General features: G+C 37.5%; 1 protein-coding gene, 1 non-coding gene and 2 pseudogenes across 2 annotated transcripts; 1 reads left to right on the top strand and 3 right to left on the bottom strand.

The window, feature by feature from the left end:
* Positions 1–42251: 42251 nt before the first annotated feature.
* On the bottom strand, positions 42252–511213 carry LOC114689663 (metabotropic glutamate receptor 7). Its single transcript, XM_037198953.1, has 4 exons — positions 510325–511213; positions 221752–221968; positions 50061–50202; positions 42252–44348 (listed from the first exon to the last, which is right to left on the bottom strand). Exons 1-4 carry the CDS (start codon positions 510841–510843, stop codon positions 44138–44140), a joined length of 1089 nt encoding a protein of 362 aa, XP_037054848.1. The 5' UTR covers positions 510844–511213; the 3' UTR covers positions 42252–44137.
* LOC114689687 lies at positions 412184–412376 on the bottom strand. Its single transcript, XR_003733950.1, has one exon. It is a non-coding gene; the product is annotated as a U2 spliceosomal RNA (small nuclear RNA).
* A 262677-nt stretch (positions 511214–773890) lies between the features above and the next one.
* LOC114689566 lies at positions 773891–774385 on the bottom strand (annotated as a pseudogene).
* A 223632-nt stretch (positions 774386–998017) lies between these two features.
* LOC114689565 lies at positions 998018–1017476 on the top strand (annotated as a pseudogene).
* Positions 1017477–1153433: the final 135957 nt, after the last annotated feature.

Raw genomic sequence — 1153433 nt, forward strand, 5'->3', positions numbered from 1 at the left:
GAAGAAAATTGGTTTTTGTTCGAAATTTTAGGCAGTCTGGCAATGGAACAACTATATAATATTAGTATTGGTGGAATTATGCACCTTATCACTATAATAATCCACATTTTAATATTTAAAAAGATAGTCAATTTAAGTGCCAGGATAACAGCTTTAGAAGAACTTGCTAAACCTGTAAAAATTCAGACAGAAGAAATTAACAGTGAAGTTGTTTCAAGTCGGGATCATAAGGTTGCAGAAAGAAAGCCTGTTTTCACACAGTCACCCTTAATTTATCCTGTAACAGTACAGCAGATGCCTGATCAAATGGCTACACAAAATATTTGGGCTCCAATTGAAATGTTGGATTTAAAAAGGTTTAAGGAGGCAATAGTATCTTATGGCATGCATTCCCCATATGTAAAGCAAATGTTAAACTCTTGGTCAACATATAATAGGATAGTACCACAGGACTGGCGGGACCTGGCACAAGGTGTTCTGGAACCCAGCCAGAGACTTCAATTTCTGACTTGGTTTAAGGAGGAGGCTAAAAACATAGAAAAACAATGGAGGGATAAAGGAATACAAGTTTGCCAGGATCAGCTTATGGGCGAAGGCCAATATGCTTCAGCACAAACACAATGTTTATATGATGTCCAAACCCTAATTTTATGTCGAACGGCAGCCTTGAATGCATGGGACAAAGTTGAGGAACCAGGAAAAAAATCTGAGTCATTTACAAAGGTGAAGCAAGGCCCAAAAGAGTCTTTTACAGATTTTTTACAAAGACTGGCTTCAGCAGTAAAGAGAATGGTCTCGGATTCAGAAGCTAGTAAGGCAATAATTGAATCTTTGGCCTTTGAGAATGCGAATGCAGCATGCAAAACAATAATCAGGCCATTAAGGGCAAGATCTGCACCTATGGAAGATTGGATTAGAGAAACAATTAATGTTGAAGCTGATGAGCATGATGATACATGGGTAGGAGAAGTAATTTCAAAAGGTTTGAGGAGTGTTAGATGTTTTGGATGTGGAAAGCAAGGACATTTGAAAAGGGACTGTAGACAGGTCATTCCCAGAAACAATGTTTCTTCAAGGAACAATGGCAACAGAAGGCCCCTTCCTTCTGGAGTATGCAGAAGGTGTGGTAAGGGAAAACACTGGACCAACGAATGTAGATCAACAAAGGACAGACAGGGTAATCCTTTGCCTCAGTCATCGGGAAACTCCCAGAGGGGCCTCAGGCAGGCCCCCAGTGCAAATCCAGTTCAAACCTTTCCTGCAGCCATAGAGGAAATGCCTGCTCTGGAGAGCGATTAAATAACCAAATGCCTATTGGAATAAATCATGCTGGTCAGGATGATGAAACAGAGAGAATAGAAAATTCAGGAGAAAACATAAAGAAAATTTTTTGGCAAACTTCTATTAATGAACAAAGACCAAAATTAACAATAAAAATAAATGGTGTTTTGTTGTCTGGTCTGGTAGACACAGGTGCGGACGTTACCATAATTGCACCAGAATTTTGGCATCCAACTTGGCCTCTTCAGGAGGTAAACGTTCAACTGTTAGGAATTGGGACATTATCTCAGGTGAAACAGAGTGCAAGATGGCTCGAATGTATAGGTCCAGAAGGACAGAGAGGAAAATTAAAACCATATGTGGCTAACATAACTATGAACCTGTGGGGTCGAGACTTGTTGCAACAATGGAATACTCAGATTAACATCCCTCCAATCTCAGAAACAAATCATAAATTAGCACATGTTACTGAGAGAAATATTAGAAGATATTGTTCTAATGAGTGGTCACCAGCCATCCATATTATACAAGAACAGGGCACAATAACTGATGATCTTCCAAAGACACCAACAGCTCTACCTTTAAAATGGTTAACAGACAAGCCTGTATGGGTCCAGCAATGGCCTTTAACAACAGAGAAACTCCAGGCTTTAGAAGAGCTGGTAGAAGAACAGTTAAATGCTCAGCATATTGAAGAATCAACCAGCCCTTGGAATTCTCCTGTATTTGTTATTAAAAAGAAATCTGGTAAATGGAGAATGGTAACAGACCTTAGAGCAATTAACAAAGTAATTCAGCCAATGGGCTCTCTACAATCTGGGATGCCTTTGCCTACTCTGTTACCAAAAGGATGGCCTCTCATAGTTATTGATTTAAAAGACTGTTTCTTTTCAATACCCTTACAAGAAAAAGACAAAGAAAGATTTGCTTTTACAGTGCCTACTTATAATAATTCTCAACCGGTTAAAAGATTTCAATGGAGGGTCCTCCCACAGGGAATGTTGAATAGCCCAACTCTGTGCCAATATTTTGTACAACAGCCATTGGAAGTGATACGTAAAAAATTTCCTAAATCTATAATTTATCATTATATGGATGATATTTTACTAGCTGACTCAAATATAGATACTTTAGAAATAATATTTGAAGAAGTAAAGAAAATTTTGCCTTGCTGGGGATTACAAATTGCTCCTGAAAAGATACAAAGAGGAGATTCTATTAATTATTTAGGATATAAAATAGAGCTACAAAAAATTAGACCCCAAAAGGTGCAAATTCGGAGAGATAGACTACAGACTCTTAATGACTTTCGAAGATTATTTGGAGACATTTCTCATCTACGAACTATTGTTGGGGTAAAAAATGATGAACTGACTAATTTGTTCAGAACCTTAGAAGGTGACAAGGACTTAAATAGTCCAAGAGAATTATCACCTGAAGCTGAGAAAGAATTGGCCTTGGTAGAAAAGAAAGTGCATGAAGGACACGTGGATCGTATTGATCCAAAGCTGGATTGCATTTTGGTTATTTTACCTTCTAGGCGTTCTCCTACTGGAATATTAATGCAGAGGGAAGATATTATATTGGAATGGATATTTTTACCAAATAAACCAAATAAAAAATTAAAAACTTATGTGGAAAAAATCTCTGACTTGATTTACAAAGGAAAACTGAGACTTCGTCAATTAGCAGGCATAGACCCAGCAGAAATTGTCGTACCATTAACTAAGGAGGACATTGAAAAATTATGGACAGAAAGTGAACCTTGGCAAAGAGCTTGCAGTAATTTTTTGGGAGAAATTAACAGCAAATATCCCAAAAGCAATAGAATTGATCTTATAAAAAGAGCTGAATGGATCTTGCCTCAAATTGTACGGCAAAAACCCATATCTGGAGTTCGTACATTTTATACAGATGCCAACAAAGAAGGAAAGGCTGGTTACAAATCAGAAAATTTAAGTAAAGTGGTTCAAAGTCCGTATAATTCAGTTCAAAAATCAGAATTGTATGCTATTCTGTTGGTATTAATGGATTTTTCAGAACCTCTCAACATAGTAACTGACTCTCAGTATGCTGAAAGAGTGGTATTACATATTGAGACTGCAGAATTTATCCCTGATGCTTCAGAATTAACTTCACTATTTATTCAATTACAAGATACAATCAGGAAAAGGAATCATCCTTTATATATAACTCACATTCGATCCCATACTGGTCTGCCAGGCCCTCTAGCACAAGGCAATGATGAGATTGATAAACTATTGATAGGAAATGTGCTGGAGGCCTCAGAATTTCATAAAAAACATCACGTTAATAGTAAAGGTTTAAAAAAGGATTTTTCCATAACCTGGCAACAAGCCAAAGAAATAGTAAAGAAATGTCCTACTTGTTCCTTCTACAATCAAACGCCATTACCAGCAGGATGTAACCCAAAGGGTACTCAGAGAAATGAAATCTGGCAGATGGACGTGTTTCACTTTGCAGAATTTGGAAAATTGAAATATGTACACCACACTATCGATACTTATTCAGGATTTCAATGGGCAACTGCTTTGAGTTCTGAAAAGGCTGATTCTGCAATCACTCATTTGCTAGAAGTTATGGCCATCATGGGTATACCTGCACAAATCAAAACTGACAATGCTCCATCATATGTCTCTGTTAAAATGAAACAGTTTTTTGCTTATTACAATATAAAGCATATTACAGGCATACCACATAATCCTACAGGTCAAGCAGTTATAGAAAGATCAAACAGAACTCTAAAGGATATGCTAAATAAACAGAAATGGGTAACAAAAACCCCCAGAAATAGACTACATAATGCTCTTCTAACTTTGAATTTTCTGAATGCCAATGAGAAAGGAACAACAGCTGCAGAGAGACATTGGATAATAGAAAAAACTACAGAATTAAATCAGCCTATATACTTTAAGGATGTGCTGACCTCAGAATGGAAACCAGGGTATGTATTACATTGGGGACGTGGTTTTGCTTTTGTTTCCACAGGAGAAGATAAGCTGTGGGTACCATCAAAATTGATAAAGGTTCGATTTGAACAAGAGAGACCTCTTAATTGAGGAGGTGATAGTTCATCAACCAGCATGAACATCCAATTTAAACTAACTTGTATCAATAAAACATGCCTTTTCATTTAATCAGATAATAACTTGCGAAAAAGGAACATCCCCAAAATTAGTCTTGGGGAAAGGTTTTTGTTTTTGTCTTTTAGGAAAATGAAGGTTAAGGAATCTGAAGAACACTGGACAAATAAGACAACTGAAGAAAAGTGACAAATCATCTATCCCAAGAAACAGAATGAAACGGTGTATGGGTATATATTATCTAAAAAATTTTATGTCTTCCTAAATGTTTGTTTCTGCTTTTCTCTAAAGATTTAACACTATTGGTCTTCTAACAGTCCCAGTTCAATTAAAATTTAAAGCTGACTTTGGAGTTGGAGAATGGCTCTCTCCTTCTTTAAACTCAAGCATGTTGTTAAAAGGAAAATGCAAACTCCCTGTATCATGCCAGAATAAGAGCCATCTTCTGCTATGGTACAGGACAAAAGCAAAATTAATTAAGGGACTATTCTATTACTAATCTCAACTCTTTGATTCTATTCTGATTCTTTAAACTTTTCTCAAAGTATAAATTTTATATCAAAATTTACAAGATTAATATATATATATACATTTTAAACTTGTTAAGATATGAATGGTCACATAGAGTACTAACTAATTCTAGAAAAAAGGCTAGCTGCATATATATGTTTTTGTGCTCGAGTCTCTTACCAGTTTTCTGCAGGAAATCACGGCCAGGCCTAACATCAACTGAAGTCTCCAGAAAGAAGATGGGGCCCCACAACAACAACAATTCCACGTGGACAATAATAATATCATTAAGCTGACAAACATCATCCATAGATCAGCTTTGAACTACAAGGTGCTCAGAGCAAATTTGAGATGACTAGCTGAGATGATCCAGTCTCAAAGACTACTTGAATAAGGACTTGAGATAAACCCTGAACTTTGGCATTATATACAGACTGGATAATGAAGGATATAGTTACCTCTCCTAGAATTTGACAATTAACCTAAAATTTTTCTTTCAGGATAAAGAAAACTTCGCCCATACCCAGCAGGAAGCAATTTTAAGAATACGACGCCCACATTCCCAAAGAGGTGGTGTGGGGCGGGTGGTTTTTTGGTCTTTTTAATGGGTTTTGGGTCTGGGATAATTTTCAGTATTTAGGGGGGTTGGTTACAAGTTATTGTCAAGGGTTAGGAAAAAGGCTAAGCAAAGGAGATTAGATTTAAGGTTCTTGTTTAAAAAAAAAAAAAGAAAAAGAAAAGAAAAAGACAATTACTAATTTTAAATACTTTACATTGGATTGGATTGTTTTATATTGTATACAAATTTGAAACTGATATTGTTAGAAAATGCTATATGTATATTTCTAATTGTATTTATTCCATTCATTTAACAATGTAATGCAAATTTCTGATCCTTGAATGTTATTATTATCAACTATTAGGATATAAAGAAATGAAAGCTAGTAGTTAGACATTATCATAGAACTTGTAGTCAGATTAGATATGTTTTAAAAAATTAAGCAGAGATGTTTTAGACAGGTCATCTTCAAACCCTTCAGAGATCTACAGAATATGGCATTTAAAATGTTTTAATAACTTAGAAAATTTTTCTTTTTTGAGACATGTCAGCTCCTGGCAGTACTAATCTACTTCAGAGAAAATATGGGCATTGAAGAAACTGCATAAGGAGTCAACTTTCCTTGTGGCAAAGTTAGCCACTGGACAACAAAGTATCCTCGAATCAACAGGACAAAATGGACAGACAGAACACGAAACAAGGGACTACTGATTCTTGCCAAAACAAGTGTGGTTATGGCTTTATCAAAAGGCATCTTCTGAGGCCAGGACAATACGGCCCCATCCCTGAAATGGCCTTCGCATCCGGAAAAGGTACGGTGCCCTTTTCTTCAAAGCAGCTTAACAGGCAGAGGGCCGATGGGTTCTGTTGTACAATGGAACAGCAGCTGAAAGCTCATGCCTCTCAAAAGTAGACTGGCATTTAATAGAGGGATGTGGAGAAGAAGGGGATGCTGAGATGAAGCCATATATACACAGCCAAGAAGAATGGACAGTTGAATTTAAAAACTGTCAACAATTTCCAGAATTTAAAATCCTGAATCATGACAGAACACTAGTGGAATTCAGGTGTTTCTGGTACGTGGACTGCTCTCACCCAATGTGAGGTTGAACTGTTGACCTTGTGTACATCCTACTTCCAAATGAGTCTGTCAGATACACTGAGCCTATAGGCTGAAGATGATGCCCCAACACTGCGGAGAAACCTCAGGTGACTGCCCAGGCAGCTGGCTGTTTCTGTCAACTCACAAAATTTTTTGGAAGTTGCTTGGATGCACTTCCTGTTTTTATTTTTGTTAGCTAATATTATTCCCTTCTTGGGTCTCTGAGGGAGTTGAAGATTAGTTAGTTATGGTTGAAGATTAGTTAGTTATAGTTGAAAATTAATTAGGATAGAAAGTGCATTAGATACATCTTGGATTTACCAAAATAGGATAGAAAATGGAATTATTTTCTCTGATTTGTCAAATACCTGTTTAGGTATTTATTACTTGTATATATTGTATATAGTTATTGTACTTTTGTATATAGTTTTTCTTTTGTTAGTTATAACCTTTTGCTTTTTTTCTTTTTATTAAAATAGAAAAGGGGAAATGTGGTGGTAATCTAATTGTACTGAAATATTATTTTGATTGTATGTTAATAAATAAAGTTGTCTGGGGGTCAGAGCTATTAGAGCCATAGCAAGAGTGTGGCGGTGGTGGCACACGCCTTTAATCCCACAAGATCTCTGTGTGTTCAGGGTCAGAGCTATTAGAGCCATAGCAAGAGTGTGGCGGTGGTGGCACACGCCTTTAATCCCATAAGATCTCTGTGTGTTCAGGGATACAGTCAGCATTGGAGACATATACCTTTAAGACCTAGGGGGCTGTACATTCAGACGGTGACGAGGCAGTCATGTGTTTGGGTTTACAACCAATGAGAAGGCAGAACAACATACTTTAAAAAAACTAACCGACAGGAAGTAGCTCTCTTTTCGCGAAGCTGGGACAGCAGAAGGAAGGGTGAGATTTAGCTCTGAGCTCTGACCTCTCGACTTTCTCTTTTACATTGTTTCTGTGTTTCTTATTTAATAAGACGGTTGGTTACATCAACAGTGAAGTGGCTGAAAACAGTACTAACAACAACAGCAACAAAAAATCAGTAGTCTACCTATATCCAAATGAAAAACAGGCTGAGTAAGAAATCAAGGAAACAGCACCCTTCACAATATTCTCAAATAATATCTTGGGCTAAGTAACCAAGCAAGTAAAAGACTCGTATGATAAAAAACTTCAACTGTTTGAAGAAACTATCAGAAGATGGAAAGATCAACCATGATCATGGATCAGTAGGATTAACATAGTTAAAATGGCCATCCTATGAAAAGCAGTCTACCGATTCAAGGCAGTCCTCATCAAAATTACAACACAAATCTTTGCAGATCTTGAAAGAACAATCTTCAACTTCATATGGAAAAAAAACCCAGGAAAGCTAAAAACATTCTTGTTAATAAAGGAACTTCTGACTTCAAGCTCTACTATAGAGATATAGTAATAAAAACAGCATGGTATTGGCATAAAAACACACAGGCGGATCAATGGAATCAAATCAAAGACTGTGACATAAATCCACACACCTATGAACACCTGATGTTTGACAAAGAATTCAAAATTATACAATGGAAAAAAGATAGCATCTTCAACAAATAGTGCTGGTCTAACTGGATGTCAGTATGTAGGAGAAGGTAAATAGATCCATATCCATAATCCTGCACAAAACTCAAACTGAAGTGGATCAAAGGCCTCAACATAAAATCACATACACTGAACCTGATAAAAAAGAAATTGGGGAACAGCTTTGAAAGTATTGGCACAGGAGACAACTTCCTGAACAGAATACCAATAGTGCATGCACTAAGATCAACAATTTATAAATAAGACTTCATGAAACTGAAAAGCTTCCGTAAATCAAAGGATACAACCAATAGGACAAAAGGGCAGCCTGTAGAATGGAAAAAGATGTTCAGCAACTCCCAATCTGACAGAGGGCTAATGTCCAAAATTTATAAAGAATTCAAGAAACTAGACATCAACAAAATAAATAATCCAATTTTAAAATGGGGGTAAAGATTTAAATAGAGATTTGTAAACAGAGGAATCTCAAATGGCCAAGAAACACTTAAGAAATGTTCAACATTCTTAGTCATCAGGAAATGCAAATCAAAATGACTTTGAGATTCCATCTTACACCTTTCAGAATGGCTAAGATCAAAACCACAAGTGACAGTTCCTCAGGAAATTGCTAATCTATCTACCTCAAATATATATACCCAAAGGATGCTCTATCCTATCACAAGGACACCTGCTCAACTATGTTCATAGCAGTTCTATTCATTATATTTAAAAACTGAAAACAACCTAGATGTCCCTCAACCAAAGAATAGATAAAGAAAATGTAGTATATTTACACAATAGAGTATTGCTAACTTGTTAAAAACAATGACATCCTGAAATTTGCAGGCAAATGGATGGAAGTTGAAAAGAAGCATCATGAGTGAGGTAACCCACACCCAGAATGACTATAGCTAAAAGTTTTCCTGTGTCCCACCTGGCCTGTGGTCAGGACAAATATCTCTCATCTGCCAGTTCCACAGCTGCTCAGACACAAATAAACATACACAGGCTTATATTAGTTTTAAACTATGGCTGTAGCAAGCTTCTTGTTATCTAGTTCTTATATCTTAAATTAACCCATTTCTATCAATCTATACTTTGATATGTGGCTTGTGGCTTATCGGTACTTTACATCTTGCTTCTCCTGCAGGCAGCTAGCAGTGTCTCCTTGGTTCTGTCTTTCTCCTCCTCTCTATCTGTTTGGGTTTCTACCTGCTTCTAAGCTACCTCGCCATAGGCCAATTTATCAACCAATCAGAGCAACATATTTTTCACAGCATACAGAAAGACATTCCCTCATCAAAAGACAAACATGGTATGTACTCACTTATAAATGGATATTAGCTGTGAAGTGAAAGATAGTCATGCTACAGTTATAGACATAGAGAGGCCAAGTAATAATGAAGGCTTAAGCGTGGGACACAAGGATCTTCCTGGGAAGAGGAAATAAAATAAATTTCAAGATTTTCTGAAGCAGATAGGAATGGGAACAGGAAGGATCAGTTGGTGGACATGGAGAAATATTTGGAGAAATGGCTGAAATTGGGGGCTATTTGGGGGATAAGGTGGAAACCTAGTGCAGTGGAAACTGTGGAATCTGTGAGAGTAGCCCTAGCAGTAATAGGGGGCATGGAACCTGAGCCAGCCATCTTCTGTAACCAGGCAAGGCCTCAAGTGGAGGGATTCAGACACCAACCCAATCACAAAACCTTTGACCTACAGCTTGTCCTTCTTGCAGAGTGTTCTGGAACCAGAGCCTAGCATAGTTCTTATCAGAGAGACTTTATCCAGTAACAAATGGGAGCAAATGCAGAGTCCCACAGCCAAACATTAAATGAATCTTGGGGAGTCCTGCTGAGGAGGAGAAGGAAGAACCGGAGCAACTAGAAGGTCTAGGGACACCAAGAGAGCATGGCCCAAAAAACCAATTCACCTGGAACTCATGGTAGCTCGCAGAGATCAGGGAGCCTATAGGGGTCTGACCTAGGTCCTCTGCATATATGATGTGACTGAGCAGCTTGATGTTCTTATGGGATTCCTAACAGTGTGAGCGGGGGGAAGGCTGTCTCTGACTTTTTTCTCTGCTTTTGGGACCCTTTTCCTACAATTGGGTGGCCTAATTCAGTCTTGATGTGATGGTATATGCCTAGCCTTACTATAACTTCTTATTCTGTGTTTGATAGGTTTCCCTGGGAGGCCTGTTCTTTTCTGAGAGGAAGGGGAACCTGGGGCAAAAAGGAGGTGGAGGTGGAGACCAGAGGGAGAGCAGGGAGGGAAAACTGGTCAGGATATTAATGTGAGGGAATATAATAAAATTTAATATTAATGTGAGAGAATAATAATAAAAAATTTAATATACCACATGTCTTTCAGAAATACAGTAAAATATACTTCCCAGGAGAATGTAGGCCTTAGTGTTTTGTGAAATGTACTTAGGGAAGTGGTCTATATAACCACTGAATTGCCTTCATTGTGTGTTAATAATTTGATTAATTAAATGACTACTGATTCTGACTGCTTAGGACTCAAATCCATGAACTGTGATCTAGAAATACTTGGCTAGACTTTTATAGTCACCACAGACTATGTAATCACTGTGGACTATAACCACTAAACTCTATAAACATGAAACCTCACATCTTAATGTTCTCTTCATGTTACTTTGCCAGGCTTTGTGGATTTAATTCTTTCCTCCAGTACTCTCTAAATACATGACTAAATTGCTAAAGTGGTCTTCAGCTTTTAGGTCCAGAAAAAAATTGAGTGGTAGATTGAAGAGAGGGAAGATGGACCAAAGGAGGGGAAAGAGGAGGAGAAGGAGGTGGCTGCACATAATGTGAGTCTATACTGAAGGCTGTAATTTTATATATCCACAGGTACCAGGCATGTAACTAGCAACTGTCATTTCCAAGTCTGAGCATTGGTTTATTGAAGTCATAGTGATTTTTCTTTATGTAGCTCAAAATAAATCTTATTAATTGCAATGCCCTCAATCAACCTTTCCAACTCCCGCTATTGGTAAGGACATGAACACAGTATATCAGTTTATCACAGAAACTATTAGGGTATGAAAGGTACGCAGTGCCCTGTCAGCTTAGGCATCATAGACATCACTAAGGGACTAGACTGTGAAAAGCTGGAATATCTTCACTCTATATAAAGATGGCATTCCTCATTGCAGAAAGTTTCTCAGCTCTATTGTCTCCAGCTGGAAAGACAAAAAGTATAACATCACTTTTCAACTGCATTTAAAATAATTCCAGCAACTTGGAGTTTAAGGGAAAGATTTGACTTTTAAGTACCGTCTCAATGCTTCAGAACTATATGGGAAAGAAAAATGCCCATAGTGAGCATATATCTGAGACAATAAGTGGTTCCCTAGAAGAAAAGAAAGGAAGAAATGACATGGAGTTGGGGAGGCAGGAATTATTTAGAAATGTTTTGTAATTAAGATGTTCTGCATTGCTCAGAGTGAAGGAAAACTTCAGGAAGAGAGGAATGTTACAGATCTCTGTAAATGTCTTCTGGAATGCTATTGCGGAATAGTTATTCCAGAAAATAAGTAAATATGGTTCCTTTTACTTATATTTTTCCTGTTTGTGACAGTTTGATTCATAGCTTTAATGAGGTTATAATAAAATATATATCAAATTAGAATTTAAAATTAGACAAAGAATCAAGTTATGGTATTTCTTGCCTGTAATCCAGGCAACAATAGGCTAAGGCAAGGGGATCATGGGTATGAAACTAGCCTGGGCTATAGAACAAGACCCTGGTTCAAGAAAGAGAAAAAAAAGTAAGATATCTAAAGAGAAATTTCTCAAAATATGATACTTAAAGGCCCCACACGTGCATAAGAAAAAATAAATTTTACTAGCGACCAGGGAAATGCTAATTATAACCATATTGAGATATAACATTTAAACAAAAAAGACCACTCAAAGTATTAAAAACAGCAAGTTTTGTAAAAGTGAGAAAAGAGAATATCTGAGTATGGAGGGATGGAAAATGATTGATCAATGAGCCCTACATTACAGACATGGAGCAGTACAAATACAAATTAAACACATATTAAAGATCAATATAAACTTCTGTTTGAACTGGAAATTTCACTGATGAGCGTATTTCCAAAGGGACTAAAATCAATGTGTGAATGAGGCATCTGAACTCCTATGCTTAATGTAGTGTTATTCACAATAGCCAAGAAATGGAAACAACATAAGTGTCCATATCAGGGGAAAACATTACAAAAATATAGTGTACAAACTACAAACACACACATGCCCCCACCCTCTCTCACACACACATACATACATACATACATACATACACACACACACACAGAGAGAGAGAGAGAGAGAGAGAGAGAATTTACACATTTCAAAAAAACCCAGAAAATGTCTCTCTTTTATGATAACATGAATGGAACTGAAGTGATAATGGTAATTGAACTTAGCCAGACTTGGAATACAGCAACTACAAAAGATTGAAATAAAATTTTTACTAGAGTTGAGTAAAAGAGATATTGGCAGGGTGGAGTTGGTTTGATCGCTGCAGAGAAATTTAGTTTTGAGTATAACATTTTGGTATCTTTTCTTTACAAAGTGGCATGACCAAAAAAGACATCTATGTAGTTCAAATTTTGAGAAAGGGGAGAATAAATGAATATGAAGGTTTTCAGTTAAAAGACACAATAAATGTGTAAGGAGATAGGTATGTTGTCTGATTCAAACATCTTACCAAGAATACATGTATAGAAATACACAGGGTATCCATGTTATAGACATTTGTGTTTTGATAGTTTAGCCCAAATGGATTTAATTTTAAATAGGGTTCTAAGATCGTAAATGTGATGATTTGTGATGATGCAGGGATGTGAACGAGGTGACTTCTTTTCTTTTCTTTTCTTTTTTTCCTTCAGGAATAAGATACCCAGGTAACTTCTGAAAGTACAGAGCATGTGGCTGGGGTAATGGCTGTAGCATGATCATCATGTGATTGTCTTGAGCCTACTGTGACAGCCAGTGACAACCGAAAGAAACATCATCTTTCTCTAATCATGCCACGTGAAGTAAGCCTCTTTTTCCATACAGAAGAAAGCAATACCTTGAGCTCTAGACTTACATTAAATGTTGGCTTCTTCTCTTATTAAGGGAGAGCTTTGAAAGCACTTAAGATTCAGAGATTGGCCATCCTCATGCTAAATACAAAGACGAAATTGAATCTTGCAGAGATGGTGAAAGAGGGAAAGACAGTTCTTTAGCGGTATACCCACTGGTAAATTGCTTATGATCCTGTCCATAATATTGTACCCGTGCTCCTCTGAGCAACTCTAATTATATTCCATGGGACAACAACAACAACAAAGAATAGAAGTATAAGGGACACATATTTGGAAAATGAAAGACAAAGGTGGGCAGGAAACAAGAAAGAGTACAGGGGGTGAATATGATCAAAATGCATCAGAAACAAATTTGCTGGAGTGGTTTATAGCACTTGATGCTCTTGTGGAAGATTTGAATTTGGTTCTCAGCACTCTCTTCTTATCTTACAAGCACCCATAACTCAAGTCCCAGGAAATACGAATCCCTCTTCTGACCATCAGCAGCACCAAGCATGCACATGGAACACATGTACACATGCAGATAAAACACTGATACATATAAACTAGAATAAATGTATCTGAAGTATCACATATATTCATGTATAAGGCCTGTTATTTTGTAAACTATATGCTAATAAAACAACTTCTAAAATAATAAATGAATTATTTTGAACTCAGACAGATGTTACCTGACTCAAATTTTATAACGTGGCTCTATCTTGCCTTGTACTATGATGCCTCTTAACAAAATGAGATTTCTTATGATTTAATTCACATAGTATTGTTGAAGTAACTGGGGCTCTAAGGCTTAGTTTTTTGAAATATGAGAACATTAAAGAAGAAGACAGAGCCTGGTCTCCAAAGCGAGTTCCAGGAAAGGCGCAAAGCTACACAGATAAACCCTGTCTCGAAAAACCAAAAAAGAAAAAAAAAAAGAAAGAAAAAGAAAAAAAGAAGACTGTATTCCACAACAACATCAATTCATGCTAGTTTGATGTATTTCAAATTCTATTTAAAAGAAAACAGAGAGCTAGAGGAATATAGCACATAGCTATGCATTGCTCTTGGTCACATGACCTAAATGTTATAACTAAGAAAACTCAAAAATAACCTCATTTTAATCATTTCAGGAAGTAACACAGGACATGATAACACTAGAGAAAGCAGTTTGCACACATATAGGATATAGGAAAACCTTAAAACAATACAAAGCAGCATTTGCCATTGTAATGAGAAATTTACACAAGGGTCAACATTTCTAAACAGGCCCATTCACAGAGTGAATAAATGCTGTATTTTCAACAGAACAGGTGGACCATGAAATGGCACTCTACTAAACAATGAGATGATTCAAAAGTTGGTGCCAGAGACAAAATACTTAGATTTAAGTTGTATTTCATTATTCGTGTGTGTGTATGTGTGTGTGTGTGTGTGTGTGTGTGTGTGTGTGTGTGTGTGTGTATGCATGAGAGTACAGTGCCCACAGAGGCCAGAAAGTACTGCATTCCCTATGCTGGAGATATAGGCAGTTGCGAGTCACTGGACATAGGTATTGGGGATATAGCTCAGGTCCTTCGCGTACTTGCTAAATAAAGCAGAGCTATTCTGTTTCATTCACTTAACTATTATGAGTTAAAAAAGAAACTGTCTCCTCCATGGATAACCTCAGGACTTGAGCAATAAGGAATATCAGTGCAGAAAACATGTGGAGGAGACAAATTCCAAACTCTCCCCACTGTGCTTGAGGAACGGCTCACCTTTAGGTTTTAAATTCTGCATGATAAATCCATCCTCTGGGTCAATTTATGCTGATGTAAAATAAGCTGACATGTTATAGCAACCAGAAACTCCACGTTTGCAGTGGCTGGTCCCTTAATGAATAGAGAAAGAAATTTATGTCAAGTTACAATGAAGTAACATGAAGAAGAAAATCAAAACTATAGCAAGAAAGAGAGAGCAATAAAAATGTTCTGTCCACGTAATGAAGTGACAGAAGCACGAGATGGACTATAGGAGCTTGTCCGACTCCATTCTGAACCTGGAGAATATAAAAGTCTCTGGTGGAAGACAGTTTCTTAGAAGAAAGGGCTCAAATTGTCTTGTAAATACTTGAAAGGACCAGTGAGACCATAAGCTACACATACATATGTGACGACAAGTCCATTTAATTAAAGGTATCGATGAGATACAGATAGAAATGGGACAATTTTTTTTCTGACAGTCTAAAAAAAACATATTTATCTTGCCTGAATTCCCTTTTCATTTCCACATGCTGAATGCAGAGGGCTATTATAAGACAGGGAAATTATTCTCAAATGTACTGGGGATCAGAATCAACTAGTCAGGGGTATATAGACTTCTGAACTGCTATCATCTCTCATCAGTACACCTGGGACTAAGTCCCTTGAACACATTTACCAAGTTCCCAGCTGATAATGGTGCTGTTGATCAAAGGACTGCTATCTGAGTGATAAGCAAGTTACATGGTAAAGAGTCTAGTACCCTGAATCCAGTGTAGACAAGTACAACCTTCAGATCATAAATATATACTATATGTACTGTATGTATAATTTTATAAATTATGAGGTATCTTTGTCATAGCACCTAGAATCACCCTAAATAAATGTAGAAGGGATGTTCTGGCATGTTATGAGAATTGAATGGGGATTTTATAGAAACATAAGAGTTGTTTTTAGAATAAAGAGGAAGAAATGAAAGCAATAAATAAGCATGGGTTTAAAGAATGGATTGGTCATGAGGTGGTGCTGAGGATATCAGAACTGTTGAGGTAGGCCAGAAGGAAATGGATTTATTGGATAAAGTGATGTACATAAGGATGTACTAAGATCTAGTCCTATCAATACATAACCTTCATTTATTGATTGATTGACGTGTGTGTGTGTGTGTGTGTGTGTGTGTGTGTGTGTGTGTTTTCACACCCTCCACAACATTCATGTGGAGGTCAGATGAAAACTTTTGGGAGTCAGTTCTCTTCTTCTATCATTTGGGTTTCAGGATTAAACTCAGGTCATCAGTCTCAGTAGTAAGTATCTTTACCTGATTACCATCTTGTTGACCTAAAAGCAAGTTATTAAACAGTGTCATAGAACTTAATTATGACACACAAAATTCACCACCAGGGTGACCATGTAAGAAGTTTCTTGATTCATAAGAATCTAGTATCTCCTCTATACAACAATAATACTTTCTGATATTATAAGGATTACAAATAAGCATTCATGGGAAATAAGCAGCCTGAACTTTGCTGTGACCCAACTGTAACCCTCAGCTTTAAGACCAGAATTGAGACACAGGAGAAGGAGAGGAAAGAAGTCGTGAAGGCATTGTCTAAGACACACTGTGAGACTATGTTACCTACTGTGTGTGTTGGAGATGGGACAAACAGAACTGACCACGGTATTTCTAAGCCTTCATTGATGAGGGTGCAGTAGAGACAGAACAGCTGAAGATGGGATAAATGATGAAAATCACTGCAGTTGTTTTCTTATTTCTGTTTGGTTACCTTGATTCTAAGGTAGATCTAAAGAAGCCTTAAAAAATTGGGCTACTGGAACATTTGGAAACTACAGAATTCTAATTATGGCAGTGACAATAAACTATAAAATGAATATGCTTGACATACGAGCCTTGAAAAAACATTCATGCTAGTAAAATCAAGAAAATCTGTGTGATAGATACAGTTCTTCCAAATTTAATTTTTTGTGGAATATTTTCCTAATCAAGCTGACTCCCAATCAAATTTGCAACACCTGCAAGCGTCCCAAGAGATTCCAGAAGAGTTTATTAAATATATCATTTTGAATTCACCTATGGTACACAGAATTCTCTAAGCTTCCACTTGTGCAAGAAAATAGAGTGTAATGGATATCTAGACATGGAGTCTTAAATTGTAAGGGTCTTAAGAAGCATGCTTGAAACATTTTCTAATGTATTATGATAGCTCAACAGCTACCACACTCCATTTAAATCATAGAGCACCCTTTTCTCTAAACACACTTGAAGGGACTGCAGTGATATTTTTTTGCCATTTTCTTGATTTCACTAAGTAATCTGGATTGACTGAAAACTTGGGTGCACTTAAAACACTACAAAATCCTCAAGGGCATCCTCTCCATGTGGGTGCTCTGTTGATTTTTATTAGTGTTTTTTCTCTATCATCAATCAGTCAGAGTTTCTTTTCAGAGAGTGCAGGTTCAGCAAAGAGGTCTCACCTTATCAAAACTTATGTCAAAATTGCTCAACTAGTTCCAAGGGCTATCTTGAAGGTCCAAGACCTCTTCTATGCTCAGGGTCTTTCTGGGCATCAGATCTCACCCGCATTCTAAGCTTACATCAGAATAGATACTCTATATGCATGTCATTAAGATATGAAACCACAAAGAATTGGAACAGATGTTTATAGGAAGGAAATATAGTCTGTGCTCTGAACTTACTCATAATAAAGTTGGTAGTAGATGATATTACTGCTACTTAATTATGTACAAGAATGGAGAGAAGGCTCAGGAATTAAGAGCAATGTCTGCCTTTCCAGAGGATGAGGGTTAGCTTCCCAGATCCCATGTGGTAGCTCACAACACTTCTAGGAGATCCAGTCTTTTTTTCTGGCCTCCATAGGTACCGCACATGCAGATGTCTTAAGAAGCATTGGTTGAACACTTGGGAACGTTTGAAATACTCACAGTTGCTCAAGGAGATTCTCTCTAGGAGGGTGAGTGTTCTGTGATTTCTAATAGTGTTTTTCCTCTGTAGCCAGTCTGTCAGAAGGCAGGCACAACACTAATAAATTAAATTAGTAATTAGAAATTAACACAGAGATAGGAATACTGAAGGACACATGAATCATGATCACCTACCTGCATTGGAAAAATAAATGAAAATGTGCTTCTCTCTTTTTCCCTTCACAACTGTACCTTTCTATCCAGAAATTTCAGCAAATAACTGTTTCCTTAGCATCTCCCTGGATTGTTATTGTTTTTACAAGGAAGTTATTCAGTAGAGAAATCCAAGAAGTGTCCCTGGTGCAAAAAATTGGACTTCAGAATTTCAGTCCTTAGCTTAAGATGAAGAGAAAGGAGGACGAGATAAGAGCCAGACTCTGTTGGCTACTTTCTGTGACAGATACATGCTTCTTCAGCTATCCTCTGACATCTCCTAACATTCACAAAATTCAACATTTGGGAAACCAAGCTGTGGTAAAGAACTGCTGAAGGCTCACTGGAACTGACACTGTATAGACTCCCCTATACATAGCATGTTGCCAGAATGTGATGCCTGTCCAACGCTGAAATTACCTGGCCACACAAGTGACTTTATAAGTTCACTTTATAAGCACTGTTTCCCTCAATGCTGGTCACCAGTGGCTAATTAAATGAAGTACAATGTGAGTCTTCACCATCTAGCTGACAGCTTCATAAGTGGCTCTGCTAGTGCCCAGCTATTTGCTTCTAGCTTTGAAAACTTGTTTTCAGATTGTGAAAGGGAGAGGATAGGGGTTCTTAATATATAATTTCTTCTCTGTAATAATACTGCTTACCAGGTATATTTTCTGCTTAAAAGCCACAGCTGTGCCATTACAGCAATACACCAATATTTAAAAACAATTACTTGTATGTAATCAATGTATAATACATGTCATAAGACATTTTCCTGTGAGTATGTGTGTTTGTGTGTTTTGACCATGCTTCTCACCTGTATTCTCTCTCATGGTCTTTATCTGCCTCCTTCCTTCCTGTTATTTCCCATTGTTCTCCTACTCTAGGCTGCTGCATACAACTTTCATGATGTACATACCATGGTTTTCTACATCTTTATAAAACCTAGGATCCCTAGGTGAGAGCACCCACATGATATTTTTCTTTCATAATCTGACTGAAGTTGCTTAGTCTGATAATCTCCAATTGTATCCATTATCATCAAATGGCAAAATTTCCTTCTTCCTTGCATCAGGATAGAAATTTTATTAAGCATATATAAGTAATGATTGTATAATTATGTATATATCACTATATATTTGCTTTATATATAATCACTACAGACACATACACACACACACACTTTTTTTTAACCCATCCACCAGTGGACTCATAGGATGGCCTGTAACTTAGTTATTGTGAACTGTTCTGTGATAAACATTAATATATAAGTATCTCAGTGGCAGGTGAACTTTGAGTCCTTTATTGAACACTAAGTGGTAGTATAACTGAGTCTCATGTTAAATTTTCTTATTTTTAATGTTTAAAAATAGTTTTCAGTTTTGAGGCTTTATGTGAATACATCTTCTCTCAGCTGCCTGTGTTTATTAAAGGGCTTCAAGACTGGAAAACAAAAAGACCACGTAAGCAGGATTAATCTCCACCAATATTGTCACTGGCCATATATGTTATTGTCAGATAGTCGTCATTGATTCAAGTACTCATGATACTAGACAATGTGCCTAAAATAGGCTACAATCATCACAGAATCAGAATAATATTAAGACATAGGACAAAATCCATATGGAAATTATGTCTTAATAGGTGACTCTATGATATGAGTTGCAGTTAATACGAGAATTTATTTTACTTTCAATTTAATTTTTGTCCATGAGTGTGAGTGTGAGTGTGAGTGTGTGTGTGTGTGTGTGTGTGTGTGTGTGTGTGTGTGACTTTGTATGTTTGGCACATGTGTAAAGACACTGGCAGAGGCCAGAAGTGGGCATTGACCCCTTGGAACTGGAGATATAGCCAATTGTGAGCCACTGGACATGAGTACTGGGCACTAACTGAACTCAGCTTCTCTAGAAGAGCAGCAGGTATTCTCAACATCTGTGTCATCTCTCCAGCCCCAACACATCAGTATTTCTGTAATTGAAAATTCAAAGAGCAGGGATGTAGTGTAGTGGTAGAGTGCTTCCCTGCTCACCCAAGGCCCTGGGTTCAGTGCCCAGCATCACCACAACACAAATCAAATATATCTCTCCATGCACCTGTTTTCTCCCATATAGATTTTTCATGACTCTGTTCTGTTTTCAATAATATGATTGAGTAAGCATACAACTGTTGTGGTTTAAGTACGCATGTTCCAAAGAACATATGTAAACTTTATCCTCAGGAGTATAGGGTCAGGAGGTGGTAGAACTGCTGTATCGTGGAATCAGAAAGAGGTCCTAGCTCTTTGAAACCGTGGCTTTGAAGGGAGTTGTGGCAGCCCAGGATTCCTTTCTTTGTCTCTCTGACTACTTTCTTTGAACCATGCTCTTAGCTTAACATGAGCCAAAACAATAGTGATAATTAGTTTTTAAGTTGAATATTTAGAACTAGGATCCTAGGTCAATCTTTTTGTTTAATAAGCTTGTGCCAAAGAATTTTGTTATAGTAACAGGAAGCAAATGTGATCAGATTAAGTGTATCTGTTTATACATATCATCTCACCAGTTGACAAGACTCTTTATTGATGTTAAGAGTGCTGACTTCAGGAATAGATCAAAAGAAAAGAGTTTTACCACATGGAGCATCAATATTCCAGCACAAAATTCCAGTCTGCCTGGTGAAGGGTTCAGAAGGAACAAGACACTCAATGCAAAAACTTGGATTCACTATAAAGAGCAATATAAAGAGAAAAGTAATTTAGATGACAGGTATCACTTGTTGTTTAGAGAAACATCAGTCAGAAAAACTAGCCAAACTGGTGACATCACAATGAATTCTAGAATTTTCTAGTACTTTAAAGAAGAATTACTTCTCAGGAATAGTGCTGTAGACAGTTCAGCCTTTCAACTTTGTGAAGAGCTTCTTTTCCTACCAAACACCAGTAAATAAGGAATAGTCAGTCTCTGTTGTGCATCAGTTTCATAATAGAAATATCTAATATGATTCTTATAGTCACCTATAAATAAATATTTCAATATCAACAGCAAAAGCTTTCTAGAAAAGGTTCAAACTGCTGCACCATCCGCCGCCTTACACTGTTCTGCTGCATGGCAGGCTACATGGCGTATACATTACTGTTTCCAGACACTGAAATTCAATACGCTGAGCTTTGGGGAAATCTGCATTTACACAATTCTGAACTGGGTCAATAGCCAAAATGAATCAATAATGTCAGATAATATCTTTCTGATGAGCTTTCTAAGTTCTAGCTCTTTTTAAAGAGGTTTAACAAATGTAAATTCACAGAAACCTTACAAAGTTCCCATAAATGAGGTTTACTAATCTATGTTTCAAGGAAAGAAGGTTTCATGTACCAGGGAAGTAGTCCAATGTCTTGTTCAAGCCCTCAGATATCACAGGCGGCAGCTCTGGCATTTTACAAGATGCTACATTTCAGGGTTCCATGATCTCCCCTATACTATTGCTAATTGCACAGCAGTGGTTTTCAAAAGGGAGCCAAGACCCAGAAGAGAACCTTTTAAAAACACAACCACCTTAGCCTCGAGCTCAGAAATACTTAACTGGGCATTCTGGAGGAGATATTTAAGAATACTTAGTGGATAAACTTGAAGGAGCGTCAGTGAATACACTATTAGTTCAGGGTGGGCAAGAATGAGTAGGATGGGTTTTGCTTTCAGCAAGTTCATGAAAATATATATATAGACTTGAGAGGTGGCTTACCCACTTGCTTCATTTCCCAGCACCATCATGGTGGCTTCTCTTGGGGAGAAATCAGCATCCATGATTATTATAAACTTGAGACTAATACACTAACTGTTAAACTAATCAAAGTATCGTGGAGGAGGCCAATGGTGACACTTATGAGGATGTCCTTCTAAACAGGAGTAAATGTCATGGGAACAAAACAGCAAACTTTTATTTAAAAAAGTGACATTCAGAGCGTGATTGACTTAGGACACTCAAATTAATGTGACACTACTGTTGTGCAGAAAGACTTTATCATTTTATACAAATATAAAAAACTACCTTAGTAAATTTAACATATTGCCACACATCCATCACTTAGACTGTCCTAAACGTTTCAGCGTTGCATAAAAAATGATCATGTGACCTAGCCTTGAACATTTTAAATTTGTGTTAGGAAAAGGTATTTTTAAACTTTGCAATGATGCAGATTTTGGGGTCAGATTGTTTTAGGTTAAAGTGGATCTTTATCTAACTGTGGGTTCCCTTTACTATGAACAGGCAGCTGTCACCGATGTCTTTTCATACTTTGTTGGATGTTTCACTGTGGTGACTGAACAAATATGACTTCATACTTATTCAGATATGAACAGTTCAATACCTCTGTTCTCCATACATTCAGAAAGTAGTCAACAAATTTCTTTAATTCACTCCTCCCATTTTTACTGAGATGACTGACACTCCAGTCTATGAAGACCTGGGATTATTTCCCTCAAAACAGAGAACCTGCCCCACCTTGTAAGAATGCTGTCTACCTAGAACCTTTGCTTATATACAATCATATGCTAAGAGCCAGAGGGAAGAAGAGACTAAAAAATCCCAACAGGTTCTTAAGAAGAGGAATAATGAAGATCAGGAAAACAGTATAAGATACTACATTTCAATGCTATTCCCATTTGAGTTGAATGTGCAAACCCTGTGGCCAACTGTTATACTAATCAAACAGATGAATTTTCACATAGACACAGAGGTACAGGTGTGCTTAAGAAGGGGGAAGGTGGCCAGCTGGACATGGAACCAAGGAGTTGGCACCTGCTACTGCCTAGGATTTTGTGCTTTTGTCTTTTTGACTGCTTTCCAATCTCTTACAAGTGTACATGCCAACCAAGCAGGCTGTCAAATGCCACTTTGCCAATTCATAAGGACTAAAAGGATTTCTTCAGAGAGAGTCCAAATATGTAACCCACGTCCCTGCCTAGCTCACATTTGGGATATGACTCTTATAATCCAATTTGTATTATTAGATTATTGCTCAATGCAATTCACTGTGGCTTGAGGATTTCTGGGTTTTTTTAATGTTATATTGTAAATTTAAGGTATGGAGGGTTGCCTCAAAGAGATAGAGGTTTAAAAAGATGAACTGAATAGTGCTAAGGGCAAGTAAATTTTTTTTCTGGCCTGCAATGGGGTCTCTGTATTATTACAGATAAGACAGCAATAAAATGGTGCAGGCCCAATTTTTCATCCTAAATTATTTCTAGAATAATAAAATTAAGTGTAAAGAGTGTGTTTACCAGTAAATCTCTGTTTTATAGATTTCTCCAGGAAACAGTCACCTGACTTGATTTCTAGAATCAAGACACTAAGCACAGAAATTCTGCCAGTTTCAACACTGGTAGTGATTCCGCACAGGAGGAATATTTTCTTAAACCATACATAAGAGAAAAAAATCAATGACAAAATGCTGTCCATAGCCGGGCGGTGGTGGCGCACGCCTTTAATCCCAGCACTCGGGAGGCAGAGGCAGGCGGATCTCTGTGAGTTCGAGGCCAGCCTGGTCTCCAAAGCGAGTTCCAGGAAAGGCGCAAAGCTAAACAGAGAAACCCTGTCTCGAAAAACCAAAAAAAAAAAAAAAAAAAAATGCTGTCCACGTAGCCATGAAATGACTCAGACTCCCTGGCCACCTGCCCTAGCTTCTTACTATGTGGAGATACAGTGAGATGAATGTGTCTAAAAGGAAGGAAAGTATTTCTTAAGACTTGGTAGTTGTGATTCTATTCAATTACTCTACCATCTAAAGGATAATAAGCTAAGTCATCAGTCCTTGATTTCAAAGCTTACTTGTGCTTTGTTGATACAGTAAAGATAGTTTATTGTATATCTTAAATAGGTTGTGTAAGACTACACATTGTGCCCTTCTTCCCCAAGAGACAATAAAAGAATAGAAAGTGGGAGTTTTCAACCACCCTTATTAATAAGATATATGGTCATAGTTCTAATCATTTCATTATAAACTAGATAAACTAAATATCACCAACTCCTTCCTCCACACAAAAGTGATGAGTGTATTAGACAATGAATAGGAAAGTATTAGGGGAGTTTCAAACATTGATAGAAACTAAGAGAAGCAGATAATTGTTAGGGCCCTAGGTAATCCTCAATACGATCACCAGATATTTTCAGAGTTGTCATCACTGTTATTTTACTCAGCACTATGAAGTGTGGTATCTGCTCTAGACATGTGAAATTGTCTACTGGATACTGCATCAGTTATGTTTTGTTGCTGTGATAAATTATCATGACCAAAAGCAACTTCAGGAAAAAGAAGTTTATTTGGGTTTATGGTTCCAGACTGAGAGCCCATAATGACAGAGGAGGCATGCTGGTAGATAGTTGGAGCAGTAATCTAAAAGATCTCATCTCAATTCCACTAAAGATACAGAGACAGAAAACGGGGAGTGGACTGAGACTCTAAACTCTCAAATCCCATGTCCCATAATAAATTTTCTCCAGTAATATTGCACCTTCTTAAGATTCCATAATCTTCTCAAACAGTTCAAAAATAGGGAATAAATGGTTTAAGTATATGAGCCTATGTGGTATATGTCTTGTTCAAAAAATGACAAATACACCATTAAAATATGTCTATAACCTGACTGTACTTCACCATTACCTCTACCATCACATTAGTCTGAGGCACCAGCACCTCTCAGATTGAACTCATAACAACCTTTTCAGATATAGCCAATTGAATTGCTTCAGACTAGTCTACTTGCCAGTTATGAAATACAAGGAAATCTTTAAAAAAATAACATTTTTAATTTAATTACTTGATTTTATCTAACTATTGGATTTAGAGCTGTAGAACCTTTTGAGGTCCCCACTATGTTCTTTATGTCCAAGAGAAACAGGGGCAAGTGAGAAAAATTGCACATTATATATGACCATTGTGAGATACATTGGTATGTAAAGGATAGAACACTGTAACACTATCTTATTCAAAGCTCCTAACACACTGACAACTCAAGCTTCAGAACTGATGTACTCTTGCTGTTGAACCTGTACTACTAGCTCACAGGCACTATGTCTTTGTCAACATGGAAAGAAAGAGTTGCCACTTTTAGAGTTGGGTATTTTATCCCTTAACACATTAACCTAAAGGATGATATATCATTTAGGTGCTCTGCTTCTGCTGTATTTTCTGAATATTCCTAATTTATTTGGAATCTTGAATTTCAAATCATTTGATTAGTTTCTTCCAATTTTATGCTGATCCTGCCTGTTAATATTATTCCAAGCCCCTTCCCATCACATAGTTCTTCTTATTGACCTATAAACATGCTCATTCCATTTCATAATGCTCATTCCATTTCAACTGTAGCTCAACCATGGAATACCATCCTGGTTTTGTATGCACTCATTTAAAAGTAGTTATAGAGTATCTATTACACGACAGGCCAAATTCAAAAAGCTTAGTAAAATAATAATGTACATTTAACTGTGAGATCCCTGACCATTGTGTTTTAGGAACTATACAAGTAAATATGCAAGGTCATTTTCAGAGAAGGAAAATTCTGTAAACAAAATCAGCATGATAAAATAATACATAATGACCCTTTCTAAGGGAGTAGGGGTTGACAGCTTCTGCAGATGTGCCAGAGAAATCTGTATAATCAAGCCAGAATTGATGGAAAACCATTTACAGGAACAAAACAATAGAAGATTCCAGGTAGGAGGACCATCTGGCCTCCAGGTCCACATGTGAGAATGGACACTGAGTCCTGGAGCACAGGAAGTATGCCCATCTGGCTGTTACCAGGGTCTGACGGTGAATATCAAGGTGTTGCGGATGAAGCTCAGCTTGAAACCCAAGTTCACCAGGGTACAAATATGTGCTGTCTTTCAGTTGGGGCAAGAACTCTTGACTAGAGGTTTCGATAGGAAGCTCTTTCTAACAAACTGTTCAGTCCTTGAAAGCATCCATCATCATTGATGTAGCTCCCTCTCACAAGGGTAAGATTAATATTTTCCAAATGCCAGGAATTAGGTATGAATTTGTTAAAAGACAGTGTGAAGTATTTTAATGAAAACTTTGAAGTTCAGATGTGTTACATCTCAGTGGACACTCTACTTCTCACATTCTGGGATTAGGTGGTAGGAATACAACATAGTATTTGGGATATGCAATTACCTCTCTTCATGTATGCAAAATTCTTAGAGGTCATCAAATGTTACTGTTTAGGTTGTCAATAGTACTAGCCAGTCATGTTAATCTTCATTTTTTGTAAATTCATTTATTTGTAAAAACAACTAGAGAATTAATATAATTCTCTTTAATTAAATACTCTTCAAATAAGTATATTTCAAGGGACAATAGAGTATGAAATGTTTGTACATTCATCCATATACATATTTATAGATATAGGTAAATGTTAAAAATATGTTTATATAACACTTTTAAATATCTATGTAATGACAAATAGAATATACTAGATATGCTTATATTTTATAAATATAAAAAGGCAAATGTTTTGTTTTTTCTTGATAATTTCATATAAGTATACAATAAAATGTGATATCCATCTTCCATTTCACTCTAACTTTCCCTATGGCCCATCAAAATATCTCTCTCCCAATTTTATGCATTTTTAATAGAAGGTAGGCAGAAATGCTATGAAATATTTACTTCTGGTTATTACATGGATATCACATTACTAACTCAAAGAAGCTGTGGTTGCCAGCACAATATCATGCTTATATTTAAAAAAATACTTAATGTACCCTTAAAATCACTTTATTGATAATGTAAGTATCAGCATTTCAGAAATATTCGTCTAATAATTTTGTCTGCTTTATTCAAAAAATTCTGAGTCTGTCAGCTCATCAACATGGTGCAAGGACAGCAGCTGCCATTGTTGTGGGCACACACACACACACACACACACACACACACACACACACACACACGGTTTGGGGGTACATTCAGAAAGAATAAATCTGGCAGCAGTTCTCAATGAGCTACAGAGCAGTCTTCTTTTCATAGGTTACGTAGCTTCTCCAAGGTCCAATGTAAGTGAGTGGCAAGCTGAAGCTGAATCATGGGTGAAGGGATTCTGCTTGGTGAGTGAAGGATGGAGCCCTTTCCCATCTAGAGGCCTAACTTTCAATGAGCACCTTGGGGACCTGTCTCTTTCCTGCTGGAAGTGACAGCACAGTAACAAAGTCGAGGAGAGAAATTCATCACTGGAATGTTCCTCCAGTGACTCTGTAGCCTTGGTTCAAATATTTTGATGATGTCTTTCATGGCAGAAAGCAGGCTATGATTAATACTAATGTCACAGAGTAACATCCCTAATGCAGGGCAGGTGATAAATATGAGAGAGCTTGAGCTCTGCTTTTATTTTATGTTCTTTATCAAACCTCAGGCTCACAGAGCTTTAGTTTATGTTGGGGAGGAAGAATACCCACAAAAAGACTAAGGGGCCTATAAAGCATCAATAGTGCATTACACCCATCCCAAGTATGCTCACCTGCATCTTCAACTGCAAAGTCTCTTCCTAGAAGTATAAATAATGCACATAGATGTGGTTATGTCAAGGTAGGGGGCGAGGGTTAGTCAGCCTCTTCTTTAGCTATAGAATAACACATATACTGTAAAGTAGAATGAATTACTCATGCTGAATTTTTTTCATTATGAGTATTCTAAAAATGTCAGGGCTGAAGAATCTTAGATTTTAAATAAGTGCAAAATTATTAAAGTGCAAAAATTTGTATGAGAAATCAAGAAGTCCAAAAGCCATTACAGTGGAGAAAGACTGGAACAAAGGGCAATATACCACGTGGAAGGAATGCAGAAAGAAAATCCTGTGCTTTGATGATACAGCAATTCAAATATTTAAGTATAAAAATCAACACATAGGAAAGTTAATCTGAGATAACATTCATTTTCTTCTAGTAGGCCTGTCTTAATTTCTATATCAGTGAATTATACTCAAAGTGAATCAAAAGATCCAGATTATTTTGTGTTTGCTTTTTCACCTCTGTCGATCTCTCTCTGTCTCTGTCCTCTATTGTTTTCTCTCTCTTTCTCTTTTCCCGCACCTCCATATATATGCATGCATTTATAAAAGAAATATTGCCATGGAACTAGTAATTATGGTAAAGAATGATGTGGATGCTTTTGAGAAATTATACTGGTCAGGGAGTCATGGGCAAAGTAGTTGGGAGAAGCATTTCAGGTGAAAGGAATGGTGTGAAAATGCTGAAAAATGAATATAAAAATGGAGATTTATTACTTTAGGAGAGAGGGACAGAAGGAAGGAGGGAGGAGGGAACGGATGGAAAGAAATGGAGGAGTAACAGAACAAGGGAAAGAGAGGCAGAAAAGGAGGGAGGGAAGAAGAAAGGGCTGGAAAAAGGGAGTGAGGGAAGGAGAGGGAGGGAGGGAAAGAGGGAAGCAGGAAGGAAGGAATAGAAAGAAAGGAGAAGACTGCAGGAAAAGAGAGAGGGAGAAGGAGGGATGGAAAGAGAGGCAGAGAGGGAAGAGGAGAGAGGAAGGAAGGGAGAGATGGGGGATAGGAAAAGAAGGAAGGATAGAAAGAGAGATGGAGAGGATTGGAAAGAGGGAGACAGAGACATCATGCAGAACTCTCATAACCTCTGATAAGTCCAAAAAGGATCCAAATCCTGACATATTGAAGTGACTTCCTTAGCATGTGCATAATGACAGGCATATAGAATTGAAAAGAAAATATAGTTCCTCTTTGTAGTAACCAAAATACCTGCAAAGTTTTTCAATACTAAATGTTCAAAGTCTGTTTCAAATGTTACAGGTTACCGGAGTACATGTGTTGCAGAAAGCCAGCCAGATGAGAACAGCAGCAGAGAGGGTATTTGAAAGGATATGCAGTCACACAGGGAGATCAGGACCTGTTGGGAGAACTGGACTATGTGTGCCTTGGTCTGGAGGTCTATGGCTACAGTGATAAATTTGTGCTTTGATAATGATGGGACTATAGCATTCAAATTTATTTATTGAAAATACTCATTATGTTCTATGCATTTTTCTGAACACTATACATGGGGTAAATGCATATTATTGATAGTAAACTGAAAACTGCACAGAGTAGATTATTTTTATAAGCATGAAAGGAAGTCAGTAACTTAGTATTTTCCAAGTCCTATCTTGCAAGCACAGCTGAAGCCAGTATGACTTCTGCAAAGCTTCTTGTAGAAAACCATCTTAGTGTGCACTGGAAACCATGACGTCTAGGCTAGAGAACAGTGTGCCATCTCTGAAGAGCACCAGGAATTAGCAGGACAAAACTGAAGTGCCTTCTCCCAAGCACTGAGGATGCAGCTTTGAAAGAGAGCACTTGCCTAGCATGTACATTGCCCTGGGTTTCATGCCCTGAACTGTAAGAAAGCAAAGCAAAACACTGTTGTCTATCAAGTGTTCTATGGAAGGATAAAGGAATATCCCAAGGAAGGAGTTCCATGGAGTCACAGTACCCCACAGCAAGTCGCATGTTAAGAAAAGTGGGTGACAAGTTAAGAGATATGCAATTTTTCCACTTTACATTTCTTTCTTTCTCCATCTCCCTCTCTGGAAACTATCCCCTATGACCCAATTGCCAACCTCCTACCTACTTTGTCATGTTTCTCTCAAACCACAGGTAAACCTGCATCACAGACATCAGTTCTAATCTCTCCGATTGCTCATGGTAGCTTGCTTGATATTTGACCCCACGGATAAACCCAGGGTCTTGAGCATTAAAGCAAGTTCTCTATGTCCTTTAATCACAAACAAATGTCTCAGAAATATCTTTAACTTTGAGCCTGTTAAAGGGAAACCACTACCATGCATTTCGATTATGTGGCACCATCTATGGTTTAAAAGAACATCACAGTAACTACTGCAGACATAGCTGGTAAGATATCAAAATGACATTAGCTCAACAGTGACAAAAATGTGGCTCCTATTCAGTATGGCCACTGAACTTCCAAGTAAGCTTCCTCCTATGACACTGTATGACAAGGAGGCTATTGTTCACCTCTCAAAATAGTGTTTAGGTTTTTCTCTTTGGTTTACTATTGTTCAGCTGATGCTGTCACCTTTAGTTACTGTGGATGCCACAGAATTAATTTCAAATGTTTATTTTCACTCTTCCAAGAATTGGGGAGTCTTGTTATTTTGGCGAGGTGACCCGTGTTCTCAGGAAAGTTGACTTTAGCAGTGCTGTCAATATTTCTGGAAGTCATGAATTAATGTGACAGAATGCATACTCAGGTATGGCTCTTGCTGGTGTTTCTCACTCAAGACCTTAGATGAGTGCTTCTTTATTAACAAGATACATTGGTAAACAAACTAAACACACAGCCTCCAACCCCGGAAAACTAAGAAGTGAGAGAAATAGCCCATGTATATCACAATGCTGCCTTTGAAGATTGCAGCAAAAGTAGTGCACCATCATGCACACATTTTTATTTTGCCAGCTTGGTCCTTACAAAATCAGCTTATTCATACGTATGATATGGGGCAGCTACAGATTCACCAAACTGAAGCTCAAATTCTAGCTCTTGACCCCAATGGTACATCTTCTATGGTATAGATCATAATATGCTGCTACACATGGTATTTAGCTAATTTAATCTGGCAAATAGGTTTGTCCCCTAAAACATCAGAAAGAAAACATTATAAAGTAAGTTTGTTTCTACCTATCAGGAACTACATTGTACCACTATGCATTAGCACTGCCCCTGGTGTGAGTAGGTCAGATGGCAACTTATTGTATAGTCAGGCCTCTCCTTCCACCTTTACATGGCTTCTAGGTCTCAAACTCAGGTCACCAGGCCTGTACCACACATTTCTTTGCCTGAATGAGCCATCTGATAGCCCCCTGATGACATGTTAATGAGACATACTGGCCAATTAGTGGCTAAATTCTATGGATATCTTTGCATGGCAGGGTATACCACACAGTAGGAAAGGCAGAAAGACTTAACATCCCGATAATTTATCAGTGTTCTTGAGGGTTTTATAGCCTGGAGTCTGTGGAGATGCACCACTCAGTGCAAAAGAAAAGTGGCCACTATGCCTCTCCACGCAGACTAAAGCTTAGCTACTCTGTCAGCACTCTCCTCTTTCTTCTCCTGGACCGTTTCTGGCTCAGACATTATTTACAGCCCATCTTTATACAGAGCCTACAGCTGATTGACTACAGGCTGTTCCTCCTGGTTTTGTAGTGACTGAGTCTCTGAATAGACTCCTGACCCATCCATTTCTGTAAGTACAGGCAGCATTGCTCATGGACAATCTTCAAAAGTTCTGCTCTGTTCATTCCTTTTTTTCCTATGATGTTTCCCTTCATAAGACAGGTGTGGAAACCTGTGACTTAGATTCTGCTTCTGAAGGACTCTGTAAGAAATGGAGACCCCTAAAAATGGTGCCTTTTTGACAATCAGTCACCTCACCAAGCTGTATTTCTTTTTGATTTTTTTAAAGATGAAGTTTGTAGACTAGATCTCCTCTCCCCTAAATAGACTGTAGGAAGTAACAATGAAAACAGTGTTAGGAACCAGGTAGATTCTATGATAAAATACTGGTTTCAGCAGATACCATCTTATGTAAATTTCAGCATGTAACTGAAACTAAACATTTAATTTTTTAATCTATGAACTGGATCAAAATAGTTTCTGCTTCTGATATGTACTGTACAATTCCTGTCCTGTGTCTAACAGAAGCTCACTTCTAACTTCCCCACTGGAAAACAGCAATTCTCTAATTCCTCTATTGGTAAGGAAAGAAGAAAAACATTGTACACAGTCCCTATATGAAATATTAACACAGCTGCTCCAAAGAATCCTTTTACTATTCACTATTTCTGAATGTGCTTGGGCTTTTCTTGAAGTCACGTAATAATTTGCTAGAAGTCATTCACATTAACACTGCCATATGGGGTCTGGATATAATTGAACACAGGACACCAGCACCTATACTGGTACCTGAATTAATCAGTGCAGAGCAAGAGCATCTCCAGGAATACCCCTTGTAACCCAAAGTGAGTCCCAAGCATCATGTGCTTCATGTGGCTTTTATGATTTTTCCTTGTTTGTCAGTTTTAGTTCTATAAATGTGACAGAATTTTGCAATTTAACTTTTAAAAGTTTGAATACATTATTTCTCTAAATGTCAGTGTCAACATGATAGGCTTTTGGCAAACTCGTATTTAATTTAAAAGTGTAACTGCTGGAAGCCTAGGAGTGTTAAACCTGGAAATAGATAATGGGGAATTTGGTTCTACTTTGATTTGTTGTATAAGAACTGAAAAAACAACAGAGATTATAAATAATTAAGGGATTATTTGTTTCCTAAGGGGAAAAATTATGTGATTAATTATTTGGGAGGATTGGTCACAGGATGATTTTGAAAGCTGTCAAACTTGTCAAGTAACTGAACTTTTCAGTGAATATATATTGTTAAGAGTATATAACAGACAAGAGACGATCATGTATATGGGTAGATTTATACACAGAGAACTCATCTAGGTATAAAGTTTATTAGTATTACCACTAGAAGAATTCCTATGAACATTTTTAAATTTTTGTCTATCTGAGTGCTCTCATACATGTATGTATGCATACCATGTGTCAGCCTGATGCCCATGGAGCCAGAAAAGGGTTTTGGATAACCTTGAACTGAAGTTATAGATTATTGTGAGACACCATGGGAGTGCTAGGAACTGAACCCAAGTCATCTGCAAGAACAGGAAGAGCTCTTAACTGCTGAGCCAGCATGCCAGCCCTGGGCTCCTAAAATTCTATGCCAACCATGATCTTAACTCATTCTTTCCTTGTTTGCCCTCTTTAGCTCCACCTTTATACATAATTTTGATTTCTCATTGACTTCCATGTGTTCTTACCATTTTCCTTCATGTTTGTAATAAAAGCTCACAGAGAGGCCCCTACCAAGAAGATGGAAGAAAGCACTTGTATACAATTGTCATATGGTACATGGAAAATGTGGGAGAATGTGAAGTTTACCAGTAAAACCTGCTTTTCCCCCAAAAGAGTAATACAAAAAAATAACTGAGATATTTATGTATTGATATTATCTTTTGACTTGAAATGGGATGTATCAGGAAGTATATCTGCAGATTATTCACAGGCTAACAAATTATGATTTATCAAAGGATAAATGCATTGTAGAGTATTGACCAATGGAATAAATCACTCTAATATACAAGAGTGAGGACTTGATCCCTAAATATTAGACTGAGTAAAACAAACATCATTTTTTTTTCTTTCAGAAACACACATGATTGCATTCAACATGATTCTATGGCATTCAAGAACAGCAAAAGGCAAGATATATGTGCTGTAAGATAAAGGTATGATTCCATATAGCATGGCACACAGGTAGATGCTTATGATCTCAGCATAGAAAGGGTAAGCAGGAGGTTCACATGAGTTTAAGGTCAGTCTGTGCTAAATATTTAGTGCATTCTGGGCTAGTCAGAGATACTTAGAGTAACCCTGTCTCAAGAAACAAAATAAAACAAAAAATGGTAGTGTGAAAGTTCATAAGGGAGGTAGTATTAATTTTCTTAAAGATGGTAGGATTGGTACAAGGACACAGAGTAAAGATTTCCATGTGGTGTGATACAAATATATTATCTCAATTTATGTGGCAGTTACCTTAATATGTACATATGTTAAAATTTATTGGGTATCACATTTAAGATGTGCATGCCTAATTTATTCAAGTTACAGCTCTGGTTTTGAAAAACTCAGTAGTACCCAAAGCCATCAGGATATAAAACATATGTTCTGATAACCTGAATTCCATCCTCAGGCTGTGCATGTTAGAATGATTCCCATAGGGTGTACTCTGGCCACCACACCTGATCTGTAACACATGCATGTCACACTATCACACACACACACACACACACACACACACACACACACACACGATAAATAAAATATAGTTTTAAAAAATTGAAGCATAGTGTCTTTAATCAAAGTACATATCTACATGACATTGAATCTAGTGTGGATTATGTCAGTATTTGTTTTAACCATGATAAATTAATGAATCTACCTGCTTTTATGTAAATTGTAGTAGTAGCTAAAGGCTTGCTCATAAGGGAACTGGGGTACAACAGTGCTTGCCTATTATCCCAAAATTTGGTAAAAGGAAGTTAAGACATAGAATCAAGGCAAAACAATGTTCTATATCAAATAAGAAATAGCACAGTACAGTCAGGCTTTGGAAACTCTTGAACAGTGCCTTTAGAGTTACAGAAAGGGTTGCTTTAATTTTAATATTCTAATTAACCTATAGAACAGACCTAATATCACGAACATAGTGAGCCTGAAAAACACCCATTTTTTCATTTATAAGGATTTTTTTCTCCCTTTTCCAAATGAGGAAAGATTAAGAAGCAATCAATTTGTCTTAAAGAACATTAAAGAAGCCCTTTCAACCTCCCAAAGTTTATAAATGGCTTTTCTCCCTGCCATCCATTTGGACAACTTAATGCTCCTTTAAATCCTCACATTTGCTTTACTTTTATATTTGTACTTGGCTTTAAAAAACTTTAGTAATCACATCTTTTTGTTCAGTTTCAACTCAAAAGAATAATCTTCTTTTTCCTTATTTTTAAATGCTAGGTGGGGTCTCATGTAGCTCAATCTTGCTTTGAACTCTTTGTATAGACAAGGATGACCTTGAACTCTTGAGTCTACTATCTCTGTTTCTCATGTTCTGGGAGTTCAGGTATGAGCCACCAGACCCAGTTTACTATGGTAGGAAAGCAATCTACTTACTGATCTGTAAACCCAAACCTTTTGGTTGCTTACAGGGAAGTTTGTCAGCTCTTGGATGGGCCCAGTGCTAAGAAAGTAGGGGATATATTCAGTACTCACAGTCATTGTTGGTCTTTTTTTTTTTTTTCAGGCAATGAACCAGCCAATACTCTCCTAAATGATTCTACTGTTGTTTAGCTAATTGTATATAGTCTCCAACTGTCCTCTTAACTCTCTTTACTTAGATTAGTGTAACTTCCAGACCTCATCAGAGAAGTTTCTCATTTTGATAGATGGTGGTGAAGACACTCACAACATTCAAAGCACAGAGCATAAGTGTCAGAGGAATTGTCAGCTGCAAAAGGGACAGCTATATCACACCTCTCCCCAAGGCTCAGGGACCATCACAAAGGAGAAGCAGAAAGACCATAAGAGCCAAGAGGTCAGGGAGGACCAGAGTGAAGCAGTGTCTTCTTATCAAGAGCACAGAACTCATGACAACACAGCAGCTATGTTTGCCTGCACAAATCAAGCCAGTCAACAGTTGAGAACGGAATGGGAAACAGGCCCTATGAATAAATGATGAGTGTTAGACAGTTGGCTTTGTGGGGAGGGAGTCAGTTTTCTCTAAGGGTGTGCGGCCTGATAGATCTACTATACCCCAAGGGATAGCCCCTCATTCATGATTATATGGTCAGAACCAAATGGAGTCAATGGATTATTAAAATTACTTTTTAAAAAGAGGACATAAAGTTGGGTGAGTAGGGAGATGGAGAGGATCAGTGAAGAGTTAAGGCAAAGAGTGGGGAGTGAATATGTTTAAAACACATTGTATAGAATGCACAAAGAATTAATGAAATTGCAACTTAAAATCCATTGTTTTGTCTGCTAGAGATCACATGACTGATGTCTTGAGAAGAAGAGTTTAGGATGGTTAAGGTAATATTTGTACTAGGGATGGATGACTGGGAAGCAAAGAATTTCAATATGTAGAGATGTTTTTATTTTGGATACTTCTTCATTCTACCTTCAGTTTTTGTTATTGTTGCTGTTTTCATTGAGAGTTTGCTTTATGCTGTAACTTAGTCTGGATTCAAATTAGCTGTCCTCTTGCCTCAACCTTCCCAGCACTAGAATCTGTTTCAGATTTTCAATTTCGTGGCCCTCTGCCCAATTGCTTACTTCTCAAACTTCTGTAAGTTTGTCACTTTTTCCACTAAGCCTCTATTTGAACAAAAACCAAGACCAGTATTCTCCTTTTTTCCATTTAATGTATCACCTATGTTCTTAGAACTTCACTATTCTGTGATTTCTTTTTCCTTTTCCTTTTACCTTGAGAAAAATGCTTCTGTTTATATACAGTAGACAATATTGGGGCTTTCTCTCTTTCCATATCTATATATTGTGTATATAGCATATGTATATTATATATATAAAATAAATTGTGTATATAGCATATGTATATTATATATATATATCAAATAATAAGTGAAATATATGATAATAAATGAACCCAAGTGTATAGTTCCTCTTAGGTTTTTGCAATATTTGTACACACTGATAGGACTTCAGATGTAAAATCAGTCTAATGTTACAGAGAATAGAATCACTACTTTTGTGCACACTTGGGCAATTTTCCTTGTAAAGCAGCAAATTTCCTTGACTCACATGATAGTTTGATTAATCTTCCTTGTCAGTTTGACTGATTCTATAATCAGCTAAGAGAGATGGCTCAGATGGGTCTGTAAGAACATTTCCTGGAAGGATTAACTAAGGTTGAAGACCCTCTCTCAGAGAAGGTTGCACATTTCTGCTAGAGCCCAGATAAGAGGAGGTCCAAGGGGAAAGTTCTTGATTTTGTTCTGTTCAGTCTACCTTTGTCCCTTGCTGGTGAATGCATCTATCCTGTTCAGTTTAGTTGTTCCTGGTGCTATTGACATCCTTCACTACCATCACAGTTCAGCTTCTTAGATTTTCCAAGACAAAATGAAAACTAGTGGCTCTCCAAAAATCTTCTAGGCATTCTGCATAAGATTGGGACCATTAAGGTATTCAGGTTGAGCTGCTATTGGACTCTCAGCCTCTCTAGTGTGTACACAATCACTATTGAACCAATGATTCAAAATTATCATTTAAGATGAACTAATATATCTCCTTTATGTTACATATTCATTGCCTTGATGTTCTTTCTTTAGAGAGCCCTGACTAAATATACTCATCTTTGAGGAATGGAATTAGACTAGTTTTCCTGCTAAAAGATTTTTTCATTTTTATTCTTCTCTGTCACCTGTGATCATCATGTTAGGTGTGTGACTGTATCTGCCTTGTTGCATGCTATATCTGAATATTTATGTTCCTGGCTTATAGACTTTTTGAGCCTGTAACATCAATGTTTATAGAAGACTTTAATGAAAAAAGTGGCTATGATAATGAACTTGCAGAATGTCATTGCTCTCATATTAAATGAGGTTATAGGTCAATAACCAACACATTGCTAAAATAAACAGCAGGGACATTGCAGAATAGGAGACACAAGAGTGTAAGAGCCAGAGATGGTGGATGATGACAAAGGAAACAGTATCTGCTGCATACAAAAGAGCAGCTGTACATACATGCTTACAGTGGTTGTGAGCATGCACAAGATCTCAGGGCAGACTGGACCCTAACAAGGAAGGAGAGTTAGGCACAAAGATCCACCAATAGCCAAGCAGGTATTGGCAACTGATAGCTACTGTAAGAGGGAGAGTCAGTTTTCTTCAAGTGTGCAACCCCTGGTAGGTTAACCATGCTCCAGTGGAAGTCCACACATCTAAGTGTATATGGACATCACAAGTTGATTGGACTCCGTGGGTGGATGGGGGCACATTCACAATGTTCAATTAGTCAGGAAATGAAGTGGATCTGAAAGAACTAGGGAGAAGATAGGCAAATATGGTCAAAATACATTGTATGAAATTCTTCAAATAAAGTAATAAACAAAACAAAACAAACACTGTGGACTGTGGTCCTGTCAATATTTGTGGTTGCAGATGCTTGTTATATCTTCTCAAATTGAGCAAAGGTCCAGGCAATCACACATGGATGAAGTCATTATAACTAAACAGGAGACAAGAGTCAAGACTATTTTTTTTAGATTGTTATAGCTTCAAACTTTCTGGTTTCATGAAAAGCAAAAATCCACTTAATCTTGACTAAAAACTCATGAGATCCTTTTTTTCCCCAAAGGCAGTTTTTCTACATTGTGTCCAAAGGTTGAGTGAATTTGCTTGGGTATTTATTTATTTGTTTGTAGGTTTATTGTTTGTTCCTTCACATATCTCAGATGTAAAACTCACTGAAAAAATATCACCACTTGTAGGAGCCATTAGAAGTTGATTTGAAATAAGACCTTCTGGTACTTATTTCTCAGGGTTATTATCTATGTTAGAAGCAAAATGGCAGTGATTCAGGACCCATTTTGCCTATCATAAGAGGGTGCCTAAGCCAGCCTGCTTTAGAGAAGCAGGGCAGTTTAGAGGTGAAGAGCTTAAGGCAGTGTGAACATACTTTCCTTGGACGAATTGTTGGGGTCAGAGAATTGCTGCACATCTTAGCTAACGGAGCCACATACCTGTCAGCAAAATGAAGGCATGTGTGGGCTCTTCTGAAAACATAGAGAAACTGAAAATTATAGGAATATCTTGGCTCAAGAGCTAAAGGACTACTGCCAAATAATGGTGAAATTCTCTAGATTTGTCAGGAATGCTGGGCAGGTAGCCCAGCCATAGCTGATCCTTCCATTGCTCAGATCCTGTCACCATAAATAGAAAGGAAGAAAAATGGCATCCTTAGCTAAAACACATCAATGCTTCTCTGTAAATGGAGAATAAATACAGAGGGACAAGAGGGGATCAAAGCTGATGTCACAGAGGCAGGCATGTTGGTCCAAAATAGGTTTTTATGTTCATGTATACATCATGCATGACTGGGGAGATCGTTCCATGAGGTGGGTAAATTATTGCCCATACAAGCACAAGGACCTGAGGTTAGATATCCAATACCCAAGTGAAAGTCAGAAGTGATGGAAGCATGTGCCTCTAGTCTCAGGACGTCATGGAGGAGGTAAGTTGATCCTTGGAGTTCTCTGAATAATCAGTCCAGCTGAAACGAAGAACTCCAGCTTTAGCAAGAGGTTCTTTCTCAAGAAATAAGGTAGAGAACCAATTGAAGAAGACATTCACACAAAGATGCATGCCCTGCGTGCACGCGTGTGTGTGTGCGCGCACACACACACACACACACACACACACACACACACACACACACACCAGTGTCAGTCAAAGGCTCAGATTTAGATGCTGGTGAAACACACTGAAAATTGAACTGGAATGGGAACAGAGTGGGAGAGCAATTAAAGAGATACTAGGAGAGAGGGAGACATCATGAGGATAGGGAGAAACCTAGTACTATGGAAGTTCCCAGGAATCTACAAGGATTACCCCAGTTTAGACTACTAGCAATAGTAGAGAGGATGCCTGAACTGGCTTATCCCAGTAATCAGATCAGTGAATACCCTAACTGTTATCAGAGAGCCTTCATCTAGTAGCGGATGGAAGCAGATGTAGAGATCCACAGCTAAGCACCAGACCAAGTTCCAGAAGTCCAGTTGAAGAGAGAGAAGAGGGATTCTATGAGCAAGGGACATCAAGATCATGATGAGGAAACCTACAGAGACAACCAAGCCAAGCTAATGAGAACTCATGAACTTTAGACCAACAGCTGTGGAGCCTCCATGGGACTGGACTAGGCCTTCTGTATAAGCAAGACAGTTATGTAGCTTGATTTGTTTAAGGGTCCCCTAGCAGTAGGATCAGGATTCATCACTGGTCCATGAGATGACTTTATGGAGCCCAGTACCTATGGCAGGACACCTGGCATAGCCTTGATGCAGGGGGAAGGTCTTTGAACCTGCCTCAATTGAATGTAACAGGCTCTGCTGACTCCCCACGGGAGGCCTTACCTTTTCTGAGGATGGAATGGCAGATAAGCTGGGGTTGGGGGAAAGACTGGGTGAGTCAAGAGGAGGGGAAAGAGGGGATCTGTGGTTGGTATGTAAAATGAATAAAAAAATTTCTTAATGAAAAAAAGGAAAATATGAACCTAAAAGGTAAAGATGTGGTTAATTCATTTCTTTGCAACCCAACATCTATCCCAAAGATAAAGGGGTATACTATGAATGTTTGCAAGATATCCTTGCCCAATATAATATGATATAGAGAATTTAGCAAGCATGAGACTAGTAGGAGGGACAAAACAAACACATATAATATGCTGGAGAATGGAATCATTATTTGTCTTTATGAAATGTGTTCCACTTGTCTTCTGAGTTTAGACCCTACATAACTTTACTCACATTCAGCAGTGTAGCTGAACTCATCCCCATCCCCCTTTCTTAGGAATGGCTTTTTGAATGCAGATCCTCAATTTTATTGTTCTTTCTGCTGTGAAAGTGAGGCAGTTTAGTTCTTTTTTGTGATAATATACAATGATAGTATCCCTAGATAGAAGCTGTGGCATTTTCCTCATGGCACTGTGGAAATCTTCACATTTCTTTGGAGGAAGCCATAGAGATTTTAGAAATTACCACTGTTCTATCATGTTTGAATGTCATATTTAGCAACATTTTTTCTCTATTTTATTGTATTGAGAAGTGATTTTTGCATGTATATGTGTGGTCAATGTACATGTTTATGGGCTAATGTGTGGGTACACATGCATGTGTGGAGTCCTGAAAATGATGCCAGGTACCTTTCTGGGTTGCTCTCCATTTTTATTATTGAGTCAGGATCTCTCATTGAATCTCCAGTGCCTTGTCCTGCTGCCTCCAAAGTTCTGGGATTACAGTCATGACTATGTACCTTTTATGGGGTTCTAGGAATCAAAGCTCTGGTCATCACACTTGAGTGGCAAGTGTTTTATTCATTGAGCAATCTCCCCATCCCCTATAAGGTTTTATTTGATGTTTTCCTTTTGCTTTTAAGAAATTCATAAGGCTCTTTTTGGTGTGATATAATAAATTTTTATATCCCTATATATACACAGAAATACAATTTTTTTCTTTCAAGTGCTTATAAAACCCCATTAATAATTAGCAATTTGCTAAAATATAATTCCCATATGGTTAGTAGCCATAAAATATAGTCCTCATATCTATGTGACACCTAGGGTTTAGGAAGAAAGGACTCAACTGAGGCTCTAGAATCTCTTACTTCTCCTTACCCAAGACCCAATACCCCATTCACTGTTCCACAAAGTCACCTGGGTGAGCTTTCTAGCTCACCCTGTTCACAGCTGACTCCATGCTATGATGCCATTGTCACTTTTAACATCTAGCACAATCTCCTTTCCAGACAGGACATTTTATGTTGTAATAAACAACAGCCATATTTTGTGTCAGACCGTTATGTGGTCTGTGACTCCTAATCCACAAAGGCAGATAATAACTTAAATTTTTGTTAATTTCTCACAACTACCAGGGAAAGAGCCACACATGAGAGTTCCAAAGGTACCTATCAGATACTACTAGTACCCTGTGAGGTACTGGAAATGGTGCCCATGCAAGTTTTTCTCATGTAGGAAGGGCTGAATCCCATGGTAGTAGAAGGCATGGTAGTAGAAACATGGTGACAATATATCCACAGTTAGGAAGCAAAGGAAGACAAATGCTGTTGTTCACCTTGCTTTCTCCTTTTTGATGAACTTTGGGTCCACAGCTCCAGGGTAGAATGAGCTACCCACATTTGGCATGGATCTTTCCACCCTTTATCCAAAACTATAAAAATCCCTCACAGACATACACAGAGGGGTGTGTCCATTGTGATTCCAAATCCATGCAAGCTGACAGTATCAACTATCACAGCAAGACAACTTAGACTTTATCAAGTGTGATAACAGCAAACGACAGTGCATAGTTTGTGTCTTTAATGACCTCTCCCATCTAAGCCTCCTTTCTATTGCCATCCTAAGGCATCATGACCAAGGCAACTTACAGAAAGAGTTTATTTGAGGTTTACAGTTTCAGAGGGTGAGTCCATGAGCACCATATGGGAAGCATGGCAGCAAGCAGGCAGGCAGGCATGGTGGCAGAGAAGTAGCTGAGAGCTTACATCTTGATCCATAAGTAGGAGGTAGAGAGGTAACTGGGAAAGGCCTGAGATCTTGAAACCTCAAAGCCTATCCTTAATGACAAGCTGTCTCCCATGAGGCCATACCTCCTAAACATTTCCACCATCTGGGGACCAAGTATTCAAATGAGCTCTGGAGAATCATTTTCATTCAAACAGCCCAACCCTCAAAGGTCTAGATAGTGGAGCTTTGGACCTCAGGGGTGATGTTCTTGAAAAATGATCAAAAAAAAAAAAAAGTCAATAAGTAATTCCTATCGAGAAGATTGAAGGTCACTGTAAGTATGCCCATAAAGAGAACTTCAGGGTACCAGGCATCCCTATCTTTCATTTGCATAATAGCAAGTGTTATTTACCTCATACTTCCACCATAATGTTCTCATCTCAAATCAAGAACAAAGGAAACAATCAAACCCTGACTGAAACCTCTAAGCCCATGAAATGTAATAAACCCATTCCCTTTATGTTACCACAGGTATTTCTTACAGTGAGCAGAAGCAATGAGTGTAGAAAACTTCCATGCCAAATTAATATTCAAGGAAATACCTAAGGGTCAATAGAAGTTAGTCAACCAAATAGTATGATAATGACTATACTCCAGGGGAGCGTAGAGTCTTCCTAGTGTCTTGTAAACAGGAAAATGTTGAGCAGAATATGATGAGTTCAATAAGGTGGGGGTGTAGAATTACTTCAGGAATCACTAGGCAACTGCCTCACTGTGTTTGCCCCTTTGCTCTTTAGTCCACATCTCTCACACGTCACTGTCCACCCAGTTTGCTCTCAGCCATCAGTTACTACATAACCTCCCATAAGAAGTCCTCTCAAGCACTGTGTCATACCTACAGGATAACATCTACTCAACCTGCTTTACTTGCTATTCTAGAGCACAGATCAGTTTCCATAGTCTGCTCTCATTAGCTTCTTTCTGACTGTTTCATCCAAATCTGGATGCTCAGAGAGACAGGATATGAGATTTCCCCATATTTTGTTTATTTGACTTGTAGCACAGAACAAATTCACACATTTTTAAGTGAAGAGGAGTAGAGATCATTAAAAAATTCCATCCGTTACTATTGCAGCACATCTGTAAATTCAGTGACCTGTTTTGTAAGATTGGTGATTGGCTCTGGGCATGTTTTAGGGGAATAAATTAACTCAAAGCCTCCCAAGGAAAACATAGAAGTGACCCAGGGGATTGTTATCTCCTCAAGATAACATAGAAAAAGACCAGTGACAGATAGAGGCACAACCCGATTTGTTTCAGAAAATCTATACAGACCCTGTAGTCTTCTGGAGAGAATAATTAATTATATTGGAACAGAAAGAAAAATAGAAAGAAGTGCAAATATTTGGTTCCCTTGGTAAAAGGATGGAGTTCAGTGTGATGTGCAAAGCAAACTTGAGAAAACCTTTGGAGACACAATTCACCAAAAAGGAAACAGAAAGCAGGTTATCAGCAGAGGAGTTTGTTTTTCTTCACATAGTGTTTCCATTTAGACAGAACCTTTCTTTGCACATTAAAGAAAGAATTAATTGAAACCAATATATTCAGTTAGAGTATGGGAATAGCAAGTAACATCACTTTAATGCCCGCCCTCAAAGTCTTTTTAAGAGCAAAGAAGGAAAAACAAAAAAGGGAGATGGCAGAAATGTAAGAAAGCAAGGGAATACTGAGAAAGGGAGGCAATGCTGGTATCTGCAAAGGGTCATGTCCCTGACTCACTCACAGCCTCTGGAGGGATCACAAGAGGTAACAGGAATGCTATCCTTATGCTTGTCATGCTAAGATGCACAGGGTAAATTACAAAGGGAAAATATTCTCTCTAAAAATGCAGTGTTGTTGCACAGACACTTGGATGTGTCATTGTTTCAGTTCTTAGTAATGGTGATGATCTCTTCTCAGAAAGCTCTTCGGAGTGAGAAAAGAATCTATGTTAATTGCAACATTACCATGAAATAATATAATCTCTACAAAAGAGGCTTGTCAACAAAGGGAACAGAACAGGTGTACAGCTTCATTTGCACTCCATCACTCCACTCTGGAAAACACACCCTCTAAATCCTGTACAAACATGAAACTCCCCAAAGACTTCAGTTTGGGTCACCTAACAGCACATAGCCCCCCTCCACACACTTCACTGCTGACAAAGCACATACCTTCCACAGTTGCTCTCTTAGGCTGGATGGTGATGGCTCCTTCTGCGATATCTTCATGCTGATGCAGTGGGTTGATTTTTGATCCCCAGCTGTCTGACCCCACCCAGAGAAAATGACCCACTTGGTCAGCTCTTTTGGCTGCTGCAAGGATCTGCCTATGGAAAGAAACACATGAGAGCATATAGGTTTAGAAGCTGAACACAGACATCTTCAAACTCAAGTAGAATCAAAAGAAGCTCTGCAGTCTCAGAACACAAGCAAGCAGTAGCAAAGACTATGATAAGGATTTGTATACTGCATATGTAAAGAAATTCATAAATGAATAACAAAAAAGTCAATGCCCTTTGAGGGAAACAAGGGAAAGATGTTAGAAGTCAAAGGTAAAGGAGATAATAACATGTAATAAACTGGAGACACATATTCACATGTATTAGAAATTGTGAAAGCACAACTTAGAAAAAGATTCTAAATGCCTTTCTCAAAATGGCCAAATCACACCTTGTTTTACTTCATTTTGCAACACTAGGCTTCAGATGGAGAGGTGATATGCAGTAAATTTCACTTTTAGGAAATACTATATCAATATAGGTCATAGTTCTCCAGTCATTTATTAAAATAAGCATACTTCTACTTTCAATATAAAAGTTCATTTTCTATGTTTATAGATGGATACAGTTTGCATATATCAAAGGCTACAAGAGAAAAAGTATGAAAGGGAAAAGAGATATTAGTGAGAAAGTTATCAATATTGGGATGTTGACAAGAGGTAAAATATGAGAGACATGTGCACATGCATACATATATCCACACACATATACACACTTCCATACATAAACACACATACACAAACAACTATACCCATATATACAAACCCACATACACACAGAAATTCTCATCACTCAGGACTTTCAAATTTCAGGTACCACATAAGTTCATAAGTAAATCAATAAAGATGTGTTTAAAGATAACATGTGGGACAGTGAAAACTCAGATCACATTTTCTCTCTCCTGGACAAAAAAAAATAGACTGGCAATTTTCTAATAAAATCATAGGAAATTATTCCCTAATAGTATGACCATCTGAGCAACAAAAGCAGAGGAGAAATTTTTGTGTGAAGTGAGGAAAGGAGTGAGTAGGAATAAGTATGTAACCGTGTATTAAATACTGAAAGTTGAGGCTACTTAAATGTAGTAGACATTTGCTTCAAAAACAAACATCGTATTAGAAGAAAAAATTATTCTGTATTTTTTTTTATCTACCCCTTTCAAAAAGATCTACAAATTTGACAGGAAGGAATCACGTAATACAATAGCCAATTCTATACTGGCTGAGATCCCCCATCAGTTGATAAGTCCATGTCTACAGCTGGCAAGTGCCTACCCCAAATCTCCACAGGTACAGAAGAACCCAGTGAAAAAAGAAAAAAAAAATAGCAAGGCAAAGGACACCTCCATGGAGTGGGGAACAGATGTTACAGGAAGAAGTACAAAATAACAAATTCACTTAGCTAAGGTGTGTAAAGATAACCAACAGCAAGATATGGGGAAAACTAAGAACATAAACAAGAACTTCTCTATTAAAAACGGAAAATTACAGTTACTTTTGAGAAAACAAAGAAAACAAAACTAAATGTTACACATAAGAATGTTAAAATAGAAATAAGATTACACACAGTCAAGATTTCCTGAAGAAATGTGTAGAAAAAATAATATTATTTTCAACAGTGGCTTTTAACTATTGCTAATAAGACAATTCCAGAGATCACTTCTATAGTTTATTAATTATTTACCAATCAACTGTTGGATTGAGATGAATTTATGAATTAAAAAAACTAAACTGTTGCAAAAATAGAGAAACAAAACATGTTACAAAAGTACCAACTGGAAATAACAAAATTATCCTGTAAAGTTGAGAGAAATTCAAAAAAATCCCAGAGAAATCAGATTAATTTCTTAAGAGGCAAAGGGGAACAAAATAATAACATAATAACAAAAAATCTGAGAAAATATTTTAATTCAGAATTATAATATTTAACACATAATGAATTCCAATGCAAAGAGAATTTTCACATGTGCCCAGTGAGGCATTCACATTTGGAGAGATGAGGACATCTGGCAGAGGCGGGAAAGTTAGAGGAAGCCAAGAAAACAGGTTAAGACCAGCCACATATAAATAAATGACCACTAACTCAAAGTTCAGACAGTGACTAAATTCTAATGTAAGTCACAAAGGTTAGGTAGAGTTTGTGCAATCTCCCTACTACAGGAGAAAGCTGCAGTGCATGAACAAGTTCCTTGTAAACATTAAACTGTGTTTAACTAGAGGCTGTCTGTATATATAGAGGCTACAGTTTTTATAAGAGGTAATTTTAATTATTTCTTGTAATCATTTACTTAGACATTTAATTTTTCTACAGAGTTGTGGGGGAGTAAAATTTATAGTATTCTTTTATTTTAAAGAAACTGTTACTTATTTCCCTTAGGAAATAAAATAAAAGAATAAGTAATGGGCACATGTTACTTTCATGTACAGAGTTATATTTTGAAGACTCATTTTGTTCTTCCTTGAAATTCAAATTATCAATACTCATGACTGATTCAGCATTTAGCATCCTTTCAAAACTGAGATATTAATGCCATCTTATTTCCTGTTTTCAAAGTGTCGGGAGTTAATGTTGCAGGAAATGTCAAAATTTTCCATCTCCAATGTACAGTTTTTGAAAAAAGAATCAACATTGTGGGGATTCTGTAATCTTCAGATGGTTCTACCTTGAAGATCACATTCTAGAAGAAACACATGCACCAGATTTTTATCACTGTGCTCAGAAACCAAGATGCCAACACATAAATTGCAATGCTGAATAATATTCAATATAGAAAGTAGCTCCATTACAAAAATACACATACTTTATGAGGGGATTATGTACATTTTCTACCCAAAATATAAGCCATACACTACAGGACAAGAGTATCATAATCTTATTCACAAGACTATGATTTTAAAATCTCAACACAGACATACATTACTAATGTATCAGATGTTAGTAAATATATAAAGTAGACAAGAAAAGACATAAAATGGTTGACAAGGATGTTAATATCAGGGGGGAACTGGAGCCCAAAGACCAATATAATGAAAACAATACCTCACAAGTAACTAAAACACAAAGGGGAATTAGACAGCCCAAGACTGATGCAAACAGCATTGTGCCAGGAGAGAAATAATGTATTTAATGGCCATCCAAAACATTTTCCCACAGAAGTGCATAAATGAAAGAGAATCTGAGATAGACAGAGTTCAGCAAAACAATGCCGTGAGCAAAAGACATGTGCAAGAAGTACCCAGACCAAACATTTAGCTTGACAACTGCATTTGTGGTATATGTAAGGTTTAAAATGATAAAACTTCAACCAAGACTTAACCCTGTTTTAGCCCCAAACCTGCAATCCTAGCAGTCAGAGATTGAGGCAGGAGGATCATGAGTTAGAGGCCAGCTGGGGTTATAAAGTAAAACCCTGGAGTTGGGAGGAAGGGAGGAGGGGGAGGGAGGGAGAACAAGCAAATGAACAAAAGTCTCAACCATAAAGTCCCGGGGAATAAAGCTTCTACATAACATTAAGCACTTGAGCACTAGACTCAGAATTTTATTCATTCATTCAATGGCATTGATTGAGAAACACCTATTCTGTTAGTATCAGGAGTGATAGTAAGGTTAAAAACACCATTCAAAAGTCATCTGGTGTAATGATGGCTAGAGACAATGGACAATACAGACTTATTCAACAACATTCAACCATTCAACAACACAGGATGCCATGGGCATAAGTCAAAAAATTAAAGTATTATGAAAAGAATTTTCCAGAAACACTCTGGGCAGAGGTATTTTCCTTGATATACACCAGAAACGATGGAAATATCTACAAAGGAGGGAACAGTAATGGCTTCCTGGCCAGCAGTGTATACAACATGGAATGTGTAGACCTCCCCACGAGACTGCTTTAAAAGACTTTCATTTGACCTGTGGGACAACTGAGATGCAAAGAAAATGGGAACTAGGGATAGAAACCTATTCAAGGACAGAGTAATGATTTATGTGGTGAAAAAATTCTCAAATTCCACTTTCCAGATAATGGTTTTGTGACCTCACTTGTGGTCAAGGCCTTCACAGTGGGACACTAGAAAGATCCAGGGATGTGGAGTGGGACCCATGGAGCAGGGAGAGGGAAGGAAGACTTATTGAAAAGACCTTAGAAAATCTCATGGAAGAAATTATCATGGTCTGAACCCTTCAATTTTACCCAGTAACAATAATTCACTTTCAAATTCAATAACACAGAATTTTAAGATACATGGTAAAAATTCAAAATATAACTCTTCCACACAAGGGAAGTAGAACCTAACACATTTCTAGATGATTGTATTGATGGCCTTTTTAAGGAAAGGACTGATCTTTCTGAAGCTACCTTATAAAATCTTAGAATCTAAACACTCCTATAGCATGCAAAATAATGAATCTATGATTAAATTTTAAAAGAGGATATGAAAAATTCTATGTTCACTATAGATATGATATATTAGTCTAATATATTACCTGTCACTTATTATATTATGTATTACTAGTACATATTTTCCATATCTATAGTTTAGTACACATATTTCTGTATAGGAAGTTTGCCATTGTATTATTTTTTATAACTGTGAAATTCTGTGGTGAAAAATGTAATTGTCAATCCACAAGGGAGAAGTTAAATAAACTGCAGAGTACACAGGTAAAATAAAAGTATGTGTATAGATTAAAAAGCTGTGCAGATCCACAAGCACTGATAAACAATGCCCTCTGTTATAAAACACTAAAGCATGCTAGGTCAAGAGCAGACACATGCCGTACACGTACAGGTACTTAAAAATGGACCAGGAGCATAGTACAGAATGTTTCCAGAGTGACACATCAGAGACTGACAATCCAGGAGCCCTGCTACCCACAAGGGAAAACTTGCTAGCTAGAATACAGGGTGCAAGACATTTTATTTGGGGCTTTGGACACTGTTAGAAAAAAATTTTAACCTTTCAGTTAGGTGCAAATTACTATTTATATTTAAAAAGACAAAAATAAAGATTCTAGGTTTAGGGAGGAGAGGACTGAACCTGCCTCAACTGAATCTACCAGGTTGAGCTGAATCTCCAGGGGAGACCTTGCCTTGGAGGAGGTGGGAATGGAGGGTGAATTGGGAGGGAAGGCTGTGGGGTGGGAGGAGGGAGGACAGGGGAATCCGTGGCTGATATGTAAAATTAAATTAAAAAAATAAAGATTCTAGACTGGGATATGGTGTTCAGAAATGGAAGCAGGGGGCATTTTAGAAGAGATTCAAAGGTAACTCTGCATGGTATGGCTGCAAATGCAAGTAGCTAGGCAAAAAGGGAAGTTAAAAATGACAAGTTTTCAGTGCAGGAAAGGAATAGGCAGGTATGGACTGTAGACATCCAATGGTTGGTATTCTCAGTTCAAATTCTGAGCAATGAAGGCAGAATTATAAACCTTTTGTACTAACAAACACCATTCTTGGGATAAAAGCCTGCAATATTTAGAACTATTTTTCTTAATACGACTTTTCAGAGTCCTAGTACTTTTTCTTTCTACCAATAATTCGACACATTTTGTTTTTAATAGAAATGAAACTACAGCATAGCAAGGTGCTACTGCTTTTGTGGCTGGCAAACTGTGTGGGACAGCAAGCACAAAAGACTTTACCACCTTGTAATTACAGCTCGGATCTGACTTTTTTCTGCTCTCCTTGCCAGCATCCTCATCCTTCTGCCTCCTAAAGCTGTGACATGCATAGGAATGAGGTTCACCAGTCATCCTTACTTTATATCCTCATCGTTGGCAAAAATCACGACGGCCCTGGAGTTGGGGGTGTCCAAGAGCTGTTTGATAATTCTATCAAAGTCAATGGTCCTGTCTTTGCGCTCTTGGGGGATTCTCACGGACTGGGCAATGCAGAGCCCACCTGTTTAAGAAAAGAAAGCAGAGTGTCAATAAAGTCCCAACAGAGGTATTGAAAAAAAAAAAAAAAACAGGAAAGATAGTGGGGGGACAGTTGATACTGAGTCTATAGCACTTTCTTAGGTATGCCTTTGTTTCAGGAAGGCATAAGATACCATGCTTATTCTTGAACTATTTTTGCAAACTTCACTATTTTGCAAAGCACAGCCTCACTCTTTGTAATGCATATTGAAAACTAATACTTCCCAGGAAAGCTACTGGTATTAACTTTGAGGAAGTAGGTACAGGGTGACAGACAAAGTGTGTGGATGGAGGTCTTTACAATGTATGTCATGTGTTACGTTCATGTAATAGACACTGAAGCAACTAGTTTTCATATTTATGCCTGAGAGTTTTCTGAACTTGAATTCCCAGACAGTTCTTTTCTCCACCAACACATGGCTCTCCATTTTTAAAGATCAGCTCCAAAGAAATAAAATGAGAAGCAAAGGAACCAACAATAACACTGGCTATTACAAACAAAACTGTATAGATCACATATGCCTGGCCACACCGCTGAAAACCTGTTTGAAATATTCTGTGCTATCTTCCCAGAAATGAATATATTATAGTAACTGGTGTCCCCTGCTTTGTGTTAGGGAACAGGAGGATTAAATAGATTTTTTTACTCCACGTTTCTGAGAGTCTTCATGACCTCAATCGATTTTAATGAATGTCTGAAGGAGAAATGGGGGCAGGGGCACTTTACTGAACAATTGATGAATTTTATTTTATTCCAACTGTTGCTTAATCATCATTACTAGTTTATAGCATTTTACAAGATACACTTTTGGACAGGGGAGTGAAGAGAAAAGGAGAGAATATATTTGTAGAAAAAAATAATTATGAAGACCATCCCAGGGGTAGAACACTTAAGTGGGAATGAGAAAACCACCTAGATCTTCCTGTCATGCACTGGGAAGACATTTAAAAAATGGGCTTTCTTACACTTTGAACATGGGCATGAATGAGTATAAATAGGCTTCCACTACTCTGGAATAATCCTCTTGTATATTGTAAAGATTTGTCACTTGAATTGGTTTAATAAAAAGCTGACAGGGCAGTAGCTGGACAGAAAGTTAGGCAGGAAAACCAGACTAGGAGAATTCTGGGAAGAGGAAGGGTGGAGTCAAGAGTCACCAATCAGAATCAGAGGAAGCAATATGAGAATGTCATACTGAGAAAAGGTACCATGTCATATGGCTAAACATATATAAGAATTATGGGTTAATTTAAGTGTAAGAGCTAGTTAGTAATAAGCCTGAACTACCAGCCAAGGACTTATAAGTAATATTAAGCATCTGAGTAATTATTTGGGAACTGGACAGCCGGACAGAAACTTCTGTTTACATTCCACAAACACAGAAAAGCATAATCTCTGATCCCAAATTAAGACTCCACTGAACTTTAGTCTCAGTTGGTATTAGTGTTATGCTAAACCATTTTTCCAACTTCAGCTCTCAAGAAAATACCTGTAATACTCTTCAATATACATATGCCCTACAATGCTGTAATCAGGTTAATCAATCTAGCTGAAATTTCTAGAACCATACATACAACAAGAATAGATACTTATTTCAAGTACAACTGAAAGGTTCATTAACAGAAACCCTATCTTGGCCTTAAAGAAAAAGAAAATGAAAGCTCATAGAAATAACACAAAGTATAGTCTCAGATCTTAACAAAGTGAAAATCAATAACAAAAGTCATAGGAAGATCCAGATATTTAAAAATTCAAAATAAGACTTGTCCAATTACGCCTGAGTCAAATAGAAAGTGTCCAAAAAGGTAAATACTTTGAGAGGACTTAAAACTATAGTACATTGAAATTAATGGATAATAGCTAAAATAGTAGTTAGATGGAAAACATATTTATACTAGAAAGCAAGAAAGAATTAACATAGGCAAACTCTGCTCCTAAAGAGAGAACAGGTGAGTAAACACCAAGAAAGCAGAGATATGATTAAAAATTAAAGCAAAAATCAATAGATTTGAAATAGAGAAACAACAGAGAAAAATAGAGTAAAAATGCCATTATTGAAATGGTCATTAAAAATTGATAAATCTTGAGCTAGGATGACTAAGGAGGGAAATCACAAAGACAATATGAGGGATAAAATAGAAATAGCATTTTATTATTTATTAAGCAGTTGCAATGTTATTTATTAAGCAGTGCTGTTTACCATATGAGAGAAGCCATGAGGCACAACAAAACCCACCATAAGAGTTTATTAAGGGAAGGGAATAGAAGGGGTATGCATAGGCCTATGGAATGACTGTGCAAGGAAGAGAGGAAAGGAATAAGTAGAACCTGCTTTTATAGGTTCCCCACACACACACATGCACATATGGGCTTACATAGCTATGCAACTCATCCATGTAGATTGTGTGACCATGTTGCACACACATTACGTGATCATGCAGTGCACAGATTATGTAGGGTGTAAGGCCCTGGAATGACTAAGCATCTTGCCTGGCTACTGGACAGTGTACACAAGGTCATGTAGCTGGGGGAGTAGCTAGGAATTCTAACACATTATGCATTCTGTCCATGGATGTAATGAACTTTTGTACTTTTAAACTCAGAAACATCAAGGAAATAGAAGATTTCTTTGAAATAACACAAATTATAAAAGCGGAATGAAAAAATTAATCATCTGAATAATCCCAGATCATCTACATGATTCTATATAAATTATAAACAACAATTTGATGTTTTAGCAATACCTTCATGAGAGAAAGATATAGGCTCAAATGGTTTTATTAATGAATTCCAAAAAACCTGTAGAAAGCTATGAAGCCATCTACATAAGATTCTTCAAGAGCAAGTAGGTTAAGGTTTAACTCATTATATGAGGTCAGTATCATATAATGTTGCCAGAATCAGATGTTTTAAAGGACAAGAAGAGACCCTTATATGTAAGGTAGGTTGTGGATTCATGTGGATTGTTAGGTGGCCAGAGATGTCAGTCTGAGCTATCGGCACTATTTCAGGTGTCATTAAACTTCAATTCCCACCACAGGAAGCATCATGGAGCCATGCAGTAAAGAACAATGGGGTCACATGCTATCCTAATCTTAAGAAGAAAAAGCTAGCTATAAGCCTGGCTCCATGACATGAAGAATTTGATTCCTATCAGTGATAAGAAAAAAGAGAGAGAGAGAGAGAGAGAGAGAGAGAGAGAGAGAGAGAGAGAGAGAGAGAAAGAAAGAAAGAAAGAAAGAAAGAAAGAAAGAAAGAAAGAAAGAAAGAAAGAAAGAGAGAGAGAAAAGAAAAAAGCAGTGTTCCTAGGCAAAGCAGATACAATGGTAAGGCAAAAACTCCAAATGTTATCCATCACCAGGATATTTTGATTTTGCTTCTAAAGATCTGGCCAGTATGAATGCCTAAAACCAGCTTCTACCCTTAGACAGGAGATATCACAAGGTTTCAAACAGAACACAGATACTGTTTGGTCTTTCAGTCTTGCCCCATCACCATTCATGTGGTTTCAGGTTAAGTTCTGCCATCCAACTGTTTGCTGACGTCTCAATAAGTTTGTGCTAAAGTTTGAAGGCAAATGCCAAGATTAAGTACAGAAAGTGAAGCAAGATAAACTAATAGGCTAGGTCAGATTTCTCTCTGAGGTAAACATCTGAACTTGACTTCCTTCATTAAGGGTGGGGAGGGATAGGACTCCATTCAAGTAATTGATTCACCTCATGGTCTCTACAACCAAGAATAAACTGTTGTATCAGTTCAGTTAGATTCAGAGGTATAAAACTGAATTATGAAATTGCCTTTAATTGTAGGGCTAGAATTGACCATAAATTGTTCAAGTGGTTGATCAACCTTATTAGGTCAACTGGTATGGACTATGCTGCATGAATATTCTGATTTTCCTTAAATTTGAGTGTCAGAAAAATACTTTTAAATATCACAGCATTTGATCCTCTTTGTTAGATCAATGAATTGGGTATGAGGGAAGATAATGTATGTTTGTAGATATTTGAGTCCTCAACTTGTTGAAAGAAGAGTAAAACTGGAAAGAGTCAACAGTAACCAAGTTTTTTCTTAAGGGGTCTGCAGATCCTGTATTTCAGACTGGTTTCTTGAATGTACATAGAATTATTGTGGAGTCTAGTCTAAAACAAGTTAAAAATGCCACAGTTAAAAAAATAAGAAGTATCTAAATATTTTAAAGGAAAACACTCTTGAAACCTATCTTTTAAAACATTAACAGCCCAGGAGGTGGAGATGAGGAAATGAGGAGAAAGTTGGAGGGAGGCAGGAACTGGGGAGAGGATATGACAAAAATACATTTTATTTTTTTTTTTTTTTTTTTTTTTTTTTTTTTTTGGTTTTTCGAGACAGGGTTTCTCTGCGTAGCTTTGCGCCTTTCCTGGAGCTCACTTGGTAGCCCAGGCTGGCCTCGAACTCACAGAGATCCGCCTGGCTCTGCCTCCCGAGTGCTGGGATTAAAGGCGTGCGCCACCACCGCCCGGCCAAAAATACATTTTATACATGTATGAATTTTTCAAAGAATAAAAAGAGTACTTAAAACACTAATATAACACAGCAATACAAGAATTATTATGTGGTAGCTAATAAGTGGCTATGGAATATGGAATGGTAGGTTTAGGGTGAGAGATGCATCTGTTCCTTCTGAACAATATACCATGGTAGCTAACCTTTAACCCATACAACCTTGTACCCACAGTATAGAAGGATCCCTGCCAGCAGTGACAATGAGCTTCACTGTATTATGAATGTGTAAGGAACCTGACAACATGGCAATGACCTATGACACTCTGAATAGCAGTGTTTTAATTGGAAATGCTGTGACTAAGAATTGCATTGAAAATTGTATTATGATTTGTAAATGTCCTCTTTATTGCAATGCATTTTTTCAATCTGAAGCTGCTTTCTATACTTGGCTTGGAAAATTAAGATAAACTAAATAACGGTAGTCATGTCCCTAGTTGCTAACTAGGAAATTATTTTGTTCTTCTCAGTGATTTCACTTTGCTCATGGAAAGGTCATCTATGTCAACTCCCGTGTTTATTTGATATTCACATAGCATTTTCATTCATTTATTAACTTTTACACACTTCTTACTTCTGTGTAGGATAACTGCACCAAAGCAAAAGGGTTAGGAGTCATGATCCTTGCCATGTCACATTATAGTTTGTGGCCTTAAGAAATTCATATTTTGGGGAGAGAGAGACAGGAAGGAAGAGCAAGCTGTATTCATGTTAGTGTATACACACACACATGCTAGTGTACTATAGAGCGTCTAAATGCAATCATAAATTAGAACAATATACTTAGCTAGCATCCAGTTGTTGGTTTGGAGAAACCTTTCAACAGAGTAAACAATGTGTTCCTTGAAAAATGGATAACTCTATTACTACAATCAGAAACACCCAATATTTAGCCTGGTCACCACCCTTCAGTATAAAGAAGCAAGAAGTGCATAAAAAATTAATGAATGTGTGAAAATGAAAATGCTAGGTGAGTATTAAATGGACAAGGGAGTTAACATGGATAAGCTTCCCATGAACAAAATGAAATCACTGGGAAGAACAAAATAAATGATGATACCATTGAACCATTATTCAGTGAACCAAATGCCCTCACTTTCATGTGGATATAAGTGCCAGATTGAGTAAATGACTGTACAAAAATGAATGAAACCTCTTTACAGAACAATTCCAAATAGAAAGCACAGAGGAAACACAGGAAAGACACTGCCATTAGTGGAACATTTTAATAGTGACTGTTGCCTTTGGGTCACAATGATGAGTACTGCAGTCTATGTAAGAAACTTTATGATAAATTGAACATTTATGTCCCCTAAAAGCATTTACCCCCCAAATGCATATTAACTACCTGGGTGACTATAACATATTCCTTTAACATCTTTGATAATCTTTGAGCAGGTGTGTGGTGGTAATCTAATTGTACTGAAATATTATTTTGATTGTATGTTAATAAATAAAGTTGTCTGGGGGTCAGAGCTATTAGAGCCATAGCAAGAGTGTGGCGGTGGTGGCACACGCCTTTAATCCCATAAGATCTCTGTGTGTTCAGGGTCAGAGCTATTAGAGCCATAGCAAGAGTGTGGCGGTGGTGGCACACGCCTTTAATGCCATAAGATCTCTGTGTGTTCAGGGATACAGTCAGCATTAGAGACATATACCTTTAAGACCTAGGGGGCTGTACATTCAGACAGTGACGAGGCAGTCATGTGTTTGGGTTTACAACCAATGAGAAGGCAGAACAACATACTTTAAAAGAACGAACCGACAGGAAGTAGGTCTCTTTTCGAGAAGCTGGGACAGCAGGAGGAAGGGTGAGATTTTAGCTCTGAGCTCTGACCTCTCGGCTTTCTCTTTTACATTGTTTCTGTGTTTCTTATTAAATAAGACGGTTGGTTACATCTACACAGGTGGGTATAAATTCTTCTAGGTCCTTGAATGCAGGTGCTATGGCTTGTATGTGTCTGTTCAAATTTCTTATGTTGGAACCTGATGCCCAATGCCACACCATTCAGTTCCCAGGTGATACTGATGATGCTGGTCTGGAAACTACACTGGATGAACCTGCTGCAAGCAACATGGAAGTAGATGCTGAGAAATACTCCTTTGTGTACCACCACAGGAGTTATAGCTAGCTCTGGGAGGTGGTAGTGATGTTGTATACTGATATTCCAGCCCAAAGAATCTCTGAAGATGGTGGCCTGGGGAGAAGGAAAGGGATGGATCATTATGCTTTGTTATAAAGTGCACAATGGTGCAGAGAAAGAACAATGGAGAAGGTGTCTGTGGGTAGTGGTCAACCCTATCTCAATGCTGTAATTCCTCCATGTCTGCAGGCATTATGCAGAGGCAGGGAATGAAATGGTCTGTAAAGTGTCCTGGGGCTGCTGGGGAGAAGTCATGGCTACTTTACCACCTTCTCTGCAGGAGAAAGGGAAGCATTTGGATGGAAAGCTGGCTTCCCATCACGATTCAATTACAGCTGAATGATTAAGCAAATGAGAGCAAACTCCATTTGGCTATTCGATTAGTGGAGGGGCGGTCCACACTCTCAGTTGCTGCTTATGGAGTACACAGTGGGGCAATTGATAAGTAGGGTTTCATGACTACAGAATGGAGATGATCACCCCCTTTTAACTGAGAACTGCTCACAGGTGAGCCTAATCAAATACCTTAACAGAACAGAAATATGGTCTATTTTCATGGTAATGGGGATGAGCAAGTACATAAAGCTAAAACTTGAGCAAAGAAAGAAGATTGGAACATGAAGGAAGAGAGGTGAGCATGCTGTTTTCATCTGCTCTTGGAAGGCATCCCTTTTGCCTGCTGGAAGGAAAATCACCTCATTTGCATCAGATCCATAGAAAAAGGCTTAAAAACTCTCTTAGGCTGTAGGCAGATGACTTCAACACAAGCATTCAGATGAAATGTGTTATGTCCGAGATATGCCAACCTGAGGGGGGAAATCTGTGTCCTGGGGGGGTCTACCAACAAAGAGGGGATCTGGAATGTCGCCTCCAATATACTCTTGATGTTCAGTTTCAGCTGGACTATTTTTCCATAATGATGACTCAGCACATATGATCATACTTTCACCCCCACACTGGTGTCCTACTGAATGCTATCCCCCCCCTCCTTTTTGGTTTTGCTTACAGCTAAGTCTCTCCCATGGGACTCATTTTGCCTATTGTGTATAATGTTACTACTGCACAATGCAAGCCACATTTGAAGAAATAGTTGTTCAGCAGCTGGAGCTTAGGAATCTAATTTTTAAAAATTACTTTTTTTTATTTTATATACATGCTTGCAAGCATAGTGTTTGTATGTGCATAATGTGTATGTAGGTGCCATGGAGGCAGGAAAAAGGGCATCAGATCCCTTTGATCTGGAGTTACACGTGGTTGTAAACTGTCTTTTTTGGGTTCTGGAAACTTAACATGGGTCTACTACAATAGCAATATGTGGGCTGCAGAGATGGTTCAGCCATTAAAAGTACTTTTTGATATTGCAGAGGACCTATTTTCAGTCCCCAGAACTCAACAGCAGCTCACAGTTGTCTGTAACACCACTTCTAGAGGATATGACACTCTCTTCTGGCCTTCATGGATACTACATGCACATGGTGCAGAGATATGCATATAGGAAATGCACCCATGCATGTTAAAAGCCATGAACAATAAATTTTAAAGAGCATCAAGTTCTGTTAACTGCTTAGCCAAATCTCTAGCCCCAAGAATCTAACTTTTGAAAAGTATTTCCTTTACCTAGCCAACTTTTTAACCAATAAACATTGTAATTTCTCAGTGCTATGAGATGGAATGTCCACAAACAGTAGAATTGAGCAGCATCATTATAAAAATTACAATTGAAAAGTCATGTCACTGGGGCTAGAGAGATGATTTGGTATTTAATAGCTCTGGCTGCTCTTCCTGAGGACCTGGATTCAATTCCTAGCATCTATATGGTCTACAATTGTCTTTAACTCCAGTCTCAGGCTATCTTCTGCCCTCTTCTGGTTGTCACAGGCACTGCATACATGTGGTAAACAGACACACATTCAAGAAAAATATTCGTTATTTGTAAAATGAAAATGAATAAAAGTTAAAGAGAAACAATTTAAAAATAGTCATGTCACTGACAGGACAACTCCATTCTTGCTACCTCAGCTTTGAATGGGAGGGCAATTTTCAGTGGCTTGAGGAGACAAGCTACTGAGATAATAAAGAGAATCTCACTTGGAAATCAATCTTTTCTTCATTTGGAGCTGAAAGCTGGTAGGTTTTGTCCTTCTCTGGTAGGGAGCAATCTGTAACAGCAAGAGACATAAGGAGCCAAAGCACAGACTTCTTCCAATAAACCCTGTTGCTCTCCTAACTGATTATAGATTCTCTTCCATCTAAAAGCAGAAGAGGAAACAATTTACAGTCAGCAGCTCAGTGTAGGCAGAGCCTTTCCTAGTGATGAGGCCTATTACTTAGCTATGCCAATTCAATTTAGCAAACACTGAACTGATGCAGCGAAAGATTTGTAGGTTTTTTCTTTGTTTGTTTTAACAATCCTACAAATATGTTAGTAAAAGGATTATCTGATTAACCAGGGAACTCAGATCAGGGCAAATGAAGATCATCATTGATCTGAATTGAGAGACTGGGTGATAATTTTCAAAATCAGATGTCATTCCATATGACTTTTGTTTCTTAATATATTCAATACCATCCTTCCCTCCTATTAAGCAGAGGTGTTTTGAAATTAAGTGCCTCTTTAGATTGCAGGCTAGTATTAGGATTTTCATCTTTCAATGATTCATGATAAATGACCATATATTGTCTTACCCTCATATATGGTATATCACATATGGAGAGGAAGATAATTGAATATAAGGACATGATATATCTGTTTTCTCATAATTCAAATATTCAGTTATTGGAAGTATATTCCTTAAGACTCAGGAAGTAGGTGGGGCTTATCTAACTCTGAAAGTGAAGAAAACATACAAATCCCAGAATATCATGAAACCTAGAAGGTTCACCAGGGCACTTCCTGAAGTTATATAAGCAGTAACATTTTCTAGGAAAATGATGCTCTCAGATCTACTGGTCTGCTTGAAAGTTGTGGAGGGAGCTACAGAGATGTACCTTTCCTGAACTGTCACCCAGCTAGGGTAGACTTTTCTTTCAGGGATCCATGCTCCTATAGTTAATCCCTCATTCATACTTCTGTAACTAAGTCAATAAACTCATTGGCTCACTAGCTCAACTTTGGGTGTAATCATTTATCTGGTCTGGCGTCAGTGTCACATCTGGATAAACAGATATTTCTTCCTGTTTCCTCAGCAAAGTCCTACACAGATGGGTTAAAAGTGGACACAGCATCTAGTTAGAGAAATCAAAGACTGTATAGAAGAGGTCATCTAAGGATGATAGTTTACATCGGTGGAGACTAAGAACTGGAGAGGGAAAGGCCCAAGTTCATTGTGGAAATGATTGTCTAGCTGCCATTTTCCCTGAAGTTTTGCCAAAAGGTCTATGTTTTCCATAAGAGTGGTGAGGTTTGCATCTCCAAGCAATAGCTTACCTCTGGTCACAACAAAGGTATCAGCTCAGTTTATCTTCCAGCCTCATTCTGAGTAGGAATGACTACATGTCACTTAAAGGACAAATTTGCAGGTAATACTTCAGTGGGAGGAGGGAGTTTTTTTTTTTTTTTTTTTTTTTTTTTTTTGTCTTTTGAAGTGGGAGAGTGGTGGAAAGCAAACCTGTCAGGGCCTTTCCTCCAGCCATGGCTACATTTTGATTTATGGAGTCATTACTATGTTCTTGGCATCTTGGCACCATCAAGCCATAAATGAAAGTATGAATGCCAACCCAACACCTATTAGACTGATAAGCCAGAAAAAAAGTCAAGAGAACCAAAGACTTTAATAAGTCATCACTTAGACAAAGAAACAGGGCCAGGTGCTCCCCACTTCCTGATATGGGAACGAATGGGGCACTTTGTTATGTAAACTGTCCTTAGTCGGTTTTCTGTGCTTAATAAATAAACAAAGTCAGAAGTGATCTTTGGCTTCAGTGACTTCTTTTCTGAATACAAAAGGACAGAAAATCCTTGACTGTGAAAAATTTCAAGTAGATCATAAAGAAAAAGAGACACCTGGGGAATCATGTACTACAACGAAGACCAGAAGAAGTGAAAGCAAAGTCACCTCCATGGGTTTGGGAACAAGATCGTTAGATAATAACAGAACAGACAGAGGAGGAAAAGACATGGAGGAAATAGAAACAATATTAGGAAATAAAGAATTGGCATCTGAAACATATTTTTGGGGACATCTGACTGGGTTACTGATTATTCTTAGACATGAACTCTGAATAATCTTTGAAAAACCTGTTTCCCATTCTAGATTTCAGAGAGGAAGGAAAGAATGAAACAATAACAACTGCATTGGCCAAGAATATTCTCAACCCCAGAGCACAGGGAACATTCCACACAACATGGAAAGATAGGTCTGATGGCAGTGAAGCCAAATAAAGACCAGTGGTACTAAATTTGTATAATCAGGGTTGAACTGCATAAAACTTCATATGGCAAATCTACGAGAAACTTCCAGTTGGTGTGCCAGGGAAACACACACTTCACATTCAAAGCACTATTTTTACATGTTAGTAACAAGTGAGCCCACATCTTTCAGCCAAGAAACATTGGAAAGTAAGCCCTCATCAAAGACGCTAAGGAAGTTCAGTGTCACTCTTTGGTCTGACAAGCACCTGCAGCAAAGTTTGGGATGTGGAGGTTTGAAGCAATGACAGTAGTTGGGGCAATAGACTGAGCAACCAAAGTGTCTGCAGGTCTTGTAGGGAGCTCCAGCAGAGAGGCACCTTTCCTGAGTTGTCACCCAGGCTGGGGTCAGGCAACTTCCTTTTAAGTCATTCATCTCAGAGGAAGTTATAGGGCTTTCTCCTGTGCTTTCTGATGTTGTGCTGTGAGTCACTTCTCTTGCCTCTTTGTATCCACATTTTCCCTACTGAATCATCCATTCCTTCAAAACACATTTATTAAACAACTGCTATGTTTCCATACACTGTGTTTCTGGCTATGTAGCAATCAACATGAAAGAAAGACTTCCCACTCACTTACACGGTGATATGTACTAACAGGGCAACTCTCCTTTTTAAATATTTTCTTTCAAGATAGTGATGTCCTATACAATTTCTGTGAGCTAGTTTACAACTGCAATCCCAGCACAGAACATCTCATCCTCAAGAACAGCTGGTATCCTCACAGGTCATGAGTGGGTTAATGAAGAATGTGCTCTCATTTAGGAAGCCTTGGGAAGGCAAGCTGTTCCTTTCCTTGAGCAAGAAATAAGAAATTGGCTTATTTTTCACAGCCACTGGTCTTTCCTTTGACCAGATTATTCTCACCAGTCAAAACCAATTGGCATTTGTCTCAAGGAAGCTCCTCTGCAAAGATGTCTTTGTGTCCCAGGACAATCAGAAAGGGATTAATTTCTGAAGTTCAGGCTTGGCTGGAATTTCCAAAGTACTGTTTCCTTTCAGTCAGTTCTCGTGTGTGTGTGTGTGTGTGTGTGTGTGTGTGTGTGTGTGTGTGTGTGTGTGTGTGTGTGTATGTGTGTGTGTGTGTGTGTACCATTATATTATATTTCTAATTTCACGATAGAATTTTATATTTGTGAATTTCCAGTAATGTACATGTATATTTATTCTAGTACTGTAGTATTGTTGCAGGCCCTATAGAAGAACCTATTTATGTTGCTTTTCTAGATGGCCACATTGTCAAAAAATCTGCTGAATATTTATGTTTATAGCCATAGAGTTTAGATCCATAGATTTGTGCTGCTTTTAACCTTGGTCAAAGAAGATTCTTATCACCATGAGGTTAATTAGAGACACATTACTGTTCAAAGTGCAGAGAGTGAGGGTTGTGGGTGCTCAGCTGTAGATGAGCTGTCATTCTCATATTGCCTAACCTCCCTCAAGGTTAGGGGAAAATTAATGACACCAGTATTCTGACCATTCTTCTTTGGTTCTCTATGTTCACTCTCTACTGTAACAACTCACCTTCCTCTATAACAACTTTTCATTGAGTCCAAAAGTTTTTCACAACTTTATTTGAATTTATATTGCTTGTTTTGTGGTATGGGTTTTGAAACCGGGGCTAGCAGCATACCAAACACACCTTCCACCGCTGAATTAATGCCTCAGCCCTGTCTGTATTTTTGCTCAAACACTATGATGTACATCAAGCACTGGACAGAAGTGCAGACACTCATCTTCCTTGTAGATGGGTGACTGGACCTTAGAAATGAAGCAATTTTCTTCAATCCTTCATATCCAGAGGTAGTTCTAATACAAAACCGAGAAATTTTCATCTTCTGCCCCGAGAAACTGACTTGGAAGCTCTAGTGAGATTTCCTTCATCTTCTGCACCTCTCTTTCCTCTATCACATCTTGTCTTCATTCTTGTACTCATCAATAAAATATAATGTGTGCAATACTTGCAGTTCCTGTACAGCCTTTTAGGCTACCAAACTCTTCTGAATAGAGAACTGTGGTGATATATTGTGTACCTGAATATATTGTGTACCCTAATAAATTTATCTGGGGATCAGAAGACAGAGCTAGCCACTAGATTAGACATAGAGGCATGAAAGTGGTGACACACACCCTTAATCCTATCACTTGGGAGGCAGAGATCTGTCTGGATCTCTGTGTGTTCAAGGCCACACTGGGAACAGAGCCAGGAGTGGTGGCACATGCCTTTAATCCCAGTACTAGAAATCTCATGACTTTGCTCCCAAGTATTTGGGAAGCACACGTGCCTTTAATCCCAGGAATCCTAGAAAATTTAATCCCAGGAAAGAAGGAAGATGGCAGGGCACAGAAAGGTGTATAAGACAAGATTGGCTGTGGCTTGTTCCATTTCTCTGATCTTTCAGCTTTCACCCCAATGTCTGGCTCTAGGTTTTCAATTAATAAGACTATTTAGCAATTTATGTTACAGAGAACTTTTTTTGGTAACTCTTTCATAACAACCCATTTTTCTATGGTTATTCTGAGGCAGGTATATTATGTCAACCCCTTAAATATTTTCCTATGCATGTCTTCCTAGAAGGGAAATAGAAAGTTCACAATCTTTTCAGTGGCAAATAAGAAACAATTTATACTCATAGCTTTTAGTTTGTTGTATGAGGTTGATGAAATGTCTCATCACTTGAATTAAATTCTATACAGAAATATGTAAAGTATTACACACATACAGTTATGGCAATGGTATGAGTATGTTTGTTCAAAGTAAAAATTAGAAAGACAATGTAAATAATTGTCATTGAACTAGTGATCTCTGCATGCTTTGAGATAAATTAAATTGATCCTTAAGGATTCTGTCTTTTCTGAACCCTTTGCTGCAAATCTCTTTTTTACTTATTGTTTCTGCTATGATCTATCCTTACTGCAGCAAACTATTGCTACAGTTAAGACTTAACAGACTACACATATCAAAAAGAGCCATCTTCAGAGGATTTGAACATTTATCATTGTTAAAGAAATATCACTCTTTATCAGTGTGAATGTCTCAAACCAAAGAAGTGGAAACAGATGAATTTTGCCTCCAATGGCTTTAGAAATGTATCATCTTCCCCATTGTCACAGAGCTAAGAGAGAGTGCTTCCCTTCCCCAGGAAAGCATGCATTATTTAAAGCCCCTGCCAGCTCATGCTTCTCTAAGCACAAAGGAGGCCTTTTAGCATCATACTCATCCTCTTTGGACCCAAAATCATGCATAAATGCTTCCAAAGTGTAATGGGTAATTTTAATTGTCACCTTGATGAAACGTAGAACAATCTTGAAAACAAACCTTTTGACGCATCCATGAGGGAGTTTCTAATTTGGCTAATTGAGGTAGGAAGGCTACCCTAATTGTGGGTGGTACCATTCCTCTGGCTAGGGATCAAGGATTGAGTAGATGTAGAAAGCCATCTGAGTACCAATACTCATCTCTCTCTGATTCTCAACAGCTGATGCAATGCAAACAGGGGCCATATGTTCTTACTGTCATGACCTCCCAAAACTGTAGTCAAAAAGAAACTCGCCCTTCTCTTAAGTTGCTTTTTGTTGTAGGTTTGGTCATAGCAGGGAGAAAAGCCCTGAATATACCGAGTTTCAGAAGATTCACAGAACTGTTTACAGTATAATACTGAGTTCATTGAGTATTCAAGAGTATTAGAAAAGATATTTCAGGGTCATAAACCTGGTGTAAGGGAAACTCCTAGGAATCTGCAAGGATAACCCCAGCAAAGGTTCCTAGCAATGGTGGATGCATAGCCTGAACTGGCTATCTCTTGGGGCTATCCAGGACTTCCAGTGGAGGGATTGGGGCACCTGCCCAGCCACACAACTTTGACCTACAGTCTGTTCTGCCCTGCCTATGGGATGTGTGGCACAGCCATATCTAAATGGAATTGCGGAAGTCATAAAGCCAGCACAGCTGCTTCACAAAGATGCAGCAGAGCTGAGCCACATGATGGCTGCCATGCCACCATTGGTTTTTATCTCAACCTGTTGCGTACTTGAGACACTTTTAATATTTATACAATTTCTTATGAATCATTTATGCCTTCTCTGTGGTGATATTGTATTCCCCAAAATATTTTGCACCCTTATAAACTTATTTGGGGTCAGAGAACAGAACAGCCACTAGATACAGAGGCCAGAAAATGGTGACACACACACCTTTAATCCTATCACTTGGTAGGCAGAGATCCATCTGGATCTCTGTGAATTCAAGGCCACACTGGAAACAGCCGGGAATGGTAACTCATGCCTTTAATCCCAGGAAGTGATGGCAGAAAGGTATATAAGGCATGAGGACCAGGAACTAGAGGTTGATTAAGCTTTTAGGCTTTTAGCAGCAGTTCAGCTGCAATCCATTTGGATGAGAACTCAGAGGCTTTCAGTCTGAGGAAACAGGATCAGCTGAGGAATTTGCGAGGTGAGGAAGCTGTGACTTGTTCTGCTTCTCTGATCTTCCAGCATTCACCCCAATACCTGGCTCCAGGTTTGTTTTTATTAATAAGACCTTTTAAGATTCACGTTACACTTCTCCCAGGAATGCTGGGTGATATCCTTATCTACTTGGAGGTTGTGACACATAAAGAAGCCAGAGGTCTTCTCATGAGGCTATGAGACATTCTTGAAATACTTGTCTCTGTACTTACACAGGAATAAGATATTCAAAACAAAGTAAACTTAAAAATGTCAACAAAATTTGGTGGGCTAGAAGAGTTGGCCGCAGTTCAGATTATAAGCCTCTTCCCACTGTACACTCAATTAAATGGCATACAACTCTGCCCAACATAGAGGCATATTGATGAGCAAAGTATGGAGTGGAATGATGATAAAAGAATGAGATGTCAAGACCTCCCTCTCTTAGAAACGTTAGCTCATGCTGAGCCACTATGTCATATGACCAAGAAACAACAGAATGCCAGGATTAGACATATAGACAAATTCTATAGAGATATAAATGTGAACATTTAATGTATTATGCCAGAATTTGAATAATAACTGCATCAGCTTTAGCCTGAGGATTATGCCTGGGCACTCTGACCACTAAGAGTTAATAATACACTCCATGAGACATGGCAAAATGCCCAGGGTGGCTTGAAGATTTTGTTTGGTCTACTGTCATTGAAGCAACCAAAGCTACCAGCCTGAGAACAGGCTGTCATATACCTCTAGATTCTTAAAAGTTGGGTTATGGGGTTAATGAGTAGGAATGATAACTCTGTTTATCAATGATGTCAAAACTTGAGGAAAAATGATTGGAAATAATAACTCTGTTCTGTCATAGTTTATTAACAATGACTAAAAGATGAGCAAAAGGAAAGTGAAACACATGTCCAAAACTACAAATGATATGATCTATGTTTTGGAACATCATGCATGTATCCCTGCTTACTAAATTCTGTATAAATAAAGAAAACCTCTGGCTGCTAGTGAGTCAGGCTGCAAGATTCTCCCGACCACCATGGCCTGGCTCACTTCCTTCCCCTGATGACTCCTTACATCCTCTGCTGGCACCTGTCCCACTGGGGATGACTCCTGTATGCTTCTTCTCCATCCATCTCTCCTAAAATGAAACTAAGACATATCTATCCCTTCTTAGTTTCTGATTCCTCCCTCACTGCTCTTGCATCTACACATCTTCAGACCCTGCCCGCATCCAGAGCAGGGTGGAATGGGCCTCAGAAATCGTGGGAGTGACTAAGCAATGACTGGTCCAGCCTCAAATCCATACCATGAGAGTGAGCCCACCCCTGACAATGTCTGGAGTGCCAGGACCCAGAAGCTAGATGGTCTAGAGATCTAGAATAGAACCAAACACAGTTGGAGGAAAAGAAAATAAGTCAAGGTAACGATGCCTAATGATATTCTGCTATACTCAAAGAATTGTGAGTACTCCAATTGTCATAAGAGTCTTCATCCTGCAACTGATGGAAACAGATGCATAGACCCACAGCTAAGCATTGAGCCAAGCTTGAGGAATCCTATCAAAGAAACTGAGGAAGGATTGTATGAGCCACAAAGGGTCAAGGGCATCACAAAGGAACACACAGAAACAACTAACCTGGTCACATATGAGCTCACAGAGTCTGAACTGACAGCCAGGGAGCCTGCATGGGACCCACCTCGGCTCTCTACATATGTGTGACAGTTGTGTAACTTGGTCTACTTGTGGGACTCCTAGCAGTTGGAGCTTGGACTGTCCCTAATGCTTTGGCTGGCTTTTGGGATCCTATTAGTCATACTGGATTACCTTGCCCAGTCTTAATACAAGGTGGGAAGCTTAGTCCTACCTCAATTTGATATGCCATGATTTGCTTATACCCATGGGAGGCCTGCCCCTTTCTGAACAGAAACAGAAGAGGAGTGATTGGGAGGGAGAAGAGAGGAGGTAGGTAGAGGAGAGAATGGGAGGAAAGGAGGGAGGGGAAACTGTGGTGGGTGTGTAAAATAAATAAATAAATTTAATTAATTAAACAAAGAAAAGAGTTTCAAGCAAACTTCTCCATCTCCTGATTTATCGATCTGCTCTTAGAAAGATCTCATTTGTCTCCTGGTTTTCCTTGGAGAATTTCCATGCAAGAGTCATCCAGTTTAGGGATTCAGTATTTAGGTGCTTAGGTTATATGGGAGAGCTTGAAGGATTTCCTGCAATAATGTACTAATTTGCAAAGAAGGTCTGACTTAGTACAAATAGTTATTAAAAAACAAACAAACAAACAAAAGCAGAACAACAATGGCAGAAAAAAGAAACCCACCAACAGGGATTATTCATAAACTTCAACCAGATCGACCACACCATTGCAGTACAAAAGCAAGCTGTGTCCAAGAATCAGGAAACAGAGTCAGCTTCAAAAGTCTCCCATTCAAAAAGGTGATAGCTCAGGCTGGCCATAGAGGTGCAGTTCTGGAGTCTGAACTGAAGAAATGGATTCAGAAAGTCTATGACTTCAAAGGCAGTTTGAGCATGTATGCTCTGTTACATAGCAACCTGAAAACCAGCCTTGGTTATGTAGTAAGATGGGATCTCAAAAATAAAAACAAAGAAAACAATAGAATGTGCTGTTAGTACTGAATTAAATGATTTTTTTCCCACAAAGAACTTCCAAATATACTCATTTTGGGGGGACATGTAGCAGAAATGAATGACATGTGAGTATTCTCAGGAGGAATAACTTTATCTTTAATAACTTCAATGCAAACTTTATCAACAGCTTACAGCAATCTCGAAGGGAGGAGAGACATGCATACAGATAGATCCTCAAATCCCAGGAAGGGATGTGAGTGACTTTATTGAAGCATGGACCACTGTTAAGGCAATATCTTCTCTATTACACATTTTTTTTTTCTTAAAGAATGAGACAGCAGGGTATTCTCTCCACCTCTGTCATTGAATATTCAGAGGTTCTGTAAGCCCAGTAAAGAAGTAAATGGAAAGGAGAAGACCATGGTTCATGCATAAAAATGAAGTCAATGCTTTTGAAGCCATTAGACCTTTAAATCAATTGATTCTCATAAACAGAGTGCACGGTTAGTATCAGAGAAATCAAAGGGTAAGAGAAGGAAGGTGGACAGATATCACACAACCGCTACCATGGGAAAGTTAGAAGTGAACAACTGCAGGAACCAATTGGCCAACAAAGAGAAAAACCACTACCTACTTAATTGGAATGCTAACTGCAAAACACTAAGACAAAGCAAAACAAAAAAGCACAGAACCTTGTATCAGCAAATATGGGTTTTAGTTTAAATTATACCAAGCAGGGACTTTACCAATTATGAGCATTCTGAGCTAGCTATGGAAAATTCCCTCCGAAAACAAAAGAAGGTACATTATACTTCTCAACACAAACCTTTAAATGTCCGTGTTGCTACATTTTGGCAGCACTGTAACTTACACACAGGAACTCTACCCAATCATCCACATCCACATTCATTTGCTACATTCTCCAGGTGTCCTTAGCTTCAGCTCCAAAACCTAAAGCAAAACTGAAAACACGTGGGCCTTGGTTGCCACTGTGAGAAAAATAGAAAGCAGACAATTCTGTAAATAACATGGTAAGTAGAAAGGTAGGGAGGCAAAAAGAACCAAGAACTTTGTCTTGTAGGGCCAAGGTCAGAGCTGCCTTACCCATAGGACATGGATATCACAAGCCAATCAACAGCGCATAGTTGTATTTAGAAAGTAGAGGTATATACACCTTGAGAAAGCCCTACCATGCACACCTCTAGACACTGGATTTTAAATGTAGCCCAGCTGTAATTCCACGCAGATGATACCCTACAGTGTTTGCTTTACTGCCTGTATAGTCTCAAGTTACTTACTCTCATCTTAGACAAGTGTGCTAGGTCCCATACCATCTTCACATAGGATCTTTATTTAATAAAGCAGACATCAACACTGTAGGTTAGCCAGGGAAATTTGGAGGTGGGGCTAGTAGGAGTAGACAAGCAGGAAGCAGCATCCTGTATTAGGGAATTTTAAAAGGCCATTCATTGGCTTATGATCTTAGCCACACGATGGCAATATCAACACCAAACAGTCAGAGAAAATATTGTTCTATCAAAAATCTTTTGTTCATCTATGTTAGGAGTCAAGAAGCTTAGATTTTTGTTTGTTTTCATTTAAAAAGCCAAATATTCATTGTTTAGACTTTATGGGAATACAGTCTCTTTCATAGCTATTCAACTCACTTGTAACTCTACAGTAGCCAAATGCCCTTGACAACACATAAGCAAACAGTTATTTCCAAACAGAAAATTTACTGAGATAGACAATCTGGAAAATCTATCATGCAGGATCAAGCTTACTAGCTCATAGGCCAAGTTCTAAACAATGGCTGAAATAATTGATGCATTTTAGCAAGACACATGCAAGAGCCAAATTTGTATCACTTGTACATTCTTCTGTTGTTTCATGTGCTTTCCTCATTTAATTTGAGGTGATTGTTTTTAAATATTGTACATAGTGATGGGTTTTAGGAGGATATATTCCTCTCCCCATAGCTTATTTTGTGTCTTTCTTCCTCACTCCCCCTAGAAACTTTCCTCACACAAGTGATTTAACTTCACATCATGCAATCTCTCTGTGTGATTTTATGTGTACACACCACACACACACACTTGCACAAGATTCACAAATGAGAGAAAATATTCAGCATCTGTCTTTCTATATCGCTTTAATTTAGTATAATAATCCCCAACTGCATCTATGTTTCTGCAAATGATATAATTTCATTTTTCTATACAGAGAACTAAAACTCCATAGTGTATATAAATGTCATGTTTTCTTTATCTGTTCATCTGTTCGATGGATATAAACAACATGGAATTATACTGAAGACTAAATTTAATCAGGTTCATTTATCAGAGTACATATGTGTTCAAAATAGCACAGGTTTCAGGCTCAAATCAACCATAAGTCTTGCTTCCAACACCTATGAAATTACACTTTTTTATTTGAAGCCATCCATGATAGTACAGTGTTTGTAAAGGTGAAAAATATGAGTCTGATCAAGAATTTCAAAGCAATATATTAATGTTAGTGTTTGGTTTCAGTCACCATATTGTCTAATTTTGCATAAAAGGAAAATGTAAAAGAGTGTATATGGAGTTTGATTGATAAATGTCCCCCATAGGCTCAGATATATGAGCACTGGATCCCAGTTGGTGGCCCTATTTAGGAGATTTTGGTCCCTTTAGAAGGTACAACCTTGTTGAAGAAAGTACATGACCTGTGGCAGGTTTTATGGTTTTCAGTATCTCCCCAATTCTTGTGTCTTCTCTGTGCTTCCTAAGTGTAGATAAAAATGTAAGCAGATAGCTCCTGCTCCAGCTAATGGCACACCTCTCTTGTCATGATGGAGTCCACCCCTCTGCAATCAGAAGCCAAAACAAAACCTTTCTTCTTTACATGATATTTTGTCTCAGCAACAGAAAAATTACATATATAATATAACACTCAATGTGAATTTTTTGACAAATTTGTTTCACATAGAAGTTTTTAGTTGTGGGGCTGGGCAGCAGTGGTGCACACCTTTAATCCCAGCATTCGGGTGACAGGCAAGTGGATCTCTGTGAGTTTGAGGCCAGTCTGGTCTGTAGAGCAAGATCCAGGAAAGGTACCAAAACTACACAGAAAAACTCTGTCTCAAAAACAACAACACATTTGGACACATTTGAAAAGATCATTTGCAAAGAAACAATTGCAGGGTCGCAATTTCAGGAAAAAGTTGTGAAATGGGAGTTGCACAAGTTTAGACCCAAACTCTATAGATCTTTAGGTCATTCTAATAATTTGTAATTTATTTTTAATTAAAAGATCTTTTAGGCCGGGCGGTGGTGGCGCAAGCCTTTAATCCCAGCACTCGGGAGGCAGAGCCAGGCGGATCTCTGTGAGTTCCAGGCCAGCCTGGGCTACCAAGTGAGTTCCAGGAAAGGCGCAAAGCTACGCAGAGAAACCCTGTCTCGAAACCCCACCCCCCAAAAAAAAGATCTTTTAAAAATAAAATAAACTGTTTTCTTAGATCAACTTGGAATAAGTACAGATTGGCAAAACTGGCTGACAGCTGAGCATGCATATATAGAGATAGATTATTCATTTACAAATAATTGATAAATATGTGGAAGAGGGAGTATTATGTCAAAAACTATGATTGTATTATTTATTACCACAAAAGGTAGAACCATAGCTTTAAAAGTATTATTTCAATCCAAAACCACCACACATTTTAAACAAGTGCTCTCCTCCTGCTCTTCTGTTCTATCATGCAGTATTTTAATTATATGTTCATTAATCATTTTTAGTAGGACGCTTACACTAAATAGGTTGACAATTCTCATTGGGTACAGTTGCTGTCTACTTGTTATTGCCATTCACTTGATTTGATTTCATGATTAGTGTTAAAAATCATTTAGCTGTGCTTTGAGTTAAAAGTGAGACCCTGAGTTAAATCATGAATTTTGTTTTAGAACTGAGCAGTGGACTGGGCTGCAGAAATGATTCAGCATTTAGGAGCATTTGTTGCTCTTGCAGAGGACCCAGCATCCAGATAGTGACTCATATCCATCCCAACAATCAGTAACTCAAGGAATCTGACACCTGACTACCTCAGGGACCAGACATGTATGCAACACTTATGCACACATGCAGACAAAACACTCATACAAATAAGAAAAAAAAAACAGACATCTTTTACGATTTAAAAGAAGTGAGCATAAGGAGAGTAGAAAGTGATTTAAGAGAAGCCGTTTTAATATAAGCCAGATTTCAAGGTAAAAGTTACACAACAAACTCTATCAGTTCCTCCTAAGAAACAGGATGTTAGGAGAGTGCAACCTAGGGGGGGCCTCTCAGCCAGAGGGAGAAAAGTCAGATTTTATTGCATATCCAGTGCTCTACTGAAAGGTGGTAAAATCTAGACAGCAGTAAGAAGATAAAAGGGTTGGCTGGAGAGATGCCTTAGCATCTAAGAACACTTGCTGCTCCTGCAGGTGGCTTGAGTTTGGATCCCAGCACTAATATTAGGTGGCTTGCAACTGCCAGTATCTCCAATTCCTGTGGATCTAATGTGTTCTTCTGGTCTTTGCGGCACTGCACTCGTGTACTGGTGTCCACATAAATAAAAATAAAACTATTGGATGATGTACAGTTTCTCAGACCAAACCTCTTCATGGGATGTAGATGACAGATGCTACTATATTAATTAAAATTGATTGCTCCATTTGACTGGTAGCTCAGCTCTCTGTCATAATAAATAGCTCAAGGGAGATCTTACTCATACATCTGCATGTACATATACACCACTCTACATATCCTGCACACCTCATCTTTGAAGCTCAGCACTCTAGTAGTTTGGTAATCAGCATCTCATAACTACATGTAGCTGTGATTAGGAGCATTGTGATTTCAACCTAGCTAATTAAACCTGTGGAAATCAGTGTGTTTTCTCATTTCCCCTCAACACTCATTTTTCTATCACAATGTAATTGAGTTATTAGACTTCACTGGGGACCCATTAAGGATCCCAATGATGTTTTCCCATCTATGTAAAAATAGTGACACTGCTTTTCCAATATATTTGAACTATCACTTTACAAAGGTACAGAGAGCACTTGTAATTAAAACATAATAATCTTCCAAAATGTTTTGATTAATATATTGTTCAATCAGCTTTTATGTAGCATTGGATTTCTTAGAATTTCAAAATAAAGTGTTGGGTCAGTATCTCCAATTTATTTTCTCTAAAAGAAACTGCTGAAGCATTTTACATGTGTTAATAATTCTTTGTGGAATGTTTCACTTCCAGTGAAATCCATCTGCCAAGATTTAAAGAACCTGTTAGCGATTTTACTCAGGCTGTATTTGTGTATTTTTCTGAAATGATACTCCTTCAAAAGTATTTCTGTCACATAATATCACCTCTGCAGTTTTAAAAAATCTCTTCTTGTCCAAATGACCACCTCTCATGTAGTGTGTATGTGTGTGTGTGTGTGTGTGTGTGTATGTAGATGCCACATGTGTGATGTGTGTGTGTGCGCGCGCGCGCACGCGCGCATGTGCGTGCGTGTGTGTGTGTGTGTGTGTGTGTGTGTGTGTAGGTGTCCATGGAGTCTAGAAGAGGGCTTTAGTTGCCCTGAAACTGGAGTTATAGGTGCATATAAGTCAGCCAATGCGGGTGCTGGGAACTAAACTCTGGTCCTCTACAAGAGTAGCAGTTGCTCTTAACTTCTTAGCCATCTCTTCCACCCATTTTGGGTATTTTTCAATATTTATTTATTTGTTGTTGTTGATTATTATTGAGACAATTCCTCACTAACTTAGGATAGCTTCTAACTTACTACAGAGCTCATTTTAGCCTCACATTTACAACTCTTGCACGTCATCTTCCTCAGTGCTGGAATTAGAGGTGTGTCTGGCTCTACAATTATTTTCAAGTACTAACAACAACAATAAACTAATCAAAACTTTTACTGAAGGCCTAGTATATCACAATTTTGCAACTATTTAATTACATGCATTATCTAATTAAGTTTAAATTAACACTTTAAAATATGATGTTTAAACTACTCTTGTCTTCACAGAACTGTAACCCTAAGTTAAAAGAAGATACATACCTTTCTCTTGGCCACATGAATATGAGGCTATTGGTATTGACATCCTGACCCAGGGTGTTTGAGTCTAGGATCCATATTCTCAACCATTACATACAACTGAGCACTTGGAAAATAATATTTAGAGAGATGTAAAGCTAAGTTGTATAATTAGGAACTGGTAATAGTGAGATGGGAAGAGTTTTTTAAACCAATTGAATTCTAAACCAATCAGATTTAGAATCCAAACCAATGATGTATTAATTTAAAGATAAATGGTAATGTCTTAGAGCTAAACATGGGAGATCTGTACCATGAAAAATTGGCTAAACTTCACGTGGGATAGAAAGACTGAATGTAAATTCCACTATTATATACTTCTTAGAGATGTTAAGGAAAGGATATTGTAGTTACATACATTAAGGCAATTCAATCAGTGACTCTCAGTCTTTGTGTTTCACAATGTAACATTAATAAGAGTTGAGAAGCCTTGTTGGAAAGACATTGCCATTATTGTTGTTATTATTATCGCTGTTTTGTGTTCTGAAGGTAGGGTCTCTGTTGCCCATTTTTACCTCAACCTTTAACCAATCTCCCTGTCTAAGCCTCTCAAGTACTCCATTTATAGATATGAGTCACACACTGGCTACAGTCTTAAGTGTGTACAACCAATGTTTCCTAATATTTTTAGATCTTAGAATATCTAAATACCTTCTACAGAAAGGAGAATAGAGGCTGCCAAGCAAATGGCCTTGACCTGAGGCAACTATTCTGGATGATCCTATGGGTTCATAGTCAAGGCAAGACATTGTAAATCTAGGAAAGAAAGCAGGGAAAACATGCTAGTTTACCAAGCTATGTTTGAAGATGTACAAGGCCACAAGACAAGTTACATTGTAGCCCCATCCCAGCAACACCTTGACATATTTAGGACTGTAGATTGATGTGTCTTTGTTGTTTTAATCTCCTAAGCTTACAGTGATATAACACAGACTTAAATAGGAAAATCGTACATGATCTTCATGTACCACCTACTTCCACTTAAGAAATGCTGTTCTAATTCCTTGTTTGAGCACATAGAGGTAACTCTTGAATGCTGAAAGGAAGTGGAACCAATGCTTTAACATTTTATGAAAGTGACCTGTGCTCATGGATGACTGGGTATGTTTCCAAAGTAGAAACTCTAACATAGTAGGTCTAGAATAGGACCTGGCATGTTGCTTTTAACAAGGTATCATGAAATATTATTGGTACTGATGGTTGTTTTCAGCAGAGCGAATTTTAAAGAATACATTTAAAAAAATACCCTTTTCATTGTTGGAAAAAAAAACCTTTAGTAAGGACAATCCCATAAAGTGATGAAAATATTCGGTTACAAATAAATGACTGTAAAAATAAATTTATGAGTACAATCCAATCTTCAGTGTTTGTGACACAGAAAATTTTCAAAGAGTGGCAGGGGATATGGTTCAGTTGGTAGATATCTAGGAGTCATGAAGGTCAGGGCTTGATCTCTAGCATTTTATAGACAGGTTATGGGAGTCCCTCCTGTTATCCCAGCACTGGGAAGTTTGATACAGGAGGATCAGGAGATCACTGTCATCTTCCAGCACATAGTGAGTTCAGATGAGGCTAGTCTAGCTATATGAGACTACATTTTGAAAACAAAACAAAACAAGACACACACAAGCTTATTCCCTATGGTGCAATGTCCTACTCAGCCTTGATGCAGAGGGGAGGGGCTAGGTCCAGCCTCAACTTGGTATGCTAGCCTGTGTTGACTACCCAAGAGAGGCCTAGCCTCTGTGAGGAAGGGATGGCTGTGGGATGGGAGTAGGTCGGGGAAATGAAAGAAGAGGAGGGAGGGGGAACAGGGGTTGGTATGTAAAAAGAAAGAAAAAATTAAATAAAAAATTATAAAAGAAACAAACAAACAAAAAGGGACTAAATTTTCAAAGGAAAGTACAGGGAGAAAAGCCACAATTCACTGAGGACCCCAACTTGTAGCAATGTGGGTACAAACCATCTAGTAAGACAGGAGAGACATAAAACACAAAAGAAGCTTATGAAATATTCCTCACAATGTCCCATAAAACGCTTATTTTATCACTGGTAAAAAATTCAATTTACATAGACTACAATGCTAAATTTAAATAGTAGAATCTGGAGAGTTCTGCTGTGTTCTCTTTTTCAGACACTATTTTAAAGCCAATGTTATTTCTAGCATTTCAGACTTCTTTTAAGAATGCCCAAGTTCAGAGAAACAGAAAGTCTCATCAATTATCTTACCCGTTATCTGCCTAGAAAGGGGAAAGGGTTCATGTACATTTGAGAGTATCAAAGAGAATCATCCCCTTCTACCTCAGCCAGGAGAGAGAAAGAGAGAGAGAGAGGACAGAAGGAAGAAAGAACAGGAGAAATGTATGAGAAAGGAATATAAAACAAAACATAGGTACTTTTCACTTAAAAAAAATTGGTACCTGTAAATTGCCAAATTAAAATCCATAGCAAAGTTTATATTCTCCTGACCTGAAATTCTGGCCATGGAGATAAAAAACTTTCTCACAAGTCTTCATTATCCCACAGGACAGTGTGCTCCTAGACTATTCTTAATTACTTGTCATGTAAAAAGTTTGGTGCAGGTTAGGCTATGTTTTGTATTAATGTAACACAAGCTAGTCATTCTTGATTAGTGATTCATGTGAAACTATGACATCCACTGTGTTTTGTGCCACCCCTGGGCATATGGTCCTGGTTCGTGGCAGGAATCAAGCTGATCAAACCGAGCCATGGAGAGTAAGCCTGTAACTAGTACTTCTCCATGGTCTCTGCTTCAGTTCTTGCTTACTGTTTTTTGCTTGGGAGCTCCTACCCTGGGATGGAGTGTGACCTGGAAATGTAAATCAAACAAATAATTTCTTCTTCAATTTGGTTTTGGTCAGTGATTTATGACAGCAACAGAGAAACCTACCTACAGTAGAAAGACACAAGTCACATATGACATCATTGGCATGGCATTAATTGCTGACACTGTGGGCTAGCTTCAATAGACAGACCACTTGGGCCTCAAAATCCTTTGTTCAAACATGATCCTTTGTATACAATGCCATGAAAACTACACTTCATTTTATATTTATAAACATTTATACTATAACTTTCTTAACTTGTACCACATGCCAAGTACTTCTGGGCTGTCTATCCAGGGCTTTAAATAATTCATGCTACTCATGGCTCTGGACAGATTACTAGAGGTATTGGTTTTGCAGATGTGCAATCCAGAATGCTCATACTTTCTATGTGTTTTTGTTTTGTTTTGTTTTTCTCATCATATGCCTACTTGTTATGCAGGAGAGCCAATCCATGAATGTGGACCCTGGTTCCAGGGCTTACTGCAATTCTCATATGACAAATTCTCATCACTTTTCCAAAAAGTAGAAAACTCCATTTGCAAAATGAAGAAACTCACATCCAAGGAGCACGGTACAGCAACTATCAACAGAAACCATGATGGTAGGCACTCATATTGGAATATAGCTACACTGTCTTTAGACACTAAGGACTTCACTTCTGGTACTAGAGTACTGGCTCCACATGAAACCTTTGAGTTTTTCTAATGTAAATGGGACTGAACTTAGCTCACAAGAATAGAGGCAAATATATATTAGTCATCAAAAAGGACTCGTTGAATACTATTCCTTTGTAAATCTATTAACAAAATGCTAGAAGAAATAGCTTATTTTAGGACCATGTAATATTGAAAAAATATTTATTACCTAAATTCTCTCTGATAGAATGGGGAGCACATTAAGGGATTTATAAATTTTGCTTCTTGTACATTTCAGAGGAACCATGTTCTGTTCTACTTAAACTTTCCAGAACAACTTTGATCCATCCCCTACAGCAATTTCTTAGAATTGTGTTTTGTAACTTGGCACTGACTTGACTTTGCAGTGTTGATTTTAGTGACAGTACTTACTTATATTTACTTCTGGGCAATTGCTAAGGATATTCCATGATTCTTTCATGTCTTTCCCACCTTAATCCTTGAAATAAACAAATACTTTTTTTGAGCAAAAAAAGAATATAGGTGAAGTCTATTTCTTGTAAAAAAATATTGAAAATTTAAAATGCTGAGTTTTGATAGGTTTTCCATTAAAAATCATTAATTTTTGATTAATGTGTGCTCTTTCTGAACAGAATGTGGACTAGACACAAAACCCCAGATCCCTTGTGGATACTTGCTATGTCTCTTTCTATCCAAACTACATCTTCAGTTAGTTTTTTACAGAGAATTGTATCAGTTCTTGCTTTCAGAATCAAGAAACAACTCAACATGATTACTTGCATGGTATGGTTGGATCCCATAGGAAAGACCCCAACCACACTGGACCTGTGCTTCAGAATGCCAATTCCTTTAAACTCCATTGTAAACTGTCTTGTGTTTCTTCTCTCTCTCTCTCTCTCTCTCTCTCTCTCTCTCTCTCTCTCTCTCTCTCTCTCTCTCTCTCTCTCACACACACACACACACACACACACACACACACACACACACACACGCACATATGTTCACACATGTGCTCAGCATTCTCAGACAGCCAAGAGTGCTTTAGAAAGCACTAATAGCATGAGAAAAGGCACCTGGGTCTGACAGAGCTGTATCTGTGAAAATGTAAAGGGCCATACTGGGGCTTATTTTTTATCAAAGGGTTGCTTGTTCTCTTTCATTGTTTGGCTCCTACCATCCTCTGTGTTCAGAACTTCCTCTGCTTCCTCTGCTACTCATGTCTTCTGCTTGTTTGGCCTTTCAGGTTCCTCCTCTGTGTCAGAGGCAGAGACCCTCCCAACAACAAGCTGACTGGCTCTCAGACCTTCTCCAGATGGACCAGTCAGTGTTCACTTCATATATAATCTGGTGTGCAGAGGGGAAAGGGGAGGTGCTAATCACCAACTGAGATTGTTATCTGGGCTTTTCTCTAGTTGAACTCGGTGTGAAGTTAGAGAACTATGGGATATGCAATGAAGTTAAGATTATCTCATTTCAACCCAAAGAAATTGGATCCAGGTATGTTTATACCTTATGATTTAAAATAAAGGCTGTTTGGTTAGATTTAAGGCCTTTGGGAAATAGATTTTGTTTTTCTTTGACAAATCATTACAGTATTTGGTGAGCCTCAATGCTTTCCTGATAACTCAGTTCTGAGTAAATCTGTAACACAATTTTTCATTTATACTGGAAAATTAAAGCTTTCTCCAGAGTCTACTTTATTTTCATACCAAACTGGAAATTGGTGTTCTTATGGTAGAAGAGAAACTGTAGAAATCATCTGTACTGGATCTGCTACTGCCTCTCTCTCTTGAGACTAAAGCCATAAGATTTCACTGAAATTTATAATCATCAGGCCACCAAATGGGTAAATGATGACTGTTTTCTATTAGCAGTCTTTTGTTTTTTTTCTTTTGCTCTAGTTACTCGGTTTTGTCCAATCCATTCAAGAAAGAGCTTAGAATTCCCTGCAACCCAATGGCAGTGTTGGTTTTCAGATAAAATTTCTCCCAATGTGTCTTTAGATTCGGCCTTGTACTTTATCCCAAATCATAAAAATTCATAATACATGAACCGGCTCATGTCCTTGTTTTTCTAAGTAAGGGTAATGAGAGAAACGATAATGTTATCATATGCATGATTATGTCCCAACCACTATCTAAGGATTAGTGTAAATAGACACTCAATAAACATTTGTCAGATCAACATATGAATTACGAAAAAATGTGTCCAAACTGCAGCATCTGGGATGTATGTAGTTGAGGAGAGCTATAAATATGACCCAATATAAAAATCATAAGTCAATTAAAAGAAGAAGAGATTTTGTTTTGCACTTTTTTGGCAACTTGATTGCATATTTCTGAAGCGTAAACTTTGCAGATGATAATATTATTTCCCAGAAACAAAATAAAATAAAGGAAAAGAGATGCTCTCAAAAAGCTTAGTAATAAGAATAGAACAATGATAAATGTATCACTTCTTAAAATATAGTATGCCATGCAACTAGTTATTAATTATCACTAATTATCTCATTTTTGTGGACATTTTTCTTATTGAAATTGCAGAAGTCATAAATTATTTAAAAAATTAAAATATATTTTCATTTATTTGTGCATTTACTTGTTCAAATTAGATAAGCCACAGATTTTAGGACATACATATTTTCATATTTTTATTTTATAGTTAGTTCAACAATAATAGAATTAAACTGGAGGATAAAATGAAGCTAAGACATATGACTCATGCTTAATAAATTAAAGTTCTGACTTAAGAAGTTGCTTTAATGTGCCTTTTATTAAACATATTCTTACATTTTGAATATATCTTAATTACAATTTTGTAGCAGTTTATTACAGCTCAGGAGATTCTTCTTATGGTAAGTAAACAAACCACCCACAAAGTAATTATACCATTGTTGACTTAATATAAGAATACAGTATTTAATAATAGTTTGTGTAGCATAGGACAAATAGTATCCTCAGCAATAATATAATGATTTAAATTTATTCACATCTTGGAAAAATCAGCAATTATTCTCCATTTTCCTAAACACTTCAGGGAAAAAAAGGGACTCAAGCTATAGTAAACAGCCTATAACCATGTCTCTTAGTTAGCTGTTATGAAAATTTTAACATATGCATATACGGTACTGGCCTGCTTATTTTGTATTTTGTACAACTTATTTACTGCTCCTTTTTATATTGTAACAGAATCCTATTGGAACACAGAAAACACAATTAAAACATTTAAAGTAGAGTGGAAGAGCCATTTCTTTCCATGCCCAGAAGCAGCCCAAGTCTCTGAATATCAGAATCTAGACTATTACTCTTTGGCTCGAAATGAGAATTTTGATCAAACTTAATGAATAAGAGGTAATGGTTTTGTGTGAAATCATAAGTCATAAACATAAAAGTTCAAAAAAAGTGTCACTTGGAAAATTAAAGCATGCCAACCTTATTTCAGCTCACACACTGCTTGTTTTCTTAGATAAATTCTGGGTCCATGCACTGTAAAAGTTTAGAAATCAACGTAGGGATCAAATGTTTAAAAGACACAAACTAAGGCTGAAGCTGAACTTCAGGATAATGTGTAATGAGACAGTAATTATGAGCTGCCACGTGCCTTCAAGTTCTTTCAAGCAGAAACAATTTAAACAGCAGCTATGTAAAATTGCTGGTTTAGGTGATGGGCAGCAGGCTTTCTTTGACTGGACTTATCACCAGTGTTAAAATTATTTTTAAGTGGTTCAAGTTCAAAGTAGCCAACATTTTTAAAGGTTCCTAACTGTAAATTGAGACACAATTGAATTTACACACACACACACACACACACACACACACCCTGCTACTAAGTATAATTACAATAACAATGGCTAATATAATGTTGTACTGAATCAGCATGCTTATACATGCAAATATATTGTGAAGATAATGGTGTAGAGGAACAAGAGTGACTCCTATGTAGGTTTAACCAAGACATAAAGGAAAACACAGGGGAAACAAAACAGAAGGATAAGAAACGCAAGGAGACATCACTACAGATCATAGGCACACCAAAATAAAGAAATGCCACAAACAATTCTTGGCCTAGAAAACAGATCAAGTCATTGAAGTATGCCAGGTGGCCAAAATTCTCCTAAGAAATAGAGAATTTGAACAGGTATGCTAAGGGCATCAGATAAATAATTAAATTTTCTACCATGGCACATTATTAGGTGCCTGCAATCCCTGCCTTCAAGAAGATAAGGTGGGCCACTTAATCCCAAAAGTTTCAGATTTTACTGAGCAACAAAGCAAAACCTCATTTCAAAATGATAATAAGGATTATATTTCCATCCAGTTGTCATGATGGCATCATTAAGCAAATAATAACAAACACTAGAGCTGATTAGAGGAAAAAGAACTCTTACACTCTTCTGAAGGAAATATATTAGTCCAAGCCACTATGAAATTCAGTATGAAAGTTCTTAGAAAAGATAAAAACAGAGCAATCTCATGGTCTAGCTATACTACTCCAGAATATGTACCCCAAATATTTCTAAATGAACTTAGGAGAGATACTTGCACAGTCGTGTACTTGGCTGCATCATTCGTCACAACAGTCAAATTTTAGAATCAGATTAGGTGTTCATCAACAGATGAATGAATAAATAAAATATAATACACACACACACAAAAAAAATAGAGTTTTCTTAAGTCATAAATAATGAAAATATGCTATTTGCAAAGACATGTATATAACCGAGGAGCATACTAATTGAAATGTCAGAGTCAGAATGCCAAATATCCTGTCTTCTCATCTGAGTCTCCTAGGTTTATATGTCAATAGTTGTATAGGACACAGAGGTATCTAAACAAACATTAAAGTCGATGTGAAACTGTCTAGAGAGTGAATGGGAATAACAGAAAGAGAAGGACAGAGATGTAATGGGGGGTGAAAATGGCCATAAAACTTGGATGAACCTACTTTTGTGAAACTTACAACTATATACAATGAATACACACTATGAACTCCCTGCAGCTAATCATTAGCCACACAGCACAGGGCCTGCCAAACACTGGGCCTGTGAACATTTCATCAGAAATGGAGGAGGTGATCACAAGAGCCCATCCCTCCTTGAGGGACTATTGGCAGTTAATATTTGCTGAGGAAGGAGGTGATATAGCCACTGAAAAGCAGGATATGTTCCACTCAATAACCTACTATCCAAGCTGATATAAACGTCTCCCACTAAATTCAGTGAGTCACCCCAAAATGATAAGAAAATAGAAGGGGGCTTTCTTGAACCCACTAATAAGGTTACAGTAAAATACAAGAACCACCTTAAATATTGCCTAAATTGTGGAGCATCAGTAACCCTCATCCAAGCTGGGTCTTGATGGTGGTGCCATCCTGTAGCTCCAATGCCTCAGGAGATTGCATCAGAATTTTCACAAGTTCAAGCCTTCCCTGGGCAACTTAGTGAGCTCCAGTAGCAAAATTAAAAATAAAAGTATAGTTAAATGTTGGAGCACTTGTCTCCTGTACATGAGGCTTCAGGTTCAACACTATCTACATAAAAAATAAAGCTCAGAAGCAAAGAAAAACCTGTCTCATTTCTTTCCAATAGGTCTAAGGCATGTAGTTGTCACTTTCTCATAAAATTAAATAGTCTTTTACCATAAAATCTGGTATGTGCACTCATTTTATTTACTTGAATTAATAAAAACTAATTTCTGCATAAAAAGCCTGTATGGTGGTATTTATAGTAGCTTTATATATAATTGCCTGAAACTTGCAAGCAATTGAGAGCTCTTCCAGTGAGGGAACAGAAAAATAAACCACAGTAAATCTGGAAGAGGAAACACAACACACTGAAAAGGAACCTCTCATGCATGCTATGAAATCCCAAAACTATTATATGGAAAAGCTACATACTAAAGATGTGATGTTTGGGGGATGAAAAAAAATCTACAGACACAACCAAAGTACTAGTGGTTACTGGGTTTGGGGGAAAAGAAAGGATTAAACAGGTAGGATAAAGAGGATTTTTTTGGGGCACTGAAATGATCTCTGTAGTGGTCGGTGAGTACCATTATACGTTGGTTCAAAACTATAGAATAGATAGTTCTACAAACAGTTATCTTAAACACTGGGCTCTAGATTAATATGATATGGGAATGTAGAATCATCCCTTGTAGAAAATCAGACACTCTGGCGGGGAATATTTTTAACTAGGGATTGGGTACATACATGAGGAGCAGTAGGGAGAAATTTAGGAAATTAATCAAACTGCCACTCAGTATTGTTATGAATCAAAATTTGCTGTGATAGTAAGTTATTGAAATGATTATTAATTAAATGAAAAAGATTTCTCTAACTCAGAGTTCTGGTAATTTGCAAACCATCATTTAACACAATAACTGTTGAACAGTCCCAACTTGTGCCTACTGCTCTGTACCAGCTCATAGGAAGCAGAGACCAAGCTTCACTTCCTGGGCAAAAAGAAAAAGACAAACAAACAAAAGCCACAACACAAAACAATAGTGGACTGGGTTGATACCCTAGATCCAGTCCCTTTATAGAATTGAGTGCAAATTTTTTGACCTGAATCTTACAATAGATAGTAGTCTACATGATGTATTTTAGAAGGTAATGTTAAAAAAAATCTAGGAATATAATCAGAGAGAGGAAAGGAAGCAAAAGGGTGTGCTAACTTGTCCCAGGAAACATGAACAAGCTTCTACTCACCTCAGATAGTGAACCAACTTCAGACAGTTCTAATGTAGTCTAGCTTGGTGAAACAATGAGTTTACTAGCCTTTCAAGGAACCTGGAGGATCCTCAAACAGCTGCATCATGGAAATCACTCACCATAGACTTGGCAACAATCTCTTAAAAGCTAAATAGCTGGAGCTTCCTTTTCAGTCCCTCCACCATCAGTGTGATCTATCAGCACTTGATAGTATGTAGTAGACCTGATGTGAGTTCTATATAGCTGGGAAGATCATGCAAGTAGATGGGTCTGGCTAGAATCTCAGGGAAAGGAGAGCACTCTATTACAAGGACATCAAGACTAGGAATACTTTGAGGTTGCATGTGAAAATGGATAATAGTACCTTAACTGCACAGAAATGGACTTCTTCGAGAAAAAGGGGTTCTGAATCAAGGTGCCTGGGTATGTAGGTCTTCCTTTTCCATGCGTGTGTCACAATGTTTAAGGTGGTGTACTCCTTAATTCTTTCAGATGAGAATGAGGGAGACCCCGTTAACACAGAGACATCAGTCTCAGGAGACGGTCCCTCTCAGCAGTTAACAGCTGTCAAGAGTAGAATGCTGATGTGTGAACATGATTCCCAGAGTCATTTATCTGAGAAGACCTGAAGAAAATGGGAAGCAGAAGCAGCTCTCCCAGGGGCTTTGGTTTTGTTTTCTTTTTAACAGGAAGATGGGGAGAAGAGAAGACACATTTGGGTTTATGGAGATATGAGTTATACTTGGACATTCATTCGCAAAGAACCTGGGGAAGGATGTTATTTTGAAGCAAGCTGTGATTTGTTGAATGTAGAGTGAAACCTGTTGTTTTGCCTTTCTCACCAGTACAGCACTATGCTGATGGTTCCAACCTCACTTTGAGTATAAAGGATGTGCAATGGGAAGAGAGAGCTGCATTTTCATTGCACTCTTCCTTGTGGGGGTGAGTGGGGGAGTGAATAGATCAGAAGAAAATTGGCAGGTCTCCTTTCTTCCATTCTGCCATGTGTACCCTGGGGATTGAGCTCAAGGTGTCAGCCTTGGCAGCAAACACCTGTCCTCAGTCAAACCATCTCCCTAGCCTGAGAGCATCCTTCTTAATCCAAGTTGAGGCACCACCAGCGAGATGCCAGGATGGCTAGGCACCAGCTGAATATTGGGGAATTGTTTTTATCAAAGAAAATATGAAGGTGTGGAAAAAAACTGCATTTTAACACAATGTTTAGTGAGAAAGCTCACCTAGTAATCTGAACATGTCTATCACTGACCCAGCATGCTAATGATACTCTGGTGAGCCAGCATGGACATCCTCTGTCCTCAGCAAAGTTTCAATGCACTAGACTCTGGTGAAGGGTTCTTCAGTTGCTCAAATCATCTAAAACTTAACTGGGAAAGTCATTATCTTGAAACATGCCCTGAGCTGAGTGTCCTGGTTATGAAAATCCTTGAGTACACTAAAGAAGCCTTTCTACAAAGCAATAGTTCTCAAAGTGTGGTTCCCCAGGGACAGTGGTGTAAGCATAACACAAAGATTTCCTAGAAATATCAATCATATCAACAGACATGGTTGCAATAAATCTGGAACGGCAGCCTTTAAAGGCAGAGTCAGGTGGATTTTAAGTTCCAATCTAGCCTGGGCTACATAGACAGTCTATCTTTTAACAAAAGTCAATTCTGTATCCTCATCCCACATACAGTGGCAGAAATTTTTGAGTGGGACTTGGGAATATATTCTCAGGAATCCATGTGATCCTAATGTAGGGTATAGTTTAAGAAATAATCATATAAAAGAATAGGAGATAATGAGGGATGGGCTAGGATGGAGAAGTGGAAGGTTGTTTTCATGAAACAATGAAGATTAAAACCCCAGTAGAAAAGGTAATGAGAACTTCAGACACCCAAGAGTTAGAGAAAGCAATGTAGATAAGGGCCGGAGCAAATAATCGTCCACAGTCTTCAAAATTAAGTGTAGGCAAATGGCAGCCCAGAGACCAGATTTGCTCCTCAACCTGTCTGCCTGAGCCAGCAGAAAAGTCAACTTCAATCTATGTGAGTAGAAGAAGCAGGCTCTTCATGCATTTACATCACCAGCCTGGCAGCCCAAAGGCTTCTGCTTTTGCAACCCTTGCAGAATCAGATGAGGCGTTGGCAAGAAGTACACAGCCCTTTAGAGCAGTAGCACTCAGCCAGGGCTGCGTTTTAGAATCATCTGGGAGCTGTATGGAAATAAGATGCAGGAAGTATACACAGAACAATTAAGCTAATCTCTGGTGTGTATGTGGGGGGCAGGTTCTGCTAAACTGCTCTTGGTGTTTGTAAGAGGGATTTGTTGAATGCTATTTGGTTTGAGAAATCAGAGAGAATGAGTTATGGTTTGGTAAGCATCTGATGATGGTGAAGTAGGTCACTATCCAGATTCCATGTTTAAACCTGTTCAGGGTGCAAGGTTTTTCTATTCCATTTTATATGCATTTATAAAATGAGTTACAAAGTCCAACATGGAATAGTGATTGTAAAATTTAGTTACTTGGAAAACTTCATGAGTTAGGGAACACACTTCCAGGTTTTCTGAATCTTCCCTTCATTAGCTTTGGGATATTTCAAAACTCCCTAAGTTCTGAATAAATGACAGCAAGGAAAAATGATTCTTGTCTAAAGACACATAAATCAATTTTGCCCTGTGGAAGGTTGTTGTGCCACCCTCCACAAGCCAATTTCATGTTTATAGAAAGTTAATTTATAATATCCTGAGCTATTAAATAGACTCCTTGGAGTCTCCACCTAATGTTATCTCCACAGCTCTTCATTAATAATTAAGTGATAAATTGTAATATGCTGATTTCACACCTGCTTAGTAGTTATGATTTTGATTTTGAAATATAAGTTTTAACTCAACTTTCCCTCTAAATTAATGCTAAGGATCATTGTGAGATGGAAACAGGGCACACAGAGTCTCCACTGAGGTTATGAAGAGGAGCCAGAACCATTTTCTTCTGTTTTCCAGGGTCTACACAGGTAAGCTACTGCATAAATACAGCTCTTAGGCCCTGACTTCAAAGTCATTTTCAAAGTCACTCCAGGAAAAAAAAAATAACCAGTTTTCAAGGATGACCTGTGGTTGGAACAGCTGGGTTTCATTACTGTAGCTTAGAAACTTTTCTCTCAAGGGCTGTTTTGAGATTGGAGCTTCTTAGTACACGCTTCCTTAGTTTCTGTTCCTGCCAGCCAAGGTCTAGTCAGCAGCTGCCCAAACTTCGAACACTTCTGTATGTGACTTACACATTTTCTGATAAGAAATAGCATAAAACCAATAACGTATAAGTCATAAAGAAAAAGTTCATGTTGTCTTAGAGATGCAGAAAGTCCAAGATCAAGTATCTGGTGATGGCCTTGTTCCTGGCAGAATCCCAAGGTGGTGTAAGCCATCATCATTAGTGACATCACATAGGTGACAGAAAGAATCATGTTTATGTTGTGTCCTCTCACTCTTCCATGTATATGAATTTCTAAACCGTCTTATTAATAGAAAACATGGAGCCAGACATAGGGGTGAAAAACTTAGAGAGATCAGAGGAAAAGGAACAACCACATGCTAACCTCACCTCACCAACTCCACAGCTTCCAAAAGCAAGCTACTTCCTTTCTACTCATGCCTATATGCCTTGATGTTCTACCATCTGATTTGCTCTCTCTGTCTAGCTACATCACTTTCTCTTCTTGCCTAGCTCTGTCACTTCTTTTCTGTCTGTACAGACCTCCATGGTTAACTAGTGTTGGAATATAAGGTGTGTGCCACCACGCCTGACTTTGTTCTCAGTATGGCCTTGAACTCAGAGAGATCCAGACAGATCCCTGCCTGCCAAGTGATAGGATTAAATGAATGTGCTATCATTGCCTGACTTCTATACACTGGCTGGCTTTTTCCTCTGATCTCCAGGCAAGTTTTACTTTATTGGGAGACACAGTATATTGGGGGACACAATACGCCACCACACTTCTGCTTCTTTTTGTTGTTATTGTTTATACATGTCAGGTCTATTAGTTCCATTCCTTGCCATAACAAATTAACTGACAAGAAGCAATTTAAGGGAATAAGGTTGACTGCAGCTTACAGTTTGAGGTGATATAGTCAATCCTGAAAATAGGTTAAAACTGAGGAAATATGAGCAAAGCATTGATTTCTGCTAATGCATCTATATAGAACTATAACTGTAACAAATGCATCATGATAATGTGGGATTACACTTCTAGGTACCAAATAAGCGTGTACATCATTTGTTCTGGGAAATCCATTGATCTGTTTCATCCCTAGATGGACATCACTGAGTGTACTGATGTAAACCTAGGTGGTATAAGTCAATTACTTAATGTGGCCTTTTGAGAGAATCCAGATACATAGTAAATACAAAGTGGATGAAGTTGTTACTAGTGTAACATGGCACACTGTTTTAAAGTATTTTTTGTAAGTGGAAATACACTATAAAACAAAAGAAGAAAAAGAAAATAAAGTTACCTGGAGGAGCTTAAGGCAGCTGGTCATACTGCAACCATATTCAGGAATCACAGAGCAATGAATGCAGTTCCTCAGCTAGTATTCTCCTTGCATCTAGTCTAATATCCCAGGATTAGGGTAGCTCTTCCTCCTTTAATTAAGCTATTATAAATTACAGATATGCCAAGAGGTTGTCTCTTCAGAGATTCTGGTTCCTGTCAAGTTGGCAATCAGTACTAACCATCCCATTATCCAAGCAATCTCCTGTGGAGCTATACCTTCAACCCCTTCTCCCTCTTCTTATATAACCCTTCAATTCAACATGGAGCTTCACTCTAAGGACCTCATTTAACCCTGATCACCTGTTAAAGACTGTGCCCCAACCACAAAAATCTGACTATTTCCTCCCTCATAAAACAATACTAGGGGACATTAAGCTTTATTATGAGTTTCTTTTGGGGGCAGGGTGTAACAAATAATCCACCAATTCAGAAATGTGTAATAAAAATTTGAGTCCTTGAAATCAATCATTCAGTCAATCAACCGATTGATTCTACAGGGAAGCACATTACAACTTCTGCTTTATTTTGACTTAGAAATATTTTATAAGGTTTTATTTTTATGTTTAATTATGTGTATACATTTGTATCTGTGTGTAATATATGCACTTGAGTGTAGTACCCATAGAGATCAGAGGCATCAGACCCCCCAGAGCTAGAGTTATAGGTGATTTTGAGCTGCCTGACCTGAATGCTGGGTGCTGAACACTGGTCCTCAGGAAGAATAGCAAGTACTCATAACCATTGAGTCATCTCTCCAAGCCCTTCAAAACTTACTTTTAAAAGACAGCTAATTACAAATCCCAAGTGCAAGTGTTAGCTAGGATCCAATTCTTTGAAACAACACTGTCATCAGAGAGCAGTATCAGAAAGGATCACCATTCTGTGTGAGAAATTACCAATTGTCATTACAAATGAAAACAAACGACACTTTGAGTAACAAAGGGTGTCTCCCCTCAAACCAAGTTAACAGTTCCAGTGCAGTGTATGTAAAACCAGTTAGCTGTAGTTAAATTTAGAATCAAACTTATTTTACAATACTTGGAAGGAAGCCAGCAGCCTACTTAAAAATAGGAATTGCCCAAATTTTTAAAAATATGATTTTGTGACTTATTCAATGCCCAGTTTCTGTGTGAGTTATCACTAGAATAAATCTGTTTGGGGAGGTTATATTTAATGTGTATCCCACATTATGAGCTGAAAGCTTCTGCTGAGTTGAAAATAAGATTTCATACATTTCATTCAGTTAACATAAACAGAGCAGGCACTTAGTTCTTCCTAGGTAAGGCTGTGCAGGGTGAGAAATAACAGTGTTTAAGCTTTGATAACTCACAGATATTTGCTTGCTGCATATAATTTATGGGTACAGCTCAGGTCATACACAAACAATCCTCTTTCACGTCACTTTGGCTCCATTGCAGAAAGTAATTTCCGTTAGCCTCTACCTACACTGGCAAACATACCATTCCCTGACTTGGTTTTATTTCTTACAATCAGCTCTTGTAATTTTTTTGAAGCTACTTAGGTGATTGTCCAGTTCATTGTACTTAAACAAAAGGCTTTCTTCTGCAAACTAATACTTTTCTCTTTCGAATCCTTCCATTTCTAGCCAGAAAAAGTAAGTTTTAGCCAGTGTTGGTTTTGCTTTCTCTATTGGATTGTGATTTTTCTTGAGCAATGAACTCTCATTATTTTCTTTTTTAAAATCATGCTGCATTATTGCATTTATTCTAAATTCATTTGGTCATTTGATCATGGTGAGGAATATCAAAGGTGTGCATACATTGTTGTGAGTGTGTCTTATATGTTCGTGTGCACATGTAGGTATTGGCATGGATGAGATAGACATCCATTGCCTTCCCTGAGTACTTCTCCATCTCCTGTTTTTGAAATACAATTTCTCATTGAACGTGAAGCCCAAAATTTCTGCTACACTAGGTGGCTGGCAAGGCCCCTGGATCTGCTTGTTTATACCTCTTAGCATAGGCATTATAAAGACAAGCTACCAAATCTGGCTTTTAAGTGGCGGTTAATGATAAAGTTAAGTCCTCAGGCTTATGCAACAAGCAATTTCCCCACTGTACCACCTCCCAGCCCTTTCTCTTATTTTTATCAACCATTTTACTGATGTCTTGTTGTAGAAATGCACCCAGACCCATAAGCTCTCCTGGAGTCAGGATTAACACATCACCTCAAGCCCTGTTTTGACCATTCTCCTCTTTGACCAAAGGGACATCTGATGGCTGGATCCCTTTCCTGAAACTTTGCACTTTCTGGGCATGAAGAAGGATTATATGGATAAGAATCATTATAAGGATATAATGATTTCAAAGGACTTGCTCCTTCTCAGTAGGGTCATCTCTGGAAGTTATAAAAAGGAGGGTGCTGACATAGCCCAGAGCAGAAGACAGCAAGGCCATCTGGTGTGCTTTCTACTGGACAGAAAAGGGCAGCTCTAACAAGACAAAACAAACCATAGATCATGTTTCTATGGCCTGCTTAAGCCCTGCCCACTCACCTCTCAGCCAGAGAGCACTGTGCACAGCACTGACACAGAATCTGTACCTTAGAATGTGCTGTCTCATGCCTTTATTTGCATTTTAGGTATAACTTTTAAGTTATGCATCACATTTCTTTCTTGGCATAGAATGTCTCTAGAAATATGAAACAGTATTCTTGTTTATAGCTCTCTCTAAAAGTGACAAAGTAGATCTGCTTGCCTCTAAGACAAGGCAGTAAATGTATTAATCTTTTGTTTGCTACTGACACACACTATCAGGTGTACATGCTAACAATTTCTAATGGATGGTTGATTGTGAACTATAATTATGGAAACTGAGGAAAGAGCCTGATATGCCATAAACTCTGGCTGCTTGCTTTGGATTAGTAAATTGCACTCATAGACACTTATTTCACATAAACTTGAGTCAGATCATAAGTCTAGACTGACAAGATTTCCCTTTGGATTATATCCATAGAGAGCTAGATTTATTTAGAGAAATTTAGAGAGCTTGCAGTGGCTATTGCCTCTTTTACTATGTTTACATATGCTGAATCTGAATGTGAATGTAATCTCTGAGGAAAAATTTACAACTGTCCAACTGACCAAACAGTTATGTAAATACTAGATTTTTAAATGTAGATTCTGGGATTTAAACTCAGGTCCTCTTGTTTGCATGACAAACTTTCCAGATTGGGACATCTCCCCAGCTTCATAGTCTCAAGTCTTCAGAATCTTGAGGGGTATTCACATTTGTGGGGCCCACATTCTGTGACTTTTGCAAATTAGTGGCTGTCCATAGAGGCGTTGATATGGTGCTTTGACACCTCCACCAACAGACAGCAATGTCTTTCTAACCATCAGATGATACCTGTAGCTTCTCCCTATGGTGTGACTGTCTTCAAGTCTACTACATGAAAAACTAACATTCTTCAAAAATTGCAAAATTCTTCACAGAGACCAAACAAGATTTAAAATGCCAATAATCTACTCTGTGGCCTGCAGCCTAGAGGCTCTAGCAAATAGTACATTTTGAAATCTACTTTGCAAAGAGATTTGAAATGAGTACCTAAGAGACTGTGACCACAAGCAGCTCATTTGTACTGTAATTGCTCCATCTGACTCCAGATGACCAGCAGACCTAGGCCAGTGTGTTCACTTGGAACAACCTACAGGAAACACATACTGTTCTCCACATAGAGCTTCGGTTGGGGTTGAAGCAGGGTCTTAAGGACCCAGATATCCCCATGCTCTGATTGGGTGACCACATTCTCTCTCCTTCCTTTGTGCTCCTTAGCATCTGTCTGCAGGGACACGTCCTACCTTTGCTTAATTACCACTTGCTGTTTTCTTCCAGACTCTTAGTTTTCAGAATGGTAATAATGTATTCAGCTTACAGTGTGGATTTCCTTTCATTTATTCAGAAGAGGATCATGGCTTTAGCATCTTAGCATAAAGCTCAGTTTCTTAACCTGACCAGCACGCCATGATCTCTTTACCCTAAATTTAAGTTTGTTTCTGGCCATACTTCTATGCATATGTGGGCAGCCCTTAGGAGACTCAATGGGTTATTAAATATAGACAGACATAAAGTAGGAAGGAAAGAGTTGCTGGGTGGGGATCTTGGAGGAGATGAAAGGGGAGGGTGCAAGGGTTTCTTATGATTGAAATACAGTGCATGAATGTATGCAATTCTCAAACAATAAATAAAACTATTATTTAAACAATGCTTAAGCTTCAAAGAAAAATAAATCTACCAAGGAAACATTGTAGTACAGGGGTTACATTGTAGGCTTTTGAGTTAAACTATGTCACTCACTAGGTATAAGTGACTAATTGTTATTCCTCGATACCTGGACAGATTCAACTGAAAAATAAAATGTGTGTGTGTGTATGTGTGTGTGTGTGTGTGTGTTGAGCTCTCAGAGCTCTCTGGAGTTTGAGTAATAGGTAGTTGTGAGTCATTTAGTGTCTGTACTGAGAAAAAACTCCAGTTCTTTCCAAGAGCAGCAAGTGTTCTTCACAGCTCTGTCATCATTCCATCCCCATTTGCTCACTTTAAAGGCTTGGAATAAAGATAAGATAAAGGTGCCTGGCATAATATACAATGAAGAGTATTCCATCACTCTGAACTCCTAAGTGAAAAGAAAAGAGTAGAGATAAAAATACCCCTCTGAACTTTCTTTTTTTTTTTTTTTGGTTTTTCGAGACAGGGTTTCTCTGTGTAGCTTTGCGCCTTTCCTGGAACTCACTTGGTAGCCCAGGCTGGCCTCGAACTCACAGAGATCCGCCTGCCTCTGCCTCCCAAGTGCTGGGATTAAAGGCGTGCGCCACCACCGCCCGGCCCCCTCTGAACTTTCTTAAGGTTGATAATTCAATTAGAAAAAGAGCAAAGGGTAAAACATAAAAAATTTTCAAATCTTATCCATTCAAAGTGGTAATCTCTCAAAAAGTTAATTCTTTTTACAAAAGAGTAGTAGGAATTGTACACATGTGGACAAGATTTTGAAGACTTGGTCCACACAAATATACCTCAGCAACAGGGTTCTGATGACCTGATCCATATTTACCAATACACTGCAGCAACTATTTCCATTGGTCATAAATTATAGATAAAATTTGCTTGCTATTGCTAGGTTACATGGTCAGTTTGATCTACACACATCATTGTGTGCGGTAGCTTTCAGTCTTTATACCCATTCTCAGTCTTTTTGTTTGTGGGAGACAGAAAATGGAAGCTAAGTTCAAGGTGAACCAGTGTCTGCAGACTATCATTCCTGTGAGGCTCCTGAAGTTATTTGGTGTGGATTTTGGTGGTTATTCAGAAAGATCAATTCTACTTCTGAAAATGTTACTTTGGTTTTTATTAAAATGAGTTGTGAAACTATACTTCATGGAATATCTTTATGAAAGCTGTTGGGTGATGTAATTGATTTATGCTGAAAAAAGAGTAGTAAAGAGCCTGCCATCTAGGAATTCATCTTTTTAGCAGATGTCCTTCCTGGAAAACATAATTGGCATAGAGTTTCTCACCTGACTTGTCCTTACTTGAAAGGCCCTTTCCTAGAATCCCGAAGAGGCAAGTTTTAAGGGGAACTATGGGTTTCCTTGGCTTATTCTGAAGTATAATCCTTAAATTTAGAGAAAGGACAGAGGAAATGAATTCCCACAACACACCTACATGTTCATACTTCCGAGTCTCTGCTGAAGCAGATTCTCTCCAGCTGAAGGAGCTTTCTCTTCTTCACCTCGTTACGTCCACCTTTTGAACGCCAGCTACTGACTCAAGACTTCTCAATTATCCCTAAGGGTTCTCATGCTCTGTCTTATACTCTCTGAAGCTGCTAATCAGAAATGTACCATATTGCATCTTCCTTAAAGAATGATCACTACTCCGCAATAAAATCTCCAAAAAGCACCACCACACCACACTCATCTTCACATCTGTACTTACTAGAATTTTCACTGGGAAGTAGTATGTCCTTGCATAGTGTCTTATGCACCCTTCTGAATTTTGCTTAGCGCGTATGTGCATGTGGGTAGTGTGTGTTGCTGGGGTGTATATAGTTTCACAGCTGGAACAGCTATTATATCAAACCAGTGTTGTTATGTTACCATAAAACATCCCTGAGTTACTAGCCAGAGGATACCATTGCAAAACCACATAGATATTCTGATCAATGTCCAACTTTTCCTCTACTTCAGTTATAAGATAGGCATGCTATGCTGCTTTCTTAAATGTTTCTTTCATCAAAATACAAAAGGAGGTTTTAGTCTTGCTTCTTCATTCATCACTTCATGTGTGGGGACATATTCTAGATACTGATTTCAATAAGAAAATAACATATTTGCTTCTAGCAAGGGAGACTACAAAGTCATAAATAAAGTAGACAATTTCCCAGAGTTATAAGTCTTATGAGGAAGGCGAGCTGATGGCGGAAGGAAAAGTAGACAATGCGCATGTGAGTTTCTGGGGAAAGACTATTCCAAGGAGAGAAAATAGCCAAGCAAGGACTGTGAGATATATAATTTTTTTTTTTATTGAGGAGTTGTGGTACACAAGTAGAATGCTGCTGTATCATCTTCATGAAATGAGGGGCAGGAAGATGAGAGATCCTACCGAGGTCCGAAAGCAGCATGTGCATCTAAATAGTGCCCAATTAGAGGTGTGTGTTTTCTCCATGTGTTGATGCAGCAGTTGAAGGGAGGGAGTAGCCTGGTGTGATATGCAGCTTTATGAGATGGCTGGGGCAGCTTTGTCCAAAATTAAATCACATTCTATGGATACCCCTGGACTGGAAAGACAGGAACACCCGGGGGCAGGGCAATATAGTAAAACCAGTGCCTTTTATTATCCACTTGTATGCATGGTAGAATCCAGACAATCCCCAAGGTAATAGTAGGAAATCTAACACTTCTCATGACTATTGCCTTTGAGAAAAAAAAAATTCTATTATTGCTAGCAACATCTCTGTACTGGCTTCTGTCCTTCACCTATCTAATAAGATTTGTGTGACTTACAGATCATGAATAAACAGGATTGTTCTGGGGGATTTGGAGTTTTTGCTTTCATCTGAAAAACTTAGAAGCCAATAAATAGTTTTCCTAAAACAAATTAGCAAACAGGGAACATCTCCAGGCAAGCCTTTGTCATCTGTCAGCTTTCTATCACAGTCACATGGCCTGATTAAGGCAGTGTGCTGATTCTGCACAGGAAGGATCCAGAGAGACAGTAGTCCTTCTGAGACTCAAGTGAGCATCACAAGTCAGGAGACCAGAGATGGAGTGTAAACTAAGTGTACTTGCAGAATGTGAATAGCCGGCAGTACTCTACTCAGCCCCTCAAATTCAAAAAGAGTTTTGTAAAATGTCCCTCTGAAGCCTTCATTTCACAAATAAGAAACTAAAGTTCAAATATGAGCAATTTAATATAACAACAGATGGAAGTCTCCACTCTTCCATTGAAGAATTCCAAGCTGCACAGGTCTTCAGGGGAGACCAAATCCATTACTACTTTATGAGGGGATGTTTGTAAAGGCAAGTGAGGAAATGTCAGTTGTTTTATGTATTAAGCAGGCTATTTACTCTTCCCTCAAGACTGATCTAGCCAAGGGTTTATAAAATAATTTTACAGGAGTTTACTATCTACAGTACACATCCAGCTTTGAAAGTCAAATCATTCACAGAAATGGCCAGGCAAATAATAGAGGTGGCTTTTCAAGGGCATATGCTGAGTGGCACTGTGTCCTTTAAGCATTATCTTGGGTAATACTCAAAACCACTCTGTGATCTAAGTCTTCTTTTGCAGGGTAAAAAAATACAAAAGAACATCAAAAGCAAAAATCTAGATTTACAGAAAGGTTGAGCCACTCATATAAAGTCTGAGAATAAGCTCAGGGATGATCTGGAAAGTGTGATTGATTGATGCAAAGATGGGACAACTGCAGAGCTTAACCTAGCCTAGTAACACAGTTGAACTGAATCACGACTACACTCATTCTTTTCCTGTTGGTGCTTCTACTTTTGAACTTCAGCGGTGGTGTGACTCATGGTTAGCACACTCCAAAATATTTACTACCTTCTCTACTATGGTTTGAATGTTTCCCCTCCAAAGTCCCTGTGTTTGAAATTTCATCATGGAATGAATATATTAATTGTAAGTGCAGGCCACACAACAAGAAGGTAATTGAGGTTAGATGAGGTCCTGAGGGTGGGGTCCCTAAGATGAAATTGGTGTCTTTATAGAAAGAAGAAGAGACCTGAGATATCATACTTGTTCTGCCTCTCCACAGGATGCCGCTTCAGAGGGAGATAGCAGATAGGTGCTTACCAGATACTGAGCAGATGCTGGTAACACACCTGGGAGCTTTCAAGCCTCTACAACTGAGAGCCCCATAAACTTCCAATCTTGGTTAATTTTCCAGTCTAGAGTATTCTGCTAGAGTAATAGAAAACAGGCAAAGCATGATTTTACACACACAGGTGCACACACACACACACACACACACACACACACACACACACGAAGGGGGTGGATATGGGAAAGGAGGGAGGGTGGTGATTCTAGTGCTTGAGTACTGAATCTCATTAACAAGAGTGACTGGTAGCTGTAACATATAAGCTGCCATGTTATTAAATGTAGCAGTCAAAGCTTCCCAGCTTTCTGGAAAAATAGTCAAGAAACACTCATTCTTATCAGATTTGGTATATAATTTGTGAAGTCCAGCACAAAATGAAAATGGTACCACAAATAGATTTTTATAGGTGGCAACAGAAAAGCAGATACTCAAGCATAGGGTATGTTTTAGCTGTATGTGACCTGTGAGGTTGTACAGGTCACAAATCTGTGAAGAAATTCCCACTATTAACATAGACTCTCTGTGCCATAGGGAGGAACATGTCATTGAACCTCATGCTTCCACTCATAGGCAATCTTCTAAAGTAGAGACAGGCAATGAGACCACCTAGGAGGTGTTCACAACATGTGGAGCCGCCTTCTTCACGTTCAGCAACACTAACTCTTCTTGCATCATTTGTAAGGTTTTTGTTTGTCTGTTTCAACTATGTGTCTGTGTGACTGTGAGCTACCTGGTGTGGATACTAAGAACTGAACTGAGTTTCTCTGCAAGAGCAGTAGGCATTCTTAACTGCGCCTCTCCGCCTTTTGCATCATTTTCAAGCCATGCTTATGAGACCTCAGCAGATGGATTATGTAAATGTTGACCAAGTCCAGTTTTGGAATTCTGAATCAATCAATCATTTCACAAAGGGTAATGAAATACCTCAGTTTTGATTCCATGAATATCTATTTTAGAATGAAAATGAAGCAAGATTTTTGAAAACAGTTCTTGAGAGACCTTGAACAAAAGTTCCAGTAACCTTTGCCTTTCACTCACTGATTTAGTCTGAAATTGTGTACAAAAGGCATTTCTTTATTTACTCATTTATTTATTTGTTGGAGAGATTGAAGAAGAAGCAGAGAGTAGATTTCCTGTATCCCAATTCTCTAACTAAATATCACTTCTAATAATTCAAACAAAAGGTCTTGTTCTCTGGTAAACAGAGTTGATTCATCATTTTAGTGTTGTGCTTCAAGGAACACATGTAGAATAGTAATAACTGATAATGTGCTGTCTGCAATAAGACAGACATAATATTTTAATGGCTGCAAAATGTGGAAATACATTAAATTCTGGTGAGCAGGTGATATTTGAGGAAGCCACTGTATCTATATGAGTGCTCACAGGGTTAGGTACAAAAACTGAATTCACTGAGTGGATTGAACGTGTTTAAAGTGAATCAGACAGTTGCTAGCACACTTTGAACTATTTTTTTTAAGGTCACCATCTGACCCAGACACTCAGTGGTCTAAAAGCTTTCTCTAACAAGTACACAATAAAAATGCAATGATCATAATGGCTCAATACAGAACATGAATGCAATTATCTGCTGTCTACTTTATTATAATGATAGCAGCCCCAATTCAAATGACTGGCATATGGGATTTGAGTGGCATTTAGTATCTTTCCATGTATTTTTATGTGATTTTCATTGTGTCCTCATGCTATTGCTATAAAAAGATAATGTCTCAGTGATACTGAAACTCTGAAAATAAGTAATAAGTAATTTAAGGTCAGTCATTTGAGAGAATAATTATACTGACTTGCAGCCTAGTATACTTTTTTCAACCAATAAAACACTCGTGTATTTCATGTTTGTTGCTGTTCTTTGTGTTTTTTTTCATTTGCTTTTGGTTTTTGTTTCACTGGAAGCATTGAAATCTCCTGATTTTTCACACTTTCATCTAGCTCCTTTATGTATGACAGTAGTCCTCCATGCATTCTCTCCTTGTGTACTCTAGGAAGCTAGCTTTAGTAACCTTTGCCTTTCACTCATGATTTCAATGCTAGTCACCCTGACCATCACTCCATCTTTCTTCAAACTACTTTTGTTTCTCTCACTTATAACTAAGTGCCTCACACAATGCCTTTATAAATAAACTAGAATTATTCCCAACTTTAAGAATATATATATATATATATATATATATATATATATATATATATATATATGGGCTTCAAAAACTCTTACTGGTTTGTCTTTTAAAATAAACGCATGTAAAAGTTTATACTTTTATATGAATGCCTACACATTAATATAATTTTTTATAATTAGTAATTATAAAAATGTTACAGTTTTTTTAATTGAAAAGAGATTCTTCTCACATACAATATATCCCCAAACACAGTTATTGCTCCCTTACTTCTCCTAGCTGCTCCCACCTCCCCCTCCTCCAGATCAACTCCCACTCTGTTTCCTCTTCAGAAAAGAGGAAGCCAAACAGCATAAAACAATATACAATCAGACACAGCCAAAGTCCTCGTATCAAGCCTGGACAATGCAAAGAAATAGGAGGAAAAGAGTCTCAGGAGCAGACAAAAGAGTCAGACACACACCTGCTCACACTGTTAGAAGTCTCACAAAGACAGCAAGCTAATAGCCATAACATACAGTTTTTTTTTAAAATTAATTCCTATATGCTTCCAACCTACATAGAAAAGAAAAAAAATCTGTGTTTTCCCATAATGGTCATTAGGTCATTGTGAGTTACAAAAAATTCTGTAATCCTTCAGAAATAATTTCCAAGCAGGGCAGAATCTTCTGAGATTTTTGTAGTTTCTTGGCACATGCGACATATGTTTAGCTCATTGTATTTTTTTTCATTTATGCTTTTGCTACAGCTTTCAATATTCAGCAAAATCTTGTTCTAAATATGTGATGCCACCAACATCTGTTCACTCCTTCTTTTGCAGAATATCTAACTAAACATTCAATCACATAGGGACCCATGTGATATCAAGAGATGTAACAAAGGGCACTGATAATCTCTAGTTACGTTTAAAAATTGTAGTAGCACTCTCTTACCTTCCAATTTCTCCATCTGAGAGCTCTTGTTGGTAAGTGCAATGTCCTTGACATGGTGAAGACAGAGTCATCATGAATCCATGCGGACATGCATGCATACCCACTTAGACATTAGTGGAACAGAGAGTAACTGTTCTCAGGATAATGAACTGTTTTTGGACTTACTATCACATGTGACTGTATCTATATTGTCACTAAAGATGGTTAATTCCTTATTAATTTCCATAGATTTTAAAGGAGAAAATTCAGGAAGCAACTCCATTTTAATGTGGTGATTTATCTATGTCAACATTTTTTGTTTGGTGATAAGTCTGTTCTTCAGTAAAGCTCTTTAAACTTCCACACTCAACTTCATTTTCCTGATAAGAATTAGTTTCTATGTTACAAAATCATATTCACTGTGTTTTACTGATACATTAGAGTATTGAAGAAAGTCTTTTCAAAATGTTCTCTGCTCTATTTCCTGTCACAAGTTAAGCGCCAACACATGGAATTATCCTGCCCCAAATAGTATTGTGACATCTTCCATTACTCTTTTGCCCTTAACTACATACACACAAAAAAATGAAGAAATTATGAAAGCTAAATAAAGCACAAGAAAATAGGCAAAGAGATTCATAGCTGGCTCACAGACATTTATACATATGATATGGAGTCCTTTAGGTTTTGTTTTTCAAAGACGGAACTATTTGGAAAAAGTACATCATGAGAAATGATTCCAGAAGTGATGAACTGGTTAATCATTTGAGTCAAATTACAGAATCTCTTTTACAATCTTAAGAAAGTATAGAAGCATCAATCAAAGCAATGTACACATGAGGATGTACATGAACACATGCTCATGCAGGCAGACATCCTCCCCCAAACACACACATGTACCATTTAGTTCAATTAGGCCACTTTCATAGAATTTAATAATACAAATCCAGACTTGCAAATGGCCTTCTGGTATGAAAATAGAGACATGATTGTGCTGCCACATGAAGCTCTTACTTCTTCAAGGTCTGTCATCCCAGTTCCTGTTCCTTAGAGTGTTCTACTATGGTGATATTTTATTTGTGCTGAAGTGTGGTGATATTCTATTTGTATGTTAATAAATAAAGTTTTGCCTGGAGATCAGAAGAAATAGGAAGCTGTTTTAAGTGAACACAAAAGTCAGGCAGTGGTATTGCACGCCCTTAATCTGATCACTTGGCAGGCAGGTTCTCTGTGTGTTCAAGACCATACTAAGGAACAAAGCCAAATGTGGTGACACACGCCTTTAACCCCAGTACCAACCATAGAGACCTGGAGGTCTGTACAGACAAGCAGTGACAAATAAGTGAGGTAGCTGGGCTAAGAGTCAATGAGAGGGCAGAACAGCAAGGAAATAATAGCCTGGGTAGACAGGAAGTCGAGCATTTTGGAAGCTGCAGAGCTGGTGAGGTAAGGTTGGTTGGTAGCTCTCACTATTTCCCTGATCTCTAAGGCTTTCATCCCTATATTTGACTCCATGCTTTTTATTTAATAAGACCAGCTTAGAAATTTGACTACATTTGTTGTCTAACTGAGAGGCAGGAATTCATAAAAAAGCTACTTGGCTGTGGCTTGTGGGCCCCAGCTTGGCTGGAGCATGTGGTCGGAGCTGCAAGGGGCCATAGCTGCAAGGGGCCATAGCTGCAAGGGGCCATAGCTGCAAGCAGCTGGACTGCTTGTGGGTTTACAGAACCCCTGGATCAGGCCCTGTACTGCTCAGGCCTGAACATGTGGCTGGACTTTCTTTAGCTTTTAGCTTTTTTTCCCTCCTGGTAGGTAGACTCTCTCTCTCTCTCTCTCTCTCTCTCTCTCTCTCTCTCTCTCTCTCTCTCTCTCTCTCTCTCTCTCTCCTCTTTCTCTCTCCCTCTCTCTTTCTCTCTCTGAATTCCCACTTTGGACTGCCACCACACTAGGTAGCTGCTTTGAAATTCCCTTGAACTTCTACTGTTCTATGCAGACTTAGAGAATGAATGCTAAGGAATCTGAAGAACACAGGACAAATGAGACACCCGAAGAATAACAGAAAAAATCATCTAGAAAAAAATGTCCCAAGAAAAAGAGTGAACTGGACTATTGGTATATCACATATAAAAATTTATAAGTCTTCCTAAATGTTTGTTTCTGCTCTTCCCTACAGACACTTAATATAAATGGTCTTTTTTTTTTTTGTGGTCTCAGTTCAATTAAAAATTAAAGCATTAAAGCTGGCTTGGGAGATGGAGAATGGCCCTCTCCTTCTCTAAACCCAATCATGTTGTTAAAAGGAAAACACAAAATCTCTGTATCATGTCAGAAGAAAGAGCCATCCTCTGTTATGGGACAGAACAAAACAAAAATTTAATGGACTTTTCTATTGCCACTAATCTCAATTTTTTGGTTCTATATTGATTCTTTAAACTTCTCTTAAGGTATAAATTTTATATCAAAATTTATAAGAGTTATACACACACATATATATAAATATAACTTTTGTCATGATATTAATGGTCATATAGAGTACTAATTAATTCTAGAAAAAAGGTTCATTTAGTTGCCTATAATCATTTTTGTGTTCCAGTCACTATCAGTTTTTTGCAGGGAATCATGACTAGGCCTAACAGTGAATTTGAAGTCTCCAGAAAGATGATGGGGCCCCACAACAACGATCCCACGTGGACAATAATAATACCACTAAGCTGACAAACATCACCCAAAGATCAGCTTTGGACTACAAACTGCTCAGGATAATTTCAAGATGGCTAGCTGAGATGGTCTAGCCTACCAGACTACTTGAACGAGGACTTCAGATAAGCCCTGCACTTTGACATTATGCAGAGACTGGACAACAAATAATATAGCTCTCCTGAGAACTTGACAATTAACCCCAAAATTTTCTTTTCAGGATCCCATAAAGATGCCTTTGCCCACAAACAGCAGGAAGCAATTTTAAGAACAGGATGTGCCCATTCCCAAAAGGGAATGGCAGAGTTGATGCCAGGACAGCCAGAAGTCCCTCCAGGCTCTGGTCTGAGCAGCAGGGTGCTGACTGCTTGGGGCTGAAGCTGATAGTTAAAGTATCAGTAGATGCAGGTACAACAGCTAAAGCCTGTAGACAAACAAAAGACTGGGGGTTTACCCTGGACAAAGGTCTCCATAGAAAGTGCAAGAATCATGAATTAAAGCTAATTTTGTGTTTGTTTGTTTTGTTTTGTTTGTTTTTCAAGACAGGGTTTCTCTGTGTAGTTTTGGTGCCTGTCCTGGATCTTGCTCTGTAGACAAGGCTGGCCTCAAACTTTCAGAGATTCAACTGACTCTGCCTCCCAAGTGCTGGGATTAAAGGTGTGTGTCACTGCTGCCCAGGAGCTAATATTTTTAATATGGAACCAGAACTGAAATCCACTATATTATGCTATATATTATTTGAGACAGGAGGATGACTCAGCTGGTAATGGAGCTTGAAACAAAATGTAATCAAAAATTAAAAACCTCATAGAGGTACCTTTTCCTCTTCTTTTTCATTAATTTAAGGAATAATTTACATGTTATTAACAGATTTCTAATGAGGTTAAATAAGCCATGCCACATATATAACTACTAATATAAGGCTAGAAACATGTCCATTGTGCTAAAAAGTCTTTTCTGTCATTAACTCACCCATACAAACATTGTTCAGGTTTATTAGCATTGACCACCCAAAATGCCACTGAAATAAAACTGTTTCTATCCTTTTCTTGTGGAAGCTTACTTTACTTGGGATGTATCTGAAATAAAGCCACAATATTGTTTATATTACTGTAGACCTGTATTGTTAATGGACCATGGCATCTTCTGAGAAATATGCTGTTGAGCAATGTCATAACTGTCTGAACATCACGGAGTAATCCCACAAAGTCCTAGACCATAAAATGTGCTAGTGCGCCAAGGAACATGATGTTACCATTTTTTACTTGAGGACCCTGATCCTGTGAAATACTACACAGCACATAGTGGGCTGATTGTGTTCTTAGAGAACTTCATTTACATCAAGAGTTTGAAATGACAGTCTCATCTCTTTGCCCCAAAGCATAATTCTTTTTTTTTCTTGTTCCCCAAATTCTTTTTTTAAATTTAATTTTATAATTTAATTTAATTTTACTTATCAGCCTTGGATTACCCTGTCCTCCCCCACTCCTGCCCCCCCCATGCCCACCCCAGCCAACCCCCCAACCCACACCCCTCCCAGCCTCAGCCCACCCCCCATTCCCATCTCCTCAAGGGCAAAGACTCCCCTGGGGATTCAGCTCAAGCTGGTAGATTCAGTCCAGGCAGGTCCAGTAGTCCCCTTCTCCCAGGCTGAGCAAAGTATCCCTGCATAAGCCCCAGGTTCCAAACAGCCAGCTCATGCACTAAGGACAAGTCCTGGTCCCACTGCTTGGGTGCCTCCCAAACAGTTCAAGCTAATCAACTGTCTCACTTATCCAGAGGGCCTGATCCACTTGGGGGCTCCTCAGTGTATTAGTTCATAGTTCACGTGTTTCCATTAGTTTGGCTATTTGTCCCTGTGCTTTTTCTAAGCCTGGTCTCAACAATTCTCCCTCACAGAATCCCTCCTCTTTCTTGCCAATTAGAGTCCTGGCGCTCAACCTGGGGCCTGGCCATGGATCTTTGCATCTGCTTCCCTCAGTCATTGGATGAGATTTCTAGCTTGACAGTTAGGTTGTGTGGCCATCCTATCACCAGAGTAGGTCCGTTCAGGCTTTCTCTTGACCATTGCCAGTAGTCTATTGTGGAGGTATCTTTGTGGATTTCTGGGGACCTCTCTAGCACTTTGCTTCTTCCTATTCCCATGTGGTCTTCATTTATCATGGTCTCTTATTCCTTGTTCTCCCTCTCTGTTCTTTATCCAGCTGGGATCTCCCGCTCGCCTAAGCTCTCTTTCTCTTGAACCTTGCCCTTCATTACCCCCACAAACATCCATGTTGTTCATGTAGATCTCATCCATTTCTCTGTCATTGGGCGATCCCTGTGTCTTTCTTGGCATCCTGTTTTCTAGGTAGCCTCCCTGGTGTTGTGAGTAGCAGTCTAGTCATCTTTGTTTTACATCTAGTATCCTCCTATGACTGAATACATATTGGAGAAATTATTTTGGCCACTCCACGTAGTTAAAAGGATATTTATTTAATGGCGTAACTCACAAATTAAGTAATGGATAGGTCACAGGGTCTGGGGAAGGTGTAACGCAGTCCAGCGGTGTTCTCCGGAGCTCTGCCCAGTCAAACTGCACCGGTCAGCTTCTGGGCACCGAGAGAGCGCCCAGAAAGAGCGCTGGCCCATCCAGCTCTCGGGTCCCCCGGCGCCTCCCCTCGCCCCGCCCCGTAGGCGTGACAGTTGCCAGAGTCTCAATGGGGGTTGGAACTTCCAGATCCAAGCTGGAATGGCTACCCACTACAAGTACATACCATGTTTGTCTTTCTGAGTCTGGGTTACCTCACTCAGGATGATTTTTTCTAGATCCATCCATTTGCCTGCAAACCTCATGATGTCATTGTTTTTCTCTGTACTCCATTGTGTATATGAACCACATTTTATTTATCCATTTTTCAGTTGAAGGACATCTAGGTTGTTTCCAGGTTCTGGCTATTACAAACAATGCTGCTATGAACATAGCTGAGTAAGTGTCCTTGTGGTATGATTGAGCATTCCTTGGGTATATGCTCAAGAGTGGTATAGCTGGGTCTTGGGGGAGATTGATTCCCAATTTTCTAAGAAAGTGCCATATTGATTTCCAAAGTGGCTGTACAAGCTTGCATTCCCACCAGCAGTGGAGGAGAGTTCCCCTTAGTTTTGATTCTGATCGCATATGTCAGGATACAAAGATAAAATTCTGTTTTGTAAAACAAAGACATGCAATTGTTCAGGCAATGTAACATGATTAGAGCTTTTTAACCATATTAAATTATCTTGATGCCTTTGTAGAAAATTTATTGGTGTGTATGGGTCCATTTCTGGTTTCTGTATTCTCTTGAACTTATCTGTTTTTCTATTTCTATGTCAATGTGATACTCTGGATTATTCTATCTTTAAAAGTCTTAACATCTCTCATTGTAAATCCTATAACTCTGATCTTTTTCAAGACTGGGTTAATGACTGTTCTAAGTCATGTGTGTTTTCATATAAACTTTAGAATCAGCTTTGCAACATTTAACCAACAATCCAGCTGGGAGTTTAGGAGCTGTATTAAATCTACACATCAATTTTGGTATTGTTTTTATAGCAATTTCTACCAGAAGCTTTCTTACATGCATTCATATTTCATTCAGGCCCACAAGGCTCAAATAGGCAATATCCAATGTCAGCCTAAGTCCTTAGAGGGAATTAGGTCTGTATGAACTTTTCAACAGGGTACAGTCAAGTGTTCTTGCTCAGCTGAAGTAGCACATAGATCTAATAACTATTCAGGTGTTATTTGTCATCTCTAATGACAGCTGAGGTGAAATGAGACAAGGCCCCATTGTGGACTCACTGTACTATAATAGATCTGATATAAGCCCCAGCAAGGCACTTAATTTTAATGATGAAAGTAACTGTGATGAATATGATTACATACTGATGAAGTAGTTTTGTTTTATTTTGTTTCCAGACTACACTTAACAATAGTTATCTAATTTATGGTACATACCCCATTAAAAAGTTCTGTTCTAGTTTTTCTTCTGTTGTTGTGATAAAATATCCTCACAAAAAAGAAACTTGGGGCATGAAGTGTTAGGTTACAATTGTAGGTTACAGTCTATTGCTGCAAGAAAATCAAAGCAGAAACATGAAGCGATGAGGCACATCCACAAACAAGAGCAGAGAGAAAATAAATGCATGTGTGGTTACTTGTGTTCATTATGCCCTCTACACTTATTTAGTCAAAGACCCAAACCAAGGGAATGGTGCCACCCACAATGGAAAGGTCTTCTCACATAAATTAAAGCAATCAAAACAGTCTGCCATAGTCATACTCACCCACCGGTCAACTAGATCTAGAAAATTCCTTACTAACACTCTCTTCTCAGATGATTCTAGGTTGTGTTTTGACAATTAGAGCTAACCATCACAGATTCCACATTATGAGCCCTTTGCACCCTGGAAAACAAGTGACTTGCACAATGTCTTTTGACCATTTAGCCCTAGACAGTGAGGCAGCCATTAACTCTTACCCAAGTGCTATAATACAACCTGCGAGGATTCAGACAAGACATTTTAGCAGAAAAGAGGATCTGTACCTTAATGAATTGGTTGTAGGAACCAATGACTTTTCACTTTGCTAAGAAAAAAAAAATGTTTCCAACCTGTTTTAACAAAACTATTAAAAATCTTCATGTCTTAGTTATTTTTCAGTTGCTGTGATAAGACACAATGACAAAGGCACCTTATAAAAGAAAGCATTTAATTTCAGGATTACACTTGGAGAGCATTAGAGTCTATGACCATCATGGCAGGCATCATGGCAGAAGACAGGTAACCATGGTACTGGAGCATTGGCTGAGAGCTTACATCGTGATCTACAGGCACAAGGCTAACTGGGAATGGGGTGTGATTTGGGAATGTCTAAAGCTCATAACAAGGCCACACCTCGCCAGGAGGTGGTGGTGAAAGCCTTTAATCCCAGCACTCAGGAAGCAGAGCCAGGCGGATCTCTGTGAGTTCAAGGCCAGCCTGGGCTACCAAGTGAGTTCCATGAAGGGCGCAAAGCTACACAGGGAAGCCCTGTCTCGAAAACAACAACAACAACAACAACAAAAAACCAAACCAAAACAAAACAAAACACAAGGCCACACCTCCTAATCCTTCCCAGACTTCTCATGCAATTGCCAACCAAGTATTCAAATATATGTACTTATATGGGCCATTCTCATTCAAGACAGCGCAGCCCAGGAGTAAAATGCATGAATACAACATGGGATATAGGAGAATCAGGTGTATATATAGTCCTTGAATGCCTGAATTTCTGTGAAACTTGCTAAGGGTTGGCAGAACATCCCACGTTCAACCAACCAACATGTACATCTGTGCGTAGAAACCTGGAGTAATGCCCTGGAAAGCTGCTTAGAAAACTCAAATGCCTTGATTTGCAAACTTTTTCACCCCATTTTTCATGCTGATGGAAGATTGGAGCCATTTTAGAAATTCACAGCCAGTCTCTCCTCTCTACTTCACAACTCACTAGCTCATGTAAGGTGTACAGCCTGGTGAATAGCAGGGTAGTCACCATTCAGGAGGGGGATGTCACTGACAAACTTTGAAGGAATTCATTTATTGCATAGAAAATGAAACAAAAATGCTCTTTTGTTTCTGTTGTATCTCTCCTGTCTAAGCTTAGGCCAATGTTTATGAAACTACTATTCTTTTCAGACATGGTCTCAGGTATTCCAGTCTGGCCTCAACTCATTGTATAGCTGAAGATGTTTGAAAACACCTAATGCTCCATGTTCCATTCAAATGCAGGGGTGCACCACTACTCCTGGCCCATATGGTGCTGAGGATGGAACTCAAGGCTAGTGCGTTCTAGGCAAGCCCTTAACCAGCTAAGCTTCACCTCTACCCCTGACAATGTCATGTTTTGTTATATCATACTATAAAATATTCCCAATTTAAATTTAAAGATAAGTTTGTCTATATATAATGAGAAATGGCAATGGTAAATATTAAATGTAGATGTACCAAACTCTCAAGCAGCATATGAACCCACATGAGCATTAACTATGATGAAGAGGAGCAAGAGGAACATTGATGCTGATGATTGTGATGATGTTTTTGGTGGTGTTGGTGATGATGATGATGGAAACTAATGATTCCTCTTGTAATAGTCCATGTAGACACCATTACACACAACCAATTTCATGATGAAAATCAAACAGTGTATGTCAAATGAAGTCATGTGTCATATTGTATGTCAAGAATCTCAAACTGAACTTCAAACAAGGTGTTAATTTTAAAGCAAACTTTGGACAAATGAAGCCATTTTTAATTAATTCAGTATTATACCGGTTGCTTATTGATAAGCCAGGCACTGAGTTTTAAACTTTGTGGCCTTCATGAGAGAGAGTGAAGAAAGTAATAAATAATCAGGAGAGCAACTCAAATCTTCCTTTGAAAATGATGGTGAAAAAGTGGAGGGGGTTGGTCAGCTACTTCACAAGAATACACAAGTTAGAAGCAGAAAACCAACTCCCACAAGTTGTTTTCTGACTCCCACAGGTGCACAACACACACACACACACACACACACAGAGAGAGAGAGAGAGAGAGAGAGAGAGAGAGAGAGAGAGAGAGAGAGAGAGAGAGAGAGAGATATGAGACTTAGATCACTGACAGGTATAAGATTGAGGCATGAGTGACCACCCGGATTGTCTAGATAAGCCATTATTTATCCACATCTTATTAATTATAAAATCCCTTCTTGTTTTAAATAACTCTGAACATCTTATAAACATAAAACATATTTTAGAGGGCACAAACTTTAAGTTAGTAGATTGAATTTCTCCCAACAGACTTGTTTATTTGGTGCTTTTTAAAACAAGCAGGATTTAGATTTTTAAAAAAGCAAAAAAGAAACATAAAAATTCATATATCTACATAGCTTAAGATAATGCAAGCTGTGTTCATGCAGCACTTCCCTGCCTACATGGCCATAATTAGCTAGGCAGAAAGAGCAACTGTCTGTCCCATGTAGGAAAGCCTTGCACCACTTGAGTTTTCAAGGTCACTTTGCCCGGGCGGCAGTGGCACACACCTTTAATCCCAGCACTCGGGAGGCAGAGTAAGGCTTATTTCTGTGAGTTTGAGGCCAGCCTGGGCTAAAGAGTGAGTTCCAGGAAAGGCACAAATTGATACAGAAAAACCCTGCCTCAAAAAACAACCCTCCCCCCAAAAAAAAATTCCAGGTCACTTCACTTTCAGATGGATGGGCATGGTATACTGTCCATTCTTCACATTCCTTCATCTTTCACTCAGCTTCTCCATGCCCTGGGCTGTAGGACTTCTGCCCTACACTCATGGATTTCTCCTATGTCTCAACATAACCTGGAGGTATGGAAAAGATAAGTGTTTCTTTGACTCTAGTCCCTCAGGAGCACAACTCCCACTTTTAGATGTTTATAATCTTTCTTTCCAGAGGCCTCACTGCAGGAGCACATATGTTTCAAAACCCTACTATAGAGATCTGCTAGAACAGAATGAAATGAAACCACCAGCAACACACACACACACACACACACACACACACACACACACACACACGAGAGAGAGAGAGAGAGAGAGAGAGAGAGAGAGAGAGAGAGAGAGAGAGAGAGAGAGAAGGAGAGAGAGAGAGGAGAAGGCTAAAAGGCTAAAAGGCTACTACTGCTGCACCTTATTAATGCTTGTTTGATGGGAATCCACTGGGGAGAGTGGCTATCTGCTAGTGCTGCACATTATCTCTAGTAGGATATGGAGAATTAAATGATAAAATGACACGGTGCTTTCACTCCTGCAATGCTTGTTAAAAATCCAGTGGGATGATTGCAGCTGAAAGAAATTAAAAACATGGCCAAAACTTACTGCCAAATTACTTGGTGTAGTGTAAGATACTCAGATTCCAGAAGAAGGGCAGAACTGATGTGTGCATTGACATCTCAAGAAAAGAACCATGAAGCTAAGAGTTACATGAAGCCTTAGCACTTATGCTTCTTGCCCCCTCATCAGTTTTTAGAAGACCAGTTAAACAAGCAATGTATTTTGAGATGATTCCAGAATTTTCCCAAGCTGAAAATTTCTTTCACTTCTCTGGATCCTAGCCCTGAAGATATGCTCCAGAGACACAGCTGAGGTAACTTGAGGACAGTTGGGAGAGGCATGTCAGATTTGCAGGCATGAGGAAGAAAGAAAAACTCTAGGGATGAATCTGAGGAAGGTCCAGGTTCTGCTTCAAAGCAAGAATCACATCCTAAAACACAAGGAAGCCAGGCGCTAGAGCAGGGTGCCATAGCCATTCACCAGGCACCAGCTTGTTTCATGTAAATAACCTGCCAATGAAACAACCCATTGCTATTTACCTGCAGTGGGTATGTAATCACTCATTGCAATATTCCTCATAGTGAGTATAATTCCAAAAGGGCCTTGTGGTCTGTCAAAATAGCTATAACAGATTTTCATTGTTTTCCCTGCCCAGAGTGAAAAAGATATGGAGCTCATGAAACCTTGATGTTATAATAGCTGATACAATCTGATACTATCTGTATATATCCATAACTATATGACTCAAAGACCTTTCTATAGCCATATGCTCAAACTTCTATATAATTACACCGTTATTTCTTCTTATTATCTACCAGGATTAGTCGTGATATTTAATCACTGAAAAGATCATAATTAACCGCAATGCCCATTCTATGGAACTTGCCACTGATCAAGGAGACATTTTAGCCTTCTCACAAACCTTATCTTAGAAAGCTGAAATAAGCAGATTAAATAAATTAGGCTTTCTCTCTTCAAAATGTAATGTTGTAAGTTCAATTATAAAGTTTCTCAGAATTCTAAACTAGGACACACATATATATTCTGCTCTCTATTTTAAGAATATATAATCAGTTTTTGAAGTTAAAAAAAATTCCTTTCAGAGAATAGTCCAAAACCAAATTTGGTAATAGCTTTAAATTTATTCAACACAAAGAACTATTTTAATGTGACTCTTGTGATTTTGAAAATAAAAAAAGCATCTGTATTCCAAAGGGGATCAACTAGGCCTTCCTGCTCATAGTCAGTAAGTACCCCTCCTTTGGGAGCACCTCAGGATCCTCAGGATGAAGTGCCTGGAATAGATGTGAAAGGGATATTTTAAAAGCACTGGGTCCCTCTCAGCAGAGCCTAAGGTAGAAGAGCTGTCTTTCTTGTTGGGCATGTAACTATCATCTGGTGGTCAAGGCAGCCATTGCATCATGTGAGTGGATTTGTCAAAGCAATCTCTAGAAGCACCACACTGTGCTTTGAATGTTTAGTGTCCTAAACACTGAACAGCCATTCAGTACGAACCATAAGAATGCCTCCTCCTCTGCCTCTCAGGAATGACTAGAAGACTCAACTGATGACAGACAGCTAAACTGAAGAAATATTTTCCCATTTATTATAAAATGTCTTCTCCTATTGTCTGATACCATGTGTTCCCATTTCAATAAAAGTTTTCCTCACCTAGCTTGGTCCATAAAGAAGTATTTGAGGGCAAGGAAAAGATGGACAGATGTTCTCAGTATCTCCTAATGCTTTTATCATATTCTAATTTCCATCCTTAAAAATATTAGTCCAACCGGGCAAATTTCATCTACCTCTTGATTCAGTCCAGAGACAACCATATGGATTTGATGATATATATGATCTCAGTGCAGAAATAAAAATTGTTCACATCAATTCAACCATATATGAAAGACACCCATGTTACAGACACAGGAGAGCAGTGTCACTGGAAGTACACACACAGGCCTCTCTGCCTGTTATACTCCTTCCCGTTGTTTGTCAAAATTCCTGTACCAAAGACATCTCAGATGTAGCTGCATCATAAAACTGCATTTTTTAAAGTTTTCTCACAGTCAACCACTAATTCTAGCATCCTACTTATCTGTCCTCTATTAACTTCTGTTCATTGTATGGTCCAGTAGCCCCCTATAGACAGGGTGAGTGGTTTTTATAACACAGGTATCACCGATAACAAGCCCAGCATAAAGTAAATATTGAAAAATGCTGCTAAAATAATGATCTACTGGAGGGTTAGAATTCAGGGGGAGATTCGGAGCAGACTGTCTGGATTAAATCCACCTGATTCTCCTTCCTATTTGAGGACTTTGACAATTACTTAAACATTTACTATCTTAGTATCCTCATCAGTATGTCAAAAGGAAGTTTTACCTATTTCACATGGATGTTGTAAAATTAGTTGACTCAATGCGTATAAAATTCTTTAATTGGTGCCTTCCACATAGTAAGTCAGTATATGTCAGCTGTTATCATGTTCCTTGTGGCTGTTGTCATGGTTTGCTTTTATACAAACACAAACCCACAGAACACCTCAGTTTTATTTTCCTGCAGTGCTGATGATAGAACCCATGGACGTGCATATAACAAAAAAGTGCTGTGATGATGAGATTCTTACCAGCCCAGTTACTGAGCTTTGAAGGTGACTCATAAGACAGCATTTCTATTTGCATATATATGTACACACATACACGTACATGCACACATGTACATGTATGTACATGTATGCAAACACACACACACACACACATATATATATATATGATGATTTATAAATGATTTCTGAGAGAAATATTTGATAATGAGATTGGTACACATGCCAGAGATATTGTGATTACTTTAACAAAATTATATATATACTTTAAAATGCTAAAATTGTTTGAATATGATTTGCTCCTTCTGAAGCTCAAGTTGATATTTGTCTTTGGGGTGGTGATGGGAAATTTCTGTAGAAGGATTAATGCTTTTCTTATGGACTTTGGTTGATTTCTTGGTGTAAGTCCTCATTCTGTAGGGACTGGTTATCTTCACAGAAGAGCAGGGTGGTTTTAAAGCAAAGCTATCCCATGTATCTATTCCTCTGCCAACCCACTTGCCTCTTCCAGCAGACCCTCATGATATATTGCTCCTCAGGCTTGGACTTCACAGCATATAATGCCAAAGTCTACATCAACATCTCTTCTTTATAAATGACCACTCACCAGGGTATTCTCCTAAAGCAACAGAAAACAAACTAAGATAAACACATAATTAAATACATTGTTTGATTTTGGATATTGTTTATTCAAATAATTTGTGTATGTTTATCAGATGGGTAATAATAAACCTCCACAGTTCAGGAATCTCCATTTCAAATTCCATTTCAGTAAAGGCCTACTTCAGTGTCTGGAGCTCACTATTAGAAACTTCGGAAGTGGGTATGTGGCAGATAAACTTTTTTTTGAGAGTTATACAAAATAGAATTCTTTCTTTCTACAGATGTCTCTTATCTCCATACCAACACACACACACACACACACACACACACACACACACACACACACACACACACTCTACAGTTTCAACTCTAAGCATATTGTATGGATAGCTTTTCATTGTTCCTTTGAGTAGGGAAAGGATGGGTGGGTGTGAATTCTGTTTGTCTCAGTCCAATTGAGGTGGTAAAGGCCTATGTCACTATTCTCTCCCCTCCCCCAGATTCATAAATATACTAAAAGGCTTTTAATGCAATAGCTTCTTCTCAAAATTACTCCCACATTTGCAACCCTGGTTTGCTCCATTATTTCTTCCCTGAGGCATGCTTAATGCTGTCTGCAAAAAAAGCCTTAACACATCAAATTTGAAGTCTTTCCAGATCATTGTCACTTCACAAATGCTACTCAGTGAAAACCCATTCTTATACAAATAAACTCCTTTCAAACCACTTCTTTAAGCCACTGGCCCATATCCAACTTCTAATCTGTGTCTAAGTCTCCTTTACTTCTGCATGGGTTTCATTGACTTCAGAGGAATGTTAGACATGTGCAAGGAAAGAATCAAACTTCCATTAGATGCCACTCAGTTATTAATAATAAAAAAAGAATCCTCACTCAGAGCTGAGCCCTGATGAAAGACCTGTGAAGTCTTGATCACAAGAATTCAAGGAACTTTGTATCTAATATGCACATATGCACAAACACAATTAAAAATGAAACAGTCTTAAAGAGGTAGGACCTAAAGGGAAGAAGTAGGTCACCAGTGGCCTGCCTTTGATGATAGATATTGTCCTAAGATTGCAAGTGTGCCCTCTCTCTCTCTCTTAAGCTTCCATGCTTTCTAGTACCATGTCCTTCTTATATGATGTTCCTGCCTTGACATCAGTCCTAAAAGTAACGCATCCAGCCCTGGACTGAAACACCGAGTCAAAATAATACTTTTCTCTTTGGAGTTGATTCTCTTTTGGAGGTGTGTGGAAGTGGGAAGAAAAAACCAAAACCAAAACAAAACAAACAAAAAAACCACTGAGTAACACACAACAGATGAATTTGAAACCTAGCACTCTGTGGCCTTGTTTTCTTTCTAGATCAATACCACCCAACAGTAAGCATCTCAGTGCCATTCTATCTTAGTTTTAACTCTTGCCAGCTCTTGTCTATGATATTTTGTTTATTTCTTTTCTAGAATGATATTGAATGTTACTTATTTTGCAATTAATTAAATCAATTTGAGATGTTAATTTCCTTCCTACAGAAGAATTCAAGTGGCAGATGAGAGATTACTCATCCATAACGCCTGTAAACACAGAATACTATAAACATCTGTTTACCAGAAAAAAAAAGTAATATGAGTAATTTGAACAAAGCTGAGGAATGACAGCTATTTCTCTATCTTCTCTCCCATTGTTATTTTTTTGTCTCGAGTGTGTCCTATCAAAATCCATTGATTAATTATTCTTGAGAAGAACATTTAAAGTGTCTCAACATTTTAGGCTTGAATCACTCTTAGACTTTGCAATCACCCAAGGCATTATGTTGCCCATATCCTTCACCCTCTCCCTTTTCTCTCCTCTTCTTCCCGTTTTTCTCAGTTAGATTTCACCTACTGCAGTAGGCTCCACTCACAATTTGCTTCTGATGCTACCCAATGTGTGCTGTTAAAACAGCTACTTTGGGGTATTTAAAACAAATGCAACAAAACCGAAAATAACTCTCAAGTTTTTAGTTTTGTATTTATGTTAGCATTTTATATTTGTTACTTTATCACAATAAATTAACAGCTTCCACATGGGATAGTGTTGTTATTTTTATTTTTCAGATGAAAACTTACAGGAGAGGGAGGGAATTTTATCCAACATTGTACTGAAGAAAATTAGTATAAGTTAAAATTCCAGTTCTCTATGAACTCAGCCGGTCTATCTATGGAAAATCATGGCAAGTAAACGAATAAATTCTTGATGACAGAGGAGAGTCTGTTCCAGGGAGGAATATTACTGTATGCTATAATTCTAATAATAATGGTATTGATCTCAAATTATTCGAGAACTAATATATCCCTCTTCACTTTTTCAGTGCCTGAGCCACACACTCCTTGTAATTTCACGTGACTTCTTATGCACAATGGAACTACAATGCCAAAGGTGACACAAAAGAAATAACATCCAGTATAAAGCATAATTAATATGGCATTAAAGTAAGACTTGTACCGTTAAGGAAAGTGAATATTGCCAGAAGTATTTTAATTAGCATTTGAATAATTTAAATAAATTCATCGCCAGACTTTCCAGTTGAAAGCTGTTTTCTTCTCAGCTTTGGTTATAGCAAGTCAATGGATTCAGAACATCCTTCGTAATGACCTTCAAAAGCACTTAATAGTAAGTGAAGTTTATTTATGGGACCAAATTAGAGCAATGCCCTTCTTAGGCTTTGTATAGCTTGATCTTGAAGCAAATGTTTTCAATAAAATAATAAAAATCCTCAAAATAGAATTTTATTGTCATGCAAATCCCCTAAGAGCAGACTATGGAGTACAGCACAGCATGATAACTTTCAGAATAATAAAGCAGATAAATGGGGGAAGCAATTGAACATAATGAAGAATACAGGAGAAAGCTACTTTGGTTTTACACAACTTCAAGTAGAAATTCTTATTATCTACTGTGGTGGATACACTGGATGGTTTTTATTTGGGTGAGTCCCACAAATAACTTCCTGTGAGGACAGATCTTGTGAATTACTTCTAGGCAAACAGATATAGCAAGGTCCATCAAATGTCATTTCTAGGTTTATGTTTGAATCCCGAGAATGTTACATGAGTAGACTGAAACAAGAGAGACTTCTGTTGAACCTTAAAGAATCAACAATGATGAATCCTATTTTCATATTCATTCTGTTTACTTGTGTCTTTTTATAGGAAAAATGAGTCCATTGATATTCAGGGATATTAATGACCAGTGACTATTAATTCTTGTTATTTTTTGATGGTAGTGTGTGTGTATGTTTCCCTTATTTGGGATTTATTGGTGTAGGATCAGGATCTATCACTGGTGCATGAGCTGGGTTTTGGGAGTCCGTTACCTATGTTGGGACACCTTGCTCAGACTTGATGCAGAGGGGAGGGGCTTGATCCTGCCTCAACTGGATGTACCAGGCTTTGCTGAGTACCCATGGGAGACCTTGCCCTTTGGAGGAAGGGATGGGGATTAGGCGGGGTGGATAGATAGGGTGTGGGGTAGGGACCTGGGGGAGTGGGAGGAAGAATGAGAGGGTGATCTGTGGTTGGTATGTAAAATGAATAAAAAATGTCTTAAACAAAAAAATAAAATTAAACAACTCAACAATGATGGAAATGGAAACCTGGGTACTTCTAGTGCCTAAGGTTCTTCTCATCAATAGGCAATAATAAGCCACAGCCTTATAGACACAAGAAAAGAAAATCTGCAAGCAACCTGAACATGCACAAAGCTTGAATTTTCCCCTGTCAGAATCTACATGATGAAACTACATATGCCAAAATGTGACATCCCCCAAATTACACATAGTGTAAGACACAATATGTATGACATTTAAATAAGACTTCTATAGTAAAGGAAAGTGAATATGGTATGAGATTCCCTTTTGTAAGAAGCTCAAATGTGTATCTTGGTGTGGAATTCTAAGCTATTTTAATTATTATATGATAAATACCTGTAGTTTTCATTTGTTGAATGAGTGGACACATGCTAAACAGCAATAAAATACATGCATTCAGAGTACTTGGGGAAGAGTTCAATCAATAAAGTGTTTGACCTGAATTCAAATCTCCAGCTCTCCTGTAAAAATTGGCTCAGAGGACAGAAGGCAAAGAGAGACAAATCCCAGGGAATCACTAGCCAGCTACTGTAATTGAAAGGATGAGCTCCAGGTTTGGTGAGAGACCCTGCCTCAAAAGATAAGTGGAGAGCAATTAAAAACACTGGATATTGACCTCTGGCTGCATGTTGATAAACACAGGGGAGTGTGCCTACACACACATTTGCATACATCACACACACACACACACACACACACACACACACACACACACACACACATTTTGTGATAGCTTAAAATTTAAAATTAAAAGACAAATTTATAAAAGGAAATTATATGAGATTCCCAAGTGCAGAAATAAGTTGGTCTGTGAATCTATATCTGCTTCTTTTGTCTTTTCTTGGGCTCTTTTCCATCTGTTTGTTTTTATCTGATTCCAATGTGTTAGTTTTGTTTTACCTTATTATATTATATTTTATTGTCATCCCTTTGAAGCCCCTTTGTTTTCTAGTGAGATATGGAAAGGGACTGAATGCAGATGGGAAGAGAAGTGAGAAGAAACTGGGAGAAATAGAGTGAAGGGAAAACTTTATCAGGATATATTTTATGAAAAAAAATTCATTTTCAATAAAAGGTGGAAAAGCAAATTAATTAATTAATTAACTAAAGAGGAAGCATCTTTGTTCTGAAATTTGTGTTCTTCTACATCTCAGGACCTACTATATTAATCAGAGAAGGTCCTTTTAAAGCAGAATTTGGAATGAAGGTTTCAAAAGGCATGATATAAAAATTCTAAGCTGTACACAGCAGATCTGGTTAATATCATAATAAGCCAAAGAATCAGTGACTACAAGTGGAACAGCACATGAACTTGAACCTTGAACCCAGTTTCAAATTGCAGGCCAGAGTTTGAATTTCAAATGTTTTGAATCTCCCCTGCAACCATTTGATGGGGCATTAACAAGTTGTAAATATTAAAAACAAGAAATAAATTACTTCTTGAAAATAATCTCACATCTGCTTAATGTATAAGAAAATATGCAACACCTTCTAAAAATAATCACCTTGGTCACTCAGAGATGGTCACTGATTGTCAATTAACTTAAAATATAAAACTATTACATCCAATTTTGCTTTTTGGGATAGGATCTATTTTTAACCCATCAGAATAGCAGAAAATGAATATGTTTAAAATATACAATAAACAAGCACTTTTTACACTACTTTTCTGCTTGGGGCACAGAAAAATTGGAAACTTTGAGTCTCTTAATTTATTTCTTTTATTTTTAATATTATAATATGGGCTGGAGAGATGGCTCAGTGGTTAAGAGCATTGACTGCTCTTCCAGAGGACCCACATTCAATTCTCAGCACCCATATGGCAGCTCACAACTATCTGTAATTCTAGCTCCAGGGGACTCAACAGCTATGGCAAAACATCAATGCACATAAAAAAATTAAAGAAAAAAAAGATTATGATTGTATCATTTTTCCCTGCCTCCAAACCCTCCCATTTGCCCTTCTTTGCTTGCTTTCAAATCTATGACTCCTTTTTTCATTAATTGTTGTTAAATGCATATATATATATATATATATATATATATATATATGTATAATCTATATTTAAGAATACATATGTATGTTTTTTGAAAATAATTTTTTATTGATTCTTTGGGGATTTTACCTCTTATACCCCAATCGCACTCACTTTCCAGTGCTTTCATGTCTGCACCCCCACCCTAAGACTTCTCCATCAACAAAATGAAAAATAAAAAACCAAAAAGGCAAATCTAATTTGTGTTGTTCATATACTCACTGGAGCCTGATTAAACTCCCAGTAGTCTGCCTCCTAAAAAAATAGAGCCCTTCTCCACCTGTACCCCTATAACCTGCCCAGTCTATATAATGGTCCTTGTATTTATGTTTTCAGAACTGACCATTTGGAATTTGATAACCAATTACTGTACTTTTCCTCAGAAGACACTTTCTCCCACTCTCAACATTTGTTACTTGCTAGCTGTTCTTTGTGTAGGGTTGAAGCCTTCTAGACTTTCCCCATTCACTTTGTCACATCTATTGTTGACTTTGTTCCACACATGAAATTGTATCTGGCTATATTTAATAGTATAAGAGTTCATTATATATTCTTAAATATAACCTGTTCACTCTATATAATGCTACTTGTATATATATTTTCAGTACTGACAATTGATATTGGATAACCAAAGAGTATCAACTTTTAGAACTGTTTTGCACATACAAAATTAATGAAAACACAACTGACAAACCCTTACAACTATCTTCCCATGTTATCAACATCTAACATTGCCATAGTACATTTATCAAGATAAATATATATGTTTTATCAATGAAATCCTTGCAATATTGATTGATATTACCTTTATAGAATGCCTAATATCATTTTAATGTCCAAACATTCATCAAGATGCCAATTTAGTAACTAGAGTTATATTTTCCTTAAGCTACTCTTGGCTGTAACAGTATCTTAAGCATTCCTTTCATGACTTTTGGAAATTTCAAGAATATTGGCCAGGTATTTTGCATAATGATCAATGTTGTGGTTTGAAAGAAAATGGCCCCCAAAGGGAGTAGCACTGTTAGGAGGTGTGGCCTTGTTGGAGGAAGTAAGTCACTTTAAGGTCTCTTTGCTCAAGCTTCCCTCAGAGTGACTGTCATTCTACTTCTTGTTGCCAGCAAGATCTAGGACTCTCAGCTATTTTTCCAGCACCATCTCTGCCTGCAGGCCATGCTACCTATCATTGTGATAAAGGACTGAACCTCTGAAATTGTAATTGAGCTGCCCCAATTAAATATTTTCTTTATAAGAATTGCTGTGGTCATGGTACCTCTCCACAGAAACAAACCCCCAAACTAAGACAGAAATTCATACCAGGGACTGGGGTATGTTGTGATTGCCTGGACCATGTGTTTGTTTGGAGGAATTTTGACTTTGATGCTTTGGGTTATGAAAGCAATGGAATGCTCCAAGGACTATTTAATGGGCCATACTAGCAGGAGAATGGAAGACAGAGGTGCTAAGAGTTATTTGAACTGTTGGGGCTCATTCAGGAGGTTTCAAAGGAGAAGAATTTTAGTATATTACCTACAGATTGTTCTTGTAATACTTCGTTGAATAAAGTGACTGTTGTTTGCCCTTGTTCAAAGAGTCTTACTGAGGCTAAAGTGAAGAGTTTTGGATTAATTCCCTTGGCAGAAGAAACCTCAAAACAGCCTAGTATAGACTCTGTCATGTGAATATTACTGGTAACTCTAATGAAGATTTATAATGAAAAGAAGTAAGCAAGGTAAATTACAAAATGTAAATTTTGAGCAGAAAAAGAGAACCAGGAAGTGAAATAGAGCTAAATTCTGTGTTCTAGGAGATAAATGGATTAAGAAATGGAATAAAGCAGGTGGTGACCTATGGGTAATATCCCACCCAGCTTTTCACAAGTTCTAACTTGTGAAAAGGAACTAAGAAAAGCTGAGAACTAGGTGTGGTAGGGTACACCTTCAATCCCAGTGCTGAGAAGGCAAAGGCTAGCAGATCTCTGAGTCTGACGTCAGCCTGGTCTATGGAGCAAGTTTCAGGACAGCCAAGCCTAGGCAGTGAAAAACAGAAATCTGGTGAAGATGTAATTCAAAGAGTGGGCCATGTCCCAGTCCCAGCAAAAAGCAGAACTTGGCAGCTTTGGTCCTGTGGTTTTAGTGTTAGCGTTAAGGATAGAAGAAATGGGTTGTAGAATAAAGTCACTGGGGCCAGACATGTGTCAGCAGTATCCCTAAATGGAGGCCTAGTAGAAAGGCCATCACATGAAGCTATGAAGTTGAAGCCTGGATGGAATTAGAGAGGACCCAAGATGTTAGAGATGCCAGAGTCATGGGATTCATATTTGTCTAGGAGAGCTCCTAACAGGGAGTAGAACAAGCACAGGAGAAGTAAGTGTGTTTCAGTCAACAAAGTAGAATGGTGTAGAGATGTGGAGCACATTTCCACATCAGACATGAAGATGCAGAGTTTGGAGTTTGCCCAGCTGGTTTTCCAACTTTCTTTGGTCTAGTATTTCCTAACTCTGTTCCCTTCCCTTTCTTTTGGAATGATAATGTATATCCTATACCATTATATATTAGATGTATGTAATCTGCTTTTTGATTTTGATTTCTACTGGTGATTATAGTTAATGGACTGCATGAGTCTTAAAAGAGACTTTGAACTTTGAACTTTAAAACATTGTTCAGATTGTGATAGACTCTGGAGACTTTTGAAGTTGACTGTATGCATTTTTTTTTGCAATATAATATGGATATAAGCCACTGGGGACCAGGGAATGGAATGTGATGATTTGTAAGAAAATGGCTCCCAAAGGGAGTCGCACTACCAGGAATTGTAGCCTTGTTGGGGAAAATATGTCACTATTGGTGCAGGCTTTAAAGTCTCTTTTGCTCAAGCTTCCCTCAGTGTGGTTGTCAGTCAACTTCCTGTTGCCTGCAAGATGTAGGACTCACCTGTTTTTCCAGGTCCACATCTGCCTGTATGCCATGCTCCCTGTCATAATAGATTGAACTTCTGAAACTGTAAGGGAACCACCTCCATGTAGTAAGCTTTCTTTTAAGTTGCCAGCCCACAAATAACAACATAGAGTCTTAATTATGAAAGTTTGGCCATTAACTCAGGCTGGTCCTGGGAGTTCTTATAATTTAAATTAACCCATTTATATTAATCTATGTTCTTTCATGTAGTATTACTTCATCTCTGTACTGCCCATCTTTCTTTTTTCCAAGTCTAGATGGTTGGTTACTCTTCTTCCCAGAGTTCTCTCTGATCCCCGAAGTACTTTCTAACCTCTTGCTTTCTAGCTAATCATCATTTGACTGTTTATTACACCAATCACAGAAAATACATCTTCACACAGTGTACAAATATCCCACAACATTTCCCTCTCTTTGTCTAAATAAAGAGGAAAGGTTTTAATTCTAACATACTAAAACTGTCCACAATAAAAACAGTTATCAGGAAAGAATTTCATTCATAATGTCCAGTCCATTTGTATGTGGCAAAATTGGAGAAAGTACTGTATTATCTATCATATCTTGGGAAGTCCAAATTTTTCTACCTAATTCACTTTCTATCCTTGCTTGTATTACCAACAGAAAAGTATCATTTTAGACTTCAAAACATATTCTTAAATAAACAATTTAAGCTTTTATATCTCTCAATGTTTTATACTTTACATCTTTTATGAATTTCCTTTTCCAAATTTGATAACAAGGAAAACTGTAACTATAACTATCTAGTCTTCAACTCCATTAAAGACCCAAGAAGAATATAATATACCTAACTAAAAAGGAAGTGTAAATCAAGCAGCTTTCAAAACTAAGAAATGAAGGAAATAGTTGACTGCCTGGATAGTCACCCAAGGTCCTTCTGCAATATCGGGGCATCCATCTTTGGCCTTTAGGCCTAAAATATTTGACAGACTTTTATAGGAAGCAGAAATTTTGAAGTACTGTCCTACCTTGTCTTGGCAAAGTTTGGCAGTCACTTTCTTTTGTGTCTTGCTTGTCCTATTTGGAGAGCATACTGTCATCAGCTGAAGCAAGGGCAGTTTCTTGCCTAGTGGCTAACTTTTCCACAATAAAAGTAAACTCAATATGGAAGTTCTTTGATGCCTATCATCGTTTTTTAAGTGAATTTGTGCTGCCAAGAGCAGATGTGTCTCACTGTCATGAAAAGCCTTATATATTATTGAAACATTTAAAATGCCATACTCTATAGGTCCCTGAAGTGTTTGAAGACCATCTATCTATTTAAAATATCTGTTTGATGTTGAAAATTTACCTAACATGACTATAAGTTTGATTGATATAGATGACTAACTACTAACCTGTATTTCTTAATTATCCTAAATGCCTTTCAAGGACTAGAATTTTACATTGCATTTTTAAATGATCTGCATAGGTCCTGTACCCTAAATAAAAGCAGAAACATATGTACAGTATAACAAACACTACCTTAAATTTGTATCAACATACAAAAATCCATACCACTGTAAAATATTTGAGACTAGTGGTTATTCAAAAGTAGACTCAGAAATCTACCTTTTTATCCCATCATTTATATACTATACCCCTTCTCTTCCCCTTCAGAACAGTATCCCTATATCTGATCTCCCTTATTTATCTGTTTTCCTAACCATAAACCATAACAGCTTATAACCAATCCTTTAAATGTTGACAAACATCCACAACTCACCAAATGAACAAAACCATCCACCCCAACCCATGAGAATGTGGGCATATTATTCTCTAGACTCCTTACTGTTACCTTGGGGCAATGGCATCTTTAGTGAACCCCAAGAAAACTAAGTTAAGGATTAAGTCCTGACAGAGCCAGCTCTATTATAATTTGTTCATTCTCTGCATGATGGGAAAGTATGTAGTTTATCTGAAGTCTTGGCTAGTCTGTGAGGCTGGACCATTTTAGCTGTCAGCTTTGAAGCTGTTTTGGGAGCATAAATTTAAGGAAACAGCAACAGAGGCATTCTGAGAGGCTGGATCACTTGTCTTCATTGGTGTTTGGTCCTTTTTTCTTTCAGAAAACACACAAACTTTTAAAGGTAACATATATATATATATGCATTAACTCAAGTATGGAGTCTGCTGTGTGCACAAGTCTATTAAAGATTAGTTTTTGTTCTATGTTTGATCAGGTAAAAGGCATCTGTCAACTTTATAAGTCTGTTTGGACTGTGTAGCCAAACCTCTATCCAAGCCATATGAAAGGATGAATGTAATAATAAGTCATTAGGATTCTGTAGCCAACAAGATTTATCATGTCTCATCCAGTTTTAGATTTGTTCCCATAATAGAGGGATCAGCTTATATGTAATCTGTCCTATAGGATTTCTTTTTTTTTATATCTTTTTTTATCTTGTTTATTTTTTTCTTTTATTTTACAATACTATTCAGTTCTACATAACAGCCACAGATTCCCTTGTTCTCCCAATTCCTGGCCCCTCCCCTTCCCTCCAGCCCACTCCCCATTCCCACCACCTCCAGATCTGATTTCATTGTTCAGGTCTGTAGCCAATATTTTCAGGAGGGTTCCCCAAAATAAATCTGGTATTCATTAATTTTGAAGAGAATCATAACATTTTGTTTTCTGTGGGGAAAAATGGCATAACCTCTCCTCCAATGCAATATATTTTTTCAGTTTCATTTTGAAGTTAATACATTCTTAAATTATATAGATTAGTTTAATTTAGCAGTTTACATAATCCACTATATCTTAGCAGCCATTGTTTTTTGTACACTAAAATTTAAAAATCTTAAAGTCAACAAAACACCATACAGGATTCAGATATCCTATGTGTTTCCCATCTTAATGTGGCATATTCCTTTTATATTACTTTAATCTTCCTTTAAAGACTTCACTTTATTATTTTTAAACTATCTATTTTTATGACTATATTCTCTCTCTCTCTTTCTCTCTCTCTCTCTCTTTTCAGTGCCTAGGCCCATTTAAATGTATTCTATCTGTTTCAATGATTTTTGTCCTAGACCTGACTTTTTGCATCAGCAGCCTCCTCTTTCCACATGAGCCAAATCATAAACTGCTAGACTATTATTGTGCGACTCCATTTAGAACATTAGTGCACAGTGTGGTGGCAGCTGGCTCCAACCCTCTAGGATCCACAGTAGCAGGGGCTGCACTTAAGCCTAACCATCCAATCCTTGCCCAACCATCTCACCTCTGGGAAGCTGCTGAGTCTGAGATGTAGCAGGCGTTTTTACCTAGAGCACTTGTTGCTCAAGTGTTCTGTTGTATAGCAGAATATCTTAAAAGAGTCATGCCTCTATATGTCAAGCCTACCCAAGAGACTCTGATACTGTGAGACCCAAGAGACCTGAGAGACTACAGTCACCAGGAAGCCATGCCAAGAAGTGGCATCTGAGTCCAAATTCTGAATTTTTTTTAGCTTTCTTAGGCCTTATGTGGATGTATTTGGACACCATATGTAATGAGTCTTTCTCTGTCCCAACAGCCAGCTCCCAAATAATGACACGGAGACTTTTAATTATGAAAGCTTGACCTTAGCTTAAGCTCGTCCCACTAGCTCTTATAACTCAATCCATATTTTTATCAATATATGTTCTGCCACATGGCTCATGGCTGTTACCTCTCCTTCTGAACATCCCTCTTGTTCTGTGTCTCCTCACATCTCCCGTGCACCTGGATTCCTCCTCCTCCTCCTTTCTCTCTCTGGAAATCCTGCCTATACCACCTGCCTAGCTATTGCTTGTTCAGCTTTTTATTACACCAATCACAGCAATACACCTTGACACAGTGTACAAACATCCCACAGCACCCCAATTAAATGTTTTCTTTACGAGAATTGCTGTGGTCATGGGGCCTCTTCATAGCAATAAAATCCCTAACTAATACAACCATCCACTAGGGTTTGTCTTGCAGTATTCTGGCGATTATCATAAATGTGTGTTTTTAGAAACACAACCCCTAGAGTAAATGCCATTCTCTTTAGAACATACCAAGAGTCTGAACTGTGAATGCCATTTTGTCACTGTTGACTCCAGTTCAATTATGTTACTGCTTCATTTTAGCTGTAGCCTTGATCTACACTTTGAAGGGAAGATACTGTGCATAGCACACTCACAAAAAAGCTGAGTGTCTTTTTCTACTGGGTATTGGTTAATGCAGAGAATTATAACTGGTTATAAGTAACTGTTTGTGCTTAACTGTGAATTAATCATACATACCAACTTTCTCCGACCACGATTCAGCTAGCAATGTTAAAGAAGGGGAAATAACATAGAACTTAGTGAATGGGTAAGAATATTGTAGTATGTTAATTAAGGGAAATGACCGGGCTATTGAATACATCAATTCAATTGCTATGCTTAACTGCACAAAAGTAAGCCAGTAAAAGTTATAGCATGGATTAGAGAGAGAATCCCCAAACTCCATCATTATTTCCTATAGATATTCACAACTGATGGCTTCTGAGGGAGAATCAAGTCTCTTTGGCAATATGGCATCTGGTAGTTTGCCAATACCCCCAGGGGGTGGCCCTAAACCCTTGTTCATATGGCAGCTCTAACTGGAGTCAGGGGCTATTAATAACAGAACAAAAATGTGGATGGAAAATTGAAGGTGAGACAAAGTGGGTGGGGTACTCGGGGGAGTTAGAGGGAGGGAGTTATAGATGGACAGGGCCAAAACATGTTGCATAAATATATGAAAATTTTGAAGAATAAGTAAAATATTGTCTTTTAAAGGAACCAAACTATGTATGGTATGATACCTTTTTATCTTTTTTCTTTTGTTTACTTTGAGAATATAACATTTCCTCCTTCTTTTTTCTCCTTGAAGATGATTTCATATAACACACCCTGCTCTCCTTCAATTTCATGATCTCTTTTCTCATCAATTTTTATTTCATGCATATATATATATTTGTATATACAAATATAACATTTTGAAGACAGGATATCAATGTAAATCTTTTTCGACCTTTTCTTCATGAAAACTACATCCATTCTCTCATATTACTTTACTTATTTATTGTTGTGTATTTACATTATTATAGATGCTTAGCTGACTCAGGTTGCACTCTAGTACAATTCCACTTCTTTCCTCAATGTCATTATTTCAGCTTTGGACACCCAGCACTCTTCAAGTTGATTCCTGTGTCTTTTTAAGATACTTCTGAAATTGTGAAAGGTTTTATTCTGTTTTGTTCTGTTTGTATCTAGTTTTAGCATTCCTTCTCTTTAAGCCCTGCAACATGTACCAGGCTTACTTTCACTAGGTCCTGTTCCAATCATGACAGCTGTCATTTCTCTTTAGAGCACTGGTTCCTCTGGTTAGATAATGGCACCAGAAAACATGCCTAGGATATTAGCCTATGTGTGCTTGTGGCTAACAGAGTATAAGTGCATCTAGACAATCTTAGATGACACTAGCAGAGCAAGAAAGCAAGTGTATGAGTAGTGCACATACAGCATCTATAACTATTCCTGTGTATGATCATCTGTATATTAAATCAAATAAAACAGTCCCCTTCCATAGCTTCTTTATAATCTACTCTTTCAAGAGTTCTAACAGGAGGGGAAATATTTGTTTTGTTCTGCTTTCCTATGTATCACAGGGTAGCCTCATGCTTATAATCCTTCTACCTCAGCATTCTGATTGGTGCTATCAAAGGGCTTCACCATCATAAAAAGTTGTAGAGACTTTTAGGGCTGGAGAGATGGCTCAGCCGTTAAAGGCTAGGCTCACAACCAAAAATGTAAGAGACTTTTAAAAGATACCTATTCATAATAATTTCCTAATACCTATGTATACATAAATTCATATATGAAGACAATGACTCTTCTATTCACTGAATAAATTCTTATAAGCTTGACACTAAAAAACCTTAGCAACCCTAAATACATGAAACAAAAGTTTATTTATTTGACATTGCCATCCTATTGGTTCTATATATTCTAGCTTGAAAATGTCTCCAAGTTACAGTGATTGATAAATAAATAAATGGGTAGATATATGGATCAATGATTTCTGTGGGATGTTCTCTATGCTGTGAATGTGTTGCTCCGATTGGTTAATAAATAAAGTGCTGATTGGCCTGTAGCCAGGCAGGAAGTATAGGTGGGACAAACAGAGAGGAGAATTATGGGAACAGGAAGGCTGAGTCAGGAGATGCTGCCAGCCACTGCCATGAGAAACAGATGTTAAGATACTGGTAAGCCATGAGCTACATGGAAACTTATAGATTAATAGAAATGGTTTAATTTAAGATATAAGAACTAAATAGCCATAAGCCTGCCATGGCCATACAGTTTATAGGTAATATAAGCTTCTGAGTGATTATTTTATAAGTGGGATCCAGAGAGAAGCTCTCCAGATACAATGATGACAAAAGAAATCAGAGTGAACCTGCAGAATAATATATGAATGGTACAGATATAAAAAAATCTGATAACTAATGTAGGTCATTCAGTAGCTAGTGTGAAGAAAAATAATTCTCTTCACTCTATATGTAATAATTAACCTCAGAAAGATTAAAGACTTTCAAAGGAACAAGAAAAAACAGTGTGACCTTATACAGATGCATAATGACTAAAGCAAGACATAACTCATGCCACTAATGATCAAATACAACTTAATCGATAGCATAAACACCATTAATTTCTTTTAATGGTCAAAGTAACAAGTAAAATATCCATAGACCAAAGGTAGCTATGAAAAATAAGGTTTTCCATACAAACCACTGATACAAATTCATACTATTACAAAGTTATGACAGATACAAAATTAATTTTTAAAGAAGCAGAGTAAGTGAGGACCATTTAGGAAAGAAACATTTTTCTTTCCTAAATTTTCAGATGCCTAGTAAACATGTGAAAATATGCTCAGCTTTTCCAATGTTCTGAAAATACCTTGAAATTGATATATCACTTCATCAAAGTAAACTGAAATAGTATATTTTTGCTGGAAAATTTACTTTTTGCCTAAAATTTTATCTGTTGTCTGTTCCTACTTTACAAGACATATTTGTTGCTTGTAAGTGTGTGTGTGTGTGTGTGTGTGTGTGTGTGTGTGTGTATAAAGTGAGATAAGCATGTTGTATTTTAAAACAGAATTTAATAAAATATGGGCACATACATTCATAAAATGTAAATTAAAATACATTCTCAAAGTTATATATAAACATGTAATATCACACAGAAAGATGGTATAGCTTGTATTATCAAGGATTAAGTCAGTATATTTGTTCATGGAAAATTAGAAGTATGTGATAAATATCTTTAAACATGCATATATTTTTATTACAATTGAACTTCTAGAAAGCTAAACTAAGGAGTTCATCTGGGAGTCTGGAGATTTAGCTTCAGAACTGTTACTTAGTAATAGTCATATCCGTTATTGCAAATACAAAACAGGTTGAAACTATGTTTGTTCACCAAAGTTGGGATAAAATCATCAAAAGAAACAAAAACTGTTGACTAATAAGAATATGGAAAATAAGCGTACTATTGCAAGTCATAAAGATAATGACAGAGTTATAAAATATAGGATTTGTTTATTTTAAATACATATACACATATATCTCTGTGCCTCACGTAACAGTGTTATCATCTTTCTTTGATTGATTGTTTGTTGTTTTGTTTGACACAGGGTTTCTCTGTGATAGCCCTGGCTCTACTTGAACTCAGAGATTCTCCTGCCTCTGCCTTCTGAATGCTGGGATTAAAGGTGTGCATTACCACTGCCCAACCTGTTATCTTTTAACCTATCTGTGAGTTTTGTATTTTTAACATATATAAGGTATAATTATTATTATAATTATGAAACAATATTTTATTATAAAATATTTTATCTCATGAATCTTTCTCTTGAAATTTGAAAGATTCCATAATGTATACATTTTACTTTGTAATGAGCATATGTGTGCATAGAACACAGTAAAAGGTAGAATAAGGACTATGGGCAATTCCTTTCTTTGACAATTTTATTTTATTTTATTTTATTTTATTTTATTTTTTTTGGTTTTTCGAGACAGGGTTTCTCTGTGTAGCTTTGCGCCTTTCCTGGAGCTCACTTGGTAGCCCAGGCTGGCCTCGAACTCACAGAGATCCGCCTGACTTTGCCTCCCGAGTGCTGGGATTAAAGGCGTGCGCCACCACCGCCCGGCGACAATTTTATTTTTGTAATAAAATTTTAGTGAAATAAAAGCACAGCAGGCAGGAAGTCACTGGGAAAGACAAACAACACTGTGTCCTGCCAGATGACTGGGAATTAGGTCAGACTGCACACACTCTAGTGAGAACATCACTGGCCATGAAATTATAATTTGTCTGAATAGTATCAGAAGAGTCTCCAGCGGCCATCTCTAATTCTGCGTTGTCTCATCTGTTTTCTCTCAATATAGATATCTCAATCTCACATTCCAAGTTTAGATTTTCTCCCTTTCCTAAAGAAAAGCAATTTTGTCCTTTTTCCCTTCTTCAGTCTCTCCAACAGTTAATCTGAAGAATAACTCTCATTGGTAGGCTGGCTAACTGTAGGAACGGGAACTGTTTTCTTTGGATGCAAAAACTAGCTGATGTAATTAAACAAATTACCAGAGAAAAGGTCGTGCAGAAGGTTATGCATTGGAAATCCTGCTCATCTAACATCAGTAGTGGAAGGCTGCAGTTACACAAATGTTCTAACATATTCTGATACAGCCAGATTTCACCTAGACATATCCACCACCAACAAGAGATAACACTTCTACTCACCTGTTTCTAATGACAGCAACACCAATGAAAAAGAAAAGAATTCACACAGAAAACTTCAAACTCTATAAAGGCCTTGCATGCATAGGAAATCCTGGAGATTTGAGCACTAGAAATGTTTATAATAATAGACAAGCAATAATAGACAACAACTGATTTGGGGTATTCACAGAAAAGGAAATATTAGTAACAGTGTCCTCCATGTTTAAGAATGTGATCACAAAAATGTGTGATGCAATCTCATGTCTTCTGTGATATTATCAATCCTTCACTTTATGGCAAAAAATATTAAATATCTCATTACAGTCTTAATATGTACTACTTAGCCTATTTTCTTATGTATTTTGAGAATTTCATACACAAATACTGTACTTACATTATTTCCACTGTGTTCTCTGCCTTCTACAACTCTTCTTATGTTCCTCCATTCCCTCTCAAGTTCATTATGTCTCTCTCTCTCTCTCTCTCTCTCTCTCACACACACACACACACACACACACACACACACCCGTTGTATAGCAGAAATCTTAAAAAGTTCGTATTAATAAGATCAAACCTGAGCCAGGTATTGGGGTGAATGCTGGAAGATCAGAGAAGCAGAACAAGCCATAGCCACCTCACCTTGCCAGTTTCTCAGCTGATCCTATTTTGTCAGACTAGAAACCTCTGTGTATTCATCCGGAATGAATCTCAGCTGAACTGTGCTGCTCAAAGCCTAAAAGCTTAACTAGCCCTAGTTCCTGGTCTTCTTGCCTTATATACCTTTCTGCTTTTTGCCATCACTTCCTGGAATTAAAAGCTCACTTTTTGGGATTAAAAGTGTGAGTCACCATGCCTGGCTGTTTCCAGTATGGCTTTAAACTCACAGAGATCTGGATGGATCTCTTCCTCCCAAGTGATATGATTAAAGGCATGTTTGCCACCATTTTCTGGCCTCTATATCTAGTGGCCATTTTGTTCTCTGACCCAAGATAAGTTTATTAGGGTACACAATATTTTGGGGAACACAATACCACCACACTGTTGAGATCATTTAGTACTGTTTGTATGCACATGTGTTTAGGACTGACCACTAGAATCAGGGAAAGTCTATAAAGAGATAGAAACCTGAAGAAGAAGAATTCTCAATTTATCTGCTATTGGTTTGTTGTAGCTTATCATTTAGTGATGATGCCTTTTGAGACTTCTCTCATACACATCAGAACGGCAACTGGTGTGCTCAAAGTTGTAACTTTATTGGGCAAGTGGCATAGTGGTATCTTTATAACCTGCCTCTGGTCAGATAGCATCAGTAAAAGTCTTTTCTACATGAGTAATGGAAAATTTTGTCTTTTCTATTACAGAGACCCACAGGTGATCAAAATGTGGAGAGTAAGTGAATGTGGGATGCAAACCTTAACTAGCACATTTACAGCACATCCCCTATAGTTATGGTTCAGGGAACATTGCAGAAGAGGAGACAGAAAGATTATAAAAATCAGAAGACAAGGATACCTGTTGTCAGGTAGTGTCTTCTAGACACATCAGGGCAGCTGCACCCATGAAATTTTAACAATATGGCTGCCTAAACAGACTTGAATAAAGATTTAGCTTATTTTAAGGAAATTAAAATTGTAAAATACAATAAAATATCTCTACTCCAAGGTATACACCAACAAACATGTCCATATATGTGCTTTCTACCAATTATCAGTGGAAGGTAGTTATTGGTTACGATCTATATCTATGCCCACATATGGTAATCATGTAAAAATGTCTTTTGCGTGGAAACCTCACATTTTTAAGCTTTCCTATCTACCACTAAATTCAGAAACCACAGTCATGAAACCACCTGTTCAGTCCCTCACATTCCTAGTGAAGAGACAGGCATGCCAGAAGGAGATGACTTCCAAAGGCATTTTCAAAAGTAAAAATAGGACTAGGGTTGGGAAATAAATTTGCTTCATTATGTTAAAAAGAATCTAAAAATGTCAAAGCCTTCCCATAGAGACCAAGAGAATAACATCTCCTTACTTAAATGATGAATATTTGACAATTCCTAGTCTGTGTTCTGGCATGAGCTATCTTTGCCAGCAAGACTTTTCCAAAGAGAGACATCTGGGGAGGGAATCCCCAAATGACATCAAGCATTCCCTTCATGGGAAACTTGAGTTTTGTCCAATTTTCCAAAAGCGAGACACCGTTCATAGGATGTAGCTGGAGGGCTTCTCTCCAGGTTCCACCAATGCCCGCAGTCCCACAATCCATGTATAAAATAATCTCTCAGACAGTTATATTACTTATAAACTGTATGGCCATGGCAGGCTTCTTTCTAACTGTTCTTATATCTTAAATTAACTCATTTCTATAAATCTATACCTTGCCACATGGCTGGTGGCTTACCGGCGTCTTTACATGCTGCTTGTCCGGGTGGTGGCTGCAGTCTCTCTCTCTCTCCTTCTTCATGTTTCCCCAATTCTCCTCTCTCCTTGTCCCGCCTATACTTCCTGTCTGGTCACTGGCCATCAGTGTTTTATTTATATAGAACGATATCCACAGCAATAGGAAGATAGAATGTCTGATTCTTAAAAGTTATTAGTCACTAGGAAACTGACTATTCATGAGGTCTCAGAAGTCACTTCGTGCATAGTTCCTTTTTAATACACATGAGTGACTCAGGTGAAATAGAAAGGCAATTATTTTCAATATCACTTCTGACATATGAACAAACACAGCCACAGGTAAGCTATAGGATTTTCCCCAAATCAGGAGTAAGTGCCAGAATCAAGACAAAAGCCTTAATTAGAATATGGAAATATCCACTCTTCACACTGTATTTAGCAACTTTGCAGCATCAATAATGCTATATTACTGGGACTTGTCCTAAATTTTCTAAATCAGGCTTTCAATAGTTAGTTTTCAGGAAAATTTAAAAAATGTAGCGTTATATTTTTAGCAATGTGATACTTGTATATAACCAAGTCTGTTATTCCTTTTTAAGCCATTTACCTAGTCTTGGAGGTAATTTTTTTTAATTGCCTAATAAACACATTTTGTAATACTTTGAAAATTTATTGTCATCTTAAAAGAGGTTAAACTGGGTTTGATTGTTTGTAAAGTAAGCCCTTAAGTTTTTCTGAGGCCTAATCTCATAATAATCCTAGAATGAATAAAGAAACCATAGTTCTCAACTTTACAATACTTGTAGAAAAATTTTGAGTGTATTGGTATAGCTATCCCATGTAATTGAGAAAGGGAAAAATCCAACCCAGCATAGACTCTTCCAGTGACTAATCAAAAACAAGCATTTCTTTTTTTAGACTTCATAGTGTTTCTTTTTGATCCAGCTCAGGGGGATTTATGAGATCTATGAAATCTGGCTAAGGATGAAACATTTACTCATAATTAAATGCTGAGAGGTGTAACTAGTAAAATGCAAATTCTTGTCTCCTTGTATGCAATCTGGCCATGTTTTCCTTCCATGAACAGTCAGAGGCAAGGACTGAGTGAGGCCCTGAAGACATAGAGAAACAACTTCAAAGTTCCATCCCCTAGAGACATTCAATACAGGGGAGAGAAAAGAGGAAAAATAAGAACTCTTTCCAAGAGACAAGGACTGAAAAGAAAGGATATTGTTTTATTTATTGCCAAGTCTTCTACACCAAGACTGTTACTGAATCATATACAAGAAACTCAAGCAACACGTGTGGAAGTCTGAATCTAAGCTGTGAAGAGTTTTAGTCCAATTATCAGAACATCACTTGAATTACTCTATTCTCACTTTTTGTAGGTGGATATTAGTGGCCTGAACATCCATTGTGTGCCTCAATAGTAATATACCAAGTCCAAAGAAGATGATCATTTTATTATGAAGGCCTATCCCCATGCATCCCCAGTATGTTCGGCTTTCTTCCCTCTTCCTTTGATAATTAGTTCTAATGAACTCATGAATATCCAACATTATCTAATATTAACAATGAATGAGTGTTTTAAGGGGAATGCATCTTCTCTTAGCAGTCCTTTTTTATTTAGGGGATAAAGTAATATCCAGTAATATGGAGGAGATTCTTTGCCATTCTTTACTGAAAGACATATTTTTATTAAGATTTTTTTTATTCATTTTACATATCAATCACAGATCTCCCTCTTCCCTCCTCCTGCCCCTCCAGTCTCACCCCCCAACTCACCCCCTATTCATTTTTTAATAAAGCCATTCTTATTTGAGATGATGGCTATAGAAGTAAGCTGCACAGATCGTCTTGGATACGAAGGTCTTCATTACCCTAGTTGCTGTGGGTACTGGTCCCTAATTGTCCACCAAGATCGTCTTTGCCTGTGGTCTTTGCTTCTTTCCTAGGGACAGTTCAATCACTGTGACTTGCCTATATACTTCCAAGTTGTCTAGGCAACTCTACAGGGTCAATCCAACACAGAATCTGTTGTGGGACCATTCAAGGCCTCTGATGTAAATGCATGGAAGCTCCATCCCTTGTTCTCTCCTCTGGGAATCTCTACTCCATTGTGCACATTTGCAGAGTTTTCCCCACAAGACATTCTGAGTATTAATTTCTCTCAGGGTCTGGTTCCAAGACATCCCATTTTAGCAACCGACATCAATAATTATATCTATATTTGTATAATGTCCATAATGACCATGATTGGGTTTCACTTTTTTTATTGTCTTTGCGACATTAAAGAATTGAAGTGCATAATCTCCCACAGCCTTATTACATCTGAAGTTGCAATGTGCTAATGAGATAGCTGGGTGGGGACTGTCTGAGAATCTGGAAAAGAAGAACAGCATGAATATCACCCATGCCTTAATATGAGAGGAATTTGGGCTAAAACTGTTCAAATTCAATTCTCCTATGTGGATGATTAGAACAATATCTTCTTTGATGTCTTCTTTGAAAGAATTCTAAAATGTTGTTCCCAGACAGCTGACCATAGATCTGAAGGAGTGTGGATTATGTTGTGAGGAGAGAACTAGCTAGTATTTGACTTGGTACTCCATGAGAGCTGAGAGAAAACATAGAGGAATTGAATCCGGGTGGCAAAACCTGAAAAACTTCAAAATGATTAGTTTCGAGGCAAGTTTTATAATACCAATGCAATGTTCCAGCAGCAGTCCCAGATAGTAGAGTGCCACTTACAGCCCTCTGTCCTCTAGCCACTATTCACTGGGCACAAGTGACATACCAGACACAGTTCATAGTAGTGGTTAACATTCCCAGTTACTTGGCAAGCTTACTCCTTTCTCTAATTTTAGATATGACAAAAACTGAAATCAGGGAGATTCGGTTATGACTTCAATGTCAATTTCAAGGAATGAGTAAGAATTAAATTAAAAAAATCACCCTCTACAGCCCTTATTGTTTTCACTTAGCCAGTCACTCAGAGTTATGAAGGCAAGGAAATAGAGTTGGTTATACAAAAAGCACAGGATGAGTTAACATATATTTTACACTGATTGGCTACACCGAAAAAATACTGGTATTCTTGTATCAAATTATGTATGGCTGGAGAAACCAAAGTGTCTCTTGGGGAGAGGGAATATAGGGTAGAGAGGAATTCTCTATCAAATAAATATCAGAGAAAATGCAGGCTACACTTACATACTAGAGCAATGGAAAGTCTCTGTATAGCACCTGTCAGGACATGACACCGAGTGAGTATGGGGTATTTGAAATATTACTTAACACTGAAGCAACTCTTTTTAGTATACTGCTTGACATAACACAACTACTCAGGTGGTGTTTGGCTGGTGGATGAACACATGAGTAAATAAAACCATAACTGGAAGTTTAGAATGGTTTTCTTTCAATCCTCTCAGCATTAGCAAATTAGGTTTCTTTGTCTTTTGCCAGACAATAACTTTCCCTGAATTCTTTTACTTCATCCTTTATCTCTTATCATAAGATCAGCATTCCATAGTACACTGGATGTTTTTTTTTTCAATGATCATTAAAATTTGCAATTATGTATTTTTTTGTGATCACTCTACTAATGCTCATCTCTGAAGTCCCAAAGAGGTAGGGCTGTTTCTAGTTTGGTTTTGCTTCTGCTGCCTTTCACAACTATAAAATGCCTGACTCATAACACTAAAATATTTAGTAGATGGACAGATGGATGTGTAGGAAATGAATGATTAGAGAGACTGTGAAAGTGACAGAAAGAAGAGAGAGGAAGAAAGGATGTTATAATGACATGAACAGAGTAGAGGGAGGAGGGAAGGAAGGAAGGAAGGAAGGAGAGAGGGAGAGAGGAGAAGAAAAAGAGAAAGTGAAAAATTGGGAGCATGACTATGGATACTAGCCAGAAATACCACTTTCTGCACCATTAATCAGACAAGAAACAAAAAAGTAGAAGAAAGTCCAGATTTTAGTAGCCAAGAAAGAAAGCATTGATAAAGACTCAGGAGAACAATGGAAGCAGAAAGGTGCTTGGAAAACTATGCCTCTCATAGAAGGAGTGGGTTGATTCTACATGTAACATGTGAACCTGACAGCTGCACTGGAGATTTTAGAGTTTTGTTCCTGGCTGAACCAACACTGGGGGGAGTTAGTTCGAGGGGGTCTCTAACAATTTATGGAATATTGTTTGAAATGCTGAGCAGGCTGGAGAGATGGCTCAGTGGTAAGGGCACTTGCTGTTCTTGTAGAGGATCCAAGTTCAGTACCTACCACCCATGTTATGAGGGCTTACACATTTCATATAACTACAGTTCCAAGGATGATACCTTCTTCCGTCCTCTATGTATATATGTGACATACACACATGCATATAAATAAAACCTAGAATCTTTTAAACTGCTGCTCTAGAGGGCATGACACTAGTTAACTGGAAAAGAATACACAAGCACACCCCTCACACATGCACACACACACACACACACACACACACACACACACACACACAAGCACATCCCTCACACACATAAAAATACACAGAAGCACACCCTTCACACACACAAAAGCATCTATCTCTCTCTCATACACATAACACAAATGGTCACAAAGCTAAAATGACCACAGATTATGAAATAAGAGACATGAAAGTGGGGAGGTTTTAATTATAGTAGACACCATTAGTGGTGTCAAATGGAGTAGAGAGGTCAGGAAGGACCTGGCTCTTTAGCATTCCTCATTAATAATCTGTGCTATTAAATCCAATGAGATGTCTGAAGTGAAAAATGAAGTTCTTCTTATACTTGCCTTTTATAGCTATTCCTGTTGAAATCCACAAGGAAGAATTTTTTACTTTGGAGGTCTGATTTTTTTTCTTTCTGAGAATAGAGAATGCTAATTTTGAACATGAGAATTCTTTTTTAAAGGAAGCATATAAATTTCAGTCTCCCAAATACATCCTGAGGATACTTAATTGGTAGTGCATTTGCTCTATAACTGTTAAGATCCAGAATGCAGCTTTGGTCTTAAGAGTCTTCAAGACAATTACATTCCTACTCAGGAACACTGGATATGACAATACCAAATTGATCTTCCTTGATATCTTGTTTTCATCTGGTCTGCATCAGAATGATACTCTATGCTTATTACACATACATATTCAGTGGCCTTAATTGGAAAGAATCTGATTTGAAAATATGATAACAGTTTCCACAAATTTTGCAAGTTGCTTCGGAATTCTGAATGCCTATCACTGTATAGCAGGCACCACACTATCAAAGGTCACAAAGAATTTGACTTTCTGTATTTGGAATTTTGAAGACTTGGTTAAGTCACACATAACTGATTCAAAATACAAAAAAAAAAAAAGAACTGTCTGCTGAACATCACTAAGCGAAATGGTTGAACTATGTCAGGAATAAACACTCCAATAAATACTTGCATGGTTCATTATTTATTTACAGAGTTTCCTTTCCTCTTGGTAATCAAACTGGTAAATAATATTAGCTTCCATGGCAGAGTACCACCAGGGGTAGAGCTGCCTCGTTTAATAAGGAATTTTCATAATCCTGGGAAGCACCCATAGTGTGAATTATTCATAGAGCCAGCCTTCCATCAAAGACCCCGTCAGTTTAAACGGATGAAAAGTAATATTATATGTATGCCTTGCACCACAAAACAGAACATTCATCCCTCTTAAAGCCGATTCACACACATGGACAACTGTCTCCATCACTATATTGTTTGGTTTATCCAATTACAGGCCTGGGATCTGCAAGGAGAAGGCATAGAAGGCTTACAATAGTGCCCATTGCCTTTAAGTTCAGCTTGGAGGTTGAGATATTCAGCTATTTCCTTTTATTCGACATTTTTGAACACTGCCTTCATCTGTGGAGCAATTAGGACCTTACATTAGAAGGAAACTCCTATTAAACCTCCATCTGTGTGTCTGATGGCTTTCCTGTTCTTGACTGGAGTCTTAAAACACATTCTTTCAGGAACACTAGGTCTTATACTTCCACATCCCTTTCCTTTGTAGACTTTATCACATTAAAAAATAATATTGAGGCTCTACTTTAAGAATAACAAATGTCTAAATGCTACCTTAAGCCCTACCTTAATGGTCAATGTAGCCCAAGACTTTATTAAGAAAGCAGTTAGGAAAGCCTTTGAGAGTCCATCTCTAATGGCTATGGAGTCATGGCATCTAATATATGAGAACCAAGCAATTCCTCCATTCTTTCAAAAACTCATAATACATCATCAAACTCCATTAAGGAAAAGTTCCATGTGATGTTCCTCAGCTAGGATTCTTTGACTCAGCACTCAAGGTACCACCAGTAAATTACCTTAAAGTATATGACAACAGTTTAAGGTCAATATGTGATCTGACTGTGAATGGCTTAAGGCCAGGTTTCTGGGTGTCTGGAAAAACAATGTTTTTAAGTATTTCTAAACACGTTTAAAATACTCATAATGGGGCTAGGGAAATAGCTTAGTTCATAGCATACTTGTAAGCATGAGCACCTGATTTCAATCCCAGTACCCAGGTGAAAATCCAGGACATTTGTACTCTTAGTGCAAGGGAATATAAGGCATGGGAATCTCTGAGGCTTGCTGGTAGACCAATAAGGCCTAATAAGTGAGTTCCAGCTAATGAGAGACTGAATCAAAAAAGCTAGGTAACATTTCTGAGGATAATACAAGGTTGTTCTCTGGCCTTTACACAGAAACACACACACACACACACACACACACACACACACACACACACACACACACACTTCCATTTTTCCAAAATAGTAATATCTTACTAAACTTGACTTTGCTATCTCTTCTGCTTTATTCCATTTCTACTCTTCATTCTCCTCTGCTATTTGAAATGGTAGATTTGTATCTATCCTTCCAAGTTCAAACCAATGCCCCTCTACCCTCATGCAATAAATAAATGCAAACATTACCATAGGAAACTCATACCTGCCAGATAGACTTTTCTGTACTTGCTTCTACGTAGCTCATCTCATGTACCTCCTCTGTCTTTTTTTTTTTTTTTTTTTTTTTTTTTTTTTTTTTTTTTTTTTTTTTTGATTTTTCGAGACAGGGTTTCTCTGTGTAGCTTTGCACCTTTCCTGGATCTCACTCTGTAGTCCAGGCTGGCCTCAAACTCAAAAAGATCTGCCAGGCTCTGCCTCCCAAGTGCTGGGATTAAAGGCGTGCGCCACCACCGCCCGGCCCCTCCTCTGTTTTATTCATACATTTTTGTTAAAATTTTCTTTATTTTGAGATGGCTTCTGCCTGTGGCATCTAGTCAGGTCCCAGATTCTTGGATTCAACTGATCCTCCTGCCTCAGCTTTTTAATACCTGCACATACAGATATGTACCATGGTACTTAGTCTCCTCTTTAATCTTTTAAAAATATGTTTATGACTTTATTTTTAATTTTGAATATTTGCTGATTTGTGTGCATGAATACAGTATCAATGGAAGTAAGGTTCAATTCTCTAGAGTTGTAGTTACAAGCCATTGTGAGGTACGTGATGTATGTGGGTGCTGGAAATCAAACTCATGTCCTCTACAAGAGCAGTATATGCTTGTAAACACTGAGACATCCCTCCACCTCTTCTTCTTCTTCTTCTTCTTCTTCTTCTTCTTCTTCTTCTTCTTCTTCTTCTTCTTCTTCTTCTTCTTCTTCTTCTTCTTCTTCTTCTTCTTCTTTAATATTAAGTGCTTACTCTGCTTGTCTTTGATGTGGCTACTTGGTCAATACATAGCTCCTTCTTCCTTTTACCTTCCCTATTATCTACAACTGATACAGTGCAACCTTAAGCTGGTTTTGGATTTCTGAACTGCTCCACCCATTCATAGCTTTCCATCAATGTCTGATCCTCTGGAAATGAGCATTTCTGCTCAAACAGAGCATACTGTACCCATGCTTGATCTTCCTCTGTGGTTTTCTTCTTCTCTTACCCACGGTTTATTCAAATGCAGCTTGATTTTCTAGTGTTTCCCTTACTCATCCCTGACAAGTTAACTGAACAAAGATCCTGAATGTGGAGACCATACACTCAAACATTATTTTTTCTTCTAATTCTCAAATGACTTGGTCTTGCATCTATCATACCTCCTGGAGAAACCCCATTCAGATACAGGTTGAGTATCTACCACCTCTGAAATAACTCTGTATATCTAGGTCTTATAAAAGATAGCATGGCAGTGCCTAGTGACACCACAGGTTTTATAAAAGCATCAGATGTATCCCTAATCATTTTCTGTGCTTAGAATCCATGAAAGACCTACAATAACACAATGACAGAATTTATGATGAAAGGATGGTTCATGAGTGAGCTTCCTTTTTGTCTCTTCCTTTCTGCTTATACCTTCCATCCTAGTGCTGGATACACAGAATATCCTCCCAATACATTTCTCCAATAGATGAGAAAAATGAAGCTATGAAAAGGCAAGCAGTTTGGCTGAGACCATATGATAACTGAGAAGAAAAGCAATATTATTTGGACATCTTCCCATTCAGCTTTGGGTCACATTTTCAAAGATGGAAGCATGGCTAGATGACTCCATCGCTTATAGGCCTGTTGTGTGGCAGAACACATGGTACAGAACACATGCAGGACAAAGCTGTTTGCCTCAGGGCAGCCAGGAAGCAGACACACCCATTAAGTGACAAATTCAAAGACCTGCTTCTTCCAACAATACCCCATTTCCTAATAACCCATTCAGCTGTTAACCCATCTGTGGAAGGTAGCAAGCACCCTCATGATTCCCACCACCTCTCAAAGTGCCACCAGATATGGGCCAAAACATTAGCACATATTCTATCAAACTACAATGAATACCAACCTATTCTATGCTGCCTCAATCTCATTGTTCTGAGTTCACTGTCTGTGTATTCATATCACCAGCAATTACCAAGGACTGTGCTGATGTGGCAAAGTCTGGAACTGGATGCATTTTTCCTTGTTTCAAAATTACCTCCATTCAAAAGAATAATTTGAAAGCACACATGCATGCATGAATGAACCCTCTGAAGATGCCTCAGATAGGGGCTGGGACCTTCACCCCCACCTTAGTTATTAGGAATGTTCATGGATGAATAAGCTGGTATCAAGAACACCAATGCCTTTTTGTAACTGCCTTCTTATTTCACCTTGCCATGCTTTCTTTTAAGGCAGCTGCACTAAATATAGAAGGCCCAGCAAATCTCAATGACCTACTTAATAACATATCCCCTTTGTGCTTCCAACCCTTCTTTCATAAAGACACCAGTTTGAATAACTATGTTCTTCTTTCATGGCCCTAACTCCAGATGCATAATAAAAACAGCATGGGTCATCTTCAATGCACTTTTTAGTAGATAGAGCAAAACCCATATGATTTAGAAAGACGTCAACAAATTTTAGTACTTTGGCTCTTTGTATTTCCAAACATTTATATATCTTCTGCACATCTACTCTTTCCATGAAGTCACTTATTGTGTTGCTTTGGCAAAATACCTGAAAAAGAAATTTAAGGCTGGAGCTTTTTTTTCCTCTCACAGTTTGGAGATGCAACCCATCATGATGGGACAGCCTGGTGGTATGAGTTTGATTCAGCTGGTTAGAATGTTGGCATTACCCTGCTTTCTCTACTTTATTCAGCCTAGGGGTCTGGCCCCTAGGATGATATAACCACATTTAGGGTAGGTCTTCCTTCCTCTGATCACCCAACCTAGAAATCCCTTCATAGATAACTCTGGTGTTTGTTTCTGTGCTTACTCTAAACCCTGTCAACTTCACAATGAAGATCAACTATCACATTTCTATTATAGAACTTAACTTCCTGCATACTATTTCTCAAAGTTTGAAGTGGGTGAGAGAAAAATCCTCCACTTGATCCCATCATCTTAATTTGAGAAGACATCATTGTGTGGAATTTAATTTGAGATCCCCACTCTTCTAAGTTTCACCTTATTAAATATCAACCCCATATGCATATAAAGTCTTAAGGTATCAGTGATTCAGGTTTCTGTTGCAGCTGAGACAATGACCATAGGGTAAGAGGCAGCAAATGAAAAGCAAGACTGTAAACAGAAAGGAAAGGAAGGTGGGATGAGAGAAAGGCATTGATGAATTCTTTGTGTTCCAGAACAGTGGTTGGCTATATATAAAAACCATTTGAAAAATGTGAAAAAGTACAAATACACAAACTTTTTTCTAGATCAGTTAATTCTCAAACTCTAGAAATCAATCTCAGACATCGGAACATTTTCAAATGTCCCATGTGTTTCCAACACTCAGATAAAGTAAAGAATCACTTCTGTAATATTCACAGCTGTTAGAAGTAGGCTCTCAGAAGCTCATATTTGTCTTTCATCTCAGCAAATAATAATAATAATAATAATAATAATAATAAATAATAATAATAAATCTCCCTAGGAAAAATTCCTTGCATCTTCTTAACTTTTTGGTTTCATTTACTTTCTCATGCTAGCTTTCTTGTCTTCTGTGTAAACATCTTACAGCTAATTATGAGCAAAAACCTAACATTCCCTCTTTATTGCATATATTATGTATCATGTCCCTGTTTTTAAATGAATATATTTTCCAATGTCTCTTCCACTGAAGCATCCTCAACTCGAAGCTAGATTCTGAGCAGCAAGGATCCATGAGAGCATGTGACAGATGACAGGGCTGTCTTTCCTTTTTCATTTCATCACCTTTTACTTTAAAACATTTATAATTGCACTGTCACAAAGGGTGCCCTGAGAGCACCAACACCTTGGAACTTTCTTGGCTGCTTTCTTTCCTATTGCTGTCCTCACAAAGGCTCAGCAGATATAAAGATAGCCTTTTCTGTCTTACACCCCAGGAACAGCAGGGTTATTTTTTCCTGTTTCCATTGTTGGCACTGTCATGTGTCCCAGAGAAAAAAGGAAGTTAATGTTGTGAGGCTAGGGCCTTTACATTATTAAATTTGAGAATTATTACATAGACTGAGTTTGATTTCCTAGCAAAAGTTTTTACTTTTTCTTTCTTTATTGAAAGTAGATTCTTTTCCCATACAATCTATTCTGATTGTAGCTTTGCCTCCCACCATTCTTCCAAGTTCTTCTCTATTTCCTCTCCCATCCAGATTCACTCCCTTTCTGTCTCTCATTAGAAAAGAACAGGCTTCTAAGAGATAAACACCAAATAGGCCAAAATAAAATATGATGACGTAAAAACTTTCATACCAAAGTTGGACACAGCAACCTAACAGGAGGAAAACAGTCCCAAGAGCAGCCAAAAGAATCAGAGACACACTTGTTCTCATAGTCAGGAGTCCCATGAAAATAATTAAGCTAATAGCTAATATATATATATATATATATATATATATATATATATATATATATACAGAAAGGACCTAGTATAGATCCATATAGGTTCTGTGCTTGCTGCATAAGTCTCTGTGAGCTCATATATGCCTTGCTTAGTTGATTCAGAGGGCTGTGTTCTCCTGGTGTCCTCTATCCTCCCTGACTCATATGATCTTCTGCCCCCTCTAACCTGGGATTCCTTGAGGTCTGATGGTAGGGATTAGATGGAGACTTTCAACTTAGACTCTGTGTCAGAATAATGTCTGGCTGTAGCTCTCTACATCTGTTCCCATCAGCTGCTGGAGGAAGCCTCTAACAATGACTGGAGGAAGCACTGATCTATGAGCATAGCAGAATATCATTGGGAAGTATTTATTTATTTATTTATTTATTTATTTATTTATTTATTTATTTATTCCCCTGTAGTGTTTATTTGTACACTAGGACTCTGGGCTATCTACTCTCTGGTTTTTGGTTCCCAACAGTGTTTGGTTTGGGCTCCTTCTCATGAAGTGGGCCTTAAGTCAATTCAGACATTGTTTGGTTATTCCCACAAGTTCTATGCCACCATTGCCCTAGAATATTTTACAGGCAGGATACATTGTAGGTTAAAACTCTTGTGGCTGAATTGATATCCATGTTCCTCTTTCAGCAGCCTGCAGAGTACCCTCCCACACCAAAGAGATTAGAAGGTAGAGGTGAAGGCTCCATGTAGGCATCAGCTAGACTTCTCCATGTTCAGTGCATTGTATGGATGCTTTATTAGGCAATTGGACCCTGATATTAGTTTGTGGAGACTAACCCTTTGTCTTAACATCCTGGGTTGTTACCCCATTGGCCAATAATAAAATACCCCCTAGTACCTCCACTGGAAGCCTTGCCTGGCTACAAGAATTGGCCAGTTGAGATACCATATCTTCTATTACTAGGAGTCCTCATTAGGATCATCACCTTCATTGATTACAGAAAGTTTCCACTGCTCTAGATTTCCACACCATCTCCCAAATGTCCCCCAGTTCCAACTGTCTCTCCTCACACTGTCTCCCTCCTTCCCAACTGTGGTGATATTGTGTTCCCCAATAAATTGTGCACCATAATAAACTTATCTGGGGTCAGAAAACAAAACAGCCACTAGACAGACATACAGGCCAGAAAATGGTGGCACACACAGCTTTAATCCTAGCATTCCAAAGGCAGAGATCCGTCTGGATCTCTGTGAGTTCAAAGCCACACTGGAAAGAGCCAGGCATGGTGACACATGCCTTTAATCCCAGGAAGTGATGGCAAGAAGCAGAAAGGTATATAAGGTGTGAGGACCAGGAACTAGAGCCTGGTTAAACTTTTAGGCTTTTCAGCAGCAGTTAAGCTGAGATCCATTTGAATGAGGACTCAGAGGTTTCCAGTCTGAGGAAACAGGATCAGCTGAGGAATTGGCGAGGCAAAGTTGGCTGTGACTTGTGTTGTCTCTCTGGTCTTCCAGCATTCATCCCAAGACCTGGCTTCAGGTTTGTTTTTATTAGTAAGACCTTCTAACAATTCCTGTTACACCCAACTTCCCTCACATTCTTTTCCAACCCATTCCTAGTCAACCTATAAAATCTTTTCTAATTCCCCTTCCCAGAGAGAACTGTGCATCCCTCCTAGACCCCTCCTCTACCTATCCTCTCTCTGTCTGTGGATTGTAGCTTGGTTATCATTTGCTTAACAAGTAATATGTACTTATAAGTGAATACAAATCATATTTGTCTTTCTGGGTCTGAGTTAACTGAGGATGATTTTTTTCTAGTTCCATATATTGGCCTGCAAATTTCATGATGTCAGTTTTTTTTTAAACAGCTGAGTAGCACTACATTCTATATATCTACAACATTTTCCTCCTTAATTCTTTTATTAAGGGACATCTAGGTTGTTTCCATGTTCTGGCTATTACAGATTACACTGCAATGAACATGGTTGAGCATGTGTCCTAGTGGTGGGGTGGAGCATCTTTTGGGTATATGTCCAAGAGTGGTACAGCTGGAACTTGAGTTAGGTCATTTCCCATCCCTTTGAGGAACCGCTATATTGATTTCCATAATGGCTGTATAAGTTTGCACTCACACAAGCAATGGAGGAGTGTTCCCCTTGTTCCACATCCTTAACAGGAAGTTGTTCATTGTTTTTTTTTGTTTGTTTGTTTGTTTGTTTCCCTTTGGCTCTTTTGTGAGTTCTACCACCCATCTCCCAAATAAATCACATGGAGGCTTATTCTTTTTATGAATGCTTGGCCTTAGCTTGGCTTGTTTCTAGTCAGCTTTTCTTAGCTTAAAATATGTCATCTACCTTTTGCCTCTGGGCTGTGGTGATATTATGTTCCCCAATATATTGTGCACCCTAATAAATTTGTCTCGGGTCAGAGAACAGAACAGCCACTAGACAGACATAGAGGCCAGAAAATGGTGGCACTCACACCTTTAATCCTAGCCTTCTGGAGGCAGAGATCTATCAGGATCTCTGTGAGTTCAAAGCCACACTGGAAACAGGCATGGTGACACATGCCTTTAATCCCAGGAAGTAATGGCAAAAAGCAGAAAGGTATATAAGGCATGAAAACCAGGAAATAGAGCTGGTTAAGCTTTTAGGCTTTTGTGGAGCAGTTCAGCTGAGATTTATTCTGGATGAGGACTCAGAAGCTTCAATTCTGAGGAAACAGGATCAACTGACTGAGGAATTGGCAAGGAGAGGTGTCTGTGGCTTGTTTTTATCTGATCTTCCAGCATTCACTCCAATACCTTGCTCCAGGTTTATTTTTATTAATAAGATCTTTTTTTTCACAGTTACAATATATAGTCTCTTTATAATAAGACTTTTTAAGATTCGTACTACACTGGGCTTTTACCTTTTACTATTTCAATATACCTTTTTTAAAATTCTTACTCCATGGCTTGCTGTGTAGCTGGGTGGATGGGTCCTAGAGTCCTCCTCTCCTTATTCTTTTGTTCCCCTACCTTTCTTCCCAGATTTCTCCTATTTATCCTCTTTGCCTGTGAACCCTGCCTATTCTTCCCCCTGCCTTTCTATTGGCAATTCTTTATTAGACCAATCAGGTGTTTTAGACAGGCAAAGTAACATAGCTTCATAGAGTTAAACAAATACAATGTAAAAGAGTGCAACACATCTTTGCATCATTAAAACAAATGTTCCACAGCATAAACAAAATATCATATCTTAAAATAATGTTCCACAACACCAGCATGAGCTGACACTTGTGTTGTTGACATGGCCATTCTCACCTTTGTAAGATGGAATCTCAAAATAGTTTTGGTTTGCATTTCCTTTACAGCTAAGGGTGTTGAACATTTCTTTAAGGGTTTCTTAGCCCTTGAATATTCCTCAATTGAGACTTCTCTGTTTATATCTGTACCTAATTTTTCAATTGAATTATTTGTTTTTTTGATTTCTAGTTTCTTGAGTTCTTTATATATTTTGGATATTAGTCCTCTATCAGGTGTGGAGTTGGTAAAAGTATTTTCCCATTTTGTAGGCTGCTGCTTTGTTCTACTGACAGTGCCCTTTATCTTACAGAAGCTTTTTAGTTTCACGAGGTTCCATTTATTAATATTGATCTCAATGCCTCAGTTATCAGTGTTCTGTTCAGAAAGTCATCTCCTGTGCCAATGTGTTCAAGGCTATTGCTCATGTTCTTTTACATCAGGTTCAGTATATCTGGTATTAAGTTGAGGTCTGTGATTCACTTGAACTTGAGTTTTATGCAGGGCAATAAATACAAATATATTCACATTGTACATGCAGACATCCAGGTTGTTAGGACCATTTGTTGAAGATGCTGTCTTTTTTCCAGTGTGTATTTCTAGCTTGTTTATAAAAAACAGGTGTCTATATGGGTTTGCTTTGTGTATAGGTCTTCAGTTAAATCCCATTGTTCAGCCTTTAAGTTTTTATGCCAGTACCATGTGGTTTTAGTAGTATAGCTCTGTAGTACAACTTGAAATCAGGGATGATGATATCTCCAGCAGTTCTTTTATTATTTAGGATTGTTTTAGCTTTTTACCATATTTAAGTTTCATTACCTCTTGGGTTTTCCATTCAACTTTTAATGAAGTATCTGACATATAAGAATGTGGACAGAAAAAGGGAAGGCAAACCATGATCATCTTTATTCTCTGTCACCAAGCCTGCCAATATGGGCTCTGCTAGGAGCTTCTCTCCTTCTTGAAGACTTCATCAAAGATGGAGTTGTAACCATTAAACTCATGCAAGGCCATAAAAAATAAAATACTTTCTAACACACTGAAGTACCTGAGGACATTTTCTTAAATAACTTAATGACACATAGGGTATTCTCATTACCTGTTAAATAAACATGAAAACTAAAGACTCAGTGAAGAGTGAGTCTGCCCTCAATGTCATTACAACTATAAGAGTATTGATATACACTCCTCTTCTGATATCATAATGGAAATTCACAATCTTGTATTAATTCATGTGTTGGATTTGCCTTCTGTTCTTCCAAACAATGTGTCAGCATATTTATAATGAACCAGGTATAATGCTGAACAAGCAGTACATTTCTCAATGGTAAGAAATTCTTCAAATAGATATCTCAGAGAAAAATAGAAGTTAGTCTTTTTTAATATTAGAGGACAATTTCCAAAGGAAACATGTTGTAAGTTCATTAAATTCAAATGACACAGCTTAATACCACACTCTGAGAATGGTTCTGAATGAATCAGACAACTACAGAACCAAGGATACTGTTGAAGACTGCTTCCTCTTGACTGTTGCCACTAGCATTATGTGCTACTTAGTTGACTTAACTAAGAAGTTGAAGTACACTCCCACATAAAGTTCATTCACTAGAATTATGTGCTACTTAGTTGACTTAACTAAGAAGTTGAAGTACACTCCCACATAAAGTTCTTTCCCAAGCTATGAATTCGAGACTTGAAATGTGCAAGGCAATGTGACGCTAGATCCAAGGCACAAATCATAAACCATGACACTCCAGATCTTTGTTGTCATTTGGGATTGTTACATTTAACAAGTTTCTGAAACCCAAGACTGACTCAAGCAATTCATAAGAATGTGATGTTAACTTTCTAAAGCTGTTATTGGGAACAGTGACCTTGAACTGTAAGTGATCAAAGAGAAACTAACATCATCAGTCATCTAAATGCTAATATTCATGTTTTCATCTTCAGTGTGTTTATAACAGTCACTCTTCTATACTCTGGCCTCTTCTGTACTCATTTTTAGAGATGATGCTTAAGTAAATCACCCATAAAGCAAGATGGCTATTAATTATTTACTTATCTGAGATCAAACCTTTTAGGCTTTCATTTAATTACTTATTTACAAATGAAAAACAACTCAGAAACCCACAATACATTAACCAAGAATATAAATTTCACATTTTTTCTCTTACAAAGATATTTTTAATTTTGGTGATCACAAATGCATATGTTTAAAAAGCTCCTTCTATAATGAATGCAACTCTGGCTCCAGTGTTTTTCCATTCTGTTAAAAAAGAATTCTGTGTCTGGCAATCCTATCCAATAGAGAATATACAAATTACTTCTAATATTCTGCCATGCCCTTCTTCTGGACTCTGTAGTTGTGATTCAGTTCCATTCCTCATTTCTGCTGTTTGCTGAATTGCTCCCATCCTATTCAATGAAATAGCCTTGATGCCCTGGCAAGTGTTAATATAACATGCAGATCTGATTGGACAAGCTAATCTTTACCCCCTTTGCCAAAGATGGCCTGTGGCATGCTGAGATTAGCCTACTGGTTCCATAAAATTTTTTGACTGAAGGGCTTGGTAAAACAATTGGCAGGGAATGTCATATGAACTATTATCTGACATTTAGTTCTCGCTTGAAAAGATATCTTTGCTCCTAATAAAGAGACATTGGAGAAGAGATTCACTTCTACTGTGAACTTTGATCAAGCCTAGACTTGTCACAGTTATTGTCTTCCTGTACAAGGATCAAGATGTCACATGGTAGAATAAGACCAAGTGGCACAGAGTTTGAAGTCTGGTCACCAGGCTGATCTCTCTCCATACCTGACCTTGTTTCAAAATCTGAAGCCATGTGTTTCTTAGCTCATTAGTTGAGCTTAAATTATCTTTTATTTTGTTTAAAACTTGAAGCACTTTGGAATCGTCTCTTGCTGGGTAATAATGCTATTGCACTCTGTAAAGATTTGTCACTTAAATTGGTTTAATAAAATGCTGATTGGTCAGTAGCCAGGCAGGAAGTATAGGTGGGGTGACCAGACTAGGAGAATTCTGGGAAGAAGAAGGACAGAGTCAGGAGTCACCAGCCAAATGCAGAGGAACCAAGATTTAAAAAAAAAACTGCACCAAGAAAATGTTCCCAGCCACATGGCTAAAAATAGATAAGAATTATGGGTTAATTTAAGTGTAAGAGCTAGTTAGTAGTAAGCCTGAGCTACCAGCTGATCATTTATAAATAATATTAAGCCTCCAAGTCAATTATTTGGGAAGTGGCTGCTGGGTATTTGAGAACAGGCAGGTGGGAGAGAAACTTCTGCCTATAGTCTCTTCTAGTAAATATTATCTTAGCCTCCTCTAGACATTAAAAACCATTTCCCTCTCACAAGGTTTGCTCTTAACACAGAATCATATTGCTTAATCCATCAGATCTTTCATGCTTGATTTGGATGGATGTAACATCCAGAATCTAAACTCATAGTGATATGAAGACTATGAATATATGGGGGTATGCACTTGCAATGTACCAAAGTAAAATTGTGTGTGGTATAAGATATCCAATATATTAAGAGTATTAGTAATTTGTTTTGAAGTTTACCTTCAAGCTGAGCATGGGAGTTCAGCACCATCCTCTGTAATACAGTGGGATTATGTCCCAACAAACAGAAACAAAATAGAAAAGAAAGGAAGAAAAGGAGAAGAGGAAAGACTGAACAAAGAAAGAAAAGAAGGGAAGGAGGGAGGAAAGATTTAGACACAAATTCAAATACATTGTGAAAGTTGTCAGTGTGAATCAGCTTCCAAGTTGCCAGTGGGCCTCTAAGCTGCCATGGCTCAAGTCCAGATTATGAAAATGGCAATAGTTCCAAAGCTCAACTTCCCACACAGGTGGCAAGCCAGTTTTCTGTACCTCTTCAGAAGGTTTAAGGGCTGTTCTCAAGATAGATAATTACATCTTTGATAAAGTAAAAATAAGGAATGGTATTTCTCAAAGCAGCAAAAGAAACTTCCCCTGTCAGGTGCTGTTTTAAAATATTCTGTGCTTTGGCTGTGGTGTAGGAAACTGAAGATTGGAATAACCAAAAGCTCTGTGAAATTTTCCCTAAATGCAGCATTTAGTGAGATAAGATGACAGAGGACAGGAGAAAAAAAATGTATCCTTTACGTGTACCTTAGAGAATGAGAGACACTGAAAATTACCTATATTTCAGTCAAGATGACTACGGGATTGTTTAGCTAGTCAGAAAAGACAACTGGAGAATATAGAGCACAAAGTGTCTCACATCCTCTGAGATCAGTACAAACAAAAGTCTAAAATTCTACAAGATTAAAAAGGACTGATAATAAAATTAGTAAAAGAAAGATTAAAAGCAGTTCCAGATAGGTCTTTTTTTTTTTTTATCAAATCTTACTCCAAAACATTTCCTTTAGTCCTTAAATATGTGTAACTTTATATTTGAACTCCAGCTTCAACTAAAAAGTCACAAAGTATATTTCTATTTTGTTTAAAATATTATTTATATCTATGTGTGTATGTCTGCATGAGTTTATGGGTACCATGTACATGCAGGTACCCTTGGACACTAGATGAGGGTGCAGGAGCCTCTAGAACAGGAGTTATAGGCAATTATGAGCTGTCCAATATGAATGCTGGGAACTGAGCCTGGTTTATCTGTAAGAGCAATTTGAACTCTTATCCTCCAAGACATCTCTCCAGCCCCATCAAAACACATTTAATTGTTTCTTATTTCTGAGAAACCAGATGTGCACTGGACAGAAGGCATAAAAATTCTTGCCATGATGTTAACTACCTACATGATCTTGAGGAAATACTTGAGCTCATGGCCATAATGTTCCCATGATACATTGAGGAGAATAAAGGCTGCCTTCTTAAGGGATGAATGTTCTACTATGTTACATAAAATTGCACTGGCAATATATTTACACAGTGCTTGCTGTATCCCAACAATTCAAGAAACTGAAGCGGTAGCCATTACTATAATGTCCTGTGTCTAAATCAGCAATAACATTCAACTTGGATCTCCTACAGAGAATGTGATTACACAGATTCAGAAAGATCTGGGTGACTGACCAAGGGAAAAACAATACCACCTTTCACTACAATATTTCTGGTCCCAGTTTTAGCCTATTGCTATCTTTGTACAGCATAAAATCCTTCCTCTGTTATTTGCACACTATGTGAAATTTGGGTTAAGTGGACAATAATAATTAGATGCATATAATGATAATATAATCAACTATATAACATAGTATTGTCAACTGAAACACATTCTTCTTCCCTATGTAGTTCTTATCGCATCTTTCCCTTGGACAGTATTATTGGAGAAATTATTTTGGCCACTCCACGTAGTTAAAAGGATATTTATTTAATGGCGAAACTCACAAATTAAGTAATGGGTAGGTCGCAGGGTCTGGGGAAGGTGTAATGCAGTCCAACGGTGTTCTCCGGAGCTCTACACAGTCAATCTGCACTGGTCAGCGTCCCGGCACGAGAGAGCGCCCAGAGCGAGCGCTGGCCCATCCAGCTCTCGGGTCCCCAGGCGCCTCCCCTCGCCCCGCCTCGTAGGCGTGACAGTTGCCAGAGTCTCAATGGGGGTTGGAACTTCCAGAACCAAGTTGGAATGGCTACCCACTACACAGTATTTTATAAATATTACCCTAGGCCATGAACACATGCATCACCCCAGGGCGGGATACTTAATTAAAATATAGATTACTAGGTTTCCCACTCAATTTAAAGAAAAGAATTGGTGAAGTTAAAGAGAACTTTGGAGAGCTCTGAGCTCAGTTTTTATGGACACTGGAGTATAAGGACTAGCAACCCAGGCCCATCGTTCTCATACTGATCTCCACACTCTGAAACACCATCTGTATCATCTGGGAATACAAGTTCCTAGGCCTCATCTTAGACCATAAAATTGAAATCAGTGGAAGTTCCAATTGTCTGGGCCTTGTAGGACTCTGTAATGTGTGCCCAAATTTGAGTACCAATGCCATTGCTCCAGGACGTTCCTATGCCAAATGCAGATCAAGTAACCTTCTGATAGCTTTTTTGGACACTTTTATTAAGAGGATCTGGGATGATTTTACTAATTGAATGTATAACATGAAACTCCTGTGACAAGATGATCATGCAGGATAAAGAAGCATGGCTTTCTGGGGAGGTCCCCAGAAATCCATAGATACCTCCACAATAGACTACTGGCAATGGTCAAGAGAAAGCCTGAGCTGACCTACTCTGATGATCGGATGGCCAAACACCCTGGCTGTCATGGTAGAACTCTCATCCAGTGACTGATGGAGGCACATGCAGAGATCCAAGGCCAGGCCCCAGGTGGAGCTCCAGGAGTCCAATTGGTGAGAAAGAGGAGGGATTGTATGACTGAGAGTTGTTGAAACCATGTTTGGAAAAAGCCCAGGGACGAATGGCCAAACTAGTGGAAACACATGAACTATGAACCAATAGCTGAGGAGCCCCCAACTGGATCAGGCCCTCTAGATAAGTGAGACAGTCGATTGGCTTGAACTGTTAGGGAGGCCCCCAGGCAGTGGGACCTGGACCTGTCCTTGGTGCATAAGCTGGCTGTTTGGAGCCTGGGGCCTATGGAGCCGGGGGCCTATGCAGGGATACTTTGCTCAGCCTAGGTGGAGGGAGGAGGGGACTGGAACTGCCTGGACTGAATCTACCAGGCTGAGCTGAATCTCCAGGGGAGTCCTTGCCCTGGAGGAGATGGGAATTGGGGGTTGGTTGGGGGGAGGGCAGGGAAGGGGGCAGGAGAAGGGAGGACAGGGAATCCGTGGCTGATATGTGAAATTAAATTAAATTATAAAATTAAAAAAATTTTTAAAAAGAAGCATGGCTTTAAGAGTAACTCCTGAGTACCATCTAACTTTTGAATACTGCTCTGTAGCAGGGTGTTTGAACATTCATATGTGATCATCTTGGAACCAAAAACTATGAAGAAAATGTTCTGTGCAGCATTTGGATATTTACCAATTTTCTTGGCCTGTCCTCATGAAATGCCAATAGATACTTCTCCATGTGACAATTGTAAATGTTTCCAGACATTTCCAAACTGTAAGGCAAAGTAAACCCTTCTATAAGTTGCCTTGGTCATGATATTTTACTACACCAATAGAAAAATAGGCAATGTAGATTTCACCTCTGGCCTCTCAGAGCAAGGCTGAAATTAGCCTAATCTCTGTAAGGTAAAGAGTGAAGGGGAAAATAAGTCATCTGAGACTATCAAGCATAGATATGTAATTGTGAAGACAGCAAGAGTGATTGATAAAAAATAGTACACATTAAAGGAACTTAATAGCAGATGTGGATCGAGCACACCCACAAACCATGGAAAAAGTCATTTAGAGGCAGGAACTGGAATTGTAGGAGAGATAAATTGGGGTCACTTGCCACTTAGATCAAGAGAACAGAAGCAGAGATGAGAGTCTTCAGAGGCAAGGGGCACCTCTGCCACTGGCACTGGGAAAGGAGGCAGACAGTACAATAGTATATATTATATTATAAAAATATTTATATTAATATATCTACACTTAAGAGCAGGGAACTTCAGGATATCATCTATAAAAGTAGCAGTTTTTTAGGTGATGGGAAACAATGGTGTCCACTTACTCCTGGAAAAAGTTTACAGAATTCAAGAAGCAAGTGCAGCTATGGGATGGGATAGGAGTCAAATTAAGTCATTTTGTAATTATTTACTGGACATCAAAGAACACACTGTGTCTGACATCCATAGACTAGTATGGATCTAGATAAATATTTTTCAAAGGACTCCTCATGGTTCCCTTGAATGTGTTTATTGTGATATTTATGATGACATGGTGATAAGGCAATTTCTAGTACGTCAGTACTCACCTTACCAGAACTTTCTAACTGAATGTTGCACAAAAAAGCTTGGGAACTACTGCACTATAGGAGTGTCTCTAGCTTCCTCATTTCCAGAATCATCCAGGCTCTTATGGAAATGTCTAGCCTCACTTGAGTCTATTGAGTTGATTAAGTTAGCACTATCATTTTAGAACTCCGGGAATCTAAACTCAATGAGAACTCCTGTCTATGATTCCAGCATTCAGGAAGCTGAGGTAGGAGGATCACATATTTAAGGACAAGATGAGCTTTATAGTGAAAACATAAAGATTAGTCTGGGCTAAAAAGTAGGATATTATATTTAAAAATGACACACGAAAAGCCTACAAGTTTGTGAAGATGAATACAAATTTAAAATATGGACATGGAATATAGATGTGACAGAACCTGACAAATTATGATCACATTCAAATATCAGTTTCCAAGTGACTAAAGTTTCAATTAATGTATGCATTAGATGGGGTTATTTTGAAGACCAGAACCAGGAATAAAGATATTTCTACAAAAGATAGTTTATTAATTGACAAATAGTTACTGAGGTACCATTATGTGTGAAGTGGGTTTTGACTGTTTAAGAACAGAAATAATCTCAAGACTGAGTAAGATGTAGCCTGGAATTCAGAATGGACATGATTAGAGAAGAGAGGAGAATCTGGAAAGGAGAAGGGATTTGCAAAACTACTGACCATGCCCATGAATGTTAACACATACCACCACAATCAATATAGTCCCACTGCCTAGGAAAACATCCTTGCGAATGAATTAAAGCTCAATTCATCCTCAGTGGCTTTTGTTTGGTAATGGCCAACACTGTAGAAACTCGTAGACTCTAGCCAGAGAGATGTGTCAGTGGCTAATGGCACTTATTTCTCATGTTTGACTTGCAGAGTTCAATATGAACCCCACAAATGACAAATCAAGTAAAGAAAAGAAAACCTGAAAACTTCCTGATATTTTTTCATGACTGCTTCCAAAGATAAATATATACTATGCAGCCAGTAAACGCTGTGAAGACATAAAGGGAGACTCGTGGATATGTACTATAATGGAATACAGGCTAGAGGGGACTAATCTAAATTTCTATTCTACAGAAAATGAGATCAGGTTCAAGCCAGTTTTGACTAGTGAAATCATGGTTTCAGAATAACAAGAAACCAATTTCTCCCCTTAGACAGTATTTGTAGGATGCTTCCTTGTCCCTGGCAGGAGGAATTGGCAATGGCACCTGTCCCCATGGGAATCTATCAACTGAGTGCCATGTGCTAATTGAAGTTCCATCCATACTGACTGCTGTCTGATTGGGGACCATCAGAGAAAAACCCAAACAAACAAAAATAGCCATAAATGGCTAGCAGGAAGGGCAGGTACAAAATTGTCCCTAGAGATATGTCCCACACCAGAAATCAGAACTTGCACAATCAAAGCACCTTGTTAGTTGAGTTGAATTGTCCACAGACAACAGGATAAAGTTGTTATGGAAGTGCGGGGGAAGGCACACACGGACAACTGTCTGAACTCATTTCCAAACTGGGTCAAACAAGAGACCTCACAGTCTCCCTGGCTTTAAAAATAGGAAACAAACCCAGGAAGTCGAAGCATCTAAAATCAAGCACATCTGTTTTGAAATCTGTTTCTGAATCTTTTTATTTTTGACTAAGACAATATCCTTTTGGCCTAGTACCAGAAGAAACAAGGCATGCTGAAAATAACTGCTAAATGGCTTTGAGTTTGTCAAGGAATAAGAGGCCTTACTAATACAAAATGAGTGCCAGACTAGTGCTTCATTTTGCTCACTGTTGATTCTAAAACTGGACATTCTAAACAAGATCATTGAGAAAGTGTAGAGAACCTGGCAGGAGGAGATGACTCAGCTGGCAAAGCATCTTCCTTACGAGAATGAGGATTTAAGTTTAGATCCCCATCATCCATACAAAAGACAAACACAGTGGAGCATCTATAGCTCCAGAGATGGGAGTGAAGAGAGATAGAAACAGACCTCTGGAACTTAATGGCTGGGTAGCCTATGTGACCAGTGAATTCCAGGTTCGATGAGAGACTGTCTCTCAAAGTAAGATGCAGAGTGATCTCGGAGGACACCAGTATAAACCATTTGCCTCCATATGCATGGGAAGACATGTCTAAACACACACACACACACACACACACACACACACACACACACACACACTCACATACATACACAACAAAGCCAGGTGAAATAGCTGTTACTTGTAGTCCTAATAATTGAGAAGCAGAAGCTGGAGGAATGCTGCAAGACTGAGGTCAGCTTAGGCTGCATAATGAGTTCTAAGTCAGCCTGATCTATGTAGGCTGTCTCAAGGCAAAAATAAAAAGGAGGAGGAAGAGAGGGGACGAGAATAAAGGGAAGAAGAAAGAAAGAAAGAAAGAAAATATAAAGGCAGAAGGGACACAACTAATGTAAACATATAAATATGGATGTCCAACAAGCTTATAGGAGATTAATACATCTATATTGAAAATCCGTTGTGGAATATGTTTATGTGCCTATGATACACATATGTGTTCATTCAGGTATATGTCATATGCACAAAGTGATATATTGAGACATATGTGTCTAAACAAATACACCTCCAGAAGACATTTATTATGGCTTCCATTTTGTTGCTGTGGGAAGCGATCACTGAGCCCTTCTATTGGAGTCAGGAAGCACAGTACTCTGTTCTCTGGAGCAGAAATGGCTGGTTTGGAAGTTGCTTCCTGGGAAGGGAGCACTCAGACAAGAAGTACTGCTTCCTGATGCTCTTGTTTCCAGATAAGAGCAAATGACCATCAAGTACAAACAACAAGCTGTGGAGCAATATGCAGTACATCACAGCCAAGGCTGTTTAGCAGCAGGTGGGTCACTGCTGGATGCAGCAATGATGAGCAACTACTGCTGAGTGTCCAGGCCACAGGGGAAACAAAGTATGGATATGCTTGTTCCTGCATGCAAAAGTGGAGGCCAGAGCTATATGTTGTATGCCTTTCTATCTTAACCCTATTTGTTTGTTTGTTGGGACATAGTCGGTCAAGACGGTAATTACTTGCCACAGCACACCTGTAAAGGTCAGAGAAAGACTTGCAAAAGTTAACTCTCTCCTTTCACCACGTAGATCCTAGGGATTGAACTCAGGCCATCAGGTTTGGTGGCAGGTGTGTTTACCTACTGATTCATCTCATGAGCCTAACAACCTTTTTTATTGAGACAGAATTTCTGACTGAACCTGGACCTCGCTGTTTCTGCCAAAATGATTGTCTATAAAGCCCAGAATCTGCCTATCTCCAACTCCCAGTAATGGGGTTCCAGATACATGCTCTCCCATGTACCTGACTTTCCAAACTCAGATCCTCGTTGTTACACAGTAGCACTTTACCAACTAGGCCAATTCCTAAACCCACAATTTGTCAATTCTTTACCAAGAATATTGTTAGAGTAGACTTTAAATTATACACCATCTATCATTTGCCTATTCATAAAGCTCATCAGATCTATACTTCCTGATTTACCTACTACAAAAACCCTCTACGTATGGTTCTGCTCTTCTGTACTCCATCTCCTAGTCTCACCTCACACATCATCCCTGTTCTGTACAGCCCTTCAGCTGAAATATAATACTAAGATCAAGAGAAGTCAATCCATGCCCATTTCACATTTTTCCTCTGCAAAGCCTCATTAATACTTCAACCTTCCTTTTTATTAAATTTTTATTTATTTTACATACCAACCACAGTTTTCCCTCCCTCTTGTCATCTTCCATTCCCTTCCCCACTTCCTTTCTAACCCCTCCCCCCAATCCAAGCCTCAGAAAGGGTAAGGCCTCCCATGGGAGTCAACAAAGCCAAAGCATGGCATACCAAGTTGAGGCAGGACCAAGCTCCTGCCCCCAGCATTAAGGCTGAGCCAGGCATCCTACCATAGGGAATAGGCTCCAAAAAGCCAGCTCATGCGCCGGTGACAGATCATGATCCCACTGCTAGGGGCCACAAATAGACCAAGCTACACAACTACCACACACATACAGAGAACTTAGTGCCAGTTGTGGTGGTGCCTGCTTATAGGATTTGATGAAGGAGACAGAAGCAGATACATTCAAGGCCAGCCTGGGCTAATTTAACTTTTCTAGTATCATCTTTGATCTGTGATCTAGAAGAACTCTTTAATTTTATTCTTTGTACGTATTGATATCCTTCGGTATCTAGCCTCATTAATTTCTACATATTAAGGCTCTAACAACACATGTACTATAGCCTTGCTCTCAATAAGGTTATGAATTCCAGGCATACAAACAGCCAATGCCAATGCAAAGTTCTAATGGGCATCAGAGTACAGAGATAAAACGCATATTTGAGCAAACATTAGTCATCCTTTATGCAAAATTTAGTTTTCCATTTTTGATCATGGCAGTCTAAAGTGGAACACTCCCAAGTAAATACTCCACATGCTCATATGTTATTCTGAGAAGTCTAATGAACTCCCCCATTGTCACACTCATCTCACCCAGGACATAATGACTCTTCTGCCTGTGGTTTCCACACTGTATATACCACCTGTTATGGTTGATAAGGATGGGTAAAATTGATGGAATTTAGAATCATTCGGAGGATATACTTCTGAGCACATTTGTGAGGAAGTTCCTAAAGTAGATCAACTGTAGTTAGAAGAACCATGATAAATGTAGTTAACACTAGTACTTGGGGGTGGGGCCCTACTCAGAATGTATGAGATGAAGAAAGCTGAAGAGATGACTCTGTGGGTAAAGTGATGTCTGCTCAAGCATAAGGACTGAGTTTGGATTTTCAGCATCAATTTGTCAGAGCTTCTGTAACCCCAGAATTGTGGTGGAAATGTGGGAGTGAGATAGATTCTAAGGGATCTGTATAGCCAGACAGTCTGCTAGAAATGAAGACAAACAAACAAAAAAACAGTTTCAGGTTCAGTGAGAGAATGCATTTTGAAAAATAACATAGAGTGATGAAGGGAGACACCTGACATCAACCTTTGGCCTCAACACATAGAGGCATGGATGTGCTCACTTGTGCACAGATGTGCACACACATGGATATACCACATAGACAGAGGCAAACAAACAGCAATAGAGAACTTAGCACTGTCTTTCATCCCTCTCTGCTCCCTGAGTGTGGATGCAATGTAACTGGCAGCATCAAGCTCCCGCCGCCATGACTGACTATTCCCTCAGTTTGCCAAAAATAACCCTCTCTCCTGAAGTTGCTATTTTCAGGTATTTTGTCATAACCATCAGCAAAACAACTAATTCCTTGCCATGTGCAATCAGTCACTTAGTATTGACCTCAAAGGACAAGTCTATTGACAACAGTAATTTTGCTAGAGTACATTGTTCTACTCGATGCATACTTACTGTTATTCTCTTGCTACTGAGATTTTTAAGTTAAATTTATCATAGGCTCATATGTAAGAAACACAGAAGGTGCAGGGTTTAGTACCAGACATGCTTTCAGGTACTGACTGGAGATTTTTGCAAATACCCTGTTCATAAGGAGGCTAGTCTGTATATGTATGGCATTTTTGTTTGTTGATTTTGAAGGGACATCTTGTTATTATCTAGAAAAAAGTGTTTTTGTGTGCTTCTGTGTATGAGTCTGAATGCATTAATGTGTTCTCTTCTGGACTTACTTTATAAATGCACTCACTTGATGATTATGTAAAATTTAGATCATGTCACCAATTAACCTGAGATTTGGAATTTTTAGCAAAAATCAAGATAGTAATAAAATTGTAAAGTAATACAGAAGAAAGGTTCCTGTAACAAATGGGCTAAGGATGGTGACCACAGTGTCAAATGACATCTCTGAAGCATACAGTAATCGGTATGGATGTGGAACAGACTGAAAGTTAGAGACAGAGTGATATCACCATTGGATACACAAAAAGGATTTAGTTAAACAGAAAACTTTGAGTCCCTGATGAGATGTTTATTTTTATCTATAACTATGCGTGGCCTTCCTGGTTTTAGTAAACAAACAAGATTGACACCAGGGTAATCAGTACAGGCAAATTTTTTCCTGGCACTAAACTTTGAACAGAATGCACTACCTGGATTATTACACAAGGGAAAAATGAAATATTCATGTGTGGCAATTTTTAAATCAACTCTAGAAAAAGAAAAACTTCAAAGTATGGCCTGTCCTTGAATATTTTAAAGGGAAAAAAGAAAAAAAAAATAACTGCATCTGCCAAGGGTTTAGATTTGGTGGTTTTTATCGGTACTGAGTAATATAAAAAAAATCAGAAGCAAAATACAACTTGAAATCTGGGGGACTATGCAGTCTGCTGCATGGAGTCTCTAAAATGTCCCTGGCTAGAGGAAAGCTTGAAGAGATACTACATTTTAAGATTCAGCTCAGGGTGGATGAAGAGATGTCTCAGTGTTAAAAGTACTTGCTGCTCTTCTATAGGATCCCAAGTTTGTTTCCCAGCACCCACTTCAGGTGGCTAACAACTGCCTGTAACTGCTGACCCAGGGGATCCAGTGCCCTCTTCTGCTGTCTGCAGGTACTACATTCACATGCACATACCGCCATATCAAAACACATATACACGTATTTTAAAATAATTAAAAAAAATTAAAAAAAAAATTTAGCTCAGGACTGTTGAGAGGGTTTAGAGGGCAAAGTGTTTGCTATACAAGCATGAGGACCTGAGTTCAGACTCCCAAACCCATTAAACCAGACAGGGTGAAAAGTATCTATTTATCATGTCAGGGATGCTACAAGATGGAAGGTAGGGACAGTATAATCCTAGGAATCTTACTGTCCATCTAGATAGCTTGGCATACAAAGTAGTGAAAAGTAAGAGATACTGTCTCAAACTAGGTGATAGGTGATTATGGACCCCAGAAGCTCCTGACCTCCATATGTATGCTATGTCTCTCTTTTTCTCTTCCTTCCTTCCTTCCTTCCTTCCTTCCTTCCTTCCTTCCTTCCTTCCTTCCTTCCTTCCTTCCTTCCTCTCTCTCTCTCCCTCTCTCTCTCTCCCTCTCTCTCTCTCTCTCTCTCTCACACACACACACACACACATACACACCCTATCCCCCCACAGAGACAATTTGTCATAAAATGTTAGTTAACTGAGCAATGCCCTTGCTGAAGACTTCTTTTCTAACTCACAGAAGGAGAAGCTCGTGTGCTGTAGTGAAAACTTAAAAGACCTTCACTTTTTGGTTCACAGGAAGGTATTTTTGGTTAAATGCAGAAAGGCCTAACTTCTCTAGTCAAAGATGGGTTAGAGTAGATGGAACCAACATTAGCATAATAAACACAATTTGCTCAATTTTCAGGTAAGAAATTAAGATCTTCCTCTCAATACATACACTTGGGCATGATTTGACAACTGTGAAGTGAGCAATTCCCAAATAGATGTATAAATCTCAATCCCCATTTATCTGTGCATTTACTTGTATCAAGATCTCAGACGACACACAGGGTGGAGAGTAGTCATTAAAATAGGTTTCTAAGCCCATTCAGAGTTTTTGAATTAGCTGGTGACACATGAAGACAGAGGACTGGTATCTGTCAGAGGATTTCAGAAATATATTGATGTTCTAAGATCACCATCTTGAGAATTACTTCAATAATAGAACACTAACATTTAAACCCAACTTTAAAACAGGCTCACCATCACTTATTAGCTGCTAAATAGCCTTAGAAATCTAATTAAAATGCCTAAGCAGTTTTACACTAGGGTCCACATGAAAATTAAGATCATTAGAACATAATGATTCTGTTGGCTTTGTTGTAGATTATCTTAGATTCTTCTTCAGCTTCTGTAAATAGATTATGATCATGACTTCTGTCCAGAATAAGTGATACAACCAAGGCCAGAGACCAGTGTTCTTTCTGAACTACTCTTGGCAGTGACACCAGGGAACAGCTTCGCTTCCTTCAGACCCACTCTGAAGGCTAAGAGAACTATTTCAAGAGAGGTAAAGATCATGCTGTAAGAGATGAACTTCCTTATTTTTCCTCATGTGACACTGCATAGCAATTAAGCTAGTGGTGCTTGCATGCACAGGTAACACTGTAACTAGAGTTTTACTGCCTTGCCCACAGTAAGGACAAATCTTTGTCACCTGCCAGTCCTACAACTGCTCAGACCCAACCAAGTAAACACAGAGACTTATATTGCTTACAAACTGTATGGCCATGGCAGGATTCTTGTGAACCATTCTTATAGCTTAAATTAATCTATTTCCATAAATCTATACCTTGCCATGTGGCTCATGGCTTACTGGCATCTTCACATGATGCTTGTCATGGCAGTGGCTGCAGTGACTCCTTCCGCCTTCCTGTTCTTTCTTTTCTCCTCACTGTTAGTCCCGCCTATACTTCCTGCCTAGCCACTGGCCAATCAGTGTTTTATTTATTGAACACTCAGAACAATTTGACATATAGACCATCCCACAGCAGAACACACTTCAAAACTCAGCTTCAGATGAATATTTATGCTTGCCAGGTCTTTTTTTACTTCCTGCCTCTGCTTCCTCACCTATAATATGCCAGAAATCCTACCAAGAAAAAAAAATGTTATATGAATGCACAGATGGAGGAGGGGCTTATGAGGTCTCACCACTAGTTGAGGAGCTATTGGTAGTGAATGGCAGTGGCAGGAAAGATAGCCAGTTTCTCTTGGAGTTGTGATTGCTAATAGGTTTCCCATGCTGCAATGAATGCCCATATGGTTATCACTAATAAAACTCAGTGAGATGTACCAAAAAAACAGACATAGAGTTGGAAGTAGGGCCTGTTGGCATAGTCTGAGACAAGTTGAGAGTGGGAAATAGGGGAATGCATATAAACATACTGTATTGTGTGCATGTGTGGAATAAATAAAAAATAGTTTTTATTATTATATAGCAATGTGTAACAATATTCAATATGTGACAGATACACCAAAAGTGCTCAATAAAAGTTAAATTTTCATATCTTTGTTCTTCTTTTTTATTATTATCAGTATGACTGTCTACCAGGTATATAGAAAGTCATAATACTTTGAAACCCAAGAGCAAGATGAGAAGATGAAGAAGAGAGATACAAAGACAGAATCAGGCTATCACATATGTAAAATAAGAGAAATATACAATGATGGAATACCTAAAATCAAAAGCATTTGAATATGTAAATACTTCTTTTTTTCTGTTACTTTTCATCATTTTCTTTTTATCATTTTTTTGTAATTTATAATTTAATTTAATTTTACATATCATCCATGGAATCCTTGTTCTCTGCCCCCACCCCACCCCACCCCCCACCCCCCACCCCCGGCTTCCCCCCAACCCACCCCAATTCCAATCTCCTTCAGGGCAAAGACTCCCCTGAGGATTGAGTTCAACCTGGTAGATTCAGTCCAGGCAGGTCCAGTCCCCTCCTATCAGGCTGAGCCAAATGTCCTTGTATAAGCCCCAGGTTTCAAACAGCCAACTCATACACTGAGTACAGGACCCAGTCCCACTGCCTGGATGCCTCCCAAACAGATCAAGCTAATCAACTGTCTCACTTATTCAGAGGGCCTGATCCAGTTGGGGGTTCCTCAGCTATTGGTTCATAGTTCAAGTGTTTCCCTTCGTTTAGCTATTTGTCCCTGTGCTTTATCCAACCTTGGTCTCAAAAATTCTCGCTCACACAATCCCTCCTCTTTCTCACCAACTGGACTCATGGAGTTCCACCTGGGGCCTGGCCATGGAACTCTGGATACAGTTTCCTTAGTCATCGGATGGAGTTCTAGCACAACAGTTAGGGTGTTTGGCCATCCCTTCACCAGAGTAGGTCAGTTCGGGCTGTCTCTCAACCATTGCCAGCAGTCTATTGTGGGGGTATCTTTGTGGATTTCTGGGAACCTCTCTAGCACTTTGCTTCTTCCTATTCTCATGTGGTCTTCATTTATCATAGTCTCTTATTCCTTGTTCTCCTTCTCTATTCTTGATCCAGCTGGGATCTCCCGCTCCCACGGGCTCTCTTTCCCTTGATCCTCGCCCTTCATTACTCCCACTCATTTCCATGTTGTTCATGTAGATCTCAGCCATTTCTCTGTCATTGGGTGATCCCCATGTCTTTCTTGGCGTCCTGTTTTCTAGGTAGCCTCCCTGGTGTTGTGAGCAGCAGTCTACTTATCTTTGTTTTACATCTAGTATCCTCCTATGACTGAGTACATACCATGTTTGTCTTTCTGAGTCTGGGTTACCTCACTCAGGATGATTTTATCTAGATCCATCCATTTGTCTGCAAACCTCATGATGTCATTGTTTTTCTCTGCTGAGTAGTATTCCATTGTGCATATATACCACATTTTATTTATCCATTCTTCAGTTGAAGGGCCTCTAGATTGTTTCCAGGTTCTGGATATTACAAACAATGCTGCTATGAACATAGTTGAGCATGTGTCCTTGTGGTATGATTGAGCATTCCTTAGGTATATGCCCAAGAGTGGTATAGCTGGATCTTGGGGGATATTGATTCCCAATTTTCTAAGAAAGTGCCATATTGATTTCCAAAGTAGTTGTACAAGCTTGCATTCCCACCAGCAGTGGAGAAGAGTTCCCCTAGCTCCACATCTTCTCAAGCATAAGGTGTCTTCAGTGTTTTTGATCTTATCCATTCTGACAGGTTTTAGGTGGTATCTCAGAATTCTTTTGATTTGCATTTCCCTGATAATTAGGGATGTTGAGCAATTCCTTAAATGTCTTTCAGCTATTTGTGTTTCCTTGTTGAGAATTCTCTGTTTAGTTCTATAGCCCATTTCTTAACTGGACTGTTGGGCATTTTGATGTCTAATTTCTTGAGTTATATTTAGGAAGTGATTTCCTATGCCAATGCGTTCAAGACTACATCCTACTTTCTCTTCTATCAGGTTCAGAGTGGCTGGATTTATGTTGAGGTCTTTGATCCACTTGGACTTAAGTTTTGTGCACGGTGACAGATATGGATTTGTTTGCAGCCTTCTACATGTTGATATCTAAATACTTCTTAATAGATTGGGGAGATAGCTCAGCACCCACATGGTGGATCATAACCATGTATAACCAGTTCCAGGAGATTCAGCACTCTCTTCTGACCTCCCTGGTTACTCAGAAAAGAGAAAAACTAATTCATGATTTTTTTTGAGACAGGACCTCATCATATAACCATGGATGGCCTCGAACTCACAGAGATCTGCCTACCTCTATTTCTAGAGTGCTGGGGATTAAAGACACATGATATCACACCCCGAGAAACTGATTCAATTTTAACAAATGTTACACAATTTTAATTAAAATATACTTCACAGGAAGCTCTACTACAAAACAGAAGTCCAAGCAGGGACCAACTAGCTAGTAAAGGATAAAGAGCTAACACACTGACAAGTTTTATATTTTCAGAGTAGGCACTTCCTTCTTTTCCACATAGGCTCCATTTTTTTTTTCTTATAGAGGTATGCTACATACTCCACTACACAGTCTTTACTCTCTCCTTTCCTTGCTCTTTCCCATCCAGTGCCTGCTTTTCTTTTTGATTTCCCTCCAATGTCACAAGAATAATTATTCCAAACTACACATTTGATGTTACTTCTTTTAAGTGGTATTTTCTCTTAGAACTACATTTATAAACATTTTCAAGCAGAAATTTATATTTACTGAGCCCTTACTCTTTGCCAAACCTGTGAACCATGACAAGAGTCTCCCATGTACCATCTGTTTTCCTATCTCCATTAAATATAAAGGTCTAGGTATTAAGTCACAAAAGGATGTTGTGACTTGGAGTCTTTACTGCCAACAACCATTATGTTGACATGTGTCTACAAATTCATATTAGGTATATATGGGAAGCATTTATGTGTGATGAAAGCCTAGAATGAGAGGAACCAAATATCTTGGAACAAGATTATGTGTGTTTAATGTGACTTGTATTGGTCAGCTTTAAATGCTATACCAAATACTTGAGATAAGCCAACTTAAAAAGGAGAAAGGTTTTTGGCTCACAGTTTGAAAGGGCTCAATCCATCATTGGTTGACATTATTGCTTTAGGGCCTATGGTTTGGAAGTATACCATGGCAGGAGAACAAAATGGGGCTACCATCTCACTTCATTGAATCCAGAAGATAAAAAGCAAGAACAGCGCCGGGCGGTGGTGGCACACGCCTTTAATCCCAGCACTCAGGAGGCAGAGGCAGGTGGATCTCTGTGAGTTCGAGGCCAGCCTGGTCTACCAAGTGAGTTCCAGGAAAGGTGCAAAGCTACACAAAGAAACCCTGTCTCAAAAAAACCAAAAAAAAAAAAAAAAAAGCAAGAACAGGAGGTTCTAGAGTTCCACAATGCCCTTCAAAGAATTATTAACAATGACATAATTTCTCCATCTGCAAGGATTTTCCTCCAAAAGATTCCCCATTTCTCTGTAGCCCCATGGCCTGGGATCTAAACCCTCAGTAGACTTCAAGGGAGATTTTGCATACCATAACAGCTTAGCAATTCATTTTAGTGGCCAAACTACATCAGTCATTTACCTCTGCTATTCTGTTTATACTCACCATGCTGTTACAGTGTGCATTTTATAGTCTACCAAAACCTCCTGAAACATCTAAACCACTATTTTCATCTTTCTAACATCTCCTCTTTACCATATATCTAAGATCTAATGCATATAGGGGCACAACAAAATCTACTACATCAAGTTGCCCATAGATTCATAAAATTTTCTATCTCCCCTCTGGAGTTCAGGATTTGCAGAAGTCATCATTGTATAGACATCCAAAGGGCAATATGCTTACCCTCTCCTCAATTACTGGAGAGGTTAGGGAAATGTTTTTATTCCTCAGGAGAATGGAATCATTACTACTTAAGAATTCACTAGAAGAAATTGATCACACAAAAATCACTTTGTAGGATACAGTACCATTTCAGAACTTTACATCTTGGAACACAAAGGTAAGAGCAGTGAACTGCTAGATATATTGTATTGTTAGCTGTATTTTTTCAAGTTCTGTCTTCCTTTAGAAACAGAGAACAAAAGGTAAAAATAAATAAGTGCAAAACAGAGAAAGAAAAAAAAAACAGCCTTATCCAAAAGATTTCTGTTTAAGCAGTGAAGATTTTAAAATGTCCAAAAAATACTAGAGGGAGGAAAATTTGCAAACTCTTCAAAGTAGCTAATTACAGGGCAATTGATGTTACAAAGTGCTGGGATACTGGCACATTAAAGAACAAAGGGCTTGAGGCTACCTCAAGGTTAAAATATATTACCATGCTCTTACATTTAAATCATTATATTTTGCAATATCAGGAAATTCTGAGAAAAAAATACTTTTTATTACTTACATAGCCCAATGAGTGGCAATGCCTGAAGTGTGTAAGAACAAAGACAAGACAATACAAAACAGCATCCAATGCAGGAAATGGATAGAAGAGGACAACACCACTTTAGCCTTTAGTATTCTTCAATCCTGAACTTGAAGAACAAAAGCATCCAACATTATCCCTAATTGGTATTTTTACACATTTATATGTATTAAGATAAAATGCTGCATTTTAAGTTTTGCATGATTTAATACTACTTCAATGTTTTGAAAATATAATTTTAAGAGTCAGGAAAAAAGATATTTCCTGTTTTAGGAATGGCGTAGCAGAGCTATCAAGTACAGAGTTTTGCTTGCTGGAGTGGCTAATCTTTGTTGTCAACTTGACACAACTGGGAAGATGGACCCTCACCTCAGGAATTGCCTCCATCAGCTTGGCTTGTGAAGATGTTAGTTTAGCATTTTCTTGATTACTAGTTGGTGCAGGAGGGTCTCATCCATTGTAGGTGATGCCATCCCTGTGCAGGCTGGCCTGGGCTGTGCAAAAAAGACTTAAAAGAAAACTAGAGGAAGCAAGCCAGTAAGCAGCATTTCTTCACAATATCAGCCTCAGTTCCCACCTAGAGTTCTTGTGTTGGCTTCCCTTGATGATGACCAATAACCTATAAGCTAAATTTACCTTCCCTTCTCCAAGTTAATTTTGGTTGTGCTGTGTTAACCCAATAACAGAGAATCTTTTCTTAGCCAAAGTTAATTTTTAAATAACATGAAAATCAGTAACACTACCAGATAGCCAGGGAATTACAGACCCAAAATGGTGTCCAGATATTTAAACCCCAGGGAATAATTTTTGAAGTGATAGATTCCTATAAATGGAAAGATACCATTTAAGATTGGGAAAAAATGATTTTTTTAAGAATGGGAGAGTGGTATAACTAGAAGACTTGAAATAAACTTGAAAAATAAATGTGCAAATACAGCACGATAAATGAAGGCACCATATGTCATAGAAAAGTCCAGTAGATGTGGCAAGAAGAAAATGGTTGCAGTGTAAGCTTTATGCAATGCATCTGGAAAAGAGTTGGAAATAGAATATAAGAATTTCTCTGACTACATATTAATAATCAAAAAACAGAAGTAGAAAGTGAGGTTGTAGCAGAAAGAGAAGTCACCTTAGAGATGTAACGGTCTCAGCTAATCACAGAACTCAACTGAGCAGAACACATTTCTTCTTAAAATGATCACAGGTTGCTTCTGACATTTAAAATCTTAAGTATCCCCAAGAGCTTAAAAAGTAGGCAGGAGGACTATGACTATTTGAAGATAGCCTGGGCAACAAAATGAGACCCTCCCATCTCAAAACATTTTGACTAAAGATAAAGCAAATTCATTAGAAATATGTAATGAGATGAGAGAATTGTGTAGAAAAAAGTAGCTAAAAACATAAAGCCAGAAGATAATAAAAATATGATAAAGGAGATCACTAGCAAGACGTTGAAAAGGATGAGACAATGCTTAGCTGTATACTTCTAGAAAGGACATTTAAAAAATAATGTAATATATAAAACTAATAAATGACCAGGCAGTGTCAAAATGATGTCTGAATGTCTCTGCTAAATGCAAAATTTATTTTTTTGCATTTCAGATGCAAAAGTCATTCCAAGTGCTATAATGACTTAGATTCTAAAGAGAAATAGACAGCTATCATTTTTTTTTGTAAATTATATTGTTGCTTAACAGAAGTGCTTGTTACAACTTTGGCTTAAGTTGGGGTCTGTCAGAAAATTACTTTCAACTCTGGAATCAAAACAACATGGACTTGATCTCACCTTTTCAAATTAAGCTGTAATTGAAGAAAATGCTACCTGAAGAGCAGACTGTACACAATAAAATGAACTGGATTGTAATCTCTGGGAGATATTACTACATGGTATCCACTGAGGACCATGGTAGCCTATAATCTTTTGAATCTGGTCAACTACAGGTACCCAGATGAATGAGTATGGTGTGTTCTATTGCTATGAACACCGGAGATGTTAAGTATAAGCTGCCACCCATCAGGACAACATGTATCCTGGGACATCCACATATTCTACCACTGTCCTTACAGATTCTGAAGTGGCAACTTAACATCAATTTTGCTATGGTACCAATTCAAATTAATAAAGAATGATCGCTTATATTTGGAAAGGAATCTGGTGATTACTAGACTCCAGAATGGCTTATTACTGGCAGAGTTTGAATTAAATAACTTAGGATGTTATTTATTATTTAAAAATTTCTAGACTATCAATTTTATGACTATCAGTTTTCAAAATGTGTTTCTAGCATTATCAGGCAATAATTAAAGCTGAAAAAAGTAGGGTGTGGGTTCCTAGGTTAATTAATTCCCTGTTACCAAATTTAAACAATTTATACTCTGAACTTTTAAAGACTATTAATGTTTTAATGGAAGAGAAAATGTGAGAAGGAAATTCAATCTCCAAGATCTCAGAAATGTTTATTTTTGAGTAAAATTTTATAAATCGAGCTAAATTGAATGTACTGCCTTCTTAGTAATTCTTGTCACCCCTACTCTTTAGCATTCTGCCCTCTTGAGTATGACATAGCCGGTGGCACCCACAGAGAACATTTCTTCCCCAGAAATGCGTATATTACAGTTCCCCAGTTATTAAGCTGGCTTATGCAGCAAGCAACTTATAGGGCTGGAGAAATGGCTCAGCTCATAAGAGAGCTGCCCTCACAGAGGAACAGAGTTGAGTCCCAGCACCTGCACCAGGCTGGTGCAGACTGTTTGTCACTCCAATGCCAGTGAATCTAATGTCTTCTTCTGGTCTCGGGGAGTACCTGCACCCATCTACTGCAATACAATAAACTCAGACAAATGTGCATAAAAATGATAAATAAACCAAAAATGAATGTAAGGTACAGGAAGTGTATGCAGGTTACAGCAATTCAGTCAACTCATAAATCAAACAAGTACCCATACTTTAAACTGTATACCCATAATTGTGCACAAACAATTAAGAAGTGTCAAACCTGACAAAACCTTTTGGCTTCTCTATCCCTAAACACCCCTATTCATTATAAATTTAACATTGACCCCTTTCAGAAAACATCCATTATCTCCTTATAAAATGGTGACTGGCAATCTTATAAAAATAGACAAAGGATTTATGGGCCATCTCTACAAAAAATAAACATTACACATGATTAGAATACATTATTGTGATAGCTAAAACTTCAGAACCAGGCAGTATTTGCCAAGGAAGCTCCTTGAAAATGAAGTGCTAAGTGAATGAAAAGTATTATGAAACCAAGTGGTTTATTTAATAGAAAGACACCACCCCAAGACTGGCTTCAATATGGATGGAAATGACTCTGTGAGGTACTTCTTATCATCTTCTATGCTGTGAAATTCAAGAGACAAACTTTTGGATTCCTATATCTCACCTCAAACTTGTACTGACTTCAGAGGACATGTCCATGACCTGGACTTCAGAAAAGCTGAGTGATACTCATTTTCCACATCACTGACAATTGTTCCCACAAAGTAACTAAACACCTTTCATGACATTGCTTCTCTTTTTTATATTTATTAAATTATTTCATATTTAGGCACATTTTTACATTGTTTAAAGTATTTGGACCCCTCTCTGATAAATTTGCCTACATGATAAAAATAATGAGAACATTGATTTTAATGACACTGCACAAGGGGAGTGATGCTGTGATGTCTTCTTACTGATCATGATTCTTTAAAGACATTTTGTTTTCCCAGGATTCCCACCTTTAAAAAGATTTAAACTTTTCACTATCTTCATATGTTAATTTTCTCACTATTCAATATAATTCAGATCATAAATTCCAATGATAAATTGGAAAATACTTATTTTAAATTACTCAAAAATAACTCCATTTTAAGGTGACTATTTTATCTCAAATTTATTTTGTAATTTTATATTTTTATTTATATAGGTGGGTCTCTGTAGGGGTATGAACATGTGAATGAAGTTGTCCTAGGAGTCTAGAATGATGAATTGGATCCAGTGAAGCTAGAGTTAAGGGCATTTATGATCCATCAGATGTGTTTGGAAGTAAATTTTGGTCATCTGGTAAAATGGCATCTGCTTTTACCTCTGAGGCATCTCCCTAGACCCTGTAATTTTGTTTTAAATCCACTATTCAGAAACTAAATCAATAGAAATTTATTCTGCTTCTATTGAAGGAAGACTACTACCAGGGTCAACCAACTGTATTATCAAATTATAACTGATATTAAAATGTTCAGAAACAACACATTCAAGGCTCTGGGAAAACCCAGGACATATTGACATCTTCCTACCTTCTAGTGACTTTGACTTCATTGACTTGCTTATCTAAATTGTACAAAGCAGTCGGTTCCATATGACAACAACATTCATGGTGATTATACCTTATGAACTAAAATTGCCCTAATAAACTAGGCTTTGAATGTCCTAAAGTTTGATTAGCAATGATTAAGCATGCCAAATAATACTTATATTCTGCTGATGAGAAGAAAATGAGAATATTATGTAATGACTCATACTGCAGTCCCACTTACCTTTCTGATTATGAAATACAAAGTGAGATTTGGCTCTGCCTTCTCAAAAACAACAACACAATGGATGAACACTCTATGGAAATCTGATTTTTCACAACTCTGGCCTCTTGCTTCTATCCTTATAATATATTTTGCATATGCAGAAATGACACTTTTGCTGGACAGAATTTCAGAGTGTTACTGTATCATTATGTCATTTCTTTCTTTATTGTGATTGTCCACTTACTTCACCAAATTGAAATCTGATGAAGCATCAAATTAATAGTACAAATAAAACATTAGTTACAAATTTAGTAAAAAAAAAACATGAATTGAACACTAATACTTCCTAAAATTAAAATTAGTCACTCCACATGAAGTAAGAGCTATGATAATCCATAGATGATGATGAATTATTCCAAACAATCGATATATTAAGCATTTCTTTTGCAAAGTAAAAAATAAATATGAACACAAAGATGGAATTTGTTTTTTATCTGGTTAAGAAAGGTGGTTTGTGTTGGTTAAGATGCTTCATCTGGGGAATTCTTTTCTTTAGACTGTACTATCTTGTTGTTATTTGTTTTAGCCTTTGATTTAATGTTCCTCTTATATGCCACATATAAATGTTATATCAGATATGGGGATAAATTAAATTATTCTCAGATTACAATGATTAATAAAGTTGATTTATTCCTTGAAGGCTTCTGCCAACCTTTTCTTTCTCTTGAAGATTGTTCTCCTGCACACTCAACCTTATATTTATCAGATCCTAGGAATACATTTCCCTAGCATCCTAGTGATATAAAATTCTACTTGTTTTCTGCATGTTACAAACATTAGGAGGAACTGTGAGTTGAAGTTTCCACAAAAACAATTACACCCATATTCACTACTCTGCTTAACTGATAGACTAGACCTTTATTGTGAGATAATGCTCTTGTACACTGTAAAGATTTGTCACTCTTAGTAGTTTAATAAAGTGCTGCTTGGCCAGTAACCAGGCAGGAATTGTAGGTGGGGTGACCATACTAGGAGAATTCTGAGAAGAGAAAAGGCAGAGACAGAGTTGTGACCCAGACACAGAGGAAATGGGATGAAAATGCTGGACTGAGAAAAGGTACTAAGCCACATGGCTAAACATAGACAAGAATTATGGGTTAATTTAAGCATAAGAGCTAGTTAGTTATAAACATGAGCAATAGGCTAAACAGTTTATAATTAATATAAGCCTCTCTGTGTTTATTTGGGACAGAATGGCTGTGGGACTGGGCATGACAGAAACTTCCACTTACAGTCCTTCAAGGTTACAGAGAGGTGGGATGCTGCTGATCTTGAGACTTAATAGCTATTCATTGCCCATCCTGTGGTTGACTTCACATTCCATTGACTATTATGAGATCCATTAGAGATAAATTAATGTCAAAGACTCTACAAATCCCCAAACCAAGAATATCATAAAATAGTATCTAAAATCAAGAGGTGATCTTTCTCTACATTTTTTGTAACCCATCCACTCAACATTCCCACCAATACCTTTTAGAAATGCCTTGGTTTATGACTTTGTTTTTTCATTAATTACAAAATATGTCAATTGAACTCTTTCTACATTGGAACACAGTATTTGAGGCAACCTGAACGCTTGCACCTAGGTCATGTCCACTCATATTTGGAACTCCAATAAGGTATCTCTTTGTAACTATTGAATTAAGAATTGTTTTTTATGTTGAAAGGAAGCTCTGATGACCTGTGCATACATCTGGCTCCATAGTCCATTTCTTCCTTTATTCATACATAAGAGTCATAGCAACACCCCACATATGTCACTAGACTCCTATATCTTACACTTTCCAGTGTGAACACATTGGGAATGTGGTCTACTCTCTCTACTTTTCACAATTACTTTTCTCTTTAAGTAAATTATTGAGGCAGGAAAAAATATCAAGAGGCAGGGGTGACTCAGCATAGTCAGGTTCCAGGAACTTTCCTTCTAACTCCAGTTCTGTGTGAAAAGGCTACGCAGTTCATTGTGCTAATCATACAACTTTGATAATGAGATATGTGTTGTCATGTGCTTAACAAAAGAGCAAGACCTGGTTTTGTGATCTGAATTATATTGAAATTGAGAGAGAATTGCTTGCTCTTTTGACCTATGGCATTGGGTCATACAAAATAAAAAGCTTAATGTGGAGGTAATATCTGCTAATACAGTGTAATATCAAATAAAATGTAAGTGCAATGAGACATGAAGAAAATAGGAGAACAAAGAAACTGAAGACCAGAAATGTTTCAGTTGATGCCATCTCTCCCCAGGTAAAGTATTGCATGTTTTGCCTTTAGAACAATTGTAGCTAATACATAAATGTGTTCTGTCTAGTATTTCTGATGTCATGATAGGACTTTGGCCTTGACAGAGCAGAGAGAAAAAAAAAATCTTTAAAATGTGTTGCATTTTTAAATTCATTGACAGATATGTTTAATCAAAATATTAAATCCATTAAAGAGTCATTTGCTAATGAGGAAGACAATTAATCAACAAAAAGAGCAAAAGCAAAAACAAAACTAGCAAATGAAGCTATTTCACACCTAACACAACTCAGGTACTTTGAGCAAGATGTAAGAGGAGTATTTTTCAGTGGTCCAAGAACATTACCCCTGAAATGAAAATGTCTGCTTAAAGTATTTTCCTCTTTGATGGGATTTAATCAAACTTGAGCTCTTCATTAAGTAAGAGCCAATTATAGGTAATGATAAGAAAGTGTCACTCATGAGTCCTAAGAGCATACATTAAGACAAGTGGTTTAATAAGTACCAGTATTAAAAACACATTATGTTATGATTTTCAAGATTCAAAAACAAAAACATTATTTCTTTCTTCCTTTCCACATTTCTTCTTTCCTTATTCCTCTTTTCATACTTTATTTATTTATTTATTTACTTACTGACTTACTTAAGCAAGTATGAATCAGCAAGGTACCTCACATGAGTGAAACACTGATCCTCCAATCATTAGATATGGGTCAAAAACAATTAATGCTCTGTAGTGATAATGCCAACATATAGCCTAAAGAGAAAATGTTCTCTGTTGTTAATAGAAAACCAGAAGTACCATATTTCTGCAGAAGAAAAGCGTGTTACTTGTATGTATTTGGAAGTGTTTCTGTGTCCTGCTCAATTTACCAGCCACTCAGATCCAAATAAACACACAGAGGCTTATATTATTTTCAAACTATTGCCATGGCAGGCTTCTTGCTAGCTAGCTCTTATATCTTAAATTAAACCATTTCTATAAATCTATGCCTTGCCACATGGCTTGTGGCTTACTAATACTTAATATGCTTCTCCTGGCAGTGGCTAGCATCCTCTGCTTCACTCTGCTTTCTTCTCCTCTCTCCCCAGCTCGAATGCACCACCTAACCTTATTCTGCCTCACCAATGGCCAAACAGCTTTATTTATCAACCAATCAGAGCCTCACATATTCACAGCATGCAGAATGACATCCCACAGCACCTCCCATTTTCTGTATAATCGAAAAGGAAGATCTTAACTTTAACATAGTAAAATTACATATAACAAACAGTTATCAAGGAAGAATTACAATTACGATATCTAATCTATTTGTATTTGGCAAAATTAAAGAAAATATTCTATCATCTACCCTATATTTGTGAGTCTAAAATTTCATTTCTAATTTATCTTTTATCATGACTAAGGAAAACTATAATTATAACTATCTAGTCTTCTACTATATCAAAGACCTCAGTAGGATATAATATTACCCTAGTAAATAGGAAATGCATTGTAAGCAACTTCCAAAATTCTGGAAATGACAGAGATAGCTGCCTGCCTGGACAGTTATCCAAAGTTCTTCTACAATGTTGGGGCATCCATTTTCAGCCTATCAGTGTAGTCTCTCAATTGTTTCTTTCTACATCCTGTAGAATGTCTGACAGTGTCCTCTGTGAAGCAGGAAACTGAAGGACCATTTTGCCTTGTTTTGGCAAATTCAGTGTTCATTTTCCTATGGGTCCTGTATGTCCAGTTCATATAACATATTATCAGCAGTCTGGGCAAGTGTACTTTCTTGCCCAAATGGCTATTTTTGCCAAGAAGATAAACTCCATATACAATGTCTTCAATGTCCATCTTCTGCTTTGAAGTAAATTGGTGCTGTTAGGAGCAGAGATGTCTCACTGTCCAGAAAATCTAAGCTTTTAAAAGATTTTAAATGCCATATTTTGCAGGTCTTTAAAGTGTATGAATATTACCTACTTAATTGAAATTTATCTATGTATACCTAGAAAACTTAACTAACATATCTATAAGTTTGATTATCATAGATGACTAATTATTAATCTGTATTTCTCCACTATACACTACAGTGTCAAATGAGTTGCACAAACAAAATATTTTAAACAAGAGTAGAAATATACACACAGTATAACAAAAGTAAATTTAAATTTACATCAATAAAGCAAAATTCATAGCAATGCAAAACAAGTTGTCCTTTAAAAGTAGATTCAATAATCTATCCTTTCATACCATCATATTCATATCCTCTTTTTTTCTATAGAAGGAGATTGCATTTATAATCAACTCTCTTTAAATAAAAACAAACATTTATAAACAATTTTTTGGGAATTGGGGCATAGCTTCTCATACTACTTCCTGCTGATTGAGGGTGCTGGCAATCTTATGGGGATCCTGAGAAAATTAAGAATTATTGTTAAGTCCTTAGAAGATCGGCTATAACCTTTGTTGATAGGTACCATCTGTTAAGGTTCAGGAGGTCTCGCTTGATCAGATCTGATCCATCTTAACCTGGAACAAATCCATAACTTCTGGCTTCCTGTAGAAACAAAAGCAGAGCCTCCTTTCCAAAACAACATATCCTTAGACATAAATTTTGAAGTCAAGACAAATTTAAAATATACGTATTGGTTTAACTGAGTAGCCTTTACAATCAAATGTCTCTCTGCAGTTAAAAATCCTAAAGACAATATAATCCAGACTCTCAGTGTTATTTCCATCTTTATGTGGCTTATTTTTATATTACTTTTACTTTCTCTTTAAATACTGAATTTTTAAAAAATTTCTATTTCTTTATATAACTGTCTATATTCCTTTTCCTCTCTCTTCCAAGCCTACCTACATTTTTACACACATTGTAAACTGTTTAGGGTTTATTGCATCTGAATCTGTCTTATTGTGAATCTATTGCCTTAAACTACAGTGGCTAGTACTGAAGTAGCAGCCTTGACTGAAGACTGTCCACCTCAGCTTTTCAACATGACAGAGGTAATTCACCTCCAGCTCTGGAAGCCATGTTCTCCACTGACTCTGGGGTTCCATGCCTCCATCCAGCAGCATGTAGCCCAGAAACCTTTTTTTTTTTTTTTTTTTTTTTTTGTCTGTACTAGCAAAAGCTAAATCCACCACACAGTGTTCTATGAAGCTTGGAGACGCTACTGTGTACTTCAGTGGGAATCTGCCATGCTGCTTAGCTTATGGTGGCTGGTGGCCAGCTCCATCTCACAGGCAGCTGTTGGGAGATGAGTCTCTACACTGCTATTGGCATGAGACTATGAGACAAGGAAGCCCAGTATTGTTCTGTTTCTGTACATTCAGAATCTTTAAGCTTTCTTGGGTCTATATGGCTCAATGCCCAATGGTGAGCATCAAATGTAGTTGGAAGTTTTCCTGTGGTCATGCCAATCCCCCATATTCCTGAAGTCTGCTTATAAAATAATCACTCAGAAGCTTATATTAATTATAACTGCTCAGCCATCAACTCAGGCTTATTACTGACTAGTTCTCACACTATAATTACCCCAAAATTCTTATTTATGATTAGTCACATGGCTTGGTACCTTTTCTCAGTTCTGCTTTGTCATCTTGCTTCCTCTGTGTCTGGCTGGTGACTCCTGACTCAGCTCTTCCTCTTCCCAGAATTCTCTTTGTCTTTTTATCCCACCTATACTTCCTGCCTTTCTAATGGACAATCAGCATTTTATTTATCAACCAATCAGAGCAACACACATTCACAGCATACAGAACAACATTCCATAGCACTTGCACTTTGATATATCAACTTCAAGTAATTCAAAAGTCCATGTATTTGGTGGCGGTGTATATTTTAGCAACAATAATGCTCAAGTCCACAGAAATGAAAATGAGGTTATCAATATTCTGCAGAAATACCAAAACAAAATACAGTTGAGATCAGAATTCAGGAAGTTTAGTTTACATATTCATGATCCTCCAATACAAAAATCATATACTTGAAGAATTGATTGGATTGGATCTGACTTGTGGATATTGAGAAGAGAAAGGAAACTGAGCCCAGAGAAGGATTTAGAAAATTTCTAGGTCCATGTGGGAACAAGTGTTCAAAACTATGAGGGCTTATATTCCACGAAGAGTAGCAGTTGAAAGACTAATATGGGGCCTTGATCCTGTATTTTATAGTTCTTCAATTCTTCTGAGGCAGAAAAACATAAGAAAAGCTTAGTTATCTGGAAATCTGTTTGGCTTGGGCTTTCTTGACAATGCATATTGTAATTTACAGCCTCATTTGTATCATTTGCTCATAATACCACTTCAAACAGTAAAGTAAATGACCTCTCCTTAGTAACATCTCAGTAATGTAACTAGAGTTTTCCTGCCTTGTCCATGGTCAGGACAAATCTTTGTCACCCACCAGTCCCACAGCCACTCAGACCCAACCAAGTAAACACAGAGACTTATATTGCTTATAACCTGTATGGCCATGGCAGGCTTCTTGCTAACTGTTCTTATAACTTAAATTAATCCATTTCCATAAATCTATACCTTGACATGTGGCTTGTGGCTTACCAGCATCTTTACATGGTGCTTGTAATGGCAGCAGCTGGCAGTGACTCCTTCTGCCTTCCTGTTCTTTCTTTTCTCCTCTGTTAGTCCCGCCTATACTTCCTGCCTAGCCACTGGCCAATCAGTGTTTTATTTATTGGCCAATCAGAGTAATTTGACATACAGACCATCCCAATGCATAGTAATTCCCCCTTTACTGTTTGTTTCCATCCAAACATGTTCTAGAGTATTTCTGAGAACTAGAGCTAGAAGGGCAATCCATCCTGAATTGGTTTTGAGTTTATGTGCAGTGAGTCAAACTGTGTTCTGTGAGTGAACATTAAGGAGGAAATCCCTATTCACTATCTTAAGCCTATGCACAATTGAAAAGTTGTACAAGTAAAAATCATAAGTATCCTGTAAATGATCTGTGAAATGAAGAATTATGTAAGTCAAGCTTATGAATCAAAATTGAGAACAAACCATACTATTCCCCTTATTAACTAACTTTTCTTCTTTCTGGACTCCATAAATAGAAGGTGTGGACAGTAACAATGACTGGTGCCCTTAGGTTTTCTAATTCAAGGAACCCACTGCTTTTCTTGCAGCCTCCCTCATCTGTATTATCACTTTGCTGCAGAATGAAGTTCTTTGCTACTTGGTAATCTTCAGCTTTGATCAAAATGCCAAGAACCAGGAAACATTCAAATTAGGCAGTGTCTTCTGGCAACATCCCTTCACATGAATGCTAGCTTCTCTTCTGCAAAGAGTTATAAATCATAGGAATTTAAGTAACAGAAATAACATTGACTTAGGAATTCATCATAGAAGATAGTAGAGTGGTTGAGTTAACTAACTGTGATAATTATAGTTGAGTTGATAACTTAATAAGAATGTGGTTATGGGGTGATGAAGCACAAACAAGATATAATTAACTCAAGACCCTGAACAGCAAACTAGATTTCTGAATGTAGAAGATTGCAATTAGATTCGTATGTATCACTTAGCACAAAACTCAAGTCCAAGTGGATCAAAGAACTCAACATTAAGCAAAATACACTGATACTGATAGAAGAGAAAATGGGGAATAGTCTTGAACACATTGTCACAAAAGACAAATTTTTGAACAGCACACTGATAGTGCAGACACTAAGATCAACAATTAATAAATGGAACCTTATGAAACTTAAAAGCTTCTGCAAGGCATTCAGACAAAGCAGTAACCTACAGAATGGGAAAAGATTTTTTTTTACCAACTAAACATTCAATAGAGGACTAATATCAAAAATATATAAAGAACTCAAGAGCAGAAATCAAGAACCAAATAATCGAATTAAGAATTGGATACATATATAAACAGAATTCTCAATAAAGGAAAAACTGAATGTCTAAGAATTGTCTAAAGCAAAGTTCAATGTCCTTAGCCATCAGCCAAATGCTAATCAAAAGTACTTTGAGATTTCATCTTATACCTGTGAGAACGGCTAGCATCAATAACACAATGATAGTTCATGCTGGAGAGGATATGAAATAATGGGAACACTTATCTATTGCTGGTGAATGTGCATACATATATAGCCACTATGTCAATCAGTGAGGCAGTTCTTTAGGAAGTTGGGAATTGGTCTACCTCAAAATCTAGCTATGTCATTCTTGGACATATACCCAAAGGACCCTTCACTCTACCACAAGGACACTTGTTCAACCATATTTGCTATGGTGTCATTCATAATAGCCAGAAATTGGAAAAAAAAAAAAAAACCTAGGTGTCTCTCAACAGAATGGATAAATAAATTGTGGTACATCTACAAAATGGAGTAATAATCTGTTAAAAGAAATGACATCAGGTATTTTTCAGGTAAATGGATAGAACTAGAAAAAAATAATTCTGAGTGGGCTAACCCAGACCCAGAAATATACATTTGGTGTGCATTTGTTTATATATGGATATTAGCAGTTAAGTAAATGATAACCAAGCTACAATCTGTATACCCAGATAGGTTAGATATAAAAGAAGGCTCTGTAGGTAGTGTGAGGGGCACATGGATCTTCCTGGGAAGGGGAAATAGAAAAGAATATATGGGTGGACTGGGGGTACTGTGGATGAGAATGGGATGATCAGGTGGGGGGTGGGGAAACAGGGTAGAGGGAAAGAATAAGGGGAGAGACAGCTGTAACTGAGGCTCATTTGAGGGGTAATATGGAAATCTACTATAGTGGACACCTCCTAAAATGTATGAAGGTGATCCTAATGAGGTCTCCTAATAATGGGGAGAGTCTTAACTGTTCATCTCTTATCATCTAACAAGGTTTCCAGTAGCAAGATTGTGTTATATTCAGTTGAGTTTTTGGCCAAGGGAATCATATGGAAATTCCCAAACAACCTAGGCTGCTGCTAAGGTAATGGGTTGTTCTCCATAAACTAACAACAGAGCCCCATTGCCAATGATAACACCTACACTACTCATTGGACATAAGGAAGTCAAGCTGTTGCCTACATGGAGCCTTTACTACTATATTCTCATTTCTTAGGTGTGGGAAGGTACTCTTTAGGCTACCAAAAGATAAATATAAACACCACCCCAGCCATCCAAGTTTTGACATACAGTATGTTCTACCTGAGAAATATGCGAGGGAAATAGTGGTACAAACGTTGTGGGAGAAGTTACCAAATGTCAGTTTTGACTTAAAGCCCACTTCAAAAGATGGAGGCCATACCTGACACTGCTTAGGTAACCAAGAACCAGAGACTAGATATCTGGGAGACTAAACACTATTGGTCTAAAAAAAAAAAGACAAAAAAGTAACAATAAAATGACTCCTTATGATATTCTGCCTTATTCAGAAATCATCAGAGAAACTTCCTCATGCAGCAGATGGGAACAGATACAGAAATCCACAGCCAGACATTATGCAGAGAGAGAATCTATACACAGTATCTCCATCAAATCCCTACCCTCAGAGCTCAGGGAGTCCTTTGGAAGAGTAAGTGGAAAAAGTGGAAAAGCCAGAGGGGATGGAGGACACGAGGAGAATAATACCCTTTGAATTAACTAAACAAGAAACATGAACTCACAGAGACTGAAGCAGCAAGCACAATGTTTAAAAGGGTCTGCATTGGGTTCTCTGCATATGTATCATAGCCTTTAGCTTAGTATTTTTATTAGATTCCTGAGTGTTCAAACAACTGGGTCTCTGATTCTTTTGCCTGCTCTTGGGACACTTTTCCAATGTCTATCTGAGATCTGATGGTTTTTGTTTTGTGTTATTATATTTTATTTGTTTGGATGTTACCTTTTAGAAGCCTATTTTTTTTCCAAATGAAGACAGAAAGGGAATATATACAGAGGGGGTACAGTGTGGATAGGAACTGGGAGGAGTAGGGGGAGAGAAAACTACAATCAGCATATTTTGTATGAGAAAAAAATCTATTTTTTAACTTTCTTTTTATTTATTCTATGTGTTTTTTACATCATGTATCTTGATACCATTTATTGATACCATTTTCCCCATCCCTTCACATCTGCCCTTTGCCCCTACTCCCCTTTCAAAATAAAACAAAATTTAAGAGAAACAAACAAAAACAAAACAAAACAAAAAACGTCATCATGAAAGCTGCAGTGTGGCACAGTGTATCACACAGTAAACCCCTTTGTCCATATGTCTTTACTTGCAAATGTTCATTGCAAAGCGGCATTCATTGATCTGGTTCAAGATCTCTGGTTTCTGCTACACTATTGATGCTGGGCCCTTGCTAGGACTCTTCTTGGATATCCTGTTGTTTCCCTGGGTTGTGGAGATCCTGTAGCTTTGGGTCTTCCAGTAAGGTCCCTTCATGTGCTCCAGCAGATGGTAGATGTGGTGGATGTTGGGGCAGGCCTGGGTAGCTGCAGGGTTGGTTCTCCCTCCAGTTCTCCTCTGCCCTCATCACCAGGGTGAGCTCTCCATCATTTTCCTGGCTAATTCACTTCTTGCAGCAAGGCATGCTGTGGGATAATGCTTTTGTACACTGGTTTAATAAAATGCTAATTGGCCAGTAGCCAGGCAGAAAGTATAGGCAGGATAAACAGACAAGGAGAATTCTGGGAAGAGGAAGGCTAAGTTAGGAGATGCCAGCCTACTATCCAGGGAGCAGCATGTAATGGCATACTAGTAAAGCCATGGAACACATGGCAATATATAGATTAACAGAAATAGGCTGAGCTTAAATGTAAGAGCTAGTCAGTAGTAAGCCTAAGCTAATGGCTGAGCACTTTTAATTAATAAAAGCCTCTGTGTGTTTATTTGAGACTGAGTGGCTGCAGACCAGATGGGACACAGGAAAACTTTCAGCTACAAAGGAGCAGGGGTGGGCCAAGTTCCCCCGCTTCCACACTCTCAGGGTCAGCTCCTCTACACCTACACCATTAGGGCCAGCTCTAACATGTTGCCAAGTCAAGGTACAGGGGCTACTCTCTCAAGAGCTGCAGGTGGTAAGGGGTAGGGTCAGCCCTCCCACTCCTAGTACCCCAGGGCCAGCTCCTCCACCTGTCTCAAGTGTTGGTGGTCAGGAGGTAGGGGGAGAGCATCTGTCTTCTTCAGTCTATGCTGCCATTGGTCAGATGAGTAATGGGTACAGCTTTCCCTTGCTCATAACATGAGGGCTTAGTTACCCTCAACTCCAACCACTGGGCAGCTTTGCTATGCTGTCCAGGGCAAGAGACAGGGCCAGTATCCTAAGTGCTGTAGTGGGTTAGGGTGAGGGTCAGCTCTCATCTATTGTAGGTGGCAAGGGGTGAGGGGAAAGGGGGCACCTCTCACCCTCCTACACTGCCATATGGCAGACAAATAGTGGGGACACCTCTCTCACACTTATAACTTTGGAGCTGGCTCACCCTCACCTCTGCCAACAAGGTTGGCTCTGTTGCATTACCCAGGTGAAGTTCAGGGACTGTTCTTACAAGTATTGCTGCTGGTGGGAGTCACTGACAGCTCTTGTGACCTCAGGGCCAGTTCTTACACCTGCCTCAGGCATTCATCAGTGGAGGGGAGGAGGAGGGAAACTCTCTCCTGTCCATGCCGCCACAGGATAGATAGGTGATGGAAACAGCTCTCCTTTGTTCACCACTTTGGGGCTGGCTCACTCACATGTGCACCAACAGGATTGGCTCCATTGTGTTGCCCAGGTAAGGTTCCAGACCTGCTCTCCCAAGTGTTGAAGCTGGTTGGGGTCAGAGATAGTTCTCCCACTCCTACAACCACAAGTCCAGCTCTCTCATCTGCCTCAAGTGTTAGTGGGCAGCAGGGGGCGGGCATCTTTCCCTTGCCCATGCCACCATGGGACAGATGAGAAATGGGAACAGCTCTCCAGTGCTCACAACTTCGGGGCTGGCTCACCCACATCTGCACTAACAGGGTTGGCTGTATTGTGCTGCCCTGGAAAAGTGTAGGGCCTGCTCTCCTGAGTGTTGCAGCTTGTGAGGGGCAAGAATCTATTTTTAATAAAAAAATGAAAAAACAACACTATCAACAGCAAAAGACCATTTAGATCAATAAATGACTAATCTTATTTATTATACAATAAATATTTCTATGCAATTATTAAATATTCATATAAGACACTATTTTGTACTGTTTCTGATTCATGTAAAATGTTTAATAGGATATATGTTGACAAATTTTAGAAAACAATGTGAATTGCTACTGCAGTCTTAGCATGTACATCAGGCTGCTCCCAACTCCCTGTAACTCTAACTCCAAATGATTCAATGTCTCTTTCTCACCTCCATGGATACTATGTTCACACACACAAACTTATACTCAAACACACACATACACACACAATTAGAAAAAATAGAGATGTATTTTACAGTTATTTAATATTTAACAACTCAGTAGAACAATAGTTTTATTTTGTTTGTTTGTTTTTGTAGGGTTCTAATTCAGGGCCTTGAGCAGGTAAAGATAAGTACTCTGCCATTGAACCATGTCTGCATTCAAAGAGACTATTTAATTCAGGCAGAGATATTTAGTACATTAACTGTGACTACTATAAGCTTTGTATTATAAGTAATTTAAAGGTAAGTTTGTCAAAGTATAGGATAAATTGTCATGCTTGGAGTTTCATTTTTTAATTAAAATCTACAAGCATAAATTCATCTCTTCTTAATGTTTCTGTGTGATTTACATCAATTAAATCATGCCAATATAAAAAACATAAAACAGAAATTCACATGTATACACCCAAAATGCATGTGTACATACACAGGCACACACTTAAAGAGAAGCACACACATGCATGTACACATGCATCACACAGAATAAGTCAACAAAGGAAGAATCACTGCCATTTTCTTGTTGCTGTGCTGAGGTGACTTTTGATACTATAAAGGAATAGAAGTTACATTTGAAGTAGATTTGAATTCTTTTTGCATCATTAAACAGTTTTTAATGTTTTGGCAGGCACAATGTGTAAAGCACACAATCAAGAAGAGTTGTAATAATTTCTTCCATGTGATCACCAAAGTCATACATTTTATTTTTTTGTAGACACACAACAATGATGTCGACTGAGTCTTACAATACAATGAACAACTCAAAATGTGGAACAGGTGGAAATGATCAAATTAGGATGGCCGTGGCAACCTCAATCCCTCATAAAATGTGAATATAGGATAATGGAACTTGCATAAAGGGAGAGCATGGCAGCAGCTGCTGGCTGCACTCGGAGTTGTCTCAAGATGAATACAGGAAAGTTATCATTTCCATTCAAGTCCTCAGGAGTTTCAATACATTTTCTAAAAGTAACACCGAAAACATTAATTCAGAACCAAGCACAACACATATTTTTCTTGATTTTTCTTTCTGTCTTTCCTTTTTTCCTCTCTTTCTCTGTTCCATTGCCTTCCTTGGAACTTCTTCCACATGATGACTGTTAACACTGTCCTTGAACAGTTTCTATATTCTTCATTATAAGTCTGTGTAGTAGCTGTAATCATCTTCCTTATTTCATGGAAAAATTGGCATTTTAGAGTATATTACAAAATCAGCTATCTAAACTCGTCCTTTCCTAATTGTAAACATATCCTAGAAGATGCCTCATAGCCAACAATTTTATTTCCAGGTACCTCTTAGCATCCAGGCCATACAATAGCATGTTTTTCATTTATCAATTAGAGCAGTGATTCTGAGGCTGAGTAGACCCCATCCACACTTGTTTCTAAGCTTCCCAACACTGTGGACTATGGGGCTTTAGAAAGACTAAGGACAATTTACCAAGGACTCCAATATTAGACATCAGACATAAATAAACTTCTATTTTATTGAGCCACACAATTTGAGGATTTGTTTGTTGTGAAAACTATTGCTTTACATAAAAATGAACTAAAATAAAATTTCTTAGGTCTGAAGTCAATCAGAAAACATAGATGAAAAGTACCTCAGATTCTGAAGATTCTAACTTTTGCTACATTATTATAAAATAGTGCTTACTAAATCACTGTGATTTCATTCTTATTTTTAACAATTTTCAGGATTTTTTTCCTTAAATACTTTTATCTCCTCAATTATAGCTGATTCAATAGATTTTCTAAAATTACTTTGAGATGCTCCTTTCTCTCCTATTTTGTACCCTATTTTATGATATTTTTGTTTGTGTTCTGACAAATAAAGCTTGTCTGGAGATCAGAGGACAGAACTAGCCACTAGTTAACCATAGAGGCCAGGCAGTGGTGGCACACGCCTTTAATCCTAGCACTTGGGAGGAGAAAGCAGGAAGATCAGGAGTTCCAGACCACCCTGGACTACATGAGATTGAACTAGTCTAAAAGAGAAACAGAGCTGGGTGGTGGAGGCTCACACCTTTGATCCCAGCATTTGAGATCACACACCTTTAATCCCAGCACTTGGGAGGATAATGCCTTTGATCCAAGCACATGGGAGGCTGACATCTTTAATCCCAGCATTAGGGAGGTGGAGACAGGAATGTAAGGGGGGTGGATACAGGATCTCTCCCTGCCCCATTCATTCTGAGATTTCATATTGGTAAGAAGTCTCTAGTGACTGCTATTCTGCTTCTCTATCTTTCAGTTTTCACCCTTGATATCTGACTCTGGATTTTTATTTGTTAAGACTAATTAGGGTCATTCATCAGTCCCCAGATAAATCCACAGCCTTTATCAGGTGTGAACACTGTGCCTTCTCATGACTAAACTTTGAAGGATGGATAGGAGTGAGCCTGTCAGTGAAATTCATTTTATATTATCATGAGTACCATAAAATGTGGTCAGTTGAGGTAGAGGATGACATGAGGAGAACAGGATGAAACAACATGTTGTGCTCCAGATGAAACATGACACTGATATGAATCAAGATTTTGACATCAGAAGTAGAATAAATGGTTCAGTCCAAGAATACTGCTAGACACAAAGTGAGGGAGATGGTGATCCCATGACTGTATGTGATTCCATTCTTAGAGGATGTAGTCATACACTAAAATGACATGGTGACTAAGACATTATCTAATGAAAAAAATTAAATTCCAGCATTTAAACACTGACTCTATCCCTTCCCAGTTTTGCAACCTGAGACAATATCATGAGCCTCAGTGCCCTAATATAGAAAAAAGAAAATTATCATATATATAACCTCATGAGACTGTTGTAAAGATATTAATATAATATAAAAATAATATACACATGCATGCGTATGTGCATATGTATGTTACATGTTATTTGTTACTATTATTACAGCCTAGCTCCGTGTATCTTTATCTTCTCATAGCAATTGTGTTCCTTAAGCATGATAATTTTATAGATCATAGTATCTGCATCTATGAGACATTTAGTATTTGCCTATTAATAATCTTTGATATATATCATACATAGTTATACTTTATTACTCTGTCATCCTTCAAAGAAAATATCAGTTTTATACTAGAACCCTAAACACTTACCATGCTGTTAACAAATATGCACAATGAACATGTTTTATCAGAATACAAAAACAGAAGTTTGGCTTAAAGCACTTGGAGATGGCTCAATTAATAGAGTGCTTTCTTAACATACATGAAGTCTAGGTTTTAATTCACAGTACCACATATAAACTATATATAGTAATTCCAGCACTCATGGGGGAGAGGCAGAAGGATCAGGCACTAAAGGTCATCCTGATAAGACAGCAAGTTCAAGGCTAGTCTGGACTCCATGAGACTCTGAATCAATAATAAACTCTCAAAAATGAAGTTTATAGTCATTGACACAGAGTTCAGTAATGCCATTTTGAACAAACATGTACTGTTTCACTATGCAATGTATGAAGACTGCCTGTCAACTTTCATGCAATTCATGGGGACTGTAAACACAGCAGAAATGATCATTGTTTAAAAACTTCTCATGAGAACAGACTTTGCCACCTCTCAAAAACAAGTTAAGATGATAAGGTCAGGATATAGATAAAGAGCTTTGAAAAATCATCTAGTTCAGCAATTTTCCTTTAGGAGGACTCTACCTAACCTTTAAAAGCTAAGAGAGATGAGGATCACATTGCTAACTTGTGTGCCCCCCCCCCCCGGCCCCATTTTACTCTTAGATTTGTTATTGAAAAATGAAATAGCAGGGACCTACCATTTAAAAGCCCAGGGGGCTTTACCTGAGCTCTTTCGACAAATCCATTGAGTATTTAACAACTCATTTAACAATGCATTTAACAATGCATTATTTTGGAAGTCTTATTGCTGAAAGAATCTATGGAGAAACGGAACACACTGACAATTTCAAATACCAACATGGATGTCTTTTCCTCACAAAAGTACTGCAAGACACAGAAGTGTCTGGTTTAAAAGTACTCTAAAATGGCTCATTCACACAGGGAGTCAGTGCACCAGGAATCAGCAAGCTGTTTTCATTCCATTGCTAATGCATTATTTTCCTCAGGGAAGCTGTGGAAAGAATGCTTTAAACTGTGAAGCTTGCTTGACTGCATATAACCCTGTCCCAACAGCATGTGATGCACTTGGCATTTCCTCCTTGCTGGTGTTTAGTAAGGAAGTGTTGTTCCTATTTTATAAATCAGAATTCTCATTAAGTCATGTCATGTTGTCTCACAGCCCAAAGAGCTTAGCCTACCATATAGGTTGTGTTTATCAAACACTGGTGCTTCTAAGGCGCTGACCTTGATTTCTTAGGAAGTACAGCCTTGTGGGGAAGACAAATAATTGAAAATCTACATAAATAACAGAGAAGTTATAAGTACAATATATTCTAAAGTAGAAATATATAGCTCTATGAAATCTGTTGTATATAATGAATTGTATCTCTAAATAACTATAAGCTGGAGCATAAACACCTCATACATTAGAAAGTGACCTAATTTTAAAATAGAGTCATTAAAGGTCACTATGTTAAAATTAAGACATTAGTATTGGGTTTCCAGACCAGCTACAATACAAACCCCACACCTAAAGATCAAAGAACAACCTTGGAAGTGGGGGCAAAAGATTATAAGAGACAAATGACCAGAACATCTGTAAAAGACTGAGTCTTCTATATAGGACAGGGAAGCTATACCCATCAAAACTATAATAGCCTAAACAAGACATGAACATGACCATAACAGTTGGCATGTCAATGAGAATGGGGAAAATCTCACAGGGCCCCACCTCTAAATGAAGAGTTTAAAGCATTCTTTCCATAGCTTCCCTGAGGAAAATATAGGCAATTGACTGCTGAGAGAGGGAAAAATTCAGTCTTCCCCAGGAATGAGCCCTCTAAATGGTTATCATCATACAGGGTGTCAGCTTTTATATATATATAAAAATATATATTATATATATGTGTGTGTGTGTGTTTGTGTATGTGTGCTTTATTAAGTGATACATGTGTATAAATGGAATAATTTATTTATATATTTATAAGTATTTTATATATAACAATAATAATTAAAGAAAAGAAACAAAATAGAGTGAATATACAAAAGTACAAGGAGGACTCAGAAGCAGATGATTGAAGATGATCAAAATATATCATATACATACATAAAATGCCATAGTGAAATCCACTATGCTGTACAATTAATTAATGCTAATAATTTTTAATTAAGTCATTATTTTTAATTTTTAATTAAGTCATTACGGTATAACCAATTGAGTATGATTGGAATCTTTATAAAAAGTGGGAAAAGTCTACAAAGACACAGTTGTTCCTTGACAGAATATGATACACAGGGAAGGAAGCCCTCTACAAAGCATAGAAAGAGATCTGAAGAGATTCCTCACTCAGTCTTCAGAAGGAATTGAACCTGAAATTGTAGATTTCAAACTTCCTGCCTGCAGCCTTAGGACATAATCCATTTCCCTTGTCTAAGCTCTGACTCTGCATCATTTCAGGATTGTGGTGAGGGGGCGGGGGCAACGTTTCAGGAAAGGTCTCCAAGAGAAGATTGCAAGTGAGTGGAATGAAGAACCAGGGAAAGAAGAGCAGGAAAAATGAAGTCTGTAGCAGTTATACAACAATGTCTGCAGAAGCAAAACACATGTCTGTAGATAAGATCCTTTGAAGACTATTTGGACCTTCTAGAGTTAAAGAATTAGGAGAAAATTGAAGACAAGATAGGGTTAGAACATGACACTGAGGTAGGGTCACAAGAAGCCACATCAGCATTTTGAAGGCTTTTCTCTTGGATCTCAATGTTGTCTTACATTTTCTCCCAGCCTGATAGTTCACCTTTATCCTTTACTTCCAATTATAAGTACATGATACTTACAGAACATCCTTCCAGTAGACCTGCTTTTTGTCACGCTCAGACCTTTTTGTTTTGTTTTTTTGTTTTTCGAGACAGGGTTTCTCCGTGTAGTTTTGGCGCCTGTTCTGGATCTTGCTCTGTAGACCAGGCTGGTCTTGAACACACAGAGATCCTCCTGCCTCTGCTTCCCAAGTGCTGAGATTAAAGGCGTGCCCCACCGCCACCCTGCCAGCTCAGACCTTTTTAAATTCACACTATGGACCAAGATGTTTCAAAGTCCATCTGAATCACTTCCCTGGCTTTCATCACACTTAAAGTTTCCTTCCAATGTCAAAGTCAATTTGCTTCAAAACTCAACAACTTGATAAAGAAGGTTCTGCAGCCCAGCAGTGGTGTTGCAAGCCTTTAATCCCAGCACTCAGGAGGCAGGGCCAGGCAGATCTCTGTGAGTTGGAGGCCAGCCTGGTCTACAGAATGAGATCCAGGACAGGAATCAAAACTACACAGAAAAGCCCTGTCTTGAAACAATCAAACAAACAAAAAAAGAAGGTTCTACATAAAGTCTAAGAGTCAAGGAAAACAACTTGACATTTAGGTATCAGGGCGATTTCAAGCAGTCACATCAACGTAGGCACAATTATGACAAAGTCTGCCCCATGTTTCAGTTCCCCAAAACTCTGAAAGAGTGGCATTTATTGTGTGCTTCAATCTACACAGCCACATAGTCATCAAGACATTCAAATGATAGGGCTTGATGAGTGACCCCAGGAATACATTCCATGATTTCCCCATGAACAGCAAAAGTGAACTCACAGGTGGCAGCTTTAATGCCCTCACACAGGTGTCTATAGAGTAACTCCCAAAGTGTGGTCTTCAGGATTTCTACTACCAAGGAATGAGTCTAGAACACACTCACAGGCTCTTGGTCAGAACCCCTGGACCATATGTCTAGTGATGAAACACAATCCTGTGTTTGAAAAATTCTCTAGGTGGTTCTGAAGTAGATAAAAGTTCCTATGAAAGTTTGATGTTAACGTTGGCTGTCTTCCTATCAGACTTTTATGCCTTTAGAGAAGCATTGTTTCTTTTTCATTTAGAACATCAGTGCTCAGACAGGATCAGCATAATTGCTTAATTATTGGCAAAGTAATATATTCATGTGAGTATTTTTCAGGCCTCACCATTGACTCAAGAATTTTATGTACCAAATTGATGTCATAAGTGAATAGATGTTAGGTCATCTTGCTAAGAAATACATGTGATGAAGCTAACTTAGAATTTTATATTGGATTCTTGCTACCTTTATCACTTACCAGTACTACCCCACTCCAGTTTTAAAGTGTAGACATTACTCTATAAGTCTCACTCAATGGGACAATCTACTTCATATCTTCTCCAATCACCCACCTCCATAGAATCACATGTTCTCCACCTGGTCTTGTAAAGTAAACATTCATGTGAGTCATGTGAGTAATGTACCTACACAGTAACTCTATGATTGAACCACTGAACTGATACTTGGGAGAATCACTTGGCCACATAGCTCTTTGCTACATTGAACTTGGGATGGCAAATAATAGGAGCCATTGTCCCGAGTGGATGTATAAGTAGTGTAGGCAGAAATTTCTCCAGTCCTGCCTTGCCCGGGAGTCCAGATGATCTCTCCCACCCATGGTCCCACAGCTGTTTACTCAGTTCTATATTCCTGAGTGTATTTCCTCAATTTATACTCTAATAAATTCCATGATACTCCTTAAGCAGACTCCCATGGATTTAGCTGAAGTTGTCCTTTGTACTGTACAGGAGCAAATCTACCTGGCAGTCGGCTCACACTAGGAAGCAGGAAGCAGGGAAAAGGATCTCCTGCCCACTTTCCCTTTCCTTTTAAGAGGTCACATACAACAGCAAGAAGCACCACTGATAGGAATTCTAGTCATGTCCCCATGATCGTGCATGCCCTGGTGGCACACTTAGCCATTTTCACCTAGTCATTTCTGGGTCATACATCCTATGTAGCTCATGTGCTGCGTGGTCACATAAAAATTGTGCCCAGTATGACCACGTGATCTATGAGCATGTGTGGAGTAGCCACGTGGGCCCATGTGTGCATGTATGGTGTAGTCCTTAAAAGGCAGATCCCATGTCCCTTCCCCCTCCTCTTCAACTTTCCTTTCAGCGGGCCTGAACACATATGTCTCTTTCTCTCTCTCTTTTTTTTTTAAATAAAACTCTTTTTAGTGGGTTTTGTTGTGTTTCATGACTTTTCCTCACAGTGTAAGAGCACACCCTAAAAACAACAACCACCTCCTGCAGGCTGTATAGCCCAGGGTCATGGGCAGAGCAAATACCACTACAAAGTAGCCATTTTTAATAAAGAGAAAAAAGGTGTGCAAACAAAATAGATCCTCTGCATTAGAGGAAGGAAGCCAGGGGAAACTTCTGATATTGATTAACTTTCATGCCCATGAGGTAAGGAGTCCAATAACACTGTTAACTATACAGTAAAGATGCTTGTAGGAAGGAGAGATTTGGTTGAATCAAAACTCAGGTAAAGATATTGTCCTAGTTAATAAAGACAACATGAAAGGACCTAGATGAGAAGCCAGAGAAGGTCTGTCTATGAGATTTCCTAGATTGGATCAGTTGAGGTGGGTGGATTCACTCTAAATGGGGAGGGCACCACTTATGGGCTTCCAGATTGAATAGAGGGAACACAAGCTGAGCACCAGCATTCCACTCTCTTCACTTCCAGACTACACATGCAATGTCACCAGCTGCTAGAAGACCCACTGCCATGCATTCACCACCTGCATAGACTTTACCTCTGAACTGTGGTCTGGAACAAACCTGCCTGCTGTTGTTGGATGTTTTATTGCAGCAACAGGAAAAGGAACTATTACAGATGTTGGACTAGTCAAATGGCTAATCAGAGACAATGTGTGGAATGTGGGAATGTGTCCCACACATAGTCTAAAGATGTTGAGTGCTACTTAGACATTGGCTTTATGATGAATTTATAAATCTATGCATGTATATACACATTTAGAAAATCACAGACACACACACACACACACACACACACACACACACACACACACACACAAAGGGGGACACTGTTACATTTCTCTTTTCATTCCTTACCAGCTTTGCTGCCTATGAGCAATGAATGTATAGGTATGGAAACTGAAACATGTGCCCACAGTATTGTAATCCCATCACGAAGAATTTGGCTGCTACTTAGGAAAGACCTAAATATGGAGAGTACTCCACAGCCTCACATTTGAATTCAGTCTCTTCTTCAAGTGTAACTATGTACTCACTGCATGAGATATTTAGACTATGTTTAAAGGAATATGCTTGGATAAGATGATTGCTTAACTTGGGCTGCCATTACAAAATCCTATGTGTTAAGTGGCAGAAGCAGAAAATGCTTGTTTTTCTTCATTCTAGAAACTGGAAACCCAAAACCTTGGTGCCAGCACTTTCACGATCTGCTGAGGGCTATCTTTATGTTTGGCAGATGGTTTCCTTCTGCCTTATTTTCCTATGGTAAAAAAAGAGTCCCTTCTAGTCTATTCCTAAAAGCTAATTAATTCTATCATGAAGGTTCCACCCTCATGATGCCCTCTAAACCTAATCTTTTTCCAAATGCTCAACTACTAAATGTCATCACAGAGTAGTCAGGGATTTCCACTGGATTGGAGAGAGATAGATTTCAGTTCACAGGAGTGAATAAGCTCATCCATGGAAATCACATAATAAACATCAAAACAGTAGTAAGAATTTAACTCCATATTGACAACACACTGAGCTCTATGCTAGACGTTTATAAGAAAAAATACGGCTGTAAATACAACAGTATTAAAAGGGAAATGGTATAGGCATCTATTCTATTCCATTGAGAACCTAAGGCAATAATGTCCTACTCCCAGAAAGAATATTCTGATTATCATGTAAAACAAGCACTCAACTTTATGTTTTTTAAAGATTTTACTTATCTTCATAAAATATGTATGCATATGAATGTTTTGCCTTCCTGTATGCACATGTAACACGTGATTGCCTGGTATCCCCAGAGGCCAGAAGAGAGCATTAGTTAGCCACCATGTGGGTGCTGGAAATGAACCCAAGTCCTGTACAAGAGTGCTCTTAACTATTGAGTCATCTCTCCAGCCCCAAAGATTATTCCTTTTCAAGCAAGCCAAATTCCTTTGGGATTTTGGGTGTCTACCTTATTTTACAAAACAGAATAAGTCTTAAAAGTTTCTAAAGTAGCTAGAAATATTTATAAAGGCCCACCATTAAAAGTGGTTTAATCCACAAGTACTATCTTTCCCAGTACTTGAGATTAGGAAATCCAAAATCAAGACCCCAGCGCATATATACACTCTACTCAAGAACACGCAGTTTTGCAGATAGTTCATTCTTGTCTTATATTTACTTTTTTTTTTTTTGGTGGTGGTGGGGATTAATATACAAAGTAATAGGTTTCATCACAGCATCTTTTTTTTTTCCTTTTATTTATTTTACAATATCATTCAGTTCTACATATCAGCCACGGATTCCCTTGTTTTCCCCCCTCTTGTCCCCCTTCTCCCCAGCCCATCCCCCATTCCTACCTCCTCCAGGGCAAAGCCTCCCCCAAGGACCAGCTATTACTGGTAGACTCAGTCCAGTCAGGTCCAGTCCCCTCCTCCCAGGCCGAGCCAAGCATTCCTGCATAAGCCCCAGGTTTCAAACAGCCAACTCATGCAATGAGCACAGGACCCAGTACCACTGCCTGGATACCTCCCAAACAGATCAAGCCAATCAACTGTCTCACCTATTCAGAGGGCCTGATCTAGTTGGGGGCTCCTCAGCTATTGGTTCATAGTTTATGTGTTTCCATTCATTTGGCTATTTGTCCCTGTGCTTTATCTAACCTTGGTTTCAACAATTCTCGCTCACATAAACCCTCCTTTTTCTCGCTAATTAGACTCCCTAAGTTCCACCCGGGGCCTAGCCGTGGATCTCTGCATCCAGATCCCTCAGTCATTGGATGGGGTTTCTAGCACAACTATTAGGGTGTTTGGCCATCCCATCACCAGAGTAGTTCAGTTCCAGCTGTCTCTCGACCATTGCCAGCAGTCTATTGTGGGGGTATCTTTGTGGATTTCTGTGGGCCTCTTTAGCACTTTGTTTCTTCCTTTGCTCATGTGGTTTTCATTTACCATGGTCTCCTAGTCCTTGTTCTCCCTCTCTGTTCTTGATCCAGCTGGGATCTCCTAATCCCCTAAGCTCTCTTTCCCTTGATCCTCGCCCTTCATTACTCCCACTCATGTCCAGGTTGTTCATGTAGATCTCATCCATTTCTCCATCATTGGGCGATCCCTGTGTCTTTCTTGGGGTCCTCTTTTCCAGGTAGCCTCACTGGTGATGTGAGTAGCAGTCCAGTCATCCTTGTTCCACACCTAGTATTCTTCTATGAGTGAGTACATACTATATTTGTCTTTCTGAGTCTGGGTTACCTCACTCAGGATGATTTTTTCTAGATCCATCCATTTGCCTGCAAACCCCATGATGTCATTGCTTTTCTCTACTAAGTAGTATTCCATTGTGTGTATGTGCCACAATTTATTTATCCATTCTTCATTTGAAGGGCATCTAGGTTGTTTCCAGGTTTTAGCTATTACAAACAATGCTGATATGAACATAGCTGAGCAAGTGCTCTTGTGGTATGATTGAGCATTCCTTGGGTATATGCCCAAGAGTTCATCACAGCATCTTTAATATGTCATTATACTTTGGTTTCATTCTTTCTCCAAGTCAGTTTTGATCTCTGCCTTTCTGTGACCCACACCAATGTCATCTCAACAAATTCACTGCTTTCTGTAACCTAGTATGGTGGTTTGATTGAGAATGACCTCCATAGACTCAGGTGTTAGACTGTTTGCTAACAAGTTGGTGGAATGGTTTGGGAAAGATTAGAAGCTGTGCCCTTGTTTTATGAGGTGTGTCACTGAGGGTGGACTTTGAGGTTTCAAAAGCTAGTGGCCTTTCCAGTTATCTTTCTTTGTCATGTGCTTGTGGATCAAATATAAACTTTCAGCTACTGCTCCAGCACTTTATCTGCTTGTCTGTTGCCTTATTCCCTGCCATGATGGTCACAGGCTCACCTTTGGAACTGTAAGCAAGCCCCAAATAAACTTTCTCTTGTGAAGTTGCCATGGTTGTGATGTCTCTTCACAGCAATAGGAAAGTGGATAAGGCACATAGCGACATTAATTTCTTCCAAAATGACTCTTAACCAATCACAGCCTCACTACAAATGGCATAAGCAAGGGAGTATGAAAACTAATGTGGGTCACAGGAATCGGAAAAGCTCAGCCACCTCACAACATGCTGATGATTAGAATAGCCTGTCATAGAGAGCAGAGAAATGGATCAGTTTCAAAATCAAATGTTTAGCTAGCATGGCCAAGCAAATTACTTTTATCATAAATTGTGTTCCTTGTGTAGCAATAATAAAAAGGAGTGATTGTTAGAGTTGTTTTGCTTAGAGAACCAAGGAGAAAATATTTGACTGACTTGAAACAAAGTCATTCTTAACATTCCATTATAAAGGAATGTGAGTATTGAACTACAAGTAGCCATGCTGTCTATGATATTAAAACAACATTCTATCTCTTATCCTTTCATTCAAGATATAATGAGCTTGCATCCCATTCAGCTAGGTAGAGCTTACCTCATTTTGTAATAACTGAAATGTACAAAGGTATCCTGATTTACAAGACATTTCAGTCCAACACAAATAGTTCAAATTTTATTCATTTCCTATAATCAGATAAGTGCCCGGGCAACATGGACTTTTATTATTAATAAACCAGCAAACAGAAATCCTGCGACAATATTTAATAGTGATGACTTCTGTACTGCCCAGGGACTGATTCAAGCAGAATCATTTTCTCTGATGGATGCCACTGCCATCAAGTGACATCTGTTTGTTAATAAGCAGCTGCCCTGGAATTGGCTTAGATAATGCAGGGATTTGGGTGAATATAGTCCAGAGGTTAGGAATAGCAGACTGAGAGTCCATGTTTCTGGGCTTCAGTCCCAGGTTTGTCATTGATACTTCAAGCTGCAGTGAAATGGAAGTGAGTTTATATTAGACCCAAACAACCTCCCAGTGTGGGTGAAGGTGGTGGCGAAGGGGAAAAGAGAAGTTCAACCAATTTGGCATATAACAAAAAACATCTATTGCTTACTCTTGAATTATTCACTCACCTACTAATTGTAGAGAAGAAATTCTGTGCTTTATGAAATATATCATGATCCATTATCCAAAAATGCTAACTAATAGCTTCTCCCTAAGTTTGCTGCATAATTCTTCCATCCTAAAACTATGAAAATGTTATAAGCATGAGATTAGGGCAAAAGTGTTCAGGTGTCGGTCTTACACATTACAGAAACTGGCACCACGATTAAAGCTCAGACGTGGCAGGTCTGCATAAAAGAAATTCAAGTGTTCTGGAACACTCAGTAAAGTTCTTTGAGTATGAAGACCCCAGTAATTATGAAATGACATAAATATCTTCCCTCTGCTCCAGGTTCTCTCATTATGAAATTGGCAAGGTATCTTAAAAAAATCAATGGACTTTCAATATGTCATATTTTAAAAAATTAAATGCATAACAACATTTGATCAATGACTCCAGTTTTGGTCTTTGACACTAAACACTAAAGTTATGAAGTATTTCAAAATGTTGGAGAATTTTAAACTACTTTTTAAACAAAATTTGATTTTCAAGTACTCAGAAAAACAATAATAATGAAAATTAATTGACAATAACAAATAAATAATACAATTATTCATATTAGATTATAAATTTCAAAGCCAGATGGTACAACTGAAATTTTGATTATTTAAATAGTGCTCTACAAATAATTTATTAGTAAGAAATGCCAATAAATTGGCAAATGTTTTTAAGTAAGATTTCCTAGCAATGCTTGTAAAAACCAGTATTTTCCCCCCAGTGTGATGATATCTCTGTACTGACGTCTCGAATATTGACAAGTTGTGTAGAACACAAGATTGCTAGTTGTACTGCACTGCAGCTATTTAATATATTTAATAACTCTGCTGTTACCAGAAGAACTTTTTCTTCTCTAGTTTTTCTAGAGAACACTATTATTGATAGAAACATAGAATTATTTTAAAAGTTTATTTTTTTATTTTCATTAGTTGTGTGTGTGTGTGTGTGTGTGTGTGTGTGTGTATTTCTGTGCATGTATTAGATGAGTAAAGGTACCCATAGAGACCAGAAGATGGCATTGGCTCCTCTGGAGTTGGAGTTACAGGCAGTTGTGAGCCATCCACTGTGTGTGTTAGAGTCTGAATTAGGCCCTCTGATAGAGTCGCATGTATCCTCAACCTCTGAGCTATCTCTTCTGGCCTAATACATAGAATTTTAATAGAAATAACTCATTCTGACCCAACTAAAATATATCTCAAAATAAATATCCTTTATTTATAGTACTCTAGTTAGAAAATGAGAAATAAGATAAAAAACATTTTATTACACAGTGTACTTATAGTTTAATTTTTAACCTGCTACCAGCTATTTGATTTCCAGGGAGCCAGAAGTGTGCCTTCTACAAGCAAATCCATACTTGAGGATATTCATTCTTATGCCTATCCACTCTCTACTTTCAACCTGTCCTTCCCATTATCCCTCTTCGTGCCTCAGACACATTTCTTTCTACTTTCATGTCACATGCACTCTATTGATCTACCCCCAACTGATTTATTTCACTTACCATGATTATCAGAAGTCAAAACCATTAACAATGCAAACAATGTAACTTCATCCTTTGGAGCTGAAAAATGCTCTGTTGTGTTTGTAAACCACATTTTGGTTCCTCTTTTTTATGCCGAACCTTCACAAGCTTAACAAGGACTAAAGACTTACTTGAATTAATACCTTCTACACAAATCTAGCAGGAAGTGAGTGACACTTACTAAAATGTTTGAGAACTTCCTGGTTCTTCTCAGCTATGTTACTCTTGTTAATTGTGAAATATTTCTCTATATTTATTTAGCTTTTGTTGCTTGCAAACAATAACTTTTGCCTGACTGTAATAGCAACAGTAGTAGAATGAAGAGGAGAGGAGATGGCCTAGCAAAACAGTTGGGCTTAGATTGATGAAAGTCAGACCCAGAGTGAATGATGGTATTGGACAGAAAATAAAGATGTCCTATGGGATAGAGAGCTTAGGATGTGAATTGTGACTGATCACAAGTACATATTTGAGAAGTCTTAGTATTGATTGTGCCTTCATTACTACAGGTCTCCAGAGCTGCAGAGAAGCTACTTTTGGTGTTAAGCTGATTTTGACCAGCACTGAAGTAAGGGATCGAACCATTCTGAGAGAATACTATTGACATACTTTGTAGGAGGACTTACAAGGAAGCCATGTGATGTGGTCAGTCCAAGATGAGTTGAGCACCTGATCCAAAGGTAGGCTAGTACCTTAGAAAATGTATTCCAATTTGTTTTAAAAGCATCCAAAAACATTTTGTTCAAAACATAAGGATTTCAGGTAAATTTTCTTATACAATGGAATTCTTTCTTGGAATACCTGAAGACATTCCTGCATTAAGGGATCTCCTTGAACACTACTGCTTCTTCTGCACATAATAACCCCTCCTCCTCACATCATCAAGTGACTAACACCTTCACTTCTTTCATCTCTCTCTTCAAATAGTTATATATTTTGTGCTTCTATCTTCTCCTAATATGGTCCAGAGTAGCAATCATTTGGAGGAAGAACAAAAATGAGATAGGAAAAGAATATGCAGAAAGGAATAAAAAGAATTAGTAGACCAGGGGAGGAAGGCTTTGTGGATGGTTCAGTGGATAAGAACAAATGCTGCTCTTGCAGGGGACCCAGGTTAAGTTCTCACCATCCACAACTGGTGGCTCACAACAGCCAGCTTCAGGATGTCTGACACACTCTATAAGCCTCTATGGGCACTGTACTCATGTGTACAAGAACACAAGTATACACATTGTTTAAAATTTCAAAAGAAAATAATTTTTAGTGTGGGAAATATAAATAATAGAATGGGAAGCATTATATATTACATATATTACATATCATATATATATATTAAAAATACAAACCACACTGAGGACACTAATTTTCTCATCTCTAGTAGAATCTCCCCTTAGTATACCACCTATTCACTTTACTTCCCACATCTCATTCTTTATAAACTTTTATCTTCAACCTCCTCCTATCACTAACGGGTCTTTTTCAAGGGCACTGATAACCTCAGATCATAAAACATTATGATCCATTCTCATACCTGTTAATGTTTGAGCTTCAGCTCCTAATTCCTGATTCCTAAGAACACTATATCTTTTAGCAATTCTTAGTTCATGTTTCTGTATTTGTCAATAATTCTAGACTTTGAAATGTTTTTGTTGGCTATGTGTCCCTAAGCATCTAACAGGCTGAAGTGATCACATACCATTTTCAAGAACTATATAGCACTGACATACTGACAGTTCTCAAATTCTGATCTCCATTGCAGATAGATGATACTCCTTACACTAAATTTTTGTGTCCAACTGTCAGTTCAGTTATGGCATCTGGATATATTTTAGACACGACAAGATTTACATAGTTTTAATATGCATAGAGCTTAGATTTCATCTTAGCTACATCTGGTTCCCAATTACCCTCTTAACCCTTAGGAAAGAGTAAGGTTGTCTGCTGATTTTTGGTGTTGAAAGCAATAAGAATTAGAAAGACAGTAGGGAAACTGAAACTGATATTGAACATTAAATATTTGGCCATCTCCTCATAGCAATTTCTAAATTCTAGAAAAATAAAATGAAGCTTGATCATTTTTTCCTTCCAGTCTAATTCTATTCACTTTGGGTGGGGAGAAAAAAATGAAGTCGCACATTCACACAGTGTCCCTCACAATGTCATGGAATATCTAGATAAACATGGTTTGAAGTGGTCTCTTTCCTCAGACAAGAGACAATATTCTATTGAGGTTCTATTCAGCTTCATGAAACATGTATTTTACAGCTGTAACTCCCACTACCATCTTGAATATAAACTGACCAATACTTGGGAGTCCATCTCATCTGTTCTATAAGCATATCTACTTCTTAAAGTGACTGGTGTTGGTACTTGTGGGCATATATGCACCCATCTGAAGTAGGCAGCAGAAGACAGTCTATTTTGATACATCTTTGTATAGCTTGGGTTACTGTTGTTCATAACCTTGTTGAGGAGGATAAGAGATATGATTCTGGATATTTTTATGTGTTTGGGGAGGCTGACATCATCAGTTAACAGCATTAAGGCACTGTCCAGTGCCCAAGCCTTCCTTCAGGACTACTTGTACACCTACATCAATTAAACTTTGCTTTATTTTTTATGGTTTGTATTTTGCACTTGAACACCAGGTTTAACATCAGTGTTATAAAACATAAATTTTAAGCCAAAGTACTGTACGAGTAAGTCTGTGTGCTTTGTTTGCATGGTTGGTGTGAGGTAAATACCTATCTTGTCTTCTCTTAATAAAGTCATCAGTTTATTATGTCAAAAAAAGAAAAGAAAATGAAGTTAGATTCATCCTTCTTGTCATCTCTGCTTTACTTTTTTAGACCTTAAACTGTACAAAAGCTAAAAGCAAACTGATCTTGAACCAGATCATCTTGTTGGGAAAATATATTTCACAAGAAGCTTAGTGGTTTTTTTTGTTTTATTGTTTGTTTGTTTCTTAGGTTAACATATGATCCTTAGAATCAAGGAGAAAATATTCACTTTTGATCTTCCAACTCAACAGAACCAACTTCTTCCTAATTTTATGGTTCAAAGCACTTATTAGTTGCCTTTCTATTTCAATCTTTATCTTTCTCATACTCACATGTAAAAAGAATCTATTAAAGTCTGCTTTATGCATTGAAATATAAAACAAACTTATTATGGCAAGAAGTAATTTAAGATTTATTTTAAAAACATAATCACATTAGGTCTTGCTTTAATAAGCACCAACAACAAAAAAATCACCAATACTACAATCTTAAATCTAGGGTTAGAATTATATAAATTTTCTTATCTATCATAACTTTATAGCTAAGATGACCTCAAGAACCTAGGAAATAAGTGTTTTCCTATCAGATGCCACAGTCTCTGGATCCTAATACAGCATGAGTGAATCAAAAAGACCCATAAAAGAGTGAGATTCAGGGCAGGGTTTGGGGAAAAAAATGATGTTCATTGATTACTTATGTATGAATTTATTTATTTATGTTACAAGGTGTTGGACACAAGACTTTGAGCAGGCTAAGCAAATAATGTCCCATCATTCTACATGCCCAGACATTTTTAGTCTGAAATAATGTTTCACTAACCTGCCCCAAATGGCTTTGAAGTGTGTAGCCCTGGGTAGTCTCAAACTTAATATCCTCCTGTCTCAACCTCTCACATGCTGGAATTACAGATGTGTACCACCATACCAAGCAATTTATGGATTTAAGGTGTAAATTTTTATGCCATAAACAAATGCATACTTAGTAACAAATATTTCCATTGGATCTTTTAGGTTCTGGAAAGCACTTGAACTAAAAATGACACACAGTAATTTTTGCTTACCGCTATCACTGATTTTAATATCTGACTGTACTGAAGAAGTTAATATTTTGTTATATATTTTGCCTCAGAAAATTTGGGTCATTGACAAGAACATAACACTGAGGTGGAGAGGAGGAAACATATTATAGAAACATCAGTAAGGTAAGAGGTTTTTAGGCCACAGAGCTGGGAAGGGCTTGTTACATGCAGAGGACACTGCTTGGTTAAAAGCCCAGAGGGAAGTGTCATTTGGGGCCTGGAAATCACCTTGTTTAGGGAAAATCCAGGGCAAAAGCAAGTAACTAAATAATCCAAATACTGGCAAGATATAAAGGAAAATGTTTAAATGTCCAGTGATGGACATTTAGCCTTTTCTGTGCTTGGCTACTTGATTAAAAACTGCCTGTCATAGAGTGATTACCTATATCTAAGTAGCTGTGCTTCATTTCTATATTTCCAATCTTTGTGGTGATACAAATCATGGATAAACAAGCCCTGTGTTAAACATTCACTCTCTCACAGTAAGTGTTTCTTCCAACAGAATAGTTAATGACAAGCTCTACAAAGCCAGTTGTGCTAAAACCCCTCTTCCTGTCATTTTCAACGTAATTATCCTTCACAGATTCCATCACGAGGAGACTCTCATTCCTACCCTAGCATGCAAGGCATCTCTGTAATTTGGCTTCTTCTATTAGTCTCCCTTCTCCCGGATGTCCACCAAGACTGTTCAGTAAATGTATTTGCATGCATATAAAGAACCTATAGACATGGAATACAAGTGAGGTAAATTCTGGTAAGAGAAAGCAAGAATGGAAAAAAAAATAGTGTAACATTTTTCAACCTGTTGAGGTGAGGTTAAAATGAATTAAAACCTTTCCTAATACCTAAAAATATCTTTCTTGATTCTCACATTAGACTGAGTATTAATTTGTATACTGGGAAACTGATGACAAATCATCCTCACATTTCATTCTCACACCTGAAGTCATGTGATATGGAGAGCTAATTGGAATACCTGATTGAAATCAGACTCTTCATGAATGTAGTCATTGATGTAAAGCTGGGAAAAACAAATTTTCTGTCTGTTTAGAGAGCTGTAATGTTAGTAATTGTCTATAAATATTTAAGTTGAAATGATTTCTTTTGACCTTTGCTTAAAGGGAAAGAAAGAGAGAAACAACTTCTATTATTAATGTTTTCTCATCACCTAGAACATTTTTACATCATTAACCAGTCTTTTTCTCCAGGGAGAAAGATCTATTACATTTTGTAAAACATATTCATCCTTTCCTCCCTATAATTTGTCTTTACTAATCAAGATCTAAGACTAATCTTGGATTGCTCATTAGTTCAAAAACTTCCCTTATAAAATGGTCAATCAATTGTCTCAAATTCTCTTGGCCAAGGTGCAACCACAGAATTGATAGCTAGCATCAGCGGCATGCTTTCTCAACAGAAGCTGAGTTTAGAGTACAGAATGGAAGGACTAATGGAGCTGGATGTGACTTGTCCCTCATATAGCCCTTCCTCTGTTGCTCCCTGGCTTCACTAAAACAGTCTCTAGCCAGTTCAGCAACCTTGGACATTAAGTCTTTCCCTTAATTCCTGGAGTTGACTCAGAATTCCTTTCTTTTTCACATTTTAATTGTTTTGGTAAAGAATGTGAAATATATATAGTTTGTATTATTTATAATGCTAAAACATTTTTGAGCAATTGACATAAATCATCAATGAAGACTTAATAAAAATAAAAAATAGAATAAAAGTATCATGTGGGACTGTGGAGATTGCTCAATTGGTAAAGAACTTGATGTGTAAGTATGAGGAAGTTAGTTTTAACTCATAAGACCCATGTAAAACCAAGCATAGTAGTTTTCATTCTATATGCATGGTAGCTCTACGTAGGATATAGGAGGCAAAAGAGAAGTCCTGGTAGCCTATGGTCAGCTCTGTTGGCATACACAACTGTAAACAACACAGAAAACCAGTCTCAGGTAAGATAGAAGGCAAGCACTGACACTGGATATTATCCTTTGATTTCCACACACATGCCTGCATTCACACACACACACACACACACACACACACACACACACACACACACACACACACACACAAACTCCCAGAGGAATGTTCATAGATATACATACACATACAAAAATATAATAAATAAAAAGGTTATGTGGATAGAATCAACTCAGTGATTCCACTGCCATTGTGCATGGTACCTGTCTGCCCTTCTAGGGCCTGGTAAGGTCATGGTGGAAAGGTGTGTAGTTGCTATTTTCCTGTGAACTGGCTTGTACATGTTCCACTTAGGTGGCCAGCTTCAAGGTTGATGCTGTTCCTTTGTACACAGTGAGCTGTAAAGAAGTTTTTATGTTTTCATATAATAGATATGGGAATGAGTTTTCTATTTAAAGGGAGTGGACACCAGCCAAGTAGCAAATAATAATCACCAGTCAAGAGCCTAGTCAAACCACCTCAGATGGTTCAGTAGAAACATCCTAGCTATTGATCCAGTTGCTGCCCACAGTCATTTATCTAATGTGAATGCAGTAACCTAAGGTTGAGTGAATTTGTACAGAGAAAATAAACTCAATATAAACCTTACCTTTACTATATGTGGAAATGGACGCTATTTTTTAAACAAAATGAGGAGTGCAGTTTGGAAAACACTGAAATCTAAAGAAAATTGGCAAAGATATTTATTACGGGGCCTCATTTCTTAGTTACATGCTGCCCATGGCCCTTCCATTCATGTTCATATCTTATAATACGATTTAATTCTAGTGTTTTACCACCAATAACAGCCACCCACCAGTGTCTTCATTCACCTTCTCAACAATAGATTTTTATCTAGAAATAGAAATATTTCACAGCTAAGTGTATAGCTTAGAGTTATAGTAACTGCCTAGCAAGGAAATGGGTTCAACCTCCAGGTGTGCGTGTGCGTGTGCGCGCGCGCGCGTGCGCGCGCGCACACACACATTTTGTGGATAGAATCTTTTTGTTTGTTTGTTTGTTTGTTTGTTTGAGAGAGGGTTTCTCTGTATAGCTTTGTGCCTTTCCTGGAACTCACTTTGTACACTAGGCTGGCCTGGAACTCACAGAGATTCGCCTGCCTCTGCCTACCGAGTGCTGGGATTAAAGGCGTGCACCAACAACACCCGGCTTGTGGTTAGAATCTTAACACTTAGTTCAGTGACATACACACTTTAAAAATATAGAAACAAGCCAGGCAGCGGTGGTGCATGCCTTTAATCCCAGCACTCAGGAGGCAGAGGCAGGAGGATGTCTGTGAGTTCAAGGCCAGACTGGTCTACAGAGCAAGATCCAGGACAGGCACCAAAACTACACAGAGAAACCCTGTCTTGAAAAAAGAAAAGAAGGGTGAAAAAAAGAGAAATATAGAGACAATACTAGTGGATTCCTATTCATTAAAATACAACAAGTATAAATAACATTGTTAAATAACATTGTGTACTCAGCTGTACACCAATCTTTTACCATCCAAGACTCAGGGAACTTTAAGGAAGAGAGGATGGAAAGAATAAAAGATCAGGTGGATGGGGGGGGGGGAGCTGTCATATGCAGACGACTTCTGGATAGGAAATGGTTGCTGCACAGATCAACGTAATGCAATTGTGATTGCCTGCAGATCAAGCCAGTCAAAATTTCAGCATGGTGGGAGGGTCAGTGTGGATGGGACAGTGTGAGCTTAGGACTGTGGCTCCCAGGGACCCTGGCTGTAGGAAGAGAAGGGCTTCTTTGAAGGAACTAGAAATCATGGAATTTCAGTGTAAATACAGAGACTCTCTCCTTCCTGGCTTGTACACCTCCAAAACCATCTTTCTTTCTTCAGTTTTTTTCATAAGTGGAAACAACATTGTCCTATCTTAGTCCTTACACATTTTAGATCCTTTAGGCAAGCCCTTGCATCTATCAGTATTTAAGTACTCACTTGTTACCATTCCCTGTGGTCATTAATTCATGAGATAAAAACCCCATAGCTATATAGAGAGCATTTGCTCGAACATCCCTCCTCAATGAGTGGGCAGCCATTTCTCAGTTAGCACGTGGTGAATATTGCCATATATGTGTTCTAACAATGTTACTGTAGTTTTTTCTGTTTATGTTTTTAATTTAGAAAAACTTCTGAATATAAGAAAAGTAGTAATATGGATGTGAGTGGGGCCCTTATGACTCCACCCTCATCAGGGGAGTTATTGAAGTTGACAACTGCTGAGGGAGATAAATTCACTCTTCGTTAGGGCTTGGATGTTGCTAGTTTGCTTATACTGCGTGACTGGCAACACATCCAGGTGAATATGGAAATCACTAATTAGATTCAGTGGATTACTGATAGATACAAAGAAAAAGAAAACATGAATTTGGAAGGGAGATGGGATAAAGTAGACTGGGGAGACTGGGAGAAGATGGAGAAAGGTGGTTGTGGATGGATATAACCTAGATACCTTATACAGATGTGTGAAGCCTTCAAAGAATAGACAGTTTCTTTTTTATTTTTAATTCTTTGTTTTTGTTTTTGTCTTGCCTGTTTGTTTGCTAAAGAGAGATAACACAAAGGAGTGGAGTTGGATGGGTGTGGAGATGCCCAGTGCTGAGGATTTGGAAAGAGGTGAGGAGGAGAAATCCATGATCAGAATATATTGAATGAAAATATATTTTCAATAAATTTCAATTAAAATAATTGTATTAAAATGTAAAATCATACATTGAGACCCTAGAGCAGTGGACCATTTATAAATTGACTGTGCCATCTATAACTGGCCACCATTCTAGGTGCTATCTGAACTTCTCACGGAAAAATGCTGAACACAACACTCAAGGAGAACAGACTAATGATAAAATACACTATGATCACCCCAAAGTGTGGAGAGAAGATTGTACACAAATCCCATTATCATGTATAAGCTTGAGGGAAATATCACTCAGGATTTTTATATAGAACTAGGCATTGGTATCTGCTTCTAAAAGGATATGGTCAAAAGCATCAATAATTTCTTTATGCACTAGCATTAAGACATTGTGTGTGTTCACACATATATTTATGTATATACATGTACATGTGTATATGTGTATATACATATATATATACTGTTTAGATATATGTACATATATTGATATTTAATATATTTTAAAAGTTACACAGATGCACTTAGAAGCTATTCATCAGTTTTGTCATCATAATTCTGACAACTCTTTAAAGAACATGTATCAACTGTTACAAAAATAACATGTGATACATGTGAGGTAAAAATACATATACTCACTATATGTACATGCTGCTATTTTGCAATGCTGGAATGGTATCCAGAGTTTTATCCATCCTAGGCAAATACTCAAGAACTGAACTCTACCCTATTCCTAATTTTAAAAATCTTAGTTACATCTAAAAAGACCACTGACACTAACTACAAGATAAGGGTTCTGTGATGATGATGACTTCAATATTTCCTCTTACATGTAAGTTGCTATCGTGAAATGTATACTCAAGTTTTTCAGGGTCATGGAGCAATCCTAATACCATGGAGTAAAGACTGTAATGCTATCTCAAAAAATTCTACGGAAATTGTGATTCAATTAATGCTAACTCTAAATTACTATGGTAATGGTAAAGTACTATCTAATGGTGATTGAAACTAAGTGTGAGGTATTTAATTCACTCAACTAAGATCAACAAACAATGTGAATAAACAGCAATAGAGCACAGAGGTCAAAATCTTTCACAGTAAGCCACTGTGGTGTGTCTTCAGGACAGCTACTGTCACTGTTGGTGTCTTCACTGAACTGTACTTGCTTAAGAGTGCTAATATAGCCCACACAGGGCTTCATATTATTTCCCATAAGCTCCTGAAAGATTTAACAGCAGGGCTTCATTGGCCAAATTAAAAGAAAATAGATCTCTTTGTGTAAATCTCAAAAACTCTGCATTTACATGCATTACGTTGTTCAAAATACAAAATAAATTAGAAAAGCAATGAAGCCAGTAAACAGATATGGTAAGCAATCAAACATTATTTAATGCTTCTTGGACTGAGCTGTCTAAATGATAGAACTGACCAGTCAGCAAATTCCAGTGCCCATTTTCTTGTCTCTATGTTAATGGCCACTGCATTTTCTGTGAGGTACAGTTCAGACCTCCCCCATCTCTCTTGTCTACTGCAGTCAAATAGCATCCTGGGTAGCTTCTGAAAGCAGAAACCAGAATAACAGTCTGTCATAGCCTTTTAACCATGAAGCATTGATTAGAGCACCTATGTTAAATGAAATCTGTCTTCCCTGGGGATGCTCTGCTCTCTCTTAACCCTAATGCTGGTAAGTGCCATTGTAGCTAATTCACTTTCCCAAGGAGATCCTTAAATCCAAGCCAAAGTAGAGGACACTTTGCTTGCCCTGTACTTCTCTAATGATACTAGACATTTAAGTAATTCTTACAGCTCTGAAGCTTTTAGCTGCAAAATCTGATTATCAGTACAAGTTGTTCTACATGCTTCTCTCTAGTCTATAAGGAAATCGGTATTCCAATGCATTTTTTTTTTTCAGAAATGTATCTCTTGCTAGCATCTGTTCTGTCAAGCCTTCAGAAATTCAGAACTAGGACTCTCCTACAATGAATTTATTTTGTAAATATTGAGAAAAGGGACTTGAAGATCTTAAAGATTGTATACAGCCTCATTAGATAGGGGGAAAGTGTAAACACCTTATTCTAAAATTACTGGTTTTGAAGTTACAACAAAAGTATAGTCACTTTTTCAGGAAGTTAGCACAGGGTTCTTCCTTCCCTCCTCAATTGACCAAGAAATTCTACTGCACAACAGAATTCTCCATATTTGGTTATCTGCTCGTCTATTTAGAACCAAGCCTGCTTTCTCCCCCTCTATGTTATGCTCTCCATATAAAAATCTCACATTCTTTCCTTTCTTAGTAAACATATCAGGAGGTCATCCGAGGCAAGCAGGCAGCAAAGGAGGACTTCCTCTTTACCATCAGATGTTTTCAGTCCTCCACCCCCACCCTACAGCTTTCAGGTGCTGTGAGGTGGGTGGGAATGGAGAGGGGCTTGCTGAGATATGTGTGTCCACTGTCTGTTTCTCTCATGTCACAGTAGCAGTCTGTCATTATCTATTTCTTGACCCTGTGCCAACAGTGACAGTCTGACTGCTTGGAGGAGCTCATCCTTAGCAATTAGAATGATTTATATCTAGGAATTTTCTGAACCAAAAGACATGAGTTTTTTTTAAATAAATACTGGTGTCTTCAAAATTCAGAGGAGCTGTCTGCTGGTTCTGTGAGTTACCTATGGAGTTAGAGCCAGAACCTGAAGCTTAGGCCTCAAATATCTTCTCATTTTCAGAAATGGTAAGCATGCTGCATGTAAGAGATCTGGGATTACATTCATCCAGTTCTTATCATTTTCAAACCATTGGTTTTCCTCTTACGGCATTGAGCATTTCAAACACTGCCAATAGTGTTTGGAGTTCAGTCATGCTTTCCTCTTCCTAGAATGTCCTCTACTGCTTCACTTTGGACAACATTGTCTGTCCAACTTCTACTTTAATTTTGCCGTCAGGTAAGTATCTACCTTCTCCCAGAGACCTGTGTTGAAACGTCTCTCAGTTTATATTAATTTCTTTCCTTCTTTTTTTTTTTCTTTGAAAGCCAAGAATTTTTTTTTGTCATGAAATTAATTCATAAACACTGCTTACTGCAATTAAGATTTTCAGGTATATACTGTGTGATCATAATACGCATGGTTTAGCTTCCTGTTCCAGGGCTGTCTTCTTAGGAAGTCAGTTTGTCACAAAAGAGGAATAGTCATTTTAGAAAATCAGAATTAGAAATTGTCCCACTGCATCAATATAACCTTTTGTTCATAATGATATTGCTGACATGTTAAAAACCTGTCTTGGTCCCTAAAGATTTCTCAGTGGGTAAAGTGTTGGCCATGCAACCTGGCCACCTGAATTGGGTCCCTGGAATTCATGATGAATTGACTGCTGAAAATTGTCCTCTGCCCAACACTCGCATGACCACATGTGCACACATATACAGACACACACACACACACACACACACACACACTGAGCAAAAAAAATAAAATAATAAAAATTAAAAGAAGATCCCACCTTGTACTGGGCACTATTCTGAATAAACAATATTGCAAGTCAGATACAATATGCTATGCTGTGGATATTGCTCTATATAAATAAAACACTGATGGCCAGTGACCAGGCAGGAAGTAGGTTGCCAGGCAGGAAGTAGGTGGGACAAGGAGAGAGGAGAATTCTGGGAAGCGAAAGGCTGAGGGGGGAGACACTGCAGCCACCACCAGGACAAGCAGCATGTAAAGACTCTGGTAAGCCACCAGCCACGTGGCAAGGTATAGATTTATAAAAATGGGTTAATTTAAGATAAAAGAACAGTTAGCAAGAAGCCTGCCACGGCCATACAGTTTATAAGTGATATAAGCATCTCAGTGATTATTTTATAAGTGTATTGTGGGACTGCGGGGAACCTGAAGAGAAGCCCTCCAGCAACAATGCTATCTTTGATAAACTTGTCTCTAATGAGAGAGGAAATGGGAATGAAGAAAGGCAAGCATTCTGTGACAGAGGTACATGTGGGATGTTAAGAAAACCAGAAGAGAGACAGCCCCTCATTACCTGTGTTAATGAAGGTTGTGGACAAACAAAATATGAACATGCCTAATTAAGCAGAGACATTATTTAAAAGATGTTGGACAATTTATTGAGCCACTGGGGAGGCTAGAGAACCTAAATGAGAGTGTTGGTAGACAGGGAAAGAAGCCAGGCTGCCAGAATCAGAGCCATCAGCAGGCTGGCTTGGTGCTGCTGTAGACTCTGTTAGACATAAGAAGTCCGAGGTTGAATGACTGTAGCTAACTGATGCTGGATTCCACATCTGCTAGTATAAATAGATACTGATTCTGTGGTCAGTGCTGGTGTCAATAAAATGGGATTCTCATTGGTCTTGCTAGTTGTATCCTTGAAGCTTGATTCATCTGCAGTGGTTATACCTGGTTAGCAGAGTGTAAACTACTGTGAGGCTAGGAACATTAATATCGGGTGTTGTTAGCTTTACCATCATACACAGGCAAGCTCCCTTCTGAAAACTTCTGCAAACAATCATCATTTGACATTAGCATACCTACATAGACTGGAACACCCTGTGTTGTTAAAGAAACAACTGCATACATTGTTGTCTACAATAGGATTCTTAGGCTGGGCAGATGGCTTAGCAGGTGAATGTTGCACAAGAATGTATGCCGTGCAAGTCCTAGGATCTAAGTTCAAATTCTCTGCACCCACATAAGAAAGCAAGGATGCTTGTACCTCAATACTATCATTTAGAATTAATTTGTTGTTATTGTTTCTTTTCTACAATGATGTATTTAAAAGGGCTACCAACTTTTCAATATTTACACAGATACCTACCTTGTGAGGCATTTAGTGGTCCTATACTAAATGTAGATATTAGGACAGGTATTGTGGTATAAAACTTTAATTTCAGCACCCCAGAGACAAACTATTTGAGTTTGAGACTAGCCTTTTCTACATAAGGTGTTCAAGGCCAGCCAGAGCTACATGGGAGACTCTGTCTAAACAAAACATAAAATGTAGATATTAACTATTTCAAACTTGAAGACTCACAATTATGATGTTTGTAACATTTTTACACCATAACACTTGGTTTTCAATGGAAATGTCCAGAGGGAAGAACCTGTAACAAGCCAGAGCAAAGAGATATAGGTATGAATTTGAGAGGATGTAGAAGAAAAATTGTAACTTGCTAAGTGATACCTTTGTTTCCCACCTACGGACAAGATAAAGAATTGCAATTCTTCCCTTTCTTCTTAGTGAATACTGGTTGTATGTCTTCTGCATACCAGGAATTCAGCTGGATGCCAGGAGCACAGGCTTGATTTGGCCCTGATGATCAGAAACAGGGACCATGGGTCCAAGTACTGCACCCAGGAAGGAAATGGCTAGGCAATGCTATAAATTTCCATCGTGGGCAGGGGGAAGAGAGAGAAAGCTGTGCTGGGAAAGTGATTGCTGTGCAAGCATGAAGACCTGAGTTGTACACTTAGTGTTTAAGTAAATAAATGAACGTGATGGCAGGTGCTTGTAATCCTAGCACTGGGGACTGGACACAGGAGGATCCCAGGGGAATCCCTGGCGAGGGTGCCCCTCTCATCAGAGAAAGCTTCAATTGGTAGTGTCAGAATCTGTCTTAAAAACAACCTGGATGGCTCCACAGGAATACACACACACACACACACACACACACACACACACACACACACACACTACACACTATCCACTACACAGAGACATAAATAAATGGCTAAAAATCCATAATGAGCAAATTCACATTCTCGAGGTCTAAGTCTTAAGGCTGAAAAGTAGCTAAATAAAATCACTGGCTATGCATTTATGACCCCAAAAAGAACGTAACAGAGAATATTCAGCAGGTATAGTGATAAATTCAAAGAGGATCTCTAATTTCTCTAAATAATGATACTTTTTTTTACATTTTTATTTGTATTAAGCTATACTTACATGATCACTCCCCATCTCTGTCCTCCCTTTAGTCATCCCATAATCCTCTCCCTCCAACCCTTCCTATGTGTTCCCCTCACTCCATCTCAAGTTCATTGCCTCTTTTTCATTGATTATCATGGCTACATCTATACACATGCAAATGCATAAATATATGGACAGAATCTGCTGACTCTGCTTAGTGTTGCTTATATGTAACTTAGATTTCAGGGCTGAATGAACACTTCGTACTGGATCACAATTAGGAGGCACTTCCCTGGGGAAACTAATTTTCCCTTGTTCAGCAGTCACGAGCCGCCTATAGTTCTTGCTTTATTGGTCAGGCTGCATGAAATTTCTCCCCTACATATAAAAATGTCTTTTTCTGTTGGAAATAACTAATGTATAATACCAAATGAAGCACGAGTTTCCAGTAAATACTACTAAATACCAAAAGGTTAGTCCAAACAGTTTGTTTTAGGTTTTAAAAAGTTGACAAGTATCAGCTTAACATTGTGTGATTAACAACATGTTAATTCTTGTGTGTTATATGATAATATTATAAAGAAGTTATCTTTGAATTCTCCTAGAAACTGTCTACAAGGCTGTTACTGTTTGATGTAATCAATTCTCTTCCAACCTTTGAATATAATGTACTCCAAACAATCTGGTATTGACTTGTGCTGCACACTATCATAAACGTTAACCTTGGCTTTCACCTGGGAAATAGAGTCTTTAACTGAAACTGAGGCCATTTAGGTTATCACACTGGCCTGGAATATTTTCTGTTTTTTTTAATTTGCATAATGCGAATGAATTTTATGTTGTTCCCTGCAATATTTAAGCAAAAAAACAGCGTTTGTTGACACTGCATGAGTAACCATTGCAGGGCCATTTATGCAAATGTGACTATTTTACAAGAATGTCATCATCTGAGAAAATCATGTTAAAGTTTTCTTTAAAATCTCAGCATGATGTAGTATCTATACTTACGTAAATCTCCCAAAACCAAGTCCAAGACAAAGGTTGTTAGCATTTACTTTTACAACTTAGAAGAAAAGATGCCTAATCTTCCATGTGAAAAATCCCTGTTGGTAATTGAAAAATGAATTAGTGGTTAAGAACACGGGCTTCCCTATCAAAGGACTCATGTTTGATTCCCAGCACCCATATGGCAGCTTATAATTGTCTGTAACTCTAGTCTCAGGGGATCTAATACCCTCTTCTAGCCTCCTAGGGAACCAGAACATGTGTGTTGGGCACACATACATGCTGGCAAAACCCCTAGACACATATAAATAAATATTTTAAAGAACCCTGTTTAAGTGTGGATTTTTTCCCTCCAATGAAATGATCTTCATTTGTTTTACCAGGGAATGATACCAAAGAGTTCAACCTTGCTTTGCTACTTTGAGCACTGGGGACATGCTTCCCTCCTAGAGTAGCCTCTGCCTTAGGCTTAAGGATGCCTGAAAACTTATGGTGAAAGCATTCTAAAATGAAAAAAAAAAAAAATACAAAAAAGAGTAATGTCAGGCAATTGTGGCAACAAACCTTTAATCCTAGTACTGGGGAGGCAGAGGAAGGTGGATCTCTGTGAGTTTGAGGCCAGTCTGCTCTATTCAGCAAGCTCCAGAAGGGCTCCAAAGCTACACAGAGAAACATTGTTTCAAAAAAAAAATAAGGAAGAAGAAAAAAAAAGGAAAAATAAAAATAAAATAAACAAGAAGAAAGACAATTCTCAGAACCAAACTATTTAAAAGCATGGAAGTTAATTCCTCCAGATTGAAGCCTGTACATATAAAATATATCCAATCCCGTGTGTGTGTGTGTGTGTGTGTGTGTGTGTGTGTGTGTGTGTGTGTGTGTGTGACTCTAGCTAATTTCTTTTCCTCTTCTTTATATGGTAAAAACCTATTAAGAGAAGTAACTCTACTACCAACATAATTTGCAATTATGACTAAAAGACTATCTATTTTAGTCATTTTCAAACTTTTCAAATTTAAATATTTATAGGGACTTAGAGTGGTGCACTAATAGCCAGGTGTTTCTGGGTATTAACTGCTTCTCAGTACAGCATCTCATGTATTACATCACCACAGTGAAGCAACCTTCGTAAATCTCATTCTCTCTGTGTGGAAGCTGAGGACTGAAATGGTAAATCAAGTATCAAATGTTCACAGTACAGAAGTAAGAGAGTCTGTCACTCAAATTCAGGTCTTTCTGATACCATATAAGTGGACTGCTTATTTCTATGACATAACACTTTACTTGTATACACATATGTCTTGAGTCTTTTTACAGGTCATATTCTAGTGTCAGTAGATGAAAAATAAAGTGGATATTTGATGTTCCACTAGAAAATTTTCCCAAATTCTCTAACAAGTACACATCCCAGAATTCTAAATATAATTAATATGTTCAAAGCTCAAATGTATCACATCACTGTTTCTTTGATTGGCTATCAGATAAAGCAGCCTGATTAGAAGCTGTACTAAATGACAGTGTCCAATACATGCCTGTGTCTTTAAATACTGAAATCACATTATGAGTAGGAAGCTATACCATCAGAAGTCTACAGAAACGAAGGGGGTGGAAAGATGCTTGAAAGAATAAAGCACTGGAATGCGAGGAATGTGGACATCCCAGATTCATGTAAAAACTGGGCAGGGGTGGCAGTTTCATGTAATCCCAGCACTCATAAGACAGAGAGAGATATCTTCAAGGCTACCTGCCTAACTAGACTCTCAGGGACTGCCAAGGTCTAGGTTCAGCAAGAGATCCTTCCTCTTTCCTCGATAATAAAGTACAGAATCAAGAAAGATGCCTGATGTCAATTTTGAGAACACACACACACACACACACACACACACACACACACACACAGTGAAAGAGAGAGACAGAGAGACACCCCCACATGTATGTTTACATATGAAAATACACATACATGCTTGCATACCACACACAAGTGAATGTATATACACACAAAGAAATAAAGTAACCCCATAGCAATTAAATAAACTGTTAACCTCATGTTTTCTCTAAGTCACAGTGGATAAACTTAGTCCATATCAAGTAAGCTATAAATTCTCCCTCAGTCTCTCATTTCTCTCTCCTTATTTATCAGAGAAGGAGGGTATCTATGATGCACATACTGAACTTATTGTTATTAATTACACTGGCAACATAGCACACATATCTTATAACCATTCTCTGAATACCACAACACATAGAACTAATCATAACATGTCACCCAAAACTCTCACGTCTTCCCCTATGTATGCAGCAGCAGGTGGTCTTCAAGGGGTATGTTCTCAGGCCGAAATATTATATTTGAAATGACTGTCCTGGACACAGTCTTGTTTTTTAGCTGAGCATCTCAATACCTTGCTAGCTAAATGCATAGTCTGGAACATGCTTACAATATTACCAGTCATTCCTTTTTGCATTATATAAGAAATTCTAATATCATATTTTATGCTTCTGACCAATGACACCCGGAATAGCAACCATATAATTATCTCCCTGAGATTTGTCTACAGAATATAGTCTTTTATAATGTCCTAGAATATGAATTTATCTTGATCCCAAAACAAGAAAAGCAGTTTTGTTTAACTAAATATTCAACATGATAGTGACCATATAAACACTGAGATTTTGTGGAAGAATGATGAGCATTTTCTTTGCTTTATCTAATACAAAGTTCAATGTTAAAGTTGGGAATGTTTTTTAGCAATTAAATGTTTCAAGATGGTCGCCAGGCTTTATTTCTGAGCTATTTTACATGCAATGTCTCTTGACCTTGTCTAACGTACTTATTTCTATTCAGATACTTTAGACATTTCTCTATGTCAACCTTATTTTGATCAAAGCAAGAATGGAAGAGACAGAGAAAGGAATAAAAATAGTCATTACAATGATTAGGTATCTCTTTGGGGACTCATGAAATGTACTGCTAATGAATTCTACATATCATCGCTTGACACAAGGACAGAGTTAGAATTTCCTGCCAGATCTGAAGGTTTCTAACTGAATTATGGCAGGCATTGTTCCCCTTAGGACCACAATAGTTACAGCAGTGAATGAGAGACACATGTTCTCCAGTGAGAGTCTTGGGGATGTGATTAGAGCTGTGGGATGATCAACTACAAACACCAGGCAAAGCCAACACAACAAAGGGAGGTTTGCAAACCTGCCTGAACCTAGAAATGATATTTTAGATGACCATTGTCTGTGATTAATAAGGGCCATCCAGGGATACTTACAAACAGGAGTATCTCAGTCCGAAGGCAGAAAGTAAGAAGGACCCAGATGGCCAATGATACTTAAAATTACATCAAGTGATTGTGGTGGGAGTTAAAAATATGAGATTCTCAAAGAAGCTTTCCTCTGCCCTCATGTGCAGGTTTATCAGCCACATCCTCTGAGTATATCTATAGTGAAGGGTGTTGTTCAAGTTCCTTTCATCAAGATGAATGATATCTTTCCTCATGAAATGGACCTTCTGCTCATTCACTGTCAGCCAACTACACCAGTTAGTTACCATTTCAATTGCATACAATTCTTATACACAAAATTGATTGTTTTACTTTAGCATAACTTCATAGGACCAGGCAAGGTGTGGGCAACTAGAATTCTAGCACTTAGAAGACAGAAATAGGGAGAGCAGAAGTTTATCCTTAGCTAAATAGTGAGTTCAAGAATAGCCTGGGTTTCAAGAGATCCCATTAAAAAGGGAGTATCATAAAAAGAACCACAAAGGAATTCCCAAGTTCATTATATACATAAAACATTAAGCTCATTAGCCAACCACTAAAAAAATTTAATAAATTTAAATAAATCTCTTGTAAGTGCTGCTAACTAGAATTGACTCTCTGAAAGCAATCTCAAGTTTACGCTCTGTTTGCCTAAATGCATTCTATCTCTTAGTCAGTTTTGCTTGTTTTGTCCAAGTCATTCAAAGGCATCAAATACTTTTATAAAATCAAGGTGGCCTTGTGATGGTGTTCATATAATTCTAAACAGTTCTCCTACTTAGGAGAGAGACCGAGAAGAAACTCACATCATGGATGGACACAGGCAGCCAGATTGTCTCACTGTCTATAAACAGATAGTAGTTATCCTCTACATCTCTTGGGCAGAATTTAGGCACCCACTGTAGTGTTTATTCTGTTCATATCATCTCTTGGTATTAAGGGGCTGAAATTTCACACCTTTGAAAATCTCTCCAAAAGTAACAACATGCTGTAGATAAAGACCTCAAAGATGCAGTCACAGGACTCAAGGAATGTAAGATCAAGGGAATGGGGGTGATTATGTATATTGTTCACTTAATAATATCTCAAGAAAACTTTGCAAAGCAGGGATGTTTGAAGAGTATAGTAAGTTTAACAATACAATCACTTCCTACCTGCCTCTTTGGAAATCTGTGTAAAGGACTCCACGCCTTTCTCTCCATAGCTTCCTTCAGATGCAAGGGTAGACACATAATTCCAGCCCAAGGCCTTTACAATGTCTACCATGGCCTGAGCTTGAAAGGAATCAGGTGGGACAACTCGAGAGAAGAAGTCATAGCGCCGATCATCACTAAGCTCGGGAGCCGTGGATGCATAACTAATCTGAGGTATCTGAAATGACAAGAAAACACCATGTGAGAACATACCAAGAGGGTGGGACAGACTCATGTGCACTTAGGACAAGCCACTCAAACGACAGGGCTTGAGTAGTGTACTGAATGAGTATTCTGCCCAGTTACCATTCTACATGTCCATCTAGATGCACCCAGACCCTTCTTAGAAGTAAAGGGCATTTTCTTTTGTTTTTTCTTGTTCCACTTTCTCTCTATAAGAAAAGGGAGTGAGGACACCAGGGAACACTATGGATAACAATCACAGATTGTTAAAAGCAGAGACTTTTAATTAATTAATTAATTTCAGAATTAATCCACCAAGTACTATAACAGGTACAATACCAAAAGAAGTCCAATTGCCTTGTATCTAGACACCAGCATAGACCACAGAGGCTATGGTTCTACATGGACATCATGAGGCATTAGTATGGAGTCTTGAGGAACTACAAGAACACATCGAAGTGACTTCTATGTGATAATTCATTCCCCAAAGAACATTATAATATATCTCAGTAGTACCCCCAGCCCAGGTAAAGAAGTTCCCTGGTGCAAACATTTCATTCTAGTACAGTGGTTCTCAGCTTGTGAGTTGCCACCCCTTTGGGAGTCGCATATTGCATATCCTCCATATCAGATATTTATATTATATTTTATAATAGTAGCAAAATTACAGTAAGGAAGTAACAATGAAATAATTTAATGGTTCAGGGTCACCACACCATGAGGAACTGTATTGAAGAGTTGCAGCATTAGGAAGTTTAAGAACCACTATTCTAATGGATCTCACACTTGGAAGATCATCTCCACAGTATCATACATTCTCTTAGGGTGCTGGGAGGCAGCTTGAAGTCCTGTTGTGTGCAGTTCACAAGGATTTAAGAGTCCCTTCTTTTTCTATTAGTGTAGTATCTACTCTTCTTACATGAGCTGAATCTACTTAGTTGTAAGGAGCTCTAGTGTTCTGTGGGGTGTTCTGTATGTTAAATGTGTTGCTCTGATTAGTTAATAAATAAAACACTGATTGGCCAGTAGCCAGGCAGGAAGTATAGGCAGGACAAGGAGAGAAGAGAATTCTGGGAACAGGAAGGCTGAAACAGGAATCTTGAGCCAGACACAGAGGAAGCGAGATATAAAATTACCAGTAAGCCACAATCCACGTGGCAACTTATAGATAAATAGAAATGGGTTAATTTAAGATATAAGAACTAGATAACAAGAAGCCTGCCACGGTCATACAGTATATAAGCAAATATAAGTCTCTATGTGTTTACTCAGTTGGTTCTGAGTGGCTGCAGGACTGGCAGGTAAGAGAGATTTGTCCTGACTGTGGGCCAGGCAGGACTAGAGAAAACTTTAGCTACACTAGTGCTTGTACCTAGGAGCATCAAACTGGGGAACCACAGGAGGACAAGAGGTGTCAAATTCTCCTCTTTTCTGGTGTGGAGCTAATTGGGGGATTTGGGGATTTTAATGCATTGATTCTAGGCTAAATCAAAGTTTACAAATAGAGGATCTGTAACATATATATTATATTAATTATATGTCGGACTAGTGCATAAACATACAAGCACACACACATACAAACACACACATATACACATATACAGAGTATCAAATACACTAAGGAAAGTTACAAAGCCACTATTGATGACTAACATGGCTTAGAACTTGACATTAGGGCCACTGTGTGAGTTACCTCTACACTGCACTCCATCTGTCTCTCAGTGTAACCAACTTTTTCTCTCTGATTTCTGAAAGGTTGTAACCTATAATTAGCATTACAAGTAATATGTGCAAGAATAATGAACTGACAATATTTTGTATGAAAAATCCTCTCTATTATATTTTCTCAGATATCTAAATATAATTTGATCTTTGCATAAACTGATCTGGTAATTCATCTATTTTGCCATAAATATGCCAAAGCCAAACTCACTTTGACTTTCTGCATTTTGAAATTTCTATTTGATATTGGCTATTTCTGTTTTTCAAAGTTATTTTCATCTCTTGAAACATGCTTATTACTGCTATAAAGATCAACGTCTCCCCCACCTTTAAAGTTCAACATTAGCCTCACCCAGCCTGACAGAAGTCAGATTCGTTCTGCTCCCCTACCCACTCTGCAGGTTGGCGCCTCAGCACTGGCCAGAAGGCTTTCTGCCCTAAACTGGAAGCACAAACTAATGTTAGGTCACCTCAGAGTCTCCTGTTGAAGACTTTACCTGAGTAACAAAATTACATGGCTATCAAGGGGCACTGGGAGTAAAATGGAGTATCAGCAAGAGCTGAGATCAGAGCATAATAATTTGTTAGTTCATACTTCTACTGCAATGAGTTAGTTGCATCATCAACTGTTCTCACAAGGCAGAGATGCACATTGTTCATCATGATGCCAGGACAGGACAGAGTGCCTTGGGGAATAATTATGAAAATGCAGGATAGTATATAACTATAACTAGTGTTATCAATTCTCCACATTTGACTTTTTTGGGTTTTGGAGTGTGATATGTCCTACACAGCCCAGGTATTTTTAATATTTGGTCTCCAGTTAGTGACACTGTTTGGGAAGGTTCTGGGACATTTAAGACATTGATCCCTGAGGGAGGAAGTATATCACTGGACATGGGTTTTGAAGTGTTATAGTCTGCCCCTACTTCCTGTTTGCTCCTGCCCTACTTCTTGTTCTCTCCTCACTTGACTACCTGGGTGCCTGACTGGCCTCTTGGCCTTCAAATTATGACAGATTCTACTCCCCTCCAGAACTCCAGTTCTAAATAAATCCTTACTCACCAAAGTTACTTCTTATCTAGGTACACTAACAAAGTAACAGAAAAATAAGCAGTGTGATTTCCCAAATTCTCTAGCACAGGTTACATTTCTTCTCTGTGTCCTAAAGCAAGGTAACAGTTTTACATTTATTGCATAATGACTGCTTTAGAAACCATATCTATTATATGCTGAACTCTTTATATAATATACATATCATGTTCTGTGAGTTTCATAGGCAATTCATCATCTAGTCACCATCAATTATTCTTCAGTGTCCTACATTATCATACACTAGATTATACTACAGGGTACTATATTTTTATTAGCCTATTTGATAGAAGAAGTAGGCACTGAGCTGCAGAGTTCAATCATGACCTCAGAATATAGAACTTTAAAATTAATATCCTCACTCAAGCCTGAAAATGGACTGTGCAAACAACTGAACTCTTAATTATGCTAATTTACAAAATTTTACTAAAATATTTAATAATGAGCATGAAAAGGAAGGCTAGTGGATTATTAGAGTCTAAGTGGATTTCTGCTCACAGCATTAACTATGTCATCACTGATAGTCAATTTGTGGCTCATTCTGTGACAACTGTTCAAACAATTTATTTAAGCACCTGGGTGAAGCTCACACAAACACCTTAACAGTCTGGGCTATGTATGTGTTTATAATTTGAAGGGTTTCACTACTAGGGAAAGAAAATCTTCACGGATAGTGCTTCAGGGAGAAACACAGGGGAGGGAGGAGTGGGGCTTGACAGGAGTTTCCTTACTAGAAATGAAAAGACACAAGGCAAAGCATGTCAAGACATTGCCATTAATTTTCATTTGATGAAATGTAGAAGCCTCATGATGATGCACAGATGTTGTCCCTGCCCAAATCACTTCCCACCTCTGAAAGTGAGTTAATAAAGATATACCCAGTCTGCCACTCATATTTGCATTTACATTCCTGGGAAGAAACATCAGAATTACAGAGAACCACAATGGCAAAGCATTTTCTAAACTATCCACCAATTACAGCTATGGAAATCTTGATAAAATAGATTCCTTTCCTCACTATCACCTACATTTTGTCAATGATTGCTATCTGAGGTCTATCTCTTCCAGGTTTAAGGCCCAAATTTCTATTCAGGACCATGCACACCTCCTCTTCAATATTTTACTTATGTCAACACCTGGCATATAATCCTAGAATATGGAATGAACTAAAGATCAAATGGAATTAACTTCTGAGATCAAAATGCATTGCATAGAAGTAATCCTTCTTGTAATAGAGATGAAAGAGTAGAGGAATTTCTATAATCTGTGATACACAATCCTGTGTGTTTACACAGCAATGAGGTCTTGTGCTCAGCTTCTTGCTTTCAAGCAGATTTTCTAGTTTATGTAGTCATTGCTTTGAGGATACTTCTAATATTTAATGGCAAAACCTAAAATATATCTTATTATTATCATTCTTTTCCCTGATAAAAATGAACCTATCACAGAAGAAAGATTTTGTTAATGAGGATAAAATAGGATTAGAAGCAACTGCAACCTACCTTGTAGGGAATGAAATTTGGCATGTGTTTTTGCTTTGTTTTAGAAAATGAATATTATAATATTGCTGAAAATTGCAGAGAATGACAACTACAAACACATGATATTTCAATCCCTGGCTCTCTAGTAATGTCTTGTTAAATCTTTTCAGTGCCTTTGTCTTTGAAGTGCTGTGCCAGCCTGCCTCCTGCCATGCTGCCTGCCGTGATGGTCATGTACTCATCCTCTTAAACTGTAAGCCCCTATTAAAAACACTTTCTTCTGTAAGTTGCATTCATCGTATATTTTTTGTTTTGTTTGTTTGTTTTGGTCATGACAATAGAAAAATAACTAAGACACTCTATGACTTATTTGTCAGACATGCCCTGAAATCCTCTAAACAATACAGCCTGTTGCCATTGTTTATTAATCCATATGAATTTAATGGCAAGACCCTGGTATTAAAGATACCACTCACTTTGTTCATAGGACATAGGAAAAAATAGAGTCGGTGTTGATGCAGAAGCTTCTTCTCTGCTGCCTAACTTTCAGAATACAAGAAAGTACTTGTCAGGCTTCTGAGGGGGATAAAAGTTGTCAACCATCTTACCAGGAAATGTACTGTTAGCTACAACAAGGACTGATATGGCAAAATGGGTGTAATACTGGCACAGATTTTAATAGGGATAAACATTTACTTTCTGTGAAAATCTGTGCCTTGTACATTTGGCCACAAAGCCATGATTGGTGAGCTCATAGGCCCCAGGAAGGAATCATACTTTACTAAAGAAGCATAGTATCAAAGTGCCCTCTAAATTCATATATCTCTACCCAGAGATTCTTGCAGGTCTCAGAACTTACCTCATCAGAGAAGTTTCTAAGGACAGGGGATGGTAGTTAGGGCAAAAACTCATAAATGGTCTAAGTGCAAATAATAAGTGTCCATCAAGTTCTCAGCCACAAAAGGAGCCTTCGTACAAATATTACCACCCCTCCTGCTAATGATTAGGCACCATTGTGAAAGATTTTAAGATCCAATGGTCAAGGATGACCAAATTGAAAAAGTGCATTTTTGATATGACAGGACCCCTCCGCTCATGAACTCCTAAAGCTGTGGTTGTCTGCATAAGACCTGCACAAGATCAAGTCAGTCAACATCCCAACATGATAGGGGGAGGTGCTTATGAGCCCCCAACCCTAGCTGAGGAACTATCCACAATTGAAAACTTTGGAGGGAAGGAAAATTGGTTTTCTTTAAGGGTATTGCTCCTAGTAGGTCAATCAAGCTCTAGTTATATGGTAAAATAGTCATAAGTAATGCAAAACAAATACTGGAATTGGTAAACTATAAATAAGAAAAACATAAAATTAAAGAGGAATAGAGATAAGGAAGATGAAAGGTGGGAGGAGTTAGGAGGAAGAATGCATGTTGTATATGATTTTAAAACATTATATGCACATGTGAACTTCTCAGAGAGTTAATATTATATTTCAAAATTTTCATTCATTCATTTCCATTATTTACTCCTAGTAAAGTCAAATAATTGTCTCTATGTAGGTTTTGCACATTGCTTATTAACTTTCTTTCAAAATAATTTTATTTTCATTGCATTATGTATGAGGTAAAATTGATATTCTCATCTATCTTGCTTGTATACACAAATATATTAATTTTGCTTACTTATTATATGACTTGGATCCTTGTTAAAACTATTATTAATTTTAATAGCTTTCAATTTATTTTCCTGGGATTTCCAAGTAGGCAAGTCATATTAAAATAATTTATTGCTCTCTTTTTAGTCCTTTTTTTGGATTATTAATAAATGTGTTTGACTGTGTGTGCTTATGTGCATGTAAGTGTACAGATATCCAACAAGTCCTGAAGAGGGCATCGGATTCCCTGGAGCCGAAGTTACAAGGGTAGTTGTACTACCCAGACCATATCATATAAGCCAATTTAATAAAATCCCTTTTAATAGATATTCATCTACAGAGTCTGTTCCCCTAGAAAGGCATGACTAAAATATGCATCCTCACACTTGGTACTTTTAGAAATTCAGGTTGAAGTTTTCTATAAATGTATTAAGACAACTATTCAGCTTGATATTGAGCAACTTTTCACATTCTGTTTGGTCATTTCTATGCCTTTATTGATGAATGATTTAATCGGGTCTTTGATCTTTTTTTTTTTCCAAAGTGAGTTATGTGGCTTGGTAGTATGACGTAAATTTCTTACATGCATTTGGGGGCTACACTCTACTATGGTTGGGATATGAATTATTATCCATAGCACCCTGAGTCTCATGTGCATTATCATTTGGTTACATGATTGAGCCACAGTTTTGGAATATCTAGAAATTTTTAGACATACCTTACCTAGCAGGTGTAGGGCTACAGGACTATAGATGTGGGGCTTATGGCTTGTCATCCAGACCTCTCTCTATGACCTGATATGTGCCTTAGAGCAAGGAAAAAACATAACCATAAACCAAATAAATTATTACTTTTTTATGGTTTAAGTAAGAAATGTTTCCCATAGGCTCAGGTATTTAAACATTTAGCACCACTGTTTGGAGAGGTTATGGAACATTTGGGACATGGATATTTGGTAGAAGAAATAAATTACTAGAGGCAGCTTTAAGAGTTTAGAGCCTTGCTCTCAATGTCTGTGCTAATGGTGCATACTTTTGCATTTGTACTCTGAGCTTTGGAGAAGATTTGGAGCAAGGGAAACTCTCCTCCACTGTTGGTGAGAGTGCAAACTTGTACAGCCACTTTGGAAATCAGTATGATGACTTCTTAGAAAATTAGGAATCAATCTACCTCATGACCCAAGGATATCTTTTTTGGGCATATACCCTAGGGATGCTCAGTTATACAACAAGGACACTTGCTCAACTATATTCATAGCAACATTATTTGTAATCTCCAGAACCTGGAAACAACCTACATACCCATCAATCAAAGAATGGATAAAGAAAATGTGGTACATAAACACAATGGAGTATTACTTAGCAGTAAAAAACAATGACATCATGAAATTTTCAGGCAAATGGATGGAACTAGAAAATACTATCCTGAGTGAAGTAACTCAGACTCAGAAAGACAAACATGGTATTTTCTCACTCATAAGTGGATACTATATGTAAAGCAAAGGATAATCAGGCTACAACCCCCAGCTCCAGAGAAGTTAAAAAACAAGGAGGACGCTAAGAGGGACACATGGATCACCTTGGGAAGTGGAAACAGAGATCTCCATGAGTAAACTGGGGGTGAGGGGGGAAATAGAGGGTAGGGGATGGGGGATGAGAATATGAGGGAACAATATGGTTGAGCTGGGGGAGGGATGGAGTGGGAGAGCAATGAAAGATATCTTGATAGATGGAGACATTTTGGCATAAGGAAGAAACCTGGTGCTAGGGAAATTCCCAGGAATCTACAAGGATGACACTAGCTAAGACTCCTAGCAATAGTGGTGAGGGTGCCTGAACTGGTCTACCCTGGTAATCAAATTGGTGAATACCCTAGCTGTTGTCATAGAGCTTTCATCCAGTAACTGATGGAAGCAGATGCAGAGATCCACAGCCAAGCACTAGGCTGAGCTCCAGGAGTCCAGTTGAAGAGAGTCAAGAGGGATTATATGAGCAAGGAGAGTCAAGATTATAATGGGGAAATCAACAGAGACAACTGAACCAAGCTCATAGGAACTCACAAACTTTAAACCAACAGCGGTGGAACCTGCATGGGACCAGACCAGACCTTCTGCATAAGGGAGATGTTTGTGTAGCTGAGTCTGTTTGAGGGGCCTCTCACAGTGCAGCCAGGATCTATCTCTGGTGCATGAGCTGGCTTTCTGGGTCTCATTACCAATGGTTTGACACCTTGCTCATTTTTGATGCTGGGGGAAGGGGCTTGGTCCTGCCTCAGCTGAATGTACCAGGCTTTGCTGTCCCTATGGGAGGACTTGCCCTTTTGGAGAAGGGAATGGCGGAATGAGTTGTGGGGAAGTAAGTGGAGTAAGCGGGAGGAGGAATGAGAGGGAGATCTGTGTTGGTATGTAAAATGAATTAAAAAAATTTTTAAATAAAAAATGTTTTAAAAAAAGGAGTATAGTCTTATTCCACTTCAAGTTCCTCTCTATGCTTCCTATATGTGGTTAAAATGTTATCTCTCAGCTTCTTCCTCCAGCTCCTTGCCAGCATCCCTCCACCATTACAGACTTTTCCCTGAAGCCCTAAGCTAAAATCAACATTTTCTTCCACAAATTGATTTTGTTATGGTATCTTATCACAGCAAAAGAAAAGCAACTAACAGGCTTCCTAAGTTAAATCTTTCAGGTATTTTATCATAGTCATAAGATTAACTAATGTAATTTTCTGTAGGGTGCATGGTCTCTATACACTTCCTTCCTCTTAGGTTTTCTCTGCACTTTTTTTGTTTTAGAAGCATTTCAGTTTTCAGGAACTGTATTTGCATACTTTTGCTTTTGTACTCTGAGCTTGCAGTACAACATCTAAAACAGTAACATGTCCTTACCAAGGCCAAGGTCAAAGGGCTTTTCTCTAGAATTGCTAACACACTATCTATGAAAGTAGCTTTGGGTCTTGAATCATGTCAAGGGATCAGAGTTTCCTTTGTTCCAGAATCTCACTTTAAGAGAAAAGTATAAAAAACATACTTAATTCTTCATATAAACTTCATAAAATACAGACATGTTTATTCTATCCCTTCATTGTAAACAACTGTGCATTAATTCGTGCTTTCAGACTCAAGTTCTTTACTGTGTAGAAATCCATTTTCACTTAGGGATCTGAGGCATTTTCTCAAACACCACAGATTAAAATCTATTTCTGTAAAACTTAACAATTTTAAGCACTAATTAAATCAAATTTTGTCAATTTTGTATATATCTTTATGGTTAATTCATAACTTTCCCAAAAAATGTGTTGCAGTTTTAACCTGGCTGATCTATTACTGTAGTAGTTCACCTTAAATTTCTCAGCTCTCTAGAGGTGCTCTATACTGCAGAGGCAAGGGCAAACTGCTTAAAAATTCTGTGGAGTTCTTAGATTTTCTTTTTACTAGTTTTAAAAATTAAACAACTAATATCACTTCATTGTAATATTTAAGAACTAAAACTTGAGCTAGAAGATAGCTCAGCAGAAAATCCATTTGCTCTCCAAGCAAGAGGATCCAAATCCAAATTCCTACTGTCCATGTAAAAAACAAATGAACAAAAAGGAAGAAAAACAGTGAGAGAGAGAGAGAGAGAGAGAGAGAGAGACACTCTGGGTGCTAAGATAATAATCCATATCCAACACATAGTAGAGTGCAGGCCACAAGTACACATAAGGAAATTACACCATAGTACCAACTTACACGATTCAGTTAAATAAAACAGTCAAAGACCTAATTAAATCATCCCTCAATGAAGGCATACAAATGTCCAATCAGAATGTAAAATGTTGCGCAACATCAAGCAGAATAGTTGTCCTAATACATATGGGCCTATGCACAGAAGATCACTGGGGCTACCAGTCAACCTTTAGGAAATGATAAGAAGCTCCAGTTTCAGTGACATACACTGACTCAAAGAAATCAGGGGGAACAACACAGGAGAAATCCCATGTTATTTTTCTCTTCTAAGGATGCACATACAAACACATGCAGACAGATAGATAAACACCCCCTCTCTCCTACACACACACACACACACACACACACACACACACACACACACACCACAAGTCTAAAACAAACTCCAGAAAGCACACTGGAAGGGGTAGTCAAATTCAATTATAGTAGTTAAAAATTTCAGTGTGTCAAAACTTGTAGATGTTTGAATTCCTTCTGAGTCTTTATGGAACGTTAATTCCAGATACTCAAGATAAAATAACGACACTAAAGGAAAGAGTTCCTTCTTCCTTTATCGTATTTCCTATACTCTCTTTTACCATGTTTAAGAAATTCTCTCTGTCTTTTGGTTAGTTTGGATAGGGGCTTGTCTATCTTGTTGATTTTCTCAAAGAACCAACTCTTTGTTTCATTAATTTTTTTTTGTATTGTTCTCTTAGTTTCTATTTTATTGATTTCACCCCTCACTTTGATAATTTCCTGGTGTCTACTCTTCCTGGGAGACTTTTCTTCTTCTTGTTCTAGAGCTTTCAGGTGTGCTGTTTAGTCACTAGTGTGAGATTTCGCCAACTTCTTTATGTGGGCATTTAGTGCTATGAATTTCCCTCTTAGCACTGCTTTTATAGTGTCCCATAAGTTTGGGTATGTGGTGTCTTCATTTTCGTTGATCTCTAGGAAGTCTTTAATTTCTTTCTTTATTTCTTCCTTAACCCATTGGTGATTCAGTTGAGCATTATTCAGTTTCCATGAGATTGTAGGTTTTCTGTAGTTTTTGTTGTTGTTGAAATCTAACTTTAAACCATGGTGGTCTGATAGAACACAGGAGGTTATTCCAATTGTTTTGTATCTGTTGAGATTTCTCAAACGAATGGAAACACATGAACTATGAACCAAAGGCTGAGGGGCCCCCAACTGGATCAGGCCCTCTGAATAGGTGAGACAGTTGATTGGCTTGATCTGTTTGGAAGTCATCCAGGCAGTGGTACCGGGTCCTGTGCTCATTGCATGAGTTGGCTGTTTGAAACCTGGGACTTATACAGGGACGCTTGGCTCAATCTGGGAGGATGGGACTGGACCTGCCTGGACTGAGTCTACCAGGTTGATATCAGTTCTCGGGGGAGGCTTTGCCCTGGAGCAGGTGGGAATGGGGGATGGGCTGGGGGGAAGGGGAGGGGGGCAAGAAGGGGGAGAACAAGGGAATCTGTGGCTGTTACGTAGAACTGAATGATAACGTAAAATAAAATAAAAGGAAAAAAAAAAAAGAAAACAAAACTCCTACTCTCCACTTACTGATTATCAATAAACAGATATACTAAATACAAAAAAGAAAAATTCATCCATTGCTTTCTATTTTCGTAATTGCCTGGCCACTATACATTACAAATATATATTTACAGTCTCCTTATCATAGTTATGTGTATATTAATTTTATCTTTACAGGAAACAAAGCTATAATCAAGACAAGCTGTAAGATCTTTCGAATTTTAAGTATTTGCATATATGTCTGATAATTATCCTTATTCTGTGCCACGATGGTAAACAAGATTGTATATTCATAATAGCTACTACCTGCCTTAACATTTTCTTTTTCTTAGTTCTCTTGGTCTGAATAAAATAATGTCTCCTCAAACACTTTATGTCTTCTACTATGTCAATAAAATAACTGTGTGTATATTTTCTTAATATAAACAAGGAATGTATAAATATTAATCAGTGAATCATTTGCATAAAATACATTCTTGTGATTTATTATAAGCATACATTAATGTACAGCTTCTACAGCTTTTAGTTTTTATTTGCATTGTTTGTGTGTGTGTGTTTCTGCATGAGAGTATTTGAACATAAATGCTATGGCCCATGGAGGCCAGAAACATTAGTTCCTCCAGAAGCTGGCTTCCAGGTGTTGTGAGACCCCAATATGGGTACAAAGGTAATCCCTCCAGTGGTTTATAAAATTCATTTTTCTTATGTAAATGATGCACAGATTGTGTTTTGAAAGAAGCTCAGTCTTCTGTACTGTTATATCTTCAGTTTACTTGAAGTGCTATTTCTCAGTTTGATAAAGTGGTAATAAGTTGACTTAGAAAAGATGGTGTATATTTGTTTCCACATGAGACTATGTGTCTCACATGTGCTTCAAGAATTTCTTTTTTTTTTTTTTTTTTTTTGGATTTTTGAGACAGGGTTTCTCTGTGTAGCTTTGCGCCTTTCCTGAATCTCGCTCTGTAGACCAGGCTGGCCTCGAACTCACAGAGATCCGCCTGGCTCTGCCTCCCGAGTGCTGGGATTAAAGGTGTGTGCCACCACTGCCCAGCTGTGCTTCAAGAATTTACAGGGAGTTTTGTTTCTCCCTTTGGAGCTTAGATCTACTTCTCAATTTACATGAAGCTTGAAGCTGACTCATGTCGTTTACAGTCTCATATTAATCCATACTGTGTTATAAAACACAATCTAACAGCTCTTGGAAAAATAACTGAATAGTTCTTCACACATACAGTGGAGCAAAGATCTTCTGGACCCTTAATAATTTCTTGTATACTGCAAATGTACACCCTCCCTAGACTCAGTAATTATTGCCAGAGAGAATGTACAAACCTGAGCAGGGAGATGACTCCAAGAAGAGATTATCTTAAGGACAAAGGAAGACAGATGCACATAAGAACTCACTGTTCTCACAGTGTGTGCCTATGCCAAACCAAATCTCAGCTGGGAGAGGGAAGCTGGCGTTATGTTACACCAGTAGCTGGGGAGTTATTGGCAACTATTTGGTACCGGGAGAGGAAGAGACAGTTTTCTCTAAGAGTATAGTTTCTAGTAAGTCATCCATGCTCCCTTGGAAGAACACACATCCAACCATATTTGAGCAGCACAAATTGGTCTTGACGAGTTAAAATGAATCCAAAACCAAAAACAACCTCACAAAATTGGGTCAGTAAGGAAAAGGGTAGACCTGGGAAGAATTGGGTGTATGATACAATCACATTGTATAAAATCCTCAAAGAATTAATTAAGTATAAAAGAATTCCTTAGTATACAAAATGCAATTACCTGAATAGACTTTCAAAATGCCAAAGGTAGAAACTGCTTCCCAGCTCCTCTTGACATTAATACTGCAAGTACAAAATTAGTGTAGAGCCATAGCCTTGCCTCTTTCTCAACAGACAACCCTGGTTAAGTACTTTGTGCAGCACAAACTCACACCCATGCTCCTCTGGGCCTGTTCTTCCTTTACAGCTGACTGGAAGATTAAGCTCTATCCCTAAGGAGGAATCTCCAAACCACTGAATGATCTCTCTCTCTTTGTCTCTGTCTCTGTCTCTGTCTCTCTGTCTCTGTCTCTCTCTGTGTGTCTGTCTTTCTCTCTCTGTCTCTCTCTCTTCCAACCATCTTCATACAAATAACAATAAAATAAAATTCTGCCATAACTCCAGTGATATTTTCCAAGCCCCATGTCGTCTGACACTGATAACAAAATGAAAAATTAGTTTCACATAATTAAGTTTTGAGAAGGACTTGTGCTCACGCTTCAAAATTATCACATGAAATTTATGCTGAATTGAACTTCTGTGATGATTTCTAAACAGTCTGAAAACAAACAGGCAACAAAAGCAGCAGGAAAGAGGCTCATTTCTCAGGTCATAAGGTTCAACACTTCTCAAATCCATACATTTAAAAGAAAAAGCCAAGTTATCGGTTTTGTTCATTTCATCTTTTATATTTGTTTTATTTAAAAATTGTTTTTAGATTTACTTTTTAAATGTATGAATATTTTGCCTCTGTGTGTGTGTATGTATGTGTGTGTGTGTGTGTGTGTGTGTGTGTGTGTGTGTACATGTACTATGTCTGTACCTGATGCTCACAGGGGCTATTGGATCCCTTGGAACTCAGGATATGGATTCACAGAGAGTCGTCAGCCACTATGTGGGATCTGGGAACCAAAGCTCTGTCTTCTCCAAGAAGCAGGGCATTGAATGCTGAGCCATTTCTCCAGCTCTAAAACTGACTATTTAAATAACTCACATTATACACATATTAGGGAACACTTTCAAAATACCTGTATTCATAGCTCACAAATACAAGCGATTGGAACACTTGAATGATTTTGATAATGAATAATAATAAAGTGATATAAGTAATCACGGTGTCACATATAACTACTATGTGCTCTAAATTCTTGCCCAAGTTTCATTATTTGTTCTGGAAAATAATGATTTATTGGAAGGTTAATAGATGATGGGCTTTTTGTTTTTGTTTTTATTTGTTTTGTTTTGTTTCTGCAACTGTTTTGTTTTGTGGCATCAAGCTTCACAATTCTAATTATTCAATTATGTTCATTTCAATCTGTTTATTATTCTCCCTCTTCCTTCAGTGTACTTAACCTCATGGAGGACAACGTCCTTATGTATCGTCTCTTCAACACTGGACAGTGTTCTACTGGGAGAACTGGAAAAGGACCAGTCTGTTTTGAATGAATTAGACAGAAAATAAATGGATAGGATAATGCTGAGGGCACATTATACTTTGGTATGTCCCTTATGCACATGGTTCCTGTGGCCAGGGGCTTGCAAAACACCAGGAGTTACTGCTCCCTAAAGGGCAGGCAAGTGATGGCCAGTGACAGGCACTAGGAAAAGCACTTTTTCTCTCCATTTATTCTTCATGGAGATTTTTTTTTGGGATTTCTTTCCTTCACATCAGAATATAAAACAAGAAAGCTGGCATGCTAATGGTTTAAAGAACAAAGAGATGAAGTGAGGCATTTAGCAGCCTCCTCCCTCTGGTTACCCTCAGATCTTTGCCTTCTTCATGAAGAGCTCCTGTGATGGTGCCTGCAGGCTCCCCCATCTCCACTCAGTCTCATTGGGTTTGTTTAATAAATAGGTTGGACCTATCCTAACTTTTCCTTTGCACATAGGAAACAAGGTCGTCAGATACAAACAGAAAACACGGTATTTGTGATTCTTGTTTCTCAGTTCTAACTAAATTTCTTTATTTTTTTGTTAACATTGTTACTCTAAAGTTAAAATAAAAAGGAAGGAAATCAAAGATGGGATATATTAAGATCTAGAGAAAATAACTCTCATACATAAAGTATACAAAATCAATTATTATGGGTGTGTGATATAGCTTTTTTTTCTAAGTGTGGGTAAGACTGAGCCCTTTCAAATCTGATTTTATTTCATAATTCCTATATAATCTGCAACTAGGCAAGATGATCTCAGTGCTTGGAGACATACCCCTACAGACATTAGTTTATTGTCAACATCTGTTAAGATAGCACAAAACTGTGTCCAGATGTGCTTCTGTCTACGTTAATACATGCATTTAGAAAATCAAAATGGACACCATTACTCCAGGACAAACTTAATTCTTATTATAAACAGTACAAGGTATTTATATCAAGAAAAGTACAGGGGCATTTATCCAAAATACGAGGGAGGGAGACAGTTTTGGATTTTGGTTCTTGCACATCAACCTTTATTCTCTGACAGTCTATCCTTCCCCTTAACTTAATATGGACACCGCCTTTGACAAGGTCAGTCATCTGGGGAACATTGTATTTCTGGGAATTTGAGTAAAGTCTCTTTGTTTCTGGGGACTCTGCATAGCCAGTGAAGGCAATACCAAATGTAAGAATACTTGTTCCAGAGGGCAATTTCCACAAAAGTAGTAAAAGGCAATTTTTGAAAGTATCATGTGCAATTAAGATAATGCTCCAGTGTACCTGTAGAGATATTAATGAACTCCCAGTGGGGCATTATTAAGTTCACAGTCAGCAGTAATTTTGCTCTTATTTCTTATTAAGCTTTATTGATATGGATCCCCCCTCCCAAAAGAGAAAATGGTTGAATAATCCTTTCAGGCTTATTCCTCGAAGCATCACTTCTTTCAGTTTATAATTATATCCTCCTCAGATACCATCTCTTCTCATATTAGGATAGCCAGGCAACCATTCTGAGTTTTAGCAGTATTGATGACCAAGTACTGCAAGATGACTGCAGCTTTTCACGTAGTTTGAACTCTAATTTTACATGACTTTACTCATGATGGAGATCATTGCCAGTTTTTTTGATTCCTTTTCCACACAATGTTTACTCCTTCAATTATAAATCAGTGATGACCTTCAACATATGCTTAACTTGAGGCCCAAGAAGTTTTGTTGAGGGTGCTGTACATAATGCTTATCCACAGAACATATTGAGAAATATGATAATTTTACTTCTATGATTTTTTTCTAAGTCTTTAGATGGATCATTGGAATATATATATACATATATATATATATATATACACACATATATATACATACATACATATATATATATATATGAATTTTTTCAGCAACTTTGCTGAGTTGGAGCATTAGTAAAATATTCATTCTTTGCTCACACAGCACCCATTTCCTTTCTTAGATAGCTCTCTAGCTTACACTAAGGACCACATGCCACGCACCCACCCTGCTACATACCCATTTCTAGCTATATTTAGATTTTTCAGAATTCTATTGCTGACTTGGATGATTCAGTCAGCCTACGAAACAGGAGGAACCATCTAGCCTAATCTGGACCTTGTGAACAAGAGAGGAGGGGCACTGTCTAATCATAATACCTAAACAAATGCAAATTGTGTGTTTTACTGAAATTACTGGGAAGAACTGGAACAAGCCTATGGTGACTGATGAAGAAGGTGTAGCAGAAGGATTTTGCCAGAGTAAGGGAGACAAACATAGGTGGCAGCTCAGAACTGGGGAATGGGAGACACAAGACCAGAAATAAAATACCATCCAGATGTGGGACTGGACAAATAGCTCAGCTCTTCAGATGCCTCCAACTTTTCTAGAAGACCCAAGTTAGGTTTCCATCTCCCATGTTGGGTGTCTTACAATTATGTGTAGCTCTGGCTTCAGAGGATCTAGATCTATCCTTTGTCCCCTGAAGGTACTCTACACATGTTGCATATATGCAGAGACAGACAGACCAAACACACACACACACACACACACACACACACACACACTTAAAAGCAGAGTAAAGAATTGTTTGGGCAAGGTGTGCGTGTGATAATCCTTCCTTATACAGCTGAACAATATAATATTTTGTCGTATAAGTCTGTAGATTGGCAAGTAGCTCAGATAGGATATAAGGATATACTGACACTTTTTCATATGAACTACCTGACCATTATCTGTTAAAATTCATATGCTTGCATCTTGTAATTTTTCCTTATAAAACTAAATCAGGTCTATTGCCCCCTCCAATGGCATTGGTATTTATTGATGGCTATGCTTCAGGCCAAGATGCACTGATTATTGATGGTTTTAAAGAGTCCCTTCCTACACAGGAAACCTCTGCTCAGAGAGTGAAATTAATAGCAGTAATTACTGCCTTTGAGAGACTTAAAGACAGAACTTTTAACTTGTATACTGATTCACAATTTTAAACTTGCTTTCAAAATTGCAGGAGTTAATTCAATCTAGAATTCATTTTTTTCTTTATTGGTCATATTTATACACATACGATGCTTCCAGGTCCCATTCATGAAGGGAATCATATGGCTGATCCCCTAACAAGAGTCATAGCCTACTCCATGGAGGCAGCTCAGAAGAGCCATGCTTTGTACCATTAAAATGATACAGCACTTTGTTTTCAATTTCATATTCCTCGCAAAGCTGCCAGATCCATTGTGCACAATTGTAGTGTTTGTCCAACAAATTCTCCCTATGGGAGTTAATCCATGAAGCCTACATCCTTATGATTTATGGCTAATAGATGTAACTCATGTTCTCTTCCTTGGAAAATCGGCTTTGTTCACTTATACGTGGATACCTATTCTCATGTCATAGGTGCTACGGCCAGATATGGAGAGGCATTTAAAGATACAGTACAGCAATTGTTTCACTGTTTTTCAATATTTAGGAATACCTAGAGCTCTAATCCACAGGTATTCCTTATAACCCCAAGTCAAGCTATGGTGGAAAATGCTCATCATACTTTAAAAACCCAAATAGCCAAATTACAAAGTGGAGATCTTACATACTCATTTCCCCATCATAGTTTAAATCATGCTCTGTTTTAATCATATGAATATTTATAAGGATAATACAAGTTCTTTCCTCAGATACTTCTCCACAAAACTTACATATAAGCCTCTAGGACCTCCTCACTTGTAATTGGAAAGGTCCTGATGTTTTAATAATGTCAGGAAGAGGATGTGCTTGCATGTTTCCACAGGACACTGACTCGCCTTTATGGATCCTGGATCACTTGATCACATGATATGGCCAGGCTGCTGCAGGACAGAGGCACGCCAAAGCTGACAGTCTGAGTACAGGTTATTATTTATCTCTAGATTCTTAATAATTGGGCCTTGGCTTTATGAATAAGTCCATACAAAGAAAAAGTTTCCTTTTTAAAAATCCTTGACTGTATATTCTATCATTAATAAAAATTTGTTCTATCAGAAATTCTAATCATTTAAAGAGTTATAGGTTGTCATCCTCTTGACCACGAATGGGCTGTTCAGCTGCATCCCTGCATCCTATCCTCCTGTCTACACACCAGGAAGTTCTGCTACACTCTGCTTGTTGCCTCTCAGCACAGACTGATTAAAATTGCTGCCTGCATGGACAACACATGAAAAAGCCTGTTCTTCCCACATTTCCACTATGTTCCAGCTTTCTGTACCCTCAGCTTCACCCCATATCAGCATGAAGTAACCATGAGTGAATTCTACACCCCTCATGTCACCACCCCCAGAGACTGGACTGCATTTTAATGAATGTTCTATTATTAATTGTAATTTCTGCCCATGATTCTAAATGTATATGCTATCAGACATTCTCCATATGTACTTCTGACAATTGTTCTATATGTAAATCTTGCTATGTATACATTGATACTGCCCTCTCATAGCTAAATGGCTTAATATTGCCTTGATGACAAATTCCAATTTATGTCAACTTCAACTGCAGCCTTGGTCCCATAGATGCTCGTGACTAATTCAGGTAACTCTTTATCTAACAATGCTTAATTAAGGTACAGACTAACCAAATTAATACCACTAATCAAACATTATTAGATACAATTAATATTCTAAATTAACCACCTCTTTTTGATGATTCAAAATCATAATATTTAGATACACTTGACCATATTGTGCCATACTAGCTAATGATAGATTTTTTACTGTTACTCCTCTGCTCCCTTTTTGGGACAGAGATATTTTAATTATATATAATTATACCTATTAGATGGTTATACTAATTCTCAGTCTACCATCTATATAGATTATTGATTATAAATATATTTATTGATTATAAATATATATTATTGATATAAATATTGATTAACTATCACCACTAATTAGCCATTACTTATCATTTTTCTACTCATCTCCAAACTTAATATTTATCCACATTATTTGCTGCCCTAGACAGAATTAAACATTCTTTTTTTTACTAAATGAAAAAAACTGGAACTGCTGTGAGCCATAGAAATATGAAGTAGGAATTCAGCTGACTTTGGCAAAAGCTAATCCCTGGAAGAAGCCAAGGGCCTTTCCAGAGGATAAAGTCAAGTTTTAAGGAGTGTTGGTGATACTGACTTTTGAATATTAGCCATTTCCTGCTATGAATTTCTCCTGTTCTATTGTAGCTTTTCCATTCCTAGAACAGGGTATTTGGTCATTTACTGGGCACTGTTACCCTTATACAATTGAGGTATTTGGATACTTCCCCCAACTATGACACAGGCAAAACTTCCTTTTTCTAGGCTTTTGTTTTGCCTTATTAGCATTAGACTCAGATATTTGCCTTCTATGATTATCTCCATTATCAAGTACCCAGAGCCAGGACAATCTCCTGACAAAAGCATTTTATCTGAGACATTTCTTAATTCCAAGGACAGACTGCAGAAAGATAAACATTCCAGACCACCCACTAGTCTCCTCAAATAAGGTAAATATCCATATGGAGACAACTGCCAAAGTCAGGTGGATGTTAGTTACAAGGTTTTGTTTCTTGTGCAAATTAAGCTGAAACTTCCTTTCTCTCATAGCCTTAATGGTATCTCTAGACTTCTCCTTTAATAATTAACTCAGAACAAAAGGGCTTTCAAATACCAGTGCACCAAGCTATGATGCAGGCTTCCTAGCTTTGGAGCAGACTTGCCCTGCTCTACCAGAAAGAGGTGGAGCAAGAGAATTGCAGATTGCATGATTGTATGTGTATTTAAACTGGACTTGGGGGAGAGGAGGGGAACGAGGATGGAAGGAACTTAGGTAGAACAATGAGAAGACAGGAGAGGTTGGGACAGAGAGGAGCTAAGTATGAGAACAGATCTGAAGCTTGGTGTATGTAGATTTAGTCAAGAATCCCCCAGATTAATTAATCTGCTGCTGGTAGCAACTCTTCTGAAACTCTGGCAGAAGACTATAGAGAGGCTGGACCCCAATAGTCTTTGATAGAAATTGTCCTTAGACAACCATAATACAAAGAAAGACAACCTATTCAAAGCAAGGGTTTATTTTTGTGCTCCTAATTCCATAGCTATGACTGTACTATAGATCCCATTCAGGTTTCAAGACTAAAGTCCCATGAGAAGAAATTTAGTGTAATAGGCACTGAAGGTTAAATTTTGAGACTGTCACTAGCAATGTAAGTGTCAAGTAATCAAGATTTCTCAGTCTCAGTTCCACTCTCATGTGTGTGGGACAGAGGAGCTCCCCACTGTAAAGGGCATCACCTAACCTGCATCTTCTAGATGCTAGTAGCATGTGCTGCTGTCTTATGCTGAATGGGGAAGAGAAAACATAACATTCAAAGCAATATTTGACTGAACCTCTTCTGCCCACAGCATATTTATGTTCTTCTTATGGTTGATGCTCTTCAGAAACCCCTCAGTAGGAAGCCCTGTCTTAAACAGAATACAAAGAGTCACTGAGACTGGATTAACTAGTGAAGGTTGCGAGCTTATAAACGATCCAAGAGACAGTAATTTCTCAAACTGATCTTGAGAAAGAAGGTAGATTTCCACCAGCCACAGAGCAAAGGACATGTGCTTCTCAGTGAAGAGAAAAGGTGAAAATGAATGTGTAGAATAATAAATATCTGGGATTTGTTTGAAGAAATTAGACAAACTTGTCTGTCTTGAGAGCAGAATCTATGATTCCACTTGATTAACATCTAGAGGAGAGTATGTGGCAATGCAAAATAATAAATACAATTCTCATCTAAATTCATTTGGATTCTTATGATAACTGCTCTTCCTAATAAATGAACATAATCTATCAAAACATACATTATTACACTCTTGGAAGAATAGAGAACTTAAAAGCTATGAAATTCCAAATACTTCTGGTGTCATAGCTCCCTAACCAGGACCTTCATTAGTTACAGACCTCACTCAGCAAGGATCCTATTAGAGGGAGAATCACTGATTGGTCTACCACGGTCTGCAGCAAAGGGTTCTCATTGTTTTCTTGCAGGCCTGAAGTAGGCCACCTCCTGCTGCTCCTGGCAATAGAGAATTCTCTCACTTTGATGAGAAGATCTTTGTCACCTGCAGATCACAGGTACTGGTGAATAAAATGTAGCATGTGTCCAGCTATTTTTTCTCTTTGCCTTCCTTCTTAGCTCCTGGGTGAGAAGATAAGCATAGAAAGGGAATAAAGAGAACAAGATACAAATTGTAAAACTTTTGGCAAAGCAAAGTCTGAGCCAAAGAGAAATACAATATTAGCCAACAGATTCTGATCATATTGGTATGTGTGTGTGTGTGTGTGTGTGTGTATGTGTGTGAGAGAGACAGAGACAGAGAGACAGAGATACAGATACAGAGAAGCAGAGACAGAGATAGAGAAAGACTGAGGGACAGACAGAGAGATACAGAAAAAAGAGGAAGAGATTACAAAATGGGAGGGAGAGAGAGAAAGACAGAGAGAGAAAGATAGAGACACACAGAGAGAGATAGAGACAGAGGTCGAAGAACACAAAGTTCCATTGTAAATTTTCAAGCTGGAGTAGCCCAGTAGGTTCTCTTTTTCAGAAATGTTGACTTGTTTTAGAATCTCTCACTTTCAACACTCTTTCCCCGGATCTTGCAGTCTCAACTTTTGCTATCGTATCTCCTGCCACCACATCATCTTCTAATTACTATGATTGTTACTTTTTTCACATGTAATTGCATTTCTGCTTGACTACTCACCTTAGAGAGTGAGGGAGACAGGGAATATTCTCCATGGTGGCTAGGCTGGTTGTGTTTGTAACAAGTTTGGGAAAGAGCTGCAAACCTCCTCTATGATGCTCAGGTTCTTATTAAAGGGAAGTCTTCACTGAACTTGGGTGCTTTATCCTCTTTCTGAACTTGTCTTTTAGACCTGAGGTTACAAGGGGAATGCTAAAAGATTAAGACATTCCAAATGATTAAGGATGGAATGCTCCTGCTAATGGGTTCAGATCTTTACCTTTGTAGAAATAAATGAGTCTTAAAGAGGAAAAATAATTTATCTAAACACACAATGTCATATAGTTACCAAAAACAGCTAACTCTCATTGTTTACATCATCTACACTTAACTCCTCAAACCACATACTATTCTGTCAAGCTATTAGCCCCTTCATGTATTAGTTTCCACCACTTAATGTCTCTTTCAGAATATTTAAGCAGTATTATGAACTAGTTTGGTTGAAGAAATAGAAAATCCCAAAGATCATCTGTTTATTTGCTTTCATATGATAGATAAGCTAGCAGTCCATAGATGGCATGGCAACTCTGGCTCTCAAGAACCCATGTTTTGTATTTCTGCTCTGTTACCCTGGCATATCCATTTTGCCATCAGTGTCATTCAAAGTCCCTGACTTCTGCTGGAGCAACAGCAAATATGGATATCACTGGCAATGAAACTAGAGATATTGGAAAGAAGCAAGTGTACCCCTGTAGAGCTGTTATTCCCAGATATTGTCTCATCTCCCACACAGTGTTTGACCTATGTGTCATTCCCCAGTATAGCCTCTAGTTGCAAAGAATGACTTGAAAAGTCTATCTTTTGTCATGCATTTTGTTAATCTCTCAAAATTGAAAGTATCCAATAAAGAAGTATCAGAAAGAAAAAGATAATTCAGACCTGTGCACATATGGTCAGTACTAATTGTGCTTAGTGGGTCCTAACAATACTACTAATGAAAAGAAAAGAGAACATGGATTTTAGAGTGGGACTTATTGGACAGAGGAATTTGGGGGGAGATAGAAGTGAGAAATGAGGTGAGTAGACAGGATCATACTTCATTGTATACAAGTAGAAAATTTTTAAGGAATATGTTTTAAAAGTAAAGAAAGAAAAGAAATTTAAAATAAAATACTTAAAAAGAGAAAGTAGCCATCTTTTGACACTCCAGAGGGCTAGAAGGCAGCAAAGAGACAGAAAAGAAAAATTGCAAGCTCTCATTGCTGGAAGATTTCCAGAGTTCTGCCAGGCCTGTGTGATTAGGAGCTACACACTGGCTGCAGGCAAATGCTGAGGAATCCTGATATTTAGACCCACGGGGAAAGCAGACTGATAACAGCTACCAACAAATGGCTACTAACTTCCCATGCCCACACTAGAGCTACTAGCATCCGTAGAACTACAGATTTGCCACCTAAAACCTACATGAAAGATGTGATGTTAGACCTGAAACCTATGACAATCCTACTGAGTGCTAAAAACTATGCATTTTAGAGAATCCAGAGGACCCTGAATTAGAAGTGCCTTAAAAGCCTCCTACCTGAGGACTAGATTTTATGGTACTAGAAGTTGCCATGCAAGCTTCCAAAGGAGGGAAGTAATAGCAGTCCTATCCAGCTATGATGTAGATGAACCATAACAATGACCATCATGGCATGCTAACCATGATGCATAATAACAGGAAAGTGGTATCAGACATACTTTGGCAGTAACCAACAGGTCTTTAATTAGATTTAAGACTAAATCAATAACAGGGAAAGCACATCTTGTACCAGAAACTTAGCCAATGATCCAAGGCTAGTAAGTCATGGATCTTGGAGGAGAACCTGGAACCATAATTTTTCCAAAATAGCACAATGGGCCAGGTGGTGGTGGTGGTACACACCTTTAATCCAAGCACTTGGGAGGAAGAACCAGTTGGGTCTCTGTGAGTTTGAGGCCAGCCTGGTCTACAGAGTGAGATCCAGGACAGGCACCAAAACTATAGAGAGACATCCTGTCTCAAAAAAACCAAAAAAAAAAAAAAAAAAAAAGAAGAAGAAGCACAATGCCCAATGACACTCTAAACATTTGTCCTTATACCCATAGATAAATTTAGTCCTCAGCCAAATGAATTTATTAACAAACTTAGTTTAATTGCCATGATGAAAGTATATGTGTGTGGAGGAATGAATGAGAACAGTGACATTAGAGACTAGGGTAGAAAATGAAGATATCAACAGTGGAGAAAGAAAAAGAAAAGAAGTGTAGATGGAAAGAAACAGAAAGGGCAGTCAGAAATAAGGCCATCCCAAAGAGCTTCCTGGTATATTCATGTCTCTGTTAATCATGGATAATTTAAAGTTTCATATGATGTTAATGCTACCAAAGTGGTTCTATCGTCTTCTCCCCTAGTCTAAGTGCTAGTGAAAGGGTATATTTGAAAGAACACATTGACAGACAAGATGGTATGGCAACATCTAGGCATGTCAAAAGGTTCAGCATTCTTTCAGTAACCCATCCATTCCCCAATCAAAGTGAACAAACCCCCGAGTTTCCTATGTGATCAATGATCCCTAATTTTCAATTCACCCTGTCTCGGCATTCCGTGCCTGACTTCTATTAAATACTCATAGTGGGGATTTTGTGTGGTTATGATAAAAGACAACATCTTTCGAGGATTTCAAATTTGAAAGTACCAGAACACCAGCCTATCTTGGGATAGAAATTACTGGGTTCATCATTACTCAAGTTCAGTTAAGGTTAAAGGCAGTCTCAATCACAGGGGTTCAAATGGCACATCTTCCAAGGGGCTGGTAGGTATTTTTTGACTATTCTTAGGCCAGTTTTTCTAAGTTCCCAGGATGTGCTGATCCTCTTTGCTTCACAGAAATACAAGAGAGTGATGTTTTTATTCTTCTGTTTCTTCACACCGCACAGAACAAATTATAATTAGAAAAACACCCAAGGGGAAGGTGACAATTCAGTTGTCCGTTTTTATAGATAAACCCCATTCCTACCACCACAAGTGATTCACGCTCAGAACAGATACTGAGGAGATGCTGTAGTTAGCTGGTTCACTGCCCTGAGAAGAACACAATTGCTAAGATGTCAGGGACCACAGCAGCAGAAAATGTGAGCCCTGTAAACATCATCATGGCCAACAAGTCTCTAATACAGGTATGGAGTGATATGATACATAAATAGCCATTTTGCAGAATATCCCCCCAAAGGCCAACTATAGCAGCAATGTCAGCAGATCGAATGTAGCTCAACAGGGTTCTCAGTGCTAAATGAGAATAAGTGTTCAAGAAGCAGAAAATAAGCAAATAGGCAGCTTGTGATAGGAATATTTATAAAGCCCAGCCTGGCTTGAGAGTTCAGCTCAGTGTGGATCAAGAGCATGTTATAACCTTCTTATCTTTAGTCGTTTGCAGGAAAGCTCTAAAAATCTGTTACCCAAGTAGATATTTTTAAATCTCAGATTAATTTTTCCCACCACAGGCAATCTTTATTCTATGCATGCACTACAGCAAGCATAGAAAAGAAGCAGAATGAGGGAAAAAATAATGAAAATGGTAAAGCTAAAAAAAATATTAAACTTACATTAGCATATGTGGGCTTCAGATACAAAGGGCAATGTTATCTCAGTCTGCTTGGCTTATATTGTGTATATCCTTATATAGAATATATGTTACATACATATATTTCATTACTGTTTGAAAATATTATGATTGATTTTACTCTTCTATCCATTTTCTTTCTCTTCACAAAATTTTGTTCATTTTTAGAGGGAAGAGCTCACATATAAATGGATCTATTTATCAGTAGCTGAAGCCTTCTTCATTATTAAAGAAATGTGTAGTTGTTATAATATGAGAAAATAGAAAGGGTTAGATTTTCTTGTATCTATCCCAACAAACACAAAAGTATTTTCTATTAATAAATTATTAGAGAGCCTTAATCACAGGGATTATGAGATAAACAGGTTTCAAATTTGCCTGCGAGAGTATGTATGTAGTCCATGTATGTGCATGTATGTATAGAGCTATGTATCTGAATGTGAAGGTCAAAATTAGACATTTAGTTATGTCCATACAGTTTTGTTGAAAAACTATGCCAAACATTGAAAAGGAATAAACATTTCAAAAACTTCATCAGAATTTTGAAGACATAATTTTTGTCGTAAGATACCATAACACCAAAATAAAGACTATGTACATGTGTCTTTTGAGATAGTCTTTCATTGATCCTAGAGCTCAGCAATTAGACAGACTGCTTCGTAGAGAACTCTAGGCATTCTCCTGCCTCCGCTCCTAGCACTAGGATTATGGAAGTGAGCAACAATAGGCGGTGTTTTTAATTTAGGTGCTAGGTTCTGGGGATCCGAACTCAGGTTCTCACGCACAGCAGGAGCTTTAGAGACTTGCCTGTCTTCCTAGCTCCCCAATTTTAATTCAGAGCACACTCATCCTCTATACTTTACTGTATTCCCTAAGTTTTGTGTTATCTGTATTTCTCCCTTTTTCAAAAGAGCTGGCTCTGCCTCTTTAGATCTAAGGATTCTTGGCTTCAGTTTTAATTTCCCTCTAACTGGAATGCTTCATCAACAAAACTGGTGTTAGAATTAGAGAATGTTGCTATTGGCTAATGTCTTAGCTTCTCATTTAGCACTGTTTTTTGCCTTGAACAAGCACAAAAGTAATTGTATTTATGACGGCTCCATCATAGATGGCTACTCCTACACCAGTGCACTAGCAGTGTGAGGAGAGCAGAGAGAAGAACCCAAACATGAAACTGGTTAATGGAACAGGTCAAGACATAGGTAGAAGAGGATTATAAGGAGAGTAGGCCTGGGATGCAAGGCTGGAGATATATAGCTCAGTGCTTTAGAGAGCTTTGTTCTCTGCCAGAGAAACTTAGTTCAGTTCCAAATTCCCAAAACCCACATTGGCTCTTCACAACAACAACCTACATTGTAACTCTAGTTCCAAGGCATCTGACACCCTTTTCTCTTTTCCACAGATGTACACACACAACACACACACACACAGACACACACACACCACATGTGCATGTATGCATGTAGAAAACGAGAAATAATTACATCTTAAAAAATAAAAATCCCTGGATGCAATGCATTAAGAAAGGATCAGATTATATATGTAAAGTATGACTGAGCACAAAGGGGACTGAAAACTCAAGGTTGGAGGCAGAGCAGACAATCCTTCTGCTGGAAATGATGACTAACCTAAATATCAGCAGACGACAGTCAAGACAGATGCTTCAGTGGGTCAGAGCATCAACACAAGGGAAAGTATACTGCTTTTGTAGAAGCACTGAGATTTAAGAGGTGTTGACCTCCAAGTCTAATGATAGAAGCTTCAGAGAGGCTCCAGTTGGGCTAAGTTGTGGTGACAACAAAGGAATGTCATTGAGTAGAGACAGGAAAGAATACAAAGAAAGGGAGTCTTGGTTGTATAGATAACTGGGTCACTGAGTCTCATCAGAGTGTCATAGAGATGATCTCTGACCTCTTATAGCAGTATCTACCTCAGCTCCTAAAGGAGAACACACAACAGCAACAGTCAGTCATTTGTCACCTAACATCCCAACATACCATCCTCACTAGTCTCAGCAAAGGTTCTGATGATGATGGACTGAAGTGAATTTAAAGACAGGCAGGGGGACGGAAACGAAGTAGAAAACAGAAATCATTTCTGCCTATCTATAAATTGTTTATTTCCCAAGTTCAGAGATAGTTCCACTCACAGTAGTTCTGAGGTACAGGATCTCCTACTGCATCCCAAGAGAAAATGGAGCTTTTTTAAAATTTCTAGGCAAGTAAAATTTTCCATTGCTCCCAGGCTGACCTCATGCTTACATTGAAGGTTAAACATATCCTTCTCTTCACAGAGTGTCTGCAAAGGGCTTGTTAACAGCTCCTTTGTCTGATATATCCTGGACTGAAAAGCTAATGATCACTTTCAGAAAACAATTCATATCTAGTGGCAGGTACCTGCCCTGACAGATGTTTACTAAATAATATATGCTAGGTGCAGAAAATGTTCTCTTTCTGTTTTCCACAAATTAGAATGATATTAGCACCAAAATATCTTTTGCTAATAATGACTTTCACAGTAGAATAAGAGTTAGGTAATTACTGTAAAGGTAAGCCAACCACCACATTTGATAGTGTACTTTATCATCATTTTCTGCAAAATATGCTTTCTGTTAACAATATATAATGGATAGCTTAAAATGTTTAGTGTGTGTGTTATCCGTGTTGTCAGGGCTGAAACTATATGTGGAGACTTAATGTCAATTTTGGATGGCTTCTTCAATCTCTATCAATCCTGCGTTTTAAATTTTAATTTATTTTCAGAATAAAATATAATTACATTGTTTTCGTTTCTCTTTCCTCCCTCCAACTTCTCTCGTGTCCCCACCCCTCCTACTCCCTCTGGCCTCTTTTTATTTAGTTCTTATGATTACATGTGCATGTACACGTACACACACACACACACACACACACACACACACACACACACACATTTGAATGTGCAACACATGTATTCAGGGTCAGAAAAGACCAGAAGAGGCCATCAAATACCATGATGGGTTTATTGTGGTAGTGAATTGCCACCTGAGTGCTGGGAATCAAACCTAGATCTTCTATAAGAGCAGCCAGTTAACCACTGAATGGATTAACTTAACCACTGAGTGTATACTATATATACTTAAATACATAATAATAACCTTCTGAGCATTTCCAGTGTTGTATTTGTATGACTTCAGGACTGATCACTTGATGTTGGATAACAAATTAGGGAGCTCACAAAATTTTTCAGTGAATCTGGAGTTCTGATTCAGCTAATGAAGATGGGAAGTAAGCCCTAGAAATCTGTCAATGTCCCCTAGTGTCTGGTAGCAGAAGTACACAATGGACCCATGTGTTTTTATGTGGGTTCCAAGGATAAAACTCAGATATGCATGCTTGCATAGTAAACACTTTACCAACAAAGCATTTACATAACCCATAAAAAATCTTAGTTTCTGAAACTTGAAGAGATAATCTTATCAAAGAAAATAAGGGGTGGGGAGATGGCCCAGTGGGTAAATCGATTGTTATGCAATTCTGAAGACCTGAGTTCTATTCCTACAATTGTTGTAACCATAGAATGAGAAAACCTACTCTGAAAAGTTGTGCTCTGACCTCCATACATGTACTGAGGTACATGTGCAAAATCACACACACACACACACACACAGTAATAGAAACAACAACAATAATAGTGTTATAATTTACAAGTAAAAAGTAAATAATTCACTGAATTAAAATGTTTTCTTTTGAGTTCCTAAGGATTGATTCCAGGGCTGCAGGCATGCTAGAGAAGCAATCTACCACTGAGTTGTTTCTCAAGCCCCTCACCAAAAAAGTAATAATAAGCAGAGCTTAAGAGATAGCTCAGTAGTTAAGGGCACTGGTTGCTCTGCCAGAAAACCTGGTTTTGATATCCAGCACCCAAATAGCATAATACAACCATCTATAACCCCAATTTCCAGGGCTCTGATGCCCTCTTCTGGCTTCCTGGGGGCTCTACATGCACATTGTACATACATACATGCAGGAAAAACACTCATTCACTATAAATAAAGCTAAAATATATCTTTAAATAAATAAGTTAATTAAACTGTAATTTATGATAGCCTAATGTTCACTTCAAGTATATAATAATTCATGCAGTTTGACTATATGCTGTTAATCACACATACCACTATCATGAACAAAGAGGACTTTTTTATGCACTGACTTTCCTTGAGTGTATTATTCAGTCCACCTTTCATCCCAGCCACTCTGGTATAACAGCCACCTGTCTAGGTTATTCTACATTAGAATTGCCTTTTATAGCTCAGGTAAACAAAATTTGACAATATGAACCCCTATGTCTTCCTTCACTCAGTATTACATTAGTAAGATTAATCCATGTTCTTCCTTTGCATTGTCGAGTATTATTCCATTATATGGATATATGGAAAATTGCTTACTCATTTGCCTTTTGATGGATAACTGGATCGCTTCTCCTTACTCCTTGTATGAATTGAGATAATAAGAGCAACCCCAAGTAAGCCTGTCTGTGCACAACCAAATTCATGATTAATTATCCATTTACATAATTTGAGTCATTTTATCTCTGTGAATTAAGGATTTGTTTTTAATCTGTGCTATGCAAACCCACACATTTATTATATACACTTTTTTAGTCATATAAGAGGAATATGATATGGACAAACTATAGTAAACACAAAGGAAGAACTGAAGAGATGCAGAGACATCTGAAAATTGGATGCTATACATTGCTTTTCCAGCTAAGGATGCCTGCTGCCACTTGTGAACCAGTTTCTTCCAAGCTTAGGTTTGGCCTCCAGGTATTGCTGCCATCCTTAATTTTACCTTAAGTGTCCCAATGACTGTATCAATTTTCTAGGGGCAGCAAAATGCCAGACAAAAGCAACTTGAGGAAAAAGGAGTCTCTTTCAGCTCACAGTTCTAGGGCACTGTCCATCATGGCAAGGAAGGGATGAAGGTAGCTGTTTATCTTGTATCGATAGTCAGGAAGCAGAGAGAGATGAATTGTGGTGCTCAGCTCTCTTTCTCCTTTGTATTCAGCCCTTATCCCCAAATCATTGGATGGTGCTATGCACATAAAGGACTGTTCTTCCTTTAGTTACATTTTCTGGAAACATCTTCCTGGAAGTGTGTTCCCAATCAAGTTGAAGCTGGAGAGATGGCTCAGGGATTAAGAGTACTAGTTGCTCTTATGGAGAACTTAGTTCCAATGGATCTGAAGCCCTCTTCTGGCTTCTACTGGCACTGTATGCACATGGTGCTTATAAAATCTTGTAGCTAAATACTCATACACATAAAATAAATTACATCTTTAAATCCAATCAAGTTGACCATAAGATTATCTTTCACACTGATCTTTGCATTATGGTACTTGCAAGGGTCTTCATGTCCACACATTAGTAATATACATTCAGTCATTCTTTGACAATGAGTTAATTCAGCAAGTTAGATTTTGGGTGGGAAATGAGAAGGAAGCCACAGGAAAGCTAAGCATGTTTGAGTCATAACTGTAAGGGTCTTTAGGTAACTGAATCCAGATTTGACTTTGGTAATGAAATATATTGGCTTGGTTTTGGGTGCAGAAGAAGCAATTCAGAGGGATTCCACAGATGCTTTTATATATAATTCATTAGCCATTCCATATGGCAGAAAAAAGAGCATCATAAACACAATTCTTTACAATGAATGGACAGATAAAAAGAAAAGCAGATTATAAAATTCCATCAAGGGTAAATTGTCCTATTTTCTAAAAGGGCAGCTGACACCCACAGTCAGTTAGTCACTTGTTTTAATTATAATCAGCCTTAGGAGGACACTGAGTTTTTGAACCAAGTCCTAGCAACTGCTATTAACAGTAACAGAATGATACTTTCACCTACAGTTCAACTCCTTATTTATTTACATTTACATATATGGGTAATCCTGGCAGAGTTTGAGGCACTGTGAGGGATAAAGGGCTTAATCTATGAGTTTGGAAGAGAAGGAGAAATGGGTAAAAGTCACACTAATGATATGTGTTGAGTCTTTGTCTTTTGGATAATTCAGGATGCTAATGGCGGCAGGGTGGAAAGCATATGAACTATGGCAGTGCTTGTTGATAATTTAAGATTTCCCTTTGCTTGGTCTTTTACAATTTGAACTGCTCCAGTAAATAAATACTACTTTCCAGGGATTTATATGCACAGCATTATTCTGACATGCATTATACTAGCTGCAGATATGTAGAACATTAATAATGTTGTATAGTTCTATATTGAATACTTCTGTTAAGGCAGTTATGACTTGAGACATTGGTTGCATTTTAGAAATGCAAACTAGTCTTTTGTCCAGACATGTTCAAAATCATTGCATGCTTAATGTAGAACATATATGTTTAGAACATATGAAAATATATGCAGTAGAATCTTGGTATAATCTTGTTTTAGTTGTTCAATGATTTAATTATTATGTAGATCTCCTCATGTTCACAACACTATTAATTTCCAGATAGGAAGTATTACTAAAGGCTATTCACTACTTCTGTAAGATCACTGCAGTGTTTAATTTTCTAGGAAACACTAAAATTAATATTGCTATAATTTTCAGAGAAAATGGGCATTCTATATTATTCAGTCTTCTAACTTCCTAAAATATTATACAGATTAGATTCTTCCACGACTGTAAATGGTTCAAATGTGGATTTAGAGGCTTTGTACATAAGGGATTTTAGTCCTATAGAAAGCCTCAAATTTTCCATATTTGATTTATAGACCTGTCATTTTGATTTTGGCTTTCTGATATACACATTTCAATTCTCACTGAATTAGCTTTTTATACCACTAATGGTAACCTTTTTCTCTCTGAGGCTCATTATCTCTTAGATATTCAGATCATTTTTTATTATTATTGGGATCCTTTTGCACTTGGTTATTTTATCAATTGGTCTCTTGAGAATTATTTGTGAGATTGTGGGGGGAAAAGTCATCATCATGGTAACTTGATGAAAGATTATATCTAGAAATTCTTACAATGAAAAGTCATATCAAGGACCAATGGAACCAAACTGAAGACCTTGACATTAATCCACACACCTATGAACATATGATTTTCGACAAAGAAGCCAAAACTGTACAATGAAAAAAAGAAAGCATCTTCGACAAATGGTGCTGGCATAACTGGATGTCAAGATGTAGAAGACTGCAAATAGATCCATATCTGTCACCATGCACAAAACTTAAGTCCAAGTGGATCAAAGACTTCAAGATAAATCCAGTTACTCTGAACCTGATAGAAAAGAAAGTAGGAAGTAGTCTTGAACATATTGGCACCGGAGATCACCTCCTAAATATAACACCAGTAGCACAGACACTGAGTGAAACAATTAATAAATGGGAATTTTTGAAACTGAGAAGATTTTGTAGGGCAAAGGACATGGTCAACAAGACAAAATGACAGCCTACAGAATGGGAAAAGATCTTCACCAATCCCACATCTGACAGAGGGATGATATCTAGAACATATAAAGAATGAAAGAAAATAGACTTCAAAATGCTCAACAGTCCAATTAAGAAATGTGCTCTAGAGCTAAACAGAGAATTCTCAACAGAAGAAGCTCAAATGGCTGGAAGACATTTAAGGAATTTCTCAGCATCCTTAGTCATCAGGGAAATGAAAATCAAAACGACTCTGAGATACCACCTTACACCCATCAGAATGGCTATGATCAAAAACACTGAAGACAGCTTATGTTGGAGATGATGTGGAGGAAGGGGAACACTCTTCCACTGTTGGTGGGAATGCAAACTTGTACAGCCACTCTGGAAATCAGTATGGTGATTCTTAGAAAATTGGGAATCAACCTCCCTCAAGACCCAGCTATACCACTCTTGGGCATATATCCAAGGAAGGCTCAATCATATCACAAGGACACATGCTCAACTATGTTCATAGCAGCATTATTCGTAATAGCCAGAACCTGGAAACAACCTAGATGCCCTTCAACTGAAGAATGGATAAATAAAATGTGGTACATATGCACAATGGAGTACTACTCAGTAGAGAAAAACAAGGACATCATGAGGTTTGCAGGCAAATGGATGGAACTAGGAAAAACCATCCTGAGTGAGGTAACCCAGACTCAGAAAGACAAACATGGTATGTACTCACTCAAAAGTGGATACTAGATGTAAATCAAAGGATAACCAGACTGCAACTCACAATTCCAGGGAGGCTACCTAGTAAAGAGGACCCTAAGAAAGATGCAGGGATCACCCAAAGACAGAGAAGTGGATGAGATCTACATGAGCAAAATGGGGGTGGGGGATAATGGAGGGCAAGGGTCAGGGGAAAGAAAGCTTAGGGGAGCGGGAGGTTCCAGATGGATCAGGAACAGAGTGAAAAAACAAGGAATGAGATACCATGATAAACGAGGACCCCAATGGGAATAGGAAGAAGCAGAGTGCTAGAGAGGTCCCCACAAATCCACAAAGATACCTCCAATATAGACTACTGGCAATGGTCCAGAGAGTTCCTGAGCTGACCTACTCTGGTGATTGGATGGCCGAACACCCTAACTGTCATGATAGAACTCTCATCCAATGACTGATGGAAGCAGATACAGAGATCCACGGCTGAGCCCCAGGTGGAGCTCCAGGATTCTCTTACTGATTGCAGTAAGAGAGAAGCAGATTACATGAGCAAGAGATATTGAGATCATGATTGGAAAAAGCACAGGGACAAATAGCCAAATTAGTGGAAACACATGAACTGTGAACCAATAGATGAGGAGCCCCATGGAAACTGGACCAGGCCCTCTGGATAAGTGAAACAGTTGATTAGCTTGAACTGCTTAGGGGGCCCCCAGGCATTGGAACTGGGACCTGTCCTTGGTACATGAGCTGGCTTTTTGGAACCTAGGGCCTATGCTGAGACACTTTGCTCAGCCTTGGTGTAGCCTCATCTGAATTACCAGGCTGGATTACTCCCCAGGGAAGACTTTGCCTTGGAGCGGGTGGGAATGAGGGGTGGATTGGGAGGGAAGGCTGGAGGGTGAGAGGAGGGAGGATGGCAGAATCTGTGGCAGATATGTAAAATGAAATTAATTATAAAATAAAAATATTAAAAAACAAAGAAATGTCATATTAAATCAAAGCCATATAAACATAGATTAATTATAGAATTAAATGAGCTATGGAATCTGAAGTAGCTGTCCCCTTGAAATGTGTTCCCCAATCATCTCCTAAGGCACTGACCTGATTTTTCTAGACTTTGAATATGCCTACTATGAGTTCACCTACAGAATAAGAAAACTGGGGTTGCATTGCTTGCTTAGTATTCAAGAGTACTTGCTACTCTTGCAGAAGACCAAGTTTCATTCTCAGCACCCATACAGTGCCTCACAGCCACCTATAACTCCAGGCCCAGGTGCATCTGATGCCCTCTTCTGGCATCTGAGTGTATTACATGCGTGTGTGTGTGTGTGTGTGTGTGTGTGTGTGTGTGTGTGTGTGTGTGTGTGTGTGTACAGATGCGCAAAACAGCCACAAACAAACTTTTAAAAGGCAAACGTTTAAAAGTAAGAAAATTTAGCTTTGATGAGGCACCTAACTCCCAATTTTTACCAGGACAGAGGAGAAGCTCAGAGAAACTATTAGGTTAATCCTTTAATACACAGGATTTGCTGAGGCATGATTGACAGCTACCACAAATATCCAGCCTCTGATTACCAGATTTTTGAATACATTTAAATAACCCATTCAAAAATGCTCCCTTTATATCTGGGCTATCTACTTGACAGTGTTGTCTATGGCATATGCATTAAGAACTTTCTTGTTTTACATTCAGCAATCACTACCATAGCAGGCTTTCCAAAGTAAATGGATTGCCAGTCTAATATTTATATGAAATCTCAAGATGTGGACTGCAACCACCAGGCAAAGCCATTTAAAGAAGCCTAGAAAACATACACTTCAATAAAGCATCAGCAAGATCAGCAAGTAATTTTCAAGAGATCTGATTAGAAAAGCTCAAGGGTAATAAAATCAATTGTGAATCAAACCTGCCTCATGAAAATGTGTATCTATAACGCACAAAAGCAATACTGAACAAATGTAAGGACAATGTGTATATTATGCAAAAGAAAGCATGGCCTTGGTATACCAGAATCATGGGACTGGTTCCACAATTTCTAAATTCAGATTAAATATATAAAAAGTAAAAAAAAAAAAGGGGGGGGGGATGTAGCTGCTGTAGTTTGAATGCAATAGGTAGGTCCCCACAAGCTCATTGGGAGTGGCACTGTTAGAAGGTGTGTCTTTGTTGGAGTAAGTGTGGTCTTGTTAGAGGAAGCATGTCACTTCAGGGGTGGGCTTTGAAGTCTCCTATGCTCAAAATATGACCATTGACTCAGCTCACTGTTACCTGAAGACCAAGATGTATCTCCTTTTCTACTCTCTGCTCCTTCTCCAGCACCATGTCTGTCAGCATGCTGCCAAGTCCCTATATGATGATAATGGACAAAACCTCTGAAACTGTAAGCTACCCAATTAAATGTTTTCCTTTATAAGAGTTGCTGTGGTCATGGTGTCTCTTCAGGTCATAGTGTCTTTTCACCGCAATAGAAACCCTAACTGAAACAGTAGCTGATTCTTTTAAAAAAATGATATTGCCATTGAAAAATTATTGTTAGATTTCAGATCCATGTAAAAGATAGAAAGGGAGACTAATTGTTTTTAGTCAAGCCAAGGTAAGAAACCACATATTCCACTTACATAAAGCAACTGTAACTAGGAGGATATGTTAATGAGAAGAGACTTGAGGAGAAAAAGACGTCCATGGTCTCCCGACTTTAAGATAACAAACTCATTTAGATTTTTGTTAACTATGTTTTCAGGTATGAAAAGGAAAAACTATCAGTGGAAAATTTATGAGAGGGGCTATTTTATCACCCATTAGAAAGAGGAGTCTGCTTCAAAAATCAATCCCTGTAGTTTTTCAGATATTAGAAGAATGGAATTAGTCCAAACTCCAAATTAATTACATATAATGACATTTCATGTTATATAAAAAACAAACTAATGTATCCTGTAATATTTTGTCAGGAGGAAGCTAATGAATACACCAGATTAAATTTCATTACTAATCTCTAATGGTTAAATATTATAACAGAATTCTTTATACATTTTTTTTCTGAATAATTGTGCTTAAAGAAAATAATTTCTCTTTCACTTGCTGTTTTCAATTTTGTGTGCATATAATGTATTTGTGTGGTGTGCCTTCATGTGGATACACAATCATATGTTTATGGATAGGAGCCAGAGGAAAACATTAGTTACTGTTCTTCAGTAACCACCCACCTTGTTTATTGATACAAGTTCTCCCAGTGGCCCAGAGCTCTTGAAGTTGGCCATAATGACTGGTCATGTGTGTCTGCCTCCCCAGCAATGGAATTAAAGTGCATATCACCACCTGGCTTTTTTATGTGTGCTATCACGGTCAAACTCATACCCACAGGATTGTACAGCGAGTACCCAAGTGACTATAGCATCTCCTTAGGCATCCCACCCTGATTTTTTTCTTTAAACCTTTATAATCCTTAGTGATAATGATGAGGTTTTGTCTATTAAACTCATAAATGACTTTTATAACACTCTCCACCTTAAGACATGATTCAAGATGAAATTAAAATTATTTTTTCTGTCTTTAGATAAAAAATAAATAAAACAAAAGAAGAAAAATATCTGGAGCTTTAGTTTAGTGTAGGAGAATAAGGGAAAAGATTTATATTCAGGACTTCAATACAATGGACCTGATAATTTGAGAAACTTTGCTCAACAATTTAATAACCATGCTAGCTATTAACTAAGGATGTCTTGAACAAAGACATTCCTGAAGCCCACACTAAGAATATGCTTAGCTTCACACACAGTTGGGGTGTGAAATTCTCATTAATAAACTAGAATTTTTAGCTAACTAATGTGTTTGTCTTTGTCACAGGGGTGATTGAGGAACTGACAGAGTAAGTGCCCCTGTGGGTATTCAGTGGTAAGAGCTGGACTCAATTTCAAGTCTTCCAATACCTCAGAGGATGACACGGTTAGGAGACAGCTTAACCCACCCAAAGATGGGATCACAAGTCACTTTCCAGCTGAGGCAATTGTTGAAAGGAAAGGCTGTTTCCATGAGTTCCCCACAGCATCAAAGTTATGAGTGGGTTATTACATAGTTGCAGAGAGGAGAACAGAAGGTCAAAGTATTGAGAGCTCTATGGAGCCCAAGGGTTTACGGAGGCAAGACTTCCATTGTTGTTTCCTATTTTCAGGTACTCTATGAAATCAAAGGGAAAGGGAGCTGAGGAAGTGCTCTCACCTGCACATGCACTTTGAGTATCATGATGATGGAACCTCCGTTGGCCATTCCCAACTTAGCAGCAAGCTGAGTGCTTTGGTTCTTTTCCCTGCACTGCTGCCATGTCCTTTCCCCTCAGCCCTGAGAGGTCAGGACCTAGTGCTCCCTGTTGCTCCTGAGCTAGGCAGGTTCCCCTGCCGGTGGTGATGTTAGTTGTCAGTCTCCATGTTCTCCAATTTCTTTCCAATTCCACCATGACATTCACCACAGCAGCGAACACTTGAATTGCCTGAGTCCAGACTGTGTTGATTTTTTTAATGCAGTTTGTATTAAAATCCTATTTTGTGCATTAATTAAGTGCTGATGGATAGAAAACATGATCTATTCCCATAGTAACCCAAAATTTGACAATAAGAGATAACTTAGGTTGTAACTGATTCCATTATCAAAAGCTACTGATATTGGAATATTACATTTTTGTGGTGAAGTTATTTTTCAGCAAAATAACTTCAGCCTTTTTTAAAGTAAGAAATAAAATAAAGAATCCCCTGAATAAAGAAGGCTTAGATGTTATCTCCAATGACCAAAATTTACAATGTACAATAACTGGGAGAATTATTTTTCCTTGGCATTGATCCAAGTAATTTCTTTTCTATTTATTCCCAAAGCTACTGTCTTTTTGTAATAGGGATGTAAATATCAATATTGCTTCTTTAAGAATACAATGACAGTGCACCTTAAAGATAGGGGGAGAAATAAAGATAGAAAGCAAGGGGTATGGATGAGATTTTTTTCCTCCAGAACTGCACCTGCAGGTTTTTCCATTTTCACCATCACTCACACTGAGCCTCTGTTTCCTCGTCTGCATAAGACAGGAAGTCAGGTTGTGATACATTCAGTTGTCACATACAAGTGACCCATGATAGTCTCTCAGTCACGGTTTCCACCCATGTTGGCTGTCAGATATTTTTGTCATTCCTGGTTCTCAACTGATATTAAAGCTGGTAACTCTTACAGAGAAGTAGCCAATCACCTAATTGCCCCTGTAGTCACCTAGGAAGCACCTTATGGTTTTAAAAGGGAGAAGTTAATTTTGACAATGTTCCCACATTTATGTGGAATTGTCTTGGAGTCTCTTAATCAAATGCAACAGGCATTCATTCATGGAACTTCCTGGTCATGAATGCAGGAGAGCAAACTTTACAGCAGATTTATTGTCAAAAGCCTTTCATAATACTCTCCTGGCAGGATCTAAGTACTCAGAAGATCCATCACATAATGTTTAAATAAAATTATTGCCGGGCAGCAATGGTGCATGCCTTTAATCCCAGCACTCAGTAGGCAGAGCCAGGCAGATCTCTGTGAGTTCAAGGCCAGCCTGGTCTAGATTGAAATGCAGCAGAGGCACCAAAACAACACGGAGAAACCCTGTCTCAAAAACAAAAAAAAAATAGTTTATATTTTCCTTTATATTCTTTTTTGCTGTATCTAAATGAAAAAAAATGTCAAATTATTAATTTGTGAGGGATAACCTGGTCTCAGAGGATCAAGATTCGCTTCACTCCTCAGATTCACATGCCTTTATTAAACCATGATATCTTTAAGTGTGCCTTCCATTTTCAGAATCATGAGAAAATAATCTGGAATAAAACATTTTACACTTTTATTTGTGTTCTTTCCATGAGTCACCAAAGCAGACATCAGATGACTTTGAGAAACATTGTTTCAACTATTGGTCCATTAGTGTCAGTATCAGTCTCCAGAAAAGATTAACATTTGTTTTTTTTTAATGAATTAGCCATTCCTTTAGCATACAGACATGATCATGTTCATAGATCACAGAAATGAAATAGTCTTGTAAATTCTCTAGCACTCATGTGTAAGCTCATTGTAGGAACAAGGGCAAAAGCTCTTGGTCTGAGTAGAGGAATCTGGGAGAGAAAAGAGGAGGTCTTTAGCACTAAGAATTTTTTTGATGCTCATGTAGTTTTTAGGCATCTATTATTTTACATTTTTCTCATATGACTTCAGTAAATCTGTTACTGCTAGTTATAAAACTACTGATAAAGGTGTGAAAATCATAACACACAGCAGCTAACTACATTGCACACAGAAGTCTAGTAAGAGGTGGAAGCTGACCACAAACCACCCTTTGCCTAATCTAAAATCTATATTCTAAAATATAACAGTGTGGCTGAGATCCATGCTCTATATCCTGAAAGGTGAGATACAAAACATTAGGGGGCAATGAGCTAGGTGTGTGATCTTATACAAGTGTGATGGTGTCTATGAATGTATGTCTGGAAGTTGGAGTGACAAGAACTAATCACAAAATAACAAAGATGATGAATGCAAGTCACCTCTATCCTTCACTTAACCTCAAGCACTCGCCAAATGGGGGACTTTCACCATCTGATCCACTGTCTTCAACACAGCTACTTATGTATAAACTAAGGGTGCTGGCATGCTAGTGCCAAGAAGGGACAAAATAACAGCAAATGATGACCAAGATCATGCTTGAATGGAACAGCAATGGCTGAAAGTGATCCTGAGATGCAGAATTTGGTCCAGGCCTGATTATTATTTTACCACCAGGCTCACCATTTTGTAATCACAATTGACATTAATTAGTGACATATTCCATGCTTGCCAAAATGAACGGTTTAGATATTGCCAAGAAATATAAGACCCGTATAGATTCCAACTGAGCCAGGTGACGCAGTGGGACCTTGTTAAAGACTGTTAAGTAGATCCTTTACCTTTAGTCATTCTATTAATTAGTTTGATCAGCTTATGAGCCTGGAGAAAAGGAAAAATATCTTTATGGGAGTATCCTGTATTCCCCACCTCCTTGTTCTCTAACTTCCTCTCTCTTTCTGCTTGGAATCAAACCTGGAAGTGCTCATAGGCTCAGTAGATACTCTGCCAATACTCAACCCACTCAGCCCCAGAGACTGTTTCCTAAATGTGAACATCAAGTCCTTAGTAAATGCATTTATAGGCTTTATTGCTGTGGGTTTTATAGCACAGCTTCTAATTTTAACAGGGATCACTAGATACAAACATATAAACCACAGCTAAAGGACTGGTTTCAGTAATGTATTGTGTACTTATTTATCTCCATTAACAGAGGCAGCTTTGAAGTGTGTGAAGATCGAGTATTTTTTAGACTGACTAACATCACTTTGATAATCTTATTGGTGCTTAGGATATCAAAGGGTCAACATGTAGAGTCAGCTCTACTTAAGATATCTTCTCCACATCCATACTACATAATCCAAACAGGATGCCAATGAGCTTCTGAAAATTTTCTGGAAAATTTTCTTTTCATTAAGCTGGACAATTATATTTGACATGACGTTCACAATAAAAAAAAAAAAAAGATATGTTCACTATCTATGAACCGATCTAAGAGGCAATATGCTCCTCAGGAATTGGGACATGCATTTGAACCCAATCACTTGAGATTTTGTGACATGATTTAATATACAAAACTATAATTTAATTTACAGAAATGTTAGCATTAGGGGTTAGAGCTCAGACGTTAAGTGTGCACAGTGCTCCCACAGTGAACTCAAGTCTGATTGTCTGCACTCACATTGGCCTGCAACCACCCATAGTTTCATTTCCTTGGGATCCAACACACTCATCTGCCTCTGCAGAAAATCCCACTCTTGTACAGACATCTGACACAGACACACATGTATGCACATAATCAAAAATAGCATCTCTTAAAAGAAAGCAATATCAGCCTTAATATAACACAAGCAAATAATTTACCAGTATACTCAATGTGTAATAAGTACACAGACATAGATTTATGTTTTTCTCTTTAGATGTTTTCACAGACTAACATAGGGTAGAAAGATAACCCAGAATTCCAATGGCACATTATTAGTTAAGAATATGGCCACAGCATATTTAGTTTCATTATTTCTGACACAACCTACTATACTATGCATCACTATTCCTATTAAATCAAATACAACAATAATACAATAATCTAAAAGTTTTGCAAGTATAAAGTAATCCAAATTCAAAGCCTGGGCAATCTTGTGAGTGAATGGTAAAATAGACTTCAAGTAACCTGACTATACAGGTTCATTCACTGTGAGAAATGTATCGCTTTGGCATGAGACATTGTGATAAAGGACATTGTGTATGTGGTGACAAAAATGTCTAAATCCAATCTCTCTGCCCAATATTGCTATAAAACTATGGAATATTTAAAGTCTGCAATTAGAAATAAAAACCATTGTAATGAAGCTATGATAATCTGTTATCATTTTGGCTTTGATTATTTTCATACTTATTTAAAAAATATTTCAAAGACACACTAAAAAGTAGGGGGTAAAAATTTTAAACAATATAATTCCTAAAATTTAATCAGATTTTGAATTCATCTCTTTCCTGCCATTCCCTCTCTGAAAAAATGTTGCTGTCTGTGTTTCATTATTGTCTGTAGAATGTTCATCTAAGCCCATTTTTTTTTTCAAGTTCTTACATTTGTATTTGTCTTATCTGAATGAAGTTAGTACCCTTTCTTGCCTTATAGAGTCGAAGGCCACTAGAGGTGAAGGTACTTCTATTCAAACTCAGCAAGAATTGGTGTCCCTATAGTTTATCAGATTACCAATAGCTCCACAGTCTGTAGAGGTGTCACAGCTAACAAACATAACTTTGAAATATCTTTTCTCCACTCTGAGGGACGGGACAATGCCTCTCACCTTTGGTGGCACTGCACAGCATGTGGCACCAATATGTGTCACATTAACCATACACAGAACTGAAGTGATACCATCATGGTCAAGACCAAATGCAAAAGTGCAAAGTTGCAGGGGCAAAGACAATGAGCAAGTGCTGTCAATCACAGGCTGGTTGTGGCTGTAACTTAGCATTTCATGTCAATAAAAGGTGGGGAAACAGGGATAAATTTTTAAATAGTGAAATCCAGAATCTCTACTGGAAAATTATTAATGAGGAACAAATCCTCTTCCATAAAAAATGGCAAGTTGGGTCCACTCTGTTGCTCACTCATGTGCTAACTGCATGACCCTTGCTTCTTTGCGATATGATCTTTGCCGCATGCTGTATTAACAGTGTCAATAAATCTCCCACCTTTGTGCTGCTGCCAAATTACATTTCAGTTTCATCAATTTTTAGTTCTTGCCAAAAATGCTGGGAAGCCTAGGGAATATCGTATTTACAGAAAGTTATTCTTTGACTTAACTTTAAAAAGTACCAGGATGGGATTGTTTCTTCAGGATAGAATGGGTAATGCATTCTACATCTTGGGTCAAGAGCTGGTGATATAGTTATGCTCACTTTGGAAGACATAATAGGAGCTGTATGCAAATAAATTTACAGTTAAATACTTTTCCCACATTGAAGATAATTCTGTAGCCACAATAAAGCTGTATATTACAACATATGTAGTATAATTCTATTAAAAAGACAACAAAAAGACCTTGAATCGTACAGAAGGAAAAGATAGTTGAAAATAAATGGAAGCCATCCAACAATAATTCATCCAGCCGTGCTTTGTGTCAGTCAGGGATAGAGTTAATTACTGAATCTCTGTTACTCCCAATCTGTCCATTAGAAGCAGAGCCACTCATATTAGAAGTGGGTTCTTAATCCTTTTCTGCATCTCTCTAATTATCTTTAATTTAATATTACATGTTGCTGATTTTTTCTCCCAAAAATGCTTCTCTATATGAAAGTTCCACTAGAGCTGCTTGCCTAGTCCTCAAAATATAGTACATGGTTATAAGTTTGGGCCTTCAGTCTTGACTATTTTTCAATGATGCTTATAAGCAAATATCTCAAAGTAACCAATTCAAAGGTATGTATGTCAGTCCATGGGAACATTCTGCTCCAAACTCTGTCATTGTAACTTATCCTTAGATTAATCCAACATTTGATGATGGCTATTCCAGCACCCTTCCATCAGGCACCAATCAATCAACCATCTGCCATACTCCTCAAACACCCTCACTCCAAATCTTCATTTAAAATCTGACACCCGTGGCTGATCTCAAGTTTCTCAATTCACTTAAAAGAATAGTTCCCTGGACACAACCCACTGTCTTTAACCTCTCCAGGTTTCTCTTCCTGGTCACAACCCACTGTCCTTAACCTCTCCAGGTTTCTCTCGCTCTGCTTCTCCTAGTTTAGTGTTTGCATTTCAGCAGCAACACCAGGCACCATAACAAGGAAAAAGTCTTTCCACGACTCCTGCTGTTGTACACTATTAGATGGATATCCTCACTTGTGCTGGCCAGTGCATATTTCCTGTGTAGATTTGGTTGTTAAGTGATTCTCCTCTTTTTCAGAACTACTTATCAAATATTTCTATATGCTTTATTTATTCTGACATTGCCAGATAAGTATATGGCACTTATTAGGGGAGTCTATTAATATTTTATAAATGGAAATTAACATCAAAATTCTTGTTGCTATGAGAAGGTCTCTCTAGCAGGAATTTAATTGCATTATTTAACCTAAGATTAGTAAGATAATGCTGTTAAGTACATTTTATGAGGCCTTGGCATAGTTCTTATTTACTTATATAAATCAGCATTGTATTCTACATGATAAATTCTTATAATAAATGATATATCGATATACATAATAAGTAAGATGATTAGATAACTAATTGACATTACAGTATTTTAAAACTTTTCACAGTAATAAAAAGCCATAGATTTAGGCAGTGTCTTAAATTAGTTGCCTATTAAGTGATTTTCTAGTCAATAAAATGAAGTTTTATGGCTTGAATATTTAAAATAAATAATAATATTTGGCTTCTAAAGGGGAAAAGCTTCATATCTCATGTAATATTTTGAAAATATTTCTATTTACTCTTAGAGACACACAGAAATACATCTGTAGGTAGAAATGCTTAACTTTGATTTTTGATCATGTAATTCAAGGGAAGATAAACAGATTTAATTTAGAAGTATAAGATAAAAAAATTAAAAAATAAAACATATTTTAGATGAGGTTGTGTTTCTAATAAAATTGTAGACAAGCTCTGCATTGCAGTGAGCAGAACTGGGAAAACTGATATAATTGCTTGTCATGATACTGCCTGTCTCTAAGTTGGCACCTTCTGCATGAAATTTAAAACTTCAACAAAATTAAACCTATAGATAAAAGTTTCCTTTAACTAGTGAGGGGATTGGTAGCTCACTTCCTATCATTTATATTTAGCCATACAACTTCATTAGTATATGGAATCTCAAGAGTCCAACTTGTCCATAGTGAAATGGAAGAATGAAAGGGAAGGCTGGAGAACTCCCTTTGCACCCAATGCACACAGGGGCATCTTTGGATGGTTCCTGGGCAGTAGTTTACTGACACTGATAGTCTCTTCTGCAGCTCCTCCAAAACTCAAATAAACCAGCAAACTAAGCTAGGTATAAGAACAGTTGAGAAAGAACTAAATCCTATATCAGAGACAGTGGCTCTGTAGAGTGGGGTGAGGGGGCAATGCATTTCTTAGGCTTGGCATTGAACTTGGCATAAAAAAAACATAAACAGCTTCGTGGCAAGATTATAGAAACATAAGTAAAGCAAAGAATAATTTTGCCTTCTGTTTTTTTGGAGATTTTTTTTCTCACTAATCAAATTTCAATGTGTCCCCCTCTTTGAACTCAAACTTTGTGCTGAGTTCTTATTCCAATTAGACATTCTGATTGACTCTAGTTGCACAAAACTGTACCTCAGAGAAAGGCAAAGCCAAGAAAAGCAAAGAAGAGTGGATCCCCGCGGGGCGGTGGTGGCACACGCCTTTAATCCCAGCACTTGGGAGGCAGAGGCAGAGGCAGGTGGATCTCTGTGAGTTTGAGGCCAGCCTGGGCTACCAAGTGAGTTCCAGGAAAGGTGCAAAACTACACAGAGAAACCCTGTCTCGAACAACCAAAAAAAAAAAGTGGATCCTCATTCCATCACAATGAATCCTGCTCAGATATTTTGACAGACATGTTCCAAGCTTGCTGTCTGCTCAGGCCTTTGTTTTTTACTGGTCTCTGAGAGAAATTTCTAAATGAAACAAGAAAAACTGGACATGATTCTAGAAGGAAATGCACCATGAGTTTCCAAGTGCATGGGGTCTCTGAAGAAAATATGGGTGTGAATCCTAACACAGAATCTTAACAGCTTGAAGGATCTTGTGAAACGCTGACTGAACTGAAAACAGGTATCTAAGGTGACTGCAGCTTCATTCAATGGAAATGACCTTGGCTGTGCCTTCCACATATGAGGGTTTTGTGTATGTTTTGTAAGCCTTATTATGTTGGTCATCAGGACTGAATGAGGAGGTTACTTAGCTACCAGAAGTGTCTCTCTATCAGATCCCAGAAGCCTCTACTTGGGCATCATGGAAGAAATCAAGAGCTGGTACAACAGATGAAGCCTGTGCCAATCTCTCTGGTTTTGAGGAGAGGTCACAGGAAAAAATATAGAATGAAAGCAAATAAATATTTCAAGGGGACAAGAAACAAAGCAAAAAATGTATTGGAAATGGTTGAGTCCAAAGTGCTATAAATCTTACCAGCAGCAATCGATCTTGTTAAGTCTTAGGTGTATTCACCAAAACTCAGGTTAAAAGTTAATTTCCATGATAGGGTATTGATATGTGCAGGCAAATGGGATTTTCAAGTGGCAACTGGGTAAGGTTTCTGTCTTCATGAATGCCTTAGAGGAGTCAATTTGTGGCCAGATAAATGGGTCCATGAATTAATAGGTTTTCACCATGTTACTTGTTATAAAAAGTAAATTCCTCTGACTCACTTGCTCTCTCTTACCATTCTACAAGCACATATAAGGCCCTCATCAGATATAAGTACCTGCTAGATCCATACAATACATTTCCAAATGAGGTAAACAAACTCCCTTTTCTATGTACTATTCTCTCTCAGGAATTTTGCTACAGCAACATGAATGACTCAGGATGCACCTCATCAGAGCCAATACAAAATAAGAAAGACTTACAGTTTTCTAAAAGCCTTTCTGCATATATTTCCAGAATCCAATATTGTCCACAGCCACCCAAACACATGGCTTTTTCAGTCAATCAGATTCTAACACAGTTCCCCTCCATTGTAGTTTTGACTCTGAAATATAGTCAATATAGACTCCGGGGTGTGATGAGCACTCTGAAGTAACAGTTACTAATAAAGTTTATCTGGCAAACACCATTTCTAATAAAGTTCATAGGACAAACACCATTTCTCTTTACAAAAGAGTTAGTCAATACTGCTACAGCTTGCTATCATGGATGCTAATTAAAGAGTGGCTGTCCCATACACACTCTTGTATCATTTTCCACACACACTCAAACTGCCATGCTCTCACCCCACCTTGTCACTCACCAGTATCTCATAGATACATGAATACCAGTCTTGTCTTCTTCCTCATCTTTTATTTCAGTACTCTGAAACCAGGTTTAAGAGAATATCCCCAAATCGGAATGAGCCTAGCAAATGGGCAAAATTAATTTTTTTGTCTCTTCAGTTTACATTTGTCCAGAACAGCAAAAGTGTTAGCCCCCTCTTCCCTGAGATTTATGAAATGAATGTTAATTTCCTTTTTTTAAATTTTTATACAGCATGTATTTTACAACTTTGTACTAATACATCCTCATATTACAAAGGCAATTAAGAGGAAGAATCTTCCTTTTCATATTTGAATCATTCGTACACAAACAGACTATACATTTCAAAAAACTTTCATTTAGGTAACAACAAAATGAAGACAAGTAAAACACAAAATATTTTTCCTTTTATACAAGTGGACATTGAAGTGACTTAATTTGCTTTTCTTTTTAAAGACTTCCAAAGACAAAAAGCAGCTTAAAATCTAACTAAGATGAGTAAAAGTGTTGCTTATTAAACTACTTGTCTTTAGTACCATTTCTCTTTTCTTATGTTTTGATGCAAGTTCTTCTCTGTCTCTTGCTGTTTTCATTGGTTCCAAACCACGTTAATGACCAATATTGTTAATTTCCTTTTTAACGATTAAAAATTGCTGTATTTTATTTGTGTATGTGCGTGTGTATGTGTACTTGCGGTCAGGGGACATCTTTTAAGAGTCAGTTCTCTCCTTCTACCATGTGGGTTCAGGCTTGGAAGCAAATGCCATTACTCAATGAACCATCTCACCAGCTTAAGGATAGAGTCTTGGAAATACTTCCTGAACAAAACTCCACAAACAACTTATGTTTGGGCATCTGGTCTTAAGCCACAGGCTCTTTTGGAACATTGATCACAGCATATCATATAATATTTGCTTGTGAATATTGCTGGTTTTACCTGGATTAGACTCTGCTGAGGCTACTGCCCTACTTGGAGCACAGCTTTGGAATATTACTCATGACAAAGTACAAGGTAAATATTAAGTTAATTGTCTTGAGAAGTTCTTACTAGAAGATGGATTTATAGGGCAGGCTTAACTCAGAAAAGTTGCCTAGTCATTTCTGTAACACATATAAATAAATATTCATTAAATATCTCCAACTGCATTCTTGGGGATTAAATTGGAAACATGTTGGCCTGTTTTGTCCTCTCCTGTTTGCACACTAGTGAAGAGCATCTCTGTACTCACATGTGCTCAGCAATAATTGGCTATGCAGAAGAACGCAAATGTTCTATGGTGTGCCCTTTCTCGACAGATTCAAACATGGTGATCTTGTCTCAGCCTTTGCATCACAGACTCAAGTCACTTATGTGCATTTAACTCAGTTCCTTCACAGTGGCTTGCTTTGCTCACCATGCCATCACTAGTATCCCACCTGATGTTGTTACATTCAAATACATTTGATCCTAGAATGGCTTAATTGTCTCTTCTCATTTGCTGGCTATTATCTTGGTATGTAATATCAGGTAGGTCAATTCTCTCCCCCTTCCACTTCCCTCGTTGTCACACACAAAGCATGTTCCCTATAGCCATTGTTTTAGAAGGCATATTATTTGCTTCCTTTCACTCAGATCTCTATGACAAGTTCACCTCACAAAGAGTTTGTCAGGAGTCTGCAATAGGGATGACAAATGCAGGTGGAAGCGGGTTACCAGAAGAAATGAAATGTGGTCCAAATGCCATTAGGAAAATGGACCTAATGCCAAATCAGTCCAATTGTAGCCATACTTCAGCTGGCTCTTCCATATTTGTTCCAGCTCAGCTGTGGGCCTTATTCATGTGTTGATTGCTGCCCCATTTTTCCTAGTGTATAGTCACCCCATTCATTCACAGCTTTGTTTTCTAAAAAAATTATCATTCACATTTTTGGTAGCTGCCTAACATAGTGATGTCCAAGAAGTTTGGAAACCCAGGCATTTGATGAAAAAAAGAATTGGAATATAATTAGGATCAATACAAAAGCAGAATGGTCCCATCAAATATCTAGCAAATGAAAAAAAAATGCCTCATTATAGCTGCTAGACCTACAATTTATCTTTTAAAGAAATTTTTATTTATATTTATATTAGAGATATAACATGATACATTTAACCACTTAAAATATTTCCACTCTGTAAATATTAGTTAGGCAAATGGGTAAGTAGAGATAATTAAAAATAAAAGGAAGAAAGAAATAGGAAAACACCCAAAGTCTGAGGATCAGCACAAGATAACACTCTAAATATATATATATATGTAATATAAAAGAAAGTACATAAACAAGGGAAAGCTATACAAAGAGTCACTGCTGAGGCTCGAAAATCTGGAAAGATCATACTAGAGAGATGCAATGTCTGGTCACTGGAATCACAGTCAATATTTTGGCAAGCTAAACCCATGCTGATTCTTGAGACAATTTTGCATTGGGAAAAGTTCATTGGTCTAGCAAAAACAATATCTGGAAATCTGAAAAAAGCTAAACAAGCCTTCATTTTTCACACAATCAAGAAGATAAAATTCAAAATTTGAATCACATTAGATTACAGAGCCTTAGCAAATACTTAAATACTGTATCATAGAGACTAATAAGTAATCATACTTAGACTCAAAACCAAAACTATCCCTACAACTTTAAGCTAATGAGCTAGAGTTTTGCAGTGTTTGAGAAAAATAATATTCTTTTGAAAAATAAAATAGATTTCAGAGTCCCTGAACAATGACATTTTAAATTTTGAATACAAAATTTTAAACGGAAAATAAATATGCAAATGAATATGAGTATGATTCAACATCAATAGTCAAAAGAAAGAAAATGGGTATAAACTGTCTCTCAATATCACAGTCACTAGAATTAATGAGAAAAGTTTGTGGAGCATGTAGTATGAGAAAATTAAGACTTAAAAGAAACACAGACACATGGGAAGACATGGAGAACTTCATAAGAGCAAAGGGAAGGAAATAAAAACTACGGAAACATTCAACAACAAGGAAATAGTTGTTTTATGAAATAAAAACTTATTGAACTAGATTAACAGAGCTATATAGACTCTCAAAGAATGAGTCATTGAACCTCAGGGCACATGAAAAGATTTTATTCCTACAAGGAAGAGATCAAAAAATAGAAAAGAAAATAAACAGCCGGGCGGTGGTGGCGCACGCCTTTAATCCCAGCACTCGGGAGGCAGAGCCAGGTGGATCTTTGTGAGTTCGAGGCCAGCCTGGGCTACCAAGTGAGTTCCAGGAAAGGCGCAAAGCTACACAGAGAAACCCTGTCTCGAAAAAACCAAAAAAAAAAAAAAAAAAGAAAGAAAGAAAAGAAAATAAACAAAGCTTTAGTGACGTGCATGATAGTCAAGCAAGTATGTCTCTAACTGGAATCTCTGGAGTAAAGAAAACAGAGCTGTCTTTTCCTCCCTCTCTCCCTTCCTCCTTCTCTCTCTCCCTCCCTCCCTCTCTCCCCTCTCTCTCTTGCACACACACACACAAAGACACGAAGGAACATAGATATATCATCTTCACTTCATCAAAAATCATCTATACCTACAGAATTAGAAAGCTCAGAAACATTAAGCACCACATACAAAAATTAAAGCACACTTAGAAATATCAGTATATCTATCAGAAACTTAACAAAACCTAACAAACACAGGAAATCTTAGAGAAAGCCAAAGAAAACCAGCACTTTATAAACTAATAAATATTGCATTGCAGTGCACAGACTTCTCATCAGCACAAATGGCTATCATCACATGATGGGGCCACAGTGTTCCAGTTCTTAGAGGATGAATAGTTGCCAGAGTTCTAGATCTAGGATATTAGAAATCAATACAAATATTTACAAAAAAGTATAGGCCTACTAAATTATCAGAAAAATTAAGGCCAGAATAATTGTTTGGCAACAGAGTTCCCTATTTGAAACTATAAGGTAAGTTTCATTCTGATTCAAAGAAGCATAAAGTAAAATGATAAATGAGAGAGAGAGAGAGAGAGAGAGAGAGAGAGAGAGAGAGAGAGAGAGAATGATTTATCATAATTACAGGAAAATATAACTGGATGCTGGGTAGATAAATTCAACATATGAGATTTATAATATGAACAAAAATAATTGGCAACAATATTTTATAAGATAGATCTGATTAAATTAATTTATTCTTAATAATTCTTATATTATCTAACACATTATCTCTGAATGAAATCTGAAGAATTAAGAGTACAAACGACTAGCCTTAGAAAGACAAATAAATTTATATCCAATGATAAAACAAAAAGTCTTGAAAACAATTTAGTCAAGAAACTTGAAATCAATCTAAAGAATACTTAATTGAATTATAGAAGACATAACAGAAAGGTAGTAAAAAATTAAAAGCTCTGATAGACTATATTAATAAAAATGACAGACCTCCTCATGAAAATGGAAACCTACTATAACCTCAAATGAACTAAGAACAATACAAAGACACAATTTTACCTCAACTATAAGATGTGCCTGTAAAATCTGAAGACATTAGAGAAAATGGAAACATATCCACCATGTAAACAGAACATCAACAAAATATTGAAGCAATATATTAATATATCTTTAAAGTTTCATGTTAAATTCAAATGAGATATAATGTACAACAATGAAAGAGATAAAAATTAAAAAGCCTGACAGCATCAAAAGCTGAAGCAGCTAGGAATAAGAACTCTCTAGAATTCTTTTGGGGGAATAATATGACTTTTTTTTAGTAATAGTTTAGAAGGTTTTAAAAGAGTTAAGCATAAAGTTGCCCTGAATCCCAGAAATTCTATGCCTAAGTGATTGTCAAGGGGAAAAATATGTTGGGCTTGAGGAGATGGATTATTGTGAAAGAATGTTTGCTGTACAAGTATAAGGATCTGAGTTTGAATTCCAAGTACCCAGATATAAAAACAAGGCACAAGCATGTGTATCTTATAATACATTGAAGGCAGACACAGGAAAATCCTAGGATCACACTGATCAGTTTCAGGTTTAATGAGAGACAGTGTCTCACAGGAATTAATACGCTGCAGAATGATAATAAATTACTCATCCTCCTCCTCTAGCCTCTGCACTGGGTACATAAGTGTATGCATATATGTGCATATATCACATGCACACACATACACAAACACAAGAACAAGAACAAAAAAGAGAAGGAAAGAAACAGAAAAGAAGGAAGAAGAAGAGAAAACACATTTATCAAATGACTTATAAAAGTGTGTTTGAAAGGTATTTATTTACAATAAACAAAAATTGAAAATTCCATGCATGTCCATCAGTTGAGGAGTGCATATAAACAAATTGGGGTATGTCATAAGACATAATGACACTCAGCAATGGGAAAGAACAAACTGCTAATCATGAAACTACAGAGCTGAGGCTCAAAAACATAACGTAAGCAGAAAAACCTGGACACGAAAGAATATAACCTGTTACACCTGGCGAGGGTTAATCTTAGTTACCAACTTGACATGATTTAGAATCACCATGGAAACAAATGTGTAGGCGTGTCTGTGAGGGCTTTTCTAGGTTAGGTTAATTGAAGTGTGAAGACACATTATAACTATGGGTGGCACCATTCCATGAACTAGTGTTCTGAAGTGAATAAAAAGAAGAAACGAGGCAGAGTATACACTTCATAACTCTCTGCTCCCTGAGTATAGATGCAAGGTTACCTCTACCCTGTTGCCATGACTTGCCTCACATGATGGATGGTATCCATTGGAGCTGTGTGCCAAAACAAACGCTTCTTTCTTTCATTAAGTTGCCTTTGTAAATTATTTTGTTACAGCAATTAGAAAGGTGCCTAATATCCTTTCTTTATTAAAATTTCAAGAGCAGTTGAGTTCAGTCTATTGTAATGAAAATCAGGTGATTGGCCTTGTTACAAGGGAGGATTGACAGAGAAAACAGGAAGACACTTTGTGTTGATAGAAAATTTCTGTCTATTGATAGACATACTGGCTAGATGAGAGTCAACTGCTATCAAAACTCATACAGTTGTTCGTTGAAGACCTAAGAATTTCACCCCAAGTAGATTTTTCTTTACTTAGAAAAGTCACATTTCCAAGAATTCTAGAATTTTAAATCTCATTTAATTTCAAGCCCTACACCCTTTCCCTCACTCCACACTGCACTCCTCAAAGTTAAACTTTGACATGGATTTTGTGCTATCACTTGGCATTTCTGACCGTGAAAAACTACCTAGTTTTTGTTGTCTCATTACAACATCCTCCCTTTGTAAAATTTGCCTTCTGTGGAGGAAAAAGGCAGTGGGCCCCTTGGGAAGTGCCTAAAGCTCTTTAAAGCCTGCAGGGGTGCCAATTAACACAATTTCAGGGTGTGCTGAACTCAGCTCACAGAGCTGGAGCCTTTCCAACAAAGCATGCACACTGCTTAGGAAACACATACTATTTCACCTAGCTCCTACTTCAACAGTCATCTCAAAGAAATGAGAATCATACAAAATTCCTAAAGTTCATGGAATCTGAACTCTAATTCTGGCCCCTGTGTTCCATTGGTATTTTTATCTCTATATTAAAGATTTAAGAGCTGAATATGTGCCTATCACCTTCTGTGGTTCAGGTAAAGAATATATAGATGTGTATATAAAGAATATATAGATGTTGAAAATAATAAGTTCAAGAGACTAATGGTAGACAACATAGTAGTTTGTTAGATATAATTCTACAGCAATGGATGCCGGCATAGAGAAAAGGCATTAATGGCCAGTGTGCTAATTTGGCTCAAGAAAGCAGTTTTAAAAGTCCCCTAATCTCTGTAGGTTCCTGCATTCTTCTACTATAGGCCAGTACTTGCCCCCTTCCAATATTATCCATCTTATTGTTTTAGGTACCTAAGTCTTATCAAATGAATAATTTGGGGCTTGAGACTGCTCGCTGATCATAGTCTCAGTCACTTAGCAGACTCTGATAACTTTCCAATTCTCAGAGTTCTGAGAAATCAGGGCCAGCTGCTATTCAGGGGATAGAGGGACCACCTGCCTCAGACCTCACACCTCAACTTACCTTTAACTATGATGAATTCTAAACATAACTCATACTGAAAACAGACCATAATATTTATTTCTTACACAGAGAGACATATGTAAATATCTATACAGTCATATTTACATAAATATGTACATATACAATTACAGATATCTATGGAATTAAGTATTTTAATGTCTATCAGACTAGTGCAATGTCTACCCTAGCACATCTATTGAGTTACTTAGCATGTTAGATATTTTTTCATGATAATATATCTGATACTAATAAGTTACATAAGAGGATATTTATCTTAGCTCACATTTTCAGTCCATGTGGATCTGGCATTGTTGTTTTGGCTGTGGTGAAGCAGAGCATCAAGTCAGAAGGGTATATGGACATGTCATCACTGCTTATGTTATGGTAGCCAGGAAACAGAAAAATATGAAGATGCTAAAGGCATGATCCTCTATCAAGGGCATGTGTACTCACTGACTTACCACCTTCAAATAAGCTCTCCCTTCTAAAATTTCCACTGTTTCAAGATGTACGCTATACATACCTGTTGGAGACATCATATACTCAAAGCACAACACTGAGTCACCACGATAAGGTAACATTAATGATTAAACAAGTTGAAGTAAAAATGAGATAAATGTCTTGGTGTTAAGAAAAAGAAAAGTACCTTAACCTAAAGCAATTAAAGTTTACTACAAATGTAACACTAAAGGTTCGTTGCAAGTTCTAGAATATAGAAAGATCCATGGCCACCAGGGTTCATGTGTATCAGTTACTTAAATATAGCTGTGCATGAACACTATTTCTCAATGGGAGAAATAAACCATTGCTTATCTAATATATATGCACACCAGGTCTCATCCTTTCTTGCATTGGGATATGTGTGCTATGCATAACTCAACACTCTGAGGAGCCACAACAGATTGTGACACCCCCTTGTTCCACAAACAAATGGATGCCATCATATGGTTAGTACCCATCTTAGATGTCTTTTTTTAAAAATAAATTACACCAAAAATTATTCCCTAACTGTTTTCTCTATTCAAGCTTTAATTATAGTCTTACCGGGGACAAAATTGGAACTTAAGGAAAAATACTTTCACCTTGAAGTTCTTTCAGCAATATGCCCTGGCTGTTTGGTAGCTGTATAAATATGTGTGGCATGTACTTTAAGCAATAAACCCATAGATGAGAAAAAAAATCAAAGCTGATTTTAAATTCCAGTACTGGTGGCTATCTTAGTTTCTTTTCCTGTTGCTGTGATAAAACAAGCTCACAGAAGCAACTTAAGGGAGAAAGGGTTTATTCAGTTCATGTTTAAGGTACAGTCCATCATGGTAAGGAAATCAGGGCAGCAGAGCAGGAGAAGGTAGAAGCAGCTGGTCATATTACCTTACCCTATAGTCAAGAAGCTTTCATCTGGTTGTTCCTACATTATACAGACCGGCACTCACTGTCTAGGCAAGAGTCCTGCTGATTGACAAGCTAGATATTCACACTTCATTGAATGCAATCAAAACAATCCCCATAGGCATTGCCCTCTAGAGGTTTGTCTTTCAACTGATTGTAGACTCTGTCAAGTTGATGATTAACATTAACCATCACCATGGGCATTTCTAGGAAGCAGCAGCATTCTCTGTTTCAGTAAAAAAGGGACCCTAGAAACAACTAGAGGCATTAGGAGAATATTATGTCATTTCAAGTAAACAAATCAGATTTTAAAGCTTGACCTGTTCAAATTTCCATGTTAATATGTCCAGATTTAAATATAAGCATGTTTGTTCATTTGTTTGTTTGAGATAGAGTCAGTCTCACTCAGTAGCCAAGGCAGTCCTTGAAAGTGTGGTAATCCTCCTGCATTCAGCTCCTGACTGCTAGGGTTACTGGTGACCTAGCAATTCCACCTTAATTAAGAAGAATTTAACAAGCAAGGAACCTAACAAATATCTATCTGCAAAAATCAAAATTGTTAATTCAATCACCAAGAGATCCAAAGTGCCATGGATTACAGGTTTTAACGTCTCTTTTCACCATTTATAACACACAAAGTTGAATCACAAGAAAACAATAGTTACTGGATATTAGAGAGCTCTGTAAAAACATCTGAATTCATTTTGGGTGAACTGTTTCTTTTACCGAACAGCTACCAACAACACAGACATATATATATATATATATATATATATATATATATATATATATATATATAATTTAGGTTTTATTCATACTTGTGTCCCATTACCATTTTAATATTCACCATCAGGGTAAATAGCAGCAAAGATGACACCTGACACTATCACTATACTGGCTCTTCACTACCCATCCCTTTGTTGGAATGGCTTCCAATTGGTTTCTGCAACTTCAACTTACGTTGGGCAATAGCTTAAGAGAAAATCTCCAGAGGAGGAGAGGAGAGTGGTTACCTTTGTCAAATGAGGCAAAAGAGGATGGATTTTAGTATGTGACACCTGGCCCTAGAAACTTCCAACTGGGAAGTTGTGATAACATCATGGAGGAGTTTCAGTACCGTAAGAGTATAGAGACCAAATTGACAAGAATATATGAGGAATGACTACTGTGGTCAAGTGCTAAGTTTCATACAGTGAATGACAGATTTCTTATTATAGTGACGACCTTAGTATTTTAGAATACTAAATTAACACTTTTCTATTTTAGAATGTTGCCCAAACTAGCACTCATTAGTGCCTAGTGGATGAGAATAATAATGTATCCAGGTATTCAGAGGAGAGGCAGGTCGACTCTATTCCACAGGAGAAGAAAATGCAATAGAGATTGCTTTTCAGTCCCCTGAGACTATGTCCAGGACAAGATGTAGAAGCAATGGGCCTGACAGGTACAACTCATTTCTATCTAGTGTTCCATAATTCTGTGTTGAGAGTCACTGCTTTGAAAACAGTCTATTAGTCACTTTCAGAGTATCCAGCATCTTCATACACATGCAGTGTTCTGTTTGACTGCCAGTCTAAGTGGAGAGGAGAATGAAAGGACTTTTTTTGGCTCCCTTACTATCGACACTAGAGTCCAAGTATGCACTTTCTTGAATTATGCAAATTACTCAAGAAAATTACTGAACCTAGTAGGATTATGGGAACCTCTAAACATAGAGTCAGTTCATCAGAATTGCAAGTGGCCTGGGAAGCATTAAATTATGGCTAATGCAATAAATTAGGGCATTTTGTCTGTAACTGGTAAGTGATTTTGATTGTGTCCCCCCAGATATATATGGGAGAAAAGACATATCTTTGGAGCCCAGAAGGTTAGTCATAATTTATAATGACATTCTATATTTTCACTCATATGTATTCAATTAGGATAATACAGAATACTCTACACCAAATAATTACAAGTTATTAAAATGTCTATTTCTAGCAAGGTAAAGAACATCAGCATATGTTTAAGTAATCAGAAGATAAATATATTTACCTCATCCCTCAGAGTGAGAGGCCCCTAGCATGTATAATGTCTGTGTCAATTGGCCTATTTGTACAAAATAAATATTGAAAGTAATGGAAGGAAAGGCAAGGTGGCAGGCGTTAAAGTCAGTCTGTGAGTTGCCCATCAAGACTTTCCATGGAGAGGGCTGAAAAAAATGGCATGGAAGTTAAAAGTATTTGATGGTTCCCAACACCTAAGGCAGGTGGTTCACAACTGCCTATAACTTTATCTCCATGGCCACCAACATTATCTTCTGGCCTCTGAGGGCATGTTGATTCACATGCCATACCCATAAACCACCACCACCACCCCACACACATTAAGAGACTTTATTTTAGAGACTTTTCAAAGGAAAAAGCTTTGAAAATAAAGCAGTATGTAGTAAGTTAATGAGTTTAGAGATGAAGTTAAATCACTTAATAGTCTGTGTGTGGGGGGATCTAGAGACTCATTGCTTCCCCTTCTCCAGCTGTTGGGTGATTAAAGCAATTTACCTACTTTGAGAGGTTTAGGAAAGAATGGTTAATTTCCTAAAGTAAGTTAAAAGTGAGAACTCCTCTGATTACTTTCAGCAAGTCTGTTCTGTGAATTTGTTAGATTCGGTATTCATGTAAATCCACACTACAGAACAAAACATTTCCCCATAGCTAACTTGGAGATCAAGAATACATACTTGGCAAGATGCAAACTGATGCAAGGGGAGTTAGATGTCGGTTACCAGACCTATGGTATTGAAGAGAATAAACCATCCTGATATCTGGAGGAAGTCCCAGTTAATAACACTTACTCATCAAACATTAATGAATGCCTCCTGTTTACTAAGGACTCCACTGGGCTGACAAAGTGTCGTTGATAAAATAAAAATCTTGCAATTTTTTGACCCTTACATTCTAAGACTGTGCTAAGTGACTTGAATACATTGATTCATTTTCTCCAAAATTATAATTATTGGCTATTTTTTATTATTTCCCCTTTTTAAATTAGGAAATGGAAGCTCAGAATGTTCAATTATTTTGTTCCAAATTATGTCACTTAGAGGTAGAAGAACCAAAATATAAACTCCACAGGCTATGACTATAGTTATATTATATACAAATACTATTTAATTTAGCTGCTTCTGCAATTGCATTTGGGGCTAAAGGATAGACCAGATGGAGATGTACTTAGGAGTGAGAGTTAGGAGTAGCTCACATAGCAAAAAAGAAACATGTGTTCACCCCTGTTACATTACTGCTTATCTTTCTGGTTTTGATCAATTAAAGTACAGTAGTGCATTCACTGAGTCCATTTACTGTTGTTTGCATGCATATGTATTTAGAGCTGACCACTTGACATTGGATAATCCCTTAGGAACTCACTCCTGGGAAAGACTGATTCTCTGTCTCTCAGCAGTCATTAATTACCTATATCTCTTAATTTAGTCATGGGACTAAGTGAGATTTCCCATCCACATAGGTTTGTCAAATTAAAGATCAAGTTTAAGGTACCATGTCATTTATATTTTATGGGTGCAGTTTCCCTAATATATACATATATATGAATTATCATATATATATATACATATATATTCATATATGTGAATAATACTACCTTGCAGTAGATGCACTGATGTTCTGGCTTTTACAGTCTATTTGCTTCTGCTTGTGATGTTTCCTGAGCCTTAGGTGTACTATAGATATATCAATCTGGGTTGGCACAACGTGGTTAGTTTTTTAGTCTGCATTTTTACCAGTTGTGGATTTCTGTGATAGGATATACATTCCTGCTACTTGATATTAAGTGGGTATTTTTTGGTTGGTTGTCTCTTTACTAGACTGTTAGCTATTAGAAAGCAAAAAAAAAAGTATGTTCTTTGCTGCTACATTCTTAGCATCCTACTGTTAGTAACCTATTACCTAGATATCAATTAATAAATCTTCACTCTAATTCTTTCAATACTTCCATAATACCCATTCAAAATCAGTCTGAAAATAAATAATTAAATAAATAACAAAGAATTGATAAAAAGTGAAAAAATGTTGATTTGAAACATCCAATTAGTATGTATCCAGAAAAAATATATATATGACTTCATCCTGTGAACAGACTGTCCTAATTATTATGATTGGCCTGATACTGTGCTTGCTGGTTAGATTTTACTACTCATGGTACTTTAAATGTGGTAACTCAGGTAACCATATTCTTGACATGTGTTCCACATGGGTTTCTTAAAACTTATCATGAAACTCTCTGTATTTTGGTATCTTAATCTTAAAAAAATAAAGGCAATTTTACCAAATTGTAATATTCTTTGTTTTTCAATAAATATACATGTATATGTGTGCATACATACATGCATTTGCATGCATCCATAAGAACAAATAACACAAACATCTGTATACACACACTCCCACACCACCAAACTAGTAATAAATACCTTCTCCACTGTTGCCTGTGAATATGACTTTGGAAACTCAGTTACCAAACTGATCCTCAACTGATTCTAAATAGGAAACTGGAAAGTCAATTTTTAAATTGATGCTGAATATTTAAATTATTTGACTATCTGAGGTCTCTAAGTGGAACAAAGTGACTGGCCATGTTCTGTGTATGCCTTTTAAATCAGATATAAATGAGACACTTATTTATTACACTCCTAGTGTTAGGAGACAGAACTAGAGTTCCTCTTTTCTGGTTAAGCACAGCAACAAACATTCCTGAGGATTCTTCTTCTTCTTCTTCTTCTTCTTCTTCTTCTTCTTCTTCTTCTTCTTCTTCTTCTTCTTCTTCTTCTTCTTCTTCTTCTTCTTCTTCTTCTTCTTCTTCTTCTTTCTTCTTCTTCTTCTTTCTTCTTCTTCTTCTTCTTCTTCTTCTTCTTCTTCTTCTTCTTCTTCTTCTTCTTCTTCTTCTTCTAATTAAGAGATTTTCTATTCATTTTACATACCAACCACATATTCCCCTGTTCTTCCTCCTCCCGGCCTCCAGACTCCCCCCCACAACCTATCCCCCATTCCCACCTCCTCCAAGGCAAGATCTCCCATGGAGAGTCAGCAGAGTGTGGTACATTCAGTTGAGGCAGGTCCATGCCCCTCGATCCTGCACCAAGGCTGCACAATGTGTATTACCATAGGCACTAGGCTCCAAAATGCCGGCTCATGCACTAGGGACAGGTCCCGATCCCACTCCCTGGGGGCCTCCTAAAAAGCCAAACAACTGTCTTGCTTATGCAGAGGGCCTAGTCCAGTACCATGGGAGCTCCTCAGCTATTGGTCCACAATCCATGTGTTTCCATGATTTTGGCTAGTTGTCTCTGTACTTTTTCCAATCATGGTCTTGATATGTCTTGCTCATAGAATCCCTCCTCTCTATCATTAATTGGACTCCTGGAGCTCTGCCTGGTACCAGGCCTTGGATCTTTGAATTTGCTTCCATTAGTCACTGGATGAAGGTTCTATGATGACAGTTAGGGTATTCAGCCATCTGATCACCAGAGTAGGTCAGCTCAGGCACCATCTTAACTATTGCCAGTAGCCTATGGTGGAGTCATCCTTGTGGACTCCTGGGAACCTCCCTAGAACTCTGCTTCTCCCTATTCCAATGGTGCCTTCATTTATCATGGTATCTCTTTCCTTTCTCTCCTATGTTGTTCCCCTTCCAGCTTGAACCTCCCACTCCCCTAAGCTCTCATCACCCATGTCTGGAAACAACCTAGATGCCCATCAACTGAAGAATGGATAAATAAAATGTGGTACATATACACAATGGAGTACTACTCAGCAGAGAAAAACAATGACATCATGAGGTTTGCAGGCAAATGGATGGAACTAGAAAATATCATCCTGAGCGAGGTAACCCAGACTCAGAAAGTCAATCATGGTATATACTCACTCATAAGTGGATAACCAAAGGATAACCAGACTGCAACCCACAGCTCCAGGGAGGATAGCTAGTAAGGAGGACCCTAGGAAGGATGCATGGATCGCGCAGAGATGGAGAAATGGATGAGGATTCTTGTACCTGTAGCTTCTGCCATGTCTTACAAATGTTAAGATTTGTGATGAAGAAACCATTTTTTAAGCCCTGTAGACTACTTCAGGATCCCAAGTGACTCATCATCTCATTGAAGACTCACATTCAATTATTATTAAAACTGAAAACAGCAACAACAAACAAAGCAGAAGCCCAAATTGGGAAAGCTCACTGACAACCAGCATTTGATCATTTAACATGGATTGTCTCATTAAATGTTCCAATAAATCATTTTATAGATAAGAAAACTGAGGAGCAGAAGATTAATTGCCTGACATCACTGAATTAATAAGTAATGGGTCCAAGATTAAACTAAGAAGATGTAACTAAAACTTCTGCTATGAATTTTATAGGTGGAACATTGGCTTTGCCACCCATCATATCAAATAAACCACTATGTCTATTGGGAAGTTTTGTCCTAAAGGTAACCCATGAGTCATATGTGAAGTGAATTTGTAGGCTTGTGGCTTGATTCTGATTTCATATTCCATCCAATCTCTTTATCTTTCAGCTTAAATGAAATCTACAGGATAAACACTCAACACACCCTCTACTTTACTCATAAAATATTAAGGTCAAAGTAATCAGTAAAGTGATGCCATCTGACCTACAAGAATGTTACAATGACAACAGGTGTCAGAAAAGGCTTTTCTATACTATGGTAAAACAACAACTTCATAGGAAGTTCAAAGTGTCAGAAATCATCTTCATATCATTGAAAGCTTTAAAATTATTCTGAGTTTTTAAACTTCTTCTATTCCATCCTGTCAAAAACACTCATCCCTAACATTAAATGTCTGGCTTTAATTAAGTTATTTATATAGTTTTTAAACTGAATGCATTTGTTGAAAAAGGTGGAGTGTATCAAAAACAAATTGTGAGCTTTTGGTATTCAGTGCAGCCTCTCTCTTCCTGTACATAAATGATTTAATGAGATAATAGCACTTGGAAAAGGCACACAAATTCAAAAGGCAGCAGATGCTGCCAAAAAGGTCATTTCATGATGCTTGCAGCAAAGGGGAGTGTTCAGAATGGACTAGCATAAACACATGGGAAAATTCTGAATAATGGCACTTGCAGTAACAAGTCATTTTATGTGACATGTTGAGCTAAAATCACAAATACCTTATAATGAATAGTGGAAATGCTGTCTTATGCTTCTGTTATCTTCTGTCATGATTCACATCATCTGAGAAACATGAAGAATTTTTAAATCTCAATAATAGGTCTTCATATTAACAGTTGAACACTTAAAGTTACTCTATCCTAAGTTTTTGAGGCATGCCATTGCTAGGCCTAAAAATCATTTCTTCAACTATGAACGTGTAAAATTGTTCTGCTCCTAATTCAACATTTTTATGTATATTAAATTTTACACAGTTCAAATTTCAGGGAAAGTTCTAAATTAGGAAACATCCACAATGATTACTTTGAGGCCAGCAGATCACTACCGATCTGCATGGCTTCAATGCCTTGGGGCCAGCAGACCACTACAGATACACTCATTATGTTGTTCCTTTAAAGTCAAAGCTTCAATATTTAGTCAGCATTTCTCATCTATTCCATTTCTGAGCCTTCACACAATTTTTTATGCAATTGTTTGAAAAGGCTGTGGTGTAAGATCGGATCCCCTAGTAGCTTAAGACATCATCCTAAGAACCTAAGTTCGACTTCTTTAGTATATCAAAGTCTCATTGCTAACACTGCCTTCCTTAATAGCCCACAGAGACAGAAGATCATTTTCTAATTCCCAGAGTTTCTGATCTCTTTAATTTGAGTACTTATCATTGGCTTCTCCTCTGAGTTTCTTGGAGAAAATAAAAATGGAAGAAATAAGGGTTTTCTGCCTGCAAGCTGATGAAATCATATCCTTTCTCCTTGGCCTTTGAAGAGAAAATACCAACTCTCCATGCCACACCAATGAAAATGTTTTGTATTTGTACAATATGAGAACTTACTCAATATTAAAGAATTAGGAGTTATCAGCGATGAGTGTATTGGTCAAAACCTTTACTATGGGAGAACTGGAGGCCTCTAATGGCACCGTTGCTGGGAATGCTCTTGTATTTTGAATGAATGCAGTCTTTTAGAAATATATCCATATTCATACATCCACTCCATTGCATGATTCTCCATGTTCCTCATGCATGCCCAGACTCCATTCATAGCTTCCTCGTAGGTGACTATTTCCAGAGAGTTCCACCCTCAAGTCATACTCTTCAACTCATTCTCCTCAATGGCTGCTCGCCATCCATGAAAATAGACCAAAACTACAGAAAAACACACACTTAAATCACTACTTTGAAATTCCATTCATCACATTCCTTTTGGAGAAAATCAACAGTCCCTACAATCTGGCTTTAATTCAACAGAGCAAAGCCATAAAACCTCAAGAAAAGCATCCATTTCTCAAATGCCAGCTTATATGGTACTGGTATCTTTCTAACATAAAGGCAAGGGCTTCAAAGATGTAGCTAAGACTAGCCTTTTCAAGATAGCCCATAATGATTCTCTTCTTCTTGGACATGTCACCCAATTCTTATAGCAATAATCACTACCTTCAACTTTAATAATTTTGTGCATGGCTTCCAAAAATTATGATACATATATGTACATGCATACATACATATACATATACATGGAGAGAGAGAGAGAGAGAGAGAGAGAGAGAGAGAGAGAGAGAGAGAGAGAGAGAGAGAGAGAGACTTTTTATCCAGGTGCTTCACTGATCTCAGTCAGCATTCTGTCTGAATGAACACAATGAGATGAGAGAGAATATCTCTTCACTGTGTGTCTGGAAAACAAAGGCAAAGAAACTAGTGATAGAAAACAATCCATTACAGATCCCCTGCAGCCAATCCAAGAAAACTGCATAATACTGTAAGTCTATACTTTTATACCTTCTTCATTGATTTTATGACTTGATGTTTTATTTATAATATTTATTTATCTTATTTTCTCTCTCATAGATTTTATGCTATCCATGGTACAATTGGATTTTGTGAAGAACTGCTTGCATACCAGTTGAAATAAAATCACTCTACCAAATGAAATTGGAATTTCCCCAAAGATGGGCTTCTTACCAAAAACATTATAAAGCTGAGGGGGTAAAGCAAAAGTGATGGAAAGTATATAAACAATTTCCATAGCTGGAAATTGCCTTTGGTTGTGAAAAAAATAGCCTTTGTCTCCTGAGCTAGCTAAACTGGTAACTGAAGGGGCTCGACTTTAAAAAAAAATAGCTATGTGGGAGCACTGAACCATACTTGCTTGGGATGTCACTTTTAGGAGACTAGTGAGTATAAGCCATCTATAATGTCAATTAAATAATTTTTTGCCAACCTGTGTCTTGTGCTCTACCTGTCACCATAAAAAAACAGTCTCCAGTGCCTAACATCTTGGAATCCAAAAGATGGGTGTGCTGGTGGGTGATAGAGGTGCTGTTACCTGAGCCAGGAGCTTTGTCTGTTCCTCCTGGCTCTGCTGGTGCCACTATGCAATCAGCAAGTGTATGGACTACAGTGTGGCCTTGTGTAGATTTTATGGGCACAAAGAATGAACAATAAAAATCACCCAATAGGAAATGACTGACTTTGTCAATGGGGAGATTCTAACTAAGAGTTTTCTGAGGTGACTCATTTAGGCTACTGATGGCCCCTGTGACCATTTCATATCAGAGGTAGTCATCAGTGGTAGGAGAGTTATTCTAGGCAGTACTTAATTTATTGTCAATATACTGATGTACCATCTTTTTGTATTAAATTTATTTACTCTCTCTCTCTCTCTCTCTCTCTCTCTCTCTCTCTGTGTGTGTGTGTGTGTGTGTGTGTGTGTGTGTGTGTGTGTGTGAACATTCAATCATGTACACATTCACAAGAGCATACCAGGGCACATGAGTAGAGATTAATTTGTCGAAGTTGGTTTTCTGTTTCTACCAGACTGGACCAGGTTATCAAACTGAAGTCATCAGAGTTGGCAGCAAGTGCTTTAGAATGCTGAACCATGTCACCAGCCATAATGTACCATTTCTGTCATATTATAATTCTATTTAATTGTCAAGTTCTTAAGATCCTTCCTAGAATATTTTAATATCTTTCTGCAGGTGCTATGAATTGAAGATTCTCTTAGCATCCAATTCAAGGTATACGTGAGCCAATTTCCCTTGGTAAAGAATTCCATGCGTTTTCCTAAATTTGACAAACATTTAACATCTTCCCTTTCAGCACATACCCCCATCAATGGAGCAGCAGAGACTGTGTCCTAGTAGTGGAGAAAGTGTGCTGAAACCTGGGGCATTGGCAAAGAAAATTCGTTTTAGTGCTCATCCAAAGGCTCACTGCTAAATATTCTATATTCAAGATCTCAATTTGCCTGGTAACTAGGGGCTGTTTCTCTTTAGAAAAAGTAAAGACCATAATGTTACTATTTCACTCAAGGATATAGTTATAAATAGGGGACGGTACAGACTTGTGTAGCTATAAAACTATTTTATTTATTCCACTGTTCCACTGAGTAAACAATGCTTGCTCTTACATGCATTAGGCATTGCTAAACAACAGATAATGGCCTTCCAACTCAGTGATAGTGCAAGCATTTTGCACTTACGGAATCACTTTACTATCACTATCTTCAAACATCTATGCAAGGTTTCATTTGTACTCTATAGACAAAAATTACTTTTATAAACCCAACACTACAGATCCTTATACTTCATCTAAAGGACCACTGCTCTGGGAATTTTTGGATGTGTGAGATCCCTTCCCTTTCATGTCCATAATCAGGTATTTAGAAAACAAAGTAGTTTGGGCATATGGCAGTGCTTCTAATGTTCTGTTCCATGAACAAAGTTATGAGGGAATAAAGATGAAACTCTGGCTGGCTTTCTAGTTCTTCAGTGGATTTTATCAGGTTCTAGATCTTAAAGACTTCTTCTAGTCACACATCTTCCCCTGCAAAGGCCACACCTTGTAATTTAGGAAGCTAAACAGTACCACCAACTAGGAATAAAGTTTTCAAACATATGAGCCTAATGGAGCCATCTTCATTAAAAATACCATACTTTCCAATCAGCCATTTGGGGGTTATTTTTAATTAAATTATAATTGTATATTTTTTTCTCCCCTCCCTCTGTTCTAGTTTTCCCATGCTCACCTTACCTCTCATTCCTCTCAAATTCACAGCTTCCTCTTTAACTATTTTTGTTACATATACATATAAATGAAAAAAACATATAAGTATGACCCCCTGAGCCCATTCCTAAACCTAAGAAAAACTCTCCATTTTAAAAAATTCATTTTGACCTCCTCCCTTGTCTTCTTGTGTAACCTTCATAAACTCACTCAGGACCTGTGTCTGTCTCACATCCTTAGGACTGTAGGCAGGAATCTCCATTACAACATTTAAACAAATTGAAATCAAGGACATCACCAGACATTAGGAGTAATGACTTCTCCATCTGACCTAAGCCAAGACCACTGAGTGAGCTGGAATGAGGTTGATGTCCCATCCTGAGTGCTTCAGTCTTGATGTCTCTTCCTATTCTCCTAATATTAAGGAAGGTCAAAAATGAGAAGATCCTTTTATTTCCTTCAGCTCATGGATGAATGCTAAAGTCTCTCTTTTTTTTTTTTTTTTTTTTTTTTTTTTTTTTTTTTTTTTTTTTCCGATACAGGGTTTCTCTGTGTAGTTTTGGTGCCTGTCCTGGATCAGGCTCTGTAGACTAGGCTGACCTTGAACTCACAGAGATTCGCCTGGCTCTGTCTCTCTGCCTCCTAAGTGCTGGGATTAAAGGCGTGCGCGACCACCGACCTGCTAAATGCTCTTACTTAAAGCTGGATGATTTCAGAGACTCCAGTAGGAAAGAAAGGGAATGAACAAAAAGAAATAGCAGCTAAGCTACCACCACCTCAACCTCAAATCAACAATATCTGTACTAGGCCAATATGACTAAGCACGTGAAACATTTTACTGGTAATATTTTCCTTCCTTTGCAGAGCCCCCGCTTTTGCCATCTAGAAACCCTGTATTCCGTGTATTCTTCCAAGTTAGCAAAGTTCCTGATTGCTAGTGTATCTTCAAGCTTGACTAACCTGAGATTAGATTAATAGATAGATAGATAGATATTCTCTCTCTCTGTCTCTCTCTCTGTCTCTCTCTGTCTCTGTCTCTGTGTGTGTGTGTATGTGTGTGTGTGTGTGTGTGTGTGTGTGTGTGTGTGTGTGTCTCCCTCTGCCTCTCCATCCTCTCTTCTCCCCTGAAAGCCTAGATTTGGAAAGGCAGTACTTTTAAGAGTTGATAGAATATTAAGAGGTAGAGTTACAGCCGGGTGGTGGTGGCGCACACCTTTAATCCCAGCACTGTGGAGGCAGAGCCAGGCAGATCTCTGTGAGTTCGAGGCCAGCCTGGTATCCAAAGCGAGTTTCAGGAAAGGCACAAAGCTACACAGAGAAACCCTGTCTCGAAAAACCAAAAAAAAAAAAAAAAAAAAGAGGTAGAGTCACTGGTCATTGTTGGTACAGACTTGAAAAGAACAGTGAGGACATTGAGTGCTTCCTGTTTGTTGATTTTTTTTTTCTCCCTGACTCCTGAGGAGCTTAGCTTTGATCTCCCATGCACTCATGCCATGGCACCCTGCCTAACTACAGGCCCTATGCTCTAAAACTGTGAACTGGAGTAACTCTTATACTTCTGTAAAATGATTATCCAAGGCATTTTGTTAGAGTAATGAAAACCTGCCTGTCACACTTATATACATACTCATTTGCACTGAGTAAATGTCATGTGGATGCTGTGAACCAAACCCAGGCTCTCTGCAAGAGTAATGAGTGCTCTTAACCACTGGGCCAACTGAAATCTACCCATTTGAAATAGATTCTAATGCATTTATCGTTAATGTTTCCTATTTAAAGTATGTATCAGAAAAATACATAATAAAAATATATAAGTTTACATATAAATTAATTCTATATGTAATATAAATGTATTGTTTATACATGAAACTTTCCATGTTCAATACTCAAAATATCAGTTTTTAAAGATTTATTCATATCTTCGATATCATCCTCCTCATATCTATTACAAGACTTTTTTTCTGAAGCCACTGTAGTTCAAACTGTAAGTCATGATACTGAATCAGTCTGAGTAAATTAACTCTGAAAATTCATCCTGAAGTCAAAACAAAGACTCCTCAATATTAGAGGACATCAGTTTCAGTTTTTAACCCATAAATATACAACAGTGGCTGATATAACTATTTGCTTTAGTCCCTGTGAAAATAAACTTGAAGATATGCTAAAAATGACACTTTGAACTTATAATTGTGAGTTCATAGTTTCATAACTTGATAATTCTTTGTTTCTTTTAAATAATTGCCACAAAGTATGTAGACAGAGTACAGACTAAGGTAGCTTTAGGTCATAGTGCATATACTATTGCAAACTGTTTTCTTCCTATAAATTAATTAATTAAGATAGTTCATAAATCTGCTCTCCTTGTAAGGTAATGCTTATTATTATTCTTATTGTTTTAATAAAAACCTTGCTTGTTATCTTGGTATTAGTCTATGTGTATAACAACATACAACCAAGACTACTTGTCAATGACAGACAACCATTCCACCTTCATAGTTTCATAGTACAGGTTACCAAATAGAAATTAAAAACAAAACATTAATACCATCACACTTGGGCATATTTCTGTTTAAACATGAAATCAGACTTATGCTAACGAGACCTGGACTCTCCTTTCTAACTCAAAGCTGCCTCAGGAAATCTCAGTCTTTGCCATAATTTTGCTTTTAACCACATGCTTCATTAGTTATACAATCATATATTGTTGTTCACATCTGACTCATAAACTTTTATATTTAAAGTATGATGACATTACTATTTAATCTAAATAGGCCTTATGACTTTAGACAATTAAAAAACATGTTCTGAGGATCAAGTAGTTTTCATGTCTAACTGAAGTGTCATGATTCATGTCTTAAAATGAAGTGAGTCTCTGTGACGGTCAAATTTCATTGTCAACTTAACTGGTTGAAATGCTTCACGGATTAGTAACTCAGACCTCTGGTTGCCACTATGAAGATATTAAAAAAAAAACCCAAAACAATTAGTTCCTTAGGACAGGTTAAATGCATACGTCAATCTCAGAATGGATCCATAATTCAATGGCACCGCTAGGATGGGATGAATGTTTGGAAGTGAGCCTAGTTAAGTGCAGTGGTTCATTAGGAGCATGTTTTTGTTACTTATATTTTGCCCTGGGTGCCTTCATTCTGCTTGTTGTTTCCCATACAGTAAACAGACTTATCTTCCATATACATCCTCAAGATGTACTGTAGGCTCAGGAACACACAGGCAAGTGAACATGAACCAAACCCTGACAAACCAGGAGATAAAACAAGAAACTCCTTCCTTTCAGTTATTGTTAGGTATTTGGTCTTAATAGTCCCAAAACACTCAGTTCAGCTCCTAATATGCTAGCCACTCAACTCCTTCTTAGGTTGAGGAAAGCACGTTCTTAAATGTGCAGAGTTTTGCTCAATTCTTAACACACTTAGAATAACTATACTTTCCAACTCTTCCCGTTTTGCCATGGTTGAGACTCTTAAAGAAGAATCTAGCCTTTAGCACATGAACCATATGCACCTTAGGACAGCTATGAACACAGCCCTACAAAAAATCATAAACTTTCTTAAAACATTATGGCAGTTTTCTGAGTGAATCAACTGTGCAGTTAGTTCTCTAGTATGAACCACATTTGACATTGTCAAAAAGTTGAACACTCCTGTCATATCTTCTAAACATACCAAAATCAAAGCAGAGGAACAAATTAAAAATCTAATCTTCATTAAGTACCAATTTAATATAAAACTACTTATCCCCTTTATATATAGGATGGAATACTATTAGTTGAGAAAGTAAGTGAATTTCGATACTTTAAATAGAAATATTTGTTTTATTTCAAACAAAAGAGAAAATATACACCATGGTATATGACACAGGTATCTAAATTAAATAAAATGGTGACATATCAGCAGCCAATATAATTTTGAGCCTGGGTATATCAAAATTAAATTAATTGGTGCAAATTAGGCAGACACAATTTTGACAGGGTTGATGTGAGACAAACTCTTAGTATCTTTGGTTCTTTCTCCGTTAAAATGCTATTTCTGCTGTTCTAAAGAAACCCAGGCCCTCAGTGAGCTATTAAATCAGACATGGAGTACTACCTAAGGATATGAGATGCTTGAGACATCTTTGTCTTTCCAAGTAATAAGGGGATGATTTTCATTTCTAGGCTCATTAAAATATACTTAGTCATTTAAGATATTCTATTAGGTGATCTACAGCATATGACAAGCTGGAGGAATTTGTCTTGGGAAAATGCGAGGGACTCACTTTCCTTCTTGAGCTAATTTTAAAAATGCTGCCCTGGATAGTTCCTTATTCTCTATAGATTGTCTTCTAATTTCATTTTGTGGGTACAGAAATTCAGTAGAGCAATATATCAGTGTAGATACAAGGATTTAAAGAGATGTATTACAGAGAGACATGAGGCTTCAGTATCCAATTCAACTGACCGCTCTATTTAAAACACACATAATTGCACATACCTAGAATTCAAATGATTCCTGTCCTAACTATTTCTCCTAGAAATCCCAGCATGCAGCAACTGGATTAAACTTGTTAATTGATCCACGACAAACCAATCACAGCAGAAGATGCTTCACAGCCATGCTTTGTTTGCACTTGGCTCATAAAATTATCTGCCAATGCACTTAGCTCTGACTTTAATACATAGGAATAAGATACCCACTTCTTACTACACTGACATTTTGTGAAGGTCTTGGAGTGGTCGCTGCAGAATTATGTAGAATGGTGGCATTTCCCAGAAGGCTTGTTTTAACTTGAACTTCTGTGCCTTGTCTATCACTCCAATAGCCATTCCAAAAAGCTAGAGGAAGGCCCAGGGGATGATGACATGGGTAGTCTAAGGACCACTCTCAGGGACCACTGGCCCATGTTAAGCCTCCATTACTTTTTTCCTAGGCTAGTTGTAGACTTCTTTCTGCTTGGTCCCTTTGAACCAATGTTCTCCAGAGTACAACCAAAATGATTTGCTTGATTCCCAAGTAAAATTATATCATTCCTCCTTGTAAACCACTCATTTTTGCCATCTTCCTCAGAGAGCAACCCATGTCTCTTCAATGTGTAAAGGACTAAAACATCAATTTCACCTGTTATCTATCTACTTAGAATTTTTCTCCAAATATTCTAGAAAATGCTTCATTAAAGCTATATTCAGTCTCTCCTCCATCTGTTTCAGATTACTAGAGATTTCACCTGCAGTCACTTTGACATGGTATGTTCTCTCTTTGTGATCAAGAGCTATCTTATAACACAGACTTTTATTACCTTTTATGCCTGCAAAGACCTATTTCTAATTGATAGTTTTGCTTACTTCTTGTCCAGTACCCTCGATAAAAATCTAAGTAATTGTAAGAGCCTAGATTTGGCCCAGGTTGTTCCTCACTTGATTCCAGGATGTGGAAATGTAACTCAGAGTTAATATTTATATTTTATGAGATCAATCAGCGAGGAAGTAAGTGAATACAGGCATAAAGGAGTGAACAGTTATGCTTTAGCACAAAAAATGGTGCAAGACATCTACACATAAAAAATATTCACATAATAGTAGGGCAATAGTTATGCTGTTATAGAGATTCAACACTGTAGCCCATTTTGTAAATGTACTAGGATGGCAAGAGGCAGAGAATTCACGCAACCACCTTAAATAACACAAATACAAATGGATTCTTACAAGTCTACAATGAGTACTTGGTATTTAAGACTTTCACATCTTAGGCAATGAATGAAGTAAACTTTTGGAAATATTTTATGCCAATTAAATGCAAGCTTTTGTCTAAGTATAAAGCATAGAAGGATAATTAACAGAAATTAATTCTCCATGTACAACCTGGTAGAAGAAAAAGAATATAGTGTTATATAATGCATATGTATATTATAATATGCATATAATAATCACAGTGTTATAACCACAGATGTTAATATACATTACACTACACACACACACACACACACACACACACACACACACACATTTACAAGGTGAAGCTAAGGTAGATGTTACTGTCTCAGGAGAATATAGTTTACAAGACACTATGCTCAACAAAATAATTTACTTTAAACCTGTTCTATGTGTTGTGCTAAAATTCATCTAAGAGCAAACCTTAAATAAGATCTGTTCTCATTATTCTGAAGCTCCAAATTAAAAGTCTGATTAGGAATTCTACTTTTTTGACTAATAACATGATAGGTGGTTAATGACTTCATTATGTTTAAGGACTTATTTTTATTTTTAATTATGTGTATCTGTGTGTGATTGTATGTGCACAAATGTGTAGATACCTGCGGAGGCCAAAAGAAGATATCAGATTCCTTTGAGAAGTAGTGGTAGGCAGTTGTAGTGGGAGCCAATCTTGGGTTCTCTGCAAGAGTAGTAAGCAATCTTAACTGCTGAGCCATATTTCTAGGCCCTAATTTTGTGATTTGAATATTAAAAAGACAAGTCAAGCTATGGGAAAATGTATATAAAAATATTTTGTGGAGTGAAAAATACTTGTGTCAGAAGTTCTGAATAACTCACTGAGATTTGTACCTCACAAAATCCCCACCGACCTCAAAAATACTAAAGTAATGGGGATCACATTATTTGGAGAACTTTTGTATGTGTGCATGGGGATAATTTGAAGGGATTTGTGGAATGTGTTAGAAGGGAAAAGGATAAAAACACTGTCAAACAGCTAATAAAGACAGTTTAGTGTTGTGAAACATCTCTGCACCAGTAAGCCCTACTCTTGCAAACTTCAAGTCTTTTCCTCAGTGTTTTCATACATCTCTGATTAAAGCAATTGCAGTCATTAATGGCCGACTGGCCAGTCATGGTTGGAAGATGCTTTCCAATCCATTGTTGCATTCAAGAGAAAATATAAATGATGTGAATTGTTTGAATCCCAGTATCACTTATATAGGTCTCCTCTTTTACTTCTAATTGTCATTGCTACCTCTCAAAAGGTTGAAACAAGGTATCGGCGTTTGTAAGGAATCATTCTTTCAAAGAGCGTGGTGACCTTTATCATCTGTCCTCACAGCACCTGCAGAAGAGCAGACATTATTCTCACTTAACAGCTGACAAAACAGTCACAGAAGGTGAAGTAACTCTCTCAGATGATGTTTCTTTATACTCTTGTTAGCAGTGACCTTATTCTGTGGAATTCTTTGAGGTACAAGCATTTCTTAGGAAAAAGACATGCTGAAAATCTGACTAGCTTCCTTAACAGAAGAGTATAGAGCATTGCTTTAGCACAATCAAACAAGTTATCAACAACACCATTGCTTATATTATAGATTATGCAACACATGAAAAGAATGTAGCCTTTATCTGTATTTAAACTTCTGATTGCCTGGTACCACTAGTGTGTCTTTAAAAAATCTTTAAAAACTACCTTTATTCTAATAACATTTATTAATTCTACTTATCACAGCACATCAATGGAAGTTATTATCAGATTCCAAGATGAAGATAATACTAACAGGAAGTGAGCCATATTTCTCTTCTACTTGATGACATAAAACTCATATACTAATTAATTAATTACAGTCTGGCAGTAACTTATATGCTAAATGACTTGTGATTACTCCAGGACACTATTTTCCCTAACCCTTCATAAAGACATCCTATTTACCATTAGAGTCTAGTTTTATATAATACCTTCCTAACTTCCACTCGATTCTGAGCATGGGTGGGCAAACAATAATCTAGTGCTTGCCTTACAAGCATGAGAAACTGGGTTCAATCTCCCAAGACCCATACTGAAATTAAAAGCCAGGAAGCTAGGGAGACAGTTTAATGGGTAGCATACTTACTGTGCAAGCATGAAGACCTAATTTTGAATTCCAGAATACTTATTTTAAAAAAAAGCTAGATATCATGGTAGACATCTGTGGGTAATATTGGGGCTGCAAAGAGGATTTATTGGTTAAGAGTAAGAGTGCTTGCTGCTCTTCCTGAGTAGCTCCCTTCAGCTCCCTTCATCCACACGAGGAGCCTCACAACAGCATATAACTCCAGCTTCGGAGGATCAGGTGCCCTCTTCTGGAGCATCTCCACACAAGGCACACCATACCTAAACTTGAGTACACATATGTACATATAAAATAATAAATAAATAAATCTTAAAAAAAATACAATGAAAAAGAGTTTTAGTGGCACATTCCTGAGCTGTGGAGTCAAAAATGGGCAGATCCCCGGGCTTAATGGCTAGTTGGTCTAGCATAATTCAGAAGCTCCAGGCCAATGGGGGACATTGTCACAAAATAAGGCAGGCGGGGGCTGTGAAGATGGCAAAGGGAGTAATGTGTTTGCTCTTTTAAGACCTGGATTTGGATCCCCATCACCCATGCAAATGGTAGGTAGTGTGGCAACCTGCCTGTAATCCCAGTGCTCAGTGGACAGAGCTGGGATTCTGGGGGATAGTTCACTGGCTGGACTAGCAGGACTACAAGTTCTGCTTCAAATGAGTCTTTGCTTCAATGTATAAGGGGAGATTGATCAAGGAAGACATTGTCAACCTTTGTCTTCATATGAACATGCCACACATGTGTACCAACATAGAGGAGTGCACACACACACACACACACACACACACACACACACACACAAGATTATTCCTGAAGTATAAGACCCAATTTGTTCTCTGGCCTCTAAATACGTGTGCACATACATGCACATGTACACTGTCAAAAACATATGAACTGTCACACCAAAAAAAACATCAACAGACACACATAATGTACATCATACTGATATATTTAAAAATAGAAAAAATGGGGAAGTACTTTGATTCCATATAATAAGTGCATCATTTCAGTAGAGAAATGACTGAGAGGCAATTACCTTCATTCTAATGACATTTGTCAATTCTACTTATAACAACAAATCAGTGGAAGTTATTGTCAGATTCAAAGATAAAAATAATACCAACAGGAAGTGAGCCATACTTCTCTTCTACTTGACCACATAAAACTCATGTACTAATTAATTAATTACAGTCTAGAAGTAGCTTATATGCCTTCTTTTTGTGTGAAAAAATGCTAGATGGTAGCTTCAATTGCTATTATCATCAAACGCCCCAGTGCTGTCTGTCTGTAGTATGCAAGACATCCTAACCATTCTACATGTTTGTCTGTGCTGCATTCATCCAGTATATCCTACAAAGACTAAACTGTTTAATGCTTGGTCCTTATCAAAATTTTTATGGTATTCTGCTCTTAGTTATTGTGCTATATCACATCAATCATCTCAAGTCTAAAGGCCATGCAGCATGCTGAGAAATGAATGCTTAAAATCTACTAGGTCAAAGAAATAGTTCTTTTTCACTTCACTGTGTTATATCTACCTAACTTCCTCTCAACAATTTTCTTCTTTTTAAAGATTTATTGATTTTATTTTATGTGTATGGGTATTGCTTTTCTTTTTTTATTTTTAATTAATTAATTAATTAACTAATTTTACAACCGGACCACAGTTTTCCCTCTCTCCTGTCCTTCCATCCTCTACCCCACTTTCTACTGCTGTACCACCTCAATCCACTCCTCTGTTTCTGTTTAGAACGGGGCAGGCCTCTCTTGGGTATCAACAAAGCATGGCATATCAAGTTTCTGTAGGACTAAGCACTTCCCCTTGCATTAAGACTGAGCAAGGCAATCCAGTATGAGAAATGAGATCCTAAGAGCCTGCCAAAGCATTAGAGACAGCCCCTGAACCCATAATTAGTAGTCCTGCAAGTAGACCAAGCTATACAACTGTCACAAAAATGTAGACTGCTTAGGTCAGTCCCATGCAGGATCCCTTGTTGTTGGTTCAGATGCTGAGTTCCTACTAGGCAGGTTAATTGTTTGGCCCAGCCTTTAAAGGCTAGGCTCAACAATTTTCTTGACAGAGGAGTTCACTTGCTTATGGCATATCCACGGTGTTTACTCGAGTATAGAAAAGAAGAGGTCTTTTATTGGTATTTTCGATTAGATTGTTCTGTTTAAACTGGCATTTTCAAATGCTTTAGAATGTCAATGTGTACCAAAAATGTGTACCAACAATGATGTTCCCAATAATTATTGAGTAAGTAAGCAAGCCATATTTGTATTTTCCCAAGCTAAATCGAATACTTTATATGCCTGAAGTGAATCTTTACAAAATATTAATTTAGTAATTAATTTCCTCACAATTTTACTTAAAAACCTAGAAGAGATAGCTTTCAATTAAGATTTCAAAAAGAAAAGAAAAGAAAAGGAAGAAAACAGAAATATTTGGAAGCAATGTAAGGAAAGTGCATCTTCTGCATAAGCCTGTGGTACAGAGGGTTGCTCCAAAGGTTCGTGTTTGAACCAGGATACTCTATTAATGATTCCTTTTAGGACATTCCATGAAAACTATATGGAGGCCCAATGCTTAGAAACAAATTTGGGCATGTACAAGATCATCACAAGTATAAGGTTTGCCTGGTGTGCATAGTGAGGCTTTTTTTTTCACAGAGAACTAAGAAGAGGAAGCACCTTGACCTTGTGGAGTTGAAAGAAGCCAGTGAGGAAAGGACACGGATCCATCTCCAAGGAGAATCCATGTAGACAGAACAAGGAGCTCCATCTGAATGCAGCTCTTACTGTTGCTTCTGAGATGCTCTATATTCTGCTTGGTAGGGAATCCTGGGTGTTAAATCCCAGAGCCTCTCTTTCCTTTTAGATCTGGAACCATCAATCCAAAGATTTCATGTTCACTGTGAGCTACTACAGAAAAACTCTGACTTTGTGGAGACCCTAAGACCTTCTCTGAAATTTCTTTTATGCATAAGTCTTATGACACAGAACATTTCTATTGAATTTGCCTCTTTATTTCTGGAAGTGAAGTACAAAAGTAGATGGGTAGTAATATAAAGAAGAGAAAAAGAAAAAAGAAATTTCCACCTCAGTCTTTTTCCTGGGACTTAAATGTTTCATGGAGTGGTGACAGTTTTTTTTTTTTTTTTAGCTCTAAGCTTTTATTCTTACATTAACATGTTCAGTTAGCTTTGATCAAAAACCTACCATGTACCAAGAGCATAGCAGGATATGCTCACTTGTATGTTCTTACTTGCAAACTTGGCAACCTTATTCCTAGGTAAGATATTCAGTCCACTGCAAAAGAAATGGAAGGTAACAGAATCAGGGTAGGATTTACATCAGTATGCCTTCAGCTGCCTGTGGGGGCGGGGGTGGAAGGAAAATGTTTGGAGCTTTGTTTTAAATTATTCAATCTGTCAATGGTCACTAAAGTACAACCACATACTATGAAAAATGCTATAAGCTGTAAATTGAAAGTACTCAAAATACCACTGTGTTATTAGCTCAAACAGAAGTAACTGTGCCTTTGAAAGTCTTATGGAAGTTTTGCATTGTGTGCTCAAGTTTTGAGTGTTTATCCCAAAAAAACAACAACAAACAATCCACAGACTGGCAGAAAACCCATGCTTCACATTATGATAAAAGTCCCTAAGACCAGCAAAGGTCTTTGATAGGAGTATTTAACACAGGACAACCCTTAAAGACAAAATCCCTCTCTGGGGGTTTAAGAGATAGGTGCTTCAGAACACTTAATACTCTACCAGAAGACCTGAGATCTCTCTCCAGCACCCACATGCCAGCTCACAAACATCTATTAACTCCAGTTTCAGGGGATTCAATGTCCTCTTCTGGCCTCTGAAGGCACCAGAAACACACATGGTGCACAGGCATACATACAGGCAAAACCCTCATACACATAAAAATAAATCTTTTTAAAAATCTCATTGTGATCTCTTATGGGTGCACTCACCATGCTTTACATTATAACAGCCTAAAAAGAGGTCAACTCCACACCCAGGTTCATGGAGATTTCTGAGTCAGTGTCTAGGTTTTATGGAGCAGCATTAGGGAAATCTCATTAAGTGCATCCATGTCTAAGCCTGATTTTCCTTGATTAAACTGTTAGAATCACAACAGAAACATCTTAACAGTACTATTTTGTGAACTGAGTAAGACAATGGATACAAAATGCTTAGTACACATTGAAACTTATAAGAAACACAATGGTATATGTTGGTCTTAAAATTAATAATAAAATTAAAGCATATTTATTTGTTCCATATTAACAATCATATACACATAAAATGTTATGTATCAACATTTATTGCTAATAATTTTCCAGTTGAGGTATGAATATCCAGTGTTTTTTTTTCTTTGAAAACCCTACATTTATCTTAAAATCCAATACATATTCCTTTTATTATCCTTAAAAGTATTTCTTTTCATCCTCCTCGGAGCACTTGGATATTTCTACTCTAAGATAAAATGTATCATCTGTTTCTCCAGTTTTCATCCATGAGGGTAAATAAATCATATATGGTTCATATTCACCTGAACTGGAAGTACTAAGTGTGTCCTAAATAAATTAAGTATGTTCAACACATACTTAACAAAGTAAACTCCCAACATATTCCAAACTGGACACTGTAGCCTAGATCATCTACAATTCACCATTTGGTAGTGTGGCAGAATCTGTCCACAGCAGATCTCACAGTGATGGAAGAAATAATCCAACATGTTACTCAGATATTTTTATTTGGCAAGCAGTGTTGTAGCTCTATGTTGAATTTTCTAAGATGGAAATCAAATTATTGCTGAACTCTACTTTGAAAATCAGTGATTATAAAAAATTATGGATATTTGTCTTTGAATAAAAAGAAAACTGTCCACATGCTTGTGATGTTACGGGCCTAAGCTACCTTTCTGAAACAAGGGAATTAATTAGACAGAGATACTCCCAGCTTCAAAAATCACATGGATTTTATGAGCCATTATTCTGAAACTATATTGACATTCAATAATAAACACACATTTTGACAAGATAACAGATGCAACACACACAGTTGAATTATTTTGAAATGTAAGGAGTAAGATATTCAAAGTGTTTTCTTCATATTTTGAGTGCATTTAAATATTTTGTCACTCTACAATTTAGAAGAAAAATTAGAAGAAAAACATCCACATAATATGATTGATCTGGAAATATAACTATGTTGTGAATAGATATAGGAAAATAATAAAATGTATAAAATTAAGAGAGTTTTCAGTAGCAACTGATATCGTAAGAAATGTCTCCTTTTTGCTAAGTCAAATGCCATAAAAGTGATGTCTTGAGGTCTGGAGAGGGGGTTCAGTGGTTAAGAGCACTGGCTATCCTTGTACAGGACCTAGGATCAGCTCTTGGTACCCATATGGTTGCTCACAAGCATCAGTAACTCCAGCTCCAGGCAATCAGACACTTTTTTTCCTTCTCAGGCACTTGCACTCATGTGGTACACATATTTATACACAGGCAAAACAGCCATACACATAAAATAAGAACAAACAAATTTCCTTTAATAGTTTCTTGGGATTCCTCCCAACAGTCTCTGTTTAAAATATGTCCTTTGCTCAGGTCATCTATAAAAGTGACATGCATCTTAAGGAGTGCTCAGTGTCATGATTGAAATTTTGACTGCTCTCATGACAGGATGGCTCTGGAAAACAGTGACCACCATACTACATATGTGAAACTCCTAGGGCCAAGCACAGAGAGGCTTTCTCACAGTATCTTTTCACAGATATAAAGAATTGAGAGACATTTTCACAACTTTAGTAACTTGAAGTAAGGACTTTAGATAGGATATACCCAGCAGTTAAATTAACATCCTGATGATAAAGTGCCAAACTAAGCATAATGATCATAATTTACCCAGGTTATTTAAGGACTTAAGATACTCTGAGAATTCCCCCTGTGAAAAATGTCCTTTCGTACCCTGCTCTGTTGGACAAGTAACAGAGCTTAAGAGGGTGAATTAATATACCTACACTATCATCACTTGTTTAAGATGCTGTAGGCTGTCAAATACTCATCTCAGTAGAACTGGGCGTATTACTGCTACCTGGAGTGATCTAGGACCACCAAGGAGACCAATATTAAGACATAAAGTGAATCCATCTATGAAAAGACATATTTCTTCTCTCTTTGCAGTTGCCATGGTAACTGAATTTAGCATTTTACTCAAACTATTTTTGGTAGACAGATATTTGAAATTAAGAAATACAGAATACATATTGGTCCACTGTCTAGGACTAGTGAAATGAAATCATGGATCTTGGAGGAGAACCTACAACCACTACTTTACTAAAACAGCATAATCTCTACTCTAAATATTTGTCATTATAGAAATAGAAGGGAGAAACGATGCAATTATATTATAATCTCAAAACTAAAAGAAAAAGTAAAATACAAGACAGAAAATATTACTATATTCATGGTAATGTTACTACTGTCTTGATAGATTCAAATGAGACTCATTTCCATACTATTTCAATACTAACTTGTCAATCAGCTTATCGCAGATGCCCAATTTACTAAGAGACTGATACGAAAAATACCTAATACAGTAAGTTTATAACTTTCAACATTGCGAATTTGGTGTGACTACTAGTTAGAAACTCTTTTATGTACCACACTTACTGCAAGGAACTTAGCCTTAATAAATGATTTTATATTCTGGTTCTTTAAGATACTTCTTTCTTTCTTTCTTCTTCTTCTTCTTCTTTTTTTTTTTTTTTTGGAGACAAGGTTTCTCTGTAGCTTTGTGCCTTTCCTGGAACTCCCTTTGGAGACCAGGCTAGCCTCGAACTCACAGAGATCCGCCTGCTTCTGCCTCCCAAGTGCTGGGATTCAAGGCGTGCGCCACCACTGCCTGGCCGATACTTCTTTCTATCATAAGTGTAGGTAAGAGCAGATGTTAATCTATTCTGTAGGTATCTATATGCAAATATTCTGAGAATGTTTAGCAAAAGGCCCAAGTGTTTCTTTGAGTGTTAGGATGGTGTTTCAGTCTGCTCTGTGTTTCTAAACAAAACAATGAGGCAGAACACTTCTGTAAAGGAAGACAAATATATTTGGTTGACTGTTTTAGAGGTTGAAAGCAGGCATCCCTATGTCTTTGGCTTTGGTAAGGTCATTTGGATGTCATAACATGGCAAAAGGGTCTTATAGTAGAAGAATAATCAAGAATAAGAAGTGTATATTTAGAAGAGAAATAAAAAACCAGAAGGCCCCAGGATCACTTTTTGGTTATATGTAGCTGTCATGGGAACTAGTCTACTCTGTGAGACCTAACACACTTAAGAAAATCAGCCTTAATTCTTGATAGTTACTGACTCTCCTTGAATTACCAGGATGCCTAACTTCTTGGTTTCTCTGAGATATATTGGATGAAGAATTGTCTTAGGCTACAAATTAAATCCAGACTAACCAGTGAATTGTAAGTTATAAAAGCATATGTATATATTTATTTTGTATGAAACCATGATGTGGTGACATATTCTGTGCCCTCTTTGATACAAAAATAGACTTCAAGTGTAGTGGGTAGCCATTCCAGCTTTGGTCTGGAAGTTCCAACCCCTACTGAGGCTTCAGTAACTATCATGCCTACAAGGCAGGGCCAAGAGAGGGCCCTGAAGACCCAGATCCAGATGCACCACCTTCTCTTGGTGGCCAGACCCTGGACGCTGGAGGTGGACCAAGCAGAGTTCTCCAGAGAACACCGCCAGACTGCGCTATGTCCTTCCCAGACCCTGTAACCTACCTATCCCTTCATTTGTAAGTTATGCCATTAAATAAACTTCCCTTTTAACTACATGGAGTGGCCTTAATAATCTCACCAAAATCGAGCACAGAAATTAACATACCAACCACATCAAAAAGCTACAGGAATTTTTCCTTTATAGTAATGGGAACAGTCCTGTCCCAACATAAGCAGCTCATCCCTGAGGCTAGAGGATGCTTTGATAGGAATATCAAAAGGTATTCTAACAGTGATAGATATAAGCTAATTATTTCATCCCTATTAACTCTTTCAAGCCTGTTTGATGATGGAAATATTCTACTCCAAAGTAAAATGTAGTTACAAGAAAATCTATGCACAAACAAATTCAAAGCAAACAGGACTCAGAACTGTCCTGCATCAGGCCTGCCAACCCATTCCTGTTTACATCACAAAGAGGCCCAGGTTTCTTAGAAAGTATAGAGTGACTCCTTCAGTTTCATGGGCAATGAATACTCTGTCTTACCAAGAAATCTAAAATATGAAAACTTCTGAAGTCTTGGAAAGTAAGAGAAAAGAGATCCTTTTGAGTCAAGCTAAGCCATTTGGCCATTGGTGAGCTAGCTGCTACAGGAGGATTTTTTTCTGTGTAGGTCTCTGACTCTCTCTCTATTGTATATGTATGTGTATGTGCATGTGGTATATAGGAATAAAGTTCAAGTTCTACACTTGTTCTGTTCTCCCCCATTCCACTGCTCTAACCTGTGTTTCCATGAAATTAGAAAAACAAAGAAACAGAAATGATGAGCAACTGACTTCAGGTAGAAATTCTTGTAGGGACCAATGAAGGAACAGGAACAGGGAAAGAAATCAGCTTGGCATTCAGGAAAATGGTGAGTTTTCTAAAACAACCCCTTGTCATTTGGCTGACTATTTGCATCAAACCAAAGGCAATGATCCTACATGAGAAACAATGTGTCATGTTGTCCTCTTGGTAGAGCATCTGTTGCCACTGCTACATTTCTCTCCAGCAAGTGCCATCCAATCAAATTAAATTTACCAGCAGCATATTATTTCAATGCTTAATTTTTATTTGGATCTAATGCAAACCATCCCATGAGGTGAAGGTATTAAGCATATGCAAGATGGGCTTTGATACCCTTTCAGGTAGATTATTTTCCATTTTCATCACCTACCTGGGGAAATTCTAAACAACATGGAGTATAGACCATCTTTTTGTGATAATTTTACAAAACATGTACTGACCAACTGTTCATTCTAGATCTGCTATTAGGCTTTCAGGATATGTTTGTGAAGGAGGAGTCAAAGGTTTACTCTCCTCTTCCATCTTCCATATATTTCTACAGGCAAATACTTGGCTCATCTGCCCTAGGAAAATGCTGCGGTAAACATGTACTATTTTATTCTCAGTACTGCTTCTTCTTTCTCTGTGGGAGGTGAATAATTTGATTAGTGCCAATGGAAAGCATATGTGGAAAATATTAAACTAAGTTACCAGTAAATGAAATTTCATATCTTAGAACCAGACATGCCACCTGTTGTTGGTTCCAAACCATGTGAATATCATGGATCAACAAAAGACTTAACTGAAGAGTTCACCCTCATCTGTTATCGACTGGCTATGGTGCTAATTATTCTACTATCATCCATACTGACAGACTACTAGATCACTGACCACCTCTGGCTACCGGATGTACACATATGATATAAGTATGATCAATAAGAACTTTCTATAAAACTTTCAGAAGACCCCTGGAGAAAATCAATGTATTTTCTAAAATGAACATATAGAAACTTTGAGTTTCTCATGTCTCTTCTCCATGCTTTGTTCTCAACTTGCTCTGCACAAAATGAAGTCCCCCCCTCCACCCTGTGGAGTACACCAGCTGCTAGCTTTTATAGACAGCCAGATTTGAACTATGGGAGTGTGGTGATAAAATCCAAGTGTCAAATCAATTAGATTAATAAATATCTAGGGACACATTGAGGTCTATAGTTGAGGACTTATACAGAGAGGGTTAATTAAGAGGGTAAGACCCACTCTGAATGTGAGCAGTAAACATCCTATGAGCAGGGGTCCTGGACTTTGTATAAAGAACAAAGGAGAGGGTTAAGTGAGCACCATCATTTCCTCCTCTCTATTTCCTGTTCTGCCATAATGTGAGCAAGCTCCTGTGGTCAAAGCTGTGAGTCATACCTGCTTCCATGTACTTCCCAATGATGGACTGACTGTCTTCCCATAAGTCATGAGCCAAATTCACATCTCCTCCATTAAGTTGCCTTAGCTTGTTATTTTCATCACAGGAGAGAGAAAAGCTACTGGTAAAAGGAAGCCATAGAAGACAAGAACCAAAGGAAGGAGGAAGAGGAGGAGGCCTGTGGGGGAAAAGAGGGGGAGGGGGAGGAGGAGGAGGAGGGGAGGAGGAGGGGAGAGGAGGGGGAGGAGGAAGGGGAGGAAGGGGAGGGGGAGGGGGAGGAGGAGGGGGGGAGGAAAGTGGAGAATTTATTTCCTCCTTTTCCCTTACTTGGAATGCAGAGGTTGCTTTCATTCCGACAGCTGTAACTCCAATTCACCAGTCTGCTCTTATAATGGAAAGGACTCCTTCACTGGTCCTTGTAACTAATCATTCCAATTCATTCTAGACCTTGGGACTTCTAAGAATTGCCCTTCTGTTAGCATGGACTCCTTTCCCTCTGTCCCTAGTTATTTATCAAACTGTCTGAAACTTACAAATGCTTTTGATATTAAATGCTCCACCCATAAACTCTCAATAACATGACTGCCCAAACATGAGCTGTGTAAGGGTGGCACCAATGAACCTGTCAAACTGGGTGGAGGAAGGCACACAGGGCACCAACTCTACACAAAGAACTATTGACAGCTGAGGACACTGGGAATGGCACAACAATTGGTTGTCTAGTGCCAAGTGTTCAACTCTGAAAATATGTATAGGTAGCATTATATGGATGGAACAGGTTATATTTAGGACTATATGTGTATATATATATATACATCATTTTCAAAATATTCATCATACATACATATACATATATGCATGCAGTAACAATTAGTGAAAAAAGAGGTCAGGAAGTGAAAGGAGAGTAAGGAAGGTTATATGGGATAGTTAGGAGGGGAGAATGGGAAAGAAGAAATGTAATTAATTTATAATCTTAAAATTTGTTTTACATTTTAAATAGATTCATAATCATTTTTTTTTCTGACCATGCCATTGCTTCCTACCAGGTATTTCAGGCTAATGCAGATCACAACACCATGAGAACAAGCTTTAGTCTGATAATGACCAGTTATGTGCCTTGTAGAGAAACTATACATTTAATTTAAAGCTCATTGATGAAAATAGAGCTAAACAATAAACAAAAAGATAGTCACCTAAAAACAATTTTCAGTTGTGGCTACAGCAATGCGTGAAGTCAGTGAAACCCCTGGGCCTGCTAGGTGTATGATTTAATATATTTTCATTTTCTCTAAGGTAGCTTAGATTGGGTTTTTGACATTTGAAACTGAAAAGAGAGGTCTAGCAGCTGTAATGAAATATATGCAGTGCTGAGAACTACGAATTCTGCAACATCAATACAAATAATAAGGTTTATGAGAAAAATAGGATTGAGGGCAAAACATCTAAAATCTGGACAAATGCTACTCTTTGTCTCACTCACTAGAGAAAGCAATCTTAATATTATTTTGGCTGAAGAGAAAAGATGTGTTTCCAACATAAATAAGCCACAGTGGGAAATGTTGCACAGAGCATGGCCAAGACATTGTTTATGACCAAAACTGGTTCTTAGAAAAGGTGATAGGTGATCTGCAGTGTGAGTATGTAGGAAAGTAAAAAAACAAAAACCTGCTAGCATCATCTGTGAAGGAAGTAAGTATACTTTACCTTTAACTATTACTTGATGGCATAGGACCTTAATGGGCTGAGGGAAAAAAAGCATGAATGAATGTGACTCCTACTCTATGCTGACATCATTGCCTTATTTACAAGTAATTCTCACAGAGAAAGCATGTGTTCTACCAGGGTAGACTGCACTCCTAAACCTCTGCTTAGCTGTTCTACTGGGGACACAGAAAGTGGCACATGCTACATTTATTTTAACCAGTAGTTACCTCTAAGTGTTTTAAAAAATGTGCATGTGTTTTCAAACTCTTTACAAATGCTTTGTCTGGGGTGATTAGTTGTAGACACTCCTTGCTTCAGCATCAGAGATGCAGCAACTTTATCTACCACAAATAATGTGAAATGAATACCTATTTTTTGTAATAACTACATCTTAGGACAGTAATTGTGCTGAATAGTTGGCTGGGGTATAGGCTGAATATGGTTTTATTAGAAGATAATACACACAGAACCTATTTATATGTTCAATATTATATTGTAGCTCAATACAGAAGGTACTTTGAGGTAATCCAGTACTGCAAGTTGAGAGATAGCAAGGTACCACTGGGCTTCTTGATCTTTATTTGACTTTTCTGTCACACCAGGCACAAAACTTGGTTTTTTCCCAGTGATATTTACTATCATTCATGTCCTTACAACTATAGTTTAGCCAGCAGACTTCAGACATTAGTGATATACGATCTTCTCAGTTTTAACCCTTATAGTCTTGCTTCTGGTCTTTCTCCTTCCAATAGCTGTCTGCTACTATTCAGAGTCATGCCTTACAGGTATAGGATCCTCTAACATCTTGTTTTCCTGAATGACTGTGTGAAATAGAGGTTGCCACTCTGCATGTCTAAAATGCTTTGTTCTATGTGAATTATAATTAATTTTCCACACTTTTAAGCCAGATATTTCTAGAATTATCTATTATGGGAGCTTGTGCTGCCTTAACACATATGGAAGCCTTGCCATAGACTCTGAAAAAGTACAATCTAGATGGGGGCAGGGAGCAGTTCCATTTTTCCTTGCACTGCTACCATCCTATTATTCAGCAGTCAAGTGGAATAGGGAGTGACATGGGGTATGCCTGAACAGGGAATTCCTCCTATATGCCATCTACCTTTATTTCTGTGTATGTGCTTTAGAGAAGATCCCTTTTTGTTCCTAATGACCCACCCAACATATTTCAAATAAAGAGAGGATTATAAGGTAAACAGGTTTTTATTGAATTCAGGATCAAGATCATGAGCCTTGTACAAAGAAATTAGGTCCTGTCTGTAACTGAGAAATCTAGTGTATCTTGAATGGTATCTTTTTTTTTCCTGCTTCAGCTGTTTCCTCGTATCTTCTGTCCTGTCTCTAATCAACCAGCTTCATCTGCTCACTCACTTTTCAGTCTCATGTTGCAACATGGCCTCAAATCCAACAAGAACAAGCATTATCATGGAACAGCATTTTTCGAGTTCTAGACAGGTCAGCATGAATGAATGTGGATGGGTCTAACAAGATTAAGGTAATCTATGATTTAATGGAACTTCATATACCACACCTTAATTGTGCTTAGTGCCCTAGAATTAGTGATGAGTTCTCCTTTAGATGAGTTGCTCTTGGCTTAAGACAGCTTGCTCGCATGATCCACACCCATGTATTAGAGATTATCTGCAGCAGAAGCATCTAAGAATATATCAGTACCAGGAATTAGAAACCTTCATTAAAGGTTGTTGTGTAGGGTAGTCCAACTGACTCCCAAAATGATATAGGCTAGTGCTGCTGTCTTTGGTTGCCTGTTCCAAAATGAATGTAAGTTCTTATTGCTGACAAACTGCACACTTTAGACACAGGACACAGAAAATTCAAGTTGGATCTAACCAGAAAGCCCCCTTCCTGTGACATAGGTTTCATAGTGCCAGAAAATACTATGAAAGCTGACAATAGAGAGAAGTAATCAATAGTTCTATCCAGCTTGATTCTTATTAACCATAACAATGACAATCTTAGCAAGATATCTGAAATGGTGCAATCGTGGCATTCACATCTTGGTGGTAAAATCTGTCTATTTGGATATGAGACCTACTAAATAGGAGGGGAATTATTCCTGCTACTAGAAACCTAGACAAACACCTTGGGTAGAGAGGACATGACTGTAGGAAGAGAACGTACTACTGACCTTTTATTAGACCAACATAATTTCTAAATGTATTCTAAACTTTATCCTGATACTCATAGATAAATGTATATCTCATACTTCACCAAAGAACCTCCTCTTACAACTTCTGCATCTAAAGCTCAGGGACCATCGAGAAAGAGAGAGAGAGAGAGAGATGGAGACAGAGACAGAGACAGAGAAAGGAAAGCTTGTAGGAACCAAAGTGCCAAAGGACCAGGAATTCTGTTGTGAGATGGTGCCTCCTAGAAATGAAAAAGAAGCCATATTGTTGAGGTATCATGGGTATAGCTTCATTCTCAGCAGAGTCATCTGGTGTCTCCAATGACTCTCCATAACACCCAAGTATCATCACTATTCATTTCAATTAGGAGATTTAGTGCAATGTTCTGGTAACATAGTTCCTCTTTTAGAATTATTTTACTGTGAAGAAATATAGCTAGCAAATGCTTTGTGAAATTCAATCTCTTACTCATTAGCAATATCCCAAATAACTACAATGTGGAAGTTTTATGACAACTGTCTACTTATAACATTTATGTTGTTGCTTAATTTTTGCATAGATTAATCTTTAATAGTTTATGTATGAGAAGATAATAGTCAACATTAACTCTGAAGTGCTGATTGTCACTATCAGATTAACCATTTGATATTATTTTTGGATGATATTTTGTCAAAGTCCTGGGTCCACAAATAAAATTAAAGACATTTAATAAGAGGGTCCATGTTTTGTTTCTTATGTTTCTTATCTTTGCTTAATATTGTATATACAGCTGGTGTTATATTTCTACATTTATTCTAATCTCCCATAGAATGAAACTCATCCTGTAGATTGGATTTCTGTTTCTTTCTTTATTTGCAGAAGGGTTTAACCAAGTTCAATCATCAACAACATTTTTTTTAATGGCAAGGTGTCTGCTTCACTTCCCTGAAACACATACAGGTTATTTAAACTCCATGTTCCACCTTGCTTTGAAAGTGCATCATAAAGTAAACTTTGCTAGCTAATCACTAGATGGTTGAAATTGTATATGTAGAATGTTTGATATATTCTCTCATATCAATTCTTGCTCATCTTTTAAGATACCCAGATAGTATATCACTACAGGTGTATCAGTATCTTCAGTTCACATCCCATCAAACCATCATAAACTGAAAGTGCAAGTTGCAGAATGTATATAATATCCCTTACATCACAGACTTCATTGCTGAAGAAGACAATAACTAAAGAGAATCAGTTACTCATCCTAATGGTCAAGAGACCAGCTGAAAGGAGGGAATCAGTGCTTCTTGCTATCATTGCTAGAGAGTATCTTACAGCATATTGACAACCCAATGGGGGAAAAAAATCAAAATTCAACAATAAGTGTCAGGTGTACAGGTCAGTGATATTGAGCATGGCTAATACACATGATTCTGAATTCAATCCTGAGCACATGCATACACACACACACACACACACACACACACACACAGAGGCATGAAGACACACAAATTAAACTGAAAGAGTGATATCCATTTCTACAGAATGGATATCACTTCTGCACATTTGTAAAATTAAAACTGTGTAAGTTGAATCACCATATACTGTCAGGTGTTTTGCATTATTCATTAATTTTATGTTTTAACCTTTTTTTGCTGATTATTTAAATTAAGGAAGGTGAAGGTATCAGTATTTCCTTTATATCTACTACACCTCTCAGGTCTTAATTGTGAGGTACAATGGTGTGTTGAAGAAAATCACAACTACATGCAGACTTAAAGAGGAGCTTGACCTGGAGAAACAGGCAATCCTGTTTTATTTTTTAGCATGTGAAAGCTGTGACTATATATGATTTCACGTTTTCTATAAAGACTCAATCAAATCTGAAAATTGTGCATCTTGTGACATACTAAAGTCTCAAACAATGCTGTGTACCATTTTCATTGTTATTAGTCATGGTATCATTAGTTATTAATATTAATATATAATAATATTAAAATTGTTATTAGTCATATTTATAACTATCAGTTACTCTATAATTATCTGAGAAATGGAAAAGCAATATAATAGGAATGCCTGTATATTATGCTAAACTTTCATGCAGCACCTTGCTGGTACTTATCTTCCATTCCCAAATCCTAACATGTAGGGTGTTTTTCAGGAGTTTGACCACCTGTCACTCTTAACACATTTATTAAAGAACATCATAAAATGCCTGTACTAACATGACAGCAAGTTCTAAATAAAATTAAAATGGCATTAAATTGCATGCAGTTGGGGAGAAGCTTATGGATTCAAGGGCAATGTGTCATATAAATCAGTCACCCAGTATTGCAATAGGCACTATCAAAGGGATTGAGGAATCTCCTGTGAAGTGGAAAAATTGCTTGAGACATGAACGGTGATAGATCATATAAATACTGGCATACACTTCCAAAGCATTGCCTTTATCTTTTCCTATTTTTGAAACATTCCTGGTTACTTCAAAATAAGCCTATTGTTCATTTATAGGCACAGGAACATATCTTGTAGATATGGTAAAAGAAATAAGCTTATTATTTTTATTAGATATGGTTAATCCAAAAGTGATTTAGGTCGTCCTATCAAATGGACTCCCAAACTAGAGTAGTTTATGTACCATAATTTTACTTATTTTTGTACCAGTTCATTACAGGTATTTCTGCTTCATGCATAGCTCTCCAAACAATCCCTTCTACTGTGTAGAAGGGACGCCCAAGGACACAGATTTCTACTCAATGAAGGGAGAAAGGAGGACATGGACAATTAGAAGAGAAACATCTTTGTTATCATCTTAGTCTAGCAATGGCAGCCGTCCTGCTTCTAAAAATTTAGCGAACACCAGTTAAATCATCCTACTACAGAATAATGCAGTCATACAACACCAGCAAGCTATCTCCAAAGTTTTGCTCCAAAGCAAAGGGAGCTTGAGGCATGGTAGATGTTGGGCTCTTTGTATCAAATTTGTGATAAAATGAAGGAGACACTTGGGAAGTGAGAACAAAAGCCTTGATATATAAAAACATGAAAAGACAAAAAGAAAATTCCAAAAGGAAGATACCCAAGAGGAAATATCTGCTTAGAGTTTCACCTCCTCTCCAACATTTCCTCATCATTCACAGAACATATTTGGGGGTGGGGGTCGTACTGGACTTCCCCTAGAAAATGAGCACATTTTTTTTTTCTTTCTAACAATGGTGTCTTAACTCATCCAGCTTGCAATAATACATTACCAAAGATTGGGTAGTTTATAAACAACAGAAATACATCTGCCCTAACTCTGGAAATGAGGATATCCAAGATCATATCACTGCCAGATCTGGGGCCTGGTAAAGGCAAATTTCCAGTTTCATAGAAGGCACCTTTTTGCTGAGTCCTCACAAGGTAGAAGGGTTTAACTTGGTGCTGGGAGTGTAAGTCATCAGTAAAGCACTTGCCTTATGAACAGGAGACCCAGGGTTTGACACCCAGTACCATATAAAAAAGAAAAAAAATGAAGATGAATTCTTTGGTCTATTTCAAAAGAATGTAAGTTTTGTTCCCAAGGGCACCACCCTCATGTCTACTGTATTTCCCAAAGGCTTTGCCTCCAATATCTTCATTACCTTGGAGATTAGGTTAGGATTTTAAAGCATGAATTTGGGGAGAGACCATAAGCAGGTACATCATAGTAGATAGAAAAGAAACTGTATAGAGCATATTTTAGTTACTGCTTACAATATGTAGCATCTTCTGTTGAAGATTTAGCATTTGCCATGATCAACAAAGCACACATGAGTGAGTAAAGCTTTTAGTCCTCTCAGATATCACTTCTCTAACTTCACACAGAAGAGACTGAGTGGAGTTTTTGTAGAAATTTTTCCAATTATTAAAACCTTCTGAATTATATAATGAGAAGTAAAGAGAGTGTGAGTTAGAAAAGGCAGCAGTCAACACAGGTCTCTTTAGATAAGGTTCGTTGTTATAGAAAGAAAGTTCTGTGTTTTGTAATATTTAAAAACATAAATGTATGGGTTGGAGAGATAACCCAGTGCATGAGTTAACACTTGTTACACATATATACATGAAGGCAAAACACTCATACACATTAAGTGAAAAGATATCTTTATGAAAATGTAAATTTTAGCTTGTCCTTCTTTGTGGATTCACTATGCTCTACTGAAAAACATTTTAAATGTTTATTCATTTATGCTCTATGTGCATTGGTGTGTTGCCTGTAAGTCTATGCACCATGTGTATACTTTGTGCTCATGGTGAATAAAGAAGGTGTCAGTTTCTTTGAGAATGGGGTTATATACAGTTTGAGATGACATGTGAGTGCTGGGATTGGAACAATGGGCCACTGGAAGAATAACCAGACCTATTAATCACTGAGCCAACTCTTCAGCCCCTGAAAAACTATCTTAATAGAACAATACAATAATATAAAGATAAACTCCAACTAAATAACAATTTTGTAAGCTATCAAAAATACCATGGAATCTTGAAGCATTTTGCCTTAAGATTGTCTGCCTAGCACACCAAGACTAAATACTCTCCAAATCTAGGCATCTAATGCCAATCAGTTCAAAGAAACCAATTAACTCAAAAAAGGAAACTAATGTGTCTGCTTTCAAATAATCTCAATTTTGAAATGGTTATTGTAGAAATCTACAGATAGACGGTTTAAGATTTTCAAGAGTTGGTTTATGACACTGGATAACTACTTTTCTAAACTACACCTTAACTAATAGAAGTAAAGTCAAATGTGATCAGCCATTTCACAAAGGCCCCAAATGTCCATTTTTGCACTTCTATAAAAGGTTTAGATTAACAAAAAAATAACATGGACTGTGCATACAAAGTTTAACTCACTCCAATTCAAACGAAGCCATCAAAATATCTCTGGTATATTTAATTAAGTTACAGCAAGAAAACTGACCAAAGACTTAACAAAAGTTAGAGAACTAAAAGCCTTTTAGTAGGTGCTAAGAATTTGTCAAATGGTAAAAAGCTTGTCCTGCAAGCATGAGAACCTGAGTTCAGATTTTGTTGCACTCACAGAAAAAATGAGGCATAGTAGCATGTACCTGTAATTTAGTCCTGGGAATGATCCTTGAGCTCACTTTGAAATGGGGACTCTTTCACAAATAAAACATATGCATAAATGCAGAGGTGACCAGAATACAGAGGACATGCTCACAAGTATTGTAATTAAATGGCCTTCTCGGAGAACTTCTTAAATGCTTAAGAACCTCTATTTGCATAGAAAAAACTCATCTGTTAATTGGAAATCATTCTAATCTAATGATTCCAACAAGTTTTCTAAGGATGCATCATGGCAATGTTAAACTACCCCAGCTTTCCACACCAAAGAGTCTTTACATGAACCTAATTGAATTCCTCTTCACATTTTCATTAATTCTTACCATATAAATAGAAGTCCCCTAGAAAGTCCAAATTAGACTGTTTAATTGCACTGAGAAATAATTTAGAAAATTAAATTAGGAAAAAGAAACAACATTTCTAATACCTTATATCTAGTAAGGACATGCATGAATTCTGTGGCCAAACCAAGCACTCAGTTTGGACAATAATGTAATAAAGTTGTTCAATACAAGTTACTGGTATTAGCAAATGCTGTACAGTTTTCAAAAGGAAATTACTCAATAGTTTTCAGTCTTTGTTATGTCACTATATAAAAATAAGTATAATTTTTTATAAAATATATGATAAATTTAATATTACAAATCTAATAATTATAATTATATTATTATATGTTACATAATAAAATGTATTATAAATTTTATAATTTTAAATTACATTATATATTATAAATTTATAGTATAAATTTACTATAAGAATTTAAACAATGTGGATGCATAACTGATAAACTTAACTCAATGAAACTCACACAGAAATTGTCATTGAAGACTCCGTATAGAAAGATGAGGTGGCAAGTAGATCTCAAGTTTTACACATTTATATGCAGCTAGAGGTTCTGATGTACCCTTGAGGTACAACTCAGCTGCCCTACTAGATGTGACTTAATCCAAGACTAGCACCATGAATCTATTTGTCAAAGCCCAGTGATTCTCTCAGTGAGCTATTGAAGGGAGTGCTTCTGTTCATAGGCATACCACATGTATTCTAGTTTGCTTTTAGTGTATGTGTGTGTGTGTGTGTGTGTGTGTGTGTGTGTGTGTGCAAGTGTACATTTGTGCTTGTGTGTATATGTGTATATGTGTGTGTGTTTGTGCATGTATGTGTGCTTGTGTGCATATGTGTGGGTATTTATATGTTCATGTGTGTATGTGTATATGTGTGTATGTAAGTGTGTGTGTGTATACCTCACATGTGCAGACGCCCTCAGAGACCAGAAGAAGTATGGGATCTCCTTACAGCTTGAACTAAAGGCCTCTATGAGCTGCCCAATATATGTGTTGGGAACCATTATTAGGTTCTCTACAAGAACAAGTGCTCCTAAGCACCATGCTGCATCTCCTACCCAGATAAATATTCCAGGTCTTGACTCCAGTGTCCAAGATAGGACATAGTTGGACTGGAGAGGTGATTGTTCAACGACATAGTCCTGTACTCAGAAGACTGCTCAATGAAAAAGGGATGTAATATCAGCTTCTTCTCATGTAGCATATTGGAATCTTATGACTATGTGCTGACTGACACTAAAATAAACCTGAAGAATAAATCATGAAAAACAACAGTCTTCCCCAGTTTCAGGAGGTAGGAGGTAGTCAAATCCATGAAATAAAGTCCTAAAAATATGCTAAAACATCACTCAAAGACAATGTATTTGCATTTGATCTAAACATAGGTGGATAGATGATAATGATGATGATGATGATGATGATGAAGATAGATAGATAGATAGATAGATAGATGATAGATAAATGTGAGAGATAGATATAGATATGTGATACAAGATAGATAGATAGATAGATAGATAGATAGATAGATAGATAATACAAAATATAACTTCTTTTGAAAAATATCAAAATAGCTCATCCAAAGCACAAAGAATTATTCAGAAGAAAACAATCAAAAGTGAATTAAAATGCAGAGCTCTTACCTCCTTTGTTCTAAAATTAGGATCGATATTTACAAAAACAAAAGGTCTCTTTTCCATGCTCTAAATTACCTTTACAATGCTTATTCACCAGTTCAAAGCTGAGAACGTTACAGGGATTTTTGAGCAGACTTCCCGCCAATAAATTTACCTTCACATTGTTTTCCAATCTCTGAAGTCATGGATTCCTTTTCTCCTGTTCTGTAATGTGGTGATATTTTATTTGTGCTTTAATAAATAAAGCTTGCCTGGAGATCAGAGGAAATAGCAAGCCACTTTAAGTGAACAAAGAAGTCGGGCAATGGAAGCACACACCCTTAATCCTATCACTTGGCCAGCAGGATCTCTGTGTGTTCAAGACCACACTGGAAATAGAGCCAGGTGTGGTGGCATAGTCCTTAATTCCAACACTAGTTAACCATGCAGGTCTGTAGGTCTGTATAGACAGAAAGTAACTGACAGAGCTACGTAGGAAGAGGAACTGATGTAACTGGACAGAGAGCAAATCAGACGGCAGAACAGCAAGGCATATAAAGCCTGGGTAAATAGGAAGTAACTTGCATTTGGAAACTGCAGAGTTGGTGAGGTAAGGTTGGCTGGTGGCTTTCCCTATTTCCCTGATATCTCTAAGGCTTTCACCCCTTTATTTGGTTCCATGTTTTTTTATTAATAAGTTCATTTAGAAATTTATCTACACTGTTATTTCTTTACAACTTTTTTATTATAACAAAATATTTAAATTAAGACCCCAAAATCAGCTCCTTGAGTTGCTTTTCTCCCATATGATGTTCAGCACATGGGCTGATGATAGACGGGCCTGTTAGGAATTTGTCTCAGCAACATGCTCATGCTAGCTAAGGAAATTTGTGTTTTTCTTTCCTTCAGTAATTCAACATTTATTTGTCATCATAATGGGAATAAAACAGTGTTTTGGAATATTATTTTAAGGTGTTACTTTTGTTTATGTTGCATTTGTTTAAGTCTGTGAAGCTGTGTTATTGTGCCTGTCTAAAACACCTAATGTTTAATTAAGTTCTGAATGGCAAATAGCAAGGATAGGCAGGGCTAGCAGGCAGAGAGAATATGTAGAAGGAGAAATCTGGGAGAAAAGAAAGAAGGAGCAAGAAAAGGAGGAGAAGATCAGGGGCCAGCCAACCAGCTACACAGCAAGCCATGGAGTAAGCATAAGATTTACAGAAGTAAGAGAATGGGAAAAGCCCAGAAGCAAAAGGTATACAGGTTAATTTAAAATTAAGAAAAACTGGCAAAGAACAAGCAAAGCTAATGTTAGGCATTCCTAATTAATAATAAGCCTCTGTGTGTGATTCATTTGGGAGCTGGGTGGCAGGCCCCCCAAAAGAGCAAAAACAAACAGCAACAAAAGAGATCAGATTTACAGTAAAATAATAGGAAAATTAATTCAGTGAATCTTGCTATTATACCCCCTTATGGACTGAAGGCTTTTTCACATGGTTTAGTGAAAAGGATTGTGAACATAACCTAAGAATTCAACTGAAACAAAAATTAATAGTTTATAATTCATGGAGGCCAAGATTCATGGCATTATGAGTGAGAAGAGAGACATCACTGCAAGGAAAGAAGAATGGAGGGAAAAACACACAAACAGACACACACACACACAGAGAGAGAGAGAGAGAGAGAGAGAGAGAGAGAGAGAGAGAGAGAGAAACATCAAAAGAAATTAACTTGAAGCTTTGACCTAGCCATGATCTAAAAATATGTGTGAGAAAACTAGCAACTGGTGGGAAGTGCCATAAGATATAAGAAGATGGGGGATGTTGAAAGCTCACAGCAGAACTGAGGATGCTTTGTGTCCCTGATGCACAGAGTATGGGAAAGCACCACCAGAAATGTACTGCTTCAGCAGGAAAGCCTAATCAGGCCTGGACTAATGGCTACACAAGACATGACCTAACATGCAAATGTCAATACCAGAACATAATATTACAGTTAACACAATGAATATAATAAATCTACTCACCAACAATGTAAAGTACAAACCATGCAATCACAACATGTTCAATATTCAGAACAGTAGCAAAGAGAAACAATCAAGTTATATAATCCATAATTAGGAAATAAACTTGGTAGGAGAATCATGTCTAGAAATGATGGCTCTGGACTTTACAAATATTCTCCATATATTCAAGAAGGCAGAGTGTAGGTACAGATAAAAGAAATTTTAAAATACATAAAATCAAATGGAATTTGCATATTAAAACTATAAGCAGGATAAAAAGATATGTGATAGAATAAAAAGCTGTGAGAAAATTAATGAAAATGAGTAGATAGTAATATAAACTATTCAAAACAAAGTTTACTATAGTCATGAGGTGGTGCATTTTGATTGCCAGCTCTCCTGGATTTGGAATGTCCTAGGAGGTATGCCTGTGAGCATGTCTGTATAGGTATTTCCAGATGGGTTTAATAGAAAAAGGAATCACCACCCTGAATGTGGGTAACACCATCCCGTGTGCTGGGGTAGGGGGCTCAATAAAAAGGAAAAACAGCTAAGTCAGGAAAACCAACTTGCCATCAGAATTTTTCTTGAGCTCTTTTTGACTGTTGACAAAATGTGAAACCACAAATGGCACTGAAACAATCAAATATCATCAGGAAAGAAAAATAGCAGGCATGACAGCACACACCTTCAATCTCACCCCTCAGGAGCAAGAGGCAGACAATCTCTGTGAGTTCAAGGTCATTCTTTTCTACATAGTGAGACCCTGTCTCAAAGCAAAGCAAACCAAACCAAACCAGTGAGTCCCTTTCTCAAAGATCAAGATGGACAGAATCTGAGGACTAATACTAGAGGTTGACTTCTGACCTCCACAGGAATGTGTAGACACATGTATACTCACTCACACAAAAATACACAAGAAATGCTTGTATCTGGAGCCTTCTTAAAGGGAAGAATTAACAAGGGATTACATGGTAGTATTTTAGTACTAGCATGAAGCTCAGCACTGGGTAGCATGGATAAATCTTTTTAATCAGAAATTGCTTCTAATAAGAATGATACACTTGAATTAAACATTAAGACCATCATATCATGTTAAAAGAAGAATAACCACTCATACATAAACACATTTGGTTTAAGTATCAAGTATTACTTCTCTGTTGTTTGAAAAAATTTGAAATTTGACACCTGGGATAAAATACAAGGTGAAAATCAGTATCCATAAGGTGATTTTCCCTAATATAATTTATTTTTTATGTTAAGACTCCAATTTTTGTTGCAGTGAAATTTACAAAAGAAAACACTACCTCTGTGAAGATGGATACAACTATCACCTCATAAAATGATTCATATGAATGCATTTCACAGCTAACTAAGTTAACTAAATTGGTTTTATGTTGCTTCTAAATTATTAAATAAAATTACCCATTGGTGTAGACTTTATATGTTACTCCAGCAGGTCAACCTCTCTTTTTAATTTTTCTTTTAATTTGTGATATTATAATTTAATTATAACATTTGTCTCCTCCCTTTTCTCCCTCCAAACACTTTCATAAACCCCTCTCTGGTCTCCTTCAAACTCATAACCTCTTTCATCATTATTACAATGCATATATGTATTTGTTTATATTCTCCTAAATATAACCTGTTCAGTCCATCTAATGCTACCTGTATGTATGTTTTCAGGTTGACTGTTTGGTACTGGATGCACGGTTGGCGTGTTCTTTCCTGAGGAAGACCACCTCTCTGGCTCTGAGCTTTTTTCACTTGCCTGTAGTTCTTTCTATAGGGTTAAGGATTTATGAGTTTTTCCCCATGTAGTTTGGCATATTCATTGTTATCAGAGTTGTCTTGGATTTTTAAATTTTTTTAAAAATTTTTTTGTGTATATGTGTGTTTGTCTGCATGCAGATATGTGTATCATATGCTTGTCTAGAGCCCACGGAGATAGGAAGGTATCAGATTCCATTGAATTAGAGTTATTAATGGTAGTGAGCCATATGGTTAATGGGAACCAAACCCACGTCCTCTACAAGAGTAGTCAGTGCTCTTAACTGTTGAGCCGTCTCTCTCCAGCTCTAAGGTCAGCTACTCTTACTGTTTTTATTGTCTAATAAGAACCTTCTAAAACTATTGCTCTGGTTGAAATCAGTAAGAACTACAACAAAATGTAAAAACATGGGATGCAAAAGACATTTTAAACTTTTGGCTTCATTAGATCTTCAAAAATTGAAACCGAATTGTTTTACATTCACGGGCTTTGAGGTAAGGAAAAGGAAGAAGTATCCTGGTTACCTAGGTCCTGCAGACAGTTGGGAGTTATATGACATAGGTTCAACTTTTACTAAATACGTTTTCATCAACTGTTTCCATTAAATAGAAAAAAAGTTGTCAAGACCCAATGACTGATAGGTGCTCTACCCTAGTGTCTCTTCAGACTGAAGATATGCTATCCAAGAAAGAGACAGAAAAACAAAGGGGCATGGAGACTGACATTCTTCCTCACAATAATGTGCCCAACATCCCATTAGGAATGATAATACGCTGTGAATTTGAGTGAGACATTCTATTCTTTTTTCTCTGGTCTTGTGTGACTTTGCCCATGGAGACAAGAGTGGTATCTTCTCACTCCAGATAGTGCATCAAGGACAGACCAAAGAGTTTATTTACTCCACCTATATCCAGCTTGGTGAGCCAAATAGTTTATTGTACCACTGACAAGAGGTGAGTGAGGTGTTACTTGTTGGAGCAAAGGTGGCTCAAGGCAGCTTGTGTCACTCAAATCCCTCCCTTCAACTACATGGATGCATGAAGCTGCATCCTTGGAATTCCCTAAGCAATCTGCAACCAACTCGCCAAATAGTCTCTACTCCCCCAAGAATTATTTAATGCTTTTACAAGCTTGTGGTAGGGATTTATGAATCCTGTCATTTTCTAGGCTTCTTGAACATTGGTTAGTTTCCTGAACCTTTTGAGTCTTCCTCCTCCAAAAGTGAAAATATTTCAATTTTGGAAAAAAACAAAAAACAAAAATAAAAACAAAAAACAACCAGCTGCACAACAACTGAACACAATCCACCCTCCAGACAGATCAAGCACTATTTTCACATATCTGTCAATATCAGAAGATCGTGCTAATAATGAAGGGTAAATTGAGGGTATTTTCAGAAAAGATCCTCATAAGAAACAGAAAGAGCCCTTGCTTCTGTAATTACTTAACTACAAAACCCTCTGATTCTTAAACTTGAATTAAAGTAATGTTCAATCTCTAAGCAAATGTGTGCATACAAACAGGTATATATGAAACATACCATAATAAATATTTTAATGAATTAAAATAATGAGGAAAATTCAGTTTTGGTCATTTTCTCTATGCCAGTGAATTTATACAATGTGGGAAGATTTAACTAGCTAAAAAACAAATTGAGATCTGATTTCAAGACAACTGAAACCTTCCCTCTGGTATCTAATTGGTATTGATAAAACACCAGGGGGAAAGAATTAAGCATTTATAAGGTGAATCATCTGAATGCCCTGAGAATTTGGTGATGCCTTTGGCACATACATTCCCAAGCATTTACTAAGGAACACAATGTACAGTGATGTTCATACAAAATCGTTCCTATGCAAAACAGTAGAATGGTCTGTGAAAATGAACTTTTGTGGCTCCCTCTCTATGTGTGCACAGGTGTAGTTTAACTTGCCTTGTAAGTTTTTAGCACTACTCCTTGTAGGTCACAAATATGTCTACCAGTATGGGAAATGCTAAGTGGCCTAACAGGCTCATAGTCCCCAGCTGGAAGTGCTTTTTGAGGGGATATAGAATATTAAGATGCAGGAAGTAGATGTCAGACAACGAAGGCTAAGGGTGAGTCCTTCCAGGTTATAGGTTACCTCTGGCCTTTTCTGCTCCCTAACTATCCCAGTGATGTGACTAGCCAAACCATGTTCTTCATGACAAAAGGAGAAGCCTATCCTAAAGTCATGATTTCTCTACCACTAGAGACTATAGTCTCTAAGCTGAGAGTTAGGATAAACCACTTCTCTTTTACATTTCTACTGGCAGTCATTTTGTCCCAGTGACAAAGTAAGTAACTAAAACAAGTAGTTCTTTAAAGTCTCCTCAGTTCACATAAGAAAATGACTGTAGGGCTAATAAGATGTCTAGAGGAGTAAAAGTGCTTGCTTCCAAGCCTGAGGACCTGAATTCAACTGCAGATCTCACAAGATGGAAGAAAATAACTGACCACAGCAAGATGTCCTCTGACTGCCACACATTCACTGTGGCATACCCAACACCCCCAGACACACAAATAAAAGCAATCTCTAAGTTTCCCCATCATGATCTTGATGCCCCTTTCTTCGACTGGACTTTTGGAGCTCAGCCTGGTGCTTGGCTGTGGATCTCTGCATCTGTTTTCATCAGTTACTGGATAAAGGCTCTATTATGACCGCTAGGGTATTAACCAATCTGGGCCCCTGGCAGTGAGAATAGGCTCTATCCCTGGTGCATGAACTGGCTTTTTGCAGCCCATTACCTATGGTGGGACACCTTGCACAGCCTTGATGCAAGGGCTTGGGCATGCCTCAATTGAATGTATCAGGTTTGCTGACTCCCCATGGGAGAGACCTTCCCTTTTTGGAGGAGAGGGGGGGGGGTCTGGAGGGGAAGGCTTGGAAGGAGTGGGAGGAGCGATGAGAGAAGGCTCTGTGGATAGTATGTAAAATGAATAAAAAAAATCCTTAATAAAAAAATAAAAGCAATCTTTAGTTCTAGGCAAGGCTTAGCTACATAGTAAGACCACATCTTTTTTTTTATTTTTTTTTTATTTTACAACACTGTTCAGTTCCACATAATAGTCACAGATTCCTCTGTTCTCCCCCTCTCGCCCCCCTCCCCCTCCCCCAGCCCACCCCCATTCCCACCTCCTCCAGATCAAGGTCTCCCCCGAGGACCGGGATCGACCTGATAGACTCAGTCCAGGCAGGTCCAGCCGCCCCACCCACCCAGGCCGAGCCAAGCGTCCCAGCATACGTCCCAGGATTCAAACAGCCAACTCATGAAACGAGCCCAGGACCCGGCACCACCGCACAGCTGCCTCCCAAACAGATCAAGCCAAGTGACTGTCTCACCCATTCAGAGGGCCTGATCCAGTTGGGGGCCCCTCAGCCTTTGGTTCATAGTTCATGTGCTTCCATTCATTTGGTTATTTGTCCCTGTGCTTTATCCAACCTTGGCTTCAACAATTCTCGTTCATACAAACCCTCCTCTTTCTCACTAATTAGACTCCCAGTGCTCCACCAGGGGCCCAGCCGTGGATGTCTGCATCCAGATCCCTCAGTCCTTGGATGGGGTTTATGGCACAACTATCAGGGTGTTTGGCCATCCCATCACCAGAGTAGGTCAGTTCCTGCTGTCTCTCGACCATTGCCAGCAGTCTTTTGCGGAGGTATCTTTGTGGATCTCCGTGGGCCTCCCTAGCTCTCTGCTTCCTCCCCTTCTCATGTGGTCTTCATTTACCATGGTCTCCTATTCCTTGTTCTCCCTCTCTTTTCTTGATCGAGCTAGGATCTCCCACTCTCTTTCCCTCAACCGTCGCCCTTCATTGCTCCCACTCATGACCAGGCTGTATACCACTCCTGGGCATATACCCAAGAAATGCTCAATCATACCACAAGAGCACTTGCTCAGCTATGTTCATATCAGCATTGTTTGTAATAGCCAAAACATGGAAACAACCTAGATGCCCTTCAACTGAAGAATGGATAAATAAATTGTGGCACATATACACAATGGAATACTACTCAGTAGAGAAAAACAATGACATCATGCGGTTTGCAGGCAAATGGATGGATCCAGAAAAAATCATCCTGAGTGAGGTAACCCAGACTCAGAAAGACAAATATGGTATGTACTCACTCATAGGAAGATGCTAGATGTGGAACAAGGATGACTGGACTGCTACTCACATCACCAGTGAGGCTACCTGGAAAATGGGACCCCAAAAAAGACACAGAGAAATGGATAAGACCACATCTTAAACAAACCAATGAGATAGATCAGGTAAATGATTGGATAGATGGATAGATAGATAGATAGATAGAGCAAGTTCCTTATCCCTTAATGACTGCTAGATGACTTTCCTTTCCATGCTATCAAGCTTTAACTTTGAGATTCGAGCTGGACTGCTTCAGGTGTAAATGAAATTGTCTTATAATTAGTTATATATTATATTTTGTATTAGTTATGTTCTTGATTTATCACTAAAAGTACATGTTTTCTAGGCCACAGAAAGTCAGGAAGCAGAATCCATGGAACAGTTATGAAAGAGGCCATTTCATCATATCTCTAGCAGATATCATATACAGTAGAAGAGTGTATCATCCACAAACAAGGATCTGTACAGCATCATCCCATTTTAATCACTGTTTCCATTTACTACCACACTACTAACAGAAGCAGTATTTTCAAATGTCAAATATAGCATGTATGAAAACTTTTTAAATGGCATGCACAAGAAAGTCAGGACTGCTTAGGATTATAGTCTCTATTTAGTGTAATACACTCTTCTTGTAATGAGCTAAAGTGGCATTGCACCATTTTTCTGATTTATCCATGGTCCCATCCCTCCATGATAGGACCTTAGAAACACAACCACTCTGCTTTACTTATTGCATCCTCCACTCTTCTCCATCTCCATAACTGGTGCCATTATCAAGGCCAAGAACTAATGGCTAACACAAGTTCCAGGAAAGAACCCAATACTATTATTCTACTAAATGGACATAGTATTAAATCAACTCCTAATCACTTATCATTATAACCACTGATTAATTAGTCTCTCAATACTCATCATAGAAGCTTCTATTTGTAGTAGAAGATGGTAATTAACACAAGAGACCCGTAACTGACTAATTCACAGAATGTAAGAGACCATGGAATGCTTAATCTAAATGTAGCATACATACTGCACTCTACCTCCCAACCCTCAGGGATCATTGAGGAAGTGGGTAGGGAGAGTATAAAATGCAGAAGCAGTAGATGAGAACAAGAAAAAAAAATGTCTTATGGACAAATGGACATATCAGGGCAGTTGTACAAATGAGCCCACAGTAGTTGTGACAGCATGCAAAGAGCCTCTACAGACCCAAGCCACACCAAATCCCAGCATGTCAAGGGGAGCTGGGCATGAAGCTCCACCCCCTAGTGCAGACAAGGGGAGCTGGGCATGAAGTTCAACACCTAGTGGAGAAGCTATTGGCAGTTATTAGCTGCTGATGGTGCTGGTTTGGGTGATTGTAGAACCTTTTTGCCATGTGGCCTAGCTATCAAGAATTGATGACTGGGAAAGAACTTCAAAGGTTACAACCATCTCTCATTTGGACCATGTCTTCTGTTATTTGAGCCACTAAAATATGAGAAGCTTGAAACTCTGCCATGCCTTCCTAGCTGTAGAAATTGTAAACTGGAATAAATCTTTCTTCCTTTAAGCTGCTTCTGTCAAGACTTTTTTCACAGTAGTGAGGAAAATAACCATTACTTCATGTTAGAAATTCAGAGCAATGTGCAAGAGTAAGTATAAAGCAGTAAGAGCCATCTAAAACACTCCCAAACTGAGTGAATATGGCAAGTTGCCCACAAGTCTCTATCTTTGAAAGGAATGTCATGCTTCCTTCTATTCAAGGTGGAAGACATTTTAAGTTTAATTCATTTTATCTATCATCTGTCTATCTATCTGTCTATCTATCTATCTATCTATCTATCTATCATCTATCTATCTATCTATATCTATCTATCAATCTATCTAATCTATCTATCATCTATTTATCTATGTGTGCTATTTCCTGAGATAGAGTCTCACTGTATCCCAGGGTGGCTTAGAATTCATCATGTAGTCCATGCTGACCTATAACTTATGTCAATACTACTGCTCTAACTTCCTGAGGGCTAGAATGACAGGTGTGAGCCAGTTTATGTAAATGTCACTGATTTTCACATAGGGAAATGCAGAGTATTCAGAAAGAGATGCTCTAAGAGTCTCCTTTACATGGACAATTGCCTATGAAGCATCTGATTGGCCTATATGCATTTTGGTACTGTGCCATAGAGATTTTGTGCTTCATCAAAGAAAATATCAACAGCATTTGACTTTATGAAAGTCTACTTTAAAAATTTCATGGTCATGAACAATGCCAACAATAGATCAAAAGCATGCTGCTTCTTTCCATATCAACATTCACAGTTAGTGATCACAGATTTCAGGAAACTTCATCTGTATACAAATGGGCTTCTATAATAAAAAGGAGAAAAAGACAAATGGGCCTTTGTGCCTGCTATTGACAGTCAACATTAACAGGATAAGAAGAGAATTCCACAATTGATTCCACCTCAAGAGTGTCTGTCAACAAACAGTACTTTCTAAACCAATCTTCAATTAGTGATGGGTTAAAAAAAATCATTCAATGAGTAAATATAATTGAGAACTGAATGAAGAGAAGGGAGAAAATTGAGTCCTGCAAGTACTTGTGGAGATTAAGTTTGCCTTGAGAACTCAAACATGAAAGTGCTCCATCTTGGGAAGACTTTAAAAGTTATGTTGAATTGGGAGATGAGATCAACACCCTCCCACATCTGAAAAAGAAACAGATGCACTGCAGCAAAGATCCTGAAAGGGATGATTAAAGGGATAGGTTGTAAGCCCTTTAAATTGAAAATATGATCCTAGAGAATTAGTCAGGATTGGCTAATAGAAAGTCACTGTGAACTTTCTCCTGCATTAATTTCAAAGAATCATGCTTTTGATGAATTATAGAATGGCAGAATTAGGGAAATAATTTTAAATTTGTTTTCTCATTAAAATATCTGTTCTGTCACTAGAAATATCTGTTACAGAAATATTAACATAATAAAGATCACCTTTTGTGTTCCCCCCAGAAGAGAACTTCCATTTACATTTCAATCTGTCCAGGTATATATGCATTAAAAACATGGAGAATTTCTAAATATGTTTCAGGTTTCTTATCAAGGCAGATACCTGCTTAAGATGTCTGAAAATACAAATTGAGTGGCCATACATTAGCGAATCTGTGATTGGTTAGCTGAGTAGGTGCAAAATATTGATTACTGAATCAATGCCAGTTTGAACTAAGGTCTCAGCAGAATGTTCACGGAACTATCCCAGTCAATATTTTTATCTGTGACTTGCTGATGCTATAACTTGGCAACCTGTGTTTTGTGATGGTACTGATATCAGTCATTCTGACAATATTATGACAACTTATTTTCCCAAAATGTATTGAGTACTTGGAATAATGGGCTAAAGTAAATAAGACAGCAATGAAATGTCTGAGTGATGAGACTGAACACTGAAGGCGATGGGCAGCTGAAGACATGTGACTCTACTTCCAGCTACAAGTAAGACTGAGGTGAAAAGATTACATGAGGTCACCTGGTCAGATTTTACAGAGAGAGAGAGAGAGAGAGAGAGAGAGAGAGAGAGAGAGAGAGAGAGAGAGAGAGAGAGAGAGAGAAGGGAGAGAGGAAAGAGGGAGGGAGACAGAGAGGAAGGGTGAGAGGGAAGGGATTCAATAACAGAGGATCATGATAGAAGAACATCAGTGGCCTCATCTGTGGGTGTTCAATCAAATGATATTCAGGGTAGCCAGGAGAAATAGAGGATAGAATCATGCTGTTTCTTCTGTGTGTAATCTCTGCTCTTGTCCAACATGAGCTAAGATATGGCTTCTGTTTTCATGTGAAATTATTCAAAGGTAGAAAAAAGTCATAGAGAATAGTATTTGAATTCTGCACCATAAGCAATGAAACACTATGACTTCTGAAAGTTAAGAATGAATCAACTAAGTCTCATGATTTGTCCCAACTGAAGAGTTTATAGCACTTTAACCCCTTAGATTCTGAATGTGTGGTAAAACATGATGCCAAAAACGGCTTGAACGTGTGAAAAGAATGGGAGCTGAGGACAAAGAATGACACAGATTTACATGGAAACTGTGGACAGTAGTGGGATTCTATTATTGTAAGCATTTTGTGTGCACACCCACTCTTTATGTAAGTGTGCTTTCTTCTGTGCACACTGGATAAAGCTGTTTGAAACTTTCTGATGGGCAATCACCAGACCTTGGTTTGAAGTATCCTTCTAAAGAACAGGTTCCCAGTTTTATTTAAGTTTCTATGTTTCTAGCATATTGCCCAATGAGACATACGGAATTCACAAGAAACTCCTTTTAAGTAACAATGAACTAGATTCATTCTTGGGACCCTAAACAAGAGAAATGCACAATTAGGTAAGGATTATATAGAGACAGAAATCAAGAAGCACACCCACTGTGAGAGATCACATTTTCTGTTACAAGAAATATTGAAGCTCATTAGTCACTCAAAAGTCTCTTGAGTGTGTTGGAGAAGAGTTAAGACTAGAACATTTTTAAGGTTCCTTTCAAGGCAAAAATTTTATGATTCACCAAACTTCAACTAAATGAGTTTTATAAACTGGCATGTTTGGACTGTGGCTCTGGAAGAGATCTAATCTACTAGACTAGTAAGAACAACATGGGGAAGTGGGGGAAAATTCCTCACTAATGAGAGAAACCTCAACCATCCATCAGCAGATATTTATAGAACATTTGTTGTGTGCTGGGGTTATGTGATTCACTGAAAATCATCACTTTAAAGGCCATAGAGATAAATAAGTGGATAAAGTGCTTTCTGCACAAGTGTAAAGTTCTGAGCTGATTCCCAGATCCCAGGTGAAAGCTCAGCATGGCAGCGTACATCCATAACCTCAGTGCTGATGTATGATGATGATACATGGAAGCACATGGATCCCTGCAGCTCACTCTCCAGCCAGTCTTTCCAATTAACAAGTTCTCAATTCAATGAGAGAGGCCTTGTCTCAAAACATGAAATGAGGAGTGATGGAGTAAAATACTGAACATGGACCTTTATCCTCCACCCAGGTTCACGCATTTGCATGTGTACCTACACAGTCACAGGCACACATTACATGAACACATATACACCACACACACTTAATGTTATTATTGTAAACATCTCTATGGAAACCAATATTCGCTCCCACTCATAAACATTCCAAAACATTGAATTAAATGACAAGTAATGAAGCTGTACTTTCACAGACATCACCGCTCAAAAGGACAGATTAACAGGTAAGATCGGGTTATTATTGTAAACATCTCTATGGAACCCAATATTCGCTCCCACTCATAAACATTCCAAAACATTGAATTAAATGACAAGTAACCAAGCTGTACTTTCACAGACATCACTGCTCCAAAGGACAGATTAACAGCTAAGATTGGAGCCAGCAGAGCAGACTGGACTCTCTAGGATTTGTCTGGGATTCTCAAAGGTTCTTTTCCTGCTCCTATAACAGACAATTGTGGGGAGGATATTCTCTCTGGACTGCATTTCAGCTTTGGAGTGAGTGACACTTCCTAGTTAGGAACCCTGGGCCTTCCATCTCCTCTTATCAGGGCATGTCCAACTTTACTCATGCAACCTGCAATTTCCTTGTTGTCATTGTCACAAGCAGAAGACTAGCACTCCAGATTTATTAGCAAATCCACTGCAGTAGCCCCTTGTAAGGGAATAGGCTGTCACAAATGCTTAGGATGAAAAGGCTGCTTTGTACCTCAGTGCTCTTCATTAGAGAAATGAAGACATAAATAGAATTTCTTAATCCATATAATGCCTGTCACAGAACATAAAAAGAAAAACCTTTACATTTTCATTTAACACTTAGCCAATTTCCTCCATGTCATCTGCCTTCCTATATGGTTAGCATTGTGTGCCTCACGTTACAATGTGACAGGAATAAAGAAGTCTTAGGCTTTCCTCAAGTTCTTTCTGACAACTCCCTTGTCACAGTTTTTTGTTTTTTAAAGAAACCCAGGAAGTGAAGCTGGGTTTGTGTACCCATTTTTCTTTTTTTTTTTTTTAAGTTTTTTTATTAAGAAATTTTTTTAATTCATTTTACACACCAATCAAAGATCCCCTTTTCACTCCTCCCACTCCCCCATCCTCCCCTCCCAAGCCACCCCTACTCTTCCCCAACTCCCCCACCCCTTTCCTCAACAAGAAGGCAAGGCCTTCCATGGGTAGGCACATCCAGTAGAGGCAAGTCCAAGTCCCTCCCCCTGCCTCAAGGCTGCAAGAGGTGTCCCATCATAGGTAGTGGGCTCCAAAAAGCTCCCTCATGCACCAGGGATGGATTCTGATTCTACCGCCAGGGGGGCCCCCAAGCAGATCAAGCTACACAATTGTCTCACAGAGGGCCTAGTACAGCCCCATGCAGGCTCTGCAGCCATTGATCAAACTTTCATGAGTTCCCACTAGTTTGGTTTGGTCCTCTCTGCAGGTTTCCCCATCATGATCCTGATGCACTTGCTCATGGAATCCCTCCTCTCTCTCTTTTACTGGACTCCTGGAGCTCTGCCTGGTGTTTGGCTGTCGATCTCTGCATCTGCCTCCATCAGTCACTGGAGAAAATTTCTGTGATGACAGTTAGGGTATTCACCAATCTGATCATTGGGGAAGAGAAGCCCCAAGGATGACCCCAGCTTGGACGATTAGAAATAGTGGAGAGGGTGCCTGAACTGAACTGGCTTGCCCCAGGATACCCATTTTTCAATCCCTTCAGAGGAGAGGGGTTTTAAAATTTGAGGCACTGAAACATGAGGCAGAGGTCTTTAAACTTCAGATCTATCAAGAGAGACCTGGAGAATTCAGCGATCTACAAGTCACTTGGTCACACCACTGAGCTTCCCTCACTCAGTGGATCCAGAATGCAGCCTTGGGAAATTAATCTGATGCTTCTCCTTGTGATATGATGCTTTTGAGAGCTAGGCTAGGAGCTCATGTATGTCCGTGTCCTATTGCTGAGCTGCAGCTGCAGCCCAAGCCTGAGAATTTACATTTCCAGCTCCCAGGAGAAGATGAGTATTGACCTCTGCTGACATCCATGCTGGAAACTCCACTGTCATAAAGGTTAATATGTTGGGATCAGTAATATCAACAGGGTTTTAGGGGTTGCTATGGTTTGGGTGTGATATGTCCTACAAAAGTTTAGTGATGGAGGATTTTTCCTCAGTGTGAGGTCACTGAGTTGGTTGAATCTTGAAGGGGTGGAGCACAGAAGAAAGTGCACTACAGAGATAATGAAAAGACTAATCCTATAATGTCTCTGAGGAGCAGATTTATTACCTAAGAGTTTAATCGGGTACTAGAGCACAGTGCTACAAAGCCAGGCTAGAATCCTGAAGATGTGCTCAGAGACTAAACATACTTGTTCCTCGTGCAGAGGACCCAGGTTTTGTTCCCATCCCCCACAGTAGGAGTATCAGAACCACCTGTAACACTAGTTTCTATGGGGATCTAATACCCTCTTCTGGCCTCTGTAGACATCTACATGCACATTACCCACATACATCTGATCAAGCACACACTCAGACACAGAAAACAAATAATTTAAATAATAAAACTAGGCCACAGTGAATAGTCCATCTTTTCTCTTTAAATAGCTTGTGTTTGCCCCATGCTATCCATATGGTACAATACGGTGAAAAGATCCTTACCAGGTGCCAAACAGCTCGGGCCATCTGAGTTTAGACTTTCAGCCTCTATACCAGGAACCAAGAGAAACCTCTTTTGATGTGCCATGTGCAATTTCTTTTGAATAAATTCTAAAACTTTCTAAGCCTCAGTTTTTTTAATCAGTAAAACAATTTGACATTTTTTTTATTGAGAGAATTAGAAAAGTGCTTAGAACAGAAAAACAGTAGCTGATGCACTCCTATGAAAAGTAGTTACAGTAACAGCACCATTTAGGTGATATAAGTTGCTACCCACTGGGGACATGGATAGATCCTAAGACCACAGGCATACTTTGAAAACTTCTCAACCTATAAAGCTCCTCCCCAATCATTCATGAACCTTGGCCCAGTAGCTATTTTTTTTTTCTTTCCAGTAGCAACTAAGTAATGGAGTTCTGCTTTTCCTGGCTCTCCTCTATTGGTGAAAATCTGTTGGAGATTTTTGCCAAGGGAAAGAAAGAAGGGAATGGAAAACTTGTTGACGAGTCCCAGGTAAGCAAGAATTGGGGAGTGGAGAGAAAACATCCAGATTCTTAAGAAGGCTGGTTGGTGAGGCTGTGTGTTAATGAAGACCTCTGAGCTTTCTTGCTCAGATAGCTAGAGAGTGGAAGCCAGGTAAACCAAGATCATTCCTAAGTACAATCTGAAAGTTTATGATTTTAAAAAAAATGGATATCCTCCGTTAACTTACTCAGGTCCTAGCATCCCATGAGGATAGAGCTAAGATGCTGCAGTTGCTATGGATAATCTACCATTAGTCACCAGGGAGGCTTCTATGTGTAGAGAAAACTTTTATTACTCTGCATTCCAATTTAGTGACTGAAGTGATGTTATTTATTATCATTTACTAGCAGAAGGGAAAGTGGCTACCTCTTTAATATGGAAAGCAATTAGACTTCATCTAAATTAGTGTAGCTGAACTGGAGTACTTGATGCTTAGAATGCATTTCCATGCTTATGAGGTCTTGGTTTATTATTTAATAACTAGAGACTTGGAAATCCGCTCCCTGCTCTGAGTACAATCTTCCCTTTGTGGTTTCTATGACGACTCTCCCCTTTATTTTAGAACACATTAAAATCAGATATGTGGCTGTTGCTCCAGTAACAGGTTCTACTTCAGGAAAAATTAAAAATATTTGTACCAAATGCACTTTCCCTATTCTAACAGGCATTGTACAACTTTTTGGTGTGAGTGAGTTTCTTCTCTCATCCAGCCGTGGTATGTTCAGTGTTCTTTTCATGTCCTCAAAAGATGCAGAAGGCTATTTCATGTTTCTGCAAAGAAGTACCTCAGTTCTAAGACAGAGGGGAAATATCAGGTGATGACAACTAAGCAATGTCAAGCTCCAGGCTGCAGGAACTATTTGAAACTCTTTAAGTACACGAGCCCACTGTATCTAAGAACTCTGGTATGTAGTAGCCCGACTACACGTTGATGAGGAGGAGAGCACAGAAGATTCATTTGTCCACCTACACACTTATAGTAGGTTACCCAGCTAGGTTCTAAACCAATGCAGTCTAGCATCCTGATTCTTAAGTAAAAGGAAACCCATAAGCATGTAGTCAGTCACTTGTTAAAGTAAATTCATTTACAAGAACACATGTAGCTGCAATGGGGGAGATAGCCAAATCCATGTAATGCTTGCTGCACAAGAATGAATACCATGGTTTGATCTCCAAAACACATGTGAAGAAACCAAGATGATGCCACACACCCATAACCCTAGTGCTAGAAAGGTGAAGGTAGGTAGATCTCTAGGGTTCCCTGGCCAGCCAGCTTCATCAAATCAGCCAGTCCTTGACCAATGACAGAAACTGTCTCAAGAAATAAAGCAGTGACTGAAGAATGAGTCCTGCGGCTGATAACAGGCCTCTACATGCACATACACACACATGAAAACATAAATATATCTACTAATAGTTAATATATTATACATTATTTAATATTTATGCTTAAATATTTCTAGACATTTACCTGAAGCAAATGATGAGGCTAAGTATTTGGTTGATCAACACTACAAATATTAATCCATACCTCAATTCATCTAAGATACTTGGTTACTCATTACCTCTGTTGCCATGCCAACTTGATTTGAATTATTTGGGGGGCACGGCGTGAAATGGCTTTGTGAATGGAAAATCAGAGACCGAAGGCAGACCAATCCTTAAATAAGCAGTCACTCTGTTCTGTGCTCTTCATTACGTAAATTCAGGCATGATTGTGGTCAGATCCATCTGAAACATGAAAGAGTTCATGCCTTGCCTGCATGTTATTCACATTTTGGGGCTGAGTTTGTAACTGCTATTTAGCGTAATAATAAGTGATGCCAACTTTCTTAAGTATTCAGAGGAGTAGTGATTAACATCATAAAATTGTGGAGCATTAAGAAAGAAATTGAAGACATACTATTTCCTTATTAAACTGGGAATCCTTTTCATTCATTCAGTGAAATTAAAGTATATAGATCTTGATTATAAAATGTCCACTTTATATTCAATTAGTTCTTCACTTAGTTAAAATTGAGTGGCACTCTGCTGCCTTCCCTCTCTCAGCTGATATTCATAATGACCTCAATGTCAAAGGTAGAGGTTCTATGATCATCTCCTGATGATTAGGACCCCAAGATCTCCCCCTACTTTCAAAATACCATCTAAATAATAGACAAGGCACACAAGACACATCCTCACTCCACAAAGTCATTGCATAACTCTACTCCCATAAATATGTGTAGCTATAGAAATTACATTTTTTTTTTTTTTTGAGACAGGGTTTCTCTGCGTAGCTTTGCGCCTTTCCTGGAGCTCACTTGGTAGCCCAGGGTTTTAATTGCACTATGACATAGCTCTTTTTTTTTTCTGTTGTTATTTTCCCTTCTCTTCAAGACTACTCCAAAGCACTGACCCAGATTCCACGAACAGCCTCGTCTTATCTCACCCTTTCAGAAATATTTATCACAGCATTTATAAGTCATAATGTGACAGCTGCTAAAGCACAGGTTATAAAAGAATAATTGGCATCTGGAAAGCCTAGATTTAGGTCCTAGATCTGTTCTGCCCATGCTCCCTGACCTTATACAAGTTAAACCATTTCTCTCAGCCCATTTTCTTACTTGTTAAATAATGACACACTTACCGACATTTCTTGCGAAAGACAGAATAGAATGGCTGACACACGCCATAACTTTAGCAACAAGAAATAGTGTTGATTCAGTGTGCACTATGTACTCAACACACATTGGCAAACAGGAAACAGCTCAAGATTAAGCTTCATTTTGTGTTTGTTGGGTGCCAGCTGACTGGACATGTTTTTCAAGTGGTTCTTAGACTTTTCTCCAGATCCCCCAATTCTTGGCATATGCTCATTTTATATGTCTACTGCGTCTATATTGTCACAGGGAGGAAAGTCACCACTATCCTTTGGTAATTCCACAGCTAAGAGGAAATGCATCATTTAGAGGGCCCAGACAATACCTTTGGGGTGGTTCAGCTGTGGTAATTCAAATGAAGGTCACATTCTTCAGTAGTTTAAAACTAGTCTTTTCAAAGTTGGTTAATTTTCAGAATCACCTGGGGCAGCTTGTGATAAACACAAATTTCTACTCTCCACCAGAAACTATTAAACCTCAGGAGATGGGGTCAGAAAACCTTTTATTTCCCGCCCCTTAAAATGGTTCCCAAATGATTTGGATAATGAGACCAATTTAGAAACAAATGCTCAATGATGGAATGAGATCACTGGAGGAACCTGGTGTAATTTTACCTAGAGGACAATTTTTCCCTTCGTCTACCCTTGACAAGTTCCTTTACTTTGTTGTATGACTGTGGAGTGCAAGAAAGAACAAGGCTTGGATAATCAAATCCACAATGAACACTAGCTGAAAAGTCCCAACCCTGTAAAGGGTGTGCACATGTACGTACAGATAATTTGGACAATTTCTCATTGTTATTTCAATCAATGATCTTTTATACCTATGATGTAAGGCAATTTCTAGCAAGTTGAAATCCTAGAAACATACTAAAGTCATGGATGAACACTATTTGGTTCATGCCATCACTTCATCTTCCAGAATCATTCACCCCCGACAGCCTCCACTAGCCCACTTTGCCTGCAGTTGATGGGTATCCTAGGTTTCCAGGTGTGCTGAAGTCCAGACATTGGGGAAAGTGAGATGGTTGGTCTCTTATGCATGCAGGAAGAAATTTTAAATATGCGGAAATGAAAACAAATGTAAGGGTGGCATGAGAACAACTGCAGATTTAAGAGTGACTTCAGAAATATTTCACATGAGGCTTCTCTTAGAAAGAATCTAGACATGAAGGAAAAATAAGCCCCCATATATAGGTGTTCAGTTTGAAAAGAGCTTCAGGTTTGTTTCTACATTTTCGCAAGTGCTGTTGCTTTCAAGTCGGGCCCAGAAGTGCACACCTATAGCCCTAGCTCTTCTGGAAGGCTGAATGAAGCTTGAGTATTTGAACTTTGAAGTTCAAAGAAAGCCTTTTGCCAGCAGACTAAGAGTCCCCAAACTGAGGACACACAGACAGGTTGATTTTGGTATTTAGCCATAAATAACACCAAATGTAGAATATTTGGCTTTCAAACTCTTTATGTTACATTTTAACATGTCAAAGTAATTTGCTCACATTATGACTTAAACAGCATTGAAATCATCTCAGTCCTAACTTTACTCATTTTGTTTTCCTAACAAGCTGCTCCCTGGGTGCTAACTTCCTAGTGTGCTGAATCATGAAAGGAAGTAGGATTGGAAGATGTTCTGAGATAGCTCTGGGATTGTGGAACTTGAGTATGCTAGACTTCTTCAAATTACTTTATTATTATCATACAGTTCGACAAATTGGTTCATACTAACAGCTCATGCAATAATAATTGTGAGCAAATAATTTAAAACTATAAGCACCAATTACCTTTTTTTAAAGATTTATTTATTATGTATACAGCATGTATGCCTGCAGGCCAGAAGAGGGCACCAGATTTCATTACAGATGGTTTTGAGCCACCATGTGGGTACTGGGAATTGAACTCAGGACATCTGGAAGAGCAGCCAGTGCTCTTAACCTCTGAACCATCTCTCCAGCCCCAGCACCAATTACTGTTATTTGAAAATAAAAACAGGAAATAGAGTATTTAATAATAGATTTTGTTTTAAGACAGGATATGTGGAGCCCAGGTTTGCCTGGAACTTGACATGTAGCCAATGATGACTTTACACTTCCAAACCTCCTGGTGCACCTCTATCTCTGAGTTCTGGGATTACAGGCCTGTGCTACCACAAACTGTTTTGTGGTATGCTAGAGATCAAAACCAGGACTTCATGCATGTATAAGCGAGTATTCTACCAAGTGAGCTATACTTCATCTTAAAATTTATCAGTCTATGTTCATCTCACTCTGTGTGTATGTGTGTGTGTGTAATACACATACATGTCCTGAGAGTGTGTGCATGTGAGTACACTCACATGTCCTTGCCAGATATAGGTCTGCATTAAGTGATTTCCTCAGGCACTCTCCACCTTACCTTTTAAAACACTTTTTCTCCCTGAACCTGAAGCTTATTCATTCAGCTAGGTTGGTTGGCCAGTGAGTTACTTGGATCTGCATTGGGGTTTCTGGCACACAACTTTCCTTGGGTGCTGGGAATCCAAACTCAGGTCTGCATGCAGTGAGGTAAACACTTTACAGACTGAACCATCTCCCCAGCTCTAACACTTAGTTTTTAAAAATGGAATCATTAGATGTGGAGGAAAGGGTGTCTTTTCAAAATGTGTTTGTTGCTGATTTCTCTCAAGCTTCTAAATTGGGGTTCAGGGGATGATAATCTTTAAATCTGCCCCCCCTCATATTCTGAGTAATTGGATCAAAGGAAAATTAAAAGGTCTTCAAAGGAAGCTCAGAGTCAAAGGTCCCTTTGACCTTTACTTATTTCTCCTTCTTCTAGGGTAGTAAGAGACTTTCTCCAAAATTCCATTATATACATAAGGCCTGAACCTGCAAAGTAGGAGGAAATTAAGCCTACCCCTTTCCTGAGATTTCTTTGAGTAAACACATCACAACAAAAGACAAAAGACCGTAAACACAGCTGGACAGACTTGTTGTATACCATTGTCCTCTATCTCAGTTGCACAGGGAATCAATGACATATCAGTGTTTGTCCTGAAGACAACCTTTGTCTTCCTCCACTGCATGTTTTCCCATCTGAGTATAAACTAAGACCAACCTTGTTTAGTTTGTAAACTGGTGTGTTTATGGTGGTTTGACCACAGGCTAACTGTGTATCCAGTAAACACACTGAATTCCCTTAAAATCTGTGAATACTCATGAGTGAAGTGTCTCCATTGCCCACTCTCCCCATACCACCACTGAACAGGGGAGTATAAGTCATAATAACACTTGTCTGTTGGGTAATCAGAGTCCTGGGTTTTGCCCCATGCTGGAATCTTCCTTTATTTCCGTGAATCTGCCTCCCACCCTCCTTCCTGATCTTGATCCCTTTAATGCAGCAAACCTTCAGTTGATGGAATGGGAAATTTCTTCATTCCATTAAGAGCAAAAATTAGAATCAACACTATTAAACATGTATCAGATTCTATATCCCTTAATGCCTTCAATCTACTGTATGCTTTAATCTTCACATAACCTCATGAAATATCAAAATATAGAGTCTGCTCCTCTTCTCATGTCTAGCCAGATAACTCACAGCACACACTCCAGAGCAACTCAGGGCAGTTTGGGCTGAAGGCCATATTTTCCCAAGGCTACTTAATCAGTTATGCACCGGTGGGTGAAGTATAGATTACATATTCTTCTCCAGTGAAAGGCCTACATATATTTTCTACAGCAAAGTCATCATTCAAAGTATAAGGGCATATTGTTCCACAAGCCGACTTGCTGAATTAACTCTCATTGCTGCTGACACCTATGTGAGATGTCCTTTACATATTTTAGGAAATCAGGTACTTCACATGTAATATTCATTTGCAGATCTTTCTCTGAGACACAGAAATATCGATTACCACTTCCCTAAACTTCTGAGATCAATGGTAGGTTAATGGGTAGGACACAGGTCAGAAGACAGTTAATTCTTAGTTGAGTTTCTTTGGCTAGGTCACTAAATCCTATCTCTGTTTGATTGATTTGTTTATCTTCATAATATATTTGGAAGACACATAGTTATGCTAAGCTCTGTGCTATACACTAGGGCTAAATTAGTAAACAAAATGGAGCCAGGACATAAGGTACATGAGGGACACAAAAATGAGTCACATGTAATTATATATTTTTGTTACTTATAAATTACAGCAACACCTTACTGTTAGAACATTAAAGTTTAATTAACACCCAGTATTAGCAAATGCAATGCTAATAAAGGAAAATAACTATAAAGCCAAATCTTCAGGGAAACATTATTCAAAAGCTATTTGGAGTAAAGATTGCAACAGAATTTGAGTATGATCACTGTGAGGATAGGAACATCCAAATGAAGTTAAGGGAAAAAATGCATCCTTGGTACAAAATAAGAGGTACAGATAAAGAATATTAGGTGTGAGAGAGATTGGCAAGTTGGTGAAAGGTAAAAAGCCATACAAATAGAAGTATATAAAGAAAAGAGGGGATAGCCATGCCAAGAAAAGAATTAATGTAATCACGTGTAACTACCAGATCCTGAAGTTTTCACATCTGTGAGAACAGGACAGTTGTATATTTATTTTTTTTAATCTTAAGAATAATGAGCCAGAGGTGGAAAATATATAAGTACCAGAGGTGTATTATTATACCAGAAATACAGGTAACTTCAAAGAAACAACATTTTCCAGACACAACAGGGCTGATACACATATGAACTCCTGGAGACTGTGACAGCACACCCAAAATGTGCACAGGTTCAAGTCAGACAAAAATCTCAGCACAGAGGAAGGGAAGTGGACCCAAAGTCCTATGCCTAGCTATGAAGCTATTTGCAGTTAATAACTGCTGAGAGAGGGCAAATCAGGTTCTGCCAGTGGAGGGATACTGGATATATTGACTGCATTCTATGGCAGGCCTCATGCTCAGATGTAGTTGTCCAATACAAACAAGAATCCCTGTTTTGTCTTGGTTTTGTTTTGTTTTTTGTTTGTTTGTCTTGTATTGTACTGCTTTGTCCTTTGATTGTTTTTTTAAGTGAGAGAAGAAGGATCTAGAAGGAGTTGAAGGAGGGGAAAATATATTGTTAAAATATATTGAATTCTCAAAAAAAAACCCATAAAAATATAGAAATTTAAAGAAAAACTAGTGGCCTCGAGAAATGACTAAGCAATTAAGAGCACTGGGTACTCTTGTCGAAGCTCCATATTTGATTACCAACATGGCAGATGACAACCACCTCTAATTCTAGTTCCAAAGGATCTGGCACCTTCTTCTGGACATCACAGGCACTTCATGCATATAGTATGTAAACATACTTACAGGCAAAACAAAAATACACATAAATGATTTCTCACATTTTTCTTTTATTTTTCCTTTTGTTATTTTATCATTTGCCCTTTCCCTCTCCTTTCTTCAAACTCTCCCATAGACACTTGTAGTAGGGCAGGCCCATAGTGTTGAGAAAATTGGCTCAAACCAGTTGCCAAGGCATGCACACAATGTACTTCCTTATGAGCTAACCTGGAGTCTGCCTGAGGGCCTAACTGATGGTTTGATAGGTTTATTTCCTGCCTCCTGGCAGGCCTCTGTAAGGCTGCCCTAAAACCAGTAAACTATGAAAAACTAAAAATGATAATTCAGGATAAGGACAAAAATCCATCTCCTTTCTTAGAACAGTACACTAAGGCCCCCCTTCAGTATACTAGCCTAGATTCTGAAAGCCCAAGGGGCAGGCAGCTCCTTATGACCCACTTTGTCTCACAGAGCTTCCCCAACATAAGGGTGAAACTTAAATGTTTGGAGAGAGGCCCTCTGGCCCCACAGGCAGAAGTGTTAGCCATGGCATTTAAAGTGTACCATGGGAGAGATGAAAAAGCCCCAAAAAGGAGCTGCCATTTGTGTACCAGGTATAAGTAGCCTGAGGCAATGTGTACTCCTATATGTGTGAAGGGTAAGGTAACAGTTTTTCCAATGTTTCAGTGCAGGAATGAGAAGGAGAATAGTTAGCATTAGGTTGGGGGAGGAGGCTTGAAATATTAAGGGGTGGACAGGTTTGGAAAGTAAATGTGGCATCTTCTAGTAATGCCACCTAGAGAGAAAGAACCCAGGAAGAAGGTAAAGTTTGTAAGCCCTTATAAGTTAAGAGATGGGACAGGTTATGGTGAGAGAAGAGAGTAATAGGTGACCCAAAGTTTAGCTTCTTTGATTTCCAAATAAGGAGCTCAGCAGCTGCCAAAGCCCAAATACAAGGTACCCATCATGGACTGGTAAGGTCTAGCTTCTTTGACAGATACACTACAGGTGCAAAGGAGGGTACCAGCTGATGCCCTAGGGTTCCAAGGGCAAATCCCTCCTTCTCCACTACATAGAGGGAGAAGAGACAGGTTAGGTCTCAGAGGTGAACTGCTGGGGCCTGGAGAAGAGCCTGTTGGAGCTTCTGGAAAGGTTTAGTAATGGGGTGGAAGAGGGCCTTTTGTGGGGTGTCCTGAGCTGCCTCACATAAGGGGCGAGCAAGGAGAGAAAAAGATGGAACCCAAGACAGTAGGAAGCCAGCTCTTCCTAGGAAAGACAGAATCTCCTGTTTAGAAGAAGGGACTACAAGAGACTGGATTAGATGCTTTCTATCTACAATAATAGCCTTGTGGGTTGGAGTAATGGTTAGACCCAAATAGGGACCTGGGGAGTGGACAGCTGAACTTTAGAAGGGGATACCCTGTAACCTTGGCTGGATAAGAAATTTAGGAGAGCAGAGGTGTGAGTTTGGCTAACTTGTAAGGATGGGATGCAAAGTAAAATGTCATCCACATACTGTATAATTTTAGGACCAGGAAGAGACAGAGAAAGCAGGTCAGAGGCCAGAGCCCGACTAAATAATTGTGGACTTTCCCTGAATCCTTGTAGCAGAGCAGTCCAGGCCAGCTGTGTGGACAGATGAGTGTCAGGGTCAGTCTAGGTGAAGCCAAAGATATTTTGAGACTGAGGACTGAGAGGAATAGAAAAGAAGGTATCCTTGAGGTCTAGAACGGAGAAGTGAGAGGTTCCTGAAGGGACAGTGGACAGGCGAGTATAAGGGTTAGGCACTGCAGGATGGAGAGTGACCACTGCAGAACTAAAGAGCTGGAGGTCTTGAACCAGGCGGTAGGTTCCATTAGACTTTTTAACTGCAAGAATGGGGGTGTTAAAAGTGAAGAGGTTGAGAGGAACAGCTTTTCCCTAAGAAGGTCAGACATGATAGGCTTAAGTCCTCTTAGGCTCTGGAGTGAGAAAGGGTACTGAGCTTGAGTAATATATCTGGTAGGGTCCTGTAACTAGATAGTAATAGATGGATGGTGCCTAGTGATAGAAGGGTTCTGGGTGTCCCAGACTTTTGGTTCTACCTGAGAGGCTGGGAAGGAAAAGGAACTGTTAGAGTCAGTAGGGTGGGTGGATAGGAGAAGAAGAAGAGGAGCTGCTGGTGAGTCTGGCGTGAGGTGAATATGGGGAGACAATGAAATGGACACTCCTACCTTAGCTAGAAAATCCCTTCCCATTAGAGGCACAGGGCAGGTTGGCACCACTAAGAATGTGTGTGTGTAAAGAGATGCCTCTGAAAATACAATTAAGTGTTGGGGTCTGGTAAGGTAGGTAAGGCTGTGCCCCAACCCCAACAATATGGTGACAAGAAGGAGAAGTAGGGCCCCAATACTCTCTCAGGACAGAATAGGTAGCTCCAGTGTCCAGAAGGAAGGAGATGGGTCACCCAGATATTATTATCACTACTCTGGGTTCCCTGTGTGAGATGGGAGTGGCCAGGGCGGAACCGGGGCAGCGTCAGTCATCAATGAAAGCCAAGCCTAGAAAGTCAGCAGGAGGGTGATCTTCAACTGGCATTAGGCACTAGGTGCATTAGGACAGTCAGCTGACAAGTGGCCCTTTTAGCAGCATTTTGGGCAAGGCCCTATCAGTGCCCCATGTGAGGTGGTGGTGCAGTCCTGGGCCCAATGGCCAACTTTCCTGCACTTATAACAGGGACCTGACAGCTTTCTGGGAGCTGGTCGGACAGCGTGTTCCAGCATCTGCCAGTTCCTTTTGGGGGGGTTTTCATCTCTCCCTTGGTACACCTTAAATGCTACTGCTAACACTTTTGCCTGTGGGTTCATAGGTCCTCTCTTCAAGCATTTAAATTTTGCCCTTATGTTGGGTAAGCTCTGTGAGACAAAGTGGGTCATAAGGAGATGCCTGCCCTTTGGGCTTTCAGGATCTAGACTAGTGTACTGAAGGAGGGCCTTAATGAGCCGTTCTAAGAAGTTAGATGGATTTTTGTCCTTATCTTGAATTATCATTTTTAGTTTTTCATAGTTTACTGGTTTTAGAGCAGCCTTACAGAGGCCTGCCAGGAGGCAGGCAATAAACCTATCCTTGGCTAGAGACCCGCCCTGGGTGTTATAATCCCAATTTGGTCCTGATCAGGAACTGCCTCAGCCCCTGGAGGGTGTGCAGCGTTAGTTTGATGAACCTCATCTGCATGTGTCCTACCTGCTCCCAAACCTGCCTGCACTCCTCAGGAAGTAGATTATTAGCAAGTATCATATATACATCGTGAAAGGTGAGACTACAAGATTGGGCAATATATTAAAATTGTTTAATAAAGGAAGCAGAATTGGAGGTATAAAAGAGGGCCTGTTTTACATGGCACCAATGGTAGTTTGTTAGCACACTTTTACCCTGCAAGGAAAAGTTATGAAACACAACAGAATCCACTAACAAGAGTTTTATTTAGACAAGGAAAAAGGTATAGATGTGATCAGGCCTGCAGAAGGACACATGTGAGAAGGGGGTGGGGGAATGTGGGACCTGTCTTCAGGCATGCACATAGATCACGTGGTCAGGCCACGCGATTATGTGACCACACAGCCATGGGTTATGCAAGATGTATGACCCAGAAATGACTAGATGGAAATAACTAAGTGTCCTGCCAGGCACATGCAACCATGGGGGTGTGGCTGGCATTCTTATCAGTAGCAACAGGTGATGTCAGAGTTCCTGGTCGCTGGCTGTCAGAGCTCCTGATGGTGTCCAGGTAATGAGGGATGACCACACAATGCCACCAGATTGGGATACAGCTTGGGTGCTAGGAGGAGGGTATATAAGGCCTTCTCTATTATTGAATAAATGAGTTTGCTGTTTGCCTTCAACTGACTCCCAGTGTCTGTGTTGTTAATGCCATGCCTTCTTATCTTCTCCTCCGAGGGAGTCCTTAGGATCCAGCAAAACACACACACACACACACACACACACACACACACACACACACACACATACACACAAACAAAAACACCCTCCTTGCTCCCTTTCAAATTCATGGCCTCGTTTTTTCAAACTAAATAAATGCAGGTTGATGTCTGTACAGTGTTACTTATTATGTATGTTTTCAGGACTGACCATTTAGTATTGGATATCCAGTTGGTGTACTCTTCCCTAAGGACAACTATTTTTCCCATTCTCAGGATTCCTTAGTTGCTTTTAGTTCTATGTGTAGGACTGAGGCTTTTTGGACATTGCTCGTCCACTTTGGCATATTTATTTTTGTCATTCTTGTTCAGCTCATGTTTAGACAGTCATGTTGGTGAGTGTGGGTGCAGTTTCTCAGATTTGTAGGAGATACAATCTCACAGCAAACTCCCTGATATCTGGTTCTTACAATCTTTCCACCCCATCTTCCAAAATGTTTCCTGAACCTTAGGTACAGGGGCTGTTTTGTAGATATATGTATTATGACTTGGTGCTACATATCTCATAAATTTTTATAAAAGAATGATGAAGCTATATTTATGAATATGCCTTGAACAAATTTTAATGAGAAGTATTTTCTAATTCCTTTTTTAGTAAGGACAACACAGGATTGTGTTGTTGGTCTTTTGTCCTTGTGTCAAAAACAGTCCACACACAGTCCAGAGAAGAAGGAACTTCAGTATTATACTCCCAGAGCCAGAGCTTTGGGCGCACCTGACTCTGAACAATTTGCTTCTAAATAATAGATGCTAGACAATTTTATGTCAGACATATTAATTATTCATTTGAATAATTTAAATTGATTTCAAATTATACTGTATCATTTTTTATATTAAATTTCAAAAAGATTGTAAGGAATCCATTAAATCCCAAATCATTATCATTAATTTTCATTAAGATACATGGACACACACAATGCCGGGCGGTGGTGGCGCACGCCTTTAATCCCAGCACTCGGGAGGCAGAGCCAGGCGGATCTCTGTGAGTTCGAGGCCAGCCTGGGCTACCAAGTGAGTTCCAGGAAAGGCGCAAAGCTACACAGAGAAACCCTGTCTCGAAAAACCAAAAAAAAAAAAAAAAAAAAAAAAAAAAAAAGATACATGGACACCAAATACATTCAATCTCCTAAAGCTGGTGATTTCCAGGATTCATTTGATCAGATTACTGTGAACATGAGCCAACTCCTGGATCCTGCCCTTATAAACACCAACCACTTTTAGATCAGAAGATCAACCTGTGAGTATAAATATTATTCAGTTATTACTGTACTATATGTGCTATTTTAAGTTTTTTATGGCTCTTGTTATACCTATAACACAATGAACTTCACAGGTTTCATGGTTCCTGATAGATGGCTCACTGAGTAAAGTACCTGAAATATAAGCCTGGAATCCTGACTTAGATTTCTAGGATCCATGTAAAGGTGAAACACACACACACACACACACACACACACACACCCTAAAAAATTTTATTGTCACACCAATGAGTGATATAACTTCATTTAAAAAGTACATATGCCTCTTTGTGTCTGTAAACACACACACACAGTGTGTGTGTGTGTGTGTGTGTGTGTGTGTGTGTGTGTGTATAACGTAATTTAAAAGATAATATTTGATCTTAACAAAAATCCCAATACCAGGCATAAATAATATCCTTTTCAGTTGTATGGGGAAACCCAAGAGACCTCCAAAGCAATAGAGGTTATTTCTGTTGCTGTTGGTTTCCTCCAATAATATGAAGGTGAGGCCCTATTGCTAAAGACACCACATTCTTTGGACACATGATTTGGAGGAATCAAATTGTATCTGACCTAGAAGCCTCCTCCCTGAGGATTAGCTTTCTTAGTGCTAGAAGGTGACACACAAGCTGCCAAAGGAGAAAGGTGATTAATAGTCCTACCTAGGTGCAGTACCTAATAACCACAACAATGACCAAATGACAAGATATCCCTAAGGTGCAGCGGTGGCACTTACATTTTGACTCCTGCAAAACAACAGCTGTCTAATTGGACTTAAGGACTGTTCAATAGGAGAGAGTTCGTGCCTGGCATGTGGCTTGTTAGAGCATGGGACCTCTACTACTGCCACTTTTTTAGACAAACATAATCTCTAATTGTATTCTTAACACTTATCCTTATACTCATAGGTAAGTAGCCATTGTCTCCCTACAAAGAAACTTCTCTTGCAGCAAATGGAGGCCATTAAAGAAAGTCAACAATTATTGATTTTCTACTAAATGTCTGCAAAAGGCCCAGGGCTACATATTGTTAGTGCTTTAGTTTTTAAATGTAAGATGAAGGGTGCTCTTATAACAAACTTACACACTTACTGGGAAGCAGCAGTGCAGGTTTGTATCCTAAGATGTTCCAAGCCAGGAGTCTGGCAGCAGCAAATGTCACTGAGCTGACTTAACAGTGGTCAATCAACCATATATTTTCTGCACTTTGCTTGGCTCAGGGAAGACAGCAGGAAATGGGAAAAAGGAAAGGTAGGATTTCCAATCTCCTGAATTTTATATTCTACTGAAAGTGATGAGGGGAGGAAAAGAGGTATCTAAATACCTAAAGTGAATGGCATTAAACAAACATAAAAATAAATTATAATTTATGTGATTAAAAATGGAGTGACTCTCCTTGGATGGTTCAGTAAATTTTAAGACCAAAATGATAGAAGGAACCAGCCATGTAGGGATCTATATGGAAAGCAGTCAGCTAAGAACAGCAAAGGTCTAAAGGTGGAACAACCTGAGAGTTGAAGCAAAGGGTAATGGCTGAAGTATAATTAATACCTGAAAGGGGGTCTCAGTGAACAAGGATATTGAAATAAATATGCAATTTCTCTGAATTCAGTGGAAAACCTGAGAGATGAGGAGTTTGAATAATGGAATGATAACTTCTATCATAGCTAGAAAGAGAATAGACCTTGAATCTTTTTTTTTTTTTTTTTTGGTTTTTTGAGATAGAGTTTCTCTGTGTAGCTTTGCGCCTTTCCTGGAGCTCACTTGGTAGCCCAGGCTGGCCTCGAACTCACAGCGATCCACCTGGCTCTGCCTCCCGAGTGCTGGGATTAAAGGCGTGCGCCACCAACGCCCAGCTAGACCTTGAATCTTGACCACCACAAACCCCCTTTGTCCAAGAAGCATATAGAAGAAGGAATAAATGCCAGGTACCCTAAACAAATGCATTACTCAGGAAGTTACCATGTTTTACTGAATGCCACGGCTCCAGCTGTACATACAGCAGAAAGAGCCCTTAACAGCCAAGAGTGTTACTGCTATATCCACTGGCCACATGGTGCCATGCAGATTATAGGTGGTACTAGGAGTTAATGACTTCAGCTAACACCTGCAAAGCTATTTGGCTTGTCATAGACAAAGGCTGCATGAGTCATAGTCTCCAGATCACTGGGTTGTGTCAAGTATTATGCTCTTTGTTACAAGACTGACAGCATACTGCCATAATCCATGCCTTCTCCCACCATCCCCTTCTGCTTAGGGTATAAAGTAGATGTTCAACTTTGAGAAGCTGTTATTTAATCATTTCAGGGGGTGTAGTGAGGATGATAAATATTCACAAGTAGTCATCTAGCTGCATTCTTTTAACCATGTAAGGTTATATAAATAGGTGTCATGAGCTGGGAAGGATATAAATACATCAACGCATTACACTCTTTTACTAGAGACTTCTACTACCTGTAACTAAATGACTGGCACAATAAAGTTTGCTTTTCAAAGGGAAGTACTGAAGATGCCATTCACTCATTCATGATCATTCATTCACTAAAGCCCCTCTAACTTGATCTTTAGATAATGAGGTGTATCTGGGACTATAGGAAGTCCATGTTAGACTAAAATTCAGGCAGAGTAAACTGTGCATTTAGGAAGACTACCAATAGAAAACACCAAGGGAGAGAATGAGATAAATAGATAAGCCATAGGATTCCAACAAAGTCTATTTAGGGAACCTCTGCACATGGTTCTGTGTATGACTTCTAGAGCTGGTGACCCCGTAAGTGATGGAGAATAGTCCTGGGGAATATTTGATGTTCTTTGTTGAAAATACTTTTCAAGATATGCCCTCAGCAATATGTAAACCAGGAACATCTTCAGTCATCCACTCTGACTCATTTTAAGTCCTAAAATAAAGTACCCTACATTCTTCTCATAGCAGAGATATATTGATCTCAAGTCTCTTTTCATTATTTTTGTAGGGCATACAGAATATGTACACATTCTAATTCCTGGAATGTATAAGCTTGTCACTCATTTGGCAAGAAAGAACTAAGGTCATAGGTAGAATTATGACTGTTAATGAGGTCACTTTGAGATAAGGTCATTACCCTAATTGTCCACAGGGGACCACTGTAATCATAAAGACCTCTTGAAGTGGAGAAAGGATATAAAATAGAGACAGAAAGAATGTGAGGAGTGATCCAACCATTGCTGGGTTGAACAAGGATAAGAACAGTCTCTAAATGTTGGAAATGGCAAGGTATAGTCACCTCCAGAAACTGTATAAGGATTTCATTTTGACTTAGCCCATGACATGCATTTTTACTTGTGACCTCAAGAAATGTGAAATGGCACAGTTGTAACAGCAGCCATAATTGACTAATACACTATACTCCTCCTCTTCAAATGTCTCTGCACTAGAGCATCAATTAAATACAGTTAGTTTCCCATGGCAGAGCTAGTGCTAAGGAGTGATTTCTGTAACCCCTATAAAGTCGCCTATAACCTATCATATACCCTTCCTTACCTTCTTCTAAGTGAGTCTCATGGTTATAACAACTGCTGTTTGTGGACAGTGTCATGGTTGCCATCCTCTGAATCTCTAGCCCTGATGAGGTTTTCATTAGGTGTTGTATCCCAACAGTTAATCTATTGTGCCCAGAAATATTTTATCCTTGTGGGCCCTAGTCCATCACTACCACCTATATCAGTGGTTCTCAACATGCAGGTTGCAACCCCTTTGGGGATCAAGTGACCCTTATACAGGGGTCACTTACCAGATATCCTGGATATCAGGTATATACATTATGATTAACAACAATAACAAAATTAGAGTTATGAAGTAGCAACGAAAGGATTTTATGACTGGGGATCACCACAACATGAGCAACTGAATTAAATCTATATGATCACCATCATGCCATTTGCCTTGTCAAAAAGTAACTTTTCTTTGTGATGCGAACCTAATGTTGACATGACCAGTTTGATTTGCCATGGAAACACAAACAGTAGTAGATTTGCCTGACTAGTTCAGTTTGCTTTGCTTTGTTACTTATCAGAAAACAGGCAGTGGATCTGTCCCTCCTGAGAAAGATTTAAACATTAATCCTTCCCTGACCTAGATGAGAGAAAACTCTTTTTTTTTTTTCATTACTAAAGATTCAGGCTTTGACTTAAATAAATCTGCTGTAAATAAAACAAAAAGAGGATTTGAGGAGAGACCACCCCTGCTAGAAATAAAGAGGAAGTGTGATTTTTCCACAATTGAAAAGATGCAGGATAGAAGTTATCACAGTTACTTGAAATGTCACTCCATAATGAAATGTCCGTGGTCTTCATGGTTAGCATGCCTCAGAGAATTGCCTAGAGGATATAAGATGATCCTCCATCACTACTAACTGTGGTGGAGACTTTCTATCTTCATTCAGTGACTGTTGCCCAAGAATGATGCCATCATGCCGCCACATTATAGTTGGTCACTTTTCCAAAAACATATACAAACACTCTGTTATGGATTGTATGGGTCCCCTCCAAATGATAAGTTTAGTTACCAGGCCTTCCGTCTATAAATGTGACTTTATTTAAAAATAAGGTCTTTGTTGAAGTAACTATAGTGAGGTGCAGTTTTTAGGATGGGGCCCTAGTCTAACATGACGGTCCTTACAAGAAGGAAAATGGAGAAAAATGCAAAAAAAGATCTGTGGTGACAGCTATTGATACTGTAGACATGTAGCTTTAAGTCAGAGAACACAAAGAACTTCCTGCTGTCACAAGATGTTGGGTCTCCTTCAAAAGGGATCAACATTGGGGCTTCCTTGATTTGTACTTCCAATCTCTACAACTGTAAGGGTAATGTATGCTAAGCACTTCACAGGACTTGGTGACAGCAGCCTAAGGAAACTAATATCCAGTCTTCAAAAGGAAGCTTGGCCAAGAAAGAGAAACCCAGGACACCTACACAGGGAAGGATGGGGGGGGGGGGATCATTTCAGCTGTCATGGCAATGTGGTGACCTCTATGGGCTCCAGGCACTTTTGCTTTCTTGGACCACTACTACTATCAATAATCTTAAAAATTTTGAAAGTCTTATGGCTTCATGGAAGAGTACCATGGGGTCCCAGGTTAATCTCAAGCACCTATTAAAAAGTGAAAGGTTGTAATCCACAAATGCATTCATGTCACATCCACAACTGCATAAATAAAGAGATGAATGTATTTATAGTCTGTGTTTAAGTATTTCAACCTGAATCTGATTTTAAAGGAAGTTAAAACACTGTTCTTAAACACCTAGATTCTTAAGGTACCTACCTCCTGTCACTAATCAATCACTCCAAGCACAGTAAAAGTAGGAAGGCTGGAACTCTTTGAGCTGGAATGAGTCATCAATATCATGTTGTAGTGCATATTTTAAATTTGCAATCCTTTTCTAATCTTCTTTTATATCATATCACATATGGTTGTCTATGTAGGTAATGTGTGTTATTTATTTCTACATGAAAGAGCTCCTCAGAGTATTAACATGGAACAATACCAGCATGCTGAATGAAAAGCACTGTAAAGGCTATAGGAAAAAAAAATCTATGGTATATGGCAGAAATTCAAGGAATATTTACTGTGATAGTTAATCTTGTCAATTTGATGGGATTTAGAGTCACCTAACAGCCAAGCCTCTGTGCATGCCTGCCAGGGATTATCTAGATCAGGTTAATTGAAGTGGAAGACTTGCCTTGACCACAGGTGGCATCATACCATGGCCAGGCTCCTGAACTGAATATAAAAACATAGCCAGCTGAGCCTGAGCATTTATCTCTGCATCTTGTGTATAATTGCAGTCTGACTGGCTGCTTCATGCTCTTGCTGCCCTGCCTTCTCTGCTGCAACAGACTGTGCTTTCAAGCTGCACACCAAGGAAATCTTTCTTTTCTTAAATTGTTTGCATCAGGGCATTTTATCACAGTAACTGAAAAGTGACTAAGATATTTAACAATCATGGAAGAAGATATTTAACAATCATGGAAGAGCAAACTTATAGGAAAAACTACATAATTGAAATGCACCTAGGGTTTGCTCTCAGATTTCCTACCTAGGCTTACTTAGTTGATTTATCAGAATTCATCAGCCTGTGCTACATAGTGAGAGACCCTACATCAAAGCAAAAGGAGTAGAAGAAGGGTGAGGAAGAGGAGGGGGATCAAGAAGAAAGGGAAAGGGGGGAGGAGACAAAATCTTTATTGAAAGCTTTATGATATTTTTTAAAATTGCAATTCTTAAAAATTGTTGGGTATGCTAATTATATAGGGTATTTATTAAGTATTATAAAATTCAGACTCCTGACTCTAGGAAATCATGGTGTCAGCAGGTATACTATTTCCTGGAGTAATCTACTGTTGAGTAATGAAGTTCTGTGTTATAACAACCTATTCTCTTTTGATGCACATGAATGAACATCCAAGTTGAACTTCATTTTTCAGAAATGTACTTATTTTAAATAAATTTTACATTTTACTTTATTCATTTTATTTAAAATATATAGATTTTATTTTTAGATACTTATTATATACCATCTTATAATGACCACTAGAGATGGATGATTCAATGCAGTAAATCAGTCAGTGCTGTCTGTGTTTCTGACACTTTAGCATGCCTATGAATCACTGGAGGGGGATCCTATGAAAATACTAGCTCTCATGCCCTGCAGCTGAGCTGGAACTGGGATTCCATACTGAGGCTGGTGCTTCCAGGACACAGAACACACTTTCCTCAACAACGATATACTGCATCTCATTTCAAACTGTGACACATAACACAGAAGTCTCATAGCATCCATTTCATCAAAAGTGCCTGTTGGTCTTATAAACTTTCATACTGTACCTTACCACCTCACTATACTATAATATATGAAAAGTTGTCACCAACATTTATACTGCTAAGAGACAGAAGGTAATTTGGAAGACTGTATACTGTAATTCTAAACCTATAACATTCTGAGAAAGTTAAAATATGGAGACAGTTAAAGAAGAAATGCTTGACAAGGCTTGGCAGAGAGGAAGGTGTGAGTAGGTGGGGATTTTCAGGATAATTAATCTACACTGTATGATGCTATAATATTGGGTATAGATTATATATTTGTTCATCCCATAGGGTGCATAGAGTGTATACCAACATTTAAACCTTACATGAAATGTGGACTTTTTGATAATAGTATATTAATGTGCCCCTCTTTAGTTTTTCAAGACAAGGTTTATCTAGGTAATAGCCCTGGCTGTCCTTGAACTCACTTTGTAGCCTAGGCTGGCCTCAAATTCATAGAGATCTGCCTGTCTCTGCCTCCTGAATGATGAGTTTAAAGACCTGTGCTACCACTGCCCATCAGAATCAATATCTTAAGCAGTAAATCCATTAGGACAATAGATAAGTGTGATAGTTTATATTTTATTATGTCACTATTCTGCTCAATATGTTAACTAAGAAATCAAGAAATATAAAGTTAAATCATAGCTCACAGTAATTCTCCCAGTCAGTGGTCTTCAAATATGACTGCATATTGAAATTGTCTGAGGGCTTTTAAAAGCATTTGATGACAGGACTTTACAGTAAAAGAAGTCAGAGTCTCTAGGGCTGAGTGATTATTATTCACAAGAGGTAGGAAATCGTAGGCACAACTCCTAACTACAGGTTGGATGAATGTCTATGAAAAACTCAGAGGCACTTCTACACTGTTGCTTCTGAGTATCAAATGCTGTAATATTTTCCCAGCTCTTTCACAACCAGTCAACAAGGATTCCCAAAATTGACATCTTTGTCTTGTTCATGGCTTGTTGACATTTTGTGAATCTCAGCCATAGACTTTATCTCTTCTTGGATGTAAATAAAGCTTTCTCTTTCTCTGTGGTCCAGCTTAGCTATGCATCATAATAATTACTTCCAGCCCAATGAAAAATATTCCCTCTGGGACACAGAGATGACTCTGAGGCTAAGACTACTTATTTTTTTTTTGTTGTTGTTGTTTTTGTTTTCCAAAGGACTGAAGTTCACTACCCAGCATCCAAATTGTAAGGCCTATACCCAACCTTCTGTAACTCCTTCTCTATGGGTTCTGACATTTTTTTTCTGGCCTACACAGGTACCAACATACAGGGACCATATGAACCATATTCACATTTTAATACACACACACACACACAGACACACAGACACACACACACACAGAGAGAGAGAGAGAGAGAGAGAGAGAGAGAGAGAGAGAGAGAGAGAGAGAGAGAGAGGGAGAGAGAGAAAGAGAGAGAGAGAGTATGTGTGTATTTCTTCTTTTAAAACCCGAATAGTACTTAATTTAGTTGAAAGGGGTAAGCTGAAGAAGCACCAACACTGTATATATTAGGTCAGAATTCTATTTTTATGTATATAGCTGTAATCTTGTGTTTACATGTGCAGAATTTAGAATTACTGTATGACTAGAAACATCCATTGGATAATTCATTGCAGAAGTGATTCTCAAATCTCAAAGTATTTATGAGTTATATAAGGCTCCTTCTAAAATGCATATACTCTGTAACTGGGAGATACTCAGTGGGAAAGAGTACTTCCCTTGCCCCCATGATGATACAAATTTGAATTCAGAGCAATCATGTAAAAAGTTGGACAAGCTATGAGTGCTTCCACACCCAGCACTAGAGAGTAGAAACAGTTGAATCTTTAGAGTTCACTGCTCAGCCCAGCCCAGACCAAAATGTGATCTTCAGTTCAATGAGAGCCTACCTTAAAGTAATTAGGCAAAGTGTGATAAAGGAAGACCTCAAGTCCTTTTCCAACCTCCACATGTACACATCTGGGTGCACACATGCAACTCCCCACATGGACACACTCACACATCATTAATAAATTGGAAAATAATGCAATATTCCTCCTCATCTGGTCTAGAATGTGGCCTGGGATTCTGCTTTCCCTGCAGGCTCGCAGGTGAAATTAATGCTACTGGTTCCCAAACATCAAAGACTCTAGCAAACAACAATTGCAAGGCAATGGTACACATGGAATGAAAATTGACTGAGTGGATTCTACCTTACCAGGGAGTGGCCTTGGATAAAATCATTCAGACTCCTCAGTTCTCCACTTCTCTGTCTCTAAAATAATACCAATAAGCTGCCATGGGCAGCACTTAGTATTGTTGCCATAGTAGGCACCTTATGTAAGTTACTCTATTTTTATTATTACTGACTTCATGGAGAAGTACCATCACCTAGTTTTTCCATGTGTCAGAGTATAACTGAAAGGGAAACTAGCCTACCTAAGGCCACTGTTTAGCTAGTAATATATCTAACTGGGATTTTAGTCCAGATTTTCAAATCTTCCATAACTTCCCATTCTTATGCAGCAGTATTCCATTTACTGTTACATCACTTTGGATCCACACTGTGTCTTTCGTGGAGAGAACTTTGAACTCAGTAGTAACAATTACAGTGGTTTAAAATATTACCAAAAGGTTCTTATCACCCTGTTCAAAAGTGTAATGTGGTTGCCCTCCCATGGAGTCTGGGTTGCAGTTAGCAATTGGTCTGTCATGAGTACACAAGACAGAAGAGCAATGCAGGATTCCTGAGACCAGATCATGGAAAACACTGGTCTCCCTTGAACCACACTTCCCAGAAGTGAGCTACCATCTTAAAAAGACACTCAAGTGGCCTTCTGGAGGGTCACATGTGTCACCAAGAAACGTGGTTTTCTCCCAACAGTTGCAGAGAAATGAGACTTTCTGTCAACTACCATTCACAGGAGTCATATTGGAAGGATTTTTTTTTTCTGCAGCCAAGCCAGCAAAGCAATACAGCCAAACTGTGCATATACAGTACCATCTTCTGTGTCCTCCATTGGAGTTACCCCTCACCCAGAGAAATGGATAACAAATGTTCCTTGTTTTAAGCAAGTAATTTGATATGCGAAAATAATTAATGCATCATTTACTTATCTGTGCTCTAATAGAATGAAAGCCTAGTACCTGGGAAAGCATGCATTAATCCATTTATGCATCAAATTACCTATCCACTCTCATATCCATCCAAGACCTGCTGTGAATCTATAAGCTCTCAAGTGATGCTTTTAGATGGTGGCAATACAATGATTAAACGTGGCATATACTATGCTTAAAGAACTCACTATTCAGGCAAAGAGAGAAATTAGAATTTAACAAGGAACTATTAAATGAGTGAAAACAGAACACAGTAAATAAAATGAAGCCTTAGTTATTATTAAATGCTTTAACCATATGCTAACTTTTCTGATTTAATCACAAAGAGACAAATATTGCTTATATATTTTTCCAATTTACTACAAAAAGGATAGTCCAAGATAGAGTTGAGCCAACATAGGATCGTATTATCCATAGTTTTTTTTTTAAATTCTGCAGCAAAAGAATATATTTACACAATGATATTGATTGATATCACATTAGTAAAAGATTCATCCATAAATCTTATATATACACAGGGGAATACAGAATTACAGGTGATTGTACATGTATTTTTACCCCAACTACCCATGGGGGAATAAACAAAATCAAAGTTGCCTGACCAATACAGATTAAGCCTTTTTATCTAGTTTTAACATACTGAAATTTCAAGGGAGAAACAAATATGTCAGAAAGTATCACACAAAAATTCAAATATTGGTAAATCAAACATAAAATATTGTCATTTAACAGATTAATTAAAAAATGAGATCAGTGAGATAAGAAAAGCTATCCTAATAGATTAAGGAAAAGATTCATAAGACACAAATCACCACTATGTATTGCTTTTATTTGATGCTCAATCGAAGGAAATTTATAAAAGGAATGATAAAATGTAAAAATATATATGCATGTAAAATACTCAAAATGTGAATATTGACAACACACTTTTTTTTTGAACCATAGATATTCTGAATGTATTTTAGAGCCATCAAAACCCATAGGGATGTACTAAAATTGTACATATTAATAATGTCTGTAGTCTGCTTCACGATGATGAATGCAGAGAAAAGAAAGAGACCAGAAGCACCATGAATTGACACATTTTCAATGGAGGAAGGCTAAATGGAATTCACCCTTCTAGGTCTAGGTGGAGGGCTGCATAATAGAAGATAGAGAAGCAGGAAGAAAACTTGTAGGCTATGGGATTTAAATTGAACACTGCATAGGATCTTCACATGGAAGTGAAGAAATCAAAGACATGGGGTATTTGGAGTATTTTTGTTTTGTTTCTTTTTCTTTTAGATTTATTTTTTGGTGTGTGTGTGTGTGTGTGTGTGTGTGTGTGTGTGTGTGTGTGTGTGTGTGAATATGCATGTGAGTGCAGATACCCTTGGAGATCTGGCTCCCCTCTGGAGCCGGAGTAACAGGCTGTCATGGATCTTCATAACATGGGTATGGGGAAAGAACTCAAGTTGTCTATAAGAAGAGTGTGAGCTCCTAATCACTGAGACACCTCTTCAGGCTGTGCTTCCATCACCCCCTTTCTGCTAACAGTAGATTTGATGAATAGTTATTGGCAATGCAGAACTATAATGCAGAAATGGTATGATGTAAGCCTAATACACCAGGGGACACAGCCCTGTTTACCCGGGTGGTCTCTGTAACCTCAGAGGCAAGGAGGAGGTTCCTTAACTCTGGATAGAAGTGGCCTTTTTCAGAGGGAGCTCAGAAATATTCCTTAGGCTTTAGGACCTACTTGATGGGAAAAAAGAAGGGAAAATATGGCAAAGTCTACATGCCTCCATCTCTTCAAATGCCTTCAACTACTTGACATGCCAAAGTGACCCATTTTGGGGTAATGTGTCATAAACACTGGGGATATGGAGTTTCGCTGAATAGTTTTCATTTTATGTGGTTGAAATCCTAATATATATGTCTGTACGTGCTTGTATGATCTTATGTGTACCACATGTGTGTAGTAGGTGCATGGAAAGGCCAGAGAGTGTCAGATCCCCTGGAACCAGCGTTTCAGGAGGTTGTGAGCTGCTGATATGGGTGCTAGGAACTGAACCTGGGTCCTCTGGGAGAGCAATAGGCACTCTAATCTTCTAAGCCACCACTCTAGCCCCCATCACTTATCATTTAATTAGGAGATTTGACAGAGTCTCTGTCACTAGATCAAACATCCCCATATAGAAAAATTTCTAAGTTTTCAAATTTCCAGTGAAAAAAATATAATTATAAGTGAATAATAACATATATCTTAAAAATGATCTAATCATTGAACACCACCAAACTGCAGCTGAGATTGCTTCTTTTATGTAAAACATGGTTTACTCTGTGTATATGTGTGTGCTTGTGTACAAATACAATTGAGTATATGTGTACCTGTGTCTGAGCAGTACACGTGTGTGTGTGTGTGTGTGTGTGTGTGTGTGTACGTCAGAGATCAACCTCAAATGTTCTTCCTCAGGTGTCATCCCTCAGGTACCATTCATTTTGTTTCATACCAGAGTCTCTCTCAGGCTGGCCTGGGCTTCATCCATTAGGCTGGTCTGGGTGACCAGTAAGCTCCAGAATCTGCCCGTGTCCAACTGCACAGTATTGGGATTAAAAGTGCATACATCCACACCAGGCCATTTTCTATGGGTTCTGGGTCTCTAACTCCGGCTTGCAAGAGCAGTACTTTACTTACTGATCAAACTCATCTAAAACAAGCTTGCTTCAGAGGACTGTGTTATTCAGGCTTCCTTGATAAAATTATTTCCTGAGCACTACTCAGTGCAGGTGATTTCTGTGGAAAGAACCTTTGGAAACATCTCTAGAAACTCAGCTTCTCAGGACTCTGAAGAAATGAAATGAAACCCAGGAAACAGGAACCAGAGACAAGGGGATCTGATTCAGCAGTTTAACCTCTTCCCTAGGTTAATTCACAGCTTTATTTTAGAGGAAAGCTCTCTTCAAAGAGCTTTCATTTGCAAGACAATGGATGGAATAAAAATGAGCCCTTGCACCCAAAGGGCTGATTTGCCATTTCCTAGGGCTTTTGTGGAAGCTCAGCTATGAAATGATACTTTTTCTACTGTTTCCATTGCAAATTCACTTAACATCTTATAATAACTTTTTAATCCCTCAAGACTCAAGAACAGAAATCTCCCCCATACCCTGTTATCACACAAGGCTCTTGGTATAGGTGGCTCTGGCTTTCTCTGTTACTAGGTTTGCTTTCAATTGTTGGTCAATTATAGGAATAAGTTCTTGGTACTATTAAGTAGATCCTATTTTAGATAAAGCAGATCCTGTACTGCTAAAGCCACTGGCATTGAATGATAGCTATGTAAATGAAAAATAGAAGATAATTACCCTGGCTATTCTCTGCTTTAAGCTTTGGTTTAAAAATGCATACAAAGACTAAAATCACAAGAAGAAAAAAAAAAAAAAAAAAAAAAAGGAGGGAAGAAGAAATTCACCCTTTGGTGGTCCAGTTCCATGAAAGACACAAAATGCTCACCTAAAAGTTCAGACATTTATTTAGTCAGACATAAGCACATCAACTTGATAAATGGTTTAAAAATAAAGCATGACATTAAAATATCAAATAAAAGGGCTATTTCCTTTTCTTTTTTGAGTATGTGTGCATATTCATGAATATGTGTGTGGGTGCATATTTGTGTGTGCATGCACATGTGAAGGACAGGGGAAAATCTATGGTGTCATTCTTCATGTTTGTCCTACCTATATGTCTATCTGCCTATCTATCTATCTATCTATCTATCTATCTATCTATCTATCTATCCATGTATCTATCTACCTATCTTTCTATCATCTATGTATCTATGTATCTATGTATCTATCTATCTATCTATCCATGTATCTATCTACCTATCTTTCTCTTTATCTTTCTATCATCTATGTATCTATGTATCTATCTACCTTTCTATCTGTTTATCTTTCTATCATCTATCTATCTATCTATCTATCTATCTATCTATCTATCTATCATCTATCATTTGTCTATCTATCATCTCTATCTCCATCTCTCCCATTGTAGGATCTGACACCGGCTTGGAACTTGCCAAGTAGGCTGGGCTGGCTGAGAGTAAATTACCGACCCCTGTAGTGTTCACTGTCCCAGAGGCTGGGATTACAAGTGTGCCATCATATGTGATTTTTTGCTGTTGTTTTATATTTATTTGTTTGGTTAGATTGGAGGGGTATGGGAGAGGGAGAGAGAGAAAAGAGAGAGAGACACAGAGAGACACAGAGAGAGAGACAGAGAGAATTGCTGCAGCTTGCATGTAAAGTTAGAAGACAACTAGTAGGAGTGTTCCCTCTACTTACACATGGGGTCCAGGGATAGAACTCAGGTTCTTAGAGTTGGTGGCAAGTGCCTATCCATGCTGAGACATCTCACCAGCCCCACTACCGGATATTTTATATAGGTCTAGGGAAAGAACTCAAGTATTTCCCAAGCATTATATAGATGTCACTAACTCACCAGCTTAACTACTGCCTTTTCTTTGTGCATGCTCTTATATAAAGAGACTTTCAAATGTACTCACACTTTAAATGTTATTTTTTATTATTGTCTTTATTATTGCTAATAGTAAAACATTTTTTCTTTTTCTTTCTTTTTTTAGACAAGGTTTCTCTGTGTAGTTTTGGTGCCTGTCCTGGATCTCACTCTGTAGACCAGGCTGACCTCGAACTCACAGAGATCTGCCTGTCTCTGTCTCTGGAGTATTGGGATTAAAGGCGTGTGCCACCACTACCCGGTCTGCTATTAGAAACTTATGTGTGTTTGCGTCATATACATTCTTCGTGTATATATAGGTCAGCTCAATTAATTCACAGTACAATTCCCCAGTACTTAAAAGCTTTGTCCTCATTCCTTAACATTTCTGTCAGGTAGGAGAGAAAGCACAAGGACTGGTTGATCTCAGCAGAGCACAGGTGAGATCTCAGGGTGTGAGGAATTGGGTGACTCCTCTCTCAATGACTGTGCCTATTATCATTTCCTGACTTCCAAATGTCACAGAAGAAAATGGTATATGCATGTACTTGTATGTATGGGGGGGGGGTGTTTTTGTGTATGTGCGATCACTTCCTGACAGTGACCTGATCTCAAACTATCCATGTTCGCTCAGGAAGTTCTTTGCAAAGGAAGCCGAAACTCATGTGGTGATGCCCCCATCCCTACCCCATTTTGCAAGTGTCAGATATCTCTTACCAAACTTCACTAGGGCTTCCACGAACTTTCTTCCAACTAGGCCTTCCCTTTGGGGCTGTTTTCTTTTTCCCTGCATTGTTCAACATCAGCCATGTAGCAAGAACTCTCCTCGCCAAAATGTAATCACCCTTGGTATGCTATCAACCTCTTCATCATCTCAGTCCTAGTCATGTCTGATCACCCTGGGCCATCCTTCAATGAGAGTTCTCAGGCCTGTTAAACTGGATTCTCTCCTTTCATGCATAGTGAATTTCTACAGGTTGATCTTCACCTAACACTTGGTTATTAAATTCCTACTTCTCTTTGTAATAGGAGTTGACTACATCTTTCTCTCCTACTAAAACCACAAATCCCATTGCTATGGTCCCTACAACTATTACCACAGTTATGAATGAAGTTTTTCTTACACTTCCTTAGCAAGAACCACAAAATAATATCCTCAGCAATGCAGGTCTGGGTTTGAAGGTATCACTGCTGAACTTGGGCAAAGGGCTGTGCTCAACAGAGACCAAAATATCGTGATGTTTTTAAAGTAGTTTATTGAGTATTAATATTTCCAGTGTGAGAATCTATAAAGTGATTCAAGTGCTCCAACTCATTTTGTTTAACTATAAGGATCAGATCCCTCAGATTCCCCAAATCAATCCAAAGGTCTTCTGGAGACCTTTCATTTAAGTACTCTTTCTTTAGATCATTCTACAGACCTTATCCTAAAAGTACCAATCCTTTCTAAGAACTGAAGCAGATGGCATGCATAGAAAAAGACATAAGGAACTCAACACAGACCTGAGCTCTGCTTCTGCAAGTAAGGTGACTTGGGGTAACTTGTAACAAATGTAATGTCATCATTTCTCATTTGTAGTCCCTGCACCATAGTTAATATTACTAAATAGCTCAATATTTAACATATATATTCAGTGCATACTATAAAAATGACAAAGATGTAGCTGTATAGATATTATTATTGTAAGAAGAGACTAAGCACCAGATTTAGATCTGAGGTCAGAATATGAGGAAATTGTTGTAAAAGTATATGACAGAATTAACATTCTTCCTAAAAACCAAATGTCTCCATGACAGCAAGAATGAACAGTTTTGAATTTTTCTTTACTTTAGCAGCAACTCCTCAAAGTAAAGACACAGAGTTTTGTAGAAGATGTCTTATCATTCTTTATGTCATCCAGTCTTCTCATAAATGTATGAAATAATCAATATTATCACCTGCACCTTTTTTCCAGATAAGACAATAGAGAGCAATGAGGTATTTGGGATAAACGTGCATTATTAATTTGCAAAGCAGATGGAACTTGAGTACAATCATATGGCTTTGATTCCAAGGAAGAAAGGTGAAAAATGAAGGGGGATGTGGTGAAGAATAGGAAGAAAACATTGGAAATGATAGAGGAAGCTAGAGAATAGGCTCCCTGTAGCTCTGAAGGCCACTTATAGCCCTGCAATGAAGTGAACACAACAGATCACTTCATAGAAAATTGAAGCTATGAAGTTGTAATTAAAAGGAGATATAAAATTATCATGGATTAGGTGGGGGTGTTCTTGTTCATCATTTTGCAGACCCTTTTTCTTCCACAAGATGGTATTTTAATTTGCTTTCCTTCTGTGAGTGTATTGGAGGACGGCAAATCTCTAAACAACCTAGCTTCACAGCAACTTTCTCCTGGTTGAGGAGAGCTGTCTTAATTAAATGTAAATACATTTGGCGAAGTAGTGCAGTGATGATCTAGTGTCTCCCACAATTGGATGAAGGGAGCTGTTATCAGAGTTTCCCATCAGTTATGAGTGTTTGGTCTGAATACCAAGTGATTTCTTTAAGGACTGCACCCCACACACAGGATGAAAATTGAATCTTCAACAAGAATAAGTAGGCCAGTCTCACAGAGGTATCAAAAACTTAAGAAGACAGATTCTTCTGATGTGCTGGGATATGATGTAGATGCTCAAAAGCCAATGTAATCTGTAATAACTTCTTGGTCAGAATGGTACCTTGTCAAAATGAAAGGGTCTAACCACCATAAACTTAGTCTTAGAAAATACAGTTGCAGATGACTATGTATCATCTTGCATCTCTTCATTAGATGCTAGGTCTTGTAGCTTAGAAAAAGCCTTGATTCCCCATAAGTTTAGTATGAACAGGAAGACTCATGACTGTTACAAACATGCCTGTGTTCATAGTTCTTCAGACACAGTTAGCCAAACACCAATTGGCAGCTTGTTTCTCTATAGGAAAGTTGCTCAATCTTGCACTATCATTTCAGTTTGACTTTACTTGGAAGCTGTTTGTAACTGCTATATGCCACATGTTGAGTGTTTTCTTCCTTGAGAAAGAGATTTTAGATGAATGTGAACATTCTTGGGTTCATCAGATCACTAACAACTATCAGTACTACTATCCAAATTCGTAGTAAGAGGAAAACCCGGGTCAGTTTTTTCCTGGACAGTGTAAACTCAGACAGGAAATGATAATTTCAAACTTTCTATCTTAGGCCATGAGACTAATTCTAAGCATATGTGCTAGGGTCATTAACTGGGAGGAAAAGCAAACATGAGATAGTTTTCTGTTTTGACACCTTGAACTACTTCAAGTACCAGGAGACAATTGCTTATAGTGATGCAGATATGTGCATGACTATGACTTCTCAAGGTAACAAAAATAATTCCTATGCTGGGAATGTAAGATCTGTTAAAGATGGGGTATGACTATAGAAAACTTTACAGACAAACAATATCTGTTCCTATTCAGTAGAAACTCTTCCATTTAATCTTGACAGTCACCATAGATGTTGTATGTGATCCATCATCTCCATTTGATTGATGGTGCTCAAAGAGCCAGAGGAACTTACTGAGGGACATACAACAGAGCTGAGATGACAGAGTCAAAGTCAAGAGCAAGTTAAGTGACTCAGATCCTCTTTAGCTATAGCTTCACTGATCATTTGAAACATTAAGTTTGAGATGTCAACAAAAGTATAACTGTGTGGAAAAAGTACCAATGTTTGTTACTATCCAGAAATAATTGCTAAATTAATTCACCCAAGTTGTCTCTTAGACAGTTTTGTCTGTGCTTCCTAAGATGTTCTCTATTGAAGTCACTTAATCATGTCTATGCTTCATTAACTTTTGCCTCTTCCAAAGAAAGACCATTTATTTTTAGCCTCACATATCATTCTAATCCTAACCATAGTAGGTGCTCAGAAAAATTTTGAACTGAATTCATTAGAAATACTTCAAGTTTATAAATAGAATGTTCATTTTACCATATGTTCATAGGTATATATAATATGTAAAACATATTTATATATTCTATAAATCTATATTACACACATACATATGATTATATGCAATGACATTATATTTATAGGAATTATTTTCCTATCATGAAGGTTAATGAACATATTCTGACTTCTAATATTATTTAGTATGACTTATGTTACTATTATAAAATTATACATTGAACAACAAGGCCACAGAAAGGAAGGGAGAGGACATAACAGCCAAAAATATTAAAATTTTTTTAATAAAATGGCAACTTTTCTTTCATGCTTGCTTAAAGCCAGGGGGACAAAAGAGAAACAAAATTAGATAAACAATCTTTTTGAACTAACAAAATGAAGCATATTAATGCATCAAGAGATGTTAGATGTAACTGATCCTATGAGCATTCCCACTGAGAAACACTCAGTAATTCTGATAAAATTGTTCAGAGAGACATGTTCTTTGCAAAGTTTCCTGTGCTCTAGCTGTGATTGGGAATCTCAGGCTCTCTACTGAGTTCAGTAGACATTAATGAGCTGAAGAGCTTCCTATCAAGTATCTTATCTAGGATTGGTAAAAGTGGGAATGGAAATATGGCTCAGCTGTTAAGAGCACTTGCTGCTTGCAGAGAACATGGGTTCTGCTCCTAGCACCCACATCATGTAGATTACAACTGTCTATAACTCCAGTTACAGAAGATATGAGCATCTTTTCTTCTCTACAGGCTCCTGCACACATTATCTACACACATATACACATATACTGATACACAGAGACACACACACATGCATATAAAATAAAATAAATGTTTTACAAATGAGAAAGTCATGATATTCCTGAACATTACATTCACATTAGTATGTGTATTGGATTTGGGCATGAGGATGAATGGTCTGTGTTTTGTTTATATATATATACACACATTCATACACATACACAACACACACATATTCCTTCTGAGTACAACTTCTTTTTCTCTTTTTAGGTGAATTCTGCATCTTTCAAAACTTTATCTCATTGCCTGAATGGGATTGACTATTTTCCTCATTGCATGAGTAGCTGCATGAGGCAGTTCCTCTCCACTGGCCATGTTTCCTGGCTCAGCAGCAATGAGGCTCAAGACAGAGCCCTGTGTTAGAGCCAGGAGGAGAGGAGTACCCTACCATGCTAAATGTAGTGTGAAGACAGCAAGTTAGCCTGGGGGCTGCCTACAAATAGAAAAACAAATAGAAATACCAGTGCCTGTGGATAAGCTGGCATGATTTTCAGTGTTTCTGGATTCTCTCATAGCTGAAGAAACCTTGGGCTTTTCAACTTAAATTGGAATGTTGACATGGCCTATTGCAAGACCCCTAATGTAGCAGATCAGTAATATCTGGAAATCAGTCAAAGAAACATTCACAATCACATTTCATAATACGTCAACTCAGAAAAATGAATGAAATGGTCTCCTGAATTGTACCCCAATCTGCAGACCCACCACTGAATGACATACACCACAAATGAATATAAGTTCATGCATAAAACACAGGCAGGTATTACTGAAATATTAAAACCTGGAAATATTCTTTTTTTTTTTTTTTGGTTTTTTGAGACAGGGTCTCTCTTTGTAGCTTTGCACCTTTCCTGGAACTCAATGTGTAGCCAGGTTGGCCTCGAATTCACAGAGATCTGCCTAACTCTGCCTCCCGAGTGCTGGTATTAAAGGCATGCACCACCACTGCCCAGCACAAAATCTAGAAATATCCTTACAAGAATAAAGATACCTGCATGATTTTTTTTGTGTCACACTCCAAATAAATAATATTCCTCTGCTGAGGATGAACTTTTTTTTACTATTATCTCACTAGGCAATTTTGTCAATGTGTGTCCATTATAGGGCATATTTACAGGAACCTAGATGATGTAGGTCCATGGCCATATAGACTGTGCAATCAACAGACTTAATAAATGAAGTATATGAGACTCTTGCAAGAATATCACAGCTACTGTTTTATGTTATTATTTTCTGCAAGTATGAGTACACTATAAAATAATAGTAAATTGTACAGCACAGTAAACATATAATCCAACCACCTAGTGATTTATTAATATCATTAGATATTAAGTACCCTACCATACACATTTGGATTGTTATAGCTTCATCATGTGGCATCGAAGGAGGTTTGTGTGGTCCAAGAGTAAAACCTCCTGAATAATGCATTGTGTTATGACTTTACCATGATTGTGTCACCCAGAAACAGGAACTTTTCTGTTGTATAGGCTATGCCTGAGCTACAGGTTTATGAGAGCTCAAGTGCCTATGAAGTAGTGGGAGGAAGAGGTGAAAACTAATTCCTCCTTGATCACGATAACTTCTAGATATGGGCAAACAGAGGCCTTGGGCTTCCACACAAGGTAGTCTTGAGAGGAACTATCAAGTAAGAGTAGGGTCTTCCCTAGCAGTAAAAATGATAACCAATATCCAGTGTCTGTTGCTCTATCTAGATATACTAATATGGCAGAAATGAATGTGGGCTTTCTGGTGGTGCCTACATATGGTATACTATGGAATGTCTCACAAAGTTTGTTTCCAATCTAGAGTTCCACGTATAAAGGGCCTACTCAGTGGGATATCAATCAGGGACTTGCAAAAGAATGTTTGCAACTAGGAGTCTAAAATATTAGCTTCATCATACATCGATCTGTCTGTCCATCATCTGATATAGGTTTTAGAGGCATTTCTCTGATAAGGTATTTTTGAGTAAAATTGGGGTCTCTAATCCAACAAAAGAATTCATTTTGTAAATTAGAGTTTCTTCATTATTTTGAAACACTTGATGAAGAAAAGATGGATCGGATTTTAAATCCATTCACATTTTCACAATATATTGAAAAGAAAGAGCATTAGTACTTTTAAACATAATTCAATATGAATTTTACATGGTTATAAAGTCATTTTCATTAGTTTACTGTCTGGTTGCATGAATGAAGTTTTTGCTGAAGATGATTATCCCGAATTTGAAGAGACAGTCAAGATAAGTCTTAATTAAGAATTTCATGTAACTATTTCAAGCAAAAAAAGTTATTTAAAAGTGTGTGTGTTTGTTTCCAAAAGAAAGCACAGGTTTCTCACTATGTACTAAAACATGTTAAAGTTTTACCCATATATGCCCTTAATATTTAGAGTCTATAATTCTAAACAGTTATATGTAGCATGAATCTTAAAGGGTCTTATTAATTTAAAAAACAAACAAACAAACAAAAAACATGGGAGCCAGAAATTGGGGTGAGCACTGAAAGATCAGAGAAACAAAATAAGCCACAGACAACCTTACCTCGCCAATTCCTCAGCTGATTTTGTTTCCTCAAACTGAAAGCTTCTGAGTCCTCATCCCAATGAATCTCAGCTAACTGCTGCTCAAAAGCCTAAAAGCTTAAAGGAACTCTAGTTACTGGTCTTCATGCCTTACATATCTTTCTGCTTCCTGCCATCACTTCCTGGAATTAAAGGCATGTGTCACTATGCCTGGCTGTTTCCAGTGTAGCTTTGAACTCACAAAGATTCAGATGGAGCTCTGCCCCCTGAATGCTAGGATTAAAGGTGTGTGTGTCCACTGCCTAAACCTATGTTTAATATAGTGTCTGTTCTGTTCTCTGACCCCCAGATAAGTTTATTGGGGTACATAATATATCAACCACAGTTATTATATAAAGACAAAAAATGATAACGGTATCAGTTTTACTAAATGTCATTTGTAAGTTTCCAAATAATTTCAGTTAATTTTAATGTCACATGTGTATATTACTTATTTTTCCTATGATTCCCAATATCTAAAATGGGCAAATAACTCATAATTCTTGATTTTTCACATTTACTGCAATGGTTATCTTTAACTGTCAGTGTGACACAACTTAGATCACTTTTGAAGAGTCTCAATAAAGGATTATCTCTACTGGATTGCCCCCATGGGCCTGTCTCATAAGGATTGTGTTAACTGATGTGGGAAAAGCCAGCTCAATGCAGGTGGCACCATTCCCTAGGCAAAGGGGTTCTTAAACTGTATAAAAATGGAAAAGTTCATGCTGAACAAAATCAAAGGAGTGAGCAAGCATGTATGCCTTTACTTTTCTCTGCTCTTGATGGAATTTGATAAGACTAGCTGTTTGAAGTTTCCACCTTAGCTTTGCTACAGTGATGTATGTTATGGAATATTCCTTTACATTATGTGAAAATAGGTCACTGTAATTGGTTTAATAAAACACCAGTCAATAGCTAGGCAGGATTTTGGGGACAAGGAGAATTTTGGGACATGGAGGAAGCATGACATGTAGAAGATGAGGTAACAAGCCATGAGCCACTTGGCAGCACATAGATGAATAAAAATGGGTTAACTCAATATGTAAGAGCTAGTTAGAAACAAGCCTAAGCTATCAGCTGTGCTCTTAATTAATAAGAGGTCTTGATGTCATTGATTTGGGAGCTGGCTGGTGGGACAGAGAAAGATTCCCTAAAGATGTACTGTAACCTGGGATTGTAAACTAAAACAAATCCCATTCTTCTCTATGTTGCTTTGTGTTAGGGTATTTATCAGAGCAACATTAATGAAACTAGAACATTCATATTTATTTCTTCCTATATTGAACTTGACTGGCATATATATATATATATATATATATATATATATATATATATATATATATTACCATACATATATATGACCTTACAACTATGAGATGCTGAATTAATGATAGAATGTGCTGGCTAATTTAATGTCAGCCTGACACAAGCTATATTCTTTGAGGTAGGAACCTTGACTGTGAAAATGCCTTTGCAAGATTAGGCTGTAGCAAAACCTGTAGAGTAATTTCTTAATTAGTGATTGATGAGTGAGGGCCCACTCCATTGTGTTTGATACTACCCCTGGGCTGGTAGTCCTGGTTATGATAAGAAAGCAGGCTGAGCAAGCCATGAGAAGTAAATCAGTAAGCAACACCTTTCCATGACCTCTACATCAGCTCCTGCCTCCAGGTTCTAGCCTTACTTGAGTTTCTGTCCTGACTTCCTTCAGTGAAGAACTGCAATATGGAAGTATAAACAAATAAACCCTTTCCTCCCTAAGGTTTTTTTAATCATGCCCATGGTGTTTTATCTAATCAATAATAATCCTTACTAGGACATAGACTATGAGATGTAAGAATGGATCAAAGAAAAAAGATCATGTTGCCTCTAATGAGAAACTTAAGGAAGGAGAATTATTCCTACAATCTTTGCTACTTTGCAAGATATATGATATTAAAATCTAGGAAGTGGACTCCCAGGTCCCACTAACAGTTCAGATGGCTTTAGCTAGAGCTGGCATCTTGATTCAAACTCCATCAGACATTCTGAGTGAGTTCAACTAATCTAAATATCCATGACACAGAAACTACATGCATTTTTTCATTATAGCTTTAAACTAGTGCACTTAAGGGATAAGGAGAACTTGCTACGTAGGAATAGACAGTGTCATCAATTGATTATGTCATTATTATAATACTATGGTGCCTTGGCTATTGTTACAGTATCAATAATTCTGCACACAGCTCAAATTACAAATTTTAGATTGAGCCATGTGATGGTCAGTAGTTATCATTAACTTGACTGAACCTAGAATTATCAAGGCATGCATGTGAGGGATTATCTTGATGACTTTAATTAATACACAGAGACCCATCTAGGTTTTTATTTGGGGGGATATATTCTCTGATCAGAGGATCCAGAATTATAAAAATGAGAGAGTAAGTTCCCAGTATCATGCTTTTATTACTCTCTCCTAATTGAGGAAGGAATGTGAGCTGCAAGCTCTTTGACTTCCTTACCATGATCAGCGGTACCTTGAATTGTGAACTTAAACCAACTCTTCTTTTTGGGAATTGTTTTGTGTAAGTATGGTATCACAGCAAGAGGAAAGTAAAGAAACCAAGTTGTGGGATATGTGCACACTGTATGAGAATGAATTGCTGTGATTGCTGTAATAAAAAGCTGAACAGCCAATAGCTAGGCAGGAGGGATAGATAAAACTTCTGGGCAAAGGGAGATTTTTGGGAAGAAGAAGGCAGCATGGACAGTATGGGAGATGAGGTAACTAAAAAAAAGCAGCATGGACAGTATGGAGAGATGAGGTAACTAGCCATACAACAGAATCTAGATTAAAATAAATGGATCAATTTAATTTACAAGAGCTAGTAAGACAAGCCTAAACTAAGCCAAGCTTTCATAATTAATAATAAGTCTCCAAGTCATTATTTGTGAGCTGGTAAACCAAAGAAAACTCTGAACTGCAACCAAGACAAAGCATAATAGCAAATAAGAAAAAGGTTCAGGAAATTCAGTTTTCATTATTGGTCTTAGAGTGAGTAGAAGTCTCAGGTGCCAATCATCAACACCTAAAGATTTTTGTTTGGCAAGATCTTCTTAACACCATTGCCTCAAATTTTACACCACAGTTTTGTATTGCATGTGCTTACTACAAACCATTATAATTTAGTTACTCCACTATTGGCTTTCCATCTTCCATATTCCCCAACAGCTAGTGACAAAGTTCCCAAGATATAACAGGTTTTTAATTCTATCCTTTCATTTACACATTTAAAATATTTATTTTTATTTATGGTGTGTGTGTGTGTGTGTGTGTGTGTGTGTGTGTGTGTGTGTGTGTGTATCTGTGGGAAGGTACTCCCGTAGGTCAGAAGAAGGCATTGGATCTCCTGGAGCTGGAGTTACAGGCAGTTGTGAACCACCCAATGTGTCTGTTGGCAACTTAACTCCAGTCCTCTGGAAGAGCAGCAAGTGCTCTTAACACCACCAGAGCATCTCCCCAGTCCTGAATTTAAAAAAAAAAAAAAGTACATGCATTATATATGTACATATTAGTGTATATTAGTGATTCTCCATCAGTAATACATAATTTTGAATTCATACAATCTGTTAAATGGAGCATACTATAAAAACCATGCTATAATGAGCAACACTATCTGTGAGGCAATCATTCCTAATTTAATTATCGGAGCGAATTCATGGTTAACCTAGTTCTTCGGATTAAGACTCTGAACATAATAAAGCCTGTGCACATTTCTCCAGGCACAGTTCTGGAAAGTACAGAGTGAGATTAGAACTGAGACAGACTAGTTGGATTCTGAGCTTAGGTTCTTTAAGCACTGCAGCTTTAAGGTATTAGCCTCCATTCCAAATTATTAATGGCTCAATCTACAAAGGGAATTGACTTTTTACTACTTTAGAATATTTTTAAAGTAAGACAATATATCTATAAAGTGCCTTCCAAATTGTCTGGAAATGTTTCTCACTAATTAAAATGGAATTTTGAGGCTATAAATTTCAAGTGCTTCCATCATTAATCATAAGTATATAATTAAAGATGAAAATAAATTAAATATCTCTACTACACAATTAGCTGAGGTGAGGGGACTTAATACTGATTCAGGAAGAGTCCACGAGCACATGTGTTGTTTGTAGGAGAGATGTATGCACAGATGGGACTCCCACCTGCAAGTGGTGTATAATTCATGTTTATTGCAGAGAAAAGTTTGATGCAGGGCTGTAAATATGGAAAATAAACTGTTGAAATCGCTTTGCTCTTTTTGTTCCAAAGAGTTAGCACAAACGCAAATTAATACACAAAACTTACACTGAGCACATTCTGTTCAAAACTAAATTAATTTCAAAGCCCTTAATTCAGTTTTTAAAAGTGAAACCACTCCAGTAACTCAATTTATGTGTAACTTACCCTTTTTATTTTCAACTCAATTTAAACTTAATCACATTTTATTTAAAACCTTGAAAAACAGGCGATTCTTAATAGATGGGAAGCACCTACTTGCCAGTTTACAAATTTACAAATAGGTGTATTTTCCAGTTTGTAGTAACAGATCTATAGATAAATTCACAATTTCATAGCTGTCTATAAATTCCATATAGGTGAGGTTAACGGGGATGCTGCCCCTCCTAACTATATCATGCCCATGCAGGCACAACTGTAGCCTTTGAAAAGGCTTATCCTGATTTTAAATTCACATTTTTTTCCTTCTTAACCTTTTCAGTCATGTTGCATGGCTTGAGTACTGATTTTTTAACTATGATTTTCAGAAAAAGATCATAAATCCACTAAGAGACCTCACGGTTGGTAATGTCACTGAAGCATATTCTGTTTTTCTTCATTCACGCATCCCCCCCTCTTCTCCACTGATGTAAGCAGTCTGCTCTAGTTTGATCTCTGTTGCTGTGATAAACACCATGATCAAAAGCAATTTGAGGAGGAAAGGGTTTACTTCATCTTACAAGTTAAGTCTATTATCAAGAGAAGCCCAGTTAGAGGGGCTCGCAATAGAAACCACAGAAGAAGTGCTGCTTATTGGCTTGCCTCCAGCCTCATGGTCAGCTGCCACTTTTATGAAGTTCAGTACCTCCTAGGAATGTGCTTTCTAGTGTGGACTGAGCCTTCCTACACCAAGTAATTAATTATCAAGAAAATGCCCCAAAGTCATACCCACAGACCAATCAAGTGACATTCTTCTCAGAGGCTTCCCCTTCTCAGGTTGTTATTAGGTTGACAACCACCACTGCCCACCACATCATCTGAACAATTCCTTTTGTGTCACAGGTCACTGACTGTGATGGTCAGGTTTGACTTTGCACTTGATGGAATTTAGAATGACATAGGAGGCACCCTTCTGGGGATATCTATGATGGCATTTCCATAGATATTTAACTGAGATGAGAAGGCCAAGCCTGAATATGGGTGGCATCCTTTCATGGGCTGAGCACCCATACTGTATAAAAAGGAGAAAGTGAGCAGAGGTACAACTTTCTGTCTGTAGTGTAACACATATACAATCAGTCACCACATGCTCTTACTGACATGATTTCCCCATCATGATGGACTGTTATCTTCAAAGTGTGAGCCCAACTCAACTCTGTCTTCCTTAGCTACTTCTGTCAGCTATTTTGCCACTGCAATGGTGAGTGGTGCAGAAAATTGAGAGATGTCTCTATGATAAACCAGAGCCTGTTTCATCAGCTATTGGAACTAATTTATGATGAGAATGTCAAAGAGCTTGACCTTAGGCTAGAGAAGCTCTAGAGTGCTGGTTGTAAGCAGAACTCAATCGGTTATTCTTGGTTGAATGTGGAGGAACAGACTATTAAGAGAAAGATAGACAATGGAGGCCAAGTTCATATGTTTCAAAAGAGAACACGGACTCCATTGAGCACTGGAATAGAAGCCACTTGTAAGACTGAAATAAGACTTTTGAAAGAGAACAGCAAGCACTGAGTATTAATTGTCTATTATCCTGTTTAAAGTGAACAATGGCTACAGGAGGTAGGATTTTTGCTTCAATGTTATACAGATAAGGAAATTGGGGCTCATGGTTATTAAATCACCCACATTACAAAGCAAATGTAGAAATAAAACTTCAGCTTAGCTCTGTTGGACCCTGCTCACAGAATGCTCTTATTTAAAAGTATCAAACTCTGTGCTATTACTATTACTATTGGGGTTTCATTTGTGGATTTTAAAAATGTAACTAAACACTTTTGCACAGGAGAACAATTTTAAAATTATAATGTACAAAGTTCTTGCCATTGATAGTGTGCAGAGAATCTAATAAATTCAGGTCTGGAAGTATATATTATGGTCTGAAGTTTAATTTGAAAACCTTATACCCTTAAACTATCAATGCCATAGTCACTCTTTTCAAGCATTAAGCTGGAATTTCTATTAAACAGGAGTTAAATCACTATCACCAGCTGAGAGACAGTCTCAGTGAAGGCAACTAACCAAGAAAATACAATTTTCCAAAATACTTAATACAATTAACCTTAAAAATAACTAAAAGGGGACATTGAAATCAGACAAAATAGTTTTGGAATAATGAATTAATAATCCATATAAAATTTTAACTTCCCCATACAGAATGAGGATGAAAAACAAAAGACAATTAAAACCAGGATTCTAAAATCATCAACATATCAGATGTGGATTTTTAATCACATTTGTTTATTACATTGCAGTTTGAATAACTTTTCATCGTTCAGCATTTCATCTGCATCCTGTCTGTTTGTAGGTCAGGGAATTGGATGGATAATTTTTCCTACTAGAAGACTGGTATGTGCTTGCCAATTCCCTGGCTTTTCTGAGAGCTGCTGGATTTGTGTGCCAGGGATTTTGATGCTGATGCCTAAGACCCCCTCAGTTCCCACAAGAAATGCTTGGCTCAAGTTTTCATTTGGATAAAGCAGGAAATCAGCTACATGAACGACAGAGGGAGATAAGAAAGAAAGAAAGAAAGGAAGGAAGGAAGGAAGGAAGGAAGGAAGGAAGGAAGGAAGGAAGGAAGAAAGAAAGAAAGAAAGAAAGAAAGAAAGAAAGAAAGAAAGAAAGAAAGAAAGAAAGAAAGAAAGAAAGAAAGAAAGAAAGAAAGAAAGAAGGAGAAAAAAGACAGGCTGCGGGGAAGAGAGATGCTCTGTGCTTTTGTGACAGAAAATCACAGGAATGCAATGAATTTGACTAGATGTTCCATGTTGCAGAGCAGAGCAGAAATAAGGACATTTTCTCACCATTTACACACATTGTGAGGTTTTTTTCCTAAAAGATGCAATTTTTTAGAAAATAAAGAAGTTTGGCAACCAAGTTTCAATATATCAACCAGAGAGCTATGGACTATGGTATAGAAAGCTGCCTTTGACTGATAGGCCAATCACACTTTACAAGATACTGTGAGTTCTACATTGTGCATTTATTATGTAACATTTCACAAATTGTTTCACTCTCAGCCTCTAAATAATTGTGATTCTTTAAAATTATTTAATTAGCTGGGCAGTGATGGTGCACACCATTAATCCCAGCACTCTGGAGGCAGAGGCAGGTGGATCTCTGTAAGTTTGAGGCCAGCCACGTCTATAGAGTGAGATCCAGGACAGACACCAAAACTACACAGAGAAACCCTGTCTTGAAAACAAACAAACAAACAAACAAACAAACAAACAAAAATCAACAACAAAACACTATTTAATTGAAGTAGAATATCCATGAAGATATGTAAACAAACAGACAGACAGCTGCATGTCACAGAGCTAGGAAATCTATACAGCCATGAAAGAACGCAAGGAAAAGAAATTCCCCAGTATCTCTGGTCTATATTTTGCCTCTTTTTAAATCTCTACAAGCATAGTTACATGATTAAATATAAAGTTAGTATTCAAGTCATACAGAAAATGTCAGGAAACATCGTCTCATTGTACTTGCTTAGACATCACCTCTTCTCCAGGCATCTTTTCACTGCAGCTTTTCAGAGATATCTTATGGGTTTGATTTTTGTTTGTTTGATTGTTTTTGTTGTTGTTCTTCTTTCCTGAGTGTTCAGTATGGAGGAACTTTTCTGTTAAGGTTCAAACCCAAGGCAAATGGCTGAGGTGTGTATTTAACTTATCAAAACAGACCTGACCTCCAGGTTCTCCCAGCATCTCTTAATCCCTACCTGTTACAGGATATGGCTGGCATACCTTATCTTCTACCCTGAACTCTCTAGCCCAGGGACTGGGCTGCCTTCCCCTCAGAGGCTCTTCCCTATGCAATCCAAACATTTTCGTTACCTGCTGCTTTTGTTCTACTGGCTTCCTGGCTGCTGCACCCCTTTCCCCTCTCCCAATTGTCTCTTCCCCTCCTCCTCTCCCCACATGACCCAGCTCAGTTTGGTCACCTCCACTCTGGACTGTCCCAGATGTCCCTGCCTCTACATATGCTTTCCTTTTTTATTTACAATAAACTTTATCCTCCATCATGTCTAGGAGCTGTCATTCCTTTCCTTTTTATTTTTATTTTTTCATTCAATTTCTCTATGACCCACTTTTACTCAAGTAACTGTCCCAAGTAGTTTTTGGCATGAGCATGTATATAAATTAATCCTTCCTACTTACTTTTCATTATGAAAGCAAACCAGGTATCTGTTTTAATGCAGGATGGTAGAAGTGTATAGTCTGTAGTGTATAAGAAACAACAATACTGCATTCTGAAACAAATCTAGTTTTCAGCATTGAAACACAAAGCGCACCTTAACTCAGCTATATAAACCTGCAAGAAAACTATGACAGAGTTCAGAAAAACAGGCAGCTATGTGCTGTGGGATGTTCAGTATGCTGTGAATATGTGTTGCTCTGATTGGTTGATAAATAAAATGCTGATTGACCAGTAGCCAGGCAGGAAGTATAGGTGGGATAAGCAGAGAAGGGGAATTCTGGAAAGAGGAAGGTTGAGTCAGGAGATGCCAGCCCGCTGTCCAGGGAGCAGCATGTAATGACACACAGGTAAGGCCACAAAAAATGTGGTGACATATAGATTAACAGAAATGGGCTGAGTTTAAATGTAATATCTAGTCAGTAGTAAGCCTGAGCTAATGACTGAGCAGTTTCAATTAATATAAGCCTCTGTGTGTTTACTTGGGTCTGAGAAGCTGCAGACTGGGGTGGGACACAGAAAAACATTCACCTACAGGTATGTGTTGTGGAATCATCTTTTGGTACACTCTGAATATGTGTACTTTGGATTGGCTTAATAAAAGGCTGAACGGTCGATAGCTAGGCAGGATTTTCAGGGCAGAGAGAATGCTGAAAAGAAGGGCAGATTGGGAGGAGACTTAGAGGAAGCGGCATGGATAGTAGAGAGTGAAGGCAATAAAGCCGGGAGGCAGAAAGTAAATTAATAGAAGTGACTTAATTTAAGATATAAGAGCTAGTTAGAAAAAAGTCTAAACTTTTATAATTAATAAGAAATCTCTGTGTAGTTTTTTGGGAGCTGGCTGGTGGGACAGGAAAGTCTGCCTACAGGTATGATGACTCATTCCTGTCACTTCAGGAGTTGGGAAGTTGAGACAGCATAATTTTGTGAGTGATCAGTATAGACTAAAAAGTGAGTTCCAAGCCAGCCTGAGCTATAGTATGAGATGTTTCTTCATAAAAACAAACAAAATGGGCCAGTGAGATAACCCAGTTCAGTTAGTCAAGCACTTGCCTTTTAAGCATGAATACCTGAATTTTATCTCCATGACCCTTGGAAAGGAAGTTGGACATGGTAACATGATTATAATCCCAGTACTACTAAAGTAGAGATAGGCAGATAATTGGGGTAAATTGATCAACCAGCCCAGCCTACCTGGCAAATTTCAGGCTAGGGAAAGATCTTCTCAAAAAACAAAGTGAGTGGTATCTAAGTAGCAACATCTGAGGTTTGCCATCTACTGTATGGACACACACACACACACACACACACACACACACACACACACACATACACACACACACACTTATGCATACATACGCACACACACATACGCACATTGGGGGAGGCATGCACCCATCTCCTACATTAAGCATACAAGAAAAAAAGGAAGGCAGAAGACTAGAATCAGTTGTTCAATCATTCAGCATACTTGTTGCACTTGCAGGGGACTGGGTTCAATTTCCAACACTTAGACAGTAGCTCTCAATGATCTGTAACTCCATTTCTAGGAGATCCTATGTCCTCTTCCATCCTTCTGGGGTACCAGACAAGTACATGATGCACACACACAAGCAGAACACTCATACACATAAAAATAAATATAAATAAATCTTGAAGGAGAAAAAGAGACTTTAGACAACTTCATAGAAAAGTTTTAAGCACTTATCATAATTGCTAAAAGATAGTGAGACCAATTTTATGTTTATTAATGGTCAAGAAATCCAAAAGTAAAACCCACAGAGAGTATATTAAGACACACACACACACACACACACACACAATAACAAAATAATCATCATGCCTGAGACCAATATTCCACTGGTATTCTTAAAACATGTTTTCTAAATTTTTCATCCAAAAGAAAGAATAAATTGAGAGAAACTAAGAGCTGCAGCTTTGCACTTTAATCATCAGGAAATGTGGCAATTTAATTATTCACTGGGTCACTTTTAGAAACTTGTGTCTCCCTCCTGTGGACTCTTGGTATACTGTCATTAAATTTTATTAAAGACAACTCATGCCAGGTTCCATTAACATAGAAATGATCAGAAACCTGAAAGAAAGAGACTTATTCCCTCCTCCCTGTAACAGAGTCAAGACTCCTCTACCAGGCAGGAAAGAGCTTTGTTGATCAGGCACAGCACGTCTGAGCACATTGTCTGTCCCACACTGCTCTTTCTCTGTCAGAGTCCAGGAAGAGTAATTTGCGTAATTGTCCACTCCCAATAGTCTTTCTCAGCCCTAGTTCTTTTTAGAAATGTTTTACCTTGAAAACACCTCTTTGCCTGGCCTCTAATGGACCAGTGTTTTCTCCCTTTCTTCTCTGACCCTAAAATATACCTTTCCTGCATCTTATATTGATCCTTTTATGTAATCACATTACTGAGATGTGATTTGCCAAATTGCCATTATTATTAATAATAAATCCATTATTATTTTCTATTCTTGGTAACATGATTTACTCTAAGCCCTCCTCTCCAATCACTGTGAAAGTGAGTCCTTTCCTAAGAAGCCACATCATAAAGCTTGGAAGTGTGGTCCAGTGTGGTGTCCTCTATTAGCTAGAACAAGTAATTGACATGAACTCAGCTTTTCCTCCCTCAGTTCCTCCTATTGTAGTCTTCCTTTTCCATGCTGGGTAACAATGCACACGAAAAACCTTTATTTGAAGCTGAGGAGGTATCTCAATGGGTAAAGCACTGGCTGTGGAAGTGTGAGCATATGAGTTTCAAACCCCAGAACCCATGTAAAAAGCTACATGTAATGGTATGTGTCTTTAGTCCCAGGACAACGAGAAAGGAAGTGGAGACACAGAAGCTTGCAGGCCAGTTAGTATGGTGTACTCAGTAGTAAACAAGAAACAGTTTCTCAAACAACACTAGAGGTTGCCCTCTGACCTCTACATGCATCATGTGGCAAATGCATGCCAGCTCTTACACACAAAGCACAAATTAATTAAAAATAACATTAATAACTATTGGTGAAATTATTAAGGCCACTCCATGTAGTTAAAAGAGAGGTTTATTAGTGGCATAACTTACAAATGAAGGGATAAGTAGGTTGCAGGGTCTGGGGAAGGTGTGTCGCAGCCTGGCCGTATTCTCTCGAGAACTCTCTTCAGTCTAACTCCACCATCCAGGGTCTAGGAACAGAGAGAGTGCGGTGCATCCGGATCTTGGGTCTTCCGGGCCCTTTCTTGGCTCTGCCTTGGTCACAGTTATCAAAGCCTCAATGGGGGCTGGAACTTCCAGATCAAAGCTGGAATGGCTACCCACTACAAATAACAGCCTTTTATTCTTACATTTCCTTTCACATTTCCTCGGCGGCTATGCCCCATGAGCTTTAGAACCATTATATTCTGCTTTCTTACCAGCATGTGAGCTCATGTTACTTACTGAAAACTCTCTCTTGCCTAGTTTCTTTGCAAAAGCTCCAGGCTACGCTTTCTGACAGTAGGATATCTCAACATGTTTTTGCTTCCAAGTCAATGTCATTTGAATGAACCACAATCCAAAGCTACCCATCAAGAATATACTCAGTTCTCATATCCCGTTTTGAGATCACTTCTTAGACATAAGTGGCATCATCAAGTTGATTTGAATAACTGTCTTTCATTTTTTCATTTTTGCCCCTTTCCCCAATCTCTCACGTGCCTGGGCATGCTATCCTGATATTAACATTGATATTTTGCTCCAAAGCTAATATGTGTATGTAGACTGCTCCCTTTTGTGTCAAGATAAATAGTCACTATTTATTCTCTCATCTTCAGACTCTTTGGCCCTTTCCTTCCATCGTCTGAGTCCCAGAAGGCTGTATTGAATGGCTGTAGTGTCCTCATGATGCAGTGTTTCTACCTCAGCAGAAACACTTACGTTTTGTCTGGCCAACAGTGCACCATAGGTGGTGATCAGAAGGTAGGGAGAGGGGTGGGTGGGGTATTTCTTTCTCATTCCTTGCTCTAGGCCTTTGCCACCCTGATTTTGACTTGTTTTCTCCCTAGGTATAGCTCTTGCAGCACACTCCAGTATGTTTCCATCCCTCCTTGAACAAAACTATTTCCTTCTGTTGGCTCCTTTCGGGCTAGTGGGTTAACAGCTTCCTATGGTATCTGTCCTCTGCACCTTCACAATCCCCAGTGAGTTGCCCTGAAACCATCTCCTCTCTCGGTGAGTAGTTCCTTTATTAAGGATCCTGGAACTATCTCAATTGGATTCTGTACCCTGCTGACAACCTTGCTGAAATGAAGGGGTGACATGATCTGCTTAGCACTCCCCATAGGCAATTTGTTCTTGCATTTGTGACTGTGTCCTACTGTGCATTGCATTCCAGTTTTTGTATGTGTGTACACTTTTCTATTTGGCTGTAAATAAGCTCTCATTGAATATTTATTTTTGGAGGTTCCAGAGAGTCAATATACAACTTTGATGATGCACAGGCTCAATAAATACTTGTGAGTTTCAGTGTACTAAACAGCAGTAAATCATGTCAAAGAGCACAGAATACAATAACAGAGAAAAGGAGGGATACAAAGCATAATGTTCTGGACAAAGGCTCTTTTTAGAAAGAAGCACACTCCCTAAGTAGTGACTGAGTACGTAGTCTCTCATTACCTTGTTCCTGCTTCTGCCTTGTGTGAGTAAAACTTCTGCCTCACTCCCATGTTTTCTCATTGCTATCCACCTCTGCAGTAACATTTTTAAAATAAGAACATTATGAAAGCTAAATGTTTATTAATAGTTCTAGAAAAACAAGAAAATGGGAATTAATATTTGTAACTTTAAATGCTGGTATGTCTGGAATTTCACTAGAGAGAAATAAACAAAAAATTCCTTTCATGTTTTGTTTATATGTATTTCCCAACAGCAGTCTCATAATCTGAGATTACAGGGTCTGGAGAAGAAAAATAAACAGTGGACTAGAGAGAGATGGTTTAGTGTTTAGTAATACTTGGTTTCAAAAAAAATCACAATTCAGTTCCCAGGATGCATACATATGGCAGCTCATAACTACTTGAAGCACCAGGTATAGGGGATCTCATACCCTCTTCTGGCCACTGCAGGTACCCACACATGTGTGTGCATGCGCACGCACGCACGCGCACACACACACACACACACACACACACACACACACACACACACACGTGCACCCACACAGCCATAGACATATTGTTATATACGCATGTTAATAAAAACAGAATATATTTTTTAAAATGGCAAAAAAGCAAACAAACCCAATAACAAAAAACGTTTGCTACCACCTCCCCTCCAAATGTCCATGAAGTAGTACTTTTGGATTAGATTCTTTTCTTTGGCTGCTTCTAAAGATTTTATTTTGTTTTTCACCATGGAACTCAGGAAGCAACAGAGGAGACAAGATAGCTAAAGAATCAGCACTTTACAGAGATTTGAGAAAAGAACTTTCAGACATAGAATTCTCTGTCTTCATTTTCATTGCAATTTCAAGGTAGTTGGGGAAGCAGGCTATTTCTAGCACCAAGTAAGTTAACAGGACGCTCCTACTCAGTACAAAGAAGTAAGCAGCCTCCTTAGACCCAACCCTGCAGGCCTAGAGGACAAGCTGCAATTCAGGAAGTAAATGGAGAGGCCACTAACATGCTGTGCTCTTGAAAGTAAGTGAGAAAGAGAAAGCCATGATACAGATGAAAAGAAGCATTGCTGTCCTCATTTCTGAGAATTTAACCAACATACCAGGAAGTGATACATTAGTAGGAGAAAGAGATCACTCTCCCTTCTTCACTAGATTGCATTTCACTGCATAGATCCAAAAGGAACTTCAGCACTTTCAGGGCCAGGATATACTGCTATTATGTACCAAGTGAGTAATCAGTAAAGACACTGTATCCTTTTAACCAATTACATTACTATGTTCAAGTCATACAACTCTTTTGCATACTTTAAGTTTGGATTTGCTTTCTTTTATCTATGTTTAGCCAAGGCTTCCTGGAAAGCATCACTTTTTCTTATAATACAATTTGCTTAGAGTCAGATGTCTAATGTATTTTTATTAAGGTGACTCACAAGCTTTATCATCAGGAGTAAAAATTTGGAAAAGGGAAGTGGTATATGAGACTAGAAATTAAGTCTAGGATGAGAATAGATTTTGCCCTTCCTATGATAGCTGAAAGCATAGCAGTTAAAAACATGAGTAAGGATTATCATACTGGCACTCACCCTTGTTGTACAACCTAAAAACTTATCCTACCACAATGAATGAGTTAATTCATTTCCAAGAGGTTCAGAGCCTTAAAAGATTCCAGATTCATATATATTGTTTTAAAACATCATCCAAAATATCAAACAGTAGAGAGAAAGTAAAATTTCTTTTGTAATGGTTTGTCAGCCTTCTATCCGAATACAAGAATACCTTCAGATGAAATGTCATGGTAGAATATTACTTTACATTCAGGGTATGAAAGAGACTTCTCAGCTGACTTGGAGAAACATGATATACTCTCCCTGCCTTTCTCCTTTGGAAAGCTTCACACTGTGCCTCCATTTTGAAGGATTTAAGAATTTCTACCCCCCCCCCCCAAAAAAAAATGATTGTTTATAAACCACCATTAGAGAAAAATGGTAGGCAATTAGGAGCTTAGTGTGTTTTCATATCTATGAATATCTCAAGAATCAGTTTGGTCCTTTGGGATATACTGCCTTTGAATAATTTGCTTTCATGGCCTGTGAATAGTTCTACTTTTTGTTTGTGTGGAGATAATGAAGAGCCAATGATGGGTTATGATTCAGAGACAAATATATAAAATATAGACAGTTTAGAATATACATTCCAAATGAAGATTTTAACACAGCATAAATGCTCATCTTTGGGACATTTACAAGTGAAAAAAATAATTTTAAAACCTTAATCTTTATTGATATCAAGTGAAATGGGCAAAGTGATACAAAATAACATGACATTTTGGTACAGGGGAAAAACAAATGATAAGCACGTTTTACAGCTTGTACCTGGGATATAGAAGAAAACTGCCATTCATCCCAAGTATAGTACTGATAATTAGAAAGACAACATCAACTCTGACACCCAGTACGAAGGTAAACATAGTGATTTGAAAATGACAATTCCTTAAGTGACTGAAAGGTATACCTGGTACCTGTTAATTACTAAAAGGCCATGCCATGATAAGCTGTAAAACGAGAAGGGACTCAGGTTCCCAAAAATGCAAGATAGACTCCAAGCCCCACAGCAGAGAGTGGAAACCATTGTGTGGGGTCCTATGAATATATATGATGGCTTCTACTTCTGTAGTTTTATGGCATTTCTGTGTGTACAAACACATGTCTCTGCATCCATATGTGCTTCTCATGCTTTTTCTTTGGCTATTTTTTCTTCTGCTTGTTTGTTTTGTTCCCAGCTTGTTTTTGTTTAATCTTACTTTACTATTATTATTTAGAGGTCTCTTTGTTTTCTAAAGGGAGACAAAAATAGTATGGATTTGGTTGGGATCGGGGGAGATGGGTAGAATCTCACAGGAGTTGGGGGAGGGAAAAACATCATCAGAATATATTGCCTAAAACAAGCTATTTTCAATAAAAGAACAGAAAATAAAAAAGTCACAATATGAAAGAAGTGATGTTTAACACTTTGTTCCACTCCTCCACCAGATCACAATCATGTTTCCACAGGTCAAACCTTAACCACCTCCATGATGTCTAAAATTCTCCGGACTCAATGTTCTACTCATCAAATACAAACCACTGTGACTTTTTAAATATGCTAATATAATCTCTTCCATTTCCTGTCAACCTCTCTGTTGGTATTTCATTACTCTGTGAAAATAATAGCCTCTGAGAAACTAGCAGGACCAAGTTAGGACTAGTTCTTGAGCTTCAGTTCCCCCCTCTCACTTTCTTGCCCCTCTTGAAGACCCCTAGCTCACTTTTTACTAGACTTTTGCACTTGCTCTTCTCTGTACCAGGAAACTACTTTGTTTCCTTGTGCATATTTCAACCGACATGGCTCCTCCCACAGAAACAGAAGACTTTTTGCACTACTATGCTTAGTGTTATACTGTTTCTGACACTTTGTCACCATTTCCACAGCACTAACAACTATTTTATTTACTGTTTATTTGTCATTAGAGCTCTCATGAAGGAAGTCACATTTTTCATCAGTGCTCTTGAAACACACATTGGTCACTGATATGCAGTAAATTCTCAAAAAACATCCCTGGGCAAGACAGAATAGAGACAAGAAAGTGAAAAAGGCAATTAGAAAGGGAGGAAAAAGGAAAAGAGACTAGAGTGAAAGACACTAGAAAGGAAAAGACTCAAAAGAAAATAAGAGGCAAAACAATTCCTGAGCAGTAAAACCTTGTTGTATGAAAGAATCAGGATAAATTTTGGAAAATGCACCATTATCCCCTTCATTCAACTAGCATTTAAGAGCAAGAAACAAATGACAAATGCCATGCTGGTAAATGGATTATGAAGGTGGAGAATGAAGAAATATCAATTAAAATATCCCTTTCACTGATGAGAGAATGACAGTTGAAATAAAAGTCTCTGCACTAGAGAAATGACTGAGTAGCTCAGAGAACTGGATACTCTTAAAGAGAAACTGGGTTCAGTTCTGAGCACCCAGTTGAAGAGTCTCAACCATCTTTAATTGCAGTTCCGTAGAATCTGATGCTCTTTTCCAGCCATTGTTCATGTTGCATCAAATGCTAGAATTCTCTCTGTTTCACTAGAATACCAGTAGATAGGGAACAATGGAAAGGAAAATGACCTTTTATCAAAAAATATAAAATCATACCCAGGTTCTGCCTTATACCAGCCAAGTGTTATTGTGTAAGTCAACCCATCCCTCTGAGGTTCCTCCATTTCTTCCAAAATAACATGAAATTCATGGGGGCACACCTTTTAGCAAAATGATGCTGGTAGAAATGGTATGAAAATCACACACTGAGAATGTGATGAGCAAAAAAGTGTTGGGATTTTATGCCTTTCCCATAGCAGGGCTCACATCTTTATGCTTTGTCTGAAGAAAAGGCTAAGGGATGGGATGGACTGATTTTTCCGTAATGGCTAAATATAGGTATCAATTGGGCAAATCATATCCCTCTCAAACAACACTCCAATTTGGTAACCACATCACTCAGTCCCAATGGGAAAAGGTTTTTCTTTAATCCAGGAGTACCTAGTAACAGTCTAATACCATAGCTTTCCTATGCCTCATAACCTGGCACATCTTCATATTATTGGATTATATTTATATACCTGAAAGATGGTATGCCAGTTTACTTCCACAAAATGCATGGAAACAAAAAAATTACTACAATATCCACTCAAAGTCATACCAAGCTATGTGACATACTATGACAGATACTTTTAAAGTTGTGAGGTAGAAAAACAGATTCATGGAAGGAAGTACTTTATTTCTATAACGCTGATATGGTATACTTGTTCATAATTACAATTCTATGCCTGTAGGTCTTTAGTGACCCATTGGTCTAGTAAATACCGATGCCATAGAAATCATGCAATCATACCTAAAGATTGTTACTGTAAGAGATCAGTGTTCCAGTATGTTGGGGGATACAAGTAAGCCTGAAGGATTATCAATTAAGGATACACTAATTGCTTTGATGAAGTAGTAAGCCTTGTGTGAATGGAGAGTCCCAACTGTTTTGTTCACTGTCTGTTATATAATTGATGCAAACTTACAAAACAATAAGGATAGCAAGAGTTTTCCATATTCACTGACCTCATGCATTTATCCTCCTAAATTATAAGGACCTATTGCTAACTATAAGTTGATATGCCAATATAACAATACATGTTTTTGTAAACACTGGGGAATACTTGGAGTAAATATCAGTATTTAAAGAATGACCCAAAGACCTCAATGATCAAATGAGGATAGGAAATGGAAGACATAGTTTTAAGAATAAATGGTTCAAATAATTCCTTGTAGGTATCTGAGGTGAGGTAGAGATGAAGAACCAGCCTGCTTCCTCTTGAACTTGAAAGCGATCTTGTAGTAAAAACTAGATTCATTCATGTTTATGATTAAATCTGTTTTTCAAGGATTGGTCTATGCCTTACCTATAATCTTAAATATAAATGGTTCTGTACTTCCTGTTCTAGAAAACAGAAACAATGCCTTTGTTTGAAAATGTTGTTATAATCACATTGTTATGATTAACTTGTTATGATCACCTTGCAATTGTGTCTTTGTTTCAGGAGGTTGCTATGACCAACTTATTATGCTTATACTCTGCTTCTGTAACCCAGCCTATTTGTCTGCTACATACACCATTTGGAAAAACCCTACTCCTGAACTATGAAAATTCTTGTTGTCCCCATATCCAATGCTTATCTACTGAACCTTGCCTTAAGGAGAGACAGCCACACACACACAAAACAACAACAACAAAACAAACAACAAACAACCTTGCTTGCTTGCTTTAATTTGGCCATGGTGACTTGGATAGGTAGTCTTTCTCCTTACCTTTGTGGGATTAATAAGCAGAATACTTGGCAAAATAATTCATGCTTGTTAAATGAGTTGGGCTCCTGTGAACTCTATCAAATTTATTTCTACTCAGGAGACTAAAAATTAGTAAAAAGAAAGACTATTCAAGGGCCATCAGAGGGTAAAGTTTTAGAAAGCATGTAATGCAGTCAAGTCCATAAATGGGATTTTGTTTAAGAATGAGGTTCTTTTATCAGGCTTAATTTGTATAGGAACTGCATTCATTTACTAATTGTCCACCCAGAAAACAGGAATACCTAATGTCAACTTGAAAGTTTGTAGTGGACTGGCAAAATGGAAACTTTACATCTTAATAAACCTTAAGGTCACTTGGGGGAATCTAGCTGGAACTGTTCTGGATCCTGTCTTCTTAAGGAGTAGCTTTCATAGTACTGGAAGCAACTATTTAAACTGCCAAGGGAAAGAAACAATCAATACTCCTACTCAGCTGTAATCCCTACAAAAAAATAATGGCCAGAATGGCAAGATATTTCAAAAGATGCAACAGTGGAATTTATATCCAGAGACTATACAACAGCTATCTAGTTGAACTAAAGTCAGCTTAGTGAGACTTGGTGTGTGATACTGTCAACCTAACCACTATCCCTGACAGGAGAGGTCATGGGCCCTAGATCACCTCCTGCTATCACATCACTAAACTAGTATAATTTCTAAGTGAATTCTAAATGCTTATTTTTATACCCATAGACAAGTGAAGCTCCTTTTGCCACAGAGGCATGATAATGACAGAAAGCCACAACTGGTCAACATGCAAAGAACAAGTGATTGTTGAATAGCCAGCACCAATTGTTGCATCTAGTATGCAGCCCTTGTAGCTAAGGCTCAATGATAATCTAGGTAGAAAGGGCAGAAAAATAAAGACATTTTAAGAACCAGAGGAACAGGGCAGCACATCTGCTTCAACATAGTGTCTTCTATACATGATAGGAAAGTTGCATCCAGGAAATATCAACCATGTGGTTATCTAAAGAGACTTAAAAAAATATCACTACCAATTGGCATCTCAATATGGATAGGAGTATTTTCATAATGCTTCACCCTGAAACAGAAAAGCTCTAGGCAGTTAATTGATCAACAAAAGAGTCTTGGTCTTCTCCAGAGATGAGCCCCCTAGTTGGTTAGTCAGTCCCAAAAAGATTAACCCTAAATACATAAGGCAATACTAAATGATCCCAGAAGTTTGTATTTATATGGTGTGTGTGTGTGTGTGTGTGTGTGTGTGTGTGTGTGTGTTTAATAATTAAGTAATAAGAGTCCATGAATTTGAGAAAGAGAAGAGTGGTCAGGGAAGGAATTAGAGGGATGAGGAGGTGAAAATTATGTAAATAAAGAACTCCCTTTAAATTCTCAAAAATTAGCCAGGCTGTGGTGGCACATGCCTTTAATCCCAGCACTCAGGAGGCAGAGGCAGGTGGATCTTTGTGAGTTTGAGGCCAGCCTGGTCTACAAAGTGACATCCAGAAAAGGAGCAAAGCTACACAGAGACACCCTGTCTCGAAAAACCAAAAAAAAAAAAAGAAAGAAAGAAAGAAAGAAAGAAAGAAAGAAAGAAAGAAAGAAAGAAAAAGAAATCTCAAAAATTATGTTTAATGTTAAAAAATGGTTTCAGGTAATCTTTTCTTTTTTTATTTTACATACCAACTCCAGTTCTCCCTTCCTCCTCTTCTCTTGCTCCCCACTTACTTACCCCCTTTCCACTCCTCAGAGCTGGTAATGCTTCCCTTGGGGAGGCAACGAAGTCTGGCATGCCAAGCTAAGACAGGGCCAAACCCCTCCCACCCTGCATCAAGGCTCAGCAAGGTATCTCTCTATATGGAATGGGCTCAAAAAGCCAGTTCAAGTACCTGGGATAAGTGCTGATGCCACTACCAGGGGCTGCATAAACAGATCAAGCCACACAACTGTCACCCACATTCAGAGGGCTTAGATTGGTCCCATACAGGTTCCCCAACTGTCAGTTCAGAGTCCTTGAGCTCCCAGTAGCTTGGGTCAACTGTCTCTATTGTTTTCTCCACAATGCTCTTGACCCCCCTTGCTCATATGATCCCTCATCCCTCTCTTCAACTGAACTCCAGGAGCTCAGCCCAGTGCAGTTCAGATCACTGCATCTGCTTCCAATCATTTACTGGACGGGGATAGATATTGGAAATGAAGAAGATGAACTTTCACTATTTGCAGATGATATGATAAGCAACCCCAAAAATTCCACCAGGGAACTCCTACAGCTGATAAACACCTTCACTAATGTGGCAGGATACAAGATTAACTCAAAAAAAAAAAAAATCAGTAGCCCTCCTATATACAAATGATGAACAGGATGAGAAAGAAATCAGAGAAGCATCACCCTTTACAATAGCCACAAATAACAAAATATCTTGGGGGTAACTCTAACCAAACAAATGAAAGACCAGTATGACAAGAACTTTAAGTCTTTGAGGAAAAAAAATTGAAGAAGATATTAGAAAATGGAAAGATCTCCCATGCTCTTGGATAGGTAGGATCAACATAGTAAAAAATGGCATTTTTAACAAAAGCAATCTACAGATTCAATTCAAACCCCATCAAAATCCCAACACAGTTCTTCACAGATCTTGGAAGAACAATACTCAACTTTATATGAAAAAAAAAAAAAACAGTGAGATATAAAGATAGGCTAAAGATATGATAGGATAAAAAGGTAGATTATTGAATCTACTTTTTAAGAGCAACAACTTCTTTGAAATGTTTTATATTGCTATGGATTTTAGTTTATTGATACAAATTTAAAGTTAATTTTGTTATACTGTGTGTATATTTCTACTCTTGGTTAAGGTATTATGTTTGTGTGGTTCATTTGAAATTGTAATGGATAATTAAGAAATAGGTTAATAATTAGTCATCTATGATAATCACACTTGTAGTCATGCTAGTTAAGTTTTCTAGATATACATAAATATATTTCCATTAGATAAATAATCTTCAAGCGCTTTAAAGACCTACAGAATATGGCACTTAAAATGTTTTAAGAACTTAGACTTTTGTGGACAATGAGATGTATCTGCTCCTGGCCGCACCAAATACTTCAAAGAAGATGATGCGCATGGAAGACACTCTATATGGGATTAATCTTCTTCTTGGCAAAAATAGCCATTTGGGCAAGAAACTGTTTTTGCCTGGACTGCTTGACAAAATGTATCAACTGGACATGCAGGACCCATAGAAAGGTGACCACTGAACTTTGCAAGACGAGATGGTCCTTCATGTTCCAGCTTTGCAGAAGAAACTGCCAGACATTCCACAGGACACAGGAAGAAGTGACTGAAAGACTCTAGGCCTGTGGGCTGAAGATGGATGCCCCAACATTACAGAACTTTGGGTGACTGTCCAGGCAGCCAGCTGTCTCTGTCATTCTAGATTTTTGGAAGTTGCTTACAATGCCCTTCCTGTTTACATAGATAATATTTTATCCTTCTGAGGTCTTTGATGTAGTTTAAAACTAGATAGTTATAATTTTCCTTGGTTATGATAAAAGTTACATATGAAACTTTAGACTCACAAATATAGGAGAGATAGAATATTTTCTTTAATTTTACCAAATACAAATAGACTAGATATTATAACTGTAATTCTTGCTTGATTACTGCTCTATTATATGTAATTTTACTATGTTAAAGTTAAAACCTTCCTTTTCGATAAAAAGAAAAGGGGAAGTACTGTGGATGTCTTTCTGTGTGCTGTGAATATGTGTTGCTCTGATTGGTTGATAAATAAAGCTGTATGGCCTATTGCAAGGCATCTTAGAGGCAGGCGGGAAATCTAAACAGAGAGGAAAAGAAAGGAGAGGCAAGATAGACACTGTGGGCCGCTGCCAGGAGAAGCAAGATATAAAGGTATTGGTAAGCCACAAGCCATGTGGCAAAGTACAGATTTATAGAAATGGGTTAATTTAAGATGTAAGATCTAGCTAGCAAGAGGCCTGACATAGACCACACAATTTGTAAGTAATATAAGCCTCTGTGTGTTTACTTGGATCTGAGCAGCTGTGGACCAGGCGGGTCATAGGAAAAACTTTCAGTTACAATCCAGGATAGCCAAAACAATCCTGTACAATAAAGGAACTCCCAGAGGCATCACCATCCCTGACTTCAAGATCTACAATAGAGCTATAGTAATAAAAAGAGTTTAGTTTTAGGTAATCTTATGGATAAGAATTATAACAACAGCCAGATGAGCAGTAGATGTCTAGTTTATGACATCTTAGGTATTTCTTTATGACCCTTAAAAGTTATCTTTCTAAAAACATTAAAAAAGAGTGATCCTCCTGCCTACACAGTCCCTGAAGTTTGCTTTGCACAGAGATTCTGGGAGTCATCTTTAGTGGGCTAAAGACAGATCATGCTTTATTCATCCTCAGGCTGGAAAAATCTTACCTGACTTTTCTTCTATTAAGTTTTTGTCATATTTGTCACCCATTCCATTGTTCCCTCTTCTGTAATTAATTGGCATTCTTTTATCCCAAACATTTTTTCATTTTTCTTTATTAATTTTTCTACTCTCTCTACATACCACCCACAGATCCCACCTCCTCACTCCTCCCACCCCCCAGCTCTCCCTCCCAAGCCACCCCACATCCCCACATCCTCAGTGTGCTGGGATCTGCTGACTATCCCAAACGCTCTTAAATGATCAGGGATGTGTGAGGATTTTTAATTGGCTAGTAACTATATCTAAATTTTCCAGATTTTGCAAACCTTCATTTTTCCATCCTGAGTGTAAGTATATAAATCAACAAGATGCAACATCTCAAGGGAAAACAGAAGCATTTGGTAATTATATATAATTTGAGTGTTTCCTATTCCATCTCTTTTCTTTCAGTAGCTAAGGTGAACAAGTCTATTCCTTAGCCTTTGTTGTAGAATAGAAACATGAAAATGTATGTTTATACAAAATCCTGTTTGTGTGTATTCTTATTTTTAGGATCATCTCGAACATATAAGCAATCCAATTGTCTTTAAAGTCTGAGAAAATTAAGACGAGTTGATAAACTTATAATGGAGTACTAAGCAAGAACAAATAATAAGGTGTCTTTTGTCTCCAGGGACCAAGGCTATCAAGATGGAGAACAAGTCAAAAATTGCTAATCAATTATTTGGTGGGAAGAATCTGACTATTAAATATGAAAATGATGAAGCATGTTTATGGTTAGCACTTTTGTTCCATATCCTGATTCTGGTGATATTTGTCTGGAACCAGACATGTGTTAAAAGTCATAGAGTTATACACTAAAGATAATTTTAGAAGTAAAGTTAGAAAAAAATTGCAAGTATGTCAGAGTTGGTTTTTATATTCTACATATTTCTCCCCACTGGCTTCCTTGTAGTCTCTATTCTAACAGACTAATGTACAACTTCAATGTATACTAAGCAGTAATGTCCTTTAAGACAGAAAACTGAGTTTCAGTACAATCAACTTGATAGTGGTCTTGTAGCTAGGGAATCACCTGGTAATGAGAGGACTCACTCACCTCCATAAATTGGGTAGAATGAGGCCAGGTAACTATCATGCATTCTAGATTTTCCAAAGGACATTGGGAAAATCAATATGAGCCTCTGTATATAGAACTAAAGGCATGTCAGGGTCCTCACTTCAAAATTTTGAGCAGGGAATGTAGTTGTTCTTTGAAGTTCACTATTCAACTTTAATTACTGTAGAGAAATAGCCATACCAAAGACAGCTCAGAACTGGTGAATTATATAACATACCTAAATTTAGACCATACATATAACTATATTAGAATTCTGAATCCAACATACATTTCTTTATAAGAACACAAATGAAATATATATGAATCAAACATTTATAACTTAAAATATCAAAAATATGCTACTCAGTTGTGAATTTGGTCCCACCACCCATCATGGTCTTGTTTAAACTTTATCTGCATTCTGTTCCATGGTTTACATGACTCTTATGCACTGTTTAGTGGGAATTCTATTTTTACTCTTCCATGCATTTCTTATAACTTGATTCAATTAAAAGGAAAGTAAACCTTAGTTCAGTTTCTCCAAAAGTATCCATTGAGCATAAAAATATCCCCTTTTAATGTAGCAGTTTGTAACTGTAATAGTTTTACCAGTTCATGTTGGATAGGCCATGAGGGAGGTACCAACTTACTAAATCAAAAGATGTTCTAGACATTGCTTCCTTGCTATTGTTTAGATTCATTTTCAGACTACCTAATGTGAAATCTTTTGGAATTTTTAGAAAAATCTTAAATCAAATAGTATATTATTTTGTGCTGTGGGATGGTCTGTATGTCAAATTGCTCTGATTGGTCAATAAATAAAACACTGATTGGCCAGTGGCCAGGCAGGAAGTAGGTGGGACAAGGAGAGAGGAGAATTCTGAGAAGTAGAAGGCTAAGGCAGAGAGACACTGCCAGCTGCCGCCATGACCAGTAGCATGTGAAGATGCCGGTAAGCCACCAGCCACGTGGCAAGGTATAGATTTATGGAAATGGATTAATTTAAGGTATAAGAACAGTTAACAAGAAGCCTGCCACGGCCATACAGTTTGTAAGCAATATAAGTTTCTGTGTTTACTTGGTTGGGTTTGAGCGGCTGTGGGACTGGCAGGTGACAAAGATTTGTCCTGACTGTGGGCAAGGCAGGAAAACTCTAGCTACAATTTTGAATGATTTTATTTAAATCTATTTCGTGTAGAGTTTTGCTAATCTATGGAAAACAGTTTGTCAACAATGCAGTTAAATATCTGGAAAGCATCTGATCTACCCTTACTCCTCAGATGTTCTTGGCTGGAGTGATGGTGCTAAAAGTGGAGAACTTTCCTAACAGTTCTTTACTAAAGTAAGAAGGGTTATAGTGAAAGGATATGATGGTCATATGTCTTCCCTCTGGGGCCTCCATTTCATCTTCTGTTACTATAAAGATGAATGAAGCTTTCCAGAGCATTTGGAAACCTGCCTTGCCAACTTGGAAGAATAATGCCAAGTGAATGTGTAACAGACACATGAGCTCTGGATTAATGTTTCCACTTGTTAACAAAGCCTTGTCAGTTATTTTTCAATGAGGGAAAATGTTCTAGAGGCCGTTTAATTTCCTGTAATGCTACTGTGTATTTCTGCAATGGAAACAATGTGGATAAGCTTCCCTCTCCCCACATAGAGGAACGTCGAGGAAGGGTTCTCATTTTGCAATATAATTTTGCCTAACCCAGATTCATTTGACTAAATAAGTTCTCTGTTGATAAAAATTATTCCAGAAAAGAGTGAAAATCTATGCCCAATCAGTGCCCAAAGCAATTTTGGGATCAAATAAGTAGGAAGGACTGCAGTAGTAATTCACTGTTGTCCTGCTCTATTAATTTCTTACTGTATCAGACATTAACACACACACACACACACACACACACACACACACACACACACACACACACACTCATTATCTCACAGTCCTGAAGACTAGGGACCTAAAATAATGACAGTGCTCTAAACTCTGCAAAGATTCTAAAAGATGCTTCGTGGACTTTCACCAGGAGATCCTTGGCCTTATGTAACTCTTTCTCTGCCTCAGTCTTCTCGTGAGCTTCCTTTCTCTGTGTATCTCCATCAGTGTCTGTCTTTAAAGAAGATTCATTGGATTTAGGGCCTACTCAGATAAACCATGATGATCCGTAATTAAGTCTGGAAGGACCCCTTTTATTGCTGTGAAAACTAAGTGTATTATCACATAGTGTAAATGTTAGAAAATGGACATTTCTTGGGGGTGGGACATTTAATACATCATGCTTTTTCACCTGGGGACTGTCAAAGAAATACTGATATATTTACTGAGTAAAGATAGGGATTTAATTTCCATTTAAAATTTTCTAAAAAGTGTGTTTTTTCTCCTCAGAATGATTCTAGTAGTGACCAAAATACTTTCAGATAGGACTAGTGAGACTCCTAAAACAAAACAAAACAAAACAAAACAGCATCTTGGGGACTGAAAAGATGGCTCAGCAGTTAAGAGCACTTGCTTCTCTTACAGAAGTCCCAGGTTCTATCCCCAGCATCCCCATGGTGGTTCACAACCAAATATAACTCCAATTCCAAAGGACCTAATTCCTTCTTTTGGCCTCCACAGACACTATGTGAACATGCTCTTTTACATAGATTAAAAATATACACATAAAAATCATACAAATTTAAGAATTCATTTTCTTGAGTCACCAATGTTGAACGTAAGCCTAGTACTTAATCATATTTATATATTTACTACTATTAGCACCTCTTTGACTGTCTACACTTTGACCCATTTTTGAAAAATCTGCTAAATATATATGGCATATTCCTTTGCATTTGAAGGAAGAAAGCTTAGCTTGATTGAAAGTCATACTACTGGTTGCTTGGTTGGCTTACTTGTTCATGCCATGTTTCATGAAAATGGTTGTTTCCCTCCAGTTCATGGCACCTCAATGCCAACCCTAGTTTGAGTTATTTCATTCTTTTGTGATTCTACACAGAGCAAACATGGGAGGAGGCACAGTAATGCATTGTGAAACAGATTGTTTCTTTGGTCCTGTAACTTCAGGGCCTACTTCAATCATTTATGGGAGAGAAAATCCACACAGCAGTGTAGCATCAGCCATTATACATACAAGTACACTATCCCAGTACAAGACTGAGAGTGAGGATACAGTGTAGCTAAGCTATCATTTCTGGGAAGGCCACTTCTAGTCCTCCTTGCAAGACTATGGTGCTAAAGAAGCAGGTGGTAGCAGCTGAACCTCAATTCCTTGGGCTTTCCGTTTTAGCCAGCAATTGCACCATAACTCCTTCCTGGGTGGTCAACAACTGAGAGAAGATATGCATCATCTTTCTTGAATAGAATGATGGAGCCATTCTGGGAAGTAACTATGTAGTCCAGGACCTAGAATTCTACTTATTTCATGTCATGGCCTCAGGTTCTGTCCAGTCTCTATTGACTATATTCAAAGGGTCATAAAATAGACTTTTGAAAACAAGCAATGGGGAACATATAAATTAAAATGAGCAGATCTTGATGGCCTACGACTGGAATTCTTGTTGCTATTACTATGCTTTCAAATAGTGCTAGAATTCATGTTACTTAAGGATGTGGTGGCGGGACATAAGGATTTTGTTTCAGAATACTTATAGAGTATGAAAATTAGAATGCTGATTTTAAAAAAAAAAGGAAATCATAGATGGGGAATTGATATTGAGAATGAGACTATTTCCTGTAAACCACTGTCCAATAGAAGAATCAATACTGTTAGCAATAATTTCAGAATTGGGGCATAGGCAAGTGAAAAAAAAAACCTAAAAGGTTTAGTCTTTATTTGGGGGGAACATACACATTAAATGATGAGGAAGAATAAAGAGGTTTTAATATTAATAATTTTAATTGAAAAATGGCAATGAGGACTGTCACTAGAAGACTAAAATGTATAACTTCCCACTTAGACAAGTTTTTCTGAAATCCGATTTTCAGTTGGGTGACAAAGTTCTTGTTTATTGGTGAGAAATTGAGTGAGATTTTTTAGAGTGAATTTTAATTTCCCTGAAGTAATTTATTTAAAAATTCCTCTCTTCATTACCACTTGTAGTAAAAATGGTGCTTCTTTCCATGGTCAATAAACATTGACTAACTTAAAGGTGTTCAGAGTGATGCTTCAGTTGGTATAGTGCAGAAGCTACAGCAGAGGAGCAGAACCGGTGACCAATGGAACGAAGGGGAACAAGGACAGGGAAAAAACAGACTAGACATCTCAAGGAGACACCAGACCACACACAAGAATTCTTCTGGTTTTCTATAAACATAGAAACTCAAGTTACAGACCGCCTTCCACATTTTAACATTCTCAGTAGATTTTTGAAAGCAAATGAGCACCTGATTCTGTTCTAGTTTCTAATCACATGGTCACCATGTGCCTGCTGTGATGAGGTTACTTTACCATCCCTGCTCCTGAAGAGTTCTCAAAGAATCATAATTAGAGATTGAGAGGTACTTGTGAGAGTCTCTTTTCAAACCGTGAGAGCTCAGTGTATTAGATTAACAACCGTGTAAAACCAGCCTTAACATACGTTTTAAAAGGAAAGATGTGATGGTGTGATGTTACAGGCTTATAACCCTCATTCTCTGGGACAGAAACAAGAGGATTGCTATGAGTTCTAGGCCATGTTGGTCTGTATACTAACCCCTCCTCTTGCTCTCTCTCCTTCTCTCAAATAGTAAACAAAATATGTAGAAGTAGGAAAATTAAAATAAAATGCATTATGATAAATGAATTAGTACATAAGTAAATATCAGAGAACATTATATACATATATACATATGTATACTCTTGCTGTTTGTACTATCATATACATCTCTCTATCAGTCTGCCTGTCTATTTATTTATTATCTATCTATCTATCTATCTATCTATCTATCTATCTATCTATCTATCTATCCAATTATCTATATATACATATAAAACAAATAGCATTGTTTAAAGTTTAGTTTTGGTAATAGGTATGCATACATTTGCATGTTTGTTTCATGGGTTGTGAAATGTCATAAGGAGAATCTTGGAGAAATAAAAATTGTGTTAGTTACATCCATTGCTGTGATAAAGTACCCAATAGAAACAACATAAGGGAAGTAGGCCTTATGTTCCTCATGGTATCAGATAGATTTCAGTCCATAGTGGTAGAAAGGGTATGATGGAGTTCAGGGTGAAGGGAGTGTGCTGCAGAGATTTTTCACATAGTAAACCAGAAACCATAGAGAACTAGACTCTATTCAAAGGCACACTACTATGGAACAACTTCCCCCAGTCAGACCTACCTCCTGACACCGCCATAGCCTTTCAAACAGTCCTACAAGCTTGGGACTGAGCATTTGAAAGAAGAATGTGGGAGAACATGCCAGGTGCAATCCATAAATCTTTGTCTAATTCCTACATGTTGATAGGCAGAGTTAGAGACCTTGAGTGGGGAAGTGATTCCCCTAATCTCATACTGTGAAGTTATGGGAAAAATAGAAGTGAATCTTATATTACATCCCTCTTGAAGCAATCTCTTATTACAGCCTTCTTTTGGAAAGGAACTGAAGCCAAACAGTTAATTTATCTTATAGTTTGCATCTAGAAAGTCAGTCAAAGATCCATGTGGATTGAGCCTCTGGAAGTGGAACATTTGAATAGGTGTGTTATAGTTAGGGCATCTTGAGTTCCTGAAAGTGTCCTCTCAAAGAGGATTGTGGAACACTGGTATCCTTCCCACCCATGCTTTTCAGCCACTCTGAAGTCAGCCATTTTTCCCTTTCATATGCTGTCTGTCATGATGGCTGCTTCACCACCTGCACAAAAGCAGCAGTGCCAATATAATATGAACTTTAATCTCTGGAAGCATGATATAAAATGAGCCTTCTCTATCAGCTAATTAGCCTAGGTAGTATTTATTACAGTAACAGGAAAATGACCATGCACTTTTTGATCTTCCAGGGAATAATGTGAGAGATTTTGGTAGATTTTAATCTGATAATTTATCATTGTTTCTCAAACTTCAACTTCTTTGTTTTTCACCTAGTTCTCTGCTCATGAACATTTACTGAGGGCAGAGCAAACCATGAGCTACTCCACACGTTTCCACATTGCAACCACACACCCTAAAGCCACACACCCTTTATCCCCTAATGCTATGCTCTATTTGTGCATGGTGTCCCATGCTTGTTCAATAAATCCTCTAAAAATCTGTCACCATTCCCTCCTGCACTGTGGCATCTGCCTCCACTAGATCCAACATATCCCTGTATAGATATACGGAAATATATTCCAATGTGTCACCCAAGCACAGCCTATGAAGTTTACCTCTCCCACCACCATCACAGTATTCCCTTTGTCTCTATCCTGAAGAATTTAAATGAGTCACAAAATTTGATTCATCTCTCAGATAATTCTCATCCTCATCTTACTAACAGATAGAATCTCTCTCCATCTTCTGTCCTCCATCTCTTCCCTGCCCCCTCTTGCTTTCTCGTACATGGTGCATATGTGGAGGTCAGCACACAACCTTGGATTTAAGTTCTCATATGTCTTCAATCTTTTGTTTGTGACAAACTCTCCCCTGTCCTGGGACTTTAACAAATAGGCCAGGATAGTTATCTCTGAGCTTCCAGGGATATTCCTGAGTCTCTGCCATCTAACCCTTGCTGAGATTGCAGGTCCATAGAACTGTGCACAACTTTCATACAGGTTCTAGGAATCCAACTCAGATCTTTGTCAGGTAAGACATCTTCCCAGCTGAGAAAATAGCTGCCTCAAAACCTCCCTTTTACCTAGATTCCAGGACATCACACTCTCTTTTGTTCTTTCCTCACAAGAAACTATTTCTCAGAAGACTTCTTTGTGGCCACCTCATTCTATGGGCAACTTGATGTGGAATTCCTATGATCCATCCTCACACATCTATCTATTTGAACTCCAGACACATTCCCTGGTTAACCTCAACAATCAGATGTTCCAATGATGCCATGTCTTCTTCTAAAGTAAGACTCATGGAGGGACCTCTAACACATTTTGTGATCAATTATCTTCTCGATAATATATATATATATATATATATATATATATATATATATATATATATATGTATGTATATATATATTAGAATGATGAACTGATGATTCCATTATGTTTCTTCCAATTGAGATCTTGATAATTCCCCATACCCTGCCCTCAATATCCCCACCCCCAAGCATGTTTCTGTGCAGAACATCTTCTCCAATCTCTATAACAGCTCTCCTTCCAGATGTTTAAACTGAAGAAGCCATGGAATTGTCCTTTCTTATTCTTAACTCATAATACACATCCTCTTCCTTGGAAAATACTTCTAACTTATGTGCATCATAAAATCCAATTATTTTATTTAAAACTTGAAGTATATGACCCTGTCTGAACTACCAGTGCATACCTCCTGAATCACTGTACATCTGTGTAATTGGGTTTTTTGACAGTTCTACACCCTCTGGCAATCTGTTCTTAATACACAAGACAATCATATCATCTCCAACCCTGTACACATTTCTACAATGGCTGTACAAAACACATGTCTTTAACATATCGATGAAAGCTCTACATGGTTTGTGCCTTTGTTATCCTTTCTCTTTTCACACAGCTTTTCTTCACTCTAATCACATGTAACTCTTTGCTGGTCCTTGAAATTTTAGACAATGCCCACTCAGGGCCTTTGCATCTGTTGTTCTTTCTTTCTCATTCTCTGCCCAGTAACCCTTATGGGTTGTGTATCTACCTTCCTATCCAACCCAGGTTTCACTGTATCAGTGACATCTGCCTTATTCAATGAGTGTTATTTGGCAATGATGATGATGATGATAATGATGAAGATAAGACAATAAAACTTCAGAGCATCTGTACCTTCTCCAGTGGTAACTGTGCTGGCCTGCTTTTACCTTCTTTTACTCCTTATGGTTGATATATCCTATATTCTATTTCACAGAGGAGGAAATTAAGGCTCAGATTACTTCAAGATCCTCAACTAGTAAACAAAAGTAACTCAAACTGAAACTTATTATTTGATTCTAATTCAAATCCCCAAATATTTTGTATACAGGTCATTCTGTGGCAGACACATTAATGCATCTCTGGGATTCTCCTTTGAGAATTGACTTGTGCTTCTGCTGTGAGAAGTATGGTTTGCTAAAGGCTTCACCTATTATCTGTAAAAGGGGTTCTTTCAGCTTTTAAGCTGAGATCATGCTGCTTTGGGGATCAGTGGATAAAGAAGACAAGTCATTTCTCTCTGTTACACAGTGATTTCCTTGCCCCAGACTTCTCCATTGTCCTGGCAAAGACCATCCCTTCTAAGTTACAGTACAGTCCTGCATCCTCTTTTTGCTTTTGTAGGCTTGTTCCCAGTAAGTGTTTTATATAATAATCATCATTTCAGCTTTTACTTCCCAAGAGAATCCAAACTAGTATCAAACGTCACCCAAGGACTACAAGAAATGACACCGGATGAAAGCAAGGGAAGGGAAGGACCATTTCCACACAAAATCACAGTACATTTCTTAGAAGTCCAGCAAGAGGGAATTGCTTATTTCCTTACTTCCATCTTCTACTTTCTAACAAAAGACTCTGAGTTGTGGAAAATCAGAAATCTCTCAATATGGTAAACCCCAGGGTGGCAGAGGTTGTGGATGGGCCCATGTGCTCAAAATCAAATTCAGAGAAAAATCACAGGGGTCTGCCATATAATTTGAATGCTTTCCTGCTCTGCAATACCAGGCACATTCACATTAAAAGGTAATGAACAGTATTTTGTGTTCTGACATCATTGCAGTGAGAAATACCACTAAAACAATGAACATAGCTTTCAGGAATTTTCACTGATGCTCAGCTCACTTTGTTATATGCTTATGTGAAATGATTGCAAATAGACATGTAGCTATCACATATGGCTCAATTGGTGAAGTGATTGCTGTATAAAAAAGACAACCTGAGATTGGATTCTCAGCACCCATGTAAAAAGCCAGACACAAGGGATTGTGCCTATAGTGTCAGGGCTGGGGAGGTGGTAACAAGAGAAGCCCACAGCTTGCAGGCCAACTAGTCATCCTATTCGGTAAACTCCAGGTTCAGCAAGACATTCCATTTCCAAAAATGAGGTATGAGGGATGGAGGAAAGGCTTAGCAGTGTAGACCACCTGCTGTTCTTGCAGCAGACCAGTGATGGTTGGCACTTCCCACAGTGGGTTGGGCCCTCGTACACAAATTAGCAATCAAGAAAAATGTCTCCACAGGCATGCTCACATACAAATATGATGGAGGCACTGGTCACCTCTTCTGAGGTATGTTGAGATGACAACCAAGGTTGGCTATCACACTAGTATACTAAACTCAACTGGTTAGCAACACAGACCACTAAACACACAGTGAAAAGAACATCATGGAAACACTTTGGTGGTTTAAATTGGGTATGATATTCAGAGAGCTACCATCTCCCTTTGTCATGCGGGATCTGATGGCTATACTGAGGTTTTACAGCAGATATATCTTCCTTTGTGTGACTTGCACTTTAAAATATTCACAGTAGGTGACTAGTATGAGGTAGGCAGCTCGCTCTCAAATGACCCAGGAAGAAAATTTATTTGACCTAGTCATGCAGCTATAATAACAGCTTGATCAGTCACTTACTGAAGATACAATGGCTGCTCCATAAAATGGTAAAGTGACACTGTAACCATCTTTATTTGCATAAGTGCACTATGATGTTCCTACAGTGAGAGAATGGACCAACTATGCTTCTCAGAACTTACTCCCCTCATTAAGAGGTGCAGACCATGCTTGTAACTTTTCTGCAAGGTAGCAAGTGTCTATTTCAAAGTAATGAGGAACATAATAATGATGATAGAAAAAGTGACACAGTCATTGGCATTTCATTTACTGTTGCTCGAGAATGGTAAGGTAGCCTGCTTTTAAGTATATACCCTATTAGGATCTGTTAGCAATGACTCTTATTGTTATTGTGATGGTAGTTTGTTTTAAACACAGTAATTAGCTTTGAAGATAAAATACCAAGTTTGCACACAGTGATTTCGCTGGGAGGCCTAGGGAGGTCTGGTTTGATGGGTTAACAGGCCCTAATTACACCCCAGTATCTTAGACATGAGTTCCAACCTGTAGATAAGAAGAGAAAGCCTTGGGCTTGAGTAAGGAAGCTGACTTTCTGAGCTGGTAGATGTCCTGAGCCAAAAAAGTCTAGGAGCCTGGTGGAACTAAGTGCATTTTTCTCTCTTTCTCCCTTCTTCACCCTCTCTTCAACCTTTCCTCTTCTCCTCTCTCCCCACTCAAAGTGTCTATAGATACAATCTTTTTTATTAAAAAAAAGTACCATTTGGAATAGTTCACTTTAGTTCAAGGGGCAGGAGTGGGGTTCATATGAAGGAAATGCTTATTTGTCTTCACACCTTAGGCAGGAGAAAATTGCTTCCAATCCTATACCAGAAAAGCTGCACTTGTGATTTACACATTCTCAAGGTGGCAGGAAGGAAACAAAAGGTGACAATATCACTCACACTTAATACTCTCCCTGGTAGCTCCCTTGTATTCCAGGAAAATACAAAGAGTCAATTTGATTTGAGGCTGGAAGCCCATTGGACTCCCAAGCAAACAACTGTGACTCATGATCGCCAAAGGTCTCAAACTGACTTGAGTGGAATTCCCAACTTCCACAGGATATGAGATGAAGTTAGGATGCCTTCTTTGAACATCTTAAGAACTAATCCATTTACTTCATCCTGGCACAGTCATTGTATATCTACTCCTGCATGTTAAGAACACATATCTCCCAGCTTCAGATAGTCCCAAGCTCTTTCACATATCCTAAGCAGCAAAGGAACCATAGTGAGCAGAACATGGGACTGAAAGTCATGGAGGCTTGGGTTCAAGTCAATATCCACATATTTACTAAATATATTTACTAAGTGGGGCCTTAGAAAGTGGAACTGACTTCTCTAAATCGTGTTTTCATTTTTCTAATGGAGATAATGATAACTACCTCCTATTGCTATGTGAAGAAAAAAATAGATAATGCAGCTAAATGTATCTCCCAGAACTGCAATATGTATGTATGACCTATTTTACTCAGCAAGATGTAGAAAATATTTATGACATTTAATACATACTATCCAGCCTTCCTATCCTGGGGTCAAATATCTACACATGCTAGAAACAAAAAAAAAAAAAAAAAAAGCAAATATAGGGCTATGCTAACAAATTTACCTACGGCAACACATGTGTCTGTATGTGTACACACACACACACACACACACACACATACTCACACTCACATACTCAAAAGTTATTCACATTCTACAAAGTGACATCATCCACCCTGGAGATGAAAAGGTAGGGATTCATTTGAACACTTAATTTTAAATAAATTTCAAATAAAAATTGAATGTGTCCTCAAAAGAATTAGAGGATTTGACAGTCCTGGATTGTCCTACATAACAGCACATGCTTTTTAGTGGATGTATAGAATGAGTCCCCTCTGCCAAGACCCTTGCTTTAGGATAATTTTCATAAATTCCTACAGCTAAAGGAAGAGGAACTGTCTTCAGTCAGATTCTCTAAAGCAGAAGGCAAAACAAAATTTTCCCAAGAGTCAAAGGAGTGTAAAACCCCAGCTATTTCTCTTAGGGGGTACAAAAGGAAAACAAAGTAGGTAATAATAATAAGTACAATGTGCCATAATAGAACACCCAGGCATATAGCTTATATTTAAAGAGCGACTTTGGGCAATCACACAACACACCTTCTAAATTCATAGCTGCCTTCATTCCCTTAACAGCATAGTCAAACAGCTTTGATTATTCCTCTTTCATAGTCATATACTGTATTATAGGATGAACTGTGTCCTTCAAATTGGTATCAATCACACTCCAGGGCAAACCCCATGCCAAAGAATAGTTGGTCAATACAAAGCTGAGTCCATGGCTTTTTGTGTGTGTTTGCTTTTTGCTTTGTTTTGGTATTTTTAATTTTTTAAGGTTTGATAATTTTTACTTTCACTCATTATTATTTTTGATTCTTTTTGAGAGAGTAAAAGATAAAATTGGGAGGGTGGGAAGGTGAAGAAGAACTGTGAAGAGATGGGGGAGAGGAAAGAAGATGATCAAAACATATTGTATAAAATAATTAATTTTAAAAGGTATAAAAACATGATAAAAGATACTGGAAATTCGACTTCATCCACTGTTTATCAAATAAGATCTTTTAAAAAGCATCAAAATAAAATAGAGTCTACAAAGTAAGCCAGTCACTGCGCTACATGCATTCACATACGTGCTATCATTTAAGCAATTTGAATTCTCATACTGGTTTAGTAAAGTACTGATGTTATTCCTCATCACAGGCAACATACTTAATGGTGAAATGCTCTGGACCCCTTGGGCAATGGTCACATAAATCATGAATGGCAAAAACAAAATGTACATAATCTAAAACTAAATCTCTACTCCAATACTCTATCATCTCCATATGTTGAGTCCCATCAACTTCATTTATTAATAAATACAGAAGCAAAATAATCCCTCTGATGTTGTTGATCAGTGATTGCCATGCTTTCCCATAGCTAGCTTTAAGCATATTACCTTAAACCACTCTTGTCTTTGACCCATCTTCTGTTATGGCAAAATCTAAAATTTTCCAATACATGCATGGATCTCATAATCTATGTTGAATTCATATATGGGTTATGATATTTACTTGTATGTTTGTTTATGAAACAATGTAGTCCAGCCTGGCTTCCAATTTGTGGCTGCTCATGCTCACACTCCCCAGTGTAGGAACTGCTAACTTCAGCCACAGTGCTCAGCTGCAGGTTTGGATTTTTTAACAGTGTCTTTGTAGGTGGGTAATTGGAAGAGAGGGAAATGGGATTATAAGATCTTGAAAGAATTGGAACTAATAATAAATTTTGGGAGGATTACCAGTTAGTAAAATCTGCCTTTTTTCTCTTTGAAAGAAAAGCAAATATAGAATTACAGTCCTCTTGTTACTAGCTGGAGCACCAGAAATCCCCCAGCTTAGACTCTCTCAGAGATGCTGGCCCAACCTTGCATCCACCCATCTTAGTTTTCCTATTTAAGATGATTTGATTTTGATATGCAAAAGAGAATAATCAAATGTGAGGGAAGATTATATTGTCACAACACCTTCACCTCCTGCCTACTCTAATTATCTGGTCTGATAGAGAAGGAGATTAAAACCATGCTATCAAAACACATAAAATATATTCCACAAGTACAAAAAATTTCCTGTGTCTAGCTAGAACTGGTGGAGCCACTGTAAGTTATTTATCATACCTGGGAGAGAACCTAAAAGGACCCTGAACATAGCCAGTGATGGCATTTATGTGTAATGCTTGTTAGGCATTCCTATAAAGTAACTTTGTATTCCTGAACAAAAATTTGTTCAGATCATCATGGTGAAAATACAGGGTGTGGCTTTGAGGATAATTAGAAGACTACATCTCATCATTGTGGCTATGTTTTTGAACATTAATACTGTTTATGAAGATAGAGGTAGTTTGCTTATCTCTTTCCCCCATATATAGGTAGGAGATCCATGCATGGAAGCACAGTCCACTTAACAAGTACAGAATGCTGTTTATTACTGAGAAAACACTGAAAAGAAAACAAATCTTTTTGCAGGGTGAAAATTGTTTGGGAGAAAATTAAGAGTAATCAAAGATTTTAATTTGATAAGGAATCATCTTACCTGGGATGTCAGGTGCAAATAGGAAATGAAAATGAAATTTCTCAGAATAAAATAAAAGGGAGAGAGAGAGAGAGAGAGAGAGAGAGAGAGAGAGAGAGAGAGAGAGAGAGAGAGAGAGAGAGAGAGAGTCATCATAACAAAGACAAGGACTCTTCTGAAGCATGGTGATTTTGTGCTATTGTAGAACTGGCTTTCAATATGCTTCTCTCAAATGGTAAGGACCATGGACCCTACCACCAATTAAGCAACTTGTGTAGGATATTGCCACTGCTGAGCATATTCTTTTTCAGCTTTTGACCAGTCCAATTCTCTTCATACTCATTTGATTTCAACTAAACTGACAAGCTGCCAACAAAGTCCTGCTTAAGCATGGAACAACCCCCATAAATCAGAGCCATAAATGGAAGCTCCCTTACTTTTTGCTTATATCTCTAGGCACATTTGGACTATAATGGCTTCCTCTATGACACATTAGGGTACATGTAATTACAATAGGGTCATTATTTTCTTCTGATTTTTAGCAGAGCCCATAACACAGGAGATACTCAACAAATATCAGCTGGATGTCTTGTATTACTGTAATATGGGAAAAAAATAGGGAGAGTCTGTCCATATTTTCATTCCCTATATCTTCTTATAATGGTGTACAAAATCTTACCGCCTTCAAATGCATCTCTGCCTTACAATACACTGTCCTACATTCAGTTGAAATATTATGACTTTAATAGTTAGTTGTCAGTCAATAGAGATTAGAGAAAGGGACAGTGAGCAAAGCTGGAAGGGGACTAGAGAACTGTTATCTGAGTGAAGGTGGATAGAAGGGATAAGTGCTATTGGCATCTATAGTTCAGAACAATTAATCATAAAATTTATTTAAATATAAAATAACAGAGTTTGAAAGTCCCAAGCATAAAGAAATGTGTTCAAGCAACTGGAAATACTAGCTATCTTGATTTGATTTGATTGTTACACAAAATATTCACTTATCAAATTATACGCTACACCCATAAACGTGTACAATTATTATGCATTAATGAAAGGTAAGACAAAAATATGTGCAGCTTGTAACTTTGATTTTTAGAATTGGAAGCAAAAAATAGACAATATAAGTAAAAGGAGGCTATAAGGGAATGAGGACGGTAAAATACGTGGAATATAAAAGAGAGCAAGTGACTGCTAGGAGCGGCAATGTTTAAAGAGGAATGGGGTTGATGTTTGGTGAGAAGGTGGGGTATGGGAAAGACTAAATCAAACTAAGGCTGTATGAAGAAGTCACATGGAAACCCATTATTTTGTAAGCTAATTAAAAATCATATTTGTAAAATGATTTTGAAAAGTGGTACCATGCATGAGTTAATAAAGCTGATCACAGAAGTCACAGGTTATTAAGCAAAATATCCCATTTCAAGGTGTAGAACTCCTTGAGATATCATCCAGGAAGGCTCTAATATCCTCTAAAATTCTATAGGTTATGGCCACTGACCTTGACTGTCTATCAGAACTTTATTGTAAGACCCTATTTCTGAAGATATCACACTCTTTGGTTACAGAATAGTAAATAATTATGCTGACACCGAGTTAGAAGCTTCCTCACTGCTGGCTAACCTTCAGAGCACAGGAAGTTGGTTAGTGAGCAGCTGGGGAAAAGTCAGCAATGGTCTTCTCCAACTTTGGAACTTGTGTGCTAAAATCCCAACTTGTCAAGCAAGAGGTACTTACTGGTGCAATACTTGGACAACAGTTCTGTGGCTAATTGATTTCTTGTTGGATCTGAGGTTCATGTAAGAGGAAGTCCATGCCTGGTATTATAGACCTAGCTAAAGGGCAATGACTGGGGACACAGCAAGCACTAGGGATGAACCTATTACTCATGTTTTGCTGAATGGACACATGGTCATACTGCCAAGTAAATGTGTATATTTATTCCCATATATTGCCATCCTCAGCCTTGATATAAGTTTCTTTTCATACAAATGGCAGTTAAGGCGGAGATTGTTATTTTATCAAAGTGTTAAGGACAAGTCACTGTTGGGTGCTCAGCACTAAATAGCGCACCAATAATTTCTCCTACACAGCTCAGAACAATGACAAAATGACTGTAAGATTTGATCATGAGGAGAGATCATGATATGGTCATGGCACTCATGAACTACTAGCTGCTAAAGCTTACTTCATTGAGCCTGTAGTCTGTCAACATAGAGTAGCCTAAGTCTGTCAACATAGTGTCATAGGTGAAGAGGGATTCAAGGGGCCCTGCACAATACATGTTAAAGGTTGATAGAGCAAAATATTGCATACAGAATCTGGAGCTATGGTGGGAGAATCCATGGAGGCAATTTAGAGGTATGACATGATGGGTTTTAAATATTTTAATTGGTGAGATGAAGCAGTTTAATGACATTGTGGTGTTAGAAACATTTTTAAAGCTGAAAAGGTCTTTCATGTATCATATATCTTATTATTAGCAAAACCTGACATACACAGTAGAGCCTTATAAAAAGGATCATTGTTTTCTTATCAGTACAGAGTGTTGCATTAATATTGGTTATTTAATCGCATAAATCATACCATTACTGTAAATAAGAAAGGGAAAAAATGCTACCAATCAAACTACAACCCACCTAGATGGTATGCTGCCTGACAATTTAAAAATATGTGTGCATGTATGTTAGTTCATTTCCTGTTACTGTATCTAGAGATCACAAGCAAGGTCACTTATAAAGAAGAAAAGCTTCTGAGTCCTAGTATTACAAGCAGTGACTGAGAAGCCATACCAAGTCCATTTGTTACCTTTATTGTTCCTTTGATCAAATACCTGACAAGAGCTATGTAAGGAAGGTTTGATGGTATGACACTCCTTCATGACAGGGACTATTTGGTTGCAGGGGTATAAGGTAGTTAGACAGATGGCATCTACAGTTAGGAAGCAGAAAGAGATAAATGCCTTTGTTTATCTGACTTTTCCCTACTTATTGAACCTTTAACCCATAGGATAGCAGCACCCACATTCCAGGTAGGTCTTTTTTCCCCAGTTAAACCCTCCTGGAAATGCTCTCATGAAGATATGGAGAGATACATGTTGCCAAGGTGATTCTAAACTCGATCAAGAGAACAAATCTAATCATTGCACAAATTGAAGTCTCTTGCCAGTAGGGACCCTTTTGGTGTCCCTGGGAAGCACAGAGAATCACATGGAGAGAGAAACTGAGATAGTCCTCTTGATATATAGAATGTTTCTTAAGTGCCAGCTCAGTGCTCTCTCTCTCTCTCTCTCTCTCTCTCTCTCTCTCTCTCTCTCTCTCTCTCTCTCTCTCTCTCTCTCTCTAGGCTACTGTTTCACTTAATCAAGATCACTCCCTCCAGGCACTATTTAATATCAATTAACTTCAAAAGGATTCCTATTGCAAATACATAACAACAGTCCAATTAAGGCATCACTTTTTTTTTAATACCTCACAATTCACATAAATTCAATATGAGCTTTTGTAGAGCCCTTCAAATCATAACAGTACATATGCATGCATTAGGGAATGGGTGTTATTTAGTATTGGGATTACAGCTTTTCTTCTCCAGTTGGTTAAAATCGTTAGCAAACATACACTCTTCTTGCCCTTACACAACCACACAGGAAACAGCTCCACAAACATCTGGATTCTGGCAGTTTTGTCACACAGATACTATTTTAATTGCACAGTAGGTACTTGAGATTTGTGAGTTCCAGGAACAAGCAGGATGAGCCAATGCAAGTGTTGAGGCACCTTCAACTTCTGAGATCCCTATGTTGTTCTATTTTGGCAAATAATTTACTTCTCTCCTGGCAAAATTGCAGGGGTTTGCATTTGTGCTGAAGCAGCAGCTATGCCCACTTTGCAGAACACTGGCCACCTGAAAAACAGCCGCACAGAAAAGAAGTACTCCCATAGAAGATATGGGCTCTTTTTAATCTTATTTATAAAAGCGGCAATTATGCCTGCAGAGGAAAGAAGCACACACCGATCCTTTGGCAGGTTTCCAGAGAGGAAGGCAGTACCCCCTGCATTTAACCTTGAAGTACACTTTCTCACAATCCCTTCATGATTGATAATAACTGGAGACAAGCAAACTGTTTAGACTTCAAGTGCGTGATTACAGCATTCACTCCCTTTTTACTTTTATTTTTTTTTTTTAAAGGAAGAAATACTGTCTGCTTCTTTTTCCTGTTTAGTGGTAATTCTTCCAGCTGAAACACTGAGTCATCCCCTCCTCCCTTGCTTTGGAAATGTAGGTCCTGCTGAAGTAGGGCTGGTGGTTATGAAGGAGGAGCAGGGTTAGTTCTGGAGTTCCATCTTTATTGTGTTTTTTGAGCCAGGATCTTATGATGTAGTCTAGGCTAGTCTTGAACTCCCAGCGGTTCTCTTCCTTAGCCTCCCAACTGTGGAGATTATAGATTATGTACCTTCTTGGCTGGCTTGAGTCCCACATTTGTTGCTATTTCTTGTAGGACCGTTGTGAAACTGTTGGTGATGGGACTTGTCATATTTAACCCCTTACATGTACAATAATTTTTATACAAGAAATGGAATCATGCTATCACTGTCATTTCAATATCACTTTGTCCATGTGGACTGTGGCAGGTGTTCTTACTCCACCACCCTCTGGTTTCATCTTTGCAGTTCCAGCTATTTCTCCCTTTTATTTTGTGTGAATCTGTTTCTGTCATCATTTTAGCTGACTTAACACACCATTTCAAATTGATTTCATTTTTCCATGATCACTCTTTTCTCATGTCTTAGATGAAGTATTTATAAATATGAAGTTTTAATGGTTAGATAAAAAGTTTTAAAAGGTTTTCTTTTATACATATATTGCATTTTGAAACTATTCTCCCTCCAACATCTTTACTGTAACCTTTCCCTCTTAATACTTCCTGCTGGTGCCATTTGCCCCCCAGACAGTTTACTGGAGAACATATCAGAAATTAAACTGACAAAACAGATACCACACTTGACCTTAGCCCAAAGGCTGAGAAGCAATTGATGTAATATTAATAGCTATCCTTACTCAAGGGGAGAGCCCCTTTCATATTGTTATTCATTTATTCAATGAAAATGTGTTCAGCTTCTACTATAGACAAGGGTTCTACAAGGCTATGCAGATGCAGAGAAAATTACTATGCGGGGTTTATGCTCCAAAAGTTAAATAAGAGTAGACAAATAGTTCTCTAATACAGTGAAATATACACTAAGGGAGGTTTAATTCAAATGGCATTAAGAGCATGTGTAAAGTGACAAATGCAAATTAGCCCTCAAATTTGTCAAGATATAAGACATGGAGACAGAAACTCTATGGGAGTACACTAAGGAAAGACTGGAGATTAAAACAATTGAGACACATTTTTCAAGTCGTTCTATTACAAAGGGAAAGTGAGACAGGACCCTGATTGCAAGTATTTTTAAGTTAGCTTGCTTCTTAGATGAGATGACATAGCACAGTATGTTTACAGTTAGGCTAATCTGGTAAAGACTCAAATCTTGCACATTTAGGAGAGAGGAGATTGCCTTAGCGCAGTTTTCAAAGTTGGAGGCCTGCAGTACAGATATGGTTTGTTTGGCTGCAGTTTTGCTGAGGTGGAAGTAAGAAACACAGGATAGATATTTGAGAGTTAGGGAAGGGTTGATTGATACAAAGTACAGAGTAACATCCTCCAGCAAGGTAGATACCCATGGAGATAGCAGTGCCATAGCTGACTCAGCACTGATGTGAACATTTCTCCACACAAATCCCACTGCTTAGCCTTAGGAATCCCAAAGAGTACAAATTAGCATGCAGTTTGTTTGCAAAGTAGAATAGAGAGAAATGTATACAGTACTTGAAGTTGTGAACAAGGATGTCTCAGGACAGCTGTAATTACACTGGAGAGGGAGAGCAATGAAAATGGTACAATTACTGTGATGTGGAAAAGTGGAAGATGGTTGTGAGAACAGGAGATTGGGATCTGGGATCTGGAAAACTGCATTCCTATTGGAAAACAAGTTCAAGGGTACTTTCGAAGAATGATTGACTGGAATCAGGAAGACCATAAAAGGTACTTAGAAAAGGGATGCAGACAATGGGATTCAGGCCAAATGGCCCATGTGAAATCTGAAATGATTAAAGGCCGTGTTTAGAATTGTGACAGACAGAAGTGTTGTGGATCAATCCTTTTCTGCATTATAAATATGTGTTAATCTCCTTGGTTAATAAAAAGCTGACAGGCCATGGCTGGGCATGAAGTTAAAGCCAAACTGAGAATGATTGGAAGATGGAGGGAAGAGTCAGGAGAGACACCAGCCAGCTGTCCAGGAAACAAGACATGCCAGAGGACAGGTAATTCCACAAGCCATGTGGCAATATATAGATTAATAAAAATGGGTTAATTTAGTTGTAAGAGCTAGTTAGTAACAAGCCTGAGCTATTGACCATGCATTTATAAATAATATATGCCTCTGTGTGGTAATTTGGGAAGCAGTTGCCAGGTATTAGGGAGCAGGTGGACAGGACAGGAAATGTCTGTTTAAACAGAAGGCTGCACATGAAAATATCAAAGAAATTAAAAACAATGGATAAGGTACAACAGACACCTACAGTACCCAGCATTTATAGTTTGTCAGCATTTGTCAATGGCCTTACAAAAGATGATTAGCACAAAAGGCATGGCTATCTAATCTCTGGCCTCTGATAGGCAGAGTGGGGGAGGCAGAGATTTTTCTGTCTGCTCTACCGGAGACACTGAAGAAGTTGAATTATCAGAAAAAAAAATTGATCATTATAAATGAAAAGATGAAGGAAAGCAAAAATATTATGTACTGTATATCTATAATGACAGGACACATTCTAATATGGTTTTCTGAAGAATGATGTACTGAAAAGAAATACAAAAAATCTATCAGTAATAGATTGTACAGCTTCTCTTGTCCTAAGGATGAACAATGTATTTAAAGACCTTAGAGTGATGGACATTTGGTATTCAAAAGTCGAGGAAGATTTTTGTTTTCTTTTCTGGTTCATGGTAACTTGACAAGCAGATTAGAAATGAAAGTAGGGTGGGGTGTGCAGGGGGATGCAGGGAAATTCAGATCCAGAGTCTTGGAAGGCATTGCCTATATACAAGCTTATAGTTTCCAATATGCAGAAGTGATATCATAGTGATTGAAACAATCAATATCAATACCCCAAAGTATTCAATGTACCCTAGTGTCCAGGTATGAAAAATATAAAAATGGAGGGGATATTTTAAGCAAACAAATATGAAGAGGCTTTGAGAATAGAGAAAGAGACAGAGTACATTTTGAGCCCAGAACATTCCTTAATGGAAGTTTAGGAATGATGTTTGCTCAATGTGACACTGGACAACCTGCTACTAGAAGATATGTTTAGAATTGCACCAAACTAGCACTCACAAGCATGAAGAAAAACTATTCTCCCAGCAGAGACACCACATTTTCAATTCCACATAAGGACCATGAGGGCTGATGGGGTCTGCGATCATGGGCTGATGATCTATAACATGTAGTTATAAAGATAAATGGATTCTAAATGGATCTGGTGATGGGACTATTTACGCTTCTGGCATTTACTCTTTTAAAAGTCTATGGACTCATTTGAGGGATATATGTTCTTTGTAATTAAAGATGATAACTGGGCTCCTTAATGAGCCCATAGGGTACAATACATTGTCTATGTGAGCATCATACTCTTTTCATTTGTCAGGAAGCAGCTTGCTAGACTCTTCCCATAGCCTTTCTATTTCATTGAAGACAGTAGTATAGTCCTTGAAAAGAAAAAAAATCTTTATTTATTTGACCTAATCAGGGAATGAGTATTTCTCCCTTTGTTTCTCTTCTCTGCATTTTATAGCCCTATAAATGCCAAATTTGAAGGAAAACAGCTTATGATAGGACTCTTTCAAACTGGTGTATTTCCTTACATAAGTGAAAATAAGATGCTTTAAGGTTTCCTTGCCTCCTGAGACTGGGTACCCTTGGTGCTGGAGCAGGAGCTACCAAAACAAGACCAAACCAGCTAATTTCTCCAGCAAATATGTCAATAGCTACATCATATGCTATGTGTATTAAATGAGATAAAGCCCTAGAGATAATGCCTAGAGAGTGTTTAGAATTGATTCTGGAGCAGACTACACTGTCTAAACTAGCTGTCTTTATCTTCAGCTTCACCTGGTCAGCATCGTAATGAGTGCAGCCAAATCTTTCCTCAGCTTTGTAGATGGTATGGTAGCTCAGCAGGGGAAGATATTTGCAACTAAGCTTGTCAGCATGAGTTCGATACCATGAGCCCAAGAAGTGTCAGAAAAAACTGGCTCCTCCAAATTGTCCTCTGATCTTTACATGGGCACTGTGGTGAACATTAGAACAATTTCCTTCAGCTTTAATAAAATGATGCCTTCAGAGTCACATGTGTGCAGTGGTCCTACAATATGGGCAGTCCAAGTTTTCATTCCATGTATTTAATTATGAACACCTTTTACTATTATGTGTACTTTTGCACAACTGCATTAATTTTCTTCAACCATTGGATTTTATGCCTTTGATAGTTTCTGATATAAGAAACCTGGCTCTTAGATTTATTAGAACTGTGAAGAGTATAAAATAGATTTTGAATGAAAGCCGGAGGGACTCTTTTATGAGCAAGGCCACAGAATTTGGAGTATGAAATTGGTGACATCCATATTGGTTATTGGGAAAGCTTTCATGAATTCAGTTTAACTCAGCAGCACTTTTCAAGTATATGTCAGGTGTCTGCTATATGAGGCCCAGATCACTGTCATCACCACTTTTTCCATGACCAAAAGTCTTCTTTGAAAAAAATCATGGTCTCACAATTCCAGTCCAGAGGAAATGAAAGTGTAAGAGCTACACGACTTGTATACAGATGTTCATAGCTGCTTTATTTACAATGGATAAGTTGGAAAATCAATAAATACCCATGAGTAGGTGGAAAATCTTCAGTACACAATACTATTTAGCAATAAATAAATAATAAATCAATCAAAAATAAGCAAAGTATTGATACATGGCACAGATAGACTTCAAAATCATGATGCTAAGTAATAGGGACAGATTGTCTCAATAATAATACTATTCTGGTGTTTTTGTAAATATCATTGAAATGCAAATTAACACAGTAAGTCAGTTAGAGGAAGTGTGAAGGATGGCACAGCGGCATGGGAAAACTTCAGAAGTGATAATATACTTAGTGTTTAGATTGTGATGCTAGATTTTTTGTTTGTTTGTTTTCCTCACTTTTATTTTTATTTCATACTATGGGTATACAGGTGTCTGTAAAAGGCAGAGGTTAATGCTGGCTGTCTTTATTACTTGGTCTCTATCTTATTTCTTTAAAGAATTTTGTTGTTGTTTGTATTTTCTTTTAATGTGGGGATGGAGAGATGAGTCAGTAGTTTTAGCCCTGTGTGCTCTTCTAGAAGATCTGGGTTTGATTTCTGGCACCCACATGGTGGCTCACAAGCATCTGTAACTTCAGTTTCAAGGGCTCTAACACACTTTACTAGGCAGCCAGGAAACTAGGTACACACATAGTATATATGCATACATGAATGCAAAACACAGATATATAATTAATTAAAATGTGTGTGTGTGTGTGTGTGTGTGTGTGTGTGTGTGTGTTTCTGTGTATGCACCTGTGAATGCAGAGGGTTCATGAATGCCAAAGAAAGGCTTCAGATTCTCTAGAACTGGAATATCAGGTAGGAGTGACATGGATGAGGGATACTGAATTCCAGTCCTCTGTAAGCAAATGCTCTTGACCACAAAGCCATCTCTCCAGACCAACCCCTTACCTTATTTCTTAAGTCAAGTATTTCAGAGACCATTGAGGTCTCCATTTTCGTTAGACTCACTGGCCAGAAAGCCTCAGGAATCTTCCTACCTCCGACTTTTTGTCCCAGAGACTACAGTCATGAACTGCTCCACGAGGCTTTCTTTTGGACATGATGTAGGGATCAAACTCAGGCTTTCACGTTTGCATAGCAGCACTTCACCGACTATTGTAGTTTGAATGAGAAATGTCCCTGTCAGCTCAGGGGCACTTGAACACTTGGTCCTCAGGTGGCGGCACTATTTGGGGAGGTTATGAGATCTTTGGGAAGTACATCATTGTAGGGGCTGTGGGGCTTGGTAATCTTGCCCCACTTTCTGTTCTCTCTTTCTGCTTTCATTGGGTGGATGAAATGAGATCAGCAAGCTTCCTGCCCCTGCCTCTATGCCTGCCTGTTGGCATGCCTTCCCTATCATGATGGATTTCCTATTTCTCTGGATTTCTGAGCCAAATGAAAGTTTTCATCCTTAAATTACTTTTGTCATCCACTGAGGCAGAAAGGTAACTGCAGGTTTGACATCATCCTGGACAAGATAATGAGTTCCCAGACAGTCTGGTTACAGAGTAAGACTGGATTTCAAACAAAACCATTTTTATCTCTATCTACGCATAATGTATTGCATTTAAGTTTTATTAAATGTATGCTAAAATGTCCTTCCATTAGTCCCTGACCCCACTTTCCAAACCAGTTGAGTTCATATCCCCATTTTGTGTCATAGCATTACAGTCTATGCTTTACTTTTACATAGTGAAGAAAATTGTGTTTTACAAAGTACTTCTTTGACTCTGAACTGTAAGCCCTGAAGGGACAAGGAGTACTTTTCCTCTTGGTTTTGTGTTTTCTGAAGAATTAGTATAATAAATAAATGACTTAAATATTGAGGGTTGTAGCACGAATCTTTAAAGGTCTTATTAATGAAAATAAACCTGGAGCAAGGTATTGGGGTGAACGCTGGAAGATCAGATAAGCAGAACAAGCCACAGCCACCTCACCTTGCCAATTCCTCAGCTGATGCTGTTTCCTCAGACTGGAAGCCTCTGAGTCCTCATCCAAACAGCTCTCAGCTGAACTGTTACTCAGAAGCCTAAAAGCTTAACCAGCTCTAGTTGCTTATTTTCATGCCTTATATACCTTTCTGCTTTCTGCCATCACTTCCTGGGATTAAAGGCTCACTTCCTGAAATGAAAGGCTTGAGTCACCATGCCTGGCTGTTTCCAGTGTGGCTTTAAACTCACAGAGATCTGGATGGATCTCTGCCTCCCAAGAGATAGGATTAAAGGCATGTGTGCCACCATTTCCTCACCTCTATGTCTAGTGGCTGTTCTGTTCTCTGACCCCAGATAAGTTTATTAGGGTGCACAACATTTTGGGGAACACAATATCACCACAGAGGGTCTCACTTGAGCCTGTAAGTATCTAGGAATTTGTCACTTCATTAAACCTCTTCCTATGAGGACAGAGCAGCTGGGTACTGATCAATGGTGGAGCTCTGAAATGTGACTATTTACTGTACTAAGGAATGGTAGCCAGAGATGAGAGGGTAATCAAGATGGAAAATGAGGTAGGCCTCTGGTGATGCTTTAATATGGTAGCCATGCAAAGGCAAGCATACACACCCCCACACTCATGCACGCACGCGCGCGCGCGTGCACACACACACACACACACACACACACACACACACACACACACACACACACAGAGAGAGAGAGAGAGAGAGAGAGAGAGCATATGGAGATGTTACATAATATTCTATGCCTATGTCCTGCCTTAGATACAACAAAGAACAAGAATTACATTATAATACCATTGTTGGAAGCTCAAGAGCAGAGAAAGACTTGTGCATATTAAATGTAGCCCTCAGGGAGCATTCCTTCTGCAATAAAGTGACACCACAAATCATTCTGGGCTTCCACTGCCATTGATTGAGGTGGACTCTGAGCTCATTGCCCTCTGCAAGATGGCAGGTTAGATACCTTGATTGAGAATGGATCATTCTGATTCCTGGGATAATGCCTAGATCAGAGTGATTAATTTCAACTAAATTGAAAATGCTCATGAAATAAATGCGAGAATCAATTTTTATGGAAATGTTTAGGATCATGTTTAGTGTTTATAGCAAAATGTAACCCAAGGGGCTAAGGATAGCCTTAAAAGAGAGTTCTCTAAAGACACTGAGGAGTCATGCAGTGAAAAAATAAAATTCTAATGGACAAATGAAAGATCACAGTTATCTGGCTATTTTTAGATAATCAGTGCGTTGTGAACTTGATATTGTTCCCAGAAGAATCTCAGCAAACCTTCATTGGACGTTATTTTAACTGAATTTGCATTCACTTAGAATATATGTTGATCATGAAATTTAAGGCATAATCTGTGCCTACCCTCAAGAATCAGTTTCTCTCTTCAAACTGTTTCCCTGGGCTCTGTGCTACTGGAACAAGGTATGCTAAAAGAATGTGAAAAGAGCCGGGCGGTGGTGGCACACACCTTTAATCCCAGCACTTGGGAGGCAGAGCCAGGTGGATCTCTGTGAGTTCGAGGCCAGCCTGGTCTCCAAAGCGAGTTCCAGGAAAGGCGCAAAGCTACACAGAGAAACCCTGTCTCAAAAAAACCAAAAAAAAAAAGAATGTGAAAAGAATTTTGCGATTGAGTGACAGGGATGAGCACATTTTCTTGGGTCCAGAGAAGAAAGATTTAGACAACTAGGACAGAGCAGAAGAGGTAGACTTGGACGTTGTCCTTGAAAGACATATGAGGCTGATGCGTGAAAGAGGAGAGACAAAGGTACTCACATATGTGATACAAGAAAGTGTGTAATACAAAAAAAAAAATTAAAAGAAAATCATCTTAGCTGACTCTGTCTCAAGTCTTGGAGGTATCTGAGAATGATAGATACTCACCCTTGAGACAAAACTTAATAAGAAACCATTGAAGACTATGGGAATGTGAGCAGGTAGTACTCTATCAGTTCCCAGTAATATTTACTATTGATATTATTTAGATTAAATTTCTTTTTAAAAAGATGTTTTAAATTACTTGTTCATGTGTGTGGTTACGTACATGTGGGTGCAAGTACCTGAAGAAGACAGAAGAGCACATCATATCCAGAAGAATTCCAGTTACAGGCAATTATGAGTCACCTGACTTGAGTGCTATGAACTGAATTCTAGTCCTCTGAAAGAAGAGTATATGTTTTTAAGTGCTGAGTCATTTCAGATTTGGCCTCAGAATCTTTTGTAGCACAGGACATGTTTGAGAGTTAGTCTACTCGGTGAAACCTATTTGCTGTCTTTGCCTTTAAGAATCATTTTCCCTTTTGAATGACTGGGGACATGGTGTTCTTTGTCTTTCATCTGTTTCTGAGTTGACTTTTATGTCCTTTTTAAACTTTTGAAATGGGGTCTCTTCTAGTGGGCTACTAAATTTCATAATAGAATTTGTCTTTATGAATGATCTTGAAGTTGAACTGGGGTTAGGATTACAAGACCATAAATATTAACATATCCTTTTCTTTTATTATTAAAGATATGCATGCCATACTGAAGCCTGTACCCTCATATTCAAAACTACACATTTTTGTGTATGCTTGATTCAATCAGATAATGCTATTCTGATCTTACATATTGATGCTATATACAGCACTATGATATACAATTGCTTAAGGTTTTGTTTTATTAAATTTTCCCTTAATAGTAACAATTGTAGGCAAAGTAGAAATCACATTTTAAGTCAAGGAAAGATAAAATAATCTAAGGCCACAACTACTATAAACAAAGGTTTAAGTAAAGTTCTACTAATTTTCATGCATCTTATGATAGGTTCACTACAACAAACAAAATTGCCTCCTTTGTATGAATGAAGAGACTGGGACTTAAAGATGAAAAGAAACAAAATATACACATAAATTTGAGTCATCAGGTTCCAATATTTTACCCACTATGTTATATTATAATCATATTATCAATTATAAGAACTTACTATGTGCTACTGTTTCTCCTAAGAGTTTTTTTTTTTTTTTTACATATTTTGGGGTTCCCATCACCATGTCCTTATAAAGGGATGACATTGACTTTGCTTCCACAGATGGGAAGCAAAGGCTGCTCAGCCCACACTGATGGGAAGTAATGGAACCAGGATTTGAACTCTAAGCTCAGAATCAAAGCTTTGTAGTAGTGTATTTTACTGATTCTTGTGGGATGATAGAATGGTTAAAAGTGGAGTCAGGTGATAGTTGTGGGTTAAATGAGGAAGAAACTCACTCCCTTAGGGAATCAGAGAGGTTGCATTCAGTGAAGACTTGTTAAAAGTTAGTTGTGCAATCAAAATGCAGATTTGTAGAGCCCAGTCTCAACTGATACATCTGTAACAAAACTCCTGTACCTAAGACTTCGAGATCATTATGGAGGAGGCAGAAAGACTATGAGATCCAGAAGAAAGGAGTTTGCTGTGAGATTTTTCTCCTAGATATGTCAGAAAGTCTTCACCCATGAAGCCTCATCAACATGGCTACTTAAAAGAACAATACCAAAAGTCATACTAACGGGTCTATGGGATAACTCACAAGGCTTCAACCCTAGACAGAGAACTAAGTAATTAAGAAATGCCAAGAGTTGAAGAAATAGTCTTCCCCAGGGAAGATCATACCAATTGGTTATCCAATACAAATAATCAGCCCTGAATACATATACATTATATATGCACGTGAGTATAAATGTGTGTGTGTGTGTGTGTGTGTGTGTGTGTGTGTGTGTGTGTGTGTGTGTAATGTATATTAAATACATTAAAGTAAAAGAAGCCATGAATTTGAAAGATAGCAAGGGGGATACACAGAAGGGTTTGGAAGGAGGAAAGGGAAGGGGGAAATGAAATAATTATAATCTGAAAAAAATTAATTACCACTTCCCAAAAGGAAGATTATACTCTCCAACCTTGAATCAAAAGCTACAAAAGTTTCCATGAGTAATTGCTTTGCTTTTCATATGTGCTCAGGACCATTCCTGACACTTCTGACACTTCACATATATTATCTCATTTATTCCTCATAGCCATTCTATTTGGTTAATGTTTTTGTCAATTAGGGGAACAGTATGCAATTCCCAAAGAACTCCAGAACTTCCCATTTCCCTGGTGAAAGAGGACATGAACATCTCTGCCTTATAAACATATTGAATGTTTTCTTCTTTTTCATTTTTGTATGGATGCCATCCTTTTAAGGTTATTAAGAAAACACAAGGGACTTTATTACATGGTTTTGATAAAAAAAATATAGGGTCCAAGCTGTAACAAGAAATCTATTGTGCTATGTTTGTTATACAAAACGGAGTAGGAGAAAAAGAAGAAAAAAAGAGGAGCTAGAGAGATGGCTCAGAATGACGGTATTGGGAAAAGTGAAAGGGGAAGGAGAGAGGAGGCAGATTGGGCTAAAACATATTGTATGCATGTGTGAAATTCTCAAACAACAAAAACAAGCCCTAGCTGCTCTTGCAGGGCGCTGGAGTATGATTCCTGGCATCCACATTTTGTAGCTCACAACTGCCTGTAATTGCTCCAAGAGATCTGACGACCTCTTTGGCTCTGAAGGCACTTGGACACATTTGTACACAATACATATATACATACATAATAAATAAATACATATGCACATATTCATAATTAAATGCACACATATATAATTGAAATATTTAAAAGAAGGAGAAGAGTAAAGGGGATGGGAGGATAACAGGAGGGGAGAAGAAGAAACATTCACATGGATACTCATGGTGAGAGTAGACAGAAGGAGGAAAAATGAAGCATAATAAATTCCAAAAATTCATATGAGCAATTGAGGAAAGAATTTGCATAAATCTCCTGCTAGAAAATGTCTTGCAAAACTGCTATTTTCCTGAATGTCCTGCATCTAGAGCTAGCCAATGGAAGCTGACCTGACATCATACGTTTCCTTTCCAGGTTATGATAATTAAGAAGGCTATGACTTCTGCAATTAAGATTCACAGTGACTTTCAGATTGAAGGCAAATCAACAAACAATAACAACAACACCAAATGCAAAACAAAGCAGAGAGAGAGAGAGAGAGAGAGAGAGAGAGAGAGAGAGAGAGAGAGAGAGAGAGATTGGAATTCACTCAGGGGCTTTAAAGTAATATAGCCAGGAAATGAAAGAAGCCTCCTCTCTTGAGTGACTTAAAGGCCTCAGCAAATCTGCACCATTAATTCCCATTGTTACGTGGACAGGAAAGGAACCCCTTTTCACAGTATGCCATTATGTTTGAACTGCTTTTATGCCAGAGCATATCATGCTCACAGATAACACGTGGAACTGTGGATCTCCTTTATTTCATTAAGAGCAGATGCTGCATTGCTCAGTCAATTATCCATTGTCGTCGTGATCTTGCATCATGACTCCATGAGGAAATTCCACTGGGGACAAGTGAAACTTCATTTTAACCAGGAGGATGGTGAAAACAAAACAATTAGAGAAGGATAGTCATATGGAGACATTAACTCAATTTCACATGCTCACGTATTCCCTAGTCTAGCTGTCTAGCTAAAATGGAATAAGGGGCTGGATTCACCCTCTTACTTAGGAGGGAGGGAGGGAGAGAGAGAGAGAGACGTAGAGAAAGGAGAGAGAGGACACACAGAGACAGAGAGAATGAAAAAAGCAAAAGGAAAGGGTGGAGGGAGGGAAGAAATGGGGAGGGTAGGAAGGACAGAGGAAATGGGAAATGGGAAAAGGAAAGAAAGATATATGAAGTATTTTGTACTCATTTGGTGAATGAAAGTGAGTTTTGTCTTGAGACATGGGGAACTACAGATTGTCTCAGCTTATAGCATCAATAGAAATTTGTGGCCAGGTGTAGGGAAGAAAATGAGGAAGAACCCATTTGACTCCTAGAGGTGAGAAGACGCCATCAGGAGTCAGGAAAGACTGTGGGTGCTAGAATTCATAGAATGCAATCTCAGAAAGAAGGTAGCTGTGCACTGTCAGGGTTCTAGACATCAGCCATAGGGGTCCCCAAAGAATTTAGCAACATTCTGAGATCTATTTGGGAAGAAACTTAAAAGGCAGAGGTTAACTTGTGAAAAATGTTTCAATGTAACCAAGCCAGTATACATAAGCCTGGAATAGCATGCATCCTACTGTCAGACCTCAAAATAGCTCATCATTCTTCAAATATTAGAGAAACTACTCAGAGGGGTCTTAACTCAGTGGAGGTAGATATCTAGCCTTCATTACAACTCTGGTCTTCCTAACCAATCTTCTTTTTTTTTTTTTTTTTTTTTTTTTTTGGTTTTTCGAGACAGGGTTTCTCTGTGTAGCTTTGCGCCTTTTCTGGAGCTCACTTGGTAGCCCAGGCTGGCCTCGAACTCACAGAGATCCGCCTGGCTCTGCCTCCCGAGTGCTGGGATTAAAGGCGTGCGCCACCAACGCCCGGCTCCTAACCAATCTTAAACAAGCAGAAAAGTGTAACTGTTTTTTTTTTTTTTTTTTTTTTAGGTCACTTCCCTGTGTCTCAGTAGAAATCTCAAGAGACTAAAAAAATTGGAGACAAAAATATGCATATCAAATAAGTAGAAAACAACCAGCCAGATTGTAAAAAGTTGACACTATCAGTAATCATTGATAAAAAGGGAAAGGTTAGTGATTTTACTATGAACAGGTTAATGGTGGGCTTCAAAATATACGGTATCACCAGGGGTAAGGAAGGTGATTTTATTGTAAGAGGAACAGCTCAACAAAAGAATATAATAATCCTAAATGTCCATGTGGAAAATTGCATAGTCTAATAACTGGTAGAAAAAGTAGATAAGAAAGCCAGTGAGGATATGGTAGACTTTCATAAACTACCCAACAGCTAGACTCTCATGCAATCTTCCACCCTGTAATGCAAAACACATACAAGAAACCATATTTCTTGTATGAAAGGACATCTGGAATATTTATAAAGACAGGTTACAACTAGGGCCCATAACAAGCTTCAATAGATTCCAAAGGATGCGATGAAGGTTATGAAAATTAAATATTAATAAGACAAAAATCTCTGGAAAATTTTAATATTTATAAACCAATTAGAACATTCTTAATCTGTGAGGCAAGAAATCACTTTTTTATTAAATATTACTGAAAATATAATCGGTATTTCAGAGATACCACTAACACAAAATTTAATGAGTGTATTTATACCAAAAATGTGTATATTAGAAAATAATTTAAAAAAATTCAGTGTCCTTAATACTTACACTGAAACTAAAATAAGGAGAGAAAGCTATATATGATTAGAAAATTAATAAATAAATAGAAAATAATAGAGATTTTTTTTAAAAACAAGGGAACTAAAAATCTATCAGGTCAAACATAACGTTTTGAAAGGTCAATAAAATCAATAACCTAGACACATTGATCAGAAAGGGGAGAAGATAACAGTGACGATGTCAGAAATAAGAGGTATTATAGCTGAATGTATAGATATTTCTAATATTATAAAGTACTGCAAAACTCATGGTATATGGTACCAGAGCACACATAAGAGGCAGAAACAACAGAAAAGACTGGAATCTACTAAATTAATCAGATTTATGAGGGAAAAACTTGAGTAATAAAATACCCAAATCCAGATGTGTTCCCTGGTAGACTGTACCCACTAAATAACATCCCGAGTTAGGAGGAAATAATGCTTCCTACCTCATTCTATGAGGCTAACCTTACTCTGATACTATTTTTTAATGTTTCTTTTTCCTAATTGACTAAATTTAGTCTTTGAATAAAAATTGTTTAGGAAAGCATTCTAAGAAAATAAAATGATAATCCAACATTTCTCATGAATACAGATAAAAAAGTTCTAATTAAATTTTAGGAAGTTAAATTCAAAGATGTACAAAAAGGATCCTATATCAGAACCAAGTTGATTTATCCTAAGAATGTGAGGCTGATTTACCATTCAAAAAGCAATCAATGTAATTTAACTTATTAACAGTCTAAACAAGAAAAAAATCATATAATCATCTCCACAGATACAGAATATTTTACTTAAGGAAACAATTACCTATTCCTGATAATGGAGGAAATAGAAGTGGAAGGGAACTTCCTGAATCTAACCAAAAGCAAATATGAAAACCAGATGACTCATTGACTATGAAAGACTGAGGTATTGGAGAGGAGGGTAAGCATTTAAGAGCACTTGCTGCCCTTAGAGAGGACTCAGATTTGATTCTCAGCTCCACATGACAGACCATAACCATCCCTAACTTCCATCTGAGGGCATCTTTCACCTTCTTTCAGCCTCAGAAGGCACTGCATGCATGTGGTATACATACACACATGCTTCAAACACTCATACACATAAAAGATGGAACAAGATAGTGGGAAGATGAGGCTTATCTCCTAAAATAAGGGGTAAGACAATGAAGTCCTCTATGACTATGCCTATTCAACATTCTACTATGAATTCTATATAACATTATGAAGCAAAGAGAAGAAATAAATCATCTAAATTGCAAGCAAATGTAGACCTGGCTTCATATGCACATGGATATGCTCAACTGCCCCTCCCAAAAATGTGTGTGTGTGTGTGTGTGTGTGTGTGTGTGTGTGTGCGTGTATGTGTTTGTGTATAAGAGAGAGAATTCAATAGCATCTCCAAAAATGTGTATAACACAGAAAGCCCATTTACAAAGATTAAGAAATACAAGATCAATAAACAGAATCAATATATTTCTACATTTCAGAAGCAATTAAATTTGAAAATAGATTTTCAAAGATATCATTTTCTCTAGAATTAAAAATAATTACTTGGTGGTAAAAGTGGCAAATTAGGTGCAGGATCTGTACAATAAATGCTATAAACAACACTGAAAAAATTTGAATATGCCTAAGTAGAAAGAGACAACTTTTTCAAGAGTCAAGAATCTAAGTATCATTGAGAACCCAAGTTTCCTCACACTGATCAATAGATTCAATGCAGTCCCAAAAATAGGCTTCCAGTTAATGTAGGTAAAACTGAGCAGCTGATTCTAAAACTCATGGAGATATTCAAAATACTCAGAATTGAAAAAATAACCTTCAAGAACAAGGTTAGAGGATTTATGTTAACTGACTATATACTCATTACACAAGTAAAGGAGTTGACAGAATGTGGAAGTGGCATAAAGGAAAAAGTAATGGACACAACAAGCAGAAAGTTAAACCTGATGTACGCATACACCACCTGTAAATTTTTAACTAGGGGACCAATGGATAATGAAAGGCTTTCCCAAATAGGATTCAAAAAAGGAAACTTCCATTTATACAAAATAATTGTGTGTTTGGTCTTTAACACACTGTATATATGAAAAAAACTTAGACCATGGTACATTTTGTGAAACAATTAAGGCAAGGTACAGGAGAAAATCTTGAGACCTGGGTCTAGGTAAAGTTTTCTTACACCCCGTAGCATATACATATAGGTATGTATACTCTGGTTTGTTCCTGTTGCTGTGATAAAACTCTGTGACCAAAGATGGAGAAAAGGGTTTAGTTGTCTTACATAGCTGGGCTATAATCCACCATAGAGGAAAATCATGACAGGAACTCAAGGGAGGAGCCTAAAGGCAGGGAACCATGGAATAATGCTGCTTGCTGACTTGTTCTCTTGTTAATTCTTATCTAGCCTTTGTAAAACACAGGACTACCTTCCTACAGAACGGTTCTTCTTACAGTGGGTTGGGCCCTTACTATTGCAATTAAAAATCAAGGCAATCCTTCGTAGACATGCTCACAGTCAAATCTGATCTAGGTAATTCCTCCAGTGAGGCTTCTCCTTTCACATAACTCTACACTATGACAAATTGACAATTAGGGCTACCTAGAATATTTATAGATATACATGGCAGATATATAAATAGATAGCTGTCGATATATTATAGATAGATATGGACATGAATATAGATATGTGTATGCACACTGAAAATTCTTTTTGAAAGAGTCTGGTAAAAAGATGAACTATAATCTGAAAGAAAACCACAAATCATATATCTGATGAAAGATTTGTTTTTAAAATATATGTAGTGTTCTTATAACTCAATGTAAGGAAATGAGAAAAAGTGGACAAAGATCTAAACAGAATCATAAGACATTTTAGATAACAAAATTTTTAGGTAGATAATCAAAATAATTCATCATCAGGGAAATTAAGATACAAACCATCTTCACCAATTATGCAATACACACTCAATATGTATCAATAAAACCATGAAGGACTGACAATCTAGTGGGATTGGGATGCAGAAAACATGGCATATTTGTACTATGTGATAAGCTGAGAAACACTGTGGATATCAGTCTGCCTTTTCCCTAATATATTAAGCATGCCCTTAACATATGACTGACTATCTAAAGCAAAGAGATACATCTAGACTGCTGAGGTACACAATTAGGTAGCTGGTGTGTATAATCTGGATTTAAGGTAATTGTTCCTTCAAACTTATAGAATTCCTGAGGGAGATTGAGTTACTTAGACTACTGGAGGTTTTCACTTCCAGGCTCTTCAAGGTCTTGCAAGTTGGTGACCGCAGAGAAAAGAGACTGATGGAGAGTGTTGTAAGTCACGCAGTCAATTTACCTCTGGAGAACGAAGGAGTCAAAGGCTTGTAACTCATCATTTGTAACAGGTTTAACATTGTAATAGCTAAAATAACCAATCAGAGCAATATATTCACAGCATACAGAGTGATATCTCCCATCGTTTCCCCTTTTATTTCTATTTAAAAGGAAGGTTTTAAATTCAACATAGTAAAATTACATATAACAAAACAGTTTTCAAGCAAGAATTACAGTTACAACATCTAGTCTTTTTGTATTTGGCAATAATTAAAGAAAATATTTTATCAGCTATCCTATATTTGTGAATCTAAAGTTTTATATCTACCTTTTCTCTTATCATAACCAAGGAAAACCATAATTATAACTATCTAGTCTTCAGCTACATCAAAGACTCCAGAAGGATGTAATATTACCTAAGTAAATAGGAAATGCATTGTAAGGAACTTCCAAACTTCTGGAAATGACAGGGATAGCTGCCTGCCTGGACAGTTACCAAAATTTCTTCTGCAAAATTGGGGCATCCATTCTTCAACCTACAGGCCTAGAGTCTCTCAGTTGCTTCTCCCTGTGTCTTCTAGAATGTCAATCAGTTTATTCTGCAAAGCAGGAACCTGAAAGACCATCTTGCCTTGTAAAGTTCAGTGGTCACCTTTCTATGGGTTCTGCATGTCCAATTGACACAACATTTTGTCAAGCAGTCCAAGCAAGAACAGTTTCTTGCCCAAATGGCTATTGTTGCCAAGAAGATAAACTCCATATGGAGTGTCTTCAATGCCCATCTTTCTCTCTGAAATAAATTGGTGTTGCCAAGAGCAGACATGTCTCACTGTCCAGAAAGGCTAAGTTTTTAAAACATTTTCAATGCCATATTCTGTAGGTCTTTGAAGTGTTTAAAGATTATCTACCTAATTGAATTATACCTATGTATACTTAAAAAACATGACTGTAAGTTTGACTATCATAGAAGACTAATTATTAATCCGTATTTCTTAATTATCTTTTACAATTTAAATGAGTTGCACAAATATAATGCCTTAAACGAGAGTATAAATATACATATAGTATAACAAAATCAACTCTATGGGTATTTGTGACAAATACCCATAATGCATTTTTCTGGAACTTGGGCATAGTATTCTAGGGTACTACCTGCTGATAAGGTGCTCTGGTAGTCTTATGGGGATCCTGAGAAAATTTAAGATAATGGTCAAGTCCTGGGAAGATCGCCTACAGCTCAGTCAGTAGAGCATGAGATTCTTAATTATAGGGTCATGGGTTCGAGTCCCATGTTGGGTGCCAAATGTAGTCAGAAGTTTTCCTGTGTCCTGGCTGGCCAGCAGTCGGGACAAATATCTCCCTATCACACCCCCCAAGTAAGCACAAAGAGGCTTATATTAATTATAACTGATTGGTCATTAGCTCGGGCTTATTACTGACTAGTTTTTATACTTAATTTAACCCATAGTTCTCATTTATGCTTACCTACATGACTTGGTACCTTTTCTCAGTTCTGCCTTGTCAGCTTGCTTCCTCTGTGTCTGGCTGGTGACTCAGTTCTTCCTCTTCCCAGAACTCCCCTTGTCTGCTTATCCCACCTATACTTCCTACCTGGCTACTGGCCAATCAGCATTTTATTTATCAACCAATCAGATCAACACATTCACAGCATATAGAGTGACATCAACCATCACCCTGTCAGTAAGTGGAGGAATGTGTAAATTAAAGTAAGAGTAGTGAATAACTGTCCAGGCTGGGCTATACAAAGAATGAAACTATTATTTTCTCATCAGGACTACAACAATTCTTGGTTTTCTTTGGAATATATTTCTTGTGCTCTTATTTACATATGAGTATATCTAAATCAGCTCATAATAATCAGCATAGTTAAATAATCATGGCATGAATCCAGCAAAAAAGCTGCACTTATGTGTTCTTTGTCTTTCATGGACCTCTCAGCCTGAGGATAGACATTGACAAAACTGGATTTTATTTTTCATTTTTAACATTTTTTCTTTCTGCCTGAGATCATGAATGAAAGACAAATAATAAACTTGTTTTCAGAGCTTATAAAGTAGTTAGGTGGCTGCTCATACGGGCACATACACAGGTGTGTGCACACATACATATACACACACCATAGATAAATAAATAAATATAAATACATGTAATAAAAATTAAATTAGATTTCAGTGAAGAAGCTCAATGTTGTCTTCTATGAAACTGCAAATTAGGCTAGATAATAATAGGTTGAATTGTGAACTCTATTGGCTAGGAAATAATGTTAGGGAAAAAAATCAGCCAGTGCCTGTTCATTACAGAAGCAATTTTATTTAAAAATATTCCAATGTAGAGTTTGTTGAATTCACAGACACAGAACCTATAGCAAAATGTTCCAACCAGACAGCTCCGAGACACAGTTAGGAAACTGGTGTATAAAGTGGCCCAGGAATAGTGATCCTATCACTGTTCCAGGATTCTAGAGAAGGGTAGCTTATCAGATTCCTAGAGGTCTTTACATTCAGCTATAAGCAGCTACTTCAGAGTCACACAGAAAGATGACCCAGGAAATGTAGAGAGCAATGGAGGCTCACAAACGGGCAACACAATGTGAAGCACTCACATCGGTGAGTCCACCAGAGTTCGATCAACATTCAAATACATGGACATCACCACTTACAATTGGCAGCTACAAAATTGTTGGTATGCACTTTAGCTGAAAATTCTGGAGGGAATATCCTTACATGGTCCAAGAACAGAACTAGGGTACTGCTTCATTTCGCTCACCTTATGAATAGACAGTGTGTGTTTGTAGCTAATGTCCATTCTGGATAACATAGTTCATGCCTTCTCAGAAACAAAGCACCATCATTATGCGACCTGATTTAGAAAACAGGAACCTGAATGGCAATCAAAAGAAGTCATCTCCATGTGTATGTGTGAAAAGAAGAAATATAGATTCTTTGGTGAAAAAATTAACTTGACAAATTTTGAAATGTTTATGAAAATGATTAAAAATTTCGTACTGAATATGATTATCCCAAAATTGGATGGCAACATTCTATCATGCATATTGATCAGAACCGGAGTTCTCAGGCCAAGCACAGAATCTGATGGGCAAATCTATGTTGGTAGGAAAAGGAACACATTTAGAAAGATTCAAGGTAGTATTGAAAATGTTATAGGGGAAAAGTATTTAATGTATGTAAGTGTTTTACGTGTTGCTTTTATTTCACCTGCTTATTCTAAAGATATATAAATCAGTTGTCATCAAGCTCCATTAGGTCTCCAGTTTATCCCAGGATGGCATAAATAATATCATAACCTATCCACTCTGTGAAGTAAAAACACGAAGCAATCATGACCTGTTACATGAGCAACATATTAATATTCACAGCTATATTCTGTGAATATATATTTACATATCTATACACTGTGTACCAGATGAGAAGAGGGCAGAGACTTGAAGACACCTTTAGCTTGCTGATGAGGTTAAATATTCAATTAAAGACTATCTTCTCCCTAGACCACACAAACAAAAGATAAATACCAGGGTAATGATGGGATGTGAGATGTGCAGTTTCATCTGGTGATGCAGCCCTGAGGGCATTGATCTCTGGTACTTTATGCAGTAATTGTCTGCCATGGGGCTTTGTAATGCAGGGTAGAAATTAATTTCAGACATCTCACTATTGTGAACCTTACATTTTTCATGGGGCATGCAATATCTGAAGATTGATAAGGTGAAGGATATATATTTTTCTTTTAACTGTGGCATCAAAATATTGCTCTGAGCCTAAGTAGCAGTGATAGTAACTCTGGACAAATAGCCCTTATTTACTGCAATTTTGTTATTGTTTATTCTTTTATCTTCATTCCTCTTCCTCCTTCACCTCCTTTTCCTGCTCCACTTCCTCTTCAACTTCTATGCATAAGTGCATACACACACACATGCACAATTGTTTTCCTATAAAGCCAAATTAATGCGTTACTATTTTAAAAATCAGTTATTGATTGATAGTAGAATAGATGAATCACACAGTCTTGGGAAAGTGTCGGTGTTTCTGACTGTGTTTCCTTTAAGTTTTCTTGGGTTGGGTACATATGGGTTAAGGTATTTTTTTTTTACCTGAGCTATAATTTCTTCATTTCTGTGAAAAAAAAGTTTTCATTTAATGTTTATTGATTCTCATTTGGTGCCTTGTGATTTTATCACCCCATATAGTTTGCCCCAAAATACTATTAAAATGCACAGGATCCTTGCAGTATTCAAGCTACACATCCAAAGGAAGGCTGAAGAAGGATTATACCCTGAGTTATGGTGATTTTACACTACATTGCTTACTAATGAATAAACAGCATGGACCCTAATAGAAAATCTATACTATGACCAGACATCAACAAATCTCCAAGGTTTGGAAGAGAGATAGAATTGACGTTTCCTCTTTGTGAGACAGTTTTATGATGTGCTACCTGCTTTTAATTTATATGATCTTCAGACTACCAATCAGATGCTTGTTCCTCCCTTTTCTCCTGCCCCCCCTGCCCCACCCCCACCAAACCTTTCTCTTTCTCTTTCTTTCTTTTCTGTAATGTTTTACAATGACTGAGAAAAACATTGATAGTAAAGAATTATTCAGGGTCTGGTGAGATGGCTCAGTCGATAAGGGTGATTGCTACCAAGGCTAATGATCTAAGTTTGATACATGGAATCCAACTGGTGGAAGGAGCAGATTTACTCCTAATAATTGCCTCTGAGTTACACACACACCTAGTGGCATGTGTCTTCTCTCATTCCCCACCCTTATAAAAAGAATGTAAAAAAAATTAAAGAATTACTCAGGAGCAGCTCATTTTTAAAGAGCAGATTTCCAATTAAGACATCTCGCAGGTGGGGCAGAGGGATCTTCAGTGTCTGTTGGCATGTCCTTCTCCTCACCCCCTTCCTTTCTTCCCTGACTTGTGATTGAAGTGATTTTGTCAATGGTGACAATGCCTGTCTTTCTTCATCTATCTGTTGATTTTGTCAATGGTGACAATGCCTGTCTTTCTTCATCTATCTGTCTATTTTTTAATCCCCTCCAAGCCCATCTTGGTGATTAAGCCTTTTCCTTGTCATGGGTCCTCAGTAGATATTTATCAAACCATCACATCACTCTCATTTTACTAGACTGTCGGTCTCAATAGAGATGCTAGGATTACTGGGAGACAAGAGATCAGAGAACACAGAAATGATATGGAAAAGCTACCCCATTTTCATTCCTCATTACTTTTGGATAGGCACATAGCAGGATATTGTATGTGTGAATTTCACGTATTCAAGTGGAAAGAGGTTGTTGAAAACTCTTCTAGACTACACAGCACTATAAAACATACAATAAATGCAAACAAGCCCACTTCTGAGTCTACTAAGGCAAGCTGTAATCATTACTTTGGCAATAGTCCCCTACAATTGTTTCTCCACTTAAATAAAAAGGCAAAAGAGGTTGAAGGAAGGTGGAGGAAGTGTGTTTTTAACATTACCAGAATTTTTTGGGCTCCTATACAATTGAGGTCAGCATGGTACTTAGGGTGCTATCATTGGCATCAAGTCGCTAAGTTCTTGCACTGCCTGAACACATAGGTAACTATGATCATAGTCATATTCCCTTCTCAGGGTAGTTATTTATATAAAACATGAATGTTGGGGCCAATGAGATGCCAAGCTTGATAGGTGAGTTTAGTCCTAAAGACCTACATGGTAGAAGTAGCAAACCAAACCCTGAAACTTGGCATCTGTTCTCTATACATATTTGCCATATGATGTGGCATGCAAACAAGTAGATACACACACACAAAGCAATGAAGTTATTTATTTTCATTATTAATATTATCATTATAAAAGTTACTTGCAACATCACTTTCACAAGGCACTTGATTCCTAAGCAACTGTGAAGATTAACAAACAAGAAGCACACTGACTGCACAGCAGGTACTCAATAAGTAACAGTAGCTTGTTGGTGATGCGAATGACATGACAACAGCAGCAAGGATACCTACCACATACCTGCCTGTCTTTATGATTATCCTGTGATGGACAGTGCATAATGCGTGCCCTCTCTCCTTATTCTGAGATTAACATAGCTGGTCTGGTTAAGCCCGAAGAGATCACTGAATGGGGATGTTGTTCCCAGTGCTTTCAGAAAGCATTTGCAAGTAAACTGGAAGTAACTGTTGGAAGAAGATGGGCACTTCTAGAGGCAGACTCCAAAGCATGGACAAGATAAGCTCCATGCCCATGCTGGTGACAGATAATTTTCATTAGTTGTCAATCAAAATCATGACCTAGTTAGTTCAAATGGATCTGAGAGATGGGTTTTATTTACATCAAAATCTAAGGTTGCTTATACCTGGGATGCAGTTGTGCCAGGGAAATACCACTGTGGAGTGTGGTGTGACATGAAAAAAGGCATAGCTGATAAAGGCACATATGTCATGCAAGCCTTGAGATATGGATATGTCAAGATGGAAGTAGTTGTTTTCTGACATTAACATATGCAATGTGACAAGTACCCACTCTCCAACATGTACCATGTACAGGCACGCACACACACACACACACACACACACACACACACACACACACTAATTTAAAAAAAATACTACTACTGGGAGGGTAGGTGAGGACTTCCATCTGAGTCAACAAGGGATCTTTTGTGTAAGCACAGGAAATTAGCCAAACTCAATTTGTAAGATGATTTGTCTTCTTTCACAAAGTACTCCTTTGCAAAAACAACCAAATGATTCTGAATCATTTAATCTTTACTATTCTCCATTCTTCTGATGAGGTGGATTCCCCAAAGATAAAACACAAGAAAAACATTTAATCAAAGAAGCAGCCAGAAGTGGTTTAGAATAATTGATATTTAATGGTTCCATCTTAAACTTGTCACTTTTTGTGGTGCTTGGGAGAGTTTTTACATTCTTGCTAGGAAACATACAAAGAGGATAGGAAGTGCCTGGCTCTATCTCACTTCATGCTTTTATTTTTCTGATATTTCATCAGACCTTTCAGGAATGTGCACAAAATGACCCTGAAATTATTTCAGCACTTTACAAGCTTCATTTATCTCTGACAAAAATGTTTAAATGATTGTGAGTTAATTGTAGAGAATTCACTATGGATGCAAGCAAAAGCTTATGTTCAAGGATATTCACCAATCTGAAGATAGTATATGTGTTTAATTAAAAAAAATGAGAAAGCATGTCTAAAAATAAGGAATTGAAAGGATAAAATAATCAGCTTCTAAGACTATAACTACTCTGCAGACATTAAAACAAGGTATAAGCTGAAAGAATACTGTTAAATGGGAGGTGTTCATTATTCATTAAAAACTAGAACAATAGCATGGCCCTTAGTATTAGACTAGAGGATTTACAAATTACTATTCTGGGTCAGATATACTGAGCACGGAACATATAATTATATGGATTATTAATTGCAATAGTTAATTACAGCTACAATGGAATGAACAATGATAAAGTAAAGATGACTCTAAAATATAGAGACATAGACAGAAGAAATGGTCATCACTCTTCAAGCCAGGGAGTAACCAGACATGGTTGGGAATATCTAGATCTGGTTCCAGACAACATGACTATAGTTTTATGACAGAATCATTTTCATAGTGCTACTAGAACTTTCTAGTAATATTTCTTCTTCTTCACTTCATGGGAAAACTACTCATGAGGTAGTTTCTTCCTGAAGACACTCAACCACAGAACTTCTGCATCAAGGGTGAGAGCTTGTTAGGGGTGTGATGTGCACCATTAGGTAAGAAACTGAGGAAGCCCCAACAGGTAATTAAAAGTTAACTGCTTTTCAGATTTGAGTACTGAGGAAGACCCAGGCTCCACAAGAGGATAAGTCACAACAAGCTTACCAGAAAAGAGAAATAGAACCTGTCCTTCCATTCCTACTGAAACATTTCTCTGTCACCACCTCTTGCTCAGGTTTGATATAATAGCATCGGACAAAAAAAATCTTGAAGGGCCCAGATCTGTGTTCACAGAACAGGCAAAAAGGGTGAATGAAGTTAGATCTAAGGGGCAATGCACAAAAAGGACACAAAAAGCACATGTGAAAATGCTAAGCATGGATCTTTCTGGATGAGATTCACAGATTAATTTCATATATTAATTTTTGCTTTTCATCATACTTCCACAATAGGAAGCAAAAAAAAGTAAGTTTCTTTTGTATATAAAAATAACTATCAAGTTAAGCCAGGTGGTGGTGGCACACACCTTTAATCATAGCACATGGGGGGCAGAGCCAGGCAGATCTCTGTGAGTTCCAGGTCAGCCTGGTCTACAGAGCAAGACCCAGGACAGGCACCAAAACTGGACAGAGAAACCCTGTCTCACAAAACCAAAATATATCCCAAAAAACAAAAATAACAGACTGAAAGTTGATATTGCCTACAATGCATGCTGAAACAATAAAAGAGAAATAAATAAACCTTGCTTTTATCATTAGGGAATGATGATATAAACCCTGAGGACCACTTGGCACAATACCATGCCCAAGTCTGAGAATGTCTAATAGTGACTTTTTTTCTTACCAAACTATTATAGAAAGACATGTTGGCAAAGTATAGCTTACTTTGTCATAAAGTAGGCGTGGGCTATATGAGACCCTGTATTAAAAAATTACACACACTTATACACATACACACACACACAGTAAATTTATATAATGCGTATAACATAAAGTAGAAAAGGTGTTGTGCTGCCATATTAAAGATAACCTCAGATAGTTTCTTCATATAAGGAAGATAAGGTAAGACTTCCCTGCAGATGTTACCATTAAATATGGGTTGTTTAGCAGAGTGTCCAGGCAGAGGGAAAAGTAAAAATGAAGTTTCAGATTCAAAAAGATTTCACAGAATGGAGAATGTATGCCCTATTTATTTGATAGTCTGGAAATGAACTGTATAGAGACATGAGATACGTTGGTAAAAAAGACCCCAGTTTCTTAGGAGATTATATAGAGCAATGAAGTTATGGGAGTCTGGGAAGCATAGTCTTTTTACCTTCTGTGCTGGTCTCCCCATCTCTATTTTTCTTCTTTCACCCAGGGCAGACATTGCTAGTCAATCACAATATTCTTCCCCATGAAGGCTAAACAGAGCTTCAAATTTTTCTTAGCTTTTCTGCTAGTAGGAGTGGTTCTTATTGTGGGATATTTGTAAACAGTACAAAGAAGTTTTGTTGTTGTTGGTTTAATAAAAAGCTAATATGGCCAATAGCTAGACAAGAGAGGTTAGGCAGGACTTCCTGGCAAAGAGGAACTCAGGGTTGGAATCTATTGCTGTAGGTGATGCCATAGAGACACTGAGGAAGTAAGATGCAAAGAGTGAAAGAGATGAATGTAGATTAATAGAAACTGGTTAATTCAAGTTGTGAGAGCTTTCATGATTAATAATAAGTTTCAGTATCATTGTGGTTGAAAAGAAAGTTTGACTATAATTGACATTCAATGTGGAGGTCTGGCCCATATATCCAAACATAGGGTCTGAGAAAGTGGAGAAAAGTTCTGGAAACAGAGCCACTACTGTTGGCATACAGTGAATGCAGCTCCTTTAAGAGGCCCTACTATGCAGCTGAGCACTTGAATAGTGCACCACTAGAATGGGAGACTATATAGATGCTGTGGGATGATGCTGAAACTTTCAGCGACAGATAGAAATGCCTGCAACACAGCCAATTCCCAGAGCTGGGGCAGGGAAATGGGGCTCCATGGCCAGTACCCACAACATGAAGCTAGGCTCTCATAGAAGCAAGGGGGTGGCAGAGGCAACCCCCAGCACCATGTGCTAAATGAAGCCATGAGACAGATGGTCTATTTGTTTAAGAGTTGACTCACATCATCAGAGAAATAATGCAGATGTACAAAAAGTCAGAGCTAGACCAAGAAAACCTCTGAACAGGTAGAGCATGTGTAAATGTGCTCAGGTGATGAAGAAAAGAAAATTGGTATAGGCAGTCATCAAAATAGTTTAAAAATAATAAAGTCTTTAAAGACAGAATAAAGTAATATAAAAAGGAGAAACCATGGAAGGATGGGAGATACACAGGGTATCTGGATCCTGTATGGTGCTTTGTTAACTTTGAACGTTTTAAATGCTAATGAACAAAATATGGCAGCTGCTGAGAGACACTGGATTGTGGAAAAACTACTGAATTAAAACAACCTATACATTTTAAGTATGTCTTAACTTTATAATGGAAGTCTGAAAATTTGTGGTGTTAGTAGAGAGATCATACCTTTGCTTCCACAAAAAAACTATGGACACCTTCAAAATTAATAAAGACTAGATTTGACAAGAGGAGACAACCTGAAAAACCTTGGCTGCAGACATGAAGAAAGAAACCAAGAAAAAATACAAGACAGATGATGTATATGCTGATCCCTTGACATAGGGAAAGCTCTAAGGATGAAAGAGACATTATAAATCTTGTTGGCTACAGAGTCCTTGTGACATATTATTACACATTGTCTTATGGTATTGTGGAAATTTATATTAAAGTTCAGTTATGTAGTCTAAATGGACTTATAAAGTTTACAGATGTCTTTTATCTGCTCAAACATAGAAGAGAAAATCATCTTTAGCTGACTTGTGCATACCACACATTCATACTTATGTTAATGCAGATATGTAGGGTTATCTTTAAAAGTTTGTGTGTTTTCAGAACAAAAGGATCATACACCAATGAAGACAAGTAGCTCAGGTTATACAGCCTCTCAAAATGTCTCTGTTGAAGTTTCCTTAAAAATCTGCATCTAGCACTGGGTGGCAGTGGCACACCCCTTTAATCACAGCACTCAGGAGGCAGAGCCAGGTGGATCTCTGTGAGTTCAAGGCCAGCCTGGTCTACAGAGCGAGATCCAGCACAGGCACCAAAACTACTACATGAATCAACCCTGTCTCAAAAATTCAAAAAAAAAATCTGCATCCAGAACAACTTCAAAGTGGCTAGCTGAGAATTCAGATAAGCTTCGCACTTTACCATCACACCAAGACTGGACAACAGTTAGCTCTTTCAGGACTTGATGATTATCTCAATTTTCTCAGGATCCCCTAAAGATGCCATCACCCCCAAATAAGGTAAAGTAATTTTACAAACATAACATTTGCATTCATGAGATGAATGGTTTCTAGTTGCTTGATGTGTTATGGTTGTTTGTCATCATTTGGAGGTGGTAGTGGTTGCAAATTGTTACTGGTCATGGTCAGGGATAAAACTAAGCAAAGGGCGTTAGACTGAGGGATCTTTTCCTGAAAAGCAAAAAGGGGGGATATAATAATGATAGGATAAAAGGGTAGGTTGTTGAATCTACTTTCAAACCAAAAAAGCAACTACTAGTCTCAAATATTTTACATTGGTATGGGTTTTTGTATATTGATACAAATTTACAAGTTATTTTTCTAATAACATACTGTATATCTGTTTCTACTCTTTTTTAATTATTTAAGTGTTGTATATATGCAGCTCACTGTAATGTAAAGTTCTTGTTCTTAAAAGCTATTATTATAAACTATTTAGGTTAATTAAGAAATAGAGGTTATTAGGTAGTCATCAATAACAATCAAACTTGTAATCATGTTTGGTATTTTTTCAAGGTCAAAAAGAGTTGTATTTTAGATAGATGGTCTTCAAATACTTCAGAGACCTACAGAATATGGCATTTAAGATATTTTAAAACGAAAGGCCTTTCATGACAATGAGATATGTTTGCTCATGGCAGCACCAATCTACTTCAGAGAAGACAATGGGTATCAAAGAACCTTCATATGGAGTTGCTTTCATTATGGCACAGTTACCCACTGATCAAGAAACTTCCCTTGCCTCAACTGCTGACATTATGCTGTCCAAATTGGACACAAAGGAAGTGACTGCTGAACTTTGCCAAGACAAGGTAGGAGAGTCCTTCAAAAATTCCTGCTTCACAGAAAAGTGTGTCAGATATTCTAGGCCTGTAGGCTTAAGATGGATGCCCCAACATTGCAGAGGAATACTGAGTGACTGTTCAGGCAGCCAGATGTCTCTGTCATTTCTATAGTTTTGGAAGTTGTTTGCTTTGCACTTCATGTTTATTTGGGTAATATATCCTTCTTGGGTCTCTGATACAGTTGAAGACTAGATAATTATAGTTACAGTTTTCCTTGTTACCAAATTCAGAAAAGAAACTCACAGAAGAGATATATAGTATAGAAGGATGAGAGACATAAAAGCTCAATTCATTTATCTTAACATATTTTTAAATGGTGTAAAGTCTAAAAAGATATTTTAAGATGGTGACACAAGTTATGATAAAAAGTGATTTAGTTATAAAATTTTGGATAAATCAAAATATGATAGAGAATAGAGTAATTTCTCTGAATTTGCCAAATGCTAATGGACTGGACATTGTAAATGTAATATTTACTTGATAATTGTTCATATTATATAGTTTTACTATGATAGAGTTAAAACTTTTCCTTTTTATTTAGAGAAAAAGGAGAAAATGTTTGATATTTGTACACTGTGTGAAGATGTGTTATTGTGGTTGGTTTAATAAACAGATGAATGGCTACTAGCTAGGCAGGAGAGGTGTCGTAGATAGGGATTTTATTGCTGTGAAGAGACAAAATGACCATGGCAACTCTTATAAAGGAAAAATACTTAATTGAAGTGAATTGTAACAGCTTCAGAAGTTCAGTTCATTATTGTCATGGTGGATGCATGGCAGCATGTAGGCAGATAGTAGCTGAGAGTCCTACATCTTACAGGCAAGATGAAGTCAACTGAGACACTGGGCAGTATCTTGAGCATAGGAATCTTCAAAGCCCACCCCACAGTGACACACTTCCTCCAAAAAGGCCATATTCATCCCAACAAAGCCACACCTCCTAATGGTGTCGCTCCCTAGGAGATTACTGCAGCCAATTACATTCAATCTACCTCAAGAAGTTAGGTGGGACTTCTGGGCAGAGAGAACCTCAGGGTTAGAATCTGGTATGGCAGGAGATCTCAGTAAGACACTGAGAAAGTCAGACATATGGAGTGGAAGAGAAGTAAAAAACCATGTGGTAGAATGTAGATTAATACAAACTGGTTAATTTAAGTTATAAGAACTAGTTGGGAACAAGCCTAAGCTGAAAGCCCAGTTTTCATAATCAATAAGTCTCTTTGTCATTATTTGGGGGTTTGTTGCCATAAAGAATGTCTGACTACAGATTCTGGTAGCCATTACCAATCAACCAAAAAGGTCCCTCTGGATTCTATTGCCTTTCCCCTCCTGATATAAGGATCTAATATGGCATACCAAATGAATGATGGATTTATATCTGTGAAGAGAGAGAAGAGGTAACGCAAACTGAGCTAATATTGATGAAATGGTTTATGGTATAGATAGGTGTGAAGCCTAGCTCATTAATGATGTTTGGTTGGAACTAGATATTACAACAATGTTGGGAATAAGGGTACTGATAGATGCAAAGGATGGTGTATCCCAACAATTGATGGGGTTTGTACTTGATACTAATCCTTAAAGTTAGAAAAATGACAAAGTGGCACATGTGTGGTAGCAGCTAAAACAGTAGGAAATATAGGTATAAAAAATCTCAAGTGCACACAGTGACTAGAAATTAGAACCTATATCTGACACAAGCATGCTTTAAAATGATTAGGCACTTGCTCTGACAACATCACCCTATAGTAGATAGAATGAATCCAGAAGTACAGCAAGCCAAAATTAACAAGCCCAGAATGTTTATTTTTCTCCCATTAGCACTGGACAAAATTCATTTGATACTTAGGTATAAAATGGTGGCATTTATAATTTAGTGAGAGCTAAACTCAGGAGTACTCTAATGCATTATTAAGATTGAAAAATCAAACAGTACAGAGTAAAAGAATAACAAAGCCCCAGTTCTTATAATAACATGTATTAGAAACATGTTACCTGTACTCCCCACTGAGAATCTTTCTAGATTTGAATTGATATATGAAGACCTTGCCATGGACTACAAAACAGTCCATTGAACCTTTGCTAACTCTAAATTCTTCCTATAAATTTTTGTATATGTTCCTTTCAGGTTAGTCTACACTGCATGTTTTTCTATTGGTTGGTGATAATAGCTACTGTTATGATGTCTTTTTTGTTGCCAGGTCACCACCAGGATCCTTGCACATATCAAATCTAATGTGAACAGTATCCCAGAAATGACTGACACCATTTCTCATAGATAAAGCAAATACAGCTTAGATACATTAAAGAACTTGTTCAATTCAAATAACTAAGTAAACAATGGGGTTGAGACCTTATCTTACTCTTGATTTTAGGTCATGTTCACTGCTTTTTGTTTGCCTGTATCTCTTCCCACAGAAACATGTAGATGGGAAAAACTGGAGGATCACTTCAGACATCACGTTTGTGTATGACTGCATTATAAGTTGTAGGATAAGGAGACAAGTGTAAAATATAGAACTGTTCTCATCTGGTGTTGAAAACAGATGAGATACTACTCATATATGGCTCTGAGATCCTAAATTGCTCAGACTCCCTGAGCAGCATGGGATTAGAACCTCTACTTTCTTTACATACCTTCATGCCATTGATTTTTAACAAATGTTAATTTTTCTGATAGATGCCCTCATTTTACAAACATTATGAAGTACCATCCCCTATCTGTCTATAGACAGCCAAATGTACCATGTATAAAAACATTCTATGTATGTCCTCTTTCTTAGTTTTAGCTCTTAATCATCAACAAACTACATTGTAATCCCAGGCAGGAGTAAAATTAAAAAAAAAAAAGCACTCTTTTTCCTGAAAAGAAAGGAATAGTAGAAACATTTGTAGTGGGCCATAATCTGGTGTTGAATTTTTCTAAACAGGGTACCACTGAATAAATATTCAAACTCTGCTCATATCTCTATCACTTGTTTTCTTCATCCTGTTTTACATTTTGTAACTCATAAAAGATTGATCCATTTGTTATTTAATTTTAAGTTATTTAATTTATTTTAGATGTATGGATGTTCTTCCTGCTTGTATGTACATGCACCATGTGTATGTAAAGTATACTCAGAGGTCAAAAGAGCTCATCACATTCACTGGCACTGCAGGTATGGGTATTTGTGAGCCACCTCAGTGTCCTTTGAATGATCATCCAGTTCTCTTACCCACTGAATCACCCCTCCAGCCCCAGAATGACATTTCTGATGCAGAGATAGAGACTTGTGTTCTAACAGTTCTTTCTGGCATATATTTCAGAAAAAAAAAAAACCTGAATGGAATAGCTGGTAAGATGAGAGAAGTGGTCAAGAAAGCACGGAGATCTAATGATGGGATAAATAAGAGAAATGGATGCTCTGTGCATTTTGAGAGGTGAGTATGAGTTATCACACCATCCAGAAGCACTATACTTATAAAGCTGTAATGCCCTCCCTTTTTGTGCCTCCCTAAACTACTGTCTTCACTCTGATTTTTATTGACAACTCAGCACATGCTAGCATAATACTTTGCTGGATGAACCAGATTGATGGTCTTGTGGATATCACTGTCTTCTCCCACTTTCTTCCCCAGCTTTCTGCACAGGCTGTGAGTGACACAAACAGCTCTGTCATTTGTTAAGGGAGTCCAAGTTTAAAGCATGAACTCAGTGACATCCCAATGCATTTAACCAGAAAGGGAGATGGGAAAAAGAAAATCAACCTTAAAATACCAGAATGGCATTGTATGAGCCAGTTCAAATATGGAGATGGGGGGAGAACCTGACCACAGTTAATGACAAAGACTCACAGTCCCACTGCTTATTAGCACAGCTTGCTCCATTTGAAAAGAAATTTTTTTCTGACAGTAAATAAAGCACAGGGCTACAATTAAAACCTTTCAATGCCTGCAATCCATGAAAAAGCCATTTAGTGATGAATTAGAGGGCAAGAGATTATCACACACTAAACTAAGCTTCCATTGATTCTATCGAGTTGTTTGTCTAGCAATATATGAGCTATGATAAAAAAGTTGAGAAATGATTTTCCCCATCAGAATATTATTAATTACAAGCATTCATTTTGCATGGTATGTGGCACTCCACCTTGTCAAAAAAAAAAAAAAAAAAGATTTAATGGCAACCTCCAATTATACTTAATAATAAATACTATTTATCATTTGAATAAACATTTTCACATTTTCAATATTGTCAGAGATTTTGCTTTCTTATACCCTATAATGCAAATAAGGACTACCAAATGCAACTTCACTATCTAAGCATCTTTCACTGTTTTCGTGGATTCTGAAAATAGTAAGCCTTCTTGGGGTAAAGTAAGGACTCTTGTATCTAAGTGTCAATAAACCATGACAAAGTGCATTTTCAGTACTGGGTCATGGGAGAAATACTGAGCAGTTACACTTGTGGAAATCCAAGGGCCTTTTTAGCAAGTGTTTAGTTAATTACTAAATTGGATCAAAAGTTTGGAAGAGGTAAGAATAGGAAGCAGAAAGACACAGACAGAATATGCTGGACATTTTCATACTGCTGGAAGACGTTATGCAGGCTACTGGAAGAGAACAATAAACATCAGTAATACCTAGTGTGAACCCTGTGAGCTATAACAATAATTGGTCTGGCAAGACATGTCCAATGGTGAAATAGTGGCATAAACACCATGTGAGTTACCAACCACTTTCTGTTTAGATTTATTGCTCACTCAACAAGAAAATACCTATACTTGGCACCAACATTAGGCTAATAACTAATGGCTAGACAGATCTTAGGCCATAGGAGACTACGTTAAAAGAAACAGTAATAAAGACAAAAAGAAAAAGAATATGTGAAATTAAAAAAAAAAAAAACTTACCTCAGAGTATGACACAGGGGGGTAAAAATCATACAGGATTGTGAGAAAAATTATTAAAGTTCTGAATTTAGGTTTTCTGAAAAAAAGTGTCCATGTGAAGTAAAAATTGGATGGGTAATGACAACATATTTTGAAATTTGTTCTATGTACCTAGAAAAGGTCAAAGGAGTTTATCTCCTATGGTATTAATCAGAAAACTACCAATAAAAAAACTGAAACAACTAAATTTCCTCCAAATGGGGGCTTATTTATGAAATAATCTTACATGTCAGAATATTAAAACACTTAGAAATTAGCCAAACAGAGACTATTAGACATGGAAATTGACATCTTATAATTCTGAATAAAAATGTAATATAGATAAAAGTTATATTTGAATAGTATGCTTGGATATCATTAAATAGTATATACATAGAAATTAAATATATATGTATATTCTTACATATGATACATACATAAAAAGTGCAGAAAACTTAAGAACTGAAAGCAATATCAATTTTCTTAAAAGTACATATTTTCTCTATTTTTTTATATTTATAACTTTCTTTAAGCATCTACTAGATGTTTTATGAGGAATTCTACATATTCACTTATGTTTGTTACCTGCATTTAAGGAATACAACATGAAGCTTTAAAATCCTATTTTTGAAATTTATTTTCATGTATGTATTACAGGTGGATAATGCAGGCTGTTTTTAGAGGACTGAATGACAACAATCAAGGACTAAACATTTAATATTAAAATCTCTAAGTTGGGTGGAGAGATGACTCAGCAGTCTAGAGCACTTGTAACTCTTGTAGATAACCCAACTTGGTTTCCTTAACCCTCATGGCTCTTCAAAATTGTCTATAACTCAAGCTTCAAGTTATCTAATACCCTATCCTGGCCTCTTCAGGACACATACATACATAGACACACCCTCATACACATAAATAGATAATAAAATAAAATATTGACATGTACTTTGGCCTGACAATTCCCCATCCAGTTTAGAATTAGTTTACAAGTAATCTTTAAAGTCTGGGTGAACATGCCATACAGAACTGTGTGTTGCAACACTGTCATACTAAGAAAAACATGGAACCAACATTAATCTATATCAAAAATGGACCTATACAAAGAGTCTGGAAATTCTACTGGATATAAATCAATAACAATTAAAATGATGGTGTACATGGAACATAAACCATAGTGCAATTATTATAGTATATCTGTAGGAAACAGGAAAAACGAATCAGGTACTCTGTAGAGAGGATGCTTGCCTGGTGTAGACTGATATTTATTATTCAACTTTTTGGTATTCAAGTGCTGAGTCAGGGTCATCATGTTACCCACTTTTCAAGAGAAGCTTGCAAAATTTTCTGTTTCCTTCACGCTCTTCAGTTCTTGAGGAAATGAAATATCTGTGTTCTGCCTTTTACCTATAAGCATAAATTTATGAACATTGATACAGAATTTAAATTGTAACCAGGCAATAATGTTTACCAGTTTTAATAAGTTTTTTAAATGATATTAAAGTACTATATATTTATTTAGGCATACATATACGTGTAGTTTTTCTGATATTCACATAAATGAATGTATAAGTATGCATGGATAAGAAGGGAATAAAGATAAGTGGACCTAAAAGTACAGGAAATAAATTTCTTCTAGGGAATGAATACTCTGAATGGTTTCATGTTCTTTTGATATGTTAAATTGTTCTTAATTTTTCAATAAACACTCATAGATTTTAATCATAAGGTTATGTCTAACAGAAATATGTTTTTTTTCCATGTATATCTGAGTATTTACTCGGTCATTTTTATCTTAGGTATTCTATAGCAGAGCATTAGATACCAATATGTGCACATTTTGGGAGCAAGTTTAGAACACAAAAGCAAGGGCAAAAAGAGGTTGAGAATATGACTCAAAAAATAGATTGATCACCCATGATTCAAAGGAAGAGGCACTGAAGAGAAGACATCAGAGTATGACAATGTTCTAAACAACTGACTTCGCTGTCATTATGCATGTTACTGTAGTACACCATGTCAAAATAAGTCCAATGAGTGAGATTCTGGAGAAAGACAGTTGTAAGGAAGTGTTTCCTAGTAGCCATAGTTATTCATAGATCAAGTAGAACATCTAGGTCACTAGAAGTGGTTAAAGTGAGACAGGATTAGAAATGACCTGATTTTCGGTAGTAAATTTTTACATTCAGTGAGGTGATAGAAAAATACTTCTACATCTGAAAAAAAAGATCGTGTTTCCCTTTGAGACATAACTTGGCAGTCCAACCTGCTTGACTATAGTAAAAAGCAGCTACCTAGTTTGAGAAGGGTGTTGACTTTGAGGTATGATTGCTTGCTTGCTTTATTCATTTAGCCAGTGAATGCTTGCTGAGAGACAGTGCTGAGTTTCTTGCATCTGGTAAAACATAATTCCAGTAGAAATGAATTTATGTAATGGAACTTAAATTTGGGAAAAATGAGCCAGGAAATGCCCAGGGTATTGTACGGAATATATTCTGAAAGAGGAAATAAAAATGTGATTATAAGACTATTACTTCCCCCAAAGTAACATAGATAACTTGTTTGTTTTGAGGCAAGGTCTCTCATTTAACCCAGAGGCTTTGAACTGTTGATTCTCATACCTTTACCTCATGCGTGGTAGTGTCAACAGCCTAGGTCATTTCATCAAATTATACAGAGTATATTTGCTTCTCTTTCTTTACCTCATCTTTTCTACTTGTCTTGATTAACTTCATCAAAGAAAGCTTTTCTTATTTCTAAGACAAATGAAGTGACAGACACTGGGATCCTATATACCTGTGGGTCTCTTGTTATACAATAAGAACAAAAGTCAATAAATATAAAAATAATGCTTTCCCCCAAGGCCTTATGAGGAATCGCTGAAATTTTCAGTACTTTGTGGCTCTCCCTAATTTATCTCAATGATCCTGCTGCAGAGTGACCCACACCACAGGCAATGTCTTGTACTAAGGAGCATGTTGGAGATGTAGACTTAATACATTATGAGTACCTTTAATTAGTATCTTTTGCTCTTATAAATTCTTTTCACATGTATGATTAACAACCACTTAACAACATCCAAAACAAAAATGAAAACAAGCAAATATGTATTGAACACTCCTCTTATGATACCACAGACACAGCACCTCATCATCTATAGTTCTCAGTCTTCATTCCACATTGGAATCGGGTGTAAGCCTTAAATATTCCACGATCTTGTTCCAGTTCCTCAGAAATTGGTATTGAATGGATGTAAGTTGTAAATTGAACTTTAAGATTTTTAAAAATTCCCCAGGAGATCCCAATGTTTAGCCAAAGCTAACAGCACCAAAAGCATAGATGATCTCTTTGAGAAGCATCATAAGGCTTCTCAGTTCCTCTTCATTACTGAAGCATCCATATCTTTGAGGTACCTCCATAGAATTCACATAGTACTTTTTGTAGTCAACATTTTCAAACAGACCATTTTAAAGCAAGCCTCCAAATTGATAAAAGTCAATTTAATCATTTTCCCCAATGTGGTAGCAGATGTAGGAAATTTATGTTATATTTCCATTCTAATTGCGCTGCAGTAGACTCCAGTATTCCCATGTCATGAAAGATAAACTGGGATTCAGAAAAAAAATGAAGGAAATGTATATTGCCACAAGTGGGCAAATTAACAGAAAGGAAAAATTTCTCTTGTTTTCTTAATCCAATTTAGATACTATTCTGGTATCGTTCACCTTCCAATGCCACTGAAGTTTCCTTTTGGGTAAAGAAAAACATACAAATGAAAATTATTAAGTCTGTGAGGTGAAAGCTGAGGCACTTCACACAAAATCCACAATGGGTTTGGCCACTGGCAAGGTTCAGTCAGCTGTATTTACGGTTCCATAAATGGGAAGAAACAACATGACAAAGGGACATGCTATGAATTCTGGGAGAAACACATGCAATGACATAAATAATTCATAGACAGAGCAAAGGTCACCAAGCTGGCTTTCATAACAAAGGGTCTAAAATAAGTGAGGCTGTGTTTCCCCAACCATACTGCCTCTATAGTCCAGGTGCTGGGAGGGATATAAAAAGATGTAATAAAGGTTAAATAAACGACAAAACCAACAATGAGGATGAATTCTAAAATGAGTAATCTTTGAACAATCCTCAAAAAAAAGAAAGAATGAAAGGAAGAAAACAAAAGTTTTGTTTACTGTTTGTCAAAATCCCAAGGTCATTTTCAACAGAAAAGAATTTTTTTTTTGTTAGATTAAAATCCAGATGCTTTAAGACACATAAAGGTAGAGATCAAGCATTATCAAACAACCATGGTCTCTTTTTGTGCTCTTTATCTTCACTGTCAACTTAAGTGGCGTTACAGTCACCTGTGAGGTATACCTCGGGGTATACCCATGAGGGCATTTCTGGAAATGTTCATCAGAGAAGGAAATACTCAATCCAAAAGTGTGTGATGACATCCCAAGAGCTAAATAAGTATTTATCCAAAGAGAAAATGACCCAAGTACCAGCCCTCTTTTATCTCTGCTTTCTGACTGTGAACACATTGCAACCAGTGTACTTATGCACCTGCCTCCATGCCCACCCTGCCATGATGGGCAATAGCTCTTCCAACTCAGAACCAAAGCAAACTTTTCACTTCTTAAATTGCAAGGACAAAAGTAACTAATACATTCTCTGACATTACAGGTAAGAAATAAAGTTAACAAATGATTGCACAATAGTCTAAGAAACATAATCTTGCCAGGACAAGGTTAGAGTGCAGGCTTCCTACATTCTCTTTACTTAATTATTCAACACTTTTTATCCATTTAAGCAAAACTAATACCTCGGTGTTTAGACTTAGAGCATTACAATGATAGTCAGCATATTATCCTCCAACAGTGATTATAACTGACAGTTATAATCCAAGCTTCTTTCCAGATGAATTATTGTACATTAAACTGTGTACTTCAACAATAATTTAGAATGTATTTTTCTAGGTTATTCTTTCCCTAGTCTGTTCATGAAGTTCATTATGGCATGCAAGTAAGAGTTTCTAAAATGTGTCATTTCCTGAAAGATATGTTTATATTCCCCATGTCCAACAATAGCCACTGCTTATAGAAAGAAAATAAGAGTTCATATATGTTTAAATTAATGTCTTTGATTTGTTTGTTTTATGAAAGCCAGAAACATGTTTGATTTATGATCAAATTCCACAAGCACAGAAGGTCTTAAAGAAGCATAGATTGCTCCAGTGGGATACAGTCTTTACAGAATTATCAGTTGTATCAATCAAATAAAGAATGTGGCCAGTTAGACATGTCCACTAATGTAGAAGCCTTTCTTGGAAGTCTTAAGTGTCCTTCTTAAGCAACAGAGATGTATCTTTATTTATGATTGTTTATCTCTACCCAAACTGTAGTCACTTTTTACACTTTAATGATAGAAAGCGAAAATGCAAGCCAAGGAGATACAAGCATTACTATACAGAAGTTAAAAGTATAGTTCACATGACTTGGATGAGTCAGTCTTTCCCATTGAATATCTATAAAACTTAGAGTAAAATAATAAAACATAAGAAAGAGTTTCATTCTTGTTTTCACACATTTGGGAGAAAATAGTGCATACAACTTCACTGCTGTCTGTCTTGGCTTGGTTGAGCAATGCCTCCAGTAGTTTCATTTATTTAAATACTTGTTCTCTTATAGGTGACTCTGCTTAGAGAGGTATGAAAATGTTAGGGCAGCCTTGCTGGAGGGAAGTACTTGATTAGGGCAACATTTGAGGTTTACAACCTTGCCCAACTTTCTGTCCTCTTCCTCTCTTTGCTGTGTGCATAGGAAATAATGATCAGTTTGCTTTCTGCTCATGCCTTGATTCTGTATCTTCCCCCAACATAATGGGCTCAGGAACTGTAAATTAAAATAAATCCTTTCTTCCTTACATGGCTTTTGCTCATGCTTTTTTATCATTGAAATAGTAATAAATATGCCATCCTTATTTATCCTAGAAGAACTGCTAAAGTTAATGGCCAATGTCTATAACGACATTTCGTGTAACTAATGCACTAGAGATTAGTAGATATGTTTTGTGGTCTGTTTGAGCCTCTCAGCCTGTGAGCCAGTGACTAACTCATGCGATCTCAGGCTCATTCTGAGACCTATTCATGATCTCCTAGGAAAGGGAGAGAGAAGAGAGACAGAGGTCCTTATGTAAAAATTCTAAAATGATGAAACAGGGGTCATGCTGTTATTAAAAAATGATGTCTTGGTGGTTTCTGATGTCATTCCTTATATGCAGAGCCTTAAGCAGGACACTTCAATAGGTACATCAAGATCTGATATTACATAAAGCATTGCATGTAAAGTACAGGATATGGAGTCTGATGTGCCATAAGCTGTCAAGGAATATTAGCTGGCTATGGGTTTCTACTTGAACTTTGTTGTTCCATCAATTTATATAAGGTGAGGTGTTCTCAGTCTTGGAATGGAATAGATTCACAGACAAAACATTTTTTTTTATTCTAAAGTGATGGTTGTGCTACTTCAAGTAAGGAAGAGCTGTTGGCTTGGCATTTTCTTGAGAGCCAAGTACTGATTGAAGGGCTTGGGGTGTTGAAACCAACCTGGCAGTGTATGGAAAACCATCACCCAGGCATGGCTGCATCCTGTTTCAGCAGAAGGTTTGAATGCAAATTGCTTTCTGAATCATTAGCTGTCATCTCCCCCCAGCTCTCCTCCTGCAGCTGTTCTTTCTGATTCTGCCTGCAAACTTTTCACACTGGGCATGCTCCCAAACCAAACAAGTTGCCTCTCTCCACAGCTTTTGTTCCCACTGGGGGATAAAACCAAATTACAGAGATAAGCCAGAGAATGGACACAGCTTAGGCTGCATGTGCTTAAGGGAGAGATTCTTCTAAGCCAATGTGATAGAAGCCTTTGTAATTACTTTTAAATTATCTACCTCTTTGGACTTTTCTAAAGTTTCCAGCACATATCTTTAGATCATGATCTTCATCCTAGTTCAAGTCATGATGAGAAACCGTTTGGTCTACTCAGGGAAAATTAAATGGTCCATGTTACCTTACAGAAATTATTTCTAAGATACATAGTCTTCTTATGACTAAAGCACATGAAACAAAGATCAACCAGGTCAAAACATTCAAAGGCATAAGCAGATTCCATCCCAGGGCTTGGGAACACGGAGTGTTCCTAGTGAACAAAAGCAAGGTGGACAAGGCATGAAAGTCTAAAGGAAACAGATCCAGCTAGAAGTAGCCTATAGAATTTTGAGGAAAATTGTACATTTTTATTAGTTTATAGCTTGATGAAAATGCATTTTTACTTTGGTTCTAATTACAGCTTACTTTTCTCAAAAATCCATTTGAGACAAGAAATTTCTCACATTTGTCTCATTTTTGTTTGTTTGTTTTTGCTTTTAGTAGTGATAGAATGTTTATTAATTATTTCAGAGTCAAGAGACAAAACACAGCCTGGTCTGACCTTTTAAAAGGGATCTTATTTGTGTGTGTGTGTGTGTGTGTGTGTGTGTGTGTGTGTGTGTGTGTGCATTTTTAGGGTAATCATGGAGATCAGAAGAAGAGGTCAGATACCCTAGACTGGAGTTATAGGAGATTGTGAGATATCTCACATGGGTGCTGGGAACCTACCTCAGGTCCCCTGTGAAATCAGGAAGTACTCCTAACTACCCATTTCTATGGGCCTTAGTTGACTTTAAGCTCTGTGGTACACTTCATTATTTTCTTTCATTTTTCCTAAAATAAGAGTCTCATATTGTCCATCCAGTCCTAGGACTTCTGTTGTGGCTAAAGAGGACCTTGGTCTCCTGATCCTCCTGCCTATGCCTCCTAGTGTTAAGATTATAGGCACGACCCATTATACCTGGGATGTACTCAAGTCTTTTAAAAGAAAGAAACACAAAATAAAGAAAGAAAAAATCAAACCACACAGTACATATTTACTAAATAACCAGCATTTTATTTGTGTTTACTGAGTCAGCAGAAACATATTCACTGCTGAATTTAAGAGCTCATCTGTTTAGGCATCTCAAATAAAAGAAAATTTCATGTTATAGTGTCCTGCCAGATCTCAGTATAAACTGTGTAGAATGCAATAATTCTGAATCACATGGAATTACTTTAATCTATATTATCTGCCGTAAAATTCATGATTAACACAAATATAATCAAATGTAAAGTGGATCTCATCATCTTACATAGGAAATAAAAATGTTTGTAATTTCTTCGATTTTGGTCTTTTAAATGCAGAGGGTAAAATAGTTGATTAGAGCCTCCATAGGTGGGATGACAAATATCAAAATATTATTTTCCTGTGGTTTGAAACATAAAAATACACTTCTTTTTGAGATTTCCCCATTTATGCCAATACTCCTAAAAAATAGGCATTTAGTTTCATTAACTCAAAAAGGCAAGAATTTCTCACTTATAGAATAAATGGGTGTGAGTAGGGGTCATAGAGATTAGTTATATCATTAATTATATTGTAAAGTACCTGATGATTTGGATAAGATGGTTTAACAAGCAGGCAAGATGCCTCAGTGGGGAAAGTCATTTGCAATCAAGTGTGACAACTTGAATTTGATCCCTGGAATCCAAGAGTAGAAAAAAGAGAACAGACTCCTGCAAATTGTTCTCTGACCTTCATAGACATGCGTTGATGCACTCACATCTTCTTCTGGGGTCAGTTCAAACTTTGCCTGTGTGATTTTTTTTATTTAGTTAAAAGTTCTTCCTGCCTGTTTAGTCATTTTTAGCACAATATCTGTCATGTATCTAGCACTAAAACATTATTTTCAAATAAGTAAATTTGTCATCAATAAATATGTTGGATAGTATTAAAAGTGACACTTAATAGAACAATATATAAGCTCTGAAAGATATCTTCTATAAGGTTACACAAGTGGTAAATGATTGAATTATAAATGAAATTATAAATCTCAAGTGGCAAAACATCATTATAGTCAGTTGTTTTTTATCAAAATAGAGTATGTACAGTCTAAAAATTCTCTCTTCAATCTAAAAAGGACAAAAAGTAGTCCTAGAAATTCAATGACTTCATTTTCTATTGTATCTTAAAAGTGGTAGGCAACAATGATCAGGAAAAAATGAACCAAAAACTTGTTATCTTGGCTAACCTCCCTCTGAATGTAGAGTCACTTCTGTGATGAAATCTATGTCTCATTGGCAGAATGACTTTGATCAAATAGTTTTTCTTTACCACTTCCATTTGTTGTTGTTATTGGTGGTGGTGGTGGTTGGTTCTGTTCTGACAGGTCCTCTCTATGTATCCCTGGTTGGTTGACCTTAAACACACTAAGTGGTCCAGGTTAGCCTCAAACTTTTTACTTTTGTACCTGAGTCTTCTCAACTCTGATTCCATTTATTCCCCTATAAAAATACCAGTGACAGAACTTACTGTAGCTGTCTCATTGGGATGCTTATAAAGAACTTTGGAAAGTACAAAGCTCTCTTCCAAATCCAGTAAATATCTTAAATATCATTACTCCAAGACTCCTTAAGAGGGACCATTTTCTGGTAAAAGAAACTTTAGCTTATCAATTGAGCAGCTAAGCTATACAAAATTTAAGACAAGGCATTCTTGGTGCAATAATAATTTTAAATAAATCTCAGTAATGGCTAAGTTGAGAGCAGTCAAAACACCTTTCTTGGTAATTTTGAATGGATATGAAAGCCATCTTTTAAGAAGTTATGGGAATTTAGAAACAGAGACTTCAGCCCAAGATTGCAATGTGACATTTCCCCCTGAACTTCTTTTAGCCTTGCTATCAGCTCTCTTGCAATGTAATACATTACTGAATTTTATTTCTAGGCAAGAACATTATTTACTCGCAGGAGAAATACTTTCCTGAGGAAAGACTGTCCTTTGGAACTTTCAAGGACATTTGAGAAATACTTCAACCCAAAGCACAACATTATAAGCATTTGTTTGTGTGCCTCCTTGTTCCAAAGGAACTATTTTTTAAAAATCTTTCATTTATGTTTATTACAAACATCAATCTCTCCCTTCCAAAAACTAGCAATTAACAAAAGTTCATTGATTTCCAGTTTTCCTAGGTGTCATTTTATCAAACATATTTTTAATCAGTTTCACAGTATCATTTTCCTCTCCTTCATTGTATTTTGTATCCTTATCTAACCTTTTTAAAAATGAGTTGTATCAGTTGAAATTTACTTTGAACAAAAATCTGTTGTCAGCACTAACCATTATTGAATTACCTCTATTTTTATCATGTTACTGCTAATTTAGTAGCTATGAGAAAATATATCATTTAACTAAAATGTCTGGTATTTATATGGAGACACAATGTTGAGTTTAAATATATGCATTGTGATTTAAATGTGAAATGTCCTCCAATGGTTCATGCGTTTGAACGTTGGTCCCTAAAAGGTAATGATAATTTGGAAACTTGTGGAACCTTTGGGGGGTGACACTTTGCTACAGGAAGAGAGTGGCATGGCTCCATTTTCTGTCACCTCTCTGCTTCCTTCCTTGTGGCTAGTGTGATGTGTTGACTCACACTCTTGCAGCCACCACTTTTCTGCCATGGTGGACTGCATTCCCTCAAACTATAAGTGAAAATAAAAACTCCCCCCTTAACTTGCTTTTTGCTACTTGTTTGGTTACAAAAATCAGAAAAGCAAGTAATACCCCAGGATACAATGATATTTCCACCAAACTCCATAAAGTAGGTACAAATGAAATCATTACTGACAGTTGAGAGAAAATAGCAAAGAAAGACTGGGCAACTTGTCTACCTCACAAAACTAGTGACTGGTACAAACGGGTATCCCACAATAACTAGAAGGTTCTTTCATTCTTCCTAGTAACCAGTATCAAAAAGATGTCCTCGTAGGATTTGTGGGCTATATTAAGAGTTATTTACAGTGATTGTTTTCTGGTAGTTTCACCTTGTACCATCCTATCCCATCCAAGACTAGGGACCACTCAAATATTGAAGAAAAAATTTCATGTTTTTACATTTCTATGAGGAAAGAAATAGACACATGGTAGACTAGGGATTTAAAAATTAACAAGTTAACATATACCATTTTAATTATGTTCTGTATTTGTAAGCTAAAATCTAATGCCATATTTAATAGTACTAGCAATTGCCCTTCGGAGGGGCACCATTTGTAAGGGAGCAGACACTTGGAAGATTTGATGGCTGGAAAGCATTGACTCCTCACTTTGGACCATAAGGTGGGTAAAAGCAGGAGAAAAGACTGGCATTTGCCATCTTTTGTGTCTGGTTGTTCACTTCATCCCATCAGAGGCTCTTGCTTGACTGCACAGGTATACTGACACTCAAGGAGCCTTTTAATCTGCCTCATGGCCCTTCAAGGCTGAAGACATACATATAAGTCATTTCCCCATTAGTCACTTTGACTTTCTTCTTGGGTCACTTTGGACTCCAGGAACACAAGACTGATCAATAAGCAGCTTTGTGACAAAGAATGGAAACTGCCTCTTAGCAATTGTGAAACAGTATGGCAGACCACTTCCATAATAGGAACAATTACCTACAAAAGGTGACACTCTAGAGCAGATAATCTTGAAGGAACCAGATTAGTCAGTCTGCTAGGGTAATGACAGGGGTTAGAATGTTAACATAGAATCAGATAACCTTGTAAAACTGAGACATTAATGGGAAGGACCACACTCAATTGAGTCTCTTTCATTTTGTATGCCTCTTCCCCCATATCCCAAACTCTTCCTCTATTTAAATGTAAAAATTGTGTCAGTATCCTGAAGACACATGAAGGTGGTGTCATTGGACCCTTGTTTTGTTCCTCTTCCCCAAATATTGAATAGACAAAATCTTTTTTGTCTACTACTCAACTCTTTAATTGACATTTGTAAAGTGGTTGAGTTTAGTTTATTAGTACTGCTGGAATAGGGGCTTTGGCCCCAAAATTCTTCATACACACATATATTGCAAAGTTCTTCCTAAAAAGCAAACCTATTGGCATCTTGATCTTAGACTGTACAGCTCCAAAACCATAAGAACAATAATTCCATTATTTACCAATTATGTATCCTGAGTAATTGTAATACTCTGCTAAGTGTATATAGTAATAAACTAACTTCTTTAAAGCACATAGATTAGCATATCTCTCAACCCTCTCATAAAAGCTTCTTTTTTGCAGTAGACAGAAATTTATACAGATACCCACAACTGGTCAGCTTTCAGAGAGTGACAGGTTGTATGGTACTCATCTCTAAATGTGACATCTATATCACATCTCCTGCAGCCAAGGCTCAAGAATCACCCAGAAGAGGAAACAGAAAGGCTGTAAGATCCAGAATGAATAGCTGTCTGTAGCCAAGCAGTATTTGCCAGGCATGACACCATAGTTTTACATATGACCTCACAGTGACAAGATTTACATGTATTAAACTTGTACAGAGTCAAGCCATTCAAAATCCCAGTATAAAAATGGGAAAAGGGTTCATGAAAGCCTGCTCTATTTAAAGTTATTGGCAATTGATGGCTGCAGGAGGTGGTCAGAGAGTCAGTTTTCTCTTTAGGTATTTGTCTTCTAAGAGACTGGCTACCCATGCTCCACTGGGTAGTAGCATACCTATGAACAGGTAGCACTAAATGGTCTCAATGGAAAAACAAACAAACAAACAAACAAAAAACACAGAAGTACATAAAGATGGGAGGGAAAGATGGTAAAAGAATAAGGTGGAACTAAAAGGGAAGATTTGAACATGATACATTATATGTATATATAGATTTTAAGTAAAATACTAAAAATTCCAGTCCCAGATATTTTGTTTATCAGCTATAAAAGACAAAAGTGAACTCTTTACATTGCTTATATACATGATTCCTTCTATTACTACCATTACTTGGCCAATACATTTTTCCAACTTTAGTTTAAATGACATGCAGGAAAACCTTTGTACTGAAAATTTATAGAGTCTCCCATAATGTCACATATAAATTATATCTTTCACTTTTATATGCATTTGTGTCACTGTTTATTATCCAGTCCCTTTAGTCACTGTGCATTTCAAAATATGAGTCATAATTAATTTGAAGGTAAAATATTTGTCTAAGCATATATGCAGCTATGAGTTCAATCCCCATTCTGTTCAAAAATCAAAGATTATCAAAATGCACATGAACTACATCAATTTTGCTTTTAGTTGTATCATCAATGCCTGTACATGGAGATCCTCCAGGAAGTGTTCAGTGAAGGACTTAGTAAGAAGAAATAAATGTGTCATTGAAGTAATGATTTTGGTTGATTGTAACATAAGCAGTAGTGTTGTGCCAATAATCTATTATGAATCTTCTCCCAGAACCTTTTTACATTCAGGCTAAAGCTAATGGGCTGGGTTGATATAAAAGATACATTTAGATGAGTTAATTCGCTGGCAGAACTTTGGACAGAACAAAATATTGGTGAAGTCATCTACATCTACTTGGGTAAAGGATGAAAGTGAGGCATCATGTATATTAGCTATGATAATTCATTCCTTTTCTATCATTTGCATAATACTTGAATTTTAAATTGAATACCTTTAGGTTAAACTCATCTACTCACTGATAATACCTTGATACCTGATGAAATGTCAATTGATAGAAATTTCACAGATGTTTGCAGAGAATTTATAAGTAACAATTCAGAACCACAGCACTTTGGTTCAGTTTGTGGGATAACAATGAAACAAATAAACAATCACTGTTAGAGTAGGAAACCCATGAATGTTCTTCTAAAAAATCATATTTATAAATAATGTTTTGAAAGTACTATGGGTATTAATAGAGTAGAAGCTGAAGAAAAAGTTATTCTTTAAGTTCCTAGTCATAATATGGCATATTACCAGCACACAATATACACACATGCATGAGAAAACACACACACAAAAAAAAACACACACACAAACACACACATCCATACACTCACAAGAATTTATACTAATAATTTTAAGTAAAAAATAGAATACAGCTGTATACACTGGCTTCAGTCTTGAAATATATAGAAACTGTTCTTTTCTCCTACATTCCTGTCAAACACAGCTACTACAATAAAAATAATATGGAGCAGAAAAAGGATCATAACAGTTCTGAACAGGGTAAAGGAGGATCAGAAGTTTTCTTTCTTCTCTAAGAAGTCAAATTCAAATTTATTGAGAAATTAATCACAAACAAGCACAAGAATAGGACATTGAAATATTATAAATTATAGCTATATAAACATTGTTTTAGAGATATCAAAACATTCAAATAATTACATTGTGAGAGAGTCTTTTGACATCATCTTAACACTTAGTCAAAAAAGAGGGAAACTGTGTTAACAAGAACAATAGAACTATAATTTTTAGTGATCAACAACTGTATTCAGAGCAAAGCAGAAACTTCGTTGAAGTAATGGACAAGGCTATTAATAGTTTATTGATTGAATGGCTTGGTGAATCTATTAAGGGAAGTTTTCAAAATCTTTACAAGCCAAGTAGGATTTATGTCTATAAATCATTTGAAGGGACTCTTTGGAGGAAATGTGGATACCCTGGAACACAAGAAAAGGAAAATAACTATTTCCACAGATAACAAAGGAGGTCCCCGATGAAGGGATACATAAAGGAAATGAGCGGAGAAGACAGATGGAAGTGAATATATGGACAGAAAATTACTTAGTGTCTTATCAATTAGAGATTTATCTTGCAGGCTGTTTTCCAGGAGAACAGCATGCTTAGCAGGCTACACCTGAAAAACAAACTGCCGGTCAAAGTCAGGAACTTTACAACATTGCCTATTTTTCTTCAATAGTGTTGATCAGCAGTAGGGTTAGGTGAAAGACCATGAATCCCCTGAGTACAATCCATACCTATTCTTAAGACTAAAAATATTGAAACTTCAGAGCCCTAGGGAAGTAATCTGACATTTAGAGTAGAAACTCTATGTCACAAGCCAAAGATGAATCAAAAGGTTCATCAAAGCTGAACTGAAAAATGGGGAAGCATGCAAATAGCCAGGAATCCAATGGAAATGAATATGGACTTTGTATTTAGTGAGAGTGCTTAGTGGGTAAAGCACTTGCCATCCAAAGAGGAAAGCCTGACTTCAAATCCCCAGTACCTGTGTAAACACCAGAAAAGTGTAGTGGACCACCTGTACATCAGTGTTTGAGAGGTAGAGATAGGGGAAAGCTAGGACACACTGGCTAGCTTGGAAAGACAACAGGAGACATTTGAATTCAACTGAGACCCTACCTCAGCATCCCAGGTAGAGAATGGTGGGGAAAGATACCCGACATCAACTCCTGCCTCCACATGAACACACATACATACATTTAGCTCCTCATGCCAGGATGTGATGGCTAATCTTGCTGGTCAATTTGACATACCTGGGAAGAGGGACCACATGTCTGTGGGTATGTCTGTGGGACATTTTGTTGATTGATAATTGGTGTCAGAGGGCCTAGGTAACTGTATTCAGATTTTAAGGTGGAAAATGACATGAAAAGTTTTCCCCAAGTTACTTTTGGTCATGGTGTTTACTACAACAACAGAAACCAACTAGAACACATACATGAGCATGCACAGACATACCAGGTATAGATGGAACAAAAAGAACTACATAGCTAAATAGTAGAAGGGAAACAAAAATGTATGCCTGGATTTGGGAGCTCATTTATATGGATTTTTACTTCATAGGTTTTTTGTCATCCAATTTTTCATTATCCATCACCTCATGAATAATTTATCCAAAATACCTGTCCTTTCAGAGTTGGTAAAATATCTTTCTTCCCATAAGCTGATCTCTCATCAATGAATACATGATTTAAATACACTACACAGAACAAATGAAAGACCAAAAAGCTACATAAGAAAATCTTCAACTACAGAGCTAGGACCACATGAATCCAATGCAACTCATGTTGGAAACATGCTGGATGAAATGCAAAAAGCTTTGCTAAATGAGATTTTGTAAAAGATCCACTATGTACTGCAAACCACATATCGGATAGAAATCACATACCAGAGGGAAGGTTTGTTTTGGCTCTTGATTCTGGCTACCCTTCACTGTGGGGAGGGAATGTGGGGAGGAGACAAGAAACAAACACAGTAGATGGTAGCAGAGACAGACACAACCTTCAAAAGCCCATCAGGTGGACCCCACTTTCTAAAGGCACCACATACTTCAAAACAGAACTACAAACGGGTGCACAAGTGGTAAAATGGTGAGCCTGTGAAGGATATTTCAGAACTGAGCTCAAACATTTGAGTGTTAAAGGATTGAAATGACTTACAGAAGTTGATAAAGGGATAGAATACCTTGTCATAATTATATTGTTCAGTATTAGGGAAGAACAGGGTTCTGTTGCATAATCCAGTTTTCTTAGAGTTATCGCTGATGATTACATAATTATTTCTCTCATTGTAAAAGCTGTATGAAATTATAGTTTAGCACAAATTATGTTATATATGAGAAAAATTACTGGTTTCATTTATTTGAAGATGATTGATTTAAACATACATTTATATTATTACTTAAATTTACTTAAAATTGAAATTAATCTTAGTTAGTATTGCTAATTTTAGGAACTTTTTTTCTGGGAACAAACTGTCCTTGAATAAAATATTCTGTTACTGAAGTAAGGTTTTCCTGAGTTCAGCAATTATTTTTATATTCAAGGGGCAAATTGTAATAGTTACAGCTTTCTAAGTGTGGATTTAAACTTCTCAACAGAATATTTCAAGTATAAGATAAGCTGTTCAATCTTATGTGGCATTGAACTTCTGACTGTCCCACCTGCATCTCCTAACTGCTGGGATTACAGACACCACTACCACACTCACTTTCCATGGTGCTAGGTGCTGAATCGAGGGCCTTCGTATGCTAGTCAAGGACTAAGTCCTCCGCCTGAGTGTTTTTATTGAATGTTCTGTTTGTAGAGTACACATTCACAAAAAAATGAGCTCATAGTACATAAAAAGGGTAGACTTCAGTATTCAGAATTGGTTGAGCTTGTCCATGGGACTTCCTCCAACTGCCAAGATGCCAGTAGAACAGCTGAGAAGAGCCTAATCTTCTAAAGAGACTAAAAATATGAATCTGTCAAAATGTTCTACAAATGAAGGAAAGTGTAGCCACACTAAAACCTATTTAATGAAGAAATCAACAAGGCACAGCATACTTCTTTCCACACTCTTAAAGCCTTATATTTAAAAAAATTAATTGTATTCTATCTAACATAGCTTGAATATTTTTAATATAAAAATCCTCTCTCATTTCTTCCCTCACTGAATATCACCTAATGTCCCATGGAAACATGAGTTATGTATTAACCCATGTCAATTAGTGAAAAGACACTAGACAATTAGACAGATGACAAATTAGAATGATAAAGAAGCTAATATGTTCTGTAGAACATATTTAGAAGGGAAGAATCAGGTTTAAAACTAAAATTTTATTTACTATCTCAGTTCTATCAATATGTAACATTCCTTTAATTATCTGACCACTTTGCTTACATTTCATGAATAAGAATGTAGCTGACATGAGAGAATCGACATGAAAAAGCTTTATACATATGGCTATCATATTTCTATCTTCATATCCTTTCTTTAAGCATAAAATAAACTTCCTTTTAAGAGTCAGTTTTCTCCACCTTGAAAAATTTGGTCAAAACGTAAATAGAGCCAGTAATAATTTTTTATCATAAAAATAGAAAACTTAAAAATAAACTAGTAGGAAAAAGTGAGAGTTCGAGTATAACTATTCAATGGCATAAAAAATCTTCTTCATTTGATTTTGAAAATAAATAACTTAAATAGGTTATCAGGGTATCTGTCTGCAGTGAGTACTGCATTTCTTGGGAAATACAAACACTGAGATAGAAGATGTGTCAGTGTCTGACTTCTGTGGTTTCATGACATAATAACCTTTAAATACACACACACACATATGTATATTTGTGCAAATGCAAATGAAATACATATATGCGTATGCAAATATGTCAGTCAAGCCCATAATGGACATGAGAGAAACTATAACAACAAATGCATGAACTGTGAAGGCTCTTAAAGAGAGTTGGGTGAATGAATAGAATCCCTATCAGGACTCTCTATGGGTTATCATTTTATAATGTGTAGTAACAGACCACAGGACTGTATCAATTATTCCCAAATATGTATAAACACATAAATACTCCTATACAGGAGCAGACTGAAGAATATCTGCTTGTAGACTTAGTTTTTTTTTTTTTTTTAATGTGGGTTCAATTTAGTTTTGTGAGACAAAGAGTCTCATTCTCTAGGCTTGGCTATTCTGGAACCTGTCGTGTTGCCCAGGTTGGCCTTGAACTCATGAGAATTTGCCTGCCTCAGCTTCTCAAGTGCTGGGATTACAGATGCAACCTGCTATACTTGGCTCTGGTTGTGTGATTTGACTAAGATAATTATGAGTATTATCTTAATGTTAAGTAGACTGACAAATGTGAAGAAGAAAATGTACTCAAATATGGCAATGGAAATGTTAGATTTTAAGAGGCAATTTCTGAAAGAGAACAATAAGTATAGCCCCTTTCTTTTCATGGTAAGATGATCCCATGAGGGAACTGGTGTCTACACAAATTCATTACTCACTATTTATTTAAAAGCACTAGAAATGGTAGTAGGCCAAGATGTAAAGTAATAAATTGGCTTTGCAACTTCAATGCCTGGTAGATGCAAGCACTCATTGAATGGATAAATGAATGATAAGACTATACGTCTCACCATCTTTCTCAAACTATATTGGTGGTTTCCGGTGGATGGTTTAATTCATTTCAGTAAAGTGGAATGTAATCATTAATGGTTGAGTAATCCATATGTTTCAATCTTCACTCAACCCCATCCTTCAAATATCCTGCCACAGATTAGTCAACTGCAGTGATGCCTTAGTCACACAGACATTATATTTTCCTCTTCATGGACCCAAAAAACAACCCTTTTTTTACAAGCTCCTTTACACAGAGATAAAAGCCTTATTTCTGCATGTAAGCCAAAAGGATGTAAGTATACTTTTTGAAGCCTAGCTGGGGTGACATGCATTACTGACCATATTCTGTTGGGTAACAATTTTGGAGGTCATGTGTCTAAGACAAAGCAATTCCAAGAAGAAACAGTCATGGAGTCCTTAACTACTAATTGAAAATAATCTAATAAGAATTTTCTGATCCACAGTGACTTCTGACATGGGCAATAAACACTGTTGGTTTATATTACTTGAGGTTAAAAATCATTTATTATTCCTATCACTCACCATAAGGAATTAACTGCTAAAGAGACATGGTGATAGTCATAGACTCATGATGAATCTATTCAATAATAACATGTTCTACCTTCTATTGTTTATTTGTTCAACTTGTCAGACTTGTTTGTGTGTGTGTGTGTGTGTGTGTGTGTGTGTGTGTGTGTGTGTGTGTACTTAAGGCATCATTCCTCAATAGGGCCATCCACTTGTTTTTGAGACAGGGTTACTCACTGGCCTAGAACTTGCCAAGCATGTGAGACTGGTTACCCAGGGTCCCACTGACCCAACGGTATCTGTCTCCCCAGTATTAGGATTACAATGTACACTAACACACCTGACTTTTTCACATATATTCTGAGGATCAAACTCCGGTCTTCACAATTGCTTGGAAAGCACTTTACTGACAACTGTCTCCCAGCCTCCTATCCTGTTTCTTGAGACTATAATAGCCCAAAACTACCCTTTATAACTTTCTGTGTATTTCTTTCTCCAGGACATCTGCTCAGTAAAGAAGCTGGTGTTATCCACCTTATCAGACAAATCCCTGAAAGTTCAGGCCATAGAGATAAAGTGTGTGAGTAGAAAGCTTGTGGTCTGTAAGCCTCATAACTTATATAAGTTCATTTGTAGAGTTCAAATCAAGATCTATAACTTTGGAGAAAAGTGATTGACTGAGCAAATTTACATACTTAATTACATGTACATTTTCTTTCTGGAGTCTGTATTAAGTCAATTTCTGAAAGCCACTCTTTCTGCTGTACCCATATAAATTTATATGCTGTGTATGCAGCTCAGCAACAGAATGCTTGCAATGCACAGTATAGGTTCCCTTCCAGTGCTTGCACATACACACATACACACACACACACACACACGCACGCACGCACGCACGCACGCACACACACACACACATACATTGTACCATTCCTGTAATCTTATGCTAAGTGATATAATGTCTCTCATTTTCTTGTTCAAATAGAAAATAATAGATGGTTTCAACTGTGAAGAAGGTGCTTGAGATCATGCCAACACTTAGAGGGAGGATGTCATGATATATTAGTAACTGTTGTAATGATCATGAGAAAGAAAAGTGGTTGCATGTGTACCAGGCATTTACTTCCCTGACATAGCCCTTTCCTCATTACACAGAATGAAAGCCTCAAGCGTCAGTTACATACTGAAAGATGTTGGCAATCCATCTCTACATCAAACTGGACTAACATCTCTGAGTCTTTAATGTGGACCAGTCATGAACTATTGACTAAAAAGACAAAGAAAAATAAGATCTCAGATCTGTATTGAAGAACCTCAGAGAGGAACACTAGAGTTATTCATGAAGAGTAATTAACATAGATTAACTAGAGGGTCAAATGACTGGTTTGACTTATAGTGTGCTTGAGAAACAGAAAGCAGAGATAATATTATCAATGAAGTTTTGGAGTCTGATTCTTAGCATTGTTTCTGGAGTAACTTATCCTCGAGAGGCAAGCTCAGCAGGTAGAAATGTGCATCTCATTGAATAACTTCATGAGCTTTGCCTTCTAATGTTTTCCTTAGCCTCTGAGTTCCATTGCCATTTCATGAAAAGCAGTGTGGTAAGTTTGAGGTCAAGTTCTCCTGTGTCCATAAGAAGGATGATTTAATATACTTAGTAAGCCACCTGCTGGGCTGCCACATAAGGTCAAAAGACTTGAATCATGAGAGGATTTAATGACTTGGGCAACTTTCTTTCTTGCAAATATGTGCAAGACAGATGATGAATGGTACTGAATTATAATATATAGTGTTGATCCTGAATTCTAAATGCCTAAGAACTGGGGTAGAAATGACTGGCAAAAGGCGTTTTGACTTACCCAAGCAGCAATGTATCTCTGACACCTAGGGCATCCATCTGGGAAGTCAGACCACAAGATATATCTCTAATTTCTGCAAAATACAGTTCTAGCTAGAGCTAATGGTAATATGATCTTAATAGGTGTCTCAAGTTTCTCATTAGATTGTGGCTATGAAATTTCATGGGAGACAGTCAACAGAAGAGCTCATCCATTTAGACAGCATTCTTCGTATCTAGGCAGTTTTGACACCGTCTTCACATCAAAATAAGGAACCTTGTGGCTGAGAGAAGGACAATGCATTTTATCAACCAGGCTATGAGAGTGGACAGAGAATCACATGAGAGAGGGTAAGCAGACAGATGTGCTATTCCTGGGGCTGGCATCAACTCAAAGGATTACCTTGGCTAAGCCATTTAACCTCTCTGAACCTCATTCTTCTCATTGGTGAAATGAGAGAAAGGACATTTGTGTGTCTCTGCTCCCTTGCAGGACTGTTGGAGAATTAAATGGGTGAAAGCAGTGGGCTACAGTGTGTTGAGAGTATGAAAAAGAAAAGCATGTCATCTAACTACACTGTGTTCTTCTCAATGCTCTTCACTACCAAAGGTGAAGACAACCTTGTGAAAGACCCATGTAAGTGAGTGCTCTTCTGGGAACAAAGCCTCATTTAACTTTGCTGAATTCAAAAGAGAACTGTCACCTTGGAAACTGCTCTATGAATCAGTGTTAGGGCAGAGAGGATCCAGAAGTCCCAATCACTATTCTGAGAGTATGTGTGTATGTGTGTTCATGTTTGTATATGTGCAGGTGTGCCAGTGTGCAGGCACACACTGAGGTCAGATGTCAACATTAGTGCTTCTCCTTCATCACCTTTTGTTATTGAGACAGGATCTCTCATTGGTCCACATAGTAGTAACTCACATATTAGTAGGTTCACTGGCCATTGGACCCCAGGGATCCCCTTAACTCTTCCTCCACAGAAAAAAGGATTAGTATCTACATAAAGGCAAATGGACATAAAGTTTGCCACCATAGCCTGCTTTAAAAAATATATATAGATTCTGATGAACAAATTCAGGTCCTCATGTTTTCATGGCAGCACTCGACCAATTGAGCTATCACTTCAGTTCTCTCTCTCTCTCTCTCTCTCTCTCTCTCTCTCTCTCTCTCTCTCTCTCTCTCTCTCTCTCTCTCTCTCTCTCTCTCTCTCTCTCTGTGTGTGTGTGTGTGTGTGTGTGTGTATGTGTGTGTGTGTGCTTGATATCACTATAATCAGAGAAATGCAAGGCTAAACCAAAATAGGATGGCATATTATTAGAGCTAGAAGGCTACTATCAGAAAACTTAATAAATACATAAATAAAGACATATGCTGGTAAGGAAGTAGAGGAAAAGAAGATGTTATGCATGATGTCATACCTGGTTGGTTGATGGGAATGTCAAGTATTTGGCCATTATGAAGATTCAAAATAAGAAAAATACAAAAAGAAATAAAAGAAAGACCTTGCTTCTGATCTAGGTAGATCATTTGTAGATAAAATCAAGAGGTAATAAAGTCTGCCTGTAAGAGATAATATTTTGTTTTGCTTGCCACATTAATGATAGGCAAGATATGGAGTTATCCTAGTAGCTATATTTAGGCAAATGGGGAAATCACATACCTGTAATATACAATATCTATAAGTATTATTCAACCATAAGCATGAAATACTTTTATTTTCAGCAAAATGGATGGAGGTAAGAAAAGTACACCAAGAAAGAAGCACAGGAACTGAAGTATCACATGTTATTTCTCATAGGCAAAAGTGAAAGGATAAAAAGAAATGAACCAACCCAAAAGTACAATGGATTACTTGAGCTGGCAAAGGCCCAAGTGTGGTAGTGGTAGTCGACATGTGAACTGACATGGTCAATTCATGTTCCAAAGCTTTATTCATATATGGAAAATCACAGTAAACCATATTAATCTATATAAAATACCCTATATAAACAAGGTGACTCAAAATGTTTGCCCTGGAGAGGATTAAATGTAAGGGCAAAATTGTAGTTTTCTAGATAATGTTCTAAATTTCATTTACTTTGAAGAGATCTTATTCTATTCCTGAGGACACCACACACTTGACTTATAGAACATGGAGCAATTAGTATGGTGCTGACCAGGAAGTTTTCTTAGTGCTGGCCAGCTTTCAAAGTACTGGAAGATGTTACCTGGCTACTGAGAGAGAATAGTCATGCATAATCAATCTTACCAAACTGTGAACCCCAACAGCCACAGTATCAACTGCCCTAGCAAGTTATGTCGCTGGGTACTACAGTGGCATGAATATCATGGGGGTAACCAACTGCTTTCTTGTTGTATTTGAGACCTGCTTCATAGGAAGAAACATGCCTGATAGTATAAATCTAGCCACAAACATATGTTTTGGGGAGCACAAAAACCTATAGGTGAGCCTACTACCAGTATTTTACAAAACAAACACAGTACCGAACTGCTCTATGAATACATACTTTAAAAAAAAATAGACCTTCCATTATTGAAGTCCTCAGTCCTTGTCAAAGAAGCTTCTTTTTTCAGTGGATGGAGACTAATACTAAAACTCACAAATGGTCAGAGAGCAGAGATTAATTTTCTGTGCAGTGCTCGACCATAAAAAAGACATCTACATCACATAACACTCCTGCTCCAAGTCTCTGGGAATATCCAGGAATATTGTAAGAGCCAGAAGCCAGGGAGGACCAGTACAAAGTAGTATCTCCTAGTCATAACAGTACCATTGAACTCATGAACTCCCAGAAGCTACAGTTCTCTGGACAAGAGCAAGCCAGTCAACAATCCAACAGAAAAGTGGGGCTCATGAGTCTCCACCTCAGCTGATGCTGCCCATGGAGAGGGATTCAGCTTTCCGTAGGAATGTGGTCCCTAGTCGCTTAACCATTCTCCAGTGGCTGACCCCACCCCATGCCTATAGGAGCACCACAAACTGGAGTCAGTGGATTCTACATAAAATAAAGGTCATGAAGGTGAGAGTGAAGGGGGACTAGGGAGAGTGGATCCCAGTGGGGCTAAAGCAGGGAATGAGAGATAAACATGATTAAAACACAGTGTACACATACATGATATTTTCAAATAATTGATGAAAGGATTGTATTTAAAATGACACACATGGTCTTAAGAAGTTTTGTCTAATAGAAAATGATAAAATAAGTTATCTTTCTCCTTACAAATTTCCCTAAAACCAAAATGTACTTATTCAATCTTAATCCTCTCTGTAATGTCACTCTTTATCATAGTCAAACTAAGCTGAAATAGCATTTTGGAATTATGTAAAAGTAATTACAGATCATTCAACCATTCATAATTTTCAGGTTCTTCTTATGAACAATATGAGATTGGGCCCAGTGGTTTCTTCTGATTTTCTTTCTTTTTTTACTTCTATCTACAGATCTTTGATTTGTGACCATATTGTCAGAGGACTGTTCTTGCTGCAAATTACCATTTTTATATTTGAAATCAGACTATTGCTCATTTCCTTTAATGTAACCCTTCAGTATTCTAATGTACTATGGAGGGTTTTTGGAACCAAATTTTTTATCTACAAACCTGTATTTTAATGGTGCTAGGGGTGGAACCCAAGGCCTTGCACATTCTTTATCACTAAGCTACATATCACCTTCTCATTATTATATTTAAACTGATAGCTGGATGGCATAGTAGCTTCCATACGATACACAGATGATAAGGAATTTTCCCTTTGTCCTTTGTTTTTATTTTCCTATATATTTTTTATAATTTTATAAGACACCAGAAGCTCAACAAAACATTTTTGTTTTCTGTTTTATATTTTGAAACAGAGTCTCTTGCCTAGGTTGTCCTTAAACATGAACCCCTTATCTAGGTAACAATGATGTTGAAATGCTGATTTTCCTGACTCTACCTCCTAAATACTGGGATTACAAGCATGCCCCACCATGTGAAGTTGTTATGCAGTTAAGGGGATCCAACTAGGGTTTCTTGCATGCTAATCAAGCATTCTACCAACTAAGCTACAGTCCTAGACTCCATGTTTGCCAATCTCCAGTTTCCATTTAGCTGATATCCATTCTAAAAATTGTATTAAAGAAACATCAAGGAGAATTATTACATCTATTCTCTTGTTTGTTGTAACACTTGCTAAAGAAGCAAGTACAGATCAGCTTTTAAGATAGAAACTTTAGAATTAGTGATTCAACATCCAAACATCTCCAACACTTTACACCTGCAAGCAGGGAGGCGGGAGGGAGTCAAGCTGCAGGTCAGGGTAAACTCCCTTTGCTGCAATGTCGCAGACTTTTAAATACATATTTTTAAGCTGCTTTTATGATTTTTTAGAAATAATATTCATGATGCCAAGTAAAATAATGGTCCATTTTAACACAAAAGCTCACAGAAGTTTTAACTCTCAACATTTTGTATTTCAAAGTAGGTGTGTGTGTGTGTGTGTGTGTGTGTGTGTGTGTGTGTGTGTTCCATAAACTTAATTACACAGTATACATCCTGCTGTCTTCTGGAAGTTCTTTAAATCAAGCTGAAGGTCAGTAGCAAACAGGTAGAAGCCACATGCGTGGTACTCCAAACCAGTAGATAATCTTCAGATCAGTGTAGACAACGATACATTCCTTTAAACATGATATATCGCTAGCTTCCTACTGGGAAAGTGAGAGTCTCATTATTTTGTAACCAACAGTGTAGACACGACAGTATCAAATCCCAAGTTAACAGAATGACTATCCAAGTATTTGATGTAGTGAGATATTCCTTGTAAACTTTGAATTAAAATAACTTAGGTATTCAACACCTCAAATTATTCTCTTTCCAGTAGAAATGCATGAAACTAAAATACTAACATCCTATAATAGGCTTAGATTTGGGGGGTTCAAAATTCCTCTCTAAATGGTTTAACAATGACATTGGGCTTATCCTAATTTTTCTCTCTTTCATACTCACATACAACACTTCAGCTTCCTTTTTGGATAGCTTTTATTTCAAAAAAAAAAAATGTGCAGTTTCTGAGCTAGCAAGATGACTCCATGAGTACAGGAGCTTGCCACCAAGCCTGACTACCTGAGTTTAATTGCTGAGACCCAGAAGATGAAATGAGAAAATTAACATCCTCAAGTTGTCATCAGGCCTCCACAATATATGCCTTATGAGACATGCATGCCCACACAAAAAATGCCCAAAATAAATAAAAATAAAATTAAAAGATTATAAAGTCAATGTCTTATGCTCAACTGCAAATAGGGTACCTGCATCACTCTCCCAACTCTGAGACTCTCACTGAGCACTGTTGAAGAGGAAGCAGAAAAGCTTTAAGACCCAGAGGCTGGGAAGAACAGAACCTGATGGGTTATTGTAAAACAAATGATGTGAAGTTAGGAAAGAATAGGCAGTGGGGGATGAATCTGGGAAGAGTTAGGGATTTCAATGGAGGATGAACACAATAAAAATAAGGATATAAACACCTCAATTATATCCTTACTTAATAAACATTACATCTTTAATTACCAATGTCTTTTATAAAAAAAAATTCCTGAAGTATAGAAAAGAAGGCACTGCTGTGTAGTAGACATACATTTTGAGACTGACATTAATCTGGAGGTCAAGAAAAGGTTATCTAATTGAGATGTATAAATTAGTTCAAATGGATATAGGATGTTAACTTATTTTGTAAGAGAGTCTTTGCCTTTCTATATAAAAAATTACTTATTCTTTCTAGTCTAATCTGAGGGAAATTACCATAAATTCTGCATTCGATTAATAAACATAAAGAGTTCCAAAAGTTCTTATCAAACATGGAGAAAATTAAAAACATTGCAAAAGTTATAAGGAATCTAAGAGAGTTTGACAAATCAAAGTATAAGAGACTGTACTGGGATTGCAATCCTGAGAAAAACAAATTATTTCTAGATGGAAAGACAAATGGGGCATTGAAGATGAAATCTTTGCAGAAGCAATTAAGAACAATAACACTCACCAACACAAAGTTAAAACCCCATTTATTTTTGCCCATTACCAAAGATCTCAAAAAGATTCCACCCCACACCTTACAAGTGAAAACAAAGAAAAAACAATCCCTCCATTTCTTATTTTAATCTGATTATCACTAAACTGATAGAAATAAAACTGATTTTTTACAAAAATGCACTCTATTAATGATTTTGTTTCTCAGATGGATTTGTCAAGTGCATATTGTGTGATATAATATTATATGTATGTGTATGTATGATACTCATACGTTGAGGAATGGAAGTACAACAGCCTGTGGGGCCTGGGGATTAACCTCAAATGTAATTCCCCAGGAACTGTCTACATTGTTCTTTCAAAAGAGGGTCTCTCACTGGCATGCAGGTCTCAGTTAGGCTAGGTTAGCTACTCAGTGAGCCTCAGGATCCCATGTAACTCTGTTTTTCCAGTGCTGGGATTATAAAGGCAACCCATCACACCTGCTTATTTTTAGGTGGATTGGAGGAATCAAATTCAGGTCCACATACTTGTACAGCAAGCACCTTCTCAACTTACTATCTTCATAGAGTAATCGGTACGATTTTAAAAGCAAACATGTTTGTAGATCAATTATTGGTATTTGTTATTAACTCATAGTTAATTACCTCATCCATCCTTATTTAACAGCTAACAAAAACACATGTAGATGTACGAGGCTTTATAATTATTAATTTCAGAGATCTAGGAGGGAAGCTTAAGATGGAGCATAAACTTTAGTTCATGGAATGAAAAAAAGGTGGGGGAGGGAGAAAAAAAAAGAAAAATGCTTTTAGTTCAAAAGACCAGAGATTAATCACTTTGAGTAGAGCAGGCATCATGAAGGCACAAACACAATGCTGGCGGCTGGGTTCTATGCCAGGAACACTGTGAATACTGCACGGCTTGTGTAAAAATAGCCACCACCCTGGCAATCACAGGTCTGGGTCGTGGTGTGTTAAACAATAATACCTTACCCTGATGGAACTCCTTTGAGCCAAAAAGCTTTCACCTGCATTATTCCATTAACCTCCCTGCATTGTTATGGGAAATGTGTTTATTTTTTGAAATGACATTCAAATATGTCCGTAAAAGAACACTTCAGGTCTCCCCAGTGTTCTCTTCTCTTTTGGTCAACACATTACCTTTAAAAAAAAATCAATAGCTTATTTCTTTTCTTATTTCATCACATATTAAAACTGTAGCAGGTAGAAAAAATGTCAGCATGAGTTTTTCAATGATGCTGTCTTCCTAAATTACTCTAGCCTCATCATTAACCAGAATACTTAGAGAAAAGTATTTCTCTTTTTGCTCTCAAGAATAGCAGTGAATGATATGTTTGTAATTCGTTTATAGTATTATGTTTTGTCTATGTGCATAAATTAATGTAATATAAAACTAGTCCTTACTGGTTGATTGAATTTTGAAACACCTTCCTTCATGCTTCCAACCCATTCAAATACTCAAAACCATCACTTTAGAGTGTTGTGACTATTTTCGAACACTGTTTTAAAGACAGTTATATCAGCCATTTCTTATCCTTCATCTGTTGTTCAGATGATAAACTCTCCCTTAGGGTCCACACTTTTTTTTTTTTTTATTTAAATGTTTACTCTCAGAGGAACTTACTTTCCAAAGTGCCATATCTGACTTCCTTGTATTTATTTACACATTCTCTCACCTGGTAATCACTTTATATTTTATAACTATCTTTGGATTCCTTTTTTTTTTTTTGGGGGGGGGGAGTTGAGACAGGGTTTCTCTGTGTAGCTTTGGAGCCTTTCCTGGAACTCACTCTGTAGACCAGGCTGGCCTCTAACTCACAGAGATCTGCCTGCCTCTGCCTCCTGATTAAAGACTTGAGCTACCACCACCTGGCTTAGTTTTGGATTCTCAACTAGATGTTAGTTCTGTATCCTTTATTGCTTGATTAATTTTGTCATGCATTTAGTCTGAAGTAAATTTGACATCCTAGATTTGACAGGCAAAAACTTGGGTTTTGAGAGATTACTGGCCTGAGGCCTTTAAAATAGGTTTCAGTCTCTCACAGACCCTTTCTTTCCTCTTTTGTTTTTTTAACATTTTACAATGAATTTATTTTAAATTGACAAGTTGATATGCATAGTGGGGATAAATAGCAATGCTTTAATTTTTTTGTTAAATATTTTATTTTACAATACTATTCAGTTCTACATAACAGCCACAGATTCCCTTGTTCTCCCCCTTCCTGCCCCCTCCCCTTCCCCCCAGCCCACCCCCATTCCCACCTCCTCCAGAGCAAGGCCTCTCCTGAGGACTGAGATCAACCTGATAGACTCAGTCCAGGCAGGTCCAGTCCGTCCCTCCCAGATTGAGCTAAGGCCAAGCGTCCCTGCATAAGTCCCAGGTTTCAAACAGCTAGCTCATGCAATGAGCCCAGGACCTGGTACCACTGCCTAGATGCCTCCCAAACAGATCAAGCCAATCAACTGTCTCACCTATTCAGAGGGCCTGATCCAGTTGGGGGCCCCTCAGCCTTTGGTTCATAGTTCATGTGTTTCCATTCATTTGGCTATTTGTCCCTGTGCTTTATCCAACCTTGGTTTCAACAATTCTTGCTCATATAAACCCTCCTCTTTCTCCCTAAACAGATCCTTTCTTAACTGCCTGGCTTAAGGTAAAAGTTCCTTTCTGTCTCAGACATTCTATTTGCACCCAAAGCAAACTGATTAAAATTGTAAACATCAGTCTGTAGAGATGGCTCAAGGTGCATCATGCTTGCCCCACAAGGGTGAGGACCTGAGTTCAATCTCTAGAACCAAGGTTAAACTAGTCCAAGTGGCATGTGTTTGTAATCCCAGTGTCTCCACAGAGAAATGGAAGGCAGAGGAGAATCTCTGTTGCTTCAGGGGCAAACTACCTGTCAATCACCGCAGTGAACTCCAAAGAACCTGTCTCAGATAATGTAGAAAGGGAGAAACAACACACCAGGTTTCCTACAGATTTTCACCTGTGTATGAGGTACCCATGCATCTACAGTCATGAAAATGAACACACACAGACACAGACACAGACACACACACACACACACACACGCACGCACGCACGCACGCACGCACGCACGCAAGCACGCACACACATACACAGAGACACAAACACAGAGAGATAGCACTATATATGTGTGCTAAATAAACTTGGTAATTATTTTTTATTTTATTAAGAAAATGTTTTCATTCATTTTACATACCAATCAAAGAGCCCCATCTTCCCTCCTCCCCCCCCAGCCTCCCCCTCCCAACACAACACCCACATCTGTCCACAAGAAGGCATGGCCTCCCATGGGGAAGTTCATCCAGTAGAGGCAAGTCCAAGCCCTTCCTCCTGCCTCAAGGCTGCAAGAGGTGTCCCATCATAGGTAGTGGGCTCCACAAGGCCTGCACCCGGATGGATTCTGTTCCTACCGTCAGGGGGCCCTCCAAGCAGATTAAGCTACACAACTGTCTTGCCATGCAGAGGACCTAGTACAGTCCCATGCAGGCTCCACAGCCATTGATCCAACTTTCATGAATTCCTACTAGTTTGGTTTGGTTATCTCTTCAGGGTAATTTTTTTTAACATTTTTTTTGTTACTGAAGCTCAAAATTACCTGAATTGTCTTCAGTTTTAGTCATTAGTAAGTTTATCTAAAATAGATTACCATTTTATAAAAGGGATTTATTTCATTTTTAATTGTGTGCATGGGTCTGTGCATGATGCAAGTAGAGGCTAGAGACTTTGGATCCTACAAAAGCTGGAGGAACAGGTAATTGTGAGTAACCTAACTTGAATACTGGGAACTGCAAACATAGGCTGCACACTACTACCAAGCCATCGATCCAGAGCCTTAAGTTACCATTTCTGAAGTCAGTGGTTTTGTTTTGCTGGAACCCAACCACAGTAAATACGCTTCATGAATTCATAATCAGTGCTTTTGAGCACTGTGGCTTCTAACATATTTGTCCCTTCTAAATCAAATGGTTTCCCACAGAAGTTTCACAGAAATCCTTTTCTCTTTTCTGGTACTGTTTTTGGCCTCTGGGGATTGCCAAACCGTCAAAAGATACCACACTAATCCTAATGTATCCTGGTGCAATCCCCAAATCCCCCAACCCACAACAGCCTTCTTATTAAGACTTAATTGCCAACTTGTACAATAGGGAATACCATGAATAACTGTGTGCCAAACACTGCAAGAATCCAGTATGCTATGAAGGTGACAGATTCTCTACAAACTGACTTTGTGGTATGTTCCCTTTGGTAATTCCTTCTCAACTAGGTCATCTATTTGTGCTGCTCTTAGAAGAAGATAAAGCCAAATGAAGAAAGATAGAGGAGGCAGTAGTAGCATGCAAGGCACAGGTCAATGACTTAAGAGGGGAGGCTGCAATTCTTGTCATCAGTCATCACTTTAAGTCTCATCACTGGACTTAGCTTTTATCTCTATTTGCATTACACCTCCACTGCAACCAATGTAGAAACTGCCTTTTCCAACATTTTGAAGATAGGGATAATGAGATATGGGAAGTTCAAATAATCCAACTGAAGTTAAATGACTGAGCCTAAATTTGTCAAAAAACATGGGTCTATCTATTGTTTGCTAGAATCACAGTAGCTCATCATCTATCCAATATCATGAGACACTATTACTCTATGTAGTCCTTATTTTGCTTATCTCTCTGCTCTTCAATTGAATTTTACTTGCATATCCTGGTTTTGGTAAAAAAAAAAAAAAAAAAAAAAAAAAAAAAAAAACAAAAAACAAAAAACACATTGGATGGAATGTTAAAACTGGACTTAAAGGAGGGACCCTGATGCTATTCCAATGTTAAATTTTGCCCTTTGATGGCATATCTCCAAGCAGCTCTGTGATGTGGAGTTTCAGTCTTGTTTTAAAGGCTGTCCTTGCCTTCTGGCTTGCATTCACCAATGGAGATCACCCACTGGAGATTAGGGTTGAGGAAAAATAGTGGACCAGGACTTAACTCCTTTGACTCTTTTTTAGCTGTGTCGCTTCCAGATATTTGCATTGTCTTCTCAAAGTGTGGGGTCAGAAGTGAAGGTTCCAATTTCTAAATATGATATTCTTCTCCTTTCTCTCCAAGACAACTTAGACATCTCTTCTTATTTCTCTTCATCCTACTAAAATGCATTTTAGTGTCACAGATTTCCTGCTAATACTCATCCTAGTAAATTTATTAATGTTTTCATAGACTGTTGGTTTAACAATGCATATTACACATTTATTAGAAGTGTGTCCTTAGAGTGAATCAGTGGGTTCAGAATGATGACAAGGGTAATGGCTAGCACTTATTGAATACTTGTAAAGTTTTCTCATTTGTGAGGAATGTGTTGAGTTGGTGAACGTAATAATTGTAAGGAATTAGAAGTAACTTACCCTAGGTAACCATGGTAGCTGAGTAGAGCTTAGGTGGCAAGTTTGCCTGTGTACTTCATAACCTTAGGTCCAAATCATGAGTTCCTGAATTTGATGATGAAACAAACAGAAGAACAAACAAATAAAAAACAGACACTGGCTTTCAGTGTCACCGTATATGCCTTTATAGGTGTAAGATTACAAGACCAAAAACTTTCATTTTAAAAAATGGTTTACATGTATTCAGTGGTGTGTGTGTGTGTGTGTGTGTGTGTGTGTGTGTGTGTGTGTTTATGCATACACACAAAGGTTAAAGGAAACTAGCAGACCTCAGTTCTTCTCTTCCACAACATGAGTTCCAGAGATTGAATTCAGGTTGTGAGCTTTGGCAGAAAGTGCCACAACCCACTAAGCAAGCTTGCTGGCCCAATAATTTGTTTTTCTTTCAAATTCCCTAGTAAAACTGATGCACTGGACTGGGTACCATACTTGGAGAACATCCCATTTCCTTATGCTAAAAAGATAGGTAGAGAACAATATGGCATCCTCCTGACATCCAATGTGCATAGAAAGACAATGTGGATGGTTGTGTTGGATTTCTCTAATGATGAGAAGTAAATCTTTGTTCATCATATTGCACACAGTTTAGCAGAAATATTAAGCATGCCCTAAATCCTAGATGCTTAACCCAGTACCAGGGATGCTTAAAGGATTTGGTTCTAGTATGAGTCTGGGAGATTGTGCATCTTATACTATGTTTACTGGTTAGAATTCTATGTAGTATATTTTGGAAATCATGGTGAGTGAATATTTAGTTTCACATAAAACATATTCACATAAGCGAATCTGAACAAGACCAATATAAATAACAACACCTGTTGAAATGTTAACATGGACAGGAAAAAAATTCACATGTTCTTGTCCCTAGATAATGCTACAGGTAGTTGATAACTGCTGAGAGATGAAGAATTAGTCTCTTCCCTGGATGAGCACCCATATGGATTATCTATTTCAATATGGTTAGCCTTAGACATATGCATGTACAAGCAAATCTAAGTGGATTCACCAGATTACATATACGTGTATGCATATGTATATATAAACATTGTATATACATGTAATGATAATATTAAGAGATCAGGTTTGGAAGGTGGTATTGGGAAGATTGGAGAGGATTAAGGAAGGGTGGGAGTCATATAGTTACAGTGCTCATATATGAAAATTTTATATTTAGATTTAAGAATAAAAAATTTAAAAAAATTAAAAGAATTGATCCAGTATTCTAGCAAGACAAGTCCTCACCTTAGAATCAGTGTTCATATTCAGAAGCAATAGGGATAATCCACAGCTATTTTCTCTGTGAAGATAATGCTTAAAAGACATTTGATTCCATTACACATACAAAAAGAGACAGCTAATAAACAGGTGAATTTCTTTCCAGGAAAATTTCCTTTCTTTCCCAATAAACTAAATGTACAGAGCAGGGACGAGAATGCACTCATAAAAGTGGGATCTCATTCCAGATGCTCAGCACAGCTCCAATCCACATCCTTTTGAATGGTTTCTAAACTTAGTCACTTAACAAAGTGCTGAAGAAAAAAATGGCACATTAATCTTATGCTGCTCTTTATAATTTAACTTTGGCTTGGGTATATGAAATGTACATATTATGTGCAATATTATGTGCATTAATATGAAATATGCTTGATAGCTGCATATATTATAGGCTTTGTACATTTTTAAACTATTGCTTTGGGTGACATGATGAACTACATAGGAACGCTATCTGGTGGTTCTACTGCAATGTCACCTGGGCATCACATCATATTTATTTGGGAATCAAGATGTATACTTTAATGCATACTTTTATTTCAACCACTGAAATATGTCAAGTTTCACTCAGTAGCCGTAACCATAAAGATACTAAATAAACAATTATCTGCATACAACTAAATGCCTGTACTAGAGATACAGCTGTTTTGATAGGCTTTCCCACATTGATGAACCCCATATGCTAATGCACCCATTCAAGTTGACTATAACGAATTATTTCACTTTCAAGGGACTAAAGACTGCGGTCTTTGGGCCCCAGTGAAAACTATATAGATTTATCTTTTTCTGACTGTATGGTTTTAGCCACCTGACATAACATCTCAGAGTTTCATTACACTAACCTGTAAATGAAAACAGGCACAGGCTGTACAACTGCAGTGCTCATTGTTTGCAGACTGGGAGCACATTGCCCTCCATCACACAGTTCCAGCAAGAAAATGCTGTTCTCTCAAGATCAGACCAACTGACTTCTTGAAATGTTTATTTCATTCTAAAGTCAGAACCAAACTAGAAGTCCACCCAGTAGCCAACCTCCTTCTCTGTAGTCTGCTGAGTTCTTTCATTGAAAACAATTTCATTTATAGATGTATATATGTATGCATAAGCCATAAATGTATGCATATATAGGTATATCTATACCTATACATATACATACATATATATTTATGTTGATGCCTTTGCTCCCTAACTAAACTGATTCCTTTAAATCGTATAGTTCATATACATAGTTACATCTTCCATAGAATCCAAACTAATAACATATATTAATTATAATGTTGACTAACAGAAAACTATTTATTGGTCATTGCGGAATACTATTGTCTCTCAATGTGTGCCCTCTGCAAAATGAGTCCTATGATACAGTCCATAAAGAAGAGCATTGAAATTCCAGCCAATTAGATATTTTCTGCTCCCCATATCTTCATAGAGTTTCATAATTCTATTTATAATGGCTACATCAGAAGTTTCATAGAAAGCTTAACTTTTCTTAACCTAGTATTTCACACATACACCCAAATTAGCTCCCAAAGGCAGGGACCTTTTCCATGTCTAATGTAATATTTCTATTGTCTCCTACAATAGCAGGAACAATAGCTATTCATTATATACATAAACAAGTCTGAATGTAGACCATTTTAACACATACAGAAAAACATAGTCCACAATATACCTTATTTATGTAATATTGGTTATCTATATCTATTTATCTGCATATACTGTGGTAGAAAATGTAGAGACTAATATAATGTTTTAATAAAACATAAAATACACTAAATCACTATTATAAATTTAGTGGCAAAAGTAAGTGAGCCCCATTTATTTTAGAAAACTCACTAAAAATGGAACCACTAAATATTACAACTTTAACCCCAATTGATAAGTTTAGTTCACTGTTTCCTGCTCTCCAATATTTCTAGGCTACACAGAGCAGATGATAGAAATTTGTTGTTACCACAATATAACATCACCTAGGAATTATTTTGTATTAGCTGGAAATAAGATTGGCTTTCACTATTACAGTATATTTGATGAAATAAGAATATTGCAGAATGTTTTTTCTGATGTGAATTTTATTGCATCTAAATTTACTTGTGAGATTCAGATCTAATGTCATATCTATTTCCTAGACTGTTTAATATGTGACACCACTTTAGACTTTAATCTCAGTGTGGCCATGGAAGAAAAATGTAGAGAGAAATAAGTGTGGCCAGTATCAATTCTGCTAACAAAATTTCCCTAAATTTGGGAGTTACCGAGAGGTGGAATTTATACTTACCATAATTTGTACCATAGACCTTACAGTTACTGGGTTTTTAAGGATTTTTCATTGTCAAAATATATATAATTTGAGAAATGTGGTGAAGCCCGGGCAGTAAACTGAATGACTGGCATGTACAGGGCCCTGGATTTGATACCAGCACCATATAAACCAATGGGTGTAGTGGTACATGCCTGTTATCCTAGCATTCTGGAGGTGGGAGCAGGAGGACCAGAAGATCAAGGAAATCTTCAACTGTATATTAAGTGTTTGCTGTACACCACACATTTGTGATCTAGGGTAAAGTTCTTAATTTTTTTTAAGAGTGAGGAAACTGGAATAATACTATTGCTATTTCATAGAACTTTAGAAGTGATAAATGGTTATTACAATTACGTGCCTTTCATCCAGAAAAAAAACCCATAAGTTTTACTGATTATTATCAGCAACATCATAACCAATATCACCATATAATCACCAATATCATCATAATCATCACCACCATCACTATTGAAATCACAGTAAACAAAAGAGACATGAGTACATTCCCTGAGCAATGCACAGCTTTCTCTTCAAGAATAATGTTCCATATCTGCTCTGAATGCCATCAGATAACTGAAAATAAAAATTAGTTTGCTTTCTTTCTACCTAATGTTGGCATCTTTCACTTTTGTCGATCTACATTTTGGTTTAGTACAGCCTTGTTGTACACAGAAAAAGCTGCTCTCTGAGAAGTGAGGTGAAAAAATATCAAATAGGAGAGACATTGAGTGAAGGCTTTCATGCTCCAGGAATACCTTTGGCAGAGCTCAGTTGAATTCTGAGTTGCACATGAGGGTGATCTCAGCTGTTGTGGTAGGGTAAGTGTAAGAGTTGCTTAGGATGTGGTGTGTGTGACAGAAGGTACAGGCTGAGTAGTGATATAATACAAACACAACTGACTTCAGTTTTTTTTTTCTTCTTCTTCTTCCTACTTTTAGATTTTTCAGGCATATTCTTGCTTTTTGCCCATGAATAGGAATATGTTACACCTGGCTGCTTAGTTGGGTCACTGAGTATATAAAGAATATCCTTATTTGGGAGCCAAAGGAAACTGACATGGCTATTAGGAGGAGAAAAGGAAAATTTTCAAGGTTATAGTCTAAGCGTCATTTATCTAGGCAAAGACTGAAGAACTGGAAGTCCATACTTAATATATGGTCATGTCAAAGTAAAGTGTAATGTCCCTGTTTACCCTGCTGACTCAGGAGGAAAGGGACACTATTGTTGATCCACATGCCACTACAATACTGGTGCATAGAGAACTCCTAACACTATCCACCCAATGAGGAACCCCTATTAATCATGCCACGTCATTAATGTGTTTCTACCCTAAAAACAAAGAGGAACACAGGTGAAACAGACCAATAGTGTTAACAACTATCTTAATGTTATATGTGACATCCTCAACTTTTATAATGAGAAGACTCACAAAATTTAAACTTTCCCAAGCAAGTAATTTAAACAGAAGTTAAAAAGAATAACAAAAAAGCTCAGAAGTAGGATTATAGACTTTGTATAGTTTAAAACATATGTTTGCAGTGATTTACAACAGAGTTTGTGTCTTGGAAGAGCTATTCCATTTTCTCCAAAGGAAAATAATGGGGATGATAATATCAACAGACTAACATTGTTGTGCTGATTACATGAGATAGTTCATGTAAAGCACTTGGCACACTCCAAAGAGTCCATGAAAGTGTTTATCACTATTTTTACTGTCATCGCTGAATCCTTAAAGGACTGCAAGGGTACATAAGGAAAATGATGATAAATGATAATACGGTACTGTTATATTTATTATCTCAGCTGAGCATCTGTTGCTTCAACATACATTCCACATATCAGACTATAGTACATACTGCTTTAATGAAGAAAGAACTAAGAAATATAAAGCCTAAGCTATAAATCAAAACCCTTCAGTTTTGAGGAAAGAAAGATGAGATTTCAATATATGATTATCTTACTAACCCTGAACTCTTATCCTTACTAGTATAGTGTCAAAATTAAAAAAAATATACCATACCATGACAGTAGTGTTGCATTGTTTACTTTAATCTGTTTTTTACAAAAGCAGATCATGAGTGTCCTCACTATACAAGCACACACATGCATACGAACCCACACACAAGGTTAACCATGTGTGCCGATGGATGTGCTAAGTAATTTAATTGTGCTAATAATTTAATAATGTATACCACACCATGTTGTATATTGTAAATATATGCAATCCTTAGTTATCAATGATGCTTTGTTAAAGCTTGAAAATTCCTCTCTTTCAAATATATTATTATTGACTATGTGTCAGTATATTATTATTACAAAACATTTTATGTTAGGATCATTAAATCAGCAGTATTTATTATAACTATTATTCAATTATATAATAGAATGTAGGAACTTTTTTATTTAACATTAGGACAGAATTTACAAGCTTGATTTCACCAGGGACTCCTGTTTCCCAAACACCTATAAAAAATCAAGGGTATTTATTTTTCATGAAGCACTTGAGCTCTCTACAGTAATTTCAAGTTGCATTGTTTTGTAATTTGTGTGTGTGTGTGTGTGTGTGTGTGTGTGTGTGTGTGTGTGTGTGTGTATGAGAGAGAGAGGGAGAGAGAGAGAGAGAGAGAGGGACAGAGAGAGAGAGAGAGAGAGAGAGAGAGAGAGAGAGAGAGAGAGAGAGAGAGAGAGAGAGAGAGAGATGGATTTGCTTCTATAAGAGTGGGTGGTAGAGGTTCTTCTTGTCAATATCTGCATTCCCCCATAGAAAGCTAAGGGATCAGCATAGCAGGTGGTAAAGAATCTTAGCTTCTTACCTAAACTCTCATTGAGTTTGCTATTCCCCCATCCACTTCCTCTATCATGTGAAAATAATAGATGTCCTTCATTTTCAGAGAGCATCCCTAGTGGTTTGAAAGAAAATAGCCCACAAAGGGAATGGCACTATTAGGAGGTGTGACCTTGTTGGAGGAAGTATGTCACTGTTGAGTCAGGCTTTGAGGTCTCTTTTTTTCAAGCTTCTTTCAGTTGATTTCCTGTTGCCTGTAGGATGTAGCACACTCAGCTCCAGCACCATGTCTGCCTGTATGCTGCCATGCTCCCCTTCATGATAATAATGGACCTCTGAAACTGTAAGCCATTATGTTAATAAAATATTTTCTTTGTAATACTTTCTGTGGTCTTAGTGTCTCTTCACAGCAATAGAAACACAAACTAAGATAGCATCCAATCTATTCACCTTCCTAGGTGTGATACTGATTCTTCACATTGCTTCTCTGCTATATGAACTTTTCAGAAGAAAGTCATTCATTCCATTTGCATCTCACAGTGGAAGTAATAATGAATACCTAGTGTATTGTTGGAGTCCACAAACATCCCCACACATCTTTTGACATGCCTTAAGTGTATATAATATTGATTTAATATCACTGATGACTATATTATATATTGTATAATGAATATATTGGCTCATATATTGTTAGAATTTTTCCTAGTAATCTGAGTGCCTATATGGAAGCAATGGAACAAAAATGAAAAGATGGGTCCTATAATTTGCTAAACATACAAAAAAGCTTTATTATTGTTGGATACAAGGAGCTGGCTACTTGATGAAGCACCTCAAGAGGTCAGAAGGGATAACATCTTGCTACCTGCAATATCATCTTTTTCTACCTGGAGGGATAAAACAGAATAAGTGGCCAGTGTTGTTGATAAATGGATACAATTTCAATTTTTCAAAATGTGAGTGTCAGATTCATCCATTGTGCCAAATAGATATGTCAAGTGACCTTGCCCATTTACCAATGGATGGCACACTGCAGAAACATGTTGGGGCCTTTAAAGGACTAAATGTCACTGTGTAGATATTGTCATCAATACAATGTATATTGGCATTCTGTCACACACTGACTTTGAAGGTCACAGATAAGCTAAGCATCTGTGCTGCACACAGTAGTCTCTGCTTACTTCCCAAGAAGACCACAAAGAACTTCATGAATCTATCAAGCAACTTATCCTACCTGTCAACACATGATTACATCCAGACCTGGAACAGGACTAGAGAGTTGGTAGTCCTTGCTCCTTTTGCTGCTTCAACTCGTTTCATGCTGTTAGTTTTAGTCTGTCCTTGTTAATATACACATTGAATTGTCCTTATTTGAGACAATATATGCAAGCTAAACTGTTACCTTCAGAAACAATACCATCACATACACTTGGTATGGTGTGGTGGTGGTGGTGGTAGTGTATGTGTTTGTGTATGTGTGTGCATGTGTGCATATGCACACGCTAGCAATAAGTATTAAACACAGAAGCACACTCCATCACTGATCATTGAGAAATTTCTCTAACATCAATTCGCACAGTTTGACTACCACATCTTCCTTTAACAAAAACAGTTTAAGAGAGGATAGATTCTTTGTATAACATTGTATAACATCAAAAAAGTAAGATAATTGTAGTTGTATGCTCCCCTAAAGGATATAAAATGATCATAAAATATGATAATTATTAATAATTTTCTTCATATTAATGCTTTTGAATGAACTGAAAAATATAAAAATAAATCTACAGTGTAAAATTATAATTGATAAGTTGAAAGAACACAAACAACTAGCATTAATAATTTGATACAATATAAATGTGTTAGTAGATTAAAAATTGTGGAAAGCCATTGCAAAACATGGATAAAGGTAATTAAACCATAAAAAAGAAATGTAAGCCGGGCAATGGTGGCACTTGCCTTTAATCCTAGTACTTGGGAGACAGAGGAAGGTGGATCTCTGTGAGTTCGAGGACAGCCTGGGCTATAGGAGTGAGTTCCAGGAAAGACACCAAAGGTACACAGAGAAACCCTGCCTCAAAAAAATATATGAACATAATAGGAAATATATTCAGCCTCACAAAAGAAAAAAATTGAGGCAAGGCCTCAGAATTGCAGTACAGTCAAGGAAGATGACCTTAATCCCTAACCCTCCTGCCTCCTCCTCCAAAATGCTAGGGTTACAGACTTGTAGCACCATGTTCATCGTACCCTCATATTTATTTTCCAAAGAAATGTAGTTAAGATTTAGGTGCCATGCTTTACATATCAGAGTGACATGACACCAATGAAATGAATGGAAAATGATGGTATTGGCAAGAGTGTGATTTACCATGTATGAAACTGAACACGTTAAGGCTGAGTCACCTTTTTGGAGTACATAACCAATCTACAAACCTGAAAAAGAGTAGCTCTATTACTACAAATTCATTGTAAATGAATAAAATAATGAATGCTCAACAAATGTACAAGGAAGATCTATATGCTGTGAATATGTGTTGCTCTGATTGGTTGATAAATAAAATGCTGATTGACCAGTAGCCAGGCAGGAAGTATAGGCAGGATAAATAGACAAGGAGAACTCTGGGAAGAGAAAGGCTGAGTCTGGAGACACCCGCCCTCAGGGAACAGCATGTAATGACATACTGGTAAAGCCACAGAAAACATGGTAACATATAGATTAACAAGAACGGACTGAGTTTAAGTATAAGAGCTAGTCAGTGGTAGGCCTAAGGTAAAGGCCAGGCAGTTTTAATTAACATAAGCCTCTGTGTGTTTACTTGGGTCTGAGCGGCTGTGGGACCATAGGGCCCCGGGAGCCAGGCAGAACTAGGAAAACTTTCAGCTAAATAACTTTGTCTGTGGTGGCCAAATGAAGAGGAGACTAAACTTCTGAGCAGTGGAGATAGAGAGTGGTCACCAAATAAGAGAATAATATTAAATAATAAAGTGATTATGCCAGTTTTTGCTAAGTGACATGACGGGTCACTCACACTAGATTATTAAGTGACAACAGTCACCTAATAGTTCATTACATTATTAAGTGACAACAATTACCTAATAGTTCATTAGTTTGATCTAACAATTAATGATATCATGTGTTTCTATTGTATTTGTGTATGCTAAAACTCTGAAAACATATAATGATCAATTTTTGAAAGTAGAATTTTGTGCTATTTTGACTTGTTTTCTTTATAAAAATCATCACTTTTAGACTTTCAACCAAGACTTTGTTACTTTTATAATTTTAAAAGTAATTATTTTGAACAAGAATATTTCTCTAATTCTCCAGTTATTGTGTACTGTGGCAGGGCTATTAGTGAAACTATTTCCAATTATTGAGTAACGTGGCTCCAGCTGTTGGCATAAAGGAAAATTTAGTGCTTTTCTTGTGCTATATAAAAATGGATTTTCTGTAAATTAATTATTTAAAATTGATAAATCTTGCATAGAGCAAAATAGTTAGTGCCTGAATGTGCCAGATCCTTTCCCACATGGATAGAGAGACCCTGGATAATTTCATTGAAAGATTCATCCAGTGACCATAACATAGGTGTGAGGCAAGTGAAGGAAAGGAGTAATCACTGTGACCCAAGGAAGACTAGAATAACGAGCAGTTGGATATATGGCCTTTTGATAAGATAGAAGAATTCAAGTGTAAGGTTATACTGTGTTCATTATGAACACACACACACACACACACACACACACACACACACACACAAAATCGCTCCACTTTCTGAGTCTTACATCTCTCTGTAACAGGGTTGACCCAGTGTGTACAATACATTAGAATCCCCTCCACATTATAGAGACAGTTCTAGGACCAAGTAGAACATCTTCATTTGTATGAGATCATTACCACATGATGAAATACTTGCTCACCCCCAAAAAACATGAGCAATTCATATGCCTGTAATTCTTTCTTTCCTTTCCTTTTTGAGATAAATTTAGATGCACATGATGAAGACACCAGACTCCTTAGTCACTCTGCAGACAGTTGATCAGCCAAGTTCTCATTAAATACTGGTAAACAAGCAATAAACCCCTAAAGTGTCATACCACTGACACTTAAGGGTCATCATCTTAGCATTGCTTATGTATTCCAGTGTTTAGAACTTACATTGTTTATTTGAAAAAGTGCCAAGATAACATGAATTCAGTTATCTTCCATTGACTATATGTGTGTGTGTGTGTTATGTAATGTATATACATATATATGTTATATGTATATACATATATATTAATTCTATAAACCATTTCATGGGTTATGTTGCATTTTAAGGGGATTATTATCTCTATTCTAGAGAAATTGTGGTCCACTCTTTTTTAAGTGTGACTTTTTTTTTTCACTTATTCAGGAAGAATTTCACTGTGAAAACCACTCTTTTTTATCATATATATTTTATTTATTTTACAATACTATTCAGTTCTACATAATAGCCACAGATTTCCTTGTTCTCTCCCTTCCTGACACCCTCCCCTTCCCCCCAGCCCACCCCCCATTCCCACCTCCTCCAGATCAAGGTCTCCCCCGAGGACTGGGATCGACCTGTTAGACTGCTGGCAATGGTCGAGAGACAGCCGGGACTGACCTACTCTGGTGATGGGATGGCCAAACACCCTAATAGTTGTGCCATAAATCCCATCCAAGGACTGAGGAATCTGGATGCAGACATGCACGGCTAGGCCCCTGGTGGAGCGCTGGGAGTCTAATTAGCGAGAAAGAGGAGGGTTTATATGAGCGAGAATTGTTGAAACCAAGGTTGGATAAAGCACAGGGACAAATAACCAAATGAATGGAAACACATGAACTATGAACCAAAGGCTGAGGGGCTCCCTGCTGGATCAGGCCCTCTGAATAGGTGAGACAGTCCATTGGCTTGATCTGTTTGGGAGGCATCTATAGGGAGTGGTACCAGGTCCTGGGCTCATTGCTTGAGTTAGCTGTTTGAAACCTGGGACTTATGCAGGGACGCTTGGCTCAATCTGAGAGGAGGGGACTGGACCTGCCTGGACTGAGTCTACCACTCTGTTTTTTAACTTGTCAACTTCATAAGTACTTGGGTTACAGTTCTGCTGAGTGTTGGGGTTGCAGGTGTGGGACCACAATAGATTCCTCCAGTTTGAGAAATGGGTTAAAATAGGAGATAAAACAGGGTGCTATACAACCAGAGAGATCTTCTGACAGAGCATAGAATAAGAGATGGAATCCTGAAGAATTTCTACTAATAAAGAGGTCAAACAGAAAGAGACAGGTGAAAGCACAATTGATTCAAGAAGGAATTCTAGAGGGTGAAATTTGTTAAAATGTGGAAAGGGAAAATATAATAACAATTTGTGTTTTGGGGATTTTAAATGCATTTTATTTCTGAGAGGTTCGTATTGTTTACTTGTGAACACCAAAAATCTTCTGTTAAATTCTAGAACTGTCTTAATCCTGACAGAACATCTGCAGAGAAAGGATGTCATTCCAGGATAATCAACTGCAAGTTGCTAAATTAAGATCAAACTGCCCTTAACCTTGAACATTTTTCTAAGAGATTCAGAAGAAAGAGGTTCCCTAGGGAGTGTTATAATTATATGATTGTATCCTTCCTAAGAGGCTATTTACAGATAAGGATTTTCCCACCATTCTTTACAGTTAAATATATGAATTAGAGTTCAGTGGGATTTTCTTTGGGTGACTGGGAGCAATCCAGTACGAGCTAGCTCTCTTATATAACTCGTATATTCCCTTGCTTTCAGATCCTGCTTTTAGCTGTCCCATACATTCTCAAGGACTACACAGCCAGACCCATACTATAACTAATGGGAATGAAGCTGGAAGAATGATGATCATTTGGGGCAGATAACTGACTCTTTTAACTTACAGCTTGATCTTTGTTCTATCTTTTCTTTCTGAGATAGGCATGATTATGACTGATCAGAAATTTCAAGTTGTCTTCCAGTTATGTGGATGGTACAGTGTCAGCCACACAAAGAAGGATGGAGGTAGAACAGAGGGATCCAGTCCTTTCAGGAGCTGAACTAACATAAGAGAGACTATGTCTAAATTTATCACAAAAGGAAATGATGAGAATCATTTGTATTCAGCTTCCTATTTAAGGCAAAGTCACTACAAATGGACACTGAATTACAACACTGGATCTCCCTACCAGAAACCCACATTTCTATTCTTCTTTTAACTCTTAGGTCATAAATGCTTAGACTGAATATGAGAAGAGGCCTGTTCTTCTAGAAGCCAAAATTCTCTTCATAGAACATTTTAAATACTAGTATTTTTATGTTCATTTATCGTTCTAACTTTATTTATGGGTCTGAAAATGAAATGGGGAATATTTGATCTGAGTCTATGCCGAGAATGGTTAAACATAATAAGTAAAGCAAAATGGTTAAGACTCTAAAATAAAATAGTCAAGAGACTGAATTTTAAAAGTATCTCCACAAAAGGTCAAGTGAGATCATAAATCCACTAATTAACCTGCTATAACTATCCAAAAGACATCCGTGCATTACCCTCTATGAATGCAATGCAAGTATTATTCATCAATTAAAAGTAATACTGAATATAGACTTGATAATCAGAACTACTATATTTGAATTCTTAAACTGTCACTGCCTAGTTATATGTCTTTGGCAAACTGATAATCAACTCTGGATACCCCATTGGGTAGGGACAGTAAAGACTACCTACCTAATGTATTTATAACATCACATAGGTTACTCTTGGTGACAATGTTATAATCTTAATGCATAAGTTGTAATTGTTATTGTGACTTTTATGTCATAATAGATCCTTCATTATCCTGAGGTTCTGTGTGAAAAACTTATTCATAACTCTCTTAATCTTACAGAGAAGAATTTTTCTGTCAACTGCTGGTTTTCAAAGTGTGATCACTGATTCAAAAACATCTATGAGCTGGTGAGAAATTCAAATCTAGCAAACCCACAACTCTAAAGGGTAGAGCTCAACACTCAGTTTTAACAAGAATTTTTACATGCATTGGACTCAGTCTAAAATTGGAGGGCAAGTGTAAACTGAGATAACAATCTGAGAATCTCATTAAGATAATCAACAAACATAATGTGTACATCTGTCCAATTGGAGAGGAGGTAATGGAACTTGCTGAAAAGACATGCTTGCCAAGTGATTTTATAATATATTAAAGTCTGAGAAATTCTGAGAGTAAAAATAATTGTTTTTACATATATGCATGTGTGTGTATGTTCATGTGAATGTGTACATGTGCATGCCCATGTGTGTGGAGTCCAGAGCTCTGTCTCAGATGTCTCCCTTGGCTACGCTGAGTTTTAGTTTAAGGATAGTATTTCTTAATGAATGTGGGAGTTCTCCAATTAGGCTAGCCTGGATGCATGGCCAATGAGCTCCTTGGATCTGCATGTCTCTTCTTCTCTAGTGCCAGAAGTACAGATGTGCACTACTGCCCCTGGCTTTTTCAGGGGTGTTGGGGATCTGGAGATCTGAGCACACATCCTCATGTTTCTGTGGTAAGTATTTTATCTTCCCAACCTCATTTCTGATATTCCTAATACACGATTTCCTGGTCTGTGTTCTTCCTTGTCTGAGAGGATTTGTCACTGTGATTGGAATTACCGTTACTTTTTATATTCACATCTAGAATCTCTGGGACAGAGTACAGTCCCAGACACAGAATAGCAAAATCTCACTAAACTACCTCTTCTCAAAGACTCAGCAGATCTTTAAGATGAATTACTTTAGGGAGGGAGACACTACACTCATGAAAAAGCAGCTTCAGAAGTTCAATGACATGAATATTTTTGTCATTTACCAAGTTCTGGTCATTTTAAATAATGTATACTTAATTTTAATGTCTTGTTTCTCAGTTAGTGTTTGCCATCTTCGGTCAGAAATAGAGAAACAAATACAATTAAGCATTTACTTTTCAAAATTGGCGAATGTAAATAAGTATGAAATAATTTTAAATATTAAAATTTCAAGTGAGTTTATGGGGTAAGTATATAATCTTTTCCTTCTGAGGCTATTAAAGATTAAACTGCATGAAGACACTTGGGGCAGTCAAATTGGCCTTAAATAAATGTAATTCTGTTGTAGAAATTGGAAGAAATGTTTCCTTTAAATATAACCACAAAGTTGAAAAAAATCAAGCTACAGGATTAAATCTAATTGACTACTTCCGAAATTATATATGTCTGTATGTTGTTACTCATGGTTCCATTTGCTACTACCTAGGAGAAGACAAATGAATATTTCTAGCTGGAAATAGTGCATTCATATCAACACATTTGTTTTCAATGGAAGAAATTGATCCCACCCCCCTGAGTTGTAAAAAAAAAAAAAAAGTATAATTTTCTACTCTTTCAATGATGTATCAAGTCTGTTGTATAGGGTTTCCAAGAAGCATATTTGAAAAAAAAAATCACTGCTTTTTCCAGTAAGATAGTTACTAGGGGATCCTGGACCACCAGGTCATGGACAAGTACTTAACCACAGTGCAAATGTGAAGCACTTGTGTGAACTGTGACAAACAGTAGTGGGCAATGGCAGGTAGATGCAGACTGATGATACTTGATGTCCCTTCGTACATAGGATCAATGAATTCATGAATACACCTACTTCTCACCCGCAAACCATGTTTATTTGATCAATATTCCACTGCAAAATTCGTAGGATCCAAGTGTACTAAAATACTATAGCATCTGGTGCATACGGGTGCATCTTAGTGGGATCTGTATGAGACCAGCTAGGCTCCCAGGACCAAGGGCCCCATATATGGGGTAAATCAGCCTAAGAACACTCTGACTGCTGAGGGAGAATCAGGTTGAGGAGGGCAGTTCATTACCCTGTCCCAGTGTACTACACTGTCTTTACACATTTTTTTAAATATTTAAGGAATGTATTTATTTTATATCCTGACCACTGTTTCCTTTCCCCCATCTTTTCCAATTTCCTTCCTCAACCTCCCTTCAGCTCCCCACCTGTTCAGAAAGGGCAAGCTTACCATGAGTATCAACAAAGCATGGCATATCAAGTTGCCATAGGACTAAGCACTTCCCATTGTATTAAGGCTGGTCAAGGCAATCCAGGATGAAAAATAGGGTCCCAAGACCTAGCAATAGTGGATAGGTAGCCTGAACTGGCCATCTCTTGTGATCAGATTGGTGACTATGTGAGTTGCCATCAGAGAGCCTTTGCATGTTTTCAATCAATGAAAGCACAAAGGAATGAAGTGCAACTATAAAATAGACCTTATCCGTATCTGAAGATAATAATATTCATTAGGATGGAATTCTTTTAATCTCCTACAAATTTGTAATCAGACTAAATTATTAAAAGAGTTGCAGGACATATTTAAGTATCTAATCCTCCCTTATAGAGTCATACAATTTTTAACTCAGGAAGAAGAACTTCTGATTTGTTGATCACAGAGAACTAAGTTTAAAGTCCACCTCTACCATATGTTAATGTGAGAGGCTCAGTCTCACATGAACAGATTGAGACATCACACTAGCACAGCTTTCATTATATATCAGGGAATTAAGTGACAAAACCCAGTCACAGAAGTTTGTCAAAGATCTTGTACCTAGCAAGCACTCATGGCAGCAGCAGATATTAATATGGGACAGACATGTGAAACAGCCAATGCCCAGGAGCCAATGACTCCAACCTAGATGACCTCCTTGCATCAAGTGATAATTATTTTTCTCATTGATCCTACTCTATCTATCTATCTATCTATCTATCTATCTATCTATCTATCTATCTATCTATCTATCTATCCATCCATCCATCCATCTATCTGCCTCCCCCTCTCTCTGCCTCTCTCCATTAAAAATAATGTGACAGCCTAGTATGGTAATACACATCAGGTCCAGCACTTAGAAAGCAGAGGCCGGAAAATTTCCACAAGTTCCAGGACATCCAGAGTTATATATACTGAGATTATGTATCAAAAATAAATAAATTTAGTGCTAGAGAGATGTCTCATGGTTTAACAATGCTGGCTGCTCTTCCAGAGGCCCTGATTTCAGCTCATAGCACACACATCACATGACTCACAAACTCCTGTTGCTCTGGCTCCAGGTGGTCTAAGACCTTCTGACCCCAACAGGCACTGCACTCATGTGGTGAGCACACACACACACACACACACACACACACACACACACACACACAAATAAATAATTACTAACCTAACTAATTAACTAAGTGTGTGTGTGTGTGTGTGTGTGTGTGTGTGTGTGACATTCAAGATGGTTCAGTGGGTAAAGGAACTTTCCACCAAGTCTGACAACCTGAATTTGATCTCCAGGACCAAGATGCTAAAGGAGAGAAATAACTCCTGAAAGTTGTCCTCTGACCTACACATACTGTGGCATGAGTGCCAACACATATCTATGCATATCATACATCACACATGGACATGCACACAAAATGAATAAACACACATAAAAAGTCACCATTTTTAAGTAAATAAATAAAAACAGACTGAGAAAGGTGAACAAAATTGAACAACTGTAGTTCATCGTGCTACTTTTCCAGAAAACGAATTTTCATGTCTAATATGCACCTTCTAAACCCACTCTACTTCTGCCCTGATCAAATGGTATTACTGTAAATGGATTAGTCAATGATTTAGTCAGTGAGCTAAGCTACAAATAAGTGACTGTGCACAGGATTGATAGAGAGTACTCAGGTTTATCGGTAGGCAGTGTGGTGATATTTTCTTTGTGCTCTAACAAATAAAGCTTGCCTGAAGATCAGAGAGTGGAGCTAGCCATTAGTTAATTGTAGAAGTCTGGAGTTCTGTACAGACAGGAGACAGGAAGTGATATGACTGGGCAGAGGGAGGAAAAATACAATGTAGGTGGGGACAAGAGCTCAGCCCCTTTTCAGTCTGAGGGAGTCCTGGAGGTAAGAGGTGACTTTGGCTGCTCCTTTACTTCTCTGACCTTTTAGCATTTATCCTGATATCTGACTCCAGGTTTTTATTACTAAAACCAATTAGAATTTGTGCTACAGGTAGTTCCCATACGGAAAGAAGTTCAGGGTAAAAAAAAAAAATCCCTCATCTGAAACACTTATGAATCATTTTATCTTTTCAATTAATTTTTCAGATTTTATCATGTTTGCATATACATAATGAATTGTTTGGCTGACGGGGACCCAAGTATAAGCATGGAATTCACTTATGCTTCGTGTGCACCTTCTGCATAACTTGAAGGTGATTGTACAAAGGGTTTTGAATGTGTTAACAATCTGACTGTGACTGGTCACATGAGGGCAGATAGAAATTTCCACTCGTGGCATTTTGTTAGTACTCAGAAAGTTTCAGGTTTTAGGCTGGAGAGATACTTCAGTGAGTAAAACACTGGCAGTGTCAGCATGAGGAGTTGAATTCAAATCTTCAGAACCCAAGTGAAAGCCCAACAGAGTAGTACATATCCACAGTCCCAGTGTTCCTATGTCAAGATGGGAGGTGAGCCAGGACAATCACTGCAAACTTGCTGCTCAACTGGTCTAGTATAGTTGGAAACAATAAAGAGAAGAGACCTTGCCTCAAACAAGGTAGTAGTAACCAACTCCACCCAAGTTTGACCTCATACTTACATATGTGTAACGTCCATGCAAGTCCACAGTCATACACTCATACACACACACACACACACACACACACACACACACACACACACACACACACCACATGTACATGCACAAGCATACATACATACTAAAAAGTTTCATATTTTGGAACACTTTCAGATTTCATATATTTGAATTTGGTATGCTCAACCTATATATTATCTAAAAGGACACAATGATGCCCTAAAAATTAGGAACACTGTAACAGCTCTGTGTTTTAAACCTATGAATTCATTTAGAATGCTTCCTTTCTGCAAAAGTGCTTTCTGTCAAACTTTTTTGTGTGCTCTTGATGAGCACAGTTCAACAAAACCAAATAAGTGTTTGCAGAAGCCTTGCAAGATGAAAAGTATGGAGTCAGATGCCACAGGAGATGATTGTACTTCGGATGAGTAAGACCCCACACTTGACCTCAGATAAATTAACTTTAAATAGAGTGGATGAGTCAGTGCCTGGAATGTAAAAATTCTAAAAGATCAAGGTTAAGTACCAAATGAACATGTAGAGACTTTAAAGAAGGAAGTAGAATAATGGTTATCTGGTAGAGGAAACGATGAAGAAAGTAAGTCTCTTTCATTCTTAGAAGTGTTTCCCTCTACATCCTGGTATTGAGGCAAGGATCACTCAAGGAATAGAAAGATACAGGGACTAGTATCTTCTCTAGCCCTACAGGAGTGGGTGAAAGACTGACTTCTTAACAAGGTGCAGTATAAGACTGACAGCCTTTTGAGGTCATAAAGGCAGGAGTTTGGACACTCTGGCTACATCTGTCTTACAGTGATTCACATTGCTTATCTTAATACCTCAGTGTCTTTATCTATATAAAACAATGATTTCTTCTACACAAGTGGGAGAACAAAATGATATGAAGCAGATAGATAAGCTGGTCATCTAAAACAAAGGAAGCTCTAAGGGTGGTTAGGGGAATGATGAGAGGAGGGTGAGGATGGTGAGGTTGATAGTGATGGTGATGGTGTTACTGGTGCGGTTCAAGCCCTGCCTATGAGTGGGCCATAGTTAAAGGATTTCTCAGTTCTTGCAGCTTTAGAAAGGTAGCTATCTGCCCAATGATTGTGCACAACTTTCGAATGGTAGGATTTTAGATATGTTCACCTATTTAGTGAAAATACCAGGGGTGGATATAGTCACATTAGGAATATTTACCGAGTGTTTATTGTATGCCAAACCATATGTGCCCTTAATTCTTTACAGTAACAGTATGTAACAGATCCTAATATTATTATTTTCTATTAGGTAAAGGTTCAGGCTTAGAGAGGTTTCAGCATCTAAGATTATATTGTCATTATGATGAAAACACATCCAAACTATCTAATTGGCTACTGCTCAATTACTAAGGAATAATATCAAGCATTTTGTCCTTGGCTCTATTCTCATTCTGAGGCCTGGCTACCATATCCAGTTCCTCAGGTGAAGAGGAATGATGATTGTATCCCCTTGATTTTGCTTTTCTTCTATACCCATATCCTCCTGTCAAACAAGGAACTATTTCAGAGAACAGCAATATCTGTGACAACCTGGTACTGTCAGAGTGATGCTTAAAAAAAGATATCAAGAGAAATGACGCCGGGCGGTGGTGGCACATGCCTTTAATCCCAGCCCTTGGGAGACAGAGCCAGGCAGATCTCTGTGAGTTTGAGGCCAGCCTGGTCTACAGAGTGAGATTCAGAATAGGCACCAAAACTACACAGAGAAACCCTGTCTCGAAAAACCAAAAAAAAAAAAAAAAAAAAAAAGAAAAGAAAAAAGAAAAAAAAATGGCAACCCAACCACAGTACACAGACATGGCAGGGGTGAGTTATGGAACACTGCAATAAGGCCCCAACATTCCAGAGTAAGACCAATACTATCAATGACACATTTTGTGCTATGGGCTGAACTAAGTGTCTGACATGGTTCATTATACATAAGACTTAAGTCTTATAAGAATAGAACTATTATTATTATTTAAAGATAGGAATAGTGAATCTTAGATATTTAAGTGGGTACCCAAATGATTAGCAAAAGAGGGAGTTCAGCTATGTTTAACACCTACATTCTTCTAAGACAGTGTCTTACTGTGTAGTCCATGCTATCCTTGAACTTACCATCTTGCCATCTCAGGCTCCACAGAGCTGGGGCTGTAAACATGTCTCACTGGGAACAGCCAGCACCTGTATCTTTAACTCCATGCTCTATTGCTTCTCATTGAAATAAACATCACAATTACCAGACTCCATTATTGCTTTCCAATGTCAAACAAATCCAAGGAAGTATTGGGAAAAGACAGGTGAGGGAATACGGATGATTTTAAAACAAGTTATTTGCTTTGTGACACTGTCTTCTGACACACTCCGTAACCAGTTATCAAGAAACAGCAAGCAAAATGTAGGCAGCAAGCATGTGCCCCTAGGTGTCTGGTGAAACAACATATTTGGCATTAAAACTTATCTCTTCCAGAAAACAGTGGTTCCAGTTGTTGTTTAAACTAGAAAATCTTCTCTAAATCATAAACCAAAAAGCAACATTTCATTTATGTAGATCAACTTTTCTATCTGAATCCTGCTATTCATCTATTGTCCCGTTTCAGGATTTATGCACAAAAATACATTAAATATGCAATCTCAAATGTGAAAAGGTTGAGTGAGAGGGAGCTATGATGCCTCAGTGTGTGGTTGGGTTTTTTTAAATCTTAATTCTATTATCCTAACTCCATCCAGCTTAATTATAATGAATAGAGAATTACACAATTACCCTCTGTTCTGTTCCTCAAATGCTATATTTTGATGAAATTCACTACATGCTGCTCTCCCCCTGAACACTAAAAATGGATGTGTGTTGATATGAAATGTGATATAATTACAATTAAAATATACCTTACATAATGATAGTGTTAAAATAAAATTATAGATGTGTAGAGACAACATGGCCATGCATTTTGAGTACAATGCATGCTCACAGCAAAATCTGGTAGCTGAATGAATGAATAAACATGATTTTGGTTTAGCCAAAGAGGCTATTTGGTAGCTTCCAAGTATCTAACATCTAAAGCAAGTTTAAAACCAGTGAGATAAAATTTATCCCAACTATGTTTTCAGCTTAAAAGGTGACTTTGGGGGCTGGAGAGATGGCTTATCAGTTGAGAACACTGGCTCCTATTGCAGAGTACCTGAGTTCAGTTCACAGTACCCACTTTGTAGCTTACAAACATCTGTAACTCCAGTTCCAATGAACCCAATGCCCTCATCTGACCTGGGGGTTGTACTGGACACACAGGTAGTAGACATACATACATGAAGATCAACACTCTTAAACTAAAAAGAAATCAATAAATAAAATTTTACATAGTTGAATGAGAAGCTGTGGGTATGGCTTAAGGGGAGTGTATGTGTTTATCATGCAGGAAGTCCTGGGTTCCATCGCTTACAACAAAATATAAATAAAAATTAATGTAATAATTAAAAAGTTAAGCAAAGATATAGAATTCCTGTCGGAATTGCTCTAAGTAAGTATTTATGTGGGTATTTTACAATAAGTACATTCTTTACTTTTCTTGAATGCCCGCATAACTTTCTTTTAACTTCAACATGTGTACAAAATGGCAATTTCTCAACTGAGAGTAATGAAGTATAAAATAATAATGATAAGTATTAGAGTATAAATATTTGTGAATTAAAGTGGCACCCAAATACAATCAACCTAAGCCTTATAAAATATGGTTATAATTACATTATCAGAGACTATGCTAGTGTTATGTTGATGGTCAACCTGAGAGGATCTGGATCCACAAACCTCCAGGATCACCTCTAAGAGATTACTAAGATTCAATTAGCCTTGGAGCAGGCCTGTGAGGTATTATCTTGATTAGGTGGTTGAGGTTGACACCATTTCTAAAGGCAAGTGGCACCATTTCCCAAGCCTGATCCTCAACCAACAAAAAGAAGAAAATTAGCAGGATATAAGCATTCATCTCATCTTCACTGAAATACAGCCTCACACTCTTGTCATGAGGACATGTGAACTATAAGCCACAATGAACTGCGAGCTAAAATAAGCCCTTTCTCCTTTAAGATGCATTATCGGGATACCTCATCACATCAATGTGAAAAGCAAATAATACAGGGAGAAAGACAAAAAAACAAAATGTATCTTCTAAATATTTATACTGTGATAGCATCTTTGTCATTGTTGTTGATATCCTGGGGATCATACAACATAAAAAGCAAGTGCTCTAGCACTGAGCTATATCCTCAACCCTGAAGTTGCATGTAGTATCTCTAGTTTATACAGTTGCATCTCTAATCCAAATCCTTCTTCAGAATTTCAGACTTAGATATCCAATTATTCATTGAACATCTCTACTTGGAGTTCAAGAAACCAAATATTCTATTTTCAAAGCTGATTCTGAATCCCTCGACTTGCTTTACCTAACTCACTTTTTACATCTCAATAATAATCTCACTTTTCTAGAAGCCTGAGTTTCAAATTTTGGGTTCAACATTTTCTCCTTTCTTGCCTTCATATCCAATGTTCTACTCACTAGGAAATCTTATCTCAAGATTCAAAACCAATCTTTTTGAAATCTCTCCTGGTAGCATCCTGGGTAAAACTACCAGCCCAATGTCACCTGTTTCTCCTTCCTACCTGTTCTCCTTCACTCTGCTCTTTGCTCTCATCCTCAGTACCATAGACATAGTTAGCCTATTTAAGCAGAGCACAGATCATCCCACACCTCTGTTCAAATCCCACCACTCCCTGGCTATGTTTAGAGGGAAAATCAAAATGCCTATAGTAATATCCAAGGCCTTTCATCATCTGCTCATTACAGCCTTGACCTCCTATCTTGCTTATGTTTCTTCCACTCCATTTCATCATCCAACATGTCAGTGCCATGTTTCTGCCTTAACAATTGTGACACTGGTCATTCCAGCTTCCGGGCAACAGTGTTCCTCTGAAAGATATGTGCCGGCTCAAGTCTGTCTTCCAGTCCTTGCTCAAATATCAACCTTCAATTCCATCCTGAATATTATATTTATAATTGGAACCCTCCTTTATATACCTTCCCCTTTACTATGCTCTGCATTGTTTTTTCACACTTCTGGGTTTCTAATGTGCTTTAGCATTCATCTCTACCACCTGTTTCTATGAATACCAATGGTGCACACTGAGAGAGAGAGATTTTTATAGAAAGAGAAACCTTACAGTTTTGAAATGGAATGTCCAAGTAGTTGGACATGTACACACAGAAGAGGCTTAGTAACAATTTCTAAGTAAAATTACAACTAGAGAAAGCAGAAGTAAAGCTGAAAGCATTTAACTATTGGAATGAAATTTGAACTAAAGTTGAATGATGTCCACAATTAACTCTTCCATAATCCTGAAACAACATAATTATCTGGGGAGGGTATACATGCCTGTAATTTCACTACTCTGGAGGTGAAAGCAGGAGGACATCTGAAAGTTCAAGGTCAGCCTGGTGTACATAGTAAGCTTCAAGTCATCTAGGACAGTATATTGAGATCCTATCTTCAAAATAAAACTAAATGAAATAAATGGAGAGAAAAGGAGAGAAAAAATTAAAATTTCAGATAGTTCATTATTCATTTTAATCAATTAACAAATTGTTTTATTGAATTGAATTGTTAAAATCTCAAGCTCAGTTATTAAAGTCTACATATAGATGTGTGTTTATACATATACATATATGTATGTGAGTGTATATGTATGTATATATTTAAGTATACACACACATATATATGTGTATATATAATACAATATAAATTATATTATAGAGAGACATTCTAGTAAAAAGCAGAGTGAAGAGTATAACACATTATTGTTGCTATAGCTATTCTGTAGCAAATTTAATAATCTTGATTATTTGGCAGTCGTAACACCTAATTACAAGACAACAATAATGAAATTTACTGAACACAGAGGGCATGTTTAACTTAGTACTAAACCATTTACATACCTATTCCATGTTATCTTCACAATTACTCCATCAGATAGGTATTGTTTTATAAGTATTTATCATTATGTGTATAATGTATAGACATATGTAAGTGTGCGGGTGTATGCATGTCCTGGTATTTATACAGAGGTCAGAGAACAACTTGTTGGAATTGGTTCTCCCCTTTTACCATGTGAATTCCAGGGATCTCTCAGGTCATCAGGCTTGGAGGCAAGTTCCTAGACCTGCTAAGCCATCTTGTGGGCCCAGGAATGTTTTTTTTTTCTTTTGCTCATTTGAAAGATACAGTCATTGATGATAAGAGTGATTCCTGTTTGAGCAAGTCAGTAGAAAAAAAACGTGGCACGTATACATTTAAACTTAGATCCAATTCTTGAACTTGACTGTGAGCAGTCAGTGATAGGAAGGGGTTTCTAATGAGAACCATTCCTGTGATGTCTGCCTGATCTGTTGCCTTCATAGAAGTCCAGCTTAAGACACAATAAAAATGCTTGATCTCTGTTTTAACAAACAGAAAGAGCCTCCTCTGAGCAGTATTGCTAACAGGCTGAGCCTTTCTATGTGGCTTAGCTGACACCGTCCATCAGCACTCAGAACAAGCAGCAGCAGCTGCTCCAGGAAGAAAGCATAACACCCAGAGATGGAGAATTTTGCAGATGACCAATTATAAAACTATTAAGCTGCAGCACTTTCTGAGCAAGAGGCAAAATAATCCATTAAACTGGAAATTCCTACCCTTCCCTCCACAGCCCACACAAACATTAGTTTTGCATTTATTAGGATGTACTTCCTGCGCTCCATCAACTTGACTTTCTGCAATTGTATTAATACAGTCCCCTCACTTGGCGCATATATCTAAATGATGGATTTCCTCACTTGAGGTCTTGAGAGAGTGGAGTGAATAAAATAAAGTTTAGGACACACTGTCACAATCCATAATGACAGGCACAGAATTGGACCAGGAGGAAACATCTTTTCTAATTTATTTAATAAGAGACATTTACTGTGTATTTGTGTCCACATGCCTAGCCACTGTTTGAATACTGGAGGACAGATGTCTTTCACTGGGTGACAAGAGTTTGTGTAAATTTCTAGGGGTTTGCACAATCTTGCTCTACAATTGGAATTCAGTATTTCTATAAACAGATATAGGTAAACAATTGACAAGTGGATATCTTTAAACCATCATGATTTCAAGGTAGGGAAGTATGTAATCATTTTTAAGCTTCTCTGCATTTGTATAACAATTGAACACTATGAAAAGTGATTCATGGGGGCGGGTGGGGAAAAAAAGGAAAATGATTCACTTTTTGGTGTTAACAGAAAAAAATTTAAGTCTGTCAACTTTGCCTGTCAACCAGGTAGGTGACTTTGGACTGCAGAAATCCCCTTTTTAAATGCATAGTAGTACAACAATATGGGCATGCCGTATCATTGTGGCAACCGAGATGACATTCTTAGAAGTACATGGCACAGTGACTCACATTGAGAACTCTAACAATTACTATCATCACTACTAATACTGAAAGTAAATTAGAATTCCTCACAAAATATGATACATATCCCATATCATTGTAAAGTGGCATACATTATTTTTTGATGCTATGATACAGTAATGGCTCAGGAAACATTTAATAGTAAATATAGTGGTAAAGAAGTTAACTGTCAGTCCATGGGGATCTCATACTATTAAGAATAATATAACGATACTTCTCTCAGATAAGTATTTTCTTTTAGAAGGATTTATTTCTATGTTTTTTTTTTTTAAACAGAGTAACATCTATGTTGTTATGTCAGTTTGGAAATGTTCATTAATTAATTAGCCTGACTTTACATTGTACAATTGTTGTCCTCTAAATACTGATCATGTATGCATTTTAGTTGCTGGGAACATGAGTTTGCAACTATTCTTAATTACCTATTTAAAGTCAAAGGGGACGAGGAGTGGAGTCAGGCTTGTTGCTTACTGTACAGGGACCTGGGAGTTTAATATACTTTGTACTCCATTATAGAATGAAAATGCTTCTGTGCCCTAGGGATATCAACAAAAGATTTGCTTTAATGAAAGGAACTGAGTGTGGCTCCACAGCTCCTAGAGAGGAGGCCTACGGGCTACAGTTTGCATCTAAAGTATCTGCCTTCTTTCTCAACTGCATGCAGACAGGAAAGAAGCAACTGCAAATGTGAAAAGCAAATGCAACCACCACTCACGTTATGAAGAATGAGAAAGAATATGGTGCTTTTGAACAACTCAAAAACGGGCATAAAGAAAACATCACAAACTAATTTTAGCTTGAAGAATGCCAGTCACTACAGGAAATAAACTGTCTTCCACTATAGGTATCAAAAATCGAACTCAACTCAAGGGCAATAATTGTGTTTCTTCTAATTATTTTAAAGTGTGTGTGTGTGTGTGTGTGTGTGTGTGTGTGTGTGTGTGTGTGTACATGAAGCATGTGCGTCTATGGACCACAGTGCCTTTGTGGAGGCCAGAGAACAGCTTTATGGAGGCTGTTCTATCCTTCCACTTCTACGTACATTCAAACTCAAGTCACCAAGCTTGCAGGACAAGGATTTTACTAGCTGAGCTGTTTGCCACTGTTTTAAAGGCATTTTCTAGAAATTCTGGAATTCATCTTGATTCAGATTCAATTGACTTAGGGGCTCCAGGTCAGGAAAACTCAGGCTGCCTGTCTTCTCCTCACTCTTGCTTTTTCTCTGTCTGATTGGCTATCAAGTCTCCCGGTGTTGATGCCTCATCTCCTGGGCACACCACCTCACAATTCCCTAGTCCTGAACTTCCAGGGAGAAAAGACAATATACTCATTATTTCTGACGGAAATCTCTTCGGGAGGATTCTGATATATGTAGACCCAGGTGCCCACAACTAAACTAGTCATTTACTTTACTTAACCTGAGCCATGTGACTTAACACTGGGACATAAGAAGGGTCTCATTATTTACACCTTTCTAAACAAAGAGGCTTAAAGTTATTATAAGACAAGATAGGGTAGGTCACTGGACAAAGATTTAACTGCTAGTATAATCCTGAGCGTTTCTAATGCCTATGATTTTTGGTAAATGGACCTAAGTTCAAAGTGGAAGAGCAAAAAATGATGTCCTGGGTTTTTCTAAAAGCCAGTGTGATGCAAACTAAACAAGATGATTAGACATTTCCAGGGACTAGACTCTACCTGTATATGTGTTTGTTGTATGTGCATGTGAACATGTTCATGCATGTGTGAGTATGTGTGCACACAGCACGTGTGTGTACAGACCAGAGGTAGACATTTAGTGTCTTCTTCAAACATTTCTCTACCTAATTTTTTAAGACAGGGTCTCTCACTGAACCTGGAGTTCATTATGCCTGGCTTGTGCTTGGTGGATCCAGACTCAGGACACCATGCTTGCAGTCACCACTTTACCCACTGAGCCATCTTCCCAGCCCCTAGAACCTAAAATTTAAACGTAGAATCCAGATGAAGAAAATGAGGCCTATACAAATTAACTGACATATTTAGGGTAACAGGAGTGGCATTCATAGCACTAGAATACATGGTGTAATTCACCTAATGTCTTTTTAGATCATATATATCCTGCACGTATGTTGAAAGCAAAACACTTTTGATTTTTTATACTCAAAATGTCTGTGAAATTTACCTAAATGCCACCTTTGTTTCAATTATTTTAAGAGAAAAAAATGCCCAGAGACATCCTAATTAAATGGAGTGTATATGCATAAAATATACATGAAGGTAGCTTCAAATATAGCATGTGGACGTTTTGATTTCTTCCCTCTCTGCTCTTTTAAAAATGCCCCTTTAAAAATTTCCCACTCACCATCTGTTAGGTAAATTTCCTACAACACAGTAAGTGTGGAGGCAGAGGTTGTTTCAGGGATGATCCAAATGGCAGTGATACCTATATTTATGCGATTTTAAAGAGTAGGTTAGAGTTGCTTTAAAAAAGAAGCCCTTTCCCCCACCTAGAGTAATCCAACATCACACTATGAATTGATGAGAGAGAGAGAGAGAGAGAGAGAGAGAGAGAGAGAATGAAGATAAGCATCTAAGTATAAAATAGTGTCCTAAAGAATTAATGTTACATGCAAGTTCCAGTAAATGGAAAGAAACCATTGACACACTTGCAGATGAATTTCATTTATGATACAAAGTTCATAGGCTTAGATTTGTACTATTACATTCAATAATGGTACAATTTTTCAAGCTAGCTATTTCAACAACAACAAAAAACTGCACACACACACACACACACACACACACACACACACACACTCACAGAGAGAACAGATGCCATACAATTCTGAGCTCACAGCCTAGATCATGCCAATGCACATAAAATAGTATTCCGTTAGAATCAGGATGTGAAAGTCATCGAAAAAGGATCCTTGATCACAATGATCTTCTTCCTCAACACTGTAATGTTTCTCACTTATGGCTATGAAAAACTGTTCAGGGGAAATTCATCTTTCAGCCACCACATTATGTAACCTCCCCACTTTAAGCCATCCCTATCCTGTGATTAGTTTTTAAAAATATGTTACTCCTCGTCAGTAATAATTTATGTTTAATCTTTCTGAGCATTAAGAGAGTATTATTCTGCCCAGGCTCAGAAACAAATCTCCAGAAATTCCTCCCCAATGCTTCTTTGAGGCTGAAAATGCATCGCGGGGCAGTTGCTGTGATTTAATTCTACTTGGCAGAGCCCTGGCCACAAGCTAATTTCATTAGCCTCAAATTCCTGGATTTGAAAGACCTACTAGATCTGATTCTTGTTCTCAGACATGTCATTTACTAACCTATTCAGGAAAGATACAGGAGAGAGAGAGAGAGAGAGAGAGAGAGAGAGAGAGAGAGAGAGAGAGAGAGAGAGAGAGAGAGAGAGAAGAGAAAGAGAGACTGACCTGACTTTCCAGTCCTATCACTGGCCTTGCACACCAGTAAGAAGAGAATTCCGAGGGAGGGAAAGGCAATATTTACATCTGAGTAGTCATCCCTGTTCAGGTCTGCATTTTACAGTTCTGCCCTGGCTGTGCTGGCAGTAACAGCATTTGTTGTATCTCTGAGTATCTCATTACTTCCTCCTGGCCCCCAGCACTCAGCATCCCCTCATTTAGTCTGCAAGTACCTCCTCCCCCAGGCTACAGGCTCATCTCACTATAAATTCATATCTCAAGTGATCAGTTTGGCATGGTCCCCACAGCCACCCACGAGGACCAGAGCAAAGAATAAAACTCAAATCACTGTAAAGCTCAGAATTCAGTCATTTGGAGGAGTTTATTTTATATAGGACAATTTTAATTGAACAGAACCCAATGGTTCCAGAGGAGATTCACCTCCTCGCCTTTTCCTCTTCCTCTTTTTGAAGGAGCCTACTGTTATTCTACCTTTATTCTCTTTAATCATGCTGCAGGTTGACAGAAGCTGGAAAACTAGTGGAACTTGCAGTCTAGGGGATTCTAAAACCACATTTTAAAAAAAAAGCCACTAAAAATATCTACGTGAAATACACAGACAGAGAAGCACACTGAGATATATGCTCATATCTGTGTTCGTGCATGCACGGGCATGCCACACATACACACTTACTTCAACATGAGGAATGGCTAAAGAAGGGTGCATAGTAACTGTTATGCCCAGGTTGCAGCACACGCCACAAGTTGGAGCATCCCTCTCACTGTCAGCCTCTTCTCTAAAACTGCAGGTGAGAATCGGGGCTTCTTTTGCCTCAGCTCTACAATCCAACATGAATAGCTGCAATTTGCAAATTAGAGGAAAATGACAGTGTTTTCCCTGAATGGTTTTAGTCCCAACCCACACTGTTCACACTGGCATTAGGTTCCATCCCTCCCCAGCTCAGAGAACAGGGGAGGGGGTAGAACACCAGCCATTTGTTTCTTTGGAAGTTGCCTCAGTTTTAAATGCAACTGAAGAGAAATCAGCTCCCCCTGGAGTCCCTTTGCACACTGTCCCTAGCTTCATCTGCAATGACTTTCTTAACTTAAATATTTCACTCTGTTTCAGACACATAGGCCCAGCTGGGATGATGTCCATGTTCCCATTGAGGAGAAAAGCAGGCAGAGAAATAACACTAAAATGCTAAATCCAGAATGAGCAGTCCACCCCTCAAGGCTTGGGAGGGTACACACACACACACACACACACACACACACACACACACACACACACACACACTAACACACACTAAACATCCTCAGGTATTGTCTCAGCTCATCTTTTCATCCTTTCTGTAGCTACAGCATCCCCACCCCCAAGTTGTCCAGCTTCAAGCTCAGAGATGAAGGAAACTCTTTTGAGTTTTCATGACAAAAGCCAGGGGCTGTTCCAGAATGCAAGCAACCTAGCATTAAGGTTGCCCTCAAATCACTTTAGGGGAGTGCGAGCAGCAAGAAGTCTCCATGCTGGCACACTCAGGAAGAATCAGGATGCTCCAGAGATCAGAGGGGCCTCACTAGCTTCAGGTGAGCACCTCTGCTGCTTGACTACAAACTTCCCACTCCTGTAGATCAGGCAGGTTCTGTGCTGGCCTGACCATCATCAGCAGGCCCCTCTTAAAATTCACACTCTTAGGGGAAACATGCGAGCAAGAGTCACTTTTTAGACTTGGGCAGCAAAGTCCTGAAGGGATCATCTTGCACAACTAACAGAAAAGGTTGGCTGGATTTGGCTACTACCAAACCTGGGAGCAAGCCTTGGATTAGCAAAGTCGTAGCAGAACTGACAAGAGGCAAGAACTTGGGAATAAGGGAAGGAAATAGAGGCTGAGAAGGGACCCTGAGGAGGGGTCTAAAAAGGATAACCAAATAAAGAAACAGAAAGAAAAAAAAAAAACATACACGGAGACCCGGTCGGAGAGTTCTGCAAACTCAAAACCCTCAAAGCCATCCATTTTTACTCAGAGCAGCCAAGGAGGCACGGGTTCTGAAGCTGCAGGGACCAGAGGCAGAGCACTGCAGTTGGACCCACTGCTCATCAGTCCTGGATCTGCCTTCCTCCTGTTTTGGAACCCAGGACATGAGACCTGCATGCTCCCCTGCCCCAGTACACCCCACTGTTCCTGGGCAGAGCAGACTCTATCTCCAAGCTCAGAGCCTGGGATTCGGGTGTGGGGCTGCATTAGTGAGGGAGAGGGACTGGGAGTAGAGGGAGCAGTCAGTGAAAGCGATTTTATTTCGCAGTTAGCATGAGCTCATCCCCAGCTGAGGTCTGAAGTGGCAGCAGAAAGCTAGCTGATCGCCCTGCTCCTGCCACTGGCCGGACTGCAAATGCAATTTAGGTGGTGCACAAAAATTGCCAGGAGGAAACCAACTCTGCGGGGATCACGTCAGCAGGCGGGGTCTCCCTAGTGGGGCGGGTACCCCATGCCTCTGATGGAGACCGGCTACAGGTCGGAAATTCAACCCCAAAGAGATGGGCAATTAGCATCCACATGCGGCTAAACCCCAGCCCTCAGTTGAAGAAGGGGCTTCTTGAGGTCTTCGTGAATATTTCCACGGAGTCGAGGTTTCCTAGGTGGCTTGGGCATGGGAAGCAGGGGAGTTGAGAAATGCCATTTTTCAGAGCATCTTCTCATTTTTCATATTCCGTGTGCCTAACCTGCTCCCCTAGGAGCCCAGGCACTTTTACAAGCCTGTTTCCGACCATATTTCACTCTAATGCAAACCCATTTAAATCATCGCCTTGTTTTTCCGAAGATTGCTTCTTGTAAATGGGACCATAAATCCGGGGAGTCAGGTCGGATGGAGTGGAGCATGGACAGGGAAGACATGAAAGAGGAGTAAACTAAGCAAGGAAGATACCTCCTTGGGTGGGGTGGGAGGGATTCGGCAGGATCTCCAGGGAAGAAATGCCGGAGTGCTGGCCTGACCCCTGCAACCCACGAAGTCCAAACCAGCCTTTAAGGTTAGAGCGCAGGGAGCCACAGAATGCTCCTCCCCAAAGGGAGCGCCCCCCTACCTGGAAAAGCCTCAAGATGTTGGCTACCATGATGGAGACGGAGCTCCCCGAAGCCCCAATCACTCCAACTACTTTCTCTGGCTTGACGAAAACCGGGGGCTCGCCGTTGGTGCAGCGCACGTCGGAGGTGTCCTTTTGGATGAGCGCCTGGACGAAAGTGAGCGACTGTTCGAGCGCATAAGTGTCCCTGGAACAAGTGTCCAGGATCCGCGCGCCTAACGTTACGTTGGGCAGCAGGTTGGGATCGCTGTTGATTTGGTCTAGGGCATAAAGCATAGCTTCCAGCCTGTGGATCCCGTTCTCCCTCTTGATGTCGCCGCAGGGCACTCCGCTGGGACCCTTGGCGTGCACTGGGAACAGCCCCCCAAGGGTGACGTCCCCCTCGATCCGGATCGAGTGCGGGGCGTACATCTCCTGGCCGCGCGCCGCCGCCGCCAGCACGCACAGGAGCACCTCCAGCACGCAGCAGGGGAACTTCATCAAAGTCAGGACACGGAGCAGCTTCCCCAGCTGGACCATGCCGCTCCTCCGGATGCTGCTGCGGTGGCGGCGGCGGCGCTGGAGGGAATGCTGGTGGGTTCTCCTAAGTCCGGGCTTCTCGAGGTGAGCTCCTTTGGGGGAAGCCCGGGGACTTCTGTAGGCACAGAGGGTGGAGGAGCCGGAGGAGGTGCAGCGGGAGAGGGTGGGGGGTCCCAGGGCGCCAGCTAGCCTTGGGCACCTGGCGCTGTGGCTCTGCTGGCCCGTGCGCCGAGCTTGCGCTCCCGGCTAGCGGCTCGCGCTCTCCAACAGCCAAGCACTGGGGAGAGGGCAGGGATTGCTATCGCTTTAAATGGTCGTTGGGCTCCCTCTCCTCCTCCTCCTCCTCCCACTCCCTCTCTCCCTCCCTTGCTTGCTATCCATCTCTCCCCACCCTTCCCAGCGCCCGCCCTCCCCACCGGTTTGCATCATCACGCAGGGAGGGGCTGCGTGCTGAGGTAAGGGGGGGTGGAGGAATGGGTGGGTGGCCCGGGAGCAAGGAGGTTGCCTCTCCAGGGGAGTTTCGTGGTCCCCAGGAAAGCCACAGATTTCAGGATAGCAGGATACCAAGCGAAGCTCTTGTCTCCAACTCTGGAATGGAAGCTTCTGGTCCACCAACACCCACGCCCATGTTCTAGGAACCGCAGACCTACACTTGGGATGAGATGGGGATATGGGGACTGACTGATTCGGAGCCCCAAAGTCTGAGCCTTTGACTCTCAGCTCTAGTAGAAAGAGAGGCAGTCCTGAAGTGGAGCAGCCAGTTGAAAGAGGGCGGGCGGGAGGAGGGGAGACCCCAGTCTCGATGACTGGCACTCTTGTGCTAGCTTATGCTCAGAAAAATACAGGACAGTCAGTAGCTTGATTCGTGACTTAACTATCAGTTTCTCCGGGAGAAGGCACCCTCTAGCTTAGAGGAAAGCTGAAGCCAAGGGGAAGCCTAAGGGATGGTACTGCACCCTGGATCTTCCTAAAGGCTAATGCTGGCCACCGAACTGTCCACCTTCCTCAGCAGGTCTGCAGCAGAAACTGGGATCCTGTCGGTGTGGTGTCTTTTCTTTTCTTTCTACAAGAGAAGAAACAACTAAGAACTCCAGCACTTGCCCCACTAGCGCTGAGGTGACAGGTGTAAGGCTCCCTCCTACCTATTTCCAGAGATACTTCTGGGCTGGTGACAGGATTTTTTTTTTGTTAGGGAACAGCAGGAAAGAGGTGAGGGTAGGAGGAAGAAAGGGGAGCTGCAGAAGTCTCCTTGAACATGTTTTTCACTTTCCTTGCTGGGAATTCTAGGAACAAAGCCAGAATGTTAAGGCAGGTTCCACTGCAGTGCCTCCTGGAAGGTACCCCCACTGAAACTTAGCCCTTTAAAGCAACAAGTGGCATTAGCTTTGTTACAGGGAAATTTAAAATTTCTCTGGGACCTTAACCTAACTGTTGGTGATGCCTTCTGTTGGAGTGTATAAAAGCTATACTATACACATTTGAGGGTGGAAAGAAAGCCAAAAACAAGGCCATGCTTCGTGTTGTTGGTGGGAAAACTTAGATATAAAATACAATGCTGTTATATTGCCTCCACCAACAACTACCTGTGTGTCCTTGGCATTTCAATGCCTCTGCCTGAGTTTTAGTTTTCCCATTGGGAAAATGATGAGATTGAGTTGGATGCCCTCCAACTTATCTTTTAAATCAAATACTTTGTTAAAATAGGCCACGTCCCTTTGGCTACGGTGCTCTTTTTAGGCCAACATTCTCTGTTGCTTTATGCTTAGGAAAACAGCACAAAGATCTCCAAACTCCATCGCCAACATTTACTGGCGGTGAGGACTGTATGGGTTAGGTCAGGTGCTTCTGCTGTCTATTCTTCCTCCCATAGGGACAGTCCTTCACTTTCTTTCAGGACATATTCCTCTCTATTTCAATTTTTATGGTTTTTTTGAACTGAGCCTTCTTCCTATAATCTAGGTGTGGCTTAATAGTTCATCTGCTCCTCTAGCCATAGTGTCAAGGTCAACTGAGGGAATAAAGTTCAACCAGAGTCTTGCAGAACTCATCCTGGTGGGGCAGCCAGGATGGAGACATGAGGGTGGGGGTGGGAGTGGGGGTTGTCACTGGAACTAGACACATGTCTGTGAATTAGGAAAAATTAGGCCCTCTGCTCAACAGAATTCATGTTTCCTTTCTGGAAAACTATTATGCCCTTCTGATTTTGTAAGTACAAGATATTTTACTGTCATCTTCTACAAAACTGTACTGTGATTCATATGCAAATTATATTCAATATGCATATCAGTCACCCTCAGGCTGGATGCCTTACTACACAAAATGCACACCCAACCTAACTTTATTCCATGATGGCTCCTGCTGTTTGCTGCAGGTCTGTGCCTTTGACGATGGCCCCTGTTCTACATACTGTGGAACGGGGACTTTTTTGAATCCCAGACTAAGAGATAGAGGGCAGTGATGACAACAAGTTCAAGTGTGAGGGTGACAGAGAAAGATGGAGACACACATGGATAAAATGGATATAGACAATGATGACATGAATGAGGTGAGGGGAAGAAGTAAAGGAGAGGGAGATTAGAGGACAGAGGCACACATACAGAAAGACACATAGTAACAGGCAAATAGAAAGGTATTCCATTAAAGTACATGAGTGCTCCAGATCCAGGCCCACTTGAAGGATTGTTTTTGTTGTTTTCCATTTACATGGTAGTTTCTTTCTATTGTTTGAAATTAAAAAAAAAAAAAACTGTCTGTAGTTACTCTTCTTTTGCCATGCTTTAGATCAAACCCCAGATTGAAATGGCTTGGGTAGGATTCTGTCAAGATATAATCATCTAAATTGAAAGAGAAGAAAAAGCAAATGAAACAAATGAAAGGCCTACTATGGGACACGATGACAAGGGCTGCTGAGTTTAAACACCAGTAGCTTGGGCTATCTTTGACAGAGATGGAATCCTATTTTTAATTTCACATTATGTTTTAGGAAGTTGATGCCAAACAGTACTCAGAGAGATGAATAACAAGTAATAACCAGCTTTCACCTGTGCAGGTATTCATCCATGTCTTTCTCTACCATTCTCCTCTCATAGCTCATGGTAGTTCCATGAATATCTTGTAGCCATTTGTTAAAGGTTACCTCATTTGGTGGCTAGTTTTATATCAACTTGGCAGAAGCTACAGTCACTGAAGAGGAGGGAGCCTCAATTGAGAAATTTCCTCCATAAAATTGGGCTGTAAGCAAGCCTGTAGGGCATTTTCTTAGTGATTGGTATGGAAGTGCCAAGCCTATTGTGGGCATGTCTCCCCTGGCAGGTGGTCCTGGATTCTATAAGAAAGAAGGCTGAGCATGCCATATGGAACAAGCCAGTCAGCAGCATCCCTCCATGTCCTCTGAATCAGCTCCCATCTCCAGCTTCCTTCACTGTTTTGTTAATAACTTCCTTCAGTGATGCACTATGATGTAGAAGTGTAAGCCAAAAATTGTAAGCCAAACCATTTTTCTCCAACTTGCTTCTGATCATCATGTTTCATTACAGCAATGGTAACCCTAAGATATCGCTCTTTTCTCTTTTCATTCTCTCCAAACATCTGGCAGCCAGAATTATATCCCTTGTAGTACATTGATTGTGTTTGTAAGATCCTTAAGGATATGAACTGGGGTGTTAGTTATCTCTTCATCAAGGACAATGTTTTCAATGTTGTCTGTTTCTAAGATTTGCTCATGTGTTGAGTGAATCAAAACTGATTCTCTTACTCTGCTGCTTTTACCTGGAAGCAACCAGAAACAAAAATAAACAAAGAAGAAATATGTGTGGTATCTGGAATATAATGGATAATAAATGTTCTTTGAAACACTCTTGTATAGAAAAAAAATTGGAAGACTGAAACAGCCTCACCTAACCTTGAGGCACTTGATCAACTTTCATGAAAGCTTAGATTGGTTCTTCTAGAGTTAAGACCTCATTCTCAGACCAATAACTGAGCCTACTGTCATAAACTGCCTGAAGTAGGTGAGAGACACTGAGCTCCTTTTTGTAACTAGACACTAGCATACCTGAATCACATAGAACATGAAGTCTGTTACCAGAGAAACTACAAGTGATACTAAGCCTGCAGAATCACTATGCATTTAGAACCCACATCATCACATTTGTTTTTCTATATTTAGCCACAGTGGAGAATTCAACCTTTCATATTAGGTACTCTATTTTAGCATTGAGTAGATAAACTGAAATCTACCCATAGAAATAGTTCAGGTAGAACTTGGATAACCACCATTCTAAGGGCATATTTAGCAGGAGGAGGAGAATCTAGTTTTGGCCAAAGATGATATATTATAAAGCGTGTCTGTAGGCTTGATTCTGTCTAAGCATTCATCTTTACTCATGGCCTCACAAAAACCATCTAATTGAGTTATAAGAATTCCATCCTATTTTTTGCTGTTGCTACTGCTGTTCAATTTTGTTTTCTAGATCAGCTCCATTTTAAATGTTTTTTTTTTAATTTTTATTTAATGTACTTGAGTGTTCCCTTTATGTATGTATGGGCACCTTGTGCATGTGGTTCCCACAGAGGAATGGATCAGCAGTTAAAAGCACTTCCTGCTCTTCGAGGGGATCTGTGGTAGGTTCCCAGAGCCCATATGGTGACTCACAACCATCTGTAACTTTGTTTCATGAATTCGGGTTACTTTATCTGGACTTCCTTAGAATCAGACACATGTTGAACATATATACACACATGTAAAGCACTCAGATGCACAAAATGAAAATAAATATGCTAAAATTATCTCAATATTAATAAATATTATATTAATGCATTTGTGTTAAGGTTGAATATTTTCTATGGATAAGCATTACCATGACCTTCTGCTTTTCAAATGTCCCTAGAACATATCAACTTAGTCCTCAACATATGTACATTTAACATATTACATTACTACTATCATTGTTTTTATTGACCAGGAGATAGACTGGACAGAGCATAACAGATATTGGTTCATTTCTTTTGTGCCTTTAGGTTGCTTTCTGAGTTATCTGTATGCCATGCCGCTTTTGTGCTTTCTGTCTGGCCTTAAGATGCTCCACAGGCACTCTCTCTCTCTCTCTCTCTCTCTCTCTCTCTCTCTCTCTCTCTCTCTCTCTCTCTCTCTCTCTCTCTCTCTCTCTCATGCAATGTGCTTAATTCATAGATTTTGCCTGTTGCATCTCTCAAATCTCATGGGCCAGTCTAGGTGTAGAGGCTTTAAAACCACAAACAGAATCTAATTCGGAACCAAAGGAGACCTCAATAATCTAATCGCTTTCTCCTTTGACCATAGAAGGAGAACATTTTTTACCTGCCCTTTGGTTGAGAGTGTCAGTTGAATTTAGAGAAAATCAGTTGCAAACGTGATTCTTTGGGTAATGCTAAACCTCCCCTTCCCTATAATATTTTGTTGCCCTTCAAAAAATGTATCCCTTCTATAGATGTGAAACAGATAGCAAAATGACTTGTTACTTGCCAAGCAAAAATTCTTCCCTGTGTTGGTTTCTAGACAAGCCAGCCTGCAAGAACTTATATCCCCTCCCATTCCCCAAATCTTTTCAGTGTCTCCTTAAGTTGGTAGAGAATGGGAAGTCACTTCTCTTACACTGACAACATTGAAAACCACTCCTTTGAAAACACATCTCTTTTAGTCACTTTTCTCAGTAAGGCTGATAAGTTAGGACAGGAGAGGAACTTAGATTTTGATATAATGAAACTCAAACGAGGCAGTTCTCTTAGCTATTTATATATGAAGATAGAGACCAAAGATTTCTGGGAGCTGCCATTTCTACAATATGAACAAAAAAATGTCAGAGAATTAAATGAAACCACAAAGGGAAGAAGATTAAGGTGTGGAACAAAGGGTAGAGCCCCAGCAAGGTCATGGGAGATGCTGAGTTCAGGCACGGGTCTAGCTCCATTTACCACTGAGCTTTCCATCTTCCTACTCACTTACTTCCATCTGTTTTGTTGTTAAATTTATTTGATGTAGGGCTTCCTGTATCTCAAACTTGCCTTGAGCTTGCTGTGTTGGTGGCAACGACATTGAACTCCTGATCTTCCTTCTTCTGCCTTCTAAGTGATGCAATTACAGACACACTTCACCACCTTTGGCTGTCCCATCCTTTTGAAAAGCTAGTTTGAGTTTGTTCTCTCATAATCAGGGGTGCTAATTTAGACAGTTAGAGCTTAAAGATAAGCAGATAATTAAATATATAAGAAGATACTGCTTATTAGATTTCCGTGAGAATGAATTACTGAATCTATAACTTGGTGATAATAGAGTGCAGTGGCCTTCAAGTTAGCTCTCCATATGACTACTGACCTTGAGAAAATAATGGTAAGCACCAAATGATCATTTTAGGGAAGATAAAATGAAAATATAGTAAGCACTAAGTATATATGATGAGTCTTTAAAGAGTCTTAAGATTCAGTGTATTATACTCATCTCTGCATAGCTGAAGATGGCCTTACTGACCTTCTGATTATTCTGTCTCTCATCTCCCAAGTACTGACATTACAGTCATCTGCCATACCTGGTTTCTTGCAGTGCTGGGGATAAATCCAGGGCTTTTGAATCTGGCAAATCCTCTACAAACATTTCTACAAGTTCAATGGCCTTTAGTGGACAGTAAAATGCAGCCACTTTCCTGCGATAGATTTATGCTATTTAGTATTCAATAAATATTATGAGGACATTTATAAAATGGGGGAAAATACCTAGTTAATAAAACAGATTTTGAAATTATCAACTTTGAATTAGCCCACAAATGCAATAAAACAGCAAGTTAAACAGACTACTGAAATTCCTTCAATGACTTTTGAAATTATATGGAGGAAAGTCTTTTGCAGATGCAATTAAAAAAAAACATTAATCGATTGACTCAAAGATAGATTATCCAGTGAGTTTATTGACATCACATAAGCACCTTAAAAGACAAAAGAAAAGGGCAGAGGTTGCAAGCAGGAGAGGGGATTTCACTCAAATGATACTCTTTCCTTTCAAGAGAAAGGCACCTATACAAGGACCTGAGAGTGGACCCAGACACTCTGTATCTTTTGGAAGGTGGCCAGAATGGAGGCAGGCATATCACTCTTACATTTTCAAGGAGCCAACATCTATTAACAATCTAGAGAAGGCTGGAAGGGGATTCTTTCCTGAAAGCCTTCAGATAATGGGTTGCTAGCTGATACCTTCAACCTTGTGATACTAAGAAGGGAATCTGTGGACCTGATTACACTGCACTTGATGTGCAGAACAGTGAGGTAAATTATTGTTGGCTTATGCCACTAAATCTTTGTTCTTCAAACATAGCAATAGGGAACTAATTCAAAACATATTTTAAAACCTTGAGCATTTTATGGGAAAGTGAGGTCACTCAGCTGGGTAAAGGGCTTGTCTCCAAGCATCTGGACCTGGATTCTACCTCAGGGACCCACATAGTGGAAGGAGAAATTTTACTCCTCTATCTTGTCCTCTGACTTCCACACATATGACTATATCATAAATGATGTAATTAACAATTTCCTCAACGGTTCAACAATTTTAAAGTGTGTGGTGAGATAGTTGAAAACAATTTTAAAAAACTAAATAAATGAATGCCTAAAAATGAAAAACAACAGGAAATACAGTATCCTTAATCCAAAGTATCCATATAGCACCAGGTGTACATTGTGAGGGAAATGATCTTGAAGTTTCCTAGAACACCAATCAAAACATAACAGCCCCTCCCACCATATTACTCTCTAAAACACATCTTAATACATTTTAAAGGATGAAACTTATTCTGACAGTAATGAAATTAAAGTAAAATCAACAAAAATATTACCTAGAAAGTGAACCTGTATTTAAAATGAAACTGCATAACCCTCCCCAAACCCAAGAGCCATGCAAAAGAAATACAAAGAAGAAAATATTTTATAAGACTCAAAATAAAAGTATGTTTTCTAAATTTGTCGAATGTGAGCCACCGATCTTACGGAGATACTGACAGCTAAATCCTGACACCAGAAAAAAATTTAAATTCAATCACCTAAACTGTACATTAAAACACAGAAAGATTTTAAAAAAATGAATGACACTCCAATGAAGAAAAAAAAAAAGAGTAGAGAGAAAATCGGAAATGCCAGAAGCTGGTCTGTAAAATTGACTCCTTGACTGTACAAATGAAGAACAACAGGAGACGAGTGAGTTGAGCACAGAGATTGCCAGTCTAAAGGGAGAGTCCATGTCTTGACCTTAGACATTAAAAAATAATGTGAATGATTTCATGTCCAAAAAGGAGTAACAGAAGGAAATGTACAAATTTACTGAACTTCCCACTTTACCAAAACTGACTTAGAAAGAAAAGGAAAACTCTGAAAAAGATTTATGTCTCTCACGTTTATTTTATGACCATAAGCTTTCAAAATGTTGCCTCTGGCAAGTGGTGAGAGTAGAAATTAACTGGAAAAGGGCACAAGAGATCTTATTAAAGGTACAGAAACATTCTAAAACTGATTTATGGTAATGGCTGCAAAACTTGGTAAAGTTAGTAGAAATTATTAAATTGTACACTTGAAATGGATGGTTTTCATAACTAAAATGTATCTCAATAAAGCTGTTTAAAATAAGATATATGAAATAATATGTTTTTAAAAATACTTCCCTGAGGGGAAATTCTAGATCCAGATGATATAATCAAACATTTAACAGGGAACTATCAATTTTTCACAAGCTTTTTCAACACATGAAATAGACAAGAGCAGCAATGTAAAGAAATTAATATTACATGTAATCTGATGATCTTCTATATAAATCACTTTATAATTCATGCATATACACACATTGAGAATAGGAATATATATGCCTACCAAAGAACATACATACATGAAACAGGTATATGAGAAGATGCTAAATATTGTTTACCATAGATAATTGAATTCAAACTACAATGAAATACCAATAACCTTTAGAATAATTAAAGCAAAACTGTTCAACACTACACATGTTGGCCAGGATTGCAAGAATAAGTACTTTTATACATTACTCAACAGAATGTGAAATGGCATGACCACTGTAGACATCTCTATCAATTTATTTTAAAAGTATTCATTCACCTGCCATGCAATTCGACAGATATCTATCAATAACATTCTGTCAATGTTATTCTGTAGCACAAGTAGATAGAGCTAGCCATACAATTAAGCAATCAAATACCGTTACGACAATTAGTCCATGTGCAGAAAATAAGAGACTATAGAATGCTCAGCAATAAAAAGAGGCATGTATCCTGTACCCTCTATTCCCAAATGCTCAGGAATCATCATGGAAGAGGGTGACTACAAAGAAACAATGCCTCCAAAATGCAATAAGGCAGCTGCACATATAAACTCACAGACGTAGGGCAACACACCCAAGACCTGTTCAAGCTTAAGCCAGGTCAAATCACAGTGTGGAGCAGGGAAGTGGAATAAAGTTCCACTCCCAAGCGGCTGCTGGCAATTGATACTGCTGGAACAGGAACAATCAGTTTTCTTTAAGAATAAAGCCCCTTCTAAGTCAACCATCACTCTCCAGTGGACAAGGTCATATATCCAAGAATATGTGGGAAGCACAAATCAGAGGTGATAGATGAAAAAGAAAAACAGATATAAGTCGTGAGGGTAGGGAAGGGAATATGGATCTGGGAGGAACTGGGAAGGGGTGAATAAAAAAGAAAATGAACAAATGGTTGTACTGTTAAATTTTCATTGGAAATCATGTTTCTCCTTTAACATAATGAGTGCACTCAGAGGTCAGAAGAAGGCACTGGATCTCCTTGGGATTGAGTTTACAAGCAGTTGTGAGTCACCATGTGCATTCTGGGAAATGAATTTAGGTCCTCTGTGAGAGCAGCCATTGCTCTAATGGCCCACATCTCCAGCCCTGGGGAATCTGTTTGTGTTCATTCCAGATGGAGGGGGCAACAACAAAATGAAGAAATGGTTCCACCCACACCTAGCTACAAGAGTCAATATATTCTGGGGTTACCTACAGGAGCACGGGTGACTGAAAGGTAGCTATATGACATAAAAGCCTGTCCTGGCAGGAGTGACTACTCACAAAAGCTATGTTACTGTAGTTCCTTGCACATCTTGCAGGCAGTCACATCACAGAAGCGGATACTCCCCTTAGTAACTGTTGATAAACCTGGAGAGAGGCCCCATAGTCTACTAAGTTTTGTGAGCTCCCAAGTTTTGTGAATTTCTGTGAAGTTCATGTACATCCTCTTCCTTCCTCTTCCTTCCAGGAAGGATGTTTTGGAAAAGGAGCTAACAGCAACACAAGACACTGATACAGCAAATCTAAAAAACACTAATCTACATGGAAGTACACAGGGATATAGGCAAATATTACAAATATCCTTACTGGACATCCTAGTAAATTAACATTCATGGAAAGATGATCAATCCAGGTATGGGTGTAGCTAATGGATCTAGAAAATAGGGGTTCATGATACATTTTCATGGTGATATAAATGTTATACATTTTGACTGTGGTAATTGTTGCTATGCAAAGATTCAGGTTTAGTTTATCTACTTATAAACATATCAATCTATGTACTTAAACTAAATGCATTTTTATATAATTAAATTGTACCTCAAAAAATAAAGCATAATAAAAATAGATTTAGAAAATGAAATCTTAATAAATGAGTCAATTCATTTTTTTAAGTTTTTTTTAAAGTATTTTTTTAAATTTTTGTTGATGTTTGTGTTTGAGGGTAAGTATCATCACATGCTTGTGGATGCCCACAGAGGCAGGAAGTGGATCTCCTGGTGATAGAGTTGTACATGGATGTGAGCTGCCGATGTGCTTGGTAGGCACTGAATCACCTCTTCTGCAAGAACAGCAAGTCTCAAAAGAAATCTCTCCAGCCCCTAAACTTTAAAAAAAATATATATACTCAGTCATTTATAGTATATTTTCCCTTTGATTCTTAACATTTCTTTCTGAGTCCTAACTTCTAGTCATGATTGTTATAATCACTGATAAGGTATAAAATTGTATCATGTCTCCTCAAGAACTCTTTTACTTAGATTTGTTTCTTGTAAAATACAGTGCTTTCCAATAAATTATACTGTGACTAATGTTGTAACTGACACTATTAAGAAAGTATTGATAAAAAACTGATTTATAAACCTCTCTCAACACAGAGAAAATCTCAGGAGGGTTGCATTATAACAACATGTTCCAAACTTCAGTGAATCTGAACAAAATGAGCCGATCTTGCCAGGTTAGGGCCAAGGCTCATTCAGTAAAGTACTTGTTGTGCAGGTATGTTCAGATTCCTTGTCAAAATTAAAGAAAGGTGTGTGCATCTGTAACTCCAGTACTGACATAGAATCTACACAGACAAATGTAGATATGCATATAGACATGCATATCTACCTGAATATACATTTGTATGAAGAAAAGTGGGCACGTGTGCTGTGGTATGGTCTTTCTGTATGCTGTGAATATGTGTTGCACTCATTGGTTGACAAATAAAGCCATTTTGACTGATAGCCAGATAGAACAAGGCTGGGTGGGAAAGCCAAACGGAGATACAGGGAGGAGTGGGGCATAAGCGATCCAGCCACCCAAGGAACAAGATGTCAGGCAGCCAGCAAGCAATGGGCTGCATGGTGATGCATAGGTTAATAGAAATTGGTTAATTTAAATGTAAGAACTGAGCTAGCTAGTAATAAGCCTGAGCCATTGGCCAAACATTCTGAAATTAATATTAAGCCTGTACGTGATTATTTAAAAGCAGCTGCGGGAATGGGTGGGACAGAGAAAAGCCTCCAGTTACACATGCACACACAATACACACCCCCAAAACACACATGAAAAGTGGCCCTTAAAATTTTGAATATAAAATCCCACCTGCTCAGTGCATGAGTTGGCTGTTTGAAACCTGGGGCTTATACAGGGACACTTGGCTCAGCCTGGGAGGAGGGGACTGGACCTGCCTGGACTGAATCTACCAGGTTGAACTCAATCCTCAGGGAAGTCTTTGCCCTGGAGGAGGTGGGAATTGGGGGTGGGCTTGGGAGAAGAGGGGGAGGGAGGGAAGAGAACAAGGGAATCTATACCTGATATGTAAAATTAAATTATATTATAAAATAAAATTTAAAAAATCCCACCTGATTTTATTGCTTCAGATTATCAAGATGCCTTAGCAGGTAAAGGCACTTGCTGCCAATCCTGACAACCTGAGTCTGATCCCCAGAACCCACATAGTGGAAAAAGAGAACAGACTTCTAAAAATTGTCCTCTGACCCACACAAGTGCTCCTGTGCTACATAATGGAACCTCTACCAAAAAAAAAAAAATATTACTTAATTAGTGTGGGTATCCTCTCAAAGACTCATAACCTCATTTTAACTAAGAGAAATGCAATTAAATGATATTCCATAAAATACCAGGTCTCTACTCCTCAAAATTATCCATGTCTCTAAAAACAAAGAAAGCCTAAATACAGCCCAGTAAAGACAGATCCAGATGGGAGAAAAAACTCTAAACAGATTATAATTTGTTTAAAAATATACATATGCTTGGAAGAGAAATGAGAAATGGTATAGACAGTCATAGAAAAAATAGTTTAAAAATAATAAAGTCATTAAAAATAATAAAATACTATAAAGGCAAACAGCCATGCAATGATGGAAAATACATGGTGATTCTGGATCCTGTATGTTATTGTGTTGTCTTTGAATTTTCTGATTGTTGATAAAGGAAGGACACATTGGATTATGGAAACTGCTAGATTAAACCAACCTATATATTTTAAAAATTTCTTGACTTCAAAATAGAAGTCAAAAGATATCTTACTTTGGGGAAAAGGTTATGCTTTCTTTCCACAGGAAATAAGATGCTGTGGATGCATTCCAAGTTGATATTTGACTGGGGAAGAACCCCTGAAAATCTTTGATACAGACATAAATAAATAATCCTAGAGAAACTGCACAAAAAATAACAAGTGTTTTATCTGCTCAAACATAAAACAAAAAAAAATTGTCTTTGGCTAACTTGTGTACAACAGAGTCTATACTTGTGTAAATACAGACATGCATGTTACCTTTAAAAGTTTATGTATTTTTAATTACAAGGAGACCACAAACTAATAAAAATGGATGGCCCAGGTGAGGTATCTCAAAATACCTCTGTTACAGTCTCCTCAGAATACTGCATCAAGAGCAGATTTAAGGTTGTTGGTTGAGATGGTCCAACCTCACAAACTACTCCAGTCAAGACAACAATTATTCTGATTTTCCCAAGGTTTCCCTAAAGGCACCAGTGCCCTCAAACAACAGGAAGTAATCTAAAGAATGATGCCCATATTCCCAATAGATGAGGTATGGGTGGGTTTTGGTTAGTGAATTGATTATGGAGGTTTATCATTGGTTATGGGGGTTGGTTACCAGTTGTTATGGGTCATAGTCAGAAAAAAAGCTAAACAAAAAAGTTAAATTCAAAGATCTCTTTCTAAATGCAAGAAGGGGGATATGATATAGAAATGATGAGATAAAAGAGTAGATTATTGAATCTACTTTAATCCTAAAAACAACTATTAATATAAAATATTTTATATTAGTATGAATTTTTGGTTTATTGATACAAATGTAAATTTAACTTTGTTATACTATATGCATGTTTCTACTCTTGTTTGGGTTATTGTGTTTAGGCAGCTCATTTAAAAAAGTAATGTACAATTAAAAAATGCAGGTTAGTAGTTAACCACCTATTACAATCAAGTTTGTAGTCATATTAGGTATGTTCAATGTTAAACAGAGTTATATTGTAGATAGGTAGGTGGTCTTCAAACACTTCAGAGATCTACAGAATATATTATAAGGCTTTTTATGACAATGAGACATGTCTGCTCCTGTCAGCATCAATCTACTTCAGAGAAGATGATGGACATTGAAGAAATTCCATATGGAGTTTGCTTTCTTTGCAGCAAATATTAGCCACTGGGCAAAAACTGTCCTTGTCTTGACTGCTGACAGTATCCTGTCCAAAATGGACAAGCAGGCCACAAAAGAAAGTGACTGCTGAATTTTGTCAAGACAAGGCAGGATCATCCTTCAAAATTTCTGTTTCACAGAAATGTCTGTCAGATATATTAGGCCTGTAGGCCAAAGATTGGTGTCCCAACAGTACAGTTGAACTTTGGGTGACTGTCCGGGCAGTGAGATGTCCCCGTGGCTAGGTAATATTACACACTTCTTTGGTTTTTGACAGAGTTTAATACTAAATAATTAAACTTAAAGTTTTACTTAGCTATGATAAAAGGTAATTTAGGTATAAGAACTTAGACTCACAAAGATAAGATAGATAATAAAATATTGTTTTCTAAAGTTGTCAAGTACAAATGGACTGGATATTGTAACTGTAATTCTTAATTGATAACTGTTTTGCTATATATATTTTTACTATATAAGGTTAAAAATCTTCCTTTTTAATTAGCCAAAAAGGGAGAAATGCTGTGGAATATGCTTTTATATACTGTAAATATGTTTTGCTCTCATTGTTAATAAAGAACTGTGCTGTGGGATTGTTTGTATGTCAAATTGCTCTGATTGAACTTTCCATACTGAGAAAAGGTACCAAATTGTGTGGCAGAGTGTAAATAAGAAATATGGGTTAATTTAAAAATGTAAGAATTAGCTAGTAATAAGCCTGAACTATTGGCCACATTTTAAATTAATAATAAGTCTCAGTGTGGTTATTTGGGAACTAGCTAGTGGAACAAAAAAGTCTGCCTACAAAAATCCACCTAAAAAGAACTGATATAAGTGACCAGTAAATATATGAAACATTGTGCTCAATACCAATACTTACTAGGGAAGTAAAAATAAAAACTAAAATGATGTATATCTCATCCTAATTTGAATGGTTATTATCAAAAGGGAATAAACAAACACAAACTAAAAGTAAATAGACAAAACCAAAACACAAATCCCCAGGTTAGAATAGTAGAAATGAATAAACAACAACAACAAAAACCCTTACACTGCAACTGATGGGGATATAAATATGTCTGGCCACTGTAGGGAACTGTGCAAAGCTTCTCCTCAGAGCTGAAAATAGAATTACAACATGATCCAGCTGTCTGATTCCTGGCTGTGTTTCCAAAAGAAATGAAGAGAATGTACAAAGCAAAGCCCATACATCTATGCTTATTATGGTGCTGCTCATAGTCATAGCCTTGGTGCCTATCAGCACACCAGCACATGAAAAAAATGCAGTATGCATTTTTACCAAGCAAGTATTATCTAGGTATAAAGAGTTATGGAGTAATAGAAAATGCCAAAGAAAAGGATAAACATGGAGGAAATTATATCAAGAAAAAAATATATATGTTAGGTCCAAAAAGAAAAAGTGTATTCCCTACCTTATGTTGAAACTGAAAAAGGAGTAGGCCCAAAGGCAGTACCCATGGCAATGGGGCATGAGAGTGTGAGGAGGATAGTTGGATGTGATGAATATACAGTATAGGCATGTATAAAGTTTCATACTTGTTGCTGGGTAGATGGCTCAGTGGTTGAGAGTACTTACTGCTCTTGCACAAGACCTAGGTTCAGTTCCAAACATCCATGTGACAACTCACAACTACCTGCTACTCCAGTTCTGGGTGAACCAATGCTCTTTTTGGAGCTTCACTGGCACTGCACATATATGCATACATATACATTCAGGCACACACAAATACACATAAAATGAATACACCATTAAAAATATCACACAGAATCCCATTAACATATATGTGTTTAAAATGACTCATAAATTTAAAAAAGCATATATTGTGTGTGTGCGTGTGTGTGCGTGTGCGTGTGCGTGTGCGTGTGTGTGTGTGTGTGTGTGTGGCAATATTAAGATATTCATATAATTCATTGTTTAAATCAAGACATACTTTAAATAAAAGAGAATGCCATTATGTTCAGGGACAGGCATGGAGGTATATGTCTTTAATCACAGTCCCTCGCAGGTAGAGGAAAAGGTAGAAGCTGTGACAGTGGCAGGTTGGTCTCAGCAATGAGTTCTAGGACAATAGAGTTATATAGTAAGACCAGTCTGTGATATACAGACACAAAGAAGAAAACACATTAAACTTGGTTGCTGTTTTATTCTTCCACTGTTTCAGTACAAGCTACACTATTTCAAGCTGGATTTGTTACTTATTCTCCAAACAGTATTTGTGGTCTGAGGAGAATAGTCACATTAACCCTACCATGTTAAGAGGAAGCCATAAATAATGAAGTAATGAGATTAATGTTTACTTAATGAGACACCTCGTATATAACGAATACTCCAGAAACAACAGGTAAAATTTATGCACATAGAGACTTTACTGAATTCCACTAAAACATAGTTTCTATTGTTGCTATGACAAAAATATTTGACAGAAAAAACTTAGGAGAGGAAAGGGCTATCTGGAGTTTTCATGGGATTTTAGTGATTTCTGGCATAAATCCTGGCTTCAGAAAAGCCTCAGTGTGTGGTGGCAGAAACAGGAACTCATGTTGGCAACTCGTTTGCCTAGACAGGACTGGAATGCAAAGGTTGGCAGGAGGTAGGCTAGATAATCACCATTAAGGGCCTGCCTCTGGTTATCTACTACTTCTGCTAGTCAAGGTCCATCTTCTGAAGCTTGGCATAAGAACATCATAAGGATCACTCAGGTGGACAAAGGTATTCGCTGACATGCCTGATGTCCTGAAACTACATGGTTGAAGGAGAAAACTGACTCCTGAAAGTTGTTCTCTGACTTCCACATGTGGTCTGTGACATGTGTATACACCTCCTCAACAAAATAAATATACAAATAAGCAGAATTTGGAAATTAGAAGATAGAAGTAGACCTGAGAGGAGAGTATTGATTACAGTAGAAAAGAGGATGAAAGATGGGTGGCTGGATATGTTGAGTGTATAATATAGGCATGTATAAAATATTGCACTTGGGCTGGAAAGCTTGCACAGTGGTTAAGAACACTCCCTGCTCTTGCAGAAGACTGGAGTTCAGTTCCTGCCACTCATATTAGGAGTCTCAAAACTGCATGTAATTCCTGTCCCAGATTTGATGTTATCTTCTGATCTTTGTGGATATGCACATTAACATAATTAAACTACTAATAAAGTAAATATAAAATAAAAATAAAAATTTTAGAAATAACATCACAACTTGGAGACCAAGCATATAAAACATATGTCTGTGAAAGACATTTTATAATCAGGCCATTACTTACAAGGACACAGAATTCTTTATTCTAGTGGATCCTCTTGTATTTCATCTTAACTCAATGGTGGTCATAGGAATATTTACTCTTTTATATTTAGTATTCACACTCAATTTATATCACTTAATCACTTCTATTTTCATTCAAGAAGACTTAGAAGATATAATAACAATGACAATAATAATAATAACAAAAAAACAGAAGAAAAACAGATGGTACTGATTACACAGCTTCTTTTCCTTTGAGGAGCTCACCTAACTATTTATCAAGATGTATGTTAGTAAGTTCATACTGTTCGACACCCATCAGCAGATGCTGTCCGTGTATAGGGCTTAAGTATGTCTTCTTAGATGCAAGTATTTCTTGAAATATGGACCTACAGTAGTTAATAGTGTAATTTAAGGAAGAAATTTAATTCTTGCACCTGGATTCAAGGCCTCAGATGATAGAAACCTAGAGTGATAAACTCCTTCCTTAGCAGAATAAGGAGATAAAATCTATGGTGTAAAACCAATGCAGAAACAAGTGACCAAAATGGTAGGCTGTGGGTTTAGATGTCAGGAATGTACTGCTCATAAAAGGGTGTTTTATTTTAACATTTTATTTATTCATTCATTGTAGCTGGAGAGTTTTCTCTCCAGGTCCCACCAAGCCCCAGCAGTCTGACAGCCCACTTATAAAATAAATACGCAGATACTTATATTATTTAACTGTTTGGCCTAAGGGCTCAGGCTTCTTGTTAACTGTTCTTATATCTTAAATTAACCCATTTCTATAAATCAATACCTTGCCACATGGCTCGTGGCTTACCCACATCTTCACATGCTGCTTGTCATGGTACCGGCTGGCAGTTTATCTCTGACTCAGCCTTCCACTTCCCAGAATTCTCCTCTCTCTTTGTCTTGCCTATACGTCCTGCCTGGCTACTAGCCAATCAGCATTTTATTTATGCAGTGATATCAACAGCAACTCATTCTCTTTCTGTCTCTCTATGTTTCTCTGTCTCTGTCTCTGTCTCTGTCTCTCTCTCTCTCTCTCTCTGTGTGTGTGTGTGTGTGTGTGTGTGTGTGTGCATGAATGTATATGTGTGCATGAATATTTCTTGTTGGATATATGGATGTCACAGGAGGAATCCTGGGTGTTGATTCCCTCTTTTCATCATGCAGGCCCTGAGTTTTGATCTCAGAACACCAGCTTAGGCAGTAGATGCCTTTACAAAGTGAACTGTTATAGAATATTATTTTAAGATGTGTTACATTTGTTTATGCTATGGAATATTTGTTTAATGATGCAAAGATGTGCTGAATTCTTTTATGTTGCATTTGTTCAACTCTGTGAAGCTGTGTTATTTTGCCTGTCTGAAACACCTGATTGGTCTAATAAAGAGCTGAATGGCCAATAGCAAGGCAGGAGAAAGGACAGGCAGGACTGGCAGAGAGAATAAATAGAAGAAATTTGGGAAGAAAAGAGCAAGGAGCAGGAGGAAGAACACACCAAGGGCCAGGCACCCAGTTACATAGCATGCCGCAGAGTAAGAAATAAAGAACAAATATACAGAAATGGAGAAAAGTAAAAGCCCACAGGCAAAAGAAAGACTGGATAATTAAAGTCAAGAAAAGCTGGCTAACAACAGGCCAAGCTAAGGTCAGGCATTCATAAGAAAGAATAAGTCTCCTTGTGTATTTATTGGGGAGCTGGGTGGCAGGCCCCCCAAAAGGGCAAAATGTGGTGTTATATTGTGTTCCATAATAAAATTTGCCTGAAGATCAGAGAACAGAACAAGCCAGTAGTTAAACATAGGTGCCAGGCTGGGTGGTGGTGGTGCATACCTTTGATCCCAGTACTGAGGAGGCAGAGACAGGAGGATCTCTGTGAGTTCAAGGCCAGCCTGGGCTACAGAGTGAGTTCCAGAAAAGGTGCAAAGCTACACAGAGAAACCCTGTCTTGAAAAAACAAACAAACAAACAAAAAACAACCAACCAAACAAACAAAAAAATATAGATGCCAGGCAGTGGTGGCATACACATTTAATCCTAGCACTTGGGAGGCAGAGATCCATCTGGATCTCTATGAGTTCAAAGCCACCCTGGACTATATGAGATTGAGTCAATCTAGGAGAGAAACAGCCAGGCAGTAGTGGCACACTCCTTTAATCCCAGTACTTGGGAATCACATGCCTTTAATTCCAACACTAGGAAGGAAGTAATATGGCTGGGTAGAGAAAGATATATAAGGCATGAGAGACAGGAACAAAAGCTTTTTGGCTGGAGCACTTCAGCTGAGGAAGCCTTTTGGCTGAGGACTCAAGAGGCATTAAGTTAGGGGATTCATGGAGTTGGCAAGGTGAGACATGGCAGTGGCTTGTTCCTTTGTCTCTCTGATCTTTCCACATTTACCCCAGTATCTGGCTCCAGGTTTTTTACTAAAAGACCTATTAGATTTTGTGTTATAGCAAAGAGCCAAAACAGTAAAAGAATAATACAACAACTACAGTGAAGCATCTCACCAGCCTGGTTTTGTTTGTTTTTATTAATTATACAACCAAGTTACCTGGATTATTTTTTTAACCACTGAAGAAACATGAAGTGGAAGGATAAGGATCCTTTGATCTTCTAAGTCATATTAGATGGATCATGGACTTGAGCAGGTAACATCAACTATGGATTGACACTAAATATTACCAACCTCACCCTGTGCCTATTTCCATTTCAATGGTTCTCATACTGAGTGTGAAATCTTGACCACTTCACTCCTCTCTAAATTTGATGGGATGTCTTTTAGCATTTTTTTTCCTTTCATCAGTATGGTTTTCCTCATTCTGGGTTGATGATTTCTACACATTCACTGAAAAAAAGTCACATAGTTTTTACATGGTTATGTTGAAACATGTAATTCATCACAAGGATATGCAAAAAGTAGAAGGACAAAGGCTTTGATTCTGGATGTTCTCCTTCTCCATTATCATTTCTCATTATTTCTACTCAGGTCATTTTTATCTGCCTTTCTTGTCTTTGAGAAAAGGTGTACATGATTACACATATACTTTCTGTTCATGTGTGTATCATTTATGCATTGAAGTTCTAAGGATAATACAGAGAAACAAACAGGCTTAAAGGGAAGTTGGTTCAAGGAGCTTGGAGAAGCCATGAGTGGAGGCTGAAATGATAACTCAAGTAGGTAGTACTCACTGCTCTTACGGAAACCAGAGTTTGGTTTTTGATGCCTATATTAGGCAACTCAAGATAACTTCAGCTTCAAGGGACCTAATATCACTTCTTAGCTCCATAGGCAAAGGCACTTACTTGTGAAGACCCATAGACATGAAATTTGTAGGTTTTAATAAAAGAAGTTATGAGCTACTAGGGATATAGCTCAATTAGTAGGGTGTTTGCCTGGCATGCATCAATCCCTGGTTTTGATATATACTAACATGAAAAATAGGGTGGAATTGTGTGCACATAATTCCAGAATCTGGGAAGTGAGGGCAGAAATATCAGAAGTTCAAGATCATATTCCACTACATAGAAGCTAACTCATGCAATACTAGAACATGTCTCTGAAGGAAATAAAAAAGAAAGCCATAAGAACATGTCTTTCAAGATTTTTGGCTTTTTCATCTGCTGTGACTCATCTCTCAGTACTGCTAAACAAGAAAGATACACACAATAAGAGCTACTTTGAAGCATCTTTAAAGGGAAAATTTTCAAACATAATAGAATTCTCTTTGCTAATGTTTACAGAACAATATTTTTAAAAGGAACCATAAAAATAATTGGATTGAATAAATTGAGTCATGTTTCAGGACATCATCAGCCACAGGGCTTGGTGCATTAACCATAATCATATGGGAATGGAAGAGCTATGCTCTTTTGTAAACAGCAGGTGCTTACTCAACATAAAGTAAAAAATAAAATCAAACAATAATAAGTAAGCCAATAAACACTTTCCTTTTGTTTTCAGTACAAGAATCTCATGTACAGATCTCTTAGAATTTGGGAAGTAAAGTGACATGTTCAAGACAGAAGCTACAGAGCATGTTGTAACTGACTGCCAAACAACCCATTCTCCACGGCATTTCCACCTTCTGCTGCATAATACAGGCTGAGATAAAAGTGTAAGGGCAAGGCTTACTACAAAGAGATGAAATAGGATTCCTATGATTGGGCTGCATATCTTGTGGTGTGATAATCGAAAGAAAGGCTTAATATTTATTTGAGTATAACATGTCTCTTTGATAACTTCTCTTGGTGGCCTTACAGCTACATGGCAGAAAAAGCTGGCATATCTCTCTCTTGTGTCTAGATAGAACTCCCAGTTCCTATAGTAGACCATGGTAATGTAAGGTTTATCAGTTTGTAGTAAGCCTTAGCTCTCATAACTGCAACACTTCTTATAGCTCCTGTAATTTTTCTCAGAATTTCTAAGATAAATTGTGTTGCTTAAAATGTAAGAAAAATGTTAAGATTCAAGAATCAACATATCATAGTAAAATCTCTTACTTTAGACCTAATTCTACTTCATCTGAATCTGTTGTTCACCATTAGGGTCAATATTGCCCTCCAGTGGATATTTTAAATGCTCTGGAGGAATTGTTATTCTCCAAACTGGGAAATCTTTTCTGATAACCAGTAGGTTGATGCCAGAGAGTCTTAAAATAAGTATTTCCTGTCCATAGGACTATAACAACAAAGCATATTCAACTCCCAAATGTATATAATGCTGTTAGAGATTATCTAGATTAGTAACCTAGAGAAATTAGAAAACCTCTCGCATTGCACTACCTTTACATTTCACAGTAAACTCAAACAGCTAGAGAAAGGATTGAACATTGGCACATGCAATAGAGTGTCAGTAATGATTCTAGTCCTCTTCCTGACCCTTTTATTGCCCTATTTTTTTCAAGGCCTTAGGTCCTATTATGGCATCAGAATCTGGGTTCCTAAAGGTTTGGCAGAATAGAAATATGAAATTAGAAATACAGCAGATGGAAACTGAAGAAACCTTGGTGCTGATTCCAATTACATTTTTATTATAGTGTCATGACTTAAAAAATCTTATCTAATCCCTTAGAAACTTACTTTCTATTTGTTACATATAATGTATTTACCTTACATCATTCTTTTAAAGTATTCCTTTAATCTAGCAATGATGATAAAAATGCAAAAAGAAACACAAACCAACAACTGGATGGAAGAAAATCAGGCAAGGAAGCATTCTACTGATGAATTTGTTTCCTTGCCCCAGAGTGGCACCAGAGGCAGTTCTTCTCAATTCATTTCACGAATTGCTGAATTCAGCAACCCGTGCTTTCTTTCCAGCTTTAATATTTGATGAGCAAGGCAGCCTCTACCCACCCAAGGTCCAGTTTCATAATATTTTGTTCTTTAATAAGGATAGAAGTTGTTTTTGTTTCCATATACAGTGTTCCCCCAAATGCTAACATTGAAATCTTGGTTTCTAAGGCAAGAATATTCAAACTGGACCTTTGGGGAAGCTGAATGGATCATGAGTACTTTTATTTCATCAATCACCTAACTAATTGATGAGTTTTAAATTTGGTGATATATATGGAGAAGTGCTAGAAAAAGGAGCCAGAAAGTGTGGTTCTGAAGAATTTATTGAATCCCTGGTCCCTTTTTGTCTCTTCCTCCTTCCTGGCTGTGGGAAACAAAAAGGTTTGCTTTGCCAGTGATTTTTTTTTTCTGCTATGATGCTCTGTCTCACCAAAGGCTCAGAAACAATAGCACCCAGAAAACTTGGCCTAGAGTCTCTGAAACTCTAAGCTCAAAAAAGTCTCTCTTCTTTCTTTCAAACATTGGACAGCAAGAAAACACTAAGTTCAACTTCATAAAAAAAATAAACAATGGTCTTAAATACCATCAGTATGGGAATATTTCAGAGATAATCACAGAAGGCATTCAAGATTCATTTGTATCTTACCACCTAAAACACTATGCCTATATAGCACAGGAGGCATTTTAGGTTATGACAATATCATTTCACACCTGTCCAATGATGTGAAAAAAAGTGGCTTATTTAGTGTTTCCAAAAATGATTGCTCTGATATATGGGTATCTTAGTTTTCTTCCTATGACTGTGACAAAACACTGACCAAAAGCAATTCAATGAGGTATGGATTCATCTTATACTTCCAGGTTCATCACTGAAAGAAGCAAAGGCAGGAACACGAGGCAGAAAATGAAGCAGAGTCCATGGAGGAATGTGTGGACTGCCTTGCTCCCTCTAGCTTTCTTAGCTACTGTTTGTGCCTAGGTTTCTTGATAGTTTTCTCTTAGATTACTTATCTTGCCTTTTATCCATTTATCCTACTATACTCTCATGGCTCTCTGTTTTTCATTTAAGCTTGTATAAAAGTACTCAGATTTAGGAGCTAGGGAGATGGTTCAGTGGGTAGGAGCACTTACTCTGTAACATAATTATCTCAGTTTGAATCCCTAGGACCCTGTAGAAGCCTGGCATGGCTGGGCATACTTATAACCCCACTTTCATGGGAGTTGGTGGCAGAGATAGGTGAGTCCTAGAACTTGGTTAATTTGCTAGCCTTGCTGAACAGAGAGATTCTTGTTCAGCAGGAAGTCCTGTCTCATGGCAGTAAGTTGAATAATGGGAGAGAAGGACACCTGATGTCCTCATCTCTAGATATCCATGCTTAGGTACACATGCACACTAGACATATACACACATGTACACAGATACAGACACACACATGGACAAGGACATGGTCGCACACAGATACAAACATACACATAAGAGAGCTTAGGGGAGCGGGGGATCCCAGCTGGATCAAGAACAGAGAGGGAGAACAAGGAATAAGAGACCATGATAAATGAAGACCGCTTGAGAATAGGAAGAAGCAAAGTGCTAGAGAGGTCCCCAGAAATCCACAAAGATACCTCCACAATAGACTACTGGCAATGGTCGAAAGAAAGCCCAAACTGACCTACTCTGGTGATAGGATGGCCAAACACCCTAACTGTCATGCTAGAAATCTCACACATTCATTAAAAACCACCACCACTGAACAATCAACAACCAAACACAACTCAGATTTGTCAAATTCTTTCGGTCTTCACCATCTGCTGAAGGCTCTCATGTCACATAGTTGGCTTAAACTTTCATGTTCTCTGAATTTGTCCTTTGCTCCAGGTGCCAGTCTAAAATCTAGAAGGGTAGAAAATAGGTGTTTCTTCACTGTGTTCTTCACCTTCCTGCATGCTTGGCAATAAGGACAGGATCCATTTGCTAGGAGGGAGCCCAGCTTATTTCATCCTGAAATTTCAGCGGCAGTATGTGACTTATGAGAAAGCCAGTCAAAATGGCAACTCTACACCAAACTCAGTCTCCTGTATCTCCCTGAAGACTCTAACTCAATAAATTGGTAAAAGACTCTTTGTCCAAATTTAGATATGCGGGAGGGAAGAAATGTTTTCAGAAATTATTCTTTGGATTGCGTCTCTCTCGAATTTGGTTCTGAGTGATCATGAGTTATTGATTCTGGCTCCTTGAGTGACAGCAATTGCTTTCCTTTTTGTCTAAGTGTGTGTCCTGTTGCATTGCCTTTATAAAATGTTTGCTTTCCACCACCTGCAGAATTCAGGGTGTCAGGGCACATCAGTGTAGGCCCATGTTGGGTGGAAGCCTCTAGATGTGCGGAGGGCTACATAGAAATGTGAGTTATATCCCATCATCTGAAGCTCTGTTGCTTGTTGTCCATTCTTGGCTGTTCTGCATAAGTTCTTTTGCTGTCAAGCAGTGGCTCTTTGTCACAAGGATGCTGCTTTTTTCCTTGTTTCCTTTTTGGGGATGTTTACATCTATGGCTAAGCCCTAAAAGCTTATTATTTCTAGATTTGGGTCAAAAGGAGAATATGTATGCTTGTGAAATTTTGAACTTTTATACTTACTAGGTCTTTTTGTTGTTTGCTTTTGAGACTTTTTTTGTCTTAAATTAATACCATATTGGAACCTATGGCAAGGTCATATTCAGAGACAATGGGGATGGAATTGTAGAAATTTTAGCTGGTATGAGAAAAACAAGAAGCAATCATCTTGACAAGTTACAAGTAAAGGTCAAACTGAAGACTCTTGTAAATGCTGATGTCCAGAAAGTAGCATTGACAATGTCTAGAGAACAGAAGGAAGTTTTCCGAATACCTCTTGCAAATCCTACTAGTTAGCTGAGATACGTTCTCATTATATTGACTGGGTAGGCCTCAAACTCAACATCCTTCTCTCTCAATTTCTTCAAGGCACAGATTATACCACACAAGGTAAGACCTCTTATATCTTGATGCTATAATCCATCTCCTTTATCTTAAAGCCTTCCCATGTAAAGTATATTAGAACCTTTTTTTTGAACTTCAAAAAAAATTAATACACTATAGTATACTCAAAGAAAAAAGTGAAAGAATACTAGTCTCAGATTTCCTGTAATATGCAGATATGTCATGGAGTTTCTCCTTAGACATAAACTACATCTTTTTTCCTTTGGAGATGTGAATGTTACCTTTTCTCTGAACTAAAAACTTCCAAAGAGATAGCTCTACTAATGCAAAGGGAAGACAAAGGAGGTGCTTTGGGAACACATGGTATTTTCATGGGCTCTTCTTGCTCGGAAAAATTTTTCAGGAAATTTAGTGCACATGAGCAGATTACTGTGTCATTGGCAAAATAAAATCTTTTTTTTTTTTTAAAAAAAAAAAGACTATAAATGAAGGTTGATGATCTCAGCCATTAAGAACACTTACTGTTCTTGAGGATTTGATTTGAGTTCAGTACCCAACAGTGACTGACATTCAACTGCTCACAACCTCCTGTCACTTCAGCTCGGGGGATCTCCTGCCCTCTTATGGACTATGCTGGCACTGCATACATGCACAACATAATTTTTAAATTAAATTTTACGTGTAGACTACTCACAAACACATACACATGAATAAATTTTAAAAGACTAAAATAAAAGTAGTGCTCAGAGTTGAGAAGTTAGCTTTAATTTGCCCTATGGGTCAAAATATAAGTCAAAATGAGGATTAATATATTAACTAGCAACTTTCATTTTTACATATTTATATTTAGCTCATAGCTAGGATTTAGATTTAAAGTTATATAAGATCTCTACATCTGTCTTTATGTTTGTGTGTGTTAAGTATACAGAATATTTCCTATATCTAGATGGCACAATAAAATTAATTTTTAAGTTGAATAAATTTGATCAGATAAACACATGTAACTGAAATATTCCTAAATATCTCAGAAATATAGAATACACAGCAAATAAATTTTAAATTTATGTAACGTTGGTATCTCTGTGATACGTTTACTCAATAGTATCAGTTTAATTAAATGAAAATATGCTCTGTTTATCAGTATTAAGTACCATATGAACATATATATTTTATTTTTCTTGGATTATTAGTAAAGTTTAAAGATTAAAAATAGAAAGAAGTATAGGAAATGGCTATCTTAATTGGTCCTGTAATAAATCAGCACCAACACAACTTCAAGCTTATTCATTAGGATGGACTTTTCAATTTATATTGGGACTGGAGCGATGGCACAGTTAAGAACAATGGATGCTCTTCTAAAGGACCCCGGTTTGATTCCAGCATTCACATGACAATTTACAACTATTTGTAGCTAGAATTCCATGGTATATAATGCCCTCTTCTGAACTTCATGGGCAATACATGCATACATAATAAATAAAAATCAAAGAAAAAATAAGTTGTAATGAATTAAATTAAACACTAGATGTTAATTGAATCTCTAGGTTATTTCTAAAGTGAACTATTAAAATATTAATCACTAAATTTAACTTTAGATGGTTGAGCTTCTTGCTTTTGCATAATATAGGGATGCTAAATATATGTAGGGCTGTTAACAAACGTGAGAAATTAAACTATGAGGAAGCATATGCCTATAGGAAAACATGCAATTTATATATGCACAAAATTTGCTAGTCTGCAACAGAATGCTGGTGACAGACAATTCACGCTTGTCTGGTTTCTATTTTTCTCTATAATAGATGACTAACAATTAAAAATCAAAATCACTGCATGAAATAATAGGAAATAACATGCATATAGAGTAGACAAGGATCCAAGCTCATGTGTTTTTCTTGCTGTTGTTATTTTTATGGTGTTCTTTTACTTGCTTTCTTTGTTTTGTCCTTGATGTTGATACATCCCAGGTAGGCTTCATCTGACTGTACTGCAGAAGCTACCCTTAAACTCTTGATCCTCTTGCCTCCAAATATCTCATAAAATAGGATGTAAAGGATGATTGCCTATTTGCTTGGTTGGTTGTTTCATTTATTTATTCATTTTTATTAAGATAAAAATGAAAGAAAATGACATAAGGATGGAGGGATAGAGGGAGAAGGAGAGAGGGAGAGAGGGAGAGGGAGAGGGAGAGGGAGAGGGAGAGAGAGAGAGAGAGAGAGAGAGAGAGAGAGAGAGAGAGAGAGAGAGAGAGAGAGAGAGGAAAGAGTTTGATTTTTATCCTAAAGTAAGGTGCTGGTTGTTCAAAAGTAAGAATGGGAACAAATTCTGAATGCAAAGATGAAAATGGTTTATAGAGAAATGATCATACCCCATGCTGTTAGGGGGATGAATTTAAATGGGTTAATTTTAAGGTTTGAAATGAGCTCTAAGATCAATAGTGTACCCATGCAAAACTAGATCTTAATTTTCTTTCTCCCTTAGGAGACTGAGTTTTGTTGTACCTAAAAAAATGTTTTTATTTACCTGTTAAATAATTCACCTAAGAAACTAAGATGCTGAATTTTATCTGAACTTTTTATTTTGCTCTTCATGTTGTCTTTATTAAGTTATTGATAACATAAGAAAGTTACTTTTCTTCTGAATAGTAAAAGAACTAAAAGGGTTTTGCTTTTGCAATTATGCCACTTTTGTCCTCACAATCAAAATAATTCACTATCAATGTGATTAAATGGTGACAACTGTTTAACTCTAAGTTACCATCCAGTTTTCCTAGGTATTCAAATGTCTTAATACTGTTTTTGTTTGTTTATTTGTTTTTGTTTTTGTTTTGTTTTGTTTGAGACAGGTTTTCTTTGTGTAGTATTGGTGCCTTTCCTGGATCTTGTTCTGTAGACCAGGCTGGCCTTGAACTCAGAGATCCACCTGGCTCTGTCTCCTGAGTCCTGGAATTAAAGGTGTGTTACACCACCACCGGTCATGTCTTAATACTTTTAAAAACTTTCCAAAGGCAATTTTAAACATCTTTCTGCCTGCAAATTCATATTGAGTGTGTCCAGAGGATCCACAGAAAACCTCAATAGAATTTCTTCTTTCACCTTGTAGAAGAAGAGAAGTTAAACTATTTAGATGATTTCATATGCAAGCTGCATCAATTAAGCAGTGATAATTAGCCTGCATGTGACTGGTTAAGGATATATACTAGCTACATGCATTTCAGATACTATCTTAAGTTCCTAGAAATAGTCTTCTGTCCTCATTGTCCATACAATCCATTATAAGCTTAGTAATGCTAGCAAGTGTGTTATAATACATGAATGCAAGAATTTTCATCAAATCTTCAACTAGGATCATTTCAAACCTCTGTCAGTTGGATAGTGTTTCACGACAGTTCTTTTCTACATGCATTTACAATCACCTGTGAAAGTTTCTAGCATTCCATTGGAAGAATGAATTAGGGATCTTTGGTTTAAGACATTCCTGGTCCAGTGGTAGAGAGTTAAGAATGTGTTCTGCCCCTACAGAGAACCTAAATTTAGTTCTGAGCACTCACATGGGGCAGCGCATAGCTGCCCACTAGTCCAGATCCAAGGGAGTCTGATGTTCCTTTCTGGTCTCCATGGGGCACATGCATTGATGTACACATACTTATACACATATATACACATATGCATAATGAAAAATAAAATAAATATTTAAAAATATTCCTCTCTTGTTAGGTATTTGGACAAAACAATTTGAAAATTAATACAACTTCCAGTAAAAAATAAGACAAATCAAAAACTTTGATTATTCTTCAATATTTGTTTTACAGACACAAAGAGCCCTTGAAATCTTTTGCCTCAAGGTTTTTATAGCTTACAGCTATTTGGTAAAGTATATCTTTGTAAGCAGAAATAAAACATTTACTGTTTCTCACTACCTGATCCTTCCACTTTTCAGAAACTGTTGTTTTCACAGCAATTTAATATTTTTTGGATAAATTCAGCAAGATTCTGCTCTCCTTGTAAAAGACAGAATTGGAAAGGTTGGTTATTTTAACATTTGATAATTGAGTGCACACAATCAGATATTGACAGGAACTTTTATGGAACCGAGATTAAGTTGATGTCTCCAGTAACTATGAAATGTCCTGGATTACCCTGTTAACTGATTTATACATTAGTCAAATTTATGGGTGACTAAATCATTTTCAAACGTGCCCACAAATCTTAGGATATGCTTCAGACTTTGAGGAGATAAGAATTTATCCAAACCTGTTGGTGGTACAAGAAAATCTAATTTTACATTCCTGTGTCAGCTTCACAGTCTTGAAAATCTCTTACAAGTCAAAAACAAAGTTTCTTATGAAAATATCCATTAAAACCTTTTATGAACCCACTGAGTTGACTTAGTGTTGCCTTTATGTGTATGGATGTAGGGCCATCTGCTGGATCAGGAACAGCCTATCAGGAACTACATTCTAGAACACTGGCTGCCTGCACAACCCATTTAATAAAAGAATATATGAAATAGAGAGGGAAAGTGATGAGAGACATGGATGGAACTTGAAGTGAGGGAGTAGGAGTGGATTTGATGAATGAACATTATATTTTGTGAAATTCTCAAAGAATAAAAACAGGTTCTTGTAAACAAACTAAAGAATGAGGCTATGATAAATTACTATTCTTAATATACACGTAAAAACTAGGTGACATCCATGTCAGCTGAGGGTAGACTCCTGTTACAGATGAATTATTTCTATTTTGTCAATTTTTAGTAGAAATGGGATGATTCATGGAGAAAAGGTAGGTATGTTCCTGGAGATATCTCTAACATATCCTGTGGCTTATTTGAGTTTGTTTTAAGTGTTAAAAAATTTAAAGTTCCATAAGCTATCTGTAAAAACTATATAGAAACCCATTCAGTTCTTTCTGATGACTCAAAATCTGTCAGAACCTGTGAATATTTTTGCATCATTCTTTCACTCATCTAATTTGGTACCACTGGAGGTAAAAACTAACTGTTCAAATCTTTAATGAAAATATCTTAGCAGGTCAGGTGAGTCTGTGATCTCAGGCTGAGACACTGAGATAAGAAGACTCTAAGTTCAGGACCAGCTTGGGCAACCTTATAAGAACTTAATAGATAAAATGGGAAAAAGAAAGAAAACAGAAAGGATGAAAGAAGATGATACTAAAACAAGATGTGATGAGATACAATTGTAAGCTTTAGCTGAGTACTGACACATTTGCTATGTAAAATATCTGCCACCAAGCCATCCCTAGAGCATTCAGTCTTCAAACTGGCAAGGTGCTTCCCAGTCCCCACTCTTTTCATAGCCTCATCTGAACATCCTTCAAGATCAACTTCTGCAGACCTTTCTGACTGCACCGAGGACTAAAAAGCAAAGTCAATAGCTGACTCTGACCCTTACTTTATGGCTTTTCTTGTCTCCAAGGAAGTACCCCTTTATTGCATCATTTTTCCAGCTGTATACAGTCTTACTTTTGGCAGAGGTACACTTACAGCCACCCTACCTCCCATAGTTACAAGACAAAACTCTACAAGTGGATTTACCTGTTCCTTAAACCGAGGCTGGTCCACTGGGATATAGAATCATCTTCTATTTCAACTTCTCAGCCAGGGAATCTCTTGGAAATAGTTCTAAATGGAGCGAGGGTGCCAGGATCTAGAATGTACTAATCCTAAATCTGTTGTCTTGGTATGAACTGAATATGGGACTTGGATACGTTGCAGATGTGGAAAGAATTGTGGGATACATTTCTGAAGGTCAGAAGAGCATCCTGTTACAGCTGTCCTCCCTATACCCAGGAAACTGGATCATCTTTATTTCCAAAGATGGAGGAGCCCTGAATGAATGGGACTTGTTAGGTTCCCCTCAGTTCATCATTCTTGCCTCATGTCTCTTCCTACCACATTTTTCCATGACTTTGCTTCCTCCACCAGAACTTTTGTTAGGTTTAGCTATTTCTTTAGATATTCAGAAGATTCACATTTTAAAACATGTATGAAAATATTTTAATTTTGCTTATTAATATACAATGATGATGTGCATGTGATGTGTGTGTGTGTGTGTGTGTGTGTGCAACAGCACACAAGTGGAGGTCAGAGGACAACTTTATTGAGTTTGTTCTCTCCATCTCCCTTCATTTGGTCTCTGGAGATCAAACTTGGGTCACCAGACTTCTGTAGCAAGCACCTTTATCCTCTGAGTCTTCTCAAAGGCTAATTTGTTTTTTTGATGATGGCCTCAGCTGAGATCACCAAGCAATACAAAAAAACAAACAAACAAACAAAAAAACATTTTTCCAGTCTCCTATAAAAGTACTGAAATTGTACTGTTTCAAATTTTGTCAAAACTCTCCAGAGGTAGAAGGGATTCACTCATCAAATCAATAAAATTTTCCTTTGAGCTATTAGAGTCCTACATTTTCCTCTCAGTAGGTAGTGTGAAATATATTGGCTTTTTCTTTATATTCAAAACCAAAACTTTTCAAGTGACTGCTCAGGTAGAATATTATTCTTAAAATATGTTCATTTGCTTTTTCTCTTTCTCTTTTTTTTTCATAAAACAAGTAGCCAAACATGCATTCTTATGGATATTTACTGTTATATGCTAAAGACATTTTCTAAGACTCTCTGCAGCAAAAGCAACTACTAATGATTTTGCCACATGACTTCACTGTAGGATCTTATCCTAGCCTTCTCCTTTACATTTTTTCAGGCAGTGGTTATTAATGTTTCTGAAACTTAGAGAACTGTGTCCAAGAAAGCCAGAGATATGTTTTTATTTTCTTTCACTTTTCTTTTCTGTTTTTCACTACTTTTGAGACTCTTAAATATTGGCCAGCCCTTCGTTGGTAGTAAATGCACTTTTGCAAGAAAATCCACTGCTGTTGAAAAATGACTTCAATGTTTCTCTTAATTCTTCATCCTAAATGTGTTTCTATAATATTCATATGAATTTATATAAATATGTATGTGTGTGTGTTTGTGGGGGGACAGCATATATATGTGTGGGTAGCCTTGGAGGTCAGAATAGCATTTTACCTCACCTGGAACTAGAGTTGTAGGTAGTTGTGAAGTGCCCAATGTGGGTGCTAGGGTGCCAAACTCATGACCTCTGCAAGAGCACTACATGCTTTTAACAGGTAAGTCTACCATTTTATGCTTACCAGTAAATATTGAAACACAAATCAAAGTCAGAGAAACCATAATTCTGTCCTAATACTGGTCTGGAATGATGAAATCTCAAGTAAAATAATCTACTCATTATTAGTACTGGGAAGTTAATAAGTTATGGTTAACTAAGTAAGAGGTTATGAACCTTCCACATGGCAAGAATAAAAACAACTTGAAAATTTTCTGGGCTTTATCCTGCTTTGGATCATCATGGCTTCTTAAAGACACATCTGTATATCAGAAGTTTTATGAAACACAGGTCTATTTACCATCAATATCCTTACACTGGATTGAAGAACACAGCAAAAGAAATAGGTGACTCTCAAACTCTCATAGATCAACAACCAACAGTGAAGAACCACAATTTTCCCATGCTTTCATTCTAAATTATGCAATAAAATTTTGAACCAAAGTTGGCATGAATATATATGAGGAAAGGGTTATTTTTAATAGTTGAAGCCATGTACTTTTATTTTTTTCCTCATGAAACGATGTGTAGAACTCTAGGTGAGCATTCATTATTATCTCTTTAGTCCTTGTTGTACTCAGGAAGTAGTCCTTCCCAAACTTGGAATTACTAACGAGTAGTACATCATTTGGTTTGGAACTTTTGCAGGCCTTTGACTATTCTAAACTAGAAGAAAATGAGAGAGGAACATGTAATATATGCATGATAGATAATAATCATAGAAATATGTTTAAATACAGTGCAATGTTTATTTGGTATTTCCCCCCTATGGCCTGAATCTAATCAACCTTTCAAATTAACTCAGAAACTCAATTTCTATCACAAAGCCTGCAAGTTATGTCTATTGCCTAAGAACTGCTCAGGGCTACTTGATTAGTATCCAGTATGCTTAATTTTACCCCATCACTAAGCAAGCTATATGCTCACTAAGAAGCATCTGTGCCTCTTCCCAAATCTCCTTTTTTTACAAGTATACTTTTTTATTACTTCTTTCATTATTTATACAATTTAATGGACTATGAGCCTGCAAAAAGAGCAGTTTCTATGAAAACTGTTTATTGCTTTCAAAATACTAATAAAAGCAAGTTAGGGAAAATCCTCTTGAACTGCAAAGAGGACTAAAGATTAAAAAGATGGAAAGAAAAATGTAAAAATCTATAAAGATTCTAACATTTGATTGTTTCACAATCTATGTGATTTCTCACTTCACTTAAAAAGAATATGGAATTAAAGACAAATAATAAATAGTTGTCTTACTTATTGAAAAGAGGGAATGTAGTTTTTCGAAGAGCAAATATGTGAAGCTAAACTAAAACAAAACAGAAATAAAAAGGAAACTGTAGCCATACTATAGCTGCAGAAATAGTAAAGCCATATAATATGATATAAATTCTCTCCTTAAATGGGCTATCCCCTGCATTGATCATTTAGATCAAATAAGTTGAAAAAATATTTCTATTTAATACATGGCACCAGAATTCTATTCTAAAAACATCAGTGGTATTTGGTTTTTACCCTAGATCTTTGGGCTATCTAGTCTCTGGTTCTTGGTTACTCAAGCAGTGTCATGTATGGGTTACTTCTCTTGGAGTGGATCTTAGTCAAATCAGACATTGGTAGGCTACTCCTACATGTTCTGTGCCACTATTGCCCTTGTATATTTGGCAAGAAGGACAGATTGTAGGTCAAGGGTTTTGTGACTTGGTTGGTGTCCATATTTCTCTCTCAATAGTCTGCAGAGTAATATATACAGTATCATCTTTTATCTTACTAGAGAAAGGACCACTTGGAATTATGAATACTTTATGGTTTGGTGGACATATAGAGTGTGAAGGAACTCTGACAGGGGGAAGAAAAGATGAAATAGATTCAAGTTCCCTCTAATACCTCAGAATATACATTCATCTCCTCAAAGCTCTTTAATATGAGATATAGAATAATGTTTAGCCAATCCTAGATTCTGCCATATGGGGAATATCATTTGGTTCATACTCACAGGAGTAGGACAGGTATATATTCTTGATAATATCATGAATCATATATTAAAAAATATTTTTGAAAACTTTATACATGAGTTCTGCAGCAGACATTTTCTATCAGTCATTTCAAAACTACCGACAGATAATCTTTGAACACTTAGTCTTGTAACAAAACTATCTGGACTTGTGTGTGCATTCCTTCATAGGGGAGCTTTTAAAATCACATTGTTCTGGCTATTTACCTGATGAACAGCCTGTTAGGGTATTCACCTTCCATAAAAGATTTCTAGTTGACAACAGAGCAAGCAGTATTGTATAAAAAGAGTCAACAGGAGACAGTACCAACTCCAGAGTGTGAGAGGGATCTACAGTGTAGTATGTTTCCAAGGGAAATGTTCAGGACTTAGAGGCAAGCTTATTGAGTCTGAGATGACAAAGTTAAAGGAAAGTGCAACCAAGTTATGCAAGATCCACGAAAAGGCATGAATGGTGGACATTTCTAACACCTAGAGGAGTGATGTATCAGAGAAGCCAAGTGATTAGAAAGGAAACTGCTGAATCAGTTATCCACTGATGACAACACTGAAAGTCTCAAGATTCAGTATTAAGTTATAAGGCCTAAGGCTAATGAGAGCTACTGGTATCAAAAGGCCATGGAATGGCATATGGTAATTGATAATTCAGGTGTTGACGCACCAGATGAATAATTCTCTGATGGAGATAATCTTGTTTAGTAAGGCTTACAGGACCAATGACTCTGAAGACCAGTTGCCTGTATCTGTACTTTCTCTCATGTTCTACTTCATTTCTTCGCTAAGAACTTCATTCCTTCCTTAATAACAGCTATGGTGTTTTTTCCACTGCTTGCGTTTATCTCATGTATATATTCCATCTATTGGGCACACATATCCATGGGTGGTCAGATGTAAACCTTTATTTCTAGCACTCAGGAGGCAGGGCAAGGGTATCTCTGCTGTGGATATTGTTCTATATAAATAAAACACTGATGGCCAGTGACCAAACAGGAAGTAGGTGGGACAAGGAGAGAGGAGAATTCTGGGAAGCGGAAGGCTGAGGGGAGAGACACTGCAGCCACCTCCAGGAGAAGCAGCATGTGAAGATGCCGGTAAGCCACCAGCCACGTGGCAAGGTATAGATTTATAGAAATGGGTTAATTTAAGATAAAAGAACAATTAGCAAGAAGCCTGCCATGGCCATACAGTTTATAAGTGATATAAGCGTCTGAGTGATTATTTTATAAATGAATTGTGGGACTGCAGGGCTTGGGGAACCTGGAGAGAAGCCCTCCAGCAACAAATAGCACCCAACGGCTCGAATTTCCACCTTAAACCTGAGAATATTTAATAACCAATTCTAAACAGAGCCAAAACCAGGTTCCTGCTTCTTGTCTCATACGGCAGCTAGACGCCACAAAACGCAGGTTTGAACACTGGCGGGTTCCGGGCATGTGCGTTTGACTGGCAGTATGGCAGAAATGAGGCGTCTGCCAGCGGCACATTAAGCTGTGTGGTAGATTTAGTCTTTACTAGTATTAAAAAAAAAAAAAAAAGAGGATTCTGGGCTACATGCTGCTTTGATAAAAGCTTAGACCCACTATTTCTGAGACTTAATGACTCACAGAACTGGCAGAAAATGTACAGCCGCCATGTAGGGAAGCTGAAATGGGCGGAGCCAGCAGCCACAGCGCCGTTTCAGTCTTAAAATACTACAGTTTAAAGCAATAGATTCACAATATGTAGGCTTAAAAGAGACAAAAAAAGATAAATTAAGATAAATAAGCCACGTAAAGATGGCTACCACACAGAGAATCTGGATTATGTTGTCTTTGATATTTGTAACTGAAGAAAAACATTTGATTGCAAAAGCTGTTGAGTTATGCCAAAATGTATATTTTAAAGGTACCTTGACTTCAAAATTTGGATTTAAGGATATGTTGCTTTGGAAAAGAGGTTCTGCTTTTGTTTCCACAGAAAGCCAGAGGCTGTGGATTTGTTCCAGATTAAGATACATCAGGTTTCACCAGCCAAGACCCCCTGAAAGGTCTCCGATGACACCATGGCCCAGATGATCCAACATCCAGAACGGTTTCAAGGCAACTGGTTCATACAATACAGCCTCAAGGACTACCCTATAGGCCTAAAATTTTCTTTGTATCCCCATAAGATACAGCGCCCCCCTCCAGCAGGAAGTAGTAAGAGATGCTACGCCCAAATTCCAAAATATACCAAGCTGGCTTTAGAGGTGGAATTGGCTCACTCCCCCTCTAAACCCAGACATATTAAAAAAATAAATGGTTAAGAGATTCTTGCGTCCCAAATCAGAAGAGCCCTCTGGTATGGGACAGAGAAAAACCAATATTTTTATTTAAAACAGGTTGATTATAAATGTGATCTCTTTCTAAAAAAGAAAAGGCGATATGATATAAATATATAGGAGGATATAGAGATGATAAGATAAAAGGGTAGATTAATGAATCTACTTTTAAAGAACAACTTGTTTAAAATGTTTTACATTGGTATTGATTTTAGTTTATTGATACAAACTTGAAGTTAATTTTGTTATACTGTATATATGTATTTCTATTCTTGTTTGAGGTATTATGTTTATGTAACTCATTTAAAATTGTAATGGATAATTATAAAATAGATTAATAATCAGTCATCTATGATAATCATATTTGTAGCCATGTTAGTTAAGTCTTCTAGGTATACATAGATATATTTAAGATAGATAAGTAATCTTCAAACACTTCATAGACCTAGAGAATATGGCATTTAAATAACTTAAAATTCTGTTGATGTGAGACACAATTGCTCCTGGCTGCACCAATTGATCCCAAGAGAATGTTGGGCTTCTAAGACATTTCCATTTGGAAGTTTGTCTTTTTGGCACAAAATTGCCTACTGGGCAAAGAACTGCCCTTGCCTTGATGGCTGACAGTACAAATGCAATGCTGTCCTTTCTGGACAAGCAGGACACAAGGAAAGCGACCACTGTACTCTGCCAAGACAGGGTAAGATGGTCTCTCAGAATTCCTGCTTCTGAAAATGATCTGTCAGATATTCTAGGCCTGTAGCCAATTTGAATGCACCAACAATGCTGAGAAACATTAGGTGACTGTCCAGGCTGCCAGCTGTCTTGGTCTACTTTTGCAAGATTCCCGAAAGTTGCTTGCATCCATCTACCATTTCTCAGGTACCATTATGTTCCTTCTCAGGTCTTTGATGTGGTTGAAAACTAGATAGTTGTAATTTCCTCAGTTATGATAAAAGATAAGTTAGATATAAAACCTTAAACTCACAAATATAAGATAGATAGGACATCTTCTTTAATATTGTAAGTATAATTCTTGCTCGGTAATTGTTTTGTTATATATAATTTTACCATGTTAAAGTTAAAACCTTCCTTTTTTAAAAAAAAAGAAAAAAGGGGAAGTGCTGTGGATATTGTTCTATATAAATAAAACACTGATGGCCAGTGACCAAACAGGAAGTAGGCGGGACAAGGAGAGAGGAGAATTCTGGGAAGCGGAAGGCTGAGGGGAGAGACACTGCAGCCACCTCCAGGAGAAGCAGCATGTGAAGATGCCGGTAAGCCACCAGCCACGTGGCAAGGTATAGATTTATAGAAATGGGTTAATTTAAGATAAAAGAACAATTAGCAAGAAGCCTGCCACGGCCATACAGTTTATAAGTGATATAAGCGTCTGAGTGGTTATTTTATAAGTGAATTGTGGGACTGCGTGGCTTGGGGAACCTGGAGAGAAGCCCTCCAGCAACATATCTCTGAGAGTTTTTACCCACCATGGTCTACATGATGAGTTCTAGGTCAGCCAGGGCTTCATTGTAGCAGGATTCTTAAAAGTTCTTATTAATAAAATCAAACCCGAGGCGAGTTATTGGGGTCCATGCTGGTAGATCAGAGAGACAGAACAAGCCACAGCTATCTCACCTCGCCAGATCCTCAGCTGGTCTTGTCTCCTCAGACTGGAGGCCTCTGAGTCCTCATCCAGAATGGGTCTCAGCTGAATTACTGCTCAAAAGCCTGAATGCTTAACCAGCCACATGCTTAACCAGCCAAATCTTTACCAGCCAAATGCTTCTAGTTTCTGGTCCTCAGCCTTATATATCTTTCTACTTTCTACCACCACTCCCTGGGATTAAAGGCTGGCTTTCTGGGATTAAAGGCGTGTCACCATGCTTGGCTGTTTCCAATGTGGCCTTGAACTCACAGAGATCCAGAGGGATTTCTATCTCTGGAATGCTAGGATTAAAGGTGTGAGTGCCACCATTTTCTAGCCTTTGTATCTAGTGGCTGTCTGTTCTCTGACCCCAGATAAATTTATTAAGGTACACAATATTTTGGGGAGCACAATACCACCACACCTCATGGTGAGCCCCATCCTCAATAAACAAACAACCTAAATCAACCAACACAGCTTCCTATATAATGCTATGAGGTAACTATAAGCTGTGAACACTTAATGTGAAACAAAACAAGAAACTATAAAGATATCCAGGTATTTGTTTGAAATTTTGTTTTGGAGCCAGGTGGCAGTAGCACATGCCTTTAATCCCAGCACTCAGGAGGCAGAGCCAGGTGGATCTCTTTGAGTTTGAACGCCAGTCTGGTCTAAAGAGTGAGATCTAGCCGGGCAGTGGTGGCGCATGCCTTTAATCCCAGCACTCGGGAGGCGGAGGCAGGCGGATCTCTGTGAGTTCGAGGCCAGCCTGGTCTCCAAAGCGAGTTCCAGGAAAGGTGCAAAGCTACACAGAGAAACCCTGTCTCGAAAAACCAAAAAAAAAAAAGAGTGAGATCTAGGATAGGCACCAAAACTACACAGAGAAACTCTGTTTTGAAAAATCAAAAAAATATAATAATAAGATTTTATTTTGGGTATGATTTTTTCTCCCCAAAGTATTCATTTTAATAGTGTTCTGTAGCATAAATGGGAATTACACATCAATTCTGGAAAATACAAAGGACATGAAGTTGGTCCAACAACTAAAATTTATTAAAAGGACTTCCACCCACTCTTATATTCTCGTCTACCTTTCTAGGCAATAGTCACAACTTCTTTCCTTCCCTTCCTTCTTTCCTTCCTTCCTTCCTTCCATCCTTTCTCCCTTCTTCCCTCCCTCCCTTCCTTCCTTCCTTCCTTCCTTTCTTCTTTCATAATGTTTTAAAATTTGTTTTATGTGTATGGATAGTTTACTACCATGTTTATCTGTGCACCATTTGTGTGCCTCCTACTTATGGAATCTAGAAGAGGGTGTTGGATCCTCTGAAACTGGAGTGACAGACTTGATCTGCCATGTGGGTGCTGAGAATTTAACCTGGGTTCTCTTCAAAATCAGCTAGTGCTTTTAACTTATAAGCTATGACTCTAGCCCCAGGTCACAGCTCTTTTGTTTAAGTTAATTTTATTTCATATAATATGTCTTGATCATATTCTTACCTTTCCCTCAAGTCTTCTAAGATCATCCTCCATGGCAGTGGTTTGAATGAAAATGCCCCCCATAGGTCCATAGTGAGTGGCACTCTTAGGAGGTGGGGCCTCATTGAAGGAAGTGTTAGTGTGGCTAGCTTTGAGGTTTCAGATGCTCAAGCCAGACCGAGTGTCACTCTCTCTTTCTGTTGCCTGTAGATTCAGACATAGAATTTGAAGCTACTTCTCCAGCACCATATCTGTCTGTCTACCACCATACTTTCCACCATGATGATGATGGACTAAACCTGTGAACTGTAAATCATGTTTTCCTTTATAAGAGTTGCCATGACTGTTGTGTCTCTCCACAGCAATAAAACCCCTAATTAAACTAAGACAAGTTATTATCAGAAGTGGGGTATTGCTATGATAGGCCTGTCCATATTACTTGGTGGAATATGGACTTTGGGAGTTTGGACTAGAAAAGCAATCGAACACTTTAAACAGAGCTTAAAGGGCCATATAAATAGGATCATGGAAAGCAATGGTGCTGAAGATGATTTGAACTGTGAGGGCCTAGAACAAGAGGTTTTAGAAGAGAAGAATATAAATATGTGATCAAGAGACTGGTGGTGTGATATTTGAGCAAAGAATATGGCTGCATTTTGCCCTTGTCTGAAAGGTCTGTCTGAAGCTAAATGGAAGAGTTTTGGAATAATTTCAGTGGCAGAGGTTATCTCAAAACAACCTAGTATTGACTCAGTCATATGGTCATTAATGTTCATTCTTCTGCAGCTCTATAATGAAAAGGATCAAGTTAATCAAGGAAAAATACAAAATACAGTTTGAGGAGAAATGGGGCACTAGGAAGTGGAATGGCATGAAATCCTATGTTCAAGGAGATAAACAAATTAAATTAAAGCCTGAGGTTAAATGAAATAAAGGAAGTGGTGACCTCAGGATAAGATCCCAACACAGCTAAGCTTCCAGTTTATAAAAAAAAATAAATAAAGAAAATCTTAGGGCTCAGTGTGGTGGTGCAGTACTTCAGAGCAGTGGCAGAGGGATCTCTGAGTCTGAGACCTGCATAGTCTACAGAACAAGTTCCAGGATAGCCAAACTTAGGCAGTGAAGGAAACCATCAATAACTGAAAGCTGATGAAAGTGTATTTGAACAACCCCAGCTAGCAGTAGAACTTGAAAGCTTCAGGCACATGGTTCCAGTCTTGAAGTCAAGGGTAGAAGAAAGATGTTATGGAATCTCCCTCCATGACTAAGGAAAGCCATTGAGGCCAGACATGTGCAAGGGGTGTCTCTACGTGAAGGCCTAGAGTGACCATTGCATGAAGTTCTGAAGGTGAAGCCTGGATTGCCTTGGAGGCCCCAAGATGTTTGAATAGCCAAAGTCATGGGATACTTGCTGAGGAAAGCTGCTAACAGGTAGTAGAAAAGCCCAAGATAAAGAAATGTGTTGAATTCAACAAAGTTGAAAGGAGTTGGAGATCTGAAGAGCACTTTGACATGGAGATGCAGAGTTTGGAGTTTGCCTAGCTGATTATCAGTCTTGCTTTGGTCCAGTATTTCATCACTATGTTTTCTAGTGCAATGGTAATGTATATTCTCTGCCATTGTATGTTGAAATTATATGATATGCTTTTCAATTTAGATTTTATAGGGAATTAGAGTTAAGATATTCTCCCGGGTCTCAGAAGATACATCAACCTTTAGTCTTTTAAAAAATAATTAATTAATTTTTTTTCTTCTCTATTATATTACATTCTAACCACAGCTTCTCTTTCCTCTTCTCCTCCCAGCCATCTTCCCTCCACCTCCCCTCTCATGCAGATCCCTTTCTCCCATGTTTCCCTTCAAAAAAGAACAGGCCTTCCATGGATATTAACTAAACATGGCATAACAAGTTATAGTAAGTCTAGTCACATATCTCATATCAAGGCTGGTCAGAGCAATTTAGGATGAGGAAAAGGGTGCCAAAAGCAGGCAAAAGAGTTGGAGACATCCCATGCTCTCACTATTAGGAGTCCCATAAGAACATTGGGCTACAAAACCATGAAATATATGCAGAGGACCTAGGCCTGATCCATTCTGTCTCCCTGATTGTCACTTCAGTCCCTGTGAGCCTCTATGAGCCCTGGTTAGCTGATTCAATGGGATGTGTTCTTGTGGTGTCCTTGACACCTCTGGATCCTACAATCTTTCTTTCCCATCTTCCATGGAATTCCTCAAGCTCCACCTAATGTTTGGCTGTGAGTTTCTGTATCTGCTCCTATCAGTTGCTGGATAAAGCCTTCCTGAAAATTATTATGCTAGGCTCTGGTCTACAAGTATGCCATAATATCATTAGAAATCATTCCAATGACTTTTTTTCTCTTTTGCTAGTCATGTTTAGTTCTATCCTAAGTCTCTGGGCTATCCAGCTTCTGGTTCCTGGTCATCTAGGCAGGGTCAGGAAAGGGATCCCACTCATGGCATGGATTTTAAGGACCAGATATTAGTTGTCCACTCCTACAAGTTCTGCATCACCTTTATCCCTGCCCATCTTGCATGCAGGACAAATTGATTTCTGGACTTCATTTTTAATATCAATGATAAGCTTTTATTTGTATGTAAATTTATTTACTTATTTATTTTATATCCTGGCTGGAATTCCCCCTCCCTCCTTTCCTTCCAGTCCTGCCTTCACCCCCCCTCTCTGTTCACATCACCTATCCACTCCTCCTCGGTTTCTGCTTAGAAAAGGACAGGTCTCACATAAGTATCAACAAAACATGGAATATCAAGTTGCAGTAAACCTAAGCACCTCCCCAATGTATTAAGGCTAGGTAAGGCAACCAAGTATGAGAAGTAAGGTCCAAAAAGCCAGTAAAAGATTCAGGGGCAGCCCCCGTTCCCCTGTGGAGTCCCGTAAGAGGACTAAACTACATAAATGTAACATATATGCACAGTGCCCAGGTCAGTCCCATGCAGGCTTCCTGGTTGTCCTTTCAGTGTCTGTGAGGCCCCTGTAAGCCCAGTTTAGTTATCCTGTGAGTTTCCTTATGGTGCCCTTGATCTTTCTGACTCCTACCATCTTTTCTCTCCTTCTTGTGCAGGATTCCCTGCTGTAGAGCAATCCTTTTCTATACTATGAATATTTATTACTCTCATCGGTTAATAAAAAGCTGACAGGCTGGTAGCTGGGCAGGAAGTTAGGTGGGAAAGCCAAACAGAATTATGGGAAAAAGGAGAGCAGAGTCAGGAGATGCCACCCAGCTGCCCAGGAAGCAAGACATGCTTGAGTACAGGTAAAGCCACAAGCCACATGGCAATACATAGATGAATAGAAATGGGTTGATTTAAATGTAAACGTTAGCTAGGAACAAGCCTAAGCTATTAGCCAAGCATTTATAATTCATATTCAGTCTCTGAGGCAGTAATTTGGGACCAGGGAGTCAGGACAGGAAATGTCTGTTTACAATTCCTTGAACTCCACCTAATGTTTGGTTGTGGATCTGCCTAAGTTGCTGGATGAAGCCTCTCTTATGACAGTTGAGCTAGGCACCAATCTTGTCACAGGAGATAGCCAGTTCAGATGACATATCTGCTATTGCTAGGGGTCTTATCTGGGATCAACCTTTTAGATTCCTGGAAAATTTCTTTGCACCAGGATTTTACCTGACATCGAAATGAAGCCCCTTCCCAGTAGTCTCTTTCAGGATTTTCCCCCATTCACCACCCCAACCTGATGGCTCATGTACCCATCCCCCCACTCACCCTCAGTTTACTCATGAAATCTCTTCTATTTCCCTTCACCCTTCCCAGGGAGATCTGGGTGTCCCCTCATGTACCCTTCTTGTTACCCAACCTCTCTGGGTCTATGAATTGTAGCATAATTATCTTTTGTTTCACAGTTAATATCAACTTAGGAGTGAATTTATAGTATGTTTGCCTTTTACACCCTGGTTTACCTCATTTAGGGTAATTTTTTTTTCTGGTTCCATCCATTTGTCTTCAAATTTGGGGTCATTGTTTTTCTCAGCTGAGTAATACTCCATTGTATAAATCTACCACATTTTCTTCATCTATTCTTTGGTTGAGGGATATCAAGGTTCTTTACAGATAGTGGTTGTTACAAATAAAGCTGCTATGAACATAGTTGAGCATGTATCCTTGTGGTATGATTGAGTATCCTTTGGGCATATGCCCGAGTGGTATACCTTGGTCTTGTGGTAGATTGATTTCCAGTTTTCTAAGAAACCACCACACTGACTTCCAAAGTGGCTGTATCAGTTTGTACTCCCATTAGCAGTAGAGGAGTGTTCTCCATGTTCTACATCCTCTGCAGCATGAGCTGTCCTTTATGTTTTTTATCTTAGCTGTTCTGACAGGTATAAGATGGAATCTCAGAGTCATTTTGATTTGCATTTCCTGGATGGCTAAAGAGGTTGAACATCTAGAGCTTTCAGGTGTGCTGTTAAGTCACTAGTGTGAGATTTCTCCAACTTCTTTATGTGGGCATTTAGTGCTATGAATTTCCCTCTTAGCACTGCTTTCATAGTGTCCCATAAGTTTGGATATGTGGTGTCTTCATTTTCATTGATCTCTAGGAAGTCTTTAATTTCTTTTTTTATTTCTTCCTTAACCCATTGGTGATTCAGTTGAGCATTATTCAGTTTCCATGAGATTGTAGGTTTTCTGTAGTTTTTGTTGTTGTTGAAATCTAACTTTAAACCATGGTGGTCTGATAGAACACAGGAGGTTATTCCAATTGTTTTGTATCTGTTGAGATTTGCTTTGTGGCCAAGTATGTGATTGATTTTAGAAAAAGTTCCATGGGGTGCTGAGAAGAAGGTATATTCTTTCTTGTTAGGATGGAATGTTCTGTAGATATCTATTAGGTCTATTTGGGTCATGACATCAGTTAAGTCCTTTATTTCTCTGTTAAGTTTCGATTTGGGAGATCTGTCCAGAGGTGAAAGTGGGGTGTTGAGATCTCCCACTATTAATGTGTGGGGTTTTATATGTGGTTTAAGCTCTAGTAATGTTTCTTTTACATATGTGGGTGCCCTTGTGTTTGGGGCATAAATGTTCAGAATTGAAACTTCATCTTGGTGGATCATTCCTGTGATGAGTATGTAATGCCTTTCTTGATCTCTTTTGATTGATTTTAGTTTGAAGTCTATTTTGTTGGATATCAGAATGGCTACACCCGCTTGTTTCTTAAGACCATTTGATTGGAAAGTCTTTTCCCAGCCTTTTATTCTTAGGTAGTGTCTGTCTTTGAATTTGAGATGTGTTTCTTGTATGCAGAAGAAAGATGGGTCCTGCTTTCGCATCCATTCTGTAAGCCTATGTCTTTTTATAGGTGAATTAAGTCCGTTGATATTAAGGGATATTAACGACCAGTGATTGTTCATCCCTGTTATTTTTGGTGGTAGTGTGTGTGTACTTCTCTTCTTTCGGGTTTACTGTTGTGGCTTTATCTATTGCCTGTGTTTTCGAGTGTGTATCTGACTTCCTTCGGTTGGAATTTTCCTTCTAGTGCTTTCTGTAGGGCTGGGTTTGTGGATAGGTATTGTTTAAATCTGGCTTTGTCTTCAAATGTCTTGTTCCTTCCATCTATGATGATTGAAAGTTTTGCTGGGTATATTAGTCTGGGCTGACATCCATGGTCTCTTAGTGTCTGCATTACATCTGTCCAGGTCCTTCTGGCTTTCAAAGTCTCCATTGAGAAATCGGGTGTTATTCTGATGAGTTTACCTTTATAGGTCACTTGGCCTTTTTCCTTTGCTGCTCTTAATATTCTTTCTTTATTCTGTGCATTTAGTTGTTTAATTATTATCAACCTGGTAGACTCAGTCCAGGTAGGTCCAGTCCCCTCCTCCTAGATTGAGCCAAGCATCCCTGCATAAATCCCAGGTTTCAAACAGCCAACTCATGCAATGAGCACAGGACCCAGTACCACTGCCTGGATGCCTCCCAAACAGGTCAAGCCAATTGACTGTCTTACCTATTCAGAGGGCCTAATCCAGTTGGGGGCCCCTCAGCCTTTGGTTCATAGTTCATGTGTTTCCATTCATTTGGATATTTGTCCCTGTGCTTTATCCAACCTTGGTTTCAATAATTCTCGCTCATATAAATCCTCCTCTTTCTTGCTAATTAGACTCCCGGCGTTCCACCCAGGGCCTAGCCGTGGATGTCTGCATCCAAATTCCTCAGTCCTTGGATGGGTTTCTGGCACAACTATTAGGGTGTTTGGCCATCACACCACCAGAGTAGGTCAGTCCCAGCTGTCTCTCGACCATTGCCAACAGTCTTTTGTGGGGGTATCTTTGTGGATTTCTGTGGGCCTCTTTAGCACTTTGTTTCTTCTTTTTCTCATGTGGTCTTCATTTACCATGGTCTCCTCTTCCTTGTTCTTCCTGGATGGATCTAGAAAAAATCATCCTGAGTGAGGTAACCCAGACTCAGAAAGGCAAATATGGTATGTACTTACTCATAGGAGGATACTAGATGTGGAACAAGGATGACTGGACTGCCACTCACATCATCAGTGAGGCTACCTGGAAAACATGACCCCAAGAAAGATGCGAGGATCGCCCAATGATGGAGAAATGGCGGAGATCTACATGAACAACCTGGACATGAGTGGGAGTAATGAAGGGCAAGGGTCGAGGGAAAGAGAGTGGGAGATCCCAGCTATACCCTATTTTTAACTGGATTATTTTCTTTGTTGCTATCTAGTTTCTTGAGTAGATCCACATCTATTACCTTGCATGAAACTCAAGTCCATGTGGATCAAAGACCTCAACATAAATCCAGATACACTGAACCTGATAAAAGAAAGTGGGAAATAATCCTGAATGCATTCACACAGAAGACAACTTTCTGAACAGAAGACCAAAAAATAGCACAGGTGCTAAGATTGACAATTAATAAATGGGACCTTATGAAATTGAAGTTTCTGTAAGGCAAAGGACATTGTCAATAGGAAAAAATGGCAACCTACAGAAAGAGAAAAGATCTTAACCAACACCACATCTGACAGAGGGCTTATTTCCAAAATATATAAACAGTTTTCAACTTTTAAACAGTACTGATACTCTGAAAGACTATGGGGACTTTTGAAATTGGACTAAGTGCACTATGCATTGTGATATGGCTATAGGCCCATGGGAGCCAGGGAGTAGAATTTTCTGGTTAGAATGGAAATACCCACAAATGGAACGGCACTAGTAGGGGCTGTGACCTTGTTAAAGTGGGTGTGACCTTATTGGAGGAAATGTGTCACAGGGGTTGAGGGTTGAGGTTTTCAGGAGCTATAAGTGTGCTCAGTGTCGCTCTCTTTTTCTGCTGCCTGAGGATTCTGATGTAGAACTCTAAGCTACTTCTCCATCACCTTGTCTACCTGTGTGCTGCTATGCTTTCCACCATGATGGTAATGGACTAAACTTCTGAACTGTAAGGCACTTTCAATTAAATTATTTCCTTTATAAGAGTTGCTTTTGTCATGATATCCTTGCAGCAATAAAATCCCTACTCACTTAACTACCTTCCTAACTTCATGTTTGTTCTTTCCTCCTCTCTTTGTCATAAATGATAAAACAACAAACAAACAAAAAAGAAACCAACAATACAAACAATGAATACCAAAACAAAATCAAAAGCACTCAAGAAACATGGGCTCCATTTTGTATTGGCCAACAAGAAAAAAAATGTCACAGCTGCTTAAGCTGTGATAAGTTGAACAATTTTATAAACTCTTGTAACTGAATGTGAGGTTGTAAAAAAATTGGCAACAATAGAGGGGTTTCTAACAATGCAACAATCAAAAACAAATTTAAAATCAAATACATTGTAAACTCCAGGTGTTGCTAACATGGCTTACACAAGCTATATCAAGGAACCTCTCTGCTGCTTTAATACTGAACACACATCACATGCACTCTGTACAGTACATTCTGTCATTCCACAAATGCCTATGTGCTCCATCTTCAATACCCTTCTGTTGTGGGATGTTCTGTTTGCCATGAATATGTGTTGTTCTGATTGGTTAATAAATAAAATGCTGATTGGACTGTAGCCAGGAAGGAAGTATAGGTAGGGTAAGCAGATGAGGAGAATTGGGGAAAGATGAAGACTGAATTAGGAGTCACCAGTCAGACACAGAAAAGCAAGATGTGAAGGCAAAACTGAGAAAAGGTACCAAGCCACATGGCTAAACATAAATAAGAATTATGGGTTAATTTCAGTGTAAGAGCTAGTCAGTAATAAGCTTGAGCTAATGGCCATATAGTTTGTAAATAATATAAGCCTCTGTGTGTTTACTTGGGTTTGAGCAGCTGCAGGACTGGTGGGTGAGAGAGATTTGTCCTGATTGCAGACCAGGCAGGACACAGGTACACTTTAAGCTACACCCTTTCTTACAGATGAGGCTATTTTATGCTACACATTATTTTTTATCATATATAGAGAGACCCCTCCTATCCTTATTGAAATATAACTGTTCAATTATGGAAAATCTAGGTCTTTAGTATTCTCCAGCCATTATTGCTCAGCATGGAAGTTTAAAGTCCTATGTTTGGAGGTTGTTTTATGTTAGAGTGCTTGATTTTTAAAATTGTTGCTTGAGTTGCTAACTTAAGTTTATTGAAAAAAATCATTCCATTAATTTTGGCTTGTGGTCAGGAAAGAATTTCCAAATATTTCTGAAAGGCCCTGGATGTGTTTCTGCATTTGTTCTAATGTAAGGAATTTTATAAAATATTTTTTCTTTTAAAATTATGTGTGGGTATGTGCATGTGCAAGTGTCCATGGAGGCCAGACTCATCTGTCCTGGAGCTGAATTTATGGACAGTTGTGACTCATGTAGATGCTGGCAGTAGAAACAGGATCATTTGAAAGAGCAGGTAGTGCTCTTAATCGTGGAGCTGTCTTTCCAGTCCTATTTCTGCCACTTTTCAATATTTATGTGATACATAAAATAAAAATTCTGATGACAAAATCAAAAGTTCAATCAATTTAAAAAAGTACTAATATTGCTTCATGTTCTTCAGTATCAAATATTCAGTCAAGATTTAATTCCTCATGTATAGATAAACAAGCACATCCATCCTTTTAGTATGCAAATTTGCTTTTGTCTTTAATAAAAAGTTAAAAACATGTTTATTAAATAATTTACTTAAATTATTTTAGGATTTATTATCAGTATATATTTAACCTGGATGCCTATTTTATATACCATGTCATATGACAACTTCTTGGGTTAAAGGGGTCAGAAGTGGTGCAAGTTTAAGAAGTCCAGATCTATGGGAAGAGTGTTTTGTCTTCTTAAGTACATTTTCTCCCTGGAACTAATTAAGTAATAAAGCCACTTTTTGCTGCATTTGCTAGCTCACCATGGTCTTCCAGGCAGTTCCTAAAATAGTACAGAAATACTGCATGTTGTAATGACTTTGTTCTCATTACCACTATTATATCACACAATTTCCTAGTTTTCTGGAAAGTGTGGATCCAAATTCTATGTATTCATAATTCACCAATGAGCACATGTAAAGTAGTCTGGTTCTTATGGACCTTACATTGTAGGGAGGAGGAGGAAAAGTACACCCCAAATACAAGCTAGGTTCCTGTTTTCTATGACTTACAAGAAAGTGTCATAATAAAAAAGATGGTATCAGAGAGTGAAGCTGGGAAAGCATTTTATAGTAAAGTGAACATAGAAAATAGAAGATATCTCTAAGCAAGAGATAAGTCAAGGTGTGCTTCAAAGAAGATTGCAAAGGGAAGAGAGGAGAGGAGAGAAAAATTAAGGGAGGGAATGAAGAGTAGGGAGGCAGAGACAAAGAGACACAGAGAGATAGATATAGAGAGAAGAGAGAAGCTACTGGTGGAAAATATGTGTTCTGGTGTAGGAAAGGAATTTAGATCCTGGAATTAAGCAAGGTCAGTGTGGCACCAGCTGCTGAGTGCATTCAGCAATATAAGTGATACAAAATGATTTTCGAGCATCACGACATAGCTAGGACATAATAGCTTTGACAAGAACTGGTTACATCACCAAAAAAAAAAAAAAAAAACATAAAAAGAAAAGGAAAAGTGATGTGTTACTTATAATGTTTGTAGAATCATGTGATGTCAGATATTACCTAAGCCTTTAGAATCCATACTGTCACAAACATAGCTCCATATTCCATCTGGCCCTGATCTCATCCTTACCATTAACTTTATTGTAAAGCAAAGACAACCACTAAACAACCGTGGATAGTGTATTTTTTTATGGACAATGCTATTCTTTTCTACAATATGATTAAGACATAGTGTGTCAAGATTCTTTGCATAAACAAGAAGACACAGTTACTTTAGGACCTATGTCTTGCCTAAAGACCCTTGTACCTTCTAGACACTGGTCATAGGTCCTGACCACTCTATCTTACCTCTACAGTTATAATGGCTGCTTCCATGTTTATCTTCCTTATTTGTTGTAAGTTTCAAGCCATGGTCCAATCATTGATGGACCTTAAGAGTAAACAATTTGCAAATGTCCCTGTTCTAGAACATGAATACTTATTCCCAAGAACAGTAAGAACAACCATATGGTAAGACCTGTCCTTGACATACCAATATAACTCACCTTGCATCATGCTATAACTGAGCCTTTCAATGTTCCAGATTGCAGTAGTGTGAGCCATCCTTCCCATGGCTGAATGGTGATTGTTGGGGTCAAAGGACTTTTTGATAAGGGCAATTGTTGTATATACATAAAATGACTTCCCAGATCCTGTCATTGCTTCATGTTATTGAAGCCTGTAGTCACCTCTACTGCTGGAATGCTGAGGCAGTACTCTAAATAGAACCAAGCTTATATGAATTCTTTTGTAGCATTGCTCATGTAAAGTAAGAGACTTGGAAGTGAATAGGTAATCAGTTTCAAAATGCAGTTGTCGGTGGTTGTGAATATTTCTATTAAAAAAAAGCCCCCACAAACTCATTTTAGTCATCAGGTAAGCTTGAGTGAGCTATTCTGTAATTTGTTACTGCCATACCATTTGGGGGCAGAGATCAATTTTAAATGTCCCAGAAAGAGATATTTTACAGATGGTTAAGAGTCCCAAAGTGGTGATGAGTGGCTTTCATCTCTGAGGAATATCTGGGCTCTGACAGGAGGAAGGGCTGTGATGATTGATGGGTGCTTTTGTAAAACGTGGCATCCACTGAAGTGAATTACAGACTTCCACCTGTTTTTAAGGAAAGTGACAACACTCCAAGAACTATAAAATCTTAAATGAACAGAATTTCAACCATCCACAAATGATATCTTTATTTTATTATCAGTATAAATGATTGTGAAACAGAATGTGCTTTGAAAATCCTATTTATTCATTAACTGCACTTATACTTATTAACTACTGGAGATTAGTAACCTCCCAGTGGATGACTTACTTTTTATTTTGTACTGTAAAGCTATAGAATGCTAAAATATGAGTGAAGTAGATATAACTACTGATGATAAAGACATTTTCCCCCAAGATATTGTTTATGTTTGATTAAAAATAGTTTTATTTTCTTCTGAGTCTCTCTCTCTCTCTCTCTCTCTCTCTCTTTCTCTCTCCCCCCCGTGTGTGTGTCTGTGTGTGTGTGTGTGTGTGTGTGTGTGTGTGTGTGTGTGTGGTGTGTATGCACTGTGTGTATATACTCATGGTGTCCAGGAGAGGGAATTTGATCCCTTGAATATGGAGTTAGAGTTGCAGGTGGTCATGAGCCACCCCAAAAGGATGCTTGCAACTAACTAAGTACCTTTGTAAGAGTAGTAAGTGTTCCTAACTGTCCCTCACTTTTATCCATTGCTTTATTTAAGCTATTTTTTCAATTATGAGAAACATTTCCAAAACTTTTATTAAAATTGGTCCACGTTTGTAATTCCAGTTCCAGGGGATGTGGTACCATCATACAGATAGATGTACATGGAGGTAAAATATCAATGCACATAAGAATAAATAAATCTTAAAAAAATAAATAAAAGTATTTGAAATGAATCCACACACTTGTGCTATTTTAGGTGTGTGGCAAATGGCACACTTTAGAAATTATGGTTAACCATAATCTAGAAACAAACAGCAGCAGCAGGAACTCCACTGAGTCACAAAAGGTATGTCTGTCCTTTACATGAACTGCTTCCTGAACTGCTTTGTATGTCCCACATTCTGTCTCTATGGATGGATTTTAATAATTTCTTCATGCATCTTGATGTCCCCAAATAGTAAAGATTAAGGAATCATCAGTGTCAAGTGAAGAACTTGGTAGAGAAGCTGCAACAGCCCCAGGAATTAACTTGCTCTCTGAGAGGCATTCCCAGAAGGCAATATGTACTGCAAGCCTTGGCTTGGGTTTGCGCAATTATCTTTTGGCTAGAGGTAGGACTGCAGAAATCCAGGTGTCACACTACATGACAATGAGGATAAAGTGACATGTGGTGGCCAAGGCAAGGAAAATTACATTTTTTGATCCAAAGTATTGTTGTGATTTGGGTATGAGCTAAGAAATTAGTGTGCTTCATTCCATTGGTCCAAGTAAGCCAATTTTCTGTGGGTGATTTCTCATTAGGAATGGTAAAATCAGTTATTTACCAGGAAACAACAATCATTCTAAATGATTACCTTGGAGCTTGAGCATTGGAGGAGCCAAGAGCAATGGTAACATTGGATCAAAAAATATTAATAAGAGAGTCCAAGTACCTTGAAAAAATACTTTTATTATTCTTAGTTATGTATATGTGTGTTTGTGCACAGTTTTGAACACATGAGTGCAAATGCCTGCATAAGCCAGTAGAGTTACATAGCCTTGCAGCTGTAACTGCAATTGTTACAGGTGGTTGTGAGCCACCTTGACATGCTTGCTGGGGCTCAACCTTGGTTCCTCTGGAGGAGCAGTATATGCTCTCAAATGCTGAGCCATCTCTCCACCCACTCATGCACACTTTGGTTAGGGACCTCATGGTCACAGATAACCCTCAAAATTACCCTCCCACTCTAAGCAAACTGCTAAATGATATTGTTTACATTCTATTGAGAGGCCACCGTTTTAAGCAGTTTATTTTAGGATTACTGATTGTGTTTGATTTGTGTTTTGCCTAAATATATGTATGTGTATCATGAGGATGCAGTGCCCATGGAGGCCAGAGGAGGGTAAAATATCCCAAATAACTGGAGATTCAGGTGGTTGTGGGAGCTGGGAACTGAACCTGGGTCCTCTTGAAGTGTAGTCAGTGCTCTTAGTGATGAGCCATCTTTCCAACCCCATCTAAGCAGTTTTTTGATGACCCTTCACCTGGTAAATATCTTCCCATTTAAAATAATTTATTAGTAGTCATGTGTACCACAAACTGAGCTAAATCACTCTGATTCCCAAAGGAATAAGGAATACATGCATCTTTGAATAATGCAGGAAAAGTGATTCTCATAAAGGGGAAAGCATATCACGAGGAATGGACGAAAAGGAATGTGCAAAGGAACTGCCAGTAACTGTAGTTAACAGTAATGTGCTCTTTACTTGAAATCTACTGAGTAGCTCATGAGCATCTTTACCTGTTTTATATAGTGGCCTTGTGAAGCAAAAGTTGTGCTATCCTTGTTCATTCTGATAATTGCATGGGGTAGATGCATATCAAATCATTTTACATGCCTTGTACATATATGATTTTTCAGATTTATTTTATTTTGTCTGCATATGTATATATACAGCATGTGTGTGCAGTGACCACAGATACCAAAAGAAGGTATTAGATTATGTGTACCTGGAGTTACAGATGGATTTTATTCATCATATGGGTGATGTGAACTGAGCACAGGTCTGTTGGAAGAGTAAACAGGGTCTCTAGGCCCTATGTGTGTATTTTGTTTGTGAGTTATATTCCAATAATTTAGATATATAGGTACAAGGAGAAAAAAGATGATAATATCAAGATAGTAAATAAACCAATTCTTATCTTCAGAGATTCCAAAATTAATTTTTCTTTTTATGTTGTATAAACAATTCCTAGTGAGATAACAGAAAAACAGCCCATGAGTCCAAATTGAACTGACTAGTCTAAAGAGCACACAGACAATATTTAGGCCATTGGGATTTATCATAAGGAGAAGTGAAGTCCTTTCTATTCCAGAGAACATTAGACTTTGCAGCTAGTCTGGATGTTGTTCTGATGAGCGAGCCCACATTTCAACAGCTCTGGCCAGCTCAGGTAGAAAAGAGTGGTTTGAATGATGGGTACAGAGCCAGGATTTAATTGCACAGAACTGTAGTGTTCATAACAGCATTGTAGTGCTCTTATCTCAGTCTGCACAAAAGTTGAAGTGACACTAACATGGTTATGTTGAATATATTTGCTCCTATGCAATTATTGATTACAGGTTATCAGGTAGAAAATATAAAGGCATTATAAAGGTATTTTTCATTTAAGAAGTTTGAACCACTTAATACATGAAGACTGTCTTCAAACATGCAGTAATATAACATGAAGTGATTCTACCTTGCAACCTCTTTTTGAAAACAGCAACTGAACATTTTCAGAAATACTTTGTAAATAATATTATTTACCCTCCTATTATATCTGTAATATTTTTATCTTTTATTTTACAAAAAAGAAAAAATTCCCATCTCCATTGCCCTTAGAGTTTGCAAATTCTTCTTATTCTATTAACTAATTTTATCTTCATAACACCTGCATGCTAGGCTGAACAGGTGTTAAAATGTCCTTTAAAATTTTTATTACATTAAAAATTTAATTTTTCGTTATGCAACACACACATAGAGGTCAGAAATCAGATTATAGATTCTTTTTCAACCACGTGGACTCCATAGATCACACTCAGGTTCAGGTTGGTGGAAGATGACTTTACCTCTAGTGCCATCTCACTGGCCCTAAAATGCCCCATTGACACATGAAATAAACAAAGGTAAATTTATTTGTTCATGATCTCTTCTCAAACCTACACAATTGGGAGATTTACATTCAGTTTGCAAGTCTCTGCTCTAAGACTACGTTTTCTTATGAAATCATAAAACACATAAAGGTTCTTCAACTTGCCTAAGGGAATTTACAGAGCATGAACAATGGGGGAAAATATATATTCTAAACTTAAGTATGCCCAACAGTCATTGGACTTTTTTTAAAAAATGGAATTCTGCAATACATAACTTCTGTGATTCCGATCATGATTAGGGCCAAGGAAGCTGCTTATTAAAATAATCTAATTCCTTCTGATTGTAATGGACTAGAAAGTGCATTCTGTGAAGAAGTGATCCTCATGTCAAAGTAATAATCCATTTATCAATAAAGCAAATTGATTAGACACCAAAGAATGGCACTACCTCTGGTGTTGTATACAATTTATTTCACAAGGGTGAGATAGTTTCATGTGAAATTCAAGCTATAAATATGTAACTATGCAATATAATTCCACTTAAAAAACATTTATATATTTTATAATTCTAAACATGTCATTATACATTATGTATATAACACACACAATATATAATGTTTGTATTTTTTTAAGGAAAACATTTAATTAGGGTGCCTTACAGTTTCAGAGGTTTAGTCCATTATCATCATCACAGGAAATGTAGTGGCATGCAGGCAAGCATGGTCCTGGAGAAGGAGCTAAGAGCTCTCATCTTAATCTGCAGGCAATAGGAAGTGAACTGGGACACTGGGCCTAGCTTGAGCATTGAAGAACTCAGAGCCCATTCCCACAATGTACTTCCTTCAACAAGGTCATACATACTCCAATAAGGCGACATCTCAATTTTGCCACTCCCTTTAGAGTCCATTTTCTTTCTTATTTATTTTATTAAATTTTCTATTCATTTTACATACCAACCAAGGATCCCCTCTCCTCCCTCCTCCCACCCCCCCAGCCTCCCCCTAAAACCTACCTCCCATTCCCACCTCCTCCAAGGCAAGGTCTCCCATTGGGAGTCAGCAGAGCCTGGTACATTCAGTTGAGGCAGCCCCTCCTCCCTACAACAAGGCTGGGCAAGGTGTCCCACCATAGGCACTGGGCTCTAAAAAGCCAGCTCCTGCACCAGGAATGGATCCTGATCCTACTGCTTGGGGCCCCCCTAAAGATTTCAAGCTAAACAACTGTCTCACCTATCCAGAGGACCTAAATCCCAAAGAGTGGATAAAGAAAATACGATACATATACACCATGGAATACTTACTCAGCAGTAAAAAACAATGATATCATGAATTTTGCAGGCAAATAGATGGAAACAGAAACTATCATCCTGAGTGAGGTAATCCAGACTCAGAAGGGCAAACATGGTATGTACTCACTCACTCATAAGTGGATACTACATGTAAAGCAAAGGATAACCAGACTGCAACCCACAGCTCTAGAAAGACTAGCTAGAAAGGAGGACCCTAGAAGGGACACATGGATCGCCCAGCAAAGGAGAAATAGATGATATCTACATGAGTAAACTGGGGGTGAGGGGCAATGATGGAGGGCAAGGGATGGGGGATGAGAACATAGGGGAATGGGAGTTTTGAGCTGGAACAGGGACAAAGTGGGAAAGCAAGGAAAGAGATATCATGGTAAATGAAAACATCATGGGAATAGGGAGAAACCGAGTGGTAGGAAAGTTCCCAGGAATCCTTAGACTACTGGCAATAGTTGAAAGGGTGCCTGAACTGGCCTACTCTGGTGATCAGATGGGTGAATACCCTAACTGTCATCATAGAGCCCTCATCCAGTGACTGATGGAAGCAGAGGCAGAGGTCCACAGCCAGGCACCAGGCTGAGCTTCAATAGTCCAATCAATGAGAGGAGGGATTCTATAAGCAAGGGACATTGAGATCATGATGGGAAAAATGTACAGAGATGGCCAGCCAAGCTAGTGGAAACACATGAACTGTGGACCAAGAGTTGTATAATATTTTTAATAAATACGTAAGTATATTTTGTTTCCATAATGAAAATTGAACCTAGGAATGAAAAAAAAAAACAATACTCTAAGGATTACTCCCCAAATAAAGCAAGTTTCATTACAATTATATGCATAATTCTGGCTTGAAAAATTTACTTTGTTTTAAATCTACATTTTCTCTTATCTGAATACTTGAGAAGAACTCTTAGACTGGGAACTTTTTCCATCCTGATACTTTCTTGGTTTTAATGGATGATAAGTATACTTAGATGTCTATTATTTAAAGTCACAACTGAGACCAGAAAAAAAAGTTAAAGACTCAAGAATCCCAAGAATAAAGATTTGGATGTGTATACATCCCTGATGATGATGCAACAGTTTCTGTTAAGACATAGAACATGATTCTGTAGGGAATGTTACTCCACTAAAGGGCTTTCTGGAAACATCCTAAACATACTCTATTGAGCAGTTGAGGTTCTCTGAGAGGGTCACATTGTTCACTGTAACACTTTGTAAATGACCCAGTTTAGAGAGAACTCAGAGTTGAGGCTCACTTGTCTACCTCCCTCCAGTTTAGCCTTCTTTGTTTTAGTTGCCCTCATTCTACACTCACATTTAGACCTTTCCCCTGCATCCAGAAAGTATTCAAAAGTGTGGCACCATTCACTCAACCTTTAAAGCAGTGTTCATGTTATTATTCTGGGGCTACAACTATACAAGAGAAATTAACATTCATCACAGGAGTCCAATCAATGCACAACATTTATATTGCACAGGATAGGAAAATCTACCCCATCTCATCAATTAATTATTTAAGTAATTCAGGCCAAAGATATATTCAGGTCTGACTGTTAAATAACTGAAAATGAAGAAGTTAATTCTAAAAAGAGTATAGATGATTATTTAGCCTGAAAACACTCTAGGTTCTGCCTGTATGATTTTTCCCACCAATGGTAGCTAAATAGGCAATTTGGATGAATTTAAGATTGGAATAAGAAAATACATTTTTTATTTTAATTATTGAGTGCAAAACATAGTTACCCTGCATTGTCCTATTAATTCTTCTGCTTTTACAATCCTCAGCAGAGTTGTAGGGATTGCAGTCAAATGGTCTGGAGGCAAATCCTTTGTTAGTCTTCCCATGTCATGGCTAACTCACCACACCATTATCTGAGATGCCAAGTCCTATATCAACAGGTAGAAGCCATGAATGAGCACACCAAAGTAGGAAGGAACCATTAAAATTTTGAAAACACTTTTTCTTTGTGTGTTCCTTGGTTTTCACAAGCATGAAATGAGGACTGTGAGCATTACATCTCCTTGAACACCTTGTATTACTCCTCTTCAATATGGTTATTTCCTTCTTTTATTATTTGGATATCTCTTAAGCCATGTGATTTTATTGTTATGCCAGCAATAACTATTCAATGACAAATGGGTCTTCTCCTTCTCCTCATTCTTCATCTTCTTTTTCTTTTATTTCTTTTTCTTTTTCTTTCTATCCCTCTTTCTTACATTTCTTCCTTCCTTCCTTCCTTCTTTCCTTCCTTCCTTCCTTCCTTCCTTCCTTTTTTGAGTCATGACAGTGGCCTCAAATATTCTATGCCACAAGGAGTAACCATGACTGTCTGATCCTCTGGCTACCACCTCCAATGTAGTGATTATGAGTATATTTCACCATGCCAGAGCACAGTTTTCTTGCCTTAACAGTGCATCTATCATCCACACAGATGCAAGAGAACAACCACCATAAGCATTTACTTTTGTTCCCAGTACTGTCTATAATAATCCTTGTAGATAGGTATCACAAGGCAGGAGGTATTGACTGAGAATAGCAGTTTTTTTAAGACAATGTATTTGAAAGTCATTATTGATTTTAAGTGAGTCTCTTGGAATATATCTGGCACATTTTTGTCACTCAATAAATATTTGTTGACTGAATGAATTAATTCAAGTGTGGAGCAAATTTTGACATAGAGCAGAATTTGGATTGCTAAATAAATTAAAATGGAAAAAAATAACTGTGAGAAACAGTCTCTCTTGTTTTATAAAAGGATATGTCTGGCCGGGCGGTGATGGCACATGCCTTTTATCCCAGCACTTGGGAGGCAGAGCTAGGTGGATCTCTGTGAGTTCGAGACCAGCCTTGTCTATAGTGAGAGGTCCTGGACAGGCACTAAAACTACACAGAGAAACCTTGTCTCAAAAAACAAACAAAAAAAAAAAGGGACATGTCTATTATGTTTCATAATGTACTCAAGATGAGAATCCTTATCAGAGTAGCAAAGAAATATGCATTTTAAAAAATAAATCCAGATAGTGCATATGTTTGTGCCCATGCACATATGTGTATTGTTGTTGTATCTTGGAGGAGGAGGGCGAAGGAGGGTAAAGAAAGCAGAAATAGATTTCATTAACGACAAAGATGACAGAGAAGAGGACTGTTGAGAGGTGAAGTAAGAGATGAAAATGAATGGAGAATTAGATGCTTCTATGGTGTCACTCCTGTACTATCTGACTTAGACTGTCTTAGGAAGTACTCAGGAACAACTCAGAAGAGTCTCCACTGCTCTTTACTAGAATGCAGAGCTTGCTTATCTAGGATGTCAGAACATTGGAGTCTGCCTCTCAGTAGGTGGAAAAAGAGGGTTTTGTTATATTTTGGTTTATATGTTAAGAGGGCTGTTTGTTATAGGCAATCCCACAGAAGCCAAGATAACCAGATACTTATTTTTTAATCATTTTTAATATTTATTTTTTCTTATTTTTAAATTATATGTAAAGGTATGTGCCTGTCTGTTGGTATGTGCATGTGAGATTATGTGCCCATGGAAGACAGAGAGGACATTAGTTTCCCTGGATTTGGAGTTATAGGCAGTTGTGAGCCACCTGGTGTAGGTGCTGCAAACAGAACTCAGCCTTCTACAACAGCAACAAGTGCTTTAAACTGCTAAGCTATCTCTTGAGGCCCCATCAATCATCATCATCATCATCATCATCATCATCATCATCATCACTCAATATTGAAAACCGATGCCTCCCCGCACACTAGGCAAATACTTTGCCACTGTGCTACACCACCAGCTCTTTATTGGATTATTTGAATGGTTTCTTTCATTTAGACATGAGTTATGCATGTGTGTGTATATCTGTATGAATATGTACAAGTATGTGCAGGTGCTCAAGCAGACCAGAGAGAGCATCAGATTTCCTGGAAAAAGATTTACAGGAGGTTATGAGAGGACCAACATGGGTTCTGGGAATTGTACTAGGGTCCTCTAGAAGACAGCAATTCCTCTTATATATTGAGCCATCCCTCCATCTCCATTTATATTAACTAAACTTCCTCTCTTCAGCCTTATACTATACACACAACGTCAGCACTGCATAACACTAAGCCAACACATCACCGAAGGGGGGACAATAATCAGGAAAAACAGAAGTTGCAAATCACATCTGCTGAATATCAAGGACATGCTGAGAAAAATGAACCCGGAGGAAAGGCATGAAGGGATCATTTGCTTTAGAGTCTCACTTCTGTCACAGTCTTTTATGTTCAGGTCAGCTCAGCACGTGAGCCTTTATACTTAGATTCTGAATATTTATTTATGAAAAATGGATAGTTTATGTAATTTAAAGCTATGACATATTGAAAAGATAATTGCAATACATACTGAAGAATGTTACACTTAAGCATGAATGAAGCTATCCAAAGATTAATGTTAATAAGATGATTGCAATAAATTAAAATCAAGGTCACCTGCATACTTTTGTAGATTAAACTGGTTAAGTACTCTAAATGGTTTAAATGCATCTAAAAGGGAACTTAAAACAGGTCTGTCAGAACATGACCAAGACAAGATAAATAGGTATATTACATGATCATTGAGTATTTTACCCTATTTCAAAACAGGCAGATAAGTTTCCACATATAAGCTAATTCAGCAAAATTTATCTTTTGAGTGACATAGTTAACTCTTTTATAATTTATATGCACTAAAATAACTTCAGATTAATTTGAAAAACATATTATAAATTAGCCTTTCATATAACTCAGATTTCCCTTGTGGTCCTCACGTTTAGCACAAATTAAATGGTATCTTACTATTCTTTTAATTTTTTTCATTCATCACAAATTTGAAGTATGTGTCACTGCCCGGGCTTCTTTCATAAGACTACATACTATATGAATGAATCAAATAGAATTCTTTTGAGCTCACTACGTAGCAACATAAATGAATAGGCAGCCAAAAGCCAAACAAAGAAACAAATCTAACACATGTTAGAAAATTAGTTTTGCTTTATGTATGTATATTCATGTATGAGTATGCACACACATACACAGGTGCCTGTGGAGTCCTGAAGAGGGTGTCCTATCTTTCAGCAGTTGGGATCAACAACTATGGGTGCTTGAGACCAAACCCATGTCTTCTGCAAGAATAGCAATCACTCCTAACTACTACTGTCTAATTTTTCTAACTCACAAATATTGTTGAGATACTTTCAGTGCTCTAGATAGCATTCATGGTGCTGGAAGCACTATTGTTAATGAAATATACCTCTCCTGTGTACTTTTATTACAGAGTTTGTATTTGAATATGAACATGCTCAATATACTATTGAAAGGCAATGTTGAAAATTCTGTTTTGTTAATGTAGAAATGAAACAAATTCCTATAGAAATTATCACAGAACTGCAGTCATTGCTAGAGCATACTAATGGACAGCATGTGATTATAACCAACGAGATTCTGATTGAGAATCACCTTGGACATTACCTCTATTTATGCAATTAAACAGCTGTGCATAATTAGGTCACAATTCCTCCTTTGTTCTGTCAAATGAGAAGATGGGCAAAATAGTCTGTAAATTTTTCTAATAATAATGTTAGTTTCTGAAAACATTTCTTGTGATTTAGTGGTGTTTGTTGGAAAAAAAATGACACAGTGGGGGATTGCAAAAGGTCAGCACCATGCACAGTTTTGAGTGACATGGTTAATTCAGGAGACATGGGTCTCTGGCTGAGGTAGCAATTGGGGTTGTTTATATGCCTTCTCAGTCCTGGCTCTGTTCATCCTGGCCCTCTATCTTGGAGGTGGGGTTGAATTGCACTTGTGTTATCTTGTGGCTGGACCACATCCTGGGATCCCAGATAACTTGTTCAGGGCTATATCATGCAATATGGAATCTTAATGAGTGGCTAAAGCACCATTCTGTGTCTTCCCTTCTTCTTCCAAGGTGACAGTGATATTCCAAAGGATGAGAAATTAATAACCTGTGACTCTGTGTAAAGATGATAGGAAACAGAGACTAATGTTGACAGACATTATGGTAAGGGAAAGACATCAAATCTCTGAGCTACTGATAGTTGGGGATGTTTGCTAGAACAGAAGAACCATTTCCATCCTTACGGTTAGTTAGACCGTGCTAACAAATTAATTACTTAAACTGTGTATTCTTGTCTTCACACTTCTTTCTACATAAAGCCTAAATTAAAATGATAACTCTCACCACTTTACAGGTATTAAAAAAAGAATAAAAGAATAATTAAAATGTCTGATTCTATAGGATCAAATAGATATAATCTGTGAGAAATTTAACACATGCCTCAAACTGAAAATTATATGTTCTCTATCTTTCACCCCTGAAGTAAGTTTGGTCAAAATTGGTAGATTCGATGAGCATTATTTGAACAAATTAACCAAAAAGGTATGTCATATTTGGACAGGGTGGAAGAGACATAATATGGATGTGGGATCCAACATTTCTGCTTTTATTTCCTTTTCCACTTTTTTAATGGGATTTTCATCCTGTTTAGAGATCCTTCTGGAGGCTGTCTGTACAGTCGGCATGATTACCATCTCAAAGTTGCTTCACTATGTAAAAGTTGCCAACTCTGTGTCAGGCTGACTCATGCAGAACCTGCCTGTGCACACACCACCCACCTCTCACATGTGGAGCTCTGATACCACACTGGATGCTCCCACACTGAAAACTCCAGTTTACAAATCCAACCCACAGTGTAACACTGAAGAATAATAATATTATGACTGCAACTCACATTGCTGAAACGCAGACCAACAGCACTAGGAAAACACTATCTTTAGCAATACTAACTTTTATTGCAATTTGTGTGTGTATGACACACATGTAACACAGAACACATGTGAAAACTTAAGGGCGACTTGCAGGGTAAATTCTCTCCTTCTACCTTGTCGGGTTAGCAGGAAGTAAAAAAAACTGCTGGTTACAAGGAAAATAAAAAAAAGAAACATGGAACCAGAAGAAGACAGAGGAGGTAAAAGGGGAAGCATGGAAGGAAATGGAAGAGGAGGAGAAGAGGGAGAGAGAGGAGGAGGAGCAGAATAAAGCAGAAGCAGCAGAAAGGATGTCATGAATTGCTAGTAAGTGACTTTTTCTTATCTTTCAGACCAAAGACACAATTCAAGAACCTGTAGAAAAAGAAATAATGATCCTATTCATCAGTTCTTACTAATAATTCATAAGGTCTGAGCTATTTTACTGATTTTTGTATCTTTTCCTGCCAGCTTTATTTCTGCTGGTAAATAACAATTCATTTAATTACAGAAATAAATCTGTAAGACTACCATCATGAATTGGAAAGTGATAAAAAAAAAGTTTAATAAAAACAAGTCCCAGGAATAGAGAGCTCAATTAGTTGCCATTCCTGTTCTCAACATCATTTTATTTTCGTTCTCAAAAGACCTTCTGACCCCACTTCAACATGGAAGCCTACTGGAGATAATTGCTAGTTCTTGTTAGTGGTTTCCATTCCTAGCTTCACTCTGTCATAACTAGTTAGCATCTTGTTAGTCCCAGGCTCTTTTTCTGGCTCTCTGAACCCCTGCCTACAATGTGTATTCTTTTGTCTTTCCTCTTGCCATTTTTCTCTGTCTTTTTTGCTATGATCTTCTTGTCCTAGAAAAGGTAATTTCACACATACTGAATTACTGCAATTTAGGTCAGACAGACCAGGCAGGAACCATGAAAATAAGTTCTTTATTTAGACAAAAAAAAAAAAAAAAAAAGAAAGGAAAGGAAAGAAAGAAAGAAAAGCTTCTGATCTATTTCTCCTGTTAAGCTTGTGAGAGCCTCACCTTCTCTGGTGTTATGGAGATTGAGAAAAGAGATATTTTTAAAGTGCTCTTTTAGGAAGTCCAGAGAGGTAATAAATACATTGGTATGTTTCCATAAAATGCTGCTTGGAACAAGCAAGATCACATTATGGGAAACAAGAGTCTCTGATTTGGATGCTATTGTTGAACTTTTTCTAAAGCTGGATCTCACTGAGATTTTCTTTATAGTCATAGAGAAGATTAGAGTATTACAATATACTATGCAGGTTTGGGGGAAATCTGGGGTTATATGTCACTATTTGTGAGGGTTACATTTAGCTTTATATGTCATTGTAAATATTTTCCTTGCAGGAAGATCTACATATATGTCCACATGCTACAAGAATGATTTTATTTTAGCAAATACATAATATTTCATAAGGGAAGAAACTAAGAAACCAAGAGTTCAAGCAAATGACCAAACCACAAATCCAATAAGCCAACAAGTTCTAACTTCATCAAGTCCCACCTGACCCATCCTGTACCTGGCAACAGCCCAACATGACTGAGTGAGTGCAAGAGATCATTCTCGATTATCCTCCCTGGGTAAAGTGCCAAGATAAATATAAGTCATATATAAGAGGGTGGAGTCAAACCCACCAATATATATGGTCATTTTCATTATTTTGCACTGGAAAACTTATTTGGCCTAACATTTCTTCCTTATGGTAGGTATGCAGGCTACCAACCAAAAGATGACAGAGTTTGGTAGATTTTATTCATCATTATTTTTTCTATATTATGCAGGATTACTTTTGTACTACATGACTCTCTGGAGGGTTTTGAGGTATGCAAGATACTTTGAAGAGTTGAGAATCCTCAGGAAGAGCTAGGGAGATTACTCAATAGGTAAAATGATTGCTGCATGAGAATGAAGACCTGAGTTTCTTCCTTGGGACCAAGTTAAAAATGTAAAACCTAAGTATTGTCTTCCATATTCTCAGAGCTTGGGAGAAAGAGACAGGAAGATCTCTGGACCTCACTGGCCAGCTACCCAGCCTGAAATCTCAGGCTGAAGAGAAATTCTGTCTCAAATAATCAAGGTCGACAGCTTCTGAGGAATGACACCTGAGGTTTTTCTTTGGCTCCCATACACAAATGCAGAAATGCCCAAAAAGAAACATGCATACACACACCCACACCAAAACACACAGAGAACATAAAATACACAAAATATACAGGATGGACACATGTCAAAAGAAAGTTAAAAGAACAAATAGAAATTCTATACTGGAGAGAGAAAGGATGAGAGAGAGAAAGGGAGTGAGACAGAGAGAAAGAAAGAGAAAGGGAGAGAGATGTTTGTGACTTGCCTTTAAATCATGGACCTAGATCTCAAGATTGGGGATGATTCCAGTGTTGTTCTCACTCAATGAAAACACCTAACCCTTTACCGAAAACTACTAAAGATCCTACTGTATGCGAAGCCCTGGATATGATCCCAGGGATTTAGAGACAGGTGTGTGTGACAAATTATATATGGTTTTGACACCAAAGAGTTCCTACATATACTTTATTGATGTAAGAAAAAACACGACATTATAGGTACAGGGTAGAACTACGGCAAAGATGAAGCAGGCATGGAGAACATGGGAAAGGCTTACTTAAATCCTGAGTTCAGTACCTCACTTGTGGTCACTTTTACCACCCAAGTATGTTTCTCTTGTACATGATCACCTTCACAAACCAACAGTACAATTATTGGTTGGTCTCACTGTGACAGAAGTTTGTTTTGTTCTTTCTTTTCTTTTCTTCCCTCCCTCCCTTCCCTCTCTCCTTCCTCCCTTACTCCCCCTTTCTTTCTTTCTTCTTCCTTCATTCCTTTTAATTCTTACTTATTTCTCTATTGGTTGGTGGATGTACGTGTGTGTATACTACTACAGGTTGAACATGCTGGGCAAGTGCTCTAACACACATTTCTATGACTTTCTAGCCTGGATATCAATCATTTTGAAGAGCTAACTAGAGTATTGCCATTTACATTTTCATCTGCAATAAGCATTGGCTGTATTAGGAATCACCACCCACACTCTGAATATTATCAGTTATTGAGGCCACACTCATCTACCTTTAGATGTCTCAGCCTGAAAATCCAAATGACACCAGGTAATTCACAATTTTCTTCACAATTAAAATGCATATGAAAATGCCTGAGCATAAGCCAGTTTTTGACTGAACAAGTAGCATCAACTCAAATATGATTTAGAACACACAAGATAGTTGACTACTGAGCCTTTGCATATGGGGCACATTCTATTTAAATTCTTTACAGAGAATCTGAAGCTAAATCAAGACTGTTGTCAGTATTTTCTTAAAGGCGGCAATAACATTACAATTTCCCAAATCTTAAGCCAGCAATATGCAAAGGAGGATAATTCCATCTCAGTAAGCAAATTTCCCCTCATATCCAACCATCTATATCATTTGTTTATTGTGGTCCAGTGAACTAAGAAAAAAACCAAGAATGCAGTTATCGGTCATTCCCCGTGACAGCTGCAGAAGGGATCAGGCAGAGGGTACAGTGATGACTGACTATACTAGAGTTTACTGCGGAACTCAGAACTGACAGCTTAGTACTGCACATGTGACACTTCATACAAAAAAAAAAAAGTAAAAAGGAAGACTAAAAATAAAGGAAGTCAAATCTTTAGTTTTTAACTTCATAGTCTGATAAATACAAATTATTCCAGAAGATTCTAAAAGATAATTGCTCTGGGTACAATAACCAATATGATCAATTTGAACAATATGATCAGTATGATCACTAATCATTGTGATCAGTTGTAGTTGGCTTTCTTTCTTTTCTGAAGTTATATGGTCATGTTTCCACTTACTAAGAATAAAATAGTTTCTTTGTTTGTTAAAATAAAAAAATAGGGACCTGGGTGTCCTGGCACATCCCTTTCATGGTATGTCTTCAGTACATGGGAAGCTAAGGCAGGCAGATCTCTGTTAATTCTCAGCTACCCTTCTCTATATTGAGAGTTCCATGCTACCCAGGACTATATAGGGGAAGTCTGTCTCAAAAGCAAGTTAGTAAATACATAAATACATAAAAAGAATGGCCAGTTAGATGGCTCAGCAGGTAAAATCATTTGCTATTAAGCCTGAAGTCATAAATTCTGTGTCTGGGACCCAGGTGATTGAAGGAGAAAACAGACTAGCATATTGCCCTCTGATCTTAATATGCCCCCAAATAAATAAATGTCATGAACATATTTAAAAACAACTCCAGACAATGCAAAAGAGTAGTATACAGTCTGTGACATATCATAATTGTTCAAGCTATAATTGTGTTTCTGATACATTTCATAGTAATAAAAACGCAGCTACAGTCACAGTTGGGTATGGGTTTCTAATGTTACAATGGAAAAGTGATGAAAAGAATCATTCTACTGAGATCTCTTCCTCCACCACTCACAGATGAATCAGAACTGATAGTTGGATGTTTTTACATAGGGGCATTGAATCTTTTAAACTCATAACTTAATGTTCAACATTCTTGCTGATTATTTTAATCACAGCACACACAGAAGCACTTCAGTCATCCAGTATCTCCCAGGAGGCACAGCCTCAATTGCTATCTCTAATCTTTTCAGAGCACCCTCTTTGGCTAGTGTTCATTAATTAAACATCCTTCTGCTGATGTTCCTTTTGGCTGCTGTTCCCCTAGAAGCTTCAGGATCACTTGTCATTCTATTACGTCTTTTATCCCAACTATACTAGTTCATCTGCAATTATTTCCTTCTTTCAGAACTATTTTCCTCTCTTACAATATTCTTTGATGACTTGATAAGTCTCTACAATCAAATTCCACCTCATTTGTTTAAATTACTATTCTCAAAAGCATGGCAAATCTTTCTTTGTAATCATTTCCTTAGTCCCTAGAGGAGTTTAAAACTCTGATATTCGCTGTAAGCATACAAAAGTAAATGCGCAGATTAAAGAGTAAAAGAAAAACAACCAAGCCAGGAGTCAAGCTGGATACCACAAATCAATGTTAGAAAAGGCAGAGATTAGGATAATGACATTGATTTACTTATCTGTTTTTGTACATTGAATTTATTCACTCAATGGACAAGTATTTATTTAGTATGAATATTATATCAAACAAGGCAAAAGTGACTTTTTCATGAGAACACCTGTTTGCATGTTAGGCACACCCACATAATCTATTTATGAGGTTCACTTTAACTCTGTAGAAAGAGATATCTTTGTTTCTTTTTTTATGAATCTGAGATGGGTTAAGACAATAACAGAACTGAGGCTATGTAACTCTTCAAGATAGGTCACTAAGGCCACAGTTTCTGCCTGGCTATTTCAGGACCCTCTGAGCACCTTGAGAGAAGTCTGACTCCTCTGAGGTCACAACAAAGCAAGGAAGTACAAACAAGCAGCTGAAAAGAAATGCAGTACTATGATTTTGCCTACGTTCATTACCAGGAGCCATCATCAACCTGCCACCCAGTCAGTGCATTATCTTGAGGGAGGATCCCCAGCTCTGACTCAGGCTGCCCTAGCTGTTGTTTTATTGAGTAGAGAAATGCCTGTTCACTTAAATTTATGAATAGCTTCTTTCTCCCTCCTTCCCTGCTCTCTCCTTTTACTCTTTCTCTCAATATTTATGCATTTTTGTTTTATATGTAAGGTTGCTTTGCCTAAATGTATGCCTGTGTATCACATGCCAAGTCCTTGATGCCTTTGGAATCCAGAAGAGGGCACTGGATCATCTAGAACTGATGTTACAGATGGCTGTGAGCCACTGTTTGGGCACTGGGATCAGAACTCATGTCTTGTGCAAGAGAATCAAGTGCTCTTAATGGCTGAGCTATCTTTCCAGCCCTTAGAGTAACATTTTACTCGTCAATAAGTTATTGATATAGCCCATGTCTCACATTACTCACCCCCTATAGCTAAAGATAGAAATACATTAAGGATTAATATGCAAATTACATATTGCAATGCATACAATATTTTCATATAGTTCATTATTGTTAGTAGGGATATTCTAGGAAGCCCCTTTACAAGACCTTTATATAAATCATAAAGAAAGTCTCCCCACAAAGTTTCACTAACGTCTCCTAGAAAACAAGAGATACAAGTCTTGAATCATTAGGGATATAGAAAGGCCCACAAAGTCTGGGAAGCCCACAAAAACTAGGAAGCAAGCACTAAAACTTCAAAATTTATTCTAGACATACCTTTGAACTTTAGTATTTATTTTAGTTGGGAAGTTTTCTTTACCATCTCTTGATATGGGTTTCAATAAGAATGACAGTCAAAATTGATAACAGTAATAATAATGCACCACTATATAAATTGGCAGGTTACTAATTCCTAAATACCTTATATAAGTACTTGTATATATTTTTCATTTTATCACTCAACAAAGACTGGAAGGAAGGTTCAGCAGTGAAAAGCACTTGCTGTTCTTCCACAGGATCTGAGTTCAGTCTCTAGCATCCATGTGGAAGAGCTTGTAACCCTCTGTAATTACAGCTCCAAGGGATTTGATACCATCTTCTGACCTTCAGAGTCCTACTACACATGTAACAGATACAAAGACAAACACACTCACATATACATAAATTCAAAAAGTACAGTAGTTGTAGAGATGAGTCAGTGATTAAGTATATAGTTCTCTTACAAAGAACTGCAGTATGGTTTTCTGTAGCCATGCTAGATAGCTCACAACCATCCCACTGATAACTCCAGCACCTAGGATGTGATGTTTCTGTGGACACTTGCACTCATGCCCACATATTCTCCCCTCAAATACACTTTAGTGTTTTGATTAGGTCTTGTCACCATGGACTCATGTGTTTGAATGCTTAGCCCATAGGAGTGGCACTATTAGGAGGTATGGCCTTGCTGGAGTATGCGTGGCCTTGTTATAGGGCATGTGTCACTGTGGGGGCAGGCTTTGAGGTCAAGCTCAGCCCAGATGGGATACAGGTCTTTTCTACTGCCTTCACATCCAGAAATAGAATTCTCAGCTTTTTTTCTAGCAACATAACTACCTGTACACTGCCATATTTCCTGACACGATGATAATGGACTAAACCGCTGAAACTATAAGCCAGCCCCAATTACATGTTTTCCTTTATAAGATTTGCCATGGTCATGGTGTCTCTTCACAGCAATAGAAACCTGTAGTTGAAAGTCCTAAGACAGAAGTTTGTCCCAGGGACTGGGGTATTGTACTAGTACTGACCATGCTTTTTTTTTTTTTTTTCTTTTTTTAGAAGAATGTAGACTTGGAGAGTTTGGATTAGAAAAGCAGTTGAATGCTTTATGTGGGACTTAACAGGTCATAATAGTAGGAACATAGAAGACAACGGTGCTGAGAGTTATTTGAATAGTGGGGGTCTGTCTCAAGAGATTTCAGAGGAGAACCAGAAACCCCATCCAACGACTGAGGAATCTGGATGCAGACATCCATAGCTAGGCCCCCGGGTGGAGCGCTGGGAGTCTAATTAGCGAGAAAGAGGAGGGTTTATATGAGCGAGAATTGTTGAAACCAAGGTTGGATAAAGCACAGGGACAAATAGCCAAACGAATGGAAACACATGAACTATGAACCAAAGGCTGAGGGGCCCCCAACTGGATCAGGCCCTCTGAATAGGTGAGACAGTTGATTGGCTTGATCTGTTTGGGAGGCATCTAGGCAGTGGTACCAGGTCCTGGGCTCGCTGCATGAGATAGCTGTTTGAAACCTGGGAGTTATGCAGGGACGCTTGGCTCAGTCTGGGAGGAGGGGACTGGACCTGCCTGGACTGGACTGAGTCTATCAGGTCGATCTCAGTTCTCGGGGTTGGCCTTGATCTGGAGGTGGTGGGAATCGGGGGTAGGCTGGGGGGAAGGGGAGGGGGCAGGAAGGGGGAGAACAAGGGAATCTGTGGCTGGTATGTAGAACTGAATAGTATTGTAAAATAAAAAAAAGAGAAAAAATTATGGAAAATTATTAGAAGATGAAAATACATGATGTGTAGAGATTAAAAAAAAAAAAAAAAGAATGTTAGTATGTGGCCTAGAAACTGGTCTTGCGATATTTTGTTGAAGAATGTGGCTGCTTTTTGCCCTTGTCCAAAAAGACTGCCTGAGGCTAAAGTGAAGAGTTTTGTATTAATTGCATTGGCAAAGAAAATCTCAAAATAGCCTAATATAGACTCTTTCGTGTGATTACTGGTGTTCACTATTATGAACATTTATAATGAAAAGGAGCAAACTGAGCAAGTAAAAATGAAAATGTACAGATTGAGGAGAAAGGGGGAATTGGGAAGTGTAATGCAGGTAAATCCTATGTTCAAGGAGCTAAACAGATTAAAGAAGAGCCGGATGTTAAATAGAAAAGGTTGTGGTGACCTCAGGGCATGACCCTGCATAGCTAAGCTTCCAATTTGTAAAAAGGAATTAAAGAAAAGCCTAGAATCAGGTGTGGTGTTGTACACCTTTAATTCCAGTATTCAGAAGGTAGAGAGGTTGGTGGATCTCTAACTTAAAGACCAGCCTGGTCTACAGAGAGAAATCCAGAACAACCAAGTTTAGGCAGTGAAGGAAACCACTGAAAACAGAAAGCTAGTGAAGATATAAATTAATGGAGGGGGCTATGTTTGCAGAATTTGGCAGCTTAAGCATTGTGATCCTAACTTTAGAGTCAAAAACAAAAGGAAGGGGTAATGGAATCTCCCTCCATCACTAAGGAAAATCACGGAGGCCAACCATGTGTCAGGGGCATCCCTGAATGAAGGCCTAGAGTGGCCATTGCATGAAGCTGTGAAGGTGAAGCCTGGACTGTCTTGGGTACCTCAAGATGTTAGAAATGCTAGAGTCATGGGATATGTGTCAAGGGAAGCTTCTAACAGAGAGTGGAACCAACCCAAGAGAAAAAAAAATGTGTTGCATTAAACAAAGATAAAAGGAGTTGGAGTTATGAAAAGCATTTTGACATCAGAAATGGAGATGCAATTTGGAGTTTTCTCAGATGTTTTTCAGTCTTTCTTTGATCTAGTATTTTCTCACTATCCTCCCTTTCCTCCATTTTCAAATAGTAACTGTATTCTGTGCCATTGTATGCTGGAAGTGTGTGATCTGCTTTTTTTTTAAATTTTGATTTTATAGGGAATTATAACTAAGAGGTTTCATGAAACTCAGAAGAGACTTTGAACTTTTAAACATTGTTGAGACTTTGATAAACTATGGGGGTTTTGAAGTAGGACTAAATGCATTTTGCATTGTTATGGCTTCAAGCTTATGGAGGCCAGGGAGTTGAATGTGGTGATTTGAATAGGAATGGCCCCATAGACTCTTGTGGTTGAATGCTTGGCCCATAAGGAGTGGTGTTATTAGGAGATTTTGCCTTGTTGGAGTAGGTGTGGCCTTGTGGGAGGATATGTATCACTGCAGGGGCAGTCTTTGATGACTCATATGCTCAGGCTATACTCCTTGTGGGACACAAGATATTGAAATCTCAGCTCCTTCTACAGCAACAGTTCTGCCTGTATTCTGCCATGCCTCTCTCCATGACTCTCTAAGTTAAATGATTCCTTTTATAAAAATTGGCATGGTCATGGTATCTCTTCAAAGCAATAAAAACTCTAACTAAGACATATACATACACATAATTTAAAATAAGATAAAATTTAAAAATATCTAATCAAAAGAATACTATTGAAAGATTCTATACATTAAAGCTAATATAAAACTGAAACAAACAAATGAAAAACCCAGGTGACCTCATTGCTTAAGGTCATAAGGCATGTAAATACACATAATTAGTCTGGACTCTGATGGGCTAAGGACATATTCTGAACTTATAACCACTGTTCAAAGCAGATGAAGAGATTCCTCTGTCAGCTCTGAAAATATGACCCCTTGGCTTGGACTACTTACTCAGGATTGCCGTTTCTTATCTTTGCATATAACAAGAGTTTCATTGGCCTTTACCTAGACTGGCTATTGAGAGCTGCAGGTAGCAAAAGACTGTGGGAGTATACAGCAGGTGACAAGTAGAGCTCAGAAGGTCAACCTATCAGAACCAGGGAGAAAACCATCACCCAAGACGTTATGGAATTACTGCCTTTTGAATGAATTGGCTGTTTCTTGTTATAAACTTCTTGTGCAATAACAGCTATGATATCTCTCCATTTACCATGCATTTCCATGTTACATGTACATCGAATCTCATGATTGCATGCCAATCTTATGGGCACACATAATTATGCGTAGTCTAGAAGATGGTTTCTTATTTAACTGTATAGTTTATATGAATAGAAACATACTAAAATATGCTTCATAACAAGGTCTATTGTTCCATGTGGACTGTAGATACTTGGAGGTCTTGTTCTCCAACCTTAGCCACTGACAAGGCAAAATTGGCCAAAGTGTCCTTGTAGAACGTTCACAGAACAGAATTGCATGTCCCTGGCATTGTTGGATCAAAACCCTTCAGAAGAATTATAGAGAAATAGAAGTGATAGTGCAGGAGTCTGGCTTCGGTATATCTTAGTCCTTCAAGAGATCAATAGCACCTATGTTTCCCTAAGCTTCCTCCACCAGCACCTCCCCACTCTTATTCAAAAAACAATTAACACTTTGTATTTGTTTCTACAGCAGTTTTTAATGCAAGATTTTAGGCTCAGTAGACTAATTATTTATAGGTCCTGAGATTCATGTAATTAAGAGAAAAAGGCTGTTAACTGACTAACCATGTCTGGATATTATTAATCACATAAAATAGTACACATATTCTTTGGCTTTTCCTTAAATCTCTCATTGGTTTAATTTCTTCCCTTGTAACCTTTGTAGCTATCCCTTTAAGAGATAGTCATATCTTTTTACAACCTACAGCTCTTGTCAGTCACCAATTAAGCTGACCAAGTCTTTGCCAAATGTGACTCTTATCAGAATACTTGTCCTTGAGAGTTTACTTTGTTAGTTTTTACTAACAAGTTATTAATGAATGGACACACACACAGACACACACACACACACATATACATGCTTGGGGAAACAAAGATGCAAATGAAGATGGAAAGAACTAGTTAGAATAATGAGAGAACAGCAGAAGCAATTGAGAGAAGCTAAGTATGAGAACAGGAAAGAAGCTGTGTAGATAGAATTGACTGAGAAAAATAACGTGATGGACTAAAGAACTCAGTGTGAATAGATTTATTTAATATCCTTCTTATTAATATTGTAGCCCCTTGTAGCTTCTGTTCTGGACCCTGGTAGAAATCTCCTCAGGGCAGTCACCTGTGGAGAATTTGTTAGCTGGATTTCCCTTTCTTAGAGCTGGCTGTTTCCTAGATGTCTATAGTTAACTAATTCAATTCTCTGAATGTTAGGGAAAACTCTAGTTGGGGCGGGCAATGTTTATGTTTTATACCAGTGGGGAAAATGGATGTTCTAAAGGTCTACAGAGCAAAGCATCTCTTAGCACAGTCATAGATCAGCCCTTTGATGCCATTAAGATTCTTTTAGGTTTCTTTGTTGCTCAGACATAACCTATCTATGACCTCTACATCATGATGATGATAAGGTAAGAGAAACAGAAAGCTCAATGCCAAGGTAACAAAATGAATCTGCCTGTTATATTATAGTCCCTGGAATTTGATCCATAAATGCTGTGAAGTGCTGACTCAGCTAAGAGGAGGAAGAGGATATAGCTCTTCTACCAAGAGTAATTTTGCAATTTTTTTAAATGGGAGAAAAGGGAGGGAGGTATTAAGTTCACTGCCAAGCACAATTACCCTGTGGAGCTCTCTCCTGTTTGCTCTCACAGAAGAGAGGCAGCTCTCTGTCCCAGTTTCTCTGCTCCATTTAGGTGTCATCGTCATCATGTCAAAGTCATTTTTGTGTATTTGCTCAGATATGCTCATATTTCCTCACTTTGCAATCTACTGACTACTCTCCTGTATAATTTTCCTAGACTTCCTGGGTTGTTCTATTTCACTATCTCCTCTGTGATGACCTTAGAAAAGGAATTTAGTATCAACAAGACACAGGACCTGCCCTCTTTTTCTTACTTTATATTCTTACTAGACTGTCTGTTAAGAGGAGTCATTTCACTTACTGGCTGACATGAAAAAATCAAAAATCACTCTATTCAGGGTAAAGAGTCTGCCCTTAATCTTAATTATTAGAAACTCTTACTAACTGAGAGGTTAGTATATAGCTTTGAAGCTTCCGATGTTTAAGATCTTTCCCTGTTTATAAGCCTGAAGGGTCAATATGGCATTCCCATTGAATCTTGCTTCTCATGTTGCTTTTCAAGTGCATGCTCATTTTAGTGATAATACTTTGATCGTCCTTGCAGTTCACCCGTGTCCCCAAGCCTGGAGTTACCTGTATGTTCTAATTTGTCTCTGTTTCCTAGAAATCACATCTAGTCTTGTCTCACTACACATCTTTATGGATCCCTGTTATTGTGGATATTTTGTCCTATTATGCAATACTGATAGACCTAATTAACTTTGAAGAACATGCTAAGATGACAGATTTTTCTTTTTTGTTTGTTTCTTTTATAATATTTTTAGTTTATAATTAACTTAATTTCACATATTTCCCCACCCTCCCTCCTCCCACTCCCCAGCCCTCTCCCCCCAATGCACCCCCTACTCCCATCTCCTCCAAGGCAAGGTCTCCCCTGGGGAGTCAGCCCAGCCTGGCAGACTCAGCCAAAGCAGGTCCATTCCCCTCCTCCCTACACTAAGGCTGAGCAAAGTGTCTCAGCATAGGCCCCAGGTTCCAAAAAGTCAGCCCATGCACCAAGGACAGGTCTTGGCTCCACTGCCTGGGGGCCTCCCAAACAGTTCAAGCTAATCAACTGTCTCACTTATCCAGGGCCTGGTCAAGTTACATGGGGGTTCCACCGCCATTGGTTCACAGTTCATGCACTTCCACTAGTTTGACCATTTGTCCCTGTTCTTCTTCCAGCCATGGTCTTAACAGCTCTCGCTCATACAATCCCTTCTCTCTCTTCCAATTGAACTCCCAGAGTTCTACCTGGGGCTCAGCCATGGATCTCTCCATCCACTTCCATCAGACACTGGATGAGAGTTCTATCATGACAGCCAGGGTGTTCGGCTATCCTATCACCAGAGCAGGTCAGCTCAGGCAGTCTCTCGACCTTTGCCAGTAGTCTACAGTGGAGGTTTCTTTGTGGATTTCTGGGGACCTCTCTGGCACTCTCCTTCTTCCTATTCCCCTGGGGTCTTCATTCATCATGGTATCTCCCTCTGCATTCTTCCACACTGCTCCTGATCCAGCTGGGACCTCCCTCTCCCCTAATCTCTCTTTCCCCTGACCCGTGCCCTCCATTACCCTCACCCCCACACCCAGTTTGCTCATGTAGATTTTATCATCTATTTCTCTGTTGTTGGGTGATCCCCGTGTCTGTCTTAAGGTCCTCTTTACTAGGTAGCCTACGTGGAGTTGTGTGTTTCAGTCTGGTTACATCTAGTATCCACTTATGAGTGAGTACATACCATGTTTGTCTTTCCGAGTCTGGGTTACCTCACTCAGGATGATTTTTTTCTAGTTCCATCCATTTGCCTGCAAACCTCATGATGTCATTGTTTTTCTCTGCTAAGTAGTACTCCATTGTGTATATGTACCACATTTTCTCTATCCATTCTTCAGTTGAAGGGCATCTAGGTTGTTTTCAGGTTCTGGTTAATACAAATAATGCTTCTATGAGCATAGTTGAGCATGTGCCCTTGTGGTATAATTGAACATTCTTTGGGTATATGCCCAAGAGTGGAATATCTGAGTCTTAAGGGAGGTTGATTCCCAATTTTCTAAGAAAGCAATGACAGGTTTTTCTAATGGTTAACCAATTGCTTGGTTCCCATTAAACTGCATGTGTCATCCAGTTTCCTCCAAATGAATAAGAATACTGAGTGGTTGCTTGTAACTTTCTTCCTTCCTTCCTTCCTTCCTTCCTTCCTTCCTTCCTTCCTTCCTTCCTTCCTTCCTTTCTTTCTTTCTTTCTTTCTTTCTTTCTTTCTTTCTTTCTCTATTTTTGGTTCCCTGTTTGTTCTTTGACAACAGAAGCTAATGACCACACTCGCCCTCCTCTGTTTCCATGGCTATTAACGACAGGGTCACTTTTGACTCAGAGTCCTTCTGTGAGATGCACATTAGTCAGACAGTCAGGGGAATTAAGGTACATACATCTTGGTACAGAGGTACATAGAAAATTAGAATAATGGTCACATACTCCCTTGGGTCTCTGGTTTCCCTGGTTGCTTCCCGAGTGTATCAATGTGTAAAAACATTGCTTGTTGCTATCCTTTGAAGATATGGTGCATTTTTATTGCCTTCAGACTTCTTGTAAAATCTGAGCACACATATATTCTCTCATTTATACCTGCCATGTGGATGATTTCTTTACACTTTGGTCTGTGTGAATATCTCTCATTTCCTTCTCTCATCCACCCTTCGAGCCCTCTCTCTTCCTTCTTGTTTCTTCCACTTTCACATTCACTTATGGAGTCCTGTTAAGACCAGGAATTGTTGCAAACACTGGAAACAACTCAAATGAAAGAACAGATGCCATGTCTGCTGCCTACATTTAAGAAGAGCAAAGAAGGAATATCACAGAAAAATTAGGTAGAATAACATGCAAAGAGTATGGAAACAAATAAAATGTAATTTACCAATGGGAATAAAATTATCTAATAGCAAATAGAAAAGGCAAAAGAAATAGTTGTCAGGTTTGATAAAGGTAGATTGTAAGTTGAATTTATAATGTAGAGGAAAGCAAACACTTTAATGCTTAAAGTAAGAATAATTCAGGCTTAATGCAACAAAATCAGTAAAACCAATGCAAAGAAAGCAACCTAGCATCTCACTCATGTTACTAGTAGTTAAACAAATTGAAATGAGTAGTCATGCTCCAGAGAGGACACCAATCAGCTGTTTTCCCTACTCACTGTGTCATCTTAGAATCAGCTTAACACAATAATATAAAACTAAAAATCTGTGAGAATGTAATCAGACAACTGAGGATATTTATTTGGATCTGCAATCTGTCAGTCTACCCTTCCAAAGTTCTCAGAAGAAAATATTGTAGAACCATCCTATGGATGTGTAGATGCTTTATATATCACAATGCCAAGATGCATGGATTGGAAGATGAACGTCTTCACACATGTGGGACAAGTAACAAAGAAGAGACTTTAAAGAACTGAGATGTTGCCAGCAGTTTGGTGATCAAATGTCGTTTGTAGTGAGGTGGATAAATTGAATTGCAGTCAGTGTTAAACTCTGATGTATTTATGCAGTGGATTAGAAGAGTCCAAGTCATCTTACAAAGGAATAAATGTGTGAGCATTATAAATCTAGAGTTGATTCCATCAGTTACTGGATGAGGCTCTCTGATGACAATTAGGGTAGTCACCACTCTGATTACAAGAGGTGGCTAGTTCAGTTACCCTCCCCATTATTGCTACAAGTCTTAGCTGGGTCCATCCTTGTGAATTCTTGGAGTTTCCTTGGTACCAGGTTTCTTCCTAACCCCAAAATGTCCACCATCAGGACATCTCTTATTACTCTTCCCCTCCATCACATACCCAATACACACAACCCAATCCCTCATGTTCCCATCCCACCCCTGCTGCAGTTTACCCAAGAAATTTCTTCTATTTCCTCTCCCCAGGGAAATCCTTCCTTGTTACCTATCCTCTCTGGGTCTGTGGATTATAGCCTGGTTATCCTTTACATTCACAGCTAATATCCATTTGTGAGCGAGTACATACAATGTTTGTCTTTGATTTCTTTCTAGCTCCATCTATTTGCCTGCAGCTTTCATGATGCCATTTTTTTCACAGCTGAGTAATATTCTATTGTGTAAATATACCACATTTTCTGTATCCATTCTTCAGTTGAGCGGCATTTGGTTGTTTCTACAGCCAAACATTGAGCTGAGCTCTGGGAATCCTGTTGAGGAAAGGGAGGAAGGATTGTATGAACCAGAGGTAATCAAGGTCATCCCAAGGGAACCCACAGAAACAACTAACCTGGGCTTAGAGGAGCTCACAGACTCTGTACTGACAGCTAGGGAGCCTGCATGGGACCCACCTAGGCCCTACATATGTGTGACAGTTGTATAGCATGGACCATTTGTGGGCCCCCTAACTGTTGGATCAGAGCCTGTCCCTAATGCTTGAGCTGGGTTTTGGGAACCTATTCTCCATTCTGGGGTGCCTCACCCAACCTTAGTCCTACCTCAACTTGATCTGCCATGCTTTGTTTACACCCATGGGAGGCCTTCCCCTTTCTGAACAGAAAACAGAGAAGGATTGGATGGGGGTGGGGCAGAGGAGAGGCAAGGGAGAGAACATGAAGAGAGGAAGGAGGGGAAACCAGTTCAGATGTAAAATGTATGAAAAAAATTAATAAAAATTGTAGAGTTTAGTAAAATACATATAAAATATATTTTATATTAATGTATTTAAACATAGAAAAAAGACTGGAAACAATTTTTAAAATTATTTGTTTTGTTTTATTTATGAATATGCATATATATATATATATATATATATATATATATATATATATATATGGAGTTTTAGGCACTTTTGTGCTACTTGTTATGAGTGCAGGAATCAAATTCTGGTCCTCTAACCAAAGCACCAAGTGCTTTGACTAAATATGCCATCTCTCTAGCTTCTGGAACACAGTAATTTTGGAGGTGTGCTAATGCAATAAAACCATAAGGAGAAAAGATATAAGTGTAGCTCTTAGAGGAAAGGTTGAAGAAATGTGGGAAGGAAACATGCTCTCTCTATCCCCTTCCCTTTCTCTTTCTGAAATAGATAACTAACCTAGATATCCTTTGTTACTATGGTGGATTCAGCTAAACTCATCTTGGATTTCACAATTAAAAGTTGCTAAAATTAAGTCTTAGCACAGTTGTTGACCCAGACTAAACTTTTTTTTTCTATTTTAAAAGATAGTACTAGAATTTCAGTAAAGATCTTTTTCTCGTCTATAAAATGGAAGGTTGAATGAAATGTTTCCAAGCATTATAGTGCAAAGAAAGAAAAATGCTTCTGCCTTAAGAAATATTTTAAGTGCTAAGTTGGCTAGCCTTTTCTATCCTCAGTTCTCTGTATGCAGATTACAACATCAAGATTACTTTTGGCCCATAGTAACATTTGAAAACAATAAATACAAACATTTTTTTCTCATCCAGTGTAATTTAGAACTTATGATAGTATACATTCCATAAGAACTTAAATGTCATTGTACATTTCTTTACACAACTTATATATATGTACATATATACATACATATATATGTACACACACACACACACACACACACATATATATATATATATATATATATATATATATATATATATATATCAAGAGTGGATTGGTACAGTTTCTCTTAGATCCACTTTTACCTTGAGTCAAACAAGTGTATTCTTGTTTTGTCTATGACTGAATCCTTGGGGTCTACAGTGGGTAGCACACAGCATGCAGTCAAGGGTGGTGTGGTTCTTGAAACTGAAGTCAGTCTATGCTAATAGTTTATGCATGACAGATTCATGAGTTAAGACGATGGTAGCTGCTGGGGCAAGTACGCCTAAATTCTCAGGGATTGGCAGGATCTGTGCAGTCAGCGATGATGAACTCTGACAAGACATCTGACTTCCCACACCAGTGGAGAAGCTGCTGACATTCCATTGGCAGGGAGAAGGATAAGAGGCATGTGAGAGCAGACAGGGTAAGTGTGTAGGGGAGGCCTAGGACTTGCAGGCTTTGCTTCTGCTCACATTCTACTGAAGGAAATCCAGTGACAAATATCTCATAAGTACCAACAGGATTGGAGATGAAGTCCTGTCTGATGCAAGGAACAGCTGATAAGGAATTGGACCTACAGAGAGCTTGTTCTCTATGACTTGGTAGACATTGGCCCTCCCTGTCAGGTAACTATGTGATTAATGGGCTTAATCCTACAACCCTTAGACTTCAGCTCCTTACACAAAACTGAGCAGATGAAGGAGAAGAGGTTACAACAGGTTTTTGAATTTTAAACAGATTTTCTTTGGTTCTTCTCTTAGACATCCTTTCATTTTTTTCAAAACTGGGCTTTTGCTCAGGGATAAAGTAGTAAATGTATGATGCACTATGATTTATCAGAGTTCTTTACGTTCCCACCTCTGTCTCTCTGTCTTTTATCTGTATGTCTCTATTCTCTTTCTTTCTGTTTGTATCTCTGTACCACACACATAAACACACACACACACACAAACAGAGAGAGAGAGAGAGAGAGAGAGAGAGAGAGAGAGAGAGAGAGAGAGGAAAGATGCTTATCCAGAGTTCAGAAAGAATGTTTTAAAATATTTGAGAGTCAACACCCAAAATGAAGAAAAGTTCTGCTGTTGGAGTAAATCTTTATCTTTGCCATCCTGGGTTCCTGATTTCTTAATGTCCAAATATAGCAAACTATTCCCAGGAGCCTCTCTTTTGTATCAAAATCTTAATTGTTAAAGTAAAACCAAAAAAAAAATGGTTTATCACCTTTTCAGACTATTCCCAAACTTTTCATCTCTGTTCTCTTCTTATTGAAAGTCAGCTGTGGTTACAGTACTTACCCAAGAAAGGAGGTGCTGGAAATTTTAGTTTCCTGACAGACTACCCCCAAATATTGAATGATCACCTGAAACTGGGAATCATCAAAATTCTACTTCTGTTATTTCAGATTAGAGCTCACAGTCCTTTGGCATCATCTACATATAAAACATTGTATTGGCATTGGGGGGATTTAAACATGAAACACAGGAACAGGTAATGTGGTATAGAACCAAATCACTCCACGAATGAAGATTAAACAGAATTAATTAATTTTATGCTGCAGTCTCTATAAATGAGCCAGCAAACTATGCAGTGAAATCCTAAACCACAGCCTTGAAATAAAGAGCTTAATGTAATTCAGTGCTTATCGGTTGCCTAGAAACTAACTTGGAAAGGGGTGGGGGAAGCAGGACTCGAAAACATGAAGAGTTCATAGGTTTAATAAGGAAATTATTAACTCTGAACTGCTCAGGGATGTGATATCTACACTCCACAGATCTTTCCTATCCCAAGAGTCCTTTAATATATCAGAGAGCGAGGTCAGAGGGCACATGGAGCAGGCTGCTGTAGAACGAGGAGGCAGTAGTTAAGGCTCCAGGCAATCACAAGGAGCTGGCAGCAACCTCTATAAACCTTTAAGTCAATGCAGTTCTACATCAGCTCAGTGTGTTGACAAACTGAATCTGTGAATTTGCTTTCTCCTTAATTTATTTTTGTAGAAACACACAGCTTAGGACTTGACTATTACATGAGGCACTTTCTCTATTTTTTCTGGTATCAGGGATGTTTTCAGAAATACCATCTTGGAAATTTTACAGACCTACACAAAGTGTCTTGATTACATCCACCCCCATCCCTTTTCCATTCCCCCATTACCACCCTCATCTCTCCCTTCCCAGCTCCTTTTCCTTGGGTAGATGCAAGGTAGGTTTGGGACATTTAGTTGATTTTATAATACACAAAGGAAATGAGCTGAGAAACAGGGCATGTGTCTTTATCAAAAAGCCCTTTTCAAGATGAGAGGCTGGTCTTTAAATTTTACTTCAAACCCTACCGTGTGAGAAGCCTGACTTATCTCTCCTATCAGAGCCCCTCCTTCACTCAGCTTCTTGTCTTCAGTAGAGAAACTAAGCAGGTGATGATGCTTAGGTGACAATTCACAAGCTAGTGTTTTAGCTTCGTCTCTAAAACTATTAAATAAATGATTCCTTCAATTTTAAAACTGTGCACACACAGGAGAGCTAGGGCTTCAGCATCTCAGCTTGAAATAGTTACTTAGGGAGGACATATTTTACCCTAATTATTTTTGACAGGAATTAGGTCAGATTAATTAGTTTAAAATTCAGCTGAACAACAGCGTCTTTGCTAATTACTTCAGGACACATACATAATTCATTTACAATAGCAAGGAAAAGAAAGGAAGAAACAGAAGAGGATACTAGAGGATAGCACAAGCAAGCCAGACTTGACCCTATGGATGGGTCACTCACAAAAAGAAGACTTCTTAAGAACTTAAGGATTGATGGGAACAGATATGTGGAACATCTTATTATGCCTAAGTACAGGTATCTATGTAAAAATATGTCCTTTCTTAGCTTTATTCTCTATGCATCTGTATTTAAACATTTAAAATACTTCAAAATAGTATTTGATTCTTGGGACAAAGTAAGAGAACGGTGACATGATTTTATAAAAACAATTCTCCAGCTTTGCCGACTTACCATTTTCAAGACTGTGGGTAATAAGCACAACCTCACTGATGTCTAGTAATTCGTCATTTGTTGTTATCAACAAACTGAAAATAGTTAATACCTCATTCCTGGTATGGAAGGTATTGATGTGATGTTTGTACTTGACCATATGTTACATAGGCACAGTATTTGACAAATGGAATTTAATATTTCTTAGCTATTGTCCTCTCTTTGGAATAGTAAATTAAATAAACATTTGCCACATTGCCTGTACACTTTCAAGTTTCCTTCAAAAATGCCTTTGAAAGTATATCATACCTTTGGGCTTAGATTGTATGGGGAAAGATCTTACAAATTTAGCTTCAATTTTCAATAGTTCAAAAATTTCAGTTAAAATATTTCAATGCATTAAATATCCAGTGATATTAAACAAATCACACTCTTCTCCTCAAGGGACTTGGGGAAGGAGTTGAGTGTGTGTGTTACCTTTTTGACCATTCTGCTTGAGGCCAACAAGACAGTTCAGAATCCAGATTCTACCTCAGAAGAGATCAGACGGAAGTTAATGTGTATGCATGTGTAGTAATTGTGTGATTTAATGCAGGATCATGAATGTGCTGATCTCATACAGCTCCATCCTCACATTTAGGTTTCTATATGGAGTAGGTCTTTCTTCTTAATATATTTTATTTTGTTCTATGAGAATTCCACACATACGTACAGTGTATTATATATTTTTATAATTCTCTCCATCCTCCCATACAGCTATTCCTGGATCTCCTTTACTGTCCCTCCTCCCAAATTTCTTTTTTTCACCCTTTCCCTTCTTCTCCCTCTTCTCTCCTTGTCCCCTTCTTTCTTTCTTTCTTACACTCATGGAATCCAATCAGTGCTGCCATTTTGTCCATGGATGTGAAGGAGGAGGGGTCTACTGAAACATGGGCCACCAGAAAGGTCCATGACCACAACAAAAACTTCATTTCCCTCCTGAGCAGCAATCAGCTTCCAATAGCTCCTCCCATAGGGGTGGGGTCTCATCTGTCCATGATGGAACTTTAAATGATTTGACCTTGTGCAAGTCTTATTCAGGTAGCCACAGCTCCTGTGAGTTTCTGAGGGCAGTGATCCTGTCATTTCCAGAAGATACTGCCTTTTTTTTCCCCAGCAATCCTCTGGGACCTCCTGCTCTTACAGTCTTTCCTCTCACCACACAATAGTTATCTTGATGTAAGGATGTGTAATATAGAGGGCCTATTTAAGCCAGAATACTCTTTTTGTGGAATATCTTGACACTTAAAAGCTTGCCCATGGATATTGGTTTCAGATATAAAGAGCAGATAAACTTCTCTGCACTTTGAATCCTATTAAGCAATTATAAGTCAATCCCAATCAAGGAAATGTAGGTCAACTTCTGAATGGCTTTGGCAACTTGTAATCAAATGTTTAGATAACTATAGACTGAGGATTAGAATTGTTGGCATTCCAAAGCAGTGCAGGTCCAGTCACAGTTTTCCCTTTCAGATACTTACAGGTGGAAGATTTCCTGTGTCCTGTCAGGTCCTGCAGCAGCTCGGTCCCAAGTAAACACACAGAGGCTTATATTTTTTGTTGTTGTTCTGTTTTGGTTTGTTTGTTCTATTTTGAGATTGGGTCTTCTGTAGTTGGGGATATAGCCTTGAGCTCCTAATCCCCCTTTCTCCACATCTCAGGGGCTGAATAATCAGTGCAAGCCACTACATAAAGCTTCTTTTTTTTTTTCCTTCAGTGCACATTTCTTTTTTTTATTAAGAAATTTTCTATTCATTTTACTTAGCAACCACAGATCTCCCTTTCCTCCCTCTTCCCTCCTCCCACCCCCCAGCTTCCCCTCCCCAACCCACCCCCCCATTCCCACCTACAGAGGTTTATATTAGTTAAAACTTTTGGGCCTATGACTCAGGCTCATTAATAAGTATGTCTTATAACTTAATTTAACCCATTTCTATTAATCTGTGTATCACCACATGTTTCATGGCTTTACCTGTGTCCCATAAAATGTTGCTCCTTGGATGGCAGGCTGACATCCTCCTCACTCTGCCTTTCTTCTATGACTATCTCTCTTGGATTTTTCCACCTGGCTCCATCCTTCCTACTTTTAAGACTCTGCAAGAACGGAAAGTGAGACAGATAAGGACATCAGGAAAGAAGAGGAAGCTGACTTCATAGGAAAGGCTTATTTGCTGAAAGTATTTATCAATTTTTGGTTAGAGATTCTTATGTACAGGATCATAGCATCTACAACTAGGAAAAAAATGTGACTTCTTCCTTTCTCATTTGTATCTTCTTTTATTTCTTTATCTTATCTGTTGTTGGTTGTTCATAAAAGCAGCCTTTATGAATTACAGACAATTTTAAAGTAATCCAGACACTCATATCTTGATAAATAAACATATCAAAACATATATATATGTATATATATATATGGAATATATTTCAACAATAAAAAATGGAGTACTCTCAGTTGATGCTTGCTAAAAGTAAGAACCTTATAGGTCATATCAAGGAAGAAATAATCTTCAAAACTGTACATAACATATGATTTATACAAAATGTCTATAAAAGCAAAGTTCATAGAGACAGAAACAGTGTTTATGTTTTATATAGGACTGATTATGGGAATAGGAATTAATTAACTGCATTTCTTTTAAAGGGATGTGTGTGAGGATAATGAAGATTTTATAGTATGTACATTGGTGATGTTTACACAACATTATAATTTTTGAAAATGTATTGAATTTGGTATTCATATTAAATAATCATACGACATATAAGTAATACTTCAATTAATCTCTTATATTTTTATAAGAATCTCTATATTTTTAAGATAGAATTTGGTTTAAAGCATGCTGGGTGTGAAGGAGAACTTGCACACAAGTCATTTCCTGTCTCAAAACCCTCACTCTCCATTCCACCTTCTGCCACAGCAACCTTCTTTCCTAAGCTCTCACTTCTTTTAAAAGATCGTGTCTCTGCTTCTTGTCCCTTCATCCTCATCACACATTCAACCCTCAACCCACAGCAATCTGGCTTCAGCCCACAACATTCTACTGAATTTCTTTTGCCAACTTTATTGTGACCCCATTTTGTAAAATGGAGTGGGTGGATTTCAGCCCTCATCTTTCTCTCTCAACACTTGCCCTCGGCTGGCCATTCCTCTCGTGAATATATTTTCTTCTGGAACTGTCTATAGTGTTCTATTCTTTTAATTCTCCTTCCATATCTATTAATGTGTCTTTGTATCTTCTTTCTGAGTTACTCTTCTATCTAATTCTTTATTTTTCATTTAGAGATTAATTTGTTTTTATTTTGTGTGTATGAATGTTTTCCCTGAATGCTTATCTATACATAAACATAAACCCAAACACACACACACACACACACACACACACACACACACACACACATTGTGTGTTTGTCTAGTGTCTTCAAATGCCAGAACTGGTGCTACACTCCTTGGAACTGAATAAATGAAGCATTGTGAGCTACTATGTGGGTGTTGTGCCTCATGTCCCTGTAAGAGTAGCATAAGCTATTAGCCGGTGCTACCTCTCTTGGCCTTTCAGTGTGTCTTCTGATTTGGTACTTGTTAGGCTACTGTGTGAGATTCTCTTTTCCTGTTACTTCTGAATGGGATGAGAGGGTCATCTCCATAAGGTTCACAAAAAAGTGCATCTACTTGTTAAAAATGTCGACATGGACTACATTTTTATGAGGTGTTCTGAATTTGGTACTCAAGATTCTGAATCTTACTGCTATGTTTGTAAATTCTTCTGACCCCAGAGATTTAGAGTTATTCTCCTTTTTGTCACACCTAGTTAATATCACACACTCAATATGCTCAATTATGATTTATCTGTTGTCAACTCCAAAACTGATGTTCTGATTGGTAGGGTGTGAATGGAGGGGAGAGTCTTGAAAGAGATAACTGAAAGGGGCAAAGTTTGGCATAGGTGGAAACCTAGTGCAATAATAGTTTCAAACCAGTAGCACTTACTGTTCCCAAGCTATGTTTTATCCTTTCAAGAATTCAAAGAGAGAGAAAGTGGAGAGAGACAGCAGGTATTGGGGTGGGGGGCACTTTGGGGTGATACGGATACCTAGTTTTTTGGAAACTCCCTGGAATGTGTGAGGGTGACCCTAGTGAAGACTCCTAATAATGGAGGATACAGGATCTAGACTGGACATCTTTTGTAGCCAGGCAAAGCTTCCAGTGGTGTGGCTAGATTGCATTTGGTTAAGTTGTTGGCCAAAGGGGTTTGATGGAGATCCTTAAACAACCTAGATGGATGCTAGAACAAGGGGGTGGTTTTCTGCAAACTGACAGAAGGACCCCATTGCTAAGTACAACATCCACATGGCTCACTGAACAGTGAGAGGTCAAGCTACCTACACGAAGCCTTCATCCCTGGTTCTAGTCTCTTTGGTGCATGAAGGTACTTTACAGACTATGGAAAAAGAAACCTAGACACCAATCCAGCCATAAAATCCTCAACTCCACTTTGTCCTGCCTCCAAGATATGCTGGGACAACGGTGCCTCAAAACGTGTGAGAATGGCCAGCCAATATTTGGGTTAATTTGAGCCCCATGCCAAAAGAATTACCCCATGCCCTACATTGGCTAGATGACCAGCAACCAGAGACTGGATAACTCAGAACCAAACACAACTGGCCAAAAAAAAAGTCAATAAAATAATTTTTCTAATGATATTCTTCTATACTCAAAGGTCAGTGCCTTGTCCAGTCATCATCAGAGGCTTCTTGCAGAAGGGAGTGGGTGCAGGAAACAACAGCTAGACATTATGTAGAGGGAGTCTAAATTGGGGGTCTCCATTGGTTCCCTCCCCTCAGAGATCAAGAGCCCCACAGAAGATGAGGAGGAAAGATTGTAGGAGTAAAAAGGATGGATGACACCAGGAGAACATGGCCCACTGAATCAACTAAGCGTGGCTCATAGGGGGGTCACAGAGACTGAAAAGGCAAGCACAGGGCTTGCATGGGTCTGCACTAGGTCCTCTGCATATATTTTGTGACTGTTAGCTTGGTGTTTTTGTGGGACTCCTAACAGTGGGAAAAGGTATGTTTCTGAGTCCTTTGCCTGCTCTTGGGACTGTTTTACTCCTGTTAGGGTACCTTGCCCTGCTTGATATGGAGGTTTTTTGCCTTGTCTTATTGTGTCTTGTTTTGTTCTGTTGTCTCTTGGAGGCCTGCTCTTTTCTAAAGAGGAAACAAAGAAGTGGATCTGGAGGAGAGGGGAGCTGTGGGGGGAAAGCTAGAAGAAATAGAGAGAGGGAAAACCATGGTTGGGATGTAATGTATGAGATAATCTATTTTCCATAAAAACATTTACTATTATTATAAGGCAGACATTATAGACATTTAGAAACTGAACTTCTTAATTTTTTTTGTCTTTGAATCAGAAGAGATTATGTTACATTAATCTAAAATAAATAACAAATTTACTCATGTTAAAAATTCAAACTTTAGCTATGTGGTACTTTTTTTTCTTCTGTTAAAGAAAGAATACAGTACCCACATGAACTCTAGATCTTTTGTGTATGAAGTTCACTCTATTAGAAAGGTTTTTGCCTTCTTGGTGTTCGGCAGACTCATACTAATGAAACAGGTATCTCTCTCCATATCATTTTGCTTGGAGACTCTAACCCATCAATTTTAAATCAAAGGTCCTCTAATGTACAACTGCTATGTACTTTGTTGAGCCACCTATGGGGATATTAATCTACATTATGAGTCTCAGCTTCCTTAGCTTTCCTTAGAGTCTTAATGAAGACTGGAACCAAGGCACAACCATTTGGACTGCACCAATATATACCAACTGAATTATTTAACAGGGAAATTTTAGTGTATAATGTGGAATCTGAAAAAAAAATGCCTATTATAATATTGTGCTTTAAGCTTTCATAAAATTGTGGCCAAAACTAGGAAATTGTATACTAGGTTTTTGGATGAAAATATGTATATTTGTATAATATTTATTTTTAATGGATTAAGTGGAAATATTGGGATATTTTAATGAAGAAGATAGGAAGTATTAAATTTCTCACTACTACTTCAGTATAAGCCATAATGAATAACATAAAAATTCATTTCCATATATTTGGATACAGGAAATACTGCATAAATTTTAAGCTGTTTTAACAGTACCAGAAATTGAATACCATTTTTATTTAAATAGACATGGAAAGAGCCTTGTTCAAGGTCTTTTGTTGCTGTTGATTCACCTTCCGTGAATTAGTGGCATTTAAGATGCTATAATGAAGATTTTCTTTTCTGAAAATACATTTGCTCCTTCTAAAGCCTGTGCTCCTTTTCCTTTATATGTTGACTTTGTGTATGGAGTGCCTGCCTCAATTATAATTTCAAGGTACTTCATATAATTTTACACATGAGATTTTAAAATGGAAATGTACCCCTTTGAACTTTTGTATTAAAAGTACAGAAAGCAAATTCTATGGATTGACTTTAAAATTCTTTAACTAGAATCTTGGTTTGTATATACCTAAAATCCTAATCCTTCTCTCTCTCTCTCTCTCTCTCTCTCTCTCTCTCTCTCTCTCTCTCTCTCTCTCTCTCTCTCTCTTTCTCACACACACACACACACACACACACACACACACACACACAATTAAAGAAACAAAGAGGATATGGATTTGAAAGAGACCAATAAGGGGTAATGGGTAGATCTGAAGGGAGGAAAGGGAAAGGATAAATGAGACAACTCTATTACAATCTCAAAACTAAATCATACATTGTCCATTACCTTTGCTCTTTCCTTCTTCTTCAAAGTATGCTATAGTGACAAATTCAGTTCTGGACAGCTCCCTCAGAAGCTTACCAAGGTGAGATGCAATGCTAGCTATGAACATGAAGATTATGTCACATGCAGTATTGTGGCAAACCAATGCTATACAACTTCAGAATACATTTATGTATCCACTTCAGCCTAAAAATTAATAATACAGCTCCAAAAATAAAGTTACTCCATTTTCTAGTTCTGAAAGCACATAAGAGCATCTCTGAATCTGTGTTCTCTTCTAAACATTAATTGTATTAGTCTGTATTATACCCCAAATCTAAATGTTTAGTCTATGTTTCTCTGGTTAACAATCTATTCTAAGCTCACCTTGGTGCACACATTGACTTTGAGCAGTTTTTCTTAAATATCTTAAATTGGACACATGGGTCAATCTACTTCTGAGGGAGATTGAGAGTCAGCTGAGATGTGACTGGAGTCCACTTTTGCTCCTATCTTATGATACACATTCCATCTTCTTTAAGTGGCTGTTTGATATAGGCTACTAGCTCTATAGCCTTGCTTCTGTTGCTTTTTTATTAGTCAATTAAGTCACAAAACTACTCCAGATTCAATGGCCAGCAAAAGAATTCCCAAACCTTTCATGGGGAGAAACACAATTACATTGCAAAAGAATCAAAGGTAGTGATGTGGGATGGTGGCCACACTTTTAGTTTACTACTTTCATAAAATGTTAAACTCTAGAAAAGCACAAAATATAGATTGAAATTATGGTTCCAGGGTGATGAATTTATTTATTATATCAGGCATTGATATGAAGAAGAACCTAAGATTTTCAAGTTCTTGAATTACAAAGTGAGAGCCTCATCCATGGTCCCACTTCCTGTCTACAGAAACTACAGAAACTTGTTTATTATATCGCTATGAATAGAGATGACCTCATCTCACTAGTTGGAATAATACCTATGATTACCCTCTTTGTTATGGTTGTTGTGTGGCTACAGAATATTTACCTTTGAAATTTCTTCAGAGGCTTCATTCTGCAGGTGCTTCACATTGCAGGTGTTTCATGAACACTGAGGAGAACTCACTATCATTTTTATGACTAGACTACTGCAGTCATCAATGGATGACATTGGACCAAAAAAGGAAGCAAAAATGAAATAATTCACTATATTAAATACAACATCAAAGAATTTGGTTAAGATTAAGTATTTCAGATTTATGTAGCTTGTATAAGTAAGCATGGTGTTGTTTTTAAGGAAGTGAGGACCATTGGCTCTTATATTTCACTGAGTTCTAAAAATAAACATCAAATCTTGCTTTCATATTTTCCTTTACAAGAATTTATTCTGTACAGCTGACAAAGGATCACACCATCTCTCAATCCTCATTAGAAAAACTTCTCTTTGCAGTGAATGTCAACTATTACAGAGATTCCCCAACTGGTCAACATACAGAGAATAAATTAAATTGGAAGGTACAGTCATACATGAGGCATTCCTACCACACCCTTTACTTCAAGGTTCAGGGCTCTTCACAGAAAACAGGGCAGAAATAATATAGAATATAACAGTCAGAAGTGATCAATAACATCAAGGAAACATTGTTTTTCAGACACAACAGTAAAGAGGTACATATGGACTCATCGTGATTGTGACAGCATGCAAAAGACCCATGCAAACTGAAACTAAACACAATTCCAGAATAGATGGGTGGAAGGTACACGTGAAAATCCCACCACACCACTGGCTAAGGAGGCACGGTGATAGTTGCTGGGAGAGGGAGAGTAATTTTTATGTAATTATGTGACATTTGGGTAGGTTGAACATACACCAGAGGAGACCCTATTTCCAAGACTTCTGGGACACACAAGCTGGACTCTATGGAGAAAAGAAAGAATTTCAAAACATAAATAACAAAGTTGAGTGGAAAGGGATGGGAGGGTGGGGAAAATGGGAATGAGACGCATTGGGGAAGGTCAGTGGATATGTTTGAAAAACATTATATGAAATTCTAAAAGATAAATAAAATATTGAGAAAATATTGCTGTTGAAAAAATGATCTTGTATACTCTCCATTGTATCATCAATTTTCAGTGAAAACAGAGGCAATCAATAAACACTGTAAGGTTAAGATTTGGTGAGCCAACATGAGGAGACCCATCATTACTGCCCTGGATGTTAAATAGTTATATCTCAAAACACTATGAAGCATCTCTAGTCCCTAGGGCTGTTTGAAATTTATTCTACAAGGCTTTTTCTAATGCTGTAGCTCTGAAGTGTGCTCTTTCTCTCTCTTTCTCTGTATGTTTAAATTTAAACATACAATTACATACTACTTAAGTGTACTTTAAATGAAATCATATTACACAGACATTGGACTCTAGATAGCTGAATATGTGGATTATATAAAAATACATGTTGTAACTAAATATATTACTGTACCTGTCAGTATCCTCCATAGCTTTGGTCAAACCCAATGTCTCATGATGATGAGAAAAATATAACACCAACAGAGGGTAGAATTCTACCAAATCACACTGCACACTTCTATTTACTAAGGAAACAGGAAGAAAAGGAAAATATGAAATATTAGTAGTTTCTTTGGAAGAAAGCTTAGTAAAAATTGGTATCCTCAGGGTGGGAAAGTATTGTGAATGAGAATTCACACCCAGGGCTGAGAGTTGAGATGTTTGCTCACAAAGCTATTTACTTTTCTGGAGCTTTCCATTAAACATTATAAGTAGCTTAACCCCTTACCATTTTGGTCACAAGGCTAGATTCAGCCTTAAATTTTTCATTCTTACATTTGCATTGACTAATTTTTTAACCAATCTCCATGATATTTCCTTTCAAAGAGCAGACATTGTCTCCCTCTTTTATGTTAAAGAGATATCATTGGTGCTTTTGATGTGGCTCAGTGGGTAGAAAGCCAGCTTACTATACTATACACAATGGATTTGGTCACTAGCACTGTCTAGAATGGGATCATGGATGCATTCAGAAATCCTAGGCACTCTGGAGAAAGACGTTGAAGAAAGGGAACTTAAAACCCATCATGGCCTCAGAAACCTTGAGAGGCACTTGTGCTGCAGGAGTCCTTGATCAGAAGGACACCAGGAAGCATCCTTACAATTCTTATGACCCTTTATAAGGGTTACCCAGTTTAAAGGTGGAAAGTCTATGTAAAAGCATTTTCATGATGTTCAGATGGGACTCAGAGAGCTAATGCCTATACCCTTAGGTAGCTTAAGATGGCATTGTGGCTTTTCATCTGTGGAATATGAATCATGATTGACACTGTTATTTTTTCTTTTTCTTGAAAAATTGCCTTTAATATTTACAATCTCATTTTATCCTTAATACACCTGTGATGCTGATACTTTCACACTTGGCAGCATTTTATTATGGTCGCACACATCTTCATGGAGGTGAGTGTGAACAAGCAATGAGTCTTAGGGAGACTGGTTAAAGCTGGAGGGAAAAGTCTTTGTGAATTTACAAGCAATCATTCTAAAATAGTGTCTATCACATGGTCGGTATGTCTATTACTGTTGTCTACAATGACAAAGTAGTAATCAAGTGAGGCTATGTTCCTGTCCATAGAAAGATAATATATGAATGGAAATAGAGAATGACTATTAACTAAGAAAGCACATAAGAAACAATATAATTCAGAGAGGGGAATGCTATAATGAAGGCTAGAGAAGATGGTAAGAAACTATTTTGGGAATAGTGTGGTGATATATTGTGTACCCTAATAAAATTTGCCTGAAGATCAGAGAACACAACAAGCCACTAGATCAAACATAGATGCCAGGCAGTGGTGGCACAACCCTTTAATCCTAGCACTTGGGAGGCAGAGATCCATCTGGATCTCTATGGCTTCAAAGCAATCCTGGACCACATGAAATTGACCCAGTCTAGGAGAGAAACAGAGCAAGGAAATATTGGCACACACCTTTAGCTCTAATACTTGGTAATCACATACCTTTAATCCCAGCACTGGAGAGGTTAAGAAAGGAAATGATATGGGTGGGTGGAAAAAAAGGTATATAAAACATGAGGAGACAGGAACTAAAGTCTTTCAACTGAGGAAAGCTTTTCAGACTGGGAGTCTTAGAGGTAAGAGGTGGCTTGTTCCTTTGTCTCTCTGATCTTCAGGCAAATTTTATTAGGGCACACAATACATCAGCACAGAATGAGGTTTCTTAGACATACTACAGATAAGATGATCAGGATAAGGAGCAGGTACTAACTGTCATTGTGATGTTTTTTATTTCACATTGTTCTAAAATTATCTTCCCATTAAGGAAAGAACAACTACAAAATCCTGAAATGAGAGTTTTCACGCTATGTCCTGAGGTCAGCAACACACTTGACAAACTATAGTAGGCCCAAACCAGATCATGAAGAACCTTATAAGCCACATTAAGAAAATTGCATGTATTCAAATTGCCACTATAGTGAGGCTTTGAATATGAAATTGACATGACCTAAACAGTTTTCTAAAATATTCTATATTATGTGTTTTTCATGTGAAGAAAGGACCTCATGGGGGGAAATGCCATGATGGAGCAAAAGGAGTAAGGCAAAAATGCTAAGGTTTAATAAAAGCTGATGAATTTCTTTTTTTTTTTTTTTTTTTTTTTTGGTTTTTCGAGACAGGGTTTCTCTGTGTAACTTTGCACCTTTCCTGGAACTCACTTGGTAGCCCAGGCTGGCCTCGAACTCACAGAGATCCGCCTGCCTTTCCCTCCCGAGTGCTGGGATTAAAGGCGTGCGCCACCACCGCCCGGCTTGCTGATGAATTTCTAAAGTTGGATGGTAAGAATGGGAGAAAATATTCAGATGCAATATTCAGATGAGAAATGGCTATGGGGTGAGAAAAGAAACTAGCAATGTAGGAAAATGTGTCTCAGAAGCTGAAGAGATGATTGTTCAAGGTTTCAGAGTTTGGTGCCTAGTACCCATGTGGAATGGCTCACAACCACCTGTTACTCTTGCTCCAGGAATCTGGAGCCCACTTCTGGCCTCTATTGGCATTGCACTCATGTATACCCACGAAAATCCCTTAATAAATGTACACATAATTTTATTAACTAAGTTGTTAAATAAATGATTACATTAAGGTATTGACATACACATAAAATTTAAAAACAAAACCAAAATTGCTAAAAATAAAATGCGCCACACATTGAGATACAAAGAGTTGTACTGAAAGAGAAGTTAGTACATATGATGATGAAGTCCAGCTCCTTGGTACTAAAAGTGAAGAAGCTTACCCAGGAGCAGAAAGTGACTTACTCTATCTCACACAAATACTGAATGCTGTACATACTAATTGACTATGTATCATGTAACAAATGCATGCATCTGTTCTTTCATCCAGGGAAGCACTCACTTACCGATTCAATAATACAGTTGTAACTCAACAAACATTCACTCATTTTGTTCACATACTACTAAGAATTAGAGGCCAATAGTAAGAAATATGATTATGGACATGAGGTCAGCTTTCTGAAGGAGATCACTGTCTCATAAGAACAGAAGATATGTGATGATAGCCAAAAAGTTTGGTGGTCAAGGTGATAGGTTAAATCATCACTTTGACCTTAAGACTTTCAATTAGGAGCCAGCTAATAGACAAACTCCTCAAAGAGTGCCTTAGAAGCTCTATCTATCATGCCTTCTGTGAACAATTCTCCTTAACCCCACCTGGGGGGTCTGCCCAGTCCTTTCCTATAGAAAAATGAAAATTGATGAAATATGTCATGGTTCAATAGGGAAATATAAAATGCTAATGTGCACACCCGATTTTGATGGCGGTGTGATGCTGATGCTCACTTCTTAAGAATCTGAAGTGAGTGACTAAACTCACAGTCTGAGTACCTCAATACCGGTGGTGAAGCTGTCAAGGCTAAACTAAATTTTATGCCAGGAATTATCCAAGGTGAGAGCAAGAAGGGATCCTGCTCATAATATTGTCCAGCCTCCTTGGGGTAATCAATTATACAGAAAGCTAAAGTCTACATGGTAGAAGAGAGTTCCTGCCTTTAACTTCCCACTTGCTGACTGCCCCTTCTCCTTACCGCTGTTTCTCTAACACTCTTACCACCATAAGCTTATAATTTGCATTTGATCTTGTTCTGTGTGAAAATTCAAGCAATCTGATTTCAGGGTTTATGTGTATTGAAAGCCACTTCCGGCATATTTTCTGAATATATTTTAAGGATATTTTATTACAATAGATATCATCCAATAGATTATAAAGAAGATGCATAAGCACAAGATGTTAAGACAACACTCAGAATATAATTCAGGTATTCATTTTATAACCATATAATTACATATTTTTCCTACATATAACTAGTTACTGCACAATATATCTACATAAATATATATATATATGTATACATATATATATATACACATATATATTTCAATTTAGTAAGTATTTGGACTCTTTAAGATAAATAATTGTTCATATTTTGTATGGAATTTAAAGTTATCAAGTATTCACTTGAAAGGCATTACTAGAATTTACTTCTCTAATTTCCCTTGATTGGCACTCACATGGTGACAAACTTCTTGTTACTTTAAGCATCATGGCAATCAGTATCTTATTGTAGTTACCACTTCACTGGATTATTTCTTCAAGAAAGATCTTGAGTAGCTAGTCAAAGGATGTACATTGCTAGACTAAGAGCTACAATTATTAAACTAATTTACATCACCATCAATATCAACTGCCCTAGGAAGAAATCTTACAGGGCAAAAAACTTAGAACTTATTGGAGAAATGTGACATACCCACTCTCTGAAATGAGAAGTCAGCAGAGAGATTTGGTATGGCTTAAACTAATTCTAATTGTTCACATAGGTCTAAAATTCCATTTCACTTAACATATATTTTGATAGATTATAGAAAATGCTAATTTGATTTTTCCACAAGCACTGAAAATTCATTGAGAATTAATTCTGTTATTGTAAAGTTCCAAATGATCACACTGATTTATATATTTCCACTCAATTATTCTAAAAGACAATATTATTTATTATTTCAAATAATAATTTATACATTAGAGATATGTAAGTAAATACATATCTTGTATAGATAACAAATGGAATGTTTTTTCTTTTACAAAACTCAATGAAAAATTTAACTCCATCCTGTTTAACTGCATGTCTATATTTATCAGATGCTGTGGGGTGTTCTGGATGTCCTGTGGGAGCCCATTCTTGGGTTCCTTGTGGCTTTACCCAGCAGGTCCGCATAGAGGATGATTAGGATCACAAGCCTGAGTGCAGGTGTCTGAGATGGTCTGCACTTGGCTGTGCTGGGGGATAGTCTGTATGGCAAATGTGTTGCCTTTATTGGTCAATAAATAAAACCTGATTGGCCATGGCTAGTTAGGAAGTAAAGGTGGGACTAACAAAGAGGAGAAATAAAAGAACAGGAAGGCAGAAGGAGTCACTGCCAGTCGCCACCCTGACAAGCCGCATGTGAAGATGCCGGTAAGCCACAAGCCATGTGGCAAGGTATAGATTTATAGAAATGGGTTAATTTCAGATATAAGAACACTTAGCAAGAAGCCTGCCACGGCCATACAGTTTGTAAGCAATATAAGTCTCTGTGTTTACTTAGTTGTGTCTGAGCCACTGTGGGACTGGCAGGTGAGAGAGATTTGTCCTGACTGTGGACCAGGCAGGAAAACTCGAGCTACACATGGAGAAGGAGAGTACTGAAAGGAATAACTGGAAAACAGCATTTCAGGATGAAGCCACGTGGCAAGGTATAGATTTATAGAAATGGGTTAATTTCAGATATAAGAACACTTAGCAAGAAGCCTGCCATGGCCATACAGTTTGTAATAAAAATAAGTCTCTGTGTTTACTTGGTTGGGTCTGAGCGGCTGTGGGACTGGTGGATGACAAAGATTTGTCCTGACTGTGGGCAAGGCAGGAGAACTCTAGCTACACTCAGAGATACTTACATCTGATTTAAACTGCTTGAATTTTAATATTCTTGATGAAATATTTTAATTAGGTTTGGTGTGTCAACACTAGGCAAGTGCTGTGCTTTTCAAAACTTTGTAATCTCTTCTCTCAGCTAATATCATTCCATGATGACTATGACTCAGGACTACACAGCCTACTGAAGGAAGGGCTGATAAAAGCTCATGCTAAGTCTTCTTCCTCCAAGTGAGTCAGTGTCATCCAGGCACCAGATGAGGATGTGGTTTTAATGAATGCCAATGGGAAAAATGCTTTGAAGGATACTAGTTTGATGAACTCAGAGATTAAAGTCATCAAAAGTATGTTAGTTCCATCACCACTGATATCTTCATAAAATGCAAAGCAAATCATTCTGAATACTTGTCAGAACAAGCTGCAGTTTTCAACTAAATAAAATTCTGGATATTAAGAAAAATGAATTTTGTATTTTTTCCATATAGAAAGCATCATATTGACATATACACATGTTTTAAGAAACTATGATAACAAGGAGGAATTCCATCATTTGCTAAAGTTTCTATACATTTCATAAACTAGCAGATATGAATACATCTACTATTAAAGGCACAAGTGTGCCCCCTTCTGAATAAATGAAATATTGAGGCCTCTATTTGTGCTTTAAATAATGATGTTTCCACTTGGGATCAAAATGAATAAACAAATTTTAGCAAATATCTGTTGTGAGCAACTCCTTTGTTGAAACAATTATAACTGATAATTTAAAAAAAAAGAGAGAGAGAAAGAGAAATGGTACCTGTTATGTGGTGTTTATACTGAAAACTTATTAAATCAAGCACCACAGAAGACATTCGGTATCATTTTAGACAAAGAATCAAAGGCCAGAAGCTACAAACAAAGAATGGAGAAAGTTTGAGTAACAATTGGCAAGTATTTTAGGAGCTCAAATAGAATCAAAGATACCTTGAAGAAAGGAAAGTATCAGTCCACAAAGATGGTTCAGTTGTGCTTTGATAATAGTGGCTGTATGAGCTGTCTCCATATTGACTTCACTCTCTGCTTTGCTTTCTTGGTTTTGTAGGTGATGAAATATCGGAATGATTAAATAAGCTTGGGACTACTTACTGCTTACCTTTAATCAAATGTTCTATCTTTACTAAAACTCTCTGATCCAAATAAGCTATTCTGATATTTTAATCCATGCTTGATAAATTCTGTCTTTAAAATCATTCACTGCTCCACTAGGAGAGAGGGTGCCTGAACTGGCTTACCCCAGGAATCAGATAGGTGAATACCCTGTCTTCATAGATCCATTCTTCAGTAACTGATGGAAGCAGATGCAGAGATCCACAGCCAAACACCAGGCCAAGCTCCAGGAGTTCAGTCTAAGAGAGAGAAGAGGTATTCTATGAGCAAGGGCCATCAAGATCATGATGAGGAAACCTACAGAGACAACCAAACCAAACCAGTGGGAACTCATGAAATTTAGACAACACCTGTAATTTAGACAACACCTGTGGAGGCTCCATGGGACTGGACTAGGTCCTTTGCATAAGCCAGACAGTTATGTAGCTTGATCTGCTTAAGAGGCCCCCTGGTAGGAGGATCAGGATCCATCCCTGGTGCATGAGCTGGCTTTTTGGAGCCCACTACCTATGGTGAGATACCTCACACAGCACTGAGGCAGGGGGAGGAGCTTGGACTTGCCTCTACTGAATGTACCAGTCTCTGCTGACTCCCCATGGGAGGTCTTACTTCCTTGTAAGACAAATTGGGGAATGGTCTGTAGGGGAGGGGAGGCTGGAAGGACTGGAGAGGGAAGAGGTGGATCTGTCATTGGTATGTAAAATGAATAAAACATTTCTTAATAAAAACAAAACAAAATATTCATTTCAATCCAGAGTTTGCATTTGTTCTCTTGTACATTTAGAACAAAAATCGATTTAGAATCAAAATATAGAACCGTGTTGGATTTGATTCTTTTGACCATGTACCAGTTGACTGTCTCAAAATTGCACAGAAATAAAATAACAATGAGAGCATAATGAAAAGGACATTGGTAACTGTTATGGAAATGAAAAGATAATGTGTTTAATTCATAGCATCATTAAAATCAGACAGTTGAATTACAGCTTATATCACAGTTGAATATGTCTTAGGTTATCTGAATAAGCATGAGCTGACTTAACTAAGTTCAGTCTTATTGGGTGACTTTTTGTCTTGTGTTTGATGTGGCAAAGGCAGGCACAAAATCAACTTGTCTCCTTTCAAATGCAAAGGGGCTGACTAGGCATGTGTTTGTGATAGCTCTCAGGGGACTGGTATCTAGATCACATGTATTGCTAGTTTTATCATTTTATCACACTAAAAATAAAACAGCCAACCCATGACTGTAATGAAATCTCTATATTTAGTTTTTCCAGATCATATGGAAAATCAATCAATCATCTTTTTCTTATTTTTCTAGTGTATTTTAAGAAAATACTAAACACTGCTGTTATGAATGATTTGGATAAAACAAACATAGGTCTTTCGGTATAATAACTACAGTCTACTCCATTTGATTCCTTTTCAATATAATTCTATGATTCTACAGAGCCAATTTAAAACCAAATTCATTATTTATTACTGAATTAAGTCTTTAGAATGTGTTAGAATTATCAACTATTTTCTTTGAATTGTTCTCAGTGGATAAATCTTATTGTAAAAACACATTTAAAAATTCAGATGCCTTGTGGCTTAAACTTTGTTAATGATCAATAACAGATTAAATTAATCACTGGACACATATCATGCTAAAACTGTGAAATATTTTCATTGAGTCCCTTCTTTACTTCCCAGGTCACATCACTAACTCGTTCAAGCTACTGTAAGCATTTGACACATAGGTTCTCTGTAGTCTTTCCTAGTACAAGATCCAGATCCATCATTTGCATTTTAAGTTGGCAACCTATTATTTGGCCAATGTATTCAATTTCAAAGAACACTTATTGAATCAACACATGTAAAAAGCCCTTTGATTAAATTAATGTGCATTGTGTATTCATTGCCAAAAATATGTTCTCAACTAAAACATACACTATGATCATCACTGACTATTCATAATTGTGCAATGAACCATCTTTTAGAATAAACAACCTCCATAGTTCTTATTTAGAGAAACTTTAAAACATTCAGACTAGTAATTACATTGAATAATAGCTTAATTTAAATTGCAAAAGACCTCTAGGGTGTTATTTATTTCATTTCCTCTGTGTGATAACTTTTACACAGAAAGAAGCTAAATATACTCATGAATCAATGTGGACAATATGGAATTAATATTGAAAATAAATCTATTTTACTCTACATTTCTTCAAAATGCATAAATTTAATCCCATATTCCCATCACTATTTATTCCAGCCTCCACTCCAAATGCATAAAGCCCATTTCCTTGACTCTTGAAACTGAGAATTTTTATCTACCTGAGAATGATTTAAATATGAATGATGCCTCTAATATAATTATATTTGATCAAGGTAGTAGTTTCCATTTCTGTTGATGCCTGGTGTGTTTATCACTATGGCATTTGATACTATTTCTGGTTGAATGATATACAACTTTTCTCTGGTGAATTTTGTATCTGCAAATGACTAGCTATCTTTGGGGACACTGCTTGAAAGAAAACCATGGGATGCAGATCTTACTAACCAATGGGTCCCCCTTGGCTTCAGAGTTTGGTTCAAAGATGAACCACTATTAATTTGATTGATTTCATTAAAACATTGCAAATTAAAACAACACTCAAATACCACAATGTCACTATCCATCTATGAGATAGTCAATAGTCGAATAACAATGATGGAGGAGCTACGCATATGGAGCAAGAGGAGCTCATTTATTCAGTTGAGAATGAAAAGGAGATGAGTACTTTTGAAGGCAGTCTTGCTGATCCTCATGCAGTTAGTTCATAGACACTTGCAATACTGTCCCTGTTGTTTATCCATATATTTATAATTACTTTATTCATAATCACCCAAACTTGGAAGCTTTCAAGATATCCTTTGTCTTAGTAACTTTTCTACTGCTGTAATAAAACATCATGATTAAGACAATATATAAAAAAATTTATTTTGGACTTATAGATGGGGAGGGTTAGAGTCCATGATGGTGGAGCAGAAGTAGCAGGCAGCAAGTGGGTGGAACAGCCGCTGAAAGTTCACATCTCTAACCATAAGAAGGGGCAATAGCGCACTGGGGAGAGTGCATGGTGGGAGACTTTTGAATGTTAAATCTCACTCATGAGTTACAACATCTGCTCTGACTAAATGCACTACTAACTGAAGACCAGGTACTCAAACGTATGAGCTTATAAAGGCCTAACTCATTAAGGCTACCACATCTGTCAGCAAGTGAATTAGAAGCCAAACTGGAACATCAGCACAGGAGAATATTGCTCAGTGAACAAGAGAGATGAGCTATTAGTCATGGAGAGGGCCAATGAGTATTTATTGCTATGTTGAAGAAGGAAGTCTGGAAATATTACATACAGTTTGACTTTAACTGAGTAACATTTTTGAATGATCAATATATCTTTATAGTGTCTATAGATACATCCATAAAAATATCTCTGGCTGCACATAGATTGCCATGGAGTAGGAAAGGATGAAAAGATAGAATATAGGATATTTAGGGTGGTAAAACCACATCAGAGTAATGATAGCTACATGATATCAAATATTTCTCAAACCCCATGTGGTACAACACAAAGAGTGTCCACTAGCTTAAGTCACAGGCCCTGATTTAATAAATACATATCAATTCTAGTTCATCTACATTAGAATTGTACCACATTCAACATATTAACAGGAGGAACTGGAGGGGGTGGTGGTGGGAACCCTCTATTTTCTGCTCAGTTTCTCATCTTAACCAAAAAGTACACTAAATGTGATGACTATTAATTTGAAAAATGATCAAATAAATTATAATTTTTGTGTTGCTGAATTTATTTAGGGATTAAAGTCATATTAAAGACTACTTTGGAGGTTCCATGTCTCTGTCTATATAAGTATAATGCAATTTAAACCGAGATGAATGTCAAGAATAGAGAGAGAAAAATGGGATCTTAGTCTTTTCTGGCTTCAGGAGAGCAACTTAGCTGGGACTCAGGGCTATCCAAAACTTTTCAATTACAGGCAGGTGCAGAACCTTCAGTTTAGGCTGAGCTGGGCTTTCTGATTCTTGACTCCAGAATAACATGTATCTACAGAGACTGATACAGTGATTCTACTTTAGGATAAGGTAAAATATCATACACTATTTTATGAGCAAGAAAGGGAACGGTTTCCAAATAACATGGCTAACAGAACCTCCAGAAATGTAAAGATGATAAATCAGAGCAGTGTTTTAAACTCTGGGTAACACAGAGGTCCATGACTTCAACAGAAGTCCCTTGTCAGCTAATTCAGAATTGATACAGACAACAATTTGTAAATAATGAGCAAGAAATTTCCCAAACCCAGGATAAATGGCTCTTCTCTATTACATTTACCTGGCATCTTTCTAAGTATTTTTCTGAACAGCTCAGATGTTTGGTGAAGACAAAGTCTGGACTCCACTATATTTAGAACCTGGATAGATCTTAGTGTCATGTTGCACTCTGCTCAGCCACAGGAAAAGCATCCAAAAGAATCACAAGCAGAAGTTGGGAACACGAGAACAACAAATAGAAATTGAATTTAGTGGGACTTTATTGTTACAACAGACACATTGACTGGGTCACAATGACCTGTCAACTTTTCCCAGAGAAGCAGTCAGCATATGCTGAGGTAGGAAGGAGCCTGGCATCTTGGCAGATAAGTTTTTTGTTTTTAATGTGGAAATGTAGCAGAAAGGGGGAGGTAACACGTCCATACAGTGTACATAGCAGTGACATGGTAGCAAAGATCATGTGACACTCATCCTAGTGCATTCTTTCTTGCAACAGAGTTCTGGTTTTATGAAGGTTATTTCAGGACACCTTTCTCAAATAGCTGGCTTTTTAAAGCATATTTCATTTCATGGCATATTATGGAATAAGTATATAGGTGAGTAGTGCCCATGGAGGTATTTGAAGGACCTCACTGTTATCTCACTAACACTTTTACTTCTGACGACATGTCACTAGTTATTACAAACGTTTTAATACTCCAACCACAAACGTCCCAATTGGCAAAGCCAAAGTCATCTAGATCCATTCCTAATTCCAGGGAGCTTTTCCTCTGGGTGTGAGCATGTGTATGTACATGGTACTTGGGATTGAATTAGGTCTCACACATGTAAAATAAGTTCTTTACCACTGAACTACATTCTCAGGACTTTTGATTTTACTTCGTTTTCATTTTCTTTTGAGACTAGATTGCTGTGGGATGGTCTGTATGTTAAATTACTCTGATTGGTCAATAAATAAAACATTGAAGTATAGGAAGCAGGAAGTATAGGCAGGACTATCAGAGAGGAGAAAAGAAAGAACAGGAAGGTGGAGGGAGTCACTGCCAGCCACTGCCACTACAAGCAGCATGTGAAGATGCCAATAAGCCACGAGCCATGTGGCAAGGTATAGATTTATGTAACTGGATTAATTTAAGCTATAAGAACAGTTAGCAAGAAGCCTGCCACGGCCATACAGTTTGTAAGCAATATAAGTCTCTGTGTTTACTTGGTTGGGTCTGAGCGGCTGTGGGACTGGTGGGCGACAAAGATTTGTCCTGACCGTGAGCCAGGCAGGAAAACTCTAGCTACACTGGATCTTAGGAAGTTGACCACTCTGGCTTGAACTTGTGATCCTCTAGTCAAAATCTCATGAGAAGCTGATACGACAGGCCTATCATATCAAGAATGACTTACAAGCTTGCTTGAAGTCATCATTTCTTGCCAAGCCTTACTTCTAGTCAACTTCTGACAATTTAATTTATGTGATACTTGTTTTTCAGATTCATTCCTGCCACATAGAACTCTGCCTTTCTGACATTTTTGTTTCTGTTGAAAGACTGATATATCTCTGTGATAATGTAACCATAGCAATGACACATGTAATAGTCCCTTATTGTTCTACCACACTGTACTTCTTAAAGGCTTTGAAGTATAGTAGTCCATTTTAGGAACTGTAAATCTCTAAAGATTAAAAAAAATTGACTGACTTCTCAAAGGTGTCCTGAGGATGTCTGACTCAAAAAACTGCCTTTTTAGCAGGTACAATGGACAATTCTGCCAACTGGGATTCCTGCTGCTAATGTGGTTTCCCATATTGTTGTGTGGGAAGCCATCGTGACATCAGCCCCTACACCACCATGCAAATAGCAGCTCTCACACACACCTACTCTCCACAGATTATCACGGACAGCTTCCCTCTCTCCTATTTGTATAAAAAGGGGAAGCAGATGAACTGTGTTATTTGAGGGGGTGGAGATAAAAATTTCCCAGCTATTTCTTGCACATAGAAGCCATGGAAAAGGTTTCCAGAAAGATTGGAAACAGAAATGAACACTCTTGGATTCAGTTCTTGTCTATGCTGCTCCTTAAGGCATATCTTCCCTTCCTTTTCAGAGTTCTGGCAAATGTGTCAAGGAAAAATGATTAATCCAATTTCAGAAAAAAGTGTTTCCAGTAATAAGAAACATGGAGAATGGTTTTTATGGGCATATCAAAATGGTTTTTTTTATATTAACAGCATTGAAGATGAAACTAAGTAAAGCTAGTTAAGGCTGTACTTGCTTTATAATTAGTCATATTTAAGTGTTGAAGTAGTTAGAAAACTGCATATCCTTCAAAGAATAGGTTTTGGTAGGCAGAATTGATTGGAAGCCTCTAGCAGAATACTTTCCTCAATGAAGACCTTTGTATGATTTTGAGCATGCTTATTTACCATATGCCTAACAAAAAATGTACACCACTGTTTAGTTAGTAACTTTCACCATTACTTTGGCTTTTATCATAGTTATTTGCAAGTTAAGGTCTTTCAGAGTTTCCTAAAGGAATGTCCCCTAGACAGAGTTCCCTAAAGGATGTCCCCTAAACAGGGACATCCTGAAAAGTCTAATGTTGTAATTGAATGATGCCCTCTCAAGGGAAACAGGTATCACCAGGGTAGGAGTAAATAAAACAACAGAATCATAAGCAAGCAAGTTGAATGCTTTAAAGATTATTTTTTAAAATTCTCATGCTAACAAAACTGCATTTGGACAAATAAATAGTGGTGTGTGTGTGTGTGTGTGTGTGTGTGTGTGTGTGTGTGTGTGTATGTGTGTGTGTGTTCTATAGTACCTATGTGTGGTGATATATTGTGTCCCCCAATATATTGTGCATCCTAACAGACTTATCTAGGGTCAGAGGACAGAACAGCCACTAGATAGACATAAAGGACAGAAAATGGTGGCACACACACCTTTAATCCTAGCATTCCAGAGGCAGAGAGCCATTTGGATCTCTGTGAGTTCAAGGCCACAGTGGAAACAGCCAGGCGTGGTAACAAGAGTCTTTAATCCCAGGAAGTGATATCAGAAAGCAGAAAGGTATATAAGGCATGAAAACCAGGAACTAGAGCTGAACTCTTTCAGGCTTATGAGCAGAAGTTCAGCTGAGATTCATTTCGGATGAGGACTCAGAGGCTTCCAGTCTGAAGAAACAGGATCAGCTGAGGAATTGGCAAGGTGAGGAAGCTGTGTCTTGTTCTGTTTATCTGATCTTCTGGCATTGACCCCAGTACCAGGCTCCAGGTTTGTTTTTATTACTAAGAATTTTAAGATTCATGCTACACCTATGGAATATTTTTACTATCTTAATAGTTTCGTGTTCCATTTATCCCTTCATCTGCCCAAAGCTTTGCCATGCAATGCCTTGTTTACTTCCTCAATATCATTGTTTGCTATTTCATTTAATCAAGTAAAGTATCTCTTCTGGATAAAAGGAAAAGCCAATTTACAGATTTTTAAATAGTGACTATTCTCTCTCTCTCTCTCTCTCTCTCTCTCTCTCTCTCTCTCTCTCTCTCTCTCTCTCTTTCTCTCTCTCTCTCTCTCCCCCCTCTTGTTGTTATTAGAAAGGGTCTCATTATGTCACTAAGACTAGGCTTGGACTTCTTATGTAATGCAGGCTGGCCTTGAATTCTTTAAGTAGCCTGGGCTAAGCCTGGAACTCATGTTCTTCCAAGCCTCAGCCTCTTGATTACTGGAATAACAGGTGTGTACCACCATAGTCAGTTTACATTTTTTATTTCAGAGTTTTTTCTTGTTTTAAATGTCATATTAAAAAGTTGAGTGTTGTGTGATATTTTGTTTGTGTTCTGACAAATAAAGCTTGCCTGGAGACCAGAGGGCAGAGCTAGCCACTAGTTAACCATAGAGGCCAGCCAGTGGTAACACACACCTTTAATCCCAGCATTTGGGAAGAGGAAGCAGGAAGATCAGGATTTCAAGGCCACCCTGGGATACACAAGATTAAACAATTCTGAAAGAGAAACAGAGTTGGACAGGTGGCAGTGCACACCTTAATCCCAGTACTAGGGAGGTGGAGACAGGAATATAAGAAGGATAGAGACAAGATCCCCCCCCCACTGCCCTCATTTAGTCTGAAGATTCTGAGGATTCAAAGAGACAGGATCTCGTATTTGGTCTGAGATTTCATGGAGGTAAGAAGTCTCTAGTGCCCGTTGCTCTGCTTCTCTGATCTTTCAGCTTTTACCCTGATAGCTGACTCAGGGTTTTTATTAATAAAACTAATTAGGATCATGCTTCAGTTGAGTGTATTTTGAACAATTCAAATCATTTCTTTTAAATTTGCATGGTTCCGTGTATAAAATTCTAGCTGCAGCGGGCAGTGGTGGTGCATGAATTTAATTCCAGCACTCGGGAGGGAGAGCCAAGCGGATCTCTGTGAGTTTGAGGCCAGCCTGTTCTACCGAGTGAGATCCAGGACAGGCACCAAAACTACACGGAAAACCCTGTCTCAGAAAAAAAAAGTCTAGCTGCAGCCTGATTCAGGCTGAGGTGCCTAGCACAGACATGGAATTTTTCTCTCGCATAAAGAATCTGGTCTTTTTCTAGAGCCTAGCATAATAATCCTTAGAGAGGCTTCATCAAGCAACTGATAGGAACAGAAACAGAAACCAACAGCCAAACATATGGAGTTTGTGTAATCCTGCAGAAGAGCAAGAGGAAGGGTTGTATAAACCAGAGGGGTCAAGAACAGCACAAAAACACAACCCATAGAATCAACTGCCCAGGGCTCATAGGTATTCACAGAGACGGTAGAAACAATCAGGGAGCTGGTATAGGTCTGACATAGGTCCTATGCATATATATTATGGTTGTGTAGCTCAGTGTTCTTGTGGGACTCTTAACAGTGGAAACACAGGCTGTCTCTGACGTTTGCCTGCGTTAGCAACCCCTTTCCTCCTACTGGGCTGCCTCATACAGCTTTGATATTACGGTATGTGCCAAGTATTATTGTGACTTGTTATACCATGTTAGATTGTTATACCCCTGGGAAGCCTGCTCTTTTCTAAAGGGAAATGGGGAAGAATATATATGGGTGAGAGAGGAGGTGGGAGGATGGTCTGGGAGGAGAAGAGGGAGGGGAAACTGCAGTCCAGATGTCATATATGAGAGAAAAATATTTAAAAAAGAGAATCTATTATTTTGCTATCACTGTCACCATTCCTGATTGGTGTCAATAAGCTTACTGTACATTTCATAGAGACTAGAACTAGTTGTTAGTGGAACCAGCTTTACTGATTGACCTTACATCTAAGTCACATTGAACTGCCCCTTTTTTTATCAGGCCAGTCAGGTGAGACCCACATAGCACATACTTTGTTTCATTCTTATAGATTTTAGCAGATGGCATAGAATAGGACCCCCCCTGTGTCTTAGTTAGGATTTCTATTGATATAAAGAGACACCATGGCCACAGCAACTGTTATGAAGAAAACATTTAATTGGGGTAGGTGGCTTACAGTTTCAGAGGTTCAGTCCATTATCATCATGGTGATGAGCATGGCAGCATTTAGGCAAACATAGTATTGCAGAGGTAGCTGAGAGTCCTACATCTTTCAGGCAACAGAAAGCTGATGAAGACACAGGGTAGAATCCAGAGCATAGGAAACCTCAAAGCATGCCCCCACTGTGACGCATTTTCTCCAACAAGGCCATATCCACTCCAACAAAGCCACACCTCCTGATAGTGCCATTTCCTTTGAAATCATGGGAGCCAATTACATTCAAACCACATTTCACTCCCTGCACCCCATAACCTTGTAACAATATCTTAATGCAAAATGCATTTAGTCCAACTTCAAAAGTCTCTATGGTCTATCATAGTCTCACCAATGTTTAAAAGTTCAAAGCTCAAAGTCTCTTCTGATATTCTTACAATTTCTAAACTATAATACCCTATGAAATCAAATAAAAAAAAGATCACATACATTCAACATATAATGGCACAGGATATACATTATAATTCTAAAGCATAGGGAAGAGAGCACTGTGAGGAAATACTGGAACAAAACAAGACTGAAAACCAGCTGGACAAACTCTTAACTCAGTATCTTTATGTCTGATGTCAAAGTGCTCTTTGGATCTCGAACTCCATTCAGTTTTGTTAACTGACTGAAACACATTTCCTTCTATTGGGGTGGTTCCACCTCTGTTATCAGCTCTCCATGGCAGGTATCCCACAACTTTGGCATCTCTATCACCTTGGGTTCTCCAAGGCAAACCAGGTTTCAATTTCACAGCTTCATGCAATGGCCTCTCTACTAGGCCTTCATTCAGGGACCCCCTCCCCATAGCCCCCCCAAAATGCCTGGTGTCAGCAGCTTTCTTTAGGCATAGAGGCAAACTCCATAATCCATTTCTTCTATCTTTATCTCTAAAACCAGATCCACATGGCTGAAGCTGCCAAGTTCTGCTGCTTACTGGAGCTGGAACATGGGCCCCTTGTTCAATTACATCTTCACCAGCTTTCTGTCCTTTACAGCCTAAATTAGGTCATTCTGAAACTAAAGCTCTAGCCTAGGCTTGCCTCAGCCTCTGCCTTCCCAGTACTGGGATTAAAGGTATGTTCCACAATACCCAGCTCTATGTTTTTCTTTAGTTTCTTACCTCAAGTTGAAAACATAGCTGGGTGGGATCTTCCCCTGAGATCACCACTCCCTTTATCCATTTTCTTAATCCATTTATCTCCTTGTACACAGGACTTAGCTCCATTCCTCAAAAATTGTATTTTGTAATTTATCCTGCTCAGCTTTCTACTTTTCATCATGAATCTTCATTAGAGTTACCACTAATAACCACATGACAAAGTCTACACTAGAATGTTCTAAGGTTTCTTCTGCCAGTGGAATTAATCTAAACCTCTTCACTTTAGTCACAGGCAGACTCTTAAGACAAGGGCAAAACCCAGCCATTTTCTTTACTAAAATATCACAAGACCAGTCTCTAGGCCACTAGCATTCTTCTCCTCTGAAACTTCTTAATCCCCTCAGAAGCGTGCTGCTTCAGTCACTATGAGATATAAGGCATGGAAGGTTCCACAAATCGCAGTCATCACCACTAAAATACTTTCATAAGTACAGGCACTATCTTCATGAATGCATAACTTACAGTTGAACGTTCTTGGGAACATTCTTAGTCCTTTGAGAAGCCTACTGGACTCCGTTTTGTTCTTTCTTCCCCTAACTGAAAGAAGTCTGAAAAATGTGATTAAGTGTACCTCAATTTTGCAGATTTAAGCTTTGAATTTTTCCAAGGACTGTGCTTGGGAATTTCATTGTATATACATCCAGTAATGAGAGGGAATTGCATGTCTAATGTATTAAAAGAAATTTACCCATAAGGGAGTGAATATATATATATATATATATATATATATATATATATATATATATATATATATCCCTCAGTACTGAATGGCTCAAAGGTGTGGTGATATATTTTGTACCCCAATAAAGCTAGCCTAGGGACCAGTGGACAAAGCCAGCCACTATATTAAACATAGAGGTCAGGCAGTGGTAGCACATGCCTTTAATCCTAGCATTTGGGAGGCAGAGATACATCTGGATCTCTGTGAGTTCAACGCCACACTGAGAGCAGAGCCAGGTGTGGTGGCACACTCCTTTAATCCCAGCACTTGGAAGGAAGTAAGATGGCAGGGCACAGAAAAATGTATAAGGCATGAGTAAGCACGAATTCTCTCTCTTGAGGCTGAGCATTTCATAGAGGTAAGAATATAGCTTTCACCCTAATATCTGGCTCTGTTTTTTTTTTTTTAATTAATAAGAGCATTTAGCAATTCATGTTACACAGAGGTCTCTATGAAACCTGCCAAATTACTGTGGTAATGACTATGAAGAACTTTTTACTTTGGAAAGGCTGTAAAAACACCACAAGTAATGTAAAGACGTCAACTGATGTGAGAAGAATACTCATGGAACCAAGTTGGGAGACTATTTTAAGCCCAAAATAATGTTTGCACAAAACACTAATGTACACATGTAGTCAATACAGTACAACATGTATGCCTATAAGGTATACAGATTAGATATGCAGCCATTGTAAACCAATGACTGATAACTACAAAGGAAAAGGAAAATAAATGTCAGTCTGTGTTTGCATGTGTCATGGATATCGTTTTAGGTCACAACAAGACATATTTAACTAGTGTGCAAGATTAATTTTCCCCATGCTCCCAGCACTAGGTAAACCACAGAATACCATATTCAGATGCAACAGAAACAAGGCAGGTAACACATCCACATGAAAACAAGGACAGGTGATGGATTTGTTGATTTGATTCCTATCTACTGCTGCTTTTTAATGAAACCATGGGTTATATTAAAAACTGCTTGTAGCTGAGTGTGAGGAGAAGGAAATAAAATAGTGTACAGAAAAACATCACAGTAATGGATAGTGAGTGGTTAAATACTTCTTACTTGAATATATTGTCTTAAACTAACCAGGTCATTTATTTAATTTCCTCATAGATTTTCTATCTAGAGTAAAATTACAGAGCACAGCACTGGTTGTAATTTTAGATTATGCCCTCATTCAATTATTTTCTAGACTCATGCCTCAATTTTCTAAACCTGAAGTGACTTAAAAAATAAAAGTACTGGAGGCTGGAGAGATGATTCAGTGTTTAAGAATTTGAGAGAACAGAGGGGGATCTGTATTGGTACATAAAATGGATAAAAAATTCCTTAATTAAAAAAAAGAATATGAGTTATTCTTGCAGATGACCTGAGTTAGTTCATAGAAAACATGTCAGGTGACTCACAACTGCCTGTAACTCCAGCTTCAAGGGACAGAAGCCTTCATCTGGCCTCTATGAACACCCATATGCATATGGCATGTAGACACACACACACACACACACACACAAACACACAGACACACACACACACAATACACACTCAAATAAAAATAAATCTTAAAACAATTTTGAATATGAATTCTTGGGTATACCTAAGTATTTATACACATACATATACATGTATACACACACTTAAGCACACAAACATACATATGTGTGTGTATGTTCATATTTTATGTATATGTAAATGTACAAGATTTCCTAAAACATATCAAAGATCAATTAATTTAAAATTACTTGTTCTTAATAACTTTGACTTTACAGATTTTGCGGTCTTTCACATGATAAACATTTGTAAACATTTATTAAAATTATTTACTACTTCATGTTTCAAATATGGAGAGTGAATATGTATAAACCTGCACGAGTGTGTGTGTGTGTGTACTTTCACATCTGTCTGAACTGTCCTCTCATCCATTTAAATCTTGAGCTTTACCTCCTTTTCTGAATCTATGAGATTTAAGTGGGACAATCCAAGGTTTCTCACTCTCAGCATTCTTATTGCTGTTTGAAATTGTATAATCTTTTTCTTTTGGGACTACACTGTTCATTACAGGATGGTGAGTGGAATGTCTAGTCCTTACCTAATGTATATAGAAATCTGTCATGCCAACAGTTTATCTGAGCTTTGTTTACTACCCCCTGAGAAAGTTGCTTCCTGCTGAGAACCACCAGTGTACTTCCTAATGGTGAAACCATGTGCTATCACAGAGCCAGAAGCTTAAGTCTGGACTTGGTCCCATCAATTGTTTCTCAAAACATCAGGCAAAGGATAAAAGCTTGTTAAGTAAAAGCTGAGGATGACAGCGATCACTTAATCTCTTCAAATCCTGTAATACACAAGCAATAACCAGTCCAGTACAGAGAGATCTTTTAATTGCCTTCAACGGGATTACATCTGATTATGCACTTCTGCTATGTTTAGTTTGGATGCCTGAAGCAGACATCAAGATGGGATTAGATGTCCAAGGATTAAATTCTAGTAAATGCCCTTGTAAGAGATAATAGGAAGGGATTCAAGAAAGCTGAGGAATATAGAGATACCAGATTATGAAGGTAGTTAGACTCATGGAAGGAGAAAGGGTATGTGGATGGAAGTGCTGGTACATGATGTGAAGATATCTCAGAAAACCTGTGGAGAGTTCTGAAGCCACACTCAGTCCATAACGATTCCTGTCTTGAGGGTCCTGTGGTGTTAATGTCTCCTGTGGAATGTAAGATGGGATATGTGACTTTGGCATGCACTAAGCAATAGATTATAGAACACATTATCAGGGTCTCTTTATCATGATCCTGTAGAAGAATATGGCCAGATGCATATGCACGGTGGAACAGTACTCTGTAAAGAGTGAAAAATGCTAGAGATATTATGGTCATTATTATTATTATTATTATTATTATTATTATTATTGCTATTATTACCAGTAATTATTATGGCCATCATTCTCATGCTGTTCATATGATTCATATATATTGCTAATAGTCATGAGATGTGTCTATTTAGATGTATGCAAAGAACACTCAAAGGGACATTTCCAAGTCATATACTACTGATTCACATACCCTGTCCCAACTCTTTCTAAGTCACTACCATCTCAGTGATGGGTACTGCCATGCCCGCAGTGGCTCAGACAAAAATTCCTAAAGTCATATTTGATGTTTTTCTTTTACACTCTACATCCAATAAATCAGCAAATTTGTGTCATTTGGCCACTAAATTATATCCCAAAGCCAATTACCCATTCCTTCCACCCCATGTTTGGTGGAATATGTATAACCATAACATAAACATATCTGAAAGTTTCTCTCTTTTTTTCAGTAAAACAGATTTTTGTTTGGGTTAATAGAAAAATAAGCCCTAGATGTTTCTCATTAACAACAAAATAAAAGCACACCAGCAAACAAAGTGCATAAAAACTGGTTTCCTTTAAATCTAAAGCTTAAAGGGTAATCAATTATTGAGATGAGAGAGTCTGTTAGTGTCTTTTTATAGGCAATATATTCTACCATTTTACTTCAATAAACATGAGATAATATTCTCCATGATACATTTATTTTTGATGTCCCTTTTCCAGTTAACACTAGGTCTTTGGTGTCTGTTTGTGTTAAGAATTTCTGATTTGAGATTTTGCTTTTGAAATATATGAGAGTCAATAATAGAACTGTTTCCTAATTAACACTTTCAGAATAAATCATTGGAGAGTATGGGATTTTTAATGAGCAAGAGAAGATGACATTTGGGAATCCAAATGAGGAGATGGTGAATTCTGGATGGTGTTGATAGAAAAATGTCATCTGTAGGTTAATAGACCACTGAAAATATAGAGATTAACAGTGCAGAATCCACAGGAGTAAGAATGAGATCAAACTGTAATAAAGACAGAGGGAACAAAATTACAATGAAGCAGTCAAATGGATATGTTTTTTGGCAATAACTGTGAAAGGTCTGGTAATGAAAAAAACAGAGAGTTAGTAGCTGCCAAATAAAGAGAAAATACATGAGATTAAACAGCACAAGTTATGCCATGATAACTTCTATAGCAATCTGGAAAAAGGTTGAGGAACACTTAAGCGAAGCCATATATGTTATGAGCAAAATTAAGGCTGGAAAACTTATTTTCTGGTTAATGGGTAGGTTCACATTTAAAGTGCAGTGTTACTGAATTATATAATTTGTTTTAGTGTGACTTTCCGTTGCTGTGATAAAATAGTGAACATAAACAACTTGAAGAGGAAAAGGTTCCTTTCAGTTTATAGGCTACAGTCCACAATCAAGAAAAGACACTGTAGGGCATCAATGAAGGAACTTGGGAGACCACAAAGGAACATTCCTTACTGGCTTGCTTCCAGACTTATATTCAGTTACCATTCTTATACAACTCAGACAAATCCGCCTAGGGCTTGGGCCAGAAACAATGTTCTGGTCCCTCCTCTATCAATTAGCAATGAAGAAAATGCCCAGAATATTTTACAGGCCAATCCAATGGAAGCAATTCCTTAATTGGGATTCCATCTTCCCAGGTGACTCTGGCTTATGTGATGTTGATAAAGAATAACCAGCACATAATCTAAGTTACTATTTCTAATGTCATCTCTCTTCTAGGATTCATACATTTTAGAGATGTCAGACATTTGCCTATGATAGGACTGAATCATTAAAAACATCAAATACCATACACAAAGATTTCTGCTAAAGGGTGTTTGCTCATACAGAACTTTTGAGAAAATGTTTTTGTTTGGTGTCCTCAAGGTTTGTGTGGACCAATCTGGATAACATCCATGTTTTTACATTGTGTCATTACTTTAAGTTCTCAAGTTTTGTCTCTGTGCACTTGGGATGCAGAGTGGTTCTAGTTTGCTACTTTGATCCCAATGCTACCTGCCATGAGGATCACAATTAATAACCTCTATTCCTATTTCCGAAGTGGATTCTTCTCTTTATTCATTCACCCAGAACTGGTTTTTGGAGCTGTGCAGAACCATCCCAAGACCGTTTTGAAGACATGGAATCAGACCTCATGCTTTTCAGCACAGATTTTCAAAAGTTTATTGTATTGTATTGTATTGTATTGTATTGTATTGTATTGTATTGTATTGTATTGTATAAAAGTTGTTCAAGGTATGGAGTAATGGCTTATTTAGATGATTTGCTACACAAGTTTGAGGGACTGAATTAAGATTCCAGTGCCCACATGAAAAGCTGAGCACTTCTGACTTATGCTTATAAATCCACCTGATGAGGTTGGGTAGAGAAAGAAAAGACTTGGGCTTGCTCGTTATCAGCTTAGCTCCAGGTTCAGTAAGAGGCCCTGTCTCAAAGCAGTAAGGTAGAGGTTAATAGAATAGAACACTTAGCATCCTACCCTAGCATTCAAGAGTTGAACACAAACAACACATATGTGTGTGCATATAACACATACACAGAGTTATTCATAAATTTAGTATATTCAACTTGAAATTAAAATATTTTCTCAATGTATTATCTGCAAGTTCAATGATAAAGGTGAAACATTATAACTTAATGTTCCAATATCTAAGCCATTATTATCACTTTCTCTAATACATCTCAATGAAGACGATGTTTTATGGTCATATTTCCTGAAATTCAACAACTTGATTTGTATGGAATCTGATTTTTGAATATAACTCTGTTGCTGTATGTGCTCATTTTACCTATATTTAATATATGTTTAATATAAATAAAGACTTATTTAAATCATTGTACATGGATTAAGACTTTTGAATATAGGTAAATATTAATTCCGTTTTCAAATTAGGAAACTGAGGCTCAGGGAAGTCAAGTGACTTACCCCAAATACACAGGAAGCAATGAAATTACCCGGAAATGAAGAAAACTCTCCAGTTCCATACTATGTTAGTCATTGTGCTATAGCCTCATTAAATGTCCTGATTTTATTGGTTATTAAAATCTTTATGGCTGATGCACAATGATTTATGTAGGACATATAATAAGCTAGTACATAGCCAAAAGAAAATAAAGTTGTGCTCATGCTCCCTGATAGAAACTCAATTAAACAAGGATGATGCATTTATTCAACAAAGATGCCCTGTGCAAAGAAGCTTCAAGATAAGACAGATAAATCAAATGATGCCCTTATCCTTGAGTAGACAGCCTTCCAATGAGACATAGCCAATTAAAAAAAAAAAGGCAGATAAAGGACACATGAGTCCTGAAAGAGGATATAAAGTCAAGAGATTTTCTAGTTTTAATTGTTATGTTATTTTCTTTTTTAGTGCCAGATAACTCTATAAAAGTGTAATTGATGATAAAAGTATGAAACCAAAGAAAATTTTCTTGGCTTCAGGATTACTATCCTACTAGTACAAAAGTTGACTCCAAAATAAAAAATTTGTGGTTGAAGAAGGGTTTGTTTTAATGGCTATCCATATCTAGTTGTGCAGTGTTGTATAAATGAGTTCAACACACTAAAGTGATGTTTTTAACAAGTCTATCCAAGGCTTAGCGATCACCACTAAAGAGGTAGCTGAAGGTTGAAAGAGTGACGGGCAGTGAATGACTCTAAAAAAACTGTTTTCTGGACACAGCAGGGCACGTGCACCTATAACTTCACAGTGGTTGTGAAAGTATGCACAAGACCCGCTAAGCTCAAGCCAAACAAAACAGGAGATAGGCATGAAGTCCCCTTCTTCACTGAGTGCCTACTGACATTTAATAGCTCCTGAGAGGGAGAAAGTCAGTTTTGTTTAAAGGTGTAGCTTTTGGTAGGTCAACAATTTTTGAAAGTATGGCTCAACACTCAAAAGTATATGGCTAACAAAACTGGATTCCATGGATTATAAAACAAGCAAGCTAACTAACAAACAAATATATCAAAGTAGGTGGGGAAAGAGATGGAGTGAATCACAGAGGATCTGAGAAGTGGTCCTGACTATGATCCAAATACATTATATGACCTTCTCAAATAATAAAATATGTAATATGTATTCTTAAAGTTTATGACTTATTTTCACCAGACTGTCAAGGCGGCTCATTGGATAATAGCATTTTCTGGCAAGCTGGTCAACTTCAGTTTAGTCTTCAGGTCCCACAGGGTGGAAAGAGAGAAACAACTCTTGAAAATTGTCGTCTCTATTCTATATCGATGTCATGGCATTAGCACCAGACCAGCACACATACACACAAAATAAACATAAGACAAACATTTCACAATGCATAGTGACAAAAATATTTAATGGCTAATTGTAACATGAATCTTAAAAGTTCTTATTAATAAAATCAAACCTGAAGCCAGGTATTGGGGTGAATGCTGGAAGATCAGAGAATCAGAACAAGCCATAGCCACCTCACCTCACCAATTCCTCAGCTGATCCTGTTTCCTCAGACTGGAAGCTTCTGAGTCCTCATCCAAATGGACCTCAGCTGAACTGCTGCTGAAAGCTAAAAGCTTAATCAGGCTCTAGTTCCTGGTCCTCAGGCCTTATATACCTTTCTGCTTCCTGCCATCACTTCCTAGGATTAAAGGTGTGTGTCACCATGCCTGGCTGTTTCCAGTGTGACATTGAACTCACAGAGATCTAGACAGATCTCTGCCTTCAGAATGCTAGGACTAAAGGTGTGTGTGCCACCATTTTCTGGCCTCTATATCTAGTGTCTCTTCTGTTCTCTGATCCCAGATAAGTTTATTAGGGTGCACAATATTTTGGGGAACACAATATCACCACAACTAATAAAAGTATCTTTTCTACCAAGTCTCATGGAGGACACAGGCCAACAGAGCAGGACTTGTAAAATTAACATATATTCTCCCCTAAGCTTAGTGATGCTGATGATAACAGGATGATGGGCATAAATGTATCCTCAGCCTTGTGCAAGGGAAGTCTCTTAGAGACAACTGATTTCATTTCATATTGTCACTAAGACTCTCATTAGTTTGTCCCTTTATCCATCAAATTCTTTGATATGCTATTATAACTAGAGACAAGTTACTGAAACTCTCTGAATCACAATGAACCCAATTGCACTAGAGGCCTTTTATTAGTGTTCTTATTAAATGTCTCTGAAAACACAACCCTGTCCCCTTAGCGCCTCCCAAATCTTGCAAAATCCAATTGTTTTCCTCATGGTGTTCTGTATATGTAAATCCCTGAACCTTTGAGAAGCACTTGTAGATTCACTGGTTTACTTGTGTGCTTCAATGATGGCACACCTTGTGCATGCACAGAGCTAGGGAAGCATCACTGGAATGAGGCTCTAACTGACAGGCAGCCAAGGGATAGAACCAGGGCAGAACAGCTGAACGATGAACTCAGGCAATGACTCCTGAGTTCAGTCTACAGATTGGAAGCATCTTTATATTTTCTAGTTTCATTTTTGTTGGTCTGATGAAACATCCTGACAAAAGCAACTTACCAGAGAAAGGGTTTATTTGGCTCATAACTCACGGGTTCTGTCTTCAAGGGGATTGAAGGCAAATCTGTCTTTATTTTATTTTATTTATAATTCTACAGAGCATTACCACTGACCGAGGAACTCACTGCAAACAATTGTGGCAGGAACCAATGAGTATGCTACTACCTAATTGGTTCACAGATTCTTGCTGAGCTAGATTTCCTGTACAGTTCAGGGTCACCTGCCTCAGGAACGATGCCACCCACAGCAGGCTACACACTCCTATATCAATCAACAATCAACAATTCAGGTATTAGGTTGCAGCAAGGAGACAAGTAAGTAATACATCTGTCCTGTGATGAGTCTACACCAGCATCTTTTAATGTATGTCCTGAAAATATATTTATATATGAAAAAGTCTACAAAATGCAAAAAAGTATAAATATCTCCCCTAGGAAAAAATACCCACAGTGAATATACTTTTTTGATGACTAGGTAGCATAACTGACATAAAGTCTCTTATAGCCAAATTAACCTTTTCTTAAAAATTTTACATATAAAATAACAGAAATCCTATAGTACAAGAATACAGGGAAAGTGGATTCTACCTAATTCGAGATCTACAAAGAACTGAGTAGATATGAGTTAACTGCTTCTTGTTGGGCATCCCTAGGTCTTCTTTCAAATATGAAGTGTAAATAAACCCTTACTATTTGTAGTAATATATTATTATGCTCCAGAAAGTATGAAATTATATCTTATGGTTAATTGTTTCAGAAACATAAAGTGAGCCCTTTTCCCTCAATTTGGTCTTTCTCCTGATTCTTTCTTTGCTAAATTAAATCTTCCAAACATAATTTTTTTTGGGGGGGGGTAACATTTAAAGAAAAATGTTAAGCACTTGATAATAATGACTACTAGGTCTTTTTCTGTCTTTGTGTTTCTATAAGATTTTAAAGTGAAAGCATTTCTGAAACATGAGTTTTCCCTGTTTAAACAGTACTGTAGGAGGAAGGCAAATGGATGTTACATTACTGTGATGCATACACACAGGCACAACTACCATTTGTTCCCTGACACACTGCAGCCTGCTGCTAAACAGAGTCAAAAGGAAACTGACAATTTCAATGTGAATGATTATCTTCAAAACAGTGACTGTATTTTAAAGCCATTGCAACATCAGATGTCTGGATGAAGATTCAAATGTGAATTAAGATTTGCCTTTATAGAAATAATAAATGGAAATCAGGACAAAATGTTGAATCAAACATGTTGCTTTCTAAAAGTCATTCAAACTGTTTTATTCTCATCCATTATTTCAAAGATTCTGAAATTACTTAATATCTCCATTCCCAGCTTGTCTAGAAAGACAACAAGATGATGGAAGGAGAGTCTTCAAGAATAACTCATTAGGAGATTTTAAATATTGAAGATGGATAAACTTTTAAGACTAACCCCATATCATCTTTACCTTTAAATCGTGGCAGAAGTGTCTCTGAAGAGAATGATGTAAATGACTAGACTTCACGTTTCTTTCAGACTACATAGCATGATATAAATCAGGTATTGGTTGAACTGTGATTATTGTTTATGCATCTTAGATATCAATGAAGCTGTCAAAGGAAGCAATTAGAGTCATAAGGCTCTAGGCACTGTCTTATCTACAACTCCATGCTATGGCTTGCCTTCTATAAATCTGCATATGGAAATGAGTCCCAGATGGTGGCTGTGAAGTTTCAGTTTTTCACATCTCCCTCACCAACAGCTAATCCTTTCAAACACTCATAACATGATTCCTTGTGAGTCTCTGGAAACCTAGCAAAGAAACCGAAGGTGTTCTGTATTTGAGATAGAAAATTATGATATCACTTCTTATCTTGAAACAGACCCTTTCAGAATACATCTATCTCAGCAAGAGGAGAGCTCATTGCTTCAGTGTTGACAGGAAGCTGCATTAGGGTAAAGAAAGAGAGATAACACAAATGCAAGTCTTTGAAACCTTGCCTTACTTCTCAGGTGATTTTGCCAGTGCAGAAATTGTGACTAGGAACTAAGTAAGCCTTAGTACAAAAATAAATGCTAGAAAACTGCCCCAAAGGGTATGGTCTATTATCAGAATCAAGTTCTTGATTTTGGACTAACTTGTGTATCAACTGACTAGTTTCTAATGAACCCATCCTTTTTATTGCGTTTATTTTAATAAAAATGTTCCAGGAGCAATTCACAGTATCGCTGTAAAAGCAGAAGCAGTAACTTGTCATAAAGACAACAGGGAAAGTGAAGGTAATGCAAGGAAAATGGTGCTGGAGGCTCTTCACACAGAAGGATCAGGGACTCCGGGCAGATTGCTAAAGCAGAAGTAGGGAATAGTGGTGTTTCATGCCTGTAATCTCCGCACTCAGGAGGCTGAGATGGGAGGATCACCATGAGTTAGAGACAAACCTGGGCTACATAGTATCAAGCCAAGCTGGGCTACATATGGAGAACAAATAAAACCAGAGGGAAAAAGAGGTTGTTGTGGATAAGAGAAACACTGAACACCCACAGAATAGGACCACAGTACAATGGTCCCATTTGAACAGGGATATAAAGCAAGTGTTCAGAAAACCTCATGTAGGAGAAAAGGATTTGTACAATAGTCTAATTTCCGTGATAAAAATCATCCTACCATGTGTAACTTAAAGAGGAATGTGACTGAGTGCTTTCATTAAAAACACATTTTATTTATTTATTTTATGTGCACATGCAATGGGATGTGTATTAAGGTCAGGGTAGAACTTGCAGAAGTGGTCCCAAAGATCAAACTCAAGTTGTCAGGTTTGTCAACAATCACCATCCTGGACTGAGCCAACTCACTGGTCCATGGCCAATGGCTGAATACTAAAGGGAAGAGACACAAACACTTCAAGCAGTGAGCATCTGAGAGGAAACTCCAAACACCACTGCCTTTAAGCAGTTATAATCCCTGAAAGGGAGCAAAGGGTGCTCAACACAGGGAAGCTCCTTTGTGACACATTTCCCTGAAATTTAATTTTGTTTTAGTATTAGATTCAAAATCACATTGGTTTATCACAAGTGGTACGAATCTTCCACATAATCTTTACCTTTGGAATGTCTGCTCAAGTCTTATGCTATAAGCTTGGTCCCCAATACAGTCATGTTAATGGGGAGAAAAGCTTTAGGAGGTGAGTCCTGGGACTCAGATCACTCAGCTGGAAAGGGGATTGCTATTCAAGCATGAGAACCTAAATTTAGATCTGAGTTTAATTTCTCAGAACTCATATGAAAAAGCTGAGAGGTAATCCAGGGTTGAAGATGCAGATACTGGAGGATTCCTGGGGCTTACTGGCCAGCTAATCTAACTGACAATCAGTGAGCTGCAGTTTCAACAACTTGTCCCATCTCAAAAACAAGATAGAAAGTATAAGACACTCATTGTCAACCCATATCACCTCTGCATGCACACACACATACACACACACACACACACACACCACACACACAACACACACACACACACACAGAGAGAGAGAGAGAGAGAGAGAGAGAGAGAGAGAGAGAGAGAGAGAGAGAGAGAGAGAGAGAGAGAGAGAGAAGTAATGAGGTGAATCATAGTGGGAGGTTGTTAGGCTATTGGGACATGCCTTCAGAAGGTATTCAGATCATGTTAACGGACATCTGAGTTATAAAAACAATCAAGCCAAACAATCCTCCATCTTGCAATACTCCCTGCAACACTCCTTCCTTGAGATGACATACACCATAAGTTTTCACTTAAAGCCACAGTGACTATGTCTATACTATATCAAGTCTCTCAAACTGTGAGCTGACAAACCATCCTTTTAAATAAGTAACCACCCTCTAATATTTTGTGATAGTAACAGAAAACAGGGTAATAGAGACTCACATCCCCTTCTTTTTTGACATTGTTTCATGTTTTATTATTTTGTGGTATGAACAAGTCTAGAGTTTTGCACAAGTAATGTACCACTAAGCTACATAATGAGTTCCTCTCTCTGACATTAGAGCTCATCAATATGTAAGTTTATTGTGGTGCTTTGAATGAGAAATGTTCCCTACAAGCTCAAGTACTTCAGGACTTGGTCTCCAGAAGGTGATGTTGTTTGGGGAGGTAGTGGAACCCTTAGGAGGAGGAGCTTTGCTGGATGAAGTCTATCACTGGGCTTTGAAGCTTTATAGTCATCCTACTTTTTGCTTGCTGCCTCTTCTTTTTTTTTTTTGGGGGGGGGGTTTGAGACAGGGTTTCTCTGTGTAGCTTTGCGCCTTTCCTGGGACTCACTTGGTAGCCCAGGTTGGCCTCGAACTCGCAGAGATCCGCCTGGCTCTGCCTCCCGAGTGCTGGGATTAAAGGCGTGCGCCACCACCGCCCGGCATGCTGCCTCTTCTTGTGTGTGTGACTGAAATGTGATCTCTCAATTTCCTGCCTCCCCTGTTATGGAATATGCCTTTAAACTGTGTGAAGATGTGTCACTGTGCTTGATTTAATGAAGAGCTGAATGACCATTAGCTAGGAAGAGCTTAGGCAGGACTTCTGTGGACAGAGAGGACTTGGAGAGGAAGAAAGGCAGAGTCATCAGCTGGACAGACAGGAAAACAGATATGTAGGATGTGAGGTAAAAGCTACCATCAGATACTTAACAGCACATAGATTAATAGAAATGGGTTAATTTAAGTAATAAGAGCTAGTTAGAAACAAGCCTAAGCTAAGACTGAGCTTTTGTAATTAATAAGAAGTCTCTGTGTGGTTATTTGGGAGATAGCTGGTGGGACAGAGAAAGATGCCATACTCTTTCTGTTATGGACTCTGCCTCAGGAGCAGTTAAGGAAAAAAAAAACTTTCCTCCTTTAAGATTCTATTCTTCATGGGATTTTATCATAGTAACAGAGTGGCTGATAAAGTTACAAGCCTTATCCCACTGGTCTAGTTGTAGGCAAGGCTTGCCCCCTTCTCTGATGTACTATATTTAATAAGGCTCTAGAGGTTATATAGTTGGCAGACACAGATGTGAGAGTAAGAACATTATCAAAATATGAAGTAAATAAACCAAAACACAGAACTCATTAATGTCTGCTCTGAATTCTTCCTTGAGGAGAAGAATATTGCTGCCTATTCTGTGACCTTATTAGAAATTTTCATAAAAGCTTTATAGAAGGTGAGGTTTTCAGTGGAAAAGGAAACACTGATTCTCATTTTATTCTGTTCACATATATTGTGTACCCTCTTTAGATTCCTTTGTGCCCTTCCTTAGTGCTACTTAGTGTTTTCAGACAGAAAGTAAATTTTAGGAGAGTTTTGTTTGTTTTGATGAATCCTGATGGCAGTTTCCAGGCGGAGAAGATACAGGCACCAAATGACACAGCTGAGACTAATGCAACTCATACATTAAATCAAAAGCTCATGATTTCACCCCAACAATGTGGATTCAGCAACTAAGACATTGGGAGCATCGCTGTGGAATGCAAATGTGAAGAAGCAAAGACAGGAAATTTCCTGAATCTCTGCAGAATGTCTTCTCCAACCAAAGATGGAAGTGGCCAGATTTTTAGGAGTCTCATGTCTTTTTGTTTTTGGTTTTGTTCTGATAAAGTTCCCAAGAAATGAGATGTGAACATTCAGGGTTGGCTTGGACTGAAGCTTGGTCCATTTGATTCCAGTTTATAAATATATGGAAACATTAATTTATCACAGCTTCAGCATGAAACAAGTTCCTTAGGTATAATGGAGAAAGTCAAACCATATTTTTCAGGAGACTGGTAAGGATCTGTTATGCTCAACCAGTCTGACATCTTTGCAAGTTAAAAAGCTTAGCTGTTTAGAGAAAGGACTTGCAGCTCAGAACATTTGAAGAGGGTCATGAACAATACTATTAATTGGAAGCCCAGTGCCTGCAGTGTGGCACTTGGTGTGGCGGGGAGGGGCTTGGAACTGCCTCGGATTGGATTGGTGTGTCTGTGTGCCAGCGTGACTGGCTCTGCCAACTCCCCATGGGAGACCTTGATTTGGAGGATGTGGGGGTGAGGGGTGGCTTGGGATGGAGAGCTGGGGGGTGGGAGGAGGTGGGATCTGTGGGTGGTATGTAGGATGAGTAGAAAAATTCTTAATTAAAAAATATTTTTAAAAAATGAAACATAAAAAAATTAAAACATAAAAAAATTTAAAAGAAAAGAATAAAAGGTTATACACCCTCATCCAATCATATAACACCAAGGCTTGCACCACCCTGTTTGTAGTTTTTCCCTTTAGAAACCCCTAACCCTGAGAGCTCAGAGCTGTCCTCCTTTACCTGGCTAGCTAGTGTGTTGGACACAGACCAAGCCTGGGCTTATAATAAACCCCTGTGTGTTTTGCATTGGGGAAAAAAAAGAATGCTTCTCTTTCACTTAGAACCTTTAAAATTCCATGCTGGGCAGGGATCCACATGATTTACGGCTTGCCTCCATTTTCCCAATGTACAATTAGTTGCCCAGTCTGACTTGGTAAGGTATATTCTGTTCCATTTCTAATATAACTCCTGTAAGTCAGCCCTTCCTCATTTTTTGGAACTTTTGTTGTTTTTGTTTTTTAGAGATAGAGGCTCAGGTCTCAAACTGTAGCCCAAGATGGCATTAGAACTCCCTGTATGACCTAAGAAGTTTTCACCCTTGTAGTAATTCTTCTGGTTCAGCCTCTCCTGTGCTAGGATTACAAGAATGAGTTATTATGCCTGCCTGATTTTCTTCATTTTTTTTGTCTATGTTAGTACACTATTTTTCAAGTTCTGTTTTATCTTCTGATGTTGAACAGGGTGACCAATGATCATAATCTTCTTATATTTATATGCCAACACCCACCTATCAATAAATAAAAATTGAATTAGAATGCATATAAAGTTTTCAAATCCAGAAATTTTAAGTTTTATTTTTATTTATGTGTGTTTGAAGGTATGTGCACTTGTCAATGCAGCTGCCACAGAGGTTAGAGAGAACACTGGATCCCTAAAAGCTAGAGATACAGACTACTGAGAGCTACCCTATGTTGGTTCTAGGAGCTCTATAAGGCATTGGTCCTGGTCCTCTGCAATAACAGTACCTACACTCAACCACTGAGCCATCTCACCAGTCCTCAATCCACATATATGTTTAATATAAATCCTTCACTTCTACTGTCATTCAATCTGTCTGCAGCTGATAACCTGTGCACAGGATATAGCACCCAAAGTCAGGAGCATGTACACATGGGAAGCAGGGCCTGCCCTTTGAAGTTGCTTTCTTCTTCCTTTTCCTCTGTTAACCCAGTTTACACGAATCTGACAGCTATTACCCAAATCTGTGCAAGCATGCAAATAATAACATCCTCAATATGAATCACAATATTAAATTCTGTTTTCTAATTCTGAACATCCTAAGTGTTTCTCAGTCTTTAGATACATACAGCTTTATGCACACTATTGTGGAAGATGTACTACCTTAGCAGAGGAAATCATGTATATTTCCTTCCCAGGTATACTTTCTATCTTTCTCTATCAAAACCATTTCATTTCCTTGCCATTTAGACTTCTGTGTATCTTTCTGTCATCTACTGAAATAGATAAGTCAATACCTTCTGTGGCCAATGTCTTTTCCTCTAAGTTAAAATTGATTGAATGTACTTTTTGTTTATGAATCAACACTAATTCACATCTAATGAATATAAATTAATGAATGTTTAATGAACATGAATTAATATAAGCCAAAGCATGGCTTTTAAAACAACTATTTGCATTCATTTTTAATCTAATATGAATATTGAATAAAATATTAATTGGACTTTCATTTTTCTTCTGTATTTGTCTCTTACTGGTGCACTGAAATGTTATAAACTTGACTATTTATGAAATACAAAAGAAATTTATGGTCTTTCAGTTCTGGAGTCTAGAAATGTCTCATCTATTGTTGACAGACATTTCTCTCTGAAGATGGGGAAAATCCCTGCCTTTTCTAACTGCTGACACTTCCAGTAACTCCTGCTTGTCTCTGGCTTGTGGAATTGAACACCAACCTCTCTCTTCCCTCCTCACAGACTTGTTTTCCAGCTTTCTTCATATGAGAATGCTAGTCTTTAGATTAATGTCTTGTATGGTCTAGTATTGACTAATTTAAACATTATTTAACTTAATAACTGCACAAACCTGTTTGTAAATGAGTCCACCTTCCAAAATACAGAGAGATTGGCCTTGAAGGGATTTTATTAAGGGCAAAACCTAACCCACAACATTATATTCATTGCATCCAATGTTTCCTGCCCTGATTTTTTTCATCTATACTGAAAAAGTGAACTGTGAGTTTTGTATGTGAACTCAGGATGCTTTCATAATCCTTTCAGTTTTAAATCATTTTGTTCTAGGTTTATAATTTCAGTCCAGTAATACTTAGGTTTCACTTTGTAATAGTATCTCAAACATTTTTATTTCTGAAGTATACAGGAGTCTCAGATCACCAGCACTTCCATATTCCATTATTTCTGTTACCTGCCAATTACCACAGTCTAAAAATATTAAATGGGAAATACTGTAAGTGAACAATTACCAAGGTTTAAAGTTCATGTTTCCCTTGGTATCCTGGCAAAATCTCACACTGTCCTGCTTATGCCCATATGATCCAAATATCACCTCTTTCTTTCCCTGGTGTACCCTTACTATATATGCTACCCACAGAATAATATGTACAATATTTTCAGAAAGACCACCTTAACACAGTTTTATTATGGTATATTGTTACAATTTATCTTTTCATTATCTGTCACTGTTTTCGTGTTGTGCCTAATTCATAAAATAATTTTTTCACAGGTATGCATACATAGAAAAATAACAATTCTGAAGATTTAGAACTATTATGGTTTCAGGCATTTACTTAATGTCTGGAGAGTGTTCTTTGCTAACAATCACTGACTATCCCATTTAAATGAAAATATGATTTACATTCTTTCTGGGCTCATATTTTCTGCTATTTTTGCTCTACCTGCTTTATTTTTCTATTTTCTATGCATTTCTTTGTTCAGTTGTATAAAGGTTGGATACCTTTCTACCCTTTGAAAGTATTTATTTTTTGTTTTTATCATTGAAGTTTATATATGTTGTTTGATTTAATATATGCAATCTCTTATTTAGAAGACACTAGTTAATGAGAATTTACTATATCTCCAATTCCTTATTTCCAACTTAGTTTGATAGATTTTGTGATGAACATCTGGTTTTCTAATACTCTGCATCTCAAAATATATCTAAATCTAAACTATTTGAATTACCAGACATAGTAATACTTTTAGACAGGATTGTTAAAGATGAAATAATATTCTAAGACAATTATTATTTTATACCTGTTATGAATTATATTGTTTCCCTCATTGACATTACTCTCATATTGCATGGTGAAATGAGCTCAAAGATGCATTTGTGACTTTTAAATTTTTCAAAAAGAATTAAAATGAAGTTACCCTATAACAGGGCACAATGCTCCTATAACACACCAGAGGCTAACAAATAAAAAGCCTAGTAATAGATGTGAATTTTTCTTTTTGAGTTGTTGTTCAGTAAGTTTCTACAGATCTGCAAACATTACAGACTATTGGCATTTCTCTTGGTTACTCTCCAGAGCAAGAAGTTAAGACTTTATTGCTGAACACCACATACTTGAGTCATGACATGAAGAAATCTGTTTTTTTAATTAATTAATTAATTTATTTTATGTTCATATTAGCTTTATTATTATTATTTTCTTTATTTAATGCCGAATGCTGTTTATTAAAGGAGGGAAGAGCTCTTAAATACAGGCTTACAGCACAATGGGAGAACCTTGGAGGGCAGAAGTTCACTACAGATGTTTTACAATCTTGCATATAAGCTGTTAACGCCCATTATGCAGGATGCACAGACAAGGAACTTCCCTTAAGCATTCAGGAGGGTGGAACCCAGCAGGGAATTAGCATAGGAAGGATATCAAGGTCAAGGTCAGCAAGCAAGGCAACAGTTACCCAAAACAGGGGCCAAGACCCTACAGATCCCCCTTTTACTAAAAATTGAGCTTCTGACTTAGGTTGTGTGGGATGTCAGCAGGTCACCTTACGGTCATGAAGATGCCTGCCCAGGCCAAACAGGCACTCTGTCTTAGGTTGGAGAAATCTATTACTCATCTGGATGCTTCATCCCTACAAGAAAACATTGTCACAGCAGGGCAGCTTCATAAATGAACTTGTAGCAATTTTGGAAGCATGTATAAAACCTATGCAAGCCTAACCCAGACCAAATCCTAGAATGGAGAGGGGATTTGGGTACACAAACTCTACCCTTGACATGGAGTTGTAGACAATTGTTAGCTTCTGGGAAGGGAGAAATGGTGGTCTCTAAGAGTGTAGCACCGGCTAAGTCAATTACTGTCCAGTGGAAGAGCACACATCCAAGAATATTTAGACAGAATAATTTTTTTTCTGACAATTTAAAATGTGACACAAAGTTGGGCAGCTGGGGAAGAAGGGGTAAACTGAGGGTAAGTTTGGGAAATGAGGTGAAGATGACCAAGATATGCTTACAAAATCCTCAAAAAAAAAAAAAAACTCATTTAAAAGTTTAAATAAAATTTAGGGTCAAATACTATTGGATACATCATCTCTGCTTTAGAAGCATTCAGCTGAGGGTTATCTTTTAATATTTTTATTATGGTAGTTTTGGAAGAAATGTATTTTACTAGCATTTATGTAATCAAAGATACCTGCTGGTGTCTCCTGTTTTAACAATCCATTTAGATAAACATTTTACTCACTCTATTTCCTGGAGGATTGTGCATTTAGACCTTACCTATTTTCTAATGATGTATATTATGGAGAGCTCTAATGCCTGCATGATGTTTTTCTCTTACAAGTTATTTGATTTGTTTGCTCAGATATCCAAACAACTATATTTTTATCTTTAAAACTCACACGTTTACAGTTTACAGGGAAGTGGTTCAGTTTTAATCATATTTACTTTATTTTCCTTGAGGCATGATGTAGTTTAACATTTCATTTCCTATTTCTATGATGCACTTATGAATAATACTTCAAAATACCTCTCGATTTCCATTTTATTACTCATGGTTGTTGAATATATATTGGTGTATCTCATTGTTCAGAACTCACCCATTCTTCTATAGTCCTGTTTAGAGTGGTCTAATTAATTAACTGGTCTCTATCATACATGGTCATTTACCTTCAGCTCCCCTACTAAAATTTTTCACTGTATATATTTTTTAGTTTATTATGTATGCATGTTGGGTGGATGGATGAATTCATGCCACCACATGCAGGTGGATGTCAGAGAACAACTTGCAGGAGTCTGTTATCTACTTCTATATTGTGGGTCTTGAGAATCAAACTCAGATTGTTAGCCTTGGGGGCAGCCACCTTTACCTACTGAACTATCTCACTGGTCCACTCTTGGTTTTGCCTTTGTCCTTCTTGTTCTATATTAAATTGTTTGGTCTCTGTGGTGTTATTTCTTGTTCTGAAGTCTGACAACTCGGGTTTTACCTCTCTGTTAATGCACCCTTGTTATTTATTACCTAAACTCATATTTTTACAACCAAATCTCTTTTCAATTTTGGACTGTTTCTTCAAATTATTTGAAACCACAGCAATGGGCATTGCAATGCTATGCTTCCATGCCTGACAACCTTTTTATTGTGTGTAATCTCTTTTGGCCTATCATTTTGCTTCCTCAGTCCACCCTTTCTTCCTTCTCAGACATATTAAATGGTTCCTTTTCAAATATTATTCAAACATTTGAATTAGGTTGGGGGCAGAGAGAGACAGACACACTTACACACACTGAAAAACAATGTGTATGTGAAAGAAAATGAGAATTACATCTTGAGTTTTGGAGATTTGCAGTTGCAGAGTGATTGAAAGATCTTGCCTAAAAGAAATGCTGAGGAAAATGTCTTATTTTACCTAATCCAGCTCCCTTCATCCTCTGATTCTTATAATTCTATGGTACTAACCCCCAAATACTCATTGTTTTCTATGTATATTGATTTTTTTAAGTGATATAGGACTGCTTTGATTCAAACATGTTTCCCCTAGAGTTTGTGTGAAATTTCATCCTTGAATTCCTGTTCATGGCATTTGGAACTGAGCCCTGTGAGATGTCACTATCGTTCTATGATGTGAGTAGGGTGGAGGCCCATGTAACCTTCATGGCTCATAAGAGGCAGGTACTAGAGCACTCATACTGCTTGCTACAATGTCATGTGAGTCCTCCCACCATGTGAAGGCACAGAGCAACACACAACATGTTGGCACCTTGACATAGAACTTCCCAGGCTTCAAAACTGTCAGCAATAAATATTTATTCCTTATATGTGATACAGTCCCATGTAGGCTCCATGGTTGTAGATTCATTCTTTGTGAGCTCCTAAGCCCAGGTTAGTTCATTCTGTGGGTTTTCTTGTGACGTCCTTGACCTCTCTGGCTCCTACAGTCCTTTTTTTCTTCAGCAGGATTTCCTGAACCCAGCCTATTGTGTGGCTGTGGGTCTCAGCATCTGTTTCCATCAGTTGCTGGATAAAGCCTCTCTGATGACAATTGGACTAGGCACCAATTTATGAGTATAGCAGAACATCATTATGTATTATTATATTGACATCTTTTTTTCTACATTTGTGTTTGGTTTTATCCTAGGTCTTTGGACCATTCAGTCTCTGGGTCCTAGAAATCCAGGAAATTTCAGGGGTAGATTCACTCTCCTGGCATGGGTCCAAGGCTGGAATAGTCATTAGTTTGCCACTCTTGAAATCTCTGCTCCACCCTTACCACAACAAATCCCGTAGGCAGAACAGACTGTAGGTGAAAGGTTATGTGGGTGAGTTGATATCCCAGTCCCTTCCCTAGAGTCTTGCTTGGTCATAGGAGATGGTCAGTTCAGGCTACATATCTCCTATTGCTTAGAGTTTTAGCTGGGGTCATCCTTGTAGATTCGTGGGAGTTTTCCTTGTCAAATTTCTACTTCATCCTGAAATGCTGTTTTCCAGTTATTCTTTTCAGTACTCTCCTTCTCCATGTGTAGCTAGAGTTTTCCTGACTGGCCCACAGTCAGGACAAATCTCTCTCACCTGCCAGTCCCACAGTGGCTCAGACACAACCAAGTAAACACAGAGACTTATATTGCTTACAAACTGTATGGCCGTGGCAGGCTTCTTGCTAAGTGTTCTTATATCTGAAATTAACCCATTTCTATAAATCTATACCTTGCCACGTGGCTCGTGGCTTACTGGCATCTTCACATGCGGCTTGTCAGGGTGGCGGCTGGCAGTGACTCCTTCTGCCTTCTTGTTCTTTTATTTCTCCTCTCTGTTAGTCCCGCCTCTACTTCCTGCCTAACCACGGGCCAATCAGTGTTTTATTTATTGACCAATCAGAGCAACTTGACATACAGACCATCCCACAGCAGTCAAGTGCAGACCATCTCAGACACCTTCACCTCAGGCCCATGGTCCTAATCATCCTCTATGAGGACCTGCTGGGTAAAGCCACCAGGAACCCGAGAACGGGCTCCCACAGGACATACAGAACATCCCACAGCATCCATGCTTCCCCCTTCTGATACCTTATGTTCCCATCACTCCCACCCCTACTCCACCCACAAAATATCTTCTACTTCCCCTTCCCAGGTAGATCCAAGTATCCTCTCTTGAGCTCTCCTTTTTACCTAGCATCTCTGGGTCTGTGGATTATAGCATGGTTATCCTTTACTTTACAGCTAATATCCATTTATAAATTAGTTCATACTATGTGTGTCTTTCTGCATCTCAGTTACCTCACTCAGGATGATTTTTTTTTCTAGTTCTATCCATTTGGCTACAAATTTCATGATGTTATTGATTTTAACAGCTGAGTAATGCTCCATTATGTAAATGTGTCACATTTTCTTTATCCATTCTTCACTTGAGAAATATCTAGGTTGTTTCCAGGTTCTAGCTATTACAAATAAAGCTGCTATGAACATTGTTGAGCAAGTGTCCTTGTGGTATATGCCCAAGAGTGGTATGTAGTGATATTTTGTGCTCTATCAAATAAAGCTTGATTGGAGATCAGAGTGTGGAGCTAACCACTAGGGGACAGGCAGTGGTGGTATGCACCTTTAATCCCAGCACTTGGGAGGAGAAAAGAGGAAGTGATATGGCTGGGCTGAGAGAGGAAATGGTAAGGCAGGGGTGGAGACAGGAGTTTGGTCTTAGGATTCCGCAGAGGTAAGAAGTCTTTCTAGTGGCTGGCTGCTCTGCTTCTCTGATCTTTCAGCTTTCAATCTGATATCTGACTCTGGGTTTTTATTATTGAGACTAATTAGGATTTTCGCTACAGTGGCATAGCTGGGGCTTGTGTTAGATCAATTCCCCATTTTCTGAGAAACTGTCACATTGATTTCCAAAGTGGCTGTGTAAGTTTGCACTCCCACCAGCAGTGGAGAAGTGTTCCCCTTGTTCTACATCCTTTCCAGCAGGAGCTGTCAATTGTGTATTTGATCTTAGCCATTCTGACATGTATAAGGTGATATCTCAGAGTTGTTTTAAGTTGCATTTCCCCAATGGCTAAGGATGTTGAACACTTCTTTAAGTGTTTCTAGGCCATCTGAGATTCTTCTGTTTAGATCCATACTCTCTTTTGTAATTGGATTATTTGGGGTTTTGATGTCTAGTTTCTTGAGTTCTTCATGCATTTTCGAAATAAGCCCTCTGTCAGATGTGGGTTTGGTGACAATCTTTCCATTCTGAAGGCTGCTGTTTTGTCCTAATGACAGTATCCTTTACAGAAGCTTTATAGTTTCATGAGGTCCCATTTATTAATTGTTGATCTTAGTGCCTATGCTATTGGTGTTCTATTCAGGAAGTTGTCTCCTGTGCCAATTGTTTGGGCCTATTTCCCACTTTCTTCTCTATCAGGTACCTAATTAAATGAATAAGGGGCATCAAAATCATGATGGAGAAATGTACAGAGACAACCAAACCAAACCAGTGGGAACTCATGAACTGTGAACCAATAGCTGTAGAACCTCCATGGGACTGAACTAGGCCTTTCTGCACACTCAAGACAGTTGTGTAGTTTGGTTTGCTTAAGAGACCCCCAGACAGTTGGATCAGAATCCATCCCTGGTGCATGAGCAGGCTTTTTGGAGCCCACTGCTTGTAGTGGGACACGTTATTCAGTCTTGGTGCAGGGGGAGGGGTTTGGAACTGCCTCTATTTTTGGAGGAGGTGGGAGTGTTGGGGAGACCGAGGGGGGGGAGGCTGGGGGGGAGAGAAAGGAGGGGAGAGGGATCTGTGGTTGGTATGTAAAATGAATAGAAAAATTTTAATAATAAAAAAATAAAAAAATTGATCTTCACAACTTACATAATCATTTCCAATTTAGGAATTGAAAAAGGAAAAATTAAGACTGCAAAGAACATGAAATTAATTACAAGCTAGTTTTTAAATGATAAAGTTATCAGAGAAGCTTGCTGGGACTTGAGAGATGGCTTAGTGATTAAGAGCACTTGGTGCTCTTTCAGAAAACCTTTGTGGCAGCATATAACTACCTGTAACTCTAGTAGTTCCAGGGGGCACAACTTCCTATTCTAGCCTCTGTGGGCTCGGTACACACATGTGCAGACAGGCATGCACCCACACACATACATACAAATAAAAGTAAATAAAAGCAATGTTTACAGTCTGCTAAACATACAACTCAAAATTCCTAGCTGTCGCATTATACCACATTGATTACAGCTCCAGAGGGTCTGTGAATTCTGAGGAGAGAAACAAACACTCTGGCCTGAGTTAAGAGTTTTGAGAGCAGTTAATTGGATGCTCTTCGGTACCATGCTTCAGAAACACAGCTTTAGGAAATAACTATTTAAAATTATAATTTGAAATTTGAATTTTGTTTTGAGAGAGAGTCTTGCTCTGAGCCCAGGCTAGCTTTGAGCTGATCATTCTCCTACAAGCATATATCACCACACCTGGCCAAAAGTTTTCTTTTCTTTCCACCAATCAGCATCAGAAATAAGTTTCACATATTCTTTATGTAAAAAGAGAGAAAACCTGAAGTATTTGTGAAAAGAATTCACTTTACTTCAATCAGAGAAATATAATAATTATCTTCATTTCCAATGTTTCCTCATAAATATATTTTTGCTGTGTGAGTAACTTTCAAATAATATATAAAATATTGTATCATGGTTTTTGTTAAATCTTCCATTGTAAGTGGTTTCAACATCACTACACTGTGGCTTCTAGCACTTACGTTAGTTAGTGTATGACAGCTGCAATAAAACCAGACCAAATCCAAAGTGCTTTTACAAAACAAAGATTTTGCTGAGTAATACACTAGAGAAAGAACAGGATGAAGCTCAATTCAAAGTGTAGCAGCAGACTCTTCTTTCTATCTCTTCAGAACCAATTGGCACAGCCAATGAGGAACAAGGTTTATGATCGACGTAACTAGGATCTGGGACAGGAGATAGCCCATATAATTGCAACCTCTCCCAACCATAAGATGTATTGAGAAGTCTGTGCTTAATTTTATTTTCTTATGAAAAGACAATAAAATTTACATGTTTTTCCAGAAGTGAAATTGCCAAACCAAAGTGTTTATTACTTTTAAAGGTCTGACTTATCTACTAACGTTTTCTGAAAAGTATCTGTTAATTGATTGCGCACCACTATAAATGCTGAGTGAAGGCTCCCACTATACTGCACACTTGCCATCCCTGATTTCTTTTTATGTTCTTAAAAAAGTAGCATAACATCAATACTCCAACACAAATATACATGCACACATATTATAAAAATAAATCTGTCCATTAGGAAATTCAAGTCTTTAGAAGACTATATACTGCTGTGGATACCGTTCTATATAAATAAAACACTGATGGTCAGTGACCAGACAGGAAGTATAGGCGGGACAAGGAGAGAGGAGAACTGGGGAAACAGGAAGAAGTGGGGAGACACTGCAGCCACCGCCAGGATAAGCAGCATGTAAAGACGCCGGTAAGCCACCAGCCACGTGGCAAGGTATAGATTTATTTAAGATAAAAGAACAGTTAGCAAGAAGCCTGCCACAGCAATACAATTTATAAATAATATAAGTGTCTGAGTGATTATTTTATATGTGGATTGTGGGACTGCGAGGCTTGGTGGAGCCTGGAGAGAAGCCCTCCAGCAACAATATACTTTCCATATGATTAGATAATTCCCATGCATGCTCTCTTTTAAAGTTAAGAGTAGTGATAGTTGGGGAAATGGGAGTGGTCCTATGCTAGCATGAACACAGCTTTTAGAAGGAAGGACTGAATGCCTCCTCTAAACGTCTTCACAGACTTGGAATTAATAAGCACCAAGAGTTTCCTCAGACCTGGAAAAATAAACATCTACCTGCATTTCAGCCTAAGATGGGTCTTCCCTTTCCCATGCACAAAAAACTCAGATGATCCCTCAGACAATTCCTTCTAGAACAAATTTCTCTTTCCTATTTGTATCCCACATGTCCTTAAACGTGTGTGGATATGGACAGGCTATCTTTTGTAACTATGGTTCTTATTGGTAGTGGCATTATTTTACCTAGCATAAGTAATATTTACTATATTATAGATAATTATGTTTCTAATACTTCAAGTAACATTGTAATACTTATAGATTTTAGTACATTATGACTTTATATGGTGTAATTGGTATAAAATACACAGCATGGATGAGTTAAACACAGAAAAAAAGGAAGAAAAGAATCTTATTGGTCAGGAAAAGAAAGAGAAAAGAAAAAGGACTAAGAAAGTTTCAAATAAATTTAAAAATATCGTGTGTTATGGGCTATTTGATCACACTGTGAACCCCAAAATTGGAGACTGCATTGTTTACTAGAAGAAACTGCTTCTACTTGTGGTATGGCTCAACCCTAAGCACACACTTTTAATCTAAGCATTTTTCTGCTGGAATATTGTAAACAGGATTAAATAAAATCAACCATAGGTCCCATAGGTTGAGAGGAAGAGCAAGCAGCCAGCTGACAGGAAAAAAAATGTAGCAAGCGGAGGAAGTCAGGAGGACAGAGAGACAAAGAGAGCAGCACAGGAAGTAGGAGGGAAGGATGTCCAGTGGGAGGAGTTTTTATTTGAGATGGTATAGGAGTGAGATCTCTTTCTGGGACAATGGCAGAGGAGGAAGCAGCCAGCTGCTTTTTCTGCCTCTTTGAGCTAGCAGATTTTCATCCTAGTATCTAACTTTTGAGCCTTTATTGGTAAAATAAAACAACAGAGAATTATATTTTTTTTAAAAAAAACAAGCATGTATGGAAGATGGGGAGCATCTTGGAGAAAGTAAGAAGGCAAAGTGAATATGATCAAAAAATATATTTTATGAAATTCTCAAAAAATATTTTGAAGTTTAAAAACAAAGAAGAAAATCCACTTTTTTTGTTCTCTCATGAAATTTGTTTGAACCTCTTTTGCCTAGTTTATCCACCTAATGCTTATGGTAAACAAGGCATTGAACATACTGAGTACTTAAAAATCACCATGTGAATAACTGATAAGAGAAAGATAGCAGAGGTATTTTGAGATCAGCCTCAAAATCTGTAGTCAAATTATCAACAAATAAAACTGCCCTAAAATGTCAGGAAAATGGTAAATAGGCTTTCACTCTTTAAATGTGAGCATGCCAAAACACAACCCAATATGTCAGACATGGTGGTTCATGTTTGCCATCCCAGTACTCAAGAGTATGAGGCAGGAAGGTTATTGTGAGTTTGCGGCAAGACTGAACTGCAAAACAATTTAATAAAAGTGTTATTGAACCATTTTAAGGAAATTGTTTATATAAATTATATATTCACAAATGAAAACATCTTAAGGCTGATCTCCAAAATATATAAAGAACTTAAGAACCAGAAATCAAAATAAGGAACAATTCAATATAGATAGATATAGATATAAAACTTATTTTTATAATTGAAAAATTGTTATGCTACTACTCACTATTCAGAGATTAATTTGAATCCAATGAGTTATATATGTGTTTGTTTTTTCCTTATGATATTGGTATTGTACATTCATATGTACAAAGGCACCATTAATTCAATGTTTTTGTTTGGTTTTGTTTTTTGAGACAGGGTCTGTTATACAGTTCAGGCTAGGCTTGAACTTGTGGAGATTTTGTTTCTACCTTCTGAGTGCTTGGATTACAGGTATGCACCACAATGCCTGGTTGCTAACTCACTTTTTATTTATAAAAATAAATTCTTTCTGAAAGAATTTAGTAAATACTCAGCTTTTATTTTTATCTTTTGCAATTGGGTTGAGTCAAATGTCATTTTGAAAGCTTTTTGATACAGATTCTTTGGAGCAAATGTGCTGTTTAGATGATGCCTTGGCGTGGTTCATGTGAAGAAGTACCATTGGGCGTATCAGTTTTGAGTTGATGTTTTTCTTGTAGTGAATTCTAGCAAACTGAAGCATGTTTTCAGAGATATTGCTACTTTTTCATCCTTTCTTATGACTTTGTTATTCATAACTTTATGATTGATAGATAATAAATAAAATACCTGATAATTTTCCTTCTTTAACAAAAATGGGCCATAGAGCTAAACAGAGAATTCTCAAAGGAAGAATTTCAAATGGCCAAAAGACATTTAAGGAATTGCTCTGCATCCTTAGTCATCAGGGAGATGCAAATCAAAATAACTTTGAGATACCATCTTACACCTGTTATAATGACAAAGATCAAAAGCACTGCAGACAGCTTATATTGGAGAGGATGTGGAGCAAGGGGAACACTCCTCCACTGTTAGTGGGAATGCAAACTGGTACAGTCACTTTGGAAATCAGTATGGCAGTTTCTCAGAAAACTGGGAATCAATCTACCTTGAGATTCAGCCATACCACTCTTGGGCATATACCCAAGAAATTCTCAATCAAATCACAAGGACACATGCACAACTTTGTTCATAGCAGCATTATTTGTAATAGCCAGAACCTGGAAACAACCTAGATGCCCTTCAACTGACGAATGGATTAAGAAAATGTGGTACATATACAAAATGGAGTACTACTCAGCAGAGAAAACAGTGACATCATGAAATTTGCGGGTAAGTGGATGGAACTAGAAAATATCATCCTGAATGAGGAAACCCAGACTCAGAAAGACAAACATAGTATGTATCCACTCATAAGTGGATACTAGATGTAAAGCAAAGGGTAAACAGACAACAACCCACAGCTCCAGAGAAACCAGCAAACAAGGAAGACCCAAAGAGGGACATATGGATCGCCCTGGGAAGGGGAAATAGATGATCTCCATGACTAAACTGGGAATGAGGAGTGGACAATGGAGTGTAGGGGATAGGGAGTGAGAACAGAAGGCAATGGGATGGTTGAGCTGGAACAGGGAGGGAGAGGGAATGCAATGAAAAAGATACCATGATAGAGAGAGACATCATGGGGATAGAGAGAAATCCATTGCTAGGGAAGTTGCCAGGAATCCTTAAAGATAACCCCAGTTTGGACTACTAGAAATAGTGGAGAGGGTACCTGAACTGAATTTGCTTATCCCAGTGATCAGACCAGTGAATACCCTGTCATCACAGAGCTTCTCTCCAACAACTGATGGAAGCAGATGCAGAAATCCACAGCCAAATACTAGGCAGAGCTCCAGAAGTCCAGTCAAAGAGAGAGAAGAGGGATTCTATGAGCAAGTGCATATGATGGGGAAACCTGCAGAGATGATCAAACCAAACTAGTGGGAACTCACAAAAATTGGATCAATGACTGTGGAGCCTGCATGGGACTGGATGAGGCCCTCTGCATGGCAAGACAGTTGTGTAGCTTGAACTGCTTGGGGCATGGGGGCTAGCAGTAGAATCAGAATCCATCCCTAGTGCAACAGCAGGCTTTTTGCCTCCCACTACTATGATGGACACCTAGTGCAACCTTGAGCAGGGGGAAGGGCTTAGACTTGCCTCTACTGGATGTCCCTCCCAGGAGAGGACTTGCCTTCTTGTGGAGGGGGGAGTGGGGGTTGGGTTGGGAAGGGGAGTCTGGGGGACAGGAGGAGGGAAGAGGGGGGTCTTTGATTGGTGTGTAAAATGAATGAAAAAAAAATCTTTTTTTTTTTTTTTTTTGTTTTTTCGAGACAGGGTTTCTCTGTGTAGCTTTGCGCCTTTCCTGGAACTCGCTTTGGAGACCAGGCTGGCATCAAACTCACAGAGATCCGCCTGCCTCTGCTTCCCGAGTGCTAGGATTAAAGGCATGCGCCACCATGGCCTGGCCAAAAAAAAAAAAAAAAAAAAAAAAAAAAAAAAAAAATTCTTAAAAAAATAAAACTAAAATAAAAACCTGATACTGATAGATAACTATTAAGGTGAAAGGTGAAGACAAAATAAAATGCCAGAATCAACACAGAAGCATGCTTTCAGAATAACTACACACACATACACACGTCTACTACACAGGCTTCTACTACAGGATGGCTAAATCCTCGAGTGTCTAAAAAAATGTAATAGCTCACTTACTCTCTGAAAGACATATTTCAAGATCTCCAGTGGGTGCTGCAACATTGATTCCTATGTACACTGTCTTTTCCTATACACACTACAATTAATTAAGCATGGCCAAAATGAAAATCAATAATAAAACGATATAATTTTTATAATCTGCTGAAATAGAGGTTGTTTGAACCCCATCTCTACCTTTCCCCACATCTCTTCCTGTGCTGTCCTCATCATTCCTGTGAGGATGAAAGGTAGCAAGATGCTGATTTGATAAGATGAAGTTAGGTGAATGACATAGACACCAGAATGTAGTGCTAGGCAGCAACACTACTCCAGCGTTACCTTGGCATCTCTACTGCTATAGTCAGACCATAGAGTAATAGTCTAAGTGCCAACTAAGTGACTGATGATCAAGCAGTGTGCACAGCAGTAGAACCTATGCTGAAAGATGAGGCTAGCTGTGGAAGCCGTAGATGAGAAGCTGTAGAAGGTAGATTTATGTCATAAGGGGTGGAGCAGGTCCTGAGTTTCATTCTGCTATCACAAAGCAAAAGGGGTTGGGGCATGTTCAGGCCTTGAGAGAGAGCAAAAAACAAGCTGTCGAAGACTGGACCTGCCGGGCGGTGATGGCACATGCCTTTAATCCCAGCACTCGGGAAGCAGAGCCAGGCAGATCTCCGTGAGTTCGGGGCCAGCCTGGGCTACAGAGTGAGTTCCAGGCAAAAAAAAAAAAAAAAAAAAAAAAAGACGACCATAAATCCCAGACAACATTTTAGTGAGAACAAGAAGGTCTGAAGAGTGGTGAGAGAGTGGATCTGGAAAACAGAATTAATACCTTACAGAATAAACTGACAGCATCAAGAACTGTTGGACAGAAAAAATTATTTCTAGTGTTCTATAGTATATCATGGAAGACATTATTAAGAGTAAGGCAGTATATATCTTAAAATAACAAAAGTTAAAAATGCCAGATGATAGATGCACCAATATCCTGCTTGAAGTCTAACCCAGTACACACATGAGTCAAATCATCTCATTTCCCGCATACACATAAAAATTTAGTTGAACACTCAAATTTGTTTTATTCAATAAATGTAGTAAAAAAAACCATTTATAATTTCTTTCTTGAATGCTGAATTTGGAACTGGGTAGATATTTCAGTGGGCGAAGCTCTTGCCGCATAGTCATCAGGATCTGAGACCTTTTTTTCCAGAATCTATGTAAGGGCAGACATGGTGACATGTGCCTGTCATCCCTCCATTCCTTTAGTAATATGGCAACAGTAGAGAGAGTAGATTTCTTTGGAAGCTCTCAAGCTATCCTGCTGTACACGTCAGCAAAACACTCAATCTTATGGCAAATGAGGTGGAAGATGTGGACTGAGGTCTGAGTTTGTCTTCCAACCTGTATGTGTTTACCCTGCCCCAAGTGCATGTACATGGTATACACAGACACACACACCACATGCAAAGACATGCCAAATTCTTTTTGTTGTTATTTGTTTGTTTGTTGTTTGTTTTTTGAGACAGGGTTTCTCTGGGTAGTTTTGGTGCCTGTCCTGGATCTCGCCCTATAGACCAGGCTGCCCTCGAACTCACAGAGATCTCTCTGGCTCTGCCTCCCGAGTGTGGGGATTAAAGGTGTATGCAACCACTGCCAGCGACATGCTGAATTCTCAAGTGAAGCACTTTCCTGTTTAACAAAGCACTGCTAAAGCACAGAAAAAGGCATTCTTTAGCTTTAGCTACTGACTGCATGCCTTCATGACTGACTTATCCTTTAGTCTACAGAACCATCACTTGAAAGTTCTCATTCCAGGAGCTAGAGATATGACTCAGTGGTTGAGAATGCTAACATATCTTTCAGAGATGTTCAACTGGTTCAACTTCCAAAATGTATGTGGCACTTCAGAGCCCATAATGGAGTTTCAGGGAATTCGACACCCTCTATGACCACCTCAGAGTGCCTGTATGCATGTCATCCACATATATACATACACTCAGACATACCCACGTACACATAAATTAAAACTGTTAATTTTTCCAGTCTGCAACAGATGTAAATGTTTGACAAATGGCTCTTCTTTGGGATGAAATTTGCATGGGATTGGATGTATAGATGGGAGAAGCCCAGAAATTGCACAGAATGTCAAGCATGCATCATACTGACTGGGGAACTAAGGTGTAATGTAAGGTACTTCCATGGTCTACAGACCCTTTGTTTTCTACCATCTTTTGCTGCAGTTAACCAAGAATCAAGTACATATTGTTTGAGTTATCAGCCTGCCTTTTATTAAGTGCCTAGTTCACTTTTTTATTGATAGAAAAAAGTCCTTTGTTTCAAAACCTTATTCCAAGTAAATCAAATTTGGTTTTGGGGTAGAATTTTGCCTTTTTCTTCCTTTGCATAAATAACTTTAATATTTTTCAAGATTTTTAATTATATTTTTAGTTATATGTATGTAGGTGTGTGTGTGTGTGTGTGTGTGTGTGTGTGTGTGTTTACATGTGTATGTGCATATGAGTGCAGTGCCCATGGAGGCTAAAAGAGAGGGCCAGAGCGCATGAAGCTGGAGTTACAGGCAGCTGGGAGTTGCCCAGCTTAGGTATTTGGAACCAAACTCCTGACCTCTGCGAAAGCAACATACATTCTTAACTGCTGAGCTACGTCTCCAGCCCCTGCTTGGATTTAAAAGATGACACAATATAGTTCTGATATAATTATACATTTTTATATTATTATTGTGAAACATTTATTCTTGAGTTTTGCATATCTTTTCTCACACTATTTCCTGTCCTTAAGCTCCAAATATTTAAGGACTTTAGAGCTTAATTTACAAAGTTTTTATATATTCTACTTGGCATACTCTTATTAATTATTACACATCTTATATTAATAAAAGCACAGTAAATGTAATTGTTAATAGATCTTTAGGTATATTGATGATTATTCCTTCAGTTCAAGTCCAGGAAATAGGTGTTTAAGGACAAGGAGAAAAGGCTTGTCATGCATGTAACTGTTTCTCCTTCATCCTTAAGTCCATCTATTTATTTCTAAAATAAGGTTTACCGGTTTTCAGGGATCAACACTGTGTTCATAGCAGGCAATTACTGAAATTGCTTCTGCTGGATGAAAGTTATACCTTCATTCAAAATTATTCCACAAGGATTTCATAAAAATATCTGTACTTACATTTGTCACAACTATAGATAGCACACTTCAGCAACCCCTGAGCCTTAGAAAAGCTACCACTCTGGTCTAGTGGTTCAGAGGCTGGGGAGGAAGCTTGACCTACAAAAGGCTAGGAAGAATTAATTCAAATAAATATCAAATGACTATCCCATTTGAAGAAAGTGATCCCAGATGAAATCAAAACACCCTTTTCATAGTATCTGAAGTTTATTTATTTTGTTTGAACACAAAGATTTTGCTTTTAGGACATTATGTGATGTTCTAACTCACTCTTCAAACATTCACCTGGTGCCAGATAAGCAGAATCCATATCAAACCAAAATTAGTGACAGATTTCCAATTGAGACAAGCCAAAGCTACAAAAATTATGGAGTTCATTTCAGAAAAACGAGTGACACAAAAATTAAAATGAAATAGGCTTAAAATTTGAGAACTATTGGACACAGTAAATCACAGCTATAGAAGAAAATGAAGCAGTCTCTCAGAATATTGACTTTGATAAGATGAAATATAACATGAGCCATGATGTGTAAGGTCAGGTAGTTATCCAAAGTATGTGCTCCTGATAGAAGACTAAAACTCTAAGGAAAATTGACTATTAAATGAAGTTGACCATGTACAATAGCATCCTTAAGTCTATCTATTTATTTCTAAAAAGCACATCATACTTTTTTCCCTAGAAAAATACTAAGATATTGGCTAAATTTAAAATGTAGTAAAAAATCAACACCATGATCATTGTGAAGTTTCATCAGCAGGCTGTGGTGGGAAGCTGAAGGAGATATGGTATCTAGTAGCCAGATGGCTTAGTGAGTAAAGGTTTGTTGCTAAGGCTGACAGTCTGAGTTCAGTGCCTGTGACTCGCAAGTGGAAGGAGAGAAATGACTTCTAAAAGTTGTTTTCTGACATCCACATTCATACCATGGTTTGTGTGTGCGCAAAAAAATAAATAATATGCAATAAAATATACTACACACTAAAAACCCAGACAGTCATCCTTGTAAAACACAGTGTGTGACTTACTCATATTAAATCTTAAATTTACTCCAGCAATGCCTATAAGAGAAATTTGCCAAAAAGTCTGCTGATGCTGAACCACAAGGCAGTGTGACATTTACTCCACACATCACTACTTAACAAGCAAAGAGACACCTTTTTAATGTCTTGAAATACATTTTTTTGGTACAAGGTTTGTTAGAAGGAGGAATAGCAGCCAGCCACCAGGGAAGCAAGATGACCAGGAGTTTAGGGCTATCCTTGGCTATATAGTGAATTCATAGCCACCTTGGGCTACAGGAAATCCTCTCTTGAAAAACACAGCAAACAAAATGAAACAAATTAATACAATAAAAATCTAAAGAAGGCTGAATCACTTTACATTGCCTCATAGTGAGGTTTCATCCCTGACTGTGATTCTTGTTAATTCATAGCCTGGGACAATTTCCAAATGCCTCTGTGCCTCAGATTCCCTATCTGGGCAAACTGAAATGCAGATGAATCCTGTATGAATACTAGCCAAGCTAAAATATGGGAAGTTATAAACAAATCCTATTGCAATTTTTCTTGTTGCTGCCTTTAACATCTAGTGGTAGAAATATGAGTTGATATTAACCAGAAATCTCCCATGTTTATCTGGAGTAAAAATCTGTTTTTATAAGCAAAGGAAGAAGAGGCTAGAAAAAAATGACATTTTCCTCTTAAGTATTTCATACTTGCTTTCATCTTACTCCTCTTTTGTGTTAGGCATTTGTTTGCCTGAGGAAATACACTAAAGAAAAATCAAAAGAAAGACATGGAGTTACTCACACTCAGAATATTCACCAGGAAAAAGGCCTTGAATACCAGGTCATTATCCTTATAGGAGGTGTGCTGAATTGTTCCTTTCTGCACAGCCCTGACCCACTCCATCTTATTGTGAAATGACCCTGCTGTGCAGAACAGATCAAGGGCTTCTTAGTTTCACAACCCCAGGGAGCCCCGTTCATGTAGAAACCATAAACAGTGGTTTCTCATTCACACAGAATACAGTCAGTATGATGTGCAAGGTGCTGTTTCTGTCCCCATTAAAGGTGGTGAGAATCAAGCAGAAGTAGGTACTGTGGAAGGGATGCAAAAATCACTGTGGAAGGGATGTAAAAATCAAGTAACTTAAGCTACCAATTAGAGTGGTATGAAGGAGAGAAGCCAGGGAAGAAGAGCACATCAAAGGATGATATATAAGTGTCTTAGCTAGGGAAGCACATTGATAGCACATTCAAAAAGTCCTAGAGGAAAGAGATTCTTGCCTGCACACATACTGATTAAGCTAGAGGAATATTCCTCACAGCCTGCTTCCCACTCATGTGGAAAGCAGGTACTTGAGTAGATATCAGGCAGAAGCTGAGTTTCTTGGGTTGACGCTGGTTACAATGAGACCAGGTGAATGCAGAGCAATTCATTATTTGGATAAGATGTTGACCAGAAGGACCTACCTTAGTGTTCAGTTCCAAGGGCTGCAGGCTAAATGGGAACCTCCTAGAGTTGATAATATCAGTAAGAGCCTAAGCAATGCTGAGAAAGTCAGAGTGTAATGCCTAGCTCTGGTTACACTCATATAAAGATGTTACTGTAACCCCCAAATGCCAGCAGAGCTAGGAAGCCTAGGACAGAAGGTGTGCGCAGACATGACCCTGGAGGCCACAGTAAGGGAGAGAGTGAAGAAGGAAGAGTGAGCTTCCCCCATGCTTCTACCCAGACAGAATCTGTAGTAGAACAGGTGCAATACAGTTGTCTTTGAGAGAGGGTTGAGAATTAAATTTGAATAATTAAACATTTTTACAAAGTTCTGGATTAGATATTAGTTTTTGCTTTGGGGGTTAATTTTATTATTATGCAGAAAGAGTTGCGGAATACGAATAGCTACAGACAATATATCAAATTGATTTTTTTTGTTTATATCTAAGATGATTGAGAATTCTAAGACATTCCACAATCTGCATCTGTCTGATTCCCATAGCAAACAAACCACCACACAGAACAGTTCTGTTTTAGAAACAGCCGGAAAATTTATATTTTGCCAATGAGTCTGGGACTTCATATAGCAAGAGATGTAAGAAAGAAAGAAATGAACGAGGTTATTTTTAAGAAACCTAAAGTGACAAAATGACTGAGCTCTCATCTTCCTGCACATGGTCATAGATCACAAAACTACAGAAGTTTCATGAACATTGGGCAGACATTAAGACAACCAATCAAGACGAAAAAGAAGGCCTCAGACAGAAAAGAGACAGTCAGACAGGTATTCTAAAGTTCTTATATCCATCCATCAATTTTCTATATGAAAACTATAGTTCCAAATCAGATGAGTGAGTAACAGCTACAAGATAGTATGCACTCCCTACAGTAAAGTGAGCCAAATTCTTGCCTTGCACACCTCCTCTCACATACATATATTCACCTACACTCATATATCAAGAAAAACATCATGATCAGGAGACAGAAAATACAATGTAAAATTTTACATGAAAATGCTATTATGAAGAGGACGTGTGCCACTTTAGGAATAAAGTAAAATTCAGAAATAATAGAGGAAATACAGGCCAGACAGATGGTGAGTGAGTAAATGTGCTCTTTGCTGAGGCTAACAGTCTGGGTTCAATCCCTCAGACCCACATATGGAAGAAGAGAACTGACCCCTGCAAGTTAGCCTTTGACTTCCATGTCTGTGCCTTAGCAAGGATAATCCCTATCTTATAATAAGTAAATGAGTGTAATTATAAAAATTGAAATATAAATGATAACAGAAAACTAATAAAATTGCAAAAATGTTTTGATATTAATAAAATAATCAATGTAAAGACAAAATAGATAATTCCTTAAAAATTATACATGTATGTATAAATCATATATATATATATATATATATATATATATATATATATATATAAAATCTCCAGCAATGTAAGCTTTATTTAGATTGTAAGCTTGATTAATAGTTCCTCTACACTCTTCAATAGTAACTATCTATAGCCATCAAGAATGCAGAAGCTATTCTGGACCTACATATATCAACACTGTTTTGAAATTGAAATAGAGATATTGTGGAGGGATTATTCATAAGAAACTGGGTATTCATATTTGGAGAGGATGGTGGAATTTTCTAAAAGGATTGGGTTATGTTTGGATTCAAACCTTTGCCAATAATCATTTAGTACATTTTCAAGGTTTTAGTCTATTGGAATAAAATGTCTATCCACTTCTTCAGATGTACAAAGTCATGAATCAAAATATTGACAGATCAAGAGGAAGAAGAGCACTGGACTCTTTCCGATAAAAATGAAGGCAGATCTCCTTGTCCCAAAGTGGAGAAAGGTTTGAATCAGCATGTATCTACATCAAAGGAAGGTAGCTGCAAAAACATATGGACAATATAAACAAAATTCATGAAAATCAGGACATAAAGATGCATTATATATGTACATATTTATAAATGTTGATGCATTATATATGTACATATTTAAGGATGTTGGCATATGCATGCATGTATATAAAATCTAGAATGATCTATGCCAAGTTTTGACAGTACTTATACGGGAAGGGTGAAAGTGGATTCGGGAGAATCACACTTTAATGGTAGCCTGTTCATTCTTCATATTGTGCTCTCTCTTTCTACCGAGTAATTTCAAATGCACAAGGAATTATTAATTGCTTAAAAGACATTACAAAAGGAGCCATGCTTGTACAACAAAGCAAACAGATCTGTTTGCAGGTTAGAACCTATTACGAAAATGTAGCATCTACACCAAAGGTTTAGTCTTCAGTTGGGATAGGAGTGCTTTAAGGGAGAATTTACAAGGCAGCTTTAGAAAATGTATTTCATGTGTGCATTCATTAAACCTGGGTTTCACTTTTATTACACAGCAAAATGTCATTTGAATGACGAAGATATGAAACAGCTGGACATTTGTCAAAATCTTAGTACCTATTGCTTTGGTAATAATGAACTGGTAGTCAGGCCGTCTTTAATAAGCAGGAAGGATGCTGCTTGCCTCAGTTCTATCTACTGGAAGACCAAGATTGAGCATGCATGTCTAAGCTATCAGAGACATATATAAGAAAGCAGCTGAGGAAAATGTGGGTGAGAGGAGCCAAGAGGGTAGATTTCAGGTCATTTTTGTCAGAGTTTACCTTCTCTATACCTGCAGGGAACTTGAGAACATAAGATAATTTCAGAGTTCTCCAATTCTTGGCAAGTAACCTGGGCTTTTTATTTGCTCACTGAGCCTCTGTGAAAGAAGGGGCTGGACATCTTAGGATAGTAATCCCTTCTGAACTCTATGGTTGTGGGATAAAAAGATTTCAAGTGCCTGAGGAAAGTCAGTCTTCTAAAGAGAAATAAGGTCTTGTACAATGTGGCAGCCACAGCCAACAGCAGAAAGAGGAGGGAGGCATCCAGGCACAAAAAGGTATGGTGAGATCAATGCAAGCCACAGACAACATTTGCTTCAGGCTGTGTTTGACTGGCCATGATTTACAAACTTCTCCATTTCTTCTAATATTGAGTTGCACAAATAACCTTTTCTTGTTTGGTCATAAGAGTAGACACCTTTCAAAAATCACGCATAAACAAAGCTGCAGAAGCAGCAATGTAGGCACAGCAAAGTCTCTAAGAATCTCAAGAAAAGCACCACCAGATGAACAGCTCAAAACTGAGTCAGGCCCAAGTTGAAAGTTCTTAATATTTTATAGACATTGTCTTTGGTAAGATCAGAGTAGTGATTCATCTCCTCTTTCAATTTTTCTTCAATATAAACTTCTTTTCTCAACCTTTGCTCTATTTTAGGAGACTCAGTACATGAGAATAAAACTTTTTTTCTTGTTTAGAAAAAAACAACTTTCTGTTTCATGATCTAATCCCAGTTAACTTCTAAATTATTTTAGTGCGTGCCTTGATTTTAGATTAATGACACTGCTCTGGTACAGATTTTTTTTAATCAAACACTGAAGCAAATTGAGTGTGTTAGCAAAATAGTGACAAAGGCTGGGGAGGGTGCTGGTAGAGATAAACAAATGGTCTTGAGTCTCTCCTTTTCATTTCACAAGAACCATAATAATTGACTTTAAATAACAAGCGAAGTGTCCCAGAGTCCTCTACATTTCCTCAGAAGACAACAGAACACTGGTCAAGTGATGTGTCAGCAAGAGAAGTCTCAGTTCCTATGGCAGTGAATGTCTAACTCATAAATCAGATCTCAGAGTGATGAATATGATGCTGATGTCACCTGACGAAATAAGACTAACAGTTGACAACCAAGCAGACTTGTTTTCTTAATGCTTAATGGGTGAAAAATATTATAAGATATTTGCTATTTCAGGGGAGTGCTGTGGATATTGTTCTATATAAATAAAACACTGATGGCCAGTGACCAGGCAGGAAGTAGGTTGCCAGGCAGGAAGTAGGTGGGACAAGGAGAGAGGAGAATTCTGGGAAGCGGAAGGCTGAGGGGAGAGACACTGCAGCCACCGCCAGGATAAGCAGCATGTGAAAACGCCGGTAAGCCACCAGCCACGTGGCAAGGTATAGATTTATAAAAATGGGTTAATTTAAGATAAAAGAACAGTTAGCAAGAAGCCTGCCACGGCCATACAGTTTATAAGTGATATAAGCGTCTGAGTGATTATTTTATAAGTGGATTGTGGGACTGCGGGGCTTGGGGAACCTGGAGAGAAGCCCGCCAGCAACAGGGGAGCAAATTTATCACTTGTGTGAAAAACTTTATTTCTAGAGTTGGATATGAGGTTTAGTTAAAACATATCCTTGTTATCATGTAGAGATGTGTTGGTCTCACAGTTATCCTGGGACTCACAGCCTACAGGCCCCACACTGGACATACCTGAGTCCTGTACACCCTGACATAATTGGAGGCAAACAGTTATTTCCCTCTTCTTTCTTCAGAAGCACAAAGTTTTGGGTACAGTTCTTTAGACATAAGAAATCAACATACTGATAACTTTATGGATGTGAAAATTATCAAGTCACTTGCTTATTAACTTCACAGCATGAGGGAAGTGATGAATGTCAGGAAGTAAACCAGGAACATTTAGCATTTTGGTGATTCCCAAGCATTTACTTTTGCTGACTAGAGTTTATTTAAAGCTGAGAATGAGCAAGAAGTGAATTATAGGACAAATTAGTGAACCATGCCCATGGGATGACACCAGAATAGAATAATTGATTTCATACCTCTCTGTGGTTGAAATACTTCTAATTCTATCCTCCATTGTGATGCATTGCAGACTACTAAACTTTTTAGTGACAGCAAAATTATCTTCTGAATGTACCTTAGAACTTCAAATAAATAACTTTAGACAGTTATGAATGCTCTTGATGATCAGAAAATACACACAGCCAGTCAAAATGATAGCATCTGACTGTGATCTCTAATGTATCTCTGTACATCTAGTCAATTTATTTCATTGAACATACCATGAATATGAGAATATTGTACCATTGTGACATAAAAAGTACATTTTGGATTGATGTTTTCTCTTAATGTAGAGGTTTTAAATGAACTAGCTATAATACATGCTTTTTTTGACTAGATAATTTATACTATAATCAATTTAATTCATTTTTATGTTCAAATATCCAGAACATGGCAATAGCTAGCAATCATTCTCTCCACGGAACAGATTCACCAAGAAAACAATTGGAACACCAAACAGAAAGAGTCATGGCATCCATGGATACATCATTCTTGCTGTGGCCTCAAAGATTTTTTTAATGGTTTATTCTGCTCCTACATCTCAGCTCAGGGGTGGGGTCATTTTATACTTCAGATGCACTCATTCTTTGTCTAAACTCTATAAGTGAAGTGGACAGTTAACAAATGAGCTCTCTACAGGCCAGTGGCTGGGTGGAGGGAGAGGAAGGAATGAACGAGGAGAGGGGGAGAAAAAGAAAGGGAGAGGGAGAGAGAAAAGGGGGGAGATTGACTGATTTGATCATCACTTCAAGAATTTGAACAAAGAAATACAAGGAATTCAGAATAATTAATAATAAGGAAGGATCAAAAGGGAAGTAGAAAGAAAATATCTCTTATTTTAAAAGGCAAAAAGGAAGGAAGGTAGGTCTGGAACATTTATGTGAGGGACTAGGAGCCTGGCCACATCCCTGACAGACGGGGGCATATGGACAGAGGGCACAGATAAATAGATAATGGAAAACTTCTGGTTTCTTTCTATCCTCTTGATGTGAGACAAAGGCCTGGCACGTTGGGTTTTCAATGATATCTAAGATGACCAATCCAAAACGAGGGGAGGATTACCCATCCTAGAGTTCCCAAAACACATAAAGCTCCCACTCTTCCAGAAAGAAAAGATTCTACATCCCCTCTGAGGAGCATCTTTTTCATTGTATATTGCCCCTTTCTGCCTCCCCATCCACCATGTGTGTTTGTTTCTTCGTTTTTAATAAAGATTATTACCTGTTGTTGTCTACTGTGTCTGAAATATTTTCTGCCTTTTAATTCTTTAATTGAAGGAGTAAATAAACTTAATCAGGACATTAGATGGTAACACTTTTGCCTAGATGTAAATTTACTACTAGCACGCTCAGTAGCCTAGCTGAAATATTCCTCTGCGAGCGCCTTGGGATGTTATCACCTGTAACTCAGAGCTGACAGAATTCTGCCAATCAAGCCACACTTTCTTTTGTCTTTGTTCATTAGTATAAAATAAATGTGGGTCATAAGTTTCAAAGGAAGTACTGTGCTTCAAACTCATTGGCTTCAATCCAAGTAATACTTCAATTGTGGAAACAGCCTTGGCTGGCCTCTAGATAATTCCAAGTATACAGCAGCCTCTTCAATTTGTCCTTGCAACAACTCTGTGTGTTTACATTACTCTTAGGCCCACTGGATAGATGAAGAAACTGACAGCTCTAATAACTGTTGCAAGCTCATGAAAGAAGTGCACGGTGAGAAGGTTAATTATTGAGATGCTCTTTTAATGATAGTGCTTCACTATGCTATCATTCGATTCAGCCTTCTACAGCTTCAGAGTGTTTTGGCAAATACACATGGAAAATAAATATGGGAAACTTGTATCTTTGATGAACATACAAAGAAAAGACATTTGCAGGCTATACATGAATAATGTGTCATTTGTGTAGAGGGTTTGGCATCTGTAGTGGGTGTTCTAAGCAATTACCTGTAATCGCAGCACAGGTTATAGTTGTAGCTTGGTCTTTGAAATATCTGAGAGCAACCCAATAGGACGAGAAGAATTCCAAGAACAGGCAAAAGAGTCAGAGAGACACAACTGCTCCCACTATTAGGAGTCTGCCCCAAACACCAAACTAACAGCCATAAAACATGCAGAGGACTTGGTGCAGACCCTTTCAGGCCCTCAGCTTGACTCCTCAGTCTCTGTGAGCCCATAAGAGCCCTACCTATCTAGCTTCTATGTGGAGGCTTTTGTGTTATTTTACTGTATCTTGTTTTGTCATGTTTGGTTGTTGTTTCTTACAGGCCAGCTCTTTTCTGTGGGAATTGGAGGGGAGAGGGAGTAGATCTTGGGGAGAGGGAAGATGGGGGGAACTAGGAGGAATGGAGGGAGAAGAAACTGTGGTCAGGATGTATTGCATGAGAGAACAATCTATTTTCAATTAAAGAAAAAATATCTGAAAGCTGAGGGAATTCTGGTCAGCCATCACCCAGGACTTTGAAGGAAGGCTTCTTGCCATTGAAACCAATGTTCACAGGCAAGTGCACAGCAAGTCCACCTCAGTGTCCTTGCTTGTAGGCTGTAGCTTGTTGTTCCTGGAACCTAATGTCAAGACAGGATGTGACAACATGATTTAGCTCCCCTACACAACCTAGACTGAGAGTTCTTAATTCATCTTAGAGCATTTTAAACCTGAGTCTGTGAAGTACAGTAAGAAACATGGAACCCAAGGGAATGGCACTATCTGGGACAGGGGAAAGGCACTGTCAGGGACAGGGGAAAGGCACTGTCTTCGGGGACAGCCCCATATGCACAAACTGCATTGTTTGGCTCCACCATACTACACTGCATATCTCACTGTGTCATTTATATGGTTTTATGAATTAATGCATAGATTCTCCAAGAGTTAAGATCAACATTTTCAGATGATAAGTGTTGTAAACCACACAATTGTCCAGTATTCAGAACATAAAATTAATTTACTCAGATAAACAGATATTGATGGGCCTATGTGTAATATTATGTTTACAGCTTATTAAGCAGAAGGTCAGGATTTTATTTTCCTTACATTTCACCATTCCACAGTTAATGAACACATTTTACTAGACAAGTATCAGACAGATGCCTACAACCTATGCAAAATTCTATTAAGGGATCAGAAAAAAAATGTATTGATCAATGCCAAGCCTGGATCAAATTGACCACATACAACCCATTGTTGTTACCACTCAGACTGACATGACAGTACCATAATTTGAGCTTGTGAATTTATTTATTCTTTGACCATCTAATTGGGGCTCTACACTATAGTGCATGTAACCCTAGGTACCAAAGCATAGAAGGAGACAGAGACAAATTAGTTAAAGAGATTGAAAGTCTAGAATAAAATTTCTGCTTTCCTAGGTTGCAAAAAATATGAGTATGTGCAAATACAGATGGCTTTAATAGTCATTTTAATTCATTTAAAATTAAATAAAGAAAATTAAAGTCTTTATTATTGTGAAAATTTTGTATCTAAGTACTGTAGTTACATCATTTTCATCTCTCCCTCTTCTCTCTCCAACTCCTTCCTTTCATCCTCCATTCCACCTCTCTCTCAAACTCATGACTTCTGTTTCTATAAGTAATATATATATATATATATTGTGTTATATATAATGTATGTGTCATATACATACATATGCATATATATATATATAGTTTGTGTGTATGTATAATATAACACATATATCTGTATACACACAGATATTATCTAATGAGTTTATTTGGTGTTGATCACATGTATATTTGATTGGGATTAACCACTTGGGAATGATTAACGTTTTAGGGCTCTTGATCCTAGAGAAAACTAGTTCTCTCAGTAATCATGGACTGCCTGTAGCACTCCAGCTTTTGATGGGGTTTGTGAAATTTCCTCCATCAACATTGACATGTTGACTGATGATGTCACAATGCAGGTTTCGTTTAAGTAACTATGTTATTATAATTTCCTAGGTATAGCACCATCTAGCAGCAGGCATCTTGGACCTGTGGCTCTTGACGTACTTCTTGCCCCTCTTTGTTTTATTACTTGAGCTGTACCTGTAAGAATTGTACTATAATATGGGATGAAAGTTGCACTTATCTGGACTCATCTAGCTGAATGGGTGAGCCAGTAGCAACCCTTTTAGAAGTAAGGGGTTTCTGTATTTCATGAAAGTATCTTGACCCACTATTAAAGGTATTTTTACTATAGTGTAGATATTCTAATCTTGTTATCTTTGGCATAAGTGTTCTCCCAATGAGTTAAAATATAAGGTAGTCAGATTTCTGCCACTGTCATAAAATACACAATCAACTTATAAAAGGAAAAAGAGTTCTCTTTATTGATAGTTTTGGAGGTTTTGATGCATATAACTTAGTGTATGATGAGGCAGCACACTATGGCAGGCAGCATGTGACAATGGAGAGAAAGAGGAAGAGACAAGGCCATGTGCTCCACTGACCCTTTAAAAACTTGATAATAAACCATATTTTTGATGTTCCACCTCCTTTCAAGATGTCACTCTGGAGACCAATACAGACCCCAAATATAGCATTATACCAAGGCCCATAAGGATTGGAGATGGTAGTACAAACAATTACTAGCATCTGTCACTGGTCAAGGCTCAAATGCCAATAATGTGGCACGAGTCAGAGGTGACATCACACTGATAATCTGCAATGACTATATTTAGCTTACAGAGTTCATTTGTTCATATCATGTTTGTTCCAAAATAATGTTCTAATTCTTTGTGTGAACATGAGCATTCTCCCTTAGTTTTGTTCATCATTGCAATTTTTACTCTAGGTATATGTACACTGTTCCAATCAAGTATGCCTCTCTCTTATCTCATAAATATTCAGCAATGCTTGAACACAACTTTTGCATACATTTTTTTCTTCTTGAAAAGATTGTGGTTTTTGACATTTAATTTCCTCTCCATTGTTTTTGCTCAAATTTCACCCACCCATGACATCTCAGGTTATACTAACTTTTGTCAGTCTTATATACTCTGAACTATATACTCCATTCTTGTATAAAGAATTTTGGACTTTATGTATCTAAAGCCTCTTGTATCCCCCATTGCCTAATATTTATATCTTTATTCCATAAATAACTAAAGTACAAGTTATGAAAGGCCATGAAATCAATCATATAATATTCTGTACTTTTTTGTACTTAAAATTATGCTCTGAACACTGGAAATGGGGCAAATAGGCCCTTGATGCTAGGGCACAAATTCTTTACTACCTAGAGGACACTGAAAAATTGTTCCATCATGTAATAATCATTCTTTTTGGATCAAAATTAAAAAATGTAAAAAAAATATATGCCTAGATATTTGTTGTTCTTTTTTTCTTTACTAAATTTGTTGGCACTATTACTAATTAATAGAAAATAGATCCAGAGTCTTATGAAACTACTTTAAGGGAAAGTCTCTGAGCAAAGGATTATGCTTTCTGAATAGCAATAATAAAAGTGCCCGAGGAAGAATGAGAAGAGACTTTCTCGTGCATAATTTTTGCAAGATTAAATCTATATAATTTTTGCCTGGAGATAAATATTCTTGTCTAGTTTAACTTTAGAAAGAACTCATTAGATTACACAGGTAAAGCAGTAGACAAGGAAAGGGCATAGATATTACAGCCAAGATCGACATTTCCTCTCTACAAGATCTCACTAGAATTGCTCCTCACAATTACAAAGTGACACATATGTGATACATCATTTTTGTGACTCTTTTCTGGAACTTTATGTTGAAATTCTTCCGATTGTTATATGCCAAATATCTATATCAAAATATGAGAAAATCATTGAAAGCCAAAAGAGTTCATATAAATCAGGTTTCTTTACTGTGTTTAGAAAATCTAGTGTGAAATCCACTCCTCTATGTGAATGGTTAAGTGGACACAAGATTATAGGGAAAATGTTCCATGGCAGACTTCTACAGCTTGTTTATGTTCCACAGTCAAGCTCTATATCTACTGATGAATAACTTTCCATCTGCCTCTAGTGCCCAGCAACATAGCACATTATCATTTCTGTAAGTTGTAGTTTAGGTGCTTCATATTGATGGAAGTATGCATTTGACTTTTTGTGCCTGACTTATATCACATAACATAGAGGCTAGCAAGTGCATCCATGTAATTAAATGTAGCAGGCTATCTCTACATTTCTTTAGGCCGAATTCTGTTCTGTTCTGTTCTGTTCTGTCCTGTCCTGTCCTGTCCTGTTCTGTTCTATTCTGTTCTGTTCTGTCCTGGTATGCTATGTTCTATTATATGAACTATACTTTTTAATCAATTCATCTATTAATGGACTTTTAGGTTGTTTCTCTATTTTGGTTATTGTGACTAATGTAGTGAATATGGGGAGTTAAGAAATATCTTCCAGATACTTATTTTATCTTTTTAAATGGATAAATAATTAGGATTGAAGGACATCATGGTATGATTATTAATTTGTTTAGTCACCACAGTTTGCTCTTTTCCATAGCTGCTGCACCATTTTTGCATCCCTGAGGATGATACACTGTTGTGGGATAATGCTCTTGTACACAGGTTTAATAAAATGCTGATTTGCCAGTAGCCAGGAAGGAAGTATAGGTGGGGCCAGCAGAAGAAGAGAATGCTGGAAAGAGGAAGAGCAGAGCCCAGAGTCACCAGCCAGACACAGAGGAAGCAAGATATGAAGGAAGAACTGAGAAAAGGTACCAAGCCATGTGGCTAAACATAGATAAGAATTTTGGGTTAAACTAAGTGTAAGAGCTAGTCAGTAATAAGCCTCAGCTAATAACTAAGCAGTTATAATTAATATAAGCTTCTGAGCGGTTGTTTTATAAGCAGCTGTGGGACTGCAGGTGAGAGAGATTTGTCCTGACCACAGGCCAGGCAGGACACAGAAAAACTTCCAGCTATAGTACACAGACATTAAATTTCTCCACTCTTTATTGGTACTTTTTATCTTGTATTTTTTAAGAATACCTGATTAATAAAATACATAAATGATATTTATAAACTTGGAGGAAATAATTAATATTATTTGGTGTCTTCTAGATGAAATCCTGTCATTAGAATACAGTTTTTAATGAATGAAAGTTAGTTAATTGACATAGCTATCTCAAATGCTTCTTCCAGTAATAATATTCATAGTTTCTTCTGTATTTTGGAGTCTAGAGCTATGCCTGTAAAACTTATTTGAAATTTTGGAACCAATTTGATAGAAAGGGCCTTATAGAATTATAGGTTGGCAAGTAGGCAAATACTAATTTGTAATCATAAGAGATGATCAGCAGATTCTTCTTTTAGTGACCAGGATTTGCCATCTATATTATTTTTGTTGCTATGACAAAATACTTGATGGAAACAACATTAAGGGGGTGTAATAGTCAGGGATCTTAAAGTAACAGGACTGATAAAGTAAAAATAAATAAGTTGGGTCTATTCCCACTGAAGGAATGCTTCAGAAGCTATAAGAATAACTGGCCAGTGAGAATGCAGACAAGCAGCTAAAAAGCAAAAGCTTCCTTCTTTCATGTCCTCTTAGGAGCACCAATCCCAGAAGTTGTGAGTTGTGGGCCTGACTTAGGGCAGCTATTTATTTATTTATTTATTTATTTATTTATTCATTCATTCATTCGTTTGTTTATTCTGAAATGATCCAATCAAGAAAATCTTTCCCAGGTGTTTCCAGATGTAGTCACATTGACAACCAAGATTAGTATACAAAGAAGGATTTACTCTGGCTTACAGCTTCAGGGAATGCACTCCATCATGTTGTGAACATGAAATTTGACTCGGGTCCTTGGTTGGCGGCACTTGATACTTCCTCTTATTATGTTTTGACCAATCCAGTAGTATAGACAGGACAAGAAGCAAGGCTGAGCTGTGACACTCAAAGCCTTCCCTACAGTGTTTTCTATCTTCATGCTTGGTCATACATACCAAAAAGATTTCACAACCTTCCCAAGCAGGGCTATCAGCTTCAAGCATTCAAATGCAGAATCTAGAAATAGCTATTTCACAATGGAAATCATGATGCCATCTAACATAAAATTTAAGTATCATACCACCCAGGTTTCAGTTAGTGCAATTGTAGTGGTTAGCTGCTGATACACAGTAAACTTCGTTCGCTGTTAGTAGCTAAAGTAAGCATCATTTATCAAGCATGCATTTCTGTAGAATGGCAATTCCTTTCAGTCTTCATGATGCCTACATGTATGTGTGTGAATCAGCTTATAGATAAGGTAAAGTTTGATTATGTGCCTTCATCAATTCCAACTACCATTGTTCCAACTGGTCCTCCATCACTCCAGTAAGACCTTCTGGCATTGTTTACCTGGCATTAGACTTGATCCCAAGAAAGAACACACACAGGCTTAGGTATTCTGATATTTCAGTTGAAATAGACCTATGGTCACCCAGTCAAGTGATGAGCCAAAGCACAAATCACATGTAATAGAGAACTACATCCCACTTAACAATGGGAGAAATGAAAGGCCAATATGACAGACATCATGGGTCCAGGGAAACAAATATAGCTATGTTTATATTTTATAATTGGTCTTCCACACAACATTTATTTTATTTCATGCCTAAAATTCCATTTTGATATTGTATCCTAGAATCTTTTACCTCAAGTTCCCACAGCTCTATCCAATACAACTTATGTTATAAGTTTTTGTTCATGATAATTTTCCATTGTGATCTGTCCTGTATTACATATTTTAATCTGATTCTTAAGTCTGAAAACCTAAGTAAAATTATTCTCTGGTGTTACATGTTTTCTGTTGTCCTTATTACCATTGTCTATGTCTATATATTGTCACTTCTAAAATCATATAGACAATAAATAATTGAAAATTGTACCTTGTGACTAAAGCTGAGATATAGAACATAAAGAACTTAAGGAAAAATTAATGATGCCATAATGAAAAAAAAGAACAAAATATAATGTAGTAAGAACTGCATTACTAAGTCTCTATGAGGAGCATAAATCAGGAAACAGCTGGGCTGATGTCACTGACAACCAGCATTTCCACAATGAAATGCAAGAGGGAGATGAAGGCTTGTGCTTTGAGTTCATTAGTAACTCTCAAACCAAGGGTGAGATGAGTGAATGATGCATTCTCACTTGGAAGAAATAATCAATTTAATCTCTGTGAACTTCATCCAAGCAAGGATGAAATTTAATGGAGTCTACTTCTTTTTTTGTCCAAACCCTAAAGAATAAAAGTTACCAGATATTGAGTATTAGGCATGCATATTATACAGCAGCTGTCAATTCTGATACAGAAAGGTGGAGTACAGGGAGCTGTGAGAAGCAGCTATTCTATATTTATGGATGATTTGGGAGTCTGAACAATTCTCGTCTAATTATATTTTCATCATGGACTCACTTCATCAGAAATGTGTGTCCTGAAATATGCCTGCTTAATGGATTTATAGTGGTGAACCAGAAAGCTGTTTTCAGATGGACCAGAGAACTACTGAGGCAAGCTTCAGGAATACAGGTGAATATAAGGACATTTGTTATTTGATTATAATTTATGGCCAATTTAGATATGAGGTTTTCTACATGAGAATATTTCGGTACTTTTAAAAACAGTGATGACTAGACGATTTGATGCCAAGGTCAGAACAGTGAAAGTAGAAGGTGGAGCTTTACTCACGAATCAGAGTGGTTAGAATAATATTGCCAGGCTGGAGTCAGATAAATTGAAGTCAAGAGAGAAAGGAAGGGAAATCAAGTTAAAGGAGAGACAAAGAAAAGCTGTGAAGTGTATTTCTTAGATCCACTGTGTGGAACACAGAATTTTCTTAATCCTAAAGATTTCATGAAAGTCACTAAGGGTCAGAACAGTCATCTAGCCTACCAAAACTCTTGAAATTTAGTAAAGACATATACAATGCTTTTCAAATTACAGATCATAATTATGATTCATATTACCCACAACAAATAATACTGTTATATGTACCATGATATAGTTAAATCAGGAGCAAATAAAATTTATTTGGTAGATAACAGATCATACTTCTAAAATTATTTAGATTTTTTTTTTTACTATTTGGCAAATTTGATATACTCATAGGTAGAAAGTTCTCCTAAGTTATGAATAGTTTTTCAAACAATTCTATTCATTTTTCACTTACAATAACTAGTTACAAAATGCTCAGGATTTGAATAAAAATTCATCTTTTTTCACCCCTGTTACCACAACTTTGTTTACTCAAGACTAGGACAACAGTACTCACTTTCTATTCCTATTGTATACATGCCTTAGAATTTTCAGTTCAGATCCTGTTAGTCTAACACACTTAACATTTCAAGAACTTTGGACACAATAACTCAAGTCAAACCTATTTCCAAACTCAATGAAGACAAGTATTAGCATAAATAAATAACACATAAATAAAATAATACTATTGAAAGCAAGAGCAAACTACTCACTCAGCAGGCCACAGAAATATAATATTAATACCAGCCTTGACATAATTTAAATTTTCTGCATTCAAATCTCTATATATAAATGTATTAACAGATTATAATCACTTTTCAGAATTGTAATTTACTGTACTGTTTGGTTAAGCAGTATGTGAAGCTGATAACCTTAAAAGAAAATGATTTTCTGGCCTTTTATGAAATAACAGGTGTCAGTATCTGACTGAAATATGTATAAGGAGGGAGAAAATGTCTGTGAAGGAAGGTTCTGAACAGGCTTTGATCTAAAACCTTTATTATTACCACCTATAAATTTATACGCACTTTTCTTTTCCTTTGGATAAAGCTGACTAATAAAACCTACTGCAAAGGAACACTTTGTTTCCTTGTTGACTAAGTACTGGGGTTGTGTTCGAGAAAAACCTGTTATTTTCAGTTTCATAAGATCCTGGCTAAAGTTTTTCAGTTCATGGTGAGAAAACACTGTGTTCTCTGCCTGGTGAAATGTGAGTTCTTTGATCAAACTTATGTAATTGTGAGTTCATGTCTATAAATTAAAGGAAGATGCACAAACTAGAAAACACAGTATCCTGGAGGTTGAGGCAGGAGGATCATGATGACTTCAAGGCCAGCATGTGCTATAGAGCAAGATCCTGTCTTAATACAAAACAAAAAATCCAGAAATAAATTACCTTTAAAAAATGTAATCAGTAAAAATTCTTTTATTTTGTCTAAATTTTTAGCTAATTAATTAGATAAGAAAAATACACTGTCATATTACTGAATATAACAAAATAATGATTATTTAGAGTATTGTCTCAAAAAAATTAATCATGTAGTCAAATGAAATGAGACATTTGGTTTTATATTTCAAAAAAAATGTATGATTCATATATAATAAGAAAGAATGTAGGCTTAGGCGCTGCATGTATGATTCTGTCCCAGCTAACAGTGAGATGTCTCTAGCAATTCCCCATCTCAGCAATGAGCACTGATCCAGAGCCAAAAGATTTCCTTCCCCTAGAGCCCCATTGTAAAGGCAAAGGCTTACATCTCTTGCTTGTCTATTAAATCTCACACTCCATAAAGTGTCTTCTTTAGTTTTCTGATGCATAGTAGATTAGAAGTAGGAAATGAGATGAGGAATGGTGTAAAATGCAAGATATGTAATTGCAGACATTGACAAACAGGTATAAATATGACTAATCTGTATATGAATTCACTATCCTGAAACATCAACAACAATCATTTTTGATATTCATAGATCTTATTTTAGGCTGGATATCAGCAGCTAAGTGATTTGCATGGATTAGTTTTTCTCTCATTTTCTCAACTGACTTATAAGATGTATGTGTGTGTGTATCTGTGTGTGTGTGTGTTAAAATTATTTTCCTTTTATAGATGAGAATGTCAAGGCTCAGAAATATGAAATACTTTACCCAATGTTACAGTCTTTGAAAGCTACAGAGGTAGACTAGGAACCCCAACAGTGGGTCAAGGAAGGCTTTCAGTAACATATGGATGGTTGTTTGCACTAGTGGTTATAATCTTAGTTATAATTTTCTATGCAGGGGAAGATGCACACATCCCTAGAAAATTAGTTGTATTAAAAAACAGAAATAGTCCAGAGCCAGAGAGATTCCCATCAGCAGGAAGGGCACATTATGCTCTTTTAGAGGACCAATGTTAAGTTCCCAGCACCCACATGTGGCATCTCTCAACCATGTGTGACTCTATCTCCAGAGGTTCTGAAGCCTTCTTCTGGCCCCACAGAAACTGCATGTGTGTGGTGTATATACATGTAAGCAGGCAAAATGCTTATACACAAAATAAAATAAAATAAAATAAAGTTGTCCATAAGGCTACAAGATTCAGTTATCTGGAAGTGAGTGAGTGTATGAATGTGAGTGTGTGTGTGTGTGTGTGTGTGTGTGTACTAATTTCCTAATTAGTGAAGTACAACTTTCGCTCTTCAATCTCCTCCTAATTTTTACTTCTTATTCAAATTCTGCTTATTTTGATTAACATCTAGTACATTTTTCAACAAAATGTACTTATAATGCCCAGTGGTTTCTCTTTCCCCACTAGGAGTTAAAAATTCTTCAAATTTTGTTTTTCAGGAGCATGACTACATCTCTCTCTGGATTTTTAATAAATTCTGAATTGATGCTCTGGTGTTAGCCTATAAAATGCTGAGTCAATGACTAAGGGTAATTGACACTGGGAAATTTTAAAAGAATTATACAGCTAAGACATCTCTCCTGTATCCTATATGCTAGTTCCAACTTACTGCTGGCATTTAAAGGAAAATATACAGCATTTTTTTCTTCTCTATTATACTCAAGGACTGGTTATATTAAGGCATGGCTATGCTTATTTGTTCATTCCCTCCATCACTAAATCTTTCTGAAGCAAGCCTCACCTAACTGGTAAAAACATGTATGTTGGGATACTTGATCCAAGTGACTGCCGTAGAGACACTTGAATATAAAAACATGACACATCTTGTCTGAGCTGATGACCTTCATAATGTTGAACAGGTAATTTTTAACATGCATCTGTTGCAAAATCAGAATAAACCTTCCACACAGAAACAAAACAAAATTTATGACACATAACTTGGACAAGAAAATAGGCATACATTTTTGTTCCAACTGCAACCTGTGAAACATTATACTTTTGGATATTTTTTTAAAGGCATTCAGGCTCTCATTCTCTAAATATTTCATTATCAGTGGAAATGTGTTTGTAAATAAATTACTTTTAGTAATTATCTACAGGAAAGAATACAAGTCTCTGTCTAGAAAAAGGAAATATTTAGAAGCTCTGTAAAAGTTAAATCATGTAAAGAAATTGTCTTGTCCAGTAGTCTTCAATCCATGTCAAATATGTCTGAGAATCATCTAAAATCTACTCTAAAAACATATGTCTAACCCCAATTTATATCCAAGTTCCCAAAAGCAGATGTTTTCTTTCCTGTACCTGTTTTTGTATGTATTTTCATTTTAAGACACCTGTATCCCCACTGTTCCCTATTATTAGCAAGTCATAATTTGTTACAATGGAGGACTTAACTAATAAACTAGGTAAAGTCTGTTCTTCATTTAGATTGTTTTTTCTTTTCTTCTTCTTTTTTTTTCTAGTATGCCATCCTATATGTCATGTTCTACTTAGTGGACATGTTTCTATAGACTCTCCTTGGCTAAGATGGCTTCTCCAACATCTAATTTTTTTTTTTGATGGCTTAGCAAGTTTGGAGAGCACTAGTCAGTTGCTACATAGATTACCCCTTTTATTTGGATTTGTCTGAATCTTTTCTCGTAAATAGATTGAGGTTAGAAATTCAGCATGATTACCACACAGTCAAGTATTGTTCTAGTCAGTAACTCCCTGAAACTGACTGGAACCACCAAGCTCCTCCTTTCCAAAGCATGTATAGGCAGTAAGGACTGCTGAAAGATACTGTTAGATGAGCTGAACTCTTTAGAGTGGTTGTTCTCAACATTCCTAGTGCTGCAACCCTTTAATATAGTTCTTCATGTTGTGGTGACCCCCAACCATAAGATTATTTTATTGCTACTTCATAACTGTAATTTTGCTAATGTTAGAATTCATAATATAAATATCTAATATGCAGGTTATATAATAATATGTCCCCAAAGAGCTTGTGACCAATAGGTTAAGAACTGCTGGTTTAGAAGCAGCTCAGACCATCTCAGTTGTCTGGAAGAAGCAGAGATCAGCCCAGCTGCTTGAAAGAGGGTCAAACCAACTGCAGTACCTGAAAAGGACACTCTCCAACCTGTTGAGCCATCTGCAGGCTGTGCCATGCACTCCAGGTTCCCAGAGGTTTTGTACTGTCACCCATGGTGTGATGGGCTTTGGTGATGCAGCAGTCTTGGAGTCATTTCTGCTCCTGTCAGTAACGCTCACCCATATTTCTGTCTATCTTGGTGGACTCTGGCAGTATCTGTATTGGTCTCTCATTGAGTAGATGTTTGACCACATCTCCCCAGGCATAGAATCTATCACACAACAATGTCCTTGAAGACAATTCAGAATAATTCTAATTTGAAGCCCTGTTCATTCTTCACATTTATTTAATCTTCTATTTATAATTATGCAGACTCCTGCATCTTGCCAAATACTTCTGGGTACTCTCTAACACTATGATGTTTGTTTTACTTCTTAAATAGTTGCAGCTTTGATAATTGAAGATTTTTTAGTTGGATCCTGTATCTCAATTTTATAAACCTATAATATTTTTGATTATCATTGTGTATATTCTCTATTCCGGTCTTAAACTAAAGTATAGCTACTTCTGCAAGCTGCTCTGGTTCTTTTCATTGTAGAGCAGTATTAGAAATTGCACCAGGGCACTATATATGCTATTTTGACACTACCACCTAACAGATTATCAGGTGGCTCACTCTAGCTCTCCTCTGATTGCTTATCTAAAAACTGCCTACTGCAATAAAGAAAAACACCACTCCCTTCCTTCACTTACCATCTACTTACTCCATCCCAGGATATGTACGCAGTGGATTCAGAATGGTTAACCTAATTTCCTATGGAAGAAAATTTGCCTGGTAGAGAACAGCATTCATAATACTTCCTACTGTTTTTAGCCTCCTCCTGTTCACATCAATTCCTTTGTTGATTTTATGAATACCTTTGAAATGTGGCTAAGTTTCTTGGTTGCAGACTGCATTCTATCCTAAAACACTCCTAAATTGGAGTTAGTGAAAATTTATATATGCTAATAATCATTATTTGAGCAATAAGTTTATGCTGTTTTTCTGACAAATACTTGCCATTAAAATAGAAACTGCTTCTTGTATTTGTTTTAAGAACGAGCCTGGGTAATGGTCGAGAGACAGCCAGGACTGACCTACTCTGGTGATGGGATGGCCAAACACCCTAATAGTTGTGTCATAAACCCCATCCAAGGACTGAGGAATCTGGATGCAGACATCCATGGCTAGGCCCCTGGTGGAGCGCTGGGAGTCTAATTAGTGAGAAAGAGGAGGGTTTATATGAGCGAGAATTGTTGAAACTAAGGTTGGATAGAGCACAGGGACAAATAACCAAATGAATGGAAACACATGAGCTATGAACCAAAGGCTGTGGGGCCCCCAACTGGATCAGGCCCTCTGAATAGGTGAGACAATTGATTGGCTTGATCTGTTTGGGAGGCATCTAGGCAGTGGTACCAGGTCCTGGGCTCATTGCATGAGTTAGCTGTTTGAAACCTGGGACTTATGCAAGGACGCTTGGCTCAATCTGGGAGGAGGGGACTGGACCTGCATGGACTGAGTCTATCAGGTCGATCCCAGTCCTCGGGGGAGACCTTAATCTGGAGGAGGTGGGAATAGGGGGTGTGCTGGGGGGGGAAGGGGGGCAGGAAGGGAGAGAACAAGGGAATCTGTGGCTATTATGTAGAACTGAATAGTATTGTAAAATAAAAAAAAAAATAGAATGAGCCTGGGTAATGTTTTTTAAAGGTTGCAATGAGAGTCTCATGTCACACAGGACTAGGAAGCACTAGACATTTCTATCAATGCCATGTTCTGCTTGTCTAACTTCAGGTTTCTGAGATTCAAGTGTAAGAGAGTAAGGGAAACAACTTGTGAAACTCTTTGTGAAGACTAAGCGTCTTCATACCAGGCAGCAAATATCTGCTCTAGAAATGTTGGATGAATTAAATGGACTATCAAAGGTAAAGACAATTCAGATATTTTGAGGCAGACAAGCATAGGGAACAGTTCAGTAACTTAGGACTCTATTTGGCTTGGCTTATGTATGCCTTTTTCTAATAATGTCTTTAGCAGTCTAGCTCCTTTAGCTGCACATGTTATGCAACACGCCTCTCTACTAACAATTCTTTTTGCCACACCAGACCCCCACTTTCCACTGGGATAAACTTATATACCTCTGTGAAGAACAGGATCAATTGCCATCTCCTTACTGATCACTAAACACAGTCAAACATATTCTAAATACATTCTGGTCCAAGTATAGCAGGGTCAATCCAGTCTAAACTGGTTTGGCCATCATTTAAGGCAAAAATAAGTACCCCAAAAAATGTTTAGGGTGAATTCCCTACTCACCATCTTATGCCTGTGTGTATTTGGATGTGTATATGATTAAAGCCAGATGCATTTTGGGAAGAAACTCACGCAGTGAGAAAAGGCTTACCTGATTCAATTGCAAAACAAAGAACCATTATAATAGCTATACCCATGAAACCAAACTCCTCTGTCTTGAACCTCACCAAAGGAAGCCCCAAACAATAGTCAGGGCCCTTGACTGCCTTTACTCGTGTGGCCACCTGCTCCTTTGTGTATATTTTGGTATTTTCTATTGCTTTGCTTTAAATAATATTTCCTTAGCATTGGATATGGTTTGGGGGCTAAGAGTACTTGCTGCTCTTATAGGCAATCCAGGTTCACAAGTATGTGTCCCCAGCACACATACTTGCAAGCAAAACACCCATACATATAAGAAATACAAAAGTAAATTTTCTTGCTACCTTGTAATGTGACTCTAATTCCTTGAACAAGAAACCAAGTACCTGGGAACACTGGATCTGGACATAAGGATTGGTAACAATTAGAGTAAATAGGTAGTTAACCAATGCTACCCATTAGCCTAGAAATTGCTACATATTATCCCTTATTAGCCAGACTCACAAAGAAACAGAAGAGGGAGGAGGGCAAGAAATCAGAATAAGAGAAAGAAGAGAGAAAGCAAGCAAGCTGCCTCTTTGTTCTGCTTTGTGACTTTTATGATTCCTAGCTTAGCCATGAACTAGGTTGCTTCCCCACAGAATCATTTGGGGTTGTATAACAGTCATGCTGTTGTCTGCACTGAGAGCCATGAAATGAGAACCTCTGATGGTAGTTGTAGGACAGAGGAAATAGCTTTACTAGCATATTAACCATCATCCCAACACCCCCAGCCATCAAGAGATTTCTACATTGTCACAGCAAAGTCATGCTGCTCTACCAAATACATCATGGATTAGTGGGTTAAGTAATGCAGGTCTTACTGGCTTGGTCAGCAGTGGAAAGTCAAGAATCCTGGAGCCAGCATTCCAGAGTCTATTTGGTACACCATTTCATTCTTTTCATCTCTTGATATCTATTTCTTTATATCTGTCTGTCTGTCTCTACATCAATGAAAGAGGGAAGGAGTAAAAGAGAAAAATAGAGAGACAGAGACACAGAGAGACAGATATAGAAATAGGGATAGAGAGACACATAGAGAGAAACAGAGTGACAAACAGAATGAGAGATCATGCTTTTTTGATGGGAGTGCTAATCTCCAAGTGCCATCACACTGGGGGCTGGATTTCAACAGATGCATTTTAAGAGAACACAACCATCCAGCTCACAGAAGATCTGCAATCAAGTGTGAGAATCACTAATCAGACCACCCAAACATCTCTACCCTAAACTCCCCCAGATTTCTCTGACTCAGGAGTTTGAGGAAGACTCCGGAATTATGACTAGAGAGAATGGCGTGGCTTAATGTTCTCATGAGTCACCAATGATACTGCAGCTGTGATGAGTAATTTTCTAGGCATTTCCCAACCCAATTCTCCACACTGTTTCACTTGATTAACTCCACACAGTCAAGGTGAGGGCAACTTTAAGTGCCTGTCTCCCTCAAGGCCCCCAGATAATGTCTGACTCTCTTCCTTGTCAACACTTCCTACTCCAGATGGTGGCTGCCCCTGATCCTTAAGGTATGTGTTTATGACTCATTAATTATTGTTACATAATTGCATTTGATTCTGACTATTTCAACCTCCTGGAGGGAGACATTTTTAAACGTATTTTCCTTCTTTCTTTTTTTTCCTTCCCTTCAACATCTCCAAGTAAAGGATTTTTCATTACTATTGTCATGTGACAAGGTCTTACTATTCAGCATTAGCTGGCCTTGACCTGTATGGATGAGCTGGCCTCGAATTATTAGAGATTTACCTGCCTCTGCCTTTATAGTGCTATGATTAAGGGTGAGAACAACTATGCACAATCAAGTAACATTTTAATATGAGATGGTATAAAAGGTATTTTGGAAGATGACTAAAGAGTTTCTAGAAAAGAGCTGACTTTCTCTTCAACATATGTAACATATATACCTGCTAAAGATAAGGCAACAACCTTTGAAATTATACATTGATTTAAATTGTCTACATGAATTTTATGAGAAAAATTTTCTGGGTGGGATACAAGATGATTAGATGTATTTTATTAAATGCTCTAGTTTTGTTCCACTGCAAGGAAATAAGTCATAATTTAATAAACCCATAGAAAATATATTCTTCTTCCTCCTTAGACAGTGCAGTTGAAAGCTACATGAAGCTCATTATACAATTAAGGCCCCATTAAAATCTACTTCATTATGTCTATAATCACTTACAATTTGGCTAACACATATTCAAAACTGCATTCTCTATAACTTTTCCATATATCAGCCATGTCCAACCTGCAGGCTGTGAACTGCATGTATCCCATGATAGCTATGAATGCAACCAACAGATGACAAAGTCATATTGCAACATCAGAAGTTTGGATAACCTTAATCTACATCATCTATTCCTACATTATTCTTACAATAATTATGGGGAAAATAGTACTCAGACAAATGAAAATATTTGCTTGCATCATAGTTCACTATCCTGAGACTATTGTGGTTTTAGCTCATTTTATTAGTTCTTTGAGTATAATAGTCAATGCAATTTTATCTTACTCACCCCTTCCTCCTCCTTCCAGATCTACCCCCTTCCATATTTTATATTTACCCAATTTTTGTCTCCTCCTCCTCCTTCCTAACACTATTAAGCTAAAACTGTGCTATTCATATATTACTAGGTGTGTGTCCCTTTGCTAGAGCATAGCCTCGCAGCCAAGGACTACAACCTTAAAGAAAACTGACTTATCTCCCAGCTTCTATAAGTTGCCAAAAGCTCCTCAGCTATGTATGGAACTATGTGTTCATCTGTTCCCTCCATGCTAAGAGTTTGTCTTGGGAACTTGTACAGGTTTTGCTTGCTATAAACACCCCTGTGAGTTCATATGTGCATTTCTTTGCTATGTCTGGAAAACAATTTCCTTGTAATCATTCACAACTATTGATATAACTAACCGTCTTATTAAATAAGAAACACAGAAACAATGTAAAGGAGAAAGCCGAGAGGTCAGAGCTCAGAGCTAAAATCTCACCCTTCCTCCTGCTGTCCCAGCTTCACGAAAAAGAGAGCTACTTCCTGTCTGTTCGTTTTTTTTTTTTTATAGTATGTTGTTCTGCCTTCTCATTGGTTGTAAACCCAAACACATGACTGCCTCGTCACTGTCTGAATGTACAGCCCCCTAGGTCTTAAAGGCATATGTCTCCAATGCTGGCTATATCCCTGAACACACAGATATCTATGGGATTAAAGGCGTGTGCCACCACCGCCACACTCTTGCTATGGCTCTAATAGCTCTGACTCCCGGACAACTTTATTTATTAACATACAATCAAAATAATATTTCAGTACAATTAGATTACCACCACACACAACCTCTGATTCTTACAAATCATTCCATGTCCTCTTCCACAGTGATCCCTAATCCTTTGGAGGAATGGTGAGATATAAGACCAAGACCAAGGCACATGTCTTCTCTCATTTGTGGATGTTAGCTTTAAATCTCAGACACCATTAATATTTTATAAAATCAAGGACTCTGTTGTCAGGGTGTTCTATGCACTGGCATTTCCAGCAGCTTCCCTGGCCCTTGTCTACCTCCCAACCCCCTCTCAAGTTAGAAGAACTAAAATACCTCTATTTGTAGCCATCAGCTAAAACCATTCATCTAAGCCCAGTAAACCAACTCCCAAAGTTTATGTTTGCAGAGTTCTTTCTAGTCCCTGTTTCCAAAGGAAAATAGTCCTATGGCTCAAGCAACACTATATCATGTGATTTTGCTAAAGAGCCCTCATCCTTACCATGGGATATAGATGAATTTCTAAATGGTCTTATTAAATAAAAATTGTGGAGCCAGATATAGGGATGAAAACCTGAGAAATCTGGGAAATAAGGAAAGCCACAGCTAACCTTTCCTCACCAAGTCCACAGCTTCCAAAAGAGTGAGTTACTTCCAGTCTACCCATGCCTGTGTGCCTTGCTGTTCTGCCATCTAATTTGCTCTCTCTGTCCAGCTACATCACTTTCTCTTCCTGCCTAGCTATGTCACTTCCTGTCTCTTTGTACAGACCTCCAGACCTCCATGGTTAACTAGTGTTGTAATTTAAGATGTGTGCCACCACACCTGGCTCTGTTCCCAGTGTGGCCTTGAACTCACAGAGATCCAGACAGATCCCTGTCTCCCAAGTGGTAGGATTAAAGGTGTGTGCTACCATTGCCTGACTTCTGTGTTTACCAATAATGGTTGATTTTTTCCTCTGATTTCCAGACAAGCTTTATTTATTAAAACACAAATAAAATATCACCGTAATGGATACATTATTTATTTCTGCTAAGTCTAGCTCTAACTGGGCTTGGACCATGGGAACAGAAAGAGTTGGTGTGACACTCATGTAAACTGCAATTTCCCAATGAATCCCCACTGCTGCTAAAACCAGATGGAAGACTTGTATGAACATACATCTCCAGGCATATGTTATATTGTTATTGCTGGAGACTGACAGTTGAATAACTTCTCCGTCCATGCACCATTTCCCAAACTGTCCTCTGGTCTCAGTTTCATGGCTAAATTCCTTCTACACAGTGATGATGGTTTGATTTTTCTTTGTTCCTCTGGCATTTGTTACCTTCTAAATGGCAGCCAGGTTTTGGTTTTACAAAGTTTTCTATCAATTGTGAAATTTCTCTCAGTTCTATCATCTCATGGAAGATCAGTCTTTCTAGAATTTCACTCATTGCAGTATCTATATGTATTTCTTTAATGTCTTGCCTCATGGACTTAAGAGATGGCACAGCGGGTAGAGGTGCTTGCCACCTCTTGATGACCTGAATTCAACACTCCAGACTTAGAACTAAGCAACTGACTCCTGAAAGTTTCCCTCTAGCTTCTACATATGTAGAATGTAGAATGTACATTCTAGGCACATGCCTCTCTCCTCAGTGCAAATAAATAAAAGTTATCTTAACAACCCTTAAAATATTGCACCTTTTTGTGTCCTTTGGAGTCTGATGCTCAATTCGGGCACATATTCCCATTCTTATCTTTGAACTAAGAATCCTAAGACTCATTTTATTTCAACTTCTAGGTACTTATTCCATCAGAGGGTTCTCTCTTCCCCTGCTTCTGAAGAGTCTGAATGGCAGTCCTTTACTTCCCTCACCAATAAATAGCCCATTTCACATCTGTGTGAATAGGAAGATAGAAAGAAATGGGGAGGGAGGAAGGGGGAAGGAAGGTGAAGAAGAAAGGTTGTAGATAGGCAGAGAAGTCTCTTAAACAGAAATGGGGCTGAGGAGAGGGTTCAATTGCTAAAGTGACAGTCACCCAAGCATGGAGACCTGAATGTGCTCCCCAGTATCCACATAAGAGAACAGGGTATGGTGATGCATAATTCCAATCCCAGCACTGGGGAAAGAGAGATAATGGGAATCCTGGGGCTCACTGGCCAGTTAGCCTTGTTGAATTATTGAGTTTCAGGCTAAGGAAAGACTCTGTCTCAAAAAAGAAAAAAAAAATTATGAACAGCTACTGAGCTAGATGTTTATGATTGACTCTGTTCCCCATAACTACATACATGATAGACACACACACACATGCACACACACAGGCACACACACGCACACACTGGGCTGCTATTTCCTCCCAGGCAGTTTTACTTGATGAACTAAGTTTGAGAGATGGTTCAGTGGGTCAGATTTCCTATGAGCCTGACAACCGTAGTTCAATTCCCAGAACTCAAAGGGTGTTGTGCCCTGGGCACGAGACCCCCCAAAGAGACCACCAGAGACACGAACTCACTGAAATGCAAAAGCAAGGTTTATTTCAATTTAAGCTGCAGCACGGACCTTGGTCAAGCACCCTGACACAGCAGAGGCTAGAGGAGGTGCCCGCCCCTCTGCAAGATCAGTTTTTAAAGGCAAAAACCACAAGGTTACTGTTGTGCCCAGACCCCCAGAGAGACCACCAAGGACAAGCATACCAGAATGCAAAAGCAAGGTTTAAGTCTGCTGCAAGTCATGACAGGGAACTCATCTCAAGCCATCTCAAGTGAGGCAGGGAAGAGGCACTCTTTCTTGTGGAAGTTAGTTTTTATAGGCAAAACCCATAAAATTTCTTAGAGGGGAGGAGGTTAGTATGGGTCCATCCTTGATTGGTCCAGTTTTTCCCAGGCCAGGACTTTATCTTATTTTAGCTTATCTGTTTGCCCTGTCAGGAGTTTTACAACTCATCTCTGGGGTCTGGTCATGTTATCTCCGGAGAGGGGCATCTCATCGTTAATTGGTTACCATCAGACATCCTGACTTTGTTCTTTTGAGTTCCTGGGGCTGGCGCCATCATTTCTGGGGACTTGAAACTGGCCTGGGTCTATCTATATTGAGATATCTTTGTCTAAGGCCCTTTTTTTGAGACAATAGAATGAGGGTCTTGTGCCTAGATCGCTTCCCCAAAGCTGCCACTGCAGACTTTAGGTACAGAATGCAAAAGTAAGGTGTATTCTAAGTTTACAAGCCTCCAGGGAGGCTCTTCCAAATCTCTCACTCACAGCAGGGAGGTTGCAATTAGCACTCTCCTTTCTTTGTGAGGCTAGTTCTTAAAGGCACAGACCATATAATTTATTTTAACCGGCCTCCCTTTTTTAGTCTTTTGGTTGAATATCCTGACTCTGTGTTTTCCAAAGTCCCTGTAGCAGATACAGCCACCTGAAGAAAAGGGGTCTAAGTTCTTATCTACACTTAGGAATCCTGGTTTAAGCTTCTCTTTGTCTGTAGGGGACAGAGTGTGTGTGGGGGGGGGTTACTGAGGTATCACAGTTATTTCATTCAGGGGTGCTAGTACAGGTACAATTCTGATTGGTTCAAGGTTTAGGGGCTTTTCAGAGTTTCTGTGTTATCTTACTTTGTAGTTATAACCGGTTGTTTGTCAAACTTTATAGATTACCTCTGGCATTGGGGCATTCTGTGGTTAAACAATTGTTACCAGATAGTCCTTCAAACATCCTGACTTTGTACTTTGACCATCTCTGGCATTGGGGCAGTCTATGGTTAATCATTTGCTACCAGATGGCTCCTCAAACATCCTGATTTTGTCCTGGGACTTATGTCAGAAGCTCTGAGAATTTTGAAACTCAGGTCCGTTTCAAGCTGGGGGTGAGGGGCTTGCTTGAAATGGGGGTGCTTTGGTTCTTCAGGGGAAGGGAAGAAATGACTTTTCTTTGACCTTTACTTGGACATTGCAGCACAGTGTGCAGGTATTCACACAAATACATCACACTCACGTGGAATAATCCTAAATAGAGTCAAGGAAAAATAAAATAAGCTTGTGACTGAGAAGGAAACATCTTGCTGAGATTATTTTCACACTGAATTTTCCAGAAGAAGCCACAGTTAAGTGCAAAACCTCTGAGCTGACTATGATGTGTTTGCCCCAAGGCTGAGCTGTGGCAAGGCCAGGAAATGAAAGGCAGAGCCAACTCCTTTCAGTTCTGGTCATGGTAGCTTTCCAGGAGGGTTAGCAGGATTCTGCAGCCCTGGGGCCAAATTGCCTCAGGATGAAAGAGTCCTGCTTGGCCTACAGGGGAGGTCAGCTGTTTTCAACCTCTTTGCAGAATTTCATGGAGACTGTTGATTCTTCTCACTTAATCTAAAGGCAAAAGAAGCTCTGGTAGTTGAAAAGCATTCATATTAGCTCCCCATAAGCCCCAGAGTGATATTTTACTAAATCTTTCTTGAGAAGTTTTGAAAATCCACTGTCTTACCTCTCCTGACTCAGTTCCCCTGCTTAAACCTCCTGCTAGCTCCCTGTGCTTCCCTTCTCAAACAGGGATTCTTTGTTTCTAATACCTGTTCACTCTAAAATAAAATCACAGAGAAATGAAATATATCTCACTGGGACCATCTTCACACATGGATTAGTATGTATTTTAGAGTTGTGTTTTCAAAAACTCAATTTTAAAAAATGTAGTACTTTAGGAAAAAAAAAAAAGCAAAGAAAAAGAAAGAATTCCCTAAACTGCTCAAATGATAGTTCCCCATTTTCATGCTACATATCACTACCATAAGATTAGGAAGACCTGTCTCTCCATTACCATGAGGCTCTGTATTGAGAGAAAAAGAAAGAAAGAAAGAAAGAAAGAAAGAAAGAAAGAAAGAAAGAAAGAAAGAAAGAAAGGAAGGAAGGAAGAAAAGAAGAAAGGAAGAGAAGGGACAAAGAGAGAGGGGGAAGGGGGGAAGGAAGGAAAGAAGAGATCAATCTTTTTTGTTTATTACATAATATTTTTATTGATTATTTGTGAATGTCACTTCATGTACTCAGATCACACTCACTTCCCAGTCCTTGGAGGCTTGCTGCCTGACCCTTGCACTTCCCCCGCTCCATCCCCCCCCCCCCCCCCCGCCCCGAAATGTGTGTCCATATAATTAATCCTTGGGACATGATCCAGCTCCTGGTGGCCAGCACCTTAAAGAAAACCGAGTCCTTCCCCACGAGCTTTTCAGACCTCAAAATGAGAAATGTGGAAGGATGTTGCAGCTTTGTAAGATCCCATGCCTGGAAACAAAACCTCAGACTGAGGACTGCAGGGCCAGGCTGCTGAGCCCGAAGGGATTTGTCAGCAATGCTCGTCACAGAATCTGTGCACTCTGTGCTGGAGCATCCCTGTGCTCCAGCTGACCATCTGTGGACCACAGGAACAGTCAAACTGTCAATATGACCACCAGCAGCAGAAGCATGTGTCACATTCTCAGATTAATAGGGTAAGAGCTTTGAACATTACCTTATTTTATGTCTTTTTTTTCACGTTTATTTTTCTCATTTTATAGAAGTCATTACACTGGAGCTCAAATAATTTCAATCATCTAACAATAGGTATTGTTGCATCAACATCATCCATAAAATCTATACATTTGCAGAGGATCAGGGTCACATGTTGCCTAGGGTTACTCTGAATTTACGGTTATTGCAGGTCAACCTTGGACTATCGAGCCTCCTACCTTTACTGTCCAAGTGCTAGAGTTACAGTCATACAACATTATAGTTCTCCTATTCTATCTGCTTTAAGTAATTATTTATTGAATGCCTATGTGTCAGAAACTGTTGTAGGTATTTAGGAAATAGAAGAAAACTGAGAAGTCATTGCTCTATTATGTAATTTTAAGTCTATATGAAGAGATATAGAATATATGTTTATAAAATATATACTATATGCTGCATGAGGAAAGGAGAAATAAACACTGTAGAATGACAGAGGAGCAGGGAGGAGATGGGAAGTTTGTGAGCAGATACCACCATCACAAATAAACTGTCCAGCACAGTCCTCATGAGACAAAGAGTGCGAGGAAGCTGTTCAAGCACTTTCCTAAGCAAGGAATTCTAGTTTGCTTTCTGCTGCGATAAACACTGCCAGAAACAAACTTAGATAGGAAAGGATACATTTGGCTCACAGGTATTATAATCCATCATAAATGGAAGCCAACGTAGGGACTCAAAGCCAGAACCTGGAGTCAGGAACTGAAGCAGAGACCAAGGAGAAATGCTGTTTACTGGCTTGCTTTCTTTGGCTTACTCAGCTACTTATACCACCAAGGCATACCTGCCCCAGAGTATGCCCATCGTATGATGGACCCTACCAAATTAATCAGTAATCAAGAAAATGACCCATGAACATGCTGCAGACGAATCTGATAGAGGCAATTCTTCATCCAAGGTTCCTGCTTCATGGAACCTGCTTCTAGACTGTGTCAAGTTGACAAAGGCAGGAATCCAGGTAACCTAGAGTCGTCTACTTCAGGCCTCATTTCATTGTCCTAGAATTATAGTCATACAACTGGACCATATAGTAATCTGAAACTCTACTTTCCCCAGCATCTTAGCCGAGTTTGAAAGCCAGGTCTTTCTTCTCTCCTAAACCCTAGCTGCTTCCACTGTCTTATAGGACTCACTCCACTTGTAAACCATGTACTCATTTCACTTCCATGTATATTTTCTTTCTGTAACATTTGAAAATACATGCAGCAGGCAGGAGTTGCTGCCCATGTTATTTAAGCATATCTCTAGGATTCACATTTTCTGACTTACAGTATACGTGGAATAAACACTGTTGAGTAAGTAATTCTCAGATAATAGGCTGGCCATATCAAATACTAGCCCTGTACACAGGTGAGCTCTCTGACTCAAAATACATGCCACTTCATTAATGCCCCCTTTACAAAAGCCATCCTAAAACTACATCAAGGAGTAGCCAAGAAGTGGCATGTGCAAGCCAGTAAAAGTACAATCATAATCCTGTCCGCATAAGCCACTTTATCAGGGCCATTGTCTCTTATGTTATTGTATGCATTTTTCGGTCTCCATATGTGGAACAGAAGCCTCAGTCAAGCTTTAGAAAACTAAAAGCTATCAGAATTAAGAATCAAGGAGCATGTTCTAAGAGCCAGCTCTGTGAAGAACATTGTAACACAATGCCGGAGACTCTTAACAAACACTCAAAAAATGTTCAAGATAAGAAGAATCTCACCCCCACACATCCCATCACCAAACTTATTTTTTAAAAAAAGAACATTTCTACACACATATACTCAGTTGTTTGTTTGTTTGTTTGACCCTGTCTTGAGAGTGGTTTGCTGTTGTTCTTTTTCTATTATTTGTAATTTTACTTTCTCTCTTTGCATTGCTGTTTTGCCCGCATGTATGTCTGTGTGAGGGTGTCAGATCTTGGAGTTAGAGACAGTTGTTAGTTGCCATGCAGGTGCTGGGAGTTAAACCCAGGTCCTCTGGAAGAGCAGTCAGCATTCTTAACAGCTGAGCCATCTCTGCAGCCCTTGAGAGTGTTTTTAAAGCCTCCTTTTCATATGCAATGCAATGAAGGTAGATCTAGGTGTATCAGCTGCTTCTCCCTAGGTATTCATTTCTCCCAGTTCTTTCAACACTGTGGCTTTTCCATTTGTAGGGAGGCCCTGTTGTCTGGGGAGCACTGGCTGCATTGCCAAATAAAAGAGTGGACTCTGATCTGTTAGAGCAATTTTTTTTTTAATTATTTTATTTTATTTTACAATATAGTTTAATTCTACATATCAGCCACAGATTCCCTTGTTCTCCCCCCTCCCGCCCCCCTCCTCTTCCCCCTAGCCCATCCCCCATTCCCATCTCCTCCAGGGCAAAGACTCCCCTTAGGACTGAGATCAACCTGGTAGACTCAGTCCAGGCAGGTCCAGTCCCCTCCTCCCAGGCCAAGCCAAGTGACCCTGCATAAGCCCCAGGTTTCAAACAGCCAAATCATGCACTGAGCACAGGACCCAGTCCCACTGCCTGGATGCCTCCTAAACAGATCAAGCCAATCAACTGTCTCATCTATTCAGAGGGCCTGATCCAGTTGGGGGCCCCTCAGCCATTGGTTGATAGTTCATGTGTTTCCATTCATTTGACTATTTGTCCCTGTGCTTTATCCAACCTTGGTCTCAACAATTCTCGCTCATATAAACCCTCCTCTTTCTGGACAATTGGACTCCCAGAGCTCCACCCAGGGCCTGGCCATGGATCTCTGCATCCAGTTCCCTCAGTCATTGGATGGGGTTTCTAGCAGGACAATTAGGGTGTTTGGCCATCCTATCACCATGGCTCAGTTGTTAAAGGCTAGGCTCACAACCAAAAATATTAGAGCAAATTTCTAATCACCATCTCCTTTACAGGAGACTACCAAGAACCTGAGAATGAGCAGACATTTAAAAAAAAGTAGAACAACAGACATTGATGCCATCTAAAATGGAGTTTAGAATCACTAGATCAAACAGCATCTGCTTTGGAAGATTAATTTACAGAGACCATTCACTTCAGGGAGTTTTATTTTTTTTTCCCTGATGCCTTCAAGGAGAAAAAATCCCGACAGAGATGATGCAACGGGTATGCCCTCTGAGTCCTTTCTATCCTGAAAGCTCTGGGCCTGTATTTACATCTTCTGATTGAGGATTATTCAGAATTAAAACCAAAATAAATTCAGAAGGGCTGGCAAAGACCGGGCCAGAGTTCTACAGAGAGATGCGGCTGAGGTGAGGCAACCTTGGCAGAATGCCTCTCTCAGGGCCCATTCATCTGAGGAGAACTGATTTATGTGAGGCTCATGTCTGCCATATTTTACAACTGTAATGGCCAGTAAATAAAAAGAAATTGTTTCTGTCAGCTTACCTCCTCTCTTATCATGAGTGGAAGAAGTCCAAGAGCCCAATCTTCTAAAAATTCTATAAAGGTCAAAAGGGACTGAGTTCTGCCTTCTCTGCAGAAGAAAGTGATTTTGCATTTTCAGACTAGAAATCCTTATAGACTCAGCACATAGGTTTTAATAAATTTGAAAAACTACTTCAACTGAACCTCACTGTGTAGTTTTCATTTTAAATACAAAGATACTAAAACATTTGATTGAATCACTCCCTGTAACTGGAGGGTAGTAGCAATCAGTTTTCCTATGTGCTTCGGTTTTAATGACACCACAGTATAGCCTTCACAAAGTATTATCAAAGACAACTTTTATATTAGCAAATATGTGTAGTAGAAATAGCTCTCTTTTTCGTTTTAGATGCAGACACTTTAAGTATTTATAGAATCGATCTCTCTCTGAAGTTGAGTGCTAGCTAACTGCTTGCATCCAATTTCTACTTTTTGAACAAAGTATCACTGGACTCGTTACAGAATTATTCCTTTTCACTTACAAAGATAGGCCTGAGAATTAGAAAAGAAGAAGATGAAGATGGTAAATTATATGACTGCTAAAAGCAGCGCTTACTAATAAATAATGTCCAATCCAACTGATAATTTCCATTTTATTACTTACTATGTAACCAAAGAAAATCCATTTCTCTTCTCCTAGTATAATTTCCTTGATTTCTAAAGGAGAGCTGTTAATGGTAGTCACACAAAGGGCCATTGCTGTGCAAGTACCTTTACAGGTTGGAGTGTTGACATCAGTAGTTGCAATAACTCTCTTGGCTCCCATACTGCCATTTCTATTCTATGTAAGTTTTTATGTGTTTTACTTCAGTTATATATAATAAAATTTAGAGAAAAATGTTAAATAGAGACACATGCATATACCAAGCTCTATGTTTGTCCAAACAGTAAATAACAGAAAGAGTAAAAGGGTGCCGAGTTTGAAGTGTATGTTTAAGAATAATATGGATCTAATATATGGTATAGATTGTGATTCTGGAAAAGGCAACAGAACCCAAGTATGGTCCCATGTATAAAAAAGAAAAAAGAAAGAAAGAAACAGTCATTCAAACCTTAGAAAATTACAAAGACTCTTCTGAACACCTTAGGGGGGTTGAAACACATTAAAGAAAAAAAAAAGCATAGCTCTCCCAAGTGAGAAATACATATGCATCTCAGCCCCCTCACATGGTGACTATAGAGACTAAATCCTGCAACAGCTATTTGATGGGACAAGTCATTTTCTTCAATGAAAATGAAGAAACAGATTAAGAAAATTGTTTTGATCTAAAGCTTTAGTGTTTAGTGGTTCATTATCAGGAAAGACTGAGAAAGAGAAAGTAGGAAGCAATCAGATGTGGTGGAATATTCCTAAGCCAGTGTACAGAGAAGGTTTCTTCTTAGTAAGTTACCAGGGCTGGGGATGCATTTCAGCAAGCTGATTGCTTGTTTAGGATGAAGGAGATCCTAGATCTAATATCCATAATACTAAAGAAGATGAAAAGAAAAAAGAGAAAGGAAGAACACAGAAAATGGAGAAGAGAAAGAGACTAGAATCTGATAACACTGAATTTTTGCAAGAACACACAATTTGAAGAAATCAGGAGCTCTTCAAGCAGAAGTGTCTCTTTAAGGGATGCTGAAGAATGGTAATGTTTCCTGTAAGAAGGATTATAGAAAAGGTAATGAAGGGATTTTAACATCTGCAGTCCACAAAGCTGCTCAGGAGTTTGACATATCTGTCTTAGTTGAAAAGTACTCCCCAGTTACCAAGGGCATATGAGAGTCTGGGTTAAATTTAAGAGCTATGTGGCTGGGAAAATGGCTTAAGAACATTCACTACTTGTGCAGAGGACCAGGATTCAATTCCCAGCCCCCATGTGGCAGCTCTTGGCCATCTGAAACTCCAGTTCCAGGGAATTAGATATTCCCTTCTGGCTTCTAGGGGCACCAGGACAACACTTGGTGCATATACACACAGGAAAGGCACAGCCCTTATACACATAAAAATAACATTAAAAAAAGTTTACAAAGGAGCAAATTGAAATTGAATTAAGCAGAGACATCACAAATGCCAAAACAAGTTTGGTAGTTATCAGCACAGAGTTTACAAGCAGAACTGTGAGATGAATAACCTAACCAAGCAAAGAAGCAGAAGAGAAGACTCCAGATGCCAAACACAGAAAAGCCTATCAACACATCATGAATCTGTGCAGAAGGAAGCTACAAGTAAAGAGTTGAAAAATCCAAGGAAGCCTCCAGGAGGAAGAGTAGATGGGCACTCACCTGGTACACTGTAAGAAACAGAAAGGTTGTCCATAGAAATGTCAAATCCTACCAAGCTTTAAAGAAAGTCCAGAAAAGTCAAAATGGTGATTTGAAAACAACCAAAGATTCAGCTTTTACAAAATTTCTGCTCTGCCAGCAAAGCAAGTGACAGTGATGTTCATCTACCCAGCTCCAGGTGTGTCATACAAAAGGGACAATGCTGGGTAGAAAGCGGAATGTAACATTTGTCTCTTTATCCAATATGCTTTCAATCATTGTTGTTTTCTAGCCCACTGGACAAGACACAGTGAAATATTTATTCCCGAATTAATCAATAGCGAGTGGATTTCACCTGTGATTTATTTAAATGAACACAAGTCTACCATTTTCTTTGTGGGTTTTCTCTATCCACATTGAATTAAATTCAGGCTCTATTAGAAAGCAGGTTGGCAGATGGCAAGATTCTACATAGAAAATAAGAGTATCTGTTAAAAATGGTCAGTAGGATTAAATGACACACAATAATAAAGTCAGAAATTAACAAATTTTACTCTTTAGACATGGTAGGTTTTAAGCATTGTTGAATATCTAAAAGACAAAAGGCATAGTATTTACCATTTAGGTTCACAAAGATTAGGGAGAAAATTACTGTAGCAAAAATTATAGGACTAAAGAGAAAATAGCACACTTAACATCTGTTTATTTTGTCAAGAGTATCATACAACAACAGCATTCCAAATAGATGCAGTTCTTTCCAAGACAGAACAAGACTCTTTTTTTGAGAGTATTATCTTTCCCAGCAGATCAACATTTTATGTGCCTATCATGGTCATAAAATACTGAGGAGTTGTGTCTTAATATCTTTGAGGTGGAAGAAAGTAAAATCAAGTACAAATTTCTTTCTTTCTTTCTTTCTTTCTTTCTTTCTTTCTTTCTTTCTTTTTTTTGTTTTTTGGTTTTTGTTTTGTTTTGTTTTTTGTTTGTTTTTCGAGACCGGGTTTCTCTGTGTAGCTTTGTGCCTTTCCTGGATCTCGATCTTTAGACCAGGCTGGCCTCGAACTCACAAAGATCTGCCTCCCAAGTGCTGGGATTAAAGGCGTGTGCCACCACCGCCCAGCTAGGTACAAATTTCTTATGCATCATTTACTAGGTCTAATATTAGTAGACAGTATTTCCTCAATTATAGGAACTATACTTGTAATTTTAAGTCTGTTTTAATTCAATAGACACCTATCTTGGGGATTTTGCATCTAATACTGTGGAATGTTGGGAAAGAGCATTCATTGTTTTCTACAAATAGGACCCTAAAAGAGAAAACAGACAGAAATAAACAGTGCAATCTATAAAGCTTCTCAGACTCTTTAACACTTAATTCTTTTTAAATGCTTACTACATTTAACCATTAACTTATTGTGTGTGTTTTTACATGCATGTGTGTGGAGGTCAGAGAACTACTTGCATGGTTTGATTCTCTCTTTCCTCTCTGGGTGCTCCAGGTATTGAACTCAAGTCCTCAGGTTTGGCAGCAAACACATTTACCCACTGTGTCATCTCTATGAGTCCTATTTATAAACCGTTAAGTACAGATAACTGGGACACTAACACTGAGAAAAGCATTTAAATTCAAAACTGGAGATTTCCTCTGTTGTTGATGTTTTGTATAGTAACATAAAACTTCATTGTTCATCCATTAAACTAACAGACACTTTACTAACTAAAGTTAATTTTAAATATTCCCTAATGAAATAAAAAAAATATTATTACAATTACCACAAATCATCAGGTTAAACAAAGAGTCATCTCTTTAATCCTTAAAACTGAGGCTGGAGAGATGGCTTAATGCTTAAGTGTATGTACTGTTCTTGCCAAGGACCCATGTTCAGTTCTCAGCACCCACATTAGCAATAGCCTGTAACTGCAGCTCTTTAAGTTATTTCAGCTCCAGGATATACAACATAGGCACCAGCACCCAGGAACACAACTCCCACATAGACAGACGCCCCGTACTTTAAAATAATCCTTAAAGCACAATGGTTTACTTCTTGTTTATATTAAAGGATTTTTTTAATACATTAAAATAGCCACCCAAAATTGTCAGCATTCAAAAGTGTGCCAATGAAGTATAATATAGAGGTGTTTTTTTGTTTTGTTTTGTTTTTTTGAGGGGAGAGGATACTGACTTCAATATAAAAAAAGGTGTTTTTTTCTGTGTTGAATGAGTATAGAAGACTAATAAAATCTCTGTAAGTGGGATATTCACCGAGGTGCTGATGCCTTCAAGAAATTGCAAATTACTGAGGACATGGGCTGGCAATTAGTCTATCAAGTGGAAGAAAAGAGCTATAAGTCGGATGCGGACAAACAGAGCAGTCACTTTTACCTTTGTAAGTAGCTAAGATGACACCAGAGAGAATAGAGTCTTGGTGTAATTATGAGCTAATTATTTCAATGAGTTCTGCCTTCCTACTCTCCATCACAAAAGTTCATGAGCATATAGTAAGTGGAATAAAATATACACATCAGGAAGACATTGGGCATAAGTGAATAAAATTGTAATAAGAAGTTTGGAAGTCTAGTGCTGAGGATTCAGTAAGTGTCTACTTACATGTGACTTGCTTAGATGTTAATTCTGCTGAATCCTATACACTAGTTCCCAGTAGTGAGTTGAAGTAGGAGAGCAGTACTAAGCACAACATTCAGGATCCTCCATAATGGCCTCAACAGAAAGAACAGGTCACATGAGCTTTGGTATAATTAGTATTGTGGGGATAAATGTTGGTATGTGTGCGAATTTTTTCAGTGATGAGTACTTATCATATGGAAGGCAATATACAAAAAGATCAATTCAAATGTGTATTAATGTAGCAAAGTAAGGTCCCAGATCATTATTATACTATGTGGAAAAGAATTTCATTAGGTAAGACATGTGTGATACTTAATACTGTCAACTTGATAGCATCTAGAATCACCCCAGGGACAATCTCACTCTGGGCAAGTCTGTGAGGGAGTCTCTAGATTGGATTAACTGAGTCTTACAGTTGCTTTTCTCTTACTGTGATGAAACTCCATGACCACAAATGGCTTATGCAAGAAAGAGCTTATTGTGATTCATGGCTCCAAAGGGTGAAACCATAATGGCAGAGAGGCATGACAGAAAGAATAGGAAGCTGAGATTTCACATCTTTAGCCACAAACAAGAAACAGAGAGGACAAACTGAAAGTAGGACAAGACTGTAATAACTCAAAGCCTACGCACAGTGACTTAATTCCTCCAACAAGGCTGTACCACTTCCCCAAACAACAGCATCAGCTGCAGAGCAAGTGTCCAAATACTTGAGCCTATGGGAGGCATTTTTCATTTAAATCATTAAATGATGTAGTAATTTAATTAGTTGGGAAGATATGTCACAAATGTGAGTAGCACCATCCTATGGAGTGGGGTCCTGACTGAACGCAAAGAAAAGATGAGCAAAGAATCACCATCCATCCCTCTCTAGTTCCCATCTATGGATGTAATGTGATCAGATGCATCAAGCTCCTTCCACCCTGATTCTATACTCCACTGTGTGTATATCCTCAACCTGTGAGCCAAATGAACATTTCCTTCCTGAAGTTGCTTTCCTTGGGTAATTTATTGCAACAATAAGAAATGTATCTAATTTAAGAAAACCAATAGTAAATTTTGTTATTAATCATTAAAATTCACTTGTTCCTGAATCCATAGCCTTGTTCACTATGATTGATCTTGACTTCATCCTTGACTATCGATCTGCTTTATCCAGAGGTTTATGGAGAGGAACAATAGTTTGTGAGTTCTGATAGTATGATTTCATGTTTCTGTTTACCATTAGTGCATGAGGACACAATATTAAACCACTAATCTTAGAGGAAAGGAAGAAGAGCTCTACCAACTGAAATGAGACAAATTGTGTCTAGCCCAACTGAAGCCCAGCTGATCTGTAGACACAAAAGACATAGTATATTGTTTTCAACAGCTGGTTTTAGGGGAGATTAATTACTCAAATTATTTCTACCAAGATCTAAGCAATCAAAAGAATAAGAAAAGAACCCAAAAACATAAACTGCAGTCATTTCTGTCTATGGAGGTGGTTGTAGATGGCTTTGAAGTTTACTTACTTGCTTGAGAGTGTTTAACATGGGAGTTTTATGTTTGGAAAAGAGTGTAAGAAGTCCATGTACACAGAAAAGGAGATCTTTGTCATTTGTCATTTTTAAAACAGGATAAAATCTGGAAGGAACATACATCAACACAGAGTCTGGACTAAAGATGTTGTGAAAACTTACTTGTTCAATTTTAAGAAATGGAGCTAAATGTAGCAGCTAATTGAAAATGATATGGGACACATTATTTCTTTCTCCTCTCATGACTATCAAGGGTGGTGGAGATTTTGTTCACTTTTATTTTGAAGGAACATATACTATACAATATCTCTCCAGAAGGAGAAATGAATACTTTTATTACCAATGTGTGTATCTAAAACTGTGTGAAAGAAAGCCTGACATTCATAATATATTAGTAAGATGCTACTGTATTGATACAGTATAAAAATACTGTCTAAAATATTTTGTAGAGCCCATAAAGTTGAATATGATTATTCGGTCAATTTTTCTGAATGGATCAATATATTTTAATTACCTTAAAATACACATTACCAAGAAGACTATACAAGTTTCTCTGAACAAATTCATATATAATGATGAAATAAGGCAAATATGATGAAAATTATAATAATAAACTAGGAAAAATATTAACAATTCTTGAAAAATCATTTTCAGTGAACATATATTGTATCTGGCTTAATTTTCATTAGCTTGATTTTACAGACAAAAACATCTACATAAATTTAAAATGCTTTAATTTTGGGGTGTAATTGTACCATCAATACTCTATTTTTATTTGTGTGATAAAACACCTGCCATGACAATGTTGATTAAACAAGACTCAAATATTCCTGTGTGGAGAGTAGGCATTGCAGGTAAACCAGACAATTTAGATAATTTTCTTCACCTGTTTATGCTGCTGCCAGGGTTGAAAGTTGGAGGGAATAGTGTTCTGTATGACAAGGAATAAATAAAATTGGTAGACAATTTCAAATATTTTAGCTTCACCTTTCTTCTGGTTCCTCTAGGTAGTCAGTAAATAGTTCATACAATAACATAACCACTTCACTCTCCCAAACACAACCAGCAAATGTGAAGAAGTGGGTTCCATATTATATTCTTCTGGTGCATTTATGAAGTTGCCTTCAAGTGTAATCTGCTTCACCCAGGGGCATATCACCAGAACACAGCAAGCTAGCTCTGAGCCTAAGCCATAAAAGATCTTTATGGAAGTCTTTTAGTACTAAATATACTTAGCAATTGGCTGATTTCTATTTCATGATTACACCTATGCTCTTTTGAAAATTTAAAAATTACTAAGAAAAAGCCTATTTTCTGTTCATTGTTCTTTGAGCCACAACACTTGAGGATGTTTTTCTATGGCAAAAGGACATATACATGCAGGATTTAAATGGTCTGTTGATTTAAGTGTTTTCCTGCTCCTGCTATTGCTAATTTCTAAAAACTTAATTAAAAATTAGGTGTATAGGTATTTTACCTCCATATATGTTTGTGAGGTGCAATCATGCCGTGCCTGGAAAGGCAGCTAATCCTCTGGTACTGGGGGTATAGATGGTTGAATGCCACCATGCAGGTGCTGGGGATGGAATCTGGTCCTCTTGAAAGGTAACTCTTAAACTCTTGAGACATCTCTCTTGTGGTGATATTTTATTTGTGCAACCCAATACAGTTTATCTGAAGATCAGAGGAAAAAGCCAGCCACTATATTAAACATAGAAGTCAGGCAATAGTAGCACACACCTTTAATCCTATCATTCTGGAGGCAGGGATCTGTCTGGATCTCTGTGAGTTCAAGGCCACACTGGGAACAGAGCCCGGTGTGGTAGCATATACATTAAATTCCAAAACTAGTTAACCATAAAGGCCTGGAGGTCTGTAAAAATAGACAGGAAGTGACAGAGCTGGGCAAGAAGAGGAAGTGATGTAGCTGGACAGAGAGAGCAAATGAGATAGTAGAACAGAAAGGCATATAGGTGTGGATATACAGGAAGTAGGTCTTTTTGGAAGCTGAGGGTTAGTAAGGTGAGGTTGGCTTGTGGCTTTTCTTATTTCTCTGATCACTCAGGTAACCCTGATATCTCGCTCTGGGTTTTTTATTTAATAAGACCATTTAGCGATTCGTCTACACTCTTCCTCCCTCTTTCTGTTATTAATTTCTAGTATGATTCCACTATGGTAAAATAGTAGACTCATCTCAGTATTTCCAAATTCAGTAAGGTTTATTTTATTGTCTATGATATGCTGTATATGGTTGATCGTTGCATAGGTATTTGAAAAAATACATTCCACTGTGGTTTTAGTTTCAGTTTTTACAGTGTCTGTCCTGGAGAGAAGAGAGGAATCTCAGAAACTGAAGGAAGGAAGGATATTCTAGAGTAGGGTATTGTGTCCCATTCCTCTTGTAAGTTGTAAAATAGGGGGTTTCCAGTCTACAAGGATTTTATCCTTGTCAAGAGCTTCTTAGGGAAGCTTGTCTTGTCTAAGGAAAAATAGAAAGTGTTCTTGGAAATCAATGAGTGGTAATAGTGTTTTCTTTATACTTGGGTTGCTTCCTGGTATTACTAGTAGAGAGATTCTTAAGAATTTCCAGACAAAAGAGATTCTCAAATAAGACTACCATGTACGTGTACGTGTGCGTGTGCGTGTGCGTGTGCGTGTGCGTGTGCGTGTGCGTGTGCGTGTGCGTGTGCGTGTGCGTGTGCGTGTGCGTGTGCGTGTGTGTGTGTGTGTGTGTGTGTTTTGAATAAAAATGGCTTTCATAGGTTCATGTGTTTGAGTGCTTAGTAATCAAGGAATGGCACTATTTGGGATGGATTAGGAGATATGGCTGTTTTGTTAGAGGAAATTTGACACTGGGGAGTGGGGTAGTGGGTGGGCATTGAGATTTCTAAAGCTTAATCCAGGCCCAGTGGCTCTTTCTCTCTTCCTGCTGGGTGTGGATCTGAATATTGAATTAACTACTTCTCTTGCACCATGGCTACCTCTATGCTTTCTGCCATCCTGATAATGAGCTAAACCTCTGAAACTGAAGCCCCAATTAAACACTTTCCTTAGTAAAAGAGTTTCCATGGTCAAGACATTATTACATAGCAACATAACACTAAGACAGTGCATGTGTGCATGTGTGTGTGTGTGTGTGTATGTGTGTGTGTGTGTGTGTGTGTGTGTGTGTACAGATATATGTGTGTGTGTTCATAAACAGAGACTTAAGTTGATTAATGGCCAATTCCAAGGTAGTCTATGCATCTGTTCATTTTAACTGATTCTTTCTGCTGCCTTCATGCTAAAAGCAAAACATAAAGTCCTTTGCAGACTTCAGTGACATTTTCAATAATACAAGAAAATGGTGATCAGAAGTAGATTTTCATAGCCACTAGAGAGCCTAAGATGCTAGAAGCTTCAAGAAAAACCCTACACAAACATGTGTCCTACAAACAAGCATATATGCAAGTCAAAACCTTAACATTTCATAGGATGCATCAGTCAGTGCCATGCTGATTTAAGGTCAACCAAGATGCCTTGGGCAGCTTCAATGAGACTAGTCTCCATAGGCTCATCTGTTTGAATATTTGGTGCCCAGTGGTAGAATTTTTGACAAGGCTTAGGAAGTGTGTCCTTGTTGTAGTAAGCATGTCACTAGAAGCATGTCTTGAGCTTTCAAAAGCCTAATCACTCCCAGTTAGCTGTCACTGAATCATGCCTGTGGATCACATGTAAGCCTCTGCCATTCAGCTCACCATGATGATCAAGAACTTACCGTCTGAAACCACAAGCAAGCCCCACTAAACTTTGTCTTTTTAAGTTGCCTTAATCATAGTATCTATTCACAACAATAGAAAAGGAACTAAGGCCGGTTGGTGGTAGCACACATGTTTAATCCCAGCACTGAGGAGGCAGAATTAGACAGATGTCTGTGAGTTCAAAGCCAACCTAGTCTACACAGAGAATTCCAGAACATCCATAATTACAGAGAGAAACCCTGTCTCAAAAACAATTAAACAAAAAGGATAACAAAAGAAAAAGAAAAGTAACTAAGTTGTTTCCAGGCTCTGGCTATTATGAATAATGGTGTTCTCAACATAGGTGAGCAAGTGTCCTGGTGATATGATTGAGCATTCCTTGGCTATATGCCCAAGAGTGGTATCATTGGGTCTTAAGGTAGACTGATTCCCAATTTTCTAAAAAAACTATCATACTGATTTCCAAAGTGGCTGTATAGTTTGCACTCCCACCAACAGTGGAGGAGTGTTCGCCTTTCTCCACATCCATTCCCACATAAGCTATCATCAGTGTTTTTGATCTTAGCCATTCTGACAGGTGTAAGATGCAGGAGGGAATGAAGGGAGTAGGTTGGCGGGGGAAGGCTGGGAGGGAATGGAAGGAGGGAAGAGAGGGGGACCTGTGGTTGGTATGTAAAATGAATAAAAAATTATTTAGTAAAGAAAAAATAAAAGAAAGAAACTAAAACAATTGTCATGTCCAAATCTCCAAGACTGTCACCTTATGTGACACTATTGATATTATATGTGCAGTTAAGGTAATGACTTTAAGCTGAGGTTATCCTAAGTTATTTGGATGCATCCAATGACATTACAGGGTCCTTATGAAGAGGGACACAGGTGAGCCAAAGGTAGAGGCAGAGGATGGTGAGATGATAAAGAAGCTGCCTAAAGCTAAGGATGCACAAGGCCTCTAGGATTTGGAAAGCCAAGCAAAAATATCTCACCCAGCCTCTGCAGAGACAAAGCATTCAGGCTGATACCTTGATTTGAGAACCTCTCAATTCCAGAGCTATCAACCTATAGATTATCTCTTATTTCAAGTTGCTGCATTTGTTTGATCATCACCTTCTGGCTACAGCAACAGTTAGAAACCAAATATACTTCTGAGTTAGTCTGCGTTGAATTATGCCCCACTGTAGTGTTTCATTAAATATTCCTTTCTACCCACCTTTCTGTAACTCTGTTATTCTTTTTTTCTACCTGACAAATGAAAGACAAATAACTTTGGAGTTAGTTTTAGAAATTCCTTGTGCTAAGTAAGACTCATACTCCAAAACTCCTCTGTAGGATCTAAAAGCAAAAGTTCATATAAATTAAATTTAGCCAAGTTTAACAGAGCCAAGCACGATTTGCTATTTGGGAAGCTCTTGGAATCAGAAAATATCCAGAGAATCTTCAATCTGCCATGGAGTTGGCAAATATTTATAGACAGAAAATGGAAATGACGTAGAAAGGCATTCCCATTGCTTACAACTTGATGTTTGCCTTATTGAACACAGTTTATACATTTGGCTATCTTTGTTTGACCAAAGCTCAGTTGCTGTGACTGGCTGAAATTGAGCTACTGTTGCAAAGATATACTCCTGAATTAGGCTTTCATCTAGTTTACTTCTAAACTAGGTTGTAGTTCTTTATGTCTTTATGTAAGGACTTATATACCTCTATATGATAGCCATCATAGATCAAATTTAGTTTAATTCCACAAAGAATGCTTACATGTGGAAAGGATCTGTACACTAAAAACTGAAAAAATTCTTACACAATCTGATAATGCACACACACACACACACACACACACACACACCACATATACACAAATGCAACTTTTATTTAAAATTATACTTAAAAGGACTAATTACATATTATATGATGTTTTATTAATATGAGCTGTGTACAAATTGAGCTTTTTATTTTCTATTTATTATTAGAGTTTTAGCATCCCAAATAGTAAGATTGTTGAATAAAAGATTAACATGGTAGAAATGCAATTTTCTACTTTTTTGTTGTTGTTGTTTTTAATTTGGTAATTCTTTTTTTTTTTTTAATTTATTTTATAATACAATTCAGTTCTACATATCAGCCCGGGATTCCCTTGTTCTCCGGCCTTCCGCCCCCCTCCCCTTTCCCCCAGCCCACCCCCCATTCCCACCTCCTCCAGGGCAAAGCCTCCCCCTAGGACTGAGATCAAACTGGTAGAATCAGTCCAGGCAGGTCCAGTCTCCTCCTCCCAGGCCAAGCCAAGCTACCCTGCATAAGCCCCAGGTTTCAAACAGCCAACTAACTTATGCAATGAGCAGAAGACCCAGTCCCACTGCCTGGATGCCTCCCAAACAGATCAAGCCAATTAACTGTCTCACCTATTCAGAGGGCCTGATCCAGTTGGGGGCCCCTCAGCCATTGGTTCATAGTTCATGTGTTTGCATTCGTTTGACTATTTGTCCCTGAGGTTTATCCAAACTTGGTCTCAACAATTCTCACTCATATAAACCCTCCTCTTTCTTGCTAATTGGACTCCCTAACATCCACCCGGGGCCTAGAGTTGGATCTCTGCATCCAGATCCCTCAGTCATTGGACGGGTTTTCTTGCACAACAATTAGGGTGTTTGGCCATCCCATCACCAGAGTAGGTCAGTTCGGGCTGTCTCTTGACCATTGCCAGCAGTCTATTGTGGGGGTATCTTTGTGGGTTACTGTGGGCCTCTCTAGCACTTTGCTTCTTCCTATTCTCATGCGGTCTTCATTTACCATGGTCTCCTATTCCTTGTCCTCCCTCTCTGTTCTTGATCCAGCTGGGATCTCCCACTCTCACAAGCTCTCTTTCCCTCGACCCTCGCCCTTCATTATCCCCACTCATGTCCTGGCTGTTCATGTAGATATCAGCCATTTTTCCATCATTGGGTGATCCCTGTGTCTTTCTTGGGGTCCTGTTTTCCAGGTAGCCTCCCTGGTGATGTGAGTAGCAGTCCAGTCATCCTTGTTCCACATGTAGTATCCTCCTATGAGTGAGAACACACCATGTTTGTCTTTCTGAGTCTGGGTTACCTCACTCAGGATGATTTTTTCTAGATCCATCCATTTGCCTGCAAACCTCATGATGTCCTTGTTTTTCTCTGCTGAGTAGTATTCCATTGTGTATATATACCACATTTTCTTTATCCATTCTTCAGTTGAAGGGCATCTAGGTTGTTTCCAGGTTCTGGCTATCAAAAACAATGCTGATATGAACATAGCTGAGCAAATGCTCTTGTGGTATGATTGAACATTTCTTGGGTATATGCCCAAGAGTGGTATAGCTGGATGTTGGGGGAGATTGATTCCCAATTTTCTAAGAAAGCACCATATTGTTTTCCAAAGTGGTTGTACAAGCTTGCATTCCCACCAGCAGTAGAGGAGAGTTGCCCTAGTCCACATCCTCTCCAGCATAGTGTCTTCAGTGTTTTTGATCTTAGCCATTCTGACAGGTGTAAGGTGGTATCTCAGAGTTGTTTTGATTTGCATTTCCCTGATAATTAGGGATGTTGAGTAATTCCTTAAATGTCTTTCAGCCATTTGAGTTTCCTCTGTTGAGAATTCTGTTTAGTTCTATAGCTCATTTCTTAATTGGACTGTTGGGCATTTTGATGTCTAATTTCTTGAGTTCCTTATATATTCTGGATATCAGTCCACTGTCAGATGTGGGTTTGGTGAAGACCTTTTCCCATTCTGTAGGCTGTTGCTTTGCCTTGTTGACCATATCCTTTGCTCTACTAAAGCTTCTCAGTTTCAAGAGGTCCCATTGATTGATTGTTTCTCTCAGTGTCTGTGCTACTGGTGTTATATTTAGAAAGTGATCTCCTATGCCAATGCATTCAAGACTACTTCCTACTTTCTCTTCTAGCAAGTTCTGAGTAGCTGGATTTATGTTAAGGTCCTTGATCCTCTTAGACTTAAGTTTTGTGCACAGTGATAGATATGGATCTATTTGCAGCCTTCTACATGTTGACATCCAGTTATGCCAGCACCATTTGTTGAATATGCTTTCTTTTTTCCATTGTACCCTTTTGGCTTCTTTGTCAAAAATTATATGTTCATAGGTGTGTGGGTTAATGTCAGGGTCTTCAATTCAATTCCATTGGTCCACATGTCGGTTTTTATGCCAATACCAAGCTGTTTTTATTACTGTAGCCTCTAGTAGAGCTTGAAGTCAGGGATTGTGATGCCTCCAGAGGTTGTTTTATTGTACAGGAACTCGGGGAACTCTCCTCCACTGCTGGTGGGAATGCAAGCTTGTACAACCACTTTGGAAAACAATATGGCACTTTCTTAGAAAAATGGGAATCACTCTCCCCCAAGATCCAGCTATACCACTCTTGGGCATATACCCAAGAAATGCTCAATCATACTACAAGAGCACTTGCTCATCTATGTTCATATCAGCATTGTTTGTAATATCCAAAACCTGGAAACAACCTAGATGCCCCTCAACTGAAAAATGGATAAATAAATTGTGGCACATATACACAATGGAATACTACTCAGCAGAGAAAAACAATGACATCATGAGGTTTGCAGTCAAATGGATGGATCTAGAAAAAATCATCCTGAGTGAGGTAACCTGGACTCAGAAAGACAAATATGGTATGTACTCACTCATAGGAGGATGCTAGATGTGGAACAAGGATGACTGGACTGCTACTCACATCACCAGTGAGGCTACCTGGAAATCAGGACCCCAAGAAAGACACGGAGAAATGGATGAGATCTACATCAACAGCCTGCACATGAGTGGGAGCAATGAAGAGCAAGAGTCGAGGGAAAGAGAGCGGGAGATCCTAGCTGGATCAAGAATAGAGAGGGAGAACAAGGAATAGGAGACCATGGTAAATGAAGACCACATGAGAAAAGGAAGAAACAAAGTGCTAGAGAAGCCCACAGAAATCCACAAAGATACCCCCACAATAGTCTTCTCCTTCTATTCCAATTATTCGTAGGTTTGCTCTTTTCATGGTGTCCCAAATTTCTTGGACATTTTGGTTCATGACTTTGTTGGCTTTAGTTTTTCTTTGACTGATGAATCTATTTCTTTTACCATATCTTCAATGCCAGAGATCCTCTCTTCCATCTCTTGCATTCTGTTGGTTATACTTGCATCTGAAGTTTCCATTCATTTATTCAGATTTTCTATTTCCAGCATTCCCTCTGTTTGTGTCTTCTTCATTTTTTCTATTTCCCTTTTCAGGTCTTGGACTGTTTCCTTCATTTGTTTCATTGCTTTTTCATGATTTTCTTTCAGTTCTTTATTGTTTTCTTCTACTTTATTTGTCCTTTCCTCTAGTTTTTTATAGCGTTCTTCCCATTTTTTTTGTCTTTTCCTCTATATAAGCCTCTACCTTCTTCATGATGTTATTCATAAGGCTGTTTTCTTCTGCTTCTTCCAAATTTTGATGTTCAGGTCTAGATGTTGGAGGATGGCTAGGTTCTGGTGATGCTGTATTGCTCTTCATTTTGTTGTATGTACTTCTGCCTTGATGTCTGCCCATCTCCTTGTGGTTCATTCTTGGTCTTATCAGCGCACTTGGTCCAGACAGAGCTGACAGATTCAGGAAGTCTCTCTCTCTTGTCCAGATAGGAGCTCTCTTGTCCAAATGGGAACTCAGGGGCAGGATGAGAGCTCTTATCCAGACAGGAAGTCCGGGGCAGGATGGGCACTTTTGTCCAGACAGGAAGTCCTCTTGTCCAGAAGGGAAGTCCGGGGGCAGGATGGGAGCTGGGGGCTGGTCTCTAAGTCTCAGGAAGTGGCTGGGGTCTCAGGCAGATGGGCATGGGGGCAGGGCGTGCAGATTGCAGGGTCTGCCGGGGGTCTTAGAGAAGGGCAGCCTTCCTGGTAGGGCTAAAAGGGAACCTGCTCAGTGGCTAGAACCTGGGGACAAGTTGGGCAGGTTTCCCTGGAATGGCTGGTGCCCAGGGATGGGGTCTAGGCTGATCCCAGGGACTCACCTCTGGTCCAAAAGGGAAGTCTGGGGCAGGATGGGCAATTTTCTACTTTCTATTTACTTGAATTATAAAATTTGGTTAATTTCTAGGATTGAACTTGTTAGCTAAATCTAATATTCCTGGTGCCCTGTGCTGTGGGATGTTCTATATGTCCTGTGGGAGCCCGTTCTTGGGTTCCTCATGGCTTTACCCAGCAGGTCCACATAGAGGATGATTAGGACCAAGGGCCTGAGTGCAGGTGTCTGAGATGATCTGCATTCGGCTGTGCTGGGGGATGGTCTGTATGTCAAGTTGCTCTGATTGGTCAATTAATAAAACCTGATTGGCCGTGGCTAGGCAGGAAGTATAGGCGGGACTAACAGAGAGGAGAAATAAAAGAACAGGAAGGCAGGAGTCACTGCCTGCAGCACCTGCCAGGACAAGGAAGATGTAAAGTACCGGTAAGCCACAAGCCACGTGGCAAGGTAGAGATTTGTAGAAATGGACTAATTTAAGATATAAGAACAGTTAGCAAGAAGCCTGCCACGGCCATACAGTTTCTAAACAAAATAAGTTTCTGTGTTTACTTGGTTGGGTCTGAGCGACTGTGGGACTGGCGGGTGAGAGAGATTTGTCCTGACTGTGGGCCAGGCAGGAAAACTCAAGCTGCAGCCCTATGTGTGGTGTGTGTGTGTGTGTGTGTGTGTGTGTGTGTGTGTGTGTGTGTATACAGGAGGTCAATATCAAATCACTTCCTCAATTATTTATACCTTAATTGTTGAGACAGTCTCTAACTAAACAGAGTTCAAATATTCATCTAGACCAGAGTACCCACCCTTCAAAATGTTGCAAACTGTAACACGAATCTTAGAAAACCCAGAGCCAGATATCAGGGTGAAAGCTAAAAGATAAGAGAAGCAGAACAAGCTACAGCCAACCTTACCTCTCCAACTCCTCAGCCAATCCCGTTTCCATGAATCATCAGGCTGAAAGCCTCTGAGTCCTCACCCAAAAGTGTCTCAGATGAACTGCTTTAATTCCTGCCTCCTCACGCCTTATATACCTTTCTCTGGCCTGCCATCACTTTCTGGGATTAAAGGCATGTGTGCTTCCCAGTACTGGAATTAAAGGTGTGTGCCACCACTGCTTGGCTGTGTTTCCATTGTGGCCTTGAACTCACAGTAAGGCAGATGGATTTCTGCCCACTAAGTGATAGGTTTAAGGGTGTGTGCCACCACTGTCTTGCCTCTATGTCTAATCTAGTGGCTGGCTCTGTCATCTGATCCTCAGGCAGATATATTAGGGTATAAAATATCTCACCACAGCAACCTTTTAATAGAGATCCTCATGCTGTGGTGACTACCAACCATAAAATTATTGCATTGCTACTTATATCTGTAATTTTGTTAAGTTGCGGATCATAATGTAAATAACTGTGTTTTCCAATAGTCTAATTCTCTATATTCTAGACTGAAACCCAGCAGCCTCTAGGGCTCTTTGTCTCTGAATCCCTGGTGTTGGAATTATAAGCTCACAGTTCTCTGCCCAACCTTTTATGTGGGTTCTGGGAATCCAAGTAAGGTGGTCATGCTTAAGCAGCCAGCATTTTACCAATTAATCTATACCTCTGGCCCTCTTCTGTTTTCTACTACTGAAAAACCCTCAGCTCAGAACTACTGTTTAATGCATATGGTTCTAGGGGAGTTATTTATTTTATCTGTAAACTTATTGGTGACAACTTTAACTTAGTTGTGATAATCAAGGCAGAGTATAAAGTCATATTAATGAACGTGAGATGAGTCATTTACTCCATAAATGTGTCAAAGCAGTGGCTCATAAGAATGCCAGCTAAGATAGAGAAAGTCCACAGTTTTCCATGGATGAAGAGCTTTAAAATTCCATATGGAACACATTATAAAAAATTGATATAGATCAGGACCATTATATCTGAACCTTTAGGGCATGTAGAATGTTTGCTGTGATGAAAATTTGTCTTAAAAACACAGCTGGAAACCTCATTCACAGATGGAAGATGCTAAACTAATATAGCATTCCCTGACAAATTAACATAAAGGATTGATTTTTAATGACACAAAGAAAGGAGGGTTTCAACTAAAGTATTCATCTTTATTATTTCTTTTCTTTTTTAAGATTATAATATAATTACATGATTTCTCCCTTCCATTTCCTTCCTCTGAACTCCCTGTAAACCTTCTATATATCCCTCTTTGAACTTTTTCAAATTCATAGTCTCTCTGTTCATTGATTGTTGTTACACACTCATACATATACACATGCATACATATACACATTCAAAAATATGTAAGTACATCTACTTAGTCTTTATAATGTTACCTGTATGTGGGTTTCCATGGCTGACAATTTGAATCAGATAACCAATTTTCTCTTTTCCAGGGAAAATTGTTTCTCCTGCTCTCAGCATTCCTCAGTTTCCTACAGATCTTTGTGTAAGTTTAAGACCTTTTTGTCTTTCCCTATTTTCCCCCTTTTATCACAATGATCTCTGAGCCTTAGATACAAAAGTTGTATTGTAAAAATATCCTTTGGGGGTGGGTTCCACATTCTGAAGTTTGATGTTTGTGGTTTTCTGTAATGACCTCTATCAGCTGCAAAGAGGGGTTTTCTTGATAAGGGTGAGAGCTGTACTTACCTGAGTATAAGGACAAATGTTTAGTTAGTGGTAGTTTTGGTTTAGTAAAGTAATGGTTTTAGGATCTCCAAGATCCTTGACTTCACTAGCTCTGAGTAGTTGTATATATTTCTGGTATTAGGCATGATTTCACTCTTGTTGAGTTTTTCCAGTGTAAGATTAGAGAGGTTTTGCTTATTACCAAAGTGTGCATGCCACTAATGCACTCAGAGTGTTATTGTGATATGCTAACCGTTATGGTTCATAGGCAGAATGGCTGGGTAGAGATGCTGATTGCTTCCATCTCAGGAAGCTTTCATAGGGCTTTCTGGTGCCAGGAAAGATAGTCACCAGGGAGGAGGTTTTTAGATCAATCCCAGTTCAAGGGCATCTAGGCCCTGTATTTGAAGTGCAGGGTGTCTTCAGTTTGCTTTCCACATCTAGGGAGTAAATAAGGGCTATACCAATAATGTTTTGGAAGTCTCTTGGACAACCCTAACCAAATACAAATCAAAAGAGGTATTTTCATGTATCATATTGGCATTTTTGTTAGGTTGACTTTGGCTTTTTTAGAGAATATTGTCAGCCTACATTGAACAATGTCATTTAGACAATACATGGATATTTATTTATTTATTTATTTTTATTTTTTTTATTTTACAATACTATTCAGTTCTATATAATAGCCACAGATTCCCTTGTTCTCTCCCTTCCTGCCCCCTCCCCTTACCCCCAGCATACCCCCCATTCCCACCTCCTCCAGATCAAGGTCTCCCCCGAGGCCTGGGATCAACCTGGTAGACTCAGTCCACGCAGGTCCAGTCCCCTCCTCCCAGATTGAGCCAAGCATCCCTGCATAAGTCCCAGGTTTCAAACAGCTAACTCATGCAACGAGCCCAGGACCTGGCACCACTGCCTAGATGCCTCCCAAACAGATCAAGCCAATCGACTGTCTCACCTATTCAGAGGGCCTGATCCAGATGGGGGCCTCTCAGCCTTTGGTTCATAGTTCATGTGTTTCCATTCATTTGGATATTTGTCCCTGTGCTTTATCCAACCTTGGTTTCAACAATTCTCGCTCATATAAATCCTCCTCTTTCTCACTAATTAGACTCCCAGCTCTACACCCGGGGCCTAGCCATGGATATCTGCATCCAGATTCCTCAGTCCTTGGATGGGGTTTCTGGCCCAACTAGTAGGGTGTTTGGCCATCCCATCACCAGAGTAGGTCAGTCCTGACTGTCTCTTGACCATTGCCAGCAGTCTTTTGTGGGGGTATCTTTGTGGATTTCTGTGGGCCTCTTAAGCTCTTTGTTTCTTCCTTTTCTCATGTAGTCTTCATTTACCATGGTCTCCTATTCCTTGTTCTCCCTCTCTATTCTTGATCCAGCTAGGATCTCCCGCTCTCTTTCCCTCGACTCTTGCTCTTCATTGCTCCCACTCATGTGCAGGCTGTTGATGTAGATCTCATCCATTTCTCCGTGTCTTTCTTGGGGTCCTGATTTCCAGGTAGCCTCACTGGTGATGTGAGTAGCAGTCCAGTCATCCTTGTTCCACATCTAGCATCCTCCTATGAGTGAGTACATACCATATTTGTCTTTCTGAGTCCAGGTTACCTCACTCAGGATGATTTTTTCTAGATCCATCCATTTGACTGCAAACCTCATGATGTCATTGTTTTTCTCTGCTGAGTAGTATTCCATTGTGTATATGTGCCACAATTTATTTATCCATTTTTCAGTTGAGGGGCATCTAGGTTGTTTCCAGGTTTTGGATATTACAAACAATGCTGATATGAACATAGATGAGCAAGTGCTCTTGTAGTATGATTGAGCATTTCTTGGGTATATGCCCAAGAGTGGTATAGCTGGATCTTGGGGGAGAGTGATTCCCATTTTTCTAAGAAAGTGCCATATTGATTTCCAAAGTGGTTGTACAAGCTTGCATTTCCACCAGCAGTGGAGGAGAGTTCCCCTAGTTCCACATCCTCTCCAGCGTAAAGTGTCTTCAGTGTTTTTGATCTTATCCATTCTGACAGGCATAAGGTGGTATCTCAGAGTTGTTTTTGATTTGCATTTCCCTGATGATTAGGGATGTTGAGCAATTCCTTAAATGTCTTTCAGCCATTTGAATTTCCTCTGTTGAGAATTCTCTGTTTAGTTCTAAAGCCCATTTCTCAATTGTACTGTTGGTTGTTTTGATGTCTAATTTCTTGAGTTCCTTATATATTCTGGATATCAGCCCTCTGTCAGATGTGGGGTTGGTGAAGACCTTTTCCCATTCTGTAGGCTGTTGCTTTGTCTTGTTGACCGTATCCTTTGCTCTACAAAAGCTTCTCAGTTTCAAGAGGTCCCATTGATTGATTGTTTCTTTCAGTGTCTGTGCTACTATGTCTGTGCTACTAAATACTTTGTATTTAGGAAGTGATCTCCTATGCCAATGCGTTGAAGACTCCTTCCTACTTTCTCTTCTAGCAGGTTCAGAGTAGCTGGATTTATGTTGAGGTCCTTGATCCACTTGGACTTAAGTTTTGTGCACGGTGACAGATATGGATCTATTTGCAGCCTTCTACACGTTGATATCCAGTTATGCCAGCACCTTTTGTTGAAGATGCTTTCTTTTTTCATTGTACCCTTTTGGCTTCTTTGTCAAAAATTATATGTTTATAGGTGTGTGGGTTAATGTCAGGGTCTTCAATTCGATTCCATTGGTCCACATGTCAGTTTTTATGCCAATACCAAGCTGTTTTTATTACTGTAGCTCTATAGTAGAGCTTGAAGTCAGGGTTTGTGATGCCTTCAGAGGTTGTTTTATTGTACAGGATTGTTTTGGCTATCCTGGGTTTTTTGTTTTTCCATATGAAGTTGAGTATTATTCTTTCCAGGTCTGTGAAGAATTGTGTTGGTATTTTGATGGGGATTACATTGAATCTGTAGATTGCTTTTAGTAAAATTGCCATTTTTACTATGTTAACCCTGCCTATCCATGAGCATGGGAGATCTTTCCATTTTCTGACATCTTCTTCAATTTCTTTTTTCAGGGACTTAAAGTTCTTGTCATATAGGTCCTTCACTTGCTTGGTTAGTGTTACCCCAAGGTATTTTATGTCATTTGTGGCTATTGTAAAGGGTGATGTGTCTCTAATTGCCTTCTTAGCTTCTTTGTCCATTGTATATAGGAGGGCTACTGATTTTTTTGAGTTGATCTTGTATGCTGCTATGTTGCTGAAGGTGTTTATAAACTTTATCAGTTCCTGGGTGGAATCTTTGGGGTCACTCAAGTATACTATAATGTCATCTATGAATAAGGAAAGCTTGATTTCTTCCTTTCCAATTTGTATCCCCTTAATCTCCTTATGTTGTCTTATTGCTCTGGCTAGAACTTCAAGTACTATATTGAATAAGTATGGGGAGAGTGGACAGCCTTGCCTCGTTCCTGATTTTAGTGGAATTGCTTTGAATTTCTCTCCATTTAATTTGATGTTGGCTGTTGGCTTGCTGTAAATTTCCTTTATTATGTTTAGGTATGTTCCCTGTATTCCTGATCGCTCCAAGACCTTTTTCATGAAGGGGTGTTGGATTTTGTCAAATGCCTTTTCTGCATCTAGTGAGATGACCATGTGTTTTTTTTCTTTGAGTTTGTTTATATGGTGTATTACATTGATGGACTTTCGTATGTTGAACCACCCTTGCATCCCTGGGATGAAGCCTACTTGATCATGGCGGATAATTGTTTTGATGTGTTCTTGGAGTCTGTTTGCCAGTATTTTATTAAGTATTTTTGCATCAATGTTCATGAGGGAGATCAGTCTGTAGTTCTCTTTCTTTGTTGTATCCTTGTTTGGTTTAGGAATCAGGGTAATTGTAGCCTCATAGAAGGAGTTTGATAATTTTCCTTCTGTTTCTATTATATGGAACAATTTAAAGAATGTTGGTATTAACTCTTCTTTGAAGATCTGGTAGAATTCTGTGCTGAAACCATCTGGTCCTGGGTTTTTTTGGTTGGGAGACTTTTAATGACTGTTTCTATTTCCTTAGGGGTTATTGGACTATTTAAATAGTTTATCTGGTCTTGATTTAACTTAGGTATGTGGTACCTATCCAGAAAAATGTCAGTTTCTTTTAGGTTTTCCAGTTTTGTGGAGTAGAGGTTTTTGAAATATGACCTGATAATTCTCTCGATTTCCTCAATGTCTGTTGTTATGTCCCCCTTTTCATTTCTGATTTTGTTGATTTGGATTCTCTCTCTCTGTCTTTTGGTTAGTTTGGATAAGGGCTTGTCTATCTTGTTGATTTTCTCAAAGAACCAACTCTTTGTTTCATTAATTTTTTGTATTATTCTCTTAGTTTCTAATTTATTAATTTCACCTCTCACTTTGATAATTTCCTGGCATCTATTCTTCTTGGAAAACTTTGCTTCCTCTTGTTCTAGAGCTTTCAGGTGTGCTGTTAAGTCACTAGTGTGAGATTTCTCCAACTTCTTTATGTGGGCATTTAGTGCTATGAATTTCCCTCTTAGCACGGCTTTCATAGTGTCCCATAAGTTTGGGTATGTGGTGTCTTCATTTTCATTGATCTCTAGGAAGTCTTTAATTTCTTTCTTTATTTCTTCCTTAACCCACTGGTGATTCAGTTGAGCATTATTCAGTTTCCATGAGATTGTAGGTTTTCTGTATTTTTTGTTGTTGAAATCTAGCTTTAAACCATGGTGGTCTAATAGAACACAGGAGGTTATTCCAATTGTTTTGTATCTGTTGATATTTGCTTTGTGGTCAAGTATATACATGGATATTTAAGTACCAACTTACAGGTATTCTAGTTATTCTAGGTAGATAGTCAATAGTATGATTATTTATGACTTCCCAGGTGTTCTTATTGTTATTTCTCCTTCTTCTATTTTTTTATTTTCTTCTCCCTCCCTTATTAGCACTACTGCTACTGTTTTTTCCACTCCTCACATTACATAAGTTACACCATCCTAAGAAGCTCAAATACAGGATATAAAACCATGTAGGAATAAGTTTTAACCTTGAGGAACCACAAGTAATAAATTCAACTTGGAGAAATGTCATAACTCTACACAAGGCTACATTTTTAAACAAGCAACAGACAAAAGGTAACTTCAAGATTGCTTATAACTACTTTACAGTTACACTTAAAGGATGAACTGAAATAAATATGTATTAATATAGAAAGAGTATTACAAAATCTGATTAATTTTAGTTGTTATCATTACCATATTAACTACCCTTATTATGTATTGAGCTAAAATATACATGTGCTTAGGGTTTTCTGCTACATCCTGTCCTGTGACATATAACAACAATGGTTATAAAACCAAGGTTCTTGTACATACTAAAAACATACTCTACTACTAAGCTGTACCCCAATCTTACTAATATTCTTTAGTAATTAAAACCACCTAGAATTCAATTTTCTTGTAGTAGGTAATAAGCAAAATAATAGTTAATTTTAATAATAGTTAAACCTACAATCTCATGGAAACTGAATAATGCTCAACTGAATCACCAATGGGTTAAGGAAGAAATAAAGAAAGAAATTAAAGACTTCCTAGATATTCCTGCTAATGCTCTTCCAAAATACTGAGATCAGGATGATTTTGTAATGAATCAGTACATAAGCTAATATTCTGGTGCAGTCTATACAAAGAGAGAAAGACATACCTAGGCTCTCAGTCCATTACTGCTCCAGGGCCAGAGAGTATCCACACAACACACGCTTCCTAGCTCCTTATTGGCTACCTGTCTTACCAGTTTCCTCTCAACCTGGCAGAAGTCAATGAAGCCTTGCAAAGAACAAAGGAATGGACAGAATAAGAATGTCAATGAAAAGACTGAGCATCTGGAGTCATCCTTCAGTCTGGAGAATAAAGGATAAGTCTCTCATTCCAGGACATGTCTGTATGCTGTACTCATTATTATGGAATTCCATGCAGGAGTGAACATATGAAGCAAGGGTCTTACTTCTGACAAGGAGAATGAGAAAGGGAAATTGAATTGAAGATAGCATGAGCAGTCATTTCTAGATCTTAGGTTGATATTTTCACTCATTTTTTTGTCCAGATTTGTTCATGCTTATTACTGAAATCATAGTAAGTGATAAGTGGAGGAAGCTTACACAAAACATGTCAGCACAGTGGTTATGACTGCAAAGGACAATGATTTGCATTTTTTCAAAAATAAAATTATTCCATTTACTTGAAAAGAAACAGACAAGGAAAAGATATAGGTCAGAGGAGAACTGACTTAGTCTGACAAGCAACATCATGTATAAAACAATCGTGAATAGGATCAAAATACATTTTATACATTTGTGTGTATGTGTGTGTATGAAACTGCCACACAAAACATAATGTTTTATACAATTAATGAACATTTTTGAAAGGGAAATTGTACAGGATTTGAACTTGGGGGTCCTGTTAAAATACCAATGCATCTATTGCTGGCAATAATGCACCAGGCCACTTGAGATAAATCCTCAGACTCCCAATGTTTCTATCTGTCATACATGGGGAGCTTTTAAAACATACCTCATAATTCTCAGAAGAAGATGTCTCATCAAAGGGGAAACAGCTGTCATTTCCCACATAAGGCATAACAACAATGTGCTATGAAGATATTAATAATTCACTTAGCTAAACCCCACAGATGCTTTTATGAGAAGCAATGGTTTTATCAACATCTAATACTGTTTGTAATACCCCCAACTCTTACTTGATTTGTAAATGCTGTAAGTTTTAATTAAGAGCTACCATTTCTCCCATTCATTTTCTTCATTATCCTCTCTTTCCATTTTCTAGGTAGATTTTATTAGAAATATATAAATCCTAAGCTTCTACAACTCCTGGAGTCACACTAAACCTGAATCCCTCACTACTCCTCATGCCCAAAGTGTGGGCTGTCAATGAATAATGTTGATGACTGCAAAGAGTTTCTAAGAATTATCAACTTTAGGGGTCAATCCCAGAAATACTGTACCAGATTGTGTGGGAGCCCCAGGATATTCCTTTAACAAAACTGGTTTGTGGCACACTACTCTCCAGAGACAATTTAACTGTACTGCTTGATGGTCAATCATTGTTTTCTATATACATCATTGGCCATAGGAACAGAACTTCTTAACAAAGACCACCAAAGCTGAAATGGATGCTTTCATGTTCTAGACAAGATCCTGGACTTTAAACAGAGGGTAAAACTATCTCCAAATCACATTCTTACTGAGCCAGGAGCTGAACTCAGTCTGATGCTTTGAATACTGATTCTTTCAAATTATACCTAATATTAACAGAAACACACTTTAAATATATCCATTTTCTCTTCCTGAACAATAGAAAAGTTAATCACAAGATCCTTAAGTCACTATTTGTATTTAGATTCTGTGGCTTCTGTGTGTGTGTCCCTATTTATAGGAGAAAACAGCTATCAATGCATTGTTTAAAACTAAGGTCATTTGTGTTGCTGGAGTGATGACTTGCCTGGTTCTTGACCATTTGCCTCTAGCTTCATCATTATAGAAGGGGAGATGATTACTCTTCATAGAGAACTTAAATAGTCTCAGCTGAAAATCCTTTGAAAATTACAAAGCATTACAAGTCCCTACATCAGAAACCTATACCGTTCTGTACATCCTCTGCATGTAGAACTAAAAATAAACTTAGCAGCTTCTCTGGTCTAGGCCCTGCTTCACTTAGTAGCTTAGTCCTCCAGGAAGAATCAAAATTACTTTGTAAGTTATGAACACTTGAGTTTGTGAATCTCTGTAGAAGCAATAATCAGGACAGAAAGAAATAAATTAAAGGTTATGAGTACTGGGTTTGAGCTCCAGTTTCTCCATTTGGTAGTTGTTTCTAAAGAAGCCACTATTCCAACTCTCTGGGCTTCTGATTCTTCCACTTAAATGGCTATCATACCACAAAAGCACACAATTATACCTTAGCACACACTCTTGGTATCCAGAGCTGGTGTTTTCTATTGGCTATCAGTTGTAGTGTGTGACTAGCATACCTCTTTCACAATGGTCACTGTTTTCTTACTCTCTTCTAATACCACAGTTTCTTAGTTAGTGACCTTATGGCTCAGTAAAAGGGAGTCTAGTATCTACTTCTCTAGTCAGTGTTCTGTCATCATGACAGCTGACCCTGTAGGTGAAATATATATGGATGTCTGAGCACAAAAGGCAGAGTCTCAGGCTGACCAACATAGGCACTCAAGTTCTCCCTATGCTATCTTCAGTTGTTTCTACAAGAGTCACCACCTGTAGGCTAAACTGATACACTCAAGTGACCAAGATGAATGGACTCGTGAACATGGTCCCTGATGCTCTACTAAATGTGAAGATGAAGCCATACATGAATGTGCTTCTTCCCTATAGTTTTCAATGATCTTAACTAGTTTTCTTTTTATATAAGCTTCTTTGATTTTTTCCTATTCCATGAAGTTTATTTTTGTGAATTAATGTATATATTGTGTTCATAACAAATTCTTCCTTAGCCAAGTTGTCATGTGATTTTCTTGAGATTATTTATAATTTGACCTAATAGTTCAAATTACCATTCTATTTTTAAGTTGCCTTCTTAGAATTCTGTTATAAAATGAGTAAATGTTTATAAAATGAGAAGTCCTAACCAAATCTAAAATGTTATTTTTAGAAAGCAGTGAGTCAGGAAAGAAACTGACCTTTTATATTTTATTTGACATCAAGAAACTATTGGTGTCCCTAGATCTCATTTTTCTGATGCTTAGTGAATACATACATTTAATGTCTCTTCATTTCAACTGCCCAGGACATTTGTTACTTCTTCAAGATTCTCTTCTACTAATGCAGAGACTCACAACTGCACAATATGCTGAGAGTGGGAGATTTTTGGAGCACTTAGTGCTAAAGGGGATGTCTTCATTAATTCCTTCTCTCAGTGCTCAGAGAGCTATGTGGAAGAGAAGAGAGCAATGTGGAAGAGAAGAGAGCTATGTGGAAGAGAAGAGAGCAATGTGGAAGAGAAGAGAGCTATGTGGAAGAGAAGGAAGCTATGTGGAAGAGAAGGTTGAAATGTTGTAAGAGCCAGAGTGATTCCAAGGGAATATTTTCCTCCAGGCACAATAGGACTAATGGACATATGAATTCACAAACACTATGGAAGTAGTACAAGGACTGTACAGTTTCAAGCCAGATTGAGTCTCAATGCTGAAAAGGGGAGGCCAATATAGGCCCACACCTCTAAGCAAGAAGAAGGATACTTGCAGAGGAAAAATTTTCTCCAATAGAATCCCAAAGAGTGTATTGCTCACACTTCAGAGTAGGCCTCATGTCCAGCAGTAAGTGGCCAACATAAAATTAATTAAATGTACTTTTGTAGACTTGTTGTCTTAAACTGCTTTATTGGGCATTTCTTTGTATTATTGGTCTTTTGTTTGTATTCTTTTGTTTTATTTTTGTGTTCTCTCTCTCTCTCTCTCTCTCTCTCTCTCTCTCAGTGTGTTTGTGTGTGTGTGTGTGTGTGTGTGTGTGTGTGTTTTAGGCTTTTTTGTTATTGTTTCTTTTCCTTTTCATTTATGTTTTTAAAGATAGAACAACAGGGCATGGAGATAGGTGGGTAGATGGGTAGAGAAGTGGTGAGGATCTGGGAGGAGGCAAGGGAAGGGAAAATCTTGACCGGAATATAGTGTGTTAATATTTTTTTTTTTCAAGAAAAAAGATTCACTTCTAGGGTTGGTTCTCATTTTTTGACATATAACTTGTCAAGTATGCTAAAAAAAAAAAACTCTCATTGTGTTAAGCACAAATGAGTCATAAGAATTCTTCTGCTAATTAGAAATCATTTAGAAAATCCTGTATCGAAGCTGTATTAGAATGCAGCCAAAGCGCCATTACAATTAAAATTATCACTGGAGCCCTGCAGGTGTTGTCAACTGTCCCACAGTCTTTGTGAACTGTCTTTATTTTTCTTTAAATATTTCTTAATACTAATACTAACAGCAGGACAAAACTTGGGGTCAAGTCAGATAATTTTTCTCTCATTAGTAATGATCTTTGTTTGGCTGTAAAAATCAATCACACTCATATAAATTCTAACAAGTGAATATAAAAATGTGATTTTATAGGAAAGGTAAGTTAACCTTTCATGGAATTCTAAAACATAAAAATGCAAAAGTTGACAGTTATTGAGCTTAAGACCTTGTTTGTAGGATCATTTTATGCCCTTTAGAAGGAATTCCAAAAACTACTACTGCCAATCAAACTCAGTGAAGAAAGGAAGCATAAACAAATGTGGAAAGAAATGCAGAAGGTTGTTCAGTCTGGTGGAAGTGATATTTTCATTATCCCTCCATCTAATCTACAATAAATCTGTGTTATAAAAATGATCTGCAAAAAATTGCCACAAAAGATCAATAAGGAAATCACGATCATACTTCATATATCTAGAGTCAGAAAAACCTACATTTAATTTTCCTTCCTTCTTGATATGTTGCATGAGATATTTACATAAGTGATATCTAAGTGCCATCTCTGCATTTACTCTTTCCATAAGATCAAATGTTCCATTCTCCCAATCTGTCTTTCTGCCCATGCTCCACTAGCCATATCAAAATGTGCTCACATTTCTTTCTTAAGTGCTTTCCTGATGTAGTCTTTCCCACTTAGACAAGTTTTTGCTTTGAACTCATAGCTTTCTAGAAGATATTTCAGACCAGTGTTAAACACTGTACCCTGGTTCCACTCTACTACTTCATGCTGACCTGAAAGTCCTTTAGTCCACATCCTCTTTAACATCCTACACGACCTTAAGATAGAAATGATTCTCCATCCATGTATGGTGGACAAAAGGCCACTGCATATTCACAGTATCATAAGTTGAAAAGCTATTGAATACACTAGTATTGTGCACATCACAGACTAATAATAAAGTCTACTATAGAAGGCCAGCTATTTCTGCATACCTGGATGATGGTGTTGAGTGAGAAGGAGTGATAACTTCTCCTCCTATTTGGAGAAGATATTACCAAGGAGACAAATCCCCTAAATCTTACAGAACATTTAATTTGGTTTCTAGATCTTTTTTTTATTTCTTACTGTAAACTCAGTAACTTATGAAAATGACATTTTTCTCCAATGAGACTAGTAATTTTACTTAAGTTATTATTTGTCAGTTCCACTATTATGCTCAACCAACAGGATTTATCCATACTCTATGACTGAGTCCTACCTAGGCTTGTATTTAAGAAGAGAAAGAGTGAATGCATAGTAAGAACTCAGGAGTGATTGAAGAGTGTCTAAAGACATATCTCAAAGTTCAGGCTTGTCCACTGCACTCAGAATTTTAGTTGTGATAAATCATACATAATGTAAGAGCAGGAGAGTTGAGAAAAGTTCAGCAAAAATCATTTAAACCTCCATTAAGAGAGTGTTAGAGCTCTCTCCACCATCACACCATTAAGCATCTCATTATCATTAGTTCTCTGTCAGCTTCAACAATTTTCTTTTCATCCAAATACCACTTCATTCTCTGACCCAACAAATGCAATTGGACCTCATTAGCCTCCTTAGTGTTAGCCTTGGAATAATAACAAGGTGAAGACAATCACCATCTACACATTAAGCTTGGCATTCACTTAAGTCAGTTAGTTGTGATTGCCATGGCCATAGGGTACATACTTGTAAGTCAGGCCAACCAGACCATGGTAGAGATCTAGGGTCTATGTAAATGCATAATAGTGAATAAATAAACATAGATTTCATAGATTATTAATGGGAAATAAATTAGAAGTAAGTATTCTTTGATGCAATGAGAAGACACTTATAGATGGTATGTCCTTAAACAAGTGATTCTGGGAATAAAGAAAATGGGGTACTTTTAAGAGTGGTGATAAACATTTTTAAGTGAATCGTGTTCTATGGATGACAGGAAATGGAACATGGAGGACCTAAGTTATATGTGAACATCTAACAAGCAAAGCATATTTTATTATACATCATATGTAATGTCCTAAAAATCTTATGTATGACTTTTATTTTGTTCTTTATCAAATATTCAAGTTTAATTGAGTGTTTTGAATTTTATCTAGGTGTCCTTGTCCCAGGATATGCCTGGTTTTGGAACTTGATTAGCTACATGTCCACAGTTATCTTCACAGTTATCAGGCTAAGGACATAATAATCTCACTCTTAGGATCACTCGGGAAATATAATGTATTGCTATGTTCCCAGTATTCCAACAGCTACCAGATATTTTGAGAAGGGGAAAAAGAACAAAAATCTAATTTTAAAATGGTATTTTTATTTCTCCAGTACTATAAGACATTCAGGGCTGTTTTCATCAAATAATATTCATGAAAAAACAGCTCCAGAGAATATTTTCCAAGAGGTCGTTAGTATAGAAAGGAACTATGACATTTACTACTCAAAGGAAGCAAACCATAAATGTGTGTAACTCTCTCTTTCTCAGATGAAGAACTAAAGACCCAGTATAATTAGGAGATTTGCCAAAGATCACACAGTAAATAACATTGTTTCTGGGCTACTCACTCTGCTAAGGGAAACAGATGCATCTTATCATCAATCCTGGCCCAAACCTGAGGGTAGTGGTGGTACAACTTCATAGGTAAGAAGAGTCTCAGCAAACTTAACTAGTGGTCTTTGAGGTCATAGGATAAAAAATAGTGGTAGTGAGAGTTGTCTGAGCCCAGGCCTGCCTTTGTCTTTTTCTTTCAATTCCATCTCTAAATCTCTGCCTATCTCTCTGTCTCTCCCTCTCTCAGTTGTTTCTGGTGCAGTGTGTCTGTGCATGGGCCAAAAAGAAAAAAAAAATAGAAGTTTCTTAAACTGAAAAATAATGTAAAGAGAGATGGAGAGATGTAAGCAATAAGGAATGGGCAATAAGTAACATTTCCACATAAATAGCACCAGAGGATAATACTTATGTTAGTTCTATCTTGCCTTCTTTCCTGAGATATGCCTATGCTTTTTCCAGTCATGCCTTCCACTTCATAAAACCAAGTTTTTGATAATTTGCTAAGAATTTCCACCATTTGTGTCTCTATAGACTTATTTTTTGTGTAGTTTTATGTTTGTAGGGTAACTGAACAGAAGCTTCAGAGAATTTGCACATAGAAAGTGATGTAGATACAGCCTTCTGCACTATCCATGCATGCAACAGAAAGGTCCCTTGGTTATACTTACAATGATGTGCTAGTACCAGTTCAGTTCATAGTTCACATTAGAGTCCACTACTGAGAATTCATATTCTGTGAACTTTTTACAAATGTATTATGAGAAATATTTGACAATACTTCCCATCTTCATTTAAAGTTAAATTTGGAGTTAACAATTGGAAGGTAATGGGATTTGCCACTGAAGATAGAGCATACTGACATGTTTTAAGAAATTATAAGCCATAATATAATTAGTGAAGTGTTTGAGAGGAATTAATGAAATCTTGTAAAAACAATCTGTACTAGCTAACAGTTGTAGCTTTCACCATATCTTTTAGAATTATAAACATATGAAAATTCTATTTTAGAAACAAGCAAGATATCCCAATATTGATATATTCAAATATACATAGCTGAATTTCCATGCAAGTTGAAAATGAGTCTAATTTGTTTCTGTTCTTACTGATAATGTGTGTTCTAGCAAATATTTTCATCCTATAGATTCATACATTTTTAAAATTGCAAAGGGAGAATGAACCTACTTCTATGTTTGTCACAGATAGAAAGATGAGCTTCCTCTAATAGTTTTTCCACAATAATAAAACTGTTTAACTCAGAATGTTAATTTGTAGTAAAATGACCTTTTAAAAACCTAAAATACCATGTGCCAAAAACCTTAGGCAAAGTTTAGACTGGTCTACTTACTTGAATATACTCACACGTTCAGGAATGAGTTGTTAGTGCCAGAGGCTTAGACAAAAGAGGAAGAGGAGAGGAGAGAGAGAATGTAAACTAGATAAAAAATTATTGTTAGAAAAAAGGCATATATTTTGATATATTTATTTTTTTACAACAGTGATTAGACTTATTCATAAGGTGTGTATGATCCTTATCACAATGAAATGACTTCAGGTTAAACTAATATGCTCATTACTCTGGTTTGGTCATTTACAGTTTGAAGTAAAACACAACACTTCACTCTATAAAATTGTTAACTGTCAATTATAAACAATTTAAATAAATGTATTTCCCATATTACTCTGAATATGAGAAAATGATAAATTTTTAAGAATTTGATTTTCCATTGAAACAACTTTGAGTTTTTATTAAAACAGGGAGTTTTAATTTCTCAATATCCAGTGTTTCTTTCACAAAAGCATGTAGACTAAGAACAAAGTTGTTGGAATATTGAACACAGTCAAGAAACTTTTACTGAACATGTCAAATTTTAAAGTGCATGACTACTGCTGGCTCAAGATTTTTTGGATAAACTAAACCAATTATTAAAGCACTAATAGAATTAACAGAGTTGATACTGAGTTCCATGAGTAATATATCTCCATATAAAAGATAATAAAGACATAGAGAAACCTTATTTCTTATATCACTAAAGAATATCTGCTGTGGAATAATACGCTTGTACACTGTAAAGATTGGTTTAATAAAGCACTGATTGGGCAGTAGCTAGGCAGGATGTATAGGTGGGATGACCAAACTAAGAATGCTAAGAAGGAGAACGGCAGAATCAGGAGTCACCAGCCAGATGCAAAGGAAGCAAGATAAGAATGTCTTACTGATCCTGCCCCGGACCTTCCATCTAGACAAGAGGTGAGTGCCTGGGCTCAGCCGAGATCCCATCCCTGGGCACCAGCCATTCCAGGGAAAACCTGCCCAAATTGGCCCCAGGTTCTGGCCATCAGGCAGGATCACATCTATGCCCACTGGGAAGGCTCCCCTTCTCCAAGACCCCTGGCAGACCGTGCAATCTCCACATCCTGTCCCCATGCCCATCTGCCCAAGACCCCAGACACTTCCTGAGACTGAGAGACAAGCGCCCAGCTCCCATCCTGCCCCAGATCTCCCATCTGGAAAAGAGGTGAGTGCCTGGGCTCAGCCATTCCAGGGAAGACCTGCCCAACTTGGCCCCAGGTTCTGGCCATCGGGCAGGATCCCTTCCACCCCCACCGGAAAGGCTCCCCTTCTGCAAGACCCCTGGCAAACCCTGCAATCTCCATGCCCTGGCCCCACTCCCATTGCCTGAGACCCCAGCCACAAACAGAGGGAATGCTAGAAATAGAAAAACTGAGTAAACTAAGAGGAAATTCAGATGCAAGTATAATCAACAGAATGCAAGAGATGGAAGAGAGTATCTCTGGCATTGAAGATACAGTAGAAGAAATAGATTCATCAGTCAAAGCAAACACTAAAGCCAACAGTCATGACCCCAAATGTCCAAGAAATTTGGGGCACCATGAAAAGACCAAACCTATGAATAATAGGGATAGAAGAAGGAGAAGAATACCAACTCAAAGGCACAGAAAATATATTCAACAAGATCATAGAAGAAAACCTTCCCAACTTAAGGAAGGAAATGCCTATGAAGATACAAGAAGCCTATAGAACAACGAACAGACAAGACCCCCCAAAAGTCCCCTTACCACATAATAATTAAACTAAATGTACAGAATAAAGAAAGAATATTAAGAGCAGCAAAAAATAAAAATAAAAATTAAAAAGGGCCAAGTGACTTATAAAGGCAAACCCATCAGAATAACACCCGATTTCTCAATGGAGACTTTGAAAGCCAGAAGGACATGGACATGTAATGCAAACACTAAGAGACCATTGATGCCAGCAAAACTTTCAATCATCATAGACGAAGTAAACAAGACATTCCAAGACAAAGCCAGATTTAAACAATACTTATTCACAAACTCAACCCTACAGAAAGCACTAGAAGGAAAATTCCAACCTAAGGAAGTCAGACACACCCTTGAAAAGACAGGGAATAGATAATGCCACAGCAGTAAACCCAAAAGAAGAGAAGTACACACACACACTACCACCAAAAAAATAACAGGAATGAACAATCACTGTTCATTATTATCCCTTAATATCAATGGACTTAATTCACCTATAAAAAGACATAGGCTTACAGAATGGATATGAAAGCAGGACCCATCTTTCAGCTGCATACAAGAAACATACCTCAAATTCAAAGGTAGACACTACCTAAGAGTAAAAGACTGGGAAAAGACTTTCCAATCAAATGGTCTTAAGAAGCAAGCAGGTGTAGCCATCCTAATATCCAGCAAAATAGACTCCAAACTAAAACCAATCAAAGAGAAGGTCATTACATACTCATCACAGGAAAGATCTACCAAAATGAAGTTTCAATTCTGAACATTTATGTCCCAAACACAAGGGTACCCACATATGTAAAAGAAACATTACTAAAGCTTAAACCACATATAAAACCCCACACATTAATAGTGGGAGACTTCAACACCCCAGTTTCACCAAATGGACTGAATCAATATCTACAGAACATTTCATGCTAACAAAAAAGAATATACCTTCTTCTCAGCACCCCCTGGAACCTTCTCTAAAATCAACCACATACTTGGCCACAAAGCAAATCTCAACAGATACAAAACAATTGGAATAACTCCCCTGCATTCCATCAGACCACCATGGTTTAAAGTTAGATTTCAACAACAACAAAAACTACAGAAAACCAAAATCTCATAGAAACTGAATAATGCTCAACTGAATCACCACTGGGTTAAGGAGGAAATAAAGAAAGAAATTAAAGACTTCCTAGAGATCAATGAAAATGAAGACACCACATACCCAAACTTATGGGACACTATGAAAGCGACGCTAAGAGGGAAAATGATAGCACTAAATGCCCACATAAAGAAGTTGGAGAAATCTCACACTAGTGACTTAACAGCACACCTGAAAGCTCTAGAATAAGAAGAAGCAAAGTCTCCCAGGAAAAATAGATGCCAGGAAATTATCAAAGTGAGGGCTGAAAAATCAATAAAATAGAAATAAAGAGAACAAGACAAAAAAAATGAAACAAAAAGTTGATTCTCTGAGAAAATCAACAAGATAGACAAGCCCTTATCCAAACTAACCAAAAGACAGAGAGAGAGAATCCAAATTAACAAAATCAGAAATGAAAAGGGGGACATAACAACAGACATTGAGGAAATCCAGAGAATCATCAGGTCATACTTCAAAAATATCTAGTCCACATAACTGGAAAATCTGAAAGAAATGGATAATTTTTTTGGATAGGTACCACATACCTAAATTAAATAAAGACCAGATAAACTATTTAAATAGTCCAATAACCCCTAAGGAAATAGAAACAGTCATTAAAACTCTCCCAACCAAAAAAGCCCAGGGCCAGATGGTTTCAGCACAGAATTCTACCAGATCTTCAAAGATGAGTTAATACCAGTACTCTTTAAATTGTTCCACACAATAGAAACAGAAGGAACATTACCAAACTCCTTCTATGAGGCTACAATTTCCCTGATTCCTAAACCAAACAAGGATATAACAAAGAAAGAGATCTACAGACCGATCTCCCTCATTAACATTGATGCAAAAATACTCAATAAAATACTGGCAAACAGACTCCAAGAACACATCAAAACAATTATCCACCGTGATCAAGTAGGCTTCATTCCAAGGATGCAAAGGTGGTTCAACATAGGAAAGTCCATCAATGTAATACACCATATAAACAAACTCAAAGAAAAAAAAACATAATAATTTCACTAGGTGCAGAAAAGGCATTTGACAAAATCCAACACCCCTTCATGAAAAAGGTCTTGGAGCGATCAGGAATACAGGGAACATACCTAAACATAATAAAGGAAATTTACAGCAAGCCAACAGCCAACATCAAATTAAATGGAGAGAAACTCAAAGCAATTCTACTAAAATCAGAACAAGGCAAGGCCATCTGCTCTCCATATACTTATTCAATATAATACTTGAAGTTCTATCCAGAGCAATAAGTCAACATAAGGAGATTAAGGGGATACAAATTGACTTCTACTTCATCACCCCACCTCCAAATTGATTGTGTTGGTATGTGTGTAAAATTGGTGCTGTGAACTTTCCAAAGTACATTTATGGGGAAATTGTCCACTAACAACCTGGCTATCCAATACCCTTAGAATAGAAAATTAAAAATTTATTCTCTCCCGAAAGCCCTTGGGATGATAAGAGTTACTGTTTATCAGTTAATGGTTAATACACTGTAACTAGCTCCTTAGTGATTAACTCAACCCTCACCTGTCTTCTTCCTGCCAATGCACTCATCAAGGCCTCAGTCACACTCTATACTGTCCCACCTGGCTGCTTTTCTGTTATTTTCTGGTTAATTCCTTTCACCTTTCCTGCATCACCCCAAATGTCTCCTTCCCAGGGAATCTTCTTTTGACTCCCCCAAAGGGAACATTTGGCAACCATTGTATGAGCACCAGAGGACTTGGAAGTTTTTCTTCACAGCATTTAACACAACCTAGTAGAACAATTATTATTGTAATTGCATAAAGAACATTTTTCTCTATTAAGTTGCTTGAACCTACATTTGACTTATTCATCTTTAGATGTCCATGTTGGCTGAAGAGTTCAATAAGTAAGGAATACTGGAGACAGCCCCATTCCCTGGGCATGTTATAAATCAGCTGGACCAGAAACCCTGGGCTGACTGAAGGTTGGCACTTTTGAATTTTTTTGGTATTTTAGGCTAAAGCTCTTGGGATATTTCAAACAGACTTCAAAGCTGATAATGTATATCTTCACCCAATGACTATAATGAGGTATCAAAAACCATTTGTTACATTAAAATATAACCAGGTTAGAGATATCTAGTAATCACAATACAATGATCTCAGACAAGAGAAGCAAAATAAATTATCAGTTTACACGTAATAGAAACAATTAATAATCTATTATATACTAGACTAGATTTGACCTACAAGGCATAGATTTAAAAAAAAAGAGAAAATAATCCATTATCTCTGTTCTCTACAAAGACAAAGACAAAGCTCTGCCAAGCATATCCGACAAGCAAGCGAAGTATGTATAGTGAATAAAAAGGAAATAAGAAACTGAAATGAAGGGAAAAGGCATCTCCCAAAGGGAAGAAATTTTGTTTGGGCAGAGGAGAAGTGACTGTTAGAGAGAAATTACTGATGTGATACCTGCCGTCATCTGTATCCACATGGCTTTTCTAGCTGGACATTTGATTTAAGAGTCTTTATAAGAGAGAGAACTGCAAAGCAGCAGTTGCCCTATGTTTACTTCAGTACATTTTTTAATTGGTTGGCTCCTGTATATCCAACTAATATCCAGTTTGATAACCCAGGCAGACCTTTCTCCTATTAGGGTATTACATAGATTACATGGGCAAAGAGCTCACTTGCCAGACTCACTTCAAGCCCCTTACCTGGCTATAACTATAGCTACAAATGATGACACCAAACACAGTATCCATGCATCTGTTCAGCCTTAACCTCTGTCTTGTGTAGTTATTTCTTTCCAATTGATACATTCCCTTAGACTCAGGAAACTAACAATATCTACAAGAATTCTACAAGACTCCTCCCTTACTCTATAAAAGCAGCAATTAATTGTTGGGACCCAGACTTAGGGGTAAAGTAGCCTACAAGTTAGGAAAGAATCTATAAGAATGCAACTTTAATGAGTCTGCACCAATGGGTTGGCATTTCAGTGGTACAAATGCTGAGTTAGCTGGATTATCTTAAGTAACCTATCACTTCTAATTAACTCACCCAGCTAACCTGGGTAGAATTACTCTTTTGGTCTTTTGTTGGTGCCCTACACATTCAGTAACACACAACATACTATTTTATCTTATCATAGGCCATATTTGCTCATCATCCCAATTCAACTAAAAAAATTCTAAAACTAATGTCAATAAAATCAGGTGAAATCACACACTTTCTATTGTTTTCTGTCTTTATGCCTGCTCCAAGGAGGAAGAGAGATTTGTTCACATCTCTACAGGAAGTCATAAGAGACTTTCTGAAGTTACTTACACCCTGACTTCAGATTTCTCTCATATTCTGCTGACCATGTCATTTTAAAGCCGCATCAAAACTCCTTTAGAATGAGAAAGCTTTCTGAAAAGCCTTTGACACTGATCAGATTTGAAAGCCCTATCATCCCTGGAAATTCACCTTGCCACTAAGAACATGACTTCCTCTATCTGCATCTGTCACATTAGCAAACACTAAGAAAAGGATAATGATTCAAGCTCTGTGGTCCATGCTAAACCAGGGCTTTATTACACCAAGGTAGGAATCAAGAAGTGGTGACTCACAACACAGGGTACATACCACACTAAAACCCAATCTGGACGAGCCCTCTGCCCCTGGGAATAAAAGTGGCTCCTGACAGACATTGTCTTCAGAAGAAGGCTTAGTCTCTGAGCCTCTGAATGTATAGCTTAGGACAGAGAACTATTATTGAGAGCTTGCATATCTTTGATTCAAAAGTGGAATATGAGATGCCTAGTTTTATCCACAGACATGAAGTGCATTTTTCATTCTCCTTATGTTGGTATGATTGTTATGCACCCAACAGCAACACAGAGTAGTTGATGAGTTTTGGTTATCTCTAACCAATACAGACACAACAAATCAGTTTATCTACTCTAAGAGGAAGCAGGTAGATTAACAAGCTAAGGTTTCATTTAAAACAAATATTAGAGTTAAAAATGAGGCAAAAAAGATAAATTACTTTTGAAATTATATCTTTTTAAGTCACATATTTAATTAGGGATATCTAATGTATAAGAAAAAATGTGTCCTCTGAGATACCAATAGGAAATCACCTGCAAGGCAGGCAACCTTACTATGTCAAATCCATAGTTGATACTGATGGTCAACTTATGTCTGTAGACCTGTGCTCACCATTCTTAATCTAATTGTCTTGTGTATATCAGATTAAGCAAAGAAAAGGTGTCAATTTTCTCCCTCTGTTCCTTTATTTCTATTTTTCTTCTTGTATTAAGACTAACACTTTTCTTTTAAAGATTCATTTTTAATTTTTATTTATGTTTTTAGTGTCTCTGCATATGTATGTCACTGTATAGGTTCCCATGGACATCAGATGATGATATCAGATCTCCTGAATCTGGAGTTATAGGCAGTTTTGAGCCATGCAGTGTGGACACTAGGAAACAAGGCCAGAGCTTCTGCAAGGACAGCAATCATCTAGACACTGTGCTATCTCTCAAGCCCAAGATGACTCCTGTTAATTAAGTGTTGTACCTGTCAGTAAAATAAATACACACATATATAATCATAGTGTAGCATGAATCTTAAAAATGCTTATTAATAAAATCATACCTGAGCCAGGTATTAGGGTGAACGCTGCAAGATCAGAGAGACAGAACAGGCCACAGCCACCTCACCTCAACAGTACCTCAGCTGATCCTGTTTCCTCAGACTGGAAGCCTCTGAGTCCTCATCCAGAATGAATCTCAGCTGAACTGCTGCTCCAAAGCCTGAAACCTTAACCAGCTAAAAGCTTCTAGTTTCCGGTCTTCACACCTTATATAGCTTTCTGTTTTTGCCATCACTGTCTGAGACTAAAGGCTCACTTCTTGGAATTAAAGGCATGTGTCACCATGCCTGGCTGTTTAAAATGTGGCCTTGAACTCACAGATATCCAGAGGGATTTCTACCTCTGAAAAGCTAAGATTAAAGGTGTGAGTACCACCATTTTCTAGCCTTTGTATCTAGTGGCTGTTCTGTCTCTGACCCCAGATAAGTTTATTAAGGTGCACAATATTTTGGGGAACAAAATACCACCACATTTCCCCTTATTTTGTCTAAAATTTAAAAAAGCTTATAACTAATACAAGAAAACTATCCAATAAGTATATACAATATAAACAGTCAAAAGTTATATTAATGATATCTAGTCCATTAACATTTGACAGATTCAGACAAAAACTCCATTAATATATAACCAATGCCCAGTCTAGTAACATTTGATAAACTCAGACAAAAAATTTCATTACTTATCCTATTTAAAACAAGTAGTTCCTTTTTAAAAGTAGATTTAATAATTGAACTTTTATCTTATCATATTCATATCCCCTTTTTTCTTTTCATAATAGATTCAGTAATCTTCCTTTTTGTCATTTTTATATCTTCCCCTTTTTCTTTTTAGAGTAGATTCAGTGATCTACTTATTTACCCTATTATTTCATTAACTTTTTTCTCAGAGCAGAGTCAAGGTTCTACCTCATATCTATACTCTCTTCTTTCCTTTTCCTTTTTTTAAACAAAAACTCTGAATCTAATCTCCTTGTTCATCTTTTTTCCTCACCATCAAAAATTAACAACTTGTAACCAACCGTCATAAACAATGACAATATCCAAAACACATTAAATGACCAAAAACTTCCCATCCCACCTCTTGGGAATGTGGGTGTCGTTTTCTTAAAACTACTTCCTGCTTTCTGAAGTGAAGAATCTTTAGGGGATCCTGAAAAAAAATTGGGGTTAACTGTCAAGTCCTGTATCATTTGTTCAGTTTCTGCATAATTGGAAAGTTCAGGGCTTGTCACAAGTCCTTGTTCAAGTAGTCTGTCAGGCTGGATCATCTCAGCTAGTCATCTCAAAATTGTCCTGACCAGTTTGTAGTCCAAAGTCCATCTTTCCATGGTGTTAATCAATTTAATGGGGTGTTAATCAGTTTATCATAGTCCATGTGGAATCATCATTGTGGGATTCTATAATCCTTTTGAAGATTTCAAAGTTGCTGTTAGGTGTGGTCATGGTTCCCTGAAGACTTTTTTTGTTGTTGTTGTTGTTGTTTGTTTTTTGTGCCTCCTCTGTGGTTTGGAGCAATCACAGTCTGATTAAATGTCTGTCTCTCGAAACCATGAATGTTTTTCCCTGGAAGAGAATATCTTCACAGCAATTTCTCCCCACCATTTTTCTGGCTAAACTTTTCCAAACTGACCTTTGCCAATGCTTTCTTGTAACACGATGATCCTGGCAATTCTTCTCTGGACAAGCAGTAGTAAACCCTTTGTTCCAGGTAGCAGCATCATTGCAGTCACCAACATGATGAGAAGCAGCCAGCAACTCGAAGCAGCAGCCGCTGCCTCCATGGTCCCACTGCCACCGTTTTTGGCTCGGCCCCTGCAGCAGCTTCTTCTTAGCAATCCTCCTAGGTTGGCCTCAAACTCAGGATCCTCCTGCCTCTGACTCCTTCAGCAAATCCAACCAGCATGCTTCACCACAACTGGCTGAGGGTAGCTCAGGCCTGAGCTAGAGCCCTCAAGGCCACAGGCAAGCAGCTTTTTCATGAATTCGTACCCGACAAGTTGGGTGCCAGATGTAGCATGAATCTTAAAAGTTCTTATTGATAAAATAAACCTGAGCCAGGTATTGGGGTGAACGCTGGAAGATCAGAGAGACAGAACAGGCCACAGCCACCTCACCTCCCTAGCTTAAATTGATGGGGACTGTTAAGAGTATACAGGGCCATAAGCACAAATCTTTTCCACTTGATCAGACCTGCTGGCATGCATGCAATCAGCTTTACCTGAGTGGTAGGATAATGTGTCCTTGGGATATTTTTGAGAATTTCTCCCTTAATTAAATCCTTAAGCATTAACAGAGTATTAGTCTAATTTCTGATTCAGTAACATAATATTTTATTATATTATAGGACATATTTGCTTAATATACAAGTCAATGTCTCAATCAAACAGAAAATTTAAAAGTATTAATAGAGTCAATTCATAAAACATATGTTCTAATTTTTAAGTCTTTATACATGCTACAAATTTATGATCCAATTAATAGTACATTTGGGCTTTAAGAATATTTTTGATTATATCTCAAACTCGTATACATTTTATTAATTCACAAATTTTATAATTTTTTTATCTTAAAACTCAAAGTAACCAGGTCTCAGTACACTTTTATAATAATAGCTTCATAATTAAAATTTGGAGAAATTATAATCAGATAACATTCAGTCAATAATTAGAAATATCAAGATGGTAAAAATAAAATAAAGTGTGTCCTTAATTTTTTAAATTTTTTAATGCATTACAGAGCTCACAAAAATGCACAAATGTAGCTCTGTATATATTCCTTTATATCTAGATATATGGGTAAATGGATGGATGAATGAATGATAAATAGATAAAGATGAAAAGAAACATAAGGCAGTACAACAGATAAAAATGGGGATCTTAGGGAGATGATTCAGTCTATAATGTACTTTCTACAGAGCCTTGAAGACCAAAGTTTGATCTTTCAGAACACTGGGCATGGTGGCCTGTGCCTGTGTTCTAGTTTGCCTTTTGTTACTGTGATAAATGTCATCATCAAAGGCAGCTTAGTGTAAGAAAGTTTTATTTGGCTTAAGTTTACAGGTCCCAGTCCAACATTGAGGAAAATCAGAGCAGGATCTAGGACAGATATTGATTCTGCATAAGAGCTGTCTCCAGCTTGTTCAACTAGCTTTCTTAGATGTGGGGGACAAGCCCCTACATTTACTTACCTCAGGGACTCTTAAGGAATGAGGAATAAGAGACTTAGAAATAGAGGGGAGAGAAACAGAGGGAAACACAGGATAGACTCGAGTGGGCCTGTATCCTTATTCACCAGCCCAGAACTTTATTCCTAAGGTCTATTTATAACAATGCCAAGGGGTGAAGCAAAAGACCTCCCCCTTGCTAGTTACAGTTAAGTATAGACCCTTACAAATACCTGGTCCCCAGGCCTGTGGTCCAATCATCCTCCTATGTAGTCCTGCTGGGTACAGCCACTAGGAAACCTAGTGAGCTAGAACACTTAGGCCTGACCCACTTGGAGACCTGTGAATTCCTGGGCCTACTGAGTAGCTCCTATAGGTGAACTGTCAAGTTATAGGTTCACCAAGAGCCCCTGCCTGAGAAAATAAATTAGAAATTGATGGAGAAAGGCACCACATTTTGACATCTGATATCTACACAGGCATAAATACATGTACCTATACACAAATGCACATACACACACACACACACACACACACACACACACACACAGGGCTAATTCTACAGTGATTTAGATATCTATATAAATTCATTCCCAAACAGATGAGGATAATAAAAAGATAATCAAATAATTAATGAGCTATATGGCTTTTAGTAGGAAAGAAACCTCAAATTAACCTTTCACATTTTATAGATATAATTTAAATCAGGGAGAACTTTCTTCTTTAGCCAGTGCTATACAACTCATTTGTTGGATGCTATTTGTTCCCTAGTGAGGCACATAGCCGATTTAGGAAGCAAAGACTGGGATGAGAATCACAGCTCCACTTTCCTATGTTTCAGAAGTGTGTCTTCTTTTTCTGGCATATTGAAGACTTGAAAGAATTGCTTTTAAAAAGTGGTCAAGCATCTGAGGGTGAAGGGGGTGAGACTATCATAAGCCCTGCACAGTTTCTTTGAATTGAATTTCTTTATAATTCAGGTGACATATGGAGATGACTTGGCCTGGTAATATTTTCCAACATAATACGATTGCCAGAAAAATCTGGAGATTATTTTCTGCTATATTAGAAACATATGATCTTAGAGCAATGAGTAGGTTGGGTGAAAAATAATTACTTAACTTCAAAATAAATATAATTGGAGGAATAGGGTATATAAAAGACTTTAGAACAATGACTGGAAGATGAGAAACTTTAATAGCTATTTCTTGAAAGTGTTCTAGAGATGACTGAAATAACCATGCACCTTTATTACTTACTCTGTTAAATACCATAAGATAAAGTTCTATTTTATGTGAAATTGTTGACTTAGTTCTGATAGAAATGTTGCTCTGTATGCTGTGAATGTGTTGCTCTGATTGATTGATAAATAAAATGCTTATTGGCCAGGCAGGATAAGCTGACAAGGAGAATTCTAGGAAAAGGAAGGCTGAGCCAGGAGACACCAGCTGCTATCCAGAAAGCAGCATGTAATAGCACACAGATAAAGACATGGAACACATGGCAACATATAGATTAACAGAAATGGGCTGAGTTTAAATGTAAGAGCTAGTCAGTGGTAGGCCTGAGCTAATGGCCAAGCAGTTTTAATTAATATGAGTTTCTATGTGTTTACTTGGGTCTGAGTGCCTGCGGGACTGACAGGTGGGAGAGATTTGTCCTGACTGTGAGTCAGGCAGGACACAGGAAAACTTTAGCTACATAGTTCTCAATTGGACTTTAAATTGAGACTATATTGGAGATAATATAATCCAAATTATAAACTGGATGATCACCATTAATAATGCTATGTAAGATGAATTTACTTCTTTTTCTACATTGGAGATCAAGAAATATTTGTTAATATGAGCAGGCAAAACTTTAGAATGCTGGCAACCTAAAAGGATCTGTCTTCAAGTTGCTTAATACAAAGAACTCATTATTTGAACATTATGTAGAATACACATAGAGAAATTCCCTCTGGTAGACCTGGCATTTGCAAATATATTGGCAAATGTCAACAATTTGCATGTTAGAAATGTCTTCTTTTAGTTAGAATTTCAAATGGTTTGGTTATGACATTAGACTCCCGATGTGTTTCAAAGAGTTGGCATAATGCTCTATATGTGATTTAGCGTCTGAAAGCTCCTTAACCACCTTAGGTGAAGCTGGTTTTGATGTGATCTGAGATGCTGTACATATTTAAACATTATCTAGCAAACAAATTTAAATAGAATGTGTCAGGAAATTCCTTTATTTCCCAAAGCATGCTTCTATTTTCATACTATTGGCAATTCATATGAAGATACTACATTTTTATTTATTATTATTAATTTAGTGTACACGCTAATGTAATTTCTGTCTGTCTACCATCCTTCCAAATACACAGTTAAACACACAACCCTAGTAACAGTCCATTGCATAAGAACAGCATGTTTCCTTAAGTCATGCATTAATAGACATCTAGGCTGATTTTCATATATCAACAGTTGAAGCAGTGTTACAATAATAATTCACATACAAATATCTCTTTTGCACTGTGACCTCACATATTTTCAATAAATGCCAAGAAGTAGGACAGAGGTATGATGATATATTGTTTACTCTAATAAACTTATCTGAGGATCAGAGGACAGAGGCAGCCACTAGATTAGACATAGAGGCCAGACAATGTTGGCACACACCCTTAATCCTATCACTTGGGAGGCAGAGATCCATCTGGATCTCTGTGAGTTCAAGGCCACACTGGAAACAAAGCCAGACAATGGTAGCACACACCTTTAATCCCAGAAAGTAACATAGCTGGGCAGAGAAATGTATGTAAGGCATGAGGAGGTAGGAAAAATGCAGTTCAGGTGAGACCCTTTCAGAACAGGACTCAGAGGATTTTAGTCTGAGGAAATAGGATTGGCTGAGGAGTTGTCGAGGTGAGGTTGGCTGTGGCTTACTCTGCTTCTCTGATCTTTTAGGTTTTACCCCAATATCTGGCTCTGTTTTTTTTATAATTATTATTATATGATCACTTAGAAATTTGAAGAATATCTGGCATCTAACTTGTGGGACACAAATTCACAAAAAGCCACTTGCCGTGGCCTTTCAGGCCCAGGCTCAGGCCTGAGCTGCATGGGACCAGAGTCTACACCCCATGTGGGTCAGAGTCCCTAACCCACCAGCTAAGTTTCTGTTGCAGCCTCTCTGCAGCAAACTCCTCAGGCTCAAGCTCCAAACACCCAGAATTATTTGCTTTCGCATGTTCCTGGTGCAGAAAGTTAGCTTTTTGGCTTCTTTCCTCTCCTGGTAGGTTCTGGCTTTCTTTGGGCCCCCTCCTTGGGTTGCTGCAACACCAACATCTGAATCATTATTATCAGAAGATTTGGTGAGTCAATTAAGTTTTCCTAAAGGGAGAAATTAGTTGAAAGAGATTTTATTCCCACATTAAAAATGGGGAACATTTTTTCAATGAAGGGTGTTTGGTCTCTGTTTGATAATTTGATTGATGTTCTAAAATGGAAAAAATTAAATGAGAGGTCAATTAATGTAGATGGGATTTATGTAATATCAATTATAAATATTATTTGTTTGATAATTTTTGTTTTATCATTAAAAAAGTTGATTAATGTGAGTGCCAAGATAAAAAGTGTAGAAAAACTTGTTAAAACAGATCATAGAGAAATTCAGACCTAGACAGAGGAATTTAAAGGTGAACCAACCAATCTCAGCATTGCATTAAACTGTTACAGAGAAACAGTCTAAAGCTTTCAAATAGCCAACCTTAAACTATCAGTAACCTTACAGAAACTACCAAATGCTCAATGTTATGTAAGAGTTGACTGGACTCCTATCCAAATGTTAGATTTGAGGAGATTCAAAGAAGCTATAGTGTCATGTGGTATATATTACCCGTTTGTAAAGGAGATGTTAAACTCATGGTCAAATTGTACTAGAATTATTCCTCAAGACTGGAAAGATATGGTTATAGCTGTTTTAGAATCTGGTCCCCAATTACAATGGAGGACCTGGTAGAAGGATGAGGCTAAGACCATTGAACAATGAAGTAGGGCTAGAGGAATGGAAGTCTCCCAAGATCAACTTCTTAGAGAGAAAGAGTATGCTAATGTAGAAAGGTAATCTCTATATGATGACCACACCCTAGCTTTATGCCAAATGGCAGGCTTAAATGCTTGGGACAGAATTGAAGAAAATTAAGTCATTTATAAAAGTTATACAGGGCCTAAAAGAAATCTTCATGGGTTTCTTACAAAGGCTGTCTTCAGCAGTAAATAGATTGATACTAAATTCAGAAGCTAGACAGATAATAATTGAATCCCTGAATTTTGAAAATGCTCGTACACAATGCAAAATGGTAATTAGGCCATTAAAGGCAAGATCATCACCTTTGGAGGAATGTATGTTTCAATTGTAGTAAACAAGATGACCTAAAAAGGGACTGTAAACAGAGCATTCCTAGAAACAATGTTTCTTCAAGGAACAATGACAACAGAATGCCCCTCCCTTGTGGATTATGCAGAAGGTGTGGTAAAGGCAAACACTTGGACTAACTAATGTAAATCCACAAGAGACAGACAAGGTAATCCTTTGCCTTTGCCAAGGGAAACTCCTTGAGCAGCCTCTCTCAGGCCCCCATGACAAATTCGGTTTAGTCCTTTCTTGCTGTCATAGAAGAAATCCTTTCCCAGAGCAATTAAATAACCTATTGCCTATTGTAAGAAATCATGCTGCTCTATATGATAGAACAGCTTTAGAAAATAAAACAAAAATTTAAGGAGGAACCATAAATCAAAATTGATAAAGATTTATTTAATTTGGAAACTCCCTAGAGTTGGGGTTGGGGAAGGGATTTGTTTTTGTCTTTTCATGAAAATAAAAGCAACCATCTTGAGGAATTTAAAGACCTTTGGACAAATAAGCATCCAAAGTAGAAGGGAAAACTACTTGGAAAAAATTACCAAGAAAAGGAATAATCTGGCTGAATATGATCTCTGAGGTCTCCAAAAAGAAAATGCCCCTGCCTCAACTGATGACAGTATGCTGTCCAAGATGAACAAGCAGGACACAAAAGAAAGGACTGCTGCACACTGCCAAGACAAGGTAGGAAGACTCTTCAGAAAATTCTGCTCCACAGATGAGTCTCTCAGATATGCTAGGCCTGCAGGCAGAAGATGGATGGTCCAACATTGCAGAAAAATCTTTGGTGAATGTCCAGGCAGCCAGCTGTTTCTGTAATGTCTCATATTTTTTTGGAAGTTGCTTGTTTGTACTTTCTGCTTACTTAGGTAATATTATTTCCTTCTCAGGTCTCTGAGCGAGTTGACGACTAGACAGTTACCATTTTCTTTGTTAAGAAATTCAGAAAAGGAGCTCACTAAAGAGGTATAAGTGTATAAGTTTGGAAGATATCAAAAGACAGTTTTGTATTGGTAATACAAGTTAGGATAGAAAGTGTATTAGGTACAACATTTTGGACTCACCAAGCCAAGAAGAATGAACAGCTGAATTCCAAAAACATCAACAAATTTCAGAATTTAAAATCCTGAATCATGACAGGACACTAATGGAATTCAGGTGCTTCTGATACGTGGACTGCTCTCATTGAATGTGAGGCCTTGTGTACATCCTACTTCACAAATGAATCTGTCACATACACCAAACCTATAGGCTGAAGATGATGGCCCAACATTGCAGAGAAACCTTGGGTGACTGTCCAGGCAGCTGGCTGTTTCTATCAACTCACATTTTTTTTTTTTTTTTTTTTTTTTTGAAATCGCTTGTGTGCACTTCCTGGTTTTTTTTTTTTTGTTTGTTTGTTTTTTTTTTTTAGATAATATTATTTCCTTCTTGGGTCTCTGAGGAAGTTGAAGATTAGATAGTTATGGTTATAGTTAGTCGAAAATTAGATATAGTGAGTTGAAGATTAGATAGTTATAGTTATAGTTAAAGATTAGATAGTTATAGTTTTCCTTGTAAGAATTTCAGAAAAGAAACTCACTAAAGAGGTATAAGTGTATAAATTTGAAAGACATTATAAGATAGTTCTGTTTAAGCCGGGCAGTGGTGGCACACGCCTATAATCCCAGCACTCGGTAGCCAGAGCCAGGCAGATCTCTGTGAGTTCGAGGCCAGCCTGGTCTACAGAGCAAGATCCAGGATCAGGCACCAAAACTACACAGAGAAACCCTGTCTCGAAAAACCAAAAAAGAAAAAAGAGATAGTTCTGTTAGTAGTATAAGTTAGGATAGAAAATGAATCAGGTACATTTTGGACTTACCATAATAGGATAGCTAATGGAATATTTTCTCTGAATCTGTTAAATGCAAATGGACTAGATATGTTTACGTATTTATTGCATATATATTATATAGTTATTGTGTTTTTGCATATAGTTTTTCTTATATTAGTTATAACTTTTTTCCTTTTTTCTTTTTATTAGAATAGGGGGAAATGTGGTGATATTTTAATTATGCTGAAATGTGATTTTATTTGTATGTTAATAAAGTTTGCCTGGAGATCAGAGGATATTAGCAAGCCAGAAATAGAAGTCAGGTGGTGATAGCCAATGCACTTAATCCAATCACACGGCAGGCAGAGTCTCTGTGTGGTCAAGGACACAGCCAAGTGTGGTGACCCTTAAGTCTTTAATCCCAGTACCAACCATAGAGACCAGGAGGTCTGTATAGACAGGCAGTGACAAGAAATTCATGTGGCTGGGGTTAGAGCCAATGAGAAGGCAGAACAGGAAAGTAATAAAAGACAAGACACACAGGAAGAAGGTCTCTCTCTCAGGGGAAGGATGGCAGCGAGTGGTAAGATAAGATGGTTTTGGTTGGCTCTTTGCTAATGCTGTGATCTCTTGGGCTTTTAACTCTGTATTTGGTTCTGTGTTTCTCATTTAATAAGACCATTTAGAATTTCATCTACAGAGGTTGACTGTGGCTTGCTCTGATGTTTCAGCTTTTACCCCAATATCTGGCTCCGGGTTTATTATTATAAGACCATTTAGAAATTAGAACAACATAGGGGGTTCACACTGTGATTATTTTTCTAGTATTTTGAGGAAGCTCAGTGCTGTTCAAAGGAGCAATTCTACTAATTTACCACCCCAAACCAACAATATAACTTCTTTTCCTTCATAACACTTTTGGTATTTTCTGCTTATGAGTGTGTGTGTGTGTGTGTGTGTGTGTGTGTGTGTGTGTGTGTGTGTGTGTGTGTGTGTAGCATGTGTATGGTCCCTGAGTGTGGGCCAGCACATGTGTGAAAGTACATATACTTGTGCATGAGTATGGAAACCATAGATAACATTGAATGTTCTTCCATGGGTTTCAACCATTTTCTCTTTTTTGAAACAGAGTCCCCAGCTGTAGTAGAATTCCTCAAGTCACCAAGGCTGGCTTGTTAATAAGTCACAGAGAGAGACCTACTTCTCTGTCTTCCTAGCACCAGAATTATAAGCATGCATGCACAACAATGCCTGGATTTATATATATGCGTGTGTGTGTGTGTGTGTGTGTGTGTGTGTGTGTGTGTGTGTGGTGTGTGTTTTCTGGTGATCAAACTCTTTTCTTTCCTCTCCCCAACCCACTATTTAATTTCAATGAGCCTTCCTAATTTTCAGTGTGGTGGTGTTTTATAGCAGTTTCAAGTGGCTATGATCCTAGTGGCTAATGATAGGAAGACTTTTCACCCACTTATTGGCCATTTGTATTTCTTTTGAAGAATGTCCTCAGATGATTTCCCCATCATTTTATATCACTACACACTATCCCACTCCGAAGCTATGCATTGGGCTTGTGTGCATGCAGATGGGATAAAATCACTCCAATGGGCTAAGCTTAGGAGAGAAGGAGAAGTGACATGAAATAAGGGTGAGCTCCTACTCACTAGTTTATCTGTAGAATCATAAAGGCCTTTATAAAAATGTTCTACATTTCTCCAAAATGGGGGCAGATTGAGTGGCAGAAAAAGCCCAGCTCTCCCAGATGGAAATCACAAGTAGTTCCTGGACTGGGATTAGCACTCGTATTTCTGACTCCCACTTCTATTTAGATCCAAAATGAAAGTTGTGTACATTTCATTAACTTGGAGATGATTTCTAAGTCATTGTGAATTGATTTTTGAGCTTTTGAAATATTTATTTGTGCAGCTTGAATTTGTTTTATTTTGATGAAAATAATCATTCTGTTGTTTAGAAAAACACTGAGTTACAAAATTGTAATCATTTAATGTTGAGACAAAATGTAAGAGCTCTTCCAGCTGTGGTGCCCTGACTTGATAATATAAAGTGATTCTCAAACTATTTCTGTGACTGTTTCTTACAGTGTGTAATGAAAAATTTAATCAATCAAAAGTAATTTTTACCACAATTGATTAACTAATGGAGCTATAATTTGATGTTAGATTGCCTCTGCCCTTCATTTTAGTATATTTAAAAGTAAGATCCATAAGACTGTTTTCTCTTTGCTATTATGCTCCCAGTGCTTAACCTGACTATTGGCTTTGACTTGTTTAGGCAAATTCATGTGTAAATGTAAAGAATACAGCTCTCACCTTGGATGGCTTAAGAAATAGTTCTTTAGGGCCAAACATGAGGGAGCAGAACCTGGGAACTCAGATTTTCTTCATCTCAGATTCTGTGTATATAGATTTCTCTTCGGGAGAACTTTGTCTCATCTATCTCACACATATCAGTATAAACCACTGAGATTATAGCATACACATGCCCCTTCTGGTAGTAAGTTAAAAAACTTTTGGGGAATATTGCAAGTGGATTTGTACCCTCACCTCTCTCTTGCTTCTTATTCTGACTCTAGCACTGCCAGTTATTTCCCATGGACCCAGTCTTTTCAGAATCTAGAGGATAAAGGGTTAGCCAGGAGTAGTGATCGCTTAATTGTTAATGTGATTGCCTTGCAATCATGAGGATATGGGCTCAATCTCCAGTATTTATGTAAAATGCAGGGCATGGTAGCATGCATTCCCAGCACTTACCAGCAGTGGGAACCCTGAAGTTCATTAGGTAGGTATCTAAATGAGTTTTGGGGGGACAATGACAGACCCTGTCTTAAAGGAGGTGGATGATGTTCCTTAGGATGGATACCTGAGGTTGTTCTCTAACCTATATGTTCATGTGCATACAAATGCACAGGTGCACATAGTAATGTACATATACACGACACACACACACACACACACACACACACACAGGAATAATGGATAAAATTCATTCTGTCATCAGAATTAAAATGGAGTTGAACCTATGACTAACATAAATGAGCCTATGAAAATCACATGCAGAATTTTCTACTGTCAAATTAGGAATTGCAATACTTAAAGGAACTGGGTTTGAGAACGCACTTTAGCATCATGGTGAAAACTGAACTTGTTATTTTTGTTTATCTCCAAACACCAGTGCTGGGATTCTCTTCTGGGAGTGCATGTCAGAAGCTCCTAGGAGACTTGGCTCCTTCTGTTAGCATGAAATGAGAAGAGATTTCATGATATAGTGGCCTTGAAAAGCCAAGAAAAGTAATCACCTTAATTTAAACTAAATAGGTGAACAGATTTTCAAGTGCAGAATTTGGGATCTGTAAGAGAAAGAAATAAGGCTACAACAGCTGGAAAACATCGTCTAGAAAAAGTGTTTATGCCAAAACAGCCTGAAACCTGGGAAATCAGTCTCAGGAGTTGCAACATCTGAGACAAGATTCAAGGTGGATTGGGACTGTGTGAATAACACACTCCAAGAAGATTAACACAGCATTAACTGAAGAAAGGGAACTCTGTGGATTAAGTCAGTATTATTTAGAAGATTCTCTCAACATAAATTACATATTTTTTGTATCTTTATGATCCTTATTTCCTACATTTACTTTATGTTTCATAGAAACTTAATATGTAGTTAATTGAGATTAGTCAATCAAGATTCTCTTCTCTATTGCTTCTGTGTTCAGAATCTGAACTTGTCATAGTGTTAGTTTTTTAGACTCCTGGGAAGAAAAATAAAGATTTACACAATGATAATGGGGAAAGGGACAGACCTGAGATGCTATGGAAAAGAATCAAGACCACACAATTATAAGGAGATTTGCAGGATTTGCAGGAATCCAAGAGAGTGCCAAGAGGAAGAAGAAAAATACCAGAATGGGTTTTGACTTGGAAAAATGGTAAACTCATTGTTTCCCCCAAATGAAGTCACCTAATCTGTATAGCTAGCACATTCCCTGCCCACAAAAATTACTGAGTTAATATAATTGTCAACATTGTGTGCAACATCATTAAAACCATGTTTATGGTGAGAACTCATAGAATTTGGTGTGTGTGTGTGTGTGTGTGTTTTCATGAAATCATTATGAGAAGACATTCCTTCATAGATTCAATATATAAGTATGAGGTGGAGGGTAAAGTAGCCTAGATATTAAATAATAATAATAATAATGCTTATTATTATGGTTATTATTATTATTATTATTATAGAAATGTATAGTAAAACACTGACAATAGCACACATAACCTAAGAGAGAAAATGTATTGGACAGTTGACATGAGAACCTGACATGAGCAAAACACTTTCATCTGCACATGGAAGAACAGTTATACTCAGGAACTCAGTAACACAGGAGTTCACATGTATAAAAATGATTCCACAGTCTAACATGCATGGGGAATGGGCTCACTCATCCCCACACCTGGCTGAACAGTTGTGAGCAGTTGGTAGTTTGGGAGGGGGGTTTGGGAGCGTCAGTTTTCTTTAAGAGTATGAACCCTGGTAGGTTAGCCTTGCTCCAAAGTTCAGCTCCATGTTGAGGAATATATGAACAGCCCAAGTGGACTTGTTGATTTATAAAAAATGATAATTATGAATGTGGGAGGGAGTAGGCATATGGAATTGGTGTGAGAAGGAGGAGTAAATGAATATACTCAAAATACATTGTGTGTATGGCATTTCAAAAGAATTTATAAAGCTATTATATTTTTAAAATATAATGACATTTAATAAATTGATAAAGCTATCAGATATCAAAAACAGCTACAGTAAGGTGGATTTACAGATTTTTGTGGGAGCTTAAAAAGGGAGGTCTTAGCTTTATCAAGGACCTTTGAGGGTCTAGAAACAAAAATGAAAATGACCTTTGATCTGGAAAACAATGACATAGTGAGAAATTTTATTAGAATAAGAATCAAAGTTCAATGCCTGAAACATTTAGAACTGGGAGAATTACCATTGGCTGTGAAGAGAAAACAGGGAATGTCACTTGAAGAGAGGTGTCTGGCACAGAGGAATTTCAGTACTGAAAACCAGACTTAATATATAGGTGAAAGACTAGAGATAGTCTACGCTCTGAGACAGTGAGTGACTGATATCATTTTAAACAAGAAAAAAAATGTAGTTTTTAACTTTTAAACTTTTTCAGGTATTTTATTTATATGCATATCTATGGTCAGGTGCACAGTGGGGCCAGAAAAGGATACTGGATCCCGTAGAGCTGGAATTACAGAATGCTGTAAGCTACCTTATGTGATGGCTGTGAACTAACTCATGTCTCCACAAGAGCAACAAACACTCTGCACTCTTGGGCCATCTCTCTAGCTCCTGCATTTAAACTTTAAATTTTGAGTGTTTCACATGTCTTACTGTACCATGGTGATATTCACTGCCAATGAGATTTCTTATTTTCCTTCCTGGTCTGCTGTCCGCCTTGCTCTCCTTAACTATTCCTGTTCCTTCTTCTATGTCTCTTTTTTTTCCTTGTACACCTTTTTTGCAGGTGAAAAGGACACACTCTTCCTTTGATAAACAACGTGGAAGATTGTTGGTCACCCAAGTATATGAACAAAATGAGCTGTGATGGCATTTCTTCATGATCATTTGTGAAATAAGAAGTAGACCATTACTGACAGTAAATGAGAGGAAAGTGGGAGCCTAGCTTTGAAGACAAAGTAAGTTTACCATGGCTGTTATTTAGTGTGTATCCCTATTGTTGTTATAAGTTGTTTACTTGAATTATCTGATTGAAGCCTCAATTTATCCTTCAAATAATCTCCTTTTACACATGGCAAAACACAAATGTTGAGGGAAGCTTTCATAAACTGCTACAAAGAATAGAATATAAAAGGGTTAAGCAGGCACCCAGACTTTGCATGGCAGTAATGAGGAAGTGGACACACTAAAGACTATGATTACCAAAACTTTCTTCCCTGTACAAATGCCATGCGAAGATCTTCTTAAACCTATTTCATTATCAGTCCTAGAGAGTATGTCAAGCATGTGTTTCATTGCCATTCAAGAAAAAGTCATTTATTTTAACAAACTTTTGTTAAGCATCTACTATATAAAAGAAAGAATTTGATGTGTCATTCATGAACAGTGGTGGTGATTTTAGTGGTGGAGTGTTTGTCAAGAGTCAAGAATTTATTTACAGTATAACTGAAGCAATACATCTTTAGAAGCAAAATAATCTACACCAGCCTCCTACTAAAGGACTGCTAGGTTGTATTTTTAGTTGGGGTATAATTCACCGCTAGGCAACTTCATAAGCCTGGAGCACTTAGTTCATTCAGTGTCAGCTCATTTCAAGGATACCAAGCTTCCATCCCCTCTGGCACAGAACTCCATCAAATCCCAGAGACTTCCCTTTGTTTTTTTTTTTTTTTCAGTCAGTCCCACACACCCCAATTAGTAACCATTTCTGATCCTTTTCTGGCTACTAGAATTTTGCATTATTTGATTTTTAGTGTAAAGGGACCACCAGTAAAGTTCTGTCTGGTAAAATGTCTCCCTTCATTATAGAGAATGAAGCAGACAGTGAAAGAAGAAATGACAGGGCCAAGAGGCAAATGCCTTTGAGATGATATATTTGAACAGTAAAGAACAGAGCTGGAAGATTAGAACATTGCAGTCTTGCTGTGTAGTCTTGGATTCATGGCCCAAAAGGTCTCTATGATGAGTAGGTGCAAGCTCTCAGCTGGTAATGGATATTATAAACAAAGGGGAACACAGCACTTACTCTATATTTATTTGTGAACTCAGAGACTTGCATAACAGCACACACCAAAGTTTTCAAAGATGATGACAGAGATTTCACCAGGCGGACTTTTATTAATTGCGCCATTGCACTAAAAGCCAAACAATGCTATTAAGTATGGTATGTGGCATTGATTGACAAAATAGATATGCCTCTTTATATTTATACACAGATTCATGTGTAGTATAGATCTTTTAGGTAGATAGTTGATATTATGACTCCTTTTGACTTTTTCAGACATCCTAACTCATATTTCACTCTCCTTCTTTCTTCTGTCAAGCAACTAAGGAACACTGAGACTAGGAGAAAGAGTCTTTCCAAGGGAAGACTAATACCAATTAGTTACCTAATACCAAATGGTCCTAAGAAACATACACATGTAAGTAATGTGATCTAGACTGAGTAGATTACATTTATATCTTTAGGAATTTATTTATGTGATAAAAGAGTCCATGAACTTAACAGAGAGCAAAGAGGGGGTGTATTAACATGTTTGGCGGGAAGAAAGGAAAGATAAAATGATGCAATTATATTATAATTCCAAACTTGCAATAAATAATTTAATAAAATACTGAAACAGCAAAATAGGTGACTGGGCAAAGAAATTTGTCTCCATGACTGATGAAGTGAGTTTAGACACTATGATGCACGTTTTGGAAGAAGACCTAAACTTGGAAGTTATCCTCTCACTCCACAGTTGGTTTGACATTGAACCTAAATGTCCACCAATAAATAAATAAATAAACAAGCAAAAAAATAAATAATTAGACGGGGAAACAAACAGATAGGCAGACAGATAGACATATAGATAGATAAAAGTAAAAATATGAACCACACTATTATTTCTTAGGATTGCCAGTTTTGCTTTTCCTACTTCTAACTCGTAGTAGCTCTGAAGATGAGAGAACATGTACAAGTTTTATTTGAAAATGCTATGCTTGAGTTTATGACCAATGATTTCTTTCATTAGTTTTGTTTTGTCTCAGAAAATGCTGAAAGCGACCGGGCGGGGGGTGGCACACGCCTTTAATCTCAGCACTCGGGAAGCAGAGGCAGGAGGATTTCTGTGAGTTGAGGCCAGCCTGGTCTACAAAGCAAGTTCCAGGAAAGGCACAAAGCTACACAGAGAAACCCTGTCTTGAAAAAAAAAAAAAAACAAAAAGCAAAAAAAAAAAAAAAAAAAAACAGAATGAAAGAAAGAGAAAGAAGAAAGAAAGAAAGAAAGGAAGGGAGGGAGGGAGGGAGGGAGGGACGGAGGAAGGAAGGAAGGAAGGAAGGAAGGAAGGAAGGAAGGAAGGAAGGAAGGAAGGAAGGAAGGAAAGAAAACGCTGGAAGCATTGTAAGCATCAGAGAGGGTGGAGGATACCAGGAGACTATGGCCCTCTGAATCAACTAAGCAACTAAGCACTCACAGAAACTGTAGCAGCAAGCACAGGGCCTACATGGGACTTTGCCAGGTCCTCTATGTATATATTATAGTTATTAGCTTAGCATTTTTATGGGAATCCTGACCGTGAGAATAAGTGGGTCTCTGACTCTTTGGACTGTTCTTGGGACTCTTTACCTCCTGTTGGGTTGCTGTGTCCAACTTTGATGTGAAAGCTTTTGCTTTATCTTATATTTATTTTGTCATGTTTGGTTGTGATCTCTCAGAAGCCTATTCTTTTCTAATGACAGACAGAAAGGGAGTGTGGATCTAGAGCAGGGAAACTGGGAGGAGTAGAGAGATGGAAAACCATAACCAGAATATATTTTATGAGAAAAGGATATATTTTCAGTAAAATTGCAGTTTATGGAGCTGTTTTGGTAAGATAGAAGCAGATAGATAAATTAATTCACAAAATGATTTTAGTATTTCTATTTCTGATTAAACTCTCCACTAAGATACAGTATATCGTAGAACCTCTAAATGATCTTGTTCCCATCAAAACGTGACTAAGTGATGTTGGACAGATGAGTCAGTGGTTAAGAACTCGTGATATTCTTGCAGAAGACCAGGGTTCAGTTCCCTGCACCAGCCACCTATAACTTTATTCCACAGGATTCCATGTCCTCTTCTGGTCTTCAAAAGCACTGCATTCATTTATGCATACACATATACAGACACATAGACACACACATACACAATACATAAAAAATAAAAAATGTGCCTAAGTACTTTTGTTCAAAACCAAATACTGTTAATTCTATTTTTTTAAATTTTATATGAATGACAGTTTTGTTGGCCTGCCTACATGCATGTTCACTACATGTGTGTTTCTTGTGGTCACAAAAGTCAGAATAACAGATAGTTGTGAACTATTGTGTGGATGTTATGCTAGAATGCAAACCTGGGTAATTTGCAAGAACATCAAATGCTTTTACCCACTGGAACATAGTTCTAATCCCCCTTTAACTGTTTTGAATACAATAACTCAAATGCTTTACAATTCTGTGGAATGCAATACTTACATAGAAGGCATTTCTAGCCATTGGTGCTGTCATTTAAGACAAAAGTGAATGTAGCACCTGTCTTGCTCACTCTCATTTTTGTGAGCACATGGCCCACGCAGAGAGAATTATGAATATTGGAAGCCTGATGGTGTAAATTAATGGACAAATTAATGGATAGATGAATGAAATACATAAAGCTGTTACAGCACATGGAATCATGGAGGGCTCTGAGTGATTAATATGAATCATTAGTTTGCTAATAGCTGCTTGAATTACACACCTCACACTTCATTATCTGGCAAACTCCCACTTGTATTTGAAGGCCCAACATAAAATTAGCTCCTGGAGCAGAAGCTGTACCTTTGAAGATACACCAATATATGACCAACTTAAGATCATAGTACAAAGTAAGGGTACATTTAAGGGTCTGAGGGTATAGCTTTGGGTTACAGCAAGTACCAAGCACCCATTTGACCCTAGAGTCAGTCCTGAGAAAAAAAGAACTTAAAATGAGAGTGCTTTAAATTTTATTCAGATTTTTTTATGAAGAAGATATTAACTGATTGAAGGAAACAAAAAAAAAAAGATCAAAGACGAATAGTTAACTCTGTAGATGTGGAGAAGAAAAATGTCTGAACAGGCAATGTTAATACGGCTGAAAGGACAAAGTAGAGTTTGCTTTTAAATCTACACTCACAATGCTTGAGGGCATTGTACAGCCAAAGTTTCCTAAAATCTTTGCATTCACATCCTATGAAGTGGTCATTTATATTTTCTATTTGTAATTCCCTTTAATAAGAATTTTTATACTTTTAGGTATGTGTATCTGTCTGTGTGAATATATACTGTATGTGTGAAGGAATCTGGGAGGTCAGAAGCACAAATTGTGTCCTCTGGGGATAGAGTTACAGTTGTGAGCTATCCAGCATGTGTACTGGGAACTGAACTTGGGTCCTCTCCAAGTGCAACTTTTCTCTCCACCTATTCCAATAGCCCTGCTCTCTCTCTAGATCGTGATGCCTTCTTTTATAATTAGTACTGATTTTTACACATACATGTAAAAACCTGCTGAGCCCACTTAGCATTCCTCTTACATACATGTGTTTATGGCTGACCACTTGTTATCTGATGACTAAGCAGAGGGATATTCCCTGGAGAAGACTGGTTCTCCCTTTCTCACTAGCCATTTATTGTATGTAGCTCTTCATTTTGAGATGGGGCTTTGTGAAATTCCCGCCATGTACATGGGCATGTCAACTGGAATTGTCATTATGTATATCTTGTTAGGAATGACTACTGGGTTGAAATTTCATGGATGCAGCCTCCTTTAATATCTAAAAGACATGATATATCAGCAGACATTCTGGTCCTTTAGCTCATACAATCTTCCTGGCCCCTCTTATGTGATGTTCTGGGCTTCATTAGGTGTAGGGGTTGTGCTGTAGACCATTTTGGACTGGGCATCCTAGTTACTCACTTTTTGCATTTTGACCAGTAATGGATTTCTATTATAGCCTTCACCTGCTGAAGAAATAAAGAGGTCTTTTGATGAGTGAGAATTATACTTACCTGTGGAAATAAGTAAAAGTACCTAGAATACAGTCAGAAATTATACTGGTTTAGGAGAATGGCAGTTGTACATTCTTCCCTATGGTCTATGGCCTCTCCAGTCATAGGTAGTTGGCTAGGTTTATAGACTCATGCATGAATTCCTTCCCATTGAGCACTATTATTTTGGGGATAACTAATAACTGTATAATCAGATCTAAATCCTCCCTCTTTATTATTATCATTTATTATTTATTATTATTATGTCTCTAATTCTTGATGCAATACGTTTATTAAAATGAACAGATTCTAGAGTTTCCTCTTTACATACAAAGCCACAAAAATGACCAGTTATTTCCTGATGTGTTGTTTTCTCTTTTTTGGTTTAATTTTTTTTTTACTCATTTTACATACCAACCACAGATCCCCCTCTCATCCCTCCTTCTGTTCCCCCAAGTCTCCCCAGCCTGGCTCACCCCCTGTCCCCTTCTCCAAATGGGTAAGGCCTCCCATGGGGAGTCAGCAAAGCCTGGTACATTCAGTTGAGGCAGGACCAAGCTCCTCCCACTTGCATCAGGGCTGAGCAAGGTGTCTCACCTAAGGTAAAGTGCTTCAAAAAGCCAGCTCATGCATCAGGGATAGTTCCTGATCCCACTGCCAGGGCTCCTCAAACAAACCAAGCTACACAACTGTCTTCCATATGCAGGTTGCTTAGCCTGGTCCCATGCAGGTTCCACAGCTGTCAGTTTAAAGTTTGTGAGTTCCTACGAACTTTGGTTCACTTGTCTATTTAGATTTTCCCATCATGATCTTGCTCCCCATTGCTCTCTTAAACTGGACTCGCAGAGTTCTGCCTGGTGCTTGGTTGTGGATCTCTACATCTGCTTCCATCAGTTACTGGATGAAGGTTCTATGATGACAGGATATTCACCAATCTGATTACCGGGGTAAGCCAGCTTGGGCACCTTCTTCACTATTGCTAGCAGTTTTCATAAACAGATATTATATTATGGGAAAGAAAATCCCTCTCCTCTAGAAAATACACATTCTATAAATATGCATTCTATGTGTGCAGGTAATTTATTTTTATTTTGTCTCCTGTTCATCATCACTTGCAATTATCATTGGCATAGTGTAGACACTCAACTTATTGTTGCTTGAATGACAAACTATCTGATAATAAAGGTGTGAATTATTCTAAGTACTAAAGTAGCCACCTAAATCTAACCACAGAAAATGCAGTCACAGGAAAATGTGTTGCCCATTAAGCTATGAGCAATTATTTCTCCTTTGGCTTCTTTTATCAGCATATGATTTGAAAATTCACGTGCAGAAACTTTAATTGTCCTCAAAAGCATAAGAAAATGCGGATGCCCTCATTGCTGTTGACTTATTTTTAAATCAACACCTAGCTTGATAAAGTTTGTTTAAAGAATGTTTTTGTTCAACTAGAAGCTCTAAGAATATTAATGCTACTATTTAATGGCCTTTCTTCTGCACAGCGAACACTAAAACATTGACTATGCAATGAATTCATAAGTGAACTAAGTCCTCTAAGCTGACTTGGGATTTTTGTAGACAACGTCAACCTCTTGAATTAATACAGCTTATATTCAATTGAGGGTTGTGCAATACAATGCACTTAGCAATGTGCAGCTACTCTAGCATGTACTGATAGGAATTCCAGATGACACTTCTTGAAGGATCCATTATTATAACTAGAACTATAAAGGATGAGTTGTTTATCTTTCTGTTGCTCCTGTTAGCTGCTAAGTTAATGTGGAAATATGACAATGGCAATTTCTTATGTCATTATTTATTCATTTCTTTTTTAAAAAACAGTTTTTAAGGTTTACTTTAATTTATGTGTACAGGTGTTTTGCTTGAGTGTATGTGTACCACCTGTATGTAGTACCACCAGTCATCAGAAGAGGACATCAGATCACATATATCAAATTATAGACCATTGTGCACTTCCATGTATGTGCTGGAAATGGAACCTAGGTTCTCTTGAGATGTAGCCAGTTCCCTTAACCAACGAAGCTATATATCTGCCCTTTATTTATTCATTTCTATATTGTTTCTGTTGCTGGTTTAGGAAAGTGGGACCTTGTGCAGGCTAGGCAAGCACTATACATTGATCCATGCCCCCAATCCTGTAATGCTAATTTTAAATATTACTTTATATATTTTAAAATTTTATTACAAAGACTTTGAAATTAAAAACATGTACTAAAATTGTCTGGATCCCAAGAATAATAAATCTCAATGAACTTATGTACAGTTAGAGTAGCCATTGTAATGCTGTAGAGCTTCACACTGGATTTTTCACTTTCACTATTAAATGTATAATTCATGTACATATCTGCCACTATATATTAAAAATTACAAAATAAAATGTCATACCTTTTGCATGACTCAAGTGGACATTACCTATATTCAGTCCTTTCATCATATAACGCTAACCCTTCCTTATTCTCCTTTGTATATATTATACTATACAGATGTGTACATTTGTTTACACACACAATATGCAAAGAATTTACACATGATTGAAGATATTTTTTCTTGTATGAGCTTTGTGACTTTATATTATACATTCTAAGTGTATTCACTTTCTTGAAAGCTTTGAGTCTCATTTTTCTTTAGAGATATATTAAAACTGTAAGAGTGTGTGTGTGTGTGTGTGTGTATGTGTGTGTGTGTATGTGTGTGTGTGTGTGTGTGTGTGTGTATGTGTGTGTGTGTATGTGTGTGTGTGTGTGTGTGTGTGTGTGTGTGTGTGTGTGTGTGTTATGTGCAGTGGCCATATGCAGGTGAGGGCAAATGCCTGAGGAGGGCAAAGGCTTCAGGTAGCACGGATCTGTAGTTATGAAAGATTGTGAGCTACTGGATGTAGATCCTGAGAACTGAACTTGGGTCCTATGGAAAATTAATAAGTACTCTAAACTGTTGAGCCATCAATCCAGCCCAATATAACAAAGTTCTAAATACTGAGAACATTCCCAATATACTAACAGTTATACAAGTAGAAAAAATATGAATTCATATGTCTATTACACAGCTCTATTTGGCTATATTAGACTATTTTGTTGTTTTTTTTTTTAAATCATATTTCTCTTCCACACACATCACCTTGCTCCCAGTGTTTATATTCATGAATTTTATGTGTGCCATTTTGGATTTCTTCTATTTATTTATTTATTTATTTATTTATTTATTTATTTATTTATTTATGTGTATGTGTGTACATCTCTGTGTATGAATGTGCAGATATGTTCAGATGCCTATGGAGATCAGAAGAAGACGCCCGGTTCCCTGGAGCTAGAGTTACAGAGAGTTGTGAGTCATCCTACACAGGAGCTTGTAAGCAAACTCAGGTCCTCTGGAAGAGTATCAAACACTCAACCTTTGAGCTATAGTTAGAATATTTCTTGTGGTTAGGACAAAGCCCTCTTAACCTCCAGCCCTGCAGCCACTCAGACCCAAGGAAACACACAGAAGTTTATATTATTTATGAACTGTATTTCCATTAACTCAAGCTTATTATTGACTAACTCTTACACCTAAATTAACCCATAATTCCTATTTATGTTTAGTAACATGGCTTGGTACCTTTTTTCTGTTATGCCTTCACATCTTGCTGTGGATATTGTTCTATATAAATAAAACACTGATGGCCAGTGACCAGGCAGGAAGTAGGTGGGATAAGGAGAGAGGAGAATTCTGGGAAGCAGAAGGCTGAGGAGGGAGACACTGCAGCCACCGCCAGGGCAAGCAGCATGTAAAGACTCTGGTAAGCCACCAGCCATGTGGCAAGGTATAGATTTATAAAAATGGGTTAATTTAAGATAAAAGAACAGTTAGCAAGAAGCCTGCCATGGCCATACAGTTTATAAGTGATATAAGCGTCTGAGTGATTATTTTATAAGTGGATTGTGGGACTGCGGGGCTTGGGGAACCTGGAGAGAAGCCCTCCAGCAACAACATCTTGCTTCTTCTGTGCCTGGCTGGAAACTCTTGGCTCAGCCTTCTTCTTCCCAGAATTCTCCTTGTCTGTTTTTCCTGCCTATACTTCCTGCCTGGCTACTGACCAATCAAGTTTTTATTTATCAACCAATCAGAGCAACACATTCATGGTATATCAAACAATATCCACAGCACTGAGCCATCTGTGTAGCCTCTCTCATGTGTTCTTTTATATTTTAACAAAGCATTTTTCCCTCTAAATAGTGCATAGCATTGTTTCTCCTAATTCTTTATAGTGTATGTACACACATATATATACAGCATTTATAATTTGCCAATCAGAGAATAAATGTCTAATGGAAGCTGTAATTTCTTATGCTGTAACACTTATTTTCTGTTTTCTTAGCCTTGATTTTGTGAATTTTCCAAGCTGGTGTACTGAGTTCCCACAAATTGACTCTGGCTATATTACTTGGTCCCATTAATTGAGATTGCCACTCATCCAGTCATGATCCTCCTGTCCAAAAGCCTCTTGTTTGCTTTCATCTCTTCCAGTGTCTAAGACATCATCTCACATTATAGAGACACCCTATATCCTTTCCCTATAGTCTGTCTATTGGCATTGTTTTAAGATATTGGGTTTACACAGAGTGATTCTTTTCTAATAAAATTTATAGTCTTCCTGGTCATATTTCATGGACATTGGATAGTGTAATATGTGGACATGAATAAGTAAACCAAATATAATCAAATGAGAGCATAAGAACGAGAAGTCCTTTTCATAAGCAATCACTCCATGCTTTTCTTTTTTAACTACAACAAATATTGTAATTGAGTTTGTTTGTTTCCTGGCTCACACACTAGCATGATTCCTGAGTCATAGTTGTTGAAGAAAACTAGTTTGGAAATGTGCAGGCTTTTACAAACTACTTTCCAAAGAATTGCTCTGGAAATTGGTGTTAGCAGCTTGTCAGATATCTTTACTAACACTGGTTATTTTATGATGTTAAAATATTTAGCCATTCTGACAGGTGAGGAAATGCTATGGGATGGTCTGTATGTCAAATCTGTTGCTCTGATTGGTCAATAAATAAAATACTGATTGGCCAGTGGCCAGGCAGGAAGTATAGGCAGAACAAGGAGAGAAGAGAATTCTGGGAAGTGGAAGGCAGAGGAAGGAGACACTGCCAGCCACCACCATGACAAGCAGCATGTGAAGATGCCGGTAAGCCACCAGCCACGTGGCAAGGTATAGATTTATGGAAATGTATTAATTTAAGATATAATAATGGTTAGCAAGAAGCCTGCCATGGACATACAGTTTGTAAGCTATATAAGTCTCTGTGTTTACTTGGTTGGGTCTGAGTGGCTGTGGGACTGGCGGGTGACAGAGAATTGTCCTGACAGTGGCAAGGCAGGAAAACTCTAGCTACAAAGGCTAAGCAAATGAGATTAGATTTAAGGTTCTTGTTTAAAAAAAAAGAAGAAAAGAAAAGAAAAAGACAATTACTAGGTTTAAATACTTTACATTAGATTGGATTGTTTTATATTGTATACAAATTATATATATATTGAAATTGATATTGTTAGAAAATGCTATATGTATATTTCTAATTGTACTTATACTGTTCGTTTAACAATGTAATACAATTTTCTGATCCTTGAATGTTATTATTACCAACTATTAGGGTATAAAGAAATGAAAGTGTAGCAGTTAGACATTATAATAGAACTTGTAGTCATATTAGGTATGTTTTAAAAACTGAGCAGATATATTTGATATATTTGAGATAGACAGGTCATCTTCAAACCCTTCAGAGATCTACAGAATATGGCATTTAAAATGTCTTAATAACTTAGAAAATTTTTCTTTTTGACTATGAGACATGTTGGCTCCTGGCAATACCCATCTACTTCAGAGAAAATATGGGCATTGAAGAAACTGCCTATGGAGTTAACTTTCATTGTGGCAAAAGTTAGCCACTGGACAACAAAGTATCCTCGAATCAACTTCTGACAAACAGGACAGACAGGACATGAAACAAAGGACTACTGATTCTTGCCAAAACAAGTGTGCTTATGGCTTTATCAAAAGGCACCTTCTGAGGCCAGGACATTATGGCACCATTATTTGTACTAAAATGTTATTTGTATGTTAATAAATAAAGTTGCCCTGAAGTGGCCTTCACAATCTGGAAAAGATACAGTGCCCTTTTCTTCTAAGGCAGCTGAACAGGCAGTGGGCCAATGGCTTCTGATGTGCAATGGAACAGCAGCTGAAACAGTTATTCTTGAAGAGTAACTAAGCTCACGCCTCTCAATAGTAGACTGGCATTTAATAGAGGGATGTGAAGAAGAATGGGATGCTGAGATGAAGCCACATATACACAGCCAAGAAGAATGGACAGCTGAATTTAAAAAAAAAATCAACAATTTCCAGAATTTAAAATCCTGAATCATGACATGACACTAGTGGAATTCAGGTGTTTCTGGTATATGGACTGCTCTCACCCAATGTGAGGTTGACCTATTGACCTTATGTACATCCTACTTCACAAAAGAGTCTGTCAGATATACTAAGCCTATAGGCTGAAGATGATGCCCCAACACTGTGGAGAAACCTCAGGTGACTGTCCAGGCAGCTGGCTGTTTCTGTCAACTCACAATTTTTTGGAAGTTGCTTGCATGTACTTCCTGTTTTTATTTTTTATTAGGTAATATTATTTTCCTTCTTGGATCTCTGAGGGAGTTGAAGATTAGTTAGTTATAGTTGAAGATTAATTAGGATAGAAAGTGAAATGGATACATTTTGGACTTACCAAAATAGGATAGATAATGAAATTATTTTCTCTGAATTTGTCAAATACAAATGGACTAGACATTGTTTAGGTATTTATTACTTGTATATATTATATATGGTTATTGTACTTTTGTATATAGTTTTTCTTATGTTAGTTATAACCTTTTTCCTTTTTCCTTTTTATTAAAATAGAAAAGGGGAAATATGGTGATACTTTATTTGCACAAAAATGTTATTTGTATGTTAATAAATAAAGTTGCCTGGAGGTCAGAGCTATTAGCAAGCCATAGGACAGCTGGGCAGTCGTGGTGCACGCCTTTAATCCCAGCACTTGGTAAGCAGAGCTAAGTAGATCTCTGTGTGTTCAAAGATACAGCCAGCATTGGAGACACACGCCTTTAATCTCAATACCAACCATAGAAGACCTGGAGAGCTGTACAGACAGGCAGTGATGAGGCGGTCATGTGGTTGGGTTTACAACCAATGAGAAGGCAGAACAGAAAGTCTTTATAAAGACAAAAACACAGGAAGTAACTCTCTTTCGGAGAGGTAGGACTACCGCGAGAGGAAGGGCAAGGTTTTTAGCTCTTAGCTATTGCTCTGACCTCTTGGCTTTCTTCTTTGCATTGGATCTGTGTTTCTTACTGAATAAGACAGTTACTTCTACAAGAAAATGATCTCCTTGATTTACTCATGTACATTCTGCTCATTTCTAGGAAGTCTAAGGATCTTGGAAACTTATTGATTGGCTCATCCCGTTCAGTGTTTTCTAGAAATTTCCTTCTTAAATCCTTCTGTTGCTATATTGTGTTGTAAAACTTCTTTATAAATTTGAATACTATTCCTAACATGTTTATATGTGTTATAAATATTGACTCCCAGTCACTGGATTGAGTAACTTTTTTCTTGTTTATGATTTAACATGCCATGAACTTAATTTTAATTTAAGCCAATATATCAACTAATCTCAAGATTTAGAACTTTATATATCATCTAGGGAACTAGTTTCTATTCTGAGCTTATAAAACTTCATCCCACTTCGTATTTAAATAATTTTAATGTTAACTTCATATAATTAGGTAGTAAACTTACATGAAACTGACAGTTGTGTCTTTGAAGACATAGATTTAAAGATACGGTTGATAATCTTCCTTGAATATTTATTATGTAGTTTTTCTTTATGGTCTCCAAATACCATTTGAAACATATACCAAATTTAAATTCATATACATACAAGTAGGCATTATTTCCCTGATATTAAAAAAGTTAGATCAGACAGCAGATTTTCTTAGTTCCTGCTGCTGTGAAGCTATCTATAGATTATGCAGTTCAAACAGACACATTTCACAGTCTGGTAGGACTGAAGCCAAGGTGGCTGCAAATTCAGTTTCCGGTGAGAGTTCCTGCCAGGCCTTTAGATAGTTTCCTCTTGTAGTGACTCTGAATTAACGTGCATCTCCTAGGTGTATGCCCTTGGAGAGACAGTAGAAGCTCCCTCCTCTTTACGTTAGGGCATTAATCTTACCATAAAGAGCAGAATTCTCATTCCCTCATCTAAACATAAGTATTTCCTAAAAAATTTCCCTCCAAATGCAATGCTACCTTATTGTGGTTTGAAGTTATTCCATAAATTTAGCAGGAAAGTGCAAATTTTCAATTCATAACTCAGTAAATCTTTAAGTTGTGAGGATCATTCACTGTATCAGACTGACATTAAAACAACTTTGCTGTGATTAGTCCCTTGATAGGTTATCTAGTGCCAGGTGGTCACTTTCAAACACATACACATATGAGAAATACTAAATGGACTCAGCATAATATATGTATGTGTATATATATATATGTATATATATACATACATATATAGTCCTATATGTCATGTGTAAGTATATACATATATAGATATATAGAGTTACCACAATAAAAATTACAGAATGAGAGGTCATAAATTCAAGAGAAAGTGGGGAGGACATGAGACAAGTTGGAGGTAGTGTAAATTGGTGAATACTGTACTCAAATGTTATATTTTCATAAGTAATAAAATAGAATTACAAAAGATATGGCCTCTACATTTATCTCTCTCTATAAATAAAGAGCTAACACTGGATATAGAGGACTCATCCTTTTTGTTCATTTTTCTTAGAATTTTCTACATTTAGGCAATTGGAGAGACAGAAACATAAGGGAAGAACAAAAGTGTCTTGGTGCCTCTGCCTGTCCATTCTTGAAATGTCTAACATAAGCAGCATCCTGACTAGAGGACACTAATTAGCTGTGCTCCTAATTGGCTGTGCAAACTAATTACCACCCATCTGTATCTGAGAATATGTCAGTATAAGCATCCTGTGATACATGATTCTACTTTAAATATGTATGTCCTCCACATGTTTTGCTGTTTGTATTCTATACACAAATTTATTTATGCAGCACTTTATGCACAACCAAATGAAGTTCTAAGGGCAACTTCATCACTTACATTTCACCTTAAATCCTGACTTTACATCCTAATTGCTGTCTTAGGTGCAGACCCACTGTAATCAATGTGTCACTGAACCATTAAAACACTGTTTTATTTTGACTGGGAGGTATGATTAAAGTACAGGTTTTAGGGCAGTTGCAAAACATTTAATGATGGGAACAGGGTCTGATAAATGCATCACTAAATGATGCCATCATTGTGTGAACAACACTGAGTGTACCTAAACAGACCTATTTAGTATATATCAGGTGTTCTTTTGATGCAATTACAGTAAATGTTTTACTGTATGAGGCCACTTCCAGTAGAATGTGGCATACATTTTAAAGGACACTTTGCTTTTCACAAGTATGAATACACTTTAAAATAAGGATTGAAGATCTAGTTGCTACATAAGCAAGTAAAGCAGTTGCTTATCAAGTATTGTACACAGCATATGATTATATACACATACTTTTATAGGACTAGAAGGGTATCAGACACATTTACACCAGCAACACTATAAACATGAGTATTGCATTATTCTACGCTATTGCTGTGACTATGATGTCTCTGGAGAATAGTAACTTTTCAGCTCCATTATAATCTTATGGTGATACTACCCTATACACAGTCTATAAATGATGGAAACCTTGTTATATGGTACATGACTGCATTAACTCATAGGCAGCCATGAGCCAGATCTTGCAAGGCTAAGAGTTGAGATAATACTAACATAGATTAGTTCACAAGCTAACATAGGCATTGATCGACACTACAATCCCAGAAGCACAGATATTGTTCACTCTTCACATCTGTGGAGTAGTTAGATGAAGGCATGGTTTGTTGGCACTTCATTGCAGTAACTGAAAATCAGTTGTGATAAACTGAATGTTTGTGCAAATTAAGTTCAAACCCTAAAATTTAAATTATTTAGATTGAGGATTTGGAAAGTAATTAGTTTATGGGGGTTGTGCTCTCTCAATCTGGTTATTGACACTATAAGAAAAATAGCCATCCCAGGTGTACATTGGTAGGCAAATGCTGAATGGAATGAGGCAGGAGATCATGAAGACTGCAAGTTTGAGGTCAACCTCTCCTACATCTTGGGTTGGAATCAGGGTTCAGTGGTAGAGAGCTTGCTTAGCATACACAAGGCTCTGTATTTAACTCCTCCTCCAAGATACATAATAATAAATAATCAGAAAAGAGAAATGAAAACATGCCTGCTTTCCCTTTGTTCTGTGAGTTGACACCAAGAAGGTGGCAATGGACAATATAGAAAAATCTTTCATCAAGAACGCAGGACTCAAGAACTTCGACCCTGAATTCATATTCCAGGACTGTGAGAAATGTATTTCTGTTGTTTAAGCCAACCAATATATAATACTCTGTTACACCAACCAACTGATTTCAATAGTATCTGTAGCAGGATTCTTAAAAGTTCTTATTAATAAAATCAAACCCAAGGCGAGTTATTAGGGTCCATGCTGGTAGATCAGAGAGACAGAACAAGCCACAGCTAACCTCACCTGGTCAACTTCTCAGCTGGTCTTGTTTCCTCAGACTGGAAGCTTCTGTGTCCTCATCCCAATGGCTCTCAGCTGAACTGCTGCTGGAAAGCTTAACCAGCCACATGCTTAACCAGCCAAATGTTCTAGTTTCTGGTCCTCATGCCTTATATATCTTTCTGCTTTCTACCACCACTCTCTGGGATTAAAGGCTGGCTTTCTGGGATTAAAGGCGTGTGTCACCATGCTTGGCTTTTTCCAATGTGGCCTTGAACTCACAGAGATCCAGAGGGATTTCTATCTCTGGAATGCTAGGATTAAAAGTGTGTGCTATCATTGCCTAACTAGTGGCTTTTCTGTTCTCTGACCCCAGATAAGTTTATTAAGGTACACGATATTTTGGGGAACACAATATCACCACAAGTATCAATTATATTCAGTATTTGATGAATGAATATGATCAGCTTTATGTGGTATCTTCTTAAATAGTGAAAGACAAATAACTAGAAGGAGCTTAGATGTACCAAGAAGTGGGTTCCCCAGAGTAGCACCCTACTCCTCAAGAAAAATCTCCCTATTGTGTGGCTGGCCTCTTCAGAAATGTTTCTGATGAAGCAAAGATCTCTGAGGAGTGACTTCAACAGACAGTTCTCTGTGTGGCTAACTCATTCATGGTGAAATTTTTATTAGTTTACTTATTAGCTTACTAAATCAGGAAGGTTATCTAACCCATGCATAATCATGTGGTATAAATCATTAGTTTGATTCTTCAATGACAGATACAACTAAATGGTTTTCATCATTAATGATAATATAATTATTTGTTGACCAGAGTTCATGAATGTAGAATTCACATTTCCATTTCCATATAAGATTACTTTTTTATTACTGTACTAAAATCTGTCAATGGCCACCATTCCATTACTAGCTCTGTTAGTTAGCCATAGCTATGACAATGATATTCCAGTCTCAGCAGCATGTTGGGAGACATATCTTTTCTAAAGACTGTCAAAAATAACAATGACAACAATAATAATATAATGCTGAATTGAATAATGCTGAGTTGAATGACTATAAGTGATTAAAGCCTAAGTATTTGACATGTATGCTGTTGTTTGGTTGTTGAACGTCTCACAAAGTCCCCTTGTGTGGGGTCTTGGTCCTTGTGGTGGTGGTTGTAGGGGATGGGCAAATCCTTCAGAAATGAGAACTTGGTGGGGGATCTTTGATAATGTGCTTGAAGATGATGTTATCCATTTTTCTTCCTCCTTGTTTTCTAATGAAGAGTTAGTTTTCTCTTTCTTACATTACCCACCATTACCATTTCACACAAACATCAGAGGAATAAAAGCCCCAAGAATCTCTGATCACAGACCAAAACCATGAACCAAAATGAACTCATTTTCTTTATAAAGTTATTTGTTTCATATGTTTTTTTTGTTTGTTTTGTTTTGTTTGTTTTGTTTTGTTTTTCGAGACAGGGTTTCTCTGTGTAGCTTTGTGCCTTTCCTGGAACTCGCTTTGTAGACCAGGCTGGCCTGGAACTCACAGAGATCCGCCTGCCTCTGCCTCCCGAGTGCTGGGATTAAAGGCGTGCGCCACCACCGCCCGGCTTTCATATGTTTTTTCATAGTGAGAGAAAAATCTAACAAAAATATGCAGAATGTCATTTAATAATTAAATGTTACACACCTATTTATGAAGAAAACAAGAAAGAAGTAGAGTGTTATACAATATATATCCTTTGGACAAAAACGTTGAACCCAAGATTCTTTCTATGGAATGAATAACTGAGAAAATTATTTGGAATTAATTCATATAAGTGATTAAGCTTCCATTGTTCTTATATATTTAAGAAAGGCAGAGTAGATTTGATCAATGAATGCTGTACTCATTCTTAGAGATATGGCAGTAAGTCCCATTAATAACTACAATTAATTTTAGTACAAAAAAGTATAACACTAATGAAGATTGGTCTACCGTTGAACAAGACTAGGCAAAATTTGATCGTAGATGCTGTTTCTATGGAAATGAAAGCATTCTTCTTTTCTGTAAGAAGAAAATGGGATCATTTGATATTACATTCTACCATTACTTTCCACTTCTCAATTTAAAAAAACAAACAAGCAAGCAAGAAAAACCCCCAAATAAATAACACATGTAAGGCTGAGTGAATTTGAGCTAGGCCATATCCAACAGTATACCTTTAACACCTTGTTAGGTGAGAATTTGATGAGTCTCAAAGTTTAACTGTAGAGCATTGATATACACAGGTCAGTGAAGGAAGACATTTAAAGCCCTGCTTACGCGTTAGCACTGAAAAGCACACACATACATGCCACAGGTATCTATTCATAAATTTGAGTAGACTGAATTTGGAAAATTTTGAAAGACACACTGACCAAACTCTCAAACAGCAAAAGCTGTATTATTCAGAAAAAAAGAAGCCCAGTTATAGCAAAAGGTGTACAATTCAGAAAAAGAAGTCCAGTTATGTCCGCTCTGGTTTTAGGTGGCTGACAGTTCAGAATTTCTGCAAAAGAGATGCCAGCGAGAAGCACAAAGCATCAAAGGGCAGCACAGGGTTACTGCAGTTCTCATTATTTGACCCTTGGCTGTTTCTCTTTGGCTCTGTCTACATCTTCCAAATAAAGTTCCTCAGAAAGAGGAATTCCATTCCTGTAATTAGCATGGAAAGGCAAAACTGTGAACATTATGAAGGAAGAAATTGAAAGAGGCATTGATAATCTATAAATTGGTTATGAATGTCCTGTATAACCTTACCCTGTGGGACTTGTCTGTGTGTACGTGATGGTGCACACGTGTGTGTTCAGGTGTGTGCACCTGTGTAGATGGGGAAGCCAGAGACTGACTTCTGCTGTCATTCCTCAGGAGCCATCCAGGCTGCGTTCTGAGATTCTGGCAGCTAGATCTTACTGATTCTGCTATACAGGCTAGCTAGTCCTAGGATCCTCCCGTGTCTACTGCCCCAGAACTAGCATTACAAATACCTGCTACCACACCTCACTTTTTATGTGTGTTCTGGGGGTTGAACTCAGGTCCTCATTATTTGTCTTGCAAATACTTTGCCAAGAAAACCCTACTCCCAGACCCATGAGACTTTTAGTATCATCTTGTAAAACAGAAAAAATTAAAACATTCTATACTTAGAAAATAATACAAACAACCAAAAAGTTACTATATTTCTTTTTTCTTTACCTTTCCTTCTCTTTTTTTCTTTCTTTCTCTTTTTCTCTCTTTCTTTCTTTCTCCCTTTCTTTCTTTCCTTCCTTCCTTCCATTCTTCCTTTCTCTTCTTTCTTTCTTTTCTTCCCTTATTTGTTGTTGTTGTTTTAAGACAGGGTTTCTCAGTGTAAAAGCCTTAGCTGTCCTGGAACTCAAGACTAGACTGGCCCTGAACCACTGCCCAGCTTCTTTTCTTTCTTTAAAAAATTATTTTTAAAAAGTTCCAAAATTCATTTTGATCATATATTTTTCTTTCTCTTAACTCCTTTCTGATCTCACCCCAACCCACCAAACTTCACATTCTTTATCTCTTATCAAAAGAAACAAACAGACCCCTATAACTGAAATAAAGAAACAAAAGCACAAAAAGCCCCCATGGAGTTCAGTTCGTGTCCACCCACTCTTTCTAAGCATGGGGCCTGTCCTGGAGTATGGTTGATATACCCAGTGTCAAACCATTAAGGAAAACTTTCATTTTCCATTTCCCGGCAACTATCAATTACAAACAGCTTCTAGTTTGGTTAGGGGAGGGATTCTGTGCCCACTTCCTTTCTGTGGTAGGAAATGATATCGTTTGACTTGTGCAGGTCCTACTCAAGTTGTCTATCTGTCTGAGTTCAACCCTGTTTTATCTGGAAAGTTGTATTGTTTTAATTTTTGTTCTTGATAAGAATAACACAATCGTGTTTGTTTAGAAGTTATTTATCGATATGTGTGTGTGTGTGTGTGTGTGTGTGTGTGTGTGTGTGTGTGTGTTTCGAGACAGAGTTTCTTTGTGTAATGTTGGTGCCTGTCCTGGATCTTGCTCTGTAGAGCAGGCTGGCCTCAAACTCCTGGCTCTCCTCCCAAGTGCTAGAATTAAAGGCGTGTGCCACCACTGCCCCGGCCTAGAAATATTTTTTGAATTGGTGTTATCTGCCTTGTCTGGTAGGGAGCCCATTGAAAATATAAAACTCTGGAAGAGTATATTTGAAGCTAAGATTAGAAGTAGAGAACTGAGATTTCTCTATGGAAGCAAACCACACAAATACGTTTCTGAATGAATGCATGATAGTAAAACTTCCAGTCAGAGAATTTAAGAGATATGAGTTTTCTAGTGCATGGAATAACCACTTTCCAGCCAAGTTTTCTCTGATGGTAGAACCATTCTATATTTGCACTGGCTAATACAGACAGTATCCACTTGCTGAATGCAGCTATTAAGACGAAAGTACTAGGGCTAAACAAATTGTTCAGCAGTTAAGAGTATTTGCTGCACTTACAGAGGACTGGAGTTCAGTTCCCAGCAACCAAATCAGAAAGCTCAGAACTGTCAGTAATTCTGGACCAACGAGATCAGGTGCCTTCTTGTGGCCTCTGTGGGCACCACCCCCACCCCTTGCACATACATAGACATATGTATAAGCACACAAATTAATAAAAAAATAAACCATAACAAAGCTTTTGAAATATGGCCAGTGTAATGAATGAATTGAATTTTTAATTTAATTTAATTTAATTTAATTGTAATTTAAAAATTCACATGCAGTTAGTGACAGCTAAATTTGGTAGCACAGTGGAAGTCAGTGTGACACACTGAAAAAATTAGTTTTAATTTTTAAGTAAATAAAAGTGCATACACATAGACATGCACAGAGAGAGATACACACATACATACATGGACACACACACACACACACACACACACACACACACATACACACATGAGCCCTAGAACCCCCAGTCTGCAGGGCCTTGTTACTATTGACAGGACCTGCCTGGCTAGCCATTTGTTCCCTAAGACAAAGAAACTGATGTTGCTTATGCATTCAAAATGACAAGCCACAGAGCTTTACTTTCAAATGTAACAATCGCTTTCTATTTTAAAGGGCTTCAAAAAAGGTCTAAAGATTTACTGTCATGAAAATGCATGTTCTGCACCCCTCTTCTTGTTTCTTCGTTACCTTTTTCCTCTTCTCTTCATGGAAGCCACAGTGACTCAGATACTAGAACGGTGTCCGGTCTCTCTTGAATATGTGAAGTGGACTCTCATCTTAAGGCTCCGTAAAGCTGTTTACATGTTGAAGGACAGTTTTAGGCACCATAGTATTACTAAATAGAGAATGAGCTATTGTTTAAACTATTACCCTGGGACTAAAGAGGAATTACTTCTTCTGGGGTCCTGCTTTGGGGGCCAATAACCAGAAAGATTCCAGAACATATAAGAGAAGTCTCAGAGCACCTCCAGTAGCACCCATTTGGAGATGCTCTGTCTCTACCAGGATCTACCACACGTTACATAATAATATGCAGGAGTTGGAATAGTGCGTTGTAAAGCCTCTTTGATATTCTGTCTTCCCCACTAAAGTGTGAGCCCCTGAGGGTAGGAACTTTATCTTATTTACTATACACAAAAATGGTTTATTAATATTTTCTGGTTAAAATGAATAAAATAAATCACAAAATTTATAACGCTTTCAAAGACAAAGGGGTGAAAATCCACAGAGTAGGTAGCTATTAATCTTATTTAAATTTCTTTCATTCCACACATAAACAAACACATTCTCCCTTCTAGTGCCCACAGCACATATCACTTTGGAGTCCTCTTAATTTATACTGCAGAAGAATATGATTATGTTGGTGAAGTTAAAAGGGGGAGCTAGAAAACAATGGCGGAGACATAGATGACAAGCCTCAGGCTCACACTTTCAATGTAAGAGTTGAAAATGAGAGAACAGAGAAGCACTTTGTATGTTGTTTCTATTATAAATACTCTTCTGTATGGCTGAAGTCTGAGAACATTTCACAGAGAAGAAGAAAGCAACTAGCTCAGACTTTATAGGGTCACAAGGTATCTGTTACTCTTTTTTTAAATTTAATTTAATTTTATTTTACAATACAATTCAGTTCTACATATCAGCCACGGAGTCCTTTGTTCTCTCCTCTCCTGCCTCCCTCCTCTTCCCCCCAACACACGCCCCTATTTCCACCTCCTCCAGGGCAAAGCCTCCCCGTAGGACTGAGATCAACCTGGTAGACTCAGTCCAGGCAGGTCCAGTCCTCTCCTCCCAGACTGAGGCAAGCGACCCTGCATAAGCCCCAGGTTTCAAACAGCCAACTCATGCAATGAGCACAGGACCCGGGTCCCACTGCCTGGATGCCTCCCAAACAGATCAAGCCAATCAACTGTCTCACCCATTCAGAGGGCCTGATCCAGTTAGGGGCCCCTCAGCCATTGGTTCACAGTTCATGTGTTTCCATTCGTTTGGCTATTTGTCATTCCTTTTCTTTTGTTTGAATGATCTCATACAAGTAATGACAAATACTTTCAGGTCAAAAGTTAGAGAAAATAATCTTTGTCCTTACTTTTGCTGGCAGACTATAGTTGACCTCCCCTAAATTAGAAACTTCCACTATTGAAGTAAAAACTTTAACAACCTGCTTTCCTTGGCACTGAAGAAGAAAAATGGGTATCTGTCTATAATTATCATTCATAGGAGTGGGCATGCTTGTGAGTTGTTTGCACACACATGTGGAAGTCAGAGGACAACCTGCATTAGATACAGCTTTCCTCACTCACTTGACTAGTCTGAGTGGCCAAAAAGTCCCAGGGGGCTACCTCTGTACCTCTTTAGTGCTGTATTTATAAGAATCCTACTAGGTCTGTCTGCTCCCCATTCTCCTTCACCTCTTCCTTCTCTTTCCACTTCATCCTTTGCCTCTTCTTCTGTGGGCAGCTACCCACCAACCCCACAGTTCTCCAGAGTTTTCCTGAGTGAGAGAAGCAGAAAATATTAGATAGAAGGATTTAGAGCTCAGTGATAAACAGATAGAAAATACAAGATAGCCTTGAGAGGGCCTGGAACCTATTCCAATGGGCCCTGACTCTTTCTGCCCCAGGGTATTCATAGAAACTCCAAGGACTGGAACAAAAGACCTCCCCCCCACCACAGCCAAGTGCAGACCATCTCAGACACCTGCACTCAGGCCCATGGTCCAGTCATCCTTTCTATGTAGACCTGCTGGGTAAAGCCAGAAGGAACCTGAAAATGGGCTCCGACACTCTTCCTCCCCCAGCTTCAATTTTAATGTGTGTTCTGTGTATTGAACTTGAAGTCAGGTCCTCATGCTTGCACAGAAATCACTTTATTGACTATTTCTTCAGCACTATAATGCAGTTTTTCATGTGAAATTTTACAAAATTGAAAAAAGGCAATGGCCATTCTATTTCAAGTCATTTTGGAAATGGTATTTTGGCTCATGGTGATCTAGAAGTGAGACAGTCCCACAGGTGTGGTCCTGAATTCTGTATGTAACCAGGACAGAGAGAGAAAGAAAATAGTCAAGATGGTGTGATGAAAATGTAACTGATCCTGGCACAGATGTGTGTGCAGATGGCATAGAAAACCTATAAGAAGTGGTCTTATTAACAAGTTCTGATGTTTGATAATGATACAACCCCTCACGACATGGAATGTTAAAAATACACACAAATCTTGGCCAGGCGGTGGTGGCACATGCCTTTAATCCCAGCACTCGGGAGGTAGAGCCAGGCAGATCTCTGTGAGTTCGAGGCCAGCCTGGACTATCAAGTGAGTCCCAGGAAAGGCGCAAAGCTACACAGAGAAACCCTGTCTCAAAAAACCAAAAAAAAAAAAAAAAAAAAAAAAAAAAAAAAAAAAAAAAAAAAAAAACCACAAATCTCAGGTTTGGTGGAACAGGTCTTTAATCTCAGCCCTTGGGAAGCATACATAGGAAGATCTCTGTGAGTTTAAGGCCAGCCTGGTCTACACAGCAAACTCCAGTCCAACCATGGCCAACATAGTGATATCTTTTATCAAAATACAAAGAAAAAATATCTACAAATGCAAAATATCTGCAGAGAAAAACATTTTCTCTAAGTCCAAAATATCTCATGGAGCTGGACAAAACCTTTGGTAAGATGAAGTGCTATGGCTAGCAACAAAAGATACTGGATTTCTTTTTCAAATTGTATTTTTCTTTTTTTGTTTTTTTTTTTGTTTTTTGTTTTTGTTTTTGTTTTTGTTTTTGTTTTTGAGACAGGGTTTCTCTATGTAGCTTTGCGCCTTTCCTGGAACTTGCTTTGTAGACCAGGCTGGCCTCGAACTCACAGAGATCCACCTGGCTCTGCCTCCCGAGTGCTGGGATTAAAGGCGTGCACCACCACTGCCCGGCCAAATTGTATTTTTTTATTTACACTTTGTATCACAGGAATAAACAATTTAGAATAAAGAAAATGTCCTTGTTCTTTGTTTTATCTAGAGATACTTTTGCAAATTTTATATATTTCATAGAATTTGTAAAAATAAATAAATGGCAGACCAGATGGCTCAGCAGGTAAATGTGATGCCACGAACACTTACTGAGTTGAGTTCTATCATTTTAACACACATTAAAATACAATCCAGGTGTGATGCCACACATATGAAGTTCCAGAACTTTTTTAACTAGTTGCAAGAGAGTGACTAGAAAATCTCTGGGAAGTTCGTGAGCTAGCTAGCTTGTAGGGCACAACAGGGCAGAAACAAGAAGAGAAACAAGCTCCCCTCCATCAAAACAGCATGGAAAAGTTATCCTCTCACCTCCACATATATTCTGTTGTATGCAGACACCAGTTCACTCACACACACACACACACACACACACACACACACACACACACATCAGCATGTTTGCATACATATACACACCAGAGTACACACACACACAAACACACCAACACATACACCACACACACATAAACACACCAACACACACAAAAAGTTATTATTTTAAAAAATTACAATGTTGTATATTCAGATTATAAAAATAATATTTCCGTTTCAGCTTATACACTGAATCACCCATTTGCATGCTCTTCCTGTTTGCCTCTGGAGACCTCAGCACACTGCCTCACTAGAGATGACTTAGACGGAATCTCCTGTTATGCCAGTGCCTAGGAGCATTTGCAGCACTTGTATATTTCAGGGACAGTATAGACACTCTCCTAGAGAATGTTAGGTTTCCAAGAAACATTGCAAAATGACTCTAAAATAACCCCTTAAATCTGAAAGAGAGAGAAATGTCTAAAAGAAAAAAGCTAGTTCTACCCATTGAATAAAAAAAAAATAAAGTGGCTGAACAGAAATCAATTTCTTTCTTTATTTTTTTTTTGTCCTTTTTGATAGCTAAAATTGCTAAAGTGCTTAAGGAGGCATATCATTTTTCTTTTTGAAGAATTTTGTCCACTTTGACAAGTAAATAAATGTTTAACTCTCTCCCTGCTTTGATTGCTACAGAAACAAGAAGAAATGGAAAATAACTGCTGCGTGTTTACAGCATATCAGTTTCTTTCTCTACATGAAGCACACAATAAGAACATTGTACAGATGGATGGTGCCTTGGATTGAATAGAGAACGGTGGACTGGCTTCGGTTTTGTGGAATTGGATCATCTGTCACAGTTTCTGCCTCTAGAAAAATGACCACCCAAAAGAATTCTAGTGGAAAGCCATTTTAAAATAGGTGATAAAATACAAGACTGATATTTTTGGTATGTACTATTTAAAAATAATTTTAAAAGAAAATGAGTAAGTTATTAGGAATGCAACTATTAGCAGGAGAAAGTGTTCAGAGTTTTGGATTACAGCAAACCACCCTCCATGCACATGTACTTTAAGTGATATAATTTACCTCAAATAACTCCTTTTTATGGTTTTATTATTATTTTTAGAAAAAAGGAGAAGGTTTACAAGATGAAAAGTTGCAAACAGTATGCTCTTACTGGTTGCCTAACACCATCCCTGCCTTGTGACTCAGTGATGGAGGAAGCAACATGGATAGCAAGGATATGCTGGGGAATGATCACAGACACACGGAATACAGCACAGTAGGCTGGAGGACAGATGACGCTGGGCCAACCTGTTCCCAAGCAAGCCAAACATGGTAGGAAGTAAGAAAAGCAATGGACATCTCTCCACAGAGAAGGCACAGGTGTGTGCCACCCATCCCACAAAACCTACTATCACATCAGACACAAGCATTATAGAAAATGAAATGGTCCTTTGGTGTTTAACTGCAGGGGTATTCAGGTTCCTAGTGTTTTATTTATGGTTTTCTTTGTTCTTTATTTTTTTAATTTTAAACATAATTCTTTATTGATTCTTTGGAAACTTCACATCGTGTACCCAAATCCCATTCACTTCCCAGTCCCTCCATGTCCACCCCTTACCCATGCAGTATGCCCCCCTCAAATAATTAAAACCAAAACAACCAAAAAAAATATCTGCCTTTCCCCCATCTTTCCAATCCCTCTTCATTCATTCTAATGGTATTGGGTGCTGCGGTGTGTCACGCAGTATACCTCTTTTGATCAATCAGCCCCACCAGCAAAATGTTCATTGAAATGAGTCTTTGGCCTGGTTCAAGGCCTCTGTTTTCTGGTACAGCATCATCACCGGGCTGGAACCTCATCAAAACTCCCCTTAGATATCCTGTTGTTGCCCCTTTCACGGAGTCTGTGGTTATCGTTCTGCATAACCAATCCCATTGCACACTCCAGCAGGTCAAAGATGGGACAGCTGTTAGGGTGGGCCAACCCAAGGTTCAGGATGTGGGTCTGGGTGGTAGTTGAATTGGTGGGTCTGGGCCATTGGGACCACCTCCTAAGTTGAGGGGAAGAGCCAGTTCTCCTAGCCAACTACTATGGTGCGGGGTCGGGTCATTTTTGCCAAGTGCTGGGATCAGCCCACCCATGGCAGCGACCGGGGGTGGGGTTTGGGGGGCTCTCCTGCTACAGTGTCCAGTAAGAAGTAGGGCCAACTATCCTGGGCTCTGTGAGGGACAGGGCTGGCTCAGCAAGGCTCTCGGATTTCAACACATAGGGACCTATGATCCCCTGTGGCATCAGGAGCCATGGACATCAGCCCAGACCCTGGCTGCTATTGGGTCAGGGACCCAGACATGGCTCATGGCAGCAGCCCGGGCCCTGTATGTCTGCACAGGCCACTTGGATTGCCTGTTCCCCATGGTAGTGAGGCCCTTGGACACATACAAGGCCTCAGGTTGTGGTCCAGACCACTGGCAAGGGTACTGGACCACAACACATCAACATAGACCTTGTTAGCTGTAGGGTCACAGACCCAGACATGGCCCTCTGCAGCAGCCCTGGCCCAGAAGACACCATGGCCCCTGTGGCAGAACAGTTTTTCTGTTTTGTTTCATTTTTTGATTTTTTTTAGATTTATTTATTATGTATGTATGCCTGAACACCAGGAGAGAGCACCAGATCTCATTACAGATGGTTGTGAGCCCCATGTGGTTGCTTGGAACTGAACTCAGGACCTCTGGAAGAACAGTCAGTGTTTTTAGCTGCTGAACCATCTCTGTAGCCCTTGGTTTTCTTTTCATATATGAGGCCCAAAGACAGTGTGTGGGCTTGGCTTCGTGAGGTTTTCAGGAATCAGTTCCACCCATTAGTAATTTGCTGAGCTGCTGCTTCTGCGCCTATGGCTGCCGCCTGTGCTGCAGTCTTTTCAAGATGCATTTTCTTCTTGATCTGACTCAGAAGGTCCCTTGGCTCTGGTCTTTTCTTTTCTCTGCTGCTGTTTCTCCAGCATTGACAGCTGCTTTGGGCCAGAGTTAGCAGATCCAGGAGCCAGGGACTACAGTTCTAGTTACTGTATGAATATGCACCTACATGCAGGCACCAGACTTGTCATCTCTGATGAGATCTAGCCTGTAGCTCTTGCTCAGCTGCTCCAGGAAGCTGTTCTAGAAGCTCTCTGCTCACTCTGACCAGGTGGATGTCGGGCTTGTTGCCCTTGAGGACACATTGCTTATCCATTAAGCTCTTGGACCGGTGTTTCCCACTTCCATCCTCAAACACATGCAGATTTAAAATCTACTGGACCCTATGCCCCAGTTCCTAATGTGGATCTTCCATGGAAATACCCAGTAATATCAGTCCAGTGGCACTTATCTGCTCTCCTCCACCTGACCCAGGTAATGTGTTGCACCACAGCCTTCATTGTGGTAGCTGGGGCAACTGGGACAGGATCTGTGGTCCAGACCTTGCTACTCCACTGGCAGCCCCCAAATCACTCTTATTGGCTTGTGTTCCTTACACTGTTGTACCACTGTTTTTTTTTCCATTAGCACTTAATGTTATCATTTACTACCACCACTTGTTTTGTATACAGTACCTGTACAGAATGATTTTATTATGCTTTCATACACGCCAATGCTACACCTTGTTTATCCTACTCACCAAATACTGTTCTTTTCATTGTTCAATTTCTTTTCTATTTTCCTTTTCTTTTCTTATATTCCTCTCTCCTTCACTTCTTTCTTTCTTTTCCCTTCCTCCTTTCCTTCTTTTTCTTCCTTCATTTTCTTCTTTCTTCTTCCCTTTTTTCTTTGTTTCTTTCTCTTTCTCTCTCCCTCCCTCTTTTTTCTTATTTCTTTATGTAGGTGTGCATGCTATTGAGGACTGAATCCAGGACTCCATGAATGCCAGACAAGCATTTTACCATTGAGAGGCTCTGTCTCAAAGGAATAGGTAGGGTGTAATAGACCAATTCATCCAACATCCCGTTCTGGCCTCTGCATGAGCCACATAGACACATAAACCACAGGGATCCACATGCGTGCACATGCATGTACACACACACACACACACACACACACACACACACACACACGCACGCACACACACACACACAATCACACGCAGAAACATATAAAGAATGCATGCCTGCATATTTATGCTTTATCTATAACATCGACATGCATGATTAGAAATGCATTTCCTTCCATGCTACTACATATTTCTAAGACACCAATGTGTGCAAGCAAAAATGTCAGATTTTAATTACACCCACTATAGAAATGAGTTAGATAGACAGTTTCCCAGCTCTAACTAGAAAAAGGATCATCAGCTGATGCCCACTAGATATACTGTAGAAGTAAGCTATATACAATAATTTAGAGTTTTTGGCCAATAAGGTTGAGGCATCTAAGCCATTTTCCTTGTGTATCACATGGATCATGAATGTAACCTCTGGAATGAAAACCAGATTAATAAAACAGAAACATAAAACATGTATTTGGCCGGGCGGTGGTGGCGCACGCCTTTAATCCCAGCACTCGGGAGGCAGAGCCAGGCGGATCTCTGTGAGTTCGAGGCCAGCCTGGGCTACCAAGTGAGTTCCAGGAAAGGCACAAAGCTACACAGAGAAACCCTGTCTCGAAAAACCAAAAAAAAAAAAAAAAAAAAAAAAAAAAAAAAAAAAAAAAAAAAAAAAAAAAAACCATGTATTTACCAGTTTTATGTGCCAATGGGAACTTTGATAAATTAATAGTTAAGGTTTAGAAAAGTATGATGAAAGATGTGGATAGCCATGTAGATAAGTGATTGCACACACAGGTTATGAAGAAATGATAACACACAAACTCAGTAAGAACTGTTTGATAAAATTGTTTCTGGTTTCTAAGATAGAAACTGGTTCCACAGGAACAGTGCAGGACACCTGTTCTATTTTCAAGGCAGGTAAGTCAGAAGGAGCTGAGGTTTAGGTCTTCTGACTGGCTTCATTGAAAAGGAATTTTGTTTTCTGTGTCCAGCCTTGAGCAGTTATGGAGCGGAGAATGAGGCAGAAAATGTATAGTAAGTTCAGGAATCCTTGAGTGAGAGCACATGCATGTAATCCCAGTGCTTATTATGCCTGGGCAAAAAGATCTGAAATTGTAGGCCAGCCTGGGCTGTCTCTAAACAAAGTGAGAAAGATACTGATGTGCCATACTTTGGAAACAACACTATTAATCTTAATAATAAAAAGTATAACACTGGCTAAAATGATAGAAAATAGTATTTGCTTCTGAATGATACTCATCAATTTTCAAATTTTCAAAAGATAATTTCTCAGAAGTTAAAATTGAAACTAGTTGCTGAAAGTTGCATTGATAGTCTCCATGAAGTGATTGTGAAATTCAAGGATGATATTTTAAGATTTAATGGGAAAAAATCTTCTAATGTGCATAGTAGTTCCTTACAGAACAGCCACCGGTAACTGCTAGTGTGAAAGCCTTTCTATACCACTCGCTCCAGGAACTCAGTTGGTCTTTAGGTTATGCAATGAAACAGTCCAGTTTGATAGATGAAAACCTCTAGTTTTGTGAAGCAACCCTTGGAAGAAATTGTTTGGACAGTACAGTGGCATATACCTGCCACTGGGGAAATTAAAAGGAATGTAATTTCCCTCAATATAGCTGAGGAAAAAATAGTTGATGTGCACACTTTGATGGTTTCTCTTTGATTTTCTTTGTTGAGTCTCTGTGTTATATGCTAATTCAGACTGATTAAACATATACAGATCTTGAAGAAATAGCTGATGTTCAAAAATTTCTTCAATACTCTTCAGCTATAAATTTTTGTCTACTTTTCTCATGGTAAAATGATCCCTCAGCCATTTCATTGCTCTGAAGATGAAAATCACTTTGGGTTTTATTCATTAAGTATTTTCTGATTTTAGGCTCTATCAACAAAAGCAATATAATCAAAACTAGAGTGTTTTGAGATTTATTAAGTGTCTTTAATACACTGGTTGTAATTATCAAACTTACCACTTGTATTCTAAATAATGCAGCAGAAATGTTTTTTATAAATGTGAATTTGGATATACAGTAATGGTATATGTTCACCCACTTAGGAGCACCCTTGTGCTGGCTAGTTTTATATCAAGTTGAGAAAGGCTTGAGTTATCTGAGATAAGGGAACTAAAATTGAGAAAATGACTATAGAAGATTGACTTATGGGCAAGTCTATGGAGTATTGTCTGAGTTGATGACTGATGTGGTAGGGCCTATCCCACCATCCCACCAGAGATGGTGTCAGCCCTGGCCATCTGGTCCTGGATACTATAAGAAGCAGAGTGTGAGAGTCATGGGCAACAGGTCAATAATCAGTGGTCTTCTATGGTATCAGTTTCTGTCTCCATGTTTCTGCCGTGTTTGTATTCCTGCTTTGACGTCTTGCAGCAGTGCAGTCTGAATTTTGGGTAACAATCTGGGATAAATCATTTATGATCAGACTTTTATGGTCGTGTTTTTTTCATTACACTTATATAATACCCAACTAAGAAAACACCTCAGCCTTTTAACAACAATGGCAAAACAAAGAAAAAACCAATACTAGAAGCCAGGCATCTATTCTCTTCTAACAACAGAACCAAGAGGTTTATTTTATGGGAATTCTTTTGAGAATTCCCATCTATAGCATTTCAGAACTTAATTCAATATGAGGTACTTTTCTTCCAAAGGTGCAACACACTCTGAAGAAAGGGAATATGCCAAGGCATAGTATTTCATATCTGTGATGGTATACCATGCCAGCTGAAAGTGTTATATACATGTGAAGTTACATGTAACATTTGATTATGTCTATGGTTATAATGACAGAATAAAATGATTGACCATTAATCTATATCTCAGTAGGATATGTATGTGGTGTTTAGAGATGTGACAGGTGCTTTGTTAATTATAATTAAATTCATGGTTCTTTATTTAGACTTCTATTTTGAAATAAAATGTTTTTATCAATCATCTTCTAAATAAAAGAAAAAACTGATTTACACAATATTTGAAAATTTGGTAAAACTTTCCAAGTTTGACATAGTTTTTATTTTTAGATATCATAAAAAGAAGGGCTGAAGGGGAGGGAGACAAAACAAAAACATGATAAATGATAAATCTGTATGAAAATGCTATAAACAAAACCCTTACTATGTATGCTATATTTAAATATTAATAAGAATAAGATGGTAGATTAATTTGAACCTTGCACCATTCATAATTAAATATGTAAAACCTAAAAACTTATATAACTACATACTGCCCCATGATCAACCAGGCCTGAGATGAAATTAGATTATCATGCTTTCAGAACTATGAAGCATTATTATCTAAATATTTAAATGTACTTTTTTCCAGGATGAAATATTTATGTTTTTCTGGTCAGTAAAACCTGTTTCTTCTTCTGTGACAGGAAAAGGTAAATAAATAAATGAGCCACTCTAATTTGGCTCAGAAGCTAACAATTTTTGAAAGTTAGTTATAGAACATAGTTTTAAGTGTGTTTTCTCTAGAAAATAATGAGTTACAGTCTCTCAGAAGCTCAGGCACTAAAGGGCTCACTTCTGAGAACACAGACAACAAGTGCATTTGCCTGAAAACACTCAGATAGATCTCATTATTGACAAGCTAATTCTGTTGTTCATCAGTGCCTGGAATTTTAGTAAAAGCTCAAGGAAACTCAAGGATTGATGAGTGGAACAGCACTAGAATTCTCCCCTCCATCTGAAGGATGTACTGCTCTGGGTATAATCTCAGTCACTTCATTTAGGGATTTGGGGAGTGCATTGCCTCCACACTAGAGTCCAGATATTTCTAGAGATATTGACATTACATGAAACATTGGTGTGAAAGTCACATTTAACTTACACAAATGTATGAGATTTAGAAGCTTTGACAACTAACCAGGAAAGAATTTACATAAATATAAGTTACTAACTTATAAAGAAAATGAGTTAGAAATCTAATAACCATGTAGAGTCACATAGAGAAGATGTTTAGTTCTCTCATACATATATATATATATTATATATTTATATATTTTATATAAGCATAATAAAATATAATCTACTTATGATGTTAACTATCTACAGATTTATCTTATAGTAGTAAAATATACAGGGTCAAGAGATAGACACTCTATAGCCAATATATATTGACAGCAAAAAGAATTGTTTTGAACTTTTTGTACATTGTAAATATTTTTTTTCAAAAGGGAATTAACCACTATTTATTTATTTATTTATTTATTTATTTATTTATTTATTTATTTTTGGTTTTTTCGAGACAGGGTTTCTTTGTGTAGGTTTGCGCCTTTCCTGGAACTCACTTGGTAGACCAGGCTGGCCTCGAACTCACAGAGATCCACCTGCCTCTGCCTCCCGAGTGCTGGGATTAAAGGCATGCGCCACCACCGCCCAGCTTGGGAACTAACCACTCTTATCCAAGCCTGAAGACCTCATTCCATAACCCTAGTCTTTCCTACTCTACATTAGGTCAAATGTATCTATTCCATTATACCCACTGGCTAGAAAATACCTATTCCTCTCTTGGTATCATGGTTCACCCCAACTCTAGCACACTATAATTCATAGTCAAACATGAGGAGTTAAATAATTCATCCTACTTTGGTCTATTTTCTTTCCTCACTATTTAAATTTTACTTTGATTTGCAGAATTGCTCCCTGGATATGTTCTCTTCATTTCTGGATAACCTCTCATAAATTTCCCACCTCATGGTAAACTGAATTCTCCATAAACCAACAATCTATGGAAAGTTGTGTATTTGGTTATATTTTTCCATGAAAACAAGTAGGTATATTGGGATTCACAGTGAGAAGTAGATCTCTTACTATGCACTATATAAGACCCGACAGAACTTTTCACTGTCTACGTCTCTCACTTTATTATCTTCCATTTGCCTCATATTCAACTTCCTCCATATTCACTGAATCCCCTCTATTTGTGTACGAACTGCCCTGCTTTATCCACTTTGCCTAAGTGTATTTGTTCCTTCTTGTTGTGTAGCAACTTCTTCTGAGAAACAAACAAACAACACCAAAAACAGAAAAAAAATTCTTTCATTTTACAAGGAAGCACCTCAAAACTCAAGATGAAGGTGAGACATTCTCTTCTGTAGGAAAGCTCATGAAGCTCAGGAGTACAGGACTCAGAAGTTTAAGAGGTACTTGAAAGTGACCAGATATACTAAATGACTCCCTCTTTTCTTAGAGGATAGAAGCAGTTGGAACTGCTGATGGATATTCTCAGAAAAACCTAATTGCCCAGAAGATTCCAAGACCATCCAACACACAGTAAAGAGATAGAGATCAGCTTAATTGCCCAAAGCCTCTCAGAAATCCAAGCTTTCTGGAAAAAGCCAAGACCCACAGGGCTTCCTGGAAGAGGCTGAGACCATCTGGGCTACTAGGAAAGAAATTCTTCCAACATGTTGAGAGCCTGCTCAACTGAGTTGGGCAGTGTGTTTCAGTTCTCCAGTTTTTGTGAGTTGTCACTCTAGGAATTGTGCCACATAACACGTCCTGCCACAGCTATCTGAAGTTCTTCATTATCATTCAGAAGTTACTTTGTCAGGGAGGTGTACCTTCCAACCATTCAATTCATAAACTTCTATGAAACATACTTCACACATGTTCTTTGACATTTCAGTCTTCTTCAGAGCAACTTAGTCCTGAATAAAAGTTTTTAAAATTAGTATTACCTGTACACCCTGTTCTTACATTCTAACACAAAAATCAGTCACTATCAGGACCTTTTATTTTTCTTCTAGACCGGGATGTTAGCTGCATTTTCACACATAGTAATAAATCCAATATTGTTATCACTAGATGATATAAGTTGAGTAAATAAATCATATGATCTTGAGGAAGTTCTAGAATTAGGAACAATTCATATTTCCTGTGGGAAGTTTGATTAACAAAATAGAAACTTGGTAGAACTGCAGGAATAGTTAGAAGCATTTTGAACAAATGAAGTCCTGTGGCAAAAGTATATTTTCACGCTAATGGAGAATAACAAGTTGCTTTTCCCCCCCTTAGTTTTAGCAGCATCTAGTTACTATGGACTGGAGAGATGGCTCATCATTTAACAGCACTGATTACACTTGCAGAAATTCTGAGCTCAATTTCCAGCAAGCACACGGAGACTCACAACCATCAATACCTTAAGTTCCAGGGAATATGAAGATAATTTCAACCCTCTGTGGTCAACCCAGCCATGCCTGTGGTGGATAGACACACATGAAGGCAGTGTTAAAAAAGACTAATATATGTTTGTATCAGAGAGGTCAAACTAAAATATGTGTGAGGGGAACATTCTAGGCTTAAGACTGATGCAGAACATAGTCTGCACAGCAGTGTAAGCTGGGCTGTCAACTATAGTTTAGGTTATACATACACCTGGAGTATGTCCTAGAGGACTTTCAGCCGCTGTCAACTTTGTCTGCTTTGACATGAAGCTAACAGTTTCTGCATGTGTATTTCTGTATTTCTATAGTCTAAACACAAAATTGAAACAAAACTGAAACATTTTTAACTAGCTTGTACTTGTATGGCCACACTACTGATGTCCTATGAAGTAGAACCTACTTTCTTTATGGGCAGAAAAGGGGCTTCTCGCCTTACTTTTTGGATGGTGAGATAAGCAACTTAATTTTGATTTGATGACATGCACCTAAACATTAAGTGATTCTGCTTTGATTTAGCCCATTGCATTGAGCGAAGTAATTGAGTCCAAACTAATTTTATGAGTGTTTCTCAATACTATGTATAGTGTTCCCCTGTTTATTCTCTCTCTCTCTCTCTCTCTCTCTCTCTCTCTCTCTCTCTCTCTCTCTCTCTCTCTCTCTCTCTCTCTCTCTCTCCCATACCATCCCCTGTCTCTTATTCTCATTTATATATGAGATGCATTTTCTAAAGAAAGTCTTGTGGGCAACATGAGGTATGCCTGTCATCAAATCTACCACTTAACTCTAGGCTTCCATTTCATCACTTTAACAATCTCTCTGAAAATACTTGTTATACTTTAAAAAGAATTGTCCCTGGCAAATTCCTGTGTTGAAGGCTTCATCCCCAGTTATTGTTACTATTTTAAGAGGTGACTGAAACTTTCAGAGGTGGAGTCTTGTTGGAGGAAGTACTCACCAGGTATGCATTGTCACAAGGTATACTTGGACCCCTAACCCTTCCTGTCTTGGCTGCCTGAAAATGGGTAGATTCACATCATTCTGACTTTCCACCATGATTCTCTGTCTCTCTGTGGAACCCCTAGTCAGTTGACCTCAGAGTATGTCAGTCAGACTGTCAGAATTAGCCTTTATATCCTCAAGTTGGTTTTCATACATATGAAAATCTAACACACCTCCTTACCTGCTTTATGAGTTACATATCTGCATAAGGAACTCATTTTGCTGCTTGTGGAGGCAATGCCCATTGCATTAGGAATCAATAATTTGTAAGAATTGTGATGCTTAGGTTCAGCCCTGCTTGACCAACAAACACACAGAATACATCCATCTACAGAGTGTAGAATATTATGTCAAAAATATATGCAGCCCATTTGTACCAATCCAGTGAGTCAACTTCACACATAGGAGAGAGGTGCTCAATTATTGTCAAGTTAGGATTACAGGTAAAACATCACATATTTACTAAAATCATTTACTTGTCATCTGAAACATATCTTCATTTGCCTCATCAGTCTATCTTTCCTACTTGACAGGCCGAATCCCACTCAGCCTAACGGTTATCACTGTGCTGATGTTTGTTTTGGTAACAGCAAGGCTTCCAATCTTATTTATCAGATTCTCCTCTGTCATTATCCACATTTTTTTTTGTTTCTAGTAATACTAATTCCTGACTTTGTGTAAAAATAGTTGCCATTGACTGAGTAATTGTCAGGTGTTAAGTATTGTGCTCAACATGCATTCATAATGACAGCTAACGTTTGTGACAAGCGTGATGACAAGCACTTTGCAGACATCAACTCACTTTGCAAAGAAAGAAAAACAGATACAGTTCTTTCTAATTTACAAATGAAACAACTAAGACAGGTAAGAGAAGAGAGATTATTTTTCTTTGCTCTTCATAGTTATTTATTGGGACAGACTAGTATAACAGAAGACAGATTAACAAGAAAGTAAGACAGTTATATAATAACGTTACATATTCATGTGTGTGTGTGTGCATGCATGTATAGATTTGTGTGTGTATGTATATGTGTGTACTTCCAGAGAAATTGGTATCACAGGCTTGTGTTAAATATTGGTTTGAGTGTTGTTTGAGGCTGGAGAATTTGCTCAGTGGTTAGGTCTTTGTTGCTATTTCAGAGGACCAGATTTTGGTTCCTAGCACTCCTGTCAGCCATTTTGAATTCCAGTTTCAGGGAATCTAATACTCTCTTCCTGTCATTGTCATTAGCTGCATGTACGTGTACACCCACGCAGACAGATGCATTAAAAAATTAAATAAGTCTCTTTACAAGAATAGCATTGTTCACTGAAATAAAGGCAGGCATGGCAGATACCAGTTATGAGAAATCATCTAAGAACAGTATTTTAAAAAAAAGGAAGGTTTGCCATTTGAACTTGAATTCACATTCTTCCATCAGTAAGTGCCTCCAGTTTTCTGGAGTCATCTCACTCGTGGTATGTAGCCATACCTAGGAGATTTCCTTTATGGATATGCATTTCCCATTCACACATATCACCTGTTTTGTCGTCAAAGCATGTATGCCTGCAGGTACTTAAAATGATCACTCAAGCTGCGCAGCAGTGGCACAAGCTTTTGATCCCAGCACTTGGGAGGCAGAGCCAGGCAGATCACTGTGAGTTTGAAGCCAGCCTGGTCCACAGAGGGAGATCCAGGATGGGTACCAAAACTACACAGAGAAACCCTGTCTCAAAAACACCCTCCCCCTTCCAAAAAAAAAAATGATCACTCAAAGTCATTCTGACCAAGAAAGAGAATTTTTCAGTGGACTGTTATGACTTCCTATTGTTATATTTTGGGGTGGCGTATAATATTCTGTTACAGGGATGAAAATATTCAGGAACCTTCCAGCATTCATGGAGTTAGTAAGTGGGGAATCCATGTGGAAGGCTGTCAAGATTCTTGCCAGGCAAATGGTGGTGAACTAGCATACTTGGTCAAGTGCTTGCTTTGTAAGATGAGCACCTGAGCTCCATTGGTAGTTTTTTAGCCTCGTGAGAAAGGCCATGGTAGCATACACTTGTAAACCCATGGCTGGAGTTTGGGAGACAGCAGGTCCTAGTCTTGCTGGACAGTCAGTCTGTGTAAGTGGTGAATCTCACATCCCAATGATAGACCTTAGTTCATAAGACAAGGTGGAGAGCTCCTGTGGAATGGCACCAGATATTGACTCCAAGCTTCCACATGCATGCAAACATGTACATGTACCCACACATACGTAAACATGCACAACACTAAAATGCACACTCACATTATATACTAATTCTTATAAACATCAAAAGTAGATACTGGCTTCAGTATAAAGATATTAAGGCTCATAATGCTTGAGTAGCCCCATTTGCCTAAACCAAGATTAAGTTAGAGAAACAGAACCTCAAACTGATGCTTTCTAAACTTCTGCCTGGCTCCTTCATGTGATGTGTATTATGAAGGGACACCATTACTTCAACCTCTTAGATAGTGTGTCTTCATGGATAGTATAACAAGGGCTTCTTAATAAGTAAAGGATATCAAATAGTAGAATGTTTTAATTCTACCTCATTATTCACTTTAATGACCATATTAGCAGATGTGAAAGAAGTTATGTGGCAACAGGACACATAGTTTGCACTGAAATAATTACAGAGTTTGAGTGAGAAACTACTCCCCAAGTCCCTGGGAACAGTTATGATATAAGGTTTATCAGTGGGACGTGAGGTTCACCACTTGCTCCAATTCAAAATCCCGTCAGTATCTGTCTTCCCCAAATACATCTATATTCCTTTCTGGGACATTTATGTGGGGGAAAAAACTCATAGGAAGAGTTCCTTGAAGATAAGGATCCCCAAGGTGGCCGAGAAATAATAACTTCATCTAATAAATTTGTTATGTTAAAAACATGTTTTGTTAGTACTTGATATTGTGACAAAATAATTAAAATCAACTTAAAATAGGAAAGGTTTTGGGCTCATGATTTCAGAGCTTGCAATTCTATTGTTCTTTTGTTTCCGGGCCTGTGGTGAAGTGGAACCTTATGACAGTGAACATGAGGTAGACCAGACATGATTACTTAATGGTATCTAGGAAGCAGAAAGAGAGGAGAAGAAGAAGAAGAGGAGGAGGAGGAGGAGGAGGAGGAGGAGGAGGAGGAGGAGGAGGAGAAGGAGAAGGAGAAGAAGAAGAAGAAGAAGAAGAAGAAGAAGAAGAAGAAGAAGAAGAAGAAGAAGAAGAAGAAGAAGAAGAAGAAGAAGAAGGAGAAGAAGAAGGGACTTAGGACAAAAGTGACCCTTTGAGAGCTTGAGACCTATAACCTGTTTCTTTTTTTTTTTTTTTTTTTTTTTGGGGTGCTTGCTATAATCCTTTTCCTTTCTGAAAGACCAATCACAGAAAATACAAACAAACTCTCCCTCGGTTATTTTAACTGCCAACCCCTCCTTCCCACTTTTTGAACTTGCTTCTTGTGGCACTGGCCAAGCCCCATGCAGCCCAGAATCATCACTTCCCTCGGACATATTAACACTCAGGTAACTTCCATCATGGCTGTGGATGCCTTCGTCTTCATCAATGTCCGGTGACTCATTTTCAGCCAAAGTGATAGGAGGCGAGGCCGTTACGGTTGGTGATTTGACAGGAGGCAATGGTGACGCCGGTTCGGGTGCTGAGGCTTTCACAGGGACACTGTCTGGGTTCTGCTCAGTGTCCACTTCCATTTCACAAAGCCCAGCTAAACCAGTCTGACACTTAGCATGTAACGTTTCACCACCTGACCCATTTGAGTTTTGTTCCGAGGATAAGACACTGGTAGATTCCTTGAGAGCAGCAAGCGTAGCTAGACTCTTGCCAGCTTCCTCTGTTCCCACTTTCTTGAGAGGGGCCATTTTATTTCCTTCCCCATCAGAGCCAATTTCTTGGTCCTTGGGTGTCTCGTCTCTTCTTGAGTTTCCCTTTGGAAGATCCTGTGCGCGCCTGCTTCCCTTCAGAAGCTGGCTATCTCTAACAGGCACTAAACCAACTTCAATAAGGACTTGCTCCTGCCGCACCACCTCACTCCACATGCCCGACTTCTCCTTGGTACTCTCTTTTTGGGGAGAAGACCTTTTGGTGACTGGTTTCACTTGAAGAGGTGGCTCCATGACAGCAGGAGGCTCCTTCTGAACAGATCCCATGTGAGGAGGCCCTGTCTGAGCAACCTCCACCTGAGCATGGTCCAAAGGACAAAGCAGCTTCCTCCGACAATGTCCCCACTGAGACTCCATGGGAGGAGGCGGTTCCATCTGATCAGGCTCCATGGAAGGAGGCGGCTCCCTCTGAGCAGGCTCCATGGGAGGAGGAGTCTCCATCGGATCAGGCTCCATGGGAGGAGGCTGTTCCATCTGAGTAAGCTCCATGGGAAGAGGTTGCTCCATCTTTGGAGGCTCCGTGGGAGGAGGCGGCTCCCTCTGAGGAAGCTCCAGGGGAGAAGGCAGCTCCCTCTGAGCAGGCTCCAGGGGAGGAGGCGGCTCCCTCTGAGGAGGCCCCAGGGGAGAAGGCAGCTCCATTTGAGCAGGCCCAGTCTGAGCAATATCCATGGGAGAAGGAAGCCCGGGCTGAGTAGAGCCTGTAGGGGTGACCACCACCTGAGTGAGCGCAGGACCGGAAGAGACCTCCTCCTGAGCCAGCTCCATAGAAGGAGGCTCTGCCTGAGCCTTCTCCTTCTGAGTCTCCTGAGCAGGTCTGCTGCCTTTCTTACTTGATTTACCTTTTTGAGGTTTCTTCTTTGCACCTTTTTAAATGGAAGTATTTTGCTTTTTATTGTCCCCCTTAGTCTCCTCCGTCTTGCTGTCATCCTTTGGCACCTCAGCACTATTTTTGGATTTGCTTTCCATCTTTTTTTTCTTTTTTGTCACTGGTTCCTCATTCACAAGCTCATCTAATGAATGGGCTTCAGCATCCACCTTTCTTTTGTTCTTCTTGGCTTTACTGACTTTTTCTTTATTATTTCCTGTATGTACAACTATGTGTTTAGTCTCTGCTGCCTTAGTCTCTGTCGCGGATTTCCGAGTTCTGGTAGTTACCTGGACCATTAAGGCATTGCCACAAGACTTCTTCTCTTTTGAAACATCCTTTTTCTCTAGATATTAGGATAGCTACACCAGCTTGTTTCTTAGGTCCATTTGCTTGGAAAGCCTTTTCCCAGCTCTTTACTCAGAGGTAGTGTCTGTCTTTGAAGTTAAGGTGTGTTTCTTGTATGCAGCAGATGGATGGGTTCTGTTTTCTTATCCATTCTGTTAGCCTGTGTCTTTTTATAGGTGAGTTGAGACTATTGATATTGATGGATATTAATGACCAGTGATTGTTAATTCCTGTTATTTTTTGTGGTTGTGTTGTGTTGTCCTTCTGTGGTGTATGTTGGTGTGGGATTATCTATTGCTTAATTTTTCATGGATGTGTTTAGTTTCTTTGGGTTGAATTTTCCCTTCTAGTGCTTTCTGTAGGGCTGGGTTTGTGGATATAGCCTGTTTCTTTAACTGAGCTCAACCTCTAAAAGTTTCCTTGACTTCTTACAGGGCATTAATATATTAATGGGTGAATGTATCAATCCATTTTATGAGGTCAGAGCCTTTGTGAAGCAGTCACTTTCCAAAGGCTCAACTGTGACTACGACTGCACTAGAAAACAAACTTTCAACCTATGAACTTTGGGCGATACTTCAGATAAAAAATATTCAGCATGATTCTTTATTTTCCTTAAATCCAGAAAGAAGATATATATCAAATACAAGAATGAGTGATCTCCAACAACAGTCTCTAGTCATAGCCCTTTGAAAATACAGGATTCAAGATCTTCAATATAACAATAGTACATCATGTAATAGCTTTATGGTATTTATATAAAGGTATTTTAGGATATCTGTAGTTGGTTGGTTGGTTTTTTTCTCTTTTCTCTTTACTCTTTGGTCTTTGGCTCTTGAGGGCCCTGCTACCCAGCTACTAAAAAACATAGAGAATGTTATTCATACATATAAATGCCCAGCCGTAGCTTGGCTTCTTTTAGCCAGCTTCTCTTAACTTAAATTATCCTGTCAATGTTTTGCCTTTGGGACTGTACCTTTCTCTATTTTTGTATTTCTTTTGTTATTTCTTACTCCATGGCTTGTTGTGTAGCTGGATGGCTGGCTCTGGAGTCCTCCTCTCCTTCTCCTTTTCTCTTGTCCCTCTATCTTATCTTCCCATATTTCTCCTCTTATTTATTTTCTATGCCTGCCAACTCCACTTAGCCTTTCTCCTGACTAGCTATTGGACATTCAGCTCTTTATTAAACCAATCAGGCTTTTTAGACAGGCAAAGTAACATGGTTTCACAGAGTTAAACAAACGCAACATAAAATAATGCAACACATCTTTGCATCATTAAAAAATTTGTTCTTTGGCACCAAAGACTACTTATAAGGCTGCAGAAAAAATGAGGTCACTCCTGAAGACTCTGTGTTGTTTATGGTGATGCCAACTGGACAGAAGTTAGGAGACAAATTTTCTGTGAGGAAATACCTAGACTAAGATGGAATTTCTCATCCTAGTTGTGGACAGTAATATTTCATGTGCTTGGATCCTAGAGTGAAGGTCAAGGAGAGAGCAAGCTGAGCATCAACATTCATCTCTCTCTGCTTCCTTACTGTGTACACCATGTGAACAGTATCAGTATCTGCAAATGTGAGTTGCCATGATTTTTCCTCCCTGATGGATCATAACCCTTTCTAAAATTGCTTCTGTCAAGCATTTTGTCATAGCATTCATACACATAACCACTATCTGTGTGAATCCTGGTTATAAAATAATTCTCAATCATACTTTATTAAGTAGGACCTAGAACTGTTTTGAGATGGATGTCCTGCCTCCTGTGTTGGTAGAGGATGGGAAGAATACTTCACATTGAGACTAAGAAGAATCTAAATAGATCAGCCTTACAGGCTATCCCTGTGGTCACTCTCCTTCTTTTCTCAAATCATGTCTATTCATTGAAATATATTCATTTTTTACTAAACCTAATCAGAAATAAAACACAATTTTCCCCAGGTCTCTGAGTCTTCATTCTTGCGGGCACCTACCTAACTTTCAAAGCAAATTTGTTATATTTTACCATTGTTCACTGTAGTAGGACAGGCCCATAGGATTGAGGAAATTGGCTCAGACCAGTTACCAAGGCATGCACATAATGTATTTCCTTATGAGCCAACCTAGAGTCTGCCTATAGGCCTAGCAACAGACTTCCTGGTCACTGTCAGAGGTCCTGATGGTGTGGAGTCTGCCTGAGGACCTAGCAACAAGCACTGTCAGAGTTCCTGATCAAAGAAAGAGTTCCTGATCATGCCCAGTCAATGAGGGATGACCACGCAGACTGGGTGCTGGGAGGAGGGTATGTAAGGCCTTCTCTGTTATTGAATGAATGAGTTAGTCATTTGCCTTCAACTGACTCCCAGTGTCTGTGCCTTGACACCACAGCTTCTCACCCACTTCTCCAAGGGAGCCATTAGAATCCAACAACAGTTCACCTAATTTTTCAGCACATATCCATAGCCCTTGCAAGAAGAGAAGAAAAAACATATACCATTGTTTTTCTCTCCTCAGTTTCTTTGAGTGGGGCCACACAATTTGAATCTACAGACTGGCTCTGTGGTAACCGTCTTAAAAATGTATTTCGGTAATAAAATTTTATTCATTATCTTAAAAGAACAGGAAATTATCATCAATGTTAACAAGTATTTGAACCCCTATCATTTTGAAGGATTTTTTTTATTTTTAATTATACTTATATGTGTGTTGTTATATGTGGTATGTGCATGTAAGTGCAGTTCTTGTGGAGGGTGTTAGATTCTCTGGAGTTGCAGAAGCTAGAGTTACAGGTGGCTGTGAGCTGTCTGTCATAGGTACTGGGTACTGAACGTGGTTCTGTCAGAAGTGCAGTATATACTCCTCTGAGACATCTTTCCAGCCTCCCATGTCATTTTATTAAAGATATAATACCTACAATGCAGCATTGCCATGTGTGTGTATTTTAAGACATTTATGTTTTATAGTGCCATGTGTGTTCACTCATGCACACATAATATATATTTACATTCTTTCCTTATATTCACCAAAATCATAAACTGCTGCAAGACCAGGAGATAACTCTTTTCCTCGGCTGGAATTTTTGCCCTTTTAGCTAAGCACATTTGTGATAAGACCAGCTAATTGTATTTTTCTATTATACATTCTAAAATCTACATTTTATTGCCAGAGATGCTATCTCCATAAGGCCACATTGAATGGTTCTATTATCTTAAATATTCCTTAGTCTTTCACTGTACCTTTTCTACTTTTCTGAATTTTAACATTACATTCAAAATTCTTACTTGTAAGAAACAAAAGCACACCAAGAAGCCAAACATGCTTGGCAAAGGAGAGTGTTTTAAAAATCAATAACTTACAGTATAAATTAAATAGGATGGCTTTTATTTATAGCAATCTCCCAAGAGTAGAAGGGCACAGTACTCCTTCATTTCTTCTGATAAACTTCCCTTTACATTATTTCATACAGCTTTCATGACTGCAAATGTCAGGCAAGTGTTTAAGAACATCTCATGATGATTTGCCATCATTCCCTCTCAGCACAATTCAGGTATAAAAGTGGCTTGTCCCAGTGGTTCATATCAGGGCCGAAAATCAGAAGCGAAGTTGGAATGAATCTTTGAATTTTAAGTATTTGGTACTCCCTGCTGATTGAAATATATGAGTTAGACTTGAACACTGTTCTGATTCAGAGGCCATTATGTAGGTCTTTCCGGGCACTAGAAGCTCATAACTCTTTTTGCTAAAGGAGGTAGTGAGAAAGATTCAGATTCGAGATACTGGCTCTGCCAGTCTTCCAAGGAATATGCTGCCCCTGCTTTGGTGAGGAAGTTGTTTATCAAACTCAGGGGTGCTATTCCAGCTGGGTCCTGAAGCATCTACTGACCCTCATCTGCCTGGATTTCCACTAGTGAAATGCAGCTCCAGATTCTAAGTCGAAATCTTCAATGAGTATGTGGTAGTCTATCTGTCTTGTCTGTAGAGTCTGCATCTGCAGACCAAAGCAACCCAATAGAAATATGTTTGGAGAAAAAAATATACCTGCACTGAACATGGGATGCTTTTACTTGTTCACCCAAACAATACATTGTTATAACAACTATTCATATAGCATTTATGTTGTATTCAGCATTGAAAGCAACACACAGGTGATATAAAGTATATAATAGGCAGTGTGTAAGCTGTATGAAAATATGGTACCATTTTATAGGAGTAACTTGAACATCCATAACTTTCAATATCCTCAAAATGTTCTGGAACTATCCTCCATGGACACAGTGTGCTATTTGAAAAATAAAAATCTTACTAGGAGAATGGCTTCAAGAGTGCTGAGAAATGAGCAGAAGATGGTGGGAAGGCTAAGGAACATAGGAACTCATGAACACAGAAAATATGCAGTCAGAAAGAATGGTTGCTTCAAAAGCTGGTGCAAAGAAATGAAAGTCAAAGAATTTTTTTTGTTTTATTTTGGAGGGACAGTGAGGGTCAAGAGCTTGAACCCAGTGGCAGGTGCATGCTAGGCAAGTACTTTTTCCATTGAATTACACTCTCAATCACCCTATCCTCTAATTTCCAGGCTTAAGTTTTGAAGTTTACTTTTAGTTTCAGAGATGAATTTAGAGAATACTGACTAAGATTTTCCCCTCGTTTCCTCTTTATTAAATACAAATGTGCTCTTCTCATGATTATAAGGCATGAGATAAACCATCATGCTAGTTGGCACAAAGAAGTTCACACACACACACACACACACACACACACACACACACACACACAAGAAAAGATATTTGCAATATAGTTAACCATGAACAGTTGAGAAAATCTAATAATTGGTGAACAACTACTTATTTCAAAATAAAAATCACAAAAATGGATCAAATACATCATGGACACGAACTTTAAAGCTGTACCTTCTCCAGGCATCTTCAAGTCTTGCTGAAGCAGATGAGTCCAGGTCCTTCCTCCTCAACAAGGCATGTGGAAGCTTCCAGAGCAGAGAGGAGCCCATGAAGGCATGAGAATCACTGAAACTGTGGGTCCTTTATGAGATCCCAGGGCAAAATTTAGACATCATATGAAAAAGCTGGCTGCCCGACTAAAACACAGGCTTCCGTTACGAACACTATGTCGTTTTTCCTCACCGCTTGTGGTCAGTACACCCCAGCAACGCAAAATCTTATCAGGGGAAGGCTAAAACGAACTCTATTACAGAAGAAATTTCTCCCTAAGTAAGGAAATACTCTAAAATATAAAGTGTAACTTTTTTAAAGGTTAAGCAAATAAAAACTCAGACCTTCTCAAAGTACCTACGGTAAATATTACTTTTTTATTTTTCTCTTCCAATTCACATGCAGAATGACATTTTCAAACTACAATAAAATATTTTGATAGTATAAAATTGCTATAAAATTTCAAAGCTTGAATAATATATATATATGTTAAGAAATCCAGCAGAATCCAGCAACAGACAACTCTAATCAAACTTTAACTAATTATACTTTAAATTAAGCTATTAAGCCCTCTCATGTTTGAATAAATTACAAAATCTAGAGCACTAGAGGAGTCCTGCTCCTATACAGGCTAACCAGTTGTTCTATCCCTGCTTGATTTTAATAATTTCTAAGTATACAAAAGCTTGCTAAAGCTTTTCTGCTTTTTTTCCCATTTAGGGTTATAACTCTCCAAAAAGAAATACTATCACTAAGATTTTTAAGGCGCGCGCGCTCGTGTGCGCGCACGTGTGTGTGTGTGTGTAAAATGTGGGCATATGTAGAACACACATGTTCATGTGTGTGAATTTGGGCATGTTTGCACCATGGTACCTAAGTCATGATTGGATGATGATCTTAGGTATTGATCACTGTCTTACCTTTCATTTGAGAGAAGATCTCTTATGGTTTGCCACTATAGGCCAGACCAGCTAGCCCGGAAGCATCCAGGTCTATGGTCTCTGTTTCTGTCTATGGTCTCACAATATGAACATTGGGATCCAGATGGGTGCTGCTATGTCTGTCTTCCAGGTGATTTTGTGGATCTAAACTCTGGTCCTCACAAATTTACATGACTAACACATTACCCACTGAACCATCAACCTAGCCCTAATATCAGTTTTTACATAAAACAAAGAGTCCTACATGGAGGACAATATTGAGCTGAAAGAGTAGGAATGGAAGAGATACCTAAAAGAAATCTGTATTGTGGGAGAAAAGACTTCAAAGAGTGTTTTGTTTCTGGCTTCATATCATGTTAACCAATCTTAATAAAATAATTTCTGGAAGTAACTTTTAATTGTCCTTATTTATTTATTTATTTTTGCTTTTACCTAAAGGAATTTAGTAAGGCATTACCTTTTGGATTGCTGCCATCAATACTAACATGTTCAGTAATTAAACTTGTTATTAGTGTTTTTAAGAGTATGCAAATGTTACTCATTAAGCATGGGATGGATTGTTTCCAAGCCTGTGCTGCATGAGTGTAGCATTTAATTGTATGGATATTGGTTTGGATGTTGGTAAGTGACAAAAACTGTCCCCTCAGAATACTCCAGGAAATAAAGTCTATGCATCCTGGGCAGGCTTAATGAAATCGACAAAGAGCTTGTTTCTCTGGGGTGACTTTAAGTTTGTGCAGATGCAGTAGACCTCCCTGAGGATGAAGAGTTGGTTTTATCATCGGTGATTTTGCCCCTGGAGGAGGGGATGAAACACCTCTGGTCAGCTTCTCCTATTAGAGAAGAACATTTTACATTCGTTATTGCAACAGAGTGTAGCTTATGCTGCATTCGGGAGCCTGTGGCGACTGGAAGAACTGACATTTGCTGTTGCAACATTCATAGGTGGGCTTGGGATCCTGAGCTAAAATGAGCACATGTTACTCATTCCTTCAGATGACTTTGCACTTATTGACTCAGTGCATACTTGGTTTGCATTATTCTCAGTGGAGTTCATACTGTTTATGCCTCTAGACTTTTTAAGTTCATCTTAGAATGAAGATCAGGAAAAAAAAAGCCAATCACATCTTTTTCTTAAATAGCTTTATGTGAAGGGTCTTAGAGCTCAGTCAATTAAATATTAAAGTCTCATGGATGGTGAGAAGTGCAGATCTCTGGCATGAAACAAGCTGACTGATAAAGGGGCTTTGTGTCTATGTGGTAAGCTCCATGAATCTAGTTTTATCAAGTATGCAAGAACTGTCAGTGGTTCTATTTACATTTGGTCGAATTAATCCTAATGTCAGCCTCAAGAAGCAATAAGCTGGTGAGAAATTACAATCCGTGCTCATGTTACGGGTATAGTTTTTCTAGTTTCTATACTAATTTGGGTCCTAGCTGGGGAAAGATTTCCTGTTGCAGTTTGCCCTGATAGAGCTGACAGTCTCAGTACACAGCCTTGTAATATAGACATACTGCTTCCACACCCTGTGTACACCTAAGAATATGTGCTGGGATGGGAAGCCAATAGTTGTCTACTTTCCAAGGATCCCCATTCCTTCAATATCTCATCACTTCTTCACTGTACACATTACTAACCCCAGTGTTCCACCTAGACACTGGGGATCATCTTTCCAGAGTACTCAGACATTAGAAAACAAAAGATGATGGAAAAATGCCTTGCAGAAAACCTCTAAAAGTAGCTTTGACCTGTCCTATGGCAAAAGACTATATAAGAATCCCTAATACTATATGAAATGTGGCAGGCAAAGGGGGAGAAAAAACAGATATTTATATAATTTATTATTCACATATATTTGCATGGATGTATTATTCTTAAAATTATCCCTAACTTATGGAATATCTTCTTGTAAATTTAATGAAAATGATTTTCTCAGAAAAAATACAAAAAACGTTTTCTCTGCTCTGGAAAACAATAAAGGTGCTTCTTCTTCAAGGTGGCACAATCTCCCTCACTCAAGAGATCAGTGAACAATTATGCCAGTGGTCAAATGTGGAAATCTTCAATGTTGCCTTTCTCTAGTACCAGAATTAATCATCTCATAAATATATGGCGTCATTGTTATTATCATCATCATTATTGTCTTTACCATCATCACTGTGTTGCTTTGAATAAAAATGGTCCACATAGGACCATAGGGAGTGAAACTATTACTATTAGGAGGTATGGCCTTGTTGGATGAAGTGTGTCACTGGGGATGAGCTTTGAGGTCTCATCTGCTTAAGCTATTCACAGTGTGGCAGTATCCTCTTGTTGCCTTCAGACCCAGATGAAGAACTCTCAGCTACATCTCCATACATGCATGATGCCATGCTTCCCATCCAGACAATGAACCAAACCTACAACTGTAGTCTAGCCCCAATTAAACATTTTCCTTTATAAGAGTTGCTGTGATCTTGATGTCTCTTCACAGAAATAAAAACCCTAAGACAATCACTACCTAACACTTAATTAACATCATCACTATTATCAACATTTTCATTATCATTATCATCATCATCATCATCACTACTGTCATCACTATCACCATCATTGCCATTTACATTAAATAAGCATCATTACCATTATCATCATTGCTTGTAGATGAATTTCTAAATGGTCTTATTAAATAACAAACATGGAGTCAAATATAGGGGTAAAAGCCTTAGAGAAAGATGAGGGAAATAGGGAAAGCCACAGCTAACCTAACCTCACCAACTCAGCAGCTTCCAAATTCAAGTTACTTCCTGTCTACCCAAGCCTTTATTGCCTTATTGTTCTGCCCTCTCATTGGCTCTCTTAGCCCAGCTACCTCATTCCCTCTTCCTACACAGCTCTGTCACTTTCTGTCTGTCTGTATAGATCCCCAGGCCTTTACAATTGGTACTGGGATTAAAGGTGTGTGTCACCATGCTTGGCACTGTTCCCTAGTGTGGCCTTGAACACACAGAGACCCAGCTGCTAAGTGATAGGATTAAGGGTGTGTGCTACCACTGCTTGACTTCTTTGTTTACTTAAAATGGATTTCTCTTTGCTCTGATCTCTAGTCAAATTTTATTTATTAAAGCACGAATAAAATATCACTGCATTTCAGCACAAATAAAATATCACAATTGCTATTATCACCACCATGATCATTAGCATTATCATAACGTAAGCATTAAATTATGTTCATCACCACCACTATAAACATCACCAAAGATATTCAATACTCACTGTGTCCAAGGTACAGTGTTAAGTATCATATTTGAATAAAAGTGACTTAAATCATGACCTAGTGGTGTTTCTATCATTGTTATAAACACCATGGTTAAAAGCAACTTAGTCAGGAAAAGGGTGTATTTCATCTTACAGTGTTCAGTTCATACTCATCACTGAGGGAAGTCATGGTAGGAACTCAATGAGGGAAACTGGAGGCAGGAACTGAATCAGAGACCATGGAGGAATGATACTTACTGGTTTGATTTCCATAGATTGCTCACACCTGCTTTCCTATATGACTCAGTACCACCTTACAGGGGATAGCACTTCCCTTCATGTGATGGGCCCACCCACATCAATGATTATTCAACAAAATACACTGCAGACTTCTTTCTAGCTAATCTGATTAAGGCATTTTCTAACTGAAGTTCATTTTCCTAGATAATTCTATCTTCTATAGAGTTGGAAATAAAACTAGCCTGTACAACTGTCATTAGTCTATAGTTAAGATTAATTTATATATTACTGCCATGTGCCAGGCAATTTTGCTAGTACATTTTAAATATATTTTTTTAAATCTAGTATTGCAAGAGCTGTGATGTATAGGAACTTCTATACACAGAGACAGTGGATGAAAATGGATGAAAATTTGTTCATATATATTATATATCTAAATATATATTTTACTAGATTGATATAGATTAATGAATAAATATGTAAAATTAATATATTTTAAAATTTGGAATCTTTCATAACGATTTAGATACTGCTACTAGCCAAGAGAGACAGAATTTTTAATTTAAAAATTCCCCTTGAAATTAATTTACACAAGATTGTAGGTTTATCATTATCTGGAGCAGATGCTGAATCTATGAAAACTAATGTTTTATCTAAGATCAATCAATAATCAATCACCATTAGGTATATGAAAATTTTTAACACTTTTCCTAGTAATTATTAATGCAAATCTGAAACAAACTTATTGTATCTGTGGTTCAAGTATCCATATTTAATTACACAAAGATCATGAAACATTAAGAAAAGCAAGAGGCAAAACAATCGAATGCACAGTTTTGCAGTACTCATATGGATCTGATACAAATTATGGCAGCTTACACTTGCTAAAGTTCAATGATCAATGCATTTAACATTAACAGCCAAAGGACTTCTATGTGTGAGAACTCAATGAAAAGTGGTGATTTAGAGTTACCCTGGGACTGGAGCTGTTCCTGGAAGGCCTGCACATTCATGAGAGTCTCACCCAAACAAAAGAAGGAAATCTTCTTAGCTAAATCAGAGAGACCCAGGAAAGAAAACTGCAATTAACATGAGAGGTCATCTTTTCTCACTTGCATCCTAATGAAGAGTGTGGTGATATAGGGAATATTCACAGGGACCAAATTCTGAGGAGCTTTGGATATTAATTCTAGACTTGTGTGCCTAGATTACTAAGATTTGCAGTGGATGCCATTTTGTTGGTTCAAGATGTATGTGAAAGAGATGTATGTTTCTTATGAAAATATTCATAAGTGCCTGGAAATATATTTGGTAGACTGACTAGCTTTCACCAAACCCTAAGTTTGTGACCTGCTTTAAAATCCACTGCCTCAATGTACACTGAATAGGTATTTTAGCTATGTTCATAGACCTCCTAATGTTCTTATAAAATATAATGGGGTATGTATTATTTTGAGTGTGTGGCATTTCCAAAATGAATTATTGGAGCATCCTTGTAACTGTGACGAATTGAACCCATTACTGAATAAAAACTCCTTGATATGTGGAGATTTTTATTTGACCTCAGATTTAGCTCTTTTTTTTCTTAGAAAGAGAAAAGTATCCTCTCGTACTTGGTCCAGTCTTAAATGTCATTGTTTCATTTATTTAAATGTCTCCAAACTCGTTAATTAAAGTATAGTATATACAATATCTTCTTTAACATTTAAACACTCATGTCTAATAAAAAATAAAGTTTTTGACAGGTTTAGCTACATTTACTCAATCAAAAATTACCTAGTATATTTGTTGTTTCTATCTGCAAATGCTTTTAATTCCACTATCTATCTCCAAGAGTTTCCATTCTTCACACTTAGACATTGGGTACTGATTCACCTAATATAAATCTTAATAAAGTAATTTTCTCACATAGCATGAAATAATGAGACTTGAAGTAATGATCCCAGGTCAAAGTGGGTAGATGTCATACTTCTTCTGGGCATCATTGCTCCAAGGTGCTTTTTCTACTTTGAATACCTGATATACAGACAATATTAATTTTTGCAGTATTCTCCCTGTTTCAAGTCAGCTGTTGCTCCTTCTGTGTCTTATCCAAGTTTCAGATAGTACTCAAATAAAATAAAACATCAACAAAGATAGTAAGAGCTCCAGCTGTATAAACAAAGTAAAATTGTGATTTCCAGCCAATTTGAGGTTTTATCTTAAGAAGAGATTGTATGTGGTCACAACATGCCTCAAACAAGAAGAGAAAATGTAATTATTTTTTTAGTTGTGCATGATATAACTCTCTTGAAAATTGGGCTTTTTATTAGTAGAGGAGAAGATGAAAAAGGTATTGAATGGGTGTCTAGTGGTGTCTGCTATGTTGAAAAACCCAGAAGCCATTCCTGTGAGACATTAACGTTTATTTTCAGAGGTCTAAGATGTGGCAAGATTAGAATTGCTTGGTTGATTGAGACATGTTATGCATGATTGTGAAACTCTGAATAGAATTACAAGTTCTCAGATACTAATCCTATGCACTCAGATTCTACTGACATACATTTTGTTTCATGACTAAATTACTCTTTAGTTTATCCCCCACCAAATAAAATTCCCTGTTTCCAAAAGTAAAGGGGTGATCATGTCTATCCTCCACAGGTGCACACATGGGGATAGTTACCGCAAATACATGTGAATACACACATATACTATACCACAAACACAGGCAAACATCCACACAACTGTTGAAGTATGTTACATACTATGAAGAAATTATTCTCTGATTGGGATAAAATACTCTTTTCCACACATGAGTTATTTCTGTAAGATATTGTGAAACAACCAGAACTTATCAAAAGTTTGGCACTGGTGCAGCATAGCCAGTATACTGAAGACAATTATTGTCCTTGAAGTTGACAGTAAGTGAGAAAGTGTGTGTGTGTGTGTGTGTGTGTGTGTGTGTGTGTGTGTGTGTGTTACCTAAAATATAAAGGTACATTGGACATTTCCTTGTATGCTTGTGTGAACCATTACATTTCATGGAGGTTATAGAAAGGAACATTCTTTGATAGAAGTGAAAATTGAGATGAGCTGAAAGGAAACTATTTCATTGATCTAAGTATATCAATAATTCACAGGTCAAGATCAAAAACTGGCTATCCAAGCTGATCTGTAAATCAAAGCTGTCCTACACAGCATCCCATTGCTCTTCATCAGCACTTTCACACATCACCATGTAACTTTTAGCCTCTTCTCTCTATAATCAAATCTACCGAGATGGGATTTCGGTTGCAGTTTCTAAGAACAACAGCTGCTATAAAGCTCTAAATTATTAAGTGCAATTTAAAAATGCAAAATTTTCACTTTTCCTCCATCAACTTTCTTCTTCAAGAAGCTCAAATAACCTGTAGAGAGGTAAACGAAAGGGGTTAAGATGGACAAAGATTGAAAAACACTAAGGTGTGTAAGAAAGATCTGATTGTGGGAGCTACGAAAGGAGTGATGAGCTCAGCAGATCCAGAATGCCTGAGCAGACAACAGTCATTGTTGTTGGCTGTTGGATGCAATTCATAGATTAAAGGACTTCAAACCTAATGGGAAGCATTTTCCAAGACATTATCTTCACCGTCTCTTGCAGATGAATAGGATACAAACAAAGAAGTTAGTGGCTTGGCGTGTTTTCCTATGACTTACAGATTTAATAAAATAGATAGAAAACCCATTTATCTATTTTATGAGTCCCAAACCTATGGGTTGTAATTTAAGAAATGAAACATTATATGTTCACTCACCGTTTTCGTTATTTTAATTGCATGTTTCTAATAGCACATTTGTTGTTATCATATTCTGAGATTGCTTTTCCTGGGAGCATTCTCCTTCTTCAGTGGTAGGAGAAACAATAGCTATTTCTCAATTGCTTCTAGTCTAACTGTGTGGAATGTCTCCAATGGTGGTACTGGGAATAGAAATGGGTTTCAGTCTAGCATAACGTATCATGTACATTTACTTCTCCTTTCTCAGCCACTATCTTTTATGTCAGGAAGGCACTGGCAGTGAAGTATTAACAGTAACAAAGATTCTTAAAAAAGTGATTTTACATGTTCCTATCATATGAGGAATATCTTCAAGTTTTCCATTTATTCTGAAATCAGAGGAAACGTGTTTGTATTTATAGAATTATCATTCATTAGAAACAGGAACAATCAACTAAAGAGCTCTAGCATAACAAAATTCAAGTTTATGAACTATCAGTGGTGCTTGAGATACTTTAATCCAATATTGACAGTTGGAATCAAGTTCAAAGACCCAGCTAAGTATTTTTTTCTGCTTTTAGATATTGCCAAGACAAATAATTCCTTCAAATGAATTTATTGAGCTTCCATTATATGCCCACAACTCTGCTACTCATAGTAAATACAATAGAAACACTAAAGAAAATGTTCATGCTCTATTGGGATTGAACCAAATAGACAGAACACTCCAGACCACTTACCTTCGTCATCCACTCAACTCTCCTTTGTTCTGTGAGAAATCCATTACATCTAGAAAGGGTCAAAGGCTAGTCAACAAATTCTCTTCTGTATGGTGGTAATCAGACCTATCCAGGAAATCAAGTCTTGAATCGAAACTAAAGGTTAATCTATTTGGAGAAACCCACTTACAGCCAAGTGGAATTGTCCAATTTCCCTTGTCTGTTTGCAAAATACCAATAAAAGCTCTGGCTAATGTACATGAAACAATGAGAAGACCCAGAGATGGACAGTCAGTGACTTGGAGACCTGAAGAAAGCTTTAGTGGTAATTGACATGGCTTATCTTCCTCACCCTGTCAAACAAAGTGACAACACAGAAAGACCAAAAGTCACATATAAATGTATCCATGTCAGAATCAAAGGGCCAACAAATGCTTTAAAAAAACCCAACCAAAAACCTAGTAATATAGAAAATGTCCTTTAGATTAGAAAGAGAAAACAAGTCTTTCACAAATGAAGAAAACCATGAGACTTTGACATTAACAAAGCATCTCTACAAAAACAACAAAAGGCAGTTTATTTTTAAACATTTATTTTACTTTTATATATGTGCTGTGTGTTTCTATGTGTGTGGTTGATGAGCCCATGCATACAGATGGGCGCAGGGTCCAGAAGAGGGCATTGAATCTCTAGACGATGAAGTTACAGTTGTGATCCATCCAGTATTTGGAAGCTGAGAATTAACTCCAGTCTCCTGCAGGAGCAGGGAGTTTTCTTAGCATTTGAGACATCTATCTAGTCCCTAAAGAAATTTCATAAATAGAAAGTGTGAAATGGAAAACATGAGCACACCTGAAAGGACAAAAAGAACACCTTAAATGAAAGCATGCTAAATATGATGTGATAGGTTTTCTTTTCCTCTTGAGTTCCTAAAGCACGGTGGAGGAAAAATTGCAAAATCAAAACAATGACATAGTTCTATATGTACACAGAAAAAACACTCAAAATAACTACACACAAAAAAATTAGCGCTAAATTAGTGCTAAAGAATAAAAAAACGAGTAAAATGTCTGTCTGATATTCAGCCTAATAAATGATGATCTTGACAGATTATGGAAATGTATTTGAATAAATTTTAATACAATGGAGCTGAGAAAATGTGAAGACTTTTTTTGTTTAATCCTATGACATCTACAGAGTTCAGGCATTTCCCAATCACTCCTGCTTCTCAAACCAATTACTAGGAATAAACAGGATTGTCTAGAATTGTGGTAGAATATATATTTTGTATTTGAAGCCCATAGGTTCACTCCCCAACAATTTCCCCTGACAATTACAACACAATTATCATTTCTATGTCCTCAAGACAAATCATACTTAGAAAACTGAAGATGTATGACAGCATTAGCTATCTGAGGAATCTCAATTCAAACAACAAAGAATGTATTTTATACACCTTGAAGAATGAATACAATTAAAATACAGATGACAAAAACAAAAACATGAAGTCCATTTTGTGTTATCATCTCCTCCCTGGTCTTGTCCTGGAGCATAATTTTGTTTTGATTGGATATTTTTGGTCATGTTCAGGGTTTTTTAGTGTTTTGTTTGTTTGTTTTGATATTTGTTTTTGTCCTTTTCTAGTGAGAGAGAGAAGGAAAGTACATGAAGTCAAGGAGGATCTGGAAGGAGTTAGGGGAGGGGAAATAATATGATTAAAATACATTCTAGGAAGTAATTTTTTTTAATTTAAAAGAGAAAAAGTCAAAGAACATGTCAAATCCTGGCAAAGATATAGATGAACTGAATCATACAGTCAGTAACTAACTTAAATATATGGCCACACTGCACAAAGTCATTGGCTATTAAAGAGTGATTATGTAATTCTATATCATCTAGCAGTTCGATTCACAAGCATTACTTCATATTTATAGATGAAAATATCCTTACATAAGAATATATATAGTAGTTATTTTCATAATAGCAAAGAGCTGGAAAAGGACAGATATCTGAAAGGTGGGATCGCTACATAAATTATGGTATATCCATGCCACTGTATATTACTTGACATGTGACTTAATTAGGCTGAATGAAATGTTGCATTCACAGTGAACATGCTATATAATCCATTAATGTAACATGCTTGAAAATACCACATTTTATAAATGGGAACGGATTTGTGATTTCATTAGAGTATAAGAAAGAGTGTAAAAATCAGCAAAAGTGGATGCTGTTTTGAAAAAGACTAGAAATATGTCATAATTGGGGGAAAACTTACTAGGAAGTACAATCAAATTCCTGTAGCTCATCTAGCAATTGCGTGTTATTCTAAAGCTGTGGTAAGGAAGAAAGTCAATGATAAAATAATCTACTTCCATGAATACTGACTGGTAACCAGGAAAAGAAGAGTGGTCACTTGTGAAAGCATATCTGACTAGAACATTTTGGAGAACATTTTGGAGAGAAGCATGACATTCTCATGGTTTCTAAGGCCTTCTTAAAGACTTGTAACATAACAAGGCAGAGAGAGAAATACATGCTGGAGAACGAACACCTCAGAGTGAGAAGTTGTGATTGAAATTACCAACAGTGCATCTCGGATCCTTAAGTGTGGTTCTGAGTGGCACACACATAATTCCTTAAAGACACTGAATCTTAACATAGTATTTTGGCTAAAGACATAAAAACTCAGTCTGATCATGATAAACCATTGAACAAACAAAAAATAAGAAGCACTCTATTTCAAAGAAGGAAGAGGGACTACGTTCAAAAATACCAAAGTCACTTTTAAAAGGGCTGTAGACATGGCATAGACACTAAAACTCATGATCTCACAGAAGCTGTGAATATCTGCAAAATACTAGCATAAGATTGGGCCAGTACATACTTCCTCACAGATGCAGAGAGGATTCATCAAGTACCCATTTCTGGGAAATCATTTTCTTCAGTAGTGTAGCCACTGATTAGTTTCTGGAGCTTCTGTAAGTGAACCTGTTCCTGTGCTCATCCAGGAAACTCTCGGTTTAGGAGATCACATAAAAATAAAGAAGAAAGAAAAAAAGGAAAGATATAAAAGTAGGAGTAACATCTTTGGAAGAATATGGGGATCAATGGAATAAGAGAAAGCGAGGCTATGCATGATGAAAATTTACATTGTATAAATGCATGAAATTGTCAAAGAATAAACTGGAAAACCTTAATTTGGTGAGATGGCTCAGTGATTTATATATTGTCTCAGTTAGGGTTTCCACTACTGTGATAAACAACCATGACCAAAAGTAACATGGGAAGGAAGGAGTGAGTCTATTTGTTTCACAGTTTATCGACCATGACTGAGGAAGTGGAGGTAGGAGCTCAATCCAGGAACCTGGAGACTGGAACTAAAGAAGAGGTCATGGGGGAACTTCATATACTGGGTTGCTCCACATGATTTGTTTTGCCTGTTTTTTTTTTTTTTTTTTTTTTAACCATTCAGTACTACTTGCCTAAGGGTGGCACCACCCAGAGTCCCAGAGTGGACTTGGCTCCCCCACATCAATAACTAATTAAGAATATGTCCAAAGATGGTTGCCAAAAGACATCATATGGAGGCATTTTCTCAATTGTGGTTTCTTCTTCTTAGATAAATGTAGCTGTGTAAAGTTGTCAAAACCACCAAAAAATTTTAAAAAAAAGTAACTAAGCACACAATAAAACCAAGAACAGGTTTTTATTGCCAAGCTTATCAATCTGAGCTTGATCCCTGGGGACCACATGGCAGAAGTAGAGAACCAAATCCTGCAAATTGTCTTCTGACTGCCACGTATCTGCTGTAGTGCCCCCACCCACCCCCTACTAAAAAAAATAAAATCAGTAAATGTAATTTTTTTACCATTAGAAGGAATAAATGAACAAAATAAAAATTTAAAGGCTATATAAATAGTTGGGGACACAGGAATTTAAAGAGACATGGCAAATAAGTGCAAGACCTGATTCTGTTGGCTTATGTCTCTGCATGCTGGTGGTGTCTATAAAGGGCACAAGGCAGTAAAGTAGCAAATTTGGAATTTTTACTGTAGTTTACAATGATATCATCCACGTAAATCTGTACAGTTGATAGATGTTTTGTGGTGTGATATTTAAATCTCTCTTTTTTAAATTCATACTGAGGTGATTAGGATAATAGAGCCTCAACTACATCAAGTAAATACTTCCAAACACCTACTTGCATGTATATATGTACAGAACAGCTAATAGATATACATTTGTACACACAAATACAAGTATGAGAGAGAAAAACAGTGTATAATTTTTCTCCTTTCTATTTTTGCTACTGAAATTTTTATAAATTTGAAACCATTTAGAAAAATAAAAGTAAAACAAAACAAAATAAAAATCGGAACCCGAGGACCAGCTACTGCTCTGTTTCCAATGTGGTTCAAATATGTGGAGACAGAACACGTCTGGGGAGGCTTCAGCCCACAGCATGCTACAGTGAAAACTCAAAGTCACTCACCCCATCAGTGAAAATGATTGGAGACAAGACACATTACACATTTCAGACACTTCAGATTTAGGGGTTCCAGCTGTGTCACAGACTCTGTGTCTCAAATCAGTTTCCCAGTGTTATTTTCCTTCTTTCAGATTTTAACTTGCAATATTTACAGTAGCAAACACAATTCTTACAGTTTTCAGCAAAGAGATTGATTAAATTCCCCCAATAATCCCAGCAAACAAAAGCTATTCTGTAGCACATAACTGTTTTTGCTTGGATTTAACACCCCTGGTTAATCATCGTGGACTCTATTTAGCAAAGCCTGATCATGCATCTAGCCAGGAAGATAAAGATTAGGAGTGGCTAGGAGCTGCCAATCATAGGCAACCCATAAATGAAGGATGGATTTATAGTTTTCAAATAAAAGGATGAAAGGACAGAGGAACAAGAACAAACAAACTCCTCTTAACTTCATCCACAGTGCTTTTCAATCCTGTTGCCTCTATGGTGCCCTGGGTCTCAACATCTTTCTACAAAGGAGTGTCTCTAGTTGAATCATAGGAAGAGCCTTTGTGTGATAAGGCTGCCCCCACTTAGAGTGTGAGATGTACTTACAAGGTCCAAAAAGACTCACCACAGGGAACATGGGAGCCTGGAGCTGCAGGGGTTAGATCTATAGAAGCCCAGGAGAAAGCAGCCCATTAACGCCACAGGCAATGTACTTGAATAGTTCCTCTAGTAAATTTTATGACATTCATGAATCTCAAAACAGTCTGACACTTTTCCTCTCAAACTGGTAATCCATAAAACCAGTGCTTCTGGATGAGACTGCTGATGGTTTGTTTCAGTTGAAAGTTGCATTGATTTCACTGTACACCTGTACTACTGCATTTGTCACAGGGCGAATGCATACAATATGAATATTTAATGAGCATTTAGAATATACTCATCCCATCACCTATTCATTAATTAATATGCAGAGACATTCAGAGAAAAAATGAAACTGGTAAGAGATGGAGCATTATTCGTTGAGGGACCACAGGGTGATTGCATAGCACTTCCTGAGAATTTTGTTTTCATCCCATTATTACAAGCATGTAAGTTGATAATTTCTTTCTGAAGTTATAGTAATTCCAAAGAAAAACAATTAAACAACAACTCTCATAGGCCATATGTTATTTTATAACGATAAGGCCAAAGAACTGTTTCTGACCCAAAGTAAACAATTTTTTAAGGAGAAACTAGGAAAACAATTTAAGCAAAAAACCATCATCTCTAAATGGTAAAACAATATCACTTAAAGATTAACCTACATCCAGATTTTATTAACATATGACAAGTACTAGTACCATGATGTAACTGTCCAAATGCAAGATAGTGTTTAGACTATTATACATAGAATCTAAGACACATAATTATTCTCACCTCTAAAAATCTTTTACATCTTAACCATTCCAGATGAAATTAAGCAGAATGCAAGTAATTATAAGATTAAAAAAAGAAAAGAAGAAAGAAAAGAAAAAAACAAGAAAAAAATTAATAGTGAAGGCAAATTCTCTTAATTCCTAAGTGGAGACACAATTATTATTTTCCCATTTGCAATGATAAAATGAAGGTATATCCTCCTTTACCCAAGTTCTGAGATAAGAATCTATGTAGATGAATTTCTAAATGGTCTTATTAAATAAAAAGCATTGAGCCAAATACAGGGGTGAAAGCCTTAGAGAGATTAGGGAAACAGAGAAAGCCATCAGCCAACCTTATCTCATCAACTCTGCAGCTTCCAAATGGGAGCTACTTTCTGTCTTACCCACACCTTTATTGCCTTGCTGTTCTGCCCTCTCATTGGGTGTCTTAGCCCAGCTATCTCACTTCCTTGTCACTGTCTGTCTGTGCAGACCTCCATGTCTCTGGTTGGTACTGGGATTAAAGGCATGTGTCACTGATCTTGGCTCTGTTCCCTAGTATGGCCTTGAACACACAGAGACCCTGTTTGCTAAGTGATCAGATTAAGAGGGTATGCTGCCTGACTTTTTGTTTACTTAAAAGGGCTGCCCTTTCCCCCCCTGCTTTCCAGGCAAGCTTTATTAAAGCACAAATAAAATATCACCACATTTCAGCACTGTAGCTAGAGTTTCTCTGCCTTTCCCACAGTAAGGACAAATCTCTGTCACCTGCCAGTCCCACAGCCGCTCAGACCCAACCAAGTAAACACAGAGACTTATATTGGTTACAAACTGTATGGCCGTGGCAGGCTTCTTGCTAACTGTTGTTACAGCTTAAATTAATCCAGTTCCATAAATCTATACCTTGCCACGTGGCTCGTGGCTTACCAGTGTCTTCACATGCTTCTTGTCATGGTGGCAGCTGGCAGTGACTCCTTTTGCCTTCCTGTTCTTTCTTTTCTCCTCTCTGTTAGTCCTGCCTATACTTCCTGCCTAGCCACTGGCCAATCAGTGTTTTATTTATTGACCAATCAGAGCAACAGATTTGACATGCAGGCCATCCCACGGCACAGCACAAAGAAAATATCACCAAAAATCAGGAATTTTTACAGAGTGAGAAAGTCTGATAAAATGATGAAGTATTGTTATTTTTTTAGTTCTCCATGTCTCATACCCTGACATACCCTCCCCAGTTAACCCTTTCTATATAAATCAGAAGACTTCTGGAACATTCTTACTAATTACTAGCCCCAAATAACAATGATGAAGAAAAAAGGATAGAAACATCTATGAACTATGATTGGGTGCAAATGGAATGGAGGTTCTTCTGGAGTTGGTTAACTTCAGTTAAAAAAATACTCATTTTATAAAAGTGGACTATTCACTTTATCAGTGCCATATTCAAAGTTCCCTTTTAGCGGAACTTTGAGAGTTCTGTGTGTTCAGACAAAAATAAAAACCAACCAACCAAACAAACAAACAAAAAAAACCACTAAGAGGCTCTGATGCAGAAATAGAAGTCCTGTTTATAACAGGATGGGAACCACCCCCATGATAGTTGGTAACTTCCTTGGTGTGTTTTAGCAAAGTAAGCTGGTCACTTCTATAACCTGAACAATGGTAATTCACTTAGCACATGAGGACACTATTGGGACTGGGATTAGAGAAGAGAGACTACTGAATGCCAATGAGCAACAGCAAGAAAATAGAGAAAATACCAGGAAACTGTCTTGAATTAGTTCTATACATCCTCAGAGAAAGACTATGGATGATTATGAGCAAGTGAGGAACTACACTGATTGATGCACATTCAAAACACACAGGGAGGCTTCACTTCAGAAAATTTTGAGGGTTGTAAGTTGAGGCTATATGAACTCAAAAGTGGCTATATTTTCCACAGACCTCTAAGTCTTGGTCTCCTTCAGACTGCTTCCCAACTTTGATGCTCATAGACATGAAGAGTGGAAAAATGAAAATGACTATTGGAGCCACACAGATCTGAGTGGCCTCTGTCACCACTAGGTGCCATGTTGACATCTGGGCCTGGGCTGCAACTGAGGACCATGTCTGGGTATGTGACCTTACTGAAGCAAAGTGTCGATGTTACCACTGAAGGCCATGCTAATGCCAGGAGTCTGGACCACTATTTGGGGCCATGTTAGTGTCTGAGGGACTTGTTGCCAGTGGAGCCATGCCTTTCTGGTCTGATCTGCCACCTGGGCCATGGTGACATTTAGACACAGGCTGTTGCTGAAGGCCATGTCTAGGTCCAAGGCCCTATGCCAGTCAGGGTTGAGTTGATATCTGGGGATCCTGCCTGTTACCACCAAGGGCCATTGCAGATACCTGGTATCTGGTCAGCCACCTGAGACCATGTTTGTGTCCGAGGGCCATGCTGGCACTGGGGTCATACTGATCTGGGTGACTGGTACTAACAACAGGGCTACGGTGACATGCCTGTTGAAATCTGAGGGCCAGGCTGAGCTGTTCTGCCTTTCATTGGCTCTGGAAGAGCTGATCCTGCCCCTTGCTAGACAGTGCAGCAGGAGAGCAGGCCCTGCCCTTCATGGGATTTGGACTAAAGAGTGAGGGTCCCACCCCTCACCACTGGCATGGGAAAGCTGACCCTGATGGCATGGGTATAGGAGAGCTGGCTCTACCGTTCACCTAAGGGAAGCAGTACTAGCAACCCAGACTGATCAGATCAGTTACTGCCCAGACCTACATTCATGGCTTTAAGTTGGCCTACCTCAACATCTACCCTATCTATGACCTACTTGAGTACATGAAGAGATTGGTCCCATGGAACCATAGCCTCAGGATCTCTATGACTTGGGCAACTGCAGGATATCTGAAAGGAGTTTTGGTGAGGGTTCAGTATTGATATTGTGCCAGAGGTCAGAGGCCTTGAACCAATGACTCATTGAATGGAACATTTGTGGGTGGGGTTGATTGGACAAAAGGAAAAACTGCATGACACACTGCAACTCCCAAGGCCACAAGGACAAATGAAGAGATGTTGGAGAGATAGGAATGATTGGGGACCAATGTGGTTTTTTTTTGTTTGATTTTAGGGGGTTTTGTTTTGGAGAGAATTCTTCAGGGTGAGGAGTGGACATGGGAGGTGAGCAGGATTGGGATGCATGATGTGATACTCCCAAAAATCAATAAAGAATTATGTTATTAAAAAAATAAAAAATGACTAACCTTACCAAAAGTCACCTACAGATTCAATGTAATCCCAATCAAAATCCCTAAGCTATTATTAATAGAAATAGAAAGCAGAAATAAACAAGTTTAAAATATAGACAGAAGCACAAAAGCCATAATAAAGTGAAGGTCATTTTGAACAAATGGAATAATATTGAAGCCTTTGATAAATGTGACTTCAAATTACACAACAAAGCTATAGTAATAAAAATACCATGTTTCAGTCATATAAATAGGCATGTAGATAAATGGAATGAAATGGAAGTACCAGAAAGAAGTCTATACAACTGTAGCCATGTTGTTTTGTGATAAATCTATCAAAAAATGCACAAAAGAGAAAGGACAGTATCTTCATCACACAGTGCTGGAAAACTGGATATGTATATTCAAAAGAATGAAACTAGATCAATACATCTTATCCTATATTAATATCAACTCCAGACATATAGATCTCAACATAAAGCCTGAAACTCTGAAAATAGTGGAGGAAAAAGTAGGGCACACATTACAAGCCATAGACATTATAAAGGAGTTTCTGAATAGGACTCTGGGAACTCAAGACCAACTATTGACAAATGGACTTAAACTAAACTAAAAAATGAAACTAAAGAGTTCTACACAGCAAAAGAAAGACACGTGGACAAAGAAGCAGACTGCAGAAAGGGAGAAAACTTTTCCCTACTGCACCATGGAGGGTTGAAAACTACAATATGCACTCATGTTCTTCACATGGTGAATTTGCAATTTGTATGCAGAATTTAAGTTAGTATTTACACACTAACACTTCTCTAATGTCACTACCCTTGAACTCTTATCTGAGTTCCAGATTCAAATGTTCCCTATTGACAGCTCAAATCCTTCACACGGGTTCTTCACTGCCACCTCAAGGTATATATCTAAATTGCAGTGTTCGGTTAACATTCCACCACTAGATTGTTATAAAACATAAACTGAACAAAAACTCATTCTCAACAATAATATCAGAAATCTAGAAAACACATTCCTTTCTCTGCTTCTCCTCACATCATTCCTTTGCTGGTTACATTTAGATTTCATATGTATCTCTTCATCTGTTCTTGCATCACCTTAGGTCAACCACTATCCATCTTGGATACCATGGTGGCTTCTTTATTCCTTCCCAATTTTCTTCTTGTCACTAGACCCCATTCATATCTCCCAGAGTATTCACAGCCATGTTTACAGGGATAAGAAGCGAGGCTGGATGGGAGCAGGATTGTGAGGGCACAAAGAAGGAAGGAAAAGATATCACTCATTTTAAAATTCAGTCAAAAACTTTGCCAGTTGAAAATTAAGGACTTTGTCATAGTTAACAACATTGCCAATGAAAGATGCCCATAAACTGGCAATATATACTTTAATGGTGTTAAAATAAAAATGAAATCAGGTTTGTTGGAGATATGACACAACAGTTAAGAGTACTTGCTGTTCTTCCAGGGAACCTAAATTCAGTTTCCAGCACCCATGTAGGGTGGTTCACTACTGCCTTATAATTGCAGCCCCAGGGAACTTGGTGCTCTCTTCTGGCATCCACAGCACTCACACTTGTGCACATTCCTGCACTCTGAAATGGATATACACCATAAAAAGACTAACAAAAAACAAAAACAAAAACTAGGCAAAAGATCTGAATACTTATGACCTGTATAGGGCCTCACTCCTTTCCTGAAACCAACAAAAAAGGATATCAACTTTGCTGTCTGGAGATTACAGACTTCCTATATTTCTGCCATCTAAAGTGTTGTCTTAAGGATTGTGGTTCTGTCACGTAGACTTCAGGAACCACCCTGTGATTTCATTTAAATATCTTAGCAAACTTTTCAAAATTCTAACTTCACAAACCACCAAAATCCTGTATAAAGACGAAGTGTGACTCTTCTCCAAGTGTTCCTTGTCCATGCTCTATCCATGCATGCTTTCCTTTCCAAATATCTGCCTCTATTCCTCCTATACTTAAAATGTACAATAAAAATCTCTTAACAAAACTCCAACTCTGCTTCATATTGGCTCGTCATGAACTTATTATTCTGCAGTGTAGCAAGGGGCTGAGTTTCACCTCAGTCATGATCCCTAAAAGATTAGGGAATTTCTTAAACTTCTGTGCATGAGAGCACAGGTCTGTGGCCCTGCCACTGTAGACAGCAGTGCTACTAATAAATCCATTGTTCTTAGTATTTCCATATACTTTCCTCATGATAACTCACTTAGATCTCCAAGCTTTTCTATCCTACCTAAGAGAAACATAGAGGTAAGAACACCACAAAGTTCCCCATGAACAAGCCACCACCCACCTCTGCAATCTGTACTACTTAACAGCTGCCCGTTTCTTATACATAAACTGGAGGTTTCCTTCAATTTTTAATACATGGAAAGTTTTTCCTGCCTCATTATCTTGATATTCCATGTCTTCCTACAAGAGTCCTATTCTGCAGAAAGGTTTTTGGGTTTTGTTTTTTAATATTTAATATTTATACACACACACACACACACACACACACACAATTTCCTTTCTTACTCCTTTCCTAGTCCCCTCACTCTCCTCAATTCTGTTTGTCCCCTCTCTCTTTTTCTCTCTCTCAACACCCAAGGAGTCCACTTACTGCTGCATGCATGTGCATGTATATGAAATGAAGCACTGAAAGTCTCTCAAGGACCATATCTTTCAAGTAAACTTATTCTTGCCCCCCAACAGTTATTGGTTGCCAATAGACACAGTTGGGACTTCATGAGCTCCTTCCCATCCATGCTGGAATTTGGCTGACTTGATCTTACACAATTCTGTGCATTCAGTACCAGCCTCTGTGGGTTCATTTCCTTACAAGTTCTTTCCGTGGCCACTGAACATGCCAGAGCTATCACTCTGAGCCAAATGTTCTGGTTTATTTATTCCATGATTCATAACTATTTCATTGTTTACATATATCATCACTTTCTATCTCCTACTTTAAGTGTGTTTCTCAGAATAAAGAATATCTGCCATGCACTCTCTTGTACTCCTGGGATTTTCCCATTAGTAGCTACTTATTAAATACTTGTTGAGTGAATGGAGTGAAGAATTAGCCAGCATATATTAGAAGCGACAGTAAATTATCTTCAACTATCAGTGGCTTTACATGGTGGGTTTATTCTCAACTCACATGACAGTCTGATTTAAGTCAGCAGGCAATTCTGTCTCCTTGAACCTATGCTCACAAAATTTATTTTAAGAACTAGTTGGTGGATGAGAAAGAGAAAGAGAAAAAGACAGAACGTGTGTGTGTGTGTGTGTGTCTGTCTGTCTAACTTTCTTTTGAATTCTCTCATCATGAATATCTTCTATCCTTAGGATCATATTCTAACATCTGAGATTAGTCACATAGTTCTAGCTGGGGGATATGAAAACATCACTGAGCCCTCTGTCCAGTGAATGCCAGGATTCCCAAGTCCTTTGACTTAACAACGCTACTTATGTTGAACACACTGTCCCACCAGAATGTGCATTGTTGTTATATTAGAAAGCTAGGTTCTGTAACTAACTTACAATTAAGCACAAAGTTGTATAATGCCTGTGCTGTAAACATAATAGTTTATGTTGATTGATTGATAACAATGAGAACACAAACACCATAATTAAGGTATGCTGCTGGCAAGGAAAGAATTCTGGAATAATCAGTTTACCTAGTACAAATTTCTTCCTTGAGTGAACTCTACTGCTTTTTATAACAGCAGAAATAAATATAGCTGACCTCATTATTTGCTATCAACAGGTTCTCATAATACCAAGACATCACAAAAGATTAATAGACTTTTTTATGGGTGAAACCATGGTTTTAAGTTTTATAGACTGGGCAACTATCAGACATTCCTCTAAACTTAATTCAGAACTAGAATACATAAACCTTTCATTTTTGAACAAACAATAAAAGACCATATATCCACAGTGTGTTAATTATTTGTATGGAAAAATAGTTAATGAGGCTTGCATTAAATTGTCTTTGAAATGAAATTAAAAGTTGTGTAAACTAGAAATAAAAGTTCTGTAGACTGAAATAATGTTATTTTATAAGGTTGTATGCATAAGAACATTTCCAAAGGAGGGTTGGTTGTATTTAAATGAACGTGATGAAAATGCTCAGTGCTCATTTCACCTGTGCTATTAAAATTCCTTCCAAGGGGCAGACTAAGATATAGCTAACCCTTTCTCTTCAGGTCCCAACAACAAACAAAGCTACAATACTGCCAAAGTTTATTCATGGAAACCAGTGAACTTATTGGGCTTCCTTGAGCCTAGGTGAGAAGTCACATGCATGGCTGTGGCCACTCCTCTCTCAACCAGCTGCACCTTAGAAGCTGTACCCAATTGGGGTTAGGGCTTCCACTAGCCACATAGAGCTCTTCTCCAGACTTCCCTGAACTCTATGTACTCAAGTCCCACCTGCAGGCCATGTGCAGAGTTTGTAGGGTTCAGCTGGATACTCAGGGATGTGTCTCATGCCCTACTCTACCCCCTTGATGTTTGGATGTAAACGGTCCATAAGCCCTACTGGGATGATCTTTTGCAAAATGTAACATCTGAATTCCCCAACATGGCCATTGCTTGGCTCAGAGAAGTTTCCCACTACAACTTAATAATGTGCATGGTTTTCATGTTCCCCTTGATCAGAGAAAGATTCCAGATACTGTATCAGACTGTTGTCTAAAAGCAGAGTCGTGCCTGTCTGCTACAGTATTAGTAGCAATTTTCATAGAAAAGTACAGTAGTGTTATTTCTGTGGACAAACAAAAGCTTTGAATGACTATTCTAGCTTCTTGGCTTCATGTCACGATGGGCATCATAAATATGAAGGGGCCAGGTTAAAGTCAATAAAATATAATTCTCACATTCAGAATTTATATTTTATGTATTTCCACTGCAATGATGGTGAGTGTCTCATGCAAGGCTATTTACTAGCAAAACAAGTAAGTTTACAAAGGAGCCTTTAAAAATTTTATTTGTCTTTCACATGCTGTATCATTTCCCCTTTTTGTTATATTACTTTTTATTTCTTTATTGCATGTGTGTGCACTAGTGAATTTTTATGATTATGTCAGAGTTATTTGTAAATGACACAAAGTTTTTTTTTAATGACTTATTCAATTTATTTTATGTGTATATGTGAGCTCTGTACCATTTGTGTGTGTGGCATCTACTGAAGTCAGAAGAGAGGGTGGTATTTACTGGATCTGTAGTTATAGGCAACTGTGAGGGTCCATGAAGATGCTGCCAACTGAGCTTGGGTCCTCTGTAAGAACAGTCAGTACTCTTAATAGATGAATCATCTCTCCAACTCAAACAAATCTAGCTGTTCTGTATTGCTATTCACACTGGGTCTGATTGTTCTTTTGTGTTTACATTTTATGCATTTTATTGTGGTTTACAAAGATTCCTCACTGTGATCCGAGCTTATACTGTCCTAAAGCACTGAGCATTTTTCACCATGGGTGCCATTCCTTTATAATTGCCAATGGATTTCTATGTAGACTTCTTATGTAGTGTTGATGGGCCTGTGTATTCACCTGAAGTTAAAACATCTTCCTGAGATCTCAATACAGGGTGGTTTTTATTTATTTATTTTTTCTGTTTCCTGCCCCCCTCTTTCCCTCTTTTTCAACAGTGTCTTTTACAGAACTTAAGTTTATAATTCAATTGAAGCTTGAATGGATTTGGTTTCTATTGTTACATTTATAAATTAAGTCCTGTTTAAAAATACTTCTGCCAGTACAAGAGTGGTAAAATTTACTTCCATGTTTCATGCATAAATGTTCTGCTTTTAGCTCTTAAACTCACACCTATAATCCTTTCAGTTAAATATTGTAACTGTAAGTTATAGTGTAAGATATTTCAAGTACTCATATGAGTAACTCACTGCAAAAAAACGTAAGCCTGATTTGAACTGAATTCTATTGAATTCCATGAATGCTATGTGGGAAAGTTACAGAAAATTTATGTGATTCTTTTCAGGGATGGAGAAAGAATTTTTTTCAACCCATGTTGTAAGATCTGCATGGCCCTATTACCAAACTTAAAAATATATTGCAAGAAAAAAATGCTGCAGATCCAAATTATCATTAATGGTGGAACAGAATTATGTAACACAGTATTGACAAATTAAATGCAACTTTGTTCAAAAAAATCTTATGTGATTTTAAAGAATGGTTCATAGCAGGAATACAGGTCAAATAACATGAAAAATAAGTGTAAATTAATATTAAAATGATGAAAATCTCTATACCAGATCAGTCAAGGCAAAGAAACAATAATACAATTTAAACACTTATTTAAATTAGACAACAATATTTGAAAAGCTATTCAGATACCTTCCTCATACTGATGAAGGGTATCTACAGTAGAATGTAGCACTAAAACTGTTTCTGTTATTGGTGACATACTTTTTGGTTTTAAAAGGTGGAAGGAGATAAATGTCACCGTATTTACGGCTTCTGTTCAGTACTGCAATGAAAGTTCAGATGAGTTCAAAAGTGAAAGGTGTCAATCACCTTATCTCTCAGTACTTGAATAAATGCATCAAACTGATTCCCAAATTATATGAAAATTCAAAGGCAAAACAAAAAAGAACAAGCTTGAAACAGAAAGTACATTTTGATCACTTATATTATCTGATACCAAGACATACTACAAATATAATCAAGATGGGGTGACAGTATCACAATGAAATAAATAAATACATATCAAATGAATAGAAAGGCCAGAAATATGCCTATATTTATGGTTAAGTAATATTTGACAACACATCATGGTGTTCCAGTGGGAAATGGTGATGCTTTTACTAAATGAGAGACCCCTAGTTTTCTCTTAAAGAAAAATACCCCTTAATACTAATCCCTCCCCTCTCCCAACATTAAATCATCCTGTTTCTAAAAACTGAATTTTGTATTTGTAGGCACTAAGTTTCAGCCTGTCAGAGGTAGGGCCCTCTCTGGTCCAGTGAACAACATTCTATTATTTTTGTGGCAGCTCACTGCCCATTCACAGGATCCAGAGATCAGTGGACAATCACAACAGTCACTGAAAAGCAGCAAGACATTCCCTGGACCAGTTTGGGGAAACATAGTGCTTAGGCCTCTGTGTTTCCAGTACAGAATCATTTTTTTATTAATAAAAATTACCTTTGACAATTTTACACATGTATGTAAGTTATTCTAATAATACCTCCTGGATCATTTTATGAGAACATTTTGTTGTTGTTGTTCAATAAGAAAGAATATAAGAAGGTTTCTGAAAAGTTTGGACAGTGAGTTAATTATCAAGTGTCTTGAATATATTTGTTGTATGATCTTGGGCACTTTTAATTAAAATTAATAAATTAAGTTGTTTTAGATAAATATTTACAGAACAAATAAGGAATCTAGGTTTTTCATTTACTCCCCTTCCAGCCTGCCTCATTCCTCAATACTTAACCAACACCTGACATTACTATAGCCAACCTGGCACAATGGTGGTACAAGTGCTACAGTTAACTGAAGCCCATATGCCATATTATGTTCAGTTGTAGAGATGCTGACAAGTGCAACATGTCACAAATCCACTATTACCATGTCACGTCGAGTGGGTTTGATGTATATCTTTCCCTTGGCATTCTATTCATCCTTCACCTCACCAGCAGTTCCCTCCCACAGCCAGTGAGCTTTTAACTGACTGTATAGTTTTGCACTTCTTAAAACGTTATATTGTTAGACTTATGCAGTAAATGGCTTTTTAATGAGAAATTATTTTATTCAAAAATATATTCTTCTCATTCTTATTACTTTATTTAAAGTACAACAATGATATTCAATAATCTTCTTATTATTTTTATCACAGACTTGTTATAGCTTTTTATCTTTGTTAATTCATTTTTTCCCGTTAAGTAATATTGTGCTGCATAGATACACCAGAGTCTATCCATTCACTTGTTGGGGAATTTTCTTCTTTATTATTTTTTACCATTTATTATGAATACCAACCACAGTTTCCTCTCTCTGCTCTTTTCCTGTTCCCTCCCTCACTTCCTTTCTACCTCCCCCCATCTATTCCTCCTCCATCTCTATCAGAAAGGGGCAGGCCTCCCATGGTAATCAACAAAGCATCCACATCAAGACTCAGCTATACCAATCTTGGGCATATACCCAAAGGATGCTCAGTCATACCACAAGGACACTTGCTCAACTATGTTTATAGCAGCATTATTCATAATAGCGAGAACCTGGAAACAACCTAGATGTCCTTCAACCTGAGGACTTTTTTGCTGCTTATGGATTTTAACTATATTATATAAAGCTGATAAAAGAATGTATGTGGAAGGTTTTGTGTGGTCAAAATATTCAACTTAATTGAACAAATTTTTAGAAAATACATATTCATGCTGTATTCATATTTATAGGAAATAAGGTTTCTTCTAAATTAGCTATACCATTTTACATTTCTTAGTACAAGGAAGGTATGTTTATATTTTATAACAGTGTCATTTACTATTACCATTTTTTAATTCCAGCAAATTATGTAGTTGGCTTAAACCACAGTTTCTAAAATCAATTGATATTGAACATCATATTATTTGCCATGTGTGTTTTCTATAAAGAAACTCTTTTCACATGTTTCTTAAACACCCTAAAGCTTATTTTAGTTCATATGGTTTAAAGACTACTTAGAGTTGATGAGGTGGATCAGCAGTTAAGATTACTGACTCTTGTGGAAGGCCCGGGTTCAGTTCCCAGCACCCACATGGCAGCTTATAACCATATGTTACTCAAGATGCCTTTTTCTGGCCTCTGCATGCATAGCATACATGTGGTGAACATGCACACACCAGGCAAAACATACAAATGAAAAAGAAAAATAAATAATCTTAAAAAAGCCATTCTTTACATGTATAGTTTATTCAGTTTTATTAATGCTTTTTTGTTTGCTGTAAGTTGCCATTCACCCATTTGTTGTCCCTGCTGTTTAATCTTCATACATGTTAGTGTTGGGTGGCATATACATGTAAAGAGGGTAGGCGAACACTTGTCAGGGAACACGTGGAGAACTTCAGGTGTCAGTCTTCACCTCTCACGATGTGTGAGACAAGAAATACTGCTTTTTCTACACCAAGTCCCCCAAGTGGTGTGGCTAACAGTCTCCTGTGGATTTTTTTTATCTCTATTGCCCCTCTCACCACAGAAAGTCTAGGATTATAGACCTGTGGTACTGTGTACAGCTACACATGGATTCTGGAGGTTCAAGCACATGTCCTCACACTTGAACAGTGAGCTTTTACCTACTTAGTCATTCCTCCAGCCCATCATTTTTTTTTTGGGGGGGGGAATGGGTACAGGGTCTCACTACATGGTTCTGGTTTTCATGAAATTCCTCATGTGGACCAGGCTGGGTTTGAACTTAAAGAGAGATTTCTGGTTTTGACTCCTGAGTACTGGTTAAAGGTATGCCTCGATGCCACTGTTTTTTGAAGAACAGATATTTTCTATTTTAATTAATCACAACTTACTTATTTTTCTACTAAGGACTACATTTTGGGTATTATTTCAGAATTTACCCAATCCAAGTTTGTATGCAATTCCTTGTGGTGTCTTCTAGGATTTTTGCTATTCAAAACTTGTATTAGAATCTGTGACCCATTTGGAGTCAATTTTTGTGAAAGGGGTTTTTGTGTATTACTGAATTCCCTTTTCATAATAACCAGTTGTTCGGCTTAAGAGATGGCTCAGTGGTAAGGAGCACTGGCAGCTCTTCCATAGCACCTGGGTTTATTTCCCAGCACCTACATGGCAGCTCACAACCATTTGTAACCTCAGTTCCAGGCAATCCAATGCCTTCTTCTGACCTCTGCAGGCACCAGGCATGCACACAGAAATATATGCAGGCTCACACACAGAAAACTAAAGTAATCTTTTAAAAATAAGAATGTCAAGTTTCTCCATGACACCTGACTCTCCTTCCACTATACTGCCTTTTCCCATGTGTCACCAATCAGTTGGACATAGACTGTGGGTCTCTGTGTGGCTCCTCCTCCCTATTCATCTACTGGCCTAATTCATCATTATTTTGCTTCCTGTAGCTTTGTGTACATTCTGAAGCTTAATGGAGCAAGGCCTCTGATGAGTGCCCTCTCTTCACTATGGTTCTGGTGACTCAAGATATTTGGCCTTTCCAAAACTCAGAATTATTCTGTTAATATTTGCCAGATAACTGGCTGAATTTTACTTAGTATGGCAATGAATGCATGAATCTATTTGGGAAAACTGTGATTATATTGTGTATTTCTAGGAAAGTGGCATTTTATCTCCACTTACTTAGATTGTCTAGGATTCTTCCATCAGAGTTTCACCACTTTCTGCATGGAGGTCTTCTATATATAGTTGTTGATGCATGTATCTAGTATTTTAGCATGCTATTGTAAATAATATTTTTTATTAATTTATTTTATTTTGTGGACATACATATTTTGCCTGCATGTATGTCAGTGTATGTATATACCAGGTGACAACAAAGGCTAGAAAAGAGCATTAGGTCCTCTGCAACTAGAGTTATGGACAATTGTGAGCAGCCATGTGGGTGAAAGGAATCAAAATTGAGTCCTTTTAAATAATAGTCAATGCCCTTAACCACTGAGCCACCTCTTCAGTTCCAGTACTGTGTTTAAGATTTACTTTATTAATTAACTAATTAATTTGTGTATGTGTGTTCACATGTGTGGTGCCTGAAAAGGCCAAAAGAGAACATTGCATATTCTGGAGCAGGAGTTAAGGAGAGCTGTTTTCCATTCAGCTGTGAACGGAATGCTGGTTCTTGGCAAAAGTAGAAAGAGTTCTTGACCACTGGTCAATCTCATTGTCAAATTCCAGTCATCCTGTGGCTATTCAGGGGCACAGTAGACTTTTGTATATTAACCTAGTATCTTATAATCCTGCTTCACCTATCTTCTCTAGGACTTCTTTTTCATAGTTTTCAGAATGGTTACAGAGAGAATGCATGAGACTGGTTGCCTTTGTCATGCTCTTCACTTTTGGAGAAAGGAATACACTTTCCCATCATTAAATATGTTTAGGACATAGAAAATAATTTTTCTGAGATATTCTTTATCAAACTGAGGAAGTTTCCCTCTATCTCTAGTTTTCTTGGTGTTTTATCTTTCCTTTTAGACCTCTTTCTCTAATGACTAAAGTCATATTATGTCAAATGTTCTCTATGTATCTCCTTTCTTCAATCTAGAGAGTGAAGACACCAATTTACCTCATTTCTGAAGATTGAACTAGTCTTGCATATGAATGCAAATAACATTTGGCTGTGGCATGTATTTGTCTTCACTGATATTTAGATTGAGTAAGGATTTTGCACACATTTCATAAGAAATATCGGCCCTTATATTTTCTTGTGTTGGAACAGATAACATGTAATGCTAGTTTCACAGACTAAGTTGGGAAATGTTCACTTGACTTCTATGTTCTGAAATAGGTTGTTGGTAATTAGTCTAATCTTCCTTTGATATTGAATTCTCCAAATCACCTAAGCATGTTGTTGTTTAAATATCTTCTCATTAAATTTTTGTCTACTGGATCTGTCAATTACCAAGAGAGAGAGATGGAAACATTCAGATATAATGGTGGGTCTCTCTATCTCTCTCTTTGAATTTAATGAATTTTTGCCTTTTCTTTTGATTCTGTGTTATCAGGTATGCACACATTAGGGACTCGGAAAAGCTACTTGGAGATGTGTCCACAGTCTCATTATGGAATATCACTCACTATCCCTAATAACATTTTGTATTCTGAAATAAAATTTCTCTAGTATAGATAAAAATAGTCTAAATTTCTGCATCTTCTTCCAGCTCATTACTTTTAATTTACATCATTATACTTAAGTGGATTTCTAGTAGATGATATTTAGTTAAGACCGTATTTTACTATGTACTCTGGTAGTCATTATTTTTAATTGGTAATGTTAAAACCATCCTATTCAAAGTTACAAAAGATAGTGTTAAAATATTGTTTACCACATTAATATCTGTTTTCTAGTAAACTAACATTTTTTTTCTTCAAAAATATTATCTCCCTTTTTCTCGATTCACTAAACATTTTGGTTTGAATTGATTGATCATCCTAGAGTTTTCAATATGTTTTAGAGTAATAATATGAGTCCATTTTGGACAATATTGTACCACTTCTTCAGTAGTGCAGGCTTTATATATTTTTCTCCCATTCTTTATAAAAATGAAGAGTATTAATTTCAGTTATCCATAGGCTAGTATTTATGTTATTGCTTGCAATTAGCCACAGTTCATGAATATTCTGCTCAAAGTTTTAAATTATTTTTTCCTATTATAATTTAGAAAATTTTTATTGATTATCTGTCCTGTAGTGTTCAGTCAACAAACATTAACATAGGGATTCTTCACTGTTCTGGTTTTTAATTAAATTTTTGATTAGCATTTTAATGCTTTCATTTTGACACATACACACACACACACATACATACTTAAATTTTGTTCTTATTTATAGCCCCCTCAGTGCCCTTCTTCATTTCCTTTTTCTTTGTTTCAATGTTTAATTTTTAGTTTATGAGTATAGATGTTTTGTCTATTTGTAGGACTGTGCACCTCATGTATGCCTAGTGTCTGCAGGGCTAAAGAGCATGTTGAATCTTCTAGAATTTGAGTTATAGATGGTTTGGAGTCACTGTGTGGGTGCTGGCACCCAAACACATGTTCTTTGTAATATAAACAAGTACTCTTAACTGTTGAGCTATCTCTTCAGATCCCTTATTTTATAAACTATAGAAATGTAAAATCTAGTTAATAGACATTATGAACTAATATAGCAGTGTTTATATACATATATATATAGAGAGAAAATCTTACGTAATATTCTAAAACAGAGAAAAACAAAATAAAATCTGAATAAAGTACACTAAAGTAACAAATTTATATTTATAGCCACTAGGAAGATGAGTGAAAGCCATATACAAGCAGAATAAATAAACTGGATATTAGATTAAACAATAATGTGCCATGTAAAAACCAAGTTTCTTATAAGAATACAAGGAAAAATGCATGTTAGAAAATCATTTAATATAATCCATCATGTTAATAAATGGGTGCTAGAAAGACATTGTTTTCTTCTTGAAAGATGATAATTATTCTTAAGCTTCAGAATCTATCACTGATTTCACTCAATACAGAATAAAATATTTTGTAATTAAAAGAATCCATGCAAAACCATGAGTATGTATCATTTTCATTGCAACAGCATTAAGATCTGAGTGGTAAATACAGGACACTACTATTTTATCCAAAATTGTTCTGTCATATCCAGCAAGTGAAAAACTGAACAAAAGCATATAGCATGTTTACATTATACACTCTAATCCATGACAACAGTTGAATAACATGCCATAAACTAGGAGTTTTTTAAAGACATTTATGAGACCTGTATCTTTCCTATAGAGAAAAATCAAAAGAACATCAAAATTGACTACTATAACAAACTATATTTAAATGGAAAAACAGAACTTCTAAATTCACAGAATTAAATTAACCACAAAATAGTCATACAATATAAAACAAGTAAATGATTGAAAAGATACATTACAATCCTAAACAGTGGTTTTATCACAGAAACTCAATCACTCTTCAAACTTATTTATGAGTTAAATCTTTCATTTGATGAAAATCTCAAGAGGATCTGTTTTTGCAAGGAGAAGATTAGGCCAATTCAACTTCAAATGGACTCTGAGAAATGGGTGTATGAGAACAGACAAGACTATTGACAGTGGGTATTCCCTCCTCTTTTCAGGCTTCTCTTCCCAGAAGGCATTCACCCTCATTCTCCATACCCCATTAATTAAAATGAGGGAAATGGTGACTCACTTTCTTGGGATTTAATATTATTACAGTTTATGAAAAACTTCTAGCTCACCAAAACACACCCAGAATTTAATATTATGACTAAATACTGCATAATATTCTAAATTTTCCTTGGTTATCATTGATAAAATATATGAAGAAAGATCTATGTCTTAGTAACTTCTCTTGCTGCTGAGACAATGCCATAGCAAAACCAAGTTAATAAATGAATGGTTTATTTTTCCTCACAATTTGAGAGTATAATCCACCATGATGGAAAGTCAAGGTAGCAAGTGTAGCTGGAGTTTTCTCCAGTCCACCCAGTTCATTCACAACATACAGAAAGACACTCCCAGCAAGTAAGAGCTTCAAGTAGTCTCTCATAGCAATATATGAGTGAAAATGAATGTTGGTACTCATGAAAAGTCCTCCACTGCATGGAATCTAAGACCCAAGTCCAGGAAGAGATGAGAAACTCAGATAGGGTATGTCTGCCTAATCAAGAAAACACCTCACTGTCACACCCAGAGGCTAACTTAATCTAAAATTTCCCTCATAGATTATCTTATAGGTAATTCTAGATTTTGTCAAATTGACCATCAACACTAACCATCATGATTGCAATTCATGTCTATCATTGCTATCATTTATCTTTGTATTTGGATACTCTTTGGATGACTGAGAAAAAATTAATAGTCTTTTATTATTAAATGTTATCAATATAACATATAACATATGTTACATGTTATGTTATTCAAGAATGGAGATGTACATTCTATATACTACTTGTTATAAATTTCCTTTCAATTGAATCCAATAATTCCAGGCAAATTTCAGGATGACCTCAAATGAAATAAGCTGTACTTTATAAGAAAATCTAATCTTACCATATTTAGAAATGCTTTTACTTATATAATTCTCTCTGAAAAGAAATCATAAAATATATTTTACAAAATCAGTCATGCTTTTGTAAGACAATATATTAGACTAATAACAAGTCATTCTTACATCTCTGACATGAACCATCTCAACTACCATTAGCATGGGTCCCAAGCTTGCTTGAAGCAGCACAGTAAAAATATTTACCTAGCTAACATCCTTTCCATGTTTGAAACCTGGAATTCATATTCCTTGGCCTTGGAAGTAAAATATTTATCAAACATTCAACTTTTACCAGTTTAGAAGCTGACAATTATACTTCAGATTATCCATAGAGGTAAGCTTGCCTCTGGTTTGAAAACTCTTTTCTCTTGATAATTCAGAACTGTAAACTTCATTAGCCAAAAAGAGGGAAATGAGATAATTGCTATCCTTAATACTTGTATGATGATTTATTATTATATTTGTTTGTAATGCAACTCCTTTTAGAGTTTAATTAATCCCACTTAGTGTGCAAGTATCCTATATATCTGCCAACAGGAGTTCAATTTCTAGTTGCTGTTTATTAGCAAGATAATTGGGCTTATTACTTAAGCATGGTTCCTTGTTGGCATTCAGCCCAGATGGGATATTTTATATGTATCATATCCAGAGAAAGAAAGCATACATTTGCACAAAAGCAAATGTTTAAATAACTTTAAAAACTTTAAAATTTTTGCCAGGCAGTGATGGTACATGCCTTTAATCTCAGCACTTGGGAGGCAAAGGCAGGTGGCTCTCCGTGAGTTCGAGGCCAGCCTAGACTACAGAGTGAGTTCCAGGAAAGGCACCAAAACTACACAGAGAAATCTTGTCTTGAAAAACAAACAAACAAAAAAACCAAAACAAACAAACAAACAAAAAAGCCAACAAAAACTTAAAAATTTTAAACTAACACAAACATCAAAATGAAGTTGAGAGAACACAGTCAATTATAATACACTATGTTCATAAACCAAGGTATTTAACTTGCTAGGTTATATTTATTAATCTTTTGAATATTTGTGGGACTTTATTGAACTACAACGACCTCAAAACTTTATTTTATCAATAAAGCATATTTTTGGTCTGTTTATAACCTTTTTATGGAAAATAATTGCCAAATTTTGTAAAATGAAATTCTTATTTAGACTATCAGACTTTCATATATATATATTATATAAAACAAGGACGTTACAAAAAGGAAGAAGGTAAAGGAACATACTACAAATACTGTGAAAAAATAACTTTAGGGATTAAATTAATACTAGAAATCTGACTAATTAGCTTGCTGTAGATGTCTTTCTGTATGCTATGAATATGTGTTGCTCTGACTGTTTGATAAAATCCAGGGAGCAGCATGTAGTGGCACACAGGTAAAGCCACAGAAAATTTGGCTACATATACATTAACAGAAATGGGCTGAGTTTAAGTGTAAAAGCTAGTCAGTGGTAGGCCTGAGCTAATGGGTGAGCAGTTTTAATTAATATAAGCCTCTGTATTTACTTGGGTCTGAGCAGCCAAATGGGGCACAGAAAAACTTTAGCTACATTAGCCATTTAATACTTCTGTTAATTTCATTTCAACAACTTCTGGACAAACTGATGTATATGTTGAGGTAAATATCAATGAGAGTGATATATGCATATTTATTCATTCATTACTATTGTCTACAAGCATCAACAAATTATACCAATGGCCAAGAGTCTGAAAAGAAGGCACTTGAAAAAGACTTGGTTGTATGTAGATTTAATGGTCAAAGTAAGGGATCACAGGGCTGTAGGTTGGCTCCGCTAGCAAAACCATTTGCTATACAATCCTGAATAACCTGAGTTTTTCCCCTGGAACCCACCTAAATGTAGGAGAAAAACACAACCTGACAAAATTCTCTTCTGACCTTCACAAGTACATCACACCGTGCACACACACACACACACACACACACACACACACACACACACACAATAATTAAGTAAATGACTGCATAAAAAAGAGGTCACTCTCCATTGATGTATAATTCCTGGTATATAAGAGGCATTTTTTTTTTATTCGTTACTACTTCTTAAACTGTTTCATAAAGTGAAAAAGAAATAGTAATTCATCATTATATTCCTGGTATTATACTCATGGCAAAATATTAGGGTCCCTAGTTAAAGGGTTACAAAATTATTACTCAGTGTAAATGTGAATAAAATTTAAGTGAGTGAGAGTTAATAAATGCAGTAGTAGATTAATAACTAATCCATGTGGTTACATGTCTTACTACAAAACCATAATTATTAAATGAGTTTTGTTTATAATTCTTACTATATAAAATAAAATACATTTAATTATGCATTAAAACCATTATTTTAAAATATAAACTCCCAGAGCAAATTTAAAAAAAAAAAAAGAATGCATTGAATATTATAAATGTCAATCTACAACAGTGTCAGGCACATGTCTTAAAAATACCTATCCAATGTTTCAATACTTTTGTCTTTCAGATTTACTTGTGTGTGTGTGTGCGCACATATGTGTAGGAATATGCACATGTAAGTGCCCTCAGAATCCAGAATAGGGCATCAGATCACCTGGAGCTGGTGTTACAGGAAGTTGTGAACCACCTGATGTGGATATTAATAACTGAACTTGATACTGCTGGCATGTTGGTCCTTGTACTCACAGATAAGCACTAGGCATACAAGAAATGTCAAACAAAAAGGTCTGTTGATTCAAAAGGAGAGATGCATAACTGTTTTCTATCTGATGGCTAGGAACAAACCTGTAGTAGCCTGATGACCTTGGCCCCTTCTGTGTGACCACACCATATCCTCCCCAGACCGTTATCTTGAGATTGTTTATTGGGAAACTGTGTCCTCCATTATCTATGGAGTATAGATCTTTGGAAGATGTCACTTATACCTTACAAGAGTTCTGACATAGTCACGCCTTAAATATTGTTGTGCACACGAGATTGAGTTAATTATTACCAGGAAACTTTCTTCCAATTTGTGCTGTGCTTAAATATGCCTAAAATAAACCACTCAGTGCCAGAGTCTTGAAGTTTGAACCAAAACAGGCTACTGAGTCATGTTGAACCAAACTGGCTTCTAATCTCTCCAGGACAGTTATTCTGAGGACTGAGTTATTGCAGTCTCAGAGATCTCTCTCCAGAGTGGAAGAGCAGTACTCATTTCTAATGACTGTGCAAACTCTCCAGCATCTAATTTCCTAATTTAATACCTCCCTTTACAGGGAGCCTACTTTATAAGTGATGAGATGAAACTATAGCATGGGAGGGGAACTATGTATCTTTTCTTTTAAAATTCACTGCATGGGAAAAAGAAAAGATGATCCTTTAGGCCATTGTGCTACATTTTCTATGTACCAAGAAACAGACTTCAAGGAGAAAAAAAACTATTTCTGTCTGCTCTCTCTTCTTCCTAGAAGCACAGGAGATAAATATAATACACCAGGTTAGCAGAAAAAGTCTCCCTTGGACTTTGAAAACATTTCATCAAAATGAAGTAGAATATCTCTTATCTGGTATGCATTTCTTCTCTGGGCTCAGCTGTATTTCTGTATGTCCTCATTTTTCTGCCTGCCTTTTCCAAAATCCCTGAAAATATCAGTAAGAGCCTTCATGACACCTACTGTTTACAAATGCAAATGGTATCTTTTTCTTAAATCACTCCTATGGAGTTTTTCTAGACTTTTGTCACAAATGCACATCGCACATTCCACATTGTTTTTATCATCAGCAATCCTTGACAGTATATAGTTGTATTTTTTTAATGAAAGATGGATGAAATGTATCAGAAAATAAAGTGAATATGGAAAAGGAGACAGAGAATGAGGGGATTCAAACTAGATCCAGAATATTCACAGACATCCAGATTAAACTTGCCTAAAATACTGACACAACTGAACATCAAAACCAAATCTGTAATTGGTCTGATAGTATTGGGATTATAACTCCCTTGGTACAGTCCTTGCTAAAGACTTGGGTTTCAACTGCAGAACCTGTGTTTAAAAGACAGGCATGTTGATGGCAGAGACAAGCAGACGCAGGTAGGCCTGTGGCAGCGGCCCGCGGAAGTAGACGGGTCTGGCGGCAGCGGCCCACAGGGACATTTAGGCCCGGCGGCAGCTGGCAGAAACACTCAGGCCCAGCAGCAGCCCACAGAGGTGGACAGGCCCTGCGGTGGCGACCAACAGAGACATTCAGGCCCGGCAGCGACGGCCCACAGAAGTAGACAGGCCACGCGGTGGAGACAGGTGGACGCAGGTCGGCGACTCGCGGAGGTGGAAGGGCCCGGTGGCAGCGGCCGACAGGGACATACAGGCCTGGTGGCAGTTCACAGAGGTGGATGGGCCCGGCAGCAGTGACAAGCAAAGGTAGGTAGGCCTGCGGTGGCAGCCGGCAGAGACATACAGGCCCGTTGGCCGCCCGCAGAGGCAGACAGACCCAGCGGCAGCTGACAGGGACATACAGGCCAGCGGCAGAGACAAGTGGACGCAGCTGGGCCTGTGGCTCAGGGTGGACAGGCCCGGGGACGGAGACGGGTGTAAGCAGCTTGGAACGGGGACGCCCCTAGCCCCATCACCTGGGGAAGAGGCTATCTCCGTGGGTCAGAACCAGGGCGAGTCTGGACACTCCGTCTGGGGACAACCCAGGGCCCAACTGCTGATCCTGTGAAACCTAACAACTTGGAGGTGTTGGTGAGACTACCCTGCTCAGCTGAAACCCATCTGGGAGAGGATTCAGATGCCTACAGTTTGAAGTCTGAAGAAACAAGATCAGCTGAGGAGTTGACAAATGAACAAAACGTGACCTGGGAACACAGAAGAAGGCGCTACCCAGCCACTAAACCAGATCACCAGAATAAGTATATAATTCACCGACTGAAATCAGCTGTCCCTGAAGAAACAGCCCAATAACACCAATTTAACCAAGAACCCCTACTAAACCAAGACTAAAAATTAGAACAAGAGAGGCACTCTCAGACACAGACACCACCTGCACCGCACAGAGGAAAAAATGAGTAGACGCCAGTGCAAAAATACAGGCAACAACATAAAGACCTATATGGCAACATCAGAACCTAGTGATTCTACACCTGCAAGACCTAAACATACCATGACAGAAGAAACAGAAGAGATCAACCCTAAAAATGACTTTAAGAAGATGATAGATGCCCTTAAAGAAGAAATAAAACATTCCCTCAATGAGGAAATAAAAACTTTCCTTAAAGAGGAAATGAAAAACTACCTTAAAGAGGAAATAAAAAACTCCCTTAAAGAAATGGAAGAAAAAACGAACAAAAAATGGGAAGAAATCAAATCAAACCAAGAAAAAGCAATTAAACAGATGAAAGAAACATTCCAAGATCTGAAAAATGAATTTGAGACAATAAAGAAAACACATGCTGAGGGAATGCTGGAAATAGAAATCCTGACAAAACGAACAGGAACTACAGAAACAAGCATAACCAACCAATTGCAAGAGATGGAACAGAGAATCTCTCACACTGAAGACACGATAGAGAAAATAGATTCGTCAGTCAAAGAAAATACTAAAGACAAAAAAGTCGTAACACAAAACGTCCAGGAAATTTGGGACACCATGAAAAGGCCAAACCTAAGAATAATAGGGATAGAAGAAGGAGAAGAATACCAACTCAAAGGCACAGAAAATATATTCAACAAAATCATAGAAGAAAACTTTCCTAACCTAAAGAAAGAAATACCTATGAAGATACAAGAAGCTTACAGAACACCAAATAGGCTGGATCCAAAAAAAAAGTCCCCTCGCCACATAATAATCAAAACACTAAACACACAGAACAAAGAAAAAATATTAAGAGCCGCAAAGGAAAAAGACCAAGTAACATATAAAGGTAAACCCATCAGAATAACACCAGACTACTCAACAGAGACTATGAAAGCTAGAAGATCATGGACAAATCTCATGCAGACACTAAGAGACCACGGATGCCAACCCAGACTATTATACCCAGCAAAACTCTTAATCACCATAGGCGGAGTAAACAAAATATTCCAGGATAAAACCAGATTTAATCAATACCTGTCTACAAACCCAGCCCTACAGAAAGCACTAGAAGGGAAAATTCAACCCAAAGAAGCTAAACACATCCATGAAAAATCAAGTAATAGATAATCCCACACCAACATACACCACAGAAGAAACAAGCTGGTGTAGCTATCCTAATATCTAGAGAAAAAGGAGGTTTCAAAAGAGAAGAAGTCTTGTGACAATGCCTCAGGGGTCCAGGTAACCACCAGAACTCGGAAAAGTTGGTTGAACTTGGGATTGACTGGGAGGCCAAACATTTAAAAAGCAGAAGATTCTCTCAAGACACAAGTTGTGTGATAATAGTGTGTTTTGTGTGTGTGAATGAGAATTTGTAAATGTTGAATTCTAGGCTTCGACAATCATTGTCAGTTCAGATTAAGCTGCAAGTATTTATGTTCTAAAACTTAAATTATAAAGCCAGTTACGTCTTTCTAACAACTAGTTTTAATGTTTATGAGCATATTTTACCTACATTACCTTTTCAGGATGTTGAGAAAGATGCATCACAAGCACAGGCTGGAGGCTGGGGGCTAGATGGTTTTGAGGAAGAGGTCTTGGTGGACTCTTTCATAGAGCAAAGGGAAGCAATGCCTTCTGGGAAATGAGCTAAGTTTTAATCTAGTCTTTAAGATTAGAAGTCAAAAAAAAATATTAAGGAAAGGAAAACCTAATTGATCTTTGAAGTATTGTTATGTGGAATTGAGTGGGACTTTTGAGGCCTTTCTTCCAGAAAACAAGGACTTGGTTGTCAGGCCTATATTAGGCCTAAACCTTGGTGCCATGTAGTTGTACTTAAATCATTTCAATGGAAAGTGTCTTAGCGATTGGATCTTCTAGTGCAATTTGGAGTTCTTCCATTTGAAAAATGTGATATTTGCATGGGATTGTTTGAATCTTGTTTTCTAGTCCCTCCCCATCACCACCCTCATAGTCTAAAGGTAGATTTTTCTCTCGATAAAGGAACAAAAAAGGTGAACATCTTGTTTGTAAATAGGTATCTAGTAACTAGTGGTAAACTTGAAATGGTAGAATTCTTTAAAGCCTAATTCTAGGTAGCCTTAAGAAAATGTATCTTAATTATTTTTGAACCTGTATTCACCTTGATTTTTCAAATATCTTAAGTTATATTTTCTTTTTCAGAGCTGCTTCTTTTTTGGGGCTACTTTTTTTTTTTTAATTGAGGCGTAATTCATAAAAGGGTATATTGTTTTGATGAGACCTTTTACAACTATGACTGGGTGTCTTTCTTTAGTCTTCCAAGAAGGGCCATTTTACATTTTTAGAGTTACTTTTTAAAGTCATGAGGTCAACAACTTGGACTACTATGCATGTAAGTGCTAATGCAAATTAAAGCCCAAGTTGACCTCCAGCAGCAGTTCATTCTATGTTGACAGTGAGAGAACACTTTGCCTGTTAGGATACTGTTACTCGTGGACTGAAATGCTGAAGAAACCCCTCCCCCTATTTTGTTTTTTGCAAAAATCAAGGTATATTCTAGGGTTTCCTGGTTGACCTCAACAGATAAACTGAGATGATAGTCTTAGTTCAGAAATGATCTGAATGTAGATTTACAGTCTACGTGTACAGCTGGCTAAGTGAGATCGCTTTCACAGTTCTGCATGTATCCCATCGGCTCCCCATTAGTCACTGAACTCTTAAAACTGGTATTGTAACATTATCACAATGTTTTGCGCCAATTTTATAAACTTTACAGTACAATATGTGTTCCTTTTCTGAGGCAAACCAAAGGTATATTTCTCAAGGTTCTGCTGCTATCAGCAGTGTTGATGGAGGATTTTTTATACATTTGTAATAGATAGAAATAAACCAGAAAAAAGAAGAAAAAAAAAGTGGTGGAGGAAAAGGTGAACACTGCAAGAATACTCAAAAGAGCTGAGAGTTGCAAACACCAAGAATGGCTTTGCATAGTAAATGGAATAGAACAGCTCTGAACTATAGCTTACTTTTCCTGGTTTGGTCTGACAGAATGATTGAATGCTTTTGTACAAAAATCAGAGCCTTAAAAACAAGGATTTGGTGAGATTGTAAAATGGTGTGCCACTTTGGCAAAACAGTTTGGTGGTTGGTCAAAATGCAAAACATTGTTACTCTGTTACTCAACAATTCTACCCTTAGGAATATATCCTCAAACTACTGAAAATGTGCACCTATGAAACATGTACATGAAGGTTTACAGCAGTGTGTTGCTAATAGTAAAAAAGTTAAAACAACTTAAATAGCTATCAAATACTGGAGAGAAATAAAATGTGGCTTATTCATAGAATAGAATATTATTAAGACATAAAAATGAATGAGAAACTGACAGATTAAATGACTTTGGTGAACCTTCATAATTTCATTTGTAGATCTTTCAATTTCTAATTTATAAATACATTTGGGGTTATAAATTATAAATGTACTGCCTCCTGTCAACATTGTATACTTCTATTTGATGATTTCTGTGTCAAACATTATATGGAAACGTTTCCAAGTATTTTCTGTATTAACTGTGAATGAATAGAACAAAATAAATTGCCTGTGATGGGAAGAAAAAAAAAAAGAAATACTAAAAAAGAAAAAAGAAAAAAGAAAAAAAAAAGACAGGCATGTTGTAAAGTGTGGCATATATTTTTGTATGTAATCCTAGAGTTAGCAAGGTAGAGAGGCAGGTGGCTTCCTGAGACATGCTGGCGAACCAACCTACCCCAATCGGCGAGTCTCAGGCCAATTAGAAATACTGTTATAAAACAAACAAACAAAAATGAGGTGGATTGTGGTGATAATATATTATGTAACCTAATAAAATTTGCCTGAAGATCAGACAACAGAACAAGCCACTAGATTAAATATAAAGGCCAGGCAGTGGTGGTACACACCTTTAATCTCAGCACTCAGGAGGCAGAGACCTGTGTGGATCTCTGTGAGTTCAAAGCCACCCTGAACTACATAATATTTACTCAGTCTAGGAGAGAAACAGAGCCAGGCAGTGGTGGCACATACCTTTAATCCCAGCACTTGAGATCTCATGCCTTTGTTTGGCAAATACACATACCTTTAATCCTAGGAAATGATGACTGGGCAAAGAAGGTATAAAAGGCATGAGAGAACAGGAACTAAAGGCTTTCAACTAGAGTTTTTGGCTGGAGCCTTTTGGATGAGGACTTAGAGGATTTCAGTGTGAAGATTCGTCGAATTGGTGAGGTGAAACTTGGCAGTGGCTTGTTCCTTTGTCTCTCTGATGTTTCAGCATCTACCCCAATATTTGGTATCCTTTTTTTAAATTATAAGATTGTTTTGAATTTGTGTTACAGTAGACTACATGTTTAAGAACATTATCCAAAGTTGATCTCAATACTCTCTCTATATATATACATATATATACATACATACATATATATATATATATATATATATATATATATATATGCATGAGTACCTGCACACACTTGGAAATTCTCACATGGGTGTATAAACACACACACACATGCACACACACAGACACACACACACTCACACACATACACACACACACACACACACACTGCTTTTGGATTTCTCAGAAATGTAGGTTAGTTCTATATTGGCTTTCATAACTTTGATCATATAGGACCCCCCACATGAAATCCATTACTGGGAGGAATTGTGGACAACATATTGTTGTTGACTATGTACCACTGATCATCTGTGTTTCTGGTGACTTTCTTTCCATGACAACTGGGGCAGATGTACATTTTTAAGCCTTTTCAGTCAAGGATCAAAGCCTACAGTACAACAAGTTTTCAAGCCTAGAGACCCCTGACAACCTTCCAGAGATGATGGCTCTAATGTTTTGACTAGCTTGTAAGAAGTTTAGTGCCTCAATGATGACTTGCGAATTCAGATATATTATGCTCTGACTCCATTCACTGGCACTGTGGCTAAGTCTTTGGTAGTTAATAAAATTTTAATATATGTTTAATATATGTTTACATGCATATGTGTGTGTGTGTGTGTGTGTGTGTGTGTGTGTGTGTGTGTGTGTGTGTGCAATAAATCTCAAGTCACATTCTCCACTAATATCTCAAAAGCGTATTTGTGAGGTTTGGATTTTGAAGCTTAACTGGCTACTCCTAGTGACTCTAACAGATCAGGAAACACAAAATCATTCAAATCCAAAAGAACCCTTTCTTAGAAAAAGTTAAAATTTACTATGTAAAATACAGATAATGAATTTGATGTCCTAGCATTTAAATATAGTCACTGGCTACCTTGCTGTTCTTCCCATTTGCAGTTCTGAAAGCCTGTCACTGGGAGAAAAGTCTTCCCAGAAAGCAAATAAGGAGCAGTAATGGTCAAGATGAGTCTGGGAAATATAGCTAGAATAACAAAGAAGTCATTTCCTCCAGGTGTCTAGGGATATTTCAATAAATATCATGTAACATTGTTCTGCTTTTTTATATCAAATAACATATGGGAACATAATCCACTAGTGGCATCCTGCCACAGGATAACTTATATGTCCCATAATGTCAGTTTGTGGTGGAAATAAAGTTGTCAGATGGTATATGGAGAGAATTCTTTACATTATGCTGTAACCATCTCCCTTGTATTATGGCAGATATCTTCATAAATGTGATCAAATACAATAATAAACTTGGAGGAAAACTGGGTTTTCTTTGGAAAACTTTTTTTTTTTTGGCTACCAGGCATATTATAGTTTCTGCAATGACCTTATATTTGTCTTTTTTACAATCAATGGTGTAGTTAGTAAAAAAAAAAAAAAAAATAAGACAATTAATTTGCTCAGTGCAAGAAATGCTTCTGCAATACTATTGAATTCCAAAGAGTCAGATTTGGTGTAAGAATGGTTCCACAGGAGCTGAGAAAGTATTCTAGGCTCTTTGCATTATCTACAGAGGACAGTTCAGGGCAAGGCAATATTGCTGGTCTTGAACTTGCAGTATCTCATATACCAAAAGACACCAGGTATTCAGAACCTTTTGCGTTTTCACCTAGTTTACATAAAGGATTTTTACAAATACTGGAAAGAGGTATATTCTTGGAACAAATTAACTATAAATAAAAGGAAAATTTTTTGGCATTCAAAATAAATACCACCTTGTAAAAAGAGGTTCATTAGAACAACTATATAAACAGGACAGTGTATAGCTTCCCCAAGGGTGATATCACTTCATGGCTAGTTATGTTGACAGGTGGAGAATATACTTTAATGGCCAAACACCCTGATAGTTGTGCCATAAACCCCATCCAATGACTGAGGAATCTGGATGCAGACATCCACGGCTGTGCCCCTGGTGGAGTGCTGGGAGTCTAATTAGTGAGAATGAGGAGGGTTTATATGAGCGAGAATTGTTGAAGCCAAGGTTGGATAAAGCACAGGGACAAATAACCAAAGGAATGGAAGCACATTAACTATGAACCAAAGGCTGAGGGGCCCCCAACTGGATCAGGCCCTCTGAATGGGTGAGACAGTCGATTGGCTTGATCTGTTTGGGAGGCATCTGGGCGGTGGTGCCGGGTCCTGGGCTCGTTGCATGAGTTGACTGTTTGAATCCTGGGACTTATGCAGGGACACTTGGATCGGTCTCAGAGTGGGGTTCTGGACCTGCCTGGACTGAGTCTATCAGGTCGATCCCAGTCCTCTGGGGAGAACTTGATCTGGAGGAGGTGGGAATGGGGGGTGAGCTGGAGGGACGGGGAGGGGCGGGGGGGGGAGAGCAGGGGAATCTGTGGCTGTTATGTGGAACTGAATGGTATTGTAAAATAAAAAAATAATAATAAATTAAAAAAAGAGAAGTGATAATAATTTGAATTATCATTAATTCTATTCTAAACCATTTTTTTAAAAAATACCTGCTTACTAGTCTCTCTGCCTCCGTCTCTCCATCACTCTACCTCTGTCTCTCTGTATCTCTCTGTACACATATATGTGAGAGTGTTGCACGTCAGGTTAGAGGACAACCTCAGGTGTTGATCCTCACGTGGCCCATTGTTAGAGAAAGGTTAATCTTTCTTGTTTGCGTGTGTTCTGCAGGCTACCTGGTTCACAAGCTTCTGAAAATTCTTCTGTTTCTGTCTCACATCTCTCCATACGAGTGCTGGGATTAAAGGCACATGCTGCTCTGCCTGGTTTTGCTTGAGTACTGGGGATGTGAACTCAAGTTCTCACTGCTTTGTAGTGAGCAGATAACCCACTAAACTATCTTCTCATGTATTATATAATGAAAATGTCAATGAGATCATTTCACATTAATGTTCAATAAGGAAACAATAGCAAAGTATATGGAAAATATAAATCAAAGTCTATATATACTTAAATATGATATATAATAAAACACATATCTCATGTATTGTCATATAACATAAAACAATTATATTATCTACTTTCCCTAATATTCTTATACCCCTCGATGTGTCGGTAAGTTGAATTTTTTTGGTGTATAAGCCTTAATTTATCTTTGTCATATTAGACATAAAGATTCCAGTTATATTAAATAGAAGGGCCAACAGTTCAGGAAATCATCATCAAGTTAGATTTCTTCTTCTTGTGTCCACCATTGGTAACATGTTATGACCATTTAAATACTTAGGGGATAAATTAAGACCAATGAGGGGTAACATAGAGAAAGAAGATGGTCAGAGAAATTGTAAATATGGAAGTATAAATGGAACTCTTGTTCAGAAAGAAATGAAGGAAAACTCTCTGACTTGCTGGTAATGGAGGTAAAGCCACCTCTTCAATAGTAAAAGAAAATGTCATAGAAAAAGACACCTTTATGTCAAGGTTCATGTTTCCAGATTCTATTATTTTAAGATAGGGGTTTGAACACAGATATTTAGACATACTCTATAACAGACAGAGATAAGGGCCTACATAGGAAGACACACATTGATAAGGGAGAGTAAAAATAATTCATTTTAAAAAGCCCTGAGAAATCATGAGTCCTGCTAAAATAGTTCTCAACTTCAATTGGGTAGAAGGTGAGAAAAGAATGAAGGAATGACTGCAGAAGGAACAGATTTTGGCAATTTAGTGACAAGTGAACACATACTTGCACACATATAAATCAAATATTTTAGGTTTGAAATTTTCTAAAAGAGAAGCAAGAAAAAAATCTTTAGATAGTAGATTTGGAGCCTTGATTCTAGACCTTACACTTTCATTTGAGTACTAGAGTTCAGTGACAACTCAGAGGTTAGAGCATCAAAACTGAATAATGACCATCTACCACACTGTCCTCACAGCCTTCTGAAAAATGATAGCATCAAGTTGAGTGTTTTGTCTCCATATTGAGATGGAAGGAATTGAAATTAAATAACAGGATCGTAAGTTACACTGCTCGCACTGGGTTAAAAGTTGTTCAGGTTCATTGCATAATTTTTTGACTTTGCCTTCACTTTTCTCACTCAACAACTTTGATGTCAAGGCTCACACCTAACCTGGAAGATAGCAGTGTTGATCTGTCAAAAGTGCTAACAGATATCAAAATGCCTTGTAAACCATGACATGACATGCTGATAAAACTGCCATCACTGTGTCTTGAAATATAATTTATTCTTTCTAACAAAAGACTGCCTTTCAAAACATGATTTTGTGTCATTTGTAACTAACTTTATTAATTACATGCTATAAAACAAATAAGGAGAATGGAGCAAATGATCAGTAGTTAAGAATACATATTTTTCTTGGGAAGACACAGATTTGGTTCTGAGGGCCCAGGTCTGGCATTCTGGACAGCTTATAACTGCCTAATGCCTCCATTATCTGAGGGCAACTGCACTCATGTGTATATACCTACACACAGACACAAATACCCATCATTAAATATATAACAAATCTTAAATGGTGCAATTAAATAAATCATATCAATACCTACAAAACAATAACTATGTGTAGTGATTAACTGTATTGTTAACTTATCTGATCTATGGATGCCCATATATTAGGTCACAAATCATTCAGATTGATGGCATAGAGTAAAACAGATTTGCCTCCAAAAAGCTGGATATTTTTCATCAATTATTTCAAAAACTGAAGAAAAGTCTCCCCTAAACAAGAAGAATTGTCCAAGAGACCATCTTCATATTCAAATTACCATAGTACTTCTCTTGAGCTGTCAGCCTTTCTGTCCATCCTGTAGGATTGAGATCTGTTAACATTCATAACCATGCAAGCTAATTTCTTATAATAAATAGGTTTAGAAATGTGTACATGGGTAGAGACCTATACCCATATATTTGCTAAGTTCCTATGGAGAAATTAAACTAATATAATAACTTAGCCACATATTCTACCATATTCCAAAGTATAATTTTAATAAAATTTGACAGTTTGTTATAATAAATAATATTTTAGAGTGACTTTTTAAAAATAAGCAATGAAAGCACTTATAAGAATCCTCAGTTGAGAAGTCAATTTTTAAGCCAATGTTTTCAACATCTATTTTGAGTCCAACTAAGGCAAACCTACAGTACTATGGGTTTTCCAAAAGCCATTTATCCAGTAGCAGTTTAAATTGTAGTGACATCTGAAAAATTATTTATATAATTTTTCAAAAATAACTTCAGTGGACAAATACAAAAGGAAGCATTGGTATTTGATTCCTGTCTCAACACCATTTCCTTTTGGCCTGTGTACTTGAGTTCTCTTTCTAAACTATGCCAACACAACATGTATCATTTTTTGTCTCTTAAAAACTTCTAAATATATGCCAAATGTTAGTGCATGAAAAATAAAGCCATTGCTTTTCTTTAAAGTAAGTTTCATTCTTTTTAATGTAAAATGCTGATGCTTTAGCTGAGCCTATTGCATACAATGCCCCATCACGATGATAAAATAATGAAACACAACCTCTCTTCCAAGGCTTTCAGGGATATGCAGCAAGAGTGAGTGATGCTTGTTGTCCTATGATAATTCAATGATTGGCAATGAAAAGAAAAAAAAAAGAATGGATTCATGTTTTTAAGATGCTTGCTCATATAGCTCCCATTTCAAGAAATCTTCTTTTTCTTGATATTTGATAGCATATATCACATGGCTTGGAAGAAGAACATCACATGGGAAACATAGGGTTGGACATAAGCCTCAGGAAGTTTGTTGAGGAAGTGATGGAAGGAGAAGCAAGGAGTAGGAAGACTTTGAAAACTGGCACCACAGCTACAGCTGTTAGTTTCAAAGGGATTCCCATTAGGAATGGAAGAGTTCTGAAAATTCCAGATGGGTTGGCAAAATATCAGAAAAGGAAGACTCAACAAAGCATTCTGGATTTGGCTTGAACCCTAAGGCCTTGTGACAGACTGCAGAGTAATAGCAAGCAAGGATTCCAAAAATCATAAATGCATATACAGGTAGAATATAATACAAAGACAGATAATAGATCAGTAGTTCTCAAATGATAAGAGACAGCCTATGAAAAGTTCTCACTATGGCAAAATATCAAGCAAAATAAAAATATAGTAATATTTTCATACAGATATCTTACTTTTAGTGTCTATGAAGAATAGATAAGAAGACATCTAAAGAGGGAAAGATGCATTTTGGCTCAGAGTTTTTGTCCATGGCCAGTTAACTCCAATGCATTCAGGTCCATCATAAGACAAGAATATCATGGAGGAAGTGCATGAAGGAAAAAAGCACCTAATTTCATAGCAACCAGAAAATAAAGCAGTAGTAACAGGTATGGGCTAGGGCTAAGACATACATTTCAACACCATGTCCCAGTAACTCACTTTCTCTAACTAAACATAATTTGTATATGCTTCCTATTCCAAATAGCATATTCAGATATTAAATCCACTAATAAATTAAGTTCATTAAATCAGGGCAACAATTATCTAATCATCTCTGCGAATACCCTCATAGACATACCAAGAGCTGTGCTTTTCTGATCTCCTAGGAGTTCTTCAGTTCAATTAGCCTGACCATAAAGACCCTCACAGCAAAACAATTTGTCTTAAGCTTTTTCTTAAATAATTTCTGGACATGATTTCATTTAGGTTTACATTAACTTTTTTCCTTTGGAATTTCATACATGTATATTATGAAACATGATCATATCCATCTCCTATTTCTACATTTAAGCTCTTCCCAATTCCCTCAAATATGGCTCCCTTTCAACTTCATATCTTTAATTGTTTATAACCCACTGAGTCCAATTAGTACTTCTCATATGTGTACATGTGGCTCCATCCTCTAGAGAATGGGAAGTCTACCAGTAGCTACATACTCAAAAATAGATTGACTCTGCTTCTCCCAGTATCTATCAAATGCCAACAGCTTCTCAGTAAACATAGGGGTCTAGAGATCTTCTTCTACAACTATGCTCATATTTTAGCTATATTGAGTTTGGGTAAGTCTTGTACAAGTAACCATAGCTTCTATAAACCTATGAGTGTCATGGTCATATCAAGTTTCTGAATTTTGTATTTCCAAGCATTTCTCCCTATCCTCTGGATCTTACATTATTTCCTCTTTCATTATGTTCCCTAAGCCCTTGATCATAATTTTGGTGCTGCAACATATGTCATAAAATGATGGCAATATTAGAAAAAAATCTTTAAAAGGATGATGACTACTTCAAAATTTCTCAATTTTTAAATGTATTTTATGAGTGGTTTCTTTTATCAAACAGTTACAAACTCATGGAGCCACAGATATTATACACATGTAGAGATATGTCTCAAAATTCTTATGTTGAAAGTTATAACCCCAAAGCTTCATGATGTGACAGTGTTCAGAGACAGGTCATTAAAGTGGTAATAAGGCAAATGATGTCCTCATAAAAAAAGAGGAAGTTAGTGGACTGGAGAGATGGCTCAACAGTTGAGAGCTCATCTGTCTAAAGACTCAAGTTCAGTTTCTAACTCACTCAGTAGCTCACAGCCTTCTATAATTTTAGTTCTAGGTGATATGACACCCTCTTCTGGCCTAGTTGGGGAGCAGGAATATATGTGGTGTTCAGACATATGTATAAGCAAATAGTTATACAGAAAAAAAGAAATTAATCACAAAAAGAAGAGAAAGGTAGGATTCAAGAGATCAGAGTTACCTATACATATGGAAAAAGAAATGGAAAGAGGCAGCAAATAAGTGGGCATCTGCAAATACAGAAGGGACTTACTTCAGATGAAACCTCATAGCACCTTGATCTTGCACTTTAAACCTCCATAAACATAGGAAAAATAAATGTCTGCTATTGAAGCCATTCAGTGTGTAGTATCTATTATGCTTTTGTAACTAACACAAACACTGTACTTGTAAAGAGTTGCTCTTTAGAAATAAGGCCAGAGGCCATTCCAAGAAAGAAATTAACATGAGTTAGGCCTATTTACATGGAACCTAGGAAGAGAAATTTTATCAAAAATTTATAGAAAACATGACAACAGTTTAGTCCAAATAGCTGGGTCCTTTTATTAACAGTAAATTATGGTGGAAATGAATTGTTTCATTTAGCAAGCAAACTACTAATATTATATGATATTCAGGAACAGGACATAACAGTTGCTGATCTTTCAAAGATACCAACAACCTTACCTTTAAAATGGTTAACAGACAAGCCTGTATGAGTTCATCAATGGCCTTTAACAATAGAGAAACTGCAGGCCTTTGAACAGCTGGTACAAGAGTAGTTAAGTGCTCAGTATATTGAAGAATCAACCATCCCTTGGAATTCCCTCTATTTGTTATTAAAAATAACTCTGGAAAATGAAGAATGGTAACAGATCTAAGAACTGTTAACAAGGTAATCCAGCCAGTGGGCTCTTTACAATCTGGAATCCCTTTGCCTACTCTATTACCCAAAGGATGGCCTCTTATAGTAATTGATTTAAAAGACCATTTTTTTTCTCAATACCCTTACAAGAAAAAGAGAAAATATTGACTTCATGGTGCCTATATAGATAACTCTCAACCCGTTAAGAGATATCAATGGAAGGTTCTCCCACAGGGAATGTTAAATAGCCCAACCCTGTGCCAAAATTTTGTATGACATCCATTGGAAGCAATACATAAGGAATTTCCTCAATCTATAGTTTATCATAACGTGGATGACATTTTACTAGCTGATACAAATGTAGATACTTTAGAAAGTGTGTTGGAAGAAGTAAAGAAATTTTGCCTTGTTGGGGATTACAAATTGCTCCTGGAAGGATACAAAGAGGAGATTCTATTAATTATTTAGGATATAATATAAATTAACTAAACTAAAAATTACACCCCTAAAACTATTAATTAGGAGAGATCGATTACAAACTCTCAATGACTTTCAAAGTTTGCTAGGAGACATTTCCAATCTAAGAACCACCATTGGGTTAAAAAATGACGAACTGAGTGATTTGTTCAAACCTTAAATGGTGACAAGTACTTAAATAGTCCAAGAGAATTATCAGCTTAAGCTGAGAGATAATTGCCTTTGGTGGAAATGAAATTATGGGATGAACATGTGAATTATTTGGATATGAAGCTTGATTGTACTCTGGTTATTTTACCCTCAAAGCATTTGCCTACAGGAATTTTAATGCAGATTGAAGATATTATATTGGTATGGATATTTCTACCAAATAAACAGAGTAAGAAATTAAAGACATATGTAGAAAGATGTCTGATTTTATTTTAAAAGGAAAATTGAGACTTCATCAATTAGCAGGAATAGACCCAGCAGAAATTGTAGCAACTTCAACTAATAATGCAATTGACAAATTATGGTCAGAAAGTGAACCTTGGCAAAGAGCATGCAATATTTTTTTGGAGAGATTAACAACAAATATCCCCAAAGTGATAGAATTTAATTAATAAAGAGAACAAACTGCATCCTGTCTCGCATTGTAAGGGACACAAATATCTGGAGCCTCTACATTTTATACTGATTCAAGCAAGGCAGGAAAGGCAAGTTACAAATCAGAAAATATAAGTAAAGTAGAGCAAAGTTCTTATAATTCTGTACAAAAGTCAAAATTATGTTCCATTTTGATGGTATTAATGGATTTTATGGAACCTTTTAATATAGTTATTGACTCTCAGTATGCAGGAAGAGTTGTTTTACACATTGAAACTGCTGAATTTACCCCTAATAAGTAAGAATTAACTTTGCTATTTATTCAGTTACAAGAAATAATCAAGAATAGGGATCATCTCATACATATAACATATATCCAATCCCATACAGGTCTGCCAGGCCCTCTAGCACAAGTAATGAAGAGATTGATCAACTATTTAAAGGAAATGTACTGGAGGCTTCAGAATTTCATTAAAAAAAGCATCATAACAATAGTACGGGTTTGAAAAAGGATTTTTCCATCACTTGGCAACAAACCAAGGAAATTATAAGGAAATGTCCTACTTGTTCTTTTTACAGTCAAACTCCACTACCTTCAGAAAGTAACACAGAGGATACTCAAAGGAATAAAATCTGGCAGATAGATGTGTTTCATTTTGTAGAATTTGAGAAATTAAAATATGTACACCACACCAATGATACCTATTCAGGATTTCAATAGGCAACTACTCTGAGTTCCAAAATGGCTGATTCTATAATCATGCTTTTGCTAGAAGTTATGGCCATCATGGGTATACCTGTACAAATTAAGGCTGACAATAATCTATCATATGTCTCTGGTAAAATGAAAGAGTTTTCTACTTATTAAACGTAAAGCATATTGTAGGTATCCACAGGCCAATAAGTCATAGAAAGATCAAATTGAACTCTAAAGAATATGCTGAATAAGCAGAAAGGTGTAATAAAACCCCACAGAAATAGATTACATAATGATTTATTAACTGTGAATTTTCTCAATGCTAATGAAAAAGGAACAACTGCTGTGGAGAGACATTGGATAATTGGGGGGAAAAGTACAGAATTATATCAGCCTGTATACTTTAAAGATGTGCTGACCTCAGAATGGAAACCAAGATATATGTTATGTTTGGGATGAGGTTTTGCTTTTATTTCCATGGAGAAGAAAAGCTATGGATACCATCAAAATTGGTAAAGGGATGATTTGAACAAGAGAGGCCTCTTAATTAGAAGAGGTGATCATTCATCAACCAGCATGACCATTCAATTTTTACTAATTAATATGACTACTAAATGCTTTTCATTTGCTCCGATATAACTAGCCAAAAGGGAACCTCACCAAAGTTAGGGTTGGGGAAAAGTTTTGTTTTTGTCTTTTAGGAGAATGAAGGCTATGGAATCTGAAGACCTCTGGAAAATGAGACATCTGAAAAAAAAGACAAAAAAAAAGAAAAAGAAAAAAAAGATTTTCTGCAATGAACCATGACCACACCTAACAGTGATGTTTTAAGTCTCCAAAGGATGGTAGAGCCCCACAATGATGATCCCATCAGGGCAAAGATAGTGCCATTAAGCTGACAAACATCACCCAAAGATTGGCTTTGGATTACAAACTGCTCAGGACAATTTCAAGATGAATAGCTGAGATGATCAAACCTCACAGACTACTCTAGCCAGGGCTTAAGACAAGTCCTGCACTTTCCCATTATGCAGAGACTAGAGAACAAATGATACAGCTACCTCTCCCAGGACTTTACAATTAACACAATTTTTTTTTTCTTTTCAGGATCCCCTACTCATGTTCTCACCCCCTGACAGCAGGAAGTAATTTTAAGAACATGACACCCACATTCCTAAGAGGTGGGTGGGTGGTTTCTTCAGTCTTTCAGTGGGTTATGGATACTTGTCATTGTTTTGGTGGTTGATTACAAGTTCTTATTGGTAATAGTCAGGAATAAAAAGCTAAACAAAAGATATTAGATTCAGGGTTCTTGTTTGAAAAAAAAGAAAAAAAAGGATATAAATATGATAAGATAAAAGGTACGTTATTGAATCTATTCTGAAAAGGAAAAGGGGAGAATATGGATATCAGATAAAAAGGTAGATAACTGAATCAACTTTTAAAAAGCAACTACTAGTTTTAAATATTTTACATTGAGTTAGATTTTGTATATTGTATACAAATTGTGTATACTGATACAAAGTTGAGATTATATTTGTTGAAACATACTGTATATACATTTCTACTCTGTTTCTACTACTGTTTAAGGATTTATACCTATAAAGTTCATTTAACAATGTAATACAATTGCTATTCCTGGAAACTTATTATTACAAACTATTTAGGATAATTAAAAAATGCAGGTTAGTAGTTAGTCACCTATTAGAACCAAAGTTGTAGTCATGTTAGTTGTTTTCAAGGTCAAACAGACATATATTTTAGATAGGTCATCTTCAAACACTTCAGAGATCTACAAAATATTGCATTTAAGATGTTTTAATAACATATGTATTAAAACAGGCCCATAGGGTCAAGGAAATTGGCTCAAAACAGTTGCCAAGGCATGCACATAGCATACTTCCTTATGAGATAACCTGAAGACTGCCTTCAACTGACTTCCAGTGTCTGTGCCATTGATGCCATGCCTTCTCATCCCCTCCTATCAGTGAGCTGTTAGAATCCAGCAACAAACATGGATTCTTTTTTTAATGACAATGAGACATGTATGCTCCTGGCAACACCAATCTAATTCAGAAAAAATGATGGGCATTGAAGAAACTCATTATGGACTTTGCTTTCTTTGTGACAAAAGTTAGCCACTGGGAAAAACAGTACTTTTGCTACCACTACTGTACAGGATGCTGTATAACCAGACATGCAGGATCCATAGGAAGGTGACCACTGAACTTTGCAGGGCAAGATGATCTTTCAGGTTTCTGCTTCGCAGAAGAAAGTGCCAGGCATTCTACAAGATATGGGGAGAAGTGACTGACAAACTTTGCCAGAATGGGCAGAACAGTCCTTAAAATTTGCTGCTTTACTAAAAGCTATGCCAGAGACTGTAGGCCCATAGGCCAAAGATAGATATCCCAATATTACAGAGAAACTTTGGGTAACTGTCCAGGCAGCAAGATGTCTCTGTCATTTCTAGAATTATGAAAGTTTCTTGCCATGCACTTCTTGTTTATTCAGGTAATATTATATCCTTCTGTGGTCTTTGATGGAACTGAAGACTAGATAGTCATATTTTTTTCTGAGTCATATAAAAGATAAATTAGATATGAAACTTCAGACTCACAAAGACAGATGATAAAATATTTTCTTTAATTATGCCAAATACAAATAGACTAGCTATTGAAACTATAATTCTTGCTTGATAACTGTTTTGTTACATACACTTTTACTATTCTAAAGTTAAAACCTTCCTTTGATTACACAAAAAAGGGGAGGTGCTCTGGAATGTCTTTCTATATGTTGTGAGTATGTGTGGCTCCCATTGTATAGTAAATAAAACTGTGTGGGCCTATGGCAAGAAAGCTTACAGCCAGGTGGGAAATCCAAGCAGGGATACAAACAGAAGAAGGGTGGAGTCAGGAGAGATGCCAGCCACTGCCCAAGGAACAACAAGATGCCAGCAGACTGGTAATACCACGGCCACTAGTCGACATATAGATGAATACAAATGGGTTAATTCAAGATGAAAGAGCTAACTAGCAAGAAGCTAAAGCCATTGGCCATAATATTTGTAACTAATATAAGCCTCTGAGTAATAATTTTATAAGTGGTTGTGGGACTGAGGGTGGGAGAGATTCATCCAGGCTGCTGGGTAAGCCGGACCAGAGAAATTTCTGACTACATTTGGTGCCTAACATGGGACACAAACCCATGACCCTGAGATTAAAAGTCTCATGCTCTACTGACTTTGCTAGCTGGGCTAAATTGGAAGACCACCTGAAAATCTTCCCACACACTTTGCATTTGAAGGGTGCTTTTCTGGTGTGATATCTTCTGTGGCTAATGATTTGTGAATGATTGCTAAACGTTTTCCCATAAATACTACATTTGTGGCAGCCTTTCTTAGAGGGTACATTCTGGAGTGCAATGAACCTGGAGCTCTTGTCAGAAGGGTTTTCACACTCCTTTTCTTTTTTTTTGGGGGGGGGGGAGTGTTCAAGACAAAGTTTCTCTGTGTAGTTTTGGTGTCTGTCCTGGATATCGCTCTGTAGACCAGTCTGGCCTTGAACTCACAGAGATCCGCCTACCTCTGCCTCCTGAGTACTGGGATTAAAGGCATGTGCCACCACTGCCCAGCTGGTTCTCACACTCTTTATGGGGCTTATTTCCCACTAAGTTTTAATTCCGGAATATTTAACTGTATTTGGAAGATTTCCTGTGTCCTGTCTGGCCCATGGTCATGACAAATCTCTCACTCACAGTCCTGCAGCCTTTTATGAAATAATCACACAAAGGCTTAATATTATTTATAACTGCTTAGCCATTAGTTCAGGCTTATTATTGAATAACTCTTACACTTAAATTAATCCATAATTCTTATTTATGTTTAGTTATGTGGGTTGGTACCTTTTCTCAGTTTTGTTTTGTCATCTTGCTTCCTCTGTGTCTTGCTGGTGACTCCTGACTCAGCCCTCCTCTTCTCGAATTCTCCTCTCTGCTTACCCCACCTATACTTCCTGCCTGGCTACAGGCCAATCAGCATTTTATTTATCAACAAATCAGAGCAACACATATTCACAGCATACAGAACAATATCCCATAGCATTTAGCCATGCATCCCAACCAGAAGATAAGCCTGGATTATCTGAGTGCAGGCTGCATTCAGACTGCAGTGTTCTGCTGTGTTTTTTTCTGGTTAACAGAATAGACATGTATCACAATGAAACCTTTACCATGCCACTGAAATTGAATAGTATGTATCCTCTGATGTCACATGAATCCTAATTGGTCTTAATGAAAACCCAGAGCCAGATATTAGGGTAGATGCTGGAAGATCAGAGGAAACAAGCCACCACCAACTCTCACCTTGCCAAATCCTCAGCCCATCCTATTTCCACAAATCCTCTGACTGAATGCCTCTGAGTCCTCAACAGAAAGGGCTCTAGTTCCTGTCCCCTTACACCCTATATTCCTTTCTCTGTCCAGTCATTTCACTTCCTATCTCAACCTTTCGAGTGCTGGGATTAATGGTGTGTGTGCTTTCCAAATACTGGGGTTAAAGGTGTGTGCCATCATTGCCTGGCTCTGTTTCTCTCCTAGATTGTATCAATCTCATGTAGCCCAGTGTGGCATTGAGCTCACAGAGATCTAGATGGATCTCTGCTTCCCGAGTGCTAGGATTAAAGGTGTGCGCCACCACTGCCTGGCCTCTATGTTTGATCTAGTGCCTGTCTCTGTTCTCTAATCTTCAGGCAAATTTTATTAGAGTATAATAAAATATCACCACAATTAGGGGCTGTGATATCTTCAGATGGAGAAATGTGGGACCAGAGGTATACTGATTGTTCGGTTCTTTATTGTCTTGCCTTTATTGAATGACAATGTTTTGTTAACTAGTCAGTTTAATAGTTAACAGTCAAAAATATTGGTCCTGTTTTGTTTGCAAACTTCTTCACTCTTGCATTTATTAGGCAAGATATCATTTCCTTCTTCTAAATGTCAGTTAGTTCAGTCACAGATCAGGTAGAAATAGCACACCAGCAGCTCACATGCTCTTATACATATGTGTCTATCTGTTTGCCCACTATTTTGTTCTTTAGGCCATCCTCAGGTGAAATATGCTCAAGGAACACTTCCATGATGCCACTGTCTTTCCCAAGCAACTTGAGTAATTCACAACTCCCTATAAATTAAAATCTGTGTTCAGGCACCTATACTTATTCTGATATAGTCTGATACCAAGTATCTTGGATAGTCTACCTCCCTTTTTCAACTGCTGAAAACTTATTAGGTTACTTTTATCACCATACACTAAAAGTATACATTTTAACGTTGAATATTTGTATATCATTGTCTAAGGCGATTTAGAATGCTGTTCCTTTTAAAATATAGGGCCAGAATAAAAGCAACAAGATAGTATATAAGCTTATGGTAATCAATTTACACATACATGCACACTCATCCCTATTTAAGTGTATATTTAATACAAAGCTTATAGATTTATTAAGACTATTTTGTTTGTGCTAGATGGTTCTTTGACTTAAATGAAAAATATTTCAAATTTCTACCTTAATTTCTCTTTAGATACAGAATTCAAGTCAATGGGATCAAGCAGGTATTTTAAAGCAGAGTTCAATAAAATTTAAATTGCCTTAACATAACTTAAAAATTATATTTATCTCCCTCTTTCCTGGATCAGTAAAGAATGGAGCAAAGCCAGAGATGAATCACACCGTGTCAACAGATAAATAAAATAAACTGTTCTAAGGCTTCTCTCCTTTTATTTCTTCATGCCCCATTAGGATGCTACAAGAAATACATTTTCATTTTTTTCTGGCCATTAGAGAAGAATGAGCATGGTTGAACATGATATTTAGCTTATTTGGATTGAGCTCAGTTTAATGAGGCTGACCTTTTTCATTCCTTTTGATATTGCCTTGATTTTAAATACACAAACACAAACTTTGTTTTTCAGGAAAGGCCTTAATCACCCCTCATGCAATTGTTACCAAATATTAGGCAGATAAATGACTCTACATTGTCATCTTCACAGATGGTTTATTTCTCCAAGTTACCAGCATTAAATCTTAGTAAACTTTAATTAAAAATATAAAAATCAGCAGAAAGATAGTTATGCAAGTTAAGTTGAATAGTAAAGGCTCATTTTTGCTGAAATATGATTTCAATTGTTGGATGAACTAGGGTTGGTAAGACGTGTGTATCATATATATGGTTGATGAAAGCTACTGGAAACTCTTTTTATCATCCACTCTCCCTCCTAAAGAACCTCAGTATCTAATTATTATCATTAAGTCTTCAGTATATACTATATTACATGAGAGATTGTAATAAAATTTAACAATAAAATATTTTCTGAAATTAATTTATGTTTTCTTTAGGAAATAGTTACACAAAATGAGTAGTTGAATTAGCTTAGAAAATGCAAGATAATTAAAGCAATACATTCCCTTATATGCTAAGATTTCAGAAAGTCACAGAGAAGTAAGATATTGAAAGGTAAGATCCCCAGACCAAAAAAAAAAAAAAAAAAAATTTAACAAAAGCAGAAGACAAGTGATGTACAATACAGATATAGTTATTAATAAATAGGACCAGATTACAAACACAGTGATATTTATGAGGCATTATCTATATCTTGTATTCTGGTCTAAACAAAAAGGAAATAAGTAGTTCCCCACAGTGGACATAGGTGACTCAATTACTTCATTACTCAAATTAAAAAAACAAATATGACAAGAGATTAGAAGATCTCTAAGAATGGCCAGAAAAAAATTAGGATGAAAACATTGTTTTTATACAACATTTCTTATATTATATCTATCTTGGCATTTAAAAGACTGATTCAGGGATATCATTCAAAAGCTACCTCTCCTATCATAAAAGTTGGTTATTTTGTTGCCCTGTCTTTACAGCTTCTCCTTTATTGAGAAGAGCATTTAACTTTTGATAGTAATCAGCTAACAAGGGTTACAGTACTGGGTATTTGATATAGTGGGGATAAAACATGAAAAAGTATAAAGGCTAGTAAGAAAAGAGAAAAAAGGGGGCAAAGTGTGAGCAGAGGAGAAAGGACTGAACACAGGTACCAGACAAGAGTTTTGAAAGAGGGTGTAAGGCAGATTGTTTTTCCAGTTCTAACTCAGTCACAGAATTTTTGGTTTCAGTGGTGAATAAGTACACAAAATATATTCAAAACATAAAATGTAAAATTTAATGTGAACATTCATGGCTTCAGTTTCAAATGCTATTTCTAACTGTATATAAGTTCACTAAGTTGTATAAAACTTCCAGTCTGGTTAATTTTGGTGTGCAATGTTTTTATTTATTTGCAAGGCTTTTTTAATATTATAAAGTTTAAATTTATAAAGTTTAGCTAAATGTTAATTAATTAACAGCATCACAACAACAACTGATTCTATACTTACCATTTATATTCTATATGATCATTATCAATAAACTTAAGAAAAATATCATGAAATCATATAATATGATAGAGATAAATCATATGGCTTAGGAAATATTCTAATCAAAATTACTTTCCTGGGTATGCAATGCATATAGGGAGAAATTTAAAAGAATGAAAGAATTGAGCATGAGAACTGAGCTGAGAAAGAGGTTTGTATGTAGTCTTTGAGGAAAGAGGGATGATGATGTTTCATCACTAAACTCTCCATGGTCTTGTGTGACTGACAGGGACCTCTGATCTTATTGCTCTCCTGAGTCAGGTTCTTCAACTATGTGTGTAAATAGAGTTTTATTAGAGCATAGCCATACATGTTTGTAAAGCTTCCATGGTTAATTTACTTACTAAATCAGGCAGAGTTGTAGAGCTTTGGTACAGACTACAGTAGACCACACTTTACAGTATTTACCATCTGAACCCTTGCCAACTCCTATAGTAAGCAACTTAATTGCATATTCTAAACATTAGTTTTAGTGGGCTGTCTAATTTTGCAAAACTGCAGCTCCTTCATCACAAATATAATCAAGAAACTCATGAGTTAAATTTAAGACATGATTCATGGAGCAGCACAGGCATTTCAAGGTTAGGAGAAGACATTATTCAAATAACCTCTAAAGCAGATTCTCAAAATATAAATCAGATAGAAATTTTGTTGTGTTACTTAAAGCTGAAAGAGGGAACCCAACCCTGTCAGGCAGAATTTAGAAGCAAGTTTCGAGAGGAAGAATAAATATTTCAGAATACATCTCTACAGACAGTCTTATGAAGTATTTATCCTGCATTGCCAAGCAACTGAAGTTACTTATTTCTTTTATTTAAATCATTAAAAAAGCTTTATCATGCAGAAAATTAAATTAATGAATGACCAACCTAAAAATCTACAAATTAAACACACAACATTTTGTCATATTTTATCAATCCAGATTTTGTGATGGAGCATATTTAGAAAATGTGCTTTTTTACAAATTTGTAAGAGATTTAATTATATATACATTGCAGACATCATGGTCCATCATCCCTAAACTGTTTAGGATAAATATGTATAATTCATAATAAAATAATTCTCCTCCATAATTAGCATTCCATTAACATATAGAAAATGACAATCACACTCACCAGCAGTTATTGTGCAGTCCACATTCAAATTTAACCATTTGATTTAAAGCACTTATAAAGTTGATATATTGAATTTGTATCCCTTGGGTCTTTGTTATTCTGTGGAAAATTTTCACTAGTTTTATTTTTTTTTTAATGTATTGAATTTCTGGATAGACCAAGACCCTTATTTCATGAGATACTTATATTTGAAAATGTTTCATGGCCTCTCTCTCTTTGTGTTTTGACCTTTCTTGTATTTCATGAAAGTTTTTTTCTTTTTTTTTTTATAATATATTGACTGGGTAACTGCTCATAGGTCCAGAGCAAAAGTCCTAGAGGAAAAAGAAAAGAGAAAATGGTTTTATTCACACAGGAATTAATTACTACATTAATTTTGTACCTTGAAGGTCCTAACAAAAGAAAATGAGAATTTAAGTATATTTTAAAGAAGGAACTAGATTTTGTCCTATTTAAAAATATCTATTTAAAAGTACACACAATATTCCTGAAGTAAAAAAAGAACAATAAAAAATCATTCTTCTGTCACACTAATAAATTATTGATAGAAAAACAGAAGATGCTAAAACTATTAGATGAAAATAGTTGTAGAAGCAGCTACCTACTCAGTACCAAGGAAATGTAGACATCCCCTTCAACATTTTGTAATTATTACAAGAAGAATAATAGAGTCTTAGAATCAAAAACTGATGCACGGGTATCAGTCTATGCCCAATCACACTCATCATGACTAAGTGTAGGCAACACACACAGCATTATGGCTGTCTGGTATAATTTGGTTTGAAACATCCAGAACAGCCTAAAAGCATTCACACCAAGCATTGTTGTGATTTTTTTCATCAATATATTTCATGAATGACCTATATTCTTAGTAGGGTCTGGCAAAAATCATCTCATTAAAAAAAAAAAAAACACTTGCTAAAAAGAGTTTTGTAGATTTTAAGTGCACTTGAAACAATTATTCATCATTCTGGTAATAGTTGTGATTATTCTGTTCACAGCTGGCTAGAGAATAAATGAAGAATGTTCTAAACTGTAGAAAAAATAACTGTGAACTATATGATCTACATTCCAGGATCCACATTTCTATGTCAAAGGTTTTTAGCCTTATAAAACCTACTGACCTTAGTTGTCACATTGCTTTCTTAGGGCCTCAGTTTCTCCATTGATGAGAGAAAAATCTGTCACTTTATGCACCACAAGTCTATGACTTGACATGCACAACCCGGTGTATATAGTTTAGCAGTGATTAGGAGCACGGAACAAGGTTCCAATGGCCTGGATTCCAATTGCCAGCCAATCACAGATGTAACTTCTATCTTGGCCAATTTATCAAAGAGAAGGAGGCACCATAACTATACCATCTACCTCAAAAGCATGTCATAACGATTTGTTCAGCTAGTGTATAAAATGCTTACACAAAGCTCAAAGTGCATTGATGATAACTCTCATACAACCTTCTTATTTAATATCATAGCTACATTCTACTTATCATGGGTTCCCTAGTAAACCATGCTTGAGGTCTTTATATATAATAGAATAATTAGCACAATTTTTTTGTTGTTATACTTGTGGTAATACGCATCTGACTTGTCAGCAAAATAATGTCCCAGTGTCTCAAGACTACCTGTTTACAAGTGCCTCTATAATAGAGGCTGGAGGCTCACTTCCAATAAGGAATGTTGAAAGTTAGTTTCTTCATTCTGAAAGGCTTCATACAACTCAATTATTGGGTTGTCCACAAAGTTTCTGGATCAAACAGACTCAGGTTTACTCTCAGGTTTAATTATTTATTCTTGGCCAGATTTTTCACTCCTGAAACACAGACACAATTCATGGAAATGCAGCAGGTTTCTAGAACTCATGAAGTCAAAGGCAAAGGCCTCTTATATGGCATAAGTAGACTTAAGGACCACAAGCTTGCTTCATAGCCTGTATCAAAAAAAGAGAAAACCTTATGTAACTGTACCACCATGAAACCACAATTTTCTAATGTACAGGAATGGATATGCTTGTTCTGTTTCATATAATGAAAAAGTTATTGAATTAAAGAGAATATTTGCAGGAAGTTAAATAATAGTTTGATTACTAACTGCAAAAAATTTCAGAAATGCTTAGAAGATTCATCACACTGTGATAATAGCAACCCATAACTTTTTATGTTCTTTAATAAAACCAAAACAAATTTTGTGGATGTGATAGAAACTATAATCTATATTTATTATTCTGTACTGGCATGTGGACTCACTCTCTGCCTTGTTTTCAATGGCTGGTCTAAATCTCTATCCTGATTAGATAGATTAGTACTCTGAATTTTTGTGGTGATTAATAAATATTTTTAAAAAAACTATCTTTTGTAGCATGCACAAGACCTTCTCAAGATCAAGTCAGACAATATCAAAGCTTGGAGTGAGATGTAGACATATAATTTCACCACTCTCTTTGGTGATGTTTACCTTGGTACGTTGAACATATTTTAGGGCAGAACCCACTTGCCTCACTACTTGAGCAACAAGAAGTGGACTAAATAGAAGAAAAAAACCCTCAAAGTTGAGTGATTAGGGACAGGATGGTGGAGAGGATGAACATGAGATGATTTGGGGAAGGAAGTGAATATGTTAAAAAAATACTGTATAAAATTTTCAAAGTTAATAAAATGTTATTACTTTAAAACATTTGGTGAAACTCATTTTTTTCAATGAAATTCAGTTACCATTACTGAAGATTTCAGAGGAATATAAAGGCAGTTCCTGTTGCTTGAAGCTTTTTCTTGTGAAAATGTTTTTGTTGTTTTACTTTGTTTTCCCATTCCTTCTTTTTGTTAGTTTTTTTTTCTTCCCTATTATCTTACTCCAAACTAGAGTCAAATATAATCACAGAATCTTTCTTCTGGTAAACTCACTGTAAATATATATATAATAAAATCACCACTGAGAAATCATTTTTAGAGCTCTTTAGTTATTAAAATTTCAACTGAGTCCAGAATCTATATACTATAAGGTTTAGAAGAAATTATTTCCATTCCAAAACATCTCAGAAGCACCAGACAACCAATAAATGAGACGTCTTTCCATAAAATAGTCTCAATTACTATAACTTTTTACAAGAAGGTATTCTTTTGATGTCTCAAATAAATATCAAAGTAGGATGTTTATGTTCATTTATATATTTGATTGTTTGTTTGTTTTGTTGTTTTGAGAAAGGTTTTCTCCATGTTGCCTTAGCTGTCCTGGAACTCGCTCTGTAGACTCGGCTGGCCTCAAGCTGACAGAGATCCATCTACTTCTACCTCCTGAGTGCAGGGAATAAAGGAGTGTGCCACCACCACCAATTTCCAGTTGTATACTTTTTTTTTTTTTTTTTGGTTTTTCGAGACAGGGTTTCTCTGTGTAGCTTTGCGCCTTTTCCTGGACTCACTTGGTAGTCCAGGCTGGCCTCGAACTCACAGAGATCCGCCTGCCTCTGCCTCCCGAGTGCTGGGATTAAAGGCATGCGCCACCACCGCCTGGCCCAGTTGTATACTTTTAAGTAGTACAATATTCATAGAAAACAGAAGGGAAAGAAGATAATATTTTAAATTAAAATATGAGTGAATTAGTTAATTCACCCTGGGGATATTTCAAATAGTAACCAAATGATTTTATTGTTATTATTATAATTACATATATATTAAAAACTCCTTTGTTTACTGTTAGGATCAGGACAAGATAAAAGGAGTCTTCACATTCTACTCCCCTCCCATTATTTTTCTTTCTTTATATTCCAATGTTGAAATGCAATATATAGGTTAAGAATATTCCCTTCTTCATCATCCATTCCCATAAATTAGCTTGCCTTACTTACATGAGAATGTTGAGTTCTGAGTTGGAAGCTTGTCATGGTTAAACAACCCAGGGACAATAGAAAATGCATATGTGTGTATGCAGTCGACATCAGGTCCTAAACTAACAGGAATCTTTGGTACTTAAGAAGCAGCAAAATCTTTCACCTCTTCTATAATATGTCTTCATGTGATGATGTTACTTGCCTATTGAATTTCCCACTGAAGAAGTAAGTGAAATTGTGCTGTAGTAATACACAGTTCTAAATCATTTTAAAAAGTTAAGAACAACAATAGAGATGACTCACTGTTTTTGAAAGGAAAGGCCCTTGAAGTCTTGGTGAGAGATCTTCTATGAACATGATTCTGCATTGTTCCTGTTTGGGAGTAGGATATTTCAGCACTTGGACTACATAATTCAGGGAGTCCAGATAAAATTAAGCTAGTGAGTTTTTTTTTTCTGTTTTTGAAATTATAATTTAATTATAGCATTTATCCCTTCCCTTTCCTCCCTCTAACCCTCTATGCACTCCCTTTCCACTCTCCTTAAATTAATGTCCTCTTTTTAAAGAAAAGAACCTAGGTGCCTGCACCTGGAAAGAAGAACAAAGGAGTGGTAGGAGGCAAACAGTGAACTCACAGAAGATGAAGTTGATGGCTGTCACAGCACCTGAAACAAGGGAAATGAGACCTTATCTATATCCTAAACCTGTTTCTTTCTGTTATGTAAAAATACCACTTCAATACAAAATTAAGGATAAAGAGATGGGTCAGTCATCAAAGCTTTTTCCTTTGCAAGCAAGAGGACATGATTCCAACACCTAGAACCCATATAATGCTGCTGAGGATATGGCATGTGTATATAATCCCAATGCTGTGCAAGCAGAGAAAGGGACCTACTGGTTAGTCAGTCTAGCTTAATCAGTGAGCTTCATCACAATGGGAGACCCTATTTCAAAGGAAATGTATCATGTTTGTGAGGAGTACACCCAAGGTTATCCTTAAGATTCCTCACACATTTACATATACATGTATGTACATGTACACTAATACACATATTTGCATGCATGCATAAATTATAAGATCATACTGAAGATTTCTTTCATATAAAGTTGTAGAGTCTGCTTAATATTACAGGAATTCAGTCTTTTACATGATACACAAAGTTCATATGTACTGTTGAAATGTCAGAATCAACATTCTCATGTAAGGCAAGCCAAAATTGACATATTGACTGCATACATGTACAAACATACTCTGGTGGCTAATTACAGAAATCTAGCTCAGATAATGAGTGAGAAATTTAAATTTACACACAAGATTGTTTTGTTTCTGGCCCATTGACTTTTATACTAATCCCTCTGATACGCTCTGCCCTTCCACCCTGATCACATCTCTTTTGCTCAGTGCACTGTGAATCAGCAGGGTTAACATTACCATGTAGCATATTGGAAATAGACTTCAGATCCCATACCAGACCTATAAATTCAGAGTTTGCATTTTAACAAGACCTCTAGATAACCCCTATATAAAAATCTGAAGAACATGAAATAACACACTGTAATTCCTTGGGGAAAGGATAAGGCCAATGAAGATAACTAGTATGTTGGCTACTCTCAGCCTTACCAGCAAACTGAATAAAAAGAATTGCTAGTTTCCTGTACATACAGAAAAAAAAATAGTAATTTTGAGTGAACAATGGCTCACTGGGCATATTTTTGTTCCTACCAAAACACAGCTTAAAAATGAACCACTTACATAGTTTAAAAAAAAACATCAATTGGAGGAACTGCAAGAATTGCACTTTAAAAAATATTTCTCACCTGCAGATACATTTGTTTTTCTGCAGTAAAACATGTGTGGATAAATATTCATTTTGTTTCTCTTAGCACAAATCTGTTGAAACTCTAAATATGGTTGTCTTCATTATTATTCTATTGCTGTGACAAAACACTGTGACCAAAGCAACTTATAAAAGAAAACATTAAATTTGGCTTACAGTTTCAGAGAGTTTATAATGGTGGAACAAATCCATGGAGTCAGGTAAAGCTGAAATTTCATACCTTGATCCACAAGGAGGAGGCAGAGAGAGGAATACTGGGAATGGTTAGAAATCAAAGCAGTCCCAAGTAACATAGGTCTCCAAGAAGACCACACCTCCAAATCCTTCCCAAGCTGTTCCACCAACTGAAAACCAAATATTCCATCATATGAGTCTATATGGACCACTCTCATTCAACCCACCAAAGTGGTCTTAGACAACTAGTTATCAAGATCATGGTGTAGCTAAACAATGGCAAACTATGCAGATATGTGAAACCCTGAGACCTTACACAATACCTTTTCAAGACTGTTAAGCAGAATGAAAGCAAGATTCTTTATGTCACTGTGTATAAAATAAATTTAAAGACATAAATATTCTGAAAAGGTGAATATTGTTCCAGAGATACACAAGATACCATGAACTTGAATTGAGTCAGGGGAATGAAGTAACTAATGAACAGAAGAATAAGAAGAATAAGAATAAGAATAAGAATAAGAATAAGAATAAGAAAAATAAAAAGGAGGAGGAGGAGGAGGAGGAGGAGGAGGAGGAGGAGGAGGAGGAGGAGGAGGAGGAGAAGAAGAAGAAGAAGAAGAAGAAGAAGAAGAAGAAGAAGAAGAAGAAGAAGAAGAAGAAGAAGAAAAAGAAGAAGAAGAAGAGATATTTCCATATCACTGTTTTCCTTATTTTAACAGCATGGAATGTATATACATGACCTCTTTTATCATTCTAACTTGCCACAGAAAACACTTTGAATCATTCAAAAGAGTGAAGAAGGTAGTGATTATCAAATATATGAGAACAATGTTTGCATGTCATCTGAGAAGCAAACAGGAGGTCCACATTTTAGATGTACCACTTAACCCTGGCATCTACCTTTAAAGAGCCAAATGAGTGTAGTTAATTTTTTATTATCATCTCTACAGCAATATCATTATTTGAGAAGAAAGCAAACTATTTGTCCTCTCAGTCACCTTAAAGTACTATGGAAATATAAAATAGATGAAAAAATTCCTCATAAACTATAATATGCTTTGTAAAATTATGTCTGTACTACTGAGCCTGGATGTTTAATGTTTTGATATTCTCTAATTTGAGCCACATCAAATATTAATGGCCTCCATTACCATTCCTTTATCATAGACCCTGTCTTGTGTCAGTAAATGAGGTTTCTTAACACACGGATTTTCACAGGACTATGTCTCTGAATTTCCAGAGATATGACAAATTCCTTTGCATTGCAGACTCAACAGTGCTCCGGTCCATCAAAATTCTAGCTTTTCTTCAATTAATTTTTACAATACTCTACATGCTCCAATCCAAACTATTTATTTTCCCTTTCTCCAAAAATTTCTCCATTTTTCTGACTTCAGATCAATAAGAATTGGTTTATGGCAAAAGGGGAGAAATCAAATAATTCTTATTTGTCAAATGTAATATGTCTGAAATTTTGGTGTGTAAAATAGTGGGTTATGATGGTCATGATGTAATACTCATGCCTCCCTTATATAGGTGACGGCAAGAGGTAGGGAGAACTGACCTGGAAATAAATAAATGTTTCAAATTCTACCTTCTACTTCTAATGTGGTGATGTCAACTATCAAAATGAAAGTTTGGCCTTTTTTTGCTCAATTGCCCACCTTCTATCTCTTTCTCAAAAAATTCTCTGAGAACGATTTCAAATGCAATTTCTTTTAAGAAGCCAGTTCTGATTATTTCAATTTGATGTAATTTAGACCTCAGATTCACTCCTATATACTCCACCTATCTTATGTGATGTCAAGTACTATGTTATTAGAAATTGGGTGATTATTTGTTCTTCACAGTGTTGTATGTTCATTCCCTGAATACAAGACTGTCTTTTTGTGTGTTTATATCTCTGAAATGATTTCATATGTGGTAGACATTCAAAAAACAACATTATTTCAAAATGCATTTAACATCCTGCAATGAGCAATCTCTCCCAAGTCTACTTCAACTTTTGTAATAAGTTCAGTCTAACCAAAGACCCATTGGCTATAGAAGGAACAGTAGTGAATCAACCAAGACAATGCCTCTAAGGAATTTTAGTTCCCACTGGGATTTTATGTTCCAAAGCTACTTAGTTAGCTTTCTATTGCTGTGATAAAACACCATGACTCTGTTAAAACACCATAGCTTTCCCCTTATGATTTGCTCAGCCTGTTTTCTTATACCATACCAGCCAGGGTCTCCTATCCAGGGAATTTTCAAGCCCCAGTGAGCTAGGCTTTATCACAGCAATCATTAATCAAGAAAATACCCCACAAGCTTGCCTACACAAAGATATTATATAGAGATTTTCTCAACTGAGTGTCCTACTTTGAAAATGACTGGAACTTGTGTTAACTTGACCTTAACTACACATCCCAGAAACCTTATTAGCCAGATTTGTCAAAATAATTTTTAAAAGGACACAATTTATATAAACTTAAGATACACTGCTTTCTAACCATGAAGCTAGCGAACTAGAAAGTTCTTTGCAAATAGCATTTTTTTTAGTGGGGTGTCTTGTTTAGCTTGTACTTATTTAAAAATCTATTCCCTCTACATACACACATCTATTTAAATTCAAGTGCTTAGACATTTTAAGACAACAACTAAGGATATCTTTTCATTTCCTAGGAGGGGAAAATTACAGTAACATTAATAACTAATGACTCAATCAAAAATTGATTTATGACAAATTAATATGAAAGTCAAACTTAGATTCATTTAGTGTGCCTATGAGAGTTGAAGGAGATTGAAAGCCAAAACATGCTGAAATTTGAAGCGAAATTACAATTTATTTATAATATACAACTTTCTTTTGAAATCATTTTGGTGAATTATGCTTAAACACACAAAAATACTTGTGGATAATTTTTCTAGTGTTAAGAGTGAGTCATTTTCAAGAAAATTTCACATTAAACATCCCTGAAGAGGCCTCTGAAGTCTTCCCGAATCTGGGGTACAGTTGGATAAGCTGACTACAGAGAATGTTAACAGACCAATAGAGATGCAAAAGACCAATCTCCAGCAAGCAGCTGCCAACATTTTCACTGATGGTGAACTGTACATCAAGCCCTCATTTCAAGATTTATTTTACTTTAAGATTTAGCTCCACACTGTCTCGCACACAAGCTATTTCCTGACTTACTGGTGTGCTTACATCCTTCCTCTCTACATCAGAACCACAAACAATAAAAATCAGTTCTAGCTAACACCAGCAATATATTTTAAGGAAAGCAGGATGATAATGGAGTACCTGCAACATCTAGGAAGCTGAATCAATACATGGTCTTCCTGAGAATGCCACTGGCTTGAGAATATAAAGGACTCTGCCAAAGACCCCCGTGTTAAAGGCATAGAGTCTGTGTTACTAGAAGATGAGGGCATCATGAGTTCTTTGAATCCTCTGTGGATAGATTCACACCTGATTGGCCTACTAGGAAGGGGCAGGAACTGAGGAAGCTAGGTCTTCTTTGAAGAGGCAGTTTACTGTAGGTTGCCTTTGAAAAAACATGTTTTATCTTCAGACACCTTCTTTCATTCTCTATTTGCTTTTTGGCTACCTGAAGTGAGCAGACTTATTCCACCATGCCTTTTCTGACATGGTGTACTGATTCAATCCCAAACTATATAGTAACATAAATTACTTCCTTTTTAAGTTTCGTTTCACATATTTTATTATAAAGATGAAGACCTCTCCAACACACACTTTTTTTAATACATCATTCATGACCAAGGTGTAGCTCACTAGGAAAGACTTCTTACTTATCTCTGCTTAGCATGGGTCCTCAACATTTCAACTTTCTCTATATCCAGTTTGATTGACAGTTAATCATCATCATCACCATCATCATCAATACAACACCAGTATTCTACCAGTCATTGGGAAATATACCTTGGTAGTATACAGTTGGAGATGGAACAACTCAGAGTTGGAGAGATATTCACTCTTTCATTCCTAAGTCCTTTATCATTTCCCTAATAACTTTTTCTCTAGGCAAAGCTAACACAAAATACATCAAATAAGCAATGAAAAAAATCAAGGATGCTAGACAGATAAAATGTCTCAGTGCCTAAAAGAGTTTGCTTCCTGACAGCCTGAGTTTGATCCTCAGAACCTATGTAATAGAAGGAGAGAACTACTTCTTGAAAGTTATTTTCTAATCTCTACACCCATGAAAGCCATGGAATGAACATAATGACATATCTACACACATTTATTTATGGAAAATAAAAAATAAATAAATGCAGTACATTACAAAATATAAAAGGAAACAATTCCATAGCTGTTTGGTTCTCCCTGACTTTGTTCACAGAATTCAACCACCGAGCTCTGCTTCCCAGTGCATGGATGATAAGTATTTGTGTACCATCTTTTTTAATGTGGATTCTGGAGGTTAAAATAAGGTCCACATGCTTACATGGCAAGCACTTTACTGACTGAGCGATCTCCCTAACCCCTAGTCATTTAAAATTTTATATAACCACTTTTTATTGAGCCTGTTAAATTCTGCAAAGATAGCATGATAGCATCATTTCTTTTGTTTCCTTGATATTGTGGAAACGTATCAGACTATTCCACAATCTTAAAATGCTCAATAAATGTGTTTGGAGGAAACCAGTCTTTTTTTTTTTTTATTTCGATATCACTTGAGCAGTAGAAAGAAGAATGCTAATTTTTTTCAATTAAACTCTTCAGACTTTTTTAAAATAATTTATTTGAATGATGTGAATTTCCCATACTCTTGGGGCAAATATAATAATATTAATATATCATATGAAAAAGGAAGTTAATTAATTTGTCAATTGGAATGTTCTAAGTGGATATAAATATCAACATGTATGGAGCAGTCAGGATTATATATGTTTCATTCCCACCATTCTACAATTTATGAACACTAACAGAATTTGCTTGAAACATCACATCCAAGTTTTCTGTACTGATATAATCGTCAAATGCTCAGAAGCCACTTTTTGAAATTATCAGCAAGACATGCTACCAAAAACATAGCAATTATAAAATGAAATGTAAAAAATAGCTAACAAAATCACCAAACCCCATGATATGACTGAAAAGCAGGTACAATTCTCTATTGCTGTCTTATGTGAACTTAACAGAATAGTAGACTGTGAGTGGCTATTGTGTACTTTAACACTTCTGCCAATTATTAATTTGAGGGCAAAAACAATTACGTCCTAACAAACACAAACCTGTGACACTGACTCCAATTTCTCTTGTACAATTTTATGGTGATGGGGTATGAATCACTTTCTCTCTGCTTTGAGACAGCCACTGATTCAATTAGTCCCTGGATTATATTTCACAAACACAAACTTTAATTGAACTACTCTTCCCTCTGAGTATTGAAAGAACTTCATATTTCATATCAGCACAAACTGTTAAAAACAATTCAGACAAGTCGAATATGTATAAATAGTGTGTACAGATGAGTTTATTTCTAGAGAAGTTTATAAAAATCCACAGTCAAGGCAAACACAATATGTTGGACACAAGTTTATGGTGTTTGAGCAAAACATACCTCAGGAGAAGACAATTTTCCTACTGCTTATGCAGTAGTTAGCCCTCTAATTGAACAAACTAGAAATGAGAGGCTCCATATTAATTGTGGAGCCAAAGCTGGTCAAACTGGAGAAGAAATGGAAAGCAACTTTCCTAGTTTTTAGTTTATTCATGAAAGGGGGAGTTAGAAAATAGTTTGTTACACAGTAACATGTATTAAGAAATATTTACAGATCATTCAACAACAACAAAATTTCGTTATGGAGATATTGAAGCAGGTTTGGCATTGTTTGACAATGTGCTTCAGTTTGGTTTAATTTTTCTTTGTTTGATCACATACTTTCTCCTGTGAATCTTCTCAAAGCAGGTACAGGTCATCATTTCCATTTGAGGGTAGCTTTTCACATAAGATATCTGCACACTGGTTCAGAGTTTCCAGGCTCAGTTTCAAGATCTAATGGTACATTGCAAAAATCCCTTTTAATTTTCCAAATTAGATAGTAGAATCTGCTTGCATTGAACAGAGGAGGGAAAATAGATGAAGGAGAAGAGTCATCGTGCAGCTCAGAGCCAAGAAAGTAAAATAGTTAGAGAAGAAAAAGGAGGTGATTCTGTATAGTGTAGAAACAGCTGTGATTTGTGTAAGCAAAAAGAATGTGGTCCCTTAATACCAAGGGCACCAACACTTGGTTTCTATGTAAAGTGGTCAATTTTGTAGTAGGAAAACAACATGGGTCATTCCAAACATATCTGCTCCTAACAGAATAGCAAATCATCTCTCCTTAGAACTTAAAAAAAGTGTGTTTAGAAATAAGTAGGCAAGACCACTGAACATAGATCCCACTGTCGAGGTGAGTTTAGGTTTCTGTTTTCATTGCCAACTCCCCTTTGATTCACAGGTCCATCACGGTTTCCTAATTTGGTCTCTTTAGTGTTTCTGATATGGAGAAATATATATGTGTGTGCACTGACAAAAACCTGGCACAACACCAAACTTTGCTACAAGTCTTGAAATTTGGACATTCAACACAATTCTGTATTTTACTTCACTGTCATTCTTGACTGAATCTTGCTTATGTATATATTCTCAGACCATACACAGTTTGTCTTTTACAGGGTTTACATTCAGAACTAGCATGTTGTAGAATATTATTTTAAGGTGTTACTTTTGTTTATATTGTATTTGCTTAACTCTGTGAAGCTGTGTTACTGTGCATGTCTACAACACCTGGTAGCCTGATAAAGATCTGAATGGCCAGTAGCAAGGCAGGAGAAAGGACAGTCAGGGATGACAGGCAGAGAGAATATAAATAGAATGAGAAATCTGGGAAAGGAGAAGAAGAAGGAGCCAGAGAAGGAGGAGGATTCCAGGGACCAGCTACGCAGCTACATAGCAAGCCACAGAATAATAAACAAAGGAAAGTATACAGGAATAGAAAAGAAACAGCCCAGAGGCAAAAGATAGATGGGATAATTTAAAATTAAGGAAAGCTGGCTACAAAACCAGCCAAACTAAGGCCAGGCATTCATAATAAAGAAAAAGCCTCCACATGTCTGTGATTTATTTGGGATCTGGGTGGCAGGCTTCTCAAAAAAAGTAAAACAACAATATTCTGGCATTCAACCTGGGGCTCACATTTCCATGTAGGGCCTGAGAAGCTTTAAAAAAACAGAAAGAACAAAAAGAAAAACAACATGATTCCTTTAAGAGGTGCTGCTGTTCAGCTAACAGAGCTAAATAAAAACAGCAAGCTAAGTAAAAACCATCTGTGGCTATACAGGTACTGACTTCCACAGGTAGACGGTTAAATGCAGTTTTCAGAAACAAACCTTTGACTGGGGCTGTGAACTTTAGGCTTGGCTTTTGTAGCCTGAGAAGTGGGCAGAGCCAGCTGAGGGTTACACAAGGCAAATCCAGGTGTAGGTTATCAGTTTAAAGTTTGATCATGCTGTCAATAAAGACTACAGATATGCAGTAAAAGATCCAGATGGCAAAACCTCTAACTTCTAACAAAACAAAACAAAACAAAACAAAACAAAACAAAACAAAACAAAACAAAACAAAACAAAACAAAACAAAACAAAACAAAAAAACCCCACACACAGTGTGTTTAACAATGTAATGTACATGGGCTTAAGAAAAAGAAAAAGGTATAGTCATAGAAAAAAATGAATAGTTTATAAAAATAAAGGCTTTATAGAGAGAGCAAAAGTAATATAGAATAAAAAAGCCATATTAGGTAGGAAATACACAGGGAATTTGGATCCTGTATGTTATTGTGTTAATTTTGAAGTTTTTGATTGTTGAAAAGCAAAGGACAGCTGCAAAGAGACCTGGAATTGAAAGAGTAGCTGTTGAAATAAATCAGCCTATATACTTTAAGAATGCCTTAACCTTTAAAAAGTCAAAAAATAAGCCGGGCGGTGGTGGCACACGCCTTTAATCCCAGCACTCGGGAGGCAGAGGCAGGTGGATCTCTGTGAGTTCGAGGCCAGCCTGGGCTACCAAGTGAGTTTCCAGGAAAAGGCGCAAAGCTACACAGAGAAACCCTGCCTCGAAAAACCAAAAAAAAAAAAAAAAAAGTCAAAAAATATATTTGTCAAATGGAAATCAAAAATGCTTTGGAGTTTTGTTCCCACAGCAGATGAAAGGCTGTGGATTCCTTCAGGCAAAACCTCCTGAAACTTGACAAGGGATACTATGAGTAAAGATTACTGCTGATCTTCCCAGAACTTGGCCATTATCTCAAATTTTCTCTCTGGGACCCTAATGATGCTTCGTCCACAGACAGCAGGAAGCAGTATGGAGAAAACAACATCCACATTCCCAAGAATTAAGGGCGGCAGGGGAGTGGGGTGGGGGAGAAGGTGGTCTTTGGTTATTTGGTGGGTTATGGATGTTTGTTATCATTTAGGGAAATATAGAATATTGATACAAATTTAAAGTTATTTTGTTATACTGTATATATGTTTCTACTCTTGTTTAAATGACTTTTTGTATATTGATAAAAATTTAAGGTTATTTTTGTTACAACATATTGTATGCATGTTTCTATTTTTGTTTGAGGTATTGTGCCTATTCAACTCATTTGAAAATGTAGGGTAAAATTCTAGTTTGTGAAAGCTATTATTATAAATGAATTAGAATAATCAAGAAACATATGTTAGTAGTCATTTATAATAATCAAATTAGTAGATATGTTAGGTATGCTTTCCAGATCATATAGAGATGTATTTTAGATAGATAGATGGTCTCTTGAAACTTTCAAAGACCTACAAAATATGACATTTAAAATATTTTGTTAACTTAACGTTTTTCATGACACTGAGACACATCTGCTCCTGGTAGCACCAATTTATTTCAGAGAAGATGATGGACATTGAAGAAACTCCTTATGGAATTTTCTTTTATTGTGGCAAGGTTAGTCACTGGGCAAAGAAACTATTCTTGCCTTTGACTGCTGACAATAGGCTGTGCAGACTGGACATGCAGGACACACAGGGAAAAGACTGCTGAACTTCTCCAAATAAAAAAAACAGGACAATCCTTCAAAATTCCTGCTTTATAGAAGAGTCTGCCAGACTAATGAACTTTGCCAATACAAGGCAAAACAGTCTTTCAAATTTCCTGTTTCACTTAAAAGTTTGCCAGATATTTTGGGCCTGTAAGCTGAAGATGGATGCCCCAAATTTGCAGAGGAACATTGGGTGACTGTCAGGCAGTCAAGTGTCTCTGTTGTTAGGTTATAATACATCCTTATGTGTCTTTAATAGAGTTGGAGGCTAGGTAGTTATAGTTGCAGTTTTCCTTAGATACAATGGAAAATAAATGATGCATAAAACTTTGGAGTCACTAAGTTGGTGGAATATTTTCTCTGAATTTGCTAAATGTAAATGGACTGAATATTATAGAATAATTTTTACATCATAACTGTTTTGTTGCATATAGCTTTACTATTTTAAAGTTAAAAATCTTTCATTTTTATTTAGACAAAAATGGTAAATGTTGTAAAATATTATTTTAAGGTGTGTTACTTTTGTTTATGTTGCATTTGTTAACTCTGTGAAGCTGTGTTACTACGCTTGTCTACAACACCTGCTAGTTTAATAAAGATCTGAATGGGCAATAGCAAGGCAGGAGAAAGGACAGGCAGGGATGGCAGGCAGAGAAAATATAAACAGAAGGTGAAATCTGGGAAAGGAGGAAAAGAAGTAGCCAGAGAAGGAGGAGGATTCCAGCGACCAGCCACTCAACTGCACAGCAAGCCATGGAGTAAGAAACAAAGATAGGTATACAGGAATACAAAAAGGAAAAGCCCAGAGGCAAAAGATAGACAGGATAATTTAAAGTTAAAGAAAGCTGACTAGATAAAAGACAATCTAAGGCCACACATTCATAATTAAGAAGCCTCCATGTGTCTGTGATTTATATAGGAAGTGGGTGGTGGCCCCCAAAAGAGTAAAAAACAAAATAAAACAAAACAATAACAAACAAACAAAAAAACACTAGCAAACTCTGGCTTAATAATAGGATCACTTACAGATGTTCCCCATATATGTGTGTGTGTGTGTGTGTGTGTGTGTGTGTGTGTGTGTGTGTGTGTTCCCCAACGTAACAATGGATTGTGCATTTGTCTTATAAGCAAAACAATGAAGAACATACAAAGAGTCTGAGGATGTAGCTCAGTTGGCCAAGTGCTCACCCAGTGTTCTGGCCTACATCTCCATCACGTTATAAGCTGGATATAGTAACACATGCTAGTGATCCCAGCATCTAGGAGTTAGAGATAGAAGAAAGATATGTCTAAGATCACTGGCTATACATGTTTATTTGAAGGCCTGTCTGGGCTACATAAAAACCCTATCTTAAAATAAAAATATACACTTGGCAGAGGAGCTCATATATAGTCTTGGAAAATATTCACTTCTTAAATTTTTATTAAAATGAAAAATGTATAATGAAATCTGGTCTAGATAGAGTTAACCATTTAAGGATATATTATAATCTTACTGTCTTTTTAAGAATCTTTATTTGATCAAGAACAATTATAGGGGACCTTTAAGCAACAGCCCCCACATTTTAATAGATGGATTCTTTACAGAGCCATGGTAGAACCTTCAGATATCCATTGGGTTGTTTGTTGTCATCTTTGACATTGTGGATTACATTAACCTCACCTAGAAGTAAGACTAAATTCAGGATACATCCCTTAATGATCTTGATTTAAACTTGGCTGTCTATATATTAATCCTCTGACCCTGTTGGAATCTGTAGGACATAAACTGATTAAAATCTCTTTGCTTTGTCTATTTCTTTCTTCTAGCCTACCATGATCAGTCTACTCTTGGAAATCAAAACTCAGTATATTTCTTCATTATTCACTTTTATAGATCTATTTTTTCTTGCCATGACATTGTCTATGTCATTCTTAGGTTTTATGTGATAAATGCAATCAGTGGAATCTGCAGCACACACCCTGGATTCAGAGCAAGCCTGGATGACTACAGCAAAGCATTGAGAAGTGACAGCTCTGTTCCTCTTGCACTAACCCTCCGTGGTCAGTCCTTTTCCCAGGTACAGATGGTGTTCATCAGGCTCAGAATCCTGGATACCACCACATCTTCCCTGGCTATTTTCTGTTACTGACAGATGGGTTCTTGGCCATGAATTATTCTCAGTAGCCAAACCATCATGGTCTGTCTTAATACATTGATGTAGAATATTGGAGAACTGAACCACTCTATAGTGACTGAAAGTGACTTAATGGAAACATGCTTATTTTGCAGCACATAGGATATTCTCATGCCACTGCCAAGAGATTTAGTGGTGATGATTTTTTTGATTAAAAAAATGTCATTAGCTTTTTTTCTATCCCATAATAACTCACGATATGCATGAAACAAAAATGAAAATGTGTAGACAATTCAAATGTGGGTACTTATAGTTGAAATAGTCAAGATCACAAATGTGAACTAATAACATATTTTTAAAATACTTTTCTGGGTCAGGTGAGATGGCTCAGTGAGAGGAGGAGCTTGCTACCAAGCTTCACAATCTGAGTTTGATCCCTGCTACCCACATAGTATGAGAGAATGGACCCTCACAAGTTGTCCTCTGACTTTCTTACACACACCATGGCACATGGGTATTCACATATACATAAATACACATGCACAGATATATAACAGTCAGAAAAATTTTAAAAAAGCCCTAGTCCTTTAAGCCTGCCTGACTCAAACACGTTTCTTTTTTCTCCTTTCCTAACACAGCCTTGTGTGTGAAAATAGTTAACTAAAAGGTGAACTTGTATTGGTTTCCCCTCTCTTATTGCAAGCTAGAAGGTATGAAATAGAAAACAGAAACCACTTAAAATGTGTTCCAGTCTTTTAGTAAAACTGTAAAACAATTGTGCCAGTAAATGTTTTCAAAGCCAGGAATATAGAATAGGGAGGAAAGAAAGGGAAAGGAAGGGAACATGGGGAGGGGAGGGAGAGAAAGAGGGAGAGAGAGTGTGTGAAACAGAGAGGGAGAGAGAGAGATTGGGGACAAATAAAAAATAAAAAATAAAAACAACACACAAACTCGACAAAATAACCCAAAGCTAACAAACAGCAAGCCCTGGAAGCCGTGTTATTGGTGTCTCAGGGAGTCAGCAAGAACAGAAAGGACTGGTTTTCCTGGGTTTCTAAGTCATACGGATTTTATTTTTGCTGCTTTTGCCTTTTCTCTGAACAAAGCATCAAAGAAGAAAAGTCCTCTCTAGAGGTTCTGTATTGCCAGTACCTAGGGCATCCAGCCCATCATTATCATGGATGGATAATCAATACCCATGGGTCCTATGTTCACACCAAAAACAATAATACTGGAATGTTTCTGGGAACACAGTTAACTTTGACAAAGCAGCCTCAAAGGCTTTCTATATTCTTTTTCTAACAGTTGGTAGCAGAGAACCTTAGAGTTCGCAACTTTCAAATTATAACCTGATTTCATTGAACATCTGAATGATGGACTCTGATCTGCTGGCCAAATCTTTCTGGTAGATGTGATAAGGATAAATCATTAATGTCTTGGGAAGATTGTATAAACCTGTGCCCTGTGTCAGAGAAATGGCTACCACTCCTTTCTTGGAGAAAAGGCCGTTTCCATTGACTTTGGACTGCAATATCAATGACAGTAAAGCAAGAAAGTGAGAGTTTGGAGTCTTAGAACTTTGTAATTCCCTCTTACCTACTGCATTAGACCATTCCTCTAATCTATAGGATATAATAAATAGCTATCAAAGAGAAGAAGAAAATAGTTTCCATCTGAATTGACATTAGAGGATATGCAAGGAAAAAAGGTGCCTCCTTTTTGTGTACCAGAATCAAAGTATTTCATATGTACATGCTTAGGAAACCCTCATCTCTGGGAAAAGATGATGCTTTTGGCCTGGCCTGGTTTACAATAGCTTTGAATGTTTTAGTAGGTATAGGTGGAGGAGTCCTGAGGTTACACTGCATTCCTCTCCACCTCCAGCCATTTAGCATTCAGACCATGCAAGTCCCAAGTGTGCTATTTTTAAACAACTCCGTGATGCAGCATTATGTAACTTCTTTTGCTAACCCAGTTTAATGTTTACCCTGCTATATGTATCCTTAGCATAGTTTAAAGTAATACCAAGAACTAACATAATAAAATACATTAATGAGTGTAATATAGCTCCACTTTTTGTTTTGCTTTTTAAACCAACCTCAAGAAGGCTAAGTATATTAGAACTGCCCTTCAGTGAAATTTAAATCACTCATTTATACATACACTTGGTTTTTCCCATTAAATTTATATTTTCTATCACATAAAATTATAATTATTTTATTTATTTATTAGTTGGTCTGTATTCTTTCACTTTTATTCCTATATATAATAAATTACAGTGCCAGGAAGCATAGCCAATATCATTATCATACTCTATGTGTTTGTGTGTATAATATATATTATGATACATACATATGTATAAACATATATATATATATATATATATATATACATGCATGTTATACTATTAACTTATCAAAAAATAATATTTTGTAATATAATAGGCATGTACCATGAAGTTTTAAATAACTGAATAAAGAAAACATGTAGATAAATTTAATATACATGTTTAAGCACCTACTTTATACCAAGTATTTCAGAACACAAGGATATGGTGTTTTAAAAAATATTTGACAACATTTAAATCATGTTTTTCTATGTTCCAATACACACACACACACACACACACACACACACACACACACACGGATTCCTACTACAGACAATACTATATAAATAAATGTATTGAATCCTAACTCCTTTTCTCACAGACATTGATTTTACTGCCTCGATGCTGTCAACAAACATGGCAGCATGAGCTGTCAGACTCTTCACAAACAACAGATTTTAACTTTTGGCTACACAGCTTCTAGAAAGGTCTATAGTTATTCAGAGAAAATGAGTCATCAGAACCAGATTAGACTTAGTCATCTTCCACTTGGAAAAAAGGAAAACACTGTCTTTTGTTTTGTCCATGAAGCTGTTAGGATGCACAAAGACCAGGATGTACCTTGGTGATACTCACTGCAAAAGGATCCCAACCCTTAAGCTGCATTTCATAAGTCAACTAGCCCACAACATAGGTGGCATATTTAAATCCTCCAAAGATACTATAGAACTCAAACACCAGGAAGCACTCACTGCTAATATTTTCTAGAACTGACCATGCTGTTTTCAAATGGCCTCTGTAATGAGTAGGTGAGGACTTAAGAGGATTTTGCCATCTGCAGCTGTCTCTGATATTTGTCTTTTGGTTTGTAAGAGAGTAGCCCTCATAGAAATTCTTGCCAATTTTAAATAAATGTTAAGTGTGTTCCAGGGGTGTCTGACCAATACAACATGAATCATAAAAACAGTCAGGGCTCTTGCTGAGCATTATGGTTCCAGTGCGTCCACCAGAAGGATAAATCAGTGAAGGAACAAGAGATGATAATCCATCCACAGAGAAAAAAAAGAGGAAACCCAGGAAGCTAGTTCTGCTCCTCTCCCTCTTACAAGCCATTATGTGTTAGAAGTTGCATCTTTTTAAATGACTTTCTTAAAATGAATCCTTAGAGAAGGCTTTGAATTCCCACATGAGGATTATGTCACTCAATATTGCTTCAGATATGCGAACAACAAACTAAAGCATTATTTATCTTTTATTCACATATTTACTTATTGCTTATTAATTATGTTCTTTGACAATTTCATGAATGTGTGCAATACATTCTGATGACTCTCTCCTACCTTCTTTTATCTCCTTCCCATTTATATGAGCTTCCCTTCCCCATATTATTATTCTCCTATATTCACGTCATTTATATTTGTTTTGTGACACACTCAGCTTAACCAGAGTCATTTGTTTGAAATTATTCACTGGAGTCTGGTAGGCTCACCACAAAGTAAACAAGTGAATGTAATAACCCCTGCCTCTCAGAATCTACCCACAGCCAACAGTTCAGAAGTAAGGAGTCAGTCTCCTGAACCCTTCCTGCCATCCATATGCTTGACTATATAGCAGCCCTATTCTTGTGAAGACTCCTTGCTGGCAACCACAGCTTGTGTGAATTCATGGTTAAAACTCAATAAAAAATACATTCCACAGCTCTTTCCCCTATCTATCTTCTGGCTTTTATATTCTTTCCACCCTGTCTTCTGCAATGTCCCTTGATTGTTGGAAGTGATACATTATCAGTATTTTAACACGATCAGTATCAAAGTGTCAAGGAGAAAAAGCGATCATTTTTTTTTTGTAGGTCAGGTAATAGGAGACACGTTTCTAGTTTTTCATCAACAATGGTACTAGGCAATTACACAATCTTTCTGACAGTTTCTCCTTTACTATGGATAAAAATGTGATTCAGATAATTTTCCCTTTCTTAGTGTCTTGGTATGCATGGAGAGGTTGAAGGTTGATGTTGGGAATCATCAGTTGTTCTACCACCTTATTCATTGAGACAGTGACTCTTAATGAGACCCATTGCTTCCTAATATGGATAGTCTTCCTGGCTACCTTGCTCTGTGGTTCCCATATATGCCGAAGATGGAACTAAAGATAAGGTGCCAAGTCCATGCAGAATGTATGTGGTTTTCTGGCAATCTGAACTCTGGATTTCACATATGCACAGCAAGCACCTTAACCACTGAGCCACCCCTCTGGCCAAATAAAATACACCTGGGGTACGGAATTCACACCCTCTTTATTTAGTTCTCAGGACCAAAAGCTAAAAGGAAGATCTTCCTTTAAGCTTCTTTTCTGCAAAATGTATCTTTTTCTACTGATTTGCCCTTAATTTTGGCAAGGAAAATCCATGCTCACATGTGATTTATTCACATCGAGTTTATGAAGTTGGTATGCTATATGCAATCCATGGCTAGGGACTGCCTCACCTTCAGGCCTCTGGCCTTTAAATCAGCTCATCTCATCATTTTCATCATCTTTTAATGCCCAAATCGAAAGCCAATAACTTTAGCATCACCTCACTGAGGAGATTATAAACCAGTGGTCCTGAGGAAGAATAAGAGATCCTATTTTAAGTGGGTTCTCTGTGAGGAAGAGACATAGCCAATCCTATATTTTTGGTTCTTACAACTCTACACATCCATATCATTTTGTTACAAATGATCATCATGACTGTGATTACTGAATGCATGCCTTGATATGCAGTTCTTTGTCTCTGTTGATGAATTATTTACAAGAGTACTATATCTCACTCATAGTACTAGACTGAGACCCTTCAAAAGAACACATTAGTCCTTACCAACTGCCAGAAACTGAGAAGACTGCTTTCACACATCACTCATTAACCCCTGTGAAGTAGCTTTTATTATTTTATCAGGAAACTATAATGAAGAGATATTACATGACTCATCTTATATTTTACATTAGAGGTACCAGATTAGTTGATACCTTGACTCTTTTATTTATAATTTATATTTACATTACAATTTATATTACAAAATATATATATAGAATTTTATTTATTTATTTATTTATTTATTTGGTTTTTTGAGACAGGGTTTCTCTGTGTAGCTTTGCGCCTTTCCTGGAACTCACTTGGTAGCCCAGGCTGGCCTTGAACTCATAGAGATCCGCCTGGCTCTGCCTCCCCAGTGCTGGAATTAAAGGCGTGTGCCACCACCACCCGGTGAATTTTTTTATTTATAATTTATATTTACATTACAATTTATATTACAAAATTTATATATAGAACTTATATTACAAACAAATATAAAACCAATCCTGAAATTTCCCTTTTAAAATGGATGTCTTTTCCTAAATTTCAGGGTTTATTTTTTGTTGCTTGTGTGTTTGTTTCAGGTTTTTGAGATATGGTTTTACTGTATAGCCATGGCTGTACTGGAAATCACTCTGTATACCAGGCTGGCCTCAAACTCATAGAGAACCACCTTCCTCTGCCTCCTGAGTTCTGGTATTAAATATATGCATCATCACCACCCAGCTCTTTTTATGTTTGTATTTTTTGGACATGTGCTTTATTTCCTATTTTAAAAGGTATATCAGAGACATTATTGTGAGCTAATAATTACGTTGTTATCTAATGCTTCCCATAGCATCATAAACTAAATATTATTATATATCAGCAAATCAAACTTAGAGAAGTTGAACATCATTTATAGTACAACATGATAGGCATGTTGTATTATAATAGTAGGTTAGAATCTTTGTAAACTCTCTGTTATCAAACACAGTGATATATTGATAGGAAATAAGGGTACCTCTGGCCATCAGACACTATATGGACTTGAGGAGGGCAACAGATGTCAAAAGTAAAAGGTGTTTCCATGGTCTGACTCTTTCTATTTCCTTTAAATTCTTAGATTGAAATCCTAGTCTCTGATGGCATATTATTCAAATCTGAGGCCTTTTAGGAGAAATTTGATCCTTGGGAGTCAGCCCACATAATCCATTTTGATATAAATTATAATTATAAATTAAATTATAAACCTTATAAATTAAATTTAAGAATGTTTGGACCTACTTCACCATCACTGACACCCAATGGACCCTGTTACCACAAGGACCCACTCCTCCACCCAACAACACCTACCACAGCATCTCCCTGCAGTCAGCCTTCTTTGGCAACATCAGCAGACCCACACCAATTGGAAGTAGAGCAGCCCCTATAGGTACAAGTACCACCTAAACCAGTTGGAAGAACAGTTGGATAAACACTAGTGTAAGAATACACTCAACAATATAAAGGGCAATATGGCAACCACCAGAACCCAGTGGTCCTACAACAGCAGGACCTGAACACAGATGAAGCAGAAGAAAATTGTCTTAAAAATAACTTTATGAAGACAATAGAGGCCCTTAAAGGTGAAATAAAAAATTCCCTTAAAGAAATCAAGAAAAAGACAAACAAAAAATTGGAATAAATAAATAAATCCTTTAAGAAAATAAAAAAAAATCAATCAAACAGGTGAAGGAAATAGTTCAAGACCTGAAATTGAAATAGAGGCAATAAAGAAAACACAAACCTAGGGAATTCTGTAAATGGAAAACCTGGGGAAGTAAACAGGAATTATAGACGTAAGCATGCTCAGCAGAATAAAAGAGATGGAAGAGAAACTATCAGGTGTTGAAGATAGAATAGAGAAAATAGACTCATCAGTCAAAGAAAATGTTAAATTCAACAAATTATTAAAAAAAATCTGGGACATCATGAAAAGACCAAACCTAAGAATAATAGGGATAGAAGGATAAGAATTCCAGCTCAAAGGCACAGAAAATATATTCAGCAAAATCATAGAAGAAAACTTTCCCAACATAAAGAAGAACATGCCTATGAAGGTACAAGAAACTTACAGAACACTAAATAGACTGGATCACAAAAAATTCCCATTGCCACATAATAATCAAAACACTAAATATACAGAATAAGAAAAGAATATTAAGAGCTGCAAATGAAAATGTCCTAGTAACATATAAAGGCAAAGCTATCAGAATTATACCTGGCTTCTCAATTGAGACTCTAAAAGCTAGAAAGTCCTGAAGAGATGTTTTACAGACACTTAGAGACCATGGATACCAGTCCAGACAACTATACCCAGCAAAACTTTCAATCACCATAGATGGAGAAAACAAGATATTACATGACAAAACCACATTTAAACAATACAATCCACAAATCCATCTCTACAGAAAGTATTAAAAGGAAAACCTGAACCCAAGGAAGTTACCTGCACCCATGAAAACATAGGCAATGGATAATGGCACAGCAGCAAAACCCAAAGAAGAAAAACACACACATACTACCACCACCACCAACAAAACCAAAAAAATAAAATGAATTAAGAATCACTAGTCTTTTATTACTGTAGCTCTATAGTAGAGCTTGAAGTCAGGGATCATGGTACCTCCAGCGGTTGTTTTCTTGTACAGGATTATTTTGGCTATCCTAGGTTTTTTGTTTTTCCATATGAAGTTGAGAAAAACACAGGGACAAATAGCCAAACTAGTGTAAACATATGAACTATGAACCAATAGCTGAGAAGCCCCCATGGAACTGAATCAGGCCCTCTGGATAAGTGAGACAGTTGATTAGTTTGAACTATCTAGGAGGCCCCCAGGAAGTGGGACCGGGACCAGTCCTTAGTGCATGAGCTGGCTTATTGGAAACTAGGGCCTATGCTGAGACATTTTCCTCAGCCTTGGTGTAGGGAGGAGGAGACTGGACCTGCCTCAACTGAATCTACCAGGCTGAGCTGAATCCCCAGGGGAGACCTTGCCTTGGGAGAGGTGGTAGTGGGGGTGGATTGGGGAGGGGAATCCTGGGGAGTGGGGGCAGGGAGGATAGGGGAATCCATGGCTGATATGTAAAGTTAAATTAATTATAAAATAAAATAATAATTTTATAAAAGAATCACTAGTCATTAATATCTCTTAATATCAATGGACTCAATTTCCATATAAAAAGACACAGACTAAGAAAATGGATACAAAGCAGGATCCATCCTTCTGCTGCATACAAGAAACACATCTCAACTTCAATGACAGGCATTACCTCAGAATAAAGTTGGGGAAAGATTCTTCCATTTAAGTGAATCTAAGAAGCTGGTGTCAGTATCCCAATATCTAACAATGTAGACTTCAGACTAAAATTAATCAAAAGAGATGGAAAAGGACATTTCATATTCATTGAACTAAAAATCCATCAAGATAAAGTCTCAATTCTGAATATTTATGCCCCAAATACAAAAGCAACCACATTTGCAAAAGAAACATTACTAACACTTAAATCACACACACTAGTAGTAAGAAACTTCAACACCCCACTCTCAACAATGGACAGGTCTGCCAGACAGAAACATAACAGAGAAATAAGGGAACTAACAGATGCTATGACTTAAATGTACTTAATATACATCTACAGAACATTACACCCAAACATAAAGGAATATACCTTCTTCTAGGCACCTCATGGAACTTTCTCTAAATTTGACCAAATACTCAGCCATAAAGCAAATCTCAACATATATAAAAATTGGAATAATCCCTTGTATCTTATTTGATTACCATGGTTTGAAGTTAGAATTCAACAACACAAACTACAGAAGGCCTACTAACTCATAGAAACGGAACAACTCTCAACTGAATTTCTACTGAGTCAAAGAAGAAAGAAAGAAAGAAATTAAAGACTTTCTAAATTTCAGTGAAGATGAATGCACAACATACCCAAACTTATGGAACACTATGAAAGCAGTGCTGAGGAAAGTTCATAGCACTAAATGCCTACATAAAGAATTTGGAGAGATATCACACTAGTTACTTAACAGCACGCCTGAAAGCTCTAGAACAAAAAGAAACAAACTCACCCAGGAGGAGTAAATAGCAGGAAATAATCAAACTCAGGGCTGAAATCAACAAAATAGAAACAAAGAGGACAATACAAAGAATCAATGAAACAGAGTTGGTTCTTTGTCAAAATAAACAAGATAGACAAACCCTTATCCAAACTAACCAAAAGGTAGAGGGAGAAAATCAAAATTTACAAAATAGGAAATGAAAAGAGGGACATAGCAACAGATACTGAGGAAATCTGGGGAATCATTAGTCCATACTTCAAAAACCTCTACTCCACAAAATTGGAAAATTTAAAAGAAATGGACAATTTTCTTGATAGGTACTACATACCCAAATTAAATCAAGATCAGATAAACAATTTTAACAGACATATAATCCCTAAGGAAATAGAAACCATCATTAAAAGTCTCCCAAGCAGAAAAAGAAGCCCAGGGTCAGATGATTTCAGTGCAGAATTCTACCAGAATTTCAAAGAAGAGCTAATATCAATACTCCTAAAATTTGTTTCACACAATAGAAACAGAAGGAACATTGCAAAATACTTTTTATGAAGCTATAGTTACCCTGATACCCAAATGACACAAAGATGGCCCCAAGAAAGAGAATTATAATTCAATCTCCCTCATGAACATTGATGCAAAAATACTCAATAAAATATTGGCAAAGCAAATCCAAGAATAGATCAAAAAATCATCAACCATGATCAAGTAGGCTTCATCCCAGAGACACAGGGATTGCTGTGGGATGTTCTGTATGTCAAATGTGTTGCTCTGATTGGTTAATAAATAAAACAATGATTTGCCAGTAGCCAGTCATGAAGTATAGGCAGGACAAGCAGAGAAGAGAATTCTGGGAAGTGGAAGGCTGAGGCAGAGAAACACTGCCAGCCAGCATCATGACAGGCAACATGTAAAAGGTACCGGTAAGCCATGAGCCATGTGGCAACTTATAGATGAATAGAAATGGGTTGATTTAAAATATAAGAACAGTTAACAAGAAGTCTGAGCCATTAGGCCAAGCAGTTTAAATAATATATGTGTCTGAGTGATAATTTTATAAGTGGGCTATCAGACTGCCGGGCTTGGCATGATCTGGGGAGAAAACTCTAGCTACAAGAGATGATTCAACATATGAAAATCTGTCAATGTAATACCCTATATAAAGAAACTGAAAGAACAAAACAAACACATGATCACCTCATTAAATGCTGAAAAAGCCTTTGACAAAATTTGACACCCCTTCATGACAAAGGTCTTGGAGATATCAGTGATACAAGGAACATACCTAAACATAGTCAAAGCAATATACAGCAGGCAAATAGCCAACATGAAATTAAATGGAGAGAAACTCAAAGCAATTCCACTAAAATCAGGAATAAGTCAAGGCTATCCACTCTCTCTTTATCTACTCAATATAATACTCAAAGTTCTAGCTAGAGCAATAAGACAACAAAAAGAGATCAAGTGAATACAAATTGAAAAGGAAGAAGTCAACTTTGCTATTTGCATATGATATGATTGTATATATAAGTGACCTCAAAAATTCTATGAGGAAATTCCTAGAGCTGATAAACACCTTCACTAATGTAGCAGGATACTCAAAAAAATCAGTAGCTCCCTTATATACAAATGACAAATGGGCACAGAAAGAAATCAGAAAAACTACACTCTTTACAATAGCCATAAATCACACAAAATATCTTGGGGTAACTCTTACAAAACAAGTGAAAGACCTGTATGATAAGAACTTTAAGTCTTTGAAGAAAGAAATTGAAGAAGATATCAGAAAATGAAAAGATTTCCCATGTTCATGAATAGATAGGATTAACATAGTAAAAATGACAATCTTACTAAAAGCAATCTACAGATTCAATGCAATCCCCATCAAAATACCAACACAATTCTTTACAGACCTTGAAAGAATGATACTCAACTTCATATGAAAACAAACAAACAAACAAACAAAAAAAAACAGGATAGCTAAAACAACCCTGAACAATAAAGGAACGTCCAGAGGCATCACCATCCCTGACTTTAAACTCTACTATAGAGCTATAGTATTAAAAACAGAATAGTATTGGCATAAAAACAGACATGTGGACCAATGAAATTGAATTGAAGACCTTGACATTAATCCACACATCTATGAACACCTGAAGTTTGACAAAGAAGTCAAAATTATTCAATGGAAAAAAGAAATCATCTTCAACAAATGGAGCTGGCATAACTGGATATTGACACGTACAAAAATACAAATAGATCAATATCTATTGTCATGCACAAACCTCAAATCCAAGTGGATCAAAGACCTCAACATAAATCCAGTTACACTGAACCTGGTAGAAGAGGAAGTGGGGAGAAGCCTTGAATGCATTGCAGGAGACTACTTCTTGAATATAACACCAGTAGCACAGACACTAAGAGCAACAATTAATAAATGGGACCTCCTGAAACTGAAAAGCTTCTGTAAGGCAAAGGACATGGTCAATAAGACAAAACTGCAGCCTATGGAATGAAAAAATATCTTCACTAACCCCACATTGACATAGGTCTGATCTCCAAAATATATAAAAAATTAAAAAAACTAGACATCAAAATATCAAAAAAATCCATTTAAAATTGGGTACAGATCTAAACAGAGAATTCAAAACAGAAGAATCTCAAGTGGCCTAAATACATTTAAAGAAGTGTTCAACATCCTTTGCCATCAGGGAAATGCAAATCAAAACGACTCTGAGATACCATCTTAAACCTGTCAGAATGGCTAAAATCAAAAACACTGATGACAGCTTGTGTTGCAGAGGATGTGGAGTAAGGGGAACACTCCTCCACTGCTGGTGAGAGTGCAAATTGGTAGAGCCACTTTGAAAATCAATATAGCAGTTTCTAAAAAAAAAAATGGGACTCAATCTACCTCAAGACCCAGTTATACCACCCTTGGGAGTATACCCAAAGGATGCTCAATAATATCACAACGACACTTGCTCAACTACATTCATACTAGAATTATTCATAATAGTCACAACCTGGAAACAACTTAGATGCCCCTCAACCAAAGAATGAATAAGGAAAATATGGTATATTTGCATAATGAAGTATTACTCAGCTATAAAAAAACAATGACCTCATGAAATTGTAGGCAAATAGATGGAACTAGACAAAAATCATTCTGAGTAAGCTAACCCAGATTCAGAAAGACAAATATGTTGTGTACTCACTCATAAGTGGCTATTAGCAGTAAAGAACAGGATAATCAATCTATAATCCACAGCCCCAATGATGCTAGATACAAAGAAGGTCAAAAGAGGGATACATGGATTTTCCTGGGAAGGGAAAACAAAAGATATCTCTTGCGTAAATTGAGGTGGGGTGGGGGAATGGGGAAATGGGAACTTGAGGGAGTGTGTTGGGTGGGTTGGGCACAGGAGGCAGGTTGTTTCAGGATTGAAGAAAGAGTAAGGAAAGAGACATCGTAATGGGGGGGCATTTTAGTGTTGGGAAAAACCCAGTGCCCAGGAAACTCCTAGGAATCCACAAGAATGACCCCAGATAGGACTCCTAGCAATAGTGGAGGTTGCCTGTACTGGCCATTCACTGTAATCAGATTGATGACTGCCCTAATTGTCATCAGAGAGCCTTTACCCAGTAGCTGATAAAAGCAGATGCAGAGAACCATAGCCATTCACAGGGCCAAGCTCCTAGAGTCCTTCTGAAGAAAGGCAGGAGGGATTGTATGAGCTGGCAGGGTGGGGGGGGAAATCAAGGTCATGATGAAGGAACCCACAGAGACACTTGACTTAAACTTGTGTAAACACATGGACTCTGGACCAATAGTTAGGGAGCCTGCATGGGGCTGACCTGGGCCCTCTGCATATATGTGACAGTTGTCAGCTTGGTCTGTTTGTGAAGCTCCTAGCAGTAAGATCTGGACCTGTCCCTAGCTGGTTTTATGGGACCTGTTCCACGTACTAGATTACCTTGGCCAGCCTTTGTGAAGGGGGAGGAGCTCAGTCCTACCTCAACTTAATGTGACATGCTTTGTTCAAGCACATGGGAAGCCTGCACCTTTCTGAATGGATAAGGAGAGGAGTGGATATAGACAGGGTAGATAGGAGTGGGAGGGAGGGAAGAGTTAACAGGAGTAGAGGAGAGTGGGGAAACTCTGCTCTCAGTATGTAAAATAAATGAAAATAGTTAACAAAATAAAATAAATATTAAAGAATGACCATTGCTCTTTCTGTCATGAGGACACATGAATCTTTTTTTGTCTTGACTTTTGCTTTAGCAACTTTCAGAGTTTTGGGAAATAAATATGCAATTTTTATGTTACCTGAACTGTGATGTTCACTGACAGCAGCCTGAGCAATTCAAGAGAGAACACTGGTACTACACAATGGAGATGCTGCTGTAAAAATAAATACATATATATATATATATATATATATATATATATATATACATACATACATACATACATACATACATACATAAAAAACAACAACAACAACAACAACAAAAAACACCAAGCAATGTAGTAGCTACTTTGGAAGTAGGTAAGATTTATGAAGGCTGGGGAGTCTTGAGATGAGTACTATGAAAAGCCCAGATTTCCATGAACAGCCCAAATTTCCATGAACAGAACATTCTAGCAAGGGTTCAGAAGGAGATAAAAGCTGTTGAGAAAGCCTTTATTTTCTTAGAGATTATGTAAATACTTCTGAACTAAATACAGGGAAAAATATGAGTAGATCATACCTCAGAAATGGGATCTCAAATGGAAATGAGGATTATATCAATTATTATACAACAGAACAAAAAAACATTCTTGTTAGAAGACATCAAAGAATTTAACTGAATTGCATTCTTATTTCAGTGTTTTGTGGAAGTAGAGTTTGCTAGAGATAGAATGTATGGATTGGTATCTTTTGGCTGTTGAGAAGAAAATAATATGAACAGTGACATGATTAAAAGAGTATATTAGTAAAGGAAATAGAATCAGAATTTAAACCACTGAAACACTGTCAGACTGAGTATATTGGAATATATTGAAAAACATTAAAGACCCTGTTCAAAGGAGAACATAAAACTGTGGCCAAAGTACATTTAATTTGCTATTTAAACATTAGTAAGGACCTACTATCCAAGATAATGGTTGATCATCATCATGACTGCTCTCTTGACCTTCCATCATAAGTTCAAAATGGAAAAGTTTTAGCAACTACTTAGAGGCAAGAGAGATCTCCCAATAGATAATACCCAGCATGGGACTTCAGAGACAGAAATATGTAACACAAATCTTAATGTGAATTTAACAAGAAGTTGTAGATTTTCAACATTGTACACAAACTCCTTTGTTACAAATAAATATTTATACTTCCAAGAAAAAGCAGATGTTAAACTCATGGTCAACTTGTAATAGAATTATCCCTTGGGACAGGAGAGAATTAATTACAGCTGTCCTAGAGGCCAGGGCACAATTACAATAGAAAATGTGGTTTAAAGAGGAGGCTAAAACCATGGAATAACAATGTAGGACTAGAGGTGTGGAAATTTCCAGGATCAGCTTCTTGGAGAAGGCAATTATGCTGATATACAAAGACAATGTTTATATGATAACCAAACCTTAATTCTATACCACATGGCATCCATGAATGCAGGGGACAGAATTGAGGAAGCAGTAGGGAGAAAAATGAATCATTTATGAAAGTTATACAAGGGCCAAAAGAATTATTCATGGGTTTCTTACAAAGGCTGTCTTCAGCAGTAAATAGAATGATACCAAATTCAGAAGCTAGACAGATAATACTTAATCTTTGGCTTTTGAGAACATGAATGCAGCATGCACAAGAATAATCAGGTCATTAAAGATCAGATCAATACCTTTGGAGGATTGGATCAGGAACATGGTTAATTTTGAATCTCATGACTATGAGATATGGATAGGAGAGATAATTTCAAAAGCTTTGAGGAAAAATAATGTCAGATGTTTGGGTTGTGATAAATGAGGTCATTTGAAAAGGGAGTGTAAATGGGGCATTCCTAGAAAAAATGATTATTGAAGGAACAATGGCAACAGAATGCTCCTCTCTTCTGGATTATGCAGAAGGTGTGGTAAGTGTAAACATTGGACCAATGAATGTAGATCAACAAGAGACAGACAAGGTAATCCCTTGCCTCTGCTATCAGGAAACTCCCAGAGGGGCCTCATGCAAGCCCCCACAGCAAATTCAGTTCAGGCTTTTCTGCCATTGTAGAAGAAGCCCCTTCTCAGAGCAATTAAATAAGCAAATGCCTATTGGAATAAACCAGGCTGCTCAGGGTGATAGAACAGCTGTAGCAGAGAGAACAGGAAATTCAGAAGAAACCATAAAACAAATTTTTTAGCAAACTTCTATAAACGAATAAAGGCCAAAATTAAAAATATGAATAATGACGCTCTCTTAGAAGGTTTAGTAGACACAAGTGTGGATGTTACAATAATTGCACTAGAATTTTGGCATCTAAAGTGGCCTCTTCAGGAGGTAAATGTTCAGCTGTTAGGGATTAGAACATTATCTCAAGTGAAACAGAGTGCAAGATGGCTCAAATGTATAGGTTCAGAAGGACAGCGAGAAAAATTAAAGCCATATGTAGCTAATATAGCCATGAATTTATGAGGCTGTGATCTATTACAACAATGGAATACTCAGATTAACATTCCTCCAACCTCAGAAATAAGCCATAAACTAACACATTTCTGAAAGAAATATTAGAAGGTATTATTATTATAAAGAACAGTCACTGGCTATCAAGAATGTACAAGAACAGGATACAACAACTGCTAGTCTTTTAAAGACACCAACAGCTCTTCCTTTAAAATGAATAACAGGTAAGCCTGTATGGGTTCAGCAGGAATATCCTCACATCCACATATGGGAAGAACCATGGACATGTGATTTAACCCTGGGAGAACCTTGTGGGCATTATCAAGGTACAGAGTTAAGGGAGAGCAGGGTTATTGCAGAGAACTACCTTTGGAATAGAGGCAGGCATTGAGTTATCATATGGACCATACTCAGTTCTAGGCATGAGGGCATACAAAGACTTAAGCCTTAATCCTTTCTTGACAAAATTCTGAAGTGTCAGAGTTTCAGTGTGCCCAGAATAAAACACTGTGACCCTGGGAGCCCTCAAAGACAAAGAGAATTATTTTTGAGCATGAAAGTATAGTGTTGTTCACCCTGTTGGATTCAGGACTTGTTTGATATGTATGACACAGTTCTTTATTCCTATTTTTCTGTTGCACTGGCAATATCTATCTGATACCTTCTTCACTGTATTTTGGCAGCATAAAACTTCTTTGATTCCACAGTTTCACACCTGAAGAACAAACTGTCTTAGAGTTAACTGTACCTTGAGTCTCCCCTGCATACATGTCTGATACAGAAGGTATTTATATGAGGCCCCAGCCTTTAGCTTTTGAGAGTTGTCAATGGTACAAGTGAAAGCCTTGTAGGCTGCTAGGGATAAATGAATGTATTCACTTGTGAGGAGGACATCAGTTTTGGAAGAACAGGGAAGATTGAATGCAGTAATCAGAACCTTGTATTTCCCCTAAACTCATATATTAAATTCTAGTCTGTAAGATGGTTCTCTTACATGACAGCTAGGGAGCCTATATGGGACCACACTAGGCCTTCTAAATGTGGGTGAAAGTAGCACAGATTGATGTGTTTGTGGATCTCCTGGCAATGGGACCAGGATTTATCCCAGCTACACGAACTGGCTTTTTAGAGCCTATTTCCTATGGTGCCATGCCTTATTCAGCCTTGATGTGGGGGTGAGGGGCTAGGCTCCAATTTTTATGCCAGCCTGTGTTGACTATCCAAGGGAGGTCTTACCCTATAAGAGGAGGGGATGGGGGTAGGTAGGAGGGGAGCAGGAGAAGGGGAGGGAGGTAGAACAGGTGTTGGTATGTAAAAAAAGGAAAAAATTTTAAATAAAGAAATTATAAATAAAAAACAACAACAAAATAAAACATGACACTAGACAAAAGGCCCCAAGATTATTAGAACAGAACAAAAGCAATGAGGAAGCCATCCACAGATTCCAAATATGTAGGCATCTGGATGATAAGACTTTTCAACCCACAGAAATAGGAGAAATCCATTTCAGTTGTTTGTAAGCCACAAAGTATGTGGTATTCTCTTAAAGGAGCAGAAAAAATTAATGTATATAGCTCCTCTCCCTCTGAAGGAAAAGTGTAAAAGTGTGTCTCAGCCTTCTGCAGTCTAAGTCTGAGTGTTGCATAGATTAATGCTCAAGGACCTATCTGACTGAGCTGCATGAGGGAGATGCTATAGTTTTTAAAGGCACGAGTGATGCAATCACTTTTCCTTAGAATGTACGGATTACAAATGGCATCCACTCAAAAGAATATGTAGTTTGATCTTAGAAATACTGTATGAGGACTACACTGAACTTCATTCTGAAATGAACAGAAGTCATGGTGTCCACCTAACTTTGTAAGGAAAGACTTATCAGAACCTAAAGAGGATCTGAAATTCCAAAGACCCACGTACCTCTTGGATTGGACTGTATTTGAAGCACAAACATCACTGAGGTCTATTCACAAATAATGCAACTTACTTTTGCAAGGCAAAATATAGTTCTGGTTCCATCTGTTTTGTTACTCTTTTCTCTCTCCCTCCTCTCTCTTTCTTAAGCTACAATTATCTTTCTTAATTGCCTTGAAAGCAACAGGAGAAAAGGTCAATTAGCAATGTCTGTACATGGCAGGAAATTGTTGCTCGGTTTCTATTTTCTGCACCTCGTTTGATTTTCTAAATGTGTTTTGAGACTTAGCAGGGACTTAACTGATCAACTGGGCACAATGAGAACACTCTAATCAAATAATGAAGTGATAGGTTTTATCTTATTTCTACCAGGCCACTTATGACCTGTATAAATTATAATTGAGCCCATGTCTAAATTTATCTATGCCCCATCTTCTAAGTGTTTCTATTAAGGCTGTGGCTTGATTGTACTAATCTGAATAGAACAAAATGTATCTTCTTGATTGAAAGAAACCAGGCTTAGTGAGTTTTCAAAGCAAGAATCACAAAGGCATTCACAAAGGGGTTAGATCCTCTGCTTTCTAAATAGACAGATATAAGGCAGAGCGAGTAGGGAGCCAAGAAAACACAAGCAGGCCTACCAAGATACATGTCCTCAAAACATATTAGATAACAAGGAGACGTGTTATTGATAAATGCTAATACAAGTCACATAGCCAAACACACTTGGCATGAGCTGTGCTACAGCAAGCACAGCAGATGGACTGAAACCCAGAAAGGTACCTCAAAACTGCGAAGACCAGAATTATGTTCCTTCACTAAAGAAAATCTGACCTCTGTAGATGCAATTCATATCCACATAAGTAAGTCAGCACACCTTACCATTATGTGTTTAACTGTGGTTTTTATTTTCTATTTGACAAAGGACTTTATTTATTTATTAAACGGTTTTTTTCTTTTTTTAAGCTTTTTATTGATTATTTGTGCATTTCACTTCATTCATCCTGATCCCACTTATCTTCTCATCTCCTTGCTTCTTCCCTATTTCCTTGAAACCCCACTTAAAACAAAATTTAAAAGTAAAACCAAAAATGAAAACACACACACACACACACACACACACACACACACACACACACGCACACGCACGCGCACGCACACATCTCTCATGGAAACTGTAGCATGGCTCAGTGAGTCACACACTATATCCTTTAGTCCATGTATCTTTACCTGTAAGTGTTCATTACAATGAGTCATTGGTCTGTTTCAAGGCCTCTGGCTGGAGATCCTGTAGCTTAGGATTTATTGGTTTGTTCCCTTCACATGCTCCAGCAGTCCATAGAAGAGGTGATGCTGGGGTGGGCTACCTCATAGTCCTGCTTCTGGTGTTGGTCCACCACACTGTAGACAGTTTCCTCCCTGACCATCCCTCATTCTCCTACATGCTTTTTTTTTTTTTTTTTTTACAAATTACAAAAGTGATATATTAAAGTGCAACAGTCTTGGGATAAGTGAATCTAAGAATTCTCAGTTTTCTTATTTGTATGATGAGGTCCTATGTGTTCCAGAAAATTTGCATAGGTAGGCAAATGAATGGCATGGTAAATTGTGAAATAAATGTATTAAAATATAAGGGAGGAAAAGCTTACTTTTACTCTTTCAGGATGTTGAATAAACCTAGCAATTAAAGAAGACATAAGACAGATATGAGGAAAAGTGTACATAAAAATTTAATGTAAGCTTTATGTGATCTAATAAATGAAAACTAAACCTAAAATACCATTTCATATTATTTGAAATTAGACTGTTGTGGGGAAGTAATTAAATTATGTGGGGAGGTAAAAGAAAGATTATAATTATTTTGACATTGTCTGTTTATATAGAATTTTCTCAGCTATTCCTCACCAGTTGGGAAAAATAAATCCATTGGTTTATATTATAGGGGCCATCTACGTTTTTAATTTTTTTATTACTATTAAAAATAGAAGGTATTAGATGTCATTATGACAGTTTTAAATTAAGTGTGTTTTAATGGTTCTCCTTCATTCCCCATCTTCCTCACCCCTGTGCTGTCCTTTATGGCAGGTTTCCTTCTCCCCAATCTCTTCTTTTCATGTTCTAGATGTGTTCCATCACTTTTTTTGAAGAAGAAATGGGAAAATTTGAATGATCTCCATGAATATGCTATTCCTCCAGTATGACAGCTCAGAAAAACACTTTCACAAGAGAAGCATGTTTGGGGCATATTCTTAAACCTTTTAACAGTCATATCGGTTTCTCAATTAAGAAAGCTAATAAGGATGATAAGCAGAGTTCAATATTCAGTCTTGTTTTGCTCAATATCATACTCAAACAGGATTACCAAACAGAAAAATAATATGAATAGGTTGCATGAAAGAATACAACACAACAAAACACATTGTGTTGCCTTGGATGAATTTTAAAAAAAAAGCCAAAATGACAGCATTTAAGTAAGGGAAGAAAAGTAGGTACAACTTAAGAGAACTTCAGAAAACAGGGATTTTAGAACAGCAACTCCTCTCGCCTGAAGAATACAGATGTAATATGATGGTGAACTTCTAGTGATGAGACAGTGACAGAGACAAGGTTCATCCTTCTGCAGCTTCTATGTGCAAACCATAGAAACCGACATGAGGGAAACACTCCCTTGATAACAGCAGATCTAACATAATTAGCAACCAAATTAAAGGCAAAGGCAAATACTCTCTTGGAGGCTGAGTAGAGGGTTTAGTCAAGTAAGTAAATTTTTGATACACAAGGTGAGGTCCTGAGTTTGATTTCCAAAACCTGTGAACAAACCTGAGTGTTCACTTGCTATCTCAGCATGGGCTAAAGAGACACAAGTAAATGTGGCCTGGCAGGGTTAGTACACACCTTAAATCCCAGTACTCAAGAGGCACAGTCAGGTGGATCTCTGAGTTCAAAGCCAGCCTGGTCTGCAGAGAGAGATCCAGGACAGGCACCAAAACTACACAGAGAAACCCTATGGTGATATTTTATTTGTATTAAAATGTTATTTGTGTGTTAATAAATAAAGTTGCCCAGAGATCAGAACTATTAGCAAGCCATAGGAAAGCTGGGCGGTGGTGGCATATGCTTGTAATCCCAGCACTTGGTAGGCAGAGCTAGGTAAGTCTCTGTGTGTTCAGGGATACAGCCAGCATTGGATACACATGCCTTTAATCTCAATACCAACCATAGAAGACCTGGAGGTCTATACAGACAGGCAGTGATGAAGCGGTCATGTGGTTGAGTTTACAACCAATGAGAAGGCAGAACAGAAAGACTATATAAAGACTTTAACACAGGAAGTAGCTTTTTTTTTCAGAGAGGTAGGACCACTGCAGGAGGAAGGGTAAGGTTTTAGCTCTTAGCTCTGACCTCTTGGCTTTCTTCTTTGCATTGGTTCTGTGTTTCTTATTTAATAAGACAGTTGGTTACATCTACAAAACCCTGTCTCAAAAAAAAAAACAAAAATAAATAAATAAATGTTTGGGTCTTATTGGCCAGCTAGGCTGGTCACCTTCATCCAGATAATCAGAGAACCTGTTTCAGAAGAACAAGGTAGTGAGGCTTAAGAGCTGAGTCAAGAGCTATGAACTCTCACTGTTCTTGTAGAAAACTGAAATTTGGTCCTCAGAACATTTTCTTGGGGGGCTCACAACTACCTATAACTCTAGGGCCAGGGAATCTGACTCTTTCTGGACTCTGTGGCAGCTGCACATGTGTGCTCATAAGCACACAAGTAAAATAATAAATAAAAATAACTTTTAAAAAGTAGAGGTGGATAACACCCAGGAAACCACATCAAATATGGACCTCTATCCATCACATGCAAGTGGCTATATGTGCGCGCGCACGCGCGCGCGCACACACACACGATTCCTAGACAAAAGGCAAACTTCCATGATTCTGTATCAAATTAAGAACATACTTTTCCAAATCATCTTGATAAATACTATAATTGATTGTTGCTAGTAAAAACCACAAAAGATATCCCCATTTATTTTTTATTTGATTTAATGAACTTGTTTAAGTCAAGCTACATCTAGCATACTAACTATACCCTAATAATATAAATTATTACTACTTATTATTACAAAACAAAACAAAAACGGAATATACTTCCTTGACTGGAGGGCATGTATTTAATAGATCTAATTTTATGCAAGAATGTGGGTTTATCTAAAACTCAATGTTCAATAAGGAATGTGAGATAAAATGTGTTCTCTGCAACTGAGTATTTATCATTGTGGGGAGGATATCTCATGAATGGTCCTTGTTTTGGGAAATGTTCTTTCTATTGTTCACCCTCTGGAAGAGAAATCACAAAATGATTTTGAAATGCAGTTTACTTTTTTTTTTTCATTACAGCCAAAATGGCAGGGGAGGTTTTCTGATCATCAACTAAACGAGCAAATCTCTTGTTTAAATATCTTTCCTCCTTCTCTTCACAAATGAAATAAATTCCCTAAGGGAAAATACTGTTTCTTTGGTCATAAATCATCTCTCTCTCTCTCTTTCTTCCAGGAGCAACTCTATGAAAACAGAAAAATTTCAGGATGACTCCTTTGTGTACACTGATGGTGGCGGTGACATTTTCTCCAGGAAGAAATTAAATTTGCCTTCACCCATCCCTTCAAAAGGACGAGCTTTGCCTTTCGGCAACTGGTTACCCTGGCAGAGCTCCATCCCTTGGATAAGGTGATGCATCACTGTGACATACACAATGGGCTTTAAAGGGGTTGGCTTCCAAACTATACAGGGTAGTTTTCCATGTCACCTGGGATGTCTCTGTGCTTTGAGGAGAGGATATACAGAGGGCTTTCAAAACAAGACTGCTGTCCACAGCTGCTTTGTTGACCAAGACATGTTATAAATTAGAGTTTTCTTATAGCAAATGGATGTGTCAGAGAGTCACTCAAGCATATGCAGGTGGTAAGAAGCCCCAACCCTCCCCATTTCAGCATACAAGCAGGTTCAGTGTCTCTGAGCCTGAAGAACAGATCAGAATGGAATAACCTCCCAGTTCCAGAAATGGCTTTGTATTAACCAGGTTGCTGGCTTTACAAGAAATTTCTATTACTACAGTTAAATAGATGCACCTTGCTTTTTAAACTGGGTGAGTCTCAGAGGGTTGGATCTCTCTGCTGGAACCCCTTCAGTCTGTGCTAAGTCTGGCTCAATCACATCCTGGTTGTGTATCTTTGCACAGGATAATGAGGCCTCATGGGAACTTCTATTTTTTCTGCCTCTGTTTTTGCCTACAGTGAATTCTGTTTTACATTTACACCCCATGGCACCATGCTGTATGTATGGGTATGCACCCCAAACTGCACTTCAGTTTGACTTTGAAGTCAGGGAGCATTTTATACTCATTCATTGGTTGACTTTGCCAGACACCCAAAGGTAAGCAATTGGTAAAAAAAAAAAAAAAAAAAAACCTATGCATGTCCCTTGGGATGTAGATGAAAAGAAACATTCTTCAGAACAGTGAACTGAATACTGTAGATGTAACCAACTGTCTTATTAAATAAGAAACACAGAACCAATGTAAAAGAGAAAGCCAAGAGGTCAGTGCTCAGAGATAAAACCTTACCCTTCCTCCTGCAGTGGTCCTACCCCTCCGAAAGAGAGCTACTTCCTGTGTGTTTGTCTTGATATAGTCTTTCTGTTCTGCCTTCTCATTGGTTGTAAACCCAAATACGTGAATGCCTCATCACTGCCTGTAAGTACAGCCCTCCAGGTCTTAAAGGCGTGTGTCTCCAATGCTGGCTGTATCCCTGAACACACAGAGACTTACCCTGCCCTGCCTACCAAGTGCTGGGATTAAAGATGTGCGCCGCCACCGCCACCACCACCACCACCACACTCTTTTTATGGCTCTAATAGCTCAGATGCCCGGGCAAGTTTATTTATTAACATACAGTTAAAATCACATTTCAGTACAAATAAAATACCACCATAGAATACTCCTTTCTTTGATCCTCCTAGGATTCTTCCTTTTCATAGGTAGAGAAATAGTAGAGCAGCCATAAGATTGGACATACAGATGACAATGGATAAAAAGGAACTGAATTACATTATGACAGTGTTTCTTGCTGTCAATAGCCCTGAAGAATTCACCCAGAAATACAGATGTATTCTTCTTAGCATTGCTAAAAGAGCACAGTGCAACTGATTCCTAGTTTGTGTGTGTGTGTGTGTGTGTGTGTGTGTGTGTGTGTGTGTGTGTGTGTGTGTTTTAGTGAGAAAGCAGCACTTACCAAGAATATACAGGACCTCAAGTTCAAACACCAGGGCCACACATACACACACACACACCGACACATAAACATGCACACACTTGAACACAGCTAACATTCTCTGTCCAGGGCACAGTTCTTTCTTTCTTTCTTTCTCTTTCTTTCTTTCTTTCTTTCTTTCTTTCTTTCTTTCTTTCTTTCTTTCTTTCTTTCTTTCTTGCTTTCTTTCTTTCTGGGGTGGGGGGGCTTTGGAATTACCAATCCATTCTTCTTGTCCCTATTTGTAAACATCAGTTTCTGAGAAGATTTCAAAGCAGTAAAGAAAATTGATGGCCTGCTGTGTAAGTGTATAGAAGACTACAGATAGCATCAACAGTGAGAATTCTCACTGAAAACACAGATTGGAGCTAGGAATTCAAGTATTCTGTTTTGATTTACTCTGCAAATATGTAGAGGGATTTTTATTATATATATATATATATATATTATGTGTGTGTATAACATATGTTGTATATTATATATAATATTTCTAGCTCTCTGTTTGCAAAGATATCTATGTCTCCAATAACAAAAAATTCTCATCTCTGCTTATCAGTACATGAGTCTAAAACAAAATACTGTAGTGTCAACTGAAGACAGTACCAACAATTCATCCTAATTTTTCAGTCTTAAAGTCAGTTTTCAAAAGAAAACAGAAAGGAAGATGATATTAGTGTAAGTAATGTAGAGTAGACACATGTAAATTAATCTCATGTATTTATTTAATTTAGTTTCTTTTGTGTTTAGAGTTCTCACAGTTACCTGGCCACCAGCCTCTGCATAACTCTTGATATATTTCTCAACTCAAAAATTAGTGGATTGTAAATATAGAAGGGTTCATTCCTGACTTCATATCAGGTTGAGACCACACAGCCTAGCAAAAGTTAAGTTTGTAGTTGACACATGTAGGGTAGGAAACTAACACCCATCTTTAATTTTTTTTTAAATTAGAAGGAAAGAGACAGATAGAAATGGATAGAGGTAAGGTTAGCAGTTAAACATGAATTTTGTTTATATTCAAAGAAATAAACATTTTGGAGAATTACATCACTCACACATGTAATTTCATAAACAATAACATTGCCAATAATCAATTATATAACCAAAGACATGGGTTAGATAAAACACTCAATGTTAAATTATAAAGCATACAATAGTTTTGGTTTTATGGATAAAATTAAATATGTCAGTATGTAAAATTTTTCTTTGGGGGATCCTTTAACTAGTCTGGGGAATTGAGTACATACAGATGCAGTCAGGGCTCATTTTTCCGTTTTATTTGTTCCTGGGAGTGCTGTGTGATAACCAGTCACTGATTCTTTTTGATTTATTTGTGTCTCATAAAGAGTGTTGGTTATATTTTAATGTGTTCAATTTCCACGTAACATTTTGACATGGCTACAGGTATTAGCTATGGGTTGTCTATAATGTCTGAACCACACATTGCTGGTAATATAGGTATAATGAGAACTAGTAAAACATGAATATCTTCATATTCTATTTTCCAAAGTATATGCACATGCATATTTCATTTCAGACAAAAAATCATAAACTTGGGTATCAACAATGTATAGGAAAACAGAAAGCTGTACAGAATAAATTCTATACCTCAAGACAGTTGGGACTCTGTGAAAAATGAATAAGATACTTCATTCCAAGCTGGCAAGTAAAGTTTTTAAAACAGTGTCCATTGTGTGGCAAAGTGACAGAGAAATGTGTACAGAGTCATTGGTCATTTCCTCAAAGATGTTCACCCTGGCTTTAGTTCCCTCAAGATGTTGAATTCTGACAAAGTAGTATCTATACATTTTCTGCCATGAACTACTCAAATAATAAAATAATTTACATTATTTGATTCATATTTTAGCTAAAGTGACATTTAACAAAGTTTTGAATATTCAAAATTCAGTCCAGCATAATCAAACCAACATGAAATATTTGTCAGTCAAAATAGGAATTCAATAAATGTGAACTATTCCATTGAAAAACTATGTAAACCTACTATCTTGGATTTTGTGCATTTTTTTCTACCCCCTAAAATGTTTTAAATGATTATTTTTACCTCTTCATTTTTACAGTAAGTTTTTCTCAAGCATAAATGTAACAGGAATATGTTTTCTCCTTATTCAATGATTTTCTGTAAATACAAGTTGTACCTTTGTTCTTGATGAGAAAAAAACTTTGTTCATTATTACCTATACATGGGAAATAATAATTCCAGTGCCATTCACCGAGCACAAGGAAGTAATATGCAAGCATACATATCAACCCAACACCGAATATGAACTCATGCTGACAGAACAAGCATACAAATTGATTGATTCCTACAGAAAGGGAAAGGTTATTCTATTTAGTCAGATTGCATAGATGTTGCTTACCCATAAGGGCATGTTCGCATGCTACTTAAGCCTCATTCTCCAGGTGAAATCTGAGACCTGTAAAAATTAAACCTTAAAGAATGGACAACATCGTTTACTATAATCCTGCACTGCTGGATTCGAAGTGGGCAGATACATTCTTTCAGAAAGCACTCAGAGAGTTAAGTAAATGCAATCCACATTTATGAATTCCAGAACTGATCTTTATGGTAGCAATGATTGAAATTCACAGCAAGAGACCATGTCTACCAATGTTTCTACTGAGGAAAGTGAGTACTGAACATTTAGTATGCATAATTACTATTCTAAATCCACAAATCCAAAGATATGTCAGAACCATAGACACACATAAAACAACAGAAATTAATTACATTTGGCAGAAGCCAATGTCCAGAGCACATATGTGCATGTATGTTCCTAAATTCATAAAGACATCTTATTTAATCTCGTATAATGTAATTTATAAGCCTTCTTTCAGGACTGACCATTTATTTTTGTAATTTTTATTACCACATCCTTTTTACTTCCATCTCTATCACATATTCCCCACCTGAATGGACATTACAGTGTGTACCCAGAAGCATAGTTCACCAGTTACTTTTTTGTAACTATGTAATTTATTACTTTTGAGTTGCTCTTACACAGCATTTCAATAATTGTTTATATATATATATGTATATATATATATATATATGTGTGTGTGTGTGTGTGTGTGTGTGTGTATTTGTGTGTGTGTGTGTTTATTCTCCCCAATTCTCAACATCTCATCTCATAGTTTCATTTTATTATTCAGTCACACAGCAGAAATACCAGTCCATTTTACTTTTATAAAATAAAATATATTAAATATACCAAAGCTATTAAAAATGTGCTATAGATTCCCCTCCATAAATAGCACTTACATTGCAAGTCACTTTCAATCAATATTGAGAAAGTATGAAACCTAACAGAACATCCATCCATATATGTGATCAAAGATGCATCTAAGGAACTCAGTTGGCACCAAACAATAAAGTGGCAGTGGCTACAATAGTAAAATAGCTAATTATATTATATAATTGCAGTGTATTTGATATTCAGACTTCAAGGTCTCTTTATACTTTTATAAAGTATGAGTTGGCTGACAGCAAAAAGTAAACTTATTCAAAAAAGTACCCATGCTACTTTGCATTATTTTAGTCACTTTTTAGTGCTTCCAAAATGATTTTCAAATAAAGGAACTGATGTGTTTGCCTTACTAAATATCAGACACTAGATGAGACCTTTTCTTTCATTGTTCCCTTTAATTTTCATCAACTTTTTTATTATACCATCATAATGATCATGACCATTACTCTCCAAATAAGTAAATGGATTAACCAAAGTGAAGACACAGCTAAAAATGTGAACAAAGATTGAAAGTTGCACATGGACTTCTCCTTCCAACAAGATGCACTGATGAACCTTATTAAACCCTGGGATAAAGCAAGTGACAAGAGCATTTTCCCAGTAAAAGTAATGAAGAAGAAAAAGGAGGAGGAGGAGGAGCAATAATGTGGCTTTGTCTACATGCATGCTTGTCCATCCCTTAATAAGTATGCATATATAATCTGGCTGGTAAGGTGATGGACACAGTAGCGAGGAGAACCAACTACTATCATATTCTTAAACTAGTATAATTCCTAATTGCATTCAAAATGCGCTTCCATGTGTCCACAGATAAGTGTAACTATTATGGAGCCCATTGTAGAAATTTACAACTAGTCAAAATGCAGAGAATAATTGACTGCAAGGTGCCCATCTCAAATTTATAAATCTACAATACAATCCTTATGTATAATGGTCAGGGGACATTGCAGAAGATCTGGCAGAAAGATTGTAAAAGCCATAAGACCAGGACATCTCATATAAGATACTCTTCTTATATGAAAGGAGCTATACACATCAAATCTTAACAGGTTGGTCTCCTAAACAAGACCTTCACAATGACAACAAAAGTTGACATTTACCATTGATATGGAACACACCAAAAAGTCACATGCCCAATAAAGAGCTATAGGTAGTCATGGCTGTTGAATAAGGTAGAATCAGTCTTCTCCAGGGATGAGCTGCTGATATGTTATCCAATCCAAGATAGTGACCTCTAAACACAAATACATATAAGTAATATTTAATAGACTCAGCAACAGCAGCAGGGTGTAGTATTATATATATTATTATTATATATATTATATGTATATGTAGTATTATATGTAGTATATTATATGTAGTATTATATATTATATATATAATGTATGTATGTAGTGTAGTCATATATATATATATATATATGATCATACCCAAATAACCACACACATATATACACTAATACACATACATATATGTATGTATATGTATATGTGTGTATATATGTGTGTATATGTATATATAATGATTAAAGAAGAAAAGCTTATGAAGTTGAGAGAGTATGGGGGGAACAGGGGAAATTTGAAAGGCAGGGAATGTAAGATAGAAATAACGTAAATACACTGTTCCTGTATAAAAATCTCTAAAAATAATAATAAAATAAATGTAAAAAATATTACTCATTATATAGCCTATAGCATATAACTAGATTTCAACTGATATATAAGAGGTAAACTTTAAGTTTCTTAAGAAAGCCTAATTCCTGGGAATCTGTCCCTCATCTCCTGCTCCTTACCTAAATAGTCTAGTTAAGTTTGCATGAAAAACGAATGGTGTTGCCTTGGATGAATAAAAAATCCAAACAATAGCATTTAATTAAAGAAAGAAAGGCAGGTACAACTTAAGAGAACTTCAGAAAATAGGGATTTTAGAACAGCAACTCCTCTTGCCTGAAGAATACAGAGGATGAGGAACTTCTAGTGACGAGACAGAGACAGAGACAGGGTTCTTCCTTCTGCAGCTTCTATGTCATCTCCCAAGTGCAGACCATAGAATCCAACACGAGAATCAGATTGGACTGTATTTGAAGCACATTATCACTCCAAACATCACTGAGGCCTAGTCACAAATGATGCAACTTATTTTTGCAAGGCAAAATATAGTTCTGGACCCATCTGTTCTGTTATACTTCTCTCTGTCTCTCTTTCATAAGCTACACTTATCTTTGCTAATTGCCTTGAAAGCAACAGGAGAAAAGGTCAATTAACAATGTCTGTATATGGCAGGAAATTGTTGCTCGGTTTCTATTTTCTGTACCCCTTGGAGTGTTTCATGTTCTCCCTTGAACAGGCTCTCTCATGTTTTCCAATGTATTCAGTCAGACAATGTTTCTGCTCTTTAAATTCTGCTTCTATTTTCTTTACTAAGTACACTTTACTTACACATGAAATAAGTGCACACGTAAGAAGGAGAAAGAAGAAGACAAGACTTGGAGGAGTAGGAGATGGAGACGGAAAAGGGAGAAGGAAAGGAAGGAGTAGAGGCAATGGGAAGAGGAAAGTGGGATTGGACCCAGACCTTGCTGCAAATACACTGTGAAACCAGGCTTGGTAGCTTTAGAAGTTATTTGTTACAGAATTTTTAAACTATTTCCTCCATGCTGGAACAAAGAAACAAAGTATCTAAAATCTTAGGGGAAACTTACTGAGATTTAGACGAAAATAAATAGAATGTAGATGATTAATGGATTGGGAACTAGGCTCTTCTCACTTTTCATAGAGAAGCATTCATACTTTATAACAGCATATAAATCTCTACAAGTTAAAAAACCTCCTTAAAGTCTTCAAAGTACTCATCAAATACTGCAGAGAAAGCCCCTGACATTTTTGATGGATAAATCCCGAGACCTTTGCAATCATCACATTCAATAATGCCCCAAAGCGCCTCATTTTACTCACAAAATTCAATAAACGATGACAGGAGTGAGCTGTAAACGGTGAGAGGTCACCAAGACTGCAAGACTGGCCACACATAAAATCCCAACCTAAGCCTTAGCTGGATGGTAGCAGGCTGCCTTTCCTTAGTAGAAACTTTAGAAGAATCCATCTAAGTTCGAAAGTATAAATATGGAAGGGGGATAGTGGGAGATAAATGCAACTCTTTTTTCTCCAAGTACAACTGTTACTTCCTTGATGCCTGGGGCTATTTCTATTAAATATCTTAGTATTCAACATGGACTCTGACAGAGAGGGAACCACAGTACACTGGCTAGAAAGAACAATGGTTCTAAGCATTAGAGTTTAGAAATTAGTAAGTGTTTGGATACTCTCAAAACACCCAGGAACTCACAGGGGTTTTCATTTAAGGATAGTGCTTCCTGACAGTTGGATAAATAAGTTGAACAGCTAGAGATTGGATCACATACCAGCCTGGCAGCCTTCCCATGTGAATACTGATTATTATTATAGAGGAAGCAGTATGGGTAAGAGTTTATAAACTGACTAATATAATTTTATATGAAATGAATGGTATAGTTCATAATGAATTCATGTTTGGAATTTGCTGTCAGTATTTGAGGGATTTCTTACTCTCTTTTGTTTTGATTTTGGGGATACCATTTCCAGTATTTCACTGACTTTGCTATGTAGCCTATGCTGGACTCAAAATTGCAAATTTCCTCCTTCTGCCCCAAGATGGCTGAGACAATGGATAAGTACCACAGTGATAGACTTCATGTTTGTTTATACACAAGAATTCCACTTCAAATTATTTAAAAGTTAAATGATGCAACATAATGATCCTTTACTTAAAACTTTTAAATTAGAATCAGTCATTAAGATTTACAGATGATATTACCTATTTCTAGTAGGATGGACACTCAGATTCTAATGCAACCCTGTATCAGTGAGCAGGAAGTACATACCTATAGATCCTTTAGTGAATGCTACTGAGGCATGTTTGAAACTTTAAAATCAAATAGAATTGTCCCTCACTTGTCTCTTTGGAATTGTACCAGAGCTCCTTCCTGAAGATTTCAAAATTTACACATACCTACATTCCTTCTATAAAACCAAGCAATATTTACATGTAGTACATACTCATCCTCTCATATACTTTGAATATTCTCCAGAATGCTTATAGTGCCTAATGCTTAGTACCATGTGAATAATATATAAACCATTATAAGATCCTGTTTATGGGATAATTACAAGAACAAAAGCTTTGTACCTGTTTGTTACAGATAGTTTTAAGAAATATCTAAAGCTGTGTGTAGAAGGTTTTGATACATATGGATACATATTACAGGTATACAGATTGGTGACTTGATACACATATAAACCATGGTAAAATAACTATGATCAGACAACACATTGTTCACCATATATTTGTGTCTATTTGGAAGACCTGAAATTAGTATTAAACATGTTTCATTAGCATTTTAATTCTAGGAATAGTCATGCTGGTGCATGTCTGTAATTCCACAATGTAATTTAGAGGTAAAGTGAAGTTAGGAACTGAAGATTTTAGAACAGCCTGGGCTACATGATACCCTGTCTAATAAAAGTAAAAAGCATTTGAAATATAGCATCTAGTGGTTGTCCTTCAAAAACACAGTTATAATTAACTCAGGGAATAGACTAGACAGTCAATATGTTTAGTTTGACCACCATAGATAGCAGAAATGCAGACTGGAAAGGGAAGAAACATTAAGTTACTGCTAAAGTTGAACCTAGTACAAGTTAATTTAGTCTTACAGTTTTCCATTGACTTTATTCTTTTATGTTACCACTCTAGTCCCTGCAAATGCTTCAGTTTAGCATTTCTCATTGAGAAACTCCTATAAATGAGCACATTTCAACCATATTCTTTAACTAGATAATGGATATTAGCTGAGTTCATTTAGACAAGACAGTCACAGCCACATATGAGGAGATGAAATAAAATACAAGACAAAGTAGTTAGCTAGCATCTCTCAGAATATTGGAATTGACAGACATTAAAACCAGGTTCACACTCTATCATAGCTAAAACCAATATTAGGAAGGTGTTACAAGGACTATGGAAAACAACAGTCTTCTTATTAAACTTTATTTGGTTGTAAGTTAAGGGAACAAAAGAATAAAAAGCAAGGAATTATCTCAAAGCAAAATAAATAGTCCAAAGTAAAAAAAAAGCTGTTGTTAGATGTTGGCAAGATAGCGGAGTAAAAGAACCAATGATATTTTGATATTTTTAAGTAATCTTAATTTTTCTTTAGAGATGAGCATTCCATAGAGTACTCAGGTATAGATGGTCATGCAGAAGTTGTTAAATGCTTTCATAAGCAAAAATGAGAAATTTGGTACAAATGGAAATGTGAAAAAGCAACAGAGAAAGAGAAATTGAGAGCAAGAGAAGCAGAGACACACATTGAGATATTCAGAAAAAAAGAAAATGAGATGGGCCCAAGAGGGGCGAGAGAGCGTCTTTTAGTTCTTGTAAATTAAAAAGTCAGAGGCGGCCGGGCGGTGGTGGCGCACGCCTTTAATCCCAGCACTCGGGAGGCAGAGCCAGGTGGATCTCTGTGAGTTCGAGGCCAGCCTGGGCTATCAAGTGAGTTCCAGGAAAGGCGCAAAGCTACACAGAGAAACCCTGTCTCGAAAAACCAAAAAAAAAAATAAATAAATAAATAAAAAGTCAGAGGCTTACACATTCCAGAATGGCTTAATCTTAGCATTAAATAACCATGATCGAAGCCTAGGCCCATTTCTACTTATCTCTATAAATTAGTCTTCTCTCTAATTACCCCATGTCAGATTTATTTTCCTACTGTGAAGGCAAGAAGGCAACTAAAACCCTAGGTTTATCTCACAGTTTCAGAGAGGAAACAATCTTTCAAAAGCATCACAATTTTGGGGTGTGTTCTGACTGGATATTTTACCAGTTTCTTTAGTAAACACTGAGACCAAGTGATGTGCAGCTCTGATGGCACAGGCCTGTCCCATGTGTGCACAGAAGCTGGTGGAAAAGCCACCCATGGGTCTGAACACCTCATGGACTGAAAGGGGAAGAACATTAATTCCCTAGCACAATTCTCTGTGCTCTCAATATTGTGAAAAGAAAAAGGAGGGAGGATAGGAGAGCAATTTGGTTAACTGCTGGCTTTACATTTTACAAGGTCTCGAACATCCACACAGACATTGTGATTTTTTTGCACAGGTACCAGTATTGTGAATTAAAGAGAATGAATCAAAGAGCAACCAGATGATTAAATCACAGGGAGGTTAGTGGTTATTTTCAGTTAAAAAAATATAAGGGATGCAAACTAATAAAGAATTAACACTGTTTGAAAAAAAAATGTATCATTGACATATCACTCCTGACAGGGCTAAGCCAAGGGTTATGGAGTTATAAGAAAGTCTAAAATAAAATATTATTAAACTAGTTTATCTTGTTTAGTTTTGATTTAAAGGTATACCAGGAAAGTGATTTATCATCTGTACAGAAGTAATAAATCAAATAATTTTATGGGATAAAAGAGGGATAAAAGGGAAAATGAGAGACTCAGGGGTATCAAAGATTTATTTGTCAAAACTCAAGCAATAATTCTACAAAAAAATTTCCCTACTTGGCTGCTTTCATTAGACACTGTAAAAAACAAAGCAACACAACAAAGCAAATTTGTATCAACAAACTAAGTAGTAAGAGACCAGAAATTAATGGGGAGATAGAATAATTACATCAAATAGAAAAGAGACCCTGCTACTCACAAGGTGCAGCTTTCTAATTAGTAAGACTTGGAAGAAAAGGAAAAACAAATGGTTGCCAACATCATATCCAAGAGAGACTGACTATTTTTCTTTGAGGCTTTTTAATCACACAAGGAACTTAGAAATATTTTCAGTATATTGAGTTCGTCACAGACGATGAGAAGCCACCCTGAGGGAAAAATGGGCACAATAATCCTGCTGACCCCTGAACACAGAACTTTCAGAATTTCTTCTTCCCCTTGTTTGCTTATATTTCCAAGGTATGAAAGGATCTTTTTCCTGTGATATGGGTGCTTTAATGAACATTGCCGTTCTACCACTGATTTAGGGACATCTGAATGTTCAGAGTTAGCTCCTCTGCCTCATCCATTCTGTTTCCTTGTCTGTTGTATCTGGGTTTTGTAGTAGAGCATTGATTCAGGTGCATAGCATGGTTGTTAAGCTTCAGGATTATTAGAAACACAATGACAATAAGTGCTATCCAACTCAAAGTATCTAAGGGGCTAGCAGTAAAACTGAAGGGTTCAACAATGTCCCAGAGGCAACAGGAAAAGGAGGGAACAAGCGGCATAGTCTGGGTCAACAAGGCAAAAACTGAGTACACATTAAACCAAACCCAAGATCATTGTGCTGAGAACAGCACAGTCAATGGAATATAAGGCAAAAAACAATCTTCAGTGAGATGATGGAAATTGATTACTGGAGGCATTTTATAAAGAAAATTATTTCTGTAAGTTCATCTTTTTAATTTTATTTTATTGTATTTTTGAGACAAGTTCTAATCATGTACCTCAGCTGGTCCGGAACTCACTATGTAGACCAGGCTGACTATAGACTCATAGAGATCTGCTTGCTTCTGCCTCCCAAGAAATGGGACTAAAGACTTGTGCCTTCATACTAGACTTGGAAGTTCATCTTTATATAAGCGTTCAGATATCAGTTAAGGGAGCTGGAGAGATTACTCGGGAGTTAAGAACACTGTATGTTGTTCCAGAGAACTGAAATAAATTCTTAGTACCTACAAGGCAGCTCACAACTGTCTATATCTCCAGTTCCAGGGGAGTTTTGGCCTCTGTAAATACTGGGCATGGGCATGATCCACAGAAATGCATGCAGGCAAAACAAACATACATTCATAAAATTAAAAGAAATAAATGAATAGGTGAATGGTAGTTTCAATGGGGAATATATTTTATTTTGTTAATTGAGGTGGGTAAGGACAAAGCACTGGGTCATACCTTAAGAAAACAATGAGCTGTGACTTGTGCAACAAGTACTCTGGCCAGAGGAAACCTGTCCCATAAGCTCCAAACAGGAAATGATGACATGATGACGTGCAACCCAGGGCCAACCAAGAAACACTGTGGCAGCTAGCAGAAAAACTCTGTCAGTAGCCCACATATATACCCCAACCTTTTGTTTCTTTTTCTTTTTTCTTTCCTGTTTTATTTTATCTTATTTTTGGTTTTTTGAGTCAGGGTTTCTCTGTGTAGTTTTGGTGCCTGTCCTGGATCTCACTCTGTAGACCAGGCTGGCCTCGAACACAGAAAGATCCACCTTGCTCTGCCTTGCTTATAACCTCCCTAATTCTGAGTCATTGCCCCCACATATTCTTATCCTCTGCCCCCAGGTATCAGGACCAGCAAGACCCAAGCTGCAGCACCAGAAATATTCTGGCCCCCAATGTGGATGGACCCCTACCTGTGCCTTGCCTTTGGGTTCTTTTTAACTTCCTCTTTTAAGTCATCTTTTTTCTTTACTGCTGGCTGGCTTGCTGTCCCAATCCCTAACTCAATTTAGCAAATTTAGCATGCTGATTCGCTCCCTCACTATTCTCAGTGAGCTGGCTCCTCTTCATGTTTTCTGTTTTCCTCCCCAAGCGGTGAGTATTGGGGTCTTTTTCTCTATATATATTTTCATTCTTTCCCTTGTTTGTTTTGTCTTTAAGGCACACTCTGTTTACCATTGATCTGTCTGGCGTTTCCACATCTGGAATTGACCCTTCTACTGGTATTTTCTCTTTGGAGACACAGTGTGTGCATATGGAGTTTGAAGATTACCTAACTAATTGAAATACATCCATGTATACCTAGAAAACTTAACTAACATGACTAAAAGTTTGACTATCATAGATGACTAATTATTAATCTGTATTTCTTAACTATACATTATAATTTCAACGAGCTGCAAAACACAATACCTTAAGTAGGAGTAGAAATATACAAACAGTATAACAAAATTAACTTTAAATTTGTGTCAATAAACTAAAATCCTTAGCAATGTAAAATATTTTAAGCAAGTTGTTGCTCTTTAAAAGTAGATTTAGCAATCCACCCTTTCATCCTATTGTATCTATAGCCTATATTTCTATATGAGTTGCCATGTTGGGGAACCCCTGAGGTAGGGACACAAAGACTAGAGCAAAGAACTCTAATTCCCACTAGTGGCCACAAAAACAATTAAAAGAATGAAATGAGGCTGGTAAGGATGAAGCACTGGGCCACACCTTAAGCAAACAATGAACTGTGGCATGGGCACTTGAAACAAGTGCTCTGACCGGAGGAAACCTGTCCCATGAGCTCCAAACCAGGAAATGATGATGTGTAATCCTGCGTCAACCAAGAAACACCAGGGCAGCTCAAGAAGCAAAAGTCCGCTAACAGCTGCACACATATACCTCAGCCTTCTGTTTAATAAATGAGCTTACTTACAGTCTCCTAGAGTCTGAGTCATTGCATCAGCATCTTCTCACACCCTACCCCCAGGTATCAGGGCCAGCAAGACCCCAGCCCAGTAACAGTTAATGACTACCATTTATTATATATTTAGCTAAAATCAATTTTGTAATCTGATGAGAATGATCTAGTAGATACAGAGAAGATACTAAAAGAGAGAGAAGATGAAAGTAGGAAAGTATTTGAGGAAATCCCAACAAGTGGAATGAACTTGATAAAAAAGGAAAGCAAACACAATTTTTTGAGAACATAATGCTGAGGGATTATGGAAGGCAAATCTAGATGCTTTGATAATTTTTAAAAACATGTGATTGTGATTTTTTTTTTTGAGACAGGATTTCTTTGTGTAGCCCTGACTGTCCTGAAACTCGCTCTGATGATCAGGCTAGCCTCAAACTCCCAGAGATCCACATGCCTCTGCCTTTGGAGTGCTGGGATTAAATCTGTGCCACTGCCACCCAGTTTGAGGAATTTTTAAAGGTTTATTTATTTTTTATTCATATAAACATTTTGTTTGTGTGTTTTGAGTATGCATTGCTGAAGACTGAATAGGGCATCAGATCTCCCTGAATTGACTGTGAGCCACTGTGTGTGTGTTGGCACCTGAATTCAAGTCCTCTAGAAAGCAGTAAGTGCTCTTTACTGCTCAGTCATCTCCCTAGCCCAAACATGAAGAGTGCTTGTTAGTGTGAAAAGGAATGGTTAATGACACATATTCCACCCTAACAAATAGAGGAATGAACTGCTATATATTGAATGAGAAGTGTCTCCATGGTTCATGTATTAAAATAGTTGTCCCCAGATAATGATGCTGTTTGGGAGGCCATTGAACTTTCAGAATATGGAGTTTGCTAGTGGTCGTATATAACTGGGCTGGGCTTTCTAGTCTCACCCACTTCCAGTTCACTCTCTGTATTTTATGTGTCTTCAGTTGAGATGTAATCTCTTAGTTTCCTGCTCCTACCACCATACCTTTTCTGCCACCATGAATATAGCAGTTTCTTGTTTATCGCTGTTATACAACACAATGACCTAGGAAACTTACAGAAAAGATAACTTATTTGGGCTCTGGTTCCACTCTTTAACATACTGTCCATTTTCATGTTTATTTCCCTATCATTAATATGGGAACCCATTGAGACTGGTTACAGGTTGTTAAGACAGGATTCCAAATTCTTTTGGCTAAGTAATATGTAGGAGAGAGGTAAATGATTTTCACACATATTGTTCTAGAACAATGAATTGATCTTTTTTCGGTGTGTACAACTCTTTCATTGACCAATGTCACTTCCCTTTGTGATATTTTAATAAGTGAAGAATCAGTACACATGGAATAAACAAAGGTAGAGTAACTAGAGTTGGGTAGCAAAGACTGGCCTTAAGAAACACAGAATAACATGTCATTGTTGGCACCTTAAACAGCTAAAGCACATTTTTTAATAGAATGGAACTAGTGTAAAGTTGGTTCAGTCTGGAGGAAAGATTTTCTGCTGATAAAAATTCCCCTAACACCTGCATTGAGCTACAAGCAGCACTTGTGTCTTGCTAGAAATACCACTCAGTACTATATAGCAATATCCCACTTAATCCCCACAATAGCCCCATGGGCTATGGCAGCGCTACTATATTTTATTCAACAGGAAACATAGACTCCAAGAAGAGATACAGATATGGTCATCTGGGTGAAGCAGACGGTCAAGCATAATCCAGGCTTACCCTAAAGATCCCTCTTTTATCCGTGTTGATTTATTGCCAGGTATGGAAAGAACCAGGCTGGACTTTGAAATATAAGATAGTAGCAAGCTTCTAGCCATAGCTAAACCAGAACATGCATTTAGTTTCAAGTGTAAAATTAACAAACTGGAGTCATGTTTTCCAGAAATCAATTCTCTGCATAGTGCTGGCCACTGACAATTAGAAAAGGATGTGGAGAGAAGATTCAGCCATACACTTCCTGTTTCTGAAAGTCAGAGAGAGAGCCAACTGCATTGTAGTCCATGTAAGTTGCTTCTGGTCTGTAGTACCTGTTGTTGGCCTGAGGCCATGCTAACCACACCTTGGCTTTGTGCTGTATCTACTTCCTGGTGGTCTTCAAATCCTGAACCATAATGTATTTCCTGAGTCATCAGACCTGCCTGAGGTACTTCCTGCTATGATCTTTGCAACTCAAACACAACCACCCTTCTAATCAGGGTATATTTAGCTTCTTGAAGCAGAAAATTCTTATCTCTTACAAGTCACCCAGATTACCAAAGATGGAGGCTTGATGGTGGCTTGAGATGGACACAAATTCCAATCTTCCTTAGAATGTGATCCCAGTTTATCCTTGGTCATCCTACCTTTGATCCCATTCCTGACTCTTGACAACCAGTCCGGTTGACTTTAAGTCGAGCGGGACACAGTAGCATAAGGTCCACCTGCACTGTTTGGCTAACCCTGCACTTATAGGAACCAAAGCTCCATTATAACCCCCTAGTTTCACATCTCTTTACTGTTTTTCTCAGCATTAACCATCAGAGGCAAAACAGGTCTGATTCATGTAACACAATATAACTATGAAGTGCAGCCAACTGGTTTCTGTGATAATGTCCAGAGACTATTTAAAAATGTGAATGTGACCTACATGGACAGAGAAGTCCCACAAGAGGATTAGAAAATGGACTACACTTAAAAGACAAGTGTATTAAGGAATTCTGACTTCCTACCTTCACAGCCTTCCTGGTAGGACCTTCTTGACTATATGTAATAACCTCCTTCTGAAGAGTCCAGTGTGGCATTCTGGGTCACCTGAGAAGTCTCTGCTATGTGCTACAGAGTGAGCCATATGTCCTCAAATCTAGTGAAATCATCATGTATGAGTTGCAAATTTCACATTAGAGACCCTGGTATTTTCTACAGCATTTCTGCACTACCATCCCAGTGTTTCTACATGAGAGTTGAGAACTAGAACCTTGGTTCATTTCAGTATGTTATTTTTAATTGCCTTGTTAAATTTTATGCACCTAGTACATACACAGTAGCCTTGTTTCCAAGGAGATAAATCCCAACATGAAAATTAAATTAAATTATAAAATAAAATAAAAGAAAAGAAAATCCAAAAAAAAATGAAGTTAAAGTGAAATTAAGGAAATTATCTACAAAGCCAGTGAGATTAAAGTTAGGATATTATCAATTAGTTTAACAGAAAAGTATTAAATGTGTACAAAAATGCACAATATACAACTAAGAACAGTTAGCAAAATCCCAAATAAATTGAACTGAAATTCAAAAAAAAAAAAAAAAAAATCAGAGGTGGTCTGTCACCTCTCTTTATGTATCAATTCTTGATCATGATACCTCTCTACTCACAATAACCTTCAAAACAGGCATTTGTTATTTTACAAACTTTCTTTTTAAATGTTTCCAAATTCCCATTGAATACCAAAATCAATTATGTGTAACTTACTTAATTAAATCACAAATGGAATGAATACAAAGTCAGCAGAAAAAAAAAAAAAAAAACTAAGACATAAAAGAAGGATCCAAGTTTACATTTTGTATAAAGTAAATATACTCAACACTATATAAATAATATGGAATGCACATCAAGGAAGATCTTTGCAATGCATTAAGTAAAATGAAATAACTTGCTGCTGCAAACTTATTTTACATGTGTTTCTGAAAAGAGTTCAAGGAATGAAAACCTGATAATGCTAGTTTAATGATAGAATTCATAATCAACTCCTTGGTGAGTTTTTGGGAGATTTAATCATTAAAAAATTTGGGTAAGACTTCAGTGTTATTCATTTAACTTTCAACATAAGTTTTAAAACTATATGTCATCCTGTTAAGCTGTATTTCATTAAATATATAATGGTTTGTTAACAGCTAGAAGTTAGAAGTGAAACTAATGAAACCAACCAATCCCTGAGCAGAAAATCTTCTCCCTGGAGAAAATTCATCCCTAAGAAGCCCTATATAAACCTATCTGCCTGTTCAGTTATAGGTGGTCCTTTTCCACCCTAGCAGAGGCAGCCAGTAGTGTGAACTCCTCCTTCCCAAATAAATCTATTTCTTAAAAGAGTTTTGGGTGAAGACCTTCTTTTGCTGGCATGGAACAGAAGAACCTTTGCTGAGACATTTCTTTAGAAAAAAAAAAAAAAAAAAAAAAAACCCACCTCAGGAAAAGCAAGTACTTGTCCCCAGAGCCTGAGAAAATTGCTACATTTCTGCAGGGGTTTCCCCTTTAGCAGAGTGAATGGGCCAGTACAGAAGAAAACACCAGTACCTTTGCTAGGACATTCCCTTAGGGGAACAGAGCAGACCTCAGCTCTAAAGCTCTCTCTAGGAGAGGAGCAGAATTGCTACATCCTGAAGGGAGACCATTCCCCACTGCACCTCATCCTCAGGTATCACCTGACTTCCAAACAAGCCAGGGTACTTTTCCCTCCAGAGCTGTCCCTTTGCAGTCTATAGCCTGACTTCTGGACAAGTCAGGATATCTTTCCCTCCAGACCTGTAACACTTGCATCCACTGTATATCCAGATATTACAAATGACAAATTCATGATACCACAGAAAACCATAAAAGGTGAAATGTGTCAGACCAAATTTAATATGACCAAGTAATATAACTAAAAGAACAAAAGTGGAGAATTTTATGCAAATGAGAGGGGAAAAGACATCTCAGTGTGTCGGCATAGTCAAAAGATGTTTTCCAAGATGGAGTTACCATAATATCAGTGTTGTGCCCAGATCGTAACCCCCAGAGAGACCACCAAGGACTAGCACACCAGAATGCAAAAGCAAGGTTTATCTGTTACAAGTCATGACAGGGAACTCATCTCAAGTGAGGCAGAGAAGAGTTACTCTTTCTTGGGGAAGTTAGTTTTTATAGGCAAAGCCCATAAAATTTCTTAGAGGGGAGGGGGTTAGTACGGTTCCATCCTTGATTGGTCCAGTTTTTCCCAGGCCTGGACTTTATCTTATTCTAGCTTATCTGTTTGCCCTGTCAGGAGTTTTACAACTCCTCTCCAGGGTCTGGTCATGTTATCTCTGGAGAGGGGCATCTCATGGTTAATTGGTTACCATCAGATATCCTGACTCTGTTCTTTTGCTCCTGGGGCTGGTGCCATCATTTCTGGGGACTTGAAACTGGCCTGGGTCTATCTATATTGAGATATCTTTGTCTAAGGCCCCCTTTTTGAGACAATAGAGTGAGGGTCTTGTTGTGCCTAGATCCAGTCCCCAAAGCCGCCACTGGAGACTTTAGGTACAGAATGCAAAAGTAAGGTGTTTTCTAAGTTTACAAGCCTCCAGGGAGGCTCTTCCAAATCTCTCACTCACAGCAGGGAGGTTGGAAGGAGCACTCCCCTTTCTTTGTGAGGCTAGTTCTTAAAGGCACAGACCATATAATTTATTTTAACCCACCTCCCTTTTTAGTCTTTTGGTCAAATATCCTGACTGTGTTTTCCAAAGTCCCTGTAGCAGATACAGCCACCTGGGGAAAAGGGGTCTAAGTTCTTATCTACACTTATGAATCCTGGTTTAAGCTTCTCTTTGTCTGTCGGGGATAGAGTGGGGGGTTTTACTGAGGTATCACAATCAGCATCTATAAACAGACACAAACATCTCAGAACACTTCCCAGGAGAATTGCCCACAGACTGTCTTACATTCTATCATAATTTTCTAGGGGAAAATTTTAACCTCTATCCATAGAAGCTTTTTTTAGCTGGTGATTTACAAAAACGGGGAGGGGGGCAAACTAATTTCTGGGAAGGATTTACTTTGCAGGTCATTGGGTTGTGGTCAGTAAAATGAGAGGAAAGAATATGAAATACTAGGAACTCCAGTCAGAAGCAAAATCTGCTCATTGGCAAAAGATTTCTTGCTTGAGAAGCTCATCAGAGAAGTTTTACTTTGTAGTAGATACTGATTAACATAGAAACCCATAACTCCATAACTGGTAAAATTGTAGAGAACACCCAAAACATGCATTTACATCACACCCCATCCCAAGAAACAAGAGTCATTGTGAAAGAGAGTACAGAATTATAGCTGGTAGATGACTACACAGAAACATTGTTTGCTGAACAAAGAAGGATAGTGGCACATATAAATTCACATGTTTGTGACAGCAGGTAGAAGATCTGTGCAAGCTCAAGCTAGACAAAAATGTAACCTGAAGCAATAGAGGTGGGTCGGTATAGTATTAAGTCATTATTAAGGAAAAAGGATCTCATCCCTAGAAAACGCTTAACTAAGTTAAGGACCTTGTGGCATTTGACAACTTTGGAGAGACAGCTTTTTCTAGGGATGAGATCCTTTTTCCTTAATAATGACTTAATACTATACCGAGAGTATATGGTATATGGGCATCACAAACTGTGCTTAGGTATTTGAAGTAATAAAAAGGACACACAAAGTAGTGTGGGAAGGGAACTGTGAAAAGTTGGGAGAGGGGACAGATATGATAAAACACATAGTACAAAAAATACATAGTACAAAATTCTCAAAGAACTAAGTAAAAATGAGTAATTCTTTTAAAGTTGAGAATATTATCCAAATTCAGAGTAGATATTATAGAGTCCTACATTAACTGAAATATACATTTTTGTTGCAATTTTTATACACCAGGAGGAGCATTCTACATTTAAATTTGGAGTACACAGAGGATGGCAACCTTGGAATAAAAACAAGACTCAAAAATATGACTAAACAGTTGATTGAGAAACTTCTCAGTTCCTGACTGGACATAGCAATCCATTCTTCTTTACCTGCCTCTCAGAGGACATAGTGAATCTAAAGGAAAACCACCTTCCATTCACACATAGACCCTCCAATGTTTATACCTGATACTTGACTTGTTAACTGGATGGTAGAAGCATATAGACATGAATGAATTACATATAATAAGTAATTTATTAATTCATGTGTATGTAACTAGTAAGAAGGAGATGAATAGAAACAGAATAAAGGTGTTACACATCCAGTACTTACTAGACACTAATTAACTCCCACTGTCATTCTTTAAAGAAAATTATTCTGTACCTGGGTGTGATGGTACACACCTATAGCAATAGACTTGAAAGGATGGGGCAGAAGTTGTGGATCAGAATGAGTTTGATGGCAGCCTAGACAATATGGTGAGTTCAGGTTCAGCCTGAAATATGAATCTGGACCCACAAAATAAAAAAGAATAAGTTTTGTAATGCAATTAGGAATTATTCTAGTTTAATAAGGAGGTGGTAGCAAGTTCCCATCTATAAACCATGACCTTACTAGCCTCAGGTTATCAGCTAGATCTCTAGTACAAGGTGTGATTTTCCTCGTTAAGTCCAATTAGACAGCTACTGCTTACCAACAAGTTGTGAGTACCACTATTGCACCTTTAGGGATATATAACCACGCTGGTTATTGTTTTAGTTCATAGGAATTACAGCTGAATAAGACCACTGATTGCTTATCTTTCTTGGCAGATTACTTAGCACCTTTTTGTACCATAAGATACACTGTAGGATGAGGCTTTCAGGTTAGATGCAGCTAAAATCTTCCAAGTCCTGTGTCAAATGGGTGTGGTATCTTCAAGAATAGGGACATATCTTCAGCCTCTAAGAAGCAACCAATGGTGACAGCAATAGCCAATACTATTCTGAGAAGCACTTAGATTATTCTGACAAATAACTCAAGTGGAGAGTTCTCAGGCATGGTACTGTGGTTCAGGTTTGCTAGACAGTCCCTCGTGGAAGGATCATTTTTAGCCCATGTGGCAAAACTTCACTTAAGATATATGCAAATCTTATACATGTAAATTATGTACATATATATGTATATAGAGATATATAATTTATAAATGTTATATATAATATTTATTAATGTTATGTATAATTTTAAGTAAATATTAAATATTATGTTTCCTTCAGGTTTTACCAAACATCCTTAGTGTAAATTTTCCTTCCTTCCTACCTCTCCTTCTGTACTGATCTCCTTGCATTATTCACAATCAAAGCCTCCCCAGCCCGTTTTCCCATTTTTTCATTTATATCACCTATATCCTGCTATTCTCTCCTATACTCCCACCTGTGGTTCCTTTTTACTTTCCTGGTTTCTGTGTTTACACACACAAAAGAAATCCAAACAAAATAAAATAAACAAAAACAGAAATATAATAAATATAAATAACCTCCAAATGGAAACCCAAAACATCTATAATTATGAACTAACTAATAAAATTAGCTATGTGAAGAAAGCTGAAAAGGGAATAAGTGAATGGAAATATAACTCACAGGAAACTATTCAACATCAGACTTAACAATGAGAAAAAGAGGTAAAGGAATCAATGGATGTAAGAGATTTGGAGCTGTGGTGAATGAGGTTGACTTGTGTGTAATTTGAGTCTCAGGGGTCACAGAAGGTCAAGAATAGGTAGGATGATCTTGCCTACAATAGCTGTGAATATTACAACCCTGAAGACACAGCAAATGCTGGGGAAGCAAACAGAAGGAAAATAAGAAAAGGACATGCCATAAAAACAGTGCCATGCTCATTAAAGATTAAAAAACATCCCTTAACAGAGACAAATGAACAAAAACTTACTTGTTTTTAGGAAGGAAAATATTAAGAATGAGAGCTGACATTGACACATTAAAAACTCGAAGCCACAAGACAATGAAATTGCACCTTATTTGAAAGAAACCACCTGTCAAACATATACCTCTATTCAGGGAATAAAATATCCAAGAAAGGAAAACCAAGGCAGCTTTCTTATTTGTACTAATATTGTTGCAATATAAAAACTATCACAGACAAATGAAAGTTATTCCATACAAAAAAACAGAAATGGGGAAAGGAAGAATAAATAGTTACTAAAAAATTATCAGGTGGATGGCAGTACAAATGAACTCCCCAAACACTAATAATATGCTATTTGTTTACAATCATGTAGTGAGACATGTATATAAAATAAGAAAGAAGAGCCACAGTTCTTTAAACAATCCTAATTCAGCAGTAAATTTTGTCAGTAGCACCCCCTCTGAAAAAGAAAAAGGACATGGATATGGGAGGGAAACATTTTGTGAAGAATAATACATTCTGCAGGAGTGGAAGGAGGAAGAGAGATAGTGATAAGGAGGTAAAATGATAAAAAAAAATACACCGTAAACATGCATGAAATTCCCAAACAACAACAATAATAATAATAATAATAATATTTTAAAAGGATGATTTTTTAAAGATCTCAAAGAAAATGAGACAGAAAGTATCAATAGATAAGAGACTTGAGAGGAGTGACTGTGTTCAGGCAGTGTTTAGGCAGACATGTTGGTGAGACTTCATGAGTGTAGTTTCTGACTTTTCTATAAGACACCGTCTTACAGCAAACAGGCTGTTCTTTTAGTTCTTCCAGTCACTACACCACCTCTTCAACAGTGATCCTGAACCTTAGGTGAAGTTTTGTGTTGTAGATGTATCAGCAGGGACTGGGCTTGACATGTAGACATGCTACTCTGAACATTGAAAAGTTTAGGAGGCCTCACCCTTAGACAAACAACTATGGGTAATTAAGCAATGCTGAGAATTGGAGAAATTGTCTTTCCCTGAGAAGGGCACACTAATTGATTGTGTAATGCTAAATGGTCATCCCTATAAACATATATGTAACCTTGTATAGACTGAGTAGGTTGTATTTATTTATTTAGGAGTCCACACAGAAATACACACACATATACACAAACACACACACACAACAACTACTATAACAACTAAAGAAAACAAGGTTATGAATTTTAAAGGCAGCAAAAATGAGCACATGGGAGAGTTTGGAGGGAGAAAGGGGAATGAGGAAATAAAATTTTTTCAAAAAGTATTTTAAAAAAGACCAAAGGTCAAAAATACATGGAAAGAGGAGGAATTAGGAATGGAAAAGTAATCCAATGTATAATCAACAAGAGAATAGAGAAAAAAAACAGAAAAATAAAACACAGCCTGCAATGTGAAACTACAAAAGGTTAGAAAGACTGAAAGGAGTGCACAGCCGACTAAATCCCCCAATTGCCAATGAAGTGTTCTCGCTGGATAGACTATGAGTAACAAAACAGTCTCAGTGACAAACTCTGCTTCTTGAAAAAATAAATATTCTTATATATAAGCTATAAGAAATAATATGTAAGATGAAAAATGTTAGTAAATATAAAGTGTGGGAAACCAAAATAATATGTAAGACGATGGAGTCACAGAATATAAATGCCAAGAACAGAGAGAAAAAGCTAAGATCATCGTGTGAAGATCAATTACATTTGATGTTATGGTTAAAACTAGTACTAGAGATAAAATAGAATATCTGGGGCATTTTAGATCAAGGCATAGCATTCTGTTAGCAGTTTAACAACTTTTCCTAAATGTTGGCTTTAAAACCACACACTTGTTTTCCTTGCAGTTTCTATGGAGATGGAGTCTACGAATAATATATTAGTTGGTTTGTGGACTCTTAGGTCCCATCATGCTTCTAACAGGATCTTAGGTGTACTATACTCTCAACTCACTGATGAAAAGAATAAATGAAAGCTGTCATAGCTTTGGTCTGGATATGTGATATCATTAAATACAGGTTTCTGGTTTAAAGGATATTTTTTTCAAGGTGCCATTCTATTGTCATCTTTCAAGGGAAGAATATGTACACCCAGATGATGACGGAGTCAAATTCTTTATGGCTGTATGAATAAAGGCTATGAACAATGATTGGAGACTCTACTTCAAGCCAGACAAAATCCCAGTACAGAGGGGTGGAAGTAATCATGAAGTCCCTCAGGTCCACAGGTTACATGCTCTGTTGTGCCATGTGACCCCTCTCATAGGCAGTTCACAGTGTGAAAGTTTTGAGTTGTAGAATCAGCTGCTCTTTTCCTTGCTCTATCCTTCCCTCTCTTTTCACCTGATAAAACAGGTTTTTGATTTTTATTGTTGTTTTTATGCAACATGATGTCATCAATGACTGACAAACGATCATTTCTTGTATAGTTCATTGGTTAGAAACAAGTCATGGGTCCTACCTCAAGAAAAAGGGATGATAACTGATGTTATAACACTTGATTTAAGGTCATAAGAACCACCTGAGAAGTCTGCTTATTATCAATTCATTGAAACACCTAAGAATATATCTTACCATGTAAAAACTAGTAACTAAAAGGAAAAATAAAGACATCCAAAATCACTTTAGTCTACACTTTTGAAACAAAGCAGAGAAAAAAGTCAGTACATTAGAATCTATACATAACAAAATCAATAAAGTCACCTAAAGACCATACAGTGCTCAATAATGAAAAATTACTTTTTTTCAAATGGAACTATCTTTTAAGAATTCGACTTCAGAAGATCGCAATGATTCTCAATGACTACAAAAACCTCTGGAAGTCCTATTGCTGTCTAGAGATGAATTAAATTATATTGTCATTTCTGTCACAATATACATTATTATAATATGAAGGTGGAAAGGAGTAGAACAGTTAAGAGAACATGAAAACAGGGTGATAATAAGGTCCCAAAATATTAGAAATGGTACATTTGTAAGTAATGAATACATCACAGAAATACTTAGAAATATATACATTTTGCTTTGAGTTTTATTAAATATATGACAAATTAGACATAGAAGTAGTTCTCTTTGGAAGATATTCATGGACAGACGACTAAAAATAATTTTTATACTTTTACATCAAAAAGTATAACTATATTAGCCACTAGATTGTATGATCTATAAGGAAGGAAATAAGAGGTAAAATTCGAAATTTGTAAAATAGAAAGTAGTAATAATAAAAATTAAAACAGAAAATATTTTTGTTAAATAATTATAGTTGATAATAGACTAGTAAAACAGGCAAGAAAGGAAACACACACACACACACACACACACACACAGTAACATCTTATAAATGAGTAGAAATATAGATGTAACCAACCGTCTTATTAAATAAGAAACACAGAAACAATGTAAAAGAGAAAGCCGAGAGGTCAGAGCTCAGAGCTAAAATCTCACCCTTCCTCCTGCTGTCCCAGCTTCGCAAAAAGAGACCTACTTCCTGTCGGTTCGTTTTTTTTATAGTATGTTGTTCTGCCTTCTCATTGGTTGTAAACCCAAACACATGACTGCCTCGTCACTGTCTGAATGTACAGCCCCCTAGGTCTTAAAGGCATATGTCGCCAATGCTGGCTATATCCCTGAACACACAGAGATCTTATGGGATTAAAGGCGTGTGCCACCACCGCCACACCCTTGCTATGGCTCTAATAGCTCTGACCCCCGGACAACTTTATTTATTAACATACAATCAAAATAATAATTCAGTACAATTAGATTACCACCACATTTCCCCTTTTTTATTTTAATAAAAAAAAGCAAAAGGTTATAACTAACAAAAGAAAAACTATATACAAAAGTACAATAACTATATACAATATATACAAGTAATAAATACCTAAACAGGTATTTGACAAATCAGAGAAAATAATTCCATTATCTATCCTATTTTGGTAAATCCAAGATGTATCTAATGCACTTTCTATCCTAATTAATTTTCAACTATAACTAACTAATATTCAACCATAACTAACTAATCTTCAACTCCCTCAGAGACCCAAGAAGGGAATAATATTAGCTAACAAAAATAAAAACAGGAAGTGCATGCAAGCAACTTCCAAAAAATTTTGTGAGTTGACAGAAACAGCCAGCTGCCTGGGCAGTCACCTGAGGTTTCTCTGCAGTGTTGGGGCATCATCTTCAGCCTATAGGCTTAGTGTATCTGACAGACTCATTTGTGAAGTAGGATGTACACAAGGTCAACAGTTCAACCTCACATTGGGTGAGAGCAGTCCACGTACCAGAAACACCTGAATTCCACTAGTGTCCTGTCATGATTCAGGATTTTAAATTCTGGAAATTGTTGACAGTTTTTTAATTCAGCTGTCCATTCTTCTTGGCTGTGTATATATGGCTTCATCTCAGCATCCCCTTCTTCTCCACATCCCTCTATTAAATGCCAGTCTACTTTTGAGAGGCATGAGCTTTCAGCTGCTGTTCCATTGCATAACAGAAGCCATCGGCCCTCTGCCTGTTAAGCTGCCTTTGAAGAAAAGGGCACCGTACCTTTTCCGGATGCGAAGGCCACTTCAGGGATGGGGCCATATTGTCCTGGCCTCAGAAGATGCCTTTTGATAAAGCCATAACCACACTTGTTTTGGCAAGAATCAGTAGTCCCTTGTTTCGTGATCTGTCTGTCCATTTTGTCCTGTTGATTCGAGGATACTTTGTTGTCCAGTGGCTAACTTTTGCCAGAATGAAAGTTGACTCCATATGCAGTTTCTTCAATGCCCATATTTTCTCTAAAGTAGATTGGTACTGCCAGGAGCCAACATGTCTCAAAAAAGAAAAATTTTCTAAGTTATTAAAACATTTTAAATGCCATATTCTGTAGATCTCTGAAGGGTTTGAAGATGACCTGTCTAAAACATCTCTGCTCAATTTTTAAAACATATCTAATATGACTAAAAGTTCTATTGTAATGTCTAACTACTAACTTTCATTTCTTTATATCCTAATAGTTGGTAATAATAACATTCAAGGATCAGAAATTTGCATTACATTGTTAAATGAATGGTATAAATGCAATTAGAAATATACATATAGCATTTTCTGACAATATCGGTTTCAAATTTGTATACAATATAAAACAATTCAATCCAATGTAAAGTATTTAAAACTAGTAATTGTCTTTTTCTTTTCTTTCTTTCTTTTTTTTTTAAACAAGAACCTTAAATCTAATCTCCTTTGCTTAGCCTTTTTTCCTAACCCTTGACAATAACTTGTAACCAACCCCCCTAAATACTGAAAATTATCCCAGACCCAAAACCCATTAAAAAGACCAAAAAACCACCCGCCCCACACCACCTCTTTGGGAATGTGGGCGTTGTATTCTTAAAATTGCTTCCTGCTGGGTATGGGCGAAGTTTTCTTTATCCTGAAAGAAAAATTTTAGGTTAATGGTCAAATTCTAGGAGAGGTAACTATATCCTTCATTATCCAGTCTGTGTACAATGCCAAAGTTCAGGGTTTATCTCAAGTCCTCATTCAAGTAGTCTTTGAGACTGGATCATCTCAGCTAGTCATCTCAAAATTGCTCTGAGCACCTTGTAGTTCAAAGCTGATCTGTGGATGATGTTTGTCAGCTTAATGATATTATTATTGTCCACGTGGAATTGTTGTTGTTGTGGGGCCCCATCTTCTTTCTGGAGACTTCAGTTGATGTTAGGCCTGGCCATGATTTCCTGCAGAAAACTGATAAGAGACTCGAACACAAAAACATATACATGCAGCTAGCCTTTTTTCTAGAATTAGTTAGTACTCTATGTGACCATTCATATCTTAACAAAGTTTAAAATGTATATATATATTAATCTTGTAAATTTTGATATAAAATTTATACTTTGAGAAAAGTTTAAAGAATCAGAATAGAATCAAAGAGTTGAGATTAGTAATAGAATAGTCCCTTAATTAATTTTGCTTTTGTCCTGTACCATAGCAGAAGATGGCTCTTATTCTGGCATGGTACAGGGAGTTTGCATTTTCCTTTTAACAACATGCTTGAGTTTAAAGAAGGAGAGAGCCATTCTCCAACTCCAAAGTCAGCTTTAAATTTTAATTGAACTGGGACTATTAGAAAACCAATAGTGTTAAATCTTTAGAGAAAAGCAGAAACAAACATTTAGGAAGACATAAATTTTTTTAGATAATATATACCCATACACTGTTTCATTCTGTTTCTTGGGATAGATGATTTGTCCCTTTTCTTCAGTTGTCTCATTTGTCCAGTGTTCTTCAGATTCCTTAACCTTCATTCTCCTAAAAGACAAAAACAAAAACCTTTCCCCAAGACTAATTTTGGGGATGTTTCCTTTTGACAAGTTATTATCTGATTAAATGAAAAGGCATGTGTTATTGATACCAGTTAGTTTAAATTGGATGTTCATGCTGGTTGATGAACTATCACCTCCTCTAATTAAGAGGTCTCTCTTGTTCAAATCGAACCTTTATGAATTTTGATGGTACCCACAGCTTATCTTCTCCTGTAGAAACAAAAGCAAAACCTCGTCCCCAATGTAATACATACCCTGGTTTCCATTCTGAGGTCAGCACATCCTTAAAGTATATAGGCTGATTTAATTCTGTAGTTTTTTCTATTATCCAATGTCTCTCTGCAGCTGTTGTTCCTTTCTCATTGGCATTCAGAAAATTCAAAGTTAGAAGAGCATTATGCAGTCTATTTCTGGGGTTTTTGTTACCCATTTCTGTTTATTTAGCATATCCTTTAGAGTTCTGTTTGATCTTTCTATAACTGCTTGACCTGTAGGATTATGTGGTATGCCTGTAATATGCTTTATATTGTAATAAGCAAAAAACTGTTTCATTTTAACAGAGACATATGATGGAGCATTGTCAGTTTTGATTTGTGCAGGTATACCCATGATGGCCATAACTTCTAGCAAATGAGTGATTACAGAATCAGCTTTTTCAGAACTCAAAGCAGTTGCCCATTGAAATCCTGAATAAGTATCGATAGTGTGGTGTACATATTTCAATTTTCCAAATTCTGCAAAGTGAAACACGTCCATCTGCCAGATCTCATTTCTCTGAGTACCCTTTGGGTTACATCCTGCTGGTAATGGCGTCTGATTGTAGAAGGAACAAGTAGGACATTTCTTTACTATTTCTTTGGCTTGTTGCCAGGTTATGGAAAAATCCTTTTTTAAACCTTTACTATTAACGTGATGTTTTTTATGAAATTCTGAGGCCTCCAGCACATTTCCTATCAATAATTTATCAATCTCATCATTGCCTTGTGCTAGAGGGCCTGGCAGACCAGTATGGGATCGAATGTGAGTTATACATAAAGGATGATTCCTTTTCCTGATTGTATCTTGTAATTGAATAAATAGTGAAGTTAATTCTGAAGCATCATGGATAAATTCTGCAGTCTCAATATGTAACACCACTCTTTCAGCATACTGAGAGTCAGTTACTATGTTGAGAGGTTCTGAAAAATCTATTAATACCAACAGAATAGCATATAATTCTGATTTTTGAACTGAATTATACGGACTTTGAACCACTTTACTTAAATTTTCTGATTTGTAACCTGCCTTTCCTTCTTTGTTGGCATCTGTATAAAATGTACGAACTCCAGATATGGGTTTTTGCCGTATAATTCGAGGCAAGATCCAATCAGCTCTCTTTATAAGATCAATTCTATTACTTTTGGGATATTTGCTGTTAATTTCTCCCAAAAAATTACTGCAAGCTCTTTGCCAAGGTTCACTTTCTGTCCATAATTTTTCAATGTCCTCCTTAGTTAATGGTACAACAATTTCTGCTGGGTCTATGCCTGCTAATTGACAAAGTCTCAATTTTCCTTTGTAAATCAAGTCAGAGATTTTTTCCACATAAGTTTTTAATTTTTTATTTGGTTTATTTGGTAAAAATATCCATTCCAATATAATATCTTCCCTCTGCATTAATATTCCAGTAGGAGAACGCCTAGAAGGTAAAATAACCAAAATGCAATCCAGCTTTGGATCAATACGATCCACGTGTCCTTCATGCACTTTCTTTTCTACCAAGGCCAATTCTTTCTCAGCTTCAGGTGATAATTCTCTTGGACTATTTAAGTCCTTGTCACCTTCTAAGGTTTTGAACAAATTAGTCAGTTCATCATTTTTTACCCCAACAATAGTTCGTAGATGAGAAATATCTCCAAATAATCTTTGAAAGTCATTAAGAGTCTGTAGTCTATCTCTCCGAATTTGCACCTTTTGGGGTCTAATTTTTTGTAGCTCTATTTTATATCCTAAATAATTAATAGAATCTCCTCTTTGTATCTTTTCAGGAGCAATTTGTAATACCCAGCAAGGCAAAATTTTCTTTACTTCTTCAAATATTATTTCTAAAGTATCTGCATTTGAGTCAACTAGTAAAATATCGTCCATATAATGATAAATTATAGATTTAGGAAATTTTTTACGTATCACTTCCAATGGCTGTTGTACAAAATATTGGCACAGAGTTGGGCTATTCAACATTCCCTGTGGGAGGACCCTCCATTGAAATCTTTTAACCGGTTGAGAATTATTATAAGTAGGCACTGTAAAAGCAAATCTTTCTTTGTCTTTTTCTTGTAAGGGTATTGAAAAGAAACAGTCTTTTAAATCAATAACTATGAGAGGCCATCCTTTTGGTAACAGAGTAGGCAAAGGCATCCCAGATTGTAGAGAGCCCATTGGCTGAATTACTTTGTTAATTGATCTAAGGTCTGTTACCATTCTCCATTTACCAGATTTCTTTTTAATAACAAATACAGGAGAATTCCAAGGGCTGGTTGATTCTTCAATATGCTGAGCATTTAACTGTTCTTCTACCAACTCTTCTAAAGACTGGAGTTTCTCTGTTGTTAAAGGCCATTGCTGGACCCATACAGGCTTGTCTGTTAACCATTTTAAAGGTAGAGCTGTTGGTGTCTTTGGAAGATCATCAGTTATTGTGCCCTGTTCTTGTATAATATGGATGGCTGGTGACCACTCATTAGAACAATATCTTCTAATATTTCTCTCAGTAACATGTGTTAGTTTATGATTTGTTTCTGAGATTGGAGGGATGTTAATCTGAGTATTCCATTGTTGCAACAAGTCTCGACCCCACAGGTTCATAGTTATGTTAGCCACATATGGTTTTAATTTTCCTCTCTGTCCTTCTGGACCTATACATTCGAGCCATCTTGCACTCTGTTTCACCTGAGATAATGTCCCAATTCCTAACAGTTGAACGTTTACCTCCTGAAGAGGCCAAGTTGGATGCCAAAATTCTGGTGCAATTATGGTAACGTCCACACCTGTGTCTACCAGACCAGACAACAAAACACCATTTATTTTTATCGTTAATTTTGGTCTTTGTTCATTAATAGAAGTTTGCCAAAAAATTTTCTTTATGTTTTCTCCTGAATTTTCTATTCTCTCTGTTTCATCATCCTGACCAGCATGATTTATTCCAATAGGCATTTGGTTATTTAATCGCTCTCCAGAGCAGGCATTTCCTCTATGGCTGCAGGAAAGGTTTGAACTGGATTTGCACTGGGGCCTGCGTGAGGCCCCTCTGGGAGTTTCCTGAAGACTGAGGCAAAGGATTACCCTGTCTGTCCTTTGTTGATCTACATTTGTTGGTCCAGTATTTTCCCTTACCACACCTTCTGCATACTCCAGAAGGAAGGGCATTCTGTTGCCATTGTTCCTTGAAGAAACATTGTTTCTGGGAATGACCTGTCTACAGTCCCTTTTCAAATGTCCTTGCTTTCCACATCCAAAACATCTAACACTCCTCAAACCTTTTGAAATTACTTCTCCTACCCATGTATCATCATGCTCATCAGCTTCAACATTAATTGTTTCTCTAATCCAATCTTCCATAGGTGCAGATCTTGCCCTTAATGGCCTGATTATTCTTTTGCATGCTGCATTTGCATTCTCAAAGGCCAAAGATTCAATTATTGCCTTACCAGCTTCTGAATCCGAGACCATTCTCTTTACTGCTGAAGCCAGTCTTTGTAAAAAAATCTGTAAAAGACTCTTTTGGGCCTTGCTTCACCTTTGTAAATGACTCAGATTTTTTTCCTGGTTCCTCAACTTTGTCCCATGCATTCAAGGCTGCCGTTCGACATAAAATTAGGGTTTGGACATCATATAAACATTGTGTTTGTGCTGAAGCATATTGGCCTTCGCCCATAAGCTGATCCTGGCAAACTTGTATTCCTTTATCCCTCCATTGTTTTTCTATGTTTTTAGCCTCCTCCTTAAACCAAGTCAGAAATTGAAGTCTCTGGCTGGGTTCCAGAACACCTTGTGCAAGGTCCCGCCAGTCCTGTGGTACTATCCTATTATATGTTGACCAAGAGTTAAACATTTGCTTTACATATGGGGAATGCATGCCATAAGATACTATTGCCTCCTTAAACCTTTTTAAATCCAACATTTCAATTGGAGCCCAAGTATTTTGTGTAGCCATTTGATCAGGCATCTGCTGTACGGTTATAGGATAAATTAAGGGTGACAGTGTGAAAACAGGCTTTCTTTCTGCAACCTTATGATCCCGACTTGAAACAACTTCACTGTTAATTTCTTCTGTCTGAATTTTTACAGGTTTAACAAGTTCTTCTAAAGCTGTTATCCTGGCACTTAAATTGACTATCTTTTTAAATATTAAAATGTGGATTATTATAGTGATAAGGTGCATAATTCCACCAATACTAATATTATATAGTTGTTCCATTGTCAGACTGCCTAAAATTTCAAACAAAAACCAATTTTCTTCCAATGTACATATAAAACCCATTTGTTTTTTAATGTGGAAAAAAATTCTCTTTTAGATAGTTTCCTTTAAAATATCTGATATGTTATGACTTACCAAATCTGCGTAGAACAGTAGAAATCCGAGGGGATTTTCAAAGCAGCCACCTAGTGTCCCAGGTGTAAATCCAAAGAGAAAGAGAGAAAGAGAGAGAGAGAGAGAGAGAGAGAGAGAGAGAGAGAGAGAGAGAGCAAGAAAGCGTAGCTGGCTAAAGTTTAAATGCAGCCACGTGTTCCCTCTTGTGCCGAGTCAAGGCTTGGGTCTGGCTTCCTTAAGCTCTGACCACGTGCATTGGCTTTACAGGCAGGGCCCTGTTTGGCAGGGCAACTCTGAGTTGTTTGTAGCACCGGCTTTAAGCAAGCAGGATTTAAGCAAGCAGCTCACCGATAGCTCAGCCTGAGGTCAAGCAGAACTAGACCCAGGCTAAGAAGCCGCTGCTCGGACTAAGAAGCCGATTGCCGCCGGCCGCCGCGTGCAGCCGTTGCCGCTGCCGCCGCCACGGGCCGCCTGCCGCCCTTGCGGGAAAGCGGACCTGCCGCCAAGCCAAGCAGTTTTTAATGGATTCTTGTCACGTTGGGCGCCAGATATAGATGTAACCAACCATCTTATTAAATAAGAAACACAGAAACAATGTAAAAGAGAAAGCCGAGAGGTCAGAGCTCAGAGCTAAAATCTCACCCTTCCTCCTGCTGTCCCAGCTTCGCAAAAAGAGACCTACTTCCTGTCGGTTCGTTTTTTTATAGTATGTTGTTCTGCCTTCTCATTGGTTGTAAACCCAAACACATGACTGCCTCGTCACTGTCTGAATATACAGCCCCCTAGGTCTTAAAGGCATATGTCTCCAATGCTGGCTATATCCCTGAACACACAGAGATCTTATGGGATTAAAGGCGTGTGCCACCACCGCCACACCCTTGCTATGGCTCTAATAGCTCTGACCCCCGGACAACTTTATTTATTAACATACAATCAAAATAATATTTCAGTACAATTAGATTACCACCACATAGAAATTCCTATAAAAAAATAAGTGTATATTGGTTAAAAGGCACCCTATGTGGTATGGAGCTTTAGAAAAGGGTAGAATGCTTGCCTAGAATGTATGAGGTCCTGGCTTTGTTTTCTATTACTGGAGAAATATTCCAAAACAATTATTTGGAGTTTTCATATCATTCTTTCCATACCCATGGTGAGTGCACATATATGTAATACGAACTGCTAAATGGTCTCTTAATAAAAAAAACAAAAACAAAAACAAAAAAAACTTGAAGCCTGATATTGAGGTAAATGCTGAAAGATCAGAGAGAGAAAGGAACAAGCCACCGCCATGTCTCACCTCGCCAACTGCACGAATGCTCTGACTGAACAGACTCTGACTCCTGAGCCCAAAGCACTCCAGTCGAAGAGCTCCAGTTCCTGTCTCCTCACACCTTATATACCTTTCTCTGCCCAGCCATATCACTTCCTTCTTAGTGTTGAGATAAAAGGTTTGTGTGCGTCCCCAGAAAAGGCCTGAGATCTCAAGTGCTGGGATTAAAGGCATGTGATTCGCAAGTATTGGGAATAAAGGTGTGTGCCACCACTGCTTGGCTCTGTTTCTTTCCTAGACTGAGTCCATCTCATGTAGTCCAGGGTGGCTTTGAACTCACAGAGATCCAGACAGATCTCTGCCTCCCGAGTGCTAGGATTAAAGGTGTGTGCCACCACTGCCTGGCCTCTATGTTTAATCTAATAGCTTGTTCTGTCCTCTCATCTTCAGACAAATTTTATTAGGGTACACAATATATCACCATACATACATGTTTTACTTAACAGATATTCACTGAGTTGGAAATGTGATACAATGTGATAGTAAACTTTGTCAGTTTGACACAATTTGGAATAACCTGGGAAGAAAATCACAGTGAGAGTGTCTAAGTCAGGACGTATCTTTATGGGGTTGTCTTGATTATAGTAATGGAGTTGAGAAAGCTTTTCTACTGTGGGTGGAACCATTCACTTGATAGAAGAGCCTGAATTGTGTAAGAGTGTAAGTGAAAGAATACATACATCATTCAATTTCTCTCTATTCTTGAGGCTGGATGTAATGAGACTAGCTACTTCTGGCTCCTGTTACCTTGACTTCCCCACAGTAATGGACTGTAATCTAGAATTGTGAGGGAAAACAAACATTTTCAGGCTGTGGATACAGCAGAAAGGTTTTAACAGACAGAGGTAAGTTTATACTTGTACTGGAGCAAAAGAATCTCTTTTGATGTGACAGGACCTCTCCATTCACAAACTCACAGTAGCTGCTAGAAACCCTTCTGTCTTCCAAATCCCCACATCAGTGCTATGACTAAAGGTGCTACACCTGCATTTTTACATACCTCTGGGCATCTGAATGCAGGTCCTTAGGCTTGCTCAGTAAGCATTAGACTGACTCATCTATCTCCTTAACCTATTTTTTTCATATTTCCTACTTAGCTCTGTCTCTCTTATTCCAACTTGTAAAATATCCAGGATGGCTTCTTGGGACAGCAGATCTTCAGTTAACTGGTAAAAAGCTGTGCCAATCAAATTATGCTGCCCTTGTTCAGAGAACAGCTCTGCTGAGCTCATCAAGTCCCAGTGTATTTATCAGCCAACAATTGCCCCTAATTTTGCATGAGACCTATCTCATAACTATCATATAAATTTGTCAGGGAACTAATGGGTAGCATATGTACCCAAACCACACAGCAAATTACCCACTGCTTTTCTTTCCTTTTCTGGCAAGCTGCCAATATTTGTTGATGTTCTAAGTGATAATATCTCCAAAGGGCATTTTGCTCTATTGTTTCTAAATTGCAAGATGTTGAATTAGCACTGAGGACCCCATGGGATATTGATGAACTCTATAAAATCCTCAGATGAGTTAGTCCCAAATGACTGAAGCTAAGAATGTTGTTTGGTTGACTTTCCTCTTTCTTTCCTTTCCCCTTTTTAATACCGAGTCTTGTGAACAGAAAGGTGAAATAGCTCCCTTCTCCTAGGCTGGCTCCATTTTGACAAGATTTACTGGTCCGAGGAGACTCTTTCCCAAATAAACATTGATTCTTCCCCTTAGAAGGGATGGCAAAGGGCTCTTCAGTAAACTTTTTAGACATTGGATAGGAAAGCTGGAACATTTTTTCAGAAAGCACCATTCATCCAAAGCTACCTAGATACCACGCTTCTCACCTGTTCTTTCTTCCTTGGTTCAGCTTCTCATATACTCACTGCTTTCAATATAAAGTTTAACTGTTTGAAGGATGGAAGAAAATAGAGATCTCTGTTTACCTGCAGGAAGATGATAGAATAAATGCATTCCTAGAACATTATTAATATGTCTTTCCTTTTGTTTGTTTCTAGATTCATCCATTGAGGAAATGATGAAAAATATCTAGATACTCTTTTGGCTAAGAAAAAGTCAGAGATATTTGTATATAATTTTGCTATAACTCAGAGAGTTTATGGAATCTTTCAGCCCTTCTATAGAATTCAAATTAAAAACCTATGATCTGCAGCTGTACTGAACTAAGGGTTTGCCTATATTCCCCTTGACATTTGTCTACATAAAAACATAGAGTGCAGGGTACTGCTCTCTGATAAAATATTCTAATTCTCTAGGGTTGCATATAGGACTTTATAATATCTGTTTCGTGGAAAGAAACTTCATACTAGTTTGATGTAAGGGGAAAACATACTAGAGATGCAAGTTATCCAATGAATGGCCTTGCAGATCTCAACAGGGAAAGGAACAGTTAGTAAGTCCGGCATTTGCTTGATAGCCCCATAAGGCTTCCCTAACTCAGAGTTTTGCTCTCCTGCTTTATTTATTGTTGGATAAATAAAAAGCATCCTTGCTTTCCTACACAGTATCTTGCTAACAACCACCAAATGATTGACCATTTTATAGAAATGCTAGTGAGATCTGAAAGTGACTTTAGATTTTATTCTCTTTGGTAGCAGATACTTCTAGTTAAGCAAAAATTTTATCATATAAGAGTTTGCTTGTTGGTATTATGGTCTTCCACTCACACTGTCACCATTCACAGATGAGAGTTTTCAACTGAGGTGCAAACAAATGGTCATTTCTTAAGGGGAATGTGTGAATTTACATTCTTATTATTTAGTGCAAGTTATCTCCATGTTAAGGAGAAGGAAAATTTATCTTCTAATTTTTATATAAATAAGGACTTTTGTGAATGCTGCCAATACAATTGAAAATGAAGTTGATTCACTAATGCATGAGGGATTGTGTATTTGTACATGTGTTTCAATGTGAACATTGTTGTGTTTGCTAGATTAAGTTGCAGAGTGTGAAAGTTAGTGAAAATATCAACTTGAAAGAATATAGATTTCCTGGGGGGTGATATGCTGTGCATGTCTATGGGAAATTGGTTAACTTTGTTTTGTTATTTGAGCTGAACCCTGTCCACTATGACTAATGTCATCCACTGGTTGTTATCTTGGACTTCATAAAAATGGAGAGCAAGTGGAGATAGGGCACATTCATTCATTGTGACCTTCTTCTAACAGCAAATATAAAGTGATCAGGTACTTGATGCCTCTGATGCCTTGACTTCCCTGCCATGGTGGGCTACTATGAATTGTGAGCTGAAATAAACCCATTCATCATTAAGTTGCAGGTGTTGGGATATTTTATAATTGTAGCTGTAATGTAACTAAGACAGAAGGTTATCACAAATGTGTATACTGTAGCCTCCATTATTTTCTTTTTGGTCAGATCACAAATATAGACAGAACAGCCAAGGACAGATGCTTTAAATTACCCTCTCACATCTTCGTATTAGCTACCAAATCTCTCAAGTAAAGATTTAATGATGACACTTAGTGCCTCAAAACAAACAAGAATGGGAAGAATGGTGCCAGATGATAGAACAGATGAAGAATGGTAAAAAATAGATCATGTACTTTTTCCGTTTTTTTTTTTTTTTTGTCCAATAGTATTTGCAATATGTTTCCTGGAGATTTAAACAAAAGCCTATCTTTCTTAAAAAGGTTTATTTTTTTCTTCATTTTACATATTAGCCACAGTTCCACCTCCCACTCCTCCTTCAGCTCCCTCCCTCTACCTTCTCTTCACCCATCAACTCCTCCAAAAGGTTAAGACTTCCCATGGGGAGTTAATAAAGCCTGGTACATTCAGTTGAGGCAGGACCAAGCCCCTCACTACTGCATCAAGGCTGAGCAAGGCATCCCACCACAGGTAATGGGTTCTAAAAAGTCAACTCATGCACCAAGGATGGATCCAGATCCCACTGCCAGGGTACCCTCAAACAGACCAAGGTACACAACTGTCTCCCACACACAGAGGGCCTAGTTTGGTCCCATGCAGGTCCACAGTTGTTGGCCTAGAGTTCATGAGTTCCCATGAGCTTGGTTCATAGATTGTCTCTGTAGATTTTTTTCTGTAATGATCTTGACCCCCTCTTTCATCAAAGCAGTAGGCCAAGCTCCCTGAGTCCAGTTGAAGAGAGGGAAAAGTCTGTCTTTTTATTGGGTCTACAAACAATGTCAAAAAGAAGATTATTTCCAATGAGTGATGCATTGAATTATCATACTGGACACATACATATAAACTTGAACAATTAAATATTTAAAGGTAATTATAATATTTGCAATTTTTTAAATTTCATGCCCATGGAAGAAGGTACCTGGAGTTGGAAGTTTTCATGTGTCCTGCCCAGTCCACAGCCACTCAGATCCAAGTAAAAATATAGAGGCTTATATTAATTAAAACTGCTCGGCCATTCGCTCAGGCTAACTACTGACTAGCTCTTACAGTTAAACTCACCCCATTTCTATTAATCTATATGTTGCCACATGTTCTGTGGCTTTGCTTGTGTACAATTACATGCTGTTACCTGGACAGCAGGCTGGTGTCTCCTCACTCAGCATTCCTCTTCACATCTCTCTTTGAGCTTCCTGCCTGCCTCTAAGCTGCCTTGCCTTAGGCAAACAGCTTTATTTATCAATCAGAGCAATGCATATTCACGGCATACAGAAATACATTTCCCAATCACTTCCCCTTTTCTGTTTCAACAAAAGGAAGGTTTTAACTTTAACCCAATAAAATTACATATATCAAGCAAGAATTTATAATATAAATTATAAATATATCTATATATAAATGCAGTTATAATATCTAGTATATTTGTATTTGGCAAAATTAAAGAAAATATATTAGGGTTGGGAATTTAGCTCAGTGGTAGAGCTCTTGCCTAGCAAGCACAAGGCCCTGGGTTCGATTCTCAGCTCCAAAAAAAAAAAAAAGAAAAGAAAAAGAAAATATCTATCCTATATTTGTGAGTCTAAAGTCTTACTTAATTTATCTCTTTTTTTAAAGATTTATTTATTTATGTATACAGAAGAGGGTGCCAGATCTCATTACAGATGGCTGTGAGCTAACCTGTGGTTGCTGGAAATTGAACTCAGGACCTCTGGAAGAGCAGTCGGTGCTCTTAACCTCTGAGCCATCTCTCCAGCCCCTAATTTATCTCTTATCATAATCAAGAGAAATTATAACTTTCTAGTCTTTAACTATATCAAAGACCTCAGAAGGATATAATATTACCTAAGTAAACAGGAAGTGCATTGTAAGCAACTTCTGAAAGTCTAGAATGACAGAGACAGCTGGCTGCCTGAATAGTCACCTAAATTTCTTTTGCAATATTTGAGCATCCATTTTTAGATCATAGGCATAGAGTTTCTCAGCATTTTTTTTTCTGTGTCCTGTAGAATGTCTGGTAATTTCTTCTGTGAAGCAAGAACCTGAAGGACCATCTCACTTTGCAAAGTTCAGTGGTCATCTTCCTATGGGTCCTGCATGTCCAGTTTATACAACATTTTATCAAGCAGTTGAGACAAGGGCACTTTTTTGCCCAGTAGCTAACTTTTGCCACAAAGAAAGTAAACTCCATAATGAGTTTCCTCAAAGCCCATTATCTTCTCTGCAGGAGATTGGTGCTGCCAGGAACAGACAAGTCTCAATGTCCAGAAAGTCAAAGTTCTTTTTTTTTTCTTTTTGGTTTTTCAAGACACAGTTTTTCTGTGTAGCTTTGTGCCTTTCCTGGAACTCACTTGGTACCCCAGGCTGGCCTCAAACTCACAGAGATCCGCCTGGCTCTGCCTCCTGAGTGCTGGGATTAAAGGTGTATACCACCACTGCCTGGCTCTTAAAACATTTTAAATGACATATTCTGTAGGTCCTTGAAGAGTTTGAAGATAACCTAACTAATTGAAATATATCTATGCATATCTAGAAAACTTAACTAACATGACTACAAGTTTGATTATCATAGATGATTATTAATCTGTATTTCTCAATTATCATTACAATTTAAATGAGTTGCATAAACATAATACCTTAAATGACAGTATAAATATATATAAAGTATAACAAAACTAACATTAAATTTGTATCAATAAACTACAATCTATTGCAATGTAAAAATGTTTATCCTATATTTTTATATTGTATCTTCCTTTCTTCTTTTAGAAAGAGATTGACTATGACCAATAACAATTTGTAACCAAGAACCTAAACAAAGACAAACATCTATAATCCATTTTTTGGGAATGTGGACATAGTTTTCTAGGCTACTTCCTGCTGATAAAGGGTGCTATATTCTTACGGGGATACAAAGAAAATTTTAGGATTATGGTCATGTCCTGACTGGAGTAGTCTGTGAGTCTGTATTCTCTGAGGCAGTTGCCTTGAAGTTGATTTTGGATGTTGGATGATCTGAACCATGATGTCATTGGAGACCTTTCAGGGGATCTTGGCTGGTCAAACCTGATGTATCTTAATCTGAAACAAATCCATAGCCTATTGCTTTCTGTGGAAACAAAAGCACAGCCTCCTTTTCAAAGCAAGATATCCTTAGATCTAAAGTTTGAATTCAAGATATCTTTAAAATATACATATTCGTTTAACTGAGCAGCCTTTACAATCAAATGTCTTTCTCTAGTTAATTCCAAAGACAACATAATCCAGATTCTGTGTATAATACCCATCTTTGTGTGGTTTATTTTTTATATTATCTTTACTGTCTCTTTAAAGACTTTATTTTTTAAAACTATTTCTTTATATAACTCTCAATAATCATTTTTCTCTCTCTTTCAAGCCTTCACACACACACACACACACACACACACACACACACACACACACACACACGTTGATGTATCCAACCATCTTATTAAATAAGAAACAGAACCAATGTAAAAGAGAAAGCCAAGAGGTCAGAGCACAGAGCTAAAACCTCACCCTTCCTCCTGCTGTGGTCCTAGTTCTCCGAAAGAGACCTATTTCCTGTGTGTATGTCTTTAAATAGTCTTTCTGTTCTGCCTTCACATTGATTGTAAACCCAAACACATGACTGCCTCTTCACTGCCTGTAAGTACAGCCCTCCAGGTCTTAAAGGCATATGTCTCCAATGCTGGCTGTATCCCTGTACACAGAGAGATCTATGGGATTAAAGGCATGTGCACCACCACCATGCTCTTTCTATGGCTCTAATAGCTCTGACCCCTGGGCAACTCTATTTATTAACATACAATTAAAATCACATTTCAGTACAAATAGAATACCAACACACACACACACACACACACACACACACACACACACATACACACACACATTAAACCATTTAGAAGTTTATTTCATCTGAATCTGTTTTATTGTGAATCTATTGCTTTAAACTGCAGCATTACTAAGACTGAAATAGCAGCTTTGGCTGATGGCTCCACCCACCTAAGCTTTCCAACATGACAGAGCTAGAGTCACCACCAGATCTGGGAGAACCATGCTCCCTGCTGACTCTGGGAGGCAGTGGGTCTATGTTTGCATCTGGCAGCCTGTAGCCCAAAAAACTTTTCTTTTTTTCCTTTTTTTTGTCTGTACTAGCAAAAGTTATATCCACAATGCACCACGCTGTGTGGCTTGCAGACTCCACTGTGTACTGTGGCAGGAACCTGCCATGCTGCAGGTCAAGTCTGCACACCACTGTGAACCTGCCAGATTGTAGCTCAAGGCTTGTCTGAGGGACACAACTAGGAAGTTGTTTTTAGCTTCGTTTTAAATTTTTTTTAAAGCTTTATCGGATTTTAGGTGGAAACTCTTGCCTCACATTTTGGCATCATTTATAGCTGAAAGTTTTCTCTGGTCCTGCCCAGCTCCTACAGCCCCCGCAGTCCTGCAGCTGTTCAGACCCAAGTAAACACATAGAGGTTTATATTAATTTTAAATTATATGACTATGGCAGGCTTCTTGTTAGTTATCTCCTATTTCTTAAATTAACCCATTTCTATAAATCTATACTTTGCCACATAGCTTGTGGCTTACTGGCATTTTAACATCTTGCTTCTTTTGGTGGCAGCTGGCAGCATCTCCTCTGCTCTCCTTTCTCTTCTTGTCTGTCTGTTTGGATTTCCCACCTGCCTCTAAACTGCCTTGCCACAGGCCAAATGGCTTTATTTATCAACCAATCAAAGCAACTTATATTCACAGCATATATAAAGACATCCACAGCAGGTACCTATTACCTTTAATGTTTATTTTTTTTAATTTTTTTGAGACAGAGTTTCTCTGTGTAGCTTTGGAGCCTTTCCGGGAACTCACTCTATAGCCCAGGCTGGCCTTGAACTCACAGATACCCTCCTGCTTCTGCCTCCTGAGAGCTGGGATTAAAGGCGTGCAACACCACCACATGTTTAATGAATTATATATATATATATATATATATATATATATATATATAGATATATATAGATATATATAGATATAGATATAGATATATAGATATATAGATATAGATAGATAGATATAGATAGATAGATAGATAGAGATAGATAGATAGATAGATAGATAGATAGATAGATAGATAGATAGATAGATCGCTGTAGGATGGTCTTCCTTTATATTGTAAATAGATGTTACTCTCATTGGCTGATAAATAAAGCTGTTTTGGCCAGTAGCCAGGCAGAATCAGGTTAGGCAGTATATTCAGATGAAGAAGGATGGAGTCAAGGCAGATGGTGCGAGCTGCCCAAGAAGCAAAATATGAAAGAACCAGTAAGCCACAGGCCATGTGGTGATATATAGATTAATAGAAATGGGTTAATTTAAATATAAGAGCTAGCTATTAATAAGTCTGAGCCATCAACCAAGCATTTAAAATTAATATAAGCCTCTGAGTGATTATTTAAAAGTGGCTGAGGGACAGAGTAGGAAAAAGAAAAGCCTCTGGTTACAATAGATAGACAGATAAAACAGAGAATCTTGTAGTTCACGGTATCTCACATTAAACACCAGATAACCCAGGAACTCCTGATAATGTTGACTTCACCTGAAAAATGATGTGATTTACAGATAGATGTGTGCCATCATTCCTGGATGAATTTTAATTTTCTAGCATGCTTATTACAGAGCCCAGTTCCTTACACATTCTAAGCAGTCCTTTCTCATTGAGCTGTATCCCAACTTCTACAAAGAATTCTTATCTTAAATTGTGTTGTTTTGTGAAAGTTTTTTCTAGATTTATTTGCAAGACTGTATTTGCATTATTTTGTATAAGCAAACATTTCAAAATTGATTGTAGCATTAATTTGTAATTAAAAATGTTGCATTCCCAGGATATATACCATTCAGTAATAAGTACTATCTGAACTGTTTGATTAATTTCCAGATTCAATTGCCTATAATATTCCTAAGAATTTGGTCATCCAATTTCACATGGAATAATAATTTGTGGTCTTTTAATGACTTTCCCTGTATTACTGAAAGAGTAATGCAGACCTTGAATAGTTAAAAAAAGTTATTTCTGAGAAACCTCCATAAAGTACTAATTCAAGATATCAATCTATGTTACTTTTGATATATGTTAGGGAATAAAGGTATTCATTGCACTTTAACTCATGTTTTGAAATGCATCTTAGTTCATGGCTTTCCTTGTAGTCACAAAGTAATCAACAAGAAGAAAAACACAGTGAGAAGGTACCCTTAAGTCTCAGGACTTTAAGTATTCTGATATATGCTACAATCAATATTTTTAAATCTATAAAAATAAACATTTGAAGGGTAAGTTGCATGAAGCAGATGTTCTTGCTGTATTTTATTTTGCTTCTATCAGAAGAACACTCTCTGCATCAGTCAAGTATGGTACTTAACCCAAAATCTCCTAGATATTTTTCATTATTGATGAATATAACAATCCAAAGCTTAATTATGAAATAATCTGTTATTCATTGGGGGCAACAATATGCAGTGTGAAAGAAGGCTCTAGGTTAATGGGAGGCAATTTTAAACTTTCTCTTTCACTGAGCTGTATAGTTGCAGCTTCTTGGGATATTGTTGAAATATAAGATGCCACATCTCCTGTCACCATAAGATAGATTACTGTAGGATTTACTTGTCAGACTGTGAAATGACCCATAGCAGTAAGGCAGTCCAGGCGCTGATTTTCTAACTGGCCTCATTGCCTTCAATGTGGGATATGATGAATTGCTGCTCAATATGTCCACATTTATTTTTTTATTTTTTCTCTAAAATTAGACTCTTACACTCATTGAGTACACATATCCATGCACACATTCATGGGTGAAGACCATCGGAATGGCTTTGACAGAGAGAAGATAAAATAGAACAATTCAATGACCAAAGAAAAAGTTATTAGCAAACTAAAAGATTAATTAAAAAAAATCAAACAAAAATAATCTCTCATATATGCAACAAGGAATAATTTAAGTAAAAAAATATAAAAGGCAAGGTGCTTATAAATCATAAGGTACATGGAAAATATTATGAGCAATTGGTGGGAGAACATGGACAACTTAACCAATGGCGACATTACTGAAGAAAACTACTTCTAGCAACCATTTACTGCCAATAGCTCCTATTAGAAGGGTGAAGAGTCATGAGCATATCCTCCATTAGTGATGCAATGGTGAATGGTTGATCTTAGGGAGGTCTTGTAATCATGACTGTTCTTGGTTCTTTACTCAGTACAACAACCATGCCATGTCCAGCACATCTCTCTATCCTCTAGCTCTTATATCCTTTCTTCCTTCTCTTCCTTGATGTTTCTTTACCCTTACAGGGTTAAATAGAGATGTCCTGTGTAGGGCACTACAGTTATTTATTCTCAGCATTTTAGCCAGAAATGCATCTCAGCATTGACTGTAATACAATGTAAATAGAAGCTTCCCTAATCAAGTCTAAGAGAGCAGTGAAATGATGATTAAATGAAATAACTCATGAAAAATAGAGAATCATGTTTGGTATAGTAAATACTCAATAAATCTTAATTTTATTAGCCATATTGCTATAAACTGCACTTGAGTAAAGGAGAAGTTACTGCTGTGTTATTGGTTTTTTTTTTTTCATAAATCCAATCTTCTCTGTGATAAATAATGAAAGAATCTAGCAGGTAACTTTTAAATGGGTTCTATTAAGAAAACTGAGGGGTTGGAGATTTAGCTCAGTAGTACAGCGCTTGCCTAGCAAGTGTAAGGCCCTGGGTTTGGTCCTCAGCTCTGAAAAAGAAAAGAGAGAGAGAGAACTGAACATGATGATGCAACTAAGAGAAGGGATACTTTAATATGGGTCAGCCAAGTCATCATTCTCATTTGTTCTGTATGACATTTCTACTAGATGGATTCTGATTTAGCTTTGCTCTGTTGTTCCTTTGTTTTTCTGGTCTACTGGAGAGATTATCTGTTTAGAAACCATAGGATTAATTTAGATACCAGTCAAACACCTTCATTGCTTCAGACATCACAAAGCACAGAGAAAAGTGATGATTAGATTCGACATATTGTGTTAGCCTTGGAAAGCAGACAGAAAAAGGAGAAAGAGTCACTTGCATGATGGATAGCTTTGGAAAGAGCTTCCAATGAGTCATCTATATTATCTATACTTTCATATCTGGGGCTTTTTTGTGTCACTGTAATAGAATATCTGAGTCAGGCTGATTTATAAAGAACAGAAACTACTTGAATAGTTCTACATTTGGGGATGTCTAAAGTTAAAGTGCTGGCATATGGTGTGTGAAGGAACTCTTCTGGCTGCATCTACAAGGGCAGGAGGCAGAGGCGTAAGAGTAGAATGCACTATGGTGCCTCTTCTCTGAAGGTCTTTAGCTCGGTCTCAAGAAAGGAGCCCTAGTGAGCTAACCACTTTGTAAATGTCTCACGTCTATAACATGGCCCCACTGGCAATCCCTGAAGTTTAGAAGACAGCAGGGTATAGCCAATCCCAAAACACTATACTTGATAAATGGCTTGTTCCAGCTTTACATTTAGTAAGGTTGTCCTTAGGATAGAGTTGTTAGGAAGAAGGATTTTACTATTTCTTGTACTGCAGGGAAGGTTGGTAGAGTAATAGGACCAACATAAAAGGAGAAGAACCATATGGGCTATGGATATTGTGGTGGTTTGAATAGGAATGACCTTCATATATTTAAATGCCTGGTCATTAGCAGGTGGCACAATTTGGCAGTCATTAAGAAGTGTGGCCCTGGTGGAGGAAGTGTGTGGGTAGGCTTTGGGTTTTCAAATGCTCAAACCAGGTCCAGTGTCTTTCTCTTCTTGTTGCCTGAAGATCAAATGTAGAACTTTCAGCTTCTTCTCGAGATCCGTATTTGTCTGTCTGCTGACATGCCTCTCACTATGACAATAATGAACTAAATCTCTGAAACTGTAAGCAAGCCCCAATTAAGTGCTTTCCTTTGGTCATGGTGTCTCATTAGGGAACATTGGCTAAGACAGATATGGCGCTAGGCTTCCACTCTTAGTCCCAGTGGCTCAGGAACTGCTGAGGTAGCATGTGTATTGTTTGGCATGGTGATAGGCACATATGCTTAGACGTGTATGCTTATGTATATGAATATATGTACTCAAATTCTGGCACAGATAACCCCACACTTATTCTCCCATGTTGTTACTTAATGAGATGCCATCCAAGATAGCATCTTCAGTCCAAGGAATCAATGATATTTTAGTGATTTTCACATAAATGATCATTATTATTGCCTTTATACTTAATATCGTGTAGTTTCATTTCCTTCATTTTTTCCCCTACCTGGTCCTCTTCTCTCATCTTCTGAAATGAATTTGAAGAATACTAAGCTAGAGATAAATTTAAACACCATACCAAATAAATGGCTTAGAAAAATTAACCTGAGTAAAATCATTGTAGTTTATAAAGTAATAATAGTGGTATTCCATGCATTAAAAAGCCTTCAGAGTATCAAATAATTGTTGACCATTTTAATTTTCTCTTGTAGTATAATCAGGGAGTAGTAAGTGATCAATTTATCTTTTCACCAGTAATTTTCCTCACCTGTACAACAAACAATTTCATCCTGAAGTTGGGGGCATAATTTTCAAATATCTGAGTCCTTTTGGTGAAAACATGCTGTTTTAGATGTATTTTATAGCTATGTGGTTTAACAGGATTATTAAAGAAAAACATATTTAATATATAAGACAGGAGTTGAGCAAAATATACTCAGTTCCAAAAGTTTTTCAGTGGCCACAAAGAGAATCAGATAAAATACCCGAACTTGGTCATTTGAATGCAAGATGTTCTATTCTACTGTAGCTCCAGATTTAGTATGATTCATCAAAGGCAAATGGAGAAAAATAATCAAGATTATTTTTTTCCTGATTTTGAGCAAAAACACCATTTTTCTCTTATACTATACTATAAGAACTAGTATTTATTCAGCATTTAGCAAATGCCAGAAACTGCTGAACCTATTTTACATGCATGATCTTGACTAACCCTCTCTAAAATCTCCATGAGAGCGATCATTATATTCTCACTTCACAAGGTGTAAATAATGCATATGGTTTTAGGTGATTTCCTATACCTCTCAGAAAGGTTATCAATCAAGATTTAAACCCAGGTTCTTAGGTTTCAAAGTTATCAAAGAAGTGTTATCCTACACTGACTCTTATATGTATTTATTATCAGAATAGACATGAACAGAGTGGTCTAAGCAACACATTTTTGTGGAAAAAACACAGAGTTGGGGACAAAGTCTACACTTAAATTTTTGATGCGCATTTTGATAGTATCTGACAGAAACAAAAAGAGAGTTCGCATGTTATCAAGAAAAATGAAGTCAAAATTTGGCAGATATTCAAGAAGTTTCTAGTACCCAAAGGAAAGTGTTTTTTCATGTAGTCTTTGATATTTTTTTTTTTGTCATCTAAGCCCAGTATCCTTTAAAGCAGAAAGAGTTGTATGAAAGATATTACAAAGAAGCAGTAGTCAAGAGAGCTCAAATGACACATTCAAAAGTAATAGGCAAGCATGTTTCTTGAGCAGTGTCGAATCTGGCTGAATGCCGAAACTGGAAGATAAGATGTTCCCAGGGAGCTGGGTAGGCTGTGACTGATGATTGCCTGATGCACACAATCTGTTTTAGAGTCTAGAGACTCTACATGAAGTTTGCATTCCCTGGAAAATGCATGGGCTTTATTTCCATGACCATTCCTCATTCTGTCTCCTTCCCATTGAGGGAGCTTTTCATTCCACAGTGTGTAAAATTTTCTACATTTCTCAAATGACAGCTAAGCTGTTCCCTGTGCTATATTACAGTCCAGGATCACATTCTTTCGCTGGCAGAAGTTAGTCACTCTTTTGCCTGTGTCCTCAGACAATTCTCTACTACTTCTTATAGATCATCTCTGTGAATGAGAAAAGTTTAGCTGACATTGGTCACCATTTCAGGTGCTTGCATGTTTGCTGAAGAAAGGAATGAATGAATGAATGAATATACAAATGGACAAATGAAAGTTCAGAAGATATAGAACACCAACTCTGCCCATCATCTAACTCTTTAATTCTCTGTCCCACTATAGGTCCCAAAATACTTATGCTTAATATTCTGTATGGGAGTTTTTAAGACAAAGAGCCCAGCCTCCAGCAATTGTAAAAGGCTAGGCATGAATACCCATTTCTAATGTACCAACTAGAGAGACAAGTAAGGTTGAAAAGCAAGGAAAGGTTTATTCAATGATACCACAGTGGGTAGAACAAAGAAGTGCAGTGTACCTCTATGTTTTGTATATGTACATGAAGTTAGATTTAGATAGAGGATAAGAAGTATGCATAGATTAATCAGTCTAGGTCAAGGTATATTCCTCCCACCATTGACCCATTATTGTTTCAGCTCCAGTCTTGCAAAATGATTCAAATGGCAAGGTGATCCAATTAGTTGGTATTAATCTACTAATCAGTGAAGGAGTAGTCTCACATTTATGGATAATTGTCCTCATCTGTGTGTGAGGAGGGGAGGCACATGGTGACTATTCTATGAGGTTTTATTCTTCCTGGAATTCAAGGTAACTTAAGAGGAAAGGGCAATTACTGATCTCTGTGACTTCAGCCACAGTACAGACAAAAGAGAAGGCAGAGATGCCAGGGCTTATTTTTGCTTTTAGTAACTTGTGTGTCCAAGTGAGAAATCAATAATTTTAGCAAATGCAGCTTCTACGCATCTCATTCCTTTCCCCTTTCCTATAAATGGAAAGGAGAACAACAAGATTTTGTTGGAATAATTTGAAGGAATAACAGGAAATTCTCCATATGCCACTTAAAAGAAGATACTGTCCCATATTTGTTAATGCTCCTGTATGTATGGCAAACCTTTTCCTCAAGGCTCAGGAATCTATGTGGAAGAGGAGGCAGAAAGACTATTAACAGCCATTGGTGGTAGAGGACTTTGAGGACACAGTGTTTTTAAAATACAACAGGGCTGATACATATTTTAACTGGCAGAGAGTACTACAGGGCACATAATATTTGCAAAAGCTCAAGACAGAAAAACTCCTGGGATGGAGGAGCAGAAATGGGCATAAAGAAAGAAAGGTTATAAAATTAGGTGGGTAGAGAAACAGGAAAGATTCTGGGAGAAGTTGAAGGAGGAGAAAGAATATGATCAAATATATTTATCAAATTCTATAAGAGAATAAATAAACTGTTATTATAAAAAAGAGTCCAAGTAGGTGGTGGTGGTGGTACATGCCTTTAATCTCAACACTTGGGAGACAGAGGCAGGAAGATCTCTGAGTTTGAGGCCAGCCTGGTCTACAGAGCTAGTTCTAGTTAGAAAAAGACAATAAATAAATAAATTTTGTAAACAGAATACCTTCTTATAAAAACTTATTACTAATTAAATACTATATATTGTAAAGACTTTAGTGAATTTCAGGAAAGCACAAGAACATCATTATCTTTATAAATATGTACCTATAATCTTTAATGAAAAACCCTAAAATAATTCAATTTAAACATTATAAATACCATGTTGCTTTATTTTCATAAACATGTCCTAGCCACACAGCTTTGCTAATATGCATGAGATATTTATCTGTCTATATAATTATTTTACACACCTATTGTGTTCCTGAGGAAATGTGCATGTAGAAAGCTAAATGAACTGAAGCATCACTGACCTTACACCTGACATCAAAGTCATGAACAAAATTATTTGATATGCCACATAAAAGTGATGACACACATTTGTCTCTTCCTTTGTGCATGTCTGTTGTTTTATCTCTAGATCGTCACATTCTGTGGGCCATTGATCTAAACTGGGATTTTATTAAGAACCACAGCATATGCCTGTGCATATGTGAACACACACACGCACACACACACACACACACACACACACACACACACACACACACATTAGGTTTCAACAAATCAGCGGACAAATGACTATTTAACATGTTAAAGTGGACTCTGGCCACCAGTCTCCCTTATTCATAAGTACCTGTTACAGAATCCCCCTTGCTGGAATACCTTAACCCCTACCATCAACTTCTCCTACCCATGAGCTCTACTCTGCTTCCCCCAGCTTCTCTGATTCCTCTTGTACATAAAATATATCACCCCAGGTTTTCTTTTCAAGAATGCTGAGTGTGTGTCTGACTGAGTAGCCATTTTTACTTTAGTGTACAATTTATTTATATGTATCTTCATATCAGAAAACGTTATCTTTTACAAAGACTATTAAGTGCGGTCTGGTACTTTCTAACTCTAGCAATAAATTCCATGCTGACTTCATTTTAGGAAGAAAAAGGATAATTGATGTCTCTTGTTTCTGCCAATTTTTTGGATAGTTTGGAACCTTAGTTAATGATCTCTCAGTTCATTCATTCTCCTCCCTTGCTGATTCTTTTTCCTGAGCCATAAATTGGCATTCTTTTTACATCATGGTCCCCTGAGTTGCTAATTTTTCATCTGTAAAGTTTTTGTAGATCCAAAGTATTTGGCCATAAAATAATATATACTGGCTTAGAGAGCTATTTCTCCTTGGTAGAACCCATGTTCTGCATACAAATGAATGCTAAGGGCAGTGGCTTGATCCATTTCATCAAACATAAATTCCATATCCAAATGTCCTTTTGCCCTAGTTTCTCAACATAAATAATTCTGCTATGTCTTCATTGAAAATTAAAGCAGGTTTCCAGGATTGAGTTTCATTTTTGAATGTCAAGGTTATTTAAACATGCCATTAAGTTCAAATTCATTTTTGTTCCCATTAGATTACCAATAAATGACTGATTTAGTGATTCATTTGATCTGTTATTAATCTTGAAATAATATATTATTTTTTTAGTTCTTAAGCACTAGATTGTGAAAATGAAATTACATAAACACACAAATTTCTTGGATGTGCCTAGGTACTTGTGCAAATGTTTATAGTTATATATTTCTTAATGATAGAGATCTGTGGCTAAGCACTATCATCACTGTGTTAACATCACAATGTATTTATTCAAATCTATAAGATGCACCCTAATATCTACTCTACCTAAACCATATTTATACATATAGCATAGACTGTGACAGTTATGGCTGAGATGAACAAAACAACTTGAGACTAAATCAAGCACAAAGAGAAATGATGGTTGTTTCTTGTTTCTAGTTATTTTCTCTGAGTTTAAATTGCCATTCATGTAGGGGACATATAGACTTACAAAAGTCAGTAATGACATTCATAAAATGTAGAAGGTTCTCAAGTCCACATACATTGTTATATGAACAATAAATGATAGCTGCAGAATATTTAACTATCTAAAGATGTGTTGCATTTGTTTAAATATGCAAAAATGTGTTGCTGTTTTACCTTGCCTGCTTAAGGTACCTGATTGGTCTGATAAAAAGCTGAATGGCCAATAGCTAGGGAGGAGGTATAGACAGACTTCTGGTCAGGGAGAGTAAACTGGAGGAGAAATTTAGGCTCAGGGAAGAAAGGAAAAGTAACACCAGTGAGATGTCAGGGGCTAGGCAGCAAGACACGGAGGAAGCAGGAAAGTAGAACATACAGAATGAAAGAAAGGTAAAAAACCTTGACAAAACCTAGATGAATAGGAACTGGTTAAATTAAGTTAAAAGAGTTAGTGGGACAAGCATAATCTAAGACTGAGCATTTATAATTAATAATAAGTATCCATGTCGTTATTTGGGAGCTGGTTGGTGGCCCAAAACAAATTCCAAATATACTCTTTTGTGGGGCAGCCTGTAAGTAATATAAGGAACTACAGTTCTCATGTGTCATCATTCACTCTAGAATGATTATTTTGTTGCTGCAGATAACTCAACCACCCATGCTCTTGTACATAACCCCCATGAACTCATTGCCTCTCAAAGCTGGTCTTGAGAGAAATACCTTGGTCTGTTGTCTGTGAGCTATCTGGGGTGACTTATATATGTTCAGGTCTTTCACAATAGATATAATGAAGATTTATGGTACTCAAGAAATGTATGAGGCTACTGTTATCATAAAGCAGTAAAGCATTAGTTTTATGTAAACTTGATTCAAGTAGAAGGAGTAGAATCTAAAATAATGCAAAATGAATAGTATAATGAAATGTAAACGAGAACTTATTTCATCATTGGTAATCATTATGTATTTTGAATAATTCTCTATTATAAATGTTAGAGCTGTAGTAGGTCTGCTTATATGACATCATCAAAAAAAGTGGTGTCTTATGCTACACTACTATAACTATAACTACCATGTCACTAGATGATATGAATATTCTAGCTTGATTAATAATCTTGTAAGATGATCCTCCTATGTCCCAATTATAAATAGTCTAGTATAGTAGATATCTGTTCTATGACCCTGAAGCACAGCCCTAGAGATGTAGCAGGTAATTGCTCTACCTGCCTATGACCTTAAAGTGCATGGCCCTGGGGCGTCACCTCTTGGCTATCTTTAAGACCTGAGATGCATGTATATGATTCTCTTTGCTCCCTCGTGGGACTTGGATGCATGAGTGACTCAGATGGCCTGAACTGTGTGAGATTGTGCCCCAGCGTTCCAGAACCTGTGACAATTCTGTTCTGTACAGTGAGTGAGTTTTTCTCACCTAATAAACTTCTTTGCCCTTAAGCAGACTCCATGGATTTCTCCCATTAGTTGAACTGAAACATTTTTTTCTGTTGTGTGCAACCATATTCTTGAAACAAGTGTGTATGTGTTCATGTTTTTTTTTCTCAGAATTCTATTTAATTTTTAAAGGTACATATTTTAATTTTATTCATTTGAAGAGAGAGGGGAAGCAATGTGGGTTGGAGAGGCGTTCATTTGTCAGTGTGTGTGTGTGTGTGTGTGTGTGTGTGTGTGTGTGTGTGTGTGTGTGTCTCACAAGTAGAATTTTGAGGACATTTTTTCTTTACTTTTGCCAGCTTTCCATCAGTCCTAGGGTTTAAATCTGGACATCAGGCTTGTACAGCAAGCACTTTAACTGCTGAATCATTTCATGGAATCTTATTTTGTATATCACTTTTTAAAACATATCTGTTGATTTCTTTGATGTCTTGCTAAAATGGTCTCAGTAACACTTTCTATGCATATCTCAATACTGTATTAAGAAAATGAATTAATATTCAGATTAGCTACCAAAATAAGCTTGTAGAATGTTCTGAAATGAATCAGGTGGCCTAGCTCTCAAGTTCCACCAAGAAGATCCTGGGTTCTTTCAATTATGCTTCATTTTCACAGAAAAAAAAAACATCAAGACCAGGTGTTCAGACACTATGGTCCAACTTTCTGTGAATTCCCAATACACTCTGAGGGGCTGAACAATAATGATTATTTACATTATTGTTCAGAGATGCTGTCATTCCTCATTATTCCCATTATCCTGGGAGTTTATAGTGGATCTATAAGCTTAGACAGAAAACAACAGATGACCACATCACTAATTTGATAGCTAAAGAAATACGTATTTGTGCATTCCTGTTATTCTATTTACCTTCAATGTAAGATGATTTCTTTTGCATGAAAATTTAAATATTTTCTTCTACCTACTTTCCTATGGTGGAGATTATATGTAAACTACAGAAGCAAAATCATCTTTGGGAACTGTCTAAGGACAAAGTATATAAGTATAAATAATCTATTCAAGAGAATCTATAAAAATTCAGTATACAAATACCATCATGTTTGTGGTATTTGAATCAAGGATGTTCCCTCCCCTGTCTCCACCACAACTCCAGTCAAGGTAGGAGGGATCTCCACTATGAAGTGTTGATATCTCTCTCTGCTCTCTCACTTGGTCCCCCACACCATGGTGCTCAGAGGACTAAGCTTCCCAAGAGGAGTAACTTCCCACATCCTCTCATCTTATTGCTAAGGATCCTTCTCAGGTGTTTCTGAATTAGCAGTGGGGAACTCCTTCCATCCCATTCCCACTTCTGAAGTAGGGCATTCTGAAACAGGCAAATTAAGAGAACATCATACTCCTCAGCCACCTCAACCCTCCCAACCCCCACTGCTGCCACATTCACTACTCAGCTCTTCTAGGGAACATCAATCAGAGAGAGGCGTGGTGCTATCTGCTCCCTCAACTTCTGCACACTGGCTCACATGATTTTCCCTGGTATAGGGAAGCAAGGGTGGAAACAGGAAAGCATTAAAATAAAATAGCTTTCTGTCTTTTCCTAATGGAACTGATTTAATTGGAAATATATTATGGAGAAATTTAAAGACAGGGACACTCTCAAAATGCCACTCACAGTGGCATTTATGGCAAAAAGCAAACAAGAAGATACCAGTGGATATGAGGAATGTAGCCCTAAAGACCAGCCACACTACAAGAGAGAAAAAAAGAATTTCAGTGAGATTTCCAGATGAAATCAAATAACAAAATTAGAATTTGAAGAAGCCACACTTGAATAGATTTTCTTACAGAGGAATTTGGGCCTGGGCACAAATACATATTCTAGCATAATCCCAGGTCATTAACAAAGTCTATCAGCTAAGTGTTTTCAGGAAATCCTGGAAGAGATACATATTAGTCACAAGTTGACTTCTGATATAGTCCAAACTGCTCCTGCTTGAAGGATATCAAGGACTAAAGACTACAGGGATAGGGTACAGGAAGGAATTCTGTTACTGTGATGCAGTTAGTCCTCAAAGAAAGGAACAAACAACAACAGTAATAGGCCCTAACTAGGAGAAGAGCAGGGCCTAGTTCCTGTGATAAAAGCCATATGGAGACTAAGATAGTAGGACAGGAGAGCAAAGAGATGGCTCAGTGGATAATGAGTGATACCTGATGCCAATCCTTTCAAAATAATTTCAAACCCTGGATCCACCCACATGGAAGAAGGAGAGAACCAACTCCTGCAAATTGTTCTCTGACCTCCATATGTATGATATATGTATATGTATGTACACCACACATACACATATAAACAAATAAATAAATATTAAAAAGATCAAAGTATGATCTAAAGCAAAGAAAAAAATTAGCAGAGATTGCTTTTGCAGGTGACTTGCATTGGATATAAAAGCAAAGTGTTTCAAAGAAGTTATTATAAATATATCCACAGAGCTAGGGGCACTCATTTTTTCAAAAATTTAAAGAGGGTGTTGGGGAGGTTGTTCAACAATTAAGAGGTCTTGTGTCTCTTCCACATGGCACCTCCCAATCCTCTCTAATTTCAGTTGCAGAGTATCTGGTTCTCTCTTTTTGCCTCCTCAGACAGTGTACACACTGTTGCTGGAGAGTTTTCTCTCCGGGTCCTGCCAAGCCCCGGCAGTCCCTTAGCCCACTTATAAAATAAACATACAGACACTTATATTATTTAAACTGCTTGGCCATTAGCTCAGGCCTATCATTGTCTAGCTCTTACTCTTATATTCAGCCCATTTCTTTTTTTTTTTTTTTTTGGTTTTTTTGAGACAGGGTTTCTCTGTGTAGCTTTGCGCCTTTCCTGGAACTCACTTGGTAGCCCAGGCTGGCCTCGAACTCACAGAGATCCGCCTGGCTCTGCCTCCCGAGTGCTGGGATTAAAGGCGTGCGCCACCACCGCCCGGCTATTCAGCCCATTTCTATTAATCTATACTTTGCCACATGGCTCGTGGCTTACTGGTACCTTACATCTTCCTTGTCCTGGTGGCGGCTGCAGGCAGTGTCCCTCTCTGCCTTCCTATTCCCTTCATTCTCCTCTCAGTTAGTCCTGTCTATACTCCCTGTCTGGCTACTGGCCAATCAGTGTTTTATTTATACAGAGCGATATCCACAGCAATACACATGTTACATAGACACACATGCAGACAAAATCACAATGAAATATTTTTTAAAAAAAAATAATAAAAGTAATGTGATGTCAATAAATAGAGAATATCAGTACAGTAATAAAATGATACTCCTTACAGGATGAAAAAGCAATACTGGAAATAGAAACATTATTGAAACTAAAATATGAAACTCTGTAGGAGTGCACCAGTGACCAATAGTAGATATAAACAAGCTGATGAAAAATAATGAACCGCCGGGCGGTTGTGGCGCATGCCTTTAATCCCAGCACTCGGGAGGCAGAGGCAGGCGGATCTCTGTGAGTTCGAGGCCAGCCTGGGCTACCAAGTGAGTTCCAGGAAAGGCGCAAAGCTACACAGAGGAACCCTGTCTCGAAAAACCAAAAAAAAAAAGAAAAAAAAAAGAAAAATAATGAACCAACAATTCAATTTATGCAAGCCAAAAACAGAAAGACAAATTAAAAAACAACTGATGCTTGATAGCAATGTGACAACACATTGAGAGTTCTAAAAAGAAAAGGAAAAGTTGTTAACCAAAGATCTTGTATTTATTTTCAAAACAGTATTTGATAATAGTGATGCCATTGTCACAGGAAAGACACTATCTTTACATAAGGAAATGATGGCAAAGTGTTAAAACATAATCATTCAAATTGTTTGGATTTAGTAATTTTTTATTTAAAAAAAGAATTAATGTGTCTGGGTGTTTTGCAATTATATCTGTGTACCACTTGTGTGTCTGGTGCCCACGGAGGCTAGAAGATACAGATGGTTGTAAGTCTCCATGTAAGTGCTGGGAATTGAACACTGGAAGTATAGGCAGTGCTCTTAAATGCTGAATCACCCCTCCAGTCCCTGGGTTTGTAACTTTAATATATGTAATATGTATGGCAATGACATTACTTCACAATCCAGGAGCATCATTTCCATAAATAATTGGATGTAAACATGAATAATCTAAGACGGTCAAATAAGTTGTCATATATAGAAAACTATAGAGTTATCAAATATAATTAACAAAATCCTTACTGAAATTCAATTGACAATAGAATATACTTAATCAATTTAAAAGGAAAAGCAGTAAGGAAGAATAGTAGCACAAAAGATATGGAACAAAAACACCCAGTAATGTTAAAGAAATAATTGAAAATATTTCAATAACATTAAATATCAATGGATTAACAAATCAATTAAAAGACTGATTATAATATCAAATAAAAGTAATACTGTGGTCCAACTCTATATTATATATGAGACAAACATTACACTAAAGATCGGATTGATAGTAAAATGACAGAAAAATATGCAGAAAAAACTATAAAATCTGGAGTATACATATTAATATCAACCAAAATAAAATGGAGAGGAAAAAGTCACTTAAAAGTGATATTTATAATAATAAAGAGTCAATCTATTGTGATTAAACAACTGTGTCCATGAGTATTCTGGTTGTTATGCTGATCTTTCCTGTGGTAATATGGAAAACTAAGACATTCAACATTAGTCCTTTATGACTTCTGTTTTTCTCTTTATTAATTATAAGCTAGCTTTTATAGTCAATTACCATACAATTTATTTCACTTTTTTACATTTTTTTATCAAATTTATTCCTGAATAATTGCATATATGTGTATAATGTATTCTGATCACATACCCATCCCCAACATGGTCTTATCTTTCTTTCACCCTCAGTAATGTCCTCTCCTCCTTACAGGTCCTCCTTTAAATTACACCTCTTTTTGCTTCATTTTGTTGTTGTCTTATGTCCCACTGTGTTAAACCAGAATCATGTGAATGAGCATGGGTATGGAGTTATACCCTGGATTATGGCACAAGGCAATTCAAGACAATAGCTTGCCCTGTCCAGGGAGCAATAGATAGCCAATAGTTCTGTCAAGAAGAGGCAGCACCACTATAATCTCCTTCCTGATCTGGAACTGGATGGTGAGAGGTTCAGTCTTGGGTAGGTTAAGTTCTGGCAACTACAGCTGTTGTAAGTTCATGAGTCCAATAGCCATATTATGCCCAAATGTCACATACCATGTCCCTACATTGCCTTATTCACCTCCCCATCCTTTCTATTTCATTTCTGTGATGTTCCTATGAGCCGATGTTCCCAGATTGAGAGTAGCCTGGGCTCCTTCTTTAGAGAGTGATATGATGATTCTTAATTAATACAAAACGCCTCTGAGGGGGATCAAAATAGTAAAAAAAAAATTATGAAAAATTTACATGTACTAAAACTTTAAAAAATCTTTTTGGAATCAGGAAGTGGTGGCACATGCCTTTAATCCCAGCGCTTAGGAGGCAGAGGTAGGCAGATCTCTGAGTCTAAGGCCAGCCTAGTCTACAAGAGAATTCCAGGTCAGCTAGGATTGCACAGAGATACCCTGGATCAAAGAAAAAAATCCATACTGAGTAATGAAAATCTACGCCATCTGATATTGACACAAATACCTTGAATATAAAAGAGAAATAGAATATCAAATTCATACAATTCAATAACAATAGAGAATAAAATACAAAAGGCAACTGAATATTTCTCCATGTTTTGATATTTAATGAAAATACTTTCACTATAATTAATTACTGAAAAAAGGCAATTTGGATTATAGTATGTTACAGTATGAAATAAATAGAAAAGGTATAGTTAAAAAGTTAGAAAACATCTTCATTGTTAAGGGCATGGAGAAATAAGAAGTCATATGGATTGCAGATCAGAATGTACAATGGTGAAAGATCTATGGAGAACAGTCTATTTCTCAATTGCTAATACAGAATTTCCATATGACCCAATAACCACATTCCTAGGTGTGTACCTGATAAAATTGAAATATAGCCACATAAAGGCTCATTAGCTAATACAAAGAGTGGCAACATTCACAATACTAAATTAGTAGAAATTATTTGAATATTTTCCAAAAGACAGAAGGATAAATAAAAATATCTAGGAATGGAAAATTATCTGGCCATTAAAATATTGAAGTGATGGTACATATTACTAAAACTTGAACATGTGCTTAGTAAAAGATGTCAGTCCAAACAGGCCACATGCTACACAATTCTATTCATATGAAAATTCATAATGAATGGTGTTGGTGATCGGAATAAGTAGTGGTGTGACAGCAAAAAGACATTGAGTGCTTTATTTGTTTACTTATGTAATATTTATTTATTTTTGCATCAGATTCTCACTAGAACTCTCTCTGTAGACTGTCATTACACTTAGAAAGATCCACTTGCCTCTGTACTTAAGTACTGGAATTAAAGGCATGTACCACCTTGCCCTGCTAAATATTTTTGAAATCACAAAAATATTCTTAAATTACTATCATGTCACATGTGGAACTTAATTCAGAATTAACAAATATTTGCAAACTGATTTTGCATAAAACCAGCTTTTTAGAGTCCTTGATGCATTTAATGGACAAAAGAATCCCAAGAGTAAGAAACTTCCAAATCAATGACTCTAGTGTAAGTAATCCTGCAGAACTTATGGTGAGTTCTGTAGAATTTGATTATTTTAACATTTAAGTGGCATTGAAGGAGACACGAATTGATGATATTGATGTGTTGCTCTGATTGGTTAATAAATAAAACACTGATTGGCCAGTAGCCAGGCAGGAAAGAGAATAGGGGGAGTGGAGTGCTGTGTCAGAGAGATGCTGCTAGCTGCCGCCATGACAAGCAAGATGTAAGGTACCGGTAAGCCACAAGCCACATGGAAACTTATAGATTAATAGAAATGGGTTAATTTAAGATATAAAAACAGTTAGCAAGAAGCCTGCCATGGCCATACAGTTTGTAAGTAATATAAGCATCTGTGTGTTTATTTTATAAGTTGGCTGTCGGACTGCCTGGGCTTGGTGGGACCTGAAGAGAAAACTCTCTAGATACATGCTATCATTTAATTAACTAATAACTTCATAAGGTGGAGGTCCACCCTTTTATTTCTGGATTATGCAGTGAAGCCAGGTACCCTAGTTATCATGTATTTTCAACTTGATATTACCAAGAATCACCTGGGAAGAGGGAAACTCAATGGAAGGATTGCCCAAATCAAATTTCCCAGTGGCTGTCTCTATTGATAATGGTTGTGATGACTGATTGATTTTGTAGGGAGTAGCCCAGTGTAGTTGGTTCCAACCTTGAGCAGATGCACCTGCAATATGTAAGAAAGTTAGAGATAGAGAACAAGCTTGGAGGCAGTCTTCCTCCATGGTTACTGTTCCACGTTCTTGCCTTGAATTCTTGTCCTCAGTCACCCAGTGATGAACTATGATCTGGAAGTATAAGCTAAAATAAGATTTTTACTCCACAAATTGTGTGTAGTTATGTGTTTATCACAGTAACAGAAAGCAAAGAGAGCAATAGGTGATTGGATTTAAGGATAACAGAAGACAGCTCTGCAGCTGGAGTTTCTTTCTGGGTCCCGCCAAGCACCCCCTCCTCCCTGGATTCCTGCAGTCCACTTATAAAATAATCACTCAGATGCTTATATTACTTATAAACTGTATGGTTGTGGCAGTCTTCTTGCTGTCTGTTCTTATATCTTAAATTAACCCATTTCTATAAATCTATACCTTGCCACATGGCTTGTGGCTTACCAGTATCTTACCTCATGCTTCTCCTCATGGTGGCTGGCAGTATCTTTCTGCTTCAGCCTTCCACCTCCCAGAATTCTCCTCTCTCCTTGTCCTGTCTGTACTTCCTACCTGACTACTGGCCAATCAGCACTTTATTTATCAATCAGTCATTCACATCACAGCTCAGATTGTGAAATTGGCATGTAGTACAAAATGTGTAGCAAAGTAAGGGGATCAAATTGAGTATTTGTGTACAGAAGTACATTTAGAAATTTGTTCTTCAAAAATAACAAAGTATGAACTACTAATATATAGAGATTGTCTATAATTTAATTGTTCTTTGTTCATGCAAGGCAGATGACCATCTTCCTGAGTTCATTCTCCAGAATTCATATCAAAGTAGAAAGAGATAATCAACTAAAAATGTTGTCCCCTGACCTGGATGCATGGACCATGGCACATTCCCCCACACACATATAGATAATAGTAACAATTATTATTTTTAAATTAACATAGGTTCTGATACCATGTCTACCAATAATATAATTTTTAATTTGAGGTGATGATTTTCCTTCTTCATATCTCATTTGTCTTCTAAATAATGATAAATTGTACCCAATGACCTCTTAATATCCCTCTATCTGTCAAATACTAAAGAAATTAGTTTCAAATTGACACAGACTTTGAAAATTAATATCTGTACATTTTATTGATTCTCCAAGCAACACTGCTGATCTAAAATATTAACTTCTTAGTCTATGGTTTGCTCTTTAATTACTCCTCATTGGTCCCAAATTTAAGTCATATAATGAAGATAAAATTTCTGGTTCTCTCCCTAATACATTATTTTTCAAATATAATTAACTAAAAAGGTCATAGTAATCATAACTAACATCTAATTCCAGTCACTGAATAGGGAAAAAATTCATATTTGTACAAGAAATAGTGACTCATTTTGTGTTTTCTGAGCTGCTCATATCAGATGAAGCCCTTCAAAAGCCAATGAATGAATTTGCTTTACATGTGTAAAATTAAACATTAAACTGTGTTTAGTTAAAAGATAGCAGCATGTGACATAATTACTGACCTAATTATAGAAAGGCCATGCTAGAAATGTTTTCTATTCATTCAGTACCGACTGATTTAAGTGTTCTGATGATTTGAAATATATTCTCCAAAACATATGATTTATTTAACACAATTCTTTAAATCAAGTATTTAAGAAATGCCCCTTCATCTATTATCTCCAGCTGATGATACAGAGATTAAACACCTCCCAAGTCTGAAATGGATGCCCACTGAATTTTAATTAGAGCTAGGTTTCCCAAAATCAGGTAGTATGGCTTCCCCACAACCCATCGTACAGGCATCCTTGCTGATGAAAAGGGAATTTCTGGTTGGGAAGTTTTATCTTGATGTTCAACTTAATAGGATTTAGAAATGCAATGGAAAGAAATATCTGGGCCTGTGTGTGAGGGATAAATGACATGGGGAAGACCACTATAAATGTAGGTGGTGTGATTCCCTAATCTTGGGTTCCTGAACTAAAGGAAGAAGAGAAAGCCATAAGAGCTAAACACAAATAATCATTGTTCTTTGCTACTGGGGTGTGGACACGTGTGATCAGTTGCCTATTTCCTGGGCTGCTCTACATTTACTGTGAAGAGGAACTTTGAACCAAAACAGACCCTTCCTTCTTTCCCTTACTGTGTCAGATGTTTTGTCACAGTAACAAGAAAATGTGTCTGAAAATATAGCTACCAAAGATTCAGGAAACATATATGCTACATTAATTCACAAATGGCTTTAAATCCATGGCTATCATTACCAAACTAGCTTATTCCTACATTATAAGTTTAATTCTATCTTATAAATGATGTCCAAGACCTAACTACAGACTGAAAATTTTATGTCAACAAGTAGCACAGGGATAAGTTATGCATGAAGAAATATTAGTGTCGAGTATTATCCATCTGAGTCACAGACACATAGGAAGGAGAGAGTACTGAGTGTCCTCTGATTGTGTCTTCTACTTTCATTGTCATTCTTTAAATGTTTAAAAGATACATCAGACATATTAGTCTCAAATTAAAGTTGTAACGTGGTGGTATTGTGTTCCTCAAAATATTGTGCACCCTAACAAACTTACCTGGGGTCAGAGAATAGGACAGCCACAATATTAAACATAGAGGATAGGCAGTGGTAGCACACGCCTTTAATCCTAGCATTCCAGAGGCAGAAATCCATCTGTTCAAGGATACAGCCAAGCATGGTGACTCACGCCTTTAATCCCAGAAAGCGAGCCTTTAATCCCAGGGAGTGATGGTAGAAAGCAGAAAGGTATATAAGGTGTGAGGACCAGAAACTAGAAACATTTGGCTGGTTAAGCATTTGGCTGGTTAAGCTTTTAGGCTTTGGAGCAGCAGTTCAGCTAAGACCCATTCTGGATGAGGAATAAGAAGCTTCCAGTCTGAGGAAACAGGATCAGTTGAGGAACTGGTGAGGTGAGGTAGCTGTGGCTTGTTCTGCTTCTCTGATCTTCCAGCTTTCACCCCAATACCCAGCCAGGATTTGTTTCTATTAATAGGACCTTCTAACAATTCTTGCTACATTATATGGATCAGTAATCTATGGAATGGAAGTCTGGGTAATATAGACACTGCATCTACTAGCTAGACATAAAGATAGAACTAGGAAATGGTCATAAAGTAACCATATCACCACAGAATGTCCAACCCTGAGACAGTTAAGAACTAGGAAATATCAGGGCAGTAGAAATGGCTTAACAGTTAAAAGCCTGTGCTCTTCTTGCAGAGGACCTGAGTTCAATTCCTAGCAATCAAACTGGGTAGCTCAAAATTGCATGTAACCCTCCCTCCAGAATATCTGGGCCGGTTAAATGTTTTGGATTGTTTGTTTTTGTCAACATTACTTAAACTAGGTTTATCTAGGAAAAGGGAACCATAATTGGGAATATGTCTCAAAAGTTTAGGCTATAGGCCAGTCTGCAGGCCTTTTTCTTGCTTAATGATTGATATCGGATAGATGGATGGCCAGTGCACTGTGGGTGGCACCACCCCTGGGCCTGTTGTCCTGGATTATATAAAAAAGCAAGCTGATTGAGCACTTAGAAGCAAGCTGATAAGCACCCTTCCTCTATGGCCTCTGTATCAGTTCCTGCTTCTAGTTTCCTGTTCTACCTGGCAATGTAAAATTAAGTAAACCCTTTTCTCCAACATGCTTTTGGTCAGTGTTTTTCACAACAATAGATATCAAGCTATTCTCCTCTCCTTGTCAACAAATCCTGGTCCACACTCTGGCCAAAGCCTCCTCTCCCACCAGAGACCAGGCCAGTATCCCCAAACCCAGGTAAGACTCCCCCTGCCCCCACCCTACCCATACTTGCACAGCATAAATTGAATTTGCATTCCTCTCCTTATCACCATATCTCAGCCCACATCTCTGGGGGAAACTTTCCACCCCATCAGAAGCCAAGCCAGTTCCCTGAAAACCAGGTAAGCAAACCCACCACCCTCCCCTGCCTGTGCCCATCTAGCATAACACCAAGTGCCACTCTTCTCTTTGTCACCTTATCTTTGGCCATACCTCTGGTAGAAGCTTCTCACTCCACCAGAGGCCATGCCACCATCCTGAACCCCACTTCAGACAATACCCACCCCACCCATGCCTGTACAACATAACCACAACCACCCTCCTCTCCTTGCTACCATAAACCAGCCCATACCTCTGGTGGAAGCTCCCTCCCCCCATTATTTCTTTTTCCCTCCTATCATGTTCTGTTTATACTTTGACGTTCTATATAAATAGTTATATGTATTAACACATATTCATAATCTAGATTCCACACATGAGAGAAAGCAGCCAACATGCCTTCCTCAGTCTGGCTAATTTACTTAGCATCATACTCTTCAGATTACACTTGAAAACCATCAACTTTGCTACTGTTGAATGTAAATACATGTATGTTAACTTTTCTTCTTCAGATGAGAGGGCTTCAAATTAAAGAATGTTTTTACTTTGTGTGTACGATATATAAACTATGTTATCATATAATTCACAACACAGAGGTGAGTAGAAATAGTAGTGGTGCTGTGATATTACAGCCTCCAAATCCGAGGGAAACTAGCTATAGGACAATACACAGAAGTCAAACCAAGCCAAGCAATAGATTGTAGTAGTTCTAGAAAGGAAATATACTCATGCTTGACTTCCCATAGGGAAGTACTTTCTGCTGAAAATATTGTAAATCAAACTACATTGCATGCAGCTAGCCTACTAATCATCATGATGTGACAAAACAGTAGAGTGAATTTGCAGGTGTTTGTCTATATGGCTCACCAGGAGCTGTGGAGATCTGGATCCTACTCCCTAGCTTTTCAGGAAAGCTCATCAAGGATATTTCTAGGCTAGGAGAAAAATCAAAATTCAAAATATAGTTTCCACTGAATGCTTATTACTTTTAACTCCCCCTTTAAAAAATACTGTTAAGTTGGATTATTGTTAGTGAAGTAGCATCTTCACTGTTGTTCACAACTTTTTCAACTTATCAAAACAAGAACTTACAAACAAATTACTTGTTAATGCTGCCTTTTCTAGTGAAGATACTAAGCATTTTCGCAGTATGTTTTATAAATTTTAGTTTCTTGTAGCGTATGCCCTAGTATCATGTTGTATTATTAGAATATTCATCTTTTTCTCAAACATTTCCTTTATAGTGATGGATTTTCTTTTTTTGAGAGGGAGAATAACATCTACTTTTATTATGTCAAATATGGAGGATGAACAAATAAACATTATTTTCATCTTTAAAATAATTAGATTAATTTTCCAAGGTTATTCTGAGTGGGGTTTCTGGTAAGGAACCCTGGTAAATTTTGAGATTTCAGGAAACACAACAATTACATTACTTTTAGACTTTGTTATTCTTTTTTTTTTTTTAGAAAATCATATATATTTTATATATAAGTGTTTTTGCCTGTACATATGTCTAAGCACTATGTGGTGGTACCTGTTACCCATAGAGGCTAGAAAACGTCATTGTCTTCCTGGGAACTGAAGTTACAGAGGCTATAAGACACCATGTGCCTTCTGGGAATCAAAGCCAGGTCCTCTGGAAGAGCAGCCAGTGCGTTTAACTGCTGAGCCATCTCTCCAGTCCAACTTTTTTACCCTGATTAAGTATGAATCTGTATAACAGTGAAACTAGTCTTGTATTAATGTTGACAAAACTCTGCAAGGGTTTTTATTTGTCTTGCTTCTAATTGTCATGAGCTCAGTTCTATAGATTATTGCTTTATATGACTCTTTGAACCAAATAGATATGAATGAACGTTTAGATACTTAGAGCTAATGATTAAAGTGGGAAAAGACACATTCAAGGAGGATTCAGAATTCTTTCCTTCCTGTGCAATTTACGACTCACATGGGTGGTCACAAACATTTGGGTTAGCTAATATATAGCTCATGTCTGTGATATTTCTTGCCCTACAATTATGAAAATATTCATGATGCTGTATGATGTAACATCACTGGAAAAGTGAGAAATGATTCCTTAGACACGATTAGTAATGACTATTTTAGCATTCCATTCTTGGTTTCATAAACCTTTCAGGAAATCTAATTGAAATGTTGACACAATAGTATGATCTGGTTTTAATAAACCTACTCCACAATAGACATTACACAAGAAATTAAAGAAGAACAAAACACATGAAGCAGGTTTTTCCTTTCCTGGAGTCTTTGACTTTCCGGTCAGAGATAAAACTTAGACTTTTAGTGTAAACTTTTTCCAATAAACTATTGTTTTAAATTTAATATATACTAATTTATTTGTAAGAAAATAAAATGAAACAACACATAATCCTATCAAACTGGTGATATACCAATGAGTAATGGCATCCTAAGTATCTTTTCTAAATTATATGTAGTTGCCCTGGTCTAAATTAGCATATAACTAATAGATATCTCCAACAACAAGAAATGATAAAAAAAAATTGGTTAAAACATATGCCTTACAAGTTGTCCTTAATATGAATTTAAGAGAATACATAACCATTCCAAGACCTAGCCTTGTTGACACATATAGTCAGGTCGCTTCTGGGTTCTGAGGAGCTGTCTAATGTACTGCAGGATAATGACAACATTTCTGGCCTCTATCCAAGGGATACCAGTCACATTCTGCCACAGCCACAACAATGAAAAATATGTTCAAACATTGCCAAATGCCCACTGGGGGAGCAACTGCCCCTGGTTAAGAAGAACTGTTCTAAAGACTGGTTGTGAAGCCTTGTTTAAAGCTAACTCTCCAATGAATGCCATAAAAAGCTGGATTCCTATGCCAGACAGAACATCACCATGGGGGAAATTACAGATCAAGGTATACAATGGATGAGGAAAACACATATCTCTTACCAACATCTACACAAAATGTGTATTTAGTAATAATTAAGTTTTTCATTTACATCTTCTGATATCAAAGAAATTCACTTGGTATTTATGTAGTAATTCATCATATTAAAACAACAAAGTTCTTGTTTGAAACCAAGATAATACAATAAACTTCAATAGGCCAAATGAAACAAAAATGGAATCACTTATACTAAACACCATATATCATTCTAAAGTATTGAGAAAACAAATCCCCCAGTTACAGTTAAAAAATCAAACACAAGGAAATATCAGTTTACCAGAGTCACTATAATAAGGAAATCCTATGTATTTTAAAATAATGAAACAACTCAATGTCAATCAATTAGTTTTTAATCAATTATTCTGTTTCTTTACTACCACTTTTTAAATCTCACTATTTGCTACTGTTTATTGGGGATTCTCATTCTATTTTGTAGTTTGTAGACTCAGGGCTGCCCTTATTCATGAAATGAAAATAAAAGTCCATTTGATTTACAACTAATTTTATTTTGTCTTTTGACAACTAGAATGGAAAAAAAGAATTCATGGTTCACATAAAATTTTGATGACTGCTGTTACTTAAAGTTAAGTATCAAACACTAAAAGAGGATGCATAGAAAGGACAAGAAAATTCTCTTCCCATCTTCAAGTAGTGCATCATGTCTCAAGACACTAGTGTAAGTGAACAAATATTTATAATTCAAGATGGGTATAGTAAGTGATGCATGAAATTTTCAATCAAAATGCCAAAAGAGTTCAGAGGCAGAAGGACTCACATATAATTAGGGCAAAGGAGGAAGTTACAGCTGTAACCTTAGAGAGCCTGGGCAGAATTATGTTTCCCTGAGTTGCCGCATAATAATTCTCTCTTTCTCCTGTTTCTTTTTAAGGCCATTCATATTACACACATTGGAGTCAAAGTGCCTTTCAATCTTTCATCATGTCCAATCTAAAGTAATAGACCAAAGACTCTTTCAAAACATGAAATGAAGATCCTTTAAAATAATTCATCTCACTTAAATATGCTTGGTTCTATGAGATGATTTATAAAATGAGTTTGGTAACTATATATCATATTCTCTGAATAGGTATGTACATAAACACACACATACAAACATGTGGTTAGACACTGAGATATATTTATATATAAAGATACAATATATCTATGGTTTGGATGATATATAGATCACATACTAGAAAAGATAGATAGATAGATAGATAGATAGATAGATAGATAGATAGATAGATGATAGATAGATAGTGTGTATAAGTTTAGATATTTTTATTTTTTATTTTAATATTTATACCATATTCCTAGGATAAACACACACACACACACAGACACACACAGACACACACACACACACACTTCCCTTTACTTAGCATTGTTTCATTGAATTACTTTCCTCCCTCCATCAAGTTATAAGACTTGGATAAATCTAATTTTAATCCTTGGTTTAAAGTTTACATCTATATTCTCAGCCTAGTCCATCAGATTATTCCATTCTCCCAACAATAGTGAGGTTATAAGAGGTTATAACCTCAAAAATAATCCAATCAGAACCAACTTCCTGGCATTGATCCCTTTTTCTGAGGATGGAGTGTATCTCTAAACAGGCTTTATAGGATCAATTCAACAGAGTTCAAAGCAGAGAGAAGACTTAGAAAGAAAGCAGATTCCTGATCAAATACAGGCAGTGCAGATCCTTGAACTATCAAGTCGTAAGAAGCAATACCTCCCTCTATCAAGATATCTCTTTCATTGCTCTCCCACTCCATCTCTACCTAGCTCAATCATCCCATTCCATATTGTTCTCATCCCCCATCCCTTCTCCTCTATTGCTCCCATTACCCCCAGTTTACTTCAGAGATCTCATCTCTTCCCCCTTCCCAAGGCTACCATATGTCCTTCTTAGAGTCTTCCTTGCTAGCTGCCTTCTCTGGAGCTATGTGCTGTAGTCTGGTTATCCTTTGCTTTACATCTAGTATCCTTTTATGAATGAGTATGTGCCACATTTGTCTTTCTGAGTCTGGGTTACCTCACTCAGGATGATATTTTCTATTCCCATCCATTTGCCTGCAAATTGCATGATGCCATTTGTTTTCTTACAGCTGAGTAATTCTCCATTGTGTAAATGTACCACATTTTCTTTATCCATTCTTCAGCTGAAGGACATCTAGATTGTATCCAGGTTCTGGCTATTATGAATAATGCTGCTATGAACATAACTGAGCAGGTGTCCTAGTGGCACAACTGGGCATGCCTTGGATATATTATGGTGTCAGGGAGAAACCTGGTGCTAGGGAAATTCCCAGGAATCCACAAGAATGACCACAGCTTAGACTACTAGAGTAGTGGAGAGGGTGCCTGAACTGGCCTACCCCAGTAATCAGAATGGTAACTGCCCTAACTGTCATCATAGATCTTCACCTAGTAACTGGAGGATGCTAATGCAGAGATCCACAGCCAAGCACCAAGTTGAGATCCAGAAGTCCAGTCGAGAGACAGAAGAGGGATTATATGAACAAGGGGGGGGGGCAAGATCATGATGGGGAAATCTACAGAAACAATTGAACCAAGCTCATGGGAACTCACAACTCTAGATCGACAGCTTTGGAGCCTGCATGGGACGAGACTAGACCCTCTGCATACAGGACGCTCTTGTCTAGCTTGGTCTGTTTGAGGGGGCCCTGGCAGAGGGGTCTGGTTCTTGCCCTGGTGCATGAGCTAGGTTTTTGGAGCCCATTCCTTATGGTGGGATGCCTTGCTCAGCCTTGATGCAGGGAAAGGGGCAGGGTCCTGCCTCAACTGAATGTACCAGGCTTTTCTGACTCCCCATGGGAGGACTTACCCTTTTGGAAGAAGAGATAGGAGTGTGTCAGGGGAGGAGGCAGCTGGGGGCAGCAGGAGGAGGGATGAGAGGGGTTTTATGATTGGTAAGTAAATAAATTTAAAAAAAATCTTAAATAAAAAATTTTAAAATTGATGAATAAAAAAAAAAAACAAGAAGCAATGCATACTCATGCAGGCTAAACTTACAGTGTTGGATGTTTCAGCTGTGAGGTGAATTATAACATATCCTAATGATACAAAATGAACCTTTAGGATATTGGCATCTTGCTCTGGTTTTCCTTAGGCTTGCTCCCTAATTCTTGTCATCTGCATCAAACGATAGACAAGAAATAGAGTTTAATATACAAGACAGGTAGAGGTTATTACACGAAAAGATGAGACCCTCTCAAGGGTGATAGTCAGCAATGACCAAAGACGCCATTGCAGGGAAAAGTGTTGCATGAATCTTAAAAATGTCTTTTACTAAAAAACCCAGAGCCAGATATTGGGATAAATGCTGAAAGATCAGAGAGACAAAAAGACAAGTCACTACCACATCTCAGCTTGCCAACTCCACAAATCCCCTAAACGTTTGAGTCCCCCAACAAAAGGGGTCCAGTCGAAAAAGCCTTTACTTCCTGTCTCCTTAAATCTTAGATACTTTTCTCCGCCCAGCCATCACTTCCTTCCTAGTGCTGGAATTCATGGCATGTAGGCTTCCCAAATACTGGGATTAAAGGTGTGAGATCTCAAATTCTGGGATTAAAGGCATGTGACTTCCAAGCATTGGGATTAAAAGTATGTGCCACCGCTCCCTGGCTCTGTTTCTATGCTAGACTGAGTCAATCTCATATAGTCCAGAGATCCAGAAGTATCTCTGCCTCCCGAGGGCTAGGATTAAAGGTATGTGTCACCACTGCCTGGGCTCTATGTTTGATCTAGTGGCTTGTTCTATTCTCTGATCTTCAGGTAAATTTTATTAGGCTATACAATATATCACCACAAAAAACATTCTCATGGGACTCTGGAAGTGAGAAAAGAAAGACAAATGTGAAGGAAAATAATGTCACAGGATGAGAAAAAAAACTGCTAATGAGACCATGTGTCAACCAACATTTTATGCAGGTTTTAAACAATTTTTCTAAAGTCTATGGGTAATACAATTTCTCAAAAGAGTTTTTTCTGACCAGATGATTGACAAGTCTTTTTAGATCAACTTTATGGGAGAGGACAATAATGTGTCTTTATTATTTACCAGTACCCCTCCAGCTAGATGATAATAATTTTAGGATCTTTAGAATAGTTTATAATATAGTCTCAGCACCCCAGGAAAAGAGACAAGACTAGGATCCCATTCTTTTACACAGTAAGCAAAGTCTTGAAACGGTTTTACCAGTTGGAGAGGTTCATTGCCAGAGACTTTCATGCCTGCTACTATCTAAACCAACTAAGTACCTAATACTTGAAAAAGTCATTTTCCAATGCAGCATAATGTCATAATATGATGGGCTTTAACTTAAAAACCAAAAACTGATGTCTGACACTTGGTAAATCTTTGTAAAATAAATGAATGAATATGTACTAATTATTAACAAAAGAATAAAAATTCCAAAAAAACCAGCAACAAACTTCTCAAGTGCGGTGGATCATAATTTATAGAAATCTTTCTAATTACATCTCTGAAAGTAACACTTACAGTATAAGGAATCTAGAAATGGGTTTCTTCAGATTTGTTCCTTTCTGACAGTACAATTCAATTAATCAATTGGCAATGTATTCCCTATATTTTTCATGACCATAAAGGTATTTGAACAGTAATGACATTAGCTCTGCTCCAGATTTTTGTATTTAAGATTCTTCATAGGAAACATAATCCCAGCCTTTTAAGGAACTGATTCATCATTCTTTCCTACATGTCAATAGGTTATCCTTGCTGGAAAAGGTCTTTCTATTGTTCTTTGCATTTAAATCCAAATTAATTCAAATGTCTTCTCCTGGTGATGGGCTCCTTACAACCCTGCTGTAAATCTGCAAGAAAGACTATACATTGGAATGGGTCTATTGCTCTGACATCTTTATATAGGAAAGGGCAAGGAATAGTCAAAAGAAGTTTTCAAATTTAATGATGCCTTTATAAGTGATGAATAAAGTGATGAAGACTACATTCTAGTGACAACTAATAAATTATTTATAGAGCTTCTGTATTTTGCTGAGTTTGAGTAAGGTATATGGACACATAGCTGGTGTTCAATTAAATAAAATTATGCAATGCATTGTTTCAGTCTTGCATGACATCCAAACTCTTTGGAAAATGGTATTTGGGCCATTTTCAGTTAGAATTTCAAGAATAAGCATATCTTGTTAATTCTGTGTCTTAAATCTAGGAGTTGGTGAGCATACAAAGACACTGGTAAGGGCAATAAGGTGGCTCGGTGGGTAAAGACAATTACTGCTATGCCTGGTGACACGAGGTTGATCTCTGGGATTCCCATAGTGGAATAAGAGAACTAACTTCTGCAAAGTGTCTCTGACTTCCACATGTGCTGTTGCCCTTACACACGAGTACATATGCAAACACCAAATCAACAAATGTAAAAAAATTTAACACCCAGAAACTGAAAAAGATAAAATTAACAAACAATAGAGAATCTGCCTTCCCCAAACCTGGGAAGACATGGAAGCTTGGCTCTGAAATTGCTGAAATACTATATTACTAATTAAAGTATATGAATGATTTTCTATTGCTATGACAAAACACTATGACTAAAAGTAACTTGTGGAAGAAGCACTTTGTTTTGGTTTGTAGTTCTGGACAGATAAATGTATGTCAGACCTGGGAAGTATGGCAGCAAGAGCCAGGCATGGTGACCAGAGCAAGAAGCTAAGAGCTAACATTCTCAAAGCCACCATGAAGCCAAGAAGACAAACTGGAAGTGACATGAATCTTTAAATTCTCAAATCCACCTGCACTGACATATTTCCTCCTTTTTAAGGAGGCTGCATCCCTTAAACCTCCCCAAGCAGCATCACCATCTGGGAAATACGTGTTACAATGCCTGAGTCTATAAGGACATGAGGCAGCTTCTGTATTTTTCTGATACCTATTCACTTATTTCTTTTCTCTATTTCATGTACTTACTTAACAAGGAAATATTCACATTATTCCATGCATCTATAAAAGTTCTAGAGAAATAAGGAAGAAATTGATCATCTGGATATACCTGCCAAGGATAGTAATACACACCTTTAATTCCAGAATTCAGGAGGCAGAGATAGGTGAATCTCTGTAAGCTCCATGTCAGCCTTGATGATTCCATGTCTCAAACCAAAGAAATGGGGTTTGGCGTGTGTGTGTGTGTGTGTGTGTGTGTGTGTGTGGTCTTACTAGAAAAAGAGACACAGAGATGACTAATAATATTATAAAGTAACACAGGCATAGTAGACAGGCACACACAAGTATACTAAGACCAAAGAAAGTCCAGCTGGGCTAAAAATGGGGAATGAGCCAAAGAGAGGGAGTGCTGAAATTTTTAGAGAAAAAATATGGGGTGGCTGAGTATTATTTACTGTCCTATTGCCAGAATCATGGCTCAGATCCAAATATCAAAATGTGCCGTAGGGGACGGAAGCTATGCTGTTTTACTTAGTGTAAGATTGACTTAACAAGGGAGCTTCTGGAAAAGAAGAACCAAAGAAACAGGGAGGTGTGTATTTTTTTTAATGCTATGTCTGATGACAATATGGGCTAGTTGTGGCTGTGGTGTGGTGAAAAAAAAAAGGTAGACTCAAAATGTGGATTGAAGGATTTTTAGCAAAATATGTTTTGCTTTGTGTGATTTTTTTGTTGTTGGTTTTTTTTTTTTTTTTTCCAAGTTCCTCATTCATGTCTGGGCCTTCAGAAAGAAGGCAATTCATTTCATCCGAGTGTAGAAAAGGCATCTCTCCCATGCATTTGGGGGATCTTCTTTAGGGAAAGGTCAGGTAACTACTCCTAGGTGTGATAACTTACAGAGAATGGGTTTCTTTTTGCTATTTTCTCAAACCCTAAGGAGCCATTTGGGGAGAGAATGTGTCCTGAACTCTATCAAAATCGTAGTCCCTGAAGTGTCGATGTCCTGCTCTGTGTCAATCAAAACAGAAGGTCATAGGAAGAATGTTTTGTAGCTTCCTGAGTGTGTTGCTGGGGTCTCTGCACAGTCCCTTTGGCTCCCTTGTCCTTGTGATCACTGTTGAATGAATTCTAGTGAGAGTAGGAGCACAGTGTAGGAGACATGCAGAGTTTAGTATATACAACATGAGATGCTCTCAAGTTTGAGAGTTCACAATGGTCAAAGAGACCATGTACCTAGCAAGACATCTAGATACATTTTTATATTATTTCTTAAAATTTCTTTAATAGTGACTGACTTTTTGTATTTATTCTTAAGACAAAGTTGTGTCTTTTATCTTTACCAGAAAGCCTTCAGCTAAATAGTAGTCTTACAATCTTACCTGTTCAGAAAGTCTTATCTTCCCTCAGGCTCATCCACTTGATCCTTCACTTAAACTTCAGCAACTTTTGGAAGGGATATAGACGATATGAAACCTGAATGTGACAAGCATTCTACCTGTTCTGTTAAGAATTTAGACTAGAGTGAAGAGGATAAAGGGAAGGAACCTACTCAACAGACATGAGAGGCTGGATTTAAGACTATGGAATCCAATGGAGATGCAACAAAGCTCCAAAGTATCCATCCCTAGTAAATGGGTAGACAAATTTCCCCTTATGAACTATAATGAGAGTAATATCCTAAATGTAGGAGAGCAATAGGAATACATTGCCGGTACTTAGCCAACATGAGCATAAAAGAACTCTGTGGAATACCTTAAGTTGCACCATGTATCATGGATAATGTGGTCTGAAAGTCCCCATGCTAATTTCCTCTCATCTGAATTACAGTACAATATGTGCATGCTGCCTTTGTTTTATTTCAGGCAACAGTTCACACTCAGCTCACACTTACAGTCACCTCAGTTGCTTTAGGGTAGGCTTCAAAGACTACAAACTTCCCCCAGTCCCCAACAGCATGTCCTTGCCCCCTTTTTCCCATTTCATCTGTACCACTAGTAAAATCACAATAGATCCTCGCACAAAGTTTGAATAGGCTCTGAGACCCCTGACACCACAGCCTCTTACCCAGGAAGTCTATTAATAATTTCTTCTGCACAGAGGCTGTTTTATTCCAGAGAGGGATCTGAGGCATGGCCATTATTTCATGTGGTAGCTTATAAGAGTGATATAGGAAGGAAAGGCTCTGCTCAAAGCCATAATATACAGACAGTTACACCACTGAGGATCTCAAGCTCCATTTCTTAAAAAGCTTCATAAAGCTTTATGGGACATTAAGTAGACAGATAGGTCAGAAGCATGAGTCTGGGATTAACCATTTCAGTCTGTAGCTAAAATGAGAAACTTTGTCTTTCAAAGAGTCCTACTTTATTTTTCCAAAGCTGTGTTTATGTGTATATATTTATTACATCCATATGCTGATTCACTGGCTAGGTGAATACCTGAAGGCTGAAGAGTAGTGTAAAATACCCATAACCAATTGTTAACTGTGTTGTAGTCTGTCTATGGCTTGGAGGGACAACATGCTGGTAACTAGCCAGATAATGTGTATCAAAATTAAATGGGGATAAAAAAAATGCACTTTGGATCCTAACCATTCCCTCAAAAGCTCATATGTAGGCTTAGTTCCTAGTCTACAGCAATACTGGGAGTTTGGAATGTAATGTAATGAGAGGAAGTTAGGCCATTGGTGGTATGGGTCACATTGTTTCTGTCTTTGCTTCCAGGTTGCTGTGAACTGAAGACATCTTCAGCCACATGTCTCCCCATGATTCACTCTGCCAGTAGGAACCTAGAAACAGTAAAGTCAATCAAATGGGGACTAAAACCTCCGACAGCATGAGTCAAAATAAGCCTTTGCTCCTTAAGGGTGTTTATCTTCTATATTCTCATCATTCTCAAAATTTCTGGAGTGCCCTGTCTCCTAAGGACGCCAAACCTAAATTAACTGATATTATCTGACATGTTAGTATTTCAATAATATTTAAGTTCGTATACATTGCATATATATGTCAAGCAGAGTCTAAGCATTACATACATATCAATTCATTTAATTCAGTCATAAAATGCTGTTGCTTCCATTTTGAAGATGAAATCAGTGAAGCAGAGAGAGGTGGAAATAGTATTACTGGTGTCATAAAACATAAATATAAAAAGGATGGGAGGTATAAAATGATTCAAATTTAGAGAGTATAAAACTAGCTGGCTGTAGTCACAGATAAAAAAATCACTCAGTGAAATTAAGCTGGTTCTATATATATTTCCTAAAATGGTCCATGTTAGCTTATTTCCTACATTTTTTCCTGTCTCCCAAACTATTGCTTAAGGCATTTTTTTAGGGTCAGTCAAACTGTTAGCTTCCCCCCCCCCAAAAAAAAAATTCTCAGGTTACATAAAATGGGGAAACACTATATTAAATATAGGAACTTAAAAACTTAGAGGACTTCACAGAGTCTGTAATAGGTGAATATTCATTGAAATTTCTCAAGAATATGTTAGACAATAATGATTTCTATCTGTCCAATTAGAGACTCTCCTTTTAACAGAAGACCTTAATGAACTAGTACTTTTCACAATATTCACCATTAGTACAAAAGTTCTGTGGTCACATATATGACAATTATAGGCACTTCCATCCTATTATTATGATCATTAAGAGTCAATATGTATGCACTTCAGGCTATGCAATGCCTTTTATACTTTTCAAAATTTATTTTAAAAATTAAAGAATAATCACATCATGCCTCATGAAATTTGTTTCATAACAAATGAGGTTAATAGTCACTGGATTAACAACCGAACTCTATACAGAGATTGCTTAACTTCAAGTCTTACTTGGTCTCATTTGACAGATGTTGAACATAATCTAAAGCACTAGAAGAACTCAATAAATATTAGTTCATTAGTTGTGAAATGCACTGGTTCATATAATCATTTCTGTCTGGTAGTATATTTATATTAATACTGAAAGTGATGTGATGTGAGAATCGGATTTTACAGAGGGGAACTATTTTTCTGTTTCATCAACATGCTATATCACCTTTTCTTATAAAATAACTTAAAGATCATCAGCACAGATTCCAACAGAATTTTGATAGCTCTCATGCCTGCTATTTGAGGTAGTCTGATACTGATCTCTCATTTGCTGAAATAACACAAACTGAAAGCAGATTATTGAATTCCTTGAAACTGGCTAACTTGAAGTATGTGACCAGCAAATCTATAAAATGAAAGCCCTTTTATTCTTTTATTTCAAACTTGAAGATTCAACGTGAGTGAAGGAACCATATATCCCCTAACAACACAAAACAAAAGACTCCAGAGCAGTGGTTCTTAACCTTCCTAATGTTGCAACCCTTTAATAAAGTTCCCCATGTTGGGGTGATCACAGCCATAAAATGATTTTCATTGCTATTTCATAACTATAATTTTGCTACTGTTATGAGTCATAATGTAAATGTCTTTGTTTTCTAGTGGTCTTAGGTGAACCCCTCCCAATGGGTTGTGACCCACTGGTTGAGAATCACTGCTCCAGGGCTAGGAAGTCAACTCAGTAAAATGTTTGCTGGGCATTTATGATGCCCTGAGTACAATCCCTAGAGCCAATGAAAGAAGAAAATCATTGAGGTGTATGTTTGTATCCCACTTCTGGGGAGTTAAAGGCAATTGGACCTATGAGACTCACTGTTGAGTTACGGGGCAGTGAGAGAGCCTGTCCCATAAAACAAAGTGGGGTCTTGGGAGATGATTTGGTTGGTAAAATGCTTGCTTAGAAAACATGCAGACCTGAATTTGGATCCCAAGAATCACTTAAGAAACTGAATGTAGAGGTGTGAGCCTGCAACCCCAGTGCTGGGAAACATAACACAGGAGAATCACTGGAGCTCAATGGCTAGCTAGTCTTTCTGCCGTGAGCTCTAAGTTCAGTAAGAGACCACGTCTAGAAAAATAAAGTGGTGGGTAGTGGAAGAAGACACCCAACATCAGTCTGTGGCCTCTGTGTGGTCATGTATACACTATGAACCACATACATACAGAAAAGGTGGATTGCACATGAAGAATGATACTGGGTTATTCCTTTGGTTTCCACACACTCATATAAGCAGAGGAACATACACTAAGTATGTTAATCTGCCTGCCCAGAGAGCCTTGGGGATCTGCCTGTCTCCACTTCCCAGCTCTAGGAACACAGCTTTGTCATACCACATGGCGTTTTTAATTTATATGGCTTTTGGGGACTGGACATAGGTCCACATGTGCTGTAGAATGTCATTCTGTATGCTGTGAATATGTGTTGCTTTTATTGGTTGATAAATAAAATGCTGATTGGCCACTAGCCAGGCAGGAAGTATAGGCAGGAATAGCAGAAGAGGAGAATGCTGGGAAGAGGAGGGCTGAGTCAGGAGTCACCAGCCAGACATAGAGGAAGCAAGTTGACAAGGTAGAACTGAGGAAAGGTACCAAGCCATGTAGCTAAACATAGATAAGAATTATGGGTTAATTTAAGTGTAAGAGCTAGTCAGTAATAAGTCTGAGCTAATGGCCAAGCAGTTATAATTAATATAAGGTTCTGTGTGATTATTTCATAAAAGGCTGTGAGACCGTGGGTGAGAGATTTGTCTGGACTTCAGGCCAAGTGGAACACAGGAAATCTTCCTGGCTACACACATGCTTACCAAGCAAACATTTTACTCAGTGGACTGTCTTTACAGCCCAGTTTTAGAGTTTAAGCATCAGGATTTCATTGAATTTCCCTAGTAATACATTGTAAGTTTTTTAAAGATTTTTTTTCTCATTCCTTTATAAGACTTTTGAAGTTGAGTCTTTGCTGAGAAGAGCAGCTCTCATTACTCACCCTGTGTCTTTGGGCATTAAACAGCTTTATTATGTGCTGCCTACAAGTTGTTGAAAATGAGGAATTTCTTTTTCTTAGTTAAGAAAAAAAATTGTGCATTTTACATACCAATCAAAGATCTCCCTCTTCCCTCCTCCTGTCCTTCCAGATTCCCCCTCCCAACTCTACCCCCATTCCCTCCTACAAGAAGGTCAGTCTTCCTACGGGGATGTATAGTTAGAAGAGGTAGGTCTAAGCCATTCCCTCTGCCTCGAGGCTGTGGAGGTGTCCCATCATAGGTAGGAGACTCCACAAAGCTGGCTCATGCACCAGGGATGCCCATACTGTGTTCCTGCACATACTGCCAGGGGGCCCCTTAAGCAGATCAAGCTACACAACTGTCTCACCTATGCAGAGGGCCTACCTAGTCCAGTCCCATGCAGGCTCCACAGCTGTTGATCTACATTTCATGAGTTCCCACTAATTTGGTTTGGTTGCCTCTGTAGGTTTCCCCATCATGATCTTGATGCCTTTGCTCATAGAATCCCTCTTTTCTCTCTTCAACTGGACTCCTGGAACTCAGCCTAGTGATTGGCTATGGACCTCTGCATTTGATTCCATCAGTTACTGGAGAAAGGCTCTATGATGACAGGGTATTCACCAATCTCATTACTAGGGTAAGCTAGTACAGGCACCCTCTCCACTATTGCTAGTTATCTAAGTTGGAGTCATAGTTTGGAATTTCTGGGAATGTCCCTAGCACCTGGTTTCTCCCTACCCCTATAATGTCTCCCTCTATCAGGGTATCTCTTTCACTGCTGTCCCATTCCATCCCTGTACCAACTCAACCATCCCGATACCTTATGCTCTCATCCCCCATCCCCTATTTTCCATTGCCCACCCCTCATCTCCAGTTTACTCATGGAGATCTCATCTATTTCCCCTTCCCAGGGCAATCCATGCATCCCTCTTTGGGTTCCTTGTTATCTAGCCTCTCTGGAGCTATGGGTTGTAATCTGGTATCCACTTATGAGTGAGTACATACCATGTTTGTCCTCCTGTGTCTAGGTTACCTCACTCAGGATGATATTTTCTAGTTCCATCCATTTGCCTAAAAATTTCATATCATTCTTTTTCACTACCAAGTAGTACTCCATTGTGTATGTGCCACATTTCCTTTATACATTCTGTGGTTGAGGAGCATCTAGGTTGTTTCCAGGTCCTGGCTATTATGACTAATGTTGCTGTGAACATAGTTGAGCATGTGTCCTTCTGTTATGATTGAGCATTCCTTGGGTATATGCAAAAGAGTGGTATAGCTGGTCTTGAGAAGGATTGATTCTTAATTTTCTGAGAAATTGCCACACTACTTTCCAAAATGGCTGTATAAATTTGCTCTCCCACCAACAGTGGAGGAGTGTTCCCCTTGCTTCACACCCTCTCTAACATCTACACATCCATGAACAGCTGATTTTTGACAAAGCAGCCAAATCTGTACAATTGAAAAAAGAAAGTATCTTCAACAAATGCTGATGTCATAACTGGATGTCATCTTGTAGAAGATTACAAGTAGATCCATATCTGTCAACATGCACAAACCTCAAGTCCAAGTGATCAAAGACCTCAATATAAAACCAGTTACACTGAAACTGATAGAAGAGAAAGTAAGAAGTAGTCTTGAACACTTTGGCACAGGAGACTACTTCCTAAATATAACACCAGTAGCACAGACACTGAGAGCAACATTTAATAAATGGAACCATCGGAAACTGAGAAGCTTCTGTAAGGCAAAGGAAACAGTAAATAAGCCAAAACAACAGCCAATAGGATGGAAAAAAATCTTCACCAACCCTGCATCTGATAGAAGCCTGATCTCCAAAATACATAAAGAACTCAAGAAACTAGACATCAAAATAACAAACAATCCAATTAAAAATTAGGCTACAGAGCCAGAGAATTCTCAAAAGAAGAATCTCAAATGGCTGAAAGACATTTAAGGAATTGCTCAATATCCTTATTCATCAGGGAAATGCAAATCAAAATGACTCTGAGATGTGGTATTCTATTCCCCCAAATATTGTGCATGCTAATAAACTTATCTGGGGTCAGCCAGATAAGCCACAATATTAAACATAAAGGATAGGCAGTGGTAGCACATGCCTTTAGTCCTAGCATTCCAGAGGCAGAAATCCATGTGTTCAAGGATACAGACAGGCATGGCGACTCATCATGCCTCCTTTAATCCCAGAAAGCAAGCCTTTAATCCCAGGGAGTGGTAGTAGAAAGCAGAAAGGTATACAAGGTGTGAGGACCAGAAACTAGAAGCATTTGGCCTGGTTAAGCATTTTGGCTGGTTAAGCATTCAGGCTTTGGAGCAGCAGTTCAGCTGAGACCCATTCTGGATGAGGACTCAGAGGCCTCCAGTCTGAGAAAACAAGACCAGCTGAGAAGTTGGCCAGGTGAAGTTAGCTGTGGCTTGTTCTGGTTCTCTGATCTTCCAGTTTACCCCAATACCTGGCTCAGGTTTGATTTTATTAATAAGAACTTTTTAGATTCATGCTACACTGAGACACCATCTTACACCTGTCAGAATGGCTAAGATAAAAAACACTGAAGACAGCTTATGTTGGAAAATAAGGAATTTGTACACTACAAAACAATTAAAGTTTTAAACTATAACATTCTCTTCAGACAAATGCACACATATAGTTGGTCAGTCACAGGGATACATCTGATAATTACACAAAAAAATATGCCAAAAAGAAAAATGTCTTCCATTCATCTGATACTTTATTCAGTTGACTAAACATAGAATATCAAGCTTATAAAATGTCCATAAGGTAAGTGGAACTCCTTGAGATATATAAAGAACATTTAAGAAGGAAAAGTAAAAAAAAAAATATTTTGAGATATATACATGGCCTCTAGTAACTCAGATAAATTATGATTACTTTATACAATAGGCTAATCACATATGTGCATAGGCACACACATACACACACATTGTGTGTATATACACATAAGCCAAAATTTATTTGGATGTCACTGAGACTACTCACAATAGCGTTACTCAGTCTATAGGAAAGCACAACACTGCAAAATATTTCCGACCTTTAATTATGCCCATTGACACTCTCACTGCAATTGTGCACTGTGCCTTGAGAGACTTAGGGAGAGGCGAGTGAACAGATGGACAGAAATCTCCATTCTGTGCTCCACTGGCTGCTATTCAATGAATGGAAGTATGCTAATAAAGTGCTCAGAGGACTTCCTCCCCCATCTGCTCTTAATAAAAATAAATGAGGTTCTAAAAGAAGCTTGAGCTTCCAGAGTTCTTACATGGACACTTTCAAGGCTGCACAAGCCAGAGGATGAATTGATGTTGACAGTCCTTCCCATGTTGTGACAGTCACAAGATTGTGGTGGCCTTTGTCTTCAGTCCTCAGGTTGAGCAGCACTCTCCTATACTTGGCTGTTTATCAAGAGAAATTGGCATGCATGGACAGCCTTAAGAGCCACTCAGCCCCATTGTTCCATGGCAAGTAATGAAATTAGATTAGTACTGCATAGTTTGGTGATCAAGGGTTTCATGATTCTCTTAGATGTGAAGAAATAAATGTTTATGAAGCTCTTCAGACAGCCCACATGTGTACAGAATGTATCATTAACAGAATTCTTATGGTACCTCTGTTCCAATATTTTGCTTGTATATATAATCTCTGGGGTTTGTATTTCTGCTCTGTTTCCTGGGCAGAAATATGACATGGAACAAAAGACAAGAAATAGCGATTTCTCCAGTTTTCTAGGTCAGAAATTTAGGACATGCAGATACATTCTTCTTTAGAGGAAGATTTGGACTCCTCAGTATTATCCAGTTAGAGGGGAATAAAATGGGTGGGAAGAATTTCTTCAAAACAAAATAGAGATTTTCTTTGGCAGAGAATTATGGAAATTTTATGTTTAGAACTGTTACTTGTAAATATTCAATTTTCCAGGAAACATCCTTATAAAGTTTATACTTTCTTTCATAGATATCCATGGGAAAAAAACTTCTATTCTTCAGTATGTATAATAAGCCTTCATTCCTACTTTAGAGGGAAAAAAGTACTTCATTAGTATAAAAGCAGAATGAATGAGAGTATATTATAGTAAAAGAGTTTTCAACTCAACACAGTACATACAAGATTTCAATAATCAAGTTTTCTCTAAGATATGTGTAGGTATGATATTTAACAGTAATCAAGATTGGATTCAATGATCACTTTGTAGGACCACCCTCAAGGGCCTATGCCTTTGGTATTTTTCCAATATGAGATGGTGTGAATTTGGCACTATGGTTAATCATGCCATCCTGAGAGGAACTATAATCATCTAGGAGACAAGTCTCTGGGCATGCCTGTGAGGGATTACGTAGATGATGCAGTTACAGACCCAACTCCTGAACCTCAGGAAATTTCAAGGTATCCTGGGGAAGGAATGGAATGAGATGTTGAAGAAAAAGAATGGGCATCAAGGATGAGGGACTTTGCACACCAATTTGACTCCAGAGGGAAACTTGACCAGCAAAGTCCATACCCCTTTATGGGAACATAAGAACATTCAAATTAAGCCAGATGCTGGTGGTGAATGCCTTTAATCCCAGCACTCAGGAGGCAGAGGCAGGTGAATCTCTTTGAGTTCGAGGCCAGCCTGGTCTACAAAGCAAGTTCCAGGAAAAGCACAAAACTACACAGAGAAACCTGTCTCCAAAAACCAAAAAAAAAAAAAAAAATCAAATTAAACTATTCATGGTATACTAACTGGATTCCAAACACAAATTCAAGGGCATACTCTGAATTGCTTGCAAAAGAAATGAAATGTGCTTAATGTGCAGCAACTTTAGATCATTTTAGCTGCAGAAATACTCAATTACTGCACATGTGCAGTAACTAACTTCATAGATTGCTTCAATACAGAAACAAGTATATTTTTGTATGTTTGCAATTCAGGTGTATGTGTTTTATCTTCTTTTGATTCTTTTCCAATGTTGGATTAATTGCTTCTATAGCTAATGTAACAAACAACACAATATTGCATTATATAGTTGGTGTTTCAAAGAAAAATTAGGATGCTGAGAAATGATTCAGCAGTCATGAACACTTCCAGAGGACCAGGCTTTAATTCCTAGCACCCAAATGACAGATAACAATTGTCTGTAACTCCAAACCCAAGGTGTCAGATGCCATCTTCTGGTCTACATGCTTTGGTACACAGACATACATTCAGGAAAACATTCTTACACTTGTAAATATACAATTATATATGTAATAATAATAATAAAGAAAATGAGTGGAGTTATGGGAAGGATATGTGTGAGGGTGGATGGGAGTAACTGAGGGAGAAAAATGAAGGGGAAAGTGTTGTCATTTTATTTCAATTAAAAAAAATTAACTAAATAAAGTGATAAATGTTAAAAAGAATTTGAAAAGTAGATTGGTCCAGAGAGATGGTTCAGCAGTTAAGAATATGTGTTGTTCTTACAGATGACCTGAGTTTGGATCTCAGCACCCACTTAAGGAGGCTCACAGCCACCCGTAAATTTAACTTCAAAAGGAACTGGTACCTCTAGCATCTCCATTCCCCATCACACAGACACTTACACATAATTTAAAATAAACTAACTCTCATTTAAAAGGAGGTTTAGTTTCTCTGGTAGTTTGAATATGATTGGCTCTCATAAGCTCATAGGGAGTGGCACTATTAGGAAGTATGTCTTTGTTGGAGTAGATATGGCATTGTTGGTGGAAGTGTGTCCTGTAGGGGTGGACTTTGAGGTTTCTATACTCAAGAAATCACTATGGTGTCATAGTATGTTTCCTGTTGTCTTCTGATCAAGATGTAGCCAGCACCATGTCTGCCTGCATGCTACCATGCTCCTCACCATAATTAAAATGGACTGAAACTCTGAATTTTTAACCACCACCTCAATTAAATCTTTTCCTTTATAAGAGTTCTATGATCATGGTGTCTCTTCAGAGCAATAGAAATCAAAAGTAAGAAAGTTCCCAGTCTTTCATATCTCTGGTGATCCTCAACAAGTCAGTGCATCTTGAAAAACTATAATTCTTAAATGCTAAAAACAGGGATGCCAGTTCCTCACAGAAATAAAAGAAGTCATAATGTGCGATTACCAGGAGTCTAAATATTCTTCTCAAAGGCAAACTATAAAAGTTTGGAGTAAGACAGACAAAGTAATAAGTATACCCACTGGGAATTTATTCAACTTCCCTTAGATGAGCTCCCTTTTCCTAAATGTTAGTCAATAATGTGTAAAAATTAGAGACATTGTGATACTTAGGAGGCAAATAAATACTGAACATGCTTTGCACATTGCCTCACTAAGTAAAACCCAATGAATGGCCACAATCAGGGATGGAATCCTTTGAGTTTCTCATTCTTTTTGTTTCTGTTTAACTTTTATAGCACCTAAACAAAAAATTGAAAAAATTTTGAAAAAAGCAATCACTAGAAAATTTGGAAAAACATGCTTCCTACAGCTTGTATAAATGCAATTTGAAACAGCTAAGGTAGCCAAGCAGGAAATTTGAAAGTAAATTCTCAGCACACTTGGCATCATTATTAATATTATAAGTCTTCAATGTGGCATTAAGGTTTGGAAGTGAAGAAGAATCCAATCAAGTCCTGCTTATACTAGATAGCAGACTTCTGCCTGAAATTCCAAAACCACCCAAGGCCAGCAATTATTTGTAAATAGCTAAATACTCTACATGAAATACATAATCCTTTTACAGTTTTGTGTTTCCAAAAATCATCCAGCTATACAAAAAAATCTGTGAACATAATATGTTGCTTGTGTTCCAATTATGCTAACAAATAAAAGTAAAGTGTATTATTAAATAAAGACTCCTGGGACTGAAGAGCTTTCTTATAATTTGCTGATGCATGATGAATGAAGGAGACATGAGGCCCACCAATTTGAGTCCACAGGAAACATCTGGATCATGACATTTTTCCATCATAGGATCATCTAGACAAATAAACTTCCTACTCACAAATGCTTAAAGAAATACACAAGGGTGAATCCAGAGTAAGTGAAACAAGGTTGTGTTTCTATAGATAGCCAAGGAACTACATGTCTTATTCACTTATTGGGCAACACAAGGAGATATTATATATTAATGTTTAAGAAAGACTGTCCTGGATATTTAAAGTGTATTATTAGAAAATCCAGCTTTAAGTTTTGTTTAATCTGAATACTATACCTAATCAAGATTTTGAATGAAAAATCTTGGTTCTCACATATAAAATCTACATGTTAAGATTGTTGGGACTATCAAGATAAACTTAAATGAACTATGTACAGGGATCAAGAAGCCAATTAAAATGATCACTGAATTTCTTAATATTCTTTTGTTAAAAAATATTCTTGGTCAGGATTAGCTCTCTTTAATTCTGGAATATAAGAAAAATTAGACCTGTAAGATTGTTGTTCTCTCTGTTATCGTAACATGTTATATACATGATCATATATATCGACAATGAACACAGGAATGTTTAAACAAATTCTATAAAGGGGCCCTACATATACAAACAGACAAACAAACAAGCAAAAATATTATAAAAATGCATTGGAATGACTGAGTCTTTCCTCAAGAAGCTTGGATAACACAATTCACATACATCTGAGTCAGAGATGACCTGCAGGGGGACTGTCACATACCTGTGGAACTAATCTTCAGTCTACATAGCTTAGTACATGGACTTGCCAGTTATAGGTTCTGGATTATTTGTGTTCTATAACTTATGGCAACTTAATATCACATGGCAGCATAGTCTAAGTACTCTCATTGCTGAGGAAGAGCTTTGCAAGACAGAAATCTGAAAACAGCTTAGCCTCTTGACATTAAGCTACTGTTAGATGCTCGTGATAATTACTCAATATTGTTTAAAGATCAATATGACTTTAAGTGCAAATCTACCAATCACTTGTTAGTGGGTGTCTGACAAGAAGCTCCAGTGAGAAGATAAATCACCTATACCACTAAGCACATGGCTGAGTTCAATAGGCATTTATTTTTTTCTTAATGAATTGCTGGGTGCAATCATTTATACTGGGTCACAAATTCCATAGTTGGTAGTGGATCAGAAACAGGAGATTGACACTGTGAATAGCTTAATACTAGATTATTAAGGCAGAAGTCAAAGAAAGATAAATTGATTGAGGATAAATGTTTCAGATAGTAAAAATTTTAGTAATGTTATGAATCAAAGAGTGTGATCTACATTGGGTCACATCTTTACCAATTTTAGTGTCAGAAGCACAAGTTCAAAAGGAAACTGTGACTAGAACCTGAAGAATAGATATTATACCCTGATAATTCACTGCTTGTCAGGAGCCAGGATAGGCAATATAGTGTATACAAAATGAGATGCATGTGAACTAGGTATCGAGAGAATATGCTTTAGAAATTGTTAAGATTTTATATTTTGGAAAACCTTTATTTCAGTAAATGAATATATCTCATGTTTTCTATACTCTTGCTGCTTCTTCTGTCTCCATTGAAAATTGAAACTTCACACATCTGTAACACATATCTTAAAAGGTCTTGTTAATAAAACAAACCCAGAGCCAGATATTGGGGTAAAAGCTGAAAGATCAGAGAAATAGTACAAGCCACATCCAACCTCACCTTGCCAATTTTTCAGCTGATCTTATTCCTTAAACTGAAAGCCTCTGAGTCCTCACCTGAATGGATCTCAGCTGAACTGCTGCTCAAAAGCCTAAAAGCTTAAAAGCTTCTAGTTCCTGGTCCTCATGCTTTATATACATTTCTGCTTCCTGCTATCACTTCCTGGGATTAAAAGTGTGTGTCTTTCCCAAGCAAGACATAAGATCTTAAGTCTTGGGATTGAAGATGTGTACCACCATGCCTGGTTCTGTTTCTGGTGTGGCCTTGAACTCACAGAGCTCTGGATGAATTTCTGCCTCTGAACACTAGGATTAAGGGTATGGGCTACCACTGCCTAAACTCTATGTTTAATATAGTGGCTGTTCTGTTCTCTGACCCCCAGATAAGTTTATTGGAGTGCACAATATCTCATCCACATTTCCCCTTTTTTGTTTAAAATAAAAAAAAGTATAACTAGTGTAAGAAAAAGGTATGTGCAATATATACAGTCAAGAATTATATTAACAATGACTAGTTCATTAACATTTGACAGATTCAGGCAAAAAACTTCATTACTTATCCTATTTTGGTGAGTCCAAAATTTGTATGCAATATATAAAAGTCCAATTCAATATAAAATATTTAAAACAAGTAGTTCCTTTTTAAAAGAAGATTCAATAATCTACCTTTTTATCTTATCATATAGATATTCTCTCTTTTTTTCTTTTCATAGTAGATTCAATAATCTACATTTTAATCATTTTTATATCTTCCCGTTTTTTCTTTCCAGAGTAGATTCAATAATGTGTCATTTATATCCTTTTTTAGAGTAGATTCAATGATCTACCTCTTACATATATCCTCTTTTTTCCTTTTCCTTTTTGTTTTAATTCAAGAACCCTGAATCTAATCGCCATTGTTTAGCTTTATTTTGACCATTAACAATTAACAATTTGTAACCAGCCATTGTAAACAATGACAATATCCATAACTCAAATGACCAAAAACCATTGAAAGACCAAAAACCACCCACCCCACCTCTTGGGAATGTGAGTGTTGTGTTCTTAAAATTACTTCCTGCTTTCTGGGGGCAAAAACATTTTTAGAGAATCCTGAAAAGAAAAATTGGGGTTTAATTGTCAAGTCCTGAGAGAATTAGCTGTATCACTTGTTGTCCAGTCTCTGCATAATGCAAAAGTGCAGGGCTAATCTCAAGTCTTTGTTTGAGTAGTCTGTGAGGCTGGATCATCTCAGCTACCCATCTTGAAATTGTCCTGCAGAGTTTGTAGTCCAAAGCAGATCTTTAAGTAGAATTAATCAGCTTAATGGCTTTATCATAGTATCATAATCCATGTGGAATCATCATTGTGAGATCCCGTCACCCTTTTGAAGATTTCAAAATTGCTATTAGGCCTGGTCATGGTTTCCTGCAGAAATTTTTTTTTTGTATGTGCCTCCTCTGTGGTTTGGAGCAATCACAGTCTGATAAATGTCTGTCTCTCAGAACCACAAACGTTCTTCCCTAGAAGAGAATATTTTCACAGCAATTTCTCCCCACTACTTGCCTCACCAAACTTCTTCAAACTGACCTTTGAGGATGCTTTCTTGTAACATGATGGTCCTGGCAATTGTTTTCTGAACAAGCAGCAGTAAACCCTTTCTCTCGGGTAGCAGCATTGCCATCGCCACCAACATGACGAGAAGCAGCTTGCAGCTCAGGGCAGAAGCCACCACCTCCATGTTCCTGCTGCCACTGTTTATGACCTGGCCTGGCCGCAGCTTCTCCTCAGCAAGTCTATCATGTTGCCCTTGAACTTGGGATCTTCCTACATCTGCCTCCTTCAGCAGATCCTACTGGTGTGCACCACCACTATCAGGCCTGAGCTGGGGCCTGCAAGACCACAGGCAAGTATCTTTTTTGTGAATTCCTACCTGACAAGTGGGACACTAGATGTAACAAGAATCTTCAAAGATCTTATTAATAAAAACAAACTTGGAACCATATATTGGGGTGAACACTGAAAGATCAGAGAAACAGAACAAACCACATCCAACCTCATCTTGCCAACTTCTTGCTGATCTTGTTTCCTTAAACTGGAAACCTCTGAGTCCTCACCTGAATGGATCTCAGCTGAACTGCTGCTCAAAAGCCTAAAAACTTAAAAAGCTTCTAGTTCCTGGTCCTCATGCCTTATATACATTTCTGCTTCCTGCTATCACTTTCTGGGATTAAAAGTGTGTGTCTTTCCCAAGCAAGACATGAGATGTCAAATCTTGGGATTAAAGGTGTGTGCTACCATGCACATCTTATTGATTTTCCTAAACATTTAAAAACTCTTGACACTGGGACAAGCTCATGATATGCTCAATACTACGAAGAATGGATAATTAGCAGTTACCATCATGAGTGAACTCAACATGAGCAATGGATGTTTATATAATAAAAACATTTGAAAGCTATTACCTTTTAAAGTAAAACTGACATTAACAATTTTATTTTTTTCCTTTTATTTTATTTTACAATACCATTCAGTTCTACATATCAGCCACGGATTCCCTTGTTCTCCCCCCTCCTGCCCCCATCCCCTTCCCCCCATCCCACCCCCCATTCCCACCTCCTCCAGAGCAAAGCCTCCCCCAAGGACTGAGCTCGACCTGATAGACTCAGTCCAGGCAGGTCCAGTCCCCTCCTCCCAGACTGAGTCAAGCGTCCCTGCATAAGCCCCAGGTTTCAAAGAGCCAACTCATGCAATGAGCACAGGACCTGGTACCACTGCCTAGATGCCTCCCAAACAGATCAAGGCAATCAACTGTCTCACCTATTCAGAGGGCCTGATCTAGTTGGGGGCCCCTCAGCCTTTGGTTCATAGTTCATGAGTTTCCATTCGTTTGGCTATTTGTCCCTGTGCTTTATCAAACCTTGGTTTCAACAATTCTCGCTTATACAAACCCTCCTCTTTCTCACTAATTAGACTCTCGGAGCTCCACCAGGGGCCTAGCCGTGGATCTCTGCATCCAGATCCCTCAGTCGTTGGATGGGGTTTCTGGCACGACTATTAGGGTGTTTGGCCATCCCATCACCAGACCTCCACTCCACAAAACTGGAAAACCTAAAAGAAATGGATAATTTTCTAGATAGGTACCACATACCTAAGTTAAATCAACACCAGATAAACTATTTAAATAGTCCAATAACCCCTAAGAAAATAGAAAAAATCATTAAAAGTCTCCCAACCAAAAAAAGCCCAGGACCAGATGGTTTCAGCACAGAATTCTACCAGATCTTCAAAGAAGAGTTAATACCAATACTTTCTAAATTGTTCCACACAATAGAAACAGAAGGAACATTACCAAGCTCCTATGAGGCTACAATTATCCTGATTCCTAAACCAAACAAGGATACAACAAAGAAAGAGAACTACAGACCGATCTCCCTCATTAACATTGATGCAAAAATACTCAATAAAATACTGGCAAACAGACTCCAAGAACACATCAGAACAATTATCCATCATGATCAAGTAGGCTTCATCCCAGGGATGCAAGGGTGGTTCAATATATGAAAGTCCATCAATGTAATACACCATATAAACAAACTCAAAGAAAAAAATCACATGATCATCTCACTAGATGCAAAAAAGGCATTTGACAAAATCCAACACCCCTTCATGACATTAACAATTTTTTAATCAGAACTCTTAAATTACAAATAATAGACTTATCTTAACCAAGGTCACACTATGTCACAGAGCCTGGGATTGGTGAAATGAGGTTAATGGCTTTTATCCAGTATTGTTCCATGTACCATTATAATGAGCACAGCTATTTGATTGAGACTTAGCACCTTGGTGGAAGTTAATTTTATATTCTTAAAGATTTTAGGTGAATTCATTTTAAAGAGCTACTGAATGACTATGAGTAACCCCCAAAATTCTACCAGAGAACTCCTACAGCTGATAAACACCTTCAGCATGTGGCAGGATACAGATTACCTAAAAAAAAATTCAGTAGCCTTCCTATATACATATGATAAATGGGCTGAGAAAGAATTCAGAGAAATATCACCCTTTACAATAGCAACAGATAATATAAAATATCTAGGGGTAACTCTAATTAAACAAGTGAAAGAACTGTATAACAAAAACTTTAAGTTTTTGAAGAAATAAATTGAAGAAGATATCATAAAATGGAAAGATCTCCCATGCTCATGGATAGGTAGAATTAACATAGTAAAAATGGCAATCTTACCAAAAGCAATCTACAGACTCAATGCAATCCCCATCAAAATCTCAACACAATTCTTCATAGACCTTGAAAGGTCAATAGTCAACTTCATATGGAAAAACAAAAAAACCCAGGGTAGCCAAAACAATACTGTACAATAATAGAACTTCCAGAAGCATCACCATCTCTGACTTCAAGCTCCACTCTAGAGCTACATTAATAAAAACAACTTGATATTGGCATAAAACCAGACATGTGAATCAATGGAATCAAATTGAAGACCCTGACTTGAATCCACACACCTATGAATACCTAATTTTTTACAAAGAAGCCAAAATTGTACAGTAGAAAAAAATAATCTTCAAAAAATGGTGCTGTCATAACTGGATATCGACGTGTACAAGAATGCAAATAGATCCATATCTGTCATCATGCACAAAACTCAAGTCCAAGTGGATCAAAGACCTCAACACAAATCCAGTTATACTGAACCTTATAAAAGAGAAAGTAGGAAGTGGTCTTGAATGCATTGGCACAGGAGACCAATTCCTAAATATAACACCAGTAGCACAGACACTGAGAGCAACAATCAATAAATGGGAGCTCCTGAAACTGAGAAGTTTCTGTAAGACAAAGGACATGTTCAATAAGACAAAAATTGCAGCCTACAGAATTGGAAAAGAACTTCAGCAACCCCACATCAGACAGAGGGCTGATCTCCAAAATATATAAAGAACTCAAGAAACTATACGTCAAAATACCAAATAATTCAATTTAAAAATGGGGCACAGATCTAAACAGAGAATTCTCAATGGAAGAATCCCAAATGACTGAAAGACATTTAAGGAATTGTTCTACATCCCTAACCATCAGGGAAATGCAAATTAAAGTGACACTGAGATACCATCATACACTAGTAAGAAAGGCTAAGATCAAAAACACTGATGATAGCTTATGTTGGAGAGGATGTGGAGTAAGGGGAACACTATTCCACTGCTATTGGGAGTGCAAACTTGTACAGCCAGTTTAGAAATCAATATGGCAGCTTCTCAGAAAATTAGAAATCAATCTACCTCAAGATCCAGCAATACCATTTTTGGGCATATACCCAAAATTTCATAATATTCTAATGCCTGCCATCAGCAACAGCTTTTGATTCTTCTGGCTTCTTCCCTTTAGAAACTCTTGCATTTTCTTTTGCAGAAATGATTAACTACTTAAATAGGTGGCTGTTTTGTTCTGTTCCATGTACTTCAGTATAATCTTTTGTACCTTTTGATGAATTTTCAAAAGAGTCTCAATTTGGGTATTACATATCCAAAGAGCTTCAAGCAATATCTAAATTGTTAAAGTGACAAGTGAGCATAGAGACTTGTTTGTGAATAAACATGGTAATTAACGACAATCAATGGGACAGTTTCAGTCAAGTAAATTTTAAGAGTATAGCTTTTAATAATATCCATTTGTCAAACTGTTCTATCCAGTGAGTTAGCTTGCTTAAGGGAGTTACTAGCAACCAAGTTTTATTAAAACCATTGTCAAAAGAAAGCAAATGGAAAATAAAATTTTACAGGAATGCAAGGAAATTGTGCCTACATTGAAGGCTTAACTATAGAATTACTGAAAGAACTATTAATACATGTCCATTCCTCACAAAAAAACACTCATCTGTTCAGGGGAAAAATTCATTATTTTGCTTTGCTTTTTGATGATTTTATTAATCATCAAAAATTAAATAACTAGAAACTAGATTTATAGATGCCATCTGTGTACATCTTTATAGCCCAAAGAGTTTAGACTGTGATTGCAAAAATACTTCAAAGTAATGATGGTACAGAAATAAGCTACCTGTGACAAAATGAATTGATTTTAATTGAATTTAATTAGGAAGTAAGCAAAAAATGAGGTTAAATTGTCTATGAATTATTTATGAATTTTTATAATAAAAGACACATTTTGAAGTCATCTATTGGGTCTCTAATGGATTTTCATAATACGAATGAATTCCAGCTATTTGATCAAAGTATTTTTGGATTTGTTTTGTCATTTATGATACCTTTTCTAGTTGTCACTGTAGAAAACAACTTGCTTTTATATTTCCAATGTTAGAGCAGGATTTCAAATCTAAAATATTAGAGTTGGTAAAATGCATCTTTATTAATGGTAGTTATCTAAAAGATGTTTTGAATCTAAATGTACTTTTCAAATTGCTTACAAGACAAACAGTGACTGTTTGTTACTCTCCTAATTACTCAAATGAAATAAAGCTTTCCTTTTGAATTAATTTTTTTTTTTTAGTTTCACCAAGATGCGGCTTTTAGAAAATGCAGAAAGGCAAGTTAGTTATTATGTTTATGTAACTAAATAATCACAATACTCTCAATACCAAAATGTAGGACCTGAATTTTCAGATAGGAATAAGGTTTTAGTTGAGGGGGGAGACATCTGTAACCAGAAGTTTTCCTGTGTCCCACCTGGCCTGTAGCAGCTTATAAAATAATCACTCAGAGGCTTAATATTAATTACAGACTGTTTGGTCTATGGCTCAGGCTTATTGCTAGCTAGCTCTTTCATCTTAAATTAACCCATTTCTATTAATCTATATTTTGCTGTGTGATGATGACATTACTGCTCTGCTGACATCTTGTTCCTCCTTGGGAAGCTAGAATATGCGTCTGACTACCCTCTTCTCCCTATATCTATCTTGGATTATCTGCCTGGCTTTCTTCCTGTCTTATCATAGGCGAAAACAGCTTATTAACCAATAGTAACAACACATATTCACAGCATAAAGACCATTCCACAGCAGGGGTAAGAGTTTTCTACCTGTGAAGTATTCTAGCAGACTCGGAATGTTGCAGAGAGATTGATACTGTTATGGTAACCAGGAATAAAGCTCACTCAAGATAAATAGCCCACTTAAAAATAAGCAAAAAGGGCAATAAAACAATCAATTAAAAATAACTTTTGTAAAGTTTTTCATTATCCATCATGGAGTTCAAGAAATTAATATTCTTCCTCAACTAGGTTCTAAATGCTTTGAGAAATGAGAAAGAACAGTCAAAAATCTCATTTATCAGGATTAACTATTACAAAGGAAGGCAGTCTGAATCTGAAGGTAAATAAGCGTCTTCCAAAATATTGGATTAATATTAACTGTGCACAGTAACAGTAAGCTCTCTGTGTCTCTCTCTGTGTCTCTGTCTCTGTCTGCCTTTATCTCTCTCTATCTCTATCTCTCTCTCATGCACATGCATGCATGCGTGCATGCATTCATGCACACATGCACACACCACACATACACAAAGGAGAGGAGAAGCAGAGATAGGATTTGAATGTCTGGTTTCTCCTTTAAAAGTTATCATTCAGACACATAATTTCTGTACTTCCAAGGCACTATATGTAAGAGACAGTAGACAGTGAGGTTTATAGTGTAGGAAGAAAAGATGTTCTCTGGGAAGCCTTTCAGGTGTCATGTTAAACTTTTACACTTGTTCTCCAACTTGGTCCATATGAAACTCTATGCAGTACTTCTGGGAAGGTGTATCACTACAACCCTCATGCAGGAGGGTATATTCTTTTCTCAGTTCATACTGCTAATAAATATAGGAGTTAGGACCCCACCCAGTATCAGAAGTAGTGTCTGAGTGATGAATGTTTAAAGAACAACTTGTAGTATTCATTTATCCGTCTATCTACATGTCTATGATTAATTATGTGACCCTTACTATACAATATATAGGAATGGGTGTGAAAATAGTTTATCTTTTTTTGATACACAATTATATCTTTTTATTGTTATTTTAATTTTATAATTGAATTTAATTTTCCATATCAGCCATGGATTCCCCTGTCCTCCCTTCTCCTACCCCACCCCGTGCTCTCCCCAATTCACCCCTCATTCCTATCTCTTCCAGGGCAAGGACTCTCCTAGGGATTCAACTCAGCTTGATAGATTCAGTCGAGGCAGGTCCAGTCCCCTGCTGCCTTCACTCAGGCTGAGCAAAGTGTCCCTGCATAGACCCCAGGCTACAAAAAGCCAGCTCATGCACTAAGGCAGGTCCTGTTCCATTTTATTTGAATAGGAAAAAGCAAAGTGCCAGAGAGGTCCCCTGAAATCCACAAAGATAACTCCACAATAGACTACTGGCAATGGTCGAGAGAAAGCCCAAAGTGATCTACGCTGGTTCTCAGATGGCCAAACACCCTAACTGTTGTGGTAGAACTCTCATCCAATGAATGATGGAAGCATGGCCAGGCCTCAGGTGGAGATCCGGAAGTGCAATCAGCAAGAAAGAGAAGGGATTGTATGAGCAAGAGATGTTGAGGCCATGATTGGAAAAAGCACAGGGACAAATAGCCAAACTAGTGGAAACACATGAACTATGAACCAATAGCTGAGGAGCCCCCAATTGGATCGGGCTCTCTGGATAAGTGAGACAGTAAACTGTTTGGGAGAGCCCCAGAAAATAGTTTATCTTGTATTTGAATGAGTTTCTCTTCTTCTGTCCAAAACCTGAGCCAAAAAGTCTGTACCATCATTTCCTTATTTTAAAGTTCAGTACTGTCCCCCTCACAGTGGGAGTACCTCATCTCTAAGGAGCAACTTATTATTTTGTTTGAAACTAAAAAGCAAGAACAAACAGAAAACTGGTTTACATATTAGAACAAAGATAAAGGTTTCCTTTCTAATTTCACATAGGTCTGAAAGACAAGTACACATTTCTTTCCCTGGTGGATAAAGCCCTTGAAGAACAAAATGTGGGCAAGGAGTTTATTCTTGGCCCACTGTGTTTACAATACAAGCTTTGTCATCAAAGTAGAATGCTTGCCACCTTTACCTTCATTAGCTGTGAAAAATTGAATTTGTTTTATCCATTTATAATTGATACCTCTTCCTCTCTCCTCCTATATTTTCCTTTTAAGAAGAGATGCCAGTGAGTATGTTAACAACCACCATCCTTTAAGTCCACAGCAATTGCACAGAGAGGAGGTTTTCCTCCTTTGGCCTGACCTGAGTTTTGGCTATGTTCCTAACTTGAAGATCTTTGGCCAGCACAATGGGTCAGATCTTCAGTGTACCTCCACCTTCTGTTTAAACATCTGGGGAAAAAACTATTTAATATAGGATTATGTGAGTTATGAACCTCTTTATTAACTTACAATTTTTCAGTAGAACAAAAATAGAAAGTCTTGGATCTGATATTAGAAAGCACCATCACTCACATTTATAGGGGTTTTATAATGTTAGAGGAAACACATGCTAATGTGTGTGCATGTGTATATACATGACTTAAAATCCTACATGTCATATTTATTTTTTCTTGGAACATTCTAAGGACGGACGGACGGACACACACACACACACACACACACACACACACACAGAGTTTTCACTGGAAAGCACCAATTGGTGATAAAACAGAAAAAGTCTTTCTTGTATTTAGTTCAAGTCTGTTCCCAAACACTTCAATTCTTGTTCACTATATCTGTACTCCAGAACAAGCCATGAGCAATTTTAGTGCCTTGGATTTCCTAATGCTTAGTTTTCTTCCACCATTAAGTCATTTTCCAACATGATTCACTTCTCTGGGACTCTCTATGCATAATGGGATTTGGATTACAAATGTTCTTGGCAGACATGCCTACATGATTCTAGGAACTGAACACTGCAACCAGATTCTCTACAAAATCAAATGGAGACACATCTTAAGTTTGCTTTGCCCTTATGAATTTATTATTGACAAGAAGTAGCAGAAGAGATCATAGCTATATTTGACTACTTCAGTGTTTTTATCACATAAGATTTTAGTTCAGGTGCAAGGAAGTTTTCTGCATTTTTTTGTTAATAGTTAGATATTCTGTTTTAGAAGTGAAAGAACTTTGCTGAGAGGCTATTCCATTCCAACTACATCTATTGAGACCTACTTTGAATTTCAAATAAATATTGACAAAGATTACCCTGAAGGTTCAGCCCTGTGGCATTTTACTGAAGAGCTCCTATTTTTTATAATGTATCTTTATTTTCTGAAATGTGTTCCTTTGGAAGATTTTTGGAACAACTAAAGAGATTCTGAAATACTATATGTATCTTCAAGTTTGTTCCAGAAAATGGTAAAAGAGATTTAAGCAAATGATTGTTATGTGTCTATGGGCTACTTCCAGTTTCTTTTGAATTTCAAGTTCAACTCATCTTCAAAATCCATTCTCTCCTTTCCTAAGAAATATTTTTTTTTCCTGAACAAAAGAAATAGCTTTAAATAATTTGAGGAATGTGACACTGCTTTATTTAATTTTTCCTTGACAAGTTTTCCATCTAAGCCAAGATTTCAATCTCATTCTAACTTCTAGGGTTCTCTTAGTTTACACCACAGTAACAGCCTTGTGATGGAAGCATGCCCTTCACTGTGTGCACCTTAGATTACCTCAGGTAACTTCCTATCCTCCAATGCATCTTATATCCAGATGAATCCTACGAGATAAGCAGCCCTATACTAATATAATTTACATGTTATGTGTCTATGGGCTACTTCCAGTTTCTTTTGAATTTCAAGTTCAACTCATCTTCAAAATCCATTCTCTCCTTTCCTAAGAAATATTTTTTTTTCCTGAACAAAAGAAATAGCTTTAAATAATTTGAGGAATGTGACACTGCTTTATTTAATTTTTCCTTGACAAGTTTTCCATCTAAGCCAAGATTTCAATCTCATTCTAACTTCTAGGGTTCTCTTAGTTTACACCACAGTAACAGCCTTGTGATGGAAGCATGCCCTTCACTGTGTGCACCTTAGATTACCTCAGTTAACTTCCTATCCTCCAATGCATCTTATATCCAGATGAATCCTACGAGATAAGCAGCCCTATACTAATATAATTTACAAAACAGGACACTATACTACCCTAACACAGGGAACTGTGCACAACACAGTTCCCTTATTCTGTTCAAGATCAATCTATTCTTACATCAGACAACAAGCTACCAGTACATTAGTCATATCCAGTCTGTAGCCATTGGCCAGTGAACCAAGCATATTTGTTTTTTACTTTTTTATACTTTTAAATGACTATAATCTTAAGTAATATAAATAATTAAACAATGCTTCTATTTTCCCTATTGAGAGTCAGTTTTCTATCCTTATAACTCAGTTTTAAGAGAATCAAATGCTATGGATAAAACAGAACCAGAATTAGGGCTCACTGAGGAACAATCAGTGATTAGGAAAACTACATAGTCAAAACTACCAAGAAAATAGCTGGACCATCTCAGCCGAATGAAAGAAAATGAGAAAATGAAGTTGAGCATCCCTTTTCCTATCTTGCTTCATTCCTCTGGTTACTGTACTTCACATTATATCCCCCATTTGCCAATCTCAAATGAGCTCATCTTCATAATTAAATACATATAACAATAAAAATACCAGCAATATAGATTTGAACACTACCTTGACAGACAAATTCAGATGACTTTGAGAGCAAACAATGGTGTCTGACTTCTCCAACATTTCAAGTAAACATCTCCAAGCGGGGGAGGAATCTTTTAAATTTCAATGTAGAAGACAAGGCAGACATTCAGTGAAGTTGGCTCTCCTTTATGGACACATTTTGAATCTAAGTGAAAAATACTGAAATTATTCCTGAATTTCAGATCTACTTGAAGAATCTACTTCTCCCATGCTTTTAATGTATACAACTCCTGAAGCCCAAAAGACTCTAGGAAGAAGGAACAGGACCACTCAAGCTCTTTTCTACCAGTTCCACCTCCTTTGACTTCTTACAGTCTCTGTTCTCAAAACTTCTTCTTGGTTATAGTTACCAAAAAGATGGTGCCCTGCTCAGTGCTTTGGCCAAAGTCTACTCCAATTACATCTGTCTTCAGTCCCTTCAAAAACCTGAGAAAGAAAATTGTAATACCTGAGTAAGCAGGAAGTGCAAGCAAGCAACTTCTGAAAATGCAAGAGATGACAGAAACAGCTGACTGGACAGTCACCTCATAGTTCTCTGTAATGTTCAGGCATCCTATTTTAGCTAATGGCCTAGAATATCTGTTAGACCATTTTCAGAATCAGGGAAATTTGAAAAACTGTCCTACCCTTGCTTGGCAAGGTTTAGCAGTCGCTTTTCCTTGTGTCCTGCTTATCCAGATTGGACAGCATGCTTACTGTCAGCAGTTGAGACAAGAGCAGTTCTTTGCCCAATAGGCCAGCTTTGCCAAGAAGACCAACTCCATATGGAGTGTCTTCAATGCCCATCATCTCCTTGGAAGTAGATCGGTGTTGCCAGGAGCAATCGTGTCTCATGGCAACAGAATTCTAAGTTATTTAAGCATTTAAATGCAATATTCTCTGGGTCTTTGAGGTGTTTGAAGATTACCTATTCATCTGAAATATATCTCTGTTCATCTAGAAAACATAACTATAAATTTGACAAACATGGATGACTATTAAACTGTAATTCTTACCAACCTATATAGCTTAAAGATTAAGCTTCATATTATGAAAATAAGCAATGTATAAACAGATATACAATATAAAGCCAATGACCTCAAATATGTGACAATCTACAAAAATATCTTAGTCAGAGGTAAAAATGTCTAGTGCAATATGACAAAAATATCATTAATTTGTATTAATAAACAAAACATCCTAGATAGTTACAGTTACAATCCTCTCATATCTTAGCTAAGAGCATATCAGGTACAAGACTTGGATTTTTCAGGACAGTACAGCTACTGGAATAATTACCTATGGTCTGGACATTTAGTATGTGTTTCTTGTTTGATGTTGTTCTTGTTGATTGTAGTTCCATTTTTGTTTATATTAGTACCTTTCTTTCTTCTGACATTATGTGATAATTGTTATTATTGTATATAACTTTTTGTTAGGATTTTATTTAGACAAAAAAAGGGAAAGCTTTGTGGGAACTCATTCTGTTCAGCCAAAAGCATTGGGATATAAAGCCATAGGGCATGGTCTTGATTACTTATGTGTCACTTAAGAGCAGAGGAATAGGGGTCGGGCACTCTCTTGGGTAGTTGGAGGAGAAGCAAGCTTTGTGGTTGGTCCCTATCACCCTTGGGCAGAAGGACAGGACAGCAGCCGCTAGATCAGCAGGATCAACACTGGCATTTTCCTTGTTCTGAATTAATGAGTCTGTATTTCTATTGCACCTCTTAATAGATTATTAAATAGACTTTTATGAGTTCACACCTCACACCAGACTACCTATGTATCTAATGGTCATAAGGTAATCACAATGTCCTACAATGTTTAGAATGTGAGGATTTGGTTGTCTCACAGAACTAGCATTTAGGAAGGGCCATTTTTATTGACTTCAATAAGCATACACCTACTCTGGAGTTGTACACGTGGGAAAGAGTCCTTCTTGTTTTTACACCTTAACACTAAGCAAGGCTTCTGTAACACCAAGTAATTGATCTATTTAAAAAAAACAAATGACAGTCTGTCAGTGAGAAAGTATGCTGCATTCTGAGTCAGCATTCCTCACTATTCTTTCAATAGGTGTCCTAAAATATAATATATATTTCATTATTCAACCAAAAATTAGTGAACATAAGTTGTTTCAGAAACAAGCTGGAAATGTAAATAAGTAATAACCACAAAATTTATTCACCATTTTCTTAAAGCAACAATTTTTAATTGTTTACCATATGCTTGGTATCATACACACCAAGTCTACTGCTATGAGTAACACACACTTCCCCATCTGTCCCTTTAAAGCATAATCATAGGTAGTTTTAAATATTTTATGTATTCCCTCCAATTTGACTACAACCAATAGGAAAGTATGGAGATATTATTAAATTTAGATTTGCTAACCCCAGTTACTTATAATTCTACATTTGCATTCCACAGAATCTTGGTCAATAGGAAAATTTCACAGGCTACTCTCATCAATTTTACAATCTCAAGTAAGCAAGCAAGCTCCCAGGCATCAAGGCTGGTTGTTTGCTTGAATTCTTTATATTGTGGTTCATCTAGATACTTCTCATTCAAGAAGATTTCTATAAGACTATTGACTTTGATGGGAGATCACTGTCTTTGCCATTCATACTGCTTCTGTGATTTGACCTAGGCATATAGACTTCTTTTATTGACTGTGCATCTGATGTATTTGGTGTGTCTATATGTTAGCTATGTCATCAAAGCCAGGGTAGTTAAAGCTGGTGCACGAGTGGTTTGATTGTATCCAGCCTGAGCAAAGCCAAAATATGACCTTTAGTCTAGAGCATGGATTGTGAATGTGGAGATGGCAGAGGAGAAAGATGGGACTATGAAAGTCACTGAGTGGAGTCAAAGTCATGGATCCAGAGCTATGGCTGTAGGTTTATATAAAGTAAGAGGAAATGGAGAAGGTAACTTTCCAGGCAAAGATAGCTTGAAAGCAAACTGGTTCAGTATGTGGGCCAGGGATCTGGAGCATATTTATGGGTATGGGGAGTGTGGCAGGTGGAGAGAAAAATAAGGGCATGAAGGGGCAACTTACCAGGCCCTGACTTACCTTCTCTCTTCTACATCTAATTGTGTCCTCATTCCTTGATTCTGGGGTAACTTCCAGGTCTACAGATATCCCGTGAGAATATTTAATGATAAAAAGAGCAGCACAGAATACATCTGGTTCCAAAACAACTCCTTCTTAGTTAGAGTTTCTGTTACTGAGATTAGACACCATGACCATGACCAAATAGCAAGTTGGGAAAGAAATTGTTTATTTGATTTACATAGTAGTTCATCAAAGAAGGCGGCAAGTTATGAACTCAAGCAGGGAAGAAACTTGGAGGGGAACTGACACAGCAGCCATGGAGGAGTGCTGATTACATACAGGCTTCCTCCAAATAGCAAGCTCAGTCTGCTTTCTTATAGAACCCAGGATCATTAAACCAAGGATGGCAATACCCACAATGGGCTTGGCCCTTTCCCATTAATAATTAATTAAGAAAATGACCTACAGGTTTCATAGAGCTTGATCTAATGGAAGCATTTCCTTAATTTAGCTTACTTCCTCTCAGATAACTTTAGCTTCTGTCAAGTTGACATAAAACTATCCAGCACAAACTCTTTAGGCATGAAATACTCTTTGCTAGATGTTCCAAAACTATACCTCATTTCACATGTTGGCCATAAAGGCACAATGAAGAAATATTTAATTGGGTCAGAGGATGAGTAAAAATCCCCGTTGAACCTCTAACTCTTAGGAAGTTGATCTTAGCAAAGGATGAACATGCCAGAGATCTGTTGATACATAAGTGTGGTAGTTTGAATCTAATTTTCCCCCATCGACTCATAGGCAGTGAAAGAAAGAAATTGGTACCAGGGACAGGGGTATAGCTGTGATAGGCTTGCCCATGTTTTTGTTTGAAGGAATATAGACATTGCAGTGGTGTAATTGGAAGTTTTCCTGTGTCCTGTACAGTTAGCAGTTGCTGGAATTCAATTAAACACACAGAGGCTTATATTATTTATAACTGCTTAGCCATTAGCTCAGGCTTATCACTGGCTGGCTGTTACACTTAAATTAACCCATTATTCTTATTTATGTTTAGCTACATGGCTTAGTACCTTTTCTCAGTTCTGTTTTGTCATCTTGCTTCCTTCTGTATCTGGCTGGTGACTCCTGACTCAGCCTTCCTCTTCCTAGGATTCTCCTTGTCAGCTTTTCCCACTTATACTTTCTGCCTGATTACTGGCCAATCAGCATTTTATTTATCAACCAATCAGAGCAACACACATTCACAGCATAGAGAACAACATTCCACAGCAACAAGGTGGATTAGAAAAGCAATTGAATGCTTTAATCACTGCTTAATGGGCCGTAGTAGTAGGAGCATAGAAGTGGTATTAAGAGTTATTTGAACTGTGGGGCACTCACTCAAGAGGTTTTAGAGGAAAAGAATTTTAGTATGTTGCCTAGAAATCATTCTTGTGATATTTTGGCAAAGAATGTGGCTTGTTTTTGCCTTGTCCAAAGAGTCTACCTGAGGCTAATGTGAAGAGTTTTGGATTAATTCTGTTGGCACAGAAAAATCTCAAAACAATCTAGTATAGACCCTGTTTTTTCTTTATTAGTGGTAATTCAAATCTCTGAGTTTTAGGCCAGCTGGTCTATAGAGAAAGTTTCAGGACAACCAAGCCTACGCAGTGGTGTCACTATAAAGCTTGTGAAGGTGTAACTGAATGAGGGGGCAATATTCCAACCCCAGAAAGCAGCAGAGCTTGGTAGTTTGAGGCATGTGGCTGTGGCTCTAGTTTTAGAGTTAACAAAAGGTTTATGGAATTTGCTTCTGCATCTAAAGAACGCCTCAGAGCCAGGCATGTTTCAGGGGTGTCCCTGAATGGAGGCCTTGAGAGACCATTTTTTGAAGCTGTGAAGGTGAAGCCTGATTGTCTTGGAGACTCCAAGATGCTAGAGATGTCAGAGCCATGGGATACCTGCTTAAAAGAGCTGCTAACAAGGAGTGGTACCAGCCCAAGAGAAAGAAGTATATTGTAGTCAACAGAGCCGATCAGAGTTGGAGATCTGAAGAATGTTTTGACATCAGACATGGAGATGCAGAGTTTGGAGTTTGTCCAGTTGGTTTTCATCTTGCTTTGGTCCAGTATTTCCTCACTATGCTCCCTTACCTATGTTGGGAATGGTAATGTATATCCCACCATTATATGTTGGAAGTATGTGGTCTGATTTTTTTTTTTATTTTATAGGGGATTACAAAGAAGAGATTGCTTGAATCTCAGAAGAGACTTTAAACTTTGGACTTTAAAACATTGTTGAGACTGTGATAGAATATGGGGACTTCTAAAGTTGGACTAAATGCATCTTGCATCATTATAGTTTACATGTTTATGGGGACCAGGGAGTGGGATGTGATAGTTTGAATGTAATTGGCCCCATAAGATCATAGGAAGTGGTACTATTGGGATTTAAGGTCTTGTTGAAGAAAGTGTGTCAGTATTGGGGCAGGCTTTGAGATCTCTTTTGCTTAACCTTTGCTCAGTGTCACAGTCCATTTCCTGTTGCCTTCTGATAAAAATGTAGCCAGCAGCATGTCTACTTGAGTGCCTCATGCTACCCACCATGCTGATCATGTATTCAACTTCTGAAACCATAAATGAGACACCTCGGTTAAATGTTTTCTTCATAAGAGTTGCTGTAGCCATGGTGTCTCTTCACAGCAATAGAACTCTAAGATAACAAGCAACGTTATTTTCTTTTCTTTTCTTTTTTTTTTTTTTTTTTTTTTTTGGTTTTTCGAGACAGGGTTTCTCTGTGTAGCTTTGCGCCTTTCCTGGAACTCGCTTTGGAGACCAGGCTGGCCTCGAACTCACAGAGATCCACCTGGCTCTGCCTCCCGAGTGCTGGGATTAAAGGCGTGTGCCACCATATATGCTAGAAAATGTGAAATACCACCTTCATACTTTTTTAAAGGAAATGGGTCCTGAGTATTTAGCATGAATATCAGATCTTCCTGGTGAAGAAAAGGGTTGAAAATACTGAGATATGGCACTCACTCTCAGGGATGCTGATGTAATGAGCTGGAGGAATCCCAAATGTCAGGTTTTCTAAAAATCTTCTAGGTGATTCCAAAATATGAAAAGTCAATGAAGATCTCTAAGGAGCCCTTTACACTTAGCACACACCCAAAACACCTGGGAAGCTAGTCAAGTACCTGTACATTCTTAGTAACCATTTCCCACAATGCTCAAACTTAAAATTTTGTGATCACTTTTTGAGTTGCAAGGTCCTGGTATCCTAAGATCATGGGTCAATTGTTATAATTATTCAATTAATATACTGCTTGTTATTTGCCTGTTTTATGACTAACTCCTGCATCTCATCTGGCCATGAGTTTATATATATATGAGAATAGAAACTTGTCTACTCCAGAGAAACTATTTCATAGCAACTGAGAGTATATGTATCATTGTATATTGCAGATAGCCTATTTCTGAGAAGTCATGAGCAGATAAACTGTATTAAAAGATGCAATTGTGATGCTCTCAGATGAGGGATTCTTGGATAATCATAATAACTGACTTTATCCAACTACCTGTGTACTTTGATGAGGGAAATATGACAAAGTTAGAGATATTCATATAATTTCCAAGAACAATGTACCCATGCTATGCTTGTATACAAGTCTGATTTTGGCTCAGAAAACCAGTTGCCCAAATGATTAGAGGAGAGGTAACTGTTAAAGGCAGATCTGAGCAGAGAGAGCTGTCTGTTCTACCTCTGGCACTTTTGCATAAGACAACTTTTGTCTTTTGCTTGTTTTTAATATGCAAGCATATGATTACACCCATGATTCCAGGGAGAGAATTATATAAAGCTATTGCACATTGAGATGTCCATAGTCATTATCTAGTTTAAAAAGCAAAAGGCTTCTCTTTTGACTGAGAGGAATAGTTCTTCTTTGTACAAAAGCATAAAATTGAAGTATCCAGCACAGGAAAGAGAGGCAGCACATAGCCATGACAGACAGTTGTGAGTGTTAGTGACTTAATCTCCTATGTTGCAAATGATCATTATCCAAAAGCAGTGAATTCTCAAAACTTGTCTTTTCTTGTTTATGAAAGAGTAGTCCTTCACTATAGGGCTGTTACAAAGAAGCATTCAGTCAAGGTAAACAGATTATAAAGCAAACCATATGCAGAATGGTATAAACACTTCAAGGAACAAGTGTCACCATGACAAAGCTGTCACTTCAAGCTCTATTGCTTTCAGCCACTGGAGAAACCTTTGGAAGAAGCCTCAGATTCAATTATTTGAAGTAAAGATTTATTTTATTTTTATTTCTGTATGTGTCTGTGTCTTCCTGAATGAATGTCACATGTGCACAGGTGCCCACATGTCCAGAAAATGACTTTGGATCCCCTGGAGCAGCAGTTACAAGTAATTGTGAGTTCAGGTACTCTGCAAGAGTGTGCAGCTCTTAACTGAGGAACTATCCTACCAGACCCTAATATTTGAATTAAAGCACACAGATGTAGTGAACAAAAATGAAATGGCTATTAAATCTAACAACTGGTATGATCTTTCCATAAGTCACTGGGATAGGTGCTGAATCTGGGTTCCTTCCAGCCTATAAACTCAGTTTCCATTGAGTGGATAGAGAGACTACCCCACAACAGCCATGGTGTTTTGCTCCCTCTGTCCTCTCTCCTTTCAATACACCTCTTTGCTTGCATCCATCTGTGTTCTGTAGGATCTGTAATTATAGAGATGTGGGTCAGCTTTGATATCTGTCCTTTGGGTTTGAATCCAGTTTTTATTTTTAATTAATTTATTTTCTCTGTGTGTGTTTTGACTGTATGTATATCTGTGCACTGCATGCAGGTCTGGTGTGCAAGAAAGTCACATGAGGACATTGGATCACCTGGAATTGAAGTTATAAACAGTTGTAAGCTACCTCATGGGTGATGAACCTGAGTGTTCTGCAAGAATAAGTGTTCTTAACAAGCAAACCATCTGTTCATCCCTTAAATCCAGCCTTTAACCACCATTAGTTATGTCGTTTAAAGAAAATGGCCCTTTCTTAACTCATCGTTCCCACATTTGAAATGTAACTAATAAAGGTCTCTACCATGTGGAGGCAGTAAGTATTAAAAGTAAATAGCTTGGACTTTTAAAGCAATGGCTTGATTCATAGAAGATATGAACACTGAAATATTTTTATCAGTGTGCTTCCTCTGGGAGGTAAAATGGAATGATTTCTTTTTACCAACATTTATATCTCTGTGTTTGTGCATCTGCGTGTGTGTATGTGTGTGTGTGTGTGTGTGTGTGTGTGTGTATGCATGAGTGTATTTGCATATGTGTGTGTTTCTCTCTGTGTATATAAGTGTATGAGTGCATCTGTGTGTTTGTTTGTGTGTATATATTTGTGTGTTGCTCTTTCTCATGTCACATCATCACCTTTCATAAAAAATGCAGTAAGTGTCCAGTAATTTGGTCTTACTCTTTTGCAGCTCATCACCCTTATAGCACCTCAACTGACTTGCACCTGCTACAGTTTGCTGCCCAGCTTATTTATTTCTCTCACTTGTTTCTCTACAACTTCTTCTGTGAAAGGACTCTGCTTTGTGGATTTTTGCCTACAATATCACATACGCATTTTGCTATTGTTGGAATACCAAAGACAGCTTATGTTTTTAGATGATTTTGGATGACCTGTCTATCTGCATATAAGCAAGGATAAAGTTTATAGGTAGGAAAGCACAAACCTTTAAGACTTAGATGAGATAACATAATACAGAGACTATAAACCTCATTCATTTCATATTTTTAACTATTAACCAGTTATACTGTATCAAAGAAATTCCTAAATTTTCTTTGTTTATGTGCATGTATGTACATTTTCCCTTGTGCATGCACATGTGAATTTGTGTATATATATCAGCAGACTTGCAAGTATGTGTATGCATCTATATGTGCATGCTTATGGAGGTCAGAGACTGACATTAGATGTCTTTTATCTATAATCACCTCTTTCCTTTTTGAGACAACCTGGGCTTTCACCAAACCTAGAGCTTACCTATTTGGCTTGACTGGCTGGCTAGCAGGCCCAGGGATCCTCCTATCTCTACCTGACCAGCACAGAAATTATTGGTATTTGCTGCCATACCCATCTTTACATGGATGATCATAGTCTAAATGTATTGTCTTTATTCTTACCCTAAAAACACTTTACCCATGAGCCATCTCCCTAGCCCACATGCCTCACATATGTAGGGCAGAGAAATTTGAGGTAAATTCAACACATAGGCAAAAGGAAATGTCCAACAGCCAACACCAAATAGTACAATGGGCTCTAGCTTGATATTAGTTTCCTTGATACTAATTTTATGTGTGTAATATGCTAATAAAGTAATTGGGGAAAGTAACAGTCTCAAATTTTGTTTCATTTTCTTTTTCTCTACTAGAAGCAGAATTACATAATTTATATGAATCATTGTCAAGGACAAAGCAATGCTGATATTTCTAAATGCCCTAGAAGTCACTGAGTTTGGAATAGAGAAGCAAGACTTATATGTATTTTTTTTCTTTTTTTTTTTAACCTACTGTTATTGTTTTGAGATATGTTGTCACTACGTAGCTGAGTCTGGCCTCAAACTCACACTCTGCCTTTTGGATGCTGAGATTAGAGGTATGCAACATGATAACTAGCCCCAGATAGTGTAATTTAGAATGGAGATAGAGAAAGGAGCATCTTTAAATCCAAATTTGAAATATTAACATTTGATTTTTAGTCATCCCTGGCAATTTCTTGCACCATCTCTTGATTTACAGGTATCTAACTTGTAAACACTTCCCCAAAGCCTCACCATGGGTGTCTTCAAAGATGTGTTCATTGCAGCTAAGCACTCATGTAGCCTCTTGACTTTCTCCTCCTTTGAGATCAACTCCCATGTAAAAGAGATGCTGTGTTTATAATTTTTATCTATATTTTGGAGGTGTTGTTGAAATCTAAAGAAGGATGAAGTTCAGAATCACCAAAAGTCATCCTAAGACTTAATGATAAAGTAGGGAAGATATTCCACATAGATGCATCTTTTATAATTAGTAGCTTGTCCAGTTGGATCAATGTCAAAAGGAGAAAGTTAGTTTACTCCTTATACACAAGCTCTGAAAGAATGAAAAAAAAAACCATTCTTTTGATCCCAGAATCACAGAAAGAATGGGAGGGAGGTCATATATCAAACCATGTAATGAATATAATAATACCACATCCAGATTATGTCACTTTTAAAATACAGCAATGCTCTGTTTGCTTTGTTCAAGATTTTACTATATTTCAAAAGAAGACCACCCAAGAAAATTAGTGAGCATATCCATGGTAAACATGAATCTTTCCTTAGTGATTTTACGTTTTTGCTCTACAATTGTTAGATGGACCTAGGTCAAAATCCTTCAGTTTTCTTCCAGCAAGACTCAGTACCTCCTTTAGATAAATAAATACAGATCTTGGTGGTTGCAAATTATTTGATTACACTGTGTAAATACATATCATTGTGATTGGTTTGATAATAAGCTAAATGGCCAATAGCTAGGCAGTAAGTATAGCAGAACCTTCTCAAAAGAGAGAGCTCTGGGAAGAAGGCAGTTCGCCAGCCAGACAAGAAAGCAGGTTGGGTATAACAGAGTAAAAGTAACTGACCCATGTAAAAGAATATAGATTTTAAAATATGGGTTAATTGAAGTTATAAGAACTAGTTAAAGCTGGGTGGTGGTGGTGCAGACCTTTAATCCCAGAACTCTGGAGGCAGAGCCAGGTGGGTTTCTGCAAGTTTAAGGCCAGCCTGGTCTACAGAGAGAGATCCAGAACAGGCAATAAAATTACATAGAGAAACCTTGTCTTGACAAAAAAAAAAAAAAAAAAAAAAAAAAACTAGTTAAGAACAAGCCTAAGCTAAGGTTTCTGCTTATAAGAATGTCTGTGTATAAATACCTAATTATAATTTAATGATACATTTTCCTTTTAAATACATATTTGAAACATAATTATTTAATTATTTGATGTTAACACTTGTTTGGATGTTGACCAGTTCTGCATCTCTGTGTAAATTGCCATCTGCTGCAAAAAGAAGCTTTTATAATGAGAGTCAAGATACACAATAATCTATGGGTATAAAGATAAGTCATCAGAAATCAGATTAATATCATGTTCAATTACCAGAATAATAGTACTAGGTGCTCTCCCAGGAGCTATGACCTGTCTTGCCATAGATTCTTGACCACAATAGTGTTGACATGCATGTACTTTGACTTGTAGGGGAGCTTTAAATACATTCAGAAATGGTTGATTATTTCCATGATATCTCTTGATATTATTGGACTATGTCTTGTCAGGTGGGTTATTGTAGGTCACAAGACTCACTGATAGGTAGGACTGATGTTTAATTTTCTCCACTAGTAGTGATCTTAGCATATTCCAGCACTATAAAATCTAGCCCTACTGGATGAAGCTTCCAGGTGAGTGCTGGTCATGTTCTCTGTGTTCTCAGTTGTGTCAATTATAGCAATAGTGTCTCACTGTCAAAATTGGGGGAAGGGGTTGGTCTAAGGCAATGGCAATAACCTGTGATATTTACGGGTCTGTGGGGCCTCACTTGCCAAGAGTTCTAAAAGAGGTAACCCATCCCTGCCACTGGGCTTTTTATTTGCTAACCTGTGGTATCCAGTAGGGACTTTATTGCCCCAATATAGGATTATTTGATATAAAATCTTTTTTATGTGCACATGAATATATTTCAGGAAGCTTCTATAGTAATGTGTTTCCATGTGAAATTTTAGAAAATGTTTTTAATGTTAAGTATCCATCTTATCTTCCCCCTTCTATCCTGACCTCTTAGCTCTCATCAGAGGAGAAGCTTCTTCTTAAAGTAGGTGGTTATTACCATAAAGATCAACAACTGATCAATATGCAAAGAAAAAGAGACTGTAAATGCTCAGCCCAAAGTGGGACAGCTATTTCAAAGTCCCTCCTCTTCAGTCTCAGGGATGATTGTGAAAAGATGTGATAGAAACATACTAGGTTTATCCTTCTGAGTCTGGGCTACGTCACTCAAGATGATATTTTCTAGTTCCATCCATTTGCCTGCAAATTTCATGATATCATTGTTTTTTACTGCTGAGTAGTACTCCATTGTGTATATGTGCCACATTTTCTTTATCCATTCTTCAGTTGACGGGCATCTAGGTTGTTTTCAGGTTCTTGCTATTATGAATATTGCTTCTATGAACATAGTTGAGCATGTGTCCTTGGGGTAAGATTGAGCATTCCTTGGGTATATGCCCAAGAATGGTATAGCTGGGTCATAAGGAAAACTTATTCCCAATTTTCTGAGAAACCACCATAGTGATTTCCAGAGTGGCTGTACAAGTTTATACTCGAACCAACAGTGGAGGTGTGTTCCCCTTGCTCCACATCCTCTCCAACATAAGCTGTCTTCAGTGTTTTGATCTTAGCCATTCTGACAGGTGTAAGATGGTATCTCAGAGTTGTTTTGATTTACATTTCTCTGATGACTAAGGATGTTGAGCAATTCCTTAAATGCCTTTCAGCCATCTAAGCATCTTCTGTTGAGAATTCTCTATTAAGCTTTGTAGCCCATTTTATAATTGGATTGCTCAGTATTTTGAAGTCTAGCTTTTTGAGTTCTTTATATATTTTGGAGGTCAGCTCTCTGTCAGATGTGGGGTTGGTGGTCTACTCTGGTGACCAGTCTAGCAAATAATCTAGCTGTCATCATAGAGCCTTTGTCCAGTGACTGATGGAGGCAGATGCAGAGATCCATGACCAGGCACCAGGCTGAGATCCAGAAATCCAATTGATGAGAGAGGAGGGATTCTGCAGGTGAGGGACGTCGAGATCATGATGGGAGGATGTGCAGAGATAACTGGCCACACTAGTGGAAGCCCACGAACTGTGGACTGGTGGCTGTGGAGCCCCCATGGGAATGGGCTAGTTTCTCTGGATATGGAAGATGGTTGTTTGGCTTGAACTATTTGGGAGGCACCCAGGCAGGGGGATTGAGATCTGTCCCTGGTGCATGGGCAGGCTTCTGGGAATCTGGTGTCTGTGGTGTGACACCTTGCACAGCCTTGGTGCAGTGGGAAGCGACTTGGACCTGCTTAAGCTCAGTGTGCTGAACTCTGCTGACTCCCCATGGGAGATCTTGATTTTGGGGATGTGGGGATGAGGGGTGACTTGGGAAAGAGGGCTGGGAGTGGGAGAAGGGAGGAGGGATATCTGTGGGTGGTATGTGGAGTGACTAGAAAATTTCTTAATAAAGAAAAATGTGTTAGAAGCAGTTTAAGAGCCCAAGGGAGTTGTTTACAAGGAAACAGTGTCTCCAAATTCATAAGGGCAGTTGGCTATATGAATTTACACTGGTTATTATAACATGCACAGGACCTGTGCAAACTCAAGTTCCATCTTGGAGAGGGGAAATGGGTTTGAAGTGATTCACATAGACTAGGAATTATTGACAAGAAATAACTTCTGGGAGAGGAAGAGACAGTTTTCTATATGATTGTCACTCCTGGTAAGCATGCCATGCACCAATGAAAGACCATACATGCAAGAATGTATTGGAAGCAAAAGGTGGACTTGATCACTGTGGAGGAAAAATAGGAAGACACAAAGTTTGGTAGGTAGGGAAGGAGGATCTCCGAGGATTCATGGAGATAAATATGAACAAAACATGGTGTATAAAATTCTCATGATGCTAATTAAAAAAAGGAGAAAAATGTTGTATGTGAATGGGACAGGACCAAGGTGTTGATGAAAATTTTTCCCAGGCCCTTTGCCTTACCATTCTATTTCTAGTCTATGGAGCACAGGGTTAGAGTAATCACTATGCCTTGCTAAATGATGTATACTTTGTTTCTCAGTCAAATGGCAGTTTCCTTCTGTCATATATTTTCAGTGACTGTTTCAACAAAGATTTGTTACCCACCCCAGTAATGGTGAAGTAGGATCCTGCTGCTTACCACAGTATTTGAATTACACCTTAAAATTTTAATGATGTGGCTTCAGGAATGATGAAATTTCGCAATATCCAGCTCTCTTCTCCATAAGCACTTTTCATTTATAGGCTTCAATAATCAATTCTTGACAATGCTCATGGGATGCTGCATTAGTTAAAGAATAGACATACGTATTTCTCCTTCAAACTTTCATTGCACATTCATTGTTTCACAGTATTGCCGGTAATGTTTTCCAGATTCCCCAAATTTATCAGGCTCTGAGCACACATAAAACAATGATTTCTTCACATGTTTATCAAAGATTTCAAAAAGCCGTATAACAGATAATATAATATTTTTGGGAAGGCAAAAGTTAATATATTCACTAAAATACCTCCCTAAACATGAAACACAAATGTGAATATTGAAACATAAAGGTGGATATCTATAAATCCACAGTTTTTAATGAAAATGCAAATAATAATGACATCAAAGATTAACTACTGTTCAACATGAGATGACCACATTTCAAACATTATGCTAATTATATAACCATCATTACATTAGGTAATTCTAATGGGTCCAGAGAGGTTAATATCATTATTGTTCCTTCCATGATAGTTAGTTTTATATGACATTTGTCTAAACTACACTGACTACATCTTGGGCAAAACATCAATCTAGACATTGCTATGAAATTTGATTTTAAGTGTGATTAGCATTTAAATCAGTAGACTTGATGTAAGCAGATTGCAATCTGCTGTGTGAATGGGCCACATACAATCAGTTAAAGGTCTTAATGAATGAAACAATGAGATCCTCTGAGAAAAAAAGAGAGTTCTGTCTCCAGGATGCCTAGGGGCAAGAACTGCAATCAATATCAACTCTTCAGGGCTCACCACCCTGCACTTGCCAGGTCCTGCACTTACACAAGCCAATTTCTTAATCTCTCTCTCTGTCTGTCTCTTTCTCTCCATGGACATAATTAAATGTTTTCAGTTGATAAAACAAAGGCTATAGGTATTACCTAAGGGGAACTTCTTGGGCATATTGACAAATGATGTACTTGATCTTTTCATTATAAAGTAGATATTCTTTACCATTGCTATAACCTTAAGATATTAATAATTATCTTTGTCAAATAACTGTACATGTGGTATAAACTGTAATATGAGGCTCATTGACCCAGTGAAGAATCTGATCTTCCTATCATTAAGGACTTAATCAGATTGATGAATTCTGTTAAATAATTAGTAATAAATTCCTCAAATGACTGAGTCTTGTATCCATGCTACAAACTATCTTTCTCAGTATAGAGGCAAGGATGGCACAAATTACAGATTCTTCCCTTTAGAGTTAATATTCTCAAATGTATTGTCTTAAAGGAAACAAACAAAAGAACTGAAAAGCTTAAATCCTTAGAATAATATCTGATTAATTTGAAAGTTCTATAACTACTTAAGAAATGACACAGCTTTGCTAACTCCAAACCACTATTGAGTACAAATATAATCTACATATGTTTTTATATTCAAAAAATATACAGTAGGAGATGGTCTATGAAAGGCAGATAATAATCTCCTTAGGGTTTTTAGAAGCAATGAAAGAAAATATGTATTCTTCATCTTCAATTTTTTTAAAAAGCCAGTATATGACAAAAATATTTCAATAAAAATATTTTACAAAGAATTTTCTTAGCAATATGCTTTGGTTTTGCTGATTGCTTTTTTCCCACAGTACATGAGCCAATGTAAGAATGTAACACATAAAACAATGTAATTTTAAATAAATATTTCTCTGTAGTTGTACTACAAAGTAATTGGTACAATAAAACTTCAGAGAAATTGTCAGTTTTCACATCAGAACATGAAAGGTATTTTCCCATTTATTTAATTATACAGGGAAACATTTTTTTCCTTAGGCCAGACAATGACATTTTCTCTATTTTTTCATGTCCTAAACTTACAAGTAAATTAGACAAAAGAAAAAAAAAAGATTTTTTCTTGGTTCTGTCAATGCTTCTGGCTCTGTTAATATCCTGGAACTACTAATTGTAATAATATCAAGAAGATAGACAGATAATGGGCAGTGGTTTCCTTGGTGAGAAGAGGAGGAAGAGGAGGGTGAGAAGGAGAGGAATCATGGAGAAGAATGATAATGAAGCAAGCTTAAATGCTAAGCCTGGAGCATGCTTTAATAGTTACGTATATGGTAATATTCATAAAAGCTCTTTAAAAAAAATTTGCAATTAATGGTATTTAATTTGATTCTTTTTCCTTTTTTGAAATTTTTATTAGTTCTTTGAGAACTTTATACAATGTGTTTGGATCATATTCATCCCCTTCCCCAACTCCTCCATGATCTACTCCTCTTCAGCATCCACCCATTTTTTCTACTTTTTTTTTCTTACTCATTAAGTACAATTTGTGCTGCCTTTTGTGTTTTTGGTTTTGTGACTATCCAATGGAATGTGGTTGACTTACCAAGGGTTATCTTTTTAAAAGAATACTGACTCTCCTTCTCCTGCAGCTTTCAATTGTCAATTTTTCACCAACTAGGGGTGGGACTTCATACCTACCTACCCTCACCAAGTTGGGATTTGATGTGATTTGAGCTTGCATAGGTCTTGGGTATGCTATCAAAACTGCTATGAATTCCTATGTGCATCTGTACCGTTATGTCCATAAGATGCAATTTTCTTGTCATTATCCACTATCTGGATCTAACATCCATATTATCCCTCTTTCTGCAACCATTTCTGAGCATTTGTAAGAGGACATGTGATAAAGATGTTCCATTTAGGGCTGTACCTTGACCAGGGATCTCTGTGTTAATCACCATTTACTGCAAATCAAAGCTTCTCTTATATGGATTGAGAGATGCATTAATATAAGAGGGTAATGATAACACGTGAGAAGTCAGTTTAATATGTCCATTCAGTAGAACAATAGTAGTAGGTTGTCTCTTAGGACCCATGATCTGTTTAGCCAAAGGTTCCTGACCATGATGATAATATCTGATTCTTAAAACACTTACAGATTTCAGAACATTTTTATATTTACACAAAATTTGAGAAAATACTAGAGGCATTTCCATATAACACTTGCCATACTTTCTCAATTATTGCCATCTTGCATTTGTGAAGTCTGAAGTTAGAATTAATGGGTCAGTGATGCTGTTATTATTTATCACATTCTAGAGCTTCCCCTTTATTTTGTGTCTTTATATTGATGTCTGTTGCTTATCTTGTTTCTGTATGATGAAATTCCTAATATATGTATTTTATAATTTTCCAGAAAGACTTCCCATAGTTGTTGGATACTTGCATTTTTTTTTATTTCTCTAAATTGTATTCCAGTAGTTTGTATTGTTATGTTCTCAAGGTCAGAGCTTCTTTCATTGGTCATGGACAGTCTATAGTGAGGCTGTTGAAGGCATTCTTCATTTCTGTTATGAGTGAGTTACTTTCCAGGCATCTGTTTATCTTCATTTGTTCCTTTTTTCTTCCTTTTTCCTCCTCCTTTTCCACTACTCCTCCTTCTCTCTTTGATGGACTTTTTTGAAAATAAGTTTTTTTTTATTTTTTTATTTTACACCACCATTCAGTTCCACATAATAGCCACAGATTCCCCTGTTCTCCCCCTCTCACCCCCTCCCCCTCCCCCAAGCCCACCCCCCATTCCCACCTCCTCCAGATCAGACTCCAAGAACACATCAGAACAATTATCCACCATGATCAAGTAGGCTTCATCCCTGGTAAAAATAAGGTTTTATTAGCTTAGGTTGACTTTGAACTCTCAGCCATCCTCTGGTTTCAGCTTCTTAAGTGCCAGAGATACAGGAATGAGTGAACATGTTAAGTTTAACATTTCTGCTTTATTCTTAGTTTAAGATTTTATCACCCTGATTACCTTATGCATCTATTCTAGCATGGTGTCTACTTTTCATTTTTAATGTAATATTTTATTAATTCTTTGAGAATTATGTACATGCACACAATGTATTTTGATCATATTCAACCCCCTCCCCTCCCCCTAATTTTCCCAAATTAATCATCACTTCCATCTCTCCCAAATTTTGTCCATTTTGTTTGTTTGTTCATAGCCTACTGATTCTAATTTGTGCTATCCATGTAAGCATAACTTTGGGAGCAATCACTGGAGTATGGTCAATATACCAGGAGCCACACCCTTAAAGAAAACTTACTCTCTCCCAAAAGTCATCAACTATCAATATCTCCTCAATTAATGAAGGATTGTTAGCCATGCTACCCATGATGAAATGTGACTGACTTGAACTTGTACAGGTGATATATACAACTATTATGCAGACATCAGTGCAGCAGTCCTGTGATGACCCAAAGATATTTTTCTGGTCCTTATGACCTCTGACTCTTACCATCTTCCCTCATCCTCTTCTGCAATGGTCCCTGAGTGTTTATACTTTGCTAATAAAAAATAAAACTTGCAATAACTTATTTTTGGTTGTTTCAAAATCCCTATCTGGCAATTCCAATGTGTTTTAATCTCATTTTTGTGTATACTTTGCCTATTCATAGTGTGATTTTCTTGTCTTTTGTTGTGACTTTTAGTTTTTTGTTGAAAACTGGATATAACAGAATGGATAAAATAAAAGAACTGATTGGGTAGTTTTGTTTGAGTTCGTTTGTTTGTTTGTGGTTTTTATTTTATGTTACCATTAAGTATTAGGTAATATTTGTAATATTTTTAGTGTGAAAATTTTTGATTTTCTTTTCCTCATCTTGTTTTTGAGTGACCCAAATACTACTAGATGTCCTCTCAATCATAACCTACTGCCATTATGCTAGCAATAATTGCTAATGGCATCTATTACAGCATGACAAAGCTATTTTGTTATAAGTAATCATTTTTCATGAATAATAACAAATGTGTAGTTGATGGAATCAGAATTATAATTTAATCCTATGGGTAAATCTCATGATTTTAGTTCATGTGGTCTCTAGTATATGAGTTTCAGAAACATGACTATGTATTTCCCCCATTTGAGACAGGAGTGAGAATGGGAGCTGGAATCAAACAACTGCCATGCCCCACCACTGTTAAGGCCCTAATAAACTAGGTTTCTTTAGAAGGTGGCCCCTTGCCTTGGGGGCTTCTCCACAGTATTTCAGAAACACATGTAAATGCTGGAGATAAAACCATGAAAGCAAAACAATAACCTAGGACTAAAGTTTGGAAAATTTTGCCTTTCAAGCTAGTAGCCATTCCTGCCCTATCAATTATCAGTGGTCATTTTAGGGTGGCTACTAATTCTCTATCCCATTAGGTTATCGAGTTTAATGTGGTTGTGACTTGCCATATTTAGCTGTTCATTGTGATGGTAGTTTGTGCTTCAATCTCAATTCTTGATATATATAAAAAAAAGTCATCAATTTTCATTGTGTTCAGCTTAAAAACTGGAAGAGGGAGGGATGGCGTTTAGCTTTTGTAAAGATAGAGCAGAAAAATTCAAGTCTTGGTAGATCCTACTTGTATTTCATATACTACAGCTGAGACATGTAGGTTTCTAAATTTTCAAGGTTCCTTGCTTACAAGGTGCAAGATAGACAATGAACTCTGTGTAATCTTAAAGATGAGGCAGTTCCATTGTGTAAATGTACCACATTTTTTTTATTCATTCTTCAGATGAAGGGCATCTAGGTTGTTTCCAGGTTCTGGCTATTACAAACAATGCTGATATGAACATATAAGAGCAAGTTCTCTTGTGGTATGATTGAGCATTCCTTGGGTATATTCCCAAGAGTGGCATAGCTGCATCTTGGGGGAGATTGATATATTATTCAGCAGAGAAAAACAATGACATCATGAGGTTTGCAGGCAAATGGATGGATCTAGAAAAAATCATCCTGAGTGAGGTAACCCAGACTCAGAAAGACAAACATGGAATGTACTCACTCATAGGAGGATACTAGATGTGGAACAAGGATGACTGGACTGCTACTCACATAACCAGGGAGGCTACCTGGAAAACATGACCCCAAGAAAGACATGTGGATCACCCAATGACAGATAAATGGATGAGATCTACATGAACAGCCTGGACATGAGTGGGGGTAATGAAGGGCAAGGGTCGAGGGAAAGAGAGCTTGGGGAAACAGGAGATCCCAGCTGGATCAAGAACAGAGAGGGAGAACAAGGTAGGAGACCATGATAAATGAAGACCACATGAGAATAGGAAGAAGCAAAGTGCTAGAGAGGCCCACAGAAATCCCCCCACAACAGACTGCTGGAAATGGTCGAGAGACAGCCAGAACTGACCTACTCTGATTATGGGATGGCCAAACACCCTAATTGTCATGCTAGAAACCCCATCCAAGGACTGAGGAACTGGATGCAGATATCCACGGCTAGGCCCTGGGTGGAGCTCTGGGAGTCCAGTTAGCGAGAAAGAGGAGGGTTTATATGAGCAAGAATTGTTGAACCAAGGTTGGATAAAGCACATGGACAAATAGCCAACGAATGGAAACATATGAACTATGAACCAAAGGCTGAGGGGCCCCCAACTAGATCAGGCCCTCTGATTGGGTGAGACAGTCCATTGGCTTGATCTTTTGGGAGGCATCCAGGCAGTGGGACTGGGTCCTGTGCTCATTGCATGAGTTGGCTGTTTGAAACCTGGGGCTTATGTAGTGTCGCTTGGCTCAGCCTGGGAGGAGGGGACTGGACCTGCCTGGACTGAGTCTACCAGGTTGATCTCAGTCCTTGGGGGAGGCTTTGCCCTGGAGGAGGTGGGAATGGGGGATGGGCTGGGAGGAAGGGAAGGGGGCAGGAGGGGGGAGATAAGGGAATCTGTGGCTGATATGTAGAACTGAATTGTATTGTAAAATAAAATTAAATTTTAAAAAATGAGGCTGCTTCTGTCATTTTAAGTTCTTTTTATTATTTTTAATCATGTGTATGTGTATGCTCTGTGTATGTGTTTGTTCAAGTGAGTACAAGTGCTCAAGGAGCTGTAGCTGTCAGATACACCTGCAACTGGAGTAAGAGGAGATTGTGAGCTCCCCAATATAAATGCTGGGAATCAAACACAGATCCTCTGTAAAAGCCATATGAGCCCTTAATTGCTGAGCCATCTCTCTACCCAAAGAGGGCATTTTATCAATCATCCTTTTTGTTGTTTTTACCATGAAAAGGAAGCCTCAGATGGAATTCCAGAGATAGATGAATCTTTCCATGTGTGCATCTCCCTTTCATCACCTTACTGTCTGTAACCTTAAGCAACTTCTCAGATTTTCTAAGAGCATCAACAGGTGTAAGCTCTAAGAAAAAAACGTTCTAAAGGAAAGTTTCTGACTATGTACAGCAACAGAAACCTGGGCAACATGTATGAGAATGATGTCTAAGAATACTGGATAAGGGAGAAAGGAATATATTTAACAGGATGCATTTATTAACATCAATATACTAGCATAGAATTGTGTTTTCTCTTGAATATCTGTGAATCTACCTACACTGTGGCCCCAGACACTGTCACTAAGTTAGACTTGCTCTGCATGTTACCCATGGGGGAATCTGGAGTTGTTCCATTGTCTAGGCACACAAAGTGTAATGGTGAGAGGACAACCAGCTCTTTTCCATTCTAAGTGGATGCTCTGATTCTGAGGAACAAATAAATCACGGGATTATGCAATCTAAGGGGTGATATTCAGTTGCCTAAGTATAGGTGGGAATGGATACCATAACTAGAGTGCAGCCCAAGTTCTCATCAGAATATACTGACATACAGGGACATCTAGCACTAGCAGAATTGGTTGAGGTGGCTACCCACTACAGTCCTATGATTGAAATATGTGAGCAAATGGCCAGTCTGTGCTAACTCAACAAAATTATAATACCAGATGGTAGTTATCAAACAGCAAGGATTATCTTTGTACTGGAAGCCCTTTAATGTTCAAGTGAATGTGACAATTCATACATCATCAAAAGCTTGGATGACTTTATACTATATGCCACAAAGAACATACTTCTTCAATAGTCACTCACTTCTCTCTTCACGGCCCCCATAATCATGTGTGTCAAAGTTACTTTATTACCTATTCCTTAATATATTTGCAGGTAATTTTTAAGCTACACTTAATAAACTACCAATAATAGTCAAGGAAATGTTACACTATTGGATATCATCATTATTTTATATAACAAATTATGAAGCAAGTTTGCTTACATTGTATTCTAAACTTTTGATATCCTTATCAACTCACAGAAAATACAATTTTAACATAATAACTATCAGGTTTCATGATACCACAGGTCATTTTATTTAAAAGGGGTGTTGAAAAAAGATACTGGTAAAAAATTACTTCGATTTCAAATTTGTTAGCTGGAAAATAGAAAAGTAGATTGCAGACATATGGAAGGAACATTGATGAACTCACTTTAACATCTGTATAGACATATTGATGCTATTATATTCTGATTATAATTGTGCTTTACATTTGTCATAGCAGAAGAGATGCAGATGTCTTATAAATGCTATGATTTATAATACTCATGAAAAATAGAATGGAACAAGAAATTACTTGAAAAATAAAAATAATAGTTTTTACTTGGATCAGAAGAAAAATGATTTCTGGGCCTCTGTGCTCTGACAAAATTTTAGAAGCAAGATTATTATTAAAATAATTCAATGAATGGTATCACCCGCATCAAGATTAAATTCATGAATTAGGGGATGACAAGATGGTTAGGTCAGTTGCCATGCAAGCACAAAGAGCTAAGTTCAGATCCCAGTACTCCTATAAAAAGCCAGTGTGTCTGAATTCCATTTCTGGGCAGGCAGAGACAAAAGGATCCCTAACACTTGACAGCTAGATAGTTTTCCAGAATCAGCAAGCTCCAGGTTTGGTGAAAAACCCTCTATCATAAAATTAGGATGTAGATTCAGATGGCAGGGGAAGAGAAAAGGATGTAGGGGGAGTTGGGGCAGGGGAAACCATAATCAGAACATACTGTATGAAAAACATCTATTTTCAATAAAATAAAAATCCTTAAAATAAAATGCAGACAAATTTAAATAATAGATGGCAAATGAAAGAGAAAGATACCTGGTCTCCACACTTATGTAAAAACACATGTATGGGCATGCACACACACACAGCTGTGTGCATATGCATGAACATATACACATATATGCACTTAAAACACATGTGCATACACACATATAAACTATCAAATACCAAGAGATTCTCAGTGGTAAGGAATCTGTGCTCCCCTGCTTAGCTTGTTCTGGGACTTAGTTTATCTTTAGCTGGCTCAGATTTTGTTTATGCTGCCACAATTACTGAAAATTCATATATGTAACTAGACTGTTGTGTCCAGAAAAATACTGTGTACTTGAGGTTATCTGTCACCTTTTCTATGAACATCCCTAAACCTTGGGGGTGGGGAGGATGTGATAACTGTATGTTGTTTAGTGTTAAGCACTCTACAGCTAAGACTAATTTTTTTTAAGATTTACAAAAGTTTCCACTAAAAATGAGACCAGTGACTTTCTAATTTTAAGAAAGTTATTTGAAAAGGTTTTCTTCAGTCTTCTACTTTGCATCTGTCCCGCTGTACCAGGGATTCCTGATGGTTGGGTATGCCACTATCTACACCATGTTCCCAGTTTTCTCCTTAGTGTTGGACCAAGATGTGAAGCTGGAAATGGCAATTCTCTACCCAGAGTTGTACAAGGACCTCACCAAGGGGAGATCCCTTTCTTTTAAGACCTTCCTCATTTGGGTTTTGATCAGTATTTACCAAGGTGGCATCCTCATGTACGGGGCTCTGGTGCTCTTCGAGGCGGAGTTCGTCCATGTCGTGGCCATCTCCTTCACAGCACTCATCCTGACTGAGCTGCTCATGGTAGCTCTGACTATCAGGACATGGCACTGGCTGATGGTTGTGGCAGAGTTCCTCAGTCTGGGCTGCTATGTTGCCTCACTTGCTTTCCTAAATGAGTAGTTTGCTATAGGCAGAGTATCTTTTGGCGCTTTCTTAGATATTGCCTTCATCACAACTGTGACCTTCTTGTGGAATATGTCAGCCATCACTGTGGTCAGCTGCCTTCCACTCTACGTGCTCAAGTACTTGCTGTCCCCTCCCAGCTACTCCAAGCTGTCCTCCTGAGTATGACAAGAGGCCAGGTAGAGACACTCCTGCGCTGGGCAGCATGAGGGCCTGGCACTGCTGGTGGGCTGAGGGCTGAGCTCCCCGGCCTTCCTCCCAGTGTCTGTGCTGAAGCAGTGGGAACAGCTACAGAAGGGAAGTGATTGCTTCAGCACGGCTGGGCAGGCTTTAGTGCCTGAGCATCCGAAGCCTGATTCCTGCAGTGTCCCAGCACTGGGCAACTTTGTTTGATGGTGTACTGTAGAAAGCCATTCCTGCTCAGACTGGAGATGCCATGCCTGCTCATGCCACTGAGCCTCAGCAGACAGTGGGCCTGCTTGTCCACGCTCTGCCACTGGCACACTCCTCTTCAGATGCAGTTTCGCTTCTCAGTGGACAATACATACATAACAAGCCCAATGGCCAAGCGGTGACACTTCTGATATCCTAATTCCGTTGCAGTTATGAATGTAAGCCATTCCCCATGGCACTGCTGTTAGCTGGTACATTTTTATATCTGTAAAACCATATTCAACCCGTTTACGTAGAACTCACATGTCCTGTGTCACTCACAGCACCACAGTGAAAATATGAAATCAATGGTTTAAACATTAACCTTCAAACATCTGAACTTAAAACCACAATGGAAATTTCAACTACTCTTATAGTCTCAAATATGAACTCAACCATAGAGTTCAATCTTAGAAGTTATTCTTTAAAACTTGCCATTAGCATCCTTCAAGACATCCTATCAAATAAAACCACCTGTCCATGGAATGTTTGTGTAAGAAGCAAGATTGGTGGTCTGGGATACAGGTCAATGGTAGAGCAAGCCCCTAGCATTTGGTAGGCCCTGGGCTTGATCCCTACCACTGACACCAAAACAAAGAAATGAATGAAATGGGGTTTTATTTGGTAACCTACACCTTTAAATTATTATCCCATCCTTTCAAGTAATGGGACTGGGTACTTAAGGAAATATATTGGTCATGATCCCATCTGTGAAATATCAGATATGCTCCTGATAGCTAGTGCAGAGTAAACTAAGGCAAATTATTACCATGACCCTACCTAGCACTGACAAGACTAAAAAATTTCCATTTCTTTTTAGCATATTTTTCTCTTCCCTATCTTTTAAATGCATTGCTTTCCTACATGTCTGATGAATAATTAATGTTTACACTTAACATATATTTAACATCCCTTTACATAGCACAGTGAGAAACAACCATTTTTTACCACTTAATAAGCAAATACTTTACAGTGATAAGATGTCCTTTATAAAAAAAATATTTATCCACAGATAGAAAGTCAAACAGAAATAACCCATTCTGTTTAATCTCTCCTATCCTAAACCACTAGAAAGCCAGCCTTCATTCCTTTCAAAAGGTTCAGCTTTGGGAGAAAGACTGACCTCTTTGTTCAGACATAGTTTGGATCATTAAAGCCTATTAAACAGTGATTAGAAATGCTTAGAATCTATGGGGTTTTTTTGGTGGGGAAAATAAGAAATAAATATGAATAAACATTTAAAAATAAAAAAATAAATATAAACCTATACAAAATGAAACAAAATATGAAAAAGCTGGTTGCTTGCTATGGATGTTTTTCTGTATGCTGTGAATATGTGTTGCTCTGATTAGTTGATAAATAAAGTTGTTTGGCCTATGGCAAGGCAGAGGGATATGAAGAGGAAAGAGAGAAAACAGAGGAGAAGCTGATAGCCACTGCTAAGAGAAGCAAAATATAAAGGTATCGGTAAGCCACAAGCCATGTGGCAAAGTATGGATTTATAGAAATGGGTTAATTTAAGATATAAGAGCTAGTCAGTAATAAGCCTGAGCTAATGGCCATACAGTTCATAAATAATATAAGCCTTTGTGTGTTTACTTGATAAAAGAGATTTGTCCTGACTGATGGCCAGCAAGGATACAGGAAAACTTCCAACTACAGTTGCTTTATAGGCAGATTGTTAAAAATCATAGTGGCCAGATATGTCTTCATAGGGCAGAATTCTCAATATATAATGTGCTGTGGCCACATATCTAGAGGCATGTTAAACAGCTTGTATACTGCAAGTAACCTCTTCAACTCTTTATAAACTGAAAGATAAAGCACAACTCACGCTCAAATGGAATAGTGAGGTTCTTTCAGGTAAACTGCTGAGAATTGAAAGCCATGTGTTAAAGATACCAAGAACTCTGAGTCTTTTTGAATATCCTATAAAGGGGAAAATCTGAATTCCTCCCACTACCATGTCATGATTACCATGTCAGTTATATTTCATATGTGTAGGAAGTCAATCTTAGATGTTTGAGTCTATTGAAATCTTACAGTTTTTAAATTTTTGTTGCAATGTAAGTCATAACTACAAGTGAAACTTCATTCTCTTACTCTCAAGTACTACCCAACCATTTACCTGCTTCTGGAATAATTTATGTTAGACACACCTTATAGTATTCATAATGCCTGCATGAAGTAAACAACAACTATCTCAAGAAACATCAAGGCTGCCAACTTTTTCCTAAAAGAATTATTCTCTGGATTCAAATACATCTAAAACAAATGTAAATAGCCAAGTATTTGTACATTTCTGGAGCACATAAGTCTAGGTTAACTTAAGTTCCAAGTAGAATGATGCCAGGACAGGCTCACAAGGGAAGTGAGACTTCTACCACATTTGGAGAGGAAGGCAGTATCTCCATTACTTTCTTGTGGTGTTGTTAAATACTCAGACAGATCAACCTCAGAGAGAAAAGGCTTACTTTAGCTCACAGTTCAAAGATGTAGTCCATCATGGCCAGGAAGGTTCACCTAGTTTCACAATCCAATATTAAAAAAATAAAAGAAATAAAGAAAGTGCTACTTTTAATTAGAAAGCTCTTAAGTCCTTTGCATTGATTAAAAAAAATAAGTTCACGAATAGAATTATAAATGCTGGTCTATGATCATCCCCTAAATTGTGAAGCAATTACTGCTGGATGGAGATGGTCCCTCAGGAAACATGAAATCTGCATTTCACTTGTATTTAACTGATTTAAGGGAAAGAAAATAATAAAATGTTATCTATTAACAACTGAAAAAATAAGTGTCCTTTACTGTTTGAGAGGGAGTAACTTAGAATTCTTGATTTTGTTGCTGTGTTCCTCATCATCCTCTGCATCATCCATTCGGCCCGCTGTAACAAAAAGAGATCAACAACAGCGAGTACTGTGATACTGGAAGTGGAAGTTTCCAAGAAGTGTTCCTTCTCTCCTACAGTGAACAGATGAGGAACTGAGGAAGAGAATGAGAAGTCAGGCAGATAGCAGCAGGTCAAAGTCACTCTGCCTAGTGAAGTTCAACATCACCATTGCCCTACTTAGGCCTGGATATGATAAACACCATGACTGAAAGCCACTTAGGGATGTAAGGTTTATTTCAGCTTATAACTTACCATTCCTCCTAAAGGGGAATCAGGGCAGGAATTCAGGGAAAGAACTTGGAAACAGCAACTGAAGCAGAAACTGTGGAGAAATGCTCTTTGTTGGCTTGCAACACATAGCTTATTCAGCCTGCTTTCTTATATAATCCAGGACCAAATGCCTAGGGTTGGCACCACCCAGAGAGGGCAAGGGTTTCCCATGTTAATAGTATTTAAGAAAATGACCCCAACAGACTTGTTTAAAGACAGTTTCTCAATTGAAGTTCTCTCTTCCTAGACGACTCTAGCTTATGTCAAGTTAACAAAATAATTAGCCCCCACAACCACATTGAAATCGGCATATGAAATTCTGTTCTGCTCTTCTTTCCTCTTCTTTATTCACCCCACTGCCACTGCCACTGCCCCTTCTCTAACTCTCTCTCTCTCTCTCTCTCTCTCTCTCTCTCTCTCTCTCTCTCTCTCTCTCTCTCCTCTTCATCTTCTGACATCATTTGTTTCATTATGCAAAAGAGTAAAAGTATAAAATGATGACATTTATAACATAGTTCTTCAGAGCAACTTTGGAGACAGTCTCACACATCATTGCCAGCCACCAAACAACAAAGCAGTGATTCTTCTGAAGAGTCTAAGGAAAACAGTCATGAATGAATATTCAAGGCAATAAAGAAAAGAAACTTGTCCACAATTATAAGATATTGGCAACCTTCACAGTATCTTTCATCCCTTTCACCCTAGAATCCTTTGTCTACAGCCACCCAGCTTTGTGTGAAATAGCTGACCAATGTATCATCACCTGAAATTAGAGGGTGTCCCTGTAATTATTTTATTTTTATAATTTGTGCTCCTTTGGTTAAGAGCACTGGCTGGTTGCTTCTGCTTGTCACATGTGAACATGATGCCACTGTTTCTGCCTGGCAGCCACGTAGATCACTCTTTGTATGTGAGCTTCAGTTTCCATGGAGATAGCTGCACAGCTTTGCCATTGTGCTTCCCCCAGTTTCCCATAAGATGAGCTTCCTCAGCTACAGCAGGGCCTCTCTAGCCATCGGCAGTCAAGGACCATTTTATCTTATTTGCAGACCATCACACCTTTTGATAGTTGGTCTGCTCTATGTGACTTATATGCACTCATGTCATATATGCTCAGCCATGATAACTGTTCTGCTTTCTTTGTTCAGTATCTGAGTCAATTAATCAAATAAACTTGGCTGCAATAAAGTCTAACCACTAACAAAGTACCTAAAACATAGTTTCAGTTTTTGTAGTTTCCTTACTAGTGACCATTGAAATAGAGTTTGTTTCCTAGCTACAGATTTCTAACTGTACTTTAATTTATATTAATTAATTAATTCACATCTAATTCACAGGACCTGTATTGTACTCTCTCTCCGTCTCTCTCTCTCTCTCTCTCTCTCTCTCTCTCTCTCATACACACACACACACACACACACACACACACACACACACACACACACACCCTGAAAATTATTTTAAAATATGAAATTTTCAAAACTTGGTAAAAACGCATTTTGCTTTTTAAAAATTATACATTCCTAATTCGCAGACAAAGACTTAATTTTATTATTTTAATTGACAAAGGTCTAGACACTTGCAGAGTTTAGAGGAACAAGAATGTTTTTGTTTATAGTATGCTTCCCACGTGAAGACATTTGCAGCTGGAAAGGAGAGTGGCCGGCAGCTGTGACAAGGCAGAGAAGCACAGCAGTCACCCTGACCTATTCCCTCTCACAATACATAAAATCCAGTTTAATCCTAGGAGGTTATCTCCCAAATGCAATTGAATTTCTTTAAATATACTATCTATACCATGGTCCAAACTGCTGGGAAAATCTCTTTTATACTACACCATTCTGTTTTTCATAGTGATCTCCCCAGTTAGTCTAGTGGAAAAAGTGCTTACCCCACCAGCATGAAGATAAGTGTCCCGAATCCCCCCAAATACATAAAAGCTGGGCAGGTTTGGAGGTTATGTACAATCTCAACTCTCATGATGTGCAAAGGGGATCCCTCTTGCAAACTGCCTAGCTATACTAGCTGAGATTGGCTAGCTCCAAGTCTAGCTCCAGTGAAAGTGTCAGTCTTAGGAAATAAAGTGGAAAGCAATTGAAGAAGACAAATTATGTCAACTTTTCACATCAATGCCCCAATGGTACATACACATATGCATCTGTGTATATGAAAAAAAGTACACACAGGAGTGTGTACCACACATATACACATGAAGAAAGAAAAGATCTCTCTAATATATCCATGACTCTCCAATGCATTTGTCACCAAACATAGAAGTTTAGTTTTTCTAAAGTGAAAAATAGCTCTCATCTTGTTCTGCTCGAATTAGTTCTACACCTGCCTTGCATTATAGATGTGAAATCTACAGCTTTCTGAGTGTTAGATATCACCTATCAGAAATGAAAGGGAATGAAGTTATGACAAAATTGAATTTAATTGCTCCCAACTCATCCATAATATACTCATAAGGCTATCTCTCAAATCTTACCTCTCACCTTTCATAAACACTCCAACCTCACTATTCCTCCTTATTTCTTTCAAGATCTCCCGACCCCTGATACTAGCATTTCCCCAGGCTGATCATTTTGTTTGGAATTCATTCCCATTCTTCAGAATAAATTAGTATTAATTACCCAGATTAAAAAGGATTATATTTACATTTCTCCACTATAGCATGCAATATATTTTTCACATATTTATTTTTAATATATGTTTTTGCTATTTAAGATTAAAATATAATTACATCATCTTCCCTTTCACTTTCCTTCATTCAGCTCTTCCTTTGTAAACACAACCCATTATTCTCTTTCAAATTTATAGTGTCTTTTTCTTTCATCATTGTTAACAAACACACAGACACACACACACACACACACACACACACACACACACACACACTCCCAAAACATTTGTTCAGTCTATATAATGTTACTTGTATATATATGATTTCTCTCAACTGACAATATGCTCTTATATAATCAGTTAAGGAAGGGAAAAAGTTTTTTTGTGAGATTGCATCTCCTAGAAATGTTGAAGGAACTATACCCATGAATTCTCAATAATGTCCTACCTGGACAAAATCAGGTCAAGGATATACCAGCAGACATGCTAACATGGAAAGGGGAATATTTTCACATTTTTAATTGATTTTAGATCCACAGATGTTTGTGATATGTTTAAATAATTCTAAAGAACACATCTTCTGAAGTCTTCTCCCTTACTCTGTGTCTTACTGCCAAGTTTTCCATCTAGAAACATCTTTTTTCATCCTCTCCCCTTTATACCCTTCCTGAGACACTCCATATTCCTGTGTGTGTGTGTGTGTGTGTGTGTGTGTGTGTGTGTGTGTGTGTGTGTACATGTGAAGCACTGAAGTTTTCTTTCTACCTACAATTGAAATCCTATGTTTGGAAATAAGTTTGCTTTGCTCAAATGTATATTTTTGTATAAATTCATCCTTTCAAAAATGTTAGCTCATGTGATCATGAAGCCTTTTGAATAGATGCCTTAACAGAAGGACATTAACCAAAAGAGAATAAAATGGAGGAAGTAAGGTGTAAACAGAAAACAAAAGCATGAAGGCTGCATGTGGCTTAATGCTGGAAGACTGGAAAACATCAATTAGTCTCTCTAGACAGAACCAGAGGTATTATGGATCATGTTAGAAAAGAGGGCGAGAATCAGAATTGAATGGGAATGAAGTTATGACAAAATTGAGTTTAATTGGTCCCAACTCATCCATAATATACTCTTAATGGTATTGCAGTAAATTGTGTGGTATGCACAATACAATCACAAATGAAAATGGGAAGCAAAAAAGGTCAATGATAATTATTAATAAAAATAATAAATAAAAGTCTATTATTGTGTGAAACAGTCAGGATGTGACCATTTACAGACCCCCCATTCCCAGTGATATTGTAATCAGAGGTGTAACCCCACAATTATCCATGAACCATGCCAATAGAAATGACAATTAAGGAATGAGTGAAAATTAATTTACTTATCTATGGAAATTAACTAGAGGAAAGTGATGAAATTATATAAAGAGATAATTCAAAACTCATTTCATGTGTAAACTTACTCAAAGATGAAGGGGAAAACTGAAAGTTTTAATTTCTTTCCCCTTTAAATCCTGGTGTACAAAAGCAATATTCACGGTCAAAGGACAAATTATTAATGTTAGCCAGCCAGTTGGTTAGTTAGTTTTATCTGAATGTCCTGATTGTAATCTTGGAGAAATCCTTTTCTGCTCACTAAGTTTTGTCAGGGGTCTAGTTTCTGTTTTGTCAGCCATTCTTTTGTTTGTTTATTTGTTCTTGAGATATGATCTCAATATAAGATCCAAGCTGTCCTCGATTCTGTGATTCTCACACCTGGTCTGCCTGTACTGAGATAACAGATATGCTTGAATCCTTGTAAGGTCTCACTCTTTGTCCTTCACCACAGGTCACTGTGATGTTGTACTTGTGACAAGTACCATGACTGCTTCTCTGCTCTCTTGTTCTAATTTCCAATGACCTGTCTAAAGTGAAACCTGATTGTCATTTCCTCATCTGTCAGTTCAATTAATGTTTACAAATAATTAACATTCTTGGACCAAACGTTAAAAAGCCTTTCATGAGATCTGATTCCCACTTATTTCTCCAGCTTGTTCATTTATTTCTCCCTCCTTTCTCACTTTCTGTTCCGGCTAACCTGCTCTGCATCCAAGTAGTCTCTGCCCACTTGTTTTTATGCCAGATTCCACAGGATTCCCAGGCTCTTTCATGGGGGAATGCCTTGTCCATTCACTGGACTTCAGATTGGATGGAGAACTTCATGAGCACTCATTGATCACCGTGGTGTTCCTTCTCTGTGCTCTCATGGCATGCATCAACTCCTAATTATCTTTTACTTTGGAATGGTAACAATGTCACCAAAAGCTCCCAGGGGTTGGATCTTTGCAGTGACAGGATTTAGCTGAAGTCCTAACAAATGACAAATTTCTTATTATTGTTTAAATAAAAATAGAAAAAAACATAAGCAGCTATATAAATTGGGTACTCACTTTATACCAGAACCAAAGATAACAAATATTTTGTGTATCTGTTAATATTTATTTTTCAAAGTATCTTTATGAAATAGATACTATCACTTATGTTTATATAAGAAAAAACATGGGCACAGATAATTAAATCATTTGTCAGCATCAAATAATTAATGCTGACTTGAAGGCCTAACCCATGTCTCTTAGATACGGAATTCTATTCTTGTAGACTATATTATATCTTTTTTTTTCACACAACTATATAAAACTTTGAGTTATACTAGTTTGACTTAACTCCAGGCAAGCCTGAAGACTCCAGAAAATATGCCAACTGCCACCTAAAATATGTACATTGACTGTAGAAAGCATTGAAGATAACCCAGAAGAAATACTATATGCTTTTACATTCTCATCTTTTTTTTTCTTAGCAGTGTTTCAACAATATACATTTTTTTCCAATTAGCAATTTTAGGATTTTTTTTGGTTTTTTCGAGACAGGGTTTCTCTGTGTAGCTTTGCGCCTCTCCTGGAACTCACTTGGTAGCCCAGGCTGGCCTTGAACTCACAGAGAGAACTCACAGAGATCCGCCTGGCTCTGCCTCCCAAGTGCTGGGATTAAAGGCGTGCACCACCACCGCCCGGCCAATTTTAGCATTTTAAATGTTGAAATGTATTAGCTTCATGATACTAAATTGAGGAGCATACTTTTTAAAAATTATTTTTACACTTCTTGTGTTAAGGACTAAAGACAAAAGTTTTGAGCTGACAGTTGTCAAAAATATGCTATATGTAAGTAACGGAATGCATAAATATTACCAATTTAATTGGTAAGTTTTATATTAATTGTTAAATCTTACAACTACTTTGCATTTCACAGTACTAAGATGAGGCTTAGAGATCAGATCTAGTCTATAAATCTAAGTCTATTTAATTTTCCATCTATAAATTAGAGGGTGTGGTAGATTGGATGTAATTGATCCCCATAAGCCCACAGGGAGTGGCACTATTGAGAGGTGTGGCTTTGTTGAAGTAGGTGTGGCCTTAATGAAGGAAGTATGTCACCATGGATGCAGGCTTTGTGGTCTCTTTTTCTTAACCTTCCCTCAGTTTCCCAATCCACTTCCTGTTGCCTTCTGATCAAGATACAGACAGCACCATATTTGCCTATGAGCTGTCATATTCCCTTACATGATGAACTGAATCTCTGAACTGTAAGCTGCAACTTAAATTACAAGATTTACTTTATAAGATTTGCCATGATCATGGTGTTTCTTCACAGCAATAGAAACTCTAAAAAAGACAGAACTAAGTCCCAGGAGTCTGGAATTGCTGTGATAAGCCAGACCATGTTTTTGTTTGGAGTAATATGGATTTTGGTACTTTGAGTTAAGAAAGTAATGGAATCCCTTAGGAACTGCTTAATGGGCCATAATAATATGAACATGAAAGACAGTGGTGCAGAGTGTGATTTGATGAACTGTGGGGAATTTCCTCAAGACTTTTCAGAGGAGAATTTTAGTATGTTGCCTGAAGATTGTTCTTGTGATATTTTGGTGAAGAATGTGGTTAGGTTGTTGTTGTTGTTGTTTCTTTTGTCCTGTTGGAATAATCTGCCTGAGATTAAAGTGAAGAGTTTTGTATTAATTCCATTGGCAGAAGAAATCTCAAAACAGCCTAGGATAGACTGTTGTGTGGTTATTAGTCATAACTCCAATGAAGATTTATATATAATGAAAAGGAGCAGGTGAGGAAATATAAAAATAAAATGCACCTGGAAGTAGAACAGAGCTAAAACCAATGTTAAAGGAGATAAAGTGATTAAGAAATGGAATAAAGGGGTTGGCGACCATAAGGCAAGATCCCATGCAGTTAAGTTTCCAACTTGTGAAGGGAATTTAAGAAAAGCTTAGAGCCAAGTGTGGTGGAACACACCTTTAGTTCCAGCACTGGGAAGGCAAAGCCTAACCTGTCTCTGAGTTTAAGGCCAGCTTGTCTAGAGATGCAGTTTCAGGACAACCAAGTTTAGGCAGTGAAGGACAAAAGGCCAATGAAGATGTAATTGTACAAGGGGCCATATTCCAGCCACAGTAAGCATCAGAACTTGGCAGCTTTGGCCATGTGGTTCTTGAATTATGGGCAGAAGAAAGGGGCTATAGAATTCAACCCCAAGACTAAGGAAAGCTGCTGAGACCAGGCATGTGTCATAGTTGTCCCTGAATGGAGGCCTTTTTGTCAAGCTGTGAATTTGAAGTCTGGATTACTTTGGAGACTCCAAGATGTTGGAGATGCTAGAGCTGTAGGATACTTGCCAAGGAAATCTAACAGGGAGTGGAACCATTCCAAGGTAAAAAAAGTATGTTGCAGTCAACAGAGCTGAATGGAGTTGGAGATCTGAAGAGTGTTTCAATATCAGGCATGGAGAAGCAGAATTTAGAGTTGGCCCAGCTGGTTTTTGGTCTTGCTTTGGCCCAGTATTTTCTTGCTATGCTCCTTCCCCTATGTTGGGAATAGTAATGTATATCCTGTGTCATTATATGTTGGAAGTATGTGATCTGATTTTTATTTTATTTCATAGGCAATTTCATTTAAAAGATTGCATGAATCTCAGAAGAGACTTTGAACTTCAGGTGTTGAAACATTGTTGAGACTGTGATAGAAAGTGGGGACTTCCGAAGTTGGACTAAATGCATTTTGCATTATGATATGGTTATAAGCTTATGGGGGCCAGAGAGTAGAATGTGGTAGTTTAAATGTAATTGGCCCCTATACCCCTATAAGCTGATAGGGAGTGACACTATTCGGAGGTTGAAGTAGGTGTGGCCTTGTTGAAGGAAGTGACACTGTGGGGGCGGAATTGAGGTAGGTCTCTTTTACTTAAGCTGTTCTCAGTGTCCCAGCCCATTTCCTGTTGTCTTCTAATCAAGATGTAGCCAGCACCATGTCTGCTTGCATGCAGCCATATTACCCTCCATGATAATGGACTTAACCTCTGAACTATAAGCTGCCATCTCAATTAAATGTTTTCCTTTATAAGGGTTGTTGTAGATGGTGTCTCTTCATAGCAATAGAAACCCCAACTGAGACACAGGGGAAATCAATTGATATATAACTAGTGGGAAAGAATCTGTAGAGTGAAATTTTAAGAAAATTGTGAAAAACACATTTTAAAATACTATTCAAAATTCAGAGGAAAGATCCCCTATTGTGAGCTAGGACTTCTGTCTATCCATGAGTCTTCAGTGTGTAAGGGTTTTAGAGGTAGAAAACAGCCTGTCAAACTCTGTGTGAAAAATGAGCACTAATACTATTCTCTCCAAGAAATAATACAACTAAAATTGTATTAAATTTACTATTGGATCTCATGACTCTTATGACTCCTGTATTTTCTATTCTCTAGAATTTTAATTTTATATCTCATAAAGATTATTACAAGAGGTACAAGAAAATAAAGACAATTTCAGATATGTTTTAGGATATACCCTTTTGAGTCCTGTGAATAAATTCATTGGGCAAAATTTTCCTCCAGAATTTACTACAACAAAATAATCTTAGTAATGGCGTCTATCACCTGTTAGTTCTTTTATGAATCAAAGGCTAAACTAAACATTTATATGCATTATTACATAAACCAGGATTCTCTCATGTGTTCATAAAGCACGGATCATCCTCATTTGGCACACAGGACGCTGAACATCCTATGTGAGTTAACAGAGCCTAGAACTAATGTATAAGTATTTTTACCAACTTGTAGATACAACAAGTTTGATATTACTACAAAACTGATCAGACTTTCTTCCTTGGTACCTATAAGATTTTTGCTTTGCAAAAAAAAAAAAAAAAGTCTCTATTTTTCAGAAGCCTTACATGTCTCTGTAAATGCAACAACACGAGAAAGGACTAATAAGGTTTATCTTTAAAATGTTTGACCTTAAATATACCTAGAAAATTAGTCCTACACTGATGACAGCTAACACCTCCCTAGTGCTTGGAAGTCTCATTCTACTCCAAGACTACTAACATTCATATTTTGCATTCCTGACGAGAGCTGGACAGGGCAAGGAAAACAAAAAGTTCCTTATCATAAAACTTAAAGAAACATAATAGAAAGTATCAAGCTCCAAAGACTTAACTCCCAAATTTGAGAAAGAGAACCTGACTTCCTTAAATAACACCACAGTTTACCTCCTTTTCTAACTCTAGTCTCACTTTAATTTGGACAATTCTAATTTAAATTGTAGCTTCAGGTCCTTTGGTTTAGAAGCCTAAGATCTCTTAGCACTGATCATGCTAACAAATGTTCTATTTTGCCTTTCAGAAATATTATTGATTACACAGAAAAAAAAAATCTCTTCACCTTCACCAAACCATTTTATTTTCCAGAATGTTTTCAAGGGGAAAAAATGAAAGCTGTGTTAGTATTGAAATTATGGCCAGTAGATCACATTTACATTCATTAGAGAGTGAGCATTCATTATCTTAGAAAATATGTGTCCCATGAACAGAGACAATTTTCTAAACATTATTCTCTAAAGTTTAATGACAAAATAAAAGTCTATGACATATGAGAGATTGTGCAGTTTATGCAATATAAATATAACTAAATTAGAGTGCATCAAAAGGTTGTGGTGTTTTTGTTTATTTTGCTGTTGTTGGTGGTGGTACTCCTTTAAGTTGTTCTTAAATTATTTACTTAATAATTTAGATGTTTTTCATGTTCAGTAATTTTAAGATTGAAATTGTGTGTGTGTGTGTGTGTGTGTGTGTGTGTAACTGCATGCTCACACATCACTTGTGTGTAGTGCCTTATGGAGGCCAGAAGGGTGCATTGAATTCTGGGACTGAACCCACAGATGGTAGCTTGGAAACTGAGCATAGACCTTATGCGGGGATATTGAGACTGTCAACTCAAGTTCATGATTGTGCTTTCTCTCCATGAGTGAGCTTTCCATACTTGAACTTCTAATTTTTCTTTCCTCCTGCAGACACTTTGTATCACGAGAAAGGCAATAGTAACCTATGTAGGAAGTGGTCTACCTTCTAGCTATGAACTGGCAAATTTAACCACTGTTTAAACAGGAAAAAAAAGTTTTATAACAACAGGTGTATGGTCATTGAATATATATATTGCTAGATTTGAATCATAGGATTTCTAGGGCCAGTTTAGCCTCCTGCCTTTTATTTAAGAGACTATGCTGAAGGACCAATATGTAGTGTGTGTCTGTGTGTGTGTGTAGATATTCATCTATCACACAAATGTAAAAGTTATGGGAGAACTTGGAGGAGTCAGTTCTCTTCTTCCACCTTTTGGGTTATGGGGAATTAATCCAGGTTGTTAGGCTTTACCTGCTCAGTCATTCTGCCAGCAATCATACAACCTATCTCAAGCCTCCATTGTAATGATGACTACCAATCATCCAGAGTCTCTGCCCTTTCATCGCCCAGTTTCTGACCCTGTCATTATCCAATAATGCAAAGATTTTATTTGCAGTTGGCTCACTTTCCTCCAAATTATTTTATTTTCGTCTCTCTTTTCTTATTCTCTGTAAAAAAAACAACCTGCCAGTTTTGAGTTACGCCTACACTTTCTTCTCTTGACTTTCTTTTTGTTTTAAAGCAAGTACTTGGACTGCTGATAAAGAGAGTTTGCCAAAAGGCCAGTGACCTGTACATTTTTTAGCAGAACAGCAATCACAGTTTGCCAAAGGCACACAAAACTCAATGATTTACGTGATGTGTCACTTGGGAGGGGCAGCTTCCTCAGCCTTATTTGCAAACCCTTCTGTCTAAACTGGATGTTCCATACAGAGCCAATGCAGCAGTGACCATAAAGCTAAGGAAATGAGCATTATCCATAGATAGATGGCATCTGGGTCACACAGAACATTGGACAAAGTAAATTATTCTGTGTAGGAATACAACTTAGACAGTCATGCAGATTGAGCAAAATCCAATCAGTGTGTACTTAGCTTAATATCCTTCCAAGGTCCAAGAGCGTCCAACCCCAAATATCTGGTTATTTTCTGATATTAGATAATAAAAGAAAACCAATTAGGAGAAGCTGCTGGGAGTTCCTTCATATTTTCTGTTTCAAATGTGCAGTTTGTAACATGAGTTGCAACTGAGTCCTGAATGCCACATAGTTATAGTTACATTTAGTATATGAATCAATGCAGCATTGGTATCTGAGTTGTGTTTTCCCTTCCTCAAACCTAAGGAGCAATAACAATAACTCTTTTAATTTGAATCACTCTTAAAACTTTTGATTTAGATTGTGCATAATTGTGCTATCTTCCCAGACATCTTCCTTTTTAGATTTAGTTGCAGATTCTACACTTGACTAAAAATCTTGCTTGAAAATCAATGTAAATATAAACCCCTTATCTGGCAGAAAATGCCAAACAATTTGTTCTTGTGTAAGACCTGCCTCACATCCCCATCACCACATAATAAATAATTCCATATTATTATTTACCATTTCAATTTTTAAATTATTTTAAATACAAAATCAGGGATTAAGAAGAACCCAGAGAGCATTCCAGTATGTGTAATAATTAACTCAATATAATTTTTATTATATAAAATAAATAAATGTAACCAAATATTCAGTCAACATACTCATTAACCAAATGATTTCTGTATCTCCTTCTGGAAGAGGCATAAATATGTACCTGGGCCTGTTGGCAGTAAAAATGTCAGTGCTGAATATAGGTTTGAACAGATTAAAGTGAAACCACTTGGAAAACAATCTGTTAGAAAATATTAAGTCAAGTATAAATTATGCAAGGTTATATGGAGTGTGGAGACTATGACTAATTCACTATCTAAGCAATTTAATGAGAGCATTTTTAGGCAGACACTTGATAAGATCCATTTAGACAGTATTTTAAGGCTAAATATATATCATATATATGATATATGAGCATATATAAACAGGGACTTGAAAACAGTCTAATAGTAGTACCTTTATTTAAGAAAATATAGTTAAAAAATAAAATACAGCTGAAAAATATTTTATAACAGTTTCAATTTCCAGTCTACCCAAATCAAAGAAAGGTGCGATCAGTTTATATAATGCCAAATTGAGTAAGATTTTTTTTGTAACAGTGTTTAACTAAATATGGGGTGATGTGAATTTTACAGAACAATCACACTGGTTTTGTTTAATATGATTTAACAAATCCTATCTATATTTTGTAATTTGAACCAATTTCCAAACACATATATTAAGAATATTATAAAATTTTCAGAAACTCCTGTGTGAAATCATGAAATATTTAACAGGGGAAGAATGTACTTGCAAGCTTTTATGCGTTTATTTACTTTATTATACTTTTATTTTTTTGACAGAAAGTTCGTAAAGTTCAGACTGTCCTACAAGTTGTAAATCATCTTTAGATTCTCAAGAATTTGAGTATCAGGAAATGTACTAACATGCCCTGATGGTCACACACACACACACACACACACACACACACACACACCAACAAATCTAATTACAGTATAGTCTTGGGTCATCAGTTAACCAGCAAATCCTCTTACTAAGGAGAACCTCAGTATTTCTCTTAATAAAATGTTCATAAGGCCAAGGTTGACCATGATGTCTAATTTAATATTCTAATTTTTACTCCACTTACATTTTGCCCTGATTCTCTTGAACTTTGCTCACAGAGATTTGTCTAAGCCCAGATACAAGAGATAAAATTAAATAGATCTATATCTGTTTGGAATATGTATTCACTCACTGTAGTTTCAGCCATATTTGTAAAAGTGCCCCAAATAGTTCCTAATAAACATTGACCTGGATCAAATTTTTCCTATATTGCTCTGCACCAATACCGTGAGCTCCTACTCTGTGCTAGATAATTTACAGGCTGGGAGCATGCGTGTGTTGATGGACAAATATGGTCCCTTTCACCAAGAACACTTTATCACAAGGTCCCACCCATAAATTAAGAGCTACAGGCAGTCAGTGGCTGCTGAGAAAGAGGGAATCATTTTCTCCAGATATGAACCCTCTGACAGATTATCCAGTCAAGTAATCAGCACTGAACACATAGAAATAGAAGAAACACTACAGGAACTCAATAGGATTTGTGTGCCATGTGTAATGTGTGCAAATGACATAAATATAATAGTCAAATACATTCTCAAAAAACTCATTTGACTGAAAATATTAAAGACAGAACACCTAATCATGTTTGGTGTGAAGCAGGTATTGGACAACAACCAGTAAGCCAATTAGTGTTTCTGTGAAGAATCACTTTGCTCCCATTTGAGGTCCTCACCCTGACAGCTCTACTTGAGAAACCTCCAGCATCAACTCCTGTGTTCCTTTCTTGTGTCATTTAGTTTCCTCCTTAGAGAATCATTCTTTTCAGCTTACAAAGAACAGTTCACCTTTCATCAACGCTTTTTTGTTTCCTTACTCTTACTTCCCAGCAGACACAGCTTAAACCCTTTACTAACTGGTTCAGCAGAACTCTGAACTTTCTCTAAACCATCAAATGCCAGGTTTTTTTTTCACATTGATTATGCCTTTGGTTCACCAAAGCATTTATTCAATATGACTGACAATCTACATCTCATAACACCAAGGCTCAGTGTTCAGTCTTCTTACTAAACTTGCTAAGACAGAGAATATTAATTTCTCCTTCATATTATTTTTCATTTGCCTTAAGGATACTGAAGACTAGTTTCATCTCACCTCATGGGACATTCATGCCCAGTATAACTGGATATTCATCTTCATCGTTCATATATTTTAAATTATAGGATGTGAAGTTTATAGCTTGCCCATCTATCTTTCTCTCTGAACTCATTCCTTTAGGCAACTCATGGCTTAGTATCCACCATTATACAAATGGCTCCTTAATCTTTAGTCTTCATGCTATCTCTCTTCAACTATAGGTCATTAATTTTTTTTCTTCCTCGGATCTCAACTTGCAATTTTAAATAAACCTATCTAAAAACTAAATGTCTAATATTCTCCCTCAAAACCATCTTTCACCTGTCTCATCTCAACTCAAGATAACTCTGTTATTCTACCTGTTCAGACTGACACTTCTACCATCATCCTTAGGTCTGTTTGTTATTTACATATCATATGCAAGATATCTTCCAAACATTTTAAAACTCTGTCTACTTTTTTTTCATTGCTTTGCTAAATCCCTGGCATGATCCGTTATTAACCAGTTTAGATACTTAACTTAGAATAGATTTGAACTTGTGGCCCCACTTTTCTCTTATATCCTTCCCCCAGTTCACTCTCATTTAAAACTCTACTTTTATATTTCATATAGAATAATGTCAGAATTCTCCTTGTAACCTAAACAGTCTTTAGCAATCTGATTCTCTTATACTGTTCTCATGTCATTTCCTATTATCACCTTCCAACTCATTCTTTCCAGACAAACCCTCTTTACATACCCATGTGTGCATACCATCACACTCACTGTCCTTCATGCCTGCAGTTTTATTTTAGAAAGAGATAATGTTTTCAGTCAAATATGAATTGTTTTCTCCCCTGTCCCTGTGTATTTTTATTAGCTTTGTCTGTTTGAGCAGCTATATCAAAACACCAGACAGCCAGAGAAACCAAAGTTCAGGGCATCCACAAATTCCAAGTCTCATACTGACTTATGTTCTGGTGCATAGATGCTGTCTTCTCAATTCAGCATAAGGGGCCAGTGAAGTTGTCGCAGGCATTCTTAATAAGGGCAGTGATTTCTATTTCTGAGGCCTGTCTTTACAAACTACTCTTTTCTCAAGAACCTGAACATCGCATTTGTGATTAGCTTTTTATCTGTAAATTCTGGGGGTATACATATATACATTAAGATCATGTCAGAACTAACAGGCTGTACTGAGTAAAATGTGAGTTACATCAATGGATTAGCATTTTAAGATATTGCCTCAGATACTCCTGTTTATTCACTCATTTTTAATTTTATCTATTTTACTTATTCATGTATTTTTAAATTATATTTTATTATATTGTATGTGTATGGGTGCTTTGTAGCACCAATGTAGGGGCTGGGAATTAAATCAGGGTCCTCTTCAGGAGCAGTCAGTGCTCTTAACCACTGGCCCATCTCTCTAGCACTTCATTTATCATTGTGTTTGTGTGTGTGTGTGTGTGTGTGTGTGTGTGTTTGACATATATACATGTTTAGGTAGGTATGTATATCTGTTGAAGCCACAGCCTGACATTAAACATTTTCTCTTGTCAGCCTCTACCTTACTTTTTGAGGCAGGGTCACTTACTAAACCTGTAGCTCACAAATTGTCTAGGCTGACTTGCAAATGAACAATAGGAATTCATCCATGTCTGTTCCTCTCACCTTTTTTTTTTTTTTTTTTTTTTTTGGTTTTTCAAGACAAGGTTTCTCTGTGTAGCTTTGCGCCTTTTCCTGGAACTCACTTGGTAGCCCAGGCTGGCCTTGAACTCACAGAGATCCGCCTGCCTCTGCCTCCCGAGTGCTGGGATTAAAGGCGTGCGCCACCACCGCCCGGCTCCTCTCACCTTTTAGGCAGCATTAGGATCACAGACAAGTGCCGGAACACCTGGCTTTTGCCTGGGTCCTGGGGAACTCAGGCCCTCATGATGTGACTGTAGGCACTGGACTAACAGAGCTAGCTCCCCACTGCTGCACAGGTTCTTCTTGCTGTGTTCAATACTCCTAGAATGTTAGAATTATTTAGTGCTAATTACTAGAAATGGGAATCAAAATGATTCTGAAAGCTGTTTTCATTCTATCATGATACCCCAGGGTTCTTTTTTAGTTATTTAACACACAATCAAGTGTAACAACGTGAGGAGATTCTAGCTGACACACCGTCTGTTAACCTGATGTTTTGGGGCTATAAAGACTTCACTAATATATGACAATTTTTTTTCCGCTGCGCCTATTTTTATTCTTTTACCACTACTTTACCTAATAAATTAGAAGTTACTTTAACTGATTTTCTTTTTTAAATAATCCCAGACCAATGTTAGGAGGCCATGGAAAGAAACCTCACTTCTAGGTTCTTAATAATAGGAATAAACAATATGGTACTGATCACAATAAGTACTGCATTGGTGTGGGAAGATGAGGAAGGAATGTTGAAATGAGACAGCTGTGAAGACTACCAACAGGTTCATCATCTTTTAATCACTACCATTGGTTTGTAGTTTAGTAACTAAATCTTTTAACTCTGTGAACTCTGGCAAATAACAGATGAATGCTGTCTCCTAATTTCCCTCACAATAAAGTAGGGATAACACTACCCAATTCATAGATTTGTTGTTATCATAGCATGAAATGGAATTAAATTGTACAATGCATCTATTCACTGTTGGCATCTCACTGACACTGAAAAGTAGAAATTCTTATCATTATTGCCTATATTATTAATTTTCTCAAGTACAGATTGAGTGGTAATGTTGTGAGGCAACACTCATCAATCATGTCTCTCTTAGTCATTATGACTGCTTAATAAGTAATTAAACTCTTTGGCATGCCATCATCTTCATTTATTTCTTATTCTCGAGGAGGCTATTTACACAAGGCATTTCCATGTACTCGGTTTGGTCAGGTGTGGCTGTGGTTTACAAGTCACTCGACCACAATTGCTATCATCTAAAAGTCTCTTTACTTCCTCCTAGCCCATGAAAGAACAAACATGTACTTTGTTGGCAACCTAGGGAAGAAAAGAAACTGCACCCAAGAATCTTTCATACATAATCTTCAAGACAACCACCAAGATCCCACCAATCCATAAGATCAAGCAAAATACAAAGAAGTAAGCTCCGATGTTTGTGTGAGTGTCTGAGAATTTACAAGTACATACAGACTAGGTAGGGAAAGAAGTTATGGACTAATCACTGACCATTCAATGGTTGCCTAAAGAAGAAACTGTAACAGCCATGTCTGCCACAGCATTCTCCTGGAAACCTGGCTGGGCCAATGAAGCAATGAAGAAAGGACAGACAACCCAAGGAAAGTTGGGTCATGCACACCAATTATGCAACAACATGAAACCTCAGAACATTTATTATTTGCAGCACAGGAAGAGGCAGTAGCTGGTCTCTCAATAGGAGACCTCCATCCTGGAAGAAGTTCCAGTTGCTAGTTTTTGCACACACTGTTCAATTGATACTAAATACTTATGTGGGAACAGAGGCTTTGCCAAACATTGAGCCTCACCCAGGGTAAGTCTTTCCCAAGTCCTTTAGGGCTGAGGCATTGGACTTGGTCAGTCATATACATTCACTTAGGACCTTATCCATCCCCTTACACATTCACTAAGGGCTTCCTAAGCTCCCTACAATAAGCCATTATTTTTTTTCTTTCTTTTTGACTGGATCTTGATATGTATCCATAATTGGCCTTAAATTTAAGTCCTTTTACCTCTGCCTTCTAAGTTCTACAATTATAGGCTATTATGACCACACCTAGCTCATGTTACTATTTTAAATGCTTAAAATATACATTATATGTGTATGGGTTTTTGACTACATGGATAGCTGTACACCACATACATACTTAGTGTCCACAGAGGCCAGAAGAGGGGGTTATATCAACCTGAAAATGGAGTTTCAAAAGGCTGTGAGCCACCAAGTAGTGTTGGGAATTAAAATTGGGTCCTCTGTCAGAGCAGCTGGCATTCTTAACTCCTGGGTCACATTATTAGTATTATTATTTGATGTACATCGAGGGGGCCATATTAAAAATTAAATTATATGCCAGCCGAGGTTGAAATTATTAATGAAAACAGAGCTTACACAAAAATGCAGAATAAAGACAGGCACAAATGGGTTCAGAGAGATGACTCATCAGTTAAGAGCACAGGCAGAAGCTGTTTTTGCAGAGATCCTGGTGAAAGGAGAATATCAGCTCAGGATTCCCAAGAACAAGTTTTTAGCCCAAAGGAGATTTGTGCCAGAGAGACAGAAAACAGAGAATAAGAGACAAAGCAGGAGATAGAGGATGCGGGAGAAGAGGAAGGAAAAAAGGGATAAGGGGAAGGGGTGTTTGTCCTCGTAGACAAAGGACTGTCTCTGGATAGAAAAGACGTACTTGGCCCATAGGCAAATGATAGTTTATAAAGGTAAAATGGAAAACCTTGTGTTAGGATAAAGTGTTTAATTTTAATTGGGCATGTTAATTAGGTGATCCAAAGGGGTCTTTTGATTCCTGGATATCAATACTTTGACAGCTAGATCTTGGTAGTTAACCCTGGGAGGAGGAAGTGACCAAATAAGGGAAAAGACCTTGGGAAGTAGCTTTAGGAATGTAATCTAATGGTTTTTAGCAAGGCAGAGGGAGTCTGAAAGGAGGGCGAGGCCTGCCAGGGCCACATGCTTTCGTGGGCATGTTGGTTCCCACTTGATCTGGTACCTAGCATCCACAAGGCAGATCATAAATTTCTGTGACTCCAGTTCCAGAGCATTTGATGCCTCTTCTAGCCTCTGCAGGTACTTTATTCACATGTGAACATATATATGTAGGCAAAATACTTGTACACATAAAATAAAAATGTATACTTTTTCTCAAGTTATGCACAGGTAAGAATAACCCAAAGTAGATAATAAAAAATAGCATGGGAAGGTGTCACTGAGAAGATGAATGCACACATTGAAAAATCATTTTTTTTAAATCTATGGATTTCATAGAAAACCAATAAAAGACAAGGAAGGCTCTGACTGAAATTAATTTAATTTGGTGGCAAAATTGGATCAGAGAAAAAAAAAATGTTGCTATAGTTCTCAGTAGTTGCAGAGTTGAGGACTTCAGGCTGAGTGAGTATAACGGAAGGCTGGCCTCTGAGAAATAAGCTCCCCTGAAAGTAATCTTAGGTAGTAGAAAGATTAGGAATGGACCTTGACTGCAAAGAGAAAAGATTTGCATAAGTCATCTACATCAGCGCAACTATTATCTGCAAGTGATTATTTCTTGCCAGCCAGTAATAATTTTATTTGCTTGGATTATCACATACAAGCTGGCATTTTTTTATGAATATTTTTCATTTCATCAATGGGGAAATGGAAAGGAAATAATTCTTTTTTCCATTGAAAACACTTAGAAAAACATAACTTTGAGTTCATGGGTCAATCTTAGTGAAATAGACAGAAAATTGCATCCTTGATTTAATGTTCTCTCACTGTGAGAAATTAGCCAAACCATAACTGATTATATTTATTCCATGGGGAGATTATCAGCAGTTCCTACAGATCTGCCCACTTTCTGTTGTTCTGATGTATAGACACACACAGGTGAAATTTTAGCCAGGTAGTTTATACACAAGCTCAGAGTACCTTTCTTTCTTTTTGTTTTTTGTTTGGTTGGTTGGTTTGGTTTTTACATTTTCTTAACTTACATAGTGAATATACTTTTCAAAATTTAAGTCAATATCATAGTAAGAACAATAGCTTAAATTCCCCAAAATAACAGCATGTTATGATTACAAAGAATTCTTAGACAAACAGACTGAAATAGTTGGACTGAATGTGTACTCTACTTTTACATTTATTTACTTATTTATATATTTATTTATCTACATGTATAACATGCTGTGCAGAAGGGTTCTCTTTTTCTACTGTGCAGGTCTCTCTCAGAGACTAAACTCAAGTTGTCAGTCTTGGTATCAAGTCTATTTACCAGCTCAGCCATACCACTGGTTCCTGTAGTATTGTTTTGGGTAGAGGTGGAAACAGGGTATCAGTAGATAGATCAGGATGGCTTTGAACTCACCAGCCTCTTAGTAGAGTCAAGAGCTGAGATACAGCATGCTTTACAAAAGCTAGCTCTAGCTAAAATTCGTTTCCTCCTGAGTATGTTACTCAGATGTAAATACTTCAGTTTCTTTCACATGTACAGTGTTGTTCTTTATCTGTTTCCTCTAACATTGAAACGTTCCACCCTTCCAGGAAGATGAAAAATTAGGGAAGTAAACAACACAAAATAGCTTTAGGAAGTCCCTGAAACTGACCAGATTCACTAGGCCCTTCTTGAAAGGGCAATCAATAAAAGCTGAGAGTATGTCTCAGAGAAGCCAAGTTGCACATAAGAAGAATTTGAGGTCAGACCAGCCACCTGAAAGAAGCAGAAACCAGCAGAGCAGTCTGTAAGAGGTATAGACCAATTGAGTCGCTTGGACAGTTTTCACCCATGTGTTTTGGTGATGCAGCAGACTTTGAGTCAATTCTGCTCCTATAAGTAAGCTCAATAAAACTCATTGGTTCACCAAGTTGAACTTTGGTAGTAGCCATACTTGGGATTTTTGTGGGATAAAGTCCTAGTTAGGGTTACTATTGTTATGTTAAAACCTCATTACCAAAAGCAAACTGGGGAGGAAAAGCCTTATTTAGTTTAGACTTCCCCATTGTAGTCCATCACTGAAGGAAGTCAGGGCTCATGCAGGACTGGAACCTGGAGGCAGGTGCTGATGCAGAAGCCATAGGGGAGTGATGCTGCTTACTGGCTTGTTCTTTTTAGCTTGCCTAACTGCTTTCTTATAAAACCCAACACCACTAGCACAGGGTTGGCACTATCCACAATGATCTGGAATCTCCCAAATCAATCCCTAATTAAGAAAATATCCTACAGGCTTCAGAAACATTTTCTTACTTGAGGTTCCCTCCTCTCAAATGACTTTAGCATATGTCAAGTTGACATAAAACTGTCAAGCATAGATCCCTATCTGGGGAGAGTAGATATCTTTGTTGCACCTCCCCAGGAAGAGTTTTGTCACACAACAAGTGTATAGATTCATAAATGTGTTTCTATAAATAAAATCTTGTCCTATAAATGGCCCATATAGTTATATTAGAGTTATTTTGGTTTCATTTAAAATGACCTATCATTAACTGTAGCTCTCATCACTTTGTTGAAATTATTACACCCCTTGCCATTTAGCTATTTGTTGACGATGTCTGAATCCTAAGGTATCACGTGAGAAATGTAGATTGATTAGAATCATGAATTCAGCTGGAGCCCTGACTTTCTGATATATGATTATTTCTTCACCATTTGGAGCCCTCCTTTCCCCACTGCCCTATTTGCTTGGACTTTTGTAGAAGTTCACCTTTATGTGGCCACATTTAGTAATATCTTCAATTTTCAATTGAATATAGATTTTGCTATTTACCACTCATATTCTTTGCTTCATTTTATTATTCACTTAGAATCATTAGAGGTTATTTCTTCCTGAAAGAAACTGAAGAATTTCTTTAAAAGACATTACCCCTCTCATGGGAATTTTAGAAGAGAAAGGAAACTATGCATAGGGCTCAGAAGTGAGAAAAACTACCAAGGTTTATACATCAGGTCATAGTTTCTCAGAAAATTGCCAGGCAAGAGGTTAGGACAGAAGACAAAATGTCCTGAACTTTCTAAGAATTTGCAATTTTTGTTAAAGATCTTATTTTATATATAGTTTGGTGTACATCCAACACCTATTTGTACTTCCACCATTTTTCTCCCCAAGGGTCTAAGATGTTCTTCATGACCATGTTCAGGTAAGCTAACTTCATCCCCCAGTGTGTCTTTTGGAGGAATCATGAAGTTCATCTCAGTAGTCCTTCGTTGGTGATTGATTTTAGTTGAGCAGGTAGCAAATTTTCAATCAATGAATATTGATGAAAATTTACGTGAAGGGAGTGGTCATAAATATTTCATTGTATCTTTCAGATAATATGTAAGATATATAAGCTGCATTTCTGTAGGCTGTCATGACTAGATATGCTGTCTTTCACTGTTGTAGCCACAAGAGGTTTCAGTCTTCAGTTAAAAGCTATATAAAAGCCAGGCAGGAGTCAGCGGAAAAGTACAACACTTAATCCTAGTATTGAGGAGACTGTATCAGGAAGATGGCCAATTAGAAACCTATCTGGGCTCCATAGTGAGACTGAAGTCAATCTGGGCTAAGCACAAGTGCCTGTCTCAAATACCAATCAACCAGCCAAAGATATAACCAACTGAACAACTCTAACAGCTACTTACATGACACACAAAAAATGGCAGACTTAAAAACAACAATGCAGTATCAAATTGATATCATTATTATGCCTAAAAGCATCTTTCTTTATATGAAAGAATATATGTTTTAAGCCTTTAAAATGGATTCTAAATAAAGTGTATTGAACATCTTATAGATATGTTCTGCAGAATATCCTTAGGAAATTGCAAATATATAGTCTCCTGAGGTGTTAAATCTTGTTTCAGGTACCACGTTACAAGTAATTGTTTTTTGTGTATTTTCAAACAAATGAATCCTCTTGCCTATAACATAGTTAACCATCTGCCTTTTATATGATTGTGAAGTTGTAGCTTAGCAGTAATATAAGCTATGAAGCTCCCCTGAATTTTACTGTTTGTTTCTCTTCCTGGTGCAAATGTGGAAATAAACATCAAATATGTCACTGTTCCCTTAGTAAAAAAGACAGAGACTAGCACTAAAATCAGCATGGGAGAGAGAATATTTTGTGAATTTTAATGGATGTCTAGATATGCTGTCCCTTGGGAGAAATGAAATAAAATTTTTGTGTGTATAAAAACAAAGAATCCATGAATATTATTGAGCACTCTAGTTCCATAATTGTAAATAAAGTTTTTAAACCCATTACATCTATTTAGTGCCATTGTTGTATGGTCAACTTGGTATTACCTATAAATGGACAGAACTGCTTGAGAAATGATTATGGTTTGTGTAAAAGGTGTTATATTTATACAAACAATCACTTAAAAAACAAGAATAAAAGCTATGCATTGTTTGTGTCAAGATGCCAATTAACAGATATGTGTCAACTACAGTATGAGACTCTCTGTTCAGCTCTCTGTTCCTAAACAGTCTCACAAGGTGTGTTCTTTTCTCAGCTTCCAAAGGGGAAACAACCTCTCTCTTAAGAGGTATATGAAGGAGAGCTTCTGAGCTGAAAACCCAATGCAGTCACATGGCTATGAGAATGGGAAGCATAGCAAAAGAAATGAGGACAAAGAAAAGCAGAAGAAAGCAGAATGGGAAGTACATCTTCACTGTAGTTCTTTGTCCTATATCTTTTACATTTCAAACTTTCCTCTATCATGAAGAGAGATGGTAGATGATAGACTATGGATATCCACACAGATAGATAGATGGTAGACATTCAGCTAAGTAAGTTTACAACAAATCCATTATAATAGCCTGTACAACTCCATTTCCTGCTGCTAACTAGATACATATAGCTGTGGTTTTACCAATAAAGGGGGTTTATTATCTCACTATTCTAGAGGATGAAACTCCAAGATTGGGTAGTTTCTCTGTTTATCCTTTGAAGAGGGACCTCTTGTCTTCTTTTCAACATTCTTGAAGACATCATGAGAGGAACACAGCAAGAAAGGAGGATCTCACCATGAGACAGAAAGTCAGGGACTAGAGAACTGGTTCCCTCTTTTATGAAACCTTGCTCTAGTGAGAACTGACATTGGAAGTGCAACTTTAATCCATTTAAAAGATGCTACCTACAAAGACTTAATTTCTTCCCACTAATCTGCCTCCCTCTTACAACTCCCATTGCATCAGTACCACTATACCAAGGACCAGACTTCAATCACATAACCTTCAGACAAATCACTCAAATCTTACCACTGCTCTAAGCAGTTTCTTTTAGGAGATTATCTTAAAGTTTTTCAATTTTTTCCCTAAGAATTATACCTTTGTCCCTCTTAGCCTACATGTATCAGTACACTTCTTCACTACATTTTACCCCAGGAGAGAACTTTCTGATCTCAATGTGTCACTCCCAGTATTTTGTAGTTCTTTATTACACCTCCCAAAGTTTCCATCCTATAACTCAATTCTAGTTCAGTCATCACTATAGAAATACAGAACATTATATGACTATGTGAATATATCTACTACTCAGCTGTCCTTCAACAAAATTTACATTGACATTCCACTTTATAAGATGCTTAAATTTCCCATCGCTTCCCCAGTTGCCAGCCAGCAGGGAAGACTCCTGTGGGCAGGCTTCTTCACCAAAACACACCATCGGACCCTCCAATCTACAAGACCCACGCACTACTGCAAACATACCTATCCCCCCGCGACCCCAGTGGATTCCAGAGACAGGGAATCCACCAGCTGTCATTGGACCAAGAGGTGAGTGACTCTTCTTTCACCCAGAAAGTCCTAACACTAGGACCTAGGCCCTGGGATATAACTAGTCCCTGAAAACGCCCACCAATCTCTGCCCCAGTTGAAGGCCAATGGGGAAGATTCCTGCAAGCAGGCTCCTTTACCAAAATCCCCCATTTGAACCTCCAATCTATAAGACCCTCACCATACTCCAAATCTACCCAGCCCCCTGCTATCCCAATGGCTTCTTGAGACACAGAATCCGCCAGCTCTCATTGGACCAAGAGTGGCTTCCTGAGACATGGAATCTGCCAGTGCTCATTGGACCAAGGGTGGCTTCCTAAGACACAGAATCCACCAGTTCTCCTCATTGGACCAAAAACTCTTATTGTATGAAGAGAGACTTCCTGAGACACAGAATCCACCAGCTCTGATTGGACAAAGAGCCCTGAGAAGACCAAGAGCAACTTCCTGAAACACAGAATCAGCCAGCTGGGATTGGACAAAGAACAGCTTCATGAGGCACAGAATCCACCAGCTCAAATTAGACCAAGAGCTAAGATCAGACCCAGGGTGGCTTCCCTGAGACACAGACAGAGCAAGCACAGATTGGACCAAGAGCAGCTCACTCAGACACAGGTTCCTGTTTCACTTATTGGAGGCACAGATGGGAATATGTCATTGCAAAAATAAATACAAAAACATAAAGAGCAATATGGCATCACTAGAACCTAGCAGTACTACAAAAGCAAGACCTGAATATTACAATGTAGAAGAAGCAGAAGAAAGTGATCTTAAAAATAACTTTCTGAAGATAATAGAGGCCTTAAAGAGGTAATGAAAAATTCCCTTAAAGAAATTGAGAAAAAAAGACAAATAAAAAATTGGAAGAAATCAATAAATCCCTTAAAGGAAGCCAAGAAAACCAGGAAAAAGCAACTAAATATGTGAAGTAAACAGTTCAAGACCTCAAAATTGAAATAGCAAAAATAAAGAAGAAACAAACCAAGGGAATGTTGAAAATAGAAAATCTGAGTAAATGAACAGGAATTACAGATGCAAGCATAACCAAGAGAACACAAGAGATGGAAGAAATAATCTCTGGTGTAGAGGATACAATAGAGGAAATAGATTCACCAGTCAAAGAAAACATCAAGTCAAAAAAATCATAACACAAAATGTTCAGGAAATCTGGGACATCATGAAAAGGCCAAACCTAAGTATAATAAGGATAGAAGAATACCAACTCAAAGGCACAGAAAATATATTCAACAAAATCATGGAAGAAAACTTGCCCAATTTAAAGCAGGGAATGCCTGTGAAGATACAAGAAGCTTATAGAATACCAAATAGACTAGATCCCCATAAGAAGTCCCCTCGCCACATAATATTTAAAACACTAAACATATAGAGTAAAGAGAAAATATTAAGTGCAGCAAAGGAAAAAGGCCAAGTCACTTATAAAAGCAGACCCTTCAGAATAACATCCAAATTCTCAATGGAGACTCTGACAGCCAGAAGGGCCTGGACAAATATAATGCAGACATTAAAAGACCATGGATACTACCCTAGACTAATATACCCAGCAATACTTTCAATCACCATAGATGTAGTGAACAAGACAAACCCAGATTTAAACAGTAACTATTTACAAACCCATCCCTATAGAAAGCACTAGAAGTAAAACTCCAACCTCAGGAAGTCAGATGAACCCATGAAAACATAAGTAATAGATAACCCCACAACAATAAATCCCAAAGAAGAGAAATACACTACCACTACCACTGAAACATAACAGGAATTAACAATCACTGGTCAGTGATATCCCTTGATTTCAATGGACTAAACTTACCTATAAAAAGACACAAGCTAACAGAATGAATACAAAATCAGGATCCATGCTTCTGCTGCATACAAGAAACACACCTCAACTTCAAAGATAGACACTACCTCAGAGTAAAAGGCTAGGAAAAGACTTTTCAATCAAATTGACTTAAGAAGCAAGCTGGTGTAGCTATCATAATATCTAACAAAATAAACTTCAAATTAAAATCAATCAAAAGAGATTTGGAAAGACATTACATATTCATCACAGGAAATATCCACTAAGATGAATTCTCAATTCTGAACATTTTGTCCCAAATACAAGGAAATCCACATATGTAAAAGTAACATTACTAAAGCTTAAACCACACATCAAACCCCACTCTCACCAATGGAGAGGCAGACTGAAACTTAACAAAGAAATAAGAGACCTAACAAATGTTATAACTCAAATGGACTTAATAGATATCTGCAGAACATTCCACCCTAACACAAAAGAATAACCTTCTCAGCACCCCATGGAACTTTCTCTAAAATCAACAACATACTTGGTCACAAAGCAACTCTCAACAGATACAAAAAAAAATTGGAATAACCTCCTGTATTTTATAGGACCACCATGGCTTAAAGTTAGATTTCAACAACAATAAAAATTACAGAACACCAACAATTGCAAGGAAATCCAAGAACACATCAAAAAAGTATCCACCATGACCAAGTAGGCTTCATGCCAGAGATGTAAGGATGGTTCAACATATGAAAAATCTGTCAATGTAATACACCATTTAAATATGAGGAAAGAAAAAAAACACATAATCATCTCATTAAATGCTAAAAAAAAATCTTTGACAACACCCCTTCATGATAAAGGTCTTGGAGAGATTGGGAATATAAGGAATATGCCTCAACATAATTAAGGTAATAAATTACAGCAAGCCAAGAGCCAACATCAAATTAAATGGAGAGAAACTCAAAGGGATTCCACTAAAATCAGGAGCAAGACAAGGCTGTCCACTTTCCCATATTTATTCAATATAGTACTTGATTCTAGCTAGAGCAATAAGACAACAAAAGGAGATCAAAGGGATATAAATTGGAAAGGAAGAAGTCAAATTTTCACTATTTGCTGTAGGAGGTCCCTGGTAGAATTTTGGGGGTCACTTATCATCAGCAAATGGAAATCAACCTCCATCAAGACCCAGCTATACCACTCTTGGGCATATACCCAAGGAATGTTTAATCATGACACAAGGACACATGCTCAACTATGTTCATTATTTGTAATAGCCAGAACCTGGAAACAACCTAGATGCCCCTCAAACAAAGAATGGATTAAGAAAATATGGTATATATGCACAATGGAGTATTACTCAGCAGTGAAAAACAATGACATCATGAAATGTGCAGGCAAATGGATGGAACTGGAAAATATCAACCTGAGTGAGGTAACCCAGACTCAGAAGGATAAACATGGTTACTCATAAGTGGAAGGGTAAGGTTTTAGCTCTGAGTTCTGACCTCTTGGCTTTCTCTTTTACATTGGTTCTGTGTTGCTTATTTAATAAGATGGTTGGCTACATCTACAATTAACAAATGGGACCTCCTGAAACTGAGAAGCTTCTGTAAGGCAGAGGACACAGTAAATAAGACAAATGACACCCTACAGGATGGGAATAGATCTTCACTAATCCTACATCTGACACAGGGCTGATCTCTAAAATATATAAAGAATTTAAAAATCTAGACATCAAAATAATGAACAATCTAATTAAAAAATGGGCTACAGAGCTAAACAGAGAATTCTCAACAGAAGAACCTCAAGTGGCTGAAAGACATTTAAGGAATTGCTCAACATCCTTAGTCATCAGAGAAATGCAAATCAAAATGACTCTGAGATACAATCTTATACCTGTCAGAATGGCTAAGATCAAAAAAAATGAAAACAGCTTATGTTGGATAGGATTTGGAGCAAGGGGAAAACTCCTCCACTGTTGGTGGGAGTACAAACTTGTACAGTCATTTTGGAAATCAATATGGCGTTTTCTTAGAAAATTGGGAATCAACCTCCCTGAAGACCCAGATATTCCACTCTTGGGCATATACCCAAAGGACACATGCTCAACTATGTTCATTATTTTTAATAGCCAGAACCTGGAAACAACTTAGATGCCCCTCAAACAAAGAATGGATTAAGAAAATATGGTATATATGCACAATGGAGTATTACTCAGCATTGAAAAACAATGACATCATGAAATGTGCACGCAAATGGATGGAACTGGAAAATATCAACCTGAGTGAGGTAACCCAGACTCAGAAGGATAAACATGGTTACTCATAAGTGGATACTAGATGTAAAGCAAAGGATAACCAGACTACAACCCATACCTCCAGGGGAGCTAGCTAACAAGGAGACCCAAAGAGAGATGCATGGATTGCCCTGGGAAGGGGAAATAGAGGAGATCTCCATGAGTAAACTGGGCATGAGGGGTAGGCAATAGGGGGTAGGGGTGGGGCATGAGAACATAAGGGAATGGGATGTTCAAGCTGGAATAGGGAAGGAATGGGAGAGCAATGAAAGAGATACTATGATAGAGGGAGACATCAAGGAGATAGGGAAAAACTGGGGACTAGAGAAGTTCTCAGGAATCCTTAAGAATAACCCCAGCTTAGACTACTAGCATTAGTGGAGAGGGTGCCTATACTAGCTTACCCCAGTAGTCAGAACACTGAATACCTGAACTGTCATCATAGAGCCTTTCTCCATTAACTGGTGGAAGCAGATGCACAGATCCACAGTCAATCACTAGGCTGAGGTCCAGGAGTCCAATCAAAGAGACAGAAGAGTGATTATATGAGCAAGGGCATCAAGATTATGATGGGGAAATCTACAGAGACAACCAAAACAAATTAGTGGGAACTCAAGAAATTTAGATCAATAACTGTGGATCCTGCATGGCACTGGACTAGGCTCTCTGCATAGTAGGACAGTTGTGTAGCTTGATCTGCTTAAGAGGCCCCTTTCAGTAAGCTCAGAATCCATCCCTGGTGCATGAGCAGGCTTTTTGGAGTCCACTATCTATGATGGGACACCTCACACAACCTTGAGTCAGGGGGAGCGCCTTGGACCTACTTCTACTCAATGTACCTCCCCATGGGAGGCCTTGTCTTCTTGTAGGAGGGAATGGGGGTTATGTTGGTGGGGTGGCTGGAGGGTTGGGAGGAAGAAAGAGGGGGATCTTTGGTATGTAAAATGAATAAAATTTTTTCTTAATAAAAAAAGAAAATAAATAAGGTACTGAAATTTGAGAAAGTTGACTTCTTGACCCTGTATTTCATCTAATTCATCCATTCATTGTACAAATATTTTAAAAGAACTATTTTATTTTTTAATTTTTAAAGTTTTTAAAATAATCTTGATGATAACCCAGTATGCCTCTCTTCTTGTGAGTCCACAGAATGAAGGTTGAAGAGCAGTCATTTCAATTCTGTTTCAGTCACTTAAGAAGACGATGGACTGTAACACTGCCAAACTAAACAGGCCCTGCAACGTCAAGTTATGTCAGGGATGGGTCCTTCATTGAGTCTGTAATGGCTCTACCAGGCTAAGATTATTGTAACGATGACCAAGTTGCCTCCAGTTGGAGCCTAGTTGCACTTTTCACCCAGTAACTCAACCAGCCAATGCAGGAGCTGCTCTTTGTGGTAAGTCACTTCCTGGCACAGTTCATAGTGATTCTCAACTCCAGTTCTTCATGCTTCTCTGGATGTATATTCAGTGACTCGTGATGATAGCAGGATGCCACTTTATGTTTAGATTGCAGATTGTAAAGGCTATGACTTCTAACCCAGTGACTCATTTTTGTTGTGTCATTGCTTATGTTTTTGAACTGAGCTGTCATGTAGTGCATAGCCCTTTGTACAGGTAGACAGATGAAACAGCCTATTCCAGCAGCCTGCAAGGAGCTGAGTCCTCCCAGTAAACCCAGCAGAAAATCCACTCCAGCTGTCAGAAAGAGGTTTGCCACATCAATAATTATAATAGGTACATTGGTATTATAAACTCTAAGAGCATCTGGAACTTGTGACATTTAAGTAAGGGATATTCTACTATGTAGAATATGTTCTTCACAAACATTGATTGAGATGACCCCATCATATAAACCACAGGAATGTGGTGCCTCATCAATCAGTAAAAGGCTCTCCATAGTCATGTGACCTAAAGAAGTAAGGTCAGTTAAACAGGTTGAAGAAAAACTGAGGTTCATTGTCCCCTGTTGAAAACCCACTCATTAGTGGCTTATATTATTAGGATTCCAAAGTAAATTTCTAGATCTCTTAACTGTGATTTGACTATGGATTAGTGGTCTGTCTATACAGGCAGCCTGACTCTATTCAATCCTTAATTTTGCTTTTTCAGATGCCAACCCCACTAACAATAATAACTAAACTAAGAAACAGGAAAAATTGTCATAGCTCAAGGGTGCAGAGAGCTTTTCTTTCCAGACGTATCTGCAGATATTCAAAACATTCTCTTCTTAATTCTATAAGGAATCAAACACCCAGACAAGGAGCAGACATCTTTGCAATTTGGAAAGTGTTACTAATTCTTACTATTTAATTATGTTTGTTCCTTTTTCTGGAAAAAATGTCATATTTATTGTAAATAAGTGAGATTTTTAGAAATTACTGTGTAAATGGCCTAATAAGTGAAGACACTTGGTGAATCAATGAAAAAACAAACAATCTCCTCACAGTATTGAATGCACTACACTATCACACCCTAGCAGCTTTAAAGCTCTGATTTAGTGCATTTGACATAGTAAAACTGATATAGTAAGATATGGAAATCATTGTTGCAACTCATCCCTCATTATTTTTTGTAGATGAAAACAAAGTGTGTATCAACCCAGAAAATAAATACTCTATGCATCAATTGTCAGTTGGAATAAACAGTTAAATTTCACTAACATATGTTTCAATATATTATATAGCTTACTTAGCATGGCAAGCACCCTCATTTCTCATGCTCTGTTCTCCAGTGTAGACAAGCTGCTGAAATTTCTACATTAAACAGTGTGTAGGCATTGGTGGATTCAAAGATAGGCAGGGATTCTGTGTTTATTAATACCAAAGTACCTTCTCATTGTCTCTGTCTCCTTCTGAACAAATTTTGTCTGCCATTCATAAAGCTGTATGCAATAACTATGCACTAATGGATATAGATACTACACAAGGCAACATTTGACTCTTTTCTGAGGAATATAGTTTTGTTTTATGTAAATTCTCTGAGGCAGACATGACCCTGCTTTACCGATGAAGACTGTGACAAAGCAGATAACACTTCATGAAGGGTCTAAGACTTGAACCCAAGTCCCTCTGAACCTTTGAGTCCATATTTCTGCCCCTTTGTGTTTGATGACATACATGTGTTATTAATTGTCTTCCACACTGTAAATTTCCTAGTCCCAGACTTAGAGGCACAAATGGAGCAAGCCAGCCTGGTGAAGGTCTTGGATAATCCCTCAGTAAAATCCCACTTTACCCTCCCCTTTCCATGTCTTCATGCTGAAAATTGTATAACCAGCAGACAGTTTTGAAACTGTTAAACTACAAGAGTGGCAGGAAATGATGTTTATTAACAAAGCATGTATTCAGGAGAAGCAAGCAACACAGACCAAATGAGCACCATCCTGTAATAGATGATTAGAGTCTTTCTTTCTTCAGCTGTCTAAAAGTCTGAATCCAAAAGGAATTGAGTACAGTGAGCACAAAGAGATAGAAGGCGTGGGTCCTAATCTGCTAACTCACGACTCCCATACAGTAACATCTTTGTTGTGCATGGGCACAGGGGCTGAGGCTGTGTATGTGCATAGAAGACAGGTGTGGCTGAGAACACAGTTTTCCCAGGCATTGAAGCTCTCCAGCTGCATCCATCTAAGCTCTTCCCACACGAAACCTCAGCAAAGCACAGAATTAAAAGACATATTCTTTGAAAGAAGATAGTGAATTATATCAGAAGTTGTGAATTAAGGCACTGTGTAACAAGCCAAAAACAGCACTACACAGAGTTTGGTGTAGATTAGGAAAAAATGAAGATTTGATTACACCTTCTGTTTTCTTTCAACCATCACTCATGGATTTCTTCATGCCAATTGCTTTTTTCAGTTGTTCCTGGCAGTTGATTTGAATTAAACATTACTAATTCCAACAGACAGGCATAGTAAACTATTGCTCTAATGTGTTCTTTATATTCATACTTTTATTTTCCTTAAAGTGTGGCAAGAGTTAAATTGAAAAAAAAAGTAAAGGAACAAAAAGAAAGAAAGTATTAGGTAGCATTCACTTTTTCTTAGGTAACAATAAAAATATTTTCCAGTTGTCAGAATAAAGATTCCCAATGTCTACTACTACTGAGGACACTAAATGCAAGAGAAAACCTCACTGAAAACAAGTAAAATGTATCCCATGTATATACTGAGAACTTTTTATCTTATTTTACATGATCAAATTGAAAACACTACAGGAGATATACTGTCTTAAGAAATTTTATGTGTCAATGGAATACTACTCAGCAGAGAAAAACAATGACATCATGAGGTTTGCAGGCAAATGGATGGATCTAGAAAAAATCATCCTGAGTGAGGTAACCCAGACTCAGAAAGACAAATATGGTATGTACTCACTCATAGGAGGATACTAGATGTGGAACAAGGATAACTGGACTGCTACTCACATCACCAGTGAGGCTACCTGGAAAACAGGACCCCAAGAAAGACACGGGGATCACCCAATGACAGAGAAATGGATGAGATCTACATGAACAGCCTGGACATGAGTGGGAGCAATAAACGGCGAGGGTCGAGGGAAAGAGAGCGGGAGATCCCACCTGGATCAAGAACAGAGAGGGAGAACAAGGAATAGGAGACCATGGTAAATGAAGACCACATGAGAAAAGGAAGAAACAAAGTGCTAAAGAGGCCCACAGAAATCCACAAAGATACCCCCACAAAAGACTGCTGGCAATGGCCGAGAGACAGCCGGGACTCACCTACTGTGGTGATGGGATGGCCAAACATCCTAATAGTTGTGCCAGAAACCCCATCCAAGGACTGAGGAATCTGGATGTAGAGATCCACGGCTAGGCCCCAGGTGGAGCGCTGGGAATCTAATTGGTGAGAAAGAGGAGGGTTTATATGAGTGAGAATTGTTGAAACCAAGGTTGGATAAAGCACAGGGACAAATAGCCAAACGAATGGAAACACATGAACTATGAACCAAAGGCTGAGGGGCCCCCAACTGGATCAGGCCCTCTGAATAGGTAAGACAGTTGATTGGCTTGATCTGTTTGGGAGGCATCTAGGCAGTGGTACCAGGTCCTGGGCTTGCTACATGAGATAGCTGTTTGAACCCTGGGACTTATACAGGGACGCTTGGCTCAATCTGGGAGGAGGGGACCGGAATCAGAATTCAGAATTCTCTTAAAGTCAGAATTTTAGGAGCTAAACCATAGAATCAGATTGCCTGCACTATTATACTGTCTTACACTTTTATTCTGCTTGTCTATCTAAAAAAGATGAAGTTTTTGATTAAGAGCCTATATTCTGTAGCAACCTTGTCCTCAGTCCACACAACTCACTGATAGCCTTCTTGGTTTCTTCTGTCTACATCCCAGACTTCTTTTTGGATACCCCACTGTCTTATTACACAGTTAGGTTTGTTGTTGCTTTTTTGCTTTTAATATTTGTTTCTGTTTTGGTCCTTATAATCTCCGCTACTTTGTACTCTACAATGTACAGAAACAAATTCTTTCTCTACCTACAACATGGATAAAATGTAATTTTATGTAACAACATGCTATTTTAACTTGAATAATCATTCCACAGAAGTACCTATGTTATAGAGTTAGCTGCCAGCCCAAGTTGCTGTTAAGTGGTGGAAAGGGGGTAAAATGAAGACATTTGCTTCAATACCATGACCTCAAGAGTTAGGATACTTGGTAGCCAAATTTTGTTCTTCTAAGTTTTGTTGTGGGATGTTCTGTATGTTAAATGTGTTGCTTTGCTTGGTTAATAAATAAAACACTGATTGGCCAGTAGCCAGGCAGGAAGTATAGGCGGGACAAGGAGAGAGAATAATTCTGGGAAGTGGAAGGCTGAGTCAGAGAGATGCTGCCAGCTGCCAGGATGAGAAGCAGATTTTAAGATACCAGTAAGCCACGAGCCACATGGCAACTTATAGATTAATAGAAATGGTTGATTTAAGTTATAAAAATAGTTAACAAGAAGCCTGCCATGGCCACACAGTTTATAAGAAATAAAAGGCTCCATGTGTTTACTTGGTTGGGTCTCAGCGGCTACAGGACTGGTGGGTGAGAGAGATTTGTCCTGACCGTGGGGCAGGCAGGACCAGGAAAACTATAGCTACAAAGTTTCTGCCAGGAAAATATTCTATAACATTTATTTAGACTTAATATAAAAAAGCAATGACCTTTGAAGATTGCAAGTTATAATTCAATGGCATTTTTCTTAAGAATTCAAACTGAAATAATTTTTCCCACTAGAAAGTTTTGTAATAGCACATTCAATATTAAAAACTATATTATTCTTGATATTTTAAGTTATCAAGTATTTATATGCATGTTTATATCTGTTCACACACAGTAGGTTATCAGCTTTAAGAACATATAAATTCTCCCACCTGCCCCCAGCACATAAAAATATTGACATAACACAAAGTAAGCATACAATACACATGTGTTGGTTTTAAAATATTAAATTAGACACATAAAATTTCTTTCTTTCTTTTTTTATTTATTTTATTTTACAATACTATTCAGTTCTAATAACAGCCACAGATTCCCCTGTTCTCCCCCCTCCTGCCACCCTCCCCTTCCCCCCAGCCTACCCCTCATTCCCACCACCTCCGGATCAAGGCCACCCCCGAAGACTGAGATCGACCTGATAGACTCAATCCAGGCAGGTCCGGTCCCCTCCTCCCAGATTGAGCCAAGTGTCCCTGTATAAGTCCCAGGTTTCAAACAGCTATCTCATGTAGCAAGCTGTTCATGTAGATCTCATCCATTTCTCTGTCATTGGGTGATCCCCGTGTCTTTCTTGGGGTCCTGTTTTCCAGGTAGCCTCACTGGTGATGTGAGTAGCAGTCCAGTTATCCTTGTTCCACATCTAGTATCCTCCTATGAGTGAGTACATACCATATTTGTCTTTCTGAGTCTGGGTTACCTCACTCAGGATGATTTTTTCTAGATCCATCCATTTGCCTGCAAACCTCATGATGTCATTGTTTTTCTCTGCTGAGTAGTATTCCATTGACACATAAAATTTCTTAAGACAGTATATCTCCTGTAGTGTTTTCAATTTGATCATGTAAAATAAGATAAAAAGTTCTCAGTATATACATGGGATACATTTTACTTGTTTTCAGTGAGGTTTTCTCTTGCATTTAGTGTCCTCAGTAGTAGTAGACATTGGGAATCTTTATTCTGACAACTGGAAAATATTTTTATTGTTACCTAAGAAAAAGTGAATGCTACCTAATACTTTCTTTCTTTTTGTTCCTTTACTTTTTTTTTCAATTTAACTCTTGCCACACTTTAAGGAAAATAAAAGTATGAATATAAAGAACACATTAGAGCAATAGTTTACTATGCCTGTCTGTTGGAATTAGTAATGTTTAATTCAAATCAACTGCCAGGAACAACTGAAAAAAGCAATTGGCATGAAGAAATCCATGAGTGATGGTTGAAAGAAAACAGAAGGTGTAATCAAATCTTCATTTTTTCCTAATCTACACCAAACTCTGTGTAGTGCTGTTTTTGGCTTGTTACACAGTGCCTTAATTCACAACTTCTGATATAATTCACTATCTTCTTTCAAAGAATATGTCTTTTAATTCTGTGCTTTGCTGAGGTTTTGTGTGGGAAGAGCTTAGATGGATGCAGCTGGAGAGCTTCAATGCCTGGGAAAACTGTGTTCTCAGCCACACCTGTCTTCTATGCACATACACAGCCTCAGCCCCTGTGCCCATGCACAACAAAGATGTTACTGTATGGGAGTCGTGAGTTAGCAGATTAGGACCCACGCCTTCTATCTCTTTGTGCTCACTGTACTCAATTCCTTTTGGATTCAGACTTTTAGACAGCTGAAGAAAGAAAGACTCTAATCATCTATTACAGGATGGTGCTCATTTGGTCTGTGTTGCTTGCTTCTCCTGAATACATGCTTTGTTAATAAACATCATTTCCTGCCACTCTTGTAGTTTAACAGTTTCAAAACTGTCTGCTGGTTATACAATTTTCAGCATGAAGACATGGAAAGGGGAGGGTAAAGTGGGATTTTACTGAGGGATTATCCAAGACCTTCACCAGGCTGGCTTGCTCCATTTGTGCCTCTAAGTCTGGGACTAGGAAATTTACAGTGTGGAAGACAATTAATAACACATGTATGTCATCAAACACAAAGGGGCAGAAATATGGACTCAAAGGTTCAGAGGGACTTGGGTTCAAGTCTTAGACCCTTCATGAAGTGTTATCTGCTTTGTCACAGTCTTCATCGGTAAAGCAGGGTCATGTCTGCCTCAGAGAATTTACATAAAACAAAACTATATTCCTCAGAAAAGAGTCAAATGTTGCCTTGTGTAGTATCTATATCCATTAGTGCATAGTTATTGCATACAGCTTTATGAATGGCAGACAAAATTTGTTCAGAAGGAGACAGAGACAATGAGAAGGTACTTTGGTATTAATAAACACAGAATCCCTGCCTATCTTTGAATCCACCAATGCCTACACACTGTTTAATGTAGAAATTTCAGCAGCTTGTCTACACTGGAGAACAGAGCATGAGAAATGAGGGTGCTTGCCATGCTAAGTAAGCTATATAATATATTGAAACATATGTTAGTGAAATTTAACTGTTTATTCCAACTGACAATTGATGCATAGAGTATTTATTTTCTGGGTTGATACACACTTTGTTTTCATCTACAAAAAATAATGAGGGATGAGTTGCAACAATGATTTCCATATCTTACTATATCAGTTTTATTATGTCAAATGCACTAAATCAGAGCTTTAAAGCTGCTAGGGTGTGATAGTGTAGTGCATTCAATACTGTGAGGAGATTGTTTGTTTTTTCATGTGTTTGGGTTTACAACCAATGGGAAGGCAGAACAGAAAGACTATATAAAGACAAACACACAGGAAGTAGGCCCCTTTTCAGAGAGGTCTCTTAGCTAGCTGCAGCAGGCAGATCTTACCTCTGATCTCTTGGCTTTCTTCTTTGCATTAGTTCTGTGTTTCTTATTTAATAAGACGGTTGGTTACATCTACAGTCAGGATCTCTCTATTGCTAGATTCCTCTGAACTGTGTGTATCTATTTCCAAACATCCACCTTTCACACCTGGAAGATGAGAGTCAAGTTCATAGTGACTTGAACAATATAACAAGAAGATATACATTCACTTTTTTCAAAAGATGAGTGTATTTTTTTTTTGTTAGGGAGAAACTAAATTGTGTACGTAGAATGCAAATGATATCCTGTGACTCACAAAACAGAGGGACTTGCTAGACAGAGATTTTTCTGATGACAAGTTCTAATCTCAGAATTCTCCCACTCTAACACTTCTATTTTAAGATTTTGTTTCTGTTTTGAAGTTTCAGAGTTAAAACTGAATGTGATATTGTAGAATAAGAAAGCCAGAGGGGCTTTTTTGAGTTTTTATTTTTTAATTTTGCTTCTTGTTGGAAGGTCTAGGAAATGACCCTGTTAGGTCAGTACAGGTCTTCTCAACAGGTTCTTGAGAGTTTACAGGCCCGCAGGTCTTTGAACCACAAAACACCAGTTATATACATTCCTTTCTAATTTTCCAGGCAATTAGATATGGCCTCCAGGAAAACTATCAGATTATTTGAGAGAGATGCCCCTTCCCTAAAGAAGTTCACTGCTCATTTCTAAACAGATGTTCTCAAGTTACAGGTAAAGGGAAGGGTTAGACAGAAGCCTACTTAGGTCTTACGGCTGTCTTTTAACAGTTGGATAATTCCTTGAAATTTGAAAAAGCATCATGTAAATACTTCAAGTGTCCACATAATGCTATTTTTTTTTACAACACAAATAAGATTGTGATAACTATCGAGGATTTAGCTTTCTTCCAGAAAATTCAGTCCCCAAAGCATATATTTAAAAGCTACTTTGAGTTTGGACATATCTCTTTTTGCCTCATTTTGACAATTGAGACTCAGTACATTTGAATTTTGGACTGTGATTTGCAAAGGAAGAAGTTAGGACCATCACAATGGACAAATTCATACTATTTTAGGGCTTGATGTAGTGGTGAATACCTATTATGCTAGAACCTGTGAGGGTGAGGAAGGATGCCTGTCATGCTGATGAGGCCAACACAAACTACACAGAAAGTTCTAGATCAGCCTGGGCTATAGAGTAAAACATCTTGGAAAATAAAATTCAAGGCTATGAAGTGGATAGTAAATAATTTTTTGAATTTTTTAAAGTAAAACCTTATTTTTTAACAGCAAAAGAACAAAAAAAAATACTCTCAATATTATCCTACAAGGTATTCCTGTATTTATCAACATCCCTGACAATTATTTATCAAGAAAGCATAAGAAAAGGATTTCAGATGTTTGATTAACAGCTAAAATTCCAACTCCTTGATTCAGAGCTCTGTATGGAGACAGCAATTGAATTTGGTACAGGCCCTTATTCTCATTCTGGAAAGCTCAAGCTTTCTCATTGCTATCTGTTACTCTGTGGGCATATCAGTCTGTCTGTAGCTTCAGTTTCTTACCTGAAGTAAGTATGAACAGCATAGTAGCTCATTTTCTCTGTTAAGGTTAGTTCAATATTAATATTACTACTACTATTTTGTAGTATTCTTTCCCATGAAAAAAATAGAGATTTTTTCACAAATATATCAAATATATATATGTATATATAGATATATACATATATAAAAACACATGTTTTGCAAGCATTATATAGCAGATCTTTAGAGTTATAAATGTGATAAGCAAGACGGCTCAGGAGATAAAGGTTCCTGCTGCCAAGCCTCATCAGCCAAGATCAATCCCCAGGACCCACATAACAGAAGAAGAAGAGAATAACTCCACAAATTGTGCTGGGATTTTGATGGGGATTGCATTGATTCTGTAGATTGCTTTTGATAAGATTGCCGTTTTTACTATGTTAATCCTAATTATCCAGGAGCGTGGGAGATCTTTCCATTTACTGACTTCTTCTTCAATTTCTTTCATCAGGAACTTAAAGTTCTTGTCATATAGCTCCTTTGCTTGTTTAGTTAGAGTCACCCCAAGGTATTTTATATCATTTGTGGCTATTGTAAAGGGTGATGTATCTCTGATTTCTTTCTCAGCCCATTTTTCAGTTGTATATAGGAGGGCTACTGATTTTTTTGAGTTCATCTTGTATCCTGGACCTTGCTGAAGGTGTTTATAAGCTTTATGAGTTCCTTTGTTGAATTTTTGGGATCACATATGTATACTATCATGTCATCTACAAATAGTGAAAGCTTGACTTCTTCCTTTCTAATTTGTATCCCCTTGATCTCCTTAATGTTGTCTTATTGCTCTGGCTAGAACTTCAAGTATTATATTGAATAAGTATGGGGAGATCAGACAGTCTTGTCTTGTTCGTGCATTTAGTGGCATCACTGAGTTTCTCTCCATTTACTTTGATGTTGGCTGTTGGCTTACTGTAAATTGACTGATTATGTAAATTGACTTATTATGATTTAGTATGTTCCCTGTATTCCTGATCTCTCCAAAACCTTTATCATGAAGTGGTGTTGGATTTTTGTCAAAGGCATTTTCAGCATCTAGTAAGATGATCATGTGGTTTTTTTCTTTCAATTTGTTTATATGGGGTATTACATTGATAGATTTTCTTATGTTGAACCACCCTTGCATTCCTGGGATGAAGCCTACCTGATACTGGCATAAAAACCAACATGTGGACCAATGGAACCAAACTGACGACCCTGACATTAATCCGCACACCTATGAACATATGATTTTCAACAAAGAAGTCAAAAGTGTACAGTGGGACAAAAAAGCATCTTCAACAAATGGTGCTGACATAACTGGATGTCAACATGTAGAAGACTGCAAATAGATCCATATCTGTCACCATGCACAAAACTGAAGTCCAAGTGCATCAAAGACCTCAACATAGATGAAGTTACACTGAACCTGATAGAAGAGAAAGTAGGATGTAGTCTTGACACATTGGCAGCACTAGAGATCACTTCATAAATATAACACTAGTAGCAAAAATACTGAGAGCAACAATTAATAAAAGGGACCTCTTGAAACTGAGAAGCTTTTATAGGGCAAAGACATGGTCAATAAGACAAAATAACAGCCTACAGCATGGGAAAAAATCTTCACCAACACCACATCTGACAGAAGGCTGGTATCCAGAATATATAAAGAACTCAAGAAATTAGACATCAAAATACCCAACATTCCAATTAAAAAATGGGCTACAGAGTTAAACAGAGAATTCTCAGCAGAAGAAGTTCAAATGGCTGAAAGATATTTAAGGAATTGTTCAACATCCTTAATCATCAGGGAAATGCAAATCAAAACAACTCTGAGATATCATCTTATACCCATTAGAATGGCTAAGATCAAAAACACTGAAGACAGCTTCTGCTGGAGAGGATGTGGAGCAAGGGGAACTTGTACAGCTACTTTGGAAATCAATATGGCCTTTTCTTAGAAAATTGGGAATCAACCTCCCTCAAGACTCAGCTATACCACTCTTGGGCATATACCCAAGGTTCAATCATACCCAGGAACACATGCTCAACTATGTTCATAGCAACATTATTTGTAATAGCCAGACCCTGGAAACAACCTAGATGCCCTTCAAGTGAAGGATGGGTAAATAAAATGTGGTACATATACACAATGGAGTACTGCTCAGAAGAGAAAAACAATGACATCATGAGGTTTGCAGGCAAATGGATGGAACTAGAAAAAAAAAACACCCTGAGTGAGGAAACCCAGACTCAGAAAGACAAACATGGTATGTACTCACTCATAAGTGGATACTAGATGTAAAGCAAAGGATAACCAGACTGCAACTCATAACTCCAGGGAAGCTACCTATTAAAGAGGACTCTGAGAAAGACACAGGGATTGCCCAACAACAGAGAAATGGATGAGATCTACATGTGCAAACTGGACATAAGGGGGGCGGGTATTGGAGGGCAAGGGTCAGGGAAAAGAGAGCTTAGGGGAGAGGGAGATCCCAGCGGGATCAGGAACAGAGTGGGAGAACAGGCAGGGAGATACCATGATAAACGAAGACCCCAGGGGAATAGTGAAGAAGCAGAGCACTATAGAAGTCCCCAGAAATCCACAAAGATACTTCCACTGTAGACTACTGGCAATGGTCGAGAGAGTGCCTGCTCTGATGATTGGATGGCCGAACACCATGGCTATCATGATAGAACTCTCATCCAGTGTCTGATGGAAGCAGATGCCGAGATCCACAGCCAAGGACCAGGTGGAGCTTCGGGAGCCCAATCGTGAAGAGATTGGTTGAGGAACCCCCATGGAACTGGACCGGGCCCTTTGAAGAAGTGGGGCAGTTCATTAGCTTGAACTGTTTGGGAAGCTCCTAGGCAGTGTAGCCAGGACCTGTCCTTAGTGCATGGGCTGGCTTTTTGGAGCCTGGGGCCTATGTTGGGACACTTTGCTCAGCCTTGGTGTAGGGAGGAGGGGACTGGACCTGCCTTGGCTGAGTCTACCAGGTTGGGCTGACTCCCCAGGGGTGACCTTGCATTGGAGGAGGTAGGAATGGGGGGTGGGTTGGGGAGGAGGGCTGGGGGGGGGGAGGAGGGAGGATGGGGGAATCTGTGGCTGATATGTAAAATTAAGTTAATTATAAAATAAAAATATATATTTTAAAAAAGAGCCAAGCAGTGGTGGCATATGCCTTTAATCCCAGCACTTGGCAGGCAGAGGTAGGCTGATCTCTGTGAATTTGAGGCCAGCCTGGTCTCCAAAGTGAGTTCCAGGACAAACTCCAAAGCTACACAAAGAAACCCTGTCTCAACTCCCCCGCCCCCCCCAAAAAAAGAATATAATGAAAACAAAGAATATCAATAAATAAACAAATGAAACCACGGGGTTGGGGGGAGACATAAGGAGTCTCAGAGGCACAGGCTAAGCAGGACCAAGTTCTGTTGTTTCTGGATTCAGACACCACAACCTGGCAAGAGACTCCCCAAACTAGCCCCAGATACTCATACACCAAGCCAAGAAGCTAAATTTAAATTGTGTGTGTGTGTGTGTGTGTGTGTTTCCTGAAAATTAGAGGGGCCCATGACAGTTGAGGAAGATAGTTTTAAAGGGGAGAAGAGGACAAAGAAGATGATGAAGTACATGTGACAGGAAAGCTGGAGGGAGAGCTATGTAGGGAGGAAGAGAAAAACAGGAGGAAATCAAGAGATTATTGAGAAGGGAGGTTGAATAATTACAAAGTATATTGAATTTATGTAGTAACTGTTGTAATAAAACCCATTAGTTTATATAATAATTTAATTTTTTTTTCAAAAAAATATAGTTCTAGAATTGGGGCCAGGAGAGACTAAAAGTGGGAAATTTTCACAGATAGCAATTTTAAAAAATCTCCTAATTTCTGAGTCAGAAGAACACATAGAAAACACACCATTAAGTCCCCAGCCCCAGTATTTGAGAGCAAGCTCATACCTCCAGGCCTGTGGCAGAAACCGTAGCCAAAAACATGTCCTAAGTGCATATAAATCTCACTCTTCCTTGGAGCAATGTTTCCAGTTCTGTTTCTCTCAGAAGCCATGCTCTCAGACAGGTGAGGTAAGCAAACATTAGTAGAGCAACCATGAATCACAGTGTACCACCCGGGTAAAGCAGACATTGGCAGCCTCGGGCTCAGTGTGATCCAAATTCTGCTTCTCACTCTGAGCTGAGTTACCTTGAGTAGGTTCCAAAATCTATAAACTGCAATCTCTTCACAGACACAATGGAATTCATCACAGCTTCCAACTCCAGAGCTACTGACATATACAACATGTAAGAGTTGCAAGTGCAGTCCAACGACAGAGCAGTTGCATAGCAAATATTAGGTGCCAGGTTCAATCCTCAGTCCAATAGCACACACTAAACCAATGAAAATAAACTATAATACTCTCACACTGGCTGTATTCAAAAGTTATCAGAATTAAATTCTGTGATAAATTTTTATGAGTTGATAGTTATGTGAATAGAGCCAGTTATTAGAAATTAGAGGCTTGACTATTGCCTACTCTTTAGATGCTCATTTGCATTCATTTCTTCCCCCTACACTAATCCCACTTACATAAGACACACAGACTCTTTGTTCTTCTTGCCATTTTCCTTTTTGTCCCAATTCTTTTCCTTCTCTCCCCCTCCTCTTCTTATTTTTACTTCTTCCTTGTTAGATGGAAAATATTTTTAGGGAAATTGAACTATGGCTAAAGACCACACTCCCAGGATGTGTCACTATCTCATGAGACTCACTACATCCTGGATAAACTGCTGAAGGGGAAAAATGCAGCAATTACTCACATATTTATAAAAAAAATATATGCCTCTTTAGAGAATGCTTTGTGATTAAGATCACTTGCTGTTCTTGAAGAGGTTCCAGATTTGTTTACTAGCACTCACATGGTAGTTCACAACTATTTGTAAGTCCAATTTCAGTAGATCTAATACCTCTTCTGGCCTCCACAGGCCACAGAGAGACATGTGGTATACAAACACAGACACAGGCAAAACACCCATACACATAAAGCAACAGTAAAGAAATAAATCATTAAAAAATAAAAAGCAAATATATGGTTAAAATGTATTTATTAAGCACTTTCTAAACTTGCCCATATACAGGCAATAATATCATTAACACTATTTATTATTGTGTATTAACATGATACCATTTATCCTTGCATCATGTTACATGATGTTATATGCCTCTTCTAAAGTCTTACCAAAGAAGGAGGTAATAGTAAAACTGAAACAATAGAAAAGTATAATGTAATCTAGTTAGAGTGCGATGCTATACCCTGTACAAGGTTAAGAACTTCAAGCTTGCCAGATGTCAGTGGCACACACCTTTAATCCCAGCAATCAGGAGGCAGAGGCAGGCAGATCTCTGTGAGGTTGAGGCCAGACTGGTCTACAGAGCAAGATCCAGGATAGGCACCAAAACTGCACTGAGAATCCTTGTCTCCAAAAACAAAAACAAAACAAAACAAAAAAAGAGCTTCAAGCTTTGTCCCTCTTGTAAAACACACAAAACGATCAAAAGTCACCAGATTTTCTCTTCTTACATCACTAGAAAGATTCATCATCTACAGTCGGTGTAACTGAGTATTATGTTGGCACACATCCTGAAACCATTATTTGTACTTCCAGAGCAAATGCTACAACTGGGAAGCACTTGTCTAGACCAATGCACCAGAGTATTTACTACTCTATCCTGCCTTGTCCTTTACTGTGCACGTTCTGACACCTGGAATTATCTTTAAAGTCTTTTTTTTCATTTTTTTTTTGTTCCAGCATCCAGGCACAAAACTTGAAGAACACAAAATGGAAAAGGAGACATAAAATTTCATGAAGATGTGAACATGATCTTTGAATATATATAACAGAATGGCCTCTCAAATGTCCTTATAATAGGTTCAATGCCACTTAAAATGATTCAGAGATACTATTTCATATCTGTCCCATTGGTAAAAATTGGCGAATTTCTGCAATTATACTACACTGTTGGCAAAGGTCCCTATACTTTAATAGTGTATTTTAGTAGCTTTGTATATTATTCAAAATTACCATTATTATTGTAAAATGAATAATTTGTGCTGTGAATCTCCCATAGAACAGATGTCTTTAAACCATAGGGCTTGGGGTCTGTGAGACTATGAGAAAAATGATGAAATTGGTGAAAGTGGTCTGTACTATTCTTTTAAAAACCTAAGCCTTAGGCTTACATAAAGGTCCTCCCATCCGTAAATTCTGTGGGCACAAAAGACAGGAAAGTAGGTGGGGGATAGGTTGTAGTCGTTTTCAGTGGAAGAAGGAAAGAGGAGGAGAGAGGGTAATGTGTGAGGGTGAAATGACAAAGTTCATTATATACATGTGTGAAGCTGTAAAAGAATAGAAATAAAATTTAAAATTTCTGAACCTCCACTTTCTTTGTCAGCTATTCAGATGCTTCTTTTAAAAAAATTTATAGCATTTTATTACGAGTGTGTGTGTGTGTGTGTGTGTGTGTGTGTGTGTGTGTGTGTGTGTAGGTCACAGGATAACAGGATAACTTGCAGGAAGAGTGTATTATTTCATTCCACCTTCTGGGCCCCAGGGAGCAAACTCAGTCATCAGGCTTGGGGCAAGTACCTTTGTCTGCTGAGCCATTCCACTCACCCTCTTCAAGTGATCCCCATGGATTGTGCTCAGGAACCATTGACAAAAATTTGCAAATTTACAGGGAAATAAACCATCTAAAGTGGAAATACTGAACAGTAAAATATCTATGTTTGAGATCACCATGGCATTCTTATTGGAAGTGGTTTTGTGTTTTCATCTCCGTCCTTCCTCTCTCCCCTCCCCTTGTTCACTTTTCCTCCTCTGCCTCCCTCTCTCGGCTTTCTTCTAAATATTATCACATTTAAGCAGACAATAAGAGTTATCCTTTGTTCGACAGTTTCTAGAAATGTATTATAATAGCACATAAAGTGTATAAAATAACACATAAAATAGAAAAGTCATGCAGCAGGATCCCAACAACTGTCTTCCAACGCATTTTCAATACATTAATTACATTTCATTAAAAAAAAGTAATCAGTGTGGAAAACTGTCCTGTGTATTTTAGCATAGACCTTCATGCATTAGATACTAGTGTCCTGTACGTACACACACACACACACACACACACACACACACACACACACACACCTGATTTGACAGAAATGAATCCAGGCATTTACAAGTAGCCTTTTGGAAGCAATATGTCCCCCAGCTAGGAACTGACTCGTCCATGTGATATGTAAAAACATGCCTTATTGAAGAGCAATAAGCTGAGAATAAAAATAAATGTTAAACTTCACTCCAGTGAAGAAGGGGGGCGGGGAACCCACCACCATTAATAACAACAACAAAACGATTTCATCACCATGGAGAGCTCTAGGCAGACAGGAGGCTAGGCAGGGGGTGGGGTGGCTTTTGACAACTGTATTCTCCATTTAAGCCATGGTGCTAATAAGACTGAACTATTGTCTTTACATAAAGGAATCAGCTGATGTTTTTAATCAAGAAGACTTTGTGTACTGAGGAAACAGTAGTGAGTGACTCATTCTTAGTCAATAAACCAGTATGCACTCAACAAGATTTACTCTTCACCCTACTTGAAGTGACTGCCTCCAATTTTTAGTTAACACAAATGTTTTGTATTTAATTATATTTGCCTTTTTCTCTTTCTTGTTTTCACTGAGGTGTGTGTGTGTGTGTGTGTGTGTGTGTGTGTGTGTGTTTGAGATAGAGTATTGTTAGGAATACTCAATTGACTTGGTATTCTCTAGGTATGCTAGGATTTCATCAAAGTTACAGAGACCTTTCTGTCCCAGCCTCTCAAGTTTAGGGTTGAAGTCAGGGGTCATCAAGTCTTTCTTACTCCCCTGTCAAGTTTATAGTAGGAAAATCATGGCACATATGCTTTTTGCTTTGTGCCTCTCATATCTAATAAAAGTGTTTATCATGTAGCAATAATGAATTATTTAGCATAAATATAATTCTCAAACACATTTTCAAAAAATATGAAATTTTTAGTGCATTTGAGCAGATCACAGTGTTGAAAAAAGTAAAAAGGAAAGGACGGGATAAGAGGATAAAGGGGGTATGGAAAGGAAAGAGAGAATGAAAGAAAATGAAGTAGAAAATGCAGACCATTCATTGGAAAAGAGAATACAGCAATTCATTGTCAGACAAGCAAAATTAACCCCTCCAAAAGGGAACTCACTTTGGAAATCTACATTGGTGTTCACCATCACCAAATTATAATTCAAAACAAATCAAATCACTGGTAGTCCTATTTTTAATTAAACATCGTCTCTACACCTGGGTCTGCTGCATCCACTGTTTCGTTTGCTAATTATGTTATGTGAAGAGTAGAGCAAGCCATTCATACTCAATGATTTATTGACTTAAACAATAGAAGTTCTATGTTTTTGAAAACACATTGGGCATTCTTGAGACAAAAGAGATAATAACTCTGTTCAAAGCATCTTGGTTTCATTTGTTCTTTGCTCTCACATTCACACTCACACAAAAGAAGTAATTTTGCTTCATTTTTACTGGTAGGTCCACAGTATAGGCTAAATTACGTTCTTTGTTTCTGAGAAAAGAAATTTTCCAAGCATTGGAGGAATTTTTATTGCACAACTGATGAAAACCAAAATAATCTAGTACAGGAAACACCATGTGTTTCCTGCACCAATGGACTGTTCCAGACTGTCAACAGATTTTCAACAATAGAGGTCAGAGAAAACATTACCTTAATGTTTCTTTAACATGTAGTAAGTGGAATGAATGATAAATGGTGCTGGTGGCAGCTGGTTACCTGTGGAAAGGTCATGGTCACAACAGAACCCAGTATTAGTTTCAGAGTTTTATTAGGAGGAAAGGGGTAGGGGAGCACATGCAGAGAGCAGAGGAAAGATAGTTGTGTGGGAGAGAGAGAGCAGAGAAGAGAGAGAGTCTGGCGTCTGCGTCCAGCTTTTTAAGGGCTCCCGGTGAAGCAGGATTACAGAGCTACACCATGCATGCATTGATTGTGTGACCATACCATGCACACATAGTCACCAACGCACACTGATGACATAAGACACATGACCTTTTGCTTAACTCCTGAACTGTGCCTGTGTGGTCATGTAGCTGGAGTGAGGGCAGAATTCTAACAGTAAGTTCAAAATTTATTTTCTTTTGCTATATTCTATGTGATTTTTTAAAAATGTAAAACAGTTCTGGAAAGCACATTTACCTTCTCTGAAAATCATGTTGAAACTTAATCCTTAAAGTGTGTTTATCATTTCCTGCTTTATCCAAGTGACTGAAACAGGATTTAGGACAATAAAATCTGAGCTCCTCCCATAGCAGTAATTCTCAACCTGTAGGTTGCACCCCCTTTGGGGGTTGAATGACCCTTTCACAGAGGTCACCTAAGACCATCAAAACCCACAGATATTTATGATTCATGACAGCAGCAAAATTGCAGTGATGAAATAGGAATGAAATAATTTTATGTTTGGGGGGCACCACAACCTGAAGAACTGTATTAAAGGGCCACAGCCCTAGGAAGGTTGAGCACCACTGTCCCCTGGAAAGGAGTTCACAAACTGATACTATTTTCTTGAAAACTGCAGGACAGGGAATTCTTGATTCCTCCAGTTCTACTCCTTCCTTCTTGGTAAGCTTGGTTGGTGCTATCTCATCTTTCTACATTCCCCTTCCCATTCAACTATTCACTTGTTTGTTATTATTTGTGTGTGGTTGTTTCATTTTTATTTTTCTTCATTTTGTTCTTTGTTTCATTTTCCTATTTTGCTTTGTTTATTTATGTTTTTTTTTTTGGTTTGGAAAGACTTACTTTAAAATTTCTATAAATCCTTAGAAATGGGTAAGAAAATATGTTGTCCTTATATATGTGCTATCTTAGTTAAATCTCTATTGTGATGACATAACACCATGATCAAGAGAAATTACAAAAGAAAACATTTAATTTAGAGTTTCTGAAGGTTAAAGCCCATGACCATCATGTGAGAAAAACATGGCAGCAAGCAGGTAGGCATGGTGTGCAAGGATAGTACCTGACAGCTCACATCAGGTCTACAAGCACAAGGCAGGGAGGGAGGGAGGGAGAGAGAGAGAGAGAAACTAAGTAGGAATGGTGTGGGCTTTTGAAACCTTAAAACCTGTCCCTGAGTGACACACTTCTAATATGGCCATGTCTCCCAATTCTTCTCAAACAGGTCCACAATTTAGGAACCAAGAACTCAAAAATATGAGCCTATGAGGGAGGGAGTATCTTATTTAGGGTTTCTGTTACAGTGACTGTGAAGAGACACTATGACCACAGGAACTTTTATAAAGGAAATCATTTAATTGGGGTGGCTCAGTTATAGTTGAGAGGTTGATTCAGTCTATTATCATCATGGCAGGAAGCATGGCAGTGTACAGGCAAACATAGTATTGTAGTGGGTAGCTGCTCCAGCTTTTACCTGGAAGTACTACCCCCACTGAGGCTTTGGTAACTGTCACACCTACAAGGCGGGGCTGAGACAGGAGCTCTTAAGACCACCAACAATGCTAAGAAAGATTAGGTGACTGTCCAGGCTGCCAGCTGTCTCTGTCTACTCTTTCAAGACTCCTGAAAGTTGCTTGCATCCATCTTCCATTTCTCAGGTATCATGATATTCCTTCTCAGGTCTTTGATGGAATTGACAACTAGCAGTTATAGTTACAACTTAGTATAAGTATAGTTACAACTAAGTATAGATAGAACATATTAAGTATTAGATTTAGGTTCTTTAAGATAGGACACCTTTTAGAATGATCTTTGTAACATTCCACTTACCTGTGCTCCAGACTTCTTTGGATTTTAGTATGTGTCTTTTGTTTGATATTGTTCATGTTGGTTGTAGTTCCAGCTTATCTAGGTCATTATCCCTTATTACTCCTGGACAGTATTTGATAATCATTCCTATTGTATATAGCCTTGTATTAGGTTAGAACCTTCTTATTTAGACAAAAGGGGGAGATGTAGTGGGTAGCTGTTCCATCTTTGACTGGAAGTACTACCTGCATTGAGGCTTTGGTAACTGTCATGCCTACAAGGCGGGGCTGAGACAGGAGCCTTTAATACCCCAGATCGGGATGTGCTTCCTCTCTTGGTTCCTGGATCCTGGGTGCTGGAGATAGATCGATCAGAGTTCTCGAGAGAACACTACTGGACTGTGCTACACCTTTCCCGGACCCTGCAACCTATCCCTTTACTTGTGAGTTACCCCACAAAATAAACCTCCCTTTTGACTACATGGAGTTGCCTTAATACTACAACTGATATAATACTGGTGAAGTAGCTGAGAGTCCTATATCTTGCAGACCACAGATATCCTGAGCATAGGAAACCTAAAGCCTACCCCAACAGTAACACACTTCCTCTAACAAGACATATCCACTACAACTAAGTCACCCCTCATTGTAGTGCCACTCCCTGCAAACTTATGGGATCCAGTTACATTCAAACTGCCATAGGGGCCATTCTCATTCAAACCACCATATATGCCTTACAGTTTCTTCAAGAAGGGAAAATAATAAGGGGATTTTCTCATGATCATAAGTATATTTCTTCTCTTCTTTATACATTATAAAATTTGCTTACACATGTGTATGCAGATGAAAAATTGGCCAGCATTAGAAAACCACCTCAACATGGTGTTTCCACAGTGCATCATCAGTCAAGACAGTGCCCTATTAAACTTGCCTGCATGCCAATCCTCTAGAGGCATTTTGTCCATTAGCATTCCTTCTTCCTAGATGACCATATCTTGTGTCAAGTTAACAAAGAAACTAGCCAGCATATCTGTAAACTTATTTTTGGAAACCTAACCATTTTCTCTTCGTCATTTATTATTTATTTATTTATTATTTGTTTGTTTGTATTTATTCATCCATTCATTTTTTTGACCAGGAATGAAGTCATACTTCACTAAATTATTTTCACAAATAATATAAAGAACTTTTTCCCCATGAGTTGGATAAATACGTAAATAAACAAATAAACAAATAAATAATACCCCTTTTCAACCAATGCCCATATATCTATCTTCTTTTTTTATATACAAAAAGCTCTTTGGTAAAGAATTGAGCTCTTAGAATGCTTTCTTTTGACTTTTTTGTATCACAAAGAAAGAAATAAACCAAAACTTTCCCAGGAGGGAAATACTTGGAAGTAAAAACAACATTTCTAATTCACAATGAATGAATCAAACACTCAGAGGTTTCCAAGCAATGGAGGATGCTATATAATCTTGTTTAATATACCATAGAATGCTGCTTAATGCACAGAATATGTTCCCATTGAGTCACTTCCCACTTGGTTCCACTTCACAATTCAAACATAATTTTCTGGGTAATCCTCGTAGTATATCACAGGAGATGCATTCCTTTGTAGCTGCTACTTTTACATCATTATCACTTGAAAACAAAATGGCAATTCTTTCCTTCAATCTTCTTTATTTTTCTTCTTCATTTTCATTGCCTTTCTATTTATATGTATGTAAAAATGACAAAGTAGTTAGCACATTATAAATGTGTCTATTTTAAATGGATATTGATTAAACCATGTAGTGATGTGTTATGCAGTCACATCACTTAAAAACACAACTTGTAATTTTAATTGGATGGCTTGAATATTCAGATTATTCCAGTACAGGGAATCAGGAAGTCAGATTATTTTTCTTCCTCATGATTTGTAAACTCATTCGCTATGATTTATAACTATGAGCTGTAGTATTCACTGACATTTCTAAGCTATTTAAAATATTTTTATTAATCCCGTGAGAACTTCAAACAATGCAGTTTGGTCATAATCAGCACTCTCCCCCTATATCCTCCATGATCTCTTTCTCCACTCCGTACACACCCAACTTTGTGTTCTTTATTTTATTTTACCCATTGAGTCCCATTCATTCTTCCTCTTAGGTGTATGACATCCTCTAGAATCTGGTAAATCTACTACAAGCCACACTACAAAGAAAAGCTAATTTTTTCACTCTAGGACGCTATCAGTTACCCTTATCTCCTCATTATGGGTGAGACTTCATGCTGATTTTCCTGCTCCATGCTGATTTTTTGTCTTACTTGAGCTTGGACAGTACATGTGCATGTTGTCACAAAGCTTTGATTTCATATGCTCAACTTCCCTGTTGTGCCCAGAAACAACTTTTCTACCTCTTACTCTTGCAATATCTCTGCTCCTTCCCCATCCACAGTGCTAATTTTATAAAATGTACATTGATTTCCATTTGTTCCTGAGATTCTTATGTTCTTAAATTCCTATGTATTTAGACTACAACAAACTAGTGTGCTGGTAAATTGTTCCTTGATTGTCAATAAAGAAAGAAAGTGAGAAAGAGAAATGGAGAAAGAGAATAAGAGGAGAATGGTGTAAGGAAAGGTAGGAGGGAAGGAAGAAAAGAAGAAAGGAATGAAGGAGTAAAGGAAGGGAGGAAGGAACTCTGCCAGTCCGTGCCCATTGGCTCTGTATTGTGCCACCTCTTTAAGACTTTTCTGTTCCCTACTTCCTTGGACTTTCTCTTCTGTTTTTACATTCCCATTAGGGCCCGTTATTTATTATGTGGTGCTGTTTACCATGAGAGAGAAACATGAGGTACAATGAAACCCACTATAAGAGTTTATTAAGGAAAGGGAATAGGAAGAAAAGGGTACATAGGCCTATGGAAATGACCAGTGTTGATAGGGGGCAGAGGAATAGGTGGAACCTGTTTTTATGGGCTCCCCACCCCCAGCATGTGCATATGGGCCTAGGCAGCTACTCCACGCATGTGAATAGGTTACATGGTCAGGCTGTGTGCAAATTACATAATCACAAAAAGCATGTTTTACGTAGGACATAAGACCCTGGGATGACTAAATGTCCTGTCTGACTGCTGGACAGTGCATGCAGTCGTGTAGCTGGGGGGAGTAGCTAGGAATCCTAACAGGACCTTGTTGCAATCTATCATTCCTTTGTAGAAACTTCTTTTTTAATTTGTTCCAAGTTGTCAATAATTTCTCCCAGAATAATTTTCATGAAGGGTGATTTAAATCTTGGTTGGGCAACACCAACATCTTGCCTTCTTTCATTTTCATCTTTGGCTACATAGTGAGGCTCCTCACACACATGTGAAACACAGTGTCTGAAGACAAAGTGAAACCACCAACTAGACAATTCTATGTGTAGAAGAGTAGTTTATTTGCCAAAACAAACTGCTGGGTTGTCTCAGGCACAGAGAAAAGCAGTCAGTAGGAAAAGCCTCCTGGGTTTTATGGAGACAGGTAGTGGCTGGAGGAGGGGGGTGAGGGCCAGAATAGCCTGGGAGTTAGCACTGAGACTTTGGTCTCTTACAGACTATTTTGGTTAATCAGGAATTAGATTCACTTTGCCCTTTGTCAGGGTAGTTGACCATTGCTGGTGGGTATCAAACTAATGGGTTTGCTAACAAACAGGAACTAGCTTCCTGAGATTCCTGAGGAATGCTGAGTTTCTGTTTCTGTTTACCTGATATTAATCCTTCTGTTTACTCTTCAGACTCCTGCCTGGGCTGGGCCTGGGCTATCATTTAGGACATTGTCAACAGCACTGATGTGAGGAAGGGGGCACTTTAGCCATAACACACAGACTCATTTAATATGAGCTCTTCTTGCTCTTGATAGAACAAGGGATAATTTTATACAATAGGAGGCATGTCGGTCCCTTGTACTCACAGACAGGCACTAGGGAAACCAGGAATGTTAAACACACAGAGTTCTCTTTCCAAAGTGAGAGATGTATAACCCTTTTCCACCCAGGAGGCTGAGAACCAATGAGATCAATAGCCTGGTGACCTCTACACTATCGGTATAGTCACACCATCTCTTTCAGACTCTTATGTTGAGCTTGTTTACCTTAAAGCCTGATTCCATAGTTACTCTATAGAATCTTTCTTTATAGAAGATGTCATTTGCACTTTACAGGGGTTTCAACATAATCATGCCTTAAGCTGTGCACACTAGATTGAACTATAACTATCACTCAGATACTTCTTTTCACCAAATTGTGCTATGCTTAAATATGCCTAAAATAAATTGCCTTGGGGGCTGGCTCTCGAAAATTGAAACAACACTGGCTACTGAGTCATGAAGAACCAAGACTTTTTTCTTGACTCTTGTGGATCTACATTCTACTAGCTGTGTTGTTTGCAGAGAACCGCAACATGCACAATCCTGGGTAACATTTTGCTTCCTGCTAACATTTTATGAGACTGTGCATCTCATTTAAATATGTTTCAGTGACACTAAGTTGGTACAGAAAATAAAGTTGGTGTTTAAATACTACTGACAACTAAGAGAGGGGAAAGTCTTCCATACAGCTGGATAGTGGGAAATACCCCTCGATAGACATTTTCCTGGCTGTGAGAAGGCAAATATGTATTCAGAACTATGTAACAAGAGTATCTCTTGCTGTGGTGTGCTAGAGAAGGCATTGGCCAACATGGGTAGGAATAACAAGGCACTCTTTCCTCTCACAACCAGGAAAGTATGTATCATGGGGTATTTTTTTAAGACAAAAGGAAATTCTCCTTTTTCTCTAAGTTCCAAATTCTTCCATTAAATGGAACAAGAATCCTTAGATATATAGATACTAAAGTAGCACAATAATATCACATACCAATGCTCTTTGTGTATATATTAAACAATTTGTTTAGCAATTATTATTCCATTTATTTCACAGATGAACAAAGAGGCTGAGAAATCAGCACACCTGCTTAAGAAATAGATACCAAAAAATAGGAAGAGAGAATAAACACACAACTGCTAGTTTCAACAGCCCACTGTTCTCACTTGACAAATGATCAAGCCATTGGATAAAAGATGATTCGCTCAGGAAAAACTGTACTCGAGGGAGTGACAAGAGCCTGTCTCCAGGAGAGAACAGTGGATATCTTTATAGTTATTGACCTTTTCACCAAGAATGGGGGTCAAGAATAGAATCCATTTTCTTCAGATATATTCATTGATTGCCCAATACACACTAACAACTCTTATGAGCTCTGTGGATAGAAATAACACTTCCAGGCTTAAGAAATAGCAAACACAAAGGGCTTATTGTTGAGAGGGACAGTCTCCTGAACACAGTCTTTGACATCTTTTCATCTCTATAGGAATTGCCCTGTTCATCTCTATAGGAATTGCCCTGTTCCTCAAGTACTTTCTATAAAAGAGAAGAGAGAGAGAGAGACAGACAGAGACAGAGACACACAGAGATAGAGATAGATAGAAAGATAGATAGATAGATTGATAGATAGAGAGGGAGGGAGATCACAATTTCACTATATACTCTGAGAAAACAGTTAACAAGAAGCCTGCCATGGCCATACAGTTTATAAATAATGTAAGCATCTGTGTGTTTATTTTATAAGTGAGCTGTTGGACTGCTGGGGCTTGGCGGGACCCAGAGAAAAAACTCCAACTACAGAATCACTCTTTTCTCTTTATTCTGCTTAAGTTAGGTTTGTCATGTAGTACCTGACCCACCCAGTACTGTAATTCTTCCTGCAGGAAGGCAACAAGACCCATACTCTGCAGTCTGAGAGGGGTGCATACAGTTCATTGATCCTTGAGACCATCAGCACAGTAAATTGAGGAACCTAATCATTCACCACCAAAATTCCTAAGCCTCTTGGAGGACAATGTTTGCTGGAGAGGACCAGCACTTATAGTTTAGGCTGAACTTGTCTTGATTGTTCTCCCCATGAACAAACCTTCCCCATCTAGTGAAGATTTGCCAGTATGGGAGACTGTTGTACATTGGAAGGGAGTGGGGGTGGGGCAATTAATCAGAAGCTACATTAAAAATTATTTGGAAGAATGCAGTAAATTGCATGTGCATTGCTCCAAGTGTTTTAACAGATTATATCTGAGTTGTTTTAAAGCAAGAAGTAGTCCCATGCTGTGGAACTTATAATGATGATCATGGCTATGTACACAGGGGTGAAAATGAAAAGGCACAGCTTCAGGAAGCTGTCCCTTAGTTTTAACAGCAGGAGTTTTGTTTTCTCTATTGATTCCAGAATAGCAATAGGAATTGGACCATTCTACAAAAGCAGCATGGGCTTGCTATGCATACAAATACAATTATAACTATGCTTTAAGGAGCACTTATTTATGTTAGGTGCTGTCCTAAATACTATATGTGAATTATGTTAATCAGCTTGTTCTCACTCTGAAGATGACGTTATTAATACCACATTTGACTTAGGAGAAATCCAAGACACAATGGGGTCATGCAGTTCTTCCATATTCCAACTAATTAATTATTTAAACCAACAAATGATTTAAACATAAAAAAATAGCTCCAGAGTCTGGCTTTTTCTTTTGTTTTGCATTTTTACAGTTGGCAGTTGTCAATGGTGGACATTTGTGAAGAAATAAGTTTTAATGTATAAATGTGTAAAAGGTGATCTTTATTGCTTCTTCTGATTCTGAATCTAATCATTCCAAGTGCACTACAGATTGGAACAAAAACAAAAACAAAACAAAACAAAACAAAAAACCCAAAACTACAGGATATCTGAATATTCTGACTTATTTATCTTGGGCAAGAAATTGTTATTCATTAAAGCAAATGGACTATAAATTTTATTTCATTTTTGCTAATTTAAGAAATGTTTGCAAATTTTAAAATTGTTTGATAAATACAACTGAAATATACAACTAATCCCACACATTGCCATTTGGGGTGCAAGATGTTCTTTATTAGTTTATTTATTTTTTTACTAATACAGTTGCTGAAGAGAACAGAAGAGTTCATGCTCCAGGGATGGCTTCTGCTCCCACTTAATCATCTTCGCTTGGACCAGCATATTTCTCCTGTGTTTATCTTTGATTCTTGGGAAATATTATATCACCCACATCTTCAAGAGCTGATTAAGAGGAGAAGGAGACATCAACTTGTCATAGCCAGGCTAGCAGTCTTTAGCTTAACTTTCTAGTGCATAAGCTCCTTAGAGAAATGAAGCTTCACTATGGGGTCCCTGTTTGCTCTTACATCATTCTACTCTGCCACCTCAGAGACTCCAATGTACTTTAACGACATACCCATATGTTAACATTTTATTAAAATCCACTATTAGTGTATCCTAAGCATTGTGCATCCTGGAAGCAGATGTTTTATTTCCCTGGCTGTCTGCAGCCGAACAATGTTGGCTGAGCAATAATTACTCAAAAGCAAATAATGAATGAATAGCTGAAAAAATAATGAGGCAGAGTGTAGAAGCCAAGCGCTGCTGCAGGTGATTCAGTACTAGAGAAGCTGCTTTGGACTAAGTACTGAACAGGGAATAACTGAACTAATTTGGGCAATAAACAGTAGAAAAAGCAGATAAATAGAGGAAAGATTTCTCCAAATATCCCACTCTATGTTTGATGGGAATGTATGTGGATAACATATATTCAATAAGGCTCTTAATATATAAAAGACTACATAACCCAGATATTACCACATTCATTGGAAATTAGTCCATAAATACTAACAAATTAGCACATGCTGAGAACTTTATAAATTCCGTAAGAATTATTAATTAAGATTTGCAAATCAAGGATGTCATGACTTTACAGACAAGATAGTGATGTTATACATTAACATTTGAGTACACGTACATTTAAAATCTAATGAGGTCTAAACTCATCAGTATTTACTATGATGAGTAAAGATTCAATCTCATTGTCAACAGGACCTCAGCCAAAACTACTGAGAGAAAAGTCCGCATTCCTAAATTTATGTCATGAAACTTAATATGCTGGGAGTTAGAGACTGAGTATTTTACTGTGATATTAAGTTGGGCAAATTATATTTTTCAAGTGCAAGATAGATTGCTGAATAGATATTCAGGAAGCAACTGTTTACTATAATACTATTGGCATATTGTTGATTTTTCTTTTTGAAATTCACAATTTTAGACAGTGAATGCAAAATTTAAACTTTACATTGTTTATCAGTTTCTCATATTTAACCACATCACAACTACTATGACTAGTTCAGGGAGATTTTTATTTTCCCATACATCACCTAAAACACATTATAAATATTTCAACTATAATTCCATTCTAATGAGCTATTATTTTTTCCACAGTTTATATCATTAAAGTGACATGGGTATAATATGTTAACTTTTGTATGTGCTGTAGATTGTGGAGCTAAAATTTTAAGAAAAAAATGCATCAGATTTTTCTCAAGCATAAAAGGTAGTTTATTTTCAGTTTATATGTGGAGAATTAAATTCCTTTTTTTTTTTTGTATAAAGCAAGTGACACAGATTCAAATGATTAGCTTTGAATTTGCCTTTGTACCACAGTATCCTCAGTTGCCAAATTTACCTATCTTGCAAAGAATTATTCACAGGTCTGTGACAACAAAACTCTAACAAATTTCAAAATTAAATTTTAATTAATTGCATTACAAATGGAAAAAAATAGTCTACATACAAGTCAAAAAAATATAAAATCAAAGAATTTTCTGAGAATGAACATACATTGCTAGCACTAGCACTCACATTCGCTAACAGAACATTCTTCACACACCAAGTCCTCCTTTCAACACTTCAGTGGCTAAACTCAATCCTTCTATAAACATGACAATACAGAACAAATACGCTTTAAGAGACAAGATTCTGGGTTGGAGAGGTGCCTCAGCATTTCATAGTACTTGTTGCTGTTACAGAGGACCTGGGTATAGTTCTTAGCCCTCATATAGTGGTGCACACTCATCTTTCACTCAAATTTCAGGGGGATTCCATTCCCTCTCATGACTTTCTCAGCCACCAGCATGCACATGGCACATAGACATACATATAAGAAAAACATGGCACATAGACATACATATAAGAAAAACACCAACATGCATAAAGTGAAAATAAATAAACATAAAATAAATTTAAACAGGATTCAAAGATAATTATCATTTTTATTAAAGACATGATAATTCCCCCCAAATATTTGCCTGTATTTATTAGTCTTCTTTCATAATTACCATATAAACTCACCATTCTGCACATTAATATTGTGTTTATTGATTTATCAACCTAAAGTGTTTTTATGTCTTATAATATCTCTATATATTCATGATATCTTAATTATGTTTAGCAATCTAACTGAAGTCTTAACATTAAAAAAATGCATATATCTATACTGTCTGATGTATCTACAAAGAGAGAAAATGGGCTCGGCTATGTATACATAACATACACATAACATAAACCCATAATTCCTACATACAATGATAACATTGAAGAAGAGTTTATGGATTTGAGATCATTCCATTTTATAAACAGCTAATTATTTGAGATTTTAATAGTTCTCATGGCTTCAATTACTCCTGTATGAGTGAACACAGTGGTATCATGTATAGTATGTGTAAGACCTAAGCAAACACCCTACCACTGAACTACATTCTAAAACTTCAAAATATTTTTCTAATCTGAGCCAATTATTTTTAGTGAAAAATATGATGGTATCACCAAATAATATATTTTAGGAACAACATTTTGCATCAGTCCTGGCACTTTATTTTGGCCTATGCAGTGTGCCAACATTTCAATAAAATACTGAAGGTTGAAAAAAATAGAACAGCAGCCTAAAGACCAGAGGCAACTCTTGGGTTAAGTGTTGCTTATGCAGATTATGTAAGTATTCATTTATGTAAATATATTTCGGGGCATGTACAAGTGTGTGAGCATGCACATCAGCCAGATGTTGGAAAAGTCTTTTGATTTGTCATGAGATATAAAAAACAAAGCCCAGATAGAACTTGTGTGGTGTTCAATGGTTACAGTTTGGTTTCACATGGGTACACAAATTTTCACAATGGAGATTTATTATAGGATTTATCAACATTTTTAATGGTTCAAATGATGCTACAGGTTGGTTGTGAGTTCTTAAACATATATTATCTGGTATAGTATTTGGTGACATGCAAACATTATAGCACTCCTGTAGATACTTGACATATATATAATAATTTACTGATGATCCATACCAGGGGTAACATGTAATGTACAGCACAACAACATAAGAATTTCTTACTACATCTATCAGGAGTTATCATAATCTATTTCAGAAAAATGAGGTATAGACTACATCAGGAAAAATGAAAATGAAAGTAAATTCTAGAACTTAGTTCTAGAAGGAAATTCCCATGCACATGATATATCTGATATAAAGAAGAGCAACTTACAAATAACAATGACCATGATAAATTCACTAGTAATGTACAAGACAGATAAGATTGTGTTTAATGTGAATAACTTTTCCATGGATAAGAATGTTATTATGTACAGAGAAAGTTTTCCAATTTCAAAGCCAAAGATTTAATTATGACACATACTTTAGGCTCATACTCCACCTGGTCAATTATGCCTTGAGCCAACAAATAATCTTTTTTTTGTTGTTTAATGTAGTTTGTGCTGGGTTTTTGTAGCTTGCAGCAAATTCTTCCATCTGGACTTGAGAGAATGGTTAGACTCTTTCCATATGACCCAAAACCAAGACAAAACTTCACTCCCCTATGCATATAACCTCAACATTTCATGGTGTGAAAAACAAATGCATTGAATTTTCTCTATTAATCTTAGATTAATTTAAAATTCTGGAATTTTAAAAATAGCAAAATTAAAGTACAAAACATTATTTGCATTTAAAATGGGAGAAACTGGATTTAGCTCACTGAAGTTTATCTAAATTTAAGCAATATGATGCAGAAAATCCTGCCAAACAAAATATTATGCTCCAGGTTGAACAAGATGTTCAAAGAGGTATTTGTCAAATGTGCCTACTAAACTTTAAACTAGAGCTAGGAAAATACATATGATAAACTACGAAAATCCCAAACAACAGTAAGAGCTACAACTGTGATTACAACTTTATATTATGTGACCAAGATGTCATTAAAGAGGGTTGTTCTGTATATGATCAAATAGCCACTCAGCACTATACCTAAAAAGTATCCCCTTAAAATAAAATGAAGGGCCTAACTCACACATACAAATATTCATAACTAGGCTTTAAACAATTTCTATTGCATTAAGATGATAAATTATGGACACATAACTTCACTCTCAAACTATCTTAGGTTTATGTGTAATAAAGCACATAAAAATCTGGAAAATCCAAATAGATAATACACAATGGGAGATTAGAATCTTCTGCCTCTAGAATCCTTAGATAGTTGTCAGTTTGACACAAGACAGTTTTCCAAACTCTAAATTAGAGTGCACAGCCTAGCTTTTTTTTTTTTTTTTAATAAAAGCTCTACAGTAAACTTTCCCCTTTATAGAGGATTTTTCCCCAAAGTGGAAATATATTGGAGAATTGAATACAAGCACTATGTTAATTTGGAGTATTTGCATTCCATATAACACCAGCAAGATACCTGTCCAGAATAGATGAATCTGAAGAAATTTTAAAATCTGGGTCAAGTTTACTGAGATAAATGGGAAGACCTTTTAACCCTTGGAAGAGTAAGCAGAAAGACTCTAAGAGCCTGAAACAGTGGACGACACCAGGAGTATTTTCTGGACAAAGCAGAGTTGTTACATACATAAATGTACAGCAGCTGAGACAGTGTGAACACATCCTGAGCAAGCTCAAGCCAGAGAGAATTGCAGTGTGGAGAGAGAAGGAGGCCATGAAATCCCACTCATAGCTGAGGAGCTGCTGTCAATTGAAAGCTACTTAGAGACAGAGAACCAGTTTTCTTTAAGGATGTTACCCTGGTAACACTTCCAATGAAGGTCATGCATCCCTGAGTATATGGGCAGCATAAATTGAATCTGAAGGGTCTAATTTCTTTACACAAAGGACACAAAATTTGGTGAATTGGAAGACAACTGGATCTGAGAGGAGTGTGTGGAGTGGGATGAATATGGTCAAAATATATTGCCTGAAATTCTTGGATAATTAATGGATAATGAGGGACAAAAAGGAATTTTGTGGAAATGAAGGAGCTCGTATTGGAGACACTCTGTTTTATATCAGCTATTTACGTGTCTTAAAATGGAAATTCTCCCTTTTCTAATGCAATATGAAAATTAAAAACTGTTAAGAGAATTCCATTTCTACAACAAGAATGTTTCCATATAAGAAAATAATATGTTTCCAAAATCCAACCTTTGTTACTATGATTATTATAGTTTAATTCAAAATGGTTTTATATGAAATGGTAATATTATTGAAAAGTATATATTTTGATAATTAATAAACCTGTAAATTTTAATGTTTACTAATAAACATGAAGGCAATGAAAACTTACTCTGTCTTATGAATGAATAAAGTTTGTAAGGAACACATTGTATTTGGCATTGGGTGAAGTAGAAATTACAATGTATATTATCAGCATTTTCACTTTACTAAACATATCTCCACTTAATGGATTTTGGATGGTATACAGATAGATAGCCAAGTGAAGTGTCTGAAGCCTCAATTCCTCTCCTTGCTATGAGCAGACCTTAGTTAAGCGTTTGTCTCATCATATGTCAACAGGCATGGCAATGCCCTCTGCAGGATAGTTCTAAATGTTACTGAAAAGAGACAGAAACGATACTAAAAATTCATTTGTACATTCTGTGACAAATATAGAATAAAGCATGTGTCAATGCTAAAATTTTAACTTTTACACCTTTTCTATTTGATCAGAGGAAATGGTATTCACCATTTCTAATAATCACTTTTACATTCATATTCTTTTCTAATTTATCCCAAATAACTCTGTATGTTAACTGATTATATTATCATTTTGTCCTTTTCTCTTTCATTGGCTTATTTTTTAACTATTGAAACAAGAAAGTGGTAGCATGATTGTCTCAATATCAATGAAGGATTGGTCTGGATTCCCTCTATAGTGCTTACATATTACCTATGTACATCCTATTTACCATGAGTCATCTCTAGGTGACTTTTCATAAACACATAACACAATGTAAGTTATAAAAGAAATCTATTCTACTGTATTGTTTATGAAATGATGATAAGAACAGCATGTCTGTATGCATTCAGTTCAGACACATACTCTTATCTTACAAATATATTCAATGTACATTTGGTTGAATCTGTTGTATGGGGCATACATGGGCTGAGAAGAGGGTGCCTAGAGAAATTTACATAAACAGAGCTTAAGCTTTAAGCTGTTTACAGCAGAGAGTGGATACAAATGGTACCAGAGGAAGTTAGTTTAAGCTGTCTGTGCAAAGAATAGATACAAAGGATGGCTAAGAGAAAGGGTGGGTTGTTTGTATGGAGTTTAAAGACAAATGGTGAGAAAGAAAGTTAGCTTAAGTTATTTATGCTAAGATACAATACTAAAAAAGAAGAGATGATGTCAGGACATAAACAACTTGTAAATAGGATGACCTTTAAAATGATTGGCTGGTTCCTTCACCCTCTCCTAAGGTTCTGAGGTTTTCTGGTATAAAAGAGACTTACTGCCTATCAATAAAAGAGTTCTTGCTTGACTTGACTCCCTGCTGCGTCTGATTGTCTCCAGGTAAGAGGGGGGCTGGGGAAAGTGGAAGCACTTGCCTTTCCTCAGTTCCAGGACACCTCTTCACAGATGACCTAAGTTCCAGGTGGGCCAGTTCCCCACAATGTAGATCTTATAGATATACTGGGCAGACTAAATAGACTGCTAAAAGCAGAAAACTCATGTTATTGAAGCATGTGTGCATCCCTGAGAATCTCTGGTAACATCTATCTATATGGTAATCAAAACATCTATTCTGAATTTTCATTATTGGAAAATTTTTGATTAATGCCCGATTGACCATGTGATTAGTTACTTATAAATCCTGTGTTCTCCAGGTAGAGCAGATTACTGTACAACAATACAAACAAGAGAAGAACATGTCTAACAGAAAGAGGGTATAAGAAATGGCTTTAGGAACCCAAACATAAAATACACTAATTTGGTATAATTCTACCAAAGAGAGGTTTGAGTTCACTGCATGCTATAACTATATTTCTTTAGATAGTTTTCTGTGTTTCTACATGGATATATACAGCAATACAAATTGGCATAGAATGGAACCTGTCTCCTGTTGGCAGAGTCACCCCAAAGGGATGGAGAGATCAGTAGTCATGCCAGTTGCTACAATAATCAAGTGATTGTTTCAAAATCAACTTAGAAGTGATTCCAAGTCAAAGAATCATGTATTCACTAAAATATAGCATACTGAAGAAAAAATAAAGTACCTCTGAAACCTTCAAAAAAAGATAGTTTTAAAATTGGGGCCTAAAGAGATGGTCAGCGGTTAAAATAATTTGATACTTTTGTAGAGGAACCAAGTTTAATTCCAAGCACCCACATGGCAAGTCAACCATCTGTAATTCCAGTTCCAGGGCATTAAATACCTTCTTTTGACACTCAGATGCACCCATCATGCAATGGTGCACTGACATACAGGCAAGCAAAACACTCATATGCATGAAATAACATATATTAAAAGAGCATTAAGTTTGATTTCTAAAAAGTGGAGAGCTACTGGAGACTTTTGTGTATGACAGATGATAGCTGCTAGGTCCTAGTGTGTGAAAAATCACGTATATAACAACCTTTACCAGATGCCTCTGCCATTCATGCTGATGCTTTTAAGATAACACTTTATTATCCACATCATACTTATAAACAATTTAATTATGAGGATCATATTTCTTATTCCATATTTATATATTTGAAGGAAAATAAAATGTAATAGCTGGAAATAATTTTACACATAACTCACTATAGAACAACCATACATAGATGAATAATAACATATTAACCAACTCTATATATTATGCGTTAATTATATATTATATTGTATTTGCATATTATATATTTTATATATACATATTTAATGGAACAAAGAAATAGCATTTATTAACCTTTAACCCTTTTCCAAACCCTTGACATTCTAGACTCCAATTCTAAAAAATAAAAAATAAAAAAAAGACACTGCATAATAGAGCCTTCATCCAGTAATAATGGAAACAGATGTAAAGAGCCACAGCCCAGCACTAGGCAGAGCTCCAGAACTCCAGTCAAAGAGAGGGGAGAGGGATTATATGAGCAAGAGGCATCAAGACCATGATGGGGAAACTTACAGACAAACCCAAACCAAACTAGTGGAAACTCATGAACTTTGGACCAGCAGCTGTGGAGCCTGCATGAGACTGGACTGGGCCCTGTGCATGGGCGAGACAGTTGTTTAGCTTGGTCTGTGTGAGGGGCCTGTGACAGTGGGAAGAGGATCCATCCCTGGTGCATGAAGTAGCTTTTTGGAACCCATTGCCTATGGTGGGACACCTTGTACAGCCTTGATGCAAGGGAAGGGGCCAGAACTTGCCTCAGCTGAATGTGCAGGGCTTTGCTGACTCTCCATGGGAGGCCATACATTTTTGGAGGAGGGGATGGGGAGTGGGCTGGAAGGGAAGGCTGAAGGTGGGATCAGGAAGTGGGATGATGGGGGCAGGGGAGGGGGCAGAATCTGTGGTTGGCATATAGAATGAATAGAAAATTTCTTAATTAAAAACAATTTTTAAAAAGACACTGTAAAACTGCCCATCAAAGTATGCTTTATCAGCATTATAAAAGGTTTTTAAAAAGCTCAATACAAATATTTGATTCATGAATAGTGTGTGTTGGATATATGTGCATTGGGAACACAATATATTTATTACTCATCTTATTTAAAAATCTGTACACAGACTTATCAATTCATATGCACTTACAAGAATACTAGATGACTATGATAAATTACTTCCATTTCATTCATAACTATTACTCATCACTGTCCGGTATGTTATTCAGTGTAAAATCATGACATTCATTCATGCAGTTAATGACCTTTATCAACATATGCAATATTACCTGGGAAATCTTTTGATTACCATTTACCATATTCTAATAGCAAAAGAAATCTTAACATTTCTCCAAACTTATTGTGGGACAAATACCATTAACATTCTAAAATTATTTAATGTTAAGGATTTTAATGAGTCCATTAACCATTCCTACAATTATACAATGCAGGCACTGTTATAGGGTTTACTTGACAGATTGGAAATGTAGACTATCTAGTTCATAGGTAAGATTTCTCAGAATTGAGATGTGAACTCAGGCAGTAAAGTTGTTTTTTTTTTTTTTTGGTTTTTCGAGACAGGGTTTCTCTGTGTAGCTTTGCGCCTTTCCTGGAACTCACTTGGTAGCCCAGGCTGGCCTCGAACTCACAGAGATCCGCCTGGCTCTGCCTCCCGAGTGCTGGGATTAAAGGCGTGCGCCACCACCGCCCGGCATCAGGCAGTAAAGTTGTAAAGCTTATAGTTTTAACCATGACACCATCTTGATGCTTCTAACCTCACTTATACACTAAATGAAAATAATTCCCATGTGCTTTCTTAAAAAAACAAAAAAACAAAAAAACACAGCCACTCCTGTGTTCTGATTTCAATGAAAAATGTCTCCCATGAGCTCGTGTGTTTGAATACTTTTTACCCTACTTTATTTAAGTCATCTCTTGTTGTGTATTTGGTCAAAGCAACAGGAAAAATTATCTAGTATGTCTTCATATTAGACAATGAAGTGATATGCCCAACCTTTGAATATACCATGTAATAAATTAAGTTGAAGAAAGTAGGGAAAATCTTGAAAATTAATGGATATTATTTTTAAGATAAATTATGATAGATGATAAAAAGATGATATGACAATTTCATATCAGCAATATCTGCAGTTCTTTCCAACATTTACAATAGAATTCATGTTTGATAAGGTTGCTTCCCATTTGTTGGTTGCTTTCAGCAAATGATTAATATAATACATACACAGACATCACTCTGGGTCAAGAACATGGAAGTGTACGTATTTTAAGATTAAAGTTAAACATTCTCTTAGGTTATAAAAGCTGATCATGTGGAAAATCCTAGGCAAGTGATGCTGGTGGTTGCATTCTTCTCTTAAAGGTAGTTGAAACAAATAGACTGAGTGTACTGTAGGATAGCAAGGTAAGTACCAAGTGACCCTAATGGGTACTACTAACTCAGCTGTGAGGTTCAATAAATGTTTCAGTCTCTTTGAATGTGAAAGATGCTTTCATAAAATTGTATCACTATAATGAGGAAGACTAAAATCTCTAGGCTATCTTAATATGTATTTTCCAAAGGACAGTGCTTGGAGTTTAGGGTCCAGAAGCTCCAATATACATTGGGATCCACAGTTTTCCTATTGTGTTATCGTTTCAATTTCAATACCTTTATCAATTAAACTGAGGCAATTATTAATTACCCCATTTTATAACATAGTGGTAAGCAAAAACAAGATAATTAGGTGGAAAACATGAAGATATTTTATTAGGGGGCTAAAGAGATGGTTCAGCATTTAAGAGCACTGGCTGTTCTTGCATAGGACCAAAGTCCAGTTTGAAGCACCCAAATTGCAGCTCACAACCACCACTAACTTCAGTTCCACCAAATATATAATGCCTTCTTTCATTTTCTGCAGGTACCTGGCAAACACGTAGTACATAGGTATACATGCAGCCAAAATGTTCATAGCATAAAATTTAAAAATTAAAATTTGTAAAAAATCAAATTTCTTTCAGAAATTTTGATGTACAAAAAATTATATGAGGCAAATACTTCTAACCACTTAGCTTTCTTGTCAGAATGTCAAGATATTTTAAAACTAAAGCTGAATGTACAATTTATGCACATCTTACTTTATTATCAGCAATTAATTAAAGACTAGAGAAAAGCAATATCAAGAGCAGGCAGAAGAGGAATAGGCATCAATGATGCATATAAAATATAACTATCAAGACCCAGCTATACCATTCTTCGGCATATACCCAAGGAATGTTCAATCATACCACAAGGGCACATGCTCAGCTATGTTCATAGCAGCATTGTTTGTAATAACCAGAAACTGGAAACAACCTAGCTGCCCTTCAACTGAAGAATGGAAAAATAAAATGTGGTACATATACACAATGGAGTACTACTCAGCAGAGAAAAACAATGACATCATGAGGTTTGCAGGCAAATGGATGGATCTAGAAAAAATCACGCTGAGTAAGCTAACCCAGGCTTAGAAAGACAAACATGGTATGTACTCACTCATAGGTGGATACTAGATGTAAAGCAAAGGATGACTAGACTGCTACTCACAACTCCAGGGAGGCTACCAAATAAAGAGGACCCTAAGAAAGACACAGGGATTGCCCAGTGACAGAGAAATGGATGAGATCTACATGAGTAAACTGGACATGACAGGAGGGGGGGTAATGAAGAGCAAGTGTCACGGGGAAAGAGAGTTTAGGGGAGCGGGAGATCCCAGTTGGATCAAGAACAGAGAGGGAGAATAAGGAAAGAGAGACCATGATAAATGAAGACCCCATGGGAATAGGAAGAAGCAAAGTGCTAGAAAGTTCCCCAGAAATCCACAAAGATACCTCCACAATAGACTACAGTCAATGGTCGAGAAAAAGCCCAAACTGACCTACTCTGGTAATCAGATGAACACCCTAACTGTCGTGATACAATTCTCATCCAATGACTGATGGAAGCAGATGCAGAGCGCCATGGTCAGGCCCCTGGTGGAGTCCAAATGGAGAGAGAGAGGAGGGATTGTATGAGTGAGAGATATTGAGACTATGATTTGAAAAATTACAGGGACAAATAGCCAAACTAGTGGAAACACATGAACTGTGGACCAATAGCTGAGGAGCCTCCATGGAACTGGATCAGCCCCTCTGGATAAGTGAGACAGTTGATTAGCTTGAACTCTTTAGGAGGCCCCCAGGCAGTAGGACCAGGACCTGTCCTTAGTGCATGAGCTGGCTTTTTGTAACCTAGCACCTATGCCAGGACACTTTGCTCAGCCGAGGTGAAGGGAGGAGGGAACTGGACCTGCCTCAACTGAATCTACCAGGCTGAGCTGAATCCGCAGGGGAGTCCTTGCCTTGGAGGAGGTGGGAATGGGGGATGGAATTAGTGGGGGAGGAGAGAGGACAGGGGAATATGTGGCTGATATGTAAAATTAAATTAATTATTAAAAAGATAACTATTTCAATACCCTTTCAAACAAAAATCCGTGTGAAAATAAGATATATCTAAAAGGAAAGAAATGTAAATAACCATATTCCTATCAGATTGTGTACAAAATAATAATCTTTTGGCAATAATAATACATAAACAAATTCACATGATCAAAAAGAATTTGGGAAGGGAAGTGTTTATTTCAGTTTGTAGGCTATAGTCCATCTTCAAGGAAAGTCAGGGCAAGAATTGAGTGTAGGAACTATGAGGCAGGAAATGAAGCAGAGGCTATGGATAAGTTCTGCTTACTGGCTTGCTCTCTATGACTTGCTAACCCTGTTTTTTCAACAACTCGGGACTATGTGGCATATAGTGACACCTCCCACTGTGGGTTTGGCCTTCCAACATCAATCATTAATTAAAAACATGCCCTACAGACTTGCCCTTGGTCTAATATAATTGTAGCAATTTCTCAGTTGATATGCCCTCTTCCCAAGTGACTAATTTGTGTTAAGCTGATGAAGACTCATCACATAGTAGTATATAGTAAAACTTTACACAAAGGCTTTAAAGTAGAATTACAGAATCTTAGAAGACAGGAATCCACCAATTCTGGATCTGAGGATATGACACAGTGGTGAAAGGATGTGCCAGCAAGCCTGGCAAACTGAGCACAAGCCCTGCTTATATGGTAAAAGGAGAGAACCTACTCCGGCATACTGAGTTCCCTCTCATGTGTAATTCCACCAACACACGGAAATGAATAAAAAGAAAAACAATGCAGACTATTTGTAAATTGAAATAGATACATTTTGATTGGGCAAAAGTAATCCCCAATACAAGTCACAAGCACTTTTATTTAATAAAGAAGTGGAGACTGTGAAATACTGGGAAAAATATAAATAAACATTGTAAACATGTTAGCTGCTTTTGTAGGTCACATCCCATACTCAGTGAGAAACAGCCAAATAAAATCTTCTCATTAGCCATGTGATTCCATTTTACATGCAAAGATTATTTTGTAGGATTTAGTTATTGACACGCTCTGGCCAGAGAAGCAGGAAGGATGACTGCAGACCTTCATATCTTCCTCCACTCCCCAAAATCTAATTCATCAGTATCATCACCAGCTCTGCAGCAGTCTTGCTATGGGCTTTACTTATTTCCTCCCTCCATTCCCAGGGGACTAACCAGATTCTGGTAGGACACTCTGCTTTCTTCCCTCCTGTGGACCCCTAATCCTCCCAAAACCTTCCCTATTCCTACATGTCAGTTCCTAATATGTAGAAATTTCCTGATACCCAATTTATATAAAGACTCAATAAAAAAGAAAATTACACACCAATTATCCTTATGTACATAGTTGCAAAAATACTTAATAAAGTACTTGCAACTAAATCCAATAATACACCAAAAACTTCATCCACCATGGTCTAGTAGGCTTCCTCCCACACACACAGGCATGGATCAACTAATTTATGTAAATACATAAATACAATCTACCATGTAAACAAACAGAAAGACAAAATATACATGATCATCTCATTAGATGCAGAAAAGGTTTTAACAAAATCTACCACCCCTTCATAATGTAAGTTCTAGAGACATTATGGATACAAGATATATACATCAACATAAAAAAGACAGGTTACAGAAAGCCCCTAACTAACATCAACATAAATGGAAAGAAACTCAAAGGAGTTCCACTAAAATTAGGAACAAGACAAGGTTGTCCACTTGCTACGTATCTATTCAATATGGTACTTGAAGTCTCAGCTAGAGCAATAAGACAAATGAAGGACATCAATGCATATACATTGGAAAGAAAGATATCTAAGAATTTTTATTTGCATATGACATGACAATATACATTAATTATCTTAAAGATTCCACTAGGAAACTTCTACAGCTGACAAGCCCTTTCAACAAAGTAACTGGATACACAATTCACAAAAGTCGGTAGCCCTCCGATATACAAATGAAAACAGCCTGAGAAAGAAAATAGGGAAACAATATCTTTCATTATAGCCTCAAATAATATATCTTGGAGTAAGTGTAACAAATGTAGTGAAAAATTTGAAACATAAAAACTTTAACACTGAAGAAAGAAATTGAAGAAGATATCAGAAGATGGAAAGAGCTCCTGTGATCATGGATCAGTAAGAATAACATAGTAAAAACATCCATCCTACCAAAAGCAATCTACAGATTCAATGCAATCTCATCAAAATTCCAGTACAATTCTTCACAGATATTTAAATGACAATTTCCAGCTTAATATGAAAACACACACATACACACAGCGAGTGAGCGAGAGAGAGCAATGGAGTGAGAGAGCGAGAGCGAGAGCAAGCGAGCCAGTGAGAGAGAGAGAGAGAGAGAGAGAAGAGAAGAGGGGAGGGGAGGGGAGGGGAGGGAGGGGAGGGAGAGGAGAGGAGAGGAGAGGAGAGGAGAGGAGAGGAGAGGAGAGGAGAGGAGAGAAGAGAAGAGAAGAGAAGAGAAGAGAAGAGAAGAGAAGAGAAGAGAAGAGAAGAGAAGAGAAGAGAAGAGAAGAGAAGAGAAGAAAAACAAGATAGCTAAAACAATCCTGAATTATGGGAGGTATCATATCCCCAATTTCAACTTTTACTAGAGACCTGTAGAAAAAAACCAGCACAGTACTAGCACACACACACACACACACACACACACACACACACACACACACATACACACACACACACACATACACACACACACACACACAAAATGTCAATGAATGGAATTGAAATGAAGACCCAAACATAAACCCATATACACATGATCATCTGATTTTGATAATGAAGCCAGAAACACATACTGAGGGGCAAAAAAAAATTTTTTTCAAAATATTGTGCTTATGAAACAGGATGGCTGATATAGAAGAATCTGAGTAAATCTATGCATATCACCCTGTATAAAACTCAAATACCTCAACCTGCAAGATACATTGAACCTGACAGAAGAGAGTGATTGAACCTGATAGAAGAGATAGAAGAGCAATCATTGACACAAGAAAAAAATTTCTGAATAGCACACCATTAACACAATCATTGAGAATCTACAATTAAGCACTGGGACCTCATGATATGAAAAGCTTCTGCATGTCAAAGGACACACACATTTGGACAAATTGGCAGCCCACAAAATGAAAAAAAAAAGATTTTTATCAACTACACATCCACTAGAGGGCTAATAATTCAAAATATATAAAGAACTAATAATACTAGATATCAAGAAAACAAACCAATTAAAACATGGAGCATAGATCTAAACAGAATTCTTAAAAGAGGAAATTCACTTCACAGGACAGAGAAACAATTAAGGAAATGTTCAACATCCTTTGTCATAAGGGAAATGCAAATAAAAATACTTTGAGATCCCATCTTACATTGTCCAGGATGACTAAGATCATTAAAATAAATGATAGATCGGCCGGGCGTTGGTGGCACACGCCTTTAATCCCAGCACTCGGGAGGCAGAGCCAGGTGGATCGCTGTGAGTTCGAGGCCAGCCTGGGCTACCAAGTGAGCTCCAGGAAAGGCGCAAAGCTACACAGAGAAACCCTGTCTCGAAAAACAAAATAAATAAATAAATAAATAAATAAATAAATAAATAAATAAATAAATGATAGATCATAGTTGCAAGGATGTGGAGTGACAGGAAGACTCATACATTGTTGGTGGGAGTGCAAATATATACAGACCCTATAAAAATTGATGTGGTGACTACTCAGGAAGATGGAAATTAATATACTTCAAATTAAGGACTATTTGAAAGGTAATATACAAAACTAATATAGACACACACACACACACACACACACACACACACACACATATATATATATATGAAGGTGGATGAGTTATACCCAGTTGCGCTCAATGGAATTCCATGGGAATCCCCAAACAACTCAAGCTTTTGCCAAGACTATATAGGTTGTTCTCCATAAATTGACAGCATGACCCAATTGCTGAAGACAGAACCTATGCAACTCATTGAACATGGTTAAGTCAAGCTGTTGCCTACAGAGAGTCTTCACCCTTATGTTCTAGTGTCTTTCATACAGGAAGTTACCCTTCACACCACCAAAAGGGAAATGTAAAGAGCAAACCAGACACAAACACTTTGATCTACAATTGCACTCTGCCTGCAAGATATACTCATAAGATGGTGGCACAAATTTTGTGTGAGTAACCAGCAAATACCTGATTTGACTTAAAGTCCACTCCACAAAATAGAACCTGTACCTGATACTGCTTGAATGACCAAGAACCTGACTGATAGCCCAGGGGCTTATGGAAACCAAATACTACTATTAAAAAAAAAGTAGCAATGGCTTCTAATGACACTTTGTGATATTCATTGATCAGTGCTCTGCTCAACCATCACCCTCCTATAGCAGATGAGAATAAGTTCAGAGACCCATAACCAGAAGTTATTCAGGTAGTGAGGAATCTTGGAACACTCAGCCCTAATGTCACCATCAAATCCCCACTACCCCTGGGCTCAGGGAAGAGGAGGCAGAAAGACTGTATAAGAAATAGAGGAGATGGAAGTCACCAAGAAAATAATGCTCTTTAAATCAAGATGTCCAGTGCTTAGAAACTCACTGACACTGAGGCAGCATGCACAGAGCCTGCACAGGTCTGCATGAGGTCCTTTGTGTATATATTATGGTTTCTAGTTTAATGGTTTTGTGGGATATCTGGGTGTGTGAACAAGCGGGTCTCTGATTTGTGTGCCTTCTCTTGGGATCTTTTCCTTCTGTTCCTGTTGTCTAATTCAGATGTATCATTGTTTGTGTTATTTTATTATCCTTTAGAAGGCTGTTTGGTTTCTAATGGTAGATGAAAATGGAGTAGATTTGGATGGGAAAGGAGGTTGGGACAAACTGGGAGAAATAGAGGAAAGAAAACTGTGATCTAGGTATATTTTGTGAGAAAAAAAATCTACTTTAAATAAAAGGGAAAATAGTATTTACATTGTTGTGTGTGTGTGTATGAGTTCATATGCATCACATGCGTGCAGGTACCTGCAGAGGTCAGGAATGTCATCTGATTCCCTGGAACTAGAGTTACAGGTGGTTGTGTGCCACTGGATGCAGTTTCAGGGAACCAAACCAAATTCATCTGCAACATCACTATGTGCTTTTAACCACAGAGCAATCTCTCCATTACTTTATAAGGTGAAGATTTAATATCAGTTCATGAACTGGTGACCCAGCTAGTCGGTGGCAAAGGTGAATTCATATTCAATTCTGCCATACTCTAAGGTCCTGGGCTTAGTATTTAATTCTTATTATTGTTACAGACAGGTAGAAAAAAATGAATACATGGAAGCATGATCTTTATATTCTGGAGGAAAAACAAGATTTTTAAGGCCAGACAGGCCCAGTGAAAAGGCTATTTACCCAGCAATATGTCCCATGGAGTTGTAGTATTTCAATAAGCTTAGGGTAGGCCATTTAGAAGATGGAACTATAATAAAGTTCTTGCAACAAAGCCAATAAGCTTAGTAAACACCTGTAACTGGGAAATATCCCCATCACTAAACTTAAAGTATAAAGATATTTCAGAGATTTGCTTTATGACAGTCATTAAAACAGTGGCTAAATGTGGCACATAGTACAAGGCAGACACTGAGGACATATACCAAGTATAAAAGAAATAGACATAAAAACTGTGAGAACTGTAGAGGCAGGTAAATAATGCCATAGGGAATGGTGATTACTATATAAACCAGGAAATAAGATATTAAGAGCTGGGGAGTATCACAGTAGCTAAATCATCTCTTAAGAAACAGTACGGACAACATGAGGAGTTGAGACTTTTAAGGGAAAAAGGGTAGTAGTATTTTCTGAGAACAGTGAACAGCACATAATCATGGGGGATTTATCAGGTCAGTTAGGATTGCCTTTTCTAGCTTTGCTTCAAGGGATTAAAATGGGCATAATTATATTTTAAAATGCCTCGGAAAAATTCTGTTGCATGTTCAATATAATGATACATTTTCCAACATTAATCTAATCTAATCCAAGGTTAGTTTTCACAAAAACAGGCTACTATTTGCTGCCCATCAAGTACATTTGCAAACCAAGCAAGTAAAGTGATCTGAATCTATTGAAACTTGTCATTTAAAAGAATGCAAATGGCTTAGAAAATTTATTTCTCAGTCCTAATACATGACTTTTGTGAAAGAGCTTAGAGAGAAAAAAATGTTAAGGGACAAGGGTAATTTGGAAAACTTGCTTAGCAATTCATTGTTGGGGGCTGTACAACATGCACCAGACTTCTGAATAGCAGATATGCCCCTTACTATTATGTAGGTAAACATGACTCTTTTTCCACTGAAAGGACTCTATATTCCATGTTTGACCAAATCAAATATCCATCTCTCAAATTATGACTTTAAACAACATAATTCAATAATTAAGTATATCGTCAATTATAAGCCCCCCACTCCACCCCCCACAGATGAGGAAGACAAGGAAACAAATCTGCCTTAGCTTGCTTTGGAAAGAAAAGTCTACAAAGAAATTTGATTTTTCTATGAGGCTGAAGGCTAATATATTCAATGATAAAACACATAAAATGTTGAATGATTGAAAGCAATGGAAGACCAGGAGGAGGAGGAAGAAGGAAAAAAGGGAAGAAGGAAGGAAGGAGGAGGAGAAGGAAGGAAGGGAGAAACAGAAGAGAGAAAATGATGGTGGTTTTAAACTATATACTATCCCAATAAAATGCAACGAACTTAATTAAGTAAATGAGATATAGGGGAGGAAGGACAATTTCTGTATGACAATGCAGAAGGCACAACATTATGGACAGGAAAATTGCAAAGTGGAACTAAGTATGTGCTGGAAAAGCACTGCAATCACTGAGTCACCTCATCTGCCCCATACACATAACATTGCCATGTAACATAGATGAGTGTAATGCATAGAATTGCATCCTATCCAACATAGATCATTATGGAGATGCCAATATGGTAAAACTTAAAAATAAGAAATTCCAATATCCAAAACATTTCTTGTCTCAAACATTTTTCATAAGGTATATTTAACCCATAGCATTTCACATGGGAACAACTGGAACACATATTTTGCCTCCTACCCTTTATCATAGAGCTTTGAGGAATCCTATTTAGTTTCAGTGTATTCTAGTATTTAGTCTAATAACTGTCAACTGACAAGAGAGCTAACTCTCCAGTGATTTTAGGTCCAGTTTTGGAAGGACTTATAGGGACTGTTTTATTCTAAATATAATGATACATTTTCCAACCTTAATCTAATCTAATCCAAGGTTAGTTTTCATAAAAACAGGCTACTATTTGCTGCCCATCAAGTACATTTGCAAACCAAGCAAGTAAAATGATCTGAATCTATTGAAACTTGTCATTTAAAGGAATGCGAATGGCTTAGAAAATTTCATTTCTCAGAACAAATGTCCAAATACGTGAGGCTTTACATAGGTAGACAGTAATTTTTCAGAAAGTCTTACATAGCAATGGATATTGTCCCACACATCTTCTTCTAAATGAGTTCTCCATTATTTGATAATCCTTCAAAGGGTAGCAATTTTTTCAATCACTGTTAAAACATTTGCCTTGAAGATATAAATTTTTTGAGACAAAAACACAAAAGATATAACATTGGAGGAATAGGAAACTTTGATGAAGGGAGATAGGAAACACGACCAGTGGCTTACAAAAATAAACTCTATAATTATAGTCAAAATAGGTAGACAGATACAGCCATGTAACTATGAGTAAAGATGAGTATTATACATCTATACACATACACACACACACACACACACACACACACAGAGAGAGAGAGAGAGAGAGAGAGAATACATATATAAGACACACACTTATAAAGAAAGGAAGTGCATATAAATATATATAGAATACAAGAGAAGAAAGATGGTACACTTGTATCAACCAAACAGTATTTGATTGTCCATGTACCTTTCTCAAAAATGTGTCAGAAAAAGAATTCCATTTTATGAGGGAAAATACCCATAAAAGAAAAAATTGAAGTCATTATGGTTATTAGAACATTTATCATAGGCTACACCAATACCAAACATCAGGGCTTTGTAATGAAATGAGGAGCATCAGACTCAGAAATCACATAGTCTACTACCTCCAGCCTGCATTTCACATTTGGTTTGGTTTGGAGGTAAAGATATAAATAACTTAAAGAATTTAGGTTCCAATGTATACTCAGTTTCTCAAACAGGGATAGAATTAGAGCATGTGGAGAGCTTTTAGTGATAGAGGATGATCATATGAGCTAAAAGCCTTTCAAGGTTTCTTCAGACATAAAATCTTCTTATATAAACAATTGAAAAAACACACCACTGCAAAAAAAATGAGTGGTGGTGGGGGGCAAGAATATTACTATACTATCATAGGGAAGACAGGTTTGGGACATTTTCAGTACATACAGAAAGTATGTAAAATGTTGTCAAATTGTTATGAATTAAAGCAAAAGAGGTTAAATGTATTTTAGCTGCTCCTTTTCCTTTTAGCCTCTCTTGTTTTGATCTAGCATGTCCTTGAAGACTCTGACCATCAATTATGCATGCCCAGCAAGAGCTTGTGGCTCCAAGTCATGAAACAGTCATCCTCTGTCCACTGGTTCTCTATAACATCTGCTGTGTTGTGAGTATGAAGAACATTTTTCAGACACAAAAAGGACATTTTTGTATAAGAACAAAGAAGTGTCTCTGGTGTCAGGCTCTCAGTACTCGTTTCCAGAAAGAGATAGGAGAAAATGAACACTGGCTGGAGAGCTACACCCAATTTCTAAGGAGAAAATGGGGCAGGAGAACCAGCAAGAAAACAACAACAATAACAACAACAACAACAAACTATCAAAGGTTATTAGGAAGCATTATTGCTGTGAATATGACTTTGGTATGGAAATTAAGAAAAATCAAATCTGCAACATATTGATACCCTGAGGAGAAGTGAAGACGGGGTTAAGTGACATCTAGAGCAAAGGTGTGAAGAGTGTGATTTGTATAGGAAGTTGGGAGTCCTGGTAGACACTCAGGACAAAGGTGGAGAAAGCATGAAAACCCACACAAAATGCCTTGTGGTTCTAGAGTATGTTCCTTATTTAGTTTAAGCAAGGCTGATGGGTGATGTCTAGCCTTGACCCTCACACTGATCTCTCCTTACAAGAAAGGAGAAAAGCAGATGACACCCTGGGAGACACTGCTCTAAACTTCTGCTCACTTCTGCTTTCAGACTAAAAACTTCTGACCAGAAATAGAAAATGGGATTTTTAAATGGGGCCATGTGAAATGAGTCAGTGTCCATTTACATAAGATAAAAATGAATTGAACTTGATAAGCTAAAGCATGTGATAGATCTGACACAGCTAGAGGAAAATTATTAATCTAATTATCACACAATCCTGATTTTGAACAGAGAAATAAGTTCAATGAGTTGATAAATGCTTAAGTTACATACAGGCAGATGGTTTTGTATATGATCTTTTTCCTCTAACTTCGCATAATTTGAAATTTTATGTAATTTGAAATTTTGTAGAAGTTGAAGCTTTGTAACTTCAATTTTTCTAAATTAGAAAATGAAATTGAAAAAAAAAATCTTTCTTATAACGCTATTAACCTTGTTGTACTGAATATAAAACTGATGTTTATGGATAAAAATAATTTGGTACACATTAAAACAATGCAAGGATATCATTTTTTTCTAAGAGCTGAGTAAAACTCCACTTTATAAATGTACCACGTATTTTTATCCATTCTTTGGGCAAGGAACATGTGAAATATGCAGGCAAATGGATAGAACAAAAAAAATCATCTTCAGTGAGGCAACCCAGACCCAGAAAAACAAAGATGACATGTATTCATTTATAAGTGGGCATTAGCTGTTAACTAAAGGATAATCACACTGCAATCCAAAGACCCAGAGAAATTAAAGAGGAAGTTCGGGTAGTGGTGGTGGTGGGGCTCATGTATCTCCCTGGGAAGGGGAAATATAATGGATTTTGTGGGTGGACTGTGGGCCGGTGGGGATAGGCATAGGCGGGATCTGGTTGGGGAGGGAAGGACTGGGAGGGATTTCTGGAGTAGGTGGGAATTTAAGGGAGCATATGGAAACTTCTTGGAACCTATGAGAGTGACGCTGGTGAGGGTTCCTAGTAATGGAGTAATAGAGCCTGAACCGGCTATCTTCTGTAGCTAGGCTAGGCTCCAAGTGGTGAGACTGATACCAACTCATCCACAATACCTATGACTTACAATCTGTCCTGCCTGCAAGATGCTCAGGAGCACTGGTGACTCTAAACTTGTGGGAGTAGCCAACCAATGACTGGATTACCTTGCGACTCAAGCCAAGAAAGGGAGCCCATTCCAGGCACTGCCTTGACGGCCAGGATCTAGAAGCTGAGTGACTCAAAGGCCTAGAGTAGAACTAAACACAAATGACCCTTCCCCCAAAAAAAGGCGATGAAATGATTTCTAATGATATTCTGCTAAACTAATAGATCTGTGTCTAGCCCATTTGTCATCAGAAAGGCTTCCTCCAGTAGTTGATGGGAGCAGATGATTATACAGACCCACAGCTAAACATTGAGTAGATTTTGGGGAACTTCACAAAAGAGAGGACAGAAGGATTGTAGGAACCAGACGGGGTGGAGGATGCCAGGATAACATGACCCAACAGAATCAACTAAGCATGGCTCTTAGGGGCTCAGGGAGACTGAAGCAGCAGCCTTGGAAGCTGCATGGGTCAGCATACATGCTGTGATTGTTTAGCTTGGGATTTTTGTGGGACTCCTAACAGTGGAGGTAGGGGTGTCTCTGACTCTTTTGCCTTCTCTTGGGACCCTTTTCCTCCCACTGGGTTGCCTAATCCAGCCTTGATGTGAGGGTTTGTGCTTAACCTTATTGTATCTTTCTGTCTACTGTTTAACTGATATCCCTGAGAGGCCTGTTCTTTTCTGAGGGGAAACAGGGAAGGAGTGAACATGAGTGAGGTGAAGCTATAGTTGGGATATGAGAGAAGAATAAAAATAAAGAAAAAAATGCAATGATGTCATACAAATAGAATTTTGATAGAAGATTTGCTGAGCACAAAAATGAAGCAGAATTGTAGTAGAAACTCAGTGGTTAAGAGTGCTTGCTGCTCTTCCAGAAGACATCTCTGCAGGCCTGGAGAAGAAACTACTCTAAATTCATTTTTTCCTCCATAAGGTGGGGACCCTTAAGCACAGATGGTCATGAGAACAAAGTAAAGAAATATGAGTAAAATGTTTAGCAAACATATATTCAGGACAACAACTTGAAAAGTTCCTATTATTTACTACCTTTATTATTAATATGTGTTCCATAATTTTATCTTAGTGAAATCTCAAAGAGGGGCTGATTTTGTTTGTGTAACTAAGAGTGAAAGGAATTTAGTGACAAATGGGAACCAGTAGACTTGTATTAAAAATAAAACATCTTGTTGTTTTTTGTTATGAGCCTAGCTTTTAATGACTAAGCCCCAGTGAGTATAGTGTAGCAGATATCAGAGGCCTCGAGCCAAATCAATGACTGTTTGCCATGAACTCTTACAAGTAAAGATATATGGATAAAGGATTTACTATGTGACTCATTGTGTCACATTACAGAGTCCATGAGGAGATAGATTTTTTCTTTTTTTCTTCTTCTCTTTTTCTCTTACATTTTATTTTATTTTATTTTGGGGGATAGGGGAGGTTGCAAGGGCAGAGGATGGTTTTGAAGGGATGGGAAATGAATGGGATCAAGATGTATGATATGAAAGACACAACGAAAAAATAAAGAGAAAGAAAAACAAGAAACCATTACAGAAAACTAGTACTGGTCAAAAACACAACTCCTAAACCTGAATCTATGTTAACATTGTGCAAAGGGGGCAGAAAGATCAAGACAACCAGCCTGCATGCTGTGAGGTATTATCTTCACCTGACAGGGAAGCTGCCCCCCAGGAAATCTCAATGTATTTGCCTAAATAATATCTAAAAAAAAATCTCACCAGTTTACAGGCTTATGTGGATGGAACAATTCTCAGAGCCCATAGATAAAAAGCTACAGGCAAATAATTATTGCTGAGAGAGGGAGAATCATTTTCCAGGTACAAGCCCACTGATAGATTATCCAATCCTAAACGGTCAGCCCTAGATACATATGATCAACATTAACTGAACTCAGCAGGTTGTAGTAATAAAATGATGGTTCAAGAATAAGAGATCACAAACTTGAGAAGGAGTGGGAGGGAAATGGGAGATATTAGAGGGAGAAGAAGAAAAAAGAGAATATTGTAAATAGAGTGCTCCTATATGAAATTGTCAAAACTAAATTTCAAAAAGCAAAGAGGTGATATCATGTATAAGAAGGTGTGAAAGAATTGACTCTGAGAATGGTTTTGTGCTTCAAGGCTTAAACACAGAGAACAGGAGTCAAAAAAAAAAAAAAAAAAAAAAAAAAAAAAAAAAAAAAAAAAAAACAACCTTGGGAAGGTGCACAGCTGTCATCTAGTAAGCCCTATGTGCCAGGCCAGCTTGTGTGGGTGGGACACTATAGCTGCCACTCTTACTGATGAGATCATTAATGAGATAGATAACCAGGACTGATTCCTAGGAGTTATGACATTATCAGCCTGGACTGGAACTGGGAGAGGCATTTTAACAACTGTTTTAAGTGATTTTTATATTCAAGAAAATTGAAGTACCAGAGTTCCAATCCATGTATATATTCTATACATTGTAACATAAAATATATTTACTAGAGGCTGTACCTTCTAGAATAATAGTATATATTATGAATATGACAAAATATTGTATGTTATAACTTATTCGTGTTCAATAAACAAAATTAGAATATTTTTATGGTCCACCAAACATATTCACAATTAGAGACAAATATGAACAAGTCTTCACATACTCTAATTTTACTGTAACACATAATATTTCTAAATAAAAATAGAATATTCTGACATAGACTTCCATGTATATAATACTTGGATTTAAAATCCATATATATTTAAATATGAATCAAATTTTCACTTTAATATCTTCCATATAAAAGGATACTTAGGCTTTATTTGCTTGCTTGCTTTTCTTTACGGTAGAAGGCTGGAAAAGTCTTCATTTTTATTGTGTGTGCAGATGGATAGAGATTGTTTGATGGACAGAGAGACAAGAGACATCATTAAAAATACTTAAAAGTCTGACCTTTGAGTGATTTGTCCAAACTTTGCTGAGCAGCCTCTTGTAATGTTTGAAAAAACTTAGCTCTCATACACTGACTTATTTAAAGGACACTGATAGGGAGGTGTAAAAGAAAACAAAACTAAGCTTTTGTTGACTTTGAAGGTGTCTTAACTTTTCAAATGAATTCCAGGTCTCTCATCCCTTTCATGATTCACAGCAGCTAGTCCTCACTAACCACTAAACAGCAGTCAACAAATTAGGAAGGGAGGAATCATCACAGAGTGTCAACTAAACATCATTAGGATTGCATAAAACTTTTCCATGCCAAAGACTATGCTCCTTCTGAAGCCTTACACTTTAAAAGACAGAAACCAAAACAACAACAAAGAAAAAAAAAAAAAACAAATTCAACTTGCTAGAAGTAGGTACAAGCATATGGAGATAAACAAAAGTGAAAAAGCATACAGAAATCATTTTACTTTTAAAACAGCAACAACATGAAAGCCTCAGAGGCAGTCAGATGTTAAAATACAGGAAGTCATCAGCATTAATTCCCCTTGAAAGAGCTGCAGGAAAACATCAAAGACGCCTTTGTACTCAGTTTTAAAAAAGTGTTATTTCTCAGAGACAGTAATTTTGTACAATTTCATTATATAAGAAACTGGTTTTAAAAACAATTTCTTGAACAGGTTGTCCCGCCTAAAATCACCACCAAGATGAGAAGGAAGCCTGTGCTTTCTGTGCTGCCTGTGGATGTGTCACGTGATGGTTGGCCAGCATTACCAGAGGAAGACGCCGCAGGGAAGACAGGTCAAGAACACATCTTGAAAGTGGTAGGAAAACTGAATTTTTGCATCATGCACAGAGAGGTACACAACTGGAAAGTGTTGGTTGGAAAAGAAAAAGGAAAGAAAGAAATGCTGCCTAATAGTCTCTGTTTTGAATAAAAATGAACTTTCTTTAAGGGAGCAAAATGTATCCTTTTTAATCTGACAATCTCTTCCTTGTCTAATGTGATTAAGTGCGATAAATTAGCTTTCTAACTTCACTATTATGATTCCTGCTCAAGACCAACCTGAAGTTTTAAAAGGTAGTATGAGAAGCTAGAAAAAAAAAAGAAAGAGCATATGTGCCCATCAGTTTACATGTGAAAGCCTCAAAAAGGCTTCTCATAAATGGCCTTACCAAAGACACATAAATTCCCTCCATTCAACAATCTACACAGGAAAGAGAATGCCTATTTCAGTTCTTTTATTCAAAAAGAAAAGGACTTCAGCTCACTTTATGAAAAACATCTTTATCCTTCCCCTAAAAAAAAGTCACTATGGAATATGGAACTTGGGGATGCAGACCAATAAATGATTCAATAGAAAACTCACACAAAAAAGAAATTGTGAATTTAGATGTTACACAAATCACCTATGAAAATGTGAAAGAATCTTAAAAAAAATAAAGGATGAAACTGTATTATAGACAGTTTTACTTCTATTCAAATCCATTGTGTGAAGTTGTAACAATAGATTTTGGGTTGAAAAGAAGAAATAATATAACAAAATAGGCTGAATAGTGTTACATAAAGAGCGAGCGATTTATCCATGTCAATTTCACTTTTGAGTAGAACAATGAACATGATAAGAATAAATAAATAAATGAAAAGTCTTGTCCAAAGAGTTCAGTCTCATTTGGGATAATGAATGGGAACAGCAGTCATAAAATGTCTAGAAATGGAGTCTTAACCTTGGTCTGTGAACTGCTTCACATGCTCAAATGGATGAAATATTACCTGAGATATAGACAAGAACATGATACAGAATCCTAGAAACTAGAAAGCTAGATAATAGGGTTTTTAGGAATATCTAAATATTTGTCCTGTAATACATAAATATATGATGAACAGACCAAGTGCTCAATGAGAAAAATATCAGCAGAAGAAACAAAATTTGAAAAGAGATATCTTAAGAGAGCAAAAATTGATCCTTTACTAAGAGACATGTGTTAACTAGAGTTTTCTTGCCTTGCCCACAGTCAGGACAAATCTCTATCACCCGCCGGTCCCACAGCCACTCAGACCCAACCAAGTAAACACAGAGACTTATATTGCTTACAAACTGTATGGCCATGGCAGGCTTCTTACTAACTATTCTTATATCTTAAATTAAGCCATTTCCATAAATTTCTACCTTGCCACGTGGCTTGTGGCTTACCAGCATCTTCACATGCTTCTTGTCCTGGCGGGTGGCTGGCAGTGTCTCCTTCCACCTTCCTGTTCTTTCTTTTCTCCTCTCTGTTAGTCCTACCTATACATCCTGCCTAGCCACTGGCCAATCAGTGTTTTATTTATTGACCAATCAGAGTAATTTGACATACAGACCATCCCACAGCAGACATGTTTAATCCTATGCCAACAAACAAGTATATACATCATATATTCAACCTAATATGTTCAGTATCATTATAAAAATTTACACCATGGATATGTATTTTTACATAAATAGTTAATAGTGAAATGAACCCTGATTCTTAAGGCCTATGTATTTTGCAAAACCAGCACTTAATTTCATCATCTCCTTTGTGTAATCTATTCTTGGTTATCCAGTGTTCAGGCTCATATACATATAAGAGACAGACACTTGCTTTTTTTTTAAATCTAGTATTCAAAAGAAGTTTATTTCTGGGGTAACACACAGCCAGTAAGGGGTCGGTTACAGGATCCGGGAGAGAGGAGGTGCAATCCAGCAGAGAAATCTGGCTTGGTCTACAATCCAGCATCCAGGCCATGAGGGATCAAGAAGAGAGAAAGCCAAGCTTGTATGCACCTCCTTCCTCCCACCCTCCAGCCCTCCCACCCAATTCATGCCCCCTTCCGTCCTCCTCCAAGGTAAGGTCTCCCCTGGGGAGTCAGTCCAGCCTGGTAGAATCAGCAGGTCCAGTCCCCTCCTCCCTACACTGAGGCTGAGCAAACTGTCCTGGCATAGGCCCCAGGCTCCAAAAAGCCAGCCCATGCACCAAGGACAGGTCCTGGCTCCACTACCTGGGGGCCTCCCAAACAGTTCAAGCTAACGAACTGTCTCACTTATTCAGAGGGTCTGGTCCAGTTCCATGGGGGTTTCTTAGCCTTTGGTTCAGAGTTCATGCATTTCCACTAGTTTGGCTATTTGTCCCTGTGATTTTTCCAATCATGGTCTCAATATCTCTCGCTCATACAATCACTCCTCTCTCTTGCCAATTGGACTCCTGGAACTCCACCTGGGGCTCAACCGTGGACCGCTGTATATGCTTCCACCAGACACTGGATGAGAGTTCTATCATGACAACCAGGGTTTCAGCCATCAGATCACCAGAGCAGGTCAGCTCAGGCACTCTCTTGACCATTGACAGTAGTCTACAGTGGAGGTATCTTTGTGGATTTCTGGGGACCTCTCTAGCACTCTGCTTCTTCCTATTCCCCTGGGGTCTTCATTCATCATTGTATCTCCAATTCCATTCTCCCACTCTGCTCCTGATCCAGCTGGGACCTCCCTCTCCCCTAAGCTCTGATTCTCCTGATCCTTGCCCTCCACTACCTGCCCCATACCCAGTTTGCTCATGTAGATCTTATCTATTTCTCTGTCACTGTGTGATCCCTGTGTCTTTCTTAGGGTCCTCTTTACTAGATAGCCTCCCTGGAGTTGTGAGTTGCAGTCTGGTTATCCTTTGCTTTACATCTACTATCTACTTATGAGTGAGTGCATACTATGTTTGTCTTTCTGACTCTGGGTTACCTCACTCAGGGTGATTTTTTTCTAGTCCCATCCATTTGCCTGCAAACCTCATGATGTCATTGTTTTTCTCTGCTGATTAGTACTCCATTGTGTATATGCACCACATTTTATTTACCCATTCTTCAGTAGAAGGGCATCTAGGTTGTTTCTAGGTTCTGGCTATTACGAATAATGTTGCTATGAACATAGTAGAGCATGTGTCCTTGTGGTATGATTGAACATTCCTTGGGTATATGCCCAAGAGTGGTATAGCTGGGTCTTGAGGGAGGTTGATTCCCATTTCCTAAGAAAGCACCATATTGATTTCCAAAGTGGCTGTACAAGTTTGCATTCCCACCGACAGTGGAGGAATGTTCCCTTTGCTCCACATCCTCCCCACATAAGCTGTCTTCAGTGTTTTTGTTCTTAGCCATTCTGACAGGTGTAAGATGGTATCTCAGAGTTGTTTTGATTTGCGTTTCCCTGATGACTAAGGATGTTGAGCAATTCCTTAAATGTCTTTCAGCCATTTGAACTTTTTCTGCTGAGAATTCTCTGTTTAGCTTTATAGCCAATTTTTTAATTGGACTGTTGAGTATTTTGATGTCTAATTTCTTGAGTTCTTTATATAGTCTGGATATCAGCCCTCTGTCAGATGTGGGGTTGGTGAAGATCTTTTCCCATTCTGCAGGCTGTCATTTTGTCTTGTTGACAGTGTTCTTTTCCCTACAACAGCTTCTCAGTTTCAACAGGTCCCATTTATTAATTGTTTCTCTCAGTGTCTGTGCTACTAGTGTTATATTTAGGAAGTGATCTCCGGTGCCAATTCGTTCAAAACTACTTCCTACTTTCTCTTCTATCAGGTTCAGAGTAATTGGACTTAAGTTGAGGTCTTTGATCCACATTGACTTAAGTTTTGTGCACGATGACAGATATAGATCTGTTTGTAACCTTCTACATGTTGACATCCAGTTATGCCAGCACCATTTGTTGAAGATGCTTTCTTTTTTCCACTGTATAGTTTTGGCTTCTTGTCAAAAATCGTATGTTCATAGGTGTGTGGATAATGTCAGGGGCTTCAGTTCAGTTCCATTGGTCCACATGTCTGTTTTTATGCCAGTACAAAGCTCTTTTTATTACTGTAGCTCTATAGTAGAGCTTAAAGTCAGGGATTGTGATACCTCCACAGGTTGTTTTATTGTACAGGATTCTTTTGCCTATCCTGGTTTTCTTGTTTTTCCATATGTAATTGAGTATTGTTCTTTCCAGGTCTGTGAAGAATTGTGTTGGGATTTTGATGGGGATTGCATTGAGGAACGCATACAGCTTATAAACACCTTCAGCAATGTAGTAGGATACAAAATTAACTCAAAAAATCAGTAGCTTTCCTATATACAAATGACAAATGGGCTGAGAAAGAAATCAGAGATACATCACCCTTTACAGTAGTCACAAATGATATAAAATACCTTGGGGTAACTATAACTAAATAAGTGAAGGACCTGTATGACAAGAACTTTAAGTTCCCAATGAAAGAAATTGAAGATGTCAGAAAGTGGAAAGACCTCCTATGCTCATGGATAGGTAGGATTAACATAGTAAAATGGCAGTCTTACCAAAAGCAATCTACAAAGACAGACACTTTCAAAGACATGTGCATAACTGTATAATAGTTAATGATCTCACCCAGTACAGTCAATTATGCCAACAATGTTTTATCAGCCTTGGAAGACACTCTAATTACTACTTTGCAGGTATTTACTGCCTTACTGCTTTTATTTTTCTAAACTTCCTATAGTTAACCTTTGGAGTAACAGAAAAATGATTCAATTATTATCAATAATTTTGACAATGCAAACTGGAAGTTTTTAGGTGAAAAGCTGAGCAAAAACAAAAATTTAACATAAGTAAATGAATATGAAGAAATGTGAAGTTTTATTACTTTTACAAATAAGTTCCAGTATTATATAACTGGTTATGATTCAAGAGAAATACATACACCATTAAGAATGGAGTTGGTTACATAGTAATCATATGATATGTTGCATTACATGCTTGTTATAAGCTTTTTTATCTTCTAATCATAAACTAGAGTGGAACATACTAAAGTTACAAGGTTACACAGATGAATATTTCCACAAGTCTGAGCAGGTGGGAATCATTCTATTGCTGATATCATTTTGACATTATATAAGAGACATAAGATGGAAAGACAAAGTAATGATTCCCTTGAAAACTGATGTTAATTTGACACCACTTAAATGAATAAACTCTACATAAAAGTCAGCAATAATCACTATTTTTTATAAAGCAGAAGTATTGCTTTTAATATTGTTTAATTGAATAAAAGATATTTTAGATGAATATGTTAAAACATGCCATTTAATTGTTCACACATATTTAGTAATAACACAATCTTTTGCATAATAATAAAGATGTTCATTTTGCAGATAGATTCAGAATGACTAATGGGGAAGAATCACATTACAATAATAATACTGTAAACATTACTAAACAATATGTGTATGAATGAATGTGCAAGTGTATGAGTGTGTGGCTGTGTATGTCAAGCTATCAAGAGAGACAAAGGAAATTTCCAATTCACTAATCATTTTGCATAATTTTCATGGCAGATGAAATTTTGACATTTAAATAAAACTATCTCGAATATAATGTATTAATATAAGATGAAATTATTAGGAATTCCTTCCTATATATAATTGGAAAGTGGGCTTATACTGCATGTACTTCTTTCTAGTACTAATTAACCATTGGAAAAATGAATTACAATACCAAATTCATTTTTACATACATCAAAAAGAATTTAAAACACAGGAATAAAGTTAACCTAGGAGATGAAATACTGTCATACTAGAACAAAAAAGCATTTATAAAAGAAATTAAGAGGCATGAATGAATGGAAATTTTTTTAATCATGAATGATATTAACCACAACAGTGACATTATGACAAGATATCCCTAAAAAGGCAGTAGTGGCATTCATATCTTGGTGGCAAACAGCAGTCTAGTTGGATTTAGGCCCATGCACCAGGAGGAAATCATGTCTGGTACCAGAAACCTATCCAATTCCTGGGGCTCATGACTTCATGGATCAGAGAAGAGGATATTCTATCACCATTTTACTAAATCAGTGTAATTTCTAACAGCATTTTAAATACTTAATTTTGTATCCACAGATATGTGTAAACCTCACCCCTCATCAAAGAAGCTTCACTTTTCAGCAGACAGAGGACATTGTCCACCAAAATGCGGAGACCAATTCATTGTTGCTTGCCCAGGCCTATTGGATACATCCATAATACAACTTTTGTTCCTTAGGCTTGGGACACATTTCAGACTAGGGAATGCAAAGATTGCAAGAATAATCATTAATCATAATTATCCATGCATTCAGTGCTATTTCCCCAAAAATCCAATGCCGTACTTCACAGCAATATAAATAAAAACAAAACAAACAAACAAACAAAACACTTCTGATGTAAAATTTCTATGTATCCATGCAAATACTATATAAGCAAATAAATCTGGAGATTTAACAGCAAGCTTATTTTGTAACATTTATATAGCTGTGGATATTAAATAATATGGTACTAACCTAAAAATAGACACCAGTCAAAGAAACATAACAGAGAGGAAAAAATTAACAAATACAAATATAGGCTACTTCTGGCAGGCACCAAGAAAGATAGAGGCAAAGAGAGATGCTTCAGCAAATGTAGGAAAAATTAGGCAACTAAAAGCAAAAGGGTGGAAGTGGACCTTTATACCATATACAAAAATCTAGGGACTATTGTCAAAATTCCATTTCTCCCCATATTTATTCTTAACCCTTTTGAACCTTTCTTTGATATAGCAACATCCTAAAATTTAAACTTCCTGTTTTGATATTAATAATGCTTAAAATTTCCACAGTGAACAAAAAAATTTCCTAACAGCGATCTCTGAAATCTCTAGAAGAAACGTGGGGTATTGATGTAACCAACCGTCTTATTAAATAAGAAACACAGAAACAATGTAAAAGAGAAAGCCGAGAGGTCAGAGCTCAGAGCTAAAATCGCACCCTTCCGCCTGCGGTGTCCCAGCTTCCCGAAAGAGACCTATTTCCTGTCTGTTCGTCTATTTATAGTATTTTGTTCTGCCTTCTCATTGGTTGTAAACCCAAACACGTGACTGCCTCGTCACTGTCTGAATGTATAGCCCCCTAGGTCTTAAAGGCATATGTCTCCAATGCTGGCTGTATCCCTGAACACACAGAGATCTATGGGATTAAAGGCGTGTGCCACCACCGCCACACTCTGTCTATGGCTCTAATAGCTCTGACCCCCGGGCAACTTTATTTATTAACATACAATCAAAATCACATCTCAGTACAATCAGAATACCACCACAGTGGGGCTACACAATAATGATTCTACATGGTTCATAATGATGTCATTGAGCTGATAAACAACACACAAAAATTGGTGTTGGACTACCAACTGTTCAGGATCATTCCAAGGTGGCTACCTGAGATGGTCCACCATCTTACAACTCTAGCCAGAACTTCAGTTAAGCCTTGTCCATTACTCTGAGAATGCCTACAAATGCTACAGATAGTCTTTATGAGACTTATAAAACAATTGTTTTAATTTTCTTACAGGATCCCACAGAGATATCGTCACACCCTAGACTGCAGAAAGTAATTTTAAGAAGACAATGTGCCTTTCCCCAACAGGTTTTGTTTTCTCAGGGTAATGGATAATTGTTATATGTTAGGGGTTGTTATAAGTTGTAATATGGTTGGTGGTAGAACAATAAAGTTTACACTCAGTATTCCATTTTGGAAAAGAAAAAAGGGGAATAGCTAGAATAGGATAATAAGGAAGATTATTGTATAGTTGTAAACTAAGTCAGCAAATATCAGCTTTAGATAATTTGAACCCCTTAATAAATTGGGGCTCTTGTTACAAAATATCTTGTTATTGGTCTTGACAATGACACACTGGATTTGACACCCAAATTATAATTAATTAAAGCAAAGATAGACAAAAGTTACTCAAACAAATTAAATGCATGCCTAGCCCAAGAAAACTCAACAAAAGGAAAATACAACATATGAAACACAAAAAATATTCCTAAATTATGTATCTCATAAATAATTCATCTTCAAAATACATAAGGAGCTTGTGCTACTAAATAGCCAATACCAATTAACCTGGAAAAGTTATGAAAAGCACTTGAAAGCTTATTTGTCCAAATAAGATCATGTGGTGATATTTTGTTGTACTCTAATAAAATTTGCCTGAAGATCAGAGGACAGCGCCAGCCACTAGATTAAACATAGAGGTCAAGCAGTGGTGGCACACACCTCAGAGGCAGAGATCTGTCTGGATCTCTGAGTCCAAAGCCACACTGGACTAGAGGAGATTAATGCAGTGTAAAGGAAAACAGCCAGGCAGTGGTGGCACACACTTTTAACTCCACTTGGGATCTCATACCTTTTCTATCAGTATTTGGGAAGCACACACGCCATTAATCCCAGCACTAGTAAGGTTGAGTAGGAAGTGAAATGACTGGATAGAGAAAAGCATATAAGGCATGAGGATACAGGAACTAGGGATTCTTTCAGCTGAAGACTCAGAGGCATTTAGTCACAGGATTCATGGAGCTGGCAAGGTAAGAAGTGGCTGTGGCTTGTTCCTCTGTCTCTCTGATCTTTCAGCATTTATCCCAATATCTGGCTCTAGGTTTTTATTATCAGATCATTTAGGATTAGTGCAACAGATAAACATATGGTCAATAGATATATGGGAAAAAATAAATAATGACATTAATTGCAAGAGAAATATTACAAAAAATCCTATGAACTATCACCTTGTGCCCATTATTATGGCTATTACAAGATAAACTACAGAAGTATTTGTGACAATGTGAGAAAATTAGAACTCCTGTGTCTACTAGTGAGTATGTAAAATGCCAATCTAGCTTCTAAAGCAAATGTGGATGTTCTCTACCAAAATGAACACAGATGTACCACGTGACTCAGTGATCTCACTATTTAGTAAACAGTGTGTCCAAGAGAGCTGAAATCATGACTTGGAAGAGATTTTTGGACTACAATATTTATTATACTTTTCACAGAACCCAAGACAGGGAAACAGTTCTTGTATATCCACAAATAGATAAGGAAAATGTGGCAAATATGGAATACTATACAGTCACTGCTGAGGCTGTCACTGCAATAACATGAAAATATATAAACAACATTATATTAAATAAGGGACCCACACAATAACAAATACTGGATTATCTTATTATATGAAGTAGGGCATCAGTAAATTAATATAAATTGCTAGGAATTAGGGATATAGGAAATTGTGAGGGTTTTATACTTTAATGGTTTAAAGTTAAATAAATAATTAAAGATCTCACCAATAATAAATGAACAATGCTGTGGGATTTCTTTCTGTATGCTGTGAACATATGTAATCAGTCACTTGTAGTCAGATTTTAAGTCTAAATTATGAAAATTAAGTAACAACTTTTCCATTTAGAAATATATATAAACCATTTATGAATATGTGATTCCTTAAGTAAAGGAAAAAAACTAAATATTAACTCGGACCTTTAAATTATGTGAGTTCCAAAATCTAGCCTTATAGAGATGTCTTATTGTCCATTACTTGGTTCTCTTATCATTACCTACAAATAGAATTAATTTCTCTCAGACATTCGAACTACATATCTCATTACTATTAGACAGTAGGATTTATTTTATTTTCATGTGTACCTGGGTTTTATCTCCATGTTTATAGTGGTACCACCTGTGTTCAGTACTGTGGACACTAGAAGAAGGAGACGGGTTGCCTAGCACTGGATTTAGCTGTCTGTTTGCTGGTGTACTAGGAGCCAAACCCATGTAAGAGCAGCAGAATGTGCTCTATATCACTCAATCATGACTCCAGCCCCTAAACATTGTGCTTAAAAAAATCTATCCCAAAGAATTATCATTCAAACATATAAGTAGTAAAATATATTAGAACGTCACAAACAACAAGCATAATGTCTAGCACTAATGATGCAACACTTCCCATTCACTTGTGTCATGGGTTATGTTTGGGAAAGAGGGTGTGTAATCTAATATACTTGCAATATAATGCATATCATGTGACTAGGTGGCTTTTTAGGTTTCCTGAGTGTTTGCATAATCATAAAGCCTGAACAGTGGCACAACATTAGTATTCAGTAAAAGCTGAGACACTCAGTTCTTGCATTTGAGAGGAAGATTAAATATTCAGTTCCCCTCAGGTCTTAAAAATCAAGACACATAGTGATGAGTTAATACTGTCTTTTTGCAAGGAAAGATACTAACTAAGGCTAAGATATCATATGAAGAAAAGCATAGATATGAATTGAAAATCTTGAATACAACTAATAAAAATAGCCTTTATTCAAATAAGTAATGAGTAGTAGTCACTATTCCTACATGAATTCAAGTTTTTGGGGATGGAAATATTTGAAACAGGAAGCCTGATATTTGACCTATAAAATTTGTTGTCACTTAGGACTTAAAATTATAATAAAATTCTCTATAAATTGTAGTTACATCTCAGTAGAGTTGTAGACACAAACCACCATTTCAGCCAAATGTCTCTAACTCATGGACAACAGAACTAAATCATCTGCAGTGTCTTAAGATCTCAGTGCCTTTTAGATAATTGCTTGACAAGTTAAATTGTGGGTATATATTTTAACCTATATATTCTTTTCTTTTGGGGTTATAGTATGTAATCAATGTAAGAACTTACGTTCAAAGTATTTCAAATGTAAAATAAAACTGATTCCCATAGCATATTTTGGTTCCTTTTTTTATTTCATACACATTTTTCCATTTTTCACATTATGAAAAATCATTTTTATCATCAAAAACAGAAGCTATAGATTATGTGATGTAAAAAGGTAAAACAAATCTTTCATAATGTCAACAATCTTCAAAATTTCAATCATTGTTTTGTTTCTTTGATATGTTATATACCCAGCACTGCAATTTTCTCATGTCCTGCCACTCTTCTGATTGATATTCTCAAATGCAGAGTGTATAATTTCTCCTCTTCCTAAAGAACAGGATCTTTTCACCTTATGTTGGGAATAGGCTCTTTCCAAATATAGCAGGGGGACTTTATCTAAAAGTTACCTCAATCAATTTCTGTAGAATTTTTCTCCTTACAGTGCACTTGGATGAAAACAATTTTCATGCTACCTGAAGTATATGCCCTGACTTGGTTTTCAATGTTCAACTTGACTTTGATTATAAAGAGTCATACTCCATTTGAGGACAGAGCCGTCTTACTGCCACACACCACAGAAATGACTTTCTCTCTCCTGAAGATTAAACTTGGCATCATCCTGGCAAGCTGTAGTGCTATTCTTGAACCTCTGAATTGCACTTTTCTTTAAAGGGTCCATGCTGACTCCCTGCATGAACTTTCTGGCTCAAAGCACTATGTTATTGATTAGTTTGTATCATCCAAAGGTTTAAATAGCAAGTGTTTGAGAACCCATGGTGGAATGAAATAACACAAAATCAGACAGCACACATACTGCTCTAAAGAACAGACAATGCAACCTTGCTATCTTTTAAACTGCACAATACCCTAAGGGTTGTTAGTTTATGTGTGCATATTAAATACATGAACATGGATTGGTACTTTCTCTTTCCTTAGAAAACTTATGGTAGAAGTCTTAAGCTAAGAGGCTGTACCCTTTAACTCAAATTTTAAAGTAAAAAAAAAAAATAAGTGTTCTGTTGATATCTTTGTAACATAGTCAAAGGCATCCTCATTCATATATGTGATCCAGGTGTCTGTCAGGCTCTTTGATGAAGCCAATTTGAGAAGGCATGAGTGAACTAGAACAACAGATAGTGCCTGCCACTTAGAAGTTCCTCAGGGATTTATGTTTTCACTTCAGAAAGAAAGAAATAAGCAAAATGATTAGGGAGGCTCATCCTCCATATTGCTTCTTTGATTCCACTGCCAACCAGTTTAAATTGCTGGTCCCATCTCATTTCTTCACCTTGATTTATCTGAGGTAAAATGAGAGAGATGGACCAGTGACCTCTACATCCTCCAGCCTTAGAACTCAGTTTATATTTCTACAATTCAGAAAACAAAACATGTGACATGCAGCCAATGCTGATATGTTTTACTGATACTGGAAAGAATAAGGCCCTACATCACATAACATCATCCATGCTTGGCAATGTTGTAACCATGTTGCATGGAGTAAGCTAATTCTATTACTATCAGTGTCTTCATATATAAAATGGCAATTAGGAGAATGGTTCCAGTTTATCTTCATGAATCTTGAGGTAAGTCTCTGTTTTCTAGCTACATAACTACATCCCTCAAGATGAGCTGAGTTATGCTATTAGGTATTATACAACCTCAATGCTCAGCCATCTATTCCTTTACCTACTTTGGATGACTGGACACTTCTCTTCACCCTTGTTTTTCTCATTCTAGGACTCAAATAATCAACACAGCCACTACTGGGACATATCAAGCAACTAAGTAGTAAAATATAATAAAGGACTCGTGTAAAAATACATTTTTTTTAAAAAAATAATTGCTTCCTTCCTGGAAAAATAACCATAAGCATTGTCAAGATTTTAATGCTAAAGACAAAGAAAGATCAGACTTGAATAGTTATCATATCACCTTCACTGAGGGAAAGCAAGTGAAACTTCATTTTCTATTAATTAGAGAATTTTTCCATAAATGGAAGAAACTCAACATAAAATTCAGCATATAAACAAGACCTGCTGATGTTTCTGTTCATTGTTTCAGTAGTAACTACTCAAAATGCGTTTATCCTCATAAATATGAGTGAGCATGGAGTTCACCTGTTTATTGTTGTTACTTTTTCTTTTTTCCTTTTATTAAAAATAGACTATATAGATTATTTTTCATATATCATAATCATCATTTCCCCTCTATATTTCCCTCTCCTTCACAGCCATTCCTGTCTCTCATTAGAAAGAACAGGCTTCTAAGAGGCAACACTTGACCAAATAAAAGATGATAAGATAAAAGCAAAAACTACCATATTGAAGTTGTACAAGGAAACTCAACAAGAGGAAAAGAGTCTCAAGAGCAGACACAAGCACCAGAGACCAACTTGTAGCTAGAGTTTTCCTGCCTTGCCCACAGTCAGGACAAATCTTTGTCACCTGCCAGTCCTACAGCTGCTCAGACCCAACCAAGTAAACACAGAGACTTATTTTGTTTACAAACTGTATGGCTGTGGCAGGCTTCTTGCTAACTGTTCTTATATCTTAAATTAGTCCATTTCTATAAATCTATACCTGCCACACGGCTCGTGGCTTACCTGTACTTTACATCTTCCTTGTCCTGGCTGGCGGCTTGCAGTGTCTCCTTCTGCCTTCCTTTTTTTTTTTCTATTTCTTCTCTCTGTTAGTCCCGCCTATACTTCCTGCCCAGCCACGGTCAATCAGGTTTTATTTATTGGCCAATCAGAGCAACACATTTGCCATACAGACCATCCCCCAGCACAGCCAAGTGCAGACCATCTCAGACACCTACACTCAGGCCTGTGGTCCTAATCATTTTCTATGCAGACCTGCTGGGTAAAGCCACGGGGAACCCAAGAACAGGCTCCCACAGGACATACAGAACATCCCACAGCACCAACTGGTTCCTACATTCAGAAATCCTATTAAAATTACTAAGCTAAAAACTATAACATATATGCAGAGGCCCTGGTAAAAACCCATGTATGCACTGTACTTGCTGCTTCAGTTCCTGTGAGTTCATATGTGCCTTGCTTAGAATGTCACTGTGTGCAATGTGTGGCTCTGAGACACTGCATCTGTTCCCATTTGCTGCTTGAGGAAGTCTCTCTGATGATGAATGAATGGATAAGGAACTGGTCTATAATTAGAGTTGAATGACCTTAATAGCCAACACTACTTCTTGTTTAGATAGTAAGGACTGATATATCACTAAGCAAAATAAACAAAAGAAATTAATTTTATCTTTCATTGTGATTTTATCCATGAGAAATATAAATATGATAAAAGTATAAAATGTATATATGATGAAATAATAATTTAATGAAGACATACAGTGGAAAATGAAGACGTGAAAGGGTGTTGATTTAAATTTAGGGGTGAGAGAAGACTTTGACAAGTAGATGGCATCTGACTGAGTGTACTATAAGAAGAAATAAAAGGACCAACACACACACACACACACACACACACATTCAATGCACACTCAGGCAAATCAAAGATTTTCTAATCCTAGCCACTATTGGCCCAAATAGTTATTATACCATTAATATGATATTGTCAAATATTGCAAATGTTTTCTTCTGATCTATTTTCTGAATTTTACAGTGCCTTTGGTCAGCAGTCAGAAATAAGCCTCTCTTGCTGCTTGTTGTGGCTATATGAATAACTCTCTGCCCAAAGTCCCTTGTCTGAAATTACATGAGTCCTTTTTTTGTTTGTTTCTGGGTGGTTTTGTTTGTTTTGTTGTTATTTTCTGCATCAAATTCTTTAAAAGCTTCTCTTTGTCTCCAATTGTTCCCTGCCTCCTCCAGCTTTTTTAATTTTCCCAAATGAAAAGTCTAAATATATTTAAGGATATTTATATACATCCTTCAACTTCTTGAACATGTGACAGAAGTAAACTTATATCTCATTTAAGCCTTTGCATTTTGAGAGGCTCTTAAAAAGTCAAATCAGCAGCACATTGATACCAGTGTTGTTTTTTAAGTTAATTATTAATACCTATCTTGATCACACTAAAAAATACATTGGATTTGACTACAACTGGCATAGTTACACCATCTGTAAGCATACGAGAATTACTTGGGTATTCTGTACTCATTAATCTACCTCTTAGAATATTTTCTCTTAATAAGCACTATTATTCAAGTATTAATAAACACAGTATTCTCACCTTTGAAGAACCTCAGGCACAAAGACTAATATTTTCTTTTCTTATGAAAGTGAAATGGCAAATTCTACAAACGTTTGTAGATGAAGGTGAGGGATGAAAAGTTGAACTCATGCTTTAGTTTTGAATACATAGCTTTCACCTTCCCAGGTATTTCAAATATACAGTGGACTTCAGCTTACATATTGTCTGACTATCAAAAAGTAATTAAAGCCATCACTTCCAAAAAGACAGCAATATCATATTTACAGCCAAACAGAAAGCAAGAAATGAGATCAGTCCTTCTCTAACATGGTGTGGGGAGGGACTCCTAAGTATTGGAATATCTTTTAAAAATGGAAACAAATAATTCTTGGAATTTTACCTCACTCTTAAGACACAAGGCAGACTGCTATCTTCCATTCTTCACAAAGAAAGATGTTCCCATAAATAAACCCATTATGGCTTTTCTTCTTCTTTTTGTCAGTCACCAGGAATCTCATAGAACCCCCCCCCACACACACACACACACCACACTTTCATTTCCAGTATCTTTTTGGGAATGCCCTCTTCTGAATCCTTTGATTGTCAGTCTTCAACTTACAAAAACTTTCCCAGGTTGTTTTAGACATGAGTATCAGACACAAGCAAAACTTCTCTTTTTTCATTTTCTCTTCTCCCTCGTTTACCTTCTTCTTCCTCCTCTTCCCCAATACTCTCAACCATTTATTTCTTTCCTTTTTCTTCTTCGTTCTAGTTTTGACATAATTCCTTAATCTTCATTTCAAAGAATGCTAATGGCTCGTGTGTTTTAAGGAGAAATAGTAGTAACAGGCATAAAAGACATGTAAGCTATCACTATTGGACTTCCTGTCAACTACTCTGTCAATATGAAAAAGTTTCATTTAAGCTGAGTCTCTCTTGTTACTACAAATAAGTATGCATGCTCAAATTTGTTCTAGATGCTTCATCTACTCAAGAGAACCACCTTCACACTTGTGGCTTTACTTGCTGAGTTATGTACTTACCCATATTTACTCAACTATTCTCCTTCAGGATGTCCAAACTTTATATAGTTGGCTTTTCCAATATTCTTTAAAGAAAATTTACTCAAAATAGTTATGACTTGTTAGAAAGACAGCTCAGAATGAGTATGAGGATTTGATTTAGATCCCCAGAAAAAAAAAAAAAAACAGGTATGGCAATACAATTCTGTAATGCCAGTATGAGTTGTGGAGGTAGAGACAGGTGGATCCACGAAACTTGAAACTTGGCCAGCGAGTACAGCCAAACCAGTGAAATTCAGCTCCAGTTAGAGCCCTGTCTTAAAACAGAGAGCCACCAGGAAAAATATCCAACATCAACCTCTGGCTTCCATATAGACACACACACACACACACACACACACACACACACACACACACACACACTAGTTTTAGTTGTCACTAATTCTGTAAACCCATTCCACATCAGGATCTGTCTTCTCAGCATTCAAATTTCTTTATGGTCTCTATGCATTTCAATTGTGCATAATTCAATAGTCCATTTTCATCCTATTGTTGTTTTCCATACTACATCTATTAGCAACATTTGATAGCATGAATGTCTCCATTACCCTGGTAATTCCTTCTTCAACACATTTCTAGGACAGTATCATTCTGCTGATTTTATTTCTATCCTGGCTTCTCCCTTTCTTTTCTTTGCCTCTAATGCTTAGTATATATCAGATATATTTCATATACCCATGTGTTTTTTCCCTTTCTCATCCTACCCAGACCACAGCTTCCAGTACTATCAGTACCATCCCTGTTTAATGACTCTTCTCTGAGTTCCATACTTACATGGCCTTGTACAAGAATTCTTGGAATGTATTATATCCCAAACTAAACTCCTGACATCTATCTCCCACCCAACCACCATCGTACCAGTTACATCTCCATCCAGAAAATAAATGGAGGTGTATTCCTCCTCTTGTATGTTTACTTGGTCCAAACATTTGATTCAGCTTTATGCTTTTATCAATCATACTTTCTTAATTTAGAATACAAATGTCTATATTGGCTAAGAAGGATCCCTAAAATCGATCCCTAGAATCTCTGTGTCTCAGCTCTGACCACTATGAGGCTTGTTCCCACTGGATGCAGGTGAGATTAGTTTAGATGGACCATCTGCGCTATTGTCTTTAACCCCCCTCCCCAATATTTCCTAAGTGTCACCTAGTCTTTATTTTTCTCCTTAGTGTTTAACAGTTAATTAACACAGTTAATTTTGCTTTCAATTATTTGTCTCTGTCCACTCATTAGAATGTAAACTGCATAAAACAAGAATATTGAATACATTTATTTTCAGGGCAGTATCCCTCACCTGGAATAGTCCTTGACTTACACTGAGTTTTTCATGCATAGTTCTTGAATTATAAAAAATGCGTTAACATACTTTAAGGATTGCAGGTTTATGCAGGCACATTAAAAAAAACTCAAGGGAGAGGGTTATCAGGTTTTTTCCCACAGTGATATTCTTTATTTTTGACCCTGAAATGCTAGTAAATGCAATTAGCTCCAAGATTGTATGTATTTATTAATTTATATTCTGTTTAATAAAGTATAAGCTATCAATTCTGAAAGCTTTTGTTATGGGATCTGAAGTGGAAAATTGGCTGCCTTTCATATTTTCCTTTTCGTGAATTGAATTTGAGAAAAATCTATGATTACATTAAATATGTTCTACCAGTTGTCGTCATTCACAGAATAGTCTGCAGTCTTCTTCCTGTTCACAAGTTTCAATCCAATGGCTTTATAAGCTATAAAATGTTCAAAATTTTTCCTCAGGGTAAATGGGTTATCAATCATGTATATGCTTAGGCTGTTCAAGGATATCTTCAAAAATATCCATGCAGCCAAAGCACTCAGTACCACAAGAAGATGGTGAAATGATTCAAGGTCACCTCTACTCATCTCTAGACACACATGTGGTGCATGGATGGACAGAGACATACTTTGGCAGTTTACCAGATTACCAAGTTAGCTCATTTAATTAGTTCACTAATTGAATTCACTCCAAAACAGTACTTCATCAAACATTCAGTGTTCACCTACTGTGGAGTTTGTGCTGTCATGCGCACTTGGAATGTGTGATACGACACTATAAATTCACTATTTTAATGGAGATTAAATTTTATTAGACATACACATATGAACAGAAAAGATAAGTATCAAGCAATTCCTTGACTTTCCTGTGCTGTGAATGGGTTCCTTATGGTTTCATTTGTTGAAAATCTGTTCTCAATGTGGGTAGTGAAAGAGCTATTGAAATATTTATGAACTGTGACCTAGCAGAAGGCCTTTAGGTCACTGGGATCTTAAAATGGAATATTGGTCACATAACAACTTGTTTGAAAATCCCTAAATCTCTTTCTCCAGCTTCCTTTCTCAAAAAGTCTCCTGGTCAAAGCATTGCCCACGACCACAAGATCGCAGAGAAAAAGTGGGTTATCTTGACAGAACCTACCCTGTGCTGTTTGGAATTTAGTCTCTAAGGTGGCAAGGTCAATTAACTTAATTTTTTTCTTGGTAGACATAGTGTGCCTTAAGTAACTGTATCATAGTAACTGAGTTAGTATAGTCAGTTACAAAATAATGATGAAGATAATCATGATAATGTGATTGCTTAGAGAAAAACAGTAGAATGTCAGTGAGAGCTCTAATTAAGAATTGTAATAAAAAGTAAAGAACAAGGTTCACCATAAAAGACACAGATGGAAAACAGTTGACCCAAAACCTTATATATGCCTACCATCAAATATAATTAACTGTTCTTCAATAGTAAAATGTGTTTTTATTCTCATTTCTGTAATATGTTAAACATACTTCATTCTGTGTATTTTGGAGAAAAAAAGCTTTCACAGACCAGAGCCCAAGTTTAACATTCAGGATTATGAAAGACATAGCTGGTAATTCTATAATTCTGATGAGAAGGCCTACCAATATATTCTATAATTATGGTAAGTTTTCAATACTGATTCAGTTTTATTTTTGAGCATATTAAACACTTACCTCATGAAGTCCTATAAGTATAGAAATCTTTTATTTCTAAATCATTATGCCTTGCATTCACCCTTTCATTATTTTCCATTTGATATTTTATGTACTCCCCTCTGTTAAAATAAGCTTATGAAATTTAACTTTTGACTGTCTTTATAAACAGTGAAGTTTACAAGATACATCTTTGGCATATATGTTTTCACTTTCTATAAATCTGATTAATTCAGAGATTTTTTTCCTGTATACCTTTATAATACATCATGATAACATACTATGATATATTCAGTGAGTATCACGTAACTAGGTATTGTAGATGTCTACATGGACTTTTTTAAAAATAAAAACAATAATTTAAGGACATGAAATATCAGTCTATTCTTTGATTCACATCTTTGGGGGGTGGTGATATTGTGTCCCCCAATATACTGTCATCCTAATAAATTTATCTGAGGTCAGAGAACAGAACAGCTACTAGACAGACATAGAGGCCAGAAAATGGTGGCATACATATCTTTAATCCTAGCATTCTGTAGGCAGAGATCCATCCGGATCTCTGTGAGTTCAAAGCCACACTGGAAACAGCCAGGCATGGTGACACACATCTTTAATCCCGGGAAGTGATGGCAAGACACAGAAAGGTATATAAGGCATGAAAACCAGGAACTAGTAATAGACTAAAAGTCTATTAAGCTTTTAGGCTTTCAGCAGCAGTTCAGCTGAGATCCATTTGGATGAGGACTCAGAGAATTCCAGTCTGAGGAAACAGGATCAGCTGATGAACTGGTGAGGTGAGGTTGGCTTGGCTGTGGCCTGTTCTGTTTCTCTGATCTTTCTGTGCTCACTCCAATACCTGGCTCCATGTTTGTTTTTATTAATAAGACCTTTAGAGAGTCATGCTACAGGGGTGCACATTCAAGATAAATTTTTGGACAAGAGGTTTTCTGCTTAAAATTTAGATGCATATAAAATTTTGTTTTCTTTTGCCTTCCAGTGATATATATGGGCATTTAACTTTAATCAAAAAATAATGAATAGAGTGCATACTTATACTTGTGAAAAGCTGTCAATCCAAGAAGCATTTCATCATGCTTTTAATTTGTATTTAATTTACCATGAAGTTGAGTATACATTCAAATGGTTAAGAAAAGAATGAGTCCTTCCAGTGATCTCTCTTGTATATATAGTTTAAAATCTTCAATATTTATATCTTTGTTCTAAAGTTTGTTATATAAATTGTGAGTTAATTACTGGTTATTTTATTACAACTTATATACTATCATTTTGATCTTATTATTGATATTTGGTAAGAAGTAGATTTTTGCTTTGTTTCATTTTTTAGTAACCATATAAGTATAAGTATATACATATTAAACAAAACCAGTCCTTTCAGATTATATTTGATTAGCTAGTGTCTTAGTTTGCTTTCTATTGCCATGATGAAGAACACAGCCAAAAGCAACTTGAGGAGTAAGGGTATATTTTACATTACAGGTCACAGTCCTTCATTGATGGAAGTCAGAGCAGGAATTCAAGGCAGGATCCTAGAGGCAGGAACTGAAGCAGAGGCCATGAGAAATGCTGTGTACTGGCTTGCCCTCAGGGCTTGCTCAGCCAGCTTTCTAAACTACGTTGGATCGCATACACAATGATGGTACCACCCATGGTACCTCCCACATCAAACACTAAAATCCATCATTTACTTGTAGACCAACTTGATAGAGGGATTTTCTCAACTGAGGTACTCAACTCCCAGGTAGATAACTAGCTTGTATCAAGTTGAGGAAAACCTAACCTACACAGACAGGAAGCCACATTTGTTTATGCCCCAAATATAAGTTTACAAAATTCTGGGAAACATGTTACTTAAGAATTTCTTCAGGGGTTTATAGAATGGATCAGTGGGTATACGTGCTTGCTCTATAAGGATGTTGACCTGATTTACATCCCTGGAACACATGTAAACATTGAGAGAGAGAACTGACTACACAACGTTATGCTCTAGCTTCCAGATGTGCATCTTGGTAAAATCATGTCACACAATATCACATATACACATGAATAGTAAATATAAATACATTGTTAAATTCCTTTATGATTAAAATTTTAGACCATGTTTGATTTTTAGCTATGGCTATATGTAGGAAACATACTACCCATAAACAAAGTTTGTAAAATAAAGGATATTCTGAGTCAGGTGTATTGGCTCTTTTCTGTAATCCTAGCACTCAGGATGTTGAAACAGAAAAACTATAACAAGTATGAGGCCAACCTGGAATACAGAGCAACTACCAGGTCAGCGAGAATGATATAGTATGACTCTGTCTCTGAAAAACAGAGAGGGAGCAAGAAACAAGAAAAAAATAAAAATGTGTGGACATGTATATGCACACATGAGAGAGAGAGAGAGAGAGAGAGAGAGAGAGAGAGAGAGAGAGAGAGAGAGAGAGAGAGAGAGAAAGAATTTTGAATAAAACCCCTGTGTCTATGGTCCCAAATGGATCAGCATTTAAGTTTGATTCTGCTAAAATATGTCTTGACAAGCCCAAGTTTAGTAACAGCTTCATGATCTTTGTGGCTATTAGTAACTCATTTATTTTCTGTACTACACGTGCTTTTTGTAAGAAATGGCTGATAATTCATATCTTGCTAGTCACAAGGGTGAAGTGCAAGGTGTACTTCTGTGCTTGTAATATATATCTAATTATTATAGCATCATTTATTCAGATATTATGTCTGTCCATATGCAGTGGAAGTTAAGTGGTCTATGCTATTTTAAGGTGCAGGACCTATATTTTTTTATCTGTACCGCAGAAGTGATGAAAGTGCACACATACCAATATAAAATTTTCCGATATTATGTTTAATTTTCAGTAAAACTTACACCTATTCTAGGAAAATGTTTGTAACTTGATAGTATGTAAAGACTGGGTGTACAGAATCATTTAACCAGAATTCCCCACAAATTGTCTTATATCAAAGAAAAGAATTTAAAAGAAACATATTTGAACTGTTCTCTTATTACTTTACCCTGGCTGTTATTTCTTTAATGGAATTCCTTTAACAAAAAATCAGATCCATTGTTGGTACTGACTGGTTAATTACAATGTCTTTAACCACATACAAAACATCTGGTCAACTTGGATGACTTCATTACTAAAGCTGCCAGTTTTATTATAAAGAAAACTGCTAGACACACTTGGATCATTACAGCTACACACTTCCAATGGCTGGGTTTGCATTTTCTCCTCTTTTGCTGAGAAAATTCAGTGGACCTCACAGCAGCTTGAATATACAATTCCCAAATATCTAGACCGATATACTAACCCTGGCTGCCGTACATCCACCTAGGAAAAAAGACAATGAAGATAAGAAAATGCGCTGGTAAAAATCACTCATTCTGTGCTGATGCTTCGTAAAACATAGATAGGATCAAGATAAGGACAAGGACAGTAACCTGCAGAAGGGCCATCCTTCTGCAGGCCAGAGAGACTGGGAACAAGATGCACAGTCCTTTGTTTTGTGTCCTGCTTGTCCATTTTGGGCAGCATCAGAAGTTGATGTGAGGGCCCTTTCTTGCCCAGTGGCTAACTTTTGCCATAATGAAAGTAAACTCCATAAGGAGGTTCTTCATTGTCCATCATCTCCTCTAAAGTAGATTCATGCTTCCAAGAGCAAACATGTCTCATATACATAAAAAAGAAAAAAATTATGTTATTAAAACATCTTAAATGCTATAACCTGTAGACCTCTGAAGTGTTTGAAGATGATCTGTCTATCTAAAATATATCTATGCTTGATCTTGAAACATACCTAATATGACTACAAGTTCAATTATAATGACTAACTAATTTTAATTTCTTTATATCCTAATTAGTTCATAATAATAACTTTCAATGACTAGCAAATTGCATTATATTGTTAAATGAACTGTATAGGTACAATACCTTGAACAAAATTAGAAATATATGTAGAGTATTTTCTAACAAAATCAATCTAAAATTCATACCAGTATACAAAATCTGTATACAATATAAAAAAATCTAATCCAATTTAAAATATTTAAAACTAGTAGCTGCCTTCTAAAAGTAGATTCAATAATCTTTTTATCTTATCATATATATTTTTTCTCTTTTTTCTTTTCAGAGTAGATTCAATAATCTACCCTTTATCCATCATTTCTATATCCTTTTAAAGTAGATACAATAATCTACCTTTTATCTTATCATATCTATATCCACTTTTTTTTCAAACAAGAATTCTGAATCTAATTTCCTTTGTTTAACCTTTTTCCTGACCCTTAACAATTAAAAACTTGTAATCAACCATCCTAAACAATGACAATTATCTATAACCAATTGAAGGACCAAAAACCACCGACCCCACCTCTTGGGAATGTGGATGTCATGTTCTTAAAACTACTTCCTGCTGTTTCTGGGCAAAGGAATATTTAGGGGATCCTGAAAAGAAAAATTTTGAGTTAATTGTCAAGTCCTGAGAGAGTTAGCTGTATCATTTGTGGTCTAGTCTCTGCATAACGTGAAAATGCAGGGCTTGTCTCAAGTCCTTGCTTGAGTAGTCTGTGAGGCTGGATCATCTCAGCTAGCCATCTTAAAATTGTCCTGAGCATCGTGTAGTCCAAAGCCAATCTTTACCTGGTGTTTGACAGTTTAGTGGCATTATCATCGTCCTGATGGAATCATCATTGTGGGGTCCCATCAATCTTTTGGCGACTTCAAAGTCACTGTAAGGTGCAGTCATGATTCCCTAAAGAAAACTGATAGAGACTCAAACATAGAAACATATACAGGCAGCTAGATAAAGCTTTTTTTCTAGACTTAGCTAGTACTCTATATGACCATTAATATCATGACAAAAGTTTAATATATTATATATATTAATCTTACAAATTTTGATAAAAATTCATACCTTAAGAATTTTAAAGAGTCAAAATAAAACCAAAGAATTATGAGATTAGTGTCAATAAAACAGTGCCTTTATAGTGGTTTTCTTCTGTCCCATACCAAATGGCTCATCTGACATGATGCAGAGATTTTGCATTTTCTTTTAAAAGCATGCTTGGATTTAGAGAATGAGTGAGTCATGCTCCAACTCCAAAGCCAGATTTAATTTTTAATTGAATTGGAACTATATAAAGACCATTTCTATTAAGTTTCTGTAGAAAACAGCAGAAACAAACATTTAGAAAGACATGACATTTTATATGTGATATACCAATAGGCCAATTACTCTTTTTCTTGGGACTTTTTTTTTTTTTTTAAACGATTTGTCCTTTTTCATCAGATGTCTCATTTGTCCGGTGGTCTTCAGACTTCTTAGCCTTCATTCTCCTGAAAGACAAAAACAAAACACTTCCCCAACCCTAACTTTCGGGGGGGGGGGTGTTCCCTTTTGGCAAGTTATATCTGATTAAATGAAAAGCATTTGTTAGTTGTATAAGTTAATTTAAATTGAATGGTTATGCTGGTTGATGAACCATCTCCTATTCTAATTAAGAGGTCTCTCTTGTTCAAATTGAACCTTTATCTATTTTGATGGTATCCATAACTTCTCTTCTCCTATAGAAACAAAAGCAAAACCTCATCCCCCATATAATACATATCCTGGTTTCCATTCTGAGGTCAACACATCCTTAAGTATAAAGGCTGATTTAATTCTGTAGTTTTTTTTTTCTATTATCCAATGTCTCTCCACAGCTGTTGTTCATTTCTCATTATCACTGAGAAAATTCAAAGTTAATAGAGCACTATATAATCTGTTTCGGGGGGGGGTGTTACCTCTTCCTGTAACTTTAGCATATCCTTTGGAGTTTAATTTGATCTTTCTATGACTATTTGGCCCATAGGATTTATGGTATACCTGTAATATGTTTTATATTGTAATAAGCAAAAACTGTTTCATTTTTCCAAAGACATATGCTGGAGCATTTCCAGTTTTAATTTGTGCAGGTATACCCATAATGACCATAACTTCTAGCAAATTCATGATTAGTGAATTAGCCTTTTCAGAACTAATTTCAGCCCATTGAAATCCTGAATAGGTATCAATGACGCAATGTACATATTTCAATTTTGCAAATTTTACATGAAACACATCCATCTGCCAGATTTCATTCCTCTGAGTAACTTTTGGGTTACATCCTGGTGGTAGTGGAGTTTGATTATATAAAGAACAGGTAGGACATTTCCTTGGCTTGTTGCCAGTATATGAAAGCATCCTTTTTAAAGCCTTACTATTGACATGATTTTTTTTTTGTTATGAAATTCTGTAGCCTCCAGCACATTTCCTACCAAAAGTTTATCAATATCATCACCTTGTCCTAGGGGGCCTGGCAGACCCATATGGAATCAGATGTGAGTTCTATATAAGGCATGATCCCTACTCCTTGTTATTCATCATAACTGAATAAATAACAAAGTCAATTCTGACTCATCAGTGATAAATTCTGCAGTTTCAATATATAAGCCCATTCTTTTGGCATGCCGAGAGTCAGTAACTATGTTGAGAGATTCTAAAAAAATCCATTAATACCATCAGAATGGCATATAATTCTGACTTTCGTACAAAATTACAAGGACTTTGAACCACTTTACTTAAATATTCTGATTTGTAACCTGCCTTTCTTTGTACAACATGAGGAAGGATCCAATTAGCTCTCCTTATAAGTTTAATTTTATCACTTTGGGGATTTTTTTCTTACTCTCTCCCCCCAAAAAATAATGCAACCTCTTTGCCAAGGTTCACTTTTTGCCATAATTTGTCAATTTTATTATTACTTAAAGGTACTACAATTTCTACTGGGTCTATTCCTGCTAATTGATGAAGTCTCAATTTTCCTTTTAAAATCAACTCAGAGATCTTTTTCAAGTAAGTTTTTAATTTTTTTTACTCTGTTTATTTGGTAGAAATATCCATTTCAATGTAACATCTTCCCTCTGCATTAAAATTCCTGAAGAAGAATGCTTAGAGGTTAAAATAACCAAAATGCACCTTTTGAGGTCTAGTTTTTTGTAGACCTATTTTATGCCCTAAGTAATTAATAGACTCTCATCTTTGTATCTTGTCAGTAGTAATTTGTAATCCCCAACAAGGCAAATTTTTCTTTATTTCTTCATTTTTTCTAAGGTACCTCCATTTGAATCAGCTAATAAAATACAGTCCATGTAATGACACATGTTGGGTGGAGACTTGGGCCATGTGCCGCTCAGGCCTGATCCAGGGCTTGTAAGGCCACAGGCAAGCAGCTTTTTTTGTGTGTGAATCCATGCCACAAACATTGGGGTGCCAGATGCAAGATGAATTGCTAAACAGTCTTGTTAATAAAAACCCAGAGCCAGATACTGGGGTAAAAACTGAGAGATCAGGGAAACAGAAAGAAGGCAGCCACATTCTTACCACTAGAAATCCTCAGCCAAAGAAAAAGGCCTACTTCCTTTATACCCATGCCTATATGCCTTTCTGTTCCTGCTCTCTTACTTCCTCTCTCTACCCAGCTACATCACTTCCTGTCTGTCTGTACAGACCTTTGGACCTTCATTGTTAGTGCTGGGATTAAAGGTATGTGCCACTACTGCCTGGCTCTGATCCCAGTGTGGTGTTGAAGTCAAAGAAATCTGGATAGATCTCTGCCTCCTGAATGCTAGGATTAAAGGCTTGTGCTACCATTGCTTGACTTCTATGTTTAATATAGTGGCTGGCTTTTCCCTCTTTTCTTTAGATATGCTTTATTGGGTTGCACAAATAAAATATTACCACAGGCTAGAAACCCCATGAGAATTTTCATACAACCCATATATTATGAGGAATGTGGTGACCATAAAGGCAACAATCAGAACTATGCTCAAAAAGAGTGTAAGATCCTCAGAACAGATTGTCTCAGGGCTTTGCCTGTCTCTCAAAGGCTCACTCAGATGTGGCTTTGCTCATATTATGAAACCTGAAATTAGGAGTAATTGACTGGTTAGAATGGTCATGAAAACAAATCTGGCTGGGCGGTGGTGGCACATGCCTTTAATCCCAGCACTCGGAAGGCAGAGGCAGGCAGATCTCTGTGAGTTCGAGGCCAGCCTGGTCTCCAAAGCGAGTTCCAGGAAAGGCGCAAAGCTACACAGAGAAACCCTGTCTCGAAAAACAAACAAAAAAAAAAAAGAAAGAAAGAAAACAAATCTGAAGGCATAAATTATAATATCAAGAGATAGTAGCAATATAGTCATGAATTAATTTGTTATTAATTACAAGCATCATTATAAACTGCCATAATAAAAGATATGCAATAATATCAAGTACAATTGATAAGTAAATTTGAATTCTAGTGTATTTTAAATCCATTTATTATATGCCTATGTTATTAGATACTGAAAGGTTTCTGTTCATGATTCCATTAGTCAGGTCAGGTCATGATCTGTTTATCTACTTCTTATTTCTAGATCTGAAGCTCTCAGAGGACAGGAACATCTGAGTTTATACTTACATCTTCAACAACTAGGCTAGTCTATAAAGCCCTTTAGATACATTCTTAGATACACTGAATAAATGGTTGTATTATTGAATTGTTCTTTCCTCTCATGCTTATATCCAGAAAATAATAAACAGAATGAATTTATTTCTCACATCTGTTTTTTGTCTTAAGATTGTTTTTTTTTTTTTAAACAGAGGTTTTTATAGAAAGCTCACTACTCCTGATAGAAATGTAAAATATTAACATATCCTCTTGGAGCAATACCATTCAATATTTTAGGAAACATAATTATTCCAATTTAATATAAATCATAAATTACCATTTCTCTTACATAGCAATTTCTCAGGTTTGGTATGGTTAGGTGTCCATAAAATTTAAAGACATATCTTAAAACCTTCATTATATGATTGCCATTTATGAGTAAATATCAAGGCCTTTCAATGTTCATGTCATGGGGTCCTGAAAAGCAATGAGTTGGTAATGCGTGACAAATTAGCTCTTCATGTGCTGTGTTTCAAGACCAAATAAAAGCAGAGCAAAAATGTGGTGGCCGGAAGAAAAACTGAGCTTGACAGATGAGTGCTTCAGAAACCTGGGCAACTTTATAAATCATTGGCATCAATTTCTCAAGTATAAAATGAGGGATATAAAAAGGGTGTTACAAGACATGTACAAGGATCAAATAAGTTAAGCCATATAAAGCAGAAAAGGATAGTGACTAGCAAACAGTCCTTTATTTAATTTTATAATATTTTGTTTTTAGAATATTAAAAGTATGAGATGTCTCTCTCCCTACACACAGTTTCAAACTACCAAAACTAAAAGCAGCCAGTTCAAGAGCATGGAATTTTGCTTCAAAATTTGTTTCCTAACTTTAATAAAAAGAGAAGGCACAGGGATCTACTACTTATCAGTCATTATTTCCACCTGGAAACTTATCCTAACTCCAAATCATTCTCAGAAATAAATCTTAGATAAATCACCCAACTTACCCACACAGCATTTCAGATTCAAACATAGACCTCTCTGATTCATAAACCTAGGGTCTAGAGCAATTCTTTCAATTCTATGGGTTGGGGAGCTTTGTGGGACATTCCAGGCATAAGTTTCTTTCATTAATATGTTTAGGAAAATATTATTTATAATTCAGAGTGTTTCATAATGGGAGGTAAAATAAAATTTTACCATTCCATTAAGGAAAAACACAAATATTTAGACAAATTCATAACTTGTTTGTAGTTTCTCAACCAAGGTCATAAAGGTATAACTATCATCATGTATTGGGACCTAGAACATCAGCACTTATAGTCCATAAATCCTTGCTAAAGATTGCACTCAAAGACAATGGAACCAACAAAAGGACTGCAGGGCAAAATTCAAGGAAAATTTAAGATAGGAAAAGTGAGTCCCAATACACTATTTTATATGGTGTGCTTGTAGTGCATCTCTCTCTTCTCTCTCTCCTCTCCCAGAGGAAAGAGAGAAGAGAGAGACAGAGAGTCAGTTTGTATTTAGCCCATGGTGAAGAGATGACATAAGAACACTAAAGAGTACATGTAAGTCATGAGACTGTAATTTCCTTGCCCTTCTTAGAATAGAGACTATCTACAGTAGTATGTCACATAAAATTTCAATTCTATGCTATAAATTGCTATTTATTTATAAAAATATTTTGTGTAATCAATGATCTTGATGAATTCTGTAAGCATCTTTTGAAGACTGAGCAGGCACACAAGCAGATTATAGGTTCTTAAAAAGCTATGGAAGAGAAACTCAGAAATTCCCTAGATGATCACAGAAGACTTTTCTGTTTGTCTACCTATTAGCTTCCGGCAGGACCTGTTATGCAATACACATAACCTAGCAAATAATCTTCTGCATCATTCTTACTCATAGAAGAATGAGTTGCTTCCCTTTGGATAATTCATGGGATTAAGTAGATAAATGTCATTTATATTCCCAATTCAATGAGATAGTGTCTTCACAAAGATAAAAACACAGTTTCTGTGTCTTTAAATTCCAGAAGTCATAAAATCATAGTCCCTGCTCTTTATAAGGACAACTCAATAGTACTCAGAAGCAACACTTCCTCTTGCTAACTGCCCTTTCCATGCATAGTGAGTTATAGGCTAAGGTTCTACTTCCCCATGGTGAAGATGCTCTGGGTAGTGTTAGCAGGTCATGGAACTAAGCCAGCATCAAAGCTGTTCAGAGAAAGTTGTGCCTTGATAGTTTGTGAGTTGGTTGTAGGGTGCGTAAAATAAGCAACTTTAGAAAACTCTAAGCTTAAAATGGTCACTAGCAGGTATCATAAGCTTTTCATTCATCTTTGTCTAGGAAGCTACATATCTCTGAGAGCTCTGAAGCAGGTGCTCCTATAGATGTAACTAACCATCTTATTAAATAAGAAACACAGAAACAATGTAAAGGAGAAAGCCGAGAGGTCAGAGCTCATAGCTAAAATCTCACCCTTCCACCTGTGGTGTCCCAGCTTCCCGAAAAGAGAGCTACTTCCTGTCTGTAAATCAATTTTCCAGTCATTCTGCCTTCTCATTGGTTGTAAACCCAAACACGTGACTGCCTCGTCACTGTCTGAATGTACAGCCCCCTAGGTCTTAAAGGCATATGTCTCCAATGCTGGCTGTTTCCCTGAACACATAGAGATCTATGGGATTAAAGTCGTGTGCCACCACCGCCACACTCTTGCTATGGCTCTAATAGCTCTGACCCCAGGGCAACTTTATTTATTAACATACAATCAAAATCACATTTCAGTACAATTAGATTACCACCACATGCTCCTGAATGGAAAAGCAAACCTTTGAGGCCTGCCCAAATGATGATGAAATGGGGTAAACAGGGCTATCTTTCCCCATAATAAAAATTAATCCTTCTACACACCTTCTAAGAAAATAGGACATTCAGGGATATGACTTAATCTCAGGAGTCCCTATGGGCATAAGACAAAGAAAACAGATGTTCCTTGATCCTGTCTACAAACCACTTAACATGTGACCATTGGAAACTACAGGCTATAGAATATTTGGACCTTTGAGAGGTGAAAAGTGAAAGCCGTAATGTTCTCTCCTCTGCTTTTTGGTGAGCTTATGGATTGTTTAAGAAAGAGATGAATGAAATTTTCAAATATAAATTACCATGGAAAATATTTCATCTTCAGCATCAGGTAGACAGGAGTGGTTTGGAATTATAGGAGGAGAAAAGTCCACATGCTAACAAAGGTTTTGAGCTGGGTGGCAGTGGCACACGCCTTTAATCCCAGCATTCAGGAGGCAGAGGCAGGTGGATCTCTGTGAGTTCGAGGCCAGCCTGGGCTACAGAATGAGTTCCAGAAAAGGTGCAAAGCTACACAGAGAAACTCTGTCTTGAAAAACCAAGAAAGAAAGAAACAAAGAAACAAAGAAAGAAAGAGAGAAAGAAAGAGAGAGAGAAAAAGAAAAAAAGAATGGTTTTGATAAGAATCTTGAAGAAAGTAACACAAATTTAGGAAGGAGACCAAGGATTCCTAGCTGAAGACAAGTTTAAAGGGAAAATTTAGCATAAATCTTGCATCCCAGGATAAAATGTATGATATATCTCCTCAATAAGTAACCAAAGAAGTCTCATATTCCTAATTCTACGTTCTTTCTTGCAAAAATATAAGCACTTTGTTTAGATCATGGTCAACTACACTCTATGAATCACATGCCATGTTTCCTCATGTAATTCCCCATCAATATTGGCCTCCCTATTCACAATGACTTTCCAATTCTGTATCTTGCAGACCATATCCCATGTTTTGTATTAATCTAATATTCCAACAAATGTGACATTGAATGCAAGAATGTCATGTTACATCTATAGCCAAACCATGAGAGTTCTCAGGCACATGTTAGATACCAGCTCTCTCTCAACAGCTTTCCAACTGTTTTTCAGGGGTTCTCATAGGAAGTGTTTACATTTCACTTGTAGATATTCGATCCATTAATCAACCCCCAGCCTAAGTATTTATGAAGACTAATTAAAATAGCCTTAAAGGGACAGTATGTTTCAATAAAGAATAAAATAGAAATTTTAGGGACAAAGAATGATTGATATATTCGACCAGTAATTTTACAGGTCCTTTCGCAGAACTTTTTACTGATAAATTTAACTAATAATTATTGAGACAAACATGTAATTTTTGGCTTTCCCAGCAAAGAAATTTATTCAGGTATGGCTGGATTTAAGAACTTGAATAATGCCATGTGGCCTCAAGTTTACAAAACCATCTAGTGTCTTGAGTTTGACTTTAGTTGATTTGCTTCATGTTCAAACACACATAGAGATGACATCATGAGCTACACAAATGCTTCTTGTTTCTAAGTTGCTTTAAATATATGATGAGGAGATCCCCATGATATTTGATATGTGTCACATAATCATCCATGAACCAAAAAAAACTTAGAACATGTTGGCCAAGTAGACCCATATCGCACTTCACCATGTGTCTGCAGATGAACAGATTTCAAGTTTTCCCTTGAAGCATTTGTCCTTACAGTAGAAAGAATAGGATTCCTAAAGATCAAAGGAAAACTTGAAGTCATAGAAGAAAATTAGTAAATGGATGCTAAAGGAGAAGGAAAAAACAGATGCTCAGGATGGCTTTAAAACAACTACAACTATGTGTAAGGGTTCTCAAACACTTTCATCTTATCACACCTGTGGTGCTACATTGCTTGTAATCTAAGAAATAAAAGCTTGCCTGAAGATCAGAGAAGCAAAACTAGCCACCTCTTAACTCACCAACTTCTCAGCCTGCAAGAGCCAGAAAAGACCTAAGTTCCTGTCTCCTCTTCCCTTTCTTCCTTCTTTTCCCACTCACCGTCCCCCTTTTCATTTGTTCACTTTTTGTTTTTGTGGGTTTTTTAATGTTTGTTTGTTTGTTTATTTGTTTGTTTGGAGACTAGGTTTCTCTGTGTAGCCCTGGCTATCCTGGAAGTTGCTCTGTATACCGAACTGGCCTCTATCTCACATAGAATCACCTGCCTCTGCCTTCCAAGTGCTGGGCTTAAAGGCATGCATCACCACCACACAGCCCCCAATCTTCTTAAAAAAGAGATTCAGTTACTTACTGTTTATGTGTATGTGTTGTGTGCCTCTGTGTTTATGTGCACCACATGTATGCATACACTCTGGTAGACTGTAGAAGAACATTGGATTACTTGGAACTGGAGTCATAAGCAGTTGTGAGCTGCCTGATGTGGGTGTTAGTAACCACACCCAAGTCCTTTGGAAGAGCAGCAAGCATCCTTAAGTGATCTTCAGGCAAGCTTTTATTTCTCAGTTACAAGCAATATATCACCATATCTCCCCTTTTTTGTCTAAAATAATAAAATGCAGTTATAACTAATATAAAAAAACTATATATAAAAGGTAGTATCCATAACCCACTGAATGACTAAAATCAACCCACCCCATCTCTTGGTAATGTGGGCATTGTGTTCTTAAAACTACTTCCTGCTGTCTTGGGATGATGAAATCTTTAGGGGATCCTGAAAAGAAAAATTTGGGGATAATTTTTAAGTCCTGGAAGAGATAGCTGTATCATTTTTTGTCCAGTCTCTGAATAATGGGAGCATGCAGGGCTTGTCTCAAGTCCTGGCTAGAGTAGTCTGTGAGGCTGGATCATCTCAGCTATCCATCTCATAATTGCCCTGAGCAGTTTGTAGGCCAAAGCTGATCTTTAGCTGATGTTTGTCAGCTCAATGGCATTATCATAATCAAAGTGGAGTCATCTTTATGCAGTCCCATCATCCTTTTGGAGAATTCAAAGGTTACTATAAGGCATGGTCATGGTTCACTGCAGAAAGTAGAGACTCAAACCCCAAAACATGTACAGGAAGCAAGATGCAGCCTTTTTTTTTCTAGAATTAGTTAGTACTCTTTGTGACCATTAATATCATGAAAAAAGTTTTATATATATATAATTTTGATATAAGATTCCTACCTTAAGAAAAAGTATTAAAGAGTCAAAATAAAACCAAGGGATCATGAGATTAGTAGCAATAAAGTAGTCCCTTAATTTTGGTTTTTCTTCTGTCCCATATCATGTGGCTCTTCTAACATGAGACAGAGATTTTGCATTTTTTAATGAGCATGCTTGGGTTTAGAGAAAGGGAGAGGCACACTCCAACTCCAAATCCAGCTTTAATTTTTCATTGAACTGGTACTACATAAAGAACATTTGCATTATGCATTTCTACAGAACAGCAGAAACAAACATTTAGAAAGATTTATGAATTTTTATCCTGTTAGATATGTGATATACCAATAAATAAATTTACTCTTTTACTTGGAATATTTTTTCTGGAAGATTTGTGTCCAACTATTAGGATATAAAGAAATGAAAGTTAGTAGTTAGACATTACAATAGAACTTGTAGTCATATTAGATATGTTTTAAAAATTCAGCAGATATATTTTAGACAGATCATCTTCAAACCCTTCAGAGATCTACAGAATATGGCATTTAAAATGTTTTAATAACTTAGAAATTTTTCTTTTTTGAGACATATTGGCTTCTGGCAGTACCAATCTACTTCAGAGAAAATATGGGCATTGAAGTAGACTGGCATTTAATAGAGGGATGTGGAGAAGAAGGGGATGCTGAGATGAAGCCATATATACACAGCCAAGAAGAATGGACAGCTGAATTCAAAAACAGTCAACAATTTCCAGAATTTAAAATCCTGAATCATGACATGACACTAGTGGAATTCAGGTGTTTCTGGTACATGGACTGCTCTCACCCAATGTGAGGTTGAACTGTTGACCTTGTGTACATCCTACTTCACAAATGAGTCTGTCAGATACGCTAAGCCTATAGGCTGAAGATGATGCCCCAACACTGTGGAGAAACCTCAGGTGATTGTCCAGGCAGCTGACTGTTTCTGTCAACTTACAAATTTTTTGGAAGTTGCTTGCATGCACTTCCTGTTTTAATTTTTGTTAGCTAATATTATTTCCTTCTTGGGTCTCTGAGGGAGTTAAAGATTAGCTAGTTATAGTTGAAGGTTAATTAGTTATAGTTGAAGATTAACTAGGATAGAAAGGAATTAGATACATTTTGGATTTACCAAAGTAGGATAGATAATGGAATTATTTTCTCTGATTTGTCAAATACAAATGGACTAGACATTGTTTAGGTATTTATTACTTGTGTATATTGTATACAGTTATTGTACTTTTGTATATAGTTTTTCTTATGTTAGTTATAACCTTTTGCTTTTTTTTCTTTTTATTAAAATAGAAAAGGGGAAATGTGGTAGTATTCTAATTGTATTGAAATGTGATTTTGATTGTATGTTAATAAATAAAGTTGCCTGGGGGTCAGAGCTATTAGAGCCATAGCAAGAGTGTGGCGGTGGTGGCACATGCCTTTAATCCCAGCACTTGGTAGAAGAGCTAGGTAGATCTCTGTGTGTTCAGGGATACAGCCAGCATTAGAGACCTGGGGGGCTGTACATACAGGCAGTGATGAAGCAGTCACGTGTTTGGCTTTACAACCAATGAGAAGGCAGAACAAAAAGACTATGAAAAGACATATACACAGGAAGTATCTCTCTTTCGGGGAGCTAGGAGCACTGCAGGAGGAAGGGTGAGATTTTAGCTCTGAGCTCTGACCTCTCAGCTTTCTCTTTTACATTGTTTCTGTGTTTCTGATTTAATAAGACAGTTGGTTACATCTACAGATTTATCCTTTTTCTTCAGATGTATTATTTGTCCAGTATTCTTCAGACTAAGCGAAGGAGATTAGATTTAATGTTTTGGTTTAAAAAAATATATATATATAGAAATGATAGAATAGAGGGTAGATTATTGAATCTACTCAGAAAAGTAAAGAGGAGATATAGATATGATATAGATAAAAAGATAGATTATTGAATCTTCTTTTAAAAGACAATTACTAGTTTTAAATACATTGAAACGGATTTTTGTATATTGTATACAAATTATATATATTGAGATTGATGTTAGAAAATGCTGTACATATATTTCTAATCTTGTTCAAGATATTGTATTTATACAGTTCATTTAACAATGTAATGCAATTTGCTAGTCCTTGAATGTTATTATTGCCAACTATTAGGATATAAAGAAAAGAAAATTAGTAGTTAGACATTACAATCGACTTGGTCATATTAGGTATTGAGCAGATATATTTTAGACAGACAGGTCATCTTCAAACATTTCAGAGATCTACAGAATATGGCATTTAAAATGTTTTAATAACATATTTTTTTTCTTTTTTATGACTATAAGACATGTCAGCTCCTGGCAGTACCAATCTACTTCAGAGAAGATATGGGCATTGAAGAAACTGAATATGGAGTTAACTTTCATTGTGGCAAAAGTTAGCCACTGGACAACAAAGTGTCCTCAAATCAACTGATGAAAAACAGGACAAAATGGAAAGACAGGACACAAAACAAAGGACTACCAATTCTTGCCAAGACAAGTGTGGTTGTGGCTTTAGCAATAGGCATCCTCTGAGGCCGGGACAATATGGCACCATTGCTGAAGTGGCTTTTGCAATCTGGAAAAGGTACAGTGCCCCTTTCTTCTAAGGCAGCTGAACAGGTGGTGGACTAATAGCTTCTGATGTGCAGTGGAACAGTAGCTGAAACATTTATTCTTGAAAAAATAACTAGCCTGACAGTCTAACCTCTCAATGGTATACTGGTATTTAATAAAGGAAATGAAACCACACAGAAGCTGAGAAAAATGGGATGTGGAAAAAATGGGATGCCAAGATGAAGCCACCCACAAGCCAAGAAGAATAGACTACTGAATTCCAAAAACACCAACAATTTCCAGAACTTAAAATCCTGAAGCATGACAGGACACTGGTGGAATTCAGGTGTTTCTGGTACACGAACTACTCTCACTGAAAGTTAGGTCAAACTGTAGGTGTTGTGTATACCCTACTTCACAAATAAATCTATCAGATATGCTAAGCCTATAGACTAAAGATGATGCCCCAACATTGTGGAGAAACCTTGGGTGACTGTCTAGGCACCTGGTTATTTCTGTCAACTCACTTTTTTCTTTTCTTTTCTTTTTTTTTTTTTTTTTGGAAGCTGCTTACGTGCACTTCCTGTTTTATTAGGTAATATTATTTCTTGGGTCTCTGAGGGAGTTGAAGATTAGATAGTGATGGTTATAGTTTTAGTTAGTTAAAAATTAGATAGTTGTAGTTTATAGTTAGTTGAAGATTAGATAGTTAGAGTTATAGTTTTCCTTGTTAAGAATTTCAGAAAAGAAACTCACTAAAGAGATGTAAGTGTATAAATTTGAAAGACATTATAAGATAGTTCTCTGTTAGTAATATAAGTTAGGATAAAACGTGAATCAGGTACATTTTGGACTTACCAAAATAGGATAGATAATGGAATATTTTCTCTGAGTTTGTAAAATGCAAAAAGATTAGACAATAAATATTGCTTGTATATATTACATATAATTATTATATTTATTGTATATAATTTTTCTTATATTAGTTATAACTTTTTCTCTTTTCTTTTTATTAGAATAAAAGGGGGAAATGTAACATTTCAATTATGCTGATCCTACTGCCAGGGGACCTCCCAAGCAGATCAAGCTACACAACTGTCTCACCATGCAAAGGGCCTTGTCCAGTCCCATGTAGGCTCCACAGCCATTGATCCAACTTTCATGAGTTCCCTCTAGTTTAGTTTGGTTATCCCTGCATGCCCATCATGATCCTGATGCACTTGTTCATTGAATCCCTCTGCTCCCTCTTTGATTGGACTCCTGAAGCTCTGTCTAGTGACTGGTTGTGAATCTCTGCATCTGCTTCCATCAGTCATTGGAGAAAAGTTCTGTGATGACAGTTAGGGTATCCACAGGTCTGATCTCTGGTGCAAGCCAGTCCAGTTCAAGCACCTTTTCCACTATTGCTAGTAGCCCAGACTGGGGTCATCCATGGGGATTCCTGGCAACTTCCCTAGCACTGGGTTTCTCTCTATTCCCATGATGTCTCTCTCTATCATGGTATCTCTAACTAAGCAAGTGAAAGATCTGTATGATGAAAACTTTAAGTCTCTGAAGAAAGAAATTGAAGATGTCAAAAAATGGAAAGATATCCCATGTTCATGGTTAGGAAGGATTAACATAGTAAAAATGGCCATTTTACCAAAAGCAATCTATAGATTCAATACAATCCCCATCAAAATCCCAACACAATTCTTTGCAGACCTGGAAAGAACAATGCTAAATTTCATTTGGAAAAACAAGTGAAAAAAAAAAAAAAAAACCAGGAGCCAGGTTAGCTAAAAGAATCCTACATCAAAGCCATCTCTGGAGGCATCACCATCTACTATAGAGCTATAGTAATAAAAAACAGCTTAGGACTGGCATAAAAACTAACATGTGCTGTGAATATCATTCTGTATGCTGTGAATGTGTTGCTCTGATTTGGTTAATAAATAAAACACTGATTGGCCAGTAGCCCAGGCAGGAAGTATAGTACTGATAGGATAAGCAGAGAGGAGAATTCTGGGAACAGGAAGGTGGGCTCAGGATTAGCCAGCCAGACACCGATGAAGAAAGATGTGAAGGCAGAACAGGAAAAAGGTACCAAGCCATGTGGTTAAGCATAAATAAGAATGATGGGTTAATTTAAGTATAAGATCTAGCTAGAAAGAAGCCTGAGCCATTAGGCCAAACAGTTTAAATTAAGTGTCTATTTAAATCAAGTGTGTTTATTTGGTTCTGAGTGGTTGCAGGCCTGGGTGGGACTGGAGAAAACTCCAGCTACAAAAATGGCATCCAAGGGCTCACATTTCCACCTAAGTTCCTACTCCATGTCTCATGCCAGTGGCAAGACACTGCAACATGCAGGCTTGAGCTACTCCATGGCAGGTTTGTGTTATGAAGACTAAAGCTATACCATGGCACAGTCCCTCCAAGTTACACAGAGGTTTCTACAAGCTGCTCAACATGGTGCATGGTGGATATAGCTTTTGCTACTAAAAAAAAAAAAGCTTCTGGGCTACACACTGCTTTGACAGAAGCATAGATCTACTGCTTCTGAGAGTTTTTGGTACACATGTCTACCAGACCCAGAGCTGGCAGTGGACATACCACTGCCATGTTGGGAAACTGAGGTGGGTAGAAAATGCTGCAGTTTAAAGCAACAGGTACACAATAAGACAGATTCAGAAGGGATACACCTCTAAGTGGTTTGTGATGTGTATACAAATGTATATAAGATTGGAAGAGAGAAAAAAAGTAATATATGCAGTTATATAAAGAAATAGATAGTTTTAAAAAATAAAGTCTTTAAAGAGAAAGTAAAAGTAATATAAAAAATAAGCCATGTAAAGATGGGTGTTGTCTTTGGGATTTTTAACTGCAGAAAGATATTTGATTGTAAAGGCTGCTCAGTTAAAACAATATGTATATTTCAAAGGTACCTTGGCTTCAAAATTTGGATGTAAGGATATGTTGCTTTGGAAAGAAGGTTCTTCTTTTGTTTCCACAGAAAGCAAGAGGCTATGGATTTGTTCCAGATTAAGATACATCAAATTTGACCAGCCAAGACCTGCTGAAAGGTCTCCGATGACATCATGGCCCAGATGATCTAACATCCAGAAAGGCAACTGGCTCAGATAATACAGCCCACTCCATAATACTAAATTTTTCTTTATGTCCCCATAAGAGTACAGTACCCTCATCCAGCAGGAAGTAGTATGAGAAGCTATGCCCAAATTCCCAAATATACCAAGCTGGCTTAGGAGATGGAATTGGCTCACTCCTCCTACCCCAAGCATATTGCTAAAAGAAAAGGTTAAGAGATTCTTCTGTCCCATATCAGAAGAGCCCTCTGGTGTGGGACAGAGAAAAACCAATATTTTTATTTAAACCAGATTGATTAGAAATGTAATCTCTTTCTAAAGAAGAAAAGGGAATAGTATATATATAATAGTATGAAAGGATAGATTAATGAACCTACTTTAAAAGAGCAACAACTTGTTTAGAAATGTTTTACACTGCTATGGATTTTAGTTTATTGATACAAGTTTAAACTTAATTTTGTTATACTGTATATATATTTCTTTTTTCATTTGAGGTATTATGTTTATGTAACTCATTTAGATTGTAATGGATAATTATACAGACTAAAATTAGTCTTTTATGATAGTCAAACTTATAGTCATGTTACGTTTTCTAGGTATACATGGATATAATTCAATTAGGTAGGTAATCTTCAAACACTTCAAAGACCTACAGAATATGGCATTTAAAATGTTTTAAAAATTTAGACTTTCTAGACAGTGAGACTCGTCTGCTCCCAGCAGCACCAATTTACTTCAGAGAGGAGGATGGGCATTGCATACACTCTATCTGGAGTTTATCTTCTTCTTGGCAAAAATAGCCATTTTGTCAAGTGTTGCCGGAGTCTTCCTGCCTTGCCCACAGTCAGGACAAATCTTTATCACCCGCCAGTCCCACAGCCGCTCAGACCCAACCAAGTAAACACAGAGACTTATATAGCTTACAAACTGTATGGCCGTGGCAGGCTTCTTGCTAACTGTGCTTATAGCTTAAATTAGTCCATTTCCATAAATCTATACCTTGCCACGTGGCTGGTGGCTTATCGGCGTCTTCACATGTCTCTGGTCATGGCGGCGGCTGCAGCATCTCTGGTCATTGCGGTGGCTGCAGCGTCTCCTTCTGCCTTTCTGTCCTTTTATTTCTCCTCTCTGCTAGTCCCGCCTATCTTTCCTGCCTAGCCACAGCCGATCAGGTTTTATTTATTAACCAATCAGAACAACTTGACATACAGACCATCCCCCAGCACAGCCAAGTGCAGACCATCTCAAACACCTGCACTCAGGCCCATGGTCCTAATCATCCTCTATACGGACCTGCTGGGTAACGCCACAAAGAACCCAAGAAGGGCTCCCACAGGATATACAGAACATCCCACAGCAGTCAAGAAACATTCTTGTCTGGACACTTGATCAACTGGACATGCAGGACCCATAGGAAGGTAACCACTGAACTTTGCTTGGCAAAATGGTCCTTCAGATTCCTGCTTCTCAGAGGAAACTGCCAGTCATTCTATAGGACACAGAGAGAAGTGACTGAGAGACTCTAAGCCTATGGGTTGAAGACAGATGCCACAACTTTACAGAGGAACTTTGGATGACTTTCCAGGCTGCCAGCTGTCTCTGTCTACTCTCATAAGACTCCTGAAAGTTGCTTGTGTCTTTCTCGTGTTTCTCAAGTAATATTATATCCTTCTGAGGTCTTTGATGTAGTTGAAGACTAGGTAGTTATAATTTCCTTAGTTATGCTAAAAGATAAGTTAGATATAAAACCTAGACTCACAAATATAGGATAGATAGGATATCTTCTTTAATTTTACCAAATACAAATAGAGTAGATATTATAAATAGACTAGATATTGTAACTGTAATTCTTGCTTGATAATCTTTTTGTTATATGTAATTTTACTATGTTAGTTAAAACCTTCCATTTTGAAAAAAAAGAAAAGGGGAAGTGCTGTGGATATCGCTCTGTATGCTGTGAATGTGTTGCTCTGATTGTTTAATAAATAAAATGCTGATTGGCCAGTAGCCCAGGCAGGAAGTATAGTATAGGCAGGATTAGCAGAAAGACTTCTGGGAATAGGAAGGCGGGGTCAGGAGTCACCAGCCAGAAACAGAGGAAGCAAAATGTAAAGGCAGAACTGGGAAAAGGTACCAAGCCATGTGGCTAAGTATAAATAAGAATTATGGGTTCATTTAAGTATAAGATCTAGCTAGCAAGAAGCCTGAGACATTAGGCCACTTTAAATTAATATAAGTGTCTGTGTGTTTATTTGGGTCGGAGAGGTTGCAGGCCCATGCAGGACTAGAGAAAACTCCAGCTACAGACATGTTGACCAATGGAATCAATTTGAAGACCCTGACATTAATCCACACACCTATGAACATCTGATTTTTGACAAAGAAGCCAAAACTGTACAGTGGAAAAAAGAAAGCATTTTCAACAAATGGTGTTGTCATAACTGGACATCAATTTTCCTTTTAAAATTAAGTCAAAATTCTTTTCCACATAAGTTTTTAATTTTTTACTTGGTTTATTTGGTAGAAATATCCATTCCAATATAGTATCTTCCCTATTCATTATAATCCCTGTAGGAGAATGCTTAGAGTGTAAAAATAACTAAAATGCAATCAAGCTTTGGTTTCATATGATCTACATGTGTATCCTGTATTTTCTTTCTACCAACACCAATTCTTGTTGAGTTTCAGCTGATAATTCTTTTGGACTATTTAAGTCCTTGTCACCATCTAAGGTTTTGAACAAACTATTCATTTCATTTTTTTTTTACCCCAATTATGGTCCATAGATTGGAAATGTATCCTAAAAGTCTGTAGAAGTCATTAAGAGTCCATAATGATCTCTCCTAAATTGTACCTTTTGGGGTCTATTTTTTGTAGACCTATTTTATATCCTAAATAATTAATAGAATCTACACTTTGTATTTTTTTTCAGGAGCAATTTGTAATCCCCAACAAGGAAAACATTTTCTTTACTTCTTCAAACATTCTTTCTAAAGTATCTGCATTTGAATCAGGTAGTAAAGTATCATTCATATAATGGTAAACTATAGCTTGAGGAAACTGCTTAAGTATTACTTCCAATGGCAGTTGAACAAAATATTGGCACAGGGTTGGGCTATTTAACATTCCATCTGGGAGGACCCTTCATTGATATCTCTTAATAGGCTGAGAATTATTATAAGTAGGCACTGGGAAAGCAAATTTTTCTCTGCCTTTTTCTTGTAAAGGTATTGAGAAGAAACAGTCATTTATAGTGATAACTATAAGAGGCCATCCTTTAGGTAACAGAGAAGGCAAAGGAATTCCATATTGTAGAGACCTCATTCTTGGAATACTTTGTTAAAAGATCTTAGATCTGTTACTATGCTCCATTTTCCAGATTTCTTTTTAATAACACATAGAAGATAATTTCAGGGTCTGGTTGATTCTTCAATATGCTGAGCATTTAATTGTTCTTGTACCAGCTGTTTTAAGGCCTGCAATTTCTCTGTTGTTAAAGGCTATTGATGAACCCATCCAGGCTTGTCTGTTAATGATTTTAAAGGGGGGGCTGTTGATCTTTGAAAGATCAGCAGCTACTGTGACCTGTTCTTATACAACATGAATGGTTGGTGACTATTCTTGATAATACCTTCTAATCTTTTTCCCAGAAATATATGTTAGTTTATGGTTTGTTTCTGAGATTAGAGGAATGTCAATCTGAGTATTCCAGTGTGTAAGAAATCATGTCCCCATAAATTCACTGTAATGTTAGTCACATATGGCTTTAATTTTCCTCTCTGTCCTTCTGGCCCTATACATTCAACCCATCTCAAGCTGTGTTTCACTTGCGATAATGTTTCAAACCCTAAAAGCTGAGCACTTACCTCCTGAAGAGGCCAGTTTGGATGCCAAGATTCTGGTGCAATTATTGTTATATCTGTACCTGTGTATATAAGACCTTCACTGACACCACAATTTATATATATATATATATAAAATTTTGGTCTTTGTTCATTTATAGAAGTTTGCCAAAAATTTGCTTTATCGTTTCTCCCAATTTTTTGTTCTCTCTTCTACAGCTCTTCTATCATCCACAGCAGTATGGTTTTATACAATAGGCATTAGATTCTTTAATTACTCTGAGAATGAGTTTCTTCCATGATGACAGGAAAGGACTGAATGGAATTTGACATGGGGGCCTGTGAGAGGCCCCTTGGGGCATTTTTCAACAGCAAAGGCAAGGAATTACCTTGTCTGTCCCTTGTTAATCTACATTTATTAGTCAATGTCTACCTTTGCCACGCCTTCTGCATAATCCAGAATGGAGGAGTGTTCTGTTTGGATGATTCCTTGAAAAAAAGCAATGTTTCTAGGAATGCCCTGTTTACATCCCCTTTTTAGGTGACATTGTGTACTGCAATTGAAATATCTGAAATTACTATTATTTTAAACCTCTGGAAATAACCTCTCCTAACTAAGAATCATCATCGTCACGAGATTCAATATTCATTGTAGCTTGGATCCGTTCCTCCAAGGATGCTGATCTTACCTTTAATGGCCTAATTACCCTTTTGCATTGTGCATTAGCATTTTCAAAAGCCAGAGATTCAATTATTATCTGTCTAGCTTCTGAATTTGGTATCATTCTATTTAGTGATAAAGTCAGCCTTTGCAAGAAATCAGTGAAGGTTTATTTGGGGCCCTGTTTAACTTTAGTAAATGACTCAATTTTCTTTCCTACTTCTTCAGTTCTGTACCAAGCATTCAAGGCTGTCATGCAGCATAAAGCGAGGGTGTGGTCATCATATAAACATTGTCTTTGTATATCAGCATAATCGCCCTCTACAAGAAGTTGATCTTGGGAAATTTCAATACCTCCAGGCCCAATTCATTGTTCAATAATCTTAGCCTCATCCTTCCACTAGGTCCTCCACTGTAATTGTGGACCAGCCTCTAAGACTGCTGTAACCCAATCTCTCCAGTCTTGAGGGATAATTGTATTACAAGTTGACTATTAGTTTAACATCTGTTTCACAAATGGTGAGTGCATGCCATATGAGACTATTGTTTCTTTGAATCTCCTCAAATATAACATATGAACAGGAGTCCACTTACCTCTTATGCAGTCTTAGGGATATCTGTCATTTGGCAGTTCCTGTAAGGTTACTGGATAAATTCAGGTTGGCTGTTTGAAAGCTGTTTCTCTGTAACCTTATGATGCAATGCAGAAATTGATTCCCCTTTAAATTCCTCTGTCTGGGTCTGAATATCTCTATGATCTATTTTAATAAGTTTTTCTAAGACTTGTATCTTGGCACTCATATCAACCCACTTGGCACTCATATAAACCACTATTTTGTGGATTAAAATAAAAATAATCAAACAGATAATATTTATAAATGGCATTATGTCAATTCCATCTGAGTTAATTATCCTCTCATTTAATTTTTCCATTTTCAGACCATCAAGTTTATTATCAAACAGAGACAAAACTCCTTCCATTGTAATAATGTTTCCCACTGTTTTTAATGTGGGAAAATAAAAACTCTCTTTTAACTAATTTCTCCATTTAAGAAATCCCAATTGTCTCACTAAATTGGCTGACAATGACTATTCAGACAATGGTGTGGCAGCAGCTCAAGGATGGGGTCCAGAGAAAGTCATGATCCCCAGGGAGAGGGAAAAAGCTAAAGAACCACCAGTCTCTATGGGGGAATGTGTGAAAACAGCTAATTCTGTCATGTTTACAGCCTAAACCTAGGCCTGTGCTTAGGCCTGAGCCTGGGCTTGTGCCTGCAGCTGTCAAGCCAGCTGTTTGCACAGAGGAATGTGTGAAAGCAGCTAATTCCTTTGGTTTTTGGATCCCCAGAACCTATGGAGTTTGCTGCAGAGAAGCTGCAGTAAAATCTTAGCTGGTGGGGTAGGGACTCTGGCCCAGAGGGGTGGAGACTCCAGCTGTGTGTATCTCTCTTAAACTGGTGGCTGCAACCATAGGCAAGTTGATTTTTTATTAATTCATGCCCTAGACATTGAATGCCAGATGTTGTACAAAACCTAAAAGGTATTAATAAAAACCTGGAGCCAGATACCAGGCTGAACACTTATCAGAGGACAGAGCTAGCCACAGAGTTAGTCATAGAGATCATGCAGTGGTGGCACTTGCCTTTAATCCTAGCACTTGGGAGGCAGAGGAAGAGATCTGTTTGGATCTCTATGAGTTCAAGGCTGTGCTGGGCTACATGTGATTAATCCAATCTAAAAGAGAAACAGCCAGGAAATGGTAGCACACACCTTTAACCTCAGCACTTGGGATCACACACCTTTAATCCCAGCACTAGGAAGGTTGAGACAGGAAGTGATATAGCTGGGCAGAGAAAGGAATATAAGGCAGGAGGAAACAGGAACCCAGGTTTTTTTTTAAGGCCTTTGGAGCCTGATCAGGTGGTGAGTTAAGAGGTGGCTAATTTTGCTTCTCTGATCTTCAGGCAAGTTTTTATTTCTTAGATTGCAAGCAATATATCACCATACATACCTCTCTCTAATTCTCAACTCCATTCCCAAGACAATTAATAGAAAAAAATCTTAACACTATGATGGGGAGAAAGTAGAAAATAGACCAAGCATTGTATCACATGTCTTGGAAGTCTTAGTTGTATTCCAACAAAGAACCATAATGTATTTCCAAATACCACAGTGATAACTCCTAGTCCCTGTTTCATGTCACATCAACCAGCCCTGCTACACTCAATAACCAAAGTGCAAGGAAAACAACCATACAAATAAATGTTCACTAATTTACTGACCGAAACACAAGTGGCTTTCTACTGAAGATAATCTGTTATAATTAACTTGCAACATAGTACCTTCCATGAGAAGTTTTTTCAAGTACAGCTAGGACTAGTTGAGGTACCTAAAAATAGGTATATTAGAAACTAAGCTGGGCCAGAGAGATGACCAGGCAGATAAGGGTACTTGACACCGAATCTGATAACTGGCACTTGATTCCTGGATCCCACATAGTAGAAGGACAGAACCATCTTCTCCAAGTTGTCTCTTATCTCCACATGTGTCATGGCATACATGTATCCACACATACTTACATATACACAAGCACACACCCCACACAAATTTATCAAAATTAAATATATTTATTTTATTTCCCTTTGCTCTCCCACCTGCCTTGACTCTATTTGAATATGAAAGTCTCAAATCAGACTATAAATTTCTTGAAATTGTCACATTAGTTATCTTTCATCATCCAATCTCTTACTCCTAGAGTAATGCCTAATAGAGTAAAAGTCCATATTAGCAAGAGTTGAAATGAGCTAAAAGTGAAAGACTTGGTTTAGGAACATTAATCTATTACCAGGTTATTATGTTCAAAGGCAGAAAAATGATAGAAAAAATTATAGCTTCAAATCAACTATGTATTTACAAAAAGTTACAAGTCAGGCAGACAGCAAATACTTATGAAACAACTAGACTAAAGTTGGATTTTTCTCAAGCCTTGAATGATATTATATAATGTATATTGATACATAGCCAAAGGACTTTATGGGTTGAGAATGGACTGGCACACAGAAAGTTTATGCCTAAACAAGATGGATTTAGCCAATTTATTCAAAGACATAAAACCATTCTATCAAACCTGGGACAGAGTGATGACAAGTTAGCTTTAAAATTTTTACCTCTGATACTGAAAAAAGAAAAAGACAAAAGCAAAGCTACCCTCATCCCCAAAGAAACTAAGTATGAACTAAAATGCAGCTCTGTCTCTTTCAGGCTTGCTGGAAATGTGGATGTCTCTTCACAGAGAATGAAGGGAAGGGTCAACAGGTTTATAGCTGACTAGCTTGAACAGGAGAAAGGCTCTAAGGACTGCTTGGGATTCCAAAGGCTTCACAGGCCTACATTTGGCCTATAATGAATCACAAGATTCCTTTGTACTGAAAAGAAATCAGATACCTCTCATAGTTAAACACATATCCATTGGTTCAACACATATAATCCAAATGTGAATCACAAAATTAAAATCATTCAGAAATGGACATGAAACAAAGATTTATGTGACACTTAAAAGAATCACTACTAAGAACACATACATGCCATAAATGATAAAGAAAATCCTTCATGTTAAAAAACACAGTAAAATGAAACAGAAAAAAATCCAGGATAATAAGTAGGTGGTAAATATAAGATAATTTAGTGAGTTTCTTATTTTAATGTCTTCTAAGGGCAAAGGATTAGTAAAGACAGGAAACACTTTATTTTGGGATGTATAACATATGTAAGTTTGAAATGTTTGTAAAACAATAGTATGAAAAATGGGGAAGTTGAGGAACTGAAACATTGTAAGATTCTATCATTTTATGAGATTCATATTACTTATAAGTGAACTATAGCACAAAACAGATTCATACTGTAAACAATACATAAGCTCCTGAGCAATATGCAAATAAAGAGACTAAATCAAGGATAGCAATCATAAAGAATGCTTAAAATGATGATGGAAAAGAAGAAAAATGTAACTTAAGTACAAATTAGACAAAAAGAAAAGCCAACAGATAAAAATTTAGACAGATATCATTCATATTAGTAGGTAAATTAAGTATAATTAAAACAAAAATTTTCCAAGAGAAAAAAAGTTTATGACTGAGAAAAGGTTCAGATATGATCTGTTTGAATAATCACACATTAAATGTAAGGAACTGAACAAAGTCAAAGCATGGAAAAGATATTTGAATAAGAAACATGAAAAGCTTGGTGATTAGGGTAATATCAAACAAGATGAGTGAAGATCACTTCAAAAATAATTCCACAGTAGTGATGTGATTTCTTTGTGAATATTTTTTTTTTTTTTTTTTTTTTTTTTGGTTTTTTTCGAGACAGGGTTTCTTTGTGTAGCTTTGCGCCTTTCCTGGAACTCACTTGGTACACCAGGCTGGCCTCGAACTCACAGAGATCCGCCTGCCTCTGCCTCCCGAGTGCTGGGATTAAAGGCGTGCGCCACCACGCCCGGCTTATTTTTTAAATTTGATATTATTTATTTATTCTTCTCTAATACATCCCAAAGCCCTCCTCCCCTCCCTCTTCTCCTCCTACTCCCCATTCCATTGCCCCTTACCACCAGATACACTGCTCCTCTATTTTCCTTCAAAAAAGTGCAAGCCTCCCAGTGATACCAACAGAATTTGGCATAACAAGTTGCACTAAGACTAGGAATATACCCTTATAACAAGGCTGGATGAGGCAACTCAGTAAGAGGAAATCGGTCCCATGAGGAGGCAAAGAATCAGGGACACTCCAATTTCCATGGTTAGGAGTTCAACAAGAATGCCAAGCTAAAGAACCACAGAATGTATGCAGGTGGCCTGGTGCAGACCCATGTAGGCTCCATTGTTGTCATTTCAGTCTCCAGGAACCCTTATGATTCTTGATTAGTTGATTGTGTGGGCCATGTTCTCCTGGTATCCTCAACCTCTCTGGCTCCTGTGATCCTTCCTCCCTTTTTTCTGCAGAGTTCCCTGAGTTCCACCTGATTTTTGGCTGTGGGGCTCAGGATATGCTCCCATCAACTGCTGGAAGAAGCCTTTCTGATGATGATTGGGCCAGGAGCTGATCCTCTAAATATAGCAGAATATAATTCAGCATCATTTTGTTGACTTTGTTTTCTTTTTGTCAGTGGAGTTTGGTTCTGCTCTAGGTTTCTGAGCCAACATGCTTCTGGATCCTATCCTGGCCATCTAGGCAGTGTCAAGCATGGACATGGGCTCCCTGTCATGGCATGGGCCTCAGGTTAGACCAGTCATTGGCTGGGCATTCCCAGAAGATCTAAGCCACTATTGTTCCATGCATCTTGCAGGTTGTGGGTCATAGATTTTGTGGCTGGGTTGGTATCCCAGTCCCATCACTGGGAGCCTAGTCTGATTACAGAAGATGGCTGGTTCAGGCTTGTAGCAGGAAGTTTTCCTGTGTCCTGCCCAACCCTACAGCCACTCAGACCCAAGTAAACACACAGAGGCTTATATCAATTAGGAATTGCATGGCCATGGCCTATGGCTCAATTTTCTTGGTAGCTCGCTCTTATAACTAAACTCAACCCATTTCTATTAATCTATGTCACCACATGTTCTGTGGCATTACCTGTTTTATCTTAGGAAGCAATTACTTTTTTCTGTATTTGTTATATCAGTAAATATTCTTAATTCTAAGCTGCTCTTTGTCTGACACAGCCATTTTCAGTTGTCCTTCGACAAGTGTTTTAATATTGTATATTTCTTCTCATCTTACTTTTAATCACACTGTCTCTGTACAAAGAGAATATAGATAGCATTAGCATTTAAACTGTTCTGATAATACCTAGTCTTTTAATTAGGATATAGTTAATGCTGAAACAGTTTGGTTTGACTCTATTTTCTTATGTTTGCATTTTCTCCTAATTGCTTCTCTTATCTCCTTTCCCCATTTCACTTTGATTTTTTTATGATTGCTTTTTATCTCCATGATTAATTAACATATTAATAACTCTTATGGCTGTGTGTGTGTAAGAGAGAGAGACAGAGACAGAGACAGAGAGAAAGGGAGAGAGAGAGAGAGGAGAGAGAGGAGAGGAAGAGAGAGAGAGAGAGAGAGAGAGAGAGAGAGAAAGGGAGAGAGAGAAAGGCAG

The sequence above is a fragment of the Peromyscus leucopus genome, chromosome X (genome assembly GCF_004664715.2).
Source record: "Peromyscus leucopus breed LL Stock chromosome X, UCI_PerLeu_2.1, whole genome shotgun sequence".
In the NCBI taxonomy this organism is placed as follows: Eukaryota; Metazoa; Chordata; class Mammalia; order Rodentia; family Cricetidae; genus Peromyscus; species Peromyscus leucopus.

What these genes read in the sequence shown, in the direction of transcription:
- LOC114689663 (XM_037198953.1), bottom strand. Translation starts at nt 510,843, where the DNA reads ATGGTCCAGCTGGGGAAGCTGCTCCGTGTCCTGACTTTGATGAAGTTC. An exon ending in ACATCTTGAGGCTTTTCCAG is followed by an intron (nt 221,969 to 510,324) that starts GTAGGGGGGCGC and finishes TTGTCATTTCAG; the next exon opens with ATACCTCAGATTAGTTATGC. An exon ending in ACAGATTTCCAAAGAGGCAG is followed by an intron (nt 50,203 to 221,751) that starts GTAGGAAGTGAT and finishes TTTCTTAAACAG; the next exon opens with GTGGGCTCTGCATTGCCCAG.